At 43.8% G+C, this 1153433-nt stretch overlaps 6 protein-coding genes, 1 long non-coding RNA gene and 1 pseudogene across 22 annotated transcripts; 3 read left to right on the top strand and 5 right to left on the bottom strand.

The window, feature by feature from the left end:
• Positions 1 to 177090: 177090 nt before the first annotated feature.
• On the bottom strand, positions 177091 to 177684 carry LOC309376672 (small ribosomal subunit protein eS10 pseudogene; annotated as a pseudogene). The gene has a single exon. The product of its transcript is annotated as a small ribosomal subunit protein eS10 pseudogene (transcript).
• A 126003-nt stretch (positions 177685 to 303687) lies between these two features.
• On the bottom strand, positions 303688 to 324508 carry LOC309375465 (uncharacterized protein C1orf94). Of its 2 annotated transcripts, none has more exons than XM_081921202.1 (6): positions 324120 to 324508; positions 315545 to 316218; positions 314023 to 314192; positions 306841 to 306915; positions 304841 to 304988; positions 303688 to 303941 (listed from the first exon to the last, which is right to left on the bottom strand). In XM_081921202.1, the coding sequence occupies exons 1-6, from the start codon at positions 324395 to 324397 to the stop codon at positions 303913 to 303915; spliced, it is 1374 nt and encodes a 457-aa protein (XP_081777328.1). In that variant the 5' UTR covers positions 324398 to 324508; the 3' UTR covers positions 303688 to 303912. The 2 variants fall into 2 exon arrangements, with proteins under 2 accessions (XP_081777328.1, XP_081777327.1); XM_081921201.1 differs by having other exon boundaries at positions 304804 to 304988; positions 324120 to 324507.
• Positions 324509 to 325361: 853 nt separating this feature from the next.
• On the bottom strand, positions 325362 to 345057 carry LOC309375478. The gene is made up of 4 exons (XR_014170929.1): positions 344933 to 345057; positions 344092 to 344193; positions 342712 to 342903; positions 325362 to 325652 (listed from the first exon to the last, which is right to left on the bottom strand). It is a non-coding gene; the product is annotated as an uncharacterized lncRNA (long non-coding RNA).
• CSMD2 (CUB and Sushi multiple domains 2) lies at positions 331860 to 821549 on the top strand. 9 transcript variants are annotated; one of them, XM_081921158.1, is made up of 71 exons: positions 331860 to 332281; positions 399848 to 400064; positions 431938 to 432050; positions 480181 to 480375; positions 496394 to 496601; positions 588703 to 588815; positions 591580 to 591657; positions 600853 to 600940; positions 607096 to 607220; positions 614079 to 614200; positions 624013 to 624116; positions 633667 to 633779; positions 650411 to 650593; positions 670983 to 671309; positions 676652 to 676846; positions 683028 to 683166; positions 683742 to 683929; positions 685648 to 685836; positions 686816 to 686932; positions 697079 to 697294; positions 697606 to 697794; positions 702035 to 702204; positions 703727 to 703883; positions 706671 to 706862; positions 708508 to 708634; positions 712200 to 712402; positions 714853 to 715044; positions 717337 to 717475; positions 720908 to 721095; positions 729417 to 729611; positions 730477 to 730593; positions 732788 to 732901; positions 735266 to 735361; positions 737209 to 737412; positions 738633 to 738757; positions 743479 to 743575; positions 746399 to 746503; positions 748215 to 748333; positions 749714 to 749783; positions 751656 to 751772; positions 754592 to 754801; positions 755983 to 756171; positions 758429 to 758606; positions 759032 to 759177; positions 759705 to 759785; positions 760702 to 760815; positions 761677 to 761865; positions 763760 to 763906; positions 767679 to 767867; positions 774216 to 774401; positions 775167 to 775361; positions 780629 to 780802; positions 782078 to 782251; positions 783962 to 784135; positions 785863 to 786051; positions 794705 to 794878; positions 797491 to 797676; positions 803160 to 803336; positions 804296 to 804475; positions 805540 to 805713; positions 806863 to 807036; positions 808052 to 808125; positions 809632 to 809743; positions 811286 to 811465; positions 812654 to 812719; positions 813736 to 813897; positions 815124 to 815236; positions 816806 to 816893; positions 817336 to 817468; positions 817852 to 818030; positions 818883 to 821549. In XM_081921158.1, the coding sequence occupies exons 1-70, from the start codon at positions 332125 to 332127 to the stop codon at positions 818009 to 818011; spliced, it is 10791 nt and encodes a 3596-aa protein (XP_081777284.1). In that variant the 5' UTR covers positions 331860 to 332124; the 3' UTR covers positions 818012 to 818030; positions 818883 to 821549. The 9 variants fall into 9 exon arrangements, with proteins under 9 accessions (XP_081777284.1, XP_081777285.1, XP_081777286.1 ...); XM_081921159.1 differs by lacking the exon at positions 670983 to 671309; XM_081921161.1 differs by lacking the exons at positions 331860 to 332281; positions 399848 to 400064; positions 431938 to 432050; ... (1 more) ...; positions 496394 to 496601; positions 588703 to 588815 and adding an exon at positions 591037 to 591129.
• A 103006-nt stretch (positions 821550 to 924555) lies between these two features.
• On the bottom strand, positions 924556 to 972098 carry COL9A2 (collagen type IX alpha 2 chain; the record flags this gene model as incomplete). The annotated part of the gene is made up of 32 exons (XM_081921196.1): positions 971884 to 972098; positions 968700 to 968774; positions 966312 to 966347; positions 965670 to 965732; positions 962847 to 962900; positions 962386 to 962421; positions 961294 to 961317; positions 959953 to 960006; positions 957338 to 957391; positions 956940 to 956987; positions 955161 to 955217; positions 952647 to 952700; positions 951560 to 951613; positions 949811 to 949864; positions 949605 to 949658; positions 947594 to 947647; positions 944544 to 944597; positions 944315 to 944368; positions 942575 to 942628; positions 941079 to 941123; positions 940809 to 940862; positions 939163 to 939216; positions 938671 to 938724; positions 937166 to 937237; positions 936287 to 936322; positions 934915 to 934959; positions 932953 to 932985; positions 931732 to 931878; positions 929886 to 929940; positions 927389 to 927577; positions 926389 to 926466; positions 924556 to 924761 (listed from the first exon to the last, which is right to left on the bottom strand). The coding sequence occupies exons 1-32, from the start codon at positions 971953 to 971955 to the stop codon at positions 924556 to 924558; spliced, it is 2073 nt and encodes a 690-aa protein (XP_081777322.1). The 5' UTR covers positions 971956 to 972098.
• A 2926-nt stretch (positions 972099 to 975024) lies between these two features.
• SMAP2 (small ArfGAP2) lies at positions 975025 to 1003982 on the top strand. Of its 2 annotated transcripts, none has more exons than XM_081921205.1 (11): positions 975025 to 975454; positions 976291 to 976409; positions 990584 to 990717; positions 991938 to 992023; positions 993477 to 993555; positions 994384 to 994464; positions 995017 to 995095; positions 998008 to 998102; positions 998997 to 999162; positions 1000392 to 1000711; positions 1002919 to 1003982. In XM_081921205.1, the coding sequence occupies exons 2-11, from the start codon at positions 976307 to 976309 to the stop codon at positions 1003042 to 1003044; spliced, it is 1269 nt and encodes a 422-aa protein (XP_081777331.1). In that variant the 5' UTR covers positions 975025 to 975454; positions 976291 to 976306; the 3' UTR covers positions 1003045 to 1003982. The 2 variants fall into 2 exon arrangements, with proteins under 2 accessions (XP_081777331.1, XP_081777330.1); XM_081921204.1 differs by having other exon boundaries at positions 975025 to 975499.
• An 8510-nt stretch (positions 1003983 to 1012492) lies between these two features.
• On the bottom strand, positions 1012493 to 1069558 carry RIMS3 (regulating synaptic membrane exocytosis 3). Of its 3 annotated transcripts, none has more exons than XM_081921206.1 (7): positions 1069049 to 1069557; positions 1034242 to 1034506; positions 1020883 to 1021024; positions 1019667 to 1019779; positions 1016806 to 1016907; positions 1015863 to 1016002; positions 1012493 to 1013232 (listed from the first exon to the last, which is right to left on the bottom strand). In XM_081921206.1, exons 1-7 carry the CDS (start codon positions 1069103 to 1069105, stop codon positions 1013020 to 1013022), a joined length of 1032 nt encoding a protein of 343 aa, XP_081777332.1. In that variant the 5' UTR covers positions 1069106 to 1069557; the 3' UTR covers positions 1012493 to 1013019. The 3 variants fall into 3 exon arrangements, with proteins under 3 accessions (XP_081777332.1, XP_081777333.1, XP_081777334.1); XM_081921207.1 differs by lacking the exon at positions 1069049 to 1069557 and adding an exon at positions 1047965 to 1048222; XM_081921208.1 differs by having other exon boundaries at positions 1013125 to 1013232; positions 1015837 to 1016002; positions 1069049 to 1069558.
• An 8190-nt stretch (positions 1069559 to 1077748) lies between these two features.
• On the top strand, positions 1077749 to 1130311 carry NFYC (nuclear transcription factor Y subunit gamma). 3 transcript variants are annotated; one of them, XM_081921210.1, is made up of 10 exons: positions 1077749 to 1077900; positions 1106451 to 1106563; positions 1111652 to 1111723; positions 1112990 to 1113103; positions 1114865 to 1114960; positions 1122364 to 1122537; positions 1123606 to 1123764; positions 1126838 to 1126945; positions 1128397 to 1128456; positions 1129320 to 1130311. In XM_081921210.1, exons 2-10 carry the CDS (start codon positions 1106459 to 1106461, stop codon positions 1129434 to 1129436), a joined length of 1005 nt encoding a protein of 334 aa, XP_081777336.1. In that variant the 5' UTR covers positions 1077749 to 1077900; positions 1106451 to 1106458; the 3' UTR covers positions 1129437 to 1130311. The 3 variants fall into 3 exon arrangements, with proteins under 3 accessions (XP_081777336.1, XP_081777335.1, XP_081777337.1); XM_081921209.1 differs by lacking the exon at positions 1077749 to 1077900 and adding an exon at positions 1079354 to 1079385; XM_081921211.1 differs by lacking the exon at positions 1077749 to 1077900 and adding an exon at positions 1089928 to 1090171.
• Positions 1130312 to 1153433: the final 23122 nt, after the last annotated feature.

Raw genomic sequence — 1153433 nt, 5'->3', positions numbered from 1 at the left:
GCAAGGGTAGGACACCAACGGTCCACCCCAGAGCTTGCTCTGGATGGTCCCCCCCCCCCAGTGAGTAGAGTAGAGCAGAGCAGGTGTAGCTATGAGGGCAACAAAGACATTCTACTTCACTGTCTCCATTGTGTCATTTGAGAGGTGTTTCTTGCAGTTTAGAGGTTGGTTACTCCTCACCAGGGTGGTAGACCTCTGGAGAATACAATGTTTAACTGTAACCAAATGACTAAACACTTGTACATAATTTCCTTTAATTATACACATTTTCCCCCCAGAGCAATTTTCACAAATAGAATACATTTTTCTATGACATTTTCACTAATATATGCATTTCCTGCACACTCTACCCTTGCACATGCATTTCTGTAGACATAGTTGGAGAACAGCAGTGCAAAATTTGGAGAAGTGTGAGTCAAGAAGGATGACTGTGTTTTGGTTCACATATTGTTTTGGAACACATTGGCCTTTGGGGCTGGTTGGCCTTTAAATGATGGTAATATTGTTATAGGGACGTGGGTGGCGCTGTGGGTAAAACCTCAGCACCTAGGACTTGCCAATTGCATGGTCGGTGGTTCGAATCCCCGCAGTGGGGTAAGCTCCCGTCGTTCGGTCCCAGCTCCTACCCACCTAGCAGTTCGAAAGCACTATTAAGTGCAAGTAGTTAAATAGGTACTGCTTTCTAGCGGGAAGGTAAACGGCGTTCCATGTGCTGCTCTGGTGCCGGTTCGCCGGAGCAGCTTCGTCACGCTGGCCACATGACCCGGAAGTGTCTGCTGACAGCGCTGGCTCCCGGCCTCCAGAGTGAAATGAGCGCACAACCCTAGAGTCTGTCAAGACTGGCCCGTACGGGCAGGAGTACCTTTACCTTTACCTTTAATACTGTTATACCCACTTCTGAGCCAGGATAGCCATACCACTGTCATCCATGGTAACCTCTAGGCTGGATTACTGCTCTATGTGGGACTGCCCTTGAGGTGGCTCCGGAAACTGCATCTAGTGCCAAATGTGGCATATTGACTGTTCACTGGGGCAGGACTAGGGTTTAGTGTTACATGGAAACCTGGCTCTGAGGGTTTGCATTCCAAGACATCATGCACAAGGGTCAAGCGATGAAGCTGGGATGGCAGCCAAGCTCCAATTTGTAACAAGGCTGTTGTCAACAGCCAGCTGATCCCTGCTGACAAAGCATCCCTTGGGTCTTCCCTGTGAGAATCCACGACTTTTTCCTGTTCACTGCCCACAACATGCAGCATTTGACCTGACTGCACCTGCTGGGGTTTACTTACTACCTGCCATACCACCACCCATCTATGTTCCTAGCAGTCACAAGGTGAACACCTGGGTCCTTTTTGTTCACTTCCAGGCAACAAAACAAAAGGAAGGAAGACTTTGTCCTCACTCAAGGACTTAGCCCGCCTTCTTTAGCTGGCACGGGAACAAACATTTTGTTCTGCAAACTAACCAGCAGAGAAGGGAACAAAAAATAAAAAATAAAAATGTACGGGCAACTTTCCTACTCCCAGAGCAATTATTATCAGCTAATATGAGCTGAGAGTCCCCACACCTCTCCTGCTGATTGAAATCTCATTTGTCTCTGTGCACTTTCAAAATGGAAGTGAATGCAATCACTACCCCTGGAAAATAATAGAGAGCTGGGATTTGAAGCTCAGGGTCACCCTCGTTACTTAAAGAGAGGAGGAAAGAGTTGACTGGGGACAGAAAGATTATTTGTCAAGTACAGTCATTCCAGTGGAAATGGTAGATTAGCAGTCCGATTTGATGCATGTTTACCCAGACATTTACCAATGGAATTTACTCTCATGCAAAAGATTGCAGCCTTACAACTTGCTCGTATGAATGTTTACTCAGAGTCCCACACCCCTAGGAATGCAGACAACTGCTTTAAACTGATACAGACTATTGGCCAATCTAGCGCCAACACTGGTAGCCATTGATAGTCTGATCTTCCATGACATTGTCTAACCCCTCTTCAAAATCGTCCAAGTTGCTGGCTATTATACAGGAGCAAACTTCATAGTTTAACTATGTGCCATGTCAAGAAATTCTATCCGCCATGACCCCAAGATCTTTTGCCTGGTCAGTCACTCCCAATTCAGACCACATATGTGTTGTCATCCACCTGTCTTGGGAGGCAGTGGAAAGGTAAAGTCAAACCTATGGGAAGTTACAGCACCTGCTGTGGCTGTAGAGACCAATATGGGAGAGGTATGTTTTATTGCAGGTGGGGCAGATGAAAGCATCCAGTTTTGCTGCTACAGGTGCACCATGGTGTTTCTTCTCTCTGCCCTCCTTCCAACGTTCATTCATCCTCTGGTCACTGCTATGAATGCATGGCCTGACTGTATCCAGGCACTGCAATCAAATGCAAGGGATTCTCATACAGTGGGGTTGATGTTGCCAGCCTTCATGTTTTCAGACATCCTTGTAACACAGAGTAGGTCTGTCAACAGCCCTGGGGCCTGAAGCCAGCTCCCTGTAGAGCACGTCTTTGGGGATCCAGCCATCTTCCGTTCTGTGTACATTACCAAGCCAGCACAGACGTTGCTGAGACAAAACTGTGAACATGCTGGGAAAGTGGGCTTTGGAGAGCGCATATTTGTTTGAGATTCTGTCCTGCCATGTGATGCCCAAAATCTTCCTGATGGATCACATATGGAAAGCATTGAGGCATAGCTCTTGGTGGTTGCAAGTTGTGAATGAGTCACTTCTATAAAGCAGCATGCTCAACACACAAGCCTGGTAGGCTTCCATCTTGGTGTTGGTTATTAGCATCACATTCTCCAATACCCTTTTGCAGAGGTGAGCCAATGTCGTAGCTGCCTTGCCAATACACTTGCATATATGATATTATTTACCCTCTCCTGAATCTGTGGTTATATCCTGTGTTTGTCTACTCACTGTAAACCACTGAACCTAATGGACATGGGACTACTTTGAGCAAAACTTATTTGGTACAACCCATGGGTTCTTCACCATAAATGGCTTATGCCTCACACTACCCTTACCCCCATTTTGGGGTACCCCCTTTTGCCTCTTAGATTGTGTTTCCAGCCTGATTGATAGATGCCTTCAAACTGGCAGTGGTGGGGTGGTGGTGGTGGCACCTCCAAGAAAACAAAGAGATTGAGTCGTCATCCCTGGCAAGATAAGTCACAAAGGGGAGCTGTTTGCAGCATCAGTAACAGATGCTTTCCAGGTGATATCTAACAAGCTATTAACAAAGCAGACTGAGAAAAGGAGATGCTTTGTTACAGTGATGGTTATGCAAGATTAATGCTGATTTGGAAGCTATTACATCCAGACCAGCTATCAGATGTTACGCTTTGAAAAGAGATCTAAGGGTTTCTTGCTCTTTCTTCCCTTTTGCTTGATTTCGTGGATTCTACCTGCAAATAAGGACCACTTCCAGATACATTTAAAGCATTATGATACTGCTTTAAACAGTCATATCTTCTCCTGAAGAATTCTGGGAGCTGTAGTTTGTTAAGGGTGCTGAAAGTAGTGGGAGACCCCCATTCCCCTTACAGAGCTACCATTCTCAGAGTGGTCCCTTCACAGGAAACTCTGAGAAATGTAGCTCAGAAGAAGCAAGTTCCATTGTGTCTAATGGGGTTTACTCCCTGGTCAGTGTATTAAGGGCTTTCATTCTAATACCAGTATCAGAAGATTACGGTAATGGACACATCAGGTTCTGAATACCTGGGGGGAATCACACAATGCCTTCTCTGTTTCCAGAACCTCCTCCTTCTTAAAGCCTTTTCAATATGATTAGTTTTCACAATCTGTTTGTTTTTTAAAATGTAAAATGTAAATTTTAATTTGGTGAAAGGCTAGATTACCATAAACTCTTCAGAATGAACCAATGTGGCATACATACTTCAGATAATTTGCTGTGGACTCAAGATGATTATTTATATTCTGCTATTAGCTTCCAGTGCATTGTAGTGGCAGCCAATAATTTAAGTTGGTTAAAAATTGTTTTTAATTTTGTTTTTAATGCTGTAACCTGCCCTAGGATCTTAGGATGAAGGGCAGGTTATTAATATTGATAATAATATTAATAATAATAGCTCCCCCATGACATAAGGCCTGATATTTAATAATAGAAAATTGACTTTGGGGGAAAAAACAACAACCCAACAATATGAGTAGTAACAGTAACATTACTGGTAGTATTACTATTAATTCTGGGTAATGTTTGAACAGTTGATAAATAAATGCTTCCATGTAAGCCACTGTCAAAATTACATTGAGTGGGATGGAATACATGAGTCAAATTTTCCACTTCCTTAGACCCACACTGATTTTCTGCAGAAGGAATTTCTCTCATGTGACTGCTTAACTGAGCAGACATTAAGCAGACAAATGACATTGTGTCTCCCACACATTGGGGGGAGAATCAGCAAACCACACTGGGACCTTGTATACCTGAATAAATGATGCATAATGGTTATGCATTCATAACTCAGGTCTTCACTGGGTGAATTTTTTTGGTGGCGGTAAAACCATACCCGGCTTGTACTACTCCAGAGTGTAGGTGGCGCTGGGAGAAATCACACAATGGAAATGTTCCTTCTTATTGAGTGGGATGCGTGTGCAAATCTATCAGTTTTGGTGTCACTCATTTTTCCAACCTGAAGCTCAGTTCCCCACATTTCCACATCAGTCTGCAATTTTTATTGCATTTTTTTTTAAAAAAAAGACCGCATGAAAATTCATCAGCATTTCATTGTGAATTTCTCCTACCATGCATTTGTAGGCGAGCATAGTTAAACTATAGAATTTGCTCCCACAGGAGGCAGTGATGACCATCAACATTTTTGGCTTTAAAAGGGGATTGGACGAATTAATGGCGAAGGTTATCTGCTTCCACAGCCAGAGACTGACTGAACACCACTTGCCGGAAGCCACAGGAGGCCCCAGTAATGATGGTTTCCTACTGGCATCTTGCTGGCCACTGTGAGAACACGATGTTGGATGAGCCATTAGCTTGACCAAGCTGGATTTTCCTGTGTTCTTACGTTTTTGCATGCAATTTCTCCTGATATAATGCATTTTTGTATCTTATTTTCACTAATATATGCACACTTTAACCTACTTTACAGTGGTACCTCAGGTTAAGTACTTAATTCGTTCCGGAAGTCCATACTTAACCTGAAACTGTTCTTAACCTGAAGCACCACTTTAGCTAATGGGGCCGCCTCTTGCTGCTGCTGTGCTGCCGGAACACGATTTCTGTTCTCATCCTGAAGCAAAGTACTTAACCCGAGGTAATATTTCTGGGTTAGCGGAGTCTGTAACCTGAAGCGTATGTAACTTGAAGTGTATGTAACCTGAGGTACCACTGTATACCGTTTTTTGTACACATTGCATGGTTGGAGAACAGCACTGCAAATTGTGCTGTTGGAGAAATGACAACTTTGAAGGGATGGTGGTGGCTCAGTTCACATCTTGTTTCGGAAATTGCAAATTATGTAAGTTCGTCTTCAAATTTGCACTGAGCCGAATTTCTCCCCCTTCCCTAGCAGGAACACTTTTACCGTGGTAGAGAAATCTGTTATGTGATAGTCCAAGGGTGGTGCAGCCAAGGCAGTGAGTTTACCACCACCACCACATCACATCCTTCCAGCTCCTTTGCTAGAATAATCTTCCCAATAAACAACTGAGCCAATGCTAATGAGAAAAAAGTAGTTACAATGTATATACAGAGAAGCCATCTATTGTTGAGTGGGAAACTCTATAATTGCGCTAGAGATAATTGCCTTTTTGCAAGAATCCCATTCATAACCAACATGTATTAACCTTTGAGGCAAACAGAACAACAACAGAAGATGGGGAAAAAAATCTATATCTGATGCGCCAGCAAAAGGTGGGGGTTTATTTGGTGGGGGAGAAATCCACTCAGAACAGCCAGTTTCATGACCCTGAACACCAACTTTGCTGGACTTTTCAAATATTCTTTGTCAGTCCCTTCAGCTTAAAGACAGAAGGCTCTTTCTGCTTTCCTCACTGTTTTTACAGCATCAGCCCTGACTAGAGACATCCGGGATCAATTCAAGGTGTCCTTTCTGACAGCTGAGACTGCAATCCTAAGTGCACTTGGAAGTAAATCTGACTGAAATCAGTGGGAAATGCTGATGGATAGAAAGGTCAGAGAATCCTGATGAAAACAAAAATAGGAGTGGAAATAAGCAACTTTTACTTATTTGTCCCATGCCTGGAGAAGAACTCCATCCAATGAATTTGGTTGGTGTCTCCTACTGCTGTTGCTTTCAGTTCACAGCAGGTAGCGAGATGAATAATGAATAATGGCAGAAGGGAAACTGCAGCAGAAGAGAAACAGTGCTGCATGGCACAACTGAAAACAGGGCATTTTCACATTCCTACTTCTGAGAAATAAACTAACATTGACCCTTAGTAGAGCTGGGCAGAAACCTCTCCTCTCTGACCCAGAATTAATCCAGACCTTATTGAATTCCAAACTCTGATCCTGGTTCGGTTACCTCCAGGCATGCTTGGCCAACTGATTAGTTGTTGTTATGCCACATCCTCCTCCTTCCTGGAGTCCAGGACAGCTATCAATAATCTTAAAACATGAGGCAGAGCTGTGTGTCACCTGCATACTTCTTTAAATAGGTGAAGATGCACCCTGGTATTTCCTTGATTTCTTGACCTGAGTCTTCTGTTTTCGTGTATTTTAATTATGGATGGAACACACACACCCCTACCTCACATTGTAATGAGATTATTTTATCATATATTTTAGTTATGGGTGTTCATATTTCAGTGTTCGTGCATTTGCTTTTTTATTTTGCAACCTATTTTGGCAACAACAACAACAACAGTATTCAACTACCATGTCTTGTTAACACAAAGATGTCCACTTCTGCAATGGGACTTCCTCCTCCTCCTCCTCCCTCAACATGCAACTCTTGCCCACATCTGCTTCAGAAGGTTCATTGAACATCTAGAAGAGATTTAGGGGACATACAAGAGGAGGAGACGGGGAGAATGCTTTGTTCAGCAAACAGAAATCCTCGCACTTGATGGAACATTCACTTAGCATTGTGATGGATATATCCTAATATATTTATTTTATGTATATAACAATGTCCATGCACCATTCAGGGCAGCTCAACACATTAAAAATCACAATACAACAAAACAAACCTTAGCCCAAACCTCTGGATGACCTTACCCAATGACTCATGCAGATATTAAAGAGCATGGGAGAAAAAATTGATTCCAAGAAGCAAAGATATCTAGGGGTCCTTCCCCTTATGTGGCCTGCCTGACCTACATGGTTGATCTCCCGCTGCCCCCAATATTTTAAATGGTGACACCACCAACCACTGGGCATAGGTCCTTAATCACCCAGCTCCCCAACACATCTCGGACAAGCCACCCTTTAGAGCTTTTCAGACTCAATGAAAGGAATTTAATTTGGAGCTCTCCCTGACTCCCCGCACCTGGCAGGCTAGACTGATGTCGGCGCCGCCTGAGCATCAAGAGCTAGCAGCCTCCTTGTCCACTTGTTCCTTCCCTGGAATAAATGGCCCTTAACAGCATTTCCCATCCTATTCCCAGGTGATTCGAGAGTGATGAGAAGTGAATGGCCCTTTCAAAGTCTTTCTTGCTGCAAAATGAGCCTCTTAGGTTCAGTTTAGTGCACTTCTTTTTGGCTGTAATCGTTTCGGCTGCCATTGCCAAGCTGATCTCTGAACTGAGCCCCTGGTGGCACCCCCTTCAGGGAAGGCCAACTGTTTCCCTCAAGCACAACTTACAAAGGAAGCTTAAGAATAGAGCTGGCAGGGAAATTTTGCTGACAGAAAGCAGCCGAGGCGAAGTTGGAGGTTCCTGCTGGACAGGAACATCTCAGGAGAATTTTGCAGTCATGGAAAGGACTCAGTAAGACCAGTGTGTGATATTTCTCAAGGGTTTCCCAAGCATTTCAGCCCATGACACATGGAAAACACTGTACCTAGGGTTACATAAGCTTCAGGTTACGTACGCTTCAGGTTACAGACTCCTCCGCTAACCCAGAAATAGTACCTCGGGTTAAGAACTTTGCTTCAGGATGAGAACACAAATCGTGCTCCGGTGGCATGGCGGCAGCAGGAGGCCCCATTAGCTAAAGTGGTGCTTCAGGTTAAGAACAGTTTCAGGTTAAGAACGGACCTCCGGAACGAATTAAGTACTTAACCTGAGGTACCACTGTACTGGAGTGAGATCCCACCATGAATTTCTTTGGGAGGTTTCAAGGCAATTTGGAAATTGGGGTGGGCTCTGGGGCTCCTTCTCATGTGCAGCCCAACCATAAGAGTGAAAGAGAGAGAGAAAATTGATGAATGGTGGATTAATGAATGAGAGAGAGGGGAGAATGAAGGCTAGAGCATCTGCTCTTTGTGCAGGAGGACCCAGGTCCAATTATTTGCTTTTCCAGAGACGGCTAGGAGCCCTGGAGAGCTTTTGCCAGTTAGTGTAGGCAATGCTGTGCTACACACCAATGGTCTGACTCAGTATGAGGCAGCTTCCTAAGCTCCTATGAGAGGGCTGGTGGCAAAAATCACTGAGCAGCAGAAGACTTTAGAATCAGATGCCATACCGCACATTCATTGAATCATTATTCCCATTCATATTTCAAGGGCCAGGTGTCCAAATTTGTAAACAGGGTGGGACATCTTTTTTGCTTCTAGGGTGGGATGTCCACTTGGCCAAGTCTTCAGGGGCTGCATGGCCCAAACCAGGTAGGATATACCTGCCATCCGATACTGCACCACAACACTTAAAACCTCAGAGGGGTCTGTTTCTATGACTCCTCCCAGTTTCCTTGTTTTGTTGGGACTTGATTCAGTCTGTTCAGTAGCTGTTACAGATCCCTAGACTTCTGCTGTTTTTCCTTTGATTCAACTTCCCTCACTGCAGATGCTTTGGGCCTAGTGAGAAGCCCGCCAACACCACCCTTGTGAGGTGGGGCTCCATACTGTCAAGTTCAATATAAGCAAAGCAAGTCACCCTTATCCTTGGCACGTGTCCATCTGTGAGAGCTGTGTCTAGCAGCTCTGGAACATGCTACTGTACAAGTATCAAGGCTGGCTCAAATGGATCCTTCCCCCATTCCATATGCTGAATTCCAACAAGTTTGAATTTCCTACACCTGAAGGCAGCAGCCCTGTTCTTCAGCATCTCACCAGTGCTGCCCCAGCATCTGCTACCTGAGGAAACTGCCTCACTCTCCATAATGGTAGGTCTGGCCCTGGCAAGAATGCTGCTGTATGTGCAGTGCAGAGAAATCCAGCAATGTACATGGATGTGTAAAGCAGGCCTCGGTTTCTCCTTTTGCAATTGAAACCTCTTGCTTTGTTTTCTCTTCTCAGCGGATATGGCAACAGTTGCTTTGTTTTTTTCATGTTAACGCTTAGCTTCAACCAGCCTGCCTGGTAGCTGTTTCTAGTATTTAACAGTCATAGGAATCATGCTGAGATTGAAAAATACCTGACTTTCCCTGATAATTGGAGGTGCTTCTGTCTTTCCTTGTTTTCTCCTTTCTGCAAACATTCTGGGCAACTTCCAGAAAAGGTCAGCTAATACAGTTGTGGAGTCAATGCCGCTCAGTTTCAGCCACAAGATGAGAGGCTCTGAGAAATCCCCAATCTATTAGTGAAAGCCCCCCATCAGACTGGATGAAAATTGGTCTCTCTGTTTGGGGTCCAAGGCATCTGGGTATGCCCTGCCAAATACCATCCATTGTTGTTTGCGCCAGTTATTCCCAGTACAATCTTGCTCAAAGAAATGGCAATTTAGTTTTCATTGCTTGCAACTAGAAGGACCCTCATGCACATCAGAGAGAAGGAGAGCTGGGGGTGGGGGGAAAGAGAAGGAGAGAGAGGAAGAAGCTGGTCCAAGATTTAAATTGAAAATAGTAATCAGTATCCCCCTCTTTGCAAAAAAAGAGATGGAAAGGAAAAAGTGGGCTTGAAATTGTCCTCAGCACCTTCTCATTAGCAAAACCTTTTGCAGCTTTAGATCTCTTTAGCACTTTCCCTTTTAATAGGATGTTGTAAAAAAATTAAAAAATAAAGAATCCTGAAAGGAAATGGATAAGTTAAAAGTATGAAGGACTTGGCAGAGGTTGTGAGATGATAAAGGATCTGTTGCTTTCATGTCTGCCTCCCAGAAGGTGAACATGTAGGCATGAAAGATGAATGTATGGATTCTACTTTGGTAGGTGCAGAATATTATGGCCTGATCCTGCCAGGTTTGCTCCATGAGAACAAGAAGAAACTTGCTGTGGCTCAGGCCAAAGGGAGCCCATTTAATCTTGCACTGCATTCTCACAGTGACCAACCAGAGGCCTATGGGAATGCAGCAGTCTGGGTTAAGCCAGGAGTCATGGGGTCAGCCTCTAGTCAGAACCAAAAAGGATGAACCAGGAGGCATGGTTGGGAATGAACTAAGCAAAGAGTAGGCAGTGAATGAAGGAGAAGCCAGGTGGTAGGGTTGAGGGCCAAACTAGGATTCCATGTTGAAGAATAACCAAGAATTAGAGGAACACATTAGAAGTCAGGAAGCACCTTGTTGCCAAAGCCAAGCTCAGCTAGAATAGGAAGTATTCTTATACTGCTTCCTGTCTAGGATGAGTCAAAGGAAGGGCTGTAGCTCAGTGGTAGAGCATCTGCTTTGAATGGAGAAGGTCCCAGGTCAATCCCTGATATCTCCAGTATAATTGGAAAAGACTTTTGCCTGAAACTCTGGACAGAAGCTGCCAGCCAGTGTATCATACAGTGGTACCTCAGGTTACATACACTTCAGGTTACATACGCTTCAGGTTACAGACTCCACTAACTCAGAAATAGTACCTCGGGTTAAGAACTTTGCTTCAGGATGAGAACAGAAATCATGCAGTGACGGTGCAGCGGCAGCAGGAGGCCCCATTAGCTAAAGTGGTGCTTCAGGTTAAGAACGGTTTCAGGTTAAGATCGGACCTCTGGAACGAATTAAGTACTTAACCCAAGGTACCACTGTACTTAGAACATCCCTCCCCAGAGCGACAGCAAGGACTCCGAAGAGTAGGGGTGGCAGGCTGGGGAAAACAGAGGCTTCCTTCCTTCCCATACTGAGAGTAATGCAAGCCCCTCCCATCCTGGAGAGCCGGCTGTAAATTCCCAAGATAGCGTAGTCAGACAGAGGCAGGTTCAGAGGAACTGTAGCCTTTAGAGACGGCTCCAGAGGGGGATGGGCAAACTGCTCCCGAGTCCCCCAGACACAATGAAGGAGTAGGATCCAGGCTTGGTGTCAGTCCAACAGGAGGAGGGGCGGCCGATGGAGGATATCCTGTTGGTGGAGGACCCAGCCTTTAGTGAGCTCAATGTCATTGTCAGCAGATGATTGAGTTGTGAGCTCAGACTGAAACAACTCTGTAAATACTAATAAATCTAAGGGCAATTAAACCACTAGCTTGCTGCGTTCTTGGTGTAAGAGGGACATCTGTAATCCTGACACCCATATTATTTTTCTCACTAAGTGATCCAAAATGACTTACATTATACCATCCAAGTGTCCCCATTTTCCAGGGACTGCCCCAGAACTACAGAAGCCATCCCAGCTTCTCTTTTGATCCTGATGGAAGGCAATAAATGATGATGATGATGATAGTAATAAGAGGACACAATCCTAAACATAGTTATCTTGGAATCAGTCTTATTAAACTCAGTTGGATTTTCCTCCTAGTAGGCATGCCTAGGATTATGCTGCACACAAGTATAATCAGGAGATCAATCAACTAAAATTTCAGTTGATTAATTGGCTGGGAGGTAAATTTTAATTGGTGGGCTTTGAGTAAAGGGGGGAAATGCTTATTTCTTAAGGCTGTTAGGTTTCTTGCAACTTACCATAGCAGAAAAAATGTAAATTGTAAATAATGAATGATGGATGCTATTTTATTACATTGTACATTAGCTCACACTTCTTTCAATATCTCAGAAATGCACCTGTATGGAGGTTTAAGCAATATGCAAATTTATTGAAATTTAATTCATTACTCACTTAATAATGACAAATTAATGACAGCCCTAAATGTAACATTTCTCTATTTAGAAATATTTTAGTTGTTAGGGATAGACACGGGGTAATTTTAGGCATATTTTTACATATATTATATAATTCTATATATGTGTGTTTTTAAAATGACCGATTAAGGAAAAAGGAAGACATGAGGAATACTTTGCCTTATTGGCTTCTAACACATTTCTCCACCAAGCAGGTAAATTGTCAATGTCGCACCTCATTTAACAAGAAACTAATAATGATCAATAACTAGGGTTTCTTTTCTTTTTTTGCCTACTCAGTCGCTCTGTTATTAGCAGAACTGGCAAGGTTCCCATATCAGGTCATTAGCAGAAATGCATAGCCATGCAGAGTTGATGAATGACCATTTATGCTTAGAAGTACAAAGCCAGATTGCAGAAGGCTAAATGTTAGTCTTTGGGGTGGAAAAGAAAATGGAGGGAAAGAGAATGAACTATTTCCTCTTGGGTTGGGTTGGGGGGAGAGAAACCATTATCTTTTATCAGATCAATCTCAGGGGGTCAAGTGCCTATCAGCTTGGAATCAAGAGAGAACCACCCAAATATAAAGGAGTATAGGCAATCCTCGTTTTGCACAGGGATTACATTCTGAACCCCCGCACACGTCAGCAGAGCCCATGTAAGCCCACTCTGCCCTGCCCCCCTTTGTGACATCTTTATGACGTAGTGGGGGCTACTTCCAGGTTTGACACTGTGTGCATATGTGCGATCGCACATCCTTTGTATTCACCTAAATAGGTTGTTGCCTGTACGCATATATTTACAGTGGTACCTCGGGTTAAGAACTTAATTTGCTCTGGAGGTCTGTTCTTAACCTGAAACTGTTCTTAACCTGAGGTACCACTTTAGCTTATGGGGCCTGCTGCCGTGCCACGGCAGTGAGCTTTCTCTTCTCATCCTGAAGCAAAGTTCTTAACCCGAGGTACTATTTCTGGGTTAGCGGAGTCTGTAACCTGAAGCATCTGTAACCCGAGGTACCACTGTATTTATCACTTATATGGTGCCAGTGTGGTGTAGTGGTTAAGAGTGGTAGTCTCGTAATCTGGGGAACTGGGTTCGCGTCTCCGCTCCTCCACATGCAGCTGCTGGGTGACCTTGGGCTAGTCACACTTCTTTGAAGTCTCTCAGCCTCACTAACCTCACAGAGTATTTGTTGTGGGGGAGGAAGGGAAAGGAGAATGTTAGCCGCTTTGAGACTCCTTAAAGGGAGTGAAAGGCGGGATATCAAATCCAAACTCCTCCTCCTCCTCCTCCTCTTCTTCTTCTTCTTCTTCTTCTTCTTCTTCTTCTTCTTCTTCTTCTATTTCACATCTTTCCTCCAAGGAACTCAAGGTGATGTAGGCAGCTGCTCTTCCTCCCCACAACCTACCTGTGAGGTCGGTTAAGATGAGAGCAAAGGAGCGGCACGAGTTGCTCAGTGAGCTCCATGGCTGAGAAGGGATCTGAACCTTGGTTTCTCAGGTCTTAGTCCAACACTCTATTTACTCTGACACACACTTTCCTAGGGAGTCTAGGAAAACAAAAGTACATTGACTATAGACTCATTATTATTACTTTTCATCAAAATCAAATGTTTGATATAATGAGAACCTGTGAGCTTCCAGGTTTGGAATGTTGAGGTGCAGGTTGAGAAACTGTAACAACTCCAAAGTAAAAAAACCAAGACAAGGGAACACCCCATAAAAGAAATACGTCATCTAGTTTCTTTATGCTTTGCATATACAGAATGCTCCACTGCATATTCTTACTGGTTAAATAGTGCTTTATCAGTCTTCACTGTTGCACCTAATGACTTGATTCCAATGCAGCGCTGTCACTTTTTCTGTGGGCACAAGGATTTCTACTTACACAATGGAACTCCCCTCCCTTCCCCAAAATCTGTTGTGAGTTTTCTCCAAACCCTCCAGAGCAGATCTGGGGAGGGTGCAGAGCATGCATAGGGGAAGGTTCCCTTGCGCTAGCATCAATCCGTGCACTAATGGAACAAGGGGGTGGGACACCACCTTATAACTGCACATCCTTTTGTTTCTTAATAAAGAGATATTTTTTTCTTGATTTTGAAAATTTTCTATACTACTTGATTGAAAAGTAAAGAAAACTCAAAGTGGTTTACAAAGAGAATAAAACAATAAAATTATCAGTAAAAACAGTTAAAGACAGCTATTTAAAAGCATGCAAAGAAAACTACAATCATTAATAGGCTAAAAACAGTTTAAATTACATATCAAGATTATACATATCTGGGTACGTATGTCTAAACAAAAATGTTTTTAGCGGGCAATGGAAAGCAGTGAAAGCAATAGGCCTATATGCGGGAGACTTTTCTGGGTGGGAGAAAAGCTTTCCATTTAAAGCTCTGTCTACTTTGCTCGCTGTATTGCAATGATGATGGCAAGCTGCGACAAGCATCAGAAAGCAACAGTAACACGACCATTTCTCTGTTTGGCTCCATAACTCCCAGCTGGAAGCAGCAGCTGCCCTGTTCCTGTCTAAACTTTCTCATCCTTCTTATCCTCTTTGGCTTTGGTGGTCTTTCCATGGCAGTATGAGCAGCTTTGGACGCCACTGAATGCAGAGGGAGCCTGAAGAGATAACTGGTCATGTGCTCTCATGAAAGGCAGTTTCCAGTGTTATTATGTTATCAGAGGAGTGCCTTTGACCAGAGTCTGACCACAGGTCCATCTAGCTCAATAACGTCTGCTGCTCTCCAGGGTTCCTAGCAAACCTTCCTCAGTCCTTCTTGAAGATCCCAGGGATTAACTGGGATGTTCTGCATGCAAAGCCTTTGCTGTGCCACAACACATGCTCAACCCATTATGACAGTTATAATGCCTGGAGTGAATACACATCTCCTACACTCATACTACCTGAGGCACAAGATATATCTTTTGTGTCTCACAGTTGGTAGAGTTGTGCAAGTAGCGAAGACAGGAAGCTCAAGCTTCAGACTCAAAAAAGGTCAACCCAAGCAATCCAAGGATTGGATTAACTCCTCTATGAGAAAAGGTTGCACCGTGTGGGCTTTTTAGTTTGCAGAAAAGGCAAACAAGAAGTGACATAACAGAGGTGTATAAAATAGTATAAGGTATGGAGACAGTGGAGTGAGAGACATTTTTCTCCCAAAATAATAGAACTCAGGATGTTCAATGAAGCTGAATAATAATAATAATAATAATAATAATAATAATAATAATAATAATAATTTTCTGGGCGGCTCCCAACAGAATATTAAAAACACGATAAAACATCAAACATTAAAAACTTCCCTAAACAGGGCTGCCTTTAGATGTCTTCTAAAAGTCAGATAGTTGTTTATTTCCTTGACACCTGATGGGAGGGCATTCCACATGACAGGCGCCACTACCGAGAAGGCCCTCTGCCTGGTTCCCTGTCACCTCACTTCTCGCAGTGAGGGAACCGCCAGAAGGTCCTTGGAGCTGGACCTCAGTGTCCAAATGGGGGTGGAGACACTCCTTCAGGTTGGAAGATTCAGAAAAGACCAAAAAGGTACTTATTCATGCTGTGCATACTATGGATACCACTCCGGCAAGAGGCGCTGGTGACAACCAGCTTGGATGGATTTAGGAAAGGGTTACAGAAATTCATGAAGGGCAAGGCTACTGATGGCTACTAGCCATGATGGCTGTGTTCTACCTCCACTGTCTGAGTACCAGTTTCTTGTAATCACAGGTAGGCAGATCGCTACTGCACCCAGGTCTTGTTCTAGGGCATCCCATAGGCATCTGTTCTGTCACTGTAAGAACCAGATGGTCGGATTCAGCAGGATCTTGTGTTCTTATAAGCAACTGGCACTTCCTCTCTATCCCCTCCCCCTCCCTCTTACACATTTTTGAAGCTTTTCCATATACACTTGAAAATACAAATTTGGTTCTTATAATCTTTGAATGCTCTCTGACAGTTCCTTCTCCTCCAGATCCTGGTGAATTTGTTTATTGCACATGTAGGAATAGCATATCGGAAGGGATTGGTTTCAAGAAACTTCTCTCAAACCCAGGCATTTTATTACGCAGCAATCAAGAGGCACCGGGGACTTTCACCGTTATGCACAGTACTCCATAAAGATTCCTAGAGTCAACAAAAGGTGATTGAATTCAGTGCAGCTATAAAAGTAGGAGATGTTTTCAGAGGGAACAATGAGAAGCAATTATGCTTATCTCAACCATTTTAGAGGAATTTTGCAAGTCCGCAGTCTGGGTGCCAGTAATCAAAGTAAATTTTACGAAGTCAGAGTGAAATATTGGAGAGATTTAGATGTTCTAATTATGTGGGAGAATGCAGGAAGGAGGCGAGGCTGAAGCTGCTGATCAAAATGTAGAAAAAAAGAATCTCAAGGGACTGTTAAGGACAAGAGGAGAGGCACAACTTGCATGTCCTCCACACAATTACTTGAGGAATTGAAAGCCCATTGTGGAAGTCCACAAGGACAGGGACTGCCAAGTTTGCCAGTCTTGCATTGCCACAAGATATACAGTTCATTTCAGGCAGAGAACATTGGACCGTGTGTGGGGGTGTGTGTGTGTGTGAGAGAGAGAGAGAGAGAGAGAGAGGGGCAGAAATGAGAGGGGACGAAACTTTCTTCCCTCAATTGTATTTCAGGGGGAAGTGTGGGCAAATTTGGGGGACTGGGGGTGAAATTTGCCAGGCCTTTTGCAACCTTCTCCCCCCCCCCCAGAAAGCCCTGGAATAATATCACGTCATGGTGTAATCTCATTCCTAGAGCATGCTGGGGAAGAGGGAAAAATCTAATTAAATTACAACATTTTAATATCACTCTTCAGCCAAAAACAGTTCCCAGAGTGGCGTACAAATATCAATAGTAAAACTATTCTTGCCCTCAGGTTTACAATCTAAAAGACGTAGCACAACAGAAATCTGGGGAAGAAGGAGGGGAAAAGCAAACCCAGGCACTATTTTGAAGTTACACAATACATGTAATGACCATCTTGAATGGAAGGACAAAACAAAAAAAATTCCTTCCAGTAGCACCTTAAAGACCAACTAAGTCAGTTCTTGGTATGAGCTTTCGTGTGCATGCACATGAAAGCTCATACCAAGAACTGACTTAGTTGGTCTTTAAGGTGCTACTGGAAGGAATTTTTTTTGTTTTGACTATGGCAGACCAACACGGCTACCTATCTGTAACTTGAATGGAAGGAGTTCAAGGAGAGGGGGAGAGCCAAAGGTTGTTGGTCCTTCAGTAGAATCAATAGAGAGGCCTGCAGCCCCAGCCCTCCCCTTCTCCTGTAGCACGATGGATGCTTCCCAGTCATCGAGCAGAATACCACCCCAATAGCAAGGGCTGCTTGCCCTACTGCCATGCAAACCCTACTTACCAGCTGTGTAGTCAATAAAGTTGTGGCACGTTTTCACCCAAGACCACATCACACATGTATCATTTCCGCTGCACTCATGAGCCGCAAATCTCTGACTGCTCCACATCAGGGGAACCTATAGGCCTTCCAGAGGTGGTTGGACTCCAACTCCCATCAACACCAGCCAGCATGGCCAATGGTCAGGCTTGAAGGGAGTTGTAGTCCAGCAACATCTGGAGGGCCGCAGGTCTCCCATCCTTGCTACATCAGAATATACAATTGCCCTTCAAGGGTGTACTAGGTCTGGGCCTTGGGACATCAGAAAACCCCCAAATAGTAGAACCACGAGAAGTCACCCATATGTTTCCATAGCCTTTCACCTTGCTTGTTCTTTTCTTCAGACCAGCTCTTTCAGTCCTGCTTATTACCTGATTGTCATCAGGGAGGGAGGGAGGGAGGGAGGGAGACATTCTTACAGCAATGTCATTGACAAGTAGCTGAAAGTATTCACTTGGGCTTCTTTTTCCCCCTATCCTCTGCTGGACCCTTGAACCAGATGGAGTTTCTTATTTAATCAGAGCCTTTTGCTTCCAATCAACCCAAAAACTTCACTTAAAGGTTTTGATGGAAGGCTTCTTGTAAATGGCTAATAGGATACATGTTCCTCACCCTGGCCTCTTCTCCAGGCCTCTTGTCAGGCCTTTCAAATGAATCTGAAGAAAACGAGATAGGGATTTTTAGGGCACCGGCTTGTGGAGGCAAGTGATTATTGGGCCTGTCAAGTGACGGAGCTCATTTCAAAGAGACTTTTCTGCTGGTAGCTTCTATTAAGGGGTGACCTGAAGCAACTCAACCTTTGGGAAGGTGAACTTTTTTGGTGGTATTCTGCCCCCAACCTTCAACCCCAATTTGGGGTTGTATACAATGTTTATCCTACTCAGAGCACATTGAAATCAAAGGACTCAAGTTAGTTGTATCCATTAATTTTTATGAGCCTACTCTGAGTCAACCCTCAATCAATAGTTTGAATTGCCATCAGATCTGTGTCTATTCATTCATGATAGGAATAAGAGGGTTCAAATCACAATTCAACCTTATTCTTTATTAGGAGGAATATGACCAGAAGCTGTCTCTTTCTTTCTTTGGGTCGCGTCCAGCTAAGTTCTACTCAGAACAGCTCAACTGAAATTAATTAACCAAAGTGGGTCATGACCGTTCATTCCAGCGGTTCTACTCTGGGTGCAGCTAGCATTGGGTACAATCCTTTATTTTTTTATTTAGGAGGATGTTGTCAGTGTTGTCATTTTCTGACCATTATAATGTATCTCTACCTTCCCATTATTGTGGTTTTTTTTTTTTTTTGCTTATCTTTGTTATTAAAATTTCTTATAAGGTCATCATTATAAATAAATAAATTTCACTGTCGATAAGAACAAAAAAACAGTAACAGCAAAAACTCTTTCCCTCACTTACTCTTACTTGTGGAGAATGAGTGCATTCTTCCTTGATAAACTAGGGGAATACCTTCAGAGTTTCTTTCTGTATTGGGAAAATTATATTTAAAAGATTTACCAAAAAAGGGAGGCACTCAGTTTTGTTAGTAGGAGCTGGTGATGTGGCTGAATATTATTCATTTATTTATCTAAAAGATTTCTTCTCCACCCTTCATTGTTGCTGATTCCAGGGCAAGTGAGATCACAACAACAATAAAATAAGAGCAGATAATGATGCAACGATTAAACCACCATTATTTAAAAAAAAAATCCTATTAAAAATTCAGAGGATACCACAAACAATTCCATAGACTTATCTCACATAAATGCTTGGGGGCACAGGAATGTTTTACATTGGCGCCAGCAAGAAAAGCCTGTTGGCATCAACCCTACCTCTGATTAAGATTTTAATCGATTTATGAAGAACAGGAGAGAATACAGAAATTACTGCTGTGGACATGAACAAACGTAATGTCTGCTGGTTTTATGCATACAGATTGTTGGTATCTGAATGGATTTTGCAACTAAAATAATGTGTGTGCATGTGTGTGTGTGCATTTACTTTATTTGCGTTGGGAACGGTAAATGGGACAATGTGGAAAGAGCAACAGATTTAAATTTTACTTTGTACAGTAGGTCACCTTCTACACACCCTGGCACACTCTCCTCTGTTCTCCATCCAGGAAAGCCAGAGGCATCATCAGAGTTCAAGGACATTTTAAAGCTTGCTAGGCAAAAACACTCCAGGAGAGTGTGAGAGTCTTGAGGGCCAGACAGAGAGGCTGAGAAGAATGCATCTGTGGCTGAGAGGGAGTCTGGGTGCTCAAGGGTTGGGTGGTGGGAGTCATGAGGGCATTCTTCTTACATTTGGATTTTCCAAACCTTCTCCAAAGTTGGTGAAATGCAAGCTGCCCAACCAGTGGAAGCAGGTCCATTAAAATCAATGTGGCACTGTCCCACCAACATCAGTCTGCGCTCAACCAATTACCACCAGCCCACCTAGCTACTTCCAACCAGTCCAGGGGGTTGTAGCCAAGGCCATCATCTTCCTCCTCCATAGGCTCAGTGCTGTCCTTGTAAAACTCAGCAGGGGAAAGAATGGGGCCAAAACTAGACTGCTCTATCTGTCACTGACTCTGCCTCCACCTACTGTTGGCCTCCTTACCTTCTGCCCTACCAGTCCCAGTGAGCACCAGGCCCTGCTGTTCCCCACACCCCCTTTGAGGGCTCCTTGAAGAAGCTGGACCGGGAGCTGATCCCCATAAAATGTTTCCTAAGCTGTGCTCATGGAGTTCATCCCTCATGGATGTGTTTCAGCTCCTGGAAGTTTGAGAAATGCTTTGCTCGGTTTAGACAATTCATTTCTGGAGAGTAATAGAGATGAGTCTCTCCACTCACAGCCTGCCACTCCCCCTCTCTCCTTTCTGTCTGACCTCTGTGTGTTTTGACCACCTTGTTTCAGGAGCAGATAAATACACAATAGAAGGGGTTCTCATTTCCCATGGGACGAAGCAGGCATTCAAGCCTTGATATATTAGCGTTTGATTCTCTGGATAAGTGTAGACTTCTAACAGCTGAGAAGAACACATTAATATATCAACCGATCCATTGGTAACTTTAATAAGACATTGTTGCTTTTAATCTTCTTTTATGGCTGCCTCCTACAGAATTTCAACAGGATACTAAGACGAAGAAGTGTCTAGAATGGGCAATTGCAGGCTTGTATATGTGTGTTTTTGTTTCCTTTGGTTTATAAAGGAACTTGCAACTAGAAATATGTGAAAAAGGAGGGAAAGGGGAAAAGAGAGTATACAAGGGCTAAAGTGTTTATTTTATGCTGTCAATCACTGTAGCACTCCTCTCCCCTAATGTTGGCAGTATAGGGATATTTGCAAATTAATAAAAATAAATAAATCTGGCACTACACCCTGCAGATTTTTGCAGAGCACTGCCCCGGAAACAGGGTTTTCCATAGTTGCCCCCTCTGCAATTCACAAGGTGCTTTCAGTTTTCTGTTTTGGCTGCCTCTCAAGAACATCTCTTGTTGCCTGGGCCTTTCCGGATCCCTGAGGCTGGATTTTTACACCTCTGTGTTTTTGTTCTTCTGCTGTTGTAATTTTTACTGTTCTTATGATGTGTTTAATGATTTTGTGGCATCTTCTTGCGTTATGTTTTATCACATATTGTGTACTGCTTAGATAGTTTTAAATGTTAAGCTGTCTAGGAATGTTCTACATAAAGAGCAACTACGTCTTCTAGTGCTGTCCTTATCTTGCCTTTTGGAGAAGTGCAGGGCATGGCTCCAGAGGTCAGCCCTGCTTACCAGGTCTCTGGAAGTTAAATTTCAGGGTAGTTTCCTCCTTTGCCATGATGTCCATGAGCATCTGGTCAGCCACTGTGGGAACAGGACAGTGGATTGGATGGGTCTTTGGCCTGAACCAGCAGGGCTCTTCTTATTTTTGTCCTGGAAGCCGTGTGGGCCTGTGGGCCGCTTTCTAGCTCCTGACCCATGGCTGCAAGCTTGTGTTTTCTTACTTCATGTAGTTCCGTCCATTGATTTCCTAAGCAGCTTAGCAAGAGAGGGGGAAATAAAGCAGGAAATGTAATTATTTCATTTGGTAGCACTTATCTATAGATTCTCTGTGTTCAGAGGCCCTTCAGTATCAGACACCCACATACAAAAGCATGATATTACTCAAGTGGTCAGCTACTTTCAGGATATATTTGTCCCAAACAATCCACAATTTCTCTTGAAAGAAATATTTCTTTCTCTGAAAGGTTGACAAGTGTTCTGAGGAAGGTAGAGTTATGAACTTGGTACTAGCAAAGTCTTTGGAGGAATCCTTTCAATTCAGATCAGCTCAGAGCAGTTTGGTGGGTAAAAAACAGAATGTCCTCAGGTTTAGCTAGCAGATCTAATAGGTCACCTACTCCTTATCAGCTCCTTGCTTAGGGTACTCTCTTAGGACCCTTCAGATAGATGATTAATGAAGAAATAGTCTTTAATGTGGTGGCGCAAAAACTATGAAAGGGTCCACTGTATACATATTTTTGCAAAACAGTTTTTCCTAGTATAATGCAGTTTTGTATGTTATTTTCACTAATATATCAGTACAAGAGCACCTTCTGTGCAGGCAGAAACTCTCAAGGAGGGTATGAAGTGGGGCTGGGGAGGGGGCATGGTCTGTGGAGAGCCCAGGGGCCAGGTAAAGAGGCCCGGAGAGCCACACCCAGACTCCTGGGCTGCAGTTCCCCACCCCTGCACTAAGCAAAGGCCATCCTGTTCTCTCATTCTTCTAATGACAGCGAAGATCATTTTATATGTTTCTTGCTTCTATTTTAATGCACTGCATTTATCATTGTGCCTCTATTCTTGTTTTGCTGTTTTATTACGCGTCATTGTTAATATTGATTGCTTGTAAGCCACCTTTGCATCAGAAGGTGGAGTATAAATACTATAGATAAGTCGAGAGAGCATGGAGAGAGGTGAAATGAGGACAGTGGAGTCAAACTGGAGGGGAGGATATGGCTATCAATGGCTACTAGCCACAATGGCTATGAACTGCCTGCATGGTTACGAGGCAGTAATGCTTCTGCATATCAGATGCTGGAAGCCACAGTAAGAGAGAGGGCTCTTGTGCTTGGATTCTGCTTGCCAGTTTCCTACAGGTTGGCCACTGTGAGAACAGGATGCTGGGCTAAATGGGCCATTGGCTTGAACCAAAATTCTCATGAATTTTGAGTCTGGAAATTTAACTTCACATCCAGTACTAGGAGCAATACCTGGCATCTCCAGGCAGTTGCTAATAGCCAAACGTCTTGGAAACTCAATTGAGTTGGGTTTCCTGTCTTCTCCAGTGAATTAACTGAGTAGCAGGTGGTGAGGAAGCCATTTTGACATTCCTACAATGCTCTGGGGGTGATGCTATGTTGGGACGTTAGGAAAATGTCAAAATGTTGGTCATCTCTTGTCAGCCTGCTGAAAATTGCAGTGGTGCTGGCAAATCTACCAGGGAAGGGGGCACCCCAATTGATGTTGCTTTGCCCATGTCATGGGTCCCATGACACTGCCTGACTCATGGCTGGAAGGAGCTGTCAGAGGAGGATTCAAAGGCTGGAGCTTGGGAGAACCTCAGTATTCAGTTGGGATAGTCCTCTGCCTCATTATTGATGGACATCACAGAAGGGAATGGAGAACCAAGTGGACCAGTGCCTAATCTACCTTCCAAGAGTGAGGCCTCCATGACCTGACTCCATGCTGAGGCCAGAAGAACCAGAGATGGAAGGGTCTCAGAGGGACTGGTTCACCTCCCATTGCCAAGGACATGCATGAACAGACCCAGACTACTTGCTGGAGTGCATGCTTGCAAGCTATGTAAATGATTGGTCCTACCCTGTTCTTTAAAAGAGGGGCATGTCAAGTGCTGGGACCATGTCTTAGCTATTGCCTAGTCATGAACCTTAAGATCTGTTGTAGACTTATGAATCTTGTATCTTGTCTTTTGAGCTGATACTGAGACTTTGTACTGATTTATTGAACAAGCTTTTGGGTTTCCTCAGATCTCACCTTGCACTTTGCAGTGCAGATCTCACTCTGCAGCTAAACCATGCAGCTATTTTCCACAAGCTTTAGTGCAGCCTTCCTCAACTAGGTGCCCTCTAGGGCTGATGGGAGTAGCAGTTCACAACATCTGGAAGGTACCAGGTTGGAGAAGGCTGCTGTAGGGTAACATGGTTGGAATTGACTGTGCTCCCATTCTCCATACCCTGTGCCACCACACACTTGATGTCAGAGCACATCCTGCAGGAACTGGAAAGGAATTGTTACCGGCACAAGGACTGTAGGTAGATTACAGAGGAAGCATGATTTCAATTCAGTATTAGTTTATTATCTACACTCTGGACAAGACTGGGTCTCTTGACTGGGGGCGGAGAGCAAAATGTTCAGCTGCTGTGGCACAGAAGGTGCTCTGAATTGCCAGGATTCTAATGCACAGCATAAATCCAGCTTTGAAAAATGGAGTCTTGATATAGTTACCTAAAATTGTATATAGAGAGCCAAGCTTTGTATGCAATTACATCTTGGTCTTGCCTGCCATGTGCTGATTGATTCAGGCAAAACTGATCCAGGTATTCCAGAGAAATTTGAGAAGGCCTTGAATTTCAAAAGGGTTGTGTAGAGGTGCTTAAAGAGTTAATTAATTCAGATTGAAGAGCTGAGGATGCATTTGCAACATCCTCTCTAAATGAGGTGCATGTGTGTCAATCTCAGAGTAGGCAAAGGATTCTGAGTAATCACTCCCAGTTTGGTTGGCAAAAGCATGACTGCGACAGTTAATAACCAGCTGCATATACTCATAAAATCATAGGAGTTGGAAGGGACCCAAAGGGCCATCTAGTCCAACCCCTGCAACGCAGGAATCACAGCTATGCACCAAGCTGGCAAACGGATTCCAAATGACCTGGATTAATATACCTCCTGGCTAGGCTAGCAAGCCTACAACACAGGGCAATAGGGTCCTTAAGCCAGGGGTGGAGGACCTATGACCCTCCAGAACTTCTTTGACCACAACACACATCAACCCGAGAAACAGGTCCAATGGTTAGGGCTTATAAGCGTCTCATCACACGTCATCATCTGAAGGGCCAATCCCTGCTGTTCTGAGTGGCATAGGAACATAGACAGCTACCTAAAATGGAGTCTGATCATTGCTCCATCTAGCTCAATATTGTCTAGTCTGAATGGCAAAAGCTCCCTGGGGTTTTAGACATCAGCCTTTCTTGCCTGTCCCTGGAGATGCCCATGGGGATTGAACCCTGGGAGTGCTGCTTGCAAACAGATACTTTGCCACTGAGCCATCTCCACCCACTCCCTGCCCACCCACCCTATTCACTGACAGACAAGGAGTTCTCCAGACCTGGGGAATTTCCTCATGGGTTAGGAGTGTGGAGTGGCTCCTGATGGGGAAGATACTTAATCAGATGTCCAAGTAGTTCTCTGTCACTGTCTGTTACATGGTTTCCTCTCCTATGCGTGAGTGAAGGGTTGATGCGGGCACTGCATCCTCTGCCAGAGCTCCATATGTGCTTGTCTGTCTCATCGTATTACCCAGCTCTTCCCAAATAGGATTTCATCTCCAACTGGGTCATCAGCTGCTCACCTTCCTTGTAGCAGATGTTTACCTTGAGGTCATGTGTTTCTCCTTCTCCTCTGAAGATGGAATCTTTCCTATTCCGTACTCAAAGCGTGGTACCCATGGGAAATACTCCCACAAAACTGTTGCCTGCCAGTACATGAAAGGCAGAAAATTAAATCTGCGGGACACCGAACCGTTGCAGGCCAACTGGCAATTGCTGCCGTCAAATCAGAGAAACATCAGGAAGGAAATAATAAATCAGAGCAAGGAGGGGGAGGAGGCAGGAAAGGGGAACCTTTCAAGTTCATAACCTAGCTTCCCAGTCTACGTGGGAACCTCACAGAATATTTCTTCCATCCCAGGTTGCTCATTTTAGGAACATGTGAATCATAGAATTGCAGAGTTGGAAGTGTCCGAAAGGGTTATATAATCCAATCCCCTGAAATGCAGGAATCTCAGCTAAAGAATCCCTGACAGACTGACATCCAACCTCTATTTAAAAACCTCCAATGAAGGGGAGTCCACCACCTTTCTCTCATGTCTAAATAGCTGGTTGAATTTGTTGCCACAAGATGTGTAATGGTTCTACGGGTTGCTCGTGCGTAAGCCGGTGCAAACACCTGGCTGGGTTGCCTGAGTGAACCTTTTCTGTCTGGACAGCCACTCACCCGTGGCTGTCTCAATCGCTGGCAGAATCCGTCAGTGGGCATTTCTTAAACTTTTTCCAGCAAAGAAGCTCTTTGACGCCTAGTCTCCTCCTACTCTCTCTGTGCGAAAGCCTTCTGCGCAAGGAGGGCGTAGGCAGCGGAGGACCCCTATTCTCCTCGCAAGGAATCATGGGACTACCTCGCCGCTTCCCCCACCTGCCCCCCTTTTCCACTGGTGCTACGCTGATTCTCTTCCCCAGAAGATGGGCTGCCTCTCCCACTCCCAGGACGCTCCCTGGAATCCCTCTGGATTTTGCTCTCTCCCTCCAGCACTGATGGCAGTTCCCTGACAAGATGCAATGATGGTCACTAGCTTTACACAAGGATTAGCTGAATTCATGAAGGAATTAATGGATGGCCCTCCGAAGAGTAATGAACCATGACAGGTAGCTTCCATGTTTAATATGCCCTAGAATACCAATGGTTGGAGCTAGACATCAGGAGACAACTCCTGTTCTCGTGATGCTCCTGCCTATGGGCTTTTTGGGAAGTTGGTCAGTGCTAGAAAGAGGATCCTACAGGAGCAGGGAACCTTCACAACCTGAGGGCCATATTCCCTTTTAGGCATAGGAGCCAATTGTTAGGGGATGAGGTCCCTTCAGCCTCCCCAATAAAATATTTGAGGAGGCCAAGCCACCTCAAAGTTGATGGCCATTGCTATTCAAGTGCTGTGTATGTGCTGCATCTTGTGATCAATTTTGTGGGGCAGGTCTGCCCCCTCCATATTTTATTCAAGTTGGCACCCTTGCTTTTAGGCTACCTTCAGGGCCCACATGTTAGCTGTGGTAAGGCTGAGGCAAAAGCAGGTGGAGCAAAGATGCATACCGGCCAAGTCAAAAACAGAGTTCAGAGGGCCAGAGTTCCAGAAGGGCCACATTCAGCCCCCAGACCTGAGGTTCCTCACTCCTGAGATACTGAATGAGTTTTGAGCCTTGATAAGATCTAACAGGATGCTTCTTGGGGATAATCCATCTACTGCAAGGCTCTCGGCAGTCTAGCCTGTGAGCTTTGGTGACAGCAGTCAGAAACTGGACTAATGAGCAATGTTTGTGTGAAAGCTATTAATAGCCAGAATAAATAAGAGCTTACAGGACCGGTGCTGCTATAACACCCTCCACCCCCTTCTTGGCAAGGAGCAGCAGAGAAAATGCACAGGGGAGCTAATATTCTCCACTAAACAGCAGGCTACACTATAGCATTGTAGTATTAAAAGGTGTGAGAGAGAGTGAAGTGGGGAGGGGAGGGAGAGATTGCTACCAGCTGTGTAAATCTGATGGCTATGAAGATTTTCCTGAAGACTCACACCCAATGTGCACCCAACATGGATAAAAATGTAGTTTTAAAAAGTTATTTCAGAAACAGTTTGTGGTGGGATTCCGCCCCCCAGTTTCTCTAAAGCTTCCGGGCTTTTAAAGCCAGATTCCCAGGGAATTCGATGATGGAAATTAGCAGCAAGGCAATGCTGGGTCCAAAATGACTGCTTTTTCTTCCCAAGGAACCTTTGCAGCCTGCAAAATGTGGAGGTTTTCTATAAGCATGAAGACTGACGGACCACAAGATGCTGTCTTATGCTTAATCAGATCATTGGTGCTCAGTATAGTCTACATTGACTGGCTATGGCTCTCCAGGGTTTCAGGCAGGGAACATTTCCAATCCTAACTGGAGATGCTGGGCACTGAACCTGGAACCTTCTGCAACCGAGGCAGATATTCTACTGCTGAGCTATGGCTCTTCTCCAATTTGACCTTGCAGAGTCAAATGGCAATGCTGTATCCCTTCCCGAGCAGGTGACAGGAAGAAAGACAAACTATTGACGCAAACTGGAGGCTGCTTGGACAGAAATTGGCATAAAGAAGCTCTCCCTAACCTTGTGTCCTCCATATGTTTTGGACTACAGTTCCCACCAGCCCCAGCAACCTTGACATAGTTGTGGTCCAAAGCATCTGGAGGGCACTGGGTTAGAGGGAAATTGTGGTTATGGGGGTCTGATTGATGCGTTAAGAGATACTGGAGATACTGAAGGTCCCATGGAAGAGTAAAGCAAAGCAGAAGCTTCTCAACAGATGCAGATTCCCCTTTATTACATCAAAATTAAGAAAGAAATGCAAAATGATCGGGGGATTGAGTGACTCACCTATGAGTTTGGAACTTTTTCATTTAAGAGAAAAATATGTGAGTACTATGTGACCGGATTGAAGTTTATAAAATTATGCATAGCATGGAAAAAGTGGAGAAAGAAAAGTTTTTCTCCATCTCTCGTAACACTAGCAACTCATTGACATCCAATGAAGCTGACTGTTGGAAGATTCAGGATGGATAAAAGAAATTATTTCTTCACCCAGCACATAGTTAAACTATGGAACTTGCTCCCACAGCAGCTAGCAATAAAAAGAAAGTCCTATTTCACCTAACACATAATTAAACTGTGGCGCTCGCTCCTACAGGAGGCAGCAATGGCCACCGAATTGGATGCCTTTAAAAGAAGATTGGGCAAATCCATAGAGGATAAGGCCATTAATTGCTACAAGCCAAGATGGCTATGCTCTGCCTCCATGGTTAGTAATGCTTCTGAATACCTTCTGCTGGAAACTACAGGAGGGCAGAGTGCTCTTACGCTTAGGTCCTGATTGCAGGTTTCCCATAGGCATCTGGTTGGCCACTCTGAGAACAGCTTACTGGATTGGATGGGCCATTATCCTGATCAGCAGGCTGTTCTTATGTTCTTGCTTCTGGGTGGGTGCCAAAGGTGAGTAAGAGGCTGGGAGAAAGTCAGACTGTCACTCCCAAATGCAATAATATAATGCCCCTCTCCCAAACCTTGTGATGTTTCCACTCTAGGGTGAAAACTTGTGCATTCAGATGGATGCAGCTCAACAGCACTGAGGCTGGCGAACCTAACAGCTGGAACACGTGGTCAGCAGTCTCCCATGATGTATCTGAATTTCATAAGCCTCTTTTCAATCCAGCTAAGCTATCTTATTTTGGATCCTGCTGTCATGAACTGGCTGGATGCCAAGGAGTGGTAGGAGGCACCAGCTGGGCACCCCCAAGGGAAGAAGAGCTACAGAATGGGTGGTGGGATGATGATGAGTGGTCAGAGGGAAAAGAGGGGGAGGAGGTGTTAAGGAGGTAACAGGATTTAGTGAGCAGGAGGAGGCTGTGACAGAGAGCAGTCCAGCAGCAAAGGCAGAAGCAGAGGCTGGTGAGGAGGGGAGCCAAGAGGCAGAGTGGAGACAGACTGCTGAATATCTAGGGAGGCTCCCCCTCCTACTGAGACCAGTTCCCCTCCTCCCTGGTTTCCAAGAACACCAAGAGGAATGAAGAGGACAGAGCAGAGAGAGCTCAGACAAAGGAGCCTCAGGTTGCTGATAAAGGACCCAGGAGAGGAGCAGCTGTAGGGAACTGTGGGAAGGCGGGGACCTTCAGTCCTCACAGCTGTCTCATTGGGGCAAGACCTACTGGGAAGAGTTGTTGTGACCACAGCAAGAGTTAACTTCACTGACACTTGTGTTTTATTTCTGACCTGTTTCTGACTCCAGCTCCTGACACCCTCCCCTCCCCACCCAATTCGTCTGATGTAAATTGTTTTAACTGATTTCAACATTGTATTATATTGTCATAGCCTGCCCTGGAACCTTATGGTGAAGGATGAGTAACAAATCCTATAAATAAAGTAAATAAATAATAAACAATATTGGCTGACATTACATCTTGTGGCCACAGATTCCTCACATTAATGATGTGCTGCTTGAAGAATTAATCATGAGCCCCAGGATTTTGTGGGGATCATAGTGATGACAGTAAAGCTCCCGGCACTTTGGAAATGCTACAGTAAATCATCGTGATCGACAGATCAGGGAGCTGGACTCGTCACCTCACTTTTATTATTTCTTTTTTTTTATGCGAGCCTGAATTGCCTCACTGGTTTAGAAATACTTTGTTTCCCGGCAACCCTGACGGCAATGCATCACGCTAGACTGACGAGGCCATGCTGCACTGTCACCTGCTTTCATCCTGGCCCCATCAGAACATCTCTTGTCGATGAGCAGGGGAAAGATTCCACACACCTGGCAGCTGGCTTGGTTTGCAAACAGATGCTCTTCCTCTTCACTTGGCCTTGCCTTGAATGGATCAGACAGTGAAGGTGAGCAGCAGAAAGGGAGCTACATGGCATGTGGGCTTGTTGTTTTCAGTCTGCCTTGTGGTGCACTGTCTCGGAGGATGGTAGAAATGCAACCTGATCAACGCACTTGGAGGATGCAGCCCCCTGCCTCCTGTGGCCAGTTCACAACAGGACACCTGCCTATAATAGTGAGCATTTGGGAGCTTTCCTTATATTGGTTTGGAGCATTGGCCTAGCTAGCTCAATACTTAGAGAGCCAATGTGGTGTAGTGGTTAAGAGCAGTAGACTCGTAATCTGGTGAACCGGGTTCGCGTCCCCGCTCCTCCACATGCAGCTGCTGGGTGACCTTGGGCTAGTCACATTTCTCTGAAGTCTCTCAGCCTCACTCACCTCACAGAGCATTTGTTGTGGGGGAGGAAGGGAAAGGAGATTATTAGCCGCTTTGAGACTCCTTCAGGTAGTGATAAAGCGGGATATCAAATCCAAACTCTTCTTCTTCTCTTCTTAGAAGTGGGCTCACATGATCTCTCCTGTGCATTCACAAGTATGTGGGGTGAATATGATCATGGCTATCACCCACAGAACCTGCACATCTCTGTGTGTGCTGGCTACTGTCCTCATCTGCCACAGGTTTGGCGTCAGTGTGAAGGATCATGTTGTGTGTTCAGATACATAGGGGTTTTATCAGGGCTGAGTAAACTTTTTCAGCCAGAGACCCATGTTCCTTCTGGCCACATATATGGGGGATTTGTGCCAAAGGTGAGTAGCACCAGAAACCAAAATAGGGGGGGGGGGGAATCCTTTTGTGCACTCACATGTCTCTTTCTATCCACCATCCAGGGAAGCAAGATGCTGTGTTCAAGGACATATTCCAGCCAGGCAAAAATACTCCATGTGGGGTGCAAAGCAGAGCCATGAGGAGGTATGGCTGGGAGCAGGTGTGGTCTGGAAGGAGACTCAAGGGCCAGATAGAGAGGTGTGGAGTCCTGGGTTACTGGATGTTAGTGAGAACCCTGATTTTCACAGAGTGTGGAGGAGCACAATGTGCATAAATTTGTGTGCATGTAGCACCCCTTCATGGTAATCTCAAATGTGCCAGGGTCATGTCTGTGGTGCGAACTTGCTCCTGGTCACATGGAGTTATAGGAACTCTTCTACTGTCTTCTCCAATTAGCAGTATCCCATGCCCATCAGTCTAGAATGATAAGGTTTTGTACTCCTCATCATGCCAGCAAGGACAGCAACCAGTACAACAGGTCAAGAAGTCAATCTATGGCAAGGTTGCTGAAGCTGCAGGGAGTTGTCCAGCCAAGGAAACACCACTAGAACTGGATGGAAGGTGTGGCTGCACAAGAAACACCCATGCAATAATTGAGCAGTTTGATACCTGGTCCAATTTGACTCCCTGTTTTCTGTCTTTGATGCCAGGCAGTCCAGATGAAACCATTCATCCAAACAGCCTTATATTGGCTTGGTGTAAGTGAAGCCCCTTCAACTATGTGAGCATGTGTGTGTTCCAGACCTCTGACAGCAAATGCTTGGAGAGCAATTGGCCATGGATATGCTCCTTTGTAGTTGCCTGTCTAGCCCTTTAATCCTGGGTCTTTATTCAGCACTGATTTGTTGGCAGCTGGATAGGGAGTCAGGGGACAAAAGAGGGACAGAAGATGAATGCCTTCAATGTCATGCCACTAATGTCATTGGTGGAAGCAGCCTTTACTTACCAAAGAACTAAACCCCCACAGGTCTCTAGGTGCAGAAGAGAAGTGAAAGTCTCTACCCTTCTGTGAACTGAATTGTAGTAGCAATGAAATAGCAAATAGGACTGGGGAATTCACATTCCACTGCAGCAATTTAAAGCAGGGGAGGGGAACCTGTATCCCTCCAGATGTTACTGGGCTCCAGCTCCCATCAACCCCAACCAGCATGGCCTTATCTGATGTCTTTCTGGTGTCAGGGGAAGACCTTATAGATTTATTTGTCTCGAACTCTGGCATTTCATCAGTAACTGGTAACTTGGGGTCAGGAGGACAAGGGCTATGCCACAGCTCACTGCGTGGCTCTTCCCTTAGCCCAATTGGATAGAGAAATTGGCAGGCTAGAACTGGAGCAATGTGACAACATAGGGGCTGGGGGGCAGCATTTGGAAGAAAGTGAGGCAGGGAAGTTGACAGATCGAGGAAGGTGTAACCTGAGAAACAAGAAGGTGGAAAAGAGAGAACAGAGACAAAAGTATAGTTGCATATGTGACAAAGGAACCACTCTGGGGTTTGTTAAGCCCAGTGACAAGCCAGAAAGGGGGAGGGGGAAAACCTGGACTGTGAGCGAGGATCAGCTTTACTACAGAAAATAAATTAAGGGTCTTGTGATGTGATGGGTACCCAAGCCTTGGTAGCAAGGGACACACCAGGTAGTGTCTGAAGGTAAGAGATTGCTGGAAACCTGAGGTAGGTTGAGTCTGACATCTGGCATTACTTGCTTCGTTTTGTTTTTCCTGATTCTGATGGTTTTATTGGTGGGTTGTGCTTTTAGTGGTTCCCCTGATTTAATATTGTGTTTTATTGCATTTGAAACTGTTTTGATTAGTCTGTGAGCTGCCTTAGGAGTTTTGCAAAATGAAAGATGGCATACAAATGCGCTGTGTATATGTCAGGATGTAATTACATGCTTATGAACGAACCAGCAAACAAACATGAGAAGATTAATTTGAGATTCTTCCACTCCTTCCCAGAATACATAAAAAGCTTTTGGCTGTCCACGTAATGGCCTGTGATCTGCATGTTCTTCAGCTGTGCCTTACAAAAAGGAAAAATGCTTTTAAATGAGCTACGTCAAGCCAGGCAACCAAGAAAACACATAGCCTTGCAGGAGCAATTTCCATTAAATGTAGGGATAGCTGTGTGAAAATTCTCTTCTGCCCAAGACAGGAAGTTAAGCGAGTTGCTCATAATGACCCCTGCTGCTTTTAATACCTAGGAACATATGGGGAAAATGAGAGGGCCATGTTGGTTATTCACACTGGTCTTTTTTTGTCTCGTTTGGAGAGGACGAATGGCTCATCCCTCTCCCTCCTCCCCTCACACAACCCTTTCTTTTAACAAATGTAAATAAGAAGAAAAATATCTTGGACGGTATCTTTCAAGCTTATTCCCTTAGCTGCAGGGGTCTGATGAAGGGAAACTTTGCCGACGCTGACGTCACAGGGAATTTTGTTGCCAAGGAGACAGAGGCTCTTTTGTGTGTCCAGCATGTAGCCAGAGCTTAGGAGGGGGGAAAACAGCCCCTTGATCTCTTTCTGATGCTTGTTATCTTGAAACCTGTTGCCAATGGAGGCTGGTCCATTCTGGCAAATGGATCACTGTTCCATCAACCTCTGTCCTATCTGTTTGCCTTCCTACTTACATACCACCCCAGGGTTGGCACTGCCTGCCACTTTCATCCTCCTTAGTCTCAGAGCTGCCACATGTAGGGAAGAGGATGGGGAAGGAAACTGGAACGAGTAGGCTGTGGATGTGATTGGCTCCTGGGCAACCTCTTTTTGGCTTCCCTGCCTGCAGCCTCACCAGCCCCAATGGTAACCAGCCACCACTGCCAATTGGGATGGCCTCTGTTGGACCAGCGGCAGAGCATATGTCTCATGGAGGGAGCACACTGTGGCTACAGCTCACCGCTGCTTCAAGGGTGCACTCCGGCCACCCTGACAGCCCTGCATGGCTTTGCAAGGCTGGGGTCAGGCCCCAAGGCTGGGATCAGTAAACGCTACCATCGCCTCTTCTCTGCCTCTCTGCCCCCAGGTCAGACCTGACCCAAGAGTGGAGATGTGGCCGCCTGGTGGTATTGGGCCATTGCACAAAGAAGCTGCCTTCACAGCTCCCTCCTCTGCTGGAGCCAGGCCTCAAAGGCCTGCCCAGGCCCCAGCTTCCTGCCCTATGGCTCTGGCCTCAACAAGGGAGGCTGTCATGGAGGCACCTGGTTGTGCCCCCTCAAAAAACACAAAAAAACAAAAAAAAAATTGTTGGGGCCATAGTTTCCCCAGCCTCCCATACAACAGCAATGTGTTGGGCTATTGAACAAGAAGAGCAGGGGCTAGGGGGAGGACTGATCACAGCCCCCCTTGATCCCTTGGATATTCTACCATAGGTATCAGTACCTTCCAATCTGCTATCAAGATTGAGAGCTATTTTTGTTTTAATTCCTATGTGACCACCCTTGCACCACAGCAGCTAAGTTCTTGGCAGCACTTCTATAATAAACATCTAACACGCAGACCTACAACCCTTTTAAAATCACTGAGCATTAGGACCCATGCTGTCTGGGTGGGTATGATTGTGTACCAAGGATGTGGAGTGGGGCAGGGCTGTAGCTCAGTGGTAGAACATGTGGCTTTACATGGAAAAAGACCAGGTTCAGTCTCCATAGATAGGGCTGGGTATGTCCCCTGTCAGAAACCCCCGAGATATAGGCAACTGTGAGCTAAACGGACCTAGATGGACCAATGGTTGACTCAGTATACAGCATCTTCCTATGTTCCTAGTCCTTCATTATGAGGTTCATACAATCTGAGACACCCCTACCATTCCCATTAAATGTTGATCTCATTTGCAACTTTGGTTTTGACCCCCCCCTTTTCCTTTGAGGGTTCTTTCAAAAGGCTGAAAACCTAGACCAGTGTGTCTCTCTCTTGAGCCACAGGTATTCATGCCATGGGGAGCCATCCCATCCCAGCTCAGCCACAGTCTTTGGCAAAAGTAATCATTGACAGGTGCAGGAAGACCATGGGCTGTCCTGGGGGTGTTTGCAACTTGCAAACAGGGCGGTGAGGTGAGAAAATTCATTTAGGCTCACGGCTACCCAGTTTCTCAGCAGCTGTTGGTCTCTGGTGCTGATGGGTAGAACCAAATGAAGTCTTGCACCCTTTGTAGTCTGGGGCAACTGATGATTCTGATCAAAGCCCCACAGAAACTTTGCATTGCCTTCCAGCAGAATATACACTCAAAGCAGTCAGAACTTAGCAAAATGGAGTGATCTGAAGGAAAGTTTCTTTAGATTAAGCACTTCTTACCTTAAGCTACTTCAGCTTCTTACCTTAAGACTCTCGAAATGTGGGCCCAAATCCACCAATATCAGAGTCTAGAACAGCTTCTGCGATCTTTTGTACTGCTACAAAAAAGCCAGGTATCCTTTCTCGGTTCACTCTTTTGTCAAGAGGATTTGGCTGTGGTCAGGTTGTAGACATGCAAAGCAAGCAGTAATCTCAAGCCAAGCTATTCATAGGTTCATATGTTATCGGAGCTGCGTCATTCTCTGTGCCAATGTTATGGAAGAGGCTTTGCATTGTGAATCGATTCCAGGACTCTGTAAAGCAGCTTGAATGAGTTGTTAATGTTCTGTAAGGAATTGTCCAAATTGCTTCATTTGAAACCTGGGAGGATGAGAGAGGCAAAGCACATTTAGAAGGGGGGGAAAGCCCTCTCCCTGTTGTGTTAACAGAGTTATTCTTGTTGATGATATGGTGAGTTCCGTGTGCCTGAGACTTTGGGTACCTGACACACAGGTTCTTTCAGAATTAAAACTGGAGGCTTCATTTATTTATTCATTCCAAATTATAACTGGGATGGGCAGTGGAGGGGGGAGTGGATCTGGGGATTAAGATCATGGTGTGTATGAAAGTAAGACAACCTGCAGCACTTGTAGGAATCAAACCTGCCTCATGATTTCTAAGAGTCTTGAGGATAGGGATGTAAGATGGCATCATTTGCCATCCCACTCTGTATTCGTCACATGCAGGACTGTTTCCATTCCACTGCTGTTCATTTTCTGCAAACAAAGAGACTAGGTTATTCACCTTGTTTTCCCCTGTGATTTAATTCATTTTTTGTAATTTATTAAATGGAGTATGGAGCTGAATGCTGGATTTGGGTTGCGAGCGAGTCTGAGAGGAGCAATTGAAGTAAATTGTGATCTTTCTGTAATCTGCCCTGGGACTGCTTGGTGACGTGTGGCCTATAAGTATGACTACAAACAAACACACAAATAAACAGGTATTTGCTGAGACTCAAGGTCTATTTTGTAGAGGTATATGAAACCAAACCACACATTGGCATAAAGTGACCAAATATGAGTGGGGTGAGAATTAGGACTTTTGGTGCAGAATGTAAAGTACTGCTTAAGAACACAGGGATTAATCTATATACATGGTTGTTTAGTGGAATTGTAAATAGGAAAGCTTAGTTGGGGGGTGTTGCTAAGTTTACTGAAGAAGCATCACTTGAAGGGGCGTGTGATAAAGATTTCCCTTTCCCTTTTTCAAATCCCTTTCCATCTCTGCCTGCAGGTCCTCGCCTCCTTTCCTGCATGAATGGGAAAGTAATTACTTACCCCATTTCACCCTTTCATTCCACCCCAGAAATGCTGCTGCAATCAGCTTCACAGCCTCCTCCCCACATCTAAAGATGGGCACATGTGCCAGTTTCAGTTCCTCTCAGTTCCTCATTTCTCCAGTCTCTAAGTTCAGTTTGCTACATTCCTGCAGCAGTTTGTGATGTTTATAAAAAATATTCCCCTAAAAATTCACCAGCATTTTATTACACATTTCTCCTAATGCATACATTTTTGAAAGCAATTTTCCGTAATATCATGAACTTTTGTGTGTTATTTTCACTTACTAATGCATTTTACGAGCACTTTCCCCTAATTTCCTCTAATTTTGCATTGCAAAATTCAGAGAAGCGTGAATGCTGAAGGACAACTGCATTTCATTCTGTGTATTATTTCAGAAAACGTGGTTTTGCATAAATATCATTAAAATGTGAACTGGTCTGAATTTCTCCCCCATCCCTACTCCCCCAACTACATTTCCTTAAAAAGAAAATAAGTGGCAGGAGATCATATAGCAGTGCTGGAGAATACTGCAGCCTTCCCATACACTTCTCTCTCTCCATCCCCCAAGCTTGCAATACGGATGTAACAATACTCGGCTCTTTTGCAGAACTGCATTGGTAGGGTATTTCTTGAAAAGAAGCCCTGAGTGAGAAAGAACATGAACTGCTGTCTCTGCTTCTTCCTTTTGTTCTGGGCAGAATAACTAATGCTCAATAACAGCTATACTGAAATTCGGGATTTTGCTATTCTTTTCTATGAACAATACTCCAGCAGCGAAGACGAAAAATAAGAAAAGGATTCAAAATGAACCAAAGCATCTCTTCTCTCTTCTCCCTTCTGACAATGACTAGGCCACTCATCACTTTCATACAAGCAGTCTCCTAAATGTCAATCATACCTGGGACTGCACTCATTGGTTTTAAATTCTGAAACACAGGAAGGGGCTCGTTTCTTACAATATCTGTAGATTTATTTTGGGGCTTTGGGGGCCTTATGCATTAGTGGTGGATTTCCTGACTTAGCCCTGATTTCCCTGCAGTTTGGAGATTTAAAGGAAGTACCCAAACTGTGTCCAACAGAGTGAATGGTCTGCATGTATGGTGGAGCTGTCAATATAGCAAAGCAGTAAGCAGTATAACTAGCAGTAAGCTAGTTATAGCAAGTCGAGTTATTGTTCCTGTGGTGTAAGGTACCATATAAAGGGGGAAGATTTCCAAACTAACTATACAGTGGCCCATGTTCTTAGCTGCTACTCCAGAGCTCTCTAAAACAGGGGTCTGCTAATAGGGGTCCACATCAGCCTTTTACTTCCCGAATTATGAAGAAGAAGAAGAAGAAGAAGAAGAAGAAGAAGAAGAAGAAGAATAGTAGTAGTAGTAGTAGTAGTAGTAGTAGTAGTAGTAGTTTGGATTTAATATCCCACTTTATCACTACCCGAAGAAGTCTCAAAGCGGCTAATAAACTCCTTTCCCTTCCTCCCCCACAACAAATACTCTGTGAGGTGAGTGGGGCTGAGAGACTTCAAAGAAGTGTGACTGGCCCAAGGTCACTCAGCAGCTGCATGTGGAGGAGCGGGGAAGCGAACCCGGTTCCCCAGATTACGAGTCTACTGCTCTTAACCACTACACCACACTGTCTCTCCAGTGAGACCAGTTGTGGTGATTTAGGATAGCTGTCCACATTCTCAAGTCAAATTGCACTGTAAACAAGGAGTCTCAGATAGGATCAGAAATTCCCTAATGCTCCAAGTCACTTAGTCAGTTTGGCTGCCCACAAAATGTGACATTTTAAAAGTGACTGCTTCATTTTTATTAGATCATCCACACACTGCATAGGTGACAACTCCCTTGGTCTTTTAAAATTGTAGGGTCCTCACACTAGCAATGTCTCCCCCCCCCCGCCATCGGTCTGAATTTCCTCTTGCCACATGTCCTGTATATGTCTGTTTCAACTTCCCAGCCTTTTCCACTACTTTCACAACTTTTAATTTTTGCCATATCCAATTAGTTTCTATATCTTTTGATTATATTCCTAACATTGCATGTCCCATGGCATGTTGTGTTGTTCTTAAACTATTCATGTTTCTCTGTGTCAAGGGCCAATTTAAAAAAATATGGTACCAAATATGTGAACCATATGTGAACTCTTTAAAGCACTGCCATCCTTTGAAATTCTGACTACGGAATTTAATACAAAAATGCATACATTAGGATAGAATGTGCATCAAAGTACACATATTAGTGAAAACAATATACAAATGTACAAATTTGCTTTGCAAAAATCTGTATATGATGCAAGATTGCATACAAAAAATGTGTATATCAGAAAAAATGCATGAAAAAGTTAATGAATTTTCATGAAGGTTTTTTTTTAAAAAAGTTTATGGACTGATGAGATTGTGGAGCATTGACCTTAATACTGGAAAAAATGGAGAAATGAGAGAACTCCAAATTGACAGATTTCCCAATCTCTAATCAGTGCATTAGGAAGGGTCTGCCTGCTCCAGTGAGCATAGAGTGATGGGTTTCTGCCAACTTTATAACTTTATTTTCCAAGGCACCGTCTTACAGCCCTCTCTTGTGGCGCTCTAATTGTGCTGCTGCACTCAGCCTGAGACCTACCGTCTTGCAGAAAGGGCACCTTCCATGAATGAAATTGACATGAATATTGACAGACACCTAACCATTAAAAACAGAGCTTGACATATTCACTACGATTTTTCGCCCAGCAATTCACTGGAAGAATGGCTAGGGGAAGCTGTGTTAAGGTACACCTAGTTTCAGCAGAGCTAATTTTAAATGTCAGTCCCTGTTCACCGAGGAGGGTTAATTAGGATGGAAAAGAGAGGGGGGAAAGGACGGATTTATTTATTTATTTTTAAACCCAAGCAAAGCTAAATAGAGATGCAAGGAATTCAATTTTAGGCGTAGCCAACCTTGAAATACATTCTGGGCTGGTCATTAGCCTTGGCTTCCTAATTTTGACTCCAAATGTTAGTCAATATAACAAATGGACTACAAATAGCATATTGAGGACTTGCTGAAGCAATCAAGGTTGCTGACTTCTGCAGGTAGTTCACCTTATCCCTGGGCCAACTCTCAGAAAGCCCCCAGCACAGTGGTTCCAGGCATTGGGACATAACCATGGGTGGCCCTATCATGTCAGAATGAACCTATCATCACATGTAGCAGATATTGGGCAACAGTGAGAGTGGAATAAACTCTCCCTCACCCAATATTTTGTTTATTTATTTTGAAACACCCCCCCCCCCCCCGGTTTCTGTTTTCTGGATCCCATGATCTTGGGAAGGTGGTGCTGTGATGCAAAATACAGCAGGCAACAGTGGGTTAGATGGACCAGTGATGTGGCTCAGAATAAGGCAGGGCCAAAATTCCTCAGAAAAGAATTTGCTGATACGTTGAGTGAGAATGTCTGCTTTTGAACTCCTCTTGTTAGGAGTTGATGGAAGAAATGTCACCCCTATTCAGAGAATATTCAGTACTACTTATTTAAATCAGCCACTTCCCCCTCTCAATGTCTCTTCTTTCTTGCTCCCATGCCATGACCACTGTTGTTGTTGTACAACCTGCCTTCACTATTGCTCCGCTGTTTCATCCTGACTTCATGCAAATCCAGGATTGTGATGAGGCACAACAAATCCTCCAGTGGGGGTTGCATGATGACATTCTTACTTTTTTATTATATAAAGAGGCATATTGATACTGCTTCTCCTGTTTTATTTGTTGTATTTTCACTACTCTTAGCTGATTATTCTGTTGTAGTTGTTGTACATTCTTTTATTTTATTTTTTGCTTTACTGCTACAGTTTAGTTAAACTGCTGTGGGATTTATTAGGTACTGCAATTTGAAGATTCAGCTGTTTGCTTATGTGTCTGGGTAGTGAAGATGGAGGGAAGGAGGTGACACATGCCATTTTTACAAGGACACTGTAGATATTTTTATACTGGCCAGACATTTGTATAAACTTCTTTTAGTTGTGGGTTGACCAATATTTTTTGCATTTGCATTGTTGCTGTTAGGAACATAAGAAGCTGCCTTCTACCGAGTCAGACAATTGACCCATCTGCATAGCTTAGCATTATCTACACTTACCTTACAGTACAGAATTTCAGACAGGGTTTTCTCTCTGCCTGAATTAAAGATACCAGGGATTGAACCTGGGACCTTCTACATGCAGAGCAGGAGCTCTACCACTAAGCCACACCCTTTCACCTCTTATGGCTTTATTACTACTACTATTACTGTTCGTCTACTGGTTGTGAACTGATCTGAGCTCCAGATGGGAGATGGGTGGGACAGAACCCTCTTGAATAATGAAAAATAAAAAAGAAGCTGCTCTGAGCACCTACGTCAGGGAAAACGCAGCTCACCATTTTTGTTTTTATTTTAAGCACAGTCGCTGAAAAAGTTACAAAGCCATTGTTGCACATGATGGGTTTTCATTATCAAGACAATAGATTAAGATGGTGGCCGGGGCAGTGTCCTTCTGCTAGATTCAAAGTCAAAGCAGATGAGCTGAGAAGAAGCTCTGGAGAAGCAGAGTGCACACATTTTCCACCTGGTCAGCCAGAGAAGAGAGCAGATTCATTTCTCTTTGTCTCTGCAGCCAGTGGGTTTCCTTTCACGCCTTTGTGTGTGTGTGTAAAGCAGAACATCAAACACACTTATGTCATTCCCCCCCTTCTCTTTCTGACCTTCATCTTCTTAGACGTCTCTCGGCAAAGAACAAAGTAGACAGAAAAAGCCAATTGAAATCTGTTATCATCCGTGCCTACTAATATCACACACACAAACGTTCTTGTTCCGTTGCAAAAACAAAGCCCAAAAGGAAATTGTATTTCCAGTTTCTTGTGGTTGGGCCATCCTTTCATCCGGTTAAGATATTCTTCATGAAAGAGGGCAGTGGTGCAGATACGTTTCCAGAACAGAAAGCAGTAGGCTTTCGTGTAATGGGCAGCATGCCTTCTCTGTAGTTGTGTAGGAGAAAGAATTTCAGTAAGGACAACTTTTTCATCCCTTCAAGGACCAAAACATAATAAGAGCCTTGCTGGATCAGATCAGTGGTCCACCTAGGCCAGATGTCTGTTCCCAAAAGTGGCTAGAAGCCCGCCAAAAAGGGCTGAGGGCAGCAGTTCTCTACTTTTATCATCACTCATCTGGTATCTTGAAGTATACATTCCCCCAGTTCCACCTAGCTTTGATGGCTACTAGCATCTGATGACATCCATGAATCTATCTAATCCCCTTTAAAATGGGGCTGGGTGAAAAAGTCCTCCCCAAATTCTCTCAATCCTATCTGTCGGTATCAGCCTATTTTCACTAGGTGGCAGTTTCACACATTTCCCCTCATAAATCCAACCAGTCTCCTGTAGATTGCCAGGAAAATATAAATGAAAAAACTGCTCATGAGTTGTGTGCATTTCCCCCTAATACACGACATCTGCGAGTGCAGAGGCACACACAGGACCCAATTTTCCCTACCTCCTCTCCACACTGAAAGAAGGAAGGTGTCTATTGTAGCCAATAGAAGTCCCTTCTCCCACAAATAATAATAATTGCAGTGCAACGGGATGGGGTTACCATATACACTCCTAAGCTGTGCCACTTCCACAAAAACTAATGAAGCTGTGTTCAGATGTTATGCCTGAACTGGAAAAATTAGCACAAGAAGAAGGCAATGAAGATGCATCGATAACATACCTGTTCCTGGCCACATAGTTCCCAACCTTTCCATGTTGACTGGAAGTTTCTATTTGCACTCAATTAAGTACAAAAGAGGAAGATGTTGGATCAGGCAAAAGGCCCATTTAGTACAAAACTCTACTTTTACCGTGCCCCACCAGATGATCACAGGAGGCTTGCAAGTAGGACCTGTGTAATTCCCAGCAGCTGGTATTCAGACTGGTATACTGATTCTGACAGTGGAGGTCGAACATATTTATCCTCCATGAGCCTGTCTAACATACTTTTAAATTCATCCAAACTGGTGGATATCACTGCTTCCTGTGGGAGTGAATTGCATAGTTTAACTACACACTCTGCGAAGAGTGCATAGTTAAACTTTTGTCTTCCAACATTCGGCTTTATTGAATGCCTACAGGTTCTAGTAGGAGGAGAGAGGTTGAGAAGCTTTTCATTCCACTTCCTCCTTACTATGCATAATTTTATACACCTCTATCATGTCCCCTCTTACCTCCCCTTTTCTTTAAGCTAAACAGCCACACATGTTGTAAGCTTTCCTCATGGAGGGGGGATGGTCTCTCCATCCCCTTGATCATTTTGTGATATGATTGTAACTGTACACAGTATATTCCAAGTAATGTCAGGCCATAGATGTGCATAATCGCATTATGATATTGGCAGTTTTCTATACACTGGGACTGTACTCTGGAACACAGCGGGAGGAAGGTCAGTTAATAAGCTGTATTGTGTGTTAATAAGAGCTGGTGCTCTTTTAAACTGCTTTACGGCTTTCCTCCTTTCCCCAATCTCCTCCTCAACTGGGCAAGGGCTGTAACTCAGTGGCATAGGACCACCTTTGCATGAGGATTCAATCCTGGATTCCATCCCCAGTACCCCCAGGTACAGACAGGAATGTTCCCTCCCTCAAACCCTGAAGAGCTGCTGCCAGTCAGTGCAGACAGTTCTGAGCTAGATGAGCCAATGGGTTGATTCAGTGTAAGGCAGCTTCCGAAGAATCTAGCTCTTCTGGAACTCCCCCCGCCATCTGGAATTTTTGCCACCTTGATAGGAATGCTTGAAGTAGAGAGCTAGCCCCCAAGGAGAATACCTGTGCTAGCCTAGTTCATCACGGGACAGGACTAAAGCCCATTGCACCCTGGTTTCATGCAGAAGAAGTGCAGATTTAGAAGGATGGCTAGGTTTGCATTCACATATTGTGTTGGCAAGTAAGAATCAGGTCAGTTTGCATTGGAATTCAAACCTTATCAAATTTCTCCCCCATGCTTACAGTCTAGGCTTATAACTGGGCCCTCTCCCACACTTGCTATTCAGTATTGGAGGCAGAGGTGGAGAAAGGTGGGTGCGGTCCGCCCCGGGTGCCATCCCTGAGGGGGGGGGCATCACCGTGCTGCCCCCGATGCATGCCATGGGCGGCACACCCCCTGGGACATGAGCGGCAGCCGGAGCATCCTCTGGAATGCGTGCGGCAGCTGGAGCACCTCCTGGGACCCGTGCTCTGCCACTGCGGGCGGCTACCCCCGCCTCTTGGGTGCATGTCGCTTCTGGCGCTGGAGCAGGTAGCTCCACCTCTTATTGGAGGGTCTAACAAATGGAGCAGGTTCACTCAGTGGTGGAGTTTCATGCTCCGGCATCGGGGGGCGGAGAGCTGGAAGGGGCTGGTGTGTGTCCTGGGGGTGTGGTGCACCGCCTGTGGGGGCGTGGTGCCCAGTGCAGGTGGGGGGGCAGCCGGCATGTCACCCCACCAGGATCACGCTGCTGGGGGCGGTGCGCTCCCCCCCACTCCTCTTCCTCTGCCAGTGGGTTCATTCAAGCTCAGTAGCACTGGGCTTCTCTGCAGGATCCCACTCCTCCTCTTCAGATCTCTCCAAGCTAGTTTCGGCAGGATCCTGACAGATGCTAGTTCTTTAGACAGGTTGCATTTTGAAGGTAGAATGTATGAAAAGCATCATTTTCAAGGCAGTCCTCAGGCTATAACCTTAGCTTGACTGAAGCCAAAAGGTTCTCTCCTCTCCTTTTTATGAAAGAGCACTGGAATAGTGAGTCTTGCTGACAGATGTATTATTTTTTTTAAAGCTTAGCTTGAGGGGTGGAGGAAAGGAGCCATTTCAGATGTGTTGGATGAAAACTGTTATAAAATATCAATACAGTATAATTTTATCTACCTGGAGAACTGACAGGCATTTTTGACACCAGACTATTTTCAATTATCAGTCCCACAGCATATCTTCTCTTTTACAATTTCAGGGAAATCGCTTGTCAGGAGGATGGAAGGAAACCTCAGATCTTTTCCTGCAGACAGGCAGTCCCATTTGCTGAGCAATCTATCCTGACCTCTAGGAGCCACTTCATACAATCAGAATAATCAAGTGGAAACGCTTCCCTTCTTCTTCAGTGGTCTCATTTCATAGAATTGTAGAAACCATTAAGTTGGAGGAGACCTCAGATATAATCTAGTCAACCCCCTGCCAGTACAGGAAAAAAATTAAGATGCCAGAACTCTCGTGTAACACTATAATTTGTGGACATCCAATGAAGTGGAATGTTGGAAGACTCAGGACTGAGAAAAGAAAGGACTTCTTCACACAGTGCATAGTTAAACCAAGGAACTTGCTTCTACAGGATGCAGCAACGACCCCCTACTTGGATGGCTTTAAAGGGGGAGTAGTCTAAATCATAGAGGAGAAGACTGCCAATGGCTACTAGCTATGATGGCTATGTTCTACCTTCACTGTTGGAGGCTCTGAATACTAGCTGCTGGGAGTCACAAGTTGAGAGAGTTGCTGTTGTGCTCAATTTCTGCTTGTGGCATCTGTCTGGCTACTGCAAGAATAGGAGGCTGAACAAGATGGGTCATTGGCCTGATCCAGCAAGCTCCTCTTATGTTAACAAACCCATTAATACAGCATTCTTTATCGGTGGCCATTGAGGGAGATTGTCGCTTCACGCTTGAGTATCCTCCTTTCCATTGAAAAGCAAAAATCTCTCCACACTAACTAGCATCACCTAATAGGGCTTTGCACAAGTTTTGACCCAGCTGAAACAGACATAATTGAAGAGCCTTGGACAAGTCAGGCACACACAGCGATGGATTGCTGCAAGTTGGTTTGGATTGACCCAGAGCAATCTGTGGCTGGGGGTGGGGGAAGGAAGTGGTCAAGCAAGAGGGAAAAGAGGGCAGGAAGGGTGGGAAAACCATGCAGGAAAACCTGATGGGCAGCTGCATCTTCCTGGAAGGAAGGCTCAACACCATGGAGTGCAGCACCAGATCCTTAACAGCTTGTAAGCAGGAGGATCCAATCCTGTGCAGTGCTGGCTCCTCCTCATTTGGGAGCAGCTTCCCTCGAATGCCACTCATGAAGGAACAGCAATCAGCTGTTAAGCGGTAAGAGCCAATCCTATGTCGTGCCATGCACTCCCTAACCTTTTAAAACCTGTATCTTAAAAGTCTTTCCCCAAATTATTGTAGGGATGGATCCATGGTGGGGTGGGTGGTTCCCCAGGACAACACAGGGCGAATTGCCACAGGGTAGCCTAGGGAGTCTATGCACAGCCCTGTTTTCGGATGATGGCCAAGTCAAACCTTTGTACTTGACCTCCAAGCTTTCTAAGTGGAAGGGGTGTTTTTATAAGAGAGGCCAAATGTGCTACAGTCCAGGAAAATATTGTCTCTGTAATGTAACCCTTGACTCTGTAAAGCAACTTCATACGTGCCTACTAAATCCTAAATACACTTGAATGACGATTCATTTTTAAAGCACCTAAATATTTCTAAGTGGGGGTGTATATGAAATAAAGAACAAAATAATGCATGGTGTCAGGCTTATAAACTGAAATACATGACACAAAAGGGAAGGGGGTGGTGAGGGGAGAGGAAAAACAGCAAGCTCAGGAGACACCAGTTCTTAAACTTACCAGATTCTTATAGTAACCATATTGAATGGAAACCTTTCTGGGAAAGGAGGAGCCAAAAGGCAGCTAGTATCTAGTATCTAGGAGCCAAAAGGCAGCTAGATGGAGTGGGACCTGATGTCCCATTTCTGCTCCTGCTGCAGCCATGTGGAATTGTTGTTGACCACTGAGTGCAAAGGTGGCTTGATATTGTCTGCTTCAACAGCCCATGAGGACAATAAACCAGCCCTTTAAAATTTCTGTGCAGAATTAAACCAGATTCTGCATTAAATGCAGCTTCCAAGAAACCTTCTAATAACAAGTTTGAAAGTAAGTGTTCTGTTAGTCAGGAGGAGGGGGAGTGTGGAATTTAGCAATCATATAATAGATTTGCTCCCCCAAGATTCTGTTGAAGGCAACAAAGGATAATGTTTTCTAATGTTTTTTTCATTACAAATCTTCAGCTTCTTGTGTGCACAGACCTCTGGGTATTATAATGCCAGCTGCAATAATCACTTGCTGCTAGGGTATCCTTTATATTACTTCTCTCTCTCTCTCTCTCTAATATAGGAACTAACCCCCTACACACACACACACACACACACACACAGTAAAATGGCTTAATCAGTTTTGCTTTTGGAATTTCTTGAGATGTGCAATTCCAACTGACTTTACAATATAATGGTATGGGAGGCATTCTTGATATTCAGTGGAGGGGGGAGCATCCAGGGGCTATAATCATGGCAAGGTTTTCTCATACGCATTTGCATTAATTAAGTCATCGGTGGAAGCAGCAATTCCCCAATCCACATCCTTGATTGTGCTTTCGGAGGAAGACTCAGACAATTTAGATTACAGGGACCTGGTAAAAACACACACAAAGAAACTCCCAAAATTATGGAAGATTATGACTGATAGTTATAACATCTTCCCCTTTAAAAGTTTGGAGGGAGGGGGACTGAGGCCAAGGGGGAGTGGCTTCCTTGACCCATTTCAGAATCCATGACTCAGGTGTTATTTGAGTTGTGTTTTAGCTTGCACTCTTATTCCCTTGGTGTCTATTCAGAATCAACTTGGCAAATGGAGCTATTTCCCAGGGAATGACTTGGTTTCCCCAATTCTGCAACTCCTTCACACTAGACGGTAACACTGATCATTTCCCCATTAATGCAGGTGAGCATGGCTTGGATGAAATGAGGAGGCTTTTCAGAGATTTTCACTGAAGCCTTGAGTAAGGTATGGGGCTCATTTGTCCTCATGCTAAATGGGTCTTTTATATATAAAAAACTCCTGTTCCCCCCTTTAAACCCTTATTTTTAAACATTGATTGATTAAGAAGTCCCATAGTATCTCCCTAGTTCTATCTGCAGAATATCTCCAGCTCCTAGGCCTCACATCTCTCTGTAAACTCATGACCTCCCTGACACCAATCTTCCTCTGCTATTGTTACTGAGCATCCCACAGTGATGGCTGGTGCCTCTTGGGACCAGTAGGGCAGAAAGCAGAGAGAGCAGCAGGAAGTGGCGCCAGAGCCAATTTCACACAGAGCCAACTAATTCAAACTTTGCCTCCATCCTCCTCCTTACGTGGGGCGACACTGAGGCTAGGGAGGAGGAAGCTGACAGTCAGAGCCACCCCCTGGACAGGATGGAAATGAGAAGGCAGGCTGGTAGGGATTGGCTGAGAGCAGACTGAGCTTGCTGGAGCAGTGCCCATTTGTCTTAATGAGCCAGCTTCCACAGGCATCTCAGTTGTGCTTTGTTTTCCCTAGCACTGTGCACTTTCCCCCACCATCACCACCTGACCCAGGGGCTATCTGCCTCACCCCAGATCCAGCCCCAATGGGGTATTCCCCCCTCTTTAAACCAATTAAACATACAGTAAGGAGTGGGAAGGTGCTTGCACCCCACAGGACTCAGTCTCTTGGGGCTCTGCTTTCCCAGCACATTCCCTGGGGGGAACACACCCTGATGAAGCAGACCCCTGAAGCCTTTCTGCCCCCTGGTAGCCCTGGAACACCCTGGGCAACTCAGCCCAAGCTTGGATCCTCACAGAATTGGTCCAATTTAGTTCAGGCTGTGGCCAAAGCTGTTGACAGCCCTCGTTTTCCTTTCTTGTTCCTGGGAGATAGTTTTCTTGTTCCGTCATCCCTTTGCCCAGTGCATTCCTCTGTCTTGTTGCCCTGTCCTCCGATGCCAGCGATGAAAACTCTGCGTCTTCTTGCTTGCCCTCCCTTAAGCGTCATTCATTTGGACCACTACGGACAGCACAGAGGGGATTGGTACGTCAGGATGAAGTGCTCTCACACAGCCTGTGTGTTTGAAGTACAGAAATGAAAGGTTGACTCAAGGTATCTTTGCCCACAGCTGGAACCCAGCATGAACATCTGGGAAGTGACAGAAATGGTTTGCGGTGAGGTTCATTCCTGTAATGAGCATAAAGCAGGGAGTTGATTAAAAAAGGAGCTTCCTTTTACATCAAAGCAAACCTAAACCGTAGGGTGACCAAATGCAAATGAGGACAGGGTTCACACACCTTTAATAGCGGTGAAGGAGAGGGAGTGAGGAATATCATAGGAAGTTTTCTTATACCCAGTCAGACCATTGATCATTCTATCCTAGTATTGTCTGTGCTGGCTAGCTGTGACTCTCTAGGTTTCAGGCAGGATTATTTCCCAGAGATGCTGGCGATTGCGTGTGGGACCTTCTGCATGCAGATCAGATGCTCTGCTTCAGAGATATGACCCTTCCCTTTTTGGGGGCAGATACAGGTTCTCTCAAGCAGCACTTATCAAAATTAGATGGTTCAATCTTTTAACTTGGCAAATTATAGGGAGCTCAGCCATTACCTTTGTGAGTGGGCAAAATCCCTTTCCACTCTAACTGTGATCTGCACAGCATGCAAATGCAAGAAATATATAGGGCTTGAATGTCCTTTCTATTCTGTCTGCCACTGATGTCTTTGTGCGTCAACCCAGCTATGCAGATCTGGACATGTATCAATTGCTGGATCAGTAAACATTGATGTAAACTAGTGCTGAGCTGAATGTCATCCAGGTTCAACTTTCACCTTGAAAGCAGTGGGGATTTTCTGAATAGCTCCTTGATCCTTCCCTTATTGTCACTGCTTGCAAATGATTGCAGCCACACTGCATATTGTTATTATTTTTAGTTTTTCACTATTCTCCCCATAATAGCCAAATTATAACAATAACAATTAATTCCAAAATTATACATTTATAAAAATGCCAATCAACTCCCAGTTAATACATTTTAGTTAAAGTGGCTCCCTGCATGGTGGTTTGGGTGCATTTCAGATCTTAAATCACTGCATTCCCTAATCTTAATTAATATCAGTTACATTTCAGTTATAATAATAATCCCTTAGTCAAAAGCTACATAATTAATGATTTCCATTTGTGATGTTACAATATATAAATTTATAAAGCTTTAAGTGAGGAACTCAAACTATTATCTTTATTCTGCCCTGCGTGTGAAAACTTCTATATCCATGGAGATCCCTTCTGCCCATATATGGTGTTGTCTCTTTCACGTCCCAGCTCTTGTTTTCTCCCACCGTGGCTTGGGACAGAACTGAATCTTGAAGTTTCTCAGAGGTCTCATCTCTCCATCCCTTGCTTCGATGTTTTGGAACAGGCGGCAGTCTGCTAGAAACCATTCTGTCTCACTAGAAAAACATGTTGCAGATCTTCGCCATTTCCCCCAAGATCCAATTAAACCGAAAACCTCTGCTTCTTAATGGCGGCATAGGAGGGTTTTTGCCAGGCAAAGTGCTTTTGCACTCAATGCCTCCCTGCCACCCACATTTCATGCCGGAGTGAGAGCTAGGTACCGAGACGAACTGCAAGTGAAGCCCATCCCCCCTGTCCCTGAGGGGTCTTTGCAAGGATGATTTACCCTCTGTCATCCTTGTTTTTCATTTGCCGACGATCCCCCGCTGTCGTAGGGGCTACCTCCACTAAAGCAGGCAGGACCAGAAGCGCAGCTACACTGCACACCCATCATTTCCAGCACACAGAAACCTCTGCTGCTCAATTGGCAGCTGGTTTTTCTCAGTGTTATTCTTCATTTACTGATCACAACCAGTGAAGTTTCATGTACTGGCTGTGGAGGCATCGTGGCACTGGGTTGTTACTGTCTATTTGTAGGCCACCATGAGAACTCTGTTATAGAGCACCCAGTGAATGGATGAATGCAACCCATGAGATTAAGATACTTGTTGATGTCACTCATGGTTAACTCAAACATGTTAGACAGGTCAATGCTTTCTGTTTAAGCCACATCCTAGTCAATCACACATCACCATAATAACTGGGCAGTTGCTCAACACTTTTGCAATGATGTCTGGGACCAAGGTGCTGAAAGGAAATGCTGCTTCTCAGTTTTGCCTAGGGATGGGTGATTCTGTTAATTTTGGTTTCTGTGTTTTTATTTTTTCCATTCTTAAGTCCAATTCTCCACATTGCCATATAAGTTTGTGTGTGGTGGTGTTGTTTTTTAAAGTTCTCGTGAAAATGCATCAACTGTTCAGTGCAAATTTCTCCCAATCTACACATTTTGTTATGCACTTTTCTCTAATGCACACAAGTGCAAGTGATTTGCTTGTCATTTTCACCAATGTATATTTTTTATGCACACTTTACCCTAATACAGTGGTACCTCAGGTTAAGTACTTAATTCATTCCGGAGGTCCATTCTTAACCTGAAACTGTTCTTAACCAGAAGCACCACTTTAGCTAATGGGGCCTCCTGATACCGCGTCACCGGAGCAGTTTCTGTTATCATCCTGAAGCAAAGTTCTTAACCCAAGGTACTATTTGTGGGTTAGCGGAGTCTGTAACCTGAAGCGTATGTAACCCGAGGTACCACTGTATATACATTTTTGCCCACATTACATGGCTAGAAAACTGCACTGCAAAATTCAAAAGATGGTTGTGTTTTGGTTTGCATTCAGAAAAGGATTAATTAGATAGGTTCGCCTTTATACGCAAACTGAAATGACTTTCTTCCCCATCCCTAGCCTGATGCACATATTTATGAAAATGCCTTCCTGACTTTGGCTCAGCACTAGAAAATCAGAGGCCCATCAGAGCACACATCCAGTTGTGGCTATCATATAACCTTTGCTTCATTAGGATGAACATTTGCATGCACATCAGAATAGATATTTGAGCTAGGAAAAAAAATGCTTTATTGGGATATGCATTTGAATGTGCATTCCAATCCAGTTTCTGATGCAAGCTCTCAAGAGTACTTAACTTTTAAAAGAATTTCTGGAACTGGATTGGGGTAGTTATTTGCTGCATTTGTCTGTGCACATCCAGAAGAATCGAAGGCCAGGGCTTGTACAGTGGGTTTATTGTCTTCAGTCTGCAAAGCATCAGTGATGTCCTCAGTTGTTTTGACCTTTGCTCTATTGACTTAGCTCCATGTAGCCCCATGGAGAGAAGATTTCTTTATTCATGAGCTTTGTTGGGAGATGAGAGAAACGGGGGAGAAATGAAGGCTGTGACAATGACCTCAGGAAAATAAAATAAAATACAATGCTTGACATGGTTTGCCCAGAACTAAGGCCAAGGGACTGCGATCTTGTCAAGGACTCGAAACGATGTGAACGGCAGTGTGATTTCATTCACTGACATCTGATCACTACAGAGCCATCTCACATGCTGACAGGCATATGCGCGTGCATGCACACACACAAACACTGCCCAACAGTGAGGTGATGTCAACATGATGTGGCATTTGTTCAAGTAGGAATTCTATCTGTGTTTACAACTTTGTATAGATATATACAACAAAGTCAGAAAGCAGACTTTCCATTGGAAGAAGGTGAACATCCATTCAACTCACATGTGACAGATACGAGGCCCTTGAGAAGGTTCTTAAGAAGGCTTCAGTTGGGGTGGGGAGTATACCCCCTCCCCATTTCTCAAATGAGAGCACGGGGACTCGATCCTGTGGGGTGATGCTTCACAAGAAGCACACACACTACTGCAGCTGCAGCTTATATGGGAGGAGGGGTGATGCCAGGAAATTGTAGCCTTGATGTCGGTGGCACCATGTCATCTCTTGCACAACCATGTTTACATCCGTCCGAGCCCATACAACAACCTACTGCACAGCACAGAATTTTTTTTTGAATTCTTGAAAATTGGCATCATGGATACATAATGAATACAATGTGGTGTAATGGTTAGAATATTGGACTAGGACTTGGGAGACCAGGGTTCAAATCCCTACTCAGCCATGAACTTCACTGGGTGACCTTGTGCCAGTCCTCATCTCTTAGCCTAACCTACCTCACAGGATGAAATGGGAAGGAGGAGAACCATCTCCACCACCTTGAACTCTTTGGAAGAAAAAGGTGGTATATAAATGCAACATATAAATAAATAATTTTTTTTGCTAAAACTAGAATGTGACTTTTGCCATTTGTGAATCGTTCTATTGGTGGCATTTGAAATCAGCATTTGATTCTATTGGTGGCATTTGAAATCAAGTTGCTCCCCATCATTCAAAAGTCAAGCAGTATAATGCTGCCCATCACACATGCAATAGGCTTGATTGTACAAGGTCTAGCATTCTGCAAGTCTGGGTTACGGCTGGGTATTTTATATGTGGTTGGCTTCATTTGCACAACATCCCTCACTTTGCCAAAGGAAAAACAGAACTGGACTAGTAGCAGAGATGAAGGATAGATTTTATTCTGTTCACATTTTAATGTGAACCTACCTACTTCACACCAATGAGTAAGCTGAATTGCAGAAAGCCTTTGAAAGTTATAATTGTCCAAATTTTGTGATAGAGTTCTCCAAACAGAAAAAAAGTGGGGGAATGCATATATTAAGGGAAGTTGTTTGTAAAGATTGCATATTAGGCAAAACTGGATACACAAATGTGTGTATCTGGAGAAATGTACATGAAATCTTTTTAAGTTGATGAAAAACAAATAAATCACAAACCAATGTGGAAATGGGATGAACTGAACTGAAGTTTGGAAAAATGAGAAGCCGAGTGAAACCGAAACTTGATGGTTATGTCCATCTCTAGTTAGGACTGGAATGGTGTGAAGGGAATGGTGAGGAATGGGAATGCGGGGGGAGACAGAAGGAGGGGAAAACACAGGGGTCTTATAGGGCACATTGGGAGCAAGCTTTAAGTCAAGAGAACAGAATAAAATAGCTGAAGAAACTAGATAAAAGAAGCATTTTTAAAAATAATATTTTACAATGCTTTTCATTCTTCACCAAATGAAGCCTGCAAGGAAGGGGTGGGGGCTCATCATTAATGCAGGGATGGGACCTTGAAAATCTCTATTACAGTTATGAGGTCTGGCAAGAGAAGCCGAGTTGGCAAATATTCCCATCTCAACTGTAAAGAAGCGCCTCATTGTGTTTCGAGTGTTGTACTTTTCAATTTGGACTAGATAGGGGTGATTTACAGTGGAGGAGGAAGAGTCTGATGTCTCTTCCCCACCACATCTCCCTCAGTTCAACACCCACTGGTGTAAAGAATCAACAGAAGCTGAATGCTGAGTTTAATGGCACGTGAATTTTGCTGTGATGTGATCCTGCGTGGGATTTTGTTATTTTTTATTTTTGGAGGGGCAATACAATTTCACCATTATTTTTAGAGATGAGGCAAGGTGAGGGACGTAGCAGTCAGAATTGGCTCCTCTGGTGGTCTGAGACAACAGTAAGCCCTTAGCTGCTTAGACAAACAGGCAGCGATCTGGAAGGTTTTTTTAGGAGACAGGGCAGGGATGGGTGACTAAACTGTGGCCCTCCAGTTGTTTTCAGCCTGTGACACCCATTATGGAAGTTGTCATCCAGTAGCACCTGGACGATTAACCACTTCTGGGTTAGACACTATCACCTGGCCCACTCAGGTCTATAAATGCAAGGAAGTTGTTTGGGCTGATGTGGGTAGTAGTTCCACATCATTCCTTCCTTTGTTCAGGCTCAAGTGGTGGGGCACACAAGTTGAATCCCTGCCTGAGCTCCAGTCTGTGGTTCTACATAAGGTTGACTAGCCTCATGCAGCCACCGTAACACCATTGCCACACACTGGACAGGGTAGCGAATTAGGAGAGCTGCATTCAATCTCTAATTAGTCACTAAAACCAGTGGATTATCTTGGCTAGCCATTATTTCTCAGCCTCTCCTACATCACTGTGTTGTTGTAAGGACAGAATGTGCAGGAGAACCATGCACACCACACTGAGCTTCTTGGAAGAAAGGCAGGGTAGAAAAAGCAGCAGCAAAGGACAGATCAATACATTAATGCCACTATGTGCAGCTGTGCTCATTCTGCGTGCCTATTTTATAGTTTGCTTCCCTTTTCTCATTTTCTTCTGTTGTTATAATTGTTCTCTCTGTGCTATATATATTACAAAATGAAATAAAAATCTTCACTCCCCCCCCCCCCAAAATACACGAATGCCAAACTGAAACATCCTGCTTTATTTCAGTCATTTGAAGTGGAGGAGCCCTTGGAGATGGGGTAAGGGCAGATGAATGTCATTGAACCTTTCAGTTTAGGGAAGGGTTTAACTTATCTTGCCTCAGGGGTAGGGCGCCTGTGGCCCTCCAGATGTTGCTGGACTACAAATCCCAGCATCTCTAACCATGAATGATCCACTGGTGCAACTTGGGGTCCAGCATCTGGAGGGCTGCAGGTGCCCTGTCCCTTCCTTGCATAAATTTGGGGCCCACACCCAGTGGGAATCATATCGGGGCAGAGATTTCCAAAGTTGATTTGTACCTGTTCAGGGCAGTCATGGGAGGCTTGTTTATCTATGCTATAAAAAATGGGGGGGGGGAGTATATCAGCATCTCATTTAGGTAAATTAAGACTAATCCTCCCTTAACCCCCCCAATAGTTCAATGAACACTATTTCATCCCCATGTAGCATCTCATTTTATAAGGCATGGACCATCTTCTTGAAAATGGGGTGCAGATTTCATTTTAGTACTGCGATAAACCAGCCATTGGAAACCTGATGCCTAGGTTGGTGAGGGGAGCAATAATTCACGCAATAATTTGTGCAGAAAGGTGCTGTTAAGAGAGTCAGTGTGGTGTTGCTGTTAGGGTGTCAGATTAGGACCTGGGAGACCAAAGTTCAAGTCCCAACTTGGTCATAAAGCTCAGTGGGGGACCTTGAGCCAGTCACTGCCTCTCAGCCTAATCACAGGGTCGCTGCAGGGATTAAATGGGGGTGAAATGAGTTCCTTGGAGAGAAAGATGGGGATATAAATACATTAAATAAATACTAATAAGGTGCCAACTTAAACTAAATGTTACCAAAATTCCACAACTGGTAAAAGCTGCAGCCTCCCCATGGAGGAATCACCCTGGTGTGTCATTCAAAAGAGAGACACTCTTAAAATGACTGTAGCGCATCAAGAAGTCATCTGTGAATTGCTCCCTTGTTGATCAAAATAGGAAAAGGCTTATTGGCACGTGGCTCACGCTGGAACCTCTTCAACAAATCATTTGCAACGAGGGTTGGAAGAGATGATGTGATCGTAAAGCCTGTACCAGTTGGAAACAATTGTTAAACATGATCCCTGTGGAGCAGAGGGTGTGCGCTTCATGATCCATCTCTTTCTCGGTGCATTCCCTTTGAGTTCATTTCACTGGGGTATGAGGAGGAATTCCTAGAGATAAGCAATTAAGCCTCTAATCAATAACTTTCACAGTTCTGGCTCCTGTGGGAGGCTTAATTGGCAACTCCAAGTCATATGGGAACAGAGGCCAGACCTTTGAAGAGAAAGTAAGCATAATCCTTTGGCTTCAGAGTCAACATGGCAAACATCTTATGCCCAAATTAGGTGGTTTCTGTTCTACTGGGGCAAAATTATTAAGTAAAGGGAAGATTTAGATGTGGTGTGATCAGCTCTGATTCACGTTAGGACAAGTACATCAGCTAAAAAACCCGTTTCATTTTTAATTCAACAACCAACTTGAGTAGCTCTCATATTAAATGAGGGGTGAAGCTAAGCTTCAGAAAAAGTCAAAATCTTCAAAATTTAAACCCTTCAGTTTAGACTTTAATATTTGATTATCTCCCCAACCCAGGGGGAACTCCTGGCTCTTATGGCTGACTTGCAAAGAATTATCTGGCTTTTAAAGCACCGCATACAGCATAACGCCCTTGTAAACTACACGTAGAGCTGACCACTGGAATTTTGCTTAAATTAAATAGATATGTGGGGTTGGATCCAGAGAAGACATGAGAGAAACTGAACTAATGTGTTGGGGTTTTCCTGGCTCCAGCTCCCCCCACCCATGAGTGTGAAAGGCCCCTCTGGAAGGATGTAGGGCAGGGTTGTAGATCGGGGTGGGGAACAGGATCTGGCAAGTAGCTGGATCTTGGTGTTCCTGACCCATTCTCAGAAATTGCCACCTGTCAATCGCCTTATGTCACAATGATGTCAGGTTAACCAAAACAAAACACAAAGACTCTTGAGGGTGTGGCTAAAGATACACCTACAGAAGAACATCCTTTACACTGCTGGCTTTTTCATTCCAGTAATGGGCAAATGTACTTGCGCTTACAGAAAACCCCACTTTGTCAGTACAGATCAGCTGTCTGGCACTTAAAGCAAGGTAGCTTTGGGCAGGTGTTGGCTGTGCTACAAAGTTCCCCATCAGAAACTCTGAAGGGCAGCCAATCCCAGTGGACTTCCTGCGAGCACCAAGCTCAGTGCTTCCAGTTAGCCCACTGAACTTGGTTGCACTATAAAGTTCCCGGTGAGAAATTCCATAGTGCACTTGTTTGCTGCTGTGGTTTGCTCCCACTGTCAATCAGTTGGTTGACTCTGACAATCAATTTCCATGACCAAGGAACTATAAGGAAAAATGGCCTCATGGACCAAACTGGGACCTGTACTCAACTTAACTGGGGCTTGTGTTGAGGTGCATCCTGCAGATCAGGAAAGGTACCACAAGGACCAAGAGGATGCCTGGGTGGTTAATAAGCAGAGACAAAGAGGCTGTTAGAGGTAAGAAGGCTTCCTTCAAAAAGCTGAAGTCTTGTCCAAATGAAGAGAACACCAGTTTTTGTTTTAAGGATCCAAGTTTGGAAATAACAGGCCAGTTAATTTATTGTCTGTCCTATGAAAACTGGTGGAAAGTATTAAAGATAAAATAAGCAAGCATGTAGAACAACAAGGCTTGTTGAAGCAGAGCCAGCATGGGCAAGTCTTGTCTCACAAACCTATTAGAGTTCTTTGAGGGTGTCAACAAGCATATAGATAGAGGTGATTGACATAGCATATAAGCAGGAGACAAACAAAAATTTCTCCCCAGTAATGCAGAGTTTTGAAACAATACAAAATATTCTTCACCAAAGGAGAAAGCAGGCTGAGTTGACACAGTCTGGGCAGCCACCCTTCTTTCAAATTGCCTTCCACTCCAACCATCTGTTGTCATTTCTAACCATCTGTTGGGGAAGGGCCATGGCTCCATGGAAGAGCATTTGTTTTGCATGCAGAGGGTCCCAGTTACAATCCTTGGCATTTCTAGGTATGGGTTGGAGATACCCTGGAGAGCCAATACCAGTCGGTATAGACTAAATTAAAAAGGTAAAGGGACCCCTGACCATTAGGTCCAGGCGTGGCTGACTCTGGGTTTGCGGCACTTATCTTGCTTTATTGGCCGAGTGAGCTGGCATACAGCTTCCAGGTCATGTGGCCAGCATGACTAAGCCATTTCTGGAGAACCAGAGCAGCGCATGGAAATGCCATTTACCTTCTCGCTGGAGCGGTACCTATTTATCTACTTGCACTTTTGATGTGCTTTCAAACTGCTAGGTGGGCAGGAGCAGGGACCGAGCAATGGGAGCTCACTCCGTCGTGGGATCCAAACCGCCAACCTTTCAATCAACAAGTCCTAGGCTCTGTGGTTTAACCCACAGCGCCACCCGCGTCCCTCCATAGACTAAATTACTAAATACTAAATTAGATGGACCAGTGGACTGACTTGGTATAATGCATCTATTTATTTATTGGATCAGCAGGAGGTTAGACTAGAAGATTCTTGAGGTCTCTCACAACTATGTATTTGATTGTAGGTATAATTGTAATTTCAGTTCAAGAAGAAAGAAAGCAAAATAGGTACGCCTATGTCTTCTTCCAACTGAAATTTGAGCTGAATGTTCACTTTCAGCTCAGTCTTAGGCATGATACAAATGTCACAATGGGTTAAATAACAGTCCATGTTCTGGGTTCTAGGGGCCATGACTCTTTACGGAGCATCAAATAGCCTTATTCACAAAAAGTGTGTTCTGCTAAGCTGTCGCTTCCTCCTAATCGTGGTCTCCAGCAGACACAGAAATTTGTCAGTCCAAAAGTGATTTCTGTTTAAGTGTTTAGAGACAAGCGGCTTCATTTAGCTTGTCACTGCAGATTCCACCTGGGAGATAAATAGGCAGAAATAAAAAGCAGATTAAATGAGGGATGGGGCGGGGGAAGAAGAGAAATATATTAATATATCAGGTTGCCACAAGGGAGATAGCTTTGTAATGGGCCTGTGGAGACTGATTGTCATATACGGCCCCTGGGTAAACATATTCACTTCCACCACCACCCATCCCTATCACCAATAATTTGAAGGAGGCTTCTCTTGTATCTCCAGGCACAGCTGGGAAAGGGAATCCAAACAGCTGGTTTCAGCATGGCTATGCTGACTCTTCCATAATGAGAGAATAGAAACTAGAGAATGTTAATTGAGTGGGTGGAGAAAGCAGGGTCTGTTCTGGAAGGCAGGACACATTTGCCATGCTGCCTGGAAATAAATGGAAAGGGAATAAACTGGCAGAAAAGGAAGGGGAGACCTTTCATTGGCAAGGAAAGCAAGACTCTTGTACAAGGCTACTGGGCTTTGGATTGCGCCACAGCTGTAAACCTGAGTATATATCTTAATTCATTTGTTCATTTCTAGGATTTTTATACCACTCGGGGCAGATCCACACTATACATTCAAAGCACATTCATCGCATGTTTAAAGCACATAACTTATGGGGACTCTTGTTTTGTTAAGGTTGCTGGAAATGGTAGCTCTGCAATGAGAAAACTGCAGTTCCCGGGATTCAGCGAGGGGGGGGGGGAGTCATTTCAACACACATTTAAAGCACATGACTACCCTCAAACAATCCTGGGAACTGTAGCCTATATCAGTAGGCAGGGAGTTCCAAAGTGTAGGCAGTGCCACACTGAAATATTAATTCTTTGCAAGTGTAGAATGAACATTATAAAGTATTTGTAAAAGTGCCAGTATCCAAGGTTCTAGAGTCTAGGGGATGGAGATGGAGGTGAGGCTGTGATGCAGCAGGATAAGCAGAAGATTCTGTTCAGTTGGGCAGGCAATGGGGCAGGGAGGCTATCTCCCACTGCCCTGAATACCCACACTATACCAGCCTTCCTTATTCTGGTGTCCCCCCCCCATTGTTGCTGGATTACAACTCCCATAATCCATGAATGTTGGCCATGCTGGCTGAAGCTGGAGTTGTAGTTCAATGACAGCTGGATGGCACCAGGCTGGGCTATAAAATGACAGTTCAAGTATTGTCAGGGGTTCAGGAGCAGAGGCACAGGGGAAGGAGGAAGTGGAGAGCGAAGGGGAACAATCCGAAGGCAGTGTAGGTGAGGATGACAGTGGCACAAGAGATTCCACGAGTCTGTCCAGTGATTCGGAAGATTCCCAGAAGGGGGCACCTATAGCCAGAGCAAGGGGGGTCCCGGGGGGGACGCACCAGAAGCAAGGGACCAGCGGTGACTCCCAAAGCAGCAGCTGGAGATCGGGACCAGCTTCCCCACCGGAGTGTAGCAGGGGGGAGGGTCCCACGTGTTAGGGCCGGCTTCCCCTTCAGGGGAAAGAGAAGATGAGTCAGGACTGACCACGCCCCTATCGCTGACTGAGGGAACAGAGGGGAAGTCAGAGCCAGCTAGCCCCCCCGAAGGGGGAAGCAGTGAAAGGAGCAGCGTAACGGTTAGGAGGAAGGTTACCGGCTGGGCGCGCGCGCCAAGTTCAAATGCACAGGCGCGCGGGACAGCCGGGAGCGCAGACTGGGAGGCAGGTCCTAAAGCACGCCGGAGGGAGGGGGAAGAATCGCGGACTCAGCATCAGAAGAGTCCAGAAAGGGCAGCACCCCAGCGGGCAGAAGGACCCAGAGGAGAAAGGAGCAAAGGAGGAGGTGGAGCAAGGCTAGGGTCTTGAACTGGTGTCTGGGGGGAGGAGATTCAGACGGAGCTTCAGCGGTCTAGCGTTGAGACGTAGAGCTGCGCACCGCGGCTTTGGAATCGAAACTGAACCTTAATAAAGACTTTTGTATATAACAAGAACTGGCGTTGGTCCTCTGTCAGCTGGGACCTTGGGCAGCTCTGACAAGTATATATTTCCAAATATTCCAAGTTCACTCCAGAGAGCCTGTCTCTTTGTATAGAAGTCTTTAGCTTTTAGCTGTGATTCCTGCGTTGCAGTGGATTGGACTAGATGACCCTTGGGGTTTCTTCCAATTCTAGAGCTCTATGATTCTGTTATACTAAGTATGGTGTCTTCTAGATGATTGGGACTGCAACTACCATCACATGTAACCAGAAAAGGGGGGGGGAATCAACTCGCTTATTTCCCCAAGTCAGTCTAAGGCTCTAAAAGACAGTCACTTGGCAAGTCATGGAGAGATGCTTCCATAGCTTCATTAGGGAGGTCGTTGAAGGACTATATATATATATTTGTGTGTGTGTGTGTAAGTGTGGGCTACAAAGGGGTCCAATTAGGTTGATCCTCATGGGGGGGGGATGATCCTAGGGGTAAGAGGACCCAACATGGAGTAGGCTTTGCCCCATCTGTTTTCCTGAAATCAACTCTTCCAACGCTCAACATGGAAATCTTCTCTGCTCAGATTTTAATCTAAGCCAGAGAAAAAAATTGGGAATTTTTGTAGGGGCGTGTGGGGAGGGGGAGAATGTCTGGAACCCCATCCTGCTTATTCTCCTTTTCCTGAAGAGATGGCCTCTCACTGCCCTGCAGTTGCTCAAGATGGGACAGATACTAAGTCCCCAAAGCCCTCTTATGAACAAGACTTGGACGTTTCACCCATCTCTGTACCTACCTGGAATTTTACATTGGGCATGTAAACAGTGTCCATTGAAGAGGACGATAAGAATCTGACTGGCATTTTCCATGTAATCCAGAGTCAGCCTGTGCCATTATGGTGTGGTACTCTGACCCATAATGGAAGCCCCACTGGGTCAGACCACAAGGTCTGTTCTGTTGCAAAAGGGCACTGTGACACTTGTTCCAAATGGAGGCAAAAGAGCAGAAGCCAGCCTTTTCAATAACACATTTTGCTTGTTTACGAGCGCAGAGGCCCATTAAAGGAAAAGGCCAGGATGAATGCAAACAGAGTCTAGCAGAGAAATGAATAAATGCTAATACATACTCTCATGCTCCACATAAATGACTCTGCATACATTCAAAGTTGGTCCATTCATGTGCGTGCTCACATTGTGCCCCCTCCCCGTTATGCACACATATACAAAGAGAGACATGCTTAGGTCAGTGGGCAATTCTTTGGCATGACTGCCAAGCCAAATTGTGATTTGCTTTTCAGATGAAATGCCACTCTGTAAACATCCAGTGCTGAAATGAATACAGTTTTGAGCAGGTTAGGGGGGGAGGGAGGGAAAGGAACGTTTTACATGACTTCTCTGGAGAGTTAATTGAAGCCGTAGATCAAATTGCAATAATGAGGTTGGAAAGTTGCATCATCTTGTGAATAAACAATTGGGTAGCAATGTGGATGAGGGAGCGTCCAATAGGCAGGGCTGACCCAACCCAAGAGGCAGCAGAGACAGCTGCTTTGTGGAGCAGGATTCTAGGGGTTCCAGCTAATTTGGAAATCTCCCAAGGGAACCTCAATTCTTGACACATTACTTGGATCAACATGGCATGATAGGGCAATCATTACTTATCATGCTGCCCATTTTCTTGACCATAAGTCCCTTTTACCTGCTCCTTTCAAATAATAATAATAATAATAATTTTTTATTTATACCCCGCCCTCCCCAGCCAAGGCCAGGCTCAGAGCGGCTTACAAGCAATAATAAAAACAAGATGAATGATTACAACTTAAAAACAAAAATAAAATACAACATTAAAATAATGGAACATTAAAATATTAAAATGTAGCCTCATCGCAGGAGGAGAAGGAAAAGAAAGGGGGGGGGGGAAAGAGAGGGGGGAATCAAATTGGCTCCAAGCCAAAGGCCAGGTGGAACAACTCTGTCTTACAGGCCCTGCGGAAAGAAATCAGATCCTGCAGGGCCCTGGTCTCATGAGGCAGAGCGTTCCACCAGGCCGGAGCCAGAGTTGAAAAGGCCCTGGCTCTGGTTGAAGCCAATCTAACTTCCTTAGGGCCTGGGACCACTACGGTGTTGTTATTTATGGACCTTGAGGCTCTCCGTGGGGCATACCAGGAGAGGCGGTCCCGTAGGTACGAGGGTCCTAGGCCGTGAAGGGCTTTAAAGGTCAAAATCAGCACCTTAAATCTGACCCTGTACTCCACCGGGAGCCAGTGCAGCTTGAAAAGCACTGGGTGAATATGCTCCCATGGCTGAGACCCCGTGAGGAGCCTCGCTGCAGCATTCTGTACCCGCTGGAGCTTCTGGGACAGCTTCAAGGGCAGCCCCGCATAGAGCGAATTACAGTAGTCAAGTCTGGAGATGACTGTCGCATGGATCACTGTGGCCAGGTCGGGGCGGGAAAGGTAAGGGACCAACTGCTTGATGCGGCGAAGGTGGAAAAATGTCGCCTTGGCTGTTGCTGTAACTTGCGCCTCCATGGAAAGGGAGGCGTCAAGGATTACACCCAAACTCTTAACGGAAGGCAATGGCACTAATTGGGCCCCCGCAAGAGAAGGGAGTTGGTCCCTCATCCCCATGCCATCCCGACCTAGCCATAGGACCTCTGTCTTTGAAGGATTTAGTTTCAATCGGCTCCCACGAAACCATCCAGCCACAGCTTCCAAACATCTGGTCAGTGTGTTTGGGGCCGAGTCAGTGTGGCCATCCATCAGCAGATAGAGCTGAGTGTCATCAGCATATTGGTGACAGCCCAGCCCAAAGCTCCGGATAATCAGGGCAAGGGGGCGCATAAAAAGCATTGGGGAGAGAATTGCGCCCTGCGGCACTCCACACACCAAGGAGTGGCGCGACGACATTTCCCTCCCTAGTGCCACCCTCTGTCCCCGACCAGAGATAAAAGAGCACAACCAGTTACGGGCTATGCCCTGTATCCCCACGTCTGCGAGGTGGTGGTCCAGAAGATCATGATCGACCATGTCAAAGGCTGCTGACAAATCTAAAGGGATCAGCAGTCCTGACCCGCCTCGATCCAGTTGTCTACGGAGATCATCTGTTAGGGCAACCAGAGCCGTCTCCGTCCCAAAACCAGGCCGGAAACCGGACTGAAATGGATCTAATGCTGATGTTTCCTCCAGAAACCTACCAAGCTGTTCAGCAACCGCTCTCTCAATTACCTTACCCAGGTATGGAAGATTTGAAACTGGGCGGTAATTGGATAGGTCTAAGGGATCTAATGAAGTTTTTTTTTAAGAGTGGACACACCACTGCTTCCTTCAGTTCCACTGGGAATGTCCCCGTGTCAAGGGACAAATTGATAATTTCAACCAGGGGGGTCCGCACAACATCTGGACACTCCCTAATCAGCCAAGACGGGCACGGATCAAGGAGGCAGGTGGTGGGCCTACCAACTTGGAGGAATCTATCCACATCAGTAGGGAATATCCGATCGAAATGGTCCAACACTGGACCTGAAGTCAGTTGAGGGGCCTCCAGTTCAGTCACTGTATCTAAATTGGCAGGGAGGTCACGGCGGAGCAACAGGACTTTCTCCGCAAAAAAACTCGCGAATGCCTCACAGCTGTGGGTCGAATTTGTGCTTAAATTTGGTTGTCCTTCCTAAGGACGTTATTGACCTAATTATTTTAAAAAGTTGTGCCGGGTGAGAGCTAGCGGATGCAATGGAAGCTGCAAAGTAAGATTTCTTAGCAGCTTTCATAGACATCTCATAGGCTTTCATAAGTGTCCTATAAGATGTTCTTGAGGCTCCGCCACGAGTCCGTCGCCATACTCGCTCTAGCCGTCTGAGATCCCGCTTCATTTTCCGGAGCTGCCAAGAGCCGGTTATTCCAGTCCTCAACAAGGTCATCTAATGAGTCGCCAGGAGGAGCAGGGTTCCGCAAGGCTTGTCGGAATCTATCAGGATCCATCAGTTTTCACAGACGAGCCCAAATAGGTTCGCCACCCGAGCCGGGGAGGAGCAGGAAGTCTATCTTGGCTTTCAGAGCGTAGTGATCAGACCATGGATGGAGTGAAAGCATATGTGCACTTTACAAGGAAAATGGGTTGCAGACTGGAAAAATTCCTTGCAGAGGGAACATACCCTTTTGTTTGCCCCAGACTTTGTTGCCCTAAAGATAACTTTAGACAAGAACAAAGGAAGGTCACTTTATAAATAAGCCACAACATTACTAAATGAAATAAGAATGTAAGAAGAACCTCTCTAGACCAGCATCCTCTGCCGTTGGCCAAGCAGTTGCCCATGGAAAACCTGAAAGCAAGATTTTTCAGCACTTTCCCCATTTGAAATTCCCAACTGCTGATCGCTTGCCACAGACACTGCCGATCGCACACCTCACTGCAGCCGCCAATTGTCTGCCTGCTCGTCACCGCTAACAGCCCACCTGTCCAAATGCCGCAGCCACAGCCAATCGCCAGCAGGCCGTGCCACAGCCACCAATCACCTGCCCAATCATCGCTGCCAATCTCCTTCTTGCTGCTGCCATTAATCACACGTCCCCCCTCTGCATTCACTATCTGTGTATTAGACAACACCCAATTTTTGCCCCCCCCCTTTTAAGCAAAAAGCATCGTCTTATACACTGAAAAATATGGTACATCTTGTGGGAGCAAATTCCATAGTTTTCCTTTTATGTGGCCCACTGGTCTTCAGAAAATGGCACTTTGACTTGGAGACTCCGCTCCCTCCTCAGTTTGTGCTGCTTTGAGACAAGTGCCTGATCTTACCACAGCTTTACATAAGAGGGCCTTCAACATTTCCCCATAAAAAGTATACATTTTATTAAGCATTTTCCCTTTTTGTGGAGCCGAGAACCACAAAATCCAGAGGAATCTGAAGGGCAACTGCATTCTGGTCTGCGTAGTAGTTCATGCGGTACAAATTCGGTTGGCTCACTTCATCTCAACTCAAAAAGGATAGTGTTGGGAAAGATCCAGAAATGGGCAACCAAAATGACCAAAGGTATAGAGCAGCTCACCTAGGAGGAACAGTTGCAGCCTTTGGGACTTTTTGCATTGCTCTGAGGCAGCAAGGCTCTCTTTCAGTCCAATAGTCATCATTTCCACCTGCTTCCTGATTGGCATGCCCTTTCTCTTAAGTGGTAAATTATACTCCCCTTGCCACAAAAGGCTCCATCCTTGCTCAGCTGAACTCCAACAAGACTTAAACAATTTGAATGGGGAAGGGATTATTTATGGGGAAACCTATTGTTGGGTCTGGCTTGATTTATTTTAATGCTTGCCATTAAACATCAGAATGGTAGTCTGCTTCCCCCAGCCCTCATGCTGCGGTTCTAGCTGAGGAAATAATAACAGCCCTAGTTATTGGTGCTGTGAGACTGCAGCTGCCAATTACATTGAATTATACATTTCGGTTTGGGAATATAAAATAATTAGTTTCATAAGGTCGGAGAAAAATGGCTCATTCGGTAGGAAGAATCCTCTTTCTAAATGCCCAGGATGTTTGTTACGGTTGTAATAAAGGGGATCTATGTATAGTTTGGGGCCTGCATTAAAAAATGATTTCAGTGTCTTTCGTGATTGCCCTGGTAATATCTCAAGTGGGAGGCTGTTGTCACAGCTGGCTGAGACATGAAGCAAGAGACCTTTGCAAAACCGGGTTCAAGAAGCTAGGTTATTTTCCTTGTTGGTGTCACATGGCACCACCTAGAGAAGACAAGGGCTGAAGCTCTGTGGCAGAGAATCCACCTTGCATGTAGAAGTTTCCAGGTTCAATCTGCAGGCACCCTGGAGAGCTACTTCCAGTCAGTGTGGACAATATTGAAGTAGATGGATCAATGGTCTGACTTGGTATAAGGCAGCTTCCTATGCTGTATGTTCCACTGTCCATTTCTTCACCCAGAAACATTCAATTTGAGGTTAAATGTTTGGCCCAATTGATTGACTGATTGGGTTTTATTCCCCAGCCATAATTACTATCTAGAGCAAATTGGGCTCTCAAGCCAGGTAACTGAAATAGTAGCATCCAGACCCAGAAGGGGAGATGTCAGAATGGCAGATGAGCTGGGTGACCAGAAGGGACAGCTGAAAACCTCGCATCATAGTCATGCTTGCACAATTAAACAATTTTTCACTTAAAAGAACCACAGAAAACGTTTCTCCCTCCCATAATCCCTTGTCTGAAACCTTTTCCAGCCCTTCTGGACAACCTTCTGGGGGCCACATGCCTGAGGCAAGGCCTGAGGCAAATGTAAGTAGAGCAATGGCTGCAGCTATAATCTTGCGCTACTGGCTTCATTCCAGCTACAGAAAAATCAGAGTTTTCTGCATGTATATATCTGCACATACATCTCACTATCCAGGCAAGAAAGGGGCATTAGGCCCAGTCCACCCATGAGGCAAAGTGAAGCGACTCCCTCCGGTGGCAGGATCTTTAGGGACAGCAGATCAGGTCTTCAAGGAATGCACTGCCTGTTGTTGCTGCTGGTGCCACTGTTGCCATGCACTCCTTGGAGGCCAGATCTGTCGTGTGCTTGGCGGCGCCTCACCATGCTGCCTCTGTAGCAGCTTTTCGGTGAATAGGGCTCACTGCTGGTCTCCTCCTAAGGAAGAAGTGGCAGACCCTCCGGGGTCTCTTGGGCTCTGTGCTTGCTTATTGTAATCCAGAGTGATCTGGATCTTTCCCTCAGGTGAGTTTGGTTTGATCCCCCCATGTTTCCAATGTAGAGCTTCACTCACCCCTTCTTCCCTAGTGGGTGGAGAGAGCATGATTTTGGGGTTTGCTTCAGGTGCCAAAATGTCTTGGGCTTAACCCTGAGGGGCAAGGACACATTCCTCTGGGCTCCTTGGGGAGGAAAGGTAGGATATAAATTAAAGATAATAATAATTCCAGCCAAGCAAAGTACTTGAGGAGGTCTGGAGCAGGGCCAGTGAGAGGTGTGGCCTGACAAGAGGAAGTGTGACTTAGTGAGAGACCTGAGGACCAGATAAGGAGGACATTTAGCCCACAAGCCTGAGGTTCCCTGCCCAGGCCCTAGGACCTGCCTTTGATGGCATCTTCACAAGGCTTTATTGTCATTTGTCATCAACTCACCACTTGCCAAGTGTGTAGGTCTACTCTACAAATGGGGCAGGTGTGGTCAGGAGACTTTTTTGAGCATAATTGTTAATCTTATTTCCTCTCCCCAGAACAGTTTGGAGGGGTATGGGAGTCAAATATTATTTAGAAATGAATGTGTAGGCACTCATTCCTGAGAGAGGCTCTTCAAAACAGAGAGGATATAATTACCACAATGTCTCAAGACAGCTGGCATAGTTTCCTTAGGGGGCTTTTTTGCCTCCTGAAATTAAAATGACTTTAATTGAAAGGAGTCCATGCTTTTGGATTTATATAGCTGTAACTATATAGCTAGGGAAATCTTATGAAATGGGGGTGAGGATAATTCCTAGTCCCACACCATGTAATTCTGACATATTCCTTAAAATTAAAATGCTTTTAATTGAAGGGTATATTAAAAATAAATAAATCAGTGAGCCTCTCTCCGAACTCAAGCAATATTAATTGCTTATCACTCTCTGATTTTCATTTTCTTAATTGACATTTTACTCACACACATTTACTTCCGAACTCCCTGAAAATTTCCCTGTACCTTAACCCCACCCACCTCTGCCCTGCTCAAAAGACCCAAGCGGTACAGCATCCTTCATCTTAAAGGCAACTGAACATATGCTATTCTGAGCAAGTTCCATAATATCCAGTGTCCTTTCACAAAGTCCAAAGGATAAAAAGAATAATGACAAGAGTTCTTTCAAGAACAGTTAGGATATTTTCCCATTAGTAAAAGGTATCTGCTGCTTCCAAGCTGTGAATTCAAGTACAGTATATTGTGAATATATCCATATGTGTAGCAACCAAAAGATTCACTTGTAGTTTTTCAGATGCAGATAGATCTGTTTCAGATTTTCTCCATGTCATTCTTTTTTGGATCCAAATCTGATCTGTTAAATCTAAAGCTCTGTTTATCTCCATCCCCTCTTGACTATCATGGAGAATCTAAAAACAGCTATAACTATTTCCCCCTTCTTCACTAAGCGGGTATATTGGATTTGATATTGTTGTTATACTTGCAGTGGTTTCAACTGTTTTTATTGTATTGTGAATTTGCTTTATAGGAAGCAGTTTATAAATAATAAACTACTACTACTACTGATGATGATGATGATTACATCAAAGGAGCCCCTCCAGAGTGGATTCAGCCTGCCAAATTCCAAATCCACCTGGATGTTTTCATGTAGGGAACCTTTAATTTTTAATATATTTCTTTTTTTAAAAAAAGAACTGGTGCAAATTGGAGAGCTATTTGCCCTTCTGAGGGGAGCGGAGCTTGCCGAATTTCAGCCAGATAGCTGTAGCAGTTCTCCTTCAAGTGTGGAAAAATAGAAAAGATGTTCTTCCCCACCCCACCCACTTATTTACCTATTTGGTGAGCAATCAGTTTGAAAACTGGAGGATTTGAAGAAGGTGCTCCTGGGTAAGAAGCTTGTCAAGGTTCAGACAAATAGTTCCTGGGGTTATCAGATGATTTTATTTTATGTTATATGAAACTGGAAAAGTCACCATTTTCTCTCACCCCTCCCCATCCCAGAAAATCTGTCTGTGAAGAAGAGAGTGAGAGCTAGAGATTTGCAGGGGGGAGGGTCCGAGGGTGTGACTTTGGCAAGGTTTGAGCTGGGCTATGTGTCCTTAGCAGTGCGGGATTTACTTATAAGCTAAACAAGCTATAGCTTAGGGCCCCACTCTCTTGGGGCCCCCCCAAAAAATTAAGGAAAAAACCCCCTGGATGTATAATTCCAAAATATAAGATAAAAAACAAATAAAATAAAACCTGCATACAGCAACAGTGTTTTGTGTTGTGTAGGCTCCTCTGATGTAAGTAATGGGCCCTGCCTGCTAGCCTGCTCCTTATTCAACACAAAAAGCAGTGCCAATTTGTTGTTGACAAAGGACAGCTGGACATATAAAGGGCCCCATTACCTCCAGTAGCTTAGGGCCTCATCAAACCTAAATTCGGTCCTGGTCCTTAGTTGCACCACCCACATTCAGATGTTTGCATGATAAGTACAAAGGTTGGAAGTGGTCATTTGTTTACTTACGGCATTTCTTAGTCAATTGTTTTTTAAGAGTTCAGGCAACTCTCAACTTGTGCTGGGGTTACATTCCAGGGATAGCAGGCAAAGCCAAAATTGGGTCTAGTCAAAACACCTTGGGTTCAATGGTGGGTGGAATTCCCAAAGGTCCTTCCCCCCCCCCAATGCTTGCCCCCTTTCCACCCCCTTTTGAGTTTTTATTTCTGCCAAGAAATGTAAGGCTGAATGTGCACAAGTTAAATGTGTGTTGTGAGTTACCTGTAAAAGTTGTGAGTTACCTACAAATGACCCAAAGCTACTTATAGAATAATAGCAAGATTAAAACCATTGTTTCAAGTTGTGTTAGTTATTATTAAGAGCCAGGCTGGAGTAATATAAGACAAATAACTTTATTAACATAAGCTTGCATTCCACTCCATACTCTCTCTGACTCTCCTTCTCTGTCTCTCTATGACTTGTGCTAAGTCAATTCCTGGTTCCCTTAATCTATGCTTCCCCTTTGCGTAACTAAGTTTATCTCCCCATCTTGTGTCCTAACCCTCTTACTTAGTTCCACATACATCGATAACAGCCATGGACAAAATTTTGAAAAGTGCCCTGAATCGAAGATACACAGAAGCCTCCTTGAAAATGGCAAACTTTGGCTCATCAGGGTTTTCGTTCACAGGGTTAGTTTCTAAGCACCTTTAGGTGGATACTCCTTTAAAAAAACCTTCAGACCTTTGCGCTAAAAGTGCATTGGCCTGACCATGTGTTTAATGTTCTCTAAATACCAGGGCTATGAAGCTCTCCTGGGTGGGCAGACATGTGCCATTGCCAGTCCCCTCCCTCTCCTCCCCTCCCCCGCCTCCTCCACATCTCTATGGGCTGCGCGTAATTAGGCTCTGAGGGTCACATGGCTTTTGTTTTTCAAATGTCATTTTCCCAAGCATTTTTAGGTAATTTCATGCCGTGTTGGTCATTTGTTCTGTTTTATGATCTTTTTAATTATCTTATCATTTTATGTTCTAATAATATTTTTGCAGACTGCTATGGTTTTTAAATGAACTGATGGTTTATAAATATTTTTATAAACAAACAAATGTGATCCACAAGCCTTAGTTCCCCAGCATGGTTATAAAGGGTTTTATTGATTTGTCTGGCGTCTCTACTTCCTACCAAATTGGGCTAGCGTCTATGAACCAATCCTATGGCCATTTAAGGATTTAATTTTTATTCCCTTTTTTGTTTTGCTTTTCAAATGTTTTGGCACTTGATGGATAAAATCCCACCTTCCTGTTTTACAGCTGTTTGCATTACCCTTGTCTCCTCCCATAAAACGTAAATGCTCTTCTCATTTTATTACGGGGAAAAAAAAGGAGGAGGAGGATGGAAGTTTAATATTCTTTTCTCCCCCGAGAATTTGCTTCAGGGCTTTGTCACTCAGCCTTCCCTGTGAGAATCTGATGAACTCTTTGGTTTAACAAACTTTTCACATTCTAATAATATTCCCCCCACACCAAGAAAAATAAGAAAATAACCAAAACATATTAAAGAGACAGATGGAAATCTTTGCAATGCCATTGCAGATACATAGGGGGAAGTAATAAAAGAAAGGATGAGAGGCATGGGAGTGAGGTTTTTATTATGACAATTATAACTCTAAAAACATTTGAATGTAGGTGGTGAGCTGGCATAATAGCTTACTGTTTCTTTGCAAAACCAACTTTTTATTTGAAGTGGCCAAGAATGGGTCTCTGACATTTTAAATCCCTGCCCCACCCCATCTCCCAAACCCTTTGAACCTATTTAACTTTAGGAATTGGTGCTTGAGGTTGCTTTCTTCCTCTTTCCTCCCTCTCACTTTTTTCCTTTTCCATAATTTATTTTAGATTGCAAGCCTATGAGCAGTGAGTTCTGGTTTTAACTGACCCTAAGGTAAGTAAGCTGCTGTAGGAAGCTTTGTGGCTGAAGAATGGATTGTAAATACTACAAACAAAATACAATACAATACAATACAATGTACTGGTTTGCATTTTTAAGCAAACCATCCTAATTTGCTGGTTCCAATGTAAATCAGAATGCAGCTGACAAACTGTACACTTCTCTGAATTTTGCAATGCAGTTTTGTTTCAAAAATGTATAAAAAATGCGAAACTTAGAGGGAAATGTGCTGAAAAGGGGAAGGAATAATGCATATAGAATGAGTGCAATTCAAATGCCCATTTAACATGGCAGTGTATTTTTTAAAGTAGAGGTGATAAAGCATGTGGGAAATGGTGGGGGTGGAGTATTGTAATAGGAGGATGAAACTATTCACCCCATTTCATTCCATTTTTTTTTAAAAAAAGCATTCATTTCTTTTTTTTTGTTTTTATTTTTTGTTTTTACAATGTCTCTGGAAATGCTATGCAATTTTGTTTCAAACAAAACTAAAGCCAAAACTAGTCTTAAGGTTTCAGTCAGGTATTTTACACACAAAAACATTCAGTGGATTCCTAATTTCAGTTGCTGCCTTGATACATACATGAGGAAAGCGACCCAGTTTATGAGAACAGCAGTTTTACTGGAGCAGTCGGTGTGTGCAAGCAATCAGAGGGACTGTCTTGGGACTAAGGAGCTGAATTTACACACACAGTGGCTCCTGCCATCAGCCAGGAGCTCGAGGGCCATAGGGATTCTGCACCCTCAGCCTCCCAGGAAGAACATCATAGAAAGGAGGAGAACAGTCCGGCCCCTGGCATGACCCTGGCATCAGAACCCCCTTCTTCAAGGGAAAAGACTCTTGAGGCAGAAGTTGGTGGCCATCACTGCCTCATGTGGAAGTGAGTTCCATAGTTTAACTGGGTGCTGCACAAAGTACTTTCCTTCATCTGTTCTGAATCTTCCAACCTTCAACAGCATTGGATGCCTAAAAGTTCTAGTTCTATGAGAGAGGAAGAATTTTTTTCTCTACATCCACTTTTTCCTCTATGCATAATTTTATAAACTTCTGTCATGTCACATCTTGCTCGGCCTTTCCTCTAAACTAAAGGTGAAGGTCAAGGGACCCCTGACTATTAGGTCTAGTCGTGGACGACTCTGGGGTTGTGGCGCTCATCTCAATTTATTGGCAGAGGGAGCCGGCGTATAGCTTCCAGGTTATGTGGCCAGTATGACTAAGCCGCTTCTGGAGAACCAGAGCAGCGCACAGAAACGCTGTTTACCTTCCCACCAGAGCGGTACCTATTTATCTACTTGCACTTCGTGCTTTCGAACTGCTAGGTTGGCAGGAGCAGGGACCGAGCAACAGGAGCTCACCCCGTCACGAAGATTCGAACCGCCAACCTTCTGATCGCCAAGCCTTAGGCTCTGTGGTTTAACCCACAGCGCCACCTGCATCCCCAAATGCTTGCAAAGAAAATGCTGAACCCTCTCCTCATAGATGGGTTGCTCCATCCCCTTGATTATTTTGTCTGCCCTTGTGTGGACTTTCCTACCACTACAAGATCCTTTCTGAGGGCTTCATTGAGGATCACTGCGTTTCCGACTAACCAGAAACTTCTCTCCACCTTCCATTAACTCAAGCAGAATGAAAACATAATCAATATTAACATCTAATAATAAAATTGTCATGATGGAAGCAATACTCATGAAGTAGTATATGTGCAAGATTAGTATGTAGGAAGAAATGTAATATTTTCATGAATACAGCAATGAGAGTAGGATATTCAAAGTCTTATTATTGTTGCTAGGAGCTAGTGTGCTTGCTTTATGTCCCCAGCTACCATAAAATATAAAAATTTAGAACTGCTGATAGACCAGTTGGCTCCCCACCAAGAAATTTGTGTTGTAATATTCTTCTGGAAAAGTCCTCCATCTCCATGCGCTATAAATTCGCACATTCTACTTGGGGAAAGCAGAGAAAAATAGAATGATGTAAATTCTCAATTTTTATGTTGTTTGTTTGGATCTCCCCCTTGTTATTCCAATTCATCAAAAAGATTTTCAATTTCATATATATCTATATATCCTGATATGGGGGGGGGGGCTTGGCCTTGGATGAATTGCTGTTGCGTTGCAGAATGTTCACAAACATTCTAACTGATGAATGCAGCAGCTGGAAAGGGTGAAATGAGCAACAGCGATGGACAGGAAGGAAATGAAGTTTGAAGTTTGGAGATTTAGGACAGGATACTAAGAAGTCTCTCATATGTGTGTGTGTGTGTGTGTGTGTGTATATATATATATATATATATATGCAGGTTTTGGTGTCCTCGGGTGTCTTCCCGTGTAAAAGTTGGGGTGTCTAGGCGACGTTTCGACGCCTGCTCTGTTCCAGTAACAAGAAGCCGAAAGCACCAGCCTGAAGATGACGAGTGAGACCTCGTCGAAACGTCGCCTAGACACCCCAACTTTTACACGGGAAGACACCCGAGGACACCAAAACCTGCATTCCTGTACCCGTGAAAATCTACGAAAGCATATATATATATATATATATATATATAAATGCTATCTGAGACTCTGAACTTTGTCCATGTTTGGATAACTTCAGTATCTAGTGCTAATAAAATTTGGGGACCACTTTCCAGCTCAATATTCCAGCTTCTGCCACTGACCTCAGGGATCAATGGGATGGAGAACACACTTGTCAGGTCTAGCTTGGCCATGGCACATGCAGAGATTTAAGAAGGCAGCACTGTTTCTATTCCACTGCAATCTGTCCTCTTCCCAAAATTACTTTACAGTGGTACCTCTAGTTGCAGACATGATCCGTTTCGGGGTGCCATTTGCACCCCGAAAAGTCCACAACTAGAGCAGCGCTTCTGCGCAAGCTCGGAGTGCTATAGAGCGCTTCTGCACATGTGTGTGCAGCGAAAGCTGGAAGCATACACTTCCGGGTTTGCCGCGTTCACAACCCGAAAAGCCGCAACATGAAGCAAACGCAACAAGAGATATGACTGTATTAAATATTGCTGTGTACTGTAGGAAATTTACATAATTTATGTAATTAGTGGGTAAGTTAGGCCAATTATGTTGGCATTATGTTATTTTGGTTATTTTGGTGCAAAGAAAACTCAGTGAAAATTAGGCAAAAAGTGATTGGTGATGTATTTTTGTGGACTGAAAGCAACAACATCAGTAAATACTGATTGTATTTGCTGGATTGACTTCCATTCTGAACATGGGATGCATAAGTCAAACACTGGCAAGGTCCGCTCCCATTTTCATTTGAGTCAGAATCCTCTGACATCCTTAGACAAATGTCACTTCTGGCCCCCATAGTTTAAACTGGTCTTAGTCCTGTTCTCATGTTCTATGCACTGTCAAAATGCCACCTCGTGCCTTCTTCCCAGCTTGATGCACAGTGCAATGAACATCGCCTTATATTATAACCATGAGAACCTGGGAAGGCTTTCACTGTCCCACAAAGGTTGTCTATGATGATTACTGAGAATCAGAGTTTACTTTGGAGATTCAAATCGGAAGTGCAAAAGTGGCTTGATTTGGACCTAATTTGGGTCATATTCACAGGCGCCTCCCCAAGGAAGTATCACCTCGAGCCATAGGCAGGGGGAGACCAGATGTATTCCTGGAATTACTGATTGCCTTGCAGGAGGCCTCCCTCCCCGTGAGCCTTCCCCCCCTCAAGGATTTCATCATACGTAGGCATTGATTTCAATCACTAACCTATTTCCATGTATAACTCTCGCTATTTTTAAGCCTGAATAGTTCATAAATAGCATCACAATTTTTTCCCTTTGCTACCACTGGATGGGCAGGGCAGAAAGTGCGACATACTGGTGTCCTACTTTTCTCTTTTTTTAACTTTAGACTTCCCCAGGTGTTAAGCTTGTTGCAGCTTTCTCCTGCTTGCCTTGAAGAGACACCAAGGTCACAAGGTCGCTTATAAGATCCAGTGGTACAAGGTAATGTCATTTCATCAGAAAAACATCCTCTTGGGATAGCTTTTGCCTCACTGAGCCTGCGTGACCCATTGATACACTCAAGGCACAAACCCATGTTTCCACCAAGGGTTGTGAATCTAAATAAATAAATGTTGATCTTCTTTGCTTAGCTTGTTCAGCTTCCAAGACGCAGCCCTTGAAAGATCAGTTGCAGAAGGATTGAGAAACAAAGATGGACAGAGGCGCATTAAGAAGCAGAGAAGCATAGATGGGATATTGCTTGTGCAAACAGGTGCTGAAATCTCCTCGGGCTCCATCTACATTAAAAGCTGGAATTCTTCCTGATTTGCTGTTTGGGATGGCCGGCAAGGGCTGGTTTTAGCACCCTTCTGATTCCCTTCCAAACAACTGATCTCTGGGCACAGTCCAGAGTGTTAAAGAAGGGCCATGGTCATGCTGCTCTGCTTGATGTTTTGGAGCAGGGCCAGAAACTCAAAATGTGCATTTTAGCATTTCAGGCAATGTACTTGAAGGAGCCAAAGTGGCATTGGGGAGGAACAAATCTGTCAATTTCATCATAGCTCATTTTCTCAGTTTTCCAATTTTAAGTTCAGTTTGTCACATCTCTGCATCAGTTTGGTGTTTTGTATTTTTTTTTAAGTCTTCACACAAAAAATCACCAACAGTTTAGTGTACATTTTTCTTAATACACATATTTTAACCCCCCCATCCCTGAGAATAAACCCTTATCCTGCTTCTAGTAGCAACTGATATAATTGTGAAAAGAAAATGTGGCCCAAGCTACTACTTTATGATTCTCAGTGAGGAAGATGCAGCTGTCAGCAGACTGGAAGGATGCTTCCCTTTATAATTGCCAGTATGGTTCCATGTTATAGACATCGTTTGGGCAATAGCACCTTAGTTGGCCCACTGCAGTTGCCATGGCTGCTTTGCTTGCCTCTTCCTCTGGGCTCAGTCTACACTATGTCTCAGAGAAAAACGAGAAGGCATGAGGGAGGTCCTCTTCCTTGCTACTTGTTTGGAGGGGCAGCTGCACAGGCAGCAACAGGAAGAGGGGTGGGCCTCGACAGGGATCCAGTGTTGTCGTTTCCTGACTCAAGTTCTAATAATGGCTCAGGTGGGACTGATCAAAACCAGTAGGTAGAAAAGTAAGCCTTGTGTCCAAACCAAGCAGCAATGGAGCAAGGAGAAGAGGCAGCAATATCCAGGCCTGTGACCACCAAGTGTTAAACATGAAGAAGAAGAAAAGGAGGAGGAGGAGGAGGAGGAGGAAGAGGAGGAGGAGGAGTTTGGACTTGATATCCCACCTTTCATTCCCCTTAAGGAGTCTCAAAGTGGCTAACAATCTCCTTTTCCCTTTCTCCCCCACAACAAACACTCTGTGTGGTGAGTGAGGCTGAGAGACTTCAGAGAAGTGTGACTAGCTCAAGGTCATTCTGCAGCTGCATGTGGAGGAGCAGGGACGCGAACCTGGTTCACCAGACTACGAGTCTACCACTCTTAACCACTATACCATACTGGCTTTCATGAAGGATTGTTGGTCACATTGTAATTATAGCATGTGCCCAGGATCTCTGATAGGCTTGCTGGGCATCAAGGTCTGACTTGACCTTATAAGGGTTTTTGTCTCCTTCTCAGAGGCTTCAGGGGAAGGAAGGTAAAATGAAGAGGGTTAAGTAATTTCTCACAGGGCTTCTCTTCAGCCTTCTCTCTCCATTTGAAAATTTAAACCAACTTCCCTTTTGCAGTACACACACTCAATCTTATTCCCAGGTAAGTGGGCTTAGAAATGCAACCTGAGTCTGCAGTCTTAGTTACTGCCAGTCACTTTTCATCATATGATATCTAAGCTTGCTGTTAACATAGAATTTTTTTTTTAAATAAGCTTAATGTTAAATAGAAACATCCAAAATGTGTGTGAATGCGATTTGGTAACCAAAAGCCACTGCACATATGATATCTCCACTTAGCCATTCAGAGAAAGGTGACGTGGTGGTCAATAATTGCAAGTCTTAGGTACAGGCAGCAGCACATCCGGTTCAACCTATTACTCCTGCTCAAGACTGGCAGCACAAAATGTTCAATGTGAAGTAGTAAAAATGCAATTCCTGTCCTTCTTTATGCATTTCTCAGCTTCAGCAGATTTATCGTTGCCATTGAGTAAATGAGTGGTGGAGAGATGTTTCCTTTAATAAACATGAGATGAATAATGTTCCTCGGGCTCACATCAGAGAAAGTCTTGAAATAAAGTCACCTGAATGAAACTCTTTGACAAGGAAGGCTGGATATTGTGTTTACTGTCCTCATGAATTGCAATGAAACGGACTTGTTGGTGTGCAATTACTGAAGTGCAAAGCTAGAGGAGACGTGAAAGTCATCGATGCCCAGCTTCTTTTCTTGGGAACCACCACATTTGTGAAATAGGCTATTGATTGCAGCTAAAGATCACAAAGGTTAAAATAAATGTATTGCCCTGTTTTTGTGGTGGAATCATGTATTCTGCATGCACTTATTCTGATGCATACTTTTGCTTTGTGATCTCTGTATTACCAGTATGTGTGTGCATTGGCCTGGTTGGCCAAAGAGCAATAAACCATTCATCCATATATGCATTTTTGTACACATTTCTGGTTGCAGAAATCCACACCAGTATTTGGAGAAGTGTGAATTTCAAAGGGCAGCTGTGTTCCACTTGGCATACTGATTTGGGAAATGTGAATTAGGTAGGTTTGCAATAAAAAAAATGGACTGAACTTAGTTTCTCTCCCATCTCTGTTCCTAATATGGTGATAGCAGGGTGCTGTACAGGTGTTGTTGGACTCCAACTCCCATCAGCCTCAGCCAGCATGGCCAATGGCCAGGTATGATGGGAGTTGGAGTCTAGCAGCTTCTGAAAGTCACTGCATTGGCTACTCTTGATTTGTTGGATGAATGGTACCCAGATGCACTCCAATATTCAGGCATTATGGCAGTTGTAATCTATCAACACCTGGAGATTTGCAGGTTCCCCATCCCTGAACTTGAAGTTAAATTGGGGAGGTATTGGGCTATATGGACCCTGTGGCTGATCCAATGAGGCTCTTTTAATGTTCTTATAGCAAATGTTTCTCAACGTATCTGGCATGCAACTGTTCTGTCACAATATAAACAAATCCATTATGAGATTAAACATTGTGTTAAACATTCACAAGCTACCACAAAAAGGACATTTATGGCCACACTTATGCTACAGAAGCCAGTTTAGGATGGGATTGCAGTGTAAACAAAGACAGCATACAAAAGGGATGAAGAGTGGAGGAGCACTTACAGCAACGTGTCACAGTAAAGAGGGAAGTTATACCTAGACAAGAGTGTTGCTCCCCTGTTTTCTTCTGAGGATGGCAAGAGGAACCTGGTGGCAAATTCCTGCTCCTCTTTGCATTTGTTCCCTGGGGCCCGAGACAGTCAAGGCTGCTGAGTAGGGGAGGGAAGAGATATAATATCCTCTCAAGTCCCAGTATGGTGGCACTGCGATCTTAAGAACAGTCTGCTAGATCAGGCCAGTGGCTTATCTAACCTGTGGCTTCCAGCTGCTAGCATTCAGAAGCATGACTGCCTCTCACCATGGAGGCAGGAGATAACTCTTATGGTTTATAGCCATTGATAGTTTTATCCTGCATGAATTTGTCCAATCCTGCACCTAAGGCACTCCTGTGGGAGCAAGTTCCATAGTTTAACTATGCATTGAGTGAAGAAGGACTTTCTTTTATCAGTCCTGAATCTTCCAATATTCAACTTCAGCGGATGTCCATGAGTTCTAGTGTTTTGAGAGAGGAAGAAAGACTTTTCTCTATCCATTTTCTCTATGCCATGCATCATTTTATAGATGTCTCTCATGTAATCTCTTACTCACTTTTTCTTGAAACTAAAAAGCCCCAAATGCTGCAACCTTCCCTCCTAGATCCATTTGCTCCATCCACTTTATCATTTTGGTTGCCCTTTTGTGAACCTTTTCCAGCTCTACAATTTCCTTTTTGAGGTGAGGTGAAGTGAGCCAGCCAAATTTGCATCTCATGGTGTGATGTGGTTCTCAGCTCCAAAAACAGTAGAAATGCTTACTAAAATGGATGGGCTTTTTGTGTTTGTTTGTTTTTTAAATGGGGAAATGCTGAAGGCCCTCTTATGTAAAACTGTCTTAAGATCAGACACTTGTTTCAGAACAGCGACAACTGAGGAAAGAGGAGAGTCTCAAAGAACAGTGGGCTATGCAAGAGAGCGGCCTATTTGTTCCCACAAGATATAATGGATGGCTTTGGACAATTCAATGGAGGATAAAGCTATCTATAATATCCTTTTTGAGGTGAGGCAACCAGAACTGTACACAGTATTGCAAATGTAGTGGTACATAGTCATTGCATTATGCTATCGGCAGTTTTAGTTTCAATTTCTTTCCTAATGAATCACTAAGCTGAAATTTGCATATATATTTTTACATTTGCCACACACTGGTTCAAATCTTCATTGAGCTATCCACTATGACTCCAAGGTCTCATTCCTGGTCAGTCGCTGCCAGTTTAGACTCCATGTGAAAGTAGGATTTTTTGACCCAACATGTATCACTTTACCCTCATTTACACTGAATTGCATTTGGGTTTATATTGCTGTATCTAGCTCAGTACTGTCTATACTGACTGGCAGTGGCTCTCCAGGGTTTCAGGCACCCCACATGGAGATGCCAGGGATTGAACCTGGGATTTTCTGCATGCAAAGCAGATGCTCTGCCACTGAGCTATGTCCTTATGACAAGTCCAGATAGTTCTGAAACAGAAGATAAATATCTCCAGAGCTGACTCCAAGCTCTGAACTTCATGTGACCCTGGCTCGTGCTCCTTCTTTTGGCTGCAGCTCCTCAAACAGTGAAATGGAGCACCTGGTCCTTCCAAGTGCAATGTTAATTGAAACACAGAGCTGTTTTTCCATGGTACAGCATATACAAATATTATTCCTCCTACTGGAACATTTGAACAACGGGAACAAGGGGGAAGATCGATAATTCTTCTATTAGATAATTGAAACATGCCACATGATTTACGCTAATGTACTTGTTAAGCAATAAGTAATCAGGCCCAAGCAAGCCTTGCATATGAGATGGAAATCTTTGATTTAACACTCAGTAGAAATGCCCAAAATGAGTTAGTCTGGGAACTGCATGTTAGAGATCCCACCAAATTTCACCTGAAGTGAAATTCAAGGAGAATTTGAGGTGGTGGTTCCTTCTCAGGAACAGCATCTGGGGGATTTTCAGGGAAGCTATATTGATTACCCCAGTGTGAATCCACCAGGGCATATATGCACACATCTGAAATTGAATGTCAGCAATAAAAGTTTCTTGACCCCTGGTTGAAGTGGTATATTAGTGCTTTAAATCTATGGTGTAGGCAAGCCTGGAGGGTGATGAATTCAAGGAATTAATACTTCTGAAGAAAGAGGGGAAAGGAAGACCCCCCCACAAAGGTTTGGATTAATTATATCTAGAACTTCAACACCACACCCCATTTTTGCTCCATTATAGAAACACATCAGGATATGCCATAGCTGTCAACGTTTTCCTTTTTTAAGGGAAATTCCCTTATTCTGAATAGGATTCCTCGCAAAAAAGGGAAAAGTTGACAGCTATGGGATATGCAGAGAGCTACAAACAGAACCACCATTGGAAGCTTTGAGGGCATAGGAATTTACATAAGGTTGAAAATGAATGGATCCAGGTGGCTATTTTGACCAGATGTGCTGACCCAGAGTTCCTTCTCCCCTTGTTTGTGCAGCTATTTGTCTCTAATCATATCAGATAATGGAGTAAGTCCCTTTTATGACTCTTGTTAGGAGGTTACACCAGTGACCCTGATGCAGCACAGTTCTCTCTCTCTCTCTCTCTCTCTCTCTCTCTCTCTCTCTCTCTCTCTCTTCCCTGAGAAATAAATTCATTCCCCATCTATGGAACAGCAAGGAGGAGGGTGTGTTAAAAAAAAAAAGACTGGTCGTGTCATGCAGCGCATGCACATCAAATGTGAGGCCAGTAATGAGGCTGGGCCTGGTGGGGCCAGGGAGTTAATTTCTGCTCTGCAACTAATGAGATGGCAGACAGGCGGCAAGGAAGACGCTGAGGCCGTGGGACCCACACAGGCAGCATAATTAATCCTTGCCTCGTTAAGAAGTGGTGGCACCTTCAGGACATGCTAATAGGATCCTCTGCTTCGGATTGCCCTGCATTTGTTTTGACCTCTGCTTTCAACACTAGATCTTATTAGCAAAGGGCTTCTGTCTTATATCTTACTTGTAAGACATGGCATTGTCAAAGGTGCTTTTTAGAGCAGAACACACAGTTCATATGAATGCCGCCAAGGCCTTGAAAAACACCTTCCCATTATTATTTTATTTATTTTATTTCTGACTTTTGTATACCACTTTTTTGTCATAACGACTCCCAAGTAGCTTTCATGTATCAATAAAAGCAACCATACATCCATATTAGTCAATGCACAGTTTCATTCCATTTCCTGATAAGAGCAACAATCCAGGTTGAAATTTCGTCTCCCTAAAGCTTTAGAAAATAGGTGGGTTTTCTCCATGTTGCAGAATTGTTGGCAAGTCTGCCAATTTCTCTGTTTGGGTCAGGCTGTATGGATAGAGGCATTCCATCAAACACTAGGTCCCATATCATGAAGAACCTTATTGTTTAATGCAGTGTTTTTCAACCTTTTTTGGGCAAAGGCACACTTGTTTCATGAAAAAAATCTCGAGGCACACCACCATTAGAAAATATTAAAAAAATTAACTCTGTGCCTATATTGACTATATATAAAGTAATTCTCTTGAATAGGAATCAAATAAACACAAAGAAAGTATTTTATAATTACTTTATTATGAAATAGTAAGTAAACAGAAATATATTTTTTTCTTTAATGGCAAACAAAAACGTTGCAGACCGTTCTCTGCTCAGTGGGGATCGATCTGCAGTGCCGACTCCCGCTGAGTCCTGGTCTCTGTGCTCGGGCGGGAAGGAAGTCGGAAGATGATGTCCTACTGTAATAGGTCCAGGCTGGAGTCTGGACCAATCACAGCCCAGGCATCAGAAAAGGGGAGGGTGTTCCCCTGAGGAGCGCCAATCAGCGCCCCTGCTGGCCGAGGGTGGGGTCAAACCACCCCCATACCCAGGACACAGTCCAGCGCCCGCCTAGTGGGCAAAAATTTGACATTTTTTTAAAAAAAACTATCGAATTTTTCTATTTTTCCCACGGCACACCAGGCAACATCTCGTGGCACACTAGTGTGCCGCGGGACAGTGGTTGAAAAACACTGGTTTAATGTTTGCACCTCAAATTGGGCCTGGTAACATACAGGCTGCCAGGGCAGAGTCCTCAGAATAGGTGCTTATATAACACAACACCACAATGCCGGTCAGTACTCTCAGGGCTGCATTCTGTAGTAGCTGTAGCTTTTAAAGGGCAGCCCAATTAGAGTACATTACATTAGCCTATACAGGAGGTAACCAGAGGGTCATAACTGAGACTTTTGGTTGAATATGGAAATGGGTAAGGCTGTTCATCATTAAGCTTTGCGGCCTGTTTTAATTTGTTTTTATTTTGAATAGTTTTAAAGTCAGTTGGCTCAGCTGTTAATGTTAATATTAATCGCAGCATGCAGGCAAGGAACATATCTGTTTTGTCTTTTTTAGTTTTACGTGGGCTTAAAAGCCATATTTTTAATTGGAGGGCAGGCGCTGGGAACGCATCTGTTTTGACTCAGCATTTAGTATTTAGCTGATAAGGAAAGATTAGAAGCTCATTAGAAGCATGTTTCTCATGAGTGGGTGTCACCATTAGCCGTGACAACAGGACATCTCCTTTCCTCCCCCACCCCCAAGGTTTCCCACCACCACCACTACTGAAAGTGAAAGCAGGAGGACCTGTATTGGCAGCCTAGAAATACTGGGTTGTACTCAACATAGTGCAAAGGTGAATGTTCCATTAACACAAGGATTTTTTCCTGCACAAAGGAACATTATCTGCCTCTCCTCTCCCTGTGTGCCCCCTAAATCTATTCTGAGTTGTTCCCTCAACCCTGAAGCAGATTTGGGGATGGGGTAGGGTGTGCATGTAGGGGAGGGATAAATTCCCTTGTGCTGGTGCTCATTTTTGTGTGAGTGCAAGAACTTAGTTGAATACCACCTATCACCTTGAACCCAACCTCATTCTGGGGCATCAGAGTGGCATTGGGGAGGGGGAAGTGAATAGCAACCACCACCCAAAAGACAGATGGGAAACAGATGGGATAAAGAAAGTTGCCTTTCTTTAAAAATAAAAAATAAAATCTCAGCTATGTTCTCAGGAAAATGTCTACTGAAAATTTTTGACTCAGCACAAGCTTGTGTGTTGGGTATCTTGCCAGAATACTGGGAATTAGATATCACCTTAGTTCATATAGTTTGTCAGCCAAACAAATATCTGATTCTACAATTAAATGTGTCTCCAAGGCCCTCTACAGTCTAGCTTCTCCTTCCCCATCTCTCCCGTGCCAGCTGGGCATTGATGCTAACTTGATTATTGGGTTCTGTTTCCTAGACACTCCCTCTTAGAGCTATCACACCAATTCAGCCTAATGTGCCTTGTATTTGTACATCCTGGATGCTGTGCTTGCTTGTTAGAGGAACCCTAGTGGAAAATCAGCCCCTCCCTGCCAGCCAGCCACTTCCACCCACAAGCCTGGGGATTTGTGTTGTGATGTGTCTGATCTCCTAGCACTAAGATATCTACAGCTGGTGTGTGTGTGTGTGTGTGTGTGTGTGTGTGTGTGTGTGTGTGTGTCGGTTGGCACTTGGTGCTTATTTTTCTGTCTGAACATGTGAGTTGCTGCTCTGGATGCTCTGCCAGACAGAGAAAATCAGTAATGAGAACTGCAAAATAACTGAAGAGCGGGGGGATGTTGGATGGATGACAAATATCAGCAGAGCCAAATAGAGTGGAGATCTAGTGGTGCAGGGGCACAGGCAGAATTGGAGATATACAGTAAATAACCCAGCAGGGGTTCTGGGGCTGAAATAGAGCAAGGCTGGGAGCTGGATCAGCACCTGGGACTGGCATTTTGGGGAGATGTCTAGGCATGGGTATACTGAAAGGGCTCACAGCCCAGACTTTGCTTACATTTCCGCTAATCCCCACCATCTCCCAGAAGGAGGGAGCAGAAGAGCAAGCATGTATTTGCTCCACTTCCTTGCTGCTATTGACTCACCCATTGGCTTTCTGAGTAACTAACTACATGGTTGTCAAAAGCCATTGAAGCTTGACATCTCTATTTTGCTATGAGTGTCTATTTTGTATTGTTTTGGCTTTAAATGTATTGATTGGGTTTTGTTGTGTTTTTAACTTTTTTTTGGCTAAGTTTTTTTACACATTGCCCCAAGATAATTTTTGGGTTTTTTGCCACTGAATTGTGTCTTGGCAATTTAGTATCCTCGTGACCTGGGCTGTCCCTTCCCACCCAGATTGGGTATTGGCTCCTCTTAGTCAGGAAGGAATACGAGAAGTCTTCCTGTTCCAGGTGAGTCTTGCTTGAGAAACTAGGTCTTCCTGAGCTTTGGAGCTTTCCAGTGTCCTTGGTTGTCATTCGGTCCAAGCTTTTGGCTTCTTCTTCATTCCCTGGCTTCTGGTTAGTCCTCCAGTTCTGACTTGCTCTTAGATACTGATTACTACTAACTGTTCCTACAACTCTTGGCTAAACTCAGATTGCTTCCCATAGCTGAGCCCAGAGAAATGTCAATGGTACTGGGTCCCCTTACCCATATGTGACAATAGTACTTGTCAGATGCTTCATAGAATTATGGTGTGTCCTTATTTCCTCAACGGTGATGGTGTCCATCTTCACTAGCCTCTCAAAATTCTCAACCCTTCAGTTGTCCTGATGCTCTGGCTTACTCCTCAATCCTGCCTCATGGTTTGATATTGAATCCTGGGGAACTATTTGATCCTTCCTACTGGCTTCATGCCACAGCTCCTGGTAAGGTCAGCCCTGAGAGTAGGATGCTGAGGATGAGGATGAGCTGCTATCTGCTTGCTCAAGTCATCTGCCGTGGATGGGATAGGGGTCCACCAAGAGGTATCTTTCTGAGCACCTCCAGAATCTAGCATCTAGAAACCGAGGATGCTCAGAATGATTCTGCAGATTCTAGGGTTAGCCCTAACTGTGGGTAAGAAGCAGAATGCCTACCAGCATTTTGATAAGCTCAACAATTTTTGTGTGAGAGCATTTGTGTTCTGAGCATCCCTTATTTCTTCTCATACATCTGTCATGAGTCCTGGAGGGGCTGGTCCAATCAGGAAATGTGGAGAAATGTCTTCAGCCTAACAGCAACATTCTCTTTTGGGTAGCCTGCCAAGGGCCACACAGCAGTGGTGGGTAGCACCAGAGGCAACAGTGGAAGGCACAAGGAAGGTAAATGTTACCTTTGTACAGTAGGCCAGTTTCTGCTTGTGCACACACTACGCCCCTCTACATCCTCCCTTTAGAGTCACAGTCCAGCCAGGCAAAACATGCAAGGAGGGTATGGAACATGGTTGGGGAGCAGCATTGCCTTGGTAGAGGGTGTGTGGTCAGGGAAAGCTCCAAGGGCCAAAAGAGAAGCCCAGAGAATTGCATTTGACCCACAAGCCTAAGGTGTACCTCCTCCCACATTACAGCATGATGTGGCAATGAGATCACTATAGGAAAGACTTCCTTCAGTTTGCCCAAGTATACCCTCAATATTCTAAAAAAGCTTTTGTCTTCTGGAAATTGTGTCATTTCACCTTTGCATAGAATATTTTGCTATTGCACCTAACCACCACCTACATTTCTATCCCACCTTTCAAATACTTCCCAGGACAGCATTTTTCCTCCACAGAGCCATGGAGCTTTGACCAATCTCTCTGTCATGGCTCATCATGTTCAAACAGAGGCCTTCTCTTCCTGAGGCACCAGCCTAGGGCTGCCCTTAGCTAATGTCATTTTGTCAAAACAAGCTGATGGTCTCTGGGTCCAACTCCTCCTTTTCCTCCACGTTGGACAGGGTGAGACTGGAGTAGTGAGAGTCATCTGGCAAAGAGCACATGTCCCTGGGGAAGACAAAGCATTGGTGATTAAGTCTCTCCATGTTACTGACACTTCTCTCTGTCTCATGACATGAGCCTTTATTATAGCCAGGAACCAGCTGATCCACTCTCCTCATTGCCCCTGTTCCAATATATCTGTCCTATCCTCCGTCTAGCGTTTTCCACAGGACAATTCAAGTGGACTGAGCAATGTAGATTTTAGACAGTAGCAGTGGGTGGAGTGGCAGCACTTGCCTGGCCTTCTGTTCTCATGATCAAAATGTATCTTTAAACACGGTTTTAGTAAGCTGACAACTTAATAAGCAGAGGCCCTAGGCCCAACTTGTGTATTTGTCAACCTGGCAAGTTAATATCTATTAGCGATCAAGGCTGGGGGTTGGACTTGATGATCCTTGGGGTCTCTTCCAACTCTACAATACTATGATTCCTCTATCTATATGTTTGCACTGTGTTTACCTCACTGCCACCTCTCCCTCCCAGTAAGTTACAGAAATGCTAGTGTTGGAGGTCAAGTAAGCACACATACCCCTCCTGCTACTGAGATTAGGATATGTGAAACTTCCCCCAGAAATGTCCTGTTGACATACTCCTCACCCAGCAGGAGTGGCTCTCCAAGCAGCTGTTCTTTGATCTGTGATGTGGAGACAAAAAAAGGAGGAAGAGCCTTGTGATGGGTGAATCTGCCCATTTTGCTTTCTCTCCATTCCTCAGTTTTTCATTCTGAAGTTCAGTTCTCCATGTTTCCACATCAATTTGTGATTATTATTACTATTTTTAAAAAGCCCTCATGAAAACTCATCAACACCTTAGTGATCCCCCCCCCAATATACATGTCTTTGTAGGCAATTTTGCCTATTATACACATTTTGCAACAGAATTTATCCTTATATAATGCATTCAAAACACGATTTTCACTAATATATGCAATTTTATGCACACTTTACCCTAGTGTGCGCATTTTTGTATGCAGTTTGACTGGAGAAGTGTGCAATTTTAAGGATTACAGTGGGCCAATAGGCCTGACTCAGTACAAGGCATTTTCATGTTCATGTGATGACTCTAAAAGGGAAATAAAACATAAAGAGGGAAGGAGAGAGAGAGAAGAGGAAGAATAATGAGAAAACAGTCAATAGCTATAGTGGCAGGGAAAGTTGTATTCATCTGAAATCACCAACCAACCATTGGGCCGCAGGTAGAGAAAAGGTATGGTTTACAGAGGAGCTTGAAAAGATGCACTGCCAGGGGAAGAGAAGTCTTTCCTGCCCTTCAAGGAGTCCCACAACCCTGTTTATTTAGGCTCCCCCAATACAACAGGCCAACTTGGGCTTGGAACTACGATCGCTGCCACAAGCACATGTGCTAAATCAAAGACAGCCATTCCACTGAGACAGGAAGCTGACGCAGCATCTTCCTGCCGTCACTTGTGAAATGGGCTGAGTGACACGTTTACAAGGCCGAGTGCAGTCAGGTCACCCAGCCATGCTGAGGTATTGCTGAAAAACTGCCCAGTTTGCATGGATGGAAAGGCTGTCCACCTTCAGCGCCCTGCCGCTGCCTGACATCTGTTTACTTTATCTAGTTCCTTTTTCTGGCCATGTCCTTTGCGTCAAGAGTGATCGACACCCCTCCGGAATGAGGTCAGGGGGAGGCCAGCTAGATTAAGCTCTGTAGTCAGAAGACAAACCTGTTTTCTGGGGGACGTGCTATGCAAAATGGGTTTCTTCCAGTGGGCAACCAGAGGAGTGCTATCAGGCAATCAGACTTTGAAACTATTTTAAGCAGACCCTGACCAGGGGCTTTGCATGTTTAGTTTCTCCACTCATTTTTCATTATTGGAACCTCTTTCTTTAGTTGGTCATTCGTTTAGCCAATCACACCCACCTTTTTTATTAGATTTGATTTAATTGCTCCTGTTTCCCATTGCCTTCAATGGGTGACTCAGATGCTCTTCAGCTGCCTGCAACTTGTGTGTTTTTATTCAAATTAGTATGGCATATTCAGGCATGCCACTGCCTCTCCAAGGGATCGCTCTGCCAAATTTCAGACAGGTGTAAAACAAGGACTCTTTTAGTATTTAGTATTCGGGGGTGGGGGAAATCTACATGGACACATAGCCTAACAACTACCTAAAATCATTAGACTGGATTCAAAGTATAGCTGCTGGCCTTTGCAAACTTTCCCAGGACTAAGCTGCTTTAAACTGCAATATACTAAACTGCATTAAACTGCAATATATGTGGAATATATTGTATGCCCAATACCACAAAGAGTAGCCCTGTCTCCAATACAGTGGTACCTTGGTTTACAACCATAATCTTTTCCGGAGGTCCATTTGTAAACCAAAACAGGTTGTAACTCAAGGCGCGCTTTCGCCAATGGGGCTTCCAAAAAAAATTGTTCGTAAAAAAGAAAAGAAAAAAGGGTTGTAGTCCAAAAAAAGGTTTGCAAACTGGGATACACACTTCTGGGTTTGATGTGTTTGCAATCCAAAATGTATGCAAACCAGACTGTTTGCAAACTAAGGTACCACTGTATTGCACCCTCCTCTTCCAATAAACATACATGCAAATGGTAACATTTATAGGGAAAGGGCCTCTGAATGCATACACACAAAGGCCCACTGCCTACAGACATTTCTGGTGTACTTGTTAATGTCAGGTGGAGGCCTAGTTGGGTGTGCATGATGTGAGGGTGGGGCCCCTCTTTTTGATCCCATGTTGATGAACACAGGAGTTATAATTCCTACATATGGCTTTAGATTGGCTCCAGACTGTCATTGTTTTGCAGGTGTGATTCATACTCATACCAGAAATGTTGGTTTGGCGATTAAAGTGGATTAAAGCAGTGTTTCCCAACCGGTATTCCGCGGCACACTAGTGTGCCGCGAGGTGTTGCCTGGTGTGCCGCGAGATGTTGCCTGGAGGGAGGCGGGCGAGGGCGTTTGCTTCCCGGAGGACGGAGCGAGGGCGCCCCCTGCTGGGCCGGGGCTCGCTCTCCCCAGAGGGTAAATCTGGATCAAACGGGGCAAGGGGCGGGCAGAATTCTGGGGGCCACTGATGCCCTACAGACCCCCCAAGTCCTCCGGGGCGCGCGCTCTGCTGGGCTCTTTTCGGTCGTCGTGCTTGTGGGAAGCCGCCCCTTCCCTGGGCGACGCGCCGCCTCGCGACTCCGGAGTCAGTCCCGCGGGCTCTCGGAGGGACTCGCGAGCGACGGCGCGGCGGCTCCGGGGCGCGCTCAGCCGGGCCGCCGCGCGCCCCCGCGCAGCCCCTGCTGCAGCTGCCCGGCGTGGAGCGCGACGCGGAGCCGGCCGGGCTTGGAGGCGCCCAGGTAGGGCCGAGCCGGGCGGGGGCGGGGAGGTCTCGGTCTGCTGCGGGCGCAGGAGGGCGAGCGGGAGAGGGGGAGCCGTCGGGTCTCCTGGAAGGAAGCGAGGCGGCGGCTGAGGGGGATGCAGCCCCGTCCCCAGCAACAGGCGCTCCTCGAAGTGAGGCCACAAGTCGGGGCTCGGACAGGGCCTGGAAGCAGCGGCTCCGGCTCTTGGGAGCGGAGAAGGGGACTTCGAAAGCGGCCTGGAGGAGAAAAGCCCCGATGCAGCGAGAGCGGGGAGCGTGCTGCCTTGTCCAGGCCTCCTCGCTTTGTGCCGTCCGCTGCCGGGAGCAGGACACGGGGGCTCCTCGTTCGCATGCTTTCCCGGGTGATCGGTGAGGGTTAGGGTTAGGGTCCCTCAGTCCCTCGCTTTGCTGCCACCTCCCCCCCCCACCCCCCAAAGCTTGGAGGTTCCCCGGCAAGGGGGAGGGAAAAAAATTGAAAGTTACACTTTCGTGCGTCCCTCCCGGCGTGACACTGCACGCTGACGTCACGGGGCTGTAATGGTGGTGTGCCTCGATATTTTTTTCATCAAACAAGTGTGCCTTTGCCCAAAAAAGGTTGGGAAACACTGGATTAAAGCACTCTGCCACTCTGGTAAAACATATCTACTTAAAACAACAACAACAACAACAACAACCCTGGGATTTTTCGGATTGCAAAAGCAATGGGGAAATGCACTCAAAAATGTGGGATGAATGAATGAGCAACAGAAAGATGTGGAAACATCATACAAGGAAATTGGGATGAATGTTTGTTGTTGTGTAACCTCCACACAAAAACCTCCAGCACCAATGCTCCAGACACCCTGTTTATTGAGCATTCATCCTGATTTGTTTGCAAGGAGATTGGGGAGAAGCAGCCTCTCTTTTCTTTGCTCTCTCCCTCTGCGTACAAATGGGACCCAAAGTGAGAGGCCAAACATATGAGAATCGGGGACATCCGTGAGAACAGCAGGGCCCACTGATGACATCTTACAATGGGAAAGGACAATAGTGTTGCATGAAGAAGGTCTTATGTTCAATCCCAGGCAGCTCCATCTTGGACTGGGAATATCCCCTGCCTGTAACCTTGGAGAGCTGCTGCCTGTTGTGGTAGACAATACTAAGTCAGATGAACCAATGGTCTAACTCAGTGATAACTACTTTTGTCCATCCCTACCTGATGCTGCAAGGGCTGTGCTGCTGCTGCTCCCTTGGGAGTGGCTGAGAAGCAGATGAAGCCTCCGCCTGGCTCCCATTGCCCTTCCTTCTCCTCTTGCTTTGGCCTTGTTCCCTGGAGCCCACTAAGAGGAACAGCTGTGGGACCCAACTTTGCCTGGCTCCCTATCAATATGTTTTGCAGCACCACATTGTAATAGCTTTTACTAATAGCAGCGGTATCAAACCCCACTGAGGGCGTCATCAGTTTGAGGAAGATGTGTTTCTCATTTGATTTTACATCTTGTACATGATTTCTTGCCATTGTGAGCACCTTCTCACCAACCTCCTCCTTCCTCTCTTCTAACATGAATAATATTGACTTTTCTAAAAGAAAGTTCATCTTCATTGGTCTGTTGAAAATTAAATTTTGCTCTAACCACCTGCCGTTGGTTGCTGTTATCTGTTATATCCAGACTTCACTACTGGCCCTAAAATGTTTTGAAGTTCTGCTATGTAAAGATTGGGATCCAAGGGAATCAAAATACTTTATACAGTGAAGTGATGGCATTGCACTCAGAGAATCACCTCCTAGCCCAATATCTGCTGTTACTTTATTTTGAGCAACCAAGGAGCCAAGCACCTTGCTGCAGTTCTTCCCTCCTTGAGAAAGATCATTTCCATCCAATGTCTCCAAGCAGAGGTGGCACTGCAAGTCCAAAGAAATTCACAGATATTGCTCAGGGACTCTGGGTGAACTCTCTGAGGACTCTTGTCTCCCACAATCGCCTCCATAAAATGAAGAACAGAACAAAAAACTGCAAGCAAATAATAAGAATAAGAATAATACTATATTATTTATACCCCACTCATCTGGTTGGGTTTCCCCAGGCACTCTGGATGGCTCGCAACAGAATATTAATAGACTCAAACATTAAAACTTTCCCTAAACAGGGCTGCCTTCAGATGTCTCCTAAAAGTCAGGTAGTTGTTTATTTCCTTGACATCCGGTGGGAGCGTGTTCCACAGGGTGGGCGTCACTACCGAGAAGGCCCTCTGCCTGGTTCCCTGTAACCTCACTTCTCACAGTGAGGGAACCACTAGAAGGCCCTCAGAGCTGGACCTCAGTGTCCTGGCTGAACGATGGGGATAGAAATGCTCCTTCAGGTGTACTGGGCCGAGGCTGTTTAGGGCTTTAAAGGTCAGCACCAACACTTTGAATTGTGCTTGGAAACATACTGGGAACCAATGTAGGTCTTTCAGGACCGGTGTTATGTGGTCTCAGTGGCCACTCACATCAACTTAGAATATAAGAAGAGTCTGCTGGATCAGTCCAGTGTCCCATCAAGTCCACCACCCTGTTATAATTGTGGTCACCCCACAAGCAGGACGTAAGCACACGATCACTCTCCTTTCATCTGATTTCCAGCAACTGGTATTCAGAAGCATTTCTGCCTCCAACCATGGAGGCAGAACATAGCTATCATGGTTAGTAGATGTTGATAATCTTGTCCTCCATTAATCTGTCAAATCCTCATTTATTGGAAGAAAGTGTGCATGGAAATCTATGTGAAAAATAACACGAAAAATTATATGCAACAATGCATTCATTATATTGGGGAAAATGCTTACAAAAATGTTTTTAGTGGTCCAAAATGCAGACAAAAATGCTCTTATTAGGAGAAATGTCCAATAAACTGCTGGTGAATTTTCATGAAGTTGTGTGGTTTTTTTTTAAGGGAATTGTTGCAGAAATGTGGGGAATGGAATTTAAGATTGGAAAAATGAGAAACAGAGAGAGCAGATCCTGACTGATTCGTCCATCCTTATGCAGCGGTTATGTCCACACAAATGTCACGTGAATAGGGCTTATGTAATAACCCTTCAAATATTGGCAAGGTTAGAAACTGAACAACTTGTCTTTGCACTGGCTTGATTTCTTCAGGAGATGGAGGATGGGATTTCACATTGCTTTCTATAGGCATGAATTACCTGGGTGTGTAGTGTATATGAGTAGTCTTCAGCCTTTTCAGAGCCAGGACCCACTTTGAATCCAAATGTGCATTTGGGGAGCCATTTCTTAATCCTTTGCCATATATTTGTAAGGTAGTAGGGCTGCTGTGGTGACCCACCTTGGATCAAGCTGTGCCCCACTGGTGGGTCCTGACCCACCAGTTGAAAACAAGTGGTATACTTGGCAGTGTGTCTTCTGGGACGTTGTTGGGAAGGAAAAGGACTCTGCCGATCCTTAAGCCAATCCCTTCCTGAGTATGTTGCTGTATTGTTTCTCCCTCTCTCTCGCACATACCCTGTTGGAGAATTTTAAATAACACCTCAACAAGTCATTCGTAAAATAAATGGAGAGTGTTCAAGGGTGGAATCCAATCATTCTTCTTTTTCTCTATACACAATGATAAAACAGAATGCCAGCGTACTGATTCTCCAGAAAGGATTTTCTCCAGAACAGACACCACTAGCACTTTTCCTGCTGAACTCAGGGAAATGTTTTCAGCAGAGGTGGGGTTGGGGTGGGGTCGAAGAAATTGGCAAATAATAGAGTTGCTATCGCATACATTCCAGGTCTCCTGTTGATTCATTAAACTCCATGGGAGTTTACATTCATTCCAGAGACCCAGGTGCCAGAGAGCTGAAAAAGTCAAAGCGAAGCTCTCAAAAGGTAAAGGCAGAATCATGCTCTTGTCAAAAGTCAGGGGGGATGAGAAATTTATTTGGAGTTGTACTCAACAAAAGTGTTGGAATTTATTAATTTATTAGCATTTATGGACCTCTATTGGCATTTATTCATTTCAATGGGTCTCCTCTGAGTAGGACTAGCATTGTTTACAACCCTGGACTGGAATTAAGAGGGATATGCATGCAGGGATAGGGGTACCATCTTGAATAAAATATTGGGGGGGTGCACAATGATCTCTGGCAGGCAAGCAAGCCTCCAAAAAGAAATAATGACTCCCGGAAAGTTTATGTACGTTTATTTACAAAAAGACACATCCCAAGCCCAGCTTCTCACCTGCTCAAATTTACATTTGTTGCGCAGTCTGAAGTTTTGCTGCTCCCACAGCAGGAAGGACACCAGACTCCTGCCTTTTTCCTCTTGCCCTTCTGTTGCCATCTGATTTTATCCCAACGTCTAGATCGGGGACTGAGAGGCTAACATTCCATCTCCTCCCCACTCTCACTCGACCCAGCCTCAGATTCCTGCTTATCTGCTGATTGCCTAGCAAAACCCTGGCTGCCTTCCAACTCTCCCTCTTCTTGAGAGCTAAAAGAGTCTTGAAGGGGGGCCAGACAGCCCTTTATCGATTCTGTTAGGCAATTCTCATCTGCAGAGTCGATTCCTTGTTCACTCTCTGAGTCTAACTCATCCCCTGCACTCTAGGGGGCAATGTTCCTGATTGGGGGGACCCAGGTAAGCCTCACATATATACAGATGTACATATACAAATCTTATGCAAACCACTGACCTCTTTTGTCCTCTTTTCTGGTGACACTGCATCTCTGATGCTGGGGTTTTGAAGATGCCTCAGTGGCCATGCTAACCATAACTATCTGGCAGTGGGTTGACAGTGCTACTGTGCCAGTGCCCTCTGCCGGTGCCATGTAATCATCCCTCCTCCCGATCCTGCCCCGGTTAGCCTTCAGGAAGAAGGGGCAAAAAAAACCCTTGGAGAGCCACTGCCTCCAAAGGCATTCAAGAGGTCAACTGATTTCCAATCTGCCCTTGATCAATCTCCAGGAATGTGAAAAACAACCCCCTTCGAGGAGCATCTCCTCCATAGGCCATTTATCAGCCTTGGATCCGGCACTCTCTTTAGTCTTTTTATTAGTTCTGCTTGTGGGAGACATTCACACACAGAGGCCTTGCTTAATGCGGCGAGTGCAGTACATATTTCTGTGTTAGAGGTAGCCATTATTCACTAGGCGGTGGGGATGTGATGGGGAGTTAATGAAGCCCTACAACGAAAAAGAAAGTGCCTCTTCCGTCCGCCTCCTCCCTGCCGCCACCCCATCCCATGCCTAGTTTCCTCCACAGCCTGAGTTTTCTTTCTAATCCTCTTTCTGCAGACTCCTCTTTCCCTTCAGGTCAGGGATGGAGAACCTTTTCAGCCCAAAGGGCGGCATTCTCTCCTAACTGAACTTCCAGGGGCCATATGCCAAGGGCCAGAGGCAACTGTAGGCAGAGCAATGGAAGGGATTTGATACCTTAACATCAGCAGGCTACCCTTCAGCTGTTCAAAATTCAGAACTCACCCTTTCATATCCAGGCAAGTAGGAGGGATTATCATAATTCAAGGACACATCTCAGTCTGGCCAAAGCATTTGAGGAAGGTGTAGCTGCAAATAGCCTTTATGACATTGAATTGGTCTGATCTCCCCTTTAAAAGTTGGAGGCCATCACTGCCTCCTGTGGGTATGTGTTCCACAGCTGAACTGTGTGCTGTGCGAAGTAAGTAGAATAATTTTGGTTTATTGTTTCTCAGAATTATTGTTATAAGACTGGATATAATATATCCTCTGTGTAAGCTTTCTGCAAGCAAATCAGGATAAATGCTCATCAAGAGGAGCTTCAAGACATTTTTCTACGTTTCTATGTTCTGTTCACTGTTATACTGATACAGCCTGAGCTCATTAGCACACAGGAATCTCAATACAACAGTACATTTGCCCCATCAGGGTTGCTTTTTAGCAGTTTCTTATCAACACATAGGGGTACATCAGCAAAGAAAAGGAGGTACGTAAAGGCACAAATGAACTAAATGAAATGAAAGCTATGTACAGCACAGGCACAAGTGCTCAGTGCTTAAGTATGGAAAACAATGGGGGCTGGGAGCTTTCTAGTTCAGCCTTCTCCAACCTGGTGTCCTCTAGATTGGTCCTGATGGCTGGGATTGATGGGAATTGGAGTTCCAAAGTTCTGGAGGACACCAAACTAAGAAAGGATGACATATGCAATGGTTCCATTGCAAAAATGGATAGTTCAAAATACAGGCATAAATGTGAACAAGGAGAATTTACAAGCATCCATAAAACTACTTGCAAGAAAACAAGGACTATTCCTGAAAAAGTTCCTATTTAAATATTTTCCATGGCAAAGGCATCTACGGCAAACAAAACCACTAGTTTTGAAAGTGGTGCATAATCTTCATTTGAACTCAACCATGTAGGGAAAGATCACATTAATGGCAACACTGATTAGCTAAAGCAGATAAAGCAAGCTAAGTGATATAAATTGGTCACAATGAAGCACACCTTCAATTGAATAATCAATAAACACTCAATTGAAGAGGTAACGGAACAGTGATGATCCCAAGATGCTTAAAATCCTCCCGGGGATGAATGTGCCTCTTGCATAAACCCCTCACAAAGCAGGTAGCAGCAAATGTCTAAGATGGCAGAAGTACACAAAGCATTTATATGCAATACACATAGTGGATCGTTGCTGCTGCTTCTCCTGAGAAGAGAGACTGAGCCACTTAAAAAAAATACCACACTTTAATTAAAATCTGATGGGGCTGCAGAAAGGGATGAATCTCACAGAAGGCAATGATGGCCCCTAACTTGGATGGAATTAAAAGAATAGATAAAGTCAAGGAGAAAAAGACTATAAATGGCTACTAAATGTGATGGATATGTTCTACCTCCACTGAATGCCAGTTGTTGAAAACTGTAGGAGAGAAATGTGGTGTTGCACTCAGGTCCTACTTCCATGTGGCTGCGGTGAGAGCGGGATGCTGAATTAGACTGGCCACTGGCTTGATCCAGCAAGCGTGTCCTGTGTTCTTATGTACTACTGAATGTATATTTTTAAAGTAGGATGATTTCTAAATGCAATACCACAATTGTAACTTCTTCTTTGGTGATCACTCGTAGCTGAGTTAGATGGTCTTCCATGAACATGGTTTTAACAGTGAGTCCATAAGTGACTGTGGAGGGCAACTCTGGATCCACACGCCCTTCTGTGGCACCACAAATCCATGGTGTAACGTTGGAAAATGTTGATCACTTCTCCTACCTGTGCAGTTATCTTTCCACAAGGGCTGACATATATGCTGAAATCCAGCATCACCTGTGCTCTGTGAGTGCAGCTTTCTCCCAATTGGAATTGTAAAATGCACATTTTGCCAACATGACCTCTGCACACCCCTGACCACACCTATATGAAGCTTTTGCTGGTCGGCTAGCCCAGAACAATTTGACTCCTCAAGGTCAGCTAACCTCCTGCTGACTCATCTCATCTACGATCAGCAAGTTGCAGGGCTGAATTGCATGGCTCTTGCTCATGTTAAGTGCGCTCTATATAACGTCAAGTTTATTTATCATTACCAGCATCGCAGCATCTGACATTTTGTAAGTGATGTACATATATTAAAAGATAAGCCCTTTCCGTGAGCTCACAATCTGATAAGGCATGATACAAAAGAAAAGATGGACAAAGAGGGAAAAGAAAAGCACGCGGTGCAGCAGCTGCTGCCTCACTGGCCCAAACTCATCCTATTGCATGTGACAAGCTGTGGAGTACATTTATTAAGAAAGACTGTGCCAGAGAACCATATATTTGGATTATTTCTCCAAGGGTACAATACTCTCTCCTCTCTTTAAATGAGTCTAGTAAATTGTGGATGCAATAATGAATAAGTAACATTTAAGGCAATTAGAACTGCATGTTGGCTATTCCAATTATTATTATGAATGACACTAACAGTTATTAAATAATCCAGTGCAAAGTGAGATATTACAAAGGTATTGGCTCAGCTTAATTTATTTTAAATGATATTTAACAAGGAAAAACGGAAGGAAGATGGGCTGTGGGCACCAGCAATCTGTTTTGTGCGACTTGAACGCACCTGCCGTTTCGCTGCACAGATTCCCTGGCTCTGTATATTTTTAAAACTAAGTTTCAAGTCCTCATGAAGGGATGTGGGGGAAGTCAGACTGAAAGTGAGTGAGCTGCAGAGCTGTAGAGGAATTTCAGACCCAACTAAATTCTGGGGTTGTGCTCTCTCAAATTTCAAAGTCAAGCCCCAGAGGAATTTTACTAGAAGCTGCAGAAAGAACCCATAAGCCTTCCTTCCACAACCAAGCTAGAACGAACTAGGCTTGCACTAAGCCCTGTAATGCTTACTAGAGACAAAGTAGTGTACTGACTTTATACACTAAGACTGAGCCAAAATTCCTCACATGAAAACTTTGGATTCAAATAAGGAAGGTGAAAAGTGGGAAAGGCATCCCCTGGCTAGCTTACCTTTTCTTTCTCTCACGGCTGGTATATCAGCAGGTGGCAGCAAAGCTTTTTCTAGCTTCTTCTACCATGCAGACCCCACCATTGCTACATCAAGGGGGTTTGGGGGGGGGAATGGGGGTTGCCAGTAGGTGCCACTATCCCCACTTCCCTGAAGCCCCTATAGAAGGATGCTACAGCATAAGAATGCCTCCTGTGGCGCAATGGGCCAGTGGGTCTGGCTGATAACCAGAAGGTTGGTGGTTCAAGCATACCTAGAGACTGCTGTGAGCAGGAATCCTACATTGCTGAGGGCTGGATGATGACCCTCCAGATCCCTTCCAACTCCACAATTCTATGATTCTAGTCCAGCGTTTGGGCGACCAAGATGATCAAGGGCCTGGAAACCAAAGACTCAGCTATACAGCTGCAAATAAAACATTTTAAGTGTGTTATAAAGTGCAATATACAAATGGTACACTAGATGGCAATGGTGAGCTATGGCAAATTCAAAATATTTTTCAAAACCTTTTTTTTAAAGCATTTCCACAGCATTTTGTTTAATGTGTGTGTGGATTCTGCCCAAGTCTTATGAGGAACAGTTGAGTGAGCTGAGTATATTTCTAGTCTGGAAAAGAGAAGACTGAGAAGTATCTGAAGGGGTGTTGCAAGGAAGATGAAGCAAGCTTGTTATTCTGCTGCTTTGGAGGGTAGGGCCCGTACCAATGGATTCAAATTACAAGAAAGGAAATTCTGACTCAACATTAGGAAGAACTTTCTGAGGGGAAGAGCTGTTTAACCATGGAATGGACTCCTTCGGGAGGTTGTGGACTCTCCTTCACTGAAGGTATTAAAATAGAGTGGATGGCCATCTGTCAGGGATTCCTTGGCTGTGATTCCTGCATTGCTGGGGGTTGAACTTGATGGTCTTTGGGGTTGCTTTTCAACTCTACAATTCTATGTTTCTATGGTTCTATAATTCATGCATGAAGTGGCTTATCTGCAATCTATTTTGTTTCTCTTCACAAATGTTTTATTGTCACCCGCAAGCTCACAAAAACTGAAGCCGCGTAAATCAGAGAGGATGAGAGGAGCAGGTTTACCGTTGCCGTGATGTCCATAGCTGGAAGGTTTTATGGTGCGTTACTGAGGAAATGGCTACTTATATTTAATACGATGCTTTCCAAAGGACAACAGGACTCCATGAAACCCAGTCAACCACCAATGTTTTGCCTGAATGCTCCACACTGGCCTAGGAGCAAAGGCAACTGCCTTTTACTAAGTCAGACCATGAACCATCTAAATCCATGTTGCCTATACCCATTTCCCCCAGTGTGGAACTCATGAACATCTCCCCTGGGGCCCACAAGGGTCCCTGCCACCTCCCAATTAAAAAAACCTGAATTTTTTAAAATGTGGTTGGCTGGATGCAGTGCAAAGCAAATCACCGCCACCCAACTAGCCACTATCTTCATTTCTTCAGAAAACCTCTGGGTCCCATATTTCTCTGTCCCCTGCCCCAATACATAGACCTGCCTAGTCACTGAGGTTTTCCTGGTGGAGTCTCATGCTCCTGGGGTCTTCTGCGGAGGTCCCTAGAAAAAGACCTTCAGCATCATGGTTCTTCTTATAAAGAACATTCTCCCCACTGATATAAGACATGCACCATCAATAATGAACTTCTGATATCATCTGAAAACCTTTTTTGTTTTGTTTCTGTAAGCTTTCCCAGCGGACTGATGCCAGCCATTGACATTACTGTCACTGTAATGATACAGACTTGCTTTAAACATTGTTTTATTGCGTATTGTTCATTTTTATTTTTTATTTTAGTGCACCACTTAGGGATCTTTTGACATGAAAGTGATTTATAAATATTTCAGATAAGGATTTGAACATTCTGTATTCAGAGTTTCATACACTGATGCATCTGTGGACATACTTATCAGACTTAGGATTGCCTGAAGACTGCACATGCAGCTTGGAAGCTTCAGCCTAGCAGAAGAACTTAAACCATTCTGGCCAGAAGCAAATAGTTTAGATTAAAATCTTCCTAACCAGGCTCCCTAAGCAGGTGAGAAGCAAGGGCTCCTTCATTTCAGCTCCTGGGAACACTCCAGGTATCTGAAGAAGTGTGCATGCACACGAACGTTCATACCAGTAACTAACTTAGTTGGTCTCTAAGGTGCTACTGGAAGGAACTTTTTAATTTTTATTTATTTATTTATTTATTTATTTATTTATTTATTTATTTATTTATAATTTGTTTCGACTACGGCAGACCAAAATGGCTACCTACCTGAAACCAGGAACACCCCCTTTAGCTAAGGTTTCTGAATGTCCAACCGGTGGCATTTTTCCTATTTTAAAAGCTTTGTGTTTTTTTATTTGAATGATGTGCTCTTGGTGACTATGCTTAATGTGTCCTGCTTAAGGATGTGACCAGGACCTGACAACTGTGACTTCAACAGAGGCCTCCTTTGTTCTCAGGTTTGGGCCCTGAAATCTCAAGAATTGAGATGCTCTGGAGCAAAAGAAAAGAAAAGAGGGAGAACACTGAGCTTTAAAGCATGATTGTGCCTGGAAAGAGTGGAGGAAAGGTAAGTGTGGATAAGCCCTTTATTATCTTAGTGTATGTCTTTGTTGTGAGTAAATAGCTTGCCACAATCCGCTTCCCTTCTTTTGAGCCGCGGATTTTGGTGGGGAGGGGGCATGTGCCCTGCGGGTTTTATTTTTGACATTAGTTACCTTAACAACCTTTCCTTTAAGCCTCAGAACACCTCCAAGGAGATGGAATCGGCATCCTCGGGCGATAAATAATGCCTGGATCATAGCAGCTCAGGACCTCACGGCAGTAATTTTGAGCAATGGCTTACAAGGTCGAAATGTTCCTTCAAAAGCCTCTCCTTCCCTGGGCTGGCACTACCACAACCCATTGGCTGCTGTATTTATGTGACAGCACACTCAGCCTGAGCAGGAAGCAGGTCTATCCCCGGTAATGAAAGGATCTTTCATGGGTGCTTCTCTCTGGCTTACTCTCCTTCCTCAATTGCTTTTCATCTTCACCCTTTTTGCCCTCGGGGAAATATGACAGATCTCCTTCTCTCCTGTTCCCCCTCCTGCCGCCACCTACATTGTGATGGATATGCCCCTGGAATGCAGCTGGAGATATGTGGAGTCTTGCAATAAAAAATTAGTCTCTTCTTCCTCACCCCAAGCAGGGACCTTGTTGGTTCAGCAATGGTGGCTCCATTCCTCATGGATTTGACTGCTTAGGGCAGAAAGTTGCTTCACACAGCCTGATTCTTTGTCATTGTGGTGCCTGCTGTGGTTACCATCATTACAGAGGACAAGTTCTCATCCTGCAGTAGTCCAGTGATTTTCAAACTTACTACCTGTAGGAAATGTGTTGTTGTTTATTAATGGGGGGAGGGGAATAGAGTTGGATCCAAAGAAAGCTAGTGTTGATTTAATCACATGGAGATCAAGTTAGCATACCACCACTGACTTCATCCCATTTATTATAGCATACAGTGTGCCACTTTGGGTGTTTTTGGGTCAAAAATTGCTATTTATTAATTATGATTATTATCATCATAAAAAGGTGCCATTACTTACCATGACGTTGTTACAGTGCCACTCTTTTAACATCTGAAAAAGAAAAAGTCCTGGTACTTCATATCCTTCAGTACCTCCAGAAAAAAGCACTGATGATGATGATGATGACAATGATGATGATTTCTACACCAGCTTATCTCAGAAGAACTCTTAAGGGTCTTGTTGCAGAGGTTTCCAGGGTAGGTTCTAGGTAAGTGACCCTGCCAAAGTTCTAAAACAGGGTTAGGGCATAATTTGCAGCCCATGAATTTTACAGTGCTGTGCATGGACCCTCCCAATCTGATTTGTGACTCCAATTTGTAAATGTGGATTGAGCCCAATCCGGACCCATTCCAACTCAATGTAGATCCAAATCCACATCTGAATCCAGGTTTTACAAATATCTGGGTATCCCATTGACTTCCATTGCAAATTGGATATAGTTATTACCTTCTTGCCTTTTTTTAAACATAGGGGTATGAAATTCATGGACATGTTAGCCCCTACAGTATTTCAGAAGTGTAGCTCCAGGGGTTTTCACCTTTCAAAGCACCTTTAAAGCTAAAAATGTTTTTGAAATTAAAATGGACATATCTTTTTCCCCCCACATAGGGATGTGAACTTTGTCGAAATAGTAGACCATACAGAGGGGAATTGACCCTGCCAAATTCAGGTGAGTTGCTCAAGGGGTTTCCATGCTAGTCACCTTTAAAGTTTGCTTTTGCAAAAAGTTTGTTCTCACCGTTCAAACTTTGCCAGTTCTCATTTTCCTGTGTTTACTCTGTTTCTTCCATCAAGATTTTTAAAACATTTGAGAGTTCTTAAAAAAAAAAGGCTTGAGATGGCATTAGAGATGGTATAGGGAATTTCTTACCTAGGAGATTTGTATCTTGTCTCTCATAATGTCTTACAGGGAAGCATGAATTCTCCTGGAAGATGCTAACAACAACAACAACAACAACAACAACAACAACAACAACAACAACACCCACCTGGCTGAATCAGCACAACACAGATCTCAGGGCAGAGTAGACAATGATCCAGGGAAAAGCACATTTCGTCTAGAAATACTTTTCCCCTCAATGCACACACCCCTCCAATTTTCCTCCTCTTGAATTTTTGCCTTACTTACCCGTTTCCAGAAATAGTCATCCAATTGGGTCTTATTAATATAGGCCCTTCATTAAGAAGCACATTTTCTTAATGAAAATATCTCAGTGTTGGATTTAATAAGCTCAGTGGAATCAGCATCCTATGAAAGCTGAAAGAGCTTCTGTAAACAGAAAAGTTAAGATTCCCTTGACTTCCCACCACAAGTTGGTAATTCCCCTCACACAGAGTGTCAGAAGAGGAGACAGTAGACAGGTAGACATTTTGTGTGCTTTTCAGAGTATCCCCTCCTCTTTTAGTATTTTTGTATGCATTTCCCCATACAATATACAGTTTTACACACCCTTTCCATCCCAAAATTGATTGCAAAATTCAGAGGAGTATCTAATCTGACCCCATCTATGTATAAGGCAAATATGGTTTTCTTCATATGTGGACTAATCAAATTCATCCTTCATTCTCTTTTTTACTTTTATTCTTATTATTAAAAATGAAATATTGACCATAGCTGCACCACTGGACCCAGGAGTATCCAAAGTAGACACAGACCCTCCAAGTGTCCCTATTTTCCAGGGACAGTCCTGGATTTACAAAAGCTGCCCCAGTTTCTGATTTGATCTTGGAATGTCCCACTTTTCCTTAAGATGTCCCTATTTTCACCAGAGAAATGTTTAAGGGTATGGTAGAACGTCCCTATTTTCATCGGAAGGTATATAGTTATGTGAGCCAGGGAGACAAGTAACTATCCAACCTTTAGAACAGTGTTTCCCAACCTTGGGTCTCCAGCTGTTTTTGGACTACAACTCCCATCATCCCTAGCTGGCAAGACCAGTGGTGAGGGATGATGGGAACTGTAGTCCAAAAACAGCTGGAGACCCAAGGTTGGGAAACACTGCTTTAGAAGACACCTGGAGGCAGTCCTGCATAGGGAAGTTTTTAATGTTTTGTTATGTTTTTATATATGATAGAAGCCACCCATGGTATAAATAATAAAATGATGATGATATGATTGGACATCTCTATTTTCATGGGAGAAATGCTGGAGAGTATGCTGACAATGCATTGCCTCAAGATCAGCTGGACTCCAAACACCCAGCATCTCAATATTAGCTAAAATGTGTTCAGATTCATTGCCTCTCCTTGAGCCTACCGCTGCTGCTTCAGAGAATCCACTGCTACATCTCAATTCAGATGCAAAGGAGAAATAGAGGTAAGTGTCATCAGCATACAGATGATACCTGGGCTCCATCACCCCCAGCACATCTGATGCCATGAGGGATCTAGCAAAGTCAAATTCAAACAGTGTTAAAAGAGACCTCCCTCAATTTTACTATATGTGACACTATGGTCCAATAGCCAAAAATACTGTAAAGCAGTGGTGGCCAAATTTGGCCCTCCAGATGTTTTGAGACTACAATTCCCATCATCCCTCACCACTGGTCCTGCTAGCTAGGGATGATGGGTAGTCCAAAAACAGCTGGAGACCCAAGTTTGGCCACCACTGCTGTAAAGGAAGAGATTGTGGGTGTTTTTTTCTCCCTGAGAACCTTGTTAATTATTACCATGTTTGATACAGCATTATATTAAAATGAAAGCAGCATTGGAACAGATTAATACTCTTTTGCATCAAATTAGCAATTCTAGTTTGGATGCTCTTAGAAGGACTAACCTTTTCATCTTTCTTACAAAACTCTTGGGCAGGCATCTCTCCCTTGAATTCTGATATGATATCATTTGTTTAACTTACTGAGTAAAGTAATTAATACTACAGAGCCTTGGCTGCTTGGCAGAATACATTGTTACAGCTAACAAATTTTTATGTCTTTAGGCTTCACAGAAGAATTTGATTTAATTTGTCCCAAGGTTAAAAGGGGGGGGGGGGGAGGGAGCGAGGCAGGGGAAAGTCTCCACTTCTCCTTTAACTGTGCTCTTGGAATAATTTAAAATATATTATGTATCACATGGACAGCACTTACTGGACTAGTGACTGGGAGCGGCCGCCGAGACCACATAACACCGGTCTTGAAAGACCTACATTGGCTTCTAGTACATTTCCGAGCACAATTCAAAGTGTTGGTGCTGACCTTTAAAGCCCTAAACGGCCTCGGCCCAGTATACCTGAAGGAGCATTGCCACCCCAATCGTTCAGCCCAGACACTGAGGTCCAGCACCGAGGGCCTTCTGGCGGTTCCCTCACTGCGAGAAGCAAAGTTACAGGGAACCAGGCAGAGGACCTTCTCAGTAGTGGCACCCGCCCTGTGGAACACCCTCCCATCAGATGTCAAGGAAATAAACAACTATCTGACTTTTAGAGGACATCTGAAGGCAGCCCTGTTTCGGGTAGTTTTTAATGTCTGATGTTTTATTGTATTTTTAATATTTTGTTGGAAGCTGCCCAGAGTGGCTTAACCAGATGGGCGGGGTATAAATAATAAATCTAAATCTATCTTATGCCAGGTTTAGATGTTTGCCTAGTGATATTTGTTTTGCCCTCGGATGCATGCATGTCTGATTTAACCATGTTCATCTGGACTTACATTGTCCAACACAGGTTTTGTGGGGTGTTCCCAGGCCCCAAAGAGATAGACAGCAGCAGGGGGCATAAGATCATTATACACCCAAGGTGATCTGTGGCATACATAAGTTAGTAAAATGTGGTCAAAGCTAAGAAGTGATGCAAAACTTTTGGCTTGCAAAGGGTTGCTTTTGCATAGATATGTAAGGAAGAGCTTGCTGGATCAGGACAGGGTTCCGCCTGGTCCAGCATCCTTTTCTCACAGTGATCAACCACTGAAGCTGACAAAAAGAAGCTGAGTGTGACAGCAACTCTGCCCTTGCAATTCCCACTAATGGGCATTCAGAAGCATTTGCTTTTGCCAACAGTAGAGCCTGGACTAGTTGTGGCTAGTGGTCCTTGATAGCTTTTCCCTCCAGGAATTTGTCCAATCCTCTCTTAAAACCATCTGTGTTGCTGGCCACCATTCCATGTTCTGGGAAGAAGATACACATGTTGGAGTGAAGTCCTTCTTTAGGAACTATAGACTGAAACAGACAATATTAGTGCCTCAATTTTTAAAAAACATAGCATGTTGCATATGTGGAGTAGTATCCAATGCTCGAGCTACTCAGAGTAGACCCACAGAAACAAACGAGCCTGACTAAAGGTAAAGGTACTCCTGCCCGTACGGGCCAGTCGTGTCCGACTCTAGGGTTGCGCACTCATCTCACTTAAGAGGCCAGGAGCCAGCACTGTCCGGAGACACTTCTGGGTCAGGTGGCCAGTGCAGCACACAGAAACGCCGTTTACCTTCCTGCTATAAAGCGGTAGCTATTTATCTACTTGCACTTAGGGGTACTTTCGAACTGCTAGGTGGGCAGGAGTTGGGACCGAACAACGGGAGCTCACCCCGCTGCGGGGATTCGAACCGCCGACCATACGATCAGCAAGTCCTAGGCACTGAGGTTTTATCCACAGCACCACCTGCGTCCCCCACTAACGAGCCTGACTAGAGTGTAGAGGTGCTTGCCTGTATGAACAGGTAAGTTTTTACCTCCTTGGAGTTCCTTAGTAGAGTGTATTCTTTGTGCTTGTTCTCTGTTTGTGGTTCAGATGATGACAGCTAATTAATGTGGGGCTGGCGAGCAGAAGATCCTGCTTTTGGGGAGAAGAAGCTGGACTTGATGACTACAATTCCTTTGCTTGTACTGTAGCTAACCGAATCTGATCACACCATTACAGTGTCAGAATGTAGGGACTGTAAGGGTAGACTGGATCTCTGTGACAGAGCTCCATTGTATTATTAATTCACTAGGTCTGCAGCAGAACTGTCCAGGGGAGAAAGGTTTTAGACTTTACAGGGCCTAGCGAGCAGAAATGAGGTCTTTACGTGAACTGAGATGAATCTACTGTTGAAATAACGGGTCACTGCCGTCTACTGCAGCGCATATATTTAAAACTAGTCTTGTAACCCTGAGAGAAAGAGAGAGCTGATTTAGTTATGTAAAAGCTTCTTAACCATCTCTACATTTTAATTTAATAGACATTCTTATATGCAGTATGATTTGGGCAAATCGCATTTGCAGCCTTTTATTTTAGATCATGTTCATTTGGCTCTAATTATACAAGGGCATTCTGTGTTTTGGAAATTTTTCAGCAAACTGTGAAAGTGTATATTTCAGGGGGGGCATTAAGTGTAATGTATTATTCCTCTTTTTATGAACCTTGGGGTGTTGTTTTTCTATATTCTACAGATTTTTATCGATGAGCAGCAAAATAAGCACCAAAAGTATTGGGGATTTTTGTGTCATCTTTTGACATAAATCTGCCTTTCCTCTTGATTCCACAATCAAGAACTCACCAAAATTCAAGCCAACTGTATTTTATCAGAAGTACTATAACCTTTTTTTCCTTGCAAGTCTGGGCTTCAGCTGGGGTGACAGTCTTGAAAACAGAGTCACCAACTGACAGGGAAATAAGATTTTTTTAAAAAAAGGCATTTGTGAAGGATGGCAGAAAAGAAAGGGGCAATGCCATGAATTCCTCTAGGGGAGGCTGCTTCACTGTCATTTTCCTCCCAGCTGGATCCTTCTTCATGGATTTGTCACGTGTATGGATGGTGCCAACGTTTGTTAAGAGCAAGCAAAAGAACTCCATCAAAGCTCATTCCCTAACACAGAAACCAATCTCCGGCCTTACATGCAAGACTTAGCGAGCAGTCTTCGATACCGATCTTTTAATACTTTCATCCCGAATTTCATGTCACTGTTCTCAATCTCTGAACTAACTTGTAACTTTGCTCTCTGTTATTGTTTCTGTGTATTGGAACTGTCTGTGTCTCCTGCAGTAGCAGTACACAAGAAACGTACAGAAGACCTTTTTTGAAAAATGTACTAGCGATGAGCAGCATGCTTTGCCAAAAGCAGAAAAGAGAGGTATAAATTCATAATCATGTACCTGCATTCTATGATTCTATGAATCAGCGAATATGTAAATATATTTTTATTTAAAAAAAATCAAGGCTTTTGGCCAATAGTCTTATGAAGTTTTGACTCTACTTGTTTAACTGCAATATGTTATAGTGTTTTTTTATATTGTTCTTTGGTGTGTGCGTGCATGTGTGTGTACACCAAACGTATTGAAATTATGAATAAGTGAATCAGTCACAGAATCTTTGAAATCTCCAATGAAGGAGAGTCCACCACCTTCTGACATAATATATTCGACTGTCAAACAGCTTTTACCCTCAAAGTTCTTTCTAATGTTGAGTCCGAATCTCCTTTCTTGTAACGTGAATCCATTGGTTTGAGACCTACGCCCTGGAGCAGCAGAAAACAAGCTTGTTCCACCTGACAGCCCTGCAGATATCATGACTATCATATCACTTCTCAGTCTTCTTGAAGCTAAACATACCTAACTTATTGTCAATATTATTTTTAAACTGTGGTGCTTTGAACTAAGTGGGGTCTGACCAAGGCAGAATAGAGTAATACTATTACTTCCCTTGATCAGGACACTATACTTTTTTTGGTGCAATCTGGAATTGTGTTAGCTTTCTTTGGTGCTACATCACACTGCTGACTTATATTAAGCTTGTGGTCTACTAAGACCCCTAGATCCTTTCCCTTACCATCAGGTCCAGACGACTTGGCCACCTCCATCTCAGCCTTCACCTTGGGGCTGCCAGCAATGTTCTGGACCTTGGTCAGGGTGGGGTAGGGGGACGGGCGGACCTCCACCTTCAGGGAGATGATCCAGTGCTTGGTGCTGCTGCATTGGTGTGGGACGTGGTCTGGGCTTCCAAGGCCACTGCTGTAGAGGCAGTCGTGAGTCTGGGGAGGGGGATTGGCCTTTTCACATGTACTACTTGATCCTTTTCACATGTGCTACTGACAAGCCAGGTGTTCTCCATTCTTTATTTGTGTACCTGATTATTTCAGCCTAAGTATAGAATCTTACATTTGTCATTATTGAAATTCATTTTGTTAGAGCTGAAATCAGTCACAACATTAAGCTGGAGATCAACATTGTGGCTCACAGCAGAGTCAATATATCTGCTATGGGCCAAGTGAACTAAGTATTAGCATGAGCTGAGCTAGTGTGGTAAGAAGCACAACATGAAAGGGGCACAGACAAGCAGTGAACCCCATCCCTAGTCACATGGGTAAGCTATGGCAGACTGGACTTGCCCTACCATAAAGTAGAGTGAAACAGCTGCTGGGGGGCCACACAAAGGAGAGAATGGTGTGTGCTTGCACTGCTGCCCTGGATTGTAGTGGATGGTGCTATCCAATTGCCAGTGTCAAAGTAACAGTAGTCCATGGACTTGGGGTGGCCATCTTGTTCTTTGCCTCAGGTGGCAAAACATCTTGGAGCAGCCCTGAAGCTCACCAGGGATTATATGGATGGTAAAGAGGATGATTTCACAAGGATTTACAGGTAAACAAAGTTGGCTATGCAATGACATCACTAAGGGCAAAGCCTTCTAGTCATATAGATGATCCTACCCAACCAGGGATTAGTCACTGAATGAGATATTATGAATCAAATATGGCTCTTCTTTCCAACACCGCCTGAGTTGGTCGTTTTCATCCAGTCTAGAGAGGCTCCTGTGCCTTTAAATTTTATCCACTTTGGCCAAAATGGAAAACCTTATCCATTTTAGTGTCTGCATTATAGTGAATAGAGGACAGAGACTTTTTAAAAAATATTTTTGAAACATTTATATTTTTTACTTAGTATTCAAGAAAGACTGTGCTACAGTAGGGTTGTAAACCTCATTCTTGTGGTGAAGAGAATTTATTTCTGCAAAAGAGTTCAGATCAGGAACTTAGTTGCACAACTTGTAACACCATACAGACCCTTAGCTACTGGACCCAGCTACAGCGGGGACTGAGACAAGTGTTTTCCCTCTGTGTATGTCAGTGGAGACGTAGTCTGGCTGCTGAAATATAGCCAGCAATGGAGAAACAGATATGAATGTTGAAGCTAGCTGAGGAGAACTGCATGCTGTTTGCTTTTGGGAAAACAGAGACTGCTTTTTGCACTATCTGCATCTGCATGCTTGCTTGCTTCATGCTATGACATCTGTAAATAAAGAGATACTACACAAATACACAGACACAAAATCCTAGTCCTCTTTCTTCAGAAGGACACTGATCTTGTAACAGCTGCCCCTTCAAGCTACCATTCAGGGAAGCCTGGAGTCCCTGACACAATATTGTTAACAGCTCCAAGCCCTGGGGTGAATGAAATATCAATACAATAAATAGTTACAAGGGCAGCAGAAAATAAAAACGCAGCTGCCCTTAAAAAAAAGAAAAGCCTGCACCTAAAATGACAAAGTCATTTCCTGCTTTCTCTGCAACAGACTTGCCCAATAGACTATAACTTGCAAAGGGCTTTTGTGGAATACCATTCTGCTCCAGCCTGTGTAGAGAGCAGTCAGCCGAAGGAATTAACCTTTTGAAAGAGCTCACAAGCAGGTGCCTTGTATCCCCACGGGCCTTGTGTAAATTATTGACAACATGACTAAAAGGACGCAGGATTTGCCTTAGAGATAGACCAGAGATGGGTTCTGCTGGGGGTTGCATGACGCATATCTAATGACATTTGGAAATCCAGGCAAGATGCTGTGTGCTGCCTGAGCCATCAGCTACTAAAGCTTAAACGGGATTACTATCAGAGGTGATCCAATTTCTCTAGGGGCATGGTCTATACTTACATATTTCATTCTGTTTACTAATCATGGCTTTCCACTCACCCCGCCCCTGGCAATTGCATTTGCAAGAGGGGCTCATGGGAAACTTCATTATTATGATTATTTTTTTATATATTGTTGCAGGAAATTCCAGTCTTCAAGTGGCAAGAGACTCGAGGACTTCCAGCGCTTACCCATCGTTTGGTTTCCTTGGAGACCTGAGTGTCTTTGGGATATATGGTTTTATTTGCACATACACCCAACCACAGTATGGGATGGAGGGGCTCACAACATTAATCATACCCTTGTAGGTCTTTCTCCCATTGGGATTTCCAGGGAAGCCCCAAACTCACAGCCTTGGGTCTAGCACAGAACAGACACGCTTCTGTCTCTTCAGCATCCAGCGTCAGCCCAACTCACACACATATCTGACATACACAGCTCCCTTTGGCCTATTGTCCTCCAGCCAGATGAGGTGGGAAAAGACCCACCCATTTCTCTCTATGGCAGCCTCTTAGCACATATAAATAGAAGTACTTAACTGGTTGGTTTGGATGGTTCAGCAGGTTTCTTCTTATACATTCTTCCCTCACAGATAAAGGATCTCAGGTTTGGAAGGGACCCAGGGAATCATCCAGACTGAACCACCACAAAAAGACATAACAATATGTTTAGTGCATCCATAATAAATAAATGCTGTACATAAATCAAGTCTAGGGGTGTGCCCAACATTCTCCAGCTTTGATCTGCAGATCAAAAATACTAACTTCAAAGTGGAAGACACAGGGTAGACATGCCACACAAAGCCCATAATTAAACTAAGAAATTTGCTTCTACGAGGTGTAGTGATGGCTACAGACTTGGGTAGCTTTAAAAGAGAACTGGATAAGACTATCAAATGCCAGTAGGCACAACGGCTATGCTCTGCCATATAACCTCTGGTGTGGAGGAAGTGTGCCTGAGCACCATAGTTTAAGAAATATATTTACAAGCCAGAATGTGTGGAGAGCCACCAACATTATTAAAAGTCTGTAAACAAAGCCATGTGAGAAATGACTGTAGTTTTGTATGTTTAGCATGCAGAAAAGAAGACTGAGAGGTGATATGATAGCCTCATTCATATATCTGAAGGGCTGTCACATGAAAGATTGAACACACTTGTTTTCTGGTAGGACCAATGGATTCAAATTACAACAAAGAACCTTTTGATGGTATGAACTGTTTGACAGTGAAATAGACAGAAGGTGGTGGGTTCTTCTTTACTGGAGTTTTTAAAGTAGAGGTTGGGTGGCCATCTGTCAGGGATTATTTAGCTCTGATTCCTGCATTGCAGGGGGTTGGATCAGATGACCCTTGGTACCCCTTCAAAATATATGATCTATGACTTAAAGAAGTAGTCTTCAGCTCAGTTCCCCTAGGATGATTGACTTAAGATCAAGTGGCTCCCTGACTCGGTGCCCTGTGTGCCATGCCACACCCCTTACAGTTTACCCTAGGGTCCCCCACCCAGGAACCAGCCACCTCCAGCATATTCACCACAGCAGGTCTAGGAGACTCTCATCAGTAGGGCCCCCTGTTAGGATGCAGGGCATTGGTAGAACACTCAATTGCCAGCAATGAATGAAGGGTAATGAGAACAGCCAACCCACAATGACTTAATGAATGCTGGGTGTTGTGTGTGTGAGAGAGAGGGAGGTCACCAGTGAGGGAGGGAGCACACCAGGGTGTGCTATGTGTCAAAGGTGGTGAAAATAGCCCCACTCTGATTGTATGTTATACTTTTTCATAAAATCTTTAGAAGTTCAGGATCAAAAGGCCCGGTAGCAATCACATTTATTCATACATATCGCTGATGATAAAACATTGAGATAAAAACTATCTGGTGATAGGTTATCCCTCTGCCCCAACCCGGTCGTCTTGTCACACTATGAGATTTTCCCTTTCATGATGCTCTTTTTGGGTGATGTTTCAGCCTTAGAATGTTTGGAAATAGACATTGTAATAACGATTGCAATCAGCCCTTTGTTAATCAGCAAATTACAGGCTTGCCTTGTATTACAATGCATTTAAGCGCCAGCTGCTTATCAAAGCATATTTATGCGGTAACAAGTCTGCCAAGCCGATTCCCCGTCTATTACTGAGCTGTTAAGACTCGGCAAATGTGGTCTTAATGACTGGCTGCCATTTATTTAGGACACGGTAACCCGCCTGCTACAGCATATTGAAAAGAGACCCGCAGGTGAGTGCATTTAAGGGACCAAACTGGAGAGTCTATTATGGAAACAATGAATGGGACTGAATGCAGACCAGACTAGTCTGACAGCTGTGCAAGGGGCAAGCAGGGAAATGGATAAGGCACTGCAGGGTTTGGGGGTTTTGCCTCTGGGGCACATCCAGCAAGGAATAAATTACACACATACACACAGAGAGAGAAAATCACAGATATTTAAAAGATTTTGACAAAACTGCTGCGTTGTTTTTTTAAAAAAAGCACAACAGTTTTCAGTTCTCTTCTTTTAAAATAACCCAGCAGTTTTTCAAAGTTTTTCAATGTGGTGTGTGTGTGTGTGTAATTTGTTCGTGCTAGATGTGTACCATAAGCAAACCCCAAACCCTGCAGAGCCTTCTCCATTTCCCCTCTTGCCCCATGCACAACTGCGAAAGCAGCCCAGTCCACGTTCAGCCCCATTCATTGTTTCCATAATAGACTTTCCGGTCTGGTCCCTTAAATATACTCACCTGCAGGTCTCTTTTCAATTTGCTGAAGCAGGTGGGGTACCATGTCCTCAATAAATGCCTGCCAGTCATTAAGACCACATTCACCGAGTTTTTGACAGCTCGGTTTTCAAAACTGTTTCAAAACAGTTCATAATGCTTTATAGGTTTTCCCACCGACACACACTCCAGTCATAGTTATTCTGGCCAGAGTATTGGATGCCTGAAAATTAATTTTGTCTATAGGCTTGGTTAAGCCATTGCTTAATTTCTATTTTGTTTTTAGAATATCTGCAAGCAACCTTGTGATGCCAAGCCTTCTCCAAGTACAGAGCAGCAATTGAAAAAAGATGCACTGAACAGCAAGGGGTTGTTAGGGTTGCTGCCTGTGAGGAAGGGCTGTCGCTCAGTGGCAGAGCATATGGCTTACATGCAGAAGGTCCTGGTTGCAATTCCTAGCATCTCCAGGTACTGCTGGGAGAGAACCCTGGAGAGCCACTGCCAGTCAGGGGAGACAATACCTATGTTCTTACTAGGATTGGTGATGTAATCTCAGCTCCTGTACAACCAGGCTCTGTTAAATGCAGGGCAAGCAGGGTTGCCATTCCCCCCCTCCCCACTGCCAGTTCTCATTGCCAGGGGGCCTCTGGTAGCAGTTCTCATTGCCAGGGGGCTTTGTAGGCAATAACAAATGGTGACGTTTATATTTGTTCTGTAAAAACCTCCACATGCAAACCTCTTCAGTTCAAACTGCTAGGCTCAAGAGTAGGATATGTCTCGTTTAGTTGGCAACCCCTCGGCAGCCTAAGGGAAACTCTTGATTGGAAGGGAGAAAGTGCTGCTCTAACATTTATCTAGTGGGTACACCAGACTGAATGAAGGGCATAAACTGAGGAGTGAAACTGAAATTGCCCAAGTCATACATCTGGTAATTATTTTTCACCAGAAGGTGCAGGATTCCCCCCTCCCCCCTCAAAAAACAACAAGGGATGGTTTATTAATTAATTTATTTATTTTTGAAAATATTGCTTAATATAAAAAACCTCTATGCAGTTACATAAAAACAATAAAAATGTGACATTCAATATACTTTTCTAAAAACTGGATAAAATCAAACTACATCTGCATATCATAAAGAAAAATGAGCAGTGTGCAAATTTACAAAATCCAAAGGAAAGCTTGGATAAGCATACATCTTTAAGAGATGTTCAGAAGGGAGGCAGTATGGTGCTGTGGTTAGAGTGCTGCATTAGGACATGCGACGCCGGGGTTCAAATTCCCACTCAACCAAGTCCCTCAGCTCTGGGTAAGTCAGACAATTTGGCAGCAAGGGGGTTTTGTACCCTGCTAGCTGGGTCCTGTGGCCCTGAGTGCAATGTCTCAGAAATAATAATAATAATAATAATAATAATAATAATAATAATAATAATTTATTTATACCCCACCCATCTGGCTGGGTTTCCCCAGCCACTCTGGGCAGCTTCCAACTGAATATTAAAAACAGTACAGCACCAAACATTAAAAACTTCCCTAAAGAGGGCTGCCTTCAGTTGTCTTTTAAAAGTAAAATAGTACCCTCTGAAGCCTTGCCTTTGTTCTTACCTATCGGTGTTACATTTTCCCACACACCCCTGGCCATAATAGCCAAAATAACTTGCTTAATGTACGGTACCTTTAGATACACCCAAGGTACTAACACTGGATGGACAGCATAGACTAGGTGAATTCACTGTTAAACTATGCCAATCTGGTAAGCAAACAACAACAACCCCCTACTCAGCTCATTTGCAATTAATTAATCCTATGCTGTAACCCTAGCCTGGAGTGCGTTCTAAGAGAGCAGCAAAAGAGAGCTAGTTGTGGGTGCTTAAATATTCCACCTGCCTTCTCACCTCAACCATCATTGGTGTGAAATGTTTGTATACGCATGCCTTGCCCATATCCCAGATGGCCATAAGAACTGGCCCAGCCCAAATTTATTTGCATCAGGAGGAATAAAAAGGGAGGGGAGGTAAAGGACCCTGGATGGTTAAGTCCAGTATGGGGTTGCGGCACTCATCTTGCTTCAGGCCGAGGGAGCTGGCATTTGTCCACAGACAGCTTTCCAGGTCATGTGGCCAGCAAGACTAAACCGCTTCTAGCACAACGGAACGCCATGAGGGAAGCCAGTCCGCACAGAAATGCTGTTTACCTTCCTGCCAGAGTGGTACCTATTTATCTACTTGCACAGCCATGCTTTCAAACTGCTAGGCTGGCAGGAGCTGGGACAGAGCAACGGGAGCTCACCCCATTGTGTGTATTCAAACCACCGACCTTCTGATTGGAAAGCCCAAGAGGCTCAGTGGTTTTGACCACAGCACTACACGCTTCCCTTTTACCTTTTATCAGAAAGAATATGCAGATGTCAGTGCCTCTTTCTTCCATTTGGGCGTAGATCATTTCTCCTCTGAATATGCATCCAGATCCATTATCCAATGCATTCCAGAAAAGTCTATCAATACTATTAAATGAGCCTCCTTTCCTCTCAAGTGCCTTGAAGGGGCAGATGAGATAATCCTCCTTTGGAAATCATAGCAATGGTTCCCACCCCGCTGTCAATAAACAGAAGAAAGGCAGAAAGATATGTGCCTGCTTCTTTCTCAGAAGCTACTTTCTCCCAGGAAAATCATTGGGAAAGTGTTTTCATTGGGTGTGAGCCTGGGCCTGATTTCCTAGGATCTGGCCCTTCTCATTTATTTCTATTGTATGGTTTGAGTTACAGCATCCTTCTGGTCATTGTTAGTTCTGCTGGGCTGCCAGGTCACTTGACCAAGCTGAATGGGGTTAGGATCCAGCATAAGTCTGTCCTGCTTGGTCCCACCCGCACCACTCCCCCGGTTTTCAGGACCTACAGCAGCTTAAGATCCACTAGGATCAGCTGAACCAGCTATGTCAAGTCTGAACTGAGCTTGGAGACTTATTCTGGCATGGCCAGCTGAGCCGGGACCCAGCCGGCTGAGCCAGAGATATTCTGAATCCTAACTCATCCCAGTGGATCTAGGGATAGGGTTGCACTTAAAATTAGGTTCATTAATTTCAGTGTGTCTACTTGGAATAAAACCTGGTTGGCTACAATCCTATATGTCCAAGAAAATGTATGTATAATCATGCTAATGTTTGTCAAAATAATAAAATTGCATATATCTGCTTTGTTCCTCTTTTAGAGGATATAAAGTACTCAGAAACCAAAAATGAGACTGATGACGACTGTGTTCCTGGAGACGGAAGAATGGCCATTATGTTCTGCTCTTAAAGCCGTGAGAGCTAAATTGGCAATGCGGATCAAAATTGCAGGCATAACATTTGAAGATATTTATTTTTAAAAATGTGAGGGGTGGGGTGGTTACAGATGAAAAAATTATTCTGAGCATGATGGGAAAGCTGCAGGATTTGGTGCTTTTCGATCAAGCCATGAAACATTTTTCTTCCGCTATCACTCACTTTTTGAAAGCTAAGCCTTTTTTTTTTTTGCTCGCTATTTCATAAGGCAGGAAAATGCCTTACTATTAGCTCCCATTAGCCAACCATTCTGAGCCATTAAACAGCAACCTGCCTAACAAAGGTATGTCCAGTGGTCAGCCAGCAGTGTAACAATACAAAGGGAGGGGGGCAGATCAAATGCAGATTTGCATATGAACATGAGAAGAACCTGTCGAATGACCCAATCAGGCCACCATCCTGTTTTCACAGTGGCCAGCCAGATGCCTGTGGGAAACTCTCAAGGGGGACCTGAACACAGTGACAAAGGTAATGGGACCCCTGACCACCAGGTCCAGTTGTGGCCGACTCTGGGGTTGCGGTGCTCATCTCACTTTATTGGCTGAGGTGGCCGGCATACAGCTTCCGGGTCATGTGGCCAGCATGACTAAGCCACTTCTGGCAAACCAGAGCAGTGCACGGAAACGCCGTTTACCTTCCCACTGGAGTGGTACCTATTTATCTACTTGCACTTTGACGTGCTTTTGAACTGCTAGGTGGGCAGGAGCAGGGACCGAGCAACAGGAGCTCGTCCTGTCGGGGGGATTCGAACCACCGATCTTCTGATCAGCAAGTCTTAGGCTCTGTGGTTTAACCCACAGCGCCACCTGCGTCGAACACAGTGATACTCTCCCCATTTCTTCACCCCCCTTTATTCCTGTTTCCCTCCCTGTCTTGCTGCTCTACATCCATCTTCAGACTGTAAGGCTCTTAGGTAGGGCTATAGCTCAGTGACAGAGCATCTGCTTTGCATACAGGAAGTCCCAGGTTCAATTCCTGGAATGCCAAGGTAGAACTGAGAGACATTGTGGTCTGAAATCCTGGAGAGTCACAGCTATGTGGACCAATGGTCCAGTTCAGTATAAGACAACCCCCTATGTTCTTATGGGTGTTGTTGCTAATAACAATGTACAAAGTTGCCAAAAATATTTACATAATTCCTTTCTCCTCCATAGCTTCTAATTAGGGGGCAGGGGTGGAAGTCAAATACCTGGGTTCAAATCGCTCATTCAGCTGTGTTTCACAAGGTTTCCATGCGTGGATAAAATTGCTTGGCTATATCTCCTGCCCGGAGATCGCTTGAGGAAAATCTGGATATAGAAAGAGGAGAGAGAGGGAAAAGCAATCCCAATCATTCAAAATATTGTGTCATTCCTAGGAGATTGCTGTGATTGTTAGCAATGTAATGCATCTGTTGTAAACTGACTGGCAGGGAAGGAAAAAGAAAGTCCTTTACACATTGCATAAATATCTCATGTGGCTTTCACTACTATAACTACTAAACAGAGCAATGGGCTGTTAGCTCAGATAGCTTTTCTTAAAATATTAGATAAGTCTACCAATGACCACTGGCTGTGATGGGCATTTGGAACGTCTGAGTCAGCCTTCCTCAGCCTTCCTCAGCCTGGGATGCTACAAATGTTGTTAGACTACAATTCCCTTAACCCCAATGGCTGGGCAGGCAGGCTGAGCTAGATGAGCCTTCCGTCTCACTTAGGAAGGCAACTTTCCAAGAGAAACTTAGTTGGATGCATTTTCTTTCCCCATTGGCCCCACGAGATCTTGCTGAGCCTGTTGGAGCCTTTCTGAGTGAATCTTTGCAGAGGATGGGTGGAGGAAATCTATGTCTTCATCTTCCTGTGAGCGTTTGGCCACTTTGCCAGCCATAAATAATTGAGATAATACTTATTTTAATTATATCTGGATAGAATAAATTAGAAATTCAATTACTGTGCTGCGCGCTGAAGAGGCATTCAAAATGTTTGGGCTATTAGTTGAACAAATTATCGGTAAAAGACAACAGCATTTGTGGAGACTCACCCCAATGCCCTTATTTTAATGAGAGTGAGTCAAGGCAGAAAACATGACTAAGCAGATTTCTGTACAAGAGGACTCGGGTGCCCCTTCGCCCAGGCTTTGTTGTGGGAGGGGGAAACCAAAGGATCTCGTGTCTACAGTTACCTTATTCCTTAGCTTGTAGTTTTCACATTTGTGGTTGCTGCTGCTATGACCATAATGCAGGAAAGAAGAAGACAAAACAATGGGAAGTGGGTACAACATGGACTGCATTTTTAACTAGGGAGATCTGGAGGGTGACAATCTGTGCAGAAAGCTAAATACACTTCAACTGCCATTTACTTGGTGAACTTATCCCTTGTTCCTTGAGCCCCACAACTCTGAGCAGGTTCAACAAGTTCACTCAAGAGATGATCCTTACCCTGGCCACAGACACTGTGTGTTTATAATAATTGTCATTTTAATTACTGGATATTGAATATGGTTGTCATAGAATCATTAAATTGTAGAGTTGGAAGGGACACTAAGGGTCATCTAGTCAAGCTCTCTGCAATACAGGAATATCAACTAAAGCATCCACGACAGATTGCCATCCAACCTCTGCTTAAAAACCTTGAAGGAATGAGAGTCCACCACCTTAATGGCATAATGATGTAACTGCAATCTTCTTAACAGGGAGAAGGACAGCAGAGCTTCCTGTTCACTGAGAGGCCACTGTAGAGGTAGCAGATCTGGCCTCCAAAGAGTGTATTGCAGTCCTTGCTGCCACCATGTGGGCAACAGTGGGCAACACATTCCCTGGAGGCCAGATCTGCTGCCCCTGTGGATCCTGCCACCTGAGGCAGTTGCTTCACCTTGCCTCATGGGTGGGCTGGCCCTGTCTTGTTATATTTATCATTCTGGTTTTCCCCCCAAGAATATTTATTAAAGTTTTCAATAATAATACAATAAAGATCAAAAAGAAAACAGAATAACAAAAATACAAAAATAAAAATAATTAAAAACACATAAAGTTTCCATTACTTATTTTTCATTAACTTATTTCCCAGACCTCCTCATACCTCCCTTTTTTGTATTCCAATTCAAATTGTTAGCTCAGCAAATCCTTATCAATAAATTTTAACCTATTTCTAAGCCTCCCCCCCCATATTCTCTTAAAGCATTACAGCTGGAAACCACTTAATTTCTATCCGACATCATTCTAACATTCATTAATTTTGCAATATTTCTCTAGATAGTCTTTAAATTTCTTCCAGTTATATTTATCATTCTGAAATGTTGTTTTAGATGTATGTTGTTATATTTGCTATTACGTTATTACATGGCTCTTTTCTTATGTTATTAAGCAATGGTTCTCGCCATGTTAGATTTTGAGATGTATTCCTCTTTTCTTTGCTGTAAGACACTTTGAGCATGATTCGTGTGTGTGTGTGTGTGTGTGTGTGTGTAATAGAGGTGTACAAATAAAATTATAAATGCATGAGAGCTTTAGGGTGACAATTATGCTTTTCTGGCATACCTGTAAGCAAAACAGATACCTTTTGGGAAGGGGGCATGGCTGTTGCAGTGTAAATGTGAGGATAGGAACTGAAGAACCTTCAGCAATGTGTAATGGTTGAAGGAGATAGAGTTGGCAATGTATAGGAACAGGAGCATTAAATATGTATCCCTCTTTTCATCTGTGAAATTGTAGAGGGCATTCTCACCAATATGGCCAGAATGTGCATTTCAGCTCCCTACTTGCTTAATTGCCTATGGAAGGGATGGGGAACCTGTGGTCACCCAGATGTTGTTTGACTCCAGCTCCTATCAGCCCTATCCAGCACAGCCAATGGTCGGAGATGATGGGAGTTGGGATACAGCAACATCTGTAGGGACACAGGATCCCCATCTTTGGCCTATGGCAAACCCAGAGCAACTTACAATGGAGAGACGGGATTGACTCTGAAGGTTTGAGAAGAAGGCAGTTGTCTACCATGTCCTCTGCACAATCTATTGCTTTAGCAGAGGCCAGCCCCAGGAGCTGTCATCTGCAGTGGTGGGCGAGGAGGTTTTTTCAGGTGGGATTCCTGGACTTTCCACTACTTGGGGCCCACAGCCAACTACTTGGAGGAAGATCACCCCAGTCAGACATTGTTTATTATCCCTTGCTCCTGACTGCTGTCGCATGCGGCCTTGCAAGCTTCTCTCTGGACCTGACCCAGTGTGAATAATGCATGAACTACCCATTGTCTCGCTTGCTTGCTGAACTGTGGCTCTCTCTTTCCGCAGAGGCAATGTGGATGGCGTTGGTTTTAATATTTATTTCTTATCCTCCATAAATATTTAAATGTTCTGCCTTTTGGAGGCCAGCAGAGCTCATGAAGGGGAGGGAGGCAGGGAAGATGACCCATTTGCTCATGCTAGTGACTGCCCAAGCAAAACCTCTGCTGCCTTAGGGCAGTAATATTCCTCAGTAAACATGGCTGAGGGGTGATGAGGGTTACATCTTCTGTTTTTTTTTTTTTTTTTAAATAATCTTTATTGGTTTTCCAAAAAGGTTACATCAAATATATCAAATAAACATGCAATACACCAGCAGAAAGAAAAAATAAAAAAGAAAAGATATTCTCCTCTTCACACTTATTTTCAATAGCTTCTTTTCAGGACTTCCCCACGTCTCCTCCTATTGTTTCCCAGCTCCAATTCATTTATTCTAGCAAGTTTTTCCCCTGAACATCCTGTACCTTATTTTGTTAAAGTTACTTATCCCTAATTTAATTAAATTCATTTTAGTTATAAAATCTATACTTTGTTTGTGCTTTGACATTTTAGTTATAAAATTATACTTTATTATGCTTTTGACGTTTCATTAACATATATCCCTTAATCCTCTATATAAAAATGAAAGAATAGACAGAAATATAAACATGGATCTAAAAAAAGAAAGAAAATACCTTTCCTAAATTTGCCACCATTTCCCTCCCCCGGATTCCCCATTCTTATAATACTAGTCTTTGTTCTATAAAAATTAAAAAGAGAAAAAAGAAAGAAAAAAAGAAGAGAAAAGATCCCCTTCGGACTGTTAATTCCCACCCTTCTCCCCCCGGTTTCAATCCTTAACCAAAGTACATTTAGTCCATCTTTTTAGCCTGGCGATCTCACGTCCGAGGCGCGCAAGTCTCTCACAGTTCCTTTCAGCTGATTTCTTTGAAAATCTCTCATGCTTAACTCCCAGGATCGGTGACTTATTTTCTCAGTGCTGGCAGTGATTCTTTCAGTTGGACCTGTTCGCTTATACCCAATATTCCAACGCTGTTTCCTAAATCTATATGTCCCAAATAGTCCTGTTTTCACCTTGGTCAGTTTGAATTTCTTTTTAACAGGTCTTTCTCTCTTATGCAGTGTCTCAGCCTTCACTTCTTTTGAATCCTTTTGTTTGGCAGGTGTTTTTTCCTCCTCAGTCTTGAGTTCTTTTCCTTGTCCAGCTGCCTGTGTTTTGCGCAACGAGTCCCTTTCCAAGTCAGTTAGTGTATTTTCAGATAGTTTCGGGTCTGATGGGCTCGTAGACAAAACATGGCCTTTCTCATTCTTCTGTAACAATTTTCCCACGAAAAGGATCAGCTCTTTCAAGTCAGCACGTATTTCCTGTATTCCTTGTTTTAGTTCCATTCTTGCAATGTCCGAAAGTCCCCTCTAGAGGGGTTCTGGTTACTTAGTAATCTTTCCTTCTCCGATCCCAAAGTCAGATTTGTTTGTATCAATCTTTCCTTATTTGTGATATTTTGTAGCGATTTAATCAATTAGAGTTTCAATTTCAGTCCTTTCAACTTTGACAGCAAATTTAACAGCTGTCAAAAATATCTATATCTCGGCAGGCTCTTAACTCAGATTGCTCCCGGGCTTGAGTAGGGTGGTATTTTACTTCAAACAAAGTACTCTCTTGTCCTCCAGCACCTTAACTTAGTTCTTTTAAATCCGTGAGGTTTATATCTTTTATCCAATCACACAAATTTTTCCCGCAATTTTAGTTGACAAATCCTTGCTTGCACTGTTAACAATATGGAGGAGGCGGACTTCCTTTTTTTTCGTCTCCCCCGTTCGTGCCAAATCCAAACCAAAAAATTTGTAATCCAATTTTCAAGTTACTCACGGGTTGTTGCTCTTGCTTTTAAGTCCAAATTTAACAGGAAGAAGTCAGCGCTGACTGAAGAATGGCATGCGGCTTCGCCCGGCAGGGGTAGCAGAAGACTCACAGCACCACGCCGCTCCCTGGCACCCGATCCTTAGCCTTTAAAAAGGCTCTTTCACGAGTCGGGGGGGCGCTTACGGTGCCCGCCGAGTCACCATGTCCACGCACTCCGTGTGCGTGGTTTATGAGGGTCCCCGTGTCGCCGGCACGGTAAGACCCGATCCCCTGCTGAGCCGATTCCCTCCGGAGCTCGGAGGGAATCCGCCATTAGCCAGACGCGCTAACCCGGAACGAGGGTTACATCTTCTGAGAAACCTATGCAACTCAGTTTGCCCCAGGCTGAAGAAGACAAACACATCAAGGAAGGTCTGGCAAATGGGGTGGGGGGGTTGGTCTCCAAAGGCTTTAAAAGAATTCTCAAGCAAAAACCACAGTCTGAATAGCAAATACGATTCCCTATGCATTTCAGTCCATCATTCACAATGCTCATTCAGCAATAAGCTATCTGAGGAGCTTCCTGAAAATAACTCTTTGAATATCTTTCACCAGATCTTAATTTAAACCATGGTCAAGTAGAACCCTATTTATGGTGCCAGGGCTTCAATTATAATGTGGAGTAAAAATTAGTGTTTTTCCTTAACCATTCAATAATAAGGGAGAGGGGGGATTTAGGATTATGGGAAAGAGCTGCCAACTCAATCCATAAATTCCCCTAATTCCTCAGACTAATTCCTCTAATTTATATTATGATAATGTTGTGGAGCATTAAGGATGGTGTGGTTCAGTATTCCACTTGGGAATTGTCAGGGACTGGGCAGAGGAGGAATGGTGGAAACCGCCTCCCCATCCTGACCCTTCCAGGGAGGAGGAAGAGGAAGACAGTATAGATTTAGAACAGGGATCTGAGGGAGGTAGCATCTTAGAGGCAGATGAGGGGAAAAGCTGGGAAAGCATGGGACAGCTGGAACAATAGCCACCTGACACATTGTCATTAGAAAGCATTCCAGATCCTCCATCTCCCAGAACCTGATGAGCCTTAAAAGTAGGAGAGCAAAGAACTCAAAGACAGAGGGCATGTAGCAGCACCCGTAGAATAGATGATGAGAATAATGAATGAGGGAGTGGGAGAGACAGGAATGGGGTGGGGTGGAGATTCACTTGTCATTATCCAAGAGGCTGGGTTCTATAGCCTCTCTCTGTAAATGTTGAAATAAAAAAGGATGGTAGTAAACTTTCCCTTGTCTTTATATTTTCCTGGGCAACAAGCTGGCACCCGCTGACAGCATCCTGACAGGTATCAGGTTCTGGATGTTGTGTGTGCATTCAGATCTGCATATCCTTCAACATTTCTCTGATGAAAACAGGGACGTCCTCTATTCCATACTCTCCAATATTTCTCCTGTGGAAATTGGGATGTCTTAAGGAAAAGCAGGACATTCCAGGATCAAATCAGAAATGGGGATGGCTTCTGTAAATCTGGGACTGTTCCTGGAAAATAGGGACAATTGGAGGGTCTGGACCTGGGGAATATTGCATTCGTTTTCCTGATTACAGTGCTAGCATTTTTCTAATGTTCTTTGCATCCTGCAATACCTGTTGTGCTATGGAACTGTGGCTTTTCAACTGATACACGGGCATGTTGTACTAAATGTCATTCATACTAAGTGTCTGCCCTTCCCTCCCATGTGTAACAACTGGAGAATTCCCCCTCCTCCTGGAGAAATGTGGTGAAATGTCCCCCCTCCCAGTTTGCATGCTAAGAAATAGGATGTAGAATGTCAAGAGGCCATTTGCACACAGCTCTAACTCTGAACCTACTGCCAATTAATTTCACTGGGCCATTCTGAGTTGCAGTACTATGAGAAATGGATACAAATTCCTTCTACCTATGGAGTCGATGAACAAAATGTGTGCTGTGCTATAGTTAACTGAAATGAACAAGCAGAATTCTGACGAAGTCTAATAGCTGCTGGAGTTTATGGGTCTGGCGCAATGCAACTCGCCATGATCTGACAGGTTAAGTATGGCATTAAAGCTGAATCGTCACCATCTACTGGTTATGAGGCCATCTTCTGAATCCTGTCAATGTGGTGGTAGCAGCAGGATAATAGAAAATTAGTGAGCAATAAAAATATTCTGGGAGCCTGGACAGCTGCCATGTAACAGTTCCACTCCATGAATGAACTTTGCTAAATGTTTAGAAACCCAGATACACTATACAATTAATTGAGCATAGCACACAAAGCAAATATCACTGTGAAATGGGATAAAACAGAGACATAAAAATAAAAACAGCCAAATCAAGGCAATGTAACTGGTGCACAAAATAGCCAAGGAATGAGTGTGTTAATGGATATTGTAATAAATACGATGGATGACATAATAAAAATATACCTAGACATTTTCCACAGATGGCCAAATTGCAAGACAGGAGAGTAAAGGCCATACAACGGTTAGCTTGGAGGGTAGCAAGACCCCTCAGAAGTTCCAAGGTGCTTCTACTGACAGTGTTAACAGGTCCTATTTTATGAATTCTTTTTGCTGCTGCCTGTGTCAGTTTGCATTTCTTAGTGCATAAAGTATTGATCTGATGTGTAGAGATTTTTCCTATTCTACTTAATTCAAAAGGGTTCTGGAAGCTTCTCTGTGTGAAAGAAGGTTCATGATGTTTGGGTTATACCTTCAGAGAAACTGAGTATAGCTGGCTTAAAATGGTTCTCTTATCTTCTTCTGTCAAAGTCATGCTGACTATAAAAGTAAGGTCAAAAAGAGCCTGGCTTTCACTTTCTCTTTCTATCTCTTTTCCTTCTGGTGTGGTGTTCATAGTATGCTTAGTGTTAAGGTTTAGACTTATTATAAGCTATTGTAAGTTTAAGTTAAGTCTGCTGAAACTGGATTTCTTATGGGCAGTGCCAATTCTGAATATATTGGTTTTGTGACCATTGTGTTCATTTGCCTTCAGTAGCAGTAAAGCTCTGCTGGATGAACTATAATTGCCTCTGGTCTATTTTTTTGGGAATCCTGCAATGTGTTTAAGTTTTTATTCTTCCAGCTCTACATTGGAATCTGCTCTGGATTGATATTGAGGAGAATTCCATGACAGCCTGTGGTGGTAGTGGGGTTAAAGATCCTTGTGGTAGCCATCATTCTTTCCCCCTCCAAAGCCTCTGGATGATGCAACAGCAACAGTTCTGAGGTGCTGCAATATTTCAACATCATTATCTTGAAATCATTCTCTCTTATTAGAAGCTAGACCTGTCAATCAGAGGAGCTCCCCGCTCCCCACAGCATGGGGTTTTCCTTATATGGCATGCTTGGGGAGAAATATTTCAATTTTTGCATGCACACAGTGTTTTTTGTTAAAAACGTCTGAATCTCTGAAACACTCCAAAGCACTCCAGAGATTCGCACTTCAGCCTGGGATGCTTTGGAGAGATCTTGCTTCAGCTCTGACAAGCTCTGAATCTCTCCAAAGTGACTCTACTTGGTTCTTGATTTGGGAGTTATCCAAACCTTTTGCATATCCTACTGGAAACCCTGAGATTTTGAACTGAACCAGCTTTGCAGATTGTGCTCTGAATCTCAGCCAACAAAAATATTCTGCACTCAGACAGTTTCCCATAATATATTGCAGCATGGCTACATTTTGTCCATATGGCTTATTATATTAAAAGCTTATTACACAATCAGTACTGCAGGGAAGTTGCCCTTTGCGTATGTTTACTGTGTACTCGTAAATCCCCAGTGTCCATATGCTCAGCTCAGCCTAATGGCTCCAACAACAGACCCATCAAATACTGCTGTTTCCAACAATGTGTTCCGGGAACGGCTGTGACAAATGGAAATCGGAAGCTGCCTCCTTCTGGAAAACTCTTTCATCCGAGTGGTTGAGCATTAAGTACTATTCATCCAAAGCAGCCTACAAATCCCATGCATCTTATCAAACACAGTCTAAACAATCATACAATCACAATCTAGATCTACTTCAGCATGGAGTAGTCCCCAGGGCAACATCTACATAAGTTCAGGGGAGACAACAGTGCTTTCAAGGTGAGGACTAACCTGCCACACACTAAGTTGGAATGTGAGAGTGTGGCAGTCGTTTAATCAGGGGTGGAGAACCTCTGCCCTGATGTTGTTGTGCTCCAATTCCCATCAGCTGCAGCCAGTATACAGTAGTCCTTAGTCAGGGCTGATGGGAATTTTAGACCAGAAAAATCTGCTGGCCACAGATTCCGTGTCCCTGCATCCCAGGGTGGGTCTGTCCCCTGCCCATCTCCTTGCATCCTTTGCATTTGAACAAATTTATTCTCTGACTGAAGCACTAAATATTCTTAAATCCTTTCATGCCCCCCTCTCATAATTCCACCTTCTATAGTGCCGAATTTACTTGACAGATATAAGGGTATTTTCATTTGAGGATGGATTATAGAAAGACACACTCCAAGCCAAGCCCTGCTGTATTCAGAGAAGCCATTATCTGAAGGAACAGCTAAGCTTAATAAAAAGAAAGAAAGAAAACCTTCAGGAAATAAAAGTGTTCGTGGCGTATTTAACCATGATCTAGCCTCCGGTGTAAGTAAAGAGCAAGGCAATTAATAAGGTATATTTAGCATACAGCTGAGAAACATGGGTACCCAAGTGGATTGGTGGAGCAATTTAAATAATATTTATCTTTAGGATCATTCTAGCTGTGACTAGTTCAACTAGAACCTGTGATTCTGTGCAAACCTGACTTTTGCAAACCCCCCCTCGAAAAGAAAAGAAATTGGAGCATGTCTCCACATGAGGATTAATATGAGGGCCCCATTGCCTTGCTCTGCCCCGCCCTGCCCTGCTTTTGAGTCTGTTAAGCATTAATCCAAATACTGGTGCTACTGACCTTCAGCTGGAGAAACGTAGCAGCATACAATATGTTACAGGCAGAAGAGTTGGGGTAGAAGTTCTAGCTGCCACTAGGTGCTGCCTGTTTGGCACTGATTCATGGCAAACCCTTCCCAGGGGCAGTTCCCCATTTGTGGAATGTCATCTCTGTCTCCCACATTATTAACATTCAGGAGGAATTTAAATGCACTTCTGCTCATCCAGGCATTTGATGACAGTAAGACAAGGCTCCTGGCAACCTTGAAATTGCTAGGTGTGAGCGTATGTGACTGCATTTACATGTTTTTAATTCTTCTAAAATGTCTTAAATATGTTATTTCATTTTTAATTGCATTGCCTTACCATTTTCCCTCATGGGCCTCTTTGGGATAAGAAGTCTGGGGAAGTGAAAAGGGCTTTGCCTCTAAGCCTTGAGCTGTGGCATCATTTAATGGCCTTCAACTGCATCCTCACCCTGCTCCATCAAGGACCCATGGGAGACCAAGCTTCATTGGTTGATAGGTTGCTTGCTTCAGAAGTCAAAAGATCGGAGCTCCTCCTATCAGGTTAGGAGCATAGTAACTTGTCTTCCAGTTCAATCAGGTGTTTGGAAGGGTGTGGTATTCATTCATTCATTCATTCATTCATTCATTCATCCATTCTATTTCCATCCTGCTTTTTATGGGAGGTGGGATGCTTTCCCAGTTGAATACAGTAATGGTGGCAAGCATGGGACATAAGTAAGGCACACAGATTTTCCTCAACAGAAATGATAAGACACACGAATGAAGAGGACTAGAGGCATAGTACAATGCCAAAATGAAGTGACTTCCCCCCTGTCAACACAGAAACATAAAAGCTGCCGGATACATCTAGCTCAACATTGTCTGCACTGCATGGCAGCAGCTCCCCGGGGTTTCAGCCAAGGTTTTGTCCCAAACCTGGTGGGAGTTGCTGCAGACTGTGCCAGGGTCCCTTTCTATGCATGTCTGGGCAGAAGAGGTGCAACTGTTAGAGCCAGGTCAACTGTGAAAAGGTAAAGGAAAAGGACCTCTGGCAGTTAAGTCTAGTCGCAGACGACTCTGGGGTTGCGGTGCTCATCTCACGAGGGAGCTGGCATTTGGCCACAGACAGTTTTTCCAGGTCATGTGGCCAGCATGACTAAGCCGTTGCTGGTGCAACGGAACACTGAAACCAGAGCAGTGCACAGAAATGCCATTTACCTTCCCGCCGGAGTGGTACCTATTTATCTACTTGCACTAGAGCGGTAGACTCGTAATCTGGTGAACCGGGTTCGCTTCCCTGCTCCTCCGCATGCAGCTGCTGGGTGGCCTTGGGCCAGTCACACTTCTCTGAAGTCTCTCAGCCCCACTCACCTCACAGAGTGTTTGTTGTGGGGAAGGAAGGGAAAGGAGAGTGTTAGCCGCTTCGAGACTCCTTCGGGTAGTGATAAAGCGGGATATCAAATCCAAACTCTTCTTCTTCTTCTTCACTGCTAGGTTGGCAGGAGCTGGGACCAAACAATGAGAGCTCACCCCATTGCGGGGATTCGAACCGCCAACCTTCTGATTGGAAAGCCCAAGAGGCTCAGTGGTTTAGACCACAGCACCATCTGTGTCCCACTAGGTCAACAGTAACATGTTTTAAATGCCTGTTTAAGAAGATGTGTTTCCCTAAGCATCATGGGCTCTGAGGCTTGTCTCCAATGTAGCACAAAGTAACTGTTCCATCAGTTTACCCTTGTGCAATGGGGCTCCCCTGCCTTTCCTCCTCCTCCTCTTGTGTGGGGTTGATGAAAGTCACAGTTCAGAACATCTGGAGGGCACCACATTGGCAAAGGCTGCTCTAGAGCCCACTTGGCCCCCAGGTACCATTTTCTGAGTCAGATTTTCACTTATTTTCCTTTCCCCCTTTTTATAAAAAGAAAAATAATAATAATCCCAAAATGGGATGAATAGCCTCTTAAAATAATAACCAAATGGCTGGGCTGATTGACTTCTCACCCTGACCTTATCCACCAGTCATTTCCCAGCTTTCTTTATCTGCTGCAGGGATGCAGAGAGCTCTCCGTCTCGGGCGTGATTAAAGCTGGCCTATTTGCGGCTGGTAATAAAATCCTCCACACAAGGGCTTTATTACAACCCCACCAAATGGAAAAAGGATGGTTAAGAGATTTAGGAGTGGAAAAAACAGGAGGAGGAAAAAAGGCCTGATCTCAGCAAAATCTCTATGCAAATGAGCAGTTAAAACTTCCAAGACTTGACATTATGGACCTAGAAGCAAAACGTATGAGAGCCATTGTAAAGAGTTAAGCGTCTTTTCCCCAGTGAAGAAAGTGAAGTTTTGAAATGAACAGCACTGGGATGTTCTATTAACGATCTTTATTGCCTTGTAATTTATGGTGATCACCCCCCCCCTTGAGAAATTGTTTTGGAGGAAAAGGGACATCAGCCTTTCCTTTCTGCATGACATATGCCCAGCCCCTTGCGAGTCCAGAGGGTCAGACAGATAGACCTGAAGGGATGCATTTGGGTACAATGAAACCGGGCTCCCTGGTTTACCGAGGAGCTCCGGAAAATGAAGCAGGACCTCAGACGGCTAGAGCGACTATGGCGGCGTGCCCGTGACGGAGCTTCAAGAACATCTTATAGGGTTTTTATGAAAACCTACGAGATGGCTGTGAAGGCCGCTAAGAGGTCCTACTTCTCGGCCTCCATTGCATCCGCTAGCTCTCGCCCGGCGGAATTATTTAGTATAATTCGGTCTTTAACGTCCCTCGAAGGACAGCCAAATTTAAATAACAATTTGACACACAGCTGTGAGGCATTTGCGAGCTTTTTTGCGGAGAAGGTCTTGTTGCTCCGCCATGACCTCCCTGCCAATTTGGATACAATAAAGGAACTGGAGGCCCCTCGACTGTCCTCGGGTCCAGCCGATGTGGACAGACTCCTCCGAGCTGGAAAGCCCACCACCTCTCCTCTTGACCCGTGCCCGTCTTGGCTGATTAGAGCGTGTCCAGACGAGGTGCGGGCCCTTCTGGGGGATATCATCAATTTGTCCCTTGGCACGGGGACATTCCCAGGGGAACTGAAGGAGGCAGTGGTGCGCCCGCTCTTAAAGAAAACGTCATTAGATCCTTTAGATCTATCCAATTACCGCCCGGTTTTGAATCTTCCGTTCCTGGGTAAGGTGATTGAGAGAGTGGTTGCTGAACCGCTTGGTGGGTTTCTGGATGAAACATCGGCTCTGGATCCATTCCAGTCCGGCTTCCGCGCTGGTCATGGGACCGAGACGGCTCTGGTTGCCCTAACAGATGATCTTCGTAGACAGCTGGATCGAGGCGGGTCGGGGCTGCTGATTCTTCTAGATTTGTCAGCAGCTTTTGACATGGTCGATCACGAACTTCTGGACCACCGCCTTGCCGACGTGGGGATCCAGGGCACAGTCCTTCAATGGCTGCGCTCGTTTCTCTCTGGTCGGGGACAGAGGGTGGCGCTTGGGGGGGAATTGTCATCGCGCCACTCCTTGGTGTGTGGAGTGCCTCAGGGTGCGATTCTCTCCCCGATGCTTTTTAACATCTTTATGCGCCCCCTCGCCCAGCTTGTCCGGAGTTTTGGGCTGGGCTGCCATCAGTATGCTGATGACACCCAACTCTATCTGTTGATGGATGGCCATCCTGACTCGGCCCCAGACACACTGATCAGATGCTTGGAAGCTGTGGCTGGATGGTTACGTGGGAGCCGGTTGAAGTTAAATCCTTCGAAGACAGAGGTCCTCTGGCTGGGACGGGATGATATGGGACTGAGGGGGCAACTCCTATCTCTTGCGGGGGTGCAATTAGTGCCAGCACCGTCCGTTAAGAGTTTGGGTGTAATCTTCGATACCTCCCTCTCCATGGAGGCGCAGATTGCAGCTATTACAAAGGCGGCATTTTTTCATCTCCGCCAAGCTAAGCAGTTGGCTCCTTACCTCTCTCGCCCTGACCTAGCCACTGTGATCCACGCGATGGTCACCTCCAGACTGGATTATTGTAACTCGCTCTACGTGGGGCTGCCCTTGAGACTGACCCCAAAACTCCAGCGGGTGCAGAATGCCGCAGCGAGACTCCTTACGGGGTCTTCGTTGCGAGATCACATTCATCCGGTGCTATACCAGCTGCACTGGCTCCCGGTGGAGTACAGGATCAGGTTTAAGGTGCTGGTTTTAACCTTCAAAGCCCTATACGGCCTAGGACCCTCGTACCTACGGGACCGCCTCTCCTGGTATGCCCCACAGAGGAACTTACGGTCTTCAAACAAAAACACCTTGAAGGTCCCAGGCCACAGAGAGGTTAGGCTGGCTTCAACTAGAGCCAGGGCTTTTTTGGCTGCGGCTCCAACCTGGTGGAATGCTCTGTCACAAGAGACAAGGGCCCTGCAGGACTTGACATCTTTCCGAAGGGCCTGCAAGACAGAGCTGTTCCGCCAGGCCTTTGGTTAGGGCGCAGCCTGACTCCCTCCTTTGGCAACCTTTACAAAACTTTATGGTTGCCATCAATCTTGATTTTAATTAATTTTTATAATGTTTTTATAATGTTGCACTATTTTGGTGTTGTTAGCCGCCCTGAGCCCGGCTTCGGCTGGGGAGGGCGGGATATAAATAAAATTTATTATTTATTATTTATTATTACAGAAATGCAGCCCTTCAGGGCCCTTCCCAGGCTGCCACCACCCCTCACTCTGCTGCATGTCTGCTTTTGCCCAACTAACTAGCTACCCTGCTGTTAAGTATTTTTTAAAAAAGTAAACTCACAGGTGTCTCAAACATCCTTCTCTACCACATTGATGAACTGCTGGGACAGTAGCTTGATCACTTCCTTGGCTTGGTGGCAATTAAAAATATAATTTGGTAGCACAAGCGACATTGCCTCTCCACAAAACTAACCTTGCCTGCTTCCCTCCTGAAGCCAGTTCATAGACTGAAGGGGGAAGAACTAAGATATGGATCTTCCTTTTCCACTTAGGTCAAAGTGTTGCCCTATTGCCCAGCACTGGCAACCCTGGGCAGCTGACAGAGCTCTGCTTCCTTGGCAGGTTTCACTGCTGATGAAGACCACACTCTGCCTTTTTTTTTACAGATAGGTAGCCGTGTTGGTCTGCCATAGTCAAAAAATAAAAATAAAAATAAATTCCTTCCAGTAGCACCTTAAAGACCAACTAAGTTAGTTCTTGGTATGAGCTTTCGTGTGCATGCACACTTCTTTTTGCTACCTTTTTGCTTCCTTGGCAGGTTTCACTGCTGATGAAGACCACACTCTGCCTTTTTGCTACAGATAGGTAGCCGTGTTGGTCTGCCATAGTCAAAACAAAAAAATTCCTTCCAGTAGCACCTTAAAGACCAACTAAGTTAGTTCTTGGTATGAGCTTTTGTGTGCATGCACACTTCTTCAGATACACAGATACACACGAAAGCTCATACCAAGAACTAACTTAGTTGGTCTTTAAGGTGCTACTGGAAGGATTTTTTTTCCCTTTTTTTGCTGTTCTGGTAGTCCCAGCAGTCTCATATGTAGGGTTGCCACACTTCCAGAATTTCCCGGAGATATCCGGAATACTGTAGTTTTCACTGTTTGAAATATGGCAACCCTACTTGTGTGGCTGGATCTACCCATTCATTTAAAGCGTCTATTCTAGCATCACTCAGGGAAATTGTGGGTAATTAAAAGTGTAACGAGATCCACCTGTCTGGTGCTGCACATGCTGTCCAGTCAAAAAGAAATGAAGAATTGGGTAGGGCAGGCATCAGCAGTGATCCCTGACAGGATGCTGAAGGCCTGACAGCTGCCTGAGGATGCCAGGTGAACCTGTGCTGTTATTATTTGCTTCCAGTATGTTCTGGTCCCTTTCTAAACCAGCGCTTTGCTCTCAAGCCAACAAGAATGAGCATCAACTTACAACCCAACTAGATGAGATACCATTCGTGCTATTAGCTGCTTGACATGTTGCCACCACAGCCAGGGGGTCCACAGCAGGGCACTTTGCCCAGGGCCCTCTGAAACAGGAAGCCATCCCTGCTGTCATCCGTCTCCTTACAAAAACTAGGATTAGGTCTCAGTCATTGTAAGGGAAAGGTTCCAAATTATTTCAGCCACACAATAACAAAATTTGGTCAAACGATTTAGCAAAACAAAGAATGTTTACAAGACAATAGAGGTGGTCTCACAGAAATCTTAACTGCAAAAGGTCAGTGTAAAGAGGTGCCTCTTTAGCAAATGATGAAAACTTTATAATGAGGAGTGGAGAAGGAGTCCTGAGCATACAGGGGTTTAGCTCATGGGCACAGCCCACACACTTTAAACAGGTTTGTCTCCTTCAGAGTATATCATAGGAACGTAGGAAGTTGCCTTATACCAAGTCCATTTAGCTCTGCATTGTCTACACTGACCAGCAGTGTCTCTCCAGAGTTTCAAACGGGATATTTGCAACCCAACCTAGGGATGCCAGCGATTGAACCTGGAACCTTCTGCATGATTTGTTCTACCAGTGCCCTTCAAATGTGTGGTGGTGGTGCTGGGCAGGATAGGTGAGCATTAAGGAAATTTAGACCACTGTGTCAAGGTAAAGGTCACATCCATTACTCTGCCCACTTTTGCCTCTGGCCTCATCCATCCCCTGAAGTTTGCTATGATGTTCGAAAGTATATGCAAATAATGTCATGTGTTAATGTAATGAGATATTAGAGTAATGAAGGTAAACTAATATGTGACAAATATGTAGGTAAATATAATATGTAAATCATAGTGTTTGGTTGATATCAGTGAGGGAGTGTGCTTGGAATGCTGGAAGTCAATGGAAAATGGATAAGAGTTTGAAAGGGAGTTTGAATATTTGTGGGAGACCATTTAGAGAGACAGTTGAGTTGAAGCTGGCATGATAGTTGTATGTGGAGAGAGTGTGTTTTGAGGGAGCAGGGTCAGCATTGTTATTAGTTGTTGCTTTATATGAACCAAAGTAACTGGTAAGGAAGTGCAAAACTGGAACAATATGCTTCTGTACTCTGAGTTACCTTAAAATCTTTTTATTGTTGTTGTTTAGTCATTTAGTTGTGTCCGACTCTTCGTGACCCCATGGACCAGAGCACGCCAAGCACTCCTGTCTTCCACTGCCTCCCGCAGTTTTTATTACTTCTGTTCTAATAAATTGCTGTATCATATTCTCATGCCTATTGACTGGTTGTATTAGAGGTAGGAGATAGTCAGCTACTTGGTATCTGTGGTGGCCGTAGAAACAGAGTTTAAGAATACCTATTAACAAACCCAGCTCAGGACTGTACACCTTACAGAAAGAGGGAGAAGAATGGTGGTACAAGGGAGCTGAGGTGATTCCATGGGTAGTGCCAGGGCACCCCATAGCTGGAGTGGGGGTGGCATGAGAGTTGCCTATGAAAGAATGCATCCTTCAGACTGTTCTAAACATTTTTAAAAAAATCTTAAATACACATTGAAAATGAATGTGGTATACTTTTGAGCCAAGAAGTATACTGCAAAATTCAGATGAGCATAAAGTACAGTGGTACCTCAGATTACAAACACCTCGGGTTACAAACACTTTGGGTTACAGACTCCACTAACCCAGAAGTAGTACCTTGGGTTAAGAACTTTACCTCAGGATGAGAAGAGAAATCGTGTGCCAGTGGCGTGGCAGCAATGGGAGGCCCCATTAGCTAAAGTGGTACCTCAGGTTAAGAACGGTTTCAGGTTAAGAACGGACCTCAGGAACAAATTAAGTTCGTAACCAGAGGTACAACTGTAATTATGTTCTGATAGCCACATTAGCCTGAGAGGTACATCTTTGCTCAGTTCACACAGGAATTCATAGAAATCAAATTCATCAGACATCCCTAGGTTGGATAAAAAAACCAGATATTGTGTATAAAGAGATATCAGTGAAACAGTCCAACAGGATATGACTCTGTGGCAGTGCTTATAAACAGCTATTTTTGCTCCCTGTATGTTAAAATTACTTGCTGCAGCTCTAGGGATGGCAGTCACCTTCTGCCCTCTCTTTCCCCCGATCTAGCAAGGCCATTAAGAGTTTCTCCTGGAATTGTACCAGAGTATTTGTCTCCTTTATAGCAACTGCCACCCAGAGTATACAACCTACACCAAAGCACTTCTGACCTGGCCTCTGTGAGTGAGAGGGGAAATGGTGGCACGTCGCATAGAGGCAATAACAATACTTCGTGGTGTTGCAGCTCTGAGGGTTGTTGGAAGTGTTTTACAAGCCATAGATTTCAGAGGCTGAAAAACTACAAAGTATATAAAATTTCTCTCTCTCTCTCTCTCTCTCTCTCTCTCTCTCTCTCTCTCTCTCTCTCTCTCTCTCTCTCGCATACACACTGGAAGCTATAACCAAGGACATTCAGATCATGCAAGTATAAACATGCAAAATTAGCTATCTCTTTATCTGCAATAATTTTAACCCCTCTCCCTTCTGTCCTCATAACCACCCTGTGAGGTAGGTTGAGCAAATACTTCATGAGTGGCTCAGACATAAGCAGACCTTCAATGCAGGAGGAAGTCCATTGCCAGCATAGCTCATTCGAGTGGGGACAGCCATATTCTGTGTCTAAATCCATTTAAAATGGATTCCTCCTCCCTCCCTACAACAGACTGTAGGAGCCAAGCATTAGAGGACTCACACAATAGCCTAGAAAATTATCAGGATTCCCACCATCCTGCTTTTCTTTGTTTAATCTTTAAGCATTTCATTCTGCAGCACGGTCAAAGCTCATGAAGTATGGACCTGATTTGTGCTTAAACATGAGACCACTGGGAATCTAGCTAAATTGTGCAAGGACTTGTTTATTTCAAAATTATATTTGAGTTTTGCTGTTATTGTTATTAGAGATGCCATTCATTTTGTTATTCATTAAAATCATATTTGGTCTCTTACATGATAATTAAAGTCACGTTTGTTTCATTACATTCATTCTTCTTTCATATGTTGCTTTCCCCACTCCTCAACCTCTTTCTTTCGACCAATTAAGGCAACATTGAAACTGATTCCATTACCTGCCCCTTGGAGGCCACCATTTTATTTTGCCAGATCCCCCTGACATGACATTGTTATGGGGAAATCTGGGGGTGAAATGGTGGCCCCTACTGGTGGACACCATTCCCCCACCCCACAGAATGCCCCAGAATGATTCAACATGAAGGGCAGCTAGATAAAATAGAATGATTGCCCTAAGGAGACAGCCAGTGAAATCAGTTCTACTGATCCTAGTGAAGAGATGCCACCAAATATGTTTTCTAAATAATCTACAGAATCTTTTAAAATCAGGGGTCGGCCTCCCAAAGTGGTCAATAACCAGGGATGATGGGAGTTGCAGTCCAGCAACATCTTGGAGGGCCACACATTCCCTATTCTGTCTCTTAAATAGTGGGCACCACATCAACATGGACCAGTTGCTCCTAGAGTGTTTGATCAGCTACTGCTGCCTGGGCCACAGTAACTCTCCTACAGTTTTTCTGGTGTAATGCCAATGTCAGTGAGATGAGGTGCAAATTCAGAAAGGCTCTCCCCATTGCCACTCTTGATGGTGCAAAAAAAGGGGGGCATATTAGATTGGACTCTAAGCCACAAGCACTCCACGGAGATTGTACAAGACTGACATTAATGAAAATGAGATTGGATGCAAATGCAGAGAAAGTCCACAGGGGGCAGACCAGAGTGACACCACTATAAATAGGATGAGATGTAATTCTGGAGTAACGTTAACTTGGCTTACTATCGAGTGACATTAATGTTTGGGTTTTCAGATGGATACATGGGAGATCTTTTCTTCTTTACTCTTTTTCCGAGATGAGGTGAGAAAAATCATCAGCCCTAACTTCACAGCTTCATTCGTAATCTGCAAAATCTGCACTTTTTGTCAATTTTTGGGAAAGCTACAAAGATTGGCGAAGTTGTTCCATAAGAGCCTGCCTAAGCAAGTGGTCAAAGTTACCTTATTGTTATATTTTGCTTTTCCTCCAAGGAGCTCATGGTGGTAAACATGGAGGATAAAGCTATTAGTGTCTACTAGGCATGATGGCTATGCTCCGTCTCCATGGTTGGAAGACACAGGTGGCGAAGGTGCTCTTGTGCTTGGGGTCCTGCTGTTGGATTTCCCACAGATGTATGGCTGGCCATTGTGAAAACAGGATAGTGGACTAGATGGGCTATTGGCCTGATCCCGCAGGCCCTTCTTATGTTCTTAAAGGGGTCAGGCTGGTGATTTACCAGCTTGTGTAAATAAAGGAAAAGAAAGGGAGGATGCTGGTCACTAGTCACTGTGGTTAGTTGGCCCCTCAGCTCTCATAATTGGCCTCATTACATGTTCCTGTGCTGCAGAGCTTCTAGACCAGGGGTTGCCAACATGGTGTCCACAATCCACTGAGCCCCCCAATCAGAGCATAGCTAACTTTCAATCCCTTGAAAAGTACATCAAACTGAAAGAGGAAGTTGGAAAAGTTCAACAGGGGCAAACACTGAAACTTTGGAGGAGCAGGAAGCTTGGGGCCAGTCCCACCGTCTGGATGATTGCAAGTAAGATGGCAAGAAGGTAGGCACTGGCTGGGGCTAATGGGCATTGTAGTCCAAAACAGCTGGAGGGCACCAGGTTGGCAAAGGCTGGCATTACTCATCCCCTGAGTTGCCAATGTCCAGCACTCATTTAACTGCAATTAAAAGGGGTGGAGTTTTGGTGTAAATGTTTGGCTTGCCTCTTTTCTAAAGCCTCCTCCACTAAAGGTCACTTGAGATGAGATAAACAGGCTGTCACCAAGCTGGACCAATTCTGTCTGAGTTTTGAGGGCAATGTAAGACATGGCTTAATGGAGCCAGACAGAGTAGGTGAATCACTGGAGCAGATAAGCCCCATCCATAATGAATTTTCTTCTTTGTGCCGAGCTCCTCTTCCCGCCAGGAGCCCCCTAACGCCTTTAATTTAAAAGCTCTGTAATCTATTCCCTTACCTGCTGCTTCTTAAACTTGTGTTGATTTCCTCCTCTGGGTCTCTCAGGCAGCCTGACATTCTCCACTATCTTCTGCTTCTCCTTTTGTTTGCTTTCCCTTTCTTCCTGGTGAGTAGCCGCAGGCCGCTCTATTCCCTTTCTGTTGAGGTACTTACAACAGGCTCCCGTCCCTTCCTTTCCTTTTTCTTCATTCCTTTCTCTAATGCACAGAGACATGAAATCTGCTGTGAGTGTGTACATTAGGTTTGGTTTTTTTTGCATATTCCCGTCACACCAAGGCCACATTCACACCAGACATTTAAAGGACTATTATATCACTTTAAACAGTTGTGCCAACCCCAAAGAATTCTGGGAGCTGTAGTTTGTTAAGGGTGCTGTGAGGTGTTAGGAGACCCCTATTCTCAGAGCTCCCTGTGAAGAGGGATTGGTTGTTAAATTACCCTGAGAATAGTAGCTCTGGGAGCAGACTAGGGGTCTTCATAACAAGAACCATGACTTTCAAGTGGTATGGTCCTATGGGTGTATAGAGCAGATGTGGTGTCAGTTGTTGTGAGGATAAAATGGGGTACCTTTGGGAAAATGTGTAGAACCCCTGTCCTAAGTAATCTGTTTAGTCTCTGTAACCCTTTTTTAGCTTCTCTTAAGGTTCCTGAGACATTTTACTTTTGGATGCTCCCAAAATCACGTTAAATTTCATTCTTGGAAGAAACTGAGTTAACTCTAACCTCATGGGTGCTGCTGACTGCTTATAAGAACAGTGAACTACAAACTCCATGAAAACATAGCTGGTTGGGCCTCCAAAAAAATCAGATAGATGAAATCCTGTAATGAAGAAACTGCCTTATACTGAATCAGAGCACTAATATGATGCTTAATATTTCAAAGAAAAAAATCTCAAAGCAGTTTACAACACACTAAAACATCAGATAAAACAATCCATAATAAAACATTATGGAAGAAAGTCAAATATAAAGTTTATATTCAAAGCAACATAATTAACAGGAAACTAAAAAATTATCTTAAAGATTTCAAAATAAAACATTATAAAGGAGATCAACTATGTACACAATGCATATTCAATACAGCAAAGTTTGCAACAAATATCTTAAACATTTCAAAAGAAAACATTACTAAAGGAAGTTAGATATCAAATGCACATTTAAAACAGAATAATTAACAAGAGAATAAAATATTATCATAAGCATAGAACACACAGTATCTGCTGATCTTGCTGCCAGTCCTGCCAGTGGTGGTTCATAGTGGGCGGTGGCTGTCGAAGCTAAGACTCGATGACCTAGATCTGCAGTTAAGAGACTGCCAATATGGTCTTTAGCCTCCCTGCGGGGATGGGACCCTGACTGACTCCAACTACAAAAGCTAGGACTGCTGTAGTTGGAGTCAATCAGGGTCCCGTCTCCCCAGGTCAGGTGGGAAAAGCCCTCAAGGCAGGAAGCAGGTTTTCCAGGACTCACAGCCAAGATGGTCCAGCTTATCAGATTCCAGCTGAGTGTCTGCCAAACCTCCCCATGCATAACTTCCTTGCATAGCTAACACGAAAAGGCCTGTAAACAAGAGATGTTTTGTTAAAAAAGAATCTGAAAGTGAAACCTCTTCTTCTGTCTCAATGACCCATCCAAAATCTAAAGCTCTAATTGCCGGGTGGGCATCGCAGCTGGATACCGCGTAAATTGGTTATTATGCCAAGAGAGAGAATTGTTCCCTTTGATGCAGAATATGCAACCAGATGAGACAAACACTTTTGAGAAAGCAAAGCTTTCTTTTCTTTTTTTCCCCTGCATGACAATCCATAACAATAAAAGAACATCAGGAGAAGATTGAGGCCCAAACCATCCAATTAGCTATATGGATGCCTTGTAACATCCGCAAGGAGACATCCCTTCTCTTTGTGTTTCCTTAAAGAGTCTCTTTGGTCGTTTAAAAAAGCTGTGGCATTTCCATGCATTTGAATCATCTCGCCTTTGGGACCCAGAATTTGGCTTAGCTTCAGCCAATTTGCTTCTGAAGCAAGAGTTTAAGGTGTTGAACAACTTGGGGCCTGGTTACCTGAGAGAGCACTTGTGCCTGACTACCAAGATCTTAGGATGAGAATCTCTTGCTTGTGCTAGAGCCAGTGAATGTACATCTGGCAGCTACCAACAAGAGGACCTTCTCTGTAGCGACACCCAGTTTATAGAACTATCGCCAACTAGAAATAAGGCAGGCACCACTGAGTTCCGGAACCTGCCAGAAAGCACATTAATCTGTCCAGAACTTTGAGGGCTTCTGATACGTGTCCTTGAGAATTTATTACATCCCCTCCAACATTTGGCTTATGAAAATTGGGACACCCATCTTTTGGTTCCCAGCACCAAAAGATGGGTGTTTTAATTATTATTTGATTTCCTCACCTCAGCTCTGGCCAACTCTGGCCTCTGAACCACAGGTTGTGGTGGCGGCAGCTCCTGCTGCTCCCGTTGAGGAGGAGGCAGCTCCCAGTCTTGGCTGGTCTACAAAGCATATGGCCAGAATCAGCGGACGAAGTGGCTGGAGCTGCACAGGGCCTGCCATTCCTGGCACTGAACTCAATGTGGCCTTCAGGCCCATTGCCAGGAACACCCAAGACCAACACTCATGTCCCTCACCTTGGGATTCTTCTTAAGGAGACTCTGCATTAAAGATGTCTAGAGATCTTTCGCAAAGGCATTATTTTCTCCAGCCATGCAACAGAAGCCTTAAAGACGCCCTGCCCTCTTGCTCTGCATCCACCTCTTTGATTTGAAAATAGGGAGGCATGTCTTTTGGTGTTGCTGACTAATTTGCGGGGAGCAGGTGGCAATTGGAGGGCTCTACAATTCCAGGCTGTACAATTTCCTCCAGCAGAAAAACTTCATTGATCAGCATTTGGATTTATGCAGGTAATTATAATTACCCTTATTGCCCCCTCATCTCAATGTCATTCGGAAAGTGGGAGTTCAGAAAGGCGATAATAGATCTCCTGCTCAATTCCTCTTCTAGTGTCAGTATGGAGTTTCAACATGCTACCACAACTAGATCCCTGTGTGACAGAGACACCTTATGTGGCCCTCCTATGGATCCCTTGAACTAGCATTGCTATAAATCACGGATGGAAAACCACTCTCAGTCTGAGGGCCATATACCCTCCTAGGAAACCTTCCGGGGGCCACATGCCAGTGATGGGCAGGCCTCACACACCTCTCCTCAATCTCACTCCAGGCAAGTAAGAAGCATTATCAGAAGTCAAGGACACATTCCAGCCAGGCAAAAACACTCAAGGCATGGCTGGTGAGAGCTGTGACTGCAGAGCTTGTGTGACCTGGGGCCAGACAGAGAAGCCTGGAGGGCTGCATGTGGCCCCCAGGCTGGAGCATCCCCATCACTGTTATAAATGCTTCTGGATAAAGCTTGGGGTTTCTTTGGGCAACAGTGAGCTTTGACCTTATCTGCCCACTGTTATCAAGGGCCCTTTGGGTAATTCCTTTGCCCTTGGGTGTTTGATGGGTGGCACCCCAGGAGAGGGGATCCTCTATGGCAGCCCTCGAGTTGGGCAACTCCCTCTGGCCCCTTGAATGTGTAGCTTTCATCACCTGTACCTCTTTACCCTGGCCTTTGACAGCTGAACGATATCTATAGGAGTCACCTTGTCCTTGTGATGTAAATTGTTTTAACAGATTTTAAAATTTTATTTTTTTAATTGTTGCAGTCTACCTTGGGACCTAATGGTGAAGAAAGGAAGGTAGGAAATCCTATAATTAAATGAATGAATATCTGTCCTGGTTTGACTGAGGCTCTGGTCCCAGGCATCCCTACTCCTCACCCTGCAAATCTATAACCTGCCTATAGCCAGGAACATCATGACATGAAAACACAGTCTCTTCAATAAAGGAAAATGAAAGTTCTCTTTTGTTGAGCCATGGGCAGAAAATTGGGATATAGATGTATACAACAAATAAATGTGAAAGAAGCAATAGCTTCATTATTATTTTGTACTTACTATTTTTAACTGAATACTTGCAAGCAAGCCATGGAGGTCTGTCATCTCCTTGCTTTTTTATTTTATTTATTTTTAAAAATGGTCCCAGCACAATGAATTATATATAACATGGATTTATCTCATTAAATATCTTGTGTAACTGGGATAATTCAAGGTAATGAGCACGAATCTGTACCTATTGTGGCCTGTACCTGTAGGATGTTATTTGAAAGAGGACTTCATTATTGCTCTTGCTATCATCATTGGCTCTGTAGTATAGTAATTATTTGGAATGCAAGAGGTTCAGGTTCAATGCCTGCCATCTCCTGAAACCTGGAGAGACCCTGTAAATCAGGGTAGGCAACACTGAGCTAGGTCTGTAGTGCCTTTGCACAGAGAGGGTCTCCAGTTCAGTATTGTCTACACCCCTTGGCCTTCTAGATATTGCTGAACTACAGCTCCCACCAGCTCCAGGAAGCAGAACCAATGGTCATGGAAGATGGGAGTTGCAGTTCCACAACATCTGGAAGGCCATTGATAAGGTTGCCATGTGTCCTCTTTTCCCAGGACACGTCCTCTTTTTCAGGGGTAAAATATGAGACAAATTGCATTTATTTGCTTTGAATGGCCATCATAGCGTCCTCTTTTTTGCTCTTCAAAATATGGTTTTGAACCTAAAAGTTTCCTTTTCCTGGCCACGTAACACTGAACTAAATGGACCAGGCTTCGTATAAAACAACTACCCATCCTGTAAAAATTAGGAGCCCTTGGAAGGGCTGTGACTCAGTGGTGGTGAAGCACAGGCTTTGCACACGAAATGTCCGTGTTTCAATCCCAACATCTCCAGGCAGGACTGCAAAAGCAACATACCCTGCCCAAAATCTTGGAGAGCCCCTGCCACTCAGTGTAGTCAACACTGCGCTGGATGCACCAACGCTCTGACTCATTGTAAGGAAGCTTCCAGTGTTCCTATGTGTGAGTCTGGAATGGTAAAAGGCTGGCGTTATTAAGTGTCTTTAAGTGGGCCAGGCCCAATAATGCTTGGATCTAATTAGTTACAAGCACTTCTACTTTGGTGACAAAGCTGGATTTTAGCACATGGAACGCTCCATTCCTGGCATGGCGATGCATGCTAATTACTGGCAGCAGCTGCTGAACAGCAAAGCCTGGCGCAGTTGTGATAAAGGCGAGGTCTGTGTAAATCCAACCAGACTCATGCCACTCAGTCCTAAATACTTTGTTTTAATATCTGTAGCCAATCCCAGGGCTTTTTGGCAAATAGTATTTTGTAAGACATAAACGGGGGGGGGAGGGAGGGGGGAGGGAGGGAGGGAGGGAGAGAGAGAGAGAGAGAGAGAGAGAGAGAGAGAGAGAGAGAGAGAGAGAGAGAGAGGAGAGAGAGCCTGTCCCAGAGCCTGTCCTCGCTGCATCTTGAAAAGAGGTAATAAAAATGAATAGACTTTATTCCCCTGGGGGGCTCATTCGATCTCAGCCTCCATTCTTCTCACACATGCTTTCTCCTCACATCTTTTCCCTGGCCTTGCAAAGATCAGGACTTGAGGAGAGGAAGAAGACAATTTACTGCAGAGGGAGCAGGAAGTTTTTACAATGGGCTGATTTGCAGGCCCAGAGGGTGGAGTGCAAGGCAGATTCTTTGATACTTAAGTCTGATTGGGTAGAGACTGAGCTGAAGCTGACACTGAAAAATGCTATAGAGAGAGAAACCAACTCCCAATGTTTGTTATTTCTGCAGTGGAGTCCTCATCCCCTGATTGTTGCTGCTGGCAGGAGGGGGTAAGGATATGTCCAAAGAAGTTCCACCCTAATCTCCAAATGGTGAGAGACTCCAGGGGGTGCAATGCTTACCCAGGGTTTGATTCCCTTGGAATGAAGATCAACAGAGACTGTGGTGTCTTTAGGATATATGGTTTTCTCTACACATATAGACATCCCGAGGAGCTCTCAGCTGTTAACACCTCAACTGATCTTGCGTCCCCATTAAATTTCATAAGAAGCCCCAAGTCCAGCACAGAGCACATCTCTGTGTCTGCAGCTTCCAACCTCAGCTCCAAAGCTTCTCACACACCCTACACTCCCATACACAGCCCCTCTTGGCTTATTGTTCTCCATCCTAGGATGAGATGGCGTCAAGCCAGGTGAGCTGGGGAAAGGCCAGGACTCAAACCTTATTCCATAAGTTTAAGGATGGAGGAACAGACTTTCTCATTGTCAGGCTTCTTAGGGTCAAACAGGGGGTTGCAGAGGGACTCAAAGCCTCATCCTTCAGATCATGGATACCAAGCCAATCACATGCATAGATTACATAGCACCCAAAAAATACATTATTTTGTCATTGGGACCCCTAAGGTTCTGGGGCCACACAGAGGGCTGTGGAGACTTGAAATCTCACCCATATAGTCAGGAGCAATGAGACAATTGCATAAAGGAGCCACAACCCACTCCTAAAACCAAAATAGCACTTTCAGGGGAATCCTACAGCAGTTCTAAAATAAAGTGAGACTTCCGGTGAAATGTGAGAGAGACACCTGCCTTTTTGAAGTTTGATGAATGGCAGTTCTCTTCTTCTTTTCTGGTTCAGGAATGTCAGCACTGACTGGCAGCGGCTCTCCAGGGTTTCAGGCAAGAGATGCCGCCTGGAGATGTTACAATTGAACCTGGACCTTCTGCATGCAAAGCAAACCTTAATCCACTGACCGAAATCTCTTCCTCAAAGGTAAGAACATAAGAACACAGCCCTATATTCTCCAGGATTTCAGACTGGTTTCTCTGCCAATTCTATTTGGAGGTGATGGGGATTGAACCCGGGACTTTTTGCATGCAAAGCAGATTATCTACCACTGAGCTATGGGCCTGTCCCAATTTCTGGAGTGCCACAGGTTCCCCACTCCTGTTCTAGAGGCAACTGATGACCTGTTGATGTGAAAAGAATGATAGATTACATGCGTCTTAGTCTGGTCCAGCCAGGCATTTTGTACAGTGGTGCCTCGCAAAATGAAATTAATCTGTTCCACGAGTCTCTTCATCTTGCGGTTTTTTCGTCTTGCAAAGCACGGCTATTAGCGGCTTAGCGGCTATTAACGGCTTAGCGGCTTTAAGAAAAAGGAAACTAACTCGCAAGAACTCGCAAGACGTTTTGTCTTGCAAAGCAAGCCCATAGGGAAATTCGTCTTGCGGAACGACTCAAAAAACGGAAAACTCTTTCGTCTTGCACGTTTTTCGTCTTGCGAGGCATTCGTCTTGCGAGGTACCACTGTATGTTCTTATGCCATTGTGGCTGTCACTGGGTATCTGCCTGGATTTAAAGCAGGCTCTTGGGTCCTATGGCTTTTGACTCAGTTCAGCAGCTCTAGGCATTGCCCTTCTGCCAGTGGAGCAACACTGCAGGTGTCAAGGTCAGGGAAGACGTGTAGCTGCTTCCATGATATTAATATTACATTGAGAAGATGTAATGGAGAATGTGAATGAAGGCTATCAGTCACCAGCTCATAATCCATCACACAGAGGGTGGAAGGTGACAGTGACTTTTGTTTCTTGTACCTGCTCTCTTTGGCAAGAAAAGCACAGGAAGAATTTCCCCAGAGTGAAGCCTGTTAACTAGTAAAGTACAATCAATATAGGTGTGAGTCACCCCAAACTTTCCATCCACTGGTTTCAATCTGGTAAGGCTTAAGTATAATAGCAGCTGGAGGAGGAGAGGGCAAGAGGCTATGGAAAGAACTGTGAGTGGAGGGGTGTCCTTTCCCCATCCTTGGGACCGCCTGGAAAACTCACAAACCTGCTGAACCTGAAAGTGTGTGTGGAAAATGCAGCTGGCTACTGAATTAGACTATTTGCTATTGTTGTAGCAAAGCAACGTAATTTTTTTATTAAAAAAATGTAAATGAAGCTTCATAAATAATGTGGTTTTTTTAAATCCTTCCCTGTTGTGCTTTAACACCAACAAAAAATATAGAGCTCTTCAGCGCTTTGCAGGCAATATTTTGGACAGTCTCACTCTTTGTAAGCTAAAACTCATGGACCTAGAGAAACAGTTATGAGTGCCAAATAGCTCTGCATTTCCTTATAAGTACAGCAATAGCAGAGTTCCACAATGCTCTATGAGGGCCCTGATCCACCTCAAATTGTATAAATGACATGGTGATTTGACTCAGAAGGTGGGACAGACCCCCCCCCCAAACAACCCTGATTTGCCTGATTATTTGGCCTACAGTCAGAGCTGATGCAGACTCCTAATGCATATTATTAATAGGAAAGAAAAGGGGAGAAATAGAAATTTAATAGACTGTGCATTGTTTCCATTTACTGAAAACTGCATTCCATGTTTGGAAACAACTAACTCTTTCTGTTCCAAACAATAAACAACATCCATTTTTCTACCCAAAAAATAAATCTTACCTTAGTCTCCTTTTGCCTTTGATCTCAAAAAGTGTGTAACATTTGCCACTGAAATGAATGCATAGCTATATTTAACTTTTAATATCATATTCATCACCTCATGATATAGATTTTCCAGGCAACATATACAAGAAGTTAAATGAAAACAACTTTATATTGTTATTAGTTTGGGAGTTCAATCTGGATGATGCCCATAGGTTCCTTCCCAGGCCTGTTTATAATCTTCTAGTAGAAGAAACCAGTTCCTTTGTTAAGGTAATGACTTCGGCTGACTAGTTAAGTACTGCTATTTTCCTTATCCAAATAGATTGCTCTTTTGCTATAGATACAAATGGGTGGACCTTTCCACACCTCACCTGGCTGGATGTCACCTCATCCTAGTTTGGAGAACAATAGAACAAGGGGAACTGTATATGGGACAGTTTTGAGTGAGAGTTTTGGCTGATGCTGGAAGTTGGATACAGAGACACCTTTTGCTCTTGCTAAACCCACAGTCAGCTTTGGGGTTTCCCTGGAAACATAATGAGGAAGCAAGTTCTACTGGAGTGTTAATGCTGTGAGCTCCTCCATCCTTTGTTCAGGTACTCTATCTGTGTAAATAAAAAGATATATCCACTACAGACTCTGTTGCCCTTCATTCCAAGGAAACTGAATCCTGTTAAGTTCATGAACCCCTGGAGTCTCTTGCTACTCATTGACCGGGACGCATGCAACAATATTTAAATATAAAGTTGCATTTGTTTAACTGTGTTGCATGTTGTCTAGAAAATCTATATTATGAGGTGACTTGTGCATCAAACAATGGGACACAGGTGGCGCTGTGGGTTAAAGCCTCAGCGCCTAGGACTTGCTGATTGAAAGGTCGGCGGTTCGAATCCCTGCTGCGGGGTGCGCTCCCGCTGCTCGGTCCCAGCGCCTGCCAACCTAGCAGTTCGAAAGCACCTCCGGGTGCAAGTAGATAAATAGGGACCGCTTACCAGCGGGAAGGTAAACGGCGTTCCGTGTGCAGCTCTGGCTCGCCAGAGCAGCGATGTCACACTGGCCATGTGACCCGGAAGTGTCTCCGGACAGCGCTGGCCCCCGGCCTCTTAAGTGAGATGGGCGCACAACCCCAGAGTCTGGCAAGACTGGCCCGTACGGGCAGGGGTACCTTTACCTTTACCTTTATGTGCATCAAACAAACAAACAAACAAAGTCAATCCTACTTTGTCTTCCTTCTCCCCATGTACAATGACCACCCACTCCTCCCTCCCTCAGCCCAGGAGACTGCCCCAGATAGCGATCTCAAAATCTACAATTTGTGCAGATGGTTTTCCCATCACTGACAAACCTGCACACAGGAGCCCTGTTGCTTCAAATCCCTTAAATGCAATTACCACCAAACAGAGCCCAAGCTGCAAGAGTTCAGGCGGCTGCTACTCCTGTTGAATGTACAATTAACAAACTAATCTGAAGATGTGATAATTGATGTCACTTCATACCGAGCCTACGATAACAAAAGAAGCCTGAGAGATCTCTCTCCCGTCCTGCCAGTGACATGGAACTGGGAAATTTAATCGCATCAATACAGGGGGTCAGACACTTGGAAGCCATTTCCATATTTATTGACAAATTTAATTTACACCCTGAATTTTCACTTTGCCAAGTGTATTCTTTAACTGCAGAATGTATTGGTCTTTAGCAGCTGGCAACCCTCCCCCCTTTTGTCTTTCAGACTTTTTTCTTCTTTTTAACACAAAGGTGCTGATTTTTTTTATTTAAAAAATCCATATGGTTGTAACAATTTCAAAGAAAAAACTTTTAAGTGTCCATTTTAAGAACTGAGATGCAAATTAATTGCAGCACACAACAATCTGGGAAGGAAGCAGCAGGAGTTGGAGTCCAATAATATCTAGAAAGCCACAGGTTCCTCATTTTGTGACCTAGACTGTGGAACTCATTCTTTGAAAGGACACGGCAACCATCTCCAAAACAGGCTATTTCAAAATTGGTTGGCATAAGAGTGCAATCCTGTTTTTTAAGCACCCTTATGGTGCTGGAGGAGACTCTTGAGAGTCCCATGGACTGCAAGAAGATCAAACACATCCATTCTTAAGGAAAATAGCCCTGAGTACTCACTGGAAGGACAGATCGTGAAGCTGAGGCTCTAATACTTTGGCCACCTCATGAGAAGAGAAGACTCCCTGGAAAAGACCCTGATGTTGGGAAAGATGGAGGGCACAAGGAGAAGGGGACGACAGAGTATGAGATGGTTGGGTAGTGTTCTCGAAGCTACCAGCATGAGTTTGACCAAACTGTGGGAGGCAGTGGAAGACAGGAGTGCCTGGTGTGCTCTGGTCCTTGGAGTCACGAAGAGTCGGATACGACTAAATGACTAAACAACAACAAAACAAACTATAGCTCCCAGAATTCTTTGAGGGAAGCCATGACTATTTGATACAGTGAAGTTTGAGGTGCCTTGTTGCTGTCCTTGGTCCTGCAGACCAAGTTGGCAGATTTTTCAAAAACCTGCAGGCTAATAATGATGTTGGAGTGTTGGTTACTATTTCCTCCAGTGGAGATTCCTCTATTGGGCAAAGTGGACTGTAACCTTTCCAAGATTCTTCTGCACATCTCCTCTGCTAGAGGGAATTATTATGAAATCACTCTGGGAATTGCAGCTCTGTGTGGGGAACTCCATGCACTCTTAAAGAACTACAGGTCCCATAATTCCTTGTGGGAAGTCATGACTGTTTAGGATGGTATCATGGTGCTTAACTGTGTGGTGTGAATGTAGCCTGCGAGTACTGAGATTCCTTGTTAGACTGATCAATCTGGAACAGATTACCAGAGGTTAGGATATTTTGAAAAAAGCATGTGTAAATCCACAACAGTCAAATGCTCTTCCCTGATAGATTTTTTTGAGGAACATTTTTCAGTTTTCATTTCCTATTCGCACACACTTGTTCTGTCACATTCTGCCATTAATCTCTTGTTAAGCTTTAGGTTTCTATTTCTTCTTGCCGTTCCACACACAACCATCAAAGAGACAACAAAACGGATCCTGATATGTAACAAATAGGAAGTGTTAAGGTTACCTGATAATTGCTTTCTTACTAAGACATGGTCCATGCATCTCCCTAGCTCTGAGAGGAGACTCTCTTTGAAACCTGTTGACAGCTATTTCTAACCACCTCAAAGGTGCTTTGAACCTGTCCAGAGAGTTGGGGGGGGGAGGAGAAGGACGGTCTTATTTCTAAATGTGATTTGCTCTTCTAGATAACTGAGTGACGAGCAGAAGATATAATGCAAGTCTAAAACTTGCTTTATGGCAGGTGTGAGGAACCCTTTTGGCCCACCATGCAAGTCAATTTTGACAGGTGAGAGGGACAACCCCCTGCCAATCAAATGATGCCATTATGACACCATGAATGACATCTGGCTGTTGGGCACTTGGGAACCACATTGCAAAGGGCATTGCTGGTCCTATATCCAGTGCTTTGGGAAGCTCTGAGCATAGATAGACCTGGCAATCTCACCCTCTTGCACATCAGCTGAGTTCATGAATGGCAGCTGGGTATGGTTGGTTTGGGGGAAATGGTCACAAGGGCCAGATTGGATCCCCTTGTAGGCCAAGATTAGCCCTTGGGCCAGAGGTTCCCCACCTCTGCTCTATAGTGTTCCACTGGGCCATTCAACTCTGCATTGACTGGTTGTAGCTCTCAAAGGTTTCAGGCAGGGAACATTCTCAGCCCTACCTGGAGATGCTGAGGATTGAAGCTGATACCTTCTGGTTTCAAAGTGAATGCTCTACCAGTCAGATATGCCTCTTACTTTAAGAGGCAGTCCTTTAAGGTTACTCCCTTAAGGTAGGATGGCATTGGGGCAGGAGCAGCAGCTTAATGAGAAAGGTTTTGCAGTGGTCCTCATTTGGATTTCCAGGATTGAACCCATCAGTAGTTCTGGTGCAGTGCTTTATTTTTGGCTCCAGGAATAAATAAATTGCTGCTATAAAGGGCATGCCACATATGGCTATTGGGGTGCTTCCTTGGGATTGTGTAAGTGGAGATAATTATTTATTAAGATGTTTTTAAAAGGGTATTTCTCTTTCCTCCTCCTAGGCAACAAAGCATGCTCTAGCCCATTACCTGAGCATTACCTTCCTTGAGACAGTCAATAATTATGGGACAATGTTAACAGCCAGGCTATTCCAACGGATTTTAAAGATCAGTGATATGCCAATGGCCACTTTCTAACCCAAAATCCATTAAGACATTTCTGTTCTGCTGTCCCTAGGAATAAAATCCTCGAAGAAAAAATTGCATCTCCATTAAAGAGAAATAGAGGAGGGAGGGAAGGGGAGACTACTTATGATCAGTCCCTTTGCTTCCAGCTTAGAACAGTTATCGGCCTCTGCAGGCCTCTTTCATGTCAAGAAGGATGCTATAAGACATCAGTCTAGAAAGTAGACTGGGTCTGGTGAGGACTACATAACCTTTACTTTCACCGTTGTACTTAACAGTTTTGACTTGTATTCTTCTTGCAGAAAGGAGATGACTATCGGCTACAATCCAGGACACAAGGTGAAACTGTCAGATGTTTTATATTGAGCCCTGTTTTATATTGTGTGTAAGCAGGGAAGGAGTTGGGCTTCAGGGAAGACTTTCTTCATGAAGGAGGACCAGAGGGTTCTGCATTAGAATTCCCAACAATATTTCACCTAGGCAAACTTAGGTCTCTCTTTCTCTCTCACACACAAACATATCAGAAGTGAAGGCATGGCGAGGGGAATTTCTCCATTGTGTTACATGCAACCCAAGGTGGTCTAAAGTGAGAAGCAAATGTTTGAGGTTCTTCCTCAAGCAAAGCATTTGAAGAAGAAAAGAAGCCAAAATACAGGTTTTTGCCTCAAAATGAGTTGTGTGAAGGAAAGGAAGGAAAGCCAAGGGTAGCAAAGGTAGGAGGATATTGGCAAATTATTATTATTGTTAATATCATCATTATCATCATCATTATTTTTTGGAGTTATCTCCAAAAATCTCCAAAACAACCTCTGTATTCACTAAGGATAACAGCTAATTGCATCCAAGCTTACCTTTTTTATTTTAAGGGAGGGGCATAGATGATGATGATGATAATAGTAATAATAATAATAATAACAACAACAACAACAACAACAACAACAACAACAACAATAATAATAATAGAAACAATAATGGAACATCTTTGTATGAATGAGATAATTAAAGACATAGAATGTACCAGTCACTTGAAATGAAGTGGGTGATCACCTAATTATAGAGACTACAATGACAGGAAGAGGGATAGCTGGAAACCTGATGCTTTAAAAAAGAGGTGTGCAAAATTCTCAGGCATGGAGGAACAAAGTTTCATTCCTGGGGGTCATAATATGAAGAGGGAAAAGAGGGGCTGTGTGCTGCTTGTACTACAAGTGGTGGTTCAGAGAGCTGGAAATAAAGATGGTGGGAAAATTCGATTTTCTTTCAATTTTAATGAGAAACTAACTAATTCACACTTCTGAAACCAATATGTGAACTAAAACAATTGTTCAAAATTTAAATTTCTTTGAATTTTGTGAGCCCGTTCTTCTCCCATACAATGTATACAAAAATGCATATATGAGTGAAAATAACATATAAAGATGCATTATATTAGCAATGAAAAATGCTTTGAACGTAAGTATGCAAAACTGTGTTTATTTAGGGAAATCTGCACTAAAATGCTGGTGAAATTTCATGAGTTTTATTTTTAAATGCAAATTGCTGCAGAAATGTGAAGAACTGAAATCCAGGGTGGAAAGAGGAGAAGCTGAGAAAAAATGACAGATTCGTCCAGCTCTGCTTTGTAATTCTGCCCCAGGAAGTCGGTATCAAAGCTAACGGGCAGCGGGTGATTCTGAAATTCACATATTGAGATACCAGCCATATTTTTGCCTGCGGGGTTTTAGTTATTAATTGGTTTTTAACCACTGTAAGCCACGTTGAGCATTCAGAGACGGAGCAGGTTAAAAATACCCAATCAAATCAATCTATTGTCTGGGCAACCAGAAATGCATTGATTCCACATTCGTTATCATGCCTGCTGGGTTCAGCTTAAAATCATCGACTTCTGAGGCATTTCTGCTTTCAGCAGAGGATGTCTTTCTCCCCTCCCCCCCCCCAAACGTCTTGCTACTCAAATGCACCTTTTGGCAAACCTGAATGTTGACAGCTTGGTAAGTGAGTGAGTATCAAGAGAGGAAGAAATATGTGTGCAGTTGCTTTGTCTTGATTGGTGACTGAAATATGACACCCAAGACTTCATTTTGCAGTCCGGGCAAATATGAAGCACCCTATCTAAAACCCTGGGATGGCTGCAGTCACAAACAATAGTGCACTTGAGTGATTTCGCTGCCTTTCTCTGCATAGAGGCCAGGTATTGTGAGAGGAGGTAGACCCTGGATTTCTCAGTTTCATTTTTTGATTCAGTTGCAAAATGTGGACTCAAGCTCTGTTACTTCCACCCAGAGCTTTAGTGAAGGGCCATAATTCACTCAAGGGTTCGGAAACATGCTTTCCTTGCAGAAGATTCCAGGTTCAATTCCCAGTGTCTCCAGGAATAACTCCTGCCTGAAACCCTGGAGAACCACTGCCATTCAGTGCAGACCTTACTGAGCTATAGGGACCAACTGATTTGGAATAAGGCAGCTTAATTGAAGGACTACAGCGGTGTGGTAGACCACAGGCTTTGTATGCAAGAGGTCTCACTTTCAATACACAACATTTATGATTAAAAAGCAAACTGGAATTAATGCTCAATCAAAAAATGGAGGAGCTCTAATATGGCATGGTGGATTCATCACAGTGCATATTGCATCTCTGGACTGTTTTAAATCTGCTAGATTTTAGAATAAATTCCTGAATCTGTTTCAGAGTCATTCCATGATGGGCAAAGCTATAATTTGCCACTGACGTCTAGGTTTCCCAGTGGTAACCCAAGATTTTCTCCTAGAAATCTGTTCATCTCTAGTTCATCCCAGCAGCACTGGTTCAGGCACCAGGAATGACTCCTTCACAAAGCTACTTGTCCTGGACAATGATGCTGACCCACCACACCATATCAGGTGCCATCAACAGCAGCCACCTCACCTAGAAATACCAGGATACAGCTGGATGTAACTTTGTCTCTCCATTCTGCTCAGTGGGCTTTTCCTTTGGTTGTCATGGCAATGAATCAAGCAGGGATTACTCCAGGAGTAGGAAAGATGAGCCCCCTCCAGATGTTGCCGGACTACAACTCCCATCATTCCTGAATAATGGCCTGGCTGGTGGAAGTTGTAGTCCAACAACATCTGGACAGCACCAGGTTCCCTATTCCTGAATTAGACCCATTTGTTATGTGCAGAAAAGGTCAACCAACAGGACCACTTGGAATGTCACCTGATGCAAAAGAACCAGTGTGATGCAGTAAGACCTCAGAAACCAGAATTCAAATCCCTACTCAGCCATGAAGCCCAGGGTGACATTGGGCTAGTCACTCAGTCTTAACCTACCTTGCAAGATTGTTTTGTTGATAAAATGGGGAAGGAGAAAACCAAGTACTGTATGTCACTTTGTGCTCCTTGGATGAATGGTGGGACATCATCACCACCACCATCATCATATCCATGTCTGCTCAGAAGTAAATCCTGTTGAATTCATTGGAGCTTATTAACAGGTAAATGGAGTTAGGAACACATTGATCTATTGCAGAATATGCTTTACTTGCAAGCAAAAAACCCCACAAAAACTACAGGAGAAAAGGATTGGGAGGAATGTTAGACATTAGAATGCAGCCCTGTTTTGGGAAGCTTTTAATGGTTATGGTTGTTGTTGTTGTGTCTTACCTATACTTTTGTTGGAAGCTGCCAGAGTGGTGGGGACAACCCAGCCCAGGGCGGGGTATAAGAAATAAATAATGGTTGTTGTTGATATTGTTGTTGTTATTAATATTAAAAAGTTGTCCTGCTTTTAAAAATGTTTATATAAACTGTATTCTTACAATATGCACTAACTCATACATAAAAATAATGTTAATGGAACTTTGATCTTTTCCCAGTATTTTGCACAGTAAATCTTCATAGCCACAACCATTCACAAGATTGGTTCACGAGACTCTCTAGGAAAATCTTCAATAAGAGCCAAACAGATTCTGACATTAATATCAATATGGGTTTGAAAAGAATAGGGGTCTAGATACAACACTTAAATCTGTAGAGCAGAGAAAGAGAAGTTGTGTTCAAGGCAACTGTGTCTACCTACAGTACATCTTAATTTCATTTATTTTTGTCATTTAGATTGGCAGGTACTTTTTAGAACTACTGGGAGTTCTTGTTGACAATAGTAAGAGGGGACAGGCTATAAGCACAGCAGGAAATGGGAATTCACAAGTCCTGTTTTCTGTTCTATCATTTACAGTAATGAACATGGCCAAGCTAGGCTATGTTCAATGTGATACAGCAAGTAGTATTTAGTTAGAGCTGATGGATACCGCCAAGATGAAATTTCCTCCCAACGCATTTTGACACAAATCCCATTTTGCAATGACAAAAATCTACTCAGCCTTGTAAGATGCCCAAGGCTATTTGCTGGGACATGAAGATACAAGGGACCATCTTCCCATCTAGCATGTCAAAAGCATCAAAACCAGCTATGCTTCTGGGCATGCTGTGAATATGTTTAGAAATGCACACCCTGTCCCTTGAGGGCATGAAGAACACCTCTGTGAAATGTCGCTGGAAGAGTTTTGACACTCCTTCCAAAATTTGGTGAAATTTCTTTTCCAAAGAAGGTTTTCTGAAATTCACCTTGGGGTTTTGCATTAGGCTAGTATATGCCCAGATATTACCAACTAGATAGGAGAGACATTCCTCCACCCTGCACCAGCTCTTGTGGGATTGGTTCAGAAATAAGTCATTCCATTTCCCACTCAGCTTAAAGGTAAAGGTAAAGGGACCCCCTGACCATTAGGTCCAGTCATGACCGACTCTGGGGTTGTGGCGCTTATCTCGCTTTATTGGCCGAGGGAGCCGGCGTACAGCTTCCGGGTCATGTGGCCAGCATGACTAAGCCGCTTCTGGTGAACCAGAGCAGCACACGGAAACACCATTTACCTTCCCTCCAGAGAGGTACCTATTTATCTACTTGCACTTTGATGTGATTTCGAACTGCTAAGTTGGCAGGAGCAGGGACCGAGCAACCGGAGTTCACCCCGTCACGGGGATTCGAACCGCCGACCTTCTGATCGACAAGTCCTAGGTTCTGTGGTTTAACCCACAGCACCACCCGCATCCCTCCCACTCAGCTTACTTTTAAGCAAATCTAAGTTGAGCCTCCAAAGTCACCATCTATACAGAAGCATCAGCTCTCAGCTATACCCACACACAGCTCCAAAGTCCTGGAAGACCTGCACCCTGCCTTGCTCACCTTTCCCCATCTGGCCTGGGAGAGTGGAGTGCTGACTGACTCCAGCTACAAAAGCTGAGGCTGTTGAACAGATTCTTGGGCTGGAGTATTGTTCAAGCGGGGTTGAGAGAGCTGGTTGCTGTTATTGATATTATTGTTGTATCTTTAGTTTTAGATCTTACGATTTACATGGAAATTGTTTCCATTTGGTTGTGTACTTTTTGATGTGTTTTATTTATTGTTTATGACTTCTGTTATGATTGTACTTATGTTAATATTGTCATGTTGTAAGCCGCCTTGAGCATAGTTTCAACTATGGAAAGGCGGCATACAAATAAAATGGTGATGATGATGATGATGATGATGATGATGATGATGATGAAGATGAAGTTCTCATTTGTAGCTAGCAGTCATGGAATAAGATGGGACAGGCTGAACTGTGAAAGAGAGTGGGATAAAAGCCAGGCCCTCCTCTAGTCCTCAATTATTGCCATAGGAGATGTGCACTGACATCTTTATTAGTTAATCACAAGACAGAAACAAAGCCTGCCCTGTCTTGTTCTATGCATTTTTTTAAAAAAAATTATAAAAATCACCAAAGGCCCAAACAGGGGTGGAGAACCTCAGACCCAGGGTCAAAGGGGCCCCCAGACCCTTCTGTCTGGCCCTTGGGACTCTTCCCAGGCCACACCCTTCACTGGCCCTTCACACCCTCCTTTTGCCTGGTTGGAATATGTATAAATTCATGAAAGTAACATGTTAGAGAAAATTGTTTTGCAAAAATGTGTATATTAGGCAAAATTTGCAAACAAAATGCAGACATTCAGATAAATTCTCACAAAGATGCTAATGAATTTCCTTTAAATAAAAAATTGCAAATTAAGGTGGAAAGGTGGCAAACTGAACTTAAGACTAAAGAAACTGAAACTGAAATGTACAGATTTGCATATCCCTATCTGCAACCTTGCATTAATATTTTCTGTGAGTCATTTGGCGGGATAGCTAGAGAAATCATTTAAGGAGTTCTTGGGATTAGATCAGGAACAATCCTCTATTGCACAGAGGATTAACTCGGTTGGAACAAGTTGCTGGAAATGTCAGGAAGCGAGAAAGGACTACATCCACATGTGGTGGAAGTATACGATTTTCATATAATAAAAAACCAAATTATACAGATTTTAGGATATGAGATCCCACTGCACCCTATATTCTTTTCGTTTAATTAAGTTAGACAATTAGTGAAATTAGAAGACCAAGAGATGGTTTCTTAAATGCTCACTATAGCTAGAATTCTTTGTGCTGAATATTGAATATTCCAAACTATACCAACAGTCACTATACCAACTATCAAAGAATGGGTTGAAAAAATGGATTAACAAAGTTTCTAAAAGATCAAGAAAGAAGAAGAGTTGACATAATTATTTGGCAAAAGGGCAGAAATGTATGGGGTATCAATCCCAACCAATACGTATGGACTTACTGTGTATTAATAGTACTGTGGAAAAATGATAGAAATACTATTAAAATTTAAAAATTAGTCCTATAGAAAGTAGATAAATATATGATTTATATATTGAGAGATTAAGAAAATTATGGAAATAGTGCTTTATATTAATTTGAAAATCAAATGGGTAGGAAGATTAAAGTTTAACTTTTGGATAAGCTTTTGGTTATTAAAGGATTATTATTAAGGGATCAATGTTATATTGTTTTATCTGTTACCACATAGCTTTCCAAACTGTGTGTCGCGACACATTAGTGTGTTGGCTGCAGTATGTAGGTGTGTTGCACAAATGATCCCTTGTGCTCCTCCCTGGGCTGGAAAGTTCGCTAGCAAAACTGAATTGCTGTGTCATGAAACGATGCACGTCTAAAAAGTGTGCCACCAACATAAAAAGTTTGGAAAGCATGAACAATTTATTCATTTTGTGATATGATTCTGTATGCTGTTATGATAATAAATTAACTGATAAATATATTTTGCTGTAGGTTGCAGGTAGGTATGTGTGGTACACTCCCAATATGAGAAAAGTACCCCCTGAGGAACAAAGCCTACAGAGAGGGTGGAGAACCTTTTCAAACTGAGGCATTCTCATCTGGGCAAATTTCCAGAAGTCACATGCCTGTGGTGGGCAGGGCCAGAGACAAAACTGAGGGGAGTTAAAAAAAATGCAGATTTTGCTTTTCTACAGTAAACTAGTTTCTACACAAACTCATGCACCTCTTTCTATCCTGCCAGCTAAATAAAAGAGGCAATATTGTTCAACTACATATTTCAGACAGATAAAAATAGTTAAGGAACATACTGGTGACAGGAGTGGCATGGGGGAATGGCAGATGCCCTGGAGAGAGACCTGAGGACTGGACAGAGAGATCTGAAAGTCTGGATTTGTATCCTTGGGCCTAAGGGTATGAATTGTATCCAGCTACACACAATTATGGAGGGCCGCATATACATAATTATCAATTATTTCCAATAGTTGGGTTTGTGAAGGTAGCAAGAATAGTATGTTGACCACAGTAATTTGAGGATTTCACTTGGAGCCAGTTCCCAAGTTTGGGGAGCTGCCAAGTTTCAGATGAAGTACAAAGTCATGTTCCTGTCTGGTTCTCTGCTGTGTGTTCAGTTGAAACATATTTTCCAGCTAAGAAATTGCCTGGTGTAAGGATGCCAGATTCCAAGCCTGTTGTGTAGCAGCTGCTCTTATATGCCTTTTTCATCTCTTTGTACAAAGGACAAAAGTGGCAACCTTTGGTGAAGTGAATAGCACCTACAAATGAAGAAGGGAATCCCCATCAGAGATGCTACAGGGTGCTACATTGGCTATCCCAGAGGTATAGGGAGGATTACATGAGGATTACATTATTATTCATATGTTTGAAAACTTGGACTCAGCAAACAGATGGGGAATATCTGGACTGAGAACAGAGAGGGGAGTGTGAGTGTTTGTAGAAATCAGTGCAAAAGTTAGGGACGGACATAATATTGGACGCAGTTTGCATTTAAAGGCAAACCTCATTAATCTGCACTTTTTAAAACAGTAAGAAAACTGAAATGCAACCATCCTTTTAATTTTGCAGCGCAATGCTCCAGCTCAGCACCAGGTACTAAAATCCATATACTAGGATAAAGTGTGCATACAAATGCATGTATAGTAGTGAAAGCAGTGTACAAAGAAGCATTATATTAGGCAAAACCTCTTTGCAAAAATTATGTTAGGAAACATTGCATGCAAGCATGTATATATTAGAAATTCACAGTAAAATGCTGGTGAATGTTCACGAGGACTTTTAAAAAAAACTTCATAAATTTCATGTGGAAATGTGGCAAACAAAACAAGATTGGAAAAGAGCAAAACAGAAAGGAACCAAAATAGATAGATTCAGCCACTCCTAACAATGTAACATTTATATCCACCACTCCAAATTTGCCCCAGGCCTCACCCACCACCATTACCTAGAAGGGAATGAGGTCTCCAGGTTGCAAAAAGTTCCCCACTCTTGCCTTAGGGCACAGTGTCCCACCAAACAAAACACTGGGGATTTGCTGGACACTTTGTGGACCACCACGGATATCTGTTCAACATCTTGCTTCTCACAGTAGCCAACCAGATGCTTCTGGGAAGTTCAAAAGCAAGGCACGAGAAAAGGCCATATTCCTCCCTGCAGTTCCTACCTAGAGGCAAACTGCCTTTGAACTTGCAGGTTCCACTTAGCCATCATGGTGACTAGCCATTGACAGCCATCCCCTCCTCTGTGAACTTGTCTCATCCCCTTTTAATGCCATCTAAGCTATTAGCTATCACTGCATTTAGCAGCGATGGATTCCATAAATTATGTATTGCACAAAGAAATACTTTTCTTTTGTCTGTCCTGAATTTCCTGTCAATCATTTTAATTGGATGGTCCTGAATTTTAGTGTTACAAAACGGGAGGAAAGTTCCCATTTAGCCACTTCCTCGACACCATGAATTGTTTTTCTTTTTTTAAAAAAACTTCTGTCATGTCCCCCAGTACCACCACCTCCCTGCAGTTGTCAAAATGTCAACATTTGCTGCACACACACATGCAAAAAGAGAATGAGCAAGTGTGAGAAAGAGAATCCCATATATACAATTCTAGTAGGAATGGGGTCTGGCTGCTTTGGGAAACAGGAATTCGGCCTGAAGACAGAGAGATCCCATTCCTTATGTTCCAAAATCGGGTTTCTAACAAGAATTAATCTGAGCTTGAACCAAGAGAACATCGGAATCTGAGAACGAAAACAGATCCATTAAACTCCTCACTGTTTAAAACCTGCTGACAAATATTGATCAACAAAATTCTGAAAACGGAGGCTTCTTGTTAATTCTTTAAAAAGACCCCCCCCCAAAAAAACCCCACCACATTTATTTAGGAAATTAATTTTATTTAATTATATGAAGAGATCACTCTAGAGAACCCTGTATGTTGATAGTGGAATTGTCCAAGCACTTTATGTATTGGCCCACTGAATTAAAGCAGGCGATTGAGGATTTCTGTTTCTTAAAGCCCACCTTCTAGGAAAGATCCCCTCTTAGCACACCTTCCAATATTTTATTTTTTGTGTGTGAAAAACAAGAACACGGCTTATGTGGTGATGATGGTGGTGATGGGGCTACCTTTGAGAAGCGCTCAGATACTCCAGCAGTCTCAACCAGACTGTTGACCAGGATCCTTATACAAATCCTCTGTTACAACTGCTCCACTGGCTGTCAGTCAGTTTCTGGGCATAATTCAAAGCACTGGTTATGACCTGATATGGCTTGTGACATGGGAGAGGGCCTTCTTGGTAGCTGCTCCCAAGCTTTGGAACTCCCTTTGTAGAGAAGTTAGGTTGGCTCCCTCCTTGCTCCCTTCCACTGGCAAGTGAATACATTTCTATTCCAACAGGCCTTTGGTGACTGACTTTTTGAGGAAAGGACTGGTGAAGTAATCGTTGTGTTTTTAATGGTTCTTTGATATTACAATAATAGAATTAGTGTTTAATTAAATTTCCATGATTGTCCTTTGTATGTTTTTAGCTTGCTCTATTTCATCTGGGGGAAAGGTGGGATATAAATATAACAATATAAATATACAAACATAATATATAATAATATAGTATATAATATATAATTATATTATATTATAAATATATATAATATAATAATATAACAACAAATTATTTATACAACATATAATAAACACTTGATGGCAAAGCACTGATTTAACACCAAGCATGGAACCGCATAGGCATCTGTACCAGACACCATACAGCTATGTTCTGGTTTAGATTCTTTCTTTTATATTACTCTCTCTCCAGCCACCAGCTGCTTGGACATTTGTTCTCCTTCCCAACTGACAAGTCTCCAAGCGGCAGGAGAGCCACCATCTGGAAGGTCAGGAGAAAAGATAGTTTGGGAAGTGCAAATGAGCTGGCAGTCTTTCATCTGGTGCCTGGGAAATGGCAACCGCTCCTGACTCACTCAAGCAGGCCTGGGAAACAGGCCGTGCCACGTTGGGGGCCTGAGGCCTGAGGCCTGGTTGGAGAGAGAGAGAGATGATAGGGAAGATGGGAGCCTATCAACATCCCCTTGCGCTGAGGGATGTCTTGCCATCTGTGAGAGATGTCCTGCTAAGGGAAAAGGAGTTAATGAGGAAACAAGCAAGTTATTCATGTAGGACACAGTGGATGGAGGAAGCTCCGTGGCAGTCATGTTTTGCCTGCAGGACAGAATCATCATTATTTATTTATTTTGCAAGAATATTTATATGCTACAAAATCATAAAAAAGGAATTGTCCTCCGTTCCAGCTACTATTTGTTTTAGTTTTTGAGCCTCTGGCACTGCACTTGAGGACTGTGGTGGGAACACAAGGGCTCCTGACTAGTGGCAAAATATACATTTTAGAGACGTACTCAGACAACATGGTGTGGGTTACACTCATCCAATTCACACAGCTATGATTCTGAAAGAAGAATGGGGGGCGGGGGCAGGGAGAGAGTATAGTTTCTGGCTTGAAAGAGAATTTCCATAAACTAGGGGTTATGCTCATTAATATTCAACCATATATACAGACTCCCCTTTTCAAGCACTTCCAGTTTGGATACACCCCCAAGACAATTGGGTTTATGTAAAAAGAAACTAAATAGCATACCTTACAAGTATCCTGGGGAAAAGGGACAGTCCATTTTTTCACACAAGAGCACAGCGGCTATTTTGGGGGCTGTAATCATTTTTGGGGTTGGACAGTGTTCTCGAAGCTACCAGCATGAGTTTGACCAAACTGCGGGAGGCAGTGGAAGACAGGAGTGCCTGGCGTGCTCTGGTCCATGGGGTCACAAAGAGTTGGACACGACTAAACGACTACAATCTCACACAATTTTGAGCCGAGATCTCGCCCTGAAAAAAGGAGGGGGGGTTCTGGGGCTGCAATCTCACATGGCACCCTAAAGTGCACATCTTTTGGCACTTTGTAAGCATGGCCACCCCAAAATTCATGTCTTTTGGGTTCTGTGATCTCATGTGGGAACATGGATGGCAAAATGCATGTCCCAGTTTTGGAACTCAAGGTGTTGGAGGGTATGAAATATGTTTATCTTTAAGTCAACTAGACCTAGAATTATTATTATTTTTTAAAAAGAGCTTTATACAAGACTATTGGCTGGTGGCTGGAGTTCTGAACCTTGCCCATTACTATTATGCTTCCCAATTAAGTCACATGTTTTTTCTAATAACAGAGAATGAAAGTGATCTATGGATGCAAATGGGAAATGTGGAACTGGAAGGTAACTTGCTCTGTGCTTATCCATTCTGGAAATACAAATATCCATTCTGGAAATACAAATTGGTAAACTATTATATTTTCAGTAACCATGTTTAAGCTCTGGATTAAATGGGTAGAACACCTGGCATGTTTCCAATCATTTCATTGCAACATCACCCCTTGTTCAAAACTAAAAGTAGACCTTACAATACTGCTTCCTGGAAATTCAGCCACTTAGTTTGCTGGAGTTGGTGCATAGGGCGTCCCTTTTTCTATAGCAGGCATAAAATACCATATAGGTAATACGCAGGTCCCCCTATTCATTTTGGCCCGCAAACAAAAAGGGATGCAACCAGTGTGGTGTGAGGGGGAGTGGGGAAGAGAGAGATGGAAATGGGAGTATGGATTGCCAACACCACAGGGGGAAGGCTGTGTCTGGAAATCTACTGAATTCCCTAAAACCAGGAGGTTCACCATCAAACTCAGCTGGTTGGTGGTGCCATAGCTTAGCCCCTGAGCCATGTTTTTACAATCCAGTTGAGTTTGCAGCTTCTTGTAGCTTAGGTTCACTGAAGGATGGAGGCTTTACGATAAACCATTCCACCGCTTCTGCTATAAAAACTGGTTCCAGGTCACTAGAGCCTGCAATGAACTCAATTGCTGGAAAAACTCACATTGAATTTATAAAGCTATTTTAGCTATTGACAAATGAAATTGTTTTCATAACAGGGGAAATGAGAGTCAGTTTATACCCTCCCCCCCAAAAAAAATCTTTTGCCATCGCCATCAACAACAACAACCTAAAAGATCATCTCACACCTTATATATCCAATTTAACACTGTGCTCTGCAGGTGGGGGTGTCTTGCAGATACCAACCTATCAGGAGGCCCATTCTACACAATATAGGAATTGGGTCTCCCCAGTTCCTGTTAAATATTAGACAAGCACAATCTTTGCTGTTGTTTTTGGTGCCTACTGAGATCTTTCCAAGTCAGCAGTGATCTTTCTCAGTCTGCATCTGTATTGGTTTTATTTTTAGAAGTTTATATGCCTGCTGCCCTGACTCTTCTGGGAGGAAGGGCGGGATAGAAATTTAAGAGGAGGGACAATAATAAAAACAAAAGGCTATTCCTGAACCCTACCACTTCCCCACGCACACTATTTTTCTATGTCCAGGGAATTTTATTTATTTTATTTTTATTCCCCTCTTCCTCTGTGGAAGCTTGCAACATGGGCCACATACACACCATACATTTAAAGCACTATGATACCACTTTAAACACCCATGGCTTTTCCCAAAGAATTTTGGGAACTGTAGTTTGTTAAGGGTGCTGAGAGTTGTTAGGAGACCCTTATTCCTCTTACAAATATTCACATTCAATATTCATATTCCCCATTTGTTGTTGTTGTTTAGTCGTTTAGTCGTGTCCGACTTTTCGTGACCCCATGGACCAGAGAATGCCAGGCACCTCTGTCCTCCACTGCCTCCCGCAGTTTGGTCAAACTCATGCTGGTAACCTCGAAAACACTATCCAACCATCTCGTCCTCTGCCGTCCCCTTCTCCTTCTGCCCTCCATCTTTCCCAACATATTCCCCATATGAATATCCATACTTGGATTGGACTTAAGCCACATTAAATGTGTGTTTTGTTGGTTTTTCAGAGAGCATGATGGACCAGATGCATGTCTTGTATACCTTTGTCATGAACTGGCTGGATGCAAAGGAGTGGTGGGAGGCACCAGATGGGTAACTCCCAAGGGAAGATGGCTCAGAGCCAGGTGATTGGTGGTGGGATGACAATAAACAATCAGGTGGAGAAGAGGGAGCAGAGTGGGAGGAGGAGGTGTCAGGAGCTGAAGAGGTAACAGGGTTTAATGAGCAGGAAGAGGCTGTTGCAGAGAGCAATTCAGAATCAGAGGCAAAAGCAGAGACTGGAGAAAAGGGGGCAAGAGGCAGATATGAGGCACTATGCTGAAGAAGCCAGGGGGTCTCACCCTCCTGCTGTGACCAGCTTCCATTCCTCTCCCCATCTCCCAGAACACAGAGAGGTATGAAAAGGGTGGAGCAAGACAGACAAGACAAAGAAGTCAAGTCTTTAGAAGGACCTGGGGGAGGAGAAGACTTACAGTCCTCACAGCTGCCTCATTAGGACAAAACTTAGTGAGAAGAGTTGCTGTGTTCACTAAGCTTGAGCTGTTTTGTTTCTTTGAATAAAGAGTCAACTTCACAGACACCTTGTGAGTTATTGCTGACCTGCACTCTGCTCTAGCCTCAACAACCATCCCACTATTGAAAAATCCGAAGACGCTTTTCATCATTTGGGTACCTTCATCCTAGCCACTACAAGAAAGAATGTTAACAACACATAGGGATGGGCAATAAATGTTTTCAATTTTAAAGGAAACCTACCTGATTCATACTTAGGAGAACAATGCACAAATTGAAACACAGCTACCCTTCAAAAGTCACACACCTCCAAATGTTGTGATGCAATTCTCCAACCAAATAATGTGCACAGAAATGTATGTATTACAGGAAGGTTGCATAAATATGCATATAGTAGTGACAGTAACATAAAATTGCATGTAAGTGAAATTGCTCGCTAAACATGTATTGGAAAATTGCAAGCAAAAAAGTGTATATTTGGATGAATTTGCACTAAAACGCTGACATGTTTTCATGAGGATCTTTTTGTTTTGTTTTTAATGCAAACCAATGCAGAAATTTGCTTCAGGCTGAAAAGTAGAGAAACTGAGAGGAACCAAAACTGACAGATTCATCCATCCCTAGCAGGTCCTTAGGAACCATTATCCTAAGCATATATGGACAGGCGAGATCAATAAAGATGTTCTGTCTCTATCCTGTTCCAGGCAGGGTGCAAAGGGAGAACAGGGAGAACACAGCAAAAGTTCAGACAAAGCAGTCAAGCTAAGCAAACCACCGGCTGCTAGTCAGTTCCACTGTCAAACAGCAGTTCCTAATGTTCAATCAGACTCTCATTTCTTGTAATTTGAATCCCTTGGTTTGGGTCCTACACCCTGGAGCAGCAGAAAACAAGCTTGCTCCATCTTCCATGTGACAGCCCTTCAGATATTTGACAATGGTTATCCTATCACCTCTCAGTCTTCTCTTCTCTAGGCTAAACATATCCAACTCCCTCAACCATTCCTCATAATGCTTGGTTTCTGGACCCTTTATCATATTGGTCATTCTCCTCTACACATGTTCCAGCTTGTCAAGATCCTCTTTAAACTGTGGTGTCTAGAACTGTACACGGTACTCCAGGTGGGGTCTGACCATGGCAGAATACAGTGGTACTATAACTTCCCTTGGCAACAAGCCATTGGTGAGCACTCCTTGTGTTCGGACATTCAACCAGCTACAAACCTGCCTGAGAGTAACATCGTCTAGACCACATTTTACCAGCTTCTCCACACGGATATCTTGGGGGACTTTGTCAAAAGCCTTACTGAAATGAATATACATTACAAGCTTGTAACTTTGTTAAAAACAAAACAAAACAAAACATGGTCACCACAGCATCCTTTTCTAAGTGCTCACAGATTGCCTCCTTAATTATCTGTCTAGGCCCTTTCCTGGCCACTCAGTAGTTGCCTGGGTCCTCTTCCCCCCACTTTTTGAAGGTGGGGACAACATTTGCCTGCCTCCATTCTGCAATGGTCTCATGTGTTTTCCAAGAACAAGGCTCCCCCTCTCACCAGTGATTTTTGCAGTGCCCAGAGATCTTGATTCCTGAGAAAATATATTTCCCCCATTTACAGATGACTTCTCTATTTACCAGAAGATATGACACTCTGTTAGCGTGTGTGTGTGTGTGTGTGTGTGTGTGTGTGTGTGTGTGTGTAGTGGGGAGAGGGAATCAAAATTGGCTGTGGAGTGAAAACATATTTACATTTCATTCTACGGGAAATAAATCTAATGACCATGTAAGTGATTCAAAATTACATAAGCAATAAAAGCATAATTACCTTTGTATTAATGTCTCTACTAGAGTAGGGCCTCCCCCTCCCCCCAACAGCAAGTACCCGCTGGCGCTTGACCAGAGTGATATGGCGAGAAAGTGATTAGGAGCAGGTAATTGTTAACAGAGAGAGATGGGTAGGTATTAATTAATAATTAACTGAGTAAGTAGAATTCTATAGGAAAGTGTAATTAATTCCACCTGGGTTTTGTGGGACCGGCACTTATTAAAATGTAATAATGAGCTTCCAGAATGCCAGAGGCTCTTGCTCTGTGAATGTGTGTGTGTGCTTTAAAAAAATTCTGGACTAGTATCAAGAGAGCTGATGGAGGATTCAGCATCAAGCTTAGTTTTAATCCTACTAGTCTCAGGGCTAGAGCCAATACTAGCGCCCAGCCAAACAGGAAGCAAAATTATGTTAAATATTCTGTTGGCTAAAAAACCCCCCATCCCTCACTTTTCAAATGTTCCATTCTGCCCTTCATTAAATTGCAGACATTGTTTGAAAGATGAACTGCCCAATGATTCTCAGGTGTCGCCTGAAGCAAAGGACAAGATGCACACACACACACACACACACACACACACACACACACAATTCCATTTCAGAAGGTGACTGACAGTTGAATCTTCCTTCAATACTGCCAGCAGGAAAGGGTCCTGAGAGCAGGAGGCTGGATACAGAGGAGCAAGACAGAGAATGTGGCACATACAGCCCTGTCTTCCACCCAATGGGTGTGGCCAGTAGACTCTGGAGGAACAACTATGGGAGTAGTTGCCTTACTGTGCCTAATGGTAGGGCCGGCCCTGACAATTGTGTCACAATTATCCAGGGCTGAACCTAGGGAAACTTTCAACTGGCAAAAGTTGTTCTCATCCAGCTCACCTTTTCAGACAATGACCACCAGTTTTGCTGTGGTGGCAACATTTCTTCCACAAGTACAGACACTCCACCTGGACAGCGAGCAGCTGCCATCCCCTTCACACCTAAAAGTCCCCAGTGAACAATACAGTGAAGGGGGAATCCTTTTTGCCCCCTGCTGGACAACCTTCCAGGGGGCACTTCCCAACAGTGAGCAGGGCCAGAGGCAAAAATGGGTAGAGCAATAAATGTGAATTTTACCTTTGTGCAGTAGGCTAGTTTCTTCATTTTCACACATTGCTCTCTATTCCCCATTCAGGGAACCAAGAAGCATGATCGGAGTTCAAAGACACATTCTAGCCAGGCAAAAGCACTCATGGAGGGTGCAAAAGAGGTGCATTTTGGGAGATTGTGTGGCCTAAGAGCCAGACTGAGAGGCCTGGAGGGTCACAGTTGGCCCATGTGGCTGAGCTTCCCCATTCCTAGTGTACAATCTTGACTCCCATGTTTGCCAGGCTTGGTATGAATGTATCACAAATAGGTTTGCACTCTTGGACTCAAGAGCGTATGAAGGGGAGGTGCGGTGGGGGCAGTCCACCCCAGGTGCCATCCCAGAGGAGGGTGACAAAATCCCCCCAGGGGGATTGTGCCGCCTTGCTGCGATTGACCCCCCGCTGGGAGAATTGTGCCACCACAGCGCGTGCCACCACACCCTTGCCGGGAGGATTGTGCCACCTCACCACGATCGGACCGCTGCCAGGAGGATCGCACCACCTCACTGTGATCGGCCCCCTGCCGGAAGGATTGCGCCGTCTCGCTGTGATTGGCCTCCTGCCAGGAGGATTGCGCCCCCTCATCACGATCAGACCCTCCCCAGGATCCCGCCACTGCACCGGTTGCCCCATGGGCAGATTGCCCCGCCTATGGGCAGACTGCCCCACCCCGTGAACGGATCGCCCCACCTCACTGCTCCAGATGCAGGAGTAGATAGCTCCGCTACTACTTGGACTAAGCAAAAACAAAAAAGCCCAGATAATTTCTGACTTTGGAGTGCTCTGGTGAATGACCTAGCTTTGTCCTTGAATTAAATTGATAAATAATGCACCGAGGACTAATGTTTTTCAAAGTGTTTTGCATGTAAAAATGAAAAGCAACCTGGGATTGTGAGGAGCGGAGTGGGAAGAAAGAAACTATCGAGCTCTCTGGGCCTTTGTTTATGCATCTGTTGAATGTGTGGAATCAGATGCTCTTTAGGGAGGCTGTGGTGGGCTTAATTATTTTCTGTTTGCAAAGCTGTTTAAGATCCTAAGTGAGCAGCGACACAGGAGCAGAAGGTATTGTGGTGACATTAGAGCTGGCACTGCTGCCGTGCCAAGTTCACAATAAGGCACAAAACCAGGTCTGCAGTGGGAGAACAGAGAACCGTGGAGATATGCTAAGGAGGAATGCTGCCAAGTTTTGCAATTGTGGGGTTCAGAAACAAACAAGCACCCACCCACCCGTCCAGCAAGAAGAAGCTTTTTTACATTCCAAGTTAACATGCACACTCTTTTGGATTTTAGCTCAGCTTGTAAAACAGTTTTGCCCATTCTAAGTTGTTCCTTTCCTTTCCCCAAAATTTACCTTCCAGCATTCTGTGGGGGGTGGGGGGTGGTGGTATGGAGTTGTGATGAGGAAAGTTGTTCATGCCATTATTAGCCCCCAAAGCCCTACTAATAGGAAGACTAGGGATGCTCAAATATTTCATTCTGTCTGCATATTTAAATGATGCCACTTGAGGCATTCTTTCTGGACTGATACATTGTTCAAAACAAAGTAGAAGTGGCTCGCTGTTTGGGGTGGGGACACCATGCTAACTTCCCAGCAGGTGGGTTGCTGTTGCATGCCAGGAGGGGTGAGATGATGGGAAGGTAGGAAGGTAGGAATGGTGCAAATGCACTGGCAGGGCTGATCTGGTGCTCTTGCCAGTGTGTCTGCACTGTGCCAACCTCCCTGCCATTTCCCCCTCCCTTCTGGCAAGCAGTCCATTCCCTCCCCACATGCCCTGTCTCTAGGTGGGAGTGAAGAGAAAATCTGCCCCCAATGAAAGCTAAGTGGATGGCATTGTCTGTGTTTTGTCAGCGATTTTGAACCACAGAGAAGTGGCATGAATGGTTATTCAACGAAAATCTAAATGAATGCAAAACAAAATAAAAGGCACAGCCCCTGCCCTCAGACTTCTAATATGAAAGGCTTGAAAGAGACAACAGAAGATGAATGCAGGGGGAAAGAAGACGATCAGTTTGAGAAGAACGTGAGTTTCACATCACAATCCCAAGGCTGTTTACTAGGGCTCTGTGTGTCTTCCCCCAAATATGATCCAGAGCCCAATCTGAACTTTGGATCAGCCCCAACACAAGCTGATCCAGAGCCAACCCAGCCCATATCTGGACCCTGAATCAATTTGGGGACAAGTGCTTTAATTAGGCTTTAATTAGGAGCAATCTGAGCTGTCTCATTTCAACCTGATTTGGCCAAAGAATTGATCCACCCAGAGCTGTCTGAATTGGTTTGGGATCCAGGTTTGGACTGAATCCAGTGCACATCCCTACTGTTTACTCAGAAGAAATCCCATTGAGTTCAAGGGGACTTCCTCCTTAGTATGGTTAGCTAAAGGTTGTGGGGCCTTTTTGCTGCTCCAGCAGGGATCTTACATTCTTACATCCTATAAGCAAATTGAAGAAACAACTGGATGTCCCAACAGCCCCCTAAGAGCAGTGACTGAGTTTTCTTGTTGTTTTTGTTTGTGTGTGTGTGCAGTTTTGCCAATAAGGATGAGTTGACCAAACAGAAAGATGTAAACAACTATTCTGATTACCCAAGCTCCATAAAAATATAAGAGCCTGATGGATCAGGTCAATGGCTCATCTAGTCCAACGTCCTGTTGTCCCAGTGGCCAGACAAGCAGGCCCCAAGCACAAGAGCACTCTCCCCTCCTGTGACCTCCAGCAATTGATCTTTGGAAACTTTACGGCCTCCAGCTGTGGAGACATGATGATGGGTGTTAAAACTAGCAGTGAGGTGTGTGTGTCAGTGACAGCCAGTGGTTCTTTCCCTTCAGAAGGGAAATGATTCTCCTTTGCTAGAGCCATCCCCGGCTCTGTGCCGTAATGAAGGCATCCCTCTCCGGTGGTTGTCTTTTGAAGTGGCTAATTATGTGGCATGGCTGATGGGCCAACACGCCTCGCTTGCGTATTGAGTGGGCCACGCATATCGTACGGCGAATTACAGACTAAGATGAAGTGCCGGGAATCATTTGAAGATGAACGTCAGGATAAAGAGCTGAGTAGTGATCTCAATTAGGCAGCCCAAAGATCTCCTGGGGGATGTAAAGAACAAAAATCCATAGCTTGAACCATTTTAAATTGAAGAGGATGAAGGAAACCTTGGGTGTGGGAGTCAGTATATGGACATTTGCTTATCTGTTTCCAAATTTCTGCATAAGCTGGTCAGCATTGCTTTAGTTCGGGGGGGGGGGAAGTTTCCACCTCCTGTCCCTGTTCTCTCTTTATGTGACAACTATATTTTCTGCTGCCCTCCCATCCTGATTCACTTACCTCTCTTTTCTCTGCTTTTGCTCCTCCACTGCCCCATCAGACCCTCCCCATGTTACTGAATCTCCGCTCTTTTATCAATCCAGTGTAGAGTACCTCCCACCCCTCAAAGGTGATAGCCTGTATCCCCTCACAAACTGTTGGGACTCTACATGTATATTCTATCTGTTTGTCATAGTGTAGTGTGAGCAAGTCAGAAAAGCCAGAGTAAGACAATGCCGATGAAGCTGAGAGACTATATAAGCAGCAGCAGTCGGTGGGGTGGGACGGTGCAGTTTCCCTGGCTTCCTAGGAGAGACGTAACTACTGGCAACCAAAAGAGAGAGGGCCATTGTCCTGATCCAGCAGATTCTTATTACATTATTATGTTCCTATGATTCCATTTGCATGGGGTCTTGAGCTTGTTTTGGGTAGAATTCCCCCTTCAAACCTTCTACCATCAACATGGGAAAGTCAGATACTGAGTGGGCAGGGATAGACACGCTGAGGTTGAAGGTGGCAGGCTCTTTCCTGCTCAGAACCGCAGTTCAGAAAATGCAGAATTGGGCTGGTTCATCTAAAGACCCATCAGCATAGTGGCCAACCAGATGTTCCAGTGAGAAGCTTGCAAGCAGAACTTGAGCACAACAGCAACTCTCCCTACTTGTGAATCCTAGAAACTATTATTCAGAGGCATTCTGCCTTTGGCAGTGGAGGTAGAATGTAGGCTGGAAGCCAGGGATAGTATTTATGCAAACATTAGCTTGTTCCCATAGAATAAGTCTGAGCCTTGTGAAAAAGTTTGGTCTGGAAGATGAAATCATGCTCTAGGAAGACCTTCCAGGTCTGGAGGGCAGCACGAAAGAATGGATGGAGTTGGTTAAAAGTGGCAGCCCTAGACATGCTTACCTGGGAGGAAGTCCCATTGAAAGCATGTGGGATAGCTCAATTGGTAGAGCATGAAATTCTGGATCTCAGGGTCATGGGTCTGAGCGCCACGTTGAGCAAAAGATTCCTGCATTGCAGGGGTTGGACTAGATGACCCTCATGGTCCCTTCCAAATCTACAGTTCTATGATTCTGTGATTGTTCTGGAAGAGACTCTAGGGTGGCCAAGACAGCAGCAAAGATCACTGGCCTGGATTTAACAGGAGGAGTCATAATAGATTGACTCTAGATGGCGCAACTGTCTGCACTCCCAGTGCAGTTAAAGAGCCATGAATGAAGTGAGGTTTAAAGCTTCCAATAAATGAGAAGAAAAAGACTGAGCACCGTAGTCTCTTCACTTCATTCTCCTATCATTAATAGCCTCTCAACAACCTCATTTGCATCCTCTTAAAAGGCAGCAGAGCGCATTAAGCCCCAAGGAACTGTGTGCTAATGTGTCAGGGTGTGTGCTAATGGAAAACTCAGGTGAGGTTTCAGTTGCAATCCTGTCTTAAGGGCAGCACTTTGAAAATAATTCTCAGTGCCATGTTTCTCCAGACGATCATGATACTACTACTTCTCTACCTACACCTCCCTCCCCTGCCTCCTCAGTGACATACCTTCCAAGATAACAACAGGACTCTCAATCCCTGGCCCAATGGGCTTTCAGGAAGGGTTAGCTTCTACTAGCCAACAGGCTCTCGGGAGCTCATTTTGACATTGGGGGTGGAGGGGAGGAAGGCATCATTCAATTATCTCAATAAAACAAGAAAAATCTGTTGCATTTTCAGGGGGGACCTAGTAATTTTAAGTAGGGCATAATTTCTCCAAATAAACACAATGCAATCCTATATTCCATGGGTTAGGAACTTCAGATCTGGGGGCCAAATGTGGCCCTCCAGGCTTCTATATTTGGCCTTTGGGACTCTTCCTAGGCGAAACCAGTCACTTGTCCTACTTATAACCCCGTTTTCTTTCATCATGGAACTGAAGGTGACATACATGCGGCTCCCAGGTGGTCACTCATCCAGACCCAGGCTCAGACCTGTTTAGCTTCAGGAAGGTGATGGACTCAGGTGATGCCTTCAGAAGATACCTTAGGGTTATTGGTAGGATGACAACCTGTTAGGACAATGTATTTATTGAATTAAACATCTTTTGATGTTGTTTTGAAGTTTATGTTGTCTTGTGTTAGTAAAGATGGAGAATGACATTTTTCTACCTCTCTCATAAGATGTAATACTCCTGGCAGATCATGTTATGAGTGGCTACTAGCCACAATGGCTATGCCCTACCTCCAACATTGAAGATAAAATGCCTGAGCAACAGTTGCTAGGAATCACAATTAGTGTGAGTGCGGTTGCACTCATTTCTTGCTTGTGGACTTCCCAGAGGCATCTGGTTGTCCACTGTGAGAATATTATGCTGGCCTGATCCTGCTGCAGGCCCCTTCATGTTATCCTGAGGGCAGCTAGTCTTGTTTCCTCCTTTCATAGTATTCTTGCAGGAAGTCAAACCTTCCTTTTCAGGAATGCTTGTGGGTCAGGAGTGCTCATCATAACATTTGAATCGATTTCACTTGCTAAAAGCTATCTGGCTAAAATTGTGTTTAACGTCTGTCTGGTTTGTTTTTAAAAAAATAAAATACAATAAAATAACTGGCTAAAGAAACAACGATTGGAAACTTGATGCAAGAACGCCCATTACCAGCAAGAGAAAAGCCTGCTTTGCCCAGATTATTCAGAGCCCGTGTGTCAATCTAGGGTTCAAGCTGGGATTTCATCCTAAAGCCACCACACATGACTGCTCAATATTAGCTCGACGGCTGGAGTCCTTGCTGCCAATTATTTAAAAAGCACTCTTCCACTCAGGCTCTTCGTTACTGCTCCTGCTCCCCGAGGCAGCAGATGTAACAAATGCCAGGGGGATCCTAGGCAGAGACTGGACCACGTGCCCTGAGGCAGACCCTAGAATGCATACAATAATTCCTCCATGATGTGGTCTGGTCCCTGCACTGCCACTAGGGTACACACTTGCATTAAAATGTAGTTCCAGAGGCAAGGTTGTCTCCAGCTGGGAATTTAATAAGTAGCTTCACCTTTTATTAAAACCTTATTGAAGGTGAGCAGCTGGGGTGTGTGTGTGTTAATCTGTGGGCCAGTTCATGCACAATTCCATGAAAAATGCTCTATACAGTGAGAAGCCTCTGAGTGACTATAGCAGCTAGCGGTTCATATGTAAAACATTAAGATGGTATTTGGGAGCAGTTGGAGCACTTTTATCAATATCCTCACAATCATCCTTACTCCAGCCTATGGTGAACCAGCGGGATGGGAATCCATTCTGCATCTGAGAGAGTGAGAGAACAGTGGTTTATCAAACACCACCTAGTGAGCTCTAGCAATGGATCAGACTCACAGATATTTGAAGGTTTGTTCCTAATATTCTGTGTTGGTGAGATGATCCATTTCCACCCAGGGGTTGAAACTGTAATTAGGAAGCGATACATTTTATTTTGCACGTGGGAGCCTTGCATAGTGCCTTGTGTTGGCTGGTCCTTTGCCTACATGGTTTCATTTCAAACTCTGTGTGTGTGCGGGGGGGACTTGTGGCCCCCCCACCTGTCAGTGACCTGTCAATCTTGGCAGGGCCGAATTTAGGTTTGATGAGGCCCTAAGCTACTGAAGGTAATGGGGCCCTTTATATGTCCAACTGTCCTTTGTCAACAACAAATTGTCACTGTTTTTTGTGTTGAATATATGCTATATAGTAATTTATGGACCTAATAGGTATCTAAAGCCATTTGCCACTGTTGCTGTATGTCAGTTTTATTTTATTTGTTTTTTATCTTATATTTTGGAAATGTACATCCAATTTTTTTCTCTCCTTTAATCTTTTTGGGGGCCTCCAAGAGAGTGGGACCCTAAGCTATAGCTTGTTTAGCTTATACATAAATCCGGCACTGAATCTTGCCCACCACCCAATCCACATCCCTACTCCAGACCTAGTATTACAGAGTATAGGGGGCTATTGCCATTGTACAGTCAGTTTGCCGACCAACAACCAATGCAGTGGAGTAGAGACAGGGAACTCTCAACCACGCACCTCCCACGGCATCTAATTCTGGCTTCTGTATTGCTATATTTCCAGATGGCTTTACTGTTTCCTTCAGTTAGCTGATTCCTGGCAGGGCGCTTTGCTTCCTTATGCTTTGGTAGCTTTCGTAGGGTAGACAACTTCACAGACTCCCTGGAGGTTAGAGGATGCAAGAAAAACTGCCATTCCTTTTTGTCATTGTCTTTTCTTTGGGAAAAAACAAACTTACTGGGGGAAAACGAACCATTTTAAATGATGCATGCAAAGTGTGAGAGAAGGAGGCAAATCAAAAAAGTGGATTCTAAATAGGTGAAACAGACAACTTTCCCCCCCCCAGTCCTGCCATGTCCTAATAAGTTAACAGACCAGAGAAAGTTTGTCACCATCTCTTAAGAGAAGCAGGAAAGTGGAACTCTTGATATCTATCTTCTTGCCTTCACTCCTTCCAGGGAGAAGTATGCAAGCAGCATTGTAAAGATGCCATTTCTGAACTCCAATGGCAATGGTGAATTTTGGGGTGGAGGGGAATCAGAAAGAAAGCTTGGGAATTGTGTCGCCCCCATGGAGCAAGCTGTGCTTGAGCAAATTGAAAACTACAGTTCCGTGGATTCCTGGTTGCAACTGAGGCTTAATAATAATAATAATAATAATAATAATAATAATAATAATTTATTTATACCCCACCCAGCCACTCTGGGCAGGGAAGACACTCTGTGCTGAAAGGCCTTCATTGCTGCTAGAAACTCAAGGATGAGACTTCCTGTGTTTCTGGTTTTCCTCCTCCTAAGTTTTAGGAATGAGTGGATCAAGCAAGGAGTTCTGCAAGTCAGTGCCCGCCACCCTAAAGGCTCAGTCTGTGGTAAAGGCCAGCCAAACCTCAGGGGCATAAGGAATCAGTGAGAGACAGTACAAAAATGCACATTTTCATCGATGCACACATTTCTAAATGTATTTAACCCTAAAAAAATATTTTTACACATTTTCAGTTCATACACATTTTTCTTCATTTTTTTTGGAGCAAAACTCAAAGTGTGAAATCTGAATGGTCATTGGTATTAGTCTAGGAGGTGCAAATTGGGCCACTTTTGCTTAAAAGTAGAGACCAGACTAAATTCTCCTGGAACGTGAGGCTGCCCTTGAAAACAACTCAGAAACTTCAGTTGGTCCAAAATGAAACAGCCAGATTACTGGTTGAGGTTCCCTTTAGATCTCACATAATCCCTTTTTAAAAACAGCTTCACTGGTTGCCAGTTCATTTCTGGGCCCAATTCAAGGTGTTCATATGAGAGTTTAAAGCTGTAAAATGGCTAGGGCCCCAAATACTTGAAAGCATCCCTATTATATTTATTTACTTGGAATATTTATGAACAACCCTTCCTCCAAAGGAGCTCAGGGTGATATATAACATGCACAGGAGCAAATTAAATCAACATTTTTATTATACACAAGATGCAACCAAACAGCAACAGATTTCTACTGAGGTGGTTGACCACGTCCACGCCCAAAGCCACCTCTAAACTGAAATTCAGTAGCTGACCCAGCTCCAGCCTCTGCCTTCTTGTCAGCACCAGGAGGAGCAGCACTGCGTCTGTAGATGTCCCTGTCAGCCTCTCCCCGTGTAAGGCGAGCAGGACGCTCACCCTCCAAACCTTTTGGCCGGGGTCGTCCAGTTTCAGGACGACTGCGACGCAAGGTGGCAGGCACAATTTCAGGTGGCAGATGGAGATAGTCCCTCAAGTACTGGATGCCCTCATTGGTCAAATACCAGTAGAAATGCCTCCATGCAAACTGCTCCTTCACATAACCACGAGATTTCAGCGACTGCTTTGCTTTCATGACGTGGAGGTTGGGCACATTTTTGTCTGCCAGTTCTGGGTGTTTAGGCATATGAACATCTTTCTTAGCTACCATCACTCCCTCCTTAAAAAGGAGTTCGTAGATGGCAATGCGGTTTTTTTTAGGCATCAACATCGTGGCGGCGGCAAGAGGCTCGAACGCTGGAAAGGAAGGAGCATGCGCAGTGCGAGCAACATCAATAAAACATGTGCAAGTTGTTGTTTTTTAAAGCAAGTAACAAAAACATTATTGAAATGTATTTTTAAATTTTTTTAAAAAAGAAAAAATTCTATAGGGCAGCTTCCTCTGGGAGCCTCTCATAGAAAGCTGCTTTATATCAGGTCTTTGGTCCATTTAGCTCAGTTTCATCTACACTGACAAGCAGCACCTTTCAGGCAGGAGTCTTTCCCACCCCTAACCTGATGATGTTGGGGACTGAACACAGAACCATTTGCATGCAAAGCAACTGAGCTACAGCCGAACCTCCAAGGATAACTTGGCAACCGAATCTCCAGTCTGAGATGTACATTACTAGGAAAAACAAACCCCCGTGTTCTGCAGAGGGGAAGCAGAAGAATGGGGAAGTAATTCCTTTTGCAATCAGCTGCCCACACGAACTGAAACACATTCTCATCTTTCTCTCTCTCTTTTTAATAGTTTGGTAATATGTTTTCGGAGTCAGGTTTGGTGGTGGAGTGGAGGTTGGGAGACTGTGGGACTCTCAGAACTGTTATAAAAATAACAGTGTGATGAATGACCCCACACTCCATTAGATGGGAAGGAGGAGGGTTCCCCACCCCCCAGCACAAGATAAATTGTGCTTGTCATAAAAGGTACTGTACCGATTTACCTGCAGTATACCTAGGCCAGCTCACCAGTGACCTGGCTGTGCCAGCTTTTATCTCAGAAAGGGGTATCTTTATTGGTCTGGTTTGTAATGGAAATTAATATAGTTTGGAGATAGGAAGGCATCTCTGTAGCAAGAGGTGCAAGGGCAAACCAGCTATTATGCTTCTCACACAGGGACCCTTGGCCAATCATTTGGCTGAGGTGAAGGAAATAGCTGTCACCCCACCCCCATGTTCAGAAGCAGACCCCTTTAGCAAGTAAACCTCATCAACCTTTTCAAGATCTTTGAGAGTGTCAGCAAGCATCTAGATAGAGACAGTCAAGTCAACATTGTGTAGGTAGGCTGTACACAACATACTGCTATAGTAATAATGATAATAATTTATTATACCCCATCCATCTGGGTGGGTTTCCCCAGCCATTCTGGGAAGCTCCCAACAGTACATTAAAAGCAGAATAAAACTTCAAACATGAAAAACTTCCCTAAACAGGGCTGCTTTCAGATGTCTTCTAAAAGTCAGATAGTTGTTTATTTCCTTGACATCTGATGGGAGGGCATTCCACAGGGTGAGTGCCACTACCAAGAAGGCCCTCTGCCTGGCTCCCTGTAGCTTCACTTCTCGCAGTGAGGCCCTTGGTGCTGGACCTCAGCATCCAGGGCAGAACGATGGGGATGGAGATGCTCCTTCAGGTATACTGGGTTGCGGGCAGGGGGTCTTTCCACACATGCAATCTGGTATGTGACACTAAGTACCTATCCTTTCCATCTTAAAGAGCAAGCTATGTTGCCACAGAGATAAATGGGTGGGCCTTTACCCACCTCACCTGGTTAGATGTCTAGGATTGAGAATGATAGACTAATGGGCAGGGGCTGTGTGTGTGTGATTTGTGAGGACAGAATCCTGGACTAGATGAGCATTTGGAGTGATCCAGCAGGACTCTTCCTATGTTCAGCCCTGAGCTACAAAACCATACCTTAGAATTTTTACATGAATTCATCCTTTTGGAAAACAGCAAGCATCAAACCGTATGCAACTCAACAGTCTTTGTAAAAAGTCAGCCAGAATCAAGCCAACAGACTATTCAAGCCCTCTAAAGGATCATTATAAGGAATTCCACCACCCAGGAGCAACTGTAGCTTTGAAATGTTTTCTGTGTGCATGTATTTAGGCATGAATGTGTTAAGGAAGCTTGAAGAATTGGATTTTTATGAATTTCTGGCATGAACTGGCCTAATTCTGCACATTCCAGGAAAATAAAGAGCAGATTGGAACCCAGTTATCTGAATTTTTCACTTTTCTGAAATTTGTGCTAACAATCTTTCGCTCAAAGAACATACCAAAATACAAAATGTGTACTTTAGGATACAATATATCTGGAAATGTGTAGATTGAGATAAAATACATATTTAAAAATGTGCTTCATGAAACAACAATCAGGTTAATGTAGCAACAGAATGGAAGGAACACGTGAAATTTATACGGAGCACAGAAATATATATTGCCACTCCTAATTTTAGAGAATATTCCTTCCTTCCATGCAGGAGAAATCCATTTCATCACCTAACATGAAATTATAAAAATTCACAAGAGACATTATGGAGGCTTATTTTTTAATGTTGGAGTTCACCTGGTGGTGACATTTACATTGTAAAATACCCATTTTTATGACAGAGTCTCTTCACATCTTGGCTGAGTAGGAAACAACAGCTGCACACAAGAGACATGAATAGCCTTCTTACTCGACACTATACAAATCCCCACCCTGAGTTTCCACTTTTGAATAGTTGCAAGGTTGGTCTTAGAATAACCATTATCTGTATCTGTACCTTTCCTTAGGCAGCTGGCTCACAGCATGGCCTAATGGATGCAGATATTCTGGTTTCCAGCTAAGAGGCTCTTAACAGTGTTATTCCACCAGTGTGGTGTAGTGGTTAAGAGTGGTAGTCTCATAATCTGGGGAACCGGGTTCGCGTCTCTGCTCCTCCGCATGCAGCTGCTGGGTGGCCTTGGGCTAGTCACACTTCTTTGAAGTCTGTGAGCCTCACTCACCTCACAGAGTGTTTGTTGTGGGGGAGGGTGGGAAAGGAGAATGTTAGCCGCTTTGAGACTCCTTCGGGTAGTGATAAAGCAGGATATCAAATCCAAACTACTACTACTACTACTACTACTACTCTTCTTCTTCTTCTTCTTCTTCTTCTTCTTCTTCTTCTTCTTCTTCTTCTTCTTCTTCTTCTTCTTCTTCTTCTTCTTCTTCTTCTACAGCTCAGAAGGGACTTACTCCTAGATAAGTGTGTATAGGATATTCAGTGGGACTTACTCCCAGGTAATTGTGCTTAGAACTGCAGGTTTAGTTTGTTCTCTTTGAGAACTTGAGTCAGTTCTCTAACCAAGGATTTCATAGAATCATAAAATCATAGAGTTGGAAGAGACCACAAGGGCCATCGAGTCCAACCCCCTGCCAAGCAGGAAACACCATCAGAGCACTCCTGACATATGGTTGTCAAGCCTCTGCTTAAAGACCAAAAATTTGGGTGTTTTTTTTAAAAAAACCCCCTCTTAGAATCACTTCTGTCACAACTGACAGAGCCCTTCTCCCCTATTTGAGAGGGGGAGAGTTGGAAGAGTGGTGCTTACATGGTAGGTTTGCTGGGCTCCTTGGAAAAACTGAGTCAAATGTCAACAGGTTCTTTGTCTGTTTTTAGTTGTGCTGTACTGAAGTCTGTCCTGCAGTTTTGCAAAAAGTTAATTCCCCTGCCAAAGAGGCTTCCATGGCTCTGCCCAGTTCTTGAGTCACTTTAGAATTTTGTTTAGAATTTCAGACAGTGAGGGGTTTTGAGCTTAATTTATCATTGTGAGATGGCTGAAGGTGGCATGTGTGCTTTTCTTCCTAGTAAACATTTCTCCAGCACTCTGCAGTCTCCCTGACTGCAAATAGTTTCTTAACTGAAGAAGCCCTATGGAATAAAATATCTCATGATGCTTTCCCCTGGACTTCCCCTGGTTCACCTCATCTCCTTATTACCTCACAACAACCCTGTGGAGTACGTTAGGCTGAGACAGTAAATGACCCAAGGTCACGTCTTGAGCTTCATGGCCAAATGGGAATTTGAACTCTAGAGACTGAGGTCTTAGTCCAACACTAACTATTATATCACACTGCCTGGAATCTGCCTGATCAGCCATTGCAAGTGAGTGTTCGCAAGGCACAGTTATAGTTGCTATTAAAGAGTTTGTCAGTGAAATAATGAATATGAATCTTTCCTGGCAACAACAAGGTACAAAATGGCTAATAACAACACAGTTGTTTTTATCAACAGGTTTTACCTTGTGAGAGGCAGCATGGTCGATGCCATAGGCCTGGTTTGAATGATAACCAAGACTCTTCCTGAAACCCTTAATGCAAAACCACTTTCCTTCTAAATTTATTAAGTGGACTTGGTAAATTATGCAGAGACTTTGATGTGGGGAGGTTTTCTTTTGATCAGTACCTTGAAGGGTCACTCAATGAGGTAACCCATGCCAAAAGAACTGCTGAGATGAAGTCAGTGTATTGTTATGTAAATGATGTCAGACAGATAAAATCAGTGAAAGACATTCTGGCCAACATGAACACCAAAGCTGAACTAACTACTTCGTTAAGAAAGTCATCACCCATTTCCATAACAATCAACAGAAGATGCTGGCTGCTTATCAAACTGTCATAAGGGACAATAGCTGCCTTTCAGAAATTGTCAGAATGATAATTGTGGAAGGGTAATTGTCCTGTTGGGCCCATTGCTGAAGGATGCACATGAATCCTGAGCAATCAGTAAATATTACTCTGAATGTGACTCCAGATCAAGCTAACCTCACATCCATACAAATGCAGTGCAGATCACCCCAGAATGAAGACAAAAAACCAGAAGTGGAATCATCAAAAGGTCACAGCTAACGTCACAAACCATTCTATTTCCAGTTTATGATCCTTTTACATGAGTGCTCCCATAAGTCTATTCCATCCTGTTTCACATTAATCCACTTTAAAAAAACAACAACCTCCAAACCTCCACCCAAAATACATTTAAATACTAGGGGTATGCAAAAAAATCAGATAAATCCCAAATCAAGAACTTAAACAGGGTTGCTGTAGACCAGGCAGGTCCAGGGGGTGTCCCTGGTCGATTGCCTTAGTGTTCCAAAACCAGAAAGAAAGAAAGAAAGAAAGAAAGAAAGAAAGAAAGAAAGAAAGAAAGCTGAACAACTTTGGCAAAACCTCTCCTAAAAAAAGCTCAAGAACTTTGGTCAATCCTCCCCTAAAAAAACTCAACAGCTCCTTGCAATGACAATGGGTAGATCACAGCCAGTCTTTTTATACTGTGAGTAGATTGCAGTCTCTTGGGAGTTGGACATGCCTGCTGTAGAGCAAATTGGCAATTGTTGAAGTCAATGGAGGAACTCCTCAATGTGTTGCCAAGCAGAGTGTGCCCTCCAAAGTGTTTTGAGAAGCTTCAGAGGACCAGATTTATTTATTTATGCAAAACCCAAAACTTTTCTCCCAAAGCTTGCCATATAAGGAAAAATGCTAAGTTGAGGTGAAGGAGAAGGTGGAGCTTTTTTCTTTTGTGATGGATGGGTCTAATTTCTAGTTGGAGGGAATGATTTTACCAGGGCTCTGCACTCAAGGTGTTGAGAGAAGGATGTTGAAGCAACATATTACCTGGTGAACACAACTTTTCTCTGTACACTTTATTTACGCCGTGTGTTCATCTACCCATCTCTTATCAGAAGTCCCTCTATACCAGCTTTCTCTGTAAACTAAAATATACCAACTCTTTAGCTTGTTCTCATGGGGAAGATGCTCTGACCTTTTGATCATTTCCGCAACCCAGGCGTGAAGAACATTGTTCAGACCAATTCCCATCTGGGCAAGCTTTTGTGAGCCACACAGCAGTGATGGAAGCAAAGAATGGAATTTTAACTTTATATGTTATGGTAGTTTCTACAAAGACTCATGGAGTCTTCCCTATCCTCCATCCAGACAACTGGGAGACATTATGAAAGTTCAAGGATGCATTTAGGTCAGGCAAGGCACTCAAAGAAGCTGTAATGAAGACTGGTTAGGGATGCAGCCTTTGGAGAAACCTGAGGGCCAGGCAGAGAGGACATTTGGCCTGCAGGCCCAAGGATGCTTGCTGCTGGTGTCACTCTTTCTAGATGCTTTTTACAAGCTCTGCAACAATCTTTTTGAGATGGAGTGAGAAGAACTGTGTTCCAAATGCTGCCACACCCAGGGAAGACTGAAGAATCTGGTCATTGCAAATTCCTAGATGAAATGGCTCAATTTCCATCAGTTTTTGCACTTCTTCAGATGTTTTGATGCTAGTCTGGGCAATTTGAACATATCAAATTGATGCCTATTTTAAGAGAAAATATACATTTATAATATGTTTTTTGAGAATATTTGTTTTTTAAAAAAATTAAATTCAGATTAACCTGGAAACAGAATGCAATAAAATTATGGTAAAAATATGCTAAAGTGGTACAGACCAGAAATATATAGATTTATATGTTCCTAGACACTTTTTAAAAATAATAATAAAATAATAATAATCTGTCTATCCTAATACTCTCTAGTATAACAAGGAAAATCAATTCCATCTACTGGAATCCCAAACTCACCCCCCAATACCCCTTATAAAAAGAAATTAACCACTGGGATTGCTTCCCTACCAGGTTCCTATCTAGAGTCATCATGTTATCTAGACATTGCAGGAGTTTCTTAGAATGTGGCATCCTCATCCTTGTTCACAAACTCAGGACCATTTTTGAGGTTCTGCGGTTGCTATAGCAACTCAGCATCACTATCAATTGCAATAGGTCAAAATGCTGGGTAGCATCAGAAATGTAATTTTCCTGCCGCCTCTCTCTCTCTCTCTCTCTCTCTCTCTCTCTCTCTCTCTCTCTCTCTCTCTCTCTCTCTTGTGACTGTTTCAAAGGTTTCAGTACAGTGACAGCAACATCTGAACAAATTCGCATGTGGGTGGGGGAGTGGGGAGGAGACCTGGGCTGTGTTGCTGCTAAACATTATCGATCAAAAGCACAGTTTGTCTCTGCACCTACCTTCATTTTTCATCTGCCCCTAAAGATGTTAAACCGAAACAGGGAAGCAGAGCAGAGGATGGGGCCATGTTGTAGTGTGCGCAAGGAGATGTAGGTAGGATCGTTAAAGACAAGCTAAGTACTTCTTATTCTAGGGATCCTTCTCCACAACACAGTGAGTCATCCTCGAGGCCAAATATACCTTTCAGAGAAGGCAGAGTTGAGAAGAGCTTGTGCATTAAGGGGACACATCGCAAAATGGCATATGTTAAACACAAACTGCTTGGCACATATTGTAATAGTTTGAATTAATTCTGATGGGTTCTTAAGGTGGCTGCTATTCCTGCTTGTGGAAAGGGACATTATTCAGTGAAGGGCCATAGCTCAGTGACACAACACATGCTTTCTGTGCATGAGGTCCCAGGTTGAACCCCAGCATCAGTTCCCAGCATGGCAGGGAAATGCCCCTGTCTGAGAAATCTAGTGAGTGCAGACCTCGGATGGCTAATCTGTGGTCCACCAAGTGTTGTTGGACTACAACTCCCATCACCCCTGACCATTGGCCATGCTGCCTGGGGCTGATGGGAGTTGTAGTCCAACAACAACTGGAGGACTATCAGTTCCAAGTCCTTTTATCCAGGGTGGATAAAACCTGCCAAGTTAGAGACAAATAGGTGCAGGATTTTTTTTGTTCTGGGCACTTTTAAGATTTGCTCTCTCTCTCTTTAAGTCTATTTCTTTTTTTTGTTTTTGAACAGAATTTGATAAAATTTGTAGGCACATCAGTTCCTTCTGAGGAAATGGATTCTGACAAATTTTAAAATGGTTTCAACATAGTGACAGCTGCTACAGTTTAGGGATAGTTAAAAAATGAATCTCTCCCCTAGTGTTCTGTGGAGAATTGTCATAAAAATTGCAGAGCACTGAATCCTTCAGTAAGAAGGCTGACAAATTGCAGACAAGCAAGTCCAGGGGCTTTTGTACTAGGCACTTTTAAAGTTTACTTGGGTGTTAAGAACTAAAGGGGATGTGCCTTCTGGGTAAAATCATTCCCTCTGATTACAAGCTTGACCTGCGAGTCACCACAGAGTTCTCCCTCTGCCTCTCCCCATGCCAGTGTTTGCTCTCTCTTCTTCCAGAGTCTCCAGGCTGAGCCCTGCATGGAGCTGTCCATGGTGCAATTGAAGTCTTCCTTTGCCTTGCCCTGTTGAAACCATTGCTTGCTCAGAATTGGTCACTGAACTCCTTGATGGTATAGTTAGGATATAATTTTAATGAAAGAAATACATAAGCGGACAAATCATTTGTTGAGAAGGGGAAGAGGGTCAGATTGGGAAGTGCCTAAACCCACCAGAGATTCCTTTTTCCTACAGTAAGAATTAAGTGCAAACCAACAAGCACTCTAATCTTAGGACGTCTTTTCACAATATTTTATGTTGATTCTAGCTATCATCTCTATCTACCTATCTATTTATCATCTATCTATCATCTATCATCTATCATCTATCATCTATCTATCACCTATCTATCTATCTATCTATCTATCATCTATCTATCTATCTATCTATCTATCTATCTATCTATCTATCTATCTATCATCTATCATCTATCTATCTATCTATCTATCTATCTATCATCTATCATCTATCTATCTATCATCTATCTATCTATCTATATCTATCTATCTATCTATCTATCTATCTATCTATCTATCTATCATCTATATCTATCTATCATCTATCATCTATCATCTATCTATCTTTCTATCTATCATCTATCTATCATCTATCTATCTATCTATCATCTATCTATCTATCTATCTATCTATCTATCTATCTATCTATCTATCTATCTATCTATCTATCATCTATCTATCTATCAATCAATCTATCATCTATATCTATCTATCTATCTATCTATCTATCTATCTATCTATCTATCATCTATCTATCATCTATCATCTATCATCTATCATCTATCTATCTATCTATCTATCATCTATCTGTCTGTCTGTCTGTCTGTCTATCTATCTATCTATCTATCTATCTATCTATCTATCTATCTATCTATCATCTATCTATCTATCTATCTATCTATCATCTATCTATCTATCTATCTATCTATCATCTATCTATCTATCTATCTATCTATCATCTATCTATCTATCATCTATCATCATCTATCATCTATCTATCCATTGGTCTACACAATCTTTATTAGTTTTTTAAAAAAACAATCCTTCCCTTAACAGAAAACCCTCTTGACACAACAGCAATGCCATAACACAAGGTTATACTACTCCCAGGCCAGAATCCAGACTATGAAAAGAAAAGTCAGAGCAACCCTCCCAAATTTGAATGCCTTAGGGAGTGTATGGTTGTCCTTATTTATGTAAGCAATAAAGCAATACCTGCTGGCTGTAAAAGAGTTTTCTCACAATATTTTGTACTTGGGTGCTGATTTCTAAGAACAAATGCCTGTACTCGGTCAACAGGCAGGCTCTTTTGCTAGAAGTGCCTTTTACCAACTGCAATTGGTACAACAGGTATGATCATTCTTGGACCATGGAAGCTTGATGACAGTAGTTTGTGAATTGGTTAGCAATTAGCTCTGTTCGTGGCTTCCTTTGCACCTGATCCAGAAGCTGCAGTTAGTGCAGGATGCTGCAGCACCACTGCTGAGAGAAGCGAGAGCTTGTCAGCATATAATACGTGTGCTCGGGGATCTGCACTGATGACTGATTTGCTACCAAGACAGGTTCAATGTGTTACTTTTAGTATATAAAGTCCAGTTTACCTACAAGATTGCCTTATCCCATATACACCCACCCAACTGCTTCGATCTGCAGAACTGGAATGCCACATGATATCTGTTCTACATTTGTAAGAAATCAATATTTTAGTGTGGCAGCATCTACACTCTGGAACTTCTTGCCTATTGACATCAGGCAGGCACTTTCATAGCATTCTTTTAGACACCTGCTAAAATCATTGTTGTTTAGACAAGCCAAACCAGACTTGTAGAATATTTATGTATGTTTTAATCTTCTCATTGCTAAGAACCACCACCACCACCATTATCATCTCCAGTTGCTAGTCACAAACTGCAAAAAGGGATACATTATGTGTTTTGTAGCCAACGGGGGTTACACAATTTTATTATATATTTTAAGTAGTCAGTTAAACCTTGCGGGCATATCAATTAGCCACAGCCTTCTGAATTCAGGATGATGATCATAACGCACGAGAACTGGCATGACTGTACACTCATAATTTTTTTTTAAAGGTGGTTAGCATGAAAACCCCTGGAGCTACATATCTGCAATTTGGGAAGATTTAATCCCTCTACAGAGGCTACCATGTCTCCAAATTTCATGTCCCTGGGCTAAAAACAATAATGTTATGGCCATATTTTGTTTCTCAAAACAAGTCAATGGGATTTCTGAAGATTTGTCAAATCCGGATCTGGATCCAGATCAAGTCAGACTTGATCAGGCCTAATCAGGTTTTACGAATTGGAGTCACAAATATGACCAGATGGCCTATACACAGCCCTAGTAAATTGAGCTTGTTTTTTGCTGGACTCAGTTCTGAATTCACAAATCCTGCTATGCTTGTTACATATCCAGCAAGAATGTTGCCTCTCATATCCTCTTCTTCCTCTTGTGGCCTGGTGGAGCTCTGGAGGCCTCAGCAGTCTCTTCTCTCTGTCTCTCTGTGCCTCTTTTTACTCCTTCCTTCCTTCCTTCCTTCCTTCCTTCCTTCCTTCCTTCCTTCCTTCCTTCCTTCCTCCCTTCCTCCCTTCCTTCCCTACTTCCCCTTCTCTCTGCTATTAAGAATGTATCACAGAAACAAGGGACTTGTTTTCCCAGGGTACCAATGGGTATGTGTGGTGGGGCAACAGCCTACAACAAACGGTAAATATCTTCTCCAGTTTGGTTTACAATCAAAGCCAGAGAATAACTATCAAATATTGATGATTGCCCCATAATGTATTTGAAGTTCTCTTCCAAGCCAGGGAATAAGCAAACTTCATTAGCCTCACTAGTCACCATTGCGTTACATTGCATCAGATCCAACACAACACACAACCGAGTCACCTTTGCATTAGTATATGGTGACTGTTGTATGTTGGGAGGGGATCTAATGCCAGAGGACTGCTTGTCTAAAACCAGGTGGCCCTTCAGGCATTGATGACAACAAGTCCCATCATCCATGACCATTGGCTATGCTGACTGGGCCTTGTGGGAGATGACAACTGCTGCGCCACAGGTTGTGCAACCTTTGGTCAAGTCACTAGTCCATAAGGAATTGCTCTTGACATATGGAGACATCTGAGCAAGTTTCATGACCTTCAAGGGCTTCCAGTTGGAGGCCTAGATACCCAAGTCCTCTAGACCTCTGTTGCTAGCTGTGTACTTCCTATTACATTTTTTTTTTAATTCATCCCTCTCTCTCAAAAAGAGATATAGCTTCACAGCCTCCAGCACAGCATGACTCCATCAGACCAGAGCATTCATGAGCAACTTGGTTGTTCAGTTTGTTTTGAAACACATGTTCCCCAGGCCTCCTTAGGCTTCCTTTAACCCAGCGGGGTCAAGATGCTCCAGTTCTCTTTGGTGCAGTGGGAAGGCTTAAGCAATAAAAGCAAATCAATACACAGGATGAAGATACAAAGTGCCCCGATGCAGCTCAGAGTTGTGTCTGACACGCGTCATTCACAGGCAGAGAGAGAGGACTAGAGGGAAGAGTCAAGGAGCCGGGCCTCCATGAGAGAAGATCTCACAGCTTCCTTACACACACATACGCACACACTCCTTCGTTGCTCGCAACAGCTGTCAGAAGCATAAAGCCGTTTGATTTAAAATCAATTGCCCAGTCAAGACATACCCTTTCTGCTAGAGTGAAATATAACATTCAAAATGCAGAAGTGAAGGCAAAGGAGGCAAGGGAGCTTTTCTTTTTCATTGCTGAGGGCTCCTGCGGTTTGTGAAATGAGTGTAAAACCTCCCAGTTAATCTGATCATGCAAGTTGGGGTCAGCTTCAGCAAACAGAGTTCAGAAGAGTGCCAGAGTTCAAGCAAACAGATGATAATGCTGTACAGCAGACTTTGCGAAATGGACCCATTTGCTTCTTTGGAATCATAGGAACCAACTCCTAGTGGCCGAGGTCCCTTCAGCCCCCCAATAAAACATTTGAGGGGGCCAGGCTCCCCCCAAGTTGATGTGCATTGCCATTCAAATGGTGTGTGTACACTTCGTCAAGGGACTGATTAAGCAGGGTGGTGCAGGGCTTACCTGCCCCCCTCCAATATTTTATTCAAATGGGCACCTCTGTTTGAGAGCCAGTGTGGTGTAGTGGTTAAGAGTGGTAGACTCGTAATCTGGTGAACCGGGTTCGTGTCTCCGCTCCTCCACATGCAGCTGCTGGGTGACCTTGGGCCAGTCACACTTCTCTGAAGTCTCTCAGCCTCACTCACCTCACAGAGTGTTTGTTGTGGGGGAGGAAGGGAAAGGAGAATGTTAGCCACTTTGAGACTCCTTCGGGTAGTGATAAAGCGGGATATCAAATCCAAACTCCTCCTCCTCCTCCTCCTCCTCCTCCTCCTCCTCCTCCTCCTCCTCTTCTTCTTCTTCTTCTTCTTCTTCTTCTTCTTCTTCTTCTTCTTCTTCGCTTGTAGTAGGTGGGTAAAACTGGGAGTGAAACCAAAGGACTTTTTGAGGGGGGCAGAGCAAAAAATAAAAATTGGAGGTGAGTGTGTGGGGGCTTATGAATAAGGCTTGGGCAGTCTTGCTTCAAATACCTTTTAGATTTTTTTTAGAAAAGCCAGCTTGAAACAGTAACGGCCCAGCTGAGGTGCCACATCCTCCAAGCTTTTCCCTGACCCATATTAGTCACACTTCTCTGAAGTCTCTCAGCCCCACTCACCTCACAGAGTGTTTGTTGTGGGGGAGGAAGGGAAAGGAGAATGTTAGCCGCTTTGAGACTCCTTCGGGTAGTGATAAAGCGGGATATCAAATCCAAACTCTTCTTCTTATTATTATTTTGCTCACAACATAAGGTAAGGCTGGAAGCCTGTGACTGGCCCATGATCCCCACATGAACCTCATGGCTGAACCCTGGTTTTACAGGCCCTAGTCCAACACTTTAAACATGACACTCTAGCCAATATAATCAGAAGATCCCAGGTTCAAACCTTCATATCTCCAGTCTTAGAGATCACTGCAGAAAGGAGCTCCTCCTGAGTGCTGCTGCCAATCTGAGTAGATAATACTGACCCAGCAACTTCATACGTTTAGAAAAGAAAGCTGCAAGTGAATCAGTGGCCTGGTGATGCTTGAACTAATCAGCCTCTAAATCCCAAATATCCGTGTCTTTCGTTTTACTGTAACCTAGAGCACTGTGTGTATCGCTGCTGCCACAGTATACATAATAAGCTGCAGTAGAAATAATAGCATCAGTAACCCCAGGGAAAATTACCCCATATCAGATAATTTCACTTCCTAGGAATGAAGAGCCTGAGGTGGATGTTGGGTGGGGAGGATATTCCTGACAAGGTCAGCAAGGAAGAGAAAAGAATTGGCCACAAGCAAATCAGGGAAACTTGTGAGCAGCAGAAACCCAATTAAGGGTGGTGAATTACTTCCAGACACTCAAGTTAAAAATGAAGCCACATCCCACATATATTGTATACAAATAAACAGGGCTGGTCAACTTACTTTGGCACCTTAGGTAGAAAATCCCACCACTGGCAATAAAAATACAACAATAATACATTAAGTCACCAACAATTTGCTGTCTTTTCATGACATCTCAAATCTCTGCCTAAGAATGGTAGGGCTAACCCCATCAAAGAGCAGGAGTCAACTTGTCTCCATCCTTTTGAAGAAGGAAGATATGGAAGTGTGCCAGGTTTACTGCTTCGTGCCCACCATGTAACAGGAAATATCTGCTCTAGAAACAGGAACCATCCACTCTCTGTGTGGCTGCTCCCTGAGGTAAGCTACCAGTAAACAAGAATGTCTCATCTCCTATTATCTCTCTGTTAGTATTCCATTTTGTTTGTTAAAGCTCCATATTTGATATTAGAAGTGCTGTTTAACAACCCATGTATGAACTCTCAACCAACCCCTTCTAGTTAAGAAAAAGAGAGATTGTTTCAAGTACACCCTGTATTCTAATGTTAAAAACACCCTGTATTCTAATGTGAAAGAATGAAAAGTTGAGAATATATGAAAGGAGATTGGCTAGGCAGAACAGTATAATTGAATTTAAGTTAATGTAGAGAATGGATGTGTTAATCATTGATTATTAAGAATAGATGTTTGTAGACGTGCAAATAATAGAATAATTAGTCAGAAATTAAATTAGACCTTGAAGGATGACAATGTGTGATCACACATTATTATAATGAGGAAACTGTGGTTGGCTAGTGAAAAGAGTTACTGACTCTTGGGTTGTAATTTCTATGGGAAAGTTGTAATCATTTGATGGGTTGTTTAGAAATAATGTGTGTAATCTGGAAGTGTACAAGAAACATTGCTTTGGATGTTTTTCTCAGCCTCCTCCTTAGTTTTTAAGCTGTCCCTATTCACATTTGTATTTCAGGAAAGGCCTATCTTTCCACTTGGAGCCTGCATCCTTTTCTTTTGAGTTTCTGGGTGGGATATCTTCAGTCTAGAATAAGGTTACCAGATTTTTTTCAATGAATCCGGGAACACTTTTCAACTTTCTACTAAATAGATGGATTTTGTCAGGGGACTGATTTGTAAATCCGGTGACTGTCCTGGGAAATGGGGACATCTGATAACCTTAGTCTATGAACCCCTTTTCATTTTCTCCAACACTACAACTGTGACTTGAGAGTATTGTCCTGGGCAGAATAGTGTCTGCGGTTTCTAGGATGGCTCCACCCACCCAGGCAAGCCATTGGGTGCTTTTAGACACAGCTTTGGAATGTTGCCTGCAAACCAAAGGGCTTCCTCACTCTGGCGTGTTTTGGTTTCCTTTATAGGCTTTGACTCTTGATCTGCTGGCTTGAGCCCTCAACTCTGACACACCCTGCTGGCACAACTCCTGCTTGCTATCTCTCAGCTCAACCTGAACTACAGCTGAGCCTGGCGGTGGGAAAGTGGTGTGGCCCTTTTTTGTTTGGTGTAGCTTACCTGGTTAACACAAGGATATGACCGAATCCACCCTTTTCCCCACTTCTAATTTGTTTTAACAGCTTTTAATGTTGGATATTTATATTACTGTAACCTGTCCTGACACCTTATGGTGAAAGGGGGAGGGTAATGTTTGAAATCATCATAATCATCATCTGACTGTCACAGGTATATACATTAAACCTCTCTTTTCCCCTTCCCTTTCTGGAATTGACTGGAAAGGGGGGCAGTTTTGTTTTCTTTGCTTGACATTACAGATTAATTATTGGCTATTTAACTGCATTAATTAAATAGGTCACAAATGAAGCATGTTCATGTGTTTGTTGCTCTTTTATTCATGCTCAGTTGTTTTCCTCCTTGTTTTGGTTTACTTTTGCAATGTTGCATCCTCTTCTCTTCACTTTTAGGATACCTAAGATTTCATTACACTGAATTGTTGTTGTCCTTTGTTATTAATATAATATTAAGATTTTTTTCCCCTTTTCCCTCTCCAGGACTGGTACTTTCCCTCCACTCAGCCAGGCCTGCCTGTCCCATAAATGAGCTCCCAGGTGTGTTGATCATTGCCAGCCTAATTACCCACCTACCCAGAGGCATCTCTCACGTCACTAGGTTTTCAGACTGATTGCCCACAAAACACATGGGGAGGTAAGAGATTTCTGTTTTACCAATTCTGCAATGCTAACTCCTGCTCTTGCAGGAAAACCACCACACTTATCATTCTGACATTTGTCAGGCTTCCTCCCCTCAGAAGAAGCAACCACATCTGCAAATTGCATCTATGTCTGGCAGAAAATAAAAATGTTTTTATTTTATTTTTTTGTAAAGTCCTCCACATGAAAACTTGTGGAAGGGCCTGCCTGTAATTTGGAAGGTTCAACCACTCCATTGCCTGAAAATTTCATCTAAATAATAATAATAATAATAATAATAATAATAATAATAATAAGCACATGAGTGAATACCCACCTTCTTGCATGCCACATTCCCAATCAAGATCAGGTACCTATCCAGTTGCTATAAATTAATGGACAGGAAAAGAAGAGGAGGAAGAAGATGAAAAGGAAAAGACTGGTGTTAAGCACACTTTATTTTAAAAGTATTTAAAAGCCTTTGTTTGACCTTTAGTGCATTATAATAGGAGGAGCCTCCTTGACAGCAATGATGCTACTCCTGAAATATGGCAGCCACAGAGAGAAAGAACTAAAAGCCCTTTAAATGTGCTCATCATTTACACTACGTAGCAATGGGTCGGCTTTGTTTTCAGATCTAAAAAGTAATTTCTGAGACTGCTTCCTTGTGCCAGGAGTTCACATAAAATTGATCGGTGTCTCAGCCCAAGAAGCAACCTGGGTGTTAAAAATTCCAGAGATACAAAACAATCTGGTTATGAAATATTTTCTGGTTTGATTCTGAATCTCCTCTTCAGGTCTCATTAGTGTCCTTCGGAGGTCCAAAATAATCATTTGACTGCAGAAGTGAGCCGGTTTGTGGGGGGTGCTGCTGCTGCTTCTTGCTCTCTTTCCAAATGTTTGCCGCATGCTGCGTACCCTTGGCTCCCTTGCCATGCAGAACATGCTGCTTCTATTTTTTTATCTGAAGGAATAAAAGGGCAATGGGAAACAGTGTGTTTCTCAGGGTAGTAACTGTCATTTTTGCAGTGCTGGACCAATAAAAGAAAGGGCCTTGAAGGGAGCCCCAAGGGAGCTGGGAGGCCAAGCTCCCGTCCATGCTTTGTTTGCAGGAGGCTGAAATCTTTAATGACACACCAAAATAGAAAGGGCAACCATAAAGAATATGGGGCAGGAGAACTGCGCATATCAATTGGGATAGTGAATTGAGGACTTCTTGGTTTGGGGAAATGGTAGGTAACAACGGTAGGGACTCGTGATAGAACCAGGAGAAGTGAGAGAAAGTTCTCAGCCCAAGGGCCATATTGATAACCTTCTAGGAGCTGCATGCGGTGGGGAGCATGGCCAGAAGCAAAAGTGAGTGGAGCAACAGATGTAGTTTTTCCCCTTTGTACAGTAGCCTACATACCCCTCTAAGCACACAAGCCAGAGGTTTCTACACACTCACACATTCTTCTCTCTCCACCTATTCAAGCCAGAGACATTATCAGAGTTTGACCTATTCCAGCAAGGCAATAACAATGAAAGAGTTACTAGAAACTTGGGCTCACCCAACCCAATGGGTTGGCAGGACATTCGGGGCAGAGAAAAGAAAGTATGTAATGCATCCTTGACTTAGGAAATTGACTTCCACAAAGTGTGCTGTTGGTACACTTAGATCATTTCAGAGGAGAAACAGAGGCAGAAGGTTGAATGTTAGCTAAACAAAAGCTCTAGATCCTGGCCACAGTCACGCCATATATTGAAAGCACTTTGATACCATCATTACTTCCCCCCCCCCCCAAAGAATTATGTGAGTTATAGTTTGCTAAGGGTGCTGAGAGTTGTTAGGAGGCCGCTATTCTCTCCACAATTCCCTGATTGATTTAACAATCAATCTCTCTTCTCAGGGGAATCTGTATGGTGTGGATGTGGCCCCAGAGCCATCTATTAAATTATCTTTGGGAATGCTTAGGTGTGTGGGGAGGGATCCTGTTTCACTCCATAGTGATGGTCCCTGAAGAAGACACACTTCCAAGAGAGTGGAAGCTTAGTATGCTGTGAGAGGCATTTTACAGGTGAATCCAACTCCCAGCTACCTGCTAGCTCTTTTCCTTGTTGCTTCACAGGAAGGAGTTTTTCCACTGCCCTTCTCCTGGAGTTTGTACCTCCAAACCGCTCAAGCCCCCCCCCCCCCGCCCATTTCCTCCAGGGCTAGATGAGCCTCTCTGCCACTGTGATATCAATAGGCCACTGATAACTCTGCCTCTAGGGGAGAAAGTATTTGCTGCCAGACACTCTCTTTGCTCACCCACAGACTCATCATTCCTTGCTTCTCCTTCAGGACTGATGTGCCTTTTAGAGGCTCCACAGCTCATGCTACACCACCTCCTGACCCCTGGCACCCTTTTCCTGCTTAACATCTAACCTGAGTTTGCCATTAGAGGCAGTAATGTGTTTTGTATATTGCAAGCTGTTTCAAATGCAATCACTTTGGTTGGAAAGCAGCACAGAAATTAAAGCCTAATCTAAGTCTAATCTGGGACCTAAGAACATGCCCACCTGCTACCTAGTTGCTACATTCTCCTGTCATTTAACCCGGCAGCTGCTCAGTCTTAAACACCATCTGATTGTTAACACAGCAGGCTCAGAGCAAGGCAGAAGACTGCAGCCATGTGTGAATAAAAGGTCTGTCAAAGAACAAAAGGAAAAACCTGTCCATTGCCTAGAGGAGATACACCGCAGTGTAAACAGAGATGACACATTAGGTCCATCTGGAACCTCAGACAGGAGCACACACATATGCACGCATTTATCTTTGGCTGTATAGCAACAAATTCTGCCAGTCCTGCACAATGCTGTTTTGTTGGTTATTGGTAGGAATGCTGCAAATATTTGCACCTGTCAGGCCACTTGTCAGTGTAGCTCAGTATTCCCTACATTGACTGGAAGACATTCTTCAGGGCTTCAGGAAGAAGTCTTTCCTAAACCTGGCTGGACATGCTGGGATTTGAACCCTAGGCCTTCTGCATGCAAATCTGATGCTCTACCACAGAGCTACATCTCTTTCTCCAACTGATGGTCTAAGCTCTGGCAACCTCATGCTTAGATGACAATGCACTTTACATAATATATGTAATTAATTAGGAAAATAAGTAAGTTACATAATTATGCTGCAGCAGACAGTGAGATGAACAACATGGATTTTGGCAGAAGCTGAACTGCAGTGGAATGGAAACAGTGCTGTATGAGACAACTACAGGGCAGAATGGGAAAACAATGCCTTCTTACAGCCCTACCATAAAGTATCCAATGAAGTAGTGACATTCTTACAGAGAAGGGGCACAAAGTTCTCCACATTCCTAGGTTCCATCCAATCTTTAGTCCCCTCTTAACCTATGGAGCCAACTCAAAAGTTCCTTGCCAAGCAAAACGTCTGAGGAATTTTGGTTACAGATAGGTAGCCGTGTTGGTCTGCCATAGTCAAAACAAAAAAAAAATCCTTCCAGTAGCACCTTAAAGACCAACTAAGTTAGTTCTTGGTATGAGCTTTCGTGTGCATGGTATCTGAAGAAGTGTGCATGCACACGAAAGCTCATACCAAGAACTAACTTAGTTGGTCTCTAAGGTGCTACTGGAAGGATTTTTTTTGTTTTTGTTTTGAGGAATTTTGGGAGATGTCAAAAGAGTTTTGGCAAGCCTAGCAAAATCCCCCTGTTGTACTGTGTTGATTCTCAGACACTGATTCAAAGCTGTCAACCAATTCTTTACATACCTGTCTTTACCATTTCATAATGAGCCACAGTGTCGTGCTTTGCAGGAGTGCAGAAGCAAGGAACGCCCTGGTATACCTGCATCAGCACAACCGGACACCTTCATCTGTCCCAGTTGTACAAAACATGTCTTTCCCATATCGGTCTCTACAGCCACAGCAGACATTGTTACTCTCCAGTGGTTTGACTTCACACCCAAAGGCACACTCTACCACTGTCTCCCAAGACAGACAGGTGGTAAACAGTATACAGAAGATCCCAGATCAAATCCCAGTATCTCCAGGTAGGGCTTGGATTGTTCTCCAGCCTGAAGCCATGGAGAATCTCTGCCAGTCAGTCCCAAAGCTCCCCACCCCCTTTTGACCACTTGAAAATTACTCAGGATCTTGGCAGAGCACTGAACCTTTTTTATGCCTGTTGTTTAGCGATTGTAATGTGTTGTGCTACTGCATCCTAAGATTTTTTTTAAAAAAGGTTTACTACAATCAATCATTTTATGTGTATGTCATCTTTCCTAAGTTAAAACCATGCTCACAGCAGTTTACGACATGTAAAAAAAAGCCTAGAGTTACAAACATAACAGTAGTCATAAACAATAAATAAAACATCCAAAAAACCCACATTGAACAATTTCCCCACAAATCTTAAGAAGTTCCAAAATAAAGATACAACAAATTGATATCAATAACAGCAACAACAACACCCCCAAGAAGAAAATTCCCAAGCCCAGGACCACTTGAATAAAGTTCACTAACCACTGGTGGTCTGCAAACCAAATTTTGTGAATAAGACAACTTCATATGCTTCTATATCTATGTAGATCTGTTGCACAATTCCCTTCTGGCCTATATTGAAATGTTACCCTTTTTTTGCTTTTGTGAGATTCTTCCAGCTGGTGTTTTTGCAGAGGAGGAAATGTTGGAAGGAGGAGGGGGAGACCACAACAACCTTCAATCACAAGATAAGTATTGCCAAATGGGATCATAACCTTTCCCAAAGAGCTATAAAGAAAAGATCCAGCTATAATTTATTTACACACAACTAGGCTGAATATGAAATTGTGTATTAATCACCATACAGAGGAACAAAAACTGGAAGGAGGTAGCTCATTACTGTGAAGGAGATACAATTCCAATACTTTTCCAGGCGCTGCCCCCTGCCTTCTGAAAGTAAGGTAATGTTTTGTCATTGCAATCAAGAATGAGTTCCCTATGCAAGTGAGGCCACAGGAGGGAAAGGAAAATATTGTTGCTCAGCAAGACCTGATAGCCAGTCATCAACTTATTTTGCCCTTTGCACAGACAAGCAAAAATGTAATCCTATACATGCCTATTCATAAGCTCCATTGAGTTTGATATGACTTACTCTTAGGTACACGTGTATAGGAGCGACGGGGAAATGTTTTCAGACTGAAGGGGACAATGCCTTATGGGCAACCTCCCAGGTGCCACCTGACAGTAGTGAGTGGAACAAGGGACAAAATGTGGGTGGAGCAAATGAGAAAGTAACTGTACTTACAGTATGTACAGTGGCCTACATTCCAGTCATGCAAAAGTCAATGGCTTGTGTGTGTGCGCGCACCTCCCCCCCCCCCAATTAGGGATGGAGGAGAAATTTGTTTGTTCACATTTAAAGGCAAAGCTACCCAATTTGCACTTCCCAAAACGGTAAGAGATCTGAAACTAAGCCGTCCTTTGAAACTTACATATCTCTGAATTTTGCAATGCTGTTCTCCAGCCAAGTAATTTGTACAGAAAGGCATATTTATGGAAGTGAGTCATGGGCAACTTACAACCATCCAGAGTGATATCTCAATACCTTCCAGATGTGCTGTGTCAGGAAGATTTTGGGCATCACATGGCAGGACAGAGTCTGAAACAAAGATATGCTCTCCCAAGCCCATGTTCCTAGCATGTTCACACTCCTGTCTTAAAAACATCTATGCTGCCTTTGTCATGTCCACAAAATGGAAAATGGCAAGATCCCCAAAAACATGCTCCACAGGGAGCTGGCTTTAGGCACTAGGCCTATTGACAGACTAACTCTGTGTGTCAAAGATGTGTGCAAAAGTGACTTGAAGGCTGGCAACATCAACCCCATTATGTGAGAATCCCTTGCAGATGACCACAGTGCCTGGAAACACACAGGTTTTGTATCCACAGCAGTGACGTGAGGAAGAATGACTGCTGGGAGGAGCACCGAGAGAAGAAATGCCATGGTGCATCTGCAGCAGCACAACTGGACATCTTCATCTGCCCCAGTTGCAACAAAACATCTCTCCTGTATCAGTAGAGTACAGCAGGCACTGTAACTCTCCAATGGTTTGATTTTACCCCCGAAGGCGCAGTCTTCAATTGTCTCCTGAGACAGACAAATGCATACCCTCCAATTGTCCCAATTTTCCATTGACCGTCCCAGAATTACAAAAGCCATTCAGGTTTCTGAATTGATCTGGGAATGTCCCTATTTCCCCTGCTAGTGCTGCTGCCACCAAGCTCAAGGAAGAGGAGGAGCCAGGGCTTGTCCCGAGCAAATGTCCTGCATCTGCAGCTACAAAGGAGCATCCCATTACCTCTCCATGGCCGCTGCTGCCAGCCTCCTCCCTTGGGCAGCTCATAGCAGCTGCTGGATAGGAGGAGGAGAGGCTGCTGCCACCATGGCCCAGCCTTGCATGACATGCCAGCTCTGAGGGGCAGGCTGAGAGCAGGGCCACCCTGGGTGGAAAGAAAAGGGAAGCAGAGCTCAAGGAGTTTTGTTTCTTTATCAGCGTCTAATCTTCCCCCCTTCTAAAATTTATTTTTTGGTATGTGTTTTTCTTTTTGGAAATCTACCAAAGAATAAAATAAAATTGGGATTAAGATGTTTTCACAGAACAGTGGAGGGCATGTGCGCCATGTCCCATTGGGGTGGTGGCACACACCTTTCTTCTGACACGAAATGCTCTGTGGTGGGGGGCAAAAAATGGGGTCCAAGAGGGTCAGTTGGAGGGAAGTGAGAATTCCTACTGGGGGCAGAAGCACAGACATTGAAGGGGCAGCTGCAGGGCAGAAGAGAGATGGATGCAGAGATACCCATCCACATGTCACATGATCCCATCTGTGGGACGAACAAAAGGGGTCCCACTCCCAGAAGTACCTGCTCTGGTAGTGAACGTGCTGAATCCCATTGGGTAATGATAACACTTGCCCTTTCTCTAGTGGGAAATGTTCTGTGTGAAGGTTGGGGGGATCCAAAAAGTGGGGGTCATTGAGGGCCAATTGGGGGACAGTGAGAACTCCTGGGGAGTGGTGGCAGAAACACAGATGCCCAAGGGGCAGCATACCCCCCAACATTCCTCAAATGAAAATGTCCCTATTTCCATCTGAAGATTATTGGAGGGTATGTGAATGCCAACAAAAAGCATATTAGGAAGCAGGGGTGCGGGCTAAGGAGAGGGTGTGTGGTTAGGGAGCAGACACAGACCGAGAGAATCCTGAGAACTAGACAGAGGGGTTTCGAGCAGCACATTCAGCCCCTCCTGCTCCCCACCCCATTCTTGGTTGTTTAGGATGGCAGGCTCAGGCTAGGATCCTTCACACACTTACCTGGGACTAAACCACATGGAAGTGAACCTGGCTTATTTCTGAGTAGATGCGTACAGGACTGCACAATCAGTTTCCTAAGAATATCGCATTTCATTTTTTTTTTTTAAATCAAGCTTTTACTCTTCGTGGTTGCAAAGATATGATGATCCCAGGAAATTCAGAACTTCAATATCCCAGGAAAAATTCAGGTAAGGAGGATTTCTCTTAAGAACTGTTGTTTTCTCTTCCATGTCCCAGCACTATTTTGTTCACCTGGAAAAGGGATTTACAAGTGAGGTTCATGTTCCAAAGCATGCTTGTCAATAAATCTCATTGCGTGGAAATAAATCCAGAGAGATTAATCTCAGACAGTCTAATGAATGTTATCAAGATGGTTTTCTAAGAAGAATTTCAATGAGTGCTGGGAGGAAAGTGCACTTGTATTCATGGTGACTTGACAAACAGCTAATAGTGGGAGCCACAATGGACTTGAAAAGTTGTGCAATTTAGGGTTTGCAATCTGAAGTTTCAGATAGGCCTAACTCAAGATTCACACTGCAGATTTATGTGTTTTCAACCTGAAAAAATTGCACTTTCTATTACTACTACTACAACTACTACTACATTCCTTTTCAGACTTTCCTACGAAGAGAACCAGGTGGAATTTATGTTTCCCTCCCATTTTATTTTTACAACAGCCCTTTGAGATAGGCTAGGTTGAGAGAGAGGCAATACCAGGTGCTAGAAAATGTACTTTATTGAAGACCCAGTGCATCTTGGGAAATTCCTTCTTCTTCCAACACAGTTTTTAGAAACAGCTATCTAAGTTATACTGCAATAATACAGGTATTTCCAGCAGCTGCAGTCTTCTTCTTCTTCTTCTTCTTCTTCTTCTTCTTCTTCTTCTTCTTCTTCTTCTTCTTCTTCTTCTGACCTGGGATGATATTTGGGAGTGGATAAATATGGCACTTTCACTTTCTCTCAATTTTAAGTTCCATTTGTTGTATTTATGCATCAGTTTCACTTAAAAGAAGGTAACAGGTTCCAAATCCTTGTGTTAGGAATTTTTTTTAGTAAAAAGTCCTCATTCTATTAATATTTTTCACAGCTTTTTAAAAGGCTTATTTCCCAGGGCAGGATACTTGGAAGGAAGGATGCAATGATGGTTTTTATTTCCTGGAGGAAAATTAAATGTGTATATGTCACGATGTGAATATGATAAAGGTACTGAATTAAGCAATATAATATAGGTGTACAACAGGGGGAACTATTTTGAGTTGTTTTCATTTTTTAAAGCCACATTCATCATCTTTTGTTTTTGTTTCATTGACTTCGTTTTTGTTTTGCTACTGATTTCAATGGAGGCCCATCCTTGTCTCCTGCTTCTTGATAACGTTTGCATTTTCCATTCAAATGGCACGAATTTTTCAGGCCTTCTGCTGTTCCCCCTCCCCTATCTCCACCAGGCCATCAGAACTATTAAATTCCAGACAGATGGAACAAAAGGTCCTCATGTAAAATGAAGGTGAAAGGGAAAAGAACCACAAGTGAATGTAACCACATGTTGTTTCTCATTCATTCTTGAAAATGAATGCACACTAAAATAATAGCATTCTGGACATTTTATTGCAGTTCCATGGTGGGAAATGCAACACTTTGTTGCACATCGAGGCTGGCCCTTTGAGCAATAGCTGGCACCTGCTCAATAGCAGACCTGTCAGTCTTTTGAATGGGAAGCTGTGATGAGCTGTAACAAATTGGTTAGGATTCTCAATGGGTAACTAGATGAGTAATGGACAGTCAGTGCTGTAAATAAGAAGCATGCACAATTAAACAATTTCCCTTGCCCCCACGATCCAGAAGAGCATGTTAAATTTGCTTAAAAGAGTTGGATGTGCACACATACATTTATGGTTTTAAAATTATTCCATGTGTCTTTAGAACAGAGATAGGGGAACCTATTGCCCTCCATATGTTGCTGAACTACTGCTCCCATCATCCCGACCATTGGTCAGACTGAGTGGGTCTGGTTGGAGATAGAGTCCAACAACACCTACAAGACCACAGGTTCCTTCCTCACCACTGCTTTGAAAGGATGGTAGACATTGCAAAGTAATGCTACCATCTGAAATTACATGCAAATGAACAACTAAAAACACACACACCTGTCCATGCATATATTGCAGCCTGTTTCAGCAGACCCAAATATGATGCCATTTTCTGACCATGTGGAAGCATCTGGAGAAATGACATGTGACAGGCCAACTCCATCAGGTCTTCTCTCTCGCACCTTTCACCAGGGAGCAGTCATTTAATCAGACTGCATCAGTGGAAGAGATGGGAAGCAAGATTCATTTCATCAGCTTTGCCAAAAGACCTACTCCATGAGGCACCTCCTACTCCTGAGCAGTGTCACCTGGGCATTTATAAGAACACCTGTTTAAGAATTGGTGCCAGAGTTTGATTCCCTTACCCCATCCCTCACCCCTCTATCATTTTCCCCTTGTCTTTTTTATTGCAAACTTTTATATTGTAAGCTAGCAGACAGGGACTGTCTTGTTTTAATTGAGTGGTGTACAAATGCAAATAATAATAATAATAATAATAATAATAATAAGCAGAGTTCAACAAGTCATAAATTTGTCTTTGCCATCTTTGGGGGTGGAACTTTCTTCTGTGCCCCTTCAGGATTGTTATCAAGGAGAACAGAAAAGCAGAGCATTTGAGTAGAGGGTTTTGTGGGTTATTTTAATGGTCCCTTCTGAGATATAAACTGCTTTCTAAGTGAATCAGCAGCTCTGAGTTCCCACAATCCTTTAATCCCCAGAGTAAGATCCCCCACTATCTCTCCAGTACAAGACACATTATTAATGGATTATGTTTGCTGCAGGTAAAGGTCATTTTTTAATGCTTTTAATGATTTAAACCTGGATCTTCCTTTTTGGATTTACTGTATTCAAGTGGGCCAGCTGTGAAATCCCCACTGAATAATTAATTTTTATTCAAAGGGTGGAGATGCCACCCTTTCTTAATTCTCCAGCAGAACCACTTGGAACAAAAAATACAGTATATGTCACAGCCAATTTACCCCCTTTCCCAACAGAAATGCTCCTCAGATAACAGTGTTGGAGAATTCAGTTTGGTCAAGACTGTAGACAGATAGCGTTGGAATAACTAAACCAGAAGACTGATAAGTAAACCAATTTCAAAATGATGTATTTTAAAAACATGATTGTGAACATGCTCCTTTATTTTGCAAAAGTCTTCTCTCCCCCGCCCACACTCCTCTCTTTCTGCTCTTCTATAGCAGATGTTTATGGACAATAAGATCTTCATTAATAGACTCTGATGGCTTGTAGCTCTTCCAAGCCCTTGGAACCTGTGTCCCATAGATACCAATAGCAGATTGCTGCTCTCCTGACTCTCTAGCTTCACTGCTGCCCACAAGGACCAAGAGTGGGGTGGTGGAGTGAGGTTGGTGCAATGCAAATGCATCACCAGAGACAATCTTACACTCTTCCCAGCCCATTTGCAACAAACTCACCTCTCTACCACCACACCCCTCCCTTTCTTTCTCTATTTTTAAAATTTTATTTATGCTTTTCAGGTTTATACATTTCACTAATTTTACAATCATTTTCACATTTCAAAACTTGACTTCCTTCCCCCTCTTTCTGTGGTTCCTTAAATTTATTTTTAATATCTTCTGCATATCCAAATTAACTTAATTTGCTCATTTATTCATCTACTTTAAATGTACATGCTTATAAAACTGTAGGTTATTACAATAATCCTGCCAATGTTCTTATCTGTTTACAATTTAACTGTAAATATTCAATAACACATTTTCATTCTTTTATAAAAAATCTGTTATCTTGATTTCTTATTCTTCCGGTAAGTTTCGCCATTTCTGCATATTCTCCATAAGTTTTTGTATCCATGCTTCCTTTGCTGGGACTTCTGCTTCTTTTGATTTTGGGGCAAGTAACATTCTTGCCAGGGACGCGGGTGGTGCTGTGGGTTAAACCACAGAGCCTAGGACTTGCTGATCAGAAGGTCAATGGTTCGAATCCCCGCGACTGGGTGAGCTCCCATTGTTCGGTCCCTGCTCCTGCCAACCTAGCAGTTTGAAAGCATGTCAAAGTGCAAGCAGATAGGTACCGCTCCAGCGGGAAGGTAAACGCCGTTGCCGTGCGCTGCTCTGGTTCACCAGAAGCGGCTTAGTCACGCTGGCCACATGATCCGGAAGCTGTACGCCGGCTCCCTCAGCCAATAAAGCGAGGTGAATGCCGCAACCCCAGAGTCGGTCACAACTAGACCTAATGGTCAGGGGTCCCTTTACCTTTACCTTAACATTCTTGCCACTGTAGTAGCATACATGAATAAATTTCTATACACTTTCGGTAGTCCCCCCCTTTCCCTATCCCAGAATGCAGCAGGGACTGAGCGAAAGGAAGGTCAGGTGAATGGTGTAGACCCACCATGCTGTCTGCTACTGGCAGACAGTATAACTGCATTCACCCCATACACTATGATACCACTTTAAATAGTCATATAATATCCAAATAATTATGGGACATTATAATCTTTTAAGGGTGCTGAGACCCCTGCCCCCCAGCAACAATTCCATGAGTTTTCTGGGAAGAGGGTTTGCTTGTTAAAACACTCTAGAAACTGTAGCTCTATGTAGGGAATAAAAGGTCTCCCATACCCTCCAACATTCCTCTGATGAAAAGTGGTGCTGTGCTTGCATGTGAGCCAGCTGAGAGCACAGCACCACTGAAAGTAGACATGGCTAGGGTGTCTCTGGGAAGCCCTGTCTGAATAAAAACAGACCCATCTAGTGGTACCGTATTTTTCCGTGTATTAGGCGAGGTTTTTTTTACTCAAAAATCATGTCAAAAAACTGGGGTTGTCCAATACACGGATAGTGGCATGGGGGGGGGGGGCGGAAGCAGCACACCTGTCAGCCAACCAGTTGGTGAGAGCACAACTTCACCCAATGCCACTGTGCACGGGAAACGATCTAGGCAGTGTTTCCTGCCCACAGCTGCGTGGGGGGAGAAGTTCAACAACTTGGGCCATCTCCCCTCATTTTCTTAAAATGGAGTCCCCCAAAATAGGGGGGTGTCTTATACATGGGGGCATCTTACAGATAGAAAAATACAGTAATTGTAAAGGAGTCCAAGTGTCTTTGTTTTTAAAAATGTTTTAAGCATTGCATTTTACTTAGTGTAACCCACCCGGGTGAAGCACAGTTAATCAGTTGTAACAGTAATAAGTAATAATAAGTGTGTTCTGAGATGTTCCATAGAAGCAAGGAACATCTCAGAACACACTGGATCACAACTTCGCTGATGGGTCTGTGCTGGCTGTCAATATGGTGACAGGCCAGGTTTAAGGCTTCAGAGTTAGTAAATAAACTCCTTGTTATAGAAAGATCAATGTCCTTGAGAAACCACCTTATTCCACATACCCTTGCTTCTGTCCCCTGGTTCCTGGCTCCACTATTTACTGCTCAGCCATGACCCTGTAGAATCACAGAATTGCAAAGTTGGAAGGGTCATCTAGTCCAGGGGTCAGCAAACTTTTTCAGCAGGGGGCCGGTCCACTGTCCCTCAGACTTTGTGGGGGGCCAGACTATATTTTGAAGAGAAAAAAAATAAACAAATTCCTATGCCTCACAAATAACCCAGAGATACATTTTAAATAAAAGGACACATTCTACTCATGTGAAAACACGCTGATTCCCAGACTCTCTGCGGGCCAGATTTAGAAGGCGATTGGGCCAGATCTGGCCCCCGGGCCTTAGTTTGCCTACCCATGATCTAGTCCCACCCCCTGCAATGCAGGAATCTTTTGCCCAACGTGGCGCTTGAACCAGCCACCCTGAGATTAAGAGTCTCATGCTCTCCCAACTGAGCTTGCACTTTAGTCTTCCTAAAGTATACCTGTTTACTACAAATTCAAGTTTGTATCAAAGCACTGGGCTTTGGACTTCACTGAATCTTCCCCTATTCTACCTGATGGGAGACTGTCCAGAGTTTGTCAGTCATAATTTGCTGCCCTGAGGTTGGACAGCAATCCCAAGATAGAAAGAGAATGAAGCATGTGTCGTGGACAATCACCACAGGAGATGTGAGTCTGTAGCCCTTCTCAAAGTTGCTGGACTCACACGAGCTCTACTCAGCATGACCAGTGGCCAGGGTTGATGGAAGCTGTAGTCAAACAACATCTGGAGATCCACAGGTTCTGCATCCCTGCTGTGAAATAAACAGGCATATGCTATATTATATGCAGGAGTGCTAGTTCTCTCTGGAACACAAGGAGTATAAATTTAAATGCTCTGACTGTGGTCAGTCTGTAGCATTGAACAGGGGCTGGACCAATTTCGCCCCCTTCTCCATCAAGATGCTCTTGGCAGCAAAGAGGGTGATAATCTCCCTTTCTTTGCCTGATGGAATCTTTAGCTAATAAATAATCATTAACAACATTTTTATAGCTTCTTTTTAAAAGGCTCTTTATTGCATTGAGAATTTGGGAGGATATATGTTAGTCCTCGCTTCCAGCTCCCCTTGTCTCCTTTCTCTCAGCCACCATCTCTTCCTCCCCCAACCCATCAACAATTACAAAGCTTCCTAGCATTAGCCAAGTCCCCATCTCAGAAAACCATATTGCCTGCTTTATTAATAATAAAGATATAGAAAATTAAAGTAATACATCATTAGGGGCCCATAGCTCTGATGGAGTGTGGCTACAATGCGTCATCCGGGAGGCTGGAAGCAGGCTTCAGAATCCCAAGGAGACAGGCCTGTCCATTATGTAGGGGTGTAAATCTTTACATCTAGCCCCCATGTGCATGCTTGGGTGTTGCTGAAGAAGGAATGGAAGTCTGAGGTAGTGGGAAATGAATTTTGCAGGCAGGAAGCAGATACGGCACAATCAAGTTGCCGCTGCAGAGATACGAGACCCTTAGGGTAACTCATGCTGCTGTACAGCTTGAACTTGCCACAATGCTTAAAAGAATCATGAATGGATGCCTCAATAAGATGCTTCCGTAGTCAGGGTTAAGTGACTGTTGGCCAAACCAGGGCATTCATTTAAACTTAGAGAATGAGTATCATGATTTCCCACTAGCTTAGCAAAAAACCCCACACATTTGGTGGCGCAGATAAGGGCTCCAGCAAGGTAGTAGTTGTGTGGTGATTATCATCACAACTTAGGGGAAGGGGTGGCTTGATAGCTCAAGGCTTGCACATAGAGCAAATTGTGTTTGGGGTGTTTTGTTTCAGATCTGAAGTGATATACACTGCTGCTCGTGTTTCTGAATGCACAATTCTGCCAGTAGGACATACAATTCAAAACAGTGGTCCTTATCTGTGTTTGCTGCCATGCTTTCAGATTGGGAATATGATTAGATAGACAGACAGACAGACAGACAGACAGACAGACGGAGCAGCAATGATTTAGTGCAGCAATGATTTTGTTCAGAACTGTGAAAACTGCACACATACCCCATTTATGTGGGGGTTACATTTCAATGCACCACAAGAGTCAGCGTAATCGCATATATTTGAAACACCACTGGAAAAACCCCCTACAAACATCTTGTTCTGTCCCTACCCAATTCTGCCCCTTTTTGTGACTTTTGGGGTCACCTCCAGGTTTGGCGTAATGTGCGTGTACGTGGTCACACACATATTGAATTTGCATAAATTCAGGTGGGGTGTTGCCTGTATTTACTCTTCTGTAGAGAGCAGGGCAATCCAAACCCTCAACTTGCCACTCTGGGGCGGAGGTGTTGGATGAAGTGGAAGGGTCCCTATGCCCAGCTCTGCCTGGGTGCAGATTGCTCATATAGGTCTGCCATCAAAGTGCTCCCTGCTTCACTTACCTAAATTGCAGGTGGGTGGAAGCTACTGTTGATGATATCCCTGCAAATGGCAACCAGCTTTTCTGGATCAAAGATAAAATGATTATGGGAGTGGAGCTGGGCCAGCCCAGGAACTGCTGAATCTTAATTTGGTCAGGCCTAATATGGCTTCTCTGTTGATGCAGAAAACAAGCCCCACCTTCTACACTGACTGGTGAGTCCTTGGATGCATGACCATATTTTAAGCAAGCAGGAAGATGTAAATATTTGGGAACAGATTTTGCATACTGCCAATCAAACATGTAAACCAGATCATGGAGGCTTAACAGGAATTACACCTGAAGCCAAGCCTGAATTTAGCACACCAAAGAAATGGTATCTGGTTAAGAAACCAAACTGCTGCTTCTTCCTCTTCTCATGACTATTTCTGGAAATAAGGTAAGCAAATTGAGTTTGGCCAGCTTAAAGCTGGGCATGTAGCAATTCTGTTTCTGCCTCCGATTCCCTCTGCCCCCCAAAGCTATTTCGTTTGTATATTTCAAACTGTGACGGATTACACTCCAGGGAAAGCCAAGATTTTGTTAAACCCTCTCAACATAAATAACAATTAACAGCCATGTTTTGACTTGAAGGCACTTGTTGCTAAATATTGTTTGGAGAATCTCATTTAAAGGCTGGGCTCGGGCATCCAGGAAGCCAACACAAAAGTAAGAAACATTTTCCGCTCCTTTCAGGCTTTCATGATGGGCTTTTCAGTATCAAGTAAAAGGCTTGGGGGACGGACCTGGCTCTTAAAACAAAATTTACATCTGGAGACAAATTTTACTGGTTAAATCCCCCCCTTATTCAGAACAGTTCTTTCCCACTCAGTTGAAACGTTTGACGATAGGTTACAAAATATTTTATCTTATTTGCTTCCTCTATAAGCAACCTCATGCCCTCCCAAACACCAATCAGCCCCAGTCAATGAGTTAGAGTCCAAAAGATCTGGAAGGGGAAGACTTCTCTATACCATCATTTCTAATGTAAAAACTTTGAAGCCAGATACAGTCATGCCCACATGGTCATTGTCACCAGTTTCTAATAGAAGGGCAGCCATGGGAAGCCTATTATGCCAGTGCTCTGAACTGACTGCTATTCACCTGCTTGGTGCAATTTTAAGGGACCTACAATCCTGATATTTTGTCATCTACTGAAAATGTTTCTGTTTCGCCAAGTATTTAATTGTTCTTTGATAATAAATTAGATATTTCTTACTCAGTTAATTATTCTTAGATAGTGAATTTGAATCGGTGTTGGTCATTTCTTCTGTACTTTATGATTTTATTATGTTTTAATGCACACTGCCTCAATACTGAAATGCGTTGATAAATAAATGACTTGAAAAATAGTATTATATTTGGAAAATTGCTTGCAAAAATGCATATATTAGGAGAAATATGCACAATTTTTTTAGGGGCAAGGGTAGGGGGTTCATAAAGTGATTAAGAAATGAGGTGAATGGAACTCACCTCATGGGGAGAAATGAGAAAATGAAACAAACAAGTATGCTTAGTGACTGTCCATCTTCCCCTGGCAACTTGCCAAGCCTTTGCATGCTCCAAAAGTAGTGTACATTCAAACCGATTTCAGTCAAGTCTGGTATTAAGGAGCAATGAGGGTGCAAGGTAGGAAGCCGATTGCTCCTTACTTTAAACAGCTACCCTGTTCTCATGACTGTAATTTGCTTTAAGCTGCTTTTAATATTGCACTTCAAATTCTTGTGATCTGCCCTGGGACCTAAGCGTGCAGTGTGAGTTATGCATAGAAGAAGAAGAAGAAGAAGAAGAAGAAGAAGAAGAAGAAGAAGAAGAAGAAGAAGAAGAAGAAGAAGAAGAAGAAGAAGAAGATGATGATGATGATTGGGGAGGGGAATCAAGCATTAGTGGGAAAACAAAGGTGGACTCTGTGTAAATTCATATTAAGAGTGTCATTTTAAAAAATCATCATGATTATGCACTGTCAGCATGGAGAGAAATAAATTATAGCTCAGGGAAGTGAGGAGATCTTGCTCGGAGTCTTGGCAAGGGAAGACCTGGAATTTTGCCTAATGCAAAAGTCTCATGAAAGTGGAGCCCGATTTCTCAGCATCCCTGAAACAGCTTGTTTATGGACAGTGCCAGCACAATTTCAATTTAATGCTATGATGAGCATTAAAGCAGAAGAAGAGGCCTGCCGGATCAGACCAAGAACCCATCTAATTCAGCATCTGTTTTTCCAACAGTGGCCAAACAGATGCATTTTCTCGGGAGCTCACAAGCAGAGCATGAAGGCAAATGGTCCCACTCTGCCCGTGTTTTTCCCTGGCAGGTGGCACTCAGATGTACATTGCTTAGAAACTATCACATTCTGGTCCGATGACAGAACCTATGGAGAAAACAGCAAGGCTGGTTGCAAAGATGGTCAAAGGTCATCAGCCCATGGATAGCTCCATGTGAGCAATTTGCTCCAACAAAGTTTGCAAGAGCTACTCTTTGGATTTCAAAAATTGGCACCTGAATTTGTTTCCACTCATCTTCCCTCCTTGTCCCTTTTTTTTTCTTTTTGTGTTTTGTCTTTTTGATTGTAAGTCAACAGCCCAGGGACTATCTTACTTTAATTTATTGCATTTTTATTATTTATTTATTTTTCCTGAAGGGCAAGGTATAAATGTGACTGACAAACAAACAAACAAACAAACAAACAAACAAACAAACATCTGTTACCCTCACCCCCTAAAGTCTGAAATACCATGATCAGACTAATGTAGCTCCAGAGAAACTGGAAAACATCAAGAATTAAGGGGAGAAGCTCCCCTATTAGATGGCAGTCTTTCCAGCCAAGTAAAATCCTAGTCTCTTTTCCTTGCAATGAACCACTAACACTTCTTTCCCCTCCCTTTGTAACACCTCACCTGTTTCACTCAAGAAGGAACCTCCAGATTCCACTAAGCACTGAGCTTTAGCTGAAAGTTCATGGCAGTCCTACCTGACCTGTCCTGGCCTCCGCACTTTTGAGGAAAATCATGTATTGCAATCGTGTGTGCAATACTCTCACATTTTATCTGCAGCGTGCCGGCTGCTAATGTAACCCCAAATACCATTTTGCTTTTTAGCAAACGTAAGGAGATTAAAGTGGCTTGCTAAGGAAGATTTATGCCTCTGCTACCTTCATAAGTCTTGTGAGTAAAGGCATGTCAGGTTGTACAGAAACCCTCTATTATCCAACACAGCTCAGCCTATGGGGGCCAAATGGCATTTTAAACAGCTTGGGACATAAGTGAGTAACTGCGGTATTATTTGTAGCCGAGTGAGATTTAATTGCTCACCTTCAACGGATATGTTTTTGTCTTGACAGAAGTGTCAAATTTAACTCAAGGCGTTCTGAGAGCATTTCTCTCCTCTGTCCTTGCTGAGGGGAAAAAGTGGGCAGGGGCAGAAAGAAAAGAGGCAGAAGGAAGAGCAAGAACACAAAGATGGTTAGGAAGCTTCAACTGAGGCAGAATGTGCAGCAAGAATGTTTCTTAGAGGCAGGCATTCATTCTAGTTACATTATCTCTACTCTGCCCATTGCATAGACTGCCGATTAACTTCTAAGCCCAGTTTAAGGCGCTGATACTGACTTTCCAAGCTCTAAACAGAGTAGGGCCAGACTATCTAAAGAAAGTGCTCTTCATCCTTGGGTGTCCCTTGGCTAAGCTGGCTGGGAATGATGGGAATTGTAGTCCAACAACACCTGGGGATCCAAGATTGAAGAACACTGATTCAAAGGACTACGTATACACATATGTATGAACTAAGGGTGTGCACATGACCCAAGTTTCACCTTATGTCTGTGTGCTTTTAAAAATTGCCATCTGTTTCTGGGTCTCTCTGTGCTCCCTCAAGCTTTGATCTTCAATTCAGTTCCTGAGTTGCTTCATATGAAACAAACCACCCCATTGCTCATAATGGGGAATCTAAAGGTGGGCCAAAATAGCTGAAAATCACAGGCATAGTTGTGTTGGTTTGTTTTGATTCTGTTCTATTCTCTGCATTCCTTCGTTGTTGGATACTGACCAGCAGAGGAAGACAAACAGGTTCTCCATCAGCTGGATTTTAATAAAAGACTATTGTATTTTAATATTTTGTTGGAAGCCACCCAGAGTGACTGGGGAAATCCAGCCAGATGCGCGGGGTATAAATAATGAATTATTATTATTATTATTATTATTATTATTATTATTATTATTATTATTATATGATGATGAGCTGGCAATGAAAGGCTCTCATCAATCTAACATCTGCTGGGTGGAACCTCAAGCCCAGTTGTAGCATTGTTCATGTGAAAAAAGAATGGGATTCTACCCTTCACCTGCTCACCTGGAAGGACACTGACACCCTGCCCCGTCACTTCAAGCTATTGGGTCAGTGTGGTGTAGTGGTTAAGAGCGGTAGACTCGTAATCTGGTGAAGCGGGTTTGCATCTCCGCTCCTCCACATGCAGCTGCTGGGTGACCTTGGGCTAGTCACACTTCTTTGAAGTCTCTCAGCCTCACTCACCTCACAGAGTGTTTGTTGTGGGGGAGGAAGGGAAAGGAGAATGTTAGCCGCTTTGAGACTCCTTAAAGGGAGTGAAAGGCGGGATATCAAATCCAAACTCCTCCTCCTCCTCCTCTTCTTCTTCTTCTTCTTCTTCTTCTTCTTCGGTCATGTGATATGAGGGATTTCCCAGGGCAAATCTCCAGGTGGATGTAGGAACAAACGTGAGAACATATGATGAACCTGCTGGATCATGCCAATGGCTCATCTGTTCCAGCATCTTGCTCACACAGTGGCCAGCCAGAGGCCTGTGGGAAATCCCTCAGATCAAAGCACAAGAGCACTGTCTGTCCCTGTGGCTTTCCAGGAACTGGTATTCAGAGGCATTTACTGGCTAGTAGCCTTCCACAGCCGTCTCCTCCATGAATTTGTCTAATCATTTCTTAAATCCATCTAGGTAGCTGGCCATTGCTGTCTCCTGTGGGAACGAGTTCCATAGTTTAACTCTACCCTGCATGAAGAAGTAGCTTCACAATCAGCTTCACTGGCTGTCCATGAATTCTAGTGTTATGAGGGGGGTGGGACTTTGCTCAATTCCCTTTCTCCATGCCATGCATAATTCCACAAACTTCTAATATGTCACCTCCTACGTGCTTTTTCTCTAAACTAAAAAGTCTCAAGCGCTGCAGATCAGGACAGGATCTGGGTGGGGGAATCTTGGAAAGAACCACACTGAAATTATTCCCATTCATTGTTTTTATGCCCATTCATTGTTCTGATTTATGCAGTTGCTCAAGTCTTGCATTTTTAATATCAGATCTTTCCTCTGTGTTGCTTTTGCGTTTGGTTCAGTAGCACTGGGTTGGGGAGTCCATTATTAACAAGCTGGGTTTTCTAAGCGCCCTGCCATAATTTTAGCAAAGTGAGCCTTCTTGGTTGGGGAAAAAGGAGAAACCCTGTTGTTTATGGGCCAATCCCATAGATTATTCATTGCAGGGTTGCCTGCCATATGCACCTTGTGTGATTTAAAACCTTTTCCCGTAGCCACTATGGATGGAGTCACCCTGAGCGAAAGGAGAAGAGAAATAATGAGAGGTGGGGGAGGAGATACAGAGTGTGAACGGATATCAAACAGAAAAAAGAAAAGGTGTCATTTAGAAAACGTATTAGCATTATGCACTAGAAGCCGATGTAGTGGGGCACATTGCTTATCTAGATGGGGCTGGAGTGGGGGAGTACTGCTGCATTTTAACTGGTTATTGGAACAGGGCATTGCCACAGCTTCCCTGGATGAGACTGGAGTGGGGCATTGCAGCAATTTATCTGGATGGGGCTACCACAGGGCCCAACTTCAGTTTACATGGATAGCACCAGAGTGGGTCATTATCTGGACAGGGTTGGAACAGGGGCAAACGAAGACTAACTGACACCTGGGGCGGGGCAAACTGCCGGCTGCGCATGTGATGTACTGCTACAAACGATGCATGTGCGGAGTTGCTATGTACAGCGCATGTGTGCGACACCACACATGCATTGTATGTAGTGGTTTGCCGCAGGCGCTGCCCGAGAGCCATACGGACAGTGGTGGGATCCTTTGCTTGCGGCTGCAGCGGCTGTGAAGGGATCCTCCACTTGCGGCTGTAGTGGCGATGGAGGGATCCCACCGCAATCTGTATGGTGCTCAGGCAGTGCTAGTGGCAAACCGCTCTGTACAGCAAATGTGTGGCGTCGCTACATACAGCGCATGCGTTGTACGTAGTGGTTTGCCACTGGCGCTGCTCAAACACCATACAGACGGTGGCGGGATCCTCTGTTCACAGCTGCAGCTGCAAATGGAGTATCCTCCACATGTGGCTGTGGTGGAGTGATGGCTGCTCACACGCCCAAGGGCGGCGGGGTGAGCACCCCATGGGGTGCCTTCTTGTCACACACACCCCAGACATGGCACCCGGGGTGCACGTCCCCACTCCCCCTTGCAATGCCATTGGGCTGGAATGGGGCATTGATACAGCTTCCCTAAATGGGGCTGGAGTGGGGCATTGATGCAGTTTGACAGAATGGGGGGGGGACTTTGTGGATGTACCAATGGGAGTGTTAGATTGCTTCTGCCAGTGTGCCCACACAGCACCCCCAGCCCCACTTCCAGTCCCATCCAGGGAGGCTGCACCAATGCTTGTGAAGCTCTGTGCTACCAGATTGGCTACACAAAAAGACTCAAAGCAACTTACAAACACAATAGAAATACTAAAAACTAATTACAACAAACAGAATCAATAAAAACTTAACAAACAAACACAACTATCCAAATAAAAGACAAGTCTAACAGATCCCACCCAAAGAAAAGAGGTCATAAATACTTAAAATCCCTTCAAACTAATGGCCAGAGCCCTGGTAGAAAGGGTTGGGGTTTTTTTGCCTGGTGCCTAAAACTAAACACAGATGATACCAGATGATCCTCCCTGAGGCAGCATTCCACAATTGAGGAGCTAACAATGAAAACATGCTCTCCCAAACCCACATTTCTAGCATGTTCCCACTCCTGTCTCAGCGACCTCTACATTGGCTTGGTGAGGTCCACTGAATGGAAGATGGCAGGATCCCCAAGGATGCGCTCTATGGGGAGCTGGCTTCAGCCACCAAGCCCGTTGGCAGACCAACTCTGTGTTACAAAGATGTCTGCAAGCATGACATGAAGGCTGGCAACATTGACCCCGCTGTATGGAAAACCATTGCAGACAACTGCTGTGCCTGGAGACAGACAGGTTGTGTATCCACAGCAGTGACCCGAGGAATAATAACTGCAGAGAGAAGAAATGTCACAGTGCAACTTGAAGTAGTACAATGGGGCACGCCCATCTGCTCCAGCTACAACCAAACATGTCTCTCCAGTCTCAGTCTCTTCAGCCACAGCAAGCACTGTAACCTTCTGAGAATTTGACTTCACCCCAAAGGAGCACTCCCCACCATCTCCCAAAATAGATGAATGCCAACAACAATCCACATTTATTTCACCACTAGGGGCACTATTAATATGGTAACACCTTGTGACTTAGAATTTGCAGCAGCAGAATATTGTTCCCCTAGCCCAGAGGTTTTCAATCTTTTAGAGTCCACAGCTCCCTTGACCAACTACACTCTTTCTGCGGCACCCCTGCGGGGCAGTGGCATGTGGTCAGTGGACTAGGGGGACTAAGCTAGTCCTCTAAATGTTCCCAGTAAATTAGGGTATTGAAGTATAAAAACCTAGTGCCCCCTTTCTAAAGCCTGGGAAGCTTCTGCCTGGTTTAGGAGAGCATGATGCTATGTGAGTGACGTCACGACGTCCCCCTACCCCGTAATCTCCCTCAAGCTGGTGCCTCTAGCCCTAATTGTTCCCCTACTGTGGGGCTCAGGAGCCCACCTATGTCACCCCTAGCCTGCAGAGCTGGCAGCCTCTCACCCTTTTTCAACACCTTGCAGAGGCTAGTGGCTCAAATTGCAAACAACACAGTGGTTTAGGTATGGCCCTCTTTTTTCTCCTGACATGCTTTCTTCATATTCCATTCTTCCTCTTTGCTTTCCTAGAGGTGGTCTGACTCTGAGGGAGGGCCTGTGTCAGAGTAAGTGATTTTTAGATCACCTAACACTTGCTCAGCTTGCCTCTCATCACTAACTGTTAGAAACTTGCCTGCTCATGGCACAATGAGCTTGAAAGGGAGCCGCCAGTGATAAGGGATTCTAGCTTTTTTCAGCGCTGTTGTGGAGGGCATGAATGCTCACCTCCTCTTCAGAATTTCAAGGCAGCTATCCAGGAAAATCTCTCTTAATGGCTGCTTATAGTTTAGTTCCCTGAAGTTGCAGGGTGCCCTAAAAACAGAATCCTTCTTACTGAATAATTATGTTGTAAGGGGAGCCATCACTATGGACCCATGGACCCAATGCCCTAGGGGGCCTCTCAAAATCATCAAGGGAAAAGGGGAGATCAAGATTCAGACTTTTATACCAGCCCACCAGAAAAATGGCATATCTATCCTCTACCTCCCTCTTTCCCTTGGACCTCACACACTCCTGTTTGGAGTGCTCCTCTAGCTTCAGCTCAATGTCAGCATTCACCATTTTTAATAGCTCCAATTCAGTTTGACTGTCTGAAGCCAGTAACTTTTCCTCCTTTTAGTGATTTCAGCCACCTGGGTTGAAACTGCTTTTATTTCTTCCTCTAACCATTAAAGGGCAGTGGCCCAATCAGCCCTTCAACCTCTTCTTATTTTTTACTCTTGCTCATCCTGCTCTTCCCATTCTGTTAAGGCATTTGTCAATCCCACACCCGTGAGCGTCATCGAGGAGCTGCATGCCTTACTGTAGGCCTCCTCTTCATAAATCAGAGCATGCACACTCAGGTCAATTTCTCTCTCAGCAGATAACCTCAGCAACTTCACTTGCATTCCCTGGTTCCTTTGATTTATTACCTTCACAGAGCTTTGGAGAGGAGTGAAAAAGCTCAAGAACTCTGCTGTCCTAAGCTTCAAAGGCCCTGTGGGTGTGGAAAACTTAGATTTAAGCTTCCATTATGCTTATGTGCAAGCCAAACACCTCCATACAGTTCCAAGATCACCCAAAGATCAGCACTGATTAGGTGACAAGTTCTCAGCTTCTGCTTAAAACTGACCAGTTTCAGGCCCAAACTCAAAATATACTTCTTATAGATTACAGGTCAGTTCCAGGAATAGCATAGCCTGGGAATGACCCCTAGGCATGGCATGCCTCTCTACTCATGACATGGGCCATAGTGCAGGTTCACTTTCACCACTGACTCCACAGTGACCTTGGTAGCTCCACAAGCTACAAGCGCCAAATGGACTGCAGCATTCACTCTCAATTTAGAAGTCCACTTCAGCTGTTTTTTTAAGCAAAACTAGATCTCTTTTCTTCTGCTAAACATTTATGAACTGAGCTTAGCAATTCTGCCTATCCTTAGACTATCCCATTTTTTATTTTTCACAAGAAGTTCAAAGATTTCATAAGTTATTGTTTGGTTTTTAAAAATATTTTCCCCTACCTGGGAAAAATAACTTGAGAATGAACAATCCCAAGCTCCCCAATGCCTGTGGTGAAATAGCAGCATGCCTTATCATTTTGTCTTTGAAATCAAATATATTTATTTGTTCAATGTGGCCGAGAAAGTCTCTAAATGCCTTGTATAACTTTACAGTGTTCTGTAGTCATTGTGTGTGCTCAACGCTGCAGTAGGTGGGTTTTGTGTGCTTGTGTCTGTAAATATTTGTCTCTTGTTGGATATTAAGTTCTGCTGCACTGGACTTCACTAAACATTCTGATTCAGAAAGCTTCCTGGGCCATAACCGGGCTCTATACGTTCTATCAGAATGAGGACTATAAAAGGTAATGTTGGACGAGGGGATTTTATGAGCTGCCATTGGGGCTGGTGTAATGCACAAAGGTCAGCGTTTGAAAGGAAAGGGCCTTTCTCATATTGCCCATCAGTTCCAGATTCATACCTGCCAAGTGCATTTGGCAGTGTCAAGCAGGAATGCAGCCTTTGGCTGCTGCCGTCTCCATGAACCTAGCTATGACCTCCAAGGTTTGACCTTTTGATCCACTTCTTTATTTCTAATCTAGGAAGCACTGCCTATTTTATTTTATTTTTGTATTATTCAAACTGTAAATCTCTTACCACTATTATACTACCTTAACCATCTGAGCTCTCCAGGCTGATCAACTATATATTTGGCAGATATACTTCAGAATAGGCACGCAAAACCTGAAGATGTGCAGAAATGTAGCTCTGCTTCACAGATTCCGGTAAACCACGTGAGTACTAGGAACACAGGAAGCTGCCTTATACTATGACCACATTCACACCATACATTCACACCTTCTCCCAAAGAATTCTGGGAATTGTAGTTTATTAAGGATGCTGAGAGTTCTTAAGAGACTCCTGCTCACCTTCCAGAACCACAATTCCCAGAGATCCCTGAAAAGAGGGATTGATTGTTGAACCACTCTGAGAATTGTAGCTCTGGAAATGGTAGGCAGCTAGCTAAGGGGCAAGCCGCCCTCCTTAACAAATGACACCACACTGGATTTTTATTTTTTATTTTTGAAAACATAAGCTGCCAGCAACACAATGGTATTTTTGGAATATTTGTTATTCAAAGAATAGTCAGTGACCTGACCAGCACACCAACCCAAATCTCCTGTGATTGCTTTTATGAATGGGTCACTCTGCTCTTACCTTGGATATAATTGAGATCTGCAAAGAAATATCACAGGCCACAATTCATGGTTTGCAGGCACCAGTATTTATAAGGCACTTTTCTCTGTGCCCATGTAATAATGTATGTGTGTGCACCTGTCTATTTGCCAACAGGTGATATTTAATGAAGTGGACTCTGCATTTAATGAAGTGGACTCTGCCTTATAGTTAGTCTTTAAAATGCTGCAGGATGCTTTAAAGTGCAGACCTGTGCCTGGAAAGCAGAGGGCAAAATGTAAGTGTAGGTGAGCCCTCAGTGGCCACACCCAATCTTCCTATTTCTACTTCAGGGGTAGCCAACATGGTGGTACCCTCCCAGTGTTGCTGGATTACAACTCCCATAACCCCTGACCATTGGCTATGCTGTCTGAGGCTGATGGGAACTGATATCTGAAAAAGCACCTCATTGGCTACTCTTGTTTTGCTTTGAGAGAACTTCAGAAGTGGCATTGAGGAGAAAATAGATATAAAGTCTGAGGAGAGGATTATATAAAACAGGAGGCTGGGTAGAACAGAAATGCATGCCATAATTTTATGGAGAAAACAGATGATGATCATATATATGGTGTCAGGTGTGTGTGCAGGAGCCCTGTGACCAATAGGACTTTGCAGGACTGGGGCCTTCCTAAGTTTGTTCTGAAGAGGCAAGGCGCGGCCACACAGGTGAGGCCGATTGGTAACTCACAGCACCTGGTGGCAAGAGCTGGGAAGGGTTATAAGGTCAGCATTTCCCTTCAGCTCTTTGCCACAGCAACACGTTTCCTGCCTTACTGCATTTGGCTTCTTGCTTCCTGATCCTTGAACCTTGGCTTCTTGACTCCCTGCTTCTTGTTCCTCGGAACCCTGACTTTGACACTCCTTGCTTCCTGATCCTCGGACCCTTGGCTTCCTGAATCCTAGCATCTGGGGCCCCGTTCCTGCTCCCACTCCGCCATCTTGCCCCTGGTCCTGATGTCCCCTGCCGGGACTTCAATCACCTGTGAACTGGACCGTGACATATGGTGGGGGGGGGGGTTTACAGGTTCACCATGCTTGGTGTGGAGAAAGAGGATAGGGTGGCAAAAGCACATAATATTAGAATTTAATGAAGCTGGATATTGGGAGATGCAAATACTTCTGCACCCAGTGCATACTTAAATCTACGCAGTTCACTCCCCAAATATGTAGAGATGGCCACCAACTTGGATGGCTTTAAAAGAGAGTTAGACAAAACCATGGATGGCTACATTCTACCTTCACTGTTGGAGGCAGTATGGCTGTGAATACTAGGAGCCACATGTGGGAAGGAGCACTGTTCCACTCAAGACCTGCCCGAGAGCTCCTCGTAGGCTTCTGGTTGACCACAGTGAGAACAGGATGCTAGGTTAGGTGGTCCTTTAGTCTAATTCAGAAGGGTTTTTATGTTGGGGCAAGAATTGAGGAGAGACCAGTTGTCCTCTTCAGCAAGGAGGGTGCACTGCCTCTTCAGCAAGGAGGGTGCCCTGCCTCTTCAGCAAGGAGGGTGCACTGCCACTCACTAGCCCCCCTTTTTAACATGTCAGGGAAGATTGAGCAACTGTGTTCTTGCACCCCTCCTTCCCAGTGAACCTTGGAAATCGGTTGCATATTAATAAGGAGGTTGGATTTTTTTAAACGCTAGCGACAGCTCACTGTATTCCTTTGACTGCCAGCGTCAGCCAGTTTATCATGCAAACCAAAGCCATGCAATCCAAAAAATTATCGATTGCTTTACCAGGCCTTGTACTACACAACCGGACAATTTAATTCATTTCTTTTCAATAAGTTACCTTGAGCTACCTCTTTGGCATAGCAGGGAGAAAGCTGACATGTTGTTCACAGAGTACATGATAATGATACAAAACATCCTATTTTTACATTTGTTTCCAACAGCTGCCAAAACCAGAAAGATCCTGATATTTATGAAAGCAACCCAAGGAGATGAAATAACTTTATCATCCATCCTTTGAAGAACAGGGTAGTATGAGGTTGCTTTTTTAAAAAAAAACACATACACACACACAAACCAAATATCTAGACAGCTTCTTCAGATGGCAAAAAAAAGACTCTGTTGCTCCTGTCAAGTTTTGGACACAGCGATTTGATTACCACCCCTTCTCCTATCCCTTCAGAAGCAATTCTTGTCTCTCTCTTTTTGATTTTATGGTGTTCACTGAAGGAAAAAGACGCATTATCAGTAATAGGGTCTGCCCATGATGAAATCTGATTGATGGACTTTACTAAAAGATATTATAATTCAACCGGTGGCTCCGAGAAAGCGACCAGATATATCAAAAAGGTGCAACAATAAAAATGGGGGGAATGTCTGCAGAAAAATGATTATAGCTTTTGGCTACGTAGCTATTTCCTTCCATCCACCTCATACAGAAAAAGGGAAGACACCAGGGGGATGAAAGAGCAGAGCAAAAGGGCACATTGCTTACCAAAGGCAACTTTGCTTGTGCAAGTGAAGCTGTTGTTGTTAACAAGGCCATTATCATGGAAATCAGGAATCCACAAGAGCTGATGGGAGCTAATAAGTAGGGTTGCCACCTTTGTTCTAGCAAAATACAGGACAGGACAGCTGGGGAGGGGGCATTGGGGTGATTTCTTTTTTCACCTGGTGCTGAAATGACTTCAAAACAATCTATTACAATCTATTGCAGCCTAACTAGGTGGCCCCTCTTGAAGTCTGTCCCCCCAACACACACCAATTTGTAAATCTGTCTGTGCTTTACTACCCAGAGCTGAAATACACAGCCTTTCACACACAGGCAGTACTGTACAGCCCGGGGCAAAACTAAAACTAAATAAAGAGGGGCATATTCTGATGAGGGGAAGAGCTTTGTTCCACATGTTAAATTTCTGAAAGAGTGAAAAAATATTAGGCAAGCCTTGTGGGTAGCTACTTCTCCCCCACCATCCTCTCTCAAATATCATGCAGATAACAAATAGGTTGAAGGGGATTCTGCAAGCACCCAACCCTCACCCAGCAGAACTAAGTACAGTGGTACCTTGGGTTAAGAATTTAATTCATTCTGGAGGTCCGTTCTTAACCTGAAACTGTTCTTAACCTGAGGCACCACTTTAGCTAATGGGGTCTCCTGCTGCCGCCACACGATTTCTGTTCTCATCCTGAAGCAAAGTACTTAACCCGAGGTACTATTTCTGGATTAGCGGAGTCTGTAACCTGAAGCATCTGTAACCTGAAGCATCTGTAACCTGAGGTACCACTGTAAGGATGAGGCACTTTTAAAGCAAAACAGGAACTTTGTTTACACTCATAGACGTAGCTTATTGGTTACTTTTGCAAGGCACAATGTTTTATTTTAAATATTCACTTTTAACAGAGATGTTTAATAACTGTCTTAACACTTTCAATCTGTCACTGAGCAGTGAAATTCTTTCTAGGATGGCTATTGGCTTATATTATCCCTAAAAACCTCTCAGCCCTTTCTACAGTGCTAGTAGCCTTTCCCTCAGCTGGTTAAACCCTTGTCTGGGCATAGATTCTTCCTAACTCTAACTGAGAGCCACTAAATGAACTGTTCCTTCTAACACATAAATCCTACCCAAGTATGTTCAGATAATCAAATACCCCTTCTGCCCACCCAGACAGAAAATCCCTATTTTACCTACCTAATCCACAGACAATCCATGCTTCCACTCTCTCAGACAGTCCTTGTCCCTATCTGACTGCTAACTGTGAGCACCTAACTTAAATTCTACCCCCCCCCCCCCAAGCTGGCTGATCTACTCATATGTTCCCACTGATTGTTGGATCCCAAGGAGGGAGCTCCAAGGTCTGTCTGTCATGCACCTTGACTAAATGAGATCATGGGGGAAGGTAGTAGTATAACAATGAGAAAGGGAGAATATTTCAAGCAACTCCTCTCTCTCTCTCTCTCTCTCTCTCTCATTTGAAAATCCACAGGTGTTTCCCCTATTGCAAAAACATTTACATCCCCCTAAACATTTGTTGCTCTAGGCAAACTTTGGTAGCAAGTCTGCTCCCAGTTCTGAGCCAGTGTAGTGTAGTGGTTAAGAGCAGTAGACTTGTAATCTGGTGAACCGGGTTTGTGTCTCTGCTCCTCCACATGCAGCTGCTGGGTGACCTTGGGCCAGTCATACTTCTCTGAAGTCTCTCAGCCCCACTCACCCCACAGAGTGTTTGTTGTGGGGGAGGAAGGGAAAGGAGAATGTTAGCCGCTTTGAGACTCTTTTGGGTAGTGATAAAGCGGGATATCAAATCCAAACTCTTCTCTTCTTGTTCTGTATTACACAGATATTATCACAGCTAGATGTGGGGTCCAAATAGGAACCCAGTGCTAGCAGCAGACAGTGAATGCAAACCAAGTAGTGCACACTTCCTGAAACAAAAACAGAAACTGAAGCAAGCTGTTCTTCAAAATTCCCACTTCTCTGAATTTTGCAATGCAGTTCTCCATACAAATAATGTGCAAAAAAGTGTGCATATAAAACTGTGGAAAGTGTTAATAAAATTGGATCTATTAGTGAAAATGAAATTACATTTTAAAAATAGTAGGAGAAATGCACAATGAATGAATTGCCAATGTTTTTTGTTTTTGTTTTACTCTAAAAATTTGTAAACAAAAATTTGTAAACTAGCAATTAAATTAATAAATAATAAATCATCCTTATTCTGTGGCGTGGCAGCAGAACTATTATTCTTTTTATAAAAAAATCAAAAAGAAAAAGGGATTGGGAAACCTTTTTTTCAGCCAAGGGCTACATGCCAGGGTCGGGCACAGCAATAAATGCAAAGAGGCTGTGTGGTGCAGTGGTTAGAGTGTTGGACTAGGACCGGGAGACCCCGGTTCAAAGCCCCACTCAGCCATGAAGCTCATTGGGTGACCTTGGACCAGTCACTCTCTCTCAGCCTAATCTACCTCACAAGGTTGTTGTGGGGATTAATGAGGAGAGGGACCACCATGCATGCCACCTTGAGGTCCTTGGAGGAATAAAGGATAATAATAATAATAATAATAATATAATAATAATAATAATAGTTGTCTTTGTACAGTAGGCAACCCCTCTCTATCCTCATCTAGGGAAGCAAGAGGTATGATACATTCCAAGGAAGCAGAAACACACACAGCAGGACCAGTGAGGGACATTTGCTGGGGAAGAGTCCCAAGGGCCAGATGGAGGTGCTTAGAGGGCCACATTTGGCTCCCAAGTCAGAGATGCTTCATCTGAACTGAAACTGCCTTCGTCGCACTGGTTGATGATCTCCGGCGGGCTAGGGACAAAGGTGAGAGCTGTTTCCTAGTTCTGCTGGATCTCTCAGCGGCGTTTGATACCATCGACCATAACATCCTTCTGGACTGTCTTGAGGGGTTCCTTCCTCCTGGGCCGTGTTCAGAAAGTGGTAGTGGGGGATGAGTGTTCAGACCCCTGGGCTCTCACTTGTGGGGTGCCTCAGGGTTCTGTCCTCTCCCCCATGCTTTTCAACATCTACATGCAGCCGCTGGGAGAGATCATCAGGAGGTTTGGGCTGGGTGTTCATCAGTATGCGGATGATACCCAGCTCTACCTCTTTTTTAAATCAGAACCAGTGAGGGCGGTGAAGGTCCTGTGTGAGTGTCTGGAGGCGGTTGGAGGATGGATGGCGGCTAACAGATTGAGGTTGAATCCTGACAAGACAGAAGTACTGTTTCTGGGGGACAGGAGGTGGGCAGGTGTGGAGGATTCCCTGGTCCTGAATGGGGTAACTGTGCCCCTGAAGGACCAGGTGCGCAGCCTGGGAGTCATTTTGGACTCACAGCTGTCCATGGAGGCACAGGTCAATTCTGTGTCCAGGGCAGCTGTTTACCAGCTCCATCTGGTACGTAGGCTGAGACCCTATCTGCCTGCGGACTGTCTCGCCAGAGTGGTGCATGCTCTGGTTATCTCCCGCTTGGACTACTGCAATGCACTCTACGTGGGGCTACCTTTGAAGGTGACTCGGAAACTGCAACTAATCCAGAATGCAGCAGCTAGACTGGTGACTGGGAGCGGCCGCCGAGACCATATAACACCGGTCTTGAAAGACCTACATTGGCTCCCAGTATGTTTCCGAGCGCAATTCAAAGTGTTGGTGCTGACCTTTAAAGCCCTAAACGGCCTCGGTCCAGTATACCTGAAGGAGCATCTCCACCCCCATCATTCTGCCCGGACGTTGAGGTCCAGCGCCGAGGGCCTTCTGGCGGTTCCCTCATTGCGAGAAGCAAAGCTACAGGGAACCAGGCAGAGGGCCTTCTCGGTAGTGGCACCCACCCTGTGGAACGCCCTTCCAGCAGATGTCAAAGCGATAAACAACTACCTGACATTCAGAATACATCTTAAGGCAGCCCTGTTCAGGGAAGTTTTTAATGTGTGATATTTTACTGTATTTTTGGTTTTTATGGAAGCCGCTCAGAGTGGCTGGGGAGGCCCAGCCAGATGGGCGGGGTATAAATAATAAATTATTATTATTATTATTATTATTATTATTATTATTATTATTATTATCCCTGTTTTATAGAATCATCTCTCTCTCCCCCCCCCCCCACCAGTGCTGGAGGAGAAGAATCTTTTATTTTAGAATCTCCTGTTCCACAGTGACAGACAATGGTGCATATGTGTATGTATAGCCTGATATCTCATCTGCTTGTGTTGGGAAGGTTATTATTAACTTCATTATACTCCCACAACAGGGAACCTTGTTGTAAAATGATGCAGACAAAGAGAAACATAAGCAAAAGACTGCATTTCAGCACTTGCCCAATTGGGCTAGGAGGCAGGAGGCAGAATTTGAAATACAGACACATCTCCCAATTCTTTAGCAATTTTAGAGGCATCTCTTGCCTTGGTTTGTTGACAACAGCTCTGTCTGTCATGCATTTTTCTTACCATTCTCCCTTGAATTGTCTACTATACAGACTAATTGCATTGTCAGGACTCAGCAGCTAACAAGACATTGTGGCTGCTGCCAGCCAGTGTAGACAAGGCTGAACTAGATGGATCAATGGCCTGACACAACGAAAGGCAGCTTTCTGCGTTCCTAACTGTGTGCAATCAGGGCTCCTAATTCCATGAAGTGCCTGCATACATATAGCTGCACACACATAGGCATCCCTGTGCAGGTGTGCCCTGAAACATGTGGCTCTCGGGGACAGATAGGTGTGACAACATCCTAAGAACATAAGAAGAAACCAGTTTCATCTGGCCAAAGAAGAACTCAGTTGCATCTAGTCCAACTTCCTGTTCTCACTGTGTCCTACAAGTCAGACTTGAGCACAACAGCAGCTTTCCCCATTTGAGATTCCCAGCAGTTGGTATTAATAGACATGCTGCCTTCAACAGTGGAAGCAGAATATAGCCATCATGACCACAAGCTATTTTTACTATTGATGCCCTTATTTTCCATGAATTTTTCATTCTTCTTGTGAACACAGAATCGAGACACTCCAAGTGTCCTTATTTTCCAGGGACAGTCCCAGATTTACCAAAGCTGTCCCAGTTTCTGATTTGATCCTGGAATGTCCTGCTTTTCCTTAGGACATCCCTGTTATCATCGGAGAAATCTTGGAGGGTATGGAGTTATGCAACCCCCCGAGCCAAGGAGATAAGTAACTATACAACCTTTAGAAAATATCCTTGTACAAGGGACGCTCGGGTTGCGAACGTGATCCATGCAGGATGCACGTTCACAACCCACAGCGTTCGCAACCCGCAGCGGCACACGTGCGGGTTGTGATTCAGCACTTCTGCACATGCGTAAAGCGCAATTTAGTGCTTCTGTGCGTGTGTGACTGCTGAAACCCGGAAGTGACCCGTTCCAGTACTTCCAGGTTTCGGCGGTCCGTAACCTGAAAAAGCACAACCTGAAGCATCTGTAACTCGAGATATGACTGTATAGGGAAGTTTTTTAAAAAATGTTTAATGTTCTATAGTGTTTTTATATATGTTTGAAGGCTTTTCCTTGCAGAGCCTCACCACTCCCCTCTCCCACCAATCTTGCCACGATGGCAGGGCATTTTGCCTTGTGTGCCAAACTGTGTTGGCAGGGGCGGGGGGCAGCTGTTCCCTCAAACCAACCTTTCCCCCATCATTCTGGCCTTCACAACACTTCTTAAATAAAAAGGGATGCATCTAAATGATCCAGATGCCGCATCTTAAAAGAGAAAATAACTACACTTGTGATGAACAAGAAGGCTGTTTGAGAGACATCTGTTTGTTTCCAATATAAAAACAAGACCTCCACATTCCAGCTTTAGGATCAGGAGAGGCTATAACAGATGCCGTCGTCTGCCCTACAGCAAGAGGCTGAGAGGACCATTTTTATAAAGTGCCTTTTTAATTATTAAAATCAGTAGCATGGCATATTTATCATTGAAGCAGCCTGGGCAGCATCCAAAGGAAAAGAAGAAGAAAAAGGCTGCAGTATTTCTTGGAGTGGAGAGTGGTGGCAAATTCCAGGAATGCTTATATTGTTCCCAGTGGATTTATTGATTTATCTCATTGGCATCCCATGTTTCCTCTAAGGACTTCAGAGAGCAGCAGAAAATGGTGTTTTCTCCCTCACAATCCCCTGGGTGAGAAATGTTAGAGGAAGTGATGTAACCAATGCTCTCACCATGCTTAGGAATAATGGCTGTTGTCTTCTTGGGACAGAAGGGCAGAAGGCAGGGAAGACAACAGTGGGTGGAGCGAGAGCCAATGACAGGTGGAACCTGAACCAGTGGCAACACCAGAGGGGGGAGAAATCAGGAGAGGAAAAGGGGGCACAAACAGAGGCAGATTGAGAGGAGCGTGGTTGGTTTGGTCACACTGGGTGTGGAGCCTGGGGGGGCGCCACAGAGAGCTCCGCAACTACGAGGTTAAAAAGGAAGACAAGTGGCAGGGGGCGCTGAATTCTAGTGTCACACAGACCCCAAGGTCCACCACTGGCACAAGCCTGGGGAGTGTGTCTGTAGGTCCTGAGCTGCTCAGACAACAAGACCCCCCTCTCAGCTTCTCTGATGTGGTCCAAGGGAAAAGAAAGCAAAACAATTGGCACCAGCTTGGCTGCAAGAGTTGCCAGAAGGAGGCATACAAGACACCAGCCAACTGCCTTAGGGACTCCACTTCAGATTTGTGTAGGGTGTGCTTAGAGAAACCTTTAGCTGAATGTAACCGATGCAGAAAAAAGGGACACGGGTGGCGCTGTGGTCTAAACCACTGAGCCTCTTGGGCTTGCTGATCAGAAGGTCGGTGGTTTGAATCCCTGCCATGGGGTGAGCTCCCGTTGCTCGGTCCCAGCTCCTGCCAACCTAGCAGTTCAAAAGCATGCCAGTGCAAGCAGATAAATAGGTACTGCTCCGGTGGGAAGGTAAACGGCGTTTCCGTGCACTGCTCTGGTTTCACCAGAAACAGCTGAGTCATGCTGGCCACATGACCCGGAAAAACTGTCTGCGGACAAACGCTGGTTCCCTCGGCCTGTAAAGCAAGATGAGCGCCGCAACCCCAGAGTTGTCTGCGACTGGACTTAACTGTCAGGGGTCCTTTACTTTTACCTTTTAACCAATGCAAAAAGGTATTATACATGTTGCTCTGCCCCCAGTGGCATGTAGTACTTGGAAGGTTTTCCTTGGGCTGAAAAAGGTTCTGCATGCCACTTTGAAAAGAGATTAGCAATTTGCATACATAGGATGTTGTCTCATTAAGCAATGTTTTCCACCGTTGTTTCTCAATGGCAGGTTTATCACCGCATGGAGCACACAGAGGTGGTGGGAGAGAAACTAGAGCAATGCCTCTTACTGCACGATGCTATCCCTACTGCAGGATCCAAATGCTTTTTGAACAGCTCTGTGGCTGAACATGGCAGCCTTCTAAATGAATTCAGCATAAATATTTCACACGGTGCTATGATCAGCTTCATAGAAGGAGGGGGAAATTGGGTGGGAGATATTTGCCATAATCACTGGAAAATTTAATTGCATTTGATAACTTTGTACAGTCACGGCCACAAATCCTACTTTTTCCTGGCACCCTCTTTTGTTGTGGTGTTTTATTTTGTTTTTCAATATACTTGAGCTGCTAAATTGTTGGAATGGAAACAGAGCTTGGCTGTTGGATACAATGCAAGACAATCCATCCCTGCAAGGGTCAACAAGGGAAAATAGGTAGAGCTATTCACAGAGCTCAACATTGTATTCCAGCTGGGAGGTGGATTATATGGGTAGCACTAAAGATAAAGTTGCATGTTGGCTGAGCTGCCCAACCTTCTCTTCCACAAGATGTTGGGATGGCCACCAACTTGGATGGCTTCAGAAGAGAAGTAGATAAAGACATGGGAAACTGAGAGGTGAGAGCCATTCTGGCTCTGTTCTGCCTCTTTGATGTTTTTTCTACAAGGAAACAGTATATACATTTTATGAAATATGTCAATTAAAAAAATTACCTCCGCTGTTGAGTCCCCACCTGGTTTTGCAGTCTTTGACTTCTGTACTCCAAGAAACTCATCCTCTGAGTAAAAAAAAAAAAAATACAAATGGCCACAGGGCTGCCTTCTGCAAAGTACACAGTTGGTGGCGCATAATACTGAAAATATGAGACAACTGAGAAGTATCTAGAATTTTGCTAAGAATATCAGCTCAGTGAATGCATTTCTCAATGGGTTGTTGTTGTTTTGCTGGATGTTGTTTAATTTTCCCATGGCTATAGTTATAGTTTCTGTGCTATTATGTGTAAGCAGCACAAGAAGAGGTTCCTGCTGGCAGGGATCTCACCAGTAACACTTCTGCCTGCTCCACATCAGCAGAGTAATGCAGATGTCACTCTATGCGCAGAGGCCAGTGGAGATTGTGAGAGCTGCAGGGGGTGTCTGCACCCAATCTTCCACCAGGCCAGCATATAGAAAATTTGAATTGCACTGCCAATCTGGATCCAACCCATTACTTGTTCATATTTTTTTACATTTATACCAAGCTTCTTACAAGCTCCACAACTAAGAAATTCAGAATTCTGTTTATATTAAAAATGAAAACATGGCCTCTGAGACTGTATTGCAGAGCCTCTAAATAGACTCCCAAAGTTCAGTTTTCTAAATTAATTTGAACCACTTCCTTTAATAGCAGTAAAGCAAAAGAAAAAAATTGAGAATCAGACAATGAGATAGAAAACTCCCCAGTGAAGAGAAGTCTGCCTACCTTCCAATTTTAATAAAACAACTTTTTTTTACTTCAAAGATTAAGAACAAAGAGAAAACAATTTATATCATTCCCTGGTTCCATGGCAACCTCTGGGATCAGTGTTAATGACCACATACCTCTCACTTACGATCTACTCACAAGCAGGAACACCTCATTCCCCACATTCATTGGGACTGGTGCTTGCAAAATTGAAAAAAAGATGCTCATAAAAGCATCATAATAGCCTATCATTTCTCAAATTCTTGAAAGGTGCATCCAGATGTTAGTTATACTGAGTCATGAGTTTTGGTATTTATCACATAGCCCATATGTAAATTCTCTCCTCTTTATTTTTTGTGGGATTTTATTAGCTTTCTGTTCTCCCTTCCTCACTCATTTCATTCTGTAGTGTACCTCATAGACCAGGTATTTTCCAGCTGCCCCCCCCCAGGCTGTTCTCCCTTAGAGAGGAGCAGGGTGAGCCACTTAACTTGAACACATGAGGTGGCTGAGGGCTGCTTAATTTTTTAAAAAACCTTGAAAAGAAACATACTGCTCATAAGAGTGTGAGCTCCTCTACACCAGCTCCTGTCATGGTCCCAAGAGTCCAGAAGCAGTAGAGACTCAGAGGCTGTAGAGTCTCAGCTAAGGAGCCAGACCAGGTGCAGGACCCCAGTCTGCTGCTAGAGATCAGGAGACTAATGAGCCTGAAGCTGATGGACATGAGCCACGAGAAGAACCTGGACCCTCATGGACAACTTCCCCTGGGCCTGAGGAGCCAAATGCCTCCCACAGGACCTCATTGTCTAGTAGCACACAGAGTGCACCAGGAAGGGGTCTACAGAACTGAGGAGGAGTGTCCTTCTTCAGGCCAGAGGATTGGCCCTTTAAGAATCCACAAGGAGGCAGAGCCTGCAAGAGGTAGTCTGCAGGTGTAGGCTTACAAAGGCTCAGTCTGGTCTCAGTGGTCGATGGAGCACCTAGCTCACTTGGCGCTATCCAACCATGATTCATGGAGTAGCTCTGGAGCTGAAGCCCTTCTAGGAAGCGTAGGCAAAAGGAACAATGCTGTTGTGAACATCACAAGCCCCTTCTTTGAATGCAGGTATGACCAGGGTCCTAATTTGGCCTGTCAGGTCATTTCCCACAAACCACACTCACCTGTCTCACACTTGGCATCATATGTGTTGCCAAGTGTAGAGCCGATAAAATCCTGGCTGCATAGGAACAGTAGGGAGCCTGATCATCCCTTACTGCAATTGCCAAGTTCCTGATCAACCATTCCCAATTAGGAAGTCTGTAATGCAACTGATTGCTGCCAAAAAGCAAGGTAAGGATGAGTGTACACTGTGGCTGAACTGTACAAATCAACATATGTACACCCATTCTGACTAGGGTTGCCATGCATCCAGAATTCCTGGACATACCTGGAATACTGCAGTTGGAAGAATGCCTGGCAACCCATGTCTGCAGCATCGTTTTTGCCAATTTGCTCAATAACTCCACCCCCACCTCTCCAATGCTCAACAACACTGCCCCCCCAAAAAGCTAAACAACATTTGCGTCTGGATTTTCACTTTTTAAAATATGGCAACCCTAATTCAAACAAGCACTTGCACGTGTTTAGAAAGAGCTTGTACCTCTGTCTGCAGCGTAACATGTGAACAAGCCCCGCAGATTTCCTGATGCACATGGCTTCCCAGCACACTACTTTTTTCCACAGGATTTTGGCCTATCATTGCCTCTCTTTCTACTCAGAGCTTAGTCAAGGCTCTCACATTCCTTATTACTTTTTATCTCCAAGTTAATAATCCCCTTCCTTAAGAATAATTCGTACAAGATTGTACACCAGCTGCCAGCATGTAAAATTCCTTAGGTTTCCTGCAGAGCCAACAGACCACCTACTTCTAAGTGAACAAATCATTCTTTTAATGGGTATTTGCCACATATTTCTTTTTGCCATCCCAAACTACCCTACTGGGCTCAGGATGCTGTCCTTGTAAAACACTTTCAATTTCAACTTTTGTTTGACGATGCAGGAGCTTTAGATGCAAGGCATTTATGAGCTCCACAGTTCACCCATTGGGTGGTAGCCCACTCATCTGAATTTTACTGTCTTAATTTAACTTGTATTACCATGACAGATTGTTTGCAAATTAGTGTTCCATTCTTTTTTGTCTTCTGCAAAAGATCATAAAGGATCTCCCTTGAGTCTAACAACTGGAGTAGTCTCAAACTTGCAGAAAGCCTTGCTCCTCCACGATCATCACTACAACATCATAAATTGGGTTTATTGATAGGAAATTGTGTTATAGAAAATAAAAAGAGAGAGGGAGAGGGAGTTGGAAGATTTATCACTGTTTTGCAAATGATCTCACGGCCCTGGGCTGCAACTGGTGGCTCAAGACAATAGTAAAAAAAATATTTTGAACTAAATATGCCAAGACTCAGCTCTTACTGTCACAGAGGTGCTTGGAGCTCTTACCATATCATACTGCAGACAGGGGTTCACATGGTTAAATATTCCTTTATTGGAGGCAATTGGTGGGAGGGCAATTGGTCTTCAATTTACACACACCCAGAGGCCAGATTCAACCTAATTAAGTCTAATGGGAAGAACTACGACCCAAATGAAGTTTTACAATTTCTTGATTTCTTTTGTGGGGGTAGAGTTATGGCAGCATATAACAAAGGCTAGCAGTTGAGCTGGCCAAGGAAAAGGCTTCACAGGAGGTGCTGTGATATGTGAGATTTTCTCTTTAGATGTATGAGCCAAATTATTATTAGTATTTTAAATATGCCACTTAATTTATTGATACGTCAAGCCATTGGCAGTAGTCACAGGCAATAACTTCCCCCAAAACAGATCATTCATTCCTTTTTAAAAAACTTTTATTTATGCACTTTTAACAGCCTTTATACACACATTGTACAGTATCCATCACTTATCTCTTTTCCTAAGACTTCCCAGTCGATCTCTCTGTGGCCTTCTAGGGAAATCTTGATCTGCTGCATATCCTGATATTTCACCCATTATCATGCCAAGCCTTCCTTTTTTGATGTTATCTGCTGCTCATATGTTAACTCCTACTTGTAGGTTCAATTGTATATTATACCCTCTAAAGATAATCTCCAAAACACTTCCACTCTTCTCTTATCTTTAACTCATCCTTATTCCTTAGCTTCGCGGTCATGGTTACTAATTCTATGTATTCTATCAATTTGTTCTGCCAAATTTCCTTCATGGGTATCTCTCCCTCTTTCCCTTTTTTTGTTTTTTGTTTTTGCATATACTATTCTAGCTGCAGTGGTTACATACAGAAATATATTGCTTTTTGGGAATTTCATCATTTATTATCCCTAATAGAAAGGCCTCTGGTCTTTTGGGAAATGTGAATTTTGGAATCTTTTTTTAATTCTGTATGGATCATTTCCCAATACTCTCTAGCATGTCCACCACATATGGATCAGGGTTCCCTCCACCTTGTGGCACTTCCAGCATGAATTAGACCCCTTTTTTATACACCTTCACTAATTTGCTGGAGATGTGTGAGACAAACATCCAGTAACAGGATGACCCACTTGCCAGAGTCCTGTAGTAAACATCAATACACATCCGAAAGACAGGTGCATGCTATGAGACACCAACAGAGTCAGCAGAAGCAAGACTGTGCAGGAATTGTGGCATCGAACATTTATTATTTACAGCAAAGAAAACAAAAGCAACATGGTGTGCTGTGTGAGCTCCTTCTCACACATCTTCTCTGTCCGGAGAGAGAGAACAAAGAGCGGACATTCATCAACCTAACTTCTGCTTATACACAGAGTGATAAGAAATGGAAACATTCAATCATGTGACCCTCTGCAATAGAAGCAGTGGAAATACTAGTTACAGGTGGGTAGCCGTGTTGGTCTGCCATCCTTCCAGTAGCACCTTAGAGACCAACTAAGTTTGTTATTGGTACAGTGGTGCCCCGCAAGACGAACACCTCGCAAGACGGAAAACCCGCTAGACGAAAGGGTTTTCTGTTTTGGAGGCGCTTCGCAAAATGAATTTCCCTATGGGCTTGCTTCGCAAGACGAAAATGTCTTGCGAGTTCCTGCGGGTTTTTTTCCCTCCCCCCCTTTTCCTAAGCCGCTAAGCGGCTTATCAGCTGATCCGCTGATAAGCTGCTTAACAGCTGATCGCTAAAAGCCGCTAAACCGCTAATAGCGCTAATCCGCTAAGCTGTCAATGGGCTTGCTTCGCAAGATGAAAAAACCGCTATACAAAGAGCCTCACGGAACAGATTAATTTCGTCTTGCGAGGCACCACTGTATGTGCATGCACACGAAAGCTCATACCAATAACAAACTTAGTTGGTCTCTATGGTGCTACTGGGGACGCGGGTGGCGCTGTGGGTAAAACCTCAGCACCTAGGACTTGCCGATCGTCAGGTCGGCGGTTCAAATCCCCGTGGCGGGGTGCACTCCCGTTGCTCGGTCCCAGTGCCTGCCAACCTAGCAGTTCGAAAGCATTCTCAGGTGCAAGTAGATAAATAGGTACCGCTTTATTGCGGGAAGGTAAACGGTGTTTCCGTGTGCTGCGCTGGCTCACCAGATGCAGTTTGTCATGCTGGCCACGTGACCGGGAAGTATCTTTGGACAGCGCTGGCCCCCGGTCTCTTAAGCGAGATGGGCGCACAACCCCAGAGTCAGACACGACTGGCCCGTATGGGCAGGGGTATCTTTACCTTTATGGTGCTACTGGAAGTGAAAATACTGACACCCAGCACCTCTAAGAGGCATGGAGCCACAATCTGCAAGTAATCACTGTCAGAGCGAACAACTAGTTGCAGAGACATGAATCTTGGAGAGGCACTTTCCTCATCTCTTACATGCACAGGCTGAGAAACCAGCATAAATGAGTAATTACTCTGCCTATCTGTGGTATTTATCAAACCATTAAATAATCAATAGTCACCTTGCATCAGAAGCTTTCTTATTAGACTTATACATCTGCATTCAAAAGGAGACTTGCTTTCCAAATGTCATAGGATGTACCTTTTTATTTGAAGAAGCTTCACAAGTCTCTCTTCCCCTTCCTAAGGAGACCCGTTGAAATTCAGCACCCACTCCCTAAACTTTTAATTCATTGCAGTGGGACAATAAATCTGATACTTCATTTTATAATGAGGAACTGGGGAGGAGGGAGTTTTACTAGGCCTTCAGAATCAAAGGCGAAGTGAAAGCAAGTATCTCATGTGGAACAATTAGGGCCCCTCCAGATGACCGATTTATTCAAGATTCATACTGATTTGCTTGCACCTCAGTCTTTTTTGAGCACTCATTCTCATTTCTTTGCAGGACACTTATATGACAATGAACATTCATCCTTCCAGGGTATCATCCAATTAATCATTCATTCATCCCACACTTTTCAATGCATTTCTCCATCACTTTCAAACCACAAAAGTATTTGTTTTTAAAATGGATCTGTTGTGTTAGGGTGACAGCATCCTCTAATTCACTTTAAAGGTGCAAACTTAAAGTTCTGGTATGTACTTCAATCCTTCCACAAAATACAGGAAATCTGGAGGCATATTTTGTCACAGAAAGGTTATGTCAACAAGGAAGTACTCTTTTGAAAAGCTTCTCATTCCAAACTTCAAATGAAACAAGGGCAAGGGGTTTCAGCTGCGGCTTTGCCAGTTAAAGCTAACTGACCAGTAAGACATGAAAGCACTTGATTCACTAGTACATATGGCAAGCTTGTGCAATTGGTAGGTGCCTCTGGGGTACCTGTTGCCCTTTGAAAGCAGGTGCAACATTCCCTCTCAACTGTTTCAATTTGCTGTCCCTATTACAACATCACATCATCAAAACCCATGACCCATTTGGTGTATTGGTTAGTGAAATGAGAATATGTCACATCCATAGTTCTCTTTATATGCAGTTGCATAAAGAAACAAATACAGGTACAAAGGAGCTGTAAAGCCACACATTTAGTCCTGTCCCTGAAGTCAGATGGTTCCTCCAAAGTCAAGCTATGCATAATGATAATACTACACCAGTGTGGTGTAGTGGTTAAGAGCAGTGGACTTATAATCTGGTGAACCGGGTTCGATTCCCTGCTCCTCCACATGCAGTTGCTGGATGACCTTGAGCTACTCACACTTCTTTGAAGTCTGTCAGCCTCACTCACCTCACAGAGTGTTTGTTGTGGGGGAGGAAGGGAAAGGAGAATGTTAGCCACTTTGAGACTCCTTCGGGTAGTGATAAAGCGGGATATCAAATCCAAACTCTTCTCCTTCTCTTCTTAATAATAATAATTTATTATTTCTACCCCGCCCATCTGGCTGTGTTTCCCCAGCCACTCTGGGAGGTTTTCAACAGAACATTAAAAACAGAATAAAACTTCAGACATTAAAAACTTCCCTAAACAGGGCTGCCTTCAGATATCTTCTAAAAGTCAGGTAGTTGTTTATTTCTTGACATCTGACGGGAGGGCATTCCACAGGGTGGGTGCCACTACCAAGAAGGCCCTCTGCCTGGTTCCCTGTAACCTCACTTCTCACAGTGAGGGAACTACCAGAAGGCCCTCTCGGAGCTGGACCTCAGTGGCCGGGCAGAACAACAGGCGTGGAGATGCTCCTTCAAGTATACTGGGCCTAGGCCGTTTATTTTGCAGTTATTTTGATTGTAACTCTAGGCAGACCAGAACTCTGGACAGCTCCCAGTGGCTTTAAAAGATGTCTCAGCAGCAAGAGGGAGAAAGAAGGAAGAATTGTATAACCATGTAGCTCCCCAGACTATTGAGAATGCTGAATGAAAAGAGTTGCCCACTTCACAAACTATCCCTCAACACACAAGGGGGTGGTAAGAGCTGTGAGACCTTGGGGTGGGGCTAAGGCTAAATGCATGGAGCTCCAGTCCCTTTATATCCATATTGCGGGAGTCATGTGGAAAGAGGGCATCTTAGCCTGTGCATGTTTCAGCAAAGGAAACTGTGTTTTTCACCTTTCTCCCTGCCCAAGTAAAAGTCATGCTCTATCCAGGCTTCGTTGAACAGTCAGGCAAAATATGTGCAGTTGTAAAAGAGTTGGCAGTATCTTTGCTATCTCATAAGACATGATAGGCAAAGGAAGGAACCGAACAGATAGGGGTTATCTGTGAGTTAAGATAATGGTGGCTATCAGGCAGACACTTTCCTGACTCAGGAGCACTTTGAAGAGTTTATTAACCTCCCCAGTAACTATGCGGTTTCTCTTGTTGGCATTTTCAGCCCAGCAGAAGTTATAACAGCTGTCAGGCTCTGAAATAATACTAAATCTTGATTGATGCCCTCCTGCCTCCCATTGTATGCAGGAGCAATGGTCTGACACAGAACTGAAGGATAATGTTTGAGGTGCCAAAGGCATCATAAATGCCATTGAGTTAATACAGAGATTGGCAACAGGAGGCCACACCTCTATTAGCGTCAAGAAGGATGAAATTACCATTGTATATTGGGGAAAAAATAGGCCAGAATCAAGGTATGTATATTGAAGGAAGATGAATGATGCATGTATCTGGTTGGTGCACCCCCTTCCCCGGAAAAAAAAAACCCCTTAGAAAGTTTCCAGGAGTCCAGCCCAGGTCAGTGCTGTTTGTTTGTTTGTTTGATCAACTGATTTTTTTTCCAAATTCCTCACAGCAACCCTGTGAGGTAGATTAGGCTGAGATGTGGTGATTGGCCCAAGGTTACCCAGTTAGCTTAATGGCTTTGTGGAGATCTGAACCCGTCTTCCAAATCCTAGTCTAACCACCACACCATACTGGCTCTACTGCAAACTAGAAATAGAGCCTGACACCAAATTTAACTGAAAGCATGCGTGCATGCCACATAGACAGGCAGATGAATTGAGGGCTTCCTCCTCAAGCAAAACTGAGTTTCAACAAGACTAGTGAAATTTATCAGAGGGTTGGACTGGAGATTCTTCACAGCTGATGAATATGTAGCTCGACAAGGCCCTGAGCAGGTGAGTAAATGCTGACTGTTGTCAAAACTGGAAGGACAGATCGTGAAGCTGAGGCTCCAATACTTTGGCCACCTCATGAGAAGAGAAGACTCCCTGGAAAAGACCCTGATGTTGGGAAAGATTGAGGGCACAAAGAGAAGGTGACGACAGAGGACGAGATGGTTGGACAGTGTTCTCGAAGCTACAGACATGAGTCTGATCAAACTGCGGGAGGCAGTGGAAGACAGGAGTGCCTGGCGTGCTCTGGTCCATGGGATCACGAAGAGTCGGACACGACTAAACGACTAAACAACAACAGCAACAACAGCTGAAGGAATGGATCTCATTATGTGTCTAAAGGGGGGGAAACCTGCAATTGTCATTGGCAGATTTTTGTTTTCCTAGAGCTTTAAGAACAACAGTATCATACATACTAGGGCTGTGTACCAGAATTGTCAAAGGCTCAAGCCAAGCAGAGCATATGCAGAGAGACTTGGTCATCATAAAAGTTGGGTACAGGCAGCCATGGATCACTATAGGTTGGATAGCCTAGAGCAAGCCAGGGCTATAAAAAGGCAAGGCATCAGACAGGAAGCCCTATGAAAAGGCCAAGACCTACCCCGACTGCCAGAGTGGCTGGGGCAACCCAGTCAGATGGGCCGGGTACAAATGATAAAATTGTTGTCATTGTCATTGTTGTCGTTGTCATCATTATTATAGGAGCCCACTGCCTGACTTGCCTTCTTTCTTGAGGCCAGTCCTGGAAGCAACACCATGCAGGACCAATGGCTCCACCAATGGAGGCAACACTCCTGCATGATGTGGGTTCTCCTTTGCATAGAAGCCACTTGCAAAGGAGCACCTTGCAGAATTGACCCTCACCTCGCTGCTCTCAGTTGGCAGTGAGGAAAATTTAAACATTAGACCCGACTCAAAAGTAATCCAATATCAGATCTAGGGTAAGAGCTGGTGGTCCCCAGGGTAGCCCAGGATAGGTCAGCCTCTTGGGGACCCCCAGATTGGGACCTTTGGGTTTACAGTGGGACCATGCACAGCCTAATATATGTGAATAGTAGTGTCATTCTCTGAGTGCCAGCCCTGATGTAGCTAGAAAGCCATGTCCATATCAAAAAGGAAGGTTTGAGTATGCTCGAGAGAACCCTCGCAGTTTGGGGACAGCCTTTTTTTTTTTTTAAAGAAAACATTCAGGAAGGAAAACTAAAAGGGGAAGAGCCCAGTGAGGATGAGCAGGCTCTGTAGTCACAGAATGCAGACTGGGAATGGATGGAATTGTCGGGATCTCCACTCGGCCAAGCTGATAAGGCTAATTTTCCTCCGGCCGAGTCCTCCGACGATAATTAATGACCTGAGCCTTTGATGAGGCCTCAGGAACATTCCCGTTCAGCAGAGTTTCCAGCACAGGGAAGTGATGAGATTTATGGCTACATCGCTATGCTTTATTTCTTACTACACAGGCAGCAAAGAAATGTACATCCTCTCTCTATGAAAGCAGAGAGCAACTGAAACAAACAAAGGAACAGGAAACCAGTACGTCACATCCATCTCCCGTCTCCCGAGAGACTTCCAACAGTATGGAATCCCCAGGAATGTAAACAGAGTCCTGTGACTCCAAGCACTGCATAGTGGCAACACACAGAAACCAACAGGAATATCGTGTAAAGGATCCCTTTGCCCTGCATCATTTTGTTGCAGGTCCTGCTTGTGAAGTTCTTAAATAAGTGATTTTTCCAAGCTATTTTCTGATTACCCTGTCTAGGCTGACAAGGGCCACCTGTGCATCTACCAATGAATCCCTGCATGCTGCAAGAGGATTTGGGGCAGTTGTCTAGGGATACACACACACACACTCAATCCATAGAAGGCAATGAGCCAGGCCTATATCTAAAGCACACCCAACAATTCCCCAAGACTTCAAATTCCAGAGAGCGAACAGCAGCAGTGAACAAACTGTCTTTCAGGAAAGCTCAGTCGTTATTACTGCTCTTATCATTAAGGAACCTCCTGAAGCTACTAACGAACCACAGGATTTCCTACAAACATACTTCTGAAAACCAGCTTTCTTAAATTATTTCCAGTTAATTGCATGATTTATATTCATAGTGCATATGAAGTGTGATTTAGTTACTAAGGTAACTAAACAAATATGAAATGATAGAATGAGCACCTTTGCGCACCCTATCTCTCTTTTAACTTACATGTTGCATTTTCAAAAATTATTTAAAAGCATCTGAATACTTCCTTTTTGTTTTGTTTTTAAAGAGAGACAAGAGTACTGAGAACCATGCTATGCTTCTGAATGAAAAACTGGAAGGGGATGAGCAAATGTTGATTCTCCCTACCTTTCCAAATGTTTTGCCTCTGACAGCCCTCAGCTGCCTTGTTAGCAAATAATAATTGCAATTGGTATAATTTTTTAATTTCTACTATTGGCAAGGGAGTGAGTCGAGGCAGAGGGAGGGGAAACAAGGAGGTGGCTGAGAGAGAGAGAGAGAGAGAGAGAGAGAGAGAGAGAGAGAGAGAGATTGCTGCCTGACATTGGGTGCAGCCAAGCTTAGAAGCCAAAGCGTGCTTCTTATTAAAGAGCTTGCTCTCAATTCTCCTCTGCCGAATTTTAGTCAATAAAGCCCTAACGATAACAAATGGCAACATGACATGTGTGGGGGACTTTTGCAGCTCTGTACGTGTTATGGAGCCAGCAGTGAACTCTATCAATGTTCCACTTTCTAATTGCAATGTGCCTGGCTCATATCTTTTCCTTCTGCTTCCTTGTTTCCAACACACACACACACACACACACACACACACAACCTAGCATCATGGTCTATGGAACTGGAAGTATTGCAGATACCACATATTACTTCTGCATTTGTGAGAAATTACTCTTTTAGTGGGTAGCACCCACAATTTGGAACTCCCTCCATACTGACACTGGGCAGGCACCTTCACTGTATCCCTTTTTGGCACCTGATAAAAACAGTTTTGTTTAGGCAAGCCTACCCGGATATGTAGAAAGTGTTTTAAGCTGGTTTTAATGTTCTGCAAATTGGGGTGTGTGTTTTTTTTACTGTTTTTATTGATAATTTCATTATTTTATTAAACCACTTTGAGATGGTTGTTTTTACAATCAAGTGGTACATTCAATCTTAATGATAAAATGAATAAATAAAACAATATTTTGGGAACGTTTGTCAACAAAAGTTGATAAGCAGTTTTCACAGTTGGATCCCCCTACTCTGACCTACTAGTTCAGGGGTCTGCAACCCGTGGCTCCGGAGCCGCATGTGGCTCTTTTACACCTTTGCCGTGTCTCCGGGGCGGATACTAGCGAGGGGAGGAGGCGCATTGTGCGCCCCAACACTCCCCACTGTGGTGGGCGCTGTACTGGCTGTGACGTCGCATGGGGGCAGTGTGTGCGTTAGTCACACACCGTCCCGACGTTTCCATTTTTGCAACCCACAGATGAATGAATCCCTCTCTTTCCAGATCCTGTCACAATCACAGCCCTAGCTTTCAGCTCAATAGTCAGGAGGAAAAGCTGGCCTCCTCATAATGCAAGAATCCAGGGGAAGGGTCACAATCAGCCAAGCAAGCTGCATGTTGGGAAATTCAAGGCAACATGAAGCATTTCTTTGGGTTTTTTTAAAAAAAGATATTTATTAAAGTTTTGCAAAAAGAAAAAAAGTTACAGAATAAAGAAGAAGGAAAAGGAAAAATACAAAAAGTACAAAAATACATAGGAAAAAAATGCAAAATACAAAGAAAATAAATAGAAAACAGTTAAAAACAAATCAATCTTTTCATATCTTAGATTTCATTTACTTATTTCCCTGCCCTCCTCACACCTCCCTTTTTTGTATTCCAGTTCACGTGGTTAATTCAGCAAATCCTTACCCTCTTTGTTTTTATCTTAATTCTATATCTTAACATATTATAACTTTATATTTTCATCCGTTATCAATCCATTTTTACATGTTCTTATTAAACTTGTTGCTAAGGCCGCTTCATTTCAATCCGACATCATTTTAACATTCATTAATTTTGTGAAGCATTTCTTTGCACAGTGCACAAATTATGGAAATCTTTTTCAGCCCAAAGGCCACATTCCCTTCCGGGCAACTTTTTGTGAGCCACATGCCTGTGGTGGGTGGCGCCAGAGGCACAAGCAGCTAAAGCAATTAATGTAAATTTTACCATTGTGCAGTTGGCTAGTTTCTACACACACTCATGTGCTCCTGTCTAGCTTCCATCCATGCAAGCAAGAGATTACATTGCAGCCAGGCAAAAACACTCGAAGGTTAATAGCAGGGCCATTATGAGGTGTGCCTAGGAAGCAGGGTGTGTGTCTGAGGAAGAGTCCTGAGAGTGAGATATAGATGCAAAGAGGTGGCCATCTCATCCTAGGTACTAAATTGCATCTTTGTTATTCTTGTTGCTTTGTGTTTACATTTAGTTCTTGGGAGTCAACCAGCTATCTCCATCATATAGAATTACCATGAACGCTATTGAAAAAATAGATTCATTCACTGCTGAGATAACTGAGCACCCAGCCTGTCTCACAGAGTCAGCAGCTGTTGAGGAAATAAAATGTAATTTAGTGTCGTTAGTTTAAAAATAACATCGTTATATCAGATTATAAGATAAAAAGGAAATGAAGAGAAGTAAGAGTTCTTAATTGCGTTACAGTGCAGTCCTAACCCATGCTGTTGGGCATGGGTGGGGGAGACTAGTTAGAATTGTTGGAGGAACTGGACATGGCGGAAGGGGTTAATTTCCTTCATGAGCACAAATCACCTTATGGTTGAGATAAGACAACAGGTGCAAGGTCAACTAAGCCAGTTGCTATGGCAATGGCCCAGTGATGGCTATACAGGTGATTAAGACACATCAGCTCATTAGGTCTGGGGGTCTTAGAATAATAGAATTGTAGCATTGTAGAAATGTAGAATTGGAAGAGACCCCAAGGGTCATCTAGTCCAATCACCTGCAATGCAGGAATCTCAGCTTAAACATCAATGGCAGATGGCCATCCAACCTCTGCTTTCAAACCTCCAATGAAGGAGAGTCCACAATGTCCAGAGGGAGACCATTCCAATGTCAAACAGCTCTTATTGTCAGAAAGTTCTCCCTGATGTTTAGTTGGAATCTCCTTTCTTGTAACCTGAAGCCATTGATTCAGGTCCTACCCTCTGGGGCAGCAGAAGACAAGCTTGCTAGGTTGGAATGGAGCCCCACACCCTTGTATATAAATCAGCCTTCCCCAACAATATGCCCACCAGATGTTTTAGACTACAACTCCCAACATCCTTGACCACTGGCCATTCTTGCTAGAGATGATGGGAGCTCTGTCCACACCACACCGCAAGGTGTGGTGTGCTTCAGTATGCAGTGCTCCAACACTGTGCCTTCAATGCTGTTTAGCTGAGTATTGCACAAATTGACTAAAACCTGGTAGCTCCATCAGTGCTTGCAAAGACAGCAGCTCGCAGTAGATCAGGTGTGGAGAACCTTTGGCATTCCAGATGTGGCTGAACTACATCTCCCACCAGACCACCAAGCATAGCCGGCTTCCTCCCACTTGCAGTAGACAACACTGAGCTAAATGAACCAATGATCTCACTCTATATGGCAGCTCCTTTTGTCCCTATGTACCTATTTCTCTGGCTTCACTTGCCCAGACTGGCTTTTGTTCAACAATGCAAACCTTTGTTGATATCACTGGAAGAGTTAAGCATTTGGTTCCATCACTCCCATGGAAATCAATAGAACTTCCAGGTGATCTGGTTAGGGGTTTGGGAGATGAGTTTTTAAATGCACGTACTAGTTTCCCACAAACAATTGCATTCTAAATGGCTCTGAATAAACGCACACAGAAACCCCGAAAGCAATAGCAATTTATTGAGGAAAAAATATATCAGCATATCGGTAGACATTTTGAATCTAATTAATGTAGGAGCAATATAGCAATATAAGCAAAAGCAATAAAAAACAAAGAAATCTAATACCAGCAGGAGCCATAACAATAAAACCAACAAAGCATCAAATAGTAAGGAAGAATACAGATACCATCACAACACAAATACAGATGGCAACTAAAGAGCAAATTGTTGTTTCCTATCCCACTTGGAAGTCTGCACAGTTTGGGTCACTCACATATCCAAAAATACACACACACACCTCATGCCAGTAGAATCCTTATCCCATTAGCCCACACTCTCCCATGAAACTGAGAGGCTATCATCCCAATCTCCAGATGTCCCTATAGGACCTACAGTATGTGCAAAAATCCAAATGTTCATATGCTCCTCATATACGGTCCATGCCATCCATTCTGCAATGACACATTGCATGTCCAGAGCCTATGCTCATTAGGACTTCAACCCAATACCAGTGAGACCTCGGCCATCTGGAGGTTTGGGGTGAGGCTAGCAAGCATGTTCCTGACTCGCTATTTCCCAACACATTCATTCATACACATTTTTGTCTCCACATGGCCAGCTTATATCCTTTTAATGTCCCCTGTGTTCTTCTGCATGCTTCAGTGGAATATAGTTTATTCTCTTGGCTCGGTTTATGATGAAATTTTGACTTAGGGACAGCAAAATTTTGTACCAAGGAAAATAAAAAAATAAAAAATAAAAACTTCAATACATTTTGGGGGGTGGGGCAGGGCATAACAGGCCATCCATCCAATGGGCAGAGAAAAGAGACCACTATTGGAGAGGATCCACCCTTTCACTCTGGATCATAATCTGGCTTGGGAAGTCAGAAATTGGTAATGGGGTGGCCTCACCATCAACCAAAGGTGAACTTCTCAGTATGCTAAATTTTGGCTGGACCATGCCTTCTGGTTTTGCCTTGCTGTTTGGACAGGGAACACACCCTTTGAATGTGCAGGTTGACTTTTATGGGTTTTTCTTTTTTTAATTCCACCCTCTGTTTTCTGAAAAACACAAACACCTCCTACAACAGGCACCATCTTTCCTTCCCACTTTGTCCTTGAGAGTAGATGCACAACTTCACCATTCTCCATTCCACCCATGAAACACACACACACACACTTCATTACATTTCTGCCTCTGATAAATATTGGATATTATTATCGTGTCTCTGCTGAGATTTCAATACATCACTGAACAAATTATTAGCTGTAAGTTGTCTTGTGCTTTGATTATACCAATAAATAATGCCTCGTAAATTAAACAAAAGAAATTAGGGAGGGGGAGAAAAATACAAATCTTCCCAGTGGAGCCATTACAATTAAGCTATTTTGACAGCACAATTAGGGTTAATCGGTCTCCAAAAAAGAAAAAGAAAAAAAGAAAGCATGATTGTGCATCTGTTCCATATGCACTTCAACCAAACAATATCATTACCACCCAGACATGCAGTTTCTCAAGAACTGAGATGTTTACCATGTAAATACAGTGTGCCACACATAAGGCATGAATGCAGGAAAGTAAAGGATCACTTCAAATGGAAGCCTTCTTGCAAGTAGGTCTACTCATGAGCAGGGCAGCTGAAGGGCATTCCAACATGGCCAGAGGGAGACATTGAGTTAAAGTTCCACTAATCCAGCAGGTGTCATGTCCTGGCCCTAAAAAGCCTCCCACTCCATCCTGGGTCTTCAGTCTGAGCAACTTGTCCTTACAAATAGTCCCTAGATGCTGCTAGATGGACAGGGTGTACCTGCTTGTAACTTTGTTTTGCCTAGCATCACAGCAGTGCATCCCGTCTTCCAACTGATTAACTGATGGCAATCACCCTTCTGTTGCTCAGCTCATCCATGTCTGAGCCTCCAGGCCACCAGACCTGAGAACAAGTAAAGTTAAAAAAAAAAGGTACACTAAGAAAAATCAAGAAACGTCCCCTCTGACCAGAGGGGAAATTTCTTCTACAAATATGACAGATGGCAGCCTATAGGGCACTTCCAGGGTGATGCCCTGGAATTTGAAAGCATTTCTGGAAGATGAGAGCTTTCTTATGTCTTAATTTACTTCTGCTCTTTGCAGGCTATAAGTGGATGTTGCAGAGAGCTGAAGGTAATGATAGCTCAAGGTCATTGAAAAATGCCAGGTAGTGAGTTCCCCCCCCCCTCATTCTGCTATGGGTAAAATGCTGCTAAAGCAAATAATTGACAAAGGGTTCCATAGCTCTTACACCTCCCTCCCCCCATACACATATATCTCTTCATCCATCATGCATGTGTGAATACTTCTTCTTCCCTTTATCTAGCAAACATAATTGTCTGCCTAATGTTTATTAAGTTTCAAGGTAATCATAAACTAGGTATCAATGTGGTGGCAAGTTGTCATGTCATGAGAATGGCAACAGAGGAAAGGAAATGGCAGGTATCCCAGCAGAGGCCTAGTTGTTTGCACATAGCCTCTGTGCAAGTAGCAAGATTCCGAACAAGGTCAAGCCATTCCACTTCCTTTTTTCCTCCCGCTTCAAAACCACCTCACTGTCTTCAAACCATCCCACTTTCCCACTCCACCTTAGTCAGGCAGAGAATCACATCAATTCAGAATCAACAGGTGAAGGCATTGAGTTTCTGTGTGTGTGTGTGTGTGTGTGTGTGTATGAGAGAGATAATGATTCATACTATTCATTCATAGCATTTGTTCATTTTTGGAAAACCAAAGAACTGAATTTTCAGAATTTTTGTTGGTCCTTAACAACCATCCATTGATATCAGATAAATCTAACCTTTGCTGAGAAAAACAACAACATGAAATTCCATTTTCACTGCAAATCACTTTGATACCGTGATTCAGAAGTTTTCCTTTGATGTTCTGGAATCACCAGATCAAACCAGAAGAGAGAAGAGGGGAAAAAATCTCTTTTAACAGCTAATAGTTTACACTAAAGGAAGTGCAGCTCCATGAACCAACTGATTTGGCTCTTTCCTACCCTCCAAACACTTTAAAGTTGAACTCTTTGTCCAATTTGAACCCTGATACGTGGATTCATTCAAGGTGAGGTGAAACCTGAAGTGTCAATTTTTAAAATGTGACTATGTTTGTGTGTGAAAGTACAGTTTAATAGGGACATTCTGCCCTCCAGAATGAAGACACAAAATATATTATATGGAATTATTGAGAGCAAATGTGGTCGTAGTGATCACAGTGTTGGACTAAGACCTGGGAGACCAGGGGTTTTGTTGGACCTTGACAATCATCCATTGAGAGCAGGTAAATTTAACCCTTGCTAGGAAAAAATATTAAAGGCTACTCTCACTTCAAATCCCCACTCAGCCATGAAGCTAAAGGAACAGTCACAGTTTCTCATTCTAACTTACCTGGAGGGAAGCAGAACCATGTATGCCAACATGAAAACTGGAATCTCAATGTAATAATAAATATTAAAAATAAGCTGAGGACACTATGAAAACTCGGTCAAATATTCAAAAAAGGGGAAGAAACTCAAAAGATGCTGGATATCAAACCCTTTTACTAGACCCAGGAACCACCAACCCACAATACCTCCATCCTGTCAGGATTCAGTACTTTTAAATGTTCTTATAATCTGCTTTCAAAGATATATAATTGACTGATTAATATTCTAAGATGTTGCTTGGTGTACATAGCTAGCTGAGAGAATGACTGAAAACAGCAATTAGCAGGAAGATAGATAGATATGGACCCATATATCCAACTGTTTGCTATTTCCAGCAATTAAAGAATGGCAAATTAAATGACTTTATCAATCATGATTGACTCTAGAAAATAGCAAACAAACTGAGGGTTGCTGAATGGAGGAATTATGTTTGGTAGGAAATTTGCCAACAATTATTATGGAAATGGATTTATCATCATTGTACACTTCAGCCAAGAAGATCTTTGTGCGAGAGAGACATATATGGGATTATTATATTCTATCCTCATGACAGACCATAACCACTTTATATTTCAAAAACAAAAACATCTTAAAGGCATTTATAACTTAACTTAAAGTATCAAACTGAGTGTTACAAGATACAGATTTCTCCCAGTAAATTTGTAGCCCACCTTTTCTATCTCCTGATGACAGTTTCATGCTGGTTTATTGGTCCACCAAGGTCAACAATGTGTGCTCTGAAGGGCAACATCTTAGACAAACTGAAGACTTTCTTTCATTTCTTATTTAGATAGATGATAGATAGATAGATAGATAGATAGATAGATAGATAGATAGATAGATTCTTTATTGTCATTACACAAGTGCAACATTGCACAAGTACAACGAAATTGGATGCCATCCCTTAAAAACAACAAAAGCAAAAACAACAACAACAACCAAACAAACCACATTCCAGCCACACCCACACCCACACCCATCAAACTCCCAGGTCACACTATCGAGTTACAGCATTCAAAAAGGCCACAGCTCTTGGATAGAAACTATTTTTCAGTCTATTTGTCCTTGACTTGATGTTTCTATATCTCCTGCCAGAAGGCAGTAGTGCAAACAGACTGTATCCCGGGTGAGATGAATCCTGCAGGATGTTGTTTGCTTTCCTAAGACAACGGGAACCGTACAGTTCTTCCAATGATGGGAGAGGATGACCAATAATCCTTTGGGCTGTGGTTATGACCTTCTGGAGCACCTTCTTCTCCCTAGCTGTACAACTGGAGAACCAAGCACAAATACAGTATGTGAGAATGCTCTCTATGGAGCCTCGGTAGAAGGACACCAGCAGTCTCTCACTCAGATTGTTCTTCTTTAAAAGTCTGAGGAAATAAATTCTCTGCTGGGCCTTCTTCACCAGAGCAGTGAAGAATAAAAAATATATTTAAAATATATTTTATTGATTTTCATGAGAAAAATTGCCCCCTCACTCACCCACACAAGAATAAGCAGCTGAATAGCTTTTGAGGCTATCCAAAGCAGAATAATTTAGAGTCCAAATGACAGAGGACATTTCGACCAGTGTTGCACAGTCTCAGGAAGGCAGCTAAGTGATGAAAACCTTGTATATGCCCCTTGATGTATTCCATGCTTGGGCTTTGGGTGGAGGGAGTCAAAAGGTTTTAGCTTTCCTTTGGCCAATTTTATACTGAACATCAGTTTTTCTGCAAGTGCGATATACAAAGGTCCATAGAGCCAGAACATACACAGATGTCTGAAAAACTATGTACTCATACACACCCCACCAAAAGACAACAACAACCCTTCTACATTTCACATTTGTATTTTTTCGTACTGCTTCAATGTCTGTCTGTGGCAAATAAGGTGATTTGGTTTGACATACCCAACCTGACAAAGCCACATGGTAAGTGGGCTGCTGTTCTACTACAGCACTTAAGTGGTGATGTCATCAAACCACAGTAGGGCAAAAGAAGTTCTGCCTTATCAACTCCAGTCTGCCACCAACCAGCCCCTATCTGCCTGCCTGCCTTGTTTACAGCCAGGCTGTAGGTGCTGGCGGTCAGCATTCTCATCAGTCTCAATGTTGCCCTTGTAGAACTCAGCAGGACAAGGGTGGGGACAAAAATAAAAATAGCTAGCTCTGGCTCTCATGGGCTTTGTCTCCAGCTACTGCCTTCTGCCCTGCAAGCTTCAGTGGACACCAGCCACCACTGATCAGGGTCCAACAGAGAGCCATGAATGAGTGGAACCTTCTCCTCCTGTACAACTTTCCAGGATGTGCTGTTCTTTTGCTGGATCAACAGCTCTCATACCATTTCCCAAGCTTCAGCCTTCCTGACCTGAGGAAACGGACCCCCCCCCCCTTTGTGTTGTGCTGTGATGCGGTTCACCGATTTTGGATGATTGGATGATGAGAAAACAGCTTGCCCAGAGATTTCTGTGTCCCTTCCCTCCTCTCCACTCTCCCTGCCTACCTCTATACATTTATCTATATGAAATCAATTCCCTTATTCAATGGACCATAATACCACTATCACCCGTAAAACGGAATGTATACAACTTTATATAGACATTTCTTGCCCCATTAAACCATTCTCTCAATGACAAGAGGCTATGAATAAGTTATAAGGTGTTTAAGGCAACGGCTGTTTTAGGACGTGGCTCCTTGTAATATAATAAAACTAAAGGAATATATAATATATCTGAACGCATCGCATCCCTCTAATCATGGGACGCAATAAAAAATATATGTAAACCAATTACCTCATACGTATTAAGAGGAGGTAGAATTATGTCGAGGGCCATTGGCCAAAGGCCATGGGGGTGGGAGGGTTGCAGCATGAGGCAGAGAAACCAGGGGCCTGACTCTGTTCTCTCACAATACTAGAACCCAGGACTACCCAATGAAGCTCAGTGTTGGGATATTTGGGACAGATGATAGAGAGTACTTCTTCGGATGGCACATGGTTAAACTAGCCACATTCATGATAGACTATCAGTGGCTACTAGCCACGATGGCTATGTTTTAGACAGGCAAAGAATAAATCAATCTTAATTTAATGTATTCACTCATGGGGCCTGAAGTGGCAGTGACTGACGAGGAAGGAGATCTTAGGGTCATTAGGATATGAATTTGAAATAAAACTGCCAATATAATTCCACTATTCAAATTGATTGTGCGACCACACTTGGAATACAAGGACAAGTAGGAGCAGAGGACACACAGGACATTTCCAGGTCAACAGTTTATGGAACATTAAGCCATATTTGATTGCGCAAAGTTTTCAGGGAGGTTATATGACAGCCACTATTTATTGTGCATTTATTCTGATTTGTTTGAGGGGAGCTAATACAACATTGCACCAAGCTTTTCCTGCCACTTTTCTTATTGCAGAAGGTCTGGGAGGGTTGGATTGTTGCACAACACCACCAAATCCACTTTAATTGTGTGCCCTGAATTTGCCAATATGTGATAGAATCGAGCCTGGAAATAAGGACAGCCTGGAAACTCCCCAAACTTCTTGCATTGATTTGAAATAAATGGCGGCACTTTGGGCTGTAGGTTCCACTCCAGTTTCTAAAACTTTCCCTGCTTCACGCTACAGATAACAATGGATAATTTAAAGCAGCAAATGTCAATCTGTTTGAATCAGTGCAGAACAAATACATCATCCCCTATTATAATAGCAGACGACAAGATGCTGATGAGAGTAAAAAGAGAAGCAAATACCTTTACATCCCAGTTTACCCACCAAGTAATCATCTAATCATTTCTTTAGAGAAATGGGAAATGCTTTGTGTTATTCTTCCACCCCCCTGCACAAACATACTCATTATCCTCATGTACAAAACACAAGTGCTACTTTGATGCTGTCATGTTAAATAAGAGCCCAAATAACACACTGTGACAGTTTCCTTTCCTTTCCCATGTGAGAGGCACATATTTTTAAACAACTATGTTTAAGGGTTTATCCACACTTCTTCTTGTCCCAGTGCTTTTCATCAGGGAAAAGCTCTCTTTAGTGCTCATTCGGAGCAAATGGCATTTCGGGTTTTCCCCAGATTGCCATTTGTTTTGAACTATGACTAGAGAATGGGTTTTCCCTGGGAAAGGAGCGGAGCAATGGGAAAACTTCTCAGACCCATGCCAAGCAGAAAACCACTTGGGCTTTCTAGGCACAGAACAAGTGAAAGAGTGGGGGGGCCTTAAGTAGACCCTCCACCTTTCAAAAGAGGGACTTCCAACCATCTCTGTTGACTCCTCTTTGTGATAACAAAACCAGCTTAAGGCCAATCCTACATAATCTGACATAGGGAGAACTTGCCCTGCCATCTTAGACCAATTGGAAATGGACAATGTTATCCACCTCCTACAGAAATAAGGATGCAGGGGGAAATCCATCCAATCTGCATTTAAAGGGAAACTTACCCAATGCACTATTTTCTAAAACAACATGCAAAAAGAAACAGCCATTCTTTGAAATTCACACTTCACTGGTTTCTGTAATGCAGTTCTCCAGCTAAGATGGCTACAAAAATGAATATACTAAGATAAAGGATACAGATTGGGATAAATTTGTAGTAAAACACTGATGAATTTTCATGAGCACTTGCTTCTAAAAAGGAGGGAGGGAGAAACACTATGCAAACCGATGTGGAAATGTGGAGACCTAAGAATGGAAAAACGAGAAACCGAGGGAAACCAAAATGGTCAGATTCACCTACCCCTACTACAAATGGAAATAGTGTGTGTCATATCTCAGAAGGTTCCACGTCAGTCTCTACAGCCACAGCAAACGCTGCAGCCTTCCAACAGTTTGACTTCACCCTCAGAGGCACACCCTTCCATTGTCTCCCGAAACAGCCAAATGCCAAGAAAAACCAACGCTTCTCATTTCAACTGCTAAATCTCAGAAGGCACCTAGTTTCCTGTCTCTCTACTTTTGATTTGAAAATTACTCCCTACCAGCAGGAGCAGCAGCTGGAACCAGCCAGGGATGAATCAGGGGTGGGGTGGGGCAGGGCAGAATCTTTGGGTCAGGATGGAGTTTTAAAAGAGTCTAGTAAATCAAGGGTGGAGCCTTGGACTAAACTTGATAGGATCTGGAGCTTACTGTTTTTTTGCAGACTCTACTGCTGGTTATCTAACAGAACATGTTTTTACTGATTTGGCCACTAAAATATTTGCTGCAGGCATTCAACATGTCCATACTTTAATAATAGTAATAGTAATAATAATAATAATAATAATAATAATAATAATAATAATAATAATAATAATAATAATTTAACAGTAAAAATAACACAGTTTACATAAGATCACAATCAATTAATTAAAATACATTCTAAAATCAATTCATTCTAAAATCAATTCAAAATCAAATTAATGGTAACCATTGGGCTAGAGTGCTATGAGGATTACAGAGGGAGAGGGTTCAGACTGCGCCTTGGCCAAAGGCCTGGTGAAACAGCTCTGTCTTGCAGGCCCTGCAGAAATATGTCAAGTCCCGCAGGGCCCTAGCATTCCACCAGAATTTAATACTCAAGTCACATCAGGGTCTAGAGATAACATGAAGAGCCCCCTACCACTTGTGAGTTAGGTACTACCAAATGATCATGGCAAGTTTAGTTATGTCTTTTAAGACTTCCTTTTCTTGGCACAAATGAACTCTGTGTGTATGTGTGTGTGTGTGTGTGTGTGTGTGTGAGAGAGAGAGAGAGAGAGAGAGAGAGAGAGAGAGAGAGAGAGAGAGAGAGACTACAGAGACAGAGTAATTGGAGCATTTTATGGCTGTGTGTAAAAAATGAGTAGAATGTACATAGCAATTGCTGTCATGTTTCTATTCCATACCAACTGTTTGAAGTGTACCTGAGCCAGACAAAGGTGTGTTAAATGGAAACAGTCAGTGCGTAAAAGCTGCAACAAAACCTGATCCCCCTCAAGAGATGCGCCTGAAACAGCATATTGTTTGAGAAGCTAAGGGATGGAAAATAAACAGAAGGCAACTGATTCCCACAATCTAATTAAATTCCCGTTGGTCTTAGTAGAAGAAGCTTTTTCCACTTTGGAAGGATTGGGATAAAATATGTGGAAGAGCAGAACTGTTAGTAGCCACTAAAGACCAGGCAGAAGGGAGCCATTGTTTGAATTTTTATGGAAATTTTGCCTAAAGCAAGAACTGAAGCAAACTGGGAGGTCCTTCTCAGCTGAGAAGTTGAGGACTTCTGGCAAACTAAACATAAACCTTGGGGGGAAATGAGAGAAACTGAAACTGTCAAATTTGCCCATCCGTCCCCCTGTCTTAGGGGCAGGGGGGTATCGCTGTTTGAGGGGCATCAAAAGAATTGTCTTTAGATTAAAACAGCCTAAAACAAAATTCAAAGCAAATTTGCAGGTTACTCTTTTGGGGGAAAATACAATGCAGGTGGCACTGTGGGTTAAACCACAGAGCCTAGGACTTGCCGATCAGAAGGTCGGCGGTTCGAATCCCCGTGACAGGGTGAGCTCCCGTTGCTCGGTCCCAGCTCCTGCCAACCTAGCAGTTTGAAAGCACGTCAAAGTGCAAGTAGATAAATAGGTACTGCTCCAGTGGGAAGGTAAATGGCATTTCTGTGTGCTGCTCTGGCTCGCCAGAAGCGGCTTAGTCATACTGGCCACATGACCCGGAAGCTGTACGCCAGCACCCCTCGGCCAATAAAGCGAGATGAGCACCGCAACCTAATGGTCAGGGGTCCCTTTACCTTTACTTACAATGGATTGCTGAGGAAAGTTAGATGAGTTTCAGGAAGATTGGTAGACTTTTCCCAATGGGCTTCAAAGCTCCATAATAATGATCTAACATTTGGAGAATAGAAAGTCTCTCCTGAATTAAATACTCTTCACTTGTACTTAATAGGGCCAGCTCATGTCTATGGAACAAAACCCTGCCAAGGTTGGTGGGCTCAGATCTTGGGCATGTATTGGAACTGCAGTGAGAGGGCCCTTTCCTGACTCTGCTGATACAGGAACCTCGCTTGGTCCCAACAACTAGGTTCAGCAGCCAGGCCCAATTCCCGCTATGTAATGTGTCACTAAAAAACTGGCAATCACTTCACTTCCTCTTGTCAGCAGGTTGCAGCAAACTGTCTAATTCAAACTTATTCAACTGGAAAAGAATGTAATGATATGATATTGAACAATGTATGTTTGGGGCCTCAGGCACAGATGCAAGTACCCCTTCCTATCCACACAGCACATATTGCAGTCAATCATACGAGTGTGGCTAAATCTATAGCTCTATTAAAGACCACTCTGTAAAATTCACATGCACAGTTCTTCCGCCCAAAGAAATAGTGCTTTTTTTTGGTCTTTGTTTTGCAAAATGGGTATAAAACTGCCTAGAATATATATCCATAGTTGTACACGAATTGTCACTACCTCCTAAATTATTAAACAGCAATGAAAAAAACAAATAGGGAGAGAATTCAATTATGATAAAGAAATACATTTCCTTGGCTCATTTTGGCTCAATGGGAAGCTGCAAGTTTCCTTATTATGCCTTCATTCACAGCCTTTCCAGTGTTTGGGTAGGGAGCTGTGTGTGAACAGGCAGGAGCTATGCACCACAAGGAGTTACACTAGGGATGGGGAACCTGTGGCTCTACAGACATTGCTGAACTATAATCCCCACCACCCCTGGCATGCTGGTCTGTGCTGATGGGAGTTGGAATCCAAAGACATCCAGGGGGGCCATGAGTTCCCCATCTCTAGTTTATACCATGATGAAAATAACATTGTTATGAATTTGGGGGTTTGGATAACATCTGACATCCCTTTAAGACCTGTGATCTTGTATCTGTAAGACAGAATCCAAAGGAGGAAATCAGCCAAATCAGTTCCTATGTTAAGGTAATGGCCTTGGCTGGTCAGCTAAGAGTTTGGATTTGATATCCCGCTTTATCACTACCCGAAGAAGTCTCAAAGCGGCTAACATTCTCCTTTCCCTTCCTCCCCCACAACAAACACTCTGTGAGGTGAGCGGGGCTGAGAGACTTCAGAGAAGTGTGACTGGCCCAAGGTCACCCAGCAGCTGCATGTGGAGGAGCGGAGACGCAAACCCAGTTCACCAGATTACGAGACTACCGCTCTTAACCACTACACCACACTGGTTCTCAGCAGCTAAGTGCTGCTATTTAGGATATCCAAAGAAGCTGCTCTATTGTCATAGAATCAAATGGGTAGACTTATTCCTATCTCACCTGGTTGGATACCACATCATCCTAGGATACAGGGAAAGAAGAAATGTGGTATTTACCTTATCTGCACAAGGGTGGGAGCATAAACCTTAAACTTTTTGCCACATCTCACTGATAAAGCCACGCAATTTGAAATGCAGTGTGGAGAGGCTGGCTGCTTTTTCATAGACTCATTAGAGTTGATATCCCGAATTCTGCTTAACGTGACATTTTAAATCATCTTTGTTCTGAAAGTGTCTTGCAAAGATGTGCAGAAATTCTCAAAGAGTTGATACGTCTCTATATTTCACACTAAGCACAAATTAAGAAATTCCTTTTCGGGCCAAACCTCTGACAAATTTCACAGGGAAAGCAAGAGTGAGATAGTGATCTGAGCCAATCTCATCTCAGCATGGAAACCCCCAGAGTTTTCAGATCATCCCTCCTATACACTTCTCCTGAGCTCATATGTTTCATATGAAATTACTCAGAGTACACAGGATGAAATGCAACTTCTTCATCTCTAACATACCAGGAGTCATGTTGTCTTTGCTGAAGTTGAATTGGGAAGAATTTGTGATGCTTTCCTGAAGGTAACTGAAGCACCTAAGCTCTAGAGGAGTCCACAGTACATAACAAATCAATGGTAAAGGGGAGTTCCCCAGATCCAATCAAAGTTGGTATCAATCTTGAGCTGACACTCACATGAAGCAAAGGCTTTAATTCCCTTGTCAATGTTGAAATGCTGTTTGTAGATTCTAAGCATCATATAATCTCTAAAGCTTCCCGAATGACTTTTTTTTGGTAATCCTAATATCTACACTGCTTTGTACTTTCTCAGTGGTGCAGAAAAAAGACTCTTGGATCTCAGAATCCTCTAGTAAGATTCCATTCCTGGCTCTGTGATCTCTCTTTCCCTCCCTCTTTCATAGAAACAAACATTCACACAGACACCACAGAACTGAGTATATGTTTGTAACATAGCCTGAACTTTGTCTAAATCAGCTGATCATCAATGTTTGCAAAGGACTGTGCAAGTGGCTTTGCAGGTGTTGCCAGATAGAAAGTGACTGCAAGCCCTCTTTGGGTCCAGCCAGGTCTTTACCTACCCCAAACCTGATGACCTCAACTGTGTTGGGGAGGTAGTGGGCCAAATGGGAAAGCCTACCAGCCTGATTAGATCCACTGGATGATTCACACTGATTTAAGAGAGAAATGGTAGTTGGTTGGGAATTTTCAGTGACATGAAGAATCAGATTTCACCATCATCCCTGTGTATCACAGTCCCTACCCTGGTTAGCAAGTGTGCACAAACACTTTTCTTCTTTTTTAAAAAAAGTATTGGGCAGGCAGTCACATGGCAAATGTATCATTTTTTCCAGGTCTAAGTGAATGTCCAAGCAGAGAGTTAAACATTTCGGCTTTTGCCTTCATCATACACACAGCTGGGATTTCAAATGCACACATACAGAAGATCCCCCCTCCCGAAGAAAATGGGAGTCAATAGGTTAAATAGAAATTGTTTCAACTTCCAGATTAAATCCATGCCCAATCCCCTGCAATGCAGACATCTCAACTAAAGCATCCATGATAGATGGCCATCCAACCTCGGCTTAAAAACTTCCAATGAAGGAGAGTCCAACACATTCTGAGGGAGTCCATTCCACTGTCGATCAACTCCTACCATCACACAGAGCATCCTGACATTTAGTCAGAATCCGCTTTCTTGTAACTTGACTCTATTGGTTTGGGTCCTACCCTCTGGAGCAGCAGAAAGCTAGCTTGCTGCATCTTCCATGTGAAAGCCCTTTAGACATTTGAAGACGGCTCTCATATCTTAGTCTCCTCTTTTACCCAACTTCCTCAGCCATTTGCCATAAAGTTTGGTTTCCAGACCCTTGATCATCTCGGTCACTGTCCTCCATACATGCTCCAACTTGGCAATATCCTTTTTAAATTGTGGTGCCCATAACTGGACCCAGTACACAGTACAGGTGTGGTCTGGCCAAGGAAGATTAAAGGAAGACTATTACTTTCTTTGGTCAGGACACTATACTTCTGTTGATGCAGCCTAGAATAGCATTAGCTTTTTTTTGCTGCATCATCACACTGTTTACTCATGTTCAACATGTGGGTCCTTTTCACATGTACTACTAGCAAGCCTGGTATCAATAATCTTACATTTGTCCCTGTGGAAATTAATTTTGTTGGTAAGGGCCCAGTTTTTCAATCAGTTAAGATAACCTTGAATCCTGATGCTGTCTTCTGTGGCATTAGCTACCCCTCCCAGTTTGGTGTCACCTGCAAATTGGATGAACATCTCCTCAATTCCTTCATCCAAGCCTTTTATAAAGATGTTGAAGAACAATGGGCCCAGGACAGAACCCTGTGATACTCCATTTGCCACTTTCCCCCAGGATGATAATGAGCCATTACTGAGCACTCTTTGGGTTCAGTCAACCAGCTGCATATCCACCTAACAGTTACCTTGTCCAGCCCACATTTTACCAACTTCTCCACAATAATATCATGAGAGACTTTGTCAAAAGCCTTAATGAAATCAAGATGCACTACATCCACAGCATTCCCCTGATTCACCATGTTTGTAACTTTATATATATAAAAGAATGAGATTTATCTGGCATGACTTCTTTTTGAGAAACCCATGCTGGATCTTAGTAATCACAGCATAATTTTCTAAGTGCTCATAGACAGTTTACCTGTTCTAACACCTTTCACTGTGATTCACGCAACGGTCACCTCCAGATTGGATTATTGTAACTTGCTCTACATGGGGCTGCCCTTGAGACTGACCCAGAATCTCCAGCGGGTGCAGAATGCCGTGGCAAGACTTCTTACGGGGTCCTCGCTGCGAGATCACATTCACCCAGTGCTATACCAGCTGCCCTGGCTCCCGGTGGAGTACAAGATCAGGTTTAAGGTGCTGGTTTTAACCGTCAAAGCCCTATACCGCCTAGGACCCTCGTACCTACGGGACCGCCTCTCCTGGCATGTCCCACAGAGAAACTTACGGTCTTCAAATAAAAACATCTTGAAGGTCCCAGGCCACAGAGAGGTTAGGCTGGCCTCAACTAGAGCCAGGGCTTTTTCAGCTGTGGCTCCGATCTGGTGGAACGCTCTGTCACAAGAGACTAGGGCCCTGCGGGACTTGACATCTTTCCGCAGGGCCTGCAAGACAGAGCTGTTCCACCAGGCCTTTGGCCAGAGCACAGCCTGACTCCCTCCTTCAGCAATCTTCGGGGAGCTCTGGCCCAATGGTTGCCATTGGTTTGAGTTGAATTAATTTTATAATGAATGATTTTAGAGTGTTGTGTTGTGTCGTACTGTTATACTGTTTTATTGTTGTTAGCTGCCCTGAGCCTGGCTTCGGCTGGGAGATATAAATAAAATTTATTATTATTATTATTATTATTATTATTATTATTATTATTATCATCATCATCAACATCAAGCTGATTGGTCAGTAGTTACCTGGTTATTTCCCACATGCCACTTTTTGAACATGGAGACAATATTTGTCCACCTTCAGTTCATAGGGACCTCACCTGTTCTCCAAGAATTCTCAAAGTTTATAGACAGAGACTCTGAAATTACATCCACAATCTCCTTTAGTACCCTTGGGTGCAGCTCATCAAGCCCTGGAGATTTGAGTCATATAAAGTGGCAAGGTGTTCCCTTACAACTTATTTTCCTATCTTGGGCTCCTTGCATCATTTATACTGTTATCACTAGGTTGGGCACTGCTTTCCTGTTGGGCGAAGACAGGCAAAGTAGGTATTGAGCAGTTCTGCCTTATGTCTGTCACCCAATAGCATTTTTCTATCTTCTTCACACAGAGGACCTACTACTTGCTTGACCTTCCTCTTGCTTCAAACACAGATAAAGAAACTTTTTAAAAAAATTAACCTCTTTTGCAACCCTGAACTCATTCTGAGTTTAGGCCAGCCTAACCTTCTCCCTGCAACTGTTGGCTACTCCCTGTTGGCAACTCCCTGCAACTGTTGGCTACTTTTCTTTCATGATTTCCCATTTCTTCCTTTTATTATACATGTCCTTCTTAAATCTCAGCACATCTATATGTGAAATGCATATGGTTGAATAAATATATTTCTATGTGCCTGGAGACTTCCTACTCCTGTTCCCTGGCACTTTTATGCACCAACTCCAGGAACTCTGTCTGTGGTGTAGATATTTGGCAGTAGAGGTACCTCTGTCCACCCAAGTGGAGGAGGAGGCCAGCCAGGTGTGGAAATATACCAGTGGAGGCTGCTTGATGGGGTGAAAGTCAATTGAAAATATGTGGAAGGAAACAGATGGTGGTGGACTCCCATCAGTCCCAGTCAGCATGGCCAATTTGCATAATATGCAAATTAACTGATGAAGTGATTAACACATATTATTAACACCATTAGGTTCATAACTAACCTAGGGGCCCAGACTGTCACAAGGGTGGAGAAACTGAGGCCTGTGGGATGAATATGATCCTCCAGTCTTCTCTGTCAAGCTCTTAGGACTGTCCTCAGGCCATGCCCACCTTCTGCCCTGCTCCATGCCTTCATCAAGTGCTTTTGCCTGCCTAGAATCTGTCATTGAACTGCTTTTGCTTGGCAGGCAGAAGAGAAAGCTTCTCGCTTTTGAACTGCTGGAACATAGTCTACTGTACAACCGCTTTTGAACCAGCCATCTCCACCACTTACATGCAGCCCTCAGACTGAAAATGTTTGTCTTCTCTTGGGCCAAGAACACGGCTGCATACTCTTAAATTGGAATCCTACATCTGCTTCCTCGAGTGTAAGTCCCATCAAACTCAGTGGGAATTTGAGCATTTGCATGATGTGAAAGCCACTTCAGGAAATCTTGCAGAATATAGCACTCATTTCTATGTTAATTCATTCTGACAAAATTCATGTGCAGCCCCATTAACTCAGAAAATTACAGGAGTAATGGGATGAAATTTGGGGTGGGATACCAACATACAGCTGTTTTAATGGATGAATCATGGGTAAGCAGGAACATACATGTGTGAATAGGGAGGGGGTGTAGCACGGTTGTCCAAAGAAGTTGGTTGCCATGTCACACCACGTCCACTGGATGTGAATAAATTTGTGGAATGACATGCCAGCATTTTGCTCAAAACGCCACAGTTCCATAACACAATAGATACTGCAGAGTGAAAGGACCATTAGAAAACAGAAAAGAAGTGCTAACATCACAGTCAGGAAAACTAATGCAATATTGTCCATGTCTGAATGCACCCTTACGTCTACAAAAACACACATAGGGTTGCACCATAAAGTTTCATTAAATTCATGATGAATCTCATTTCCATTCAGATTTCTCCACTTATATCCTATACTCTTGTGGCTGTGCTGACTGGGACTGTTAGGAGTTGGAGGATACCAGGTTGGTGAAGGCTGTTTTAATACAACAAAATATGGCCTAACAAATAGATGGCCATTTTTGTCCTTTTTTTAAAAAAAAAAATGCCATGCACAGCAGATCTATGCTGTCTGGTTTACTTGGCTTCCATCCCCCCCCCCCCCGCCTCAGAGCCTTGACAGAAGCTGACATGTAAAGATGCATTGAGTCTGACATCCAGTATTTTTGAAAAAAAGATAAGTCCCGTCAAATAGCCTTACAGTCTCCGAGAGACGTGAAAAGGAAGAGTTAGAAGAGCAGCGGTGGAACTCAGGAAAAGGCATCTGTATGTCATTTCCACAGCCCCAGCAACAAAGAGCTTTGAGCCACAACAACTTTCGACGGGTAAAGTTGCCAGTAAGGCATACTGAGGTGATTTGGAAGGCCTTCACATAAGGAATGGGCATTGAAGCCTGCTCAGAAGAACCTAACCTGACATCTCCCATCTCAAACTATCATCTAAAATGCAGAGGTTTCCTCTTTAAAGGAAATGAAAATCTGGAGGTTCCTGTCTGGGCCAAACCTCTGGCAAATTTGCAAGCAGAACTCGGAAGGCGTTTCAGGAAGACAGCTTAGGGCCAGGTTACCTGAAAGACCATCTGCCCCTGGGTAGACCTGTAAGATCACATCTAGGAAAATTCAACCCATAGTGCCATACCATGAAGAACAGCATAGGGTGGTGATCAGAAAATGGGCATTTTCTGCTATTGTTCCTGCACTGTGGAGTCCTCTTTTAAAGCCATCCAAGTTGGTTTCATAGGGTTCTACCCAGTGTTAATCATACTTAGAGAATAATAAATGCATATGACTAACTTTAATCTCAGTAGATCTACGCTAAGTGGAACTTAGTTGGATGTATTTCAAGGGGTGCAGGAGTTTGTAGGGAGAGGAGGGAGGGAAAGAAGGTAAAGGCAAAAACTCAGGGAACAATAGAAGGCAGAGAGGGGCACTCTGCAAGTAACCATTTCATTCCCCTGGCAAGAGCAATCTGTGTTTCTCTTGTAAGCCCCTTGGATGAGGAAGATGGGGAGAAAGCTTGGGCTGGAGAGGGGGAGAGAGAAGGGTGGCAGAAAGAGAAAGAAGAGGGAGGGTGAGGGAAGGAGAGATAAAAGGCCTCACCCATCCTGACTCGGGTGCTGCCCACTTTTAGATCTGATCTACCTGCCAGGGTTTTTTGACCCAACCTGTCACAAACATACACCCCCTGCATTTCCTCAGAATACCACTGAGGAAATGCAGCCCTAGGTCATATCCACACTTAAAGCACATTTGAAGTGCATGGCTTCCCCCAAATAATCCTGGTAATGGAACTTCGTTGAGGGTGCTGGGAATCATAGCTCCCAGCTATAGTTCCAAAGGTTCCCAAAGCCATGACTGTTAAAGTGGTATAAGCTGTTTTAAATGGATAGTAAGGATGTGTCCTTCTCACTGGAAGGACAGATCGTGAAGCTGAGGCTCCAATACTTTGGCCACCTCATGAGAAGAGAAGACTCCCTGGAAAAGACCCTGATGTTGGGAAAGATTGAGGGCACAAGAAGAAGGGGACGACAGAGGACAAGATGGTTGGACAGCATTCTCAAAGCTACAAACATGAGTCTGACCAAATTGTGGGAACAAAAAAAATTCTTTCCAGTAGCACCTTAAAGACCAACTAAATTAGTTCTTGGTATGAGCTTTCGTGTGCATGCACACTTCTTCAGATACACACATGTGTATCTGAAGAAGTGTGCATGCACACGAAAGCTCATACCAAGAACTAATTTAGTTGGTCTTTAAGGTGCTACTGGAAAGAATTTTTTTTGTTTTGACTATGGCAGACCAACACGGCTATCTGTGTATCTGAAGAAGTGTGCATGCACACGAAAGCTCATACCAATAACTAATTTAGTTGGTCTTTAAGGTGCTACTGGAAAGAATTTTTTTTGTTTTAACTATGGCAGACCAAAACGGCTATCTATCTGTAACTCAAATTGTGGGAGGCAGTGGAAGACAGGAGTGCCTGGCGTGCTCTGGTCCATGGGATCATGAAGAGTCGGAGATGACTAAACAACAACAACAAAGGATGTGACCCTTGTTTGGGGGGGGGGGGTTTCCTAACCATGGCCATAAATAAATGACTCATTGTATGAAGAAATTTGTGCTGTCCTGCATGTAAATGCCAATTAGCTTTTTGGGTGACTTCCAGTTTTCATATCATGTGGGCAGCAAAGTCCCTTTCCTGCCACTCTCCCTTTCTCTCAGTGCTACACTTTTTTAAAACCTCTGTCATCACTGCTTACTCTTGTCATGCATGAAGCCCAAGCCAGATTGTCACCATGGCCCTTTCCAGCTTCCCAAACTGTTAGCAATCTTATTGAGTAGCTAGGTCTTTATCCGGACCAATTGTTGCCAGGTTTTTTTTTTTTGCAATAACCCAATTGAGGAGTAAATAAATAAATTACCTGAGGTGCAACAACCCCTTTTAAAATAAGGTTACAAAAGTTGAACGCAAAACAATTTGCGGCCCCTGTTGTACTCGAGTGATATTTGATTATATCCCCAATAGCTGAATGGGCAACAAAATCAAAAAGCAATTTCACAGAGCAAATGCTGCACTGCTCATTTGCCATGATGGGTCGCCCTGGAAGTGAAAGGAAGGTCTTATGCTTTGCGAAATAAAATAAAAATAATTAGCTGGCCAGTTTCTGCAGTGCTAAAAGTGAGACCTATCACAGCTAGAAACTAGCAGACTGAATTGAATATTAGTTATTTAAAGCCATCAAGAATCTAGTCATATTTAGAAATATACGGATCATAGGAGCCAATAATAGCTGCAAAGCCTCTTCAGACTTGCCTTGTGCAGTGCTCCATTCATTTCTTATAAAGGCTCCCAAGAGATAGGGACAGCCCATTTTCCCCAAAACTACTGCTACCAAGGAGGACATTGCAAGATTTGCACCAGGAACCCTACAGGGTCAGGTAACCATTCCTCACTTCCTCCGGCAGCAGAGCTGATGGATGGGGAAGGGAACTTCCAGCAGATCATGCTATAATGCTAGCACCATTAACCAGAATGCTCCTTGTTCCAAGAGTTAGTTGATTCTTGAGCAGCCTTTGCCAACCTAGCATCCTTTAGATGTTTGGAACAACAACTCCCATCAGCCCAGCCAGCACACACAGGGACTTACTCTCCTGCCTCTCTCCTGATAAAGGGTGACCAAGGCTGTTTAGGTGCAAAAAATAAGCCTTAAAGCAGACTGAAATGGATCTAGATAATCCAGAGCCAGAAAATCTAGACCTAGCAAGCAGAAAGCTCTTGGTTGATCATGCAAGGAGAGACATACTTATACTGGGAAAATCCAGAGGTTTTGTGCTCTTTGCCCATCACAAGGGTAAAAGTTGGCAGGTTAGGTCTCAACCCCAGATCCAGAATATCTCAGAAACTAACCAATGGCACCATGAGATATGTCATAGATCAGCAGTAGAGTGAATGCTTTTGCATGCAAAAGGCCCCAGGTTCTATTCTGGGCATCACCAGGTAAGGCAGAGAAAGATGTTGGTCTGAACCCCTGGAGGGCTACTGCCAGTTGCTGTATAGAATACCGAGCTGGATGGACCTAATGTTTTGACTTAGTGAAGGATAAAAAAGGTAAAAGTAAAGGACCCCTGACAGTTAAGTCTAGTCACAAATGACTCTGGGGTTACGGTGCTCATCTCACTTTACTGGCCGAGGGAGCTGACGTTTGTCAGCAGACACTTTTCCCGGGTCATGTGGCCAGTATGACTAAGACACTTCTGGCGAAACTAGAGCAGCGCACAGAAACACTGTTTACCTTCCCAGCAGAGCAGTACCTATTTATCTACTTGCACTTTGATGTGCTTTCAAACTGCTAGGTTGGCAGGAGCTGGGACTGAGCAACGGGAGCTCACCACGTCGTGGGGATTTGAACTGCCAATCTTCCGATTAGCAAGCCCTAGACTCAGTGGTTTAGACCACAGCGCCACCCGCATCCCTCCTGTGTCAGCTTTGCTGGTGCTCAGTAATGAGCACACTCAGTGCGTTTTTTGAAAACCACATTTATGCGGCATAGAGCTAGTGTGTTGTAGGCGTTAAAGTATTAGACCAGCACCTAAGAGGCTGGGATTCAAATCATAATCCTCACTGGGTGAACAAAGGTCAGTCACTGTCTCTCAGTCAAACCTACCTCACAGGGTTGCTATGATGGTAAAATGGGGTGGAAGTAAAGAATGTGACCACCTTGGGCTCCTTGGCTGGGATATATATGCAGTAAATAAAATAACTCTTTTTATTTATTGAGGGGAGGGGTGAAACTGCATCACACAAGATGAAGAAGTGGTGTTCCAATATGCACATAATTTGAGGTACATTGAATTGGCTTGGTCTGCTGAAAAAACCCACCCAAAACATACACAGTTCTCCTCCATCCCAAAACTAAACCAGAACATGTGAGGTTCCAATGTACCAATCTTATGAGATGCCACTGCTCTTCTGTTGCCTCAAGAGATCATCCTTGCTCAAGAAGCTGAACACTAGTTATTGTCTCCCATGTTCAGTAAGGCAACTTATATGAGACAGGTCAAAAGGAATTGGCCAAAGACATTGGCCAATAGAAGCAGACTTACTGCTTTTGGTCTTAGAGCTCAAGTGCACCAAATCTTTGCAAGTGGAAAAAACCCAGTGTCAGTTTCCTAGGAACATTTCATCCCCACCCCCGTGGTTAAGATGGTGGGATATATATATATAATGTTTTGTTTCTAGATTACCTACAGAATATTTCATTGCAGTCCCAAGCTTTCCAGCTGTCATTTCTGTCATTATTAGCACCTTTGGACTTTTCGATGATATGCCCTTTTCTGACAAGGAAGCAGAAGGGCTGTCAGCCTCATACATCAAATTGGCTTCCCTGGAATTATTCAAAAATCAAGGTGCCTCTCCAAAAATAACAATACAAGAAAGACAAGTTTGAGCGGCTCTTTCTTTCTCCCGGTGCCTTTTAATTTCATGATAATGGGGACCAATTAGCTTATGGAAGCGCTCATCTTTGAAACGTTCCCCAGGCTGCTATAAAATAGGTTTCAGTTCATCTTGTCCATTTTTCTTCTGCAAGAAAAAAAGGAAAGGGGAAGAGGGGAAAGAAAAATTGGGAAATGTTCTCTTCTTTAAAAAAACGGGGGGGGGGGAAGGGTTGTGGACAAGTGGATGCTTTTATCCTGATAACACTTGGGTTGTTTCCATTCTTTAAAACAGAGAATGAATCAGGGTCTCGAGATTGTTCAACACCCAGATCAGATTTTGACATGATTTTATTGCTAATCCAGGTGTTGACCTTGCACTGTGTTTAGATCTGTCACCTTGCCATGAAACACCACATATTTCAAGTTTTTCTGTTTCTGTCTCTTTTCCTCCTGTTTTGAGAAGTTGACTTTTATCTGGTCCCATTTGACACTTATGGAACTGATGTGAGTAACATTCACTGGCAATTAAAGATTAGATCAAACAGATAGGCAACCATGCTGTCTGTGGGTTTTCCATCCCAGTGGAGGCATTTTTCCTGGACCTGAAGATAGAAGCTGAGGCCTACAGTGCCTAGAATGCAGACAATCTAGAGACCTGATTCATGTTAAGACTGTGTACTGGATCACAAACAAGGGTTTGGGCAGATCAGATTGAGGCAGCCCTGAAGTGTCCCAGCTCAGATTACCCAGACTAATCTGGGGCTATCAAAATGGGGTTGGCTTGATAATGAGGAGAGATGTGCAGGCAGCCTAGGCATATCTCCTCCACCCACTTCACTGTGCAAGGCCCCCAAATCACTTCAGAGGTCAGGTTGCCCCCAGATCATCCCAGGTTGGTTTGGGACCATTCCAAAGTGCCTGATCAGGCCCTGAATCAGATCAGGGATCCCAGTGCACAACCTTACTCTCACACAGAGTGTGAATGAAGAGCTGACTGGGAGGTAATGGACTTCCAGCCTTGAGGGCAGAGGACTGCCTCTTAAAAGAGCACAGCTGTCAAAGGGAACCCTGTGGCCCTCCTGATGTTGTTGGGCTCCTGCTCCCGTCAGCTCCAGCTAGCATGGTCAGCAGTCAGGGATGATGGGCATTGTAGTACAGCAAAATCTGAAGGGTCACAGGTTCTGTAACCCTGCCTAAGGGGGATAAAAGGTCTCAGTTGAGTATCAGATTGGAATTTCAGGACCTTGGGCAGCTCTAAGCAGACACCTTCCTCCCATAAGGTCTGTTGCTCACTTGAAGCCTTGTATCCTTCTTGGGCCAGACCAGTGGAGGTTCGTGCAGTCAAGACTTGGTGGGGGGGGGCGGGCTCCTAAGAGGTCACAGAAGCATAGCCAATAAGGTCACAGTGATGTGACCAAGTTGTTTTGGTTTTCTCCCCAACCTCCTCCCTTGCAAAAAATACTGTGAGAATTTAAGCATTACACTTTTAAAAATACTTATCACTAAACTGAAAAGTGTCTTGCTTTGATTCAGCAGGGTTCCTGGTGTCGAGAGAAAGGTTGTGTGAGTCCCACCCTGTTCTGGTTCTCTTCCTATCCTCCTCCCTTGCAAAGAAACAGTGGTCACTTAAAACATTGCAGTTTTGTTCATACTTAGCATTCAAGTACCATAGCTTGGTTCAGAAGAGGTCCCTGCTGCCACCGTTTCTAGTGTGGGTTCATGCCAAAGAAACTACATTTCTCAGAAGTAAGCCCCACTGAATTCCATGAGGATTGCTCCCTGATAAGTAAATACAGGACGACAGCCTGAATTGGTTAGTATTAAAGGTTCCACACAGGGTTGTTAACATGGGAATCCATACATTTTCAAATTATCTTGTTGTTTTAAATCATGATTTCAATTTGCTAAAGTGTTTTATAGTCTTTTTAGCCTCATAACAACCTGTAAATTGTAGGAAAACATCAGCAGGTATAGTGCTAGCACCTTAAAGACTAACAAATTTCTTTTGACATAACTTTCATAAAATGTCTCATTCTTGGTAATCATTTTATGTAATAATACCTTTACGAGCCTCTAAAGTAGTACTACTATTGTTTCATTTTTGCTTATACTAAGTCAGACCATTGTTCCATCTAGTTCAGTAACATCTAGACTGACAGCAGCTCTCCAGGGTTTCAGTCTGGGGTCTCTCCTCACCATGCAATCACATCTGCTTTTGTTGATAGGTCTCGGGCCAAGTCTGTACTTCCCCAGCCGGTTCTCTTCTCGGGATCTCACGAAGGCAAGGGAGAGTGTTTCCTTCCATTGCAGTTGCTGCATTGGCATCCAGGGATGCTTTCCTTGAGTAGATTATAGGCTTGTTAGTATTCACACACCACAGCGCCCTCTTCAAACAATGACCCCAAGCATTAATATGCAAAGTAAACAGCAAAATAGTTCCACATGGAACAGCTGGGATGCTCACTAACCAAGAACTTCCACAGTCAATGTTTGCCATTGGTACAATCTGCCAGCAATGCTGCCAGCCATTTTCAAATCAAATCAGTAAACAGGCGATGCAGCTGTTTATAATATGTGTAATGGTGAAAAATTGCTTTGGGTGAAATTGGGGGCACTTCTCATATTGTTGCTATCCTTTTTTTGTTTTTTGTTTTGTTTATCATCCTCCCACCTCACCCCCTTTCCTTCCCCCTTTCATCCAAGCAGCTCAGGAACCACATAAATGGGTTTATCAGGTTTTAACCCTGCCATAATCCTGCGAGGTAGATTACACTTCAAGAAAAAGAAAAACAATGTTCCCACAATCACCCAGTGAACTTTGTGGTTAAGCAATATTTGGATTTCCAGTTAGCACAGTCTCCAGAGTAGGCACAGGGGAGAAAAATTGACTCAGTTTGTGTTTAAAGGTGGTGTTAACTAATTCACACTTTGCAAAACAATGTGCGAACTGAAACCCAGCCACACTTCTAAATTTGCATTTATCTAAGTTTGCAGTGTAGTTCTCCAGTCAAGTAATGCATACAAAAACACGTACACTCAGGTAAACTGTGAATATAAATGTATGCATTAGTGAAAATACACACCATTATCAGGGGAAATTGCTTTGCAAAAATGTGCATGTTATGAAAATTTACATACAAAAATGTGTCTAAAAGGAGAAATTTGCCCTACAGTGATAATTAATTTTCATGTGGATTTCTTTTTTAAAAAAATTGTGAACCAACATGGAAATGTGGAAAACTTAGACTGAAAAAAGAGAAACTGAAAAGAACCCAAATCTGTATTAGCTCATCTGTACCCAAGTCTGCCTCCATAGATTGTATCCTGCTCTCACAGCCAAAGTGCTGAAACAACCCATATGAAGACCACCTTTCCTGTAAATCACTGCAACTGGAGTGCACTGAGACAGTAATTCACTGTGGTGAAATGCTAGCTCTCTTTGCCAAAATGAAATATTCCCCAAGTCTCCACCCCTCCCCTCTCAAGGTCTGGGCATTTCGCAGCTTGATTCTGTTTCTCATAAAATCAAAGGGTATGTGCTCGAAAAACAGAGGTAACAAAAGTATTGAGATGGTTGGAGACCGCCTTAACATGCTTTATTAACAGCATGATCCGACTGGGAAACATGATATTCTGCTCCAAATCACCCAATCTGCCCAGCACTCATGTACATCATTATATATCCAATGCCCTGTGGCCAAACCAAACCTCCCCAAAGCAGTTGCTGCTCACCTCTGCTGTAAAGTCACTTACTGGCAATGTTGAAATCATCCAAAAGGAGTGCTGGAAGAAAATGTCACAGTATTGCATCTTCAGAAACTGGCAGCTGCTTTGAATACGCAAATTGTTCTCCTAGCTACAATTCAGACCTGTGCTTCCACAAATCCAGCATAGGACATTTGACAGGACTGGGAAGAGGCTCCTACACCACAACTCCTGAAAATGCCTCTTTGAGCAAATAAAGGTGATCGCTGAAACTGAAGAACTGTCACTGAAGAATGATGGTGAATTGAGTGGGTCACAGCCTCTGACAAAACCACAGAAGCTGTAGGAACATAGGAAGCTGCTTTGTATGCCTTAGACCATTAGTCCATCTAACTCAGTATTTTCTACAATGGCTGGCAGCTTGTGAACAAACCTTATGTTGACCTGTGTAGTTGAGCTAAGTTCCCACCTGTCTGTCCAACATCTTGCTTCTCTGCCTTTGTCAGGTGGCAGCCATTGTCAGTGTCTGCAGCCTGAAATGAAGAAAACCATGCCAGGGAGCTTGGGCTATCGGCTCCTCAAGAGACAATCAGTCTTTCATGCTGTGTTTTGTAACCGTTCCAGGTTTGGGGGGCCTCCTGGGCTTCCTGGTCACTGCAAAAATGGACACCCTTGGTAGTGTGTTGTCCCCAGCAGATGTCTAACCTTGGTGCTGCATCTTTGCAACATTTATTTCTTTTAGTACTTAAAATGGTAATGCATATTGGGTGACAACTGGCAAGGCAGAAGCTAGGGTTAGCACCCTTGCATTCAACAGTGACAGAGTAGCATCTAGGCAGCAAAAGCACTACAAGAAGGAAAAGCAATTTAGAACTCCTCAGTGGGATATTGTCAATGTGGGGTAGTGGTTAGAGTGTTGGGCCATAAATGAATGGAGAAGAAACATATGAGAAATTGCATTGCTGGTTGTTGATTCATGGTTAAAGGTAAAAGGAAAAGGGACCACTGACCATTAGGTCCAGTCATGTCCGACTCTGGGGTTGCGGCGCTCATCTTGCTTTACTGGCCGAGGGAGCCGGCATACAGCTTCCGGGTCATGTGGCCAGCATGACTAAGCCACTTCTGGCAAACCAGAGCAGTGCACGGAAACATCGTTTATCTTCCCGCCGGAGCAGTACCTATTTATCTACTTGCACTTTGATGTGCTTTCGAACTGCTAGGTTGACAGGAGCAGGGACCGAGCAATGGGAGCTTACCACGTCGCGGGGATTCGAACTGCCAACCTTCTGATTGACAAGTCCTAGGCTCTGTGGTTTAACCCACAGTGCCACCCGTGTCCCTTCATGATTCATGGTTAATTATCAATAATTCAGACTACTGGTATTCCCATACATGGCACATCACCTTGCGTGAAAAAATCTCACATAAGCTGAATGTGTCTTGGCCAAAGTGCTTGAGATTTCTTCTTTGCCATGTGGTTTAATTTTATTTCATATACAAACACAAGACGGTCAGGTCTGATAAGTCTGTGTGAATGTCTGGGTTTAGTACTGTTTAAGGTTACCTTTCATTTCTTTTTTGAAATAAAAATTTGTAATTGATTTAGACTATGGAACCCTTTTTAATCATACACTACCCATCCTTTTCCTTTTGGTATGTTTTATTATTGACTCAGTAAATTGCATAGCTGTATCCTGTATTTCCTTTATTGGCAATTGTGGTAACTTACAATTTTTTTAATGAATTTTGTTTCATCCCCCCCCCCCCGCAACCTGCCAGTTGTTATTAAAATTCAATGAAAAATATTTGAGGAACACAAAGACATGCAAAGAAATCATACTGTTAACCAAAATTGGATAGCAACCAGGAAGCTCTTTACATCTTGAACAACAACAAAGTGTGAGGACAGAATATGGCAACACATTCTGCTCCAACAAGCAATAACAAGCACCAATCAGTCCATTTTCAGAAAATGTGCATATTTTTGTATATGGGAAGGAAAGGTTTCCTTTTGGAGACTTCAGAGAACTAAAGGAAAGCAGATGTTTTTGGCTTTGGTTTACTTTGCCTAAGTGAATGAAATAATTGAGGAAAACATGGCTTGTGAAGATATCATGTGATATGTTGTTTCCCTTGCTTTCTCGGCAAACTGAAATTGTTAAGCAAGGTAATAAAGGACTATAATGCATATCACCCCCTTAGTTCCATCGCTCACAGGTTAGGTCACAGAAGTGCTTAGTATTTCAAATGGAAATATAAACACTAATGGTGAAAACATTAATGCTGATTAGAAAAGAACTATTTCTCACTAGCTGGCATTTTTAACCTTGTTTCAAATGCTATACTTAATAATTAAAATAATTACAATGATGTGACTAGAGACCAGTACTTATCCTCTAACAAAACACCCACCATTATGACAGGTGGGGGAGTGTTTTGGAAAGTAGAGAAACAGGAGGAAAAATAAGAGTAAAACACAGCTTGAATTTCTGGTGAAAATGGAAAGCCAGAGACCTAGTGGAGATGCCAGAAAATGCATATTCACCACCCTAAATGCAAGCTCCATGACCATGCCTGTGGTGGAATTCAAGGCTACAGTTTCTCAATATAGTTGTCACTGCTTGAATGGCAGTGTCACATAGCTCCCTTATTATTATTTAGGGTTGCATAACATCTGGATTTTCCTGGACATTACCGGGATTTCAATTGCATTTGTGACGTCTGGGGGTTCATCCTGGATTTCCGGTAACATAACAAAAAAATCATGGTTATAAAAAAATAGCCCAACAACCCCCCCCCCCAAAAAATAGCCTAACAACTCAGTTCATTTCTCAAAAAAAAAAGCTCAACAAATTTGGGTCAACAATTTATTGAAATATGGCAACCTCATATTATTCATTACATTTCTATATTTTAAGGGAAAAAATCTCAAAACAGTTTACAATATATTAAAACATCAAATAAAACAATTCAGAATAAGACATTACTGATGAAATTCAAATATGAAATATACATTTGAACCAACTAATTAGCAGTAAACAAAAACATTCCAAAGGAGGTCAGCTACAGGTGGGATCCCAGAGCATCAGAAGAGTCAGGATCAGGCCAAGGCTCACATTCTCCAAGACCCTGTTTTCACAGTGGACAATCAGATGCCTGTAGAAGCCCACAAGCAGGACCTGAGGACAAGAGCACTCCCCTGAACTGCATTTCCCAGCACCTGGTATTCAGAAGCATTACTGCCTCCCTCTGGATCAGGCTACTCCTGATTAGAAGCCATCGATAAGCCTTATCCTTCATGCCTCTGTCTAAATCATCTTTTGGGAATTGTGACAGCAAATTCCATATTTTAACAATACACGGTGCAAAGTACTTTTGTTAGTGCGTCCTGAATCTTCCAACATTCAGCCTAATAAGATATCTATGAATTCTATTGTTATGACATGGGGAAACACTTCTCTATCCACTTTTCCCGTGCCTTGTATAATTTTATAAATCTTTATTGTGTCACCTCTTACGTGTTCTCTAAACTAAAAAGTCTCAAATGTGGCAACCTTTCCTCATAGGAGAGTTGCTCCCTCCCCATGATTACTTTGGTTGTCATTTTCTGAAACTTCTCCAACTCTGCAATATCCTTTTTGAGGTGAGGTGACCAAAATTGTACACCATATTCATGCAGTCACATTTGAATACATAAAAAGCCATTATGATATTGGTAGTTTTATTTTCAATTTCTTTCCTAATAATCCCTAACATGGAATTTGCCTTTTCCCCCACAGCTGCCACACAGTGAGTCTACATCTCCTTAGAACAATCCATTATGACTCCAAAATCTCATTCCTGGTCAATCATTGACAGTGTGAGCCTCATAAGCATATCCATGAAATTAAGATTTTTTTGCTCCAATATGCATCAATTTACACTTGTTTACAATGAATTGCATTTGCCATTTTACTGCCCATCTACTCAGTTTGGAGAGCTCCTTTGGGAGTGCTTCACAATCTCTTTTTTGTTTTAGCAACCCTGAACAATTTAATATCATCAGCAAACTTGGCCACCTCACTGCTTTTCCTAGCTCTAGGTCATTTTTGAACAATTTAAAGAGCACAGGTCTCAATACTGATCCTTGAGGGACTCCATGTTCTGCATCCCTCCATATGAAGGACTATTTATTCCTGCTCTTTGCTTCCTGCTACTTAACCCGTTGCTGATCCACAAAAGTACTTCTCTTCTTGTTCAGCTCAGCTTACTCATGAATCTTTGGTGAGCTGTTTTTTCAAAGGCTTTTTCAAGTCCAAGTACACTATGTCAACTGGATAATGCCTTTCTATGTGGTTATTGACACTCTTAAAGAACTCTGATAGCTTTGTGAGACAGAACTTGCCCTTGAAGAAGTCATACCAGTTCTGCTTCAGCAATGCTTGTTTTTCTATATGCTTGGTTATTTCATCCTTAACTATACTTTCCACCACTTACAATCCTCAAGGGAATTTGTAAGCATCAGACCTGGTCAATCCACTGTAAAAAAACAGAATGAACAAATTCTACCTCCATCCCTATCCCTGGTCAGAGAAATGGAAACAGAGCAATAGTCATAAATGAGATACTGCATGTTTACATTCTTGTCTCTCATGCAATAATGCACATTTCATCCAGGCCACGATTTTTTTATGCCAACAGATTTGTTTTCTGTACTACCCTGCATTTGTAACAAGCAGTGCTGTTTTCATTCCTCTGTGGTTTCTCTTCACCAAAAATATACCTTCTTTGTCTCTTTGTTAGCTGCAGCAAAATTATGTACTCTATATACCTTATATAATTAAGGGTGTAAATTATATGTTACATTATCTTTGTTATTCCGCCCCATTCATTTCAGTGCAAAGGAAATGGAATGTAAATAGAAATGGGGAGTAATCAATGATGTATCATTTGTGAACAGAAAAACAAGTTTGCTTGTTTGCTGGATTATATTCCGTTTCAGATATAGGATGAATAGGTGAACACCAACAATTTCTGGTGATTTTGTTAGAATTCCCAGACACCCTTACTGCTTGCAAAATGGCACAAACCATTTAATCTCTCGGCAATATCTTGCACATTACATCCACACCACCATAAATGAAACCTCCAGGTGAAGGAAATTCCATAAATGAGGAGCACATTGAACAACGCTTCTCTATATAAATGCACAACACTTAGAATCAGTGCACAGGATATATAATTGGTGGTATTGTTATTATTGTAATTTGGACTGATTTGGTTTAATTTGTCATTAATTGGAAGATTGTAATTGAAAATGAATATATTTTCTTAAAAAAAAAATTAGTGCACAGGTGGTACGGTTAAGTGGACCTTCTCCATTAATCTCAGTGGTGTAACAAACTGGCCTTTTATTGCTTATTTCTGTAGTACATGGGGGGAGAGTAATCCATCGATCTGCCCCAGAATTAGCAGCTGCTAAAACACTGCCTTTGTGGCCTTGGTTATTTCCCTCTTCCCAGCCCAGACTTCAGCTGCAAGGGCTAAATCGTTCTGTTGATGAAGACATTGAATACCACAAAAGCAATTAATAACAACCATGCCAAAGTGGTGCAGCCAGGCTAGCTAGAAGTGCTGAGAAGGTCTCATGCAGGGCAAAAGGGAGGGTGGAAGTTGAGACTTAATTAATTTAGTTCAGAACTCCAGCAATTTCTGGTCTTTAGGAGGTTTCAAATAAATGTGACATGATTATTATGAGTGGCATTACTATGCATTGCTTATTCTATGCAGGATCAACAGGCCAGGAAAGCCAAGTCAGAGAGCCTCTTTCAAAAGAAGCAAGCAGGAGGCAGAATGATGTAACCTGAACAACAGTGAAACATCAGGGGTGGTCTCAGAGCCCCAGAGGGGCCAAGCATTGTACAGCAGCAGAAAGTCCTGGTGCTGGTCGCAATATGGCATGCTGTGCAAACACCAAAAGCAGTTAGAGAGAGAGAGATGGGTTTGATAATATTAAACTCTGCATGTGTAGAGGGGATGGATCAATTTATCAGTTTCAGCTTCTCATTATTCTACTCTTATGTTCAGTTCTCCACATTTCCAAATTCAGTTCAATAAGTTTATTTTGCTAGCCAAAGGCCATAGCAACTGCATTATCGTGTACCAAAATACAAACATAATAGCAGTATAACAAACATCAACAATATAAAAGAACAGTCAGAAGTACCACCAACTAACTCACCTTCAGATTAAACTCCACAATCTCCAGAACAATTTATAGCAATATTAACTGACATTTCCATGACAGTTTGGGAACTTTAAGTCCTGGTGAAAATTCAACAGTGTAAAGTTATCCTAATATGAACAATTTTGTTTTAATTTTGCCCAATATACACATTATCCCTAATGTATTTTGGTGTTATTTTCATTAACATATGCATCCTTATGCTACTTGTCTCCAGTATATTCATTTTATTTTGCGGGAGAACTACATTGCAAAATTCAGAAAAGGAGCATTTCAAAAGATGGCTGTGTTTCAGTTCACATATTGTTTTGGCAAGTGCAAATTAGACGGGTCTTCCTATAAATGCAAACTTAAATGGAATGTCTGCCCCATCTGACTTGAATGGCTTTAAAAGGGTCCATATGATTCAATAGCGCTCTCTCTCTCTCTCTCTCTCTCGGACAATCCTGGATTTCCAGTAACCGTCCTCAGAAAATTCCTGCCTGTCTTGTGCCTATAAGGAGATTTGGCGTAGACTTTTACAAATGCTGTTAGAGTTGTCACTAGAGGTGCCATTTTCCAGGATTCTGCCCACCCTCGCTGGATTGAACCTGGACCCTTCTGTATACAAAGCCACTGAGCTATGGCCCTCTCCCAGACCTCTGAACCTGACAGGGCAATCCTATGCATGTTAACCTATTGAGTTCCCAAGTTGTATGTTGTAGGCATGGAGGAACCTTTTTCCTATTGAGGACAATTTTGCTGTGAGGGTAAAAACCTGCCAGGGCGCATGCTGGCGATGGGTGCTGCCGGTGCCCAAAGTGCTCTTGATTAGCTAGTATGGTGTATTGCTGTGAGTATTTTGAGATTAGAACTTAGGAAACCAGGGTTCACATCCCCATGAAGCCATGAAGCCTACTGGGGTGACTTTGGGTCACAGTCTCACAGAGCTACCACACAGGTGTGTTGTGGAGATAAAATGAAGAGGGAGAGAAGCAGGTATGCCAGCTTCAGCTTGGCGTATAAATATAGGAAGGCAGGAAGGAAGGAGGCTAGAATAAAGACAGCGGCCATCCTTCAATTTTTACTATAGCTTACTCTGATACTACAGTATTGTTAATGACTCCACCTTTGTATTTCTTATGTGGAGGGGGGTGCCTTCCACTTCCCCCATTCAGTCAGATAAAAGACCTCATCACCCTCCCGTGGTGCAGTGGCCTGCTTTCCACAGGCCTGGTACTTGACATGCAGCTGCTCTCCTGCCGCCTGCCTTTGTAGAAACCCCACCTGGACAATTGAACACTTCACAGAGGGTTCTGCATCCCTGCTGAGCCACGGCATATGGACAGGACTGTGGACCGCAGCTTCATATTATTTCTTTCCTAGTCAGTGCACAGCCATTTAGTGGGCCCTCTGAGACTCGGACAGCTTCAGATCTCTCCCATTTTGAAGGGCAGCATCGTGGAGGGTGGGGGAGCGAAGGAAACTTTCCAGAGCTTTGTGGCAAGAGTGATCTGTAGAGTGGATAGGGCAGGGCCCCATGGCCGTAGCAAGACTGGATGTGGACTGCTTAGCTGCTTTTGTGTTTTATTGCTCATCTTCCTGACAAGAGCTCCATTTCAGATATGGAAATAGTGCTCAAAGGAGGCGCATCCAGTCCAGCCACTTCCTCCCAGATTCTTCCTCTGTTACACTAAACAGACCAATAAAAACAAAAAAAAATTCCTTCCAGTAGCACCTTAAATGCACACGAAAGCTCATACCAATAACTAACTTAGTTGGTCTTTAAGGTGCTACTGGAAGGAATTTTGTTTTGTTTTGACTATGGCAGAGCAACACAGCTACCTATCTGTAACCAGACCAATAAAAACCTCTATATTTACTCTTATTTCTGGTAGTAATAAGTTCATTGTGTTTAATGTTAAGAATAATTTTAATTATTTAAAAATGTTTATGTACTGTACCACGTCCATTAAAACCATCGAAAGTAGAGTACAAGATAGGGCTAGATCAGCAATAAAACACCCAATGTCAGTGAATTTAACTCTTTATTCAAAGAAACCAAAACAGTGCAGGCCTAGTAATTGGAGCAACTCTTCCCAGTAGGTCTTACCCCAATGTGGCAGTTGCAAGGTCTGAAGGCCAAGGCCTTCCCACCACTCTCTAAGGCTCCTTCCCCAGCAGCCTAAGTCTCCTTAATCTTTGTCTCTCTTTTCTCCACCCTCTTCATTTCTCTGCATGTTCTGGGGGACCAGTGAAGAGAGGAGCTCATCACAGGATGAGGGGGAGCTTCCCTGCTTATTCAGCAGCCTGCCTCCACTATGTCTCTTGATCCCCCTCCAATTCTGCCTCTGATTCTGAACTGCTCTCTGCCATAGCCTCTTCCTTCTCATGAAACCCACTTGCCCCTTCAACTTCCGACACCTCCCCCCCCAGCCTGTTCCCTCTTCTCTCTCTGACCACTCATCGTTGTCCCACCACCAGTCCCTTAGCTCTGAGTCTTCTACCCCTGGGGGTTCCCTTGAGGGTTCCCCAGATGGTGCCTCCATCACTTCTCTGCATCCAGCCAGTCCATGACAACAGCTGTCCTGACAATACAGAAGCAAGGGGAAAGGACATTCTGGCCCCACTTATCAGCCAGCAGCCAGACCTACTCTTAGCCAGAGCGAGGCAGCAGAACACAACTTTATGTGTGCCGAAGGCCTGTCAAGCATCTCTAAGCCTGTTTCTACCCATGTCCCAGGCTGTTCTCACCCATGTCCTTCAGCAGGCCTCTTCTCCTGGGGTGCCTGGCTTCCATGGTGTTGACGTTGCCAGGCAAAATCCAAAACTTCTATGCCTCCCTGTGGAGGAAGGGGTGGGCATGCTTAAAGGGCAAGGTGTCAGCAAAGGACCAACAAGTCCCAGAGACCTATCACAAGATGGCAAGTAGATAGCTTGCATATTGCAAGTCAAGCTAAGGCAAAAATGGCTCCACACTGGCTCAATTCCCCAAACTTTTCTTTCTCTCCCCCGCCCTGGACCCTCCCCCAATGTTGTGAAAGCAGCAGCAAAGGGTGGGAGTGGGAAGGGAGAATTTTTCTGCCTCAGTAATCAGATTGAAGAAGCAATAACCCCTCTCCACAGTGGATGTGCATGAAGACTCAGGGGATTCCTGCTTCCATTGGTGATCCCGTGATCTCCACAACCATATACTGGGCTCCGGCAGTGGATAGAAGGATAGATTGTTCAAAACAACAACAGCAAACACTATGGAAACAGCCTTGTGATAAGTATGAAGTTATTGAGAAGATGGAAATGAACACTCTGGTCAGTGAAGGCCACCAGATTCTTTGCGTGAGTTAATAGTAGGAATAAATCTAATTCCTGAGGAAGATTTAATGAATGACTGTCATTTTAAAGAAGATTAAAGGAACAAGAAGGGATCAGGCTATTCTTAAGTGGTTTAAAGTCAAAGCAAATGTTCTGACATGTTGGAAATATGTAGAGGCCAAAGCCTTTGAAGCAAAAACTGGAGGGATCACCGATAGTTTAATTACAGAAACTCAGAAGGGGCTTTGCTACAAGTTAGGTTAGCTGCAGGCCTTTCCTGTTTTGAACCTTCCTAGTGCAAGTTCAGGTGGAGGTAGCTCTAAGTACACCAGATCTTTTAAATGAGTCTGGGATTAGAAAGTCTAATTTTCTCTCATTCAAGAGAGGCTAAAAGGTCACAGATAGGTTATGAATTCTGATAGATGGACAATTCTTCTGCATGCAGTAATTTAGGAAAGAGGGAGGACTCTATATATGCTTTGGAACATCAGGAAGGATTCAGTTGTATGAGGTTGAACTCAATAACTTTAGCAGTCATATATTGGTAGCAGGAGGCGTTCATAGCTGCAGTCTAGCAGTATTGCACGGACAATACTGGTAAGGTTGTCAGCATCACCCCATATAATGGGGTTTCGGTTTCCAACCACTGTTTGTCGTATCCCATTTAACAATTACTGTTACATGTTGGTTATCAAGTAACTGGCAAATTTCAAATGCCATTGCAGGTCAATTATCACATACTTTCAGAAAGTAAATTCACTTATTTCCATTTAAAACTCACATGACCCTTGTTTTAAAACAGCTGCACTGGTTGCTAATTGGTTTCTGAGATGAATTCAAGGTATCAGTTTTTAAAGCCCTAAACGACTTAGGCCCCAAATATATGAAAGACTACCAACTTTCCTACAGACAATATCAGGTGTAAAGAGTGTCAGAGTGTTCTTTGTGGCAGCCCCTAAGCTGTGGAGGTGTGTCTGGTACCCTGAAGATGCACCCTGGCTTTTAACACCTGAAAAGCCCATCTTAGGCCCATCCTATTCTCCTGACTGTAATCTTTTCCCGCTTGCCTTAATGTTGTTGTTGTTGTTGTTGTTGTTGTTGTTGTTGTTGTTGTTGTTACCCACCGTTGGAACCTCATGGTGAAGGACAGGTAAGAAACATAAATAATACCTTTCCCAATTCCTGACCCCAGCCACCACTTGTAACCCTCAGAAGGTTTTCCCACAACAGAATGTGGTCCTCAGGTGCAGGGCCATCTTTAGCAGATGCGGCACCGGGGTGCAAATATCCACCCAGTGCCCCCAAATTACCACAAATAGTGTTGGGGTGGCCATAGCTGCGCATTGCCAGCCATGGGGGGGGCACAACTCTCCCCCATGCTGCTGTGGGAGAGCGATCCCCACAGAGGCTTGGGAGTGATGTTGTGCCCCTCCCAAGCCTCTGTGGGAGGAGAGTGCAGTTTCCATCCCAAGCCTCCTCAGGAGGAGAGCGATCCCCACAGAGGCTTGGGAGGCTTGGGAGGGAAGCTGCACACCCGCCAGCCATATGGTTGTTGAAGCACAGCTTCCATCCTAAGCCTCTGCAGGGATCGCTCTCCTCCCAAGGAGGCTTGGGAGTGAAGCTGCGCTCTCCTCCTGCTGAGGCTTAGGAGGGGTGCAACTTCACTCCCTCTGTGAGGATCGCTCTCCTCCCGAGGAGGCTTGGGAGGGAAGCTGCATGCCCGCCAGCCTTATGGTTACCGGGGTGCAGCTGGCAGGCATGCAGGGAAAGGGGAGGCCTCCAGTAAAGCTTCACAGCTCCCCTACTTGCTGGGGTGCCCCTAAGAGGCCAGTGCCCTGGCACGATGCACCACTAAGCCATATGGGAAAGATGGCTCCTCTCAGGGTTAGTTTTCACATCACTGTGTTACAAAGACTCGCAGGCTTTGAATTTCTTTCCTTCTCTGTAATTGTTCTCATCAAACATTCAATGTCCTTCATGCCTTCATTTGTTCTGAGGAGAGGGCATGTCCCTGACTGTCCTTCATGTAGAGAGCTTCTATCCCTCATTTTGATGTCCAGGGGTTGAGAGGTATCCCCATATGGACTCGATTTTGGCACACTTTGTCAAGATTGTCGGCTGAACGCTAAAAGAGCCAACTCCAAAACTCTCTCTCCATTTGCTAGATCCTCTTTCCAAGGGTCTTGCTCCAAACATGACGGTTCAGCATGAAAGAGTCCTTAATTTCTGTGTACGTTTGCTGTGGCCCACCATAAATCATTTGGGAAAGTTACTGGGAATGAGCACAAAAGAAATTGACTCAGCAGCCTTTGAAAACCGTCTTTCACAAGAGGCCTTTTGATTTCTCTGTGTGGGTTAGAACATGTTTCCATCAGCCCAAATCCAAACCTGAGTCTGTCGACAGTTTGAACCATCTTAATGAGTGCTACTCATCAAAATTGTGCAGGAGATCAAAGTGATCCCCACCAGCCCCACTTTCATTGGGGAAAGGGAATGCATTAAGGTCCCTGTTATCCAAAGGTTAGATTAACTGAATTGATATTTTCCTTCCCACAATAAAAAGCCATGATATGATTTATAACAAGAATGACATAGAGTGATAAAAAATACATCCATGTATTAAAAACATAATGAGAGTAAAAACCTCCAATCACTAAAGCTGCCCAGATGTGTAAAGGAGGCTATATCTGGAATTAAATTTTCTTTGTAAAACACCTTTGTGTTTCTGCAGGCAGGTATTTGCATGGACCAAACACAAGGCCAAATCGGAGTGATATATTCCTCACAAAGAAAGTACGATGCAATCCCTTTCATTTATTTCTTACAAATTCTTGTTCCATGCAGGTGTCTGGCATATAGTTTACAGCATTGTCAGTTAAAACTCGGCACTGTGACTGTGGCATGCAGGGAACTAAGGGCTATATTTAGAAGTCATTTACACTTTCATCAGTTAAAGGGGAGACATGATTATTTATGTACAGGAGGCATCCTCCATTACTATGGAAGAAGAAGAAGAAAACAACCCATGCATCTATTTCCTGGTCAATTCCCCCTGCTTCTAGAACCCAGATTCTGCTTGCTCATTGTGCATAAAATTTCCTTGATTGTTTTACCTTAGCCAAAGTCATAGGCCTAGTTAAATGTATATTATTATCATTTACAAGACGAACCTGACTCCTGGAGCAGACCAAACTCCAATCTAGACCACTATTCACAGTGTCTCATCTAACGCCTGTGGGAAACCATTCTTTGGTGATGATGGACCCCAAATATCAGCTAAAGTGAAGTTTGCAGCAAATGCTGAGGTTTCTTTTTGATCTAATAGCCAAGGAATTAGTGGGGAGGGGGACAAAAGTATTTCAATATTAGGCAAATTTGGGGTAATGAGCATAGCACCAGTAATGGATCATTATGTGATCTTGCAATCTAAACTTTGCATTTTTCGCTGCTGTTTCACTTAAGAACACAAGATGAGCCACACTAGATCTCACTGATGGTCTATCTGCAGGAATGGAGAAACTTATTTGGCCCAAGGGCAGTATTCTCTTGTTGGCAGCCTTCCAGGGGTAACATGCCAGTGGCTGGTAGGACAGAACAACTTTACCTTTGTACAGTATGCTACTTCCTACACACATCTACCAATCCTCCAGCCAGCCAGGCAAGAGGCGTTATTTGTCAGGCTTTGAGGAATCGGCTCCCCCACCCCCGTGGCAGTAGATAAGAAGATCAAACAAAAGGAATGTCTTACCAGTTAGAATCTTTAATAATCACAGTGAGAGAACAAAGAACACACCTCCTAGAAATGGCAGTGCTCTCAATTATCCTCCATCTTGTAATCTGAGCTTGTACCCTCTGCACTTTCTGTTCTAACACTTTCTGAGCTCTCCGTGACTTTGGAGAAGGGGAGTGAATGCTGTCCAGAGACTGTGAATCTGTTAACCCTCTCTCTTCTAGTGTTTCTTCTCCCAGCTGTTCCCCATCCAGTATTTCCCAGCTTCTGCCTTCTGAACTATGCCCCTTTGCAAACCACTGTTCCAAAACTATACTGTCCTCCTGCTCCTGGGAAGATTCAGGATCAGGGGGAGGGGGTGGCTCCCACCATTTTTCCTCAGTGCAGCCCTCCTCAGCACTGTCCCTGACTCCGTTATTAGAGTCCTCCGTTCCAGCCAGGCAAAAGCAAAGGCACAAAAGAAGGTCTGGTGAGGGATGTGACCATGGAAGAAGGTGTGTTTCCTGTGGAGACTTCTGATGGCAAGATGGAGAAGCCTGGAACATTTGAGGGGGCCCTTCCCCAAGGTCCCCCTTCTCTGAACTAGTGACTAGATTCTAGTTCATCATGTTTCTTTCCTACAATCGGCAAACAAATGTTTCAAGGAAACCCACAATACACGACGAGGGCCACCATCCTCTTTACTGTTAGTTCACTGAATACTCCCTCTGTTCCATTTTAATTCCATGGACAGTAGCTGCTAATAGTCCTATCCTCTACATGTGTGCCTTAATTCCTTTTAAAGCTATCTAAACAAATGATTATCAACACATCTTATGCATTCTGTGCAAAAAATATTTGGAGAGAGGGGTGGGTCTAAAAATGCTCTGCTTTTTGACATTCCTTGAGAAATATCCCTTCCCTATTAATTTACATTGTCATGGTTTTCTCCCCCTCCTCCCTCACTGGGCACCACCAGCCCAGTGATACCAGCCCCAATGTCAGCTGCACTGCACATCCATGTCATCTCATTCATGCATGGTGCCTGACTGATTGGGTTGAACTCTGCGACTGATCCTACAAAGAGAAAGCAGTGGCAGGAACCAGAGGGATTCACTGTGAGGGATACTCACAGTGTTTAATATTCACATTAGGTAAATATTTCATTGGAAGGGGGTATATGCTATGTTCCTCTGCCCCACTAAAATCTCTACTACTAAGACAAAAATCCAGACTTGTGAATATTCAGCAGAGGCATTTGAATAGATAAACATTTCTGCTCCAGTAAGAATGCATAAATGAAGGAGCCCTGCTGTTTTGCATGCAAAGACCTCTTGCTTACTCCTGTCGCTGCAAAGGTAGGTTGATTCTCTCAATTAAGAGCCTTTTATTTTATTTATTGGTAGACATATGCAGTTGATGAATGCCAGTTGGTAATTAATAGCACTGAAAGAAGGTCACACTCAAGGACATTCCCCAGCAAAGGTCACTTTCCCCAAAGTCAGTACTGGCATAAAGTTGGCTCTAACCTCAACAGGGGATGGGAGAAAATAATATCAAGGAAACTGGCAACAAGCTGTTTGAATTGTGCAAATTCTCAGGTGACTGTAGGCTTTGACCTTTCATTAAAAATAAAAAAATGCAGCTTTAATTTAGGATTCAAGGCATCATTCTGTCTAAATAGCTGCCAAGTCAACTTAGATGCTTATTACTCTAATTGAAGGCTGTTACATTCAATCTGGTTGGGGCTGAGGAGACAGCAATGCCATTTGGTATCACTGTGCTGAAGTATACAGTGTTACCTCAGTTTAAGAACAGCCCTGTTTGCAAATGATTCGGTTTATGTACTCCGCAAAACCGGAAGTAATGTCCTGGTTTGCGAACTTTACCTCGGTCTAAGAACGGAATCTGAACGGTGGAAGGGCACCGGCAGTGGGAGGCCTCATTAGGGAAAGCGCACCTTGGCTTAAGAATGGTTTCAGTGTAAGAACGGACTTCTGGAACGGATTAAGTTCGTAAACCAAGGTACCACTGTATTGTACTGTGGGATCTTCAGCAAGATCAAGGTGAAATGCAACCAGTTTCTGTGGTCTATTGACACAACATCAATACTTGAACTTGGATGCCAATATGACCAGATCAGCTGGAATTTGGCCCAGGAGCTTCCTGGAGAGCCGCCAGAGGTCACAAGAAGGGAAAGAACGGTCAATATTGCCTCTTTCCAGGTGTCTGCATGGCTCCATTCTCCACCACACCCAAGAGGAAGCCACTGGTTCCTTCTGAACTAAAGTTGATGAGATATTAAATGCCAGATAAAAGCAGTCAGGTGGACCCCGTAATACATCACAAAGGCACGGGGAAAACTGGAGTGTGGTTGTATCTTAGTAGCACTGCCTATGTTCCAACACTCACATATCCAGCTTATTGTCCTCAAATGTTTCTCCCCTACCCCACCCAAGTACATCTACTTGCTAAGTCATTTTGAAGACATTAAGAACATAAATGTTGCACAGACCATACAGCTTCTAATTAGGTCAGCAAAGAGGAGAAAGAGTTCATTTTGCTTTGCCTTGAGTCCCTGACTGGCAAATAATACCTGTCTAGGGGCATGTATGCGAATTGATGAAATGAGAGTAGAGGGCGGAAACACCAAGGGAGGGCATGGGCTTAATCTAGAGTCAGAATAAGAACAAAGAGAAGAACAAGAGCAAAGATAATGAGCCATATTGACACTTCCCATCCCGCTTTCAGAGTGAACAACTTAGCCTTAGGGTAGCAGAGTTAAGAGGCAGCACCCAAAGAGAGGCAAAAGTAGAAAAGGAATTTGAAGAGTGGTGCCATTTTTGCTATGAAAGCAGCAGCAGACCAGCAAAAATACTGCCCTCACCCTAGACAAGATAATAAGGGAACAAGAAATTGAGACCGAAGAATGAGGGCAAATATATATAGCAGTAGGTAGAACACAGAGTTAATGACATGCCTGGGTGTCGTGGCTGGTTGGACTCTACTAAACTTGCTTAAATGGGGGGCATTTTATGGGAGATGCAAATGTTTCTGAGCTCTCTCCCATTTCAGCTCATCCCAGCTTCTAATGCTTCCCAGCCTCCCCGTCTGACTTAATATTTAAATAGTTTCAACAGCCTCAATATTTGAGTCATTAAAGAAAAAGTGACTTCTTTGCATCATGTGGAAATCGGCTCAGATTTTCTAAGGCCTTAATATGTACATCTTTTCCTACCTCACAACCACTTTTCTCTGCTCACTCTCCGTTTAAAAAGTTACTTGCTTGACTCTTGATTTTTCGTCTCTAGGGACATTACTTGAGGCACACACACAAAAAGGGTGAATTCAGCTGTGCTGAATAATGAATATTATATTATCTAAAGTGAAAATGAAATACAGTCAAAAAAAGATTCAGTATTTCACGGTAAAATGTTTTCATGTTGACAAAGCCATGGATTGCACTGGGATTTGTAAATATTGATTTATCTGTTTAATGTAGTGCAGAACATGTGGCATGGATGTGGAGTTGGAATTCATGATTCACAGAATTGTAGAGTGGGAAGGGACCACAAACGTTCATCTAGTCTAACCCCCCACAATGCAGGAATCACAGCTAAAGAATCACTGACAGATGGCCCTCCAACCTCTGTTTTAAAAAACCTAATGAAGGACACTCTACCACGGTAACTGCTTTTAGATGTTCTTCATTGTGATTGCTTTTATAATGTTTTATAATGCTTTTGCAGAAGTTTTCTGCCCTGGGCTCCTTGAGGAGGAAGGGCAGTGTATAAATGCAATAAATAAATGATTATAATTCTATACTGCTTTCTGTTGACACCCCAGAGTAGTTTCCAAAATAGTCATAATAATACCAGTACAGTTATTAAAACAAATGGAAATAAAATCACAATGTAACAATAATCAGTGTGGTATATAGTGTTTATGGGACGCGGGTGGAGCTGTGGGGAAAAACCACAGAGCCTAGGACTTGCCGATCATAAGGTCGGCGGTTTGAATTCCCGTGACGGGGTGAGCTTCCGTTGCTCGGTCCCTGCTCCTGCCAACCTAGCAGTTCGAAAGCACATCGAAGTGCAAGTAGATAAATAGGTACCACTTCGGCAGGTAGGTAAACGGCGTTTCCGTGAGCTGCTCTGGTTCACCAAAAGCAGCTTAGTCATGCTGGCCACATGACCCAGAAGCTGTACCCCAGCTCCCTCAGACAATAAACGAGATGAGCGCCGCAAGCCCAGAGTCAGTCATGACTGGACCTAATGGCCAGGGGTCCATTTACCTTTACCTATATAGTGTTTAGACTAGGACTTGGAAGATGTGGGTTCAAAACCCCACTAAGCCATGAAGCTCCCTGTGTAACTTTGAGGCAGACATTGCCTCTCAGTCTAACCAACCTCATAGGGCTGTTGTGAGGAGAGCCCTATATGCCACTTTTCCTTGGAGAAAAGGTAGGGTAAAAAAGGTAACAGTAAAAGAAAATAAGCAATGAGACAGTAGCAACAGAGCAGCTTAAAAGGGCTCCTGAAAAACCCAGGGCAAACTGACCAGCTCCTCTAAAGGCCTAGGAGAAAATATAAGTCAACAGCATCTGTGACTCTGAGGAGGAAGAAGTTCCTAAGCCAAAGCACAACTACCCATAAGCCCTGTCCTGCATTCCCACATGATGAAATACATTTGCTGATGGGACCACAAGTGCACACTCCTCAAATTGATCTCAGAGCCAGAATTGGCTGATCTGGAGAAAGTGGTAGTCCACCAAAAACCCAGGTCCCAGGTAAATCGGCATTTTAAATTCAAACAGTAACACCTTGCATTGGACCCAGTAACATATTGGCAGCCAGTGAAGATCCCCACCATTGGAGCATCTGTTGACACCACATTTTATTTCCATCCTTGACCAAAAAGCAAACAAACAGACAGGCAAGATTTTCCTTGCTGGCAGGCTTTTGTCCACAGAGCAAAATATGTTGTTTTACTTGCTGTTGCTGTGTTGTTGTTGTTGTTTTTTAAAGGTATCGTTTATAATGTGTACACACACACACTCTCCTGGTTTTCTAGAAGGGATTTGTTACAATGCCGAGGTAAACAACGGCTGCTTCCGACGAGACCGGCTTGAATGAATAAATAGCATGTCATTTTATTTGTGTCTCCCATCACTTGCCTGATTTCCATGCTGTGCATGTTTTTCCATGCCATAGCAACATCCATTCTGTTTGCTGGATGAGTAAGCCCTCATCCACCGTGTAAGGTATTTGCTAGAGCAAACTGGCTGGCAGTCATAACCAGCCAACCCCACTGCTGCTGCTTGCATAGATCTGTGATCATTTCATGTCAATAGCTGGGGTTGCAGTTTAGGGCTATGTAGCCTCAAGGTGGGAAATGCCCTGGGATAGAGGAGTGTAACATTGAGCCCTACCATAGGCAAGCCCTGCCATTTTCCATCAGGGATGGGGACAGTGTGAACCTTCAAATGTCCCTGGATTCCAGCTCTCATCAGCCCCTGCAGTAACTGCTGGTGAGTTGGAGCATCATTGCTCACCTGGTTTTCCAACACGGAAGTCACAGACGATAACTGTCAGGCAGCAAAGGAACCAACCCCCAAGGCAGGTTGCCAGGAACAGATAAGACAAGGAAAAGTCCTTACCATCTGCGTTTATTCAATATTTACAGAGATAGGCTTGAGAATGCAGCTTCTTGGAATAATGGTGTTGTCCCGAGTAAATCTCTACCCCACTTTTCTCCCTCTTCTCATTCATCAACAGCACCAGCACAGCTATGGTTGCTGCTTAGGGTCATCTGTCTCCAAGCTCTTTGCTCTCCTACTTTTAAGGCTCACCAGGTTCTGGGAGATGGTGGGTTTGGAATGCTTTCTAGTGATAACGTGTCAGCCAGCTGCTCTGGCTCTGCCTCTTCCTCCTCTCCCATTATTTCCCAACTCCCCCCCATCTTCCTCTGAGCTGTGACCTCCCTCAAACCCCTGTTGTAATTCTGAACTGTCATCTTCTTCTCTGGAAGGGTCAGGCTGGGGAGGCAGTCTCCACCATTCCTCCTCTGTCCAGTTCCTGGCAATAACTGAGAAAGAGATGGACATGGAGGTTAGCACAAGTGCAGGCATAGTGGCAGGAGTGCTGGATTGGCTCCACTGCTGCACCTGCACTTCTTTCCCTGCCACCTTCCCCCTCTCCCTCTTGGTTGCCTCTGTGTTGGGAAGCCAGGTGAGCCACACTATCCTGCTCTGCCCCGCCACTCACTATGGAGCCCCAGCCAGTTTGGTTAATGATCAGGGGGTGATGGGAATTGCAGTCCAGTAACGTCTAGAAGGCCACTGGTTCCCCACTGCTGCCTTAACCTGTTGGATCATCCAAGGTAAGGGTTGCTTAAGTGATTGCATCACCCAATGGGAGGTGTGGTGCAAAAGAGAGCTGGTGTTGAATCATGGCCTTGCTGCATCAGACCCAAGGAAAGGAATTTGCACACAAGGCTGGCCAGCTGGGCAACAAAGCAAAACATGTGCCAGACTTCTCTTAAGGATATAGGAGTACAGCTTGCTTAAAAATATGGTAATCCTTATCAGATAGATCGGCGAGAAGGGCCAATGGTCAGGGATGGAGAGAGTTTAGATCCAGCAACATCTGGAGAGTCACATGGTCCCCAACCCTGTTTTAAATCATAAGCTTGTGGCTAAGGGCCATTGCATTGTATTGTTGTACAACAGTGACTAGTATATTTCTGGAGCTTTTCAAAACAATCAGTTGTTTCTTGTTGCAAAAAATAAAATAAAATGTATATATTTAAAAGGTATCCCACTGTTCCTCAAAAAAAGCCAGAGCATATGATATAATTGAATGGCATCAACTCAACATATAAACCAAAGAAAAACAAAACTGAAAGAAACAGAAACAAATCAAAAGCACTGGAGTGTAAAGTTCCAAGATAATGCTCAACCTGATGGGCTAGTTTCCTTCATATGATTTTGCTGAAAAGTTATGAGTATCATTGACAGCATCTGTTTATGTTTTTGGTATATGTCATAGGACTATATGTACAGATAGATAGATGATAGATGATAGATAGATGGTAGATAGATAGATAGATAGATGATAGATAGATAGATGATAGATAGATAGATAGATAGATAGATAGATAGATAGATAGATAGATAGATGATAGATAGATGATAGATAGATAGATGATGATGATAGATAGATAGATAGATAGATAGATGATAGATAGATAGATAGATAGATAGATAGATAGATAGATAGATAGATAGATGATAGATAGATAAATAGATATCCCTTATACACACATCTCTCTTTTCTGTTATTCTTTGCCTTTTTCTTGTGTTCTTCAACATGATTTTGCTAATCACATTCTTTATTCTGTGATATGATTTGGCATGTTTTATACCGTAAACCTTTGCATTTTCTCAAGTCCAGGTTTTTCTTAGAAAAACCAAGAGCAGCATAAATCAGCAAAATAACCACTAAAAAAAAATCAGCAGGTCAACAATAAAGAGGGAAACATAATCCCAAGGCAGCAACAAAAAGAAAACAAAAGTAAAACAGCCTGCAGTCTCCATCAAAGACCTCTCTCTCTAAAAAAGACTCTGCCTGATGTTTAGAAGCAGGGCTGACCCTACTATTAGGCAAAGTTGGATGACGGCATCAGGGGGCAGAAGCTGGGTGGTGGCAGTTCCCAGCTGTTTGTCCTGAGGTCCCAGTCTATTTCCCTCTGTTGCCACTTGGTCTGTTCTTAGCATCCTAATTTGTCCTACTAATCAGATGTGGTGGAGTATGAAATCCCATTGACAAGACTTGACGTAAGAGTGAACTGCCAGTCCATTCAGCTTCTGTACATGGACTGGTGAGGGGGTGGGGCATCTTGTACTTTGCCTTGTGCCCCAGCAATAAAAGTAGACACCCACAGCAGAGACCTATTTATCCAGCTGGGACAGAAATGTCTTGTATCATTTCTGGAAAGTGCAGATAGTGTTCACCGGTCACATCCCAACAAGAATGATGATCCATAGAAGAGGGGCACCAGAATGGAAGCTCTGATCCATGTTATGGTGGAGTGGGCATCTGGTATTTTGGAATTTGGAGGAAAAGCTCACCCACAGACCACTGTGAAGCAGTGGTAGAGCTTCATGCTCCGGCACCAGGAGGGGGGGAGAGAGCAGGTGGGGCTGGCACATGTTCCGGGGTGGGGAGCACGTCCTGGGGGTGGGGTACACTGCAGGGGCAGGGCGCTCAGTGTGGGCGGGGGGCAGCCGTGATGGCACCATACTGGGATCACGCTGCCGGGGGCGGTGGGCTCCCCCCGCACTCCTGTTCCTCCGCCAGTGCTGTGAAGTACTGGGTATATATTTATGCCTGCTTAGAACATGTTCCTGATTCCTCCTTTGGAATTTTGTATTGTAGCTTCACCAGTCCATCATATGACACCATAAGACATCACATAATGGAATGGGCAGGTGGTTATGGGTTTTCTAATCAAAACCACTTGATGGGTTAAATAAGGATATCTAGTGGGCCAAAACAGGAGTAAGGCTTCCCACAGCTCCCTAGTCTGAGAGCAGATGTTTTACTCTGCAATATAATTTAACCATAGTTCCAAGGATAAAAGACTAATCCAGTCTCCCACAGGGACCAGCAAAATGTTTCTGGAAAGGTCAGGAGCAGGGCATGATATTAAGAGTATTTATTTCTTACATTCGTGTACTTTCTTCCTTCCAAGATGGATCTCATTGCAGCTTTCCCCTGTGGTCTCCTAAATGAAAACGGACTAGACTTGAGACTGTGGTTTGACCTCAGTACAGTATCTATATACTCAAGTATATTGCCCTGTACATACAGGTTAGTTGCCACAGCAAGTTCAACCAGCAACAAAATATTGCAGCATATCCTCACTCCCTCGGCAGTTGTGGCTGGTGTCCTTTGGGGCTAGCAGGGAGGTGAACAGCAGGTGGAGTCAGAGTCAATGACAGGCAGAAGCAGAGCCAACTAATTCTAGTTTTGTCCCCATTCTCTTCCCTGTTGAGTTCTACAAGGGCAACACTGAGACTAATGAGGAAGAAGATCATCGCCAGTGTCCCCTCCTATCCTAGTTGTAAGGGGGCTTGGCTTAGGGCAGACAGGTTGGTGGGGCAATGCTCCCTTCACAGTTCCCAGGCTACTACCCCAACAAATGAAATGGTCCCCACCCCTGCTTTTTTTTTAAAAAGGGATCAATTACTGCAAAAACACGCTTTGTTCTCCAGCAACTTCTCCTCCAAAACTCAGGTAGTTCTGCCACTGGAACATCAGGGACGTGGGGAGTAGGGATTGGGGAGAGATTCAGTTCACAGTTAATGGTGAATTTACCAAATTTGCACTTTTTGAAAAAACTGATACACAACCATGATTCAAAATTTGCACTGACCTGAAATTTTCTATACCGTTTTCCAATGAAAAACCTATTACAAAAATGCATTTATTAGGGGAAAGTCTGCATAAAACCAAATATATTATTAGTATAATTAGTGAAGATAACAGACCAAAATGCATTCTATTAGGGAGAAGCTGCTTACAAAAATGTTTTCATTAGTCAAAACTTCAAATAGAAATGTGTTTGTTGGGAGAAATTCATTCTAAAATGCTAAAGAATTCTCATGAGGATTGCACAAATTGCAGCAGAAACATGGAGAGTTGATTTTAAGATTGGAAACAAAGAAAGGAAACTGAGAGACATGAAACTGGCAGATCCTTCCATCTCTAGTGGGGAGTGTTGGTGTTAAAAGTATAGCTACAACAGCTAGCTAAAACGGTGGCAACCTTAGAGTGAATTGGGAATGGGTGCACATCCTTGTGGCGGCCAACAAAGGAACAAATAAATCTAATCCACCACCAAACTTCTGTGCCTGCAAGAAAATCCCCACTTCCTTCCAGACATGGCTTATCTGTGTATTCCTTTTCTAAAATAAAAGCTTTAATTCTCAAGTCAGGTTTTAGCTTGTGCCGGTTGAGTGGAAGTATAAATGTTGCACCATATCTTATTATACATTCCAGCTCCCTCCTCCCCTTGCATCTATTACTTGGGAAGCAGGGCCCTCACAGAATGTATGCTGCTATGTCCACGGGCACAACAACACGGATGCTGGTGTAGCCTATGGGTGCAAGACAGGTCTGTAAACCAAGACAGGGACTTGGACAAGAGTCTTTCTCAGTCTCAACTCTCCATCTGCAATTGGTGGCCAATAATACTGACCTGCCATACAGGGTTGTTTGTTAGCTAGCTGCCACACTAAGTTACAGAGAAGCAGGCAGAGGGCCTTCTGAGTAGTGGTGGAACACCCTGTGGAACATCTTCCCATCAGATGTCAGAGAGATAAACAGCAACATGACTTTCCAAAAACATCTAAAGGCAGCCCTGTATTAGGATGTTTTTTATGTCTGACATTTTGCTGTGCTTTTATTATGCCGGAGACTGTCCAGAGTGGCTGGGGCAAGCGAGTCAGATGGGTGGGGGATGACTACAGTGGTACCTTGGTTCTCGAAATGCCTTGGTACTCAAACAACTAGGAACCCAAACACTGCAAACTTGGGAGTAAGTGTTCCGGTTTGCAAACTTTTTTGGAGGCTGAACGTGCTCCGTTTTGAGTGTTAGGCTTCTGATTTGAGTGCCACGCTTCCATTTTGAGTGTTATGCTGAGGTCTGTCTGTTTTTGATATTTATTTTGCATTTTTGTTTATGCGGCTCTTTGTGGACACTGTGGAACCCAGTTCAGCTACTGATTGATCAACTGTGTGACTGCAGTGCATTGTTTATTGCTTTCATTTTATGGATCAGTGGTCTCATTAGATAGTAAAATTCATGTCAAATTGCTGTTTTAGGGGTTGTTTTAACCCATTTTGAATTACTTTCTATGGGAAAATGTGCCTTGCTTTTGGAACGCTTTGGTTTTGGAATGGACTTCCGGAACGGATTAAGTTTGAGAACCAAGGTACCACTGTAATACATTATTATTATTACTATCATCATCATCATCATCATTCCACAAGGGTTAACTGATGTCTGTTTTTAACTTCTTGGTTGTTTCCATAGCATAGTTTTACATTTTTATTGCTATAAACCTCTTTGATACATTTTTTACTACACAACAGTATACACATATTTTATCAATAAGTTAATAAAAATGCTGGCACTGATGTTGCCTCATTATTATTATTATTATTATTACTGCTGCTGCTACTACTCTAGTTTCTTTTCAAGTTACAGTATTATTATACATTTATATTTCAATTTCCCAGTATTCTTTTCTTTTTCTTCTTCCCACTGCTCTGATTTACCAGATACAGGACACTGGATAGACTCCAAAATCTACTTAGGGAGGGGTGGATGGGAAACTTTCCCATTCCGAAACCATAAAGTACTACCACCACTTCATCTCTATAGATCCCTTTCTTTCCAGACTCTCCAATTGCATCCTCCGAGACAATGTGAAAAAGAACAGGGGAAAAAATTTCCCCAATTAATAATTTAGGCTTTTGTTTAAACATTTATCAGTAAAAAATGAACAGTCCTCTATCTGAACAGAATTGATTGCCTAAGTTGATATTGGAGTCTGTCTGGGGGATGGAGAAAAAGACGAGTGATAGTAATGCAATTGCAGAAATATTTGGCTGGTTATAAAACTTGAAGGATTGGCGGAAGAGAGGTTCTGGGAGAAGCATGGAAAATAAGACAATGAGGATCCCGGAGGCTGAATTATACTTTTGAAGACTGATTGAGCTGGCCAGAGTTTTCTGGGTTTCTGGGCACAGCTGTACTTCAGTAATCCAACATTATTCTTTAACTTTTATACAGTGGTACCTTGGTTTACGAACTTAATCCATTCCGGAAGACCGTTCTTAAACCAAAACCATTCTTAAACCGAGGTTGCACATTCCCTAATGAGGCCTCCTGCCGCTGGTGCCCTTCCACTCTTTGGATTCCGTTCTCTGACCAAGGTAAAGTTCTCAAACCAGGACACTATTTCCAGTTTTGCAGAGTTTGTAAACCGAATCATTCTTAAACCGGACTGTTCTTAAACCGAGGTACCACTGTACTTGTCACACACCCTGCTCATTGCTAGCCACTTCATAACAGATCAGCAGTTCCCTGCTTGTTAGGAACTGGATGGTTAGATGAGTTTGAAACCCATTTAATCTACAGTAGCCATGGTTTTTCACATTGCAGTTGCACTGATATGGTAAGCCTCCTTGTGTAGCCAATGTTGCTGCAGGCTTCTGTTCCTATGACCTTAACAGTGGCTTGATCTGTAATGCTGCTCTGCTCAACTCCATAAAGCTATGCCTGGTGTTTCCTGCTAATAGAAATAGAATAGAAATACTTTATTGTCACTTTACCACTTGTTTACAATGAGATTAAATGAGCCCCCCCCCAATCTCTCAGTCCTTGTTACACTCTGTGTGCTGTCCTACGACCACCAACCCCGAATGTCATCTGCAATGTTGCTGTCTTCCATTCAGTAGCGTCACAGCCCACAGGTAGAAACTGTTCTTTAATCTGTTGGTGCAGTTTATCATGCTTCTATATCTCCTGCCCAAGGGCAGGAGATTAAAAAGGTGCTGGCAAGGGTGTGAGTCATCCCTGAGAATGTTCCTCGCTCTTCTGAGGCAATGGTCTCCTGCCGCTGCTAAAGGCAAGGGAGCAGGCCAGGACATCCCCACCCAACCCCACCTGTTCCAGGCTTTTTGAAAAGGAATGTTTGAAAATGGTGACTAGAAGAAGGCTTTTTAGAAGGACCAAAATGAAGGCAAGTGGATTTATATCACTGTGCAATCTGATGAACACACCTTGGACTGAGAACCTCTCAAGAGAAATGCATGCCATGGGAACAGTCTAAGAGCCGAAGGGGGTGGGGAAGAAAACAACAGACATATAGAGGTTCCAGCACAAACAGAACCATTCATATAACCATTCAATGAAAGCTGCCTGTTTTTGTGCTTGTGTCAGAGCGATGCCGAAGCATGAAGCAAGAACAAAATCTACCTCAAAACATTAATGGTGTCATTTCTACTCTTAGTTTAGCAAGGGGTCAAAAATAGGATGCAACGCCCACCACCCATCTAAACGCAGGGTGGACATGTGCTTCAACCATTATTGTTTATTGGGAACTGCCCCAACATACAAATACCCTTTCCAGAAATCTGTTTGGTGATCTAGATTGTGTGTTTGGCTTTTCCTTCTGTTTATCAACATATTACAATGTCTTTCTTTTTTCCTATGTTGGTTAAATAAAAACAACAACAACAATAATATTTTTTTTAAAAAAGTTTTCCAAAACATCCCAGTCCCAAATTGCCCACCCACTCTCTGACAGCAAAGGTTGCCAATTGTCTTTTGAGGTTTGGGTACCAACCCAAATCCTGTGCTTTTTCGCAGCAGCCAGATATGCAGTAGTCAATGGGCTTCATCTGCTCAACTCCTTCGTATTACTTGTCCTTCGGATCAGGCTGGTGGTGAGACACAGGAGAAGGCCAGTAAGAAAGAAGAAGTTAGCAAGCCTTCCAAAAGTCTAAAGGAAATATAAGTGTTCGAAGTCCATTTTAAGAGAAATGTAACATGATATAAATACTTAAGGTAGCTGCCTCACAATCTGGATATGATTGCTGAAAGCAGAGGTGGCTGGAAAACGTATATCCTTAAGTCCAAATTCTTGGCACGGATTTTCATTCCCTCCCACCCACCCAGCTGTGTGCTTTGCAGAGCTCCCCCCTTCTAGTCTGCAGCCTGTCCCTGTCTCCTTCCATCCTTCTTTACTTGTTACAAAAGATTCGTTGAAGTTGCCAACAGCAAGCAAATATATAAAGGCCCCAAGTGGTCAGAAGCACACACACACACCCCAGCCTCCCAGAGCTTATCAGTCCATGCCTCCTCTCTCCAGTCACAGAGATTGTGAAGACCTTGACAGCAAATCATTGTCGTTCATCTCTTCCAGACTAGGAGAAAGCTGATGGGTCAGAATGATTGCATTTGGACTCCTATCTGTGTGTGACATTGATGGATAGCTGGAAGGTGCTGATGGAGAGATGGAGACCGAATGGCAACCGTTCCTAATCAACACAGGCGGCGGGGGGGGGGGAGGAATATGCAAACTTTCCGCCCTCCTCAATAAGATCTCACACAAATAATTTCTTCTAGATGCACTTTGCTTCTTCTTTTCACCTCCAATGAGAGGTGAGCCTGGGACTGCAAGAAGTAAGAACACACAGGTTTCTGGTCCACAGTGTTTTCAAGTAGCCCACATGGCAATTAGTTATTTGTGGGTGCTCTCTCTGTGTGTGGGATATGTGGGGGGGGGGTGAGAGAGAGAATGATAATGAATTAGTAATAGGCGCAAAATTCAACTTAGTTTGCATGAAAAGGTGAATGTTCCAAATTTGCACTTTGCAAAGCAATATGCGAATTGAAACACAGCCATCCTTTGAAAATTACATGCAAAAACACATTCTGATCTAGGAAATTGCTTTGCAAAAATGTGTATACAAAAATGTGCCTATTATGAGCAATTCATACTAAATGTTGATTTTTATTTTTTGAAAAATCACAAGCTGATGTATACTTAAGACTGGAAAGGTCAGAGAAATTGAAATCATAGCTTGTGATCAAAGTCAGAAGACCATGTGTCACTGGCTTTGAAACCACTGCACTGGCTGACAGAAAGCAAGCACCCAAGTGTACTGGTATATAAAGCCCTAAATGGCTCAAGACCCAACTACCTAAAACAGCACCTTCCTGACTACTAACCATTTCGGACCCTTCAGTCAGCAGTTGGGACTCTTTTAGTGCCACCCTGGAGCAGTCCACTTGGCATTGACCCATGACAGAGTCTTTTCAGTAACAATTCCCCACTTGTTGAATCCTAGTAAGGTGCAACTTCTCTCTCTCATTATTGACTTTTAGGAGGAATCTAAAAACATCCCTGTTTACCCAGATCTTTGATGACCCTGGAAACCCTGAAATCATGTTTCAAACTGTTTATGGAATGCTTTAAAAATGTTTTTAGTGCCAATGTGTTTCCCTGAGCTCCTTCAGGAGGAGGGGTGAGATATAATTTAATAGTAATACTAATAATACTAATACTACTACTACTAATAATAATGGAATAGGGTTTAAACTAGATCTGAAGTCAGCAGCACCAGCTTAAGCCCAAGTTAGGCAAATGCCAGTTTGACTTCCTGTTCTGAATGCAATCTGCTGAAAATCACAGCAGATTTGCCATTTGCTCATCTGTGCTGGATGCCTCAGTCTCCCAGGAGGCACAATCTGAACCGTGAGGTGAGGGTTGAGCACCAATTCAAGGAGACACTTAATTTCTGATCAGCCTCTTTGCATAAGCATCCCAGGAAGATTAACTTGCAGGCATGTTCATAAAAAAGTGACTATGCATATGGAATTAGATTTTCATATCAAGGTGTCGGATGCTATTCCTGAGCATCTTTTACTCTCCTCTAACCATTGCCATTCCCTAATGACAGCTTTTCTCTTATGCTTCAGTCACAAAGATGGATTTAGCCATTCAATTCCATTGACAGCCCCCTTTCTTCCCCTCCCCTTTCTAAGAAGAGTAATTACGCACAGAGATTGATAAATACCTCCTCAGCATCTACGAGGTTTCAGTCCCTGAGGCCTGTTAACAGTACAATATGCTTATTACCTGTGTCTATCATAGCATGATCGAGTGTTAAGAGGTTAATCTGCAAAGTACTGCTAAAAGTCAGAGAGAATTAAAGGCATGAAACTTGGTTTCTGATTTATCAACACACAAACAAATGAGCTTCGCCTTAGTTACGAGACTGACTAGCAAGGTACTCCAAGTGTGTGGAAATGTGTGCGGGCAGGCTGTGGATGCGATGCTGATCAGGTCTCATTTCTTATCCCTCTTTCCTGTTCTCATTTGTTTCTGCTTCTCTTCTAGGCCCTGTGAGTCTCTTCCTGGTTCTCTAGTATGCATCAGCCCTACTTCCTCCATTCCTACACCCTGACTTGACCCAACTGCCATCATTGGCTTCTGACTTCACCATGCCTCTTTCCCCAAACTTCTCATTTTGATCCAGGTTCACCTTTCCTTGCTACAAGAGGCCCCCTGTTGCCACAGTGGGTGATAGCACCAGCCAAGCCAAAATACCTCAACCCAAGATTGTAGTTGCTTACATCAACTCAGGTGCATCTACCCCACGTGATGGCCACCAAATGTAGTCTGGAATAGGGTTCTTCTGAAGCTTATCTGGCATACCTCAATGAGAAGATGATTATGGATGGGCAAATCTGTTCCAGTTTCTCCTAGTTTTTCATTTTTCCAATCTTAAATTCAGTTCTCCGCATCAGTTTGTATTTTTTATTTTTTTACTTGTCAGCATTTTAGTGCACGTTTCTCCTAATACATACATTTTGTATGCCATTTTGCCTCTTGTTATTGCAAAACAATTTCCCCATATAGAATGCATTTGTATATCTTCTTTTCACTAGTATATGCATTTCATCAGCATATATTATGCTAATATATGTGCTTTTGTACACAAGACTTGACTGGAGAAGTGCATTACAAAATTCAGGGCAGTGTGAAATTCAAAAGATGGCTGTGCTCCAGATCACATATTGTTTTGGGAAGTGCAAAATTTCAAAGTGTGAAGGTTCACCTTTTGTTTATATATAATTTTTATTAACTTTTCTGTTTTACAATTTAAAGCACTCATTTTTACATCCTTATGATATCAATGACTTCCTTTCTTCTCTTTCCATGGTTCATTTTGCATATCATAAATCCCTGCATATTTTACAAAAACTATACCATTCAATATTCCATTATTACCTCCATCAAAATTTATTTACACTGTTGAATTTATCTTAATGCTGCCAGCATTTTCAGCTGCACACAGTTATTTCCCATATATTCAAAAAACTTTTTCCAGTCTTCTCTAAATGTATGTCCTTCTTGATCTCTTATTCTATATGTTAGGTCTGCAAGCTTTACTTTTCAACACAAACTGAATTGAATTTCTCCTCCATCTCTGAATTGGCAGGCAAGCTCTCCTGAATAACCGTTTATGGCACCTGGTATCCTTTGTTGCAATGTGCAACTGTGCTGCAATTGAGTGCACTCTCAGTAAATGTTGGGTGATGAAACTGATGTGGTGCCTTCCAGATACTGCTGGGCCATTAACCATGCTGTCTGGGGCTGATGAGAGTTGGAGTCCAGCATTATCTGAAGGGCACCACCACACTGCTGGTCCGTGTTGTAATGTGAGATGGTGATAGGGAAGGGCTGTGGCCCAGCAATAGAGCACATGATTTGTGTGCAGAGTCAATCCTCAGAAAGTCTAAGGAGGAGTGGCTCCTGCCTAAAACCCTGGAGAGCTGCTGCAAGCTAGTATGGACAATACTGGGCTAGATGGACCAATGGTCTGACTTGGTATTAGTTAAGATTCCTATGTTCCTTACAGTGCAGTCTGAGCCTGGGTGAAAAGGCGATACCCCAGAATGCTAAACAGTGTGATTGGAGGCTCGGTGGTTGCTCAGCAAATAAGTAGGCACAGAGAGGCAATAGAGCGTTTGAAAGCTGCAGCTTTGAACAAATGCTCTCCTTATCCCACTCTTACCGCTCCTTGAGATAAGAGCTCCTGAATCTTGACTGTTTAAACAAGCAATCTGCAGTGGTAAATGAGATTCAAAAATAATAAGGTGGTAGCTAGAAAGTAGGTTCCCAACTATTACTGGTGGTGTCTTTAAAATTCATCCATTTTCACATTCCCTCTAAAATAGCATTTTTATGCAGCCTGGAATTGCATTTTTTTTCTTTTATTTTAAACAGGACACTGGTCTAGATAGAGCATGGGCCTGATCCAGCAGGGATCTTCTCCTTACATATGTTCTGCCTGTGACAGGGCCCTGGGTGGCATCCTGTCCAAGACAGACTCTCAAGTCAGTCCTGGCTGCTATAGACACCTGTCCTAAAGGATGCAGCGGTGTAATAGGATCCTGCCAGAGTCCCAAGCTTACATCTTTGCAGGTTTGATGCACCCTAAGTTCTCATGACTGTGGGCCAGAAAGCGAGCCATGTGACCACAGAAGGAAATGTGGAAATGAACACGGCTCTGCTAAGTGGTTTTCAGTCTGTCCTGCCGTTTGATAGATGAGAGTTTTTATTGGACGCTCTAACTTAATGAACTCCTATGTGGTAAAAGTAATTCAATAACAAATCAGATTCCTGGTTTGTCATCAGCCCTTTGCTAAAGGAGAAGCCGAGGTGGAGGAGGGATGTAATTTGACTTGATGATTGCTTTATCTCATTACTTAAATTGTGTTAGGAATCCCGGAGAATAATGGGTAGTTGTGAAAAATTCCCCCAGTATTTTGAAGCAAAACCCAGTCATCATCTCCTTCATAACCTCCACACCAGCACACATTACAGAAACACCTGCCTCTGGTTCCACTGTGTTCCTTGGACATTTGTCCGCAACAGTGACTTATAGGCAGCAAGGCCAAGGTGCATTCGGACATGGGCAGGGCCGGCCCAAGACATTTTGGCACCTGAGGCAAACCACAAAATGGTGCTGCCCTTCCTGCCAGGGAAGAAGGGGTGAGTGAAGATCTATATCTTGGGGTTGGGGGTTGGGTGTTAAAGCTCTACATCAGGATCTGCTACCCCTGTGGATCCTACTGCCTGAGACCTTCACCTCACCTAGCGTCATGGGTGGGCTGGCCCTGGACATAGAGAATACTGCATTCATTTATAATAATAATAATAGTAATTTTATTATTTGTAACCTGCTCATCCAACCACTCAAAATAATGCCTCAAAATCCACACTTTTCCAAATTTTGTGATGCAGCTCTCCAGTCAAGCCAAATGTAAACAAAAACACATGCATTATGATAAAGTGTGCATAAAAGTACAATACTAGTGTAAATAACATACAAAAATGCATTATATTAGGGGAAATCACTTTGCAAATTGTGTACATTTACTAAAATGCACACCCCACTATTTGTCAAAGTCTTTTCCTATATCAACCCTTCCAGGCACTGTGTTTGGTGTGTGTGTTGGGGGAATATTCTTCTCGCTATCCCTCCACTGGGATTTGCCTGCTGAGTGGTGACACAGGATAGGGCCTTCTCTGATGTGGCTCTCCAGCTTTTGAATTCCCTTCTCTTGGAGAGAATGACAGCAGAGACCTTAACCGATTTCCACCACCAAAAAAAAATAATTTCCATTCTCCCAGGCACTGATGGTTAACCAGCGCGAGCTGCCATTGTTATTGGTCATTGAACTGCTACAGCAATGTTTCAATTTTTATTGGTTGTTCCATTTAAAAATCATTTTAATTGGGTTGCTTCTATGTTGGAAACTGTCCCGGGGTTGACTGATGTAATGGATAATGGTCGATAAAAACTGGCAAATTAAAAAAAAATGCAGACAATTTTTTGTGAGGACTTAAAAAAAAATATATCAAACTGGTGTGGCAGTGTGGCAAATTAAATTTAAAACTGGAGAAAAAGAAACTAAGATTAATTAAAGTTAGCAGATATTACTCTGAAGTTCCCTTGTTTGGCATGAGATGGTCACCCACAGATTGACTCTCAGCCTAATATTTGTCAGCTCAGCAACTAAAGAGCTGCTGTATGTTCCAGTGCTGACAGAAACACAGAATGCCAGGCCAAAGACAAAACAAAGAACTAGGGGATCACCCCCCCCCCAGTAAACAAGCATTAAAACAAAACAAAACTGTTTTTTCTCAGCCCTCATTTTTTCCTTTGAAGGTGAGGCTTGGGTGTCAAAGACATGTCTGCCCACCATGCACAACTTTTAAAAGTTACAAAAATGGGAGAAAGGGAAGAAGCTCTCCTACCTCCATTGTTACATCTTTCCTTTAAAAGTGTTTTAAGATAATGTCATCAAAAGCCCTGAAATGGCACAAATTCCCTTTCTTTCCATTTCAGGATTTACCCTAAATCTGGAATGGGGAACCCTGCAGCCCTCCAGATGTTCTTTAGACTCCAACTCCCATCAGCCCCAGTCAGAATAGCCAATGGTCAGAGATAATGGGACTTGTAACCCACCAATATGAGAGGGCCTGCAAGTTCCCTAGCTCTGCTGCAAATGATAACCCATAAACTCAGGTCAGCAGTCAAACAGTTAATCTCACTTTGAACATTGGCTAAAAGATATCACTTCTATTTAAAACACAAACAAAAACACAATGGGATCATTTCTTCATCAGCCATCTTTATTACAGCAAAATTCAACTTTAAACAGTTTCAATAAACTTTTTATTATTATTATGCCTCTCTCTTTCATTTCAAAAAAATAAAAAACAAGTTTCTTAAAAGTACCTGAGTGTTTCATCCATTTCTGCTAAACAAATTTCTGGGTGTGTTCCCCCCCCCCCCAGATGAACTTGCTAGCCTATTTGCCCTGAATTTACACTGTTTGCTGTTTGGAATCAAATTAGTTTAACTTTGTTCCAAAATGTTCAAACAGAAATAAAAAAATCCCAAGGATTTCATACTGCTCCCAAAATGTTCCTTTCTCAAAAAAACCTCACCCTAAAAACAGTGCTGGCGGATCTAAAAACTGTTGCCACCTCCATTGGAAGAGAAGTAAGGATTGGTTCTTACAGGTCCAGCAGTAGTAGATGTGAACCTGAGAGCAAAATAAACAGATTGAGCTCAGCCTCCCTGAATAACTATCACTATTTTATATTTTCTATTGTATGCTGCCCCCTCTTCCAATTCATGAACATGTCTGGATCCTGAAATCATCACCTATGGGGATTCTAAAGATACAGATAGGGCTCTGTTTCTTCAGCAATTCTAGGGAATGCAGATTTGCCATTGGTACAGATTTTCCCGCCAAATCTTGCAGTGATGGCTGCTGCCCTCCTTTCCTTCTCCAGCATACTTTCCCAAAGTACTCTGATAATGAAAGGGTGGCAAGGGAGCCAGGGAGCCACACGGTGCCCTCCAGATGTTGCTTGACACCCCAACTCCCACCAGCATAGCCAACAGTCAAGGTCCATGGATGATGGGAGTTGTAGTCCAACAATATCTGGAGAGTGCCACATTATGCTTTAAAAGTTACCCAAAAGCGTGGAAATGTAAAAAAAAACACACCTCCCTGTCCATTTTAAGCCCCCTACACTATTTCCCAAAATGTGTTTAAGAAAGGAAGAAGCCTGTCTGTCATCAAAATCCTCCTTCCAAAATTGGCATGAATTACTTTATGCCACCCTCTTCTCCCCATTTCAGGATTTTCCCTACATGTATCTTCATAATTCATCCTAAACGCACCCCTGACCCCCAAAGAGGAAGAGGAAGAGGAAGAGGAAGAGGAAGAGGAAGAAGAAGAAGAAGAAGAAGAAGAAGAAGAAGAAGAAGAAGAAGAAGAAGAAGAAGAGAGTGAATCCTGAAACGGAGAGAAAGGAAACTATCCCTAAACATGCAAATTGATTTCCACCTTTGACTATTCTGCACTTATGCACAGCCACTACAAAGCACAGACTCACCCATAGGAAGGAGAAAATGGATACTGTGGACCATCACCTGCCATTGCTGGGGGATCACGTACGCTGCTGGATGGCTTGGTCGGGTTCCTCTGCTGATATGAGTAACCTGGCTGAACCAGTGGGATGTAGCTGAGCACAGGTGTGTAAGGTGAGCGGAAGATTTGCTGCGGATTGTAAGGAGTGACCTAAAGAATCAGGACGGAAAGAGGAATGGAAAGGGATGATGCTTTGGGGGAAGCGAAAAAATTTTAGAGTTCACAATGGCTTGAATAGACACACCAGCATTAATGGGCATGACTGACTTAGGCCATTGATTTCAATGGGTCTACTCTGAGTAGAATTTACTTGGCTACAACTCAATGTCTTAAATTGTTATACCTCTTCAAAATGGGGCTGGGATCACAAAAATCAGCATTATTTATGGAGGGGGGCATGTCCGAGGCAACAGCCACTACATAAAGGGGTGGCATATCTTGGTTCACCACCTGAGAGATCTCACCAGAAGCCACTGCCACTTCTCCTACAGTGGCAGAGGCAGCAAGGTAGGCAAGAAGAACAAGAAGAAGAGTTTGGATTTGATATCCCGCCTTTCACTCCCCTTCAGGAGTCTCAAAGCGGCTAACATTCTCTTTTCCCTTCCTCCCCCACAACAAACACTCTGTGAGGTGAGTGGGGCTGAGAGACTTCAAAGAAGTGTGACTGGCCCAAGGTCACCCAGCAGCTGCATGTGGAGGAGCGGAGACGCGAACCCGGTTCCACAGATTACGAGACTACCGCTCTTAACCACTACACCACACTGGCTCTCAGTGTTCATAGGGTGTTCATGAAGCTGCTGCCTCTTGGGCTTCTGCCACGCAAGGTATATTTATGCTGCCTCTTGATTGCCTAACTTGGCCTTGATCTTCCCACTTTGAGAAAGCTCCCTTCTCTCCCTCATCATCCTCTCCCTCTCAACTTACCTAGAAAATCCATATGGATTCTAAACTTGCCAAACATCTTGAGCCCCTGCTTTTTGCCCTACTCCAGCAGAATAGTCTGCAAACTATGTACAACTCAGTCTCTCTTATTGATAAAAAATCATCTTCCCAAGCTGGCCATACTTGATTTCCTCCACTTGTTAATATTGCCTAGGTAAAGGTAAAGGGATCCCTGACCATTAGGTCCAGTTGTGACCGACTCTGGGGTTGCGGTGCTCATCTTGCTTTATTAGCCGAGGGAGTCGGAGTACAGCTTCCCGGTCATGTGGCGAACCAGAGCAGCGCACAGAAACGCCGTTTACCTTCCCGCCAGAGCGGTACCTATTTATCTACTTGCACTTTGACATGCTTTCGAACTGCTAGGTTGTCAGGAGCAGGGACCAAGCAATGGGAGTTCACCCTGTCACAGGGATTTGAACCTCCAACCTTCTGATCAGCAAGTCCTAGGCTCCGTGGTTTAACCCACAGCGCCACCCTAGGTCTACTTTAGAGAGAATTCACAGCAGGAGGAGCCCAGAATTGGATTCCTAGCCATGTCACTGAGGTGGGCAGAGGAAAATGGAGGAGGAAAAGAAATGGCCTGCTTAAGCCCCTATCAATGTATAGTATTTTGGAAGGGGGATTAAACCATTAACTCCATGTGACAATTCCAGAGAACAAATATGGGACTTAGGTCAATCCTTCTGTCCTTGACAGCCATCTAGCTCCAAGGTAGCAGTGAAGCTTGGAGTAACCAAGGCCAGATGACGTTATGCCAAAGCATAACAACCCCACACTTTTCACGGCATATCCCCATCACTTTCCTTATTGCAAAAAGTCTAACCATTTGGGGAAGCAGTTTTGTTGCACAAGACCTCCCAACCAAGTATAACTGCGCAACCCAAATTTGCTGTTATGTGATTGAATCCCACCCCAATATGGTGACATTCTGGAAGCACCAAAAGGCTGCAAGAGATGGACTTGCTTAAAGCCACTGAAAGCTGAAACCATATTCTTCCTCCCCATGCCCAGCAAATCAACAGCCTCTATACTGATTCATGCTAGAGTACTTATGCCATACCTGTCTAGAATAGCATCCCAACTGAGGATGTAGCGTCTGCTGGTATGGGATCCGTGCTCTTTGCTGATACAAACTCTGTTAAAAATACACAAGGCAGGAAGTGACCGTTGTAGGCCTCAACCTATTATTCTTATGATTATGATTAACCAATTAATTTTGGATCCAGTGGTGATCTGTGTTCTGATATCACATGCTGATCTGAGGACCTCACCGTCATATCTTATATGAGTGGGCAATTTTTTGCTTTTAAATTTTAATTTTAACTCATATAAATTTGAATAAATCTGCATCTTGCCAGACTCTGAGACAGGTCCTTTTTTAAGAAACTGAGGGAATAATAGAATCATAGAATTATAGAATTGGGTTATCTACTCCAACCCTCTGCAATGCAGGAATCACAACAGGCAAAGGTTGGTCTATTCCAATGTCAACTGGAATCCTTGTGCCCTTATCCCTGACTCACAGTGCAAATCTATACATATTTACTCAAAAGTAAGCTTCACTATGTTTAATGGTCCTTACTCCTAAGTAGGGATCATGGAGAAATTTAATTATGTTTGCATTTAAAGACAAACTAACCTAATTTGAGCTTTTCAAAACCACACAAGAACTGAACATAGCCATCGTTTGGCATTTCCACTTTTCTGAATTTTACCATGTGCCCCAAAATGCATATACTGGAGTAAAATGTCCAGTAAAATTAATAAAAATAGCATTCAGAATTACATTTTATTAGGTGGCATTGTGCTGCAAAAAATGTGTATATCAGGCAAAAATGCATACAGATGTGTATATTACGAGAGATTCACACTGAAATGCTGACGAATTCTCATGAGGATGCATTTTTGAAAAATCTCAAACTGACGTGGAAATATGGAAAACTGAGCTTCCGACTGGGAAAAGAAGAATCTAGAGAAACTGAAATTGACAGATTTCACCCATTCCTACTTCTAGGTCATCATGTATAGGATTGCAGAAGGTACCACCTTAATAGTAACGATGGGCAGATCAGTCTGTTTTTAGTCTGTGTCAATTTTGCACCTATTTATTCATAAATCCATTCTGTCCTGTTTCTGCATTAATCTGTGATTCCGCCCCCCTCCAAAAAAATCAACATGACAATTTAAATAGGTCATATTACAAACTTATTTAGATATGTAGTCTATCTTAACACAGACATTTTAAAATGTGTGTTATCCTAAAATATGCATTGCAGGGAAAATTTTGGTATTTCTTTTGAGCTAAAATGTTCAGTGCAACCCTAACCATGTCTACTCAGAAGTAAGGCCTACTCAATTCAGTGGGGCTTACTCCCAGGTTAGTTGGGTTAGGATTGCAGCCTGTATCACAAAATTCAGAGAAGTGATTGTACGTTCCCAATCCACACACGAGTCTGGCAGGTGTGAGTCAGGTTAGTTCACAAGGGAATGCATAGATATCATATTCAAGAAGCTTCACTACCTGCTAGATGGAAAAGACATCTTTTCTTCCCCATTCTGTACAACAGTAACACTCAAAACCACAATAGCTCCCAAAGGTGAGCAACATGCCCTTAACTTCCAATTATCCAAGATAAATTCCCCCCTCTGATTAAACCAAAGCTGTAATTAATATATAAATAGAAGGAATTAAGGATTTTACCTATTATTATGGCTACTGCTGCTATCCTTTCCCCCCAGCTGTGGCTGTTGCCCATTGGGACTGGTAGCACAGTAGGCAGAGAGGACAATAGCAGATGGAGTCAGAACCAATGATAGGCAAAGTCCACTATCCTCTTCCCTGCTGAGTTCTCCAAGGGCAACACTGGGTCTAAGATGGAGGAAGCTGAGAGAGGGCAATCTGAGGTGCGCTGGGCAGTGCCCCATTAGCCTTAACGGATCAACCTCTGCTGCTTCTTTCTGTGCTATGTATAGAAAATTAAATAAACATGGCAGTGATTTATATTTCTCAAGTCATGTTGACTTTTAATTTGGGAGGGATCATCAGTAGACACATTGGGAAATCATTTTGTAGACATGAGATAATAGGAATCATTATTATTGTCATTGCAGTAATTGCTGGGGCTCCCCAGGTTGCTGCAGCTTGGATCTCTGCCCTGTATTTTCTGCAGTGCTAAATTGGGAGGGAGAATAGACATGCCATTCTCCTGTCCATTTTCTCCTTGCCTAGAGTGCTGCAGGGAACAACAGGAGTTTTAAAGATAGCGGGGGAAGGTCCATGTTGCATTGTGCCATCACACAAGTTACTGTCATGATGTTGTTGTTTAGTCGTTTAGTCGTGTCCGACTCTTCATGACCCCATGGACCAGAGCACGCCAGGCACTCCTGTCTTCCACTGCCTCCCGCAGTTTGGTCAAACTCATGCTGGTAGCTTCGAGAACACTGTCCAACCATCTCGTCCTCTGTTGTCCCCTTCTCCTTGTGCCCTCAATCTTTCCCAACATCAGGGTCTTTTCCAGGGAGTCTTCTCCTCTCATGAGGTGGCCAAAGTATTGGAGCCTCAGCTTCACGATCTGTCCTTCCAGTGAGCACTCAGGGCTAATTTCCTTCAGAATGGATAGGTTTGATCTTCTTGCAGTCCATGGGACTCTCAAGAGTCTCCTCCGGCACCATTGTATCATGATATTTATATGGAATTCTATCTTCCCTTCTATAGACACTCCAATCCAGGGCACATACATTCCCCACTGGATCGGGAATCAAACCTGTACATCTCCTCTTTCTTTCTTTCTTATTTATTTTCCATAATTTAAAAACATCAACCATAAAAACATTTACAGATGTAGAGGTGCTAACATGCTAAACCCTGACCCCCTACACTGAACGTAAGGATCTCCTGATGAGATGGTATCTGCAGGAGGTCTTCTACCACAGAGCAGAGTGGTTGATTGGGTATATAAGGGGTAATTTGATCATTAGGTGTCCTGGTGCCAAGTTGTATAGGGCTTTGTGCACTAGTACTAACACCTTGAACTTAGCCTGGCAGCTAATTCGCAGCTAGTGTAATTCTTTTAGCAACAGCCTGATATGATGGTGATAGTCTGCCCCAGTGAGAAGTTGAGCCGCTACTTTCTGCACTAGCTGCAGCTACAGGGCCAACCACAGGGGCAGCCTTGTATACAGCACATTGCACCGTTCCAACCTGGAGGTTATAGTGCCAAGTCAGCAGTGTTCAAGCAGGCTATCCCCATGTAGAAACAGCTGTAGTTGTCTTACCAACCAAAGCTGATAAAAGGCATGGTTCAGCACTGAAGTCACATTAGCCTCTGGTGCCAGAGATGGTCAACAAGTCAAGGATGGGAATTTTTGGACGTTGAATCACCACCTCTTTCAAGATGGCCAGAACTACTCCATGGTGCAAGAGTGTGCTAACCATGCACTGGATCCATTGATTTCTGAAAACTACCACCCAGTGTCAAATACCTCATTTGGGGAAGGTGATCAAGAGGACCATGTTAGGACAATTGCAAACACACCTGGATAAAACAGATAATCTTTACCCAATCTGGGTTCTGATTTGGTTCTGTGGCTGAATCAGCCTTGGTCATGCTGATGGATGAATTTTATCAAAAGGATGTGTGTGTGGTGCTGTTATTATTACTTAATCTCTCAATGGCTTTTGATACCACTGGCCACGGTATCCTCCTGAGCTACCTTAATGAGACAGGTATTGAAGGGTATTGAAACCATGATGTTACAGCGGGTGTTGCCCTGGACATCTCAATGCTGTAAATGTGAGGCCAAGATTGCTACAGAGATGAGAGACAGGACCCTCAAAGTGCCTTTCAAATAACACACAATAGGCTTCCAAGTGGTCTAAAACTCTATTCACTGGAGATGATGTTTATAGGCACTGGACAATACAGAAAAGCTCCGCGGGATGGCTACTTGAGGATGTGATGAAAGCAGAGAAGTGAACCATCTTCCCTGTCCTCAATACCATGTGATAAACATGATTGTGCTGTTTAACTCATGTTGGGTCAGCTTCCCAGTGCATCTTTTGCTACTTGCACTCAGTTGTCCAGCCTGTTTCATCATCCTTAGTGCTCTGATACGCGAAGGTGCAGAACCGGTTCTGCAGTGCTAGAGGAGACACTTGGGTACCCCCTGTCAAGAGCTCAATACATCTCCCCATTCTACAGTGAAACAAGGGTCTCAACAGGATTGCGTGTTCACTGGAAAAACTCTGAGAGCATTCAGGAATCCTTCCATGTCTAGACCACACCTTCCTCCAATTGTAGCAAAAGACTTAACTGAACACACCCAATTATTCCTGCTTTTTCACACAAGGTGTGTCTCCAAGGTCCTCTGTTATTACTAGTGGCCTCCTCTGAATCCGTTCCCCTATCAACATACACCATGAATGGGCATCTTCATGATTTTCAGGTCCTCTCCAGCATCCTGAAAAGTTGAACACGTGGAGATCAGGAACTGCTTCAGTGTTCCCTGTGCCACTGAGACTCCTGCCCTCTCTGATTTACTGCCTCTTATGCTTCACACAGCCTCCCAGAATGCCTATCTGGTGCTACTAAAGATGGAGGAGAAATTTGGTTTGCATTTTAATGCGAACCTACCTAGTTCGCGCTTCCTGCAAAACTGCTGTCCTTCACTTCAGTTTGAACTTCTCTTGAATTTTGTAATACAGTTCACCAACCAAAAAATGGGCACAAAAACACATGTTTTAGGGAGGAGTATGCATAAATATGCATATATTAGTGAAAATTACATATAAAATACATTATACTACAGGAAATTGCTTGCATTGCAGAGTAGCATGTGTATATGAGAAATGAGCACTAAAATGCCAATGTATATCCATTAAGATTTCTTTCTTTTCTTTTTTACATTGCAAACAGACGTAGAAATATGATGAACTGAACTTAAGATTGGGAAAATGAGAGACACTGAAACTGGCAGATCCATCCACCCCTAGATGCTACCTCTTGTACTTCACATTGTTCTAAAAATGCCCATAATGTCCTGCAATTCCCCACAATGTCTTGGGCACAACTCCCCAAATTCCCATGCCTTGATGCAACTATGTCTACAACTAAAGCCAAATTCACACCATACATTTACAGCACCATGACACCAGTTTAAACAGTCATGGGTTTCCCCAAAGAATTCTGGGAGCTGTAATTTGTTAAGGGTGCTAAGAGTTGTTAAGGGTCCCCTATTCCCCTCACAGAGCTACAATTCCCAGAGTTCCCCGAGAAGAGGGATTACTGTATTTTTCGCTCTATAACATGCACCCGACCATAACACACACTTAGTTTTTAGAGGAGGACCACAAGAAAAAAAATATTCTAAACGAAACAGTGGATGTATGATTTTTGTGGTTCATGCTGTGGCCACAGACATGTGATCTGACAGTGAGTTTGGAGTAGCCCAATGCAAAAATCCTGAGGATCCATGTGGATCCATGCTTTGTAACCATGTTTTGCACCACTGCGGCCCCAGGCAACAATGGGTGCATGATTTTTTTGGTGCAAGATGTAGCCATGGACATGCTATGTGATCTGATGGTGAATTTGGAGTGGCCCAGTGCAAAAATCCTGAGGATCCATGTGGATCCGTGCTTTGTAACCATGTTTTAAGTGGGGAGGGAAGGAAAAGCACTCAAGGGACAAGGAGCACACATGGGGTGGGTGGAGAAGGATGCTGCTAATAATGAAGAAGAGGGGTATAAGGGGAGAAGGCTCCTCTCCCCTCCCACTTTGCTCCATTAAAGCAAGCAGGCTCTGCTTTTCTTCCTCCTCCCTGCTCATCCTCGGCTTAGCAAGCTGAAAAACTTTGCTGCTATGTAGCGAGCTGAATGGGGAGGGGAGAGGGACAGAGAGCCTGCTTGCTTTAAAGGAACCAACCGGACAGGAGCCGCTTCCATGACAGGAGCCTCTCTCCTCTCCCGCTTTGCTCCTTTAAAGAAGCGGGCTCTCTGTCCTCCCCACTCAGCGGCTCTTCTCTCACTTTGCTGTTTCAAAGCGGGCCACGGAGGAGGGAAGGAAGGGGAACCATGGATCCTCTGCTCACGACTGCAGCAGATCCCCCCCACCACCTGTAGGCATTCCCTCCATAACACGGACAGACATTTCCCCTTACTTTCTAGGAGGAAAAAAGTGAGTGTTATGGTGCAAAAAATACGGCAATTGCTAAACCACTTGGGAAATGGTAGTTCTGGGAAAAGGGATAGGGGACAACTTTCTGCACCCTTAATGAGCTACAGCTCCCAGTGTTATTTGGGGGAAGCCTTGGCTGCTTAAGGTATATGGTGTGGATATGGCCTAAATCTAAATAAGCTGATAACCAAAACCCTATTTAGGCACTCAGAAATTGTGATGGCAAAAAGCACGCAGGGTCTGAGGGTCTGAAGGGGTTTTGGAATTGCATTATTTCCCCCAAATTCACTATAAAACCTCCAACCAGGTGGGAACCCTAATAAAGTTCCTGATTGTGGGAAGGTTTCTAAACATGTCCAACTGAGCATGCATAGAAGCCTCCTTCAGACCCTCACACTCAGCATCGTGTTGGAGCAGGCATACCTGGCACATATGGGGACACTGGGGGCAGGGTGTGTGTACATGCCCTCGACCCTATACCTGCTTGATCTCCTCATGCTTCCAGAAAGAACACAGAGTTGGGCTCCAAATTAAATATGTGATGAAATCAAATATTCTTTCCCTGTTAACCACTGCCTCTCCTTCCCTCCCTGTTGTCTCTTGTGTGTCAAATTTTATACTGTAAATTCCTTGAGGGAAGGACCTTTCTTCTTGCACCAGGCAACTGATGGCAGCAGCAGCAACCGGGGAGGAGATACCACAAACTAGAATTCATCTGGTCATGAAAATCAGATGAGCATGGATGAGCCAATCCCAGGCCATGGCCTGCCTTATGACTCAAACGTTTGTTGCACATGCCTTCAATCTGGATTCTTCATTGAAGGAATCCATAGTTAGGTTTTCTGGGCTTCCAGAATGTCTAGAAGCCCTCTTAATTTCTATTAGTTGCCACCCTTCCAGATTTGGTCTTGGTCTGAATATTGACACTTCAGGCTTGGTTGCCTGTCGGTGTTTCTAAATCTGAGTTATGCAACCTGATAGCTCTTTCTTTCCTCCTCACTGCCAGCCTCATTCAGTTTTGGAGCTCTTTCCACACCCCATTCATAAGGGCTTGTGTCATTCATTACCTGATACTGTGGGAAGCTGGAATGGTTTGGGAAAACAGGAGGTGGAGGGTAGTTAAGGCTAAGCCACATTGGCTGTTTTAATGAGGTGGCCGTCGAGTTCGTCGGGAATCGTGGGGTGAAAACATTCCCACTGTATTTAAGGTTGTTCTTATCAATGGCTGTAGAGGTTGCTGTGGAAAATACAAAACAGAGTTAGGCACCATCAATGGGGGCTGTTTGATAGAACGCTTAACATTTTAATTATATGAATATTTGCCTCATATCTGGCATTAGTCAGGAATTCTAGGAAACCAAAGCAATTAGCACAGTTTTGAAATCAATGCTTCAAATCAGTGCACGGTTGAAAGGTTGAGTCCGCTATCTTGATTCCAATGGCATTCAGTTGTATCCTGTACAAAACCAGTTGTATCCTGAACAAAAACCTGTTCTTTGATCTCAGGAGCCATCAATGCAAAATTTGATTATGGTAGCTTAAGAGGTGTCCAAATGTATAGTGAGCAAGCAACTTTCTAAAATAGATAGTAGACCTCTATGAAACAGAGAATTTTTGCAGCTGAAAGAGAGGGCCACTGTTGTTGTAATAAATAAGAAGAACAACAACAATAACAGTAGTAGTAGTAGTCAGAACACTGCTCTACCAAGTTCACTACTGTGTTCTCTGACTGCTAGTGGTTCTCCAGGGGGTCTTTCTCAGCCATCCTTGGAGATGCCAGAGATTGAACTCAAGACCTTTTGCATACAAAACTTGTGCTTTGCCAATGAGTTACTGCAGTTGCTCTGAACCGAAGGAACAATAAAAGGAACAATAAAAGAAGGTAATTTATGAGGACCCTCTATCAACCCTAATCCCTGACCCCAAGGTGTTATCCAAGCCTGGCTCTGCCTTTCCTGTCCACAGCTCAGAGCTGACAACCCCCCCCCACTAGAAGTGACCCACCTGTAAAACTGAAGATTGAGCAAGGATGGGCACCTATTTCATATAGACTTTGACTGCAAAACAAACGGGAACTCCTGGGATGCCAAAGGAAAGAGGATAACAGGAGGAGTGGGTAACAGGAGTTCTCTCAACTGACTCGTCTGTTTTAACCAGAATGCTACATAATAGCATACAAAGGGCCCCACTGAATCAGAACTATGGCTCATCTAGTTTAACATCTTGTTTCCTACTGTGATCAATCAGAGGCTTTTGGAAGCCCTCTGGCAGGACAACTAATATTCAGTAGCATTCTGCCTTGGAACATGCAGGCTTTATATAGTTAGCATGAGCTGTAACCATTTATAGACTGATCTTTCTCCATACACTTGTCTAATACCCTTTTAAAGCCATCACTACATCTTTTGGCAGAGAATTCTGTAGATGAATATATGTGAACATGTCTTTCCTGAATCTCCTATCAATCAGTTTCATAAAACAATGATGATAAGGAAAGCATTTTTCTCTGCACATGTTCACCACACACCTTGGGTTCCTTTCCCTTCATCATTCTCGAATAATCATCACTAGTTAGCCCACAACCCTTACCATTATTTTGACAGAGCCCATCAGCAACTACTTCAGGGTCAGTTTTAGAGCAGATCTTGGCAAATACTGGGAGCTGTTTCTTTTGCACAGATCCTTGACTTTCCATGACCGCCATTATTGGGGATGGCCTTGTTACATTGTCTTTGTGGGCTGCAGATCCAAAGACATTGTTCTGCAGTAGTAGGTCCTTGATAAACTTGGTTTCTTCTGTCACCGTTTTGGTGTCCAGAGTCTTGGTGGCCTCAACACGTTTGAGTGGGAACTGTGCCAAAAGCTTGGCAATCTGAGTGTTGGAACCCATCATATTACTGTTTCCACTTTCTGTACTTTTGGCATTCTTGTAGATTAATTTTGCAGGGAGCAAGATCCCTGTGACAGTGGACTTAGTGGACAGCTGGACATCACATATGGACCTCAGTTTCACTTCCCTTTTGTTTCCAGTGAGTGCTCTGTAGACATTTTCCATTGCATCCCTCTCATCTAACATCTGGTCTCCATCAGAGGGCATTGTGAGGTGGTTGTTTGCTGGGGCCTGACATGAAGCAGCTGGGGTGGCCTTCTCATCTTCAGATCTTTGCATCTCTAGTTCAGTTGCATTCTCTTGTGTAAGGCTCAAATACTCTTGCTCAACCAGCATGGATATTTCATCTTTACAAATGCTGTTTTCCAAAGATCTATGTGAAACAGAGAAAGAACCATTTATGTAGGATTGCACAAATTTGATAAGAGGAAGGGCTGTTGCCTAGTGATAGAGCACATGCATTTCATGAAAATCCTTGACATCAGTATGTGGGTCTAGGAAAGACCCCTCTCTGAAACCTTGAAAGCTACTGGCTTTTGTCAGCTTTTGTCAGCATGGACAATACTGAGCTAGGTAGACCAGCTCCCTTTGATCATAGAAAAGGCAACTACCAGTGTAGATAAATAGAAAACAAATCCTTCCTTCAACCAAGTTTGATTGGGGGCAGTATAAAATGTTAAAAGAAAACAAACAAAAATATTCTACATATTATATTTATACATCACCATTCAGCCATATAGGATCCTAAAGAGGCTTGTCCAGAAATGCAAGACTATTCACATCAATTAAAATACTAAAGTAAGGGCTCCTTCAGACATCCTTTTATTGAGCATTCATGATAATTTCTGCTCATTGTGGTGTTGAAACAGTTATTTGCAAGGGGGGGGAGAGAGTGTGTGAAAAACTAATACTCATTGGAAAAGGCTGATTTGTTGGTCACCAATTCCCACCTGCATTTTTCCCGAAGAACTGTTCGGGTCCTGCAATCATTCCTTGATAATACTTGAAAAGCCTCCATGGGCTTTATGACTACTTGCAAGGAATGTGTACCGAACCCAGATGGCAGACCTCCTCTCCTGCTCATCATTCTACCCTCTTTGCAACTAACCTTTGTAAAAGGCAGCAAAGTTACTGGTGGTAGGAGAAAGCCTTTGACTATGATCCAGACAGGCCTGTTACCCTGGCTGCCCAATGGATCTAAAAGTTGAAGCATCATTTTCTCTTGGGATCAGCAGATTTGTAGGAAATATTGCTACCCCCTCAACTCGCACTACTATTAGGGATTAAAGAAGACATTGTTTCCCATTCTATCCTGTATTTGTTGCATGCAGCACTGTCTCCATGCTGCTGCAGTTTGCCTTCTGCCCAAAATTACATCCATCATCTTACTTTCTGCTGTGGTGAAATTGCAAAAATCACATAATTAAATACACAAATACCAGAAGTCTCATTGTCATTAAGTTGTTCCATCGCATTCATTTCAATGCAGAGGAAACACAAAGCAAAGTGTGGGAGGATGTAATCAATTACATATCCTTTGCAAACTGAAAGCAACAACAGTGAATACCAATCATATATGCTGGACTGATTCCCATTCTAGACAAGGGATGAATAAGCAAACATCGACAATTTCTTCTCTCGCTGCTTTTGTCAGAATTCTCTGACATCCCTAGTTACTCCAGAGCTCTGATATTATTTGGAAATATAACAAACAGGGGTGAAAAGAATGATGTGGCAAGTGAAGTGAAGGTGCACTGTGGAAAAGAGACAAAAGAATAACTAAAGCAAGGGAGTCCATTTCCATGCTACAAAAGAGGGCCACAAAGATTAAGCCTTTGCTTTTATGCTGTCTGAGAAACCGAGGAAGAAGCCACAGTAAGAGTTTGTACAACTGCACCATCTGGCAACACAAACAAGAACTTTGTTTGGATTGCCAATCCAGCTTGATCACTCATTGCCGATTGCCATTAACAGCATAAATGTAGTTTGTTTGTTTTTTACTTACTTTGTTACAAGCTCTGAGGATGGAACAGCTGGTGCTATAAACATGCACTATGTATGTACTTATCTATACATATAAATATTGTGTCAAATTTCTTTGTAAACTGCATATTACTTAATTATCCTCTAATTATGGCATCACTGTGTAATTAGAGCAGCCTTTATTATTTTATAAATTGAACCAATCTTCCATTCCCTTTCCTTTAGAGCATCTCTGAAATGTTGCTGGGTTGTTTTTTTTTAATTCAGTGATCTTTTCTCGGTATATATCTCCTGCAATTGATGCAAAAGACTGAAATACACCCCTGATCGTTAACCAGAGAAATTAACCCACCAGACTCCTGGGTGGTCTGATGTGACTGTCAAAAGGGCTAGTTGTCTCCATTCCTCCTTTGCCTCTTGGGTTGTGATGATAGTGGGGTAAATGTCAGTACATAGGAAACTGGAATTGGCCAAGGGACACCAATTGTTGAATCGCTGCTCAAATTGCAGGGGCATGGTGAGGATGTCTGAGAACGCCAGGGAAAATGGAAACAAAGGTGGAAATTGCTGGTGTTTGTTCATTTGTTCCATGTCTGGAACGGGAATCAATCCAGTCAATATGAGTGATATTTGGTGTACTTGTTACTTTCAGTCTGCAAACAACAAATAATTGATCGTGTTCCTTCTTCCCCATTCACATTAGTTCCTTGGTATTGAAATGAATGGGGTGGTATAACATAACGACAATGTATTTTATGTGGTTAATTACTCAAGTTACATAATTTTGCCATAAAAATAGACAGTGAGACATATAATGCAGTTTGTAAGAACATAGGAAGAGCCTGCTGGATCAGGCCAATGGCTTATCTAGTCCAGCTTCCTGTTCTTGCAATGGCCAACCAAATGCCTGTGGGAAAACAGCAAGCAAAACATGAGCACAAGAGCATTTGCCCCCTCACAGTTTCCAGCAGCTGACACTTGGAAGCATTGTTGCTTCCATTGCTGGTAGTAGCCATTGATAGCCCTCTCCTCCATGAATTTGTCTAAACCCCTTTTAAGGCCATCCAAGTTGGTGGCTGAACCTAGATACACTATGTCAACAGCTTGTAACTCTATCAAAATAAATAAATAAATGAGATTTGTCTAGCATGGCTTGTTTTTGAGAAGCCCATGCTGGGTCTTAGTGATCCAAGCATCCGTCTCTAAGTGCTCACAGATTGACTGCTTAATTATCGGTTCTCAGACTTTTTCTGGTATTGGCATTAAGCTGACCAGTTGGTGGTTGCTTCGGTCTTCTGCCTCCCCTTTTGGAAAATGGGGACAACATCTGCCTGACTTGTCTATTCAAGTCAACACCTGACTAAAATCCTTATACAGCTAATAGATAGTAACAAAATTGATGAAAGCCAGTACTCAAAATGGATAAAATTGCAAAAAAATAGTATAATATCAATTTCACTTCTCTAGTAACATTAAAGTCTGATCAAAATCCAATAAACAACTATATATATATATATATATATATATATATATATATATATATATATGCAGGTTTTGGTGTCCTCGGGTGTCTTCCCGTGTAAAAGTTGGGGTGTCTAGGCGACGTTTCGACGAGGTCTCACTCGTCATCTTCAGGCTGGTGCTTTCGGCTTCTTGTTACTGGAACAGAGCAGGATCTCAGTGTTTGAGTTCCTATAAATACTGTTGAGGGGGTGTGGTGTATAGCCTCCAATGTTCTGGGCAGAGAGGAAGTTCCCAGGCTAGTGTGCCTTTTCTTCTTTTGTTCCTTAATTACTTGAGGGATATCTTGAGTGATTTCTTGAGTGATATCCTGAGTACCACTTAGGTGGGTCATTAGGTGTGGATTAGTTGCTAAAGTCTTTGTGTCTTGACCTCTTGAACTTTGTGAAGAGTTTTTCTGAGAAGATGGCTGTACTGCACTTAGTTGTGCTCTGGCTTGGCTTCGTGTATAGGGGCGAGCTGTGGTTTTGTGGCCTGTGTCAGCCAGATCTGTGTAGGGATTGCAGGGGGGTGCAGCATCCGGAGGTGCCACCATGGTTTGGCTACTGGATGGTGTCTGTAATTTATCTGTGGAGAGGGTCTGGGTTTGGGTCTGGTGTGGTTGATTGGTGATGGCGTTCTGTGTGCCCCTGGATCTGGTGTCAGTTTTTGTGGGGAGGGCTAATTTCCAAAAAGAAACACCCCCCAAAAACCAAGACACAGAAGAAAACAATGGCATGGCCCTCCTTCCTTATATCAAGGGCACTACAGATAAAATTAGCAAAATCCTCCATAAACACAATATCAAAACAGCCTTTTGCACCAACCAAAAAATAGCCAATATCCTCAGAAACCCCAAGGATAAAATCCAGTTGGAAAACCAAGGGGTCTATGAAATACCCTGCAAAGTCTGCCCAGCCACGTACATTGGACAAACAAACAGACGAATAAATGCACGTATCGCAGAACACAAGAATGCCGTCAAAAAAGAAGAAAAAACTTCCTCTCTTTTCCAACACATGAAAGAAACAGGACACGAAATTAATTTTGCAGATTCCAAATTGCTCTTTAACATGGAACATCACCACAAGAGAATAATCATGGAAGCCATCGAGATAGAGAAACACCCTCACAACATGAACAAGCGTGACGACACATCCCGCTTGCCAGACATCTGGAAATTAGCCCTCCCCACAAAAACTGACACCAGATCCAGGGGCACACAGAACGCCATCACCAATCAACCACACCAGACCCAAACCCAGACCCTCTCCACAGATAAATTACAGACACCATCCAGTAGCCAAACCATGGTGGCACCTCCGGAAGCCAAGCCAGAGCACAACTAAGTGCAGTACAGCCATCTTCTCAGAAAAACTCTTCACAAAGTTCAAGAGGTCAAGACACAAAGACTTTAGCAACTAATCCACACCTAATGACCCACCTAAGTGGTACTCAGGATATCACTCAAGAAATCACTCAAGATATCCCTCAAGTAATTAAGGAACAAAAGAAGAAAAGGCACACTAGCCTGGGAACTTCCTCTCTGCCCAGAACATTGGAGGCTATACACCACACCCCCTCAACAGTATTTATAGGAACTCAAACACTGAGATCCTGCTCTGTTCCAGTAACAAGAAGCCGAAAGCACCAGCCTGAAGATGACGAGTGAGACCTCGTCGAAACGTCGCCTAGACACCCCAACTTTTACACGGGAAGACACCCGAGGACACCAAAACCTGCATTCCTGTACCCGTGAAAATCTACGAAAGCATATATATATATATATATATATATACACATATACATACACACACACATACACACACACACACACCTCGGGTTAAGAACTTTGCTTCAGGATGAGAACAGAAATTGTGCGGCGGTAGCAGGGCAGCAGCAGTGGGAGGCCCCATTAGCTAAAGTGGTACCTCAGGTTAAGAACAGTTTCAGATTCAGATTAAGAACGGACCTCCAGAATGAATTAAGTTCTTAACCCAAGGTACCACTGTATATGCAGCTTTCATTATTTGATGTTTCAAAATATTTTTGGTTTAAAATTATTTGATATTAACACTATCACTCTGGATATTATTATTTTTATTTGAAATTGAAAAGTGAGCTCCAAGTAGCCTAGATAAATCAACTCAATTTGGGACTGCCGTTCTCTGCTACAAGCACCTATATCTCTCAATGCCTCATTTTGTCCTGAAAACCTCCAGAAGGAGACACAACCCAGAAGACTAGCCTGGTTCTCCCTCCTCATGTGACTTCTGCAAGGCAGTGGGGCTTGTCTTGAAACTGCAGAAACTTGAGAAATTTCATATCACCTTTCGGGGACTGTTTCTGATGAGGGAGAAAAAATTAGGCATGACACAAGCCAAACTGTGTGTGTGTGGTGTGTGTGAATTCTGGTCAGCTTCTACTGAGGCATGTGATTAAATCTCACTCAATAAAGTGAAGAGAATTTTGATCTTGTCATTTTAAATTCTCTTGACCATGGAAGCAGAAGCCTCCATGACAAACACCTTTGATTCATTAGAGTCTTCCTAAAGGGCACAATTTTGTTGTTGTGCTTTGCATCCTGCCGCTGCCCTGTTTAGATCTCTGCCTACACTTGCCTGCCAAGGATGGAAGGTGTCTGCTCAATTTGTCATCTGCTGCAACATTTTGGGCCAAGATTATACCTTCTGCCCTTTTGCTTGATCCACGGCCTTTAATTATTTTAACATATTGACTTATGCAAATAGGATGCTCCAAGTCCAATTTGAAAGGGCTCTGGAATCTTTTGAACAAACAACAAAGATTTGCCTTCCTGGTCTGGGGTATTTTCTTTTGCTTAGTGTTATTTTGTAACCACAAAGGGATGAGAATTAGGAGAATTCTATCACAGTGTCAACATTATTTTTCATTACATTAAGGCTGAGAGATGCCATAATTTAACATCATGAATCCCTTATGGCCCCAACTTGTTATCCCTTCCTCACTGAGACTGAAGTAAGTACAACCTTTTCCCAAACTTTTGATATTGAGGACACAGTTTAAAACTAGAGGCACACACTCAAAAAATAAAATAAAAATAAAAATGTATGTACCTCTGCACTCATTTTCCGTGTAACTGAATGGCAGCCTAGTTAATGTTGCCCCACTCTTTCTTCAGTCAGTGAGAGTTCAGTGGTAGACAATACTTTCTGGGCAATGACGCTCCTACTTCTGGGCAGGGCTAGTGTCCAAGCTGATGGGCCCCATGGCACTGACCATCCTGCAAGACCTGCTCCCTGATTTGTCTGGTGTATTTTCAAACCTGGACAGTTGCTAGTTGCCATTAATCAATTCACATGCTTACAAAATTTGCTATAAACTTCCTACTTTGGCAGCATCCTAGAGAATGAAAATATAAATACAAATTCCTCCTTCTCCCTTTCTCTTTTCTACCTTTCCCCTTGACATTTCCTCACCAATGGAGGCTTTGGTAAAACACCCCCTTGCCAAATCTGGCATTTCAGAAAAGTAGATCTTTTTAGCCACTACCTTTGAAACTCATTTTCGTTTTTAACATCTGAATGCTTCCTTTCATCTTTCCCCTTGAAATATTTCAATTTTAAAAATATAAATGCACCAGCAACTATGGGGACTTGTGGTTGTTTCCAATATCACAGATGTAGGCTTATATCACAAGGAGACAATTTTTACAGTGGGGAAAAAGACGTTCTATTTATTCTGACATTCTCTTTTAATATGGTATTGAAGCCGTCTCATAGTGTGGTCAGATTTCACCCTTAAAAAGATTTGAGTCTAAATGTGCAGCCAATCTGAATTCCATGCCCCTACTTATGAAATCCTCTTGGGGTTTGACTGTTTTAGATCTCTGGAGGAGAGTTCTAAAGTTGAGGATTAGCAGCTAAGCATACCTTTCCACATGCATAGGAACATAGGAAGTAGTTTTATACTGAGTAGGACCACTGGTTCTTCTAGCTCACTATTGTCTATGCTGACTTGCAGTGGGTCTCCAGGGTTTCCCAACCAGGGAGTCTCTCCCAGACTGACCTGGAGATGCCAGGGATTGAATCTGGGATGTTCTGCATTCAAGGCAGATGCTCTACCACAGATCTATGGCCCTTCTTACATGCCTTTGCCACATGGCAGCGGTGGCCAACTGTCAAATATCAGCAACCCCCAGCTAACACGGCCTCCAAGGAAGATGGCAGTTGTATTCCAACAACTTCTGGAGACCCAATGTTAACCACCCTTGTTGTATGATCTTGGCAGATGGAGAACACAAACCACTTAATGTCCAAAAATATGAGAATGTGTGGCATCCTTCCTACAGCCATAATTTTGGGCCAAGAAGTGTTACTGGTCCAGGGTGCCTGTGGTTATGACAAGGCACTCATCAGATGCTCAATATTTACTTTCCACTCTGTTATTAATGCATGGTTCTCTGGCATTCAAATAGGTCCTTGGATTGAATACTCACAGGTCCAGGCTCAAAGTTAGACTGAGAACAATTTGAAGAGGGTTTGACCACAAAAAATGCAGTTGGGTGCATGGAAGAAGATTGTCCTTGGGGCATGTGAAGCCCATGGGGACTGATTAGGGCATTATACAATTAAATAAATGAATTACATAAACACTTTCCCATTATTTCAGATTAACCGCTATGAAATATATTCTCCAAGACTCCAGTTTCAGCTAGCTAGGTAGAGCTTCTATTGATTTGTGAGTTAGGAAAGATTCCTCCTCTCCTTTTTGTTTTGTTTTGTTGAGGTGTTTTGTTTTTTAAACACTCACTCTTTTTGGGAGCTGCTGGTGGTACTACTGCTATCTTCTCTGAGAGCCTCTGAAGATGTGACAGGATGACAGCTAAGCTGGAGAAGCGGTGATGAGGATCTTGGTTGGAGTTCCTCAGGGAGGCCTTGGACCCTTTTCCAGATCTCATGGCAGGCTTTGTCCAAGCTGTCCTGGGGAGTGTTGTGATGGATCCAGATGTGTCTTGGAAAAGGGCCCAGGGGGAAAGGACCTTTAGGGTTGACTGTTGAACACTGAAGGCTGCTCCTACCAGTCAGCATCCTGCCTTGTACAATAAAGAACAGGGGAATTAAAAATTAAAAACAGGAGAGCTGCCTAGACACCTTTGGGTAGTGTGTTTTATTTATTTATTTATTTTAAAAAAGGTGGCATAGAATGAACTAGATGGCAACAAACCGTGGTAGCCAAGTAACCGTAGAACCCTTGTGGCATAGCAACTGTTATGAAGGATAACAACCAGATGGAGCTATACTGAGTCCCAAAGACCCAGCAGCAGCTGAAGGAAGATGGCACATAAATGAATTCAAAGGAGCTCAGTTTCTCAAAGTGATATGTCTGGAACATATAATCTGGGATGCTGCTTTCAGTCTTGCTGGCTGGGACTGATACAATCAGCTCCACTTGTAGTCCAACAATATATGGAGGGCACCACATTGGGAAACAGGGTTCTAAGCCCAAACACATAGAAGCACATTTGGGCAAGGAAATCCATCCCTTGATGCTCTCTTTTCTCCTCCCTGCATTCTACAGTTGGTTTCTTCTGTCAAAATTAAGTTGTAAGCTTTTGCCTCTTCTTGCTAAAAACAGGTATGTTATTTTGTTGAGTACAGTGTGCAGAGTACAGGATGCAGGTGGCGCTGTGGGTTAAAGCCTCAGCGCCTAGGACTTGCCGATCGAAAGGTCGGCGGTTCGAATCCCTGCGGCGGGGTGCGCTCCCGCTGCTCGGTCCCAGCGCCTGCCAACCTAGCAGTTCGAAAGCACCTCCGGGTGCAAGTAGATAAATAGGGACCGCTTATCAGCGGGAAGGTAAACGGCGTTTCCGTGTGCAGCTCTGGCTCGCCAGAGCAGCGATGTCACGCTGGCCACGTGACCCGGAAGTGTCTTCGGACAGCGCTGGCCCCTGGCCTCTTGAGTGAGATGGGCGCACAACCCCAGAGTCTGTCAAGACTGGCCCGTACGGGCAGGGGTACCTTTACAGTGTGCAAAGGTGTAGTAAACAACAATAGATGGAATGTTTGTCTCATTGGATGCTGCCCTACTAATCCTATCAATATATATCAACAAAGATAAATACCTGTGTTAAACCAAAGTTTCCACAGAAGAGATCCCGAGAAGCAATTTGAAGGGGGGAGCTTGCAGCCGCTCTCCATGTAAAAATTTTCAACAGATCCCATAGCTGTGCCTTTAAGAGCATTCGACCGACCGGCAAGTGATAGGTAGCTTCATAAGAGACGGGGAGCAATCATTGCTTCTTTATCCCAGAGTCCCAGATGTATAACCTGGTATCTTTAGCTCCTGGAATTGAAGGGGTTTATTCAGCCTTCAATTGCTGTATTGTTTTGGATAGGAGTTTCAAAACAGGAGGAATCCTTTTCCACTTGCTTGTTCCCGTTATTATCTTTTGACTGTAGGTGGCACTGCAGAGTGATCTTGTTTTCTTTTTTCTTTTTACAACTAGTCGAAATGGTTATGAGCTTTTAAATGTATTTCTTAGCAAAGTAAAACACTTACCAATTAGGGTTCAGGACAGAGAGGTCTAATATGGATTAACCAATAAATTCTTTTGCAAAAAGAGAGAGTGTTTGTGTGTTATTTGGGATGTATGCAACCATTTCCCTGGGAAAACATTCACTTTCATAAAGAAATTGAAATTAAGTAGGCAGGGGTTTGTTGAAAGTTAATTTCAAATGCTGGACCCATAACCATAGTGTTATCTTGAAAGGAACAAAGGACAGCCAGCAAGTAATGAAAGTCTACCCCCCTCCAAGGAACAGGTAAGGGCTTAACCACACTTCTCATTCTGCTGCTTCTCACCCCGCCCCACATCCCAGGGGAAACCACTCTATAGCATTCAGTCAGAGCAAACAGTGATTTGGGTTTTCTCTGGATTGATGTTTGCCCTGATGTTTGCCCTGATTTAGCACTAAAGAGCAGGGGGTTTTGTGAGAAAGGAGTGGGGCAAGTAGAAAACCACTCAGACCCATTCTTCCTAGGCATGGGACAAGCGGACGTAAGGACAAACCCCACCCCCTCATTGGCACTGGCTTTGCATTTACAGCAATGTCATGGCTTCTGTTCTCCCCACCCATAAATTTGTTTAGGCTTGTTTTCTTCAGCTGAAAATCTCAGATCAGGTTCCATTTTTTTTTAAAAAAATAAAGCACATAGCCATTGCTTTTGCAAAAGACAGGGAAGTCACGAATCCTATGCATGCATGCTCTGGCAAGAGTCCAGACATGCATGCCAATAGAAAGTAAGGAGCCTGTTGAATTAACTTGTTTAAGTGCCAGTAGCAAGGCCCATTCAAGTCTGTAGGATGCATTTCTGAGTTAAATGTACACAGGGGCTAATGGGAGGAAATCCCACAAACCAGTCCCTATACAGTGGTACGTCTGGTTACGTACTTAATTCGTTCCGGAGGTCCATTCTTAACCTGAAACGGTTCTTAACCTGAAGCACCACTTTAGCTAATGGGGCCTCCCGCTGCTGCTGTGCCGCCACCGCATGATTTCTGTTTGCATCCTGAAGCAAAGTTCTTAACCCGAGATACTATTTCTGGGTTAGCTGAGTCTGTAACCTGAAGCATATGTAACCTGAGGTACCACTGTATTTAGAACTTGCTACTAGAAGCCCCTGCCTCCAGCTGCTAGCCTTTTCCTAGTTCTCTCACTACATGACCATGTTCTACCTTCTCTGCCGGAGGCAGTATGCCTCTGAATATCAGTTTCTGGGATTCACAAGTGCAGAGTGCTCTCATAATCAGGTCCTGCTTGTGGGCTTCTGATGAGCGCATCTGGTTGGCCACTGTGAGAACAGGATGCTAGATTAGATGAGCCTTTGGCTCAACCCAGTACCAAGGGATGTTCTTATATGAGTTGCTTTGTTACCCAGTGTGAATATATGATCTAATTCCAGATCTGGCTGCTCACAATCTGAGACTTGTTGGAGTTTGGTATATATTGCAGCAGAGTGCAGAAATGAAAAAATCTGGGAGAACTGCTGGTTGAAAGACTCAAGGAACGTTTGCATTAGGCATGGGAGGTTTCACTCTGGCAAATGCAGCAGAAAAGGGTGGATGTTTCTGTTTCAATTAGGCTAATTGATGACACATCCTGGAATCCTGATCTGCAGATCTCTCACAGTAGGAAAGGGGAACCTGAGAAAGAGATGATGGAGCCAGTAGCAGTAGTGGCTCAGTTCCTCAATGGTGATCTACCTAAGCATACTGCTTCTGCTCTCTCTCTGGGACCTAAGCTCTTACCTAAACTCTAATCTCCATTTGGAGATGGAGCAGAGACAAAGGTAGGGAAGCTTTTTATGTTGGGTTGGATCCCTTTGTGGGTAATCTTTTAGGAGCCTCTTAGCTGTGGTGGGTGGGGCTGAACATAAAGTGGGCAGAACCACCCCTTCTCTCTCTCCGTATCTCATAGGAGAGTGAGCAGAGATCCCAATGACCAGCAAAGCCAGCTCATTCTGGTTTCGTCCCCACCCTCTCCCCTGATGATTTTTACAAAGTCAGCAATGAGACTACAAGGAAGAAGCCAACAGCCAGGACCATTCCTTGGACTAGTTGTAACTACGGAGGCAGGCAGGTGGTGGCTAGCAGAGGAGAGACAAAGGCTGGTGGGGCAGTGCCCAGTTCACCCTAAAGGAGCAGCATTCACTGGCGAGGAAAAAGAAACTTGCCTCTGCTTTGCTCAGTGCTCTGCCTAGCACTTGCTCACTCAAACAATTGCTGCAATGCAGCAGTGGTGGCACCAGTATGTGGCACGTGATCAGAGCAATGCACATGCATGCACAATGCTTGCTGGAGTACATGGGCTGGGATGGCTCTCTGCCTACTCAGTGATGGGCCATTCCAAGCAGTGCTGTTGGTGAGACACTGGGAGAAGACAGCTAGGCAAGACAGCCCAAACCACTTACAGGCATGCATGGCACCGAATCAGGACAATGGGAATTGGGGGAGGGCAGGAGAGAGTACAGGAGCAGCACCTGAGGACAGGAATTGATACCTTTCACTCCCACCATAGCATCTGCTGCCTCAATCTGCTTAATGCTAGGCCTGACCCTGGACCTGTGCTTAGTTTTGCACATACAGTACAATTGTATCATGCAGGGGTTTGGTTCCAAGGGTTCCACCTATATACAAAAACATGTATAGTCAAGAATGACCATCCCTAGCCTTCTGGAGATGGTGCGCTGAGTGGTCCTTGCAAGGAAAGAAAGGCTTAAAAGCTCTTTTCACACTGGGTAACCTAAGTGGACCTAGTACAAAAAGCTTTTAAGCTCTCTGCCTTGCTTGTTAGGCAAGGCCCACTCAGCACACTAGCTCCAGAAGGCTAGGGATGCTCACAGAGGAACTCAAACGGTGACATGAGATCTCATGAGAGCTTCCCTTGGTGAATCCCAAGAAAGACACATTCTTCCCCCCCCCCCCGAGAAAAAAAGAGCTTTTAAGCTCCCCTGCCTTGCTTGCATTTAACTTGCAGAATTTCAGCCAGCTGGCCTTCAACAGGGTGTGGGTTGAAATTGTGCAAGTTAAATGTTTGTAAGATGTGGTTGTCCTGTATGTATGTATGTGTATTGTAATTAAACGTGAAAGGTACAGTTCTTATCTCCCTTCTTTGCAGTGGTGTAGAATGGGGGGGGGGGGACACAGGGGCAGTTGCCCCAGGTGGAAAATTCTTAGGGGTGCAAAATTTCAACACCCGTTGTTGCCTCAATACAACTGTGCTCTTCTGTCATTGGGCTCCTTTGGAAATGGCTTCTCTGAGAGAACCAGGAAGTGACCTCTGCAGACAAGAGAGCAACTCTTATTATCTCTGCAGCTGCGATCTCCTGGGTGACACAGAGGCCATTACAAAGTTGGAGGCACACCTCTCCTCCATCTGTTCCCCTCCCTCCCACCCCCCTTCATGTGGCCCGAGGCACTGGCAACCCACATTATGCTATTGCTTCCTTGCATGTAGAAGGGAGGCAGGAAAATCATATTTGTGGATGATGGAAAGCTGGGTGTAAGGGCCAAAAGTGGAAACTTCATCATATGGCTGGTTTTTGTCCTGAGGTTCAGACAGATAGAAGGTGGGGCTTGGGAGCTCAGGGGTGGTGTCTTAGAGATTAGGGAATGGATCATGGTAGGGCAGGAAATGGAGTCCACTGAAGGCACCTAAGTCATTAGGAGCAGAGCCTGGTGGAAGGTAATGGACTGATAGGCAAAAAGCTCAAGGCAGCAGTTCTGTTCACACACAAACTTTCTGGGGGCCTAAGCTTCAAAACAGTGGCAAATGGATGGGTCCAGAGCAAAATTGCTTACTTACAGCACAATCCTTACTGGCTACAATGGCTATGTTCTATGTCCATGGCAAACTGAAAGCTATTTCCTGGAAAGAGCATAGTGCTAAGGTCCTGCTTGTGGGCTTCCCAGAGGCATCTGGTTGGCCATTGTAAGAACAAAATCCTGGATTAGATGGGTATTTTGTTTAATCCAGCAGATTGTTCTTATGTTCAGTCCTAGCCATGTCTGCTCAGAAGCAAGCTCTATTGCATTCAGTGGTGCTTACTCCCAGGTAAGGGGTTAGAAATCCATTTAAATGACTGGCTAATCAAGAAAGTTTAAACAGCTGCAGAAGGCCTGTCATCACAAAGAGGTCTTCAAGAGACACCTGGAAGTCAATAGTGAAGATTCCTGCTGAATCTCTGCTTGAGGAGGAACAAACTGTGTGTGGCCAGTGATCTAAAATACCCAACTTCTAGTTGAAACCAGTCAGGTCTTTGTAACAGAAGAAGGGACAGTTACTCTCTCTGGGAAACAGTCCTTGCCCTCCAACCCCAAACAAAGCGAGGTAACTTTTACATTTAATGCAATCAGCTTGCAAGCCTAGAACGTGTGCAGAATACATGCTTCCTCGGAAGTACGGTAATCGCTCCTTTGATTTTTGCTGGCATTTACTTCTTCGAGCATACAGAGGGCTGCACTGCAACCACGCGTTTACTCAGGAGTAAGCTGCACTGAGTTAAGTGTTACTTAAGGGGGAAAAAGTGTGCATAGTACAGTATTGCAAGCGAGACCTTGTTGTTTGCCTTGATTCTCGCTGGCGCATTGTCTGGAAAGGCATCTTTGCACCTCAAGCGCGTTTCCCACCCGAATCTCCGCACGCGCGCGCATACACTACACAATTTCTCATTCATGTTCTTTCTCCTGGTTTGTATTTTTGAATCTGATCTAATATTACTCCCCACAGCAGCAGTACACTTCTCAGATAAATAAGAGGGTGTCCCCCCCCCCTTATCTGCCGTCGGAGAGGGGACACTGGGGTCGAAATGGTCAATGGAAAAGCCGTGTGTGTGTGTGTGTGTGTGTGTGTGTGTGTGTGTGTGATGCCTTTTGGAACGAATCCGGAAGCTTTTGGAGTGTGGGGGGAATTGACAGCCTGACCATTTCCAGCCTCCGCCGAATGCTAATCAAGCCCCCCACTGTTTCTTTAATTTCCTTTACGTTCGCCCTTTTGCATTGCATAGGTGCGCCATCTGAAGGGGGTGGGGGAGAGAGGGGGGAACCTCCCCTCCTCCTTCCCCAGCAAGCCGTTCTCCTCTCTGCAAAAGGACACTAGTACCCGAGCCCAGCATCATTTAAGGAGTACTTGGCAGGGTAATGGCCGGGGTTTCTGAATCCCCTTTCCGTCCCACTCAAAGCCCTTCCAAGAGCAGACAGAGACAAAGTCGCCAGCGAAAGAGGGGGGGGGAGGCTCTGATTCTTTGTTGCGGGGAGGGGGGAGAGAATTACCTTGTAATTCCTCGCTATCTCTTGCAACATCCTACAAATGGTTTACAAATGCAGACATCTCGCCCTCGCCCTCCCGAGCGAAAAGGGCGATTCTCTCCCCCACCTTTCCATCAATGCAGGGCTTGCTTGAACCTTGTCAATTCAACTCAAGGGTCTGTGGATTGTTCCCTGGAAGAAATGGTGGCGTGAAACTGGCACGCTTCCCCGGCGCCCCCCTTTCTCCTTAAAGGTGGTGATGAGGAAGAGATTTTGCAGGGAATTTTATTCTCATCAAATCAAGCTAATGCAAGCGGGATTGGAGGGTTTTCCTTCCCCGCACGATGCGGAAAGCGCTGGGAAGTTAACGAACCTTTCAGCGGCCCATCCAGACTTGAGTCCCCCTCCTCAATCTTCCCAACCCCCAGTATTTAGTGTTTGTTTTAAAGGTAAGAGACCATTAAAACAAAATCCCCAGCGATGTAGCGGTGATTAATCACCTGGAACTTAAAAGAATAATTCCCTGGGGAGCTTCAGCTGTTAATCCTGAAAAGCTTGATCCAAGGTAGGCATAAAAAAAAAAAAGACCGAGGAAGAAGAGAAGGGAGGGTGGAAAAGGGGGAGAGAGAAAGAGATAGCCAGTTCTCTCCCCAAGCTACGGTGTGAGTTGGTTTAGCCCAGCTGCAGCAGCTGGGAGGAGAGAGAAAAAAAGCTCTCTGTGCATTCGGATCTTTTTTTTTCTTTATGAGCAAATATATATGTATGTATATATGTATATAAGATTAAATAAGCGCCATCCTGACCCCCCTTTAAAAGAAGCCTTCCTTTCCTCCTATCCTAATTATCCCATTGAGCAAAGGAAGGGGGGGTTAAGACGAAAATTTCAAACCAATCACCCATCTCTCTCTTCTCCTCCCCCCTTTCCTCCTCTTCCACCTCCTCCTCCTCCTCCTCCCCGTCTTCCCTCCTCCTCCTCCAAGCAAATCAACCCCCCAACCCCTCTTTGACATGCAACCCTCTTTCGGTTGGGACAAGCCGGCATGCCACTGCAGCTTTAAACGGAATTGGGGAAAATTGGGGATTTTTGCTCTCATGACGGTGGAGGTGAGCTACTGGAGCCGAATTCTTCTGCTTTCGGTGGGGGTTTTGGCAACATCAGCCGCCGGTAAGTGGGGCCAGAGGAGGGTGGCTAAGTTTGGGAAGACCTTTCGAGGTGTGGGTGGCGGGTGACTTTGGGCTAAGGCTGGGGGTTCCCCCAGTCCGTGGAACCACCTAAATTCTCACGCATTTTTCAGCTGTGTGTGTCGGGGCGGAGGGGGGGGGTAATCTCTGTGCTTAAGGAAAGCCTTGCTAGGATCTCTGCTTTGCAGTTGTTGTTTTTACAGCAGGATGTTAAAGTTTGCAGGGATCTGGTTGTGAGAGCAACGCTGTTCCGAGGGAGATTTGCTTTTGGGGTGGGTGGGTGGGTGGGTGAGATGGGACGGAAATGGGCAACTCCTCTTTTCAGAATGTCAAATAAGCCTACACCCCCCCCCTTGCAAAGCAGGGTGATAGCTCCATCAAGGTGGGAAATTGACCATGTTTCATGGCTTTTTCCACCCGCCACCCCTCTTGATGATCCCTCGCCAAATGTTGTGTCTGTAAACCTGTAGTTCTTGAATGATGATAGAACCACTGTGTAACACATCACACCTCCTTTCCCCACATTATAAGGACAGAAGGGTTAAGGATGGGCTCCTTCCTATTTTGGCCCTGGCATTTTTGATAACCCAGTCTACCAGAAGAGGTAAAAGAGTAGTCTGGTATCACAAATGCCCCTTCTTTTCCATCCTAGCCCCTGACTGCTTCTCCTGTAAGTGCCCTTGCTGCAGAAACCAAGCAAAAATCTATTGCTGAAGTTTCATTTCTTGATGGAGTGGGATTGAGGGAAGGAAGAAGTAGTGGTCAATTTTCTTCCCTACAAGGGTTTTCCTAAAATTTCTGTTACTGTCTGGAATAATGAGGATGTCTTCATAGATGGCTGCTTTTGGCACTCTTCCCTACCAGAATCATGAAGGTATTCCTCCCTTCTCTCCCCCCACCCTACTTTTTAAAGTGGTGGGCCACAATCCTAAAATACATTACAAGGGTGTAAACTCCACTGAACATAATGAGGATTACTTCTGCAGAAAGAAAAAATAACAGTGTAGGATTGCTCTGTGGATAGATTTATATGGCTGCTCAACTTTGTGGTTGTAATTGAAATTCAGCACCGAGGTCTTTCCATAGGGAGAGTCTCTCCAAGAGGACATTGGCTGACAATTAACTGTTTGTCTGAGAGTATCTTTTGGAAACTCGTATATGGATGGGGATTGAGATGGAGGGGGTGCGGAGACAGTCAACTAACTGGGTACGGGTAGAATATTGCTTTTCACTTGCTGCAGGTGCTTTTTCTTCTTTGCAAAACCTTTGTGGGTCTGTGATGGGGAAAGGGAAAAAAAGCAGTCAGATCTGGTTTATCCTACAAGTGGGACACTGGTTAGCCATGGCTGATGGATTGTCATATGGGTCTACTATACTCCTCCCTTGATCTCCATTGTTTCTTCACACTGGCTAATTCCAGTTTTAACTTCTGTGATCACTTGATGTTCCCAATTTTGCCTATTCATGTGCCTTTTTAATTTATTTATAAATGGATGCTTGCTTTGAAGTCAAACAATACTTTGGATTGTGTCCAGACGTACAGTCTGTACTACTATCTCTTGGTTCTCCCTTATGCTCTCCGGCCACCTCCTCAGTCCGTGGTCTCCGTGGAGTTCAGTGAGTTTCAGTTGGGTTCCTTAAATCCACACCTATTGAATCCACCTGTCTGGTTTTTTAAAAAAGAAAAAAATACCTAATCTAGATTTTAGGAAGAAAAATGATATTCCTTCCCCAAGGGAACAAGTTATTACTGCCTAAATAAATATATAAATGAATGCAGTGATATAAATATAAATGAATTGCTTCCTTGCTCCTTTGTTGCACAGATGTTACTGTTGCCATCAAACTGTTGGCATTTTTCAAGGCTGCGGTGTGATGCTGGCTGGTTAGTCAAAGGATTAGGCATTATAATGGAGCAAAATTGGAACCTCAGTGGTCTGACATCTACCTGGTTCTTTTTCCATGGAAAAAGGTGCTTTATTAGAGAGTAATGACCAGGAGTGCCCAAAGTGTGGCACTACAGTTGTGTGAATAAAACTACCAGGAAGTAGTTGTAGCCTGTATTAAATGTATAAATTCAGTTGTGTATCTAAACCCACCCACCTTACTAGTGTTGCGTTAACCTTCTTCTAATTATTGAAACCTGTCAATATTTTGAATTGCTTTTGGAGTTTTGTAAATGAGCATTGCAAAAAAGGGGGCAAATACACCAATTCTCTCTGCAGATGTTGATGGCTGGAGGTGATCATGAGTACACCCAAATCCTGAGATGCATAGATAGCTTATTCTATGTAAGGTTACTTCTGATTTGGATTGTCTGTCAAAAGAGCATGCTTCTTTTGCATAAAGATATTTTGGAATAAAGCATTTAAGGGGGGAAAATACAGTAACAAGCTGTAAGAAGGGACAGAGTTTTCCTAGGGTCGAAATTTTTCATTATCACAACAACCCTGTGAAGTATGCAAGCCTGAGAGTATAGCAACTCAACCAGTGTCACCCAGGGACTTTCATACCTGAGTATGGATTTGAACCCAAATCTTGATGGTTCTTATCCAAACATTCTGTCCGTTGCACCAGGCTACCTCTCTCAACCCAAGGATACCTGAAAGGCTGGTGAATCACATATGGCTTTGTGAGCTTCAAAAGCATGGGGCCATGCTCTCCCACCATATACATTCGCCCTTCAGGGTGGTGGGAATGTTGCTAGTTTCTATAAAGGTCACTTGCTGGATTCTAGTACTTGGTCATGCTACAGAGCAATGGAGTAACTGAACTTTGGGATATGCAGGTACAGAGAGATTTACTTCTCAAACCAAGGCAGATGTATCAGGCCAGTGGCACATCTAGTCTAGCATCCTGTTCTCACAGTGGCCAGCAAGGTGACTCTGACCAGGACCAGGTTGAAAGGGTGAGGAAAACCTGCCTAATGTAATTCTGCCAGAAGCCCCTAATGTCTAATATACCACCATAGAATTGTAGAGCTGAAAGGAACCCTGAGGATCATCAAGTCCAACCCCGCGTAATTGCAGGAATATGAGCTGTCCCATATGGGGATTGAACCTGCAACTTTAGCATTATCAGCACCGCACTCTAACCAACTGAGCTATCCAGGCTGGGTTGTATTCTTACATGTTTCTATTAGCCTTTCAGATTGTAGGACTATTTAAATTTTTGTTATGTCTTCTAATTGTTAATGAAATATCTTACATAAACTTCCTGGTGCTGTGAGCCACTTTGAGCATGGTTTACCATGGAAAAGCAGGATACAAGTAAACAATGATGGTGGGTATTTTGTTAGTCTCATCATAATTCTTTTCAGCTGTTACTCATGAATTCTGCTTTTCCCATACAGACCACTGTCGTGTGTTGTGGCTTTGAAGTGGGTATTTCATTTTTGTTTTTATCAAATTATGCAAATTATATGCTGGTTTCAATCTGTGCATAAGGGATATGAGAGAGCTGACTGATTGGGGAAACGTGTCTTTAGTCTGATACATCTTAGATCCATGCATGATTGAAACAAATTATTTACATGATTCAGGGATAAATCTGAAGTAGAAAGGAGGAGTCAAGAAAAGAGCTCCTGAATAATTAGGGGTGTTGTAGTCATCTTTCTTACCAGTTGTCTAAATCATCATTTGGCCACAACACAGTTGGTGATGAGACCAGAATTTGCAGAGATCCTGATCGCAGGTCCTGTTGTTTCAGTTTTAACAACGGCTTGATAGTTTAACAGCACATTGGATACTGTATAAGCAAGCAGGACCAACTAAGGGGTGGTGGTGAGGCATTTGGCCTGGGAATGGCAATGAAACAGCCAAATTTCTACTTTGTATGTGTGTGCCTGCGCCTGGGTGTGTTTAATTTTAGTTTTCATTTGATTCTCTGTTGTTTTTCTTTTGTGTTACCTGTTTTTGTGTTGTTGATTTTTTTTTTTTTTTTTAAAATACACTTCTTAATCTTTTGGCATTCAATAAGCTTAACGCCTTTCGTTTACTTGTATCTGGCCAAAATGTGGCACACACTCTCAGTTTAGAGCAGCAAATTTAAGCAAATAAGAGATGTGATTTGGAGATAGATCAATATGCTAACCAATGCAGATTTTGTCATATTAAAAGAGGTCAATTAATATTTATGAACATTTTAAAATACATCCATTCTGATGGCACAAGATTAGACCATGATGATTGTATCCTCTCTGATCAGCTGATTATATAAACCAGTGGTTCCCAATTAGCTAATTACTGAGGACCCCCTATTTTTCAAAAGCTAAGCCACGGACCCCATACTTTTGAAAATTTTGATAACTCAATGGTAGTTACCTGAGCAAAGCAGTTTTCTGAAGAAAATGTGGGGTGGTCCCTAAAAAGCAAAGGATCTTAGGTATACAGTGGTACCTTGGTTTGCAAACAGCCTGATTTGCATACGTTTTGGATTACAAACACATCAAACCTGGAAATGCGTGTCCCGGTTTGCAAACTATTTTTGGATTACAACACATTTTTTTGGATTATGAACAAAAAAATTTTGGAGGCCCCATTGGCGAAAGTGCGCTTTGGGTTACAACCTGTTTTGGTTTACAAACGGACTTCCGGAACGGATTATGGTTGTAAACCAAGGTACCACTGTACAAAAAAACAAAACAAAAACCAGACCATAAAATTTGTGATATTACCACAATTTGCCTATCCCCAGACAATAGGAAAAACTTGTCTCCATTACTCCACTACAACTTAATTTTAAAAAAGCAATTGTGTCCCTAACTTGCAAGTGTTCTATATGCAGAAGTCTTTTTATATGAAAGAGTATTCACACATGCTATTCCTTACTTGCAATCTAAGAGGTGCATCTTAGCAAAACTTTAGAAACATATGGTTCTGCTATCTGAGGGATCTTGCACCTTCAAGTCATAACTGATGGCTTCGTCAGGGCTTGATAAAATATTGCTGAAGACTGAGTAGAAAACAGCTGGAATTTTGTAATGTTCGTATTGTTATTATTAGTACAGTGGTACCTCGGGTTACATACGCTTCAGGTTACATATGCTTCAGGTTACAGACTCCGCTAACCCAAAAATAGTGCTTCAGGTTAAGAACTTTGCTTCAGGATGAGAAAAGAAATCGTACGGCGGCAGCAGGAGGCCCCATTAGCTAAAGTGGTGCTTCAGGTTAAGAACAGTTTCAGGTTAAGTACGGACCTCCGGAACGAATTAAGTACTTAACCCGAGGTATCACTGTATGCTCAAAGTGGCTCACGACATCAGGAAGTTTATGTAAGATATTTCACTAACAATTAGAAGACATAACAAATTTTTAATAGTCCAACAAACTGAAAGGCTAATAGAAACATATCATAAATCTAAGAATATAATCCAGCCTGGATTGCTCAGTTGGTTAGAGTGTGGTGCTGATAATGCTAAGGTTGCAGTTTGAATCCCTATATGGGACAGCTGCGTATTCCTACATTACACGGGGTTGGACTAAATGATCCTCAGGGTCCCTTCCAGCTCTACAATTCTGAGGCCTCTTCCATCCCCCAGCTGAGCAGTTCAGGAAAGCCCCAGTGCTCCTCAACTCACACGTGAGCCCTGAGAAGCATCAGGACTCGCTCACTGTGTAAGGCTGGGCCATGTATTTCTGCTGCTTCTTCCTTCCCTAAGGAAGGCCTGCCCTAGGGAAGGAAGAAGCAGCCGAAATAAATTCCAGTCATTGTGAGATATCAGCATATACCAGCATTTAGCTGCTGATATATCACGATGTTGAAACGAAAGTGTCAGCCAGCCCAAGCACTAAACTAAATCATCAGAGAGTGAGCTGTTGTGCTAATCATTGTGGCAATTTGCTTAGCTATTTCCCCTGTTGGGAACATGAAGCCCAAACTCATGAGGCAAGATTCAATGAAAACCCTTCCTACAAGCACTGGTAGAGTGCTCAAAGCTTGATAGTTGTTGAAAGCAATTTAAGTTCTTTTCAGTTAAAAAGTAGAGAGCAAGGGGAAGGAATCCCTTACATTTTTTTTTAACGATAAGCATGTGAACTGTTTGGAATCTCTTCCCCCACCCCTCCAATCGCAAGAGCGAGTCTTAAGAAACTGCACCAGAGGTTTGCTCCCAATCCCAGCTCACTTGCAATCCAGCAACTCTTTCACAAGTTTTCCTCCTGCCAGCAAGCAGGCGCTGTTCATGAGCAGTGGCAGGATGATCTGTGGAAGGCTTTCAATGTGCAATTAACAAGGTATGTGATTCCCAGGCAGGGGATGGTGCCGGGGACCCCCCTGACACCATCCCCTGCCAGGGACCCCCAGTGGTTCCAGAACCCTAACTGGGAACCACTGATATAAACAAACCACTACAAGAGTTTTTATGGTGGTTAGAGGCCTTAAAAGCTGGACCTGGAGTTGGTGTTGGCTGTAAGCAAGCCTAATCTTCAGCTTCAAATGAATGTGGAAAACCTTGGTACAATCATGCCTTAGTTCCTGAATGCCTTGTGAGTCGAACCTTTTGGCTCCCAAATGCCGCAAACCCAGAAGTGAGTGTCCCGGTTTGTGAAAGTTCTTTGGAACCCGAACGTCCAGCACAGCAGCCAATTGGAAGCTGTGCCTTGGTTTCTGAACATTTTGGAAGTCGAATGGACTTCCGGAATGGATTCCGTTTGACTTCTGAGGTACCACTGTATTAACAATAACTTCAATGTGGGGTAAGGCCCGAGACCCAGTCTTGATACCCTGCCTTGTACAGATAAAGAAGGAGGGAGGAAGTTAAAAGTGACGGAGGAATGTGAAGTCTAAAGTGAAATATGTGCCCCTGATTCTCAGGGCAGGATTCAAGGGAAGAGGTTCAGGGTCCCCAATCAGCAGAATGAGCCCCCTCAAAAGCATTGCACATGACCATCTAAAGAGGGAGGCCATTAGACCACCAAAGGTCTAAAATGGCCTAACTGAGCGGCTTCATTGCAACAGTGAATGCAGCTTCTTCTGTCTCTAAAGGAAGGAACTATTTCTTCATATAAATAGCCAAGGTACCTTTTGAAAATAGTCAGTGTAAATATATTTCCCTTTTTAACCTGGTATTTCTACCAGCAGTGATTCTGTGATTTGATTTCTTCCTCAGTTTTCTGATTTATTGTGCTTGGTGTCCTCTTTGACATGTAGGGCAACACGATTGCCGGCATGACCTACTCTCTTTTATGTAGAGATTTTATATCCAGAGATAACTGCATCACACTGATTATCACCATTCCACCAGGCATCTTACATTCCCACTATATCAGCAAGTGCTCTTAAGTCACCCATCTTGGCTTTGAAGATTCTGGTATGAAATGTGTTTCCCCTTTCATCTGGAATCTTCCTTTCCTTTTGCTCTCCTTCCCGCCACCTGCTCTTTTCTCAAGGGTAGGGGTCAGCGACTGCAGGCCCCTGTCAGTGCACCTCCATTATCTCCTCACTGCCCACCCAGAGGTGGATGTAATAAAAGAAAAGAAAAAAGGCTGTGGTGCTTGCGGCAATAGGCTCTGGCAGCAGCTGTTTGGATTGGGTGGGGTTGCAGCCCTGGCCTTCCGTTTCTTATTCCAGGCTTCGCCAACCATGTGCCCTCCAGATGTTTTGGAGTAGAACTCCCACCAGCCCTGGCCAATACAGTTGATAAGAGTTGTTGTCCCAAACATCTGGAGGGCGCCAGGTTGGTGAAGACTCCATTCTCAAAACTGTTTGCTGAGGGAACCTGATTGCTGACCACAGTTTCTATGACTTCAGAGCACATCCAGCATCAGCATGCAGCTTCCAGGACACTGTGAGATATTAAAATGGCCACTAAGCTATTGGTGCCATCGTTAGCTTAGGAGGTGTTTCACCAGAGTGCCTTTGGCCCAGGGCCCCCTCAGACCTGGATGGATTTAGGGACTGGTGTGACCAGGAAATCAGCCCTGAGTGCTCACTGGAAGGACAGATCCTGAAACTGAGGCTCCAATACTTTGGCCACCTCATGAAAAGAGAAGACTCCCTGGAAAAGACCCTGATGTTGGGAAAGATTGAGGGCACTAGGAGAAGGGGATGACAGAGGACGAGATGGTTGGACAGTGTTCTAGAAGCTACCAGCATGAGATTTACCGAACTGCGGGAGGCAGTGGAAGACAGGAGTGCCTGGCGTGCTCTGGTCCATGGGGTCACGAAGAGTCGGACACGACACGACTAAATGACTAAACAATGATTAGGCTAGGAAAGATGAGTGTTCATCCCAGTAGAGGTCATCCCCAAATAGTCTCCTTATGAGGAAATGGTGGGTGGAAAACCATTCTCCTTATGTTGGGACAGGAAAGAGATTTCCTAAAACCTAATAGATGACCCTGGTTTTTTTTGTTTGTGTCTGTGTTTAAAAAAGGGCCATAGTTCAGTTGGTAAAGCAGCAATTTTGAAAGTAAGAGGTTCCTTGGTATCTCCCGTTAAAAGTATCAGCTGATTACAATCAATTATTATTGCTTCATATTAAAAAAAGAATATTGAAAATGGCTGATAAGAAAAACACGACTGATTGACCACTGTGAAAGACCTCTGCCTGAAATCTTTCAAAGCTACCACTAGTACACCATACTGGGATGGGCCAATGTTCTGACCTGGTAAAAGAGACAGAAATACTTTTGGAAACCAAATAAATACATTTAATTTATTTATTTACGGCTATTAGCCCATAAAATATGTACAAACATAAAAACACAGAAGCATAAAAACCGGTACATCTAACAACAGAAGGGGAACACCACGATGCAAGGGTGGTCATTGAACAGTGACAGTAACGGCTTGGGGCCCGGAAAGATCCAAGGGACGGTTCACAGAAAAAGGAGAACTGGAGATGAGATCCGTCATGCACTCTCACCATGACTGTCCGATTAGTTTTTGTTGTTGTTGTAATTTTTTGGTGGTTTTTGTGTGTGAGATAACCGCATTCAGGAATCTCGCCACCAGCAGAGTTACAGAAGGATCTGTATCCTGCAAGAGCAGTGCGGCATGTGACTCAACAGGTCTGCCAAACAAGCGCAGTAGAGCAGGACCCAGGAATTTAGTCCTAGCTATGCTATGTAAGGGACAGTTGAACATTATATGAGGAAGAGATTCAATTGTTTTCCCGTCACACTCACATAGCGGAGACACCAAACCCTTGGAAAATCTGTAGCTCAACAGGTTCGATGGAAAAACATTGAACCTTGCACGAATAAATGCAAGTCGGTGTGGTGCAGATGAAAGAGATGACATGTATGATGGAAGGCCAAGTGGTGGGGTTATTCCGTGATACATTTGGAGTGATGGGGAAGGTATGAGACAGTTTCATATGGTCTGCATGTGACTAGGCTCACTTACTAGAGCCATGTTGTGCTAGAACTAATGAACATTTCTGCTCCTCTGGTGTTGTGATTTTATTTTATTCCTACTCCTTGCTTATACTCTGAATTAGTTCACTTAATCTGTAATAAGGTTGTGGGTGCAGTGTCCAGCTCTTGTGAGGGGTCGGGGGTTAGACTGGCTGACCTTCCCATTAATTCCAGTGCTAAGATTAGAATCTGGGAGTGGAAAAGAAGTATACAGATGTCCCAACTGCTGAATGCTAAGATTGAGAGGGGAAAGAAAGCCAACTGAGGTTCAGATCCACTCTGAACATCTTGAAACAAGTAGAACTTGCCTCTTGGTAGACTGTAAAAGCACGAGGATTGCCTCAATAGCTTTCTAGTCCAGCATTTTGTTTCCAGGAGGAAACATTTGCCTCTTTGGGGTTATAAGCAAGATGTGAAGGTGATAGCATTCCCTCATTATTTGTGCCCAGAGTATGAGATGTAGGTGTTCTACTTCTGCATTTGAAGGCTTAACTTTGCTTCAATGGCCAATGGCAATGGATAGGTTATCCTCCATGAAGCGGTTCACTCTTTTTAGGAAGCGATCTATTACAACACCCTGTGGTATCACAACAGTGTTATGCCCTGGGTTAATTCCGTGTGTGTCAGGTACAATTTTAGTTTAAGAAACAGTGCAACTCAAGAGCATCTCAAAAAGGGCTGTGGTGGAACCTGCTGTTCTAAATTGGGATTTGGGAAATGTTGAGGAAAGTCTTCCCTGGCCTTTCCAATCCCCACACCAGTACATGGCAAGTAAACACTGAGAGTTTGGGGGTAAATAAATCTGTTCCACAGAAAGTTGTAGTGAAGATATACACAGTTTAATTTCCAAACTATGCCCCTACAGTTTATTTTATATCTCTGTGTTGAAATAAGGGGACTCTTTTCCTCCACCACCACCCCATCACCCCCCCCCCCGAGCTCAGATTTGGGAATTCATTGTCACATTAGTACCACAAAGGCTGGATTATTAATATTTTAAATAATAGCAGAAATAGCAATAGCAGTGACAAATGCCACTGACCAAACAGCATACCTTGGTATTTGATTCTTCTAGTAGTCAGGCTCACACATCCTGGTGTTTCAGCAGTACAAATCTTGTCAAGGGACACCCTGGTCTCAGGATTGTTCAGTCTGCCTGCTGAGCTTTTTCTGCAGAGCCACTGATGGGAAGGAAGGAAGGCGAGAGGTAACCTTGTGTTGCCGTCTTCCAGTTGTCTGGGAGGTTCTGTCAGAAGGAGACACATATCAAAATGGGTGCATGGAATATGATCCAGGCATTCTGCCACGGGATCTCGGTCATTCATGTTCACTGTCAGGTTGATTCACTGTTGAAGTATCACTAAGCAATTTGCCAGGATGATTTCCCCCTCTTCTCTGCCCTCCCTCTATTTTGCATCGAGCTCTTTCTTACAATCATTGGTTTAGACGCTCTAAAGGAGCCTGACATTTGATGGGGCTCCTCCTCAGCCATTATTTATCAATTAATTAAAACAATTGATTAAATGGCTAATTAAAGGAGCCAGTGTTGTATAGTTTTCAGCCATGAAATTCTCTGGGTGACCTTGGGCCGGTCACTTTCTAGTCTACCTCACAGAGTTGCTGTGAAATTTAAAATAGGGGAGGCAGGAGAGCCAATGTACATCGCATTGAACTTCTCAGAGGAAAAGTGGGGTGCAACCGTCATGATTGATATATCACAACAAGTTGTGACAATCTATCTCTTACGCACAGGAGGGTTCATATTCAGGGTTTCTGTTCAGCAGTGCTCTTTCAAGATACAGTGGTACCTCACATTAAGAACTTAATTCGTTCTGGAGGTCCGTTCTTAATCTGAAACTGTTCTTAACCTGAGGTACCACTTTAGCTAATGGGGCCTCCTGCTGCCGCCGTGCGATTTCTGTTCTCATCCTGAAGCAAAGTTCTTAACCCGAGGTACTATTTCTGGGTTAGCGGAGTCTGTAACCTCAAGCATCTGTAATCCGAGGTAGCACTGTAATTGAAATAGAGAGAGCCAATGTGGTGCCCTCCAGAGGTTGTTAGACTACATCTCTCATCAATCATGGCTATTGGCTTTCCAGCTGGAGCTCATGGGAATTGAAGTCCGCAAACATATTGAGAGTGCCACATTTGCTATACCTGCTAGACAAGGCATCCCCAACCTTTGGCTCCCCCAGATGTTTTGGACTACAATTCCCATCATCCCTGACCTGGTCCTGTTAGCTAGGGATCATGGGAGTTGTAGGCCAAAACATCTGGAAGGCCACAGTTTGGGGGTGCCTGTGCTAGACTGCAAGGAGTTCAATCAAGGCATTCCACCCTCCACTACTTTTCTTTCCCATCTGATGCTCAGCATTCTGTGGATTGGTTTTTTGTTAGTTTGTGTGTTGGGGTTTATTTGTAGACTTAAACAGACCTTTATTTCAGCAGACCTTGAAGTCCCCCTGAGTATGCTGGATTCTTGTTCTGCAGTTACTCTGTTTTGGGTTCACATTCTGTTGACACTCACCACCTGAGTCTGCAGTTATAAGGAATGATAAGTGGGTGAGAAATTGGATCCTCAAAGGCGTGGTGGTTTCAGAGAAGAATAAAATATAAATGGAAGCCTGTCCTGCAGTCACACCCCAGTGTGAAAAGTAATGGAGCTCTGGGTGGAGCTGTGCAAATGAAAGGTCAGGGCTATGCAAATCTCGTGTGTTATATTTCTTAGCTCTTAAGGTGTTGTTGTTGGGGTTTTGTTGGGTTTTATTCCCTATACTGGAGAACCTTGAAGGAAAGTGATTTTTCACAGTCTTATTTTGTGTTGTATACAGTGGCATAGCGTGGGGGGTGCAGGGGGGCCCGGCCACACCGGGCGCAACATCTGGGGGTTAGGGTTAGGGGGCGCAAATCCATGGGTTAGGGGGCGCAAATTACTTGCCTTGCCCCGGGTGCTGACAACTCACGCTACGCCACGGGTCATATAAGACAGGACGGGAAACGAATACCTTTTTCTAAATGTTGTGCTAAAATTGATCCAAAAACGGATGTCCTCTCTTGAGGAAGGTTTGCAACTCCATACCCAGCACTAAATGAAAAGTATCTGCATTTAAAGATTTGTACAAAGTCTTAGGTGTGTGAAAATGCCAGCCAAGCCATTGTTTCATGCATCACAGCACAGAGCATCTGTTGAATTGCTGTGTCTCTTAAAAGGCTTTCTAGAAAACATGATAGTAATGCCTCCCCCCCCCCCAACCTTGCAAGACCCTTTGTCACACCTTTGCTTAAATCAGCCATTTATATCCAGGCAGGGAGAAGAGGGTTCCTTGGCTGAAATTAAAGCCTTGGCTGCTGCTTTTGACTGAACATAGCTTGTGCGCCTTTAAAAACTGTCAGTTCAAGGGCAGTTCTGGACAAAAAAAAAAGATTCCGATTACTTCAGTTGTTTCCTGAGAAACTCTTTACCAGTTGGTGTAATATTAAACACACAGAAGATTGTGCTGGATTCATTGGTGGATGAATTATGGTCTTGGGCTGATTTCTTACGCCTTACATAGCCAGCACCCACAAACATAGGTTTAGGGGGCTGGTGTCACAAAGTGGAGTGAGAGGCTTTTGAGCAAATGTGAGAACTCTCAGTCTAGAGAAGTTCAAAGCATGTGCAAAGACTGTTTCCTGTAGTGAAAAACAGCTGTAACCAGTACCAGAAAATCTGGTCATCTTGTGGTCAATAAGATTGCATACAAACAAACAAATATACCTTCCTCCAGGTGCTCTCACTCTTCTATCCTTGGCTCAGATGATAGTGCAGGCATTTATGCTCACCTCCATAAGTCTCTTGGCTATTTTTAGCTCCCCCTAGGTGCTGGACATGTTTCTATTTCAAACATTTATTTGGTGTGATCATTGATATTATTTGAAGCCAGCACATTTCTTAAAAGACTTGAAACATTGCTCTTGATGGAGCAGAGGGAGTTTGGAAGGGGTTTCATGATTGTGGTCTGCACACTTCTGGGGGAGGGGCAGTTTTGTGTTTCCCACAAGGGCCAGCCAATTGGTGTTCTGAACATCTGGCTTCTCCTGGCAACAGGAAAAAGCAGTTGCTCCTGAGCTCGATTCAGTCTGGAAGTTTGTATGTACATCCCAGGTGTGGTGACTGTGGATCTTCAGTGACATCTCTGCTTAAGCGGTGAACAACTTAAAAAGTTCAGGACTTTTCGTTCAAAGGAATAGCAGTATGAGCACCTCCTATAGAATGTGGATATTAGGACTTGATTTTTGTTGGCAATTCTCAGCTCCTGATGTGGGAACAAGCAATGGGATTTCCTGAAGAGGTTCAGCAGTTCTCTTTTCACCCACCCACCCACCCACCCACCCACCCACACACACACAGAGTTTAGATTTTAAAATACCAAACTGGCTTCCTGCTGTGTTGTTGCCTCTTCTGTCTTTGTTGACTAGATAAAACACGATTCTCTCTCCCCCCCCCCCCATATCCTTGTAAATACTTGACTAGCACTGGCCATGTAAAAGAGTGCTATGGCTTTTGGATTCTCTGTCTTCAGGGAGTCATTTCCATTGTGATTTGTGTGCTGAATTACCCCTGCTTATTTGCCATGGAATCCCAGTGCAACAACAGTAAATTCTAAGTGATGTTCAAGGGTGCATGTTGAATTTGTGTGGAGCACAGGCTAAGCCTGGTGGGCTTTGTCAGGAGTGGGGAACTGGCTCCAGCCTGTGTGCTGAACGCTTACCTCATCTATCTCATGGGACACATTTAACAGGCTGGTAGGGCCACCCGCCTGCAAATGCCTGACATCGTTCTAAAGGGCCTCACTCTCAGTGCTGATCAGTGCTGAGTACAAGGTCCATGTGCTGCATTAGGGTACATGTGCTACCCATTAGAAATCCTGATGCAGCCAATCTCAAGTGGTCAGTCAATGAGTCCTGCTTGGCAAGGAACAATTAGGAATACACTTTAGAGACTTACGATTGATCTTTTCCAGCCGTGTCCTTACCTGCCATCACATATGTTGTGATGTCATAAACCAAATTGGAGCTATTGAGGAGCCTAATGGGTCTAATGAGGAGTTTCTGCACCACTGAAATATGTAAACAAAGTGCAGTTTTAAACACTCTTAATATTCATTGGTAGTGGCGTATTATTGGGAAGATAGTGTTGGGCAAGCTTCCTTTCAGAGATGCTTGCTTTCCATGGAAGATCTGATTGGATAACTCTTGAGATGCTTCCAAAGCTGAAGTAAAGAGTCAGCATGGTCAAGCATCTACAGAGCCCAACTGGGTGCCCAAGAAGAGTCTTCTAGACATGCTGCAAGGAGGAGGTGGACTCACTGAGAGAGAAAGGCCCATGGAGGGTGACTTGCCAAAAGACCCTTCAAAAGCTGGAGTTCACTCTGTAAATCTCTGTGTAACTTTGTAAGACTCCTGCAAGCACATCTTTGAAGCCATAACAGTGTGTTGAAATTGCAGTGGGCGTGCCTCGGGTTCAGAATCCTGCTTAGTGACAAATGGCATTGGTCTAAACTTTTTCTTTCAGCCTGCCTACCATGCAGGATTGTTGTGTTGGTAAAGTTAGGCAGGGGGTGGTGGTGGAATCCCATGTATCCTGTCCTTAATTACTTGGAGAAAGCCTGGAGAAAGTTTTAAGGTTTGAAGCTTTACTCTGTTCTTAGTGTTCTGTTGGGAGCTGCCCAGAGTGGCTGGGAAAACCCAGCCAGATGTGTGGGGTATAAATAATAAAATTATTATTATTATTCCAATGCAATAAATAAAAACAAGCATCTGTGGGATTAAATTCCAGTGTGATTTAAATAGCCTAACCCTTAAGCCTTTTCTTCTCATAGCTTTCCAGAAGCATGGACTGATTGCTCCTGGATAGAACTGTGTTTTCTTCTCTGCAATGAAAAATAAATCTCCATGCATTTTAGTTGATGGAGTCATAAATATTCATAACCTGCCACAATAACATGTGACCTGTGGTGTCCTTGACCTCAAAAGTCAGATATGGTTCTCTTATGGCTCTTCCTATTACATAAGAAAGCAGGTTTTAAGTTGGTGCTGCAGATTCTGTTTTAAGAGATTGTGAGTACAGGTGTCAGGCTCTGCAACTGAAATCACTTTCAAGCAAGTGAATGTTATTTGTAAAAGAGACACTTAATATAACTGACTTAAATGCAAGCACACACATATTGTAAAGCATCCAGTTTTAGCATCCCTCCATGCAGGACAACACCACTTGATGGGCTGTCACAGCATCCACCAGCCTGGAACTGTCCAGATGTTTTGGACTCCAACTCCCATCAGCCCCAGTTGGAGTCAGAAAGAACTGGAGGGCACCAAGTTGGAGAGGGATGGGCTATTGAAATCTGCAGCAGCTCCTTGTCCATTTACTGTCTCTGGCATTTAGAATTGCTGCTGAGCCCTGCTTGTTGTCACATCAACAGGTATGACCCATTTGAATAGCAGGGCCTTCTTTGTGGTGACGCCTGGAATGCGGAACTCCCTCCCCATCGAGTTGCAGCTGTTCCCCACATTGTTATCTTTCTGTCAACAGTTAAAAACATACTCAAGTGTCTGGGGAATGGTGATTGGGAACGATTGCCCATTATTTATTTCTACTGTATACAGCATGGCAGATTCTTACTGTTTTTAATATTAGTTTTATATTATGACATTTAAGGATTTTAATTGGATTGATTTGGTTTGTAGTATGCAACCCTAAGCTGTGGCAGAGAAGGGTCGGGTAAAACTGTAACAAATAAATAACACCCATGTGTGAACCAGTCTTGAACCGGGTGGATAAGGAGAGCCTAATGACACAGTGTGCTATATTTATTTACCCCAACTGTTCGTTTCTGACAAAATATGAGCATGCTTATATGTTCATGCATACACAAGCAAAACCCTAGTTATGAGAACAGTCTACTTGTGTGAGCAGTGTAACATCATAAGTAAGAACCACATGTGTTTGTGTCTCTGCTGTTTTACCATTCATGTGACTAGAGTGCTTTATGGTTGCTGGTGCATCCTTGGGTCTTTGCTGTCAGAAGCGTTCATGTGTCCTTGCTTTGTACTGGCTGTGCCTGGCTCAAAACAGTTAATACAGCATGTGAGGATGTTGCCTAGCAACAGCACCACTGGTTCCCTCATTATCTCCTCTGTTTCCCATGGATAGCGGTTCCATCAGAGCTATGGGAGAATGAAGAGGGATGCATTGAGGGAGAGAATTGTGGGAGGCAAGTTGTCTAGGAGGAACTTCTGACTGCTTTCCTCTTTTTCTTGCTCACCTCACTCTCTGTCCCTTGGTCATGTACGGTTGCGGTTGGTGAACACAGGGAACAGTTAAATTCCAATTTGGATCATTGGCTCCTCTTGTTCAATATTGTCTGCACTGGCTGGCAGTAGCTCTCCAAGGTCCTAAACAGCATCTTTGTCAGCCCTACCTGGCACCCTCTGCATACAAAGCTCTTTCCACTTAGCCCCCTTTCCATTTGATTACAGAGGACTGTGGCACCTAACAGACAGTGTCTGTAAGTTCCTTTGCACCTGCACCTTCCAATTTGTTAGGTGCAGGTGCAAAGTGCTTCCCTTGCTTGAGGCAGCATGAGTAGCAGCACATACATTAAGCTGGATAGGTCTCTTCATCCCACCCACACCAGGTTTTTGCCCCTGTATTCTATTGCACTAACACAGGTGGTGCTTCTGACATGACAGCTATGGCTCAGTCAGTAGAGCATGAGACTCTTAATCTTAAGGTTGGTGGGTTTGAGCTCCACATTGGGCAAAAAGTTTTCTTCATTGCAGGTGGTTGGACTAGATGAGCTTTGCGGACCCTGCAACTCTATGATTCTATGACTGGCATGCAAAATCTTCCTCTCTACAAACTCGTATTATCAAGAAAGTGACTTGGCACTTCTTAAGACACTTTTGTGCAAAAGCAAATTTTTATGAGGGTTGGATTTTTTTATATGGTTTCTTGAGATGCTGTTTTCAGGTGGGAAAAAGGCAAAGTCTACTTCAATCTCCCTGTAAATTACTGTTTCACAAAGTTCTGGCTGTATTTAAGTGTCTTAAATATAGTCATAGTTTTCCAAACACTTATTTGAAACTCAAAAGATGTGATTTTTCTTGAAAGCAACGAGTGTACCGGTAATTCTTCACTTGAGACAGCAAAAGACTGGGACAAATATTTTATTTATTTCATAAGCGCTCCCCTTCCCCCTTATATGATGACAAACACCAGATTGGCTTGCTAGTAAAAATCAATAAAAAACCTCACAGAAATAAGATACCACAAAATGCAACAACAGCAACAACAACCCACAGATTTACCATAACCACAAGCACTACAATACACCAGGTTGAAAATCTGAAGGGAAGAATCAAATTAATCAAAGACATGCTGAAAAAACTAAGGCTTATCCAATATACATCTTATACCCCACCTCCCACAAAAATCCCCAGAAATGTTAAGATCAACTCTTTCTAGCCTGTATGCTGAGCTGGTGCAGATCACACAAGATTGGAGTCACATGCACCTTAATTTTAGATGTCCTCAAGGTATATGTGCCTTTGCTTTCCCCTTTAGGCAGTTGTGAAAAAGGCAGGTGCTAGGGATCATTAGGAAAGGAATTGAAAATAAAACTGCTAGTATCATACCTTTATACAACTCTATGGTGACACCACAGTTGGAATACTGTGTATAGTTCTGGTCACCTCACCTCAAAAAGGATAGTGTAGAGTTGGAAAAGGACCTTTTCAGATGAAGACATCTAGATGTCTGAAGACACTAGACGACTCGCAGGGTCCCTTCCAACTCTACAATTCTATGATTCTAAGGACACTTCTGCAAGCAATTTCCCCATATATAATCCATTTTTGTATGCTGTTTTCACTAACATATGTGAGCGTTTCCCTAGTTTTGGGTTGGCGAAATACACAGGAAAATTCAGTGAAATACAAAAGTCAAAGGATAGCTCCATGTTGGGTCACATTTTGGATGGAATTTAACGTTGAGCGGACACAATTGTTCCCTCAGTGCAAGCGTTTCTGCTTCCAGGAGGACTGATCTCCCTTCCTCCCCCTGCGTACTGTTCCACAGGTTTTCCTGTCCTTCTAACATGGATTGGGGGGAGGCGGGGGGTGGGGTGGAGAAACTCTCAAGGTTGCAGTGTTCAGTATTTTTATATAAAGAAAAGGCAAGTAAGAGATGACATGGCAGAAGTTTATAAAAATACCCAACTCCCTCAACCATTCCTCATAAGGCTCAGTTTCCCAACCCCTCATCATCTTCGTTGCCCTCCTTTGCACATGTTCCAGCTTGTCAATATCCTTCTCAAACTGTGGTGCCCAGAATTGGATACAGTACTCCAGGTAGGGCTTGATCAAGGCTGAATAGAGCAGTACTATTACTTCTCTTGAGCTGGACACTATACTTCTGTTGTGCAGCATACAACAACATTAGCTTTTTCTTCTTCTATTGCTGCTGCATCACACTGTTGACTCATGTTAAACTTGTGGTCTACTAAGACCCCTAAATCCTTTGCACATGTACAGCTGTCAAGACAGGTGTTCCTCAGCCTATTCAGATTCATTTTGTTAATTCTTGCCTAGTTCTCCAATCTGTTAAGGTTATCGTGAATCCTGATTCTATCTTCTGCGGTATTCAATACCCCATCCAGTTTGGTGTCATCTGCAAATTTGATTAGCAACCCCTCAATTCATTTGCCCACATAATATATAAAGATGTTGAACAACATTAGGCCTGGGACAGAACCCCACATCACCTTTTTCCAGAATGACCAGGGACTATTGGTGAGCACTGTTTGGGTTTGGCTAGTCAACCAACTACAAATCCACCTAACAGCCCACATCTGTGATACAACTCATTTGTGGTATTCTCTTACTGTTAGACTTATTCATGTGGCTGCCTTCACACATTTAATCTATGTGTGGAGGGGTAACAGGCGCACAGTTGCTGGTCATCATCTCCCAACACCACAAACATGCTGCTGCCATCATGCACACATCAGGCAAAATGTATCTGTTGTATACATATGGACTTGGCACATCATGGAGAAGCCAATCAGCAAGATAGGCTGTGCCCATACAGCACACTGAGCATGTGGGTGTTGGGGCTGGGCCAAAGGAGCACATGACAATCAGGTGTGGGACTAGAATGAATGGTTGCTGTCTTCACCTCCACTTACAGACTAATCATAAGGAGATGATGGGGTCAGGGTTGGGCCTTTGAAGGTAGTCAAAGGTGAGACAAGAAACAGAAGCTGTGGGGCAAGTCAGAAGTCAGGACCAAAGTACCAGTGCACACTAGACCAACCCTGCTGGATCAGGCCACAGGTCCAGTTAGTCCAGCATCCTGTTCTCACAGTGGATAGCAAGATGCTTGTGGTAAGACCTGCAAGCCAGACATGAGCACATAGAAGAAGAGGTGGAGGTGGAAGAAGAAGGCCTTAGAATCTGATCTGAAGGTACACGATGCAGCAACCTTCCAAAAGACAAGCAGGTCTAGCTCTGGTCAGTGCCTGGATGGAAAATCACCCAAGAGCCATTGCATGTGAAAGGTTGGCTATACATGTAAAAATAAACTCTCTTATTTTCTGAAAAAAATGAACTTACTGCTGTCTTAGAAGGGCAAGGAACGACCCTGGTGGGGATGAATGAAGCAGGCTTGGCTGCCTGTCTCTTAGGGTTTAATGTCCTTGTTAAAAATGGACACCTTTCTCTGAATTGATATGATGAGTGTAACGAGAAAAACAAAATATGCCTGCGTGTTTTTCTTTCTTTCCGATCACTGTTTGTTCTCGCACAGTGTGAGCTGCTGCTCTGTGGCAAGCCTCATTCCTTTGGTAAATGTTGCTGCTGTGTTGTTTGGAGATGGTGGAGAATGATTGTTATGGGTTGTCAAGGTTTTCCAACAGTCCTAGTTGCTGTAACATGGGAAATGGGTAATTATTACCTGGTGCTTTGCGGTGCTGTCTGGTGTGGTGTTAGGAAGGAAGCTAGTTCAGTGGATGGCTTTGGTTTTGTTTTTTTAAAAGAAGCAATTAAATGAGGTTACCACTCCAGCTGTACCTTCTATTTATACAACCTCCGTTTCTTTTCTTTTTTAAAAAAGAATTGAAATTCAACACATTTACGTAATTCAGTGAACTTGGCTTACGATAAACACTGCATGGTAATGTGAAACCCATATCTATACTCGTACCATGTGCTGCTACTCCAGCAGCCTAATCTGATGGTGTTTAAATGTGTAATTGGGAAAATCCCGTTGACTAACAGAATTGTTTTAGCACTCTTTTACTGTTGATGATCTGTTACTCTGGGCATATTGCTGGATTGGGCAAAAATACTCTGCTGCTGTTTAAGGTAGTGCATATATTTTATGTGAGCCTGCTAGCCTGCAAATGGAAAGAAGCAAATCCAAATGGGACATTTGGTTCACATGGTTACTATTGTCATGAGACTATTAATATAGATACAGGAATGGACAAATAGTTTGTTTTTGGTGCATGCCATTTTTTGCACATGTTCACTCTATAAGTCTGCTCCATCCCATGATCCTATTGATCTGCCATTATTTATTTAATCTGCATGAAGATGTCTGGGAGATACAGTTCAGAATTCACAGAAACTGAATTCCCTAGGACCTGTCTTTGGGTAGATACAGATATCTACACTTAAACCTGGTTACTGGTCACCTGCAGTGTCTTCTCCCAATCTCCTTCCTGAGTTATAATGGTATTACAGAATGAATAGTTTAATTAATAAGGAGGAAGGGTCAGTCAGTGTTGGCAATTAGTGCTGCTGTGAGGGAAACTTAATTGGTGGGTATGTTAGGGCCAAGGGTCAAGGAATCCCATCTGCTGCTTAGGGAGTAGAGAAGCTAAACATGGGGGCGGGGTTCAGTGCTGGGGTTAAGGTGCTTAGGAATTGAAGGGTGTGTCAGTGGTGTGTGAATAGGGTCCTCATGGTGCCCCCCACTTGGGGGCCCTATAGGCAATACGCACTGTGGACCACTGAGCTTTCTGATCAACTTCCTGGTGTTCATGATGAGATTATCAGAAATAGTGAACCAAGTTTCCATGAAAGATTATTTGTCCCCAGCTTCTCCAGCAATATACCTCCACAGGTGAATGGTAGGGGTGCTCCAGGGCTCACCCTCCTCTGTTTTCTTGGAGCAATGGTGAAGCTTCATGGTCTTCAACAGGATTCCCACGTGTCTTGAGTGTGTTCTTTGCCCCAGATCATGACTCAGAGTCCTCTACAACAGGAGGGGTTCCATCACAGAAAGGGCTAATCATTTGACTGCCCCCCCAGAGGAAAAAAAGATGTAGCTAATTGACCAATCAACTATTTTAATGCATTAGTGTTATGGGCACAACAAAGTTTTGTTTGATATCTATGCTAATCATAACAAATGAGAGAGCTATTGTGAAACAATTACATTGGATTGCATCCAACTAACTTTTACTCAGAGGTGAAATTAATAGACCTAAGTTAATCATATCCAGTCATTTCATTGGGTCTACTCTTATTAAACATTAGTTCACTGTAATCCACTAATTGTAAAGAATTGCTCGTTTTTATTTTATTACATATTTTACGGCACCATCTCTCCTCTACTCCCCAGAACTCAAGCTAGTTCCCTGTCCCCCTTTTGATCCTCACAATAGCCCCATGGAGTAGGCTAGTCTGAATGTGTGCAACTGGCCCTTAGAAGCTTTGTGGCTGTGTGAAGATTTGGACCTGGCTTTCTCGGCTCCTAATCCATTACTTTTCCCACTAGGACAGTCTTGCTTAACCTGGTGCCCTCCAGGTATTTTGCATTGTAACTACCATCAGCTCCAGACAGCATGGGCAGTGATCAATGATGATGGAAGTGGAAGCCCAGGGTTCTGTCCCAGGCAGTGGTCCCTGCCACAGGACAGTGCTTACACACAATCCAGAGACACCAGTTCAAATACCACCAGCACCAGTTCCAAATCTAAGGAGCAGAATCAGGCCAAGCATAGTTCAGGTTCCAGCAAGGCAAGGTCAAACACAGCAGAGTGTAAGTGCAGATAAGCAAGAGGACAAAGTCCAAAAGGCAAGCAAAGAAGCAAGATAATTAGCACCCTGGATAGCTCCAAGAGTTTCCTCAGCTGCTGGTGAGATGAAGCAGACTTGGATATTGCTCCAACAGCCCGCAAATTCTGCCTGACCCACAAATAGACCTTCAGCTTCCCTTCAGCAACTGCGGTCACCTCTGATGAGTGGAGCCTCTTCTCTTTTAGAGCCATGGACTCCAGCGGCACTGGATAAGCCATGGTTCTACTATGGCTTCTGAGGCCTCTGAGTCTGATTTCTTTAGGTTGGAGAACTGCTGGTATTCCTCAGGTGCTGGAACTTCTAAGAAGGAAGGGGTATCAAAGGCTAAGGTTCAGAGGGTGCATCCTCCTCCCAGGGAGAGATGTCCTTTGAGTCTATGACCTCTTCTCCAGATGATGGAAATTCAGAATTATGACATTTGGCAACAAATGGAAGGCACCAGGTTGGCGAAGGTTGCACCTAGGTATTTTCCACTGGTATCTGTGTTATTGCTTGGAAATGTGTTCATTTCTAGCAAGTGGCCAGCAGAAGAAGCCCTTCCTCACTGCTGGAAGGTCAGGGGCAACACTGTCTTGATTTCTGCCCTTCCTAACAAATGACAACAAAATAAAACACGAAAGATCAGCTGCCATCTTGTACAGACATTTGCAGAATATTTTGACCATTGTCAAGTAATGGCTTTTACTCAACCACTTGACAGATAAATGGACTGACAGTCCTTGTTGCAGATGATCAGTGGTATGTTGGCAGACAATTGGATGTGGATATTCAAAAGCTGCTGGGCCAGGGAGATGCCTCAATTTGGAGAGCTCAATTTCATACACCAATTAGCGGTAACCAGCCAGATCTTCTAGCTTTTGTCTCATTTATTCTCTTGGTGCCAGTTAGTGTACCGAATGCAGAGGTAACACTTCATCTTCCATGTTAGTCCAGCAGCAATATCTTGTCAAGAAACTTTCATAGACAGTTCTTGCTTCTGAACCGTCCATACATAAAAGTGCTGTTAGTACACAGCCCCCTTCTTGAGATGCTTCTGGCCACCATAGATTACATGAATAATCCTGATCTAATTTGCAGGAACCTATTTGCCCCCATTTTTTATGTCTACAGACTCTGTCCCTGTAATGCTGACAAGGTGAAACCAGAAGTATAGGAAGCTTTGCCTGGAAACTAGGAAGGAAATTTCATTTATAACCCCACCCCCCACACTTTCTCTAAGGAGCTCAGGGTGCTTTATATGATTTCCTTTCCAACGTTCTCCTCACAGCAACCCTATTTTTGGTAATTTAAATAGTATTGGAAATGGTAACTAGTTTAAGGTTACCCACTGAGCTTAATGACAGAATGAGGATTTTAACCTGAGTCTCTCTGGCTGTAGTCTGACATCCTAGCTGGGGTAGCCAACACAGTGCCTTCGGTATTTCGTTGAACTACAATAGCCCCTATCCCTTCTCATTGGTCATTCTGGCTAGGACTGATGGAGTCTTGTAGAGAACAGGGGCAGCTGTGTTTCCCCTCTGTCTAATTTTTCCTGAGAGTGATGGAAGGTCATTAAATCCCATTGCTCCCCAGAGACTTTATGTACTGTATTCAATGTGTGTGGTGGCAAGAAGTTCCATATGCTGGCTACTGTAGGCAGCTGGATTGCTTGATTTTTGTTTTGTTTTTGTTTTTAAATGAGGAAATATATTTTAGATTAACGTAAAGGGATCTGTGGATTTGGAAGAGGACCCTTGATCTGATCTGCCAAAATTAAATCAGATGAGTCTGCTTTGGTATTGTGAGTTTGGTGGATCCCTTCCTCACTGTCAGCTAGAAATTTGTTCTCTTTCATTTAAGTATTACGTTTTGTGTGTGTACAGAATTTTGCGATGTATGCTGCCTGCCTGTTAGCATTTTGTGGAAGAAAGCAAGTTACAACCTTAGTGCAAAACTGTTGCAATGGTGGGCTTTGGGCTCTCAGATTTCAACAGCCTCCTGTGTGACACTGTGTGCCCACTTTGAAATTTGCAGAAATTTGCAGAATTACATAACATCTATAGGGGAAAAAAAGTATAAGGGGTGGGAACACCTAACACCACCGAATAGTTCAGTGACGACTTTGCATTCTCATTGAACATGGAATGTTGACTGACTTACTGTCTGTGGAGTAAGGATGACGGAATGCCAAGGGAGTATGGAATGGAGTATCCTGGAAAAGGGCATGGCTGGCTAGCTGGTATACTGACCTGCAGCACTCCGTACTACCACATTTGTTGCAGATATCACTGGTTGTTGATCTATAAGTGTTATATAATTTTTACTTTTCTGACTGATCATTGTTCCCATTGAGCATTAAAGAATGGGTTTCCCTGGAGAAAGTGGCAGGGTACAAAAATTGAAAATAATTCAGACACAGAGCTTAGACATGGACTTTTGCCTAGTAAGTGCAGGGTGGGGCAAAATGAGCCCTTAATGACATTCAAAAGCCACTTATGCTGAGGTTCAGAGAACCATGCAGATTGAAATTAGCCCAGGGCAGAAGAGTTTTCAGTTTAATAAATAATATTTCATTGGTGGACAATCCCAGCTTCTAAAGACTGTGTGGATTTAGCAGAAAAACATGAAGTATCTGTGTATATATGTGGAGTAGAGAAAAGGTAAATTGGCTTTCTTCCTAAACAGAATCTTAAATTACCTTAAATATCATGTGGTGGAAACTACAGGGGGAAAATGGACAGAGCAGCTTAAACCTGTTAAGGAAATGTGTAGTAACTAGTGCTTGCTTTATAACCGTGGCATGTGAAATGACAGTCATCAGCAGAAGTTCTTTCCAACTGGCCTGTTCAAGAAAATGACTTTGCATCCCTGTGAAAATGAAGGAGGGCACTGAAGAGAACTTTGAGCAGCTGGAGAGACAGAGCAGCTGTGAGGAAGATTATGTAGACAAAGATTTAAATAAATGCAGTGGCTCTTCTGAAGTAGTTCAGGTCTGGAGGGACATGATAGAGGTTTATGAAATTTCGAATGGCAAGAACGGAATGAGAGGAAATTTCCCAGCTCTCTTAAGGATCAGCCAAGTTGATTTGCAGCAGGGTCTGCTGGGTAAAGAGAAGAAAATGCTTCTAGGTGCAATGTGTTGAACAGAGGCTTAATCTGGTTCAAAATGCACTTGCCAAGTTATTATCTAGGATAGGGGTGAGGAGCCTGAGGGACTTTTACCTCACAGGCAATGTACCAAGGGTCACAAACAGGTAGGGGTGGGGAGAAAAGGCAAAGTAGATGGAGCAATAGAATAGACTTCCAGAGGTTTCTACCCTTTCACACACCTCACCATCCTCTCTCCGGGTAAGTAAGAAGCATTATCACAGTGCAAGCACACTCCAGTCAGGAAGAATTGCAAGGCGGTGGGGGGAAGCCGAGCTGATGTGGGGTGCAGCCTGAGAGGAGTTGTAGAAGTCAGATAGATATGTTTTGAAGCACACAATGGCTCCCAGACTTGAGGCTGCTTCCTCCTGATTTAGGGCTAGTAGGTCAAGCCATATTTCTTCAGTATTAAGTCATCTCCATTGGTAACTAGTGTGTTTCTGGGCCCAATTCAAAGTGCTAGTTCAGACCTTTATTTATCTGTAGCCCAACTCTCATGATCTTGGAGTAGATACAACCAGTGCTTGGGTATGTGCGTAAATATGAGGTGCTGGTACAGTGGTGCCCCGCAAGACGAACGCCTCACAAGACGGAAAACCCGCTAGACGAAAGGGTTTTCCGTTTTGGAGGTGCTTCGCAAAACAAATTTCCGTATGGGGTTGCTTCGCAAGACGAAAAAATCTTGCGTCCCCCCGCGGGTTTTTTCCGCTTTTTTTGCCCTTTCCCTAAGCCGCTAAGCCGCTTATCAGCTGTTCCGCTGATAAGCCGCTTAACAGCTGATAGCTAGAAGCCGCTAGACAGCTGTAGCGCTAATCCGCTAAGCTGTCAATGGGCTTGCTTCGCAAGACGAAAAAACCGCTAGACGAAGAGAATCGCGGAACGGATTCTTTTCGTCTAGTGAGGCACCACTGTACTTGGATCCCAAATAAAATGCTGTGGGTACCAGCACTCAATGGCTGCCACTGGCAGCAAAAAAGAAAAGAACCTATGAGCACCATCAGAAAAAGCATTGGGTACAACGCAATCAGAATCCTACAAATACATTAAAACAATCACAAACCAAAAAACTAAAACAAAACTGTCAACAATAAGACCAAGTGAAGACAGTACTGTATTTTCTGGCGTATAAGACTACTTTTTAACCCAGGAAAATCTTCTCAAAAGTCGGGGGTCGTCTTATACACTGGCTACAGCAGCAGCTCCTGCAGCAACTTCCCACCAAATGACAAAACGACAGCAAATTAAATCAGAGGACACCAAGCAGAAATGTGCTTGAAAATTGGCCCCAGAAGCCCCCCCCCATCACCAGCAACAGAATGACCCTAACCACACCCCGTAGTAAACCACGTGATCCAAAATGGCAGCCTTGCGTTGCCCTAGCAACTAGACACGTGGCCTCTGCCTCAGCCCAAGCAGCCCCTGCAGTAAAAGAAAAGGAAAGGCTTACAACAAAGGCAGGGAACCAACAACAGCATTAAGCGCACACCCAGCCACTGGGAAATGGAGCAGATTTCCGAGCCGGACTGGAGACAGTTTTTTTTTAAAAAAAAATAAAAATATTATTTGGTGTGTGTTGGAAGAGGGGTAGTCTTATACGGCGAGTATATCCCAAACTCTATATTTTAACTGGAAATGTTGGGGGTAGTCTTAAATGCCCAGTCGTCTTATACACTGGAAAATATGGTAATTTGAACCACAAATCCTTCAAAATACTGATCCTTAAAATTTCAAAGTAGGCTGCAAATGAAGAGTAGGGCCTTTTTTGCTGTGGTGCCAAGAATTTGAAATGATCTGTGGAGGAGAGCCCACCAGGCTCCACTCCTTAGTGGCCTTCAAGCATGTGGTAGAAGATAATTTTATTTCAATAGGTCTTTATTGATTCTTATTGATGATCATTGTACTGCATATGTTTTACCTGCAATTTTATTACATTGTATTTATTATGTACCTTAAATTTTGTAAGCTGATCTGAGTACCTATAGAAGAAGAACAGGGTGAAAATATTAAGAATAAGTAAGTTCCAAGGGGATTGGATGACAGATGCATGCAACTGAAAATCCAAGGCGGGTTAGCAAGAGTGTTGGAAAAATGGGTGTTAATTGGTTAATGCTTGTGTAGTGCATTAGAGGTGAGAAATAGCTGAGTAATGCCTGGGGTTATCATTATGCTGACAAAGACTATGCAATGTACTAAGGGACCCAATGGAACCGATTAAGAGATGGTTAAGAGGAGGAAAGTTTTTAAAAGGTAAATTATGTCCCCAGAGAAGAGGCTGTGGTGGTCAAAGCTTGATAAGTTCTGTGATGTTTGCCAGTTCTTCATCTGAATTCTTACATCAACCAAAAGTGTGCAATAACTTACGGTATGTGTTGCTTGGCATCCACCATATAGGTTTGCTCATTTTGTTCATTTTTTTATGAGTTACATCTCACCTTTTGATCACATTATTATTCAGGCTGCTTACAACGGGTTGTAATCTGATTTGATTTAATATTTGTCATTTTCCAACAATGATGCAAAGCGTCAAGTGGCTCACAAAGAATTCCTAATTTGCAAACGTTTCTATCAATATAATCATTTTTTTAATAAAATACCAACAATACCATATAAGTAAAGGGGGAGGGAACACACAAGCAATTAAGTAATCAACTGGTGCAATTTAATACAAAGTCAGAATAATTCCAAAATAGTTTTTTCAGAAATGGTTGCTAAGCACCTGGTCAGCACCAGTTGACATATTCCCTCTGGGAAGGGGGCTTCTTCACCCAATGCAAAAGCAGTCCCAGGCAGAAGGTTTTTTCATAATTCTAGTCACAAGGAAGGTGGGGCTGGTCTCTCAGCTTTGGAATGGACAAACACTCTTCTAATAATGCAACCCCAGTTCCCAAAGTACACATATAAACACAACCCAGCAGTCCTTAGTCTGCTGCTTGATGGATGGAGCCAGAGCCTGTTTCCTTTGGGTTCTGCAGTGCCAGAGCAACTAGCAAGTGGATTCGACCTGCAAGCTCTCTGAAGTTTGCTGTGTTAGTTTTCCTTATTTTAGCTAAGCAAAAGAGGGTGCATGTACTATCTGTGGACTAATTTAAGTGTGTTTTCTTGGGCTCTTTCTGAACAAGAGGGAAAGGGGGCCTTATTCCACATATGATTCCAGGAGGTGTCATCAATGGATTTGCCTGAGTCTTGTTCCCAGCAGGCCTTTAGTGGTTAAAGGTTTTGAGGAAAACTGAAACAAGGACTTGTAGATCAATGAGGTTAAAAGTTTCCCCAAAGGGTGGGTGGAATATACTATACGTTCAAAGGAAGTCAACAGGTGACTGATAAGAGTCCACCAGTTCCAGACCCATTTGGGTCTTGGAAATTACTACAATAACTAGTTTTCCAGGTGTTCAGGACTCAGCCACTTTCCTGAATATCTAGGAATAATTTTAATAAGGGAATCTATGGATTGCCAATGGCTTTATAGAAGCTTACAGTGTAGCCATCAGGGTGGGTGGATTTCAATTATTTTAATTTTTTCCCTTAAAAAACAATTCTGTGGAGAAGGCCTGATTCAGAAAACTATTATGGTCAGATATCAATTTGGGTTTATTGAGTTTCTCAAGATGGTATTCTATTTTTAGTGTTGCCTTTTTATTTGTGGAGTGGGAAGGAGCCGGGGGTTAAGGCACCATCTTAGTTAGAGATATAAAGCATTAAGTTATTTTTATGTGACTGAAATTTAGACTTGCACAACCCCTCCTTTTTTTCTTCTCTGATGTGGTCACAAATAGGATATGGGAAGTGGCCACTTTCATTTTCAACTAAACATAGTTTGTTGCTTGGTCTGAACTGGGTGGTTGTGGTGGTTCGTTTCAACTATGGCTTATCTGAGCTTACCATTATTATTATTTTAAAAAAACTTGTAGATGTGAACAAAATCCAACCAGTGGTTTATGATATTGGCTTATTGGATAAACAATAGCTAAAACTAACCACGGTTTGCAATTTGGACAAAGTGACAAACTGTGGATAGTTTAAAATGGAAGCAGATGTTTCCAGCCAGGTAGGCTTAGGAGGGGAGGGGAGCAGACTTTTGCAGATGGCACTTATCTGTGCTTTAGTGTGTCTCCAAGCTAGGTCAGTACCAGGGACTGTACCAGGAAAATAGGGAGTGTGCCATTTTAATAAGAGTTGTTCAAATGTATGCATTCCCCTCTGTGCATTAGTTCTGTTCTGCTCATATTTGTACCTCCAGTACCCTGAACTCCTGGTTGACCACGCCAGAACACACAAGGTTGCATCCCTTCTGGCATTTTCATGTAATCTTCAGGAAAAATTGCTTGCAAATTGAAGGAAAGCCCTAGGCATACAGTCAAACTTGAAAGCCCAATAGGTTTGTAAAGCAACACTGTGTCCTGCTGAACACCCTCTTAATCAAGGTACATTGTGTGATTTTGGTTTTGTGAATTGTTGCCGCTGCTGCCTTTTGTTTTTATTCGTATTTGTATTCATGGCACTTACAAATAACAGATATGACAGGTCACAACCCCCAAAGCGTTTACAATTTAAAAAAACAAACAGAGAGAATCAACGGAGGAAGGAGGGAAGGGAAGCTGGACAGGGACAGAATATGATATTATTTTAATTCCGTGTGCTTTGTCCTTAGTTGCAACAGGAATCTTCTGAAGCATCTGGTATGACTATGGCTTTCTCACTTTGATCCCAGTTTTGCTACAATGTGGGGTGCATGTCAAACTGATCTCCCTTTAAGACACCATGATAACAAAATAAATACATACTTGTCAGAGCAATTAAAGATAACCTTGGAGACATTCAAAGGAGTTTCTCTTATGGGCCACCTGTAAATGGAGGCAGTGATCCATTCTTCCTTGGAAATCACCGAAGTGTAGAGTTGGAAGGGACACGGGGGGACATCTGATTCAACCCCCTGCAATGCAGGAATCTCAGGTACACCATACATGACAGATGACCACCTCTGCTTAAAAATCTCCAAGGAAGGAGAGTCTACCACCTCCTGAGGGAGACTGTTTCACTGTTGAACAGTTTTTACTTCCAGAAAGTTATCCCTGGTGTTTAGTTGGAATCTCCTTTCTTGTTTTCCACATAATGTCCATTTAGGAGCCTCGATAAGCTCAGTGAATTTTAACCTTTGTTCCTGGAAGGCACAATGTTTGGTTTGTTCTGGACACTTCCATTATCCATTCACCTCTCAGGTGGTGAATCGTCATGGTTTCCCCTGTCCCACTCCATCTTTCCTCACTTGACTGTGCTTGTGGCCAAGGGTGGGACAGAGAGACCTTTTCCTGCCTTCTAAGATTTATGTGCTTGCTTTATACGCCTTGCGTTCTGCAATGCTACTGTTGTGAAGGACAAGGTCTGCTGCACCTTGTGTCACATGGGTCTCTTGTTTGCTGCAATCTGAAATGATAGTCCAGTTTGGTATTGATAAGGCTGCATTATTCTCCTGCACTCACCCACCTGCCCTTAGCCTTGACTGTGTTCATTGTTAGTAGCCTTGAAATCCAGTGATCATTGCCAGGCTGTCTCTTGCGACATCCGTTCTGTTTTTAAGTTCAGAGTTTAACAGAATTTGGGCTTATTGGTGGTAGCCACAGCTCTGCTGATCTGCATTTGTGACACAGGAAGTGAAGCAGGGCTGGCCCTAGGCTTTGGGGGTGGAGGAGGTCCTGGACAAACAGTGTGTCCTCTGGTGGCTTCCCTTCCTCTCTGAGTGGTTTATTTGCCTGTGATGGAAGTGCCCTGAACAATTCTGGCTGGCTGGCACTAGCCATCTTTTTTATTTCCTACAATGCCCCACAGAGATATTAATGCAAAAGAATTAAATGCATGACTAAATCTAGCAACCTGGAATGGCTCAGAGTGCTGGACTGGTGTTTCTTCTTCGACTCTGGTCAGCCATTGGCAATGGGCACTGGTTGGGGATGTTGGAGAATCCCAGCAAAAACAGAAACAGGAATGGAAATTGCTAATGTTTACTTATTGACCATTGGCAATGCTGGCTGGAGCGGATGGGAAGTGTGGTCCAAAACGTCTTGAGGCTCCAGATTAGAGACACATTTTCATGCAGATATTAGCTGTTATATTCTGTGTTGTTGTGAGCCTCTTTAAGGATAGTTTTCTGTGGACAATCAGCATATAAATTAATCTGATCTCCTGGGCCAGATGAAGCAGGGGTCTGACTCAATATTAGGCAGCTTTATGTTTCTCTTTCCCCTGTAGTTTTTGAACAAGGAATTAATCTCCCAAAGATTGAAACTCTTATCGGGCTAAAAATCCAGTTTAGAGTTTAGCTCTTCATTCCATAGCTAGGTGGCTTATACCGGGGTACAGAACCATTTTCAGCCCGAGGGCCTTGTTCCCTTCTTGGCAACCTTCCAAGGGCCACATGTCAGTAGTGGGCAGTGCCACAGGCAAAAATGAGTGGGGAAATTGTATTTATTTTACCTTCATATAGTAGACCTACACACCCACCCACCCACACCCCTACACCTATACCTCTATCCTCAATCCAGACAAGTAAGAGGCATTATTAGAGTCCAATAACACATTAAAGCCAGGGGGAAATATTCAAGGAGGTTATAAGGCAGGCCTAGTGAGGGGCATGGCTTTGGAGGGTCAGACAGAGGACTGCATTTAGCACCTAGGCTTGAGGTTCCTGACCCCCATTTTGTCCTTTCCTTGCCCTACTCCTATTCTGTATTTGCCTCTCTCTACATGGTCAGAATCCATTGGAGCTGGAACTGGGAACTCTTGGATCGGGTTTCCAGCTCCCTGTGGCTACTTAGCCCCTGACACACTCTCGTCGCTTTCTGCAAAAGGCCTTCTGTCCTGTGGTATACCAGACTGCACTTAGTGCTGCTGAATATTGATGATCTGGGTGCTGCAAAGGCAAAGAGGCAACAGACCTGAGTTGTGGCGACCTCTCGGAATGCAAGCCTGAATTCGCCAGGGATTGTTTATAAGCTGGTCACTGGTTAAGTCGGGGTTCTCCTCCCCTTCCCGTCCTCCAGAAAGCCTTTGTTGTTTATTTAATCACCCAGGCCCGGCTTTCATTTTTATTTTATTTTATTTCAAAGCCTGTCCTGCCATGGAACAGCTCAGCAGTTTCCTGTGCGCCTTTGCCTAGCAACTGTGCCTACCAACGTCATAGCGTCACAGCAAAGAATCCATCACAAGGGGATGAACCAGGCTGGCTGTCAGGGAGCTGGTTAGAATGGTAATTTGTAATGAAAGATATTCGGGCCTTCTGCGTGAAGCATTCAAAAGCTGGGCTCCCGTTTCTTGATCTTCAGTCCTCCTTGAGAGCTTGCAGAAGACTCACTGCTCTCACGCTGTGACTTGCCTGGCAGAATCGGAGGATGGGGCTGCCCCCACCTATGCAACCCTCCTGAATAGACTTGAGTTGCTTTAATAACAAAATAAAGCAAAAGGAGGGCCATCTGCGGACCTTCGGCTCTTTTCAATGCAGCCATGTTACTACGTGAGAGAAAAGGCCACTTGTAGCATGGAGATGTTTTTAAAAATAAAGCTCTGTTTTGGCTAGTTTATTCATTGCTGTGTAAGTTGTGCCAAGTGGGTGGGGTGTATAGGAGTGATGTAAAGGAGGGGCATGTAGAGTTCAGTGGGCATGCAGAGCACGTGCCTTGCATGCAGAATGACCCTTTGTGCAATCCCTGGCATTGCCAGGTAGGGCTGGGAAAGACTCCTGTCTGAAACTCTGGAGAGCCAGTGCTCATCAATGCTGAGCTAAATGGACCCAATGGTCTGATATGAGATAAGGCAACTTCTGGCCCTTCCCTTCCAATGTGAATGCTGGAATGCTTCATTTGTTCCAGGTTTTTATTTTGCCTTTTCTCTCCAAAAGGCTAAGGATGGGAGAGAAATTCATTTGGCCTGCTTTTTACAGCAGACCAGCTAGACCCAAAGCTCGCAAACTTGCTTGAAGATTGGAACGCAACTCCCCACCCAGATGCTGCATTTATCTGGATTTTGCCATGCAGTTTTAGTGCATAAGAAATAATGCATTTTACATTAAACATGTATATAAAATGTATATTGTGCAGAAAAAATGTGTATTTTTTGAAAAATGCATTTTATGAAAAAAATTGTATAATTCCCAGTTAGAGATGAAATATAAAATAGTTTTGCTTTGCCTTTTAATGCAAGTCCACTTGATTTGCCTTTCCTGAACCAACAGCAAAACTGAAATGGAGTTATCCTTCAAAAGTCATATTCCTCTAAATTTTGTAATGCAGTTCACCAACCAAAATGCATACAGGCCCTCCACCCAAAAATCCCCTTACATGTGATCAACTCGCACATGACCACCCATACATGAAGTGCCGGGAAACAGATAAATAATTCAATTCAAACCCAGAAATGGCAGGAGAGAGCTGGAAAGTCCCCACGGCTCGTGAGGAGACCCTCTCCAGATGTCAGTGGAGTGGAGCAAGCCTCAAAGAGGTGATAGGGAAATACCTTACTCTGCCTGAAACCTAAGGGAACATCTGCAACTTGATGTTCTCTAGATGATGGACTCCAACTCCCATCAGCCCCAGCCAGCATGGCCAATGGCATAGGATGGTGGAGTTTGTAATGCAGCAACGTCTAGAGGGCACCAGGTAGGGGAAGGCTGGAGTAGACAATGGTGAGCCAGATTGGCAAATCATGTGACATGGTATAAGACAGCTTACTTTGTTCCTAAATGAGTTATGTTAGCTGGGGCTGATGGGAATTGCCATCCCAAATATTTGAAGGGCACCAGGTTGGCAAATGCTGCTCTGGACATTTTGAAAAATACTTTCCAGTGTAAATTATTCTAATGTTCTTCCATAATCACTAGCACTATATTATTACTATTTTTAAGATGAGCTTTTCATTCATTTGTACTGCATGGAAATGCAAAGTGGCCAGCTTGTATGCAAACATACTAGTAAAGAGGAGTTGCTAAGGCTCCAAACGCAATGTCTCCTTCCTTCCAAATGCTGGCAGAATCGCAGTGATTCTGAATGTAGAAATTGGGCTGAATGGTTTTCCTTCTTTACTCTAGAAATCTTGCTAAATGATGCTTAAGCCTGGATTTCTCTTATGATCTGACTGACCTGTGACATGTGTCCTCCTAACTGGTGCAAAGTCTTCAGAGTGCTGTTTGGCAGTCAGCGTCAAGGATGTGTGTCCCCTGCTTTCCCCCTTGTTTTATGGGGCAGAGGGGAGGGGAGAGAGAGGTGTGTGTGCTGTGTTGTCATGACAACCGTGTCTGAGGTTCTCTCAATGTCACACTGAGCATCTTTTATCCAAAGGCTGCCTTTAAATGCTGCACCCTCCCCACCCCCAAACACCCAATTTGACAGCGGGGATTGTTGCTCTGTTGTGAATGTGTGCAACTCTCTTTTCTATCATCCTCCTTTTGTAATCATCCCAGTTTCCTTCTCACCAGTGTGGTCAAATGAGAATCTAAAATCTATTGATGTGTTTCATGTATCTATTTTATTTAATTCTCTCTCTCTCCTTTTTTTGCAATCATTGTTTAAAAGGAGGGGTGCAAAGGCATCTTGTTCCTTGAAGGAGCAGATCATTGATTTTCTGTCCTCCTTGGTATGAGCCGCGGAGGGGTTCTTCTCTTGAAATGATGCTGACTAAACTAAGAGAGTACACTGTAGTCTCTGTCAGGAGGCATTCAGGGCCAATGTTAGGGGCTGGCATCCTCAGGCAGCTGCCAAGGCCCATCATCCAGGGAGATGCGTCAACTGCTGCCGTTTGCTCACAGACACAGGAGAGTTGCATGCCAGCCAGTGCAGACCAGGAGTGGGGAACTTCTGGTCCACGGGTCTAGTGAGGCCCAGCAGGGGACCTAATTTGTCACACACGGCCATTTCCCCCAAACCATGCCCACCTACCCCAACCCTGAAGTTGGGGGGTGAACCAAGTAAAGGCGTGGCTACCATCCCTTTGAAGTTACTTTCCAAGTAGTTTGCATAGAAATTGAAATGACTTTGAAGGTGATGTCTCTTAGTGCTGATTAGTTGATGGGCACCAGGAGACATTTTGCAAATGGCTTGTATTGCAAAAGTGTTTGGAAATGGACTTTGAATGCGAGTCCCATTCAGGTTGTCCGCAGACGTGACAATGACATCAGGTGACTGTTGGGTGGGTGGCCTCACCCACCTATCCAAGTTGCCCAGGGTGGGGTGGCCATGCTAGCTGGATGCAGTCCCCCAACACTGGTGTGGACAGTACTGAGCAAAATTGACTTACTTGAAATAAGCCAAGTGTGTGGCAGCAGGTGCATTCCCTAGGGTGGCAATTTGTCAGTGGCCCTATGTCAGTGGTGAGTGAGGCTTAAGGAAGGGGGTGGGGTTAGGTCCAAAAGTGGATATGGGACCTCTCCTCTCTTTCTTTGCCTACTTCTCCTCCTCACCCCTCCTCCTCACCCCCATGAAATTAGGACCAGGGCTGCATCAGCCCCATGCTAAGCCATAGTTCAGCACGATGTGAATGAACCTAGGTGACATTCAGGTTTGTATGATATTCCTGTCCTCTCTCCTGCTCTGGCATCCCTGCAAAGAGTCTGGAAGATTTGCTTCCATCTTTGCTCAGCCGCAACTTGGCTTGTTGTCTGAACCAATATACTGTGGTTTATGTTTAACCATGGTTCCAAGTTGGCTGGCTTAAATGAAAGCGTAGACAACATTAGCCATGTTTGGTCAATCTGGATTACACAATAAACTGTAGTTAATAAAAATTGGAAGTGTAAATTTTTCAATTTCTCACAGCCATGCAAGAAGAAGAGAGGATGCATATTAAAGCTTGTTCACATAGGACTAAGCTATGGTTTACCCTAACATTGAATGTAGCTTGTGTGCTCTTTTTAAAGACTATCTTTTTGAGAGTTTGTATGGAAATCCAGAGCAAATCAAGGAGTTAATATTAGTTGCCAGTTATGGAAATCCAGAGCAAATCAAGGAGTTAATATTAGTTGCCAGTTATGGAAATCCAGAGCAAATCAAGGAGTTAATATTAGTTGCCAGTTATGGAAATCCAGAGCAAATCAAGGAGTTAATATTAGTTGCCAGTTAATGCTGTTTGTTCTTTTTTTGGGGGGGGGGGGGGTTCAGTATAGCAGATTACACCCTACCCCTCCTCTGCTTTTTGCTTTTCTCTTTCTCTTCTACCTTTAGGCTTCTTATTCACAGAGCAAATCATTGCCTTTGAACGATGCATTCCTATACTTAGGTTCCTCCTTGGATCTTTGCCAGCCACAGGCATTGCTGTGGAGACGTTGCTGCTTTTTGAAACCCAGTGATAACAGAACTGAATCTGTATCATTTTCTCCAAAGCACTGCAGACCTCTTTTGATGTTTTTGAAGCCAGATTTTGCAGGAAACTAGGAAGGGAGACTTGTGTGTGAACACTGAGCTGCTTCAGCTGCAATCTGAAGCCCATTTACCTGGGAGCAAGCAGCACTGAATTCAATAGGACTTTTTGGATTGCATTTTTCATTTCTTATCGTTTGTTTGCTGGCCAAAACATGAGTAGCAAGATAATCTGTAGACTCACAATGGTTCAAGGATTACTAGGATCATAAACATCAGAGGATAGGAAGGAATGGTTTCTGCAGTATCTGAGCTTGGAATTTTTAGATGTTACAGGTATGGTAGAGGGAGAGGATTGGTCTACAGGTTGCTGATGTCACAGCAGTCCAAAACTCATGTGAGTGAGACATTACTGTTGATCCTAGAGGGCTGAGACACTTGGGAGGAGGGTGGTCTCTCTCCCAGATGAAGATTCAAGTAAAGCATTTATAACTAGAGCATGTCGATTTCAACAGAAATCCTCAAATGACCCTCTGAGATAGCTCAGGTTGCGAGTGTGTCACTGTTCAAGCATGATAAGTGGACCTCCACTACCAGCCTCAAAAAAGCAAGCAATCCTTCAAGAGAATGAGAGCCTAGTGACTTGCTTTGGCTTAAAAATAAATGAAACAAATGCAAAGGTCATTGAGAATCCTTGTGTCGTGGAAAGGTTTGCAGACAAAATTCTGTACTAGCAGGTACAGAAGTCTGCCTCGGGTCTGCCCAGACCCCAGTTGACTAAATGTCCAGTTGGAGAGACAGCTCTCTGCCGTCCAACCAAAGGAAGGAGAGTTAAAGACATAGGATGTCATTTTATGCTGAGTCATGCCATAGGCCCATCTAGCACAGTATTGTTTATGCTGATTGGCAGAGGCTTTCGGACAGAAGTCCTTCCCAGCTGATGGGGAGCCTGGGGGGAGCTGGCTGGATAAGGGAAGAAGCTAGTGGAGTAGTGATGTTATCTTCCTTGAGGTCAAAGGCACTTTTCAGATGTCCAGGGAATGGCTGAAGTAGAAATCTAACAGCCCACATCTTAGGATCATAGCCTGTGAACTGGGACAAGTGTTTAATCAGCATGAGGGGAGCAATGATAGTTATGTAGAAGGCACTGACCATTGTTGTACTTTTCTCTAGCTGATTAAAACCCCCAATTTGTGCAGCATGAGAATTAAATTAAAGGCTCCAATAATATTCACCAACAATATTGCCCGTTGCTTCTCTGCATGATTTGCAGCTCTAGCCTTTCCTCCTCCTAGTCAGTTTTTGTAGTTAGTTCTTCTGCTTTACTCCTAATTTTAGAGTTGCAGCAAACTCTGTCCATCTTTGGTGGGAACTGCCTGTTTCAGGTGTGAGGAACCTGTGGCCCTTCAGATGTCATTGAACTACAGCTCCCATAATCCCACCCAAAGTAGGGTGCCTCAGAGGGATTTGTGGCTTGTCTGAGGCAAAGTGGGATTCACAGGCCGGAACAAGGACCCCTGAAGCTCTCTGTGACATCTCAGAGATCCAGGCATTAAAAAGTTGCATGCAAAAGTTTGCTAAAAGTGGAACTATACACCTAAACTTACATAGTAAGGGAACCATCAAAGGGGGGTGTGTGTGAGTGAGGTAGCAGCTTACTGTAAACAAAACTTGTTTAAAAAAGGCATCAGGATGGGGAAGAGGGAACTGATTTGTAACTGACAGGTCTAGATTGTAATCTGAGGTAGCTTTAAATCAGTAGTGAGGAACCTGTGACCTAGCTTACTTGAGTGAAGAAATGAAGTTTTCCTTCTGATTTTAATTCCAGAAAAAAGTATGTGTTGGGTATCAGGACCAAGAAACACTACTCCAGCTATACCTCTTTTGCTGTTCCTATGCAGAACCAAACACCAAGACCAAAGACACCCATCCACGCTACAACCCCCTGTTAATGCTCATTTCTCCTTCCAGACACAGACACACACAGAGCGAGAGCGAGAGCGAGAGCGAGAGAGAGAGAGAGAGAGAGAGAGAGAGAGAGAGAGAATAGAGAAAAGGTGTCTGTATGCCAGCAGGTGTTACGATTCAGCAGCCTTGTGGTGCATTGTGATGAGTACTATCCTTTGTGTTTGCTTGACATCTTGAGACCTCGTGTTTCTGTTGCTGAAGAAAGTGGGAATCTGAGCTGTTCAAAATAGCAACAGCGATGACAAAAATAAAATATAAAAAACGCTGCCATTATTAAAAGCTTCTCTTGGAGAGGCTTCTTTTGGGAACTGCTCTCTCTTTTGTCTGGCTACGCTGGGTCAATTTATCTGCTTGTTTGTGTGCCTGAGAATAGACTGGTTTAATATAAGAAGGAGAAGGGGGTGGGGGCTCAATGGGATAATGAAATTACCGATGAGTTTCTGGCTTCTTCTGAGTTGCTCGTTTAATTCTCTTAGCCAGGCCGCCTTAGCTGGGGAATTTGCCTCCTGACAAAAGAAGCGCAATTCTTGCCCATTGGAATGATTGAAAATGCTGGGCACCTGAACCCTTCTTAGAGCTATTGACCGTGAAAACATTACAAGCTTCATCAATTATTTGTTGTCATAAAATGACATGGCCAAGCTTTGTGGATGACTAATTGTGAGCTTCAGTCATGCTGTGGTTTATCTGCAGATTACGCCATCAAAACCAAATGGGAATCTTCTGGAGTGAAGTTTTGAGTGATTTTATTTTAGTTTAAAAACAAACAAACCCCAAACTTATTTTTAAAATAGCAGACCTGACAGTTTTATGAGACATATGAGGGCATATGAAACTCACTGGGTTGTGAATGCTTTATGGCTGCCTTCTACAACCTATGTCCTCCAGATGTTTTTGACTACAACTCACATCATCCATCACGGTTGGGATTGGGTGAGGGCTCATTTATGGATATGACCTCATGCTAATTTTTGACACTGAAGTATTACTGTTGCATTCTGTGTACAATGAGGCTCTTTAGGGACATTTTCCTATGGAGAATGACCTGCCCCACTCCAGACAACCCACTGTGTGGGAATGAAGAGAGCTCAAGAGATGGAGGTGGCAAAAAGAGGGAGATAAAAGAGATGACCACAACCACTGCTGGTTTTGTTCTGACCCTCTGCTGCTATGTGGTCCCCAATAGATTAAAGGTAAAGGACCCCTGACAGTTAAGTCCAGTCGCAGATGACTCTGGCATTGTGGTGCTCATTTCGCTTTACAGGCTGAGGGAGCTGGCATTTGTCTGCAGACAGTTTTTCCGGGTCATGTGGCCAGCATGACTAAGCTGCTTCTGGCGCAATGCAACACCGAAACCAGAGCAGCGCATGTAAATGCCGTTTACCTTCCTGCCGGAGCAGTACCTATTTATCTATTTGCACTTTGGGGCGTGCTTTTGAACTGCTAGGTTGGCAGGAGCTGGGACCAAGCAATGGGAGCTCACCCTGTCGCGGGGATTTGAACCACCCACCTTCTGATTGGCAAGCCCAAGAGGCTTAGTGGTTTAGACCACAGCACCCTTCCCCAATAGATTTCTCCTGAGCTAATATGGCCCTCAAGCTAATATGGCCCTCAACAACAACAACAACAAGAAGAAAAGGTTCTCCACACCTGGACTAGAGTAACTAGATGGAGCTAGTGATCCGGGAGGATTGGTCTTATGTATTGAATTTTGAAAAAAAAGCTGAAACCCTGAAGAAAAGCACCTTTCAGCTGCAGTGACAAGCAGTGGCACAGGTATGTGTAAATAAGACACAGGGATTAAGTCTCAAACTGATGCTACTATGAACTACCATTCCATCCTGAAAAGACTCAGTGCAAGTTTTCCCAGTTCTTGGAAAGACTATCAGTCAATGAAACATTGATTCACCCCCATTTAATGTCACCAAGGAAAGACTTTCAGCATCAAAGCACACATATCTGTCAAAGTTGGTTTCTGTCGGTTTCTCATTTTCCCCAAAACCTAAAGTAAATACTCCACTTTTCCACAGAAATCCCTGTTTTTTTAAAAACCATCATGAAAATTTGGAAGCAATGTAGTGTGAATTTCTCCTAATATGGACATTATTGTTTGCAGTTTTGGCAATATACACACCTTTTTGCAAGCACTTGCCCCATTATATGCTGCATTTTTGTATATTTTCCCCACTGATATATGCAGTTTTTTGACCACTTTCCCCTAATATGTGCACTTCTGTGCACACTAAGGAACCACATCACAAAATTTGAAGAAGTGTGAATTTTGAATGAAGCTTTGTTTGAGTCACATATTGGTTTGAAATCTGATTTGTGTAGTTTCTCATTAGAATGCAAACAGAACTGAATTCTACCTGCCAGCCTTAGTTTAAATACTTGAACATGCATATCTCAGTTACAGATAGGTAGCCGTGTTGGTCTGCCATAGTCAAAACAAAAAAAAATCCTTCCAGTAGCACCTTAAAGATCAACTAAGTTAGTTCTTGGTATGAGCTTTCGTGTGCATGCACACTTCTTCAGATATACACTTCTTCAGAAGTGTGCATGCACACGAAAGCTCATACCAAGAACTAACTTAGTTGGTCTTTAAGGTGCTACTGGAAGGAATTTTTTTTTGTTATGCATAACTCAGTGACTCCAAGGAGTGAAACTAAGACCATGTGGGGTAGACCTGCTGGTTCCTGGATGTGTTCCCAATAATTCACTGGCATTTTTCCTGGAATGCTGTGGGGTGTATATTAGGACTGTTGCAAAATCCCTGAAATGAAGTATTTTCTCTAAGGAGGGGCATTTGGAGGTTTCCTGAAATGGGAGCTATGATTTTCAATGGTGTATATGTCTCTGGTGCGGGCAAAACAATTCAGCTGGTTTTAAGAGAGAAAGGAGAGATATCTTATTAATATGGTGACACTGTTTTTAACTTCTTTTCAACTTAAAACGCACTTGATTTTGAGTTTTTTAAAGCCTTATTGGACTCTACCTCTCATTACCCAAAGCCAGAATTACCAATGATCTGTGAAGCTGGGAGTGATGGGTCACATTCCTGATTTAAACCATGGAGTCCAGAGCAGATTCAATTGCTATGTACCCCTTCCCATGGTTGCTGCTATTCCAAAAGGAGAAAAGCATGGCATCTGAACAAATGAACAAAAAAATCCCCCCAACGGCTCTCAAACTTCTAAGGAAATTGGATCCTTCCTTAAAGAGGGCACGTGTTGTGGTGAGACCTGGCAACCAAACCCTGTGCTGTGGGTGGGTTTGATTGAATAGCCACAACACCCAATTGGTAGGTCCCTTGATGCTGGGTTTAATCAGGCCAATGGGGCGCATGCTAAACGGATCAAGGGACCTATATATACCTATGCACGTGACCCAGAGCTTCCTTTTTTGGTGCGTGCATCAGAACACCTGCCCACCTCTCCCTATATTTAGGGCTTGTGCACTTGACCTTGCTATGCCGTCATGTGTCGTCTGTCATTGAGACAGGAGCACGGCAGGAATTTTCCCACTTGGCGGATTGGCTGTTGCCATTTGGGCTTCGCCTGCCGCGTAGCACATTGTCACAACTTGTAAGGTTGCGGATAGGCTCTGGTTTAGGTGATAGGGATGGGAGAACGCTCTCGCCATCCCTATGTGTATTCCGTTAAAGGAATCCAGGGACTCAATGGTTTGGTCAACCTCTGTGAGGGGGTTGTGCCCATGCCTGAATCCAGGGGGGCATTTGGGTGGCGGAGATAGCCTGTTCCCGGCTTTCCGCTTATCCAGATGTTCACCCTAGGCTGCCCTAGGCTGGTGCCCTGGGTCAGTGCTACCTGCAATGGTGCAGGGAGCTAGTCGAACCAGAGTCTATGCAACCAGTCACTTTCTGTAATCAATAACGTTGTGTTCTAAATTCTGCCAAAAACCAAACCAAAATTTGAGTCTTGTCTGAATTTATTTAAGGGGGAAGTTTAAAGGTCTGAATACGCAAATGTTTAAAATGAGGAAGCTGCCACTAGCACAGCAACAATGTGCATCCCCCCCATACCATCTGAATCATTTACCCCCCCGCCCCTTTTTCTGAAAAAGTAACAAAATGCCCTCCCTCAATTTGCCACCTGCCGTGCCTCAACATTTCATTGGCTGTATACCAGTTTAACTGTCAGGGCTGTCTCACACTCCCAAAGAATCCTTGTTATTTTAGTTGCATAAGAGTCATGACAATTTTCTGTTATAGGTCCCTATGCTTGACCCCTCCCTACAATTCCCACAATTCCCTGAAGATAAATAAATATTTGTTAAACCAGTTTAAGTCTCCACACAGAAGTGACCACATATGGATGGGCAGGTCTGTCAATTGCAGTTTCTCTTGGTTTTTGCCATCTTATATTTCGTTTACCACATTCTGACATCAGTTTGCTATTTATTTATTTTTCAAGTCCTTACAAAAATAACCTGCATTTTAGAGTGAATTTATCTGGATATGAATATTTTTATGTTATTTTCCCTAATACACATACTTTTGCAAGCTATTTCCCCTAGGATAATTATTTTTCTTTGCTATTTTCACTAATATATGCATTTTCATCCACACTTTACCTAGCACATGCAGGTTTTTTTTGCACATTAAAAGGTAAAGGGACCCCTGACCATTAGGTCCAGTCATGGACGACTCTGGGGTTGCGGCGCTCATCTCGCTTTATTGACCGAGGGAGCCAGTGTACAGCTTCCAGGTCATGTGGCCAGCATGACTAACCACTTCTGGTGAACCAGAGCAGCACAGAGAAACGCCTTCCCAACACAGAGAAACCTTCCCACCGGAGTGGTACCTATTCATCTACTTGCACTTTGATGTGCTTTTGAACTGCTAGGTTGGCAGGAGCTGGGACAGAGCAATGGGAGCTCACTCCGTCGCGGGGATTCGAACTGCCGACCTTGTGATCAGCAAGCCCTAGGCTCTGTGGTTTAACCCACAGTGCCACCCACGTCCCTTTTTTGCACATTACTTGGTGGAAAACTCCATTGCATAATATGGAGAAGTGCAAATTTGTGGCTACATTTCGGTTTATGTCTTGTACTGGGAAGTATGAATTAGGTGGGGTCGCCTTTAAATGGGAACTAAAGTGGATGTTACCCCCATCCCTAATTGTACCTGATATTTCTTGGGCAGGTGACCTTGGAAAAGCTATGGAAAAGCTATGTATGTTGTGAGTTGCCTTCCAGCGAGAAACAGAAATTCCTGGCTTAGGACTGATGCATACCACTGAGTGTTTTACATGTGTTTTCCTTAAGAGATAGGGAAGTACTGAACAGGCAAAATGACAACCGCTTTCCCCTTGATGTTCTTCTCTCTGTACTGGTGAATTTTGATTAAAAGTTATAGCAAATGGAATTGTCCTGCATTATTCATTACCCAGAAGGCTCCTGCTATGAGATTGTGGGCTAAGTAGAAAGAGCAGCAAGAAGTCGAAAGCTTTAGGAGAAAGGAGCCGTGAAGAAGCCCCAGCAGAAGGGATGTTGGCTGTGATATGGTGTGCCTGAACTAGGTCTAGTCGTATGCAGAGTATGGAAATAAAGACCGTAGCTTTACTAGAAGTCACAAAAACCAACATTTGTACGCATGTGTGTGTATGCACACACACAGGGCAATGTTTGCAAGCAGGCTTTGTGATTGCTATAGCAGAAACATAGGCGAGTTGTTGCCAGATATGCGTTGAGCTCCAGGGCTTGAGATCCTGCTGAAGCACAGCATGCTTTTTGTGGTTCTCCTGTTCTGAAGTTTGTACCTTCTAAATATACATTCCCTTTCTTAGCCTCTGGTGAGCATGATGCTGAGCTTAACAGGGACAAGCTCCTGGCTGCCATCCTTGCCACCAATGTAGTTAGGTGATTTTAGTCTCTGGGCTGGGGACAGATGAATTGGTCAATTTGAGTTTCTCATTTTTCCAATTTTAAGTTCACTTCTCAAAATTTTGATATCAGTTTGTTTAAAGACCCCATGGAAAACAATCAAAATTTTCATGATTTTTCCTAACATGCTCATATTTGTATGCAATTTTGCTTAATATACACATTTCTGAAAAGCGCTGTCCCAAAATAGAATGCCTTTTTAATGCTGTTTTCATGATTATAAGCATTTATATGCACACTTCACCACTGTGCATGCAAAGCACTTGCTGTGTCATCAAGTTATGGCTCTTTCCCCAGTAAAAGAGAGGGGGAGGTACAATAAACCAGCTAAAACCTATGGACCCTTATCACTATATCCTTGATGAAGAAACTGAAATCTTAATATCTGTAATATCTGATGCAGACTGTTTCGATTGTGTGGACAAAGCTCTCCCTGATGTTTGTGGTGAATGTCATTGCCACATGACTGAGTTCAGAGGTAGCAAAGTGATCCATTGCAGTCCTATTTTGTCAGGCTGGAACCTGGGCATCCGGTTTAAAATCCCATCATAGATGGGCTAATAGGAAGGAGAATGGAAGAGTCATACAAAGCTGAATGTCTGAATTCCATCCTACATTTTTTTTTTTTTTTAGTTTTGCAACTGTCCCTGTTCTGGAATTTTGGAGGTTCCAATCAGCAGAGGAGGCATCGACTGTTCTTGTGTATAACACTTAAGTCATGGTTTGTTCAACCACAGACAAGAGAACTGCTGTGGCTTCTTTCTCCAAAACTTTGTTTGTGTTCCAGTTGCTGTTGCATTATGCCTCTTTAGCTTCTATAGATTGGCAAGTGTCTGGGGTGGGGTGAGACTACTGGGTTTGAACAGAACTCTAAACAGCAGTTAAAGCCACCATCCAACCATAGCATCACATCAAAAACAAATCATGGCTTCACACTGCAGATTGTTGCTAGAGAACAAACCATGGTTAGTCTACTGCCTGGGTTTGTATATTCAAGTAAACCAAATTTGGATAAATAAACTGTGACTTGGCATTATGTGCAAATAAGGTAACTGAGTGAAGAATAAAATTGGGTGGGGTGGGGAGTTTGGCACAGGTGAGGACCATCAATGCATGACCTGAATATTCCTTTGCTCCGTGATATGGGGCTTGTGTCATGTAAAGTTCTCCCCACCACACTATGTGTAATTATTACTTCTCTTTGCCTCTTACCTGGATGATGTAGATTAATCTGCAGGTGGCTGGCAAATGGGTGATTAGTGATAAATACTTGGACCTGGTGGGACTTCTGCCCCCTTCCTAACTGTTCGATCTGACTTCCATGCATATAAACTCTGTGCAGCTCCTGTTTCTTTCCCCACCTCTTTGCCAGGCCTGCTGCCTGCCCCCACCAGCCAAGAGTCCCCGCTGCTCTAGGAAATTGCATTTTGCAATCGCATTGGTTCTGTCTGCCCTAGTGTTTTGCTGGCATCTGCTGTGACGATGATTTAGCTTGATCAGGCAGCTCTGAGACGATTTGTGGGGACAGTGTAGGGACACGCTGGATTTATGACAGGCATTCAGTTTGGCCTAAACTGTAAATGGCACAAACAAACTCTTGCTTTAGAGTTTCTTACAAGGCATTTTCAGACAGGTTTAATTCTCTGTGGATGTATTCACTTGATATTTGTGCAGAGGTTATTAAGGAGACCATGCCTTATGACTATGTTGTGTGCACATCAGTTATAGGCCTATGCTCTCCACCATCGCATGGTGGATCATGCTCAGTGAAGTAATGATGTCTGGGATACCTCAGGACTTGAGCCACAGTGAGCACTCACACTTTACATTGTGGGTGCCCTTTGTGGGATCACACGTGGTGCTGCAGTTCCCAGGGAACATTATGGCAAACAGGGACTGGCCTGCCTCTCAGTGTTATTATTTGGAGGTTTACGCCCAGCCTCAGTAGTCAAGTTTCATTGCTGGCAGGTGGGGCCAGTCCCATTTATATACAGTGGTACCTCGGGTTACAAACGCTTCGGGTTACAAACACTTCAGGTTACAGACTCTTCTAACCCAGAAGTAGTACCTTGGGTTAAGAACTTTACCTCAGGTTGAGAACAGAAATCGCACGGTGGCGGCGCAGCAGCAGCGGGAGGCCCCATTAGCTAAAGTACCTCAGGTTAAGAAAGTTTCTGGTTAAGAACGGACCTCCAGAATGAATTAAGCTCTTAACCAGAGGTACCACTGTATAGGGGTTGGAGCTGACAGTAGCCAGGCCGTTGGCTCAGGAGATTCACCCACCCTCCCCTCTCTTAGTTTAATGTTTTCTTGTTTGCATGTTAACTTTTTTTTCCTGTTTAGTGGGCGCTGCTGTGGTCTTTGACTGGTTGCTGTTGAAGGACCAGGATGAAATTTTCCTACATTGGCAGGATTTGTCTTTCCCGTAGCAATTCATCACAACTTTGGCGGCTATGGCCTTGGGTGGAACCCTTTTGTCTTTTTTCCCCTATATGGGGGGGGGGCATGAAGTGGTGACTCACCCTCTGTGGCATCAATTCCAGAGTCCCCTCTTAAAAGGGGTTATATAATGGGTGTCACTGGCCATACACCGAAAGGCTCTCAGTGAACTACCCTGCATGAGGGGATATGGGCTGGGCTGCCTGCTACACTTACGTCTCGTAGAGCATCCCCATATCCCATTTACCCTGATGAGCCCCAGTTCCCCCCGGCTGGGGGGCTGGGAGGGGTACACGCCCAAGGCCTAAGCCAAGGTCTTCCTACATTTGGAAGTTTAATAAAGTTGTGGCCTAATTTAATTCCATAACACATTGTCAGAGTCTTTATCCCTTTCCTATGATCCCTGGGGGCTGGGGCTGTCACGGCCTGGTCACATAATGGTGAGCCCTGAACTTGGGACCGGAGGGAGATCAGGTGGAGTGTGTGTGTGTTCCACCCAGCTCTGACCAAAGAAGAAATTACTGGAAGATCTTCATTGAGGATTGACTCTGCAGCAACAGGCCAGAATGGGACATGCAATATCCCCTGCAGAAATCTGGGCTGACACAAGCAGGTTTGGAGAGCTCCAAGTCTCTGCTTAGGCACAAAACACTTAGACCTGCTGTGGCCGCCTCACTACTAAACAAAGGATGTGGTGTGCTTTATATAAGAGCATAAAACAACCTCCCAGTAATCATGTGCATGTGTTTCAAAATCAAGGAATAACCTGTAGCTAGGAAAGGGAGAATTGAGCATTGCAAAGCCCTCAGTTTTTTGCCAACTTGGAATGAACTCTGAGTCAGAGAAGTCTTAATTTGACCCACCAGGCCTTGAAAACCCAAATGACAACTTTCTCTGGCCAAGGAGAAGCCTCCTTGGGATGTCTCTTAGCTACATAAATCTACCAAGGGAAGCCAGGGACCAGTGAGGCTTGTATACCTCCTACAATCTGTGGCTGACTTTGGCAGCTGTAAAAGCCACTGATGCAAAGGGAAAACTCAGATCTCTAGTTCAATTCATTTCTAAGTCACTCTGCCATGGTTGGAGCACTGCCACTGTTAGTGGTACCGCACAGCTCAGACATAAGGCTCATATTCATCAGGAGCTATTGGTTCAATACTGGGGACCCAATCCTGTGGAACTCCCTCCTGGCTGAGATCAAACAGGACCCTCTATGTTGAACTTGCTTGGTGAATGCCTTTGTTTATTTCAGCTGGCATTTTCAATATGTTTTCTGATTCATTTTAACTGATTTTATATCTGTTGTGTCCTTTGTTATCTTGTACGCTGCTTCGGCACCACGGTGCTCAGTGGTATATAAATTGCTGAAATAAATACTGTAGAATAAACCTTGCCCCAAGGCTCCTCTGAGGGAATGTTTTATGGGTAAAGCCTCTTTCAAACCCCCTGTTTATCAGAACCACAGAGAGGGCAATTTGAAGGAGCTGTAACTGTAGAAGCTTATGGGTGTGTGTGTGGGGGGGGACTCCTTGGAGACTGCCCTCTTGTCCCTAAATTCTTTCTTTGTGGGAATCTCCCCAAAAAGTGTTTATAGGTGCAGCCCTGGGGAGCTTGCAAGTGATCCCTGACTGCTGTTCGTGTGAGAGGGGGTGGGGGTGGTCAGATTCAGAGTGGCTTGGAAATAGCTGTTCCTCATCTATTATAGTTGTTTACAAGTGACTTAGCACATTTCTGATCCCGTCTGATGTGAGCCCTGGGTGGTTTGTCCATTTCTAGTTCCAAACACTTTATGAGAGCAGACTCAGCATGGAAGTGGGTAGGACTGGGGTGCGGAATCAAGTCCTTAGGCATAAACTTCTGGTGATTAAAAAGTGAAATGAGATTTATTCATGGCAATCAGGGTTTATAGGCTTCAAACAGATGGAGGGAAAGATGGGGGGAAAGATCAACAAGTAACATGAAAAAGGTCCGTGCTTTAATACTAGCTTATTTCTGAACGTTTGGCAGAGGGGCAGAGCAGGAAGTTTCATTTCTCAATTGGAAAAGGTCATTTCAAAAGTTTTAAAGCCCATCCTTAAAAGAAAAATGGTTGTGGACACATTCGAGAGGAGAAGTTCTATGTGATATTCTCTAGCAGCCTTCTCCAACCTGTTGCCCTCCAGAACTTTTGGATCACAACTCCCATCATTCCTGGCAATTGTTCATGCTACTTGGGGCTGATGGGGATTATCTGATACTTGTTTCCCCTAAATTGATTTTTGAATTTTATTGTTATTCATGTTTTGATACTGTATTTTATGTTGCTTTTATAATTAAGTGTTTTAAATATGTTGTTAGCTGTCCTGAGCCTGGTTTTTGAACCGGGAAGGGTGGGGTATAAATAAATAATTGTTGTTGTTGTTGTTAGGGGACCTGCTTGCATGTGGACGATGCCTGGTTCATTCCCTTCCATCTCCATGTAGGGGTGAAGAGGACTCCCTATCTGAAAGCCCTGGGATCCTGCTAGTCAGTGTAAACAGGGATAAACTAGGTGGACCAGTGGTCTGACTCTGTATAAGGCAGCTTCCTACGCCATCCAAAAATAACAAAGTATCAAAACAACTCCCAACTTATTATAGCAAAACAGTGTAACAGAAAAAGCAGGGAGAAAAATGTTTTGGAAGTAACATAAATGCTGTGAAGCTTTATTGGTTTTCACTGAAAAACAGAGGAAGGTGGACACTGCCCATCAAGAGGAAAATGTACAAAGCTCCCTTCACCATTTTGAAAGTATTTTAGTATACTTAGGCCATCGAAGAAGAAATTGAAAATATTTGAATGGGCAACTGATTCAGCTTCACACAGGGATGATAATTGAGCTACACAGAGAAAGAGAGAGACCAGGCCTGAGCAATTGATAGGTTTGGAAGAAGGCTGGTTGGCTTTCCAAAATAAAGGTTTCCGTCCAAACCTTTGAAGTTGTACCTTAGGTTTTCTGCATTCTCCTGACGCCTGTGGATGCTTCCAGGTTAGGCTTGCTCATCATCTGGGCAACAAAGAGCTGTTGTTTTCTGCAGTAGACCCACCTCTGTTTCCGCCCTACCTTGCCTTTGCCTTGTCCTCTCCAGCATGGGGAGGAGCAGCTTCTGACAGTGAGATGGGAGGTGTACAGTTCTGTTGCTGCAGTGATGCTCTTCAGAGGCTTGCAAGGAATGTGTCCTTTGGTTGCTAGGCAACTGCTTTCTGCATCCTCCTCTCCCCTCCCTGCACCTGGCCTGCCTTAAGAGCTGAAGCATGCTGGTCACCCAGCAGGTGGGGGAAAACATGTACATCTCGTAACCTGACAGCTCTCAAAAGGAACTGCTGAGTTCCCCCCAAGATCTGGGGGCTGAAGTTATATTTGGTATTCTCCCCCCCCCCATATATTCTCAGAACAGTCACAAGAGGAAGAACAGCCATGCATTGTCATGTGCAGTCATTGTGGGAGTCCAGGGATGCATGCTGAATGTGTGGCCTGCAGGTCTCCAAGGTGCTGGTCTGGGATTTGCTAAAATATAAATTCCTTTCTGTATTCAACAAAGGCCGCTGGAGAGGAATAGTGGGGAGAATTGTGATGAACCTTCACAACTCTTCCCTCCAACCCTTTCCTTCCCTCCCTGCTTTGAAATGCAGAATTTTAAATTGAGGATGGCTGATCAAACTCAGACTGAGCAACCACCAACCCAAACCAGATTATTTAGTGTGAATGAAGTCTCCTGTGGCTCCTTCGTCTCTTTCCCATGCCTTCTGACTGGTCTCATCACCATCCAATATAATCCAAGCTCCTGCCTATTACAGCTGATGAAGAATTTATTGCCTTCTAGGTTGTCAGCTTTGGGGAAAATCTATTTTCTCTCCCTACCCCTTTTCTATTTTCCTCTGCAGTAAGAAATTCTTCTTATGGACAGATCCATCTGCAAAGTGCTTCTTAGCCAGGATTGTGAACGCAAAATTATTTTTAGTGGATTGATTGGAAAAGTAAGGTGCTCTGTTTTTCTTTTCCTGTTCTTAGACGCTGCGCCCTCGTGTGTTTATTGTTTTCCATCCCCAGTGGCAGCGGCTGTTTATATCCCTCCCACTTTATATCACCAAAGGAGACACAATAGAGCTTTACAAGAATTATTAAAAAATGCCCAAGTATGAAAATCAAATGCATGATACAAAACTATTGTAAAACCACAATAAAAGCAGGCAGTATGAAATCGACTTGTAAATATCCCCACCAATTTACTAGCCTGCATATTCTTTATTAGTCTGCTAAGAGGAGGAAAGTACCCACTTGCAAGGACCAGGCTCCTAGTCTCTTATGCTGATAAAACATTTGCTTTCTACCAGTTGGACTGGTGCAGGGAAGATGAGATTATTCACAACCCACTGTGCTTCTGTGCTGGTTGTGGTGAAACAGGCTTTTCTTTCCTGAAAGGCCACATATCAACTAAACAGGCTGGTGGAAGAGAGAGTGGTCTGTTCCTTCTTCATCAGCTCCAGCCTGGTTTATAAAGCCAGCAACCAAACTAAAAGCAGGAAACAGCCATTCTAATACTAAAAACAAGCAAAAGTACACCATGTAGAACCTTGTGTCCTCCAGATGTTTTAGACTACAACTCTGTCACCCTGTTTGGGACTGATGGGAGCTGTATTCCAAAACATCTGGAGGGTACCAGGTTGGGGAAGGCTGAAATAGCCCTTCTGCCACTTGGGTGATCGTGTGTCCTACTTTCCAGAAGGAAGCTGTGTAATTGAATAGCTGTCCATTCCAAGTCCACTATAAAGATAAAGGACTCTAAAGAAGGGAAAACAGGCAGTGGCGTAGCGTGGGTTGTCAGCACCCAGGGCAAGGCAAGTAATTTGCACCCCCTAACCCGTGGATTTGCGCCCCCTAACCCTAACCCCCAGATGTTGCGCCCGGTGCGGCCGGCCCCCCTGCACCCCCCACGCTACGCCACTGAGAACAGGGGCCTTGAAGTAGTTTCCTGTCAACAGCGAGCATCTGGAGAACAGACTGAGCAGGCACGCGGGTCATCTAGTCTTCCTCACTATGGTGAGATGCACTTCTTATTTTAGTAATTCTAAATTTGCATCTATGCCTTGCATAATGCCAATGTACAGTGATACCTCGGGTTACATACGCTTCAGGTTACATACGCTTCTGGTTACAGACTCCACTAACCCAGAAATATTATCTCGGGTTAAGAACTTTGCTTCAGGATGAGAACAGAAATCGTGCTCTGGCAGCATGGCAGCAGCAGGAGTCCCCATTAGCTAAAGTGGTGCTTCAGGTTAAGAACAGTTTCAGGTTAAGTACGGACCTCCAGAACGAATTAAGTGCTTAACCTGAAGTACCACTGTATATCTTCTTTTTTGGGTGGTGCATAATTAGGCACCCTGCTTGGAGTAACTGTTCCCCAACACTTTGCAGATGCAAAGGAGAAATAAAAATTATTTGCTGCTGCCACATAGTAGACTCCAGTGGAGGGGTGGGCCATATTGCCAAAAATGGATGTGGTCAGAGCAACCAATGCTCCCCACATCTTGCAAAAGCTCAGCAGGGTCCAGTATGGTTTCAAACTGGATGGGGGACCCTGTGTTGAGATTTCCTGCATTGCAGGGGGTTGGATTGATGAACTTCAGGATCCCTTCCAAGTGTACAATTCTATGCTTCTATCATCCTTCTGTATTTACCACTTTCCAGAGAGAACATTGTATCAAGAAATTTTCTTCCAACAATTAGCTCCCCAAAGAGGCATAAACTAGCCTTACAGGCCGATTAAGAAATAGTAACATTCCTTTGTCTATTCCCAGACTCTGCTCAGGTATTGCATTAGAGCAAGAGCATGGTAACTGTCTCATTTGCAATAACCAGACAGTAAGCCCAAAACAATATAACGTAGTATAAGATTGTGAAAACAACCACTGAAGAGAAAAAGCACAAAATACATGGACACAAATTGTGTCTTTAAAATAAGCTATAACAGAAGCTGAAAACAATCAGATATAGAAATTACTGGCAATTTTGACTCAGAACTTATGTTCCCTTCATTTTTTGAAAACATGTTTTTTTGTTATTTTTCTCCTTAAACAATATTTTCAACAATACAATAAAATACACATTTACTTTCAGCTCTGCCGAGTCTGTGGCTTCCCTCCCTCCCTTCAGCAGGTTTTCCACTTTCAAGTCCTATCTCACACTTTAGCTCTATAACCTTTTGTCCATGTTGTAGGATTTATTTCAGTCCTGCTAGTGTCTTCAGATTTTTGCAATTATTATTCAAATGTACAATAAATTTACTCCAGTCCCTTTGAAATTTTTGATAATCCTGGTCTTGAATCCTGCAGGTCAGTTTGGCCAATTCTGCAAAGTCCATCATCTTTGCCTGCCACTCTGCAATCGTTGGTAATTCCTGTAACTTCAACTTTGGGGCCATTAAAGTTCTCGCTGCTACTGTGGCATACATAAATAGTCTTTGGTCTATCTTTGCAATTTCCTCTCCCATCAAACCTAGCAAAAATGCTTCAGGTTTTTTGGGAAAGGTATATCTAAATATCTTTTTAAATTAATTATAGATCAGTTTCCAAAATGTTTTCACTTTGTCACACGTCCGCCACATATGGTAAAAGTCTCTGTCTGCTTCTTTACATTTCCAGGATGTTTTGTCTCTCATCCTATACATTTTAGCTAACTTTACTGGTGTCAAATACCATCTATACATCATCTTCATTCCATTTTCTTTTCATGTCATACAAGCTGTGAATTTCAAGTTTTCATTCCACAATTTTGTCAAAGAATTGAACTCAGTATTGTGCCCAAAATCTATTGTCCATTTTATCATCACTTCTTTGATTTCCTCATCTTTTGTATACCATTCTAACAACAAATTGTACATCTTAGATAATAATTTACTTCTGCTTTCCAGCGGATCGATTAGAAATCTTGATTTTTTATTTTCACAACCAACTTTCTTATCAACATTAAAAATATCATTGACTTGATGATATTGCACCCAACCTGTAAAAAAAAACACTTCAATTTGATCATATGGTTTAAGTTTTAGACTCTTATCGGGTCTATATTCCTTTCAATAATGGTGGTCCAGTTTTGAGGGCTACAGTGAAGAACCTGCCTATGTTATCTGCAAACTTATGTTGAAGTCTGCTATTAAAATTGAAGCATGGAAATCATCTGTGTTCCCCACATGCCAAGAAAGTTCTAGAGAGATAACTTGGAATATTTTATCCCCATAAATGTTGCATTATAGAAGAACATGGGCTAACATTTCAAATGAGCTGCTTTACAAGGGCAAACTCTCAAATGGCAAGTAAACCTGATAACCAATATTTTAAATATTGTCTTCTCATGAACATTTTAATATATTTTAAATATTTTAATATCTTTTAAATATTGCCTTTTCCTGAATCTATTCTATTTGTATTGCATGTTACATGTTGGGACCCCCCCTCCCCCAATTTTATCTTTACAGCAAGTCTGACTCAAGGTACAGAGGCTGACTCAAGGTCATCCAGCAAACCTCAAAGCTTGGGATGTGATTACTGGTCTTCCCGTGAGTCCAAACTGACTTCCTTTACGTTTCCTCCGAAAGTCTGAGGAAAAGAGTCCAAGTAGCAGAAAGTTTAGGATTTAGTGCTATTCTGAGGAAATCCAGCTTCACATCCTCAAGATAAGACCAATCCCCCAGCATACAGTAGTTTGGTTGTCTCTGGTGTTTATGTCTAAACTCACAGCCTTGAAATTGCAGTTTTAACGCCATGCCGGCATCTGACAGACTTCTCAGGAGCTCCTCTGGTGACGCGGCCTTTATAAATTGCTACTTTCTTAACATCTTTTTGACATTTCCTGATGATTGAAATTAAAAGTATGCTGTAGAGTCAAATCGCTTCGTTCGACTTCGCTTGCTGAACCCTTGCGCTGCCGTCGTGGATGTGACAGGGATGGGAATGTGATTTGACAGGGAGGCTGAAAAATTGAGGGGGTGGCGGCTCCCAGGCCTGTTTGTGAGGCCCTGAGGAAAAGAACGTACATGTTGTCTATTTGCTTGAAGTGATATCTGGCAGAAGGGCGGGGGCACCCCTTTGAAACCATCACCAAGGCATCACAGACAGGTCTGTGAGCCCTGTGCAATAGTAGCACTCTGTATTCCCCCCTCCTGCTCCATTTTAAAAATATTTTTTGGTAGTCTTATCAAAACTTGTTTAATTTTTCTTGACAGTCATCAGCTGTTTTTCCCAAGCAGGAACTTCCAAACATCTCCTCAGAATTTTGCTGTAGGTGGAAGTCGAAGGCAACTGATTTTTTTCCCTTTGAGAATTTAGTGTTCCTTAACTATTGGCCATAGAATCGTAGAATCGAAGCGCACCCGAAGGATCATCTAGTCCAACCCCCTGCAATGTAGGAATCTCAGCTGAAGCATCCATGACAGATAGCCATCCAACCTCTGCTTAAAAACCTCCAATGAAGGAGAGTCCACAATCTCCTGAGGGAGACCATTCCAATGTCAACAGCTCTTACTGTCAGAAAGTTTTTCCTGATGGTCATTTCAACACTCTTCTACCCTCCTATCCTGCTGTTCTTCTTGCTGGAAGAGGGGCCTCCAAATTTGCCACAGATTGCTCTTCAGGTGAAATTAGCCTTTAATTTCAGTTTTAAAGAAAAATGTCATCTCAGTCCGTCCAAGGGCCCCAGGAGCTCAAAAGGGCCTTGAATTGACTCTGCTGTCAACTCACTGTTCCTCTCCACTGGCCATTTTAGTGGTGGGCAAGTGCCTGTGTTGGCTCCCATTCACAGTGGCCTCTTGCCAGCTTCATTTATCCAAAATGCAATGCCCCAGTGTGTGTGTGTGTGTGTGTGTGTGTGTGTGTATACACACACACACATATACATATGTATATAGACCTATACAATCTAGCATTTGGGGTAAATACTGTGCACTTGAGGTTGTGTCATGGGGTGGGTGGGGGTTTAGCCCATCACTGATACTGTGCCACTGATTAAGGGCCCCTTAATATCCGAATCGCTTGGAAGCGGAGACCCATTAAGACAAACCGCAGGCAGAGCGAGCCTGCGGCCGTGGGACTCGGCGGGTGCCAGAAGCCCCCCCAGAAACGGAGAAGGGACCTCGTAAGAGGCTCCGGAGCGTGAAAGGGGGAGCGGCGCTGTGAGTTCATCGCTCTTTTCGCGGAAGTGAAGCCGCGCTGCTGCTGCTGATGAGCGTCGACCTTTCTTCTTGAAAAACATCGGAATTGGCTGTAATTTACCCGTGAGTAAGGAGTACTAAAGATTGACTTAAAGATTGACTTAAATTCATTTAATTCGGCTGAAAACGGGAGGCGAGTAACAGGAAGTCCGTCTCCCGATCCTGCTAATCAGAGCAAAGCAAAGAATTCGGTGTGGGCTGAAGCGCTTAAAAAGAGACTCTGAAAGTAGCACGAAGGGGCATCAATAGACTGTGTTTTTAGAAAGTAAAAGGATTGAAGGATTAAATCTTTTGGTTTATTTTGCCACGGAACCTTCCCCCTACTGTGGAGTGACGTGGAGTTAAAGGGGATAACCGAGCTGTCGGGCTGCCAGTGTTGCAAAGGAGAACTGTCAGGCTGTTGAAACTTTCTCTGAAGTACAAATTGTCGCATTGATGGATACATTATCGCTTTAATACTGATACTGGAACCTTTCTGTCACCTTGTGGCACTACTTTGAAACAGATTTATCTGGAAGCCTCCCTTTTGAACTTGGGGACTACAAAAGTTGAAATAGGAACTTTGATGGTGGAAAAGAAACTTTCCTTCCTATGAAACACCCCCCCTAGTGGATTTGCGGAGGTATAGAGGTCTGGGAACTGTACCATATTGAGATTTTTTGTGGTTTAATTGTTTACATTCTGGACTTGCCTTTCTCATGGATTGAAAGACTATTTGACCTTGAACAGAGGCAGCTGGGGAATGAGCGGCCCAGGGAAAACAAGAGCAGCTAAAGCTAAGGAAGCTAAAGAAAAAGATAAGAGAGCTGGGCAGCTTGTTCAAACAACGTTAATCCATCAACGTAGATCCTCTGTACCAACTGTGCTGACGGCGCAGGAGGAAGAAGTTGAAACGCTTGCCACAGAAGATATGGCAACTGGAGGAACTGATCCAGTCTTGAAACAAATCTTGGAACAATTGGCACTTCTGAATAAAAAGGTGGATGATCAGTCATCTAAAATTGACAGAGCTACATCTACTATCAGTAAGCTATCAGATCAGGTTTCCCAGCATACCCAGGCCATTGAGAAATTGCAAGGAGCTACGGTAGAGAACTATAAACTAGCTGCGGAAGCCAACCAAAAAGCTGAGCAAGCGTGTAAAAAGGTCGAGGAGATCAAAGGGGAAGTAAGACCTCTGAAAAGACAGGTAGGAGAACAGCAAGCCTACCTGTCAATGGTGGAATTGAAAAGTAAGGAATGCAATCTTAGGCTGAGGGCCGTCCCAGAACTGGAACAGGGCAACCTAGAGGAATTTTTGATGCAGTTATTTTCTAAATTTTGGGGGGTTGAGGAAGACAAAGACTTTAAAATTGTGACGGCCTTCAGATTGGGAAGATCGGCTAAGAAAGACAAGTCCAGAGACTGTTTGGTTTGCTTGAGAACAAGAGAGGAAAGAGACAAGATACTAGGCCAACATTTTAAAAAATCTCTGGAAGTTGAAGGCAAAAGAGCAGAAATTTATAGAGACATTCCTAAATATCTGTTGGACCTTAGAGCCTCATATACAGACTTGGCCAAACTGTTAAGGTACAACGCAATTCCTTACAGGTGGGAATTCCCTCAAGGTTTATCATTTACCTATAAAGGAAAGAAGGTAAGAATTAAAACACTAGAGGACCAGCAGAAGTTCCTGCACGACAACGAGGAGGACCTCCAAAAGAGAGCCGCAGATTCTTGGCCTCCACCACCGGGATTACCACCAGGACCATCTGGAGGCGGACCGGCACCACATCCTTCGGGAACGGAGGATAACATAGATACCCAACTGTGATACTTAAGTACTAGACCAGGATGTCTCTACAGCTTCTTAGTTGGAACATAAATGGCGGGAACTCTCCAGAAAAAAGGAGAAAAGTATTTCATATTTTGAAAAAAGAACAATTGGACATTATCTGCTTGCAAGAAACACATGTGACAAGACTCCACAGAAAAGTGTTAATTAATAAAAGGTTAGGCCAAGAATTTATTTCATCGGACAAAGTCAAGAAAAGAGGAGTGGTGATATATGCAAAGGAGAACTTGTCACCAAAATTTGTATTTAAAGATGAACAGGGCAGAATTTTGGCGGTTGAAATTCAGACACAAGGAGAAAAGTTTTTAATTTTAGGAATATACGCCCCAAATGAAGGGAAATCGGAATTTTTCAAGAGGCTGCATGAGACTATGCTGGACTATTTGGATTACAACAACATTATCATGTTGGGAGATATGAACGGAGTCGTCTCAGTGAATATGGATAAGTCGCAAAGTGCTAACATAACGAAAGACGGCAGACTACCAAAAACTTTTTTCGAAATGACTGACAATTTGGACTTGACTGATATATGGAGGATCAAGAACCCTCTAGGGAAAGAAGGAACTTTCTTTTCTGAGGCCCATATGACATGGACGCGAATCGACCAAATATGGATAACTAGAGGACTGGCACCTAAGACTAGAAAAGTGGAAATCTGCCCAAAAACCTGCTCCGACCACAATGCTTTGAGAATGGAACTGAGATTAAACACAACCGGATCTTTCAGATGGAAAATGAATGACGCTTTGTTAAGAGATCAGGAGATTGTTAGGAAGGCCCAAAAAGCTTTAAAGGATTATTTTGAAATAAATTTAAAGACAAATGTGGAAAAAAGAACAATCTGGGACGCAAGTAAAGCAGTTATGAGAGGGTTTCTAATACAGCAGAATACGATCAAAAAAAGGCTCTGGAATGAAAAGAAGGAGAAGATTTTGGAGAAAATAAGAGAAGGAGAGAAAAAATTGAGATCCAGGCCTAAATCAAAGGAAGTATTGAGAGAAGTGAAGTTTTTCCAGGCACAATATTCGAAACTGATAAATCAGGAGGTGGAATGGAAAATTAAACAAATGAAACAAAGATCCTTTGAATCTGCTAACAAGTGTGGGAAGCTGCTGGCTTGGCAGTTGAAAAAGAGACAAAAGCTTAATACAGTTACAAATCTAGAGATCGAAGGGAGAATGGTTCAGAAACCCGAGGAAATTAGAAAGTGTTTCCAGAGATATTTCAAAGAACTTTACTCACAAAGGCCACAAAAAGATTCGGAGGTGGACCAATTTTTTATAACTAATGGATTACAAAAAATACCTCAGGAAATGAGAGCAACCTTGAACTGTAATATTACGTTCCAAGAAATTGAATGCGCCATTCAGAACCTCCAACTGGGCAAGTCTCCAGGACCAGATGGACTTACTTCCAAATACTATAAGGTACTGAAGGATTCGTTGATACAACCACTGTTGGAAGTTAGTAACCAGATTATGGAGGGGAAGAAGGCACCGGAAACGTGGAAAGAAGCTTTCATCACGTTGATACCAAAATTAGAAACTGAAAAAACCCAACTTAAAAACTACCGTCCTATTTCACTCCTAAATGTGGATTATAAAATTTTTGCAGACATTTTGGCAAGCAGGTTTAAGAAAGTATTAAATGAAGTGATTCATAAGGACCAAGCAGGCTTTCTCCCTGGCAGGCATTTATTTGATAACACAAGAAACATCATTGACATTTTGGAATTCCTACAGACAAACTCAAATACAAGAGCGGTGTTGATTTTTATTGATGCGGAGAAAGCCTTTGACAACATTTCTTGGATGTTTATGAAGAAAAATTTGGAAAGGATGGGAGTAGGGCGGGGGTTTGAAAATGGAATAGAAGCAATTTATTCAGAACAAAAAGCTAAATTGATAGTAAACGACGTGGTGACAGAGGAGTTCAAAATTGAAAAAGGGACACGACAGGGGTGCCCTCTATCTCCTCTGCTGTTTATTTCAGTCCTGGAGGTGCTATTGAACATGATCAGAAATGACCGGTTGGCACAGGGAATTGTGGTCGGAGAGAAACAATATAAACTGAAAGCATTCGCAGATGACTTGGTATTAACATTACAGGAGCCAGCCTCTAGTACTAAAAGAGCGTTAGAATTAATTTCTGACTTTGGTCGGGTGGCGGGATTTAAGCTGAATAAACAAAAAACTAAAGTTCTAGCAAAAAATTTGACAACTACTGAAATAGAGGAGTTCAGAAAAGAAACGGAACTAAATGTGGTTAAAAAAGTAAAGTACTTAGGGGTGTACTTGACCTCCAAAAACTTGAATTTGTTTAAGGACAATTATGAGAAATGTTGGTCAGAGATTAAAAGAGACTTGGAAACATGGTCAAGACTGAAACTTTCCTTGTTGGGTAGAATAGCTGCTATAAAGATGAATGTATTGCCGAAAATGTTATTTTTGTTTCAGGCCCTCCAGATCGTGGACAAGGTGGAATGTTTTGGAAGATGGCAGAGGGATATTTCTAAATTTGTCTGGCAGGGCAAAAAGCCCCGAATAAAGTTTAAAATACTAACTGATGCGAAAGAAAGAGGGGGGTTTGCCCTGCCGGACTTGAGGTTATATTATGAATCTGCAGCCCTCTGCTGGTTGAAGGATTGGATTTTATTGGAGAACACCGATGTCCTCGACCTGGAAGGATTTGATAATGCTTTTGGGTGGCATGCATATTTGTGGTACGACAAGGTTAAAGTGCATAGATTGTTCAAAAACCATATTGTCAGAAGGGCAATTTTTATGGTCTGGTCAAAATATAAAGACTTATTGGAGAGTAAAACTCCGAGGTGGCTCTCACCGATGGAGGCCAAAGCACGTAAAAGACTCAATATGGAGGCCCACTGGCCTAAATATTGGGAAATAATTGAAAAAATTGGAGATAATTGGAGGCTGCAGAGTATGGAAAAGTTAAAAAACAAGGTGCGAGATTGGTTGCATTATGCCCAAATCCAGGAAGTTTTTAAAGCGGATAAAAAAGTGGGTTTCCAGGAGGAAAAATCGAAATTAGAGACAGAGTTGCTAGAGCCAAAATCTAAGTTAATTTCGAGAATGTACAACTTGCTGCTTAAATGGAATACACAGGATGAGATTGTTAAATCCTCCATGATAAAGTGGGCACAGGATTTGGGGCACAACATTATGTTCGAAGACTGGGAAAGGTTATGGAACACCGGAATGAAATTTACGGCATGTAGTGCCCTGAAGGAAAATATTATGAAAATGATATACCGGTGGTACATGACCCCAGTCAAGCTTGCAAAGATATATCACCTGTCTGACAACAAATGTTGGAAATGTAAAGAGGAGGAAGGGACATTCTTACACCTCTGGTGGACCTGCCCGAAGGTGAAGGCCTTCTGGGAGATGATACATAATGAACTAAAAAAGGTGCTTAGATTTACCTTACCCAAGAAACCGAAGGCCTTCCTCCTGGGCATGGTGGACCAGAGGGTGGCAAAGAAAGATAGAATTTTCTTTATGTATGCTACTACAGCAGCAAGGATCTTGATGGCAAAGCACTGGAAGACACAAAATCTACCCACATTGGAAGAATGGCAGACGCAGCTGATGGACTATATGGAACTGGCTGAAATGACTGGCAGAATTCGAGACTCGGGAGAAGAAGAAACGGAGGAAGTTTGGGAAAAGTTCAAGGATTATTTGAAAAAGCATTATAAGTTGTATGAATGTTAAAAAATGCTCCTTTTTAGGAAATTACAGCTTCAGCATCGGAAAATTTTTGAATTGGAAAATAAGGTATAACAAGTCAGAAGTGGGGTAATGAAATAATTTTATTGTGTTGAAACTAAAAATTAATGGATTTGGACTGCAATGTTTAGAGACCAGATATCACGATAAAATGGAAGACATATTATTATGTTTAAAATAAGTTAACAAATTGCTGAGGTTTTGAATTGATAGAGAATGCAGTGCTCGGAAGATGGGGGGAGTCTATTAGATTTATGGAAATATGTATTTGGAAGTTGGATTTTGTATATTATAAACTTAATAAAAATTATATTAAAAAAAAATATATCCGAATCGCTTGGGACGCGGGTGGCGCTGTGGGTTAAAGCCTCAGCGCCTAGGGCTTGCCGATCGAAAGGTCGGCGGTTCGAATCCCCGCGGCGGGGTGCGCTCCCGTTGTTCGGTCCCAGCACCTGCCAACCTAGCAGTTCGAAAGCACCTCCGGGTGCAAGTAGATAAATAGGGACCGCTTTCTAGCGGGAAGGTAAACGGCGTTTCCGTGTGCAGCTCTGGCTCGCCAGAGCAGCGATGTCACGCTGGCCACGTGACCCGGAAGTGTCTTCGGACAGCGCTGGCCCCTGGCCTCTTGAGTGAGATGGGCGCACAACCCCAGAGTCTGGCAAGACTGGCCCGTACGGGCAGGGGTACCTTTACCTTTACCTTTAATATCCGAATAGACTTTCGGCAACCTGATGCAGCAGTCTCTTGCTGATTTCTGTTACAGAGAATCCGAGCTAAGTGAGCTAATGTCCTTCTTTGTAACTTTGTAACTTTGCCTAGATATGTGAAGGCACATGCTCAGAAGTGCTCCTTTATTTTTACTCCACAAGACTGAGTCCCCATTTAGCTAAATGCATATTAAAGCATTAGGCTTTAGCTTAATGGACTTTTGGTAGACTTTGGTGGGTGATTATGACAATTCAACCCCCCCCCCATTTCCAGAACACCCTTCTCTCCACGTGGATTGAGGACTAAAGCAAGGACATGGCCCCGATCTGTGTGTTGTACTGATGACCATTTGAGAAAGGCCCATCATTGCTATGGAGGCCATGAATTCCCAAGCCAGACCTGAGGCATCCTCAGCATGGATGTAGAAGTCACCCAAGACCACAGTTCTGGGTTCCTTCAACACAACACCCAAGACAACCTCAGCCAGCTCAGTCAGTCAAATGCTAACTTGTCTCTCTGGCCCTAATGCCAGATGCAAGCCCTCCAGTTCCACACCAAGAGAGAGGGGTTTCCTGATGGTATGAAGTGAACTCCTGTGGATCACAATAACACAACCTGCACCACCACCACAACCCCAATCCAGGCTGGGCTTTGGTTGCACTGAGTAACTGGGTGGGAAGAGCTGAGTCAGATTTGGCCCACCAGGTTCCCCTACCCAGATCTTGGTGATGCACACCAGGTCACCAGGTCAAATCACGAATCAGCATGTTTTTATTACAGACTGGCCAGTTATTCAGCAGCAGGACCACCCAACTGTTACGGGCAATGTTAGAGCATCTATTGCATGCCCAGGTGGAGACCCTCAACCCCAAGAGCCACCTGGAAGAAATGAATGACTCATGACAATGTGTTGTGGGATTAAATTGGCCACAGCTTTATTTAAACTTTCCTTGGCTTATGAATTGGGCATGTATCCCTCCCAGTCCCCAGCCGGGGATCTGAGGCACATCAGGGTAATCAGGTCTGTCTGGGAAGTGGGCTGGCGTCTGGAACGTCTGGAAGACATTTGTTTACTCAGAGCGCCCAACCCCATTTCACCGCAGCATTGGGGAGTGCACTGACCACCTTTCAGTGTATGGTCAGTGACTCCTCACTGACTCAGCCCCTTTAATGGGGAACCCTGGGATCGCTGCCGTGGGGGGGGGGGAGGCATCAACACTTCACCCCTCGCCCACATTTAGGGAAGATAGGCTATTATTCCACCCAAGGCCTAAAACCGCCAAAGTTGTGACATCTGCTATGGGGAAGGAGAAACCTGCCAATGCAGGGAAATTCTTTCCCTGTCCCTTAACAGCAACCATCCTAAGACCGTAGCAGCACCTGCATACCTGCGGTGGGGGATAGAAGGCACAAACACCAATCGTCATCCCTTCAATGTCTTCCTCTGTAATGCCTACCCACTTAGACTCAGTATGACCCATGCAACTGTTTGGCACAGGATGCCATTATGGCCATTCACATAAAATGGCTTTAGAAAAAAATGAGATTGATTAGAGAAGGATGGGACTTCTTTATGGCTACCAGTCAGGAACTCCAGAAACACACCTTCCACTTTCAGCCACAGTATGGATCTAACTTGGGAATGCTTGAGAAATGCAATCTTGCAAATTGTGACATGGACTGACCTAATCTGCACCTTCCAAACTAATGTGCAGATCTGAACATAGCTGTCACCAACTTTCATACTCATCCAAATGCTGCGACTCAGTTCTTGGCTCACAAAAAGCATCAAAATGTGTTTAGAAATGCATATTCAAATGTGGGTTTTCATGTGAGTTTTATTTAAAATGCAAATTATCGTGGAAAAGGAACAGAACAGGTTTATGAGTGAACACATTTACGAGTGACAGACGGATTGGAAAGAAACTGATCCGGTGCCTAATCTGATTTAGGGGAGGGATCGATGATGCCATTGTGTGCTTCTCAACGGCTTGTGGTTGGCTGTTGTCAGCAGATAGAATGCTGAGAAAAATAAAGATTTCTTTTTATTGGAACAGCATCTAGCAAGCTATTTATATATCGGTCACCTTGGTCCATTTCTGTTGTAAAGGCACTGTAATTTTGCTTTGCTGATCTGACTTAACTGTGTGACTCATTAGTGTCTTGCCCCTCTGGAGCAATCCTAATAAATATGATCATTTGCCTAATCCAACTACAGACAGGCTCCCTCCTTGGGATAAATATGGCAACTGAAGATCTATGGAGGGGAGCAATGGAAGTCCAGCAAGCAGACAGTCATGGAACTGGAGTCAAAGCTTTCAAAAGACAAATATGCACCCCTCCCCACCAAAAAGGACATAAAGCTATGGGTTTCTTTTTGTGGTGCCAAAGCAGGTCAATCAAATTACGTCTGGTTCTAATGAATGCTCACATTTAGTTTAGTTCCTTGGTGTGTTTGTGTGTGTTTTGGACATGGTGTAGTCAATCAGCCTGGTGTTCGTAACTCCACTGGCAATGTTTATGAAAAGCAGCAGCAGTAAGCAGAAAGAAATATTTTAAAAAATGCCATCACTGCCACAGATCAATGCATTTTAAAATTAAAATGGCTCAGCATTTATCATGTGCAAGGAGTGAACCAAGCCAGACTCATGGGTGAAGGGGAGACAGTAGTTATTGCATCAGGACAAAGCCTCGCTGTGGCTTTGGTTTTTTTAATGTGGTTAATTTTTATAATGTGTCTGTTTCACTATTTATATGCTGCCTTTCAGTGCGCATTTTGTTCAATGGCTGAGATCCTGGTTTTGTTCCTGTTGGCAGGAGTATTCCCTGCACAGATTTACACTCATATGCAGGGATGCCAACAGGATTTCCTGGGCCCAGGACACTGTGTGTGGATTGGGCCTCCGGCATTCCACCCCCTCCCCACATCCGTTAAGAATTTCTGCATATGTACACGTAACGACTTAACCTAGCCTACCTCACAGGGCTGTTGCAAATATAAAGGGGGGGGGGGAGGAAAACATCCACAACCTTGAGCTGCTGGGTGGAAAATCAAGATACAGATCTATGCCCCCCTTGGCAGCTTATGCTCACTAGACCTGTTGGGCTGCTAGGTGGTTACAGGGATGAGGCTAATGATAAATTTTAAAATGCTAATAATAAAAAGTCTGTTTCCGGCCTGCCTTTCTCTGATTTTGAATGGGTGTGTGGGATGGGAGGCAGGTTTGGAATTAGGAAAAAAAGCCCTAGAAATCAAGGAAAAGGGAATCTGGGACACAACCAGACATTACATGTAGATCCGCAGCAGATCTAATGTGTAACTGCCTGCTGGGACTAGCTTGTATGAGTGAGGCGTTCAGGCAGGTTGCAATTCATGCTCCCCTGCTGCATGTAGTCTTTGCACACTTGAGTTCTCCTTTGAACTATCCTCTTTTTTCTAAGAGCGTTTTAAATTTACCATATTGTTTTATAGTCTCTTATCCTTTCTTTGGCGATCACTCGTAGCCGAGTAAAATTGTCTTCCATAAACACGGTTTATCCTTACAGCAGACCTGTAAAGTAGAATGTAGTGCAGCTTTAGCAAAACAAAAGGAACTGTGACTTAAAGGCTAATAAAAGGATAAATATTGTGGCCTAAGCTTTATTTGGCTATTGGATGCCTCATTCCTCATAATCTATGTACATTTATGTAATTATACATTTGCTCACCTTCAAATTACTACCGGACTATTGCTTTATTTCTGCTATCCCTTTGGCTGATAGGGTGCCAGAGCAATGTAACAATGAGTAATGCATAATGAGCCTGTGGCAGCAGAAATGTTCAATTAGGTCTCTGGATCTGATGGGCTGACTTAAAAAAAAAGTTTAAAGACAAGACTCTTGCCAATTGGCTTATTGAGAAAATTGATAGGGCTCATGAGCAAGATAGCACTATTACACTCATGCTCTGCTTGTTAGCTTCCTATAGGCATCTGACTGTCCACAGTGAGAAGAGAATGCTGGACTGTAGAGGTCTTTGTCTGATCCAGCAAGGCTGCTCTTATGTTTCTGTGTTCAGAAAGCAGTGGAACAAACAAAGACATTTATCATGGCTGCTCTCCTCTTATAGCACTCTCACTCCAGAGTCTCCCAAATTCAATCCAAGTCCACAACTTCCTTGTGAAACTTACATCTTTAGGAGTGGTCCACATTCCTTCCTCTGATTGCTTCGCAACAGCAGTGGATGTTAGCAGAAGTTAAGAACTGCCTTCATGCTTTGTTTTCCAACATTCTTTAGAAACAACCAATTTATTTTTGAAATTGAGACCTAAGAGTCTGGGGCTTCTGCTGGCCTTGGACTCCCCCAAAGTGTGACTTCTTTTTCACATCTGTCAGTGGTCCTGCTCATGTGGTTCCCCTACCAGTGAAGGATTGGGGGGGGGGGAGAGATGACTGTTGCTGATTCCCTTTTCAGCCCCTTGCATTTCCACAAATTAGAGAGAGGTGGCACAAGGAGCTGAATGAACAGGGGGGAATTGTCAGCAGGATCTCCTGCTCAGTATGTTCATGAACGAAAGAAACACTTGCCTTCATGATAGTCTAGTTCAGATCAAACCCATTGAAATCAATTAGTTGTTTTGTGGCCTTTGAGTTTATGGGGGAGCTAGTCATTACTATGATTGGGCTATAATCTCCTAATGATTCAGTGATGGCTCTTGTGTTGCCCAGCTAAAATCCTGCAGCAATAATGCAGCTTCTGTCATATTTTCTCCTTTCCTCTTCTCCCCAGCCCAGAACTGCAGTTACGTTTTGCGAGGTCCAAACGGGACAATACAAAGTCCAGGATTCCCGTACGGCTATCCAAATTATGCAAACTGTACATGGACAATCACCGCCAAGGAGCAGAACAGAGTGCAGCTTGTATTCCAGTCCTTTGCGCTAGAGGAAGATTTTGATGTGCTGTCTGTCTACGATGGGTTGCCTCAGCAGGGAAATCTAAGAACGAGGTATGAAAAAGGAGGGTTTTAAAAAAAATATCTGTCATTCAGAGAAGGGAAATGTTCACAAGCACATTAAGATGTCTGTTGGTTGGATTAGAACACTTTGAATGAAGGTTTTATGTTTCAATAACAGCAGGTCCTAGCTCTATTTCTGTAAAGTTATCTCAGCTGTCTGGATTTCACACACTTGATAAGGCCTCAAAAATATTGCTAAGCATGTTCGATGGCATAGTGTTATCAGTGCAGTTGCTGCCTGAGACATCTGGAAAAGTTAATTAGAAGTTGTTGCTAGAGGAACTGAGCTTGGAGAGGAAGCTTTCTAAAAGTCAAGTCCCTTCCCTCCCTGCAACCCCATCTTTAGGGATAGCAGATAAATAATTGGCAACTTGTGAAACACTTAAAATTGAGAGGTTTTGCACCCCCTCTCCAGTCTTTGAAGTCTCCCTCTTCAAAACCTTGTACTGTTCATTTTATATAGTATTTCTGTACCAATATATCATAAAATATCAGGGTGCTTTGCAGTTAAAATATAAAACATAGAAACACAGTGTTGTTTTTTAAAAAAATAAAATACAGATAATAGTTAAGATGATTGGGAAATCATTTTTCTAAAAATAATAATAATAAAAGCCACAAAGGTGTGTCACCATAAAATGGTTTTCAAGAGATGCCTGAAAGTCAAAAGCAAGGATGCCTGTGAAATCTCTGCTGGAAGAATGTTACCCAAGAATGGGGCTAACAGCACTAAATCCCTGATTTCTGCGTGAAGTCTGCCTCCTGTAACAACTAGCAATGCTTCAGCTGGTCTAAGTGATCAAACTGGAATATAAGAGGTCGCGCTGGGATATATCAAGCTGAGATGTATGTAGTCAGGAAAGGTTTGGCTTCTTGGACTTTGGTTTCCACTTCCTGGAGGAAGGACTTCTGGGTAGAGATGGGCTGCATGCTGCATCTCACAGCAGCTGGCAATAATGTGTTTGCTAAGAGTCTCATAAACCTGATTAGGAGATAGTGGTAAAGGACAGGAAACTATAAGAAGGAAGCAGCTTGTGGTGTTAGTTTTCTCTGTACTAATGCACAGAGTATGGGAAACAAGCAAGAAGAATTGGAGCTTTTAATACAGGATGGCAAATATGACCTGGTAGGCACTACTGAAACCTGGTGGGATGAGACTCATGACTGGAATATATGAATCGAGGGGTATAACCTGTTTAAAAGGAAGAAACCAAACAAGAAGGAAGGAGGAGTAGCATTATATGTAAAGGATGCGTACACTTGTGAAAAGATCCATGACCTGGAGCACAGAAGGCAGATTGACAGTATATGGAGGAAAATTGTAGGAGATGGAAACAACATTGACATTACTGTGTCACCTCCAAGCCAGACTGAAGAATTAGATAATGCCTTCCTAGGCCAGATTATCAGTCTTTCAAAACGGAGAAATATAGTAGTCATAGGAGACTTCAATAAACCTGATATCTGTTGGAACTCAAACTCTGCCAAGAATGTTAGATCCAACAAATTCCTAAATTTCCCCACTGACAGTTTCATTTACCAGAAGGTGGAAGAAGCAACAAAGGGAACATCTATCTTGGACTTGGTCCTCACTAAAAGGGAGGGTCCTCAACAAAAGAGAGAGACTGATCGATGAAGTGGAAGTACTGCAAACCATGGGAAGAATTGATCATGTACTCTTGGGTGTCATGATACAGAGGAAAGAGAAAACTGAGTGTAATTGGATGTGCACTCTTGTCTTTAAAAAGCTTCAAAAAGCTGAAAGAACTACTGGGTAAGATCCCATGATCAGACATACTACCAGCCCCATGATCCTCAGCGGGCAATGATTCCACACAGGCCATTTGCTACTGAGTGTGCAACCACTTGGGGAAGAAGGGGCCAGGGGGAAAAGAGTGTTGGCTAAATTAAATTAAGTTTTCTAAGTGCTTGTACTGAACACATGAAAGAGCGGTTTTGAGCATGGCGTATGGATCACTTGAAGAGAACAGTTTGTTGTTTGGGACTAGCAGCAGGATGCTCACACATTCCTTGTCAGTACACCAGCCCCCTACTTTGTTTCTTGGTTCTTTCCTCAGAGTTTAACAAAAGAACGTTAATAATAATAATAATAATAATAATAATAATAATAATAATTTATATCCTGCCCTCCCCAGCCGAAGCCGGGCTCAGGGCGGCTAACAACAATAAAATAATACAACATTCCAAAATCATTTCATTATAAAATTAATTCAAATCAAATTGATGGCAACCATTGGGCTAGAGTTCTGTGAAGATTGCCAAAGGAGGGAGTCAGGCTGTGCCCTGGCCAAAGGCTGGTGGAACAGCTCTGTCTTGCAGGCCCTGCGGAAAGATGTCAAGTCCTGCAGGGCCCTAGTCTCTTGTGACAGAGCATTTCACCAGATCGGAGCCACAGCCGAAAAAGCCCTGGCTCTAGTTGAGGCCAGCCTAACCTCTCTGTGGCCTGGGACCTTCAAGATGTTTTTGTTTGAAGACCGTTTATGCCAAGTTTATTACACAACTGCATTTGATTTGCATTTCATTCAGATTGCAGAGTTTCCTAGTGTGAGACTCCATGTATAGTCCAGCAGATGATTTCCAAATATGTGTGGCTGTAGCTCAGTAGTGAATCCCATGCTTTATGTGCAGAGGTTCCAGCCCCAGTCTTTGACACCCCTGTCTACATGGACCTCAGGCAGCAGAGCTGGAAGACTTCCTGACACCTTAGATAATTGCTGCCTATCAATAGTTTGACAGTGTTGGTGTGAGATGGGCCACATGTCCACTTTGTACAGTAATCTGAGGAGCAGCATCCTGAAAAGGTCCAGGTGGAAGCTGCAGACTGCCTTTAGAAGGAAAATTTCATTGAAGAACTGAGTATTTTCAGTCCTCTTGGCGCATCCTCATGCCTTGGCTCCCTAGCCGATGGAGATCTCACTATGACAAAAACTTCAGAACCAAGCAAAAGCTATGATAATGGAGGGCCATGATCTCCCATCATTGATTTGAGGCAGGAATTAACTGGGTGGATTTCTGTGTGACCCAATTATGTGCACAAGGTCAGATGTTGACAACTTTTAATGGTCCCCTCTGGCCTTGAAGTACTCTGAAAGTTATCATGTGTTACATTATACAGTAAGCCATTTGCTCTCTGGTGTAACTTCAGAACAAGTCCCACAACCTTTGAGTGTCTCTGTTAGCTCAACCGGAAGAATCTGGGTTAAAGAAGCAGAAGTTACAGTGGAAACCAGCTGCTCTGCTGGTGTGAGAGATGAGCAGAGCAGTGCCAGTAAATAAATTATACCTTTTGCTTATGACAATGGAGCATTCACTTCCATTCTTTTTATTATCTTTAAGATCAAGTTTGTGCAAATTTCTTACTTTATTACTTAATTCCTAAAAGAGAAGAGCTGTAGCTCAGTTTTACAGCATCTGCTTTGCATGCAGGAAGTCTCAGTTTAATCCCAAACATCTCCAGTTAGGGCTGGGAAAGCCCCTGACTGAAATCCTTGAGAGCCACAGCCAGTAAATGTACTAGACCAGGCATCCCCAAACTCGGCCCTCCAGATGTTTTGGGACTACAATTCCTATCATCCCTGACCACTGGTCCTGTTAGCTAGGGATCATGGGAGTTGAAGTCCCAAAACATCTGGCACCTTATTCTAAGAAGGCCTTTGGTGGTATTCAACACTGAAAATAATAATAATAATGGAATTTATATATCACCCTAGACTCTCAGGGCGGTTCACAGAAGAAAATCAAAATAGAAAACCACAAAATATATAATCAAAATAAAAACAACAACCCACATCCCCCAACAATGAAGTCTAGTTTCCTTTTGAGTGAGGTACAGTAATGAAGAGGGACGTGGGTGGCGCTGTGGGTTAAACCACAGAGCCTAGGACTTGCCCATCAGAAGGTTGGCGGTTCGAATCCCTGCAATGAGGTGAGCTCCTGTTGCTTGCTCCCTGCTCCTGCCAACCTAGCAGTTCGAAAGCACATCAAAGTGCAAGTAGATAAATAGGTACCACTTGAGCGGGAAGGTAAATGGCATTTCCGTCCTCTGCTCTGGTTAGCCAGAAGCAGCTTAGTCATGCTGGCCACATGACCCGGAAGCTGTACGCTGGCTCCCTCAGCTAATAAAGCGAGATGAGCGCCGCAACCCCAGAGTCGGCCATGACTGGACTTAATGGTCAGGGGTCCCTTTACCTTTACCTTACAGTAATGAAGATGCCCAGTGTCTTTTTGCTACATTTCTTACTCTCAGATATAGAAGCAGATTGGAAGTAAGGGGACTCATAAAAACAAGGTGGAAACCCACCAAATCTTACATTGGATTCTCATCATCAACAACTAATAATCAGCTCCCAGTCAGTGAACATAAACTCATCAGCACTGAGCATTAGCAACTAATCAGCAGGAACACCTGGTCATCCTTGTTCTTCAGCAAACATTTTGACTAATTCTCTTGAAGAACATTGGCAATGAGAGTCTCCCAAGCATTGAAGAGGACAGATGGGAAGTAAAGATGCTCATTCAAAAGAGGCATTCTTGAATATGTGCTTTCAGTGACCCTCGTTCATATGGAACTGATTGGACTTTGAAACTCACTTGGGGTTATGTAGTTGGGTTTAGTTATTCCCTTGTTTTATTGAACCAACCATAACCAAGCTGTGAAGTTGTTTATGGTATGTGAGTTTCCATATTAACAAAATGAGCATGGCCTCCTAATTTTTCACCTGTTTTGGTGACAGGGAGCCCCGTGCACTAGCTGGCTGCTTGTAGGTGACTTAAATCACTTTTAAAGAACAACAAGAGTAACATGCACTGCCCCCGGCCCCAACCTGCAAAACCACTGAGGTGAATGTCAGTGATGGTGCTACCAGAAGACCAGCCCCTTAGTGCCATGCCAGTCACTCCTGAAGAGAAGGCAGGCAGGCAGAGTTTAGCTAAGCACACAAACTTCAAATTAACTTGCAATCGATCATGGTTTGAATTACAATAATATTAGCTAGGGGCCATGTAAGGCTTGGTGCACATCCAGTCTTTTCAAACCCATCAGGTTCACTTTCTAAACTGTCATATATTTGTGACAGCACAACTTAAAGCAAAATGTATTTTAAAATATCTCTTTGGGGTTTTTTTTCCCCTGAAGGGGGAAACCTTTGTGTATCCCCATGTTAACCCTAATCCTCTATGTGGTTACCTGGAAGTTCCATTAGCTTAAATGAAACAGACAGAGCAATCGAAACTATAGGCATGATTTATGTCTGCTGGCAAGATCCCAACTTAAAAACTTCATTCAAACCCTGTTCAGAATCATCTAGGAGGGTCTGATGCCAGCAGAAATCACCTGAGCCCAGTGGAGGAAACACAAAGTTTCATACAGCACCCACAGCAACACCACTGATGTCACAGAATCAGCACACACTGCTCACTCGGCATGCACAGCACCCCCACCACACACAATCATGAATGAACATGGACAAACACCCTCCAGGTACAAACAGGTATATATGGCACAGCCAGTACACATATACAAACAGCAAGACCAAGCAGAATATTAAACAGACAAAGACCTGCCCAAAGTCCCTAGTGCCCAGTGATGGCAGTCTCTCGCACACAGGCCAAGGAACAAACACCACAGATGGGGAGCCATTAAAGTAAGGTTTGCTGCAAGCATGGAAGGCGATGCAGCCCCCAAATGGCACAGCAGCTCAGAGCAGAGACAGGCAAATCAAACACCCTCTCTCACAGCAGGTCTTGACAAACGTTCATCAAATTCTGCTGCAGGGGACCAGAATGGCTGCAAGAGGGGGTGACTGTGCTGCAAACCCTCTGTAAGAAGGTTGCTATTGTCTGCAGCTGTATCTTCCCAATGCCCCCCACAGTGTGTTGTCAGTGCCAAGTTTAAGTGGTCAATCTCCCCACTTCCCCCTCTTCCTTTTTGAGGGTATGGTGATGCTGAGCAGATCCTGTGGGCACTGACAGCATGCATCTATGCCAGCATAGGTTTTCCTCTGCTGGATGGGTGATCTCTCTCTCTCTCATATATACCAGTATGTATATACACATACCAGAAGACCTGGGGCTTTAGTTTCCTAGTAAATATACTTAAGATTGCAGCTTTAGTTGATGTCCCATCCTGAAAAATGAATTTTAAAAAGAGTTTAACCCATGTCTCATTGTTCTGTGCTTTATCAGCATTTTGATTTTGGTTCTACTAATATTTTTTTCTGCATCCTTTCTTTATAAAACTTTTTTAAAAACGAAAAAAACTCACAGCTGTTGCCAATACAGAATTTTTGTTTCTTTTCTAAGCTATCAATTTTACGTGCCCCCCCAACTTCCTCTCTCTGCTTTCCAAATGTACTCCATTCATCATCTGCCTGCTAGCCTTGAAGATGGATGACTGTACATCATTTATCAAAGCTCATGCCACCAACTTGCTGGCCAGAAAAGGGGAGCAGGGGAGGACTATAGAGGAAAGTTTCTGGAAGGAAAGATGAACAGGTCCATCGATGAAACATGCTCCAGTCAAGTGTATAGGATGAAGCCCCATCTGCATTTGATTTCTTCTTTTTAATGGAGAAGGTTGCTCTTTGGAGCAGAAATGTGGCAGAAAGGAGAAAGTGCATATCCCTTTTCAAAGATTGTTTTTCAGGTTATAATTTCCCTGCCCCAAATGCTTTCCTTCTGTGCATCTCCTTTTCCTGCATAGGGATGGGGGAGAAATTTGATGTAGTTTGCATTTAAAGGTGAACTTACCTAATTTACACTTTGAATTGAAACATAGGCAACTTTTGAAATTCACACTTCTCTGAATTTTGCAATGCAGTTCTTAAGCTAAGTAATGTGTACAAAAGTGAATATACATTGCTGGTAAAGTGCACATAAAAATGCATGTTTTTGCAAAAAGGTACAAAATGTGTTATGTTATGCGAAATTGGCAAAAAAAGTGTATATTAAGCAAAATTACCTATGTAAAATTAGGATAAATTAGCACTGAAATGCAGATTGACCTTGATGAGAACTGAATTCAGGATTGGAAAAATGAGAAACTGAGAATCTTAAATTGGCTCAGGGGAAGATGTCATGAAGTAACTCTCCTTCAAGAGAACCTTTTTGGGGTTAGGAAGAAAACAAGGGAGACAGTCTGGGTAGGTTGCAAAGCACTTGATACATTTTAATGAGGAAACAAACACACAAAGACACACACAGCATTGTCAACCACCGTGCAGCCATATGGTAAACTCAATCCTGCACACACCAAGATTCTAAAGAATTTCTAAAGTCCCCTTTACACAAGGCAGAAAAACATAAACCTCTACATATGAGGTCCACTCAGCTCTTTGAATGACACATATTAGTAAATGTTTCACTTTAGATTTAGTTTCTAACAGGAGCGCACCCGCTCAGAGTGCCAGCCAGCCAGCCAGCCAGCCAGCCAGTCAGCCATTCCCTTTTCCAGGTTACTCCACTCTGTTCTTCCCACCCATTCCCCATTTTTCTTTTCCAATTGACTTTCCACATTCCATGGCTACTTAGCACGCTCCATCTTCCTTGGACTGTTTGAGGGCATAGTTCCTCCTCATACACTTAAGATTAGTTGTTCTTTTTTCCTTTTTGATACGTTTGCAGTCTCAGGTTCCCCAGGCATGCATTTACCTGCTCTCGTTCCCTTATTCCCTTGCTTTGGTTTCTTTCCGTTGCCAATCACCACCTGACACCTGAAGAAGGAAATGATGGAGCCATATAAATTGAGGTTGGAACAAGAGCCTATGTTTTGATATCCCTTCTCCCTTGTTGTCCATGTTCTGATTATGGACCCTGACATCAAAGAGGAAACATTTGCTAGCACTGCTACTGTAAGATTAGAGGAAACAGTAGAATCTCTTATCCATTATTCAGTGAGCATCTGTTGGCATTCGTGTGCTGTTCAATGGCAGCCGCTGAGCCCGGTGCCAGAAACATACATCATTTGTTAATGGAGAAATGCCCTCATCAGATCTGCGAATGAGTGCTATTGGCTTTAAAAGCGTCTTAAATGCTTTTGCAGCTGTAAAACTTGGCCTCCTCAGCAGTGTGATCAACCGATGAGAGACATAATTTTATTATTGTTGTCATTATTGTTAAACAAAACTTTTATTGTGTGATTGTGTGAAGGGAGGATCAATTATTAACCAGGTTGGTCAGTGTAAAGATCATTGGCAAATTACCTGTTTACTTGTTTGATTAATCTTGTAGTTATTCTTGCAAGAAAATTGGGCTTCAATGATTTTCAGTTGTATGTGCTGAAACCTTGAAAGTTTTCAAGGATAGCCCCAGATAGAGTCCACTGGAATCATATAATCAAGAGGTTAGTAGAGGATGCACGACTGTAACTAAGCCATTTCAGGAACGGCAGTAGCTACTGAACCAGCCATAGCTGGGTAAAGGTGCTTCATGACATTGGAGACAGCTGGGCTCCAAAAAACACCAGTGACTCCAAGAGCACCTGCAAGCTATAAACCTGCTTGCTCAGCAGGAGTGCAACACTATCCATAGCAGGCTGTCTACCCAATGCATGTACTTTTTAGTTTGGAGAAAAAGGTGAGTAAGAGGCAACATGATAGATGTTGTAAAATTAAGCATGAGGTGGAGAAAGCAGAGAAAAACTTTTCTCCCTCTCAGTGATGGAATTTGTGTTCCTATAGTGAAACTGAATGTTGGAAGATTTGGGACAGATAAAAGAAAGTACTCCTTCATGCAGGTCATAGTTAATCAACTTGGATGGCTTTAAAAGAGGATTAGACCAATTGATGGCAAGTAACCATGATGACTAAAGGGACACAGGTGGCGCTGTGGTCTAAACCACAGAGCCTAGGGCTTGCCGATCAGAAGGTCAGCGGTTCGAATCCCTGTGACGGGGTGAGCTCCTGTTGTTCGGTCCCTGCTCCTGCCCACCTAGCAGTTTGAAAGCATGTCAAAGTGCAAGTAGATAAATAGGTACTGCTCCGGCGGGATGGTAAACGGCGTTTCCATGCACTGCTCTGGTTCGCCAGAAGTGGCTTAGCCATGCTGGCCACATGACCCAGAAAAAACTGTCTGCGGACAAACGCCTGCTCCCTTAGCCTATAGAGTGAGATGAGCGCTGCAACCCCAGTGTTGTCTGCAACTTGACCTAACGGTCAGGGGTATCTTTACCTTTACCTTTAACCGTGATGTCTATGCTCTGCCTCCATGGTTAGAGGCGAAAATGCCTTTGAATGCCAATTGTTGGCATCATTTGCACTTCCATTTTTGAAAAGGTTTTAAAGGCTGCAAGATCCATGATGGATCTTGCACACCATGTCTGTTTTGGCTTTTAGGTACTGCAGGATCTGGGAAAGTTCCCAGGAACAGTAGGAGTTGACTCAACAAAGCCCAGCTGAGTCCTTTTATCCACAAGCGGGGCTGCACTCTTAGAATTCTGGGTCCATGCTGCGTGCTTTGTCACCAGGGAATCCCTTGGATTGTGTGCTCTCTGCCTTCATCTTTGGGAACTTTGAAGAAACAGTTGTGCTTCTTGAATGGTCAGTTGTTGCTGCCAAGTTTGCCCTCCACAGAATGCTGCTGCTCTAATAGTGTGTTTGGGTTCTTCAGGGGCTATGAGACCTCTTCAGCAGATGATGTGAATCTGGGTCGGAATCAGAGAGGTCTGGGTTGTAATCCTGTGAAATTTCCCCACTATAGATTTGGAATGACATCATGGTCAGCCTTCAGTAGCCCATGTGGATGTAGATTCATGATGAGCAAGGGGGCCTGGGTTCAGCACAGTTCATCTGGCAATCCTTTGAGTTCCTTGCTAAGCTGGAGACTGAATCTTTACCTCTCCAGTTAAAATGAAATCTTTCTGTGCTATGGATCACTTCATTACTTAACTTGGCTTGCAACCTCTGCAGAATATACAAAATAGCTGTATTCAGGGAAATTATATGTGTCTGCATTAGCTTTTCTGAAATACCAATCTTGCTGTGCTGGAGGGATGTGGGGATTTTATTGTTTGTCATGTTGCATTGGCTTGCCGGGAGTTAAATGCACTTAACATCTGTGTGCTGCTGTTGGAAAATAATAAACTATGCACTGTTTGTCTCCCGCACATATTCACCTGAGAAAGGTCAGGTAATCAGAGGTCCTGTCATATCACCTTAGGGAAGTTCTGAATATTTATATATGACTTTGACTCCTGCTACTGCACAAGGCAAGAGACAGGAAGCACAGTCAATGTTGGTCTGGGGAAAATGATTCGGCACTTTTCTGCAATGGTGAAAAATTTGAGAGTGCATGAAATCAGGCTTTATTTTTCTTATTTGTAAAAAACAGGTGTTTAGCACCCTCCACTTTAGCCAAAGCTTCCAAGGTAGCTGACACTTTTCAAGAACAATTTAGCACAACAGAACTGCAATTAAAGTCATAGTGGGAGAACCACGAAATGAACATAAACCCAGCATAAAAATATGAAAATTAAAACCAGAAGCTCTCAAACTTTATATATTAAATGTATGGGGAAAAGGTTGTCACCTAGCTCTGAAAAGATAGCAAAGGTAGCTAGATACCAGCTGAGTGTTCCTAGAGTGAGCATTCTACAGCTGGGGCACTACCACAGAGAAGGCTCTGTCTCTATAGCCATGCACCACACAATAACAGGTAACAGTAAGGCTGCATAGGACTCTGAATTGTACCTGGAAACAACTTGAAAGCTAATGAAAGATCTCTCTCAATTAGTTCCAGCCACCTGGAATATATCTAAAAGTAACTCTAAATTTGTTTGATGTATTCTGCTCCAACTATAGCCACTTGGTAGGCTCGACACTGAGCTCTAACCTGTGTCTGGTCACATTCAGAATGAGTTTTCCACCACCAATGCTCTAGCCGTCTCAGCAATTGTTTCATCGCCCTCAGCCCTGGAGAAAACCATGGGGCTGTCCGGGCTCAATGCAATCGGAGAGGGCGCTTCACTAGCCCTGGTTAACTCCGCATTCCAGTGGGCCACCAGGGAAACTGCAGTTACAAGTAGCAGCATCAGCGCTGGTGTTGCCCTTCTGGCCACCAGGTCAGATCCTTTGCAATGCCTGGGACCTAGCATCCAGTGTGTATGTGTGGGGCAGTGGCTGCCACCAAAAAACCGTGGAGAATATTTATAGAAAATTCTGCTAAGTGGTCTTTTTTTCTGGGAGGAAAGGGGCTGAGGAACTTCTCGGAATTCCAGCCCCACCCAAAAACATGTATTTCATGACATTTTTGGCTCAGTTCCAATCTCAACTATGCCCAAGGTGTAACATGACAGCTTAAGGATGGTGAAAGGTAGCAGAAACACAAGTTTTTGTTTATTAGATTTCCGTACCTCAGCACTGATTACCTGGCAGAACACAGTTTTACTGGTTGTGCCAGTCAAATGCTGGCTGGCAACCCTAATTATTTTTGTCAATTGTCTGGGAGCAAAATCTCCCCTCCTCCAAACATTCTGATTTGTAATTTATCTTCATCTGCCCCTGCCTCTAGCCTTTGTTAGCCATTTAACCTTCCAGTACCATATTTTTCCTCATCAGTCAATGGAAGCACCCGACTCCCGAACTCTGAGGTGTCACTGTGCTTGAAGGTTTGCAAAAAAACCAAAGACCCTCAAAGTGGTATGAAAGAATGTATTTTTAGCTTCTCCCTTCTCCTTTTGAAAGGAAGGGTCTCCCTAATGCTGACCCCAAATGCTTGCCGCTAGCAGATTTTGCAAATTGCTGCTTCCACACTTAAAAAAGAGAGAGAGAAAGCAGAACAGCTACTCTGTTGTGGTGAATGAATGGGGATTTAGATCATTTTATAAATGTCTCTGTTCCTCTTACAGCCATAAAAATGAATTGTGTTATATAAACACACATACCTGATGATCATTTTGACCTTCAATTAGTGTGGTTAATGAGAGAGACGGCTTGTTGGAGGAGAAAAATAGAACAGGAGATGCAAAATTACTGTTAAAAAGGGCTTGAGAGGAATTATGTTGATGGGTAATGGAAATGGAAGCATAGACTGTAACACAGGCTGTGTATGCTAGAAAAACTGGAATTCTGCACTAAGCAGGGCACAATTCTGCAATGGTGCCCAAAATGCTGGTAAATTCCAGATTGGATTATTGCAATGCACTCTACTTGGGGCTGCCCTTGAAGACGACCCAGAAACTTCAACAGGTCCAAAATGCGGCAGCAAAATTATTGGCAGAGGTTGCTTTTAGAACTCATATAGCCCTTTGTTCTAAAACAGCCACATTGACTGCCAACTCATTTTTGGGCCCAGTTCAAGGCGTTGACATTAGTGTTCAAAGCCCTAAATGACTTAGGCCCCAGATATCTGAAAGACCACCTCCTTCCATACAAACTCAAATATGATCATTTTTTATTCTGAAAAGATGGAGATACCAGGGAGTGGGAGTAGATGTAGACCCCTCCCCAATAGTATTCAGAACTGCACCATTTGCAAGGCTGCTGCAGAGCTAGTCCTGAAACTGGCAAAAGGGGTGGGGTCAGGAGCAAGTAGGTAGTCCAGGTCAGGTGAACGTTAAGATCCAGAGCACCAACCAAATTTCTGAGGGGCCAGTGGCTGGTTCATAGTCAAGCTCAGACAGTTGGTCAGATGGTATGACAAGGCACAGGAGTCTAGAACAGCTACAACTTCAGACGAGTTGCGTAAACTGAGGAATCAAACCCAAGGCAATGTTTATATAAGGCCAGCTGGACTCCTATTTGCTCCCCAGATCACCTGGTCTGGCTGGGCCCAATGAGTAGCAGTACCCCCCTCTGCCCATTATCTAGGTGGCACAACAGTGTCCCAGAAATCATGTCAATAGCTTCTTTCACCTGACAATTGGCCTGGTGGTACAGGGGATAAGGAACCTGGCTCTTGCTGCCAGAATCTCTGATGTGAGCTCCCTGGAAACTTACATCACCTTAGTTTTTCCTATATAAGTGAATGGCAGCCAATCCTTCCTTTGGCGAATGGCAGAATGGAGACATTGGGGCACAGCATGCCTACTGCCCCTGACAGTGGATGGTCTGACCAACAGGTCCATTTGGAGAAGCAGGCTAAGGCCCTGTATATCATACTACAGGCATCTAGCATTTATTGACAGTCTTAAATGTTGTGGGAGGCATGTGTAGGCCTGCTTTTGGGGGAAGAATTGTAGCTCACTGGTAGAGTACATGCTTTCTGTGCAGAAAGCCCCAGGTCCCAGTCCCTGCCATCTGCTGGTAGGGCTTGGGATAGGAGAGACTCCTGTCTTGAAACCTTGTACAGCTGTTGCCAGTCAGTGTGGATCAGATTAAGCAAGATGAACCCATTGGATTGAGTTGGAATAAAGCAGCTCCCTATGTTCTGTTGCAGGATGATGGTGACCGGCTCTGAATTTCTCCCTCTCCCTTTCTTTGCCTGCCAAACATAAAGGGTCTCTAGCTGGTAAATAATATGTGCTATTCCCCAGTGATGTAATTGCTTCTTAAATGGAGAAACATGAGCACAGATGCAACGGGGTTTCTGAATGGGCATCACTAAAGTAAAAGGGGTGAGGTTACAAGGGCAAAACCAACTGTCCGTGTAAGAGATGATTTGATTTCCCTCCCACTACTGACACCACTCCTTTGGCTTTTAAGCAATACAGATGGTTAATATTGTATTATCATTGCATATAACTGGAGTTCTATAATATATCAGAGACAGAGACTGTGTAATAGAGAAGTTCAGTTATTTCTCAATAAAAGATTATACCAGCATAGATGTATGCATATTTTTGTTTCATATATTATGTGGGGAGAATGGGAGTGTATGCAGGGATGTACACACACAGTAGTCGTGACTTTCAGAGTTTCCCAAAGGAGGCACCTCTTTAGCTGCTATATTTCCCTTTTATCAAAATTAATGGCCGCCTACGAGAAGCAATGCAATCTTAGTAGATCATTGGAGATACAATGAAATTGTGGAGTGCTATTGCTAGAGATATCAAATTGCTAGAGATATCAAATGGAGAACTGACAAATCTTTTGCACCCATTGACTTTAATTCATTGCTGCTGCTGGGCTCTCTAAGGGGAGGGAAGAACAATGCAGCTTTGAGAAGCAGCTTAAGAATTGGAAAATAGTGCTCAGAGAGGCAAGCTTCAAACAACCTTTTCTTCATTCAGTATAGAAAACAATCGTTGGGTTTTCAGAGCTTTGAAGAAATGTGTTAGCAGCCTCAACTGATGAATGCTTTCTTCCCCGATCCCCAGAAGGTAGGAGGAAGGTGTCTGTACCTTGAGACCTCAGGTGGAGCTGGTAATGGGTTTGGAGTTTTCACAGAAAACCTATGGGAACCATTTGGTTTCATTTTTATTTAAACATTTATACCATGCTTTTTGGGGAACTGCCTCCACAAAGGAGCTTGCAATCTCAAATAAAAGCCAACTCCATCTGAAAATAAAATATAAACAATACAAGATACAGCTAAACAATAAACCAGCATAAAATGTGAAGGACAGGGAAAAAATGTAAAGCAAAATACAGATTATAGAAACAACATGAGAACTAACTTTTTTTTTAACACTCTACAAATAAATAGGCTTATCTGGGAAGGCTTGGCAGAAAAATGATTTTCTATAAACACCAAAACCACAAGAAAGTTGGGTCTTGCTGCTCTTCTTAGGGAAGAGAAATCCAGAACTGGTGCCACAATGCTAAAAGTTTGTCTTTGAGTCACAATATGCCTTTCCTATGGCACCTGACCATTAAGCCTAAGTATTGGTCACTCCATCCCTTCATAATTTACAGCTAGGTTCTGGTCCAGCTGTGCACTGGTACTGGCTTCCCCCTCCTGCCAATTAATACAATGCAAGGGGCAGCCACATGCAGTCAAGTGGGCTATTTGGTGTTTCCTCTGAGTCTTTCCCTTGTTTGGTGTCATCTCTGCTCCTGATATCCCAGGAGAGAGAAGGGAGAGCCAGAGTTGGACTCAGGAAGGCAGCTCTGAGGTCAGCTGATTCCTGACAGTGACCCACTATGCTGAGGATGGAATGGCACATGGCAAAGGGTCCAAGCTGTCATTGAAAATGGCAGCTCCATGTCCAGTCACCTCCCATGCCCTGCTTCACAGTGTCTACTTCAGTTTGCCTTAGACTAAGTATGAGAGAAGTTCTGAGTTAGGCACATTCAGTGGCAATTGTATTCTTTTCTCGACTTCCTTTCCTGTCTCCTCCTCCTGGTCCAGCCTTGAGAAGGAGATTGTTGCATCTGCTTTTAGAATAACATAGTTTATTGTTTCACCTGACATGGAGGAACTCTAGTTAGCTGAAACTATGATTCATTAACAAATTGGAATGAAAAATCATGGAAACAAAAGCTTGTATCTCCTAATGACCATGTCAGAGGAGGAAAGGGGACAAGTGAGCAGCTGAACCTGAGGGTCACTGCTTTTTGTACTTGTAATCCTAAACCATCATTAAGTGTAGGGATGGTGAATCTGTTGCCCTCAAGATGTTGCTGGACTACAGCTCAATCATCCCTAGTATTAGCTGGGGCTGATGAAGGTTGGAGCCAAACAACAGCTGGAAGGTCACAGGTTTCCCACCTTTGTCTTAGCTCTGGGTGCAAAACAGGCCATCCTTTCTGGCTTCTTTCTTAACGTTTCCTGATACATATCCTATTTCTTGGAACATCTGCATGGTGTCACTGATCTCTCTTGAAATGCCTCTTCAAAGCCCACCTTTTCTATGAAGTCTTTGGCTAAACCTCTGTTTCTATTCATAACCAAAACAAATCCCAAGGAAACACAACTGTGTGTCCATCCTTTCCTCCTTTTATTCTGTCTTCCAATCCCAAAGGAGCCGCTAGACAACCATTCCAAGAATGATATAACAATTAAAATAATTATTTAAAACACACAAGCAGAAACAGCAGTATGAAGCATAAGAAAGATGCCAAACGGATTTTTAAATACCTAACAGAATAATAATAATAATAATAATAATAATAATAATAATAATAATAATTTATTACTTATACCCTGCCCATCTGGCTGGGTTTCCCCAGTCACTCTGGGAAGCTTCTAACAGGAAATTAAAATACATTAAAATATCAATCATTAAAAAACTTCCCTAAGCAGGGCTGCCTTCAGATGTCACCTAAACATCAGATACAGGTAGTTGTTTATTCCTTTGACATCTGATGGGAGGGCGTTCCACAGGGTGGTAGCCACTACCGAGAAGGCCCTCTGCCTGGTTCCCTGTAACTTTGCTTCTCACAGTGCAGCCAGAAGGCCCTCAGTGCTGGACCTCAGTTTCTGGGCCCAACAATGGGAATGGAGATGCTCCTTCAGGTATACTGGGCCGATGGTGTTTAGGGCTTTAAAGGTCAGCACCAACACTTTGAATTGTGCTTGGAAATGTACTGGGAGCCAATGTAGGTCTTTCAAAACCAGTGTTAAGTGGTCTTGGCCATTCCCAGTCATCAGTCCAGCTGCTGCATTCTGGATTAATTGTAGTTTCTGGGTCACCTTCAAAGGTAGCCCCACATAGACTGCGTTGCAGTAGTCCAAGCAGGAGATAACTAGAGCATGCACCACTCTGGCAAGACAGTCCATGGGCAGGTAGGGATGGAGCTGGTAGACAGCTGCCCTGGACACATAATTGACCTGTGCCTCAATGCACAGCTGTGAGTCCAAAACAACTCCCAGGCTGCGCACCTTACACAAGACCTTCGCAGCCTTCACTGGTTCTGAACTGAAAGAGAGGTAGATCTGGGTATCATCTGCATTCTGATGAACACCCAGCCCAAACCCCCTGATGATCTCTCTCAGCAGCTTCATATAGATATTAAAAAGCATGGGGGAGAGGATGGAACTCTGAGGCACCCCACAAGTGAGAGCCCAGGGGTCCGAACACTTGTCCCCCAACACCACTTTCTGATCACAGCCCAGGAAGATGGAGCAGAACCACTGTATAACAGTGCCCCCAGGTCCAGAAGGATGTTATGGTCGGTGGTGTCAAAGGCCACTGAGAGATCCAGCAGAACTAGGAAACAGCTTTCACCTTTGTCTCTAGCTCCCCAGAGATCATCGACCAGTGCGACCAAGGCAGTTTCAGTCCCATGATGAGGCCTGAATGCCCTAATTACTTCTTAAAATCAGCCATCATGTTTTAATCAGTAACGGGACCAAGTGGGTTCTTCCTTGGGAGGACTTGCTGGAAAAAATACCATGGCCCAAAGGGCATTGCCCTGCGTGCTCACCTGTCCCATCTCTGAGCATAGCGAACTCCAGAGCAAGGCCTCAGATGTTGACCTGACAATATCAGTAGGCACAGATGACACAAAATGTCTCTTCATGTATTTCCCCCCCTAAATCATTTTTACTTTGCTTAATTTTGCCTCTGTTGTCTTCCCACACTCTGACTAAATTTAGATTGTAAGGTTTTTATTGGGGGGGGGCAGGCAGCTGTCATTTGCTTTTATTACTCTGCAAAAGGCATCTACAGAAATGGTGCATGTTAAATAAAAATGAGATGATGATTGATATTATTAATAACAATAATAATTATTCCATCTCCTCTGCTGAGAGAACAGCTGTCTTCAGCTCTCCCTCAGTCATTACCTAGTGGCAGTCTCCCATCAGGCTACCTGAACTGTTTCCATCCCAGCTGGTAGTTATGAGAAGTGGAACTGTAACTGGTGTCTGAAATTGATTTTTTTTTCACTCTTCCCTTCCCATCCCCATTTTTCCTTTTATGTTGTTAAGATGATAACCCCAAGGCTGGTACTGATTTTTTATTTATTTTAAAGCTTTTATTATAAGAAACAGATAATATTCCAAAACAACATATACAGCATAAACAAATCTAAGCAGTATATATAACGGCAACATCAAATCCTGAGTTCAGGTGGGAGGATTTCTATATTTTCTCTCTCTTAACCTTAGGCTCTTTTGGGGACTATCCTTAGAAGTAGCATCTCCCAGCTCTGGACTTTTGTTACAAAATTTAATGAACCTTTTAAGAACTCCAAATCAGTGCATGCTTGCTATTGATTTTTGTAAAAAGCTCTGGGGTACTTTTTGGATGAAGAGTGGGGCAAGAATGACTGGACAGAAGAAAAGGGGGGAACTGTATGGTGTGGGCCAGAGCTACATTCACCCTTCATTAGCAGGCTGAGCCTTGGTCTTCTCCCATTGCTCCAATCTATTTCAGGCATAGAAGTTTATTTACTGTGGATCATATGCAGCGCTGACAGAAGTGAAGCATCTGACAGCAGAGCTACGCCTACACCAGTCACATATTTATGGAGGAAGCCCGTAATAGCTGGCAAAATCCTTGTTTGCTGTGTCGATTTGCACTGTCTATCCATATTTATTTCAGCCATCAGCTGCTGTTCATCACAGCGAGATAGGATGCTGTTGTCTTAATCCTGAGTCTATGGTTAATGGCCTGTGTGCATGTTTTTCTATCAAGCTTAGAAACTGAGTAAACATACATTTCTCAATTTTGGTTCTTAATCGCCCTGGTGCCCATGAATCACAAATACCCTCCATATGGGAAGAATGGTGCATGGTTCATACTATTTTTAAGAGTACTGCTTCTGCTTTAGCGCTTTCTTATGACTTTTTAGTCACCTTGCTAGGATCTCTGGCTATTCACACCTGTCTAAACAGAAGTCCTCAACTTCTGTAGTGTGCAGGTGACACCAGAAGTTATGTAAGAGCCACTCAGTGGTAGTGCAGATGAGAGGCAGGAGTGTTTTTCACTCAAAAGCTGAAAGAAAGGAACTGGATGGGAGAGAACATCTATACATCATTGCCCATGACTACATGTTGGTATTTTCTATCTCCAAGTAGCTCCCTCATATTCTTGAACCACCATTGGGAAGTGTCAGCTAGGAATGATTGGAGTGGTGTTTTTCCTGGCACAGTGGACAGCTCCCGGGTTCTGATGTTGGCAGAGTGTTTCACTTACACTAATTAGACTGGTTATGTGTTGGGTGTTGTGCTATTTTCCTCTAATCCAGGGCTGGGAGACCTTTTTCAGCTTGAGGGCCACATTAGCTTCTTGATGACCTTCTGAGGGTCACATGCCAGTGGTGAGTGGAGCCAGAGGCAAAGGTGGATGGGGCAACACATGTAAATCTTACGTTTGTACAGTAAGCTGGTTTCTACACACAATCACGTTATTGGGGGGGGGTGTAGAAGAGTCTGCTGCATCAGGCCAGTGGCCCATCTAGTCCAGCATCCCTCTTCATGTGGCCAACAAGATGTCTATGGGAAGCAGGACCTGAGCATAACAGCTCTTTCCCCTTCTGTGATTTCCAGCAACTGGTATTCAGAAGCATTTTGTCTTTGATGGTGGAGGTAGAGGCTGGTAAGGAGTCTGTTGAGCTAAGATGCCACAATTATCATTGGTTCAGGAAAAGTAGAAGCAGACCTCCTATCCCCCCCCCCACTGCCAGTGCAAAATGAGAAGTTCTGTTCCACCCTCAGCATAGGTGCCAAGTGTCTGGGGCCCTGGGTGTTCCAGACCTCCCAACATTCCACATGAAGGGGCCAGGCACCCACAAATTTTTGTGCTGGGGCTGCGTGTGCCATGGGTGTGCAAACATCAGACACCCACCCGTGGCATAACCCTCAGTAAGGTGCTAAGGAAATACAGGCCATGAGAAAAAGTAGGGGCACAATTCAAGAGCATTGGGGATATTCTGTGCATCTTGCTTCCTCATTGGACAATGAGGAGCACTGATAGTCCCTTGTCCAGGCTTTCAAATCCTGCAGTAGACCCTGCCACTGTTCCAGTTCTAAGGGGTCAGGACAGTGGTGTACAAAAATATGTGACCCTTGCTCATCTATGTCCTTTCTTGCTTAGATTGCTGCTATCTCTTTGGGTTCTCTTTTGACATTAGCAGGTGTAGTTTGATGACATTTTCACCCCATCTGTTAATCTAGGAGAGTGCTCTTTTGCTCAAGTCCTGCATCCAGGTTTCCCACAGGCATCCTGTTGGCCACTATGAAAAAAGGGTGTCAGACTAGATAGGTCATTGGCCCTTCCGGCATTCAATATTCTACCAGGACTTCCTTCCTTCCTTCCTTTTTTCCTTCCTTCCCAATAGTCATTCAGCCCCTAATCCAAGCATTAGAACACAAGAATGCATGGTAATTTGGACAAATTGGTAAACAAAGGTGTTTTTGGGAGGGGAAAAATAATTCTAAATGGAACTGTTACAAAGCTATTACGGAGGGAAAGGCAAAGAAGGGGGAGAAAGGAGTAAAACAAAACAAAACCCTGAGAATCCTTGAGTAGTCTTGAGTAGGGGTAAAAAAAACCCCCACAAAAATGGCACAGCATGGCTGTCATTTATCCCAAACTGCTTTAAATTGTTGATTGGAAGGATTTAATGAAAAATACCAAATCATAAATGAAACCATTTCATTGAAAAATGAAGAGAGAGATTGAGGGAAAGTGAGCCATTTTGTGGCAATGGCCCGTAGGTAGTAATATCCCCCCCCCCTTTTGACATTATTGATTGTATGCCGCATATTCTCCTGGCAAGAAACATAATTAACCGTTCTGTCAGGCTCACTACATGGAACCGCTTGTCAAAATTTGTCAGATTGATGTTTTTGTTGCTTAGGAGAAGCAGAAATAGAGCCGAAATAGCCAGAGACATCTTTAAAAATAAATAAATAAACAAAACAAAATAATACCTTTTGCATGCTTGGACTCCGCAAGCAAATTCTTAAAGGCGGGGGGGGGGGGGAGCATTCCATGGAGGTGTGTCTCAGTTCTTGAGGCTTGGCCTGCCAGGTGCTAATTTTTAACAGTGGCCACAATTTTTATCCATTTAATAGAAGCCCGCACCAGAAAACATAACGATGACAACTTGGATGGCTTTAAAACAGTCATTTAGAAAAATTCGTGGAGAACATAAGAAAAGCCTTGCTGAATCAGACCAGAGACCCATTTAATTCAGCATTCTGATCCCACAGTGGCTCACCAAGTGCGTGTAGGAAGCCTGCAAGCAGCACATGCTTGCAGTAGCCTTTCCATGCATGTTTCCAAGCAACTGGCACCTAGAGACTTGATGCCTCTATTACTGGAGATAGTAGCCAGTAGCTAATTCATCTTACTCCTCTTTAAACCATCCAAGTTGGTGGCCATTGCAAAAGCTTCTGGTAGTGCCTTCCATAGTTTAACTGTGGGTGAACATGAACTTCCTTTTGTCTGTCCTGGATTTTTCAATATTTGGCTTCACTCAATGGTTCTAGTACTATGAGAACAGGGTGAAGGCAGGATGACTAGTCCCTGTCCACTTACTTTAGAGTATTTCCCCATTCCCAGGGATTTGTTCATCTGCTTGGCATAGCCAAAACCATTTATTTTTCTCCCTTAATAGAGCAGTTGTTCCAGCCCGATTATCACTCTGGATTTTCTTGTCCAATATCCTTTTTTACAATATCATTTTCGAGGCACAGCATCCAGATCAGTGTGTAATATTCCAAGTGAATACACACTGTAGATTTGTGTGATGCCGTTATGATATTGGCAGTTTTATGGATAGTAAGTTCATCAATGGGTGTGAGCCATAATAGCTGGAAAGGAAACCTCCATAGGCAGAGGCAATATGTTGCTGATTAATTTGTGGTAGCGCCAAGTGTGCTGGGCTTATACATTTTTCAAAGTTTATAGCTTTTCCATGTTAAGTAATATTAAATGTTTCCTACTTTTAAGTATAAGTATTCCTTGATCAGACCCAAATCCACCCAATCCATCAGTTTTTGTATGAATGCCAAGCTAGTCTGCATATTATAAAACCATGGTGTTATTGCCGTGTGCTAACACAGCCACACATGGTGGAAGTGTTGCCAGTTCTGATGTGTCTTTGCCCAGCCTGGATTTAATCATGACCAATTCTCCCCCTGGGACACAGGTGGCGCTGTGGGTTAAAGCCTCAGCGCCTAGGACTTGCTGATCGAAAGGTCGGCGGTTCGAATCCCTGCGGCGGGGTGCGCTCCCGTTGCTCGGTCCCAGCGCCTGCCAACCTAGCAGTTCGAAAGCACCTCCAGGTGCAAGTAGATAAATAGGGACCGCTTACCAGCGGGAAGGTAAACGGCGTTTCCGTGTGCGGCTCTGGCTCGCCAGAGCAGCGATGTCACACTGGCCACGTGACCCGGAAGTGTCTCCGGACAGCGCTGGCCCCTGGCCTCTTAAGTGAGATGGGCGCACAACCCCAGAGTCTGTCAAGACTGGCCCGTACGGGCAGGGGTACCTTTACCTTTACCTAATTCTCCCCCTTGTCTCAATTTCTGTCCCTAGGGCACCTTGTTTAGGATGTCAGTCCATGCAGGGGCAGAAATTTGTCAGATCCTATCAGATTTATTTGTCGCTTCATAATGCTCAACAAAAACCTTGGTTAGTTAGCCATTTTGGGGTTATGGTCACATGTTCTTTTTGCATAAACCTGCCTTTGATCATCATGATTTGAACTGAGGAAGCAACCTAGTACTCTGTACAGTGGAAAAGTGATAGGCATCAGAGACAGTGCATGCTTTTTAACTTCCCTGATTATGCAATATGAAAATGTGGTTTATTGATATTCAGAGTATTCAGAATATGTGAAGATTTTACTTGTGTAGTCTGAGATCCCTGGCTGAGGGTGCTGTCTTGTCTAGGAAGGATATCCCCCCAGATACAATTAAACTGAATGCAAAGATCCATCCACTATGAAATGTAAGACTGTCCCAAGAGACAAGACCATGTTATTTGGTTAATGGAGTGTTTATTATCAATGTCAGAGTAATAAGCAAGAGGGCAGTTTGATACATTGCTTTTGGTACATGGAAAAACAAGGTGGGGGTTAAAGGGGGTTATGTGCAATATTGACATTCAGGTGCTTTATTTATCCCATTCCATATTTGCTTTGGGGTTTGATGCAAAGAACACACTGGGAGCCAGTGTGGTGTAGTGGTTAAGAGTGGTAGACTCGAACCGGGTTTGCGTCTCCGCTCCCCCACATGCAGCTGCTGGGTGACCTTGGGCCAGTCACACTTCTTTGAAGTCTCTCAGCCCCACTCACCTCACAGAGTGTTTGTTGTGGGGGAGGAAGGGAAAGGAGAATGTTAGCCGCTTTGAGACTCCTTAGGGTAGTGATAAAGCGGGATATCAAGTCCAAATCCAAATCCAAAAAGAAAGGAGGAAAAAATGACAAATAAGCAAATAATGCAGAATAAACAAATCACACCTAAAATTAGAGAAGAGATTAAGGCATGAGGTGGGGATGTGATATGTGTTGTTGACTTCTGTCTTGTGCTTCCTTTCTCACTTCTCTGTATTTTCACATCACTGCTGTGGTCATACATGGAAAGATAGGAATCAAACTTCTGTTCCACATTCCTAGGTTCTTTATGTGTAATAGATAGATATAAGGGATCAGTTCAAATTGAATTTATGTTTGTTTGTTTGGTTTTTTAGAGTACTTAGGGTCAGCTACCTTGTAGAGAGTTGCATTCAAAGGGGAGTATGTGTAGAATAATTACAACAGTGGCAGCAACTGATGTGGGGAAAGGTGTGACCAAAGTAATCATGACCTGCCAGCAAAATTGCACCTAAAGCAAAATCGAACTATGAAGAAAGCCAAAAGAGTTTCATGGGAAATGATTAAAATGCTTTGGGGCAAGTTCTGTACGTTGTTCATTCAAGTGGATTTTCCAGGAAGGATATGGAAATTCTCAAAACGGTCCAGATAATATCCAATTCCGCCATAACAGGATTGTTTTGCATGCATGTCTTCCTTTATGGGATTCATTCCAGAAACACTCCCTTGGTAACAAACTTCATGTAAGAAGAGGGTCTCAAGTCAAGCTTTCGGGAAGTGAAGTGAAAGGTTGAGAGATGAGCATAGGATGAAAGAGGATTAACTTGGCTCACATTAGCAACTACATTGACTCACAGTTGTACATTCTCTGTGTGTACTGAAGGGAACAAGTATATGGCTTGCTGTGTTTTTCTTGCAACATGTCCATGATGGAAGGTATTGGTTCAGAGATCTCTGTGCAGCTTGACTTGAAATTAAAGGAGGCCTGATTTTGGTCATAAATCATTCCAATACGCTGGGCTTCCACCATCTCTCATTTCTACTATGAGTGCAATGAGCCTGTTCCCTCCCTAACTTGTAGAATTAATAGGTTCTTAAATTAAGAATGGAAAGGAAGAGATGACTATATATTTGTTTGTTTTTGCATTGGAAACCTGAAAATGTGTGGGTGAGTGCCCTATAGGGATATGCAAATCCTTTCCCTTCATTTTCATGGAGTTTCTCCCCTATGGCCTGAGATATCCATGGAAACTCTACAGAGTGTCTTAGAAATCCATACTTGTGTGTAAACAGGAAGGGCTATGGGAATGCACATTGATATCTCAATGGTGCCCATTGCTTTTAGTGCACAATTGGATGCACATCTAAATGTAGATGCATTTCTTTGCTTTGAGTAAGAGGCACAATTGGATGTGAACCCCTATTCATAAATTCCTGTGTGTGCAGTTGCACATTCAACCGCTGATAATTTCCCTACCCCACAATTGTCTTCAGAAGTGGAATTACTGTGTCCAGGTTGTAAATCAGGCCTTCCAGATTACTGACAAAAGCAATAGTTAGTAAGATCTGCTCTAATTAGTTAATCTATAGTTTACCAGTGAAAACACTTGGATGTCTGTTATGGCAGGGGACACATATCACTGGCACTTGCACAAGTGGTTTCAGGTGCTTGAGAGCAGGCAAGATCATCCTTTGTCCTTTAGGTAGAATGTGACCCTGTGATCCTGGTGGCTGCCTTTGGCTCTCTGGATACGGTTGGACTCCCAACTCCCATTACTCCAGGCTCACACCACTAATGGGCAGAGATGACGGGAGTTGTAATCTAACAGCATCTGAAGGGCCACAGGTTTGACGCATCTCTGCCAGGACAATGACTTTCAAGCTTTCTACATGTATGGATCCCTTTCCACATTCTGAGGAACTCCTATGTATTACACAGAATTCTTGATCATACTCTAGCCCCATGTTTGGCTCTCTCTTTCATTTGTTTGTCTTTTGCGTGGAAAATCAACTGGAGGGATTAGCCTAATCATTGGGACAGGGAATGAATGCCATCAAATAAAGACAAATGGCTTCAAAAACCTACACAAAGCCTTTGCCTTAGTGTGTCATAACAATATAATTTGAAGTTGGCTAAGCTTTGTGTGGCCCAGAGCACCGTGTCTGCCTCCTGGGAGCAGAGATTTAAAGGACAACCATCCGTGTAGTGCTCCTAAGCTCAGCCTGGCAGACAGCACTGCCCTTTAACTGATTCCATATAAGGCAGTGCAGCAGAATTTTGCTTCGCTTCCGCACCGAGCTAATTTTCCTTCTTGATTAATGAGGTTATTTAAGATATCAATTATTATTCTGCCAATATAAAATAATGTCACTCTACAAATCTCATTGTAATGGCTTGTAGTATTAAAAATTCAAAGTAACAACTAGGGGGCAAAAAAAAAAAAAAACTTTGAGAAAAATGGAAGTCATCAAAACTTACAGTGAAAACTTTTGGCTGTGCTACAAAAGGCTACTCCCGACACAAGGTTTTCCTCAATTTCACCACTGGTGGCCAGTGCATTGGCAATCTGTGTGCCATCTCTTTATGGAGGGAAGCAGAGTTGCATTTAAAGCAGGGATGGGGAGCCTTTTTCAGCCAAAGGGACACATTCCCTTTTCTACAGCCTTCCAAGGAACACATGAGCAGGGTTAGAAGCAAAAGCAGGTAGAACAATCAATGTCAATTTTACTTTTGCACAGTAGGCTGGTTCACGCTCATCACATACTTCTTTTTGCTCTCCATAGGGACAAGCAAATTACATAATCAGAGTCCAATATATCATTCTGACCAGGCAAAAATAAAAATACACGAGAAAAGCACGAGAGGGGAAGCAGTGGGGCCTGGAGCAGGGGTGGACTTTGGAATTTCAAATTTCAGCAGCACCCTGTGCAAAGGCAAAATTTGGTGCCTCCCCTTCTGCCTCTCACCTTCTGTTCTGTTTAATTCACTACATCATAGTTGTGACTCCCTTAGGCACTCCTAGACTTAGCACCCAGTGTAGCAGAACCAGATGGGGAACTGTGACCCTCCAGATGTCCTGTCACCTCTGGCACTTGGTTGTTGCTGGCTAGGAGTCAGAGTCCCACAACCACAGGTTCCCCATCTTTGGGAGAAAGCTTTGAAGGCATCCAGTGCCCTCGGAGTATCACTTTGAGTGCAGCTGTACAGGCCCAGTCTCTATTAGGCTACAACAACACCCATATGATGGCTAGAGCTGGATCTGCAGTCCTACAGCTCCGCCAGGGCCAAGTTACTTGAAGAATCAATATGGGCTGGCTGGCTCTAGATAACTCTATATAACCTATGCTCCAAATCATTTTAGTCTGAGTAACTCATCTTTATGCATAGTAGTAGCAATCTCCTGCTGCCTTCCCTTCCCTCATACCTGTTATCCAGCCTATATCTGACGTCATTCCTGCCTCCAGCTCTTTAGCTTTTGTTTAACCAGCCATCAGCCTGTCTTTTGACTACATTTTCTGTAAATGGCTCTGACCCAGCGGCTTTTCTCCTCATCCCCATTTTTTTCTGGGTGCAGATCTTCAGCTTCTAACAAACTAATATTGGATAACACTGTTTCCAATATGCACCCTGCCCCTTGGGAAATGGGAGGGTAACATCCCACCGGATGGGATTGTCTGGCCAAGAGAGTCTCTTGTAGGGGTAGGCTTTGTCCTACACTCAGATTTTGTGTGTAAGTGTGTGGGCTTTTCAAAACAGGTCCCTGAGAAAGCAACAAGACATATCTCTGCCAATTAGCTCTTGGTCTAAGTTCATGGTGCTGATTTTGCTCTATGAAGCTGTAAATGGCTTGGGGCTGGATCACCTGAAAGGTCATCTCACCCCTTATATACCCAATTCATCACTGTGCTCTGCAGGCGAAGACCTCTCCTAGATTCCATTTAACCAGGAGCTCTGTTCTGCACCATGCAGGAACCAAACCTTTATTGCACCAACCCTTTGGGATTCCCTCCTTTAAAATATTAGGTGTTGCCTCTGTTTTCTTTTTGGCACCTTCTGTAGACCTTCCAACAAAATGTTTAGGTAGAGCTCTTTCCCAGCCTGTGTCTATATTGGGATTATTTTAAATATGTTTTTTATTGTTGTATTGCTTGTTATTTGCTGTCCTGGACTCCTTTGGGAGGAAGAGTGGGAAATAAGTTTCATAATTATCATAACATAGTATAATACATACAAGACAAAGGTAGATAATATAATATTATATAAATATTTGCTTGGCTATAGGCAGATTTGAAGAGCTGCCCTGGGGAGATGGGAATGAGTCCAATGGTCTTAGTCCAATGGGCCTCTGAGGGGTGCTGGGTTTTGCTCTTGCTCCCAGTTTTACTGTGGTCAGCTGTACTTCTAAGCCAACAATGGAGAAAAGGGGACATGACATGATGACTGGAACAGTAACCAAAAACAAACACACCAAGGTACAAGTGGTTTTTCAGGGGAAATTACAGCTCCCTTTCCAAAGCACATCTTTCATCCTGAAGACTGAAATGGGCAAACATTTGGCACAGCCATAGTTCTGCTGTATGCAGTTCACAGATAGTGAGACGTGAATTGCAAATTAATGAAGGAAAAACTCAGAAAATTTATTTTGCTGTTCATTTCTGGAAAGGATCTCTGGTTAGTCTTCATTACTGAATGAATGCTGAGAGGTCTGCTGCCTAATTAATATGTGGATTATAAATGTTTCAAAACATTTAGTATCTGTTTTGCTTCTCTTTAAAAAGATGTTTTCTTCCAACTTTGCAGTTTTTCCTAAAGTAGGTAGCCTTGTTCTGCTTTCCCCCACAAGACCCCATATCATATTAACTGCATATGGTTAAAAGCAAGAGAAAAGCTAATTTGATGGGGAAATTCTCATTAATAGGCGACATTTAAATTTGGTGCGAGTAAATGCACTGGACTATGAGGTAGAGTAATTTAATGCCAGGTTAAATGGTGCATTCCACTGGATTTTCATCAGAGGAAGTTGGAAAAGTTTGGAGAGAGTTCCCTGGCCTTCTGGCTTTTAATAGGTTAGTCACCAGGAGCAGTAACTGTTTGTTGTTGATTGAACTGATGATGAGAACCATATCAGAAAAAGGGGTAATGGATTCTGTGTTATCACAGAGAAGTTTTAGACTTAGAGGAAGGAAAAGGGGGCACTTATGCCTATATTATATTTTGTGATATGACAGGATATCTCTCTATATTAAATACAGGAGAAGTGTTTCTGGGAAACTTTGCTAGACTTAATTAGAACTCTTGATTTCCCTTGGAATTATCCAGACACATAATATAAGAGAGAACCTTCAAATATGTCTCATATTTAACTATAGACATAATTCAGTAATATTTTTTTTAAAAAAATTACTCCTGGATTTTTTTAATAGCTGTAACAAAACTCCCTCAAAATTTCTCAACTGTTTTGCTTCAAGCAGAACCCACAGGTTTGCTTCAATTTCCACTTTAGGCAAAACCTTAATTGCCTTCTACCATGATGCCTTCTTCACCAACAGTACAGAACAATGTCTGTGTGTGTGTGTAACATCTTTATTGAAAGTTCAGAATGTACATAGTTATATGTGCACTAAACATGGTAAGCTGTAAATAAAAGAGAGAGAAAGAAAAAGAGAAACAGCACCCGTATAGAAGGAAAAATAAAGGGGGGGACCCACAACTATATACTTTACAAAGTTGTTATTGTACTTCACCAGATTACAGTTTTTGTAAGAATAGACAAATATAATAATGGAAGTTAAACAGACCACAGCCGTTGCACAGAGATCAAACCAATGGCACAAGAGAATGCCAGCCAGGCACCTGAACTGCCACACTCTGACCAGATGGCTGCCTAAACACCTCCACCAGACCTGCTCAACTGTGGCATCAAGTTTGGAATGGGTGAGATGGACTTTACCTGAAAGTTTTTGCAAAACTCTTACAATGCGCTGCAGAGCTGGGTGCATTGGAGACTTGGGGTGCATTGGAGACAGAGAAGTAAGCTTTCTTTGCTGCTGCATAGCAAACATGACTATGTGCTCTGTTCTGTCACACTCACCATGAGATTTGAACCGCTTGTGCTGTAGCTGTCTGCTATATAGTCCAATTGGCATTTGTCCACAGACAGCTTTCCAGGTCATGTGGCCAGCATGACCAAACTGCTTCTGATGCAACGGAACACTGTGATGGAAGCCAGAGTGCTTGGAAATGCCATTTACCTTCCCGCCACAGCAGTACCTATTTATCTACTTGCACTGGTGTGCTTTCGAACTGCCACGTTGGCAGAAGCTGGAACAGAGCAATGGGAGGCTCACTCCATTGCGGGGAATTGAACCACTGACCTTCTTGAGCTTGGTGGTTTAGACCACAGTGCCACCCGCTCCCCTAAGAGCTTGATATTGGGAACTGGGCTTTAGGCAGCCTTAACAGAACCTGTCAGGGAGTACTCTAGTTTAGGAAGGTCATGTGTACCCCAAAATCCAACTTTGGTACAATGGAGACTTTGTTACAATACAGCAAACTTTTATTAAGTGTAAATGGCAGCAAGTGAGAAGTCTGGGGTGCTGTGGTATTCGCAGGCACTGCCTTGCCAACTGCAGACATATATGATATATATTGCATTGCCAGGGTGGTGCTCGTGGGCACACCTGTGACCTCAGAGGCCTTCTCTGGAGCCACAGCCCCCTGCTGAATTAGGCTTGAAATATGCAGCAGGTTGTGGTGTGTACTTGATTGTGGGGGAGGACATAACAGTTTCTGTGGTTTGTATATGTGCCCATGGGCCTAAAATAGTTGACAAACCCTGGACTATATGACTACGGGAATATAACTTTAAATGAGAGCTATGGTTCTGAAGCTGTATTCAAAATGAGAGAGCTAACTTTTTAAAAAAAGAAAAAAGAAAACACCACACAATTTAAACAGCAGAACAAAATATAATAGAAAAAACAACAATAGCAGAAAAAAAATAAACTCCTCTTCTCCCAGGCCTTTGACTAATTAGCAATCTACAGCTTTTCAAACTGAGGAGGGGGGGGGGGTTTGCTTTGTTTGCTATTATGTTATGTATTTTTGTGTTTCATACTGCAAACCACCCTGTGATCCTTGAATGCAGGGTGGTGTATAAATGTAATAAACCAACCAACAAACCTAGGGAACTGCTTTATTCTAGGTAGGCGGTGAACAGAACAAGTAATTCTGTCCTTTGTCAGTCTCACTGATGCTTAACCTCAATTTGTGTGGACTTTTTGAAGGAACACATTAAAAGTGTGGACATAAATTGCCTGTACAGCTCCTTTTACATAAAAACACACAAATTTCAGTTTTTTGTGTGCATCTTTTATTTAGCATGGGGTGCACACATTTTTCACACTGAAGCTGCATCATGAAATATGCTGAAGAGGGTTATCCGACCAAGAGTCGTGTTCCAGTCCAGAAAGAAGTTTGGTAGCATTGTGTTGGGTCAGCCTACTGGGAAAAGTGGACCAAATGAATTTTTCCCTTGTCCCTACATCTGAGTCTGATTATGGGTCCTTTTATCCTGGTGTTGCCTACACTGGCTGGCAGAGTCTTCAGTGCCTTCCTCCAGCCTTGCTTCATGAGTTGCTGTGGACTGGACCTGGAAACCTCTGTGTTCAAAGCTCTGCCACTGAGGTATTGCCTCTTTCCAGTGTTTTTATGTAGTATAATTTTAGGTGTTAAGCTGATGAAAGCAAAGAGAGAGAGAGAGAGAGAGAGAGAGAGAGCACTTTAAATTAAAATCCACATTTAAAGCTTTTTTAAAAAATAAATTGCCTTAGCCAGGTGAGAGGCAATAGGATTGGAAGATAAAACTGTAATTGTTCGTCAAAAATGTACATCAGCTATTTCCCAGCTGTGTCAATAGAACAGCTGGGAATTAATACCTGGGATATCGTAATGCCAGTTCAGAAATGATTGCTGAACAAACCTGTGTTAATAAAATTAACAATTGCCATCTAGCTGTGGAAGAAAAGTTATTCAGGGATGGAACCTAGGAGGGCTGCAGAATGTCACCAGCTATTATCTTTAATTCACATATCGAGTCAGCCTTTGTCAAGCTCATTGAGCCTGCCCTATGAGTTACTTTGACGGCAAAGACATAAGTGTTGCTTTTTTTATCAGTGTGAATGAACATATGAAGCTGCCGTAATTGTCAACCTTTTTGTTCATCTACTATAGCTCTTGGGTAGGCAATCTTTTTTTCATTCTGAGAGGTAGATCCCCTTCTGGGCCTCTTTCTGGGGCCAAATGCCAGTGGGGGGGGGGAGGGCAAGGGCAAAAGTGGATGGAACAATAAATGTAAATTTTGCCTTGTTTCTACACACACTTGCACAAACCCCTCCCCCCTCTCTCCTTCCAGGCAGGCAAGAAACATGATCAGAGTTCAAGGGCACATTCCATCCAGGCAAAAGCATCCACAGAGAGTGCAAAGTAGGGGCTGCTGAGGGATGTGGCCTGGGGAGAGTTATGGTCTGGGGAGAGTTTAAAGGGGGCCCAACCATTGTGGGTGGCAGTCATGTTGCACAGGTAGTGCAAAGACAAGAGGTCGGGCTGTGCCACAATCTGAGTAATCCCCGTTTTACAGTATTACACCTTCACTTAAAAAGAAGGCAGGAGATGGTTGGGCAGGTTGGTAACAGGATGGTTCTGTGTTACATGTTTAATAGGAAGTGCCCGGTGTGATTCTTCCCATTGTGATCTCTTTCAGGTTAACAGGATTCCAACTGCCTCCTCCCATCGTGAGTACTGGGGTGGTGCTGTCCTTGTGGCTTGTAAGCGATTATGCTGTCAGTGCTCAAGGATTTCAGGCAAACTATGAAGGTAGGTCAGCTTTCGGTGTCCAGCCTTTGCTTCTGTACAGGAGGTCAAGATCCATTTGGGTTTTCTGGGACAAATTATGTTTTGCAACTCAAAACCATTGTCTTTTTTCTTAAGGGTAATTCTGTGAATTATGTACTTTGTCCTGTATTTTGCTGCAGTTCTGTCCTGGTTTTAATTGTGGTGTTTTTTTTGTTTTTACATTACTGTTCACAACCCTAATATGCTTTTTGGGGGGGATATATAACTATATTTTTGCTTTGAATCTAAAATTGGACTAATACGCCTTTCCTTACATTTTTTAAAAAACAGCAACAAAGAAACTCCATCTACTGTATATGTTTATCTATCAGTCTACACACACACACACACACACACAGAGAGAGAGAGAACAATGGCTAAATTGACAAATTATGTGTATGTGTAAGAAAGAATCAAAATGTTGAGTAATTCCATGGAAATGTCAACCCATTTTTCATTTATCTATTGTTAATATGCTCTGTAACATTTTAAATACAATTTTCCGAAGTTTCATTATCTGGCAACAATTTTTCAAAATGGAACTTTACATGTGAGTAAAATAACTAGAAGTGTGACATCCAAGATGGTCAGGGATGATGGGAGCTGTAGTCCCAAAACATCTGGAGGGCCGAGTTTGCCTATGCCTGATATAGAGAGACATGGATTGCATCTCTGTCTGTCTCTATATCTTTCTATCCATCACAGATAGGCTGATTTGGTGTTCACCCTGCCTGCCTTGGCTTGCAGACAAGCAAGTGCTCTTAGTACCCTTCCCTGAGGATTATGTATGCTAGCCATGTCGGTACGATGTGAAATTAATTACAATCACCTCTACAGCATACCTGATGAATATATGGTGAAGTGACATTTAAAATAAATTGAGGGAGTGTTTTGCAGTAAATGGGAAATCAGTATGAATTCCACACCACATCCTGGTTAATACCAACAACAGTTCATCATAGCAGAGGAACGAGGTTTTTTGTTTTTTAAAATAAGCACATTAATACCGTGTGCATGACAGAATTGCATTATAATTTATAAACCGCTGCCTCTTGGCTGTGCTGTTGTTTGCGTGGAGGGCATGAGTAACAAGTCAGGGAAAGCTAAATGCAGTGATGGGAAGGTTTGTTCTTTATCATAAGGCAAATAAAGAAGGAGCAGTTCTATAAAACAACAAGCTGGGCTTAATAAAGTTTCAGAGCTTTTTGTGCTGATTTCTGGTTCAATGTTTTGAAGCACTTAGCTGGGCAACATGCTGTCTACCATGACTGTCTGGTGCTCTGATGGTTGATGGTGGTCTGTCCATTGGATAAAGAAAGTAGCAGCTATACTGTACCTTTGATGTGTTAATGAACCAATCCATCCCACTTACTGATAAACTAAGCATAATGATGTTCTTTTTAAAGAAAGAAAAAAACCACCAAGAAGAATTTGGTGTTAGAATTCTCTTTAGGACTAGGAACCAATTCATTTCAAACATCCTCAGATGTTGAAGAAGGTGTGAAGTGGAGGGGGTGACTTGAACGATTTGGGAATTGATCCCACCTAGGCTTGGACCTTTCTGTGGTCTCCTAATGCTTTTTCAGACGTCCCCTTTGCACCAGGATGAAAATCGTATGTAAAATGATGATGACCTTGAGATCTCTTTGGAGTTCCCAGTACGGTGCATCTTAGGGACAATCCAAATTGCAGTTTCAGTTTTAAAACTCACATTTACACAGCAGTTGTATCTGCTTTTCCTTCCTGTGTGTTCACTGTAAAAGAGAGACACATACTTACTCCTCGTTCCAATACTGGCTCAGTTGTCTCTTGCACATTATCCCTACATCATTCTGACAGGCTGTCCACCTTTTTTAATGTCAACCTTTTTAAAAAAACAAATGCATGCTGTATTCAGTTTAATGCTTGTTTAGCAGGCTGTGTCTGGGGAAAAAAGTTAGAGTGTTTAATCAGTTAATCCATGAGTAGGATACCTTTGGCCCTCCAGATGTTGTTGGATCTCAGGCCCAGTCAGCATGGCCAATGCTCAGGGGTAGTGGAAGCTGGAGTCCAACAACATCTGGAGGCAGAGTGAGGCCTACTATGAGCTTCATTGAGCCACTTGACTGAGGTGGCAGACAGGAAAGGGTATGCTCCCCATTCAATGCTCACTGGTGGAAGCATGAGATACAACTGAGTTGACTCCTTCTCATCCATGGTTGCTTCAGTCCCACCAGTCCCTCATAGCTCACTCACTGAGTACATACCCTCCAACATTTCTCAGATAAAATAGGGACATTAATCACTCCTCCCCCAACTGACCCTCCTTGACTCCCCATTTTTTGTGTCCACTGCCCCACAGAACATTTCCTATCAGAAGAAGGGCAAGTGCCTGTCTGGAGCTTGTCCTACACTCGAGTAGGACCCTGGCAGAGACACATGCCTGACTGCGATGTTCTCTCCCTCCTGGTCGTTCACTCGGGAGCTTCAAAAGCTTTCTTCTGCCCAAACATCACAGCAACCAATGCCAACAGACATCGGCACATTTAGGGACATTAGGGCAGAGTGTTCACAGTTTGTGTGACACACCTCAGCAACTCAGCATTTTGGCTAATCTACTCTATTTACATATAAACACACAGAGAGCACTGCAACATGGTGCTCTCTCTCTCTAGCATCAGACAGCAAAGTGAAAAAGAGCAAAGGACAATAGTCCCACTTCACCGAACACAGGAACACAAACATCCTGTCTCCTTCACTTCCCACTCTGTGGAGTCAAAACATATACCGTCATGTGATAGACAAAAATCCCATGACTGCAATCATGGAGCAGGAATTCTAACAGTGCCACCACCACTACACCAATGGGACACAGCAGACATGTCCTCCACCATCCTGAGAAAACCCCTTAACCCTGATTTTATTTTTTTCTTTGGTAGATTTACAAAAAGAAAACACACACCAATGAATGAATTTTAGAAAGGGCAAGATTAGACAAGGACACACAAAACATTCCCCCACCCCAATCAAGACAAGTTATGCTCTGCTCCCCCTTTCTTCCCACCAAGGGCAGCTCTGCCCTCTGCCTGCCCCCTCAGAGCCGGCATGTCATGTGGGCTTTGGCCTTGGCGATGGCCCACTCTCCAGCAGCTGCCATGAGCTTCCAAGGGAGGAGGCCAGCTGCTGCGGTCATGGAGAGACAACAGGGTGTTCCTTCTTAGCCGTGGCCATTATCATCATTTGGGACAAGTTCTGGCTCATCTTCATCCCCAAGCTTGGCAGTGGTGCTGCTGGTGGGGGAAAAGTTACATTCTGGGATCAAGTCAAATGGTTTTCATAATTCTGGGACTGTTCCTGGAAAATCAGGAGGGTGTGTGAATATGTGAGTATCTCCAGCGCCTTCTGCTAGTGCACCCACTGCTGACAAAACAGAAGTGACACTGATCCTCCGTGACTCAGTATGAGGAGTCCTTTGTGGATGCGCTTGTCCAAAAAGCACCTGCGCTACTGAAGGTCTGCCACAATGGCTGCAAAGTACTATTTAAAGATAACTAGCTTTCTAAAAAGGACACAGGTGGCGCTGTGGTCTAAACCACAGAGCCTAGGGCTTGTCGATTAGAAGGTCGGCAGTTCGAATCCCCGCGATGGGGTGAGCTCCCATTGTTCGTTCCCTGCTCCTGCCAACCTAGCAGTTCAAAAGCATGTCAAAGTGCAAGTAGATAAATAGGTACCGCTCTGGCAGGAAGGTAAAGGGTGTTTTCATGTGCTGCTCTGGTTTTACCAGAAGCAGCTTAGTCATGCTGGCCACATGACCCGGAAACTGAACGCCAGCTCCCTTGGCCAGTAAAGTGAGATGAGCGCTGCAACCCCAGAGTCGGTCACAACTGGACCTAACTGTCAGGTCCCTTTACCTTTACCTAGCCTTCTAAAAGAATGTCTGCTTACATTGAAAAAGGGTCTTCTTGATTCAGAAATATTGTTTCAACCCATATGCTAATCTTACTGATATATCAATCGCCACTCAACCAAATGCATATGATTAATCAATTTCACATTTCTTTATTCAGGTTGCAGCCACAACATTCATACTGAAGGGAAATCAAAGAATGAAACAACTAAAATATGACCAATTTAATTTTAAGAGGTTGAAAAACTGGTGGGAGGACAAGGATAAGAAGGTGGTATTCTGTTGTCAAAGCTGCCAGTCAGTCAGAGCAACATGCAGCTGAGTCATGCTACAAACAAGCAAAACTTGCATTTCTTCAGTTTAACCCCAGATTGTCAGAAAGCAATGTGTGACCTTCCAAAGTGCAGCAACTGCTGTTTTGATGTAAAAACAGCCTGCCTCTTCAGCAGTCCAGGAGGCAGCAGTGGATTGCTCAAGGAAAGTAGAAGGTTTCAGATGAAACTCCCTTCTGTGTCACAGTGAGTGAGACAGAGTTCTGGGTACATCCTCTGGGTCATGTGGAATGTATGGGGTGATGGGGAACAGTAGTATTATTATTCATGCTTCTTCTGGGGTAGTTTGTACACCTTTGGTCTCCACCCTGCATTCAGCTCTCATGTGTGGCTCCTAGAAGCTTTCAGCATGTGACAGCAGCCACACCTTAGGAAACAGCTTCCACTTGCCGGCTAAACTAGGTGGAGGTAGTCAGTGGGTCTCAAACCCTTGGTGGGTTAGGGACTTTCCTTGTTTTTTGAAGACAGGCTCCATCAGTTTGAACAGATGAGACCAATAGTGGGTCCAGTGGTCAAGAAGATGGTTTCTGCCAAACATACCAAACATATTGCTCTGTTTTCCTTTAGACCACCCCAGTGAGGCTGGGGACGGGGGCGGGTCTTGTTGCCTGGGCAGCTCAGGACTTCCATATACATTGCCCAGGCTTGTGCCCCAGAGGGAGGCAGCAGTTATGAGTTACCAGTTTCTGTAGCCACAGTGATTCTGCACTGATTTGACTTCACCTGGAGAGACCTGCCTTGTCTCTCAAGGCAGATGAATGCCAGCAACCATGTGGGAGGGGATTCCTCGCAGAGCTGTGTGGCTACCAGGTGTGGCAGCAGTGGTAAGCATGAGCCTCCCGCCCCTGAATGAGTGGGGGATTATCCGAACCTCCCTACTCTCAGCTGCATATGTAGTGCTTTGACATGCAAACACCTAGCTTTATTAGAATGTGGCTGTGGGTTATTTTCACAAGGACTGATCAGATTTGACATTTATTTGCTTCCATTTTTTAAAAGTCCAAACTGCATTTTAAGATTTTCTAAGGCCAGTCCTAAAGGGCATCTGGATGAAATTTACATTTCCTTTGTTTAAGCCTCTCTAATCTACACATGGAGTAAGTTCGGACCTTCTGAAGACTCTTATTTTAAATGTTAATAACTCTGTTAGTAGGCATAGGTTGAGATGAGGTGACAAAGCTCTGGTGCATATCTGTATCCATGACTTCCCCCATTCTAATTGGCTCAGGGACCTAGAGGCATGGAGATCTGGTCCCCTTATGTGGAACTTTGTTAGTTTAAAAATATAGTGGAACTATTTCTCTTTGGCTTCCTTCCTCTTGCTACTTTCTGCCTGCATATCTTAGAGTCTTTACCAAGTCAAACAATTAGTCTATAAGAAGCAGTTCTCAGGCAGAGCTATTCCATTAGGGGATGGCGTATTCATGATATGGCCACAGATACGGACATTATTAAGTGTTCTGAACAAAATTAAACTGCTACAAGCCGAATAACTAAAGCATGTATCTAAGGCAGGGTGGCCCAACTTTTCGTACCAAGTGGGCTGCAAGAGTATTTCAACACAGAACTCACAGGCCACACACTGTCTTGGCGGGGGCGGGGGGGGGAGGGAGGCCAGCCTTATTTTAAAGCCATCCAAGTAGGCGGCCATCACTGCCTCCTGGGAGAGTGTGTTTCAAAGTTTAACAATGCACTCTACTTCCTTTTATCTGTCCTGAATCTTCCAACATTTAGCTGCATTTGATATTCACGAGTTCTGGTGTTATGTGTGTGTGTGAGAGAGAGGGAGATAGAGGGAGAACGTTCTTTTGCATTGTTCTTATCAGGGAAATCATAGCATTGAAAGGGACCTTGGCGGTCTCTTTGTCGAACCTCCTGTTCAATGCTGGGCTTGAAATCTGTCATGCCATGGTTCAAGCTCATTTCCTTAGGTGGTTTGTGATGGTTGTGTACTATCGCATTCAATCGAGAAAAGTGTGGTGCTTTGTTATCCTGCTCCATAGAGGCGCTCTGTTCTGAAAGTAGGTGAGGATTCATTTTCTTGTGTTGTGATTCCAACTGTGACAAATTTGATGGCCACAAACAACAACACTGAAAAGCAGTAATTATGCATTGAAGCATACTGCTTATTTTAAGAAATTTGAAGCATTTACATACAGAGAGAAGCAGCCTTAAATAAATGGCAGTGTATCTCTCTCTCTGTGTGTGTGTGTATGTCCCTCCCTCCCTCTCTCTTTCTGTTCCCCTCCCCCAAGCTTTCCTTTCCTTTTTTTGCACAAAATGTTTTATTTGTAGTGGTTCCTGAAGCCACTCTGCTTTCTGCTCTCTTGCGTACCCATCAGTTTGATTTGCAAGCCTATCTGATTTTACATGCCTTCTAAGACTGCATTATTTTAACTTTAGGAACACATAGTTCAGTTACTAGATCACTTTACCATCTCTCACAATATTAGAACTCAGGGTCATCTGGCGAAGTTGATTACCAGTATGTGTGAGGGACAAACTGACATGACACAAAATTCACATATAGAATTTGCTACCGTGAAATTGTGGTGGCAGCCTCTAGATTATAATGACTTTCCTTTTAAGGACTGGATATATTCATGGACCATAGGTGTATTGACAGTCAGTCATGATAGCTTGGTGGAACCTTTATGTTCAGAAGTGTTATATAAGCAATGTACCTTTATTAATTATTATTTATTACCTTTGAATTATAGATCCTGGGGGAAGATCCCAGGGACAGATCATCACTTGCATACTTTGTTTCCAAGTGTCCTCAGAGCACATGATATTTCACAATTGGAAACAGAGTGCTGGGTGAAATGTTCTTCACCTTACCCACATGTGCCCACTCAAAAGCTTCAGCAGAATTGGCACTACTACAGAACTCGGTTGTTTGGTGTGGCAGCATCTGCGCTTTGGAACTTCCTGCCTATTGAGATCACTCTTTTCTGTGCCTGCTGAAAACATTCTTGTTTAGACAAAGGTTTTTTAACAATCAAGCAGTGTGTGTGTGTGTGTGTGTAGAATTTTTATGAAATAAATAACCTGGATGTATTACTCCTACACATGTGTGATCTGCTGGATGAACTTTGAAGTCTTTTCCATAATAGAGATAGCACAACATGAAAGTGGATCTGTCACGAGGTTCAGATTGGGAGCCTTGTGGGCAAGGTACCAGTTCTTGCACTGCTAGGGTTTCTGCTTGAAGTAGAAAACTATAATACTATAGAACAGAGTTGGAAGCTCTAAGAGAGCAAGTCCCTTACCACTACCAGCTATATAAATCTTTGTGTCAAACTCCTTCCTTCAGTAGTATTTACTGCCGTGAGTTTAGGTACACTTTGGCTTCCAGGTGTTCTACCTGCTGCCTACTCAGTGGCAGACCTACATTTTGGGAGCCCTGAAGGTTAAACTGTTATGGGGGGCCCTTTGCAACCAGCAGAGAGGTCTGGTTAACCACTGTCATCTTCTACAATGGGATTGTTCCATGACTCATTGCCACATATTTACAATATCTGTGCTACTGACTCTCAAACTTTGGGGTTGTTGAAATATATACATCAACAAAAAAAATAATCATTTTGAGTCATGCGAATCAAATTGGGTCTACAGTGGTACCTCAGGTTAAGTACTTAATTTGTTTTGGAGGTCCGTTCTTAACCTGAAGCACCACTTTAGCTAATGGGGCCTCCTGCTGCTGCTGCGCCACCGGAGCACGATTTCTGTTTTCATCCTGAAGCAAAGTTCTTAACCCGAGGTACTATTTATGGGTTAGCAGAGTCTGTAACCCGAAGCGTATGTAATGTGAAGTGTATGTAACCCGAGGTACCACTGTACTAGACAAAAAAAAAAAAATGCAGTGTAGACCAAAGTCATTTTGGGGCTCTCTCCGGGATTAGGGGTCCTGAAGTTTAAGCTTCATTAGTGTCACAGTAGATCTACCCCTGTGCCTCCAAGTTGTTGCTGTCTACAGTTGCCCCCTAGTCAATTCCTTTACCTATGCAATCCTGTCATCTGTTTCTGGTCCTGAGAACCTTGGGAACTGCTGTCTGGGCACAGCCCAGTCTCCTCTGCAGCCTAATCAGTCCCTTGAACTAATTTTCCCAGCGCTCTGTACTTGGCATCTAAAAATGTAGACCCTTCCATGTCTTATAAACCAGAAGGTAGATCAGAATCTACAGGTAGATCTCATGGCTCCCTGCAGAAGACCAGCAAATGTTTCTGATTTCCAATGATCTAGTCATAGAAAGTAATATTACAAATTATATATATATATTTTAATTAAAAAACAACCACATCCATTATCTGCCATAGCTGGCCTTGTGCCAATCATTTACCTCTTAGGCCACTTCCAGAAGTTCTGGAATTATTATCCCAAGCTTTCCAGTGAATATTTTTGTAAATTTTCTTATTGAAAATAATTATGATTTGGGGAGGACAAAGTGGTTTTGCTGCACAAGAGTACCAAATAAATGTTCTGTGTGCAACATCAATTTGCCAGATTGTTGGAAATAGTAATAATTTGGAAGCACCTTTAATCTCACCAAGCTGTAAAATAAGGGTATTGATTGGTGCCTCTGGCCAAGTTTTTTTTGCAGTTGTCCTGGTCAAATTTTAGTGTCTTTTCCCTCAGTTCTCTGACCAATAGCAACTTACGGTGGGGGCGGGGAAGTAAAATGAGAGGTCGAGTTTCCTGCGCCTTCAACAGTAGGGTCATGGAAGCTGCAACTATAGAATTTCCCCTCTTCCACACAACTATTAAATGTGCAGGACCCTGTCATTTTTTTCAGCTGGCTAACCTTCAATCTAATAAGAGATTTGTATTTGTATATGCAGGTTACCCTACCATAAGACTTGATGGATGCCATATGCAATTGGTCCTGCATGTGGAGCTACCATTTTACATTTAGCTACAGGAGGTGGTGCTGTGGCAAAAGAAAAAGAAAGAAAGAAGGCAGGAAAGTGTATCCTATTAGCCTCACATCTGCCAACCTCTGTTTGAAATCCACCTTCCACCTGACAGTGGCAAACACCCAAGACCTCTAGGCAACCAGCACTGACCATCCCTATTAAAAAGCTCCTCTTGCTGATGTTGTGTTAGGTTAGGAGAGGAAAAACCCCTCTCTCTCCTTATCAGTGCCCCAAGACCATTTCATTTGCCTGATCGGCTGCAGCCTGTTAGGAAGCAGCTTAATGTGCTTAAAATAACAAATGACCTGCACTCAGCCGCATCCCTCTTAATGCCTTAAATTATTGATCAGCCTCTAAAGAGCGCCTCTTTCTTTTCAACTTACCTTCCAGATGGCTTGAGCCTTTTAGGACCTAGAATATGTCATCGGTGATTTTCATAAGAATATACGAAGAGCCCAGCTACTGGACCAAAAGTCCTTCTTCCCCAGAATCCTGTTCTCACACTGGCCAACCAGATTCCTCTTGTGAATTCCATAAACAGGACCCCCCCTCCATTTACTGGAGCATGCAATGTTCAATCCCTAAGAATTTGAGTACATGTCTCAAGTTTTTGAACTTTTCCACCCTGTGTACAGACAGATAAATTGCAAGGACCATTTCTCTGAATTTCTCCATGGGGAGGTCAGATTATCCAACAGTTTCTCTGTAGTAGGGCTCAACATTGGCAGGAGCAGAGCTCCTTAATCTTTTTCCTAATGCCCCCCAACCACACACACAGAGAGCAAGTAGTAGTGGTAGTAGAAGAAGCTTGTCCATCATTTTGCATCCTCCACAATACCCTGGAGCTAGTAGTGTTCTGGACTTTGCAGATGAGTCAGTAGGAGGGTTGTGGAGGGGAAGAAACAGAAAAATCTTAGATTTGTTTTGTGCCAGTTAGCCCTCTGAGAGTTTCTCCACTTCTGAAGCCATTGCCGGTGATTAAATACATCAGCATAGGTGGGGCCTGTTCAGGCATTTCCTGGGTCTCCTTGTCTCCTGTATACATAAGAAATACAAATGGGCCTGTAGCTTTTTTTGTTTAAGCAATGACCGTTCTCAGCCTTCAATGCTTAGAAATTCCCTAGCTGATGAGCAATTTCAGTTTGCATCTATGCCTGAGGTAATTTAAATCCGCATAAACAGCATTCAGATCCTCAGGGATGTTTTAATCTCTCTTTCTGAATTTTCATATTCTAGATTTTTAAAAAAAACCATCACACACCGTACAACCAGCCCTCACCTAGTCTTGCTTTGTTTGTTTTATCCTGTCTACAGATAAATCTTGTGCAGGTTGATTGCATTTCCCCCACTGATGTGCTGAAATATTTATATTTAAAAGGTGTTCTTCGGTTCTTTAATGCAGCACGACTTTTCATATCTTGGTGCCCAGCTTCTTCTATGTGTCATAGTGCAATCCCTCACATCACCAGAGAGTACTACTTTAATAATACCATATGTGTGTTTTTTGAAAGTCAAGGGCAGAGAGAAAGAGAGAGAGAGAGAGAGAGAGAGAGAGAGAGAGAGAATGGTACTCTGAGCTAGAAAAGAGGGAGACATTTTATTTGGATCACATTAAAACACTCATAGGTTTCATTTCTTATTAAGATTCTGCCAAATAAATAATGAATGCATTTAAAGGCACACCAAAACAATATAGAACCAAAACACAACATTCATTTTAAAAAGTTTGCACTTCTCTGAATTTTGCAATGCAGTTCTCTAGCCAGGTAATGTGTACTACTATCTGTTAGGCAGCCGTTGCCAATCTTTTATTGGTCCACAGACAAATATGGAATTTAGAATAGGTGCCAATAGCACAAGTCACAAAATGGCTGCCCCCAGGGGTGTGGTCTCACACAAAATGGCTGCTGCCTCCAAAAGAAAACAGAAAGAAAAAAGTTGTTCTTGCTGACAACTAATGAATGAAAAACTTTATTCTTTTCCAGACAATGTTAAGCTTTGGTTGTTATGTTGTCTGTTGCTAGTGTGCTGCTGTAGATTGGAGCTGGGAAATAGAAGATACTTGAAATTAGAGATAATTTTCAGTTGCTGCAACCAGCCATACACATCCATAGTCACAAGTAAAAGTAAATATATTAAGGAATAGAAAGGGATAGAAATACAAAGAAAATAAGCAGAAAATACATCATCATCATCAATTTCTTGTCACAGATTTACTGTACAGTTGGCCTGAAACTTACATGCAGTTTATTCATGTGATCACAGGTTTGCAGGTGTTGCTGAAAGATAGATAGATAGATAGATAGATAGATAGATAGATAGATAGATGATAGATAGATAGATGATATAGATAAGGGGCAGGAGACAGGGGGGAAATGTCAAAATGGCTTCGGCTGTGCAGCTACCAGCCAGGCCTCCGGACTTCAAAGGCCACATTCCAAAGGCTCTGAGCAAACGCAGAGATGAGCAGCGGTCAGAGAAAGCTGCAAACTCCAGTGTGTTCTTCAGTGTGCTTAAATAAAGTCCACTCAGGATATTAGCTGCTAGAAGCAGTTTTTATTTACAACAGACTATCCATTATCTATCACAGCGAACAGCAGCGTGAAAACACGTCCTCTCTCCTCAAAAGCGAAAGTAGAGAGAGAAAAAAAACAAAGGCTGGAGACTCTCAGAAATGATGCATAATCTCCCCCCTCCCAAATTGTAGGCAGGGTGTACACTCTGAGCTGTTTAACCCTGTAAGCTCAGGTTCTCCTCACACCCCCTCTCGCCCTGCGCTACTGTGGGGAAAGTATGTACAGAACTTACCCCCCAACTCCAAACCACCACAAAACTTCCCATGACGCTGGAAGCTTAAAGGTTTGGTAAATCCATCGGCCAAGTTAATGTGACTGGCACAATACTTCAGCCGAATCAAACCTGACTGAACACTCTGACACACATTTTGGAAACGTATGTCCAGATGCTTGGTTCTGGCCTTAAATTGCGCAGATTCAGCCAATTTCAAACAAGGTTGATTGTCTTCCCAAACCGTGATGGGCAAGCTACAATCCCCATAGATCTCTTACACCAAGCATCTATAGAACTCTAGTTCCCGGCACAAATCAGACAGTGCACTGAATTCAGCCTCAGTAGAAGACAGCGCAATGAGACTTTGCTTCTGGGACTTCCACCCAACTAGTGACTTCCCAAACTTTACCACCAACCCAGACACAGACTTGTGGTCCTGTGAATTCGCCCAGTCACTGTCCGCATAGCATGTGAGCTTTGCCTCACCTTCAGCTGGCAGCTTAAGACAGAAGTCTTTGGTATGCTGCAGGTAGCACAGTACCCGCTTGATACCATGCCAAGCATCTGGACATACTGGGCTTTGATCCCCCCCCATGGGTGGGGCCGACTCCTTCTGGGCTATACTCCAGAGCCCTGTGGCCAAAAACCACCCCCTTACTCTCCTAACCCAGACAAGGCTTCAAAAGCTCCTTCCACAGCAGGAAAACCCATCATAGAAATAAATTTGTAAGCCTTCCACCTTGCTTACTGGCTTCTAGGAAGGTCCAATGGTCCTCCCAAGATCTTACACGCTCAACACTTTGGCTTTGGACAGATAGATATTGTCATGGAGGAAGGAGTGGCAGTTCCAGGGGTCTTCCCAACTTTATGTGATCTTGCTTTTGTGCACTAACCCCACCCCACCCCAGAATGTAACCCTCGCATACGTTTCAGGCATACTGCAGAGACAACAGAAACCATGAGTCTTTGTCTCCAGCTGCTTCCTTATTTTTTCCTGCCCATTAGTAGGTTCCCATACCCCCCATCCCACCCCAATGAACCCTTTTACACCTTTGGGGCCTGCATGCTTACTGCTGTGTTCCTATGATCCCTCTCTGCTATCTTCCCTCACCTTCAATAAGTTGCACAGAGGCTAGATAGGTGCTAGCTGCAAGCCTTCAGAGAACCCCATGATTAGTACAAAGGCTGACAGGGGTCCAGTTTGGATCAGCTTGGACTATGGATGGGTGAGATCCAAAATGTATCCTGGCTGGAAACCCTTCCTGCAATTTGGCATTTGCTATTAACATCTTGAGATGTAGGTTGCTGTATTTCCAGACTGTGATCCTGGCTGATGTGTGACTCAGCCTGATGGGTAGCAAGCAAGGATAAGCTGGATGGGCAAGGAAGAGGAAGAAACAGGCTCCTGCTCTTATGTTTCCGGTCACTTGGTCAACTGGACAACTTCAGTTGCTGATCACCAATCGTTTTGTTAATATAAAAAACAAACACAAAATTCTTTTTCACTCTGATGAGTGGACCTTGTCTCTCTCCCACCTGTCTCCCCGCATCTCCTAAGAGGGTTAATGTATCTTTTAAAGTCTTTACGGGTAAACAGGCATGTTGCATTTTGTTCCAAGAGACTAAGATCTGTTTGCCAGAAGAGTGGGCATTTTCCGCTTATCTCTGCCATTATGTCCTGTGTGCTGGGTAATACTGTTAGTGTTAGCATCCCATTTCAATAAGCAATTCAAGCAGATGCCCCGATTTTCCCCTTCCTTTTTCTTTTCCATTACAACTTCAGATTAAAACAACTCCCAGGGGGCACTTGGAACCCAGCCTCATCCACGTGCATTTTCTTCTCCTCCTCCTTCCACTTTGTTAAGCTACACAAAAACGATTTTTATTACTTAAATGAGCTCCCAGCCAGTGTGGCTTAATATACTAACTAATTGATTTTTAAGGCTGGGAAAGCAGTGAAGTTTAATGGCATTTGCCGAGTCAGCTAGAAAATAGAGAGAGAGAGACTTTGCTTGCAGACATGAGTGAGAGAAACCCATTTGCAGCAAATGCAGCACATGGCCTCCAAGCACTGGGCCAGCTTTCCTTACTGACTTCTCCAGGGAAAAAAATTCTATCCCTTTCCCCAGTAAGCTATCTTGCAACAGTTAAGCCAGCAATACAACAGAAGTGTGTTGGTAGCAGATTGCACCTGCAGCCTCACCATTGTTTTTGTTCAGGGATGTGGGGAACCTGTGGCTGTCTAGATGTTGATGCTCTCCAACTCCCATTCTCCCTAATTAGCATTCCCACATTTATATCCCACAATGTTAATTCCTGCAATGATTGTATCGCCATCTCAAGTCCAAAGACAGGAAACACAACCAAGTCTTTGTCTTTTGGTCACGTCCCCTGCTCTTCAGTCTGTTCCATAGAAGGCATTGGAAACAGATTCTGACACAGGAAAGAAACATCTAAACAACATGATGAGCCCTACATACTAACTAATCAGCAGCTTAAACCCAGAGTTGTCTGCTAAAGAACCACCTGGAGAATCTGGCAGTCAAAAGCCACCTCTACAGATACATACTTACATATCCCATGTTGTTTTATGGATATTGCTAGATTCACCCAAGTCGCTGCTCTGCCCACCTCATAGCACATTGGCTGAAAAAGCTGTTGTGGTTGCAGATCAGGGGTGTTGGAAGCTGTAGTCCAGCAAAATCTAGTAGGACACAGTTTCCATGTCCTTATTTAGACAATCAGGAGTCAAAGCGGAAAAAGATGGTATCTTTCTCACTCTGTGGCTCTGAAGTGTTTTTACAATTGAGGACTGATATTCTAATTTGTCTGCACTATCAGGTACCCATTTTGCAGATACTCTCATGGAGCATATTTGAGTGGGAGATCGAAATAATTCCATTTCTCCTCTGTGGTCTTGCTTTTGTGGAACTATATTTATGCACAGGTGAGATCTTCCCCTGCCTGGGGTGAACAAACTATCCTTTGCTCTTTTTGGACTGAACTGAAAATGGACCCAAACAAACAGAAATGGGGTGGGGGGGTCATGTAGCGCATAGTTAAACAATAAAACAATGGAACTCACTCCCACAGGAGCCAGTGATGACAACCAAGTTAGATGGCTTTAAAAGAGGATTAGACAAATCAATGGCTACATTCTACCTATACTGCCAGATACATCATGCTGGGCATCACAGGTGGGGAGAATGCAGTTATGCTCATGTCCAGCAAGCAGACTTCTCATGGGCATCTGGTTGGTCACCGTAAAAACAGAATGCTGTCATATCATGTCATATTCTAAAGATCATTTCCTGAGCCATTTGGGGGTGGGGTTCAGGAGATGTCCACCAATCTGCAAAGCAAACTACAAGGAGGGAGTGGAGACTTTGGTGGCAGCAGGGAGAAGGCTAGTTTTCCTCCATAACAAACTGGGCAGCACATCTGGACCAAATGAGCAGCACTTGATCAAAGTCATTGCAAAAGCTATGACAGGTAGATCTTGAGAGGTCTTCAGTTTACAAGCACAACTGCTCTTCCATTCCTGATGCAAAGTGGAGCATTTTAGGATGGCTGGGAGGAAGTAGGTGCAAGGATAAACATGCAGGGAGGATTGTTGTGAATCCTTTTCTGGCTTGGGTATTGATTCAAGCCAAAAAGCTTTTGGGGGTGGGTTCTTCTTTTTTAAAAAAAATGCAAACATTACAGAAAGAAAAAGATAGAAACATTGTCACTTGACATGAATAAATATATGCTATTGATTCTGACTTAAGCATCTAAAATGAGAAGAACCACCTTCCAGATTAGGCCAATGGCTTATCTAGTTCAGCATCCTGTTCTCACAAGAGCACTCTCTCCTTGTGCGGTTTCCATTAACTGACATTCAGAACTTCACTGTGCTCTAAGGTGGCAATGTGCACACTCCCTAGGTCTCTGCAACCCTAAGGGCTTTCAGAGTCCACTTTTGTGATGCCATCTGTGTCTTTGCAGGTACTTAGAAACACGCTTTTCTTTCAAGGAGCCCTTTTAAGAACAATCACCCAGGTGAACTTCTGCAACATCTCTGGTACCCACAACATGGGTCATTCTTTGTGTGTTTGCAGCAGCCCTTTCCTTGCGGAAGAGGCAAGCTGGATAATTTTTTTTAAATGAAAATGTAAATGGGCTGATTCTTCAGCAAGTTGTGAAATCTTCTAAAAAAAAACAACACCTCTCTGTCTTCAGTATTTCTATCATGATCTCAAGAGCCAGGGGCAACAGATTATAGTTCCCAGATTGCAGTTTAAGAATAAGAGGTGACTGTTAGTATGAACTAGGAAGGGATATCAGAACAGTAATACACTGTTGCGAACCAGAGATGGAAATGTTGGGTCTTAATTAATTTTGCCCCCAAGTATTTCCCTCCCCCTTTGTCTTTCACACAACCCTACTCTTTGTTCACTCTTGAGTTTATTTTTTCAGATCATACAATCATTAAATGTGTTTGAATCTGGTTGAAAAGGCAAACTCTCCAATATTGGCTACCAATTAACTGTGATAAAACATCAGATTCTCTGCCAAGACAATTTGTTTATAAGGCTCCTCCCTCCTTCAGTACCAACTGGCTTGTGCAATGAGGAAACAGGTGTAAATCACAGAGACTGGAGAAAAGTAAAGGATAACATCCCATGATATCAAAGCTTTGGAAGAATGTGCCCCCTCCCTGGTGGATGCTGTACAGCTGCTCCCCTCCTTTTAATTTTTACTTCATTTTTGAGTTTTATTTTTATCCTCCATATGTTGGGTTCCCGGCTATATTTCATCAATGGAACTGAGCCATCAAAATTAGGAACGGAACTGCTGGTGTTTCCATCCACATGGCGAGTTGGCTGAAGCTCTCCCCCTCCTCCTGCTTCTAATTTTATCCAATCTTATGTTGTGTGTGTGTGTGTGTGTGTGTGTGTGTGTATAAGTATAAAACATGGTAATGTCTTTTGCCGAAGAACCACTTGCCCACTAAGCTCTGGCAAGTATCAATTGTCTCCAGCTAGAAGCGAGTTGGCTTGTGTGTAGCCTTTCAGGCTGTTGATCTATTGTCAATGACTTGCACTGCTTTGCATGAGCAGATGGGCTAATAACTGTGGTGGTTTTATCTGGTCTTTTTATTTCACCTCCCTCCCATCTTTATATCCATTGACATAGCATTTTCTTTTTATATGCAAGCACTCCTGATCACCCTTGAATGTGTCTCTGTACAGGTAATGTAATATATGACCTGGATATACCTCAGCTATAGCACTTCCTGGGATCATGAGGGTTGTCCGATTAGAGCTGAGGCAAAAGAGCTCTCTGAAGACCTGTTGCCTTGGAAGTGTGTGTGTGTGTGTGTGTGTGTGAGAGAGAGAGAGAGAGAGAGAGAGAGAGAGAGAGAGAGAGAGAGAGAGAGAGAGAGAGAGAGAGATGCGGGGATGGGGAAGAAGGAAGGAAAGGGGCAGCCTCCATCAAATTGTGTGGGTCAGATCTGAGATGGGTGGGGGTAAACTCACCAGGCAGAACACTTCCTCTGGGGGTTGCTAAGTTTAACACCAAAATTCCCATAAAGGAAATTTGAGACTCATAACTTGATCTCTCCCCATCTTGGTTATTGAAAGCCGTCAGAGCGTGGGGCTTTGACTTCTGTGCTTATGAATGCCTTCATAGGTGGGGTGGAGTGGGGTGGAGTAGGGGGCAAGTTTTTTTTTAAAATGAAGCAGTATTGTGTGACCTTTGCTTAAACAAATTATAAAAATCTACACAAGCATAGGTTCTATGAACTTGGACAACTACCATCATACAAATTCTAATATTAACTTTTGGGTGTTGGAGAGGGTGATGGCAAAGTATCATAAATCAACATGAGAACATTGCTACAATTTCAAGTAAGAGACCCTCCCAGATTACATACCTGCTCCTTCAAGGGGAGCTCAACCCCACCCAGAGCAGGCTGAACTGTCATTTCCTGCGCCACAAAAACCAACCATCATCAGCGCTTCAGTCTTGATGGGATTCACCTTCAGAATCTTAATGTGATCCTGAACAATCAGGTCTGGCTTGGTAGTGTTTTATGCAAATGAAAGGAAGGAGTTGCATTCTCCAGTTTTAGAAATTGTCCTATTTCATTCAAAATTCAGGAGGAGTAAAATCCAGGGTACAGTGAACTAGAGGAAAGGGGTGAGGGAATTTATTTTAACCCTACTCACAAACCACTCTCATTGTAGCCTGATTGTGCCCTTAATTCACTAGTTCTGCTTTTCCTAACTCTGTCCCCTGGCATCACCAAGGAAGTCCACAATTATTTTTATTTCTTTAACTGAAAGTTGTCAAATCCAGCAAGAGCTGCTTGCACTGAGAGTGAAACAGCTCTGGAAAAGGTAGCCTTGGAAAAGCTTTCTAGGAGAAACCTAGAGGTTGGTCCAGACCAACCAGCCTGCGTGGTGTGAAGTTTGCAATCTCATAAGTGCTAGACTTCTTTTAAAAAGTAATGCCTCAGTTGGATTCCGTGTTTATTACCTTGATCTCCTTGTGTTTTTACTCTTGTATCCTCTCCAGTACTTCACCATTATTTCTTTTGAAATGTCAAGTGGGTGTTTTCTATAACTATGTTTTAATTGGGTTCTTTTGTTTTAGTTTTTTACAATCTTGCTTTTATGGTGCTTCTCCCCGTCCTTAACCTACTCTGTTCACTTCAGTGTGTAAAGTCATTTTCTTTTTATAACATTGGCTATTATTGCTTTGGCCTTGTAAAGCAACCAAGGAGCCACAAAGTGCTTTGTGATGCTCATCCTTCATGCTATACATCAGGGGTCAGTAAACATTTTCAGCTGGGGGCTGGTCCACTGTCCCTCAGACCTTGTGGGGGGGGACTATATTTTGGGGGCTGGAAATGATGCAAGAGCAACACGAGCCCCGGTGGCTGCTTACCTGTGTCTTGCGAGCGGCAGGGACTGGCAGCAGTGGAGGGATGATGTGAAAGGGCTCCAGAGCGGGGCTGCTTAAAATGGCGGCCACTCAAGTGCTGCTGCTGGCACCAACAAAGCCCAGCCCCCTTCCTCCTCTAGGCAGGGCAGGGAGAAGCCAGGAGGAGGGAGGGTGGAGGTGGCAGTGGCTGCGTGTGAGGGAGAGAGAGGGAGAAGGAAAGAATTTGTGCACTGACGATCCACGTGGCAGTTCCCAGACTGTCTGTGGGCTGGATCCAGAAGGCTATTGGGCCTGATCTGGCCCGTGGTCCTTATTTTGCCTACCCATGCTGTACATCCTGGGTTCCCACTTTCTTGGGGTGGTGTGTGGATTTGGTAAAGGAAAATAGAAGAAGCAAATATTGCTTGAAAGACATGCTCAAATCCTTCTGCTGGTACTTGTGGAGCAAGGGAAAATGCAGCCGCAGAAAATCCACTTCTGCCAGCTGATTTGGATCTAACCTGCTTGTAAAACATCTCATCTCAATCCACTCAAATCCGCCTGGCCCCTGACTGGTACTTTTCTCTCCTCTTCTTCACCTGGTGGTGTTTCTTTCCGTTTTCATGATTAAACTGTCAACCACTCCAGCAGAGCCTGACTGTAAAGGAGCCATGAACTTCAAAGCAGTTTGTCCAATATGTGCTTTCCTAGCCAAAGGATTAGATATAGTTTCATTTTGCAGTCCTTTCAGCTGGTTTGATGTTAGTAAAACAAAATAAGGGGGTGGGGTGGGAAATCATTCCCTATCATGTTTCCTCTGCAGAGTATGATGTGGGGAATCTCCCATCTTCCCCTGAAGAGGTGCGTCTAAATTTGCATGGGGTGACCATGGTTTCATGTTCTAATGTTACCATGGGACCCCTACATCAATGGTAGCCAATGTGGTGCCCTCCAGATGTTGCAGGACTACAACTCCTATAATCTAGCTGGACTGCTGAAGAGTTGATGTCCACCAAAATCTAGAGGGCAGCACATTGTCTACACCTGCCCTCTGCAATTAAGTGCCCAAACCAATACAGGCCAGCCCCTCTGGACATATAAGAACCCAAGTTGATGACAATAAAAGGAATCAGATTGTACCTGGGACCAAAGACTTATTGTGGCATCAAGAGGTGGGACAAGGGAAGTAAACAAAGCTGCACAGGGTGAGGCAATACAGTTCTATGATGCTTATGGCTTTTTTCAGTTGGGCCATTTATAAACAGAAGGGAATGAAAGCCACACTCTTAGATGATGGTGGTGGAATCGCATGCGTTTGGGCAAAAATCTACATTGTATTCCCTTTGGAAAAAATAATGTTGGAGGATGGCAGCTACTGAGGGTGACTGCAGAGTGAATCCATCTTAATTCAAATTAAATGACTTTAATTAACATAATCTCTACTTCCAGAAGCAAGTTTGTGCACCACATGTTTATCTGTGTGTGTCTGATTATGCTGCATTTCACCTTGAACAAAATTTTATTAAGAATTGCAGGACGATTAGCCGTACTCGGTTTAAGATAATGTCTGGGCCAAAGGAATTGTGGTGGAGGTGGAAAGAGAGTGGGAGAATCTTCTATTCATCCAGGCTGTGTTTTACATATCCTACATACTAATAGTAAACTTGTTCTCCAAATGCTGTCTTTATGTAGTCATATTATGTAGCCAATCAGACACCACCCACACTTGTGAGAGAAGTATCAGAGCACTTGAGGAAATCCCAAGATTTGCAGAAGAAGAAATTTGTGCACTGACCCCCCCTCACTCTCCAGGCTTCAGCGAAAGCCTGCATTTGCCCCATAGGACACACACACATTTCCCCTTCATTTTTGGAGGGGGAAAAGTGTGTCTTATAGGACAAAAAATACGGTAAGTGCTGGTATCGGAAGCTGCATTGTACCCAGCTTCCTTGTTGTTCCATCTCGCTAATTATTTACACTGACTGGCAGGGGCTTTCTGAGATTTCAGACGGGTCTTCTCCCCAGTCCTACCTGGAGAGGCCAGGGATTGAGTCTGGGACTTTTGTGTGCAGGGCATGTGATCTACAATTGAGCCATGACCATGATCCTTTCAGTGGCAGATCTGCCATTTATAAATGCAAGAAAGTTGAGATAGCTCTATGATGTATTATTCTAGATCATGTAAAGTGATGTCCAGTGGGTCTCAGCAACAAACAGCATAAACTGGGCACACAACCTAAAATGGATGTCTCAGTTGGCCACTGTGAGTACAGAATGCTGGTCTAAATGGGCTTTTGGTCTGATCTAACAGGGTGCTTCATGGTCTACTTCTTATATATTTTATTAAAGAGATTACTTGTATGATCCACTGATGAGTTTAAATGTAGAGTTTGTGGCCAGCATCTCCTAAGAGCTTTGGACAGGCATAAAAAAAATCTGTGTTCTGTGCATCCTGATAATAGCCCCCCCCCCCAAGTACACAAATGCAATGCTGGATCAACCCCTCTAGTCCAGCATTCAGTGCAAGAATAACAACAACCAGTATTTAGTTCACCATAGTTTGAACACAGTCTACACCTTGCCAACCCATACCCTGGAATGTGCTCCCATATCTTCTCAGCACGGTGCTTTCTGTGGCAGATGTTGTGGGAGGAAGTGGCCAACAGAGCATGTGTGTGGAAAAAGAGTGTTTGACTAGGGTTCAAGTTTCCACTCAGGCATGAAGCTCACTAGATGACCTTGGGACAGTCATCATCTGTCAGCCTAGCTCAATTCATGGGATTGTTGTGTTGTGAGGATAAAATGGGGAATGGGGAAGCAATGTACACTCCCTTGAGCTCCTGGGATGTAAATATATTAATAATAATTGTGGAAAATGCTTCTTTCTAGTACCTAGTGGCCAATGTGCTTCTTGGGTACCTCAGCTAGCACAATTAGAACCACAGAAACATGGAATTGCAGACTTGGAAGGCGCCAAAGAATCATATAGTCCAGCTCTCTGCAGCTGTGAGTTTGTGGCATGCCTAGACAAGGCAGTGAGACCCAGTAGCCTAGAGTTTGCAATTAAGTATGTTCTGGGTCTGTTTTCTTTCTGGAATGGTTATTGGCATATGCACATGAAAAAGCAGCAGCTTTAGTCTCACACACACACACCCCACTTCCCCGTGAGTCTTGGCTCCTGCTGCTGAAGAAGACTGTTCTTTTCTCTGCTTTTTCTGGTCCTACATTGTTATGTTATTTATTGTGCTTGCTGGCACTGGAAGGATGAAATTACCTTTAAGAAAAGATAATTAATGCTTTTAAGGTTTCAACCTGATACAGTAAGTGTGTATTTGTTTTCAAAACATCTTGCAATTTCTCACACAAAAGAAGGAAGGAGGGGAAGGAACCTTTTCCGACAGCCTCTTCCCATGCCCACCAACATGAAAGCAGTCACACAGCTCTCCCCCCCCCACCTTTCACATTCTGAGAGCTGGATCACAGTCAATGCGGTGCAGAGTTGAATTTCGATGTTGTTTTTCTGGGTTGTATGCAGTTGGGTCCTGCCTATTAAAATAACTGGGCCTAAGCTAGTCACATCCATTATGTTTAATGTGTCTACTCTGAGTAGGACCAATTTTACTTATTTATTCCATAAAACTTATGCAATGTTCCTTGTAAAACAATCAAATCCTTAAAGCAGTTTACCAAAAAGGTAAAACAACAAAATGACCAATAATAGTTAATAACAATTCAAGACTTTCGAGAAGTTGAAATAACAATGCGCTAAAAACAGATTAAAACTTTCTAATGTTAGATACACCCCTCTGTTTGAAACTCTTAATTAATTTTTATTTGTTATTTTTTGGTTTTCGTCTATTCAGTTTACTGTTGCACAACAACTCTGTGAGGTAGTTTAGACTGTGAGACAGTGACTGGGCCAAGATTGTTCAGTGCCTGATTTGACTTTCCAGGATAGAGCTGTTCCCTAAACAAAGATGGCCACTGCCAGATTATTAGCTGGCAAGTATTTTCAGGGAAGCTTCTCTCTCTCTCTCTCTCTCTCTCTCTCTCTCTCTCTCTGTGTGTGTGTGTGTGTGAAAGTGACAACACCTGGAACATTTAGAGAGGTCTTAATCACTAAGTAAGAAACTGAACATTTAATATACCAATGAAGCATTTGACCACAGAGCCTAGGACTTGCTGATCAGAAGGTTGGTGGTTCGAATCCCCGCAACGGGGTGAGCTCCTGTTGTTCAGTCCCAGCTCCTGCCAACCTAGCAGTTCGAAAGCGCGTCAAGTGCAAGTAGAAAAATAGGAAGGTAGGAAGGTAAATGGCGTTTCTGTGTGCTGCTCTGGTTTGCCAGAAGCAGCTTAGTCATGCTGGCCACATCATCTGGAAGCTGTATGCCGGCTCCCTCGGCCAATAAAGCGAGATGAGCGCCACAACCCCAGAGTTGGTCACGACTAGACCTAATGGTCAGGGGTCCCTTTACCTTTATCTTTAATTAGCAGGAAATGCTTACAGTAATAATGAGCACTGTTTGCTGTGGTGGTCAGTGTTTTTGTACTCTCCATTCTCCAAATGCACTGCAACTTTTGACATGATGTTTATATAAATATGTTTTGTTCCATAATTTGAGACTCAGTGGTAGATATTTGTCCCAAACCTGTCAGAGAGCTTCGTGGTTGAACGTGAAGCTGAACTTGAATTTGTCTTGTATGAATCTGCACTCCTTTCAGCTTGAACAAATCATTATTAACATTATCATCAATATTATCTACTATATATTTTGGGAAGTTGTTCCTGTCCTCTTTCTTTGCAATTCTTTTTGATTGATTTTTCATATTTTAACCAATTACAGTGGTACCTCAGGTTACAGACGCTTTAGGTTACAGACTCCACGAATCCAGAAATAGTTAAGAACTTTGCTTCAGGATGAACCTTGGGTTAAGAACTTTGCTTCAGGATGAGAACAGAAATCATGGGGTGGCAACAGGAGGCCCGACTAGCTAAAGTGGTACCTCAGGTTAAGAACACTTTCAGGTTAAGAATGGACCTCCAGAACGAATTAAGTTATTAATGTGAGGTACCACTGTATATAAATTTTTCTGTCTGTTCTCTATGCATTTGGACACCTCTTGTTAGCAAATTTGTTTGATGGAACCTGAGATATTTTTTTTTGCTCAATGGGTGGGGAAGAAGGGGGAAGGGGTTGGGTTATGATTTCCCCCCCTGTGAACTATCTGAATTTTGTACACCTATGTTATCTTTCACATTGTATCTTTCACCATGATTCTTCAACAGCTTTTGTTCTATGTTGGAGAAATAAGATGTCCTTTGAGCCATCTCTATTGCTGTTGTTGAAATGGGAATAAATACAACCTTCTTCCCAGGTTTGTTATGTGAAAGGTTATGAGGAGCTTTTGTAGGTGGGCAGACCAGAATTCAACATTGTGTGCAATTAGTCCCACATCACCAAGGCAGTTTCAGCAGCCTGCCCTCGAAGCAGAATGTTATATATTTTTATTTGATATTCTATTGTATCTTTTTCATGGCTTTTTTCCTTCAATGGAAGTGATGCATGTGTATCCATATATAGTACAGAAAGTTGCTTTGTTTACAGTGGCTGCTTTTAACATTACGGGTGACTTTGTTAAAGACCACACGGCTGTGGGGATTTGGGTAGGTGGATTTTTTTTTAAATGGTGGCTTCATTCATTCATTTATAAAACATATTTATATGCCTCTATTTATTTAAAGAGAATGGTTTAGAACAATTGTACACAAAACCGTCAAAGCATTAAAAACAGTAAAATAAAAAATCTGATAACTATTGTGGAAAGATTTACTGTCAGCGAAAGCCTGATGGAATAGAAAGGTTTTCAGCAGCCGTTTAAAAGTTGAAACAGAAGGTGCATGCTGAATCTCTATTGGAATAGTATTCCAGAGGCTTGGGCTGATGACCCTCAGTTTCTTGTTGTCAAATGAACCTTGCCAACGCAGGGAATGACTAACGATGTTCCTGCAAATGATCTCGGTGATCGAGTTCAGGCAGTCCCTGTGGTACCCTTTACCCAAGTTGCCCATGGCTTTGTAAATTAATGCCAGGACCTTGAGTCTTTGCAATAATGGACAGTTGTGTAAAGAATACATGTCCACAGAAAGCGAGATGTGAATATATATATTTTTGTCCTCATCCCACATATGCCTACTGAGGGCATGATACACCTGCTGCTGCTGCTGCAGTTTGGAGCATTTTTTACCAGATTAAGCTGTGACACCTTCTGGACAGAGGGGATCTGGCCATCATTATCCCTGCACAAGTAACCTTGAGGCCGTTTATCTGCTTGTGATTTCACTGGTGGTTATTTTTTGTAAATATTTTTATTGATTTTCAAAAGTACAAGAAAACAAACAAGACTTGAGTAATATCAGTCAACGTTCAACAAGGTTAGTGTATGCCGAGCAAAATACAGATATAGTACTGTTTAAAGTTTAAGAATTGAACCAAGTTGCTCAAGTTTTTTGGACATATCTGCTCCATAGTGTAGCACGCAACATTGATGGGAAAGTATTAGTTCCACGCCAAATTATGTAGCTGAGAAAGGGAGCAAGCCCCATTGAATCTGTCATGTTTTGAAATATCTTTGACTACCCATTGGTGTTCCATCAAGCATTCAGATAGCCATATCTCCCTTAAAATCCACATAAAACCGGATGGAATGGATTTATGACGGGGTGTGTGGAGAGGCTGATCTGTCCATCCCAAGTGTTGTCCACATGCTTTCAGTGTGGCTTTCCAACCATGAAGGCTAGAAACTTATTATTTTTTTAGAAATGAAAGAATACAGATTCTCATGAAGTCAAATTCTGTAATCTTTGCTTCAGTGGAATTGTGACACCCATGTGCCCCCTCCCCTTTCTATTAAACCAGCTGAAATTTTAATAAGATGGGGAAAGAAGGTCAAAGAATCCATACACTCAATTCAGAATAATATTGTCCTCAGGCTCAGAAATCAGACGAGATAAAGAAAATCTTTATTAAAAAGGGGGAGGGGGTATTTTCACAGTAATTTCATCTTCTTGTCATTGTTGTATAAACAGCTCCATCCTTTCCTTAACACAAAAGATCTTCGTGTTTTGTTTTGTTATGCCTTGGGGAACAGCAAATGCATTTTCCTTGTATTTTAGTGCTGACAAAGATTAATTGGATAAAAATAAAACACACACTGATGGGTGCACAAATGCATATATTTGTAGGTCCTCAGATATCTAAATCTGCACAATCTTATCACAAACCCTAATTTCCATTTTCTCATGTACAACATGATTGACCAAGATTCGCCACCACTAACTTGCTGATTCTTATTGACTGAAAGTGCTGGTTTTTGTTTTGTTTTTAAAATTCCACATCATCAATGTGTTGGATTTGTTTAGGTTGCACCCATCTTTGTGGGCTAGCTAGCTTGGTGCTTGACTTATGAGAAGCGGTAGGGAAGGTCTTAATAAAACTCACCCCTGCCTCACCCCCCCATTCCATTAAAGATTCCTAAAGTAGTGGTTTCTGCATTGCCAAATAAGAAGAAAAGGCACCACACACAAAAATGCCGAAGGAAGATTTGTTTCCACAAAGATAAACACAGATTTAGAAATAAGTACTGTAATTGAAACAGAAATGCAGCACATCTCACCATAGTGACCTTTTGAACATAGGTTTGCAAGTTATTTTAGTTAATGGCTTTGCCTTTAAGGTCAATTCACCATGTCCTCCCATCCCCAGGGCATCTGTAATGGTGCTCAAGAGGCAACAAAATGGTGATGCTTTGTTTTGGTGGAAGTGCAGGAGCAAACAAGGAACTGGGTGTGTGTGAGTTGACAGCGCAAAAAGGTGCAACCACTGGAACTGGAATTAAGAGTCCCATAAAGGGAAGCCATCATTCAGTTTTGGGGCCCAGTCATGTGAAACACTTTGGAGTCAATTGGACCATTCAAGGGCAGTAAAATAATATGCTTGATGGCAGTTTGCAAGTAACTGAGCCTTAAATCAGATTTGTTTTGTTTCTCCTTGTCTTCTAGTCTTTCTGTCTCTATGTTGAAATGCTTCTGATGATGAAAATCATTTAAACTGTAAATACAAGAAATTTTCCTGGTGCAAAGTTGGCAACATCCCTAGCTAGGAGCTATTTCTATGTGTGTCTTCCTTTCTTGAAAACATTTATGCTAGTGCTGAATACGATATCCTGCAGCGGTAGGTTCCACTGTCCAATTGTTTGAGGAATTAAGGAAAAATTAATTGCATCTCAGAAACACATATATTGGAAAATTAAATGGGCACCATGGATTGATTTTTGTATTGGACATTTCTTCTTCTGCTGACTTTGTAGGGTTTGGTAAATATCTTTCTGTCTCTGCGGCAAATTGGATGTTTAGTCATCTGTTAAGTGCTCCCTTTTGACACAAAAGTTGATGTCTGTAATCACGGTGAACTGGGTGAATAGCCATGCCTAGAATTTTTTCATCTCCTTATGTTTCTTTTCAAATATTGTGCTGTGAGTTTCATAGGTTATTTACAAGTTGTACTAGCCTTGGAATATGAACAAATCCTAATGAGCCTTGAGTAAAACTTCAGTTTGAATCTCAGAATCTCAGATCTTGCTGTTAACTCAGGGCTTAACACATTTAACTTTCCTCTGTGCTTTCCAGGCACGGTCCACACTTTAAAGCTCTGTGTCCAATCACTTTTTCTTCTTCTTTTGCTCCACAGCTTTCCCTTAGAAAACCCACTCTGAATCAAATGAAATGGTGATACATGGAAAATGCCAATGCCTGTGGGTTTTCACAGGGAAAACTCTGGGGTGCAAAAAATAGCACTTGGACAGAGCTTTAAAGCTTGGACCTGTGCCTGAAAAGTGTGGGGCAAAAGGTAAATGTGGATAAGCCCTCAATCTGTCCATAGCCAGCTTATATAAAACAGCCTTAGTCACAAACCACTGTGATTCTACCACTGCACAGGAAGAGCATCTGAGCAACTCTCCCACATTTCAGTGGATGATGTTTCTAAAACATCATGGGGAGATATATTGCAGCAGTGACAACAGAAGGTGGCCTTGGGCTATAGCTCTTGCCCTGGAGAAATGTCCATCAAAATGGAACAGGAGGATGATAGATAGATAGCAGAAGTGCATAGCAAGCATCATTAGGTACACATTTTGGGCTATTGTGGTTCAGCTAATCTTCCAGATTCCTTTTCTAGCATACAGCCTACTGCTGACTTGTTGATTTAAGACTATATGCTTTTTTCAAGAGAGAAGCTTAGGCAGTTTATTTAGAAGTATGAGCATGTCCCTGGACCGTTCTTTTGTACCTTGTCTGCGTGTCACTAGGAACATCTGGGCAGGGTATAAATAACAAATTATTATTATTATTATTATTATTATTATTATTATTATTATTATTGGAAGAATTTGATTTTTGAAATGAATGGTCTGCTCAGAACCCTTTGCATTAATATGTACATTGGAATTTCACTGCCCACCAGATTGAAGATAGGTTATAGTTGAATTTAAGCATATCAAAATATACTGTACATTTAAAATATATCTTTTTTTTCTGGGAGAGAGACAGCTCATATTTAAATAGTAAAGGTAAAGGTAAAGGTACCCCTGCCCATACGGGCCAGTCTTGACAGACTCTGGGGTTGTGCACCCATCTCACTCAAGAGGCCAGGGGCCAGCGCTGTCCGGAGACACTTCCGGGTCACGTGGCCAGCGTGACATCGCTGCTCTGGCGAGCCAGAGCTGCACACGGAAACGCCGTTTACCTTCCCGCTAGTAAGCGGTCCCTATTTATCTACTTGCACCCGGGGGTGCTTTCGAACTGCTAGGTTGGCAGGCGCTGGGACCGAGCAGCGGGAGCGCACCCCGCCGCAGGGATTCGAACCGCCGACCTTTCGATCGGCAAGTCCTAGGCGCTGAGGCTTTAACCCACAGCGCCACCTGCGTCCCAAAATCAATCTTGTCAGAAGTGGGATTCGAACCCACGCCTCCAGGGGAGACTGCGACCTGAACGCAGCGCCTTAGACCGCTCGGCCATCCTGACTTTCTCATATTTAAATAAACATCTTAAAAGGGATCCTTTTTTTAAAAAATGCAGATTAATGCATCAGTGGAGTGGAATGATGGTTAAAAATATGTGCGAGTGCCATGGCCACTGGAACATTGTGTGCCTACCGTGGGTCACAGGGGAGAGGTTTTGGGGTAGTTTTGCATAATGGCATTATAATGTTGCTTTGCAAACCTATGGTGTAACTACATTTGGAATACAGTGTACTATTACAGTTGGTGCACCTCCAAAATGGCTATGTTGAGTTGGAAAATGTGCAGAAAAAGCAAGCAAAATGACCAAGCAACTCTCCTATGACAACACCTGGAGCTAAAAGGCGAGTAAGTGAGGACATAGAAGCATAAAATTGTAAGGTTGGAAGGGACCTCAAGAGTCATGTAGTCCAACCCTCTGCAGTGCTTGAGTCACAGCTAAGGAATCCCCCACAGATGGTCACCCAACCTATGTTTTAAAACTGCAAATGAAGAAGAGCCCACCATCTTCTATTAGATCATATCTTCACATGTGATGGGGATGTCATAGGGTTCAAGAGTTTGGGAATTTGTTTTTGTTTTTTCTCAATAAGCATCATTAGATAATGCTCCAAGACCTAGGAATGGGTTTTTGCCTATTTCTGGGGCAGGGTATGGAATATAAAATGCTTTATGGAGCAGGGCTGAGCAAGAGATATCAAAAGTGCTGTAAGAATTTGCATTAGCGCAATCAAGGCTGAAGAAGGAAAGGGGGTGGTGGAAAGGTTAGAGAAGAGTTAATCAGCTCCGTTCTATTCCAGGTTGAGCTGCAGCCTCTTTCTTCCTACCCTTATACGTACAATTCTCTTTTAAAGGCCTTTAAGTGGAGAAGATGTTCTGTTTCCATGACAATGTTTATGAAATAGCCTTTCTATTTTTTCCCCACCTCCCTCATTTCTACCCCCTCCCCTCTTTTTGCAACAATTCCTTGTGGCTTTCTTCTTTTTTGGAATGCCAGCAATGCCCTTGTCTGTGGAATACTACTGAAGGGCCCTCGGGAGCTCCTCTTGAAACTGAGTAGGGTACGTCAATGCGTAGATATTGGGGAAACTAGTGCCAGCTTAGATAATTGATTTACTTTCCACATGTCTCTCTCCTTTAAGAACACAAGAAAGGCCCTCCTGGAGCAGGCCATGGCCCATCATTCAGCATCCTATTCTTCACAGTGGCCAGCCAGATGCCTGTGGGAAGCCCCAAAGCAGAACTTGAGTGAAACATGTGCAATTCTCAGCAACAGGCGTTGAAAGGCACAATGCCTTTGACAGCGGGAGTAGAACATAATAAGAGTCATGTTGGATCAGACCTCCTTACCAGGGACTTCTGAGTTCAGCTGAAGGGAGCTATGATTTATTTGCTATCTCTGAAACCTAAAATTGGGGCTAGAAGCATATTTATCTGTTTATTTAATTGATTTCTACCCTACCATTTTGTTTATAGAATCTATAAAGTGCCTTGCAATAAAACTGCAAAACGACATATGTCCATCCATATGAACAGCATAGGAAACTGCCTTCTACCAAGTCAGACCATTGGTCCATGTAGCATGGTGTTATCAGCACTGACTGGCAGGGACTGTAGGGTTTCAAGCAGGGATCTCCTAGTTGGAAATGTTGGACATTGAAGCTGGGATTTTATTCATGCAATGGAGGTGCTTTACCACTGACCTATGGCCCTTCCATCTATCCATGCACTCTAAAAACCAAGCATGTGATTTAACCAGCAACTCAAAGGTGGCATAAAAGCATGATGCCAATAAAAACAGAAGCAATGCTTAGTAGGATAGGACAGTCCTGAAGTGATGCCTGAAGGTGTCTGCTGAACTGCCTAAGGGATGTACAGTCTCCACAGTCGCTATCCCTTACAAACTTCTCACGGAAAAGGGTCATCACTGCACATCTTAAATAATGGACAAGTTAATATGATGGTGCTGTACATCTGTGGTCAAAGGCCATTTAGGACTATTTAGGTAAGATCTAGCACCTTGAATTCTGCAGCTAATGTGGAACGTACATCTCTGGTCTGTCTGTGCGTGAAGAGACTTTGAGCATGGATTGTTTCAGGTAGCTCAGCAGGCTACACCTGAGTCGCAGGCCAAGCAGTTCCCACTTGAAGCCTCAAGAGTCCCTAACAACATGGAGCCTGGAGACTGCCCCCTCCTCTTGTTCTCCACCCCATCCCACTCCTCTGACCACCTTTGGCATGTAGGTCCCCATGAATAACCCTAGCAGTGAGATGCAGAGCCCTTAGGCATGTTTTTATGACACAGTTATGCCATTTCAGCTTTGTTTGCAGTACAGCATAATAGAATTTCTTCTTGAACTTCATACTCTCCTATTTGATGATCGTTTATGACTGCATATTATGTCATCAATCTCCCAGACTCCGTGAGAAAACGCCATAATCATTACAACAATGCAATGGTCTGGCGGCCCATTCAGGGGAAATTTATGTGACCTTTTTGCATTGTAGCATAAGCTGACTTGAACTATGAGCTCAGCATTTCTGGTGCGCCTTATTAATGAGCCTCTAAGAGAGAACCCACAACACGCACAAACCCTTCCATACAAACACACACTTTTCCTTTAGTGCTTGCAGGCTCCCTGCTGCAAGGTTTTGGTTCATGGACTGGAAATGTCAAAAAGGTCATGTTTTCTATTATAGTCTGATCAAATGCTGTCTGAGATTCCACAATAATAACCTTGTGAGGATTACCTCCTTTGTATACCCCACTCAGACAAATGAGGCTTACTTGAGACCATGTTTTGGAGCGGGCAAATTTTGCAATAGTGTGATGCTGGAAGTGGTGGGGCATGATGCAGCCAAAGTTAAGGACTTTGCTTCCACTCCACACCCCCAGCAAGGGGGATTTAAGCATGTTCTTAATTTCCCCACTGAAATCAATGTGACTCCAAAGTGCTTGGCTGGTTCATACCCATAATGTATGAGTATACAATCTATAATGTATAAATGAAATTCCCACCTGGAAAACATGCAGATTAATTCATATGCATATGATATGCAAGTGTATATGTACATTTCAGACTCAGATAGTATGCTTTGTATTATTTTGGAGACTTAAGATGCAATCCAAGCCCACCTTGCACTGGATTGTGGGGGGTTTGGATTGAGTGGAAGCACACACAAACACACACACTGCTTGCTTTGGCTGGCTTAGCTAGGCATTCTGAAGGTGGCGGGTCTGCTGGGTTCTGAGCCACTATCGTGGCTGGCACCTGCCAGCATCAGGCCTGAACCTGGCTCAATCACTGCACTAGCCCAGAGCTGGCATGGGGACCAGGACCAATCTCCCTGCCCTCGCTGAGCTTCCACTGCTGCTGCCATAAGTGACCTGTCTACCGATGCAACAGGGCTGCAGTGCTCTGCAGAGCCCACCCTCCCAGCTGCAACGGAGTGTTAGGACTGATCTGTTAAGATGAGAAAGTGAGATGCTGGCTGTGGGTATGTTTACATCCAGCTCAGTGAGTCCCATGATGAGTGTCCCAAGAGAAGTTGCATTATGTGCCTTGAAAAAACCCCTATAAGGTACCATATTGTATGTCTGCTTGAGCAGGGAGGCACTGTGCAGTGTTCCTCTCCCCTTTTCTGTCACTATTTGGGGATGGTGATCACACAGGGATTCATTTAGTCAGCCTGAATTGGAGTTTACACTTCTCAGGAATGACTGAAAGCACCACCATTTCCCACAAAGCCCAATTCCAACATTGAGTTCTAAATAACCATGTAAAGGAATGTTGGGAGGCACACCTGGAGAATGTTGTAATCGCAAGGAAGATGGCTGCCCATTATTTGGGGAGCTTCTGATTAAAAAAATATTTGTGTAACATTTCACATGTGAAAGTAACATGTGCCTCCCATTTTAACCAGTGTGGTGGGGGGAACCCAAGGAACAAAAAAGTATACTGAAACACTGGTCTACATGATCAAAACTGATTGGTGAATTATCGCTGTGCAGCACATAATGTTGCAAAGGTAGTGATGTTTTCAAAGGAAATTTATGGAGGCGGGAAGGAATTTATCTGCGCTCTAGTCATAGTTCCATTTTCTTAGCCTGTGTGCAGATGTTGCGCATGAAGTAGGGCCTTCTCGGTGGTTGCACCACAACTGTGGAACACTCTCCCCAGAGAGGCTTACCAAGCAAGGTACTTCACCAGATAGCATCTGATGACATTGCAAGGCTCTTCTATTCACGGGAGGCCATTATAAATTATTTTTGAAGGGTAGCTTTTACAATCTGCTTTCACTGTTTTTTCCATAGTTGGTTCATCTAACAGTTAATTTAAGGAAGGGGATGTCATGTGGATTTTCCTTCTGGCCATCTAAGTATCTTGGGCCTGGGATGCCTTCACCCTACCCTCTTGCTATCTCACAGCTTTTACCTTTTGAGAGAGAAATGGAAGAGGGGAAATCCACATAGCAAATTACATCTTCATTTAATTTGATGAATGCTCCCAGCCATGTTCTTGGCAAGATGTTTTGTTCTTCTTAGCCAAGCAGTAGTGAGGGAAGGTTAGTGAGACTGCAAAGTTTTCTGACTCCCATAAAGTTGTAAGCTTCTGAGTATTTTCATGATCAACAAACAAAACCTCTTGGACAAAGGAGGAATCTCCAGCATATTATATACAGTGTAGATCAACACTGGCCCCCAGTGTTTGGATGAAATAATTTCAGATCTGAACCTCTGTCTCCCTGTCTTCCCCCTGCTGGAAAATCAAGGTGTAAAATGTTCTGATCATGTCCGATAGCTAGAATCCTAGAAGGCAATGTTTGTTGACCCATGCGGCTATTTGCTAGCCCATTTGGGGGCAAATATGGAGGTTCTGGTTCAGGCAATATAACTGAGAAAAGCAAGTTTAGTGATTCTTTCTCAGGAAAATCGTCTGAAGATTTTAAAGAAACCTAAGAAGTTGATGAGCAAAATTTCTCAGGAAAATTTACGTTTGCCAAAAAAGGATTTTCATCAGTAAAGGACAAAAAAATGCTTATGGTAATTAATATGTATAGACACATATTTAGTAGCAATTAGTGTAATTTAAATAGAAACACAGTACATCTCACACCAGGTGGCTTGTGTGGCTGCAGGTGCTGCAAGCCATTGTTGGGTGACTCCTGTTTCTTTCTTTTGATGGTTCTTTGCCTTTAAACCAGCTTTGGACTGGACAGTCCACAAATAGAGGAAACCTTTATATAGCAAGCTATCCTTTGAAAGCTCATGAGTAAATACAGGCCCAGGGCAGGCATTCACAATAGACCATCCCAGGCTGCTGGGACCCTGCCATCTGCCCATAGATGCCGAGTTCTGCCTGGGAGGAATTCCTGTTGCTATCAAAGGGTTAAAAGAGTAGCAGAAACGCTCTAATCACTGAGCAGCTGGAGGTCATTAGGCTTCCAGGAACATGAGTCTGTATAAATAGTCCCCCTGTTTGTTTGTTCTTCCCCTTCTCCCTTTGGGTGTGTGTTTTTGCTGAGATGTGTGGTTCGTCGCCAGGGTTGTTTTTTGGTGTTTTGTAAATAAACCTTTTTTTTTATTTACAAACCGCATGCTCCAGGACTCTTTTTTGGGAAGATGCTGCCTCTCCTGCCCTTCTTAGCTGCTGCGCGAAATCCTCTGCCGTGGTGAGACTTTTAAAGAAGGAAGTGCACTGGGCATTTACATTAAACTAATTAAAGTTTAATGGGACAGGTTATGGGTGTTTGTACGTCAAGAAGGAGATAAGGAGAGCAGTTCAGAGTGATTTATGCAAGGACTGGAGTGAAGACAGAAGCGGTTGCCGACAACGAAAGCCTCCAAAGCAGCTTGAGTCCTGCAACGTGCCTAGAAAAGTTTTAAAGAGGCACTGCGCAGTTTGTACTCGCTGGAAGACGTCTGATTCCTCAAGGAGCCACCTCAGCAGCTGGGAGACGGTCTACAGGTGTGTGAGTATCGTTCCTAAGCCCCAGGGAGGATGGCAGAGTCCCAGGAAAGTTTTACTGTCCCGTTTACGCGACTCAATGGGAAAAATTGGCAAGATTGGAAGGCTAGAGTAAGGGTTTGGTTGCAAGCAAAAGAGTTGTGGAGCTGTACTGAAGCACCGCCTTTACAGGCAGCTGCAGACGCGTCTGCAGAAGCCAAAGCAGCAGCAGCAGCTTCACAGAAACGCGACAGGAAAGCCCAAGGTCTACTAGTTTTGGCAGTGGGACCAGAGCAAATGCCTTATGTTTCTGAGTTAAAGAACACGCATGAGGTCTGGACGGTTCTGCAGCGGTTAAATTCCAGAAACACTGCGGGGGCCAAGATCCATGCTACAAGATGTTTGTTTGATTTACGTCTCCAACCGGGAGCGTGTGTGAAAGAACATATTGCCAAAATGGTGTCTGCCTTTAATCAACTAAGGCAGCTGGGCATTCCTTTCTCTATGGAGCAGCAGTCATACATATTGTTGTCTTCTCTTGATAAAAGCTATGAGACTCTAGCTCTAACTTTGGAAGCTATGCCTTCAACTGAATTAACCCTTGAATACATTTCTTCTCGGCTTGCGGATGAACAGGATAAAAGGCAAAGAGAAAGAGGTTTGTCTTTAAAGGGGAGTTATGCTGTGCCTAAGAGTGTTGATGCTGAGTTTGAGCACACAGTAAATGCTTTTGCAGCTAGACACTGTTTTCGCTGTGGTTCCCCTTCCCATCTAATCAGGAATTGCACACGTGAACCTGGTCAAGACAGCAACAAGGCCGTTACCCCTAGCTACCAGACAAGGAGTTCCAGGGGACGTCGAAGAAGAGGAGGAGGTTGTGGCTACTCCCACAGCACATGGCTTCAGCAATGGCGTTGATGCAAGGGCATGGCCAAGGCAGCAATCTACGCTGGTTGATCGACAGTGGTGCATCTCACCACCTGGTGGCGCCATCTAGTGTCCGTTTGCAGAATTGCAGACATTTGCAAACCCCTAAAGTTGTGACAATGGCAGATTCAACTAAACGTTCCTTAGAGACTGTAGGCACAGTGTTCTTAAATTGTTTGCAAACAGAAATTGATGCCTACGTGCTAAAGGGACTGAAGGGGTGTATTTTGTCTGTGTCAGAACTTGATAGAAATGGGTTTAAAACTGTGTTTGAAAATGGGGTTTGCACTATTTCAAAGAATAACGTATCTCTTTTGCAGGTGGAATGCAGAAATGGGTTATATTATTTTGAGACAAGTCCAGATGAAGTTGAACAGGTTCATGCTGGTTGTGTGAACACGCCTACCCATAATTCTTGTGTTCATTTATGGCACCGCCGTTTAGGGCATATTAATTTTCAGTATGTTAAAAGGCAACCTGAATTATCAGAAGGGTGCAAATTGAACAAATGTACTAAGTATTTGGATTGTACTGCATGCAAAAGTGCGAAGGTTCATAGATGCAGCTATCCCAGTTCAGATAGGAAATCTGACAAAGTATTCCAACTTGTGCATATGGACCTGTGTGGCCCAATGCCTGTTGCTAGCATGGGAGGTTCGAAGTATGCACTGTGTCTCTCGGATGACAAAACAAAGGTTACATGGTTTTTTCCTCTCAAAACAAAAGCAGATACTGCAGAAACAGTTAAAAATTGGGTTCATGCGGTAGAACTTGAATTCGGTACTAGAGTACTTGCTTTTCAGACAGACAGAGGGTCAGAATTTACCGGGTCTGTGTTGCAGAATTTCTTTAAGAAAAAGGGAATTAAGCATCGTCTGTCTACACCTTATTCCCCCCAAGAAGGAGGCGTGGCCGAACGTAAAAATAGGGTTCTGCAAGAGTTGGCAAACTCTATGTTGTTTGATGCTAAACTTCCTCAGAGTTACTGGGCGGAAGCCTGGCAGGCGGCTACTCATATTCTGAACCGAGTATATAATTCGGTAATTGATACTACGCCTTATTTTGCTTTATATGGAAAGAAGCCCAAAGTTAATTACTTTCGGGTGTTTGGATCTCAAGCCTATGTACTTATCCCAAAAGCGTTAAGGAAAAAGGGAAGTCCAAGGGCTAGGAAACTCATCTTTTGCGGGTACGAACCACATGCCAAATCTTGGAGGTTTGTGGACCCAGGTGGGGATACTACAAGAGTGGTCCTCAGTAGGAGCGCTGATTTTTGTGAGCAGTCCGGATGGACTCACTTACACGCTAACCCTGACATTTTGAGAGATGATTTAGGCATTCATGCTGAGAAAGAAAGTCCAGAGAGTGATGAGCCAGAAGGGGATGGTGCACATGGTTCAGATGCAGATTCTGATCAGGCACGAGGTTCTTCTCCTAAGGTAGAAAAGCCAGAATCTAGGAGTGCTCCAACTTCGCCAGTCAGTAGGCCTAGCAGACAGCAAAAGCAAAGCAGGTCACCTGCAACACCAAGCCCAAGGGAGGTATCTAAACGGAGGTCTTTATCCCTAGGGGCGCGTCCAGACATAAAGTCTGAGACAGATTCTGACAGCCAACGGTCAGAGGGGGCACAAGAGGAGCAATTGCGCAGGTCAAGTCGTGCAACGAAGGGCAAGCCGCCAGAGCGGTTTAAAGTGACAAGTGTATACGTAAATATGGCACAGTGTGAGCCAGAAAGCTATATGGAAGTACAACAGCTTCCAAGCTCAGAAGCCGTAAAGTGGCAGGAAGCAATGGAAAAAGAGATGGCTTCAATGAAGTCTCTCGGTGTGTTTACAAGTACAGAGCTTCCGAAAGGGCAACAAGCTGTAGGTTGTCGATGGGTATATCGTTTAAAGCCCACAACTACTGAAGAGTTGCAATATAAAGCCCGACTAGTTGCAAAAGGGTTTTCGCAGCGCAAAGGTGTTCACTATTCTCAAATCTATGCCCCTACTTCAAGATCGGAGTCATTAAGAATGCTTCTAACCTCTTCAGCTAAGAAGGGAAATAAGCTGTTTCATTTTGATGTCAATGTGGCTTATTTAAATGCAGACTTACAGGAGGAAGTCTATATGACACCACCACCAGGTTTTGAAGGAGACAAGCCAAACCAGGTCTGGCGCCTACACAAATCCATTTATGGGTTGAAACAGTCCGCCCGTAATTGGAATTCCTGCTTAAACGATGCTCTAGAGAGCATGGGGTTCAGAAAGAGCGCAGCAGATGCGTGTCTTTATCTAAAAGGCTCGGGATGTGAACAAGAAGCAGTTTTGATATTTGTTGACGATTTATTATACAGTGGAAAGGATGATAAACTTGCACAACAATTTGCCACAAAGCTTGGAGAAAGGTTTCAGATAAAATCACTAGGCAATGTATCTGTTTATCTAGGAGTTAAAATTCAGCAAGATGAAAATGGTAACTATTGGCTTAGCCAAGAAGCTAAAATCCAGCAGTTGCTGGAAAGGTTTAAAATGAACAACTGTGCTGGTGTTAAAACCCCAATGGAGTTAAGTTACACAAAGGATGCTCAAACTGAGCAAAAGACAGAGTTCTGTAATCCCGGGGTTTACCAGTCAGCGATAGGCAGTCTACTCCACATTGCACAGTGGACTCGGCCCGATATAACATATGCTGTCAACATGCTGTGTAGACAAGCTGAAAAACCATCAATGCATGCTTGGCAAGGAGTAAAAAGAGTTTTAAGGTATCTCCAAACTACCAAAAGCTTTCGCTTAAAACTATCAGCAGAGGGCAGCACACAACTTGAATGTTGGGCCGACAGCAGTTGGGCAGATGCTGGACCAGATAGAAAATCAGTGTCAGGAATAGCGATAAAATTTGGAAATGCACTAATTGGTTGGAGATCAAGAAAACAATCACTTATAGCTTTAAGTTCAACTGAATCTGAGTTCAATGCGTTATCAGATATATGTAGAGAACTGGAATTTTATAAGCAACTGGTACAAGAATTGTTTGGAGAATGTTCCCTACCTATCAGAGTGTGGGAAGACAATCAACCTTGTATTAAACTAGCTAAATCAGGTCAATTCAAGGCGCACACAAAACACTTGGATATCCGTTATCAAAATGTATGCCAAAGTGTAAAACAAGGTTTAATTGAACTAAAGTATTGTCCAAGCCAAGAAAATCTCGCAGACGGTTTTACAAAAGCTTTGAGTCCGCAATCTCATAAGTGTTTCTGTTCAGGTTTAAATTTGTATTAAGGTTGGTACAGCTCAGTGTTACGAGCGAGAGGGGGTGTTGCTATCAAAGGGTTAAAAGAGTAGCAGAAACGCTCTAATCACTGAGCAGCTGGAGGTCATTAGGCTTCCAGGAACATGAGTCTGTATAAATAGTCCCCCTGTTTGTTTGTTCTTCCCCTTCTCCCTTTGGGTGTGTGTTTTTGCTGAGATGTGTGGTTCGTCGCCAGGGTTGTTTTTTGGTGTTTTGTAAATAAACCTTTTTTTTGATTTACAAACCGCATGCTCCAGGACTCTTTTTTGGGAAGATGCTGCCTCTCCTGCCCTTCTTAGCTGCTGCGCGAAATCCTCTGCCGTGGTGAGACTTTTAAAGAAGGAAGTGCACTGGGCATTTACATTAAACTAATTAAAGTTTAATGGGACAATTCCTCTGAACACATTGTTCAAGTTTATTTAAACATCCTGAAGTTTCTGTATGCCTGTCACTGTGTTTGTTAAGGAGGAACATCTGTGCTGCAGTGGCAACTACCAGGGTCCTAGACGGCAGGAACATCCCTAGTCCCCTCCAAGCATTCAGGTTCTCTGTGGTAAAGAACTTGGTGGCCTGGCGTGTGTGTGTGTTACTCTTAATGGAGAGTAAACATCTGGGGTCTAAAGGTATCCTGGAGGTCATGGCCATGGACTAGAAGAAATGCTATTTCCACGAGAAATCATTGTGGCGGCAGTTCTAAAAACATGCGTTGAGGAGTAGGGATGTAAGAAGGCATTGCCTTCTATCCCCTGCAGTATTTGTTGCACGCAGCACTATTTCCATTCCATTGCAGTTCATCTTCTGCCAAAATTTACAATATTCACCTGGCTGTCTGCTCTGGAGAAATTACACAACTTAGGTAAGTTACCTAATTACGTTATGTATGTTGGCATTGTCTTACTCCACCCCATTAATTTCAGTGTAAAGGCAACACAATGCAAATGCAGAAAAGGTAATCAGTTGCATATTATCTGCAAAATGAAAGCAACCATGAATACTGATGATTTTGGCTGGAACGAATAAGCGAACACTGCTAATTTCTGCTCCTGTTTCTGTTTTCGTTGGAATTTTCTGACGTCTCAATTAGCGAGTAATCCGCATCAAATGCAGTAGGGCTGTGTTCCAAGTAACCATGCCTAGGATTTTGTTCGATTTGTACTTTCAATTTCCTCTCCTGTGCTGGCAGATTCCAGAAGTGGAAAATTGGAAAAAGTGTTTTTTCCCCACATACCCCCCTTCCCTCCCCATATCTACAAGATGGATGATGTCGCATTCAAAACCATTACATTTGAGGGTGGGGGTGGAGAGAGAGGGAGAGGGGAGAAAGTATCTTTCTGGTTGTTGTTTTTAGTGAACAAAGAAATAGAGAAGAGCAAGAAAATAGTTTCCATTTAGCTTTAGCTTTCTTGGCCATACTGGAAATGAATCATGACATAAAAGGGGGATAAAATGAAATGAAAAAAGATACCATTTATTTCCTCTTCTCTAGAGCTCGCTGGACACTTATTCTGAAGGTTAAAAAACTTTGCTTTGGCACTGAAACACATCACATGAAGATCGAGATAAAAGGCTCTCAAACAGCCACAGCCTTACTTAGCCAAGAATTATGGCCACAGATTGGGGAAAACAAATTTATCTGCCGACAAAGCTAGTATGGCTTAAGTGTTTTTAGAGGTGGTAGCTTTTTTGTACAGAGGTCATCGTAGATGAATGGCCATGCATGTTGTTTGCATGCAGAAAGCTCTGGATCCAATGATAGGCACCTCCCATTAAAGATTTTCACAGCCACTTTGCATAGGAGTAGGTGGAGGAATAACACTTGCAAAGGAAGGCTCTATCCATCCTACCCTTCAATATCAAGATGCTCAGCTTCCAAATGCATATCCATTTGTGTGTATTGCTCAGGAAACCTGTAAGGTCTTGGCATAAGGTTACCTATTCCTTAGGTGCTGGAGAACCAGTGTACTCACAGTGACAGTTGTTGTGAGACCAATGGTCTGACTTTCCCTCAAGCCCAAATGTCCTCCCCCAAGTATTTATGATTTAGAGCACCTTTATCCCATGCTTTAGCCAAAAAGGTTCCCGCCAGGGCATCTTGCAAACACCAGTAATAAGAATGTTATTTCTTATTTAGGCTTACAGTCTTGAAGACATGACACTCAAGGGGGAAAGGGTGGGGAGGGAGAAGGCAAGGAGGCAAGTCAGCTCAGGCAACAGTTATTGTAACAACCAACTTGGAACCCAGGGCATCTGATGGAATGGCTCCTTCTAGGTGGCTCATGGAGGACTAAAGACAGCTAGTCTCTCAGCAGTAGGGATAGGATAGCCTTTCCTCTCCTCTCTCCTCCCCCTCTGTTCTGCAGCCTCGTTATCATACATATATATTACATATTACATTTTATATCTGGTTCAGCAAAAAAAAAAAAAAGCTGAAAAAAACGGGTCTTGCTATATAAATTGTCCTATTCGGTATCACATCCACCATTAATGATAATGCATCTTTCTCTAGAGAATCAGACCAGTTTTTATTTTTTTTAACTTAATAATTATTAAAACATTGCACTTTTTAAAGGGCAAATGTGTTGAAAGATTCTCTCTTGGCATACAGATTTTATGCTATCCAAACAGCCTGGCTTTCCTTTCCCTTTTTGGTCAGGGTGCGGAGTTGAAGAAGACTGTTAAAGCAGCAAATAACACTCCTTTCCTTATATGCATAAGTCCTTGGTTTTTTCCTTTGAATTATCATTAATTATTATTAAAGTTAATCTGATGTTTCAGTATTTTGACCTGACCTAAGTTCTTAACTGTGAGGGTATGCTGAATGAATGAATGAATTTCAGGAAGCTTCATCCACCCCCACTCTTTGAAAGTGAATTGGCTGATGATTGAGGAAGTTGTGTGGGAACCTTATTTCCTAAAGGCAAAGGATGTTTCTCTCATTGATAAAGCTTCAAGGTTGGAGCCACAATGGTGTTTAAAATATAGCTGTCATAGGCTGCCACAAGTAATTCAGGCAATAAAGTATTTCTTTTAGCCATGTAAATAAGGCAATAGGCAAGGCTGAGGAATGGATATCTATGTGCAAGCTGTGCAGAAGAGGATGGAGACAGAGCTGTAGATTGATCTGGAGAGAAACTGGGGAAGACATTTAATCGGAATGGTAAATGAGCAGGGGGTAGTTTTCTCCCACTGAAAATTATCTGAGATGGTGCTGTTCTTGCCAGATTTGTTTATGTGAGAAACACGGGAGGAAGCATATTTCTCAGCTATGTAAGGAAACCAGCTTCAAGCTTCTAGTATCAAAAATGGCCAGGCATATGTGCCCTTTGGGCTGCTTCTGGCTGGAGTTTAGATTCCATCTGACAGCCACTGTTCCACCTGCTGTGGCAGAGGGAGAGGTGAAAAAACAGGGCTCCCCTCCATAAGCTCGGAGGGCACCCTGAATAGCCATCCTGCTAGAAAGTTTTAGTGCCTGAATTTTCTTGTTCCTGTTTGCCTTTCTCCTCTCCCTTCCCTGTTTATATGTGAACATGAGGTCTTTGTCATTTTGAGGGGGGGGCAAGCAGAGGAGAAATAAATCATATGTCCCAAAGCGTAGGTGGTGCCACACTAAAGATCAATTTCTTACAAGTGTGGAACAAATATTATGTGGCACCTGGAACAGTTTGATCGAAGCAGTGAATTGGGCTAAAGATGGGGTAAGGCACCTTTACACATAAACTGGTTCCAAGCTCTTGGGGACTTTATACGCTAATAATAACACCTTGAACTTCGCCTGGGAGAAAATCAACAAGCTGCCCTGGTGTCTGAGCAGAGCTGTTATATGCTGACAAGATCTCAGTCCTCTCAGCAGTTGTGGCCATTCAGACATTACAGAGACAGGTGTGTAAGCATTTTCATCTTTCCCCATCTTTTTTTAAACATCCAAAGTGGTCCTTCCCCCCCCCCCCAACTGTTCTAGGAGACATCACTGAGCAAATATCTGCACGTATACCCCTTTGCTCCCTGCTTTTAAAACATTCAGCAAATCTTTTGACAACTCCCAAAGGTTTTCTTCTTTTCTACATCCATTAATTTGATGCATCAGGCAGAGAACTGGATTTTTATTTGCGAGCCAATAAACAGGGCTTTTATGCAGCTGTATCTATCTCTGTCTTTTGCCTGCCTTGGCTTCCATATAATTACGGGAAGGGAGACTCTTTGGTTGGTTGTTAGCAGAAAAGCTTTTATGGAGGGGGACCTGTTTCCAAAAGCTGTAGAGGAATTGGAAATTGGCTGGATCTAAAGGCTTGATGTTATTATTACACTGCACAGCATCTGATATAATAAATAATATCTATGCCTTAATCTCAGCAGCAGCTGAAAAGGGGACAGCTCTGACAATCAGGCAAACGTAAGCAATAATATTAGTTCAGAGGACGTTTGTGGTGGTGGAATTTTTATGTATTTAAGTTTATATGCTGCTGTATCCCAGGAACTCTTGGTGTGATTTACACTGTATTATAAAACATGAAAATATACTGTTCCTTGGCCCGAAAGCTCACCATCACTGTGTGAGCATGTGGAATTATGAAAGCAGGGAAGGAAAGAAGAGGGGGGGGAGAGGATGGGCATGCACAAAGGGCACTTTTCGTGTGCTCAGAACAAGAGCATGCAGAGTTACATTTTTGCATGTGCTCCAGGCAAGGCACATGCAGGAACACAGGAAGCTGCCTTATACCAAGTTAGACCCTTGATCTATCTATCTCAGCGTTGTCTACATTGACTGGCAGGGTCTCTCCAGGGTTTCAGATAGGGGGCATCCCCAGTCCTCCCTGGAGATGTTGGGGATTGAACCTGGGACCTTCTGAATACAAAGCAGATGCTCTACCACTGAGCCATGGTCCTTCATGTAAAACAAGACCCTTTGAAGAAGGCACCTTTCCTACTGCCTTCTCTCTCTTATCCTGTCCACTTCTTGGGTATGTTTCTGGATCTGTGAAGGTGGATGTGATGGCAAGCACACATGCAGTGTGGATTGAGCAGGGCCCCATTTGAACACACCTCAACAAAAGTATGAACCAGGGTGGAGATTTTTGTGGAGGTTCCTGTACGATTTCCCATGGCATCCCCATTCCCCTGTCACTCAGCACTGTTTTCATGTGAGTCGCTTCTTCTGAATAGGCCTACAATGGAACTGAGAGTTCTAATCTGAGGTGGCCATAGTGAAAACTGAATGAAAGACATCTTCACTTCATTAATGCAGAGCAGTTCTTCTCTGGCTTTGCTGCTGGCAGATGCCCTCAAAAAATGTGGCTCTCAAAAGAAAAATGGTCAATACCTGCTGTAAGCACATTCCTAGGGACAGGGAAGGGTCAGCAGGGGTTAATTCCAATTTGCCTCTAATCCAGAGGTGGACAGTTCATTGCCTTCCAAATTTTATTGGAACATTGACTTTGTTGGTTGAGACTGATGGGAGTTGGGGTACCACAACATCCCAAGGACCACAGATCCTCCCCACCTACTTAACCTAAAGGAAAGATATACTGAGTATAACCATCATGGGATACAGGACTAAACCTAATGGCCTAAGACTGGGTCCTAGCCTAATGAGGTAGCCAGAAGTGGTCTATGAACCCTGGAGTAGTATCAGCACCTGTGATTGGCAGACAATATAAAATCCCAGGATTGGCTATGCTTGCTGTAAATAAGAGGAACATGGTCTTCTGACCTGGTCAACTGAACAGAACTTTCTGTCTTCTGGGTCTCAGATCCTGCATAAGCCGAGGTTCTCAGTTAGGGAATACACTTACTAGGCTAGGATATATCTGTCTGCAGCCCCAGCCCTGCCCATAGCCAGCTTACACTGATGTGCATTTTACAACGTTGTAATGTGCACCCAAGCCCTCAGGATGTGCATGTTGTCTAGAAGTGAATATCACATTTGCTAAAAGAGGCAAATGAGGCGGAATTTGTAAACGAGATTCTAGTTTTCCAAATATTATGTGTAAAGAAGCAAGCAGCCTCAACCTGCATCTTATCTTAACAGTTCATTAAGTAAAGAGCAGAGAGTGTTCAGTGGTGACCTTTTTTAAGAAAAAAAAGAAGATAGATTTTTACTTGGAGTGACGTTTCGGTCATTAATTTCAAGCGAAGAAGGCTCAAAAGCCGGGAACAGGTTCAATTTTTGTTGCTGCTGTTTTAAAAATGACATCAATGATATAATTAAATTGGGTACTGGAGTGTCAGTGCAGAAAATGAAGTGCTCATTTTGTGCTGCTCCTCAAACCATTTGTTCATTTTAAATGGTGCCCCTATTTGTGGGAGCACTGGAGGATTCTTGCCTCATTTCCCATGTGATGGGGTGCCACAGTAATGCAGTCATTCTTGGTGGTATCTCTGTGTCATGAACTGGCAGAACTACAGGGAGGAGGAAGAGAATCCCAGTGAGGGGTGTAGCTGGGACTGGGACACACAGGGGCAAGCTGGGGAAGGAGAGGTTGGTGTAGGAAGTACTCATAGGGTGACAGAACTAGAGCAGCAGGACCCATCACCAGAGTCAAAGGGGAACGTCTCCACGAACATGGCTGGTGCTAATGTATAGGAAGCAATGGGCTGGGCATTTCAGGAGGCTAAGGCAGGCAAGGGAGCAAAACCCAGGTGGGGCTCTCTAGCTCGGGGAGTAGGAGTATAATTTCTCAGCTGAAGTAGGCTTGGAACAGGTGAAGGTCACCTGCCTCATCAAGTCCAGATGCTGCAGTCAGCATGCAAAGTATAGAAGGGCAGCAGAGCTGTGTCTACTCAGTTACCCATGTTGATGGACCTCAGCTTGGATGCTCCAGGATCTCTGTGGGACTGTCTTCAGTTTGGACTTTGAATGTGTGGATTGACCCTGGACTGGGGGCTTGACATACTGACTTGCTGCCAGGTAGGCCAGGGGTTCAGGACACTCTAGTGGGCATCTGTCTGTCTCTGCAGACGGTGGAGGAGTGTGCCTTTGGGGGTGAAGTCAAACCACTAGAGAGTCATAGCACCTGCTGTGTCTGTAGAGACTGAGGAGCACATTTAAACAATTGGGCTATTAAAGGACATTGAGCAGAGGTGCAGTTAGCCACAACAGCATACATGAGGTGCTTGGGAATTGCCCCACAGAGCTGCTTCCAGGGCTGGTGTCAGCACTTGACACCCAAGGGTAGTGCCAGGGACACATCATCCTGGTGGAACCCATTGTGGATGACTTCCCCACCCCCATTTCTTATTTTGTTTAGCCCATCACTATGAACTGTGCCAAGCAATTGGATTGAGCCATCCTTTTAACTCCCTACAATGCCGCAACTAAACTTTATCCTGGGGTATTCTGAGACATTTATAGACACAGCCACCCACTGCATCATTACTGCAGTCAGGTGGTCCCATTGGGACCCACTGGTTAGGGGCCAACAAGATGACACTTCTCCCATACCTTCTTTAGATCTGGAGCTGGCCCTGATAGCTTCACACATTCAGACTTAATAGGCATATTTACTTATGACATTTTGATTCAATGTTTCCTCTAAAATGCTCTGGGCAGAGTACACATTTATTTTCATAATGATCCTGGGAGGTAAGCCAGGTTGAGAGACAGTGGCCTGCTGAAGGTCATCTAGTGAACCTTTTCATAGCTGAGCAGGAATTTGAATCTAGGCCTCCTGCTCCCTAGTTCAGCTCTCTTAACAGGAGCACCACACTTTCTAGGTGGTGGACTCTTCTTCCAGAGAGGTTTTTAAGCAGAGGTTGGATGGCCATGTGTCATATATGATCTAGTTGAGGTTCCCACATTGCAGGTGGTTGGACTAGTGAGGCATGGCCAAACATGGCCCTCCAGATGTTTTGGAACTACATTTCCCATCATCCCTGACCACTGATCCTATTAGCTATAGATGATGGGAGTTGTAGTCCCAAAATATCTGGAAGGCCAAGTTTGGCCATTCCTGGACTAGATGATGCTTGGGAACCCTTCCAACTCTCCAATTCTATTATTTTGACCATGTGTACAGCCTAGTCAGCAACTGGACACACTGAAGGAAAGATTATGTATAGTGGGGCCCCATTCCGCTACAGAGGGCTGTCTTCATGGAAGTGCTGTTGCCACAGAAATTTATTCATCTATCTTGCTCATCAGTTAGCAGCTAAGTACTCCTCGAGGAACTAGAGACTTTCAGCTGTTAATCCCTAGAAGAGATCTAAGTTGTTTGTATAATATCTCCTATAAAAATGTGTTTTCTATTCATTTATCTTAAAAATCTAATTCTATGTTCTGTGCTGCTGAAATGACATTGAAAACTGTGCAAAACATTACTGTTGGATATTGTAGAACATTAACAGTGACAATTAAAAATATGGGTATGCAGGGGGGCACGGGAAGTAAACAGCCAGCAGCTGACACTTTCCCGAAGATCTACCACATATAGCGGTTGCTAAATCTAAATTCGCTTCCAGTGGAAACACATTTCAAATAATAGCTGCTGCCAGAGAAAAGGTATCTGTGGGGTTTGATGTAATTTGCAAGACAAGGGCAAGTTATAGTTTGAAGGATTGGATGTCACTATGGTTTGTCATAAAACAGGAAATAAGCAATTAAGCAAAACAAGATGAGGATAAGGTAGAGCACATACAGACAGGTTTTGTTCCCATTGATTTGGTGTTGCCTGTCTTGATCCTTGAAGGCTGAGACATGAAGTGCGAACCATGGGGAAAGCACCCCTGTACTCATTTCCACCAATTCCCTGGGCCCGGAGCTCGGAGCTATTACAGCTTATCAAGGAAGAAGTTGTCATGTCACGATTCCCATTGTTTGATGCTTTGCATGGCCTGACCTGAAAGGTCTGGAAGAGGAAGACAAGACACTGCTCCTGTACTCTGAGTCTTTTCAGTGATGTGGAATAATGGGAAGGCAAGCGAGAGGGTGGTGGAAGAGGGCAGAGCAGTAAATGAAGCCTGTGTTTGCAGAAGGGACTGAACATTTGATTGATTATAGCTTGGTGCTTTTGACTAACCAAGTGTCATTCCTTCTTCTCCTGCTCTCCCCTCAGTTCTGCCAAGTCACACATGTGGAAATCCAGGAAGGCTGCAGAATGGAATCCAGCAGGGGACGACGTTCAGTGTTGGCGACAAAGTGCGTTACAGCTGTAACCCGGGCTTCTTTCTGGAGGGTCATGCACTGCTCACTTGTCACTCCAGTTCAGAAAACACTGCCTCCTGGGACTTCCCTCTGCCCTTCTGTCGAGGTAAGTATGCTTCCCTTCCATTTATTCTGGGGAAGGGGTGGTGTGTTAAATTCAGTTCTCCATATTTCCACATCAGGTGTGTTTTTTTCCTTTCATGAAAATTGGTCAGCGTGTTTGTTTGAATTGCTCCTAAAATGGACACTTTTGTTGCAATTTTGTCTAATATACACACCTCTGCAAGTAATTTCCCAGAATGCTTCTTATGCACACTTCACATGGCATATGCATTCTCATATGCATTACATGGGTGGAGGACTGCGTTGCAAAATTCAGAGAAGTGAGAATTTTGAAGGATGATTAAATTTCAGTCTGCATATTGTTTTTGGAAAGCAGGAATTATGTAGATTCATCTTTAAAGGCAAACTGGGTCATCCCCCCCCCCCCCAGTCACCATTGTTGGGTCATTCCAGTGTCTAGGTTCAGACTAACACTGTAAACATTTTGAAGTTGTTCTGTAGGGAGGGGACAATACTCAGACTGCATTTTAATGGGATGTTTGGTTTTTGGTATGGGGGAGAATCTGTGTCATTCAGTCCAAATTCTGCACCAAGCAAAGCTGAATTGTGAGGCCTGCATATATAAACTAAGCTGGGAATATTTGAGTATTTTATTATGTATAATTTATTATGTTTCTGCTGAGCGGGGGGAGGAAGTGAAGTCCTCCTTATTAAAACCACTAGAAATGCTAATATCCAGTCATCTTACTTGCTTCCACAACTTCAGCTGACACTGGGCACGTAAATATAATTTGGTACCCATAATGGCATGAAACTTGGTTTTAAGTAAAAGGGAGAATGCATAAGAACCTAAATACTACATTTTGCATTTCCTCCCATGCGCTTGCACAGAATTGTGACATAAAAATAGTCCGCTTATACTATGGAATATATAAGGAGGGTTGGGGGGGGTATGTCTATTTTCATTTCTTTTATGCATCTATAGAAAAGCTGTGGGTACAACCGTTTGAGAAGAATATTGATAAACTGAAAGGTGTGCAGAGGAGGGCGCCCAATAAGATGAAGCGTCTGGAAGCCAAGCCTTATGAGGAATGGTTGAGGGAGTTGGGTATGTTTAGCCTGGAGAAGAGAAGACTGAGAGGTGATATGATAGCCATCTTCAAATATCTCAAAGGCTGAACTAGATGATGCTTTGGGGTCCCTTCCAACACTCATTATATGAAAGCTTCCCAATACCCCCCCCCACCTCACATTTGGGACTAGCCAATCAATCTATAAGTAGAAGCATTTGAATTGATACACAGTAATAAATGTCATGAGAATTCTGCCTCTTCCTCCATTCTATCATGTATCCTACGCACCCTTCACTCAATTATCTCATATTGATTCCTTTATTGATTCTTTGTTCATGTAATCAATTAGCAATCCTGAGCTGGAGCATACATCTTATATTTAAATTGAGCAAAGATGGTTTGCCTAGCGATGCATAATTCCCGGTGCTTTCCTTAGTTTAATTCTGATATATGCAGCTGGCTGCATTTTTGTCTTGCATTTATCCACTCCTGCCCATTTTTGTTACCAGTGCTCTGAGTACGAAGAGTACGGCTAGTGCAGCTGGGGTGATACCAGAGAGGGACGATTCTGCCTCCTTCATTTTTCTTCTCTGAAGTTAGCATCATCCATCTTGACTCCTTAGCGGAACTTCATGCTGAGTTGGTGCTTCCACCGAGAAACCTTATTTTTCAACTTGGCTGTAGGAAATAATCATTTTATCTCGGTGCTCTGCTCCGCATCATGTTTTATTTTCTTGCAAGAATAAGGAGGAGAACACTGCACTGGCAGAGACCAGTGTTGTATGTAGGATGGAGCCAAACCTACTTGCTGGACCCACAAAGTTAATAGAATTGTAGAGTTGGAAGGGACCCCAAGGGTCATCTAGTCCAACCCACTGCAACACAGTGGTACCTCGGGTTAAGTACTTAATTCGTTCCGGAGGTCCGTACTTAACCTGAAACTGTTCTTAATCTGAAGCACCACTTTAGCTAATGGGGCCTCCTGCTGCTGCTGCACTGCCGGAGCACAGTTTCTGTTCTCATCCTGAAGCAAAGTTCTTAACCTGAAGCAGTATTTCTGGGTTAGCGGAGGCTGTAACCTGAAGCGTATGTAACCCAAGGTACCACTATACAGGAATCTCAACTAAAGCATCTGACAGAAAACAACACACCATCGAGGACTAATGTTGCAGACACAATTGCCTAGGTGCAATTCAGCCTCTTGATAATCATGAAAGCCCTGGCCTCACTATGGTTCATCTCCCCGTGGAAGGCAGACCTGATATTGTCACTGCTGAAGAGATGCTTAACTGGTCTATTGACCCAGCACTTTATGATGACGTCTTTGATGAACCTGGGCAACACCAAGCCTCGCAAGTGAAAACTACACTGCCAACAGGCAAAGATCACAGAAATGCAGCCACCAGGTGAAAGTGGGGTCTCTGAACTGTGGGAGACCCTTTTGGGACCACTGTCTTCTATCTCACCGCATTGTGGAAGGAATTTTTTAGAAGCGTGGACTCGCTTTGCAAGGAGGTAACGGGTCTCAAGGCCACTACTGAGAGACCCTTGTGGGACTTGTTGAAAATGGCATCTTGATTGCAGCCCCTCCTTCCAACCTTGAGAACACAGAATCTGGAGCCTTAAATGACCTGTCACTGCATTATATTGTGGATGAGCAAATGCTGTTTGAGGCGTTTGCCAATGCAGGGTTGCTGGGAACCAAGGACTCAGGGCAAGCTGGGAGCCCCTGACTAAACATTATACATATTCAGCAGCCCTTGCTGCATGCTGTTGCTGCTCTCTAATGGCTTTTAACCCACATGTTAGGGCACAGGTGGCAAACCCATGGGTAGAATCTGACCTGTCAAGCTGTGGGAAATGGCCTGCCAGGCCACACAGCTTTTATCTTCTGATCCTAGAGCGATGGTGGTCAGTAATGAGATCCAGAGATAAGGCACCCTGCCTGCTCTTTAGATAGGAAAAAGAAAATGAAGCATTTCACCCCACTCCAGAGCCATGTGGTGGTGTGGGTCCTTTAAACACAGCAGTCACAGATCGTATTGTGAAGACTAAAAAGGAGCATCTCCCAGCACTCAGAGAATGCTGTGTATGTGTGTGTGCATGTGAGTTTGTGTCCATGTATACAATCAAGTGTTAAGGCTGCATATGTGCAATGAGTGTGTGTGCTGTGTATGTGGATTTGTGTGTACTCTCTTTCTCTTTTTTTAGCCACTCTGGGCAACAATGGGAGCGTCAATTATGCACTGCCACCTGCAGCCCATTAGAGGCAGAATTGCCCAGAGAATACTCATCCCATTCTGAAAATTCAGATCACGTCCCTGCATAGCCAGCTCTGAATCTGTGGTTCTCTTACGGCTGTTGATTATTTTTTCACAGTGATCACGTTCCTTTATCTCTTTTGCCTGTTCCAATTAGCTTTAGTCAAATTTATCTTCTGCGCCAGCATTATACTAACTTTCCTCACTTATTAGTTTGCACACCAGTGGGAGGAATGGCAGCGTGCAGGCATTTGTGCCTATTAGGGGAGCAGCCACAAGAAGAACCTCAAAATCACACACACACCCCAGCATCATGCATTGTGACAAATTAGACTTGCAGAGATGAGACAGTAAAAACAAATACCCATCTCTGGCAGGAGTGAAGAATGTGGTCTTCCAGATGTCTATGGGCTACAGCTCCCATCATCTCTGGCTGTTCACATGCTGACTGGGGCTAACTGGAACAGCTGGAGGGCTGCAGGTTCCCCATATCAGTCTATAGCATCTACACTGTTTTCATACTTGTTTCTAAGTTGACTCGTTTGCCAAGGAGTTCCTGCTCCTGTGTCATGGGGAAAAGTGAAAGGATACCTGTTGCAGCCAAAGGAAGATTCACAGCATTTTGAAAAACTGTTGCTGTTGGAGTTGCCACAACCCAGGGTTCCAATCCCCCCTTTTTCAATAGAAAAAGGTCCCAGAAAGTGTGCATGGACAAAAACAGATCACCTGCTGTCATTTTGCTGTGCAGACCCCAGTGATCAGCTGATTGTCTGGGCTTTCAAACCCCTACACACAACACTTGTAAGCCCTTGTGATTGGCCAAAAACCTATTTAGAGTTTGCTATCAGTCCAGTTAAGCCTCTCTGGTTTCCATCTCCATTCTGAGCTGTGCATGGTGCTGCCAACTTCCTTGGGATCTGCCCATCGGAGACCTAACCTCTGCTTAGTCTGACTACATTTCTAGAACCTCCTCCTTTCTGGCCATCCTAGAACTTGACCTTTTGCTGTATCTGCCTGTGCATATTGGAACTGGACTCCTGTTTGCTGACCTGCCCTTCCAGACATCAACCTAAAATTAAATGACTCTGCTTACTGCACCCTGGGCATGGAACCCATTCTTATTTCTTCCACTGTAGCTGTACCACCACAGACCCTTTCCCCAACAGAGACTGCTGCCTCAAATAAAACAAGAGTGCAATCCAGTTCTTCCTTGGAGGCACTCTTGCTAGGAAAACCTGGGGTTCCTCAGACCATGTCAGGGGTTATTTAATTAGAAGATCAGTAATGGTAGACAAGCTTCCCTGAAAGACAGCTCATCCCCCCCCCCCGTGTTGTGTGAAAGTAGGTGTAGGGAGTGCCAGGTGTGTTTTAGGATGGGAATTTAGTTAATACAGGGTGGCAACGAAGCCAACTGTCCTAATCCCCATGTTGTGTGAAGTAGGGTATGAGTGGAACGTTTCTGGAATCCTCTGCAGCTCTCAAGAGTCTTCAGATGTGGAAAGAATTCTCTTAAGATTTAAAGTTTGAAAGCTCCTGCCTTGGAGGAAGACTCTACTGATGTGGGGAACAGGGCTGTTAAAGAAAAGAATAATGGAGATCCTAATAAACTGCTGGTCAATTGTTAAAAGGGCCAAGCAGGTCAATAAGTTGATAGTAACAACCTATCATGCCTTTCACTGAGCGAGTCCAGAATTGTCTTGTCATTGACATGGTCTGCAATTTACAGCACAAGCTGATGCGTGCTTCCTTAAAAACCCATTGGGCTGCTGTGTCTTGTAGGGCTTTCTCCCAGGAAAGTGTGCATATGATTGAAGCTTCAGTAGCATGAGAATCACCATGTAGGGAGAAAGACAGATCCAGTGTCCTGCTGCCTATGGTCATTCAGTTGGAAGCCTCAATACATAAATAAAAATGGATAGAGATGTGGCACCCAGCTGTAACCAGTGCAGGCCTTGTTGAAAGTGGCTTCACTGTATACAGAGGCCCAACATTTCCCAGGAGGCGCATTTTCGTGGGTGCAGCTGCTGCAGCATTGTCAGTGCTGGCGCGGAAGCCCCATTACGCCACAATTGATTCTCGAGCTCTGAGCTAAAAGAAGTAATAAATCCCTCAACTGCACAGACTCCCTGGTTGAGTTATAGCTATCATTTGTTGCGTAGTGGAAGGAGGATTTTTTTTTTTAAAAAAAGAGCAGGGCAAGAAATGCGCCGAAAAATGAAAGAGGGTTGCTCCTTTGGCCCACAGCACTGACAGCTGGCACAAAGGGCTGGAGCATGGGATATCTTCCATTGCACAGTTTGAGAAGTGATGGGTTGGTATTTCGTTTCCTGGGCCAGTTAGGAAGCATTCCAGGGTATGAAACCAGAGGCATGCTTCTTCTGTCCCTGGTGGCTCCTCCTCCCTCTCCAGGGGAAACCCTGTTCATGTTATTTTCAGAGCTGCTGTGTTAATGGGTTTGATTCTATGATTTTGCAAAAACAAAACAAAAAACAAACCCACAAAATAGATAAAAGGGTGAGGGCAAGGAGCAAACAACTATGCTGGAAGCAACCTGTCCTGATCACCACTGAGCTAAAATAACACCATGTAAAATATTTCTCTTTTAACTTATTTTATTGTAAGACCTCCTCTAAAAGCACCTTCTATCACCTTCTTGGTTTCTGCAACTTTCACCACCTTTCTTTCTCTACCTCAGGCTTCCTCAAACTCGGCCCTCCAGATGTTTTTGGCTTACAACTCCCATGATCCCTAGCTAGCAGGATCAGTGTTCGGGGATGATGGGAATTGTAGTCTCAAAACATCTGGAGGGCCAAGTTTGAGGAAGCCTGATCTACCTCCTGCTGGTGCCCATTTCTCCATCTACCTTCTTCCCCCTCCTCCTGCCCCCACCCCCCGCCTGGCCAGATGGCGGTTGCCCCCCCCCCATCTACCTTCTTGAAGTATTTGTCCTCTGTTACCTGTTTTCCCTTTGTTTTCCCCTTCCTCTCACCTTCCTTTCCTTTGCCTCCTTGCATGTTCTCAGTTCTTCCTCTGCTATATTTACTGTTGCCTCCCCTCCCCACAACCCTTTCTATCATCAGCTGTCTGCCTCTAGCTTCTTTCCTTGCGCCTTCTTCCATATTCTCTTTACCTTTTCAAACATTTCTCTCCTTTCTTTTTTCACCTTCCGCTTCCTTTTACCTGTCAGCAATGTCTTTCCGTCTCCCTCTCATTTTCTTTTATACTCTGCTCACTTTAATTCGCCTTATCTGCTACTTCAGTTCACCTCTCTGTGATCCTTGGCCCCTCCTAATGTCAGCTTGCCTGGAAAAAACAAAAACAAAACACAACAGGATTTCTTGGGGAGGTCACTCTCTTAACTTAACATAGGCAGCAGCTGTTCTTTGTTGCCTCTTTGTGGGATGCTCATGTTTGAAGAAACTTGTTTCTCCCACTCTGAAGCAACACATCGTTGTTCCAAAACAAGAAGTTTCTTTTCTTCTAGTTTGCAAAGTCTTTTCATTTTACAGTTCTTTTTTAAAAGCAACTAAATATTAATACTCCCAAATCAATGCTGAAATATTAAAGATGCAGTCCTGTGTATACTTGAGTGAGCCCTTTAAAAATAAATGGGCCTTACTTCTAAGTAGACTTGCAGAGGATTTGCTTAGGAATTCAATTAAGGTTAAGTAAGAGTCTCTCTTCCTAAGGAGCCAAATCTCCCCTACCTTTCCTGCATCTCCCCCCCATCTTTTATGGATGCCCTTCCATCTGCACTTTTCTTGTATCAGCCTACCTAAAATCAAATGTATCAAAAATAAATCTGGAAAAGTTTCAATACCCTCATAACCTATTATAGGCAGCAACTGTTTGCTGCTGTCTAACACCACTTGGGACGCAGGTGGCGCTGTGGGTTAAAGCCTCAGCGCCTAGGACTTGCCGATCGAAAGGTCGGCGGTTCGAATCCCTGCGGCGGGGTGCGCTCCCGCTGCTCGGTCCCAGCGCCTGCCAACCTAGCAGTTCGAAAGCACCTCCGGGTGCAAGTAGATAAATAGGGACCGCTTACCAGCGGGAAGGTAAACAGTGTTTCCGTGTGCGGCTCTGGCTCGCCAGAGCAGCGATGTCACGCTGGCCACGTGACCCGGAAGTGTCTCCGGACAGCGCTGGCCCCTGGCCTCTTAAGTGAGATGGGCGCACAACCCCAGAGTCTGTCAAGACTGGCCCGTACGGGCAGGGGTGCCTTTACCTTTTTAACACCACTTGCCAGTAATTTTGAGTTATGTCCCACATTCATTTAAGGCCCAGTTCTTTCAGTGGAGTGCCCATTTGCTTTCCCAGTCTAAAGGCACTGTGCCCATCCCATTCTTTAGAAGCAAAGAGCAAGGGGTGTTCTGTTCACTGGGTCACCGTCTTAGCTTGCTTAGCTATGTTGTTCTGCTGTGCCTTCAACCCTTCACCTTGCTGATCTGCACTGTACTTATCTGAGCATGAAAGATGCTGGCAGAAACCATAATCCAAGTTCAAGTTCTTCATCTAGCAAGATCCAGGACAGTACAGTGGTACCTTGGTTTTTGAATGTCTCCATTGATGAACATTTCAGTTTTTGAACACCGTAAGCCCAGAAGTAAATGCTTCAGTTTTCAAACACAACTCGGCAGTTGAACATACCACATGGCTTCCATTGAGTGCAAGATCCTGAGGCCTAACTGTCAGCTGTTGAGTTTTTGGTTTTCAAATGTTTCAGAACTTGACCCGTCTTCCAGAATGGATTACATTCGAAAACCAAGGTACCACTGTACTGAGCTATATGAACAAGTATAAGACAAGTAGCAACTTGTCTTCCTAAGGTCCTGGAAACAGAATTCTAAAATCAAGTGTGGCTGATATGATTGCTTTGCCACCTTCAGTTCAGTTTAACTTAGCCATAGGTAATAGTGATCAGCACAAAAGAGCTGACATACACAGATGAGACAGCATCCGAAGTTACTAGCATCCAAGGGGAAAACACCAGAGTAAAACCATAATTAAAATATTATGTCTGTCAACCTGTTGCAGGGTGATCATGCATATAATTGCAAAGCATTAGGAGGAGAAGGAGTCAACAAAAAATGGATACAGAACCAGCCCAATAACAAATATATCTGTTTTGCTGAACCTCTACAAAATTTACCCACTCTCTCCAAATACTTGTACTTTCCAAAGATCTTCAGCTCTTGAGAGGTGTGTCATTTGAATCCTCTCATGGCTCATTGCCCTCATGGTTGAATAGAGATGCCACCACACCATCTTCCATGCTCAAGGAGGAATAAACAAAAACAAAAACCTTCCTCCTGCCACATAGGCAAAGCTTGCTAAGTGAAAAACACCCCAAACCCTTTGTTAGTTAGTTTGCTGAATTTAAGCGGAGCTGATGGGTTTATGACTCCACTTGGCAGCTGAGCACAGATTCAGGAAGCCAGCCGAAGGAGTTGAGAACATTTGTAATGCTGCTTTTTAAGCATATCAAATACGCATTATCTCATTAAATGTGCCCTGGCCTATTAGAACTCAAACAGTTGCTTGGAATGCGCTGTGCACAAAGTGTGTGTTTATGTTTTGTTTTTATTTATTTATTAATCCTGGGCTCTTGACAGGCACTTTGATATGTTGTAATAAAAAGTTAAAAATAAGCTCATCAAATTAGGGGAAATATTAACAAGTAGTGCTGGAAGCTCTTAATATTTTAAAAGGATTTTTTAATTAAAGTTTCAAGAACAAAGGGGATAATTCTCCAGAAAAGGAACCAGCTGGTTTATACAGTTTTGGTATCGGGTCTGACATAATGGTTTTATTCAGAGAGAGTGCCGTGGGATGATTTCCATGAAGGATTTAACGGAGAAATGATTTTCAGGATGGAAAATCGACTCTTTAATTGGGGCCTTAAAAAAAAGAAATCTCCACATTGTCTCTGTCATCAGTATTCCTACTGCCCGGTTTCTTAAATTGTCTGTCAACACTCATGTCATCCAGGCCTCAGGAACTTGAACTACAAAACTCATAGCCTTGGGCTGTGACCTATCTTGGTGCGTTACCTGGGACCATGTGTGCTTAGACCTCAAAGCACTCTTCAGATGTGGAAAGGAATGCTGCTGCACAACAACTGCTACTGTCTAAAACATATTGATTCACAAGCACTGGGAAGCCTCTGGATTGGGCAGGCCTACTATGTGGACTGATAACCTGACTTTCTGCTCTTCACTGGTCAGCACAACAGAAGGAGATGGGGCTGTGTCTAGCATCCACCTCTGTGAATATGGCAGGCAGCAAGAGGCCTCTGGTTTGGCCAATCAAATATACTATAAACTCTAGAAGTTGCCCCAGCCTGCCTGACAGAGCAATGCCTTATGCCAGCTGAAACCCAGCTGTTCTGGCTCCAGCAACTGACCTTAGGGATCCTAAGATGGAGAGAACACACTCTAGTTCTGGGTTTTGAGGATGATCACCACACAACTTTGGCCTGATCACGATATCACGAGTACCAGAAATTTAGTCTGATTTACCCAGATGAGGATGCTGGAAATGGTTCAATGAATGCAGCGTGTTATCTGGAAAGCCCCTGGTTTTGAAGAAGATTGCCTCAGCCACAAATTAACCACTATTCCTCTCAGCTTCAGTGTCTCCCTTCCTAATTATGGAGAGAATACCACTGGCCTGCCTTAGAAGGCTGTTGGAAGGGTTCCTTGAGGTACTTTATGATAAGCACTTGAGCATTAGACATACATACAGTAAATACTTAAAACTAATTCTGTTATTACTCATTCTGTTCTAAATGGAACTTGGGCTTTTGGAAGGCCAGTAAAGGATCGTGGTTGTCACAGGTGAACTCTGCCTAGACCTTGAACTTGAACTGTCCTCAGAGGAGGAGCAAGACGAGCAGGACTCTCCAGCAAATCTCCATAATGCCAATGTTCCTGAGGAGACCTTGTCCTAAGGAAGCCTTGCCTCACATCAGCTGCCTGGATTCCTGGACTACTCTCGTCTCACCCAGAACCACAGGGGTAGAGGAAGCAATAAGCCAGGCAGAAACTTCAGAGCCAAAGTGCCCTGCTAGTTGCCTGCAAGGCTACTTGGGAGGAGGCTGAAGGTCACTGAAGCACCTGTTTGGATCAGGGCCTGTCAGCAAAAGCACCTTCACTGCTGAACCTCTAGCCTTCCTCACGTGGGGAAATGCATAATGGACTCCACAGAAGTGATTAAGAAACTCGCATGTCCATGGCTTTCACACACTGTTCCTGTCCCCCAAGTGGCTGTAGCAATTATTTGCCAGTTTGGCTTGTTCCTTTTCAAAATGCAGACAGAATTGTGGTTTGGGTTATTTCTGCCCCGAGTACCAGCTGTCACACACAGGGATGCAATTTGTACTTACACAATGTGTTTGCCTCACCGGCTTGACACAGTTGGGCAACAGATGGTCATAAGAAATCTGAGTTGGCGTGAAGGGGAGCTTCTTTCCTCCTGGAGTTTACAGCAGTCATTTCAGGCCCTGCTCATTGAGATGGTGGCTGAATTGTTCAGAAACCAAGATTCTACCAAGCCATATCATAACTCGGGCTCAAAGTGTGTTAAAGATCGCTTCCTTTCGCTGGATACCGTTATAATATTTTAAGGTGCACAGAGAGATTCCTCTTAATGATGCTATCCATGTACTAGATTCAGGCAGCAAATGTGGGGAAAGAGATGTTCTCAGTGGATCCCACCTCCTTGGGAATCTCCCTTGCTGGAGCATTTGTGTCCAGCTTTTATGCACACCCAGTACCTTGCTCCAAGCGTAGCCTCAATTCCAGATGACAAATGATGATCTGCAAGCTTTATTTAGGCTTCTGAGTTCTATTTGTGGCTCCCCCTCTTTTTAAGACTGTTTGAAGTATTGGGAATAAGATACTGATGCAAGAATTCTCCTGCACAATGTGGCCTCGTGCTTCACCATAAACTTCTGTATACCTACCAATATTACAATTCCAGAGATGCCAAATCCTGAGCACCTTTTGGACCAAGTGTCTTAAATTGTACCTGTTTGGATTGGCCTTTGGGGCTGTGGATTAGCTCAGACCAAAGCCTTTGGCACAGATTATGCAGGAAATAATCAAGATAACATTGTGACTATATGCCTTGGTGGTAAATATTCCAGGACCAAGCCAGCTGTTTCATATTGTGAAAAGGAGAGTTCTGCTGATTTGACCAAGGATCAGTCTAGAGCAGGAGTAGCCAACATGCTGCTCTCCAGAGATTGTTTTCCTACAACACTCAAGTTTCCTGACCATTGGCCATTGTGTCTGGAGCTGATGGGAACTGTAGTCCAGCAAACACTAGAGGGCACCATGTTGGATATCTCTGGTCTAGAGAAGAAAAAACTGGCAGAACCAAAGAAGCAGATAGAAGCTTGTCAAGTCATTGTGGGATAAGGTAAGGACAGTGCAGGGAACAGTGCAGGCTTACAGGTACATTTTTAAATCCCTCTGCTGGGTCTGACTGAAGGCCCATCTAGTCTGGATCCTGTTTCCTGCAGCGACCCAACAGCTATCCCAGGCAAGCAGGGCATGGAGGCAATAGCTCTCTGCTTGTTCTCCAGTAGTTGATGTTCAGCAGCAGGCTGCCTTGAACTCATGGTGAACCTAGGTATTGTGGTTAGTAGCCAATAATGCTTGCCTACTTCATGAACATGTTTACTCACTTTTTAAAGATGTACAGTAAGCTTGCAACTTACATCCGCGGATCATGCCTAAAGCCAAAATCGTGCATAGTCAAAAACATATTGGGTGCAATGCATGTGGGATTGCTGAAGTCTTTTTTCCTGGATGCCCGGCCCCTTTCCACCCCCTTTTAATTTATTGAGAATATTTTGCCAAGAGCCTAAAGCTGAATGAACACAAGTTAAATTCACATAAGTTGCAAGCTTGCAGCATATGACATCACAACAACTTTGCCTAAAGTAGGAAGGCAATCTGATGAGCTGCTTCAATACCCTAATGAGAAGTGTATAGGGCTTAGCCTATAAGAGACTGATGTATACCTAAAATGGTATTGGGCCTTGCAAATATTTCCCTCTCTTCAGTTTGATGAGGTTACCCAGGGAGTGGATGTATTGGGGGGGGGGGAGTTAAGAGTTAAGAGGCTGTTTTGCTGCTGGCATAGTATTGTGTGACCCGAAGTTTCCAGATATAGGACTGATGGGTTTGACGCACCAGTGCTGTAAATGTTCAAGTGGAGATGACCTGTGCCTTCCACCAGAAGTCTTTTGAAAATATAATGACAATATTTATCCTTGGGTTTTAAAGCTGCTTGAGACAAATAGGTGTTCACCATGTAAAGCTGGAGAGAGCCCCTTGACGAACGCATCTGCAATGCTGTTCTGTAGTGTGCATTGTAAAGTTAACAGGCTTTTGTTGGCGCCTTCTCAATAAATAGTGCCGCCTTTTGATGGCACTCCAACATCCTAAAGTGACACACTACCACAATGCAAGTCAAATTAATTCTTCACTTCCCTTTATCTTCTTCCCCATGTTTTTCGTCCTTGATCCTCCTACTTTATTTGCTCTAATAGCTTTGCGTTAATAGAGTCAGCTTGTACAGGAAGATAACCTGTGGCAAGCCACGGATCCCGTTCTCTTTCTGCACAGTAAATGCTGTCAGCTTTACTGAATGACTCTGTGTGTGTGTGTGTGTGTGTTGCTTATTTAGAGGTGGGCGGGACCTGCAGCAAAACATTGCAGTGTGAAGTACAGTACTTTTATTTAGGATTCCAACTACTCCAGTCCATGAAAAACCCTCCATTCAGGTTTTTCATGCCTCTGTCCTCATTTCACTGTTTTTGGGTCTGGTTATTTCCCCTTCAGTATTTCTCTCCTTCTGCAAACCTTGGGATTTCCCCAGCCTGCTGATACCTTTCTTTTAAGTATGGGCAGTGCTGATTTGGCTACACAAGCAGCAATAATCACAGACTGAACTTGGAACTAGAGGAAACCCACCTAATATTAATAGTGATTTAATAGTGGTTTAATAGCAAAGGTGAGCAAATGCACCCATTCCGTTCCTATATCATCCTTTACTATTCAGCCCTCCCTTACTGCATTCATTGCCAAACTCCTAATGCTTTGGGGATGAGGCCTTGGATATTGAAGAGATGATGGAGTTTGGGAGGAAGGGAGAGAATAATTTCCCTTGCACCAGCCTTGGATAACCCCACTTCCCACCCCTCAAGCCCACCCCTCGAGCAGGAGCCCACCCAGTGCCAGCGGCATGGACAAGAAGCAGTGAGAAGGGCGCCAGTCTCTGTCCCCTGCTCGGATCACCATCGGACCCAGGGCCACCCACCAAAGAAGTGGACTTGTTAGACAGGAAAATGGCAATAAAGTGTTTATTGTTTGGGCTGAGAGTTTGCGTGAGCAGCAATGGTGCTGCTAGTTCTGGACCAGATGATCTTCATGGTCTCTTCCAGCTCTGCAATTTTATGATATGTTTTTCAGTTCTGGTTCTTTGTTTTGATGCTCAGCTCTAACTTGTTTGCAAAACTCCAATCTTCCTGCTCCCAGTCCCTGTTTCAGCCCTCCAAGACCGAGGAAAATGCTGCAACTCCTATCTCTGGGGACTGGAGAGCCTTTGCTCTGAGATACTTACAGAACAAGAACCCAATTAATATTTTTCAACAATTGTTATCAACTGATGGCAATGAAGACATTATTTTTGGTTGCTAACATAATATATTTCTGAAATATGGAAAGGGGGGGAGACTTGTGGTCTTTTCTCTTTTTTAATATGCATGTTAAGCAACAGAAAGGATTACATTCATGAATCAGTCATTTTTAAGTCATTTTTAGCCATGAGCTATTACAAATAATTGCCAGTTATATATGCCACTTGGCACATGCACACACTCTATGGCATAAGCAACAATAAACTAAATAGAACCAAATATTTGACTGTGACTTGTCAAAAAATTAAATAGATTAAGTTTTAAAAATGAAAATGTCCAACATGTCAACAAGAGATAACTCAAATTACCAAATTCTTCTGAAATGCTGTGGAATACAAGATTACTGTATATAGAATTCAGCTTGCAGATAGCTAAATCAATCATTTGTCTATTCTTCTGTTTTCATTAAAGCTGCTGCTGCCTTGGTATTTTTGTGTTTTGCCACCTTGATAGAATACTTGTGAACTGTTTCCTTCAAGCTATGTTCAAGCGCACTCCAGATTTCATTGCACTCCTATTTGTTGTTAGTTTTGTGAGCTTGTGGCTGAGAAGGGGTTTCAGCCAACGACAGTAGGCTTACATTATAGACAGTAAAATGAGCACTGCATCCAACTCCACAACCGGCATGATGAAAAACAAGGACAAAGCAAGCCATTTCATGGAGAAGGCTGCCTTGGGTGCTGTTTATGTTGAATGTCAGAATATAAGCTATTGCAAAAAGAACAATAGTGGTGAATTTTTTTCCAAAGCAGAATAGGTTTTTTGCCCCAGTGGAGGGTGGTCTCCCACTAGCACACTAATGCTCAAAGCCCCATGCCCGAGTGGAGGGTCCTAATGCCCAGAGACAAAGCACATTCTTTTCTTGCGGAAGATCTACAGTTCAGACTCCAGTGTATTCCATTAGAAGAATCAGGTTCTAGTTGGTGATATGAAAGGACTTCTTGCTTTAAACTCTGAAGAGCTGCTGCCTGTCAATACTGGACTCGGTGGACAAATAGTCTGACCTGCTATAAGACAGCTTTCTATGTTCCTGATTCCACCCACCTTCCAGATTTGCCCGGTCTCTTCTATCTGTTCTATTGCTCCCTTCCAAGCTGCATTCCCTCCCCCTTGCTATCACCTCCAAGGAGTTTTACATTAAAAACAAACCACTATATCAGGGCGAAAGGTCACTCACATTTCTGCCATGTATCATGTGAGCCTGAACTGCATTGTGCTAAATGACTGTGTGTCGGAAAGAACCATATAGACATAATATTTCAGCTTTGGCAAACTGTCATCACTTTGCTGTGCCCTCCCATGGGGATGAGGGATATACTTTCTTGATGGCATATACAACAAAGCCCCCAACCTTGTAGAAGCCAGAAACACAAATAAGCAGACTAAGGACTCATCCAGCCCTTGCCCTGCAGCTTTCCCCCCAAGGAAACCTGATCTTTACTGCTGAACTGGAGCAAATGTCAACTGAGTTTGAACGGGATTTCCAGGGGAAAGTGGAGAGGCAAGGGAAAACTAATCAGACCTGTGCTTTCTAGGCAAGGGAAAAGCACAAGTTTGTATGAGCCCTAAAGTTGGATCCTGGAATATGCGTGAAGAAATATTAAATTTGCTTCTAAGCATGCACAGACTGCCTTCCCCACACGATGAAGCACCTCCAGCCGCATTGTTTTAGAGCAGGTCTTCCAAGACCTTACGAAGCTAGAGCCTGGAGTTTCTCCTTAAGTTGTGGGTGCCTAGGGATGGTGGTGGGGCAGTTCAGTTTGACCCATTTCCACATCCATTTGCATATATCATCATCATCATCATCATCATCATCATCATCCTCTTCCTCCATGCAAAAATTGGTCTAGGTAACCACCCACTAAGAGTGCCTCAGTATTAGATGTATTTCTGTGCAAACCATTTTGGTTGGAGAACTACATCACAAAATCTGTAAGGAAGTGAGAATGACATAGGTTTGCCTGAAAATGCAAACTGAATACATCTTACTTCTAATTCAACTTCATATTTTGCCTTCAGCTGATGATGCCTGTGGTGGAACACTTCGGGGGCAGAGTGGGATTATTTCGACCCCCCATTATCCTTCGGAGTACAGCAACAATGCAGACTGCACATGGACCATTCTAGCAGAGCCTGGGGACACCATCGCTTTGGTATTCCTGGATTTCCAGCTAGAAGACGAATACGACTTTTTAGAGGTTACTGGAACTGAAGGGTCCTCCCTATGGTAAGATGACGGCTATGCTTTCTTATATCTGTGGGTTATCTGCCAGTATATCTCTCAACTTTGGTGAATCTGTGGGGAAAGAAAGCTCCAAGCCTCTATGTGTGTGTCCTTGCAGACTTAAATCAGACATATCTCTCAAAGCTTCCAAAATTAGTCTATTTTTAATGCAGTCTTTCATTCTCGTTGGTTGTTTTCTTTTAACACTGCTTTATGACCTGTATTATGTTTTATATTCTATTTCTGCACACCACTCGCGTACACTTTGATATAGAACAGCAGATGAGTTCTGAAATAAAATAAATAAATAAAAGTAGAGGTATTTAAAAAGGGCACTGCAAGTCTTAAAAGCTGCAATATATCATAGGGGTTGAGGCAGCCTCTTTGATAGTCTGGGTCCAGATTTTTTAAAGGATTTGTGGGATGTATCTCACAGTAGTTACACTCAGAGTAGACCCACTGAAATTAATGAACATGACTAATTTAGATTTATTTCAGTGGGTCTTCTTTTAGCATAGCTGATGTTGGATACAACCCTTTGCTGTTAGTGTTTGTGGGGAGCAGTTCTGATTTTCTATACTGCTCACATTGGCATACAGATTTAATTGTATCTGTGCATTTATGATTTTAACTCTGAAATGAAATGCAGGGTGTCATCTATGATGCACTAAAGTTTTGCACTTAAAGAGAAGATTTCATGATCAGGATTTGCAGCTTGTTATAGTCACTATTAAGAGCTTTTTAAAGCATGCAGTAATGAGAAATATCTAGATATTTTTGATAGCTTGGTTAAGCTTTGCAGCAATGGGTTTCTGTCTTCGATACATGTCCTTGCTGATGATTTCCATAGCAGAGAGCTGGTTAAGTAGAATTTAAAGTGTAGGATGTAACGGTCCATAACCTTGCTTTTTAGAATGGTGTGATTATTTTAAAATGGGTTGCTGTCTCTGTTATGGGAACAGTGGTGATCTTGCTAAAATTAGGTTTGCTCTGAACTGTGGCTTGGGATGAACCTCAGGCTCCTGTAGACCAGTCAAGCTCCCTTCCCTTTGGAACGCCACCATTGCCTCTGTCCATTTGTCTCTGTAACCATTGGTGGCGCTAGTTAAGCAATTAGGGTACACAATCCCTTGTTGACTTGGTGAAACTCTGAACTTCTGCCATGGCACCTCATCCTCACCCCCAGAAATTGTGAAGGGGAAGAAGATATTTGTGCTGCTGGAAATTTCCCACTGTTTTAGATTAAGATGTACCTGCAGTAACAGGAGCCATAAGACTTTTGAAGCCAGGTGGTCTCAGTGTTTGTATGATGCTGTAACCAAGGTGCATCTTGAAGGTTTCCCATAGTCATCTGGTTAGCCGCTATGAGCACAGGATGGTGGGCTAGATGGGTCATTGGCCTGATCCAGCAAGGCACTTCTTATGTTCTAATGTTATGTTCAAGTAAAATGGGGGTACTTGGAAAGGCAATACAAATGTGTTTTGGAGAGGAACTCAAAGCAGGTTTTTGTTTTCTAACTGCTCTGGAGGATTCTAGGGTGGGGAAATAGAATGAGACTTGGAAACTTTAATTGCAATGAAATAAAATTTAATAAAATATTAAATGGGAAGATGAAAGGAAGATACGTGAAGCAATTGGAAGCAGCCATGTGTCTTTTGTAGTATATTGCTTTTGCCTTAATTTCTAATGTGTAAGTGTACCCTGGGCCCGTGTGACATTGACAAAGTATTTTTTATCAAGGCCCCCACTTGGGCTGCAGCAGCTGCTGACTCCAGGGCTTTACATTGCAGGATGGGAATGCAGTCTCTTCAAAGACAAGGTCTTCCTTTTGGGCTCTGATGGCAGGATTAGCATTTTGTCACCTATCTCTCCGCTCTCCCCTCCTGCTGTGTTACAAGACACTGTGACTGAGAGATACCCAGAATAAAAGATGCAGAGAATCATTCATGAAGGAGTCTTAAAATAACACAGGCTCCATCTGCTTAGAGCAAAATAAATCAATCTTCTCTTGTAATCACAGTTGTGTTTCTTTTTTATTTCCTGTGGTAAATAATTCTCAGTGGGGAAAAAGAGAGCAACCTTTGCATTTGGGGCTGGACCTGTGCTTGCTTTCTTTCTGAAAGGGAGGAGGACACAGAGGGCATGTCTTGGGGTCCAAGACAGGGTGCTTGTGAAGTATCTGAAGAAGAGAAACCAACTTGGGTGGAGTTTAGTGGAGTTTAGTGGCTGCCCAAATAAAATGCCACCATGACAGTGGAAATGACCACCGCCACAATAAGCAGCCAGTATGTTGGACTGAAACAAATCTACAGGTGGCTAAATTGGAGAAGGAATATGTTTTGTAAATTGGAGTGGGTGCGATGGAGGGAGGTCTTATTAGTGCCAGCAGCATTGGATGTCCAGTAGCCACCAACCCCAACCCGCCCCCCCCAAAAAAATGACTTGGAATGATGTTGAATCATGGCAGCCACCCACTGTCTGCCATTGGCAGAAGAACCTGCTTCCACCACAGATAGGCTTTGTGCACACATTTCTTGAAATTTTGCAGGTTTGGTAGCCCAGAGGTTTCACTTACTTCTAATATTTCAAGTTCCAAAGTCCTGTTGAACATACTGCTGCATTGATAAAAAGAGAGTATAAGTTCTGGCCCTTTGGTAGCTGTGGAATGAGCATCAGGAGCTGGGAGCCACACACAGTAGAGTAGACACTTGTGTTGCCCAGGAAAAATCCCAGCCTGATCCAAAAGCCAGATCAGAGAGCCAGTGGTCAACTTGGGTCAATCACTCCAGAGCCTACGAGCCTACGAGCACTTTACCATCCAGGGAATGCTCCAACCTACAGCCTCAGTGGCTCACCAGATAGGACAGCAGAACACAGGCCTGCAGGTCCCCTGTTCTAGCCATGAAAAATGCTGACACAGACCTGAAATCTCCAGTAACTGCAAACATTCTTTTTCTCAAACATAATGCTGTAAGTGATTTGTGGTAGTTAGATGGTGAAAAGGAGGTGGTGGAGGAGAGGAACTCTTTTCTAATTGACCAGATCATCCTTGTCTTGCCTTGTCACTCATAACCAATCCTTAGTCATCGTAGGTGACCAGGCAATTTACAAGATGTTGGGGGGGGGGAGGCCATTATTTCTACACTCCAAATTCTCTCAGGAAGGGGAAAGGTTGTCAACTGCTGACATAATTAGAGATATTGCTGGGTATTAAATTAAAAGGTAATGTGTTTACCACAGTTGTGTCACCATCAGAAGTAAAGACGTATTCATGTAGCTAATTTTATACTTGCCTGACAAGCTGTTTGGGGGGAATTATAGTCTGAGTTGTTGCAAAGCTATTAATCTGGGATAGCTGCCATTTAACTCATACCCAATTGTTTAATGTTCCTGGAGCTTGCATGAAAATTAGATGTTGCTCTTTTTAATGCAGAAATGGCATTTATTAGTGTACGTTAATACTATAGGAGGCAGTCACTTTCATCTGGTGCTGGCAAACTTCACAAGCTATGAAGCTTCTGAGACTATTCAGGCCTTTGGCTTGTCTTGGTGTAATGCTGGCAGCGAGTGTCTGTTGCAGGTAGGAGGGACGTGAGCTTCTCCCAACAGCCTTTCTGTCCTGTTTCTCTTCCCTAAGGACAGAGAAGAGCCCAAGTTTGCAGCTGGTCCTGAATATGGGGTGGTATTATGCTACTATCAGGGGAAGGGCTGTAGCTGTGCGGTAGAGCCTCTGCTTTGCATGTGAAGGTCTCTGGTTTGATATCTCCAGGTAGAGCTGGAAAAGACTGCTACCTCAAACCTTAGAAAGCTGCTTATAGCCATTGCAGCCAGTATTGAGTTAGGTGGACCAATGGTCTGACACGCTATAATGCAGCTTGCTATGTTCCTAGGCAGAGATTTCTCCTGGGTATTTTGGATCTGCAAAATCTTGGTTAACAGTGATTAAGACCACATCAAGTCATGTGACCAGTTCTGATCTCTATAAGAGCTTTCAGATTATATCCAGTGAATGGAAGTAGGGATGGTGAACCTGTGGCCCTCCAGATTTTGTTGGGTACAATTGGCCGTTGGTATGCCGTCTGTGGCTGATGGGTGTTGAACAGCATGAATGAGTCAGGGAGAAGACTAGCAGACAATCTTTCTGTTATGCTTCTGCAGGACTTCTTCCTGGTGCATTATGCTATGTTAGTGGGTACTGTGTGGATTCCTCCCCCCCTCAGGGACTAGCTGCCTTGGGCTGTCTTTGGCAAACCTCATTATTTGTAAGAGTCCCTTTTCAGAAAAGGGCCAGGTCTCTGTTGTCTAAAGTAAGCCAGAGGGCTGCTCTTTCCAGTCTACTGGCCTGGAGAACTCCCCATGATTTCAGCATAATTTAATTTCGTATTCACAAGAAACTAACTTCTCAAGTTCTAGGCACAGACTTGGAAAAGGCTTTTCAAATTTTACTTTTGAAAGCTGCCAAAGAATACCCAGAGGTTGGTAATTAAATTCAAATGATTCATTTTCCCCCTTCTTTTTGTAAGTAATTTTTGCCAGTGGGGGTGGGGGTGGAGTGGGCTGAGAGAGAGAAGAAATCTGGTGTTTTGTTTAAAATATGTTTATGATTCTGTTTCACAATACTGCTAGAAATCATTTCCCCTTTTGCCTTTTAATTTCCTTTATTAAAACAAAATAAGAGCCATGATTTTAATTATTAGCAACATGCCAGATAGACTCAAGGCCAAATTATGCATTCTGACTCAAATATTTAATAAGAATTATAAACAGCTATAATTAGGTCAAAAAAACTCATAGAAAACACACAGAAAAATTTGAACCATCCATGTAGCAAACTTGTGTTGGATGTGGTGCCATGCTTCAGGATGGAAGAGGCACAACCATAACTGGAGGCAGCATAAAATCAAAGAATTGGAGGGTTGGAGGAATCACAACTGAAAAAAATCCCTGACTGATAGCCACCCAACCTATATTTAAAAACTTCTTAAAAATGAGTCCTCCACCCTCTGAGGTTGTCCGTCCCACCGTGGAACAGCTGTTACCATCAGAAAGTTCTTCCTAAAATTTTGTCGCAATATCCTTTCCTGTCATTTTAATCCATTTGTTTGGGTCCTGCATTCTGGAGCAGCAGAAAACAAACTTGCTCCATCTTCTATGTGACAGCCCTTCAGATATTTGAAGATGGATAGCATATCACCTCTCAGTCTTCTCTTCTCCAGTCTAAATGTACCCAACTCTCTCAACGATTCCTCATAAGTCTTGGTTTCCAGACTCTTGAACATCCTGGTCACCCTCCTCTGTACATGTTCCAGCTTGCCAGTATTATCCTTAAAATGTGTTGCCCAGAACTGGACACAGTACTTCAGGTGTGGTCTGACCAAGGCAGAATAGAGCAGTGCTATTACTTCCCTTGATCAGGATACTATACTTCTGTTGATGCAGCCTAGAGTGGCATTAGCCTTTTTTCTTCTGCTGCTTCACACAGTTGACTCATGCTAAACTTGTGGTCTCTTAAAAACCCCATATTCTTTCCGCATGCATTGTTGTCAAGTCATGTTTTTCCTGCACAAGTTGAGAACCTTACATTTGTTCCTAATGGAATTTGTTTTGTTAGTTTTGGCCCAGTTCTTCAGTCTTGAATCCCAATTCTGCCTTCTGCAGCATTAGCTACTTCTCCCTGGTTGGTGTCATCCTGCATCCAAGTCATTTATAAAGATGTTGAACAACATTGAGTCCTGGAAAAAACCCTGCGGCATCCCACTTGTCACTCTTTTCCAGAAAGAGGAGGAAGCATCTGTACGCAAAACAGCTCGACAGAAGTTTCTAAGCCTGGAGACAACAAGAAAGAATTGGCAGCATGCTAGTAGCTCATTCTCGAGCTAGGACAATTTTACAGTGCCAGGTGGGATGTGTTTTGTCTCTGCCCCTACTCATCTTTCCAAAGGCATGAGCTGCTTTAGTAGTCTCCTTATGTGACAGTCCAGTGGTGATCAAGCAAGGCCCTCCAGCTGCCAATTTCCTTCTGGTAGAAAAAACCAATGTGCCTGGGCTGCATGGCCAAAGTTCCAAGTCTGAGATCCCAGCTACCTTAAATCTCTCAGAATTCACATCCAGAATAACCCCCTCCCTGAAAAAGAAGGGCTTGCCTTATGAGACTCCATCACACACAAAAAAGTCTTGCCTTTTGTGTCAGGACTCACAACGGACAGAGCAGGGCATTGCATCAATACATGCCTTCTAGATTTGGGAACCAAGGTTTGGAAGAAAAATGGGCACTTGCAGGCAAGTCTTACAGCTTCTATATTTCCCATTTATATAGAGAAATTAGTGTTGTTGTTTTCAAGGCTGCTACTGGCAGATTAGTAGTGACTATATCATGTACCCTGCTAAGTCATTAGTCAACTGTTTATTCCCTCTTGTTTCTATATAAAAAACCTGTTTCTGGCTTAAGACTAGAAAGTTACCTTTTTAAAGAAATTAACCAGTTTAAAATTTATTCAGCCAGGCTTAAGATATTCACTCCTAATGCCTGGGATGGTGTGAGCGAGAAATGGTCTTGATACATAATAACAGTGTATTGTGGCTGTTCCTAACACAAAATTGGAGTACCATTTTGGAGGAGTAATTGCTGCCCCCTCTGTTTATGTCTGTATACAATTATGTCTCTGGATAACCTATACATGCCAGCGGTCTGGTTCTACATACCAAGTGCTAAGAGACTGAGCTATGAACCAGGTGCCCTCTTGTCTGAATATCACTTCTACCATGAACTCAGTAGACAAGCCTCTCTCTCTCTCTCCTTCATTCTTTCCCATCCACTAAAACTGAGGATAATAATAGTGACTTGCCTTACAGGATTGTTGTTAGAATTAGGACCAGATAACGTGAAAAAGTTAGAACACTAAAACACTATACAAATGTTAACTACTAACAGCAACAAATATTAAGTAGCAGTCATAGTCATAGTTGTTGCTAAGTTTAGGTTCATTAAATTTATGTATCACTTCCCACTAAAAAGTCCTTAAGTGATATATAAGCAAGTAAATAAATGCATGTCAAAGGCACAAATCGATTTCTCCCCTATATGCATAAAAATATCAGACTGTCACCATGCTGCAGTTAGTGTGGCTGCCAGTAGGTGGCCTCACACCTGCAGTGAGGTTTAATGAGGGGGGAGGCACTTCATGTAGCAGTTTAGCAAGCTGCTGTACAAAGCACCTCTCCAATTCCATTAAAATGGGGTAGGGATGAGCTGGGAGGGCAGGGGGCAGGTGGTGAGCTTGTGGGTATAGGCAAGTGAGAAGGTTTGCTTAGGTGTGGAGGAAGAGTGGTTGGCAAGGTAGGGTTTGCAAGTGGAGAAAGTAGAGCAGCAATCCTTTAATAAAAAGGATGATAGTTTGACCTGCATTAGATTTAATCCCAAGAGTGAGCTTTTGAGCCTTGTTGCAAATTTTGTTCCTCGGCTCTACTCCAGAGTGAGTTTCTCTATACATCAGGACAGCTTTGTTGTTCTTCTGCAGATGAAATGAGAATGCCATAGATGTGTCATGCAGCCATTGCTTCAGTTGCGAGAAAGCAGGATTTTGCTAAACTTCTTTCTGAGCTTCACATGTGCTAGGGCATTTGTTTGCTTCCTGCATTTTACCTCCTGGCTTTTGGCTCTTACCTGCCTCAGGCTCACATGGATATCATGTTACCAGGTGGGTGTGAAACAGGCAGTCCAGGAGTGGTTCACCACATATGAATCACCTAACAATGAAACAACACTTCACACAGCTCATGAAACAACACTTTTTACAGCCCCTTTAATGGCAATTGCACTGTTTCTGGTGAGATCTTGGGCCCTCCTGTTTTCCTGAAAAGTGTGAAATGAAGCTGTAATGGAGATGGAATAAAAGTAGGAGAGAAGCAGTGAGGGGGAATGAAAAGCCTTCTAGCCAATTAGAAATGACAGTTCTGGGTTTTCTCGCCTGGTAGGGAAATGTTGGCAACATATTCTAGTTCAGTGGGCCTTCCCTAATTGTGTTTTCTCTTGTAGGGAATGGGTGAACAGGCTTTATAGAAGAATAGAAAACAAAAATACCATATATATTTTCTGCCATATTGACCCTCTCATTTTCTAAAGCTATTGTTTCCACCTCTCAGCCTTCACCAGAACACAGAGATATAAATAGGCATCAACATTCACCTCTCCTAGATTTCTTTTTTTTTTTTTCTTTCCATATAATTTTTATTAATCCACAAATAATACAAAATAAAATGCATAAGTTTTACATCTTTTCCATTACTTATTTCTCTTTTAGACTTCCCTCAACTGTTCCGTAAATCATTCATAGTCGTAGTTCTAATTACACATTTCTCAAATTTGTATTGACATTATTTATCTCTTTTTTTCTTATTCCCTTTAGACAATACTTCTTACTTTTCTTACAGAGCTTCTTTAAATCCCTTAAGCGTCATCTGTCCTTCACTTAAACATTCCAGATATTCCACAAATTTCCCCCAGTTCTCGATGAACTTTTGGTCTCTTAAGTATCTGATCTTTCCTGTCAATTTGTCTAGCTCTGCGTAATCTAACAATTTTATTCTCCACTCTTCTATGGTCGGTATTTCTTGCTGTTTCCAACTCTGGGCCAGCAACACTCTTGCAGCTGTAATTGCGTATCTAAAGAATTTGCAGTCTTCCCTTTTTATCTCGTTTCCTACCATTCCCAACAGAAAGACTTCTGGTTTTTTCGTGAATGTGTATTTTAAAATCTTCTTTAACTCATTGTATATTTTCTCCCAGAAGTCTTTCACTTTCTTACAATCCCACCACAAATGGAAGAAAGTGCCCTCTTTATCCCTGCATTTCCAGCACCGATTGCATGTCTTGTACATTTTTGCCAGTTTTACCGGCGTCATGTACCATCTATAAAACATCTTCATCATGTTTTCTTTTAACGTCATACAAGCAGTGAATTTTAATCCCTCGTTCCACAGTTTCTCCCAATCTTCGAATTGTATATTATGACCCACATCCCTGGCCCAGCTGATCATCACCGACTTAACTTCTTCGTCTTCCAGATTCCAATGTAACAACAGCTTATACATTTTAGATAAATTTTTGCCATCGTTATCAATAATCTCACTTTGAAATTTCGATTCCTTATCCGCAAAGCCTCGATCTTTAGCATCTTTCTTAAACATCTCATTTATTTGGAAGTAGTGCAGCCAATCATATACATGTTCTTTTACCTGCTCATACGGTTTTATTTTCCACTTTCCCCCCTCTTTAAATAGCAATTGGCCATATGTTATCCAAGTATTTCTCATATTGATTCCCTTTACACTCATGACTTCTAGAGGTGATAGCCAACGTGGTGTTCTAGGTTCTAATAGATTTTTATACCTGTCCCAGACCTCTATTAAGGGACCTCGGAGGATGTGGTTCTCGAAGCCTTTATGGACTCTCTTTTTCTCCTGCCATAGATAGGCATGCCATCCAAATCTATTTTCGTATCCCTCTAAGTCCAACAATTTGTTATTCTCTAGCTTAATCCACTCCTTCACCCAGCAGAGACATGATGCCTCATAATACAGTTTCAGATCTGGCAGGGCAAAGCCTCCTCTTTCTTTTAGGTCTGTTAATAATTTAAATTGGATTCTCGGTTTTTTGCCCTGCCAGATGTACCTAGAGATCACTCTCTGCCACTCTTTAAAGATCTTATTCCCTTTAATTATAGGGATACTCTGAAATAAAAATAATATCTTTGGAAGGACATTCATTTTGATCGTGGAGATCCTTCCCCAAAATGACAATTTCAACCTCCCCCACACCTCCATGTCCCTTTTTATTTCCTTCCACGCTGGTTCGTAGTTGTTTTTAAATAAGTCTATATTCTTGGGAGTTATCCATATTCCCAGGTATTTCACCTTTTTAACCACCTCTATTTGTGTTTGTTGTTGCATTATTTCTATTTGGTCTTGATCCATATTCTTCACAATCATTTTTGTTTTTTCCCTATTTAATTTGAAACCTGTCACACTTCCAAACTGTTCCATTTCCTCCAAAACCTCCTTTACCGTATTTATTGGTTCTTCAATCATTATTACCAAGTCATCTGCGAACGCTTTGATCTTATATTCGTTCTGACCAAGTGTCACCCCCTTTATTTTCTTGTTTTGTCTAATCGAATTCAAAAGAACTTCTAATACCGTTATAAAAAGTAGCGGTGAGAGCGGGCACCCCTGTCTTGTTCCCTTTTGTATCCTTATTTCTTCTGTGACTACATTGTTTATGATTAATTTGGCTTTTTGTTCTGTGTAAATTGCTTTTATTCCGTTAAAAAACTCTTTACCAATTTCCATATGTTCCAAGTTCCTCAGCATGAAGTCCCATGATATGTTGTCGAATGCCTTTTCGGCATCGACAAACATCATTGTAGCTTGTTTGTCAATCCTAACAGACAGGTATTCCATCATATTGATTATATTTCTTATATTGTCCTTCATCTGTCTGTTTGGAAGGAAGCCCGCCTGATCTTTGTGTATAATTTCTGATAAGATCTTTTTCATCCTCTTTGCAAGGATCGCAGCAAATATCTTGTAGTCTGAGTTGAGGAGTGAAATCGGCCTGTAGTTTTTGACTTGGGTTGAATCTGAGTCCTGTTTTGGGATAAAAGTGATGAATGCCTCCTTCCATGTTTCCGGGATTTCTCCTTTTCTTAAGATGTTGTTCATCACTTCTTTCAGTGGCGTTACTAAAATAGATTCCATTTCTTTATAGTAACAGGCGGTGAATCCATCCGGTCCTGGAGCTTTCCCCCTTTTTAATTCCTTAATCGCCTCTCTTATCTCCTCTATCTCAATTGGGGTATTCAATTGCTCTTTTTTTCTAGTCGGGATCTTTTGCACCTTTTTATCTCTTAGATATCTCTCTATCTTCCTCAGATTATTTCTTTCTCCTTTTTTGTAAAGTCTTCTGTAGTAATCCAAAAACCCCTTTCTGATTCCCTTCAGGTTGGTTACCTCTTCTCCTTCTACTATAATCTTGTTTATTGTGCTCTGTTCTTTCCTTTTTTTTAATTGCCATGCAAGCCATTTTCCTGATTTATTCGCAAATTCAAAATTTTTCTGTCTCAATTTCTTTATATTCCATTCTACTTCTCTATTAATTATGATAGCAAACTGTGCTTGTAGGGCTTTGATCCTTTCTTTTATCTTCCCATTGTTTGGTTTTTTAATTAGTTTTTGTTCATTTACCATTATTTGATCCAAAATTTCTTTTGTTCCTTTTTCTCTATTTTTATTTTTAATTGTATTTTGCTGAATGAAGAATCCTCTCATTACTGCCTTGCTGGCGTCCCACACTACTTTAGCCTCTGTACCTTTGTCACAGTTATCTACAAAATATTCTGTTAGTTTTTTTTGTGCTTTTTCAACTATTTTCTGGTCATCTAAGAGGTAATCTTTCATTCTCCATCTGAAAGTTCTTTCTTCAAGGCTTCTTAATTCAAATTCTATTGGGTTGTGATCAGAGATTACTTTCGGTTGAATTTCTATCTGCTGTGTTCTTACTGTCAATTCGCTTGAGATCCAGATCTGGTCTATCCTAGACATTGACTGATTTGGTTCGGAGTAGTACGTAAATTGTTTCTCTAGTGGGTGCTTGAATCGCCAGATGTCTATCAAATTACAACTTTTTATCATTGAAAAAAAAGATTTTGGTAATTTTCCATCTTTACTTGTTCCTTCCCTAAGTCTGTCCATTTCTGATGAGATCACTCCATTCATGTCACCCATTAAGATGATTTTCTGGTCTGCATATTCAAATAGTTTTTCTTCTAAAACTCTGAAGAATTCTGTCTTATTTCCATTCGGTGCATAGATCCCGACTATTATCAATTTTTCTCCTTGCCAGTTGATTCTAACCGCTATTATCCTCCCCTCTTCGTCTTTAAAAATTTGTTGGGCTTCAATTTGATTTCTAATATATATAACCACTCCTCTTTTTTTCACCTTATCCAAAGATACGAATTCGTTTCCCAATCTTTTGTTGATTAATATTTTTTTGTGTCTTCTGGCTACGTGTGTCTCTTGTAGGCAGATGATATCTAAGTTTCTCTTTTTTAGGAACTGTTCGATTTTATTCCTCTTCCTTTTTTCGTTCATCCCATTTATGTTCCAATTCCAAATTTTTAACGCCATGGTGTCTTAATTTAAGTAAGATTTGGTTGTTTTCCTATAATTTATCAGTCTCTCCTTCTTCGTCTTCCTCTTCTTCCGTTGTCTTGCCGTTCTCTCCTTCCTCCTCTTCTGGTTTTTGTTCTCCTGGTGTTCTTCCTTCTGCTCCTTTAGATTCCTCCTGGTCTGTTTTTAGTTCTTTGTATTTCCTCAAAAATTTCCCGGTTTCCTCTGGATTTGTCAATCTATGCCTCTTGCCCCTGTACATGAATGAAATTCCTTCTGGGAACTCCCACCTGAACTCAATGTTGTTTCTCTTCAACGTCTGAATCAACAGTTTATAAGGGTCTCTTCGCTTAAGCAATCTAATCGGTATATCTTTAAAAATAATAATGAAGTTCCCATCTATGTTCAATCTTTTTTCTCTGTTCCTCTCCTAGATTTCTTGTTGGTTTAGACCAAATTATTGTCAAGCTGGGCATGGGGTGAGACACAGGTGAAGCGGGAAAGGTAGAAGGAGGCTTCACAATAGTAAGGAGAGCAAGTCTTCAAGTTGTTTTAACTGCACTGCTCAGCACAAAAGGATGCTCAGGTCAAATGTATTCTGGTCTGCAGAATTTTCATGTGTTCCCCGATTAGTTGGTTCCCTTCTTGCATCTGCAAGAAGTTTGCCATAAAAAAGAACCTGCTTGAAAATTCATATTAAAACCGATTTTTTTTAAAAAAAAAATCCTCTCCAATTTATGCATTTAAAAATGTATTTTGATATACTTGTGAGTTGAGAAATTCCTTGAACATCCTTAAAGGTGAAGGTAAAGGGACCTCTGACCGTTAGGTCCAGTCGCAGACGACTCTGGGGTTGTGGCACTCATCTCACTTTACTGGCCGAGGGAGCAGGTGTATAGCTTCCAGGTCATGTGGCCAGCATGACTAAGCCGTTTTTGGCAAACCAGAGCAGCACATGGAAACGTGCATCCTTACATAGGTACATCCTTAGTTAGGCTAAATGTCTCTTATTAGGATTTAAGAGATATAGCCTATAATGCCCCATATGAGTTTCTCTGGCCAGCATTCTTCTTATTCTGAATTCTGGTATAGTTAGGAGAATTTCTAGAATTAATTCCAGCACTGAAGTATGTGCAGTTTGCTGCAGTTTTGGCTTCCTCAGTTCATTTGCATCTCTTCCCTAAATACAGTTTTCTGTATTTAGAAATTTTGGTAGTTGGGCCACGGTAGGCCATCACTGAGGCATATAGATTGAAATGGATTATAGAACAATGCTATTGTCCCTGGGAGCTCTCCCTGGTCCTGCAGTACCTAAACTGGCCAGTTGCTGTAACCAACTCTCTAGCATCTGAGACCTGCTTCATTCTAATGCTGATTTCTCAATAGATCATCTCTCCTCACCTTATCCATCAAATAAAATCTGGAGTCCAATACATGATTTAGACTTTAACCCTTGGGGCCAAGTGTGCTCCGGTATCAAAAGTTTGATCTAACAAGATATCTGAATTTGCCATGAACTGCAAACATAGAGATATTTTGCTTTGGCTTTTCCCTTGGAGGTGAATTTAACCTGGAATAATTTCAGGCACTTGAAATAAGGTTGGGTTATTCATTAATTGATAGCCTCTCCATCAAAATGCTGTCAATGCAAGCCATAAAACCAAACTGCAATAGCTTGCAGTTTCTTAAGGCAAGTGTTCTTAGATATTGCAATGATGAATATGGAAGTTAAAAGTGTAATATCATTTAATTGATTTTTATAACTTTTGGCCAATTGTCATTAAACATTTAGCTTTCAGGGGGAGTGTAGGGAAAGAGGCTCTGGTGGTTAAATGACACATTTTTACAACTGTTCTGTCCCCAGAATATGAACAGCTTCCTCATCATAGTTAATTATTGCTTTGCCACTGAACAGTGTCTTCTGTAATGATGATGAACAGCTTTTGATTTTAGTACTGTTTAAGGACATATAGTTGGAAGATAAAATTGGAGACCAGCTTTGAAATGTACTTTGCAAAGAAAAGGGAAGAACTTACAAAGTGATCCTTACGGGAAGTTAAGTGGTAGAGCAGCTGTTTTAAATGCAGAATGTCCCAGGTTCAATCCCTGGTGTCTCTGGGGCTGGGAATATCCACTGCCTGAAACTTTGAAGAGCTGCTGCCAGTCAGTGTAAGCAGTACTGAGCTAGGTGGACCAGTGATCGATCACACCCTGAGTAAGGCGGCTTCCTGTGCTCCCATTCTGGTAAGCAGTATTGATTTGTGAACTAGTAGATTATAACAAAAGTCATTCTAACAGAAATCCTTTCAGAGGGTTGGGCCCAAAGAACATTGCGAAAGAGTACGTGTCACTCTGTAATAGATGTGTTCCACTTCAGTTTTGTGTGTGAGGTTGTGCAAATGGTAGAACACCTTGCACAACTTTCTAGTGTGAGGTGCAAAACAACCCTTCCATGAGCAAGCAGAATAAGTTACTATGTGACCAGGGCACATTGATGATGTTGATTTAAAAAGCACCAACACTGAAAACAATTTGTACAATGTGTCCTCAGAAATAAAGAGCATCTGTGAAACTAAAGGGTTTCTGCAAGATCCACATGCGGTGTCATATTCAAGTGCCTTGACTAGGGAGAGCCTAGCTGGTGTCCTCCATATGCTATTTTACTATATCTGTCACCACTGGAGCTGGGGTTGATGGAAGCTGGAGTCCAAGAACACATTGCCTATCCCCAGCCTAAGGTCTTGCTGTATAGTTTTTGTCAGCTACTGTGAGCCTAGAGCTGAGAGCACTGTAGGACTTGTATTGCTATCCTGATGAAATTGCAGGCAGTTCCCACCAGACCTGCTGCACTTCTGTAGCTTGGACAATGGGTTGCTATTCCTCTGCACAGGCATCCTTGCCTCTGGTCTTTCCACCCCAAATACTTGCCCAGACTTTGATTTGAGAGTCTGGCAGCTCTCACCAAAAAGTGCTGGAAAGTGAGTTGTAGGTTGACCCTATCCACATGATCAGTTCTTGGTCTCTATCCCAATTGGGATAGAGCAAATCAGTTGTTAGAAACTTTTCTTTAAAAGCAAATCAGTTGTTAGAAACTTTTCTTTAAACACACAGGTTTGCTGCTTGAATGTTAATTACCATCTCGTAACTGTGTGGAAGTCAGTTTCAGTATGTATGATGTATCTTTAAAATAAAAGTGCAAAATTAGATCCTAAAGCTAGTGATTATTTCCCTGGCTCCCATAGCCTTGCCTGTGCTCTTTTGAAATTTGTCCTATTCCCAGGTAAGAGTTGTGATCTGAGAAAGAGCTTCGTTTGCCCAGGGTTGTCTGATCCCAGTCATGGTTGCCTCCTTTCATTTCTAGTGCTGTGAACATTTTACTTAGATTAAGAACTGGATAAAGCTATTACATAGGTGGTACCTCACACTGCTTAGGTTGTCTGCTTAAGTTAAAACACTAAAAAAAGGATTCATATCTCAACTTTCTAAGCATCTAGGTAGGCATGTCTAAACAGGAATGTTTTGAGCAGGTGCTGAAAGCAGTACACCAAAGGCGCATGCTTGGTCTCAATAAGCAGGGAGTTCCAAATTTTAGGTGCAACCACACTAAATGATCAAGTTCTTAAAATGTGGAAGGGGTGTCATGTGGCACCTGTAGTAATAATTGAAGCAGTTGTGTAGGCACATCTGGGATAAAGCAATCTCATAGGTACAGAGGTACCTCGGGTTATATATACTTCAGTTTACATACGCTTCAGGTTACAGACTCCGCTAACCCAGAAATAGTACCTCGGGTTAAGAACTTTGCTTCAGGATGAGAACAGAAATCGTGTTCCGGCAGTGCGGCGGCAGCAGGAGGCCCCATTAGCTAAAGTGGTGCTTCAGGTTAAGAACAGTTTCAGGTTAAGAACGGACCTCCGGAACGAATTAAGTACTTAACCCGAGGTACCACTGTAAACTGGTCCCAATATGTTAAGGACTTTCTATACTAATAGTAATACCTTGAACCTCGCCCAGCAGCAAATCTGCAAACAGTGCAGATCTCTGAGCACAGGTGTTTTATGCTGACAAGACCTCAATCCTTCTGGTTCAAGTGTGAGGAAAACCCAACATAAGCAAAAATTATATGGACTGGACAATTGCCTGTCTCTAGAAATATTATGTCACTAAACTGCCACTTTTTTTAACTCTTCTTTGGTGAAGTTTGTCGCACATGGAAGGGTCAGAATTTTGTGCAAGGAACCATCTCCAGCAAGGTTTGCAAAGGAGCTCTGAATGGGAGTCTCTGGAGGGTCTCTGGGCATGTAAGTGGCTTTGAAGATGCTATTAGCTACTCACTCGATCTTCCTTTTCCTCCTCCCAAGGGTGTGCACAAAGGCTGCCTTCAGGTGCCTCTAGCCCCTTCAGTAGGTTTCAGAACTGTGTTCTTCCGATTGACATTACAATAGCAAATTGCAAGTCAGTGAGCTGAATACTGCCTGATGGGAAACAGCTGACCAAGCTCCCTTTCCATGTTTTGCTTCACTGTCTGCTGTTTTAACAACTTGAGTTCATCGACAGTGCCATCAGAAAGCCTTGCCTCTGGCACTGAGGGACTTGTCTTACTAAATGTGTATATACTAGACACTCTGTGTATATGCTACAGTATATAGACAGGAACCCTGGAAACCAGGAATCAGTACCAGGAATCAGTTTTGCCTAGAAACCATATTGGGGTGGGGGAGGGAGGGGAGAGAGATGAATTTGGTTATTCAAGAATGGGTGCCCTCTAAAGGGACCCAGGTGGCACTGTGGTCTAAACCACGGAGCCTAGGGCTTTCTGATCAGAAGGCTGTGACAGGGTGAGCTTCTGTTCCTCGGCCCCTGCTCCTGCCAGTCTAGCAGTTCAAAAGCATGTCAAATTGCAAGTAGATAAATAGGTACCACTCTGGCGGGAAGGTAAACGGCGGTTCCATGTGCTGCTGTGGTTTGCCAGAAGCGGTTTAGTCATGCTGGCCACATGTCCCGGCTCCCTCAGCGAGTAAAGCAAGATGAGTGTCACAACCCCAGAGTTGTCCATGACTGGACCTAACGGTCACGGATCCCTTTACTAAACATGCTCAGAGACACCCACATGATTATTGCACTGTATTTTAGAGTAAAAGTCTCAAGATGAGAGGCAATTGCTGGAGGCAGATTATGGTTAGCCATGGCAAAAGATTTTATCTCCAATGCCTCTCTCTCCAATGTCTTTCACTGGAAAGGGCATTTCTGATGTGTCAGGAAATGTGATGCTGATGTAGTCTACCTGGAATCAAAGGCCTCAGATGAAGGAAATAATGTCTGCTATCACCTGATTCCTTCTCTTGGTTCTTTCCAATGCCACCCTAAGGCGTTTTATTGTACATGACTTTGCAAGGACCACTTGTGAAAATACTTGTTGTACCATTCAGTCTATTCCTGCCTTCATCTTCCCCCTCCCCCCACAGTGGTGTTTCCTGTGGTACCTATTTATCTACTTGCACTGGTATGTTTTTGAACTGCTAGGTTGGCAGGAGCTGGGGCAGAGCAATGGGAGCTCACCCTGTCTTGCAGATTCAAACTCTTAACCTTGTAATCTGCAAGCCCCAGAGGCTTGGTAGTTTAAACCACAATGCCACCTGTGTTCCCAATGGCGTTTCCCTGTGCTCTGGCTTCTGTCATGGTGTCCTGTTGCACCAGAAGCAGTTTAGTCATGTTGGCCACATGACCCGGAAAAACTGACTGTGGACAAACACCGGCTCCCTCAGCCTGAAAGCGAATATGAGTGCCGCACCCCATAGTCAAATTCGACTGGACTTAACCATCTGTCCAGGTCTTTCCTGAAACAGACTGCTTCACCCTGTATCATAGGTGAGTTGCCCCTGGTTTTCCCATCTATTATAACGGAGCCTTTGGGGATGGCTCCTTGGCTGTCCTCTGTCTGTCTGCCTCTTTTGCTAATTGCCAGTCACACATGGTTCCTATGTCTCGCCTGAAGCCTTATGAAACTTGCAGGATCCACCTTTGTTTGCTGGAGGCTGTGGCTGTTTCTCTGTGCATCAACAGATCTTGCTAGCTTCCACCTTCCGCCTAGGGTGAAGCTCACTCCACCACTTGATTGATTGATTTAGGGTATATTGGATTTCTTTTACAACCCCCTCCAGAGCTTAATGTAACACCCCAGAAGCCTGACTTTTGTACATTGTTTTTGAATTCTGCATCGTGCCACACTGGGTTGCAGGTGGAGGAGCCCAGGGTGTCATGGATGGGGTGCTGCATGTTCCATTACTGTTGAATCCTCATGTGCACCATCAAACTTGCATTCATTCTGAAGCTTGAAATCCAGTTTGTTGGCAAGAGCTGCCCTTCCAGACAGCTGTCTTGGAGAGAAGCCACAATCCTGCTTATTAAAGTCTTAGCATGGCCTTCCCTTTTTCATTCTGGTGTGGCTGGAGGGTGCATTACACTTCTGCAGTTGGGCCGCGGGTTCTTTTCCCATCCCCCTTCCCTCTGGCTGTCTTCGCTCCCCTTCTGCAGCAAGGCAGTTAAGAAAAAGAATTCACAACACATTACAGTGCAGAGACCCTTTGACCTTTCCTGCTTTGTTTCATTCAATAAAACATGATTAGATTTTATAAAGTGTTTCCTGACTAATCTGATTTCCTTCACCTCCCCTGCTCCTCAGCATACTTGAAATATGATTAATTTAGCTTGCTAGATAGGCCAGGGTGTTTTCCCCATGAACACATACACCAGCCTTCCCCAACTTGGTGCTGTCCAGATGTTTTGGACTACATCCCCCATCAACTCCAGCCAACAATGTTGTGGAGTTGACTTACTGGGGTGATGTGGTGGTGCAATGTCACCACAGTGCCATATTTTTATCTCTATTTCCTGATCCTACACACTTACAGTGGTATCTCAGGTTAAGTACTTAATTCGTTCTGGAGGTACATTCTTAACCTGAAACTGTTCTTAACCTGAAGCACCACTTTAGCTAATGGGGCCTCCTGCTGCCGCCGTGCCGCGGGTGCACGATTTCTATTCTTATCCTGAAGCAAAGTTCTTAACCCGAGGTAATATTTCTGGGTTAGTGGAGTCTGTAACCTGAAGCGTATGTAACCCGAGGTACACTGTACTCTCCCATGTATATAGCAAGCTGCCTTGTACCAAGTCAGACTGTTGTTCCACCTAGCTCAAGATTGTAGCAGTGGCTTTGCAAGGTTTCCACTCGGTTTCTCCAGGGTTTCAGGAAAGAGACATTCCCAGCCCCACATGTAGTTGCCAGGAATTTAACCTGGAATGATCTGCATGCAAAGTGAATGTTATGGGACTGAGCTTATAGCCCTTCTACAATTCTGGGACAATTGCTATCATCCCAGTTCATGCCATTCTTTTCGCTATTGGTGCTAGGTTCATGGCACCCTTTATAGGACAAATTCCCCAGGAAACACTGGCTGCTGATTGCGTCATTATAATTTTATTTTCAAATACACTGGTTGAGCAGGCACTATCAGGGTCGAGGAGCAAGCTTACAGGCTAGCAGTGCTAGTCCCAATACAGCATTAGTTCATTGCTGTTGCTGTTGTTGATGATGGTGGTGATGATTTTAAAAAGAAATTATCAATGACATGACCTCAGTGAGCTGAAAAATAGACAGACATGTTGTTCATAGTATGTTGTGGATTGTTGTTGTTGTTTAGTCGTTTAGTCGTGTCCGACTCTTCTTGACCCCGTGGACCAGAGCACGTCAGGCACTCCTGTCTTCTACTGCCTCCCACAGTTTGGTCAAACTCATGTTGGTAGCTTCGAGAACACTGTCCAACCATCTCGTCCTCTGTCTTCCCCTTCTCCTTGTGCCCTCCATCTTTCCCAACATCAGGGTCTTTTCCAGGGAGTCTTCTCATGATGTGGCGAAAGTATTGGAGCCTCAGCTTCAGGATCTGTCCTTCCAGTGAGCACTCAGGGCTGATTTCCTTCAGAATGGGTAGGTTTGATCTTCTTGCAGTCCATGGGACTCTCAAGAGTCTCCTCCAGTACCATAATTCGAAAGCATCAATTCTTTGGCGATCAGCCTTCTTTATGGTCCGGATTACCACTGCTCCTAATTTCGCATTAGCGTCCTTGGTCTCCATCAATAGACATAAAGAGGATGGCATGTTATCAATACACTAACTTAAATTCTAATTTACATAGTTTATGGTTTGTCAGCTCTGTCTCCAAATCCATGGCATTGTGAGAGTGTACAATGTTGAGAGTATGACAATAAGAATGTGAAGCTGGAGGAGAAGTATTTAAACATTCCCATTTGCTGGTTCTCCACCCCTCATCCTTCTGAATCTTACCCTTGCTTCCAAAAATAAAATTTTACCTGCAGGCTAAAAAAGAAATTATTGGCAGGTTATGCAAATGTAGCTCCGAGAGAGAAAGAAAAAGAGAAATTGGATGGAAATACTGCTTAAAGATGAATAGCAAAATGAAATCCTATAGACATGTGGAGCTAGAAAGTGGGGAACTGGAAGTCTACCCTCCCTAAGAATTCAGTAAAATTCATAGTGAGGTGTGCCCAATGTCAAGTAGTAGTAGGAATATGTCTATCAAATCCAAGGCTATTGTGGTTGAGCCATGGGTCTATGTAGATGTGGTTTAGGACATGTTCATAAAAGGACATGGGAACATGCACTACAATGCATAACCTGTTGTTTTTCTCCCCTCTCTCTGAACATTGAGAAACTTAATGAGGTCAATGACACATGGCTTGCCATGTACATGTGAAGAGGATCTCGGGTTCTTTAGCAGACTACAAGCTTAACAAGAGTCAACAGTGTGATGCAGCAGCAGCAGCAGCAACAACAAAAACTACTGCTATTCTAGGCTGCATCAACAGAAGTATAATGTCTGGATCAAGGGAAGAATAGTACCACACTCTTCTGCCTTGGTCAGACCACACCTGGAATGCTGTGTCCAGTTCTGTGCACCGCAGTTTAAGAAGGGTATTGACAAGCATGAACACGTGCAGAGGAGGGTGACCAAGTTGATCAAGGATCTGGAAACCAAGCCTTATGGGAAAGGGTTGAGGAAGTTCATTGTGTTTAGTCTGGAAAAGAGGAGATTGAGAGGAGATATCCATCTTCAAATATCTAAACGGCTGTCACATGGAAGATGGTACAAGCTTGTTTTCTCCTGCTCCGCAGGGTAGGACTCGAACCAGTGACTTCAAGTTACAAGAAAGGATATTCAGGAAGAACTTTCTGGCCGTAAGAGCTGTTTGACAGTGGAACAGTTTCCCTTGGGAAGTTGTGGACTTCCTTTCCTTGGAGGCTTTTAAGAAGAGGTTGAATGGCTATCTGTTATGGATGTTTTAGCTGTGATTATTGCATTGCAAGGGTTTAGACTAGATGGCCCTTGGGGTCCCTTCCAACTCTACAATTATGGGATTCTACAACCCCTTGCCACCCCTGTGCCCCATCCCAAGAGTCAGCAAAACAGCATCTTAAGCACACAGTGCCTAAGAGGGTCCTTAAAACTTATCACTGTCACTTTACTTTGGTCAAGAATTGCAAGTCAGTTGGCTCAATAAGGTTTAATTCATCACACCATTGCGTTTAAATTCATTTTGGATTTCAAGATGCCAATGCTTCTCTTGTTCCACAATTAACTCCCATCTCAGACTTCCTCCCTTGTGGAAGGTAAGGTGAGAGAAAGAGAGAGAAAAAGAGAGGGACACACACACACACACACACAGAGAGAGAGAGAGAGAGAGAGAGAGAGAGAGAGAGAGAGAGAGAGAGAATGAGAATTCTTTCTGAAAACAAATCTGAAGCTCAGGTGAGGCAGATGTATATGAATGAGGAATGAGGCTGGGAAAAAATGTACCAGAAGATTAATGGCATGTCTCTACAATTTCAGCCTGAACACACCATGAAATGAAACTCTTCCTTCTTCCATACTTGCAATTTATTCTTTTTCTTATATATGTATTAAACTCCCTACATATGATTTTCCACATACACTTTTAGAATGGCTCATCTCCACAATCAGTGTCTCACACAGTTGGACATTTCCTAAAGCCCAGAGACTGTTGTGGGATCTTCGCCCGGTCCTCAGATACTTCAGTGCTAGCAGGGTGTATATTTGATGCTGCTGGAGTGTCTGTCTTTTTATTTGGGTGTTTTGCTTAGCTGGGATTTGAGACTTGGTTGTGCTGCCACCAAACTCCATTATGTGAAACTAGAGGTTCTGGGGTTCATGCCTTTACCCCAAAAGTCTGTTCTCCCTATCTCAGATGTTTTGAGGCTGGCTGCAGGCAAAGGAGTATAATGTACTTTATTTCATTTTTTTTATTCTAATGTTTTAACATCAAAATAGGCCTAATGTCAGGGGGTGGGCATTGACAGCCTTTTGTTCAAGGGCCCACAGAAACCTGGGTGTGTATCACCTTAGAAATTCTGCTTTAACTATCAACACACTCCAGGCTAAGCCTTATCTACAAATTACATGTGCCACCATGCTGTTGCCATCCTACTATTACTCCTCAATGACAGGCACTTGTGTTGTATCAGTAATGGTAAGAGTTCTACATTGTATGAGTCTACTGGATGATGTGCACACTTCCTCCATCAGCATTAGCAGTTTGAATGAGGTGCATCACTTCTGTTGTTTAGATGTATGTATGGTGTGTGTGTGTAGATGTATGTATGGTGTGTGTGTGTAGATGTATGTATGGTGTGTGTGTGTAGATGGCCACTTTCAAATTGCCAAGAAAGAGAAAATGCATAACCAAGAGGGCAAAAAGAGGACACAGATTTAAATTAAATGTGCATATTCTAATGCATATGTATAGATGCAAATTTAGAAATAATTACTGTAATGCTAATGGAAATAGAATACTGTTATAGGCTTGGTGTCAGAGTGGATGATACCCATGGGTACCTTCTAGGCCTGTTCATAATCTATTAGAAGAGGATGCTAAACAAGCCAGCCAAACCAGTTTCTTTGTTAAGGTAATGGCTTTAGCTGGCCAGTTAAGTACTTATGTTTACCATATCCAAAGAGGTTGCTCTGATGCTATAGAGATAAATGGGTGTGCTTTTCCCCACATCACCTGGCTGGATGCTGCAACATCCTAGGATGGAAGGCAACAAGCCAAGGAGACCTGTGTATGTGAGAGTTATTTGACTGATGCTAGAAGCTGGAGACACAGGGGCATATCTTGCCCTGTGCTGGACCCAAAGCTGTGGCTGTGGCTTCCCTGAGAACTTAAAGGCTAAGCAAGATCTGTTGGAGTATTAATGTTGTGAGCCCTTCCATCTTATCCTCAGGTTGTATATATGTGCAAATAAAACCATATATCCTAAAGACACCACAGTCCCTTTCATTCCAAGGAAACCTAACCCTGAGAAAGCGCAGCCACCCCTGGAGTCTCTCACCATCCAGAGTTAAGCATTGCACACAGCAGTGCATATCACCACCATATGACCAGGTGATCTGTGTGGCTACTCAGTCTACTATCCAGGCACGTGCTAACTTTTGATTGACAACTGACTGGGAGCCCTCCCCCATCTCCTTTCTTTCTTTGATCAGGCAGCTCCTGAAACTGAGGACTATCCTCTGTGAATGGGACACATGATCACCCTTTATGTGTACACTCCAGTGCTCTGGCTTCTGATCTGTTCATTAGCTGCCTGTTTGCTTTTAATTTAGTAAGAGGGAACAGAATGTCAGGGAATTTGTTGCTCTGTGCCAGTCAGTCAGTCCATCCATGCAGGAGACATGTTTGCCTTTTGACTTGAAAAGGGTTGAGAGTCAAGGCACTGAAGATAGGAAGATGCTCCCTACTGTGGGAGGCCACTGGTTCCTCTGGCTCAGCAATTGGCAGTGGCTCCCCAGTACCTCATGCAGGGATCCCCACCCCAGCCCTCCTATTGGAGAGCTTTTTAACTGGATAGAAACTGTGACCTCATGCAAAGCTGCATGCCCTGGTTTGGGTGAAGAGATCGGGGGACCATTGCAGGTAGTTCTTGCTATATGGTATATCTTATTGACTCTTCCATATGGTTGTGGTGTCTGATCAGTTTAAAAGAAGATGAGAAGGAAAACAGACCATGATGACCCAACTGGATCTTCATGATCCTGGAGAGTATGTAGCTGAATACCACTTCCTGTAAAGGAGCTGACAGCAGGAAATGGCTGTAACTTTCATGCTCTGTTTGGTGGCTTCCTTGGGGCCTCCTATGTAAACTGTATGTTGGACTGGATGGATCCACAAAGCTTCTTCTTACATTCTTTTTGCATGTTTGGTGGAAGGAGCTGCCGTCTGTAGAGGTTGTGGGTAGTATTCAGCTAATGAATTGCATCAGCACAAAGATTTATGCCCGTGCAATAGGACTTTCTCCTCCCATGCACCCTGCAATGTCCTCAAATCTGCTCTGGGAAATCTGCTGTAGAACAATTTTAGAGGATGCATGGGGGAAGGGGAAGGTCCCATTACTGAAGTGGAAACCCTTGTGCTGATGGAGGTGTTATTTAATGCAACTTTGGATAGAACCCTATAATTTGGAATCTGGGAGGTGGCTTTTAAATGGAAATGCAACTTTCTTATGAAATAAAAATATTCCCTTAAAAAGAGGTTGTGGGGTTTTTTTTGGGGGGGGGGTGGACTCTTCTGTGCAACCTTTTCCTTGTGACTCTACAGTAAATCTTTAGATTCTTTTATTTACACTGAGGCAAAATCAACCCTCTACAAGTATGTTAAGTGCCCAACCATTTCATCTGTACAGATACTGTAGGTATGCCTTTGTAACCATCCCCACTACCCTGAATTAATTACTCTTTTTTCATGTGAAATCCTCACTTCAAATGAGAGAAAGTGATTATCTTTGTTTTCCCCCCAAAGACAAAGCCAGATACCTTTCCCATTCATAAAGCTCCCTTTCTGGAGACAGGAAGCTAGAATGAAACAATGCCTGAGTAATCTGGCAAAGGATGAGCTACAAAAACATTAATTAACTGTGCAGAGCGGAGGCCAAGCTTCATGTGTCAAGAGAGGTGAAACAAAAGGAACAGCATATCCTAGTCATCTCTCTGCCACAGCACAAAAAAAGGACTTTTAAGATGAAGGATTAGAAAATATTTGGAGCTAGTCCATTGCTGCTCCTTACTTCACCACATTTTAATAGGTTGTGTTTTCCCCTCTTGCCAGCCTTCTGAAGTTCAGCTTGACAAGGCCACTGCAAATTAGGAGGAGCTGTTGTCCTTGAGTGGCTTCCTCTAAAATGCACCAGGTTGAGTTATTCAGAAGCTTTTTGGGGTTGTTGCCTTAGTCCCATGCGAGGGGTATTATTCTTTAGGAGGGTACATTCTTGTGAGCATCAGTTTACCATCCTCCCAGAATGCAGACGCTAGATAAAGATTCCCAGCAGAAACTGGTTGCAAGTAACATTAAATAAAGATAAGGTGAAGGAGAGGCTAAACCTCTCCTCTCTGATAAAATAATGCATGGAAGTGGCTGGCAATGAAAAACAAAAAAAATCAAATATAAAGATATTGTGTTCCATGTTCAATATAGCAATAATACTATCAAGCTGCTGCTAATCCTGCTATCTTCAGCAGGGCATACAGTTTCTGGTACTCTTGCTTGGATCCTCTGAAGGATCATCTCAAAGGGTTGCTTTCGCTTACGCATCTTCCTCAAGGCAGTCTGTAGACATGAATGATGACAGTCTCTATCTGTGGTATCATTGGCTTATATTTCATTGTGTAAGGCCAGCCTTGGGAGTGGTATTTCTAAACAAATCCTTCCCTTTGCCCTTTTAATCCACCTCTTCAGTTTTTCACCACGGGTGCTGTGCCACGGGCCACGGGCCAAAGGGCCAAGGGTCCTTTGGTTCTTGCCTTTTGGATTGCACCAAAAAGGTGCCCCTGCCAAAATACCTCCTTTCTATGTCCATAACTTGAATGGAGGCTCCTCAGCCCTGCTATAGAACAAGGAGGAATTTCCGGAGCGGGAGTTGGGTGCTGTGTGGAACAGGGGCATAGTGTGGGAGGGGCCAGGGGAACGTAGCCCAGGCCACACGGTTTTGAGGAGGTGCGAATCATAATCCCTTTGCCTCAGTTTGGTTGACATAGGAGTGTGTGTGTGTGTGTGTGTGTGTGTGTGTAGTATCTGTGTGGCTAGGTAAAGGTAAAGGGACCCCTGACCATTAGGTCCAGTCATGACCGACTCTGGGGTTGCGGCGCTCATCTCGCTTTACTGGCCGAGGGAGCCGGCATACAGCTTCCGGGTCATGTGGCCAGCATGACTAAGCCGCTTCTGGCGAACCAGAGCAGCACATGGAAACACCGTTTACCTTCCCGCTGGAGCGGTACCTATTTATCTACTTGTACTTTGACATGCTTTCAAACTGCTAGGTTGTCAGGAGCAGAGACCGAGCAACGGGAGCTCACCCCGTCGCAGGGATTCGAACCGCCGACCTTCTGATCGGCAAGTCCTAGCCTCTGTGGTTTAACCCACAGCGCTACCCGTGTCCCTATCTGTGTAGCTATTGAATGCTAAATAGGCCTGAATTTTTGCCTTATTTACCACCTGCACCCCTAGATGCAGTGGGTGCATCAAAATCCTACCCTGGTTCCCCAAATTATGCTGCAGCAGGCTGTATCTTGGTCTTTCCACATCTGATGCAGGTTATGTTGACATGTTGAACTGCAAGTTTGGAGACAGCAAGTATTAATCTGCTAGGCAGCAAACAGAAAGACTTTCTTTGGAAGTTGAAGTGACTGGGTGCCCCGAGGGACTGAACTCTGCCAACTCTTTGCAGCTGACAGTCTTTGGAAAAAAGAGGCATTGTAACATTGTTGGAAATGGGCATTCTTCAGAACTAATGTTACGACTAGTGTTTTTGGGAGTGACAGGTAAGAATTTTCTGCCGAGGTGCCACTTTACCTTTTGGTCAACCTTCCTGGGACCACCTGCTAATAGTGAGTGGGGCCAGAGGCAAAAGTATTATCATTGTATTGACACAATTGTTTTGATGTTTATGCTGAGTTGTGTGTTGTAAACTGCCTTGTGGTCTTCTGATGAAGAGCAGTAGATAAGTATAATTAATAAATTAATCAACAGTACTAATAATAATAAATGGTGTGCCAACTATGTGCATTCCATCACATCAACTTTTAGCATCAGTTTATTTTTTCAGTTTTTTATTCATTGGACAATCATACAGATTAGTTAGATTTTCAAGTAAAAAATATACAGTTTGACTTCCCTCCTCCTTCTGTAGTTTCATATGTTTTAATTTTCATTACTGCATCTCCCACTTAATTCTATTTATTAGGTATTCCCTATGTTTTCCTTAAAAAATATATTTAACTGCTTGTTTTAAATTAAACCTACTAATGAAGCCCAGCAAGATGGGCATGGTATAAATAATAAATTATTATTATTATTGATGTTGTTGTTTGTTTACAATAATTTTTCAAATAATCTATGAATCTTCCCCATAGCTTTGAGCATCAGTTCTGTGTAAAAGATCGAATATTAATGACCTCAACTCCCAAGGTTGCTCTGAAAGCAAGACAATTAGCTATTTCAAAGCACCTTGTGAATGTGTGTGATTTTGCTGGGATATCACAGCACTTCATTGCAGTGTTTGTTGAGCCCTTTAGCCTTCGCACACTAGAGAATTTGCTAACATTCAAGGTTCTCGTTTAATGCCATTTTTGCTGCTTCCTCTACTGTAATGGGCACCACTTTAAGATCCCTATGAATGTCAAACTGTGCCTGGGAAGCTTGTCCGTCTTTTCTTTCCTGGGCTTTAAACTTTGAGTGCTTTTGTCATTTTGAGGGCAGCTCCATGAGCATCTCTCTCTTTATAATTCTCCATCCCCAGAGAGCCTTGGCAGCTGGGGAAAGAGCGCTAGCTAACAGCAGGAGAGCTCTATGAAGGTTACATCCAGTTTTCAGAAATAATTGCTGGCAAGCATCAGACCCAGGAGGTTGCAACTGAAGTTCACAGGCATCATCATAGGTCAGGGCATATGCTGTGGCATCTAGCTCACATTGGCAAAATAAGGCTTATTGCCCAAGGAGCTGGCAGGGAGAGGCTTAATATAACACAAATCTGGACAGGGAGATATAAAAATAGTATACATGCTAAAACAGGTGGGGAACCTCAGACCTGATGGCCAAATGTGATCCTCTAGGCCTCTCTATTCTGTTCTTGGGACTTTTCCCAGGCCACACTCCATCTCCCCTTCCTCTCCCTTGTCTTGCTTTCTGAATTGTATGCTCATTTGGGACAGAGACCCCTCTTCCCATTCTTCATGTTTGACACACTATACATTCTTTGTTGTTGTTGTTATCAACACCACAAGCAAGCTCTCATGTCACCTTAAGAACAGTGCCTTCATGGGAAATTAGTTCACACATTCAGCTTCAACTTATCAACAGCTGACTCCTTCAGTAATAAGCATGCACGAGATGTGCATGAATGTGTGAACTAGCTGCTAGCTGACTCCGTGTCAGGAAGAGCTTATCATGTGGATAAAAGTAAAGGGACCCCTGACCATTAGGTCCAGTCACGGATGACTCTGGGGTTGCGGTGCTCATCTCGTTTTACAGGCCAAGGGAGCTGGCGTTCATCTGCTTCCGCAGACAGTTTTTCCGGGTCATGTGGCCGGCATGACTAAGCCACTTCTGGGGAAACCAGAGCAGCGCACGGAAACGCCGTTTACCTTCCCGTCGCAGCGGTACCTATTTATTTACTTGCACTGCGTGCTTTCGAACTGCTAGGTTGGCAGGAGCGGGGACCGAACAATGGGACCTCACCCCGTCGTGGGGCCTCGAGCCGCCGACCTTCTGATCAGCAAGTCCAAGCAGCACAGTGGTTTAAACCACAACACCACCCACGTCCCCCTATCATGTGGATACTTAGTGCAAAAGTCAACTAGTTAATAAGAAGGAAGAATCACCTGTATACATTTCCCTCTTTCCCCTTGCTGAATTTTTTTTTAAATGCATTTTGCTGATTGTCTTTTAGGTAATGAAAGGATTCAAATTAACTCTTTTGGCAAGCATTCCTTGCATATTAAGAAACCCTTTAAAAAAAGCATAAATGTAATTAATTGCATCAATTATAATAATGTGGCCGGGCCCCTGTTAGTTTTCTCATTATGAAGCACAGTTTATTTAATGTCAGCTTTTTTTTCAAAGTAAAGGAAGGGAAAATAGCTCTAGGCAAGGTGTGTGTCTGTGCATAAGAAGGTTTGGTGTAGACACTTTGAATATGTTTATTAATGGGGTGTTCTAGACAAATGGCTTCACTACAGTTGCTGAGGCAGAGGTATAAGAGGTTGGACGAATACCTTTGGCAATAATTAGACCACTCTTATTAGTGACTGGCTACTGCAGTAACATTAATTGGGCATTGTAGAATGCTGAGATCCCCAACCTTCAACAGGGATCTGTGAAAAAATATAGTGGGAGTTTCATGCATAAAAGCAATAAGTCTTGTTCTTGTTGAATCCAAAACATCCCAAGTCAGTGTCATGGACTTGCTGGATGCCACAGGGGAAGAAGGCTCAGAGCCAGGGGATTGGTGGTGGGACAATGATGAGTGGTCAAAGGGAGAAGAGGGAGCATACTGGGAAGGGGGGGTCGAAAGCTGAAGAGGTAAAAGGGTTTAGGCAGAAGTGGGGACTGGAGAAGAGGGGGCCCAAGAGGCAGAGTATAGGCAGGCTGTTTAAGAAGCCAGGGAGTCTCCCCCTCCTGCTGTGACCAGCTCCCCTCCCTCCTGGTCTCTTGGAACATGAAGAGGAATGAAGAGGGTGGAGCAAAGAGAGACAAGACAAAGGAGCCGTGGGTTGCTGGAGAAGGAGCCGGGTGAGGACAAGACTTAGAGAACTGTGGGAAGGCGAGGACCTTCAGTCCTCACAACTGCCTCATTGGGGCAAGACCTACTAGGAAGAGTTGCTGTGGTCATTCTGCCTGAGCTGTTTTGGTTTCAAATTACAGTCGTACCTTGGAAGTCACATGGAATCTATTCAACTTCCAAAGCATTCAACTTCCAAAGTGCAGCTTCTGATTGGCTGCAGAAGCCATGCTGGAGGTTTGGCTTCCAAAAATCATTTCAAAACTGGAACACTCACTTCTTGTTTTCGATCATTCAGGAGCCAAAACGTTTGAGTTCAAAGGTGTTTGGCTTCTGAGGTTCCACTGTATTAGAAAGAACTTTCTGACAAACAAGAGTTGCTTGACAGTGGAACAGACTATCTCGGAAAATCACTAAAGGATTTTAAACAGAGTTTGGGTGGGCATTTGTCAAGGATTCTTTAGCCGTGATTCCTGAATTGACCTTGGTATCTCTTCCAACCCTACAATTCTATGGTCCTATGGAGGTGTCATATGGAAAGAATAGAGAAAGAAGGAAGGAGACAGAAAACAGGAAATTGGATGTCCAGAGTGTGTGCAAGCACAAGTAGGGTGGAAGTGGAATAATTTTTATAATCTGTTATGTCGTGAAAAATGTTACATTCTCGAAATCTGAGCTTGTTAAGGCTATGTGAGCTTATGAAGGAATTGTTAAGGCATTTTCTCAGGCTGGGCCTATAGTCCTTATTGGGATTTCTCTCCCCAGTTTCCAAGATAAGACCCTCCTTCCTTTTTGCCAGGCTGATGCAGAACTTTTCTTGGCCATTTGCCTAGGTGATATGCAAAACCTATCATTTTCTTTCCACAGGCATGGCTTGGGACAGTTATTTGCAAGAACAGTTTTTGCTATTCTTGCATTGCAGATCCAAATAACTGTTGTGTGTTGCATGTGCATTAATAACCTCAGTGCCCCATTCAAATGTACTCAACTCTCTCTCAGGGCAGTATTATGCAGATTTGAATAATATTTGTGTACTGCATATACCATTGGCTTAATTGGGCATCCTGTCTTTCCTCCTCTGGGTAAATCTGATCATAACATTCTCAAAACTGCTGCTTGTTCAGGATGTTCACCAGGCACACCAAATCTGCTGGTTTTGTTCTCTTTCTTCTTGCTCTTGTTTACATTGGTAGTTAAAAGAAAAAGAAGTATTTTGGATATCCCAGTATTTTTACTCATTGTTTCTTTGTAGTGAATAAGAAATCCTGTTAAGGCACTTGTAAAATCTACACTGACAGGCTTGTGCACTCCATTTCTCTACAAGAGTCTTCCTTCTGTTAATAGCATCTGCAAGCTCCAAGTGCTATCAGAGGTGAATCAAAGTTGTTTTCCAAAGGCTCACACATACAAACTCTTTTGCACTCTCAGTTTCCCTGCCCTAAGCCTCCAGACCCAGACCATTGCCGCTGCTTCCTCTGTAAATGCAGTTGTTTTCATTCACATTTGGCCTTGCTTTGGTATTCTTCATTTTGCAAAACTGTGACAGTGACGAAGACTCTGAGGCAGATCCTATTGCATACGGTCCCAGGAGGGATAATTCTGCAAAGCAGGCTGCCTCCCATGAGGATGGCAGAAGCCTTATCCACACACACGCCCTTCCATCCTTGAGAGCTCTCTTGTTGCCAACCAGCATGTGTCCAGGGAGAAGAACTTGTTTCATAGCACTTAGATCTACAGAGACCTTGAAGAGCTTAAATTCCCAAGGAAGCGTAAGATGTCAAGCCGTGCCCTTTGCAGTTGAGAGAATTGGCAAGTGAGAAGGGAGTACATTACCTCTCCTCTGCCGCCACCAATAGCCTAGTAATGTCTCCCTGACATCCATTTTCTACCTTTAAGAGAGCAAGAGAGTGAGTGATGATCACCAAGGAATGAGGGTTGCAAGGAGAAAGTGATGAGTCTGGCAGAGGTAAACACACACACACATGCACGAAACGGTGCTTCTCAATGAACGCCTTACTCTGTATTCATGTTATTCAGCAAATATGGGAACAGGTGCCCATTAGACTATCACTATAACAGATCCATTATGATGTAGTGGTTTGAATGTTGGACTCTAGCCAGGGAAAGAAGAAGTCGAAACCTCACTCAGTCATGAAGCTGACTGGGTGACTTTGAGATAGTTGCTATCCCTTGGCATAACCTATATCATAGGGTTGTTGTGCTTCTAGACTCCATTTGCCATCCTGAGCTCAGTGAAGGAACAGTGTGATAGAACTGTGCCGGAGCAATTAAAAAGCAAATGTATTCTTGTCTTCCTCCAAAGATCTCAGAGTCAGCGTATGGGGTCTTCACGTGATAGCCTCACAACAGCCTAATGGTGGCAGGTTAGACTGAAAAAGATAGTGGCTGTCCCCAGATCTTCCAGGGACCTTCTTGGCTGAGTGATTACTTGAACCTAGCACTCACTGTCCCAAACCTGTGCTTGCCAGTTTCACTTACCCCCTGCTTTGAATTGCTATACAACCTTGCTCAAGTGTATCTTGAGGGAGTGGCCTCTCTCTGGGGAGCAGCCATAGCATAGTGGCAGAGTGCTTGCTTCCGATTCAGAAGGTTCCAAGTTCAATCCCTGGCATTGCCAAGCAGGACTGGGAATCTCCTACCTGAAACCATAGAGAGCCGCTGCCAGCCAGCATAGACCAGGGTCAGCCAACATTGTCCCCTCCACATATTGAACTACAACCCCCATCATCTCTGACCATTCATTCTGGCTGGGGCTGTTGGCAGTTTAGCAACTTCTGGAAAGTACCATGTTGCCTACCATGTGTGAAGACAGTACCAAACTAGTTGGACCCAAAAGTTTCACTTGGTATAAGGCAGCTCTCTATGTTCCTAGTTTTAATTAATGGGATATTTGAGCTGTCTTGTACAACATCAAATAATTAATTTATTTATTAAAGTCAGTGGACCTGTAGAATGAGTAATTTCCAACATGATGTTAGTTTAAGCCAGGGGAAATAGAAGCTGCCTTTGATGAGCTTTCAAAATTTGTTGCACCAACCTTCCTTTTGTGTGAAAGTGATGGGGAGAGAGGGGTTAATAGGGAAACAGCTGTGCTGATGATAAAAGTGAAGTGATCAAATGGTGGATTAATAACACTTAGAACTTAATGGCACTTGGCACATACAAAAAGCTCTTCCAACACCAGCTAATCACTTCTCCCTCCCTCCCTGTTGTTTTCCTCCCCAGCCACTGCCCAACTAGCTCAGTAGACACAAACCTGAGGCAAAATGCTTCAGAAATGTACAGAGCACTTCATATCCTTGAGATTTTTAAAATCCTTACAATCCTCTTTTTCAAATGTATTTTTATTCATTAACTGATATACAGACCACCATTTAGAGCACAAATGTCCACTTTGAAGTGCTGAATAAGGGTTCATAGAAGCAGAGCAATAATTACAAAGTATCATGCAAGTAAAACTACCTTACACTTTCTTAATATTGAGCAGTGCCGATACAGTGGCACCTCAGGTTAAGTACTTAATTCGTTCCAGAGGTCTGTTCTTAACCTGAAACTGTTCTTAACCTGAAGCACCACTTTAGCTAATGGGGCCTCCCGCTGCCGCCGCGCTGCTGCTGCAGCAGCACAATTTCTGTTCTCATACTGAAGCAAAGTTCTTAACCTGAGGTACTATTTCTGGGTTAGCGTAGTCTGTAACTTGAAGCGTCTGTAACCTGAAGTGTCTGTAACCCGAGGTACCATTGTAGATAGATCAGCAGCAATATTGAAAACGACATAAAAAGATTGAAAACGATTGAAAACGACATAAAAAGATTGAAGTAGAAATGCCTTACTTGCGTCCCAGATAGTTCTTTTTTCCACTGTGGTGTTCATATTGATCTCAAAATAATCCTTTAGAGCTTTTTGGGCCTTCTTAGTAATCTCCTGATCTCTAAACAGGCCATCATTCATCTTCCATCTGAAGGAACCGGTTGGAATCAATGTCATGTCCATTCTCAGTGCGTTATGGTCGGAGCATGTCTTTGGGCAGATTTCCACCTTTCTGATCTTAGGTGCCAGACCTCTAGTTATCCATATCTGGTCGATTCTTGTCCAAGTCAGTTGGGCTTCAGAGAAAAATGTTCCTTCCCTTCCCAAGGGGTTTCTCACTCTCCAGATGTCAATCCAGTCCATATTGTCTGTCATTTCAAAGAAGGTCTTTGGTAGTCTCCCATCTTTAGAAATTTTTTGGCTCTGTGACTTATCCATGTTGGTTGATACAACTCCATTCATATCTCCCATCATAATGATGTTGTTGTAGTCCAGATAGTCCAGCATAGTCTCATGCAACTTCTTATAGAATTCCGATTTTCCTTCATTTGGAGCATAAATTCCTAATATCAGTATTTTTTCCCCTTGATGTTGTATTTCTATCGCCAAAATTCTTCCATGCTCATCTTTAAACAGAAATTTAGGTGAAAGGCTCTCTTTTGCATAAATTACCACACCTCTCTTTTTAACTGTATCCGAAGATATAAATTCCTGACCAAGTCTTTTATTTATTAACACTTTTCTGTGGAGCCTGGTCACATGTGTTTCCTGTAAGCAAATAATGTCCAAATGTTCCTTTTTTAAAATGTGAAAGATTTTTCTCCTTTTTCCTGGAATGTTACAGCCATTTATGTTCCAGCTCAAAAGTTGCAGAGACATCCTGAATATATCTGGTTATTCTTGCTGTGGGGGTACCTTATTCTCAGATTTTCGGGGGTCCGGGGGTGCAGGAACCCCCGGAGGTTCAGGCCCTGGGGGTAATCCAAGTCCCTTATGAAGATCTTCTCCGTGTGCCACCAAAAACTTGTCTCTATCCTCCGGCGTTCTAATTTTGGTCTTCCTCCCTCTGAAAGTAAACGATAAACCTTGGGGAAACTCCCACCTGAAGATGATTGAGTTGCTCCTTAGCAATTTTACTAATTCCGAGTAGTCTGCTCGAAGATCCAACAGCTGTTTAGGAATATCCTTATAAATTTCAATTCTTTTGTCCAAAATATCCAGTGACTTTCCGTAGTGCAGGCCTAGAATCTTGTCCCTTTCCTCCTTTGATCTCAATATTATCAAACAGTCTCTGGGCTTCTCCTTCTTTATAAGTCTTCCAAGCCTAAAAGCAGATAGTATTTTAAAGTCTTTTTCTTCTAAGTTCCAAAACTTGGAAAATTCTTTGGTGAGGAACTCAGTTAAGTTACCTTCTTCCACTTCTGGAATTGAGCGTATCCTTAAATTGGCCTCCCTGTTCCGAAGTTCTGTCATGGAAAAGTAGATCTGGTGTTCTCCTACTTGTTTGCTGAGTGGTCTTACTTCTTTTTCAAGCTGTCCCAATCTTTGGCTAGTGTCTTCCGCCAGTTTCCGATTTTCACCTACAGCCTCCTTCAATTCTCCAATAGATTGAACATTCTGTGCAACTTGTCCAGTTAGTCTATTTAAACTTTCTGTGTTTAAGTCAATTTTAGCTGATTGCTGGTCAACCTTTCTGTCCAGAGCCTCCAATTTTTCAAAAATTTTCTCCAAAATAGTGCCACTTGCTCCTGAGGCCATATCTTCCAGTTGTAATTCCTCAGTTTCTCCCTCCCCTGATTGTAGCAGGGAAGCCGCTTCTGCCTCAGGAGGCAAAGTAGTAGGCAAAGCAGGCACAGATGATCTACGCTGTGAGACTGTCGGTAAAGTTAACGTTGTTTGTCTGGTTCTTCCCCTTTTTCTTGTTCCACTCATTCCAAAGTTATCTAAAAACCAAGGTCAAACTGAATTGTTCCCATGAGAAAGTAAGAGCCCAGATGGTAACACTCAAACAGGAGGCCGGGAAAGAGAAAGTAAAACAAAGTCACTGCTGTAAATCCAAAAATCCTCTAGATGCCTTGTTTTGGCTGCAAAGGGCCACAACCCAGCAGAGTTATGGAGCGGCAACATATCTGTAGCCCTAGTACACATGGTAGCCAAGGTGGATGGAGTAGGGGGATAGGCAGCCAAGGTGGATGGAGTAGGGGGATAGGCAGATTACAACAATGGCCCCAGATTGGTCCTGGCTCAGGATCCAATGGGCCCCATGCTATCTCAGCCCTGCATCTGCCTTGCCTTCTTCCCAGGGGGAGCTGCATGTAAGTGGGCTGACACTGGCGTCCTCTTTACACAGGCTGGGATGAGCTGAGGGACCTCTCTGTCCCAAACACACCCACCACTTTCATCTCCTCACAATGCAGATTTGGATTACTCTGTTAGCTTTCACACTTCCCAAACATCCTGGCACAACTCTTAGCTCAGTAATGTACCAAAATGCATTTTGAAACATGCATTTTGATGGGAAAATATGCCTAAAATATTATATTTCGAGAGAATTTTTTTAGCAATATGCACTTAAATATGAATTTTCATGTTCATTAAAATATGTGACATGCTAACGTGGAACCAGGCAGAATAGGCTAAGGAGTGAACATATGTAAAATTGACATGAGCCAGTATTGGCCTGATTTGTCCATCCTTGCTGCTACTTGACAATGATGCTTTGCTGGGCTTAAAGAGCACAATCCTAGCCTTTATAGATATTGACTTTGTATCATTGTTAAGCTATCATACAGTGATATATATGTGGAATTGTGAGAATGGCTGGGCGTCCAAAGATGCCCCTAAGGAGCCTTATCCTTTTAATGACAAAGGGCTCAGTTTAATGCTTGCCAGGAGTTTACTGAGTTTTTTCTGACCATCCTAGAAGCTAAAAGAATGCAACTTTCAAGTCATGTTAATTGTTTTTAATTACAGCGAGACATGCCCCTAGGCAAAAGCACAGAAACTCAACCTAGAACTAAATCATGTGGCATTTAGTTCTGAACATTAGTGCCACCCACAATGCCCATTGGGCTTCCTCCCAACTCTCTCTCTCTCCCTCCCTCCCTCTCTGTACTTTGTACATATATAAATGATTGCTTGTTTGGGCTGCTGCTGTCGCTAGTCTATAGGAATTTTGCCACAAATGATGAAGTCTTCAAGAGAACATGCTCATTTCAAAGATTTGCCAGCATGTCCCTCCCTTATTATTATTATTATTATTGTTCGAAGATGTGCAGGGGTGCTCTCTTGATGCTTTGTTTACCCCCTTACAAAATGGGCAGATTTTAGCATTGGGTGGTGGGCTGCGTAATTGCCTTTTCTTGTGAAAATGTGTGTGAGAAATAAAGCCATCATACAAATTATGCCACCCTGGAATTTCTGCAAACCTTGAAGGCTTGCAATTAACACTTGTTTTTGAAGTAAGTGGAAGGAAGATTTGTTAATGCTTAACACAGCTTTATTGGTGTCATTCTTTGCAAATTTGGAATAATTAAGTCCAAGGGGACAATATGATAGATTATGCACGTTGCTGGGTAACAGGGTTTATTATGCTGGCAATCAATTAGTTGTTGGCATGTGCCTCTCTTTCCTTTCAGAGAAAGAGTTGTGTGTGTGTGTGTGTGTGTGTGTGTGTGGAGAGAGAGAGAGAGAGAGAGAGAGAGAGAGAGAGAGAGATTTTCAGACATTTCCCACCTCCCAAACAATTAACAACTTCTTAAATATTATTTCCAGTTGCCAGAACTACATATGTTTTCAGTCAGGGCAGTCAGGTGCTTTGACTTACTCAACCTTTGATGGGAGTTTCAGCTTTAGCTGCTGTTGGGGTCAGCATTAGCAGTTTTTCCTCCACAAAGAAAAATAACAACTTCCTCAGCACAGGCTCACATTCATGTATAGCACTGCAATATGGCTGGGTCCCTGGTTCAGTCCGAAACATCTCTAGTTAAAAGAAGAAGAAGAAGGCCCCTTAGGAGGCCTAGCTTCTCTTCTGGGGACCCTGGGGAGATGTTGCCAGACAGAGTGCATTGCAGTAGAATGGTCTGACTCGGTTTAAGTAAGCTTTTGTTCCTGTTTGTCTGATCAAAATGGTGGCCCTTTGCAAACTCAAGTGAGTCCACAGCAATGGGCACATTCAAATGTTCCAGAGGTCAGCCAGGGCTTCAACAGGAGCTCCAGTCTCATCAGCCAGGAAATCTCCAAGAGCTGACTGGAAACACATTGGATCTATCAGCCTCCAAGGGCAGACCATTTTAATAGTTCCCCCAACTCTGCAGAGGGGGAAAGGTGCTGAAAGCCTGAATCTCAACACAAAGGGATCTGACTTTAACAAGGAAGTGATGTCAGTATCCCCCACTTTCGGATTACCCTCTTCCTGCTCAGGTAAGAAGACAAGATCCAGAGCGCGGCCTGCCATATGCGTTGGGCCAATGACATGTTGGGACAGCCCCGTGGTTGTCATGGCAGCCATGAAGTCCTGAGACACCCCAGAGCCAGTTGCCTTGGCCTGGATATTGAAGTCCCCACAAACTGGGAGTCCTCAACACTGCCTACTAGACCAGCTCTATCAGCTCAGTCAGGGAGACTGCAGGGCTACAAGGCAGGTCGTAAACCAGCAGAATCCTTAATCTGTCCTGATAACCCAGTGCCCAAATTAGGCACATTTGTATTCAAAGAATTGTATATTAGGGTAAGATTCCACTAAAATGCTGCTGAATTTTCACGATGACTTTTTTTTTAAGAAACAAAAAGCTGACTGATATGGAAATGTGGAGAACTGAACTGGGAGAAACTGAAATGAACAGATTTGCCCTTCCTCAGGCTTGAATAGTTCTCCTTTTTTCAATATCAAGATTCACACTGTTACTGACCTGCCCAGACCCCAGTTATGAGCTGTTCTGCTCATTGCTGAATCAAATTCTCTGCCTAGTAGCTTAAATGGCTTTTTAAAATAAAATAAAAATTAGATAACCTGAAGATGGAACCTCAATGTCCAGGGGCAATATATCTCTGAGTACTAAGTGTTGGGACAAACTTCAGGGGAAGGTTGTAGCCTTCATGCCTGCTTTTGAGCTTCCTGTCAAGCCACTGTTGGAATCTGAGTGCTGGATTTGTCCTTGATTGAGACAATGCAGTTTTTATGAATTTGGTTCTCATCTCTTGCTAGTCTTTTGGAATGTAGGGATTTTCTGTCTGCACAACCACCCGTAAAATAAAATGATAAAGATTGCACTAATTCTTTTGCATTAAAGTGGCACTTAACCACCCACAAACACTTGCTCCCCAGCTGCAAAATGTGCTCTTTTAGTGTTTAATGCAATTTGACTGGGAATATTGCTAATACATTACAGGCAATTGTGGTGGAGAGTTTGTGTGTGGTGTGTGTGTGTAATCTCTGGCATGAAACACAAGGCTTGAACTCAGAGAGAATTTTTAATGGCCTTTTATTGATGGATAGAGGGGGGAAAGTTCATCTACGCTGTGGCTAATTTTGGCCATTTTCTTGAAAATTTGACTGTGGCATAGCAGTAATCACAGCTGGGGAGCTATGGAATGGCTTATAAGTAATGCCACTAATAAACCGATTAGCATATTGTGCCTGTTTCTGCATGGTAAAAAACTGCATTGTAAGACTGCTTGGCAAGCCTGTTGTCTCGGGCTAATTGGCCAAAGGATGACATCAAATCACTTTGAGGGGAGCTCATTTACTCCTTGTAGGCAAAATTGGCTTTTTAATATGCATATTTTTCGAGATGACCCCCTCCTCTGGAGCTGAAGACTCTCTATAAACATTTGCTCCAGCTTTTTAAGAAAACAAACCACAGCAAATTGTCTTCCAGAACCCTTTTGATAAACATTCCTTTTGGCAAAATAGCCTCTGTTTTTCCAGAAGAGCAGATGGACTCTGCAACTGAGTTATGTGGAAATGAAACAGATGGGGCTGGGGGATCTGTATGAAGCAGGGGCAGGCAGGTGGGTGCAGGGCAGGCAGCAGCTTAACAGTAGAACAGTAGAACACACACAATGCTTGTAAGACATTTTTGCGTTGTGTTACCGACTGTCCTTTTGAAGGATGTTGGATGGCAAACTTGATCTCTGCTCACGAAGGTTTAGAAAATTGATAGTTTTCACGTTTTGCATGCAGATAGTCTCAGCTTCAAGGGACGCGGGTGGCGCTGTGGGTTAAACCACAGAGCCTAGGACTTGCTGCTCAGAAGGTTGGTGGTTCGAATCCCCACAACAGGGTGAGCTCCCGTTGCTCGGCCCCTGCTCCTGCCAACCTAGCAGTTCGAAAGCACGTCATGTGCAAGTAGATAAGTAGGTACCGCTAGGCGGGAAGGTAAATGGTGTTTCCGTGCGCTGCTCTGGTTCGCCAGAAGCGGCTTAGTCATGCTGGCCACATGGCCTGGAAGCTGTACGCCGGCTCCCTCGGCCAATAAAGCAAGATGAGCGCTGCAACCCCAGCGCCGGCCACGACTGGACCTAATGGTCAGGGGTCCATTTACCTTTACCTTAGTCTCAGCTTCAATTCCTGGCATCTTAAGCTAGGGCTGGGAATGACTCCTTCCTGGAACCCTGGGGAGCTGCTGCCAGTCGGTGTTGACAGTACTGACCTAGACGGACCAGTGGTCTGATTCACCATGTATGTTCATAACAGCTGAGAGGGAAAAGACTCAAGGTCTTCAGTCAAGGGAGGAAGTTGTCATATCAGCCGAGACATTACGGCGGTGTTCAACACACTTGTTCCATTAACTCGGGGATTTCCATTTGAGTAATGGAGCTCCTGAAACTGCTCTGGAAGGTTGGGAAAAACCCCAGAACAGTTTTACGGGGTGCAAGGGCACGAGAAGATGAGAGGGTGAGGAAGTCCTTGCACTGATAGGCCTCTGTTCAACTGATTTGTTGTATGAGAAGGCCTCTATTTTGCCACATTGACTAAGCATGACTCGTGTATGCTGGTAATCAACATGTCATGTCTTTCCTTGCCCGTGGCAATGGCTGCCAATTACATGGGAATAGCACTTGGAAATTCTCCAGATGAAATATATACAAATACACAGAGAGGGGATATGTGAAACTCAACACAGGCATGCCGGTAGCTATGGGCTGCATAGGAGGAACTCTAGAGGAACAGCCAAATTTAAATACGAATTTGACCCACAGCTGTGAGGCATTTGCGAACCTTTTTTGCGGAGAAAGTCTTGCTGCTCTGCCGTGACCTCCCTGCCAATTTGGATACAGTAACAGAACTGGAGGCCCCTCAACTGTCCTCAGGTCAAATACTCCCTGCCGATGTAGCCAGATTCCTCCGAGCTGGAAGGCCCACCACTTGCCCCCTTGACCTGTGCCTGTCTTGGCTGATTAGAGTGTGTCCAGACGAGGTGCGTCCTCCCCCCAGTGAGATCATCAGTCAGTCCCTTGCACGGGGGCTTTCCCAAGGCAGCTGAATGAAGCAGTGGTACATCAGCTCTTAAAGAAAAAATCTCTAGATCCTTTAGATCTATCCAATTACCGCCTGGTTTCAAATCTTCCATACCTGGGTAAGGTATTTGAGAGAGAGGTTGCCAAACAGCTTGGTAGGTTTCTGGATGAAACATCGGCTCTGGGCCCATTTCAGTCCAGCTTTCGCCCTGGTTACTTTGGTCGCCCAAACAGATTATCTCTGTAAACAGCTGGATCAAGGCGGGTTAGGACTGCTGATTCTCTTAGATCTGTCAGCAGCCTTTGACATGATCGATCATAAGCTTTTGGACCACCACCTTGCCGACATGGGGATTCAGGGCACAGTCCGACAATGGCTGCGCTCCTTTATCTCAGGTTGGGGACAGAGGGTGGCACTAGGGAGGGAGTTGTCACCACGGCACTCCTTGGTGTGTGGAGTCCCACAGGGTGCAATCCTTTCCCTGATGCTTTTCAATATCTTTATGCGCCCCCTTGCCCAGATTGTCCAGAGCTTTGGGCTGGGTTGTCATCAATATGCTGATGACACCCAACTTTATCTGCTGATGGACAGCCGCCCTGACTCAGCCCTGGACACGCTGACCAGATGCTTGGAAGTTGTGGCTGGATGGCTGCGTGGGAGCCAGTTGAAGTTAAATCCTTCGAAGACAGAAGTCCTCTGGTTGGGTTGGGAGAACACGGGGTTGGGGAGCCAACTCCCATCTCTTGCAGGGGCTCAATTAGTGCCAATATCTGTCAAGAGCCTGGGTGTAACCTTTGATGCCTCCCTTTCCACGGAGGTGCAGGTTGCAGCCACAGCAAAGGTGTCATTTTTCCATCTCCGCCTTATTAAGCAGTTGGTCCCTTACCTTTCTTGCCCTGATCTGGCCACAGTGATCCATGCGACGGTCACCTCCAGGATTGATTATTGTAACTAGCTCTACATGGGGCTGCCCTTGAAGCTGACCCAGAAATTCCAGCGGGTGCAGAATGCCATGGCGAGGCTCCTTACGGGGTCCTTGCCATGGGATCACATTCATCCATTGCTTTACCAACTGCACTGGCACCCGGTGGAGAACAGGGTCAGGTTTAAGGTGCTGGTTTTGACCTTTAAAGCCCTATGTGGCCTAGGATCCACATACCTTCGGGACTGCCTCTCCTGGTATGTCCCGCGGAGGACCTTAAGGTCCACAAATGACAACTTTTGTGGAGGTCCCAGGTCGCAAGGTGGTTAGATTGGTCTCAACTAGGGCCAGGGCCTTTTCAGTACTGGCCCCGACTTGGTGGAACACTCTGTCACAAGAGACTAGGGCCTTGCCAGACTTGACATCTTTCCACAGGGCCTGCAAGACAGAGCTGTTCCGCCTGGCCTTTGGTTTGGACTCAGTCTGACCCTTATGTTTCCTTCTGCTTATGGTTTTGATGTATGGACTACTTTTAAAATGAGGCTTCATTTTAAATTGTTGTGTCCCCCCCCCCTTATTGTGTTTTTACTGTAATTTTACTGGTGTTAGCCACCCTGAGCCTGGCTCTGGCCAGGGAGGGTGGGGTATAAATAAATTATTTATTATTATTATTATTATTATTATTATTATTATTATTATTATTATTATTATTATCACTCCTCCCCACTCTATCCCAATTTTGCATCAAATTTCACAAAGCACCCTCCATGTGGATTCCAACCTATAGTAACACTGGTGTGGAGAGGAGCCACAGTCAAAGAGAGGGGCAGTGTTCTATTGTCCGAAGCTTTTGGCTTGGTGATCTGAATTTGTGAAACCCTTTATGTTTTGCACCAGGAAATGAAATAAAATAAAGTCCTATTTCAAAGCTCGCATCATTTCATATTATTGACCATGCTGACTTGGGACTGATGGGAATTGTAAGCCATAATATATGGAGCGCATTGATTGGTGAAGACTTAGCAGTGAGCTAGGTCTTTCAGTAGCCGCAGGATAGGAATTTGTGATTCTGCATGACAAAGTGAGAAGTTGCAGTGGCCTAAGTGTTTTTTGTGACAGTCCTGGCATTTTGGGGGCAGTTGGAGACTATGCATGCAAGGCTGGAGGAGAAACTTGCTTCAGTTCACGTTCAAAGTTGAACCTGCTTAATTCACACTTTCTGAAACAATAGGAGAACTGAATGATATCTATCATCAAATAACAAACAAAAATGCTTCATATTGGGGAAAATGCTTTACAAGCAAAAATTGCATTAAAATGAGTATATAAGGAGAATTTACACACTAAAATTCGGATGAATTTTCATAAGGATATGGAAAAGCTGAGAAGTGAACTTAAAATTAGAAAAATGAGAAACTGAGAGAAACCTCCTCCCTTTTTATAGATTTGATTCTGTAGAACTTTTGGTGCAGTGGCTTAAAGGTGTAGAAGAGAAAGATGTTGTTAATAGAAAGCGCTGATGCAGCCACAACTCTGCCGGTTAAAATGAGTATAGCTACAAATAACCTCCATTAGAGGAGTGGCAGGGGGCTCACTTGCAGAGGCATTTTAAGGTTAGCTCACCTCTCCTTCCATAGTAATTCACTTCTTCTTTCAACAATTCAGGCTGCTTGGTGTGTGTGTGTTTAATTTGACCTTGTTGTTTCCCCATATTTTTTTAAAGACATACATAGCTCCCTTTTTTGGAAATACCACTAAAGTTAATAATAGACCTTTGTCTAAAATTTAATACATCTGCCAAGGGAATCTTAATCGTGTAAAGTCTTCCTTGCAAGGGATGCTTTTGACCTTCAAAAATGGTGTGTGCGTGTCAGTCATACATAGCTTCCAGAAATGCATTAGGTTTGTCAGCATCTCACAATCTCATCTAAGATTCTCAGTGCCCCTCCCAGAGAGTTTCAGGTTGGTTTTGTTTCAGATCAAGTACTTCTATGCTTTGTAATGGGGTTGGGGGCTTCTTTGGGGAACTTTGGGGATTACCATTTTTGGGTTGGCGTCCAGGGACAGATGTGCCTTTCTGCTCTTTCTAAAGGTCCAGTCTGGCTAGCAGCTTGATCCCTGGTTCAGGAGTTGATCAACCCAACAGGTAGAAGAAGCCATAGCTTCATGGTTTGCATGCAGAAGATCCCAGATTTAATTATTGGCACCCTTAGATGAATGAAGAGGAAATGCCACTGGCTGAGGTTCCACAAGCCCCAACTTCTCAGAGTAGATAAATCAGGGAGTGGATGGGACCAATGTTCTGGCTTTGTCTAAAGCAACCTAATATGATCAGAATTATAGATTTCTTTCAGCTCTGTGAATGTATTGCTTCCAGATTTGGGGTACAGGGACCAAACTGACTCTTTGTCATTTTTAAATGCCAACATGACCTTCACATGAATTCACAGGACCTATTTTAACAGCACTTCTCGGGAGGGAATTGTTACATCAAAATAGCAAACTTGTTTCAGATCCAGGTTGTATTGTGTACAGGTTATCCGGTGCCTAATAAAACTTTAGTGCTTTCCTAGTGACGCTGTGAATTAGGGAAGTGGAATGCGGCTTTACAGTGGAGAATAGAACCTTTCTGAAACATTTTCCTAGTTTTAGAGCCATGTGACATTAACCTGACTTTGCATTCATTGTGCAGGGGTTTTTTTTAATGCAAATATCTTGAGAGATGTGTATGTGTGTGCAAAGTTCAGATCAGCACCCTGATGCTGGGGGAAGGGGGATTTAGCCATTTCCTCTGTACTATTTTCCTGATGAATATCTCCCCTCAAAAATGTCATCTGGCCCTAAGGCACTTTTTGGTGGGCGGCGGGATGGTGGTGGTTAGATCAAGAAAATGGCTCAGGAGGAAATGGCTGGCACCTCCACTGCCCACCAGTATCTTAGTCCCTGTCTTGATTGCTGTGAGCCCTTAAAAAGTAAGGGGATATCCTTTCCTGGATCAGTGGATTAAGCATACTGAAGCACCAGTATTTTCTTAGGCTGTGTCAGGTAGCCATCAAAATTAATCCATTCTCTACTCCACTCCCCACATACACACACCACGACTCATTTATCTGCCAGTGATCCAAATTAATCCATTTAGCCTGTCTCGCTAAATTTAAAGTGGCATTGCTGCTGATTTTCTTCGGCAGAACTTAAAAGGTATTCTCTTTAGTCATCTCCTGCCTCTTAGCAACGGTAACAAAGGCCGCATTAAGCTGTATAAAAATGATATTACAAGATCTATTATAATGTCATTTTCATTAGTTTGGAGCATATGAAAAATATGTAAAGTGTCTCTCCCTGCTGAAGGCTGTGCATGTGAGAAGGAGCGATGGTCCCAGATTGAACCAATATACGTTGAATTCGGAGTCTGCAAGTGTGCAGGGGAGCCTTATTATTATTATTGTCATGCTGTGTTGTTCTTAAGATGTTGAGTGGTGTGGTGGGGAGCATGTGGCCCTGCATATATTGCTGGGCTCCCAACTCCCATCATACCCCAGCCAGAATAGCAAATGGCCACTAATGATAGGAGCTGTAGTTTAGCAACTGCTGGAGAGCTGCAGTTTATCCACCCCTAATGTAGACAGAGACTAAGATTCAGGTCTTTGATGAGAGCTCTGTGAGAGCAGAATGTGAGGATTTGTCCCTTTCTTGAGAGTGCCCTAAGGCCACATTAGGTGATACAACATGAATAGGGGATTCCCACCTCTTTTTCTTCATGATGCAGGGACTAAGCTGTGTGTGTGTGGGTGTGGGTGTGTGTTCATAGAATTGTAGGGTTAGAAGGGACCCTGAGGATCATCTGATCCAACCCCCTGTAATGCAGGACCCTGAAGCTGTCACATACAGGGATCAAACCTCAACCTGTTGTGTAGTACTTTCAAATGAGACTTGATAGGCAGGAAGTAAAGGTAAAGGGACCCCTGACCATTAGGTCCAGTCGTGGCCGACTCTGGGGTTGCAGCACTCATCTCGTTTTATTGGCCGAGGGAGCCGGCGTACAGCTTCCAGGTCATGTGGCCAGCATGACTAAGCTGCTTCTGGCGAACCAGAGCAGTGCACAGAAACACCGTTTAACTTCCCGCCAGAGTGGTACCTATTTATCTACTTGCACTTTGGGGTGTGCTTTCGAACTGCTAGCTTGGCAGGAGCAGGGATCGAGCAACGGGAGCTCACCCCGTCACTGGGATTTGAACCGCCGACCTTCTGATCAGCAAGTCCTAAGCTCTGTGGTTTAACTCACTGTGCCACCCACATCCCAGGCAGGAAGTACGTGGGCACTAATTATTGTCCTTTCTGCCAATCTTGCCCAAAAATCCTCTCACCAGTTTGTAAACCTGTCTCCCAAGCTTGGCTCAGAAAATAAAAGTGAGTCTGTCTGGGAGTAGGGATTTCCAGAGGAGATTTGCCTTGTTCAGAAGAAGAAGAAGAAGAAGAAGAGGAGGAGGTGTTTGGATTTGACATCCCGCTTTATCATTACCCGAAGGAGTCTCAAATCGGCTAACAATCTACTTTCTCTTCCTCCCCCACAACAAACACTCTGTGAGGTGAGTGAGGCTGAGAGACTTCAGAGAAGTGTGACTAGCCCAAGGTCACCCAGCAGCTGCATGTGGAGGAGCAGGGAATCAAACCCGGTTCACTCCTCCCAACCCATTCCATTCTTCTCCTGAAAGCAGACCCCCTTCAGTGTTTGGTGTTTTCTCTGCAAACAGGAGGATGGGACTGTGCATCTGCCCATATAATGGTTGATTTGGTGCTTAGGGTTAAGTTCTTGTAGGATCAGGGAACAGTTAGAGGCTTAGCTCAACCTTAGCTAGAGAGAGAGAAATTGCAGCTGAAATAGGACGGAGTAGGCGGAGGGAGTCCCAAAAGATCTATACATTGTTAGAAGTTATGGTTGCTGTCAAAGGGGCTTACATTAAGTGAGGTTGTCAGGACTGATGGAATTAAGACCCCTTGATAGCCAGTGGCATAACCTCAGAGCTCCTAGAGATAAAAGCCTGGGCACAGGGATTCACTCTGCAAAACTCCTATTTGAAACCACCTGATCCACATCTCTTAAGATTTATGAATGGATCAGAACTCACTTGAAACAACCTGTTCCACATCTCTGAGAATACCAAGCGGATCATAAGAGCATAAGGAAGCTGCCTTGTACTGAGTCAGACCATTGACCCATCTACACTGACTGGCAGCGACTCTCCAGGGTTTCAGATAGAAGTGTTCCCCAGCCCTACCTGGAAATGTCAGGGACTGAACCTGACACCTTCTGCATGCAAAGCAGATGCTCCACCACTGAGTTTTATCCCTTCCCCAAAGAAGCAGAGCCACCTACCTGATTTTGCACTTCTCCAAATGCTGTAAGACAGTCTCAGCAGTTTATCAGAATGTGCATTGGAAACCATATGTTGGGGGGAAATACACATTACAATATGTAGTATAATTAGGGATGGACAGATCGGCCTCAATATGGTCAACACATGACCAATATTAAGTCCTTTGGGTCTAGTTTGAAACAGCAAGTATAGGGCCCTCCCCCCTGTAAAAATGCACTTTGTAACAAACAAACACAGATTCTGCCAATATACTCCCAAAACATTTATAAGGTGGTCTGAGGGCTGTATTTACATCTTTCTAGATACCACAGCATCTGCCGCACAATTTGAAGTGGGCTGTGAGGGACAGAAGGTGATGCCATTGTCTCTCACGGGGCAGCCATCTCCCCTATAGTGTCTCTGTGAAGGGCCAGATCCTGTTTTTAAAAGAAGGGAAGAGTTTAAGATGTAGCCCTTCGACTAGTACTACCTCACAGATCTCTTTGGGAGGAGTACAGATTCTGAAGCACACCACATTCCAGTCTACACATTAATTAGTTTGTGGTAGATCAGATGAGTTCTCTCTAGAAGATGGAACTCCCCACCCAAAGTCTTCCCCCACTCCTAATTTATAACTTTAAAACAACAGAACGATGGGCAAAATCCTGCAAAAGTGGCAAAGACTAGAAATAGACAGATTTCTCTATCCTGAGTATGGCAGCCCAGCCCATTTTTTCCTGCAGCTGTTCAAGAGCTGCAGCAGCAGCCCCAAGGGAAAATAATACCATATCCTCCTGCTTAAGGTGCACACTTGCCTGCTGAGGTATCCATCCACATCTGCCACAGGACCTTTTCCTGCTTCTGGGGAATCTGTAGAATGTTCCAGGTTGCAATCCTAGTTGACACTGGTTGTGTGACTATGTTAGGCTTCATTATTACACTGAGTGAGCTGAGATTTGCCCAACACTCCCTTGAGAGTATGCCTTGCAGGGGGGAGCATTCCGAGTGATGCGGACTCTGCCTGTTAGTAAAACTTTCCTGACATCATTGATCTTCTATATGCTTCAAAGCATCTATGTTCCCTTGAACATAGACTGCCATTAAACTGATAAAACATATGTTACTTCCATATCCATTTGCTGAGTGCTTGTGAGCCACACCTTAAAAGAATATAATTCTAATTATATTAATTTGCATTATTTCCTCCCATTACCACATTTAGGGGAGCACAATGCAGTTTTAAAACATGCATTTTATTTTTTAAGAATATAAAACAAAACTTAATAGTCTTTCAAACATTTTTAGCAGTATCAGTGAAAAATAACCCAAGCAGTTACCCTTCTGGAGTATGGCTAGAAATAGATTTTAATGAATGGAGACTGTCAAGATGCTGGTGTCCCATTAGGGTGATATTTCCTTGTCCCTGCTCAGTTAAATACTCTGCCACGAAGTCATAGAATAGAATAGAATTGGGTGGTTGTTGTTTTTCGCTCAAGATGACAGTGGCATCTGCAACAACAAACTGTCGTTGCTTCTTAAATTCTCTCTAAGGCAAAATTGTGGCCATCAGAATTATTCTCTTGGCATCAGAGCAGATGGTGTCAAGTTTGTTCTTTTGAGGGGGGCAGGATTGACAATGGGGAAAAGGGGAGAAAGTCATATGTGGTGTACTAGCTAATTTCCAGGGAAACCTAAGTCAGTAAACTAGTTTAGAATCCTATCCCTCTCCTCAGTCCTAATGGGCCAGACTTCAGGCAGAGCTCACCTGACAGATGAATGGGAGGCTGAGGGAGGCACAGTTCATAAATGCAGTCCTGGAGACTCTGAGATACCAGGTTCCAAAGTGAGATCAGGAAGCAGAATCGAGTGGTGGGTTTGCAGAACCAAGGGCAGCTCCCAGGTAACAGACAAGTTGCTCTGATTGAGCCCTTGTTTCCTCCATCATAGCCCATCTTACTAGTAGGGGCTGTAGGTAAACCTGTTTGTTACAGGGATCTTCACACATCAATGCTCCCTCCCAAAACATTCACTGGATGTGCAAAGGGGGTCAGGATTGTGCATGCCAGCCTTACCCTAAAATCTGCTGGCCATGCTGCTCCCCAATGCCCCACTCTTCCTGCAAATTCAATATCTGCAATGGTGTGCGTAAGTTGCCACTACTCTTGGCAAGCTGCCTGGTTAAACCTTTCCCTGGCTACACAGCCCTTACTCCGCGGCTGTGTCAGTCACTGGCAGAATCCGTCAGTGGGCGTTTCTTGAACTTCTTCCAGCATAAAAGTTCTTTGACGCCCAGTCTCCGCCTAGCCTCCCTGCGCGGAAGTCTTCTGCGTAGGGTGGGCGTGGCCAGCGGAGGACCCGTGCTCTCCCCGCTGATCTCTGTGGAAGAGTCCTGGAGCCATCTCTCAGAAGCCCTCCCCTGCTCCCCTTTCTTCCTGGTGTCACGCTGATTTCCTTCCCCAGTGGATGAGTTCCCTCTCTCCCTGCTGGGCCCTTCTCCGGCATCGCTGGGGAGCCTTACCTCCACTCCTGGCTCCGATAGCAGTTCCCTGACAATATGCTTAGTATTTGGAAGGTTGTAGGTTTGATTCCTGGGATCACCAGTTAAAAGGTGATGATAAGGGCCCTCTTCTCTGCCCAAGACCCATGAAGAGCTATATCCAGTCAGTGTAGCCAGTATTGGGTTAAACTGGGCAAATGTTCTGACCTGATATAAAGGAGCTTCATGTCTTTGACTGCATATTTTATGTATTTAGAACAGTCATTGCACCTCGCCTTTCTCTATAAACAGACACAAGGCAGATAAAAATGAAGCAATCCAAAACAACAACACTTCACTGAAAGTGGAGCAGACAATTAAAGCGCCGCTAAGTAGAATCAGAGTTTATCTGGTCTTAAAAACCGCTGGCTTCTATAGCTGGAATTGAAGTCCTCCTCTGATGAGGACCCCACTTGGTGGACCTAGCTTGACCATAGGATGACATGGCACCCAAAGAAACCCCTTGACCATACCCGAGGACAATACCCCACATTCAGTAGACCTAATGTGAGCACATAAGGCAGTCACCTCATGTTGTCTAATGGTAGAGCCAGTCCTGTATATAAATCCTCAGTTGCCACTGGTGCAGCATCCTCTGCAGGCCTGCTTCTACTCAGGTCTTCCTGGACAGCTTTCCAGTGTAGCACTAGATCCTCTCTCTGCCAGACAACACACCCCAACCCCACCCCAAATTTACCACCTTGTTGTTGGAAATCTGGAGTTCTGAATCATCTTAAACCTTATAGCCATCACTAGAAGAAGTTGCATACCTGGCTAAGCAAAATCATCCCCTCCCCCCGCCAACAGCTTATTTCTTTTCTAGAAAATAATTCCACTCATAAATCAGTACACTAGCTAGGGATGTGCCCTTAGTTTTACTCAAGCGTTAACAGAAGCTCTGGACATGGTGGGTGAGGAGCTGTCTTAAAATGGCTTCCCAGACTTATCAACAGCCCAGGCGTTCCAAGTCTCTCATAAATCCGGAGCACCTGCCTGACTTCTTCTTCTTCTGATTCTTGGTGCAGTTGCCCTTGCCCTTGCCCTTATGGTACTGGCTCCACAGCTGAGCTGCTTTTTTCTTGTACTTTTCTTTGTCAGCAGTGGACTGCTGGTGCCACATAGCCCCCAACCGTTTGGCCATCTGGACCACAGTCCAGTTTGGATGATCACACCTGAGCGAGGGACGTTTGTCTGCCATGAAGAGGAAGAAAGCAGGTAACGGCCTCCGTCTTTTGGAGTGATGTTTCCTCCTCTTTGATCTTGTTCGATGTCTCCGGTGTGACTTTGTCACTCTTCTCAGCCGACTGGATCTTTGCCTTTTCTTTGAGCAGTGGGTCCTGTATCCCTTGGCCATGTTGTCATACTTTCCTTTTCTCACACGTTTCTTGGGCAATTTTCTCTGCTGTTTTCAGCACCTCTAGAAACAGCTCAATGAAGTTCAGCTTGTTGGACTGCTGCTCCTTGAAGATGATTAAAAAAGCCGCCTATGACGAGACTATGCCCCTTGATTCCGACATGCTATACCGGACTGTGTCTATAAAGGGGTGTTAACGCATGATGGCGGTCATCTTGGAGGTGTCTTCCTGGTTGCACACACACCCCTGCTACTGTGGGCCTTCAAGGCCTTCCCTAGACCAGCTTGTGCATTTGGATGATATACCATTGTTCCATAAGAGAGAGTGATTGTGTCTTCAACTTCAAAGTGAACCAATAAGGACAAAGCCTGATTTAACCATTTGCATACCTCAGGCCTATTGGCCCATTGCAAAGTCATAGTTACAAGCAGGAATGTACCAACTCATTACTGATATAAGCCATGTTTTCTTTGCCAGTATAGCCACATGCCCTCAAAAGGTAGCTTAAGTCCTTCCAGGCTTTTCTTTGCAGGCCAAGGGTCTGCTAACTGTAGCTAGTTTCCCTAGGGAAATGTAACCAATCTGGTATTCCCCAGATGTTCTGGACTACAATTCCCATCAGCCCCAGCCAGCTTTGCCAATAGTAAGGGATGGTGTGTTTTGTAGTCTAAAACATCTGGAGTCTGCTCAGTTGGTTACCCCTGCCCTAGGGTTCAAGAATGCAAGGAATAAAACTTGCCTTATCTTTGGAAAGTACAAATGTTGCTGCAGCCTTTTTTTGCACTGTAACCTAAACTGGGTCTAAAGTTGAGATGGAACAGAAAGGGTGAGATATTTTCCATTGACTTTTTCCTGTTGTGCAAACTCCCACTTATTTTGGCAATTGGGATGTGTGTGTGAAAACGTTCACCTGTTGTGAGGTGGGAGCAGACTATGAAGGTATTGATCTTACTATGCACGTGGTGGAAGCATGCAAAAAGTGGAGCCAGTGGTGCCTGGTGCCTGTTGGGAATGGTAGGCTGGAAGACCAGGAGCCCAACAGCAGGAGGAGCCAGAATCAGTGAGAGACAACTCATTCTAGTTTTGGTCCATCCTCCCAGCTGAGTTCTACAAGGGCAGCACTGAGGAGGAGAAAGGTGACAGCAAGTTCCGGCCCCTGGAATGGTTGAAAGTAAGAAGCAAGCAGGTGGGGGCTATCTGAGGGGTAGCTGAGGTTGGTGGAGCAGAGCCACATATGCCCTATTGAATCAACCTTCACTATGTAGAGCCACTGCTAGGCCACAATGAGCAGGAATGGTCAGGTATTGATCTCAATGGGCATATGATGGGGGGCAAGCATGCAAGAGGTGAAACCGTTAACATTAAGCAGGTTTGTGGCTACAGCAACGGTCTCACCCTTCCTCTGATAGCCACTCAGACTTCATCTACAGTCCCCAGCTAGAGAATGACGGCAATATTTCCCACCCTCGCTCTGAATTGGCTTCATTGAATCATTACAAAGACCTAATCTGCTTTGTTCTGCAGTGTTATTATGCTCACAACTTGGTCCATCTTACTGTGTGTAGGAAGCAGCCCTAGTTGGGGGAGAGAGGGAACCCACAACTGCTGTGATCTGTAGGAAAAGAGGCATAAAGAAGGGGGACCTTTTTGAGAGGTCATTCAGGGAATAGTCCCGCTTTCTGAAAGAGCCCTTTGCACCCCAAGCATGTTCTCATTCACCCTCTCTCAATACATTCCTTTAGGACCTGTGGTTGTCACTGTTTTCGTTTTGAACTTTTCTGACATCCCTTCCCTGCCCCTGAGTTGGGAACTTATTTCTTCTTTTTTATCTAGGGATGAGCAAACCAGTCTATTTCTGATTTGTGCCCCTTTCACATCTGCTCAGCCATAAGTCTCTGCTGTCACATTTCTATATTATAAATAAAAGTCAGCATGCAAATTTATATTTAAATACATGTTTTAAAATGTGTATTTTCTCTTAAAATAAGCATCTTTTAAAAAGTGTGAAAGCCAGTGGAAAACCAACAGCACAATCTTAACCACGTCTTTTCAGATGTAAGCCCCATTGAAATCAGTGGAGCTTACTCACAGGTAAATGGGTTAGGATTGCAGCCCAAGTTCCCATCTGCACATTAGTGTAGGTGGTGAAGTTCAGATCTATTCATATCAGATTTTGCAAAGATCATCCCCCCCCCCCAAGCACCCTTGCTTTTATCACAAACCTAAATAGCCTCTTTTACCTTCTCTTCATATGTTTTAAACTTCATCTCATTTATAAAGAACTGCACAAGAACACCCGTTTATTCAGCATTCATCTTGTTTTGCTTGGAGAAAGCTTATGTGGTTGGATCAGTCTTTGAAGAGCATTTGCTCTGATTTGTTTACATGGCAGTTGTATGACAATGAGCATCAACCTGCAGTCATCCTGATTTCCATATGGAGTGTTTTTTACAAGTCTCCCATTATTCATTTCAATGCATTTCCCCACCACATTCCAAACTTCAAAAAGTCTATTTGCTGCAGATGGCCATCACATTGATGGAGTATTGGCGGTGACAGTAAACATGTGGGTGGATCTTTATGGCATCCAGCAAGGAAGACCTGCTGGTGGAGGACCGGGAGGCAGGTTGAGCACCATAGGCCACATCCTACTGGAAGGCACCCATGGCCAAGTAGCACAAGCCCAGGAGACCTTTCCTCAAACTTGTGTCTCCTGCTTTTTTAAGACTACAACTCCCATCATCCCTAGCTAGCAGGACCAGTGTCAGGGATGATGGGAACTGTAGTCCAAAACCAGTTGGAAACCCTGTTCTAGAGCATGGGGATGACCCTGTGGGCAGGGATCTGAGTTTGCAGGTGGGGAGCCAGCATCAGGCAAAGCTCCTTGATGGGCTCCTTGTCCAGCTAGAAGTACGGGCGGGACTCCAGGTTGGCCAGGGAGAACTTACCTAAGCAGGTAGACCCACAACAATGCATTCTGCATTTCGCATGGGCGAGCAGGCAGACAGCAAGGGTGGCTACATACAAGTCACATAAGTGCAACAAGGGATGTGGCAACAGAAGATACAGGTGCTGGTTGAGCCTCTTGCCCCTAATATGTGAAACTGTGGAAAGGGGTGGCACTGTGAGTGGTTTAAAGACACCTCCTCCCTGCCCCTGCCGTCAGCCCAGGTGAGCCATCCTCTAAAAGGCTCCCTGCTTTGGTACAGTCCCAGGGAGCTGCTTGCCTGTGCAGCTAATGGTGCCTTCCTTGTGGGGTGTGACCCACTCGTCTCCCCCTACTGTTGTCCCCTGCTTCTCTGGCTAGTTTACCTTTGGGGGAAAAAACAAACAAAGCAACCTTCTTTATCTTTACAGATTTGTTTACATACAAAAGCGAAAGATGGTGTCAGCAGTACAGCAGCTCCCCTCAATTTTGAATTCCCTGGGGCTAAATATTGTATTCCATAATAATTATGTGGGAGACGTCTTGTGTTCCGTTACGGATTTCTTGATGGGGAAAAAAATGAGAGTAGTCCTTTTGAATTAAATCATAAACTATCTGCCTTTTAATTGGACTACCCAGGGTATAAATTTTAATAGCATTAGTTGTGAGTAACACATAAAATAAGGCATCAGGAGGAGAATTGAAATACTTTGGGATAAATCTCTCCCCTGATATATATCAACCAACATTACCCATCTCCAGAATCATGCTGACTGTATAGGATAATCCATATACTCTTGTGGCTCTCAGTAACTCCAGAAAAACAAACAAACAGAAACTTCATGCCTAAAGCAGAACCCTACTCCTTTCATGAGCTTCTAAGACACATCCATTTGGATGTGTTATCTTGCATAGGCATGTTATAAACTGCAGGGAAAGAAGCTTGAAAACTGTATTGAGAAAATTCCTCCCCCAGGTCTAGATATACCCCAGTTAGTATTTAAGATTAGTAAGGTTCCTTAACAGGATAGTGTCAATACAATTGTACCTGTCTAAACAAAATCAGGGAAACATAAAAACCTGCATGTCCAGTAATGAAAACGCCCCAAAGACAGTATTAAAGCAGCTAGTAATATAGTCATATATATAGCAAACAAAGGAGTAGCCCAAACATAATGAGTGCATTGGATTTCACTGTAATGTCCCTTCTGTGAGTAGAGAAAGAGCATGGTGGCCTCATAGATTTCTGTGCTTCTCCTTGCTTGTTAAAGCATGGACACCTTTCTCTAGGTGTCACTGTTTTCCAGTCTCTAGAGTCTTGCAAGTCCATAAGTCATCATCTCCACTAAGTTCTCTGTCAGCTTTCAGGAAAAAAAACAACACCCTGGATTATTGGAGAGGGTGTTATTCCTAGGTGTAGAGCTGTGTCATCAGTTGCTTCCACTGCCTGTGTTTTTTTTTTTTGTGATAGTTTCTCCAGCTGATCTTTTAGCAGCTCAAAGGCATTCTGATGTTCTGAAATTAGAGAGGCAGTAAGTTGTTTTACTTGCCCTGTGACTGCTCCCATCATAGCCATTGCTGATGGTGCCGTGTTTCCCTGACCAGCCTTTGTATTTCTAGCTGCCGTTTTGGAATCACTTGGTTTAAAATATTTACAAAGCACAAAGCTAAGATAAACCCAAAAAAGGTGCTTTAGATTGTCTTTAACGTTATAAAATATGCAGCGGGGTCGGAGCTGCCGCCTCAAGCGTCATTCCTGCTTTGTGTGCACATACACCTGTCTTGTTAGTTTTGATACATTTCAAGCACTGGCAGCATTGTGAAGTGGAGACAAACCCCCTCCCCACCTGAATATTTATCATACCCCAGTGAGCAAATGGAGGAAGCTCGAAGTCCAAACACACTTACTTGGTATGGTAAAACATGAAGTCTTACTGTTAGCCCTTGAGAAGTGGCAGCTGATAATGTAAGAACTGGTTGCTGCCCTAAAAATAATTGTAAGTGACAACTGTTCTTGGTTGCTGTCAGCCTAACTACTGTAATTTAAATCTCTAGCACTTGGACTACAAGTCTAATTTACTTGGGTGGACTTTTCATTAATTTGAAAGGTTCTTGGGGCTTAAAAGCCTTCATTAATTACATTTTAGTAAATGAAAATGTAATAAAGTTCAAAAGGGAGCACAACTATCTCCCCACCCCCACTCTAGTATTTGGGTGTGTGTGTGTGTGTGTTTCAATTAAGACAATTTGCCTCCTGGGAAAATACAGATATTTCTCTTCTCCCTTTGACGTCATGGTTTCCTTGAGTGATTTTGTATTGCAGGGAGATGTGTGGTGTGATGCAATGAACAGTGTTGGGCCTGTATGTAGTATTGGGATTTCAGCTCCGGTCCTCCAAGCTGATAAGGCTCATCTTCCTCTGAGCCCTCCCAGCAGAGCATTAAAACAACACCACAGTGGAAGGATGAGATAGGTATGGGCTACATTTTTATGCTTTATTACTAAGCTATGCAGAGAGCAAAGAAAATATACATCCTCTCCCTGTGAGAGCAGAGAGCAACTGAACAAAGAAAACAAAGGAACAAAGGAAACAGGAAACCAGTAACGTCACATCCCGTCTCCCTTTCCCATGATACTCCAATAGTATCTGGACTCTTTGGAATGTAAACACAAGCAGCTGCACAGTGAGAAACAGAAACTAACATGTAGGAGGCCCAAGTTCAAATTTCTGCTCAGCCATGAATCTCATGGGGTAGTTTTGAGCAAAACCAACGTTGGGGGTGGGGTGTTGCACCTTCATCTTCCTGCCAGTGTTGCCATGGCTGCTGGATAGGGATGAGGCAGCATCACTCCTTCTGGTGCAACTGCATTCGCTCAACCTCCCCACCACCCAACTCCATCCAGGTAAGCAGCGATGATGTCAGTGTCAGGAGGGCAGTTCTGCCCCACCACATGAACCACTACTGCTACAGTCCCTTTATCAGCCTCATACATCTCAAGTTGCTAGCAAGCTGTGAGTTTGAAACAGCAAAGTTTGTAGAGACTTCGTCAACAGTGATTTAAAAAAATCTCTACGAAACATTGCAAGGGACCATTTGCAAGAAACTGTGTTCAAGTGAAGGGCCTTCTCTTGTTTGGTGGGATAATACCTTGGCTCACCAACCACATAGTTAGAATGAAGCTGGGCCTGCACTTTCCTCCCAGAATGCCTTCCCCTCTTTTGCCTTTTCAAGGCTGGAACATGCCATTTTTGACAGGTGAAACTCTCCATAGCTTCTGCAGTTCTGATCAGTTGGCAGCCACTATTTTGTTGCAGCTACCATTTCATTTCCAACCCAAAAAGAAAAAAAAAGGAGAATGAAAGAATGCCTTGCAGAACAAATCATTCTAGGAAAATCAAAATGCGGTACAGCAGTCAACTGGTGGGGGATATTGTTTTTGTTTGTTGCTGTGGTATGTATTTTCATCTTTTATATTGCAAACTGCCCTGTGATCCTTGGATGAAGGGTGGCATAGAAAAATAATATATTAGACAGTCATATATCGGCTACCGAATGCCTTGGGAGTCGAACATTCCAGCTCCTGAAAATTGAAGTAAGTGTTCTGGTTTATAAATGTTCTTTTGGAAGCCGAACATCTGACAGGGCTTCCGTGGCTTCTGATTGGCTGCAGGAGCTTTCAAATGTTTCGGAAGTCAAACGGACTTCTGGAACAGATTCCATTCAGTTTCCAAGGTACAACTGTAATAGTAATAATTTTCAGATGCTCTGTTGATCTACCCATCCCTGAAAACTGTGTGCCCTGTGACCCTGAAAAATGCCCTACTCCTCCTCTAGTTTTGCAGCCTGCGAGTGAGGTAGCTAAAGGGGGCACATTTCAGAGCAGTCCTGGAATTGCATTATTCTTTAAGTGGTAATTGAGAATCCTGAAGGAAGAGCCAAGTCCCAACGCATCAGCTTTGTTTGCGGGTTGCCAAGTTGCAGTACATTTGCATTTTGTAGTGGCTGCTACACAATGTGTGTGTGTGCACTTGAGTATGTGTGTGTGTGTGTGTTGGGACTAATTCACAAATTGAATTTAGAGGTGTCCATGTTTAATTGCCTTGAATGCACATCTAAAATGTAAAATGTGGCTGTGTTAACTAACTGTGTGTTTGAAATCAAGTGTATTATGCCGGTCTTGTCCTCAAGGAGCTGTGATTAGTAGGAGCTTCTTGCTGAGCTTTCACTTAGCAAATGTACAACTCAGGTTTCCCATTATGTAGTTTGTGAAGGGCCCTGGAGATTTGATTCATCCTTTGGGAAATGCAGGGAATGTGGTGGTATCCATATCAAATTTAAACTTGGTGAACACCACACATTCAAGATAGTGAAATGCAGACATAATAATTGAAATAATACAGGGGTGGGAACCTCCAACATCTGGGCAAACGTTGGCCCACAAGGGTGTCCAATTTGGCCCCCAAAACCATTTCCCTCAAATCACATCCATCCATCCACCCACCCATCAGCTGACGTCACTGGTGATAGGCAGAAGGACAGGATTTAATCCTGCATTGGCTGTGTGCCTAGTTCCCAGAAGGGAACAGGATTGCACAGCGAAAGCAGCAGGATTTAATCTCTGCTCATCAACTGATGAGTGCAGGTTAAAGCCTTCTCACAAGCGTAGCTCCTGCACTTGTGCAAGTGGGTAAAAGTGGGGTGGAGGGGGCAAGAGTCTCCCATGCCCAGTGGCAGACTAGATTTTGGGGGCCCTGAACTTGAACTTTGATGGGGGACCCTTTGCAACCAGCAACAAAGTCTGGGTAACTGCTGTTATCTACTTCAATGGGGATGTTCCATGACAAATCACCACCTTTTTTTAAAAAAAATACTACTACTACTCAAAAGCACTTTAAGCCTTAGCCCTAAAACTGTGCTGACTTCCATTAATATCCTTCAAATGTTTTCCTTGATGAGAAACCATGAAATTTACTTGGAATAATGTCACTATGAGCAAAATTTCAGTCTCTAGCTGCATTGCCATTGTGCATTTGGAATAATCCAGTCTGCAAGAATCAAGATGTTTTCTTCCCAGTTGTGAACTTTGTGAAACCAAGCAGACAATCCCCTGTTGACCTATAGTACGCATGTCCCGAAGGTGCCTTTTAGTAATGACCTCACAGCAAACAATAAAATGTCTGTTAACCCACTCAGCCCAAACTACTTCAATAGCAGAACACATTTCTCTGCTGTGATTCTTGCATGTTGGGATGTGTTGGGTCATATCCTTTGTTTTGTCCTCCTGTCATGCTGCCCCCTCTCCCTGCCATTCTTCAGAGAACGAAATAAGCATATTTGATTATTCTGAAGCAGCAAAATAATTTGATTAAGGTCCCTTAAACAGGTGTTTTATTATCTCACTAATTCAGCCTCAACAATGTTTCCAAATTCCCTGTTTCTCAAGAGTTCTAGGTAGCTTCTTCACCTCTCACTCCCACCGCCCCCATCAGTTTCTTCAACCCCTGATTAAGCTCATTTAGCCTCATTTTCTTGGAGTCATTTCCACTCTTTCCCCAGGAACCTGCAGCATTTGTAGTGATGATCTTAGGGAATGAGAGAAATGGAACCATTTGATAGAGGTCATGTCTAAAACGGCTTTGGAGATGCAGCTCTTAATCGCATCTTCAGCAGAGCACTTCCCATTGTCCCCAGATTTAAGTAAATAATTTAGCAAAACAGGCAACCTCTGTCCACAAGAGACTCGTGCCCAGAATAATAGAGCTCAGAAGCACTGACTGCAGACTACGTCTCACAGACAGCAGAGTTATGTCTGGGCATTGCTACTTCAGACTGCATGTGGGGACTTGAATAAGGTGAATGTTCCTCCATCCACACACATACACACAGAAGAGGGGAAAGGGAAATCCCACACATAGCAAAGCAGCCTATATCAGAGAGAAAACTAAGCAAAGACCTTTCCCCTGCCATCTAGTTTTCTATGTGCAGTATTGGAAGGGATCCAAGGGTCATGTGGTTCAACCCTCTGCAATGCAGGAATCACAGCCAAAGAATCCCTGACAGAGTGCCAACTTCTGTTTAACAACCTCCAATGAAGGAAAGTCCACTACTTTCTGAGGGAGTCCATGCCACTGTCACCCCTTAATATCAGAGAGTGATTTCTAATGTTTAGTTAGATTCTCATTCCTTGTAATTTGAATCCACTGAATCTGATCTTACCCTCTGGAACAGCAGAAAGCAACATGGCTCCACCTTCCATGTAACATCCCTTGAAATATTTGAAGATGGCTATCATAGACTCCTCAGTCTTCTCCAAGATAAACATACCCAGTTCCCTCAACTGTTCCTCATAAGGTATGGTTTCTAGACCCTTGATCATGTTAGTTGCTCTCCTCTTCGCAAGTATCAACTTGTCAATAGCCTTCTTAAATTGTGGTGCCCAGAACTGGACATACTACTCCAGATGTGGTCAGACCAAGGCAGAATGGAGTGGTACTATAACTTCCCTTGATCTGGATGCTATACTTCTGTTGTTGCAGCGTATAATGTCCCCATTGAAATCAGTGGGACTTAAACACAGTGAGAGTTTTTGGGATCACATCCTTTAAATTGAGATGTCTTGGCGATAATAAACTATGACATTCCTTTATGGATTGGTTTGCTTCAATAGCGTCAATATGGTCACCATGGGACATCACCAGAAAGACTGTTTATTGAGCATTCATCCTGATTTGCTTGCACTAAACTTACACAGAAATTAGACAATGACTAGAGATGGGCAAATCTGACAAGTCTGGTTTCTCCCAGCTTATTTTCCGATCTTACATTCAGCTCTCCGCATTTCTACATCAGTCTGTGAATTTCTTTTTTTCTTTTTAAGTCCTAATATAAATTCACCAGCATTTTACTGCAAAGTTATCCTAATATGCACATTTCCACAAAACAAGATTTCTCCTAATATAAGGTGTTTTTTGTACAGTATGTTGCTTTCACCAATAAAAGCATTCTATATACATTTTGTAAAACTTACTTGGCTGGAGGACTGCACTGCAAAATTTGGAGAACTGCATTAATGAATGTTAGAATGATGTCAGATAGAAATTAAATGGTTTCCAGCTGTAATGCTTTAAGAGAATATGGAAAAAAAGGTTTAGAAACAGGTTAAAATTTATTGATAAGGACTTGCTGAACTAACAATTTGAATTGGAATACAAAAAAGGGAGGTATGAGGAGGTCTGGGAAATAAGTTAATGGAAAATAAGTAATGGAAACTCTGTGTGTTTTTAATTATTTTCATTTTTGTATTTTTGTTATTTTTCTTTTTTCTTTTTGATTTTTATTGTATTAATATTGAAAACTTCAATAAATATCTTTAAAAAAAAAACAAAATTTGGAGAACTGCAAACTTAGAAGGATAACTGGGTTTCCGTTTGTGTACCATTTTTAAATGGTACCTTGGGCAGTGCCATAGCTACAGGGAGACTAGCCGGGTTTATTGCCCCAGATGAAGCCTCCAGAGGGGCACCATTGAGGCTCCCAGCCTGTTTGTGTATGTGTGTGTGTATGCAAATGTGTGTGAGTGGGTTTACCAAACTGGATGTTTGACCTGGGTGAAATAAAGCCTAGCTTTGCCCCTGCCTTGGGTAGGTTTGCCTTTAAGTTGGAGCCAAATTGAATTTCTCCTCCATCCCTGTGACCTGTCTTTCCAGAACATTTGTTCAGATTCATTTATGGTAAGGTCATACAACAATGACCATTCAACCAGAATTCATCCTGATTTGCTTGTGGCGTGTTTATACACCTTCCTGTTAATCATTTGTTTATCCCACACTTTTCATTGCATCTCCCATCAATTTCCTAACCACAGAAAATCTGTTGGTTTTTTTAAGGGGATTTGTTGAGATGGAGCGCTTTAATCCATTTTAATTGCACAAGCCTACATTTTGGGTATGCGCTTGACTCCCTTCTGCAATATACCAAAGGTCGGGAGGTGACCTTGATGGTTCTCACAGTCATCCAGACGAGGACAAGGTACTGCCTCTTGAAGTTCATCACATATTGCTCTGCTTTGGACCATGTCTCATCACCTTTCCATTGTCTTTTGTCAACAAAGCTGCTGGCTCTCTAGGTGAATGACAGTCATGTCAACCCTTTTACATCATGCATACTGCCTTGGTTTGTTTTTTCCCCTTTCCCCTCCCCACTACAGGTTTTATATTGATGTCCACAGTTCAGCCTGAGTCTCTCTTTCTTTTTCTTTCCATCGTAGGAATGGCATTTCATACTTGTCTTAGCACCTGACAGCCTATCTTTTGCTAGGAAAACTTTTGGCATTGGGTTGTTGTTGTTTTGCTTGCTTGTTTGTTTCCCCTGTCAAATATGATAAGTCAGTAACATCACAATAAAATGGAACAAGGAGTTATCTGATAGCGGTTTATAAGGCACTATAATTTTAAAATGACTGGCTCTGCCCGAATACAAAAACAAGGTACATTGAGCTTGCTGTATATACTGATAGAAGAAACTGGATAAGGAGAAACCTCAGCTCCTTAATATGTTTCTGTCTGCTTTTCTCCCGGTTCCCCACTCTCCTTTTTCACTGCTGACTTAAAAGCTTAGCTGTATCTCCTTGGAGAATCTGGCCTCTTATTTCTTTGCAGAATAAATGTCTCTGAGCCTTTTTATAAGGGGGTTATTCCAGCTTCTTCCTATCTGTTGTTTAGCTGGCAAGAGCCAGTGCATGATGGGATCCCTGGTATTTATGCTGAGGAATGATGAAAGGTTTCTCAAGCTTTGAATTTCAGGGGAAATTTCACTTCCTCGTTGAATTTTATTTTCGACATACTGTAATTGCTTGAGCTGAGTGGTGATCGGTTTCTGAACAAATGCAGAGCTCTTTTTGTAGGGGTGAGTGGGATGGGATGTTAAATCATCTTCAGTCAGTTTCACCAGGTAGTCAGACTTATAGGTTTGTTTGTTTTGAGCTATGTGGCAACCAAGAATAGGTCCTCTGCATATACTATACTTGTTAAGACAAGTCTGAGTACTGGGAAGAGTGGGATAATGTTTTTGGAAGAGCTAGACTGAAAATAGTCAGTGGCTATTATTATTATTATTTAAAAATTAGCATTTTGGAACCACTTTTTTTCGGTGTTTGGAGCCTTAGTTTAAAACATTTCACATTAATCTTCTAAGAAATCTTACAGAAATAATATGTAAGATGGTAATCATTGCTATTAAAGATGTGCTGAATATTATACACATGCAGTTTTGTGGGGCCATTCACCCCCAATTATCATAATTAAAGTATTGATGAATATTTTGGTTATTTTCAGGGGACAAGTGAGTTAAATCTTACCGCTAAACCAGAGATGGGGAATCTGTGGCTCTCCAGATATTTCAGAACTTTGGTTTCCATCATCCCAGATACTTCACCATCCTGGATGGGGCTGGTGGGCATTGGTGGGCCACATGTTTCCTATCCCTGTTCTAAATAAAAGGTGGTTGAAGAAGTACTTTCTGATGGTGTGTGGACAATGCAACAATGAAAAAGACTGTTTTGGGAGGTGGGGTGCTCTTCAGCAATCTTTTTTCAGCCTCTCTTCTCAATCTGCAACACAGGGGTAGTGGTATTGGTCTCCCTTTCATGGTTAGCTTTGGGAAAGTCAGAAAAGGTACTGTGAAGGTCTTTGCATGTTCAAAAAAACTGGAAATATTAAGTATTCTTAGCCACTCTAACACAATCTTGTGATAGTCCCTGGTGCTCAAAATAAAGGTGGAAGGACTGCACAAAAGATAATATATGAGGAACAGCAAAACCCATCCTTTTTGACCCTAAAAGATAACAGCTTTCACATAGCAAATGGCTATGACTCTGGGGAAACAGAGCCTGGCTTGGCCACATGGACTTTCCAAGCAGCTTCTTTTGAGCAACATCTTGACAGTTAGGGCCAGCTCAGAATGAATTACCTTGCATTATCATTATGGATGATGCAATTAATTAAAGAAAAGTTAACAGCAATGTTTAGCCAACCTTGACGAGTGTCCTTTTGTTAATGTTGGACAGTTTTTCAGTTTCCAAGACGTTTGTATGTCAGCCGCATGAGACAACATCTTGTAGTTGTTAGACCACAATTACTATATAAGACTGCAGTGGCGAGCCCTACCTTCATCACTTGAATCAGACATGTATTAGTATTCTAGCTACTATGCCCTCTTAGGATGACTGCAAATACGTATCATTTTAAAATTCTAAATACATTTAGAGGGTCTAATTCAGGAGTTGCCAGTGTAGTGCTGACAGGCTCCAGTTTGCAGGGTGTCTGTGAAGGGTGTAAGCAAATATCCTCTCAAAAATCCACAGTACATGCAAAACTGTTGGTGTTTCCTGCTCTGTTACTGTTTGCACTGGTTCAGACTCTTCTATGCTGAGCATGCCAACCCATCATTGGATTGGATGCCTGATCCAGTGGGTCAAGATTGGATGCCAATCTGTTTTGAATAGAGGAGAGGTACAAATAAGTTTTCTCTTTGAACAACTGTGGAGGCAGCTGATGTATATACCCTTTCCTACATCACAGGGATATGCTTACACCATTCTCTGATCCTGTCTCTTTTTCTACTCTTTTTTAAAGATGTAGCAACCATTATCTCATGCTCCCACAGCATCCCTTTTGTAATATTGCATACCTTCACAGCAGCCATTTTGTTTTGTGCTATGCCCACCCCTGCTTCTCACACTCCCTTAATGTGTCCTTGAACTCTGAGAATGGTTCCTGCTTTGCCTAGAGAGTGATGTGGGACCATGAAGAAACTAGTCCAAGGTATAATAAGTCCAAGGTATAATGTCTGTCCACCCCGGCATGTGCCCCCTGGAAGGTTGCCCTGTAGAGAATATAGTCCTCAGGATGAAAAATGTTCTGCACCCCTGATCTCAAGTGATACTACTGAACTGAGCTGAATTATAAGGGAGGGTGCTCCAGCCCCCGGAGCAGCATATGAACCAGGCTTTAGGGTAGATTAAGATGGCTTGTTAAAAACATAAAACTAGCCCTACTGAATCATCCCAGTGGCCCATCTAGTCCAGCATCCCATGCAAGCAGCACCTGAGTGCAACAGCCCCCTCCCCTCCAGCAATTTTCAGCACCTGGCATTCCATTCAGCAGCATTAATGCCTCTGGCAGTGGAGGTAGTTAGCTTCATCACATAGATGCCATCTGATGAAGACTATTCTTCTAGGGTTGCCTCACTTTGGCACACATTTGGATTTAAGCTCCAGCCTACCAGGAAGCACTGTGATAATTGCAATCATCTTGTGACTACACAGCCATCTAAATCCACCCTAAATTTGTATACATACAATCCCCTTCCTTAGGCACTTTTATTTTAAGTTATTTTACTGCCTATACTTGTTAGAAAAGAACCAAGCTACCTGCAGGTATCCAGTGATCTGGCTGCATGTTTGCATGGAATGGCCTCCTTACTTTAAATATGCACCTTTTCATTTTTTTCATTTTTTTATTTTTTGCAAGAGAGACCACAGTAAAACCCGTCTGTTCCTGTTTGGTGTGCTAACACATTACAGCAAATACATCAGTGTCTACTTCTCAGGGAGTGGAAGATGCTCCCGACCCTTCGAGATGAGATGGTTTATTTACCGTGAAATCACAGAGTGCTCCGTCAACACGAAACCGTTTTGTTGCACCAGTCTTTGAAGAATGGGTTGCTTAAATAATTCACTCAGGTGATAGGACCCAGGCTTGTTTTGTATTCTTCTGCTCTAATTATTCATCTGCTTGCTCAGTAAATATACATGATCTTACAAGCACAACTTCAGGGTGCTGCTTTGGTCTCTTGAAGAAGATCTGAGCCCATTAACATTGCCCTCAACAGCAGGGAGGGTATCTGAGAGATCAAAGAAGGACCAAGGCAGACCCAGCCACAGCCCCGGTGACCTCTTATTGAAACTCTTATTGCAAGAGTGGTAGTATTGCTACTGAAATACAGCATTGTTGAAATTAATCAACTGAACTTTTAGGCCTGCTAGTGTCAAGAAGTAACCTGTAATGTCTTGGTTTATAAAATCCCATCGTTTTGTCTGTCTGTTTTTTTGTTTTGTTTTTTTAATAATATTTATTAAAGATTTTCAAATATAACAGAAAAAGAAAAAGAAAAGCATCCACAATCAAGACCTTATTTTCATAAGCATCTTTTCAGGACTTCCCCTCCCCTCCCCCTCTTGTATTCCACTTCTTTCACATAAATTCAACAAATTCTTACTCCAAATTTTAAACTTATTATCATTGACCCAATTTAAAAGAAAAAAAAAATTTTTCCCATCCCCTAAAATCGACCTAATCCCTTCCATGAGTTCCCCTCTTTAATATACAATACAAATTAGAATCAAAAAAAGATAAAAATAAAATAAAATGTAATTTAACACCCTTTGGATTCCAAATTTCCCTCCCCCCCTTTCCCGGTTGCGTTCCCAATGTCCATCACTGTCTACTGTCGTCCTGGAGCTCCCACATCTAAATCATAGTTCTTCACCAGTCCACTTTGCCGTCTTTTTAATAATCTTTGCCGTCTTTTTAATCATCTTTAATATCGAATGTCCAATCTTGGAAGGAGTCTGATTCAAAAAGGTCCATTTTTTTCCATCCAGATCTTTGTATTTAAGAGTAAAAACTCCATTTTTATTTCTTTAGACTTTTCAGATCTGGATGTCCCAAATGTTCCCGCTTTCAACTTTGTCCAATTCTTGTTATTCTTGTTGTTCTTGTTGATCTCTCTCCTCCTTTTTTTCCCCTGCTCTCCTGCACAAATGTTCTAATTCCAAAAGCTTTTAATTCCTCTGCAGAGGCTTTGTTATTCAGGTACAAAACATTACGTCAAGTCCCTTCCATTCTTCAATAGATAAATCTATTGTCTCCTTTAGTGTATAGACTTCTGTAGACAAAATAGTGTTCCACTTCTGCAGTTTCCCAGGAGATAAAAAGTCCTATTCCAATTCCATGCCAACAATACTTGTAGTGTCCCACAGCTCCTCTAGAGGGATTATAGTAACTCTGTTTCCTTCCAGATCACACCCAACAGTCAAAGTAACTTGTTGTTCCTTATTTTAAACAATTTATATCCAATTTATAACAAATGTAACCGGCAAAGTCCTCGTAACAAAGTTCTCTTTTGTTCTTCCACTTTGACATCTCCTTTGACAGCTGTCAAAACCTCTCTTTCTCCTCTCCCGGCGCTCTCGCGGATCGCCCCCGGGGTTCCAGGGGGGGGGTTGCATTTTAGTTCACATTCCACTTTTCTCCTCCAGCCCATACTTATAATTTTCCATCGCGAAATTTAATGACTTTATCAAAATAAGGTTGCACTCGATCTTAGTTATCAAATCCTTTGCTTTAACTCCTCTACAACAGGGGGGAGGCTGACTTCCTTTTTTGCACCTCCCCCGCTCGCTCCGAATTTTTTTTTTAAAAAAAATCCTCCCTTTTTAATCCGAGTTCCAATTACTCACGGGTTATTCTTTTCAGTCCAAATTTTCAATGGAAGAAGTCAGCGCTCTCCGTCGAATGGCATGCGGCTTCGCTCAGCAGGGGAAGCGAAGGACTCACAGCACCACCACCCCCCTGTCACCCACTCCGCAGCCTTTAAAAAGGCTCCTTCGCGGGTCGGGGGCGCAAATGGTGCCCGCCGAGTCACCATGCCCATGGGTTTCAGCGCCCATGGTTTTTGAGGGTCCCCGCGTCGCCGGCGCGGTCGAACCCAGCCCCTGCCGAGCAGGCTCCCTCCGGAGCTCGGAGGGAGTCCGCCATTCAGCGATGGCGCCAACCCGGAAGTCGTTTTGTCTGTCTGTTTGTTTAACGACCCTGTTACTGAAGATCAGTAGTGACCTATATTCTTGCAAGTGTAGTATTATTGCTCTTAAAGTTCACCATTATTGAATATGTTGAATTTTTTTATCTGCATGCATTGAAAAATAGCCTGACATTTCTTGTTGCTTTATAAGGTAAAAAGGTTAAGTCCAGTCAAAGACGAATATAGGGTGCGATACTCAGATTACTTTTCAGGGCAAGGGAGCCGGCGTTTGTCCACAGACAGCTTTCCGGGTCATGTAGCCAGCATGACTAAACTGCTACTGGTGCACAGAGGACTATGATGAGTGCCAGAGTGCACAGAAATGCCATTTACCTCCCCCCCCACAGCTGTACCTATTTATCTACTTGCACCAATATGCTTTCGAACTGCTAGGTTGGCAGAAACTGGGACAGAGCAATGGGAGCTCACTCCATTGTGCAGATTCAAACTGCTGACCTTCTGATGGGCAAACCCAAACAGGCTCAGTGGTTCAGACCACATTGCCACCCACGTCCCTCTGTGTGGGGAACCTTTACAAACCAAGGGATATCATGGACAACCTCATCATTTGTACAATCAACTAGTTTCTACGTAGACACTGACACCTCTGTCTATCACCTATCCTGGTAAACAAGAGACATTATCAGAGTTCATATGACACATTCCAGCCAGGCAATGTCATTCAATGCAAGGCTGGTGAGGGTCATTGTGGGTGTATGAATACTGATAAGAAAATGGTTGTTTTAAACAATGACAGAGTTTTGAGTAGAGCCAGCAAGGAGAAGCACTGAGGGGTGGAAAGTGGCAGTTTATTACATTGGTTATAATAATAAAGGGTTGGGAAAGGCTGTGTTGTGTTAGCTTTTTGGTTTTAAATTTTGTTTTGTACCCCTCTACTATTTTTCCTTGTCAAAACTGGTTTGTTTGTTTTCTTAAAAAAGCAACCTCTCTGTCTCTTCCCATTGGCTTTAAAACTTTCATTTTCCTCTCAGTGTCCCTCCACTTTACTTGGACTTCTGTCATTGTTTTAAGCAGCCACCTTTCCCCCTTCAGTGTTTCTCTGCATAGCTAGGAACAACTCAACCCCTTGTGAGTAGAAAATAAAGTTTACTCAGAATGGTCACTGTCCTCCCCAATTATTATTTTAGTATCCCCGAGACATCTTTATGGCTAACATAATCTTAAAGTTAAACTATTCTGTTCTACTTCAAATGGGTTTACCATTGATGACACTCTGGAAGTTCAGATTGATGTCCACTGCAGTGATCCATATTGCCCCAGTCTTCTCTGTCTGCTTTGGCTCAGAATTTCCTTGAGGCATAATTCAGCATGCTATTTCTGGTCTATAATACCTTACTCACCTTTTCTCTTGTGTAAGGAAAATCTGCCTCAGTGCATCACTGTTGCATTGAATTTAATATACAGTGGTACCTTGCAAAACGAATGCCTCGTAAGACGAAAAACTCGCAAGACAAAAGAGTTTTTCGTTTTTTGAGTTGCTTCGCAAGACGAATTTCCCTATGGGCTTGCTTCGCAAGACGAAAATGTCTTGCGAGTTTGTTTCCTTTTTCTTAAAACCGTTAATACCAGGGTGCATCCATGATTCGCAAGACGAAAAATTCGCAAGACGAAAAAACTCACAGAATGAATTAATTTAGTTTTGCGAGGTACCACTGTATTGACAATTTACCAAGAACCCTTAAAAAATAAACAAAAATTAACCGGGACTTATGTTAAGAATAACAGAGCTTTAAATGCCTAAGCCTAACCGTGTGAGGAATCTGCTGGGTTATAAAATAGTTCCTGGCAATGAAGCTATAGATCACATCCCTATAGCTGTTGCAGAAATTACCACGGGGACCAATGCATGTTGCCTCCTGCCTCTTCAACATCATCGTTACTGTATCTTCACACCTTCATAAGCATCCTTCTTTGTCATAGTGTTGCTAATTTTGCTGCCACAGCCTGCTTTTCCATGTATGTATTACCCTAATAAAGCAGCATTATTAATGTGGCTCTTTAAAGAGGTCTTCGTCGATATTGCCTTCATCAGGCTGCTCACAGAGGGTGGAGAATGAGGCTGTAGGCTGCAGGGGGTCAACAAATTGCTCCAAAATTCTTAGGAGTTGTTCAAAAATACAATATTAGAAGCACAACTGGAGGTATGCAGGGGATCAGGAAAAAGTACTATGAGGGACAGGCAGGTGTCAGCAAGGTTAACAAACAGAGTCAAAGACGCTATTAAAAAAACAAAAGTCATAAAAGTCTCTCTTCACTTTCCTTCTCTAGCCATTTCTTCCCTCCCTAACCCACCTTAATCTATTAATCTCTTTTCTGTCTACCCATGCTGCTAGCCAACAGGGGCTCCAACATGCAGCAGGCTGGGGGGGGGGGCTTGCCAATCACCTGAACTCCATTCTGCTTCAGAGCAGCGAGGTGGGTTGGCTTGGCTGAGGCCTTAGCCAGCTTCTTAAGGGGAGCAACCTTGCAAGCAGCGGTGGCTGTGAGAAGTATCGCTGCCTCTTTCCCCAGCTCCCAGAGGGGAGTGTTTGTAGCAGCAGCGGCTGCCACATGTGATATAAAGAACTTTTTGTCCAAGTGCACGTATGTGTATTAATAGCTTGCATGGTGCTGCTGCTGCTGCTGTTGGTCTGTTTCTTTTCTCTGCTCTCCATTAGCCCCTGTTTTGGAGGCTATCCAGAATCCCAGCCTTCATTCAGGGTGTCCTGCCTTTTATAGATTTTGCTCAGATGTTTAATAATATTTGATCTTTTATATTTTAATATATGGCACGCAAGTATTTCACTTTTATGAATCCTTGGGGAGGCCTCATTTACCGAGTGCCGGGCAAAGATGACCTTGGAGGGCAATTTAATTCTTTCTTCCCGCTACCTGCCTGAAGTCATAAAAAGCTGATGATAGTTCTCGCTAGGTCTTGGAAGCTGCTTATTAGGAGTGAAAGGGAGCTCATGTTTAGTGTTGTGATTGCAGTTTTTCTGAATGCTGATTTAGAAATCATATCAAGCCACAAACAGGGGGAGTTCACTGACTTCTGTGGGGCGAAGGGCTCTAGGTTTGCTTTGTTTTTAAGTATACTTTGGCTTCTGCTATTTGTTTGATTTTTTTGTTTGCCATAGGACTCAGGGGAAGGAGATTGGGTTGTGTGTGTGTCTTAAACATGTTTGTGAATTGGATTTCATTGGGATTCTTCCCTTTCTTTGCGATCTCAATATCCAAAATCCCTATGCATACACTGACAATTCATGTGCATCTAGGGATGTACCAAAATGGCCCCTTTCCAGTTTTACCACTTTGTTTGTAAACTATAAAGATGGGAATATTTGGGCAAGTTTCTGGCAGGACCTGTAAACAGGGTTATAGTAGTGGGTAAACTTAAATGCAGCAGCATTCACATGGAACCCATAATCAGGGAGCATGGCTACCACTACCAATATAGCACAGAACAGACTTTGGCAGTGAAAAAAAGGAATATGGGGCAGGTCTTTGTGAAGCGTCTCACTCTCTCAACCCAACTCATTCCTACATTCTCCTTTTAGCAAAAAGGTTTGTTCACTAATTTTGATGAATACGTTTGTACATTTGTATTACAATAGCTTCACTTTCATCCTTCACCCACAACCAGCACCAATATAGTAAATATTGCTGAATACATGTAAATAACAGCTATTTCATAATAACTGCAGCCAAATCCATTGTGAGATTGAGATTCCATTTGTCAGCTCGTTTTGCCAGAATGCTTAACTGAGTCTGCTTCAGAAGCCCACACAGACTTATAGCAGAGTCAATGAATGCATCATTCAGCAGGTGGAGAAGAAACTTCAGCAATATATAGTGGGAATATAATAAAGGATTCAGCCACAGAGGGCTTATCCACACTTACCTTTTTGCCCCACTCTTTTCAGGGGCAGGTCTGTGCTTGAAATCTGTGCCTGAGCATTTTTTTGCTTTGCCTCAGAGCTTTCCGTATGAGATTTGCTCTTTAGTGCTTAATCAGAGCAAACATCCATTCAGGTTTTGCACGGATTGTTATTTCCTCCAATTGAGCTTTAAAGAGCATGTTTTCATGGAGAAAACTTTTTATCAGTAACAACAAAAAGTGCTTGAATGTGTGGAATGTGCCTGGAAAGAACAGAGGAAAGGTAAGTGTAGCTAAGCCCTGAGTCTTGACATGAGACATCTCAGCAGCAGAAAACACATGATTCCCAGCTCATAGCCATTAAAGGTTGGAAAGAATATGGATTTCTTTATTGCTGTCTCCACTTTATGGGGTACGTGTAAGTTTTGATTAGCACTGGAATAGAATTTGTATAACTGCTCCAGATTTTATTTTATTTTGAAATGGAGAACCTCCATTGCTTCCCTGTCCCAGTGTGCCTCTGCATAACCCAAGATCTTTGGGATCATCTGCATATAACACAGGTCTTACAGTCTGTAAAGGGTTTCTTCCATTACTCTCTTAATACTGAAACAAAATGCTCCTCATAAAGGCATTGTTTTAGAATCTTTGTGAATTGTACTTGTAAGTGAATAAATTGTTAGTTAGTTATTTTCCCTAGCACCTCCCAAATCTACCAACCATAGGCAGGTTAGAATGGAAGAAACTAGGAGAGGACTGTGGATCAGCGGTGTAGCTAGCTGCATGGATGCCTGGTGCAAAGGCATGTCCTGCAGCCATGGGCAGTGCGATCCGTGCCCACAGGGGCAGGGCGATCCACCCATGAGAGCGGGGCAAGCCTCTCCAGCGCTTGGAGCCTCTCCGCCATCTCCCCCTCAGCTGTAGGTCCGCTGAGGGAGAGGCAGTAGGCAGACGCAAGTCGCACACTGCCGTTTCAGGCGGCGCAGAACCTGTAGGTGCCTAAGCCACTATGTCACTACTAAAAAGTTTCATGAGCCCATTTTTTTTAAAAAAACAAAACTCATTTTGTCACCCCCCTCAGTGATGACACACAGGGTGGGCCGCACTCCCCGCTCCCTCTTTCCTCCGCTACTGCTGTGGACTTGGTGGTTAAAGTATCAAGCGGAGTTGTAAATTGATTTGGATCCCTTTTTTTCTCTTTATAGTAGGTAATTAATGGGTGATAGCCAACTAAGGCAGAGTATACCCAGTGATTTCAGTGGATCTGCTTCAAGCACCTCTAACATTGGATCTCACCCATAGTGTTATAGGTTAATTGAGGGAGGGAAGGATTCTATACCGTCCTTTAACAAACAGTCATAGGGCAGTTTACTAATTTAAAGACCTCTTATTTCCAGCAGGTTGTGAGGCAGCTTGAATAACTGTCCAAATCCATGTCTCTGGGATCTGATGAGGTTCCCCCAACTCCTCCAACTCCTTAACCATTTACTTGCTTCATTTCAGTGTAGAATATTGTTGGCTCATTCTCTCCACTAGACGGCAAAGAGCTGGCAACTTTTTTCTTTTTCCTTTGCATCCTGCAGCTTTTGAATGTAAGTATCCAAACCAGGAACCTTGTTCCTTTCAGTGGGTTTAGCTTTCCAAGCCCCCTAAGTATCTTGGCTGCTGACCTCCTTTGTCTTCAGTTCCTGGAGCCTGCCAGGAGCCAGAGGAGATAATGCCTCATTAAGCTTGATGTGTGTGCACAAGAGAGAGGGAAGAGAGCACAAGCATGCAAGGATGTGCATGCATGTGCAGGTTGAGCAGGAAAGAGTAGCAGCGAGGGAATGGCAAAGAAGGGTATGGGAATGCTTAATGAATATTCCCACTGCAGCTGGACTTTGAACAGTCACTGATTATAATTAAATCACTCTTTTTCCTTGGCAAGTTAACCATTTCTGAAATTGGCTCAGACGACACTGCTGTCTTACATGGTGACCTGTTCAAGGGATTCTAGGGAAATGGGAGTGCCAAACAAGGAAGGGCACCTCAAAGTACCTCAGTGAAGGTGGTCTTGCCTGTCGTGAGAAGTAAAAGCTTTAGCTTGCATGCTCTGTGGGTCTTGAAGTGGATACTCTGACAAAAAGAGCCAGAGTCCCCAGACCCTCCAGCTTATGCTATAGGATTGGTTACATGAAAATACAATCAATAAGATACAAATAATAATAATAATAATAATTAATAATAATAATTTATATCCCACCCATCTGGCTGTGTATTCCCAGCCACTCTGGGTGGCTCCCAATCGAATATTAAAATACAATAATTCATCAAATATTAAAAGCTTCCGTAAACAGGGCTGCCTTCAGGCCTGCCTTCAGATGTCTTTTAAAAGTCAGATATTTATTTCCTTGACATCTGGTGGGAGGGAGTTCTACAGGGCAGGCGCCACTACTGAGAAGGCCCTCTACCTGGTTCCCTGTAACCTCACTTTTCACAGTGAGGGAACCTCCAGAAGCCCCTCGGCACTGGACCTCAGTGTTTGGGCTCAATAATGGAGGTGGAGATGCTCCTTCAGGTATACAGGACACCTATGCTCTTTTATTTTATTTTATCATATCTTGCCATAGCTCTGTTCATATGGTGTACACATAAGGAAGCATGGGAATTAAGATCAACATTTTTGTTTGATCCACCATGCATTCCACATAATGGTATTTCCCCCTCTGAAATATGTTGATATATTTGTTAAACCACAACAATATTTGTGCTGTATTCATGTTCTTTGCCTGGGTTGATGCTGCAGAATGCTTTTTCCCCTAGTATCTTCTCTCTCTCTCTCTCCTCTTTTTTCTTTTTCCTTCTCTTATATTTTTAAAACTTTAATAAAAATTCTATGAAACACAATAATAAAATGCATTGGATGAGTAAAACTCTTTAATGGCTGCCCTTCTGCACTGTGAGTTGTTCTTTACTCCCTTAGTTCATCCTCTGCATACTCAGGAGTGGGAATAGGTTCACTATGTGAGCTGGAAATCCCCTGAGAGGTGAGGTGGTAGACAGACTAATATTTCCAGATAGCACAAGTGGTAGCACTCTGATAGCTACTGGGATAAGTGTGGCTAAAGATAGCAAATAGGGTGGACACTCCTGAGCAACCTCAACACCTCAATTAAGTTGTCATCTCAAATGGACAGATCCCTTCAGAGATTAAAGGGGTGGCACTCTGATCTACGGTGTCTGTTTCCTAGCACAAACTGTCTTCAGTTACCTTCCTGTAGAGCAAGAAATTGGTGCCTGACCTAGAATGTTGACAAGCCCAAATGAGCTCTTTGTGGCAGTGATGCCATTTGAGGTTGTCATTACTTCATGCAGCCTACAGATTTGCCTGGTTCAGAACTGTCAGATGAATTGGGCCCCAGATATTTGTTGGACAACTTTCTCCTGCCTCAACCCACCTGCCCACTGAGATGGTCTTCTGAAACTTATTTTTCCTGGGTTCCACCACCTTCTGAGGTGTGGTAGGGGGTGACCCGGGAGGCAGCCTTTTCTGTGGTGGCTCCTTGTCTTTGGAATGCCCTCCCTAAGGAGGCCTGCCTAGATATCTCATTACCTGGCAAAACGTGCTGGGCAAAACTTCCCGTGCCCCAGGCTTAAAAAAATTGCTAATTTAAGCCTTTTAAATCTTAGATCAGTTTCATTTTAGCACAGCTGTTGCTGTTGTAGTTTGTTGCTTTAAAAAATCTGCGTTACTTTGTATGTATTGCTGTTTTTATATTTGTTCCTTCTTGCTACTTTTTTAGCCTCCTTGGGAACATAAACATGTGTTAAAGGTGTGACGTATAAATCTATATGTAAGAAAGCAAAGCTGAATTGAGTTTTGTGGACCCTCCCTCTGAAAAAAAAAAGGTTATGTGTGCTCTGCATTTCATGCAAACATGCAAGCTCTTTGATTTTAGTCCCTCACTCCTGATGAAAGTCTGACTGACTGCAGTTGTGCAGGGTTTGGAAGGAGAAACATTGAGTTACCAAAAGCCTCTCACCATGGCTGGGTGTTGTAGTTGTGACCATAGAGCTGGTGAAACCAACTACAGTTCCCAGGGTGCAATGCAGCATTGTGCATGTGCACAGCCCCATCAACATTTATGCACCCACACTTTGGAACTCCCTGCATAATGACACCAAGCAGGCGCCTTCAATGATCTCTTTCCAGAGGCTGCTAAAATATTTTTGTTTAGGCAAGTGGTTTGCCACAAGCCTATCCATACAGGTGGGATATTGGCCTAGGTTTTCATGTACTACTAATTTTAATCGTTGTTTGAATGTTTTAAATAGTTTTTTTTTTAACTGTGGTGGGGTTTTGGTTTTTTTACCTGATAATTTTATTGCTTTATTCTTCTTGTAAATTGCTATGAGATTTTATTACAATCCAGCAGTATATAAATCTTGTGAAATACGTGCATACATAAATCCATATAGTCAGCTCAAGGAGAAGCTCAGAACCCTCGTTCTGATGGCTTGTTTTAAGCCGATTCTGATTGAAGTGCTGGGAACTTTACCCAGTGTTAATGTGCAAGTGTTTCAGTAATCAATTTCATATATATATATTTCTACCAATAAAGTCAGGTTCTGATGAGCTGAATGAGTTGGGCATAGACTAAACCTAGTTGCACACATTTGTTTTCTCTCTCCATTAATCATTGAGATCCCACCCCACCCACTGCTTGAGCTTCTGTGGGATGACAGAAAATGTCCACCCACACCAAAGGAAATTTGGCAAAAATTTAATGATTGCAGCATATTAGTCACAGTGTGAAAGACACATAATGTTCAGTAATCTCTCTTTTCTAGCTTCCTGCCTTTGGCAAAATGGGGGCTTACATGAAGTAAATCAGGGACACAGCTTATTGCAAAAGACCTGCTGGAATGTGGAAATAAGCAACCCAGCCCTCCCCCTACAGGCAAATATCCAATAGGTTTAGAAGGGAATTTCAAAACAGGCAGTTCTAGAAATGTATTCCGAAGCGAGCCCTCTGAGGAGATGAATGTAAAAGATGATGAAGTTGGATGTTATAACTATAAAAGCATGTGTGAATATACCGGAAAGGAAGGGAGGAGGCTTATTCTTAGTGGTAACCGAAGGTAGAACAAGAAGCCAATTTTATAGCTGTCGGGACGATTATTAGACAATAGAGTAAGCTGCCAAAGGGCCAGCTTGAATCACCATCACCAGAAACATTCAGAGGCTTAAATATAGGAAGGAAATGAGAATAACTTCCCATTCTTTCTGATCTGGTGTGAGCAGGAAGGCCATGTATACAAATAGTCAGCTATTAAATTAGCTTGAGGAGATGGCTAGGAGAAAACACAGCTGTGGCATTTTGGGTCAGGGAAGGAGTGGATCTTTTTGGTGATTCCTGAAATGTTTCTCCTTCTTACACCAGGACAAGGGAACCCTTTTCAGCCTGAGGGTTGTATTCCTTCCAGGGATTGCATGCCAGTGGTGGGCAGGGCCATAGATAAGCAAGAAGTGACCAGAATGTCAGCCTTGCTTTTTTACAGCATATTACATGCAGAAGGAACTAAAAAAAGATGCTTAAGTGCAACCACCCCAAAAAAGAAAAAATCTCCTAGAAGCATTCCTGTTAGCAGTAGTAGGTCAGGAAATACCAAAGAAAATTTAAAAAACTTATTTCTGTATGCAACGGTAGCTGCAAGAATACTATACGCAGAAATGTGGAAAGAGAAGTCAAGTCCAACAAAAGATCAATGGCTGCATAAACTAATAGGATATGTCGAACTAGGAAGTATGACAGCCAAAATAAGAAATATAGATGGAAAGACAGTAATAAGTGAGTGGGAACAACTTGAAGGGTATCTAAAATGAAGTGGTATTAAGATAAATCTACAAGCAGGGTTGACCCTATGAACAGCAGTAGATAAAACAAATGATTATGAATGGAGGGAGAAAACAATAGACAATAAAGGGAGATGTGGCAAGCCAACAGAATGTACAATAGGATGTCAAGGAAAGATAGGTTGGGAAGTATATATATATATATATATATATGCTTTCGTAGATTTTCACGGGTACAGGAATGCAGGTTTTGGTGTCCTCGGGTGTCTTCCCGTGTAAAAGTTGGGGTGTCTAGGCGACGTTTCGACGAGGTCTCACTCGTCATCTTCAGGCTGGTGCTTTCGGCTTCTTGTTACTGGAACAGAGCAAGATCTCAGTGTTTGAGTTCCTATAAATACTGTTGAGGGGGTGTGGTGTAAAGCCTCCAATGTTCTGGGCAGAGAGGAAGTTCCCAGGCTAGTGTGCCTTTTCTTCTTTTGTTCCTTAATTACTTGAGGGATATCTTGAGTGATTTCTTGAGTGATATCCTGAGTACCACTTAGGTGGGTCATTAGGTGTGGATTAGTTGCTAAAGTCTTTGTGTCTTGACCTCTTGAACTTTGTGAAGAGTTTTTCTGAGAAGATGGCTGTACTGCACTTAGTTGTGCTCTGGCTTGGCTTCGTGTATAGGGGCGAGCTGTGGTTTTGTGGCCTGTGTCAGCCAGATCTGTGTAGGGATTGCAGGGGGGTGCAGCATCCGGAGGTGCCACCATGGTTTGGCTACTGGATGGTGTCTGTAATTTATCTGTGGAGAGGGTCTGGGTTTGGGTCTGGTGTGGTTGATTGGTGATAGCGTTCTGTGTGCCTCTGGATCTGGTGTCAGTTTTTGTGGGGAGGGCTAATTTCCAGATGTCTGGCAAGCGGGATGTGTCGTCACGCTTGTTCATGTTGTGAGGGTGTTTCTCTATCTCGATGGCTTCCATGATTATTCTCTTGTGGTGATGTTCCATGTTAAAGAGCAATTTGGAATCTGCAAAATTAATTTCGTGTCCTGTTTCTTTCATGTGTTGGAAAAGAGAGGAAGTTTTTTCTTCTTTTTTGACGGCATTCTTGTGTTCTGCGATACGTGCATTTATTCGTCTGTTTGTTTGTCCAATGTACGTGGCTGGGCAGACTTTGCAGGGTATTTCATAGACCCCTTGGTTTTCCAACTGGATTTTATCCTTGGGGTTTCTGAGGATATTGGCTATTTTTTGGTTGGTGCAAAAGGCTCTCTTTTCCAACACATGAAAGAAACAGGACACGAAATTAATTTTGCAGACACCCGAGGACACCAAAACCTGCATATATATATATATATATATATATAGACACACACACACACACACATATACACATGATAGGATGAAAAACAAAAGTACGTATAATATATATGGAAAATGCAACAACAACAACAGATTACTGTACATCCAAAAGTCAGAGATTTCTACAAACACACATACCCTCAGGCAAGCAAGGGACAACATCACAGTTCAAGGATACATTCCAGCCAGGCAAAATCCCCCCAGGAGGGTGCAAAGCTGGGCTAGTGACCTATGAAGAGTTGTTAGAGCCAGACAGAGAAGTCTGGGGCTTCCCAATACAGTTTGGCACGTTCACGTTATGCCAGTTGATGGATCCTGAGACTACCCATCCATTCTCCTTGATAAGACCTCATTTGAAAAGTGTAGCAGTTTATGTGGTAAATGTTCAGACATGGAATGGGGTCTGCACAGGGAGTTTCCTAGGGCAGGGCTCTTGATGAGCTATTCCCACCCATGTCATCCCTACTCCCATTTCACTACCATCATCCCTTCCAATAAAACAAAACACTCCCCCCCCCTGCAACTGGAATGCAGTTCATTAAGGAAATAGCTGTATGGCTAAAGTACATTATTTATATAGCAGTATGCTTTATGCTGCAAAAAAATGTAGGCTTGTTGAATTCCAGGCTTTGGTTACAATTTTTTTTTTTAATGCACCTACCTTGCATGCAGAAAGGTTTGGTCCCTGGTTTGATCCCCCACATCTCCAGATGGGGCTGGGAAAGGCCCCTTCATGAAATCCCAGAGAGCCACAGCAGCCCATCACTGTAGTAGACAACTAGATAAACAAGTGATCAGACTATTTGGAAAACCCAAATTGCCATTTGTTCCAATTCAGCGTTAAAGAACGGTTTTTCCTGGGGCAAGTGGTAGGGACAGAGAATCCACAGACCTGTATCTAGAAAGTGCAGGGAGGGAGAAGGTAAGTGTGGATGAGCCCTTAGGATAAGGCAGCTTCCTGTGTTACATCCTCAGCTAGTCATAAAGGATACACAAAGTTAATTTACACTGAATCAGACAATTGGTTTGTCTGGACTGAACCCAGGCTCTTGTGAATGCAAACCACTATGCTCCTGCAATCCCTTCTGGGCCATGGGAATGTGCAAAAAAGGATGTGTTTTCTGGTATGGTGCTAGAAAATGCTAATGCAGAACATACCTTAGGCTCATTCAGGCATTTGCCTGCATATATAAAGGTAAAGGGACCCCTGACCATTAGGTCCACTCATGACCAACTCTGGGCTTGCGGCGCTCATCTTGCTTTATTGGCCGAGGGAGCTGGCGTACATGTGGCCAGCATGACTAAGCCACTTCTGGTGAACCAGAATAGCGCATAGAAAAGTTGTTTACCTTCCCGCCAGAGTGGTACCTATTTATCTTCTTGCACTTTGACGTGCTTTCAAACTGCTAGGTTGGCAGGAGCAGGGACGGAGCAATGGGAGCTCACCCCGTCGCGGGGATTCGAACCGCCGACCTTCTGATTGGCAAGTCCTAGGCTCTGTGTTTTAACCCACAGGGCCACCCGTGTCCCTTTGCCTGGATATAGGTGTGCTCACATAGAATATGGGAACAGGGGTGCACATGCAAGCCCCACCCACAGTGTCCTCGTTCACATCACCCCATCCCCAATCACCCCATTTTGCATGGGGCATCTCTTGAATGCCAGCATGAGGAGGGGCAGGGAGTAGAACAGGGCAGGGGTGCACATGAGGATGATGGGGGCAGGGCAGGCATCTCTATCCCTTCCCACACTGTGAGTCTTCATGAACACTCTTGAACTAAGTGTAAACTAGCTTTGTTCCACTTTTGTTGTTTAAAGAGGCAGCTGGTGTTTGCAGATGCTTGCCACATTGAGAAATCCGAGGGAGTTCAAATTGCATCTTTTCTTCTTTAAATTAAAAAAGCATGAATTAAGAATATCACTGTAAATCTTTTGCAATGGAAAAAAAATTGATTGGTTTCTTTCTCTGTTTTTTGCTTTGTTTTGTTTTTGGCCAGCCAGTGTAATGCGAGAGTGGATGGTAATTAAAGCTGACAGCCCCGGCTGATTCTCCTTGTTCTGTGCAAGCCTTTGCATCTTTTATGGGAACTAACTCCCCCAAAGTGGTCGAGATAATGATAAACACTATCTCAGGTCACCTCTAGTAAGAAAGGGCCTTTGTTCCAAAAGATGCCTTTTAAGAACAAGGTGCTGCTGACTTAGAAGACTTTTGATTTGCAGGTGCTGGGGGAATTGCTCTGCTGGGGGCTTGCTTGTTCAGTAAAGATACAGGGGTCATCCTCTTGAATTGGTTTCCTCGCAGACAAATAAAGCCCTGAAGTACCGACCACATCTCCTTTCAGACAACCAGAAGTTCTACCTTCATGAGTTAGGTGGCTTCATGTCTCATCAATAAATTACCTATTTCTACCTTCAGTTCCATCATGCAGCTATTGTTGCATCCCCTCCAAGTGACGCAAGACTCCAGGGGTACTGGCATGTACCCAGGGTTTGTTTTCTTGAGGATGAAGATTGACAGAAACTGTGGTGTCTTTTGGATACATGGTTTTATTTGCACATATATGCAACCTGAGCATAGGTTGGAGGGACTCTCAGCATTAACACCCCAACAGATCTTGCTTCCCCATTAGGGGTCTAGTGAACTCAAAACCGCAGGTCTTGGGTCTAGCTTAGAGCAGACATGTCTCTGTGTCTCCCCAGTTTGCAGCAGCAGCCTAGTTCACCCACAAACACCTCTTGGCCTGTTGTTCTCCAGCCTAGGATGATGTACTATCAAACCAAGTGAGGTGGGCTAATGCTCACTCATTTGTTTCTATGGCAACAGAGCTCACTTTTTAAGATGCAGGTGATGGGCACTTAACTGAGACCATAACCTTGACAGTGGTCTCTTCTAAGGTGCCTTGAGACAGACTCATGGAAGGGATTCATGGATATCATTCAAACTGACCCCCCATAAACCTGTAGTGCTATAAATGCTCTGAATGTCCAAATCTGCAGAACAGGCTTGAAAATGCCTAGGATTGGTGAGAAGGAGGGAATTACGCTTCAAATATTGTCATGAATGGTGACTTCAGATTAACACAGCCTTCCCTAGTCTGGTGTCCTCCAGATGTTTTGGAAAACAACTGCCATCAGCCTCGGCCAGCACATGCTGCAAAAACTCCTGCAGCAAAAACCATAAAAAAGACTTATGGCACCTTAAATACTAACAAATTCATTATGGAAAAAAATCTTGTGGACTCAGCCCCACTTTGTCAGATGCATGAATGCAAAAGCTTAGTTGGCAGATTATAATGTACAGTATAATGGAGAAAATTGTAAGGTGGGAGTTGAATGGCAGTGAGATGCCAGAATTACAGTCGGTGATAATTAGATTTCAAACGTATGCTAAATGGGCACACCTTTAATTTTTCATAGTAGAAGATTGGTTTTGAATGCTTAACTACTACACAACATACCCTCTCTTGCACTGAATTTGTGCAACTTATTGATGAAACTGGTTATGAGATGTTTTGATTATATTACACAGTGATCGCTCATGTACACTTGTAAGATTTGTTAAATGGCCAAGGTGTAATATGGAGCACAATTAAGCTACCATTGTTAAGGGGCAAAGCATAAGGAGCAAATGCCACAGCATATAAAGTGAAACGTTTATGGGGGGGGTGTCATTGCCTGTGCAAATGGCTTGAATGGTTTCTGGACTGCAACCTGAAACCATAATCCCTGAAGCAGTGACAGCCCCCCCCCCCTCATGCCCTTCAACCACTGGAACTTTGGCTTCATCAATTCCTGTTTGGAAACAAGATGGATCTATTTGGAGAAGTGCTCTTGCTCTTTACTCCTGTGGCTTTTAATCTTGAAGAACAACTTGACCTAATTACTTGTTTTCCTTGCAGAAGTCCAGCCCTGGCGGGAATTTTCTCATCCTGCTGGTAAAATAAAATGGGAGGTTGGGTGGGGGCTTTGCCCGTGTGCTTTATTAAAGAGAATCGCCTAAAATAACGTGCTTTTAAATTAAGGGCCATCTCTTCACCTCTTCAGATAATTAGACTGGAAGTTCGGAGGGAAAGGTTAAGGGGTAAAAAAAAAGTGAATACAGTAATAAATAATGATGTAGAGTTTGTGAAACACTGTCTCTTCTGCTTACTGAAAGATCGGCACCCTCTCATTCCCTCTCTTTTCTGTAGATGAATTGCTTAATGGTGTGGTTTTCATATTTAATAAGCTTTGCAGCCATCAGGTGCGATAGCCATTGCAGGCATTCCTCACCAAGACAAGTTTGTTCTTAGAAACATGAAATGTGTTCCCCTTTCCCCAGTTTTGTTCATTACGATTGTTGTAGAACTATTTCAGATGTATGCTTTTAAGAAAAAAGGGGGAATTCTGCACTATTATTATTTGTTTTTGCTATTTTACCCCTGTCACCTGCCTCTCAGATGTGACCCACTTCTTCTCCCTTCCCTTTTTTATCCTCAGGAGAACTCTGTGAGGTAACTTAGGTTGAAAGGCCGGCCCAAGGCCACCCAATGTGCCTTATGGCCAAGGAGGATTTGAACCCAGGTCTCTCTCCAACATTAGATCCAAGCTTAGATTGCTACCTCACACTGACTCTTGAAGTGCATGTTTGTTCATGCCCCTCTATCCACTACCTAGAAATGTGTGTTATCTCTGAAGACCTACTTAAACATAAGGACCAGGAACTTGAAGCTGACACGAAAAGATCTTGTGTTGCTCCCTTTTGTTTCAGTTGGTCTTATGCAAAGGTATTGGGAATTGCTTCATTCATCCTTGGAACGACACCATATTGTAAAATCACTGTTCTGCTTGACTGAGTGCTGGCAATAATCTACCGTCCCATGCCTTGAGAAGTGGTGTGAACCTGGAGCAAAGGAAGCAACTGCCAGGCAGGCAGCTTGGGAATGAAAAGTGGAGGCCTCGTGGCTTCTTGCAGCAAGGAGTTGCTCAGAGTGAGGGAGCTCGCCAGAACTTCGGAGCTTTATATTAGGCTGTTATGAACCTGGAGGTGGATCCTTTGTCTTCAGGGGACAGGGGTGAGGACTCTGAAGCAGAAGGGGAAAGGCAGTTGAGGTTAGCTCCAGGTGGGCTTTCACCAGATGAGCCTCTAGTGCCAGCACCCTTCTGGCTTGAGGCTGAGGTGTTGCTGCCTTCACACTCAGAGGGCTCTGCCACTGAACTCACCCCATAACTCTTCCCTGATCTACCAGATTAGAAGACTGATGGAGCGAGTGATGGCACCTTCCATGCGCAGCCAGGCTAGTGATTGGGATGCAAATGCTGCTGCTGCTGCTGCATCATAGCTCAACTCTCTTATAGCACAGCTGGAACCCTGTCTGGACTTGCATCCAGACTGAGCCTGGCCTTACACCAAGCCTCGCCTGAGCTCAGCACTCTGCTCACAACAGATTGGCTCCCTTGGGTCACCTGATCCCCAGGACCAGGACAATTGCTCCAGGGTGACCCTCTTGAGATCTCCAAGCAGTGTTCCTAGTGGGGAATTGGTTGGGAATTATTGCTGGGCTTCTCATTGGAATCCCATTGTGCACACAACACTTTGTTTTTTTTTTTGTTTTCTTGTTTCTGATGGCTTTATTGTTGGAAGCAATTTAGTACATGAAAGCAAACAAACTCACATCTACAAAAGTGAGTCTAAAGAGAGTGGGACCTCAGCCCATGGTCAACAGAAATATCTTGGAGTCTCTTTAAATTGTTGGAGCATCATGAATTGGCCACTGAATTAGAGCTGCACTGAAAATTACTCTCTTTTTTTCATCCATCTGATGGATGGGGATAAAAGAAAACCCTCCTGAGGGACGGTGAAGGGGTGTTTGTGTGTATTTCTCTATTGTGTAGGAAAGGGTTAGAGCTTTTGTTGCTTAAACTTATGAAGCAGCCAAGTGCTTTCCAGTCCCCGCCCCTCCCCATCCTATTTAATATAAAAGCCCCATATTGCTCATAACAGCAGAAAGCTAAATTCACAGCTTCCTGCTTGCATCACTTCTTAGAACACCTTTGGAGCCATGTAACATCATGTCTCCTTGTGTTACTTGAAGGCATCCTGGGAAATGTTACTGACAGGAAGCAGTGCAAGGCTGAAGAATTGCCTCCTGAACATTTAGGAGCCTACCCCCAATGTTTGCATGGAGAGAATATTTTTGAGACCCTGGGGCTGAGGGTTTTGGGCCAGCATTACACTGAACATATCTGGATAGATAGGAAATAGAGATATGGTTGAAGTTTCCTCCTCTCTCCCAGGTTATTCCTCCTCCCGTGGAACATCACACCCTTGTTTTGGGAGTGGGGCTAAGATGCATTGGCCTTATTTGGAAACAAGAACCATCTAAGTACATCTTCAACTTCCTAAAGATTGCAATATACTAATTGGATATCCTCATGGGTTTGGATGACTAGCCGCCTATTAAGATTAAAGTAAAAAATCAATAATCATTACTCACTAGTGGAAGTTCAATAGCCATTCTAAATTAAGGCCTCTCTGGGGGTGCAGGGTTAGAGAGAAAGAAATAAGCTGTTTAGATCATCCTTCCCCAACCTGGTATTTGCCAGCTATTGTGGGCAACAAACCCTGAGTTCAGGAGTTGTGGTTCAAAACATCTGGAAGGTACCAGGTTAGGGCAAGTAAGCACATAGCTTAAGGCAAAACACAAGGACCAAGTGATAAGTTTCCTGAGGAAGCAATTTGGCCAATGAACAACAAACAAGCCTAGAAATTGCCTGGAATTTTGATGAAATATTTTTGGTCAGCGTGTGTGGAGATTTTAGCATGAACCACAAAGATTTGAGACTAATATTTAAACCCATGCCAGGTGATTACAGAGGTAAAGCATACCATATATATAATTGTAGCAGTTAAAGGTAAAGGTAAGGTAAAGGACCTCTGGATGGCTAGGTCCGATCAAAGGCGACTTTGAGGAGTGGCACTCATCTCGCTTCAGGCCCAGGGAGCCAGGGTTTGTCCATAGACAGCTTTCCAGGTCATGTGGCCAGCATGACTAAACAGCTTCTGTGGGTGATGATCATAGTAAATAATTCTATAAAGTCTGTATATATCATAGGAGCCAACTCCTAGGAGCCGTGGGGGCTTTGGCCCCCATAATAAAATATGGCATTGCCATAAAATGGCATTTGAATAGTATGTGTGCACCATGTCATGTGTTAGATTACTTGGGCCCCCGCAATATTTCATTCAAGTTGGCATCCCTGGTATATATTAATACTTCATCTTGGAAAGTAGACCCAGATCTTTTCAGTCTGCCCGGAGCTTGGCAGGGTTATGTGGGGTAATAGGATGTCATCATATTGGGTGTCAAGCATCCTTGTTATCTTTGATTGACAGTGATTGGGAGATGCACAGACTGATGACATGTCGCCATTTATAGTATTAATAGGGCACATTAGCAGAGCATTTAACCCATCATAGGATGGTTATATGGCTTCCATTTTTATGCTTTATAAATAACATTAATGAACTGCATAAGTCCCAGATATGCCCCTATGAGACAATGCTACCTAAAAATATGCGACTCTTACTTCCCTTTGCAAGATCTATTTTATTTTGACATCTGAAAAAGTGTACTAAACCTTCTGTTCATATTCCAATTGGAGTATGTGCTCCACACATCCATTTTTATTTGTTACTTTAAGCTTGTTTTGTCAGTATATTGTTATTTCTGAAAGCTCAACAAACCCATCTTTTTAAAAATATACAGGTCACATTGTGGGGAAGCGAGGGCAAAGGGCCATGGAGTGTGGTTCCTCCATGTGTTTTACAGTGCCCAGTTCCTTCCTGAGGGTGGGAGCACTTGCCTCCTTTTTTTTATAAATATTTATTAAGGTTTTTTAATAAGAAAATACAATAATAATGAACATTATTGCTTTGTTTTAACAAAGTTTCATAATATTCTTGAGCTTCCTCACGCCTCCCGCTCCCATTTGCATCTTTAATAATTTTTGTCAAGCAAATTATCATCTTATTTCCAAATCTATGACCACATGCTTAAATATCAATTCTTAATCTATTTTAATGATGGCCAATTATTTATAACCAAGCATCCTTCTTAACATTCCACTAAATCACAATATTTCTGCAGGTAGGTCTTGAATTTCTTCCAGTCTTCTTCAATCCTTTCTTCTCCCAGGTCTCGGAGCACTTGCCTCCTGTTGCACTGGAAACTTGTATTATGTTAAGCAGCAAGAGAGACTTTTCTCCCCTAAAGTACGCCCTTGAGCTAAGCAGCTACTTGAGTTCTGTGTGTCTTTACCTATAATTAAATAGCCCATTATGTTAGGCATTAAAGCTTCATCACCATTCTTTTTAGCCCTATGGAGATCACAGTCTTCTGTTGTAAAAATTAACAGTTATCAATCAATGGACTCATTTAAGATATGTATCTCATAGTGATCTTCTTGCTCATTGTATTCAAGTCGTGTCCTCCATTGCCTCTTTCTCCGTGCAGCAATTGATTCTTTCTTAGCTGTGGCTGAGATGGCCATTAGGGCTCTATGCTGCACCCAGCCTTTCTAAACTGGAATCTGTAGAATCACAACTGGGTTGAACATGAATGAAAGGATGGCTGTTCAATCAGCTGCTGAGCAAACTATTCAGCAAGGAGAAGCTTCTGGTAGGACTTCAGCTGTCTTGGGAGGCCTGCATAAGGATGTGTGAATTCCCAAGAAATTTCCCTTCTCTCATCTAACTACTCTAACTTCCCTTGAAATTCCTCAGGGCTTCCCCACCAAGTGGACACAACCCTATGGGGAATAAACCAGAACATAAATTTCAGATAGGTGTGGGTACATGCACCAAAACGCGCGCGCGCACACACACACACACACACACACACACTAAAGAGGCATTAAAGCAGATTGAGCAACTAGATCAAGACGTGAGAAGTTATGCAATTTCTAGTCACACAACAAAGTTTTCAGGCATCAATTCCCGACATGCATAGTTTTCAGCGCAGATCAATAGCAGACAGCCACTGCCACAAACATTCCTTTACATCGCGTATTAATTTATCCCCCTGGGTCTTTGCATTGGGTTCTGAGATCAGCACAGATGCATCATCTGCCAGAGATTGCCTTCTAAGCAATTAGTCTAATTAAAAGGCAAAGTGTTTCTTTTACTAGTTTTATATCACCCCTACCCAAGCCAGAAGCCCCACCCACACAGAATAGTTCTAGATTTATTTTGGGTCGGGGAACGTAATGATTTAAAGGCTCTTTGTGTCATTCTTAAGGGAGGATTAGTGAAGTCTTGCATTGTGACAGAAAGGTGGCATTACCCTGTTTGAACATATGAAGCTGCCTTCAGCAGAATCAGACCATTAGTCCATCTCAACCAATACCTGTCTAGCTCAGATAATCTACACCATGGTAGATTGTATTTTCATGAATGAGCTGTACTTTGGGTTCCTCTTTCCATTCTCCATGCGTGAGGAAAGGAGAGTAAAATCACCCATTTGCACTTCACACTAAACTAATTTTAATTTACATATGCAGGTGGGGAATTGCAGTTTATGCGTTTTAAATGTGGAGAAAGGGCAGACCGTGGGTACCAAAATAGAACCCAGGCAAAAGGTTGCAGTGTGTTCCTGCCAGGGGTAGAGGAAAGGGGGTGCAGTGGGGGCGGTCTGACCCAGGTGTCACTACCGAGGTGGGTGAAAAAATGCTGGGCGGCAGTCACTGCTGGGCCTGCAGCATCCCCGAGCCACATGTCTTTCCTGGAAGTAACATGGTGGCTTGGGCACCTGCAGGCTCCGCGCTGCCCCAAACAGTCCGCCTGCCACCTCCCCCTCAACTGTAGGGTGGCTGAGTGGGAGGAGGCAGGCATAGCATCCTGCCCTGGCTGGCCCCACCCTGTGGTGGCTGGCCCCAATGGCTGTTCATGTGGCATGCAAGGTGGCAGGAGAGTGCAGGTGCCATTTCTCAGTACTCTACTTATGTTATTTCATTAGCCCAGAGGTGGGGAATCTTTTTCAGCCCAGGGATTCATTCCCCTCTAGGTATCCTTTTTCATGCCATTGTTGGGCAGGGTCAGAGCAAGGAATGCACATTTTGCCTTTGAACAATAGGCTCGTCTATATGCACACCTACCATTGTATCCTCCATCCAGTCAATTAAGATGCATTGTCAGAATCCAAGGAAACATTCCAGCTTGGCAAAAACACTCAAGGGGGGTGCAGAGCAAGACCGTTGGGAGGCAGGGCCTGGAGAAAGGGTGTGTGTTGTGGGAGAGTCCTAAGCACCAGTTAGAGTAGCTTAGAGGACTGCATTTGTCCCCTGGGCCTGAGGTTCTTCACACCTGGCTTTAGCTCTATCCACACATTAGCTCAGCCTTTCTCAAGCTTGGGTCTGCAGATGTTGCAGAACAACAACTCCCATCATCCATAGGCAGCAGTCAGGGGTGATGGGACTGGAAGTCCAACAACATATGGGAACCCAAGGTTTTGGAAGGCTGCATTAGCCACATGAAGGGTGGGAGAATAAGGGATCTTCGCCCCAAAGTTAAACCTACACAGCTGGTACCACCCATCTGACCACACATTCAGCAAAGGTATGGAGGGGGAGTTAGCTGGACTGGCGTAGACTCACCCACTAAGTTAGGAAACCTGAATTATTAGAGCTCCGGGTCACCTATGCAAGCTTCTGAACCTCTAAACACATGGGTATGGTGAGGTGGGTGGGGTAGGGGCAGTGCCAGGATGCATGGTACACCTTCCCATCCATATGTTACTTCTTCATGCAGAGGGTTAACTGCTGAATTGGTCTATTATCTCAGACGCATCCTCAGTAGATTATTCTGGTGATTGTACTTGGTTGCATATTGATTTGGTGATTTGTTCTTGCAATGAGAGCCGAAAACCACAGTCTCTTCAAGGGCAGAATATGTGGGGTTTCTTGTCATTGCCTTCTTTTTTACGCTGTTCTTGAAACACGGAATTGGTCTTAGAATGCCAATAGCATATAACTAATGTGACACTGTCTCTAATAAAATGTCTGAAATGGACTTTGGTTAAAAGTAATTGGATTCTGTAATAGCTCTTATCGCATTAATGTTGTTTGCACTGTTCTGGTTAAGGCCATTAATTTTGCTCTCATATACCCCAATTTTCAAGGGTGCTTGTGACTATTAGGTAAACATTTGTTTCCGACAGAATACTTGATGGCTTGGCCAAGAGTTCCCTCATTATTATTAATTCCCTATCCCCCTCCAAGAAAAAATATTCATTGCAATTCTTTTTTTCTCTCCTTTTGTTAAAAAAGTGAAAATAGAGTATTGAATAAGTGAGTAGAGAGTTGTGTGGTTTCTTGTTTAATTGGATCATCAATAGGATGTTTAATGCTGTATGGAAATACCAGTGCCATTTTAGTGCTCCCAAAGTGAGCCATGGATAATGTCTCTGTGTGTTTTTTCATGGCCTATCTCAATATGTTTTTGTTTATTTTTCTTGTTGACTTCAGCCACATTCACACCATATAGTTTGAGCACTACAATGCCACCTTGACAAGAGATTGCTTCCCACAAAGAATTTTGGGGTCCATGATTTAATGGTGGATGCCTTTGCACAGGGAACTCTGGGAACTGCAGCTCTGTGAGGGGAATAGGGGGTCTCCTAACAACTATCAGCACCCTTAACGAACTACAACTCCCAGAGTTCTTTGATATGAATATATGGTGTGAATGTGGTCTTAGTCAAGAGGAACCATAATTGCTCAAAGTATCTGCCTCTAAGAGCAGTGATACCATTGAGCAATATTTTCCTGCATTCAGAACTGGATTCAGGCTCTGCCTCTGCTAAACATATAAACAACTTTATTTATTTATTTTAAAAAAATATGTATGGGCCCCTGACCAGTAGATGGAATCGTTCCCTGCATGTTGATATCATGATGATTTCAAATTTACAATACAACCTTCCTCCCCAAAGGAGTCAAGGACAGCTCCTGATAATAAAATGTCATAGGAACAATTTAATACAGCACAACAACATGATACATATATTAGTTAAAACCAGGTATATATATATGATGAGGTGTGAGGAGGAAGGTCGGTGGGGTATTTTTCCTTTTACTGATTTCTATATGTTTTGGAAAGTGCTTTGTCTGTCTGTTCTCTCTGCATTTGGACCCCTCTTGAGAAGGTTCCCAAGATGGAGGAGCTGTCTTTCATCCATGTTTTGATGCCACTGGATGCCATTTTGAATCAGGATGGCAGACAAAATCATTCTAAACAGCACTGATCAGAATAGCTCTGAAGGTGTTGTCAACAAATTAGGTGTGACAGTTCCCGAGATTGAATCTGTATGAAAGGATACATCCTCATGCTATATTGAATCAAGATAGCAGAACTTTTAGGAATTCTTGAGCAATGCTGAATCATTCTACTACTGTAGTATATTTTGTCCCTCTCCCTTAAAATTCTCTGAAATGGGTTGGGAAGCTGTGGAAGGGTAGCATTTTCCCTTGTTACAGAGATTCAGCTCCTGGTGATACTTGATGATATATTCATTTCAACTTCCTTGCCTTCATTGGGGTGGAGAGAGACCATCTGAAGGCAAGGAAATAGCCACACAAATCCACTGACTATGGGTGTGGGCGGTATTTGAAAGACACTGTTACAACAGGAACTTCCTCTACATCTTCAAAGAATACTTTTAAAATATATATAGTAATAATCCACAGAATTTTGACCTTTGCTGTCTTTGTTTTCTCTTCCTTTTTTGCAGGTTTACGGGAACAAACCTTCCTGCCCCTGTAATCAGCAGCAAAAACTGGCTTCGCATGCACTTTATGTCAGACGGCAACCACAGGCAGAAGGGCTTCAGTGCTCAGTACCAAGGTATTGGCAGTCTCCTGATTTATTCTGCCCAGTCCCCTGCTCCTCCTGAATGACCAATGAACAGTGGGGATCCCTAAAACCAACTTGAGAATTGGAGTATGCATTGTTTGCTGCAGCTTTCAGTTTCTCTTGTTCATTTTCCCATCCTATTTAAATAGACTTTTAATCAAAATGCAGATATCTAAACATAGTGCTTTTTTTTAGTTTTTGCTGATTTTTTGAGCTGAGAATTTTGTCAGAATATTCAGGAAACGTACAAGCTGGCAGGTAGCCAAATCTAATCCATAAATTAGTCTGGGAGAGGAGGATTAAGTCAGCTCTTATTGATATTCACCAATATTAGAATCCCTCAAACACCTAGTGGGCCTTTGCTTGCTCATAACCACCTCAGTGGGCTGTATTCCAAAGCAGATCCTGCAGCATTCCTTGGGTTTATCCATTTCTGTCCCCACCCTGCTGATCAACTCCTTGCAATTATTTTGAAACAGGAGACAAAATTATAGCTTAACACAGAGCTACAAATATTGTATTGAAATATTCTTTTCCACACTGCCATGGCTAGCAATGGGAACTGCTGTCCACAAATAGGGCAAGGCTGGTGACTCTTGCACGGCCTGCAGACCTCAAATTTGTCTGGCATTTGCCAGGAAGGAAAGTCATGCCAATGTGACCATAGCTCAGTGACGGAGCTGCCTCTTCACATGCAGATGGTCCAAAGTTCAACTCCTGGCATCTCCAGTTAAAAGTATCAGCTGGCAGATGATGTAAATCCTTTGCCAGAGACACTGAAGTGTGGCTGTGAGTCAAAACAGACAATACTGGGCTTGATTGACAAATAGCATGAAACAGCTTCCCGTGTTCTTCATATCAGAACTTTTTGGGGAAGGTGGATTGTGTCTATAACTCAGCAGTGTAGATTTTCTGGCCCACAGGACTACTTTGGCCTTCCAGGGTCTTAATTTCATTCAGGAAACCATTTCCCCCAAATCATACCCATCTTGCTCTATACCTGCAATTGTGTTAAATATGCAGCCTCCTACTGAAATCAGGGTTTGCGGGGACTGCGGATTTCAAATTACTCAGGCAAAGGAAAGCACTTCACCTGTGATGAAGTCAAGTGATTGGCAGGTGGGTGCCCCTGTTCACTTGTCAAAGTGACCTGCAGGTTTTGTGGGTGGTCAGAATCCAGAGCACCAGCAGGATCCGGTCTCAAACCTCTGCCATAATGTGTGTGAGATGCATGGTGCTTTCAGAATAAGACGTCATATGTGTTAATTCAGACTGGGTTCTCCTCCTCTCCCAACACTGTGTTCTGCGGTTAAAAAACGCAGGTTGTGATCTTTATGAATCATCTTTCAGATTTAATACCTGAAGCTGTTTAGTCATAATTTTCAATTGCCCTGATGCTGATTTTTTTAAAAAAAAGAAAAGAAAAGGGAAATCAAAGTCATGATTGCTGCTTTGCTTATTAAAAATACACCTGCCTGAATCATACTTCTTTTTTTTTTTTGCAAAAATAGTCAAGTAAAGATTAATGTTATAATTTCCTCTCTGATTAAGGAAAATGTCAGGGGCTTCTAATCCAGTAAGCTTGGTTAAAAAACCCCCCAAAAAACTTAGACATAATAGTCTGAGTGTTTGCATGTTGAGTGCTTTAAAAGATAAATTTCTAAGAAGCCATTGCTCATATGGAAGAGTCACTAGGGGGTTCGGAACCAATTTCTTGTGTTACTTTTTAGAGACAGGTTTATGCTTAGACAGGTGACAGGAGATGCTTGCAAAGGACAGAAAGAGCTAAATTAAACCTTACTATTTCCCTTACCCTTTCCTTTATATTTGTAAGGCTATAGCTGTGGGTGGAAGGTGTATCTTAACCATTTCCCATCCCTCTATTTGTCTACTCAAAACACCACATCCATCTGCTTTCCTCCCAGCAAGAGCAAGTGGATGGAATTCTCAGTTCCCAGAGTTCCTTAACAATCGGTCAGGGTCGTCTAACTACTTTGAGTACCCTTAACAAACTACAGTTCTCACAATTCTTTGGGGGAAACCATGATTGTGAAATCATAGGTCTTTAAACATAGTGCAGATGGGACCTAACATTGGTTGCATCTCTTTATATTTGAATACCCTGCATATTCTTCAGTGGTGCATTAACCCTAATAGTTTACTTGATGCCTTTTTGTTACTCTGGGAGAAACGCCTTCCTAGTATTTTTTGGAGATACTGGCAAGGCATGCACTAAATATGTACAGTCCGATGAAGAGTCTATTGCCTGCTGTTTCAAGGAAATCTTTGAGATGGTGAGAGACAGGTGAGGCTCAGGAACTGAGTGGCCAAGAAGGAAATAGGGGGTAATTCTACTAATGTGGGTCATTCATCCTGTTGTGATCTGGAGCTTCTGGAGAAAATTATTCCACCTGAACTTAGAGCAATTTACATGGAAAAGTCTGCAAGAATAGCAGTCTTGTGTTACCTTAAAGGCAGAGACATTTTGTTATAAGCTTTAAAAGATAAAGTCCATTTTATCAGGTGCATATAGTGTAATCCTCAGGGGCGAGGAACTGAAGAAGGCTGTAAACATTGTGGGTGAAATTCCTTTGGGAGATTGAATTGTTCTCCCACTAATTCCTTAGCATTTCTCCCCACCCCAATGTCTGATTTGCATCCATTGCAAATGGACTGGCCTGTAGAAAAGGCTGTTTTCTTGGCAGGCTGCAGTCCATCTTTTGCTGATCTCTCTTCCCTTTCATTTCCTCTCTAGTCAAAAAACAAATGGAGATGAAGTCCCGGGGAGTGAAATTGATGCCGAGTAAGGACACAAACCAGAAGACATCTGTGTGTAAGTTTCGCCCACCGTTGCACGTTCAGTGAGAACTAGCGCCTTAAGCATTCCATGACTCTACAGCAGTCTCCAGAATGTTGCCACTCTTTCTCCCAAGTTTTAATGCTTGTTATACCCACCTCCTACCCTGCATTATCGCCTCACCTCCTTCTTCTGGTGCTCTGTTTGCAAGCACCTACTAACTGTCGAGATGCGGCCTGGATGGGTGGGAAGGGGAAAGCCATGTGTGTGCAATCTATAGTGTTAGTAATCCTGTGGAGGGCTTTGGGAGACTTGGATATCTCTGCTTTTTGTCACATACTCTATAGAATCATCACGATGCAAACACATTTTTTGACAACCAGATGTATTTGTCTAGCATGAATGTAAGAGGACTTGGATCAGCGGTGAGGAAGCAAGCAACAAAAAAAGCTGCAGTAACTCCACTGATAATCTGAAATGAGATCTTTCCTCTCTCCCATTCCTGGTCATTGAATTTCACTGTGCCTAACTTAAAGAAAAAGACAAAAGGAGAAAATAGTAATATTCACCACACTTATTCTGGATGTGCTTTTTAGTTTTTCACTAACTTTGCCTTTCTTTAAACAAACAACTTGCTAGAAACAGACCTAGAATAGATAGTTTGTTTTGTCCTGGGATTGTTCCTTTACTGAAGGTAGCAGACTCCTTTGGGTATTTTGTGTGTGTGCGCGTGATCTTTTGTTTGTACATGTGATCCCTTATACACACAAAAAGCATTAGATGCACTCCTTTGATAGGTGTGTGATTTTGAAGTGGAGCAATCCTTGGGTGTGGATTCCCTCCATAGAATTGCATTGGAATGGAAACTGAGCTGGGATTTTGCAGTTGGATGTCAAAGGTAGATTTAGAGGAGTGTGATCAGTTTGCCTGCATTGGGCATTGAGCCAAGAGGGCGCCACAGGGGGCGCTGCAACAGTGATGAACAATGGAAGACGAGCGAGCCTGGAGGCAGCCAAATTTTGGCATTACATACACAGAGCATCACTGAAATTTTAAAGCACAAAGTCTACCCCTGCTGGATGTGGATAGAAACAGCGCAAGAGTGGGCATCTGGTGGTGTGAATGGCTGTGCAGGAAAGGTTTGTGTCATTCCTAGACAGCGCAGAAGTGCCTCTAGGCTTACCTTTAACGTAGGATCAGAACTAAAAACTTACTTGGTTCCTTGGGTCAATATACTAAACACTGACATCTTTCAAAGCGGTATGGGGAAAGGTTACTTGTGCTATTTGTGTGGTTCCGTAGCGTTATGGGATGCAGACTGCTTTAAAGTAATTCCATTTGGGCATTTGTATCAGAGAGAAAGACAGCAGGAAAAAACCAGAGTGGTTTTGAATTGCTCTTTCAAATGGCATTCTACTCTTCTGCTCATTTCTGGCATCTGAGCTGCGATTGCACAAACTGGCTGTAGTTTGGCTAGTGGATGAAAAACAGGATGTAGAGTTAAAGGAACATTCTCAAGGTGAAGGGGTAATAATACCTGATTCAGGTGGTGACATAAAATTTGATTTTGATCTAGTCCAACTTATTTGGCTGGGAATATTGCTATTAACTACTCATCCCCACCTGTGCTCTGTTATGTGTTATTTATTTCACATGGTTGTCTGTGTGGATAGTGGGACTCTTAAGAGATTAATGAGCAAGGAGAGACAGCAGCTGAGAGATAAGCTACAGTTGTGACAGATTGTGTGTGTTTAACATGGCAGAGTAAGTCACAGTGCCCGTTTCTTCAACACAAATTCATCTGAAGCAGCACAGTATTGGGGCGCATTCGGTTTCCCTCTGCTTTGGCAATACAAAGCAAAAATAAATAATAATTTGTGTTCTTAATCGTGTTGTAAGACACTGGTTGGGCATCCTGCAACCAAGTGACTCTTAAATCAGATATTTAGTTCAGTGACACACCATGTTCTCAACATGGCATGGGTCTTTCTAAAAATGTAGGAAGTTTAAGAATAAAAATATAATATGCTTGATCTTCTCAGCCCAGATTGTATCATGAGCCAAAATGTCAAACTATTTCTTCCCAAATAGATGTGAAGGTGATTGTCCATTACTTCAATATAGTTTTTGCAATGGCTGCTAATGCGAGGTGCAATCAGATCTTGGCTTTCTGGGTCCTCTCCTCACTAGCAGCAATGATTCCTGCAGACATATTTCTAGTGGCAAGAGAGTTTGTTTCACATGTCCACATAGGCAGTTCCTGCATCTGTCTCCTTAGAAGGACCACATCTTGTCTACAAGCAGCTGTCTATCCTGACTCCCAGCTTAAGAAGAACAAAAACTCAGAGAATGATTCTTTCCAAAGGCTTTAATATTGAGATTGGTGTGATACCTATGCAAATCTCTGGTTTGTGGCGCAGCAGGCAATACACATAGTTAATCCAAGGCACACAGGTAATCTAAGCACTCAAAGGTTAGACTGTTGATCCGACACTGGCACACCCCTTGCTGTATTTTATAGAGGAATGGTGTGGGCTCAACATAATGCAGTGAGTGGTTCTGCTCCTTAGCAAGCAATCTAGCAAGAACCAGCCTGTAGCCATAATGAGCTGAAGACTAAGATTGTCTAGCACCTGGATGTGCCAAGGGCCTCTCCAAGATGTTGTTGAGTAAGATGGGGTCCACTTCCATGTACACGTCCATGTGCAGAAGCTGAATGAAGTGGCAATTGAATGGTCTAATTTAGTGTATGTGTGGCATACAAAACTCTGTCCCCTTCACTACTAGCTGCTCCCCATTCCCCAGCATCTGCAGCCCAAGGTGGCTGCCTGACTCTGCCTAATAATAGGACCAGCTTTGAATGGATATGTACAGAGAGTAATTTGCATGTAAAGCTAAGAATGGATTTGTTTAAATAGAACTGCGAAATGGCATTTTTAAAATTAAGACATGAATTATAAGTATACGGGAGGCGAAAAGGCCTCCTAGCGACAGACAACCAGGCTTTGATCTTATGCTTCTCAAAAAGTGCCTTGCCACATGGTGAGCCATTTTTTTGCAATTTAAGAGAGTCACTGGTGATTTGTATGTCTGCTGTTTAAGGGGAGGGTGGTTAGCAATCCTTCTGAGCTCGTCCGTCCAACCATGCTAAGAACCTGTGGGGCACTAAGCTAAGTTTCAGTTCATACATAACAACAAATTGCTTGTTGTTGCCAAAGGAATGAACCTCAGGCTCACATATACCCCCTTCCTCCTTCCTTCACATACAGGTGGAGAAAATGTAAAGCATTTCATCAAAGTTCATTAGAAAAAGGCATTTGCGATCTGAAAATAGAAGACTGTGTTCTATACAAAGCACAGCAAGTTAACAAACCAGAAAAGAAAACACTTTTGATCCTGGTTTAGTACTTTACTTCGTTAACTGAGTTTGTACAAACCACAGTTTCCTTGTTTGGATGCAACAGAAACTTCAGGTTGTTACAAACTGTGATGAGCAGCATTAAAGCTTCTGCACATGTATGTAAGGTGAGGAGGAGGAGCACACAAACCTAAAATACATTGTGTTGTCATGACATGAAACAATGATTTATTGGTACATCTGAATCAGTCTAAACCAGGGATGGGAAATGAGTTGCCCTCTGGATATTGTTAGACTACAATGTACAGTTATAGGTAATATGCAGCAAACTCCAGGACTTGAGCAAGCTTCCAAGGAAAGCAGATTGCAACAAACAGATTTTAGTGTTCACAACTGAGCTATTCTATACTCATGCAGGGCCTGATGACTGCCAGAATTTCAAGGGCCATTTCAGGAAATTTAAAAGACCAGTTTTCTTGCTGTTGAATGGCCTTGGGTTATCAGCCTTTGCCAGGGTGAATCTCTAGAAGAGAGAACAGAGGTGGGTGGAGCAATTCAAATTTTGGAAAGACTTTCTCAGTCTGGTGGATTTCATGTCTATCGATCCTCCCAGTCAGATGGTCATGGCTCTGTGTTAAGATGAACAATTCATGCAGTGTGTGTGTGTGTGTGTGTGTGTGTGTGTGTGTCAAGTTGGTAGTGCTCTTTGGACCCTGACAGTTGTGTTCCTACACTCTTGTTTGGTTGTGTACACACTCCTGAGAAGGGTTAAGACCAACAGTCCTATCTTCTGAACTCCACACAGGCAGCCTTCCCCCCAGCACCCAGTTGTGTATGTGAAACTTTAGGATAGTTTATCATGGAATCAGTTGAGGCCCTTAACATGAATGTCCTCTGTTTGTTCACAGCCATGTCCTTTTGTGTTTTCTAAGTGTTTTATTGTACATCTGCCAAACAATACAAAACAAAACAACAGAGTCTTTGAGGAATAACAGGCCAAAGCTAAGCTTTTTTAATGGGAGGGCCCGTTTTCTTTTAACTAAAGATCCTGCTTCCCCAGACAATATGAAACTCATTTATCTTCTAGCTGATATTAAAAGACAACCCCTCATTGAATGGAAGCTTCCCCCACCCCCAAGGTAGAAACGGATCAATTATCCCTTTATTAATGCTGTGTACAGAGGGAGGGAGGATTGACGAGGGTTTGCCTGGCCTTTGAGTAGCTGAAGTAAATTATCACAGCAAACAATGAAACCATAATTGGATACATTTAACACAGAACTGTGAATTGGCAAATTGTATTTATTTATTTTGCAGAGGAGAGATTGGCTAGCTAGGATCTAGAAGGAGAAGACACCTCCAGCCACCCCCATCTGCATGCACTTTGGACTGTCCTTCAGGCTGACGCAGATGGTTGGTCCAAGAGGCAAGGACAAGATACACGTCAGTGTCTAGGCAGGGTGGGGGACCCTTTTCCAGCCTGAAGGCTGCTTTCCCTTCTTTCTGAGGGTCATCCACTCCAATCCCCTGCAGTGCAGGAATCTTTCACCCAACGTGTGTCTTGAACCCACAACCCTGAGAATAAGGGTCTCATGCTCTACCAACTGAGCTATCCCAGCTCATAGTCTGACTTCTGAACCTAGGCTTCTGGCTTGTTTCCTCTCTATTTAGTTTATTTATTATTACAGTCATATCCCATCTTTTCTCCAAGGAGCTCAACTATGGTGTACACAGTTCTCTCCCCTCCATTTTATCCTCACAACGACCCTGTGAGGTAGGTTAGGCTGTGACTGGCCCAAGGTGACCCAGTGAACTTCATGGTCAGGTAGGGACTAGAACCCTAGTCTCCAGGTCCTAGTCCAACACTCTTAACCACTACACCACACTTGCTCCTAAACAAACCATGAGTCATAACCAAAGCTTGTTCTAGACTTATCACTCATGGCTTGTTTGAAGAAAACAAATCATGGACATAACATTAGGCCAGAGCATGGCTTGTTTCCTGACAACATGGCAGCATCAGAAGGAGCCGAGAAGGAGCAAAGCATTCACAATTTAGGAGCAAGGCACCAGCACACTCTGCATTCACATGATGCCATAGTTTATTTTAACTATGGTATAATGTGACATGCAAACAGAGCCACAGTGTCTTGGCTGCCTTGATTTCCAACCATCCTTAAAACCACTTCTTGGTTCCCAGGAACCAATGTTCTCTGTGACCGTGACTAGCATCCAGCATAGGAACTGGATCTGAGCCAAGTGATTAAAATGCTCAATAAATTGAGCCAAGTGGGGATTAAAGAGTTCAATAAGTTGCTGCTAACTCAACAAGGGTCCAGAAGAGATGGAGAGAATTATTATTACTATTATTATTGTTACTATTGCTGCTATTATTGCTATTATTGCTATTAATTACATTTCTATACCACCCTTCATCTGAGGATCACAGGGTGGTTTACCATATGAAAACAAAACTGCATAACATAGTAACTAACAAAAACACACACCCCAGCCCCGCAAACTGTCAACTTCTGCTCTTCATCGTCATCTTCATTGTTCTCAGCTGGATCTTCTCCCTCCGGCCAAGGAGTCATCTGATGACTTCTGGCAGCCAAATCTGCATTCCTACAGTGACTCTGAGCTCCCACCTTTGCTTTTGAGGAGCAATCCCAGGGAGAACAAGGGATCAAGGCAGGTTGGAAGGGATAATGGTGGTGAGTCTGGATCAAGTAAAATCCTGACACCTTCTCATGGTTATTGTGATCTATATTCTTTTGTTCACACTCTCAGGACTCTAAAGTGCCATACACACTGACAGTGATGCAGTAGTAGTAGTAGTAGTAGTAGTAGTAGTAGTAGTAGTAGTAATGGGTTGCATTGGTGTTCTCTTGTTTCCCTGACAATATGATGATTGCTTCACCATCACAAGACCTTGAACTCTTACTCAAATGCCCACAAAGCCTCTAGATTGCTTCCTCCTGCACTGCCACATTGGTCATAAGGTGGTGAAGATGGTTACTTTTTCCTCCTTTATAAGGTACATGGAGCTGAAGGAGGAAGTTGGAAGACTGCTGCTCTTTCCCACTTCCTCTTTCAGCTCTATGTGCTTTTGAAGGCTCAGATAAATTCTACTGGATCTGGCTTTTGCCCAAATTCCCTGGAAAAGCTAAATGTGTATCCGCATACATTCTCTCTCTTTTTTGGGGGGCGGGGTGGCTGATACAGGGAGGGGGAGAGAAAGCAGTGGCCAGAGAGGATGGCACCCACAACACTCACTCAAAAATCTAAATGTGCCCATGGGCCTAAGAAAGTTGGTGACTGGAACCAAATGGGTGGACCAAGCATGTGATCAGTGGCTTCTAAATAATATAGCTGATGGTTATAGTGCTTCCACAGAAAAGAGTGTTGTGTCCATATGTGGTAGCTGCAAGGAAATTGTCTCCCACCTGGATGATGAGCCCATCCTTGTATGGTGTGTGGACTGGGCCTTCCATGCAATGTGCTTGAAAAGAAGGCCCAGAGAGGTGATAATGGGTTCATAAAATGTTGTGGTTCATAGGATGACCTGCAGGTTGGTTGTATGAATGGTTCATTCCTTAGGGAAATGTCTGTGTGGGAAATGCACAGAACTGAAGAGCCCTCCTTCAAGAGTCTCAAGATGGAGTGATGAATCTGCACCCCAAAGGCAGAAATTGGGGAGGATGGATGATAGGGTTTGCTAAGGGAGGTGGTGGGGGTGAGCCTCGTATTATAGAAGTGAAGAAAGAGGCAATATAAACATTCTTTTAGAATATCAGCCATAAAGGGATGTTACCTAATTATTTATTTTTTTAAAAAAAGATTGCATTGAGTTGTTGAGGTCTTTTTTCATATGTGTGTTCATGGGGCTTGCGTCTTGTTTCTGAGAATACAAATGCACTCACAATACAAGGATGAATGCTGATAATACTGCTTCAATCTTTATCCCACCATAGCAACTGAGGGTTGCTCCACACACCATGATCATCATCATTGTTACTAGTGTGCATTCAGAAAACATTGCACACCCCTCAGAGTGAAATGTGTGAATGTGTCAAGGTCTTCTAGGGTGAGTCAGGAAAGCAGTTCATCCAAGTCAGCAAAATTGAAAGTCAGGGTCTGGCAGTCAAGGTGGGAGCTATCTAGCAGTACCAGCAGAGTCACTGGAAGTCAGAGGCCTTGAGGGACAAGTTTTGAACACAATGGGATGGAGTTTCCCAAATGTTGCTAGGATTAAAAACCTGGAAGTGAGATAGATGATAGAGAGATAGAGAGATAAAGAGAGAGATAGATAGAGAGAGAGAGAGAGAGAGAGAGAGATAGAGAGATAGAGAGATAGATAGATATAGATAAGATAGATAGATGATAGATAGATGATAGATAGATAGATGATAGATAGATAGATAGATAGATGATAGATAGATAGATAGATAGATAGATAGATAGATAGATAGATAGATGATAGATAGATGATAGATGTTTTGTGACCTCAGTGTCATTCTAAGGATGACCTAATCCCAGCCTCTCCCAGTCTCACTATGTGCTGGGGTCTGTGATATGGCTGTCCTCTAAAGAGATCTTGTCTGGTTCTGAGTGCAGGCACAGCCTGTCAGAAACATATATGGTTGCAAGCCTATGTATCTTGCCAAGTACTGTTGTCCCAAAGCCATGGCAACATTGACCATGGCTCCCTGTTGAGGGCTCACTCTGTGGCATACCTCAGTTCCATGTGCAAAATTGATCTACCTGTACTTTCCATCATTGTTATGACCGTTGGCACCCAGTCTTCTCCAGTGATCTTTGGGAATCTGCTGAGGCCTATGGACACATAGTATAGATGTGTGTGTATGTGTGTGTGTGATTTAGTTAGCCACTCAGCAGTGGGAACTGGGCATGCTTATTCCTTTTTTTCATGCTCTTTGGCTTTTCCATTCATTGCTAAAGAACTTTCACATTCTTCTTCACCCAGCCACCCAGTGCAATGTCAGAAAATTAAGCTGCATCAAATAACAGAAGGGTTGGAGGAAATAAAGCAATGACGATGAAGATGCATGACATTTATGCAGTAGAAACTATTTGTTTCTTTGTTTATTACTTGGGGGGTTAAAAAAAGAAGCTGGTGTACAGTTGAAAGACCAACATATTTTCTCTTAATCTCATTTCATCCTGGTTTGATCCCTGCTGTGTGTGTTTGTGGCCAAGAGGAGTGCAAGACTGCAGTGGGTGGGATGGAGTTAATCTTGGTCTAGTTGCCTTTTCTTAATCTTCTGCTAATAGGAAGAGGCTTGCTCTGTTGCAGAATGCCCCACATTCAAACTAAATCACCAACTTTGGAGCAGTGCAACCAGCTTCTGACCTCTTCTCCCTTCATATCTCTGCACACTTTTGATGTCACACTATACAACTTATTTATTTATTTATTCATTACTTATTTAGCTGTGTCTCTTTCTTTCACATCTGTGTCTTGGTGATGGTGGGCTTTTTACAGATATTCTGAATCATTCCACAGGTGTCCTTTTAAATAGCTGGTTCTGGAAATGTGTCCTTTAATTTGTGTGCATGTGTGTGAGAGATAGGCTAAAACATGCTCTGCATCAGGGCGGGGGGCAGTGATGGGTGGATCTCAGAGGCTGCTGCATAGACTGAGCTAAATTAAGTCTTTCCATTGCACTTATTCCCTTAGTAGACATGTAAAGATTTTGTTGCTTTTTTAAAAAAAGGGGAAACATACAAATTAAATGCATTCCAAGTTGTAATTTTCCATTTTCTCTTCACATTCACCAACAGAGTTGATTTTTTTTTTAATGATTCTGTCTTCTATTCTATCTCTGTATATGCTGTTTTTTGCTTTGTAGTAACACAGGTTGGTGTGTCCCAGGGACATAACATGTGTCCGGACCCTGGGATTCCAGACCAAGGCAAAAGGATAGGCAATGATTTCAGGTAAGAATTTGTTTATCTGTCCCCCAACTCCACTGGTGTGTGTGTGTGTGTGTGTGTGCTTCAGTCTTCATCAGCCCCTGCAGATGTTTCAGCAAAGTACTGCTCTTGATTCTTTGAAAGTCTGTTCAGAGCAGATCAGAGGTAGAAGCTTCTTCACCCTATGCACAGTTAGCCTCTGTAATTGGATGCAGCAAAGGTGGTTACAGATATGGTCTAGAAGGCTTTTAAAAAGGAGTTAGACAAATTTGTGGAGGGGAGTTTTACTGACAGCCATTAAGCATGATTATTACATAGAATCATTACAAGAAGAGGCAATTTGCTTTGAATATCAGTTGCAATGGGCAAGGGCATGGCTAGGGAATGCTGTTGCCTTCGTGCCCAGCTTTTCCCGAGAGAAATTAGCTGGCTGGTGTTGGAAACAGTATGGAGTGTGTACTGGCAGTGACTGACCTAAAAATGAGATGTTGGGAGATGTCTAGCTCCTGTCCCAGAACACAATGATGGTGGCACTAATGCCAAAGTAAGAAGAGATTTTTATTCAAGTTTACCCACCCCCTTAAAGTCCTTTATTGGGTTTTTACATATTACAAAGGAGAAAACGTTGACACTATCATAAGATTTTTCTGTGAACTGCCCTGAGACCTCCTGGTATAGGGTGCAATATAAATTCAACAAATAATAATAAATAATGGTAAGACATTACTACCAAAAAAAGAAAACTACCCAAAAACTCAAACACCCACCCACTTACAGAGATAAATAGGATCCAGATGCCATATTGCAATCCAAGGTGCAATGTAAACATGACAACACAATTAATATAAACTTAACAAACTGTCAAAAGCAGTGCTTGAATATTTAGATACTTCCTTCCCCTTCTGTTACCTTTTTACAAAATACAAAATTTCTAACTAGCAACTACAGGGGGGGGAAAGATTAAATATTTTCTCTTCCAAAATTTTACTTTTCTCCACCTAGCCACGATAAGATCAACAAGAAGCTCCTTGTTCTTTTAAAATTTATTTGGGCCATCAAAGAGTTTCAATAATGCCAAGCTTGTGGTAAGCATATAGGTTCAGCAGCAAGCACAAGGTCCAGGAGTCAAGAGTTCAGAGTACACGAGCAAGGCGAGAGATTCAGAACCAAACAGAAGCTACGGAGATGTCCCAACAGTTTGACGTGCCCCTCCCTCCAAGCTTTCAAAATTGAGGTAGGGCTTGCTCACTCATAAGACCTTCACATAAGACCTATGGAGCTTCCATGCATGCACTTGCCCACTCCTCCTGGGTGAACACAGCTGATCCCACTTATAAAAGCAGCACCGGGCACAATACCCTGCCCCTTTACATTCAACTCTTCTTCAGTTTCTCCCTCTGGCTGGTAGAGTCCTCCCTTGCTGCCTAATAAGTCTCTGTAGTCCACGTGAGGGCGGGTGGCAAGAGCAGGCAGCTCTGCTCCCCCCCCCCCGTTGTCTAGAGTTACAAGGGACTCCCATCTGCTCTCTCTTGGTCCTTCTTCTCTTCTGTCTGGGGCTGCCATAATCATGGGGCTTGTGACAGAAGATCGCAGTGGAGAGCATGAAGAAGATGCTGGCCCTCTGGGCAGCAGCTATCAAAAAGGTAAAAATTGTATGCCAGGGTTAATTAGGAAAGGGATTGAAAATGGAATTGTCCCTATCATAATGCCATTAAGCAAATCTGTGGTGTGACCACCGTTGGAATACTGTGTACATTTCTGGTTAACTCAATTCACAAAGGATATTGTAGAGCTGGGGGGAAACTCAGAAAAGTACATTCAAAAATATCAAGGGGCTGGAGCAACTCCCCTTTGAGGAAAGGTTACTGCAATAGGGACCTGGTAGAAAAAAGTGAGTAAGAACATGATCAAGATGTATATGAATGTTGAAGAGAATTCCCACCCCACCCCTCACTCTCATAAGGCTATATAATTCATGGATATCCCATGAAGCTGAATGCTGGGAGATTCAGGACTTCTTCACACAGCACATAGTTAAATGTAAAAAAATTAGCTTCCGTAAGATGTTGTGATGGCCACAAACTTGCATGGCTTTAAATTCACGGAGGAAAAATCTGTGAATGGTTACTAGTCACAGTGGCTATGTTCTTCTCACATGGTTGGAGGCAATATCCCTCTGAAGCTAGCTGAGAAGAATTATAAGTGGTGAGAGGGCTGGTTGGCAACTGTGAGAACATTTGGGCTGATCTAGCAGGACTCTTCTTTTGTTCTTAAGGAGTCAACAACATACTTCATAATGTTCTTTTTCTGCACACACACACACACACACACACACACACACACACAATATTTCTGTTATCAGCTGCCCATGCGAAATGGGTGGAAAACAAAGCTCATTCAGTTGGACAAAGTGGATTATTCCATAAGGAATAATTCACAGATGGATCTGTTGAAAAAGTGATTAAGGTAACCCAAGAATGTGCTATTTCATGATGGGATGAGAGTCTACACTATTATTAACATGGTGACCTCTTCCAATCTGAATTGAGCCTTGCAACCTCATTGCAGCCATGTTTCCTTCAAGCGCAAGCATGGTTGATCTCATCTGCAGTCACTTTCAAGAAACTGCTTAGGACTACAGCTCAACATGGGGGCCACACTAGCTTGAATCCATAGGTTGGATATGTAGGCACCTACAATCAGATATGTGGTGTGTCTCAGCCCACACCGAGGCCCCACTGATCCACGCAGCTCTCTTAATTGCTTGGGAGTGTCACAGGAGAAATGTTATATTTGTTTTCCTCCCACTCCATCACTTTTCAAACTCTCTGATGAGTCTTTCCACATTGCTGTATCTGCTAAATGGCCTCTGTGAGGTGCAGAGGACTTTGGGATATGTTCAAGGCCAGCCGCATAGGGTGAAGGTCTTCAGGATTGGTGAGGTCTGTTATAAAGCTGGGGGAGAAATTAGTTTGGTTCAATTTTTTATGCTAACCTGCATAGTTTGTACTTCCCAAACCAGTACACAAACCAAAATGTAGCCATTTTCTGGATTATATGTTATTTTAAAAGTGTTATTAAAATGTGTGTAATGAAAGTGTGTTCTGAAATGTGTACATTAGTGAATAAAAAGTACAAAAAAATCATAATACTAGGGGAACCTTTGTAAAAATGGGCAAATGTGTATTAGAAAAAATGTGCACAAAAATGCATATATGAGCTGATAAAAAAATACATCCTTAACTGGTGTGAACTGAATATGGGGGTGTAGGGGGGGGACTGAGAGTCTGAATAAGTTGGAATCGACAGAATTTTCTTTTTTGAGTGCCCCAGAGTTCCCTCACTTCAAAATGCAATTGCACTCTAGAATGTAGCAACACACTCCTGCACCCTACAAGGTATTGCAGCAGATGGGTGGTGGTGTTAAGTTGTAGTTTTCTGGGAGCTGTCCACTGTCAATGATCATCTCATTGGTCAATTCCTAATAGCATTCTGTGGAGCTGCAGTGTTCCCCAGAACAGAGTGTGAAAACCAGTACATTATAGTTCTGTTCTTCATGTGATTTGTCCCAAGCATCCTCTCATCTGTCCACTTATGGGTTTGCTTGTTTGTCTTCTCCCTATGGATCACATTCCATGGTAGTCCCAGCTATAGATCGCTCTACCAAGCCCTGAGCTGGTTGAGGCTCTGACATTTGAAATGGGAACCTCAGAAATCTGGGATTGTGGATCCTGAATAGAAGAACACTCCTCCTGGGTATCTTTCTTGGAGTGGCTGCCTGTAGCTCAAATGCTATCCTGGTTATTTGCTGCAGGGTGTGGGGAACTTCCTAATGCCCTCCAGATGTTTTGGACTACAACTCCTATCATAGTTGCAGAAGTTATGGTCCAAAACATCTAAAGGGCACCAGGTTGGCAAAGGCTGGTGTAACAATATCCCTGTGTTGTGTTTAGGGCCTTGCCATGTCCACAGGTAAGCAGGGTTGTGCTTTTAGCATCACTCCCCAGGGGCTTTGCAAAATCAGGAGACCTACACTACCAGATGTTCCTATGCTAGTGTCTTGTGGAAGCCAGTTGTTAGTCCACCACACCTCAACCCGTGTGATGTATCAGAAGGGTCTGCAGAGATTTCCTGCTTCCAGAAGAACAGCTTCTTCCAGAGTCTCCAGTTAAGGAAAAAACTCCTCTCCCACACAGTTCAAAGTAACAATGTGTTTATTGTCTCCAGATACAAAACAAAGCTAATATACTATATGCAGTTACAGTATTCTGGTCTTTGAAGTAAAGATACTTATGTACAGGTCCACTAACAGTACCACCATGCTAGCTAACGCTGCTGTGTAAAACCCACAGCCTCTTCCTCTGACTCTCACAGATTCAGAACCTGACAGAGGACATGAGAAAGGAAATGCCCTAGAGACTGGTGTTGCTATGGTAACCCAGTGCATCTCAGAACATGCAGACATGGGGTGTGTGCCACTCAGTACATGAGACCAAGCGCTGTGTAATTTAGCCTGTTGTTCACATTACACCAACACCCTCCTTATGACCTCCAGCAGATACTTCCATGTTGAAATTTCACTGTGCAAAACACACGTGGTTGTTGAAGGATACCATGTTGGGGGAGACTACCCCATGAGGTTGTTTGAATTGCATGAGTGGCTTCCCATTGCTGTGTTGCCATCTCTTCCCTTTGGCTTAAAATAAGCCAGTCAAGCTCTTCACATTGTGTGTGTGAAGGGTGTGTGTGTGTGTGTGGATCAATATTTAATCTAACTTCTCTGCCAAGTCCTGATTTGTTCTCTAAAAATGCCTTTCAATTTCCACCCCAAGCCTCTGTCCATATTCTCCTGGAATCTGGGTCAGAACCAAAGAAATAATGATGTCCACTGAGGGATATGATGGGGCAGGGAGGGAGCAAACACACAATCCCATCTAAGAGTATTCGGAGACACTATAAGCTGCAATCCATATGCTACATCTAACGTAAGATGCACACTCAGACCAGCTGCTCTCCAGGACCTCAACAGAGGCTTCTCCCTGTTCCATCAATGACATCCTCTCCCCATTGAACCAGAAAATAAGTACTTAGGATGTGGTGAGCTGATTGCTGTGTCAATGAAGTGCCAGTTGCCAAGACACACCATATGCTATGCTGATATTTGGGGCAGGTTAAAAATTGCAGGTACAGTGGCACCTTGGTTTGCATATGTCTTGGTTTGCATACATTTAGGATTACAAACACATCAAACCAGGAAGTGTGTGTCCCAGTTTGCAACCTTTTTTTGGATTACAACTTTTTTTTTGATTACTAACAAAAAAAATTTTGGAGGCCCCATTTGCAAAAATGCGCCTTGGGTTACAACCTGTTTGGGTTTACAAATGGTCCTCCGGAACAGATTATGGTTGTAAACCAAGGTACCACTCTGTTTAATATGTGTTGAAAATGCCCCTTTGAAATGTCCCTGGTGGAATCGCGAATAAACCTTATAATAATAAAAAGTTGATATATATCATAGAGCAGGGGATGGGGGACAGGATTTGAATGGCAGACCAGATCCTTAGCTCCATCACTCCTGGCAAGCCACTCAGACAGTTGGATGGGGCCAACCACCTGTCAGTATACCTGGCATCACAATGATGTCAGGTGACCCATTTTTCCTCTGCAGTTCAGCTTGAGTTCAAGTGCCAGTTCAAAGGAAGATCCCTGTTGATCCAAACCACCTGTAAAGTCACCACCAATCATTTGGTCAGTGCTGTTTTCACTGTCCACTTTTGGCAGGGATCAGCTGCACTCATGAGCTCCAAGTGGCAGTCTCTATTAGTAGTCTCCAAAGGCCCAAAGGCATAGCTTGTAGCTACCACAAGTATGCATTCAGTATTGTGGACCCAGTCCTGTGGACTCCTTTCTGAACTCCCTCCTGAATTTCAGGCACTTTACAAAAACTTCCATATTTCAGCAGGCTTCTTAAATTGTTCTTATTCTTTGTATGCTTTTTTATAATGAAGTACTCTGCTTAGAAAGTCTGGATGTTGAGGAGCAAATAAATAGATAAATAGCCAGTCAGCTGCCACAGTGACTTCCTGACTGGAAACCAGAATGCACGAAGAACAGCTTTTAGTTCTTACTGCTGATCTATTTTCCCAGAAGCTGAAAGCAACGCCATTTCTATCTTTCAGGTTAGGATCCAGCATCCAGTTCACTTGCAACGAAGGCTACGATTTGCAAGGTTCCAAAAGCATCACCTGTAAGAAGCTAAGTGGTATGATAGCGGCCTGGAGTGACCAGAGGCCAGTTTGTAGAGGTGAGGCAAGTAACTGTGCAGTGCCAAACACTCCAAATTGGGCAGGAAATTGGTTTCAATTTCCACCTTCTTGGGGGTTCATTATAAGCAGGGAAGGGGGGGAAATATGATGCTGTGAACTGTATCAAGTTCACTCGGTAGGGGTCTCTTTTCAGGGTAGCATCCAATAACATCCTTGCTGAGAGCCTTGGTTGGCCCATTAATCCTGCAGCATGTGTAGCCTGCAGTGGGGCTGGGAATGGTTTAATTGCTTCTCCTTGTTTAATCTTCTAAACACACGTTTCCCTAATTGTAAGGTGTGGTTCAGCTAAAGAGGTGGAGTCAGTGAGTTCTTCCTCCAGCTGTCAAACTTACCTCTTTGGCTGGGACAGGTGTGAGCAACATTAGGCACCGAAGCCCATTTTCTAAGTGTTTTAGTGTCCCAAATCAGCAGGAATTGGGATGGTGGGGTCAGAGTGTCCTTCAAGATCCAAACAGTCAACAGGTGTGATCTCCGAAATCCTTTATGCTTAGGCTAAAAGCAAGGAAAGGTGACAGTCGCTGGTTCATGGGGGCTTTCCATAGATGTTTAAAAGTGCAGTTTGAACATTCCATGTTGACATGATGATGCTATACTGACTAGCCTACACAGAACTGCCACGTGCCATGTTTACTGAACGTAACAGGGAAACTTGCTTGAGGTTAATATATTTATTTACTTATTTACTTCATGGAATCATAGAATTGCAGTGGAAGGGACCCCAAAAGTAATGTAGTCCAACCCATTGCAATGCAGGAATCACAGATTGCAGGAATGACAGAGGACCACCCAATCTCTCTTTAACAGCCTCCAGTGCAGGAGAGAGTCTACTATTTTCATTTCTAAAGAAACAGTACATGTAATGAACATCAACTAAGGGCGATTAAACTGTGAACTTCCAGATGTTGTCAGACTCCAACTCCCATCAGTCCCAACCTGCAATAGCTAATGGTCAAGGGGGGTAGAGTGAAGTTGTAGTTCAGCAACATCTGGAAGACCACAGGTTAGCCACCCCTGGCATAAGCAATCAACGGGGGGGGGGGGCATATGCCAGAGGATCAGTGCTAATAACGCTTAGGGCTCATCCACAATTCCACTCCTGGAAAGCATGGGTCCAAGCAGTTTTCCTCTTGCCCCGCTCCTTTCTAAGGGAAAATTCACTCTTTAGTGATAGATCGGAACAAATGGCAAACTAGGGGAAACCAGAATTGCTGTTTGCTCTGACTGAGTGCTAAAGAGCACCCCCCCCCCCCCGGAAATGTGGATAAGCTCTTAATGCCATCACCAAATAGGGACTCCAAGGGCTCGTCCACACTTCTGCTTGCCTTGCACTTTCTCCTGGAGAAACCTGTTGTTTACTGCAGAATCAGAACAAACATCTATGGTGTTTTTTTCCTGCAGATTGATGTTTGTTTTCCGATTCAGTGTTAAACAGTGGATATTCCTGGGGAAAGCATTGGAACAAATGAGAAAACACTCAGACCCATGCCTAGAAAGGACAAATGGAAAGCCTCTCTGATCCATGCTTTCTGGGCGTGGGACAAGTGGAAGTGTGGAATAGCCCTAAGCAATTGGAAGGAGAGGGTGTATGGCGTACTGGAGATTTCTGTGCCCCATGGGGCACATACAAGGTATTTCTCTGGGCTTACAAGACATTCAAGAAGGAAAGAGAAGAGGCGAGTTTGTGCCAGAGATGTCCTGGAGACGGAAGTTGAGAGTCCTGTCTCCTTCTCTATCTGCTGTAGTATTTGGTCAATAGGGAACATCACACTTTCCACTTCACTGGATCTCTCCGTCACAAGTCTTTTTGAACCATCACTGCACAGCTTGTGCATTTCTGCTCTTTCCTTTTTTTTCTTGGTACTTGCTTGGCACTGCAAAATCCCGGCTAATTCCCTGAAGTGTGGATGAATTAAATCAACATAAGAGGATATTTGGCATAAATATCTGACTCTGCAAATGAATTCTATAGCAACCTTTCATTTGAAATAAGGGAGGACCTGCCAGTGCCATTGTGACAGTGTTAATCATTAATTTTATATACAGTCACAAACTCCTTCCTTTTAAAATTTAGACTTTTCTTATCCCTGTAACTATTTTCTTATGCTGTATTTTGGGTTTGTTAGGTTTTTTATTTTTTAAAAAAATAACTTTCAAATGCTGAAGCCTTGCCTTTTTGATGAATTGTATTAAGAAGTGAGTTTGCAGATGCTCAACCGGGGACCTAAGGAACATTAGCTGGGTATTCATCAGGACTTCCAAAAACCTACTTTAGCCATTTGGGGCAGGGGAACTACAGGGGACCAGTGAGAAAGGCTCTTGAGAATGATTGCCCATAACAGTACATACTGTGGAACACTCTGAGTGCTATCAAATTCAAGTCTGACCAGCTAGAAGGGCTCTGATCAATGGTGGTTAGTGTCCATTGTAGAGTCAAAGGCAATGACAGGTAGAACCGCTCCCTGACTGGTTGGAAGGAAGAAGGCGAGCAGATAGGAGATTGCTAGGGGGTTGGTGGGGCAGAACCCCTTTCACCCTAGTGGCTCTGCTAGACTAGGAAAGTTCAAGCAACACCTCCCCATGTGTTTACTGACTACACTGGGGAGGGGGCAGTCAGATTGCATTCACTGTCTATTCCCCACGGCCCCAAATCTGACAGAACTTACTTACTTACTTACTTACTTACTTACTTACTTACTTACTTACACATACCCCATCCATCAGGCTGGGTTTCGCCAGCCACTCTGGGCGGCTTCCAACAGAATATTAAAAATATGATAAAGCATCAACCATTAAAAACTTCCCTAAACAGGGTTCCCTATTATTCACTTGACATCTGATGGGAGGACATCAGTTTGAAGAGACTACATAGAGACAGATGTTTGCTTGTATGAGCTCCTCTGGTCAAGTGAGAAAGCAGATTAGCCAGGGATCTGGCTTATCCAGAGGAGATCCTGTGCAAATAAACCTGTATACACTTTGGATCCCTTCACATTTAGGGGTATGCTTGTGCCCCTCCTGCACACTTTTATGGAATACTTGCTGGGGATCTTTTCAACATCTTAGACACTGCAGTATACTTTCTAGGTCTTGACTCCCTACCCCCAAATTTTGCAGAAACTGGATCTGATGACTCGCTTACCCCATGGCCAAACTCCCTGGGGGAACGCCGTGTACATAGGTGTGTTCTCAAATATGCCATAACATCTTCCCCCTGCCCTGCCCATTTCCCAGTTAGATATATTTACTTTTCACTCCTTGGATGCCCTTCACATCTGACAGTCATTTTTTTTCTTAAATACACACAGGCACCTACCTTTTGTCCCTTGCTTTACATTGGCCATATTCTTGTCATACATTAAAAGTGCTATGACACCATGTTAAACAGTCAGGACTTCGCCAAAGAATTATGGGAGCTGTCGTTTGTTAAGTTCTCTGGGAAGAGGGATCCATTGTTAAGGCACTATGAGAAGTGTAGCTGTGTGAAAGGAATGGGTTTCCTAGCAACTGTCAGTGTTCTGAACAAACTACAGCTCCCATAATTGTTTGGGGAGGGAGCATGACTATTTAAAGTAATATCATCGTACTTTAAATGCATGTAGCCAGTTCTCTTGTTCCTCATTTTCTCTTTTTGCTTATCCTGCTCTGCCCTTCTACATTCAGTCCCTTCTTCCCCACACCATGCCTGAGATGTCTTCCTCTGTCTCCTATCTCCATCTTTTTTTGGCTAAATGAACCATTCCTGTGGGATGTCTTGGCTCCTGACATACAGACATCTCCATCTGTCTCTGTATTCAAACAGCTGCTGAAGACACTCTTCTTTGCTCAGGCATCTCCTCTGTGGTCATTTCTTCTTTCGTATCACCCTCATATTACGTTGCCCTTGTTTCATCTGTAATGTGAGCAAGAGGGCAGGACCTGTGCTTTCCTTTCATTTAGAAAAAAATATGTGTAAATTTAATACATTCTTCAAAACTGCTTTTATTATTACCACTAGCAGCAATTAGTCATTATTATTTATAAGAGTAAATATTGTTAGTATTTTGAGGATGGATCCAATTTAGTGTGTGTGCAACACTTGATTTGTTTGGTTGGGGCAAAAGTAAGGATAGCACAATAGGCTTCCAGGAATTGCTTCAGATAAGGGATTTATCTCAGTGATGTGGCACACAATTTGCATGGAGAAAGTCGCCAGACATCTCCAGGTAGAGCTGACTTCTATCTGAAACCAAGAGGTCTGTTTCAGAATAAAGTTTGGCGAAGGGATGTAGTTCAGTGGTAGAGCACACAGAAAGTCCCAAATTTAAGTCAATTCAACTTCGATCCCCAGCAGCTCCAAGTAGGTCTGGGAGAGATTCCTGTCTGTAACCCTGAGCAGGTGATGCCAGTCAGTATAGACAATGCTGAGCTGGAAGGACCAATGGTCTGACTTGATATCAGGCAGCTTCCTCTGTTCCTGCTCAGATCTAAAAGACACTTATAAGAGATTCCTCATATGTTGCCTCCCAATGTTCAGAGTATTTAAGGTCTAAAACTAGCCTTTCATGAATCTGAATCCTAATCTGAAATGAATTTTGATGCTGGCATCCAAACTTATGGATTTCCCCATGAACCCAGAGAAAGACACTTTGTGTCCACCTTTTCTTCTTAAATCTTGCCTTTTTCTCCTCTCTTTCATCCAAAGTGTTCTTCAGAAATATTCTCCATCATCCCAGAACCTGTGGAAAAGCCAAACTTAATTTGACTGCCTTCTATTAAATATTTACAGTGCTGGGATTTGATTAGGCCTTCAGGCTGAGCGTGGGTGAAGGAAGTTAAAGCCTACCTCACTCTCTATCAGGAAGCCATGCTGCAAAACAAATTTGATAGTGTTGCCAATAGTCTGCTTAGCTGCCAGGTATGGCCTCTTCTCCCTGCTCTTTTTTGAAATAAATTGATTGCATCTTGAGATATCTATGCCAAACCACCTTCTCAGTTTCATAAGTGCAGAGTTGCATGCACAATCTTGTAGGGTGCTCTGCATCTTTTGAATCCCAGCTTTATTTCATTTTTATTTCATTTTTCTTCTTGTAAAAACAAGAACTATAAAATAAGTTTCCAGCTCTCATTGGTGGTGGAGCTAGAGTTTGTAAATGAACTATAAAGGGTAAATAATTTATAATGTCATTGCCTTAGAATTCGGCCACAAGACTTTAAGGTATGTTTTGCTTCTTTGTTTGTTTTGTATAACTCAAGTCTTACAAACCAACACTTGAACTTTTTTTTTAAAAAAAACCTATTTTAAAAAATGCACAGGGCAGTCCTCGTCATGTCTATTCAGAAGTAAATTCAATAAAATTGGATGGAGCTTACTCTCAGGTAAATGGGTATAGGTCTGTAGATTAGATTTGTGGGGGCAAAAGACAAAAACACCCAGCTTTATAAACACCCCCTCCCCATAAGTACAGTTTGGGTTTGTTATTTTTATGTTAGGGAGGGGGTTGGTTTTATTATTATTATTATTATTATTATTATTATTATTATTATTATTATTATTATTATTGAGTTAATATCCCACCCCACGCTCTTTCTGCTACTGTACTTGTGTGATTACTCTGTGCATTCAAGATCCAAAATGTGGGATGATCCTGCCTTTGGGCAACCTGTTTACAGTAGCCCAGGCCCACACAAGCTGTGACCCAATAAACCAGCTGGGGCTGATGGGAGTTTTAGGGGACTGGAAAAGGAACTCTGGAATCAGCTAGATGCAATGCTTGGGTCAGATTTTGAAGGACTCACTCTTGCGCTTGGCTCAGTGTGGCATCCCTGCCACTGTGTCCTAATACTACTGCAAAGGTGGAAGTTGGAGATAGCCCTCAGGTTGGCTAGCATATAATTCATATGCAGAAGGTTTGATCCACTGGCACCTCTGAGTAAAATGATTTCAAACAGTCTGGCTTGGAAGCACAATGGAGAGCTGGCACCCATTGGAATAGGCCCAGCTTTTCCAGCTGTTCTTCTTCCAGGTGTTTTGGACTACAACTCCCATCAGCCCTGGCACCATATGTCTGGGATGGTTGAGGCAGGTGAGAGTTGTGGTTCAACACATCAGGAGGGCACATAGTTGACAAAGTGCTGAGCTAGATGGACCAATGGACCCATTTGTGGCATACTCTCCCCAAGGCGGCCCACCCGGCACCTTCATTGCATATTTTTAGGTGACAAGCAAAAGCATATTTTTAGGTGACAAGCAAAAGCATTCCTCTTCTCCCAGGCCTTTGGCTAATTAAACAATCTATGGCCTTTTAAACTCAGGGAGGTTATTGTTTTGTTTGTTACTATGCTATACATTTGTGCTTTTATACAATAAAAGCTCTGTGATCCTTGGATGAGGGGCGGTATATAAATTTAATTAATAGTAATAATAACCTGAAATATCTGGAGGGTACCAGGTTGGCACAGTCTGCAATCAACACAGGCCACCAGCCTTCCATTGAAGTCTGCCAGGTGCTTGATAATCCCATCCCCTTTACAGAGTCAAAGGCAGGTGGCAGAAGCTGAGCCCTTGTGTATTTCCATACATGACTAGTGGGATGCATTCAGCTTGGTGGTCTTGTGATGTGTGGGCTGGGAGCAGGTGATCTTCAGGTGCTTTTTCAGTTTGTTCCTTTTGTGATTCTGTGACTTGGTGGGTGGAAAGCAGAGTGGTGGGGTGGGATGAGGAAACAGCAGCTAAAATATGACACCTAATTCGCTGCCTGTGCATTCCTGGCCTCTTAACAAAGGGGCCACCCCAAGCTTAAATATTCCCTCCACACATACTCCTTGCTTTTTGTTTTCCTTTCCCCCCACCCCCACAGCTAGGATGTGTGATACGTACCTCCGAGGCCCCAGCGGCATTATCACATCTCCAAACTATCCTGTCCAGTACGATAACAATGCCTACTGCGTGTGGGTGATAACAGCAGTCAATCCAGCCAAGGTAGGTCTTGCGGATGCATTGCTGGGGGGGGGGGCGGATTGGGTGTGTGCCCTCTTTTGGGAAACCTGAGCAGTGTGTTTGCAAAGTTGGGCTCATAATTCAGCAGCAAACCTGGTAAAGTGCAAGAAGTTGCATCAGCAGCAGGTGAGAGGCATATGAAAGTAGGGTGAGGCAATCATGTTCCAAACTAAATGGCTAAAATGTAGCTACAGGGTCAGCCATGGGACAATCCAGCTAATGCTGTCTTCCCCAATCTGCTGGCCGCCTGATGTTTCGGGCTGCAGCTGCTACAACAAAATACAGCCATGCTGGCTGGGGCTGATGAGGGTTGTAGTCCAAAACATCTGGAGGGCACCAGGTTGGTAAAGGCTGAGCTAATGCAACCAAGGAAAGGTGTGTTGCTTTGTAACGTGATGCAGATATGCCATACACAGGTCAAGAAGGCCTTCAATTGGCAACAGGGAGGTGGGATGGATGCAACAAAGTCTAGAGTTTCTGTCCGGCTGTTCAGACAGACCTTTAGCTTTTGGTCCCAGCAAATGGTCTGAAGGCACTCAAGCTAAACAAGCCTGAGTCTAGTCAGTCCCCAGAGGGGGAAATGCTTGGGAACGTCATGAATGCTGCCTTGGGTTCCATGATGGAAGAATGGTGGGATATAAATGCAAGGAAATGGTACTTAAATGAATAAAGCTAACCTGGAAGCATTTATAGAACTTGCTGACAGTGTGACTATATGCATGAAAACTTTTGTTATGTCATTTATTCTTACTTGTTGTTGTTGTAGCCCATCCTGAAAATTAGAACTCTATTTAAGTAAGTCAATACAGATTCAGCCAGTCAGAAACCAGCAATGTAGCTGAAAAGGGAAGCCCATTTTTTTTTGAACCAGTGGGGTTATGGTTCCCTGTGTATTAATAATGTATTTATAGAACTTTATCCTGAAAAAAGGCCCCCAGAGCAGCTTACAGATTTTTTATATATAAAAAAATATTAAAGTGATTTACATACCACAGTTAATTTAGAGACCTCATAGCGGTATCTGCAGATACTCAACCATAAGACAGTCCTGCCTTCACTTATAATATAAAATATCACAATATAAAAGGAAAGAAGATCAAGGAGCAAATTCGCACACAGGCTCCTACATGCAGAGTTCTTGTAATGACCAGCTGGTTTGAAAAGATTTCAAGGAGAGGAGGGTTTGAAAGTTGCTGGCTTCTCAGTGGAGCCTATTGTGGGGGGCTGCAGTCATTTCCATATCCCTCTTTTCCCTGGGGGACAGGCTACCAATGGCTGTTAGCCATGATGGCTATGCTCTGCCTCTATGGTCAGAGGCAGTAATGTGTCTGAATATCAGTTGCTAGAAACTGCTGGTGGACAGTTGTACTCAGGCCCTGTTTGTGGGTTTCCCAAAGGGGTCTGGATGGTCACTGTGAGCACAGGGGGCTGGGCTAGATGGAGCATTCAAAGGATCATAAAGTTGTAGAATTGGAAGTTACCCCAAAGGTCATCTCGTTCAACCCCCTGCATTGCAGTAATCTCAACTAAAGCATCCATGGCAGATGGCTTTTGCTTAAAAACCTCCAATGAAGAATAGTCCACAACCTCCCTAGGGAGTCTGTTCCACTGTCAAACAGCTTTTACCCTTAGAAAGTAATACCTGATGTTTAGTCAGAATCTTATTTCTTGTAACTTGAAGCAATTGGTTTGTGTCCTAACCTCCAGAACAGGAGAAAATAAGCTTGCTCCATCTTCCATGTGACAGCCCTTAAGATATTTGAAGATGGCTATCATATCTCTTCTCAGTCTCTTCTTTTCCAGGCTAAACATACCCAATTCCCTCAACCGTTCCTCATAAAACTTGGTTTCCAGACTCTTAATAATCTTGGTTGCCCTCCTCTGCACATGTTCTAGCTTGTCAATATCCTTCTTAAGTTGTGGTGCCCAGAACTGGACACAGTACTCCAGGTGTGGTGTGACCAAAGCAGAACAGAGTGGTACTATTACTTCCCTTCAGCTGAACATTAGACTCATGTTGATGTATTGGGTATTTTTGCTGCTGCATCACACTCGACTCATGTTAAGCTTGTGGTCTACTAAGACCCCTTGATCATTTTCCCATATACTACTTGCAAGCCAGTTTTCCTTCATCTTATAATTGTGCAGCCTAATTCCAACCTAAGTGCAGAACCTTACATCTGTCCCTATTGAAATTCATTTTGTTAGTTTTGGCCCAGTTTTCAGATCTGTTAAGGTCATCTTGAATCCTGATTCTGTCTTCTGTGGCATTATTACCCCTCCCAGTTTGGTGTCATCTGCAAATTTGATGAACAACCCCTCAGTTTTTTTTCCATCCAAGTAATTTATAAAGATGCAGAACAACAACCGGCCCCAAAAATGATGAGGTACCATTAGTGAGCACTCTTTGGCTTGGGTCAGTCAAGCAGCTACAAATCCACCTAGCAGTAACCTCATCCATTAGCCTGATCCAATAGGCTCTTATGTTCTTATAGCCTAGTGGAATGATTGCACCAGATGACAGTTGATGGAGGACTCTGGTGGAGCTGACATTTTTCCAGAGCCAGCAGAGTCCCATTTCTTCCTCTGCTATAGCTTGCTGTGATAGTTCCTTCCCTTTGCCCATGACTAACAAAAGGAAAGTGAATTCTGTAAAAATACCGTATACATCATGCATTGCACAATATAGGGAAAATTATGCAAATGGACACTGGTCTCAGAATTGCATTGACTATATGCAGCTCCAACTGTATGGGTCTAAACTGTCTTGTGCAGAACAAATACTTGATCAGTAGAAAGGTTGTATCTCAGTGGTTCCAGATGTCAGAAAATTCCATCAGAAACAGAAATGCCTGCAATTTGTTTGTTCATCTGAGATCAGGAATGGAAAATCATACTACTGAATATGAACATTATTCATTTTTGTCAGTTTTTAGTACATAAATGTTACACAAATAATTGCATTATTTTCTGCATTGTTTTTGATGTTTCCCTTCTATTGAAATGAGTTGAAATTAATTACATAACTAATTATGCTACTAATTGCATAGGTGTTAGCCATAGCAGTGAGTGATACAAATAATGTAGTTTTTAGTAGAAACTGAACTGTAGCAGAATGGAAATAGTGTAGTGATGAACCTGGGCCCTGATGGAAACCACTGCCTCCTTGCATGCCTATCAACGGTACAATATCTGTTTTGGATGCAGAGGTCTTCAAATTCAATGCCTAGCATCTCCAGATAGGGCTGTCAGAAACTCTGGAGAGTTGTTGCTAGTCAGTGTAAATGGAACAATAGTCTGAATCAGATCCAGGACTGTAGTAGTTATTACATCAAGGCAGGGTAATAAAGTAGCATTCATGAAGCTGGTGCTCTTCAGATGTTTTGGACTACAACTCCCATCAGCCCCAACAAACACAGCTGTATTGGCTCTGATGATGAGAGTTGTAGCTGAAAACATCTGGAGAACACCAGGCTGTTACAGGGTTTAATAAAGAATATGTGGAGTATCCCTGGTCCCCCCCTTTCTTTGAAGTAGCCTCTGCTCCCTTGTGTTTATATCTCCCTCCACATTCAGAACTTGTTGAACGTGGGCATCTCTTTTTGTTCTAGTAGAGTGGCTGCAGAAAGGTTGAGTGTTTTTTCTCCACTTCTGGTGTGGGTGAGAGAAAGAGGGGGAGAGATCATATACTGGTCCCAGAGAGAGGGGGAGATAGTGAGCATTTACAGGACCCACTTTTATATATAGAGAGAAAGATCCAGTCACTGGCCACCCACAGGTTTCAGGGGCATTGCTACTGCCACTACAGTAGATTAAGCTAAAAACACTCAAGCACTCTGACATGGAGTTTTAAAGTAAGAACCCTCACCTGGAAAAAACAGGACAAATGATAAGTTAGAATAAGCCCTCGTTGAGAGATAGCCTGTCCAAGCAGACCAAGGAAAGAGCTCTTTTCTTGCGTGGCTCGCTGCTGTTGATGCAAGAGGGAGAATAGTCCAGATGGCAGTTGGGCCAGGCAGATGAATAGAAAGACCCTCTCTATTGACTTCTGTCATACTGTATGTTTAATGTGGGGTGGGGGCTGTAGGGCTGTAGCCCTCCAGATGTTAATGGACTACAAGTCCCATCTTTGACCTTGCTGGCTGATGGGAGTCCAACAACATCTGGATGGCCACAAGTTCCTCACCTCTAGTTCAGTATGAAGTGTGATGTGTGGAGAGTTGTACCCTGTGTAAGGAACATGAAAGATTACAAGGAGAAGATGCAATCATCTTTTGTTGGGACCCTTTGGCTTTCCTGACAACTAGCAGACAACACAGGAAACTTTTCCCTGGATGTGTTCCAAGGCCCTCCTTTAATCCTTGCTGTCCTTGTTCCTGAGAATCAGATGACTGGCCAGAACTTGTATTGATGGATTTTGAAAAAGTGCTGCTATGCTCACTTGTTACCACTCAGCTTGTTGCTATTAGTTTGAGAAGTTGTTCCACAACCGATGACTGATATCTTCCCTGTGTTTAAATAGCTGAGGATATTCCTTACAGTCCTGTGGGCTTCTCTTGTCAGGCGCATGAGGGGGAAGAGAGAGAGAGAAGGTGGAAAACAAATCAATTCCTTTTAGCATTTGAGTGCTGTCACCAGAATCTGCAGCAATTGCAGAAAATACAGCTGAACGAGTTTAGAGTGTGTCAGAAAAGCAAATTGTGTGTGTGTTGAAGATGTGGGTGGCAGGGTGATCTAGAGAGAAATCTCCCACATATGGGTAACTGGAGACCTTGGGCATTTCTTCTGATGGGTTAAAGGTAAAGGTAAAGGTACCCCTGCCCGTACGGGCCAGTCTTGACAGACTCTGGGGTTGTGCGCCCATCTCACTTAAGAGGCCAGGGGCCAGCGCTGTCCGAAGACACTTCCGGGTCACATGGCCAGTGTGACATCGCTACTCTGGTGAGCCAGAGCTGCACACGGAAACGCCGTTTACCTTCCCGCTGGTAAGCGGTCCCTATTTATCTACTTGCACCCGGAGGTGCTTTCGAACTGCTAGGTTGGCAGGCGCTGGGACCGAGCAGCGGGAGCGCACCCCGCAGCAGGGATTCGAACCGCTGACCTTTCGATCAGCAAGTCCTAGGCGCTGAGGCTTTAACCCACAGCGCCAACTGTGTCCTCTGATGGGTTACATTACTGGAATAAAATTTTTAATGTTAAGTGTTATAATCACCCTCTCTTGCAGTCAGATACACAGATATACCCCGAAACAGTAAAAATGCTGATGACAACTCATTAATAGGAATGCATTGTATATAAAATGTCCCAGGTTCAATCCTGAATATCTCTAGTTAGAATAACCCCAGATGGCTGGTGATGGGAACCTTCTTTCCACCTGAGACCTTGGGAGAGCCACCGAACAATGGTCAGACAAAGACCAGTGGTCTAACTCCATGTAAGCTACCTCCTTTGTTCAAAGGCTGGCAAATTGTGTAGCCTTAAAACAGGAGCGGGGAACCTTTGACCTTCCAGATGTTGTAGGACTCCAACTCCTATCATCACTGCCCATTAGCCATACTGATTTTGGTTGATAGGTGCTGGATTCCAGCACTATCTGGAGAGTCACTCGGCCCTAGCAGATTGTGGTTTGTGGAAATATTCCTAGATATGGAATTGTAAGGATATGGAATTTCTACAGCCTGCATATGCATGGACACACACACCAGCAGATCTGCTAAGCTGAAATCTTATCCTTGGTTGTCAATAACCAGCCAACTAGTCTGAAGTAAAGTGACCCATAATGACTATTGACAAGCCTTAATAGCTGGGCCCATTGAAAACTGCTCAGCAGATCTCACCACATCTCATGTTTTTTTGCTACTTGTTTTCAGTGACTTTTGAAAGTGGGCTTTATGCCATCCATTTATCTATATTTTCTAGGAGGTATCTTGTTATTTAATGACTCATTAAATAATTTTCAATTTTTAACTAAGAGCAAAAGCGAAACTAGGGCAAGGAAGAGAATGGAAAGGTAGGGGGAGGAAAGAATACATAAATAATTCTTGGACTCCAGAAACTTGTGTCTCTGCAACAAGGTTATGGTCCACAGTGTACTACAATGTAATTAGCTATTTAATTAGGGTCAGACTTGTTAAAATGTAGTTTACTTGAATGGCTGCTTTAACTAATGATGTGTGTCACTTAACAACCCTTTGTTCTTTGCATTAATTACATTATTCAATCATTACATGGTTTTTTAATAATATTTTTTTAGTACAGGTTCATACTAGGTGGAGGTTTAATGCAACTTAGTGTAGGGAGAATAGTAAAAAGAATTTGACAGAGCCTCTTGGGGGCCAAATGCATAAAGCAAGGAGTGGAATTGTATGTATTTATTTGTTTGCTGCATTTATATACCACCTTTCTACCAAGGAACCCAAGGCACATGACAATTTTAAAACACTACAATAAATAAAATATAATGTACAGTTTTCCCCAGGTGGGGGTCAGCTAAAGCAGGCTCTGGTGTTGTCTTTGCCTGCTGCCCTCACTCAGTTCTTCCTTGCCAGAGGGCAGAATGTGCCCACTCCCTGTGCCCCCTACAGGTTGACATGAGTGCCAGCCATGCCCTTGTGTTTGGCAGCACTGTGGGAGGCGTCTCATGCAATAGGAGCCTTTGACATTCACACTGAATGCATGACCATTCAGTGGCATGACTAGCATGTAAAGTGTGTGGCTTGCTAGTGTGATCCTATGACACTTTTCCCTTGCATGTGTGGGACCCATATGAACCGGATGCACGAATGGGCTACAGCCATCTTTGAGAAGGATTGTGCTCTTTTCCTCCCATGTACAAATGCAAACACTTTTACCTTCACTTTGAAAAGAGTGTAAGAACTTTCACTTGGTGGCTGAGGAGTGTGGAGAGTGCTTTATTCAAAAGTACCACATTATATTTCTTTGTCATTTTTCCAGTGATATATTATTACTTGGGCAGGATTTGATTTTTTGTTTGTTTTGATTTCCACATTGAAAGTTGCTCTTTCAGTGAAGCGTAGCTTTTCATCCAGGCATATGCAACCTGGTGGGACAACCAAGGAAATCTTGAGTTTGTGGGAGCAAGTTGCTGGCCTCCCACCTCCTCTCTGAGACTCCACATGATGCCCACAGAGGAGTTCACCAGCTCAGAGACATAGAGGCTTCAAGTCTGAATTTGGGCTGGTGATGCTGATGCAGCTGTGGAGCTCTCTCCTCCTGCATTTTTTAAAAAAATCTTGCAGAAGTGGTGGTGTTAAATTTTGTGCTGGATCCCCAGATTAAGCTGTTTACAGGATTGTGTTTTCCAAAGCGGCATATAGCAAGTGAAGTGCTGGGCCATACATCTAGTAAGATAATTTTAAAAAACCCACAAATTTGCAGCCTAGACCTTCAGGCGGTGAGCAAGTCTGGGCTAAAGGTTTCTGTTGTTTCCCTGAAGGTTTCTCTTCTCCTGCCCTTTATCTATTTTATTGGTTATCAATAAATGTGAAATAGTGTTCCCAGGGGTCTGCCATCCAAGGGACTGATCAAGTCCACATCTGCTGAGTTTCAGCAATGCTGGGACTACCAGCACAGTGTTCCTGATCCTGAATAAAGACAACAACAGCAACAAAAACCAATAAACCAGCTTTCCCCAACCTTGTACCCTCAAGTTGTGTTGGACTACAATTCCCATTATCTCTAAGCATTGGGCATGTTTGCTGGGGGCTGATGGGAGTTGGAGTCCAGCAGGATGTGGAGGTCATCAGGTTGGAGAAGGTTGATTTAGACAGTGCCTATTGCATGATACTTTTCTTATTCCCACAAATACAGTCAGATACTTTGAAGAACATCCTGTGGTGAGTGTTCACCATGCCTTCTCTTCCAAAAAGACACAAACATATTTCTCCCACTTTTAAAAACTTATTTTTATTTCTCTCTTCTTTAAATCAAAGTTCTGAGGAACCAGGGCCAAGTGTGTAATAAGGGTCAGCTTCGAAAATGCAGCAAGGGCACAGGACTAGCCGGTACAGCTGCTTCATTCAACAAGTTGGTCTGGCTGGGGAACAAAGTTTAACACAGCAGTTAAAAATAGCCAGTTGGCTCTTTATATCATGTCACCCAACTGGACTCTGTATATCATGTGACCCAATAGGACCTGTGGTGTCCTATTTTGGTCTTGCAGAGGCACCCATGGAACATGGCAGGTCAGGTGTCAAGTCAGCACGAAGGAGAGTTCCTAATGAGCTACTTACTTCAAGGGTTAGAAGTGAACTGGCCCCTCTTGAACCTCTGCCTCCAGCTGACATTTCCTAGGTTTTGTCCTATTCTAGGGTCTCTTAAGGGCCAGCCCTCTGACCTGAAGAAAGGCACTTCTGCTCCATGGCCTCCCTCCTGATGTGCTCTTCCTCCGTCACTGGACTGGCAAGATACTGTGGGAGGAACTTAGCTCCTTAGACCCAGGGAATGTGCTTGTGAGAGTCCTGGTCCCAGTTCTTCATTCCTTGGTGATGTGGGAGCTGGTTCAATGGATTGCTGCTAGCCAACCTCAAGTTCAGTGGTCCCATAATCATCAGCATCAGGCTCAGAACCAGAGACCAAATCTGGTTCTTTAGCTCATAGCACTGCAGCCTCTGACTTGGTGTCATGATCTCTGCTAGGCTGTAGGGTTGCGGCATGCAGAGGAACAAGGTTGATGCCAGTCTACCTGAGAGCTTCCCAGATAGTGCAGAGATTAAGGTGCCTAGTTCCTGCTGCCAGAATACCCTCTTTGGATTCAATGATTTACACTTGCTTAAAGCAGTCAGTGATGCTATTTTTTGGTCAGCTGTACCAAAGCCGCAGTATTGTCAAACAAGCACTGTCATTTCCCAAGATCTAGGGAATGTTAGACAGCCTGGTACTGTACAGATTTGCAGCTCCCATCAGCCTAAACCAGAATGGCTAATGGTCACAGATTATGAGAGGTGTAGCTCAACAAGAACTGGCTTCCCCTGAAAAACTGCCATGGATGCAAGCAAATTCATTCTCCTCCTCTCTCAGCCCTCCCCCCACTTGACATTCAGCCTTCCTAAGTGTGCACTGAGTATACTCTGTCTTCACAGGGCTTTATGGGGTGGGGGGCTGCCTCTTTTTTTGAAAAAAAATTCTAGTTCTACATCCTTGGGGGATACTCATCCCTCACCTTCTTTCCCAGGGGCTTAATTTAGGCTCCCTTTTCTGTTGACCCACAAGCCCTGAGATTGCTTTTAAGGGGAGCAATCTCACCCTTTCTTCAAGGAGCCCAGGGCAGCATATATCCTCACAACAATGCTGTGAGGTAAGTTAGGCTGATTGGCCCATGGTTACTCAGTAAGTTTCATGACTGAGTAATAAATTGAACCCAGTCTTCATCTGATGCTATAAGCACTACACCATGCTGATGCTCTTGATGTTACTGTGAGCAATATGGCTAATTTACTTGATTGCACAGCTGGAATATAGTTGGGGGTAGAATCACTAAAGTTGGCTTCCTGATCATTCATTGGATCACTTCTATAACACTGGCTGTTACCCCAGATGTTCAGTGTTGCAACAACCTTTAGAAGTGGGACAGACTGAAAGATTGTTGCTTTCCAAGGCCCACCCAGTTTCCTTTATGGCTCAGTGGGGATATGAACCTTGGTATAATGCACCCCAGCTCAGCACAGTAGCCACTACTCCATATTAGCCCCAGTTTGTTCGACCCACTCCTTCTGTTAACCTGGTTCCTCCCTGACATTTCAACCATTTGTTCTAACACCATGTGTCTTTGGTAGGTCATCAAACTCAACTTTGAAGAATTCGACTTGGAGAGAGGTTATGATACGCTAACTGTGGGGGACGGTGGTCAGGTCGGAGACCAGAAGAGTGTGCTCTATGTGTAAGTAGGCTTTTCTTCATGTGATTCTGGTTGGGTTTTTGCTGGAGTGTTCATGTCTTCATCACTGTAGGCAGTTTAGACTTTGGCAGAATGCACATGCTCACTTTTGTATACTAAATAATTTGCTGGGGTGGCCTGGAACAGAGAAGCAAATGTGTGTTACTGGAATGGTCACTCTGTTGGGAGAGAGTTGCTGGTGTTGGATTGTGGCAAGGGTCTCAGGCAGGTAGCAAGTGATAACAGACCTAGATTAAAGAGCTTGTTCTCTACGGCAAGAAGTTATTTGTTTTGCTAGGCCTTGCAGAAATGGTAGCTTACACCACTTCTTCTGCCTCAGCTCTGTAACTACTTCCTCTGCTGAGATGCCACAGGTCTCTCCAGAGACCCAAACCAATGAGTCTGGGTGGCTGCCTGTTCTGTATCACCTATTAATTTTCAGTATATTGAAAGCCTGTATACATAGGAAGCTGCCTTATACTTGGTCCATCTAGTTCAGCATTGCCTACATTGACTGGCAGCAGTTGCCCAGGGTTTCAGGCAAGGGTGTTTTCAAGCCCTTCCTGGAGATGTTGAGGATTGACCTGGAAACTTTCACATGTGAAGCACATGCTGTTCCCTGAGCTACTGCCTTTCCCACTGGGCTTGATATTATCTTGATATATGTGACGTGGGGCATTCTTAGAATTTGAAATATCTGTCTTGGGGAAATAGGCAGAACAGTGTCCATGGCCACATATTCTGGGTTGAGAGAACCAAGAAGAAATGGAAAGATGGTGGCTTCTTCCATTTATACAGCTGGTGGTAGAGGGCAGCCATTTATCAAGCTGTACTCTGCATTTGGTGTGCCATGGATTGGAGGCAAATCAGAGTCAACAGTGGCAGTCTTCCCTCCCCACACCTACCATCAAGTTCTGAAGTGGGTTTTGAGGAAGAGACATTTGGTGGTTCAGGTTTGGAGCTATTCAGTTGTCATTTTCTGAATGCAGCTATTGGACTCATTAATGTAGCCACTGGGGTAGCTAGTACATCTGTAGGATTTGGTGGCATGGGTTGTTATGGAAATGTTTTGATATAATTGTGAGTGATTGCAGCTAGAGACAAGGCAAAATAGGTTCCCCCACTCACCCACCCCAAATATAGCACCCTCAATGGATGGGGTAGTACTGAACATTTTAGGGTATTGAACCCAAATTCCATATTACATGGAAAAGCAGGAATGCTGCTGAACAGTGTGTCCCTGGTAATGTGTTGATGAAAAGAAGTCTGTTCTGACATCATCACGTTCCCATTTTCTTCTCCCCTTCAGCTTCATTGGCTGTCAGGAGGGGAAATACTGGCACAAATGATGTCAAATTGAACACACTGAGGAAACACAGGGCATTTTCCAAATGTGTCTTGGCCATATTTGGAGCTGTGAAAGAGTTTTCCCTAGCTCCCAATTGCAAATTGCTCATCAAAGGATTGGCGTCTAGTTATTTGGATCCCGTTTCATCCTTTGATCTATGTGGCTTAACATAACTCTAAGCAATAAAAGCAATTCAAGTTCTAAAGTATGCAAAACTATAACAAATAAAACAAAGCTGTGCTTGGAACAACAGGCAGTTTAAAGAACATTCTACACTTAAGTGGAGGATAGAAATCAAATAAGCCTTTTCACAGAGTTCCTGTTTCTACCAGTCACGTTGACTTCCTCTTCGTTCTTATGGAAAAGTTAGAGCGATTGTCAAGGAAAGGAGGTCACCCCCATAGTGTTCCCCAGTCCCCTTCTGCTAAACAGAAGCTCAAGTTGACCTTGAGGCTATAAATGCATTTAGTAAGTGATCATTCAAACCACATTACACTAACTGCCTGGGAAAACAAGTGCATTAGATTGTGCCAGCACTGAATTATGGGGGAAGCTAATGCCATTACTGATTTCACTCTCAGCACAAAGGAGTAAGCAGACTTGGTCTTTATTTGAAGATGGGTGGACAGATGGACGGATGAATTATGCATTGAGAGAAGCATGGGGACAAGACACACAGAATCTGGGAGAGGGAAATATTTTCCTTCTTCCAACAGGTTAACTAGTTCCAGTTCAGATGACCCTGCAGCAAAATTTCTGCTGGGAATTAAGTTTGGACAAATGAAGAGATTCCGCTGTAACTTGGAAGTGTCAAGACAGACACTGTGCAAACAGATGATTTAGCTAAGTGCACTGAAGGTGTCAGTTTATCGTGGTACTCCAGAGGAAATGACAGCTTTCATGCCATTTACATCTCCTGTAGGAAATCAGAGAGCTGAAAAAGGTGCAGGAAAGGGCAACCAGAAGTACTGCAAGATGCAGTGATGGCCACCAATTCAGATGCATTTAAAAGGGAATTAGGCAAATTCATGGAGCATAAGGCAACAAGCGATAATGGCCATGTACTTCTTTCAATGCTGGGGGTAGTATGCCTCTGAATACCAGCTGCTGTGAATCAAAAGCAGGGCAAGTGGACAGCATTCAGGACAAGTAGTCCTTCACAGTCAGCTACCGACTAGTAGAATTTGCTACTGAAAAGAGGATGCATGATACAGTTATCAGTGGCTACTAGCCATGATGACTAAATGTTCCCCCCAGATTCGGAGGCACCACCATGCCTCTGTATTACCAGTTGCTGAAGAACAATCATGGGAGAGGGCTGTTGTTTTCAGGTCCTGTGTATGGGTTTCCTAAAGGCATCCAGCTGGCCAGTATGGGAAGTGTAATGGTGGACTAGATTGCCCTGACCCACCCAACAGGGTACTTCTGATGTACCAAACTTGAAGGTCCATTTCATAGATTTCTTCAGTTCCATAACATGTGGCCCTTAGAGCATATCTGTGAGAACAGATGCTGGGCTAGATGGGTTATTGGCCTGATCTAGCAGGCTATTATTATTATTATTATTATTATTATTATTATTATTATTAAGATTTGTTAATCGCTTTATCTTGCCCAAGGCAACCCAAAGCAAATTAAGTTCTCTTAAATTTGTTAAAAGCCTCTGTTGTCCTCTAAAAGGTCGATTACTGAATTTTATATGAAGCACTTATATGCAAGATTCACTACTGCTTTTAGCTCCTTTTGCATGTTTTCTTCCCGCCCCCCTTTCATTCCTGCCATGTGCACATTTTGAAATCTTTATTAAATCTACTATATAGCTTGGAAAGTGGTTTGACTGTCTCTTTGTTATGCATTGGGACATCTCTTAAGATATTGTAACCAAATTTTGCATGATGATTCCTGAGATCAAGGAGCATGTTTTCCTGTGAATGCCATTTTGAATCAGTAGAGTACTGAACCTTGCAAAACTGACTTCAAATCTGCAATGATTTTGGGGTTTATTAGAATTCCTGAGTGTTGCCAGGTACAAAACTGCTAGTAAATAAATAGAATAAAATCCTGACCTTCTCTGTCTCTCTAGATATATACAATAATATGAATATTGTTTTTCTTATCAGGTGCCTTACCAATACACTTGAGCATATGCACGTGTCAGTAAAATGCATAAGATTAATTATCGAATTAGAATATCCACAAATTTCCACCACTTTCAGCATTGAAAAGCAATCTTGATGGGTTCATTTGTACTGTCAAAATATACTCCTCGCGTAGATCAGATTTCAGGGCAAAGTGATATTCTGAAACAATAAATGGACAAAGAAGAGGAAATTATCCTCCTCCTCCCCTTCTTCTTTGTTATTCCTTCAGAAACTCCAGGTCTGAGTCACAGGTCCCTGGGGAATCTTGGCTGAAACAAAGCCTGAGTTCTGGACTCTGGTTTTGGGCACATATTTTAAATGTTGCCCCACTGTTAATATTTTGCACCGGCTACTAGATTGTTTACACAAACAAGATTCAGAGGATTTATCTCAAAGTTGCTTTCCTCCATTTAAAACAAGAAAGAAATTCAGGTTGGTTCAGCTACATCATCTTTCAGGTTGTCTTGAGCCATTTACTGGTTGATGTGACTGAATCTTCACACGTAACAGGATGAGATGGTCATCCTCAGGTGGTAGAGTGAGCCATAACAGTTCAGATTGCAGGTGAGGGAGATCAGTTCACCCAATGCGATTGTATAAAAAACAAACCGGAACCCCCCTGGGTTCAGCATGGCCTGGGACCTTTCTCCTCATGGTGTCGCTTTTTTTGCTTGCGGGGAGCTTTTACTAGGGGATAATTAAAAAGTACAGTTCTGCATTGAAATGGTACAGGCCATTCTACCCCCCCCCAAAAAAAATCTTCTTAGTTAGGTCTGAATTTACCTTCCAAACCTATGGCCTCCTCTCACCAGAAAGAGCCTCACAGCCATGCCAAGGTTAATATGATAAGTTGCTTTAAGACAAGAGATTGTTTTTACAGCAGAGTCAGTATACCCAGAAATTACAAGAGAATATAAAGAGGTGGGAAAGAGGACCCTGACCAAAAGGTCTCACAGTCTAAAGAATCTTGAGAAGTGGTGTAGCTCAGTAACAGAACACGTGCTTTCATTCAAAAGGTTCCAAGTTCAACCCCTGGTAGAGCTGGGACAGACTCACTTTCTGAAACTAGTAGTGAACACTATAGAGCCAGGTGGATCTGACTTGGAGTTGTTTAGCTCCCTGGGTTCCTGTAAGTCTGATTGTGCTAGAGACACTCTCTCTTCCCTTTTGATACCTAAGTCAGAAGCTGAAGCGAGTTCAGGGGCTTTCTTCACAAAACAACATTTTCTAAATGGGGTGAGAAGCACTTGTAAGAAAAGTGTCCAGGGAAGTTGCAGAGCAAATCCTTCTGGACTTTCATATTGGAGTATTTCATATTGGCCAGGAATAACTTCCTCAGTGGTCCTGTACCTCATCTTTCTTTTGACAATTGTTGTTCAAGAGTACTCAAGCACTGTAAGGGGCCCATGCTCCACTGTGAGTCCAGCACCTCTTGGGACATGTTTGTGCTTTTGCTGGGAGAGAGACTAGAAGGATCTGGACCCTCTTGTTCTGTAGCAGCATAGTCGGGCCCCTGCTTCAGATTGAGGGCAAGATGAAATTGTTGGGATACTGCCAGGGAGACAAAGTCCATCATGGCCCCCAAGCTGCCTCAGGACGTCCATCGATCTCCCGTAGACAACGCAGTATCATTCAATTAGCGACACGAGCTCCAGAAATAGCTTGCCACATTCCAGAGCTCATGCACACTCTATCAGCAGAATTCACATAGCGAAAGATGCACGCAGGAGAGCATTATTTACAACTTTATTCAGTGTTGGTCAGAACAAAGAAAACATGACTGCCTGCTTCAATGTCTCAGGCACAGAGAGAGAAACGAAAGCAAAGACACAACATAAACATCTTGTGAACAGGAAATACGCAGGCTGTGACACAAACATCCTGCTCCCTTTTAAGGTGGAACGGAAATATCCTAACAGAAATAGCTGTTCAAAAGACTTCAGGGTAATTCTGGAAAGGCTTTCCAAGTAGAAGTTCCCAGTGAAAAGATAGAAGCAAGTGCTGGGGTTTTGCTGACAACAGCCAAGGAGCAAGGCATGCGAAGATTGGGAACTGTGAGCTGTACATGTAGTTGTTCCAGGGGCGCCGAATTATAAAAAATATTGGGGGGGGGCCCATACCGACTTATAAAAAATATTGGGGGGGCCCAAGACCTCCAAACCGCTGCTGCTGGGGGAACGAAAGGGGCGAGCCCCGGGCTGCCCCGACCTTAAGTGAACCTGTGAGGGCCCACCCTTTGCGGCAGCCAATTGGCTGCCGCCGTGGGCGGTGAATATTAATGAGCTAGGGGGAATCCCCGCTTCTCGCGGGGCTGACGCCAGCCCCGCGAGATTGTTGATGGGTCGAGAGCCCGCAACCCCACCCCCTCTCTAGATCGGGAGTGGCTTTGTTTTAACTCATTACTGAATGTATTTTAAAAGGTAACTATCGTTAAACAAGGAAAATAAAAAATACCAACATAATTTTGTGATTTTACAAAGCATAATATAACTAATAATTTTCTTAAATTATTGGGGGGGCAGAGCCCCCCAAACGAATTTTTGAGGGGGCTCGGGCCCCCTCAGGCCCCATGGAGTCGGCGCCTATGAGTTGTTCATTTGCTGGTTGAAATGTGCAGTACAGGGGTCAGTAGAATTAACAGCGAACTGTTTCAGGCAGTAACTGGGATATTGACAGTCTGAAGCTGTCTAGATAAGGCAGAAATGTTTTTGGTCTGGAGGTCTGAAAACTGTGCCAGGATTGGATGTTAGAACATCAGAAGAGCCTGCTGGATCAGGCCAGTGGCCCCTCTAGTCCAACATCCTGTTCTCATGGTGGCCTATCGAAAATCTGCAAACAAGACCCAAGCACAAGAGTACTACTCCCTTCCTCATGGTTTCCTTAAACTGGTCTTTGGAAGCATTATTGCCTCCAGCCATGGAGGCAGAGCGAATGCATCAAGGCGAGTTCCCAGGTATGCTAGCATGCATCACGACTCATTCCCAGGTGCCCTCCCCTCCAGGCAGTGACCAGACTCAGACCTGCTTAGCTTCATCAAGGTGATGGCTTCATGTACCTTTAGGATCTAAACTGGGACCAGGCTACAGCGACTGGCCCAAAGGTTATCCAGTGTGCTTTGGGTTGGGGGATTTAAACGTGAGTCACCCCAGTCCAAACCTGAGGCTTTGTCAACTGCTCCACAATTGCCTTACTTGCACCTGCTGTTTGACTCGCACATTGTGTGGGACTTTTGCTTGAATTGATTGGAGAGATTTTCCTTCTCTTTACTTTTCTAAAAAAGTTTAGGCTGCTTTTCCACAATTCAATGCACAGGAGCCAGTAAAGGAAACCAAAGGAACAATAAACCAACCCTACAAATATAAAAGCATTGAAATCAATAAAACAACCATCAAGCAATCACAAGACTATCATAAAAACAACATCAAAATAATATATTACAAAATCCACAGGAGTGCAACAACAACCAGACTATTATCAATCAAGATAGCAGCAACACAATTGGTTCAAATCTGCTTCCCCATAAACCTGGCGGGAGACAGAGATTTTCACTAACCACCCAAATTTCACTGTGTTATAACTGCAAGAGGTTCCCTGAGGAATGGATGCTATGGAATTCCAGGGGCATGAACCCCATCCCTTACCATGATGGGTAATCTTTGCTTGTGTTTCCTGCCTGCAGGGCACTCTAATCTAGGTTAACGGTAAACATAATGAGATCTATGGGTTTTTACAGAAGGTCAAAAGAGATTTCTGATGCAGTCTAGTTGTTGCTATTGCTAAACAACAGAGTTCTCCATCCACTCTACAAAAAAAGGGGGGGGGACTTGGAGACAGTACCAGAGTGGATGATGTGGTGTTTCTCATGTAGTTTGCCTCACGTGACTCTTTTTAAACCCGCCCACACCTTGAAAAGAAAACCCAGCAACTAGTTGGGAGGGGTTTAAGATGGATCAGGACCATGTCACATGGTGAAAGGGATTTAACCTTTCGTCTCCCGGCATAGACACTGTCATTTTGTCAAGGGATAAATGCATCTATATATGGTGCCATGAGTATTTTCTTCTCATTGCAAATAACAGGTGCAAGGGGGAGGTTTTAATATGGGGACAAAGCATTAAATCCCCCTAACACACACAATGCTCCAAATCTACCCCACAGCTTTTTTTCCTTTTCTTTTTTATTGATCGGTTAAGCAAGGGCAAACCAGTCACACATCTAGTTCCCACCTTGGGTCTAGAGTTATACTTTAGTGTCTTCCCCTCAGTCCTCATTTTGCACGGTTTTAGTCTAAAGTCTGCTCATACTTTATCTTCTTGTTAGATGTGTCAGATTAGTTAATCTGGCATGAGTCAGCCTAACCTTGAAGCTAGGGATTGGATGATGATCCCTTGATTTATGATTCTGTGAGCTCCTTGGGAATTACTTTGTTGCTCCTTGGTGGATCATGAATCCTTTGACGTGGAATCAGGCAGCATAGCCACATCCCTGGGTCTTTGGTCCTGACCAAGCTAGGAAATACAACTGTTTGAGGTCCCTCATTCCCACAACAGTGAAAATCCCAAATGTTTAAGAGTTCTTCTTTTGATGTCAACACGGGTTTGTCTTTGGGAGAGTTATGCCATAACATTTATCTGGAATGACCAAATTGACAGGGATTGATTTCAGGGTATTTGTAGGCACAGACTTACACAGAAATGAGGGACAGCAGAGTTTAAGATACTTGAGATGATGTCTGTATTTTAAACTAAGGATTTACAGCACAATCCTAATCATGTCCACTCAGAAGTAAAACCTATTGAATTCAACAGGGCTTATTCTTAAGTGAGTAGAGGAGTTACAAGTGAAGCCTTAGAGGCAGTTGGAGCTGGTGGGTTTGGTTTGAGTATTATTTTAACCTAACGTGTTAGATTGGGTTACATTCCCCATGTTGACTATGATCTGTACCTTCAGAAAATATTGATGCAGGCCATTTTTGGTAAGGAAATTATATTCTGCCCTCTAAAAAGACTGTATTAATGAAAAGCATTGGGTTGTCCAAACTCAATTTTGAGAGTTCTGTTACTTGGATGAGGTCAGTGGAAATGGGGGCAAGTTTAGGGGCAAGACAATGTGGGGAAGTGGATGTGATAAAAATCTCCCCAGGTGCTGTTGCTGTATTGCCATGCTACACTGCCACAAACCATACAGCCTTTCTTGACTCAACAGATTAGGGGCAGGGCAGTTAGGAAGCACCCATACATTCCGGTTCCTACTGTGATATTGTACACAGCAGTGTGTGGGTGGTGTATAGCAGCCAAGTTTGGTGGCCTTGCTTGTCCATGAGTTGGCTACACAATTCTTGTATGCACACTAAGGAGAAGGGACGCAGCTTGCTTTTACTGAAAATCTCTGGCAACTGATCCAACCTTACTAAATAAAATCCAGCTAGATCCTGCTCCCTCATTCCCAACTGTGTCCTGTCCTGGTCTTGAAAGGGAGCCCAACAGAGGAGGACAGCAAGGTAGTTCAGGTGCTGCAGCACAACAGAGTGAACAACTTGCTCCACTGAAGGCTAGAGGTGAACCGAGGCCTTTTTGAGCCTGAGTCTCCAGTCCATCTCTTCTAGGTTCCACCCCCTTCTTGAGTAATACAGTCCTTAAAAGGTTAACACTCTGGCCTGCAGATGGGAACCTCTTCTGCAATCCCAGGCCTCCTGGTGCATTTACTGTACCCTCGGACTGTGAGGTAGGTCAGGAAGCACTCCATTTCTCAGCCCCAAAGGCTCTGAATCTGTGGTGCTGGTGCTGTCAGATCTATTCCAGAAGGCTGCTGCCTTGGGTTTAACAGAGGTTCAGGAACCTGGTCTTGCTCCTTAGCTATTGACCCTGAAACCTCTGGTTTTGTGTCTGCTGGAATCTGTGGTCAGGACAAATCAGTTGCCCTAGAAAATCTTCGCTCCTTGCATTTTTATTTTTATTTTATTTTTTGCCTCAGGAGGAACTCCCACCCCAAAATTCAGTTAAATTGTTGCCTTCGGTTGATGTTACTGTTGCTATTACCATTCCTTTGTCTTCTTTGTTGACAGTTTAACAGGCACAACAGTCCCTGATCTGATTGTCAGCACCCAACATCAGATGTGGCTTCTGTTCCAGACAGACAGTGTGAGGAACTTACTGGGATTCAAAGCAACATATGAAGGTAATCCACCTTGGACAGCACCCTGTGAAACATGAGCTGAAATGTTGCTTCAGTAGCAAGCAAAACTAGACTAAGACTTAAATGGAATTGCAGCTCCATAGATGATTAGGTCCACCTCTGAAGTGATGGAGTTTTGGTAGCCATTGCCTCCAGTAGCACAAGGATTTCTGCTGGGGCTTCTGAGCAAGAATCTAAGGAAGGCACCATGAGCTTCTAAGGCCAGAGAAGTTCTGGCAAAAGAGGCTCCTCTTGCAGCAGAGTTTCAAGACAGCAGGAATGTCTGGGGCTAGTTCTGAGGGAAAATCGCTCTCCCTCTCCAACATTTCCTCCAAATTTTTGGCCGCATCTCCTAAAGATGGGGAGTCAGACCACACATTCATGGAAAAGTGATGAGTGACTTTTCAGGGCACCTTCCTGCCATCACTGTTTCTTTTGGTGAAGAACTGCCAATGGAGTCTACGGCTGTCTCCATTCACCATGTAAAAACCAGTGGCCTCAATGAATGGCTGGGTGCTAAGAATACACAGTTTAAGGGGAATTTCCAGTGCATACAAATGTATACGATGTATTCAAAGAAAGGCACCTGCAGGGCGACACTTTAGTATTCAGTGACTATTTAAAAAAATCAAAGAGTGTCTTTGTGTTTGACTATGCTAATATGTTCCTTAGCACAATGGGAAACAAGGCAAGACAAAAGAAAATTTAACGTGGAACAATTAACCACTGAGAGAGATCTTGTCAGGAGGCTTGCTGAGGACTATGCCACACAATCCCACATTTCTTAAGGGAAAGTTTCTTACAATTTTTGGGTTGTGTTTTTCTTTTCTTTATAAAAAAATGCTTCTGTCCCTTTCCCTTTTGTCATGGTAATACTGATCTCCCGTCATGTGTCTACTGAGTGGTAGGAGTTGGCTAAAGAAGTCTTCCCCAGCTTAGCTACTTGAGTTTCTTTAAATGGGCATTAGGGATTGAACCTAGGACCTTATAAATGCAAAATGTATACTCTATCACTGAGCTCTGAGACCTCCCTAACATAAGGAGAGCCAGGTCAAAGGCACCCTATCTAATCCCTGTCTATTCCAGCAGCCTGTTCTCACAGTGGATAAGCAGATGCACATTGGAAGCTTGTCAGCAGAACCTTAGTGCAATAGCACTCTCCTCCCTTGTGATACCCAGCAGCTGGTACCAGCGGGATACAGCCTCCAGCTGTGGAAGCAGAATGTAAACATTGTGGCTAGTAGCCACTGATAGCTGAGTATACAAACCTATGCAGCTTCATTATACTGTTGGTCCATTTAAATTAGTATTGTCTATTTTAGGACCAGCTCTAAATGTAGGATTATGCACCAAAATGTATATTTTGATGAAGATAATATGCATAAGAATTTTTATGAAGATCCCCCCCTTTTTTAAAAAAAAGTTCAAAAATTGATACAGAAATGGGGCAAACTGAAGAGTGGAAAAATGAGAAACTCATATATATAGAAATTATCAGATTCCTCCATCCCCAATGACCAAACAGCCTGTTGTTGTTGTTGTTGTTGTCCATTTGTTTGTTTTAGTTTCTTTGGCTGCCAGGTATCCATCTTTGTTTAACAAAGCAAAGTACAAGGCTCAGAACTGATACGGTGTAAGTGGAGATGAGATAGCTTCTCAGAGCATAGGCTAGATCATCTTGACCTGCTATTTCGGGCAATCACCTGTTCCTTCTGCCTGCTGCTTGTTGTTGCTGCTGACAATCTGGTCCAGGTATCTGGCTCCACTTTCTGTACAGAATTGAAAGAAAACATAATGGTAGAGAGTGTGTGTGCTGAGAGTTGGTGTAAACAGCAGAAAAGGTTGTAGGGAGCAATGGGACCTTAGTTCACTAGTACAGTCTATGCTGTGTATGCAGATGTTTTCAGGGCGGTTCATCCCCTGGCACCTCCAGATTTCCTGGCATCTTCTATTAGAGACCCTGGAGAGTTACTAGTAGTATAAGGAACATAAAAAGCTGCCTTTACTGAGTCAGTCAATTGGTGCACTGAACTTGGAGTTGAGTATGCTGACTGGCTGTGGTTCTCTAGGGTTTCAGGCCCTTGAACCAGGAGATGTGCCTAGCATGTACTATGCCACATCCTGTATAAATAGCCACTCAACAGGCTCTTGTATTAAGAAAATCACCTCTAGGAGATCAGAAAATAAGTTGTTTTTGCAACTTATATGGGTTTATTCCATCCCCTATTAGTCTGTCAGTGTATGCTACACATAATTGACATAGCCTTTCCACCCACACAAATCTAACAAAACAAACAACATGTTGACCAACAACTTCTGTAGAATTATTTGCAAAATAGCACAGCTTGAAACATAAATGGGTTTTTCATCTTGCTGTGAGACTTCAGAAATCACACATCCCTCCTAACCTGGGAGGAGGGGACAAGAATTAGTGTTGCTGTGCATTGTTTTGAGTTTATGTTTTGGCTCTGGAAGTTGTTGTTCAGGTGCAGATGGGCACAAACATGTTTATCATCCTTCCACTGTTTTGTGTGCTTTTCCATGTTTGTGTGTAGTCATAAGGTTGTAGCCAGTGTTAGTCCTACGAAGAGTAGTCTCATTGAAATTAATGAGCATGACTGACATGGGACTACTCTTGAGTAGAACTTGGTTGGATACAGCTCATAGTTTGCAAAGACTGTGGCTGTGATGCAACCACTGCCACAAGGAATTCTATCCAGTCGGTCATAGAACCACAGAGTTGTCCATGCAGTCGAACCTTTTACTACAGAAAGTTTCCAACTACCTCCAGCAAGGGAAAGCCCATCCACCCTTGGCCCCATTGCTGGAATGCCCTTACCATGAAGAAATGCTGCCTAATGCTCAACCAAAATCTACCCTCCCTTAATTTAAGACCACTAGATCTAATCTTGCCCTCTGGGGCAGCAACAGATAACAAGTCTCTGAACCTAATTCCAGTTAGTCCTCATTGTTCTGACTTAAAAGGGCTTTGCCCAAAACTAGACATGATGCTGAACCATGCAATCAGGGATCGTATATTGATCACAATGATAAAAGTACCATGCAGCCAATCAGATTAGTTTTGATGCTGCTAAGTGCAAATGAGGTCTATCCCATTGTCCTTGCTCTGTGTGCAGATGTGGGGAAGGAGAATGCATCCACACTGTCTCATCATCAATACTGGTGTTCCCTGTTTCATCAAGCTTCAAGACTTTCAGCCTCATCCAACTCTGCTTGCACTTATTTATATGTGGACTAGCTCAGGGTTAGAGATGCACATTAAGATTCAGACAACATCCTTGGGATAGCCATTCAAATGTCCATCCACATTCTGCTCAAAAAAGTCAATTATGTGTGACTTAACTGGGGTGAAAGAGAGTTAGCCCAGTTGTCTTAGCATAGGTGTGGCCACCCTTCGGTCTGGGAACAAAATGTGGCTCTCTAGGGCTCTATGTTTCCTGTGGGATTCTTCCCAGGCCACATCCCTTCCCAGTCCTACATCCTACATTCCCTGGCTCCACACCCCTGTGGTCCTGCACTGCACTATCCTGGAATGATTTTGCCTGGCTGATCTGTGATAATGCCTCTTGCTTGTCTGGATGAATGCTAGAGACTTAGGGTGATATTCAACTAAGTTCTACTCAACATAGGCCCATTGAAATTAATGGGCCTAACTTGGTCATGTTCATTAATTTCAGTGGGTCTCTGCTGAGTAAAACTTAGTTGGACTGTACATGTCTATCATTCCACCTCTTCTGCCTCCACCCACTGCTGACATGAGGCCTCTTGGAGGATGTCCTTGAGGGAGTGTAACCCTTGGACCAAATATACACATATATCCAGTCAACACATCTTCCACTCTACTTGCAAACAGTTTTGCACTGTTCTGCAAAAGGGGAGGGCACACAGCAGTGAGCAACGTGTTTGTGAAACATGCCCCCTCCTTCAGCTCTAGTGTGAATAGCAAAAATACAGAAAGCATCACATGTAACCTGCTGGGAACCTTCCCTTGGGGGTAGCCTGCTGCTAATTGAACCAGCTGTGTGCAAGGCAGTGGGGAGTGTAGTGGTGATGCATCCCGCCTTGAAAGCGTTTTTGAGCTGGGGCACAGAATGAGAAATTTGTAGAGGAAAGCAGCAATTAGAGGGCTGCCAATTAGGTGATGAAATTATGTGCAACATACTTGCAAACTGGATGTAGTTTTACAGCCAGCTTGTCTGAAAGAAAGTACAGCTAATGGATCCTTGTTAAACCTAGATGGAAACGGGGGCAGGGGGAACCTCACCAAAAAATATCAGGGAAAGGGGAGATATTGGCTTCTGTAGCATGTTTAAATAGCTATATATCCTGGCCAGGTTCTCCATCCTGGAGTGCCAGTCTGGAAATGTAAGTGTTAATCTTATTCTGATTAATAAGGTAGCAAAGGAGAAAAAAGACATCCCAGGGTAAAATGGTGAGGAATAGGTGGTGGTGGAGGAGGAAACACACTGGTCCAGCAATAGTATTGCTTACTGTTGTCCAGAAAATAGAATGCTGGCCTCAGATTTAAGTATCTCCCATTGCCAAAAAAGCAATTTGTTACACCTACTGTGGGTTAAGGATTGGGGAAACATTCAATTCAGTTCACGTTTGAAGGCAAACCTACCTAATTTGCACTTTTCACAACAATAAGCAAATGGAAACACAGCCATTCTTTAAAATTCACACCTCTCTGAATTTTGCAATGCCATTCTCCAGTGAAGTAATAGGGGCAAGAATTCATTTACTAGAGTCAAGTGTGCATAAAAAATTCATATATCAGGAAAACAAAACAAAGAAGTGTATATTAGGAGAAAGTAGCACTAAGAATTTTCATGAGGACTTTGGAAAACTAACATGGAAATGTGGAGAACTGAACTCAGGGAAGGCAGGATGGTTTTATATATTTTTTATTTTATTTTTACGTATTTCACAGCAGCCTTGTATATCCTGACAATGGCATGAATCATCTTTCAACTTACAGAGTGTCTCTCAGTTGGTGAACAATACAGTCTGCTCACCCTGAGGCAAAACTTGCAACCAATTTTACTCAAACCAGTGACTCCAGATTCCTAGATTCATAGCAAGCTGGTTTTCACTGACCTAAAGTCTGATGCAGGTTATGTGAGTCTATTATTGCCCTGACAACAGGCCATCTTTATACTGTAGCAGTGTGTGGCTTTAGAAATAAAAACAAAGATCCACATGCAGTGGGGCTCATGATCAAGGTCATGCCTGAGTCACAATGAGGTGTGGAGGTTTCCCACATGTGTGGAAACCCTTTCTCTCTCCCCACCCACAAATTTACCACCAGCTAGGCAAGGATTACAAGCAATATGCTTTTGGAGATTGGTCAGTAGTTGAGCTCACTGCATGGGAGCCAGTGTGGTGTAGTGGTTAAGAGCAGTAGTCTCGTAATCTGGTGAACCGGGTTCGCATCCCCACTCCTCCACATGCAGCTGCTGGGTGACCTTGGGCTAGTCACACTTCTTTGAAGTCTGTGAGCCTCACTCACCTCACAGAGTGTTTGTTGGGGGGGAGGAAGGGAAAGGAGAATGTTAGCCGCTTTGAGACTCCTTCGGGTAGTGATAAAGTGGGATATCAAATCCAAACTCTTCTTCTGAAGATGATTTTTTTTTCCTTTCCATTTTGAGGATAAGGAGGGAAAGTCTCCTCTTGACACCACCAGGATGTCAGACATAGATGTGAAATGGGATCTCAGGAAAGGCAGACTTTGGGGTTTCAAATTTCAGTGGCAGCCCTTCCTCCTGCCACCTCTTGCCTTCCGTTCTACATCATCATTGCAGTGCCCCCTGCAGGGCCCTCTCGGCTTGGCACCCAGTGTGGGCGAACCGGAATCAGTTTTCCTCTGGTACCGCAGTGTGAGAAACTGTGACATATAAGTGGGTCATATAAGAGTGTAGGAGTTGCCTCAGGCAGTTTGTAGGTTTCTGCTTGGGTGAGCTATCTGAGGAAGCAAAATGTATTGCTAAGGTTAGCAGCATATCACATGTGGAGGGAAGTGGTGTTGGCACAGCCCTAAGTCCCCACTGAGGTTTTCCTAAAGCAACGTCTTCCAAGTTTAATCTGGATGTTCCTGTTCAGGCACATTTGTGGGATTTCAAGAGAAGCAAAACTAGTATAATTGTTAATATGTTTTTAAAAGCCACAGCCCACCGCTTTATCAATAAATTGAGTGTGTTTATTACACTTATATTACATCTTTCCTCCAAGGAGCTCAAGGCAGTGTATATGGTTCTCCTCCCCACAGCATTACCACACAAAAACCCTGTGAGGTAGGTTAAGCTGAATGATAGTAAATGTTCTAAAGTCACCCAGCAAGCTCTGCAGTTGAGCAGGGTTTCATACTTGGGTCTCCCTAGCAACTAGCCGCTATCCTGCAGCAGCTTCTCAAAGTGGCTTACAACTCCCCCACACACACGTTAAGAGAACTGCAGAATATCTCAAGTGTTGGAGTGGCTTGCACACAGACTCACCACAAGTTCATAGCGTCTTGCTTAACAAAGTCTCCTGAATACAATACCTTGATCTTATACCAATGTAACATGACTATCCAGCACACCTGTCTGGAGGTGGGTGGAAGGGAAGAAAGTAGTGAGCATGAGGTGTATGGGAGGGGTGCTTGTCAGCTTGACTCCCCCTTTCATAATCTATTAAGATTGGCCCTCTCGGCTGGACTTCATTATAGTAGCCGGGTACCTTATTTAATCCGCTAATTAAAGTCTTTAGTGGAGCTGAATTTTCATATTGAAATGTAATTGGATAAATAATAGACTTAAATAAGCAAGTCTCTGAGGGGAAAACTGTGTGTGTGTGTGTGCGCACACGCACATGTGTGTGTTGGGTTGTGTGTTTTTTTACAAAAATAATTTCTCCTATTCTGTTATGTTTTCCAATCCTTTGGTCATGTAAAGCCAATGAGTGTTCCAAAATTCTCAGAGTTCTTGAATTCACTACAGTTACAGATTATGTGGTTACTAGGGGCTGTGCCCCTGCTTGTTTTGCTTGCCAACGCCTCTGCTATTCCCCCTAGAGCTTCCCCTTCCAACCACGTGCAACTACTATGCTCATTTTTCACTTTCCCTCACCGATTTGTTGTTGTTGTTGTTGTCTTCTTTAGAGTACCACCCTCCTTAAGTTTTAGCCACCACTCATTTATCACAGTTGTATTCTGGCTTTTGTCCAGGAACTCAGGGCAGTGTACATCGGGGTCTTTTCATTTCGCTCACTACCAGCAAAGAAGGAGTTATTGCTCAATGCTACCCACTGAAAATTATGGAGGAGTAGGTGGGAATTTGAGGCCGAGTTCAACACACATTCCACTGCATCACACTGACTCATCACCCACCCATTGATCCTTTTTTAAATGCAAGCTCTTCCACTTCTGGCGTAGCCATCCTAGCCGCAGCAAGGACATACAGACACCTTCCCATCTGCCCATCTCTCTGCAAAGCACAGCAGGGAAGACCTGCATTCATGGATGGTTCTCCCCCAGCCCTTCTTTCCTCTCACTGTAAATTCACATGACCCCCCCCCATTTGAAGTACGTATATATTCCTTTTAAAAAATAAAAATGAAAACCTTGGTTCCTGCAGTGTTTGAATGTCTCTTCTCCATCTATACTGTATTCCCACCCCCAATACCTATCAGAAAAGCTCTTGTTAGCATCCTTCCCCCCCATTCTTTTATTGTGCTGACTCTTGAAAACAAATATAACCCCCCCTCCTCAGTATTTAAAGAGCACTGAATCAATTGAACACACCAGTCTTTCTGTTTTCTGCTACAGCTGCCATGGAGGTTCTCCTGTGTCTTATTTAACTTAAAGGACAAGAATTTAACTAAGTGAGAGCTCCTGTGGATTATTCCTCAAGAGGGATGAGCTGCATTAGCAATTTAGCACAACCATAACTGGACCATCTTGCAATGACAGAGTATTTGCTTTGCATGCAAAAGGTCCTCTGTTCGGTTCCCTGCAAATCCAAGCAGTGCTAGGAGAGTCCCTTACTTGAAACCATGGAGAGCTGCCACCCAGTGTTGGTGTAGTACTGAGCTAGAGAGATGGGTCATTGGTCTGGCTTGGTATAAGGCAGTTTTCTATGTTCCTATTTTCTCAGTCTTTTTTTTTTCCAGGGTGGTGGTGGTGGTGTTAAAAATTAAAATGTTCCTTATAGCAAAATGCAGATGCACTCCTTCCCACTGTTACCACCTGGGACTCTGGGAGTGCAGCCAGATCTGGGAATGCTTGCACACACAGACACACACACACACACACACACACACACAGAGAGAGAGAGAGGAGTAGGGACATCTGGCATCGCCTGCTCACCAGTCCCTCAATATGAGCTCCACCCAATCTGCTACCATCACCTCTGTTCATGTGCCATCAACCCGGGGCATCAACCTGCCCATTATAGTTCTGGGCATCAGCTTGCACATTATATTAGAATAAGATAAAAGGGAAGTGAAAAGGTGGAAGATCAGGATACTTCAACGAATGTGACTGTTTAGGGAAGTTTTTAATGTTTGAAGTTTTATTCTGTTTTTAATGTTCTGTTGGGAGCTGCCCAGAATGGCTGGGGAAACCCAGCCAGATGGGTGGGGTATTATTATTATTATTATTATTATTATTATTATTATTATTATTATTACAGTCATACCTCGGGTTATAGACGCTTTGGGTTGCATGATTTCTGGTTGTGCACTGCATCGAACCCGGAAGTACCGGAATGGGTTACTTCCGGGTTTTGGCGCTTGCGCATGCACAGAAGCACTAAATCACGCTTTGCACATGTGCAGAAGAACCGAATCGTGACCCGCACATGTGCGGGAAGCACATTCGCAACCCGAGCATCCATAGGAGCATAAGAAGACCTGGCTGGATTAGGCCAGTGGCCCATCTAGTTCAGCTTCCTGTTCTCACAGTGGTGATTCAGATGCTGGTGGGAAACCAGCAAGCAGGATAAAGCACTCTCCTCTCCTGTAGTTTTCAGAAACTAGTATTTGGAAGTATACTGTCTCCTTCACAGACTGTCAGTAGTGCTTCAAAGTACTGAGCTAAAGCTGCTCCCTATTTTTCTATCCTTAAGGGGGTCTGTGGATTGTTCTGTCTGTCTCAATGCAGAGTTGGCTGGCAAATATCAATGAAGAATAGGAATGCAGATATCACTGTATAGCATGAAAAGAGACTCCTACCCAGCCCTCTTCTCATGCATACTGTGGCTGTTTAGCAACCTGTGGGTCTGGAGCTAGGGATGAGTCACTGAATGAGGCGCTGCAGTGTACAGAAAGTGAACACACTGGCCGCACTGCTATGTGTCCAGCAGGGCAGTAGTGCATTCAGCACCATGGACAGGGCAGGGGAGACTATAGTGGGCCTCTGTGATCCACACCCAAGCCCTGCTCTCTGCAGGTTAAGTCAGCAGATTAATGCCCAAATACTTGCAGATGTATTGCGCTGCAGATATTCGACTAGCTTTCTTGCTGTATCAGATGATTTCATCATCTAGTTTTCAAAAGAAGTAGGTCAGAACAAATTGTTTTCTCTGAGTGCTACATATTCCACACACACACACACACACACACACACACACACACACCCTTGTTGGCTCTCTGCCAAAACAGCTTTATGAGTTCGCCGACCTTTGTAATGGATGTTTGCCGAATATTCAAGGGATGTTTATTTTTTAATGTACTTCTCTCCCCACACTCGCCCCTTTCTGTCGCTCCGCCTCCAGACTGACTGCTATTGACCCCTCTTAACGACTTTAAAACTTAATGGAGTGAAGACTAAAAGGGGGGCAACATTTCACGTTGCCAGTTGACATTTTGCTTAAGCCATCTGGAGTTCGCTTTTGCTAAACTTTTCTTCAATGCCTTCCCCTTCATTGTGCTTAATTTGCATACCAGTTACTGGAAACCACAGGAGGGGAGATTGCCCTTGTGCTTGTGGCCTGTTTGCGGGTTTCCCACAGGAATCTGGTGGGTCACTGTGAGAACAGGATGCTGGACTAGAGGGGTCACTGACCTCATCCATCAGGCTTTTTTTATGTACTTACATTAATATTGCCTACAAGTCATACACCCCTGATCTGCCAACCCCACAGTGCAATCTAATGCTTGCTTACTTTCCTTTCTGTTACTTGAGACTGTCAGTAGTTGTTTCAGCTCAAATCCACCTCCTGTTGATGCTGTGAGTCTGCACTTACCCACCCCTTCTGCTGGGTGGAAGAGCATTTTTGAAAGGTTGCAGGCACTCCTGAAATGGTTTGGAAACCTGTCAAGGGTTCCTAAATGAGAAGATAAGTCATGGCAGGCAAACCTTTTTCCTAAAACAAAGCATGTGCCCTCCATTGCCTCTTGCAAGTATGCAGTTGTTGTGGGGTGCTGATGTGTTTCAGTTCATGGGAGTCAGCAATCCCAACAAGACTGGCGGGTGTCCTACAATAAGGTTACCAAATGTCCCTGTTTCCCGGGGACATTTCCCGGATTTACAGCTTTCTCAGCATTCACATGTACATAGCAAACAATAAGTGTCCCTGGGTTCACTGAAAAAAATCTTATCCTACAAGGGGCTCCATTATACTCTGCAGTGTGCATAGCTTTCACCAGTTGACTCCAGATCGTCCTATCCATACACCCAGAACTGTCATTGGAGTCCTACCCTTAGCTTTCCTCACCAACAGGGGCAAGTGGGGATAGGGCATTCAAATGTTTGTTCCCTCCCACATTTATGGAGCTCTGACCCTAGGAAGGGCCTTTCCAATGGCAGACTGAGTGCTGTTTATTTCCCCAGACTTTTCCTTCTTAGCCATTATGCTTCCCCCCCTCCTCTGCAATAACTCTATGAAGGGTTTTATTTTGTTCCTTGTATATTTTGTTCTTCAGTGTTTTTAATGAGCCACCCTGAGAATATTTATGGTGAAGGGTGACAAATGTTTATTTATTTAGGAAATATATAAAAATTGAACAGTCAAATACAGTCAAATAATGGTCAAGCCTCTTTAAAAGCATTGACTTTATTAAAACCAGAGCACTTAACAATAGCTTTTATACACATTGTTTACAAATACAAATTAATTAAACTAGTGTTGTATACAACATTTAAAAATTGCATTGGATTATTACAAGAGTTTTGAAAATGTGTTTCTATTTATATGCACTGGAATGGAAATTGGATAACATCAATCCTTACGTCTTCTTTTTACAAAAGAGCATTACATCATCAACTACAATCACATTAAATAGAATTTGATCAACTTGAATGGAATTCCTGTATTATGGAATGCCCTTTCCTCTGCTGGACATGAAGCAGCAATCAGTTGCTTCAGATGTCTTTTAAATCCCTCCTTTTTTTATAGGCACAGGCTTTGCCTGACCAATGAGATTGGGCCCTGTTTTTATTGGTTTGAATTCCCTGAATTTCTGCTTTGATTTGTTTTTCTATGTTTTTATACTACTGTTTTACTGGTTTTATGTTGTATTTTTCATATTGGACTGTGTCCACTGTAACATGAAGTAACTTGTACCTTCAGCGCAAGGATTTACACTTGCGCAACAGACCATTCCCCTCTCTTGTCCTCCTATGTGCAGATCTGTTCTGTGGGATCTCCCAACCCTCTGGAAGAGATTTGAGGGGTGTGTTGTGTGTGCACGAGGGGAAGATGGGGGTAGTTCTGTTGCACAAGCATAAATCCCTGAACTGACAGAGCAAGTGTGTTGGATACCACTCAACGTTTGCTGTTTTTATGTGTTGCACGGCTTAGAGGTTTTTTTTATTATTTTAAAAACATTAAGTTGCTTATAAATGCTTTTAAACAAATAAGCAGGAGAAGAATGTAATCCTGCAAAAAGTCTTTTGGCCAGAAGCATGTGTGCTGTTCTTCCAGAGAAGAGGGAAACTCTTCTCTGATCATAAGGTTGGTGGTTTGAATCCACACAACGGGGTGACCTCCCATTGCTCTGTCCCAGCTCCTGCCAGCCTAGCAGTTCGAAAGCATATCAACGCAAGTAGATAAATAGGTACTGATGTGGTGGGGAGGTAAATGGCATTTCCATGTGCTCTGGCTTCTGTTATGGTTGTGCCAGAAACTGTTTAGTTATACTGGCCACATGACCTGGAAAGCTGTCTGAGGACAAACACCACAACCCTTTGACTGGACTTAACCATCCAGCGGTCCTTTACCTTTACTTTTTTACCTGTTCTGTCAGAGAAGAGGGAAACTCTGGTAGGACAGCACTCAGGGAAGTCTCATCAGCAGTGTTCCATTAGTAACAGAGACTAAAAAAAGGTGTTCCAAGAGAGGCTGAGGATCCAGGTACACCCTCAAAAATAACCTGAAACTAGGGGCATTCCAGAGCTCCCAATTGGGAACTCCAGAGTGTAGCCAATACCAGCAGTGCTTGAAGTCAGGGCTGATCAGCACTGATGTCAAACCCTACTTTAATTTTTACCTGTCCCACACCTGTAGTCACATTTGATGTGAGGTGTGGAGCAGATGTATTGGGGAAAACAGCCTCACAGACCCATTTAGACCCAGAGTCCCCTCCCTTGCTGGCTTAGGAGATCATGGTGTTGTTTGGTGATTGCCAGTTGGGTAACCCTGACCACTTATCAAAGTTTCCCACAGGAGTTGGGGGGAGTTCTTCAGCATTAAGTAGCTCAGAGTTCCTGATGAATAAACAGTTAATCATTTTTTTTAATGTCCTGCGTTTGGTTTTTAGCTATGGTGGGGCATAGAATCCAGCATGTTTGAGAGCCTGTGTCCTTGACATATTATCAGCAGTGACAAAATTGAAAACAACAATTTGTTCTATTTTCACCACCTATGAAGCATGTCTCCATCTTAGTTATTTGGCAGAGAGTCCAACCTGCATCAGTGCCTTTCCAGAGACAGTTCAGCAGTGGGAAAATCTCATTGCTGTTCAGCCTGCATCAAAACAGGAGCTGGATTAATGCAAATCATGGATTATGTAATTTTCTCTGTAAGGCAGGTGTCACAAAAGATGTTTCAAATTTGCTATCAAAAACTGAAGGAGAAGGAGGAGGAGAAAACCAAGAGAAACATTTAGTTTAGTTTAGTTTTTAAAAGAAAGGGCAATGAAAGCAAGGTGGTTGATCACAGATGAAGGGGATAAAAAAAGGCCAGAGAAAGTGGAAAATGGGAATAATGTGACACAGATTAATAGCAGGAAAGTACTGGAGAAGGTATGAAAGGGAGAAACTGCTGGTGTTAATAGCAAGAGGGAGAAATGAAATTCTTTAGAAATGAAATGGTGTGTAAGCAGATAACTGGGACTGGGGGATGACTGCACACAGGCAATATTCCTGGATTCAGAATGCTATTTATCTCCCCAAGGCTTGTATATCTCTGCAGAAACACAAAAGGGCGTTTTGCCTTGGTTTTAGAAATGAGAGAATCTTTTACGCTAGGTTTGGGGTTTGTTTGTTTGTTTTACAATCAATCAGTATTTAAACTTTATGAAATAAATAAAATAAATGAGATGATCCTGCGATGGTCATGCAACACAAAACACACATACACACACATACACTTTTTCTCTCTTCCATCATGATTCTGCAAAAGAGCTGACACCCTGCATCTCTTCACACTTTGATTTGACATTTAATTTAGTAAAAATGAGCCAGCCAGCTCCTCAGATCTGTTTGAGATTTTTCAGGGGGCAGGGTGTGTGTGTACAAGAAGTCATGGGCGGGATCTTTAAGTCAATTCAGGTGCTCAGAAGCCCAGCAGATGACATGCTCAGCCCACCAGCCATCTCCCCACGCCTCAATCCATCATATTCAGCAACACAACACATTAATCAAAAGAGTTCCCTTTCCCATCTGCCTCTTGCTTTTCCCCTTCCTCCTGTAGTTATTCTGATCAGTGTGACCACATTCGGAATACCATGTGCAGTTCTGGTTACCTCAGTGCAGAAACGATATTGTAGGGTTGGGTAAGGTTCAAAAAAGGGCATGCATAATGAACAAGGAGCAACACTCCTATGAGCAAATATTACAGCATTTGGGACTTTTTAGTGGTGACGTGATAGGAAATTATGCATGGCGCAAAGAATGTGGAAGGAGGAATGTTTCTCTCCTTCTCTCATAACACTAACTCATGGACATGCAGGGAAACTGAATGTTGGGAGTTTCACGCAGTTAAACTATGAAACTCACTCCCACAAGGAGGCAGTGTTGATCAACTTGAATGTCTTTAAAAGAGGATTTGACGAAGTCATGGAGGATAAGGCTATCAATGGCTGCTAGCCGTGATGGCTGTGCACTGCCTCCATAGCCAGAGTTAATAATGCTTCCAAATCTATTTGCTGGAAACCACGGGAGGAGAGAGTTTTGTTGTTCTTAGAGCCTGCTTGTGGGTTTCCCAGAGACGGCTGGTTGGCCACTGTGAGAATAGGAGACTGGACTAGATGGACCATTGGCTTCATCCAGCAGGGTCTTATGTTCTTGCGATTGCAGGAACCCTTTGAGAAATCACAGCTCTGATGGTTCTGCAAGCCTGTCCTAGTAAGGGTGTTCACATGTTACGTTCTGTGTATATACAATAGGTGTACACAGCTGAACTGTCGAAATCAAGAAGTGTACACTCATACAACCCTTTTACTTGGATATGCTTGTGTACAAGCTGTTAACGAGGCATGAGGGCTGGGGGGACCTCTCTGTTTGATTTGAAAAGTTCAAGTTTGACAGACGCTTGCAGTTCAATGTTGAGTACGAGCTTGGACAGCGCCAGTGGCATCACTGTTGCTTAGCCTCATAAGTGTGTGAAACTGTGCAGGATACCAAGATCTTCCATGTTAGGTGAGCAGAGCAGGGAGAGTGGAAGAGACACAGAATTTACCCTGAGCAATGAGGGAGGGTTAGGCAGGATTAATCAGAGGAGCATTGGGAGTGTTTTACAAAAAGTGTTTCTGAAGACGAGGGATGTAAAAAGGCAGCCGTTTCCATTCCTACCTGTATTTCATAATGGCTGGGGCTGTTTCCACTCTGCTGCCATTCTCTTTCCACAGGAAGACACTTTATCTGGCTTACTGTTCACTATGGCAATTTTAATGTAATTAATAACTTAAAGGCACCTGCATGGGAGTCAGTTCTTGGGGCTCAGGTTCCTTCACACACACCCAATAAAATATTTGAGGGGGCCAGCCCCACCCCAGTTGATGAGCATTGTCATTCAAATGGTGTGTGCTGTGTCATGTGATCAATTATTTGGGACAGGGCTTACCTCCCCTCCCCCAAAATATTTTATTCAAGTTGGCAACCCTGGGCATTTGGTAAAGGGAATTGCCTTGATTAGCCAGTTCACACAATCATAATTTTTAAGGTGGAAAAGTCGCCACAAGAGAAACCCACCAGCACCACAGTTCCCTGTAATGACATGATAAAAGTTACTCAATGGAAAAACTGGGACAGAGGAAGCATAGGTGGATTGCACTTCCTCGCCATTACTTCTGTGCTGCTTATTTTCATGCTCAAAATGGCTCTGAGCTTTGGAAAATTCTCTTAGCAAAGTGACTTTTCACATTGTTCATACAGCCATGTTCACAAAATGAAATAAATATTCAGTTCCCCTGCAGGGAGTACAAAAACACTGCCTAGGAAATGTTTCCTCCCTCTCTAATTAAACATCCAAATACATTTGAGGTGATGACAATAGTGGCTTAAAGTGGGCCAGTTAGGAAGGCAGATAGAATGAGATGAACTCTGAAAATAGATCCAAATGTATTTTTAGCAATTAATCTGGCAAAATACCACTTAAACTATTTGGCCCAGTTTTATAGGTGTTCTGGTCCTACCAATCGCTCTCCCTCCCCTTCTCTCTCTCTCTCTCTCTCTCTCTCTCTCTCTCTCTCTCTCTCTCTCTCTGTGTGTGTGTGTGTGTTTGTGTGTTGGGCTGAGGATTAGCAAGCAGCTCATTTAGATGTTGGCATTTCTCTTTTTGCTGCTATCCCACCCCCACCCCTATTCTGTATCTAAAAGAAAAACTTACAGGAGAGACTGGGAAACAGCCTGTACATGATTGCAGGTAACTTCCCCTTCATCCTACACTTTGAGCTGCATTGTTTCAGAGAAGATTTGACCCACTCCCCCCCCAAAAAAAACCCCTTTAGATCTAAAAACTTGCTTTTTATACCAAGGGGTGGCAAGCCAGCATCCCAGAGGCTGCCAAGACCATGTCACTCTTGGCTTTTCTCAGCTCCCAAAGTTGCCTTCCACATCAGATTGGAAACATGAGGTTCTGCAATACTTCTAAATTGCCAGACTCATTTCCCAGGAAGGGGAGCAATGAGGCCAGAAGGGGGCAACAAGGTCATGGAACTGCACATTCTTCTATAGAAGTGTATCGCTGCCACTGGAAAATTAGAAGTGTCCCCCAAATTATTATTTAAACAAGGAAAACAAGCCAAAGTTCCCTAGTTTAATCACAAGTGGTGGTGTTCTTTGTTGTGTTTAAAAAAGAACGTTCCTAGCTTTGCAAGAATAAAATCCAGGGATTGTAAAAAAAAGTTGCACCCAGGTCTCCTTTTGCCCTCCCCACTTCTCTTCCTGTCTCTTTCTTTTTGTGTTTTTTCAGAAATCGACCAGGGGACTTGTGGAGATCCAGGAGTGCCAGCCTACGGCAAGAGACAAGGGTCAACCTTTCGCCACGGGGACTCGTTGACGTTTGAATGCCAGCCTGCATTTGAACTGAAAGGACAGAAAACAATCACTTGTCAAAAGAGTAGCCAGTGGTCCTCTCAGAAACCAATCTGTGTTTGTAAGTCAGAGAGAAGGAATGCAGCCTTGAGCCATTTGTGAGGGATGGCAAAGGAGCTGTCGACATTGCACATTTTGGAACTGGGTTATTATGTGGGATATTGGGAAATTGAGGTTTTGGTTCTTTGTTTAATGCAATAACTCTGGAAACATTTTTGAGCAGGTTGAGGGAGCGAGTGAACCTGCAGGCTGCATCTTGAACAAGTAGGTCAACTGGGGGGGGGGGAGGCAGGGGGCAGGGAATGCTTCAAAGGCTCAGCAGTTTAGATTCTCAGCAGCCCATGCATAGATTGTCTGTGGGGGTGTCAAAACCTCAAAGTTCAGCAATGACACAGACATGGAGGCTGAGTGGGTCTGGGGAGGAGGTGGACCCAAGCCCACCAGATAATAAGAAACAATGCTACTATGTGGAGGGGCCATTTCATACAACATGTAATCCTTGCCATGTCGTAAGACCATCAACCCCATTTGCTCCTGAGACAATCAGATGTCCTGGTCTGAGTCTGAATCACACCTGAGAGCCTGGTTGAATGTTGCATTCATGTCAACAGAGGCCGCTTGTTGAAAACAGATAAGATTGAACAACAGTCTACTTGCCCTTAATATGAGTTGGAATCTCTCAGACACTGAAACTCATGAGGAAAGTGATTGAGAGTCATTGGGAATGCTGATTCCTTCCTTATTCCAACCCACCCCATGCCTGCTTACTTCCTCTTTCTCCCCCACTGCCCCCAGTCTGTCCTTGCCCAAGGCTTGGCATGGGGACCATATTGGAGGCCAGGCAGGTGTCATCTCCTTGGATGGATCATACCCGCTGCATGTATGAGCTTGCAGGCTTCCCATAGGCATTTGGCTGTCCACTGTGAGAACAGCATGCTGAACTAGACTGGCCGCCTTTGGCTTGATCCATGCAGCTGGGCTCTTCTTGCATTCTTATGTCCACCTGGCTTCCTTCCTCCATTCTTCCTCCCAGAGTGATAGAAGACGCAGCTGGCATCCTGATGTGGTGGCAGCTACTTACACCCTGGATTTGGGACATTGCTCTCCCCATCTTTGGCCATTCACATTTTGTGCTGGCTGTCTGTGATAGGAATTGTGATCCCAAGCAGAAGTAGGCTCCACGACACCAAGATCCTTGCTGTATTTCATAGCAAGAATTTCATAGAATTGTAGAGCTGAAAGGAACCACATGGATCATTAGCCCAACTGCATGGTCACAAGGCCAGGCAGCCCCATTCCATCCAAAGAGCTGCCTGGCCCCTAAGGTAAGCATTTGACCATGGAGTGGGGGAAGTGCAATAGACTGGCATTGAGACTGTGTGAGAGTAGAATTAGGTCAGGCAGAGCACTTGTAGTGGGCTTTACTTTCCATCTTGATTCTCCTTTTAGGGGCTTAATTATGCAGCTTAATTTGGGGACATACACAGCATATCACTGATGCTCACAATTATTGATTGTCAAACATTATAGAGAACAGAGCATTATATTGGGGAGGGGAGGCTGAATCTATTAATATGTTGCATATAGAACTGCTCTGGAAACTTTCTGTTAGCATTTGGGGCTGTCTTCCTTCTGGGACACGTGGGCATGTTTCCATACCAGAAAAACTGGTGGGCACCACACAAATGTGCACACCCCACAACCAAAAAAGTCTTACCACCTATTCAATTGGCTTGAATATGTATGCAACTTTCAAGGCTAATTTCAGTAGAAAGAGGAGACTCTTTGAGCTCCTGTAAAGGTTTCTGTAATTGGGGTGGATGACAGGTTGGTGACCCCTGGTTTAATTTATTGATCTAACTAGTGCAGTTGAAATCTGTGTGTGCTTTTAGGTCCAGAGTTTGTGGGGTTTGTTTTGGTATGTTTTGTTTTGTTTTCTGGATTATCCTGGATTATTTTCTGATGGTTCAGTAGTTGGATATGAAGCAGTGCAGGGGGAGTCCCAATGGTTAGCAGTCCCAATGGTTAGCAGCCACCACTGCACATGATACCTGATTGTACATGAGGCTGACCTGTAGCTCTGTAGTTGTGATTCAATATTATTTGAGAATAAGAAGTAGATTAGTGGTGGTGGGAATTTGGAGGAGGAACAAAGAGAATGAAATGTTTAAAAGTATAAATAAATGCATATGTGTGTGTTATAACATGGGAACATGGTACATTTATGTTACATCATTTTGTCATATGTAGCTTCTCCATAGTTTATCATCTGGATAGCTCTGGAACAGTTTGTGGACTGCTTCGGGCTATGTTTGTTCCACAAACCTTCTAAAGTTCATGAGCAGGATTGGATCTGGGCCAAGGAGTGTCACAAATGATCTGGTTCTTTACAGGCTGAAGATTTGGGGAAAGCTTCCATGACATTCCATGAACCCTTAATGTCTTGGGAAATGTGCTGAGTAGAACTATGGGTTTCTTTCAAGCCCACAGATTGGATCAGAAGGTCAGCCAGATAACCAGGAAGCCTGTGGTACCTTCAGTGACAGCTTTGAGCACCCTGCTGTGTCTTGCTTAGCCCCCACCCCCAGTTACTCTACTGTCCAGGCATCTGTAGTCACTTCCCAAGACTGGCAAGACAGTGGCATCTTGACCAGGTGGGGAGTGGTAGTTCGGTCCATCTGGACTTCCAACCCAAACTTACCCACAAAGCTAGATCTGATGCTGTATAATAAAATGAGTGGCAGCCTTACAACTTGGGGGCTGCATGGGTGTGTGGTGATCACATGCAGCTGACTTTGGGGAAACAAAAGGGTAAAACACATTACGATTGTGAGGAAGAGGTCCAGGGTCTCAGCTGGCAAGGGGGGGCATGTGCTAGGGCTGGTGGCATTGCCTGTGGGCCCTGCAGTTCCCTGCCATTGGGAATGGCAGGGGAGAGTCTTCCTAGTATTAAACACTGTGGTGTTATCTGCCTCTCATTTTATCTGCATATTGCAAGGGAATGTGGGTGGGAAGCTGTGTGTGTGTGTGTGTGTGTATGTATGTGTGTTTTCAGCCACTAACCCCCAAATTGCAATGAACTTGTCTCAGCTGAGAGGGAAGGTGGGGTGACAGCTAGAAGGTTTGGAGCCTCAGTAGAGTTGTGAGCCCCACTGTCAGCGTCTTGCCCAGGTGTTCACAAGTCTGCTTTTCCTTGTTGCCATGTTCTCTTAAGCAATCAGCAAATATTAATGAATCAAAAGAAAGGTAGTGATCACTTCATCCTTCTATGGCTGGAACTGCATTTGACTGATTTGTCCATGATGAATGCTCTACGTTTGGCTGCATGATAGGCCACAACTATCTCATGCCTGCACACTCAACAAGGAATAAGCTTGGTTGTCTTAATTGGCTAAGGTCCTTGTTTAGGTCTTTAAGTCGTTGTTGTTCTGCTAGAATTTGTAGTTTGTTGGAATTTGTGCATCTACTTAACTTTGCAACCAAAGTGGGAACTACCATTTCCAAGCCAAAATGTGGCTCTTGTGATATAACATTATAATTTTTATTTTTATTTTATTTCACTTTATTGGTATTCCGTGAATAGCTGTGATGTGAAAGGTACATATGATGCTGCTTTCTACTTTGAGCTGACATAGCATTCTGGCTTTCATGGGAGGATGTTGTCTCTGGGTTAACTGCACGTTACATGAAGCTTATGGCTCTCACTGCTCTGTGTCCCTTTGCTCCCTGCCTTCTTTGTAACCTCTTTGTGAATAACTATAATGTGTGGTGTAACACCAATTGCTGAGCACAGATGCTGAGCAACAACCCATAAAGACAAGCAGCAAAGTGTCATGATTCCACACCATGTGTTGATGTTTACCTAGACATTATAAGGCATACTGCTTCTGAACATGGAGTTTCTAGAGGGATTCACATGTCAGGATCACTGATTTGGTCAACAAACCCTTATATGATGTTTGTGTTTAGTTACTTTGGTGATGCAATTTGGGGACTGGTGTGGAGTTTTTTCACTATGGACCCCATCTATCAACCTCTGAGGGGAGGTTCCTAAATTTGTTCAGTTTCCATCTACTGTATTTTAATTTTGGTTGGCTGTCCTCACTGTAATTGTTCTTTCTTTTAACCTCACGGTTATTTTGAAGCCTCTATGACTAGTTAGTTAGAAACTGAATACATAAATATGGAAATGTGTGGTGAATGTGAATGGTTAGGAACCTGGGATGAACAGCATTCAAGAAATGGAAGAAGCTATATTACCTATCTCTGAAATGGAACTAAAATGTCAGCAAAATCAGAGTTTGACATACAGCTCTAATCCTGGTCATTTGCAGTTTAGGGAAAAATCATTAACTTGTTGATGCTTGGACCTGCTGTTCAGATTAGAGTTGCCCCCAGACTGTCACTGTTTGGTAGGAAGGATTAAATAGTATACTTGGAAATTTAGGTTTGTGCAATTAAAGTGGATTAAACTGTTCAGGCACAGCAAATTTACCTTATAAAAAATGTTCTTGGGGGAGTGGCTAACTTTTGAGGCTAATGGTGGAACAACCTCTCCAGTTACATTGGGACATCTAAGGCAACATGGCATTTATTTCCACTTTCCCATTTCAAAAACTACATTCCCAGCAAGGTGATGTTAGAGACTGTGTGTCCCCAAATGTATGCTAGATAAACTTGACTTACAGGAAGAAGTTGTGGGAGAGTACTCAGAGCTGTCAGGTGAGGTCTCTTGACTCCGACATGAAAAGCAGAGGTTGCCACTCACAAAAGAGCACAAAACAATCCTCACAATGGAGGAGGCCCAAGAAGCAGATGAATATGTCATTAAAATTGGCAAAGACTTTCCCTCGGACTGGGCAACCACCTTGTTATTGCTCAAGTAAAAAAAAATAAAAAACATTGAAGAATCTGATTTTGAACATGTCCAAAATGGCAAATGAGACTCTTAGTCAGTCAGTTGGAGAGACAAGTCCTGCAAATGGCAACTGATGACCTGGCATTAAAATTTATTTGCACCCTTGTAATCGCCAGACAGTCTGGGATCAGTGTAACATAAATGCATACCTTTCCAAGGTTAAATTAAAGGAGCTATCTGACAAGCAGATAGAACTTCTGAGCTGCCCTGTAACTTGGGAGGAGGTGTTGGAAGTGATCCAAAAGCTCAAATCTGGGAAATCCCCAGAGACTGATGACTTCATGGTGGAATACTACAAAGCTTAAGAAGAAGAACTGTTGTCATGCTTGATTATTTTATTTTATTTTGGATGGGAGCAAAAATCCACTGATGTGGCACAACTCCAGACTGTTGTTATTGTTCAAACCCAGAGCTCTGGGCTCCTATCACCCTCATAAATGTGGATGTGAAATTACTTACTGCCCTATCATTACTTAGTGCCCTACCACAGTGTTTCCCAACCTTGTGCCTCCAGCTGTTTTTGAACTACAATTCCCATCATCCCTGACCACTGGTCTTGCTAGCTAGGGATGATGGGAGTTGTAGGCCAAAAACATCTGGAGGCACAAGGTTGGGAAACACTGCCCTACCAAACTGTCTTCATGCCCCGCAGGGGCATTTAGTAAGGTAATAAACCTTATCAATGAAGTCAACTCTACCCGCTCCTCTGCAGCGTTGGCCTCATAGGGCACCAAATTCTGAATGTGACAGAATTCAGTGGAACTTCCTAAGTCTACTACTTTCCAAAACGTGGTTGTGGTTGAAGTTCCTCCATGTGATGCAATTACTCCACTCCAAATCCCATACAATGATCTCCATTAATGGGACGATGCTTCAGCAATCAGCCTTCTGGGGAGCAGTAAACAAGGTAGCCCTCTCTCACCCTTGCCATTTGCTCTGGAGGGGGTGATGCTTTGTGGAGCAGAACATAAGATAAATATGTTGGTGACTAACATGCTATTAATGTTGCAAAAGCCCAGACAAGCCCTGAAACCACTAAAATCACAGCTCAGTATGTTTTATCATGTAGCAGGACTGGAATCCAATACGCTAAATGCATTGTCCTCCCAATTAACGTCCCAGCCCAAACACAAGTGGCCATTCACTGCATCTACCTTTACTCCAACCCAATTTTGTTGTGGTGGTGTTGTTGTTTAAAAAAAAATACTTAGGTCTAATTCTTATGTCAGGCCCCTATCAATTCTCAGAGCAAAATTTTGGCCACCTGTGCAAAAAAATCTTGGCAGAATTAAAAAGGTGGAGCCGTCTTAATTTGCCTCAGCTGCATCACAGCAGTCAAAATGTCTATTTTGCCAGATTTCTGGATGTATTCCAAGTGATTCCCATCCCTGCTCCAAATTGCAAGTTTTAAACATTGCCAAAAACTGTTAAACAGTTTGTGTCCCAGGAAAAGAGATGGAGGGTAAGCCCCACTACGCTTTATGGACCCAGCACAGAGGGGGGCGGGCTGGGTGTTCCCCATTGAAGTCCTACTATAATGCATTCCAAGCCAAACACTTAATTCCACTCAGCAGAGTCTCTCTGGAGACCCCTTGGGTACAGCTTGAGCTCTCTCCCTCCACACCATTCATTAGAGCACTTCCCTTTCTGTGGTTCTCCAGGGGAGCAGTGAGCGAAACGAATAACTCTTAAGAACAACTTTCTGCCTTGGAGGGAGAGGAACTCCGTGTTGGTCCTGGGTGTATCCTCCCCCTTACCCCACTGCTTGAACACCCCACATTTAGGTCTGGGAGGGAGACCTTGAGATACAAATTGATGGACATAAGTTGAAAGGGGTGTGGTCCTTCCCCCCCCCCACGTGGTTAAGATAACCTTTGTGCACCTGCAGTTGGTGCCCCTCAAGGTCCTTCTCCGATGGCTCTGGACCACAGTGTGGCTCTTCAGATTAAACAAAACCCTTTCCCCTTTGTGCTAAAAGGACTGCAGGGGAAATGCTTCATTTTTTTCATGTGCTGTGGACCCGCAACAAAGCGCAAAAAAGGGGGGCATGGATTTTTGCCATTGCCTCTTCCGTTATGGCCGAAGTATTGAAACTTGATCTATCCCTAGCCCTGCTATCACTGCAAAATGACAAAAATCCAGAGATCAAGCACAGAGACCTAGTGTTCTTTTTTTGTTAACAGTGCAATTTGTTGTTGCCTATCACTGGAAATCTGACTCAGAGCTCCTGATGGAAGCTTGGATAAATAGCATCTCAGATGTAGCTCTTTTGAATAGCCTCATGCAGCACAGAAGGATGACAAGAGGATTATCTAAGAGGGATAGGTTTGAGGAGATTTTGTTTCCATTACTCTCTGTATCCCCTGGATTCCCAAGCCCCTGTGTGGAGAGGTTGTGTAAGTAGCCCAGTGGCTATGATGACCTGACCTTCGGGTACTTAGGGCAAGATGAATATTTCCATGTTTATGAGCAGATCATTTTTGCTATCACCTTAATTAATGCTTCACTTCTTCCTATGCTGGGCTTCACCCAATATGTCCATAAAACTAGAAAAACGTTGTATAGTTTCACGTGTTGTTTGTATTGTTGTGTTAAAATAATAATAAAAATTGCTGGGGCGGGAATGCAGTGACAGGTAGATTCATTAAAATATGTGGTATAAAGACTGATTGACAGGAAGATGTATAATCATCATTTAAAGAAAATATAATGGATGCTCAGTAAAGAACAGGTATTGTGTAACCTCCATGCAAGCTTTGTGCAAGTGGGCAGCCAGATTAATTCTTCTTGGTTTGTTGATTTTGATTTCCCTGCTGTTGCTGTGTGCTTCTGTTGTATCATCTTCTTTGGCTATTGTATTGGTTTTATTTCTGAGCCATCATATAGATTTTTCGGATCAATAGGCAGGATATTAACTTTCTTTTTTAAAAAAAGAGGAGAGGATATCCACCGAGAATACTGACAGCCTCTGCATATTATTTGTGTCTAGAATTATCTGTTTCATTTACAGTTAACTCTCTGTGTCCAGATGTTGCCTGGTGTTTTACCTCCATGGAAAACAGGAGCGCTTCATGTTCATTCCACCCTCTAAGGGCATTTTCACACCTGAGTTTTTAAATTTGCTTGGGCTTCAATAATGTTGCGTGAATTTACAATATCTGTCAGCTAGCACAGCACTCGGGAACCCTGGGTTCTCTAGATGCTACTGAAGTACAAGTCCCAACAGCCCTCACAACCATGGCCAGGGATGATGGGATTTGTATCTCAGCAACACCTGGAGACCACAGGTTTCCCACACCAGCTAGAAACTTCACTTTCCTGTTTCATTTTGCATTAGCTACAGTTGCATTAGCTACAGTTACCCATGATGCAGTAGGCACCTGAGAGGCCTAAATTCACTTTTTAGATTTAAGTGGGGGACTATTTTTAATTGCCATTTTTTAACAGCTGTAAAAGTTTTTCTCCCCTTCTGAAGTCTCGTTTCTCTGCTAATCCTCCTCTTAGCCCTTCCTCCTGTGTGCCAAAATGGATTCTTTCTCGTGCATTAATTTTGCAACCCTTAGTAGTAATTACCTGTTCTTGTTAATCCCATATTGCCTTATTATACCTGCTGAACGATCCCAGGCCCCCATCATAAACAGGCTGCTTTCTGAATGTCTAGCCTCTTGTGCTCACTGCCCCATGTATGCTTTCAGGATTATAAGAGGGGAATTCAAACTGTGATCAATGGCTTTCTCCTCACAATGTTTCCAGAGTCACTATATAATTTCCTGTTAACTATGATGAGCTTTACATTCAGCTAAAAATTAACCTGTCACTTGACTATTGCTTTCTTTCCCAACTTTCCTTCTCTCGCTTCTTCCTTCCCATAATGCACAACTTCATACAGAGCCCCAGAATGGCAAATTGGAGAAATGAGTGATGGGAAACAAAACAGTGGTGGTTATGCTCTGCCTCCACAGCTGGGAGGCAATAATGCTTCTGAATACCACTTTCTGGAGTTTTGCTCTTGTGCTCGGGTGCTGCTTTGGGGCTTCCCAGAGGCATTTGGTTGGCCACTGTGACAACAGGATGGTGGACTAGATGGGACATTGGCCTCATCCAGCCACTCTTCTCACATTCTTAACATATCTTCTCTTGGGTTTTTGGTAACAGGTGTGGCATGTTGTTTAGCAAAGGAACCAAGATAATGGAATTGTCTCCAAAGTCATCTCAGTTATGTTTGATCAGCATAAGCTGGAGCCTAGTTTCAGCCTCCTCTTGATTTACCTTGAGTTTGCGGGAAAGGTGTAGCCATTTCTAGACCTGTGGAGTCACAACCTGGAATCAGAAGTCGGAGTCAGTCACAGGAGATGCTACTGTTGCCCAGAATAAATCTGATCTTGACATGGTTGCTTTTCTAGCCCTTCCAGTTTAAGGGGAGCCAGTGAGTAGACTGCATGAGTTGAATTGCATCAAAGTGTGGTAACATTTTGCCCATCCATGAAACACTCTGACCTGTAGCCTCTGGTTTCTCACTCCAAAGGGACAGAGGCAGACAGATCCTGGTTCTATGTCAACATAAGTTTCTGCTTTTCCACAGTCTAGCTGTGTCCATTCAGGGTATTTTTCTGTCAGCAATGGCAGATATGGGATGCCCAACCCACAGCCATTCCATTAGGCAGCAGCAGAGGAAGAGAAGGGCCTGCAGACCCCAATGCACTGGCCCTACTGAGAGATCAGCTCTTTTTGGCTCCTGTTTCTGGGCAGTTTCCATCCCAGCTTGTCACTACCAGTGCCTGAGTTTGCTTTTTTCCTTCTCTGACCTCATCCCTTCATCCTTTTATATTGTGTCTTTTAGATTGTAAGCCTGAGGGCAGGAACTATCTTGGTTTAAAATAAGAAGAAGGATTGAATTGAAAGGTTATGCTACTACTGTATTAACAAATCTGCTAATGTTGAATGTGTGTGTGTGTGTGTGTGTGTGTTGTGGTTTCCCTCAGGAGCAGAAAAATGGTGGATGCTCACGACACCTGTATGTAACATCTGTTAATTTGGGAAATCTCTTTGTAGGAATCTGTTGAGTACAAATATTACATAACATTGTGCTGAGGTTGTTTATCTGTTTATTTATTTCCATTTCTGAATTGCATCCTATGAAACATCTCAAAACAATTAAACAATAAAAAAAACCTTTCCTTGTAATTTGCCAAGTTCCACTAAGGAATTGAGGAGTAATTGCCTGCCTGTTGTTTTATGGGTTGCTGTATTTTAAAAAGAGTTTGTGGATTCTGCTTTGAACTTCAGGAGAGAACTGCAGAAGGAATATGTAGTGGATTAACCTCCCGCAGGTTTGTGCCAAATCCCCTTAAGCCTAGTTACATTTGCTGATGTCCTGAAAAATAAACTGCCTGCTGCAAAGAGCAGTCCAATAAATTGTAAGCAGAGCATTTCTAGAATGAGTGGGTGGGTATGTGTATATATTTGTGACCACATGCATGCCCAACACATTCTTCTGTTTACTGTACACGTTCAAACATCGGGGCTGTTCAGACTTCATCATCTTGAGAATCTTATCTTTCATTAGTTCATTGGAATGCAGATTATAAATCCTAATTGTTGCAAAGGTAATCTTGACCTTTTCCCCCTCCCCCTCCTCCTCCCACTTTCTTCTCCACCCCCCTTGTAAATCAATTATTTCATTTTATTGCAATTTTGTGTATTATGCTTCCTCTTTTCGGCTGAAGATTGTGTACGTGAGCTTTTCCTATTTTATCATCACAACAGATCTGGAAAGTAGGTTATTCTGTACTATGAGCTGCATACATTGAAGGTATAAATTAACAAAACTTGGTTGAGTCTGATAGTAACTGGCCCAAAGACACACACAAACACACACACACAAAAAGAGAACTTCATGCAGGAGTTTGAACTCAGATCTCAACAACCTCAGAGTACAAGCATTTTATCAACTAATCTCCAACAGCAGTGGGAAACTTTGGGCTCTTAAATTTCAGAGGTGCCCTGTGCGATGCTTAAACTTGGTGCCCTTCCCCATCCCACAGCACTGCTGTGGTGCCTCCTGCAGCGCAGTGCCCAGTGCTGCCACACCAGTCATGCCACCCTAAAACTGCCTCTGCCAACAGGATAAAACAGCTGTATCTTGCCTACGAACCACCTTGGCCTGCACATGGAGGTGGGTTTTAGAATGGCTAATCAGAAAAGGGTTAGAGCCCAGGTGGCTTCGCTTTGACCCTTCAAATGTTGCTGGACTATAACTCCCACCACTCATGATTATTAGCCATACTGGCTGGAGCTGATGGGCGTTGGAGTCCAACAACTTCTTTAGGGCCACAGCTTAATCACTGCTAGGTGAGAGGTTATGGGTTATCGAGTTGGGATTGGAGGGGAGAAGGTGCAGATAAGTGTGCTCTACTCATTGTGTGTTCTTCACTGTTACATCATGGAAGGATGGTCTTGGGGATATGTATTGCATTGTCACCTTTCATCTGTTGGTCCCTTCATAAGACTGTCCTCCATCAGAATTGCACCACAGAGTCACTGCAGATATCATGTTTGTGTCAAAGCTGCTTTGTGAATTTACTTGAATTTCAGGTTGCAATGCACATCTGCCCTGAGCTTTGGCTTTATGCTAACCCAGGGATGGATCAATCCTCCTGGGGATGCATGTCAAAGTGAGTGTGGCCAAAATGCAAAAGCAGGCTAACCCATGCTGACCTAAACTCCCCACAGTGAAGTGGTTCACATGGATCCATTTTATGATTCAGTACACTTCTGCTCAGGGTGAGCTGGGTTTGCTTCTTTCCAAACTTCATGAGTAGTGGAACACATACTCACAGTTAAACAATTGGGTCTTAAAGCTGGATAGTTCTTGGGCTATCCTCTTGTTTGCCTGGAACAAAAATTGAAGGTGGCTGTGCAGAAGCCTCTGGCTTTTGTCTCTCTATATAATGAAAATGTATGACTGTCATCATGCAGCCCACAGTGGAGGATTTGTAGTGCCACATCACAATCCTTGATTTGCACAAAGTATATTTCCATGGATATTTATCTGTGTGGTTGTGTATTAAAGCTGTTTTGTGATGGTGGTGTTCACAAAACAATTGGCACTAAGCGGCTGAACTTCTCTAATGTCATGGCAGGGGAACGAGGCAGACAATGTGCGAGTCTCTAGCAATGAAGTTGCCTCTGATTCTAGAGATGATCAGTCCAAGCAAGAGCATGAAGGGGGAGGAAACTGCAGAATGTGTAGAGAGGAGAGGTGCATGTGCCAAGAACTGAAGGCATTTAAAGCCAGATGTTGGCTGTAGGTAGTTCATTGAATTTATTTTACAGCCAAGTGATCAATTCTCTGTTTCTAAATCAAGCACTAGTTTCATCCTTGTACTACTTTCATGTCAACTGCTATTATTTCCTCAAGAGAGGTTAAGTGTAACTCATTCTGATTGTGGACTAGTATATTTTCTTGTAGTGCAGGGGTGGGAAATCTCAGGGCTGGGTGCCAAATGCAGCTTTCCAGGTCTCTCTAACTGGCCCTTGTGACTCTCCCCAGGTCACACCCCTCACCAGTCCTATTTCATACCCTGCATGAGTGTTTTTTGCCTGGCTAGAATGTGTCCTTAAGCTCTGATAATGCCTGTTGCTTGCCTGGATAGAGGATGCAGAGGGGTGCATATAGAAGTCAGCCTACTGTACAAAGGGGGAAAAATTCTCTGCCCCCTTTTACTTCTGGTTTTTCCCACCACTGGCATGTGGCCTCCAGAAGGCGGTCCAGAATGGAATGCAGCCCTTGGTATGAAAAAAGATTTTCCAACCCTGTTGTAATGAAAGAGGCAGGCTGAATAATTCCTTGACCTTACTGTCATTTGGGTAAATGTAAGAGCTGAACTGTTTAAAGTTTAGGTGGAAAGTTTAGGTGTCATTTTGGCTCCTTGCCTTCCCCTCCCCCTCCACAAAAGTCCTTTTCTAGCATTGTGTTTCCATGAAGTGTCATTCAGCCATCATACCGGAAAAATTAAACCTTGGCCTGGCATTGGCAACTGGCACCTTTGAACAACTGCTTCTGTGCAATACTCACCAGCACTGATGACTGCCCTGCTCCCCTCCACTAGGCAGTCAAGTGTGAAAACTGCCATTTTTAAGTTCTCACAATTCCCCCAGATGTACTATTTCTCCACAAATTTAAAATAACAGCCATTGGGCTCCATCTCAAACCTGTACGCAGTTCTGAAAAATCCCTTTCTTAATATATAATAAAATTGTAATGGTGTTGTCATGCAGCTGTTGCTCATGCAGAAAGGGGGAGTGAGTTGACAGAGAGAACAAGCAGTGCAGGTGGTGGGCAGCCCAGGTAAGCCACACAGGGACAGACTGGGGCAGCTATCCTACAACCATCCTGCTATGCTATGCTGCTGCTTCCCCTGTTAGCACCACCACTAGTGGGTGGGAGGGAAATGAAGGAGAGAAAATCCTTGTCCCCTTTGTAAACCACCCTCATGCTTCTGTTGTGATGGCTGCTCTGGAAAGGAGAAAGTCATGTTCACCACTAGTTTGGGGGAAGGGAATGAAGTGTAAAGTGGGTGGAGAGCTATAATGGGTGGTTGGTCAAGTGTAAAGGGAGTGGGGTTGGCAAGGAGATAGGGCTTGGCAAAGGGTGGCAAGTAGGTGGGCTTGGTGAGCAACATGAATAGGGGTACAGCTCCTAGTCTCCAGTAAGATTGTATGAGTTTCCAAAGGCCTACGATCAAGTTTCATGTCTGGAGGGGTGATGCATAAAGGGGTATTTTGGGGGGGGAGGGTCAATGTGTGCAGAAGCTTTGGAGGAGAATTTGTATTACTAAGGTGTGTATGGAGATGTGTTGTGCATATACATATGTCTTCTGTTACCGTAAATTTTATTCTTTATTTACTGTGTTTCAGGACAGAGGTGTGTAAATGTCTAACTTGGAGAACTTTTTTTCAGTAAATAAGTTGCCTTTGTCTATACATTCAACCACATTTCAGGTCTTTTAGGTGGTATGGAAGTTCACCAGCAATTTGGATACTGTTGTGAATGATTTGGTCCTGGAAGCCTTTATAAATAGAATTGCTTGCCTCTGCCAGTGTAGGACAACTAGTTTAACACTTTCCAGGGGCCTTTCTTCCTGACCTTCATAACTCTCTGCTGGCCACTCAGCTGCACCACCACCATTATCCCTGTCCCCTGTCCCCTGTCGTTCTCAAGTACTTTTACCTGGCAGCAAAGTGTTGTTGGCCTGTGATAATGCATCTTGCTTGCTTGGATGCAAGCTGAGTGTGAGTGTGCAGAAACCTCTGACTTTTGTCTCTGTCTATGATAAAAAGGTAAGAATGTCATCACACAGCTCTCACTGGAGGATTTGTAGTGCCTTGTCATAATCCTGCAATTGTTTGAAGTCAATTAGGGAAACAAAAGTGAACGCCAGTTGCAAAATAGCAGTGGCCCTGGCATGGGAGTGAGAAAGGAGCACTGGGGGAGGAAAACTGGTGTCTTAAAACACTGGCAGAAATTTGAGTAAAGCAGAGATGGGGAAAACGGAGAGGAAAATAGCAGTTTTAAACAATGGCAAGGGTTTTAGTAAAGTTCCTTCATTCTAGGAAGGTACTACAAAATATTTGAAGGATCTACATCCCTATCTCTTCCTGAGGAAAGGAAGAGGGAAGCATTTGAGTTCAGTGAGAAGGGAGGAAAACTGAAAAGAAAAAAGTGGTTGTTTTAAACAGTGTCAGAAGTTTGAGTAAACTGGAGCGGAGGGATACTGGGAGAAAAAGAGGTGGCCATTGTAAACAACAATAGAGGTTTGAGAAGATGAAGCAGAAAGTAACACAGAGGGAGCAAAGTGACAGTTGGAAATGAAGTTTGGGTAAAGCAAGGAGTTTGGAAAAGCCCTGTTGTATTAACATATTTTGGAATGTAGCCTATAGTACAAAGATGGGAGGTGCATCTATTTCTCTGCCCAGCCTTTGCTTCTGGCCCTGCCCATCACTGGAATGTGGCCACTTGAAGGTTGACTATCAGGGAATCTGGCCCTTGGGCTGAAAAAGATTTTTCACCCGTGACTTAATTGCATCACCAAGTTCTTTTGTCCTTGTAATGGAACTGCTTCCCATTTCCTCTCTCATTTCAGAAAATGGCTAAACCAGCAGAAGCCCTTATAGATTAAAAAATATAATGATGGCATCATAACCTTTGGTGGGGGGTGTGGGAAGGTGGAAAAGCAACGGCATAAATAATACAGTTCCGTGTTTGGGAAAACATGCTTGATGAACCTTTCTTTCTGGCCGGCAATTAACATGAAAAGGTTTTACATACTAGGTGGAAGGGGGGATAGGTCCAGAGGGTATCCAGGAGTAGGAGGTGAAGCGTTGCAAGCCAGTTTGGTTGTGTGTGTTGTGTTGGTGGGGGCACTATAAAATCAGTAATGTGTTAGACAAGCAGTAGACAGTACCAATTAAACAGCCTCCTTGCTATGGGAAGCAAATGGACCCTGTCAGCTGCAATGTGTGTGTGGGGGGGGGGGGGAATCCCTCTAGACAGCTAAAGGGCTCCATGTTCATTGTTGTGCTTTAAACATTTTCCTTAATTGCCTTTACTTTTCCAGCATCTGGCTTCACACCTGGTTAGCTCAGGCCCCTGGCCTGCTCATAAAGGGAGAGGATGACAGGCAGGGTGGCAACTAGTTGCTCCGTAGCACTTCAAAAGTCTGCATGTTGTGAGTTGGAATTCTGTGGTTCACCCGTTGCTTGGAATATAAGAAGGGGCTGGTGAATCAGGCCAGGAGCTCATTTAGTTCAGCATTCTGTTCCCACAGCGGACAACCAGATTCCTGTGGGAAACAGCCTCCAAGTGGCAGCTTCTGCACACTACTTCCATAGTGTGCAGTGCTCCTCCTGTCCACTGTTTTCTGATGTCTTGTGTGAAGCATTTCCACCCACAACTGTGCGCTGTCTACAGTGATGTGTAGAATGCACTGGCAAGGAAATAATTCATACCTTGTACAGTGGTACCTCGGGTTAAATACTTAATTCGTTCTGGAGGTCCATACTTAACCTGAAACTGTTCTTAACCTGAAGCACCACTTTAGCTAATTGGGCCTCCTGCTGCTGCCGCGCCGCTGGAGCCCGATTAATGTTCTCAACCTGAAGCAAAGTTCTTAACCTGAAGCACTATATTCTGGGTTAGCGGAGTCTGAAACCTGAAGCATATGTAACCTGAAGCATGTGTAACCTGAGGTACCACTGTAATAATCTTACGGCAAGTGTCTTAGATGTAGCTAAGATGGACATGTGAACACTGACAGTCCCAGATTAATGACTGAAGATGCATATATGCCCCCCAAAAAAAACTTTTGGGGAGACACTGCAATTAGGTTTCATGCATTGGGTGATTTTTGAGTTCTGCTTGCCCCAATTTAAGCAGGGAGGTGTTGCAGGGATGTCATGCTTCCCTGATATTAGTTTCCTTTGGAAACTCAGTGGAGGCTTGTGGCATTTTGAGCTTATTGACCAATACAGTTGACTCACAACTTACGCACATTTAACTTGTGCAAATTCAGCTTTGTGTGTCGAGACCCTGAAGCCACCCCCTCATTGAGAAATAACACATACAAGGACACAGATATTAGGTTAATGTTATTGGGCAAATTTTGGCCACAACTTCATTGATTACAGAATGTGAGCGGTATTGGCTTAGGCATTGAATGGACCCGGCTATATCTGACTCCTACCCGATGCACAGGGAGTCCGATAAGGGTAAACCACCAGAAGGGGGAGCCCTGTCGATGCATACCAACTCGAGCTCCCCCTGGTGTTCCCGTTGGGGTTGTGTCATGGCCCTAGCCCCCAACCGGGCTTCGGACAAGATCAACACCCCTGGATTCCCTTAACGGAATACCCTTAAGCTTGGAAGAGCAGGTGATGGCCACACCTCCCCTCCCCCATCACAAGGTCAAACAATGCCTAACCGCAACCCTAACAAAGTTGTGATGATTACTACGAGGTAGGCGAAAACCAAATGATATGTGCCAATCTGCCAAGTGGAAAAATTCCTACCAGGCTGCTCAATGGTGACCAACCAAGGTCCATAGCAAAGCCAATGACTAAAACCTGCAAATAGGGAGGGAGGGTGGGTGATTGAGGAAGCAAGCCAAAGAGGAAGCCCTCTAGCTTACACCTCTGCTTAAATGGTCCCGGTCACACACCCCAGCCAGCGGATTGGCTGGCCAGTCACTGATGTGGCAGGGATCCCCCAGGCAACAGGGGACTAAGTCCCCCACCCCTGGAGGAGAGTGGGTGGCCACGCAGTCCACTGCAACTCCTCCCCACGGGGAAGTGGAGCGGATTTACATACTTGGCCGAAAAACATAAAAATAAAAAGGGGCTGGCATCCTGGGGGAGGGGACAACAACAATCCCACCTGCCACTGCACTCACCTTGGAAGAGCATTTGCAGGTGCAGGGAGAGTGTTCAGTGGCCTTGAAAGAGCATTCGGAGGTGGAGGTGGAGTGTAATTTGACTATACACAATTTTGGCTTCATGTGCTATCCCCAGAACGTAATCCCTATGTAAGTGGAGAGTTGGCTGTACGTAGAATGGTTATGCCAGGTGGAGAGGCTGTGGCTCAGTGGTAGAACATCTGCTTCATGTGCAAAAGGTATTGTGTTCAATCCTCAACATCCCCAGGAAGGACTGAGGAAAAGCTGCATCTGAAACCCTGAAGAGCTGCCACCGGTTAGTATAGGTAGTTCTGATCCAGATGAGCCAGTGGTTTGATTCAGTATGAGACAGTGTCCTTAGGAAGGGACTGCATGCAGAAATTCCCAAGTTCAATCCATACCATCCAGGGCTGAGAAACACTCCATGTGAAACCCTGCAGAGCCACTGCCACTGCACACAATATTTACAGCTTTTCTGAACCACCTCCTGTCCCCTTACAGCTTGACTGACAGTGGGTGTGAAGAGGGCAGCAGCAGCAGTGCAGGACAGATGTTGGGGAGCTGCTTCAGTCTGTCCTGATTGCTCCTCTGTGGCTTGACTGGGGCCACCTACCCTAACCGCCTACCTGGGCAACCAGCTTGCCAGCCTGGACCTCCCATTCACTCACTCGCCCCGGCTGTCCCTCCTCACTCTCCAACACTGCTGAAATAGCACAGCAGCTCTGAGAGCTGAGTTTGTTGTCACGCCATAGTTTGCAGCAGCACCACCTCTTGACAGCTACACAAACTGCAGCATGGCAACACTGTTACATACTTACTATATGTAAGAATAGGTGAAATTGCATACAAACATATGCATATTGGCAAAAATGAGCACTAAAATGTTGGTGATTTGTCAAGAAGACTTTTTTTAAAAAAAATTGAAAGTTGATGTCAAAGTGTGGATAACTGAACTTAAGATAGGAAAAATGAGAAACTGAGTGAACCCAAAATTGACAGATTCACCCATTCCTACTGGCTCGGTCAAGGAAGCTTGTATGTTCCTATGAGCTAAGGTAGCAGCACAACTTAGTACTACAACTGGCAGTTAAATGCACTGCCACACATCACACACACATACACACACACACACAGAGAGAGAGAGAGAGAGAGAGGTAGTTCTGCATTGCCTGATGCTGTTAGTTTAAGGACACTGCCCCTAAACCCTGTCATCTGTCCCTCTCCCAGACTGCCGTCTTCAAAAAAGATATTGATAAAGATATATTTTCTTTTGTTTCAATCTCCAGCTACCTTGCCCTCTCCCTCTAGATGGGGTTGGAAGGAAAAGTTCTCTAACCATCTTCCAGCCTTCCCAGGCCATTTATCTGTTGCTCCCCTGGCAGAAGATGGTTTTTATCAGAACCACAGCATGGGTTCCCAAACAGCTTACAATATGTAAACAAGCAAACACATACATTAAAATGACATAAAAGGAAAACAAACAAAAAATATGAAAGACCTTTTTAAAGAAAAGGGGGGGAGCAGGTTTAAACTTCCCACCCACTAAAGGAGTGTATAGATATTTAATAGCAAAAGGCCTGGTGAAAAAATAAATGTTTTTGTTGGGCATCTAAAGCTATGTAATGATGGCACCAGGTGAGCTTCCCTGGGAAGAGCATGCCACAAGTGGGGAACCACCTCTGAAAAAGCCTGTTCTCTTGTTGTCCAACCTCCAGACCTTTCAAGGAAGGGACACATGAAGAAGAGCCTCAGATGGAGATTGCAGCATCTGGATCCATTCAAATGGGGAGTCATTGGGGTGTTGGGGTCCAGAGCCACAAAAGGCTCAATAAGTCAAAAACAGCACTTTGAACTTGGCCCAGTAAATGAAAGGTTCTCGTTCTCATTCCCCCCCCCTCTCTCTCTCACACACACATGTACATTATAACTTTATTTATATATTTTTAAAGACCCAGCTGCAAGACAGAAGTTTAGCAGCATAGCTAATGAGGTACATAAGAGAGAGGAGGGATAAGTGAATAATAATATTGCCACATTTTCCTTCATTTTATTTTATTTTATTTTATTTTTAATTTCTAAGCTGCTTATTGTGTTGATGCAGAGGCAGCCAATTTTCTTCTGTCCCCCCTCTCTTTCCCCCTTTCCTTGTATTGCCTTTGTAATACTGAGAGATTATTAGTTTGCATGACTCCCCCTCTTTCTCTCACATTCACATCTCACATTCAGAAGTCTGTCCCCTGTTTAGCTGAGCTGCCTTCTGTTTCTACAAGGCAGAAGGTATTTTTAGCTGTAGCTCCCCAGCTTTGGAATCCCTTCCCTGAGTATTTATGCTGGCACCAGCACCCCAAGGTTTTCAGTGCAATATTAATACCTTCCTAAATATTTTTTTATTTGTTTCAATTTGTGCTTTGGTTGCTTCCGTTTTACATTTGGTTCCCCCCCTCCTTATATTTTGTTACAGGCGTTTTCCTGGTTTAAAATTGAAACTTGAATTGGTTTCTATTTACACTTTTGTACAAAACTCTGGGATCTTTAGATAAAGGGCAACTAACAAATATTTTAATTTAAAAAAAAATTAAATTAAAAATAAATCAAACCAGTTTGATGCATTATAGCTTGTCTGACATTAGGAACAGGGGGTGGGGGTGGGATTTGTTAAAGCGCACTTTCTAAAACAATGCATGAACAAACAAACACCCATCATTCAAAATCCACCCTCCTCCTAATTTTGCAGTGCTGTCCTCCAGCCAAGTGATTTGTACCAGAATGCATGAACTAGGCTAAGGTGTGCAGTAAAATGCATATATTATCAAAAATACAAAAATTAATTGCATTAGAGGAAATTTATTTGCAGATTTCCACAGCAGGAGAAATTGCATACAAATGCATGCATCATAGGACAAACGCATACTAAAATGCTGATGAATTTTTACAGCAGGACATTTTTTTCCAAAAAATCTCAAACCGATGTGGAAATATGGAGAACTGAAATTAAGATTGGAAAACTGCAAGAAACTGAAATTGACATATTTGCCAATGCCTAACTGACACCAACCTTCACTCGCACTCTCTCGTTGCAGTTTCCTGCTTCTTCAACTTCACCACGTCATCTGGCATCGTTCTCTCTCCAAACTACCCAGAGGAATACGGCAGCAGCCTGCACTGTGTTTGGTTAATCATTGCAAAACCTGAAAGCCGGATCCATTTGGCCTTTAATGATTTTGACGTGGAGCCCCAGTTTGACTTCCTGGCTATCAAGGATGGTGGGACAGCTGAATCACCTGTCTTGGGAACATTCTCTGGGAGTCAGCTGCCATCTTCTCTGACCAGCAGCGGCCATGTCGCCAGGCTGGAATTTCAGACTGACCACTCCACCGAAAAGCGAGGCTTCAATATCACATTTACCAGTAAGTGGGCAAACATGTTCATATTGCATGGACTGAAGGGTCATTTCCACCCCCCTTTATTCAGGGTTACAGCCTTTGGTGTTTTTTTAATTGTTTCTATTAAGTTTTCAATTTTACATCTCAAAATAAACATCGTACATAGAACCATACATTCAGTGACCTCCTTCCCCTTCCTTATCCACCATTCCTGCATATTTTACTATAACCATTTTATTCAGGGTCTCCAATCTTACATCACTCAAGTGTTTCTATACTGTTGAATTTACCTTAATGCTGCCAGCATTTTGAACTATGCACAATTATTTTCCATATACTCAGTTTTCCACTCCTCTTTAAATACATGTTCTTTTTGCTCTCTCATTCTATATGTTGGACCAGCTAATTTTGCATATTCTATCATTTTAAATTGCCAATTCTCTTTACCTGGGACCTCCCTCACTTTCCATTTTTGGGCTAACAAAACCCGGGCTGCCATTGTTGCATACATAAATAAGTTTTTCTGGCACCTGGGAACCTCTGTCTGAACTATTCCTAACAGAAATTTCTCCACTCTTTGGGGAAAGTTGTTTTAAACATTTTTTTTCTTTTCATTATAAATCATTTCCCAATAGTCTTTAACTTTTTTACATGCCCACCACATATGAAAAAAAGTTCCCACCATTTCTTTACACTTCCAACACAAATCTGATTCTACTTTATACATCTTAGCCAGTCTGCTTGGGGTTAAATACCATCTATGAATCATTTTCATTTATTTCTCTTTCAGTGTGTAGCATGCAGTAAATTTCAAATTTCAAATCATTCTTCCTAAGTTTCTCTCAAAGATTTAGATCTATGTTATGCCCTATGTCCATTGCCCAGTGTGTCATTGATGCTTTAACTAGTTCGTCCTTTGTTTCCCATTCCAATAATTATTTATACATTTTAGAGAGTAATGTATCCTTATTCTGTAATAACTCTCTTTCAAATTGTGAGTTTTGGTCCAAAAACCCATTTTTCTTATCTTGTTTAAATATATCATATACTGGTAACTGGTGATATTGTAACCAATCTGTAACGTGGTTCCTTAAATCTTCCATTGATTTCAGTCTGGGTTCACTTCCTGAAAGGTCCAACAAGTCTCTGTAGGTTACCCACTGTCTATCCATATTAATTCTCTTGATTGTAATTGCTTCAGTGGGGGATAGCCATAGAGGTGTTTTTCTTTCCAACAATTTTTTTCTTTTTTTTGGTATTTCTTCCAGACTTTGTACACATTTCTCCTAATAATGCGGTTTATAAGGGTTGCAGCCTTTGAATACTTAAGGCCAGTACTTAGTAGCTTGTTTGAGGGGCAGAGGAACTAGAGACCCAATTTCAAACCTGCACTGGTTTATGGAGAAAGCTAGAGAGTTCCAGAAAAACATCTACTTCTGCTTCATTGACTATTCAAAAGCCTTTGACTGTGTTGGCCACAGCAAACTATGGCAAGTTCTTAAAGAAATGGGAGTGCCTGATCACGGGAAGCAGTGGAAGAGAGGAGTGCCTGGTGTGCTCTGGTCCATGGGGTCACAAAGAGTTGGACATGACTAAACGACTAAAAAACAACAAAGCTTGTTTGAGTTAGAACTGGTTCATTTTTCTTTCTAAATAAGTAGTTTTGCCCCTGAATGATATTTTTCTCTTTAGCATGTATGTTTAGGGAGGCAATGGTCACCTCCAGGCTGTCATTAATTTGCAGGAGGGATCAAGTGCATACCAGGAATTTAAGTTTGCACAGTTAAAGTGGGTTTGACCTAGCACAACAAATCCATTTCTAAAGGACTTTTTGCATTTAGGAAAGTGATGGGAAAATGCACTGGTATGTGTAAAATGAATGAATGATTAACAGGAAGACCATGAAACTGTTTCACATGGTACTACAGTAGATGGTTGCTTGAAATACTGGCCTATTCTACATTCTTCCTTGTCCTAGCTTCAGGCACAGTATCTTATGCAATGATTTTGGTCATATTCACACCATACATTTAAAGCACTGTGATACCATTTTAAACAGTCATAGCTTCCCCCAGAGAATTCTGGGAGCTGTAGTTTGTTAAGGGCCCTGAGAGATGTTGTTGTTGTTGTTTAGTCATTTAGTTGTGTCTGACTCATCATAACCCCATGGACCAGAGCACGCTAGGCACTCCTGTCTTCCATCGCCTCCCACAGTTTGGTCAAACTCATGTTAGTAGCTTCGAGAACACTATCCAACCATCTCGTCTTCTGTCGTCCCTTTCTCCTTGTGCCCTCCATCTTTCCCAACATCAGGATCTTTTCCAGGGTGTCTTCTCTTCTCATGAGGCAGCCAAAGTATTGGAGCCTCAGCTTAAGGATCTGTCCTTCCAGTGAGCACTCAGGGCTGATTTCCTTAAGAATGGATAGATCTGATCTTCTTGCAGTCCATGGGACCCCCAAGAGTCTCCTCCAGCATCATAATTCACTAGCACCCATTCTTTGGCAATCAGCATTCTTTATGGTCCAGCTCTCACTTCCATACATCACTACTGGGAAAACCATAGCTTTAACTATACGGACCTTTGTCGGCAAGGTGATGTCTCTGCTATTTAAGATGCTGTCTAGGTTTGTCATCGCTTTTCTCCCAAGAAGCATGTTTGGATTCCCCTATTCCCCTCCCAGAGCTAAATTTCTCAGGGTGGTTTAATAATCAGTCCCCCTTCCCTGGGAATTCTGAGAGTTGCAGTTCTGGGAGGAGAATAGGACCTTCCTAACAACTCTCAGCACCCTTAACAAACTACAGCTCCCCCCAAAATGTTGTGGGGATGCCGTGGCTGCTTAAAGTGGCTTCAGGTTGCTTTAAATGTGTGTTGTGGATGTGGCCTCAGCTTCCTTTCTTCTTTTTCTTCATTTTTGCGTGTGGATCCATAAATATTTGGAAACCTGTCACTTTATTCAAGAATACTTAGCAGCAGTCTGCAAATATGTGATTTTTCACTTCTGGAGAAAAATCCAGATATTCATTGCATATTTATTTAGTGCCCCAAATATTACTGTTTGAATTAACATGGCCCCAATGTACTGTGCTTGCTTTGAGTATACCCTCAGAACCGCCAGGCACTGCATAAATGAAAGGATAAACTTTGTTGCATAGAATAACAGAGCAGGAAATATTTTTGGGTCCTCTTAAATTTGAGCCATGAATGCCAGCTTCCCATAGCAATGTGCTCTCACGCGCTCTCCTATAATTTTCTAAAGAACACGATTACATTGGCTTGGCAGGAGTGATGAACGACCTTTGTTATAACAGTGGTTAACAGCTCTGCAAAATTAATGGTATTTCTGGTTGGCAACTGCAAACCGGCTATTATTAAAAATAATTTGCTGGGCTAGATTAGGGGACAGGTTCATCAAAGTCACCTAACCTGTTGGGGGGTTTTGTGGGGAGAGGTTGCCAGGGGCTTAATGCCTAATGTTTAGAAGTGAGGATGTGGAATTTGTTCACCCCACTGGGAACAGAGGGGTAATTCTGGGTCACATCATGGATTGAGCGGTTGCTCTCTGGGTGTTAGTCAGCAAAGCAGTTGCTGTTGCAAATTTAGAGAGGTGAAGAAATGGTTTGGTAATGTATTAACAGAGGATGCATATGCACTATACATTTTTATATGTTCTTTAAATGTATGGTGCATAGACAGTCTCTGTTAATTGGGGCTGCCATGTGCCCCTCACAGAACTACAATTCCCAGCACCAAAGTCAGTTTCCTAAGCATCTACAGTCATACCTTGGTTCTCGAACCCCTTGTGGTGTAGTGGTTAAGAGTCACATAATCTGGGGAACCGGGTTCACGTCTCTGCTCCTCCACATGCAGCTACTGGGTGACCTTGGGCCAGTCACACTTCTTTGAAGTCTCTCAGCCCCACTTACCTCACAGAGTGTTTGTTGTGGGGGAGGAAGGGAAAGGAGATTGTTAGCCGCTTTGAGACTCCTGAAGGGGAGTGAAAGGCGGGATATCAAATCCAAACTCCTCCTCCTCCTCCTCCTCCTCCTCCTCCTCCTCCTCCACTTCTTCTTCTTCTTCTTCTGATTGAGATGTTTTGACTTCCAAACGCCACAAACCCGGAAGTGAGTGTTCTGGTTTGTGAATCTTTTTTGGAAGCCAAACATCTGACGCGGGTTCCACGGGTTCCAATTGAGTGCAGAAAGCTCCTGCAGCCAACTGGAAGCCACTCCTTGGTTTTCAAACATTTTTGGAGGTTGAATGGCCTTTCGGAACTGATTCCATTTGAGAACTAAGGTACGACTGTATATAGGAAGCCAGGTGAAAAGTCTGTGAATTTTTCAGGGAAGTCAGCAAAGCTATGCTAAGCCCAGTAAAATTTACTATGGAGGAGGGATAGCCTGCACATTTCCATCCAAAACATACAGAAAATGTGAATATAGTTTGCTATTTGAGCTGTGTCACAGGGGTCATTTTCTGGAATTGTTCTCAGATTAGATGACTGTAACAAACTCAGCATGGGGCTGCCCTTGAAAACCATTCAGTTAACACAGATGTGGCTAATCCAGTGCCTTCCAGTTGTTTTAAACTCCCATCAGGTGAAGGCACCATGGCCAATATTCAGGGCTGATGGGAGCCTAGATTCAACAACAGGACATTTTGGAAGCAAGAGTCAAATATTGATAAGGTAGCCTTGCCACATAGAAGCATGTGTGATGCAGCCTTCTATTTTAATTTATAAAGCATATAAAGTAGTACCTTGGAAGTCAAATGGAATCCGTTCCAGATGTCCATTCGACTTCCAAAATGTTCAGAAACCAAGGCGCGGCAAGAATCTCCTGCAGCCAATCGGGAGCCATGGAACCCGCGTCAGACGTTGGGTTCCAAAGAACGTTCGCAAACTGGAACACTCACTTCCGGGTTTGCAGCGTTTGGGAGCCAAAACGTTCGACTTGCAAGACGTTCAACTTCCGAGGTACCACTGTAAACAGAAACCCTAAAACACCAAAATGGTCTTGATTTACCACCCCTCTTAGAACCCTCGTGTGATGGGTTTAAACACTCAGACAAGGCAGCATCTCACACCCTCTCAAACCATCCTAGATGAACCTAAGGCAGACTTTCACTGTTTGGCAATTTTGAGTCTGGCTGTAGCCAGTGGCAGAGCTAGCAGCTCCTTGCAAACAAAGATGGGATGTAAGTCACTTTCGGTGGCCAGAAGAACTAGCGTTGGGTCCAGGATTACAGACTGGTTTGTTACTGCAGAAAGATCCATGAATATAGACTGCCTATAAGCTGTTGGTTATTTGCACTTCCACCGGAAGGGAAATGCTTTTGTTCATCTGCCATCTTGTTGCTTCCTTCCAGCCTTCAGACACAACGAGTGCCCTGATCCGGGTGTGCCAGTTAATGGCAAGCGTTTCGGTGACAGTCTGCAGCTTGGCAGTTCAGTGTCCTTCCTGTGTGATGAGGGATTCATCAGGACACATGGCTCGGAGACCATCACCTGCGTCTTGAAGGAAGGCAACGTGGTGTGGGACAACTCCGTGCTGAGATGTGAAGGTGAGCTGCTAAACTGGCATGCCATGTTCTTGATTGGGGTACAGACAAGGTAGGGGGCCTGGAGGAGTTTGATATTTGCCTCTTCCAGTACAGACTCGCCTGGGTGTGGATTTGAACTTGTTTCTCTGATGGCTTTCACACTTCTCAAGTGGTCCCCCCCCCCCTCAGAAGGCTTTTCAACATACAATTCAAAATGTGTGTTTTGAAATAAAATGTGTATAAATATGCGTACTTTGAGGAGACGATACATTTGGAAATGTGTATTTTGGGAGAAATTGCATTTAAAATATGGATTTATTTTAAATGCACCCATGCATGTGATTTCCCCCCCTCCCTTCATGCAGCAAATGAGTAAAACAAATTGTAAGAGGCATATGGAAGTGGGAAGAGAAAACTATAAAAGAAAACAGACGTCTCTATTTATAGCAAATTCTAAGTGGGAAGGCTGTGAGACTATCTCCAGAACAGATGTATTTACTTCATATGACAGAAACAGAGCTATGCAGCTCTTTGCCACAAGAAAACAAGGAAATTTAGCTATTCCCAAAGATGGATCAGTAGAAAATGACAGCAGTACAGGTGTCCTCAAACTTTCTACCCTCAGGGCCCACTTGAGATGGCTAACAATTAGAGGCCTAGCAGTCACAAAGGGACGCGGGTGGCACTGTGGGTTAAACCACAAAGCCTAGGACTTGCCAATCAAAAGGTTGGTGGTTCAAGTCCCCACAACAGGATGAGCTCCCATTGCTCAGTCCCTGCTCCTGCTGACCTAGCAATTCAAAAGCATATCAAAGTTCAAGTAGATAAATAGTTACCGCTCCGGCGGGAAGGTAAATGGTGTTTCTGTGCACTGCTCTGGTTCGCCAGAAGTGGCTTAGTCATGCTGGCCACATGACCTGGAAGCTGTATGCTGGCTCCCTCGGCCAATAAAGTGAGATGAGTGCCGCAACCCCAGAGTCGGTCACAACTGGACCTAATGGTCAGGGGTCCCTTTACCTTTACCTTTTAGCAATCACAAAAGGTTGACACAGGGGCAGAGATGGGCCAAAATGGAGGCAGATGCAGCAAGTTTGGCATAATCAGCTGGCAATTACCGATATCCAACCCATCTTTGAAAATTGCATGTTGGATATTCTAACATATGCACGTAGAACATCCTATATAGTAATAGTGAATTCCTTCTCCTAGTGTAGCTCCTTATGCAGCTAAAAGAGCCCCACCCACACTTTAGAGGGCAGCATAGGGAAGCTCCATTCCTGGTCCACAGTGCAAACTTTGCAGTGGTAGTATACAGAAAGTCTTACTCTTCACATTAATAAACTGTTGGGGTGAATGTACCCTTTTCTTATCTTTCTGGTTAATTGAGTAAGAGTGTTTACCTTCTGACCCTTTAAGAATAAAGGTAAAGGTAAAGGTACCCCTGCCCGTACGGGCCAGTCGTGTCTGATTCTGGGGTTGCGCGCCCATCTCGCTTAAGAGGCCGGGGGCCAGCGCTGTCCGAAGACACTTCCGGGTCACGTGGCCAGCGTGACAAGCTGCATCTGGCGAGCCAGCGCAGCACACGGAAACGCCGTTTACCTTCCCGCTAGTAAGCGGTCCCTATTTATCTACTTGCACCCGGGGTGCTTTCGAACTGCTAGGTTGGCAGGCGCTGGGACCGAGCAACAGGAGCGCATCCTGCCGTGGAGATTCGAACCGCCGACCTGACGATTGGCAAGTCCTAGGCACTGAGGTTTTACCCACAGCGCCACCAAATAGTTGTGCACTATTCCAGAGCTTGATATTCACACCAACACACAGAGTGTGGAAATTAATAGACCTAACTTATTCATGTTCATTCATTTCAGTGGGTCTACTCTGAGCAGGAAGGGCATTGGATACAACCCTCAGTGTCTGGATGTACATGGCTGCCGCTACCAGAGTAAAGTTTTCAGGGATTTGTTCAAGGGATGGATCTGAAGCTTATCAATGGCCTTAGGACATATCTGAAGCTCATAGCTTTTGGCATGCTGACATTAGATATCTTGTGATCCATCACTCTGCATTGCGGGCATACAATTTAGGAAAGAAAGAAAGAAAGAAAGAAAGAAAGAAAGAAAGAAAGAAAGAAAGAGAGAGAGCAGTTAAAGTGATAGCAAATTAAAGTCTCTGATAGAACATATCCCCGCTCCAGCAAGCTGCTTTGCGAGCCTTAACATTTTCTGTTACAGGAAAACCAAGTGAAATGAAAATAAGTTGTTACAAATTTAAAGGCTTTCGCCTGCCCTTTATTCTCTGAGAAAGATGCCAGTGCGTGATATCTTTGCAATCGTTTGAATACAGATGTGCCAAATTCTTGAGAAATAATTCTAGTAATTGGTTCTCCGAGTTTTTAATGTCAATGGGCAACATCACAAAGTGTGGGATGCTCATTAGGAACCATACCCTGATGCATGGAGGGATCTGTCCTTGCTTCATAGTACCAGAACAAGGCAGTAACTAAAGGGGGTGCAACAACAGCAGGAAAAAAATACTACAAAGGCCCACCAAAACCATCTGTGTTGCTGCCCATTAGCACACATTTTAGAAACACAGACACTTTCCTGCAATTGACCCTTGCTTAGCTGGTCACCTGTATTCATCTTATGTAAGCTGATTTAACCTTCCTACATAATTAGTGCACCTTATACCCGTGGTCTTCCAGACATCCATCAGCCCCAGCCAGCATGGTTTGTGGTTGCGGATTAGGGCAGTTGTGGTCCAGCAACATTGGGAGGGCCCCATGTTGCCCATGCCTGATTTAATGAGAACAGAGCTGGCCCTACCATTTGGCAGGATGAAGTAGACATGCTCTACCTTCCACATTTTGGAATGCCAGGAAGCGCCAGACAATTATCTGAGGTATCAGATGATGAACTGCATCAGTGGGTCATACTGTGATAGCTTGCCAGAGAGGCGGTAGTTCTCATCCAGTTACTGGAATGACGGAATTTGTTGTTTTGCTCTCTTCTCTTTCATTTCTATTCCAGAATACCATCAATACTGTCAGAAAATGCCTGTGGCTTTATTTGTTTACTCATTTTAATTACTTTAATTCACTTAATGTGAATTTTTACTCCCCCTCCTCCCATCACTGCCTTTGGTATAATATTGCATACTCCTACCTCCTCACTTTCTCTTTAAGTGGTGGGGGGAAATGAATAATATATTTCAAAAAAAAATTAAAACTGCTTTTCATCTCTGGGAAGCTTTGATAACCCCACCAATATTAACGTGTACTCCTTTATCGCCCATCTCGTTGACTCGCCTTTGACTCGCCCTCCAGTGTGAGCTCAATTAAATGTGAGTCCTAATTAGCTTCCTTTTTTAATTAAGTAAGAGGGGAGAAGTCTGTCTAGAATATTTAAAGTGCTGTTTGACATTTGAATAAAAAAATCAGCAGAGAGAACCAGCAAGGTTGATTGAGATTCCATCGGGAGAGAGGATAGCGTAGCCACCAAAAATTATCCCGGGTTTCTACAAAAGCTAAAAGGAAACCTGTATAGAATTTGGAAGCTGTTCTTTACACCACCCATCTGCGAATTTCAGTAGAGGCTAGAGAAGCTTCAATAAGATGAGTGATTCCCCACCCCTTATAGATATTCTAGGCACCCCCCAACTTGTCATCTGATTCCATGCACATCCTGCCAGCCAATAAAATTTGAATTACATTTAGACTGTCCTCATCATGTGAAAAATTAAGATCAGCCAAAATGTTAAGATTACTGAAATGTCTCTGGTGTGGTTTCACAAAGTTGCAGGTGGGACAGAATCACTTAGGTGGGCCCACCTCAAAGTTTATAGGTTTCTGCCTTTGGGGAAAGACTAACTTTGCATGCAGGAGTTCCCAGCTGCAATCTCTGGTATCTCCAGGTAGGTCTGGGAGAGAGACCTATTGACTGAAACCCTGGAAAGCTGCTGCCAGTCAGTGCAGACAGTGCTGAGCTAGATGGGCCAATAGTCTGGCTTTGGATAAGACAGTTTCTTATGTCCTTAATATGGGGAAGCTATTTATTTATTGTATCCCACATTCTTCTTCAAAGAGCTCAAGGTTGCATGTATGGTTCTCCCTCTCCTCATTTAAACACCACAACAGCCCTGAGAGGCAGTGACTGTCCCAAGGCCACCCATCAGCTTCATGGTCAAGTGGGGATTTGAACCCTGGCCTCCCAGGTCCTAGTCTGACACACTAACCACTACATCACACTATAAGGACATCATGCTTCTCTGAAACTATATGAACACTCTTATAGGGATATTTCCTAAATCCTTCACATGTACACCTCATTGGCTCTCTGCAGGTAGAACAAGGAATGTTCTCTTTCTGAAACCCTGGAAAACTCTCTGCCACTCAGCATAGATAGTAATGAACTTGATGGACCCATGGTCTGGCTCAGTGTACAGCTGCTTCCTGTTTTCTTATATTGGGAAGAGAAGCATCCTTTTGTGGGCTCACTATGTGGCAGAGGTGCTCCCTTTCCAACTGTTCCATTCCTGACAGAATAGTTAAAGCAGGAGCAGCAATCTGGTGCCCTCCAGGGGTGTCTGGACTACAACTTCCATCATCCCTCACCATTGCCAATGCTTACTAGAGCAAATGGGACATCTAGAGGGCACCAGGTCTCCAGTTCTGAGCCACTGGACAGTTTTGAGCCATGTAGCTGTGAGGAGCTCAGCCTACACTTGAGTAGGACCCTGGCAGAGACACATGCCAGACTGCCATTTTCTCTCCTGGTCTTTTGTTCAGGAGCTTCAAAAGCTTTCTTCTGCCCAAACATCACAGTGACCGATGCCAACAGACACCGGCACACTTAGGGATCTGTAGAGTTTGCGCAACTTGCGTAACAGACCACAGCAACTCAGCATTTTGGCTAATCTACTTTATTTACATATAAACACACACAGAGCACTGCAACATGGCTCCCTCTCCCTCTAGCATCAGACAGCAAAGTGAAAAAGAGCAAAGGACAATAGTCCCACTTCACAGAACATAGTACCTCAAACATCCTGTCTCCATCACTTCTCACTCTGTCATGTGAAAGACAAAAATCCCATGACTGCAATCCTGCAATCATGGAGCAGGAATTCTAACAATAGCATGGTAAATAAGGTGTGAATCAGTAGACCCAGGAACCACTCATAAGATCAACCTATAACATATCTGCAGTTCTGCAGTTCTGCAGTTCTGCTAACCATGCCAGATGGGGGCAGAAGGCAGGGGGAGGGAGCTCCAGCTGGAGCTAGTACAACAACCAAAGCTGATGCCATCACGTGACAGGAGCGGGGTCAACTCAAGATCCAATGGATCACCTTCTCCCTATGCCTGGAATGCCCCATTTGGCAAATGAAAGGGAGAGCTCTGCTCTGGTGGAGTGACACTTCTGCTCAATCCATGCACAAACCAGCCTGGCACAAAGAGAGTTTGGATTGCTCTACAGTATTACTGTTTTTAGGTTTTTCTGTCGTAACCCAATACTCATGATTGATTGTGAGCTTAAAATGGGGTGGCCCACCTCCAACATCCCTCTGTTTACCAATTCCACTTCTGATCTTTGCATATGGAGTGACATTGGGGGTGAGTCTTGCATGCCCCCATATTAAGCCCCCACATGTTTAATCAGATATTTTGTATAAGGGTTACCCTTCTTCTGAAGTGTTAGGATGATCAGATGAAGATGGGTCCCTGTCTTTTAACACAAGCATGAAAGGGGAGACTTTGGAGGAAATACAGCTTGTCAGATGTGGGGTAAGAAGATGCTCCAGCAGAATTTCCCCCCTCTTCAGAACAATTCAAACTAAATGACTTTGGTGTAGTTTTGTACACACTGTGTGTATAATGTGTGGTTCCCATTTTACCGCACCATTGCAGGCCATGCAACCGTGAGGGAGAATTTAAGCAATTCTCAAGGTGTGGCCTTACTTCTGCCAAGGTTATTCTGAGAGGCAGCCTGTTGACAGCCACCACTTTTCCTCTCCAGAATCCCATTTGGTATGGTGGTATATAAAAATGTGGGGCTGTTCTGGACATTTGGGGTTGAAAGTGAATAGTGGTTATTAGGAGCCTTCTGTGAAGTGGGGGAGGGGCATAAATGTGGGTGTGCAGCTGGCACTGATCTATTGGCCTAACATTTGTATTTTTGCTCCCCTCCCCACACGCGGACAGCTCCATGTGGTGGCCATCTGACCTCTCCAAGTGGAATGATCTTGTCTCCTGGCTGGCCTGGATTCTACAAAGATTCTCTGAACTGTGCGTGGGTCATAGAAGCTCAGCCAGGATACCCTATCAAAATTACATTTGACAGGTGGGTGCTATTATGATTTATTCCAACCAAATCACTTTCAAAATGCAAAAATAAATTTTAGAATAAAATAAAACAGTATGGTTGCCAGATATGTGAGAACTGTGGCAAGCTTGAGATCCTTTGAATATTCTGTTTCAAATGAACTTTTGCCCCTTTAAGAACATACAAAGCTTCCTTATACCAAGACTGACCTTCCATTTAGGTCAGTCTTGTCTGCACTGGCAGACAGTGGTTCTCCAGCATTTCAAATGGGTTTCTTTCACTGCCCAACCTGGAGATGCCAAGGATCAAGCCTGGTATGGTGTATGTGTGTGTGTGTGTGTGTGTGTGTGTGTGTGTGAACACCTGCCTTTTGTGGGGTTGGAATGCAGCCTACTGTACAGGATTTGTATCTGTGGTTCCTCCCACTTTCATCTTTGGCCCTTGCCCCTACTGGCACACAGGCCCCAGAAAGCAGCTCATGAGGCTCCATCAGCTGAAAAATATTCTGCAACTCTGGTTTAAAAGAAAGGGACGGGCAAATGGGGACGCAGGGAGTTGTTGTTTTTACAGGCACTTCTCTCGCCCGATTGCAGATTTAAAACGGAGGTGAATTACGACACACTGGAAGTGCGCGATGGCAAGTCCTACTCGTCACCCTTGATAGGCGTCTATGACGGCACTCAGGTCCCCCAGTTCCTCATTAGCACCAGCAACTTCCTTTACCTCCTCTTCACAACTGACAAGAGCCACTCTGATGTCGGCTTTCAAATCCGCTATGAAAGTAAGTCAGGAAATGCAGGCAATTACGCCCTCACCAGTGTCATAAAATTACTCCTTATAACTGTCTGGAATATGCCCCCCCCCCATTCATCTTCTTTGCTTGCTTTGCACTATTGATACCAAATGTTAGAAGGCCTTGAAATTCTTTAGTGCCAGTCACAGCCTGTATATGGGGGACTCAGAAATGAAGCTTGGTGTAGGGTGGGGACTTAGTGTTGAATGGAAATGAGAGTGTGATGGAAATATTTTATAGATTCTTTGGCTCCTGGGTCCAGTCATGTGGTGATGATATCATCCTTCCTCATAGTTTTCTAGATCAGTCTTCCCTAGCCAGATGCCCTCCTTTTTTTCTTTTTTGGACTACAATTCCCATCATCCCTGACCATTGGCCATGTCAGCTGGGATGATGGGACGCTGTAGTTCATAATATCTGGTGAGTTCCAGGCTGGGGAAAACTGATTCCAAACCAGATTCAGTCTATATTATTTTGAAGATCTCAAGTAAGCATTTTACAAAAATAATCTGTCCTGATCAAACTTACATCAGGAACGATCCATCTCTCACTAGCTGGCTCCCCTGTTTGATTTAAGTTTCAACACTCTCCCCAACACAAGAGCAACATTTTGCAGAAACCTATATCTAAAGATGTTGGAGAATTTTGGCAGAAACAGAAATGAAAGAATGAAATTCCCAATGTTTGCTTCTGGAGCAGAAATCAACCCAGCAAATGTGATCATAGAGTTGTAAAGCTGGTAGGGACCCCAAGAGTCATTTAGGTCAACCCCCTGCAATGCAGGAATTGCAGCTAATCATAATTCACAATTATTGTTGTTTTCAGTCCTTAAATGCTATGCAATGATATGTAATTGATCACTGCTCCCACCCCAATTTGCATTGTGTTTCCCTTGCATAGTTTCAGGCCTTTTTTCCATTTCATGTTATATTACCAGATCAGAATGAAAGCAACCTCATATCCAAAGTGCACCCCTGTCCCCTTAAAGATCGGCTGGCAGCCCAACATGATGCATATTTACTCAAAAGTAAATCCGTTGAGTTCAATGGGATTTAATCCCAAGTAAATGTACAGAGGATTGCAGCCCAAGACAGAATCCTAAAATCATTACCTATTGACAGAGCCAGCCCACCCATGACACAGGGTGTAAGCTCCCACCTCAGGTGGCAGAAGTGCAAGAGTCAGCACTCTGCCCACCCCAACACTTCCACCAACTGGAGGGAGGGGTTCCAGCATGTAGCATTTCTGCTCATCTTCCCTGCCCTCAGACGGAGAAGCCGAGAGAACAGCTATACTTTGAGGAGGACCCAGGTTCCCGCCAAGTACTGTGGAACTGGGGTGCAGCAGGGCAGCCCAGGAGGCAGCAGTCCCTATTTTGCTTCAGGTGGTGAAACAGGGTGGGCTATCCCTGCTTATTGTGCAGAGTTATGTCTATCTCTGAGGTGTGATTCTCTCCCCACCCCCCACTTCTGCCTCCAAATACCTTGAAGCTGAGTCAATGTGATAAGCAAGTAAATTTAAGACAATGTGATATCCAATTAAACTTAAGTGTTTCTCTTATTTTGTTATCACTCTAGTATTTTTTGGTTGTGAAGTGGCTTATAAATCTGCAAATAAATAAGTATAAATGTTGCGTTTAATGTTTTCAATGGCCAAATATGTGCCCAGGACCAGCAGCCAAACCTCTCCCTCTGTGTTCTTTGCAGCAGTAAAACTCCAGTCGGACCACTGCCTAGACCCTGGGATTCCTGTCAGTGGGCAACGACATGGGGACGATTTCTATGTGGGGGCCTTGGTGACCTTCAGCTGTGACGCAGGCTACACCTTGAGTGACAGTGAAGCTTTGGAGTGCGAACCTAATTTTCAGTGGAGCAGGCCTCTTCCTAGCTGTGAGGGTAAGAGCTGAGTGTTGAAAAGCTAAAAAGTCTGGGCTTGAAGAATAATAACAACAGAGCACTATGCCATTGGCCCCATCCATCCTTCTCTCCTGCTCACCATGAAGTAAAATGGCTCGTAGTCTTGTTTCCAAAATAGCTTCTATGTTTCTCTTCTTTTTTGCTGTTTTCTTCATTCCGCTTGTTACCATAACTAATTCTTATTTGTGTAAACCTTAGGGAATTAGGATTATCTAATTCAAGTATCCTGACTCTTCAGGGGATGAGGCCAGGGTTCAGAGTGGAGCAGAGTATTGCCATCAGGCCCAGTCATGGATTATACATACTAAACCAGAAGCACTTGCGTCAGAGAAGGTGCCAGCACTCTCTTGACTCTCTGTTGCTTTCCTCTCTGACTTGAAGGCCACAAAACAACAAAATGATCGGTAGAAGCAGTTAAGAGCAGGTTTTAAAACATTGAAAAATAATTAAATTAAATGATGAGCTAAAAAACAGATTAAAACACCGGCCAGCTTTCTGCATACCTGAGTAGATGTGTGCAAACAAAACAGAAAAATGTTTTAGCCGGTGCTGAAAAGAGTGCAGAGAAGGTGCCTGCCTGATATGAATAGAAAATTGGGGTGAGTGGACACTTTAAAACCTCATGGAAGTAAGGTGGAAGTAAACCATAATTAACTGAGAGAGAATGGAAAAACAGGGCAGTGTCAGAGGCCACCTATGAGATCGCCTTACCTCACATGTGCCCACGACAACAACTTCAGTCAGTGGAACAACTTCAGTCAGTGGAACAATTCAAGCAGGTGCCTTCAGCACTGCTAAATTGTCATAAATAGCATCAGGCTGCCTAGCCCAAGCAAGGTTGAAAACCAGGCAGTGGCTGGGAAAGTGCTTGGGTCTTTGCTAAGCAACTGCTCCTCCCTCCCCACCTCTGAGAGCTCTGGCTTTTGATGTCTCCTCTTCTTCTCTTGCTTGATCACAGCTCTCTGTGGAGGCTACGTCCGTGGTTCCAGTGGCACCGTGCTTTCTCCAGGCTTCCCGGATTTCTACCCCAACAATTTGAACTGCACTTGGATTATAGAAGCTTCTCACGGCAAAGGTAACTCACGTGACATGCTCCCACCTTTCATCCCACGGGGGGTGGAAAGAAAGGATCTAGCTTTGTGGGTCTCCAGTTGATCCTCAGAGCAGGGAAGGACTAAACTCTTACTCTGGAGTAACATAGTGCAAAAGGTACAGCCCTCTGTGGTTTAAGTCCCAGAGCAGCCTACTGCCTACTTCTGCAGTATGGAAATACTAATAAAACAATGCTGTTGTAATAGGTGTCAGATAATGTATTGGCTTTGAAATGCACTGTAGCATTTATAAATACGGTGATATTGATAGTACCTCCATGAATGATAAACCTGAAAGGACAGTAGTTTCCCTTGTTTTATAAGAAAATGAAAGGATGTACTCAAAGACAGCATGAAGCAAGGAGCTCTGTACCTGCTCCCTGTCTTTTGTGGCATGCCCCTCAATCAAGAATCGAACTCTCTCTTATTTCCTAGTTCCTCAGTTTTTCACCGTGCTGAAGTGGAATGGAATGTGGAACTGCAATAGATAGGCAGGAATTTCCTACTTTTTAAAATTTTTGCAATCTTCCAACACTGTTTTCATGACCTCCTCACTGCTTTGCTTCTAATCATCTTTCCCCTGTGATGGGGTACAGTCCTGGGCTACGTAACCTCTGCCACACCCTTTCACCTGTACCCCTCTGGCTGTGGTATTAATTTTCTGCAGGCCACACTAGCACACCCTGCCCTCAATGCGGTTCCTCAGCTGCACAGGATTTGCTGGTTCCTCTGCTAATTCATGCTGATTTGGGACAAAGTTGGGACTTGAAGAAATGCTGCTGCAAACAGCCAGAGTTTTAAAAGGGGAAAGAGAGAGGAAATCAGGCACATAAGTGCACATTAATTTTGAGCTGCATTCAGCAGCTCTGCTCTTTGAGTTCTGCTAGATACCGGCACAATGGGAGCCACTATCAATCAGTTCTGTGATGCCAATTGTATTAAGGCAGATAAACCAGTCACTGAAAAGCGCAACGCATTAGTGCAGGCGTTACACACTGTGCAAGGTACCCCACAGAGCAGGAGCAATCCACTCTTCATTAATCCACTCAGCCCTGGATTCTCTCTTCTGATGAGAGGCTTCCCATTATCCTACCGCTATGCTTAACGTGCAGCACACAGAGCCTGACACTCTCCCGTAAGATGTAATTCGTGCAGCTCCTTGTTTTCCTGAAGATCAAAGAGCGGCTTCCGACCACCCTACATGAGCAGCATCTGCAAGCCGTGTGGGGCCATGTGATGTGGATCCCAGGACACCTTTGCTTGAAATTGTTCATTTTGGGAAAGGCTGTGGGGCCTTTTGTATCAGCCTTAGGGGGCTAGAGTGAATTATGAATAGTGGAGCCGATATGGTTGGTGTAAGCTGTCATGTCCCAAGGAACATTCAAAAGCCCTTGGGAGGCAGATGGAATCAGAAGCTCACGAAGGGGGCAGGAACTGGCAGTGCAGGCAAGAGTCCAGTTTGTTACTCAAATCCAGGAGCACAAACACAGGATAAATATTGAAGGCAGTCAAATACAGAGTTTTCAGGACCTTGGACAGGTCAATGGAGAACTGATCACTTGTTCCAAGGACATCTGAGCTCAAAACTGACCCAAACCAGCTTTCCACTGCTTGGAAAGAGCCGTGACTTGGGAGAGGAGGACCTTTAAGGGCCAGTCCTTGAGCCTGAATCCAAGTACTCTTTCACCTATCCACCTGCCCTCACTTGTTGCACTATCTGCATTGAAGAGCAGGAACTGGAGCCCATGACTTACCTAGCAGGGAAAGTTCTCGTCCCATGGGAAAGTTTGGCTTAAGCAGTTTCTGGGGTGTCCTTGTTCAAGGGTCTTGTGCTTCAGGGGCTTCTGTCTGTCAGGTTCAAGCTCACTATCAGAATTAAATCCAGTGCTGCTGTCTTTAGTGCTGACTTCAGCCTTATCCACACACCTGTTTGCCCCACTGCTTTCCCCTGGGGAAAGCCAATCTTTAGCACTGAATTGGAACAAAGGGCAGTCAGGTTTTCTGCAGATTGCTGTTTGTTCCAATTTAGCACTAGAGAGCAGGTTTTCCAGGGGAAAGCAGTTGGCAGGGCCAAAACGAAACCTTTCAGTTCTGTGCCTAGAAAGCACAAGTCAAGTGGAAAATCACTCGGACCCCTGCTGTCTAGGCACAGGAGAAGCAGAAGTGTGGACGAGCACTTACTCAACTAGGCTACCTGATTTCCACCCATGTCTGAGTCTTGTCTGAAGCCCAGGGTGAGTAATGAGCCTTTCTTCTTATAATATGAAAGTAACAAGAAAAATCCACAGTCACAAAATACCGTGCTAAATTAGGGGTGGGAAACCTTCAGCTTGATGGCCACATTACCTGTTTGTCAACCTTTTGGAGGCCTTTTGCTAGTGGTAGGTGGAGCCAAAGGCACCCAAAGGTGGGTGGGACAATGAATGTAGAATGTACTTTTTAAAATAGCAGGCTAGTTTCTACACAAACCCTTCTCTGTCCTCCAGAAAAAGCATTAGAGATTACCAGAGTTAAAGTACACATTCAAACCAGAGAAATACATTCAAGGAGGATGTGAAGCAGGTCTAAGGAGGAGATGTGGGCTGTGGATACTCCAGAGAGAGAGAGAGAGAGAGAGAGAGAGAGAGAGAGAGAGAGAGAGAGAGAGAGAGAGAGGAGACCCCTACAGGGCTTCATTCAGCCACCATTCCTAAGTTTCACCACCCCTGTGCTACACGATAAGTTTTTGGAGTGTTTTAAAGATTGGTCTATCAGCAGCCATGAGCCATGGTAAACTGAATGTACAGGGATGCTCTGTTTTACAGGAACATTATGCCTACAGATATCAGGTGCAGGAGGCAACCAGCAGAGGCAGGATTGCTTGCCTTCATGCTATGCTTATGAGTGCCTAATGCCTTTTTCTGGCCCCTGTTGAAGCATGTGTCTTTATGAATTAAATGGCCTTCTGGTACCTTCCAGTGCATGAGTCTGTGCTAAGGAGTATAAAGGCCCATCAGAATTGGGAAGGGGCAGCTCACCTTAATCCAGGGGTGTGGAACCTGTGACCCTCAAACTGTTGTTGGCTTCCTATTCCCATGAGCCACAGGTAGAATGGCCAGTGGTCTTGGATGATGAGAGTTATAGCCTGACCACATCTGGAGGGCCACAGGTTCCCCATCCCTGCCTGAATCCCATTGTTGGGGCAGAGCAGATCATACCATGAAGTGCAGCAATCAGAAGGTCCTGCTCTGTTGACAGGGCCATGGGAGAAAGCCAGTCTCCTGGAATTATTCATATCAGGCCAGCTAATCCTGAAGCTTTGTACTGCCAGACAATCTGTCAGAGCTGAGCTGCAGGCAGCCATTGAGCAGGAGTTCACATCAAGGTCAGAGACGGGTGTCAAGAGGCAAAGCAGAATCCAGTAGAAAGAGGCCAGCAATGATGATTGCTGCTCAGGCAACGTCTCAGCCTGAAGAGGAAGGTTTTATTAGTCCCTCTTGTTGAGGAGAGCCAGGCCCTGGGGGAGGGGCAAGATAGAGAGAATGTGGGCAATTAACTTGGACCTCACCCATGAAGAGGGTGAAATAAAGTGCAATGTTGCTGTTTTTTAAAAAAAACAATCAGAACATTTCCCCCACTCCCAATGTAATAATACTGGTCAGTGTTTCACCCAGTTGCAGAAGTAATTTCAGTGTTTTGAGTTTTCCCCATAGCTCCATTTGCTGTGCTGTTGACATGAGGATCTGTCCATTGGCCTGTTGTTCCACCAGCAAACTTAATCAACATTTAGCCCAACACACTCCATCCCTCCTGTCCTCTGCTGATTGACTGATAGCTCCATTGACCTGTCCTCTAGCCAGGCTGTCACCCCAGCCAAGAACAGCAAGGGATACTTCCTGGCTCTGCCACAACCCTTGACTTTGTATCTGATGTGTTGATTAGTTGATGAAACATGATCCCAGATGTGGGAGAAATCCTGCTATTTGCAAGGGACTTTTCCTGCTTTTCTCTTCCAGTTTTGGAGACATTCAGTTCTTATTCAAGCGTTCTACTCATCAATTCACCCGGGACACAAAGGGGGTGGGTGGGAAGAGGGATAGGCTATGTAGTCTCTCCTCCCATGCTGTAAATGTCAGCCTCCCTCCCTCTAGTGTTTCTGCATGCAGTGCAGATGTCTGTGGGCATGAGGCCTCTGTTCACACAGATGCACTCGCTAAGGCTTCCATGCAGTTGCAGCTGGTGGGCCTTTGTGACACACTCTCTTCTGATTTCAATAGTGTGTGTTGCTGCCGATTACCTTTAAAAGAAATGTTTATTGCGTTTTCAGAAATAACAATACCTGCCTATCTAGGTGTGCTTGTTTTCTTGAGAAAATAACATGATTTTGACAAACAATGCAGTGAGAAGGAGTTAGTGCAGGGTGGGGCCTTTAGCCTTCAGGTAGTTTCTCAGAGCCTTAAAAGGGGCCAGAGATACACTAGCCAATCTGGATGGACAGACTCATTCTAGTACCTGGAAATGTATTACCTACTAGGGAGATATTAAAAACTGCAATCCTGCCTGCTCACCATATAGGGGAGCTGTGCACCAACCTCCATAGGCTTCCACTGCCCAGTTCTCAAAACAGAGGCAGGTATTCTCCTTTTCCCCTCTGTGTCTTAAGAAGGATCTAACACATAGATCCCCTCCCCTCCCGCACACATTTTCCTAGGGCCATAGTCTTGCTTTTTTCACTTGGGGTTTTTACCTGCTTGCTTAGTCTTTCTGTCTCCCCTCTCCCCAGCCCCTACCCAGCTTGACTTGCACAGACTGTCAGAGAGGTTTGATGTCTCATGGTCTCCAGGAGGTACAGCAGAATCATGCCCATTTGCATATCAAGGATCTTGACGTCTCTGATCCAACCTTGCAAATGTAGCCATGGCTGCCTTTGAAAACTAAGAAAGCAAACTCTCCTTCTTACCAACCTAAAGCTAAGCACGGTGCTTTCTGTTATCCATTGGAATTAAGTTGCTAGCCTTTTAAATCCTGTGCTATCAAAGCTTTGAGGCTGCCAGCTTTTCTTCCTATACATGGTTGCTTTACAGTTAGCTGCCCCCGCCTCCTTGCTACTGCTGAATGTTTTTTTGATCACAACGGTCCCCAGGCACTGATCAATCCCTAAGAAGGATTGCAGCCCTTCATAGGGAGCCACTATTGGAAGACAGAACACTGTTGGTTTCAACCCAATATGATAAGAAACAGGTTTTTATCCCCAGGCAAGGAATCTTCACCCTTAAGTAGTGTTCTGCTTTGAGTGATGTCCTCAGCAATAGGGGAGGCAAGGCCATGTAGCACCCTGGACAGCTCCATGCAGGGCTCTGGCTGGAAGCTTCATGAGCACAAAGCTCAGAGGTTGCTTCAGCAGGCATCATCCTCAAAACTGAGCTTTCAACAGAAGTTGCAGCTCCATCTCAGTTACTAACTCATCTGCCCTTGATGAAAAGAGCCTCTTCATTTGCAAGGGCCCAGTTTCCTTTAATAGTCCTTGACTTTAATGGAGCAGAGGAGAATGTGGTTTCACTAAGACTTCTGAACTTGAGTCTTCTGTTAGTGGAGGACAGCATAACAAGCTGGTGGTACTGGCACAAGGACACCTCTTCCAGATGTGCTTTTAGTTCGCTATGTATATCTGGGGCTGGCCATGATGGCAGTTTCAAGGCTGAATGTGTCATTAATATCAGACAGGAAGAAGCCACATGATTAGCTGGGCCTAGGTGATTCAGACACTTGGCACAGCCAAATGGAAACCCCACTTCACCAGAAAGCAGTTCTCCAAATTGATTGGCAAGGTGAATCAGTGGAAGCAGATAATTAAGTAGTATTACCCTAAAATAGGACACAGGTGGCTCTGTGAGTTAAACCACAGAGCCTAGGGCTTGCCGATCAGAAGGTTGGCGGTTTGAATCCCCGTGACGGGGTGAGCTCCCGTTGCTCAGTCCCAGCTCCTGCCAACCTAGCAGTTCGAAAACACGTCAAAGTGCAAGTAGATAAATAGATACCGTTCTGTCAGGAAGGTAAACGGCGTTTCTATGCACTGCTCTGGTTCACCAGAAGCAGCTTAGTCATGCTGGCCGGCTCCCTCAGCCAATAAAGTGAGATGAGCGCCGCAACCCCAGAGTCGGTCACGACTGGACCTAATGGTCAGGGGTCCCTTTACCTTAACCTTACTACCCTAAAATAGGGGTCATGGCTCTCACTCAATTGGCTTTTTTTGAGGATCAGAAAAATTAATACATTTATCTATTAGCAATTAATTCATGGAGCTTTCATTTTCATAGGTAGTATACCTTTGAATACCAGGTAACATAAGAGAACTGAAGAGCTATTGCTTTCATACCTTCCCAAAACCATCTGGCTGGCAGCAGTTAGAATGATGGGTGAAATCGACCCTTGGCATCTTGATCCCCCAAGTCAATTATAAGCATGAAGTTCTTGCAAAGGAGTGATGGGAGAATAGCATGGTTGCCAGTCCTCATGGCTATGTATTACCTCCAGAATCAGAGGCAATATGCCACTGAATATCACCTGCTGAGGGGCAAACAGCAGGACAGCACTATGCCATTGGCTACACCTCATTGTTAATGAAGAGAGAGCTGAACCACAAGTTCTAGTTTGGATAGCATGCTAATATTGGCTTAGCACAGTGTGGTATGGGAGTAAAAAGAGAGAGAGAGACCAGGGAGGTGCAAAGTATTTACAAGCTCCTCTCCCAGAGCTTACGTTTTCACACTGTCCTGGTAAGCCATAACTTTCTTTTGCAAGCTTCTGCTTTAGCACTGGTAGCCTCCACCCACAACTGCTGCTTCTCTCCCTTTCCCAATCACAAGTCACATATTTTGTAGTGACTGAGGTGCCATCATAGCACTCCCTAGCCTATCAGATCCTGCTTCCCAGTGTTGTCAGTGAGGGTAAATGTGGGCAATATGAGTAAGAGCAATGCTTCCTAGAGCAGTCAAGCAGGTGATCCAAGCCAGTCAGATACATAGTGAATATGAGGATGTCGCTGTACTGCATAACCAATCAGATATTTCTACATGCTACCATGGAGGGCACCGACAACAACTGACAATCTCAGTATGCAGATGGATAATTCTTAAGGAGTGTTGGGGCGGGGGAGATGTATTTGGCACAGTTGATCATTTTTTGTACCGACCGTGAGTGGCTTTGGCTCAGTCCAAGGTTTTACTCATGTTTTAGCACCGCAGAGATAAGACTTTCCCCCATGTTCGCCTCCCAGCTGTGATTCTCTGTGCTTTTAATCTCTTTTCTGTGTGGCCAAGAGAACTTATCTGCATTATGGACTAATGAGCTGTAAAATTACAGTTTAAAAATAAATCTATTTTTAAGACATTAAAATGCATCAGAAAGAAAGAAAGAAATCCCAGTATATTTGTAAGAGATTAGATAGCTAAGAATCCAGCTCGACCAATTTGTCTGGCAGGACCCTGGTTTGCGAAGAATAAAAAGCAAAGCTCAGTTTCAGCAAGGAATGTTGGACCTGTTTTTAATGCCAATGGTCGCTCTCTGAACATGTGAAATATAAGTAAATAAAGAAGGGGATGCCTCGGGTCATGTGCAGAGTGCTTTTGTCTCCACCCTTCACCACAGTGTATGTTCAGAATGATGTACCTTACAGTATTGTTCAGTTTTTACTTCCCTGTATATCACTTGTATGACAAGCTGCTAAGTATGTCAGCCAACTCCACAGCCCTGGTGTGTGACCAGAATACCCTTTTCAGCATGCTTTGATCTGTGATGAATGGGTGTTTAAGGGAATAAGCTGCAAATCAGGACATCCCTAGTTCAAATGTTGATATGATCCTAAACTCACTCAGGGCCTTAGGCAAGCCACAACCTCTCCCCAAGCCTTCCAACTGCAGGATTGTTGTAAGAATGAGTGATATAATGTAGGTACAGCAGTTGTGAAGTATTACTAATTACGTTTCTATCACGCATCTAAGTTGCCATGATGATGCACTGGCAATATCATAGAGCATTTCTTCCAGCAGCCTTTGAGCTCAGGGACCTCTCTCTATGGAGTTTCCCAAAGGGAAGCACACTGCCTGATCCAGGGCATATTTACCCAGAAAGAAGCCTCAGTTAGATTAATACTAGAGATGTCAAGAGGATTTTTCTAGATCCAATGCACTGAATGCAATTCCCACACCCACCAAAGCGGATGCTAATTTGCATAACATTTTCATATGTTGTGTGCCGTGTGTGCATTTGTACCCTTTTTCACAGATGGCTGGAAGGCCCCAAAATATATCGGCAACTACATGCAAATAATGTGTCTGACAGACTGAATCTCAGGAGGTGAAGCTTTCCCCCATAACTCTACCTCCATACTAAAAAAGAAAGAAAGAAAAAAGGCTTCATCTGTTGAATTTCTGCCTGACACACAGCTATTAAAGGCACAAGGCCAGGCATGGTATTTGCCATATTCAAAGGTGGCAGGCGTATATGTCAAAAGAGATTTCAGATTTACAGCAACTAAGGTTCAGATGGCCGTGCTTGGATAAATTGAAGCATAAATTGTTTAAAAGCAAACAGTGCATCCTAAGAGCATTTGTAGTGGTTATTTATTTATAATGCGTAATTACAGCGATGTTATGAACATGGGTCAAACAGCCACCCTTCCCTTTGCTTTGCTTTTTTTGCTTTTTTCTAGCAAAAAATAAAATAAAAATCTGAGCCTTTGAAATAGACATACTCACTTAGGCATTTATACCAGCAGCACCAATCCACCCCCAAGGAGCCCCTTGTTTTTCCCAGGGGTGGGAAAGCAGTAAATCACTCCTCCCACATTGCTGCTATAATCTGCTTAATATCTCCCCAGCTGCCTCCCCCCCCCCAAAAAAAAACCCTAACATGACATGAGACTAGATAGAAACACTGAACTATACTGCAGGGTTTTTCTTCTCTCTCTCAGCCCTCCATCAGCAACACTGGACAATTTTGCTGGGCTGATGCAACCAACTCTTTCTCAACCGCAACTGCCTCTTGCTTGCAACATGGAGGTCCTAATGGTGGGCTTTATTTGCATTAGAATTTTTTTAAAAAAATGTTTGCACACTCAGAAGAGAAGTAAAATTGAACCTCAGTTGGAAAGAGCATGTGTTCCTGTCTGTGCTGCTACCTTTCGCTTTCTCTACCAGGGAAGATAAAAACGCAGCTTCTGTCTGTGGAGTCCCTTCACAGGGAGCCAGACGACCTCTTTTCTAATGTCTACTTCTAGAGAAAAGTCATAGAGTGACACATGCATCAAGGCAGACCAAAATATAGCCTTCAAAAAAGGAGTCAGGGAGTCTGAACTCTAGAGATGGGACTTCCTGGGTAAGGCCTAGAGACTTGCTTTTTTAAAAAAAGACCATTTTAGGAAAGAAGTGAGAATGAAATCTCAGAGTCGGAGCCATCTTCTGAGTCTGGGCCCAGTGCAGTAGCGCTTCTCCACTGTACCTCCTCTCAAGCCCCAAGGCTTTTACCTACATACAAATCCCACCCCCAACAAAGCACAGCTGCATCCAGGTTCAGGGCTCTGTGTGAGCTGTGATTCTACACATGAGAGTAGAAAAGGAGTGCAGGCTCCACATGATGTTATATAAAGTGCATAGTTCATGAGTATCTCACTATTATCATTTGCTATTTGTTTAGAAGTCAAGTTTCTAATCCGTATGACTGAAAGCAAAAAGTGAGAATGGCCCCTAAATAAGGATGAAATGTCCCCATTTATTTTTATTTTTGTTATTTATTAACTTTAATGCAGGCACTGCTCCAATCAAATCAGCAGCTCCAACCTGCAGCTGCTTCAACTTCCTTTACATATCCCTGATATCCGATTTAGATTTCCAGTGTTTGAGGCCAGCTCCTTGTCCTATTCCATAATAAGAATAAAATATGTAAAACAGTAAAATAGAAAAGCAAACTTTCTTTAGACTGCCTTGGCTGTCGTCTTTTCGGAGTGAAAAGCTGGTTCTTTGAAAAATGCTGTGTACCGTGGAACTCAGTGGCTCGGTGAATGGTCAATTCTAATGCTGCTGCTGCTGCTCAACCATGTTTCTCAACACATATCTTTGAACTGGGGTGCCTCCCTGCATTGTGTCACTCCACAGGTGTCTTCTTCACCTTCCACACCTTCCACTTGGAGAGTGGCCACGACTACCTGCTGATCACGGAGAATGGCAGCTTCAGCCAGCCACTGAAACAGCTCACTGGCTCCCACCTGCCTGCTCCTTTCAGCGCTGGCCTCTTTGGGAACTTCTCTGCTCAAATCCGCTTCATTTCAGACTTCTCCATTTCTTATGAGGGCTTCAACATCACCTTTTCAGGTAGGCACTGTTTTTCCTTTAAAACAAGGGTAGCTAACCTACAGCATTTATCCACCTTCCGAAATATTTTGATGTGGCTGTCTGACACACACACACACACGGGCATTTGTTGCCCTTGGAGCTCTGACATGACATGAAGGTTTTAAGTTAAGAGCTCAGGAAGCAGGAAGAGCCTTGTGGGAATGGGCAATGCTGGATCCTTATGGAGAATAAAGCAATGTGCTCTACATGGGGCTGCCCTTGAATCGTGGGAGAAGAAAAACTCTTGGCTTGCTCAGTAATGCCATGCCTGCTTTTTGTCTGTTTGTCAGAATATGACCTAGAACCTTGTGACGAGCCAGAAGTGCCAGTCTACAGCATCCGCAAAGGCCTTCAGTTTGGTGTGGGGGATGTCTTAACCTTCTCCTGCTTCCCTGGGTACCGGCTGGAGGGCGTCTCGCGCATTACCTGCCTGGGCGGTAGACGGCGTGTGTGGAGTTCGCCTCTGCCAAGGTGTGTTGGTAGGTGGTCACGTGCTTTAATTTTGCTTGGGCAATCTACCATGTCATAATGTTACACGGGCAAATAGCTAGTCCTCTGTGGGGTTGCGGGCTTTCTCGGTGCCAACACGCAGGAAGCGTTGGAGGGACAAGGTGGGGCAAGGCAAGTGAAAGGCATATAGGAGGATCTGTCTTGCATTCTATTGCGCCACCCACATGTGGAGTTTCTCTGACAACAGGGAGCTGGAACATGTGCAGAGGAAGGTGACCAAGAGTCTGGAAACCAAGCTTTATGAGGAATGGTTAAGGGAGTTGGGTATGCTTAGCCTGGAAAAGAGGAGTCTGAGATGGGGTACGATAGCCATCTTCAAATAGCTAAAGGGCTGTCACATGGAAGATGGAGCAAGCTTGTTTTTTCTGCCCTGGAGGGTAGAATCCAAACCAATGGCTTCAAGTTAAAAAGAAAGGAGATTCCAACTAAACATTAGGAAGCATTTTCTGAAAGTAAGAGCTGTCAGAAAGTGGAATGGACTCACTTGGAAGGTGGTAGATTTTCCATCAAATGTTTTAAGCAGAGGTTACTTAAAACATGTGTGATGTATGCTTTAGCTGAGATTCCTGCATTGGAAGGGGTTGGTCTAGATGACCCTCAGGATCCCTTCTACAATTCTATGGACAAGCAAAGACCTGGAGAAAGCTGGGTCATCACATGCAGTTAAAACATTAGAACAGCTTTCCATCTGCACTGTCATTCCTCCTAAGTATAGGCAGGTGAAATCAGGACTTGGAAAGCATAGGTAGCTCAAACCATGGTGGCAAAACTCAGCAAATTCTTGTGATCAAATCCTGACTTAATAATCCAGAACATGAACAAGTGGTGTGCACCTGGTCCAAGCCCCTTTCTGGAAGCTTCGTTCCTTCCATCATGGCAGCAGGTGAACAAGCTAGAGCTTTATCGGAGCTGCCTGTTCTGTGCAAACCTAAAAACTATGGTTAATGGTCTACAATAGAGCTCTTTTTTTCCAGCTGAAGGGCTTCGTTATCTAATAATTAACTCTCTGGGTGTCACAAACCTGTGGTGGGCAGGATCAGAGGCAAACGATGGATGAGACTAGAGGCTGAAATGAGTGGAGCAAAATATGTGGGTTACTTTCTACAGGAGGCTACAATCCAGCCACACAGTTCTTCTCCTTCTGCAGCTCTGGTGTTTTCCTGCTCATTTATTGAGGCCTATTCAATTGTTAGTTTGCTTATCTGCATCTTCTTTAGACTCTGACTTCAGACACAATAGCCTCTGGATTCCTCTCCCTGCCATCCTTTTGCTCAGTACAGAGAAGTCTTTTCAAACTGCTAGTAGTTAGCTCTCAGTGGGAGGTTAGCCAGTTTTTCCACATTTTTTTTTTTTTGTTAACGATCAGCTAACAATGGATTTGTTCAAAGGGCTTCTTTGCCTGTACTTAAATAGGAAGGGGGGGAATCCACACTTCCCACCCCCCTCAGTGAATTGCAGCAGCAAAATTGCAGCCTGTAAAGGCATTAGACATTATTATAGCCAGCTCTGCTTCTCCTCAAGTTTTGGCTCCACATTCAATGGCAGCACCTGCCACTTTCAGCTCAGTTATGGCAGATCTTCCCAGTTGGCCACCTTCTCCTGCATCTCAGAGCCAGATCAGGTGGGCCCATGAATTCCCCTCCTTCTGGAAGTATTCTAGTTACAGGGGATGTTACAATGGAAGGTCAGCAGGAGGCTCTGCCCTTGGTTTGGTTGAGGAGCGCTCACTACACAGGGAGAGGAGGACAACAGACTATCTCCCTGATGAAGGAGAGCAAGCAGTTCACCAGCTCAATATCTAACAGGGAAGATCTTCCTCAACTGAATTTAGAGGAATTTCCTCACCCCCTGGAAATCTCTCTCTGAGCTAAGGTGTTCATGCAGCTCACTCTATCATGAATCCGGTGTTTCAACCTCATTACTCAGCTGTCCAAAAGCAGCCTCTACTTCAGAAGACAGCATAGTTAATTCCTGAATATCCTCCAGATATACTGCACCTTCTCAAGGAGGCTCTATTAGTAGATCTAGCTGCTAAGGAAGTAATTTTTCCCTCAACTACCTCTCAGTCTCCAGGTGTTCTTCACCAACAATCTCTATTCGCTGCCCCTACTCCTCCACTACTAGGAGGCAGCCTAGAGTGTGACCTTCATGCAGGGGTCCTAGTCCCACCTCAGGTGCTCTGTTTCCCCTGAAGACCTTGACTCATATCATCATCATCATGGCGATTATGATGATGAATGCAGTGGTGAATCAATACCATGTCTACTAGGTATAAGTAGAGCAATTAGGAGACTGAAACCCCTGTAGACATGCCAAAACATTTACTGTGAGCACTGGAAAATATGTGTGTACGTATTTGTGGACTGCGAAGCCTCAGAACACAAGTCTGTTCAGGACCTGGAGGTTTTCTTTTGCTGAAGATCCATTTTCCTGAATTAAATATGCTGAAGTGCTCCCTCGGTAATTTTGCCACTCTCAATAATCAGGAGCCTAATGAGTTCCATAAAGACACATGTGCTAATTGCACTTCTTAAAAGGTTGTGTTACACCAGATGCTAGCAATCCCTGGGTTGGCTGTAACATTGGGTGACTGTAGGAGACAGGGCAGCACATTGAAACGGGCAATGAAATACTTTGCCTGCAACAAGTGACAGATGCAGATCTCTGTTCCCACTTTGGTATATGCCTTCCACAACCTGGTGCTCTCAAAGCATTTTGGACTACAGTTCCAATCAGCACAACTCTTCCTGAGGCCCTGGAACATCAATGCCAATCAGAGGTAGCAATTCTGAGTCACATAGTCTGACCTGGAAGAAGAAGAAGTCTTCCTATGCTGTCAGTGGTGAAACTGTGGGGAACTCTCAGGACCACTGTCTTCCTGTTGCCTTCCCTGGTCACCTTGGCTGTTCGCAAGGGAATCTTGAGGTTGGCTTTGCTTTTACTGGAGCTGGGGGATATGGCTGGTTCGATATTTCAGTCAAGGTGAGGTTGTTTCCAGTCCCTCTGCTGGGAAGCATGCTGGTCTGCTATAACTTTGAGTCCTGAGTTCCTCAGTGTGTGAGAGAGCCAGTGTGTTGTAGTGGTTAAGAGCGGTAGTCTCGTAATCTGGGGAACCAGGTTGGCGTCTCCGCTCCTCCACAGGCAGCTGCTGGGTGACCTTGGGCTAGTCATACTTCTCTGAAGTCTCTCAGCCCCACTCACCTCACAGAGTGTTTGTTGTGGGGGAGGAAGGGAAAGTAGATTGTTAGCCGCTTTGAGACTCCTTAAAGGGAGTGAAAGGAGGGATATCAAATCCAAACTCTTCTTCTTCTTCTTCTCAATGTGTGTGTCATGGCCAGAAGGAGTTAAAAGGTGTTATGGGAACTTCCCAGTTCTGAAACATGCAAATGCTGTGTGCATCAGCCTCCTTTCTGTGTTGCCAACCTCCTCATGTTGAATGAGGTCTGCAGGTCTAGGTACAGGTAGGTAGCCATGTTGGTCTGCTGTAGTTGATACAAATTTTTTTAAAAAACCCTTCCAGTAGAACCTTAGAGACCAACTAAGTTTGGTTTTGGTATGAGCTTTTGTGCATGCACACGAAAGCTCATACCAAAAACAAACTTAGTTGGTCTCTAAGGTGCTACTGCAAAGGGGGGGGGGAGAGATATTTTGTTTTGAGGTCTGCAAGGTTGGGGTTTTTGTTCTTGTTTTTTACTCACATTTGCCTGAGCTCAAGTGGAAAGCTTCGCATGAGCAGAGACTGTGCTTTATCAGTATCCTTTGCACAGATAGTTCTGCCTCTGTTCAAGTAAACACAAGAACCCCCTGCAGATCTCCCCCACTCAGTGGGGACGTTTGGCTCAGGGTTCACATGTGCACCTCTTCCACTGGGTTTTCATGCTCAGGGAAGTGCCTGAATGTGTCCTTGCTTACTTTACCCTACTCTTGGGAATGGAGGAAACACCATCCCTGCTTACCCTGCTGTGGGTGGGATCCTGAACTTCTTCTCCAAAGTCCTGCCTCGATGGCACTGCTTTCTTTTCTGTGGTTCATGGGAGTTTTAGGATGTTTTTGTGTTGGATTTAGAATTCTGTGTATGTGTGTAGATAGGAGAATTTGTGCAGATCCCAACCCAGATAGGGAACATACCAAAGCTGTGTGTGCTCACGCTTTATACTAGTGGCCTGTTCCGGAAATATTAAAACCCAACCACTCTGCACCTCTCTGTAGCTGAATGCGGCTCCTCTGTAACCGGCACTCAAGGCGTCCTGCTGTCCCCAAACTACCCTCTGAACTACAACAACAACCACGAATGTATCTACTCCATCCAGACACAGCCAGGGAAAGGAATTCAACTCAAAGCCAGGACTTTCAGCCTGGAGGCCCGGGATGTCTTGAAGGTAATGGCTAATTATCTGGTGAGCAGATGAAAGGCTTACAATGAGGAAAAACCACTCATCTCCAAATGAATTAATCCTGAGCAGAATTTGCAACTCTGCCAAGCAGGAACCAGCTGTCAGAGTACAATTGCTTCCCAAATGTTGACAGCCTAGATTTTCTCAAACTTTTGTCAGAGAAAACATCTTCAAAATGGTGGTTGGTGTTTCAATGAAAAGTTCTTAGGAAAGCATATCTGCCACTTTAAAGGGACTGGATGATGTTGGTGACTGGACTTTGGGTTTCTGTCTTTTTCACCAAAGTGCTATCCATCTATCATTTTATTTCATTTCATATATTTTTTATAAAGTGCTTAGTACTAAGGACTCATCTTTACCTCCATTTGCCTTTCATCTGGGAAAGTGAGTTTTATTTGTATTGCCATTTGTTCTAGTTTAATGCCAAAGAGCTAAATCCCCTTCAGTACATCCTGATTCACAATATACAACACTTTCCTTGGATTTGGGGTGAAGGGTGGAGCAGAGATGGCTTATTATGAGGTGGTTTACCACACAGGGAAATACAGAGCACCTTTAACAAGACCTGAGGCCCTGGGCACTCTTTTTCCTTAGTTTCCACCTTACATGTCCATCTTTCTCCTCCCCTCTCGTTCTCTTCCTGTCTTCTTTCTCCTCTTCTGCCTCTCCCTTTCTGCTTCTTAAAAGACCAAGCAAAACCCTCCAACAGAAAAATAATGTAGCCACCAGGGGAGTTCCAGTGAACACTATCTAATACACTTCTGGGCCACTCAGTGCAGCTTTTCATTGATTTATCAGTTTGATTGATTGGATGAAACTTTTTATTTGACTGAAAAGCTGCCCCCCTCCCAGTTAATCAGGTAACACCCTTTTTATGCAAACATTTTTTACATGCATTTAATTGTGCTGTTTTAGTACTGACACGTTTGCTGACCAGGAAAGGCAGAATATGAATTTAATAAATAATAATAATATAAGCTGCAGCAGCTTCTCATTTCACCCTTATCCCAGAAAGAATGTCACTTTTAATACTGTGATTCCTGTGAGATATATTTATTTCCTCAATCATATGCAAATTTATGCTAATTTAACAAATAATCTGATTAATCCATTAAAATGCCATTAATTGGGTGATGAGGGGTATCATTTCGACCCCCCGTGGTGGCAACCAATTTCCCACAAAAAGAGTGGGGCATTGTGGGAAATCTGCACTAGACACAGCTTAGCAGACCTTTAAAACCCTCTGGGAAATCTTACTTCTCTTCCCGCAACCCCTGAAAACCCATATCTCCCATTTCACAATTAATGGGACTAAGAAATTGGGGAGGAGCATTCACTCAACTCTAATTGATATAATGCCATCAGTGTTTATAGGTAAGAAAAGCAGAAAATGAGCAGAATTATTATCCAGAAGGAGGCAGTGGGTAAAGACAATGCAAAGGTTGGGGGTGGGCAGAATTGTGGGGAGGAGCCCATCCTCAGTTGCAGTTCTTTTTCCCTTTTCCAGATCTATGATGGCAACAATAACTCTGCCCGCCTCCTGGGCACCTTCAGCCGGACAGAGATGTTGGGCCTCAGTGTCAACAGCACCTCCAGCTCCATGTGGCTCGAATTCATCTCAGATGGCAACAGCACAAGTCAAGGATTCGAACTGCAGTTTTCTAGTAAGTCCATAGACAACCTTGCTGTGACACAAGGCATAAAAGCTGGGTCATCATCGTGTGGGACTCCTACGTTTCATGCAGAGGCAGGAAACTGTTTCCATCCAGTGGACTTCATGTCTTGTTCCCTAAACACTGTAGGACATTTTGACAGGTGGGGGGGGCTGCCCACTAGGTACATTCAACTAGCAGCCTGATGTTCCAGCCTCTGAGCACAGCCCCTAGTTCCCATGAAGCCCCCCCAGGTGTTATTTTGTAGTGCTTTCTCTCAATATGTGATCCCAAGCACATTTCGGGATCTTTAAACACCTGGTATGAATATCAACAAAGCTTCTGGTCATAGTTCTTCCCCTTGCTGGCCTCGGCTTCAGCCTTGCTTGTGTTAGCTAACAAATAGGAATGGGGCTCTTCCCCCTGGGGAGAAGCTGGTTAATACACTCTGGTTAATAAGGTCTTTTGTCTGTATCCTGACTTAAGCACAGGACAACTTGATAGGCAGAGCTAGCATGGTTGAGGCTGCTGATCAGTGAAGCAGCATTGCACTTGGAGCTGAGAAATGTGTGGTTTAGTGGGCAATGCAGCCTGTGCTTTGGAAGCAGATTTTCTTCTCTCCCGAAAGCAGCTGTGAGGAACCAGAAGGCTGCAATTGAGAGCTTGTAGGTCACATTCAGCTCAAGGGCTGCCAGTTGCCCATCACTATTTTGGGGCCTTCAGCAAATAGCAAGGTTGTGTGATGTGGTGGATCACCAGTGCTTTATTTTCTAAAATAGGAGATGGTTACCCAGAAATTGGCCCTGGAAGTCCTGTCACCTACTCCAGATCTATTGCTGTTGCAATATTTATGTACTCAGCTGCAAACTCTTCTTTATTATTACTTGCCTGCTATTGCTCTGCTTTCCTCTGGACCACATCAGTGAAACTGAGAGAGGGGTCTTGTTGTCTGGGCATCCCAGGACTTCCATACACACTGCCCAGGAATGTTCCCTGGGGAGGTTGCTTTAGTGCTGCTAAGACAGTGGTTGGACTTTACTCCCAGAGGTGCCCTCCATTGTCCCTAATAATAATAATAATAATAATTTTTTATTTATACCCCGCCCATCTGGTTGGGCTTTCCCAGCCACTCTGGGCGGCTTCCAAAAGAATATTAAAATACTATGATACATCAAACATTAAAAGCTTCCCTAAACAGGGCTGCCTTCAGATGTCTTCTAAAAGTCTGGTAGTTGTTGTTCTCTTTGACATCTGGTGGGAGGGCGTTCCACAGGGAGGGCGTCACTACCGAGAAGGCCCTCTGCCTGGTTCCCTGTAACTTGGCTTCTCGCAATGAGGGAACCACCAGAAGGCCCTTGGTGCTGGACCTCAGTGTCCGGGTAGAACGATGGGAGTGGAGACGCTCCTTCAGGTATACTGGACCGAGGCCGTTTAGGGCTTTAAAGGTCAGCACCAACACTTTGAATTGTGCTCGGAAACGTACTGAGAGCCAATGTAGGTCTTTCAAGACTGGTGTTATATGGTCTCGGCAGCCGCTCCCAGTCACCAGTCTGGCTGCTGCGTTCTGGATTAGTTGTAGTTTCCGGGTCACCTTCAAAGGTAGCCCCACGTAGAGCGCATTGCAGTAGTCCAAGTGGGAGATAACCAGAGCATGCACCACTCTGGCGAGGCAGTCCACAGGCAGATAGGGTCTCAGCCTACACAGCTGCCCTTGACACGGATTTCACCTGTGCCTCCATGGACAGCTGTGAGTCCAAAATGACTCCCAGGCTGCGCACCTGGTCCCTCAGGGGCACAGTTGCCCCATTCAGGACCAGGGAATCCTCCACACCTGCCTGCCTCCTGTCCCCCAGAAACAGTACTTCTGTCTTGTCAGGATTCAACCTCAATCTGTTAGCCGCCATCTATCCTCCATCTGCCTCCAGACACTCACACAGGACCGTCACCGCCTTCACTGGTTCTGATTTGAAAGAGAGGTAGAGCTGGGTATCATCCGCATACTGATGAACACCCAGCCCAACCCCCCTGATGATCTCTCCCAGCGGCTGCATGTAGATGTTAAAAAGCATGGGGGAGAGGACAGAACCCTGAGGCACCCCACAAGTGAGAGTCCAGGGGTCTGAACACTCATCCCCCACCACCACTTTCTGAACACCGCCCAGGAGGAAGGAGCGGAACCACTGTATGACAGTGCCCCCAGCTCCCAGCCCCTCAAGACGGTCCAGAAGGATGTTATGGTCGATGGTGTCAAACACTGCTGAGAGATCCAGCAGAACTAGGAAACAGTTCTCACCTTTGTCACTAGCCCGCCGGAGATCATCAACCAGTGTGACCCTTGAGACAGACTTGATGCCAACTATAGTTATTCCTTTTGCTTGTTATTTATCATTACCGTATGCCTTCAGTGGTTCAATCCTGGCAAGGTTATGGCGCTGAGGTCCTGGGAGCACTCAGATTATTGATTTATTATTAATTGAATTTACGCCTAACGCTTTCTCCCAAAGGAGCCCACCAAATCCCTGGGTAAACAGGAATGTTGTCAAATTCCTCTTAAAATTAAATAGTGATGGAGAGAGATGCTCTTTACTATGGAGAGCATTCTGCAAATGTGGAACCACTACTGACAAGGCCCTGTCACGGGTCAGTGCCAATTGGGCAGGCCCTGGTGATAGTTCCACCAACAAGGCCTCATCTCCCAGTGGAAGTTGCAGTTGTGAGCAGGTTCTGCTAATGCAGTGGCGTGGATTGGGCCAGGCAAGGTCTCCAAAACAACAAGTTTCTTCTCTCTTCTGCTTTGAGGTTTTGAGCTGATCAGGTGTGAGGACCCTGGTATCCCGCAGTTTGGCTACAAAGTCCACGACGAGGGGCACTTTGCGGGCAGCTCGGTCTCTTTCAACTGCGACCCCGGCTACACGCTGCGAGGGAGCCGGGTGCTGGCTTGCTTGACTGGGGAGCGGCGAGCCTGGGATCAGCCACTCCCCATCTGCGTAGGTATGACTCCTCCCTTTGGTGTGACCATCCACCCACTTGGGTCACTTTTAGCATGTCTGCTGTGGGGCCATTGTCTGAGGAGCTGGATGATTTTGACAGTGGTGGCTGGTGCCATTTGGGGCTGCTGCGGTAGAAGGCAAGAAGCCCAGACAGTAGGTGGTGGTAGAGCTAATGACAAGCGGAGCCAATTAATTTTAGCTTTGTCCCTGTTCTCCTCCCTACTGAGTTCTGCAAGGTCTGCACCTGGGACTAAGGAGCAGGGGGGAGTTGATCAGTAGAGCCATCTCCTGTATTGGTTGTAAGTAGGAAGGCAGTCAGGTAAGGAAAGTTTGTATGGCAACACCCCTTTATGAACCAGTCTCCACTGAATTCAGAACAAGAGTAGCCAGTGATGTTTTAGACTACAGCTCTCAGAATCCCTGACCATTGGAGTTGTACTTCAAAACATCTGGAGGACACTAAGCTGATCTGCCCCTCATTTAGAACAATGACTTGCCCACTACAAAACAGTCCTACAGATTACCTGTCCTGAGTGTCAGGGTCTCTGGGGTTCACATGTTTTTGCTTGGCTATCAGAGTAGGGCCTCCTGATAGTACCTTCTTCAGCTCAGCCTGCTGAACTCGTGGAGCTTGAACTGCAGAGCAACATTTCCAAGTCTGGATTTGAGTGCCGCTCTGACGCTCAGTCTGAAATCAGCTCTGAATGAGCCAAGTGCAATAGGAGCTGAGCACCAGCTCTAATAGTGGGAACCAATCAATGGAAGGGCTGTTCCAGAAGATTTACTCACTTGTGCTTCATCCAGTTCAGTTTTAAATGCTGGCAGTAGTTTTAATTGCTGCTGTTTCCATTCCAGGTTTCGCACCAGCCATTTTCCAATAACCTTCAGGTTAACTAGCCAATCAATAGGAGCGGGGCTGTTTGTCTCCTTGAGTATACAATGAGGATATAAATCAAGCCCTCCACTTGTTGCAATATCTTGTTTTAATAGTTTGGCTACATCTGTCCACATAAGAAAATCTGTCCTTTTAGTTTCCAGCCACACAGGAGAGGAATTAGTGTCCATTCATTTGTGGGAGACAAAAGATAATTAATTCATAGTTTGAGAGGGTGTTCCTTTTTTTAAAAAAAACAACAGATAAATAAATAAGGGTTACATAGAAATCTGCCTTCTGCCATCAGGCCACTGCCCTGTCTAGTACAGTACCGTGGACAATGACTAGCAGTAGCTGATGAGGGTTTCAAGCAGTATCTATCTCAGCACTAAGTGGGGACACTCAGGACCGAATATCTGAACTTTTAGATGTAAAGCATGTGCCCTGCCACTAAGTTGCAGCCCTTCTCTTTAGAAGGTTGTCCTCGCTCCGAATGAAGTGGAGGCAGAGGACGGTGGCCCCCTCAATATGGGGGGCTCAGCCCTCTATCCACAAATATTGAGGGGGTGAAGCCCATTCTTCACCCTATAGTTGGTGCCCCTGTTCTCTATTATCACCTCCCTTGTATTTTTGTCTATGTACTGTATGCAGTTACTATGATCCCTTACCTCTTGAACTCAAAGGGTTATACGGGGGGGGGGGGGAGTTGCCAAAGACTACTAAGCAAATGGCATGCAGAGCAGCAATGGAACCCAGTGTTGCTATTTTTCAGCGGAGTGTGGGGGCAGTATCAAAGATGAGCCTTCAGGAAGGATCCTGTCTCCAGGCTACCCAACGCCCTATGACCACAACCTCAACTGTGTCTGGACTATTGAAGCAGAAGCTGGCTGCACAATAGGGTGAGTTCATGGAAGAAAAGTGCTTCTTCGCACCAAATTCTGCTCCCATAAAAGGCATTGATGACCACCAACTTGGGTGGCTTTAAAAGAGGATTAGACGTATACGTGGGGGAGAAGGAGACAATCAGTAGGTACCAGCCATAATGGCTATGTTCTAACTCCCCTGTTGGAGATGCCATGCCTCCCAATACCAGTTGCTGGGCTTCCTAAGCAGGGAGAGAATGGTGCTGCATTCAGGTCCTGCTTGTGGGCTTTCCATGGGCATCTGGTTGGCCACTGTGAGATTAGGATGCTGGACTAGATGGATTTTAGCCTGATTCAGCAACATGGCTTTTATTAATTATAGATCTGGAATAGATTAGATTCACACTTCTCTAAAACAGGCTCACGATGTGAGATAGGGCAACCCACTCAACTCCCCTTCCCATGTCCCCTGCTGATCAAAATCACATCATGCTATATGCAGGGAACAGGTGCCCCTGTGTAGACCTGTTTGTGCTCTGCAATTGAACATAAATAAATAGATGAAAAAGCCTGTGCCAAAATAACCCAAAATCTCTGGCAAGAGTAGCTGGGTTGTGCAATGTGTGAGAATTATGCAAATTGACCATATTTGCATGATTTCTCTTACTTTGCATAATTTATTTTGCAATGTTTACTATTTTGCATAGGCAGAAGGTTAAAAAATAGGACCTCAAGCTTCATAATCAGTAAATTAATCAACTATTTTGTTTCTAAAAAATCTAGTTGATTAATCAGTGGCGGGTGGGCTAGTTTTAATCATAGAGGCAGAGAGTTAATGCCCTACCTATTGATTATTTTGAGGTTAGTTTCATCTTTGTGCCTGTTGCTGTAATAGGGACTGGGAAAAGGAAAGAAAAAGGTACCAGATTCCCAAACCTGCAAAAAAACTGGTTGTCATGGTGGGTGGCATGCAACTAAGTTTTATTCAGAGAGGACCCACTGAAATTAATAGACCTAAGTCATGTTCATTAATTTCAGTAGATCTACTCTGAAAAGAGTCCTTCCATCCAGACACCAATCAGTTTTATATATTCTGCAGAGTTTATAGCAAGGATTACTTCTGGAAAGATCTATGTTCCCAACTGCAGTGTCTGCAGCCCAGAAGCTGAACATACTCTAAATTGTGATTCAGGCGCTACTGTAAGGTTACCGGGGACACTTTTCAACTTCAATGAATTTTGTATGGGGATTGATCCGTAAACCCAGGGACTGTCCCCAGGAAACGGGGACATCTGGTAACCTTATGCTACTGGCTAAAGGAAATCTTTGAGTGCCCCAAACAGGAATTCAAAATACCAAAAAGAGGTTTGGGCAAAGAATGCTGAATCTTTCCTTGTCTGCCCTCCCATCATTTCCTCTGTAGTTTCTCCCCTTCCACTCAACTTTTTCCCAGCCTACACTTACTTCTAATATTAGAACCTAGCTGGTAGGGTCAGGGTGTGGTGTGTGTCATGACACCAAACCAGGGTGCCACAGTGGAAGAGCCCATAGAGCCCAAACCCTCACAGGCACCTTTCCGTGGACCCGAGGAACTGAGGGCCTCTCACATCACTTTGCTAGACCAACAGCACATGGAGTGCACCAGATGTGGGGGCATGTGGAGAAGTGCTTGTTTTCAGGCCAGAGGGATGGCCCTTTTAGAGTTTACAGTCCCCCAACATAAGGGGTGAAACTGAAGGCAGAAGTTCAAAAGACCTCACTTCAAATCCAGCCCTCCACAGGTGTAGTTGCCCTATTGGGAGCTCTCCATGGTGCTGCTTTGCCATGGGGTCACCTCCTTGGGACCAGAACAGGGAAGGAGAAGGGAGGGCTTCAGAAAATGGGCAGCAGGGGTTGCAAATGGGGTTAAGCAGCTCTTTGCACCCTTTTGGTGATGTAAATGATCAGCTCCCTGTCTATGCTGAATAAAAATCCATTGATCCCAATATACTACTGTAACATTGCTATTAGCCAAAATCACTGTTAGTATTTTACACCTACGTTAATCAAAGCAATCAGCCTATAGTTTTCAGTCCCTGGATCTCTTGCCTCATCCATAGATCTGTGTGCATCTGGTGTCAGAGGAGGGTCTCATCAAGAGGGCTCTGCTGCATAATCTCAACCCACCTGCCATTCAGATTCCTCATCCTCAGGTGGCTCCCACTCTTTGTCTGAATCAGAGTGCTTAGAAGGAACCATGACAGGACGGTTGATATATGTCAAAGGAGGCCCCGTGTGCAAATCATGGCTGGCAGATTCTCCTATTGTGACATCACGAAAGTGGGTCTTCTCTGTAGTGACACTGACCCCTTAGAACGTCTCTTCCCTATGCAAACCAGAAGGTCTCACTGTGGCAGGCTTTAAACAGCTACTGAAAACTTACTTATTTTGTCAGGCTTTCCCTAGGACTTGGTTTTCTGAACTCACTGCTCAATATCTGGAGAAGTTGTTGGACTACAGTTCTCATCATCCCCTACCATCCGTGATAGTGGCTGGGGCTGATGGTGTCCAACAACAGCTGGAGGGCTGCAAGTTCCCCATCCCTGTATTAAGTAGGACAAGTGTGTATGAGAGAGAGAGAATAGATACATACTGATGGATAAACAGATTCAGTCACTGTGAGCGAGCTGTGAGTCCCCTGTAAGTTCCCTCAGCGGGAGGAAGGATGGGGTTCTTATCTTTTAAGACGTTTCAGAGGAGTGCCAAACAATAGTGATGGGACCTTCTTCAAAGCCTCATATCTTCCTTCACTGCTTTTCCTCAACGTTTTATTGCATCTTGAGTACAAACGTTGGCGAAAATACAGATATAACAAGCATATTCAATAAAAAGTCAGAGAGGTTTGGGCCGCCTGAAAAAGCAGTCAATTAATAACCATGCAGTTGTCTGACATATATAATGCATTGCCACAGTACCCATTATCTCGAAGATGGAATTAAAATATTGAAAGTGCCGTGCCGCTGCGGCCGCCGCCTAACAAGGTGGAAAAGAACACCAATAATAAAGAAAACAGAAGTGGTTGTTAAACTTGGCTTGAAGTGTGTAGAGACATTTGGAAAAGGCAGCTCCTTTTCTCCTTGTTCTTTTCTGCTTTCTGTAATGAGCTTATCTTGAATTGAATCTTTTTGTGACTGTCCAGTTATCCCTCTTTCTTCGTAGCAAATACCCAATTTCCTGTCACCGTGAACTGTGCTCCTCTTCGTGTTCCTTTTAACCAGCAATCTCATATTATTTTTCCACCCTAGTGACTTGTTTAATGCCAATTCCTCCCCCACAACCCAGGAATCCTGAGGACAACTGTGCAGTGAAGGGAGTGGGAGGAGATACGTAACAAAGTTTTTGGGGCATTCTGATCAGGCTAGAGTTGACCACAGTGAGAGCAAAATACTGGACTGAATGGGCCAATGGCCTGACTCAGCAGACTCTTGCTATCTCCTTAGAGTTCCCAGGGCTCTCTGGGGGAGCCAAGGTAGTTGCAGTTTTGAAACTTACAACAAGTCTATAGTGCAGATATAGCCTTATTGTATCTGTTCTCTCCTCCACCTCTCACTTTGCATGGCAGCCTCCATTTCATGGTTTTCCACACAGAGGAGTTCCATGATGTTCTGAGGATCTGGGATGGGCCTGTGGAGAAAGGGATTCTCCTGAAGGAAGTCAGCGGTTCCACTCTGCCCAGTGACGTCCACAGCACCTTCAACTCCGTGGTCCTCCAGTTCAACACAGACTTTTTCACCAGCAAGCAGGGTTTTGCCATTCAGTTTTCAGGTAGGTCTGATAAACAGTACTAATCATTTGAGAGAGTGAGGAGGGCAAGAATCAGATGGAAGCACCTTTCCTCATCCTGTCATGGACTTTAGACCAGGTGTCCTTAGGTGCAGAATCTTGAGCACTAGCAGCACCCCAGTAGCCCTTTTTTTAATTTGTACCATACTCTGCACTCTGCACCTCAGACCCATCAGAGGCTCAGGAATGTCCTGAGGAGTGCCCCCCCTGCAAAAAAACCCATGAACACAAAGAATCAAACATCAGCATAGAAAAACACTGGCCCTTTAACTCCCCAGGCGCAACTCTTGAGCAGCATGGCAAGACAGGGGATGTTGGCCTAGCTGCCTCAGCAAAGGGAATATGTTCCCTTCTTCCCACCCTCCCATTTGAAGTGAGGGCAACACAAGGGCCTCAGTTGCCCTCAGTCATGTCACCAGGAAGCTAAATCTGGACATACTGTGCTGTGATGTTATTTGCAAACAGGTATGAAAAAATAAAAAACCTCTAAGAATAGTGGAGAACATTTCATGACCTTTGAAAGCTCATTTCCACAATGAAAATTCCATTCTGAGATAGTGTGTTACAAACCAAGCAAGCAGAAACACATTTGCACAGGAGAGGATTTTGAGAAGTTTATTTGGTGCACACCCAAGGGTGCATGGGTCCCCAGCTATGCCTCTTGGGCCCCAGGATCAGCCCAAGTGTGTCATAAATGCTTTCTAAACCCTCAGCACTTTTCCTCCACATTGCAGCGAATCGTCAGAAGTCTTGTATAAGGCGTTGAATGATCTTATTTGAGTAACCCCTGAGAAGCACCTGGGGACCCTCAGTGTTCCTCCAAACAAAGCCATTGCTTTGTTTTATTTTTAATAAGCGTACTTTGGAGTCCCTCTTTTCAAGGGGCTGCTTGCTGCTTTCAGCACCCCCTCCAATTAAGAGGTATTCTGTCTGTTTTTAAAGCCTTGGGCACTGGAAAGAACAAGAGTGAGTTTTCACTTAACATAACATCAGATTTCCCAAGTTCCTTCCATAAAAAGGTCAGGCCCATGACTACCTCTGAAAGCTGGCGGCAAAATTCCTCTCCATCACTTAGTAGGAGCATCTTTTTGCAGTACAGTTTATTTGAGAGCATATGGTTGACATAAGATTGTAACAAAATGCCATGTAGGATTAGCAGATGCCCAGGCTTATTAAGTAAACATGAACGAGTGCAAATGTACATCAGGCTGAACTCCACGGAGCACACTTGAACTTGTCATCCCCTGCAGCTTTTTCCCAGCTGCAGAGGCAGATGTTATCTGTGAAACGAGTGATATTGTGTGCTTGAGCACGCATCCCTGTGCAAGCTCACACACGTGCACACCAGAGTTTGACGTGAGGATGTGCAGAGTCACCAAAGCCTGTTGTCAGTGCCAGGCTTTATGCCTTACACTGAAACAGTGACAGCGCATCTAAGCATGTGCAGAGTGTACTTCATTGCCACCGAGAAACCAAAAACAGAACATCTAGGCTGGGAGGAAGGGCTGTCTGCACACAGGCAAGAAGTTTCAGGCAGTGGGAACACCAAAGGGGACCATGTAGCATAGATGGCCTGGCATTGTTGTTGTCCTCAACCAGCAGGAGACAAACTTCTGCAGAACTTTTGAAGTGTAGGAATGCTGATGTCGCCTAGTGGCTAACTATGGTGACCAAGGGAGCCAGTGTGGTAGAGAGGTTAGAATATTGGACTAGGAGTGTGGGCATCTTGCACCACACTTTTCTTCCATTGAGCAGGATGCAGGGAAACCTTGCAGCCTCATCCTTCTAAGTCCGGAAAGTGGCAGGCAGTATAAATACCCCAGATTGGCTAAGACTGGTATGTACTCTAGGAACTTCCCTTGAATGACAAGTGACACGTTGTGTCTGAGATGCGCTGTTCAACAATGTCAGACTATGGGTGGAGGTACCTGAAAGGAGAGTCATGTTCTCCAGCTCAGGATCCTCCACATCTGGACTAGCCTGGAAACAGAACCAGGGAAAGCTATGGTGAGTGGAAGCCTCTGTTCTGTTGACTAGGCAAGAATAGAAGCCTGTGTCCCTGGTATATGCTGGTATTGGCCAATATTGCCTGAATGGCAATATTGCCTGCAGGGAATCTTGAGCACCTCCAGTCCACAGTACCTCACTTGGCCTTTCTAGGTTTAAGCCATGGGTGGGAAACCTTTTTCAGATCAAGGGCTGCATGCTAGTGTTGGATGGGGCCCGAAGCATAAGAGAACAGGGCAACAAATGTGAATTTTGCCCTTGAACAGTAGTCTTTTTTCTATACACACTTGCACACATCTCTCTATCCTCCCTCCAGCCAAGAGGTTCTCGACCCATGGTTTGAACTGTGGAATCATTGAGAACTGGTTAATATATGAGAAATGCTGTTGCCTTAGTTCACTCACTTTTTCCCTTCTTGTTTTCAGTGTCCACTGCCACCTCCTGCAATGACCCGGGTGTCCCACAGAACGGGAGCCGCAGTGGCGACAGCAAGGAGGCAGGAGACTCCATCATTTTCCAGTGTGATCCTGGTTACGCCCTGCAGGGGGATGCCAAGATCAGCTGCGTGCAGATTGAGAACAGGTTTTTCTGGCAACCTGACCCTCCCACCTGCATAGGTAGAGGCTTCAACCTGGCTCCCTCTGAAGTTGCCCAGCAGCTAGAGACAGTCACAGTAGAACCAGCAGGAAAAGGAAGTGCTTAGCCCAGCTTGGATCGCTTCTCTGCTTCATGAGAACTTAGTGTGGAGCAGGGCCAGAGATGCAAGTGAAGTGATCTTTCAATCTAGTGTAGTAGTAGTAATAATAAATGAATAGATAAATTATTATTATTATTGTACATTGTAGCACATTATTGTGTGAAACAGAATATACCTGTAGAATATACAGTGGTACCTCGGTTTACATACGCTTCAGGTTATATACGCTTCAGGTTACAAACTCCGCTAACCCAGAAATAGTGCTTCAGATTAAGAACTTTGCTTCAGGATGAGAACAGAAATCGTGCTCCTGTGGTGCGGCAGCAGCAGGAGGCCCCATTAGCTAAAATGGTGCTTCAGGTTAAGTTTCAGGTTAAGAACGGACCTCCAGAATGAATTAAGTACTTAACCCAAGGTACCACTGTATTGTGGTTTAAACAAATACAAGCTGAATCTTGAAATGCATTTCATGGGGAGGCGGGAGGATAATCTATATTTATATTTACTTTTGTAATACAGTTTGGTATGGTTTTTATTTTTTAAAAAAAGATGTTTCACAGAGGTCTTTCCCCTTTGAGCTGGCAAGTCAAATGAGTTGGGAGGAGAGGACCCAGTAACTCTGGCAGTGCTGAAGCTGCAATTCCCTCTCATCTTCCAGGATTTTGTGTTGCAAAGAAATGATTGTAGTTGGTGGAGGAGGAGCATTTTCAGTGACTGGAGGGAGTAAATATTGTGAGGAGGGGGATGAAGAGCACAAGGGCTTTTGTCAACTGCCAGCCACTATTATTTTCTTCACCAGAATGGCCCAGTATGATGCTGTGTCGTGAGGTGGCATCATTCTGGGGCATTCTCCAGAAAAGAAAATGGTGGGAGCAGTTTGGGTGAATTCCACATCACCCAAATTCACTGAATTTCGAAACAGTGAAAGAGGAAAGAGCAGTGTTACCCCTCTTTTTTCACCAAACCTGCCTCCCCGTCCCCAGTCAAAAGTTAAATGCATGCACACACAGGTCCACACTGTATTAAAATTGTCATGCCAAGTACACCGAAGCAATAAATGTTCAATTAATGGCCTAATTAAATGTTAGCTGTCTGTGTCATCCTCTTGTACTTAATTTGTATTTATAAAATATAATCCCAAGCAAGGGAAATTAATTAATACCCTTTCATTCTAAAACTAATTTAAAAAGAAGGTCAGGAGTTTTCTGTTTCTTTTCTTTCTTTCTTTCTCTGTTTTCACTGGAGGGCAGCTTATGGGTTTCATTCCTTTGTGAGGGACTAACTTGATAATTTGATACCCAACCCAACCAGATAAACCACTGCTTTGGAAAGTTTTGGAAAGGTGAAACTACATTATTTTGGCAAACATGCGCCAAAAAGCATGGAAATGCCTTATGGGTTGGTTCAGGACCCTGGACCCTCCAGATGTTGTCATGGGAATTGGCATCTGTCAACATCTGCAGGGCCCATCTCAGCCTTATAAGGAAAAGAACTGTAAGCAGGGAGAAGGGCCACATAACCATTCCTATGAAAATCCCTCTTGCCGAGACCAACTCACCCCACAAAACCTCAACTGAGCTCTGCTTTTTTCTGTGTTTTGAGCCTGGCTGATTGTAAATTATTTCAAGTCATGTTGTTGGAGGGGAAAATGTCATTAGCAGCAAACCTAGGAAGATACAGGGGTTGTAGAGGAGGAAGCTGCTCCTAAAGTTGCTAGGTAATACTCAGGTCCTTAAAAAGGTAAAGGTAAATGACTCCTGACAGTTAAGTCCAATCATGAATGACTGGGGTTGCTGCGCTCATCTCGCTTTACAGGCCAAGGGAAACGGCCTTTGTCTGCAGAGTTTTTCCGGGTCATGATGCCAGCATAACTAAACTGCTTCTGGCAAAGCCAGAACAGCGCACGGAAATGCTGTTTATCTTCCCGCCGGAGCGGTACTTATTTATCTAATTGCACTTTGACGTGCTTTCGAACTGCTAGGTTGGCAGGAGCTGGGACCGAGCAACGGGAGCTCACCCCATCGCGGGGTTTTGAACCGCCGGCCTTCTGATTGGCAAGCCCAAGAGGCTCAGTGGTTTAGACCACAGTGCCACCCGCGTCCCTACTCAGGTCCTTAGACTGCTCCTAAGTTTTTCCAGTACCTGAAACAGATGCATTGCATGTGCGCATGAGACTCTGAAAGATAATCCTCATGTATGCCTTCTCTTATAGCTCCCTGTGGTGGGATCCTGACTGGACCTTCAGGAGTGATCTTGTCACCAAACTACCCAGAGCCTTACCCCCCAGGAAAGGAGTGTGACTGGAAGCTGACTGTCTCTCCCGATTATGTCATTGCCTTGGTATTTCACACGTAAGTTCTCCCAAGTTTCTCTTTCTTACCAGGTAAGGATGGGAGGGGGCTGCCTTCTTCAGCTTGCTGCTATGCTTTGAAATTCACGCTTCACCAAACTGCGTGATGCAGCAGCTTTCTTGTGTATATGAGGAGAAAGCGCTCACAAAATCTGAATATTAGAAGAAAACAATTTACAAAAATGCATTACAGGAGAGGGAAATTGCTTGCAAATATGCAGATACTTGGCAAAATTAAGTACAGAAAATCCACAAATATTAGAAGAAATACACGTGGAAATAAGAATTTCACGTGAAGTTCTTTTTTAAACAAAATGCAAACATATTTGATAAGTTGGGGGGGAAATGGAAAGAAAATCATTTGGAAAAAAAAAAAAGGAGCAACCCCCTCTGTGTTAATCACTATGTATTTTCTCTTTTCTTCTGGAGGCAGAGTTTTAGGGTGCCTGGGGCACCACCAATGCTATAGTGATCTTACATGATTCTGTATTCAATTTCCAGACTTGGTTCTGACCATAGTGCAAGTTCAGTTTGACATATTTTTTCAATGTGTATATTTCTTTTCCTTTTTCAGGTGTGCATGAGTGCATATGCAGATTGAGGAACACATCAGACGTAAAGGAATCTTGGTGTGATTATGTGCTCACATCAGGAATCTGTTTTGTGTGGTGGTTTTAATCTATGTGCTCATGCACATCTCTTACCTGTGTAGGGAGGGAAAGATACAGGTTGAAAACTGTGCATGAACCAATTCCAAAATAAATTTTGAAAGGAATGACTTCCGTAACACACTTCACATTTATTGCAAAAGGGGGAGGGGGTGTCATTAACATCAGCAGTCCTCCTTACAACAATTGGACATCTGCATTTCTGCATTGGCCCCTTAGCTACAAGTATGATATTCTCAGTCACTGACTTCTCCCCACTTAGATAGATGCATATTTTTCCTTTTACTATTTTTTGCAAATTTGAGCAAGGAGGAAAACTGGAATGAAGCTTGTGGTTGTTCCCACCTTCTTGTAGATAGAGAACATTGAAATAAATCAAAGATGGGTGTCCTCTGCAACACCCACACTGAAAACTGAATGCCTTTGATCATATGAGATGCTTTTTAGCCACCATCCAAAATGACTGCAGGCATTTGCTGGAAGTTCAGCTGTTAGAAAACCTCCTTACTGACAATGCTCTGAGATCAGACAAAGAGCTTTTGTAACATTGGTCAGATTTTAATTCTGCTTTTGGCAGGGTGAAGATTTTGTCAACAATGATAAATCTTTTTGGGTGGGAACATTCCTCATTGTCACGGTGCAGATTTTTGTCAACAGTGATAAATCTTTCTGGGCAGAAACATTTCTCAGCCTAACTTTTGAGATCAGTTTCAGCTGCTGCAAACTTGGGAATGGAGGTGGGAAATAACCAAAGGGTTGTGAAAGTTGTTACACAGATATGCTTTGCTTTTTCTTTGAGTATTTGTTAACCAGTGTGTTGCCAGTGTGATAAACACATTAGCCCAAGTTGAAACCCCAGCTTGTATTATCCCTATTTGTTAAGGCCCTAAAGATGCTATTTTGCTCCCCGTCTCTCCTCACCACCTCATTTGCTGAAGTGAGAGCAATGGGATGGGAGGCACAGTGTAGATCCTGCTTTGCAGTAGTAGCACTTTACAGATCCACCAGGAAACCTTTTCTGCTGCCTTTTTGCTGGCAAGTGACAACTCATATTTTTCCTACAAGTATTCTGAACCAGTGGATAATACATTTGTTTACATATTTCATATATATATGAAATTGGAAATGTGTGTGTGTGTGTAATTGTTTATTAAATCAGTATCCTGTCATTCTGCCAAATGAATCTCATGAAAGCATGCTTTTATTGTGTATCAATGTAGTGTTGTTTTAATGTGAGAGCCCTTTTCATGTAAGTGGCCACATGAAGGGTCAACACTGTAATGAAGCAGGGGATGAAGGGCTTTGCCACTGGTCTCATCTCCAACCTTCCATGTCTCCTTGACTTTGGTGCATTGGGGGACGAAAGGTGAGGTGGCTCTACATAGGGAGGCTCCACGGCATGATTTGGAGACTTGCACAAATTAGAGTTCCATATTGTGTGGAGGAGCCTTTGCAAGGACATCTGCCTCCCCTTTAAATTTTTGCCAAACACGTGGAGCTCAAAGGAGCAGGGCAGGGCAGATGCATGACATTGGGGTGTAGTTCAGGAGGCACAATCCTATTCCTCTTCTCCACGGTATGCCTCCACATAGAGGGCCGATGACTGTAGATTCCATCTCAGTTCCAACAGATCTTCAGGCCCTTTCTGAAGCTGGTGTTTACATTCTGAGGCTGCATTTTTAAAAATCAAAACATTCTATTTTGATGGGCAATTTTTTTTCTATTTCGTGTTGTAAATCTTAGCATGACCATAATAGAACCTCCTACTGGCTACCATTCCATTCTGCAGGCTCTGAGAAACCTTCACAACCATTCACTTTTAAGCTATGCCAGCAGATCCCACCGGGTTCCATTGGCACAATGAGTTTGTATTTCTGGAGCTTCTGCATTGGAAGACCTTCCACATTAATGCAGTTCCCCTTTGTCTATCTTGAGTCACGCTCCCAGTTTCAAAGAGCTATTTTACCCTACTTCCAATTTCTCTGTTTAAAAAAAAGTTAAGTTACCTCTTGTATGACGCAAACTCTTATGTGACCCATGGGGTTTCTCTCTACACTCAAGAATCCAAGTAAAAGCTATTTCAGACTTGGTAGTTAATTGCCATGGTGATGTTTCAGTCATTGGTATATTTGGATTTGATGCTATTTTGAGCAAAACTGAAATTAAGTCTCAATTTTTAGTTGCTGTTGTTTTCTTCTCCCATATTTTGAGCTTGAATTTTTATTTATGATGTTTATCTTATGGCTGCTGGCTGAAAATGATAAAGGTTTGCTGTGCTGAAGCCTGTCATTATTTTCTGTTTTGCATGGTGTGTGAACCCAGGCCAAGGGGCCAAATGCAGCCCCTTCTCAAGACTCTGAGCTACACCCTGTCCTGCCCCTGATTTGTGCCCTCCACGAGTACTTTGCCTGGCTGGAATGTGACCCTGGACTTTGATTATCCCATTTCCTTGCCTGAATAAATGATGGAGAGATATATGGTGTGTGTGTGTGTGTGTGTGTGTGTGTGTGTGTGTGTGTAGAATTATCTGGCTTCTGCATGGCCGAAATGTAGCCTTCTGTACAAAGGTAAGTATCACATGAAACCCCCCGCCGAAGGTTGTGCTCAGACAGAAAAAATATTTCCCAACTCTATTTTAGTTTATCACTTAATTCTAGTGTCATTTTGATAGAGGGGCAACTAACTGAAAAATATACTTGGTGGCAGTGGTGGAAATGGTAATAAATCTAACACTCATGGGTTTCCCCCCCTTCCTTCTTCATCAGCTTCAATTTGGAACCAGGATACGATTTTTTGCACATCTATGATGGTCCCAGCTCGCTTAGCCCCCTTATTGGGAGTTTCTACGACACTCAGCTACCAGAGAGGATTGAGAGCAGCAGCAATAACCTCTTCCTGGCCTTCCGGAGTGACGCCTCCGTCAGCAACATGGGATTTGTAATCTATTACACAGGTGTGTGTCAAATTCTAGGAGATAGCTACGTTGTTATTATCTCTACCATTTTTTTATCCTGCCCTATCTTTTGCTACCAGTCCCTAGTCGCATTTAATTCAGCAGACATCTATGTTATATTACCATTGTGGCAGCAAAGGCTTGTCATGAGCATTGCATGGGGGGGCAGGGGGTTAGAGAGACAGGCGTGCGGGAGCGAGTAAGAAAAGAATGGGAGCTTGCGCCATGGTTGAGGGAAGCAACAGAAAGCAGTGGGGCATAGGAAGCTGAGCCAATCCATTGGTCCAGCCAGCTCAGTTTTGCCTATACTGTTTGGCAGTGGCTGCCCAGGGTTTCAGGCAAGCGTGTCTTCCCGACACTACCTGGAAATGACATGGATTCAGCTTCTAGTCTCATGTAAAGGCAGTGTGGTGCACATTTAGAAGGAAAGCCATCAGAATTTCAAAACCAGGAATGATTGCAGCTCCATGAGCAGTTTTTGTTTTAAAGGAAATATTAAACACTGCTGATTTTCATGTATAAACCTGTTGCCATTTAGCTGAGAATCACACCGTCTAACATTTTCAAAGGGGACAAGGGAGCAATTTATTTTTTTAAACAAAAGCATAATCTCCTAAGTGGATGCCTGGTGAGGAACATCTGCAGAGGGAACGAAGTGGGATTGTACAGGTGTAATATATTCCATCTTCTTTCCCCTTCCATTTCTTCTCTGCATTTGACTAATCCCATCCCGCATTTGCAACCCTTCAAAGAGCAGAGCGTGCCCTTTGCAACTTCCTCTCAGCTTTCAGCCTCCAGAGTACTTGGAGAGCACTGGGGGGTTAACCAGGTGCACCTCTCTGTGTATTGCAGCAGGATTAAAGATTTCTTCACATGGGTTGTTAGCTCTCTTTGGAGGGAAAGGGTGGGGGAGGGGGTAACCTCTCTTGACTTAATGCCGAATGCACGGATGTCATTCTTAAAAAGGAATTTGGATGCTCTGCCCTGTCTCTCTCTCCCCTTCAACTCTGGCTTGTTCAAAGGGAAAAATTAACAAGAAACTTTGCTCCAGAGTCAGACCTCTCTGTGGTGAAGTTAGTTCAATTTGAGAATTAATGCAGTGTGGCTGTTGAGAGAATGAACTGTAATCTTGGGAGTCCCAATTTCAAGTCTCACCTGAGCCCCATCACTCCCCCTAATAGCAAACTGAGTTGTTGCATGCTGACAAGACTGAGAACCAAGAAGGAATTTAAGAAGACCCCAGCTGCATTAGAGACTGCTCCATTAGGGCAAATGGGGCATTGTCCAACCAAGCTCATACAGTCCCCAGGGCTGGCCCAGGATGTCTTGCCTCTTGAAGATGGTGATTTGCTTCCAGAGAATCTGTAGCTCTTTCTTACTCCCAAAATTAGTTATGCTTCTCAGGTTTCACCGGGGCAGAAAGAATGACTGTTAAACTCACTGGACTTAAGCCAGTTTAAATATGCCCTGTGTGTTTCTGTATCAAACTCCACCCAGCAGAAGTCTCATTATTCACACCTTAACTTACTCTAGGGTGAAAGAGAGTGACCCCTGTCTCCCCACCCCACTGCCCCATCTATGCCACCTGTTGCCAATTCTGTTTTAACGCACTGTCAGCCTCTCTTTCACTTCTTGAACATGAGCCTTATGTGAGTTTGGGGGCTATTCATCTGAGGATAAACTAATCTGTCAGCAAGCCCCAGGTTAGTAAGCCATGTTTTTAAAATACACTGCCTGCCCCCTCCCCATCTCCAGACCTAGCAATAACATTTTTTGGGGGGGGGGTTAAAAATAAAAAAGCTCAATTATCAGTTATTTACATCCAGCCAATTAAACCTGTTTAGCTGTTGCTCCTTTTAGGCATTCACTTGGCACTAGTTTTTAAAAAAGGCACCCAAAATGATTACAAGGTTGAAGCTCCTTCAAAATGAGAACAAGTGTCTGGCCATTAGTGCTGATGCTAGGAGTGCTGGTGATGTCCTGACCCAGGATGTTGGTCTTCGTAAAGCTGATGGTGAGGCTGAACTCCCTGCGTGCTTGTGCAAAATGGTTTATGAGTCTCTGTAGAGCAGCGGCTCTCAACCTGTGGGTCCCCAGATGTTCTTGGACTACAACTCCCACCATCCCTGAGCTCTGGCCTTGCTACTTAGGGGTGATGGGAGTTGTAGTTCAACAACATCTGGGGACCCACATGTTGAGAAAGGCTGCTGTAGAGCTTCCTCTGAGTGTGCTGTCCAGGCTGACCATGGCAATCTCTCCCACCAACAAAGGCAACCCATAGCACACGTACCATATGCCAATCAGGTAGAGATTATAACTCATAACTGCTGGCTCTCGCATTGTTTTCGCTGCTTTTGCAGCACTGAAGTGACCCCTCCCAGGCACAAGCCTGGGTGGTGTGTATGGAAGTCCTGAGCTGCCCAGCCAACAATATCCTCCCCCTCTTGGCCTCACTGATGTGGTCCAAAGGAAAGGAAAACAATACAGTTGGCACCAGCTTAGCTGGAGGAGTTGCTGGAAGGAGGCATGCAAGATTCCAGCCGCTTTAGGGACTTAACTCTGGATTTCTGGGTGTAATGGAGTGATGTCACTTCATTCTATCCAGTGAGGGGAAATTAAAGACTGCAGGAGCTAAAATCAAGGGTTGTGAGAAGCAGAGCCATAGCTCAGAGGTAGAGCCCCTGCTTGCATACGGAGGACCCAAGTTCAATCCTCAGCATCCCCAAGTAGGAATGGGAAATATTTTGAACTGAAATCCAGGAGAACTGCTGCCCCTGATTGTAGATGAAAATGATAGCAAAGGTGACGGTAAGAGTTAGAGGCCAAACAAAACAAAAAGTCCACAAGGAATGGAGAATGTTTAAAGAATATTTGAAGAACCATGGTATAAAGGGTAATCTCCTGGCAGAGCTAGACTGAGCCTTGTAGTATATAAAGGTAATTAGCAATTTACATAGAAATATGATAAAAAATAGAAGAAATAAATAACTGTGCTGTAAAAGTGTATTTAACAGATAACATACAATGAAAATGTTTGGAAGTCTTTTTTAAAACCTCAACTACTTTTTCTTCTTCTTTATTTTTATCTATCTATCTATCTATTTATTTATAAGTTGTAGTGTCATGTGTATTGTGAGGTATACAAAGTATCTTTGCTTCAGTTGCCATCATTTGCTTTTTTGTTACAAACAAAAGCGGAGAGTGTTGTATAAATGTATATTTTAAAAAATGATAAAGATTGAATAAAAGGGAAAAAAAAGAAAATGAGAAGATGGACCAATGACCTGACTCAGAATAAGGCAGCTTCCATTGTTCCTAAGATATGAGGGGGGTTGCTGTTCTTTTTTGTGATTCTTTTTAATGTGTAATTCATATACACATAGTACTTAGATAAGTTTTTTTATCACAAAATGCTCAATTAAACATGTATTTTATCTCAGTGTGCACATTTCTCAACATATTATAAACACTTTTGAGCCACAAACTGTATCTCAGCATTCAGAGAAGTGCAAAATCCTGAAGGATAATTACTGTCTGATTTGCGTATTGGTCCAGGAGTTTGCAAATTAGGTCAGTTTGCTTCAAAGTGCAGATCAATTGACATTCTCCTCCATCTCCAAGCTAAAGAAGGAATGAAAGTGAAGAGACAAGACATCTCCATGAAAAAGCTAAGGGGGGGGAGGACAGTTGGTCAAGGAATATCCCCCTCCCCACCTCTTTTTCCAGCAACAAAGCACAACATTGTGCAGTATGGTTTCATTTCATTTTTTTCTCAAAGGGAGCGCAGAGGCAGAGATCAAGAGGAAGACCTAAGATGCCTGACAGCTGAGTGGGAGGCAGAGTGTCAAGCGGTAGCTGCTTCAGCTCCTTACATGAAAGGCACCACGGCTCTTCAGAATAACAAGTGGGGAGGGGGGGAGTGAGAAATAGAGGCACTGAATGGTGGCAGGAAGCCTGTAGGGGTGAGAGTTTCTTTAGCGTGGAGAAAGGGCCTGATAATAATATCCCTTAGAAGTCAACACTGCAGACAAGAAAGGCAACATTTTTATTTTTACTTTGTGGCTTGGGGCTGGAGTCATCAAGGCAATCTCTCTCTCTCTCTCTCTCTCTCTCTCTCTCTCTCTCTCTCTCTCTCTCTCTCTCTCTCTCTCTCTCGTAGTCAGAGGAGGCTGCTCCATTGGGGCAAACGGGGTGCTGTCCCACCAGCTACAGTCTTCCCTCAGCTACACCATTCACCTGCCTTCTTTCTTACTGTGGCAATTAGAGACCTGCAGCTAATCTTGCACCAAAGAGTTGCCCCACTATATCAGGAAACATTAGGGACATGGGTGGCGCTGTGGTCTAGACCACAGAGCCTAGGGCTTGCCAATCAGAAGGTCAGCGGTTCGAATCCCCGTGACGGGGTGAGCTCCCATTGCTTGGTCCCTGCTCCTGCCCACCTAGCAGTTTGAAAGCACGTCAAAATGCAAGTAGATAAATAGGTACCACTCTGGCGGGAAGGTAAACGGCGTTTCTGTGCGCTGCTCTGGTTCACCAGAAGCGGCTTAGTCATGCTGGCCACATGACCCAGAAGCTGTACGCAGGCTCCCTTGGCCAATAAAGCAAGATGAGCAACGCAACCACAGAGTCGTCCACAGCTGGACCTAATGGTGAGGGGTTCCTTTACCTTTATCAGGAAACATTCTTTCCTCAAGGTACCAGGAAGGGCATTACTCCTTATCTTGTTACCACATACCAAAGTGTATGCATAATACAGAAGAGGCTCATGTGCTGCATGAAGGTGCTCAGAGAGTCCTTTGTTCGCTTGCTTAATTAATATGCATTTAACCAGAGTCCTTATATGGAATCATAGTAGGGCGTTATCCCAAATGATTGGAAGGTACTCCATGCATGTGTATAGTCTTACCTGATAAGGGGAAAGTATATTAGGAAGCCCCCTTCTTTGGGAGGGTGCTAAGTCCTTTTGGATGTTAATCCACTGAGCCAGTCTGTCTGGCCAGCAAAGACAATAAACGTTCCTTTGTTCTTCTCATGCAACAGTGTGGTATTTTCCTTTCAGCCTGTTAAATTGCAACATTTTTTGTTGTTGTTGTTTAGTCATTTAGTCGTGTCCGACTCTTCGTGACCCCATGGACCAGAGCACGCCAGGCACTCCTGTCTTCCACTGCCTCCCGCAGTTTGGTCAAACTCATACTGGTAGCTTCAAGAATACTGTCCAACCATTTCGTCCTCTGTCGTCCCCTTCTCCTTGTGCCCTCCATCTTTCCCAACATCAGGGTCTTTTCCAGGGAGTCTTCTCTTCTCATGAGGTGGCCAAAATATTGGAGCCTCAGCTTCAGGATCTGTCCTTCCAGTGAGCACTCAGGGCTGATTTCCTTAAGAATGGATAGATTTGATCATCTTGCAGTCCATGGGACTCTCAAGAGTCTCCTCCAGCACCATAATTCAAAAGCATCAATTCTTCGGCAATCAGCCTTCTTTATGGTCCAGCTCTCACTTCCATACATCACTACTGGGAAAACCATAGCTTTAACTATATGGACCTTTGTTGGCTAGGTAATGTCTCTGCTTTTTTCCAAAGGATGGCTCTAGCTGTCAGCTTCCTCCTCCTCCTCCTTTTCAGTGTTTCCTCTTGTAGAACTCAGCAGCAATGCGGATGGGGACAAAACAAGACTTAGTTGTTTTTGCCACTTGTTGGCTCTCTGGCTCCACCTTCTGCTGGGCTCCCTGCCTTCTGCCCTTCCAGTTCCAAGGAGATGGAGCTGCTCCTGGTCACAGGCTTTATCCGAGCGGTGCTTTTCTCATTCATGTCATACAGCAGCTCCACCTGATGCCAACGTCATGGCTCGGGTGCTTAACTCTGTCTCAGTGAATAAACAGGAAGACGTTGCATCTTAGGATATCCTGGCCCCAAATCATATAGGACTTAATAGGCCCAAACCATCCTGAATTGTAGCCTGAAGCAGTTTAGAAACCTGTGAAGCCTTTGAATGCTGGTAAGAGATGTTCTGATTTGCCACAATATTCTGGCAAGCTTTGTAGCTCAGTGGCTATGTTCTACCTCCAGAGGAAGGATGCTTCTGAATACTAGTTGCTGGAAATCATGCATGTGAAAAGCTGCTTACAGACATCCCATATGGATCTGGTCAGCTGCTGTGAAAACAGGATACTGGACTAGATGCGTCTTTTGGTTGATGCCACAGGGCTCTCTTATCTTCTTTAGTTTCAGACGAGATAGACTCCTATTTGAAACCCTGGAAAGCCACTGCCAGCCAGTGTTGTCAATACTAAACTGGATGGGTTGTCTGACGTGGCACAAGGCAGCTCCCTACATTCCTGAGCCATCTGATATATCCAATTCTCACTTTCTTGTCTAATGCCAGTGGTTGCTACCCAGATCCAGAGCCCCTTGCATGCAACTGGTTGAATGAATATGACTGAATGCATGGATCTCTCCACATCCACCTTGGAACAGGTGGTTGCTGCCAGCATGTAAGGGCTGAGCTCAACAAATTTAGAAGGTCAAATGGTTTTAAGGAAACACTGCCTCAGAGGTTTCCTATTTGGGGAATATGGTTTCTGTTTGTAGTTATTGGAAACTCAGTTGAGGCTGTAAATAAGCAGAATGAGTTTAGCTAAGGGAGCAGAAGCAAGTGGCAAAGAAGATGAGATGACAATACGGTATCTGACTTTTTACACCTAATGAGGACATAAGATCTTGGATCTGTTGAGGGAGAATAGGTGAGGTATGGGGGGAAGTGGTGGGTTTTGTGTTTTTTTAAAGAACCATGACAATCTAATTTCAGGGCACATTTTCTTATTGTTCCAGGGCCACAATGTTCACAATTAAAATAAAATACAATAAAAAGCCCTGGGCTTTTAATGAGCAATTTTCAAAAGACAAAAGCTATGGATTAATCAAAGCCCCTAATTATATTTCATGCATACGAAAATCAGGAGGAGATGAGGGGAGAATAGAGAAAAGGAGCACACTTTTTCTGGATTCATTTCCCCCCTGAATTATTTACAGTGGTGCCTCGCAAGACGAAATTAATTCGTTCCGCAAGTCTCTTCGTCTTGCGAGTTTTTCGTCTTGCGATGCACGGTTTTCCATAGGAATGCATTGAAAATCAATTAATGCGTTCCTATGGAAAACGCCTTCCCCCGACCTCTTCTGGAGGGTGGCATTTTAAAATCGCCCGGGACAGCGGAGGACTTCTCCGCTGTCCGGGGCGATTTAAAAGCCCCTGGGAAGGCAGGCAGGGGGGACAAAGGCTTTCTCGCCCCGCCGCTCGGCTTCGGGGGGAGGCTTTCCCGCCCCGCCGCCGGGCTTCGGGACATCGTTCTGAAGCCGGGCGGCGGGGGGAGGCTTTCTCGCCCGGCTGCCCGGCTTCGGGACATCGTTCCAATGCCGGGCGGCGGGGGGAGGCTTTCTCGCCCGGCCGCCCGGCTTCGGGACATCGTTCCGATGCCGGGCGGCGGGGGGAGGCGTTCCTGCCCCACCGCCCGGCATCGGGACGATGCCCCGATGCCGGGCGGCGGGGGGAGGCTTCAAAAGCCGTCCGGGGGCTTTTAAATCGCCCCGGACAGTCCCGGGGCAATTTAAAAGCCCCCGGTTAGGCAGGCAGGGGGGGCAAAAGTCTTTGCCCCCCCTGCCTGCCTTCAAAAGCCGTCCGGGATAGCGGGAAGCGCTTCCCTGCTATCCCGGACCGCTTTTAAAATGCTGGCGGTGGGGAGCAAAGCCTTTCGCCCCCGCCGGCCTTCCTGGACCTCTTCTGAAGTCCGGAGGGGGGGGGAAGGCTTTGCTCCCCACCGCCAGCATTTAAAAAAAGATCCCCGAGATTTCCCTATGGGCTTTCGTCTTGCGATGCAAGCCCATAGGGAAAATCGTCTAGCGAAGCGTCGCAAAAACCGAAAAACCCTTTCGTCTTGCGGGTTTTTCGTCTTGCGAGTCATTCGTCTTGCGGGGCACCACTGTATATATAAATTGAGACATATTTCAATCCTATGGAGGTCTCTTCAGAAGGAAAGCTTGATGGAATTCCATAGGGCATGTTTCTCATTAAGTGTGTATAGCAGTGTGTTGTATTCCCTGCATAAGCCTGGTGGAATAGAAAAGTTTTCAACAGGGATTCAAAGGCTTAAGCCTGCTGAATCCCTGTTCCATAGGTAGTCAATAGGTGCTCCAGAATATGTTTTCCATAAACCATCCCGCATTCTTTCCTGAGAGGATCCTTTGACACTTTGTTTTATTCAGAAAGACAAAGCAGGGGTGGTCACTAGCAGTAAACAGTTAACATCCTGGCAATTTATTGTTCCAGAAAACCCCAGAGAATCTTGCTTCGATCCTGGTTCGATTAAGAATGGCACCCGGGCTGGTAGCGAGTTGAAACTGGGATCCACTATCACCTACTACTGTGGCAGTGGCTATGTGATTGATGGGGTGTCTACCTTGACATGCATTATGGGAGGAGATGGAAAACCTGTGTGGAACAAACCAAGACCTACATGTACAGGTGAGCAGGGTAGAGTGGAAGTGAACTTCTTTCTGTTTAGTTATCACCTTCTGCACATGTGTCTCAAGGCAACATGCAATAAAAACAGCTTGAAAACGGTTTTAGATAGCTGGTATATTTTAAATAAAACAATAGATACAAAATAGGCACTTATGGCAGAGACCCATTCATGCAGTTGGGAAAGGCTGTCAGAACAAAAAACATACTTGTTTGTTTCCAAAAAGTGTAAATACTGGATGGCTATTGTATCTCTACAGGAGTTCAGTTTCACAGAGTGGGCAGCCACACTGTGAAAGCCCTGCTCCAAGTTACTGTGGGACTGCCTTCTGATATCTTTGAAACTTGCAGGAGGAGCTCTTGCACAGACCTCAGTGACCTACTAGATATATAAGGAATAATTATATATAAGGAAAAATTATCCTAAAGCTGACAGGGCAGCTTCAAATTGCATCATGTGAGCATTGCTGTTGCACGGGTACAGATAGTTATGCATCCAAAATCATAGCAGAGCAGTTCAAGCAGTTACCACCCATGTGTACCCCACTCCACTTCTCAACAGCCCGCATAGTTCAAGATGCTGCTCGCAACAGTTTTTGAGATCAAACAGACCCTACATCATGGTGATAAACCTTCCAGTTGATGGCACAAAGTTTGTAATGAAATATGTATCAGGCACAAGTTCTGCTTAGGGTGGATTCCTCTATTTCCTCAATGAGATACTACAGGGTTCCTACTGCTTGCTGGGCATTGTATTAAGCGAATGCATTGTCTGACATCTTTAAAAACAAAGGGGGGGGGGAGAGAAAAGCACGTGCTGCAGACAGACAAATTTATTGTTGCTGTTGTTGTTTTTCGCCCATTCCAGCACCATGTGGCGGTCAGTACACAGGATCAGATGGTGTCGTCCTGTCTCCAAACTATCCTCAGAACTACACCAGTGGACAAGTCTGCCTGTATTTCATCGTTGTTCCCAAAGACTATGGTATATTCTTGGTGTTCACAAGCCCTGATGGTTAGATTGCTCACGTTGTTACAGTTCCGCCCAGCAGATGACATCTTTGTTTCCTGAGACAGGAAATAAAAGTGCCACTTGATGGAAGAAGTGTAATAAGAAGCAACACGATTGGTGATTTTCCCTCTGGAAGAATGTATTCCACTGGTCCCTAAGACCATTGGGAGGAATAGTCTGAAACACCTGAAGACCACCAAGTTGTTCAGGACTGGTCTAATAGAATATTTTAATCTGCATGCAGCAGTGTATACACTTTTTATTGGGGAGACCCAAGGATTAATTTTAGATGTGTGGGAGCGGTGTGGCCATTCACTGATGACAAAATGGCACTCATCAGTTCAAAAGTTCAAAATGTTGTGTTGTTTTTCTCTGACAGAAAAGGTTTGCCATATTGTCAAGATTAGTTTTGCTTTAAAGGCCAAGAGGGACGAGGAGTGTGGTTTGAGAGGAAAGCAAGGGAAGAATGAGCCCACTAAAAATCCTGTGCCCCCAGAAACCTGGAACCAATCCTGGAGATTCAGCTCCCCTCCCCAGTGGCCCAAACTTTTCATCCAAAAGTATTCAGTGGAGAACTAATACAGGGGTCTAAAGCCTCGACTCTTTGAGCTCTAGAAATCTTACAATTGTCCCCTGCAGCCATACTTTGTTGGGGAAGATTGAGACTTCCAGGGTTCCACAGAACAAGGGTGACCAATATGGTGCCCTCTAGATGTTGCTGAGCTACATCTCCAATCATACTTGACCGTTGCCGGCTATGGGTGTTTGGAGCTGGAGTCTGGAAGGCACCAGGTTAGCTACCCTTGCAGAGTGAAATCAGGACTAGCATCAGCATGTGGCATCCTTGGGTGGTTTCAGGCACTTCAGCATCCCAATGGGGCCTACCTGCGATTGAGAGATGCTGTGATAGGCCTACTGTGGGAAATTAAAAAGGTGATTTTTCTCTTGACACTTACTGGAGACTGCTGCCACCCACCACCACCAAATAGGTCTGCCAATGTGGCCCAATGACTTAGGAAGCAGCTCACCAGGGATTGCAACTCCCATTGGCCCCAGCAATGATGCAGGGCCTGATGGGAGTTGTAATCTAGCAAGCTCAGAAGGACACCAGCTTGGACCTACTGGATATAGCATTATCCAGGCTTCACAAGTTGTGCTACAAGGTCTGACAAGAAAGGACTGTGGAGAAGCTCCTTGGAGGAATACCTGAGGGGGCATCAGGAGAAGATTGGGGCTCCCTGCAGCATTCCAGCACAACATCTGATTTTGCAAAGTTCACAAACATTGCCGCTGGCTTCACTGCTGAAATTTCCTAACAAGAGAGCGAGGCACTTGTGAATCTGTAAATGGGCATTTACAAGCTGCAAATAACAAATCTAGCATGCGAAAAAAACAAGCGACAACAACAAGAACTTGAGCCTCAGGGTTTTGAGTCAGAAAAACTGCTGTTATGCTTTTTAAAAAAATAGATATGCATAAATAACCCAAAGCCCTCAGAAGGTAATATTTTGAAAAGAAATAAATAAAATGGACTAATGAGCTGCCTGTTATTTATTTCCCTCATTTTTGGAGGGGGAGGAATCTGCTAGATGTATTTACAATGAAAGCGTTTGGGGGAGCTGATGGGACTAAACATTGACTACCTTTTTCTGGGCAGAATCCAGATAAGTGCTGCTTCTGTGCAGCGTCCATTCATTTCCAGTGGGGCTTCTGTAAATGAATGGACACTTTGGGGGGCATACTGCTGAGCACCCATAGCTCCTCCAATCCACAATCTGTGTTCTTGCACGTCAAGATTGATTTTAAATATTTAATGTGCCCTTCATCTGTGTAGATATAAAAGGGCAAAGTTAAACAATACGTATAACCAGTGATACAGTAAAATATAAAATAATAAGGCCCCACATCCGTATGGGCAGCGGTAGCTGAAACCACAAAGGGTTTTATCTAACTAAGGCTCCATCTGCGCTATACATTCAAAGCAGTACCACATTAAATAGTTATGGCTTCCCCTAAATAATCATTGTTACTTGTTGATTTCTTGTTGCGATTCTACATACTTTGGGGTATGCCAATACTACTCTGTTGTGTCTCTGTTGCTTCATTGATGGTAAATGTTTGCTCTTTAATCTGCTGTTTAATTGTGCCAAATGTGCTTTATTGACAGTGGTGTTTGGTCAGTTTGCCTTCTTCCAGACCGCTCTCCATGATATCATCGAAGTGCATGATGGGCCCAACCAGCATTCCCGTCTCCTCAGCTCTCTCTCTGGTTCTCACACAGGTAAGAGTATGTTCCCCCTCTCACCCATCTCCCTTTTGGAGACATAAAGGCTCCCTAGGATCCTAAGCTTGCTTGGGCCATACATACTGCTCAGGCATCATTCAGTAGCGTGGAGAGAAAACTGAGGGCCACAGCAACAGGTAGCCCTGAGGAGATGCCCTAACTAAGTGATTTTGACATATGCAGCTGAATTCCAGTTGTTGGGGAAAACAAGCGGGAGAGTGATATTGCCCTCCTGTCCTGCTAGTGTGCCTTTCAGAGCAGAATGCTCGACTGGATGGGCCTTTAGTCTGATCCAGCAGATCAGTTGCTTTGTTCTTGTGAGGGAGTGGGTGAGTTTGTTCCATTTTATGTTGCTTCCCACTCAAACACCCTGAAGCAATTTACAACCAACGTATTTAAACCCCCGCACGCAATAAAAATCACATAAACATTAAAAACAGATTTAACGGTACAGTATCCTAATATCTTATCGGTGGCCTCCAGAAAAAGAAAAAGAACATCTTTGCCTGTTGCCGAAGCAATGATAAGAGGCTTGTTCATGCAGTGCACTGAGCGCAGGTACAAGCTGTCTCTACACATGTGCAAGTGTATGTGTAAAAGTGTACGCTTGTTGGTTTGCACTCTGTAAAGTGGGGTGAGGGGAGAACGGGCAGCTGCTATAGACAAGGCCTTTTGTAGAGGATGCCTGGTACATTCATGCCTAGCATAACTGAAATCTGGGCTACACTCTCCTGGGGGTAGGCATGGAAGGCATATATGGAAGCTTGACTTGTGGGAAAGTCCTGAAACTAGAGGGGAGATGAGAATAGGATGGATGTGGGGCAGGATGTATGGCCTACATAGCTTAGTGGGGAGTCAGGAGAAGGTCCATAACATACTTGCCCTGCAGTAGAGTACTGTGAAGTTCCATGCTTGATGTTTAATGGACTGTAGGAAGCACTGTGCCAATAGGAAACAGAAATATATAACATTATGAATGCCTCCAGCTGCATCATCTGTCAGGGAAATTGCATCCTTTGTGAGAATGGCTGAGCCCTGGAACCTTTGCATAAGTAGTTGTTCTTGCAAAAGGCACCCTTTATTTGTTGTTGTTGTTTGGTTGTTTAGTCGTGTCCGACTTTTCATGACCCCATGGACCAGAGCACGCCAGGCACTCCTGTCTTCCACTGCCTCCCACAGTTTGGTCAAACTCATGCTGGTAGCTTCGAAGACACTATCCAACCATCTCGTCCTCTGTCGTCCCCTTCTCCTTGTGCCCTCCATCTTTCCCAACATCAGGGTCTTTTCCAGGGAGTCTTCTCTTCTCATGAGGTGGCCAAAGTATTGGAGCCTCAGCTTCAGGATCTGTCCTTCCAGTGAGCACTCAGGGCTGATTTCCTTAAGAATGGATAGATTTGATCTTCTTGCAGTCCATGGGACTCTCAAGAGTCTCTTCCAGCACCTTACTTAAGGTGCAGAGGTCAGAGCAGCACAGCAATGGTGATGCAACATTGTGGCAGAATTAGAAGTATGACCCCACTTCCAGTGGTTCATGAAGGTGTCCTACACCTGAGTGAACATGTGACTATGGCACAACTGCTTAGTGTTTTGTTGATCAACCCCATTCTCAGCCTCTTGCCATATGGGAAGTAGCGTCCCACTGGTAGAGAGCTCTGGGCTGGTAGAGAGCTCTGGGGCTGGGCCAGCATCTCAACAGTTGACTCCAGGCTTGGCAGACCCCTGCCCCCTGACCACATCCAAACTTCCAAGCAGAGGAGGAAGCACTCTGTGCAGAGAGCATTATCAGGAGGTCCTCCAGCAATTCTTCTTTTCTGTCTGGAGCAGCATGGTCCTACAGCATTCCCATCCAGGTAACTTTCCAGATGCCACATCATCACCATCATATTTATATCCTGCCTTTTTTCCCTGGCAAGGGAGTCAAGGCAGCTTTCAGATATAATAGATACAGTCAATGCCAGTGCTGGATGCGGCCAATATGGGTGGAGCAAAGACTTAAGATTTGACATTTTGCATAAGCTGTTTTCTACACACACACACACCTCTATACTCCATCTAGGCAAGCAAGGCTATGTTCTGGCCAAGCAAAAACACTCAACGAGGGTGCAAAACCAGGCCAGCAAGGAGTGCGGCTGGGGAGAGAGTGTGGCCTCAGGGGAGTCTGACAAGCAGTATAAAGAGGCTTAGAGGGCCTCCTTTGGCCTCCAAGCCTGAGATTCCCCTCTCCTGCCCTACAAAATTCAAATTGCCACCTTATTGGCTTGCTGCACCAGACCAATCCTGGCTTCACTTAGGTGAGAATTGTGCTTTATTGTATTTTCTTTTGGAGTTGTTATTTTTGTTGTGTGCTTTCTCCTTCCCTAGGTGAATCTTTGCCTTTGGCCACCACCAACCAAATCCTCATCAAGTTCAGTGCCAAAGGTCAAGCCACAGCCAAAGGTTTCCATTTTGTCTACCAAGGTAGGCAGAGATATCAATAACCAAACTGGAATGGAGGCACGTGTTGCGTGGTGTGGAAGCCATCGAGGGAGGGTCACTCGGGAGAGAGTTATTTGGGAGGATCATAGCCTAAATCTCACCGAGCAAAGAGGAGCATAGTTGTGCAATATATTGCAATGACAGATTTAAATCCAGAACTAATCTGGGCTGAGTGCTCACTCCTGCTGTCCCCATCTCTCCTCAGGTGTGCCCTGATGAGAAGACCACTCACTTGTAATTGTTCTTCATCATTCCCTCTAGTAGTGAGCTCAGCTTGTGAGTGTTAACAGAATTGTAGCTCAGACAAGGAGGGGCAGGGAAATAGAGAAAGTTACAAGCATACTCAGGGGAATGAAGAGGGCAGAACACAGTCAGCTGAGGACCAAGTATGCTCAGCGGCCACAAAATGCTAGCTGTCTGTTGAGTGTGGATACAGGAAACCAGAGTAGAGGAGGAAGTGAATGGAGCATCCTGGAAGAGAGGATATGGCTGGCTGGAACCCTGAACAGGAGCACTCCACATTGAAACATTTTGTTGCAGGTCTCACTTGTCTATTTTTCTTTTGAAATGCCCACTCCCTTTCCACTAAAATATGTTCAAAGCTATATATATAGCTACCCCTGACTAGTCACAAAATTCTGCCTCATTCTGAGCATAACCAAGAAACAGTAAGCCACCTTGAATCCCAGTTTGGAAGAAAAGCAGGGTATTCTATCTATGTATCTCCATATCCAGGTGGGACAGGAAAAGTCTACTGCCTGAAACCCTTGAGAGCTTCTGCCAAGTCAGTGCAGGCCATACTGAGCTAGGTAGACAAATACTCTGACTTGGTTGCTTTGTTTCAGCCATGGCTTCCCTCCGCAGAGTACAGCAGGGTTAGGAAGGTCCTCAGTTGTATGTGCCTCTGTGGAGAGGAGACTGTCTCTGTGTGCTTGCCTTCTGGCTTTGGTCTAGATACCTCTCTTATTGCGAGTCAAAACACTGCTTTTATATTCTTTTGACAATTTTACTCTAAGGGAAGGAAAAATAAATCTTTCCCTGTGGTGTTTTTCAAAAGCTTAATTGGGAGCCCATAATTAATGACAATTCTGGTGTGCATGATTTATCCCAGCAGGGAAAGCATACAAAGTCATCAGATGTTCCTCCCTCAGGAGGGCTTCATAATTTTTGATAGCCCCTAGATATCCTGGGTAGCTCAGCTTAGTTGCAAGCTTGAGCCTCCGCAGGAAGGCTCGACCCTGATTTCTTTTGACGCTTTTTTGCACTAATCAGAGAACCTTTCAGTTGACTCTCGTACCTAATTATGGGGGAAGAGATTTTGATAGCAATTGTTAATGATTTAACCGAATCAAAGACTCTGATGAAGTCAAATAAAAATTGCCGCCTTCCCTCCAGAGAGTTAATTGCAGCCTCTCCTGGGCTGCACAATCGTTTCTGATTGCCTTTTGGAGAGGAATAGCAATGGGAGCAATCCCCACCCAGCATCTGACCTCTCTTAAGTCCACATCAAACACCTTTCCATTTGGACACTGTCTGCTTTGATGGCCAGTTCTTGCCTCCTTTTGCTGGCCACACGCAGGAGCGGGCGGATGGCTTTAGCTGTATCAGTGTGGCATGATTAAGAAGTTTTCAACAGCTGAAGATTAGCTCCAACAGCAAGCCAGGGGGTGAATTTATTGTGCCTGTCTAACGTGGGTGGGTGGGGTGGATCAACCTGAGGAGCCACGTTCATTTGAGGGGCAACCTTCCAGGATTATTGCTTTAAGGATTTGCTCATTTTAGGCATGTATTCTGCTCTGTAACTTTCTCCCCCTGTGTGTTTGTTGAAGCTGTCCCACGAACTAGCGCCACACAGTGCAGCTCTGTGCCTGAACCCCGCTATGGGAGGCGGATAGGCAGTGATTTCTCTGTGGGGGCTGTGATCCGGTTTGAGTGCACTGCTGGTTATGCCCTCCAAGGATCCCACAGCATTGAGTGCCTGACAATGCCCGGAGCCCTTGCTCAGTGGAATTCCTCTGTGCCTACTTGTGTTGGTATGTACCTATAAAATTTGGAACAGCACTGAACCCGACTACAGATTTGTGATCTGTTCAGTTCCAAGATTCCTGGAAAGTCTTAGGCTTAAGCTAGGATTTGAGCTGGTGCTAGCACCAAGGGACAGCAGGCAGGGACCCCTGATTTCATTAACCATGCAAGGGAGCAAGGCTAGGCACACAATGATGATAAACAGACATATCCCAACCTTTATGTGTAAGATTGAAGGGGAAGTTTGGCTGCTTACTCTTCTTTGGCATTTTCTCCACTGTTTCTGATGTGAATTCCATTCCTCCAAAAGCACATCTCCTCTTGACAAGATGCCTTTCGGAAACCAATGATTCTGAAGGCTCTGTTTCTTGTTGATCATATTGCCCCTGTCATTAGAACTGGCTTCTAGCCCATTTACAAGCGCAATTCAAGATTCTGGTGCAACCCTAACAATCCTAACTGCCTTGGAGACATGTTACCTGAAGATTGGCTTCCTCTCACAAATACCTATCCAGGCCTTAGAGCAATCTCCCAAGGCCCTTCTCCAATAGCTCATGCCAAATGAAGAGCGAGAGCTTTTCCTGTTACATAATGAATGGCTATATCTCGGGAGTACAGAATTTTCTTTGCATGCAGGAGGTCCCAAGTTTAACTCCCAGCATTTCCTGGTAAGACTGGGAGTGGACTGTGCCTGAAACCTGGGTAAGCTGCTGCCAGTAAGTGTAGACAATATTGAACAAGACTGGCCATTTTTATTACTTAGGATAAGACAGCTTAATTGTTCAAGGGAAGGATGCACAGCATAGCTGTCAACTTTTCCCTTTTCTTGCGAGGGATTCTATTCGGAATAAAGGAATTTCCCTTTAAAAAAGGGAAACGTTGACAGCTATGATGCACAGCTCAGAGCTTTGCATGCAAAAGGCCCTAGGTTCTATTGTAGAAATTCTGGTGTTGCTTTAAGCTTTGTTGCATGGATGTTATCTGTGGCTGCAGGCACCACACTGCATTAGATTTTATGGTTTTATGGTCTAATTATTTTTTAAATCTTTTAGTAAGTGTCCCAGAGAACCATTATTGTTGGGTTGCATATGAATGTTATGAATAAATCTTAGGACTTAGGGGAAAGTGAAAGCCGATAACAGTGTTGATAGAGAGTAGTAGCAGCCTGCTAGCAATTAGGAAGCCTCATATGGAATAGACCTGTAGCAGCCTCTCTTCTATGTTTCAGTGCCCTGCGGTGGAAACTTAACTGAGCGAAAAGGCACCATTTTGTCCCCTGGGTTCCCTGAGCCCTACTTGAACAGCCTCAACTGTGTCTGGAAAATAACCGTCCCTGAAGGAGCAGGAATACAGGTAAAACATTAGAGGAATGCCCTGTTTGTTAAGCTCAGTTGAAGGACTTGTACAGCAGTCCCAGCCCAAATATCCAAAGAGCAATAAAAACTCCCTCCTGATGTAGCCAGATATGTCAGGATGCTAAATGGGACCAGGAGATGAGAACTTCTGAGGCCTGCATGTAATGAGCTCCACTGACTGCTTGTCCACTTCCAGGTGCAATGCAAAAGGTAGTCTGCAATGTAGGGGGGGAAACCCAGAACAGGTCTAGGGGTGCATAGGGGAAGGGGGTAAGTTGTACAAGGGTGAATCATTGCACTAATATAATGAGAGACTTCACTCTTGGCCAAAGTACAGCTGCTTACCTTTAATGGTCTGAACAGCAGCGGGCCCAGGTATCTGGAGTGACATTTGGAGTAGTGTGCAATCTCTGGCCCAGGGTCTCTGGAGTCAGTTGCTGAAGATGCTGGGGCCAGAGTTAAGGTGTGAATCTGAGCACAGGTGAGGGCAAGGAGCAAACTGCAGAAGGCAGAAGATGCTGGCTGTGCTCTGCCCCACAGTCAGAGACAGCAATGTTTGTGAATACCTCTTTGCTGGAAGCCACAGGAGAAGAAAGTGATCTCATGCTCAGGTCCTGCTTGCCGGTTTCCCACAGGTATGTGGTTGGACACTGTGAGAACAGATGCTGAACTAGATGGGTCATTGGCCTCATCCAGCAGGCTCTTCCTATGTTCTTATCTTGGGAAGGAAAAATCAGAAGGCCAGTGTTTTTATGCTAGGCCTGGCCAACACAGAAGTCCATTTTGCCAGCTGTCAAATTTGGCGCATGAGGCTGATCTTGATATCTGACTTGTGGAGCCAAAAAGGTTCCTCACTCCTGGCTTAGCAGAACAATGAATCGGTCTGATCAAAGCTATCTAAGGCCCTGTTCTTATCTGCTTTCTGCTTTGAGTCCGACTTTGATTGGATAATGGTTGGGCACTGCCTGCTTCCACTATGAGCCTTGGGACTCAGCTACATTAGTTACAATGTCACACCAGATGGCACTGTGGAGTTCTGTCTTTCATCAACTTGATTTCCCCCTTTGAGGTTTACAACGCATTTTTCTGAAACGCTTTTCTGATGTGTCTAGATCCATAGAACTGCACAGGATGGATCCAAGCTACGTAACTTTTCACATTTATTTCAGTGGGACCTAGATGCAACTAGTTTAACCTAGATCCAGTGTATTATGATGCCGGCTATACTTGTTTGCAATATTCTTAATAATAAAAATGTATTATTATTATTATTATTATTATTATTATTACTACTACTACTTTATTTATAGCAACTGCTCTGCTTTGGTAGGCAGGGAAAGGGAGGCAGAGGAACAATTAGTGCCAGCAAGTGAACCTATTTACAACTTCCAAACTAGCAACTGGCATGTCTTTCTGTGGGTGCTACAGCTAATTAACAGATTGGTTTTGTTCTGGGTTTGTTTCCCCTCCCGCTATGTTTAATTTTGCCCTGGATATCTTGTGACTTGTTTGCATTGTTATCAGTATTTCCCACAGGCATTGCAAAGGGGAAAGAGAGAGGTGGTGGGGATACTCACTTTAGCAGAGCAAAACTGTTGGAACAGTTGAGGTGGAGTTGCAAAGCATTTGGCACTTGCAATTTCAAAAGGTGATAATTCATTCATTAATTTAAGCAGGGAGGGAAAGAAAATGAGGAGAAGAGAGAGCAATATTCACTAATGAAGCACTTCTTTTTCTTTGTGCCTTTTGTTTGAAACGCAGTGGAGAATTTTGAGATTATCCTCTGCGAAGCTGCTAATGGATTTTTGGAATATATGCAAAAAAAAAAAAAAGCAGGGCTGGATTAAGAGCTTTAGAGGCCCTAAAAATTTAGAAGATTGTGGTGCCCCCATAATTCAAATTCTATTTTTTTAAAAAAAAAACAATAAAAAATGGTAAAATAAACTTTTATTTTTGAAAATGAAACAAAACCTATAGTAAGATGGAAGGGAATGTCTATTTTTTGTATACGTCCACTTTATTTATATTTGAATTTTTTTCTCCTACCTTTTCTAATTGCAAAGTATTTGATCAGATCCTCAAACCTAATCTTATGTAACATGTCTGCTTCTATACTTAGTAGAGATAAGGCACCCGACCTGCCTTGTTGCATAGTAGTTCTGTTGGGATTTTCAACTGAGAAAAGGAACATTCAGCTGAGTGATTTATGATGATTAATGTTAAAAATCTGGCAATGGAAAATTTCTGTGGTGGCCCCCTTCCCTTGATGCCCTAAGCACATGCTTATTTCGCTTAATGGTTAATCCAGACCTGGGGAAAAGTGAAACATTTAAGCAAAACATGACTTTATTCATACAATAGAACTCTCTTCCCACTTCCTGCAATACCACTGCAGCGATTTTCAGGTTTTCTCCTGGAGAAAGCTACCTAGTGTTTTTCAGAAGCTTATTAAGGGTCCCTAAATGAGCAGATCAGTCATGACAGATACGCTCTCCTAAAAGACAGCTTGATCACTGCTGCTGATCCTCCTCTGCCATGTGCAACCAAAGGGGAATGTTGAATGTGTTCTTGGAAACAGTTCACAGAGTGCAGTGGTGAGGCCCAGAAGTCCTGGCCAGCCAGTCTTCTGTGTGACCTGAGTGTGGACTCTTGAATATGCTCAACTATCCATTTCTTCTGTGCAGGGCTCCTTCAGCTGCCTAGCTGAAGTGCTCCTCAGAGGTAGAAAGTACGAAAGCCTCCACAATCATCAAACCCTCTTATAGCAAAGTCAAATCGCTTTGGAAGCTAAATGGGGCCACCCCAGAATGCAGCTGTTGCTTCTGCATATTTGGGGGGTGCCCTAGATAGGAAGAAGTACAGAAGTTTGAAAGCTGAAAGGGAAAGGATTGGTTCCTTTTGAAACAACTGACTTGATAGCTTGTGAGCTTACAAGTTGTTTATGGCAGCTGAGCCTATAGAGATATCAGACGGGGGGGGGGGGGGAGAGATAGTCTGCAGAAGCTAGAATCCAGCTCAACTTCATGAGCCTTGTCAGGTTGAGAGCAACTGAGACCCAAAACGTTTTGAGTTTCACTCGCCCAGAGAATAGGCAGGTAAGAGGCGACATGACAGGAGTTTATAAAGTTATGCATGGCATGGGGAAAGTAGGTAGAGAAAAGTCTCTTCCCCTCTCATAACACTAGAACCCATGGACTATCAAAGAAACCAAATGTTGAAAGATTCAAAAGAAAGCCCTTCTTGGCACAGCACATGGTTAAACTATGGAATTCATTCCCATGGGAGGCAGTGAGGGCCACCAACCAATCCCTTATACCAGTAAAATGTTCTGCTTTAGGGCTGGCAGACTTCCAGTGCCATCAAATGCAGAGGGCTGTTCTGTGCTTTGAATGGGTGCTGGTTTGGAGACTCGCAGAACATGCAGACAGTGTCTAGGACGAGGCCCAGCTCCATCGGTGCCCATCCCTTAAGACAGCTGTTAACCCCTGTTTTGTACCGCAGGTATAGGTTAAGTGGTGACAAAACAAGAGGAGGCATTGGAGATGAAAGCGTTCTTGATAGCACAACAGAGGCAGTGTCAGGCCAGTGAGGATTTTATGTAATCATCCTGCTCACTAGCACTTCTGGTATGAATTATTCATCCCAAAGGCAGCTCTTCCTGGGTGAATTAATTTAGATCCCTGGCAGAAAATACAGGCTGATCCTTCGTGAAATCCTGCACACGAGCGTCAAATTAGAAGCTTACAATGTTCGTGCCCTTCCAGTGTGGGGAGGGGAGCTTTGGGGGTCAGATGGGATGGTGAGAGGGAAACCCCCCAGTCTTGTTTCTGTAATGCATGAAATTATTATTAGGGGGATAATTATGCAGATGCTGATTTGGCTGGAGCAATTGGTAAAGACTCGGTGGAGGTCATTAGCATTTCAGTTTCTAAAGGTTTTCATGTTTTTGCTTTTGCTTTAAAGTCCCTGCAAAGTTGTTATTCAGGATAAGCAAACTAGAATGTCAGAGATAATTGTTTATTATCACTCTTGTGACACAATCCTTTTCCCTCCGTGGTATTTGGCAGAAGAGGAGGAACTTTGCACAGTTGTAGCATGGATCAAGCACTTCCTAGAGAATGTCCAGGAAAGGCTGAGAGAGACCAAGTTGAGGCTGGTGTATACTATCATCAGAATCAAGTGGTGAAAATTAACCTGGACTTGTGCTACTTGAGGCTCCTAGGGGAGCATGTCTAGTATCCTGTTCTTGCAGTAGCCAGCCAGATACATACAGGAAGCATGCAAGTGTTTCAGGGAACCCTGAGGTATTTGGGGCATTTAACAGGGTTTCCTCAAACAGAACATCCCAGGCAGGCGAGCTTCCCTGGGAAAAAACACCACTGGCAACTGCAGGGGCCTGCTTAAGAGCATGCTGTCAGCTTTGGTGTGGCAACAGGGGAGCCCAATTGACCACATGCTAATCAAGTCTGTGCCCTAGAATGTACACTTGCTAGTCAAGGCTATGCTCGATGGCAATGCTTTTCAATGCACTTCAAAGTGCCCATCAGGATCCTGACAGATAGTTCAACATGGAAAGGATTCTCTGTAGGCAGAAAAGTATGCCAATGGCTACCTCAAATGTTTTGATTCTTGTTACAAAATTAAATTTGGTTTACTAATTAAAAGGCAATCCATATCATAATTTTTCAGTTCTTTTCTTTTCTCCCTCCCTCTTCCCAGATTCAAGTGATCAGTTTTGTGACAGAACAGAACTGGGATTCCCTAGAAGTCTTTGACGGTGGGGATAACACAGCCACCATGCTGGGCAGCTTCTCAGGTGAGTTCTGAAGCGGACACAGAATGGGCCACAGAAGCCTTCACTAACCTGGTGCCTTCCAGATGTTTTGGACTACAACTCCCAGCAGCCCCAGCCAGCTTGACTGCAGTCCAGAACATCTAGAGGGCATCAGGTTGAGGAAGTCTGCCTTTGCAGCCTCCAGTGTTGACTATTCACTGGGCTCAGTCTTCCAGGCTTGCCACCTCCAAAGTCATGAAAGAACGCCCAAGACAGACAGAGGACAGAAAGATTCCACTTTCCCTCCATTGCAACTTCTCCTCCAGCTGGGCTTTGAGACTTGCTACCGTGGTCAAGCACAGAAAAGCCTTTTCTTTGGTGGCTCCCTGCTTGTGGAATTCTGTACATAGGGAAGCATGCTTTTTGTAAACATCACTCTTTTTTTATGGCACCCAGGCCACTGGTCCTTCATTGGGAGGGCAACTAGTTACATCTGTAAACCCTTTTTGTGTTCATGCTTTTAAGTGGGGTGTGGCTAGGATGCGTTCCTTTCCTATGTATGTTTGTGTGTATATATATATATATGTGTGTGTGTGTGTGTGTGTGTGTGTGTGTGTGCAGTTTAGGTCTAATTTTACTGCTGTTCTTGAATGTTTCTTGTTATCACTATTTATTGAACCCTTTGGTTCCATTGAGACAATTTATGTTAAAAAAGGATGAACAAATATAATAATCTATTAATTAATGACAAAAGTACAAGGCAGCACTTGCACAGACAAGGCAGAGAACAGATTGAACACACTTACCCCCATGCACAGCCTCCCCACTGCCACATACACAAACAAATTTCTCCCTCCCATGCTTTGCATGTTAGAAGCAAGCACAAACTTGGAAATACTACATTTCACTCCAAATACTGAATTCCAGCCCGACTTTATGGCTGCTTGAGAAGGGAAGCCTTTTTGTCATTACTCTTGCCAACACAAACTAGCTGGCATCCTGTGGTCTGGTTTAGGCTTGGAGCAGTGCCAACATTTCCAAATTTAATACCACTTATTTTGAAGGGGTCAGTTGTGCTAATATTTGGACCTCTTCCCCATCTTGTTCCATACCTGACTTCTGTGGATGATGTTACTTGGGTAAAGGACAGTGTCGTGCTCACTTGAGAGCAGGGTCACACTTTTTGCCCTACTTCCAACGTCACATCTGCCACCTTCAACAATGGTGTGTTGTTTGTACCGGTTGTGTGAACTCTTGTTTGCACATAAAGGCGCCACATGATCAGGACACCTGTACAGCTGGGTCTCTCAGTTGTGTGGGGCAATTGCACATGATGAAGAGTTTGTGCCTTGAAGTTGTTTTGCAGGCATCCATGTGCAGTACATGGTTCTTGGAGGAAGCAGATGTGATGTTGGATATAGGGATATAGGGCTTATATATATAGGATATAGGGTCCTATATGTCAGTAATGCATGAATGGTGCTTATGTGGAGTAAGAAACTAAGTGGGCAGTGGATTTTTTCAAAACAGGAAAGTGCATCAAAGAAGCAAAGCTGAGAGTGAATCCGTTTGCATTCCTAAACCACAGTTGGAGTCTCTTGCTAAAGCTTTCTGAGCCATTTTTCCACAGAGTTGCATCCATTCCCCTCCAGAGCTGCCTTATTCCTTTCATTTCAGGACCCCAAGCTGTTATTCAGCTAGCAAAGAGGGGAGAACAGTGCCATGAGGGGTCCTCTGTGACTCCCCCCCCCCCCGTAACTTCTCATCTCCAAATCCTTTTCTATATCTGTTAGTCCAACCGGATAATGCTTTCTGTGATGAGAAATGTGTCTCTGCGCTTTGAAAACTACATTTCTGAGTATCCCTCTGCTGGCCTCTGTGGAGCTTGATCAAAAATGAACCATGCTGCCAAAGTTAAAGGCTGCCTTCTCAGACACACAGATGCAATCTCTGATGTGTTCTCAGATAAGAGTCAGGCTTTGCCTTGCAGTTCTTCAAGACCAATGGGATAGAAGGAGGTGTGCAGAGCAGCCCCCTAAGTCTAATTCATTCTTCATCCTTTTAATATAGATCTATTATGGGGACATCTGCTGGTAGTGTGAAATGATTGTTTTACTGGCTCAGTAATGAGCTGTTGAAGCGCTAACCTTCAGGATGCTCACACCTTTATAATTGTGTGTGCACATTAGGGATGTTGGAGTAATTTGGTTCAGTTCACTTTTTAAGGTGAGCCTACCTAATTTGCACTTCCGGAAACAAAACACAAACTGTAATGTAGCTAGCCATCAAAATTTGCACTTCTCTGAATTTTGCAGTGCAGTTCTCCAACCAACCAACCAAACAAAATGTACAAAAAGGTGTGTGTGTGTATGGAAAGTGTATATGGAAAGTGTGGCTAGAAATGCATATATTAGTGAAAACAAAATACAAAATGCCTTATATTCGGAGAAGTTGCTTGCAAAACTGTATAGGGCAAAATTGCAAGTCTATTAAGAGAATGTGCACTAAAGTGCTACTGGTCTGAGGACCATAAAAAGAGAATTGCAAATTGGTGCAGAATTATGGCAAACTGAAGCTAAGATTGGAAATAATGAGAAACTGAGAGAAACCAGAAATGACAGATTTGTCTCTTCCTAATGCACAAAAGACCTGCCTGCCTCCTGTGCTAGATGGGACCCCATCACCACCACCAAATCCCCTCTTCTAGTCTTACTTTCCAGGGTTTAGGGGTGGCTGGAAGGGGTGGAGGGAGGACACCTCCCCAGATATGGTGAGTGGCTCTGGAAATGGTCCAGATCCTCTCCAACATTTCTGAAACACCCTGGTAACGTCTCTGCCTCTTGTGTGCATGTGTTTCTCCCCTAGGAACCACAGTCCCTGCACTGCTGAACAGCACCTCCAACCAACTCTATTTGCATTTCTACTCCGACATCAGTGTCTCTGCTGCAGGATTTCACCTTGAGTACAAAAGTAAGAATTCTTCTTGATGATGCTGTTCCAAGATGTCCAGGTTGTAGCTTCTGCTGCGAGAGCAATTACTTTCAGGGTTGTGCACACTTTGTCACAGTGATCATGCAAATACAAGATTGAGAAAGGGTATATGATGTGGAATTTAATATAATTTGAAACTTCAGTGTATAAAAGTTAAAATAAAGCCAAGCTTCCAGATCTCATGACTGAAGAAAGGGGCTGGGGGATATGCAGGTGGTGACTAGGGAATGCTCAGAAACCAGAGAAGATCACTGGGTAGAAACTAGAATGGCCATTGCATAAGAGTAGTCGATTTCAACCACTGAGCCTTCGATAATGTGCTACCAAAATGAACATATTTTTTTAAAAAAAGGGAAATAAAGTAGCCTTCATAAATAAAATGGAAAGGTAGGCCAGTATCCAAGATGAAGAGCATGGTGAAAATGCTAGCAGCCTTCCCCAAAATGATGATATTCCAAGTTCTAATATTTCTGAATTAAAATTGGGGGCATTCTTCTTTGATTCCTGCAATGGTTTATTTCTTAGGTGCTCCAGGCAGGAATGAGAGATGTGGCTTGTTAGCTGGAGATGGCAGGGAATGTGTTTTATGCACATGCTTCTTTATGTGTTTTAATGCATGCATAAACCGCCCTTGATCCAAAAGAAGAAGCAAGAAGATGGATTTCAAAGTGGTTGACAGGAAAATTTCAAGATTCCAAAAATGTAACACAAACCAGCAACACAATGCAGCTAACAAGTGGTGCACAAATCACCTGGTGCAGACAGTTCAACTCTATAAGGCTTTAAAGCTCTTGCCAGTTCCCTGGCTGATGCACCATTGATCACAAAGGCGTTAAGTCCTGCAACTCAGCTGCTACCTTCACAGCCAAACGTCTGGCTGAGAACAGCAGAGCAGCTGGACTGCGCCTGCTGCGCCCGTCATAGTGGCTGAAAAGTAAAGTGCCAGTGCCAACCGCTGGAGGGAGTCCCAAGGGAGAGGTCACTTTCAGAAACGAGAGCAGTGTTCTGTTACTTTTCATTCACCAAACAGGGATCAACAGCAGACATGATACACACAGTTCCATACGGAATGTGTACAGGCTTAGTACATCTGGTGGTGCTTTAGAATTGGAGGCTCACTTCACTTAAACCTGGTGGGGGAGTTCTTTTTAGGGCCAAACTGGACACAACACTATCACATCAATGCAGTTAGAATGTCTAGTTTGTAAAATGTAATAGCTGCTGCAGGGTCCTGCTTGAAACATTCCCATAGGCATCTGGTTGGCTGCTGTGAGAACAGGATGTTGGACTAGATGGGCCACTGGCCTGATCCAGCTGCCAGTTCTTAGGAGCAGCACCACTCTAGACTTAGCTGATTAATCAACTGTGTGCCAATAGGGATGGAGGAGAAATTTGTGCATTTAATGCAGACCTATCAAATGTGCACTTCTCAGACCAATGCATGAAGCAAAGCACAGCTTCTTCAGTGGCAGCTAGGTTTCTGTTGTCAGGTTGGTGTGGTTTGGGGGTAATGGCCTCATGGGCCAAATTGAGACTCATGCTGGGACTGATAAGGCCAGAGGTTCTCCTCCCAGCCCCAATCTACATCCTGATTTGTACACTTCTGGCAGAATTCTTGCGCACACACACACACACACACACACACACACACACCAGCTACCCCCATTCACCTCTTCTTGCTTTCTTGCAGCTGTAGGCCTCTCCAGCTGCCCAGAACCCACTGTCCCCAGCAGTGGTCTGAAGATCGGGGAGCGATACTTGGTGAATGATGTTGTCTCCTTTCAGTGTGAGCCAGGCTATGCACTCCAGGTACTGAGTCTTATTGAGTCTGTGAAGTGTTTCACTTTGCAGTGAAAACTGTGGATATGTGAGCTGCCCATGTGTGAGTTGACAGAGCTGACTGAAAGAGATACACAGGGATCTGTGATGTGACGGATTCAGGGGAAAACAGGATGGTTAAGGCATTTGAGCATTGCAAATTCTTATATGAAGTGACCTCAGCTTTGGTTTGAATGTTATAATGCATGAGTGTCCTGGGCTGCAGTAATCAGCTTGATTAAATAAATATTCCAATCTAATGTTCCATTAGATGCTGTGATGTACCTCTTGAGATTAAGACAATATATTTCACTCAAATATTATATACTATAACTATGGGCAGAGTTTTATATGCCAGATCATGGGAAAGTACCCATAAACCAATGGTTTGATGTAGTTGAGCAAATAGTTGGGCAAATCTGGGAACAGACGAATATAATGAATTATAATGAAATTAGCAGTGTTCCTTAAAGACAGTGAAATATATAGTGAGTTAATGAATAGATGGGGTTAAGTAACACAATACTTTAAGAAGGATTTGGGGGGGTTAAGGAAGGCTGATGAAGTTCTAGGCCTAATAGACAAAACAAAAAACTGACAAATTGCTGGGTCTGGATGGCATCCACTTGAGAGTTCTCAAACAACTCAAATGTGAAATTGCTGATCTTCTAGTAAACATATGTAACTTGTTCCTCAGATCAGCTTCCATACCTGAGAACTGACTTCTTCATTCAGTGCATAGTTAAACTGTGGAATTAATGCCTACAGGTAGCAGTGACGGCCACCAACCTAGATGGCTTTAAAAGATGATTAGACCAATTCATGAATGGCAAGGTTATCAATGGCTACTAACCACAATGGTTATGTTCCACCTCCACTAACAGAGGCAACATGCTCAGGTCCTGTTTGCACTCGGTTCCTGTTTGAGGGCTTCCCGCAGGCATCTGGCTAGATGTTGTGAGAATGGGATGCTGGACTAGATGAGCCAGCAGGCTCTTCTTATGTTCTAATGCGATAGATTATATGACACAGATTAGGAAATTGCAGATTAATCTGACAACTAAATTTTATTTTTGAGAAAGAAATCGATCTAGATTATTTAACCACCCTTTTAGCTGTCCAAAGTATTTTTGTGTATATATTGTTTTGGTCTTTAATGTGGTTTTGTACAATTTATAAATATGTGATTTTTTTAAAAAAACAAACCATGTAAATTAACTTAATTTAGGATTCAAGTCTGTGTATATATCTTTTTTGTTTTGGTGGTGCAAAATATAAACTTGCTTTGGTACTCTCACTTCTCATTAGGACTTTTTTTCAGTTCTTCCTCTATCCCACCATCTCATAGTCTGCTTTCCTTCCTTGATTCAGGGACATTCTCACATTTCCTGCATGCCAGGGACTGTCCGGCGCTGGAACTACCCTCCTCCACTTTGCATCGGTAGGAAAAGTCCACCATGAAATTTATTTTAAGACCGTGACATCCTGGAGGGACACCCTTGTAGCCTCCTCACTATTTACTATTTGTTTTCATTTCATTTAAAGGGAACTTGGTGATGTCCTGGCTGCTTAAGGGATCCCTTGGGTGAACCTGAACTGATAAGCTGTTCTGTTTGTTGATTCTGTTATAGTGTTGGGGGACCTCTGGCCCTTTGGTCCAATTAGGCTCACCAGGCCTCCCTGTTTTAGCCAAGCCACACACACTGCTCTATGGCTGTCATCATATATCACAGGTCTGAGCTGAAATATCGTTTTCAGGTACCACCAATCAGCTGGCAGAAACTTGCAAAGCCTTTTCCACAGCACTTCTCAGGCTGAATGCAGAATTTCCTCCTAATGTAAATAGCAGCTTCGGAGGAATGGTTTTCTCAGGACCACTGGGGAGAATAAAGGGTTATAAGCTCTTTTCCCCATTCAACCTTCCCTTTCAGCACAGCTGCACTGGGCTGCAGAAGGATCAGAGTTTTAACCCAAAAGCCTGATAAGTAGGTTCCCATTTGCAAAACCACAATGTAAGAAGGTCCGATGGTCTGCAAACCAATATTGCAAACTAGAATATTGGTCTGCAATGTAATTGAGTTAGGCAATTCGGCTTTATAACAGCTGAAATCAGAAGCCCATTTTCCCACGAGAGTTTGTCTTTCATTGCTCCTTTTGAAAATCAGGATGCTTAATTTGGTGCATAAATATGCATTTGAATCTCAATCTGTTAGCTGCAGATCCCGAATGAGAAATTGCCTTTGACAGCTACACACACAAAGGCGCACACCATTTCATAGCAGAGAAACTAGATTGGAGATTTTTCAAATATTTTTTATGCCACACTTAGAAAGGCAGAAGCGATCAAGCTTTGGTGAAATGTTCGTGAGTCCCTACAAGCTCGACTGGCTGTTTCTTCTTCTTCTTCTTTAATCCAGATGTTATCCTTTTTTAATAATTGAGGAGGAGTTCCATTTAAGTAGACATCAAGAGGGTGGGGAGTTAGAGACTAGCAAAGTCAGCAGAAAAAAAATACATATAATGAGCCATTAAATGGAGGGAAATCTGTGTTGTCAGTGTCAGCATAGATTAAAAGCACAGGCCTCCATGTTCTATTTTAGACTGTGCAAGGGGGGGGGGACCCAAGAGGATTTGCGGAGACTTTCATAGGTGAATGAATATAGAGGAATTAGGAACAGAGAGAGCCCTGAATTTAGGTTTGGGAAATGAAAACTGGACTCTGCGGTTCAGGTGAGAAGGGTTATGGTGGTGGAGCTAAATCTCCCGAAATTACCCACCTCCCAAAAATCAGTAGTGAAATTGGGAGGGTAGGGGCTTTATGCCATATATTCTCTCAGAGGGCTGGTTTTTACAGTAGTCTGAAGTAAGGTGAAGAAGAAAATAATTTGAAATGGAGATGTTGGGGATTGATCCTGAGACATTCTACACACAAAGCACGTGTTCCACTGCTGAGCAGTGATCCCTTTGCCTGTGTCCTCAGGATAAAGGACAAACAATATTGTAATAGGTTTATTTTTAAGTGGCAGCCTTCAGCCTGGTGTTGCTGGGGATTCCAAGAAACGAAATAGTGTAGTTTTGGAATTGGTGGTTAAAATCAGCACTGTTTTAAAAGGTTCAGTCTGCCATCTTGATTCCAAATGGCATCCAGTTGTACCCAAAAATATATGAAAACCTGCTCCTTGATCTCAGGAACCATCATGCAAAATTATGTTACAATGTCTTAAGATGTGTCCAAGGGTTTTGCAAACAGATAAACAGCTTTCCAAAATGCAGATATTTGTTCCTGGCCACCTTCTTCTTGCTTATCTAACAGCTCAGTGTGGTGGGACCATGGAAGAGATGGAAGGTGTAATTCTGAGTCCCGGCTTCCCAGGAAACTATCCTAGCAACAGCGACTGTACATGGAGGATATCCCTTCCGGTGGGGTTTGGTAAGAGAGTGCCCTGTGCTGTTCGCATCTCATCAAAAGCCTAATGAATAAACCTATTTGCACTTACTGTTGTTAGGCTGACCTCAGGTTTAACAAGTTTAGGGCTTGTCTACACAGGGCTTATCCAAGCTGACCTTTTCCACCACCCTTTCCAGGCACAGGTCCCTGCTTAAAAGCGCCATGACTAAGGGTTTTTTTTGGGGGGGGGGATGTTGCCCCAGAACTTTCCCTATGAAAATCTGCTCTTTAGCACTTAATCAGAGCAAATGTCTATGGGTTTTAATGGGGAAAGCTCTGGAGCAAAGAAAAGGGGGGGGGTGCTCAGACATGGAGCTTTCAAACACAGGCCATGCCTGGAAAATGCAGAAGAAAGTAAGTGGAGATAAGCCATAGTCTGAAGTTGTAGAATGGGTTGTACCACTTAAGACAGCAAGTTGGGGGTGCCATTTTTAAATGCTTATCCTTTTATATAAAAACCCTGTGCAAGCAACCGCTGTGCAATTTAAAAAATGAATAAATTAAATAATAGAAGGAAATCATAATGATATGGAGAAATCATTCTAACCATTCTAACCCAGTCTGCCCTATCTGAATCTATTAAATTTCTTATGCAGGGAAGCATCCAGAAATGGAATTCTCCACCTATAGTTTGAAATGGTGCAGTCCATTATATCACCTCAGGACTCCTCTACCTTCTTTCTTCTGCATTATGTAGAACTTGATGGCTTAAACCCAACCTTCGCCAGACTGGTTCCCCCCAGATGTTTTGGACTACCACTCCCATCAGCCTCAGCCAGCACTGTGCTTGCTGATAGGCTCTGTAGTCTAAAACATCAGGGGAAACCAGGTTGATGAAGGCTGCTTTCACCCCCCACACACACACCTCATTCTTAGAAACTGTCCTCCCTTCATTGAGGGTTTCTTTTAAAAATGTAGTGGCTGTTACATGCTATAATTTACATGTTGTGATCTCTGAAGTTAGAGAAAATCAAATCCACTCTAAGGGCAGGGCATGCCTTTGTCCCATATAAATCAACTTTTTAGGAACAAAACAAAAAACTCATGATCAGTTAGCCAAATTTGGCCAAACTTAACCATTTTTAAATGAATGTTGTATTTTTTTATGTGTCTGTTTACTTATTTATTTTATTCTTTGGATTTTGTGCCTGTCATTTACCGTAAGGTCCCAGGGCAGGTTGCGAGGAAACCATGGTACAACTTAAAATTAAATAAAACCAATAGTTAATACAACACCAAAACTATAATTAAAAGGAAGAGAATAAAGGTAGTGTCCAAAGCATATATCTCAGCTGTCAAAAGGCCAGGGTAAAGAGGCATGCATGTGTAATAGGAGTGGGTAGGTGACAAATTGTGATAAAAATAAGAACATTTTTAGTTGGATGCAAAAGTTTCTTATAATTAGCTATCTACAATATGAGCACCAAAGGGGGTTGCGCATCCCTGGACCCAACCCCAAATGGTGAGGAAGCTCCAATAATCCATATTCAGAGGGTGCAACAGATAGGAAGCAGGAAAAGAATATGGAAGTTCAAAGTAAGTGTCTAGTGCAGTGTTGGCCAAACTTGGCCCTCCAGCTGTTTTGGGACTACAATTCCCATCAGCCCTGACCACTGGTTCTGTTAGCTAGGGATGATGGCATTTGTGGTCCAAAAACAGCTGAAGGGCCAAGTTTGGCCAACACTGGTCTAGTGGCTTCCCTCAATGACAAACTGCCCAGACTTGAGGGAGAGCAATCATCAGAGAGGCATCCTCTCCAGAAACATCTGGTTCCCAGGATCCAGGATGATTATGTTCTCTGGCAGTGCTTCCCCTTTCACCCTTTTAACCATAAACCTTTTGGACTTGTGCCAAATATATGTGCCTATATTTTTAACTGTGCTTCCATTACACTCATCACATTTGCAGATGACACCAATCTGGGAGGGGTAGCTTATGCTGCAGAACACAGAATCAGGATTCAAAATGACTTTAACAGATTGGAGAACTGGGCACAAGCTAACAAAATGAATTTTAATAGGGACAAATGTAAGGTTTTACAGTTAGGAAGGAGGAAGCAGCTGCACAAATATAAGATGAGGGGCACCTGGCTTGCTACTAGTACGTGTGAAAAGAATCTAGGGGTCTTGGTAGATCACAAGCTTAGCATGAGTCAACAGTGTGATGCAGCAGCAAAAAAAGCTAATGCTATTCTAGGCTGCATCAACAGAAGTATAGTGTCTGGTTCAAGGGAAGTAATAGTACCACTCCATTTTGCCTTGGTCAGACCACACCTGGACTACTGTGTCCAGTTCTGGGCACCACAATTTAAGAAAGGATATTGACAATGTGTGCAGAGGAGGGCAACCAATATGATCAAGGGTCTGGAAATGAGGAGCTGGGTATGTTTCGGGGATTACAGCCAAATTCTATACAGTTTTGTCGAGCCCAGGGATAGTTGAGGAATTTGATCTTTGCAAATCTTTCTGAAGTGAGCTGCACTTCCCATACTAACATGCAGATCTGGACATAGCTATCTGTTGAATTTTTGTTACTTTTCTGAATGTCATGACACAGTCCTCATTTCAAAAAAAATGAAATACATTAAAATGTGTATTGAGGGGCATTTGAAAATAAGCATTTAAATGTGAATTTTTATGCATATTTTAAAAATAACCATTGCAAATTAATGTGGAAATGATCTTAAAGTTGGGCACATGTGAACATGAGAGTGTCCTGCGCTCCTAGTTGAGCCACAGTCCACTTTCTGGCTGGGACCCTGGAATATACCTCCTTTCTCCCTCTTTCCCCTTGTCATACAGGTGCCCACCTCCAATTTTTGAACTTTTCCACCGAGCCTAACCATGACTTTGTTGAAATCCGTAATGGGCCGTATGACACCAGCAACATCATCAGCCGGTTTAGCGGGAGTGACCTCCCAGGCTCCCTCCTTTCCACATCCCATGAAACCACCATGTATTTCCACAGCGACCACTCACAGAACAAGCCTGGCTTTAAGGTAGAATACCAAGGTAAGGAGGAGGGAGCCAATGAAGCTGTGGATGATGCAGCCAGATTGCCCTTGAGGCTCGTGGAAAGAGTGCTCAGAATGCGAGAGCCACTTCTCTAATTTTGAAGTCATATCTCGAGGCTTTAATCCAAGCAACTATAAAAGGGTTACATAGTAGCCTGGCTTAATCCTAATAGCCAGGGCCTGTTCACCCTGCCAACACAGACAAGTTAATTCACAATGTGTTTTCCTGGAGGGCTTCTGCACTCTGCCTAGGGTTTCAACCTGACCTGAATTTCTTAGATGCTTGGAGACCTCATAATTGTTGCATCAGAGGAATACTCTGTCCCAGTGGTCTTTTGTCCAGGCTTTTTCCTGCCGCTCTTATTCTGGTTCTAATTAGAAGCACAGAAAGCTTTGGTGTCTGTCTACAAGTTTTTAGAATTATTGTTGCTCCTTTCTAAAGAGGCACTACCCCAAACGTAAGCACCCACGCACACCCCAAAAGATTGCAAACTAAATTTTTGACACTGGGAGAGAAAACAGGGGGGTAGAGAGGAAGGGGAAAAGATAATAAGGGGGCCTATATATGTGAGCCTATGCAGTTATATGTCCTAAAGCACAGATTTGATTGGGAGTGAGACCAGGGGATCTAAACCAACGAGAAAAGGTGGGTCTTGAAAAGGGACTTAGGTTGCAGTCCAAACCTATGATCTTCCAGGATGAGTGGAGTTTGTAATAAGTGGATCTTCCACTGAACCAGCTATTCAACCAGGGCTATGTCAACTGATGTCCCCCATCCAAGCTCACCAGAGATATGCTGGTGTAAGTCCTCCATCCCAGCTCAGTTGAGGCAAGTCTCCAATAAAGGGCATTCCAGGGGAGTGCCAGGGGTGGGATGGGACAGGGGGGTGAGGAGGGCATTCAGAGGGTACGTGCTACCATGGATGACTTACTGTCTTCTGACACACTCTGCATTATTAGTTCACTGCATTATTAGCAAGGTTTCTTCTAGTGATCTTAAGTGAACTACAGAGCCATTGTAAGGGGAAGGTGGTCCTTCAGCATCCTGGACACCAGAGACCCTGAAAAATAGACTGTGTGTCCCCCCAGAGTTGCTTGTGTCCGGGATGCCTCTTATGAAGCCATGCTAATAAATGCTTAACTTAAAATATGTCACCTCTTGTCTCATTTGATTTCCAGCTTATGAGCTACAGGAATGTCCTGACCCCGAGCCCTTTGCCAATGGCATTGTGAGGGGAGCCGGTTACAGTGTGGGCCAGTCCATCTCCTTTGAGTGTCTCCCCGGCTATCAGCTCATTGGCCACCCAGTATTGACCTGTCAACATGGAACCAATAGAAACTGGGACCACCCATTGCCCAGGTGTGAAGGTATGGCTTTATTGAGTCACTTCCCAAAAAGGAAAACACTAAGTAGAATAATAGAAGCATAACCACACCATCACACCCACCACTCCCGTCCCCCTCTTTCCCCCCTTTTCTTCTTCTTCTTCTTCTTCTTCTTCTTCTTCTTCTTCTTCTTCTTCTTCTTCTTCTTCTTCTTCCTAATTGTTTAAACCAATTCATAAACCAAGAACCCATACATTGACCACTAATATTGAAACATATGTTGTAGGTATTTTTCCACATTTCTTATGCTATTTTTGTGATATACATATGACATGAGAAAACTTGGTATGCTTATTTGTATAACATTATTCTTGTTTATAAAAACCAATTTTTTAAAAAAGGAAATTCCTTGAGTGGGCACAAAGGAAGAAAGATATGTCTCTCCCCCCTTCGCCAGCAACGTTTTATCTCAGTATTTGACTACAAGTAGAGCCCTGCTGGATTAGGCTAGAGGACCATCTAGCCCAACATCCATTCCTCACACTGGCTAACTAGAATCAGGCTAGATGACCATCTAGCCCAACGTCCAATCCTCACACTGGCTAACTAGATGCCTATGGGAAGCCCAGAAGCAGGACACAAAATATAGCCGTCCTGACTATGAGACTTCTGATGTTCAAAGTGTGGGAAAACTGGTTGGTTTAAACTCTGGTTTGTAGAAACAAGCTAGGTCAAGCCATGGTTTATGATCCCATCTCCTGTTACAAACCAGAGTTTCAACTAACCAGAGTTTTACCCCATTTGAACAAAACCAAAAATGCTGGTTATCTTAAAACAGGAAGTGGATCCTTCCAATCTTCTTCTTGTGGCCACACTGTGGAGGTGAGAGGAACAGAGAAAACACAAGCGTAAGGCTTGCTTCTGCTCATGCACGTAACACTAAGCTATGGTTTAGCATCAAGTTTGGCCCTACCATTAGGCAGAGTCAGGTGGCAGGTGCTGGGAGGGGGGCAGTGGTTGGTAAAGTATTGGGGGGGAATTTTGTGTTCCCTTGATCCCCTAAACTAACCTACTTCTTTCAGGTGTAGTAGAAATTGGCTTTCCAGTCACCAATGTAGAAGCAATATTCATCTGCAATCCCAATTGGCTTCTCTACATAACATGGAGTGGGCACCATCTTGATCTGGCCCTTGGGCAGCAAAATGCCTTGAGCTGACCTTGTTTCACATTACATCTGAAATAAGCCATTATATTTTTCCCCGAGATACGACTGCTGAACCCTTCCCCTCTCCCCTATGAAGGCAGCCTTTCCTTCCTGATCTCTCTCCCTTCTTCTCCTTTTGGACACCCCCACCTCCATTAGGATGATTAGAGTGGAGTTTTATTGTTCTAAGTGAGCTTTTGCCTTTTCACATTCAATCAGCCATCAAAGTCTGAGCAGAACTAGGAGCCAAGCAGCAGTATAAATAAGGTGGAAGGAACGGGGCTTTGATCACCTTCTTGCTTTGTGCCTTTGACATCCATCTTGCTGTGCTGGAGTAAGTTTAATGACTAACTCCTTGCTGCTCCACTTGCTGAGAGATGGCTTTCCAGCAGTCACACCCCATGGATTTTGTCAGCACATGCTTCTCAACCACCCAGCGTGGGTGGCTGCCATGATTCCAAAATGCTGCTAACTTTTTGGTTTTATGAGCAACACATCCTTCAGACAATCTTTTGATTAAGAAACTTCAAGGAACTGCACAGGGACTTTGTTCCCCTCAGCCACTGGGATGACCATACCTCCCCTGTAAAGTTGGAGTGTCGTACCTGGGATGGTGAACTATCCCTAAATATAGGGACATTCTGGGACATCCCTTTAACAAGGTTTAATGTTCTCCCTTCTTATTCATTAGAAGACAGATACAGTGAAGCCCAATAATAATAGTGACAGCACTGAAATGGAATCTATCTTGCATCCCCCTTTTTACTGTGGTTTCTCTCAAGGTCTAATATATCCCATTATACAATCCCTTCCTAGTTGCTCTTTTGATCACTTTGCTTCAGTAAGTCAGCCACAGAGGCAAAGTTTTTGAATATGACCATTCTTATTAGACGTGATCCTGACTAATGAGTTGAAAGTTCATGGAGAGAAAAGGTAGGTCATGCCGTACCAAAATCAGGCCACTCCTGATTTGGAAGGTTATTTATCTATAGAATTGTAGAGTTGGAAGGGCCCCTGGCGGTTGTCTCGTCCAACCTGCTGCGATGCAGGAATTTACTAGACTTCTTTTTCTCTTTCCTGTCAATCAACATGCAGTTCCTTGTGGAGGAAACATCACTGCACACAATGGCACTATCTACTCTCCAGGATTTCCCAATCAGTATCCCAGTTCCCAGGACTGCACGTGGCTTCTTACTGTGTCGGCTGGATATGGCATCTACCTCAACTTCACCTTGCTGCAAACAGAGCCATATAATGACTTCATCACCGTCTGGTAAGAAGGACATGCAGACTGAGAAAGCCCAACAATGGTAGTTCAACTTGAGTAGAGGCCACATGAGTGTGGAAGAGTCAAAACCATGGTTGATGTGTTTCATCAACACAAGGACTTCTGCTTGTGCAGTGGAAACCCACACCCTACACAAACTCCATGCCCTCTCCAAATCTGCTCTAGAGGTATGGAAGGAGGAAAAGGGCAGGAAGCCTGCATTATTGTGACCCGGCACAGTTTCAGTTCCCACATCCTCTTAGAAGGCCCTAATCCTGCTGACAGTCATTCAAAGCTGCAATAAATAAGGCATCTGGAGCTTTTGGGTGGGAGGCACAGGGAGCCAGCCTCTGATGCACAACATTCTCACTTTGACCCATGCAGTTGCCGTGCACTTGTTTTTTCCATTCATCTTTCTTCTTTCTCTTTAGGGATGGTCCTCAGCAGACAGCCCCACAACTGGGTGTTTTTACAGGAAACTCTGCTAAGAAAGCCACCCAAAGCTCTTCCAACCAGGTCCTCCTAAAATTCTACAGTGACGTGGCCAACGGAGGAGTCTTTGCGATTCACTATTACGGTCTGTACAGCTCACTGACATGCTGACATCTGCTATGATATATATGTCTTTTTAAACCATTGCATGCAACATTTGTCGGGCACAGTGTCGTTTACATATTTATTTAAGCACTGATAAGCTGCATTCCTCATTGAAAAGTATCTGCGGCCAGAGCATACAAAAGCCCACCCTTTGCTAAACTTTATCAGCTTGCCCAGTTGTCAGGGATGATGGGAATTATAATGCACCAAACTTCTGAGGGGCACAGGTTTCACATGCCTGGCATGACTGGTTTCTATAGTGCAACAAACCTACTTTAAAAAAAAATGTTTTGTCCTTGCACAGCAGCAACAACAACAAAAAGATGAAGCAGGTTGCATTTGGAGGTGGGGATGGGTAGGATCTGTCTCAGGTAGGTTGGATGGTGATAGATCTTCAGACCTATGGTTTCTGGTTTCCTTGCATTTAAACACAAAAGGCACATGCAAATCCATATAGCTAGCAATCTGGAATTGTGACATATCCTGTTCATTCCCCTCTCTTCTCAGCCTATCAGCTTTCAAGATGCCAACCTCCAACCATGGTCCCCAATGCTGAGATCATCACAGAGAATGAAGATTACAACATAGGTATTGACTGCATGACTTGCATCTCTGGCACTTGCTCTGTGGTGTTTTCTGTATTTTCCTTAACAGAATACAATTCCCAAGATACTTTGGGGGAAGACATGGCTGTTAACGTGATATATGAGTATTTTAAATGTACGGGGTGAATGTGGCATTTGTCATTAATTAACTCAAGTTGAGTTGCCTAGTTGCTGTCCTTGGTCCTGCAAACCAAGTTGGCAGCATGTCAGGTTGTGCTGAGAGTTGTTAGGCGACTCCATAATAGTGTTTTGCATGCAAGGTAAAAGTGATTTACATGTTTGGACCATTCTAGCAGGCCAGGACTCACCCACCTCATTCAGCTGTTGATTTAGAACCAGGCTTGGGGGATGGATCTCTATCGTTGCAGCAGTGGCAGGATTTGGAAGATAAATGGGGCTGGGGTTGAAGGGAGGTGAGGGGAAAACCTCACCAGACGAAGACACAGAGAGCAATGAGGCTCGGCTAGTGGATGTTTGGTTGCCACAGACAGCTGGGGAAGCCATTGCAAAGTAGCTCAATAAATGTTACGTTGCTACCTTTTGTGGCAGTACTCTCTAAGGGCACAACTGTGGGGCAAGGATTTCTTGCATTAAAAAAGGTGAGGAAGCAATAATGCAGGAGGACTTTTTTGCTTGCAAAAATCTCTATATTAGGCAAAAATGCATGCCAGTATGTGGAGAACTTTGCACTAAAATGCTGGTGAATTTTCATGAGGACTGTTGTGGAAATGTAGAGAACTGAACTTAACACTGTAAAAACTAAGTGAAACCAGAATTTACAGATTTGTCCTTCAGTAAGTCATTCTTTCTAGTTTGACCACAATCTGATTTTCTTCATTGGGGGATTTGCCCCTTCTGCTGTTGAAATGCATTTTGAACTCCCATGTCTCCTTCCCCAGGTGATATCATTAGGTATCGGTGTCTTCCTGGCTTCACCTTGGTTGGAAATGAGATCCTGACTTGCAGGCTTGGTACTCACCTCCAGTTTGAAGGGCCTCCCCCAACTTGTGAAGGTAAGTCTTTTAGAGGTTACTGTGGCTCTTGGAAGGGCCCTGGGGGAGACAGGAACTACCGGGCAGCACATGGGGTTCAGTGGATTTTTTTGTTAGTTTTAAAATCTTTTCTAAGTGTACTAAAGGCAAAACAAACAACAGCTATATTAAACACATAAAAATATCAAAAGATACAGCAGTTATACAGAAGCTCGACAGAAGAGATTGATGATACCTTAATTGCAGTGTTCCTAAAACTTGCAGACTGATATTCTCTTGTGGAAATTAGGAATAAAAAGAAATTTGGTATAATTTTATACATGATCCTTCCAAAGTAGGAAGGGCCCATGAAGTAGTGATGGGAGAGACATTTGATTCAGATTGCACTAGGGATGAACCTAACTGATTAGCATTTTCCGAAGCAACGTGCAAACCAAAATACAGTTGTCCTTTAAAATGTGAATTTCTCTGAATTTTACAGTGCAGTTATTTAGCATAGTAATGTGTACAAAGCTGTATATAGTTGGATAAAGTGTGCATAAGATTGAATATGTACTTTTTATACATTTGTGAAAACTAAATAAAAAAGTACTTGGGGAAATTGCATTGCAAAATGTATATTAGGCAAAATTACATACAAAAGGAGAAATCCACACTAAAGTGCTGATGAATTTTCATGAGCAATCCCCCACACAAATATTTTATTGTTTTCACAACTTGCTTTGCATACAGAATTCCCTTGTTCCAGTCTAGGTGGACCAGGGATTTGACTTCCTATGTCCATATAAGACCCTTGAAGGTATATTTACTGTCCTGCTGCTGTTTCTCTGTAGCACTGGCATAAAGCCACATTCTGCATTTGCTTTCTTTTGCACCAATCAGTTCATTGTCCAATGAATGAGGTCCGCACAGACTCCATGGGGGTGATCCTGAGTCCGACCTTCACAGGCAGCTACCCTCACTTTCAGACTTGCTCTTGGGTGGTCAAGGTGGAGCCAGAATACAACATCACCTTCACTGTCGAGTACTTCTTGAGTGAGAAGCAGTATGATGAGTTTGGCATCTTTGATGGTGAGTCACCAGGATGATTGGGAAATTTTGAGCTGTTCAGGTCATTGAAAGAAAAATAACTTACGAAGTAGAAGGTATACAGCCTTATAAAATCTAAGAATTGTGTTGAGAGAATAGCTGGCAGAGGCGTGTGTATTTGCCTCTGTGTACTTTCTGATTTACAATGCAAGCAGGGGTGCTTTGGGTAAGTCATTCACATTCCTGAGTTGGATTGCACTGTTAAGAAGGCATTTCAAGTTGGATCAGGGACTCCCTAAAGTCCCATGCTGCTCTGTGGGCTTGGGCGCCCTCCCCCCACCAAAAAAAGCTACATTTTTAAAGTGACTGCTGCATTTTTATTTTAAAGCAAAACCAAGCTGACTAAGGAAATAATTGCGTGGGGAGGGAGCAGAGAGTTTGTGAGTGAAGGGCCACCCAGGATGTTTTGCTGCAAGATGCAAAACAGAAAATGCTGCATGCATTCACCTGCTGCTCACATGCATGCTGACACCGCGGCCTCCGCATGCGTGTACATGCAACCCACCCATGGCATGCAGGTGCACAGCAGAAGAGGAGGCGGCGGCCGACAAGCGCAGGAGATGGAAAGTGGCATTCTCAAAGGCTGGATCTGCCCTCTCTCAGCTGCCCAGAGCCTGCTATGCTGAGGCCACTGCCTCACCTTGCCTCATGGGCAGGCTGGCCCTGTGTGTCTTTCATTTTGACATATAGGTCTAATCTCAGTGAATGATTTTCCCAAGGGACTCCAATCACAGTGTTCTGGGGGAGGTAATCAGACTGCCATCTAAAATACCCAAGATCTTCACCAAAAACCATTGTCTTAGTCATGTCTAAGCAAATGCTACACATAAGCAAAGATCTAACAGGCCTCAGCAAGATTCACAAACCAATTTTCCTTCCTTTCTTATGAGCATCTATGATTACCTCATTTGATTAAGACTAATTCCGTACTGTTAAATCTCAGTGCCAATGTTTGCTATCAGCTTAGTAATTCTCTATTGAGACAGCCTTTTTGTATATATATATATATTGGTCAAGCTTTAGTTAGTCCTGGTCTGGGACTTTTCAGGAAGCATCTGCCATGTCTCCGTTTTTTCTCCTCTTTATTCTTCTAGCTCAGTGAGATCATTTTGCAATACAGCCTTCTTATTTGCAAGTACTCAAAGTTGTTAGCACATAAAGCAGCCTTATCCCCATTGGAGAGCCCTCCTGAAACATTCAGTCTATTGTGCTCTTGGTCACATTTCCCCTCTCTTTGTGACATTCCCCAGGCGTAAGGTATATAATGTTTTCCTGTGCCTATGAGCCAACTGTACTTTATGCTATGCACAACATAAACACATCTGTGAAAGTGTGCTGTTTAAATAATAATAATAATTAATAATAATAATCTCCAATTCTGTCACATTCCAGTCCTTTTTCCTCACCAATTTGCTGGGCTTAATCCACTCTGCATCTAAATTACCAGCAATTTTTAGGTTCCCTAAAGAACGTTTGTAGTTCTGCAAAACTTGAGGATCCCCTCAAGCATGCTGATACCTCCCCCTTGCTTTCAATGGCCATGTTTGGGCTTCAAATTAGTTGGCCCTCACCATATGAGTTTGCTATTAGAATGAGAAATTAAACTAATTCATGGAGGAAGATGGGTCTATCAATCAGCATTAGCTATGGTAGCTAAGTGAAGCACCCACTTTTGGAGGCTTCCTACTCCTGAATACCAAGTCCTAGAGACAAACAAGAGGAGACAGCTGTTTCATTAGGTACAGTTTCTGAGCTTCAAGAGGCACTGACTGACCAAGGTTGAAACAAAATGCAGCTAAACTATATGCACCCATGGCTTGATGCGGAAGGGCTTATTATATATTATTATGTTTTGTTTGTCTGATCTTTCTTCAAGGTCCTTCAGGCCACAGTCCATTATTGCTGTCCCTAAGTGGGAATTACTCTGCTCCCCTAACGGTAACCAGTTCTGGCAACAGAGTCTATCTCCACTGGTCCTCTGACCACTCCTATAGCAGAAAGGGCTTCAGAATCCGCTATTCAGGTTAGTAAATAGCAGGGATAGAAATGACATGTGTATTGATGCATAAAGTAGTGATAACGAGCTGAGAAATTTATGCTCAGTTTTGTTTGGGGCTCTTTTTGCAATCTGAAGTTATTAATAGAACTCCAGTATCCTGTTCTCGTGCACAAAAATAGCTCAACCCATTTTCTTTAGCTAAATGATTCCCCATGTAACTGAGACTGCAAATCCTATACATACTGTCTTGAATAAACCTCGAGGCTGGATCACTACAATGTGCTCTGTTCGGGGCTGCCCTCGGGCCTGGTTGGGATGCTCCAGCTGGTGCAAAATGCAGTGGCCAGATTGTTGGGGGGTGGGGCGGCACCTGGCCAATAACATGTTAAAGGATGGGTAGATGAACTAAGGCCCGGGGGCCGGATCCAGCCCAATTACCTTCTAAATCCAGCCGGTGGACGGTACAGGAATCAGCATGTTTTTACATGAGTAGAATGTGTCCTGTTATTAAAAATGCATCTCTGGGTTATTTGTGGGGCAAAAAATATATAGTCCAGCCTTCCACAAGGTCTGAGGCACAGTGGACCGGCCCCCTGCTGAAAAAGTTTGCTGACCCCTGTGTTAAGGCATCTGCACTGACTGCCCATCTACCACCAAGCCCATCTTCAAAGCCAGGCATCCCCAAACTCGGCCCTCCAGATGTTTTGGGACTACAGTTCCCATCATCCCTGACCACTAGTCCTGTTTAGCTAGGGATGTTGGGAGCTGTAGTCCCAAAACATCTGGAGGGCCAAGTTTGGGGATGCCTGTTCAAAGCCCTTGTATTAATCCACAAATCCCTGAACAACTTAGGTCCAGGGTACCTTTGGGGCCACCTGGACCCTTTTATCCCAGCTCAGTCACCTGGATCAAGCCTGACGTAATGTGTTTATGGGATGGGAGCTATTAGTTTGTTTTTATTATTATGTATTTTGTGTTCTCATTTTGAAATTTTATGTTATGAAACACTCTGTGGTCTTCAGATGAAGGTCAGCATACAAATTTAATATTAAAAAATAAATATGAGAATTATAGCTTGTTGGGGGGGGGGGGATATGTGGTTTCTCAGCCATTCCCAGTACCCTGAACAAACTACAGCTCTCAAAATTGCTTGGGGGGAAGTCATGGCTTTTTAAAGTGGCTACATGGTGCTTTAAATATGTGGTGTGAGTATGGTCCCACTCTCGTTGTTTACAGGTTATTATAAACCTGTTGTATATTTTAAGTTCCTACATTTTCTTGTTCTCAAACTTGGGGCCACTTTCTGCCTCTTATCCCCCCTTCCTCTGCTTTGAGCCTTTGAGGTGCACAGAAATACTCTGTTTGGGACTCTAAATGGCAGCCAGGAGATGCAAAGTAACACACAGCAATCTCGGAGGAACAAAGCTTCTGTGTTCATTCAGCAACGCAACCAAAACATAATTTCTGCCAATTAAATATTAATTCATTCATTTATGGAATAACAGTATTAACTTATTTATGACACATTTATACGTGTCCCTGTCCCGAGTTTGATTGCTTTTCATTAAGTAATTAAAATATGCTTCATTCCAAGACTGGGTTGTTTAATTTTAAAGGGACTCTTTGCCAAACACCCGGTAATTGCTTTTATACAGGCGGAGTAATTAAACTTCATATGAAACCAAGACCAGTGTAAAAAAACACCCACATTGAAAATGTTAATGGTGAAACTAGCTGCTGTTTCTCTTTTGGGAAATCCAATTCCTTTCCTTTCTTTTCCTTTTTAATTGGCAATTTATCATGGCATTTCACCCCTCCCCCACAACACAACACAACACAACACAGAGGCACAAAAGCAAATTCAAGCAGAAATATATCGGATGCCATCTCAGGCCTGTTTATGTTATATAGCCGTGTCTGTTCTAATATTGTCTTTCTAGACTGGGGCTGGGAACATTTCTTTCCGTCCAATGGCCGCATTCTCTTTGGGGAGCCACATACCAAGGTCAAGGTCAAAGGTAAAAATGGGCACAGCAACAGATGCCCATTGTACAGTAGGCTAGATTCCAGGCACATACACCCTCTCCAGTAGAAGCTGGTGCATGAAGGAAAAAGGGGTTGTGCTCGACCAACTTCAGGATGCCCTTAACCTGAGTCCCTTCCCTGCCATATTACTTAAAACCAGCCAGGAGGTGGCTCTGCCTGTCAAACACTATTATGCCTCTCTGTCCCCCATCCAAGCAAGCAAGCAAGAGGCGTTATCAGAATTCAAGAGCAGATTCCTACCAGGCAAAAGCACTCAAGAAAGGGTGTGAAGGCAGTGAGGTGTCTGGCCTGAGATGAGAATGTGTGGTGGGGAATGGCCTGTGGTCTGGACAGAGTCCCTAGTGAAAGATGGCTGGAGGGTCACATTTGGCCCCGGGGCTTGAGGTTTCCCACTCCTGTTCTAGACCTTTTGCCGGGCACTAGTTGTTGAAGCTAATAACTAAATGCTAGCTAGCAAACCAGTACATTTCTCATTTCCTTCTCCTTTCTCTTCCTCGCATTGTGGTGTCTGTTGAAACAAACAATGAAGCCCAAGCTACGGTACATGTTACAGGGAGATGTGCTGGGAGAAGTGAAAATCAGAAATCAACTAACTATAATGTGGAAAGATCTATCCCATATTCCTCCTCTCTTCATACTCCACACCTTTCCCTTCCTTACATTGCACCAGTCCAGATTAATCTGGTGATCTTAACATACACTTTTGACTTCCTTCCTCCAAAATGTTCAGCATACATCTCAAAGGTGGGGAATCTTTTTCAGCCCTCGTTCTTCATGGGACGGAGGAACGGGACATGGCAGTAGTAGGTGGGGCCAGGGCAAAAATAAGGCAGATCAAGGAATGTGACATACCTTTGTGCAATGAGCTACATTTCAGCCATGCAAAAATCAAAGGTTTCTCCAGACCCACACCAATCTTTCCATCCTCCATCAAGGCATGATGCAAGAGGCATGTTCAGAGTTCAAGGACACATTCCATCCAGGAAAAAGAACTCACTGAGGGCTAATTAGAGAGGTCTAGAGAGCTGCATTTAGCCCCCACAGCTGAGGATCTCCTCTACTGGTACATTTCCTGACATTTATAATAAATGTTCGGCCGCAGCTGTAATTTGTGCTGCCACACTTCCTAACATCATTGCATTGTTGATACAGATGCCAGATATCTGCATTATTATTTTTTACTGGTTTTATGGTTGATACAGTGACTTTAATTGCTTGAATTTAATGGTCTGAGCAGTTGTTAATTTTATTTTTATTACCTCTTGTAAACAAGCTGGGGGTTCCTTTCGGACTGGAGGGTGGGGCAGAAATAAATACATATCTGGATGTGTTGGGTACAGTTCAGTGACAAGCAATCAAGATACTAAAGGGCTTTGAAAACTAAACTAAACTAAAGAAATTGTTCTGGACAACACAGTTATGTGTGTTCTAAGGGTTCAGGGGGTTGTGTGACCCCATGAGCTATGCCATTCCCTGACCCCAAGGCATCCAGTGACCACACCCTCTGCCATCAGCATGTTTGGCAACCATCAAAAGGATATCTATGTGTGTACCAATGTACAGAGACCTTTCACACATCTGCTGAATACATAGGAGGCAGGGCCAGCCTGTGGCATTTTTTCAGTGCCTGCAGGTGGGGTCATCTGAATCCAGCTTCTGTGTAGCAATATTGATGTATATGTGAGCAAGAGCAATTCATGTTTTTCTCACGCTCTTGTGGGTGTGTTTTCTTCCTTTCCCCCTTGTCTAGCCCCTTATTGCAGCCTCCCTCCACCTCCTGCCCATGGTTCCATCCTCAGCCACACTGGTTTGCAGCCAGGAAGCACCATCCAGTTCGGTTGTGATGCTGGCTACCGCCTTGTTGGTCACAGCTTTGCGACGTGTTCAAGGCACCCACAGGGTTACTTCCGCTGGAATGAAGCCATTCCTCTGTGCCAAGGTAGGAGCTGTGAAATGAACGCATTATTTCTATTGTTTATTTAGGCTTATGATTTACCCTGCTCTACATACGGTATATTTTTGGAGTGGGGAAAAATGGGCTGTTATATTGCATAAATTAGAGGTCTGAAGCACAAGAGTTATCTTGTTGAAGGTGTCCAAAGGTGACCACATCTCTTTTTCTTGGACTTGCAATTCAAGTAAAATGATGGTTTCCACTTTTCGTCTTCCCATTTTTTTCCTTCTTGTCGCAATATTGTTAGTAATATTCTGCTCTTACACTCCAAGTGGCCACCTACCCAGGGGATCCTTCAGATCCACAGCTGCTTAGCTTCAGCAGTGATTCAGCCTCAGGTGATATGAGACCATTTGCTTCAGCCTACCGTCCCATTTTCTCTGCCACAATTGCTGTGTTTGTGTGTAACACTAAGCCATGCTTTGTTTAAGTTGTGGTTTGTTTAGTCATGGGTTAATAATGAGTTGTCCTAAACGTGACTAAACAAAACATGGTTTCTTCTCTAAAGCTTGGCTTGTTCTTGCTCCATGCTTTTATAGTTTAAAGACCATTTGGGGTGGGGTCGCCAAACAAGCCATGTTTAAGGAAATGTCCTAGGTTCACATGTAACACTAAGCTATAGTTAAAACAAACCCCGGTTCATAAGCCTCCAACAAACTATGGCTTCAGCCTGTGGTTTGTTGACAGTAAACAAACCATAGTTAAGCTACTGGATAGGGTCCAGAAGATCAAACAAATATTGGTTTAATAAACCATGGTTTGGCTGACTAAACTTAAGGCCAGAAGTAAAAACAACAACAACAACAACCAGGAGACAGGAGAGTGATATTTCTCAAGGCTGTCTCAAGTTCTCACCAGTCTCTCAAGTTACAATCCCAATCTAAAGCAAACTTCGGTTGTTTTCCTCACATGAAACATTTTGAGGGAAGCCCCCCAAAAGGAGCAATCAGCCTAATGGAATTTTCCAAGAGGAAGAAAGATCCAACCACCTCTCAGTCATCCGCAGCTTCCCCTGGCCCCCCAAATGGGAGTCAACATGAATTTGAAAGTTCCTCCTTGAGCAAAATCTACAGGGAAGTTCAAGGGAATTCAAAAAGAGTTTCTGCTAGATCAGCAAAATCCATTGTCACACAAGAAAAACTGGATTATCAGATCTTTAATCAAGTGTTTCTGACTAAATATCCACCAGTAGTCTAAGTAGGGCATCGCTGCAAGAATCTTACAGTACCTCCTTCTCACTGAAAAAGGAGAGAGCCCAGTCTAACAGAAGCGGGATGAAAGCAGCTAGTTTTGAGTGGAGCAGCAGAATTGGGCGGTGCGGCCTACTCAGCACTAGGCTGGGGTTACCATGGTAACTGCAACTCTTTCAAATCCCACTGGGAGCAACATGTTAAAAAACCCACCGGTGCGAGCACATCTCCACCTGTGAAAGCAGGAATTAATTATCAGTGTCTTCTGAAATGAAGAGCCAGCTGATTTTTAGCTGCTGGAACCCAGGGCAGCCAAGTGATAATGTGCAGCAATTATCATCCCACCATCCCCAAAGCACTGACTGCCCTGAAAGGGCACATTCCATTGAATAATGCCAGCTCCTGAGACGTTATAAAAAGATTTTTTAAAAAAATCAAAAGCGGTCACTTTTGCTGCTTACTTGAAAACTCTTTCCAGGTTTCTCTGGATTTGTGATTTACCTTGGCAGTTTTGCTGTGAAGTGTGTACCTCACTGTCACAGCACAGTAAAGTCACAAGGCATTGCATTTGTTTGTGGCTAAATGATCTACATGCAAGGAAGCGCTTGGGATTTGATGTGAGTGAATGTTCTGTCTTGGTGGAAGGAAGGAAGGAAGGAAGGAAGGAAGGAAGGAAGGAAGGAAGGAAGGAAGGAAGGAAGGAAGGAAGGAAGGAAGGAAGGAAGGTTGTTCAGTCACCAGCCAACTTGCTTTCTGGGATAGCCATAGAGAGGAAAAAGTCCCTTTCCCCAGAACCAGCATGAAAACACAGGTGGACTCCCTCCCTCTTCCAGACCAAGGAGGACTGAGTTTCTCCTCTGCCATAGCCAGCATGCTGGCTACTAGCCTCTTGGTGGGCTAGTAATTTGCAGGCTTCTTTCCAATTCTCTATCAATTGCTACATTTAGAAAGCCATTTCAAAATACATATTTATATGTAATGGGCCTCTTCTTCTTCTTTGGCGATTACTCGTAGCCGAGTAAGATTGCCTTCCATAAACACGGTTTTAACAATGAGTCCATAAGTGACTGTGGAGGCCAATTCTGAATCCACACGTCCTTCCACAGTGGGGACCCAAAGCAACTACTCTATTCCAATTGGCCTCAGCCTCCCCAGATCCTGATGCCTTCCATCATATCTGACCATTGGCCATCCTGACTGGGGCTGATGGAAGTTGGAGTCCAACAACCTCTGGAGGGCTCCAGGTTTGAAAGTAGGCTGATGTAGCCGAAGGAATAAATAGACACCACTTGCCATGGAATATAAATTCATTCACTCTCAGTGTTGAATAGACAGAAACCTTTTCTATTTTTCTTTTGAGAGTCAATGTGCTTCATTCTGGTATGGAGTAGGATCAGTGAGGGCTGAGCTCCTTGGCTCCATGGAGCCTGAATTATCTATTTAACCCACACTTGGTTTGAAATGAGCCAAGAGGAGCTGCCTGCTGCCAGCCAGCCCACTTACCCTTCCTAGCAGTTCCCTTATGTCTTTTTCAAGAGCTTACACTGCACATGGAAAAGTAGTCAAAACATGGAAAACATAGAAGCCAGTGCCTCCTGGCTCAACAACTTTCTCTGTTTTTTTGGAGTTTGCTAGTAGCTTGTTGGCACTTCCAAATCTATGTCCTGCTTCCTGATTCATTTCCTTAGCACATCACAGTTACAAATACCACTATGCAAGCAGGTGTCTCCCAGTTGAAGACTGCAGGATCTCTTTCAGAGGAAAATACCATCTCTAGCTTCTCCCCTCAAAAAGCCATATATTTTGGTCTGCTTTTACATCACTCCTGGAGAGCAGTACTCTCTGCTGGGTATCGTGAAGGAGCAGATGGGAAATTTATTACCATCCTGAAAAACCAGCTTTCTCTGCTGCATGTAAACAAAGACTCATCATACCACATTCTGCCAAATTTTGCAAACTGGGATGTCATTTTGATGCCAAAGGGGTGCCTCCACCTTCTCTGACGAACCAGTAGCAGAGTCCATTTCTGCCTGACCATCTGTGGTAGAAGTGAAGTGGATGGAAGTCAAGTGCCGCCTTTAGTGGCTTAATGAACTTTTTGGTGAGCTGCAGCTGGTCTGGACAGGCCTGCACTCAGACTAACTAGGTTGTATATTGACATAGAATTAGTGGAGATCATCCAACTGGAAGCTATGCAGGGCAATAGAAGCAAGCATGCCAGATGTTAAAAGATGGTTAATTAAAGTGTGGAATATCACAGTTATGGAGCAAATAACTCAAGAGGGGCCAAAATCTCTGCAGTCAAGTAAAATTGTGATCATTCATTTTGACTTTTGGTGGGTTGGGGGAGTGGGGAATGGTTTGGAATTCAGATTTCAGAACACCATTGCTGGGGGGTTTTTTAAAAAAAGGAAAAGCATTTGGGCTGCTGTAACAACTTGAGGAAAGCCTTTATTATAACAAGCTAATAGCATTATCATTCTCTCTCTCTCTCTCTCTCTCTCTCTCTCTCTTTCTCTCTCTCTCTATATAAGGCACCACAATATTTATACCGTTTATATATCTAAAGCATTTTACCCTTGCTCTTAAGGTGAAAATATGCTTTCCAAAGCCGCTTACAAATATCAGTGATAAGACAGCTCATGCCCTCAGGGACTGGAAGGGAGGAGGGAGAAAGGGAAAAAATGAGGGGGGAGGGGGGGAGAAGGAAAAAGCAAGCTCAGGCACTAGTTCCTAGTTTTGAAGTTCAAGCTGAGAGACCAAGCTGAGCATCATCATCCTGATAGTTTTGCACTATGGTTTCATGTATGTATATTAAACAGCATACACAAATACCTGGGCTGTCCACTTATACAGATATTTGCATGTAGTGTTCAACACCTGTATAGCTTGTGTACAGAAAGGAATAAGGGTATGTGTTGATGGCTCCTGGCTTCGGCCAGTACTGTTAGGGATGGGGGAGAAATTTTATACAGTTTGCATTTAAAAGCTTCCCTAATTCACGCCAGTCAGCTGCCCTTGCATGAATAACAAAGTGGTCTGCTGCAATTTGGGCTTCAAGCTTTGACTGAGGGATGCTGAGCTGGAGAATATATGTTCTAAGTCTGGGTTCAGGTACAGCCACACACACACCCATCCGGCCCTGACACTAGTATTTCCTTGATTTATAAGGATGGGGCAAATTCCCCTCTGACTCCTGAGCAGATGGGCTGAGGGACAGCGTAAGCTGTCTGCTGTGTGAACTCTGAGCAGATATTTCAAAACATAGAAAGCTGCCATATGCTGAGTCTGACCACTGGTCCATCTAGCTCAGAATTGTCTACACTAACCTTTCCATGGTTTCAGGCAAGAGGTGCCCTTGCGTATTGAACCTAAGACCTTCTGCGTGCAAAACAGATGCTGTACCACTGAGCTACAGCCCTTTGCCTGGGCCAGCTCCACAGTTGTCCTGCCCTGCAATTGGAAAATGGCCCTCATGTTTTGCATAGACAGGATGTACAAAATGAGTATCTAAAAAAGAGAGAGAGAAGAGTCTGTGTGCAGAAGTTCAGAAGAATCAGGCAGAAAAGTGATTTGAAAGAAAAGAAAAGGAATAGACTGTATGGGGAGGTGGGGATAAGCTGCATACCAGGCCCTCCTGATTGTTTTGATCAGATAACACCTGAAGGTTAAAGAGATTACAGCACTGGAGCTGGAAGGGGCAAGGATTCCCAGGCGCCTGTTGCTGTGCTTGCTGCTGTTCCTGCTGCCGCTGTGTGAAATTGGTATTCATCACAAGCAGCCGTCTAGACGCCTGGCCTTGCCAAAGGATTTGCTGAGCTCCTTAGTGGCTCAGATGACATGCACACAATTATCATTGCAAAGCCAGAATGCGACTGATGACCCTTGTGCTGGCCAGTGAGATCCATTTGTGCAGGCCTCTCCCCCCCCCTTATCCCAGCTGCCACTTTATTTCATCCTAAGTTTAAACAGCTCTCATTCTCCTTATGCCAAGGAAGAGTGGGGCATTTGGCACTGTTTCAAGTGGATGGGGTTGTTCTAGGGGCCCCACTGTAGGGAATGAGACCCCAGGGGTGAAAAAACTGGGCTTTATTTCAACCTGGTCAGAGACGCAGTTTGGCAGACATACCACATGCATGCATTTGTGTACACATGTACACAGCCTGGGAACCTCAATGCCACTCATCTGGAGGTTTAACATAGGGCAAAAAAAACCCCAGCTGGCATCCCTCACCCCCATAGCTATGGCACTGTGAGATCCTTACAGTGTACTTTGTGTCATTTGCTACCTATATGACACTCCCCACTGAGGAATTGAGAATTCTTCCCCAGATGTCCATTCCTGTCTACTGTCTGTTGTCCATTTGAACGCGGTCTGGATTTTTGTGTCATGAACTTGAACTCTCTTTTTTGCCTTTGAGACCAGATACTTAAGCATCATACAACCAGGTGTAGTTCTGCCAACGCTACTTACAGATCTGGAATAGGACAGATCTCCTTTCACTTCATTTTGGGCATTTGGATGTGGGGTTTTTGGGGGGGCAGGGGAAACCCACAAAGCAAAATAAAAGAATGGGGCAAAATGATTTGGGCAGCAATAGGACTAGGGTGGGAATTAATTTCAGCTTGTTTTTCAGGTGGACCTACTTAATTCGTACTTTTCTTGTTTGAAGGGAGGGACTTGTAATTATGGAGAGTTCCTTTTTTTCCTTTTGAAAAAGAAAAGAAGAAAGAAAAACTCCTTCTGCACTGCAGCTGCAAGTTCCCTCTTCCCCCAAGCCCCCAAATTGTTTCATGGTTGAATCATGACCAACACAGCTGCCCCCTAATTTTTATTTGCCTGCAAATAAGGTGCTGAAGTGGGGCCAGCTGTTTCATGCCCCACCCCTTTCTTTGGAACCACTGCTTAATCATTGGTCAAAGTTGTTGGGGAGGTAAGGAGAAGGAGTGGATTATCTCTACCACTTGCATTGGTCTATATTTTTATTCCAAATTTTGCAGTCACAGCATTGCTGCTTCATGTGCTTCTGGGGTGGGAGGTTGTGGATAGGCAAGAAGGGCTACTTTTGGAATAATCCAGTTAGAGAAGCAAAAAACTCGTGTAAGGTGCAAATGATGGCACACCTCACCATTTCCTTCCCAGCCCTCTCCTGCGGAGTTCCCAAAGCGCCAAAGAATGGGGTCGCTTTTGGCAAGGAGTATACAGTGGGCACCAAAGCAGTCTTCCAGTGCAAGCAGGGTTTCCACCTTCAAGCCCAGGAAGCATCCAGCATTGAGTGCCTGACAAACGGGCAGTGGAGTAATGGCAATAACCCTCTTCCATGCGTGGGTAAGTCCCCTTTTATGTAATGTTTCCCTTTTGAGAGTTATATGTTTGTTGAACTAAACATGTGGCGTTATTTAAGAAGAATACAAGAGCTCTGCTGAATCCAACAAATGGTCTGTGTAATTCAACATTCTGTTTCCATCAATGGCCAGTCATTCCTCTGGGAAGACTTGAAGCATAAACCTTCCTTTGTAGTCTGTTCCTATCATCTGGTGCTCAAGAATAAGGAGATTCCCTTTTCAGTTTGCATGGCTAATTACCTCTGATAGACCTACCCTTCCTTGCCATTTGTCCTCCTCAGCATCTGGTCTGGATGTATATTTCCTCCAATCACAGAGTTTCCAATAAGCTATTCATCCATTTAGCTATTTCATCTTCCTTGTTTGTTTGTTTAGAACTTAAAAAGAAACAAACCCAAACTTCAGGCAGAAAAAGGTTCCCAGTGCATCTTACAAACCATTAAACAATGACAAACTATCAAGTGTCACATGGATAGCATTAAATGGTTGGAATGAGGGTGCAGTATCCTAATTGTGATGTGTTGCCTTTTGCTCCCTCCAAGCATCCCTCTCTGTGACCAACTCACAACTACTTTCATGCATTGCCAAATATTTGAGCTCAGTAACAGTGGCAGAAGCAGCCATTTTGCCTTACTTGTAAGCTTCATCAGGTCACAATACTGGTCAATGTTCAGCTGTGGTGGTGGGTCTTTGGTCTGGTTTCTTGCAGGTAATTTTGTTTTCTTCTCTTTCCATGTCTGGTGCTCAGCGGTTAGCTGCCCTGATATTGGCAGCATTGCTGTGGAGCATGGTAGATGGAGGCTGATCTACGAGACCCAGTACCAGTACAATGCACAACTAATGTTGATCTGCGACCCCGGGTACTACTACACAGGTTACCGTGTCATCCACTGTCAAGCCAATGAAACCTGGAGCATAAGAGAGCCCAAGCCAACCTGCAGAAGTAAGCTAGCTGCCACCTTGGCATTTTAGCTGCTCAGAAATGAGAAGATAAAGATGATGAGGGATGGACAAATATGCTGCAATGTGTTCCAATATTCATTTGCACTTTCATCTGGTATATTCTGTTTTGCAGCAAATAGTTGATCTCACTCAGGTGTTCCATTTCATTCACTAATGCAGAAATATATGTTATGCAACACACAATGGATATTCATATTTCATAGAATCATGGAACTGTAGAGTTGGAAGGGACCCCAAGGGTCATCAAGTTCAATGTCTTGTAATGCAGGAATCTCAACTAAAGCATCCATGACAGATGGCCATCTAACCTCTGCTTAAAAACCTCCCATGGGAACCCATTCCACTGTCAAACAGCTTTTACTGTCAGAAAGTTCTTCTGGATCTCCTTTCTTGTAACTTGAATCCGTTGTATTGTGTCCTACCCTCCAGAGCTTGTTCCATTTTCCATGTGGCAGCCCTTAAGATATTTGAAGATGGCTGTCATTTCTCCTCTCTCATCTATTCCTCATAAGACTAGTTTTCCAGACCCTTGAACATATTGGTTGCCCTTCTCTGAACACATTCCAGCTTGTCAATATCCTTCTTAAATTGTAGAGCCCAGCACCATAAACATTATTCCATATGTGGTCTGGCCAAGGCAGAATAGAGCAGAACTATTACTTCCCTTTCAGCCATCAATAGATATTTGCAAATCAATTATCTCCCCTCCATTTTCCCTTTCATAGCTAATGACCGTGAAACCTAACCGTGTCTAGTCAGAAATAAGCCTCTTTGAATTCAGTGATGCTTACTCCCAGGTAAGTGAGGTTAATATTGTAGCCACTCTCTCTACCTTAGTTTAACAATCTCATTCCCCTCACTCAGGCATCAGGGAAGGGTGGGAGGAGAAGAAAAGGAGAAGTTTAATTTTAAAATGAGTTTTTAGAATTAGCAGTCAAATTCAGATGGTTCTCCCCACTTTGACAAATAGGCTAGGACTTTGAGGAGCAGAGATAAAATCTACAGCTAACAAGGGATAATTTATTTTCATATGTAAAGAACAATAATGAGTGATGCATTCTACTGGTTTTTGAAATTCACAGTAAGAAGCAGAAAAAAGACCGTCATCCTAACCCCACTTACCTGGGAGTAAGCTTCACTAAATTCAATGGAATTTACTGCTGAGGAGACATGCTTAGGAGTGCAGTCTTAAGTGCACATCAGCTGCTTTTGGCAGCAACCTTCAGAAACTGGAAGAGTGTAAATAACATACATTGCAAATTTGTTTAAATATCTATTTACCTGTAGGCCTAGCAGGGGTTTCTAATACAGCCCACAGTGTCATTTCCCCCAAATCACCCCCAGATACTCCATGATCTATCCTAGGTGGGGCAAGGAAAATTGGTGGCTGCAAAGGAATAATCAGGACCCCTGAGGTGCACTCCTGGTTGTTCCTTGGCAAGCAAGATGTGCTGTCAGTACTGAACAGTTCCTTGACACATACAGCAAATCATTTGCCTGCATGGTTGGATTGCATACAGGCAAAGAAAGCAGCAGCCATTGAGCAGCTGATCAGCAATTGCTGCAAACCCCACTTCATTTGCCCCTGTGGTTTGATTTCAAACCACACAGACAAAAGAAGCATAAGAGAAACACTTCCTTTGCCTGTGCAGTTTGAAAGCAACCTCCCTGCTTTCATTAGTCTGCACAATTTGATTTCAAACCACAAGAGCAAAGGAGAATGCTTCACCTCATGTCATTGTGATGCTCTGCCCACATGTCAAACTAGCCCATAGGAATTGGGAGAGGTCTGGATTGAGCCTGCTGGGCAGATCCAGTTCCCATTCCTGTTCTAAGCAATAATTTTTGGAGTGGTTGGTCAAGCTGGAGTTCCTGAGCAATTGCATAAGTGAGAACAAGCATTGACCATTCAGAGCAACTTTCATTTTATAGACAGATATCCCCCCCCCACACACACAAACACACCTGCCTTTCACAGTGATCCATGTTTGGGCAAGGGATGCCTTTCATTGCTGACAGAACTGGTCACTAAAAGTGCCCCAGCTCAGTCTTCTATAAGCACTGCTTTTAAAAACAAATCAGAGGGTCTAGTCTGTCACTCACACCAAGCTAACAAGAGCAGAAGCTGTGACAGCTGTCTTGTAAGCCCTGACAAAAGTGTTGTGTTTTAAGCTCAGCATTTATGAAAAGTGTTGTCATCCCCTCCTCCCGCTGCCCTCCCGTAAAAAAAAGGCTTCATATATATATATATATATATATATATATATATATATATATATATATATATATATATATAAAATATTTTCTCACTTTTGCAAGGACACATACTGTACTGCATAGCTATTCTAGCTTCCCCATTTTGTGGTGGGATAAATGAAGCCAAACCAAACTGTCAAGTAGAAATTGCTACTTAAATTAAAAAATCAGTTTACTATCCCAATCCCCATGAGAATCTGCACAGAAGCATAGCTGAGTGACAGGTGAGCTTTTGTGTAATGAGTAGGAATTGGGGGTGGGGAGGATTTGGTTCAATCGGCATTTTAACTGTGAACTGAAACACAGCTAGTCTTTGAAACTCTCACTTCTCCAAATGTTGCAGTGGAGTTCTCCAGCCCAAAATTGTGTACAGAAATTCACATTGCCATTTAATATTTAGGGGAAAGTATGCATTAAAGTAGGGACACAGGTGGTGCTGTGGGTAAAACCTCAGCGCCTAAGACTTGCCGATCATACGATCCCCCCACGGCGGGGTGCACTCCCATCGTTCGGTCCTAGTGCCTGCCAACCTAGCAGTTCGAAAGCACCTCCGGGTGCAAGTAGATAAATAGGGACCGCTTACCAGCGGGAAGGTAAAGGGCGTTCCATGTGCTGTGCTGGCTCGCCAGATGCAGCTTGTCACGCTGGCCACGTGACCCGGAAGTGTCTGCGGACAGCGCTGGCTCCCAGCATATAGAGTGAGATGAGCACAAAACCCTAGAGTCTGGCAAGACTGGCTCGTACTGGCAGGGGTACCTTTACCTTTATGCATTAAAATGCACACATTAGTGAAAAGAAAGCATTATATTGGAGAGAAATTGCTTTGCAAAAGTCTGTATATTATGAAAAACGCATACTAAAATCCTGATAGGTTTTTTTTGTGGGGACTTTTAAAAAAAGCAAATTAGTGAGTGAACTGAATTTAGCAGGTGCATCCATCCTTAATAGTGAGCAGGGTTCATCACTCTTTTGCCAATTGCTGTGGCATAGATCTTGAAGAATATGCCTCTTTTTCTTTGAGGTCTTCACTCTACTCACTCTACTCACAGGTGCCCAAATCTGTCATATTAAAACTGTTCAGTAAGTTTTTGCCAGACAGATCTGTTTGTTGCTTTCAAAGAATTACCAAGCTGTAAATACAAGAATTCTTGATAAGAGAATGCTCTCATTTGTAGGAAATTCATGTCATAAGATGAAATGGAAGTCTTACAAAAGTATTTTGCACTCTGGATAACACATTTTCCATATAATTACTGCTGAGATGGGGGGGGGGTTGGAGATTTTGGCAATTGGATGGTGTGTGCACATTTTTGTCCTCCTTCCCTTTGTCTCCCCAATCCTCAGCTCTGAAACAACAATATTCCACATGCTTATTTGGTTTCTGGTCCACAGGGCATCTACAACCATTAGATGATCCAGAATGTCATCTGTTGATCTCATGGGCACATGGACCAAGTCAGTAGTTTAGAAAATGTGCATCTAGTAGCAAATTTTTGCCGCTTTTGAACTCTGTACATACTAGGCAGAAATGTGGACATCGCCACTATGGATTCATGTGGTCAGCAAGCCAGGAGTTGTGCTATGACAGCCTTCACTAACCTGGTGCCTTCTAGATGTTTTCTAGTACAGTGGTACCTCGGGTTAAGTACTTAATTCGTTCTGGAGGTCCGTACTTAACCTGAAACTGTTCTTAACCTGAAGCACCACTTTAGCTAATGGGGCCTCCTGCTGCCTCCGTGCCGCCGGAGCATGATTTCTGTTCTCATCCTGAAGCAAAGTTCTTAACCTGAAGCACTATTTCTGGGTTAGCGGAGTCTGTAACCTGAAGCGTATGTAACCCGAGGCATCGCTGTAAAACTCTCACCAAAAAGCACAACTGGCTGGAGATTGTAGGAATTGTAGTCCAAATAACCAGAGAGCAAACAGGGTGCTGATGGCAGTGCTATGATAACACTAAGATACTAGTTTTTCATAACAGTAGAGTATTTTTTGAGGAAAATATAGGGCTAAGGGAATTTATGTCCACGTAACAAGTTATAAAATGGCATGTAATGTTGGTTGTGCTATATTAGATTGGCTTCAGTTTTAATTTGGGGTTTTTTGTATTCCTAGCTATGCTGCACTGCTCCTTAATCCTAAACATTATGAGCATTGCTGGGGGTTACTACCAGTGTATGGAGCCTTTAGGGAGGGAGGGAGGGAGGGAGAGAGAGAGAGAGAGAGAGAGAGAGAGAGAGAGAGAGAGAGAGAGAGAGAGAGAGACTCTCTTTGGATTGTCTGATTAGCTCTGTGTGAGCACTAATTGATTCCAAAACACAGACTAAAAATAGCTGTGTATGCAGTGTCTCATTTTGTAATCTGAGCTGTAGAAGAACTTTGGAGGGAAATAACCTTTGATCTGTATGATGGGACTGGCAGAACAAGATTATAATTAAGTGTTTTGGTGGCATCACTAGCAGTTTCTGTTTTGGTGTACAAGCCTAAGGTTGCTCTGGCTCTTTTAAACTTCTGCTGCAAATTGACAGCTACCTGCAACTCTTTTAATTTGTTTTCCTGATCTACCTACCTGTGTCTGTGTGTGTAAAAAAACAATGCGAGCTTCTTTGGAGATCATAGGTGTAGAATCCATTAAGTGTAAATTGTGGACCACAGCACACCACACCAGATAATTTTCCTATTCTGTCAAGAGCTTCACACCACAGACATGCAGACACATGGACATTTGTGTGTGCACACATAACCCATTTGTGGCGCCAGCCTTGGTCTGCAAGAAGCAGAATATAAATGTTTTGCTAATTAGATTTTTTAAAAAAACTTGTGTGAAGCATTTTTCGATGCTCAATATGGTAGAAACTTCCTGCAAAAAATTCATTATGTAAGCGATCATTAATCCAGCTTTGTGAGCAGAGTATTCCTAGCAGGAGACCATTGCTTATTCTTTCTACCCAAGTTGCTTTGTCCTTCACTAGGATGTTTCTCCTCTCCCTCCAGTTATCTCCTGTGGAGATCTGCCTGTACCACCCAATGGGAACAAGATTGGGACCCTAACCATTTATGGTGCTACTGCCATCTTCTCCTGCAATACCGGTTACACCTTGGTGGGCTCACGTGTGCGGGAGTGCATGGCAAACGGCCTCTGGAGTGGATTGGAAGTGACATGCCTAGGTAGGTGCTTGAGTACTGTTTTGCTGCTTTTGAGCCGCTAAATTGAACGTTGTTTGTAGCCCTGGTGAACACTGTATTTCTGTGGCATGTAGATTTAGAATGGAGGCTGCAAGCTTAAATCAAGCCAATAGATGAATCAACTGAAACATTGCTTGATTAATCTCTGGTTGCCATTGCTAACCAGCTGGTATCTGAAATGCTAGATTGGCATGCACAATAAAAGAAAATATGTGTGGTTTTTCTTACTTGCATTACAGTATTTAGTTTATTTGTTTGTTAGATTGAAACATACCTTGAACTTCCTTTATTATCTCTCCCTGCTGGGAAAAGCCAATGAATGATCTTAATAAAGCAACTAAGAGAATTGTCACAAATCTCTGCAGTCCTTCTGACTACCTGATTGGGATATTTCTAACATTCTTGTGAAAGAACGGTTGCTTTGAGAATTTCTCCCCAGATGTTGGGGTTACCTGATGTTTATCCTTGGAGTGGCATCAATTTATTAATGATAAGTTAATGATATCAGTCAGATTCTTATTGTTTCTAGCCAATAGCCATTATAATAAAAATTAAAAAACAAGACAATCCTGGAGTAAGTTCGATATAACAAGTTTGGGAACTGCAAATAATCTAAATTTAAAATGAGAAAGTTCCCCAAATCATTTCGACTTTTTAAGAATAAATAAATAAATCCATTTGACACTGATTTGGGGAAAAGAAAAAGTATGGTTTATGTTTCTCACTGCTAGCATTATCTTATAAGTAACAAACTACCCTACATCTGCCACAGATGTTTTAGAATATTCTTCTAATTATTTTTAATTCCAGCCTTACGTCTGATTTGCAGGTGCCTATCCTTCTAGTATTTTTTTCTCTTAGGGGTAGGTAACCATTGTAGCGTCCCCTAGATATTTTGCAGTCCCATTGCCACCATCCCTGATCACTGCCTACACTGGTTGGGACTGATGAGAATTGGGAGTCAGGAGACAAGCAACATCTGGAAGGCATCACAAATGGGTACCCACACTAGTTTAGCACTTTATTGTCTACCTTTGCAAAATAAGCTCAAATTCTTTTTCAAAACATACCCCAGGATTGCAATTATTTATACATTTTACCTCTTGATTGTAGTAAAAAAGCAAGCAGTTTACAAAGAGATATTAAAATTATTAATAAAAACATCAAGTATAGGTTCAGAGGACCATATGCTGTTCTTAGGGTAAACCAGTAGCTCTGGCTGATTCCCCCCCCCCCCCCGGTTTGGTCTCTGCCTAGCGGGTCACTGTGGTGAACCTGGCCCCATCGTCAATGGCCAAATAAATGGTGAGAACTACAACTACCGGGGCAGTGTGGTGTACCAGTGCAACCCTGGCTTCCGACTCATTGGGATGTCTGTCCGGATCTGCCAGCAAGACCACCGCTGGTCTGGAAAGACTCCTGTCTGTGTGCGTAAGTATGTTGCTATCTTTACTATAGAGTTGTGTGTGGTGCAGTGCATTTCGCATCAGAAAGGGGCAACAGGCAGGGTCAGCAGTGTTGGGCAACTGTCAAGGAAACCAGTGGGCCCACTAGCAGGGGCCCTGCTGGACCTGCATTTTGAAGGGGCAGAAAACTGTTCAGGATTTTGTGAGGGGGGGTAGGTTTACCATTTTAGGGATAGGGAAGAAATTTGGGTTTACTTTCCAGCGTGGGGCAAACCTACCTAATTCACACTTCAAACATGAACCAAAATGCAGAAGTCTTTCGAAATGTGCACCTCTCCAAATTTCACAATTGCATTTCTCCAACCAAAAAACTACACAAGAATGTAGGTATTTGGGGAAAGAATGCATAAAGATGCATGCACTCATAATAATATTAGGAAAAAACAGGGATATATTAAGATAGATTGCTCCCTAAAAATTGTAGCATACAAACGAAGTGTAGCAAAACGAATATGTTAGGGAAAATTCACACCAAGGCGTTGGACAAGTGGACTTTAAAAAAAATTAGCATGCTGATGCTAAAACATTGAAAACTGAACTTAAGATTGAAAAAATGAGAAACAGAAGAGAAACCACAGTTGGCACACCTGTGCATCCCTACTGGTAGCAGTGGTGGCAGCAGAATAATTTATTTCCTTTTTATATTTATATTTTTTAAAAGATCGATTTTGGTTTAAACTTTGTCACTGCTCAAGTGCTGCTCAGAGTAGAGCCATAAAAAATAATGGACCTAACTAAGCCTAGTTCATTAATTCAAATGAATCTACTCTGAGTAGGACTGACATTGGATAAGTTACCATATTTTTCGTCCCATAGGACGCTCCGTCCCATAGGACGCACCAATTTTTTTGTGGGGGAAATAAAGGGGGGGAAATTTCCTTTATTTCCCCCACAAAACCAGGTTGGGGAACAGCGGTATGGTGGCGCTGCGCCTCCCAGCTGTCCCCTGAGCTTGTGGGGCTGGCCGATGTCTGCCCGGCGCGAGGGGCGCTCTGCTTAAGGGCGCGCCGTGCGCCGGGCGACAGGCTGCTATCCGCAGCCTAGGGAGCCCTGCGGGAACTCCCGCGGGCTCCCCGTGCTTGCTGATAGGTTCCTGAAATCTGGAGAGCGAGAGGGGTCAGTGCACACCGACCCCTCTCGCTCTCCAAGCTTCAGCGAAAGCCTGTATTCGCCCCATAGGACACACACAGATTTCCCCTTCATTTTTGGAGGGGAAAAAGTGTGTCCTATTTGGCGAAAAATACGGTATGTTATGCTACTGTTTATTTACATGCTACTTTTTGGCTGAAAAATCCCCCCGAGGCGGCTCACAAAGAATAATTGCAAATGACAAACAATGCAAATGTTAAAAATTAAAAAAAAATGAAACTTTAACATTTCAAAAGTATTAGAAAACCAAATACATTCCGTTCCTACCAAAAGGGCAAAGCACATTCCCTATTTAAAAATGTTAAGAAAGAGCAAAAGTAAATACTTAAGCATCAGTGGTGGGGCAAATAAGGGGGAAGAACTTGCCCCTTGATGGTTCTAGGGGTCTCTCCCCTGCAGCAATCCTCTGTGCTTGAAAAAGTTTGCACATAGCACCTCGTTACGTTCTGTCCCCTGTCCAAAAGCACCCATACTTCAGCCACACAGCAAGGGTGGACTGGCTAACATCTCAGCTTTCTCACGGCAGCCATAACCTGCGGTCACCCGGGAAATCCAACGAATGGCCTGACGCAAGGCAACCAGTTCAACCTGAATGATGTGGCCAAGTTTGTCTGCAACATTGGGTACCGCCTGGAAGGGACATCCAAGTCCCAATGCCTGGCAAATGGCCAGTGGAGTAATGCCCTTCCCATCTGCCGCAGTAAGTCGACCTTCTCTTCTTCTTTTCGTATAATGTCTTTGTGTCTGCATTTGTTAAACACATGTAAATTGATGTCAGGGCAAAAATATTTAATTTCACATATCCACTCATGAAGTCTGGACTGGTAGTGACAGACCAGGATCAAGAACTTGGGGCAGCTGTGAAAAAGGAACTGAAAATAAAACTGCCAATATATCAAAATGCCATTTTACAGATCTGTGGTGCGACTGCATTTGGAGTACTGCGTACAGTGCTGTTTACCTCACCTCCAAAAGGCTATTCTAGATTTGGAAAAGATTCAGAAAAAGGACAACCAGTATAATTCATGAGAAGGAATAAAAAGCAGATCAGGGTGGTGATAGGGGACACTTCATCCTGGTATCTCGGGGGCCTGGAGTCTTGCCCCCCCCAGACTACGCAAAGGAGAAGGGGGACAGGGAGGCCAAAAGAATGCAGGAGCAAAGGAGGAGAATAAGGTCTCACGCCTGAAGCTGGGAAGCATCAATGTATTTCATAAAGAATATGCAGTGCATTTTTCTCACAGGAGCACAAAAACGAGTGAAGTATATTTAAAAATGGATATTAAAACCAACTGAAAGTGCCAAAGCAAATACTGAATAGCTGACTTTTGACAGAATATATAAATGATGCAGTATGTAACTATGGTGAAAATTGCTTTACCCTTCCAGGTTGTGAAATGTACATATTATCACTTACATGATGTTGCATGAATGTTGATCAGTAAATAGCTTGAGTTGTTCGTGACATTTTAAATAATTTATACTTTCTATTTAAAAATCTGATATTTATGGTGTGCCCATCCCTTCCTTCCTTCCATCCTCCCTCTGGACCAACTTCTTGAAGAGGTGCACAGCCCCCAACCCTGGTGATTTTCAGGAAGGGCTGAGAGTTGTTCTTTTTTTAGTTGGGGGTGAGTTTTGCAGATAGTTAAGAGATCGGGAGGGATGCTTTTGCATTTTAATACGTTGCTGAGCAGTGTTTAATCTACTGATTATATCATTTTTCTATTGAAATTTGAATTGTTTTGGCAGCTTGATTTGTAAGCCACCTTGAGGGTATTTGGATAAAGGGATGTGTAAAAAAAAAAAAATGATTGCAGGAGGAATGAGTGCACATTTTCAAAGGTCATGTCAGCCAGGCACAAGTGGAGATATTTCCTATCTCAAGGCTCCTCAATGTTGTTCCTGTTATTCAGCCCTCCAGGGCTATTCTATCAGTTTGTAGCATTATATATTTTATTAAAGTTCACTTCTCGAATTCCCACCCTTTTGCCTTTCCCCCATCTTGGGCACACACACCCTTCCCTTCCTTTGTCTCCTTCCTTCCATATCCTTGTCAAATATTTACCCCCACACACATCTTGACAAGGTCTTTTCTCTTGATTGGGGTTGAGGTTGGACCCCAATCCTGGAACAATCCCACTGGCAATGTATATTATAACCCTCCATTTCTTTTCAGGATTGGGAGCCCTCTCCCCTGTGAATGACCATATTTACTTAATAAAAAAAGCACATTATAATTAAACATTTTTTCAAAAAAACAAACCATGACAACATTAATTTCAATGCATTGTGGAAAAGAAACCAAATTTTGGAAAAGTATTATGTAAGAATTTAACACCCTTTTTTAGTTTTAAAAGAATATTTCCCCCTTTGTTACACCCTCTGTTTTTCGTTTTATTTATTTTTTCTGTGATTTGCTTGCAGTTGTAAACTGTACTGACCCTGGGCACCTGGAAAACAGCGTCCGACAAGTGCAACCGAGTGGGCCTCACAGATACAGCTTTGGAACAACTGTCTCATATCAGTGCAACCATGGATTTTACTTGCTGGGCACCCATGTTCTTACCTGTCAGGGGGATGGCACTTGGGATCGGCCCCTCCCAGTGTGTCATTGTAAGTTCTTCAGTTTCCTTTAGAGGCTGAGTTCCCTTATGGTGGTACATGTTCTGAAAATGTCCCCCCCCCCCTTTTTCTGAGATGGTGATCTCCCACTGCCACATACACATCATGTTACAGCTGACCAATTGAAATGTAGATGCCACCAAACAACTCAAATCTTGCTAAGGAAACTGGAGTTTTTTGCTTAGTTGGGTCAAAGCCTGCAATGCACATTGGAAGGTTTTGACCAAACTTTCTCAGATGGATCTACTTGGAACACAGTGTTTGAGAATTTTTTCCAGTTAAGATTCATGAATAATAAGAATGGTGAGCGGAGGAATATTTAGCTGTTTGATTTCAAGTAGTTAAACCTTTCTTAAAGTGAAGCTGACATCATAGAATCTATACATTAAAATGGTTTAGGGTGAGTAAAGAGATAAGTAAGGTGATGCACAACTGAGTGGTGAACGTTTAAGGTGGTTTGCAACAAACTCACATAAGCAATCATTTAGGATTCTCTACCCATCCCCTTTTGTTTGTTTGTGTTTGGCCCCAGCTTTGGGCAGGGTATACAACTTCTCTTGGTGGAATTCCTCTTCATTATCCCTCACTTCTGAGGGGTACTTGGCCTCCACCCGTGTCAGTCATTTTGCAGGCCCAAGGGAGGGAGAACTTCAATCTCCTCTAATATTTCCTGAAAGTTACTAGGGCAAGGAATAATTAGCCACTGAAGATGATGACCAGAGATAACATCATAAAATTGCAGCATTGGAAAGGAGCCAAAGAGCCATATAGTCCAACTCCCTGGAATGCAGGAATCAATGTCTGTATGGCATTAGAGAAGTTTGTGTGTTTGATAACTTAATAGCAACAGCAACAGATGATGGAGAAAAGGCAACTAGCACCTTACGTTTCTCTGTGTGCTTGCCTGGCAGGGACAGAGGGCTACTTTTGATGCCCAGGCTGTTGAGACTTCTCAGCCTCCTCCTCTTGCCTACTAGAGCTGAAATCAGCTGTAGTTGCACATAGTTGTAGAAGGTGTGTAGAAGGTGAAAGCTGAAAATATCTCCAAAATTTAATATATGGAACCCACATATACATATAAACCCCTGGAAAACTGGACCAGTGGATAGGATTTAGGAATGGATAAATCTGTCTTTTTTCAGTCTGTATCATGTTCACATGTTTCCCCTGTCCCATTCCATTTCTGCTCATTTTTTAAAAAAAGTATATCCATACATATTCTTAAATGTGTAATATCTACCGAAAATGCAGTTTTAGATGTGTATTTCAGTACAGATAAACTTTTGAGTGAAGCACTGCAAAATAGCAAAGTTCAAATTTGAACATTCGTCTAATAGGTCCATATCTTGTCATTTAATTCACAAAAATCCAGATCCTCAGCCATCATCCCTAGTAGAATTAGGGGGCAATGGAGACAAGAGCAGCCCTGCTTAGACAATATTTTTCTTCTTAGGACAGACACTGGTTGCACCAACAAATTAGAAAATCATTACTGCCTGAGAAAAGTTACCAACCAGGACAGCCCAACAGCTTTACATTTCATAAAGCTGAGATGGTCCAAAGTCTCACCCCTTTTGAACAAGTTTTAGGGGTTTTTTAGTTTTATTTTTCCTCTCCCTTCTTCCCCTCACGTTAAGCAGTTTTTTTAAACACACGCACACACATTTTTGCACCTTTTGTTTTCCCCATGTTATCAGCATGCTACCTTGCCACTGTGTGCAAACCATGGGAAATTGATAAGTGAATCCCACATTGGTATTCTTAAGGGTGATGGGTAAATATTGGACAAATGGTGTTAAACAACTGCTCTTTGTAAAACTGAAGCAACCAGCAAGCAACATTTCTGGGGAAATGTGAAGATTCCTACACATCTGAGAAATTTCAATGAAGTGCAAGGAGTTTTGATGAAACTGGAGCAACCTCTCAGAGGTTACTGTATACCTGAGACCTGCAGAAAACACTAAAGCAGGTTATTAGACAAGTCCTGCCTCTCACCAGCAACATATATGACCTTTTGGGAAGCCTGGAATTGGTGAAGAATATCTCCACACAGTGGGGGAATTTCAGATGATCTTCTGAAAGTAGAACCACTCAGCAATTTTACCTAAGGCAAAATTCTGAGGTGAATCTGGAGGTTTGTGCTTGGCGTTTTATATGCAGGGTGTTAAAGTGATTGATGGGATTACAATCAATCAGTAAGTAAGACTAACAATATTTATCAGGGCCTTGATGGGTGGGGGAAGGGACTACACAATCCCATTCTGGGATACTGCTGGGAAATGGAGTGTTGGGACCCTTGGAAGGTCATCAGAGGCTATATCCTGTTGCGGGCGAAGTCTATTGAGAAAGCAGGAAAAGTGGAGGAGGCTTTGAGGCAGGGGAGTGGAGCCACAGACAGTTTCAAGAGGAGCTGGGAGAAATTCATGTTCGAGCCTGCCCTGTTCTGAGGAAGTATACAGGGAGAACTGGGAAGGCAGAACCAGTGGTGTAGCATAGTGGGGCCACAGGGGCACTTACCTCAGGGGCAAAATTTCAACACCCAAGTGCTGCCTCAATACTGCTGCATGCTTCCCTTGCTGGGTTACATTGAAAATGGCTTCTCCATGCGAACAAGGATGTGACCTCTCCAGACAATACAATGACTCTTCTTTTCTTACCTCTGTGGCTGGGTGATGCGGATGCTGTTAGGCAGTTGAATGTGCATGTGTATTCTGTGCCTCCCTCCCACCCGCCATACATCCTTGGACACTGGCAGCCCACACTACACCACTGGGCAGAACAAGAGTTCAGGCACAGAAGCAGAACCATGGATAGCTTTGAAGAAAGCAAAGCACTTTTCAGGGTTGTTACAGGCGCTGAATGGCAACAGATGAGGATGCCAGTCCAGCAAAGGTCAATAGCTACCTGGAAGGAATACACTGCAGGCATGTCATGACTTCTAAGGCTACCTGCAAACAGAGAGCCATTAGTACTTAAAGTGGCTGCACTTGATTCTTCAGATTGACTGAGGTGAAGCTGGGGATTCTTTGGCTCTGCTGTAGGTTTGGAAATGGAGTCCTCAGAGCCTTCTCTTGATTGTAGTGGTCTTGACCTACCATCATGACAAGAGCCCTAGCTTGAGCATATTTTGAAAGTGATGCCTCTGGGAGTTTCACAACAGACTGAGGAAGCCAGCAAAGCAAAAGGGTCCTTTCCCTACTGTAGCAAACGTAAGAACCAGACTCGCCTATCCTAACAGCCCAGAACATCATTTTTAAAAAACAACCCTTAAATACAAACACCTTAAAAAAATTAGAAAGCTGGAAATTCAGAAGGTACTTATTTATGTTTTCATACCAGCACTTTTCAGTGGCTTGTGTGTATGTGTTGATAGATTAGATTGAGAGAGAGAGAGAGAGAGAGAGAGAGAGAGAGAGAGAGAGAGAGAGAGAGAGAGGCTCTGCTCTCCGGCTTAAGGTTGCTGTCTTAGAAAAGCTGAGAGAGGAAAGGCTGTGTAGATGAGGCCTTCAGAGACCTGCTAGGGAGATTCCACTCCCATCATGATGGCTCCATTGCTATTACAGCGAATGAAGAACCCAGAAGAAGAAGGTGTTGTTGTGGAAGAGAGAAATAATCACTTGGAAGGGACTCATTTTTTATATCCTGATATTCTCCCCATTTCTCAAGTGGGGAGCCTTCTCCTACTTAGGATACACCTCCAAAGAAATTGCTGGGAATTCTAGTAGGACCTGTAAGAAAATGTCACAGTATTGGTTTTTTAAGGAACCTTTATTCTATTTTTAACAGAAAGAAAATAGCAGCAAGTAGGCAACAATAAAGAAAAGAAAAACATACAGGGAAAAGGGGGGAGGAGAAAACAACAGTAACCTGTGCCTTGTTCCAAGCTTGGGTGTTTTCTGAAAGAAAAGGTACAGAGACAGCATATGGCAGTCAGCTATAGGTATCAAACATCCCAAACTTGTAGAGGTTATTGTTGAGAGAAGGTGGTGCATGTTGTGTAGGATATGAAAGAATGTCATACCATATAAAAAGAATTTAGAGATTCTGGTCCCTGCCTCAGTTTCAGATTATGAGTGATTTTCCTCCCATCTGTCCAATATGAGACCCTAAGCCATTTTCCACTGGGTTGCAAAAACAAGGTGAGCTGCTAATATCATATAAGTCATGAATTCCTTTCATAATGTGCTAGCATTTTCATCATCAAATACATTTAATACCATCAGTTGAGAGCAACCAATAAGGCATCCCACAGAAATTGTACACATTTCAATGTGAACCCGAGCCCAAAACTGTTTTACCAGATCACAGTCCCACCACAGGGGCAAAATGGTGGGCAAGACCACCGTCAGAGTAACTTCAGCATGTGCCCTCTAATAAAGCTGGATCCAATCTTTAGTGGGTGAGTTTCCCCTATTTTGTTCTTGTCTTGACTCCAGATTGTTTTACCTACATCTGACTTTTACATAATCACATGTAAAAAAACCCCAACAACGACCCCAACAAATTTGATTAAGAAGCAACCAATTTGTCTGACTGTTATTAAAGAGTAGCTTTAATTATTAGTGGTTGAGTAGCAGAGTAGAAATCCTATAAAGGGGTAGAGACCTTTGACTTTCCAGTTCTTAAATTGTGCTACTCTACCTGATTGAGAAAAGAGCAGATGGTATGCTATCGGAATTACCGTAGAAATAATCTATGCCAATTTAATCTGCCATTTTTTCCCAGACTTGTACTGTGCTCTCTGGAAATGGGCTTGATAAAATTATTTAGCCTTTTTGAGTGTATCAGTTGAAAAGGTAGTGCTTGAAATGAGGTATTGATAATTAATTTTCTAATTTACCCATTGCCTGTCCCATTCACCTTAAGCAGTTGTAGAATGTGATTTGCTGCTTTCTTTAGTGGTTGCCAAGTGTAGGATACCATCAATTTCCATACATAAACAAAAGGGCTATATTGTATTTTATGTGCTTGTAACTTATCAGTGGCAGGTCATGTTTCTGTCTCAGAATCTTGGCAACAAGAGTGCTAAGATTCTTTTTTTTTGTCACAAATTTATCTCTGGTAAGAGAGACCCCCCCCAAACTATAATAGCCCTAGATATTGCTGCATTTTTTGGTTTGGGCTTCAGTGTGCTTTCTCTATGTCAGAATGATTGACAGGGACGTCAGGTAAATCTGTTGCCCACCAGGTTATCAGAAAATTCACATAACCAGGCAGATCTGAACAGAGGAACACCACCTCATCCATCCATACCCCTGGAGTTTGGATTTCTCTACTCGTCTATTAGGCTGGGGAATATTTCAGGGTTCCATTGCTCAGGCATGGTTTGAGCATAGAGTAAGGCTTACTTGGAGGAAGACCCTGTCTAAGGTCATGGGGAGAGGCATTTGTATTGACTGGCCTTAAATCTACAAGGAAGAGCAAAAAAATGTACAAGTAAGGCAAAATTCCTGTTTAAAACCAGTTGGTTCCAACAGCATCAGTTAATGGCTGGCATCCACATGTTTATATAAGGCATTTCAAATGGAGTTAATATATCTAATTTTTGTGGTAAGGGAGAGATTATTGCTACATTCCAGCAATTTCTAGTTTTAAAAGACCCTGCTCAGGAAGGTGAATTATGCATTTGTGAAATCTGGCACATTGTACATTGTTAATCCTTAGAAGTGCTGTTGCTGAAGCAGGTTTTTAGCTTAGATGTAATTCCTGGAGGATCAGTTATTAAATTATTTGCTGCAGCCTGATTTCTTGCGTTGGCTGTCAGAGCATCGGTCTGGAAATCTTGGCACGGTCTCACTCACAGCTCAGTGCCAGGGTCTTAAAAGACAAAACCAAAAATGCTCATGTAGGCAAACACATTAGTTCAATCTTTTAATTGTTAATAAAAAGTACATTTTGCATATTCCATCTGGATGTTGCCAATAACATTTTTAGAACCCATAAAAAATGGGAGAGGGGATGGGGGAGGCTTCCATGGCTAACATTCCTTTCATGTTAAGAACCCTTCAACTTGAGAACAGATTCAATGACTCTTGCAGAAGTTAGGATGTTTGTCAATAGCCAGCCTAAAGGTAAAGGTAAAGGGACCCCTGACCATTAGGTCCAGTCGTGACTGACTCTGGGGTTGCGGCGCTCATCTCGCTCTATAGGCTGAGGAGCCGGCGTTTGTCCGCAGACAGCTTCCGGGTCATGTGGCCAGCATGACTAAGCCGCTTCTGGTGAACCAGAGCAGCGCACGGAAACGCCGTTTACCTTCCCGCCGGAGTGGTACCTATTTATCTACTTGCACTTTGATGTGCTTTCGAACTGCTAGGTGGGCAGGAGCAGGGACCGAGCAACGGGAGCTCACCCCGTCACGGGGATTCGAACCGTCGACCTTCTGATCAGCAAGTCCTAGGCTCTGTGGTTTAACCCACAGCGCCACCTGCGTCCACCACCCTCTAATTGCTGGGATAATATGTTGATGCTGCATGGCTTTTTAAAAGCAGTTTTAGACTAGGCAGCACTTGGGACCTGCTTCTGTTAATTTCTTCAAGAACAGCAATCTAACTGGACAAGTGCAAATGAGTTCACACAATCATACAGAATAAGCAATCACGTATGAACATAGGGAGCTGACTTATACTGGGTCAGAATTGGTTCATCCAGCTCAGTATTGTCAGCACGGAAAGGCAGCAGCTCTCCAGGGACTCTGGCTTTCTCAACCTTACCTAGAGATACTGGGGATTGAGCCTGGGACCTTCTGCCTGCAAAGCACGTAAGTTGTCACGCCGTGTTGGTGATTGGAAAGTTTGGGACCAGACCAAAAGGAAGCAGGCTTGCACCTAGCCCAGGACTGATGAGAGATAGACCCAAATCTCTTCCTTGTTGGGACATTAAAGCAGGCCTTAGGCTTCAGCTCCCTGATGATGCCCCCATTTCCATATTGCTTTCCCTAAACCAGAATGAGATGCTAGTGTTGACTGCACCATTTCAAATTATAGGACAAGGGAAGGGTGCCAAGTACCATCCTGTACAAGTAGCTTGCCAGCCGCTGAATCCCTGTGGTTACTTTTCATATTCAAACTATTTTAAATTGTTTTATCAAACATATAATACATGAGACCAAGGGACAGACAATAGAAGGAAATTCTAATTAGAAAAGTTCATGAATCTGCTTAACAGAGAAAGTTTAATTAATAATTATCTTGACAATAAACTAAGTAGTTGTAATCTAACACTTAAAAATACAATTTAAAATTGTTAGGATTAAAATGTTATATTTCTTTAAAAGGAGTTATTTTAATCTTTTGTTCATACATACAGAAATTCAGTGTATGAACTCTAAGGGAATCATAAACTGGAGATTAAAATAAAGCTGCAACCCTAAGCACCCTTACTTGTAGTTTATCTCCGTCAAAATCAATAGGATTTTCTTCAGAGAAAGTATGTTTAGGATGGGAATGTTAATGTGAAATGTACCATTATTTCTCTCTTAGAAATAAAAATCTATTTCCACCCAGTGCATTTTGCCTTCCTTTGCCCTATAGCTTCTGGTGCTTGTACTGGTGTTGCCAGTGGCATAGACTAGGCTGAAGGGTAGTCATGGCATTAACACTTGGCAACCTGGAATAGCTGCCAGGGACCAACTGCCCCAGCAGGACCCACCAGAGTTCACATCTGATGTGGACCCTCCATGCTCTGCAGCTAGGGCTGTGAGCTACCATTTTAATTTCCCAGAATGCTGCAGCATTCCCCCTCAAACTTGAAGCTAGCTGTGTCTGAGAGCTAAGACAGGATAAACTGAAACTCCTCCAAGACATATTCTTGCCAGGCATATTCTATGTGTCAGCCCATTTGAGCTGAATACCCCACATTTTTTAAAATAAAAAAAATGGCAGTGTCATTCGACCCCTAGAGCTGAAAATACAAGCCGAAGCTGGGTATGAATTATCTCTTGATGGACTGTGCCATTTTATGTCGGGGTTTGAATACTTCTATCCATAAAATCATCCCTTCAGATATGGAAACAACTCATCAAGAGGAAGGCTTAGGCTAGCCTTCTTGGTGTGCTAGTTTTGCATATGTAGGGAATAAGTATCCATACATTACTACACACACAAACACACACCTGCAGTCTAAAATGGCACAGCCCACCAGCAGATATATCACCTTCAGTTTGTGCTCATGGCTTTAAGGACTAATAACACCATCACATCTTTTTCTTACTTTGTATATTGAACTATGGTCAAATCAGTTTTAATTCCCATATTCACTGAACTTCGGGATGTTGGCATGGCCTTCTAGGTGGCCTGCATGGACTTCTGAGTTTCTGTTTCCACTGGGTTGAACTAGATGATCCTTTGGGTCCCTTCCAATGCTACAATTCTATGAGTCTGTGTTATCAGTCCATTTTAGGAAGATGCGTTGGGCGATGTTGAGGGAGGCATGAGCTGGATTTCCCATTGAAACCCACCGGAAATGTCAGCTCAGGTTGGGCTTACCTTATGAGAAATGGTTCTATCAATTGACTACTTTTGGGTTAGGACCAAAACTGCCAACACTATTGACGAGGTGGCTTTCCAGTTTGTGCCCTTTGAATGTGCTGGAAGGCTAATGCTATGTCTGCTCAAAACCTTCTTGTCCCCCTCCCACCTTGTTTCAGTGGTCTCCTGTGGTCATCCTGGATCCCCGCCCCATGCCCAGATCTTGGGTGACGTCTACACAGTTGGCTCTGTGGTGCGTTACAGTTGCCTGGAAAGGAGAAGCTTGATTGGCAATTCCACCCGTATGTGTCAGCTTGATGGGCGCTGGAGTGGGTCTCTCCCTCACTGCTCAGGTGGGAAGACTTGGCCACATGACACAGTTGATGCTAATGATGGTTTTATTTATTGCCTCCTTAATTCGCAAGGTCACCAACTGCAGTTGTTTATTTCCTTCCTGCTTTTTTATCCAAGTTGGCCTTTAGAAAAAAAAATAATTAGGACGGTTGTAGACAAATAAATGCATGACTTTGAAATTGGATGTTGACAGAAGAAAAAAAATCATCTATCTGCCATCTGGAAAAAAATGAGGTGGTTGCACAGAGGTGTTGTGTGAGGCAGTTCAAAGTAGAAAGAGCAGCAAGGGCAGGCCAACAGACCGTTGGAAAGTGGGCTGAGCCATTTGCTAAATGTGAGAACAAAATAATTGCCCTTTGGCTCAGACCTGTGCTTCACCTAGCCCTGCATTCTATTTCCCACAGTGGCCTGCCAGCTCATAGAAACAACGTGTTGCCTTTGGCCTGTAGCAGCTGGTACTCAGAGGTCCATCTAAACAAGGAGGGGAGCCATCAGTTCAGATGGGCCTTCTGGGGCTTGATTTCTGGTGCCTCTGGGAAGCTTGTAAGCAGTGTACAAAGAACATGGCATTGCCACCCCAGCATCTGGTAAACATGTTGTAGGATGTCCTACATGTTGTAGGATGCAGTGAAGACAATTGTGATGAAAGGGGAGATGTTCATTCCAATACAGCTTTCCCCCAACCTGGTGCCTTGCAGATGTTTTGGACCACAACTTTTGTCAGCCCCAGTCAGCACAGAGGGGAGGAGAGTAAATGAAGTCATGTGATAGAATATATTGTTAGTGCAATTACACATACATACAGATTAGTTACAAGAGGGACTAGGGGGGATTATTCAGATGCTTCCCAGAAAATGAGAGTTTCCAGGAGGGACTTGTATGGGTCATGGGTTGGGAGCTTGTATTCCTCCCATCAGTCCCAGCCTTAGGCAGCAACATGCGGAGGGGCACAGGTATGCCAAGTCTGATTTAGATGCAACTTGTGTAAAAAGAGAAAAAGAAATGAAAAGCCTCCCTGCTTGTGGCTCACTGTGATCTTTATTCTGGCAACGGCAAGTGAAAGGCCTAGCCTCACAGCACAGCTTGGGGAGCTGTGGGCCTTCAGATCACTTTCTGATTCTGTGAGCTCCCACACCAGAGGATGCTGTTATTCCTTGTTTGCAAACAAGTCATTTTAGAAAAGATTTTAAAAGTTCCCATTAGGTGCTTACATGAGACACGGATAGTGCAAAGCTGCTAGGGAGGTGCTTGTATCCCAGTCACAGAGCTGTGCCTTCAGAAGATCCCTGTTCAGGCCTTGAAAGGGATGGTGGCTTTCACTTGAGAAGCACAGTGTTCATGGTTTGCTGACTTTTGTGTTTGTAAAGCTAGTTGGTGGAAAGAGCCAATAACAGATGGTTGCCATGCCACAAAAGGAACAGGCACATCTCCATCTCTCAAGGCAATCCCGCAAGGTGGCCTCCCTGGCCTCCTTGCATACCTCTGTACTCTGCGAGCAAATGACTCGCTGGCTCAGTGGTATGTCTTTTTTCTTCACTGGATTCCCAATAAAGACAGCAGCTCTGAGTCAGTGAGGACAACAGGTGGCTTTGAAGCATCTTGTCATTTTCAGTTTGAGGAGACCAGAGCTGGCAAACTGAATGAAAAAATACCCAAACAGCAACAGCTGTTGCTGTGTACATCTGGCTGAGATTGTACTCATAGCTACCCAAGGGTGTTCTTACACCTGATGATTCAGCCATTGGTGTGTCATTGCCATCCTTGTGTATGTACCATGTGAGCATATAAGACTATCAGAGAATTCTATCAGAAACAGAAGTGGAAGTTTCCACTATTTGTGTTTTTGTTGCTGGTCTGGAACAGAAATCAGTATTCACTCACAACCCTTTTTTAAAAGCCCACAATTGATATGCAATTAATGGCTTTTTTGCATTGTTTTATGTTTTATTTACATTGAAATGAATGTAATGATGTTAAATAATCATATAAATTAATAGCTTCAATAAATCATTACATAAATTACATTAAATAGCGGGCAACAGTATGAATTACATAGTATGTGGCAGAAACCACACTCTGGCAGAATGGAAACAATGTGGAATGGGATGAAGACAGGCTGAAATGGAAATCATCTTCTTACAACCCTACAAACTCAGAAGTTACTTTGCAAAATGCAGTTTTGGGCACAGAATTCAGCTCTCTCAGAATACCGGCTTCCACATTTGTTCGATATTATTATTGATATTATTACTGTTCAGATTTCTAGCCCTCACAGCTGCAAAATCAGGCTTTAAAGTTTGTGGGCAATGCCTGCTGAAGTTAAGAGGGGTGAGCCATTGATAGCCTATGTTCTACCTCTGAATACCAGTTTCTGAGAATAGCAAGTGGGACAAATGCTATAGCATCCCGCTTCAGCTTTCAGACTGCTCACGAGCATCTGGTTGTTCATTGTACTAACAAGATGCTGGACTGGGTAAGCCTTGGCCTGATCCAAGAGTTCTCTGGTAGCTTTCTCCTAGGACTTTCTGCTTTCTAGCATCAGCTAGGCGTGGAAAGAGAAATGAAAACGGGGACTACCTGAATGACAGCACTTCTGCTTTCCTCTTGCCAGGAAGCCTCGAGGGACTGTGTGGCGACCCAGGAATACCTTCTCACGGCATCCGGCATGGCGGTAACGAGTTAAGTGTGGAGAGTACCGTCTGGTTCAGCTGCGAGCCAGGCTACACCCTCCGGGGTTCACTGCAGAGAATCTGCCAAGCCAACGGTTCTTGGAGTGGGACTCAGCCAGAATGCGAAGGTCAGTGCAGCGAATGAGCCACATGGAGCACTACAAGCACAGAGGATTTGGGGGCGAGCTGCTGGTGGAGCAAATTATTTGGACAGACTACATACCCTTGTTCACCTCCAGGACATTTTTATATTAAAAGCAGTTTATAAATTATTATTATTATTATTATTATTATTATTATTATTATTATTATTAAAATGTTGAGGGAAGCAACTCCATTAGAGTGTGTCATCATACCCACCAAGGGCACAGCAGCAGTCTAGGGCAGTGGAGCCTCTTTTCTGTCAAAGGCCTCATGGCCCTTGGGATAAATTTTTCTGTCATTCCCTTTCTTTTCTGCCTTCTCTCCCCCCACCCTTCTCTTTTTGCCCCCTTCTCTTTACCCTTCCCTCCACCATAGCCCACCACCCCAATGCCAGTTAGGTTTTAGATTAGGTGAAAATAGGACCCTTTCATCTGAAACCTAATTGCTGGGTGGGGCGGGGCAATTTGGCAGTTGTGGCATCAATTAGAAAAATAGGCCCATTCCCACAAATGCAGTTATTCTGTTTAAGCCTAGTTGCTGCAGTAGGGAAAGGATTAGGGGCAGCACAGCTCCACTCCCCCAACTGCCCCCCATGTGGCCTCCAGAAAGGTCACAAAAGGCCATAAGGCCACAGCCCACCGAAGAGGATGCTGGACTAAATGCGCCACTGGCCTGATTCCTCAAGCTCTTCCTATGTCCTTAAAAATGCTGCATTGATTGATTTATAACACATACACAAAATGAGTCATTTCTAGAAATCTATGAATTTTTCCTTGGTTTGAGCAGGCAGGAGGAAATTCAGTCAAAAGAAGGCTTTTGCATTTCCCCACTGCCATCTCACACCAGACTAATTTACATTAAATGTACTATTAGAAGCCCCCTAAACATTTATATGCAGATACTTATTTTTTTTTAAAAAAATCATTTTGTGTCGACTGTTGTTACATGCAGAAAAGAAGAAGTAAAATCAGGTAATCCGGTGTGATAAAACTCAGGCAACCTTTTCAGACAGATGCTGTTATAGAAATACTTTAAAATCAATCAGCAGAAGCCACAAAAGCCGGAGAGAGGCAGGGAAACAACACGCAAGAAGACCCGAGTGAGCTCATGCGTCTCCCTGGCTGATCAGAAAGCCGAGCTCTTTGCAAATGAGTTGGAAATTTATTCTGAATTGATGTAGCCAATGACGCTGTGTCCCATTTATTAATATACTGGGGTCTGAAGGGTTTGATTCCTCCCCGTGCTATCAAAAATGTTCTTTTTTAAAAAAATTGCTTGAGCTAGGGAGGAGTTATGTACATTAATCCCAGGATAAATAACTTGTCAAGTTCAAAAGCAAGCAGGAATACAGATCCCAGGCAAGACTTTTTAATCACAGCTTTATGAATAATAGGAATATTATGCCCCTAATGCGGATCCTTTAATGTTAGGCGCTTACCGATCAGGGGACAGAAAGTAATTCATAGTGATGTGTAGTTCATGGGCTCTTCTGATTTGTATTCAGGACAAAGAGAGCAGCAGGAGAAGGTATTCGAAGGGCTGACGTCCAAATGTGAATCACAGAAGGATGTTGTTAGCAGGCAACCCGAAAGAAAACCTCCTAGACCAGCTCTCTGCCTTTACTTTCCTGGGCCTGACCTGCTTTAAGCAACTCAGAGCTCCACAATGGCCATGACCGCCCTCTCTTCAGCACCTCATTCTTTATGGGCTGGAAACGGGGGTGGGGAAAAGGGAGAGAAGGCAGAGAGGTTGGCATGGTACAAATGCACTGGCCGGAGTGGCAGATGGGCTTCCCCTGGTGCTTCCACCCCACGCCAGCCTCCCCAATGTCTCACTCTTCCCTCTCTTCCTCCCAGTAATCCACAGTGGCTCACCTGCCAGGAACCTAGTTTCTGAGTCAAGTACTGGCTGCCCTCAGATCCAGTGGAGGGCTATGGCCTGTCCGCAGCGTTGAAGTCAGATTCAACTGTTAGTAAGAAAAAAAGAAACCCAACATTTTAGCATGAATTACAGTGGATGGGACACAGGTGGCGCTGTGGGTTAAAGCCTCAGCGCCTAGGATTTGCTGATCGAAAGGTCGGCGGTTCGAATCCCTGCTGCGGGGTGCGCTCCCGCTGCTCGGTCCCAGCGCCTGCCAACCTAGCAGTTCGAAAGCACCTCCGGGTGCAAGTAGATAAATAGGGACCGCTTACCAGCGGGGAGGTAAACGGCATTTCCGTGTACAGCTCTGGCTCGCCAGAGCAGCGATGTCACACTGGCCATGTGACCCGGAAGTGTCTCCGGACAGCGCTGGCCCCTGGCCTCTTAAGTGAGATGGGCGCACAACCCCAGAGTCTGTCAAGACTGGCCCATACAGGCAGGGGTACCTTTACCTTTACCTTTACAGTGGTACCTCGGGTTACAGACAATTCAGGTTACAGACTCTGCTAACCCAGAAATAGTACCTCGGGTTAAGAACTTTGCTTCAGGATGAGAACAGAAATCGTGCAGTGGCACAGTAGCAGCAGGAGGCCCCATTAGCTAAAGTGGTACCTCAGGTTAAGAACAGTTTCAGTTTAAGAACGGACCTCCAGAATGAATTAAGTTCTTAACCTGAGGTACCACTATACATGCTGTCCTCATTTTGCATGGGAGTTACATTCAAGAGCCATGTGCACATTAGCACCTAAGCCTGCTCTGCCCTGTTCTGCCCCGCCCCCCGTTCAACCCCTTTTTCATGGCATCTTTATGACATTTTGGGGGTACTTCTGGGTTTGGTGCTGTGTGTGTGTGTGTGATCACACATCATTTGGACACGCCTAAATTGGCCGTTGCCCATACTCCTAACTCACACAGTTTTGTATGCTATTCAGCCTAATAGACACATTTTGGCAAAGCAATTTTGTGTAGCAAAATACATTAGTGCGTGTTATTTTCATTAATACAGTGTATTTCAATGCACATTTCACCCTGTTTATAAACAGTTGTATACACATTACTTGGCTTGGGAACAACATTGCAAAATTCAGAGTAGTGTGAATTTGAAGGATGATCATGTTCTGGTTTGTGTTGTGCTTCATGGAACTCGGGTTAGGTAGGTTCGCCTTCATCTGCAGACCAAACTGGGTTTCTTGTCCATCCATGCTTCTGCATAGACATGGTTAGGATTCCATTGTAAACCCCCAGACTTGTGGCAGTCTGGCATCAACCCCTATGACCTTTAAAGCCCTGAACGGCCTCAGCCCAGTATACCTGAAGGAGCATCTCCACCCCCAACGTTCTGCCTGGACACTGAGGTCCAGTGCTGAGGGCCTTCTGACAGTTCCCTCACTGCAAGAAGCGAGGTTACACGGAACCCGGCAGAGGGCCTTTTTGGCAGTGGTGCCCGCCCTGTGGAATGCCCTCCCAACGGATGTGAAAGAAATAAACAACTATTGGACTTTTAGAAGACATCTGAAGGCATCCTTTTTTAGGGAAGTTTTTAATATTTGATGAATCATTGTATTTTAATATTCTTTTGGGAGCTGCCCAGAGTGGGCGGTGTATAAAGCAGTTGGTGGCGAGATGCAGCTTCCCCAAAACCAACATCTCCTGCTGCCCCAAACCCTCTGCCTCCAAGTCATAGTGAAATGGCAGGGATGGAGAAGGGGCCGTAGCTCAGTGGTATGCAGAAGGTCCCATGTTCAATCCTGAATGGCATCTCCAGGTAGAGCTGGGAGAGCTACTGCCAGACTTGGTAGACCACGTTGAGCAAGATGCACCAATAGCCTCACTGAGAATAAGGCAGCTTCCTACATAGGAATAGGCTTCCTTCTGGTCTAGTTCATCTGCAGTGAAAAGAACAGCACTTACTCTCTTGTGGGATTATTAATTTGAAGTCTTTTTTCTATAATTATAAAAATTCACAAGGAAAAAGGGATTTCTTTTTTTAAGGGAGGGGGGAATCCCAATCAGTATTTCAAAGGCCACAAATGGTTTGAAATGAAGCGAGTTAATTAATCGCTCTGCGTTAGAAGTCTGCTGTATTATCTTCTCTGCTTTATGCGACAGAGGCTGCCTTGTATCCCAGACCCATTTTCCGTGCGCAAGTGTCAGGCTTCATTTAACTTTAATTTCCAGCAATTTTTAAACATGGAAATGGGCATTTTTCTTTTTCAAACAAAAAACGAGTCACCCAGCCAAAGCTGTCCCCTGTCCTTCTCCCAGTTTCTTTCATCCGAGCATGGGACCAACTGGGCCAGTGGTGTGGGGACAAATGGACATCACGGGATCTCACAAAAATAGTTTTTAATTGCTGCTGCTGCTGTTTTCATCGTTGATTTGCACATTCATACCCCCAACTGGATTTCCAAAGCAGACTTTTGTTCAAAATCAAGCCCCTTGAATGCCACAAAAGGCTGAACACATTTTGAAATCAATGCCGCTGTGTTCTCTTTCAATTGGCAAATGTCTCCCTGCTCCGTATTCCGATATGACCGTCAAAGGTACATTTACATTGCCCGAGTGTGTTGCTGTTGTTGTCGCCATCCCTCTCCCCCATGCCGGCACGTCTTGCTTTGCATTTCAAGCAAAATGTAAGTTACTGTTTAATTTTAAAAGCGTGTGAAATAGCCAGCTCCAAGCAAGGACTTTAAAGGGCACTGAAGGCTTTCAACAGCATTTTGTTCCAAAGCAGGCTTTCAGCAAATGCATTGTAGTGTCTTGTTAGGGGGACAATTGCAGGCTGTTGTTTCAGCAGCAAGGAAAACATAAAGGGAAGCGTGTGGGATCAAAAATCCTGAATAAGGATCAGGTAGAAGGCCAGATTTCATGTTCCTGAGCCTTCTAGGTTGATAATCTTTAATACATATGTTTAACTGAGGAAATGAAGGTCATATTTTCCACAACTCCTGTGCAGAAGCTCATATTCTTTAAAAGTCACCTGATCTGGAGGAAGCAGCATTTGGAACCTTCAACAGCAGTTCTAAAGCCAAACTTCTCGGTACCAAAATGTGGCTGAACTGGCTATGTCACCTTCTTGCTCTATTGAAAATGATGTTGGCATGTTGAGGAAACTTAATTGGACAGTTACTATATATAAAGGAGAGAGGGAACCTGATTCCTTTGGGAAATAAAGGAGACTCTTATTGTACACAGCTATTCATTTATTGGTGTTTTCCTATACATTTTTACAGCTGTTTGGTCCTACACATCTTGTGCGCAGATGTAGGACTCATCCAGACTTCATTTTGCACCATGCTTTCCAGGCACAGGTCCAAGTGGTTTATTTTCCTGTTTTTGGACCTCAGCTCCCATTATGAATAGCTAGCAGGACCAGTGGACAGGGATGAAGGGATTATGGGAATTGTAATGCAAAAACAACTGGAGACCCAAGTTTGGGGAACCTTGTCCTAAGTCAACTACATACACCAATCCAAATGCTTCTGGAATGTAGCTTTCATAAGTAACCTTTGACACTTCTTGTTTGACCTTTATTTACTCATTGCAGTTATATCTTGTGGAAACCCTGGGACTCCCAGCAATGCAATAGTGACATTTAATGATGGCCTGGTGTTTTCAAGCTCCATCATTTACAAGTGTCGGGATGGCTACTACTCCACAGGGGTGCTCAGCAGGCATTGTACGGTCAATGGGACCTGGACTGGAACTACCCCAGAGTGTACAGGTGAGTAGCTCAAGAGCAGCTGGGATAAATCCATTAAGGCATTATATATACAGTACACTGACCAAAATTTCACCCACCTTGTCTAGTCCTCCTTCTTTTTCAACACCAGTTAGCCAGATGCCATTGGAAGAGTCCAGATCAGGCTCTCAATCTTAATGATGAACAATTGAATAGCCACTCTGCAGTTTATTTGCATCCACCTCTCCCATTTGGCCCCTTCTTTTTCTATATCAGCCCTCTCCAACCTAGTGCCTTTCAGATGCTTTGGAATACCATCAGCCCCAGGTGGCATGTACTCAAATGGGGGGGGGTGGAGGTGGGGTGGAGTTTGAATCATAAGAGGGGGTAAAACTCTCCCCCTCTCTCTTGTTTTTTTTTTGGGGGGGGGTCACTGCAGCTTCTTTGAAGATCTAGTTGGCTGTGGCTGCAACCTTCACACATACAGAGATACAAAGTGCCCCCGTTTTAAAGGACATTTGGGGTAGCTGCCACTAAAATATGGCCACTTTTTTCCTGGCAACCAGAATTTCCTCCTGGAATCCTCCCTGCAATTAGACTTTTTTTTTTAGTGGGGGTTGGGGGGGAGATGGCAGACACAAGCTAATCAGAACCATGAGAGAGCTTCAGTGATTTTCATGTGCTAAAAATCACACAGGCACCCAAAAATCAGTGAAATGCTTCCTCTCGTTTTTGCAGTCTGTGAATAGGGCCACAAATTATTTAGGTGTGTGTGGTGTTTTAGTTTAGCCTTACCCAGCACATCATTTAGGAATTAGGCAAATGACCATTCTCTGCTTTCAACCACCCAAATCTGCAATCTGGAGAAAATGCAGGTTTATATTTAGAACTGAAGTGAAGATTTGTTCATTATCTCTCATTATTCAGAGGCCAGCTTTGCAACTTTGCTTTGGAGACATTCTGAGAATGTAACCACTTTATGTGTTTTTCTTCCCACCCAGTTATTAACTGTGGGGATCCTGGAGTGCCAGCCAATGGCATTCGGTTGGGCAATGACTTCACCTACAATAAGACTGTCACGTTTCTGTGCATGCCCGGCTACATGATGGAGACAGACAGAGCCTCTGCTTTGACCTGCACTAAGGACCGGACGTGGAATGGAACAAAACCTGTCTGCAAAGGTAAGGCCTATTTGTTCAGCATCTTCAGGATTAGTGTTTTTTAAGATGCATTGTATGCCTGGGAATATAATCTGAGATTTACCAAAGAAATTTGGATTGCAGCGCTTGATACAGACAACCATTTGTCAAGGTTGCAATTATAATGGTTGCGCATACAGTAAATAGGACAAGGAGAATATTACTATTCCTACCATGGGTTTCTGACTGGGTGTGCATGTGTGTTGAAGTCCACTTTGCCATACAACAGGTGTTCCAGATGGCCAACTTACTGTATGGCTGGTTGCATGCATGCTGTGGTCATCTTGTCCCCTTGTAAATGGGGGCCATCTGTATCCATGCAGTGTTTGACAATCCCCTTTCCCAAGTGGAAAGGGCAGACTGGCATTTATGAAGTCAATTTCCTTTGGAGGAGAGAGACCAGGTGGGTTTTTGCTCTTCTCTTTTAAACCAATGAATGCCTATCTACGAGGGCCACCAAATGAAGCAGTGCTGGTTTTGATGGTTAAAGCTCAAAACAGTTTGGGGCCTTTGGGGCCATGTTATCTGAAAGATCACCTCCAGTAGTATGATCCTGCCCCAGGCACTAAGTTCAACCTCACTGGGCCTGCTTGCCTCCCTTACTTTTTCCCTCATGGACAAATTTCTGGGGACTGTGTGCCAATGATGGCTGAGGCCAAAGGTAAAAGTAAACTGAGCAGTGAAAGTGATTGTTGTACAATAGACTGTGTCCCAGTCATGCATTCTCTATTTAGGCAAGCAAGAAACATTACTGCAGCCCTTTACTGCAGTATTTAGAGAAGGCACGAAGCAGGAACAGTGAAGGATGTTGCTGGGCGGGGGGGGGGGAGCCATGGTTTGGGGAGAGAGTCCCAAGGGCCTGACATAAGCCTGGATATGACCCCTAGTGTACTTTCCCACCCCTGGCATTATTCATTCTGGATGCTGAGATCTAATCTGGATCCATTCCATTGTCTGCCAAAACGCTGGGGAGTTGAACCACTGGATTCTGCTCATCCCTGATGGTTACGTGGGACTGAATCTGCCCTTTTGTTCTCTCTGCCCAGCTATCATCTGCAAACCTCCTCAGGTTGTCCCCAATGGAAAAGTTGTGGGGTCAGATTTCAGCTGGGGATCAAGCGTGAGCTACAGCTGCCTGGAAGGATATCAGCTATCCCTGCCCGCTATTCTGACCTGCGAAGGGAATGGATCATGGAGCGGAGAACTCCCGCAGTGTTTTCGTAAGCATCCAATCTCAACTGTGCTGTAGGAGAAAATTGGAAGTGGAATGGGCAAGACATATTTCACTCCAGACATTACCTGCTTTGGGCTAAGGCCAGGACCCAGAGGCCTGCGAAGGACCACTGAAGTACCTTGAGCCCAGACTTCATGCCATTTCCCAAATGTCTCTGTCTATCACAGGCAAAGGGGGTAAGGTTACTTGCTTTCCCAAAAGGGAATCAAGGCAGAAGAGAAATGGCAGGATGCAGGCTCTTGCAGCAGAGCAGGGGGACCTGTAAGCACTCCCTTGGTTCAAGTGGCCCAGCCTCAGCCCACCCCACTCTACTCTACTTGTGAGTCCTACTTAACACACAAACCGCTGATCCAAAGGTGTCATCAAATCCACAATTTACAACCCATCCTCTTCATTCTTGCACCAGAGGGAAATGCTGGGTGGCATTTGCTGACCCCTTTTCAAACCTGCCTTTCATTTAGACAGAAAATGAGAAGCTAAGCTCTGTTTGCAGACTTGGCCCTTGATGTTGAGGAAGTGTTTGAAGGCTTGCTAGATGCTAAATCCTTCTCCAAGCGCAAACTGTGTGTGATTGAACAAGCTTTGATTGTTTCTGTGCAGAGAGACTTTCATCGGCCCACACCGCCGCTGCATTGGGTTCTCTTAAAATAACTTGCCACTGGAAAGCTTGGCCTTAAGGTGCCTTCTTCCCACCGCCCTCCCTGGACAATGGCCATCAAAAGATTGAGGGTGGAGGGAGCTCATGTTCTGCACACCTCCCCTAGCCTGTTGTAGAACAAAACAAGATTTCTTGTTTAATGTGGTGCCCCGTGGTGACTTTCCACTGTACAATTGAAGATACATTTTGAATGTAAACCAAAGCAGGGGTGAAAAATGGAAGCTTACCTTTCATTCTCCCTCAACCCTTCTGCTAGGAGAGGGTGGGTAGAAGGAAATTAATTAAACCATAATTGGTGACAAGGCAGAAGTGTACTGAATGATGCTCGCCTACCCCTCATGCCGGAAGCTGATTTTTCTTTAAAATTGCAGCTCTACGTGGGATGTGTTTATAATTGGAGGATTCATTTGAGTTGGGAAGTGTTTACTTTACTGAACTGGTGGCCTTTGTTAAGGTAGCCTGACTGCTCTTTTACAGCCGTTTTCTGTGGTGACCCGGGAATCCCAGCTGAAGGGAGGCGTGAAGACCGGGGCTTCACGTATCGCTCCTCTGTCTCGTATTCCTGTTCGCCTCCACTGGTGCTGGTGGGATCAGCAAGGAGGTTCTGTCAATCTGATGGATCGTGGAGTGGAACACAGCCAAGCTGCATAGGTAAGAGGGCATTTTGGTGGGGCATTTCACCAATGAAAGCTATGAGCCAGTGAGTGCTGAAAGTCTATTATGGGCAACAAAATGTCTAGAAGGGGTGTGTGTGTGTGTGTGTGTGTGTGTACACACACATATACATATATACATATGGATGGGTGTGTGGAGAGAGAGAGAGAGAGAGAGAGAGAGAGAGAGAGAGAGAGAGAGAGAGAGAGAGAGAGAAGGGGAGGGAGAGCGATTGGTATGGTTGCTAGACCAGGGTATGAGACACTTGACTCCTTGTGTGCCTCCCCAACTGCAGTTGATGGGATCTTCAGTCCTCTCCCTTTCCCAGTCAACACCGGAGATAATATCTTTGTCTCAGGCTACTACTTTAAATATCCAGACACACAAGATTGGGTGAGGGCTCATGGAGCCTTGTAGTGCAAAACTGTCAGCTCAGAAGTTCCCAGTGCAACATTCATCAGAACCATAGGGAAGAATGGCAAACCAAATTCAGTTTGGCTTGGATTTAATGGGAATCTACCTATTTTGCACTTTCCATAACCATCATTGAACAAAATCAAAGCTATCCTTCATGACTCATACTTCCCTGAATTTAATGATCCAGTTATCTAAATAAACATTGTGTGCAAAATTGTGTGTATTGGGGGGAAATGTGCTTTTTATTATTAGTGAAAATAGCATAAAATTGCATTCTGTTAGGGGAAATAGCTTGCAAAAATGCATACATTAGGCAACATTGTGTATAGTAGGAGAAAGTCACACCAAAATGCTGGTGGATTTTCATGAGGGCTTCTTTAAATAAATCACAAACTGATGTGGAGAGCTGAACTTACAACTAGAAGGATGAGAAGCTGAAAAAAACTGAAATTGACAGATTCACCCATCCCTTTGCCACAGCTCACTTGTTGAAATTAAGCATGATAAATGGAGATAAATAATGCTAGATTAATAGTGTCATTAACTCTTCCTTGCTCTTCAATCTTTTACCACATTTTTGTCTGCTTCTAATCAGACTCAACACACACAACATGTATAGATCCTGGTGTGCCCCTTTATGGAATGCAAAACAACTCCCAAGGTTATCAGGTAATTATTATTGCCTCTTTATTGATCTAATTTTATTCTCTCCTCTCTCTAAATGAACTCCTTTATCTGCCTGATGCATAGTATCTCTCAATCCTTCCATCTAATCTAGTCTCCCTTCCTCCCTTCCTCCCTTCCTCCCTTCCTCCCTTCCTCCCTTCCTCCCTTCCTCCCTTCCTCCCTTCCTCCCTTCCTCCCTTCCTCCCTTCCTCCCTCCCTCCCTTCCAGGTAATGTTTCCCAGACACAGAATGATTCCTTTGATTGAACTGAAGTGCAAATGTGTTGCATAAGAAGACCCTACTGAATCCAAATGAAAGGCCTACCTTATGCAGCATCCTTCTGCCCACAGTGGTCAACCAAATGTCTCTGAGAAGCACATGAGGAGCAATAATTGTTCCCAGCAACTGCTGATTCACAGAGAGGTTGACTCTTCGTGACTAGTGGCCATCACTACCTTTATCATTCAGGGATTTGTCTTGTCCTTCTTTTGAAACTGGTAGCTGTCAGTATATCCTGTGGCAGCAGATTCCGTAGGCTAGCCAGGTACTGTGTGCAGAAGTACTCCCTACTGGCCATGGTGGTCACCTGCAATCTCCAAGATCACAGGCAGCATACCAGTTGGTGAGGAACAGCAGTAGGAGGCAGGGCAATTGTGGTCCTGTTCTGCTTTGTGGATTTTCCAGAGGCAGCTGGTTGTCCATTGTGGGAAAATGGGGTGCTGTGTACAGATAAACCTTTAATCTGATGCTGTGGGGCTCTTTGGGTCACCTGAACTGAGGTAGGGGCTAAACCAGCCACTGCATCTAATGACCCCTAGTCGCTCAGAATCAAATCCCCTCCTCTCCTCCTCCTTTGACAGTGGGATGCAGGTGCTGGTTCTCACAACTTCCTATTTCTGTTGCTCTTCCCTTCATGTGCTGAGCACCATCCTGATGTATATACCTGTTTATTGATTATTACTTCTTTATCCAAGGAACTTAGAGCAGCAAGCATTAGACACACAATCCAAGGCTGAGATAGAATGACTGGCTCACGGTCACCCAGTGAACTTCACGGCTGACTGGGGGTTTGAATTGACATCTCTGCAGTCCAACATTCTGGCTACTGCTATGCATGGCCTTTCGTAAACTGGGCTGGCACAAGATATTGTGCTACTGCCGCTGCCCCTCCCCACTCCTCCTCTTCGTTTTAGCCCACTTCCCCCCTGCTTAAGTTATTTCTTTCACCCCAGCTTTAACAGTAGAGTCCCTGCTGCGCTCTAAAAAGCACCAATTATTATTATTATTATTTATTTGGAATACATATACCCTTCTCAATATCCCAGAGAGGCTCTCAAAGCATCATTCTGGGAAGGGTGGCTGCGAGAGTGCCTGAGCTGCCTAAAGATGCTGCCTGAAGTTTATTGGGCCACATCTCACAGCTTGGAATTGCAGGCAGGTTCCAAGGCTGTAAAGGCTGTAAACCCCTTTTCTTTCCACCGCTCAGTCTCTGTTTCTCCATCCCAACAGATCGGGAGCATCGTCTATTTCAAGTGCCACAAAGGATACCTGTTGCAGGGCTCCACCACGCGGGCTTGTCTCCCAAACCTGACATGGAGTGGAATGCAGCCTGATTGCATCCGTGAGTCTTGCAGCCTGATGTGAAGCAGAATGTCTTGGCCAGCTTTTGGGGTGCAGCCTGCACTAAAATCCTGGGGTTTGGGGTGTGTGGTGAAGCAAGTCTCCTAGACTGCCTTCAGATTTTCTAATGGCCCCATGGAAAGTGTACGGGTTGGTGGTCTGGAAGCCAGTGGCTTCCATCCAGGCAGGGAGTCCAGCTGGGAAGCAGATGGGCCAGGAAATGGTGAAGCAGGGATTGGCATTCTGAAAGCCGTTCATAGGAAACTGCCTTGCTTAGATTCAAGTGTACGCTGTCTACACTGGCTGGCAACTGCTCTCCATAAACCCAGGCAGATGTCTTTCACAGCCCTACTGCTGGAGAAGCTGGGGGTCAAACTCTGGACCCTTTATATGCAAAGCATGTGCTCTGCCACTGAGTTCTGCAGCCAATCTCCTTATCTTCCTCTCGTGGTTAGTGAGCCTAGTGCTTAGAGTAGCAGCACAATAGCAAGGGGAGCTTATGACACTTTTGCCCTTGTGACATCTTCCACTTCCACTCTGGCAAGCAGCTAAGCTTAGATAAAACAATAAGAAGTGGGGAATAAACAAACTTCCCACTGGCCATTCTTAGTTTAAGTGCTCATCCACACGTATCTTTTGCCCCACACTTTCTAGGGATATTTCCATGTGTTCCATGTCCAATCACCTTCCTTTCTTTCTTTCTTTCTTTCTTTCTTTCTTTCTTTCTTTCTTTCTTTCTTTCTTTCTTTTCCCCTGGTGCTATCCCTATGAAAACCTGCTCTTTAATGTTGAATCAGAACAAGCAGCAATTTGGGCTTTCCGTGGAATTGTTTTCAGAGATAAAGTGTGGATTTTCATGTGGAAAGCACTGGGGCAAAAAAAAGGGCTCAGACACAGACCTTTGAAGCACAAATCTGTGTCTAGAAACATGGCACAAAAGGAAATAGGGATGAGATCTAAGAGGTTGCATTTATCAGAGGGTGTGCTTTAAGCCAAAGTCTTAAAGTCCCTATGCTTTGTGGCTGAGCAGCAAATTGCTCTAGCTGAGGCATTAGGCCAGAGTCAGCAGTTTTAACCCCAGAGCTTACAGAGATTTTTGGTGCAATACCACTCTCTGGCCATCCACAGTGGGGGCGCTGAAGTGCAGCTGCTCCCTTACCTGCTAAGCTGCCATGATGGTTCAAAGAGTAAAGCTATTGTACCCTGCTCGGAAACGACATCATTAAGTGGTATATAAATAATTAAAATAAACAAATAAGTTTCTGAATCCCAGTACCAGAGACCCCTGGCATCTTACAATGAGCACCTCTTCCTGACTGATCTCCATAGGACTGGCTTGAGTAGCTAAATCATTTTTTGGCAAAGGGGGAGCTCTAACCAGTGGCCCATTTGCAGCTCACAGGACCTCCCCATCCAGCCCAGCAGCCTCTCCTACTGTGCCCTCCTGCTCTTTAGAAATAATGTACATCTCCATAACTGTGTAGAGTTTATGTAGGTGTAAATTGTATTGAGTTTTCAGGGTACTCTCTTTGTATAATTCTAGCTCACACTTGCAAGGAGCCAGAAACCCCATCCCATGTCAACGTGGGCGCTCTGGACCTGCCCTCCCTTGGATACACCCTGATCTACTCTTGCCAGAGTGGCTTTTACCTCACCGGAGGATCAGAACACAGGACCTGTAAAGCAGATGGCAGTTGGACAGGGAAGCCCCCTATTTGCCTTGGTAAGCATTCTGTGATGAGGCTGAAATTTGTCCTTTGCCTGCAGACTCAGAGAGAGAGAGAGAGAGATCGCAAGATCGCATTTACATCCTTCACTATCCTGGCCATTCATTCACTCTTCCCCCCCCCCCCACACCCATTACACCACCCATTCTTGCCTCTGGCTCCACCCAGTGCTGGGCCATGCATCCCCTGACCTGCAGGTTACTCAAAAGATATGGGCATCCATGGTCCGAAAAAGCTTCCTTACTCCTCCCATCAATTGATCTCTCCTCTGTGGATTTGGCTAGTCCTTTAAAAAAAAGCCATTTAAGAAAGGCCATGTCTTCTGACATCATTGAATTATGCACTGCAGAAAGAGTTACTTTCTATTGCCTGCCATACACATATCACCACAGGGGAAGAAAATCCTTCGTCTTGTCTCTCCCCATTCAGTGTTGCTTGTGTCCCAGTCGCCAAGAGGTGAGAGACTCTAGGTGTTCCACCGCTTTCCCAGGGTTCAGATTTCTTGGAATGAGGGTCTGTGAAGACTGTGGTGTCTGTAGGATATATGCTTTCATATACACATAAATATAGCTTGAGCATAAGATAGAAGGGCTCACAACATTAATGCCTCAGCAGATCTTGCTTCCCCATTAGATTTCCAGGGAAGCCCCATGTCACAGCTTTGGGTCCAGCACAGAGTAGATAGGCCTCTGTATCTCTAGCTTCCAGCACCAGCCAAAACTCACAAACCAAAAACTAACTCCTAGGATGACTTGATGTCCAACAAGGTGTGTGCAGAGGACATGGCTATCCCCCTCCTGGAAGCATATTCAGTTGTCACTATGGCAATATCTTCTCTTAGCTAACTTAGCTGATGAGGCCGGTCAAGACCACCTTGAAAAAGGAACTACTTTTACTGATTCAGCAAGCTAAGCTCCCTCTTATAGATTCTAGACCTCACTGGATTACAGAATCACAGGCTTGGAAAGGTACCCAGAGGTATCATCAAGACTGACCCCAAAACCTATAACAACAATTTTATAGACCTCTACCAAGAAAGCCCCTGTAGTCTTTCACCTAACCCTTCCCACCCCAACAATGTTCCCCTTTATTCAGAAAGGTCCTCTTGTTTCCTCACATGTTCTGGCAGACCTGTGTGTTGCGCTGCTTAGAGAACTGACCTTTTTTTGTCTCTTTTTTCATAGCGGACATCCGTCCCAGTGGGAGACCAGTGGGCACTGCGAGGGACCTGCCTCTTCCCAAGGTGTCAGGTACTGCTTTCCTTTATTAAAACCTTAGTACCAAATTTAGAAAATCAGCTCAAACAAGAAACAGCACAGAACCCATTCCACTCACCCACACCCCCAACAGAATCAGTGCTTGCAAATTTATGCAAGTGGAATCAAATAATTAACTGATTAATAGATCAAAACTCATTCCATTAATCAACTAAAATACTTTAAATGAGTGCTCTTAATTGAAAGTAAAGGAAGATAAATTCACAGATAAATGAAGCTTTTTTTTTGCCCCATATGCGCATTAAAGTTGTAAGCACCAGTATAAACTCTGTGTGCTCGGTGTACTGAATGATCTCAGTGTAAGAGAACCAGGTAGTTTTAGTGAGCAATGCAAAATTAAAGGGTAAGCCATCCCTTCTGCTATCCTGAACCATATCCTAAGGCTTGAGTCCTATTTGCCCCATATCAATATGCCTTATAATAATTCCTCTAAGTTATGTCTCTGCAGATTTCCTAGCAACCTTGAACCCAAGTGGTGAGCAAAACCCTTTGTGCTCATAGATATAGCTCTGAAGGGATGTGTCATCTGCGCCCTTTGCTAGGCTGCCAACATTTTATAAAGTCCTGCTTGCCTATCCTTGTGCTCCTACTTCATTTAGTTTACTTCACTGGGAAGGGCTGGCCTAGGGGTGCTAACCAAATTCTCCTTAAGAACATAGGAGGCTGCATTTGTCAGACCATTGGTCCACCTAGCTCAATATTTTCCACACTGAGCAGCAGAGACTCTCAAGGATTTCAGACAGGGGTATGTCCTAGCCTTACCTGGAGATGTCAAAGATCGACCTTGGAACCTTCTGCATGCAAACCAGGTGCTCTACCACTGAGTGGTGCCTCTTGCCCTAGTTGCAATGCACTCTGCATTCACACACCAAACTACAGTTCCATGGAAACTCCATGGACAGCTTCAATGTGTATGAAACTGAATGTCAGGCAATTTTGGCTAACCGTTGCCATCTTGTTGCAAATGTTCTGCCTTGCATTGTTCCTAGTTCCTGCTGACGTCTTTGCAAAGAACTCCTTTTGGAAAGGCTCTTATGAGTACATGGGCAAGAAGCAGCTGACTATGCTCTCTGTCAGGAGTTTTGACCCAGTCACCAGTAAAGTCAATGCCACCCTGAAAGACCACAGTGGTGTGGAGCTACAACTGTCTGGTAGGTCAACTTCTGTATATCCTCATTTGCCACAGTTGCCCATCCGTGTTGGGTAATAAAGAAGTGGGAAAATTCCATACTTCACTTAATTAGCACAATATGCAGTGTCCTACAGATTTGGTTGTAATACAACTCACATTATCCCTGACCATTGGCCATCTGGCTGTGGATAATGGGAGCTGCAGTCTAATAAAACATGGAGAGCACCACATTGGCTACCCTGCAGTATACAGTGTAGCAAATTAATAGTGTATTAATGGTGCCAGGTTATGGATAGAAGTGTAGATAGCTATCTCCCTGCCAAAACAGGAGCAGCATTTGGCCAAGGCTAGGGAACCTGCAGCCTTCCAGATAGCGCTGGACTCAACTCCCTTCATCCATTGGCCATGCTGGCTGTGGCTGATGGGAGTTGCAGTCCAGTTGGAGGGTCCACAGGTTTCTCATTCCTGCATCAGACCAGTGAGGACCCAGAAACTGCCATTTCCTTGGGTTCCTTGCAATAAAGTGTGTAGTCATGAACTGCAGTGATCCTTAGTCCTCCCTGCTCAGGCATCTAACCAACAGGCAAGGCAAAACAAGTGATCAAAGAGGCAAGCTGAGGTCAGCTTCCATATAATCAACTGAAACTCTATTAATGGTTAGGATTTTTTTGCTTCCAAGATGCATCGCTGCACACTTACTCGCACTTACCTTTGTCTGATGTTTCATCACCCATCCACCTTGTTTGGAGTGAGCTTTTTGGAGCTCTTAGGAATTTCACCATTCTGAATAATTCAGTGCTGCCTGAAGACAGGAGCATCTGAAATAAGATGCATCTTAACTCTAACATGGTGCAACTGGAGAGTGCAAGTCCAGTGTGTGAAAGGGCTTGCAAATCTTCTCCAATATCACTGGGATATTACCCACCGCTGTCACTTTCATTCTATCTCTCTCAGGGCTTGTCCTCTGCCCAGAAAGCATGGGTCCAAGTTTTCCCCTTGCCCCACTCCTTTTCCAGGGAAAGCCCACTCCTTAGTGTTAAGTCAAAGGAAACAGAAATCTGGAGGAAACCCAAATTAATGTTTGTTCCAAATGAGCACTAAAGAGTGATTTTCCCCAGGGAAAAGCAGTGAGACAAGAGGAAGTGTGAATAAGTCCCCCCCCCCAATACACACACACTTTTCTTTTTGCTAAGAGAAGGCACAAGCTCTTGAAGGACCAACCTTTTAATTGTATTCTCTTTACAGGTATTTACAAAAGAGAAGATGTCCACCTGCTCCTCCAGGTGTACCAGATTACAGGGCCGGTGGAGATCTTCATGAACAAATTCAAGAACGAAAAGTGGGCTTTAGATGGTCATGTAAGTATTAGCACAGCCCAGTATTGTCTTGTTCGTTTGGCCCATCCACACATTACACTTTCAGAATTTGTCTGAAGTGTTCCAATGGCAGATGTTTAGAGCTGCGGAGGACGGGGGGTAGTAGGGATGGGAACAAGAAACAGCAGGAGCCATTGCACTGGGAGTCTGTAGAAGCAAAAGTCAACATAAGATTACTAATTGTAGTAGTGACCTCCCCCTAGTTACTATAGTTATGGAATATCCTCTCCAACACGACTCGCTGGATTCTATTCCACTTCACCAGATTTTTAGCTCCTAATCTAGTATGATCACCAACGGTTTCCCATCATCTTAGAAAAAAAGTGATGTGGGATGCTGCAGGGTTCTGTCCTGGGCCTGGTGTTGTTCAGCATCTTTATAAATGACTTGGATGAAGGAATAGAGGAGGCACTCATCAAATTTTCAGATGACACCAAAGTTGAAGGGTCAGCTAATACCACAAAAGATAGAATCAGGATTCAATATGACCATAGCAGACTGGAGAACAGGACCAAAATTAACAAAATGAATTTCAGTAGATACAAAGATAAGGATATACACTCAGGCAGGAATAATCAGATGCACAAATATAGGATGGGGGACACCTGGGTTGACACCAGTAAATGTAAAAAAAAAAAAAAGATGATCTAGGGATCTTAGTAGACTACAAGCTTCAGATGAGTCAACAGTGTGATGCAGCAGCAAAAAAATAATGAATGCAATTCTAGGCTGCATCAACAGAAGTGCCCAGATCAAGGCAAGTAATAGCTCTGTTCTATTCTGCCTCGGTCAGACCACACCTAGAATACTATGCCCAGTTCTGGGCACCACAGTGGAAGCCAGTCTTTCTGAGGAATGATGGAGGGAGCTGGATGTGTTTAATCTGGAGAAGAGGAGACTGAGTAGTAATACGATAGCAGTCTTCAAATATCTGAAGGGCTGTCACATGGAAGGCAGAGCAAGCTTGCTTTCTGCTGCCCCAGAGGGCAGGACCCAAACCAATGAATTCAAATTACAAGAAATGAGATTCCAACAAAACATTAGGAAGAATAGTCTGACGGTTAGAGCTGTTCAACAGTGGCGATCTGCAGGGACTCTTTAGCTCTGGTTCCGACATTTGTCTCTCTGACCAGCATAAGCATGAAGCACATTGACAGAGGAGAATCATGCATACTTAGTTTCTGTGCTGGTCCAACCAGCATGAGCTGAATCAGTGCCCTTCGGGTGGCTGATTGAGCACCCGGACCCAACACTACACTTGAGCAGTTCCAACATTTGAAAAGACTACTCAGGAGGGCTGGATTTGCTTTCAGGATGAGCAACCTGCTGTGTGTGATCAATTCTCTTTGCTGTGGGCTCCATATCTTTGCTGTCAAAATGTGTCCTTTCATCATTTTTGTACTGTTACGTTATTTCGTTGAATAATTATTTGGGGGCTTTTGGAGAAAAAGTCTAGCAATCTATGCTAAACCACCCTGCCGCCAAAGCCAAAAATCTTTATGCAATCAGAAACATGGGATTCTGCAGTTTGTTCCTCCTTCCCATACACAGGTCACTCCAGACTCATCGAGTGGGACGTTTGTCTACCAGGGGTTTGTGCATGGCAAAGGTTTTGGGCAGTTTGGCCTGCAGAGGCTAGGTAAGTTATCCTGCCTTCGTGCAAAAATCCTATTCTTTAAATTTTTTCTTGTACATTATTTTAATACCAGTATAACTATTATTTCTGTAATTTTATACAGCAATGCAATGGGGAAATTTTCAGTTCAAGCTGTAATGTATAAAAGGTTTGATTCTGATTGGCTAGTAGAGGGAGTCTAGGCTGAGACAAACCTGAGTGTTTTCTACTTGCCACAGTCTTTACCTAATTGGTTAGTTTTGGCATTTATTCCCCTTTTTCTTACACATAAGAGTTTCCAGTTCAGTTATCTGCCAATATTTTCTGCATAAGTTATGTGAATTGAGCAAATAACTCTGCAGTAGTGGGCACATGGCGAGGGATGGGCCATCCAGACTCAGAAACCCCAACCTCTGTCTCCCAGCAAAGCATGGCGTGCAATTTAATGGCACATCTTCCTTTTCAGACATCATTGAACGAGATGCCGAGTCTATAGGACATCCATTTGCATCTAACAGCAGTTCAGTGGCAGCTGCTATCCTTGTGCCTTTCATTGCCCTGATTATTGCAGGGTTTGTGCTCTATCTCTACAAACACAGGTGAGCAAACCTGGGAGCAAACGGAGGGAGGCAAGAAAGCAAAATACAAATTTTGTGTTGCTTTCCTATCTCTGTGTTTGTGTGTGTTCTTAACCAGTCTGCCAGTCCGAGTGGAGGGGAGAAAAGCAGAGAGAGGCTGCATAACCTTCCCTGTTTATTGTTATTTATTAATTGCTTAAATGGGCTTCGAAATTGCGTCCCTCCGAACTCTGTCACCATATATCTTTTTACTCTGATCAGGGGCGGGAGGGACGCTTGCCTAAAGGAACTCCCCATGAAGAATAAGTAATATCTGATCAACCATGCTCAATCAAAGTAGCCTCTCTGCTGGCATGCCCTGCTAGGCCATCTTTGACTCCTCTTTTTGGTCTTGTCTGGTACAGAAGGAGACCGAAGGTGCCATTCAATGGTTACGCTGGGCATGAAAACACCAATGTTCGTGGAACGTTTGAAAACCCCATGTATGACCGCAACTTGCAGCCGACGGATATCATGGCCAACGAGGCAGAGTTTACAGTCAGCACCGTGTGCACTGCGGTATAGCACTTAACAAACCTGCGCAGTAAGTGCCGTGTTGCTCAGCTGTTCCCAGTTCACAAGTGATCTAGCGTTTTTAATTTGCGAAGTATTTGCTCGAGCTTCCCAACCTTTTTATTGGTGACTCAACACAGGCCAAAGGCTTCCCAGATCTGGGCCTCTGCATTAGGACATAAATTTCCAATAAATAGGGATGGGATGCCCAGTAGTGACTGGCAGGGCAGGGCAGATGGATTGCTGCATTGCCGACCTGCTTTCCTAACATTGTGCATTGTTGCTGCCTATCCAGGGGGAGAGGGAGAGGGAGAGGGGCAAGGCAGGAGGAGCTTGGCCTGGTGTGCCTGCAGCAGCAAAGCCAATACAATGTTCCTGCCCACACTGTGCCAAGAGGGAATGATGTAGGGTGTTGGGAAAGCAAAGCAGCAATGCAGCAATGTGGCCACACACAAATCCCACCAACTACTACTGGCCATACTCACAATCCCCATTTAGGTTGTTGTTTTTTTGTCTCCAGATGACTATGCTCAGTGCTTGATGGAGTCCACGTTTGGTGTTACTTTTATGATGTATTGTAGACACCTCAAGGTCTCCTTTCTATGGTAAAAGATATGCAATGTAAATATTTTCATAAATAAACAGCTGTTTTGGGTAAAATTACTTGGTTTATTTAGGTTCCACAAGGAAAAAACGGTAATCAGATTTGAACATGACTGGACATAATTCACACCACTTTGGAATAATAAGCAGGCAGGGATTAGTTATAACCCTTTCTCAATTTTAGAAACGTAGTGGGAATTAACAGCCAGCCCACTGACAGCAGGTTAACTCTTTTGTGCTGTGGATCCAGCCTTGTTTCTCGTTTTCTCTTCCTCTGCAGCATTCTCCAGGGACGGGAGTCTCGCCAGTGCCCGATGTTCCTCCTGGTTCATCTTTGCCCATGATCATCCCTCCCAGAAATGTTGGGGCTGTGGAGTTGATATGGTGCCTTTGAGTTGATCCAGAGAGAGAAAGAGAAAGAGAGTGACTGCCTTGCTGTTCATCACCACTCCACATCCTCATTGCCTTCCCTTCTGCCCTGCAGCCGATAGTCAAATCAACCAAAGCACCCACTCCAGCCCTTGTGTTTCGACTACATGGGAGTGGATCCACCAACACGTTCCCCCACCTCTGAGCCTTTTTCTATCCGATTCTGGCCAATTTTAGAACCCAGAGACCAGAGGTTGTCCAGCTGCTTGTTTTTGGTTGATTATCGTCTTCTGGGGAATACATCGTGACCTGGTAGGGAAATCTAAGAGCATTAAATTACCAGAGGAAGTGAAAGACATGTAAGATGAAGTTGGCTGCATTGGGGCTGACGAGACTTCCTGGATGCAGAGAGTGTGGGGCACAAAAGCACCCATCACATTGAACTAAAGAAGCAGGTTTAGCAAATGGAGAAATGGTTGCTTCATATGTGTTCATTCTCTCCTTCCTCCCCCATCTCATGTAGGAACTTCATGCTAATAGCCTACTTCAAGGACTGGAGGTTTCTGCAAAACCTGACACACACACACACACCCAGACCCAACCCACCTCATTCTGTACTTTAAAATAACCTCTGCTTTATTCTGTCAAGGTCAGCTGCTTGTCTTTGTTCCAGGTATAAGGCCAATTCGAACCCTGCCTTTTAAACCACAGCTGCCATTGTTGCTTTGTCCTTGCTAGCGTTGACAGGATTGTTAGAGAGTAAGGACCATGCCAAGGACCTTTCTTGGCACAGGGGATGGGCAGCCTTATTTGCACAGTTGTCAAAGTTGAAATCAAAGCATCTTTCCCTAGCTAGCACATTCATTGCAGGTCGGTCGCATTTTGCCAGCCCTTGAACTACAATATTTTGTCGCTGGGGAACAATTTCTCACAAATACACTTCCCTTGCTTTTTTGAATAATGCCCTGAGGAATATGGCAACATGAGAGTCATTAAGTCCTTTTGGTTACTGTATGTGGCCTCACCAGTGTCTAACGAGACTAATTCATTTTCTTCTGACCCCCTCCCTCCTCATTTAGATTCCTTTTAGGGAAAAAGAGGCTGAGCCCCCACCCCACCCCAAAAATCTGTACCACCATAGTAGGGTTGCTCGCATTTCTTTTACATTTATTTCAAAAAATATGGCAAATACGTTTGCCTGCAGCATTGTGAAACTGCTCTCTTCTCCATTTTATTACATTCTGTGCTTCCTGCTGGAGTGCACAACTGCTCTACTGAAGTGAGAAACTGAACGAACCCACTCAGCCCCCATCTCTTGCTACAAGGACAGAATCTTGCACTACTAGTCTAGATTGGATTTTTACTCTTGGCAATAGACTAGAGACTTTGCATTGTCTAGAGCAGCCCATTTGTCACATGCAGTCAGATCCATCTAGCTCAGTGCTGGTTACAGTAGTAGTCTGCCAAGGAGAGAGTTGGTTGAAAATATTCTCTTTGACATCTATTCACCTCACCCCCACACACATGCAGGGAATTTTAGACAGTAGAGGGATAGGTATAAATACAGCCCTGCAATGCCCACCTGCAGTCTGAAGTGGTACAATCGAGAACACATGTTTGATGTGCCTCATCTACTGAGCAGCCATCAACAAGCGATCAAAGGTATATTACAGTTACCATTTGTGTAAACTAGGGTGGATGGGCCCCATATTTTCCCAGACAAAACAAAATTGGGATTTGTGTAGGCATTTGGGGGGATGGTTTAAAACTGGCCTTTACTCTGCTTAACAAATTTGAGGCAAAAATCTGATTAAACTGGAGCATGCTTAAGTCATGTCCAGAAGATTCTAGATGTAATCCTGGATCCACCTGAGAGCATAGAACCATAAAATTGCAGCACTGGAAGGGATCCTGGGGTTCATCCACTTCAACCCCCAGCAATGCAGGAATATCACCTAAGCAAAGCTTCACTTAGCATCCATGACAGGTGGCCATTCAACCTCTGCAAAAAACCTCCAAGGAAGGAGACTCCACCACCTTCCAATGGAGTCCATTCCACTGTCAAGCAGTTCTTACCATCAGGAAACTCTTCCTGATGTTTAGTGGGAATCACCTTTCTTACCAGCCTTTCAGGAGATTTTTGCAGTAGGAACTTTTGAACAGCAACCCCATGATAAGAACTCTTTGACCTTTCCCCCAAATAACGTCTTGTATAATTTCTACGCCAAACGGCTTTAGAATCCCAGAGGAAATTCAAAGTGCAGGATTGTTTTACTGTGTGCAAATACCATTACATTTTTCATCCCTATAAAGGAGCACAGGTGTTTGCATTCTTTGCCATCCACCCCAATAAAAGGGAGAAACCAGCAGTGTTGACTTTCACCAGTATTGTTGGGTTTGGTTCATGCTTTCAACCTGGAAAGCATGCTTTCGTTGGAAGACGCCATTTGGTGATAGTTGAGGTTTTTTAGCTGAGACTCACAGCAAGGGGGAAGACATACTGGTGCCTTAACACACACAACCAGGTTTGGGCAGAACCAGGGACAGTAAAATCACAATCATGCCTTACCCTTTTTTTTTAATTTTTGCAGGGAACAAGTAGATTTTGAGTAAATTTTCAGAGAGCTAGTATTGAGGACTCCAAATTACTTTTCACCCTTTTTATGTCAACAGAAAATATATGCTTTGAGCAGGAATGTAGCCTAATCAGGGTGAATGTGCACCTTCAACCCTTGTATACTTCTTAGCAGTCTAGCATTCTCCAAACACTGATTTGGTGATATATTTTTGTAGTAGTGCTGATTTCTCTGAGCTGTTTGGAACCAAGAGTGTGGGCAGTTCAGGAAGAGTAGAGTCAGTCTAACTACTTTGGGCATTCTTTCATCATAAGCAGCTTTCATCATAAGAAAGAAACAATTTGCACATAGAAAAGTACTATAGTGAGTGTCAAGAGAGAGAACACCAGGCTAGGGATCTTTCCCCTAATGCATAGTTTTCTACATGCAGGGCAGTTTGCTTGGTTTTAAACCAAGTACAGTAGTGAACTATTTTCATAACCATGGGAGGTAACACAGTACAGCTTGTTTAAAAAGGCAAATTTGGACACTCATTCTGCCATATTGAGCAACAACAAACCTTCAAATTTCACTAACTTTTCATGCTAAAACCCAAAGTCCCCTGCTTCCCCAACTGAAGCCCTAAATTAATGGTGATTCGTAGAACAGAATCATAGGGTTGGAAGGGGCCTTGTAGATCATCTAGTCCAAATCTCCTGATCTGCAAGGCAGGCTATAGATACATCATTCACAGATGGCTGTCTATTCTCCTTAAATTCCTCCAGTGAAAGGAGACCCCAACACCTCCTGAAGCAGTCTGTTCCACTCTGGCTTGTTACCATTTTTCTCCAGAGGACAATGAGTTAAAACTTCAGGGATTCTGGCTAAACTTTTGACATGGGTAACAGAGGGCTAATAATTGCATGTGGCAGTGCGAATGCTTCCAAACCCATCCAGCACCATGCAGCAATACCCCTGAAGTAGCATGTTTAAATTATTGTCTTGAAGGAACTTTGTTCCACTCGCCGCTGTTGCCATCATGGGTTTGCTTCAGAACTTGCCTCCCCTCTCCCCGGCTTTTGGGTCACTTGGGAGCTACTTGGCCAAAAGCTGTGTTCTCTTTTACAAATTCACCTGCTAGCTGAACAGCATGGCCCGGGATCAGGGAGGATGGAAGCTGTTGTCCACCAACATCTGGAGAGTACCAGCTTCCCCTGCAATCATCATCTTGCATTCTCATAGGGATTAAAAGCAGGGGACCTTCTCAGCCTAGCCTGCACTACACTTCTGAAACTTGCTGAGATAATGCAATAGAACATGGTTTCCAAACCGTTCTTCAGGACTTCTCCAAAGTTCCTCAGGAAGATCAGCAATGGCGAGCAGCTTGCCCACAATTACTGATCTCTGGTGTGTACTAAAGGCATAGTCTCAGTTTAAGTGGTCAACAGGCCCTTGTGGACTGAGCTTAGGCCCCAGAACCCATTGCCACATGCAGTTGAGGGGAACTTAACAGAGCAGCCACTGTGAAAAGTTACCTTAAGGTAGAAAACTATGAAAACCACTGCCCTGGGAGGCTGGCTAGTATAAAGCTGCAATGTCAATGTTATTTCTTCAAACCCTAGGGCAGCCTTCACTAGCCTGGTGCCCTATGGATGTTATGGACTAAAACTCCCAACTGATGGGAGTTGCAGCCAAAAACATATTGCAGGCACTACGTTGGTGAAGGCTGACCCAGAGCAAGGGGGCCCCTGCTGCTGAGTATTCTCCCACTGAAAGCTTGATTCTTTTTTATGAATTCCTTTTCTCTTATCAACGTGGGGGGGGAGGGGGCAGAGACAAATACTTTTATGTCCCTGTTGCTTTTTTGAAAGCTGGACAAGAGATCTTTTCATTTTCAGTGCCCATTGGACTTGCATCACACAGTTTAACAGAAAAAAAATGAAGAAAAAAAAGAAAAAAACTTTTTTGTACAGAGATATATTTTTATGAAATAAAGGTTTGTACAGTGGAGAAAAAGACACAATGTAAATTTTCTTTTTTCATTATTGTAGTAAAAAGTAGTGGAAGATTCAGCTTTTTTTGTAAATGTAATAAAATGTATAAATATGGTTTCCATTTAAAAAAAAGAAAAAGAAGGAAAAAAAGAAAACCAACTGTAAATATGTATTCTACATAAAGCTGGCTTGTCTGCAGTATATAACATTTTAAGTTATCCCGTCTCTGTATATGAGGCTTATCCTTTGTGTCTCAGCGTACTTTACTGAATTTGAGAGCTATTTTAAATTTTTGAATTAAAATAAAATATAAATTTTTGCATTGCTTTTCTTACATGGTGTATTTTTTCTTCCTCGTTCTTTTATGCAGCAAATATCAGGGGTGGGCAGAAGTTAGACCTAGCCGCAGTCTGCAGGTTGACCACCTGATGCTTGTGGGCTGTTGGAATTCTTCCTAAGATTGCTGAATTAGCTAAACCATGGCCTGATCCAGCAAATACATCTCATGCTTTCAACAAAGGGCTTTTTGATGGACTCCTGCCTATGGAAGCCCATTAGATAGCAACCTCCACTATGCCTGTGGCAACAGGCTAGTGTAGAGTCACCAAGACACAGTCACACAGATGTACTTGGTGGTGGGCTTCTTTTGGCTTGATGAGCACAAAGGACTTTTTTTCAGCCTGAACTTGCTGGGACTCAGTTCCAGCACCTCTCTGATGGGCGGCATTCTAAGAGAACAAGGGAGGTGTTCATGGTGAGTTCCAGCACCATTTTTTCTAGAAAAATAGCACTGGGTCTATCAAGCATCAAAGAGGATGCTTGACATGTACACAAGTTGAGCACATTATGGATGCACTTCCTTTATAAGTTGGAGATTTATATTATAATATTATAATATTATTATATTATATTATATTATATTATATTATTATGGCACTCATCCCATTAAAATTCACACAAGGTGGGAAGTTAAGAAGAGAGCTGATCCCTTCCAGTTTGCCGATCTTGCCCTTTTGCAGGTTCTAATTCAGCAGCCCACAGTAGGCATTTACCCAGCTAATTAACAGCAATTTATATACTAGTTCTTTGTAAATTAGCGATTAACTCCCAGGGTATCCTACACATCCAGCCCTCCCACTCCTTCATTCTCTGCCGCTTTTATAGAGTTTAAGCATTTATGCAAGGGAAGCATTTGTTGTTCTTTGTTCAAATTATTTTTTTTAAAAATGCTTCATAGCTTCCTTCCGTGATCTAATTTTGCTTCCTGAATTCATCAAGAGCAAACAAAACTCATGTCTATTCATTGTTTCTGCCTTTATCCCCAAATGGCTAGACTATCCCATCACTTCTGCTATCTTCTTGCCCGTTTTCCCTGACCAAAATACACTTCCCACTGTGGTGGGTTAACCACCTTGCCAATCCAAATTTCCATGGCAAGGAGTGGTAGAAGCCACCAACAGTCAAGAGCTAGATCTCATGGGTTTATATGTACTGAGCTTACACTACAGAGATTTAGTCTTTAGATGATGGATGGTCAGTGGCTTCCTGGCCCCCTATTGTTGACTGCATTCTCTTGAGGGTAATCTTCTCAGAACCACATGTCATCATTGGGCAGAGCCAGGGCTGATTATGATGGAGCCTGATTAAGTGTACTGGATTAACTAATTCAAAATAAAGTCAGCCTTCTTACAATTTTCATCACTGGTATCTTAGATTAGAATTACCAGTCCTGTGCTGGTCTACTCAGTAATGCTTTTCTAACTGTAGTTTCCTACATATCTGAAGCCTACCAATTTATTCTCAGAAAATGCAGGGAGGATGTCTTTCCCAGTCACGTAACCAGGAATAAGAAGGTTAGAAACATATCTACCCAATACAGTATTGTCCCAATTGTTAAGAAAGTCTATAGAAAGGGAGAAACTACTTTTAAACGCCAGGAAAAATAAGGAGATGCGAGACAAGAAAGAAGTCATCATTGTGGGAGATTGGAGTCACTTCTGGGTGCATTGGAGGGCCACATAAAATGAAGTCATGGGCCACAGGTTGTGTCCATTTCCCATGCTTTAAACCACAAGTAGATGCCAATACTCCACATGCCAATTTGAAAGGTGGGTCAGTCACCTGATGTCAAATGCAGAGGAAGAATTAAGAATGTTCTCCAGGTGCACTCATGAGCTTTCTTTCACAGCCAAAACTTGACACTTTTTGAATTTGATGTTTTTGTTGTGCTTTTGGCACCCTACCAAATTCAAAATGTACCAATTTTTTTTTCTGCAAAAAGGGCGGGGGTGGATCAGGAGCACACTTAGAATGCATTCTTCTTTCTTCTTTTGCAGCTGTGGCTTCAACCTATAATATACAATCAGACCCAGGAAAATAGGATGTAAGTCTCACAAAATGTCCTCGTAGCCTAATTAAGGTCCACAGGCCAGAGATTCCCCACCAGCATTTTTAAACCATGTCCACTGGTTACTAGAAACAAATGGGTCACCCACAGACATGGCTGAAAATAACTCTCAAGCTGTTCTATACTTCCATGGACGGTGGAGTCCTTTTAAAATGAACCTCAAGCCCTTTCACACAGACTTCAATTAGAGTGCAATATTTTCCTAGAAGGGACCTTGGAATAAATCTACTACACTCCAGCTGGTGCCAGGCACTTTCTGGACATAGCAATTCTATCCCCTGAGGGAAATAATCCAAACCTTGTGCCCTCAAGATGCTGTTGATAAACAGCCCTGCTCAACATGGTCTATGGCTGTTCTGAATTAACTATGTGATCTACACAGAAGTGAGATGCTTTACTACTGAAATAACATGGGCCTAAACTTCTGCCTTTTTGAAATGATTATCTAGTATGTTATCAGACATTACACCAACTCAATGGAAGCTATCCAACCCCCCTTTCTTTAATAATATTTAATAGACAAGATTTATTTTTGTCCCCTTTAAATCCAGAAAGCAAGTAAGGCCAAATTTATCCATTTCAGTTTCTCTTTCTTTTCAATCTTACATTCTGTTTACTACATTTCTGCAGCAGTGAGATGATAGATAGATGATAGATATGATAGATAGATAGATGATAGATGATAGATAGATAGATGATAGATAGATAGATAGATAGATAGATGATAGATGATAGATAGATAGATAGATAGATGATAGATAGATAGATGATAGATAGATAGATAGATAGATGATAGATGAAAGACAATAGATATGCTCACAAAAATTCATCAACATTTTAGGATGCATTTCTCCTAATATACAAACTGGGATGGTTGGGGAAACTATTTCAACCTAGTAGGAGACTCTGAATGTGACAGGCAGCAAAGCAATTTCATTAAGAGTCTGCAATGTGAAACCAGAGCATTTCAATACATTGGGAAGTTCAGTGCTATCACTTGTTAACTGAATGGATACAAGGGATTTCCCCCCCCTAATCGCATTGTGTGTGTTAATTGGCTTTCCAATGCAAGATGTCTGTGTTTTCAACAACTATTTTCTTAATTACTATGGTTAATTACGTAATTATCACTGTGCTTTTCTGCATTTCATATCCCTTTGAAAATGTTTACAACCCCCGCTTCCAATTCACGTGTGTACCTGCGGCTCAAAGATAGCACTTCATGCACCTGATGAGAAGGGCTGTAGTCTTTCCAGCACCACAATACTCTTTCTTACAATGCTTACCTTGTATTTGAAGTTAGAGGTGTGAAACTTCAAGGTTTGCATACAAATACAACAGCATGGGCTGCAGTCTGCACCGTGATAGGGAAGGGAAGAAGCTAACTAGCCAAACCAACCCTGGCTGCCTTCTCTGGCTGCTTTCATTAATCAGACCTTTAGCTTTCTGGACTAGACTGACCTATTCTCATTACCGGGTAGAGCAGAGTGTCATCCGGGCATGTGGTGAATAACAAGGCATCAGACCATATCTCCCCCAAAACAAATTATGCTGAATGCATATGTCCTGTATTTGCTTTCACATTTTAAGTTCTCTGACTGTAAAACTAGATGCAGCAGAAGCCAAGAAATACCAAAAATTACCCAGGAGCTGAAGGGTGGATATTAATGAGAAGTATTGGCTTTATTAGGAAAACTATCTAAGACAGGAATAAATGGATGCATTTACCTTGTAAAATGTTTAAACCCTTTCCTTCTCTTACAGCTCTTCGCCTCTTCAAGTTACTGGTTTCTGAACTTCCAGACTTACTTATTTTCTAGCTTGACTTGTATACAATAGTTTCACTTTCCCTTCTAACCTTTTGGCCAATCAGGAAGTGAGTAGAGTTTTGACTACATTTCTGTTTCCCCTTAACTGCAAGGTTTCTAGGATAAATCTCTGACTCTCCTGTTCAAAACATTCCAAGCAAAACAGCTGCTTTTAAACTTTTGGCCCTCCTGTGTGGGAGAACCTTTAAGGCCAAATGCAACCTTTCAAAAACAAAGTTTCCATCACACAAAACAATGGAAAGCCCAGTTTCTTTGCATTATTCAACTCTCTCCTCCCTCCAAGGGCACTTGATGCTGGTACAGTATCAAGCCCAGAGCCAAATCCAGTGCCAGATTTACATATAAACTAAACAAGCTATACCTTAGGGCACCACTCTCTTGGGCCCCCCAAAAAATTCACTATTAATATACTTCTTCTTAATTGTATTTCAGTTCAACAATTACTTTGATAAAATACATATTTTGTTATGTGCAAATGGTTTTAGATACCTATTAGGTTCATAAATTGCCACATGGCAAATATTCAACAACAAAAACAGCAACAATTTGTTGTTGACAAAGGACAACTGGATGTATAAAGGGCCCCAGTACCTTCAGTAGCTTAGGGCCTCATCAAACCTAAATCCAGCCCTGGCCAAGTCCTATGTCAGGAGGAGGAGAAACATGATTTCATTCCTCTGCCCCACCGCTGTTGCTTCTGATGGAGTTATATCTCAAGGTAAGTGGGCAACTTAGAAGGAGGTGGGAGGGGTTGGAAGCTTTCAGTTACATGGGGTGGGGGGGAACAAAGAGGTCCAAAGGAGGGAGAGGGATAGGGGGGTGGTCACCATGGAGGCATGGGGAGATATCAGATATTGTGGTCTCAATAAGCAGCTTGAACAAGTCATATTTGACCTGAATTTTCCTGAACAGAGCCATGCTGGTTGGCAATGATGGAAGTTGCAATTCCCAGCATCAGACTGAGGGAGGCTGCTGTAGTGCTGGACGCACTCATATTCTTTGTGCCTCTGCCCAAACTGCTTTTACAAGCTTGCCAATAACATTACACTGCAAAAAACCTGCTTGGAAGACATGCTAGCGAGTCACAAACAATGTTTCCATCATGCCTTACCAGCTCTTGGGTGCAAGGGAACTTCTCCCAAAGCTCCGGCCACTAAGCAGAAAATTATGAAGAGTTTTATAAATTAAAGCTGAGTGACGTGTGTTACTTACCCTACTTTTCTCTCCACAACTTCCATCATCCCTTCTCATCAGCAAGTCTGCTTGCCAGGGTGGGAGTAGCCGTCAGATGGTAGCATGCATAATCTGCCCTCTGAGAAGCTTGTTCAAGGTGACCATGATGCTCCAGGAACAAAATTGCAGCTGCCCGCTTGAGTGGTGCCTGTTCAGTGTACCTGCTCAGAAGAAAGAAATGGTGATCAGGGAAAGGCAAGTCGGCTGCAGTTTCCTCACTGCTCCTTGCAATTGGGGGAGCTAACTTAGGTGGACACCTGAGAAATCAGGATGGGGTGAAGAAAGCCCCTGGGAAAGGAAGTTCAGATGCCTACTACTGATGTAGTAGCAGGGTGAGCCTGGGATGTACCAGGACGAACAGGAGTCTGATAAACACTGTGCAGAATCCTGAGCCAAATGTCCAAAGGGCTGTATCTCCTCCTACATCAAACCATAAGAAGAGGGTGCTGGATTAGCCCAAAGGCTCATCATTCTCACAGTGGCCAACCATATGCCTATGGGAAGCCTGCAAGCAGGACCTGACCACAAGAGGACTCTCCACGGGTTCCAGTAATGGTTATTCAGGTGTATTCCTGCCTCTGATTGTGGAGACAGAGCATAAGCTAATAACCTTCGATAGTCCTCTCCTCCATGATAGTGTCCAATCCTCTTTTAAAACTTTTCTAGGTAGGAGCCATCACCGCCTCCTGTGGGAGCCAAGTTCCATAGTTTAACTATGCACTGTGTGAAGGAGTACTTTCTTTTATCTGTCCTGAATTGTGTGGTTGTCTGTGAGTTCTAGTGTTATGAAAGAGGAAGTAAAGCTTTTCTCTGGCCAGTAACTGATGCAACACATGGAGAATAGCTGGGGAAGTCAGAAAGAGTCAAAAAGGTTACTGGAGGGGTATGGAACCATTTCCAGCCCATCTGGGGTGGGGGCAGCAGCAAAAGTGAGCAGGACAACAAATATAAACCTTGCCTTTGTGCACTGGGCTCATTTCTACCCACATTCTCACACCCCTCCAGGCAAGCAGGAGATATGATTCAAACACACATCCCAGGCAGGGAAAAACACTCAAGGAAGGCATGAAGCAGAACTGATGAAGGGCATGGCTGGAAGGGAGCTCGGAGAGCCAGTGAGAGAGGCTTAGAGGGCCACATTTGGTCCCTGGACCTGAGTTCCCCATCTTCCTAGGGGGTATCATAACAAGAGATGGCACAAACAGCCCTCCCTGTGGCTCCATCATCATGACACACTTCCACGAGAGCTGGATGAACAGACTCTGGGCCCATGTGTCTAGGTCAATAGCGTTGCTCTAGAAAATGTTTTCTAAATTTGTTGCCCTTCCTGAGGGGCCTTTCCCCGCTTTCCGTTCCGGTCTGTTCCCTCCTCCCTGCCACGGTGTCCCTTTTCTCCTCCATGTGCCTTAATCATGTGAGTTGCAGCTTCTGCTTGTATCTCCTAATTGCAAAATTAAGGCTGAACTTGGAGAATGGCGCTGTGATGGCAAAATTAAATTATTCAAATAACGCCAGGCTATTAATTATGCATGTCCTTCAAATCTTTCATCTCCTGATAAGCTTCTGCAGCTGTGGGGGGAGGTGAGTGGGGAAATAGAGCAAAAAATAAATAAAAAACCCCACACAACCTCCTAAAAATAAAAAAAACACAGACAAAAGGGGGGGACAAGGGGAGTCTGCAGAATTTAATGAGGCAGAAGCAAGCCCAGAGAAGGGGTGTCAGGGGGACACAGATGCTGTTGACGCAGTTTTCAACAGAGGCAAAGCGTGTGCAATTTGGCTTATGTCTGAGACGTGCAATATGCTTACAATGGGAGCCATTAAGTCAATATGAACGTGGTTTCCCCCCCAAAGCAGCATTGAAGTCAATGGCTGAGCATTTGCACTTTTCTCTCTTATGATCTGGAGACAGGGAACCTTTGTTCAGCCCAAAGGTCACACTCCCTTGGAGCAAACCTGGGTGCTGCATGCCAGTAGTGGGCATGTGCAGAGGCAAAGGTGATCCAAGTACCTCTTGACCCTAATAAAGGTAAAGGGACCCCTGACCATAGGTCCAGTCGCGGACGACTCTGGGGTTGTGGCGCTCATCTCGCTTTATTGGCCAAGGGAGCCGGCGTACAGCTTCCCAGTCATGTGGCCAGCATGACTAAGCCGCTTCTGGCGAACCAGAGCAGCACACAGAAATGCTGTTTATCTTCCCGCTGGAACAGTACCTATTTATCTACAGTGGTACCTCGGGTTACATACGCTTCAGGTTACAGACTCCGCTAACCCAGAAATAGTGCTTCAGGTTAAGAACTTTGCTTCAGTATGAGAACAGAAATCATGCTCTGGCGGCGCAACAGCAGCAGGAGGCCCTATTAGCTAAAGTTGTGCTTCAGGTTAAGAACAGTTTCAGGTTAAGAACGGACCTCCAGAATGAATTAAGTATTTAAGCCGAGGTACCACTGTACTTGCACTTTGATGTGCTTTCAAACTGCTAGGTTGGCAGGAGGTGGGACCAAGCAACAGAAGCTCACCCCGTCGTGGGGATTCGAATCGCCGAACTTATGATCGGCAAGCCCTAGGCTCTGTGTTTAACCCACAGTGCCACCCGCGTCCCTTGACCCTAGTACCCTGGTAAGATGTACAAAGATTCAGAGGTTTCTGCACACACATCTCACAATTCTCCACCCAGCCAAACAAGAGAAATTATTCTCTTATTTTATTCTCTTATTCTCTTGTTTATTATTCTTACATTTGCACCCCATCTTTCTTGTGACAGGGTTCACAGGGCATGGTGTGGGGCAGATGAGGGGCATAGAGATGGCTGCATTCAGCTCCAGACCTGAAGTCCCCACCCTGTGTCTGGCCACCAGTAGATATATGGCTGCATCAACATCTGCTATTTACCCTGGAATCCCAACCACCTTGGCTTAGGAAAATATAGTTTGGTTTGAGGACACACACAGTGTCAGAAGCATCTCACACAGTCAACAGAATTGCCGCCCATCAATCGCCACGCAGATCATGGGGGACTTGAGCCTAAATCTAAGTCTCAGGTAGTAAAGACAAAGAAAAGAAGCATTTCTAGCCAGACATTTTTGTTACCAAGAAACAAAGCAATTAAAGATGCATTGCGAAGCAATATGTGTATAGTGAGGGGGAAAGCAAATGTCAGTACTTTATTCATCTATTAAAACACTCAGCATTCTGCACATGTGTACACCTGATGGCACATGTGTGTTGGGAAGGGTGTAAAGTCACAGCAGATCGCTCGAATTGTGAGCTACCCTGCATCTTGGCTGGATGGACACAGCAGTTTCCCCAACTACAGAGGTGAGCTTTTCCTTTCACCCTGGCGTTAAGGGTGAATGGCCATCATTTAAAGGTAAGAAGTAAAGGATGTGCTTGGAAACAGATGAGAGCTAAACTTGTCGATGGTGGTCACAGCCTTTGGGAATCAGGTCCGCAAAGCCACGTTCCTTCATCTGCATAGTCTCAGCAGCATGTATCAGGGTAAACTGAAGAATACAGAAGCAGATTTTAAGCTAAATAATGCACACACAGAAATTGTTTGCATAACTGTAGCAACAGATAAAATGAAACAAAGAAGGGAATCTGTTGGTTATCATTTGTTAAGACTATTATGCCTAAGTAAATTGTTATTTTTCCACATTACACACCCTTTCTTACATCTTTCTTTATTCACATATTCTTTATTATGGTCCAAAGACAATTTTTGTATTTCTGCTGAGACGCTTAAATTTATTCAATACAGACTTAACTTGGGATAGACCTGGACTCAATAACCTTTATCATAAATCCAAATCTTTATAAGTTATTGTATCAGAAATATTCTCATTAAGTTTAATCTTTTTATTACCTCAAAGTAATTTCTGCAGTGAAAATTCTATGATATTATATTTGAATATTGAGATACCCAAATATATTCAGTTCATAAACCATGTTATACAGTTTGTAACATATAATAATTTTAAATTAGGAACTAGAAGTCCTCTCCTCTTTCTTTCTTATCACACAAAATTGTTGTTTTCAACCTTAATCTTTTATTCCATATAATTTTTCTTATGCCTTGTTGACACATCTTCAACTAGTTTGTTGGTAGTTTAAGTAGTAGAGGTTGGAATATATAAAAAAAGATTTTTTTTTGTATTGTAATCATTTTAACTTCTGCTACTCTGCCTGAGAATGATGTTAATTTCTGCCACCCTGCCCTAAGTAATTGGCAATCCTTAACTAACACCCCATAATTATTTTCATACAGATCTTGTAAGTTCTCAATTACCTTTATCACCAGCTCACAAAATTCCTTTGAACATGAGCATAAGGGGAAACTGGTTTAGAGTATGAGCAGATGGCATATTACTCCAAAATAAATAAAATTAGCAAGAACTACTCACCCTTCTGCTAGAAATGTCAAGATGAGTTGGGAGATTTTTAAAATATATCTATTTTCAATAAATACTGGATGATTCTAAAATATGAAGTTATAAAGGTTTTAGGCTAGGAAAGCCCTATAATATAATATAATATAATAATATGATATGATATAATATAATAATAATAAGGTACATGGTAAACAATTAGAGAGGTTGAAAGACATGCTAACAGCAGCTAAAATTCTCTATGCAAAACACTAGAGATAAAAAATGATATCCAAAAGACTCAGAGAGTGGTGTGAAAAAATAGGGATTTTGCCATCTTAGCCAAACTGGTGCTCTGAGCTTGAGAAATAAAACAGAGGCAAGTTTTTGCTGTTGCCAGCGATATCTGCTGAGAGTCTGTTTCTTATGGATACTTTCTACCAGCCTCTTTTTATGAATCAAAGATACCTATTTTGTAATGAAATATCACTTTATTCAATTAAACTCAGGCATGGGGTAGGCAAGTGGGGCAGAAAGGGACAGCTGCCCCCCAGATAAAGTAAAACAATAGAAATACTTAACTGACCAATCACATTAGTTCTGCCCCCCAACAAAAGTCCTGCCCTCTCCCAAAAAATCCTGGCCATACCCATGATTTCAGGCCAAAATAGTACACAGAGCAATACCTAGTCCTTATTTCCCCCTAGTCTACCTCAGAGACCATCTCAAGTCACAAAGCAGGACATTCCTGACAAGTATATGTTTTATAGCCAAGCAAAGCTGCCTAAAGGGAATGAATGAAAACAGGCCTGTGACAATGGATTGTGGAGTCAAGGTATTCACCATTTCAAAAATATGTCTCCTTTCATTTAATAGTAATCATCATCATCAACATCTTCATCATTATCATCTTGCATTTAAAAGATATCTTAAAAGGAAAGGAAGGAAAGGAAAATGCATTTCACACTTAGATTTAGCAGTAATTAATTGAGTCAAAGTCATGAGATTTATTAAGATATCTTTGAATGTGCAATGGACAAAGGGTTTTTATTATTATTAAATCCTTTTTGAAAGCAAATTATGCTAGGGGCTCTTTAGGCATCAAGATGTGGCCAACTCTGACAAATTAACTTTTCTTCAGCACAATGTGCAGAATGCACCTATTGCTCTTTCTCTTGCCTATAGCTGTCATTAGGTGTGTCCTCCTCAGATGCCTTTTCGCTTCCCAGGAGTCTTGGGAATAGATTCGTTTCCTTAATGAGTTTATCTAAGTGGCACTCCGTGGGAGCTAGCAGTGTGCAGAGTGTAGCTCCTCTTTGTGCATCTGATTTTTTTTGAAACAACGAAACAAAACATACATTTAGTGCTGGAGCAACTGAGTGCCAATTACTTAATAAGAACCATTATGCTCTGCCTCAGGTAAAATAGCATCAAGCTAGAATGAGGTGAAGACTTGAGGGGAAAGGGAGCAATATCTTTGGCTTCCTGGAATTTCTCTCTTGCACTTAAAAAAGGGTTTGCTACCATGTTGAAATAAATTGGGGGTTTGATTTGGGGGTTTATTTTATTTTATAGTTAACGATTACTTGTAGTTTAATGAAGAAGTGTGCATGCACACGAAAGCTCATACCAAGAACTAACTTAGTTGGTCTTTAAGGTGCTACTGGAAAGAATTTTTTTTGTTTTGACTATGGCAGACCAACACGGCTATCTATCTGTAATTGTAGTTTAATGGTGAATGTTGGACACAATGGAGATGTAAAAGATTTGGATTATCATAAAAGATGCAAGAGGAAATGATTAACAGTAGGACCCACAAAGGGGAGGAGGGAAGTCCAGGAGATTCTTTGGAATCTTGTCTTTATGTTGTATGTTGGATATGTGATTGAAAAGCTTTAATCTGAAAACCAAATAAATTAGAGAGAGAGATAGAGAGAGAGAGAATGATTACTGTTGTTGTTGTTAAGCAACAATATTAACAAAAGCACATTCTAAAATGTTAAAGAGGCAGTTATCATTACATCCTTTTGTTACATGCAGACATCAACACTTAGAACTAATGTTAATAAAATACACAACAAACCCATAACTATTTGCTGTAGTCTCATCAAACAAAGGACTCTTTAATCTTCTTGATGTCTTCATGCATTACAAGACTTAAGCTCATCATTTCAACCTTCATTAGTCATTCTCATAATGAACCCAATATATCAACATGTTGACATCCGATTTGCATTAATCATAGAATTGTAGAGTTGGAAGGGACCATGAGTGTCATCTCGTCCCACCCCCTGCAATGCAGGAATCACAACGAGATCATACACCACATATGGTCATCCAAGCTCTGCTTAAAAACCTCCAAGGAAACAGAGTCCAGACCACATTCTGAGGGAGTCGGCTCAACTGGCACACAGTTGCATGCCCAGACACTGTCTGCCCACTGCCCTGATTGTGTCATGCATGCAAACATAGAAAGGACCACAGACAACATTATTGGGTTCAAATGAGGCAGCAGCTTAGTTGATTACAGATATAAGTGAGATTTGTCTTGGCATTGGGTATCACCTGGCTCATCTACTGGACAATTACCAGTGGTCAGACCTAATATAGAGCTGATTCTTAACACACATCAATTAGGTATAATCCTGACAGGATCACTGTGTAGAGGAGTGCTATGGCCCCCAGCCCTTGCATGGGCATATGGACAGAAGCACCTCTTCCGGGATCCCTTTAATGGGCTGCCCAACAGCCTTGGAGGGGAAGGACATCTCCTTGCATCTCCCCCTCTGACAATGACAAAGGACCACACCCAGTGGCATATCTGCCAAAGTTGTGATAATTGCTGTCGACTCAGGTTAAGCTTGTGTTTTGCTAAGACCCCCAGATCCTATTCACATGTATTAGTAGCAAGCTATATCCTTCATCTTATATTTGTTCAACTGGTTCTTCCTGCCTACGGGCAGAACATGACATTTGTCCCTATTGAAATTCATTTTGTTAGTTTTGGCTCAGTTCTCCAACCTTCTAAGGTCTTTTAAGGTCATCTAGAATCCCGTTTCTGTCTTCTGGGGCCTGTCTTCTGCAACATTAGCCAGTTTGGTGTCATCTGCAGATTTGATGAGCATCCCCTCAATTCTTCAATCCAAATAGCTGGTTTGAGGATAGCGAAGGAATGGGGATGAGGTGCTAGAAGTTCTGAATTGCAATCCAAACCTAAATCATTTTGATTTTTTAAGAGTATAAACTGCCAAATTTTTTAACCCAGTGTCTAATGAAATCATTAAGACACATTAAAATTATCAAATCATAAAATGTGTTTGGTGCAAACCCCTGTTATTTATGAGCAAAGAAAGATTACAGCCAGTGGCGTTTGATCACCCCAGAAGCCTACTGCTAAAGTTATTTTGACTCAGTGTGTGAAATTTGACTCTCTTCGCCTTTCCATCCAAGCTTTGTACTTTCCCCCCAACCATCTGCTTCTCTTCTCCCCAACCCTTTCCAGATCCATTTGCCTCAATAGCTGCTCTGTGACATCATAGTATCCAGCCAATTACTGCCAGGCAAGAGCAGTTTGTGCTGGTCTGCAACAGCCCAGAATGAAAGCTGCAAAGACTATCATCATGCCCCACGATGCATCCACTCACTTCTATCAGATGCTGGGGGCCAAAGAGCAGCCAACCAACAGGCGCCCTACTTCAAGCTCTATTTTTGTACATCCCCGCAGCATCTGGTTGGCCACAGAATGCTGAGCTGGACAAATTTGTCTAGCAATTCTGAAGAGTTTTTATCCAGGCAGATTTAAATAGCTACTCTGGCCTCTGGATTTATTCACCCTGCACTTTGCTGTTCTTTCTTTGGAACTAGAAATGGGCGAGCTTTCAAAAGATCCTCTCAGATTAATTTGGAAATCATCTTGAGTACTTGATGGCAGAGAAATAGATGGGGGGGGGGGAATGAGCAATGTCTCCAAATTAAACCAAGATTTTGGAAAACCTCACAGCACCACCACCCTTCTCTCTCAAGCAAAGTGAGAGAGACTCTTTCTTCCCAAAGTTGCTGACCTACAGGTGTTTTTAGACTACAACTATCAGCTCCACCCAGAGCATCACTTTGGACTATGGCTTCCAGTTGCCAGCTATGCTGGCTAAAACTGCTGGGAGTTGCAGCTCAAAACACTTTGAATGGCATCAGGTTGTGGAATAAAGGGTGGGAGGAGTTGTATTACCCTGTACTCGAGCGACTAAAAGAGGCTGTTGAAGCAAAATCAGAGATGAGAGAGAGGAATTCTGGGGCTTGTCAAGCTCTCCTCTCCTTTGAAGGGGGATTTAGTAAGAGGCTGAAATCATTCCCTACGCCTTACTGCCTCGTATGGGACATCCCAGCAATATCTGAACAAGTGAGGGCCCCTGAATTGCAGATCTAGTAGTGGCAGATGTGAAAAGGTAAATAAAGAGCAAAACTACTAATAGAAACTCAGGGACTAGGGCAGGAAGATAATTCAAATTCTGTTTACCAGGCCAAATGTCTTTTTCAAGACACTCTTCCATTTTCTGTCAAGTTGCTCCACATAGAATGGTTAACTGCTACTTTTGTTCTGCTTTGCTACTTTTCAGCAAGTCACTAGTTCCTCTTGGGAGGTCTTGTTAGAGTCCTTTGGGAGTGGCAGGGGAGGGTAGCAGAGAGAACATCTCCATGCTACAGTGCAGACATCCATCAGCTGCCCTGCTTTTTATTCCCCAAAGTCTCCACTGGGATTCTGTTCTCCCCTGCTGTCTCACTGAGAGCTAACATAAAAGTTGCAGGTGCTCTGTGCTTTAACAAGACTGGGAAGATGGGGAGGGACAGCCACACAGAACTAAGAGACACACAGGCTCCAACCTTTGGACCAAGGTGTCCTTTTTGCTTATCTACACTCCTTGAACTTAGAAGACTATTTAAATATTAAAGTACATATCAGGCTAAGAAAGTTTGCCTAGGGGTTTGAGGAACTGGGAGAGGCATACAACAACTTTTGCTTCCGATCTCTGAAAACTAATATTTTGCTTTACAGGATTTGCAATGGTTGTATATACATTGTCCTAAGGGGTATAAGAAGGCATCAGTTTTCATTCTGACCCTTGCTTGTTGCATGCAACATGGTTTCCATTCAGCTGCAGTTCAGCTCCCAGCAAAAACTAAATTGTTCATCTTGATATCCACTGTAGGGGATTCCTACATAGTTAAACAGCCATGCTATCACCATGATATTCCACACAATTCATTTCAATGCAAAGGAAAGGAAATGCAGTGCAAATTTAAAAAACAGCAATAGTGATGCCTATCATATTTGCTGGATCAATTTCCATTCCAGGCACCAGATGAACAAGAGAACATTGGTAGTTTCTGTCATAATTCGGAAAACATTCCTAGTTACAGTTTCAATGCTGATGTTTACATGTAATAGCTGGGGACCCAGGTATCCAATAGAGAGCCTCTGTCGGCACCAGGCTTTGAGATCAGCAGAGGGTGCCCTACTTGTCCCACCAGCAAATGTTGCTAGGTTTTGGGGATGTGAGATGGGATGCCACTACTGAGTGGGCCTAAACTATAGAACTCCCTTTCCTTACTGGCATAGACAGCCACATTCCTGCCCTATCTCACAGACATTTGTGGTGTTTTTGTGGTGTGTCTCTGTCTGCCTCCTGAATTAGAATGACACCCCTAATGAGTCAGCCTCTGCCACCATTGCCTAAATGCCACTCAAGCAACTTACCTAGTTACCTAGAGCTTGGTTCCCTTGTTGACCAATGCCAATAATTAAGTGCCAGGGAACAAAGGCTGGCAGAGCCTTCAGCCTCATGGAGATAAGGGTTGCACAGGCATGGGCTTTAATGGCCTCTAATGAATTGCCATGTAGTTGTGGTAATGGAAACAAATTGGTGTCAGGTTAAGGAAATGCAAAAGTGACCTCTAGCTGCTGCCTTAATTGCTTCTCATTTTTGCTGGCTGGTAGATATATACGAGCTTGTCATAACACAGCCTGTGCTTCAAAAAAGTCCCTTTGTTCCAATGAAAATCAATTTTGCTGTGATATACCACAGGCTCAGTCTGTGCAAAAGTATACTGGCAAGGAGAGGCAGTTGCAAAGCTCTCTTGCTACACTACACTAATAGGAGGGGAGTCAATGACTCTGTGGTCAAATGCATGCTGGGAAAGATGGACCAGTGTACAGGGGTGGGGAACCTGTGACCCTCCAAATGTTGTTCTACCTGGGATCTGTCTTTTTCTGTTAACACAGTGTTCTTCAACCTGGGATCCCTACCTGGTGGAGTACAACTTGCACTCTCCCTAGCCAATTTAGACAAAGGCACCATGCATATGGATGATGTTATATAAATAAAAATAAGTGAGACCTGCAAAAAAAATGTTGCAGCATAGAGTTCTCTAGTTCGGGGTCCAGTGAGCCGTAACCCTCTGCAAATATTCCATTCCATGCCCACCCACCCTAGATTACCTAAATGTTTCCATCTCAGGATCTCAGTCAGCATTCTTTGGCTACTGAGCAAGTTTAGTATTCCTTGGGATGTGCTCCCCCACCTTAACTGTCAATTCCTAAATATTTGCTGTAATTCTACAATTTATTACTTAAATATTTTGTGTGCCTTTCTTGTTTGTAGATTACCCCGATATAAGTACCCACACTTGGCAAATGAGTTTGCTATTAGTATAGCAAAAAGTAATATAATTGTGGTCATGATGGTGCTATATGCTAGTGCAGGAAAGAATATATATGCCAGTTTTTTTGTCTGCATATGGTATTAATACAATCATAAAAGAAAATGGAACAATAAAGAGATGCAAATGCTCCCTTCACTTTACTTGTTTGGAAATGTATTACTTCTCTATTCATCCATCTATTCAAATGATACAATATACAAACAAAAGTAAAATATCCGGCAGATTTTTTAATATATTAAAAAAACACACCTAAAATGCACTGCTAGTCCTAATTAGAGTGCATCTATTGAAATGAATAAACATGTTTTTAATAAATTTTCACAGTGCTTGGTTGTAAAAAAAAACCTGTAAGTAGTTTGCAAAAAGCACAAAACAATAAAATTATTGGTATAAACAGATATTTAAGACATTTTTTTAAACCCAGAATCTGCAATAAATTAAAGCAAATTAAAACACTTATCAACATTCTACATGTCTAGGTAAACAAATAAACAATAAATGGTTAAGTCCAGTCAAAGGCGACTATAGGGTGTGGTGATCATCTTGCTTTCAGGTTGAGGGAGCCAGCATTTGCCCACAGACAGCCTTCTGGGTCATGTGACAGCATGACAAAACCACCTCTGGTGCAACAAGACACCTTGATGAATGCCAGAAAGCACAGAAATGCCGTTTACGTTACAGTCACAGTGGTACCTGTTTATCTACTTGCACTGGTATGCTTTCGAACTGCTAGATTGGCAGAAGCTGGGACAGAGCAACAGGAGCTCACCCCATCATGCAATTTAAAACTGCCCGCCAACCTTCCGATCAGGAAGCCCAAGAGGCTCAGTGGTTTAGACCACAGTGCCACCTACGTCCCTTTCAATATCTGGGTAGGCTTGTCTGAACAATGTTTTTATCAGGTGATGAAATAATTATGGTTTATTTCTAATACTTCTAGTTCCTGCACTAGAAGACAGATTCCTTGCAGATATGGAACAAATATTATGTGGCAACTGCAACAGTGCCAGTTCCTCCGATCAAACGTCCCCCTCTCCTTGAAATATTTCCATTCTAGCTGGGGTTTCTTTCTTCCTCCTCCCTTCCAATTGCTTCTCTTTTTGTGCTGTGTCTTTTTTATTCTATGCCTGAGGGCTTTGATTGTCTTATCATGGACATTTGTAAGCCACTCTGGGAGCCTTGTTTGACTGAAGAGTAAGGGTAAAAGTGCTTTGCATAAGTAAGTAACTAGCTAAATAAATAAATAGTGAATTGAAGTGTTGTTGTTAGAATGGTTTTACTAGTTTTGATCTCAACACAAGTCAACTAACCAGGAACTTCAAGATCAGAGGACTGGGAAGAAAGGAGACCTTCCAATATGGATGGCAACATATCTGAAGCATTCACTGCCTGATTATCTTCAAACTATTCTCTATGGAGATTTAAAACCGGACCCTCTCCTGAACTCAAGGTCCAGCAACTGCACACCACTGCCCTTCTTTCTGGAAATAATTTGCATAGAACTGTGCAGTATTCCAGCACTAGCTACCATTGTCTGGCTGCTTCAAGCTCACAGGAGGGAAGTCAAGTCACTCTGGCCTTTTTTTCCCTCCCTTTCTCCTTATCTTGCTCTGTGTCATTCAAACACAGAAGACATCAGCAACTTATTTGGAAATGGAGATGCAACTGTGAGTGTAGTATGCTGGGATTAATTGCTGCACTGATTAACTATCTTTTCCATTAGCCTTTCTTCTTTTGCAGACTTTCTGCTATAAAACAATGCAATCTCAGAGGGGTGATGACATATTGACACAGCAGCCCTTTGGGGCTACCTGGGCTCCAGGTTAGAGAGGCTGGAGTTACAAAAGCTTTATAAATACAAGCCCCAGAGTGGTTGTTTTCTTCTCGCAGTATTCCTTTCTGCTTCCAGGATTACAGCAAGGTAGGAGGAACTAGTACCATGGACAGCAACAGGTGAAATGTTAGTTTTTCAAAATAGAGCTGGAAACTGATAGTAGTCAAGACAAGTTGAGGGGGAAACAGATGTTAGTCTAAGCATGCAGCTGGATGAGTAAAACAGCAATATATATCTGCTATCATATCTCACACAGTATTCAAATGTGTAAATGCACTTTTGGATCATGGCATTGGGGAATATGAGCTGAATGCTTTCCACACATACCATGTCTCCAGTCTCAATTGCCCCCTCCAAAAGCTAATTGAATATTAGCAGCATGTGTGACGGTGATTCAGATTAGGAAGATGGAGCAGGAGGAAAAAGCAACTGCCACCCCATTGTACCTCAAACCAAATCAAGACCCCAAGCAGCTGGATTTAGTCCAGGAGGGGCTTGCTGTGACCCTCCAGATGCTGCTGGACCATGATTCTCATCATCCCCAGGTCACTTTAGCCAACAGTCAGAGTGATGGGAGCCGTAGTCTAACAACTTTTGGAGGACCACAAGTTAACCACCCCAATTTAGTCATTTAAAAATACAGAGGCCCATCCATTCATAGATCTCTGAGTGACACATCTAGTTTGACTTCAAACAGCTGGTGACTGCTGAAACCAGGGCCACTTGTCCAGCTCTGCTCTCCCACTTCAATGCCCAGCATTTAGCACAGGCATAGGCAAACTCAGTCCTCCAGATGTTTTGAGACTACAATTCCCATCATCCCTGACCACTGGTCCTGTTAGCTAAGGATGATGGGAGTTGTAGCCCCAAAACATCTGGAGGTCCGAGTTTGCCTATGCCTGATTTAGCACCTGCTAATCATGTAGGGAAGTGTGGAAGACCTGTAGATTGGTGGCAGAACATCTGCCCTACATTTGGAAGGTAACAGATTAAATCCCTAACATCTCCTGATAGGGCTGGAGGGGGACCCCTGAGACCCTGGAGAGCCACTATGAGGCACTGTAGACCAATGACCTGCCTAATGCCACATTCACACCACACTTTTAAAGCAACATGAGACCACTGCAAATTGAGGCTTCCCCCAAAGAATTATGAAAGCTGTAGTTTGTTAAGGGTGCTGAGACCGCTATTGCCCTCACAGAGTTACAATTCCCAGAGTTTCCTGAGAAGGGAGGTTAACTGTGAAACCACACTAGGAACTGTAGTTCTGGGAGAAGAATAACAACTCTCAGTACTCTTAAACGACACCTCCTGGAATACATCAAAGATGTAGGATGCTCCTGGATTTCTCTAGCTAAAGGCCAAACAACATGTTTTCCTCCACGTTTTGTTGGCATTACAATACCAATCCAGCCTGACCATTGGCCATGCCAGCTGTGACTGGTGCTAGTTGAAGTCCAATGATATATAGAGGGCAGCACATTGCTTGCCCATCCTCTAGTTCTTAACAGTGGTTCAGCTGAAAACCGTAGCAAAGCACTTTAGCGCTTCTTTACCTGCCTCTTGGCTTTCTCTAATGTGTCTGCCAAACCCTTAATGCTTTAAATTATTGCTTGCTCTGCATGCTGTCAGCCTGTCTCCCCAACCCCCACAAACAGCTTCCCAGAAACACCTCAAACACACTCCCTTCCTCCTGCCTCACTCTCCTTTCAGAGCAAGGCCATTAGAGCACAGAGACACAATTTCTCTTCCCATCAGCAGGAGAACTCGCCAGATATTATCATGTGCCATTTCAATTCCAGTAAAATGCAACAAGACTTCCAGGTCCTATAACAAGGAGGTAACACTGGTGCTGAATTTAAAAGCGAAAGCATAGCCTAACTAGCATGGGCAGAGGTCTGGGGAGCTAAATCAAAGACCATGTTGAATGCAAAAAATTATAATTTCAGAGAGGATTGGCTTTCTTGACCTCTTCACATTCTATATTTTTAGTATGCACCTAAAAATACATGAGCCAACCTGGTGCCATCCAGATGTTTTGAATGAAAACGCCCATCAGTACACTTCTGTATAGTGTGTGAAAAGGCCCTTTGATCTTTGGTGAAAGGTGGTTTACCATGTTAGTGGTGGGGTTTGGATGAGCTCGCATGATGCAAACTGACACCCAAAGCAGAGTTTCAATCATTGCTATGATAACATTTCAGCTTAACACATCAATGATGAGCTGCACTCAAGGGTACTAAAGGAGCTTACTGATGTAATCTCAGGGCCACTATCTACAATCTTTAAAATTATTGGAGAACAAATGAAGTTCCTGCAGACCCAGCATAGATTCCTCAAAGAAGTCATGCCAGATGAACATCATTTCTTTTCTTTTTTTAACAGAATTGCCAGCTTCATGGATGAGGGGAATGCTGTGGATGTACTGTATCTTGAAATCAGTAAAGCTTTTGACAAAGTCCCCCATGATGTTCTTGAGAAGCTGGCAAAATGTGTGCTGGATGAGGTGACTGTTAGGTGGATTTGTAGCTGGTTGACTAAGTGTCTTAGTAGGGATCTATCTAGGGGTCGTAATAGGCCATAATGGGTCCAGTGGGCAAGAAGGTGGTTTCTGCACATACTGCAGAGGGAAGTGAGGGGCAGATGGGGCTCATCACCCTTGGAAAGTATTCCATCTAGGAGAAGGAAAACTCTCATCCTAAACCTCCAATGCCTTGCGGGATATCTTCAGGAGAAGAAAAGGCTATGGAGTAAACTCTGCATAAATCCAGAGTGGAGTCCCTAAGATGGCTGGATGGTGCCTTTCACACCTCCTTCCAGCATCTCCTGCAACCAAGCTGGTGCTAAATGTATATCTCTTCTTTGCTTTGAACCACAGGGTGGAGAGAAAGTGGCAGCGCAGGGTTTAGAAAGTGAGGTCTGTGGAAAGGAGAGGGCAGGATGATGCGAGGGCTCCAGAGCCAGGACCTCTTCCAATCTGACAGGGATCCTGATATTCCTCTCCCTGCACCCAAACAGGACCACAGCTGCAGTCTATCTCAGAGCAAGGCCAAAATGTGAATTGAATGAAATAACAGCAAGATCACAAAGTGATTCCTGACTGGGTGAGAGAACTAACGGAACTAATTCTGGACAGAAGCAGCAGCAGGCATTTTGGATGCTTTCCCTCAAATTTGAAGGGAAGTAAATCTTCAACTGACTTGGAGTGCATTGAAATGGCTCACAGGATTCAGCTACTTTTAGCCATCATCTTGGGCAGGCTGAAGGTGACAGAATAATAAAGACAGAACATTCCAAACATATTACAGTTCCTTGTGTGAACCTTAGCATGTAGATACTATTCAATTCCTTTTCCCTCATGGAAGAGCCTTTCCCCCTTTTGACAATCTCCCCCCGCCCCCAAAAAGCCCCTCCTCAGAAAATAATAATCTAAAAACTCCACCTCTTATCTTCTGCTCATAGGTGGGAGGCTGCAGATATTTAAGAGAGAAATAATTGTCTCCAATACAAAGCTTTCTTGTCCCCCCGCCCTTTCTAACATAGAGCCAGGTCTGCACAGTGAGTTATTACTGCCATTAAAACTAATGAGATCCCTTGTGGTATGAGCTTTTCATCCCACCGCATTCCCCACCTTATTGATTGCAATTGTACAAAAGGCATAACCATATATCAGCTCATTGGAAACAAAGCTCGCTTGCATTTTTTTTAACTGTTCACTCCTTTGCGGTTGTAAAGAAAACATCCTCCATGTAAAACAGTTTTCCCTTTCATGTAATTTTTTTCAGCATTCCTTCTGAAAACATTCACTTACCTGTTTAAGTTGCCCTTACGCCTCATTCCCCTCATTTGCTCTCAATGATGTCATCACTTTACCAGATTTAATTGGTTGTTTCGATCCATGTAATTCTATTTACTGGCATTCAGATGACCTCTCAATGGCAGGCAACTTGCTGTGACCTCATTCTATTCACTATGTCATCCCAGATTGTATGGGACTAATTCTAGGATGAGGAAGGAGCAGAAGCAAGTGGGGAAATATACCCACACACTTTCGAAAATGTCAATAGCCATGCATTCTGTGTCAGGGATGGGGAACCTGTGACTTTCAAGATGTTGCTAGACTACAATGCCGATTACCCCTGGCCCATGTGTGTGAGACCTGAGCCACTATCCATCTTTATTTTGCCTGAGGAGGAAAGCCATATTAGATCTTGAACAAGACTGGTTTTCATTTTAACATGTACACAAGCAGCAGTTATTGACAATAGATTATGGTGGGGTAGAAGAGCCAATCCAAATATAGGTGTTTATCCACTGCAGTGCTAAGTATGTGTCCCATTAGCGCAGAGGTTCCCACGCATGCGATGGGGCTTTCTCCCTCTTCCCCACTCACCCAAACCCTAAATCTGTTCTGGGTTTCCCCCAAACCGTCTGGAACAGATTTGGCAAGGGTATAGAGGGAGGAGACATGGGAATCTTTGCATTGACAGGATGCTGACTTAGTGCTTCATTGCATACAAGACACAATGTACAGCACTCATAAAATCTTGTAGGCATCCCATAGCTTCACAGGTGGCTGGTGCCCGTTGGGTGGAAATCAGGAAGCCCAACATTGGGTGGTACTAGAGCCAATGACAGGCAGAGCCAACTAATTCTAGTTTCATCCCCATCCTCCTCCAGTTGAGTTTCATAAGGGCAACACTCCAATTAAAGAGAAGTGAGCTGACAGCCAATGCCACCCCTTGGACTGGTTGTAAGTAGGAAGGAGGGCAGGTGACAGCTCTCTGAGGGGCAGGCTGAGCTTGGTGGGGGAGAAACCCATTTGCCCAGATAGACAAGAGTAAGACCTAACAGCAAGAGTTAGAGTTATTCCCCTCCCCCCAAAAGTCTACTAATTTTACATCTATGCATATAAATCAGTATGTGCTGGTTTTATTTGGCGTTTTGCTGCAGGTCTCTGCCCCAAGTCTTTTATTTACCTAGGAGTGCTCCTGGTGGCACCCCACATGCTGCTTCTCTCCAGGTTGATGAGGAGCCATTCGTTAACACACTTTAGGTACGGTTCATCAATCGGCTACAAATCCACTTAACAGTAGCATCAGCTTGCCCACATGGTATCAGCTTGCCAACAAAAAATTCATGGGGGACCTTACTGAAAGCATTGCTCTAATCAAGGTATGCTTACGTCCACAGCATCTTCCCCTGATCTATCAAGCTCATCATTTTGCCCAAAAGGGAGATGTTATTCTGGCACAACTTGTTCTTAAAGAACCCATTTTGCATCTTCATGATCACAATGTTCTAGAACTTTTCAAGACATTGTTGACCAACCTCCTTCATTGGAGGTTTGTAAACAGAGGTTGGATGGCCATTTGCCAGGGATGGATTCTTTAGCTATGATTCCTGGATGGCAGGAATCTTTGTAGTAGATGACCCATTGGGCCCCTTCCAGATACTATGGCATTGCATAGTTACTCTTTTCTCCTCTTTTCAAAGATGGGGAAATTTCTTAACTACCACCCTTTCAGCTCTGCACCTGTTCTCCAAGAATTCTCACTCAGCCCTCTTCCTATTCTTTAGCTCAGGTGTATCAATTACTTGTGTCTCCAAGGCAGACAGAAAGCAAAACCATCCTGAACTATCAGGCCCAGCTGCCTTTATCAGAAGGGGTGGCACGGCTGGTTCTTGGGTTGCTTTCCATGACACCAATCTAGTTAAGCTCATGGCTGTTGATTCAAGGCTGTTTGCTCAAGGCAGTCAGCTTTCAGAGCCCATCTATTATGAAAGATTTAAACACCGGGGAAGATCAATCTGCTGGTGATCACAGTTGCAACGCCTGCTACAATTCTCCAAGTATCCCAACATAAAATAGTTTCCCCTCAAATCTATTTCTTCCTTCCATTGTCTCCAGGGTAGGGTTTGGGATTGCTCTAGAAATTGGTGCAGGCCAAAGACATTTCCTCATGACCTGCAGCCCATCTCCAAATACTGGGGACGCAGGGGAGTTGAACAACAAGGCAAATACAGGAGTATTCCCCCTCCCCGATGTCCTTAGAATTGTAGAGTTGGAAGGGGTCCAGAGAGTCATCTCGTCCAATCCCCTACAAGTTGGATCAAGGCCCCCACTCTGATGCTCTGTTTTTCTCTATAGAATAGTTGCCTGTGTCCGTATACCCCTGTGTTTCTTTAGGTCCCTTCTTTTGCAAGAAGTGAAGCTGCCCAACAGGATGAGGAAGTGAGCACCAGAAATTTCTGATGTTCTGAATTCTCTGACATTCCTCCTGCCCATATGGCAACATTTTGCTGCAGATCTCTCTGTTAATAGCCATTGATATAGCTGTCCTACATGAATTTGTCTCCGTATATGTTATTGACTCCATTAACTTTTTTTTCAAGTCATACCAACCCACCCCAAATACTGTATTTAGGCTGGTAGCAGCCAGTGAGGTAAGGAACCACTCTCCTTTCATTGGCATTGCTGCAGCTTACTTGCATGGCATGAGGGCAGGGCAACAGCAGGGGGTTAAGCCTGTGTAGATGCTATGCTGGGCATGCATCCATAGAGCCCCAGCCTCATCACATCTCCCTGCTGCACCCCAGCACAGAAACATCGGGAGCATTCTTATACTTGGTCCATCTAGGTCAATGGACATCCCATTGGGTTTGAACCTGGGACCTTCTCATTTCCTTTCATTTCCATCTCACTTTTAATTTGTATGCCGCCTTTCTGTATTGCTAAACACACGGCAGCTTACAAGCCATAGAAACCAACAAAATGTACCACAAAGTCCACATGTCCTATAACAATCTGATCCAATGCAAATAACTTTTTAAAAACTGACTTTAAAATAAGCAACTTTATATCAAATAAAGCAATGTTCAATAATCCAATTGGACTAAAACATTGCACAGTAAAATTAACTCACAAAATAACAAGAAATAACAGACAACGATCACAATATATCATCACCAGGCTATAATCAATGAAAATAACAGCTAAGTCACAATGCATCCAACACCACGATACACAGAAGGCCATCTAAAAAGATTGAACTGAGTCACACAGCTTATAAAATTACAAAGTCAATTAACATAACTGGCAACCTGGTCACAAAGCAGACCCAGTTTCTTTCACACCCAGTGGATTCAAAGCAAAGCTCACCCCCTCCCCGCCATCACCTTCCTCATAGTCCTAACTGGCAAGAAGAAAAGAAATCACCAAACCCCTCACAATCCCATTTTAATGATGAGCGGCCGCTTTCCATTAGGGAAAGCTGGGACTCAGTGGTCCTTTTGTGTTCTGCTGACAGGCCACTCCACTCCAGCAGATGCATATAACACCACCAACAGTAATGAGGCTTTCGGGGGTGGCTGCGTGGGTTTCTCCTCTTTTTAAAGGCAAGTACTAGGCTGCTTTCGGGGGGGGGAGGTTTGGCCATTTTCAATGCAGCCAGCCCAGATGTTCCTGAGTCTGTCGTGAGCCCAGTCCCACATCCACCATGAAGAATCTCCCCCCACAAAAGTATCTGACAAGAAACCCAAGGTTGGGGAGAGAAATTTGCTTTCCAAACCTGCCTGGTTCACACTTCCCAGAACAATAAGGTAAAAGGTAAAGGGGCCCTGGACAGTTAGGTCCAGTCAAAGGCGACTATGGGAGGGCAGCTGTCATCTCGCTTTCAGGCAGAGGAAGCCAGCATCTGTCCGTGACTAAACTGCTTCTGGTGCAACGGAACACGATGATGGAAACCAGAGTGCATGGAAACACTGTTTACCTTCCCGCCACAACAGTACCTATTTATCTACTTGCACTGTCATGCTTTTGAACTGCTAGGTTGGCAGGAGCTGGCACAGAGCAACAGGAGCTCACCCTGTCACGGGGATTCGAACCGCTGACCTTCTGATCAATATGCACATGTGAAATGCAGCGAAACTTTTCAGAACGTACACAACTCCAAATGTTGCAATACAGTTCTCCAGCCAAGAAATAAGGGACAAAAAGGCATTATGCTAGCAGGGGAAAATGCTTGCAGAAATGTGTGTGTTAGGAGAAATATGTGCTACATGTGATAGAAATGTGTAAAAGGAAATGTGTTTTTCCTTCTCTCTTTAGAACTCATGTTCATCCCTTGAAGCTGAATGTTGGAAGATTCAGGGCAGATAAAGGAAAGTCCTTCTTCACACAGTGCACAGTCAAACTATGGATCTCAATCCCCCAGGAGGCAGAGAGGGCCACCAACCTGGATGGCTTTAAAAAGAGGATTAGACAGATTCATGGAGGAGAGGGCTACTAGCCATGAGGGCTCTGCTGTACCTCCACAGCTGGATGCCATAATGCTTCTGAATACCAGCTGCTAGAAACCACAGGAGAGGGAGAGGCTTCTTGTGCTCATATTTTGCTCACTGGTTGCTCAGGCATCTGGTTGGCCACTGTGAAAACAGGATGCTGGACTAGATGGGCCATTGACCCAATCCTGCAAGCTTCTCTTATGTTCTTAAAATGCTGACAATCTTTTTGTGAGGAATTATTATTATTATTAGTAGTAGTAGTAGTATTAGAGGCAGCAGCATTTCAATTGAATTCACCTGATGCAGGGAGTCTCGAGGCGATATGCACACATTTTTAAATAATAATAATAAAGCTTACAAACGGTTGCACAATGCAGCAGTTGAAACTTAAGCTTAGAAAAATGAGAAACTGAAATAAACTCATGTGTGCATCCCTACAAGACATGGGGTCAGTTGGCTGGGGCTAATGGTCCTGGTTTTGATCTGAAACATCTGAAGGGCATCGGGCTGTGGAAAGATGGTCTAGATATTTCTTTTTAAAAATAAAATAGGGTGAGGCAGCAAATTCACAGGCAAAAGTGAAACTGTGCAAAACATTTGCCTCGTAACATTTTATGTAGTTAAAATGTAAGCCTTTTCTTCTTCTTTTTAACCCTCCCCCATGCAGATAATTCATTGTCCCCAAACATTTACTAAAAGCTGGGGGTGGGGGAATGGATCTGGATGCAGCAGGAGACAAATAGCTCCCTAGGAATACATTTTCTCCCTTGCGGTTAATGAGGAACACAGTAGATGAGATTAGATGTACTTACACTGTTGCTTTCTCTGAATTTTTCTTGGCGGCACATCTTGTTCCGCTGGCAAGACCCTGTCAGATGACATGCAAACAAACATTTGACATATTCGCATCCAAAAGGAAACAATTGCTACAAAATACACATTATGCTAAATGTGCTAGCTACTGACAGATAGGCATACACACATGATTGGTGGCGGGGAATGGGACCTGGGCCACTTTTCCTTCTGTTTTGTATGTCAGGGAGAACGGGGGGTGAGGCTCTGGCACTTATGTGCCACTAATGTAGACTTAGGAAGATACAACCAAGAGAACATTTGTAGAAAAGCCAAAAGTGGCCCTTCTTCAAAGCTACCATGTTGTTGTTTTTTTGTATTATTCTGGGTGAATAAACTGGTTTGCATAAAAACTAGTTCCCCACCCTGGCATTAAGTCTTAATGATTTATGTGAGGCCAGGTGTTGGAAAGAGTTTAAATGCAGGCCCAATGGTCATGTGTGGGCCTTGATAGTGATGTCAACCCCTGGTGCCAGGCTCACCAAAAACTCAGTTCTGATAGCTACCACATATTCCAGCTACTGTAACTTTTGTATTTGCATTTCTGAAGTAGTTTTTTTTTAAGCTATATTCTCTTTCCTTTCCATCGTACTGTCAAGTTCCATTACGGAGTGTCTTGTTAACGTCAACGAAAGGTATTTTTACACCTTCCAAATGGTAAACGAGGTATAAGTTAATTGAATCTAGACTCTAAATAACTCAATGGCCTGTGATAATAATACTTCTTCATTTGCTGTTACATGCAGAAGGATCTGTAATCATTACTTAGGGCGGCAAGATTTTTTTAAAGTGAGGTTTGTTCATTTTCACTCTCCCCATCCCCTCTCTTCAAAAGGAAAGAGGGAGACCTTCAGAAAGGGCTGGATCAGCACTTATGTGCTCTCACGGAAAATGGAAATGTGGGGCTGAATTGTACAGAGCTGGGGATGAAGAATCCAGAATGTGGTCCTTTGGTCCTAGCTTCAACTCTGCCTTGTGGGTTTGTTTCTAGGCAAGATGGCCTGATTACAAAAAACAGAGTGATTCACATAAGCACTCCATCTCATAGACTCACCTTAGAAGCATTTATATATGTAACTCCCTTTCTGCAATTTGCCTTTTATACAGAATATAATGGTTATATGTAAGTTTGCACATCTCTTTAAGACAAATCAATTAAAATCTTTTTAAAGGGCCTGACCATAGGCACCCACAGGGCAATGGGAGGGGGCAGCCCCCACCTCACCCAGGTAAACTAATCTCTGGATTCCCAGCTTTCATTTTTTAAATAAAATATTTCTTTATGCTTTCATAATTGAAGAAATCTGTAACAAGTAGTGAAGAACCAGAGGCGGACATCACAATATGAAATAAGGACGGGAAAACATGCTACACAATAACAATTATCAGATTATGCCTTGCCTACTGACAGAGAAACAATGAGGGGGACAAATGTCATAGATACCCTTTGCTGTACATTCAGTGAAACTTGCATGACTGTAGGGCAAAATCAAGGTAAAGCTGTATTAATGTATCAAGGGGAACCAAAGATGATCAAATTTATCTTTCCTAGACTGCCCCTGTACCACCCTACTAAGTTGCATAAGGTTTTTTTCCCCCTGACAGGGCTATTTCCCACATGCTATCTAAGCCATCTCTTAATCAATAAATCTCCTACAGTTTTTCCACTGAAAGGCAATCTCTACATGGGCTGCTGCTCCCAACTTTCTTTCTTTTTCTTAAGAAAGGGGGGAAGTCTGTAGCATTTATAGAAACTGAGATATGAGGCAAAATATGCAGGCGTCGCTCATCTCATGTTTTTGCAAGGAACAAGTGCTTTACTTCCTAATCCTCCCCTGGGCCTGACACGCCTACTCTGCCAAAATGCTTAATTCTATCTTTGTTCACAAAGAGCTGAAGTCCACCTAATTCGCCATTTCTGAAACAACAGCCAAACTGAAACACAGCAAACTTTCAAAATTTGAAATACTCAGAATATTGCAATGCAGTTTGTCAGGTAGGTAGGGTGTACAAATATGCATGTGTGTGTTTGTGTGTGCAAAGTGTGCATGTGTGTGTGTGTGTGTGTGTGTGTTTAAGTAACATGGAAATGCATCAGATTGGGGATATTTGCTTTGCAAAAATGTGTATTAGGAGAAATTCACACTATGAATTTTCATGATGACTTTTTGAAAAAACAAAAGCACTGCAAAGTGATGTGGAAATGTGGAGAACTGAATTTAAGACTGGAACAATGAGAAAGGCGGAGAAACTGAAACTGACAAATTTGCCCATCCCTACCAAGCAGCAGCAGCAGCAGTGGAAGAAAGCTGAGGAAGCAAGATGAGGTGGCCCATTGTGATGCTTAACTTAATCCCCCTTCCACCAACTCTGTTATTTAAGAATAAGAACAATTGGACAGGGCAGGCACTTCCCTCGGGCACCACTCTCTCCAAGATGCTATCTTCATTTGCCGGTGCAGCTGATCAATCGTTCCCATTTGACACACTTTTTAAAAAGCTACTGCAAAATCCTGGTGAATTATGATTGCTGACAGACAAGCTGCAGAGCCCTGTCTAGCATGTCACCATGGGGCAGCTGCTTGATGAGACCTCACAGCCCTCATCCCTGCAGCTTTCACTTTGCTGCCTGCTTTTGAATGAGCCCTTTGCTGTGATTAAGGGGGGGGAGAGAAATCCACATGTCCATGGCAGCGAGAGACGTAACACCTACTTTCTAAAAGTCCCCTCCTTGTTCTGGGGACAATTTAAATACAGTTGTCTACAGAAGACACTTTCTTGCCTAGACTTTGCCAGGACGGGGGACATTTTGCTGGGAATAAGCAACCTTCCATGCTTCCAGTCACTAGAGGGCTGAGTTGAGACAACAGATAGCAAGGGAAAATACACTTTTGGTTTCACAGTAAACCCCTCAGCCAGAGCTTTCCAGACTTTTCAGGCTGGTGACACACTTTTTAGACATGCATCATTTCGCGACACAGTCATTCAGTTTTACTCGCAAACCGGAGGTTAAACTAATCCCTTTCCAACCCCGGGAGGAGAATGGGGAGTATTTGCACGTCACACCTGCACACTGCAGCCGGCACACTAATGCAGGGGTCAGCAACCTTTTCAACCGTGGGCCAGACCACCGTCCCTCAGACCATGTGGTGGGCCAGACTATATTTGGGGGGGGGGGTGAACAAATTCCTATGCCCCACAAATAACCCAGAGTTGCATTTTAAATAAAAGGACACATTCTACTCATGGAAAAACATGCTGATTCCTGGACCGTCCAAGGGCCGGATTTAGAAGGTGATTGGGCCGGATCCAGCCTACGGGCCTTAGGTTGCCTACCCCTGCACTAAGGTGTCATGAAACACAGTTTGGAAATCTCTGCCCCTTGCTCTCTTTCTCTTCCCCTTCTCTGCTGCATGATGATGCATTGCCAGGAAACCAGCTTGGTCATGTTTTTTAGAATCTTAGCTCATCCTTGTGAAGTAACTGGAGTAACTGTAAGTCAATAACTTTTTTCTTTTTAACCAGTGGGACTTGTGTGATTTATTTTTGCCTTTTAAGCAATACTAGTGATATGTGAAAAAGAGACAGAAGAGAAAGGATATTTTGTTTTCCCTGTTTGATCCTGGAGGGCCAAGAAGTGGTCACCCAGAGCCCAAATCTCTGAAGGATGCAGCATTCTCTGTATAGCAGTTATGCCTGGTCTTTCGGGGCAAATGGGGCACTGCCCCCACCAACTTCAGTCTGCCATCAGCCAGCTCCATCCTGCCTCCCTTATTACTCCCAACCAGTCCTTGGGGTGGCCCTGCCTGTCTTCCTCCTCCCCCTTAGTCTCAGTGTTGTCCCTTGTAAAACTCAGAAGGGAGGGTGACGCGGGAACTGTTGCTATCAAAGGGTTAAAAGAGTAGCAGAAACGCTCTAATCACTGAGCAGCTGGAGGTCATTAGGCTTCCAGGAACATGAGTCTGTATAAATAGTCCCCCTGTTTGTTTGTTCTTCCCCTTCTCCTTTTGGGTGTGTGTTTTGCTGAGATGTGTGGTTCGTCGCCAGGATTGTTTTTTGGTGTTTTGTAAATAAACCTTATTTTTGATTTATAAACCGCATGCTCCAGGACTCTTTTTGGGAAGATGCTGCCTCTCCTGCCCTTCTTAGCTGCTGCGCGAAATCCTCTGCCGTGGTGAGACTTTTAAAGAAGGAAGTGCACTGGGCATTTACATTAAACTAATTAAAGTTTAATGGGACAGGTTATGGATGTTTGTACGTCAAGAAGGAGATAAGGAGAGCAGTTCAGAGTGATTTATGCAAGGACTGGAGTGAAGACAGAAGCGGTTGCCGACAACGAAAGCCTCCAAAGCAGCTTGAGTCCTGCAACGTGCCTAGAAAAGTTTTAAAGAGGCACTGCGCAGTTTGTACTCGCTGGAAGACGTCTGATTCCTCAAGGAGCCACCTCAGCAGCTGGGAGACGGTCTACAGGTGTGTGAGTATCGTTCCTAAGCCCCAGGGAGGATGGCAGAGTCCCAGGAAAGTTTTACTGTCCCGTTTACGCGACTCAATGGGAAAAATTGGCAAGATTGGAAGGCTAGAGTAAGGGTTTGGTTGCAAGCAAAAGAGTTGTGGAGCTGTACTGAAGCACCGCCTTTACAGGCAGCTGCAGACGCGTCTGCAGAAGCCAAAGCAGCAGCAGCAGCTTCACAGAAACGCGACAGGAAAGCCCAAGGTCTACTAGTTTTGGCAGTGGGACCAGAGCAAATGCCTTATGTTTCTGAGTTAAAGAACACGCATGAGGTCTGGACGGTTCTGCAGCGGTTAAATTCCAGAAACACTGCGGGGGCCAAGATCCATGCTACAAGATGTTTGTTTGATTTACGTCTCCAACCGGGAGCGTGTGTGAAAGAACATATTGCCAAAATGGTGTCTGCCTTTAATCAACTAAGACAGCTGGGCATTCCTTTCTCTATGGAGCAGCAGTCATACATATTGTTGTCTTCTCTTGATAAAAGCTATGAGACTCTAGCTCTAACTTTGGAAGCTATGCCTTCAACTGAATTAACCCTTGAATACATTTCTTCTCGGCTTGCGGATGAACAGGATAAAAGGCAAAGAGAAAGAGGTTTGTCTTTAAAGGGGAGTTATGCTGTGCCTAAGAGTGTTGATGCTGAGTTTGAGCACACAGTAAATGCTTTTGCAGCTAGACACTGTTTTCGCTGTGGTTCCCCTTCCCATCTAATCAGGAATTGCACACGTGAACCTGGTCAAGACAGCAACAAGGCCGTTACCCCTAGTTACCAGACAAGGAGTTCCAGGGGACGTCGAAGAAGAGGAGGAGGTCGTGGCTACTCCCACAGCACACAGCACATGGCTTCAGCAATGGCGTTGATGCAAGGGCGTGGCCAAGGCAGCAATCTACGCTGGTTGATCGACAGTGGTGCATCTCACCACCTGGTGGCGCCATCTAGTGTACGTTTGCAGAATTGCAGACATTTGCTAACCCCTAAAGTTGTGACAATGGCAGATTCAACTAAACGTTCCTTAGAGACTGTAGGCACAGTGTTCTTAAATTGTTTGCAAACAGAAATTGATGCCTACGTGCTAAAGGGACTGAAGGGGTGTATTTTGTCTGTGTCAGAACTTGATAGAAATGGGTTTAAAACTGTGTTTGAAAATGGGGTTTGCACTATTTCAAAGAATAACGTATCTCTTTTGCAGGTGGAATGCAGAAATGGGTTATATTATTTTGAGACAAGTCCAGAAGAAGTTGAACAGGTTCATGCTGGTTGTGTGAACACGCCTACCCATAATTCTTGTGTTCATTTATGGCACCGCCGTTTAGGGCATATTAATTTTCAGTATGTTAAAAGGCAACCTGAATTATCAGAAGGGTGCAAATTGAACAAATGTACTAAGTATTTGGATTGTACTGCATGCAAAAGTGCGAAGGTTCATAGATGCAGCTATCCCAGTTCAGATAGGAAATCTGACAAAGTATTCCAACTTGTGCATATGGACCTATGTGGCCCAATGCCTGTTGCTAGCATGGGAGGTTCGAAGTATGCACTGTGTCTCTCGGATGACAAAACAAAGGTTACATGGTTTTTTCCTCTCAAAACAAAAGCAGATACTGCAGAAACAGTTAAAAATTGGGTTCATGCGGTAGAACTTGAATTCGGTACTAGAGTACTTGCTTTTCAGACAGACAGAGGGTCAGAATTTACCGGGTCTGTGTTGCAGAATTTCTTTAAGAAAAAGGGAATTAAGCATCGTCTGTCTACACCTTATTCCCCCCAAGAAGGAGGCGTGGCCGAACGTAAAAATAGGGTTCTGCAAGAGTTGGCAAACTCTATGTTGTTTGATGCTAAACTTCCTCAGAGTTACTGGGCGGAAGCCTGGCAGGCGGCTACTCATATTCTGAACCGAGTATACAATTCGGTAATTGATACTACGCCTTATTTTGCTTTATATGGGAAGAAGCCCAAAGTTAATTACTTTCGGGTGTTTGGATCTCAAGCCTATGTACTTATCCCAAAAGCGTTAAGGAAAAAGGGAAGTCCAAGGGCTAGGAAACTCATTTTTTGCGGGTACGAACCACATGCCAAATCTTGGAGGTTTGTGGACCCAGATGGGGATACTACAAGAGTGGTCCTCAGTAGGAGCGCTGATTTTTGTGAGCAGTCCGGATGGACTCACTTACACGCTAACCCTGACATTTTGAGAGATGATTTAGGCATTCATGCTGAGAAAGAAAGTCCAGAGAGTGATGAGCCAGAAGGGGATGGTGAACATGGTTCAGATGCAGATTCTGATCAGGCACGAGGTTCTTCTCCTAAGGTAGAAAAGCCAGAATCTAGGAGTGCTCCAACTTCGCCAGTCAGTAGGCCTAGCAGACAGCAAAAGCAAAGCAGGTCACCTGCAACACCAAGCCCAAGGGAGGTATCTAAACGGAGGTCTTTATCCCTAGAGGCACGTCCAGACATAAAGTCTGAGACAGATTCTGACAGCCAACGGTCAGAGGGGGCACAAGAGGAGCAATTGCGCAGGTCAAAACGCGCCACGAAGGGCAAGCCGCCAGAGCGGTTTAAGGTGACAAGTGTATACGTAAATATGGCACAGTGTGAGCCAGAAAGCTATATGGAAGTACAACAGCTTCCAAGCTCAGAAGCCGTAAAGTGGCAGGAAGCAATGGAAAAAGAGATGGCTTCAATGAAGTCTCTCGGTGTGTTTACAAGTACAGAGCTTCCGAAAGGGCAACAAGCTGTAGGTTGTCGATGGGTATATCGTTTAAAGCCCACAACTACTGAAGAGTTGCAATATAAAGCCCGGCTAGTTGCAAAAGGGTTTTCGCAGCGCAAAGGTGTTCACTATTCTCAAATCTATGCCCCTACTTCAAGATCGGAGTCATTAAGAATGCTTCTAGCCTCTTCAGCTAAGAAGGGTAATAAGCTGTTTCATTTTGATGTCAATGTGGCTTATTTAAATGCAGACTTACAGGAGGAAGTCTATATGACACCACCACCAGGTTTTGAAGGAGACAAGCCAAACCAGGTCTGGCGCCTACACAAATCCATTTATGGGTTGAAACAGTCCGCCCGTAATTGGAATTCCTGCTTAAACGATGCTCTAGAGAGCATGGGGTTCAGAAAGAGCGCAGCAGATGCGTGTCTTTATCTAAAAGGCTCGGGATGTGAACAAGAAGCAGTTTTGATATTTGTTGACGATTTATTATACAGTGGAAAGGATGATAAACTTGCACAACAATTTGCCACAAAGCTTGGAGAAAGGTTTCAGATAAAATCACTAGGCAATGTATCTGTTTATCTAGGAGTTAAAATTCAGCAAGATGAAAATGGTAACTATTGGCTTAGCCAAGAAGCTAAAATCCAGCAGTTGCTGGAAAGGTTTAAAATGAACAACTGTGCTGGTGTTAAAACCCCAATGGAGTTAAGTTACACAAAGGATGCTCAAACTGAGCAAAAGGCAGAGTTCTGTAATCCCGGGGTTTACCAGTCAGCGATAGGCAGTCTACTCCACATTGCACAGTGGACTCGGCCCGATATAACATATGCTGTCAACATGCTGTGTAGACAAGCTGAAAAACCGTCAATGCATGCTTGGCAAGGAGTAAAAAGAGTTTTAAGGTATCTCCAAACTACCAAAAGCTTTCGCTTAAAACTATCAGCAGAGGGCAGCACACAACTTGAATGTTGGGCCGACAGCAGTTGGGCAGATGCTGGACCAGATAGAAAATCAGTGTCAGGAATGGCGATAAAATTTGGAAATGCACTAATTGGTTGGAGATCAAGAAAACAATCACTTATAGCTTTAAGTTCAACTGAATCTGAGTTCAATGCGTTATCAGATATATGTAGAGAACTGGAATTTTATAAGCAACTGGTACAAGAATTGTTTGGAGAATGTTCCCTACCTATCAGAGTGTGGGAAGACAATCAACCTTGTATTAAACTAGCTAAATCAGGTCAATTCAAGGCGCACACAAAACACTTGGATATCCGTTATCAAAATGTATGCCAAAGTGTAAAACAAGGTTTAATTGAACTAAAGTATTGTCCAAGCCAAGAAAATCTCGCAGACGGTTTTACAAAAGCTTTGAGTCCGCAATCTCATAAATGTTTCTGTTCAGGTTTAAATTTGTATTAAGGTTGGTACAGCTCAGTGTTACGAGCGAGAGGGGGTGTTGCTATCAAAGGGTTAAAAGAGTAGCAGAAACGCTCTAATCACTGAGCAGCTGGAGGTCATTAGGCTTCCAGGAACATGAGTCTGTATAAATAGTCCCCCTGTTTGTTTGTTCTTCCCCTTCTCCTTTTGGGTGTGTGTTTTGCTGAGATGTGTGGTTCGTCGCCAGGATTGTTTTTTGGTGTTTTGTAAATAAACCTTATTTTTGATTTATAAACCGCATGCTCCAGGACTCTTTTTGGGAAGATGCTGCCTCTCCTGCCCTTCTTAGCTGCTGCGCGAAATCCTCTGCCGTGGTGAGACTTTTAAAGAAGGAAGTGCACTGGGCATTTACATTAAACTAATTAAAGTTTAATGGGACAGGAACTGCTTGTCATTGCCTGTGTACTGCAGAGCAACAATTAGGCCAAACACTAAACCATCTTGTTCTCATCTTATAAGATAGGATGCGCATGTGTACACACAGAGACACACAGAACAACTTGATGAACCTGTGTTGCTGTTCAGTTGTAGTTAATATTTTATTCTATTTATATTTTCAGGGAAATATTTCAAAGTGCATATTATTGTGCACATATATTCAATGTGATATCCCTCCATCGGAAATCAGACACTTTTTAAAAGCCAGTAGATAGAATAAGATCTGTTTTGTATTAGAGATTGTAAGGATCGATTTATGCACAAAATATATTAAAGTTCAGGGGTGGGAGTGGGGAATGTGGCAGCCAAAAGGAAAATGTGCCTAATGACTTCTTCTTTGGCAATTACTTGTAGCCGAGTAAGATTGTCTTCCATAAACACAGTTTTAACAATGAGCCTGTAAGTGACTGTGGAGGCCAATTCTGGATCCACACGTCCTTCCACAGTGGGGACATTAGTTTCCGGGTGGGAGTTGATCACGGTGTGGATTTGTCAAGCGTGCCTTCCTCTTAGCATGTTTCTCCCTTGCGTCCTGAGTTTGAGTGTCTTCTAAGCCCATGACACCTTTGGTAAAGGCTGTTCTCCAACTGGAGCACTCGCAGGCCAATGTTTCCCAGTTGTCAGTGTTTATACTACATTTTTTTAGATTTGCCTTGAGACAGTCTTTAAACCTCTTTTGTTGACCACCAGCATTATGCTTTCCATTTTTCAGCGTATTAAGGTGGCTCCCTCACTATTTGAGGTGTTTTTTTCCAGGACACTGTTAACTCTTCAAGCCCACAAATGTAACCTTCATTACATTTAAAGTACCTCTATACCACTTTAACAGCCATGGCTTCCCCCCAAAAAATCCTGGGAACTGTAGTTTGTTAAGGATTATGAGAGTTATCCACTCCTCTCACAGAGCTACAATTCACAGAGTAGTATAACAAACTATCTCTCTTCCTAGGGAACTATGGGAATTGTAGCTCTGTGAGTGGAATACAGTAGGTGATCTCCTAACAACTCCCTGCCGTTAAACTACAGTTCCCATGATACTTTTGAGGAAGCCATGACTGTTAAAAGTGGCGCAAGAGTGCTTTGAATGTATGGTTCAGGAGGGACCTTTTGAAAGCATTGAACGTGGAACTGCACATAAAGACCCTGATGCCCTCATGAGTGCAAATAACCATGAATGCACAATAATAATAATAAACCAGCGTCCATAGGAATCAGAACTCTGAGAAGAGAGAGACTGAGATGAAGAAACCTCAGGTCAAACCCTGGAAACCTGATGTTGTTCTCAGAGCTTATCAAGAAAAATCCATAACCATTTTCCTCAGCTCAAGCTTGAAGAACTGGGGCTTTTCCAGAGAACCAATTTAGGGGGCATCCATCTGGACTTGTTTGCGAGGGGTGAGGTGCCATTGCTTTAGACAAATGTTATCCTGCACTTTGCCCATCATTTTCCTTCTCACAAAAACTCTGATCTTTCAGGGAAACAGGTTTGTTGCAAGGGTCTCTCAATCAGCCGTAATTGCATAACATGAATTTGCCTGTATATTATTGAATTCCGCCCCAAAAGAGTGGCAGTGAAGGTGTTTATTATTAATTATTATTATTATTATTATTATTATTATTATTATTATTATTATTATTATTATTATTCTACCATCTCAGCTTTCAGTGTGAAGGCAGCACCAGAGCTAAATATGGAAAAAAATTTAATATAAAAGAAAGAATACATATCCATTGAGTTAGCATTGGCATTGTGGCTTCCAGTGATCTGGGAGGATGGGAAGCCAAAGAATGTTTGGAGCATGTCACTTTCTCTCTGACAAGGGAACTGGGGTTGGGGTGGGATAAGGGGAACAGAAGCTGGAAAAGGAACTTCGAACCATAACTGTTTGGTAGGCTGCTTGGAGAATCAAAAGGTCTCTGGGCAACTTTGCAAATTTAACTGGTCTCAGTTCAGAGTCCACCTATCAAAAACCTCTACAGATGTTGGGTGTGTGTTTTTACCTTTTGACGAGACATTTTCATACTTTAACAGTTCATTAAGTCCACAGCTATGAAAACCAGAGACCAGTTTTAAAGTGCATATGCCAGCCCAGTCTTTGACTTCTGGAAATAACCATTGACACAAGTCATGGATGCCAGCTGACCATCATGCAGGCGGGCAAACACAAAGCACCACCTCTGAGGAGGATATAGAGCAGGCATGGCCGAACTTGTCCCACCAGCTGTTTTGGGGCTACAATTCCCATTATCCCTGACCACTGGTCCTGTTAGCTAGGAATGATGGGAGTTGTAGTCCCAAAACATTTGGAGGGCCAAGTTTGGCCATGCCTGATATAAAGAAAGCTCCTGTAACTGTCCTGGAGAAGCCGGGCTTCCTACAGTTTATGAAGGGGCAAACCTACCAGTTTCAGTTTCTCAGTTTCTCATTTTTCCAACCTTAAGTTCAGTTCTCCACAATAGTTTGTGGCTATTGTTTTGGTTTTTTTAACTTCATGAGAATTCACCAGAAATTTTACTTTGAATTGCTCCTAAGTTGCACCTGTTTGCAAAGCAGCTCCCTCCCCCAATATAATGCACTTTGTGTGTTATTTTCACATGGTTGGCACTGCAAAATTCAAAGAAGGATGGCCACATATCGGTTTCTGTACTGTTTCAGAAAGTTGTGGATGAGGTCGGTTGCTGTAGTCTCATTGCTGAGCAACAACAAGCAGAGCTCAGTGGCCAACCAACCAGAAGAGTCTATGAGATGTACTTGCCTGGAGACAGAGGCAGCATCCCAAGCCAGGTCCAGTCCCAGGCTCAGGAGAACAGCAGTCCACTTGGTCAGGCAGCCCAGGAGTCAGGGAATCCAAGGAGCAGAGTGGTCAAGGGTCAAAACAAGCAGGAAGCATCAAGGTAGGACCAAGAACTACAAACATTGTTACCAGCCTGTGAGTGCTGTTGAGAGCTCTACTTAAGTAGGCTGGAGCCAGCTGGTTCTCATCAGTGCCTTCTCTGTGTCCTTGAAGGCTGATCAGCCACAGGTGGAGTCACTTCACCTTCTCCCCCTTCAGGCTGCTGTTCAGCTGGCAATCCATGACACTGGTTCACATTTAAATGTGAAATGAATCAAATTTCTCCCGTCACTCCTACCTTCTTATCACCCTGAGTGCAATTCAAATCATGATGGCTGACTCCTGCCCAGGTCTCCATAATTTTTTTTTAATCATGCAGTTTTTTTATGCATAGCTGTAACTCCTTGACAAGCTGAATAGGTTAGGGGGGATCCTGGGGGCAAAAAGAATGAAGGGGTGGAGAAAAGAAAGGGATTTATACCTTGCAATGTTGAGAATAAACAGCTTAGGAGCAGGGGATGTGGGCTGTCTGGAGCCAATTCTATGTGGTTTGTCTGACAAGGCCACCATTGGTCACAGTTAAATGACTGAAGTGGCACACCTGAAAGATCACCTTGCATTTTATTTCTCACCAGTCTTTGAAGATTCATATCCCAGACTACATCTGTATTGGATTTAAAATTGTGAGTGTACGCGTGTGGTATATTTTCATGTGTGTAGATATATTTCCATTGTCAAGCACCTCAGGATGTTTCAGAGGAAGCGATCCATAAATGAAGTGAGAATAAATAAATGCAACCCTTGAACTTCTGGCAACCTCCATTTTTGGTGGCGACATCCAGACTTAAAAATGATCGCTGCACTGGCTAGAAATGGCTGTCACCTGGGCTGCTGAAGGCTGCAACTTCTAGGTATTCTTCAGTCACATCTCAACAATGCAATACACACACTTGTTAAAGCAGAAGTGGACATTTTACTTTGTTCGCTCACCAAAGAATACTTGCCCAAAACCTGGATCTTAATCACCCAGGGAATTCTCTTTTTATTTACTTTATTATTATTATTTTACTTTATTTACGTTCCCAGCCAACAAAACATTGGTTGGGAGATCATCCAGCTCATGGTTAGTCCATCTGCCTCTTGTAAGTGCCCTGTCTGTTTTTTTTGCTTTGACCCCAAAGGAAAAAAAGTGATTCCTGTTGATCCTCCTACTCTGCAGCTGGCAAGATTATCCATTCCGCCTCTGCCAGCCACGACTCCTGCAGAGGCATAGCACAGTTTATGCAGCAGCCCCTTTTAAAATCCAGTTGGGACATTTATTATAAATCCAAGTTAAAATAGGTGAAGGATTGAAGCTGCTGTTTTTCTGCAGGAATGGCATTTGTCAGCTAATGGCACGGGGTGGAGGGAGGGAGAGATGAGGCATTGAGCATTTATTTGGAAGGCTGAGCACAAACCTTCTCATTGGCCTCTGCTGCCCCCTGCTGGTTGTTGCCTGTGCCTGCTGGGACTCCAGTTGCAACAAGGAACTGTAAAAAAAAGACCACTCCTGTAGGATATCAGCCTGGCACCGTATGAAAAAAACACATTGCTTTTCACTTGCTCTTATATTTTTTTGGATGAACCATGTGAAATTCATACTGATCAGATGATTTTTGCATGGCTAACATCCAGCTTTCTTCTAAGTGGCAGTAAAATGGTAAGGTTTCAGAACAGATTACATGGCAATTTGCCTGGCGGCGTGCATTTGCCATATCACAGCTTTGGTGCTATCCTATTTTTTTCCCTTTCTCTACCATCCTGCTCTGAGCTACTGCTGCCAGCGCCCACTGCAGCCAGTCTCAGCCTGCTTCTTTGTTGTTGCTGCTGTTCATTCCCGGGTACAACATCCTCTCTTTCCTGGGCAGATTTACCTGTGAGGAAGTCCCTTTGCCTTTAATCATAAAATCATAGAATTGTAGAGTTGGAAGGGATCCAAAGTGTCATCTATTCCAGCCCTCTGCAATGCAGGACATACTTCTGAGTAGGAGCGCCTGAGACTAAGGAACACAGGCTGGGTTGTCCTTGGTTCATTTGTAAGGTTACCGGTAGTTCTAAGGACACGAAGTTTAGTTTTTTCTTGTGACGCTGATCAGTGAAACACATCGTTAGCTGGATGCGAAAACGTTTTGTCGGAGCATCTTTGCAATCTAAAAATGTCCCCAAAATACCAGCAAGGGGGGGGAGCAAGCAGAGCACCTGCGTTTTCCCTATTGCTACTGGAAACAGCAATAGAAGGGAGTGGCAGTGGGTCTGAAGGGCTGCCCATGGACAGAGTTGTTGCTGTTTTTTAATGAGCAACAGAATAGCTCAGTCAGTAGAGCATGAGACTCTTAACCTCAGGGTTGTGGGTTTGAGCCCCATGTTAAGCAAAATATTCCTGCATTGTGGGGTTGGACTAGATGAGCTCTGGGGTCCCTTCCAACCTTACAATTCTACTATTCTATTGAGCTAGATCCATAATACAAATAGGCAGGGTGTCTGGCCCTGGTACAATGATATGTAGGAACAGTGAGCAAACTGGATAGGTGATGTGCCCAAGATATGTGTGCTTGTGTGTCCATCTACCGATCTCTGAAATATGAGCAGGCCTGCCCCAGTGATTCTCTCTCTCTCTCTCTCTCTCTCTCTCTCTCTCTCTCTCTCTCGTGAGCAGGCCATGGTAATTCTTCATAATTTTCTAGCTGCCAAAGGAAAATTACCAAGCAGTAGGGGCTGAGGAGACAGGCCCAAAACCGATGGTTCTGGATGTGGAGTTAACTTGGCAGGAGGCTCCGGAGAAGAGAAGAGGTGAAGGATTTCCCTATCCACTCCGCATGTCCTGAGCAGGACTTAATGTGTGCAAAGCTTTGCAAACCATGGGAAGCTCCTCTGTTAGTCCCACCAAACTCAGCCTGCCCTCAGTCTGCTACCAGTTGCCTGCCTTCTTACTTACAACCAGTCTGAAGGGGGCTACCGGTTGCCTTTCTCCTCCTCTGTCATCTCTGTGTTGCCCTTTCAGAATTCAACAGGCAGGAAGAGGATGGGGAGCAAGACTAGAAACAGTGGGCTCCACCTATCATTGGCTCTGGCGCCACCTACTGTTGGCCTCCTTCCCCACTGTCCTATTCCCCCTTCATTATCATTGATTTGAAGTGTTGCAAGGTCAAGAGGTGAGGAATTGAATCTGTATGTTTATTCTATTTCTTCTAAAAGCCTCTGGACTGAGCCATATTTTTTTCTATCTCAAGAGGAGCAGCTGTGCCTTTAGGACAACAAAGAGGCATGTGGCAAGCCCAATACATTTGACTGCCTGAAGCAAAGTGCATGACGCTACTCTCCTCTTGCACCTACAGAAGCCAGCTGGACTGGCAATGAATCTTACTCCAACAATGAAATATTCTCCACCACACAGGGATGCCAGAATGCATTGATTTCCATTCCTCGCTGTATTCATCACATGCAACGCTGGTTCCTTTCTGCTACGGTTCGTCTTCCACACAAAACTACATTGTTTGTCACGCTGTCCACTGTGGTAAAATTGCATTAATTACATTGTTACTACATTACATTTCAATGCAAACAAAACACAATGCAATTGGGGGTGGGGGAGGTAATCAATTACATATTTTTTGTGAACTGAAAAGAAGGATGAATAGGGTGAGAACCGGCAATTTCCACTCCTGCTTCCATTTTCGTTGCAGTTCTCCAGCCTTCATACCACCAGGCAGGAGGAGGACTCAAGAGAGGGAGACAGGCAGCAAAAAGCAACAGCGAACATCACGTAAGTGGAGTCAAGAGGCGTTCTGGAAGAGCATAGCATCCCCCACCCAGCACCCCTCCCTTGCATCCCTGGATAAATGGGTTCCACTGACAGGTGATTGACTAGAGGCTTAGAGAAAGCTGAAGGTTATATTACTACTGCAGTATTGATGATCCTTCTCTGAGGATCGTGGCTCTATGTCTGCATCTTGCTGGCAAGGAATGATTGAGCAGCCTGAAACCCAGCCTGCAAGGAGAATAACTCTCTTTGAGCTGGGCCCTAAAGCGAACTGGTGACTAAGTGTGTGCCTGCAAGAAAAATCCTAACTCCCCCCTGGACTTTGACGCTCCATAAAACTTTAGCGGTGGCATCAAGTCACCTCCTGTATTTAAGGGACGATTCACTCAGCTATTTCTCAAGTGGTGGAGACTTAGTGCCAGACCTGATTGCCATTCAAGGGAAGAGGGAGCAAAGAAAGCCTTCAAGCTGCAAGAGCAAACTTCTGAGTTGCCGAGAAGATGGGGCAGATCTGCCGTGGAAGTCGAGGAGGAATCACCTGACCTGTACAAACCAATCAGCATTGAGAGTCTTCCTTGGCCAATCTGCATCTTCTTCTCCCCTACTCCCAATTCTCATTAAACACTGTGCAATTCAGTTTGAAGCCCAGATCCAGTTCGATCAGGGTCACTCCAATTCAGAAGAATTGTCCTTTTAGCTCATATTGTTTACACTGACGGGCAGTGGCTCTCCAGCATTTCAGAGGTTATCTCCCAGCCTTTACCTGGAGATACCAGAAATTGAACCTGGGACCTTCTGCATGCAGGGCAAATGCTCTGTCAGTGAGCTATGACCCTTCCCTAAGTGAATTTCCAATGCACTGGCACTCTGCCTTGCCAATAGTCCTCCAACCCACCAGTTGCTTGGCAATAGCATTCCCAGTGATGGGAAGTTGTTGTTGCATGATTGGTGACTCTGCTGCAGAACTGATCCAATGAGCTGGGATTTACTGATGTGCCACTCGGAGCCAGAAGCCTCAAAGGCATCTCCCTTAGCAGTTTGCTGTCAGGCCAGGATGGCTTTCTGCCTGCTAGCGACTGGCCAACAGTTTGGATCAATGCACTCCAGCTGGGCACCCGCACTGGATTAAAATGCTTAGCTGTTTTCACACACACACACACACACACACACACACACACACACACACAGCACTTATGATGATATAAGAAGAGCGGACAGGCAGAGCCAGTCTATTGGCTGAGATAGGAGGAAATCCATACAGCAGCTTCTATAAAACTGAGTTCATGGGTGCAGTTAAAGAAAGGCTTGTAGATTTCGACCCATTGATTAGTGCCTGCTGCTTTGTGAATTGCAAAATCTATAACAATGTACACACTTGGTGTGTATGAATGAGAGCGAGAGCTGCACTCCTGAACCCCATTATTGGGGGGGGGAGAGATTTGCCAGTGGTGACTGGTGCTCACTAGACTGGATGGAGCTGCAAGAAGTTCTTGAGTGCCTGGCCAACAAGGTTGCAAGGGTGTGGCCACGCCTGGTTTTTCACTATTTTCATCCCTTTCAAACACACTTTGGACACTTAAGCATTGCGGTTTCACAAACAGCACCTAACTAAACTATTTTGGTTCAGAAGTGGTTGCTGCTATCACCGTTCCCTTTCCAGGATAGGAGAAATGTTGTGTGGCCTCTCTCTGTTCTGGTTCTTTCCTTCCCCTCTCCTCCCCTAAAAAGAAACAACGGATTCTTAAGCATTGGAGTTTTATTAATTCTTAGCAACTAACAAAGCTTTAGGCCAATGCTGACTCTCATGAGCATGCACACAAATAAGGCATCCTTCCTCAGTAGCCAACAGAAACTCAGATCTCTGCTCTCAGTCCTGTTTACACACAGAGAGAGAGTGAGCAAGCTGTTGGACACTCACATTTTGTAGCCCTACACAAAAAAGCTCAACAACTTTGAACCCATAAAAGATCACTGCCAGATTTTAATTCTGAAAGTAGATCACAGTCCCTCAGGAGTTGGCCACCCCTGGTTTAGACCACAGCGCCACACGTGTCCCCCTCAGAATATAGTGGGGCTTATTTACTTCTGGATAAACTGAATAGCATTATGTTAGTAGCCCCCAGCGATTGGAAAGTTACCTTTTAAAAGGAATAGAGTTCAAGTTCATCCAAATGCACATTTTCCCTCACCATAATTTCAGCCAGCCACACAGCTGTTAAAGTGCCTAAACCACGCAAAGAGCTCAAATTTAGGGTAAAAATAAAAGGACGTACCTTTTATATCTCCTCCTCAGTGTAGTTAACCATTGCATATGTTAGACTATATCACCCAAAATAGGTCTGCTCCCAAGTGGACTACTGCAATGCGCTCTACATGGGACTGCCCTTGGTCTCTAGAAACTGCAGCTGGTGCAAAATGCAGTTACAGTGGTACCTCGGGTTCAGTACTTGATTCGTTCCAGAGGTCCATTCTTAACCTGAAACTGTTCTTAACCTGAAGCACCACTTTAGCTAATGGGGCCTCCTGCTGCCGCCGCGCCACCAAATCACGATTTCTGTTCTCATCCTGAAGCAAAGTTCTTAACCTGAAGCACTATTTCTGGGTTAGCGGAGTCTGTAACCTGAAGTGTATGTAACCTGAAGCGTATGTAACCCGAGGTACCACTGTATTAGGTTGGAATGTGGGCAACCCAACTGGACCGTGAGTTGCCAGTCATGAAAGAACTGCACAGGCTTCCAGTGAGCTACCAGGCCCAAGTCAAAGTGTTGACCCTGGTGCAACAAGCCCTAAATAGCTTGGGATCCATTTGGTACTTGGGTACTGGCCTAAAAGAGCACCTTCCCCCAATATTTGCTCTCTCGGGTCCACTGCTGGCTAGGGCTGGTGGGAGCTGTCGACCAAAACATCTGGAGGGCACCAGTTTGGGGAAGGCTCCTTTCAGTCTGCATCCTCACCTTCTTCTCTGTGCATCAATGATGTGACTGCAACATGATTCCTCCAAGATGCCACCCCTTCGGATACGTTGCACTCATCATGGTATTTACTATAAAACAGGAGAGAGATTTGCAAGTGGATGTGTGCACCAGAGAAAGAAAAATGAGATGAACTCCACCTTGGGCATCAATTACTTGCTGCTGGCCCACTTATTTCTGAACAATCCCCTCCCCTGGCAGGCACCAGTAATATATGGCCAGGAGCACTGCACCATCCAGCCAATAACACGCCTATGAGAGCTCCATGCCCTGGTGCAAATTGCTGCCGACAGTGATGTATAGCTGAGTTCAGTTCCTATACCAGCATTTGCCTGTTTTTTTCTCTCCTCTGGTGGGAGAGGCTTGCCTCAGTGCTTAAGCAAAAGGCCACACACTCCTTCAGTGCCACATGTTGCCCTCATCCGCAAGAAACAGGAGATTGCCATCCTATTTCAGAAACCCAGTAGGTTTTCTTGGTTAACCCACTGGGTTAAACTGGGACTTAACTATGTGGTTCTTTGCCAGCATCCTGAGGCCTGTGCTAATTGTTTATCAGTATAATTCTCAATACCAAAGTAGGCTTCTCAGTGGTTTTAAAGTATAAAAATCCTATTGTGAAGAGCATAAGCACCCATAATTAAAATACACAGTAAAACAATCTCATAAAAGTACTTAAAATATAAAGATCCATAGTTAACACACACACAAAAAGGCAATTGCATTAAAACACAGTAATGAAAACAGGAGAAATCAAAGGAATACCTGTGTAAACAGGTGCATCTTCAAAAGCCAGCAGAATGCCAATACAGATGGGGCTCTCATATCTCAGCTTGGAGACACTGGGGTCTCCCCTCCCTCGTTAATAATGTTAATAATTAGCATGGAGAAATCACTTTTTAAAACGTGTTTACTAAAACAGGGTTTGGTTTAGATATAATGTATGTGTATGTGGGGTCGTGTAAATTTGAAATATTAAGTATCAGTTGGTGGCTGACAGATAGCTGTTATCTACTAACAGAAGACTGGTCTGAGGAAAACTGGGTTCTTTAAAATACTGAGAGGATTCTAAAATCACACCTGATTGGCTTACTGGGTAGCAATTCATGGTCACTCACTGGATGGGAGAAGTGGAGGGGGAGCATTCTATGCCAATTCAAAGCTGATTGGTTGAAGGATAGGCTTGCTAGTAGGCATATTCTGTTGAGAGACTTTGGAAGAGAAGAGGAAATCAGGAATGAAGAAGATGACAGAGAAACACTGGCTGAGAAGGAGATGAGAGAGAAGTCTGGTACAGAAGCAAGATAGACAAGAAACTATTGAGGTTAGGGAAAGCCTGGTGGTATGGTCCGTCACAATAACCCGAATCATCAGTTTAAGATGAATATTGGCAGTGTGGGCAGTGTGGCTATGTAAGGATGTTGAGCAGTAAGGAGAATTCAGCAGTGAGCTTCTGGAGCAGACCAGAATGAAAATTGCTTGCAAGCCTGGCTTTTTAAACTGGCAAGTGAATATTTATATTGCAATATAGTTTTAGGAACACTTGTGATCTGCGTCTTGTTTTGCTTTTGTTGGCATCTGTCTGTCTTGAGAAACCATGGAGTGCGCCTCCGGGGGTGAAGTCAAACCATTGTGTTAGCACCACTAAAGTGACCTCCATGGGACACAAGCCTGGCCAGTGTATGGAGGTCCTAGGCTCCCAGACAACAAGACCCTCTCTTGGCCTCACTGATATGGTCCAAAGGAAAGCACAGCAATGCATTTGCACTAGCTTGGCTGCAGGAGTTGCCTGAAGGCGGTGTACAAGGCACCACTCCAGATTTGTGTAGGGTGTACTCCTTAGCCTTTCCTTCTCCCGAAGGTATCATGCAAAGTGTGGAGGTTGAGGATGAGAGTTTGATGGACTACCTTCCAAGGTTGATGAGCTTATTGTCCTTTGGATCCACTATTGGTCTTATCTGCTCAATCCACCAAAATGTGTCTTTGCATGCAAAGGAAATCCCTAACTTACTGAGGATTTGAGACCCATCGGCTACCCACATCTGGTTTAGCTGGCCAGTCAAAGCAGTTTCCCAGAGTGTGGCTGCTGTCACACACTGACAGCTTCCAGGAGCTACAAGTGAGAGTCAATTGCCAGGTGAGAACCAAAGGTGGACAAATTCCCCTGGAAGGGGCATGACATTTCCCCCACCAGAGGTACTGCCACCTTATTTGATTCCTATGGCCCTCTTAACCTCATCTCTCACAATTTTTAAAAAGTGTTTTACCCCCTTCCCCAACAATAATTTCACTTCAACTCCCTTATGCTGTGAATGTTTGATATAAAGACCATTTGGCACAGCACTGGTGCCTAAATTTCCTCCCCACTCCACTCCAATCTCTTTCCCTTTCCTGTTGTGTCTCTTAGATTATAAACCTGAGAGCAGGAGCTGCATTGATACATTAAATAAAATAAAAGATTGATTTGGTGATTTATTAATTCATAGTGAAGAATGTTTTGATATTCTTGGCTTGAAAGCACTTGTAATGTATATAAGTGCATATCTTCTCTCTCACTCCAAACATTTGTCAGGGGTTAATATGGGAAGGATGTTCCAGATCTTTAAACTGCTGTGTAATTGTTGTTGGGGGTTTTTAAAAAAATAAAATAAATAAATTTGGCGCACTGTTTTATTGGCCTTGCTAGTAGCCTGTAAAACAGTGAAGAGAGGCATATTGCTGGTTTTATACATTTTTAATAGCTTTGTTGTCTCACGTCTCTGCTAATGAGCTGGTGATGGCAAGTTGTTAATAGACTCTTAATAAAATTTGACTTTGAGCTTTTTTTCTGTAAGTGCCCATTTAAAGCATCCTGGCTCTCTACTGTTGATGATGCTATAATTTTGCAATGTCAGCAGCACATGTGACACTGGATAAGTTAGTTTATAGCGCAAGCCTAACTCGTGTCTACTCGAGGGGAAGTCCCGTGGAATTCAGTGGGGCTAGTTCATGTATGTGGGGTTAGATTTGGTGTTATAGAGTTGCATTCAACAAAGTTCTCCTCAAGAGTAGACCCACTTAAATGAACGAACCTATACTAGTCATGTGCATTACTTTCAGTGGGTCCAATCCCAGTATGACTGTTGTATGCAACCACTTCATACCCTCCAACATTCCTCAGATGAAAATAGGGACATTCTATTCTACATCAGTATCACTGCTTGAACATTTCTTCCTGGTCAAATTCAAAAGTTATTAGAGAAAACTCACAAAACTGAAATATTTTAAGCACAGAAAGCTTTGAATTTGTGTACAGTATTGCATTTAGAGAAGCCTGAGGGAGAAAAGAAAACCCCAAATTAAAAAATACAACTCTCTCTCTCTCTGTGTAGACCAAACATAGGCAAACTCCAGCAATCTAGATGTTTGGGACTACAATTCCCATCATCCCTGACTACTGGTTTGTTAGCTAGGGATGATGGGAATTGTAGTTCCAAACATCTGGAGGGCTGGAGTTTGCCTATGCCTGGTGTAGACAATGCAATGTCATCATGCATTTATTCTGGAAGCATGATAACTTTACACAACCATTATTGTTATGATTGTGCAGGTGTATGATATGGAGTATCCCAATGTTTATTTTGGTGCCCAGGGACATATAAACTTTTGAGTTTGTGGACACATAAACTTCCCCTTTTAATTGTTTCAAACTTCTCAGCACATTAGGAATATGCAAGCAACTGCAGCACCTAGTGCCATGGTGAATTCTGGATGGCTTAGCTGCAAGGACATAGCCTTCCTCCCCCCTGCCCCCACTTCCAGGATCCCTTTCCCCAGCTGCACTGGAACTCCCCTTCATACAAATGCAGAAAATGGGGAGATTCATCAGATTTCAGAAGGCATCACCAATTTGGCTCATGGGAGACATCTACATGCTTTGGACTTCAAATCTAATCAGCCCTGACCACTGAGAATGCTGGTTGAGGTTGATGCGAGTTGGAGTCCAAAGCACTGGGATGCTGGTCTGGCATCTGATGATAAACAAATGTATTTGGGGTGGCAAACACTTAAAATCCAGTGTCCCAGCCCTCCACATCAGAGGTTTTCATTTTCATTTTCATTATATTTATTTTCCATACCAAACTGTTTTACAACAGTAATATTGATTGAAGTAGAAATACTCCATCAACAGTATTTCAAAATTCAGGTTACATTTAAAGCACAATATATTCTACAAGTAGAATTAATAATCTTTTATTTAATTTAATGTTTGAACTACTATAATAGATCATACTATTTTTTCCCCTTTACAGTGTTGATGGTTTACTATAACCTTAACTCCATTAAAAAGATTCGCATTTTGTTGTCCTTAATTCATCTCACCCTTCTTCAACTGATGCTATTTCCCTTAAAAAGAACAAACCATTTTGTATGCAGTTGGAACTGATCTCCCAGATTCCTGGCTGCTTATAATATTAGTAGTCAAATGCCTGCCTTCCAAAAACTTGTCTGTGTTTCTTTGACCTCTGCCTTACTCGAAGTTTGCGAGACAATCTTTCCAGTACAGCTATTGGCCCAAACTTTCCTGTAACGATATTCTAGATTCATGACCTTAACATTTTTTCCCCTCTAATGTTTAGCTATTGTCGCCCTTGCTGCAAAAAGGAAGTGAGTAATCAGTTCCCTCTCCTTCAGATCTTTATAATTATTCCTCAAAGAAGTTCAGCAAGGCATGTCAGAGTTCACCACGTTACTATGCGACCGGGAAGGATAGATGGATTGGCGCCTCCTAAACACAAGTGGAATTAGAAGTCATCACAATGCAGCTCAGCGATGTGTCAGCCTGCCCTGGTTATGCGCTCCTTGTCTTTGTGCTCTGGGTATAAACCGCATGCCATCAGAAGAAATTGGCCTCCATGTCACGTGCTGCATGTTTCTATCCTCTGTCCCCCGGAGGCCCACTTTAAATACACTTGGAAGAAGCAAGCAGGGCTTCTGGATGTGGTTCCACTGGCACTTTTCTCTTTTCTTCTTCCTTGTTCTGCCTTCAATCAAGAATAAAGTGAAAAGCTGCCAATTGATCAAAAGAGCAGGTGATTTTTCCCTCCCTTCCCTCGCAGAAAGGACAATCTGAATCATGCAGGGTTGTGTTCCTTTAAAAAAAAGAAGAACCTAAATGGCTGTATATTTCAGCTGCCTTAAGCCACCATGATTAGAAGTATTCTTACACCAGGGACAGCCAAAATGAATAGCACTGGCACTCCTGCTACCCCTTTCAGAGTAGTGTCAGTGAGGGAATATTGACGAGTGCAGCCTTGTCATATCACTGTGCCGCAGGCAGGGGTGGTGGAGAATTTCTCTCCAGTCCACATTTTAAAGCAAAACTTACTGGCGGTAGGGTCTCCGTGCTTTCAGACTGTCCTACCTGGAGAGGCCAGGGATGTAACCAGCTACCCAGAACAGGCCATGGCTGAGAACTAGGACAGTGTGGAACCTCCAGCTCTCACTGGGCTGACCCGATTCGAGATTGGGACAATCATTTCCTTCAAGCTATTTCTGAATGGTGTGAAGGACAACTGTGCCCTTTCAAGCTCTGATGGATTTCTTAGGGTTTGAGCTAATCCTCTCATGCCAATGCAAAATTACTGATCCTCCACTTTCCCATTTCCTGACATTTTTGTTTGTGGGGTGGGTTGCTCTCCTTGGGGAAAAAATGGATCAAATTCTTGCCATGCTATTAAAGTGCTGCAGCACAAAGTGGACTCAGGTTAACTCCTAATGGATAAACACCATCTGCGTTGCTGAGCAGATTCCAAATGGTCTTTTTCTGGTTCCCTACTTCTTCTTTCCCCTGCTCTCAAACATACCCCATTTTGAAACCCTCACAGAATGCAACATCTCGTTGGGGTTGCAGGGACATTGGTTTGGTTTGGAAGCTGACACACACACACCCGCCCGCCACCCCTTGGAACTGAGTTCCTTTCCCTATGGAAGAGGAAGGCTGCCAGTGAAGACTAATGAGATGAGCAAAAAAAGCACAGGCCACCCACTGCCTTTTTTCATTCTCCTCTGGAAGTGTTAATATTAACACAATGTGAACATTATGCTCTGCTGGTCTGAGTTAAGCTTCATTCTCCTCCATCGCTTCTGACACTTTGAAAGCGTACCAACTGCTCACAGCCCGTTCCAATCATCTGCCGTGGCAACTCTATGAAATTAGACTTGTATCAAGGGGTTGGGGGAGCGGAGGAGAAGGGCAGTTTGGCATCTGTCTCTGGACACACAGCGCTAGCAAGCTGGAGGGCATTTAGAACAGGGAACGAAGAACAGGGAACTAGATGGGCACTAGGAAGCTAGAGACACTGGCAATATGGCCACTCAAAAACAGAAATTGCAAGGAATGGTGATATTGGTGCACGCATCCCAGTTTTGAGGAGTGCCTTCATTTTCCTTGGAATGAAGGTCAATGGAGATCTTAATATGTGGGACAAAACTTGCCCACCTAGAAAAATACTCTCCCCCTTCTGTACTCCCTCCTGATTTTTTTTTCTGGTGTTGCCACTGCATTGTAAGACAACCAGGTGAATGAAGCTCTGATGTTGTGGATAACATTATTAATTCCTGTAATAGTGCTGCCAGGGTAGAGATGGGGCTAGAGTTGGCATCTGGGTCTACTGTTGAATGGCCTGTTGTTTCTAGTAATTAGCTCTTTTATGTTCTGCTCCATCAGGTTACAGGAGAGGGAGAGATATGGGACTGCAGGGCACCATTACAGGAACTAATAATGCCATTCACAACATCATTCCCCTGCCTGTCTTTCCAATATAATACATCAACCAACAGTGGCCTTTCTGCATTCTCCACAAGACAAACAGAACAGTCTCTATGCAAAAGAACAAATGGGCACAAATCTGAGATCAGAAATATAGAGAAAAGCCTGTGGGGTAACGTTTTAGCCTCCCAGGATACTCCTCAGCTGACTTTAAGCTGCCCATCCTTGAACAAAGAAAACTCAAAGGGAGGCTGGAACCAATAATATGTTGAACTGCAATGCATCCAGAGGCACTGAATCAGCACACTGGGTTTTAATCACACTACATGTGTTAATTGGCTTACCAATGGCAGAATGCCTGTGTTATTAACTGTTGTGTCTTCGTTTTGAATGCAGGAGGGTGAATGTTAACAAGGCAATACTTGCCAATCTGTCTAAAACTCTGGAGAACTGAGAGCAGCCTGTCATGAGCTAGATGGCCCAGTGCCCAGGCTCAACATCCCATGGTCCAATGGCCATGACTAAGCAGGGATTTGAACCCAGGTCTCCATGGTTCCTCCAAACCACACCTCAAATAGTCAGGGAATATGTCACATCAAAATACATATGTGGGAGAGAATTGTTGGTTTCAGCTTCACGCAATATTTCTCTTAACCACCCACACACCAACCTGGTCCCAAATCTACAGTTTCTTGTGACTCAAATAACAGTTTAATAAGACAATCTGAACTTCATCCCATGGCTGGTTAGCAGGAAGGTCATTCTAAGCCAAAAGGATGCGAGTGCAAATTGTATACCCCTCCAAGAGAATTCTATCGGTCCTTTGGGCATTAAAACACATCAAGATTAAATATGTTCTATTTGACCCCTTAATTTAATTAGAGTTTTCAGTCTTTGCTCAGCCATGCCGTGCTTGTTAGTTCAAAGAATCAGCTCCCTGTCCCTTCCTGCAAAGGTGCTTAAATCTTAATTATGACCTCTGTTCCAAATCCTGACTACGATACCTCTAAGAGGGCCATTTGAACCCTGCCATAGATGATGCTCAAGACGTCCCATCTACGTTAGCAGAGGCAATCTTCAGCGATCTTTTAATTGAATGCTCAAACTGCAGGGTCACGTAAGGCAGCCTGACACTGCCAAGAGCAACAGCAGCTGCTTAAACACTCACACAAGCCCCATGCAGGCTTTGTGGTTTTTAAAGAGGACCTTGCCCAAAATATTCTACTGGTTGAGCAGAATGCATTGAGCAACGTTCTGACATTCTCCTATTGTTCATTAGCAACTTGCTGGGGTGGGTTTTGCAACCCTTCTCCATCAATTGAAGAGAAAAGAAATTGCATTTGGGAATTGTTTAAAAGGAGAGAGAGAAAATGGTAAAATTATCATAGGTACACTGCAGGGTCTTATTTGCTTTCTTTCTTACTTACATGTTTCATAAAAGATAGATACCACTTGATTGTAAGAACACGCAAACCAGTTTACAAAAAGAAATGAAGCAATAAAATTATCAGTAGAAATGATTAAAAACAGCTTTTTAACAAGTACAACAATAATTAAAATCAACATGAAGATTCAAAAACGCATTGACATTCTACATATCTGGGTAGACTTGTCTAAATAAAAATGTTTTTAAAAGCTAACCATTAGGTCCAGTTGTGGCCGACTCTGGGGTTGCGGCGCTCATCTCGCTTTATTGGCCGAGGGAGCCGGCGTACAGCTTCCAGGTCATGTGGCCACCATGATTAAGCTGCTTCTGGCAAACCAGAGCAGCGCACGGAAACGCTGTTTACCTTCCCGCCAGAGCAGTACCTATTTATCTACTTGCACTTTGACGTGCTTTCGAACTGCTAGGTTGGCAGGAGCAGGGACCGAGCAATGGGAGCTCACCCCGTCACGGGGATTCGAACTGCTGACCTTCTGATCGGCAAGTCCTAGGCTCTGTGGTTTAACTCACAGCACCACCCGCGTCAAAAAGATTATAGCGAAGGCACTTGCCTAATGTCAATAGGCAGGGAGTTCCAAAGGGCAGGTGCTGCCACACTAAATGGCCAATTTCTGAGAAATGCAGAATAGGTCTTGTGTAGTTTGGTTGTGGTTGCCTTACTTTTGAGGTGGCTGACAAGATGTTTGTGGTAATCTTTTCTTTCTGCAGAGATTTACACCGAAATAATGAGGTGGTATACGAAAAAAAATAAATGAATAAATAATCTTGGGTGTGGATGGGGCAAGAGATGATGCTTTTGCCATTGCGTGGACAGGCGGAGTCCCCAGATCCCGAGCGCGCCCCCCCTCATGTGGAATAATGACTCAAGACAACGTGCTATGGGATTAAATTGGCCACAACTTTATTAAATTTCAAATGTGGGTAGACCTTGGCTCAGGCATTGGGCGTTCTCCCTCCCCAGTCCCCAGCCGGGGACCTAGGGAGCATCAGGGTTATCCAGTGGGGGGGGATGGGCCGGCTCTGGAGAGCAGAGATAGCCGCCCCTGTTACGCCGCCGTCACAGGGAAGAGCAATGACAACCTTTTGGCTTACGGTCAAAGCCTCCCTTCAGAAACCCCTTTAATGGGGAACCTTTCGCCGCTGCAAAGAGGAAGATGGGCAAAAGGATTCCGCCCAGGGAAGGCCTGATACCGCCAAAGTTGTGACGTTTTGCTACGGAAAAGGCGAAACCTGCCAATGCAGGGAAATTCCTTTCCGGCCCTTTGACAGTGACCTTAACATAGCAGTGCCCGCATACCTGTGAAGAAAAGTTAACCTGCAAAACCTGTGAAGAAAAGTTAACCTGCAAAATAAGGCATCAACTGAGGGTGGGTAGGGTGGGAGAAGCTCTGGAGCCAAGTGAGAATTCCCAGGTAAGATCCTCCCTCTATTGTGTGGGCAGGTAATCCCTCCCCTACCTGGCCTGATCTCCTTGGCAACGCTGCCCCCAGGTGGGATTGGACAACTGACTGGGGTAGGCGGAAACCTCCAGGTATCCCACCTGAGGGAAGGCAAAGCCAAGCCTATGCTGATGGAGCCGCTCCAGATCCAGGGGCTGCGCGCATCCACGCAAAGGTCGCCCCCCGTTTTATGCGGGGAGTGGTCATTGTGCAACAGCCTAAACTCCAGCCATGCAAAGCCCAGAGGTTTCTGTGCACAGATCTCTTCCATCCAGGGAGGTAGGAGGCGTCGTCAGATTCCCATGACACAAGCCACCCAGGCAAAAGCACTGGGATGGGGTGGAACAGGTTCATTTAGGGGTGTGGCCTGCAGAGAGAGAGCCATGGGGGACATAGAGAGAGGTTATATTAGCTATTAGGTTCCCTGCTTTTGCACAAAACCCTGACTAAAGCTGAGGAGTTTGTGTAGAGGGTACTCAACTGCTTCTTCCCTCCATAGCTGCTCTTATATCTGCAAAGCACCAGATGTATGTTCACTCTTGTTGCTAAGACAAGCTCCTACAATGAAGTCACACACCTGGAGTTGCCAACGTGGTGCTCTTGGGCTCACTGGTGCCCTCAAGGTCCTCCCCTGGCACCCATGAACCCTCTGAGCCCCCCCTTTTTTCTCTTGGGCATGAGGTAGTGAGGGTACTTACCTTTCTCAACCTTGCAAAATAACATAGCAGAGAAGGTTGGCTGAGTGATGCTCTTCCCACTTCCTCTGTCAACTCTTATGTCCTTTTAAAAACAAATGATATTTACTGAATATATATATTTTTTAGCAGAGTCACCCATAAGGAAAAAAGAAAATGGAGACAATGCACGGGAATGCAAGAAAACAGGAAATGTAACACCAGTCCATTCGACTGCAGAGCCAAATTATCCACCATGTTCAAGTAAGTGCAAAGGTTTAACCCAAAATATTCTTCCACAAATCACCCTGAGTGATTGGAAGATGGCCATGGTGTTCTTTGATGGCAGCATAAAGTTAAATCATGCCAAAGGGATTCTGCCTTCCTGGTTGTTCTTTCTCCATAAAGGTTTGTCAGTTTCTTCATAAGAACAATGGACCATAATTGCCCGAGTCATATGGGAATTCATTCATTTATTCATTCATTCATACAACTTCAACACATGCTGAAAATACATTTTTGCACATAGTCTTTTCTTGTCCATTAATACCAACAGAAGTGGATTTGGGGGAAGTTTGACTCATTCAATTGCACTGGGCACAGAGATCAGGGGCACCACAACTATGATTTAGAATGGTGCATGAGAGATTGGGAGATGCTGAATTTTGGCATCACACAGGACATCACTGAAATTTGAGACCCCGAGATCCGCCACTGATACCCATTGGATTCTTCTAGCTACCTGTGTTTTTTTCTGGCAGTGGCTGTTTTATTCTGAACATTGTCACTTTATTGCCCTCTTGCTTTCCTGCACCACTTTGTTATGCCTGAAAATCAGTTGGTAAATCTTTCAGTTCATTAACACAAAGCATATCTGTCATATTCACTCTGTGTTCACCCATCATCTTCCGCCTTCACCAGAGGATCCTCAGAACACCAGGATACTTTTACTTCACAGTGTGCTGGATTGGGACCATTGCTACAGAAGCTCAAATGCTACAAATTTCCTTTTCATCACTGGACTCCTCCCAACAGCATGCGCCTTATCCTGCTTCCTACCTCTACTTCCTTATTTTCCACCCATCTCCTGTTATAGGTTCACCACTAGGACTCCCCCCCCCCCAAAAAAAAATATCATGACTCTCTTTCTTGTTGCATTCTTATTTGTTCAAAGTCATGTTTCTCCTCTGCTCTTTCTTTAGATGCTGCTTTAGAGGGCTCCACCCAGGGCCGTCTTTACCTGGGCGTGCAAGGGGTGCGGGGCACCCGGGTGCTGAATTATGGGGAGTGCCCAGCGCCCGCCACTGTAGCCGCCTAAGCTCTTAACTATCTACCTGTTATGAATCAATAAATAATTTTGATCAAGCTAGAAAAACAAAATACATATATACCTAGGTAATACCTAGGTATTGCCAAAATGTATACCTACTGTTTCACTAAAGGACTGTCGACTTTGTGTGCTCATTTACCAAAGACACACTGTGCTTGTCAGACTTAACAACGGCGCTTGTCATTGACAACGGTGCCATGCACGTGAAATTAACTCTTACATCAAAATATTATGTTACGTATTGTACTGAGCTGCTATGCGGCAGCGGGGTCAGCGGCACCTTTGACACGACTGATGTTTCTCCTAAGTAGGTGCCTAAACAATACTTATAAGTTTAAATGTGGTGGCGTTGTATACTTAAGTATAAGTGTGTTGCAAATAAATGAGCAAATAAAAGTTTGCTTCTTTTTCCTCCCTTCTTTTGTGAACAAGAGATAAGGTGTAAGCATGGTGTCTGACATAAGCGTAATAAAACTTAATTTGGGGGCTAAACTAAATTTGGGGGCGCTGGGCAGATCTTTGCATCCTGGCGGCGCAGATGCTAAAGGCTGCGCTGGCTCCACCCTCTTATCTCTGTTCCCCCAAACTACTCACTCTGCAAGTGGCATGAAATGCACCCTGCCAACTCCTTTCCTTCTTCCCACTGTCTTCCTTCTCTCAATTTTCTAATCCCATGCCACCACAGCCCCCCAAGTGAGTCTGCATTATCTCTGCATGCTGAGAGGAGAAGCATGATCTCTAGCCTGACCTGATGGGTTGCTGTTGGGGGGTTCCTGCAAAGAATCATACAGACACAGCAGCATTGCTGCCTCCTCCTCACAATGTGCAATAAGTTAATTAACTAATATGTACTTACATAGGAAACAGCTTAGGAGTGTGCAATTAAACAAACAAACAAAAAAACAGTGAGTTGTGGAAGGGCTAAGCATTTCTTCCCCACCCACCCAAGATTTGCTCTTTTCCAAAGTGGCTTGTTTTGAAACAAAAAGCATCCATCAGGGCTTCACTGAACACATTTACACATCCCATGCAGTTTCAGGATAGTTAATGCCATAATTGCCTGAGCTTTTCCACCCCATTGCTAGTGAAGATTCCTGCATTCCTCTCCATCCCCTCTCCATATATTCTGACATAGCCTGGCCAGATCTGACTTCTGAAGTACAGGCGGGTGGAAATGCCCACACCAGTTTCCTTTGAAAGAATGAAGCCTTGAATATTTAATTTCACAATGATCTGATCATACTTATTACAGAACAGATGCAGCTCAAATGCATTCAGACAGATTTACTCTCTAGATAGGCAGTCGCAGAGGATAGGAAAGGAATCGCAGCTCATTTTGAGCCCATCTGCAGGCATTCTTCAGTATGAACATGTAAAGCCATTAATTATAGAGCAATCTGGCGACTCAGAGGTTAATCTCCATTTGCAAATCCAGGCACTTATTCCAAAAATTAACACATTTTACCCATGGTAGGGAAAGGGCTGTATGGTTGGGGTGGAGGGGGGGACAGAATGCAGCATTTGTGTGAAAAGGAAGTGCTATTAATTCTTTCTTCAATTGATGCATATTCAGATTTCATAAGTGGAGCCCTCGCTGTTTCAATTAGCATTAATGCACCATTATATTTTTCCCCACCCTCTATATTTATGTCACTCTAGCAGAGACACAGGCCACCTCCTTCCCTTTTTACATTTGTATGTTAATTTGATGTTTAAAATAGCCTTCTTTCTAAAACTGGTTTCCCTGAGCAGTAATGTGGGGAGAAGGAAAAGGATGAAATATGGGTTGAGGTTTCATGACCTTGCAGACCATGGTTCCATCCTGTACTGAAATTACTTCTGGGGTGAGGAAAAGAATTCATTCTGTTGGGTGCAGCTGGGTGCAAGAGAGGACAAGGAGGAGGTCATGGTTGGTAGGCAACAAAAGGATGTCCTCTGAACTACTGGGAGTGCAGGGAGTTGGCAAGAGCATGGACTGGTGGAAGATCCTGTAGTGAGCTCCAGATTTAGAATTGTAGAGTTGGAAGGGACCCAGGGGCTCATGCAGTCCAACCCTCTGCAATACGGGAACCTCAACACGCAGGCCCCCATCCAAATGTATCCACAATTTTATTGTTGCACCACTAGGAGAAGGGGGAGAGATAGATAGATAGATGATAGATAGATGATAGATAGATGATAGATAGATAGATGATAGATAGATAGATAGATAGATAGATAGATAGATAGATAGATAGATAGATGATAGATAGATGATAGATAGATAGATTAGATAGATAGATAGATGATAGATTAGATAGATAGATGATAGATAGATAGATAGATAGATAGATAGATAGATAGATAGATAGATGATAGATAGATGATAGATAGATGATAGATAGATAGATTAGATAGATAGATAGATGATAGATAGATAGATAGATAGATAGATAGATAGATAGATAGATAGATGATAGATAGATGATAGATAGATAGATGATAGATAGATGATAGATGATAGATAGATAGATAGATAGATAGATAGATAGATAGATAGATGATAGATAGATAGATAGATAGATAGATAGATAGATAGATAGATGATAGATAGATAGATGATAGATAGATGATAGATAGATATAGATAGATAGATAGATAGATGATAGATTAGATAGATAGATAGATAGATAGATGATAGATTAGATAGATAGATAGATAGATAGATGATAGATGATAGATAGATAGATAGATAGATAGATAGATAGATAGATAGATAGATGATAGATAGAGATAGATAGATAGATAGATAGATAGATAGATAGATAGATAGATAGATAGATAGATAGATAGATATAGATAGATAGATAGATAGATAGAGATAGATGATAGATAGATAGATAGATAGATAGATAGATAGATAGATAGATAGATAGATAGATAGATAGATATAGATAGATGATAGATAGACAGATAGAGAGAGAGAGAGAAATGAGATGGGGGATGGAAAAGAAAGGGCATGTTTTCTCCATCTCTCATAATACTAGAACTCATGAACATCCAACGAAGCTGAATGTTGAAAGATTCAGGACAGGTAAAAGCAAGCCCTTTTTCATAAAGTGCATGAATGGAACTTGCTCCCACAGGAGGCAGCAATGGATGCCTTCAAAAGAGGCATAGTGACAATGGCTATACACCATGGAGGCAGTCATGCTTCTGAATACAAGTTGCTAAAACCAACAGGAGGGGAGGGTGCTTTACTGTTTGGGTCCCGATTTAGTTTCCCACAGGCATTTGATCAACCACTGTGAGAACAGGATCCAGGACTACATGAGCGACTGGCTTGATCCAGCAGAGAGCCAGTGTGGTGTAGTGGTTAAGAGTGGTAGTCACGTAATCTGGGGAACCGGGTTTGTGTTTCTGCTCCTCCACATGCAGCTGCTGGGTGACCTTGGGCCAGTCACACTTCACTCACCTCACAGAGTGTTTGTTGTGGGGGAGGAAGGGAAAGGAGAATGTTAGCCGCTTTGAGACTCCTGAAGGGGAGTGAAAGGCGGGATATCAAATCCAAACTCTTCTTCTTCTTCTTCTTATCTTATTTTTTTAGGGTTCTGACTCACCGTAAGGCAGCTTCTTGTCATTCCATTCCATGTGCAAAGAGGCCTTCTCACCTGTTTTGTGCCTATCTTGTGCTGCTTGGTAGGTGGCAAGCTACATAAATTGGGCTTAGTGATGCCCATAAGATCCATCCTAGAAAATAACTGGCACAGGAATGTCACCCACTAGCTAAGGGACCACAGGGGGCGGGGCAGCCTGCTGCCTTCAGGTTTGACTGCTCACTGTGAGATTAGATGAGCCTTTGGTCTGATGAACTTATGTCCTTATATGTTTTGCCTAAAATGCAAGATAATGGAATGGAGCCTCCATGTTCAGAAGCAGAATATGCTTCTGAACCAGGTGCTGAGGGTGAACAAGGGGTTGGTATCCTAATCACCACCATGATATTTACAGGAGTTTACTAGAACTTACTTTACTGGGCTTCTGCTTCTAATGTTGTGCTGATCCCCACTCCTGCATTTCCCCCAAACTCTGTTCCAAACACACACACACACACACACACACACACACACACACACACAGAAAGAGAGAGAGAGAGAGAGAGAGAGAGAGAGAGAGAGAGAGTTTAAAAATAATCATAATGAAATGTTGGAAAAAGAACTCGCTCTTCAGAGCCTTTCCCCAAGAGATGTTTTTAAAAGTTGCAGGGCCGTTAAGGCAGGTGGTGTTACTGCTTCCTCTCTTTTTTTGCACTGGCAAAATTATAACTGAACAGGTGTGTGATAAATGAATCCTTGGTTATTTATTATATTTTCATGGTCGATGGGTTCTGGAGATGAGAATGTACCAGGAGGGAGCAGGATGGCTCACAAAACTACATCTGCTGAAAGTGTTTGGGGAATGCGAGACTTTCAACTGCCCCGCCGGGATGTAAACAACTTCTGAGTCTTCCCCAATCCCTTAAACTAAGCCTGAGTGAGAGTGGCCTCCCAAATTCTACATCCTCCAGCAGGTGGAAAAATCAGGTAGGAGACATTTCTCCAAAAAGTCTCCTTGGGGCCTTGTTCTCCAAGGGTTTATGGAGGACACAGAAGAACATTTGAAGAACAGTTCTCAGAAGAATGATCTTCTGAAAATAAAAATAGGCTCAGTTGTAATATGCACTACACTGAAGTTGATTGAGATGTAGTGATTACGCTATGTCACAAGTCCTGAAGAAAAAAAATTCCTTCCAGTAGCACCTTAAAGACCAACTAAGTTGGTTCTTGGTATGAGCTTTCGTGTGCATGCACACTTCTTCAGATACACATGTGAGCTTGGCAATGTCAATGAGATGCTAACAAAATGAAAGCTGCAGCTGAATATTCCACACCCGGAATCCCCTTTTAGAGGGTTATCAAAATATTTGCTTGTCTAGACTATAGTGTAATACATTGCGCACCATTTCCACATTTGCCATGCAGCTCCAGCTCTTAATTTAAAGGTGCTTCACCTATGTGCCTCCAGATATTGGTGGACTCCCATTAATCTTAGCCAGCCTGGCCAATGGTAAGGGATGATGGGAGTTGATTACCAGGCTAGGAAAATATTCCTTATTTTCCACCTTACATTCCCCCCTTTTGGCCAGCCCTCATCTCTGACATGAAAGCATTCTCTTACTAGGACAACCACAGCATTATTTTGTATACAGTATATAGACAAGAAAATGACATCAATTTTTTATCTTGTTGGAAGCATTTGTGTGTGGTAGTGGGTTTGCTTTTTTAAAAAAGTCTGAATAGTAGTTAAACAGGTTCCCCCACCTCTGGCACACCAACTGGGAAATGATTGCCTCCCTGTAGGTTCTTGTACATGGAATGTATCAGCTCCAGGATGACCTGCTTTCAATTCTTTCCATACAGAACTAACATAAATCAGATATTGATTTTAAGAAGCCTTTGAAATAGATGCCAAGAGAGATGGTTGTAGAATAAGCACAGCAGGAGAAATGTCTCTCACAAAAGAACGTCCCTCTTCAAATTAGACCCCACTGGAAATATATGCTAAGAGGGAGTTAAGACCATTGCAGCCCATTGTTGCCTTTGAGAAACAACAGCATCTCAGTAGGGTCTGAGACAAGTGTTTCGCCCATCTGGAGATGCCAAACATTGAACTTGGGACCTTCCACGTACAAAGCAAAAATTCTGCTATTGACTTTCTCCAAGGGAAAAGTGTAGTGTTTAGTTTAACCCACTAGCTTGAAAGTCTCCTATTGGATCTCTTGCACAAAGCTCTGTCAGCCCTGATTCCTGAGAATGCTGGCTGCTGAAGAGTCCAAGTAAGAAGTTGTTTTATACTGAGACAGACTGTGGCTCTGTCTAGTTCAGTATTGGCTACAGAGACTGGCAGCAGATTTCCAGGTTTTCAGACAGGGAACTTTCCCAATCCTACCTGGATTGGATTTGGGACCTTCTGTATGCAAAGCCAATGCTCTACCATTCGGCTACAACCCTTCCTGCATTGTGGTTCCTGCATTGCTGGGGGCTGGGCTAGAAGACCCCCACTAAAGCATCCCTGAAGATGGCCATCCAACCTCTGTTTAAAAATTCCATGGATGGAGAGTCCGCCACTTTCTGAGGGAGAGAGACCAGTTGACTCGCAAGTGCCAGCACCACCAAAAGAAATGTGCCCCAATTTTAATCAGCAGAATTTTGGAGCTTATACAGTTTTCTCTGCTGTTTAGCAAGACACACTTCTGTTTATATTACAGAAACTTTCCAAATATGCAACTATACCTAAAAGAGCACCTCCACACCCAGTATCAGTCATGACTGGGAGGGGAGGTCCTGTTGTTGGTTACCCTGTTGGGCATTCTTGGTGGCTGTTCCTCATTTGTGCAATTTGCTCCCTGGTGACATGTGTCTGTCTCCCTCATGATTAGTGTTCAGGAGGAATGTAAACACATTCCCATTCACCTGGGCATCTAATAGCTGAAAGGGGCTGTTCCTGGTAAGCTTGCGGTTATCAGGGTATGCGATTGTCTTTAGACGTTCTTGGCACTTTTCGTTGCTTTTGAATGTTTTAAATACGCTTTTATTTTGGTTTTAATTGTGTTTATATGTTGGTCTTTGCTGCCCTGAGCTCCTTGGGGAGGAAGGGTGAGGTAGAAATGTCATAAATAATAACACAGAATAATATGCAGTTAAATTAACACATACAAATTTGTCCTCGTCTTTCGGTGATACATTTCCTTTATTTCTTTTTTGCAGTGCCTTTTGAACCCTCCTTCCTTCCTGTCTTGCTTCCTTGCTTACAAATAGGCCTTAATTATGGGCAGACAAGCCCTCTGGGGCAGGTTGGGTAGGCGGAGGGGTTTGGACACAGCCTCCATGGTGGGGTTGCTGTTTTCCCTTCTCAGCCTTCCCTCTTCCCTCGGCAAAGCATTCCTCAGTCCTTTCCAGTATGTTTTCCAGATATTTTTCTGCCCAGGTAATACACCCCCCCTTCTCTCCTTGAATTGTGAACTGATTAGATTTTTCACTTGACTGATCAGCGGCTTTGTTATTAGCTGAGTAATTGTGGCAAATAAAATTTAACAGCATAATACAATAGAGTCAGTTTGGTGCATCGAGAGAGCAGAGACCCCCTAGAGCAAGAAACTTACTTAAAGCTATGAAGTTAGTCTATGACAGGAATGGGACTTTGAATCTGGGTTTTCCAGCTCCCTATTTGCCTGTCTGTAGTAGTCAGAGGCTCCTTCATGGGTCAGTGCCTTGATGTGGCGAAGGGGCTTGAATAACTCAGAGAAGCTATGAGCTATGCCGTGCAGGGCCACCCAAGACGGACAGGTCATAGTGGAGAGTTTTAACTAAACGTGATCCACCTGGAGCAGGAAGCGGCAAGCCACTCCAGTATCCCTGCCAAGAAAACTCCATGGGCAAAATCAGCAGGCATATAAAAGTTATGACACTGGAAGATGAGCCCCTCAGGTCGGAAGGCATCCAACATGCTACTGAGGAAGAGTGGAGGACAAGTATAAGTAGATTCAGAGCTGATGAAGCGGTTGGGCCAAAGCAGAAAGGTCGCTCAGTTGTGGATGTGCCTGGAAGTGAAAGGAAAGTCCAATGCTGTAAAGACAAATATTGCATAGGAACCTGGAATGTAAGATGCATGAACCATGGTAAGCTGGATTTGGTCAAAAATAAGATGGCAAGAATAAATATTGACATCATATCTACTGCTGTGGGCAAGACTCCCATAGAAGAAATGGAGTGGCCCTCTTAGTCAACAAAAGAGTGGCAAAAGCTGTACTGGGATGCCATCTCAAAAATGATAGAATGATCTCGATACAAATCCAAGGCAAACCTTTTAACATCACAGTAATCCAAGTTTATGCACCAAATACTTGTGCTGAAGAAACTGAAATTGACCACTTCTATGAAGACTTACAACACCTTCTAGAAATGACACCAAAGAAGGATGTTCTTCTCATTATAGGGGATTGGAATGCTAAAGTAGGGAGGCAAGAGATAATAGGAACAACTGGCAAGTTTGGCCTTGGAGTTCAAAATGAAGCAGGGCAAAGGCTAATAGAGTTCTGTCAAGAGAACAAGCTGGCCATCACAAACACTCTTTTCCTACAATACAAGAGACAACTCTACACATGGATATCACCAGATAGGCAGCACCTAAATCAGATTGATTATATTCTCTGCAGCCAAAGATGGAGAAGCTCTATACAGTCAGCAAAAACAAGACCTGGAGCTGACTGTGGCTCAGATCATCAGCTTCTTATAGCAAAATTCAAGCTTAAACTGAAGAAAGTAGGGAAAACCACTGGACCAGTAAGATACAATCTAAATCAAATTCCTTATGAATACACAGTGGAAGTGAGGAACAGTTTTAAGGATTTAGATTTGGTGGACAGGGTGCCTGAAGAACTATGGATGGAGGCTTGTAACATTATACAGGAGGCAGCAACGAAAACCATCCCAATGAAAAGGAAATGCAAGAAAGCAAAGTGGCTGTCCAACAAGGCCTTGCAAATAGTGGGGGGGGGGGAGAAGGCAAGCAAAATGCGAAGGAGATAGTGAAAGATACAGGATATTGAATGCAGATTCCCAAAGAATAGCAAGGAGAGACAAGAATGCCTTCTTAAACGAGCAATGCAAAGAAATAGAGGAAAACAATAGAATGGGGAAAACTAGAGATCTGTTCAACAAAATTGGAGATATGAAAGGAATGTTTCATGCAAAGAGTACCATAATAAAGGACAAAAGTGGTAATGAACTAACAGAAGCAGAAGACATCAAGAAGAGGTGGCAAGAATACACAGAGGAATTATACCAGAAAGATATGGATTGCTCGTACACCCCAGGTAGTGTGGTTGCTGACCTTGAGCCAGACATCCTGGAGAGTGAAGTCAAATGGGCCTTAGAAAGCACTGCTAATGACAAGGCCAGTGGAAGTGATGATATTCCAGCTGAACTATTTAAAATTTTAAAAGATGATGATGTTAAGGTGCTACATTCAATATGCCAGCAAATTTGGAAAACCCAGCAGTGGCCAGAGGATTGAAGAAGATCAGTCTACATCCCAATTCCAAAGAAGGGCAGTGCCAAAGAATGCTCCAACTACCGCACAATTGCATTCATTTCACATGCTAGCAAGGTTATGCTTAAAATTCTACAAGGCAGGCTCAAGCAGTATGTGGACCGAGAACTCCCAGAAGCACAAGCTGGATTTCAAAGCGGCAGAGGAACCAGAGATCAAATTGCAAACATACGCTGGATTATGGAGAAAGCTAGAGAGTTCCAGAAAGACATCTACTTCTGCTTCACTGACTACGCAAAAGCCTTTGACTGTGTCGACCACAGCAAACTATGGCAAGTTCTTAAAGAAATGGGAGTGCCTGATCACCTCATCTGTCTCCTGAGAAATCTCTATGTGGGACAAGAAGCTACAGTTAGAACTGGATATGGAACAACTGATTGGTTCAAAATTGGGAAAGGAGTACGGCAAGACTGTATATTGTCTCCCTGCTTATTTAATTTATATGCAGAATTCATCATGCAAAAGCCTGGGTTGGATTAATCCCAAAACAGAATTAAGATTGCTGGAAGAAATATCAACAACCTCAGATATGCAGATGACACAACTTTGATGGCAGAAAGTGGGGAGGAAGTAAAGAACCTCTTAATATGGGTGAAAGAGGAAAGTGCAAAATATGGTCTGAAGCTCAACATAAAAAAAACCCTAAGATCACGGCCACTGGTCCCATCACCTCCTGGCAGATAGAAGGGGAAGAAATGGAGGCAGTGAGAGATTTTACTTTCTTGGGCTCCATGATCACTTCAGATGGTGGCAGCAGCCACAAAATTAAAAGACGCCTGCTTCTTGGGAGAAAAGTGATGACAAACCTAGACAGCATCTTAAAAAGCAGAGACATCACCTTGCTGCCAAAGGTTCACATAGTTAAAGCTATGGTTTTCCCAGTAGTGATGTATGGAAGTGAAAGCTGGACCATAAAGAAGGCTGATCACTGAAGAATTGATGCTTTTGAATTATGGTGCTGGAGGAGACTCTTGAGAGTCCCATGGACTGCAAGAAGATCAAATCTATCCATTCTTAAGGAAATCAGCCCTGAGTGCTCACTGGAAGGACAGATCCTGAAGCTGAGGCTCCAATACTTTGGCCACCTCATGAGAAGGGAAAACTCCCTGGGAAAGACCCTGAGGCTGGGAAAGATTGAGGGCACAAGGAGAAGGGGATGACAGGGGGCGAGATGGTTGGGCAGTGTTCTCAAAGCTGCCAACATGAGTCTGACCAAACTGCGGGAGGCAGTGGAAGACAAGAGTGCCTGGCGTGCTCTGGCTTCATGGAGTCATGAAGGGTCAGACACGACTAAACGACTAAACAACAACAACAAAAGTAGTCAGAGGAAGTATAGTTTTTCTTTCTTTTTTTTAACATTCCCCCATTTTCAGTCCTATCGTTGTGCCTTTGCAAATCAAATGACCAGGGTGATAACAAGGGCTAGAAACATGTCTTTAAAAACTGAAAACTTTTTTTTACTGATACCAGATGTGCATTGTGGGGGGAAATTGAAGGGATTCATTTAAATATGGCACACACATTTCTTGGGATCTGCATGGTGCCATTTCTCTGCTACTGTATTTATTCTGGGGCTGTGCAAAAAAAAAAGAAGCGCAGGCAGCTGTCTTTCCATTTGCTAGACCCACAATACTAAAAGAGGAAGGAGGGAAAGGATATGGTAGCTTAGGTAACCTATCTCTTGACAAACAGCAGCTATGCTTTCCTATCTAATGAAATGGAAATAACACCCTAATAGCACCCTGTGTGGAGCTGGGGGTATGTAATTTGCTGGGCGAATGTGTGCAAGAAAACTCGGTGGCCAGTAAACATCCCCTTTTTGCATCATTTCTCCAACCACCAAATTATACGTTGCCGGAATGATCTTTTTAGACAAATGGGCAGGTTAACGGTCAGGAGAAATAGAACCGGCAATGCACCAGTCCTGCCTGTTGTGATTATGTAAGCAGACTCATTCTAGTTGCCATTCCCCCCCCCAAACACGCCCTCCCCTGGCAAATGTTTTTCGAGAGAGAGTTTAAGGACATCTGGAAGGGCATGGGAAGGAGGCTCCCAATTGATGGTGTTTCTTTCTCAATCAAAAAGTAGCACTCACCAAGCGATAGGTGGGTCGAATGGAACATTAGTGCCAGGTGCCAGATCAAAACCCCAGAAAGAACACCTGTGTGACGGCAACTGCCAGCTCTCAAGCCAACTTGGTACACGAATTCAGTTTCCATTCAAGTATAAGACAGAGAAAGCAAATAATATACAGGTACGTGTCAACCAGTTCTTATAAGAGGTGTGGCTGGATGAGAGGCAGTTCCAGTGAGTGCGGGAACATAGTACAAAAATGTAGCATTTGTGGTTAGGCTGATAGCTTGCTAATAGTCCAGAATAATTGACTGAGATTTCATCACTGGGAGCTAAATTTCTGGATGCAGTATCTATTGGGGGAGGTAATTACAAGCATTCAGTTACTCTTACAAAGGAGAGTGAAAACAGTTTGGAGGCCATTTTCCAGGGCTGTCTTCTCTAGCCCTCCTCTGTCAGAGGTGGGATTTTACACCAATTGCAGAGAGAATACTGTATTTCAGAAGTAGGAAGGCCCCAACTGTGGAATGACCTCCACAAGGAGGTCTTGTGCCCGTATTGCTGATCATGCCACCAGGCTAAAACCTTGTTGTTTTCTGTCGGTTTTGATCTTTGCCCATTTTATTATTAGTGATGCATTGTTTCATTTTGTCATGTGTCTTGGAGATTGTCAGCTGCTTTGACCACTTTCCTTTAAATGGAAAAGAGGATATCTTGTGTGTATGCTGGATTATGAGGAGAATCTGGGTGATTCAGGGAAGGTTTTCATCTTTTGGGGGGGTCAGATTGCACCCTTAACAAGGCACCTCTGGAAGACGCTAGTTGGAACATTTAAATCTACATAAAGGAGAACTGTTGCCTTGGCCAGGCTCATTTCACAACTTGAGTTGTATCCTCTACTGGTCATTTCAGAAAGACCACAAGTGTTACTATTGGTATATCAAGCCCTTAACAGATAGGGACCAGTTTCATGTAGGATCGCCTTACTCTAATCTGCACACATGGCGCTCTTTGCAAGTGCCACATAATGCTCATTCTTCACTAGTAAGAAAGCAATATTTGTTTAGGTAAGCTTGTCTCGGCACATTGCGTGGCTATTTCCTCCCCCCCACAGGTGTAATGAATAAAGACACAGGACACAAGAATTTAAGTTAATGGGCGAAAATGGCCACAACTTTATTGATTACAGGAAAGAGAGGTATTGGCTTTAGGCATTGGCCCCTAACCGTCTATCCGATCTAATCGGGAAGGGTTAAACACCAACAGGGGGAGCTACCCGAGATGCGTATCCCTAGGCGCTCCCCGAGGGGTTACCGCTCGGGGGCGCGCTTTAGGCCCTAGCCTCCGTAGGCTTCGGACGAGGCGTCGCCCCTCGGAGTCCTTTAACGAACTACCCTTCAATCTTTGGGGGAGGTGATGGCGCTCCTCCCCCCCATCTCATTTGCATGACAATACCCCCGGCCAATGCCTACCGCCAACCGGGAAAGTTGTGACGAATTGCTACGAGGTAGGCGAAAAACCAAGTGGCTCCCGAACCAGCCAATTAGCCAAATGGGAAAAATTCCTACCTGGCCCCAAGCGGCGACCAGCCGAAGCCCATAGCAAGGTCGATGACGGAACCTAAAGGGTGGGTGGGTGGGAAATCGCGCTAGCAGCCAGGGAGAAAAGGGGCGAGCCGGGGGCTGCCCCGACCTTATGTGGCCTCTGGAAGGCCCGCCCCGGCCGCCAGCCGATTGGCTGGCGCGCGGGGGTGTGACTAGGGAATCCCTGATTCCCGCGAGGCTGACCCCAGCCTCGTGGGAGCGTGGGCGGGGTGACTGGGGACTCCCTGCAAATCCCGCGGGGCTGACCTCAGCCCCGCGAGAATGTGGGCGGGTCGTGAGCCCGCAACTCCACCCCCTCCTGAAGATCGGTAGTGGCATTGGGGCATTTTAAGCTTTCACAGTTAATTTCAATTATCTTTTAAATATTTTTAATTGCTTGTTTTAAACTGCTGAGTTGTTTTTCTAACTAATAATTTGAATATTTCTTGTAAACCACTTTGAGGTTATATTACAATCAAGCATCAGTATATAAATCTAGTTTAAATAAATAAATCATATACATGAGATAGATCTGTATTTTTCATCTCTCTCTCTCTAGATATATATATATAGAGAGAAAGAGATAGATATATCTGCAAGAGGAGTCCAGAATTCCCCTCTTGACAAAGTCACCAGCTGCAACCGATCTTATATAGCTGCCAAGGCAAGGAGAAGGCGGTGCATCATCCGAATTAGTTCCCTTGTGTTCTGTGACTTGGCAGCCCCACAACATGTCGGGTTTTTTACATGCCCCAAATAATTCTTCAGTTGCCATGGATTCAGCAATGTTTTTTTTAAAATGACACCAATGTTATTTGTGGGTACTGCAGCCTCTTGTTTTTATATTTAGGTACTTCTTGGCTTGAGGAGAGCTAAAATGGCCCTTAATTTGATGTCAGGTTGGAGAAGTCATTCCAACCTTTATGCTGGTCACCACTTAGAAAAAGAAAGTTGTCATTAGATTTCTACCAATTTTCACAAAAGAATTGAATTTGTAAATTTATGGGATTGCTGCTGAATAAGTAACATCTCCTTATTATTCATTGTGTAGATTGCTGCTTACAGTTGAGAGGAATTCCCTTGCGATTGTCCAGTCTGGCCCATACAGAAAGGTAGCTGCTGACAGGGGCATTGCTGGATATTTAAAACACTCGGTCAAAGGCCCATGGTACAAATGAGCATAAAATGTGCACATGCTACTTTATATGCATTGCTGCATAATTTAATATGACTCTCAAAATTCAAAATGTGCCCACTAGTCTAAAAAGGTTGGCAACCTCTGACAAAAAGGTTTGGTACTGAGAGGAATTTGACTTTAATATCTCAAATCACTTAGGGAAATAGCAAAATAGATCAAGCAGTAGATATACATGGGGCTACTTCATCAGATATATTGGTTTTCTAGATCTCTCCTTCCTTGCCTGCAGACACATTGAGGAGGACAAACAGAGAAAATAGCATTATAGCTGCTTCCCAAGCATGTCAAACAATAACCAACAGCTGTTCATTTTTGTGTGCTTGCATTGATTTCCCAGAGGGCCTAAAACCGAAACAAAACAAAACCGGTGGTTCAAGCTACCATCTGTAGGTGAAATTCCATCACAGGGGCCTTGGGGCAACTGATCTGCAATGGTGGATATATTTTGACCAGGGGAAGGGCTGTAGCTCAGTGGTAAAGCAACTGATCTGCATGCAAAAACTCGCAGGTTCAATGTTCAGCATCTCCAGTTATGGCTGGGAATTTCTCCAGTCCACAACCCTGAATAACAACCTCCTGTCAATACTGAACGTGAAGCCATCAATTCTATCCACTACACCACAATGGCTCACAGGTTCATAAACCATGGGTCACCAATCATATTGGACCTGCATAAAATGGCTGCAATGAAGGGCATGGCATAACATATTAGAAAGAGTGGAACCTTTCCTGTAGTTGGTGAAGCTTTTACCATAATCTTATGTCCATGCTAGAAAAGGTTTATCCTGCCTGCCATGCTGTTAAATGCACCAACTTTTATCCAACACCACCAACAAGCCAAAGTCTGGGCTGCCCATGAAGGCCTCTACTGGCACCAGTGAATCTACAGGTGCCCTGTCCAAAACTATACCTTTGGTTTGGTTTTGGTTTGGTTTATGCTGATTCTCATTTATGTTTCAGAACATAAGGAGAGCGTGCTAGATCAGAGCATGCCCTGTCTAGTTTAACATTCTGTTCTCACAGTGGCCGGCCAAATGCTCCCATAGGAAGGACCTGAGCACAACAGCCCAGTCCCAAGCAACTTTGGCTAAATGGGCAGAGAGGAATGGTAAAAATCTTGGGATCCTCTCCCACATAAGTGTCGTCAAAGTTCCATTTGCCTGGAAGCCATCAGCAGAATGGAACTGGCAGGGGAAAGAAATGGAAAATTTAGAGGTGTAATTAACTCATGCAAAAAAAAAAAAATGTTGGTACCATTTCAAATCTGTCTCTCCTGAGAATCTTAACATGGCAGACAATTGGCTGGAATTGACCAGCATGTTGTTTATTCAGACCCTGGAATCTCATTGTACAGTTTTTGTTTATTGATTTGCTCATGTCGAACATGACTCTGCAAAGCAACAAATCTTCTGGGCCTCCCCCACTTCATTTTCTTCTATAACACTTGTTGTTTTTAAGTGGCATGTGGGGGTGGGGTGGGATGCTGAGAGAGGATGTCAAGGAACAGGCATATTTTGGAGAGTGTTGGGACCTTCCAAGGTCAGGAAAGGCCTGCAAGCAGTCAATCAGAAGGACCAGATGGAGACAAGTAGAAAACAGCAGTCCAGAGGAAGGAAAGCAAGGCACATGCATCTGTAGGGATGGGGGGGGATACATTTTAGATCACATTTAAAGGCAAACTTACATAATTCACATGTTCTAAAACAATCTGTGAACACAGCCACACACTGAAATCCGAACTTCTCAAAATTTCGCAGTAAAGGAAATCAAGTAATGTTCACCAAAACGTGTACACCAGGATAAATTGTGTGTTTGAATGCATAAATTTGTGAAAATAATCTTCAAGAATGCAATATATCAGGGGGAATTTGTTGGGTTCCCATAGGCATCTAGCTGGCCACTGTGAGAACAGGATAAATGGACTAGATGTGCCACTAGCCTGATCCAGCAGGGTCTTCTTATGAAACTAGGGCCTCAGCAGGATCACCTGCTCTGGCCACTGGAAAACCCCTCAGAATAGTCAAGGAATTTATTAGATTCCATCAGTCTCCAGGGGTGGACCATCCTAACTGGTCCCCCACACTTGCAGGGGAGAATTGTCACAGTGAAATCCAGAGTCTGTGACTTGTGTTGCTACTTCCCCTCCAGGAAAGCCTGCTCTGTACTGTTGAATTAGAGCAAATGCCAGTTCTGCGGATGGATGTCTGCCATGATTCAGCGGCTGGGAAACCGCTCAGACCAGCGCTTTCTGGGCATGGAACAAGCAGAAGTGTGGACAAGCCCTGAGTCAGCCTGGCTGAGAGAAATGATGGGGCCAGGAGCCACAGCCCCCTGAGAAGATGAAGTTTGGAGTCTCTCATATCTGAAACTATCTGAATCAAAAGAGCTGTTTGTAGCTATACAACTAATTTCACCAACATTTTCTCTCCCCTCTGATGATTTTTGAATGCAGCTCTTTCCCCCAACAATTCTCAGTTGTCGCCGTCCCCTTATTACTTCTTGATTTGGCACGGCAGTAAATATTACAGAAGAGAGGTGCTGGGGGTCTGGAAGGGCTAAAAATGGAGGCCTGGAGACACCAGAGGAAACCTGAATGCAAATGGCAGGAGTCTGGGCCATGCAAGTATAGAATATGATTTGTTCCAGGTGGGTATAAGGAATAAAAATCAATCAAGTGCCTCTTTCCTCAGGCATAATCCCTGCAACCTTTAGTGCTGAGAGGTTTTCATGAGTGGAAGAGAAGCCTGAAGTGGGGAAGTTAATTATGAGAACACTGTTGGCCTGACCTCCAGTGGTGTCTCACCTCAAGCCAAAGAGGAATCCTTTGTCTTCCAAATTGCAGCCAGTTCCACAGAAGTGACATTGCCTCTTAAAGGACAAATTACTGGCTGCTGCTCTGAGGCAAGGGTATCATATATGCACCAGAGGACAATTGACTGGCTGTCATGTCCTCCTTGAGCTCTGCTAGCTTTTGTTGTCAATTCCCATCAAGACAGGCGTCCATCAACAGCCCTTCTTTGCAGGGACTTCATTACCCACACATTATTAAGAATTGACCTTAGGTTTGTTTGAGGGTTTGGGGGGGGGGGTGCATATGCTTTTTTAAAAAAAGAAAAAGGGGGGAAGGAAGAGCACTGCAGCGAGAAATAATCTCAAAGATCAGGTAGGTCGAGTAGTTGCAAGATGACAGAATGTACTAGAAGATCTTAACATACCTGGGTGTCCTGATGCAAGAGATACTACTGAGATGATTAAATTGCCTCTGAATAAGTTGATAATGGAGGTTTGTAGTGGTTTGGAACAACAGGCATTACTTATATATAGTGTCTGGGAGTAAAGTTAATATGCTAAAGATTAATATATTTCAACAGGTAATATATGTACTGCATGGTGTTTCATTATATATTCTCCAAGTGTGTGTGTGTATACACACACACACACACACACACACACACATACTTAAGAGAATGCCAGTATCTGAAAGGTGCTTTTAATTTTCCAGATATTAGCCTATATTGTAAGTCAGATTTGTTAGCACATAAAAATGATTGCCAAGTTTATTCTTCCTTCATTATCCCAGCTTGGTTAATTTTAGAGGTGGTTTATTTAACACCTCTCTTTGGATGGCTAGTGATGGGGTCTAACAATAATAAAAAGGAAGGACCTAGACTACCTTCAATTTTAGCAACGAGAGAGACAGTGCAGCTTGACATGTCAGCTACAATTGGACACATATGCTCATGTTAAATTAGCCTCATGGGGTAATCCAGTTCTGGAGACAGAGATGAAATCCTTTTTGTAGAAGAAATGGGTGGAATGTAGGATATATATGTTAAGGGAAATGCAAGTTGAGTGATTAATGTGCATAATAACAGGCTATTGTGCACAATCACCAAGCCCCGTGGAGAATGAACACATGAATTGGGAACTGTTAACATTTCCTAGTCAATATATTCCCCAACAGGTCTTGGAGAATGTGCATAGCGTGACTGAATGAATTTTGTACATTATGGCCATTATGTATAATCTCCAGCAGGCTTTGGGTGGTGCGCATCTCTCATCTCTATTTTGTACATTCTCTGTGTAATATGCACATTCTCTGGTCAGTATGCATAGTCACCAAGAAACATGCTCTTTAATTTCCTAAGGGTTCTAGAGTTAGGAGTGACCTATTTTGCTGATGAAACTAAATTATCCAGGGTCATTAAAACAAAAAAGAGAATGTGAAGAATTCTGAAAGGACCGCTCCAAACTGAGCGAATGGGCAATGACATGGCAAATGCAATTCAATGTAAACAAGCGTAAAGTCATGAATGTTGGGGAGATATCTTAATTTCATATCATTCATTTCACTCATGAGGTTTGAACTGGTAGCGACTGACGAAGAACAAGACTTTGTAGTTTTACTGGGTAGCTCAATGAAGATTCTGCCCCAGTGTGGGGCAACTGTGAAAAGGGCAAATTCCATGACAGAGATTGTTAGGAAAGGAATTGAGATTAAAACTGTCTAGATTATCCTTGAAGGTCCCTTCCATCTCTGTGATTCTATGGTTTTATGTGTATAGAATTATGCATAGCATAGAGAAAGATTTTCTCCCTCTTTCAGAGCACTGGAACTCGTGGACAACCAAGGAAGCTGAATGTTGGAAGAGTCAGGACAGAGCAAAGCAAGTACTTCTTCTCGCAGTGGATAGTCTATGGAACTCACTGCCACAGGAGGTAGCGAGAGCCACCAACTGGGATGGCTTTAAAAGATGATTTGGCAAATTCATGGAGGATATCAGTGGTTACTGGCCAGAATGCTATGCTCTGCCTCAACAGTCTTCTGAATACCAGTTGATGAAAACCACAGGAGGGGAGAGGACTCTTATGCTTGGGGCATCTCATTGGTCAGTGTCAGAACAAGATGCTGGACTAGATGAGCAAGTGTCTTGATCCAGCAGGCCTTTCCTCTGTTTTTATGTTCTTCTTTCCTTCTGAATGGTGTCCTTTAGGACAGAGACTCTTTCGCTATTGTTCACAGTGAGCTTTGTCAGGAGCCCTTTTGGACTGAAGCTCAGGGTAATGAAAGACTGTCATAAATAAATCTGATCAAGGTGAGTCTGTCCAGGTCAGCCTCCCGCTTCCCACAATGGCCAGAGGTCAGCTTGCTTTCACCTTTCAAGCCCTCCAAGGTCATGGCCAGGGCTCCATCTTCTGACAGTGAATTCCATAGCTTGATGCCACCCTGCAGGAACAATAACTGGCCAAGAAAAGAACTGCTGCTTTCTTCCTGCACCACAGGGTTTAAGCTGAAGACCAAAGCAATCTTTATTAGAATAGTTTCATCCATTTTCTCCTTCCTTCCTTCTTCCTTCTTTTTTGCATCTCTTTTTAAAAAAAATAATATTTATTAACAGTTTAAACACTACAAAAGAAAGGAAATTAAAACAGAACAATACAATACAAAAACAAAGACACTACATAACACTAAGACATTAAACTAACAAAACAAAACAAAAACAATTTAAAACACATCCAATAATTTCAATATCTTATCTTTCATTCACTTGTTTCAACAACCTCCTCACACCTCCCTTTTTGCATTCCACTTCAGTTAACTGTTTCAGCAATTCCTTTCCTCCTTCCTCTGTTTTCTGTCCTGTAATTTATCTTAACATATTCTAACCTTATTTTTTTCCCTTTAATACATTAGTAATCTATTTGTACTTAGTTCCTTGTAACATTTCTACTAAAGCCCTATAACTTCATTCCAACATTTTTCTAATATTCATTGATTTTACAGTATTTCTGTAAATAATCTTTAAACTTTTTCCAGTCTTCTTCCTGGTCTCGGAGTCTGCCAGTCATTTCCACCAGTTCCATATAGTCCATCAACTTCATCTGCCATTCTTCCCAGGTGGGTAAATCTTGTGTCTTCCAATACTTCGCGATGAGTATTCTTGCTGCTGTTGTTGCATACATAAAAAAGGTTCTGTCTTTCTTTGGCACCAATTGGCCGATCATACCCAGGAGAAAGGCCTCTGGTTTCTTCAGAAAGGTATATTTAAGTACCTTTTTCATTTCATTATCAATCATCTCCCAGAATGTCTTAATCCTTGGGCATGTCCACCAAAGGTGAAATAATGTACCTTCAGTCTCATTACATTTCCAACCTTTATTGTCAGGTAAATTATAAATTTTTGCAAGCTTGACTGGTGTAAATAATTTTCATTAAATTCTCTCTTAGGGCATTACATGCTGTAAATTTCATACCTGTGGTCCATAACTGTTCCCAGTCAGCCATCATTATGTTATGTCCAACATCTTGTGCCCATTTTATCATAGCAGATTTCACCATTTCATCCTGTGTGTTCCATTTCAACATCAAGTTATACATTCTTGACAAGTTCTTAATTTTTGAATCTAACAATTCTGTTTCCAATTTTGATTTTTCCACCTGGAAACCAACTTTTTTGTCCAAATAGTATGCCTCCATTATTTGATAATAATGGAGCCAATCTCGCACTTTGTTTTTCAATTTTTCAAAGCTCTGCAGTTTTATTCCGTCTCCATCTTTTTTGCATCTCCACCACCTAACTGTAACACTTTGGTGACCTGGGCAGCCTTCGCCATCACAACATTTTGCCTGACAGCTGTGAGCCACACTGGAGCTTTAGACGCGGGTGGCTTTTGCAATGGGCTGGGGACTCTGGCTGCAAATTAGCTCTGCTAATGAAATGTCAGGATGAGTTTGTGAGCCCTTGTTTCACAAAGGGGTCAGGGTTGGCGGTGCTTGAGAGAGGCTCATCAGTCCCTCTATGCAGAATCTGGCTGAATTATAAAACTGGAGGAGGCAGAGGAAAGGAGAGGTGATTTATAGGATATAAATAGGCAATCTCTTGTGCCCAGACTTTCCAGAAGATCTAGGGATGGACGAATCTGTCAATTTCAGTTTCTCTCAGGTCACAGCCACGCTATACATTTAAAACACTTTTTAAAAAAATCACTTTAACATTCATGGGTTGGGGAAGGACTGTAGCTCAGTGGCAAAGAGTCTGCTTGTATGCAGAAGACTCCAGGTTCAATCCCTGGCATCTCCAGGTGGGCTTCTCAGCCACGTGACTGTCATTGCATGTTTGGCTTGATCTAGCAGCAAGGCTACTATGTTCTTAACAGAGCCTATGGAGACAATACATAGCAAGAGTCACAAGTTGTACTGGGAGCCTCTAGCTTAGATGGCTTCAAAAGAGCATTAGAAAGATCCATGGGGGAAGGACAGGCCTATCCATGGGTATTAGGTGAATGGGGCATGGGTGGCGCTGTGGTCTAAACCACTAAGCCCCTTGGGCTTGCCAGTCAGAAGGTTGGTGGTTCAAATCTCCACAATAGAGTGACCTCCCATTGCTCTGTCCCAGCTCCTGCCAAACTAGCAGTTCAAAAGCATGCCAGTGCAAGTAGATGATTAGGCACCACTGTGGCAGGAAGGTTAACAGCTTTTCTATGCGCTCTGGCTTACGTCACGGTGTTCTCTTGCACCAGAAGCGGTTTAATCATGCTGGCCACATGACCTGGAAAGCTGTTTGTGGACAAACACCAGCTCCCTCAGCCTGAAAGCGAAATGAGCACTGCAACCCCATAGTCGCCTTTGATTGGACTTAACCCTCCAGGGGTACTTTACCATTTGTTTGTTTGCTTGCTTGCTTGCTTGCTTGCTTGCTTGCTTGCTTGTTTACCTAGATATGTAGAGTGTTGATAAGTGTTTTAATTTGCTTAAATTTATTGCAGATTCTGGGTTTAACCTTTATTAGTGAATGAAGCATCCCTGTTCAGAGGCAGTGTACCACTGAATACCAAGTGTTGGGAGCAAACAACAGAGAAATGCATCACCATCGTAGTCTAACTGTTGGCCTCTAAGGGCTTCTAGTTGGTCACTTGCTGGAAAGAGAATGCTAAACTAGATGGTCTGCGCCAGTAGGAACCATCTTAGTTTGAATGGCATTTCACAGAGCAAGCACAGGGAATGTGCATAAATGAAGATAACATTTGCATATAAAGGAAGTCTTTAATCCTCAGATAAAAAGGAGGTCTGGATTTATTAGCACTAAGGCATCCCTGTTGGAAATGATCAGGAGTTGCCAGCCTGTTTTCCCCTTCAAGTACCACCCTCTTAAATCTAAAGCCCCACCCCACCCCACAACCCCAGTTGCCCTCTCCCCAATCGCTCTCTATCTGCACAAACCAATTAAGTTCCTAAGGCATCAGACGATCAGCTGGCGGCCCACAAGTCATTGTGTTTAATCATGTACTAATGGTGGTTTCTTGGCAATAATTACAAGATAACAGTGTTTGCAGGCTGTAATCAGAATGATTTCCATAATTAAGACAGCCTTTTCGCAGTGCATTCTGTATCAGACTCCCCCCCTCCCCGCCCCACTTTTATCACATTGATGGCAGCAAGCATCAGAGGGCCCTCTTCAAAGAGGGAACAAGCAAGCTCTTAAAAGCTCCCTCTACTAGGACAGGGGGTCACTTCCCTGTGGTTGATGTGGCTAATTAAAGCACGGTGAAGGTGACACTTGGAAGATGTGCCGGAGGTTGCTGGGGGGCCCCGTGAGTGAAAAGGATTTCAGCTTTTGCCTGCAAAGACTGGGGTTGTTGATGAAAGGCCACAGCTCAGTGGCATAGCATTTGCTTTGTACCACGTTCAATCTCTGGCATCTCTAGGTAGGGCTCAGAATCTCTCCTGCCTGAAACCTAGAGCGCCACTGGGCAAGTCAGTGTAAGGCAGTACAGAGCTAGATGGACCATTGGTCTTGTTGGGGAAATATTGGGGTTGGTCCACAAAACTGCAGGTAAGGAGACACATTCTGGTGCCAACCCTCAACTGCTTGTTGGTTGAGGTTGTGTCACACTGGCCTTGCTGTTTGACCGACCATTGGAGTTTGGGTCTTATTGGCCATCCAGCCTGGACCCACAGGGTATTGAACATTGAATCCAAATATTTCCCTAACCATCTGACAGTCTCCTGTGTTCTTAGGATCCTGTGTGTGGAATCAGGGCCAGATTTGTCCTTAGTCAAGCTGAGACGGCTGCCTCAGGTGGCATAACCCCCAAGACAGCAGCCGGGGAAGTGCTCCACCTTCCCTTCCACAACTGCCACAGAAGTGATGCCAGTATCAGCTGAAATTGCATCCAAAATCTCACAAGATCTTGAAAACGGGCAAGATCTCACCCGAAATCTGTGCCAAGGCACTGCCACTTCTTCGCCAGTGGTGGAGGTGTTAGGGCAGGTGAAGAAATGGCCCCAGCAGTCACAGGTATGGTGGTAGGAACAAAGGGCAAGGAAAGGCAGCACTTCCCATTTTGCCTCAACTGGCAAAGCGGAACGTGCCACCCTTGTGTGGATTACCTACACACTCCAGGGATAAAGTAGAGATGAACAAATCTTTTCCCTGGGCTGGATCTTGGAATATGCTCAGTTAAGTGAACAGTTTTCTTGAAGGTCAGAAAAAGAGCTGTTTTTCTAAAACCCTTTTAAAAATCAATTTATATTTTCTGAAAATGAATTTAAAAAATGGGGTCCGAGTCCCTAGTTAACCCTCAAATACTGACCCTTCCCAACCTTGCCCTGTCTTTTGACCCCTTCCAAGTTCCTCAGCACTGGGGGTTGTAATTACACCTGTACTGTAGGGATGGGGAGCTGGGGAGAGAAATTGGTTCAGGTCATATTTTAATGAGACTGTATCTGGAACTTTCGCTTCCAGAAACAATATGCAAATCAAAATGCAGCTGAGATTCACACTTCTCACAGTTTTGCAGTGCAGTTTTCCAACCAGATTACATGCATGAAAATGCATATTTTAGTGAAAATAACATGCAGAAATGCATTATATTAGGGGAAAATGCATACAAACATTTGAACAATAGGAGAGATTCATAGTAAAATGCTAGTAATTTTTTATGAGTGTTCTTCAAAAATGAAAACAAAAAAAAATCCTTCCAGTAGCACCTTAAAGACCAACTACCGGTAAGTTAGTTCTTGGTATGAGCTTTCGTGTGCATGCACACTTCTTCAGATGTACACGAAAGCTCATACCAACAACTAACTTAGTTGGTCTTTAACGTGCTACTGGAAGGAATTTTTTTTGTTTTGACTATGGCAGACCAACACGGCTACCCATCTGTAACTTCAAAAATGACAAACTGATGTGGAAATGTAGAGAACTGAATTTATGATTGGAAAAATGAGAAATGGAGAGAAACCAAAACTGGCAGATTCCCCCCACCCCATGGTCCCTGGTGCATGTTTTAGGGAGGGGAATAAAATCTCCCAGCCTCCTGCTGCAGCCACCACCAGGACACGTGAGTGGAAAGGCCAGCGATGGAGGGTGTGACTGGTGGGGGCTGAAATATGAAGCTTCTGCTTCAGCTTGGGGGGAAGAGGTCCCAGAAAAGGGCCATGGAAATCCAGAACTGCAGGTTACTTGGAAAATAACTTGACATGTGGTGAAGGGATGAGTATGGTAAGGGATTACTGGGACATGGACTTTGCATAAATCTCTGCTACTACAGGGCAAGTGATGCCCCCTTGACCTGCCTTTCTGTTATCAAGTGGTCAGAGGATACTAAATTCAGGCACTGGTGCTTCTCTTGGTCACAGGTGTGTGCCTGGAGCTCGCCAGTCATTGGATGACACCCTCATTTTCTGAGAAATGCTGACTGGGTGGGAATTGGGAAATTGCACTCTCAGAGCACTTGAGGTATCATAATAAATTTCTAAGGGGTTTTGCCAAAAAGAAAAGGAAAAACCTGGAGAAGGACACGTTCAAGACAATTTCAATGCCTTTCTTGGCTTGTGTGAAATGGAATAGATGGCTATTACAACCCTGAGTGGCTCAAGCAAAACGGCAGAGAGGTTTCATACAAAACAAGACCCTCTAATGTTCATAAAAGGATAAATAACAACTCATAATTGGACTTGCATTCTTTGCTCTGTTTCAATTATCTGTTGTCAAGCATGTACTCTGTGCATTACGTGTATTGCTCTCTAGTAGAGTTTCGAAAAATAATTATGATTGTACATATTATTTTAAAATCCCACACCTCTCCGGTTTCCTTGAAACTCATTCTCATATCATAAGCTAGAGAGCAGAGCTCTAACACTGAACATACGCTTGGGGGCTAAGCCACAGCTGATAGACTCAAGCTCAAATCAGGCCATCGCTGCCTCACGTCAGGATGTTCTAATGCCCTCCAGGGATGCTGAGCATATCACTTTCCAGGTGCATGGATCAAATCTGATTACATCCTTGGCTATGAACCGATATTCAATCTGTCTCTTGGAGAATATGAATTAATTCAAACAATCACAAACTCAAGGGCAAAAAGGTGAACAGTTAAGGTCCAGTTAAGAAAGACATGGGGCCCTGCATCATTAAGCCTATAAAGTCAAGAAAGATACAAGTCAGTGATATCAGGTATCAACAACCACTACCCAAGTCACGTCGGCGGAGGACAAGGGCAAACAGCTGGAGACGGTGAATGACTGCAAGGATACTGGGCAACTTAGTTCCTCTCTCCCATTTATATCCTCTCCTTTCTCTTCCTCCAAGGAGAGCAAGCTGGCATCTATGGGGAGTCATTCCATTTCATCCCCACAACGGCCTGTGAGGTTAGTTTGACTGAGAAAATGACTTTACTTGCTACACTAGGAGTGTGAAACCTGTGGCTATCCAGATGTTTATTTTATCTAAACTTCCCTGGGAGGGAGGGAGGGAGGGAGGGAGGGAGGGAGGGAGGGAGGGAAGGAAGGAAGGAAGGAAGGAAGGAAGGAAGGAAGGAAGGAAGGAAGGAAGGAAGGAAGGAAGGAAGGAAGGAAGGAAATCAAACTAAGTTGTTGGAAGGTTTTTTGTTTGTTTTCCCTATACAGCCTTGTGCAAATTAATTGAAACAAACAATGAATTTAGTAGTTTATTGTACAAAATTCACATGTACATGAACAAAACTCACATATACGTACATTAGTAACGGACATGACCACTGCTATTTTTAAGCAGCATTTGAACACGGTTTGGCATGGCGTCTACCGGTTTCAGACATTCACTGTAGATTTTCGGATCCCTGTACCACACTTGAATCAGCGCCTGAATGAGCTTCTCCAAAGCTGTACAGTCTACAGCATGGAGGCAACTTTTGCGTATAGCCCACAAATTCTTTTCTCCACTGGTCTTTCATCCATTCCTTGTACTTTTTTGCCCATGCATACCACTTTTCTTACTTTTCTTTCTTTCTTTCTTTCTTTCTTTCTTTCTTTCTTTCTTTCTTTCTTTCTGTTAAAAGCTGTTTATTGACAGGTCTTCTGGGTTTTTGTCTCACTGCAATAAGGTGCCTGCAAACCAGGGGTGCCGACTTATAAAAAATATTGGGGGGGCAGGGGCCCATACCGACTTATAAAAAATATTGGGGGGCCCAAGACCTCCAAACCGCTGCTGCTGGGGGAACGAAAGGGGCGAGCCCCGGGCTGCCCCGACCTTAAGTGAACCTGTGAGGGCCCGCCGTGGGCGGTGAATATTAATGAGCTAGGGGGAATCCCCGCGAGATTGTTGATGGGTCAAGAGCCCGCAACCCCACCCCCTCTCTAGATCGGGAGTGGCTTTGTTTTAACTCATTACTGAATGTATTTTAAAAGGTAACTATTGTCAAACAAGGAAAATAAAAAATACCAACATAATTTTGTGATTTTTATAAAGCATAATATAACTAATAATTTTCTTAAATTATTGGGGGGGCAGAGCCCCCCCAAATGAATTTTTGAGGGGGCTCGGGCCCCCTCAGGCCCATGGAGTCGGCGCCTATGCTGCAAACTGTAGAGGAACTGATTTGGATTCCTTTCTCCTTCCAATCCATATTCAGTGTGTTACTCATCTCGCGGGGATCCTTTTTGCTTTGTCAAAGCAAGAAAGCATCATCTCTAGGAGTTGTTTTCTTCTTACGACCACACTTTCCTTTATGTTTAGGAGAAACCGATCCGGTTTCCTGCTTCAACTTGATGACACAGCTGACAGTTGCTAAACTCACACCAAGCACGGAAGCAATCTCTCGATACGTCTTAGCTGTGTGTTCGTGCAGAGGTATGATCTTCGTACGTTTCCTAGGTGTCACATCCATCTCGAACGGCAGTCAAATCAAAAGCTGATGAAATACTGTAGCTGCTGATGTAATGATTGCATCACACACTACGGTGGTCAGACAGGATTCTACAATCTGATGCATTACAGTAGCTGCTGAGATAATGATTGCATCATTAAAACGTTAAAAAAAAAGATCAAGCTGACTTTTTGTCTTTGCTTTGAGTACAGGATTACGAGTAAGATAGAAAACATCCTTTGTTTCAATTAATTCGCACAAGGGTGTAGGTACCCGACTGTTTTCTAAGATTAGTTTAAACTACAACTTCTTAATAATCAATGTATCTGAAGTAGGTTTGCCACTCTGTTCTGGAAAACTGACCCTATTCCCAGAATCTTTTATGGAAAATTCTATACTCTTCTGATCCACAAAGGATCAGATCCACCATCTAGAGTGTTTGGGACTCTGGACCTCTGCTGGGAACAAATATCCTTGGTTTTATCTCTGATTATTTCTGATTGGTTACTGTGATTGGTTAATTTCTGATTGGTTACTGTGATTCCACTTACATGGAACTTGGTTTGGCATTGGTCCAGCCTCTTTCCATCTGAGGTGGGATGCCAGCTTTCATTGGCTTCAAATTCCCATAAATGTGTGGAGTATTGCTCCAGTGCTTGGTCCTCTATGGGGAACCACATGCTCTGAGACAATTTTTCAACCAGGAAAGGACACTTTCAGCCGGGATAATGTTTTTTTCCAATCCTTTTGGCTGGATCAGTTATCACAACTCTCAGTTGGAGCAGAAGAATTGCTGGATCCTACTTCTGCCACAAACTGGACCACTATATTCATAACCCTTCTTCTTCTTTTTCATCGTGGAAAAGTGAGCGAGGGATACCAACTCACCAAACACCTCCTTGCATTAACAAAGAGTAAGGCGACAGGATGTAGACTTTCATTGGCACATGTAGACCCTGGGTGGAAAGAACTCTGGGATATCCTTGTCTATGCTACATTTTTGTTGTTGCTGGCATTGTCAATTTGAATAAATAAGGTAGTTTAACCATCCATCAGGTGTGTATGGCGGGTGCGGGGAGAGACAGCTACCTTGGTGGAGGCTCAGATAAGAACCAAATATAACAGAAATAAAATATAGACATGCCCCCCCCCACGTCTTTTTATTCTACAATTTTATTATCTCTGTACAGTACTTGGAAAATTTCATACATGAAGCAGTATACAGTGGTACCTCGGGTTACATACACTTCTGGTTACAGACGCTTCATGTTACAGACTCCGCTAACCCAGAAATAGTACCTCGGGTTAAGAACTTTGCATCACGATGAGAACAGAAATCGTGCTCCGGCGGCGTGGCAGCAGCTGGAGGCCCCATTAGCTAAAGTGGTGCTTCAGGTTAAGAACAGTTTCAGGTTAAGAACCGACCTCCGGAACAAATTAAGTACTTAATCTGAGGTACCACTGTATAAGTTTGTCAATGTAAATAAAAAAAAACCTTTTTCTTTTTCGTTTTGCTTTTTTAAAAAAGGTGGGGGGGACAGGGACAGATCTAAGACCCAACACAAAAGCCTCACTGTTTATCAGTGTCCCAGATTCCACTCCTGAACTCTAGGAAACCCTGGGCTGAAAGGTAGCTATGCTGCACATTTGATGAGAATAAATGCAACCCAGCCAGGAAGGCAAAACATTTAAAAATGCATTTCCAATTTAAGAAGCTGAGGCGTGACGGTCTCATTTCTCTCCCAGCTTCTCATTACAGAAATGGAGAAGAAGAAGAAAAGACAACCCACTCCTAAATTGAATGTAACAGGCAATATGATGTGAAGGCAGTCCACACGGTCAGCAGCAAATTCAGCTAACAGTCATTTAAATTTTAAAGTGTGTGTGTGTGTGTGTGTGTGTGTGTGTGTGTGTGTGTGTTTGAGCTCAGTAAAAGACTGTTATGGAGAGAATTGACTGGAATATTGTTTTTATTTGTTTTGTTTTGTTTTTGAGGGGGTGGATGCAGCTTTCCCTGTGTTAAAAGTTGAGCTGAACACCCCATCTTTATATAACAGAATGCAACAACTTTGTATGGATCTACACAAGCCCTTCATTGGCCACACAAAGCCTTTGTTGGATGCCCTGGCAAGTGCAGCCTTCCTTAACCTGGTTGCATCTAGCAGTTCCCATCAGCCCGTCAGTATGGGTGGCAGGCCAGGAACTGTAGCTCTGGTTGGGGGAGGCTTGTCTAGCAGTTAGAGCAACACAACTGTCAGTGGATTCAGTTGCTATTTGTGGGCCTCTTTGCAGTTTGCTTTCATTTCTCTCCCCCAGGACCTCTTCACAGCAGAAAGAAAATGCTAAAGCTTTTCCCAAGCTCCCTGCAGCCCCCCAGAGTGTGGAAAACAACAACAGGCTTCTCCTCCTGACTACATACATGTTTATTAGAATGTGTTCAGATTTTCTTTTTCTTTTTTTAAATATTTTTATTAGTTTTTACACATATTAATAACAATACAAAACAGACACAAACATCAAAAACAAACAACAAAAATCGACTTCCCCATGCCTTCCCTTCGCCACATCCTTGTTTTACCATTTTTCGAGCAACTCATCAATCAGTCTTTAGTTAAACCCCTTTTGAATTTCCTTAAAGTTTAAAATTTACAGCTGTAGTTCTTTATTTCCTACCCCTTAACATCTTATCAGTCCACAATTTTACAGTAATTTTTTAGATATGTTTTAAATTTCCTCCAGTCCTCTTCCACTGTCTCTTTCCTCTGATCACGGATTCTGCCGGTCATCTCTGCCAGTCCCATATATTCTATCACCTTCGATTGCCATTCTTCCAGAGTAGGTAATTCCTGCATCTTCCAATACTTTGCCAACAGGATTCTTGCTGCCGTGGTTGCATACATAAAGAATGTCTTATCCTTCTTTGATACCAATTGGCCGACCATGCCCAAGAGAAAAGCCTCCGGTTTCTTTACAAATGTCCACTTAAGGACTTTCTTAATTTCATTATAGATCATTTCCCAGTAGGCCTTAATCTTTGGGCAGGTCCACCAAAGATGGTAGAAGGTACCTTCAGCCTCATTACATTTCCAACATTTATTATTGGGCAGATGGTAAATCTTTGCAAGTTTGACTGGGGTCATGTACCACCTATAGATCATTTTCATTATATTCTCTTTCAGGGCATTACATGCCGTAAATTTAACACCGGTGGTCCATAACTGTTCCCAGTCGTCAAACATAATGTCATGACCAATGTCCTGTGCCCATTTAATCATAGCTGATTTCACTGTTTCATCCTGTGTATTCCATTTCAGCAGCAAATTATACATTTTAGATAAGTTTTTAGTATTGGATTCTAGCAATTCTGTTTCTAACTTTGACCTCTCCTTCTGAAAGCCAAGTTTCCTGTCCTGCTTGAACATCTCATTTATCTGACGGTAGTGTAACCAGTCTCGAACTTTATGCTTTAGCTTCTCAAAACTTTGTAGCTTCAGTCTTTCACCATCATATTCTAAAATTTCACAGTACTTAGGCCAATTAGAGTCCATATTAATTTTTTTCACTGCTTTCGCTTCCATTGGTGACAACCACCTAGGAGTTTTACTTTCCAATAAATCCTTATATCTATTCCAAACATTATACAATGCTTTCCTGACAATATGGTTCTTAAAACTTTTATACACCTTTACCTTGTCATACCACAAATATGCATGCCAACCAAAACTATTGTCATATCCTTCCAGATCAAGAATGTCTGTGTCTTCAAGAAGTAGCCATTGCTTCAACCAGCAAAAGGCTGCTGATTCATAATAAAGTCTTAAGTCTGGCAGTGCAAAGCCCCCTCTATCTTTTGCATCGGTTAAAATCTTAAATTTTATTCTGGGCTTTTTGCCCTGCCAGACAAATTTAGATATATCTTTCTGCCACCTCTTGAAACAGTCCATTTTGTCTAGAATCTGTAGCGTCTGAAATAAAAACAGCATTCTTGGCAATACATTCATCTTGATAACAGCAATTCGGCCTAACAAGGAAAGTTTCAACCTAGACCATATGTCTAAATCTTTCTTGACTTCTGTCCAACATTTTTCATAGTTGTCTTTAAATAGGTTCACATTTTTTGATGTCAGATTTACCCCCAGGTACTTAACCTTTTTTTCTATTTCCAACCCAGTTTCACTTTGAAACCTATCTTTCTCCTCTTTTGTTAGATTTTTTTCCAGCACCTTTGTTTTCTGTTTGTTCAATTTAAATCCTGCGACCTGGCCAAATATCTCCATTAATTCTAAAACTCTTTTTGTACTAGCTTCTGGCTGTTGCAAAGTTAGCACTAAGTCATCTGCAAATGCCCTTAACTTGTATTGTTTAGATCCGACCTGTATTCCTTTTACCAGCTGGTCCTTCCTAATCATGTTTAATAAAACCTCCAGGACCGATATAAACAGTAAAGGGGATATAGGGCATCCCTGTCGTGTACCTTTCTCTATTGGTATCTCATCCATTACCACATTGTTCACAATTAATTTCGCCCTTTGTTCAGAATATATTGCACCTATACCGTTTTCAAACCCTTGGCCTACCCCCATCCCATGGAGATTCTTTTTCATAAATTTCCAAGAAATATTGTCAAAGGCCTTCTCCGCGTCCACAAAGATCAGAACTGCCTTCCTATTAATGTCCACCTCTAGCATCTCTAAAATATCTATAATGTTCCTCACATTTTCTGACATATGTCTCCCTGGGAGAAAGCCTGTTTGGTTCTTATGAATCTCCTCCATCAAAACTCTCTTAAATCTTTTTGCTAAAACATCTGCAAAAATTTTATAATCCACATTCAAGAGTGATATAGGGCGGTAGTTCTTAACTTGATGTTTCTCAGTTTCTGTCTTCGGTATAAGTGAGATAAATGCGTCTTTCCACGATTCAGGAGCCTTTTTCCCCTCTAATATCTGGTTACATACTTCCTTCAATGGCTGTATTAGATTTTCTAATGAATGTGTATAGGGTGGGAGCACAGCCAGAACCTCACTCCCCCCCCCCTCATATACACAGGCTCTGGAATATATTTCAGGCTGCAGCTGGGGTGAATATTTGAAAACTCCACAATTAAAATTAAAGGACTAGCATGTCAGGAGGAAAGGTGGGCTGGTCCTTTCTCCCCCACTTGATGATTTTCATTCTGCAGGGAATTTTTCAGTGAGATAGGATTCCATAAATAGACACGCATCCCTCCCCTACCCACAGCCTACAGACGAATATGGTTGATATAGAATGACTTTGGGCATTTGAATATTCCAATTACTTTCCCTTGGTGTAATAGGGCTGTTGTTTTGTCTAACCATAATGACTGTAGTATATACAGTTTTAGTTGCTACCTTCCACGCATTCACTTACCTGTAGCTTATTTGCTTTCATGCCTGTATTTGTTCAACAGCGATTTGTCATTGTATATGGGCTGTGTATACTGTCATCAGATCCTGTTTGATAACACTGGGTTTTGCAGAATTTTGTACAATTTTTTTTGGGAAAATTTATAACAACAACAATGTCTAGCTCAGGCCCTGAGACATGGATACAATGATGTCCTGATAAGTCTTTGAGCATTGCTATGCATTACAATGGCATCCGCTGCTCCCCCCTTTCTTCTTTTCCTTCTGGTTGTTCCAAGAAAAGAAAAGAAGCAGGGCTCTTTTTGTATTTCTGTGTGCGAAGCAGGAAGCAATTATTTTGCCTGGTGCCCCAGAAAGAAGACCATTGCATCCACAGCCCCTTGAGTCAAAATATGAAGTGGATGGAGTGTGGGGCTTCTGCCAATGCAAACTGCAGCCTGCCACCCGCCCTGGAACACCCCCCTGCTGGTAAATGCTCACAACCGGGTGCCTTTAATTACAGAACACTTCAACATCCCCAGGTCCTATGGCTTTCAAGAGAGAGTACAGAAATAATTAATAATCATGAGCGCGTGCACACACACGCGCGCACACACACACACACACAGAGAGAGAGAAGGGAATTGGAAGAAAACTATAATCCAGGGCAGGAAGATCACTCCCAACAGACTGTTAATCCTTTGGGTTCTGTACTGGAGATGATGGGGCCACATGTCCCTTGGGGGGCCTAGATCTGCTAGGTAGGCCTCCCAGCTGTCACCAGTCTGCTGCCTGAGGCAACTGCCTCACCAAGGCTAATGTGTGGGCTGGTCCTGCCTCCTTTATTTGGTTAAATGTTCCTCGATATTTTCCAGACAAAATAAATAAAAAAAATGTCCAGCAGCTCAGCACAAACTTAGCTGGTCTCTAAGGTGCTACTGGACCATTTTTTATCTATTTAGACTATGTCAGACCAACACAGCTACCTACCTGAATTTTTTCCAGACAGATTGTGGAACTCTGGAAGAAGAGAGACTCCCAGTGCTTTATATGCAAGTTTACTCAGAGGAAAGTCCCACACACTGTGTACAACCTTCAGGTAATTAATGTTCCTCCTAACGTGAGCCTGGGTGAGAGGGTCAATGTCATTCCAGAGCTTGAAAGCTCTCAGTGCTCCACAACATGCCTTTCTCGTGGCCCATTTCAGCTCTGTGCTGAGTCTGATGCCTGAGTTCAGTCAGCAGCTGCAAATCCAAGAACGAAAAGGGAAACCTCACAGACGAGGGCAGTGGAAGATATCAGCTGGGTCCTTTTGCATCCTGGGATATCCCTGCAATATCAAGGTTTGGCGAGTCCCATTTGGTCTGCACCAGTGAAGTGACTCAAGCCAAGCTAAGACATGCACTGGCAAAGGGAAAGGAAGAAAGACATTGAGGCCTGGGCAGCTACTTTAATTAAAACATAAGCTTTCTTAATCTGCTCAGGCACTGTCCTTCCAAATCAATGCCTTGTTAAAGTTGTGGGGAAAGCTCTTTAATCATATCAGCTCGGTAGCCTTCCATGAGCTGGGGCCTCTGAAGATTGGGCCAGGCCTCCAAAGGGTAAGCTTTGCATTTTCATTAATCATAAGCTTGTGGAAGGGTTTTCTCCTACTCCTTCTTCCTCTGCCATGCATTTTGTTAAGCCTGGGAGGGTCTATGAACACAAACCTCCTCCCAGGCATCTGAAGTGGATTCCTTAAGTTAATTCTGCATTGCATGAAGGAGGACATGCTTTGGTCTCTCTTGAAGCTGCAGGCAGTCAGTTTCATCAAGTGATCTCTCCCATCCTCCATACTAGTCATGGTATCAAAGGTCCAGAAAAGGAAAACTGAAATCATCAACAGGTGACCCCCCCCACAAAGGTTGCAGCAAGTGGCGCTTTTTAAGAGGTGACGCAATGTAAGTTTATAAAATTATGAATGGTATGGAGAAAGTATATAGGCTAAAGCTCCCCCCCCCCCCAATATAACACTAGAACTCATGGACATCCAATGACATAAAAGAAAGGACTTCTTCATGCAACACTTTGGTTAAACTATGGAATACTCTGCCACAAGATGTCGTGCTGGCCACCAACTTGAATGACCTTGAAAGAGAACTGGATGAATTCATGGAGGATAAAAATATCAATAGCTGATTGGCACGATGGGTGTGCTTAGGAATACGAGTTGCTGGAAGCCACAAGAGGGGACAGGGCTCTTGTGCTTGCGTTCTGCTTGCAAATTTTCTGCAGGCATCTGGTTGGCCACTGTAGAACAGGATGCTGGACTAGATGTTCTTATCATGAAGGGGGAGTTGGGAGGGAGAGAAGAAATCTCTCCAATTCCTCTGGTCCATTTGCAATTTTATAAATGTCAATCAGGTCCCCCCCCCCTTAATCCTTTTCCTGCCGCCTTCTTCAGCAAAATGCTCCAAAGCATTTTGCCTTTCTTCATAAGGATCCAGTGCCTTGATCTGTTTTATTTCAGCTTTACTGAGGACACTTATAAGAGTCATGTCTTATAGCAGAGGCTGCCAAGAGACCCAACAACACCTGAAGAGCTATAGGTTAACCACCCATTGGACAATTTATTCATTTATAAATGGTAGCTTATGATAGGCTGATGAACAGAAGGTGGAATAGTCAAATACATAAGCTAAATAATCAAAAATATTTCTAATCTTGTTTCTGTATAACTCATTCCAATAATCCTCCAAACAGTTCCATCTCTCTGCAGCTATTGAAATCCATTTCATGCCTTCTCTTGCATCTGTTAGTTTATCCATCATTGCCAGTTCAACACGTTTCATTAGCCATTCCCAAACGGGTGGTAAATTCCGGTCCTTCCATTTCCTTGCCTGCATGATTTTTGCAGCCATTAATAAGATAAAACTAAAAATCTTCTCCACCTCATTTCTTTCCAATGACACTGAACAGGACCAGCAAAAAAAAAGTAGCTCCTATTGTAATGTCCACGATGTCTGGCATACATTGAAAAATTGTTCTCCAGTAACATGTAGCAGTCCGACAGCCCCACCACATATGACGAAAGTGAGCACAATCAGCTTGGCACTCTCAGCATTTAAAATAATTAGCCCTGTAGAGTCTATTTAATCTTTCTAGTGCTATGCGTTAGGTACCATCTGAAGAGCAATTTATATTGCTCCTCTTTTATGGATACACTATATGACAGCTTGTCAAACTGGTTCCACACTTATCTCCAAAATTGCTCCGTTGCATCCCTGCCTAATTCTCTTCCTCATCTCATTCTACACACTATTTACTTTCACATTTTTGTTTATTTATGTTTATCCTGCTGCATATGTATATCCCACCTTTCTTCCACCCCAACACCCAAGGCAGTGTAAATGTGGCTCCCAGCTCCCATACAGCCTCTCATCCAAGCACTGACCAGACCCAGACCTGCTCTGTCTCAGTAAAATGATGATATCACCTGCCTACAAAGCACATAGCCTTCACTGCCTACTCTGGCTCTGTGAGGCCTCATCATCTGCCCCCTGATCCTTTTGCTTGCCAAATACTGAACCAAGACCTTCTATACTGAAAGCACAGGCTCTACCTGTGGGTTACATCTCAGTAGGCTAAGTAGCTTCAGATCCATACAAACATTTGGGGTTGTCACAACGCCTAGGGGGTGGCCACCACCCTCCTTAGGCCCTGCTTATGAACTCCCAACAACATCTAGCTGTCCACTGTTAGAAGCAGAAAGCTGGGCTAGACGTATCTGTAGCCTGAAACAGCAAAGACATTCTTATGTTCATCGGTTGGACTGTTTGTGTATGTCTTTCCCACTTTGATATAAAGTGAAAGCAGGTCTCCGATTTAAAGACCTGTCCATAACCCACGCGGTGTCGACATTTGAGAATCTTTGAGCAGCAATCTAATCTGAAAGTGGGAGAATTTCAGGGGCACTCGTACACCTTGCTCCCTTCCCCCAGTTTACTAGTGCTCTGTTCACTCAACCAGTCTGATCTTGGTCTTTTTATTTTTCATGCCACACAAACTCTTATGCTTTGCAGTTCATCTTTGGAAAGCAAACAGTGCCCCCTGGTGAAAGAAAGAAAGAAAGAAAGAAAGAAAGAAAGAAAGAAAGAAAGAAAGAAAGAAAGAAAGAAAGAAAGAAAGAAAAGAGAGAGAGAGAGAGAGAGAGAAACCAATGACTGCAAACATTAAAACTTGTCTGTTTGGGGCTGGGCTGTAGTGCAGGAGCAGAACCTATTCTTTTCTTGCAGATGGTCTGAGATTCAAACCATGCCCCTCTGTTCAGGATGATATGGGAAAGAATCCTGCTGGAAACTCTGCAAATTGCTGCCTGTCAGTGTAGAAAATATTGAACTAGATGGGCAAATGATTTGATTTGGTATAGGACAGCTTTCTGTGTTCTAGCTAGGAGTAGATCAGCAACTTCCTCTTCTAACAAGCTTCCACAGCAGCATAGAGGCTGAGGCACCAGGCTCTGGCTGCCAGAGTCCCTAAGTTTGAATGCCTTCTGCTGTGCTCAGGTCTTTCTTTTGGGCTTCTCATAGACACCAAATTAGCCACTATGAGAAGAAACTATTGGGCTAAATGGGTCTCTGGCCTGATGCAACAGCCAGGCTCATCTTATGCTCCTACAGTTACTCTGCCAAGTGCATCACACACCAAAGCCTTATTCATACACTCAGGTTGTAAGCGCAATCTTCATGCAAGCGAGAGAGGGAAGGAAGGAAGGAAGGAACAGTGCCCCTCTGGCATGAACCCTTCCTGCTTTTCATCCCCGGCCTCCACAAATGACGGCAAGCTTGAAGCAGAGAGCCTCCTGAACCACTTGGTAGTCCTGAACAGTAAGCGGTAGGTTAATATTTGAAACAAACAGACAAATGACGATAACTGTACATACGAACTGATTGCCCTAACAGGCTGAAAGTGCCAATTTAAAATCACCATTCTATAGCAGCAAAAGTGGGGAGGCACTTTCTGAGGAAAGGTTGGCAAGATGCAGCAGCCCCTTCTTCTCTATGGGCTCCGTGAGATGACCTGTATACTGAGTGTTCATTCCAAGGTTAGATGCTGCCTGGTATTTGTTGAGGGTTCTGTCCTCTCCCCCATGCTTTTTAATATCTATATGAAGCCGCTGGGAGAGATCATCAGGGGGTTTGGACTGGGTGTTCATCAGTATGCAGATGACACCCAGCTCTACCTCTCCTTTAAATCAGAACCAGTGAAGGCGGTGAAGGTCCTGTGTGAGTGCCTGGAGGCGGTTGGAGGTTGGATGGCGGCTAACAGATTGAGGTTGAATCCTGACAAGACAGAAGTACTGTTTTTGGGGGACAGGAGGCGGGCAGGTGTGGAGGATTCCCTGGTCCTCAATGGGGTAACTGTGCCCCTGAAGGACCAGGTGCGCAGCCTGGGAGTCATTTTGGACTCACAGCTGTCCATGGAGGCGCAGGTTAACTCTGTGTCCAGGGCAGCTGTCTACCAGCTCCACCTGGTACGCAGGCTAAGACCCTACCTCCCCGCGGACTGTCTCGCCAGAGTGGTGCATGCTCTAGTTATCTCACGCTTGGACTTCTGCAACGCGCTCTACGTGGGGCTACCTTTGAAGGTGACCCGGAAACTGCAATTAATCCAGAATGCGGCAGCTAGACTGGTGACTGGGAGTGGCCGCCGGGACCACATAACACCGGTTCTGAGAGATCTGCACTGGCTCCCAGTACGTTTCCGAGCACGATTCAAAGTGTTGGTGCTGACCTTTAAAGCCCTAAACGGCCTCGGTCCTGTATACCTGAAGGAGCGTCTCCACCCCCATCGTTCAGCCCGGATACTGAGATCCAGCGCCGAGGGCCTTCTGGCGGTTCCGTCATTGCGAGAAGTGAGGCTACAGGGAACCAGGCAGAGGGCCTTCTCGGTAGTGGCGCCCGCCCTGTGGAACGTCCTCCCATCAGATGTCAAAGAGATAAAGAATTACCTGACATTCAGAAAACATCTTAAGGCAGCCCTGTTCAGGGAAGTTTTTAATATGTAATGCTGTACTGTTTTTAACACTGATTGGGAGCCGCCCAGAGTGGCTGGGGAAACTCAGCCAGATGGGCGGGGTATAAATAATAAATTATTATTATTATTATTATTATTATTGCTGGGCCATTATATGACAATGAGCATTCATCCTGATTTGGCTTTGGGGTGTTTGTGTGTCTTCTTGTGAATAATCCATTTACCCCAGACTTCTCCATGCATTTTCCTGTCACTTCCCTAACTTCAAAAAGTCCCATTCTTCTTCTTTTTTTAAGCGAATTGCACAAACTTAAATTGATGGTCTGTGCTGAGTCCCTCGCACAAAACACTGACGGTCTGCAGGCATCCTATAAATGTTTTTGCCACAATGGGAAACAAAAAGTGGTGCTCCAAGCATTGTCTGGGGCTATTTCACCCCCACAATGTCTCTGCAGAAAAGCAGTGACAATGCAGCAGCCGGTCAGGTACATTTGGGGGTTTTTTTGCAGCTGGGGGGCAGGGGCGGACCCTGGTTGCCCTCAGTGGAACCCTGGGCGGGAAAAAAAGTTGGGGTGGAGGTAAACGTAAAGGCACCCCTGACCATTAGGTCCACTCATGGCCGACTCTGGGGTTGCGACGCTCATCTCGCTTTATTGGCCGAGGGAGCCAACGTACAGTTTTGGGTCATGTGGCCAGCATGACTAAGCCGCTTCTGGCGAACCAGAGCAGCACACGGAAACACCGTTTACCTTCCCGCCAGAGTGGTACCTATTGATCTACTTGCACTTTGACGTGCTTTCAAACTACTAGGTGGGCAGTAGCAGGGACTGAGCAACGGGAGCTCCCCATCGCGGGGATTCGAACCACCGACCTTCTGATTGGCAACCCACAGTGCCACCCGTGTCCTGAGCGGTGGAGAGCATGTCCATCAAAAAATTCAGCCTCCAGCCTCTGAAATGGCCAGCCCACCAAAGATTGTGGGTTTCTCTCCCCACAAAATTTTTATTGTTCCTCACCCCAGGGAATGTGCCCAAAAGAAAAGAAATCAATTCAGAACTTTCAGCACAGCATTATCTTACACTGAGCTGCAATATAAATTATAATGAGCAATTTATTAAGCTAACTAGGGAACTCGTTTTTCTTTCCGAATCAGTAGACTTGTTAAGCAGGTGGTTGGGGCTGACTTGGGTTATATTCCCACGTCTTCTGTTTAGCTGCCTCTGGCCACATTAATTAATATTCATAGCACTTCATTCTAAGTGTCCAATACAATTAAAGCACCAGCAGGTCTTTGTTTAATTTTTTTTAATAAAAAAAATTGGCTAACTCTCTTTTGATTTACCCTGAAGACTGAGATGACAAAGATGACAGGACTGTTTCTTATCCTCCTTGTGCCAATGATTTATTGTTATTTGGGCTGAAGTTTGGCCAGTCGCCTGGCCTTTTATTCCTGCAGAAACACTCTGATTTCAATCTCTCTCTCTCTCCCCCCGGCCCCCACTGCTTTCATGGCATCCAATCTTCTATTTATACAATGAATATTTATGAAGGCCCTTAATGAAAAAGATGGAGCATGCGAGGGAGAAGAGGAGGGAGGGGGAAGAGGGTTTTCGTTCATTTTTTCCATGTGTCAGATGCATCGTGGAGCCTTGTTAGTATGCAAGAGGCTTAATTTCTTGATTAAATTTCATCTTACAAATATAATATTGGAAATTAACTTCCACCTATTTTGCCCAACTTGAGGTGGGTGGCAGAGAATCAAGGAAGTGGTCCCCTGGGCGTCACATGACAGGACTCACCAGTGATGGTACACGCCCATGTCGCTATACTGGCTGGTCTCGCAACAACTTCTTCCTTATTAGTCCCTCTCCAATCCCCACAGAAGCTAATAATACCTGGACTTGTATTCTGTAAAAGGGCACAATGCAATAGCGATGAGAAATCTGTGATGGTTTTATTATGCATTCAGACTCTCCTACCAAACCCTATGATTGGTGAGACGTGCAAGCTGGCATATTGCTTCCATACTGAAAGAAGGGCACTGCCTATTGTAGTCTGTGGTAGCGGTTTTGTCCTTCAAAACTGTACATCAGGAGTAGCGAAATCTTTAAAGCCAATGAGCACACTTGGAATTTTGATGACGTTCTATCAGCACCAGCCACAAAATGGCTGCCACAGGGTGTGGCATAACTGGAAATATTTGCCATGACACCATTTCTTATTCTGGTTTTTGTTCTAAAATAAAGAAATGGAAGAATAAATTTCTTCCCCACAAATAAAAGTAATGTCACTACAAATGCTCCTGTAGAGGACAGCTGTGAACATTTATTATGGTCTTATACACAGAGCCTCAAGTTCAAGAAGTGCTTGGAATTCCTATTTTAAATAACCTGGACAGTTCTGCTGTTCAGGACCTTGGAGAGTTCAAGAACACTGCCATTCCCTACAACCACATCCTCCTGCTCTGAAAGTTGAATTGTAAGATTTCAAATTCGTAGATCTTACAGCTAAATTGGTTATCAGATATATGAAGTGGTAGCCTCAATTAATTGTTTTTTAAAAGTGGATAAATTGTCAAATGAAAATGACACAGGGCTTCAGAGTTTGGGTAGGGGAATTTCAAGTTTTGGTTAAAAATTCAGTGACAAACTACGGAGAAAACAGCCTTGTGTCGCCTTAACAACTAACAGATTTATTGTGACATAAGCTTTTGTGAACCAGCTTTCATCAGATGCATGGAACACTACCCTTGGCCAAGTATTCTTTAAAGACTGGAATAACTTTCTAACATATTTGAGAGGCCACTGTATACAGTTGAAATCACTGGCAGGAATACAAAGACACTTGTAAAGTAACATGAATTTAGGACACTATGATTATATAATAGATTTAGACTTGGAACCCATGGAAGGAAGGAGGTCTGAAGGTTCAAAAGAACCTTTTTTCTAATGTTGAAAATGTTGCATTTGTTATGTATAACTTTTACCTAAAACCAATAAAAAAAGCCCATGAAAGCTTATGCCACCAAAAAATGGTTGGTCTTCACAGCATTTCATGACTCTCCATCGTCCAGTATAGCTCTCCCCTAGAATAAATGATGTAGCTAAAGTCCTAGCATTAAAACCTGAGATTCATCCCTGCACACACACACCCCAAACACATTTCAGACTGGAATTTGAATCAAATTTGGAAAGTTAGGTACATTTCAAGCCCTTCCACAAAATGTGGACAATACGGTATCTAAAGGATCACAGAGCCAGGTTGGTCCTCCAAAGTAATCCATTCTATCTCCCGAACAGAAGCAAGATCCAGTAAATAAATCATGAGGATGATTAATTAGCCACAAAAGATAATTATTGAAATACACACTAATGAAAAGCAAATTTTTACAAGTCTATTAAACCCAGAGAAGCAATTAAGTTAATTGGCATTCATTCTTCATTTTATTGTCTTGTTTGACTAGCTATTTTTTGTGGAGGGAAAAAAATAATGATTTTTAATTAGTACTTATAAAATAACATTATTTTACAAAGATTTACAGCTTTGGAGAGATGATTCGTGGCGACTCTGATAAATAATCAAAATTGTATCTCATAAAAAGTACAATAATAATGCAAGTAAAAATGAGGACAAATTTGGAGACTTCAATCCTTCCATGCAAATGCAATATAATGTGACAAAAAGTTAACAAGTTAGAGATTTAGAAGGAAAGGGGCTGAAAGAGTAAAGGGGGCCCGGTGAATCAATGAAATAATTAAAGAATTATCAAGGGATCAATTGATAAGCTTGTTCTTAAATTCTTCTGATAGCAAGCTTTGCTGTGCTATTTACACATAGTGAGGTGAAGAAAAACTCAGGTGGGTAGGGAATGATCAAAGACTACATTTTGAAAAATCAAATGCTACTTTTTAAGAAAATTCATTCATGCGGCAATTCCAATTTTTCCTCACTGTGGAACTATTCCACACAAACACCAACAGAGAGAAGTCACTGTCTGTACTCTACAGAAGCTTTCTCCCAAAATGATGCCTTCAATTTTTGGACTACATCTTCCATAAGCCCCAGCCAGGACAGCCATGATGTCTAGGGCTGATGGGAATTGTAGTCCAAAACATCTGAGGAAACCAGATTAGGGAAGGCTGCTCTACAGAGTCAACAAATTATAATATGATTTGGGGTCAAGATAAACGATAAAATCCCCTCCCCCTTGCTTTGGAACCATTGAGAACATCTATCTAGACAAAACACACATTTATTTTCATGGCAGTGAGATGGGGTCAACAATTACCTCTACGTATTTAAAAGAGGAACAGTCATTTAGTGAGGTTTCATGTGCAATTTCGATCCAAGCTATTAAGACAAGTTTTGCATTTCTGCAAGTGAGGTTTCATGTGCAATTTCAATCCAAGCTATTAAGACAAGTTTTGCATCTCTGCGAGTCTCCATGGGCGCCTTTTAATTCACCTCGATTCAGGCTACTCACATTGGCCAAGTTTTGTCTTCTCAACAGCAATGGACTGTTGCCCAAGCTAGACAGAGCCTCCTCACTCCGTAAGAGCTTTTGATTGGCTGTTCCCCGTCTCTTTGCTCTCAAGTCCTGGTGTGTTTGGTCCCTCAATGCCAGTGGTGGAGCTTTTGCCAGCTCGATGCAACGGAACTTTTCCCTGACCACATTTAGTACGAAGGTCCTTTGACAGCACCTGGTTCAGTCAGGCGGGCTGAAGCATAGGCAGAGGCTCCTAGGCAAGCGGCTGCCTCACAGAGCCCAGGAGAACCAGGAGGGCCAGGTAAACCAGGCCGCCCGGCTTCTCCTGGAACACCTGGGGTGCCTCGCTCTCCCTCTTTGCCATTCGTGGCTTGGCCAGGGTGTCCTGGAAGACCTAGAAGAATGAAAAGAGGCATGGGTAGTTCTTGTGCACCTTTTGTGGGCAAAAAGTAGGTCAGGACCTACTGGTAGGTCTCTGGCTAATTTGCAATAGATCACCAAGTGTTTCTGGCACCCAACCACTTAATGATCACAACAACTTTTGCTTGCTGAAACAAAGACAGATTTTTTGTGTGATAGAACTGTGATCTCAGTTCTACTACTGAGAACAATTTCCTGGAGTGAGATGAATTTGGGAGTCCCCTCATCCACTGCCACTGCCTCTTTCAATGACTCTATTTTGCATTTGGCTCCAGTTGGTGGACCTCAAGGCTCTGGGAGAAAAGCAAAGGAGATTCCCATGTGGCCATGCTGGCTGGGGCTGATGGGAGCTCGAGCCCAACATCTGGTGGGACACAGTCTTCCCACACCTGTAACAGTCTTACACACACACCCTTCAGGCAGCCAAGTGCATTGCTTCAGGTGTGAAGCACACAATTAACATTTCTCTTCTCCTCTCCGCTGCCATTCCACATTCTTGGTATGTTAAAGCAAACAGAAAAATCCAAACCAGGTGACCAATCATAAAAGAAAAAGGAGGCGAAATAGTTCCATCATGACTGTAAGAATAAAATGGTGTTTGCTTTTGCTAGGTAAAGGTAAAGGTAAAGGGACCGCTTTACCTTAGGTCCAGTCGTGACCGACTGTGGTTGCGGCGCTCATCTTGCTTTATTGGCCGAGGGAGCCGGCGTACAGCTTCTGGGTCATGTGGCCAGCATGACTAAGCCGTTTCTGGCGAACCAGAGCAGTGCATGGAAACACCGTTTACCTTCCCGCTTCCCGCCGGAGTGGTACCTATTGATCTACTTGCACTTTGACGTGCTTTCAAACTACTAGGTGGGCAGGAGCAGGGACTGAGCAACGGGAGCTCACCCTGTCGCTGGGATTCGAACCGCTGACCTTCTGATTGGCAAGTCCTAGGCCCTGTGGTTTAACCCACAGTGCCACCCGCAGCTAAACACCTTTACCTTAAGCACCATGGAAATTGATAATATGCTTCAAAATAAAAATATTGAAAAAATCATCTGTAGCCATGGACATGCCCAGTTGGCTGCCCCTGACTATAAAAGGTTTCTAAAAGAAATAAGAACAAAAAGATGTCACAGCAACCAGGGTCAGCCCTGGCATACCCATGGCAGCCTAGATGCTGATGCTGGGCCTGGTTGCTGTGACCTCTTCATTCTCACGCTCTCTGGGTGGGCATTTTGGGGAGGGGGCTGGGTTGTGGGATGCCAGCCTGTTGGCAAGACCCTTGACAAAGCTGCTCAAAGACACAGTGGACTGAAAGGTAGGTGATCTGGGATCATGCTGAGTGGAAGACCCATGGCCATGGAGCATGTGGTGGGGTAGATCTGTGGGGCCTAAATGGAGCAGGGGCAAGGCAGTGTGATTGTACCAGTGTCCTGGCCCCAACCTCACTACTGCTTCATTCCCATCCAGGGGCAAAGTGGGCACCAGAAGGCGCCTCTGCCACACCACATGTACCACTACTGCCCCAGGCAACTTGTATTGATGTCATGTGGGAAGTCCCTGACAAGCCTTCCATTTGTGATTTGCCCTTGGTGCCTCTGCAGTCACCTTACCTGGTATTCCTGGTGGCCCTGGCATCCCCTGATGTCCACGACCGGGCTCTCCCTGCTCCCCTTTCTCGCCCCTCTTTCCTGTAGAATTGGAAGGGGGGGGATAGTGAGAGACTTTTAACACTTCATGCGCACACCCCTCCAGGACTGACAGCAGAGCAGCTGATTCTGCATTGCTCTTGCTGAAGAAAAGCTCTTATTTAACAAAATTTATAAACCACTCGGTTGCAGTGAAAACCTCAAAGTGGTTTACAAAAATTAAAACATTGAACTTATCAGTAAAAGGCAGTTTAAAACAAGTTTTTTGAAGACATACAACGGTAATTAAAATCAGTAATAAGCTATCGCAAAGGAAACTGACATGATTGAGCTTCCCCACCCTCATTGCCAGTTATGCGTAGTTATGCTGCGATTCCACAGAGAAAACCCATAGAATGTGCAAACGTGTGCAGAAATCATTTTCTTCAGAATCTCAGCTTTAAAATTTGAGCAAGTTTCTAGCCCTCATGGCTGAAATCAGCAGGTGGTTGGAATCTGATGGGGTTTAAGTGCCCACACATAGCTCCTTGCCACCCCTCCCCATGACTAGCAAAATTTGAAACTATGCAACACAGCAGTGGCGTAGCGTGGGTTGTCAGCACCCGGGGCGAGGCAAGTAATTTGTGCCCCCTAACCCGTGGATTTGCGCCCCCTAACCCTAACCCCCAGATGTTGTGCCCGGTGCGGCCGGCACCCCCGGCACCCCCCACGCTACGCCACTGCAATACAGTAAACACTGCAGAACATGTCAGAGAAAATAGTCATATTTGCAAAGTTTACCAAGGGGATTCCGATACTGGTTTGGAGGACAAACACTAACCATATTTTGCTGGTTTGGATGTCAGAATGAACCATTGCTAAGCACTGAAGAAAAGGCAGCATGGGGAGGAGGAAGCATGCCACATGTCATTTGAATTGAGCCACAAAACTCAATGATGCTTTTCATGCAGAGATGGGCTCTTACCTTTAGGTCCTGTGTTGCCAATTTGTCCAACAGCTCCTAGGATTCCTGGGATGCCTCGAGGGCCAGGGTGTCCATGTGGCCCTTGCTGACCAGGTGAGCCAGGTGGTCCTGGAGGTCCAGGTGGTCCCATCACACCTGCCCCACCTATGGCATCTCTTTTAGCACTCACAGCTAACTCAGCCAGTTGTTCTGTAATGCAGAGTGAGTGAGAGAGAATGAGAGAGGGACATTGCATGTACCTGGGGCTCCTCCATCCTTACTGGATTCAGCAGATTCAGGGCAGACAAAAAGAATGTGCTTTCCGTATGTATTCATACAATACACAATTAACACGTGGAATTCATTATGGCTTTAAACAAAATTAAACCAATTCAAGGAGGATGGATCTATGAATGGCTATTAACCTCCACAGACAGAAACTAAAAAATAGGGATGGGCCAATCGGTCTATTTTAGTTTTTCACAGTTTCTCATTTTTCCAATCTTGAGTTCAAATCTCCACTTTTCCATATCAGTCCTCATGAAAATTCATCAGCCTTTTCATGTGAATCCCTCCTAATAGACACAATTTATGCAATTTCCCCTAATAGAATGTATTATTTTCACTAATATATGCATATTTATACACATCCCGTGGCTAGGGAAATGCATTGCAAAATTCAGAGAAGTGGGCATTTCGAAGGATTGCTGAGTTCATGTTTTGGTTTGAAAAGTGCAAATTGGGTAGCTTTGCATTTAAATGCTGGGCCAAATTCCTGTCCCTCCACTACTAAGATATGGACATTTTGTTACTCCAGGCCAAATTCCAGTGTGTCTTGGAGTGATAATATGTGTCAAAACAAAGCTAAATGTGTCAGGAGAAAGACATTTACCTTCTTCTCCGGGTTGTTTTTTCCTTGAAAATAATGAATGGGACACTTTTCACATTAGCATTATTTGGGACAAAAAAACAACACCCCAGTAGCCAAATACAATAGATTTTATTGCAGAATAAAACGGCAAAAGTGGCTGAATTTTGAGGACATTATTTACTAATGTGCAGCTGATGAAACTTTAGAAGGACTACACTGTATATCTTTCCTTCCTTCCTTCCTTTTTTGGACTTACACCTCTTCAAGTTCTCACCATTATTTTCTGTTGTTTGTTTCTTGCAACCACGTAAGCCCTGCTGTGAGTTTTAGATAATCAACCTGTCACATAGGAGGTCACTCCCTTGGTCATTTGAAATTGTAGTGCCTCCATACTAAGACTGCTAATTTCATCAGCCTGAATAGCCTCTTGCCACGTGTCCTGTGTATGTCCATTTTAATTTTGTGGCCTTTTCCACTACCATCCATAACTTTCAATCTACGTCACATACAATTATTAGTTCTTCTATATGTTAACATTGGGCATTCCATGCCATATTGTTTTATTCTTACATTGTTTGTGCTTTTGTGTGTCATGGTCCATTTCTCGGCAACATAACACATCACAGGTAAAACGCATGTACTGAGCACTTTAGCTTTAAGGCCTAAGCATTTTTTTTTTCATTATACAGTTTCCCAAGGCCACCCACAATTGTTTTAATCTCCACTTTATTTCCACTGTTTGATTTTCAATTCTCAGTATTATTCTTTTGGCTTAAATAGACGTTATTCAATTTGCTTTATTTAATTTACTAATTGTATATCACTCTCTTCTTTAAACATTACTTTGGTATTTGCTAGATTCATCTTCAGTCCTACCTTTTTTATACTTCAATTAGTTCTGCTGGCAGTTCTTGCACTTTTTGTCAACTTTTGGCAATTATATATCATCTGCATATCATAAATTATTTAGGCATTTTCTGTTGATGTTAATTCCTTTTTCTGACCATAACAGCTTTTTAAACACACCTTTCAATGCAAGTGTAAATAGCTTATGCGATAAGCCATCTCCTTGCCTTATGCCTCTTTCTAAGGGTACTGGGTTGGTCTTTCTGTGGATATGATACATTGCTGTTGCCTTGTCTGCTATTTCTTGCAATAGCTGGTTGTATCTGCTGTCAATTCTTCAATTTCATAATGCTCATTGTACAGCCCAGGTTTCAACAGCATCAATAGCTTTTTCATAACTGATGAACCCAACTTATATAGGGCCGCTATATTCATTGCATTTTCCTATCAATATTTTCATAGTTAATAGATGATCTGCTGTGGAAGATCATTTTCTAAATCCTGCCAGTTCGCTAGGTTGATAGTCATTGTATATCTACATCTGTGCAAATGCTGTGTGAATTCTGTGATGGATTTCAACCCTGGGGTTTTTTTTAGAAGGTATGGGACTACCAATTTCAGAGGCAATGTGCCCCTGAATGTCATTTACTTGGGGACAAACAATGGAAGGGTGAGGCTGTTTCATTCATGCTCCATTTGTGGGTTCATAGGACGCATCTGTCTGGACATTGTTGTAATCTAGACACTAGTTAAGGCAGACCCAACTTGTTCAGATCCAGTAGGCTCTTTCTATGTACTCACCTTGTAACATTTTTAAGGCCACATCAATAATGTGCTGATCTCCTGTGTCCCTGCCCTGGAAAGTGGAAAGAGAGGAGATCTTGTCACGCACCACAATTACAATCACAGTAGACCTAAGGAAAGGCCCTGGTAAATCAGATCAAAGGCCCGCCTAAGCCAGCATCCTGTTCTCATACCAGCTAACCAGATAGCTATGAGGCACCCATAAACAGGACACGAGCACAGTAATCCTCTCCTGCTGTTGTTTCCCAGCAACAAGTATTCAAAGGCATAGGCTCTGATACCAGAGATTATACACAGCTATCATGACCAATGACAACACTCTGAGTCACTAGGGGGTACAAGAGGCACACAGACTGAGCCAAGACTTGGAAGAAAGCCCTACCAGGAATCCACCTCAGAATGGGTCATCCCAAGAAGTGAAGGGCGCAAGGCACTAACATGGTTGGGAAGTAGAGCAAGCAGAGTGGAACCCTCTAGTCTATCATATATTTTGAAAAGTTGTTTGTCTCTTTGCTATGCATCTGACACCTCTTAAAATATCATAACTAAATTTTGCACGATGACTCCCAAGATCAAGGAACAGGCTTTCATCTGTGTTTGCATAAAATTGGACACCATTATGAATCAAGACGGTAGACTAAACCTTTGGAAACTGCACCAATTTGGGGGGTTTCATAAAATTCCTGAGCAACACCAGCTACAAGGCTCTTAATCCTTCATGCATTGGTTCTATTAACTTTTAAAGCTGGTGGTCATCATTCCTCTTGTGGTCATGAATTCCATAGCCTAACAATTTCCTCCCATTGAAGGCCGCACCAATTTCTTACCATCATAGTTAGCTCTGGACTCCACAAATCTTACAGGCCTGCAAGGTGATTTGTTGGTTATCATAACCAGGACTCTACATGGAGGAAAATATCTGACTCATGTGCTATCAGACCTGCTACCTAAATAGAGCTGTGCAGATGTGCATCTACTAGCAATGAAGGATTGGGAGTGGGGGACGAAAAGCCATGCAGAATCCTGACACCCCAACCACTAAACCTGGAAGGTCTACTCGCTCCTCTTTGTTTTATCAAGCAATGCCCAGTTCCAGAGTGCCTCTTCCAATTCTACTCTCTGCTCGTGGTACTGCTAAGATTCTGTGTGCAAATCAGTGGAAGAGGAAGCAATGGGCAAATATCAGTGCGTGATAGCATCTCCTTGGAGAGGCAGTGTCCACACAACCTGCAGTTCAGCTCTGCTGAACTGCATCCTTGCAGAACAGCAACAGCCAACCAGGGTTTCTACTTCACGTGCAAATGATTAAATTTCTGATTTTGTAAAGATTATTTTTGCACTATTTAGTGATGGCCATGAGAGGGTGCTGTGCCCTAATTCAGAGCGTCCAAAGTATCAACAGCAGGGCATGCATCCTGACATGAAGGAGGAATAATTATTCATACAGAGGTGTAATAGGCCAGTCTCCTCAATGATCCAATTGCACCTGATGCAGGGAGACACAGACGAGAATTATTCACCTCTAGAGGAGGGTAACTGGAAGAAAGCAAGACCAGCACAGAGGGGCATGAAGACACACAGTGAACTGCTTCCTCTGTGAGTTGCTCCTTTGCTTTGCATCCAGGAGAACCCAGTTCCAGTTCCTAGTACCTCTTATTATAAAAACCTGCTAACAGATTGTGAGAACAGGATCTCTTGGACAGAGCCTGAAGAGCCACTGCCAGAATACACAGGAATCGGTCTTATACTATGAGCCGGACCATTGGTCCATCTAGCTCTGGCATGTGCTGTGCTGTGTGGCTGTTTTCTGTGGTAGCATGGGGCATTATCAGGTTTAACTCACCGGAGCACCTTGAGTCCCAGGCATTCCAGGTACACCGCGCTCCCCAGGTAGCCCTCGGGGCCCTGGAGGTCCTAGGAAGCCTCTGATACCTGGTGCGCCTGCATCTCCAGTAGGTCCAGGAAAACCAGGCTCCCCACGGACACCTTGCTGTGAAAGATCAGATGCTAGTTAAGAAGAGGCCCAAGACTCAAAAAAGCCCCTTTTAAGACTGGAGAGCTAATGCACAGTGATAAGAATGGCCTGGTGGACAGGGGCATAAGGAGGCAGAAATTTATGTCCCATCCTGTGTTCTTTACAGTCAGCACTGTTTCCGTTCCACTACAGTTTGGTTTCTACTAAAACCTAGGTTATTAATCTCACTATTAAAGGCAGAAACTAACATTCAGCAATTATGCAATCAATTCCAATGAATTTCAGTGGAAGGAAAACATTAAAAACATGTGGAAAGTAAAATAATTATTTACGTAACATTGTTATTATTTAGCATGCAAATAATAGTGAATACTGCTTGTATCTGCTTGCATGGTTTCTGTTCTGTCCTTGGAGAAACATAAGCATTGCAACAATTTCCGCCCCAGTATCTGTTTTGTACAGTATTCTCTGGAATCCCTAATGGTGGGTAAGACCAGCTTACTGTTCCATGTTTCAGTGACCTACCAGATGCCTCTTACAGTTAATAAGCTAGGCATGAGGGTAATATCCACCACCACCCCGTTGTGAATCCTCAAGTAGCCATAGAGGATTCTATTTTTGATTAAAATGTCTAATTGCCAAATAGCTTCCATAAACCCATCTAAACCATTTCTTCAAAAGAAAAAGAGTTATGAAAATGGCCATTAGGGCATCCTCTGGCAGTAAATTCCAGGGTTAATTATGCACTGCACGAAAGAGGAATTCCTTATGATTGCCTTAAACTTGCTGGCCATCAGTTTCCATAGTGCTTGCTTTCTAAGCGTGAGAAATTATTGGTTCTATTCCTTGCAATCTCTTCATACCAAATTCTATCCACATAACTTTTTAAGTCACTAGCATGTTTCCCCTTAATTGTTTTTTCTTACCTAAAAAAACTTTAGTTAGTCACACACTTTGCCCCATAAGTAATGCAATCCACCCTCCCCGATCATCATCAGAATAAAACATTCTTATTTTTTGTACTTAAAGGTGTAAACCGACCAAATTCACAATGCTAAAGGAAATGCATATTTGTTTGCAAATAATCACCTGTCCCTTTGGTCCTGGCTCACCCGATTCACCCTACGAATGAAAAGCAGAGACCAAAAATAAAGATCATCCACTGTTTTTTCTTAACAGCTTCCTTGGGCAATCTCTAAACATCAGCTGAGGAAAAACTCCCTATGTATATTTCATTCACACCATAATCAACAGTCTGCCTAAACTGGCAGTGGGCAGCACTGATCTGTAGTGCTTCAAATCCTACTTGGTCAGACTTGCCTAAGATTTCTCCATGTTGTCTGACTTACTTTGAGTTTTATCAAGTTTTCCTATTTTACACACAGACGTTCAATCAAAACCTGCCAATGGATTGGCAATTTGACAGTGTTCTTTTACATAAAGTCTGTTTATATCCCATTCTCTGATAAATTTTTCTTCTGCAACATCTCTAAACCTTGCTGATAATCTCACCAGTTCAGCATATTCCCTTAATTTGTTTTGCCAATCTGATTTAGATGGTATAGCCTCTCCTTTCCAATCTTTTGCAATTAAGATTCTGGCTGCTCCAGTGGCGTACATAAATATTCTCCTGAACTTTTTGGGAATTTCATGACCTATAATTCCTAGCAGGAAGGCTTCAAGTTTTTTTTAGGGGTAAATCATTTCCCAAAACTGTCAAATCTTTTTACAGTTCCACTACATGTGAATCCATGTGCCTATTAATCAGGGAACACAATGGGAGGATCGGAGGTCGTTAAATTGAATTACAAAATGATGTACAAAACAAGTATCAATTAAGGAATGAAAGATTGCATACTCTTATTTTTATTTTGTTTTTAACATCAACCAATCGTTTTTGTTATGTTATGCGATTTTCAACCCAACCACTAAAGCATTTATTTATTTATTTATTTATTTATTTATTTATTTTAAAAAAAGAATCCTACTTGGGACAGTCGCTGTCAGAAGGTGGTGTTTGGGGAGTGTTGATCAGTCCCATGGAGTTTTGCAGCGTTTGCTTTTATCCCCCATGTTGTTTAACATCTACATGAAACAGCTGGGTGGGGTCATCCAGAGTTTGGAATACATTGTCAGCAATATGCTGATAACACACAGCTCTACTTCTCCTTTACATCTGCAGGTAGAGGATGCGCTGGACCGATGGTCTTTCCTTGGGAATGGACTGAATGAGAGCCAACAAACTGAAGCTCAATCCAGATAAGACTGAGACACTGCTAGTGAGTGGTTCCCTAAACCTGATGGATGGGAGGTTGCCTGCTCTTGAGGGGGCTACTCTCTCTCTGAAGGAGTGGGTCTGCAGCTTGAGGGTACTTCTCAGGTGGTCTCAGTGGCGCTGAGTATCTTCCATCAGCTTCAGCTGGTGGCCCAGCTCAGCTGCTCCCCTATCTGGAGAGAGATAACCTAACTTCTGTTGTCTATGCTCTGGTAACCTCTAGGTTAGATTACTGCAATGCATTATACATGGGGCTGCTTTTGAAGAGAGTACAGAATGCCAGCTGGTGCCTAATTCAGCAGCCAGGCTGCTCAACAGGGCAAGACCTTGGTCATGTGCTTCAACAGGTGTGCTTAGTCCAGCTGCTTTTATTTAGAGTAGGGCAATAGCTTTGGGCTTCAAGCCCGTTTTCTGCCAGACGCACTCCCCAGCTGGCTACTGCTTGCTGCTGAAGATGATGTTTGCAGTAAATAGCACTTTCAGGGACAAAAAGGAGTCAGAAGGGAACATTTTTCAGAAAGGACACAAGGATGCGGTAAGGGAGCGATGTCTAACTGGTGGCCCTCCAGATGTTTCCAGCTCCCATCACCCCTGACCATTGGTCATGCTGGCTGGGGCTGATTGGAGCTGGAACCCAACAACACCTGGGAGTGCCACAGGTTCCTCATCCCTGCCATAAAGCCATAACTGAGCCAGCTCCAAAAATTGCTCTACAACATTCTGCCCACCAGACAATGTTGGCTTTTGCAAGTCAAGAGGCACAGAAACTATCTTACCTTTTCCCCCTTCTCCCCTGGAAGGCCTTCAACACCAGGATCTCCCTATAAGGAATGAACAATAGCTTTATTTTCCGGCCAGAATAGCAAATGATCATCCCCAAACTAACACTTCCTGTTCCCTCTCAGTGCTCCACTCCCTCATGTCTTGCATGCCCCTTTGTCTCTGAATTGCTACAAAGTCCAGTCATTTACCAGCTTAGGCTGAGCACCAACTGAAGGCACTAGTGCACTGGATGCGCTGGACCGATGGTCTTGGCCATGGTAATCTATGCTCTGGCAATCTGGCATTTGGAGAAATGCAATGCATTGTATATGGGGCACCCTTCGAAAACAATCCAGAAACTTCAGTTCCGCATATACTGCAGAGGTGGCCCTTCAGTGAGGTGAGGTGAAGCCATTTGCCTCAGGCGGCAGATCCAACCTCCTCCCCGCCCCCGTCCTGCCACTGTGCTGCTATCAGCCCTGCTGGGGCTTTGCCAAATGCAGCTGCCACAGCGCTGCTGCCTTCCCTGCTGCCACTGTACCCTCACTACTGCGCTCTTGCGCACTACTGCGCTCTTGCGTTGTGGCAGCAGTGTGGGCACAGCCACAGATGAGGGTGCAGTTGTGGTGGTGGGGCAGTGGCATCACAGGCATGATGGTGGAGGCAGGGAGGGGGAAATGCAGGGGCCTGGATCTGTGGCAGCAGCGGCAGGGCATTTTGCCTACAGTGGTAAAGCATCTCAGACCAGCACTGGTCACACAAGGCCAGGGGGCAGGTTCATGCCTTGGTCTATTTCCAAGCTCAGTTCAAAGTGGTGTCTGTTATCTTTAAACCCCTCCCTGTTGGGCTGCCTTCCTGACACCAATGCCCTTAGCTACTGAGGTCGTCATCTGAGGCTCTTCTCTAGATTCCTCTGACCAGAGAGAGGGTCTTTTCAACTGTATTTCTTGCCTTTTGAAGACCCTCCTCAGGGAGACTCACCTGGCACTTACACTGCTTCCTTTTAGGTCCTGGGGATGTGTCCCCCCAACCTTTATCTTCCAGGCCTTCTAGATATTTTAGCTTTTCTAGATTTGTGTGGATCTTCCAGACAACCTAAGCTGGTGGGTTTTTTGCCCGCCTTATTTATTTATTGACTGACTAGGTTTTATCTCCTACTGTTTGTCATGTTGTTGATTTTTATGGATTAATTGCATAAGACTTTTTTAATATGGTTTGTTAGCTAGCCTCTGGGAGCATTTTATACTCAAGGTGCAAGATGAAAAATATAATTAATAAAATATGGCAAAAGTAGAAGGCAGTAAATTTCCAGCTGCTCACACCAATGTAACCCTATAAACAGAGCAGTAAAAAAAAAACAGACAAAAATCAATCATAAAGACTTACAATGTCACCTTTGGGCCCAATTTTTCCTGGAAAGCCCTAGAGCAGACAAGAGAGAAATGCTGAGATCCAAGAGATGCTGAATTCTATATAAATTTCCAGTAATAGACCACCCACTCCAGCTTATCACTGGAGATGGAAAAGACAAATGATTCATCAGCCTCTCAAAAACCTTCCACAAACCAGACCACAGTGTGTGCAGGCCCAGTTTCAACGGAAAAGGGGCTTGCAGAGTAAACACCAGTGAATCAAGCAAGATGCTCTAGCCCTTATGGCTAAGAAGATATGCCTGAAAATATGCTGATGATAGTAAAGACACCAGATACACATCCACGAAGAGGGCATTTTGCAACTTAGGGGCTGTCACAGAGAATCCCCTTTCCCAGGTCACACACACCATGGACCGCTGAGGGAGGTGGAACTACCAAGAGGTCCCTTCTCCCTGCTGATCTGTACATTTTGAGGGGTCTGTAGGAAAGGAGGGGGTCTATTTGATATTTGAGGCCTAAGTTGTTTAGGATTTTAAACACTAAGTTGGACCTAGAAATGAATTGGAGTTAGAACCCCTGGTGTAGATCTGTACTTATGTACACAGGCCATCACACTGTGTGGATCACTGTGTGGGATCTAGAACTCAGGCCTGGCATAAGAAGCCTGGTGCATTCTGGGAGATATTCCTCTTTGCCTCCTCCCACCCATCCCCCATGTCCACATCTATGCAAAGTATGTGTGTTTATGCAAATCTGCTCCGTTTGCAGAATCTGCTCTAAAAGCGGCTTTGGAAGTTTCAAAACCTGCTGTCACATTTCTAGAGTTGCAGAAAAGCCAAGTGTGACTCCGTCCTCAACACCACTCTGGTCAGAGAGTTCAAGACGATGGTACCTTGCCACCTTTAACTCCTGGGAGACCTTGTGGGCCTGGAATTCCTGGGGGGCCCTGCTCTCCTTTGGGACCCTGGAAATAAAGAAAAGGAGAAAACACATTTGGAGGAAAATAAGTCACAGTGAAGAGGTTGCTACCCTAGTCTGGCAGGGCTATCTCCCAGCCCTACTTGGAAATGCTGCCGGGGACTGAAAGTGGACATTCTGAATGCAAAGCAGGTGTTCCAGTCCTTCCACAATCCTGGACGATGGGCTGCCTGCCACAAACAGAGATTGTCCAAGCATTTATTTATTTAGGAGTTATTTATACCCTGCCTACTAACCAAAGTTCTTGAGGCAGCTTACAATATATTTTAAAAAACAATAAAATAGTCAATGATACAACAGACACTACAGCAGAGTCAAAGTACAGTGGTATCTCAATTTCTGAACACAATCCGTTCCGGGAGACCGTTCGAGTTCTGAAACATTTGAAAACCGAGGCACAGTTTCCCATAGAAAGTAATGCAAAATGGATTAATCCGTCCAGACTTTTAAAATCAACCGCTAAACCAGCAATTTAACATGAATTTTACCATCTAATGATACCATAGATCAGGGATGTCCAACTAGTAGATCGCGATCTACTGGTAGATCTCCAGCTGTTCCTGGTAGATCACAGGATCCTTATCATGTACAAAAAGTTATGGGGGGAAAGGTGAAAAACTCTGTGCAATCCTCCCCCCCAAAAGCTCAACAGCTCTGGGCAATCCACCCACCCCATGCACGCTCTTCCTCCCTCCAATGACAGTGGGTAGATCACTGCCAGTTTTTTTATATACTGGGAGTAGATCACAGTCTCTTGGGAGTTGGACATGCCTGCCATAGATCCACACAGTCACAAAAACAAATTGGTTGGAAGAGTGCTCCTGAGATGCGATGAGCACAGATATATTGCACCCAGTCACCAAATAAGCCCCAATATCACCTCCATGTTGCGCGGGTGCTTAGGACTCAACAGCCGACAGCTAGGCCTCCGGATTTCGCACTCAGTGGAAGCTGCGTGGCATGTCCGACTTCTGAGGCGTGTTTGAAAACCAAAGCATTTAGTTCTGGGTTTACGGTGTTCGTAAAACGAAATGTTCATCAATGGAGATGTTCAAAAACTGAGGCACAACTGTATATACAAGTTGGCCTAGGACCTGGGAGACTTGAGTTCAGATCCCCACTCAGGTCTGATGCTCCCTGGTTGACCTTGGGCCAAACACTTGCCTCACAGCTTACAGTACCTGACAGGGTTGTTTTGAGTATTAGATGAGGAGAGGGAGAACCATGTACGTCACCTTGAGCTCCTTGGAGAAAACAGTAGGATGAAAGTTTGATTCTTATGGTCTCTTCTGAGGTGAAACAGAGAGAGAAGTGCCCGGAGGGGAGACCACCATCCAACGGAGCTCTTGGAAAAGAGCTCTGGTTCTTTTTTCAGAAGAAATGCATTTGAATTCAAGGACTGAATTTATTCATACTCACCACTTTCCCCTGCACTCCTGGAGGACCCACTGGGCCTCTCTCACCCCGATCTCCCTGTGAAATAGAAGGGGAGACGTCAAGATGTTCAATTCTGCCATAACCATGAGCTAAATGTGTCCACAGGGAGCAAGACATCCTTCGCCCTGCCCGACAAGGCCTACACTAGCCTCCTCCAATCTAGAGGCTATTGGATTCCCACCAGCCCCAGCCAGCATGGCCAACAGTCAGGCATGATGGGAGTTGCAGTTGAGCAACATCATGCAGGCTGAGGAAGGCTGGTCTGCATAAACCTCAGACTCTGAATGGAAAAATATCACACCATCTGAAGCAAATACTCTACTTCAAGGAATCATCTGCCTCAACTGCAAAAGGCCCTAGGGATGCACTGATATTTGTTGAGCAATTCGGTGTACAAACTAAGTCTGCTGTCCCCACTCCCCAAATGCCTCTACATTATCTGTACCTTAGAGGAATTAATTTTAAAAGACTTACTTTCACACCAGCGATCCCTTGAGGCCCTGCTTCTCCTTGAGGTCCTGGCTCACCCTGAAAGGGAATGGCAGAACACACCAACTGAAGATCTGGTTTTAAGGAATGAACAGCCCCTTTTTGTGCATTGATGACAATTTGCGCTCATGATGGTATCAGGGCAGCGATACGCAATCCCACTTATGTTTGTGCCTGGAAAGGTTCTGGGGTGGACATACTGCTTCATTTCCATTCAGTGCTGTCCTGCAACTTTTTATACCACTAATGCTCCAGTTATTTTTTTCTGTACCACTTTTATTGTGCTATAGCACAAAAGTTCTCCTCCAGACAGCATGAATGTGGTAACAGCAGATAAGCATTGCAGAACAATTCACAAAGAAGAAGAAGAAGAGTTTGGATTTGATATCCCGCCTTTCACTCCCCTTCAGGAGTCTCAAAGCGGCTAACATTCTCCTTTCCCTTCCTCCCCCACAACAAACACTCTGTGAAGTGAGCGGGGCTGAGAGACTTCAGAGAAATGTGACTAGCCCAAGGTCACCCAGCAGCTGCATGTGGAGGAGCGGAGATGCGAACCCGGTTCCCCAGATTACGAGACTACCGCTCTTAACCACTACACCACACTGACTCTCACGTTGTGGAACAACGTGAGGAGGGTCCAGTATAAATCCACCACTAGTTCACTATTATTGTGTCAATGACAGCTCACAGAATATATCTGCAAAACACACCAGTACGAGACGTAAGTCTGGTGAGGCCTGAAGTCTGCTTTGTTGCAGGGCTGGGGGTGGGGCGGGTAGAGAAAGATTACTCGGCCATGGAAGGAAGCTAAAAAAAAAAAATTACTGCACAGAATTACGGTAATTCAATATCATTATATTTGCACTTCTTTAAAAGCAGCACAGCCTTTACTTGCTTTTAAGAATTTGATAGGCTCGTGCTGCCCCCTGCTGTCCAAAGCAGGAAAGTGCAAGCACCAAAAACAACACCTGCTTTGCCCTGGCACCTTTTTGCTATTCAAATGCAAGCATCTGATGTCCGCAGGTGAAGCCATATTGGACCTTCTCCCCCTGCAGTGGGGAGTAACAGAAGCCGAACTTCATTTATAAATGTTGAATATTTCCGTGGGATATAACAAAGGCAGCTAGCAGAAACCAACCAACATAGAGATGTCATTTAGATATACATTATTAATAGCAGAAGCAGCATTAATGTTATAGAAAGTGTTTGTGAGTCCGAGTAGACTGCAATTTCTCTCACTGCCCAAAAAACCCCACAGCCTGCAGAAGAGAAAAAGAGGTTCTACAAACAGCAGAAGTGAAGAAAGTTTGTGTGTGTGTGTGTGTGTGTGTGTGTGTGTGTGTGAGAGAGAGAGAGAGAGAGAGAGAGAGAGAGAGAGAGAGAGAGAGGGAAAGAAAGAAAGAAAGAAAGAAAAAGAAAGAAAGAAAGAAAGAAAGAAAGAAAGAAAGAAAGAAAGAAAGAAAGAATAAAATGAATTAACAAAAAATTATGAGAAGGGGGGCAGGAAGCAAAATCCTACTGGATAAGCAAGGAAACCTCAGAGACTGGGATGTATTGCAGAGTTCTTACTGTCTATGATTTAAAGTTAAGGGACAAAATATAATGGGGGGCAGAGATCCCTTTTTACTTACAAGTTTCCCAGGTGCCCCCGATGAGCCTGCCAGTCCACGACCCCCTGGTTCACCCTGTTTAAAACATCAAAAGACATATTTCAAAGGGTTTGATGGTTCCCTGATCCATCAATGTGCCTGTGGTGGCCATCTGTATGTGGTTTATAACAGCCTTCCTGAAACTGTTGCCCTCCAGAGGTTTTGAACTACATCTCCCATCAGCCCCAACCAGGGGAAGGCTGGTTTAAAAGGAAAGAGGAGCAGGTGATATTATTAAGTCAAGGCACTCACCTTCTGTCCTGGGCCACCTTTGGTTCCAGGTGTGCCTGGCAAGCCCTGCAATGAAAGGAAAAAAAAAACAGCAAGCCCAAATTATCTATTGTATGATAATTTCATATTTATTATACCAGAATTTCTTCCCTTCTTTGGCTTGGGGAGGGGTGGGTTTCTCGGTCCAGATCCAAAGAGAAATTCCTTCTGAGAGAAACTAGATAATGCATTACCACAGATGGTTGGTGGATGTGGCACTCGGCTAGATAAGCCACGTGGATCATTTTTATAAGCAGAGTTCTACCAACATGTGGCAGCCTGGATAGAGTGGTTAAGAGTGTGGTGCTGATAATGCCAAGGTTGCAAGTTCGATCCCTGTGTGGCACTGTTGCATAATCCTGAATTGCAGGGGGTTGGACTCGTTCAGGCATAGGCAAACTCAGCCCTCCAGATGTTTTGAGACTATAATTCCCATCATCCCTGACCACTGGTCTTGTTAGCTAGGGATGATGGGAGCTGTAGTCCCAAAACATCTGGAGGGCCGAGTTTGCCTATGCCTGGACTAGTTGATCCTCAGGGTCCATTCCACTTCTACAATTCTATGAATCTATGGTATGCTTATGGTGTTTTTTTTAAAAAAAAAGTTAAAATCATATGTTATTGGACATAAAGGTAAAGGGACCCCTGACCATTAGGTCCAGTTGTGACCGACTCTGGGAGTGCGGTGCTCATCTTGCTTTATTGGCCGAGGGAGGCGGCATACAGCTTCTGGGTCATGTGGCCAGCATGACTAAGCCGCTTCTGGCGAACCAGAGCAGCGCACGGAAACACTGTTTACCTTCCCACCGGAGCGGTACCTATTTATCTACTTGCACTTTGACAGGCTTTCAAACTGCTAGGTTGGCAGGAGCAGGGACCGAGCAACAGGAGCTCACCCCGTTGCAGGGATTCGAACTGCCGACCTTCTGATCAACAAGTCCTAGGCTCTGTGGTTTAACCCCTAATTGAGGACCTTTACAGCTATTGCTCAAATATCTAACAAAGGTGTGAGGAACCTTTGGTAACCCATTTGTTGCTGAACTACAAGTTCCATCATCCCTGGCCATTGACCATGCTTGTTGGGGCTGATGGGAGTTGTAGTTCAGCTACAGCTGCAGAGTCAAGGTTTCCACACTCCTGACCTAAGGAGCCCATCTCTGCAGCAGTTCTTGAGAATTCCCAGTTCCCATCCACAGCCACATTATCCAGTTAACCTGTCCATTTCAGCTAAAGATTTCCCAAACTACCCAGTAATATCCAATTTTCTAGTTCGAATCACAATCTTCACTGTTCCCAACACATATTCAATAAGAGCTTTACGATTACACAGACGAGAAGATTTTGTTTGTTTGTTTTAAATGAAATACAGCAGTGGCAGTTTTTCAACAATGGATAAATTGACTGGGCTGATTCTAAACTAGGAAGGTTGCCAAACTACCTTCAGGTAATATAATAAAATGATTTGAAATAATACTTACAGCTAAGCCTCGGTGGCCTGGAGGCCCTGGAAGACCTGGTTGCCCTGCACTTCCCTACAAGACAGAAGAATAGCCATTAATGGAAGGCAGGAAAGAATGAAGCAAATATTGAGAAACAGCAAGACGGGACACAGTTGCAGCACTTACAATTTTGTCTTAAAAAAAAAATAAAACTTCAGTAGCTGTAGGAACACAACTCCAGCCTCACAGAAGGGAACACCATCTTATTGCTTATTAAAAAAGGAGACTCATGGGATCTCACAGGGATCTAACATCAAGCAAAGGTCACACCAAGATCTCTTTGCAATCTGAAGACTGAGTCAAATATTAAGAGGCTCCCAGTTTGAATTTTCCTCCTGCCTGAACTTGCTAAGTGGCCTCAGCCCAGCAATTCTCAGCCTCAGTCCCCCAGTCTAGAATGTGGGGATATATTCTATAACTAGAATATAATAGTAACAGTAATACTAATGATAGTAGTAATAATATAACAGTAATACTGAATAAAATTGCAAGGTTGTTGTACGGACTACAGCTAGATAATGCACTTTGAACATTTGAAAGCACTGCACAAATGTTTATCATTTATCATTATATAATACATACATAATATTGTGTTTTAATTATGGATAATTCCAATGATTTATGATATTTTTAAATGTTATAAGGTTAGTGTTAGCAAAATGAACTGTTCATTTAGATTATTAAGCAGGCTGCTTCCAATGTCAGTCCTACCCAGAAATGACCTATTGAAATTAACTTAGGCCCATTAAGTTCAATTGGCCTACTCTTGAGCAGAACTTAGTTGGATACAACCCATTACATATGAACCGAATTAGGATTAGAATCTTGGTTGTACTAATATGCATTGTTGTTGTTGTTGTGTTGTGATTCTGGTGTCATGAACCACTTTGGGCACAATTACGGGGGAAAATAAAATAACAATACTGTTACAGCAACCCCAGCCCCTCTGTGGCCTAGTATGCAAAAATTACCTACAGGGGTTGTAATTTTGGGAATTCCTAAGCAAACACAAGCGATGTCTGGGCACCTGCGAGGCCTAACAACTAAAAGGACAACATGGGCTCTGTGTTGCTTAGCAACTGCTACAAATGGGAAAGGGAAGAAGGAGAACAGGCCCATTCAGACATGACATGGTTGCCAAACAGAAATGAGACTGGGAGTAGGTCTTGTGTAGTGGTGGCACCATAAAAAATATGGAGGGGAGGTGTCACATGTGCTTGGTGATTGTGCAGGGAGGACTTTGGTCCATACATTAGCTTTCTGAAAGAATATATATATAAATATATATACAGAGAGAGAGAGAGACTTGATAGGTATAGCTGCTTTGCTGCCCCTCACATCAAAAACCCTCACTCAGGCTGGATTTAGGTTTGATGAGGCCCTAAGCTACTGAATGTAATGGGGCCCTTTTTATGTCCAACTGTCCTTTGTCAACAACAAATTGTCACTGGTTTTTTGTGTTGAATAAATGCTACATGGTAATTCATGGACCTAATAGTTATCTAAAGCCATTAACAAAATATGTGATATTTTAGGGAGCAGACTAGCAGGTGGGGCCCATTACTAACATCATAGGAGCCTACACAACACAAAACAAAACAAAACACTGTTGCTGTACGTAGACAAACAAGTTACAATTGTGACGGAACAATAAACAACACAAAAGAAAATGCATACAGAACAAAGAGTCAATTACATCGTTTAAGGGCATCTTCTTACCTTCACCCCAGGAATACCTGGGGTGCCATCTTTGCCATCAATCCCAGGAAGACCCTACAGCAAAGTGGAAAGAAGAAAAATGTAATACTGTTTCTGGATGTTTACATGTTTTCAGTCAGTTTGGAAGCTGATTTACCCCAAGCAGGGAATCAAGGAATCTTAATTTCATCTTTCTCCCCCAAACACCATTGGACTCCAAGATGGAGGTCAGAAAAAAGGAGATACTTACCTGTCCCCCTTTTGGCCCCATTCCTCCTTGAGGGCCCCTGAAACCACGAGCACCCTAAAAAAGTAACCCCCCAGAAAGACCCATTGTTAATATACCAAGGAAATGACAACCACAAAAATCTGAATGAGCTTCTGGCTGTGGTTTCTGCACTGCTTATAGCTGCCACCAACTGACCCGCCAAACTTTAACAAGACATTGAATGTGCAGAAAATCAATGGCTGGCTTTTGACTGCAAGAAGGAAGGGAGTTCCTGTGGCATTGAATTCCTCTGGGGTTTCGATCATCAAGTAACTGCACATTGTACCGGAAATCAAAAGCAATCAGCTAAGTGGAACTAAAAGCCAACCAATTTTTATTTTCTTTTAAGAACCTATCATAATAGTACCTTAAATGCATGGTGCTGATGGGGCTGAAGGTTCAACTGGCCATAGCCAGCCCAAGATGTTTTGGCACCTGAGGCAAACCACACAATGGCGCCCCTCCCACTACCTGGGAAGAAGGGACAACAGGAGGAATCAATTCATCCTTACCCGATGATTGAAGTGGGAATCAAAGGCTGTTGGGGGCGAACACCAATCTGAAACCCACTGGCTGGGTGCAGAGCCCATGTGTCTCCAGAGGGCTGCTCCCACCATTACACTAGGGGTGGAAAGAGACCAGCAGTGCCACTTATTCACTGAGGGGCTGATGCAGAGGTGGCAGTGGGACTGCTGTGGGGAAGGCAGATCCAGCCTTCAAAGAGTGTGCCGCAGCTTTCATCACCACCATGGCAGTGGCAGTGGCAGCAGACAGTGCATTCCTGGGAGGCCAGATCTGCTGCTCCTGCGGATCCTGCTGCCTGAGGCAGTTGCTTCACCTTGCCTCATGGATGGGCCGGCCCCAAACTGCCAGTTCCATCAGCTTTAGAATCTGGAGCAGGAGGAGGGTGCCATTTTGTTTTTCACCTCAGGCAGCAAAATGTCTTAGGCTGGCCCCAGGGAGTGTGTGCGTGAGAGATAGGAGGAAAGTAGTTGGATAAATTTCAAAAGCAATTTTCATTATACAAGTTTAGACTCCAACTCCTCCCTCTGCAGCTACAGCAGGGAGGCTGGAATCCCACTAATCCCGTTTGTACTGAAGGCAAGTCAACATGCATCTTGATGATGGCTGAGTTAATGAGCCAGTGGAACCTGGAAGGAGCTGAGGTTTTTGTTGCCCCGGTGAAATAAAGAGGGAAGGAGCGGTATTGTTCAAACATCACAGCTGGGGGGAGGGAAGCATAGGTCAGAAAGCTCTTCCTTTCAGGTTCTTGGGAGAGTTTCAAAAAGCAATTTCAGATGTAGATGGGGAGCAGATTACAGAACTAATTCTAATTGGACATGCCCTGCCATCTCTAAGAGGCCCAGTTCCAAGTGAATTTCCAGTGCTATTGGGAACATGGGAAGTCAGACCCTTGGTCCATACAGCTCAGCGCTGTCTCCCATGATTGGCAGCAGGCACCTTTCCCAATCCTACCTAGTGATGCCATTGGGGATGGAGCCTGGGACCTTCTGTATGCAAAGAGATGCTCTGCCACTGAGTGACAGCCCTTGCCTCAGTCCAGTATATCTGAAGGAGTGTCTCCACCCCATCGTTCTACCCGGACACTGAGGTCCAGCGCCAAGGGCCTTCTGGCAGTTCCCTCAGTGCAAGAAGCCAAGTTACAGGGAACTAGGCAGAGGGCCTTCTCCGTAGTGGCACCTGCCCTGTGGAACGCCCTCCCACCAGATGTCAAAGAGAACAACAACTACCAGACTTTTAGAACAGTGTTTCCCAAACGTTTTTGGGCAACGGCACACCTGTTTACTGAAAAAAAATCTCGCGGCACACCACCATTAAAGCCCCGCCCCGTGACGTCAGCGCGCAGCGTCACGCCGGGAGGGACGCACAAAAGTGAAAGTTTTTTCCCTCCCCCTTGCTGGGGAACCTCCAAGCTTTGGGGGTGGGAGGAGGCAGCAGAGCGAGGGACTGAGGGACGGCGGCAACTGAGGCGGCGGCGGCTGAGGCAGAGCTGGGAAGGGGGTTTCCAGGGGACACGGCAGCTCCTCGAAAGGCTTCTCTCAGCTGCGCTCAATCCGCCTCGGAGAGGATTTCCCCTCCGGTCCCATGCGTTCGTTTGGGGCATCGCTCCGGCTGCTCCCTCTCCCGCCGCGCAGGAGCGATGCCTCTCTCTGGCTCTCCCTCCGCGCAGGCTGAGGGAGGGAGGGAGGGGCGCGTGTGACCCGTCTCTGCTGGGAGACCAAACCCAGCGAGGCAGAGTCGCGCGGAGGCGCCCAGGCAGCGCTGCCGGCTGCGAGGAGGAGCGCCAGGCAGCAGCAGGAGGCGCGGCCTCTCCTCGCCGCCGCCGCCCCGCCTCTCGCCGCCCGACTTGCCCGCCTCCCTCCAGGCATCTCGCGGCACACGAGGCAACGTCTCACGGCACACTCGTGTGCCGCGGAACACCGGTTGGGAAACACTGTTTTAGAAGACATCTGAAGGCAGCCCTGTTTAGGGAAGCTTTTAACGTTTGATGCATTAGTGTATTTTAATATTTTGTTGGTGGCCGCCCAGAGTGGCCGGGGAAGCCCAGCCAGATGGGCAGAGTATAAATAATAAATTATTATTATTATTATTATTATTATTATTATTATTATCATTATCATTATTATCATTATTATCATTATTACTATTATTATTTTCACATCTAGAAGAGCCAAATTCAAATTCCCTTTCAGCCATAAAACTGGCATGGATCCACCGGCCTAGCCTACCTCACAGGGCTCTTGCAAGGATAAATGGGGTAGGGGGAGAAATATATGCTCTGCTGCCCTGAGAGCCTTAGAGGAAGGATGGGATATATAACTGAAATATCTAAAATCAATGAAATAAATTAATGAAATTGAAGTGGGAGTTGTCACATGCTCTTGAGCCCCTGGGATAGGGTGGTGTGGGTTTATCAAGAGATCAAAAAAAGGTCAAAGGAGCACCCTTATCATGAAACTGCTTATCTCCTGATGATTCAACTGAATGCTGCAGTCAAATGTTTTACTCACAAGGTCTCCCTTCTCGCCAGCCTGTCCTGGTGGCCCCCTGGGTCCTTCTTCACCCTACAACAAATACTTTATGGTTAAAATAGAAAATGAAAAAGAAAGTGAACATTTTCAAGCCTTCCTAAAATTAACACGTGGCATTAATATTGCAGGCAGTTTACTGAGATATCACAAAATGGTCAGTGGCAACAGAGGGGTTTTTAAAAAAATAAACAAATAAAGAGGAGCAGGGATATGGGCTGACCTTTTTAATGTCAATGAACTTGGGTGACACTGCACTGATCCCACAACATGCCCAACTATCTGGAAGCACTCTAATGATCCTTCCCAGAGAACATGGACTCCAACATGGATCCTTCTAATGTCCCTGAAGCCTGATTCAATTTGTTCATGAAGAGCCAGAGCGCTGGGAAGAGCTTCTGATTCCAGGTGATTATAGATAGACAATTTACATCTTTTGAGAGTGGGGGAGTGGCTAATCCTGTAATCCCTATGCTTGCTAAATTGAGAGTAAGCCTTTTTGATAATGAGTCTGATTGTGCAGTAAGTGTGAGAGCTCCAAACCAAGAAGTTCCTGGTTTAAAGCAAACAAACAAAAAACTCTTAATCACAAACATACTTAGGCAAGCCACTGTCATTTTAAGGCCCAATACTTCTTCCCCCACATCTAAGATATGCAAATAACACAAAATAACCAGCATCAGGCTGTACAGTTCATTATTTCTTCCTCATTTTTCTGTCAAAGCAATCCAAGTGGCATATATCTATGTGTGTGTAACACAAAGCAATTAAATATATATCCAATAAAAGAGCACACAAAAAACCCAGCAACTGTTAAAGCACCCAAAAGACAGCAACAGGAAATGGTAGAATTAGCCCCATTTGACCAGCTTTGTGAGGTTACAAGACTCTGAAAAAGACTTAACACGGATACCCCCTAGGAAAAAGTTTAACTGGTTAACAACAGACCAAACACAAAATGCGAACACTGGTGGAGGAAGGAGGTGTGGTGGGTGCAGCCCACCCCGGGTGTCATCCCTGAGGGGGGTGACATCGCCATCCCACCCCCCTGGGGCGCTCGCCCTGACCCCAGGTGCACAGCATGTGCGCCGTTCCGGGTGCCGGAGTAGCTAGCTCCGCCTCTGAATGTGAAGAAGATGGTTAGCTGAACTCATGTACAGCACACACTTTGAAAATTTGAAATGTACACCATAAATGCAATGATTTATTGAAACCCTTGAGGGAGCCACTATTTGAGTTTAAGAAATGGCTGCATTACATGCTGTATTAACCATGTTCGCTAGTTCAAAAAAGAGCAGGGCAAAATGTTGTTTCTAGCATCTTTTATGAATGCTTCTTTCAGGGCTGGTAACTCCTACGAGTTCCTTTTAGCGTGTGGTGCACAGTGGAACATGGGTAAACAGCCAAGCCCTGTGCTCCAGGAGAAGTTGTGTGGGGTCAGGGAACTGATGTCCTTTGATGTCCAGCTCCTGGGACATGTGCTCAGATTATCCTCTAAGAAAACTCCTCTAGCAAAAACCAAGGAAGAGACTTCTGCACCCACAATCCAGTTTCCATCCATGCTGTCAAAGGCAGTAGCGTGCAGTCAGTGGACATGGGGAACTAGGTTAGTCCCCTAAATTAGAGTATTAAAGTATTAAAGCTTGGCGCCTCCTTCCCAAAGTCTGGGAAGCTTCTGCCCAGCTAAAAGAGGGAGGCGTGATGCTCTGACAGGATCCAAGAGCCCTTCCTCCACCTTCCCAAAGCCCATCTGGCTTTGGGAAGGAGGCAACAAGGCTCCAACATCCTGTCAGAGGCCTGGTGCTTCCCTCCCAAAGCCTTTGAACTTCTGCCTGGCTAATCACCCTCGGAAGATGGCACCTCTGGCTCTAACTGTTCCCCTATGAAAAAATTCACCAAACGCCACTGGTCAAAGGCCTCAAACATGGGACCATAGTGACCGTGTAGGGTTAACCAGAAAAACAAACCAAGAAACGAAGAATAAATGAGTTACCGGTGGCCCTGCCGCCCCAATGGTTCCAATCATGCCTTTATAACCTTGAGGGCCCTATGCAAACACAGAGTGAAAAGAAGCAGACGTTAAGATTCATAGCAAACTCTTTGTGCTCCGATGACAAAAGTAAACCCCCCAAATGGTGTCCCACTGAGTTGTGACATCATCAGCTCATTCACCATTTCCCTTCTGCCTAGTGTACCTACAATCTCTCCTTTGGGGCCTGCCATTCCAGGATATCCTCTGAGACCTTGTGGGCCCTGGAAAGAAAAGGAAACCAAGCCTGGATTAATTACCTTACTTCTGGGTGAGGTCTCATCTCGTAGCTAAAGCTGTTCAAACCCCCAACCCATCTGTCATCTTGAAAAATCCATGGACGAAGCGTGGGAAGTCATTACCCGTAAAGATTAATCACCAGTTTCCTCACCACCTTTTCTGTCTGATTCACTGATTATCACCTAATGCTGATATTTCCTGCCCACAACCCCGTACAGGAGTCAAGGCATTAGTTTAATGATTATATTAAGTGAAAGGACCATAACATTTACTCAAGCAAAGACAAAGTTTCCACCCGGCTTCAACAAAGAATTCCGTCCTGTTAATTCCTTCTTATCACCAAAGCAGAAGAGCTTTGAACTAATGAATTCGGTGGGAAAGTGAGCTCTTTGTAGACCCTGAGAGGAGAATGCCTCAATGGTAATGCGATAAACTAAGATGGATTGGCCAAGAATACAGTCCCAAATTGACCCTCCTCCCACTTTGCCTTTGAACTCTAGAGTCTGCCTATATGATACACCCACATGTCAAAAAGTGATCACTGGCAAGTAATCAGGCTCTGACTGTTAAGAATTATGGTCCTTCCCAGACTGTCACTATTTCGGGGTGGAATTAAATCTGTTACAGGTTGTCAATTGTAGGTGATTTTGAGAGACCTTGCTCAACAAAGGTGTTTCCCCAAAAGATTTGGACTTTCTGAGATTAGAAAAGTAATAGGGAAATGCACCGGAATGTGAGAAAGCACCTGCTTTGATGCAGGTACTCTAAAGTTATCAGATGCCCCCATTTTCTAGGGACAGTCCCCGGATTTACACATTAGTCCCCATACAAAATCCATTGAAGTTGAAGTTTCCCCGGATTCATTGAAAAAAATCTGGTAACCTCGCTACAAACAAATCAGGATGAATGCTCAATAAACAGGTCATCTGGAAGTGCCCTGCAAAGACTCTTCCAGAAGCAAGCAATGAAAGCAGCAGGGGATTGCAGGCTGCATTCCAAACACGAAAAGCATTATATACAATTTACAGCTCAAGCCTGTACATATCTATTCAGAAGTAAATTTTATTGAGTCCAATGGACTCACACCACAGGTGAGTAACAAATAAAACAGTGCTATGCGTATAATATGAAGTTTAAAAACAAGCAAACAAAGCCTTATTTAGTTCCCCACTCGCTCACCTCACTGGCCCCCCAATATGCCTAGACTGAAGCGGCTACATCATAAGCATATTTTTCTCCAGCCATTTTCCCCCCTTTGGCAATTAGCAAGTAGAGAAACTAAAAATAGAAACCATTAACCTAATACTAAGTAAAAATGAAGGTTATATTAATTAACCTCATAAACTGTATGGAAGTCTCAATATTATCTATTACAGGGGTATAAACAATAGCATATCTGGTCCCCTGTGGTAAGGAATGAACATCTCTCTAGGTGACCAGGTGAGCTTGTATGTGAACAGATACACTAGTAAACCCTTTTGTGGACTTATTTGCACAACCGAACATGCGGGGAAAATAAAAAAGAAATCCGTATTTCTAGAAAAAAGTGTCCATATTAATACAGTTAATATAATTACACTGACCTGGTGGAAAGACAAAATACAACATATAAATTATGTCCCCACAGGTCTAAGATGAAAATAAGAACATTAAGAAACAGAAATAAATAAATACGTTACGGGAGGGCCAGGAATGCCTTGTTCTCCAGAGAGGCCCACATCACCCTTCGGACCCTGAGGAAATGAAAATGAATAAATAAATAAATAAATGGAAGATGTCAGAGCTACAAGTGAAACAAAAATGCAAAAACCAGCTTTGAAATGTGGACTTTAAGCTGTACATTTGATTCTATGGTAGAATGGAAAGGAATTTAGGAAATCTACATTCAATTCTATGCTGTCAAGGTGCAATAGGTCTTCCCTCATCAACCTACACAACTCTGCCTTTATCCTTGCCCTTGGTATTGCCATGCTATTTTCATGTCTTCCCTTGCTACTTTCTGCCTTAAAAAAAAATATCTTCATCCCACAACTTCTTTTTATCTGCTTCTCTCTTTTCCAACACCTAACACTGAAACTGTTTCCGTTGGGTTGCCATATGTCCTCTTTTTCCAGGACATGTCCTCTTTTTCATGGGTAGAGTCATCATAGCGATTCAAAGGTAAAGCAGAAGTTTTGCTCTTCGAAATATGGCAACCCTGTTGCTATTTTGCAGGTGGGATTCAATCTTATAAAATTTTAAAATAATAAAGGAAGCAGATTTGGTGTACATGTGCTTCCATAAAAAAAAACACCACCCAGCCTTTTCGCAGTAAGGAAAGTGACAGGAAATCAAATGGGGGGGGGATAACCATCACTTGACACAATGTAGTACAACTTCCACACACCCTTCGTGAAAACAAATAAGGGTGAATGTTCAATAAAAAGATCCCCGAGACCATGCCAACAACACTCTAGATATGAAGATCTCAGAACCTGGGGCTGGTTCACACATGATGTGGGGTTTTTTATGTTTAAAGGATCTACACATTGGGAAAGAAAATGGAGTAGATGGGAACAGCCTTAATTTTGCAAATGTGTGTAACATACACATAAACTTCACGGGGAGCCCAGATTAGATAGAGGTTCCAGCTGAATGTAATTCCGGTTGCCTGGCTGGGTTTGCTGTTGTGTAATGTGTGAAAAGCACTTCAGTTGCCCAGGCTGCACCCTTCTTCTTAAAATCAACTGCAGGTGTCGTGAAGAGATAGACCAAGTATGTACTCACTGGTCTGCCCTGTCTGCCAGGCTCTCCCAGAGCTCCAGGACGGCCTTTGTGTCCCTATAGAGAAAGAGAGCCAACATTTTAAAGGCTGCCTGAGTCTTCACATAGAATGAATAGTTTCCTACTCTATAATCAAACAGCATGCCACCTCTCCAACCAATTACGATGCGATTCGCTAGTGGTTGTTACATGGGGTTTGACCACACGAATGCACACACGCGCACAGACAGAGACTGAGACGAGAGAGAGAGAGTTCTTAGGCATACCAATAAGAAGTCCAAGCATATCCCAAACATATCTTCACAACTCCAAGTACAAGGAAAGAAAGAAAGAAAGACCAGCCAAAACGGCTAGAAAAAATGTTTTGAAATTTCAAAAAGATTGGTCTCAGATAAAGACAATGGCATACCAGGATTGTTTTATTTAAAGAAGCAACAGACTCACAGAGCAGGAAAAGGTACAGCAGATGCCACTATAGGGGAATCCTGGCCCTCTATTTAGTGTTGGACTACAGTTCCCATCATCCTTGACCACTAGCCATGCTGGCTTGGGCTGATGGAAACTGGAGCCCAAGAGCATCTGGAGGGCAACAAGTTCCTTATCCCTACATGAGAAGATAAATTACAGCATCACAGCTACAGCAGTGCCTAGCAGCCACCTCTAGAGGACCATATCCATCATGTTGCTTAGCAACCACAATGGACAGGTGCTCCATAGACTGTGTTCCCTTAGCAACCATCGTTATAAGCAGAGACAGAGAGAGAGCCACCATGTTTTTGTGGCCTAGTAACCACCACAGAAAAAGGATGGAGTACTGCCATTTCTGTGTGGGCCTAGCTCACCATTTGAGAAAGAGAATGGGCAAACGGTGCTCGTTTGCCTATTATTTCAGCCTTTGCCAACCTGGTGCCATCCAGTCTGATGACTGGGCATGCTGGCAGAGACTGATGGGAGTTGTAGTCCAACCACATTTGAATGGCAACAGGTTGGTGAAGGCTGTATTATTTAATAAGGTTTGAGCAGAGAGGTAGCTACTTATGTTAGTCTCTTGAAGCAAAAGCAACCGTTTTCTAGTACCTTAAAATCTGACAAATTTGTTATGGCAAAATGCTTTCATGGCCCAGAATCTACTCCAACAGAAACATTTGATGATTATACTCTAGTTCCACAAAATCTTATGCCACCATAAATCTGCTCTAGTCTTCTGAGGTCCTACAAGACTCTTTGCTGTTTTCATTAATACAAGTTCTGTAACCCACCCTTCCTCAAGAGTTATTGTTGCCTCACAACAACCTTGTGTAGCAGATTGTCCTGAGAAACAGCAGCTTGCTAGCTTCAGTGAACTGTATGTGACTGAGCAGGGATTTGAACTGGTGTATCCCACATCCCAATCCAACCCTCTGCAAAGCAAAGTCACTTAAATAACACAGATGGAGTCGAAAGAGGGGGGGAAATCCTGCTAACACTTTACAGAGGAAATGGAACAAGAACAGTATAATTTGAGAAGAAACAGAGAGGTTTTCTCTTCCTCACTTCAGGCCTTGGGTTGTATGAAGTGTTAGGGGAGGAGTAGTACCTCTGGTGGGGGATATGTTGTCCCCTTTTGGTCCCCACCCTGCACTCAGCTCTCATTTGTGGCTCCTAGAAGCTGTCAGCATGCGACAGTGGCCACACCCCGGGAAATGGCTTCGAGACCAATAGTGGGTTCAATGGTCAACAAGGCAGTTTCTGCACATGCTGTAGAGCGAAGTGAGGGGCAGATAGGGCTTGTCTACCTGGGAAGGAAAACTCTGATCCCAAACCTCCTACACAAATTCAGAGTGGAGTCCCTAAGATATTTGGATGGCATCTTGTACACCTCCTTCTGGCAACTCCTGCTGCCAAGCTGGTGTCAAACATATTGCCAGGATTTTGGTATTTCTGTTAGTGACAATGACAGTAGAAAGTGATAGCTAATTCAGGTTCATTCACCTCAGCATTCAAGGGTATGTGGATTGATTAGCTATCTAAGAACAGCTGTCCAAGATTCCCCAACTCCTTGAGGTTACCAGAAGAAGAAGAAGAAGAAGAAGAAGAAGAAGAAGAAGAAGAAGAAGAAGAAGAAGAAGAAGAAGAAGAGGAAGAGGAAGAAGAGGAGGAGGAGGAGGAGGAGGAGGAGGAGGAGGAGGAGGAGGAGGAGGAGGAGGAGGAGGGGGAAGAAGAGTAGTAGTAGTAGTAGTAGTAGTAGTAGTAGTAGTTTGGATTTAATATCCCGCTTTATCACTACCCAAAGGAGTCTCAAAGTGGCTAACATTCTCCTTTCCCTTCCTCCCCAACAACAAACACTCTGTGAGGTGTGTGGGGCTGAGAGACCTCAGAGAAGTGTGACTGGCCCAAGGTCACCCAGCAGCTGCATGTGGAGGAGCGGGGACACGAACCCGGTTCCCCAGATTATGAGACTACCGCTCTTAACCACTACACCACACTGGCTCTCTACCATAATCACTATCAACCCCAAAACAACATGTAATGCTTTACCTTCAAGCCCTGTAATCCCTGAGGGCCTTTGGGTCCAGCTGGGCAGTTGGTTGGACACTGTGTGGGGAGAAAAGGGAGGGAAGAGGAGATTATAGGTCCGTCTCAACTGAGAAGGAATTTAGCAGCTAGGGATAAACACAAGCTAGTCCTCCTAAAGCCCACATTACCTGGTCTTTGACAAGATCTCCAGGTAGCATCCTCCTCCAGGAACCTTACAGTGATAAACTAATAGGTTTATACATGGCCTTATTTTTTGTGAGGGGCAAAGAGGAGGAGAACATCAGGACAAGCAAAGAGAGATGAGGAGGAATCCTCCTGTTTTCACAGTGACGAACCAGATGCAGGATGTGAGCACAGCATACTCTGCCCACTTGCAATTCCCAGTAATTGGTATTCAGAGGTATTACTGCCTCTGACGGTGGACGTAGAACATAGCCATCATACTTAGTACACCATCCTCCTGCATTTGTCTAGTCTTCTTCTAAAGTTGGTGGCCATCAATATACAACTTGTGGAAGCAACCCTCTTAGTTTAACTATGCACTGTGTGAATATTTACTTTTGCAGAGAGGCAACGAGGGTGAGAAAGAAGTTCCCTTCCCTCTGCTCTGAAAACCCATACATAGGCGCCGACTCCATGGGGCCTGAGGGGGCCCGAGCCCCCTCAAAAATTCGTTTGGGGGGGGGCTCCGCCCCCCCAATAATTTAAGAAAATTATTAGTTATATTATGCTTTGTAAAATCACAAAATTATGTTGGTATTGGTATTTTTTATTTTCCTTGTTTGACGATAGTTACCTTTTAAAATACATTCAGTAACGAGTTAAAACAAAGCCACTCCCGATCTAGAGAGGGGGTGGGGTTGCGTGCTCTCGACCCATCAACAATCTCGCGGGGCTGGCGTCAGCCCCGCGAGAAGCGGGGATTCCCCCTAGCTCATTAATATTCACCGCCCACGGCGGCAGCCAATCGGCTGCCGCAAAGGGCGGGCCCTCACAGGTTCACTTAAGGTCGGGGCAGCCCGGGGCTCGCCCCTTTCGTTCCCCCAGCAGCAGCGGTTTGGAGGTCTTGGGCCCCCCCAATATTTTTTATAAGTCGGTATGGCCCCCCCCCAATATTTTTTATAAGTCGGTGCCCCTGAACCCATAGCAAGGATGGAGAAGCTGTGGTTCTCCAGATGTTGATGGACTACAACTCCCAGCATCTGTGCCCACTGGCCAGACTGGCTGGAGAGGACAGAAACTGGAGTCCAACAAGAACAGCTGGAGAGCCACAGGTTAGCCACGCTTGCTTTATGGTGATGGCCACTGGGCTGAAAAAGCAGAAAGCACAAATTCATGGTGGATAGGCCTATCAGCAGATATGATATCTACATGAAGTTTCTGTATGCTATGAGTACCATACCCTGCTTATAAGCTTTCCAGAAGCATGTGTCTGGCAGCCACTGTTGGAAACAAGGTGCAGGCGCTAAATCCTTTAGAGTGATTCAGCAGGGCCCTTATGTCCTTAACATGCATCTGCATTCAGTGCACCATGCATACCAAGATCATGGATTCTGATTAGTTATGGCTGTGCACACTGCCACCCTTAAAGGAATGGCAAAACAGGAACCGCCAAACTCTGAAAACATCTAATGGATCTGTGCCAACAAAGGAATCCAAGCCAAAATCCCAAATGCACTTCTTATCTTTTGCCTTCTACTTTTCAAGCATCGTGTACAAGAAGGGTGGCTTTCTTCTTTTTTTTAATGGAGCACGGCATGTAAATGCAACCCTCCTTACCAAGAAATCTGCACTGCCTTCAACTCCTTGGATGCGCCCAACGGGGCCCTGCAGAAGAAAATAAAAACAATCAAGTATCCAAAAAGGCAATATGTATATCAGCCTGATAAAGGGAGAGGTGGACTGCCCCCTCTCATTTTTTAACCAGAAGAAAAGATTTAAGATTCAACCAATAGAGGTCACAGCCTGGAGCAGATCAAAAAATAAATGTGCATGGTCAACTTGCACAGGGAAAGGTGCTTCCCACAGCCCACAGTAGTTACTCATTTTTTAAAATAAAGTATCACACTTGCATGGCATCATGGGCATTGTAGTCTGCCAGCCAGGGCTGCTTCCAACCTTGTGTTTCCCCCTCCAATTCTATGGAAATTACCCCAAGTAGTAGCAATAAAACTTACAGGTTTCCCAGGAGGCCCTGGAGGCCCTTGTGGCCCTTCTGGTCCACGTACCCCCTGAAAAAGAGACATGAAAGTCAAGAGACTAGCAGCCTAACATGTGAAAAAACAATTCGGAATGCATTGTTCCCCATTAATACTGTCACAGTCCCTACGCAGGGAAGTTACTAAATGTTGTTTTTTAACATGAGTCACTGACAGCCACCAGTAGAAGACATGAAGGTCCAAATACCCAAAGGTGCTGATGGACAGGCAAGAGTACAATGACTGCCTGTAAGGTGGCATCAATATCAGGGTGAAGATAACGACTGTGACAGGAGTCGCTGGGAGGATGAGTTAACCGAGGAAGGAAAAGAACAGAGGCTGTCTTTGGTGAATAATGGCTTAGCAGATGATGGGAACACATGACCAGGCTTGAACACAGGAAGCTGCCTCATTCATAGCAAGCCAGGCACTGGTCGATCTAGCTTACTGTTGCCAACAGTGACTAGTAAGCAGCACTCCAGAGTCTCAGCCTTTCTCAGCTCCAGCTGGAGGTGCCGCTAGGGATTGAATCAGGGACCTCATGAGTGCAAAGCAGTTGCTCTTCCACTGATCTGCAGCCCTTGGAAAGACTGCTTGGCCACTTAGGAAACAGGGGAAATTGAGAATGAACATACAGTGATAAGGACAGGGAGGGAAGGTCTTAGGCCAGGTTGTGTTTATGCCGCAGTTCTGCAGAGTGGCACAGAGTAAGAGCAAAACATCATGGGGAAGTTGAATGCATGTTTCATTCTAAAAAGTATGTTTCTTATGTTTACAAAGGCATATTGCAAAATGTGCATGGGAAACCCATTTAGAGTGTGTCTGAAGGGAAAGGGATTTCTGAATTAGGTGGAAGGGAACATTTTTCTCGCCCCTGCTGCCTTCATGCCTAACAGAAAAAGCATACATTTTGCAGAATACTACAAAACAACAACATGCAGAATACATGTGCCACATAGTTTATGCAAATATAATTTTGCATAATTTATGCAAGTTGTAGCTTACAGCACATATTGATACAGAATTTGGCAGGGAAGTTCAATTATTTTAGCATACACAGTCCTAGTGATACAGAAGAGGATGAGAGAATGGAAGCAATTGGGAAGAGATGTAGCTGTTTTCATTTTATGTTGAAATATTTCTTTCTACCTCTGGATCTTTTGTCCTCTCCCTTCTCCTTAGCACATGAGCCCCTCGGCTACAGGGGGACCCACCCACCTGTTTATGTTTAGATTTGCATATTGTTGCAGCCTTGCTGATTCCCACCCCAATCTGAGTTGTTTGTGCAGCATGGTCTATCCATTTGAATACACAAGTATAAATCACAGAAGCTCTGGATGCCAATGAACATTGGGTCTAAGGCAGGCTTCCTCAAACTCAGCCCTCCAGATGTTTTTGGCCTACAACTCCCATGATCCCTAGCTAGCAGGACCAGTGGTCAGGGATGATGGGAATTGTAGTCTCAAAAAACACCTGGAGGGCTGAGTTTGAGGAAGCTTAGTCTAACGCCTGGCTACGTGCTACAGTCAATACATGAAAAATATCTATGCTCTGACAATTCAGAATTCAAAAAATTCATTAGGAGAAAAGCAGAGAAAGTTGGTGATGATCACAGTGCCCCTAGATGCCTTTCTCCATCTCAGGGTCACTTTCTCCCTCCTTTAGGGGCAAATTCTCATTAAGAGTTAGGAGGGGGGAGATGAGGATGAGTGAGGCAGTTGAGGTAAATAATAGATATATGGAGGGAGGCAACACAAGAACAGGCCTTTTCAGCAGTGGCTCCCCATTTGTGAAATGCTCTCCTTAGGGAACCTCCCCTGAGGCCATCATTACATATCTTAAGCTGGCAGGCAAAAACATTCATTTTTCTCCAAGCCTTTGGCTCTTAATTAACTGTAACCACCTTGACTGGGTGGGATGTTTTAATCCTGCCTTTAAAAAACAGAAAAATTCCTTCCAGTAGCACCTTAAAGACCAACTAAGTTAGTTCTTGGTATGAGCTTTCGTGTGCATGCACACTTCTTCAGATACACGCATGCACACGAAAGCTCACACCAACAACTAACTTAGTTGGTCTTTAAGGTGCTACTGGAAGGAATTTTTTTGCTTTGACTATGGCAGACCAACACGGCTACCTATCTGTAACTTTAAAAAACAGGACTGTCTTTTAGATTTGTCATTGTTTTATTTTATGCTAGTGTGAGTTTGTTTATTGTTGTAAGTCGCTTTGAGTTACTTTTGTTTTGAAAATGACTAATGTTTAACTTAAGTAGTAGTAGTGGTAGTAATGTGCTGGTACTATTAAGATATGGCCCTCCAGCTTTAGCTTTCCCTGTGCTTGCCTGTAATCCCCTTCAGTTTTCTCTGCACATCTTAATTTTCAACAGGTAAAGCCTATCTACTTCTGACAACTGTAGCAGCATATGTTGTTGTTTAGTCGTTTAGTCGTGTCCGACTCTTCGTGACCCCATGGACCAGAGCACGCCAGGCACTTCTGTCTCCAGCAGCATATAGCTAGGCTCTTATTGCAGAGCAGGCCCAGGAAAGCCAACAAACCCCAAGTCGTATTCACCCATCTCAGCTGGATCCCTTACCTTGGGTCCCAGAGCTCCAATTTCTCCAGGGAGTCCAACCTGGCCTGGAGAGCCCTTAAGAGAAAGAAACAGAGAGGGGAGAAAATGCTCTTTTTTAGTCATATGATGGGAACAGCCCTTTGTTCATCTGTTCAGGCTCTGTCAGACCTCTGAGGTGGCAAAGGGTTGCTAGGCTAACAAGCAAGGAGAGATGAGCAGGCACTCTCCAGCTAACAGCAAACAATTCCATCTATGTCTGCTGAAAATGCAGCGCCTCATTCTCCCACTTAGGTGACACATTGGTGAACATAGGTGCCCTATGACAGCACAAGTATGTGCACATGTAGCAGGTGAGAGAGCTCATCTGGAGGCGCTTCTGGGTTTGCATTTTCTAATTCTGGCCACTGACCAAGCAAGGAAAAAAATCTGTTTAATCCAGCAAAAATCTGGATAGTTATCAACAGAGAAGGCTGGTTTATTTTACGCTGAGTCAGATCGATCTAGATTCTAGCCCAATACTCTGGCAGCAGGTCAGGTAGGGAGGGGTCATTTCCCCATCACCTGCTAGAGGATTATTTTAACTGAAAATGCCGGAAACTGAACTTCAGACATTCTGCATACAAAGCAGGTGCTCTGCTACTAAGCAAAATTCCCACTCACCCACCCCTTGCTGTCAGTCAGCGTCTGGTGCATGCAGAGAAGCAGTGGGCAACCCCTGTCTCATGGGCCAAATTAGGCCTGCAGGGCTCTCATGGGGCTATTTCCCCCCAAGCCACATCCCCTTGTCCCACATCTGTCATCATATATGTCAGTTATGGGGCAGGTAAAGATGTGGCATTGACCACAAATAATGAACCACAGATATTCCTGCAAATTTATTATTCAATATATATAGGATGTGGCTGCAAAGGAACAACTGGGAGCCTTGAAATGGGCTCCTGGTTACTCCTTGACAGTCGGTGCTCCCAAGTGGAGTCATACTCTGCTGAGAGGTGCTGAATTCAAGCCCTTCTCAGATCAGCAGGGATCTTCGTTTCATGATGCCATGATGACACCAAGTGATTGGCATGTGGGCATCCCTACCTACCCACCAAAGTAGCTTACGGGAGCAAGGGAACCCAGGATTTGGCCCACTGGCTGGAAAAACTCCACCCCACCCCCCGGTACGTCTTGGCTCAAGATCCCTCTTCCAAATGGCTGAACTAATATTATTTTTTAAATAAAAAATTGCCAAACCAGTGGCACATCACTGCTCACAACGCTGTGACAGCACAAGACCCTTTGTGTTGGGTCACTGCCCCTCACAAATCCAGCACACTAGCTCCCGTCAGCCAAACCCAAGCTCACATGAACAGCACTTACAGGAGATCCTTTCAGCCCAGGCCCCTGAAATGAGAAGACAGCCACAGTAAACAATCATGCTGCGTTGAAGAAACCAGTTGAAAAACATGAAGGCTGCAGCTGAGGCATCTCCCAGAGGCAGAGCAGCTGTCTCGTTTTCCCAATCTGATTGCGTCATATTAATTAACTGCATTTCTGAGTCACCTGCCCCATAACCAGGGTTCTCTTTGGGTGACAGACACTTTAGGCAAATAAAAACAGTTACAAACAAAAAACCAACAAACAGATCTAATATAGCAACTGAGCGTGCATCACTCAGATTCATCAAAACCACAATGCAGAGGCTTAAAACATCTTACAGGGCAAAACACACCCTCCAGTGAAAGAGAGTCCACTCTACTTATGAGTAGAGAGGGATGATTAGGATTGAACTGTTATCCATGCTTAGAGTAGCTCTACTTAAATCAATGGGACATTAACAAATAAGTGACTTAGTTATTAGTATGTTTGCCTTCTATCTCTCCTCTTCAGGGCTTAAGGTTTCATACATAGCTCCCCCGCCCCCACTCCCCATTTTATCCTCATGACAACCCTGAAAGGTAGGTTAGGCTAAGAGATGGCAATTGGCCCAAAGTAGCCCATGTTGGCTACACCTGCCCTAAACTATAGCTTAGAGCTATAGGAATGAGCCTTGATAAGCCTGAGGCTCATATGCTCCCTCCTCTGGCTGCAAAGAAGAGATTGGAAGCACTTGCTTCCACTTTTAAACTAATGAGAGCTCCCCTCTGTGTCTGAACCTGGGGGGGTCTCTGGCTAGTTTAAACTACGGATTGTTAACAAGCCAGCACCATAAAGGACAGCTTGATTTTGGCTTGTTTCAACAAACCACAGTTTCCCCAAGTCCAAAGGTAACAAGCAACTGTGGTTAGTTTAAAAGTGAATGCTATATAACTCCTCCTTACTGCCGCACTAGAGGAGATATGGGGAGTATGCAAGCCCACTCTCATCACACTCAACTATAATCCAACACGTTGGTGTGATTGTGTACACTGGACATGTTCATATAGCGTATACTTTCTTGACAAATACAACCAATAAAGAATAAACACTTACCGGAAGCCCTGGAGGTCCTGGAAGTCCAGTCTGGCCCTGAGTGAATGCAAGAGGGAAGAGATATTTGGTGTAGCAGGATCCACACAAGTGGAATATGACTTAAGCTGCAGATCTACTTCATGGGACAGATCCAGATATGAGCTCCAAGGACCCAGCCCTACCAGATAAGATTGAACCTCTTGTGTTTGCAGGTGCAGTCTGGACAGTATTGTTGTCTGAATTCACCTAAGCCCTCTGTTACCTTGCACAGGCCAATTACATCCCCTGTTTCCCCCTGCTGTAGTTGCTGGGGGATGTATACAGTGCATACATGCATCCAAAACCACTTTGAATCATTTTGTCCCCCAATAGTCCTCATTTGGAGGACTTCAGCCCCCACTACAGCATCTGCAATGCACAGCTGTCACAGTCTTAAAAGAACCACTCCATCTCCTCGAGTCACACAGAAAACAGTCACTCACTTTGGGGCCAGGTCGCCCAAAAGGTCCTGGTTCCCCTTTTGCTCCCGTTAGGCCCTGTAAAAAATGGAAAGAGAATTACAGGATCAGCTTGCGGGACATTAACTGGCATCTGCAATAAAATGGGTGAAGCAGCGAATTCAAACCAAAAATCTTTGCCACAACTGCAGAGCATCCAGAAATAGAAACTGCAGGTGTAAAATAAAGTTTTTGTGGAAATGCAGGCATGTGCGTATAACTTTCACTGCTAAATCAAGGAATAAGCTAGTCATCTAAACCAGCATTTCGAAAAAAGACCTCAAATGTGCATTCCCTTACCAAGATTCCTAAATTATCTATTTCTGCTACTAATCCCAGTGATCACAGGCACAGCCAGGTTGGGGGGGGCAGACTAGATACCTCCCCCCACCCGCTTTGACCTTTCCATTCTTACCTTAAATATATGAGGTGACCAAGTGTAAAACTAGCAAAAATAAATCAATCATATAATAATAAGTGCTGGAAATGTAAGGAACAGATAGGAACATACTACCATATGTGGTGGTCCTGTCCAGAGATACAAAGATTTTGGAATATGATTTATGAAGAGATAAAGAGATCGATAAAAACTACATTTAGAAAGAAACTGGAAGAATTTTTATTAGGAATTGTATCAAATAATATTCCCAAAAACAAAAGAGGTTATTTATTTATGCGACGTCAGCAGCAAGGGTTATAGTGGCAAAACACTGGAAAGATACAAATACACCCACTAAAGATGAATGGGTTGTTAAATTGTGTGAGTACTTGGAGCTCGCGAAGATTACAGATGCAATAGGAGATAAACCTAAAAAGATGGTGAAAGAAGAATGGGAATGTTTAAATAATTATTTGAGGGGCAAGGGTTCATCAGTAAAGTCCTGGCTATGTTTAGAATGATACCGCATAGGGAAATGTTCCCTGATACCAAGATAAGGGACTCCATGGAATGCAGATAGAGGAAATTGATAAGAATAATGATCTGTTGTGACGTTGACGGAAGAGTACAATAGACGACCCTTCTTGTGTTTTGGCTCGTTTTTCTATTTTCTTTTTTTCCTTTTCTTCTTCTTCCCTCCCCCCCCCAAATAACGGCTCATGTTTTGTGCCATGCATTTTGATATTTTTTTGTAGTTTTGTATCCCTTTTTATTATTATTATTGAGGATTTCTTTTTTGTAATTTTGGTTGTTTATATTTACCTGTATTTGTTTAAAGCAAAATAAAAAACTTTTTTTAAAAAGAAAAAAGAAAAGAAGAAGGGTCATACATAAGCGCCCATTCCCCCTACCCAGTACTTCCTACCGGACGGGTTTCCGAGTAGTAGAATATGAAGCAGCAGCACTGAAGCTGAAGACTATTATAAGAAGGCGGGCACGCAGATAACTACAGTTGTACCTTGGTTTTCTAACAGCTTAGTTCTCTAACGTTTTGGCTTCCGAATGCCACAAACCCAGAGCAAACTATTTTTGGAAGCCAAATGTCTGGCAGGGCTTCTGCGGCTTCCGATTGGCTACAGTAGCTTCCTGCAGCCAATCAGAAGCCACGCTTTGGTTTCTGAACGTCTTGGAAGTCGAACAGATTCTGCTTGACTTCCAAGGCACAACTGTATTTTGATAAGAGATGGAATCCCTTTATTATGTGCTGGTGTCACAAAATACAGGAAAATGCTAAACCACAAATTCAGAATCTGGGAATACTATAAAAATGTTTTGTACTTCTATTTATATGTGTTCTCTCTCCATCTCTTGTACTTTCTCCCCTTTTATTTCCTCTATCCATCTATTTCTTTTGTACCTGTATTTATAGTTTATAGCTTTTGAAAATAAAGCTTATTTCTTAAAGAAAAGAAGTGCTGTGAATAAATAAAAAGGTTTAGCTTTGGGAGTGATTGTGAGTGATGTGGAGGTGCCGATTTTACAAAAAAAGAGATAGCACAAGTTGCAGTTCTTCTGGCTTCAGCCCCCACATCTCTAGCTAGCAGTTCAATCTCTGAGCAGGAGGCGGCTGCATCTCCTTGACAGTGCATCTGCCTCTGACAGCACATGCAGGAACACGGCGGCACCAAGCAGAGCACACAGTTTGCTATTTCACCTGCTGCTGCAGCCACTGACATGTTATCAACAGCTCAAGATGTAACTGAGGACAATAGTGTTTTTCTAGGATATCTTTAACCAAAACAACACGCCCTCTTTGCTTTTTAAATCAGCGATTGCAAAGTAAACAAATAGAGCAGGGAATGCTCAACCTCATGCAGGCAGGATGGGGCTCAGGCAGTGGGGCGAGGAGTCTTCCAAATACAGAAGATTTTCTGTCTAATGGAAGTAGGGGTGACAAATAAACAAATATAAAGCATGAGTTGCTAAAGTATCCCAAGTGTGGTGCAAAACAACCAGTTTCTGCAGCTCAACAACTTTGCCTAAAAATGCTCAACAACGTTGCGTCCGGATTTTAACATTTTTAAATATGGCTACCCTGCCATGGACAGGCTGAAAATGGATAGTCAAACCTCGGATCCTGAACGCCTCTGTTTTGGAACGTTTCAGCTCCCGAATGGCGAAAACCCGGAAGTAAATGCTCTGGTTTTTGAACATTTTTTGGAAGCTGAACATCCGACGCAGCTTCTACTTGGTTGCAGGAAGCTTCCTGCGACCAATCGGAAGCCACATTTCAGTTGTGGAACATTTGGGAAGCCAACCGGGCTTCCGGAACGGTTTACGTTCGACAACCGAGGTTTGACTGTACTAGCAAAGCATGCAAATCATACCGGATTTGGAGCGAGTAAAGGAGGACAACCATTTGTACTCACATCAATCCCAGGTTTCCCCGGAGGGCCATTTGGACCTGGAAGGCCAGGGTCTCCCTTGGCCCCCTGTCACACAAAAACATTTGAGGAATTAAAAGTGTTCTTAGGGAGAAAAGAAAGTGAAAGCATCACAGTTGCACACTGCCACTCTGGGGGATGTTTGCAGGGCCGGCCCAAAGGCTCTGTCCAACACTGCAAGCTCAGTTCCACTTGTGCAATGAAACTCCCTCTTCCCTCTCCACATGCCCCCCAGATGTGCTCTGGAGGGTCCCCCAACCCCCTGGAGCAGACTGGTGGGTTGTTTTTGAGTGCAAATTTAATTTGATTTCCCACACAATCACAACCACAGCTTTACAGTGGTAAGGTCTGCTGATACTACTTACAAACAATGCATATTAAACTGAAGGCTGTCTTTGCTTTCCAACAGTTACAAAACATGTCTTAAGCCTCCCACAACAGAGCTTCTCATAAGCATCGTATTTTGAGCTCTGCATTCTAGACCTAATCCTGATAGTTCAATACAACTCAAAGCTGGGAGACAGGTACTGTATGTAACCTGAAACTGATTGCAGATTTTTATTAATACTAATGTGCACACTATAAACAAATTATAGGCCCAAGTAACCCCTGCTGACAGATACTCACAGGGCTCCCTGCTGCTCCTGGTGGGCCTTTATCACCCTGGAGAAAAAACAGGGGAAAACTGGTTAATAGCATGTTCCTCTTGAAATGATCGCTGTCAAAGCAACTGGAAATGCAAAGTCACCAATACGCAGTTCTGGGGGATATAATGAGCATATCTGCTGCCTGGTCCTGAAAGATATGCACAGGCTGCCTCCTTGGAACCAATTCCAGGTGTTAGTTTTGATGTGTAAAGACCCAACAGCCTTAGGACCTGGTTACTTGAAAGAACATCTCTCCTCATATTGTCCTGTCTGGGCTCTGAAATTCAGCAGGGATGGCAATGCCAATATCAGCTGATCAGTGACCGCCCCACAAAACTTTCTTAACAATGGCACCCCCAGCTGCAGCACATCCTCCTTCCATCAATTTGGCTGGCATCAGCTGAAGACAGTCCTCTTTCTGCAGGCCTTTGAAATACGGTTCTTTTGCCTGGCACACCCAGGTAGAAGGTGGAAGGCTTGACACCCCAGGTGGGTGAGAGCAGTTTTAAGAAACATTTTTATTAAGAAGACCGTGTATGCAGCTTGCAAGCATCAGCCCAGCAGGAGCCAGCTGCAGATTACTACATAGACTCTCAAGAGGAAGGGTGTCTGAGGTTTCTATCTTAATTTCTAAGCAGTGATATATTTGCTCATTTGTTAGACTTTCAGTTTTTTATTTAATGGCATGCTCTCAGTGACTGTGGTTATGGCTTAATTTGTCAGGCTCAATGGCATCACTGGAGGCTGCCCCCTGTGACATCACCGTCCCATGACGTCACTGGAGATGACCCCAGGTCTCAGATTTGGAGCCTTAAATCTGGGATGCTCCTGACCTGGCAAACTTACTCTGAACTGGCCTTCTGAACATGCCATATAATGCAGATGGATGTGCTGGTATGCCGTAATTCATGCCAGGCTTGGGCCGGTTCATGGTCCCACAGATGCTGTGGTGGGCCAGAGTATACACACATGCATGCGCAAACACGATTTCCGGTGCTCCTTCTGGCGCGGAGGAGGTGTGCACAGCTTCCCATTGGCTGCAGAAGCTTCCTGCAGCCAATGGGAAGCTGGCCAGTGTCACGGAAGGCGGTCCCCGCTCTGCTCCGTGTCAGTTTAGCCAACTGAGTGGGTGGCGGGGGTCCATGGGACGGATAAATGACCCCCATGGGTCGCTTGTGGCCCATGGGCCTTAGATTGCCGACCCCTGTCTTAATTGCATTTTAAATTTACAGTTGTATTTTAAACAACATTTTTTTAAAACGCCTTTTATATTGTTGTAACCTGCTCTGAAATTTGCTTTTGAAGAGAAGTGGGGGATAAATCTCATAAATATAAGAAATATTTTCAGGTTTTCTTTTCTTTCTTTCCATTTTTCATGGTAGGGAGTCAAAAATTGCATCCAAGGCACTAAGACTCCAGAACTGTGTACTGGAAGCCCTCTCAAGCCCCCGGCATCTGCAATTTCACCCCTCCAAGCTTTTCATCTGCAGCCATAAGGACTAGAAACTTGCACTTGGAAATCAAAGGTGCCTGTATTACCAATGGGCAATCCAGATATCCTGTTCTGAGTTTGCACTGCAATCCCAGAATCACATAAGCGTGCTAAGGGTTACAAGCAAGGAGATGGAAGACCTGGATTAGGCCCCACCCCATAGGATCATGGCGTCGTAAAACAATTTCCCCTCCACATCATCATCATCCACCCCAGTTTACATTTTTCCATCCCTTCCATCCCACCACATCCATCTCCCCTCGGCCAATTCCTTTAGGTAGCTTTTAAATAATAACAGAAGCCCAACAACCCCCCTCCTCAGGAAAAGGCAATGCTGATACATAAAGCCAATGAATGAACACCCCCACTCTAGCCATAGCTCTCCTCAGCATTCCAGGGAATGTTTTTTAAAGATAAGTCCACGTATGGTAATAGGGTGTTATTGCGGGAAGAGAATACAGTGGTACCTCGAGTTAAGAACTTAATTCGTTCCGGAGGTCCGTTCTTAAACTGAAACTGTTCTTAACCTGAGATACCACTTTAGCTAATGGGGCCTCCTGCTGCCGCTGCGCCATGATTTCTGTTCTCATCCTGAAGCAAAGTTCTTAACCCGAGGTACTATTTCTGGGTTAGCAGAGTCTGTAACCTGAAGCATCTGTAACCCAAGGTACCACTGGGAGATGAATCAGATTCTGGTCTGTACTGTAAATCAGAAAGCAAAGCCCACTGGCTCCCTCTAGCTTTTTTGGATGGGCACTGCACCTGGGATTCTGTATACAATGCCTTCTTTTGTACCCAAACATCTCTCTCCCCCCCCAACACACACACACACACACCATCCCTTCTGCTGCTCAGGTTCCCGTGTGGTGTGCTTACATCAATGCCATCAGCGCCTGGCACTCCTGGCGGACCCGGGGGCCCTCGGGGTCCAGGTTCTCCTGGAGGACCTTGCTAAGGAGAGAAATCAAACAAGAAGCAAAGTTATTTTGGTGGAGAACAAGGTCGCCGAAAACCAAGAAGCAACTAAGCTGGACGAGCTTGTCTCACAATCACATCACAACCCCAGAGAAGCCAAAGATTGAAAGCCTCAACCTCTTCCCAGGAGAGCTGGGTTGCAAAACAGAGGTGTGGATAGGAGTGTGCCTGAAGCCTTGGGAAGGGCAGACAGATTTCCACCCCCCCCCCCATGCCTGATCATATTGCAAAAAAAAAAACCAACAAAAAATCTGCTGAAAATAGGTGAAGCCAACCATTGAGAAGCAGGGTGACAATAAGGGAATATGGTACAGATCATGATAGATCCGGGAGATTTGAGATTAAAATCCTCAAGCAGGCGGGCAAATCACTGAGCAACCTTAGACTAAGCACCATCTATTGGTCTGAGCTACTTTGCAGGGTTGTTGTAATGGTAAGATGGGATAATCTACTAGCCCATGCAAAAGGGCAACAACAGACAGAATTTTGTTTGGAAAAAGAAAAAGAAAAAGGTTTGGCTGCAACTTTGTAGCCCTTTTGATCAACCAGGTAAAGAGGCAAATAGATCTTGCTTCCTCCTCCTTATCCTCTCAGATCTCAGGGTGTCCTAGAATTGGACACAGGATCTTAAGACAGCATGAAATTTGGCTTCAATGAAATTTCCCCTAAATATGAATCACTGGCTTCAGCTGCCTACTTGTCCAACACATACAGCTTCATAAACTGGGCTGCGGCAATGCCCTCAGGCACCCAAATTTTGGACTGACATTTTTTAAGTAATATCAACACATTTTAAATGCTCTGTTCAAGTTTCTCTGCAACTTGGCCTTTTGAATTTGTGGGAAGATCAGACAGCAACTCTCCAGTCTAAGGAACTCCTTAGGAGGATGCTGGCCGCAGCGAGAACATCTTTGGCCCCAAAACGGAAGACATTACAGGACTTAAGCCTCTCATTGTGGTAAAAGGATATGTGAACATTTTCTAGTCCATTTCCCCATCACATTCTTTTATCGCAAAACACCCAATTTTCGGGCGAAGCAGGTTTGTTGTACAAGAGCACCAAATCGCCTTTAAATGCACAATCTGAATTTGCCAGCATATGAATGAATCACATTCTAATGTGTTCAGTACATAATTTCTCTAAATAGATGGCTGCATACCTGAATACAGACAGTAATAAGTCAGCCCAAGATTACTACTGTGTGTAAAACAAGGAGCTACTATGAAAGCACAGGTCCTTTGGTATATATTTATAGCTGTCAGGGGTTGGCCTGTGTTTTCCCCCAATGATGGCATGCTATAAATAATAGCAAGTAATAATAATAAGTAAGTAAGGCTGATTGAGTTTCAGTATGTGAAGTGCTTTCAACAATAAATGCTTAGGGAATGATAAATGTAAGCACTTTGCAGTTCCATTGATTTCAGTGGGGTTAAGCATATGCACAGTAAATACATTCCATTGAAATCAATGCATGCTTACATTTTGCTAGATCAACCAGTATTCTTATTTAAGGGTTTGGATGGTAGATGATTAGACTGACATTGTTTGAAATAAAACAAAGCATTCCTGTCTGAAGTTTTACTAGGTGGTTTGGTTAGTAAGGATCATCTTAACCGTCTCCATGTATGATTACAGCCAGTGCTTTTTTTTCTTTAAAATTGTTTAGGGGTACTCTCATTTTGACTCAAGAAAATCACCATTTTACAGTTCAAATCAGGGAAAATAAATACAGTAAATGGACAAAAGTACAAAGATTCACAAAATGTTTAGGGGGTATGCGTCCCCCCCAGAAAAAAAGCACTGAATACAGCAAATTGAGTCCAGGCCCCTGTGAGCCTTGGAACTACGTAAAACAAAGCAGTCCAGTCACATCCTAAAGCAATCTGAGGCCTCTGGCTTTATTTCCCCCACTTCTCTTTACTTTAAATGTGACATTGTAGGGTCTGGACTGATGCAAATAATATATGTACATGTTCCTAAATAAGGCATTGAACTTATAAAATACCAGCTTTGCAGTCACTGGGGATTGAAGCTTCCTGAAGGCATTCGCTGAATGAATAGCCGCCTTTGTCCCTCAAAAAGCGTGGCAAAAGTTTCTCTGTGTTAAGGTCCTGCGTTCTTTTCCAAACCAAAAAGAAGTTGTAGAAAGGACTGTGTGCATCTCTGACTGCATGTCACTGTCCCTAAGGTGACACCCAATATTCAGCAAATCAAGGGCTTTCCAACCACCACCACCAAATGACTCAAAGCATTATCTTCTGTTTTTTCTGTCGCTCACAGCTTCAAAAACTGTTTTTCTTTTTCTTTTCAGAATTAACCAGGGACGTGGATTTTTATTTTAAAACATCCCATTGCCATCATCAGATGACCAGCCAAATTTCTTCAGCTCCTTTTGTTTGTAGCCTGCAGAGAGTCCCAGTTGCTGGACATATCCTGATCATCACTATCAGGATAATAATAACACATCTTTTGCCCCAAAAGACAGATCCACATAAGTACTTTTTAATTTGGTTCCCAAAGGCAAGATGTTTTTCCGCAGCTGCCCAGGGCTGCCCTACAAAAGGCAACATTTCCTGCCATAATACTTACTACCACCCTACTCAATATAATGGTATAATGCAAGATCCCTTTTAGACATCTGAAATCGCTTTTGTTTTGCTTCTTACAACATTGCTTCCACAAATCTCTTCCACAGATCTCTTCCCCGTTCACTTCCAGGGAGTAAAATTCTCCAGGAGTCTCAGTGCAGAAGCACAGGGAGACCCCTGAAAACAACAAAAAACAGTTTCGTCAGGAATAAAAGGAAAGCCTTTCTCTCCTCCCCTGACCCAGCCAAAGAAAAGAAAAAAAAAAAGAGAGAGAGTATGTTTTATAACCCCAACAATCACGTTGTGCCAGTTCCCCTCATTATTTTAAGCTTGCAAGAAAAGATAGTGTATTAAAACTAATTATTCAGACATTGTCCTCCAGCACTGGATCCCAAACTGCAAACAAGTTTTGTTGTTTTCTAGGCCCCCACCACCACCCCATCTGGATCACACCTATACATTTTCCAGTAGAATCATAGGTAAAAAGGAAACTTACGAATTGTGTCACGGAGAAAGAGATGGTTTGGAGAAGAAGGCAGAATTTGAGGCTACCCAAAAAACTAGCCATATCGAGGTCTTCAGGCTAGCTGGATGAAAAGTGGGGGCCCGCCAGCCCCTGAATGACTAAATCTTTAGATTCAACAGGAGCAGAGAGAAAGGCAGAAGGGATGAGATGGTGGGTCATTAATATGTAGTATTTTGGTGAAAGGGGAGTTAATGACCTGACTGGGAACACCCCTCCCAGCCCACTGACATATGAGACGAGAGGAGCTGGCCTCAAAGATGGAATTCATGGGCCAGGTGAAGGGAAATTACTGTAGGCTTCCTGCCCTTTTGTCTCCTCTTGGACTGTGGGAAAGTATAAAACATTCATTATTCAGCCCTGTTTAAGGGAAGTTTTTAATGACTGATGTTTTAATGTATTTTTAATCTTTTGTTGGAAGCTGCGAAGAGTGGCTGGGGATACTGAGCTAGATGGGCAGGGTATAAATAAATTGTTGTTGTTATTATTATTATTATTATTATTATTATTATTATTCCTTAGCACAGAGGTGGGGAACCTGTGGCCTTCCAGGTATTGTTTGACTAAGAAACTGAGGGCTTTTTTTAGGGAAGCCCTGTTTAGGAAAGTTTTTAATGACTGATGTTTTAATGTATTTTTAATCTTTTGTTGGAAACCGCCCAGAGTGGCTGGGGAAACCCAGCCAGATGGGCGGGGTAGAAATAATAAATTATTGTTGTTGTTTTTTAAATGAATTTTCACTGGTGAGGAGGGGGGTGAACTCAAGAGGGCACTTTAAAATCATGCAAAGGGGTATTTTAAATCTTTATTTTAAAGATTATTTAAATCTTTATTTAAATAAACAAGTACCACAAGGCATTCATTTTAATTAAATTAAATTTTAAATTACTGTGATTTAAATAAACTGAGCATTTAAAACTCCACAACTCCAAAATAGTTTATTTTATTTTATTACAAAATCCTGCTGAACATAAACCTATGGAACAGGCTTTAGTAATCTCCCACCTCTGGTTGAAAGAAAGTAAAGTACAGCGGACTAGGCTATACCAATCCCATTCAAAGCTATGTTTAGCTATTCATTAACTGCTTGTGTTGTCATACCTTTTCGAAGGTTGCCTGCTACAAGGTTATGCAGGGACACAATTCGTTCTGTTTGCACTGAGCGTGGTGAGGGAGCTGCAATTCCAAAAGGTTTTGCACCGTGCCAGAAGATGTGGGCAGCAGCTGGGGAAGACATGCAGACATTGAACAGTCTATATCACTCCCTTGTGGGATGTGGGACACTGCAGAAATTATTTGCCACTGTTCAGGTGCTTCCTTCCTGAGGGCTCATCCCCACTTCTGCTTGTCCCAGGCTTTTGAAGTTTTTCATTTGCCCTGCTGCTTTCCCCAGGAAAACCCACTGTTTACTGCTCAATCCTAACAAATGTCAATTGGGTTTTCTGTCGACTGAAGGTTGATCTGGTGACCTAAACTAATGGTGACCTTGGGCCAATCACTCTCACCTTAAACAGAGTTGCTGTGGGGAAATGGAAGATCATGAGTGCCGCGTGAACTCCTTGGAGCAAACCAATGGTGGCAGAGGTTTTTAATGTAATAGAGAAGATCTCCATCTTGTCTGCCCCTGTCCCTGAAGTGGAGCAAGCTTTGAAATACAACAAAAACGAAGCAAGCTTGGTGTTGAAGCCATAAATCCTGCCTGAGTGTCCATCTTAAGATGGACAATGGGAACTGCTAAATTCATATTTTATTGCTGCAAACTGCCTTGATATTTTTGTTTATGCTAGAGGTATATAAATATTTTAAATAAACAAATAACTAAATAATATGATGAGAATGCAAACCTGTATAATTATTTTGGAAAATGGTGTTTGAAAAAGGTTCTGCTATTGTGTGAGAGGTGATACTGCCTGGTCTGAGGCTAGCTTTAGAATGTAGTTCTTATGGAGAAACTGAAACACAGCATTTCAGAACACCAAGACCAAAGATGATTTTGAAACTGTGTGGTAGCTGTTAATTCAAAACACTGGAAAGGTCAATATACCCTCAGCACCCATGGCTCACTCTGGGTCAATCTGTTAAGATGGAGAGTTAAAGACACTTAACTGATATAATCAACTCTGTGACAGCTGGGACTAATGGGAGTAGTCCAAAACATCTGGAGAAGGGAGGTCTATAGCGTCTCCTGCATGGCTATACACATTCAACAGTCTTCCCTACCACCAACCACTTGTGACACTGCCTCTGTGTTACTCACTCTTCCTATAGTGTCATTTCTTAATTAATCCAATTAGCACCTCAAATTGAGACTTCTGGGATCTGAAAGCTCAGTGCACAAACGCGCACACACAAAAACATTGTGTAGGTTTTTAGTCTTGGAGGGCAGCAGTATTACAGTTTGGAGTATAAAAGCTAAGGATGAGGAAGAAATTCAATTCAGTTTGCACTTGGAGGTGCATATACCTAATTTGCACTTCCTAAAACAATATGCGCTTTGAAATTCCCACTTCGCCAACTTTTGCAGTGAAGTTTCCCAACCAAATAACGTGTGCAGAAATGTTCGTATGACTTCTGCAGTATGCAGTATGCAACATCTGCAGTATGCAGCCTACACTGACAGGCAGCAGCTCTCCAGGGCTTCAGCAGGGCTCCCTCCCGGCCCTGACTGGAGATGCTGGGAATTGAGCTTTGGGCATCTGACAGGCAAAGCAGCCCCCCTTCCTCCGAAATTCCCCTCCCCTCCATGGATCAACACAGCAGCTTCCACTTCTCCTGAAACAAAAACCACTTTCCTCTTCCCCCGCCCCCAACCCATTTATTCCCCCCCCCCCGCCGCCCTCATTCATTCACTCTCCCGTTCATTCATTCTTGCCTCACCCTTTCCCCCCCCCCCGACTTCGCCCCGCCCCTCCGATTTGATTGGCTCTCCGTTCGACGCACGCGCCTCTGCAATCCGCTCGTCGAATAAACCGAGGTTGACGGGTTTAAAGTATATACAGTATATACAAAAAACCCCTCAGAAAAGCCGGTGGGCGGAGCTTATGTCACAGCCCCGCCCACCTCTCCCGGAAGCGTCTAGCGGCGCTATGTGTGTGCGTGTGCGCGCGCGCGCACGCTGCGCTGCCAGGAGGCGGCGCCGTCAGTCGCTGCCTGGAGACGCGCGCGCGCGCACGTCTTTTTCCTCTTCCCCCCTTCCTTCCTCTTTTTTCTTTCTTTCTTCCTCCCTTCCCTTCCCTTCCCTGCCCGCCTCTCTCCGTACCTTGACAACGTCCTCCTTCGCCACCGGTGGCTGGGGGTCTTTCGGGCTCCCCCTGCTTCCCCTAGAGGGGCCAGAAGGGCTTTGTGTGAGAGGGGAGAGCTGCGGCTGAGGGGCTTTTTGTATTATTATTGGGAGTTTTGGGGGGGTGACCTTTGCTGGAGTTTTAGGCGCGGTTTTAAAGTGGCCACAGGCATCGCCTGTCCCGTCCCCCCTCCCACGAAGGTGGCGGTGGGAGGCTCCGGAGTCCCTCAGGAAAACCCCCTCTTGAGTCGCCCAGGGTCGAAGGTACACCTGAGTGCCTGCACTGCATGTATATCTGAGGAAAGAGAGGTATTTATTTGCCAGGTGCTTGGCAGGTCCTGTAGGGCCCCTTCTGTCGTGCCTGCCGGTGAAGGGGGAAGAAGAGGTGTGCTTGGGACATGCTCCTTAGCTACTTTCAGGGGTGACCCTTCGCTGGTCTAGGTTTGCGGAGGTAGCAAGGGCATTCAGGCGTCTGGGGTGCTAGGTGCCTTTGGGGAGGCTGAGTTTTGGAGCCTTGGTTTCCAGAGAACTTGCCAGGGTAGGGAAACCTTGGGGACTGTCAATTGAGGTGGTTGGGGGAGGAGGAACTGGCAGCTGCAGCTTATTTAGTTTTGGGGTTGGGTTTTGCTTCTTCCCTTTATGTGGAAAGGGGGGAGCCTGACCTGGCCTGTGCTTTCGGTTCGGGAAGTGCTAGAGGGATGCTGTGACCAGAGGGAGGCCGCAGAGAGGCTTTATTACGGAGCGTAATCCTTTGTAGCATGTTAGCGTGCTTCTGGGATATTATTTCAATGGGAAGGTCTGTGGAGGGGTTAAAAACTGTGTGACAGTCAGTTGGGGAGGAGTGCTCAGCTCAGCATTGCAGAAGGCCTTTTTGGCAAAGAGCAAGAGGGGAAGTTGCATTGTTGGGAGCTGAGAGGCCGTTTTCTCTCTAGACCAAGATCTTGATTATGTAGAAGGGTGTGAGCTGAATTTTAGGGTGGGGTGCACTTTATCAGAGGTGTGGAGTGAAGGAGCCTGGAAAGGCCTGCTTTAGAGAGCTAAAGGAAGGAAAGGACATCTCTCCCTTTTTATTTTTTTATATTTTTTGCACTCCTGCGCAGCCATCTCTTATCTGCAATGACAGGCAAATCGGTCCGGGATGTGGATAGATATCAGGCTGTCCTTGCCAATCTGCTGTTGGAAGAGGAGAACAAATACTGTGCAGACTGTCAGGCCAAAGGTAACATGCGGAACCGGTGAACATATTGTGGGGTTGGGGAAAACTCTGAGCTTAGCCTTACCGTAGGGAACTGTGTGGCAACGAGTAGGTGGGATAAGATTGTGCCACTCTTGGTGGATGATGATTATATCTTCATTGGTGTGTGCCAGAGTGTGTTAATATGCATATGTACATAATATGCATACATAATATACAAATACATGTAAGGATTTTTTAATTAAAAAATCACAAAAAGCATTATATAAATGTAAGCAGCAAATGCTGTGAATTTCAGGTCATCTTCATAAATACTGTGTGGTATCAGGATGAGACTTCCTCTTAGGCAGAAGCATGTACTGCAGGTTTCTTTGTCAGAAATACTAGCTCCTTGGATGTATGCGCTCGTGCTCTGCCTCTTGAGTTGGATGAGGGAGGAAAAGCAAACAGGTGGTGAAAATGGTCCCTGATGCTGGAGAAATCAAGTGGCGGTATGAAAGGAAGGTTGCTGGCAGGCTGGCTGGCATTTTTGTAAAGGGGGGAGGGAACCCACGCCTAATGCAGGGGGTACTGCATGCAGTTGGTTACATAATGGCATCAACTGGGCAAATTGACAGCACAGACTGTATTATAAATTCTGTATCTAAAGAAGGTACATTGGGGATGGATTCTTTCTGGAGGCTGATAAGGCCAGATCACACGGGAAGGCCGCATCAGAAAAGAGAAGGGAAGGATGATTCACAAAAAATACAGATTTGGGAAATGTATGTGTGAGCCATGGGCAGCATCTGTCTACTGGAGTCTAGCATTATGTACTCCCAGGCTCCTATTAACATTCCTGTGTCTCAGCTTCCTGTTAAATGCCTTAACTTTTTAGCTCTTCGGGTTGTAAGGAAGTTTGGAAAAAACTTAGTGGAAGGGTCACAAACAAACATGTTGGTAAGGCAGCTCAAGATTTATTCCGAATGCCTCTGGTTACTAAGATCTTTTCAGAGTTCTCAGGAAGGCTGACTCATGATATCCTCAAAAACTGATTCTGGGATGGAGAAGATGATGCTTCCTCCCCCAATCAAGATAGCTAGAAAAATGGAGCATGTTTGGCTTCTTTCATATATCTTTGCCCCCTTACTTCCGTTGCCCACTGCTGTTTGCTCTGCAGTAATCATTCTGAAAACACTCTGCTTGTGTGTCTGTGTTCTTGTTGCTACCCAAACCAGCTGCTCAGGAAGCAGGACCCAGTGGCCTTCTGGTTGCTTTCATGATGCAAGGCTCCAAGGCTTATGGTTAAGAATAGTAATATAGATTGCAATTGAGAACCCAGTATAAATTAAACATGTTCCAAAAACTCTGCTCTGGGGTCTAGTGGGACTTTGCAAAGTGCAATGCAAAATTGGGAAAAGATTAGATGCAGTCCAGATTGCCCAACTCTAAGCAAATAATGTTTTGGCTCAGTTGGTTCTGTCCCATCTGTGCTTTAAGCAGAAGGATTCCTGTATTTTGGAAATGAAGTGGATTTCTTGGTGGATGTTGATGGCTTGAAGCTTGAGTTACCAATGATTTTGGTCATCCTGCCCCAACCTGGTGCTCTTCAGATGTTTTAGATTATGAATTCTCATAGGGGTTCATAGTCTTGGAGGGCACCAGGCTGGGGAAGGCTGATTTAGGTTTTACCCCTTTCACTCTTTGTGTTGTACCAAACTTCAGAGCTTCTAGGCTGGGCTACAAAGAACATGTGAAGAATGCCCATGTGTTTGCAAACAGAATTGGGTCATTAAGTTAAATTGATGGGAAGCTCAAGGCTGGTGGCAGGGGTAATACCTCTTCACAAAACACATCCTAAAAAGATGGAATTAATTGCCACCAGTGATGGTGAAAGGTGAAATGGAGCCTCCAGGTTCAGAGGCAGTATAACTCTGAATACCAGTCGCTAGAGGCATGATTTCTGTCTTGCTCTGCTTGTCTAAGGGCATCTTGTTAAAAATGTGCTGGCCTGTTTGGAATGAACCATTGATTCATATCCGGCATAAGATCTGTGTATGTCTGAGGGAGAAGCTTCTTGTAAAGTCCATAGGCACTTCTTATGTTATCCTATGTCAATAAGGGTTCAGATCTATAACACCAATGACCAATATTGCTGAAGACCTTTGCTTAGTTTCTTGTTGGTGTGCCTGCCTCATATTTCTGTCCACTTCCTGTTTTTCTGAGTTTCCTTTCTTCATTTGCATAGCTTCCTGTGTGCTCATAGTCCTTGACTCCAAGCAGCCTACGCTAGCCTCCCCGTGGTTGAGCGTTGGAAGATATTTCTATGACAGTTCCCTGAGAAGCCAAGACTGATAGTTTTGCTCTCTATGATACTTGGCTGAAACCGCTTTCTAAATGGTTCCTTAAAGTCTATACAGTATTTAATATCCACTCCCTGACCTGCCAGCATTCATTTTTGAGTAGCCCATAAAACAGCAAGCTACCTTGGTGGTATAATTAATGTAAAATTGAAGCGTGCCATTAAAAATGTAAAATGTACCACACAGCTAACAAATTTCAAACAGCCAGTGTCCCCGCAAAACTGTACAGAAATTTTTTAAAGCATGGAGACAAAAAGGAAACAAAAGTGAAAAAGGATGCCTAGCACGAGAAGAAAACTGGTTAGGTTTGACGAGGGAAGTCTGCGGTTAATACCTGATAGATCCATGATTTTCAGACTGTGATCAGGGACTCTTAGGGTTCTAAGGGTGTCTTATAACAGTTCTGGATCCTTAGTGCCAGGTCAGTAATGGTGGGCAACCCTTCCTTGTGTTGTGTTCTTCTAGGATCCATTCACAGATATGTTTGCCTTTTTGCAGAGTAAATGGCAAGACCAAACAGGCTTTGCTGTCATCTCATATGTGTATGTGACCTCAGACATTTTCCATAATCCTCTGTATCTTGTAGGAGGTTTTCCCTCACCTTGGTAGGGCTTCCAACTTCGCAGGTGAACTTAGTCAAAAGTGCAGAACCTCAGACTGGAATTATAAGTGAGTAGAGCCTTAGGTGGAGAGATATGGGTCGGGAAAGTGACCTTTTGCAGTTGCCTGAGTTTGACTTAAACTCTCCTTGGTAACATGGTTTTTTTTCCATTTGTCTTCAATGGAACAGTCTCCTGAGCCATGTTTTGACATTGAAATGACACCTGGCCAGATAATTGACTGTGAAGATTGCTATGCACATCCACAGTGTGCTCAATTTAAATATCTCTTGGGATGACTTCGTAGATAGGGTTTTCTTAATGCTCACTGCTTGCTTCCCTGCCATATTTTGGGCCTGAAACAATTTCTCCCTTGGGCCAGATTAACAACCCTAATTTGGGGATTTGGCAGCTGTTGGTGGGGTGGCAGGGGGAGAGAGAGGGAGTGGTGTGCCTTCTGTTCCAGAGAGTTGGTCTTCTTCCCTAAGTTATCTGAATATACTCTTCTATTTCTCCTGCAGCACTCTTGTTCTTTCTGCTTATAATGCTACATTTTGCTGTCTGGTTTGCATCCTCTACAGTAAGGGCTTGTGCAGGCTAGTTAAGCGGAACTTTATTTATTTACATACTGCTTAATGCTAAATTTGGCTTCTAATTGGTTTACAAAATATAAATATGGGGACTGCAGAATTGGGGGCATTAGCATTTGAGTTGAATGCTGGCAGAAGCTGAACCCTGTTGGAGCAGCACACTTTGCTCTGGATACAATCACATCAAGAGTCTGGTTTTAGGAGAATAGGAAAGATATTTATTATTGGAATAAATTTTGGATAGGAAAGATGCTAGTTCTGTCTTGTTAAGGGAGGGAAGAGAAGTAGGAAGTAAGATCAGGTCAGCAATTAATCATCATCAGCAGCAGCATCCACCCTTCACCCTAAAGTCCCAGGGCAGGTTACATCATTAAAAACACTAAAAACTTACAATCATACAAATAAGGTGGGTTCTAAAAACATGCACCTCAAGTGTCAAAAGCCAGGGTAAAAAAGTGCATCTTCAGCATTCTCCAGCAACTGTATAATGAAGTTGCTAGATGCACCTCCATAGGGAGGCTGTTCCACAGATTAGGGCCCACCACAGACAATGCTCTCTCCCAGGCGTCCCCACCCCACCCCACCTGAGTCTCTATGAAGGCAGAGGAACTACCAAGCAGGTCTTCTTTGCCTATCTCAGCACCCAAGAGGGTCGCTAAGGAAGAAGGCGGTCTAAGTTCCAGTAACGCTAAAGGAAGAACAACCCAGGTTGGGATAAGGACAGTCTAGGAAACTTGGCGCTTTCTCATGCAGATGCATCGGCCTACAGTGCAAGCTAGGTTGCACCCCAATACTTCCAAGAAGTTCATCCTGATCAAGATGGAGTAAAAATTAGTGATTCAGCCAGAGCGCCTGGCAGAAGTCAGAAGATGAAGGTGGTACAGGAAGGTTGACCTCCTCCCGTGTTCCTCTTCTGTATATAACGGTCGTTGAGATTTTGTCATTTTTAAAGCACTTCCCCACTTGGATAATGGTATCTAGTACAGGCTTGTAGCAATTTTGTTTCATGGGAGGTTGCATTTGGCTTGAACCTGTGTTTTTGTTTTTCTATCGATTGCATCTGGGGCATAAGGCAGCACAAACGCTGCCACAGCAACCTTGAAGAGGGAAAGATACCTTGTAGAAATGGGGTGGCAATGAACGAGGAGGTTTTATGCCTAAGAAGGCATATAGACTTCAGTGCTGAGAAAATGGGACAAAGGCAACAACAGAAGATTAATCAGATTGTGCGTAACATGGCTAATTGCAGGATGTCCATTTGTGTGTATACCTAAGGTTGTTCTTTTGGCTTTGAGCAAACTTGATCGCCTGCCTGCCTGCAATACGTGAGTCTGAGTGAAGGCAGTTTGCGGGGCTGTTGCTGTGTTCTAACATTTATGTAGTGCAGAATGTGCTCAGTGCTGTACATATTGCAGTGATGATGACACTTCTTTTGCTTGATGAGCAGCCTGACCCACTGATTGCAGTGGAACATACTTCCCAAATTTTTGGTACTTAAGAACTTGAACTGCCTGTGCCTTCTGGGATGTTACAGTTGCAGAACACACTAAGGAGGTGACAAACCTTTTGCAGTCAACAATGGCATGTTTAATCTGGTTGAAACTTGAACTGGAGCCACTATAAACAAAGAAATAGATCCATGGGCAGCTTATTCTGGTTCATAGCAGCTATCTGAGTTTTTCTTGAGGGTGAGGGGGTATGGCAAATAGAGGAACTGAAGGGCAAAGGCTGTTGACAGGTTTTTTTCTCCAGACCATAAACTTAGCTCCTGTTTCTTCAACCACGCTTGCTTCCTTTGCCTTGCTCAAGAAACCCTCCAACTGGCTGTAGCCAATGCTGTCGTCTTCAAAAGGTCCTGTTGCGTTAACTTCCTGTGACTACACAGAGAAATGATGAAATTGTCCTTTATCGTTCCCAGTGCTTGATGGTAAAGCTGAGTCAAGGCTGCTCAGTGTGTGTTAATAAATGTGCTTGTTGAAACAAATTCATTTTGTTTTCCAGGCTGGAAAAACCTTTTTCATGTGGCCCCTACCCACAAAGATTCAGTGTAAGGTAACACTGCCACAGCACAAAATGGAATTGCTTAAATTGCAGTGATATCTTATACTACTGTTTTTGCAGTAGCGCTAGAAAAGTACAGAATGTAGTGTTGGGTGCACAATTCCATTTTCCTAGAATCAGGACTATTATTTTTCGAAAAGCAAGATTCCAGCCCTTATGGTTGATAATATATGCTTGAAAGCATGCAAACTATGATTGTGAACTCTCAGAAGTGACATCTAACATGACCTTCCACGGCCCCATTGTCCTGTCTAGTGGATATAGGGCAAACTGCAAAAATTATGCTTAAATTTGCATAATTTATACAGGATGTAAAATGTTGGTTACCTTGGAATAATTTGGGTTCTTCTTAAGCAGGGGTGTGTGCATTCGCACGTAATATTAAAATGCACACACACACACACCATAAACCAGGCTGTAACTCTGACAATTCTGATGCTTTACATGCAGTAGTCCTGGGTCCAATCCCCAGCATCCTCATGTGGGGCTGGGAGGGAACCCTGTCAGATCCTATAGACCCACTGCCAGTAAATACAGACAATACTGAGCTAGATGTACCAATAAGGCAACTTCCATTGTTCCCCTTTAGCCTGTCATGGTTAGGCTTACTCTAGCTGCTGTCCCTGGCATGTCCCTCATTAGTTAGGTTGATTGCGGCTTTGCCTTGGGTGGGGTGGTCCCCACCAAAACATTTGTTCGCAGGACCCACACCTGTCTCGGCTTCTCCCATCTCCAAATGCCTTTGCAACACAACTCTCTTCTCTGCTGCCCATGGCAGCTCTTGATACGTACTCTGTTCTGCCTGCCTACCATGGTCACTTGTGGTATTTCATATGCACGCGAAGTGGGTTTGAATACAGTAGACCCACAACTTACACAGGGGTTACATTCCGGGGATAGCACATAAAGCCAAAATCACACATAGTCAAAACACATTGCGTGCAATGAAGGGTGGAATTGCCATTTCCTCCCACCCTCCGGATGCTTGCCCCCTTTCCACCTTTTAATTAAAAACAAAAATCACCTAGCAAGTAAAGCTGAATGTGCAGAAGTTAAATGCACATAAGTTGCAGGTTTACTGTATTCTTGGATGCTACTGCGTTTTTCAGGATAGCTGCTTTGGCTTCATTGTTCACATGCAAATAAAGAGGGGTAGGGTGGTCCCACTGGTCTCCAGGAGCCTTGCATAACCAGAAAAGGTTATGGTCTTTGGCCATGTTGCCTTGGGCCCAACCTGCCTTATGATTTGTATTAACCCTGCTGTGGGGTATGGATGCTGAGAATGGTTTGTCAAGCTAACATTGGAGTTTTCTAAGCATGTGTGACATTCTCTGGCTCGCTTGTCTTTGAATCTTTAACACTAAACTGATCACGCTGCGCAGATGTACTGTATCTGATACTTCCCCTTCTCCAAACTCTTCCTCTCTACTTCCAGATCCACATCCCTTCTTTCCCACAGGTTCCTTTGGATCCAGAGCCACAGGTGACAAGAGCTGCAGGTTCTTCCCCAAGTGGAGCCCTCACCAGCTGATTATTGCAACTTCTACTGTGTCTGCTCATCAGGTCTTAAGGTTGCCCCCTAATTCCTCCTTTGGTTTGTCCAAACATCATTCCCTTGCCTTCCCCTGCTTCCTTCTTGCCCCAGTGTGTTGTGGGAATTTTCCCTTAAGTCCCTCTCTGAAATCCAACCCTCTTGCAGCACATTGCCAGGTAGATGGGAAGACCTTACCCTTCCTTACTTTAGTGATGGCGCACAGTTCTTGGTATTTAACCATAGCATTTATTCATTGCTTTTATCATGGGTACTTCCCATAAGCAAGGTTGGAAGAGTATTTCAAATTCCAAGGCACAAGTACTTTTTTCCACCCTAGGAGTGGAGGCTTCTGGGCTCCGGCCTTGGACAGACCTAAATAAATATTTCAGTACTCCTGGATGCCAGCTTGATTCAGATTTCTAGGTGGCTGGTAGCTTTCCAGCTTCTGCCTTAGAGCCTCTGATGCAGTCAGTTAACATCATATGTGGTTACCAAATCAGTTGTGCAAAGGGAGAAGGGATGTCTGTTTTCATAGGCTGTTACCTAAGATGTGTTTCCAAAAGTATATCTGGAGGGCAGATATTACCTGCTCTCAACTTGGGGTTGTCTTCTGGAGTTCCAGCTAAGTGCATAGCATTTGAGGGCTAAATTATATGTGCAGCTGCTCTTGAAGTGGTAGGGCCGGAAACAACTTTTGTATTAGTTTTTGTGTGGTTTTATTTTCAGTGTGCCACCCTGCATTCCAAGCTGTGGAAATGACAACTTTCTACATCTGCAATCTAACTGCCACTGTGTGGTTTCATTAGAGCTAGAAGGCAAAGCCAGTGATGTTTCAGAGACAGCAACATATCTAAAGCATATATAGGTGGTTTGATAAGGGAATGGCATTGGTGTGATGTAACTGTGTGACTGTCCACCTTTTGTGGAAGATTTGATATCCTAACTGAGCTGTACAGCTCAGTGTTCCCTAACATTGGTTGCAAGCCATTTGATGTTTTAGTTGGTCTTTGCCAGACTCCATTTTGCAGATGCCCTGAGCTACCTGGTTATGAACAATGAAATGTATACATTTTTTTCCCTGAGCTCATAGCATGGTCTGTATTGTGAAACTGGAGCCTCTAAATTTGTGTTTTGTGTGAAAGACAGCTGCTTTCTGTAGAAAATTGAACTTTCAATTTAATATTTTTTCACAAAAAAACCTGGCAGGTTGCCATAGTGATGAATGTATGAAATCCTTTTGGGAGATGTCAAAACGCCTTCATAAAACCCACATGCGTGGATACCACTTTCTTTTGAAACAGAACCTGCTTGGAGTTTAACAGAGAGACTTGTCTGTCTGGGGAGTGATGAAAGCAAATACTGTTTTCGTAAATATAGTCAAAATCTGACTTTGGGCAACACACATTATGAGCATATTCCTTGGCCGGCGAGAGATTATATCAGTAAACTTGTGTCACTGTGATGGTGGGCTTTAACCATGAAATAATCTATGACCTGTTAAGTGGGGTCGGGGGGGGACTGTTATCACGACTATTTTATTATTATGCTGTCAGTATGCTTTATATTATGTTTTTTATTATTGATGCTCCGTAAAGATATTGGGGTTCTCTAATTAAATTGTTTCCCAACTTTGGGTCTAGCCCTGTGGGTTCAGAACTGGTCAGGTTCAAGCATGAGACCAAAGCCAAGTTAAAGAAACAAAACTAACAGCTAGTTAAGCCTGATCATTTATTGTTGCAACAAGGTTCCAACTCCCAAGCAAAAACAAGGAAGAAGAACCCTGAACAAAAGGTTACATGAGTTATAAAAGTTCCCACAACTTTTCAAAAAACATTTCACACAGTGTCATCAAAACATCATAGCTGTTTTATTGCTGATTACAGTTCAAATCCTACTTGTGTGTTAATCTGATTATTGTTATGTTTCTTCAAATACTCAGCAAAGGGCTTTCACTCCTCTCAAAATATAGATTCCTCCTGGTCTCTGATTTTTGTTGTCAAACTTGCCAACTCCATATACTCTGTCGGCTTGTTCAGCCGAACTTCCTTGGTTGGCATATCTTTGTCTTTCCACTTTTGTGCATATGTTACTCTTGCTGCTGTCGTTGAATACAGGAATAAATGAAGTAGCTTCTCAGGGATATCCAATTCTATTATTCCTAGAAGAAAGGCTTCTGGGGTTGGTTTAATTTTTTTATTTTTTTATTTGGGGGGGGGACGTCTTAAACATCTTCTGTAATTCAATATATATTGTCTCCCAGAATCCTCTAGCCTTTTTTCCAGGTCTGCTGCATGTGGGAAAATGTGCCTTCCATTTCTTGACACTTCCAACATAGGTTTGAACCATTTTTGTACATCCTGGCCAATTTACTAAGGGTCAGATATCTGACCCTGAAGGCTCATTCCTCCTAAGTATGAATTAGGTATGTGCTTAAACTTTCTGCTGGACCTTCATAGATTTGAATTTTTTTCTGGCAAATGGAGAAAAGGCCCTAGTCTATTGCTCCAGTGGTGGATCAGCCACCCTTTAAAACAACCCATTGTAGCCTTTAAAACCACTCAAAATTGTAAATTGGGCACAACCCACAATTTAAACAACCTTCCCTTCCCTCCCTCTTCTATATATACAGTTGTGCCTTTGGGATTTGTTCCATTTGAAGGCCTAACAGTGTTTTCTTTCCCCCTTCTTGACTTGCCCTGGAAAACATGATGAGTATTTGAGATCATAAAATTGTAGGATGATATTTACCTCCTGCAATAGCCTTTGGTTAATATCTGAATTGTTGCTGCTACTTTGATTTAAGGTATAGGGAAAATGTGCATCTTTCACAGCGTAAAAAGCTGTTTCTTGGAATAACAGTATTCTCTACACCAGGCTTCCCCAACCTGGATCCCTCCAGAACCACTGATTCCATCACCCCTGAATATTGGCTGGATCCAAAATATCTGGAGGCACCAGTTTTGGAAAGGTGACTATACACAGTTTTTGGAGAAACTTGTTAATTTTGTTTTTTCTCTTGGACACTTGGGTCTTTTCAAGGCACAGGAGCTTAGCAGTAGGGATGCAAAGTCAATTTAATTGTTCCTTAGCAGCAAACATTAGAATCTCTTTTTGTTAGGAAGACAGTCTACTAAGGGATTCTTCCATAGCCATGGCTTGAATATTGTTGGGAAGCCCTCAAGATTAAGCCCACAATCCAACTTGGTTTCAATAATATCCTTACTGGCTGTTATCCTTTCCCAACAAGAGCAGGTACATACTTTCCATATCCAGATAAAAATTGTGCCGTCTTCCACTTCCCCTCACACCAAAGTTCCAGCATACATGCATTTTTAGTGCTGTGCAGCACCATGAGAGGTTGGCAGTACAGTTGCTGTTTCATTTGTGCATTTTTAAGTTGCTTTCATGGTGGAGCTGGCAGGCAGAGCTGCTTGTGTTCTGCTAATGTTTTATTTATATAGAAATCTTTCTCCACTTCCCAGCCCGCTGAAGCCTGCCCACCTATAGCCTAGTTAATCCTGTTCAGGCATTTCTCTTGGATACTGTGATGTTCCTTGCTTCTTGTGTTTTGAAACAGGGGTGGGCAGCCTTCGACCCAAGAGCCAGATGCAACTCTCCAGGGCTATTTGCAGGTCATGAGCATCACTGGTTCTGCTTCATTCCATCCTCTAGTGCTTTGGCCTGCCTGGAATGTGTCTCTGAAATGTAGTGATGCCTCTAGCATACCTGGATGGAGAAATGGATGTCTCTATAGAAACCTATGACTTCTGTGTGGCTGGAATGTGGCCTGCCATACTAATATTGCTTCACTCTTGACTGCCATACAGCCACTGGAATGTTGCCCATGAGTAAATGCGGCCCCAGACTGAAAAAGGTTCTCCATCCCCGCTCAATACCTCTGTGTTGTAGATTTCTAGTTATTCTAAGGAAATGCATTGACACTGGAGAGGAAGGGGTTGGCGGTTATAAATTTTGTATTTTATGTCATGCTTTCCCCAAGCATTCACAGTGGTGGTGTTGGCCATGGTTTTGTTTCTCCAAAGTCTGGCTTGTTGTCCAGTGGTTTGTGCGTTTGTTTCTTGTAAGCTTGTGGGCTGGGGGGAACAAATAAAGCGGAGCCCAGGGTGGTAAGAAGAGTGGCAATGCAATATAATTAAAGCCTATTTTGGTATTAAGTGGTACTTCGAGTTACAAATGCCTCAGGTTACAAACTCCGCTAACCTGGAAGAGTTACCTCAAGTTGAGAATTTTGCCCCAGGATGAGAACGGAAATCGTGTGCTGGTGGTGCAGCGGCAGCAAGAGGCCCCATTAGTGAAAGCACACCTCTGAACAGTTTCAGATTAAGAACGAACCTCCAGAATGAATTAAGTTCGTAACTAGAGGTACCACTGTAATGTAATTTAAAATAAATTAAATTTAAGAGCATTAAAACATTTATTTGCTATCCTGGGCTCCATTGGGAGGAAGGGAGGGATAAAAATATATTTTATTTATTTATTACAGTTGCATACCCTCATAGCTAATAATTTCAAAGTTGACAGGAACAGCACATTTCAACCATCAACTACTGCCTGGGTAAGCAGGAATACTTTTAAAATTAAAATTCTGCCTGAATGTTAATAATGAGGGAGACAAAATTCACCTCACCAGAGATGGTTTTGCACAGATAGGGAAACGCCACAGAGAAAGCCCTATCATGGGTTAATGCCAAGAGGGCAGCACCCAGCAGTGGTGCCACCACCAACAAGGCCTCCCCTGCTGATCGTAGGTTCAGAGATAGTAGATATTGGGGGGGGAGCCCCTTTTATGTATATATTTATTTACTGAGTAGCTTTAGATTCTGTTTTTTATCCAGCGCCTTCAAAGCTGCTCTTACATCATTTATAAAATAGAAATGAAACAATAAAACAGACTTCCTGTTTTAGACTGTGAAGGATAGGGAAGAAAAACACCTTTAAAATCAACTTAGTTGGTGGCAGTTGATCTCTCCCTTAAGTTTTGACTCTTGTGCCTGCAGAAGCCAAGAAGCTAAACTGGAAATTGCCTCTTAATAGTAGGACACAATTAAAACAGTTAAAGCTTTCATTATGTCTGCTTAAGCTTTTTCAATAGAACTGTGCATGCAGGTGGTGAAAAGGAAAAACAAATCTGCCCTACCAGCATGATATTCTGAACTGGTGTATGTCCCCCATCTACTGTCTTAATGAAGGGGGGGGTCAGATGTTTCCAACATTTGCATCTCTTAGCGCAGGCTAGAACTGTATGTGAATCAGTTGGTGCTAACCCTCAAGGTGATGAAACGGCTTTATCTAGATTACTAATCCTTTCCAACAAAGTAAATGCTAAATATAACAGGGACTTTAGACCTAACCCTAAATGATTCCTAGCTAACTTTCAGGGCTAAAAATAACTTATAATATGTGGTTACCTGGGTTCTCTTTTCATCATTCAAACGCTTGACTTCTCTGGCGTCTGAGGTTTCATGTACAGGCATGCCAACAGGACTGGATCGCCTGCATCTTCCCCCTAGCTAGGCAACCTATTGGCAGGAATAAGCAACCTATTGCTGCTTATTTTAGCCTGGCCTATCTCACAGGGCTGCTGAGAAGATAAAAAGTGGGAGGGGAGAAAAATGTACAGTCTTGAGCTCCTGGAAAGAAAAGCCAGGGCCGTCTTACCCATAGGCGCTAGGGGTGCAGGGCATCCGGGCGCCGGTCTCTCAGGGGCGCCAGGCCGAGAGTCTGGGGCCCGAGAGTTGAGTCCGGGGAAGAGCCCACCTGTTGGTCAGAACGCCACAGCGGGTTCTTCTGCGGGCGGTTCTGCACTGCGAGTTCAGGGGCGACCAAGCCAGCGAGGCGCTGAGGTGGCTGGCCGGCTCTGCCCTCCTGCATGCCTGTGACTGGGCAACCTGGGGGGGGGGGCGCTGGGTGGATCTTTGCACCCCGGCGCTGCATATGCTTAAGACAGCCATGGGAAAAGCAAGACATGAATGTAGAGCCAGCAAGAAAAGTGAGGTGTAACTATATCATGTGACTGGCAGCAGCTCTGCAGGGTTTCAGGCAGGCGTCTTTCCTGGTCCTATGTGGGGTTGCCAGAAATTGAACCTGGGGCCTTCTGCATGCCAAGCAGATGCTCTGCCACTGAATTGCAGCCCTTCCCAATACTGCTGCACTCAACTTCCTCTGTGGCTGGGCTTGAAGACTTGTGATTCTATTCCTTTAAGGATCTGCCTGTGCAAAGCAGCGTAGGCGAGAAACCGTTTCTGTCCCACACTGCTGGTTGTATTCAAAGCAGCTGATTATTCAGTTTCAAGGGCACATGAACAAAGTGAGCAGCACTGTGCGGCCTTGCGTAGTGACTCCTCTCGTATTCTGCAGTGGGCTTCCTAGTTTGCTTGTGTGGGAAAGAGTTGTGGTTGGCTTTGCAATGAATGAAACTCAATTCATATTTGGGCGGGGGCTCCCAAATCACAGATTTGCAGCAAGTTTTTTTTAATGAGGTGCATCCCCCTCATCTGCAATCTGCACCTCAGTCTCTTCACATGTGTAAACTAGACCTAAGTGCAGATGGGAGCAGTGTCTAGAAAGTGTCCAATGTCCTTCGCCCTGTGATTTATGCATATCTGCTGCAGAGGCCTTTGCATACAGAGAAATCTTCCACTCTTGCCTTTGAAAACGAATGTTTCTTCTTGTTCTAAGATGGTGCTCTGAAACTCATGCTTTTCTTATGGATTCCTAGTCAGTGTGGTTGGAATAGACAAATTTTTAGACCTGTTAAATAAAAATAATAAAAATGGAACTGTCTTTTCCTGCCTGCATCCGTTTTGTCCCCCACCTCTCCAGTCCTGTGCCTGTTTTTTAAGATAGAAAGCATGGTCGGATTCTTTCCCAATCCCTTGTTTCTCCAGCATGGTTGTGACCTTTGGTAATGAATGTGTTAAAGCCAGCCTACATTGCAGATGGAAACTCTTCAGCCCCTGCCTGGCTTGCAGCAGTTTTCAGGGCAGAGCCCATCATAACTAGCTTGATGCTCAGAAGTGCTCCTGTGACCACTTCCTTTGTACTTTTGTAGGGCCAAGATGGGCGTCATGGAATATTGGTGTTTTCATCTGCATACGTTGCGCCGGAATCCACAGGAACCTGGGTGTCCACATATCCCGGGTAAAATCTGTCAATCTGGACCAATGGACACAAGAGCAAATACAGGTTAGTAACAAAATACCATCTCCCTTGTATGTGGGCTTCATTATTGAGGACGATTCAGCTGCTCTGCAGTTCTGTATCTCTGCTTATATTAATATGGGGAACCTTGGCCGCCTTTTCTCAAATGGCAGATAAGAAGGGAAAACGTGAGCCTGGACTACTCGGGTGCTCCTCCATGCAATCTTCCCCCCACTCCCTGCCCCCAATAGTTAGAAAACTCATGTGCTGGAGCATAGCTTTGTACTGGAGTGTAGCTCTGTTTTTTGCTTAGAACCCCAAGAGCTGCCAACCAATGCAGATCCAACAAGCCTGAAGTCTGCCCTCCAGAAGGGATCTGGTAGGTAGTGCTCCTTAAGGAGAGGGGTCTGAACAAGAGTAAATTGAGCTTGTGTGCTATTACTCAGAGATTGTCATTGACATGCCCTGCAGTTCAGCATGGCATGCTTGCTGCAGTGCTTACACACTCTGTAGAAAGTAATAAAAAAAAAAAGGATGGTTGTATTACACACAAACAAAATTATCCAGCCTGAATCAAACCCTAAGTATTACAACACCCTGCCCAATCTGTACTTCAGTTGATATTCCTAATTCTCGAGTGACTGAGGATGAACTTCTCTCTCACAACTACTGAAGAATTGCAAATGTATTCCTGGCAGGGTTCTCTGTTCCTTGCCTTGACTTTAATAAAAACTAAAATTGAATAACTGTGCTGAAAAAGCAGCATCGTCAAAGGAAAGCTGAACGGTGGGAAGTTTGAGGCAGGCAGCGATATGAATGGGCAAGACAAATACAGATGCAGGCACCTGAGAATATATCTGGCATCCACTTTGGAAGGAGAGAATAATTAAAGTAAATCTGTCCTATTGCAAAAGCAAAAAGTGTTCCTTGTTGAAAGAACAAAAACTGCAAGAAGCCTGCAGTTTGTAGCCATTAGGAGCTGCAGCCATTTTCTGCTGATCTGTCAGAAATTGAGGGCATGAATTAACTAAGTCACCGTTACCGATGACTCTGCAGATTGGTGTAGGAGCACCTTTCAGAAACTGCTTTGGCAGACTTTGAAAACTCTCATCTCCTTCATACCAGCACAGAGCAGGCTCTGTGATAATCCTGCATTCTGGGTTCCATAAAACGTTTTATGCTCAAAGTGAAATGATGGCAAGAATAGCCTAACTGGCAACACCCTATGCCATGCCATTATTGAAGGTTTCTTGCTTCTGTTCCAGTGCATGCAGGAGATGGGGAATGGCAAAGCAAATCGCCTCTATGAAGCTTACCTTCCGGAGAACTTCAGGCGACCTCAGACGGACCAGCATCCTTCTTCTGCCTCTCTTATCCCAGCATATTGTTGGATGGAGGGCATCTCGCTAATCTCTGAATGCATACTTTTGAAGGGAGCAGAAGTCTACCTTAAATGGAATGTATAACTTTTAAAAATATTTGTTAGAATCTGTATTCATTGAGGCCTCTCTGTTACTTGGCACTTTTTGGAAAATTAGGCTGCAGAAGGTGCTGTTGCTAGAGGGGTGACTGCCCACAGCAAAGCAGACAGATGCAGCAGGTTTGTCCTATTTTGTGACTATGGGTCTTGAATGCAGGGCCAGCAGAAGAGGTGGTGAAACTTCATTGGTGGTTGCCGTCCTCATGACTGTGACCATGTTTCAGTCCTGCCTGCATTCCAGTGCACACCCATCTGCTCTCCCCTCCCTGCAGTCATGATCTTGCTCCCACTCCCACCAGGTCAAACTGGGGGTTGCTACCATGGTGTGCATGGGTGCAGTTGTGCCTTTGAGGTCTTCCACAGCACCCATGATGCCTTTGAGCCATATTCCTATAAATCCCCTTGGTCATGAGATGGACTTTTCTCACCCATGAAAAGTCCATAGAGCTGGAGTTGGAAGAGTGGTGTTTTCTCACTTCCTCTTTCAGCTCTAGGTGCTTTTTTTAAACACTCAGCTTAATTATACTGTATCCAAGATTCCTTCGAAAAGCGAAGTGTGTGTGTCTCTCTGTCTCTTTGTGAGGCAGGGGGGCTGATCAAAGGGACGGAAGAGAGAACTGACTGGAGTGGGTGGTGCACAGCATTCGCTCAAAAAATCTTGGCATGTCTTGCGCATTCCAAGGCTATGGCCTCTGCATTTCTAATTGTCAAGCTCAGGCCCAAGGGAGTAATGCAGCCCTTCTGTCTAGCTCTCGGACTCTCTCCAGGCCACACCACCTCTGCTTGCACCCTGAGTGTTTTTGCCCAACTGGTACATCCCCTTGAACTTGGATAATGCTTCTTGCATGGATGGAGAATAGAGAGGGATGTGTGTGTAAAAACAAGCCTACCATACAAAAGTAAAAACATTTGTTGTTCTGCCCACCTTTGCCTCTGGCCTCATCTGCCACTGGCATGTGGCCCTCAGAAGGTTGCCCAGACAGGAATGTAATTATTGGGCTTAAAATGGTATCCCCACCACAGTCTAGGTAGATTGGAGGCGAAAGCACCATAAAAGGCACTGGATTGCTGCTGGATCTGCACATGTCCTGTAGCTCATACTAGAAAGGCACTGTTACCACTTGGCTGGCAAGCACAGCTATAGCGACTCAGCCAAGGATCCTTGTGGTCACAATGTCTACCTTTTCAACAAGAATAGAGAAGGTGTGGGTCAAACCATGCCATGACAGAGGTCTAGCTTGGGCTAGAATCTTGCTGCTGCCTGACCATGTTGTGCACAAGCTGTCAACCCTTCCTTGTTCTTCTTTAACTGACTTCCGTGCAGAGCAGTGGAGGGCTTTATCAGGGACAAATACGAAAAGAAGAAGTACATCGACAGAAGCCTCGATATCAACGTGTTGCGAGTAAGTCTTAAATGCATTGGAATGCTTGCAGCATCTTAAATATATGATGTCCATTAAGTCCCATCTAGCCCAGTCCTGTTCATTCTGACTGCCAGTGCTTCTTTTAAGGCAACCTTCCCCAACATAACACCCTCCGAATGTTTTGGACTACAACTTCCACTACCTTGTGCCAGCTGGCGATGATGAGAGTTGTACTCCAAAGCATGGAAGGAGCCACACTGACTACCCCCAGTGTAAGACCTCAGACAGAGAGGTGTCTTTTCCAGCCTGGCTTCCCAAGATCCCTGGATTTGAATCTGGGATCTGCTGCATACAAAGCAGTGGTATAAATTAAAAAGTATAAAGCCATAATCTGGACTAATTTGTTAGCATGAGACAACCAAACTGTTGATGGCCCAGGTTTTGGAAGAATTTTCATCTAAAACTGTCCTTTTATGGTAGAAAGGATGAGAGTTCTTCACCTCCCCCCCCCCCAAAAAAATAGAAATCCAGTTGAGCTTGCCAGAGGCTGCCATCTTGGTCAGCACACTGGGACTTTAGACTACCTGAACCTTTTTTGCATTTGCTCAGCAGCCAGACGTGGCTACTGTGTCCTCTTGCACATTGGAGAAGTTGAAAGGGAATAAGCACCAACACATGTCCCATTTCTGACATAATATGGCTGGAAACTAGGAATGCTTCGCTTCTGTTGGGGAAGTGTGGTGTGTTTTAAGGGGTTTTACATTTGCCAGACCAGCTGGGCTTTCTGTCCCACTGGCCTGGAAAAGACAATGTCATGTTCAGCTACCTTCCTCACTCTCTCACTGCTTCATTTGATTGTATACACAGAGAGAAAAGGATGACAAATGGAAAAAAGAGACAGCCTCAGGGAAAAAGCTGGAGCCAATAATCTTTGAGAAAGTGAAAATGGTAAGACAACCCTTCCTTCTGCTGTGTGTGGTTGTTCCTGAACTTCAGATGGACAGATGGGGGCGTGTTAACATCTGGGACTGTAATTTTATGCTCCATGTATTTTTGTTTCGTTTTTTGTTGGGAATTTGGGTAAATCCTCTTTATGTACAGAACTAGTATGTGTTATTTTACTTTGGTAGTAGGCAACCAGATGCCCTTCAAATGTTGTTGGACTCCAACTCCCAGGCAGCATGGCCCAGTAGTCAGGTATGATGGGAGTTGTAGTCTGACAACATCTAGAGTGCTCCTTATTGCTTGTCTCCAATTTACTTAGTAGGTTTATTTTCTGCTTTTCAAACAGCCTCCAAACATTTGAAAAAGCTTTTCAAACTGGAGGCAGCTTTTGACCACATGTAAAGGAAACATTTGGCAACCTGGTACCTTCAAGATGTTTTGGACTACAACTTCCATCAGCCCTAGCCAGCATGTAGTCCAAAATGTTTGGAGGGCACCAGGTTGGCGAAGTCTGCAACAAAGTAACTGAGGGGCTTTTTACTCTATTTGGCTCAGCCTCAGAAGAAAGACGACTCTCAATCCAGGAAAAGTCCTTCCAGATCTTCTGAGCCCGTCATGGACTTGCTGGGACTTGGTAAGATGATGTGTGCTTTGGAGCTTTTTCTTTGTCCAAATGCACCTTGGTGTCATGTTCTATACATGATAACACACACTGTAGGTGCTGGAAACAGGTTAAATAGCTGCCACAGGGTATTCTGTCCACTCTTGTGTTCCCTTGAACAAAGGGCTTTTATCCATAAGGAAAACACACATGGAAGGCAAGCCTCTTTGAAAGACAGCTTGTGCCTGATTTTACTGCCCATCCTCTGCAGTGTGAGATGTGGGGGAACATATGGTGTGTTGTTGTATGCTCCCAAGCTTATGTAGAGTCAGGCCCTCTGTGTGAACTGTGTGTCACCCAGAATCCTCTGCAATGCATCATCACGGGAACCAATCCTGTTTGGTTTGGGTGCACAAGCAGGTTCTTTGCTGGGAACTCACTTGTGTACCTGAAGAAAGCAGGATTGAGTTTCCTGCTCATCAGTTGATGTGTAAGGAGTTCAAGCCTGCTGGTCACTCACTATCTCTCCCCACTTTAAGAGGTGGGTGGTCCCAACCACCTGTTAAAATTGGCACACATGATGGCTGGAAATAAATTTCTGACCCACCAAGACAAAAAGGTTCCCCACCCCTACTGTAGACAGTGCTGAGATAGATGGGCAAATGACCTATCTCTGTATAAGGCAGCTTTCTGTGCTATACTTCTGTGTTTCAGTGAAGCATAAAAATCACTGCCTTCAAAGTTCCAAGACCAACCTCTCCTATAAAGAATCTGGCCTAACCTTTTAATCCTTCATTCTTCATCCTTGACTGAAATGGAACTGCATAAACGACATTTGCTGAAACACTCAGGAATGAGACTGGGTGTTCCAAGAGAGCCCATGGCTCAGTCTGTCTCCCTTCCCACACTCCTGGGACTGCCTTCCTCAAAAGATCCACTTTGAACACAACATAAAACGCAACATCCTTCTTCTTGCCTTTTCCCCCTGCCTGCACCATTGCCAGTCAGCAGTGTGGGTGGAGAAGAGCACAGCAAGGTGATGTCATACGCTGTGTGGTATTAAAACTAGGCATTCGCGAGTAAGAGGAGGCAGAAATAACAAGTGCTGCTCCCTAGAGAGGCCACAGTAACAAATCCTTTGGGGTGTTTCAGTGCTACCTCTACCTTTCAGTAGATGTTCCTGGATCTACTTCCATCCATTGTTTCTTTTGGAAGAGATCTGGTGGCTTTGGTAGATTGCAAAGCAGATTGTTAGGCAGGATTTGCAGGTATACCTGTGCAGAAAGGGGTGCTTCAGGTTCCCTCAGGTGAGCATGCTCCTGGCAGGTGGCCTCTTGGCAGCATGGATCACACCATTGGCATTGGCAATAGGATTCTTTGATCTGCCTGGGTGGTGGGCCCCAGTGTAGTATAACTTGTCTCTGCCTCTACATCATTGTGCTTTTGCATAGGGGTTTTGCACACCCATAACCTGGCAGGTGCTTTAGCATGCAGAAGACCCCAAGTTCAGTCCCTTGTAAGCCCTATCAAAAGGGCTTCTAGCAGAGTAGTTCTCTCTACCTGAAGCTTTGAAGAGCTGCTGCCTGTCGGAGTAGGCTTTACCAAGCTAGACTGTTGGTGTAGGGCTGCCTTTGAGCTTAAAGTGAATTAGATATTCTATTCTTCTGTTTTCTGCAGCTCACATAGTTCTATCTGGCACCAAGGTTTAGATCCCAGCCCATCTCACTGCTGTTCTTTAAAGATGATGAAACATTTAAGGGAGGGGGACGACAAAGCAAAACTGCAAGCCATGCATGAAATTCTTCTTATCCTGGCTGCAGCAGCTCACCTCCCTCTTAATGGGGTTAAGGAACAGCTGCAGATGTTGCTCTCTGCATTACTCTCCCTTCTGCACTTGCTCTCTTCTTTGCAGATTTTGTAGCATGTAATATTCTGCCTTTGCTCCCCAAGAGTTGTCCCCTGATAGGAGGTGGACAGGAACATATCCTTTGAGGTACTGAAAATCTGCCTCTGCAGCAGAAATCACCGAATTGAGTCTTCTCTGAACTGCAGCTGCTACCCAGCACTGCAACAGAGCTTGTGGTCTCAGTTGCTTCTGCAGGATCAGCAAAGTGAAGAGCGTAGCTTGGTTTAAAGGACACCGTGGCCCAAATTAACATACACCATGAGCCATTGGGGTTGGGTTAGTGGTGGGTGCCTAGTTTAGGGTGGAGATCATGACAATTCCAGCCTGCCTTTTTCAAAAAAGACAGATGACTGGGGGGGGATGGGCAGCACTAACGTTTGTGGCAATTTCTCCTTTTATATCCTGAAGCCAATGCTTTGTGTCTTCCCCTAGTCCTGCATAGATTACAGTATATGGAGTAAAATTCAGCTTCCTAAGAATCTTACGTTTCATGTAAAAAAATTAAATCAAATTTGTAGCCCCTCTGGCAGGGATCGTGAATCCCTGTGGCCCTTCAGACACAATTGGACTCCCAACTCCCAATATCTCTGGCCATTAGTCATTCTAGCTGGGACTGGTAGGAGTTGGGAGTCCAACAACATCTGGATGGCCACAAATTCACTGCCTGCTGCCAGCATAGCTGCCAAGTTACACTTGTACATGTGTGAGCAATGCCTGATGAAACCTCGGAAGCCAGAGGTAACGGGGAGGCTGAATAGGATTTCATTTGGTCTAGGTGATGGGACTTTGCTCTGTGTAGCTCCTTGCCCTCCATGTGAACACAGCGACAGAAATAATCCATGGTGAGAGAACTCACCCTAATTTGCGCAATTTTTATATAGCTAGAGGGATTTGATGCATCTTGTTGTTTGGGGTCAAAAGGCCCAAGCAAGTGGCGGGCCAGCTGGTGATTGGGCCGCTGGCCACCAGTGAATTTTTACTGGATTTGGATTAGTTAGCCCCTCTTTCAGGCTGTTCCCATTACATTCCTCTTTTCCAGATGTTCCTGTTTCAACAACCCTCCCCAATGGCAGATCAAGTAGCTGTTTAGAGAAGGACTTGGACCTGTTTGCCTCCATGACCTCTGAGAGGAAGGTGAGAAAAGTAGAATACCCAACAACCCAAGTTTTGAAAGGAGGAGGAAGATTCATGTTGATGGGCTGGTGTACCCTTGCAGCCAGCTTCCAAATGCTTGTATATTGTTGCGTCTCACTGTTGTTAAATCAAATTGACTAGCAAAGAAAGGTTGGCTGACATGTCTGCTTTCAGTGTTTGATTGCAACATCTGCGGCGAATTGCTAATACAGTGGAACCTTGGTTGTCGAACGCTTCGGAAGCCGAATGCTGACAACCCGGAAGTGAATGCTGCTGTTTTCAAACACGCCTCAAAAGTCGAAAGGCTTCTGAGGCGTGTTTCTCTATTTTTAAAAGGCATTTGCCAACCAACAATTGCGCCTCGGTTGTTGAACATTTTGGAAGTCGAACGGTATTCCAGAACGGATTATGTTCTACAACCAAGGTTCCGCTGTAACTAGATTTTGGTTACACATTACTTAACAGGTAACCCTGTGCAAGTCAGGCTGTTCCTCTTGAGAATTCTGAAGATACTCTCAGGCAGGCAGAAAAGCTAAAGGCTGACTGTGGAGCTGCTGACCATCTTTCTCTCCATTGTCTATCTGCACTTATTTGTCTCTGATGGACTATCTGGCTGAGATTTCAAAGAGCAGCAAATCCACTTTTCTTTTGTCCTCCGCTTTTCATCTGTTGCATGGGAATGGCAGTATTGTCCTACCATGCAGGGCTGCTGTGTAAGGACTGTAAATTGGTTTTCTGTGCATTACCTTGAGGGCCTTTTTGGTCACAGAGAATGAGGTACAGTATCTCAAATATTTTTGTGAAATGCTTTTGAATGTTTAGGAAGAATGCTGTATCCCTTGTTTCCTTCCTCCCTCTGCCATTGGGAATAAACATGGTACATTCTCTTGCCAGGTTGTTGGCTCTATGCCCACAGCTGGGAGTGCTGGTTCTGTTCCTGAAAACCTGAACCTTTTCCCAGAGCCTGGAAGCAAGTCAGAAGAAATGGGGAAGAAGCAGCTCTCAAAGGATTCTATCCTCTCCTTATATGGTTCCCAGACCCCACAAATTCCTGCACAAGGTACCCAGTGAGGGATGGGAAGGGTAGGGGAAAGATCCTGTGGACAGTTATCGCTAATGCTATATTTGAGGAAGGCGAATGAATGTAACCAGTAAAGAATAATTTTGTAAGTGGTTAACTCATTTGCTGGGTTTGAAGCATAAAGTTGCATTGTTTGGTGCATCTTCTAAATTTAGGAAAGGTTTTGTTCAAGTTAGTAGACTGCATGGAGATGTTCTAATGGTAAAGCTAGGAAGGCTTGTTGAATATGCAATTGGTTTTCTTGAAGAGTTTGTGTCAATGTTTTATGTTGGTTTTTTATGGTGCTGGGGCTATGACAGGCAAGTAAAGTGCTTCTCCTAGATGCTGTGGGTGATATCTAATGTTCATCATACTCAGAATAAGCCCACTGAAATCACTGGAGTTAGGCAATTTAATAATAGAAATTGATGGACTACTTGTTTGATTTATTGACCATCCAGTACAAAGCAGGTGGGGAAAAAAGTCTCCATGAAGTTTAGCAATAAAGCCGTGCCCTCTCTCTCCTATGCTCCACCCCAAACAGCATTAAGCATGGTTATCGCAATCCGACGAAAGCATGGGAGAAGAGATATTTTGTAACTGGGCACCAAAAAGTTATTAATTTTGGCACCTAGTCCAGGCAGTCCTTGCCGGGGGGAGCATTCTACAGCCATTTGCAGTGGGGGAGGGACAGCAGCTGAAAAGGGTCTACTCTGCATCGGATTTAATTTGATATCCTGTACTTGGATAGCAGTAGTGTGGCTAGCATTCTGATGCAGCCCTCATCTGACACTGTTAACTGCTTCACCACGCTGCATGCGAAAGAAGTAGTTGCACTCTCCTCCTCCCACTCCCTGTCTCCATCATCACAGACTGTTTTACGTCATTCACACCCTTTGAGAGCACTTTTCTAGGCTGCAGAGGAGGAATGCATTACTAGTCTTTCGTCCCAAGGTTAGTTCCCGATTTGAATGTGCGTATGCGAAGAGGTGATTGTCTCTTCCTCTTGCCCCACCCCCAATTCCCAACCTTGCTTCTTGATTACAATCGGCGTGACTCACACAAAATGTCAAACTCTGATGCCCATAGAATGGAGTAGCAAAGAAAGGCTGCCTTGTGGGCTCGTCAGGCATAAAGACAGCATGTCAGCAGAGAAATCGAAATAACCCAGACTCCTCCCAAGACTCCCATCAGCACTAACATCTTTTTTTTTTTTAAATCTCATCTAGGAGCTGTGTTCATCACCCCAGCCCAAATGGGGTACCCTGCAGCATACCCCAGTTTTCCAGGCATGCCACCCCCCAGCAGCATGATGGGTGGCATGATGGCACCACCAGTTGGGATGATGGCACAGCAGGGAGCAGCTGGCATGGTGGCACCCATGGCCATCCCAGCAGGTTATGTAGGCGGCATGCAGGGAGCAGTCATCAGCGTCCCCAATGGGATGATGCCAGCACAGCAGGCTGGGTACGTGGCTGGCATGGCACCCGTCCCGCCCCCCGTGTATGGGGTGCAACCAGCGCAGCAGTTACAGTGGAACATTGCCCAGGTAAGAGGGGGCATTGGGGGCAAGGGTGGCTGCTGCATAACTCCTTTGGGCTTGGGGCAAGCTCTCTTGCTTCCCACAAAAACAAGCTGCCTGCTCTTACAGATAATGTAGAATTTAGTTTTTACATTTCTAGCCTACTCTTTTTTCAATGAATTGGGAAGTCTGAGAAATGGGTGTAGGGATATAGGAGATCAAGGATGAGTAAGGGGAAGCCTGGGATGATGCAGCAATCTTTAGTCAGTAGAGTTACCGTACTCTTCCTTGTATAAGACGTATGTTTTTTTATTCCAAAATCATGTTCAAAATTAGGGGTCGTCTTATACATGGGTAGTGCATTGTGGGGCCGTGGGATAGGTTGTTGCCACGAGTTGGAGATTGTGATTGGTGGCTGCTGCAAGGGCTGTTGTTGATTGGCTGTCGAAATGGCTGGTCAATTTGCTGCTTTTTTCAGCAATGGGACAGAGGATTGGTTACTTTGGTGACGCGCGCGCACGGTATTGTTGGTCTGCCGTGTGAGCGTTTTTTGGCATTTTCCCCTTTAAAAAGCTCAACAACTCTTGCCCCCCCTCCAAAAGCTCAACAACTCCCCCAAAAATTCTGTTCAATCCTCCCCCAAAAAGTACGTACACAGAAAAGTACAGTAGTTGACAAATAAAATTGCCTCTCACTTTATGTGTATTCTCATTATATAGGTAGCTCTCTGTGTAACAGTTCTCAAAGTTTCTTAAATGAAATGCTTGAAACAAATGTAATTGATGGAGGCTGGGAGTTAAACAGGGTGAGCTTTTCTGGCTCTTGTGTTCTACTTGTAAGAGGGAATGAAAGGAGATACTAAAATAGGGTCTCTCATATAGGTGCCTTTCGGGACTGAGAGATACAGTGGTACCTCAGGTTAAATAATTCGTTCCAGAGGTCCGTTCTTAACCTGAAACTGTTCTTAACCTGAAGCACCACTTCAGCTTATGGGGCCACCTCCTGCTGCCATGCCACCAGAGCACGATTTCTGTTCTCATCCTGAAGCAAAGTTCTTAACCTGAAGCACTATTTCTGGGTTAGCGGAATCTGTAACCTGAAGCGTATGTAACCCAAGGTACCACTGTAGAGGTTTGGGTAATATGCTGACTGAATCCTTCAATAACCTGGTAGCCCTAACTAAAACATATGGAGGGAAATGCAGGGTTTTAACTAACCTACTGCTTGTTTTCCCTATTCTGCTGCTTCAGTAGCCTCCCCCCACCCCCATAATCCCAGCCAATTCGGGATCACGTACTGTGTGTGATGACATCACATCTCTTATGTGCTGATGTCATGAAGGGCAAATGAAATACATTAGGATACATTGGTTGCTTCCTTTTATAGCTACAGGGTTCACTAAGAACTATTTCACAGTCCCCTCAAAACATTGCTGTCTGTGTGTTGGAGATGGGACTGAGCCTGACGAAGCTTCATTTGGCTCAGCCCTACCATGCACATGTGATGTCTGGCCTTTGCTCAAGGCTGGGCATTGCAAGAAGGCATTCTGCCTCTCTTAAGCAAAGAGGCAGCCGCCTTCTTGGATGGGTTGGATCCAGAGACAGAACATCAGGCTCCTGTGGCGTTCAATCCATCAGAACTCCAAACAGTAAGCCCATGGAGTTAGTTGCCAACATATTCTGAAAATGGATATTTTTCATAACAATCATGATCTCCCTGTAAAGGATAAGAAATTGTGGAAGCTCATTAAGTCCGTTCTGAGAACCACCATGGTCACTAGCAACTGGTTATTGGACCTAGATGCTAGCAAGTCCAGAAAAATGAGAGCAGCAAAGGTGTCATAGCCAGCTGAAGTCTGTTTACAGAGCAGGAAATTTGAAAGGTGTGTGTAGGACAGGGATGAGTATCCTCTGCAGTGCTCCTGACCGGCCTTCTCCAACCTGGTACTCTCCAGATGATTTGGACTGAACTGAAACTCCCATTAGCCCCAGCCAACATGGCTTAAGCGCCATGGGTGATGGGAGTTCTCAGCCAAAACATTTGGAAGGTACCAGGTTGACGAAGGCTACTTTAGAAGTTGCTGGGCTCCAACTCCCATCATCCTGGTTATTGGCCATGCTGGCCACTGCTGATGGGAGCTGTAGTCAAATAGCATCTTGAGGCTCACAGGTTCCTCATCCCTGGTATTGTAGAATGGGCCTTCTGACCAATTTCTTGCCTTCTCTCTCATTCAGATGACGCAGCAGATGGCTGGGATGAACTTCTATGGCACAAATGGAATGGTGGGATATGGACAGTCTATGGGCAGAGGAGGGGCCCAAGGAACCAATCAAACCCTCAGCTCCCAGGTGTGGAAATAATACATCAGGATTTTGGACCTTTTGTTTCTTCCTTTGCTTCTGTTTTCTTGTTTGAGGGGTTTTTGTTTGTTTGTTTTCCGCATTATTAAAAAGTTGCTCCCTGAGGTTATTTTAAGGTTTTGCTTTCCATTCTGCTGATCTTGGCTGGACCTTCCCTGTAATAAGGGAAACCTTCTCTGCTGCTTTCCAACTCCACATCCATGGAACTGGATATTTCACTATCTTGGCTCTTAAAACTATGTGAGCGTGCACATAAGGTGGGAGGTGGCCTGTATTTCAGAAATCAAGCCCCTTCTCTGAGGTTTACGATTTCTTCTCCCCCCTCCCCCATACCAAAAAAAAAAAGTTATCTTGCCTTCATCCTTTTGCCTTTTTTCTACTGAACATTCCATTTCCACACACACACACTATGGAGTTTTCCAGAACTAGTTCCACCTTTCATGAGCTTGAAATTTATTACCCTGGAACTGGTAGAATTCCCATGAGGCCCCTGAGCACAAATCTTTTTTTCTGGAACTGTGAACAAGGTGGGGTGAAATTGGCACCACTTTGAAACAACTGCTTCTTCTTTCTAACCACCAGTGGTGGCGACCTATTTAAACAACCTCTCCTCTCCCCACCTGCCCACCAATATTTTCTTTCTTTTACATTTTAATGACCTAATTAATCAAAGGGCCAAGACTCTGGCAAGTTTTCTCCTTGCACTTTTTTTTGCACTTTTTTGTTTTCCTGTGTAACACACACACTTGCCAGCCTGAAAGTTTTAGTGGTGGAATACAAACTATGGGACTGGGGTGGTCCGACTCGCCTCAGCAACTACACAGAGGAAGAATATCCAATCTGTGGTTTTGAAAGAAAGCATAAATGAAAGCTAGGCATCTTCTGTCTACTTTACCTTGTGTATATGTAAATTCCTTAATAAAAATATTGCAGTGAAACCTTGTTTCTCTCTATCTTAACTCATTGTGTTAAAATTATTTTAATACTTCTACACATGTACCCAAATGCATTAAGCATTTATGCTGAGTGAATTTCAGTTGTCTCTGCTAATCAGCAACTGTAAGAACTATGCATTGGTTTTTGTTTTTTTGTTTGTTTGCATGGAGCATCCTGTGTATGCTTTTTTTTGCCTGCTAGGTAGAACCCATGCATGTGTCCTTGGTGCTGTGAGCTTCAGGCTCTTACGAAAACAAATCTGTTATCTTTAGTCCAAGGTGGCTGATCAGAGTGTTGTAATCCCATAAATATAGTTGCAAGGTCCTGGCAGCCAAATTTTAGGATGTTAAGCCCAGGACCTCAAAGGCATTGCTTTCATTATCACTGCCTGGACAGGGTCTGACAAGCAAGTTAACAATGAGGCTGGTGCTGGGAGGAAGGACTTAGATTTGGTAAGCACTGAGAACATTTTGGGACACGTTGGACTTGTTGAAGGAGACAGGCTTCACTCACTTGGAGATGTTATGGGTTTTTAAGTGACCTCTTAGGGCTGTCTGCTTGGAAGAATGTGGTTTGGGAAAACTCACCCTTTAGGGATGGTGTTAAGTGTTTCAGATCCTCAAACTAGGGAGGGGTGAACTTTGGCAATGAGCATACAGAAACAAAAGAGTCACAAGAAAAGTTGTGCAGTTAAAAGAAGCTTTGAGGGACCTGAAATCTGGTGAGGCAAGCATCGAAAAACCTCCCAGGAACAGGTGTAAGTGGACAATTATCCAGAAAGTCCACCATGGCCACAACTAATTTCAAAACAGAAACTTCTTCAACATGAGACTAGTTAAAAAGGAGGGAAGTAAAATTCCTCAGTGTAAATCTGTTAAACATTTTACAAATGATAGTATTGATTCTGTGTCTATCAGGAGTCTCTCTTTCATCGTGGCAACATCTATTACTCTGAACTTCCTGCCCATTAACATTAAGCATGCACCCTTGTTTATACTATTTTCGAGTCCTGCCTTGTGATTATTTTATATTGTCTTGTTTGTGCTGCTCAGGTGTACTTTCATTAAGCAGTTTATAATTTTTTTAGATGGATAAATAATCAAATGCAAGAAGGCTTCCTTAAAGAAGTGGAAGTCTTGCGTAAATGGAGATGATAAAAGAGCACAAATTCCAGAAAAACAAATGCATGCAGGTTGACAACACAGCAAGGGGGGGAAACGATTTCAAAGCTAAAAACATGTGTTAAAGCAGATGCTTCAGATGCAAGAAACATTAAGGAAGATCATTGAACCATTTGATGACAATAGTGTGAAAGGATTAATGAAGGTGGGATAATATTGTGGAGAAGTTGAATGAATCACTTCCATCTTTAGTGTGGCGTACACACGGCCACATACATTTATCTGCAAGAATTATGGTAGACTCCTATTAAAACCAAGTGTGAATTTATGCAAACACCTACCTTTGGCGCTTATTTGCGTGGGTGCATGTACTGGATGCATGAAACGTGTAGTCAAGAACTGGAAATACTATTGGCGCAACATTTCCAAACACAGTTTGCAGTCAAAACAGTTTTCAAAACTGGCTTTAATTGTCTTTACTTGCTGCCCAAATACTGTACATGCATTTAACAAGCCAAATGGAGAGACATTAACTTTTTTTTTAATCCATCTTGTCTCCTTTGGAAAGAGGAGAAAAAACTTGTCAAGAATGTTTATACAAAATTGAGCGTGCACCCTCAAAGCTGTCAGTCCTGCTGCATATAAACCCACAGAAAAATACAAGAGTTCTACATTTAGGAAAGACCACATCACATAGAAAACATTACAGAGCGCAGGTATAAAATTGCCATTTGTGTGTTAGTGTGTGTTATGTTTCTTGGTTCGTAAATAATCAAATTTTCCACTGCCCATCACAAGCTCATCCCTTCTTGTGCTCAGTGTGACCAGGAGATTTTGAACTCTAATCTCCAAGTGTGGGGTTTTCCCTTGTATTCAAACTTTGTGGTAACTCTATCATTTAAAGCAAAGGCCATTATATAGGTTTTTTTTTAAAAAAAATGATAGCCAAATAGGAAAGATTTGAAGGCAGGTTGGCAGTTGTATTGGTTGACTTAGAGCAAGGATGGGGAAACTTTGGCCCTCCAGATGTTGCATCAGCATCAACAAGCATGAATAATGGCCAAGGATTATGGCAGTTGTACCTCAGCCACATCTGGAGGGCAAAAGTGTTCTCCACCTCAACTTAAGGAATATTGACTTTCTACGTACTTTAAAAAACACACACCTCCAAAACCACAATTTTAAAAACCTGATTTAGAAACCTTTTTTGTGCTGTATGGTGAAGACTACCATAGCTATTCCTTGAAGGAGAACTATATTTGGTCCATATCTTTAAGCAAAAGATTTGCACCTCCCAGACAAATACACTGATTGGAAAATAATCATCTTTTGGCTTTCGCCCTGGTCCAAATTTTATTATAAAGTTATCAGCTCAAAAAGTGTACCAAAATTCATATTTTGGGATAAAATATATCTAGATGAAATACTTATTTAAATATTAATTTTTGTAAAGATCTGAAAATAAGTTGTGGATTAAAGCCAAAAGAGGGGGAAATGGTTATGTGAAACTGACACAGGCCAGAAATAGACTGATCCCTGCCGTATTCTAACTCCTAGTGATTGTTCGTGTCACCCCTGCTTAATTAAGCATTCTTTGCTATGATTGTGTCACATGCATACCCCTTCTGCATTCCTCAGTCATGTCAGGCTTCTAAGTCAATCTTTTGTTCCTCATCTCCCTGTCTCCATGGAAATGGCCCATGGCCCATGCTACTTTGTTGACAGAAGGAAACGTGGGTGAGGTGACGGATGTGCCTGCTTCCCAGTTACTGCCCTTGAAGCAAGTCTGAAAACTTAAGCTAGAGCAGAAAGCTGCTGCCTGACTATTGGCAGATGCAACGTGCCACAGTCGCATTACACCTCCTTGGAGAATCTGCATTGGTTGTTAACCTGGCAGGGCTAACCTGTGCCATTCCAGATGTTGGGGCTCCAACTTCCATCAGCCCCAGCCAATATGTAGTCCCACATGTTGAGGACCAAATGTCAGCCACCCCTGGTTAATGAGCTGGTTCTGTTTTTGACCTAAAGAACCATAAATGGTTTAGGTCCAGATTCTCCCATGGGGAATCTGTTTCCATATGAACACCACCAATTTAAGGTCTACTGCTGAAAGTATAATATATAGAAATCAAGTTGGCCTCCATGAAGCAGAGCTTTTTATGTTTTAGCCCCAGAACATTTAGCTTATTTGACTCCTTCTCTGTCATCCCTTTTGAAGCAGATTAACATATTTTTCTGTTATGCATTTAGAAGTGGCATCTGCTAAGATCAGGAGTAGGCAACCTAAGGCCCGGGGGCCGGAGGAGGCCCAATCACCTTCTCATTCTGGCCCATGGACGCTCCAGGAATCTGTGTGTTTTTACATGAGTAGAATGTGTCCTTTTATTTAAAATGCATCTCTGGGTTATTTGTGGGGCATAGGAATTCGTTCATATTTTTTCCCAAAATATATTCCGGCCCACCGCATGGTCTGAGGGACGGTGGACCGGCCCACGGCTAAAAAAGGTTGCTGACCCCTGGCTAAGATGCTGCTCAGCTCTGCTGCTAATGTGGTTTTTACAGTGTGTGTATGTTTTGTATGCAGTTTAATTACTTGTATACTGTTTTGATTTTTTTTATACTGTAATGAAAAGTGACATAAAACTGCAAATATATGAATTCCTGCACCACATCTGCCATGGGCAGCAATTCTGAAGGAATCATATTCACAAGGACTCTTTCCTTCAGGGAAGCATTAGGTCTCATTTTAAAGCAATGGCAATTTAAAGAGTTTCTAAATCAGGTTTGCATTTATCAGTGTCTCTTTTTATTTAAATGGTCATTTTGGGAGTGTTTTTTAAATTGTCTTATGAATAGATCTCAGGCCTTACCACAATTCTAGTTCCAGAACAGCTCCAGGCCAAACAGGATTTAGAGGTAGAATAGCCTCCAGTTTCCATTGTCACACTCTGGGAATTCAGTGGGTATCACCTGTGCTATTTTGCTAGTTGCTTTGTTTAAAAGGGATGGGAAGACCAAACTGATGGGGAGGTGAAGGATTTTCATTCAGTTAACAAATACGGTACGGTAATAAGCCCTTTTTTAAAAAAAGAAGGAAAAAAACCCCAACAAGGCCACCAACATCAAAAGTGCTAACAGTCCAGAACTGTTCGCCAAAAGCCAGGTGCACAGTCTTGGGGGAGACTATTGCACCCAAGCCCAGTGAGAACAAGCTGTCATCTCTGGCATCAGGAAAGCATTGCTTCGAGGTCCTTGCTATGAATATCGGAAATACAGTCCTCCATTCCAGCAAGTGCTTGGAATGTCTAATTGACAAACATCGTTCTCTCTTCCCCTCCCACCCACCCACCCACCCCCTAAATGTGGACAGAGACCAGTGACTTAAAAACAACCTCAATTAACACACACATCACCCCTTTGCCAACACTCCTCAACAGTTCTGAGGCTGCTTTTTTAAGCCAAAATCTACTACTACTTTTTTTGAAGTTGTGGAACGGACAAATGGCTTCTACAAGACCTACTTCTCAACAGCAACTTCAATATGAACTCTAATAACCATTGTTATTGCACATGTGTGCTGACTGCGTCCAAAACATCTGGAGGGCACCAGCTTGGGAATGGCTACCCGAGTGGCTGCCTTTTATACAGCTTGTGCTGAAGTGCTCGTAATTATCTGATACTATTTCAATTGTGATTTTATTGTGGTTCTGGGGACTCCTTTTTTGTAAACTTTTTTAAAAAGTGAAATATACATGATGGCAATAAATAAACGCACACTAGTAGACAAAATCTGAATCTGTATCTACTCACGGGCAAAGCAAACGGGGGAAGAGATGTGCTAATGGAGGCTTCTCACAGCTGTTTCTCAACACCCACAGTTTCCTTTATCAGACAGACAAACACTTGAAACAAGTCACAACATATTAGTAATTAAAATAATGAGGTATACAACCAATAACTAGCAGTTAACTGGAGCAGCTAGTCTTGCACTATTAATTAACAGCACAAGGCCAAGACTGTTGCTGTTCACCATTTCTACTCCCAGAGGAAATATTTCAAATGAGTCGCCCCCCCTCCAGCTTTGTTTTAGCCATAGATCCCAATTTTAATACCACCTTCATGCATTTCCTGTAACCTGGATTAATATATGGGGCAAATAAATATTATTCATTCATCAGCTATACTTTCACCCTACAACACAACTGTCCTTCAGGATGTGCTGGGGAAACTGCTCAAAGTCCCATTTATTAGTGGAATAAGATTGGGAATGCAGAGTAGCTGCTTCTTGGTAGCTTGGTTTCTGATGAAAGAAGCTCCTATGAACCCATCACCCTTGGTTTGCATCAGCTTTCTTTCCTACAGTATTACTGCCACCAGAATGGGTTGTGTGTCCCCTAGAAAATTGTTTAGTGCAAGAGAATCTGGAATGTTTTTTTTTCAAATACCATTTGAACCTTTATATCTTCTGTCCATGGATGCAACCCTTTGCCTACAAACATGAGCCATTAGAAAAAAGTTTTAAATGTGTTGTGTGTTTTTTTAAGGTCTTTGAATGCATGCATGAAACTAATTGCTTTTTTCTTTGGATGCCGGCCAGTGCACTTATGTTTGGAAGCAGACATTAAAATATAGAGCTAATCTTAATTCACACATTGCTGAACAAATGTGGGTTGGGTTCTTCATGGTAAGAAAAGCAAAGAAGATATCCCACTGCCACAGTTTGTTATGGTCCAACTGATAAAGCCTAAGCCCATGTGCTGACACGTGGACTGAGTGGTTCTATGCCCCAGTTTGTACCTGTGACTTGTCTTCATACCCTTCTTGAAACATCTCCCATAGAGACCAACCTTGATGTTTGGTGCAGTAATTGTGGGTTGAGTTAATGTACAGCATAGCAGTCCAATGATTGCACTAACGTGTGGTTGACTGCAATGTGAAGCAGGTCAGGTTTTTCATGCCTATCAGCACTGGCTCAGTGATTTGTCATGACTTCACCATGTGGATGCAAGAGGAATGGAGAATCATTGACCTGCTTCCTGTCTGCTGCCAGGTGCTTTCCGCCTGGCAACAATGTTCCAGTTTCATCTGAAGAAATATCTGGTGAGATGTGTTTAGAAGTGATGCTCTCGTATTCTTGTTTTTCCAGAGCATGAGTGCCATTATGAAAACTTAAGCCATGTATTACAAGAGAGTTCCTCCCTATTCTGGCTCAGAGGCATTAGGTGCTTCATGAATATTCTTCCAGCTGGTGTAACTTGCGGAACTAGTCAACTGGTCCACTATCTCAATGGTCTTTCCTACTTCGCTCACAAACAAACAGTGGGCTCAGTGATGCCTTTGGCAGCAAATCTCGTTATGGCCCTCTTTTGGTTTCAAGAAATAGGTCTATTTGGTTGCACAGTTCTACTATTGGCACAAGAAAGTAGGTGGCTTGGACAGCCAATTGAATAACTTTCATGTCATGACCTAAGTGGTGATTTAGTAGTTTTTTCCACCTCCAAACAGATCTGTTCACTTTTCTGCAAGAGCAAAGTTGGATGCACTGGTTGTCATAAATGCTGATGGACAAAATAACTTAAAGTAGTTCATGCTTTGCTATATCTTCTGCAATGCCCACACCTGCGGGTACAGCAGGAGGATAGCAAAAAGCAATCAATACAGATGACTTGACTAACACATCAGTGAGCATCAGTTCCCCACCCCCGCTGAAGACTTTCTAACATTAACCCGAGAATGAGCACCTTGGGTGCAAACCAACATATTGCTTTTTCTGGGGGTGGGGGGCGTGGGGAGCCACAATGGACAAAATACTGGAACAAAGGAATGAAATGGCCAAGGAGAACACCCAGACCAATGGAATTTCATCAACTCTCTGAAGGCTACAGGTTTGCTGAAATTGTACATCTGATGCCTTAAACATGAAAGCACATAAATTACAAATCCAAAAGATCAGAAACGTTTAAAGTTGCTGAAAGAGGGTTACTGTGCAGATCTTTGTGCCTTGTGAGGGCAGAGACAGGATCCCTTCAGATCATCATCAGCAAAAGGTTGCCACCCACTTCATTTCAATGGTGGAAATGATTCTTTGCTGTTTTCTTATCTCTCTGAATCTAACTCTTCTTAAGAACTTGGTTGTTTCGTGCTTGGCTAGAGCAACAGAAGAACCCATATCTTATCTTGTGCATTATATCTAGGATTATGAAATTTCTTTGTGAAATGTGCTCCTTACCACTAATAATAATTTCTTTAAAAATCTCAATTTGAGCACAGTTGGATTGAATATGAAACATCCAAAGCTACCTGGCAAGCAGAAATTGTCCCAAAACTTCTTGTTTGCTTCTGCAGTGACAAGGGGTCCTTCTGTTTTAGATCTCCTACACTACGGTCAGTGTGAAACTTAAAAAACATAGGAATAATGAAGAAGAAATAATGATTTCCAGTAGTATCTCCCCTGAGTATTTTCATCAAATTTTAGTAGGCACCTTCATTAAAAGCTGTAATTCTCAGTTTTGCTACAGGAACTGGCCCTTGCTTTGGGTGCCAGATTGCTACTTAAGAACACATGAATACACAACTAATAACTCAGTCCCATGCAGGTTTACACAGGTGTAAAACCCCACTGGGAATTCATTGGGGACTTACTCCCTAGTAAGTGCATTTATGATTGCAGCCAGAACGTTTTAAATTCAAAACAGTAGATTGACAGAACCACATTCACCCTTATGAGAAAACCACAATGTGCTATTCAGATATGCCCACCAATAGGGTTTCAAAGAGGCATATTCTACCTTGTCCAGTGAAAGTTTCACCTTCTATTTGAATGCCAATGGTTTGACATCCTGCCTCTTGGGTTGCCAACTGGACCCAGATACAAAGGCAAAGATTATGCAAAGATGAAACTGCAAAGGACACCAATCTCTCTGGCATTATCTTGTGTGCATCTCTCAGCTGAAGCAATGCAGCACTACTGGGCTCTTGCACAAGCCCCACAATTCCAGTGGGGCTTGGATGAGAGATTGGATTATGCCCAAAGGCTAATGCCTTGGTTGGAGTAGGAGAAACAAATTAAATAGTTCATAAGATGAGAAAGCAAAACAGGAACCTTAATATGCTTTAAACTTAACAGTCATGTCAAATGCACCATTTATAGCTCCCCCCCACCCACTTCACAACTTTGGCAGAATCACCTGTCTTCCCACCCTTTATATGCAAGACAAACAAAACTCTGATTGCCTGCTCAACATTTCCAAGGCTTGCACCCAGAAATTCAGGAGGAAAACTGTCTACCCATATATTGCAGAGAGAATTGTGAGCACATGACAGGCTACATAATGTCTGAAGATGCTACATTCCTTTTTAAAAAGCTGAATAGTGTTTGATTTCAGTCAGTCTTTCTTTTTTCTTAAACAAAAATGAGAAAAGCTCTACTTTCTCCTTCAGAGATATGGAAATGAAACAATATGGAGCAGGAAAGAAACATATTCAATTAACATGCTACTTGCAATGAGATTAACTGAGTCAGGTTCGAGATGTGTCCCCCAAAATGCATTAGAGATGTGAGAAATGGGTGACTCCTTTTCAAAGGCAATTTGTTTGAAAGTGATGCAACAGTCTTGAAAATGGGGAGCCAGTCGCATGACTTGCCTTTTATCACATGTTCCTTTCCTCCCCCCCCCCCCACATCTCCTTTTAATTCCTCCCCCACCACATTCTGGAATTATCTCTTCCTTTAATCGCATACCTGCAGGGTGAGTGAGGGAATGCCTAAAATCGTTGGTAGCAGTCTTCCCTCTGTGAAGAAGTAGAAGGAAGGGTGATGGGAGGGAAAGACATGGGATATTTACAAACCATGCTACCAAATTTGTGGCAGAGCAGGGTGTCTCCTCCTTTGCTTTCCTTCTTTCCTCTCAGTCCATCCTTAAGGGCAAGAAGGACTTATTGAACTCTCTAGAGAGGACTGGGAGAGACGTCGCGTAAGGGGTCCGATGGTGGAGTCCGCCAGCGAGGAGGTGGGAAAGAGCTTGTACCAACCGGTCACCACACTGGACAGGTCCAGCTCTTCTAGAACGATCTGGGCCATTCCCATGAAGCACTTATGGTCCATGCGCCCATAATCTCCCCAAACAATCACCTAAAATGAAGGAGAAGGAGAAGTTGAACTGCCAGCAGAACTTCACTATGGGGAGTAAAAAGTAAGGGGGAGGCCTACCAGATATGCTACTTAGAGAAGTTGGGAAGGAATCTGTCCGCCTTTTCAGACCACATGATTAATCCTTAGGAGCCCCTATGTTTCTAGCCAACTCCCTAGTTCTACACATTGGGTGCATTCACACACCATCCTAAACCATGATTAGTGTTTCACAGAGAACATGAAGATCTTCCCCAAAAGCATTGCATTTCAACCAGGGATTGTGGTTTGTTTCGCTCCAAACAACCCATGATTGGTAAGCCAAGAACAAACATTAGCTTCAGATCATGGCTTGCTTGAACCCTAGTTCAGATGTAATACTAAGCCAAGGACTGTGGTTTTTTGCTCCCTAGGGGAGCAAAGTGGGAGTGATCTGTACATAGTGATAAACCATTCACCCCGGTTTACTGTGAGGTGCAATACAGCCGCTAAGTGACAAAATAATCCACAGGACAGTCCTATCCATCTTCACTCTGAAGTGAGTCATACCATTCAATGGGATTTATTCCTAGGCAAGCGTGAAGAGGGATTGCAGCAAAAGCAGTTTAAGCTGTGCAATCCTATACTGACTTACCTGGGAGTAAGTCCCAATGAGTTCAGTGGAACTGACTAGGGAGACATTTGGTTAGGTTACTACCTAATCTGCAGTTCCTGAAATAATATGCAAATCAAAACATAACCATTCATTGAAATTAGCACTTCTCCAGATTTTGTGACCAAAAAAATGTGCATATTAAGGGAAGCATGCATAAAATGCACTTATTAGTGAAAATGGCACACAAAAATGTATGAATTACACACTCCTGCAGACATGGGTTTTTAATATTCTGCTGGGAGCCACCCAGAGTGGCTGGGACAACCCAGTCAGATGGGCAGCATATTATTATTATTATTATTATTATTATTATTATTATTATTATTATTATTATTAATATTATTTTTATTACTGCTACTACTACTACTACTACTACTACTACTGAATTTGGTAAAATGAGAAAAATCCCTATTTATGAGCAAACATGCACAGAGAGTATATTAGACATGCGTAACAACTATATCTTCTATTTTTTTGTGTACTAATTTTTGTAAGCTGCTGTTCCCATAAAAAGGTAAACTTGTAAATTATATACATAAATAAACAATTAAATCCCTGTGTTCCAAAACAGGGAATATATGTGCAACTGTTTGACCTTTGTGGTTAACATTCCTATGCCAACTATGAAGTATAAAAAATGTAACCACAAACATATAGTCTTTGGGCTTATCTAGACTTCCTTTTATGCCGCATTTCCAGGCACAGGTGTATACTTTAAAGCACCATGTCCAAGCGTTGTGGTTGTTGGGTTTGTCTTTGCCCTGGCACTTTCCCCATGAAAGCCCACTCTTTACTGCTGAATCAGAGCAAACAGCAATCCACAAAAAAAAAAAACAAATTTCTGTTTGTTCTTATTCAGCTTTAAAGAGGAGGATACAGCACTTTAAAGCACAGCCTGTGCCACCTGTGCCTAGAAAGCACAGGGGCAAAAGGTATGAATGAGCCCTTAATGCTACTCTCCTTTCCTTTTCTGTCTACAATCTATTTTGAATATATTGAAGAGCAGGCTTTTAACATCAGCTCCTTGGCCCCATATGAAATCTAAAATGACACCTCTAATTTCTTTGTATCTGAACTGGATTCTGGACATTTATACACACAGGAAAGCAGGAAATAGAATAGTATATGCATGGCTCATAATAATATAAATAAATAAATAAATAAATGTAATTTGTATGCAGTCAGCAATCCTGAGCTCCATTGCCTTTAACTTGCTGACATTCATAAACTATATCCCTTTTAATCCCTCCCTACAGAGTCAACCAAAGGGCTGCTTTATGCAAGAAGGACCATAGTTCAATGGCAGAGCATCTACCTTGCAACCAAGAAGGTTCCAGGCTCAATCCCCAACTTCTCCAGGTAGAGCTGAAAATGTTCCTTCCCTGAACAGTGGCTGCCAGTTCCCCTGTTGTGTGGGGAAGATCTGTAAGGAGCTTCCACTTGCATTGGGGAACCCTGAGAAAGCAGACTTCTGGGAAAGATAAGGGACTGAGGAAATGCTCATTCACTTTCAGCATTTGTGAATGCCTGAACATGCCTTATGTATTTTCACTCTTGTCTAAAACTGGGGTTTTGCTGAAGCAAATCCTTTGTCTTGCGGTTTTAGTGTACACACTTCTCCCCGCTCCTCATTTAATCCCCACAACCTCCCTGTGAAGCAGTGACTATCCCAAGGTCTGGCCCCAGTGATCTTCATGGCTGAGTGGGGATTTGAACCCTGGTCTCCCAGGTCCTAGTACAATATTCTACCCACTACACCACCCTGGCTTTTTTATTGCTGCCCACATGCCCACACAGGCCTACCAAACCCCTCCCCATAACCAGGGCATTTTACCTCAGCAGAAACTTTCACTTTGCCCTTTTATAAAAGCTTGTAGAATATTCTTTCCCTCATGTACTACCGGGACATATTCTGTCCGAGGGAAGATGAGCTGTGGTAGTGATCCTCTTACCCTTTAAAGAGGAGGAAAGCAATCACCTGTAGCACTTTTCCCTGAGGGCCCTCGTCGAAGAGTAGGGCCTGCTGGTAGAGCGGGTCACAGGTCTTTTTGGCAGTCTTTGTTTTCTTCTTGGCCAAGCAGGCGCCATTTTCTAGCAGATAAACCTTGATGTAGGTGGCTGCATTGGCAGAGAGAGAAAAACATGAAGGGCCTGTTATAACAGCAGCTATGTCTCGGGGCTGGTTTTTGAGGCGGTCTAGCAGATGAAACACTTTTTAGGTCTCTGGGGGATAGGGCTTGAGGGGAGACTTTATTCTTACATTAAGGCACTTTCATTTGCCCTTATGGTTAAACAAAATTATCCTGTGGCAGGGAAACTCAGATAAAATGTTGCCTTCTGGTAAAGAGAAAGGTAGAAGCTGGGGCAGGATTAAAAAGGAACTGCCAGATATTTAGGCAACAAAGGTATAATCAAATAGCACTTTATGAAAACATCTCATGAATTAATTAAATGTTAAGCATTTATTAGCACTCTTACTAAGTCAATTTATAATAATAATCTGTGTGTTCAGAGTTAAAAAATATATGATAGAGAGAATTGGGTGTCTCAGTGAGACGAATGATGGTAAAACTATGGGAAGGAAAAACTAAGTGAGGAAGGAGTTACTGGAAAAGACCCAGTCTTCCCTGTACTTTTTCCTCAAATTCCCAGTTGCCTCTCTACAAACATGAACCCCATTTTACATATTCTTTCTACTTCTAAAGGAGGAGGCAGGAGGGTGTATAATGACTAGGTTTAGCACTCTGAAAAAAGTAAACAACTAGAAACAACTCAATTAACTCCTCCATGGGATACCTCTGGTGCATGGACCAAATTTAGTCCACTAATCTGTTTTCCCCAAACCACATCCAATTGCTCCATGCCGGTTGTCATACGTCATATTTTCTATCCATACGGCCTTCTCTGATGTGGCTACTCACCGGGAACAGACTTGGATCCTAGCTTTGGACTGAGTCCCCGGGCCTCTATTACTTCTACCTCCAGCTGTCCATTCCTGTCAATCATTCCAATGTGGACATCACCTAGAAGAAGTCAGAGAAGTCAGCATGGCAACATATTCACAGTCCTGTGCCGGTCATGTATCATCTCTGCAATTTGCTTTATGCCACCTTGACATTTCTGTAGCATATCCACATTTGGAATACTGTGACACCATGGATTGGATACAGGTTAAAGGGCAGTGGAGGGTGGTCTCTAAAGGCAAATGGGGCGCTGTCCCACCAACCTCAGCCTGCTCCTACCCTGCATGCCTCTTACTCAAAACCAGCCCGGGGGTGGCCCTGGCTGTCAGCTTGCTCCTCCATCTCAGTTTTGCCTTTTTAGAACTCATCAGGCAGGAGGATGGGAACAAAACCAGAATTAGCTGGCTTTCCCTGTCATTGGCTCTGGCTCCACCTACGGTTGCCCCCCCCCCCGCCTTCTGCCCTACCAGTCCCAATGAATACCAGCCAACACTGCTAAAGGGGGGTTCAAAAATCCAGACACATCAGAATCCTATAATAAAACAACAATATTGAAACAAAACAATATAAAATGGAAGCAGGGTTCACCAGATGAAAACATTTTTCCCCATCAGTGCAAAGGGTTTACCAAAAGTAGCCCCTCACCAGGATGCATTCCCTTGCCAGGATGCTTTTGAACAGGCTAGACAGCTTAGGAACCTAGTAATCTGGCATCTACTAACTGAGTTCCTTGGTTCCTTGAGTTCAGGAATTGCTTACAGCACTGACAGGGAAGCTGTTGCTCTCCAGAGGTTGCTGGGTTCCCATCCACCTCCTAGCCAGCATGGCCACTGATCAGGGATGATGGGACTTGTAATCCAACAGCATCTAGTGGGCCATAGGTTCCTTGCCACTGAGTGGAAGAGGCTGTCCAGGGTCTCCCATTGTCTTACCTGCAGACGATAGGAACTGAACCTGGGACCTTCTGCATGTAAAGCAGATGCTCTACATCTGAGCTATGATCCTCTTCAGAAAGCACCAAAGAGGAGAATTCAGTGCTGTATCCACAGAACTGCATGGTCTTGTCCTGCCTTTATGCTGAGACTGTAGCCCTATTCACACATGACTTGTGTACAGGGAATAAATGTGTAGAAAGCAGGGCCATGCATTAAACACTGCCCCGACATTGAATCTCCCTGCCCCATCCACCACATGTGGGCCTCAGTTCTGCGAGGAAGTTCAATGTATGAGCAACTGCTAATGAGTGAGGGCTCTTCACATCAGGACATCTGATTGTGCTGGTATTCTGATTATGCAGAGCCCTTACTCACAAGTAGGAAACAAACACCAAATGTGACATCAAGGGTGGAGCTAAAAGCACAGCCTGTTGCTCTCTGTACACATTTATCCCCAGTGCTATTTTTCAAGAAAAAGAGGTGCCAGAACTCACCATGAACACCTCCCTTGTTCTCTTATAACAGCAATGGCACCCACCTGAGAGGTGCTAGAGCTGAGTTCCGGCCAGTTCTGGCTGAAAAAAGCCTTGCTTATCCCACATGTAATGTGTGAACAGCACAAAGCAAAATTGTCTTGCCTGTTCATGTGAATACAGCCCTAGGATTGTTGTCTATGCCCATCATTCCTGTTTTTAACCAGCAGAGGGCAAAAAAGAAACTGGGTTCTCCATTGCTAGGAGTGCAAAAGGATGGAAGACTCCTTTATGATAAGTCTTATTTGTAGAAGAGAAGAATGAGCCATCGGTAATCTCATATCTTACCACTAGAGGGCACGGTTTTCAGGCTGAAAAGGCAAATTGAAATAAAATAAAATAAAGCAGCACAGAAAGAAAATAAAAAAGATGAAAGCAGCACAAGAAACAGAAAAACAAAAGCAGCTCTCCTTTTAAGAAAACTACTGTTATGCCAACAGTGCATTTTCACAGTTGCTTTATCTTGAACAGTATGCTCAAAGGAATTTTTGTAACAGTGGCACATGGAGCTGATAGGAGGTGAGAACCAGATCTTGAACAGAACAGCATTGGGGGAAGGGGTCCTTGTTCTGAGCCAGAGCTCAGGCTTGGAACACGAGAAAAAAAGATGTAGAAGTACCTCTGAACATGTGCAGATAGACCTTTCCTCACTGCTTAACAACCACATCCTACTCCCATATAAAAAAGACGAGAGGAGTTTTAAAAGGCAGGCTTTCAAGGAGGGGTGGTTGAATCTCTCAGAAAACCTTCATTTTCAAAATTAAGTACTGGAGTGAAAAGATTCAAGGTTCACACCTCAATTGCAAAACAACAGGTGTATTTATAGAGCATTTTGTTATACCTCATAATAGCAAGGTTATCAACACAAGGCGATCACAGATTCCCTCTTAACAACGACGAAAAGGGGATTTGTGGCTCTTTTTTGGCACACTTTCCTGGCCTTCTTTGATTGTTTCTAATAAGAACCACTTAAAGCAGGGGTGGGGACTTGTGACCCTCCAGTTGTTGCTGGACTTCAACTCCTATCATCCCCGTCAGCCATGTTGCTGGTGAGAGCTGGAGACCAGCAACATCAGACAGGCCAAGCATTTGCCACCCCTGTTTAAGCTATCTGGAGAGCTTCATAGCTCTGTGAGGATTTGAACCTGTGATTCACACATCAAAACTCAACAATGGGCCAGAGGAACAGCACCATTCTGGTCAGTCTGGAAGAGCTCAGCATGAATCCGCCCCTGTGCCATGCCATCTCAGTGAAAGATGACTTTGATAGCATGTTAACTGCACAAAATCCAAATTAGGTGGGTGTTCAGGTGACCTTGTAGCACTGAGTGCCTAGAACTGGTTCGCTCACCCATTGGCGGAGTAGCAAGTGTCTGCCGTCCTACGATTTGTGCTGGCCCCAGCCCATCTAGGAAGTCGCTGAACTGGCTTTCAGCTCCCAGCCTAGTTGTGGGGAAAATAAACCTGAAGGAAAGAACAACAGAGTTAGGGAGTGAGGGGAGAGAAATGGCAGTGTGGAAATACAGTGAGCAGGTGCTACACTGGACATTTGAGAGGTGAAAAGAGAGAAGATGCATAAACAAGATTCACTATTATCCCTGCATCCCTTTGTCTAATGGAAAAGATGCAGTGCCAGCCCCAGGTTTTGGCAGACCCTTGGGCAAGATGCCATCAGTGGGACCCCCTCCCTCAGCAGACTTACTCCCCTCACTACCTCTCTTGCTAGCAGCTTCTGCTCCCCTGCCTCATCAGTGCTATCACCTGACTGGTTGACAGACAGAGCCAAGCAGGCCGTGGCAGCAATTCTGCTTCCATCTCCCCACCATGATTCTTTACCTGCTCATCCTGCCTGAGAGTTGGGTGAACAAGCAGGGTGTAATGGGAAAGAGGAGGAGCTGGCTAAGAGGGCTCTGGTCAATGGATATGGGCCTTCAACCATGTCAACCTTTAACACTAGGTCTGGAAAATGCACATCTTTTTTTCCATGAGGAACAAAGGGGTCTTCTGTGTGAGGACTTATCTCCCTCAGAAGAAATGCATCCCCTGCCTTCAGATAAAGCCTGGGAGGGTAAGGCATGTGAGCCACTTCTTCATTTGCCCCTTCCTTCCTTCCTTCCTTCCTTCCTTCCTTCCTTCCTTCCTTCCTTCCTTCCTTCCTTCCTCATGCCACAGGGTGGTTTCAGACATGATGGTGAAGCAAAGCAGGAAAAGACAGGCCAACTATCTCATTTTTCATTCACTTTTCTTGCAGAAGCCTCTGTTGAGGAATGTGTTTTTGATAATGCAGAGGAGTAGGGGAACAGGAAGCACCAGGGCATCTTGCTTCCTGTTCCTCTTGTGCCTTTGTCCCATTTATGAGCCGCCAACAGTAGATCACTAAAAGAAAAAAACCAAGCCGCTGGGGAACGACTGTGTCATCTGTCTCTCCTGTGCTTATGCTTATTTATGTTTATTTTATTTCATAAAATTTAATACCGCTTGATTGTAAAACCTGAAAGCCATTTGCAAAAAGATGTGGGACATCTGCCCTATATAGAAAAGTGGCCTTCACTGCCACTGGGCCTTACGTGCCATCGGAGCTGTTACTATTGGTGCTTCCATCAGTTGACTCCCGACTGCCTTGCCGGGTGACCCTGTTCCTCATCTCCACAGCAATGCCAGTCTCCGTACTCCTGCGGATGTTACTACGAAGCTTTTTTGGCCCACCATCTGAAAGAAAGAAATCATTATACTTGCGGGGGGCAGTAGATTTCAGAGACTTTAAAAGTGCCCATAGTTGGGTTATTATTGCTTTCAAGACGCCTTAAGGTCCATCAAATTATTGAGATGCATCTACGCCACAATGTCATTTATTAATTAAACATTTATACCCCACCTTTCCATTTGAAAATTACAACATCATTAACATCTAATACAGACTTAAACTTAGTTAATGCTTATTAACACACACACCCCGCCCCAGACATGGAAAGTCTGGTGGGGGAAGCTAAACAACAAAGAATTCTCATCAAATGACAACTCCCAGAATTATCAGGGGGAAACCACTAAACTGGTATAAAATGAATATGTGTTGTAGTATAGTTTTGCATACTGTAACAGAATGTCTAACACACTAAGTTAGACATTTCCTTTTCCATCACCTTTCAGTTTATATACAGATTTTGACAATCTGTTTATATTTTAGCATGATCGTATCCCCCATCCCATGTTGCAGACTGAGGCATGGTAAACTAAGGCTTAGAAAATGGGGCAGGTTTGCAGAATCTGTGACCACTGAGTTGTACACAGCCTACTGGCACAACTCGCTCACAACTCCATGGTCTGAGGGAGCAAAAATGTTGATCCCCCAGTGGACTGCCTTCATCTTGGTGGGTCAGAGGCTAGTTACACAAATGTGGGACAGTATCATGCCTAAGGCTAGCAAGTTTATTCATTGCTGAGGTTAATATTCACTCAGGGATTTCCTGGTTCGCAGTTCATGTTCTGCACCACCATAGTGGGGAGAGGGGAGCACTTGCTCTGTGCTTTTGCTTTAGGTGTTAGCAAGTGATGCTTTTCAGAACGGGGATAGAAACACCTCCAATTCATCTACTGCTAAATGTACAAGGGTGGGCTATGGTTAAAACAGGGCTGCCGTATGTCCTGACATTACCGGGATTTCAAAGGCAGAATTGACATCTGGGGAGAATTTCCGAAATGTGGCACTTTGTCCTAAGTTAAAACAAAAAAGTTGATAATTCTACTGCACAACCACAACTGAAATCAGACGGCTAGCCAACATCAGAATCCACAGCAATTAACCTGGAGCAGCAAATATGTCTCCATTAGTGTGTTCCCCACCCCCATCCCCTGTGGCCAAGCTGTAATTCAAAGAGAGTTACAAGAGAGTGAATTTTTCCTCCGGATGGCTCACCAAAGCAAGACTCCACTTTGCGCTTCAGCTATGCTGTTTACCTGCCCTTTACAACTGACCTTTCCCTCAGATAGGGACAGTAGAGCGGACAAGATTAACCACTTAGAAACAGTCCCTGACTTGCAGACCCCCAGGCTCTGGAAGGGGAGAATCAAGGGTGGCATCGCTTGCGAATACTTGAAAGCAGATGAGAGCAAAGCAGATTCACACTGCGCACTCCCTACAACAGATTTCTGATCCCTGCATTGCCAGTCCCTGGCCCTTTGATAAATTATTCACAACCAATATTTTTTATATTAAAAAAACAAGTTCAAAAGGCCTTTAATGTGCTCAGTTGATCTTTCAGTGATGAAATACTTAACATTGCCCTCTGGAGCAAGCTCAAAATGCTTGGATGTATGATGAAGTGAGCTGCATTTGTCCTCCAAATTCTTTGCTGGCTCAGAATGAAAAACAAGATCCTGCACGTGCACAGTCTCATTATGCTAGAACTCAGCTGGGGCCATGCAAGAAAGCTGAGCATTGGAAGATTCAGGACAGGCAAAGAGGTATATTTTCTTCTTCTTACAGCACATAGTTAAACTGTGCAGTTCTCTCCCACGGGGTGTAGTGATGGCCAGCAACTTGTATTACGACTGCACAAAAGTATTAAACAAATTCACGGAGGATAAGGCTACCAAAGGCTACGCAGGATCCAGAAGCCCTTTGTACCCACAGTGGTGCCACTGCCAGAGCAGCACCCCGTATCATTTCTGAGAAACAGGGACAATGGAAAGAGAGGGCTTGCAAAGGAACCTAAAGCCTTATACGAAGCCAGACCAATACTCCATTTTGCTTAGTGTTGTCTATGCTGAGTGTCAGTGGCTCTCCAGTGTTTCAGAAAGCATTTTTCTCAGCCCACTCTAGGGATGCTGGGGATTGACTTTCTGCGAGCAAAGCATGTGCTGTGCCACCCAGATATAACCATGGATTTGGGTGGTGGAGGAGAAAAGGTCCCCAGAGCTGGTCATGTCTGCAATGATATCATCAGGAGTGTGACAAAACTTGGGAGTCTCCAGAATAAAGGGTAAAGGGACCCCTGACCATTAGGTCCAGTCGTGACCGACTCTGGGGTTGCGGCGCTCATCTCGCTTTATTGGCCGAGGGAGCCGGCGTACAGCTTCAGGGTCATGTGGCCAGCATGACTAAGCCGCTTCTGGCAAACCAGAGCAGCGCACGGAAACACCGTTTACCTTCCCGCTGGAGCAGTACCTATTTATCTACTTGCACTTTGACGTGCTTTCGAACTGCTAGGTTGGCAGGAACAGGGACCGAGCAATGGGAGCTCACCCCGTTGCGGGGATTCGAACCGCCGACCTTCTGATTGGCAAGCCCTAGGCTCTGTGGTTTAACCCACAGCACCACCCACATCCTAGTCTCCAGAATAGACCCAAGCTATTCAAGATGGGTCCAAAGAAATCCCAAATCAGCTCATTTTATGTGACTCAATTCAGAACCGAGCCTAAGAAAACTTGCCCAGCCCTATCGAAAAGGCTTGCCTCTGTGCGAGAGATTGTACTTCTTTCCGCTCATTAGCAGCCTCCTCCTCACTGAGCTACCAGCACCACTCACAATATTTTGGGGCTCAAGAGCAGCTCTTTGAGGCTGTCACAGATTGCGCAATGAAGCCTCACGCGGACAAGCCTCCTGCCAGGCCTCTGGAGAATCCAAAATAAAAGAGCTATTTTTAAACCCTTCCAGCTCTAAACTCAGGCACTTCTGTGTGTCTCGGAGCCAAACAAAGGGGAAGGTGAGCCCATCTTACTGAAAATACATCTCCCTCCTCCAGATCTTTGGTGGCAAGGCGGCATCTAACCTTCTCCACCCTGGTGTCTTCCATATGTTTTTGACTAAAATTCTATTCAACCCTACCTTAGCAGAGATAGCAATTTGGTCTAGATCAGGAGTGGGGAATCTGAAGCCTGGGGGCCAAATGCAACCCTCTAATCCTCCCTAACTAACCCTCATTTCCCTCCCCAGGCTGCACACTTCACTGGCCCTGCTTCACGCCTTCCTTGAGTGTGTTTGGCTGGCTAGAATGTCCTTGAACATGATGATGATGGTGATAATGCTGGTGCTTCTCATTTTCCTGAATGATGTGTTTGTTAGGGTTGCCATACATCTGGCAAAACCCGAACATGTCCTCTTTTGGGGGGCCAATATGCCTATCCAGGTGGATGTTTACATTTTAAATGAAATGTCTGGGTTTTGGAGGAGGGATAGGGGTTGGGCGGCTTGTGCTCAGGCTGCTCTGCATGCTGCGGCCACTGCCAGCCCAAGTCAGGGAAAGAGGCAAGTGGTTTGGCAGCCCTCACACCTCTTTTCCCCGCTCAGGCTAGCAGCGGCTTGGGCTGTCCTCTTTTTGCTCTTCAAGATATGGCAGCCCTAGTGTTTGTAGACCTTGGTGAGTTTTGTTTGGCTGGAATATAACTCTTTGTATACTCCTCACTGTTTCTTTCACCATTTCTTCCTCTGGCCCTGCCCACCACCTGCACATGGCCCCTTGGAGGTTGCAAATGAGGGAACCTTGGACTGATAAAGGTTTGTTCTCACGGGCCTAGATGCTAAATTAAACTTAATGTCAAATTCCAACAATGCAAGGCACTAGTTTTCCAACTTCTGAACTAGCTACCAAAATTGTACCTTTGGCAGTGGTTTGAACTGTTTATCAAGCATCAGTTAAAAGCACAGGAACAGAGCAGGCTGGTTTTTCCCTGGTCAGGTGGCAATCCTAAAGACAAAAGAACCTGTTTGGAGGCTCAAGCCCATCTCTCCCCTTAGCTCTTTTGTCCTTCTCTACTTCCACCTGCAGCAGCCTTTGACCTGCTGCAGGAAGGGATGGAAAGCAGAGGGAAGGGTGGTGTGGAGAAGAGGCAGGAGTGGAAGAGCACACAGCTCCTGCCTTATAAGGGCCCAATTCAAGGTTTCAGGCCTGACATGCAAAGCCCTAAATGACTTGAGACCTAAGGACCTAAAAGAGTGCCTCCCCTCAGTACCAACCATCTCAGGCCCTACAAGCAACACAGGAGGCCCTGCTGGAGGTGCTGCCACCGGGTGCTTCCCAGTTGGCACTGACCCATTACAGGGACTTCTTGGTAGCAGCTCCTTTGTAGAATGATCTTTGGTAAGGTGTCTCTTTCCCTCATTACTGGCTTTCAGTTGGAATTTTAATATGTTTCTGCTTTCCCAGACATCTTTTAGCTGAAAGACTATTTCTGGCAACCTCAAAATTGTTAGATATGAGGGTATGTGACTGTCTTACATTTTTAAAATTGTTTTTATTTCACCACTTTTGTGTTTGCCACCCCGGGCTCCCATGGAAGGAAGGTCGGGATGCAAATGTAATTACTAAAACAAGCCGACCAACAAATAAAAGGCAAACAGGGCTTTCCAGTTTGCATCCGGGTAACCTTAGGCTCTAAGGCTTGGGTGCTGTGTTGTCTGATGTAGGGGCCATCCACATGACTGCCTCACACCAAGGCAGATGTGATTCAGAAGCCAGCTGGTGTTGACTCATGACCATGCTGCCACAGACTGAGGTGTGGGCAGTTGGACAGCAAAACAAAGCTGCTAAATTTCTCTTACAGATGCAGGAGCACAGCCTGCTTTAAAACTTGGCGCCCCTAGAGAGGGAATGAAGGAGTCTGGTGTAGATAAGGATAATTTTCAGAACAGAAGCAAAAGAAGTTGTGTGCACCACTGAGCAAGACCATCCAGGCTCCTTTTGGCCCCCTAATTTCTGTCCTAATCAGCACTTCACACAATCATTCACAGAGTTGCCATGACAACCCTTCCTCTCCTTGTCAACCCCCTCCCCAGTACCTTCCTTCCTCCCAGAGCAGGCTTATGCCCTCTCTTTTGCTCACTAATACTAATCTGTCTGTGCCAGCATCCTTCAGCAGGCTGTTCCCCAGGGAGAGTCTGGCATAAATCATACCGCCAGGCCCTTATGGGAGGAGCAGGCCTGGAAGAAAGGACAAAGCAGAACTAGAGATGGGCTTAGGGTGACCATATGTCTTGCACTAAAGAGGACAGTCCTCTATTTGAAAGTGTCCTGTTTCAAGATAAAGAACCTGAGACAGGAGAGAAGGAACCTTGAAACTGTGCATCAACTGTTGGTGCATTGCCAGCAAGCACACCATGCCCCCAGGTCACAGCCTTCCCCACTATGGGACAGTGCACTGGATGTTCATTTAAATTATATTGGTCCTAAATTTTCAACTATATAAATAATTTGCATATGCAAATTTTACACAGATCTGTTCTTATATGGCAACCAGCCCCCCCCCAACCTACAGATGTTTGGACAATTACTCCAATAATCCATGACCACTGACTGTGCTGGCTTAGGTGGATGGAAATTGTAGCCCAAAACATCTGGAGGGTTCCGGGTTGGGGAAGGAAAGTGTTAGCTTCTGCTAATCAAAGCTGACCTTAGTTCCCCTAGCTGTCTTGCATCACTCAAAATGTGTGATGCAGCAGCAAAAAAAGCTATTGCTATTCTTGGCCGCATCAAGAGAAGTATTGTGTTCAGATAATACCACTTTATTCTGCCTTGGTCGGACCACATCTGGAGTCCTGTGTCCAATTCTGGCTGCCACGATTTAAGAAGGATGTTGACAGTCTGGAATATGTGGAGAGAAGGGTGACTAAGATGATCAAGGATCTGGAAACTAAACCTTATGAGGAATGGTAGAGGGAGTTGGGTATGGTTAAACATCAGGAAGAACTTTCTGGTGGTAAGAACTGTTTGACAGTGGAATGGATTCCCTAAGATGGTGGTGAACTCTCCTTCCTTGGAGGTTTTAATCAAAGGTTGGATGGCCATCTGTCTTGGATGCTTTAGTCGAGATTTCTGCACAACAGAGAGTTGGGCTAGATGACCCTTAGGATCCCTTCCAACTTTGCAATTCTATGATTCTTTAATTCTAGGATACTTTCTAATGTGGCTCTTTAGTCAAGGAGCAGTACAAAATGCCCATTATGAAAAGCCTGTTGTTCTCCATCAAATACTTAACTATTTAGAAACCTAAAGAGGATTCCTTTTGTATCTGAAGAAGTGTGCATGCACACGAAATCTCATACCAAGAACTAACTTAGTTGGTCTTTAAGGTGCTACTGGAAGGAATTTTTTTGTTTTGACTATGGCAGACCAACATGGCTACCTATCTGTAACAGGTTTCCTTTTGTACAACAGAATAACTTATTGTGTTAATAACAAGCATCTGTGAACCTTTGCGCTAGACTGGAGAGCCCCCTCACTCCCATCTTCATTCACGGTTACCAGACAATTTGGTTTACAGTCACTCAGGAGGCATTTCTGGGAGAATTTAAACTAGACCATTGCAGGACATAAGTCAACTGATTTAAAGGTCAGGAGAGAATCTGCTGGAGTCCACCACCCACACACATCCAGTACCAAGGCAAACAGCATTGTGGGAGGAAGGAGCAGAACGTGGAGGCTGGCTGCTTTGTTTCTTCTGAAGCGTAAGCCTGTCATGGGAAGGGAAATGAGACGGGCCAGTGGCCTGATCTGACATGGCAGTTCCTCTGGTCCTGTTGACTGTGATTCATCCCCACAGAGCATGGCCTGACTACCAGCTGCTCATGACTGCACCTCCCTCCCTCCCGGAGTTGCTCACCAGCAGAAGGAATGCCAGCAGTGGGGAGCCGAACCATCCCCAGGAATGTTGGCATGCCAAGTCTCCCTAGATCAGGGATGGGATATCTGCAAACCTGCAAATGTTGCTGAACTACAACTCCCATCATTCCCAACTATTGGCCATGGGGATGGTAGGAGTTGGAGCCCAAGAGTATACAGGTATCCCATTCCTACTGTCGATCGAGAAATCAACCCCACAGATACACCCACAAAATCCAGACCATGACATGCAGGAGGGAGGCTTAAACACCCCAAATGCCAAGAAATCTCCAGTGAGTGTTCTGAGGAAACCAAATGACACAATCAGTGCCTGGACAGGATTCCCTTCCTAGTATGATGCTCTCAGGCTTCCTCAAACCTAAGTTAGGATGCTGCTCAAGCCAGTGATTAAGCCACGGGGGATGGGGCAAACACTGTAAGGCTCAAACTAGGAGCACCTGGTCCACCAGTGCTGCTGGTCCTGAGAGGGAACTGCAGCTAGATTGAGTTGCCAGTTAGAATGAAGCAACCTGCCCAAATCTGGTGCCCTCTAGGTGTCTTGGACCACAGCTCTCATCAGTCCCAACTAGCATGGACAATGGCTAGGGATGATAGGAGTTATAGCCCAAAGTCCAGAGGGTAGACCGTACCAGGCTAGGTGGATCAATGGTCTGACTTGGCATAAGAGAGCTATTTCCTAATGAGTCATGGAGGATAAAAGTCCTGCCACCCCCATTCTATTTTGCTTCATGATCAGAACACAGTGTGGGCAAATCCATGGCAAGGATTAATTAACCCCATTTGCATTGACACTAATTTACAGCTGAACCTCTGTGCTTCTTTTTTCCCCTTCCTTCATGCCGCAGTTTGCCTGGATTCAAGATTTGCAGGGTGGGAGAATAAATAGAGTCAGAACTGAACTTTTCTGAAAATGACTTCTATGTGAACAGAGCAGGAGCAGTTCCAGATTCTGGGCTAAATCCAGAACATTGCAGCAAGTGTGGGGAACCTTTGGCCCTCTGAATGCTCCTGAATGACAAGTCCCAACATCCCTGACCACTGACCATGTTTTCTGGGGTTAGTGGGAGCTGTAGTTCAGTAACATCTGGAGAGTCAACGGTTCCCCACACTTGCACTATAGTTTCTATTTGTTACTAGGCTTACTCAGAGTAGACTCATTGAACTGAAGATGCCTAACTTAGACCAATCAATTTCAGCGGGTCTACTCAGAATAGAACTGGGTTGACTACAACTCTATATCTCAGAAGACATGCATTCCCTACTTATAAAAGTTCAGCACCATGGACAGCAAGGCAAAGTGTTACTGATTTATAACCCCTCTCCCCATTGGATGAGATTGACAGGGAAGGGGAAAAGGAAGGCACAGATGCTTCTAGTTTTATGTTCAGCACTCAAGAGGGTAGAAACTCAAACCTGCTGCTTTCCTGTCTGGTCCAACTCCCTGTAGGTGGGCACCTATGCCATTCAAACAGCCAGCACCCTCGGCCCATGCTAATTCAGCAGCTTCTGAGTATGGGAGGGTTGCAAGCACAACAGAAACTGAATTATGTCTCACTTCATTGCCCCAGAGGCTGTGTAGCTCATTTAGAGGAGGGGACATAAGATGTAATAATACAATACTGAGCACCAAGGGACATCAGCTCAGCTCTAAGCTTCTGACCTTTTCTAGGTGGCTGCTAGGATATTGGCAAAGCCATTGGATTCAGGAAAACGCCTAATGGGCCAGAATTCTGTACTCATTCTGTAAGAAGAGATGTTTGGGCATCTTTATATATTGCCACTTGGTTCCTTATTTCCCTGAACAGCAAGAAGTTCAGGGGTATCGCTGCAGAGTTCATTTGCCTATGGATTAGGACAGTGATCTATTGACATTTTTATAACATATGTTTTAATTACAAATATTCAAGCTGAGCTTATTGGAAACAGATACTCTCCAGAAGGCAGAAAATCTGCCAGATTTCCAGTGAAGGCCACAATACCCACAGCTGCTTCATCATCAGCCAACTCTAGACAAAAACTCTCAGGGCTATCTCTCTCTCTCTCATCTCCCATCTCCCCCAATCTCTCTATCACTGTGATCATCTCTGCCACATTCAAATTGTTTCTCTGCCCCCGCTTCCAAGAGCTAGAAGGTGATAGTGCTCAACCCTTGATGAGTATTGCATTCCAAAATCTGGAAAGAGATCCCCACCTATTGTGAGATCATGCTTCTCAAAAATCAAAGTCGGCAGGTGTATTTTTCCTTTGAAAAATGGAATGTCTAGGGACGCGGGTGGCACCGTGGGTTAAACCACAGAGCCTAGGACTTGCCGATCAGAAGGTCAGTGGTTTGAATCCCCGCGGCGGGGTGAGCTCCCATTGCTCAGTCCCTGCTCCTGCCAACCTAGCAGTTCGAAAGCATGTCAAAGTGCAAGTAGATAAATAGGTACCGCTCCAGCGGGAAGGTAAATGGCATTTCCGTGCACTGTTCTGATTCACCAGAAGCGGCTTAGTCATGCTGACCACATGACCCGGAAGCTGTACACCGTCTCCCTTGGCCAATAAAGTGAGATGAGCGCCACAACCCCATAGTCAGTCACGACTGGACCTAATGGCCAGGGTGTTGTTGTTTTTTAGATTTGCTTTTTATTGGCATGTTTAATGTGCTCTGGTTTAATCTCACTGTGATTTTAAAGCTGTAAACTGGTCTGGGAGGTTCTTTTGAGGCTAAAAGACAATATATAAACCAGACATGGGCAACATGTGGACTCTAACTCCCATCAGTCCCAACCACCCTAACCAATGGTCAGGAATGATGGAAGTTGTAGGCAAAAAACATCTGGAGGGCCATATGTGCCCCATGCCTGATATAAATGGTTTGATAAATAATTTCCCCTGCTGCACAATAGTCATTTGTGGGAAAGAGGCCTTTTCCCAGCTTGGTCCCCTCCAGCTATCCTGGACCCCATCTTCCATCAGCCTCAGCCAGCATGGCTAGAGGATAAACAACTGGATGGCACCAGCTTGGGAAAATTTGATTCACTCCACCAAAGGTGAACCTGGGTTGGTGTCTCTGCTCCTTGTTCCATGTGGGCAATGAGCACTGGATTTTTTTGTTCATATCTAAAATTCTTATGCATCACCTTTTCTCCAGCTAAACTGGCAGTATTTCTTCATGTTCAGTAGAATTTGAGAATGTTGCTTTGGGGTTCCACATTACTGAGCTATGTTCTTCACCATTTTAACTTATTTATTTTTGCTCTTTCTTTTCTTAGCCTTTCTGCAGATAATTACAACCCTTTGGATACATCTCAGATGTGCAAGTCTTGAAAAGCTCCAAATAAACTCCTTCTTTTCAAATCACAGCTGAACCATGAAATGCCAGCAAATAGCAGAACTATAATAATGCAAAGGGACGACTTTGAAAAACTGCCAAGATTATAATGGGCTCTTCATATTATTATTTTTAAGGCTTTCCCCCAAATATCTATTTTAGGCAAATAAAAATTTCCTGAAGCTGTAATAGTTGACAAGCCCCTTTTCTTCTGAAAGAGCATTTTCCACACCCCTTCAGCAGTTCCACTTGATGGTCTCTTTTGAAAATTCATGATGCCAAATGCAGAAGGGCAGGTCACAGAAGATACTGCCCACTGTCCCATGCCTTGTAGGTATTCAAAGCCTAAAGTTTCAAAATGCAATTGCATAACAAAAATGACTTGCATGCAATTGCTGAATGCATGAAAGCCTTTTTGTTTATTTGCAAAATATGCATCTCTACTGAGACATATTCCGCTCTGCTTTGATCTCCTGCTCAATTATGTTGCATGTGTTTTTACAACACCCCTTCTCTAAGGAGTTCAGTGCCCCCTTTTTATTCTTGCAGCAACAACTCTTTAAGGTAGAATAGGCTGAGATACAGAGTCCAGGATCATTCAGTGAGCTTCAATTTGAACAGCAGGAATTTGAACACAAGGCTTTCCAATCCAAGTTTATGCACAATACCACACAGGCTCTTCCTTCAAATCCCCCTCAAAACCCACCCATTCTGTGATGCCCTTGTTATATCTCCCCAGTCTTTGGTCCAACCAAAACAAGTTTAGCATCTGTTTCAAGTTGCACAGGTATGTCACTTGTTACCTTTGCCTCTCATGAGAACATAGGAAGCTGCCATATACCAATTCAGATGATTGTTCCTTCTGGGCTAGCATTACACTGATTAGCAATGGCTCTTCGGATTTCCTGGGACTGAACTGGCAACCTTTGGCATGGAAAGCAGGCCCCTCCCCACCACATGATTTTGTTTAACTGACAAGGGCACCAGAGTCCTAGCCCCTTCTCCTTTATTCCTCTGTACAGATGATGGAGGAGGCACGCCTTCCCCCTTTTAATTAAGCCATTCAGGTGGTCCTCAACTCAAATGGTAAGAAGAGGAGCAGCTCCCAACTTCCAGGATTCTTGCCAGAGTGAAAAAGGCCATAGTAGCTGGAGCTGATGGGAGCTGTTGTACAAAACATCCAGAGAGCACCAGGTAGAGGAAGGCTGCTCTAAAGTGTTTAACTGCTGATAGATACTGTTTTATGAAATGAGAGGCTTGTTTTTCACTAGAACCCTGAGATCCAAAGACCAGAGCCTGGTGCAGAAGACAGACAGGCGTCAGAAATAATTCTGAACCCAGTAATTTGTTTTGGCAAGAACTGAATGGAACCCACAGCCCCTCCACGCAAATATCCAGTCCTAGGATGGAAGACATAGATGAGTGTGGGTGTGGGTGTAGAAGTTAGCTTCTTGCTAGTTTACATTAGTTGCTATTCTCCTTTATGCCTCTGGCCCCATCCACCACTGGTTTCCAGAAGCAAGTGTGGCACTTACAATGAAAGAGACTCCCTGTCCCTCAAACAGAGGAATAAACACACTGTTTGCATGCAAAACAGAGTGAAACTTTCTTTGGCTGCGAGGGTGTGGCAGGGCTTTTCTCCAAAGTCCTTTGGGGACGCATGCTGCAAAACCTTAGGGCTGTTCGGTATCCTACTGTGAACCCTTTTGTGTGATTTATATACAATGACTGGAGGGGATTTCTTCCATCCGATGTTAGAGGTTACAAGAAAAAGAGAGAGGGCAGAAGAGAAAGAGGACAGACGGGAATGGGATTTCCCCTTATTAAATGATTATAATTTGATCACTGTTCTGGCGAGAGATGGGACGAAAAGGGGCAGGTGGCTGAGCCAGCGTGAGCTGTCCATTATGTGCTAACCCTTCCTAACTCCTGAGGACAAGGCAGCAGCTTAGCAAGCATGGTGCCAGATAGCAGCAGCTGACCCTGATGCCCGCAGCCGAGCCAAAGCAAAAAAAAAGCATAAGCTATCTGCTGGGGAGAGCAGTGGCATGAAATTCTGCAAGGAGAAACTATTCCACAGGCAAAAGAAAGGGCAAAATGTGCATGTAAGCGAGAGAGGGGAGTTAATTGACTCTGCAGAAGAAGAAGAAGCAAGGAGCATCATATGAATGTAGGACGGGGCCTTATACCAAGTCCAGGCCATTGGTCTATCTAGCGCAGTATTATTTATAATGACAGGACTATTTACTAGCTCTACCTGTGGGGTGACAGGGATTGAGCTCGAGTCCTTCTGCATGCAAAGCAGATGCTCTACCACAGGTGGGGGAGGAAGTTAGATGGAACTTGCAACCTTGGAGGGGGCAGGTTTGCCTCCCTGCTGCTGGTATATATGTAAATAAATTAGATACTGCAACAGCAACAACATAAGCCTCCAAATCTCCTGGCATTTCTCACCACTCAGGGAATTGCCAAGCACCTAACTGTATCTCGAGAACATTTGTTGTGGTTACTTTTTTAAATCAGGAAAGAGTAACTCCTTCTCTAGGCAGAGATGCTTGTCAATTTGACATGCATATCGGCCTGTTTAACAAATGGTAACTATAGTCACTCAGTGGCTTGGCTGAGCAGCCTTCCTCAACTTGGTGCCTTCCAGATGTTTTGGACTACAATAACTATCAACCTTGGCTAGTACCTGAGGATATCAGGTAAGGGGAAGGCTGTCCTTGAGCATATCTACAAGTGTCATTTATTATCGCGTAGCATGGGACTTGGAGTTCCTTCTGCTTCCTGAAATGAATAAAATTTCTGCTTTCTGGCAGGAAATGATGCCCCTGAGCATGATCAAAAGCAGTGTTTTCACTTAAGGGGAGTCCTCCGAGGCTTCCCTACTCAGCCCTCCATACATAGAGACCGCTTAACTCTCAGATCTATGAAGGCTGATTCCAGTCTCCCTCCCCTGGTATCTCGCAGCACACAAAAATCCCTGACAGCCTCCCTACCAGGATGGTTGAGCTGCATCGTACTCTTGCTCCATTGGGACAGCCCCACGATAGCCACCATCTTGGCCCCCAGGCTGGATCGCCGCTTCTTATTGGATGAGAGGCTAGCTGAATCCGGGTTGCCTGCATTACTCTTCTCAATGTTGTACATCTCACCACTGATGCTGGAGCTCCGGACCACATTCCTGGCTGAGGAAGAACTTGTCTCCCCGTTAAGCATGGTCACCTGAGGCGATCTCAGTGGCTCCTTGCCAGCAGGGTGAAGCTGCAACAGAAGACAAAGGAGACATGAGTGTCCAAGGAAAGAGACTGTCAATGTCTCAATGGTTTGTTTCACTTTGAACATTATAATTACCTATTTTAAAGGCTGGGATAAGACCAAAAGTCCCAGGTTCTAGTATTATGAGAGGGGGGGGGAACATGTCCTCATCCCCTTACTCACCTGTTTCTTAAAAAACTAAAAAGGACCAAGTGATGGCAATCCCGGCTGTCAGCTTCCTCCTCCTTAGAGCTCGTCCACATTTTCTCTGTGTCCAGAAAGCATGGATCCAAACCATTTTCCACTTGACCCACACTTTCTAGGCATGGGTCCAAGCAGTTTCCTCCTTGCCCCGCTCCTTTCCCAGGGAAAACCCATTCCTTAGCACTAAGAGCAAACATCAATCCAGAGAAAACTCAATTTTCTGTTTGCTCCAATTGAGCACAAAAGAGTGGTTTCCCCCGGGGGGGGGGGCAGAGGGATGAGAGGAAGTGTGGATAAGTCCTTAATCTCAGGTTTTCTCTGACAGAACTCAGCAGGGAATAACAACAACAACAACAACTATTTATTTATACCCCACCCTCCCCAGCCAGAGCCGGGCTCAGGGCGGCTAACACCAGTAAAATTACAATGAAAACATAAAAGGGTGGGGTGGGGGAACCAATTTAAAATACAGGTTAAAATGCTATTTAAAATGCAGCCTCATTTTAAAAGTAGCCCATAGATCAAAACAGTAAGGGGAGGAAAAGCATAAGGGTCAGGCGGAACAGCTCTGTCTTGCAGGCCCTGCGGAAAGATGTCAAGTCCCGAAGGGCCCTAGTCTCTTGTGACAGAGCGTTCCACCAAGAAGAGGGGGAAACAAAACCAGCATTAATTGGCTCTGCCTCTCATAGGTCCTGTCTCCATCTACTATTTGCCTCCATGCTTTCCACCCTGCCAGTCTCGAAGGACACCAGCTACCACGGCCCTAAAGCTTCGCTGAGTGTTGCTGTCTGCCCCACCCCGCCAGAGCTGACCGCCAGCTTGAACATTAGAGCTGTTTTAGCTCTCTCGCGTGGCATGGATTAGATTTAGCTGTGCCTAGTCAATGGCATTTGTCCCTGAATTATGACAGTACCAAGCAGTACACACAGATGTGGTCTTTAGAAAACAGAGATGTTTTGCATCTCAGACCATAATTGTCTTTAACAAAAAAAAAATTTTTAAATGCAGCAACATAAATCATGCAGGATATTCTTATTTCTCACACTGAAGAGGAGGATAACAAAAGGCGCTTTTTGGAGCCTCAGCCACAGCGTAATTAGGAGAAAGACCCACTGGACTCCATGGGACACTTTTGAGTACATAGAAACAATGCTCTTAATAAAATATGTATCATTTCCTTACTGAAAATCTAGTCAAATCCTCCAAACATTTCCTATAGCCATATTTTTACCTCTTCAATGAATACCCAATGGCTATATCTACATTTGAAAAGTCCTATTAGATGGTGTAACTCTCAGTCTTATTTTAGAAGCCAACATTGTAACACCCAAAAAACAAGTTTCTGGGAAGCTCTTGAATCGTTTTTGTTGTCCTTGATGCCCAGGAGATCTATTTACCAGACCTCAACTGTGATTTTCATATAACGTAAGCAGGTCCTTTGGCATTGTCTTCTGATATCTTCTTTCATTTACCACCATAATTAAACAAAGACTGACAGCTAAGGATATAAAATGTTATTATGGTCATCACCATATTTCTTTTCTTTATTGTTAGCTAATGGCGGAGCCTGCAAGTGGGCTGGCACAGCCAGCTAGAAGGATATCAATGGCCATGTTGGCTGGGGCTCATAGGAGTTATAGTCCAAACTGTCTAGGTTGGGGGAGGTTGCTTCCAAGACTTAGAGCTGGGAAAGACCTTTCTTTGACTATCACCCATGAAACTTTAGCTGAAAAATTGAACCCTCAACATTTTGCATGCAAAGTGAGTTCTCCAGCCACTGAGATACAGTTTCCTCCCTATATGCACAGATTATACAGGATCTCTTCCTTAGGTTGTCTCTATGGGAATCACCATCAGTGAATTAAATATTTGATCCATTAGGGGTATGAGTGCCAAACTGATAGAATACAGTAGGCCCATGATCTGCCTTCCTGTCCCTGGCTGCCTTCTCCAATGACACGGGCTCCTCTGCTGCTGTGGCCAAACTGACAGTGGAGTTTATGGGAAAGCAGATGAGATCTGAACTATCCTAAGCTCTTCCAGTTCCCTGTTAGGTCCCCAAATAAAGAGAAATTTGGTCACACTTCTGAGTGTGTCTAAACTTATTGCTTCCCTTTCAGGAGGGAAAATGTTTTCAATGTTATTGTTGTTTTAAATCTAAGCCTAGAAATATCTGGAAGAACACAGAATGCTACTCTATCCACCCCTTCTGCATCTCTAAGAGCAGGCATCCCCAAACTCGGCCCTCCAGATGTTTTGGGACTACAACTCCCATAATCCCTAGCTAACAGGACCAGTGGACAGGGATAATGGGAATTGTAGTCCGAAAACATCTGGAGGGCTGAGTTTCGGGGTGCCTGTCTAAGAGGGTGTCAAATGAGTGGTTAAAGTACTGTTGTATCCCTCTCCTCTTTCACAAGCTATAGGATTGCACCCTTAAAATAGGAACATAAGCCGCCTTATACCAAGCCAGACCATTGCGTCCATCTAGTTCAGTATTATCTACATTGACTGGCAGCAAATCAGGATTTCAGAAATGAGTCTCTCCCAACCATATCTGGAGAGGCCAGAGATGGCAGCTAGGACCTTCTGCATGCCAACTAAATGCCCTGTCACTGAACTATGGTTTTTAATACTATATTAATAATGTTGTAATGACACATTTTTAAATAATACAGTATTAGCACGCAGCACAAAACAATACAAACTAGAATGGCTCGATCTGAAAAATTAAAACAGTTTAAAACTGAAAGGCCCAGACTGTGAAACAGAAATTAAAGAACTGAGAAAATAGGAAGGTTCTCTCCTGATCATAAAGGCACAAACAGCTATGGGAAGGCTATTCTAGAACTGGGGTGCCTCTACTGAATGAAAAGTCCCTTTCCTTAGTGGTGGCCTATCTCATTTTGTTTGGTGAGGGCACTCAGACTAGGGTTTCTGAAGATCTTAAGAGCTGGCTAAGTACTTACAAGAAAAGGAGGCTCTTTCAGTTAATCTGTTCCCAAGTCATTAACAGCTTTAAAAGCCAAAACCAACACTTTAAACTGTGCCCAGAAATGAACTGACATTTCACAGGCATAATATGGTCAAAACACTCCATTCCAGTTATTTCCCAGACATTTTCTGATATGTGTCCTTTGGGACTCAGAAACTAGAGCTTGCTGATGTCACAAGGCAGAGGTCTACACGCACAAACACACACTCTTTCCAGGCAAGTAAAAAAGCATTATCACGCTTCAAGGAGGGTGTGTGGCAAGGCCAGTAACAGGTATGGCCACCACTCTCAGCTCCCAGAGAAGAGGTTCCCCACCTGCAGCCCCACTTAATTTCTTTGGCAGCTTCTGCCATTGGGATAGCCTAGGTTTTAGTCACATTCCCAGTAAATGTCTCCTTTTGCCCATTCTGTGCCAAAGTGGCTCATCCTTGCCATAGGGACCATAGTGGGACAGGCTGCAACCCGATGGTGGAGCATCCACTTTGTGCGCAGATACTCTTTGGTTCAAACCCCAGCAGAATCTCAAAGTAGGGAATGGGGAAAAAATTCCCTGTATGGAATCCTGGAGAGCCTTTGCCTGTCAGTGCAGTCAGCACTGAGCTAGATGAACAGACAGCCTGATTCGCTATAAGGCAGCTTCCAACGCTCCTCTAAAATGCCCAGATGCCTAACTTGCTCACTCTTGCTTTTCCCTGCCATGAATAATTCAGCCTTCCCATGTGATGGGATGCATCCATCATCTAGAGGAAGCTAAATTATTCATTCCCTGCCACTTTGTAATAAGAGGAGAAGGCGGCTGCACCTTGGAAAACACTTCCAGGAAAGCGGTAAGAAAGAAAAAAGTGGGGAGGAAGGGGAGGAAAAAAATAAAATAAAGATTAAATATGAGCAAACTCTCTAGATCTCTAGAGATGACATTTCTCACTGGCCTGCCAAGTTACCAGCTGTGCCTGGGTGGAATTGGACTGCTTTTGTGTGGGAAAGGTTTTGTGCTGCACTTTTAGCTGGTTGGAGCTAACTGGGAGACAACAAATTCCTGGCATTTTATTCCACATTGTAGCAACTTGTGTGGCATCCTTGTGATTTTGGCGTGATGATTTTGGTGATGTTGATTTATTGGAGGGGTCCTCAATCCTTCTGGGTGCTGAGGGCACATTTGGAAAGCTAAGGCTCTGTCATGGGCACATCAATATACTCATTCCACAAAAGAAGAATAAACAGTGATGTTCAGACACTCACCCCAAAGAAGAGACAAAACGTGGATCCCTGAACAAATAATGCACAGACAAAAAACAACAACAGGCACCCAACCAAACAACCCCCACCAATGAAAGCTTTTTCTTTCTTTTTTAAAGAGAAATGCAGTCTTGGCAGATGGCAAAGGCACCATTTTGGGAACCCCAGATGTATTGATAAAGGTTGTTAGCTGCCCAAGGCTCTTTCTGAGGAAGGGCATGTTTAAATACATACATTTCTCCTCCTTTCTGGTGGCAAACATAATTTTGGATGCTAAACAGCACTAAGGGGCAAGGAAGAGGGTAAATAGCTTGTTACTGCTGGCCCAACTTGAAATACTTTGATGCTCGGAGTCAGAAAGTTCACAGGCCACCTACTTGTAGACCCTGATGAATGTGAGGCGCAGTCCACGAAGAAGTTCCACAGCACAAACCTCCCTGAAATAGTTGGGTGTCGTACAATAACATTACTGTGGCCTTCTGCATCCTCCATTTGTTTCAGTGGAATTTGTGTGGGAAAACATCCCAGATGAATTGAATTCTGTCTAGCCCACTGGTTCCTCTAGGCCAGGGGTCGGCAACCCGCGGCTCTCTTACACCTTTGCCGCGGCTCCGCAGATCCTCGGGGACCCTGAGCAGAAAAGCAGAAGCGCCAGAAAGAGGAGGGGGATGGAGCTGGGCAGCCGAGCCGGGCAAAGCAAGGCGGCGGCGGCAGCGGAGCTCAAGAGGCGGCGGCTGCTGGGATGGAGGAGGAGGTGGCAGCGGCCAGAGAAGGGCTGCTGCTGCTGCTGCTGCTGCCGCTGGAGGGAAGTTCTGCCTCACCTGAGGCGAGGGAGAGAGAGCGCACACGCTCGAGGGAAATGGCGGTGTGTGTGTGTGGTGCTTCGGGATCCTTTTCCGTGCCGTGCTTCTGAGTGGCCGCCGAGTTGAGGGAGAGCACCTGAGGTGAACCACAAAATGGGCCCGCCCTCCCTGTCAGGGAGGAAGGGGTGAATTATGTCAGTGACGAGGAGGGGGTCCAGAGGTAGCCAGCAGGTGCCGTGATGCAGCATCTCGGCCTCAGAGAGAGGCGGGGGAGCACGAGAGCAATTGCAGAGGGGGGGGGTGCTGTTAGGCACCAAAATCCTGCATGCGGGATTTCCCCCGTTCTCTCGTGCCTATGCAATTGCTGCCCTTCTCCCTTCCCCCTCGAGATTTGCTGCAGAGACAAGCAAATGAATAAGAAAGAGTATTAGCTGACATGTCCCTGGATCCCATGGAAAGCACCACAGATTCCTTTGCTTACCAGCTCTTTTTATTTTAAGTTGGCTTCAAACCTGTAATTGTGTAGGTGTATGTATGTATACATATACACACATAAATATTCATATCTCTTCCCTCTCACCTTCCTTTCACCCAGTTTCTCTGGCACTGATTTATAAATGCTGCTATGTAGAAATGATGAGAAAGTTGCACCAGCAGAAGGAATGGATATGTGCTGTTAGTAAAAAGAGAGGGAGTTGAACTGCAGGGAGGGACAGACACTTTTCTATGTATTAATTTGTATAATGCCCTCTATGCACATGGTGCTTTGCAAAAAATGGATATGAGAGGTACCATACCCCTCTTTGCTATCTGAAATAGACTCAGGGAAAAGAGAGAGAATGGGGGAAGGGGAAGAAGGTGTGGTTATTTACATTTGGCTTGTTTTGCGGCTCCCAGATTTTTTCCTCTTCGAAAATGGGTCCAAGTGGCTCTTTTTGTCTTAAAGGTTGCAGACCCCTGCTCTAGGCCAATATTTTCTACACTGACTGGCAGGAGCTCTCTCTCTTTCAGATAGTGGTCTATCACAACAGGGGATTGAACCTAGGGTCATTTCCTGGCAAGGCAGATGCTCTGCCACTGAGCCATGGCCCTTTAACCAGAACAGGCATGATACAGCAACACACGAGTCTCCCCTCAGCCTCGGAGACAGTAAGAAGGAAAGGACCAGAGTGCTGAGAAAGTCATAGGCAAGAAGCCAGGTAAGCACCCCTGTTATTTACAGGGCTGGCCCAAGACATTTTACTGCCTGAGGTGGAGCTGCAAATGGTGTCCCCCCTCCAGCAAAGGTGCATTGTACCCAAAGCCTGCCAAATTATTTGGGCACCTGGGGCACAAAATACCACAAGCAGCAAAAAGTGGACCATGATAGAACTAACAATCTGCTGCTCTTTCATGATACTCAAAATCAGCCGCCTGAGGTAGCCACCTCACTTTACCGAATGGTAGGGCTGGCCCTGATTATGGATGGCTGGAGAAGGGAGGCTTCTGTCCCAGGTCTCCTTTCCAGGTGGCAATACTGGGCAAAGGGATTACTAACCTAGACCTGAGTACAGAGCACCTTGAGGTTATAGAGAATAGACTGTTTCTCATCAACCTAAAGGAGAAATCTAGTGGTGACACATGAAACCTTACTCTGAATCCGATCATTGGCCTATCTTGTTCAGAATTAGCTATGTTGAATGGCAACATCTCTCTAGGGTTACTGCCAGACCTACCTGGAGATGCCAGGGATTAAACCTGAGACTTTCTGCATGCAATGGGTTTGCTCTGCCACTGGAACATTGGAAACTGCCTTATATATTGAGTCAGGCCATTGATCTAACAAGCTCAGTACTGCCCACACTAACTGTCAGCAGGTCTCCAGAATTTAAGGGAAATGTTTTCCACTGTCCTATCTGGAGATGCCAGGGATTAAACCTGGAACCTTCATGTAAAACAGATCTCTACCACTGAGCTAAGGCTCGTCTATAAAAGTGAATAGCAGCCATTTGCTGAAAAGCATAGAGAAAATATTGGGAGGAATATGCCCCTTGCAACTCAGGTTTGTGGAGTGGAGGGGGGTAGCTGCCCCCCCTTTCCCTGACAGTCTACCAATCACAGAAGTGAATTAGAGTGACTGAACCTTAAGCCTGCTTCTATCTGCATAGGAGCCCTGTCCCTTCATCTGTTCTGATTCCAGAAAGAGTGCTTGCCAACATTGCTGTTTGCCTGAAAGAATTACAGATTACTTATCATAGCGGGGAAGCACTTTTGGCCAGAGGACCAGATCCCCTGTCAATCATCTGGCATCATATGATGTCGGGTAGATCTAACCTCTGCTGTAAGCAGCACAGCATGGATTTTGTGCCAATTCTAAACATTCTGAACCAAACTGTGCTTGCAAAAGAACAACTGGGAGAGCTCACTTTAAGGCTCCCATTGTTCCTTTGCAGCCACAGCTTTACCTGTCCTGCACCTGATGTCAGGTGAATATTGGGTGGCAAAATGGCCTTTTGGGTCAAATTTGGAGGCCCAGCCATGACTTAGCAGTTTACTCTATACCACAGGGGTGGGGAGGCTTTTCTGGCTAGACCAGATCATTATCTCCCCACCCCTGGTCAAATTCGTCAGGCAGAGCCGCCCACCTGCCAATCATCTTGCATCAGATGATGCTGTGCTTTGAAGCCCTAACTCTCATGACTTCAAAGCACAGTCCAGAGCTGTTTGAAGGCCTTTTTGCAAACAACCCTGCACTGCTCTTTGAACGTTTGGTTTTTGGTTTTCCCAGTGTATGCAGGAGACACCAGGCTACTCACGCATTTAGAAACAGAGGTGCTGAATAAAAGCACCATTCACTGGGAAAAGCTCCTGCACATGAATGGCAGAAGTTCAAGAGCATGGTGTCCATGGGCTTTCCCCATCCAGTTCAATGAAGTTTCTGCAAGAGAACTCCCTTGTGGATGGTTCCCCTTGACTTTGTTCCAGTCATATAGTGGGGGCAGGATGGGGAGTCAAAGGGAAGGACAATGATATTGGATAGGAACCTGAATTCTCTCTCCATTCTGCATATTTTAAGCCCCTGGCAATGCGAGTTAACCTTGAACAGCCACAATATCTAAGAAGCCCCAAGGTGGAATGAACAGAATATTAAAAGGGCAGGGTATTCAATCTCCAGGGGACTCCCTTCATTTGATTTGCAGAATCTATTCAGGTTGCAGAATCAGGCTTTTCTCAGTTCAGAATTTGGATGTGAAATTGAGGTTTTCTTTGTGGCCCAGAACAAAGACAGTGCTGGCTGTAGGCTGTTGGCCAATGATCTCTATTGTCAAGGAGCAGGACTCTGTTTTAGACAGGCATTGTGCGGCAAGTTTAAATCATTGCCAATGCCACCCCAGCCCTCAGTTAGTCCTGCAAATCAGCTGTTCCCCAGGAAATTTAGATAAATAGACCTCTCTTGCCAGCCTTTCAATAAAAGATTTGGCTGTTGCTCAAGAGCGTTAACCAGCTCCTAGTAACAAAGTGGGTTGGCGGGTCGCTTTTCTATTCTCTGAAAATGAACGAGGCAGGGGACCTTTCCTTCAAGCCAGCCATAAATGGCAAAGCAATACTTAGCACAGTGGTGAAAATTAAAGAGTAATGTAATAGTCAAAATAATGAGATCCTTAACTGCACACACACACTTTTTGTAACATCCTGCTTTCAATGGTATATAATTGAAGTTCTCAGGGTCACTTCACACATTACATTTTAGGTGCACTTCACTATGGTCGTCAGAGAATTCTGACAAAAATTGAAACAGGAGCAGAAATTGTCAGTGTTTGCTTATTTGTCCTATCTGTCCCATGTCAAAAATCACTCCAGTGCAAAGCAGTTGCTTTAGCACTGAGCTAAAGCTCTTCTCCTGTAGTGATTGGCTGCTGTCACCTGTTAGCAAACCTAGGTATTCAGCCATACAATGAGGGGAAAGTTGGTTTCATGCTACTTCAGTGGCTTCTCCCAAAGAATCTTGGGAACTGGAATTTGATGAGGGTGCTGATAATTCTCTACCACAGATTCCTTGGCCCTACACACAGAACTACTGTGCCCAGAATTCCCTGCAGAGAAAGAATGACAGTTAAATTGGCTAAAATAATCCCAGCACATTTTAAGCATTGGTACTCATAGTCACAAGTGGCTTTTCAGCTGCTGGCAAGTGCATTCTACTGCAGCCTCCTGCAGAGCACCTCAAATTTGCCTGTCCCCTGCCCCCTGCCCCCAGTTAAGAGCAGCTCAGTTTGAAAAACTTTGCCTTCATTTTATCACATTGGCAGCAAATCCATTTTGTGAGTTTCCATCATCCCTCCTCACTTCGTGAGTTGGTGCAAAACCTTTCCTACTTGCATTGCGAAGATCTCATGTTCCTATACTGGTGGCCCTAAAAATATTGTCTCTTACCACTTTGCTTGGCCCTTGTCAACACAAACATCAAAAGAAGACAGTCCCTACTCTTCTGATAGCAGGAAAGAGATCTTGTTTTTTAGAATGCTCTTTCATGCAAAGACTCTCTGTGAGTAGCAAAGTAGCGAGAATGATGTGCGTGATGGAAAGAGGATAAATATACCAGTTGTGGGGAGGGAGGGGGGGTCGCGACTTGGCAGAGTCAAAGGGAATGTATGGTGCTATTACAATTTGTTGGAAAAGAATATGTAAGGAAAACAATAAAAATTCACTTGGAAAAAAAAAGCAAAGTAGCACACTGGGAAGAAAAGCTCTAGTTTTGCTCTCTCCCTAAAAACAGTGCCTATTTGCTATTCAAAACAGGGTTTTGAATGCTCTGTGAATTCCTTCATCTGCTTCCTGAAGTGGTACAGACCAATCCTACCACTTTGTTCTGCTCCATGGAAATGCAGTGTACTGTTTTGTTTGGCTAGCACCCCTGACAAAGAATACATGCTGATACAAATGGGGATGAATAAATGACATTTTGGAGCACCTTAGAGTTCCTCCATCTAAGGCCACTGGCATGGGACAACATCTGCTCCTTAAGATCACAGCTATGTGGAGACAAGTCCAGGTATAAAAAGCAAGGTCAAGGCTGGTCAGTTGACTACTGCCTTTGTCGTGGCAGGTTCTAGGGAGCAACAATCAGGACCATGGATAGTTCTATGTATCTTCTGCTAGCTGGGCTATAGAAAGATGTTTTATCAGCAAAGGACCAGAATTATGTGAAGGCCATAAAAAAACGGTCAGGACCTCTTTTTCCAGTGACTCTGCCCGCCTCTCCCAGGAAAGCTGCCTGCAATCCTTAAAGGACCCATAGTGGATTCCAAACTTGTGTGTTCCTACATGACTGTGGAGCTAAAGAAGCTACAGGGGAGCCAGAGCCAGAGTATGAATAAGATGGGAGAGCCATATTCCCCAGCCAGAAGAGTGCATAAGGAAGTGCTAAGAGCCCACTAGTGATTCATCTGAATGCTCCTGTATAGCAACACTGAGACCCAGGTATAGAGTGAAAGACACTTAACTCTCCTTAGAATTACAAAGGAGGCTGCTGAGGTTTCTGAGGTGGACCCTTTGAAAATTCATTATGATGCCATACAACACCAGCACTGAAGCTATCCTAACGCTTCTTATTCAAGTGCTTAATAGGTCTATCAGCCAATTAAAAGAACTCTTACCTGATACGGGTTTTCTATTTCTATTCTATTAGCAAATGAATAAAGCAATACCTCTATGAGTAAATAAGACATTTTTATTTGTGTTTAAGTGTTGTCTCTGCATGTCACAGCAGCACCCAACTTACAGTCATGTGTGAAAGAGAAGGGGAAACATCCACTTTAAAAAGTTGTCTGCCACCTACAGGTTTTGCCCATTCTGGTGTTAAGACAGTTAACCACTTTTTTAAAAAAACTGCTGCTTTGTTCATTGGGGTCAGCTTTTTAGTTGACTAATCTAACAAATGACTGGTTGAAGGCTGCAACCTCAGTTCTTAACAAGTTAAATCCTTTTCAACCTTCTCTTAAGCAACCTACTGGAGATGCACGACTCTTTCCAACCAGCCATCTAGTCCAACCCCCTGCAATGCAGGAATCCCATCTAAAGCATGCATGGCAGATAGCCATCCAACCTCTGTTAAAGGAGTGCTAAGCCCTGTTGGCGGAGCTAATGAAAATGTTGTCTCAGCAAAGGACCAAAGTCATCTGAAGTCTTAAAGTTGGCAAGCAAAGCCCACAGCTGTTTCTGCAGTTGCATGCTCCTGTAGGGCCATGGAGCAGGAGAAATTACAGAAGGCTTATCTGATGAGTTTGAGGATGATTGGAGAGCAATGCCCACAGGTTTGGGTGGCATCGAAGAAGTGCTGGTGGCTGCTGGTGAGTCATCTCCTTCTAAGCCCCCCTCAGGGCAGCAGTGGGGACGTGGATGCAGCGACATGATAGGCAGCAACTGCAAGTGGTGTTTCTAGGTGGGTAACCTGTGACCCTCCAGATGTTGCTGGACTCCATCTCCCACAAGCCCCATACAGTTTGGTTAATGGCCAACAACATCTGGAATGCCACTCCTGGTTTAGGGTCATGTATACTTTGGCCACTAGACTGCAGCCCTATATTCACTTACCTGTGGTAAGTGCCATGAAACTCAATGGGGCTTGCTTCCAGATAGGCATCCAATAAATTGCACTGTTGGTCTGCTTAATTCCCACTCTCCCACATGTTTGAACAACTAATTACCACAGTTCTTTTTGCTATCATAATGACAACACTCCACAATGTTAAGTGAAATTGTGCTTCAGGACAGGGCAAGGCACGACTGGCAGAAAGATCTGGGGTGCAATAATCCTTCAAACCTCTTGTATCCATAGATAGCTAAATGAGAGAACGTTTGTGTTGGTAAAAGGGCTTGCTTTTCTCTTTCAATAAGACTTCCAAATGGAGATTTTTATCCCAATCGATATCTGCATTGGATTTGAAATTGTCTTGTATGTTTTTATTGTATTGTGAAATTGATTTGATATGCTTCATTGGGAGTGATTCATAAATGAAGCAAATTTAGCAAATTTATGTTTCATTTATGATTAACAACAACAATAATAATCAAAGGAGCCTTCTCTAAAAGCAGGTAGAAAGGACCATGTCAGTTGTCTCTTCCGCCCTGCTCTTTATTTGCTGCTGTTGAGATTGACCAGACTAGGGTGGGTGCAGAAATTAGATCATTATGCCACAGCGATGCCAGTAAGATCACTGGCAATGCAACATGTGAAAGAGAAGGTGAGGCAAAAAACTGAAATGGTGGGTGTTTCTTTGCTCATTTGGAACACAAGATGAGGCATCTATTTTTCTTAGCCTGTCTTTTCGGTTTACCTTTTCCTTGGCTCTCCCAGGCTGTTTATGCCTTTAAGGTAGTTCCAAAAAAGAAACCCTGAGAGTTGCACTGCTAATTTAGCCACAGGGTGGCTGCTGTAAGACCCACAACAGCTAATACCATCATTCACTACAGCATCCCAAAACCAAACCGCTGTTCGTTTCCTCATCATTTCTCTCCAAATAAACAGCAAGAAGAGGGGAAGGTTTGCAAGAGAAGCTCAATCAGTTCCCAACTCTTGCTGTCTTTCTCTTGCAGAAGCATTCTGTCCCTCATCTTCTGACTTTATAACAAACTAAAACATTCTCAAAGATACCAGGTTCCTAAAATCATGAAAAACTTATTTCAAGAGAACGGGGGTGCGGGGGTGCGGTTTGAAGTGAGGCAGTCACCGGCTAACAGGATTACAGATGCTTGAGCAGGTTGTAATTATACATCCACTTACCTGGGAGTAAGGGCCACTGAACTCAGTGTGTGAGATTTGTGCCTCCACACACTGTTCTGAGATTTCTTTTAAATCATGCATCCATTTCACATTCCTGATGACCTGTCATCCCTGCTAGGACCCTTAGGAAGCAAAGAGGTGGCAGGACATCAAAAGAATGCATCTTTTAGCATCCTTGCCTCATGGTGCCAGCTTGGTTGTTCTTTGAAAGAGCCATGCATGCAAAATGCAAACAGAAATCTCCCTTTGTGGAAAGCAAAATACAATGCATAGACCTAGTCATTTGGCAGAGGGGGACGGACAAATTCCTCACTGTATTTGTTTAAAAAAATTCAGCTTTGCCAACCCAGAATTGACACTGCCAAGGGTTATTGCAAAAGTAATGCTACACCTCCCCCTCCCCCATTTGTCCAACATCAATGAAAATAAACATCAATGCTGATGGGAAGAAGGATGCTCCTTACCTAGAGATGGACGGATCCTATATTGCATCCAAGTGTAAATGGAGTCACGGAAGCAGCTCAACAACCCGCCCTCCACCTCCCCTCCAGAAATAGATCGGAATAATCGTGGCCCCCAAATGGAAGGGATTCAGGCCCCAAATCTCATTGCTGGAGCTGACAATCTAGTTAATCTGTAATGTAAGGGTTTCTGGAGGGAAAGAGAGAGAAGGGGAGAGGGAGAGGGAGATGGTGGGGAGGGGGGCTGGATTGTAGACTCTCTTTGCTTAAGCATTACCATGGTTACCTTGCTGACCCAATTCTCCTCACAGCCAAAAGTTGGAGGGGGGGAGAGGGAGAAAAAAGGAAAGAAAGAAAGAAAGAAAGAAAGAAAGAAAGAAAGAAAGAAAGAAAGAAAGAAAGAAAGAAAGAAAGTCCAAGCATGTGGGAAGCAGCCTCTGGATTTCTTCCCCCTCCAGAAATGAAACGGGGGAGAGAAATATTGTGTCTCCTCCTCCCCACCCCATTAACTCTATTGTCATGGGGGGGTAGTATACAGTGACAGGGAGGGATTAGCCACAGAGAAAATGTAGAGACAGGCAAGAATCTGCTGAACCCACTCGCAGCATTCACCCCCACCCCTGTACCACTGATACGGCGCTGGGTCTGAGCCAGTGCAGAAAAGCAGACAGTACAGTGTTAATGGTTCAAGGCTCAATGGAAAAGGTTCAAGGTTCATTGGAATACACAGGATATTTATCTTCAAAGTGTTCTGGATTTCAACCACAGCAGTACAAATCACTGGCTCATTATTCCACAATGCTAATCAGATCACTGACAAGTGGTGACGCACACAGCACATGCATCCCTATTACCCTCACAGTTTCCCTAAAATCCTTCCAAACGGGCTCCTCTTCTTTGGAATTTGCCTGCCGCTGTGAGTTGCTGCAAATGAACACGTTCCATCTTCTGATGGCGGCGACATCAGTGATTGTATCATGCATGAATTGAAAATTGCAGATCACATGCCACAGACAGAGCTTCAGCATCACCTCACAGCACCTCAAACGCAAATTGCCAGGGACAAGTGGGTGTGCACCCCATTCCATCTTGTTTTCATTCTGTGGGTTTCTGGTTTGACTGGAATGATTTCTAAAATTAATTTCAGGATTGGTAGGTGCACAGTTTGCTGCAGGTTTGCATAATGTATTTTTCTTTCTTACTGACAGACCACCAGGTGGAGGAGAGCAAATGTGCATTGATCAAAACGCCAGGCAACATAGGAATCTTGATGGGTTTGTTTCTGATGCTGTAATTATGTATAAGTACGTTGATTAAATCACAACAGGAAAGAATTCCAGATGTGATGGTCTCATTACATCAGTATTCCTTTTTAAATGATATGTTAATCAATGCACATAAGGTTGCTCCTGTGCTTTGGTAATGACAGCACTGCCTCAGTGCTGATCCACAAACAAGATCAGGTGAACTGAAACCATAGAATTTTGGGTAAAATTTGGATGCTGGGAATTTTGTTTGTTTGTGACATTGAGCTGAGAGTCATAAGGGATTTGTTGAGTGATTAGATACCAAGTGACATTTATGCTTGTGTGTACTGGGCCTATGTCTAATCGGATTTAGTATTTGAGAGGTGACAGTTTATGAGGTTTGACACCTGCCCAAATCAAACTAATCGAGAGATGCCAACAAATCTAACTGAAAATTGGACTCCTTTAAAATTTCACACAATGTTTAAGTGTGAGTTTCAGGTTCAAAATTTTGTACGTAAAATTTGTCAAATGAAATTCTGGGGTGAATTTGAATATCTGCGTACTGTTGTTTCAGTTCTAACAAGCCCTGTTTTTGTTGCTGTTGCTCTGTTTTGCAGAGCACTTGATTCTTAGGCTGACTATAAAAAAGCCCATGCATCCAAATGTCCATTTGTCAATGTTGGGCATGATGCTGGAGACAAAGGCGGCTCCAGAATTCAGATGTTTGAAGACTATGGTGAAAACTCTGGCTCCAGTGAAGTCACCTGGAATAGTTTCATTGCCCACTGCTGAACAATAAATTTACTCCGTACAACTTGCTGTTAAAATGGAATATACAAGATGAAACGGTAAAATCGGCTATGATAAAGTGGGCACAGGACATTGGGCACAACATCATGTTTGAGGACTGGGAAAGGTTGTGGACTACTGGGTTGAATTTCACTGCATGCAATGCTTTGGAAGAAAATGTAATGAAAATGATATATAGATGGTACATGACCCCAGTCAAACTTGCAAAAATATACCACTTGTCTGATAATAAATGTTGGAAATGTAAAGAAAATGAAGGAACATTTTTCCACCTCTGGTGGACCTGCCCTAAAGTGAAGGCTTTCTGGGAAATGATATATAATGAATTGAAAAAGGTATTTAAGTATACCTTTTCTAAGAAACCAGAGGCCTTCCTTTTGGGTATTGTCGGCCAAGGGGTGGTAAAGAAGGACCGAACATTTTTTATGTACGCAACAACAGCAGCAAGGATACTTCTCGCGAAGCATTGGAAAACTCAAGATCTACCCACACTGGAAGAATGGCAGATGCAACTGATGGACTATATGGAACTGGCTGAGATGACCGGCAGAATCCGAGACCTGGGAGAGGAGACGGTAGAAGAGGACTGGAAAAAATTTAAGATTTATTTGCAAAAATATTGTAAGTTGTATGAATGCTAAGCAGGATGCTTGATTATAAACAATTTGGCACCATTAAAATAGATGAAGTGAAGTAGGAAGATAAGTTAAAATGTAAGAAAAAACTTTTTTTTTCTGGATAATTATTTGGCTAAATTTAATCTTTCATGGAGCATAACCAAGGTATCTAAAACTTGAGATATAACATTGAAAACCAGACAGTAAGGATGGAAGTAAGGTGATAATTTGCTGGATTAATTTTATAACGTGGAAGGTGGGGGCGGGAGATGTGAGGAGGTCCTAAGAAGATAAGAAAATATGTCATGTTATGTTATAATTTTGTTTGTTTTCTATACTGTAACTTAAAAATTTCAATAAATATTATATATAAAAAAATGAACAATAAATTTACTCCAACAGCATTCCTCAGGAACCAAGGAAAATGTAGCCTCACATATCTTTGTCCCAGGTTTCATGGAGGATGGAATAGATGCTTTCTCTTAGCAACTTAACAGGCTTGTCAATGGACTGAAATTCCCAAATAACTGTAGAGTGAGGACCCAGAAAAGGAGGTGAAGTAGTAATGGCAGCAGTTGCTATACAGAAATCCTGGCTTAGATATCCAGGGCTTACCAAGAGAACACCCATTCCTTAAGACTGACTTCTTGACCCAGAAGAGCTCATATATAGCTTCTAGCCCAGGGATGGGGAACCTTTTTCAGCCCAATGGCCCCTCATGGGCAACCTTCTGGGGTGGGAGGGACCAGATACAAAAGTGGGCAGAGCAATCTTTCCATCCTGACAAGCAAGGGGCATTATCAGAACTCAAGAACACATTCCAGCCAGGCAACAGTACCTTATGAAGGGGCAGAAGAGGGCCAGAGATGGATGAAAGCCAGAGAGGCCTGGAGAGTCAACCACAAACCACAAAAATTCTGTAAGCTATGGTGTTCTACACTTGGTTCATCTTTAAAGCTTATCAAGTTTCTGTGTCTCCTCCTTCTACACCCCATGTTCCAGATTCAGTCCTCCACTGGACAAAGCCAAAGTTGGTCACAAGTGCATCTCTTGCCCTCATAAAGAAAGGGTAAAAAAATAATAATATCAAGTTTGGATTTGGTTGCACATCGGTTGATTTCTTTACCTTTGATTACCACACATTTACAAATGACCACTGAGAGTGGGCCTACAAATTCAGTAGTCCATGTGCTGAATCATTGCCTAGAGGCAGTGGTGAAGTGGATTAGGATGAATAAACTGAAGTTCAGTACTGACAAGACAGAAGTACTGTTGTTGAGCGGTTCATTTGTCCAGGGGAGTGCACTAAAGCGTCATATTTACAGCCTGGGGATGCTCATTAGTCCAGCTCTGTGATTAATGACCCACAAGGCCTCAATGTCATGGAGCACCTTCCACCAGCTAAGGCTGCTCTGCCAGCTGCAACCCCTCGTGGATGGAGATAGCTCAGCTGCAATCGCCCACATCTGGGTAACTTCCAGGTTAGACTACCGCAGTGCATTGTGCATAGGGCTGTCCCTGAAGACTGCCTAGAACGTTTCTGCTGCAATTGCTTTTTTATTGCTGCAATAAAGTGTTTTACTTATTGTTGCAAATGCATTGTGTTTTATGAGCCTATTGAAAACTACTCTAGATCTGTTTAATTGAAGGGCAATATAGGCATGTTTCAAACAAACAAACAAGCAATATGGTGGTAAAATGATCTGCATCACTCCTGGTGGGCCAATCATATTTTTTTTACTGCTTTCCTACATCAAGGAGAAAAACCTCTCCTTGCAAACAGAAAGCAGGTACAGGAGGGACAGGGTTAGGCTAGAATTGCTTTCCTCAATGTTGTTTATTTCAATTAACTAGGAACATGGGGAGTATTCAAAAATGGTAATCTCCTTTCCACATGCAGTTCAGAGAATAAGGTTTCTTATTCTATTGCCTCAGCATTACATCAACTCATGCTGCTGAATATGAAGACTGAGCCCAAAATCTTGAACATAGTGGCATAGTTCTGAGGCTCTAGACTGGACTATACCCCGTCAGCCTATAGGTGGTGCTGGGGACTCTGTGCAAGTAGAATAGTTATGCAACAGCGCACTGGACTAGAAGCTTCCCTCCCAATTTCCTTGTCGATTGAATGAAGTTTGGGTTTGGTTGGTTTTTAACACATAAGAGACCATTGACAATGGTAAGGTAAAGGTAAAGGGACCCCTGACCATTAGGTCCAGTGGTGACCGACTCTGGGATTGCGGCGCTCATCTCGCTTTACTGGATGAGGGAGCCAGCGTACAGCTTCTGGGTCATGTGGCCAGCATGACTAAGCCGCTTCTGGTGAACCAGAGCAACGCACGGAAACGCCGTTTACCTTCCCGCTGGAGCAATACCTATTTATCTACTTGCACTTTGACATGCTTTTGAACTGCTAGGTTGGCAGGAGCGGGGACTGAGCAACGGGAGCTCACCCCGTAGCGGGGATTTGAACTGCCGACCTTCTGATCAGCAAGTCCTAGGCTCTGTGGTTTAATCCACAGTGCCACCCGTGTCCTGCCCCCTAATTGAAGTCTGAAGTGGCACAGTCCATTCTGCCACTGCAGGATCGCACCACCCCACGCTGCCACTTGTGTAGCCCTGGCCTTTACAAACTCTATTGAAAAGCAGTGCATTTAAGTTGATGTCAGAAAGCTTCAGTGGTATTCTGTGCATCGCAGTCATCAAAGGACATGCATACATGTGTGAATCAGAGCTTTCTTATCTTTCTTCTTGTGAAAGAAAGGTTCCCTGTGGCTTAGACATCAAGAGAGCACAGTCGTACCAACAGGCAATACCAGTATCTTCCAGAGCCTTTCTTTCTCCTAAGACAGAGCTATTCTCACTGCAAGGAAGCGGGGGGGGGGGGGGGTTGGACAGGATATATTAGCAGCCAAGAAACAATTATCATGTTAGAGAAGTGGCTAACAGCTCTGGCAGCAGGTCCTTAATCCTGAAGTGCAGGAAGGGTTGAGACCTCCATCAAATGGCTGATTAACTTTCCTAATCCAATTCAGGATAAAAGAAGAGGCTGAGAGCAATCTTTGCAGAGCACAGGTCAGTGAAGAGGGCTGAAGTCTATCCACCACCTATCACACAGGGGAGGTCACCAAAAATGGGGAAGGCCAAAGAAGAGAAACATCATATGTATAGCAGACCTCAACAGTAGCATCTAAGCTGGAATTGGCCCCTTCATAGAAGGCAAGTATGTGTGAATGTACACGCAAACCTGTTGCATCTGAGGAGAGGTTTGTAAATGATTTCTCAGTATCCTAATCCATGTGGGCTTTGGACAAGGTTTTGTTATCTCAGAAGGGATGCGGGAGAAATTAAATGCCCAATTCACACTTTCTGAAACAATAGGAACAAAAATACAGCCATCATTTGAAAACCACACTTCTTCAAGTTTTGCAATACCGTTCTCCAGCCAAGTAATGTGTACAGAAATGCATCTAACTTAGTCCATCTAATTCAGTATTATCTACCCTGACTGGCAGTGACCCTTCAGAGTTTCAAACAGGGGTCCCAACCCTATCTAGGGATGCCAGGAATTGAACCTGGAAAGCAAATGCTCTACCACTGAGCTAAAGTCATTTCCCAAACACTGTTGTTTGGGCAGAGCAATGTAATGCTTTTCCCTCCTATCCCAGTCAACTGCTTTTCCAGACAGACATACTTTGTACTTCAGTAGCCAGGTCAGGACTCGCTATTGCAGAGTAAATTATCAGCAGGCAGAATAAAGCCTACAGCAACATGTGAGGGTTGGGGGTGTTCAGGCAGTGCTTCCTGGAAGGAGAACGGGGGGGGGGGGTAACAAGTGTTCACTATGTGAAATGCCACTGTCTAAGAGAGATTTTGCGCTTCTAAAGGTCATTATTGAAGAGGGCAAAAGGTACAATTCAAGGTAATTCAATGGCAGCCTGATACATGGCTCTGAGCCAGAATAAAGGGTGGGAGGAATATTGCAAGAATGTAAACATGTTTGAAAAGGTATTTTAAAAGGCGATACTAAATTTGGGGAATGTGTAGATAAAAATTTAAATACGGATGATTGTCAGAGAAGCGGAGGGAAGTCCAAAAGATAAAAATATGTTATCTATAAAATTGTTTGATTGGTGATATTTGTGTAAAACTTAATAAAAAATTATTTTAAAAAATAAATAAATAAATAAAAAAGGATGGGAGGAGAAATTCAGTTCAGCTCGCATTTAAAGATGAGCGTTCCCGATTCACAGGTTGCAAAAAAGAAAAAAAGGTGAACTGAAACACAGCTATCCTTTGAAATTTGCAGTTCTCCGAATTTTGCAATGCATTTCTTCATCTGAATAGTGTGTACAAAAATGCATATACTGAGGTAAAGTATGCATAAACACAATTAGTGAGCATAAGGGGGAAATTAGGGAAAGTATGTTTTGCAAAGATATGTATAATCAGGCAAAATTGCATACAAAAATGTGTACGTTTAGGAGAAATTCACATTATGCACTGATGAATTTCCATGGGGACATTTCTTTAAAATAAAATAAAATCACAAACTGATGTGGAAATATGCAGAAGCAGAAGGAAGAAGCAGTTAGGAAGCATAAAGAAACAACAACAAAAAGCAGCTCGCCACCTTGTTTAAAATAGAAAAACTCTTTGAGCACATACAGTTTCACAGTTAAAACTCACTTAAATCATAGCGCCATGATTATTACACTAAGAAGATGGAACATGAGACCATTTAAGTAATATTTAGTTATTTCATCATGTCATTTGCTGTGGTCATATTGCCCCATTGCTATCAAGATTAGCGCGTAACTAGACTCCTGCTTTTATCCTTCTGTATTAGGGTTGAGAAACTCAGGCCCAGAGGCCAAATGCAGTCCCCCAAGACTTCCCCAAGGTCACAACACCCACTGGCCTTGCTTTGTACCCTCCTTGCATGTTTTTGCCGGGCTGGGATATGTCCTTCAACTCTGATAACACCTCTTCCTTTCCTGCATGGAGGACAGAGAGGGGTGTGTGAGTTGGGTGTAGAAACTACCGTACTGTACAAAGGTCAAATCCACATCCATTGCTCTAATCACTTTTGTTTCTGGGTGGGGGTCCAAAAGGGATACACCCCTCTAGTTGAAGATGGGTCCTCATCCCTGCTCTCTCTATATCTTGCTCTCTGTGGGAGCAGCTCAGCAATCACAGCCCCCTTAATCTGAAGCCACTGAGATGCATGTCTGATGCCCATAAGCTGATCTGCCAGAGCATCACACTTCTGACATAGTAACAAGAACCAACGCTGCAATTTACATGCGGTTCTCTCACTGGGCATCCTCTAGGACTTTGCAGTTTGTGCTGCCCAATCACAGGGAAGCATGCAAATGATGAAGACTTTTAAGGCACAGGATGCAAATCCCAATTTTTCAAGGGAGCAGGAGGGAAAAGAAAAGAGGACCAGTTAGAGGCAGATCCACTACAATTGTCACATTAAATCATTCCACCGAGGGCCTATTCATACGTCATCAGGGCAATATCATTACTGCTTCCCAGTGACTATAACCCACGCTGCTAAGATTGTATTTGGACAGTGGAATCAAATGAAATCAGCAATCCATTATACATAATAAAATTACATGTTAAAACGGCATGTTAAAATTACATGCCTGGCTAGGCTTGCTGAAACAAAACCATTTTTAGCAGGTGCTGAAAACAATACAGCCAAGGCATCTGCCTTATATCAAGGGGCAGAGAGTTCCAAAGAGTAGGTGTTGCCATTTTTAGCAGGTGCTGAAAACAATACAGCCAAGGCATCTGCCTTATATCAAGGGGCAGAGAGTTCCAAAGAGTAGGTGTTGCCATTTTTAGCAGGTGCTGAAAACAATACAGCCAAGGCATCTGCCTTATATCAAGGGGCAGAGAGTTCCAAAGAGTAGGTGTTGCCGCACTGAAGGATCAATTACTCACAAGTGCGAAACAAGCTTCTGCCTGCAAGGCCCTGGTGGCACCACTGTGCTCCCCTCCTCCTCCTCCCACAACTTCTGCCATCCACTCACTTGCTTTCTCCCTCTAGGCGCAAGGTGCACCACAAATCAAGGTAGGGAATGGGGGGGGGGGGATTTGATTCAGTTTGCATTTGAAGGGTTGTTCAAATAAGTATAAGAAAAGGGTCTCAAAAAGTAGAGATTTGACAGAGGTGTCTTGAGCAATGGAATAATGGGCTTCCTTGGGGTATTTTTATTAAAACTAGAACAGTTATTGACTATTACCAGCATTGTGTATATAGTCCTTTACAGAGTAATTTAAGCAACAACAAAAAAGTGTGGTCCCTGTTCTCTCTCTCCCCTCCCCCTCCCGCCAGGCCTTTATATACTAATTTTCAACTGTGAGGAGAGAAAAACGGGTGTGAGAACAAGAGCCTAGGCAGGAACTGGCATGACTCATCGGTGTATTACTGAGAGCATGAGCTACACATCTTAAAGTAGATTCCCAGTCACTCCCTTTTCCCAGGAACCAGTTCTACAAGGCCTCTAGTGATGAATTCTGGGCGCTTTTGCCAAACTTCAGTTCCCAGGATGCTTTGTGGGAAGCCATTGCATTTTCCATCATCAGGGTTATGAAGCAAGGCCAAGCACCGGGGGAACTGGGCTTAATGGAAGCTGCCACCAGGATCAATATGTAATCAGACCCAAGGAGCTGCACAAACATATCTCAGTGGAACCGAGGGAGAATGTGGTGCTTGTTGAGTCGCAGGGGAGCTGCTTGGAAGCCCTTGAGTTGCCTTTGTGCCTGGCAGGTGTGTCACATGCCTGGTTATTTGTTTGCAAGGTACTCTGCTCAAACATGTGACTATTGTATCACTTTGCATTCCCCAATGTCCTGAGGGGGTAGACATTTTCAGCAGGGAGAGTGAAGAGTGTACTGAAGACTTTGGGCTTTTTCATAATACCTGTTTACCCGTGGGACTATAATGAAATGTTGCCGTGTATCCTCATCCCTTAACTGCTAGGGCCCAATAGAAGGGCTGCAGTTCAAATCCACAATTCCTTCACCCCAGAATACTATAAACTGTTAGTTAGGGTCTCAAACACTAACTCTCCTCTCTTCAATCTCTATTCCCCCTTTTTCTTTTCCAACTGACACTCAACGTCCTGTGTCTGATGATGTTCACAGGCCTCAGAGCATACTCAGCCCTTGATGGGCTATTTTGGGGGTGGTGGGTTGCCTCCTTGGTTTGTTTTCCCCCACAATGCTTTGGGAAGGAGGTGGGAGGACTCTGGGACCAGGGCCGTCTTTACCCAGGGGTGCAAGAGGTGTGGGGCACCTGGGTGCCGAATTCTGGGGGGGGGGGCGCCAAATGTATAACTACTGTATACCGGTCCCTCTCAATCGGCGGCAGTGAAAAGCAATGGAGCAAAAGTCCCCGCCCCCTCCTCCATCGCTCTGTTACTCCATAGCTTCAAATATTGCCCCCTCCCAATTTGGGGTGGCTAAAAAAAATTTGGGGGCACTGGGCGGATCTTTGCACCCCAGTGGCACATACGGTATGCTAAAGACGGCCCTGTCAGAGCCCTCATTCCTCCTTCCCATAACCAGCCACATGCTTACTGGGTACCCTCTCTGCTTGGGTCACGCTGCCCTAAAACCACCTCTGCTGGTTACAGACTGAGCTCTTTAACCACTCACTGGTCCACAGTCCACCTGTTCACCAGCTTGGAAGTGACCTCTGCTTAGCAGCTGGAATCCTGGGATGACAGCTATAATACAGTAGTATCAACAATATATATATGTGTGTTCAATATTCTTAAGAGAACTGATCTAATTCACATGTCCCAGACTAAAAACAGACAGAAATGCAATTATCATTTGGATTTTGCACATCTCCAAAATTTTACAATATAGTCCTCAAATTTTTAAAAAGTCAACATTCATGTTTATGAAAATGTGGCGCTGTGGGTTAAAGGTGGGTTAAAGGTGGACACAGGTGGCGCTGTGGGTTAAAGCCTCAGCGCCTAGGACTTGCTGATCGAAAGGTCGGCGGTTCGAATCCCCACAGCGGGGTGCGCTCCCGCTGCTCGGTCCCAGCGCCTGCCAACCTAGCAGTTCGAAAGCACCTCCGGGTGCAAGTAGATAAATAGGGACCGCTTACCAGCGGGAAGGTAAACGGCGTTTCCGTGTGCGGCTCTGGCTCGCCAGAGCAGCGATGTCACGCTGGCCACGTGACCCGGAAGTGTCTCCGGACAGCGCTGGCCCCTGGCCTCTTAAGTGAGATGGGCGCACAACCCCAGAGTCTGGCAAGACTGGCCCGTACGGGCAGGGGTACCTTTACCTTTACTATGTGTTCATATTTAAATACCTATTTTGTAACAAAATAGGCATTTAAATACAATTTTCGCATGGAGATTAATGCAGATAAATGCAGAAACAAGTATGGAATGTAGTTATGAATAAACACATGTGAAATTAACATAACCAGAAACAGCTTAACCCTAACTAACAACCCCTCCACCTGGGCAGTGATCTCCAACAGCCCTCTTATGAGGAATGAGGGGTGGGGGAATCAATGCCGTTTCAATTTAAAGGAAAACCTACTTAATTCACACTTTACGAAACAATTCACAAACCAAACACAGCCAGCCTTTGAAATTCACACTTCACTTCTCTGAATTTTGCAATGCCAAGTAACATGTTCAAAAAAGCTTTGAGGAAGTGTCTATATTAGGCAAAATTGCATACAAAATGTAAATATGCGGAGAAATTTGCATTAAAATGCTGGTGAATTTCCACGAGGACTGAAAAAATATGTAAACTGATGGGGAAATGTGGAGAATTGGTTAGAAAAATGAGAAACCGAGACAAACAAAAATTGACAGGGTCATCCATGTCTAACCTCAATGCCCTTCACCTGCCCTGGGGAAAGCTGTTGGAGGGATCAAGCAGCGTCCCCTCACCCAGAGAGATCAGTTGCTGGGCCCTTCCTTGATGGCTTCTTAGTCATACTTTGCTCTTACTTGCAAAGAGAAGCTGATTTCTGCAAAGCAAGTGCTTGGGTTTCATTAGGGCACTGCAGCCTCATCAACAACAAAACTTAATCTTCCCTTCGGGAGAACTCCAAAAGGCTGGCAGCAAACCCTGGAGAAGATTGTGCTTACCACAAACAAAAGAGAAGCTCTCAAGGAGGGAGGGGTGTCCCTATGGGGCAAAAAGATTGTCTGTGTTTTAGAAATGGGGGAAATTAGTGAGGTCAGCATGGGGGAAATCAGATAGCAAGGCATCGGTTTTCAAATGCAGAGAAATTCCATGCCTCATCAGTATATTCAGACTCACCAAAGCTTCAGCAGACATGTGCATAATGTTGAGACCGACAATGCTTTTCCTTACTTTGGCTTCTGCTTAGAGGTTTCACAAATACAGGATTTCAGTGAAGGATGCTAGAGTTTTGGCCATCAGCCCTCTGAAAGGGCCCTAAGGTTTAAGAAGGCCGAAAACAAGCAGATATTCTTTTAAAAGTTTGGTGTACCCATATCTCAACAGAGATAGCCTTGCCTCAGTTATCCATGCTCTAGTAACCTCCAGTTTAGGCTGTTTTGATACACTCTGTGTGAGCCTGCCTTTGAAGTCTGCTCAGAAACAGCAGTTAGCACAGAATGTGGCTACTGGAGTACTTAACTGGGACCAGGTACTTATGTTCACATTATACCTATGCCCTGTGAGCTACGCAAGATCCCATTCTTTTTCCAGGCTCAGTCCAAAGCGCTGTTTTAGATACAGTGGTACCTCGGGTTAAGTACTAAATTTGTTCCGGAGGTCCGTTCTTAACCTGAAGACCACTTTCGCTAATGGGGCCTCCCGCTGCTGCTGCGCCATCAGAGCCCGATTTCTGTTCTTATCCTGAAGCAAAGTTCTTAAACTGAAGCACTATTTCTGGGTTAGCGGAGTCTGTAACCTGAAGCGTATGTAACCCGAGGTACCACTGTATTTAAATCCTGAGGACCAAGGAACTTGAAAGAGTGTGTCTTCTTCTGCTCCTGGAGATCTTCAGTGGAGGGTATCCTTGCAGGTGCTCCACCAGCTGACATGAAGCAGGAGGCTACCAGAGGGCAGCCTTCTTGTTGGTGGCCCCCCAGGTGTCCAATGCTCTCCCCAGAGGTGACCACCTGGTTCCTACCATCATGTCTTTTCAGCCTCCAAAGACCTTCCCTTCCAAGCTTTTCAGACACAATTTTAATCTGAAAACTGGCTGTTTTATATTTCTGTGGCCTTGGGTTGACTTGTACTTGCATTTTAATTGTTTTCTTTTTTCTTATTTTGCCATCCCTCCCTGAGAATATGATTGAAGGGTGTTATAAAAACACCTAAAACAAAATGAATAGGTCAGAACCCATTTTTTGCTGCATTGCAAGACATTCGTTTCTAGGGCAGAGACTGTGTGTTCAAAATTCAAACCATTTCCAGCATGCATTACTACGGCCTTCTGCCACCTGGTGCCTCCAGATGCTTTGGGCTTGGCTATACTGGCTGGGGCTGATGGGAGTCATGGCCCAAAATGTCTACAGAGTATCATCTTCTTCACCCAAAGCTGTGTCCCTTTTCTCCCCACCTCCATTTGTCCAGTCCTGGTACACTGATGCAGACCCATGGCTTCAGCCCATGCTGGTATCCCTGAACCTTGGCTTCAGTCCAGATTGTTTCCAGACATCTGGCAAAATAATCCATTAGATTAAGATAATTTCCAGTCTAAAACAAGTCTTGTACACCCCTAAACCAGAATTACTGACTTCATCTGTGTTCTGGTTTGCTTTCAACCTTTCTTGCAGTTTCCTAAATGATTTCCAATTAAGTCATTAGCCTCTAGCACTGTTGCTTTTACTCCCTCTAGCCCTTCATCGCCAATTATTATTACTATTATTTTGCTACAGCATGATGGAAACCTATTGCCTTTGGCAACAAAAGAAACAAGAATTAAAATTAGCTTATAGTTCAGTGAGAAAGCCCAGACTTGGATGAAGGTGGTCCCATATTTAATCCTTGCCAACTCAGGATCTTGTGGAATAATGCTAAAAGAAGAATTATTCCAGCTTTAAATTCCCAAAGAGTTACTTTCAGCCCATGTAAACACCACCAGGCTAGATGGTTGGATGGTCTGACAGTATCAGACAGCTTCCTATGTTCAGGACCCCCAAGAGGCTATTTTTCTATTTATGTCGCTAAATTCATGTTCTCTTGTGCACTACTATGAAAGATAAAATATTGGTGTTCAGTCTGCTTTTCTTCTTTCTTTTTTGGTCACCCTACATTAGGGATGGGGGAGAAATTTGGTATTGTTAGCATTTACAGGTAAACCTCCCTATTCACTCTTCCTGAAACACAGCCATCCCTTGGAATTCACTTGCCTCCAGACTTTGAAATGCAGTTCATTGGCTAATTAATGTGTACAAAAAATGCATATAATGGAGTAAAATGTGCATTAAAAAATGCACATATTCATGAAAACAGCAGCTATATTTACGTGACGGGCGAAAATATATTTATTTTTTCAGGTGTTTGGAGCAGGATGAAGTCAATGCCGATTGGAGCTTAGGCTTAGTGCTGCTGTTTTTTAAAATAATGGATGCATGGTTTTCTTCTGTTTTATTTTATATCACTGTTCATAATTTATGCTGCATATTGCAAACAACCTTGTGCTCAGATCTGGAGGAAAATTGGGGTATAAAAGCTCTGAAATAAATGAACAGCTATGCTAAAGTTTTCATTCCGAAATTAAGCAGCAGGGCACCAAAGAGTGCTGTTGGGGTGTGGGCTGTATAAGCTGCCATCTCTCAGATAATACAAGGCCCTGTCGTGGTGCTAATGAAATCAGCAACTCTAGACAAGACACTGTCTCAGTACACTGAGTGATGTAATACAGTGCCAGGCTAATTGCTTGTTTAGCATAGCCTTGAAGGTTCGCTTTAAATGCCTCCTTGTCTGAGAAGTGAAAAAAACAAGAGGCATTTATGCATAATCCCTTCCATCACCCGTGTTCTAGTTATTGATCTGGAGCAATACTATAAAAACGATTCCCAGTGTGTTTATGCAGATAATTTTAATTGCAACACAGTCTGTTCTAACCTTCCCCTTCCTGAAGCCTCAAAGTGGGTGGGTGACAAAAGCTGCTCCCCCACCCTGGTCATTGAAACTTGATATTTCTAGTGATATGTGTACCCACCCAAATCCTCACTAGTGGTAATCCAGAGTAGCTGGATTAATTTCCTGGATGGACACGTGAAAGAGTGATTCAGATGCCACACTGGCAGTTATTGTAACATGGTTATTTCAAGCAATAATGTGGATGAAGACCCAGATTAACCAAGGAAGGGTGGTGCTGTGGTCTAAACCACAGAGCCTAGGGCTTGCTGATCAGAAGGTTGGTGGTTCGAATCCCCACGATGGGGTGAACTCCCATTGCTTGGTCCCTGCGCCTGCCAACCTAGCAGTTCGAAAGCATGTCAAAGTTCAAGCAGATAAATAGGTACCACTTTAGCGGGAAGGTAAATGGTGTTCGCCAGAAGCGGCTTAGTCATGCTGGCCACATGACCTGGAAGCTGTACGCCGGCTCCCTTGGCCAGTAAAGCGAGATGAGCGCCGCAACCCCAGAGTCGTCCGCGCCTGGACCTAACGGTCAGGGCTCCCTTTACCTTTACCTTTACACAATGTTTATGCTAAGCCAGAGCTCACCATGACTCAGCCTTGGCCATGGGGTTTTTTGGTTCCAGAGTTCTACCACTCTACGTGCAGCAGAGAATATGCAGAGTGCTAAAAGAACATGGTGCATCCCCACATGCTGAGGGAGGATAAAGCTTCCAGCACACCTCTCTTTTCTTTCTATTTTGTTGTGTTAACCACCAGAAAGTGTCAGTTCCATGTGCTTCCTTGTTGGCTGACATGAGAAGCTGTGGAAAGTGGGTTGCTTCACCTGTTGGATTTCTACTGGTCAAGCAACTAAATGATTTAAAAAGATGCAAAGGTGGCACTCCAGGAGACCTCCCTGCATTCCTCATTCCCTGTTCCATTATCGGTTTTACATTCCCAGCATTTGGCCAAATCATTTAAGTTTGCCGCCAATTAGTCCAAGCCACATTTCCCCAAAGGGACCTGCTGCTGTCTTATTAAAGCTAATTGGAAGAGAGCTTCTGGCGGCTGAAGGTAGCCTGTTAACCCCTGGCTGTCTGATCCTTTGTTAAAAGTTTCTTGGACCCTCTCCTCACCTCAACCCAGCAACAGGGGTGAGGAATATTTTTCAGTTGAGGGTTGCATTCGCTGTTAACCAGACCTCTGGAGTTGCCCCATTTTCTGCCCCCAAATCATCTCTAGATAAGGCGACCTAAAATTTATTTTCCCAAATTAAGCCTAACCCATGCGTAGGCAAACTAAGGCCCGGGGGCTGGATCTGACCCAATCGCCTTCTAATTCCGGCCTGTGGACAGTCTGGGAATCAGCGTATTTTTACATGAGTAGAGTGTGTGTGTGCTTTTATTTAAAATGCATCTCTGGGTTATTTGTGGGGCATAGGAATTCGTTCATTTATATATATATATAGATATATATATATATATAGATAGATAGATAGATAGTCCAGCTCCCCACAAGGTCTGAGGGACAGTGGACCTGCCCCCTGCTGAAAAAGTTTGCTGACCCCTGGCCTAACCTTTTCCTCCCCAGCTGTGATGCCTCTGCAAACACCTCCATTCTCCATAGTATTTTTGAAAAAAATCCTCCAAATGGATCCAGTAGAATACTTTTTTCAAGATTAAAACCTGCACAGGGTGGCAGGCAGCACAAGGAAGAGGCAATGCAGGCTAGATAGGGGGCCACTGACCTGTGGGTCACTGGTTCCCCACCCCTGCAAAATAAGGTTGTGGATACAGCTTTGTTAAGTTAGTGGAGTAGGAATGGATTTCTACTCTGCAACTGTTTACCCACAGGAATTTCAGCTGTGCGACCTTCAGTGATTCATTTCGAAGAGGAGGTCTTCTGGATCCAGTTTGTTTGGATGAGAACTGGAATGATCCGTCTTGCTTCCTGATCTGTGCAAACTGGTTGTGGAGAATTGGCAGTTTGGATAGGTATGTGCTCATATAAGTACTTTTTCATAAAAACACCATGGCTAAATTCTAGTACTGGGACATTTAGTTATTAGGGTTTTACTCTTCACTCCCAATCAATGTGTAATTGGAAAAGCTTTGCAAAAATAAAGAATGTCTTTAAATTTGCCTGAATTCAAGTCCCACTGATTTCCACAAGTGAAACACATGCTTAACTCTCTGCCACTGAAATCACTGGGCCTTAAGAGTTCTTTTGGCTGGATTGTGCCTAGCCAAAGTTGTCATCCTAAACAGGTTTACTAAGAAACAATCCCTGTTGAGCTCAATGGGATTTACTTCTGAATAATCATACTTCGGATTAGGCTGACACTTCCATAGAACTCAGACCATACTGAATACAGTGAATATTACCTACAGATACATCTGTGTGGGATCTGGCTGCACCTCATAGGAATGGAATGAAAATAAAGCTTGCCAACTTATTGAACGGCCCCTGCTTTTTTGTGCTTTTAACAACAGTCTGATCTCCTAAGGTTAGCAGATGAAAATACCATGTAAAGCTTCACCTGCTAACTCCCAACTCTCCAGCTCCTGTCTGGGTGCTGTTAGGGGTGGTCATATGGGGCACAGGCTCCAAATCTTTTCCTATGTGCCCCAAGTGTTCCGAGTGTGTGTGTGTGTCGGAGTGGTGAATTGGCAGCGGTGATCTGAATTATTGCATAGAATATTAATTTGGTAAAATAAATTTAAGATCACCTTATCATGATTTGGGGGCACAAAATGGGGCAACAGAAAGAAAATTGATTTATAACAGGATCTGTTGGGAAATTAATTGGGGCAAATGAATGGAAAAGGAACTGGTTTGGGAGTAGAGTGCAAAATAACTGAAGAAGAAATAATTTGGGGCGATTTGGATGGAAAGTCAGTTGGCTTGCCTTTTGTGATATTTAGATTCTAAATTCGCACCCACAATACAAATGAGCATATTCAAATTTTCTGCAATTCTGCCTATGGACATAAGTCTCAAATCTTTTAAGTACCTGGGAATGGCTCTGGCTGCTGTTCAATTGAGAAAATCAGCCAAACCAGCTATTTCCTGGACATAACAGCATATGAGCAGCCTTGGTGGAACAAACCAAAGGCGTATGTGGTCCAAATCCTGCTTCTGACAGCAGGCCACCAGATGCCCTTGGGAAGGAAGCCCACCAACAGGATATGAGCACAATAGTTCTCTCCAGCTGCTAAACCCCGGCAAGTGGTAATTCAGAGGCAGGCTGCTTCTGACCCTGGAGGTAGCAAACACAACTCAGCCAGTAAAACACGAAACTCTTAATCTCAGGGTCGTGAGTTTGAGCCTCATATTGGGCAAAAGATTCCTGCATTACATGGGGTGAACTGGATGGCCCTTGGGGTCCCTTCCAACTCTACAATTCTATGACCATGAACAGTTGATGCTTCGCATCCTCACCTTCCACAAGTTTACCCACTCCCCTTGATAAGCTGGCAATGCTAGCAGAAAGAGGTATGGCACAAGATCTATCAGTAGCCAAGCATGCTCCCAGTCAATTAGGAAATCTCCATCAGTTAATCATATGAGTTTCAACTGATTCATTATCTGGTTAAAGCTGCATAAAGCAACATTATGAAGGGCAAAGGTACTGCATACAGTGCAGCAGTAGAGTGGTCACAGATGCGGCCAAAATAAAAAAAAGGAAGTGCATTCACACACACCCCACTACAAAAAGAGAGTTGCATAAAACTGAAGAGGCTAATTTATAGGTTCAATTAGAAATAATTATTATAATTTAAATAGAAACATAGTATGTCTCACCATAGTAGGGAATAAGAGTATAACCAGGTGATCCGTTGTGTGTGCCTGCTTAGTCAGTTGCCCAGGTGCTGTTCACTACTGATGGTGCTAACCACTTTGAGCCCCTCTCCTGGTCTCCCTTCTTGCAGTTATTTAAACCGAACGTGGACGGAATGGCCCTTCAAGTAGTGACTGACTGAGAAATATTCCCCCGCTAGCAGATTGCAAGGTGGGGGAAACCCTGCTTGTCTTGATACAACCTTGATCCAAGATGGGGACCTGCAGCTCTCCAGATGTTGTTTGACTTCCAGCTGGAGTCTCAGAAGATTTTGAGGGCACTAGGTTGGAGAAGGTGGACTTAGGAGAACATTCTCCAAATGTTCTGTCAAGTTTTTCAATAGACCAACTGTTGAACAACTGCAGGAGGACAGTCCACCAGTGACACTGGGTATCCAAACATGATTTCTATTGTGCATTCATAATGATTAGTGCTTATGATGGAATAGGAGCAGTTGTACACAAAATCCCACTATGAGAAGATGTGCAGATGGCCCAGTGTAAACGAATTCAAAAGCAAAACAGAACAAAACCACAGTCCAGTATGGATGGTCCATCAGCTCAGTTCATCCCAAGCTACCTAAAATTGTCAGTTCAGAGGTTGCAGCCCAATACACACTGACTTAGGAAAAAATCCCATTAAACTGAATGGGTCTTGCTTCTGAATGAAAATGTAAAGGACTGCACTGTAAGGCAATGATCCTATGTATCCTTACTAAGAATAAACTTCACTGAGCTTACTAGGCTTGCTCCAAAGTGCAAACATGAAGAATTGGGCTGTATGCTTCCCACTAAATTGGACAGCTTCATGTCTTCCTGTGTTCCATGGACTGCTTTAATGTGGGGAATTAGCACAGGGGCCAGGACCTGACCTCTTCCTTTTGCACAGAGGCCCCAATCCAAACCACACACACACACCATTATTTCTGAGGACAGAAAAATTTGTTGGAAGCTCCAAACATGGAATTCCTACATAAATCTAGCTGGGTAGTTAGTCGCAATGGACTTTGGCTGGACTTTGGCTATGGTTGCCAGTTCAGCAGAAAAAAAAAAGGACTGACATGCTCTTATGCCTTTAATAACAGCTATAGAAACCAGCCAGTGAAACACTTGACAACATGGAAATTATCATTATTTATATATTTAAATCATTTTTACCCACTGTTTAAAAATAGAAAATTTTATCTGTGTGGCTCCCAATATTAGAACACAATACATCCAGAGAATTAAATATAAAAAGTATATAAAGCAGCATTTACTCATTAAAAACCACACAGAAGAAAAAAGCTATCAAAACCCACCTAAAGAGATTTATACTTGTCAATGCATATGGATCAAACTGTTACCAAAGGTACTGTAACAAAGAGCAGTAAAGATGCTGGCAAACCTGACTGGTGATTGTAAGACGATAAACAAAATACTGTGTAGAAGAAGATTTTGGGGTATTAATTTATGGCAGAAACACATGCAACCCAAACCTATGCCTTGTTACTCAGAGATAATACCCACTGAGCCGATTCCCAAGTAAACCTGCATAGGAGGACTACTGCCTTAATTTGCATGATGAGTTATTTATTTCAAGCTTCTAGGAGTCTCTGTGAGAAAAATGATTCTAAATATTCTAAACATGAAACACCGTGATGCATATTTTTAAACTGTTGGCAGGGAAACACTTGGAGTAAAAAGTACACACACTTCAGGGGTGATGGTTTTTTTTCCAGAGATGGTCACTTCCAGTTGGGTTGCCATGTTTGTTTTTAACTCACTCTGCTGCTGCGCCTAGAACAGCCACCCAGCATGCAAAACCAGCAGATACAAGCTTTCCCCGTTGTGGAGCAAAATTAAAGATGTTGTTAGATTACAGCTCCCATCAGCACCAGCCAGCATAGCCAATGGCCACGGGAGCTGTCGTCTAACAACACCTGGAGGGCCACATGTTCGCTATCACTGAGCCAAGTGGTGGGGAGCATATTATGGGGCATGGACAGGCAGGTTGCTGCAAAAGGCATAAGATCACCAGGATCAGCCACAGACAGAAAAGAAAAGTCAGAACTCTTCCTGGGAGGGGGTTATAATGCACTCCTCCATAACACTGGGAGGGGGACATCTGCAGAACTGATGACCAAGAGCCCTCTGGAGTGCAAACCCCAGAATTCCTTAGGACCTGTAGGAAAAAGACAAGTTCTGTGCATGCACACACACCAATCCCCACCCAGCCCCTTTAGTCCATTCGTTGCTGGAAGTGGGGTTGAATTAAAACCCAGGCTGGCCCTTTGTCGAACTTAAGAGAGTATCACAGCTGAGAGTAAATTGCAGCCGCTTGAATACAACCCAGGAGACCAGAAGGCTGCGCACCCTTCCTAGACAACATCCATATTGTTCCCAAAGAGAACATCTCCCGCCTTCAGTAAGAACAAATGCCTCTCCCGCCCCCCCCCCCCCAGAGCCGGCTGCTAGTAGCTACTCACCTCCCCGCTTCTCCCTGCTGCCACTGGCGAAGAGCTGCTCCCCGCTGCCTCCTGCATGCATCCACCTGTCTCTCGCAGCCTTTCCCTGCTTCTGCTGTTGTAGAAAGATGCTTGCCAGGATCTGACGATGCAGCCTTAAACGAGCGGGGTGGGTACCAGCTGTCTCTCTCAGCAGTGGCAGCACAGCATCCCCTTCTGGAAATCACAGCTGGGGCGGAGGCAAGGGAAAGCCCAACTGTTGGACGGTGCTACTCTGAGCTGTGCTGTTCAGATGCAGCTGCTGCTCCGGTTAAGAAAACACTGGGTGCGTGCATACACACACACACACCTGTCTCCACTCTGAGGTTTTGCTTCCATCTCAGCATGCAAATCATCAATTGCCTTTTTTGCCCGGTGGGGATATCAGCTCTCGTTGTCTGGGTACCAGACTGGAACACAGAATCATAGAGCGTCAGGTTGGAAGGATGGCACACCAAAGGTCCTCTAGTCCAACCCCCTGCAATACCAGAATCACAGCTAAAGAACCTTTGGCAGGTGATCATCCAGCTTCTGTTTAAAAAATAGCAATGAAGGAAAGTCCAACACCTTCTTTACTGCAGGAGTGGTAAATCCTGTGGCTCTCCAGCTGTTGCTGGGACTACATTTCTCACCGGTAGTCAAGCTGGCTACAGAGGCTGATGGGAGCTGCAAATGCAAAACATCTGCAGGGCACTAGATTAGCTTCCCCTGATATACGGATGACCAGATCACCTTATTAAATAAACGCTAGCTCATCAAATAAAGCTTAAGGATGCATTACATATATAGATCACCATAAACCGCTACAGTTCTGAGTTAAATCTCTTATTCTTTTATGGTGTTTTATTCCTCTGGACACGTATTTTAAGTACACTTAATTAGTATATTGACTGTTAAAACCCCATATAGGTCGTTTTTATTGTTTATGTAGAGAATTATGCAGAATTTCTGGTTTAATATGCTGGCTGTTTGCCGTAACAAACATTGACTGACTGAAACATAGATCCGCTCCTGATGGCTAGACTGTTTTGCTTCCTTAATATTTATAAAAATGTTTATATTTTGCTATTAATAATAATAATAATGAGGAGTCGCAACAATGATACATAAATTCATAAAATAAAAACCAGTGCTTTTTCTGGGGGTACTCAAGGGTACTGGCACCCTTTTTCTCCCTTTCAAATGTTAAAAGTGTGGCGCTTACTGTAACAACTTCATGGTGAGTCCTGGGCACCTTTTTTTCTAAAAAAGAAAAGAAAAGAAGAAGCAGCAGCACTTATTAAAAAAAAGTATCAAAAAGTTAGAATCGGAGCTCAGCCAGCTGTTATGGAAATACGGTACATGTTCTTTAATTGCCTGCATAAGCCTGATGGAATCAAAAAGTTTTTAGCAGGCATTTAAAAGAAACAGAATGCGCCTACTGAATCTCTATTGGCAGAGAGTTCCACAAGACACTGCCAATGACACTAACTGCCAGCTGGGCTGGGCGTGCCAGTTTTCCAGTGGGGGTGGAAAACTAGCCCGCTCTTGTGCCTTTATCAGAAACTTTGTCTGCAAGAATATCATGAGCTGAAGCTTCCAAACACAAAGAAATGTTAACACCCACTAACATTATCTGTCATTACCTGCTACAAAGCACACAACTAGAGTCGCCGGTTGAAACGTTGGCAACTCCATATCTCAGCCAGGTTGATAAATACCATTTGAATTTAAACTTTATTGTTGTAGACTCAGAAGGGATCCTCAAGGGTCATCTAGCTCAACTTGCTGCGATGCAGGAATCTCGGCTAAAGCATCCCTGATACATGGTCATCCAACCTCTGATTAAAAGCCTCTAATGATCCTAGGGCCGTCCACCACCTAGGGAGTCTGTTCCACTGTCAAAACAGCTTTTGCCATGAAAAAGTTCTTCCTAGGGTTTAATCAATATTTGAATGTTTAATCAAAGTCTCCTTTCCTGGGTTTTCAAGGATGCTGTGCTTACTCAGAAAACATTCCTTAGAGCTAAGCCCCTTTTAAGAAGAGAGGAGTGGAGCCCTGCAGACCATCTTTCAGCTCCCCATAGGTCTCCTTGCCCACAATGTGACCGGGGATCAATTAATTAATTCCTCACAGCTGGCCCAGCTGCAAATCCCTCAATTCCGGCCAGACTTTGTTCTGCCCTTCCTGTATGGGCCAGAAGGAGAAACTATTAACTATTTGTGTATTTTTTAGCGCCCTTGCCAAAACCATGCATGAGCAGGATATTCCTTTCCTGGAAAATGCTTTATGAAGATCAGAACATATACTTGTCTTACTGAACGAACCTGCTTTTCTGAAACATTCTAGTCAAAGCAGCTATGAGAAATAAATAAAAATAGCACATAAAATGTACAAAAACATTGAACGTGGCTGCACAATATATGCCACAAGAGTTTGAAAGTTAGATAAAAGATGCATACAGGCGCTCCAACCTCTAATCAGCAAGAAACTCCAGGGGTTCCTGTGCTTCCTCAGGATTCAGTTTCTTTGGAATAGTCAACAGAGACCAACAGTTACACATATATACACCCTGAGCATAGTATGGAGGGGCTCGCAGAATTAACACCCCAGCAGATCTTGCTTCCCCATTAGGTTTCCAAGGGAGCTAAACAGGGCCATCTTTACCCGGGGGTGCAAGGGGTGCAGAGCATCCGGGTGGCGAATTCTGGGGGGTGCAAGGCACCCGCCGGTGAAGCCACCTAAGTTCTTAACTATCTACCTGTTATGAAATAATAAATAATTTTGATCAAGCTAGAAAAACAAAATACATATATACCTGGGTATATACAGTGGTACCTCGATTACATATGCTTCAGGTTACATACTCCGCTAACCCAGAAATAGTGCTTCAGGTTAAGAACTTTGCTTCAGGATGAGAACAGAAAATTGTGCTCTGGCGGCGCGGCAGCAGCAGCAGGCCCCATTAATTAAAGTGGTGCTTCAGGTTAAGAACAGTTTCAGGTTAAGAACGGATCTCCAGAATGAATTAAGTACTTAACCCGAGGTACCACTATACCTAGGTAATACCTAGGTATTACCGAAATGTATACAGGTACCTACTGTTTCACTAAAGGACTTTTGACTTTGTGCGCTCATTTACCAAAGATGTGCCGCGCCAGCAGCGGCACTTGTCATTTACAATGGTGGCGCTTGTCAGACTCAACGATGGCACTTGTCATTCACCGTGGTGGTGCTTGTTAGAGTTGGGGGCTCTGGGCGGATCTTTGTATCCCGGCAGCGCATATGCTAAAGACTTCCCTGGAGCTGAAAGTCTGGCACAGAACAGACATGCCTGTGTGTCTGGAAATCTGAGCCTCACTCCAAAAGCTCAGACACACAACTCTCATGTACCCGGCCACCATGGCCTATCGTTCCCCTTCCAAGGAGGGTGTGGCATCTAGGAAAGAGAGCTGGGAAAAGGCCCACCCACTTGCCCTGATAGGAACATCTGGAGGAACACAAGTACTCCACAACTGTTTTAAACTTCAGAGTCTTACAGACTCTGTTCAGCTCTTGTATATGGGATCAGTGCGCAGAAGAAGCAACAGTGGTAGGTCCTTCGCCTCAGGCTGCAAAATGTCATGGGCCAGCTCTTCTAACATAAATCAAAATAAAGGAAAAAAAGAAAAAACCTAGACTGTTCTGTAGGCCTAAAGTTCCAGAGAATCTTAGATCTTTTTCAATCTCTTGATTCAAATCATTCTTTTAAAGCTTGAGAGAAGCTGGATCTTTGCCACTTCCTGGCAGTGATCACTGTCAGTTGGTTCTCTGCATAAGGAACGACATGGCTTTAACAGGATTAGCCTTCTGAGACATGTCTTAAGAGGATTCAAGGAGGGCTTCCTTGATAGGCTTGACTCCAAAGCCCATCAATGATTTGTGAACTGATCTGGAGTGTTTGAAGAGCTGGTGATGCAGGTGGCTAAAAGGTAGGTCTGGATGCTGCCTCTGGACAGATGGCATACATGTATTAATTTATGGGTCTCCTTTGATGCACAAGGACAAACATACGAAATGAAAGGGATGGAGAAATGTTAGCATGCTACATAATCTTATTTTACAGTAGGAGACTTTTCTCAGCTTCATACCGAGAGCAACTGAGATAGTAGAAATAAGGTTCCCTCTGCATTTTTTTTTTTGGGGGGGGAGGGAATTTAACCTAGATCCTTACCCTCCCAGGCTCTAGCAAAGCTTCCAAATTAATTTCCAATGAAGCCAATGGCTTCTAGGGCAGCCATTTCAAGCTCCAAAGTGAAACCTGAAGCACCTGTTTAGTCTCAGACATGCACAGATCTCCTGCATAGTGCAGAGTCAACTTGTGACATTCTGGAAGTGCACTGGTGGACGAATGGGGGTGGTCCGCCCAGGTGCCATCCCAGGGGGTGCTATCACAGCTGCCCGTGCCCCCCAGGATGCTCGGTGCTCACCACACACGCCCCAGGACGTGACCACTTGCCACTCCCCCCCCCGATGTGCGCCATGCCCCCTGGGATGTACGCCAGCCACACCCCCAGATGTACATGCTCCTGGTGCCGGAGCAGGTAGCTCCGCCACTGTGGAGGTGTCTGTGCAGCTAATAAATTCCATTTTAGTTGCTTTCTAGCAGGAAACGTACCCTGCCAGGCCATTTCCCCAAAACCATGGTCACATGTTACACCACATGTGTGGGGAAAAGCAAACATGGCTGCTAAAGACATGGCTGATAAACAAGAAATTCAACCCTGCTTTGGGTGTGCCAGCTACTTTGCATTTGGCCACAGTCCAGTATCACTGCCTTTCCAAATTGAGTTCTGCCCAGGCCGCTAAGCAGGGTCGGAAACTTTTCATAGCCTGCAGGTTGGGACCAAAAATAGACTAGGATCTACTGGCAGATCTCTGGACATTTTGCAGTAGACATTTTGCAGTGGCATCAAAAATATCATTTCCCCTGCATACCAAATTAGACTGTTGAAGCATGGACTAACTAGGAGTCTGGGTTTCAACAAACTTCTGGTACTGAAAATAAATTCTGAGTCTCAGAATGTGCTCACAGACCACCTAATTCTTTTACTTCTTGCTTTGGTTGGTAGATCTTGTGGTTCTGTCACAGGAGCATGCCGGTCAGTAATCACACAGTTCAAAGATGGAGTTGATTCTTTATTAGCAAAAACACAATCTCCACAGACTTGATTGTCAGGCCTAATGAACAGAGCAGCACATTTCCTGGCTAGATCTATACTCACTCTTTAAACATTCTTAGAACAATGTTTTTGATATTCTAAACATTAAGGCATTCTCTTTCACCCGCTTCCTTTTCTATACGGTCTACCCACTTATTTGAAAGGGGAAATTATGCAGCGCCCCCTGGTGTCACATTTTAATAACTCATTATTGAAGTTTTAAAAGAACATCATATGGCTATAAGATTATCACAACCCTTTTGAAACGCATTTTTAGCATTAAAAACCATGAGTTCCTCCGTGAAAGTGGAGACTGAAAGTCCCTGCCTCCTCTGCCTTTTTCCTGCCTCTTCTGGTTCTGAGAGACAAGGGGGAGGGCAGCTTGTTGCAGCAGGAGAGCGAGAGATACCATGACTCTTCACCAGTCTGACTCATCTCTACCTCATGGCCTCCCTCATCTCACGCTCCTGCTTCAGCTTCTGCCTCCGATTCTGGACTTCTCTCTGCCACAGACTCTTCCAGCTCACTAAGTCCTGTGACCTCTTCAGCTTCTGAAACCTTTTCCTCCCAGTCTTCTCGCTCTCACCACTCACCGTTGTCCGACCACCACACCCTGACCTTTGAGCCTTCTTCCCTCAGTTGTCTCCCTCTGCATCCAAACAGTTCATGACAGATTCTAGTAAAAAAGAAAAAGTAGGTCTGGCAAGCCTGAGGTTTGCCATGCTACGTATGGTCCCATCCACTCTTCTGTTTACCCTGTCGCTTTCCCCAAGGAAAACCCATGGTTTACCACTGAATTGGAACAAACAGCAAATGGATTTTCCCTGGATTGCCATTTGATCCTATTTAGCACAAAAGAATGGGTTTTCCAGGGTAAAGCAGCAGGGCAATGCCCAAACTGCTTGGACCCCTGCCTAAACAACATGGGACAAGCAGAAATCTACTTGGACCCATGCTTTCTACACACAGAACAAGCAGAAGTGTGGATGAGCCCTATGCATTGTGCTTTTCCTCAGGCCACATTCACACCACACATTTAAAGCACCATGATACCACAATAAACAATCATGGGTTCCCTCAAAGAATTATGGGAGCTGTCGTTTGTTAAGAGTGTTGGAGACCCCTATTCCCTTCAAAGAGCTACAATTCCAAGAGTTCCTTGGGAAGAGGGACTGAAAATTAAAGCACCCTGAGACTTGTAGGTCTGGGGGGGGGGCGGGATAGAGGGCTCCTAACATCCTCTCAGCACCCTTAACTGATGGGAGCTGGAGGGCACTGGCTTGGGGAAGGCTGTTGAAAGCTGCCCCCAACAAGCCATTGATTGCTTGATTACATATTAATTATTCCAGTGTGCCCATTGTGGTTTCAGCTGTGGTGGCCCTGGAGCTAGCATTTTTGAGTGGGCTCAGTTTTGCAACACATCATCATAATCTCATTCTGCAAGGTAACTAAAGCAGTCTGAAGGATGAGGATCAGTGGTTACTCTCTGCCTCCATCTGGAGGAAAAAAAGAAAGACAAAAATATATTGTTTCCTTACTTTGCTGATACACATAGGGGGTTCATGACCATCAAACTGACCATGAAACCTCTGATTATTCTGTTCAAGGCAAATTATGCAATGTGGAACAGCAGATTATTGTTTTTCTAAGTGCCTATCTTGCAGGGGAAACATCTTGTACTTTGTTCCCCCATACCCATAAATCTACAACTTGGAGTATGCAGACTTGTGATGTTCTATGCTCTGAAATTAACAATTAACTTCTGAAGAAACAACTCTCTTTTTCTGTGTTTCAGCAAAGGCACCATATGAGGTGCCAGACAAAAGTGCAGAAACAAAAAATGCTGCAGACTTCCAGACATTGCTCTATCATGAAACTGACAGAGGAGAATGTACAGTGGTACCTCAGGTTAAGAACTTAATTCGTTCTGGAGGTCTGTTCTTAACCTGAAACTGTTCTTAACCTGAAGCACCACTTTAGCTAATGGGGCCTCCTGCTGCTGCCACGCCACCGGAGCACGATTTCTGTTCTCATCCTGAAGCAAAGTTCTTAACACGAGGTAATATTTCTGGGTTAGCGGAATCTGTAACCTGAAGTGTATGTAACCTGAAGCGTATATAACCCAAGGTACCACTCTATTTTGGAATGTGCTGAGTGGGGATGGGCAGAAAACTTCACTTTTGCAAGCTGCAACTTTTCAGGCCTGCCTGGCACACACAAACCTTGTTCTGCAAAAGGCAGTGGTGTTTTTTGTACTGCAAGCTGGCCATTCTGTTGAAGCAATGGCTTTCATTTACTGATACAGAGGCTGTTGGGTAGGAAATGGAGCATTACTTGATGAGTGGTAGAGAATGTAAGACATAAAAAGGAAAGTGGATGGACAGAAATCTCCTGAAGCCATCTGGACTTCTCAGATGGTTTGAAATAAGGTGCTGGTCTGTTCTAAAAGGGCACCAGGGAGCAAATTCAGCAGCCCCATGAAGACTCGCTTTTCAGTTCTCAGTCAGACAAACGTCAGTTCGAGTTTTAAGCAGATTGCCCTTTGCTCAGATTGGGCACTAAAGAACAGGTTTCTGGAGGGGGGAGACTCCAGGGCAAAAAAAAAAAAAAAAAAAGGAGCTCAGACCTAGAGCTTTAAAGTTTGGACCATGCCTGGGAAGAGGGGGAAAAAGTAAGTGTGGATAAGCCCAAAGACTATGCTTGTTTCCTGCACTCCTGTTGTCCTATAATCCGTGCCAAATTTTGGCCTTGCACAGGGCGCTGTATTACAGAAGATTACCAAAGCCCGCCCCTGCTCTTATAAGCATGTCTGCTTGGAATTACAAATTGATGGAAGGGGAGGGGGCTGCTGTGCTGGAGTCGTGTTTGCAGGCTTCTCATAATGGGCATCTGGTTGGCCACTGTGAGAACAGGATGCCGAACCAGACGGACCATTAGGCTGATCCAGCAGGCTCTCCTTATGTTCTTGTGATAGGGAATGAAGCAGGTCTGCCCTAGGTCTTTTGCCGATGAGGACAGTACGTATAAGCACCATTCCCAGATAAAATGATGAAGACAAAATTTCGTGGATGTACGACGAGGACGGAGGGAGACACCTCCTACTACCATACCCTACAGGTACCGGAAACCAATTCGGGAGTAAACCCCACTGAACTAAGAAATGGGATTTACGCCTAACTAAGTGTGCACAGGATCGTATCGCGGTGCCACAATCCTCCTTGGCTCACTTCTCCTGGTACTCCTTGGGAAACGTGGTTCTATTTCTTTGTTGCGTCCAATTATTACCTTCCGGGGAGGTAGAACAAAAACTACAACTCCCAGGCTCCTAGGCGGAAAGAACGCACGTCGCTCGCGTACGGCAAAAACAATCTCGCGATACCGAACGACTATGAGGAACGTGGAGGGGGGGAAAGAGATTTGCGCCTGCGCAGTAAGTGGAAGAAGTAACAAACGTAGAGAAGGGGCGGGGCTCACCCTCCTCAGTCCCAGCCCCGCCGCCATCTTGTTTCACCGCCACTTTGCGCTCGCTCCGTCCGTCACATCCCCGCCCCCCCTTCCTCGTTGCGTCCGGGAGCGCGCGGGCTGCGGTTGACGCACTAGCACTCGCACCCGCCACCGGAGCGCAGCGGAAGCCACGGATTCTTGATTAGCTTGGTGAGTCTGGGATGGATCTTTTTTGTTTGTTGGGGGGGGTAGATTTCGTAGAGAGGAGTAGCAGCAGTTGGACTCTGTTTTTCCCCTCCCCCTCGCTCGGCGCCGCCATTCCCTCCCTCCCCGCTTCTGATTGGTTGGATGGGCCCTCCGGTGTTGCCTCTGATTGGCCGGCAGTGGGGTAAGGCGGCCGCCCGGAACTCCAGCTCGGCGATTGGGTGAGTGCCGCTGGCGGACCATGGAGAGAGCAGGATGCAACGGAAATCGCGTGTTTTCCCCTTCCCCGCCCCTTTCTGATGCCCTTAAGCGCCCAACGGTATTGGGGCGGGGCTGAGTGCGAGCGCGTGCGTCTGAAAGGGAATGCATTGGAAGTTTATGGAAGTAACCAGGATAGAGGGTGGGAGAGAGCGGGAGAAGTTGTCGGAGTGGGGCTGAGGGCAAGGTGATCAGGGGAGTTCAGGCTTTGGAGTCTCAGTAGACTTTGAGGCATCAATATCCTGTGCACGCTTAAGGTGGTTGGACAGAAGGAGCCAAGTGGGGCCTCACAGTAAGCATGTTATAGGGCTGCAGGACCTAGAATCCTGAGAAAGAGGCAGTGGGCACAGTAGTTAGAGTAGCTCGCATCTGTCAGCCATGAAGCTCAGTGTGTGACCTTGAGCTATGTGTTCTCCTCTCAGCCTTACCTACCTCTTAGATCCAGTGTGGTATAGTGGGTAGATTATTAGACTAGAACCCAAATTCCTATGCAGCCATGAAGCTAAATAGGTAACTTTGGGCCACTCGCTGTCTTTCAGTCTCACCTGCCTCACAGTGCTGTTGGGGGGATAAAATAGAGTGGAGGAGATAGATGTATGCTAATGTGAGCTAGGTGGAGGAAGGATGAAATATAAATGTAATAAAGAATAAATGAACCAGTTTGTTGTGAGGATGGGGAGAGGGGTAGTAAAGGGCCATGTATATTGCCCTGAGCTCATTGGAGGGCTATTGTGATATTTAAATAAAGAGCAAAGCTGCCTCAGTCATTGTGTTCGTCCCTTTCCATTCATAAAAGCCTTGACTTTATTTTTGACCTGATTTTATTTAAAGCATCTTTGTACCTTGCTGTTCAGCCGAAAAGATTCCTAGATAGGCTTACAGGCCAATAAGAAGCAATACAGGATTATAATCTATAAAACATTAATGATGCACATGGAAAAGGGATTGAGGAGGAAAGGAAGAAAATAAGCAAACTCTGCATAGAAGCTTTTATTATATTTTAAAACCGAAGGAAGTTATGTTCAACTGCTTTTGTGATTTCCCTCCCTTTGCTGCTCTGATAGATTTTGTGACACTTCGTTTTTTTCATTTATGTATTGCTTGTTTAACTTTGATAAAACGTTTATGGTGCAGGCATATCTCATTTTATCGCACTTCACTTTATTGCACTTCACAGATACGAGGATGCAGTTGCAGGCAGCTTTGCTGCTTCCAGGGGAATGAAGCCCTGTGGTGCATATTAATAATTTATTATTATTATGCCACCCCTCTTTGGGCAACTTGAGTGAAGCTAGCTGGGGCTGGGGCAAGGTTTTTCCTCTCCTGCCCCTGCAGCCAGGGCAGGGGCTAGCTTAATAGACTGCAGTATAGTGTAAATATTACTTTTTATATGCACTGGGGAACAGAACCAAAAAGGGTGTGAATCACTCTATTGCAATATTTGCTTTACTGTGGTTGTCTGGAACTGAACCCGTAATATCTCCAAGGTACCCCTGTATACTTCCCAAGCTTCACCCAAACAATTTTCATTGTTTCCTCATAACTTGATTTAATCCTCTTGTTGTAAGTGGCTTTGAATACGCTATCTGATAGAAAGGCATAGAAATGGGAGCATATTTGCATGGGAGCAAGTAAAGGTATATTAATAGGAACATATTTTACAACAGAGTTTTCCTAGCAAACCAGAGGTTAAACTAACCCCAGGAGGAGCTTGCAGCCGACAGTGTCACGACACAGTTTGGAAAGCTCTGCTGTAATGCATTGGAGGAGAGAGATGGAGGCGCAGTTGCAACTGCCTTGCAACATTCCACATTTTAGCCTTTAATCTTTTAATCCTGTGTGAATATGAATATAGTCAGCTACTTTTAAATGTCATTTTTGAGTAAATGTTGTTTTGGAGGTTACTGCTACAGTGGACACTTGGGTTGCGAACGTGAGCCATACGGGAGGCACATTCGCAACCCGCGGCGTTCGCAACCCGCAGCACCACGTCTGCACACGCGCGGGTTGTGATTTGGCAATTCTGTGCAAAGCACAATTGCCGAAACCCGGAAGTAACTCGTTCTGGTACTTAGAGGTTTCGGCGCGTCCGTAACCCGGAAAAACGCTACCTGAAGCGTCTGTAACCCAAGGTATGACTGTACTTAGAGATATTAGCAAATAGATGAAGCATTTGGCATGTTTTAGCTGCTCTTGCGGCAAGTAACACGACACTGGGAATCGAAATACAGTGGTACCGCTGCTTGTGGACGGGATCCGATCTGTAGCTCTGGTCAGATCCTGAGGTTTCCGCAACCGGAGGGACTGCTTCTGTGCATTCATGCGGTACGGTAGAGTGTTTCTGTGCATGCGTGCATGGTGAAACACTTCTGGGTTTGCTGCTTTTGCAACACAAAGTTTACGTTACCCGAGGGTAATGTAAGCCGAGATGCTACTATAATTATATTAAGTTCTTTATGAAGATGTTTTTGGGAAAGCATTTAATAATACCATTCATATAAAGTCTTTAAAGTATTTTGTACAATTAAGTAGGGTAAATAGTGATAAATTACAACACTTCAGCTATAAACATGTAGAACTAGGTGGCTGTTTTCTAAAAACAGTACATGCACAATGTGGGAGAAAACACTAAACTTGAAACTCCAGATTTTATGTTAAGGGAAACATTACTACACCTTGAAGTGTTCTGTCAAGCAAGTTTCCAGCTTGACTGCTATTATCTTCCTTTAATGTCCTGGCATTAACTAGGCAGCCCAGGGCTATATTTGACTCATAGTGACTTTGCTTGTGATTTCTGTGTCCTTGGCCTTCCCTACACAACACTGATCTATTCTCAGCAGGTAGTATTGTCTAGTTAAAATGAGCATGTGCTAGGAATGCTGGTGGGTGTAAATCAGGGGTTGGCAAAGTTTTTGTGGCTTGGGCCGGTTCATGGTCCCGCAGACGCCGCGGTGGGCCGGAGTGCTATTTCTGGCGCGGAGGAAGCGTGCCCAGCTTCCCATTGGCTGCAGGAGCTTCCTGCAGCCAATGGGAGCCAGCCAGCACTGCGGAAGGCGGTCCCCACTCTACTCCACGCTGGTTTAGCACAGCGCACAGGAGCCGACCAAGCGGGCGGTAGTGGTCCATGGACTGGTTAAACGACCCCCATGGGCCGCTTGTGGCCCACGGGCCTTAGGTTGCTGACACCCTGGTGTAAATCGAGGCAGTTCAGTTGCATTAGAGGCAATGGGAAAGGGACCTGTGTATTCTATGAACCTCTGAGCTGCAAGGCATTCTTGCAGTAATGTTGCTGCATAAGCCCCATTGGATATGTTTTTGTTTCCAAATGCATTTTTTTCCCACAAACAAAAAGGAACCTCTGACCCATGTCCCAAATTTAGCTTGCTTAGACCTCCTTATTTGCCTACCAGGCAATTTCCCCCAAACTGGATCTTTCACAGTTGGCCCCTGTATCTCTCCCCATCTCCAAGATTTGGCCTGTGAAGCCCAAAAGATTTCCCACCCCAGCGATATAAACTTACCTCATAAATCTCAGTAGACTCAATAAAACTTATTTTTGAATAGATAGACACAGGATTGAACTATGAAATGGCCATAAACTGATTTCTCTGACACATCATTATTTCTCACACTAAGCTGATATTGAATCCTCTCAAATTTGTTTGAAAGAAATAACAAATTCCATCCTACCTATCTCTTTCCTTGTTTTCTATTCTAATTTCCATTTGGAGGTTGTGTTATACTGTGTAGTGCACTTCTGTGCGCTATGGTGTGAATCCCCCTGAAATCAGTGGAACTGACTTACTAATAAGCATGCATATGATTTTTGCAGTTCATCCCATTCAATTTGCCTACTACTCTGATGCAGAGGTGGCGAACCTGTGGCCTTTCAGATAACTCACTGGTAGAGCCTTGCATACAAATGGTCCCTGATTTAGTCCCCAGAATCTTCAGACAGGGCTGGGACTGTTCCTCATTTGAAACCCAGAGAGCTGCTGCCAGTCAGATAATGAATGAATGAATGGATGGATGGATGGATGGATTACTCGCCCTTCACCAGCAGGTTCTGGGGTAGTTTACAGCAGCTTGAAATCCGGTGTTAAAAACAGTTAAAACATATCACAGGAAACACATATTATCAATAGCCAGGGTAAAGATGTGCATCTTTAGCATTCATCGAAAGCTGTGTAGTGGGTTGGGAGATGCAGCTCTATGGGGATGGAGTTCCACGTCTTAGGTGCTGCCACAGAAAATGCTGTCTCTCAGGCTGCCACCACCTGAAACTTCTGAGGGTGGCAGAGTTACCTTGGCTGCTCTTAACACATGAGAGGGTCTCTAGGGAAATACCTCTGATATTTGGGGCATCAGTTGTTTAAAATTTTAAACAGTAGCATGAGCACCTTCAATTGGTCCCAGAAACAAACTGGCAGCCAGTGTGTAGATAATATGGACCTAGATGGAACAATATCTGACTCTGTATAGGGCAGCTTCCTATGCTGGTTTGCAGTTCCTATTATCCCTGTCATTGTCCATGTTGACACTGGCTTATGGGAGTTGGAGTCCAACAACATCTGGGGGCACCATCTTCCTCACTCTAGCTCTAATGTAATCTGACACCATCATAGCTGTCTTAAGAGTTTTTTGTACTGTCAATGCAAACAAACTATTGATTCTGGAGCAGGAAGAGAACATGCAATGTTTCATCTTATAAAAGCTCGTTTTCAACATCTGTCACAACCATGAACATTATTCGTCTAAACAGTTTGACTAGCACAAGGACTTCCAGTGATGCAATAGAACTTTCCTTTCTCTGTGTACCTCCTGCGTGCCTGTAAATCTGCTCTGTAGGGTTGAAGGAACTCCTGGAACAGGTTTAGAGGAGAGGAAGCAGGCAGGAAAGTTCCATTATGCAATTAAAGGTTATTGTGCTAGCGAAGCTGTATAGTTGGATTCCATCCCATGTTTTAAAATTGGGATCATGGCCCTGTTTGACTCTTATTCTTGATAACAGTTTCTGCCTTGGAGGCATGGATTATGGTGTGTTTTTTTGTTTTCTATTTCCAAATCATCATGTAGTTGTGTCTAGCCCTAAATTTTTGCCCCAGGTTGTCCAGAGTAATCTTCACTGTCTCTACTTGGTTTATTCTTCTGATCTTGTTGAACATCTCGGCATCAGTTTTTGAAGTATAGGCCTCAGAGGCCTCCCATTCTTGATCTTGGATTTTCTGTTGTAGGACTCCTTTTTCAGCCTCTGAGATTTCCAGATTGTCTTTGGAGATCTTTATTACTCCACTATATTGATTTATTTTCAGCCTCAGCCTCAAATTATTTCTCCTGCAGGAACTTCTGATTTTCTTGGTCATATGATTGTCTTGCCTCAAGATGTCGCAATAGTGGCTCTCTGTACTTCTTCTTTTCTTGTGGCAGTGTCAGCTACATATCTGGATGCCCTGCTTTGAAAGGGATTTCATACAGTTATTGGGCTAATACTTTGTGCTGGATGTGTTTCACACTATGAGGCAAGGATCAAAACCAAACACAGTGAAGCTTTCTAATGGCCCTGGAGGTCCATTCTCCTCCAAAGTAGATCTTTTGGGCAACAGTGTTCGAAACTCCCATTGTTCTAGGTGAATTTGGCAACAGGGAATTTAATTAGCGCGAGCAATTTCTGAGCTCTGGGTGCAGTACTGTACCTAAAAATTCAGTGGGAGGAAAGGAGGACCTTTTTCTGCTTCCCCAATTCCAGCTACTCTCCAAAGACTGGCAAAGAGAGCCTCTTAAGATTATTAGGGAGGTGGGCAGGGGAAGGACTAGACCATGTGCAAAATGAACATAATATTTTAGCTGCAGTTAATTCATTTTCAGCTTTGTGTCCTTTTTTTTTTTAAAGCGTGCCTAGACATTCTGTTGTTGCACCCATAATCTAGGTTTAAGGTGCCATTTAGCTCCTAGCCTTCATATCTCAGTTTCTAACACTGGTGGGCAGACTTGGCCTGAAGCTATCCCTCTTTTGTAACTAGGGTTTGCTTTTTCTACTAAACCCATATTTCCTATTGCTTACTCTGCTTTTTCTGTCAGTCCCTGTAGAGGTTCCACTTTGAGAGCCTTGCTCTCCTCCAAAACGTGCCTTATTTCCTCTGAGTTTTTTGTTCCCTTTGGTCTTTTTCTTTACTGTTTCTTACACTCTGACCTTCCCCACCCCCTTTTCTTCTCCTGATTTGGTTTGTTTTTCTTCTCCAGAAGTTAGGGGCAAGTTTGCTTCTCCACTGCAGTCTAAAACTCCCACTTTGCCTCTTGTTTCTCTTGACCAAGCCACACAGTTTAGTTAGATGTGAGCTGTGAAAGCAGTAGAAGTAAATAATACTTCATAGCAGCCAAAGGTATACTACCTTTGAACATGGGGAAGGGCCATAGCTCAGTTGGAGAGCATCTACCATGCATATACAGAATGTTCTGGGCTCAATCCCTGGCATCTCTGAGAAGAGTTGGGAATGTCCTCTGTCTGTAACTCTGGAGAGCTGCTGCCAGTCAAAATAATACTAAGCTGAAAGGGCCAGTGGTCTGACCCTGTGTAAGGTAGCTTCTTAGGTTCCTATCGCCAGAGCAATTTCAATGGTTATTGCCAATGATTTTAATCTGTACTTTGGACCCATGAACAGAAGTTTAAAAAGTTTATTCTTCCTTCCCTGCTCCTATTATCAACTTAATGTCACAGTGTTTCACAGAGACTTATGAGCCTTAAACACCCCTTTTATCTGTAAACAGTGTGATAATGCACAGTAGCCAGCATGGTTTTTATCTGTGCAAGCAGCCACTTTGTGCGAGTTATTTCCATATGTGGACTTTTCCCACTAAAGCAGGTATTTCGTTGAAATGAAAGGCGACATACAAATTATTTTAATCAAGTAAATGAAAAGCTACAAATAAACAAATTTACGTGTTTGCATTCCACTCAAAGAACCAATGTTGGCCAAGGGTCCATTCTGTGTATCTTCCCCAACCACACAAGTTCACTAATAATAGTAAGGCATTGCCCGCTTGGACAGTGTAGCGATACATTCCCTCCCTCCTAACCCTTGGATGTTGGAAGGTAATATGGCTATATCATTGTTACATTTCCTCCCACCCTTCTGCTATAGAACATAAAATACTATGCAGTATGGAATATAAAATGCTGATCTCTTGTGTCTCCCTGTGCTCTTGAGGGAACTGTATTAATAATGACACTGCTCTTTCCAAGAAGGTTTCCAATCTACACAATTTATATAGCTGCCCTAAGAGTAAAACAGTATTTTGTTTACTTGTAAATTAACACAATTTAGTGATCAGATGTGCAACTTTGTTTAGGAAATATATGAAGAATCATTGGCAAACTTGGTTTAAATCTGAGATCTAAATCAGCTTCCTTTTCTGATTTAAATCAGTCCGTTCTGGTGGAGGGTTATGCCAATTATTAGGATTAACAGGTGTGATAAGGTATCTCCCCACTCTTCATAAACTTCCTTCCATGTATAGCTTCCTACTAAACCAGGCATAGGCAAACTCTGGTCCTCCAGATGTTTGGGACTACAATTCCCATCATCCCTAGCTAACAGGACCAGTGGTCAGGGATGATGGGAATTGTAGTCCCCAAACATCTGGAGGGCCGGCGTTTGCCTATGCCTGTACTAAACCTTCTGTGCTACAGTTCTACACCCTCTTTTCTTTTTTAGTCTGGAACTCTCTGCTTCCAAGAAACTTCATTTTCTCAACTCCCTTGTTAAGGATGGGATAACATTTTATATTTCAAGTTGAAAACATCCACTTTAAAAAACAACGTGGAAACTAGCTTCTTAACAAAAATGAGTATTGTTCATATAAGCAAACAGAGCAAAGACAAAATTGCATTGTCAGACTCTTTAGTACCCTTATTATGAACAGGAGAATGTACTTTTTCAGGCTTCCATTGAGTTTTTGTTTTGATCTGGCTGACTTCCGAGCTGCAACTTGGTTCTGAGGAATTGCACGAGATCATTTAAAAATTATGCTTCTATACATGTTCCTTCTAGCTGTGAAGATTTGTGCAAGTTGGTAGCTGCACTGACATGAATATAGTAGCAGGTAGATTGATTTAAACCAAAATGATTTAAATTGATGATGTACTGTACTAAGGTCAGGGTGCTAGTTATGCTGCATAAAGCCTTAAAACAGCTTGGGACCAGGATACCTTAAAGGCCACTTCACCTGCTATATATACCTGGTTGATCACTGTGCTCTGCAGGTGAGGGTCTCCTGCAGATACCATTTTATGAGGAGGTCCGTTCTGCACAATGCAGGAATCCAGCTTTTAGTGGTGTGGCACCTACCCTTTGGATCCCCCCCTTTGAATATTAAGCTAGTGCCATTTCAGTTGCCTTGACACCTACTGAATACCTTCATCTTTCAATAAGCCTTTTAAGTTGAGATCTGATCCAACTGCATCTATATTGGAATTGTTTTTGCTTTAGTTTTTAGTGTTTTATCACTTGTTTGCTGCCCTGGGCTCCTTTGGAAGGAAAAGCAAAATAAATTATTATTACTACAAAACAATCAGTAAGAAAAAGAATTGATTTAAATCAGGTTTCCTATTGATGCTTGTTTCCAAAACATTTGCCTTTGCTTGGGGACTTGCTGCTGTCAACTTTGTACCTGTCAAAGTTAGCCTTAGCTGTGGTACCCACTGGACCATAAAAGTTCCCTACCCCTGGTATACATGGCTGCAGCCTAAACTCTTTTAATTTACAATTGAATAGAGTAGTATTTGCAGTGTTTCATCTCTTTGCTGCCTGTGTTTGGCAGGTAGAATGTAAGCACTCATACTTTAGAAATGACCAAATTGGTTCTTCAGTTACATAGAAAAGACTCATTTAACTCAAGGTATTTGGTAGAAGTATTACTTTTAGTTTTGAGAGTAGGGGTTAACATATTTATATGCAAGTTATTTTATAGTAGTGGGAAGAGCCTGGTGCTGCCCAGAAATTTGAAGAAATTTGTTAAAATGTGATTGTAAATGGATAGTATTATGTGTGAGTTTTAAGGAACCAGGCCTGAATCAATTGGGGAGGGGGAAGCCAATGGTTAATTTTGTCCACGGTCTTGAATCAAAATGGCACTTGATGTCCAAACATAGGCAAATATTTCCACCTCCACTTCTGGAACTTTTGCTGATTCCAACCTGTCCAAATTGGTGCAGAGTGGGACTGTCAGGTTAAATTTGTTGAAGACCTGCCAAATCGGACGACAGTGCCATTCTTCAGAGATGTCCAAATCAGAGGTGTTCAAATCAGAGGTGTCCAAATCAGCATAGTTTGTACCTGATACACACACAAAAAGGAAGAAGCCACACCAGTCAGGTTTCAGTCCATTCATTCAGAATGGCACCCGGCACCCAACTTTTGACAAATATCACTGAAGGAACCCTTGTGCCAGGTTTGGTGACATAATCTCAAGAGATGGCCAAACCTATGCCAAAAAATAGGCAAAGCCATGCCAAAATGATGTTTTGGTCTGCCATCTTAATTCAAAATGGTGCCTGGCATCACCTAAGTCTGCCACCATCACCTTGGAAACCCTTGTGCCAACTTTGGCAACAATATCTCAAGAAGTCCCAAACTCAGAGAACAGACAGATAGGCCAAACCGTTTCCAAAATATATAGATGATTATTTTATTTTTTAATGTTGTTTTTAAAACCCATTCACATTTGTGTTTGGGGGCTGGGGCTGCTTGGCATTTTGTATATCAGATTGTGTAAAGTTCATATCTAGAGTGACATATCTAGATTGGCAGAAGTGAACGGAACAGCAAAGATTCTCTTCTGCCAACCCATTCATGGCTGCTGCTTCTTCCACCACCACCCCTTTTATTAAAGAGATATTAGAAGCAAAAGAATTCAGCCTTTCATATATGCACAGAATAATTGGCTTGCTTGCACAACAGGTTGTGCACATTTGCCTGTGAGTTGGGATGGCATTATTATATTGCTATATTGTATTACAAGGAATCATTTACTCTTCCCAAAGACCAGTTGCAAGGCTTGCCTAACATATGCAGTGTGTTCTCCTGATCCAAGAGCTTGGACTTTGGGGAAGAAGGGATTTGTGCAATGCAAGAACCATAGCATTTCTGCTTTTGCCTCTTGATTGAAAACTGATGTACACAGTTAATTTAGTACTTGGTCGCAGTTCCAGGTCCGCAAAACAGAAGTAAGGTTCGCCTGTTAGGTTAGCCACTTTCCACCTACATTTGTTCAGTGAAATACTGTGTTTTATTACAATTCAGGTAAAGCATTGTAATGTTGCAAGAGATTATGGTGGTGTTGGTCTTAACATTGTTTAGCTGAGTTACTCTAATGCAGGCATAGGCAAACTCGAATCATCCCTGATCACTGGTCCTGTTAGCTAGGGATGATGGGAGTTGCAGTCCCAAAACATCTGGAGGGCCAAGTTTGCCTATGCCTGCTCTAATGTCATGGTGGTTGTGGAGGAAGCGCAGCTTTGTTGCCATGGTCTGAGCTACTCAGAGATCAAGGGAAGCAGGAGAAGGACATGGAAAAAGAGAGAAAGAGGGAAAACAGGCCTGAGAGGGCAGCAGCCCAAGACAAGCAGGCAGTATTAGGAAAGGAGGGTTTGGATTAGAGAGAGGGAGCGGTGTCAGGGAGAAGAAGGAACCTAGGAAGAGAAAGTGGCTGCGGGTCATTCAGTAGATAGACAAATGCATCTGACAAAGTAGGCTTTAGTCCACGGCAGCTTATGCTGTGTTAGGGAAGGTGCCACAAGGTTCTTATGCGGTATCTGAATGTTCTCATGAAAAGCGTGCAGGTGTAGGTGCATAAAATGATTTCACCTGCCTTTTGAATTATTATATTGGCATGGCTTTGGCAGTTGCAGGAAGCTGAGCTCAGTTGCGGGCATGGAAACCTGCCACATTTCTGGCAATTGATGTGTAACTGCTGATGTGTGGGAAGCGTTTGTGATGACTGTGTGCAGTAAGGGAATCCCTTGATGAGGAGCTAATTTTGCCAGAAGACCACTTTGACAAGAGGGGTGGGTGGGAAGAGAACCAGCGCTCCTAAACCTCAAGTCTGCTGATGAGTCCTGCTCCCATAAGGGTGCCTCTATACTCTAATAATGATATGTGCCCACTGTTTCTCCCCTCCCCTTTACTTCTGAGCAACCCTAGGTGCTTGCTGTTGCTCTGTATTTCAATGCCGGTGAAGCTATACTGTATATGGACAGCCTGAGGGGCCAATAGGCATGCTGTGAAAATTACAGCTTTTTTTAAAAAAGATTTTTTTTATTACCTGTTTTTTAAAAATCCTATGATTAGCAGAGCCAAGTTTTTATTAATATAATGTGAAGGAAAGGGCCAGAAATGTAGATGTTACTGTGCTGGGTACAGACAAAAAAAGGGGGGGAAAGGCTTGCCTTTCTTTTTTATGATTTCCTATTCTCATTGCTAAAAGTGTGTCTTTGCCAGAAATTCCTTTTATGTAAGTTGTTTCTAGCTTGAAGTCTCCGTGTCTGACCCCTGTTCTGCATCTCAAGGTAACTTTAAAACAGGAAGTGTACAAAGGAGGTTAGTGATGACTGGAGCAGCCAATCCAGCCTCTGTGATCTTCCTAGATAAAGGGGCTTAGCCAATGAGATGCAGGCGGAGGCGAGGTTTGGTGTCAAATAGCATGCTAGATTGAATGTCTTTGACTGTTAAAGTGGAAGGAGGCTGCACAGTGTTTCATTGGAGTCTCTGGGAGTTTTTCACTGAGGCAGGGGTCAGCTGAAAGACAAAGAAAAATGGCGAATAGTTTGTTGGGAGGGCAGCTGTTCAGTTTTGTACCACAGTGGACACTCCAGAGACCTTTTCCTGCATCTCCTGCTGCCTTTGTTTCCTCTTCCTCCACCTCTGGTTTTGTGTGTGTTTGTGTGGAGAAGGGCTAGGAGTGACTTAATTAGCTCTGTCAGAGGAAGCACAATTAACTGCACATAAAATAAACGCAATCCCTGGTAAGTTTTTAAAATTGTTTTTGTTTTGTTTTCTATGTAGCGATCCTAGCTGTAACCAAGAAGCCAAGAGTGCAGATAAGTTGAAACTGTCTCAGAAAATGGCCCCTTTGCATTCCTTGCATACCTTACGGAGGAGCACCTACGTTACCTTGCTCTCCTTGGCTTGTGCATGCCCTTTAGCTGGCTCCCCGTCCTCCCCCCACCCCCCGCTTGCCCCCACTTCTGTAGCTGTAAAAGGAGATGTGTGAGGAAAGAGATTAATTTGTGCAGAGATGCCTAATCTTTTGTGCAAGATCTGGGTTGAAAACCTGGAACTCTTTTCTCTCCCCCCCCCTTCCCCCTCCTGATAATTTGTCTTTGTTCAAATGCATTGAAGCTTTCATAGAAGGAGAAAAACATAAGGGAGTTGTTCTTCAAATGCCCTTTTGATTTTGGGAAATACAAAGAACATTGGCAACACATTTGGAGGAGTGGGGGTGTAGGGAGGAGAGTTAGCATTAACCTGCTCCCTTGCTATATACCATTCAGTCTTTAATAGCTCAGGCCTTAAACTGATACATTACTCTGTACATATTAGAGTTAATGTAGGTGCCATGCATTTGTAAATCTTGGCAACATTTATCACCTGTCATCTCTTCCTCCCCCCCGCCCCCCAGTGTTTGTAAAGCTTCAGTGAGGGGGGTTTATTACTTGCTTAAATCACCATCGTTCTGAGTGGCAGCTGTCATTCTGTTGTGTATTGCATGTATCATAAAGTCAGTTTCCATGTGCTGTGATCTGAAAACCTTTGCAGCAACCACATTTTGTTGATGTGGGAAAGTAAGGGGACAGAGAAGGGTTTAATCTCTTGCCCTTGTAGTTTCTGCCTCTTATCTAGGTTAAGTGAGACAAGTTTTTCCTTTGGTCACAGGCTACTAAAGACTTTGCTGTGGGTACCAAAAGACTTGCATCTCTTTTGCAGACTTTTGCTTTCTTTTGACAAGTATTAGATGGCTTTTGCTTTTCTTCTTAGTTGTAAGTAGATGATGAAGGTCACTGGGCTGTTCCTGCCACTGAGATCAGTCATCCTTTACTGGAAGAAGGGGAACAAGTGCACTCTGGAATGGGTTACCTGTTTGCATTGAGTAAAGACTGACACTCATGGCTTTTTTATTTTTTACATTTCTCCTTCATAGCTGGAATGGTGTTGCAGTAAAAGTTGCTGGAGCAAGGCCTTCCTTTGCTAACAAGAGTGACCTTGAAGCACTGCTTCTCTGAGTTTTAACGATTGAAGGACAAAGTTTGTTTATGCTGTTCTTAGCTATCAAGAAGCATCTGGATTAGGAGGAGGCTGAAGAGTTATTTGTAATACCTGAGCAAAACCATAGTTGGTATAAGTAAGTGGAAGACTGAAACTGAAGCCATTTAAACAAAAATCCTTGAAATTGTTCTCCCTCCCTCCCTTTGCCTCAATCCGAAAGTTTCCAAGGGATTGTGATATTTAAGATGATAAGGAATGTTGTTTTCTGTCCTTATATCCTGCCTAACCTTTCTCCACTGGCTTTGGGAGTTAAATTTTGAGCGTTCAAAGCAGGTTGCCAGCTACCCCCCAATGTAATGGGATGATGAGCAGGGGCACAACTTAATTTTGCATCAACATTAAACATAGTCTTAACATAAGAGTGTCTTTTGGAAATAAACTTTACCAAGTGTTAGTTTCTAAGGATGGATTTTACACCACCCTTCAAGAATCAGCTGTTCATGACTGAGGGTGGCAAGAATCCAGCCACCCATTAGCCTTGTTGCCTCAAAATTGGCCCTGGTGTCTTGAGTTGCTGAAGGGAACAGGAAGCATGTTTCTCCTCCTCCACTGCCCTGACCCCATGTATGCTGCTGCTGGGGTGTGTGTGTGTGTGTGTGTGTGTGTGTGTGTGAGAGAGAGAGAGAGAGAGAGAGAGAGAGAGAGAGAGAGAGAGATTGCAAGATTGCTGCTGTCTTCAGCTACCTCTAACTTCATTTGTCCCCATTTGCAAGCAGCAACCCCTTGCTGGACATAGATCTCCCAAACAGATGCTCTTGTTGCCCAGTAGCAGCTCTCACTTAACTGCAAAAGCAAGATATCCCATTTCATGGATGTCCTCAGGTCTCCCATCCCCCCCTCCCCAGCTGGCACTGAAGTTTTGCAAATGTCTACACATCCCTGTTTCTGCTGTAGTTAAGAACTTAGGGCACATTCCTGAAATGAATAGCAACATTAGTGGAGCTTGTACAGTAGAGCTTCCTTGTGGACTGTGCCACTGGCATATTCTGTGTACATTGCTACACTTATTCCTTCCAACTAGCTTCTGCATTGCCCCAGTATTAGCTCCTCATGGAAGGGACTGATAAGATTCAAGCCAAGCCTATTGGTCACCACCATCCTTAAATGCATAGACTCTGCTTTGCACGTATAAAGGTGTGTTAGGAAACTGCAGAACTGGCCTTTTTATGAATCATAAACCAGGCATTGTTTTTCTTTTATCCTAGCACCCCAGTTTCTCAAGATTGACCCTGTTTTCGCTAAAGCTTGCAGTTCTGTGTCCTAGATAAAATGAAAGCATGCCTCCTGTCCCTTTATTCAAGTCATTGAACCACCTAGCAAATAGAGGATAGCAGTAGATCTCCATGTAAAGGATTGATGATGTCACTCAAAATGTGGTTGCCATTTTAGTGACATTAGCAAGAGTATTGCTCTGTTCAGGCTTATTCAGGGCCTTGACTGAGGTCTTCACTTCTGTTTGACAAAATTTAGGCTGCCATTAGGTTGTTATAGAGGATTTGGAGAAGATGAGGTTATTGAAGTACATTTTTGAGGGAAGTCTGAAGGAAGTAGGAGTCTTGACTATGAGGAGGACATGTTTAGAGAAAGGCTACATGGAAAAGAATGATGGAACATCAGAACTATTTACCATGGTTCTTAGGCTGCTTGATGCTTTTCAGACATGCATTCTAGGGAACCTTGGGGATCCTTGCAGCTTTTTAGGTGTTCTATAAGGAGATGACTAATAATGGCAGACAAGCTCATTTTCAGGGTATCTTGCTCACTACTGCCATTTTCCTCCCTCAGTGGTTTGTGCTAACCATAGTTTAGAACCCAAGCCATGGTTTGAGCTTCCTCAAAGCACTAGGCAAACCTGTCTTAAAGGTGCCTGTCTGTTTTCATTTCCCATGCACTCATCTTTTTTCGATGGTGTAGTAACCTCTGATATTATTGTTCTATTACCTCCAATATGGTTTGTTTATGTATGCTAACACATAGTTGGCATAGACCATGTTTTGTAAATGTACTTCAGGTTATGGTTTCTGATAAATAGCTTATGGAACATTTATGTGTGGGCATTGTCAGGTGTTAATAATATCAATAACTTCTTGTATCTCTTCAATCTTGTGAAAGCATTTGGAAGCATGCATACTAAATAGCTGCTATAACTATTAAACATACTTATTTGCAGCTATATAGAGCCTTCAGTGTAGCAGCACTTTAGAATGCCTTTCATCATTCAACTTATGTGCCTTTTATACTGCAGAATTACTGCTGCTTAGAGCTAAGGAACATATTTCTGTTGACTTTCTTTGTAAGGATGCTAAGCAAGATCGCTTACATGGAGGTGAGGCTGCAATCCCATGCCCATTTTTTTGACTAAGTCCTATTTGAATACAGTGGTACTTCTTTCAAGTAAGCATAAGATTGAGTTGTAACTGTTCCAAAAGTAAAGACTAGGAGTTACTAGGCAAAATAGAATCTCAGTGTGATGCAAACTTTTAATGTCCATGCTTTTGCTTAGTAAAGCCACTGTTAGAAACTTAGATATATAAGCTAGGTGCCAAATGGCTCCTTAAACCAGGGTTATAGTCGCCAAAATGGAATGTCTAGTTGCCATTTTGGGGCCTGACAGCTCGAAAGCCCTATTTTTCAATACAACTTTTTGGTTCCTGAAATTCATTCTGATTGTGCAGATAAAATATAGCAGGTTGAATTCTACAGGATGTATTGCTAATGCGTGAAAACAGTCAAAATCCAAGGATCCCCAGGCATGCACCTCCAAAAGGTGGAGGTGTAAGGCACCATACTGGTGCCCAGGCGTCTTCAGTTGGTCGCAAGTAGTCGAAAGCCAGGTGCTAAATTTCAATTTTCAATTTCAAACGCTGAGTAGAGTCATAAGCATTTATGGAGAACTATACCTGTTGCACAGTTCAAGTTGTTGGATGTGCAATTCCTGGTTGCTAGTCCCTGAGTCCAGTAGGAAATCCACATGTATATAGCATTTGTTATAACTACATGTTATAATAATTAACCTAAGTAGTTAGATATCCTCTCCAGTGATTCTTGTTTACATAGAAAAAACAAATTTTAACACAATGTTTGATAGGTGGAAATGAATCAGTTTTAAGACTGTGACTGTGTTCACATGATCATGTCCTGGTTTATTATTATTTAGCATGCAGTTCTGTTGCTCCTCCCTTTGCATGAGTGGCAAAACAAACCAGGAAGCTGCACGTAGCCTTAGTTTCCCATTACAGTACATACAAATGGAAATTGTGTTTAATGGCTTCTAGCCAATTCTAAACACACCCTATAACAATTTGTATTAAACTGATACCCCACACCCTGCAGATTAAATGTTTTGTATGTCACTTTGAGAGAATCTTATAGATAAGTTAAATAGAAAATTGACAACTAATCTATGATCTGGAAATATTGTACATATAGCAGACTCTCACTAGCAGTGTAATGTTTGAGACATAGGTACGCATATACATATGTATTTAATACCCTGATTTCCATTATCCTTGTGTCTGTGTGTTTGGATGGAGGAGGATTGCAGAACTTGGGCATTACACACAATGCTGTAAGTTCAAGAGGACTACGGTAGTGGTAGGAGGTGGTGCACATAGAATCTGACACCCGAAAACACACATACCCACCCACCCACATACCCACAGAGTACTCCCAAATTGCAAATGTGCAATTTGGCCATAAAAGGAAGGGATGAACTATAAGGAATAATAATTGGCCAGTGTTTGAAACTTGCATTGTTCTAGGCACATTTTGCGACAGGGAATTTCATTAGTGTAAGCAGTTTCTGAGTTCAGGGCGCAGTATTGCGCGTAAAATTTCTGTTTAAAACTGCAGAGTGGAAGGAAAGGGGGATCTTTTCTGCCTGCCCACCCCAGCTACTCTCTGAAGACTGAAGAAGAGACCCTCTTAAGAGTATTGGGGAGTGGGCAGGGAAAAGACCGGACCATGTAAAAAATGAACACAATATTTTAGCTGCAGTTCATTCATTTTCAGCTTTTTGTATTCTTGTTATAAAAAAGTGTGCCTAGACATTATGTTTTGGCACCCATAACATAGGTTTAATGTGCCATTTAGCCCCTAGCTTTAATATCTCTGTTTCTAACACCATAATTGGCTTATGCTTTCACTAAATGTTATTCTGTCCTTTAGTCCTTTTAACACAAGCCAATGACAAATAATTAGAATAATTACTTTTTCAAAAAAAAAAAAAGATTGAAACTTTTCAGCATACAATACCATAACATACTAAAAAAAAAAAAAGAATATTTTACACCATCTGCAATCATAAAGGATAAGGGATTACAAATAATGTTTAGCCAGCTTTGTAAAAATCAAGAAAATCTACATTTGTTGAGTGTGGTGCTTAAGATATGTTTTGAAAACATAATTCTCCCAGAGTCTGAGAATGAATTGCAGAGAATGGAGGAAGCAGTCTGTACCCTCTACAGTTAGAACTTCTTAGAGCTTCCATTAAATGCAACATGGAATGAACAATAACAGAAGTTGGACTCACATTGCTGTGCTTGCTGTGGTTCAGTAGCTGGTTCAGAACATTTATGTTTTCAGTTGTTATAATCTGGTCATTGATGTTGACCTGGGCCAGCTTCTTGAGTTGGTAAAGACCACCTACAAGATGCTCAGATCACACAATGGCCAAGGGTGGCCAAAGTGTAGATCACAAGACATGTAGCTGGCCCTCTCATTGTTGCAGTACAGCCAGTACACAATTATCTGTGGAAATGTGTGGCACCTCTTACTAAATTTGGATGACTTGGGAAAGTGTCTAGGAATAAGCAGCTGTGAGCTGTGTGGCTCCTGAAGGTATGCTAACTCTTTAATTGTCCACTCAGAGGTTTGATGAAAATTCTAGCTCCCATGTTTTCCTGAAATGATACAGTAAATATGTTCTTTTAAGAGGCCACCAAGAAGACATAAAGGAAGCTGCCTTATACTGAGTCAGACCAATATGACAGAAGATACCTGACAAGTGACTTGTTCCACTCACCTGTCTAAGGTCCTTATGCAGGGCTTCCGAGTTGTCCATCAGCCAGCTGGTTGTCAGGTATTTGCAACAACTTTGGGTTCAAACCTGTTTTCTGATGGTGTCAGCTGCATAAGTCAGTTCTCTACAAAAAAGCTAGGTTTTAGCAGCAGTTTCAATACAAACTGTTTTGTGCTATGATAATAACAATAACAATAATTTATTTATACCCCGCCCATCTGGCTGGGTTTCCCCAGCTACTCTGGGTGGCTCCCAATCAAATATTAAAAACACAATACAGCATTAAACATTAAAAACTTCCCCAAACAGGGCCACCTTTAGATGTTGTTTAAAAGTAGGATAGTTGCTTATTTCCTTGACATCTGATGGGAGGGCATTCCACAGGGTGGATGTCACTACTGAGAAGGCCCTCTGCCTGCTTCCCTGTAGCTTCACCTTGCAGTGAGGGAACCACCAGGAGGTCCTCTGCGCTTGACCTCAGTGTCCAGGCTGAACGATGGGGGGTGGAGACGCTCCTTCAGGTATACAGGACCGAGGCCATTTAGGGCTTTAAAGGTCAGCACCAACACTTTGAATTGTGCTATTGGTGGGGACAGGAAAGTGTCTTGCTCCACCAAAGGAACAATTGGGAACTCATTAAGCCCCTAATAGTTCCTTAGTAGCCACATTGTTACCTGCCTCACACCTGATGTCACGTGATCCATTCCAGGCCAGATTTTGCCCATGACCTGGAGGCATAGCTGTCAACCTTCCCTTTTTTGTGGGAAATTTCCTTATTCCCGCTGCTATCCCGGATTGTTAGATATCCCGTAGACTGACCCCGGGACAGGTGAGGCTGCTGATCCCTTATTTTCAAATCTGAAAGTTGACAGCTATGCCTGGAGGTTCCTCACCCCTGGTTTGAACTGACTAGCAGCAGCTTTCCAGGGTCTCAAGCAAGGGTCCTTCCCAGCCCTATCAGGAGATGCCAGGGACTGAACATGGGAACTTTTGTATACTGAATGTGTGCTCTGCTACTGAGCTACAGCCGTTCTCCGCAATAGGAAGTTAAATCTTACCTATTTCTAAAATGTTTGTGTGTGTATTGTTTAGTTTTTTTAGAAAATGTATATAAAATACTGCTCAAGATTACTGTTTTTAAACAGTGTCTTAGGGTCTCTTAACACTTTTGAAAGATGAATGGGCAGGAGGAGGTGCAGATTAGGGTGGGATCAGTGTGCCTTACGCATGAGGTCTCCTGTTTTTCAGAATGTTATCAGCTTAAAAGAGAGCACACCACAGAGTTCACCCTCAAATTACAAAACTTAAAGAACCACACCACCTGTGTACTATTCAGCACATGACATGCAGTGTTTCACCCCTGAGTTTCAGTCTTTTCTGACTTGCATTTAACAACATATCTAAATTACAATGTTGAATCAATCTTTTCTAAGGTGGTTCCACATTTGGAAAGTACCTTGCTAACCTGGAAAATCTGAATGGTTGTGAGGAAATGTAAAATAATGAGCCGTTTGATAAACTAGACCCAGTAAATGTTTAACTTTGGAAGTACCATTTTTATTTATGTCCTTGAACTGCTCTGTTTAAAGACAACTACAATAGATGGAAATAGCGATGCCAATGAGTTTTGCTTTTCTCTTAATACATTACTTTTTAAAACTAGCAAGTGAAGCATTTTCCAAATGGACTGTGATTGTGGTGCGGCACCAGCAAAAGGTCATTTCTTCTCTTGGTGAGCATTTAGCTTATTACCTTTCTTCTGGAATTTTGCCGCATGCTGTTTCTGTAGCCACTTGTGATTCCTCCGTCTGCTTGTAAATTGAAAATCCTCCGACCTTGCATGAAAGAAACTGCCAAGGCAACTATGTTTCACCAGTGTATCAAGTTTTTGAGTACATGAATTGGGTTATGTATGGTGCGGCTTTACTTAACTACTTATTCTTTATTTTGTGGGCACAACTTGTGCTTAGCTACTCTTAATTGTGTGGATTATAAACACTTAACAAAAAGAAGTTAGTGAAAGTAAACTTTTCCACAAGTTAACAGCCAGGTTAAGAGCCACAGATTCTTTTTCATGTATGTGGAAATGTTAGCACTTGTGTATCTATTTAAGAAGAGATGGTTATAGAAGCAACACAATAGAACCAAATCAGTTATGCTTCTAAGAGGCAGTGCCATGTCTGCACCTTGAGAGATTCTATGATCAGAATAAACGTGCTGGTTACAAGTTCCTTTTTCAGTACCCCTCTTGTGTTCCCACTTTCTTGGTCTACTTCATGCATCTGGTGGGAAGTTGGTTGCTGCCTATAAAAGTTTACTCTGGCTTTTTGCTCTGACTTATTTTCCAACTTCCTTGTGCAGCCATGAGAACTAAAAACGATCTTAAAAGTTGAAAGAGTCAAGAAGTCAATTACTGTGCTGCCCAGTGCATTTGTAGATGCATGGGATACACACTTCACTGCCAATTGAAAATGTCTCTTGCTAGATGATAAGGACTTTGCCAGACCCAGCCAATGATTCCTGTAGGCATGTGTTTTGTTTCCAAGAGTGGACAGCCATGTGCTTCTGGGAAACTTGCCTGAAGGCAATGGCTCCTCCCTGTTGCTTTCCCCACCCATCACTTGAGGTATATGGAGGTTTTATTTATCTAATGTGAGCAGTAACTGTTGATAGATCTATCCCCCATGAATTGCCTAGTCCCTTTTTAAGGCCGTCTGGCCATAACCACATATTTTACTTTATGCACAATGGGGGAATGGAACCAGGACTAGGCATGCTTGCCTTAACACATAATGACATGACACTTATTTCTATGTTCTTATGCCATCCTCTGTGTGTACATAAACCTTTTCTCTTGCTTTTTGAGGGCAAGGTGATTCCCTACTGTGTGTAGACTTTCCAGCCAGTAATTTTGTGGACAAAATTTCAGTTTGTGTAGCTGTAGAGCTGCAAGTAGCGTTGGAAAAAATTATTTGGGTCCAGCCATGGAACTCCATCCTAAGGGAAGTCAGGCAGTTCTCTCCCCCGCCATCCCCACCACCCCTTTCCTGTATTCAGCAAACATGTAAATACTTATTTGGCCAATATTTTTATGAAGGATAGTACTGCTTTTAACATCTGTTTGTGATGTGTAGTTTTGAATTGCTCTCACATAATTTTATTGTGAGCTGCCATAGTCTCCTTTTGGGAAGGAAGAGTGGAATATAAATTTGGAATAAATTCACTTTCTAGATATCAGCTTCAGCCTAAGAGTTGGGTGGCTTTGTCACAAGCCCTTTTTAGCCTGGGCGCTTTCTAACCTTCGATGCAGATCTACATATTTATATATCTCTATGCATACACACACAATTGGCCTCTAATGGGAAGATCAGCTTTATTTTGAAAGTTCACTTGCATTGAGTATGTAAAAATAGATCCCAGTGTCATCTTCACATGAGATGTCTGACTTGTATGGGTTCTTTCCACTGCCACTGCAAGTATGTATAGAGTTTACACATTTTGACTCATGTGAAACTACAATGAAACAGTTGGAGCTAGCTGAGACTTCCCAGTAAATACATGGGGTTGATGTGGGATTGGGACACTATGTCTTTCAGACCCAAGTTCCGTTATCCCATTATACGGTGCTATCTCTTTAAAAGAAAAGCAGATGCATTTATTCTTTCTGCATCTAAATTTTGAATAAATTAATGTTAAAGCAACACACCATATTGTCTCTTGTTGTATTTTGCATTTTTAAATATTGGCAAGCCCGAACTATTTCAGTTCAGTTTCCTGCAATTTAAGGGGGGTGAGGGAGAAATCTGATTGACATTGGCAATGGCCCAGTTCACACATCACGGTAAGCCATAGTTAATTACTTACCGTGAATGAGCAGCATGCTAGCATGTACTGCCTGATTGCTCTCACTTTGCTCTTCCCCAATAGCATTTGTGTTGGTTGCCCTTGCATCCAAATTGGAGGTCATAGTTTGTTTCTCCCTGACAAACAGTTATCATTAAATCATGGTTTATTCTTGGCTTCCTGGTCATGGTTGTTAAGGATAAACAAATGATGATCCCAGTTTGGACATAACAGCAATCCAGGCTTCATCGCTTGTTACTCCTTCTTGTGGCAAAGGAGCAACAAGAGGAGTGACTGGGCACAATGTCCCCTGCTTGCTCACAGGGAGCCATTGACCATGGCTTCCTGTGATGTGTGAACTGGGTTTGAGAAATACTTTTACCAGAGGTAAGGGCTGAAACAACAACATGGTGCCAGATGTTTTGAAATTGCACTCCCATAAGCCACAGGCAGTAGTCAGGAATGATAGGGACTAGAGTCCATAGTATCAGATGAGTTCAGGTTGTATGGTTTAGCTCTGTCTCCCATGCATATTGTGCACAATATCTTGTAGACATAGTGTGCCTACAACAGTGTAGGTTGCTTGTGAAAGTGAGCAGGAATGGGGCCAGGCTTGTAGGAAGCTTGTAGGCCAGACTTGCACTGAAGGCATTGGGGGAGCCATAGCTGAACAGCTGGGCTACAGTTGAGTAACTGTTGTGCAGCTCTGGATGGAGGAACTCTTGTCCTTTCAGCAAATAGTGTGTTAAAGAACCAAATGTTGTTCTTTTTCCTGGCTTTGCTGCTATAGCATGATACTGTTTAAAAGAAATAAAATTAAGCTTCAGTTTGGGAGAATCATATGTCATGTAGATGGTTATTGATACTGAATAATGTTATCTGATAACAAAAGTACACATTTTGCTTGCTGTTTCTCACTGATTAGGTCAGTTGCTAAAAAGAGAAACATTGCTTGTGAATTTTGCAGAGTGGTATAAAGCTTGAAGCAAACATCCTTGGGACTGGTGTATGTGACATTGTATGCTCAAATTATTCCCCTCCCGTTCTTTTTTCCGTTTATTTGTGTTAGGGATGAAGAGAGAAACCAGTATAAGAAAAGTGAATGTAAAATGAGCCCATATTTTGGAAACTCCTATTGCTGAGAATATGCAGCAGTTTTCAGTGTTGTTTTTGTAAGATAAATATAGCATAGCACAGTTCAACATGGAAAATTAATACACGCTTTAAAAGCATCTACGTATATATGCAACAACTGCAGAATGGGAAGTGGGATCTCATTTATATGCAGTTCCAAAGCAATCCAATATTTTTAATATAAGCAAATAAAGTATGTATGTTGCATTCTTGCCACCACCATCTAATGATGTTGGAAATCTTTCTGGTAGCCATGTCCCCTCCCAACCTTTACTAAGCATTTCCCCATGTGTTCTCAAACTTTTGTCATTTGCACTGAGAGCTAGAAACTTTTCTTACTGGTATTGAAAATGAAAATTTTAGGCTTAAAGAGCATATGTACCTAGCAGTCTTCAAGGTATTGTTTTTTGAAATTCTGCCCAGAGAAACTAGGGGGTTCCTGAACGAGAAAATCAGTAATGTTGGGAAATCCTCCCTGAAATGTGTGTCGCCTACAGAAGTTGGACACAGTCGCAATTCAAGTGGGCTGATGGCGAGGCTGAAGTTCCTCAGCAAAGATGTGGAAAATGTTCTCTGAAGGTGGAAAGTTTGAAAAATCACTGCAAGCAATTTAGTTTTGTGAGCAGAGGTGCGATATGTTAAAGCATTCACCCAAATGTAGGATGTGGAATGAAAGTTTCTAGTAGACTTTTCGTTCTGCAGACAACTTACTAAACCAGGCTCCATTTCTTCTCCCTGATACTTTTAAAGGAAGCACTGATGTTTTAAAGCATCATGTAAAAAACAGGAAACTTTTTAAAAGAATACCATAATGTAGAATAATGTGGCTGTTTTTGCAGGTATGCCATTGCCTACCTGACTTCCAGTTCTTGCCAGCATGTAGCTGATGCAGGAAGACACAGATTTTTGTCAACCTTCATAATCCCCTCCCCCAGCAATAAGGGGATAATGATAATGGTTTGTGTTAAGATGGAACAACACCTTACACTCAGCATAATGCTGCCTCTGAAAATGGCAGCTCTGTTGAGTTCTGTCTCCCCTTCTTTCACATTTAGGCTTGTTTCCTTGTGTGGTAGTGACTTCTTCATTTCATGTGTTTCCATGTCAGTGACAACCAGTGTTGCAGGCTAGGGAATAGCACCACATGATGATATACTACACAAAGAAGTGTGCCTAAGCTTCTGCGGAGAGGGTGTGGTGGAGAGAAACTTGAAGTGGGGCCATGTCAAGGAGAACATGGCATCTTGCAAGAGTTAACAATTCTGGAGGCAATGTATATGAAGTGCTTTAAGAGCATCAGTAAGGCTGCCCTGCTCTAGTCAACCTATCGCTTGACCTAGTAAGAGAGGATTGAAGCACTTTAGTCTCAGGGACACTCTGTGCCAATAGGCAACTTAGAAAAACAAGTACACATTTTCAACTATGTTAGAGAATAGCTAGGAATAAAAAGATTTGATTTATGTCCCCCCCCCCATATTTCCTAGACTCATTATGGGAAAAAGAAATCAAACTTCTTCCTCTCTTCTCCTGCTCCACACATTTTGTGCCAGATGCTTTTACTTCAGTCCTAAACTGATTCTGTTCCATTGCTGTTCTGTTATTTTTTTCTAAATGTGATTTCCCCCCAGGTGTATCTTTAAAATAGTTTGATCTTTTATTTTTTTGTGAGATATGCCATAAAAAACACCCAAATTGTGGTATAACTGATAGCAAACATTTTTTCAAGTGACTAGCATGTTTTATTCTTGTTCTCTCCCTTTAGCACAAGGCAGAGGTTAAATAGATTGGAATGCAAAATAGCTACTGAGAGGGGGAAATTGCAGGGTGGTGGGATCATATATTGATTTTGTTTTTTTGAGTGAATTATATTGCTGCTTGAAAGGAGAAAGTCCTGCCTGGTTCTAGTGTGCTAACATTGAAAGATCAGTTACATAAGAGATTCCTGCCAGGACAGAGCAGATCTGGGGGATTAGTTTGTGTGTCCTTAAATCAAGACTTGCCTTCATGTAGGGAAAAGATATAGGCACGCCTTTCAATTGCTGATGTTCTTAAAAATTTCTAAGCATCTTAAGGCAAACAGTGTTAATGGTTAAAAGAGATATAAACCCCCTAGTAAATTTTATGCCAGTATGTGTGTGCTCTTGTCAAGGAACAGTCTCTTAACCCTTTTTTCCCCCTTTAGGAGAACACTTCCACATACTAGCTTATTTGCTGAGGACCCCTCTGTTGCTGAGCATTCTGGGGCTGGGACAATATCCTGAGATGTTCTCAGTTCACCTGAGCCATTATTTCTTGCCATCATCCCATAAAAACTGTGTGTGCTGTAAAATACCATGCAGTTTAATTTTACTGGGGGAACTGGTAGCGGTGGGCAAGCTTTCTGGGATGCTTGGTCATCATTCTTGTACTTCTGTTTGAGAATTCCAGATAAGCCCTTTCTTTACTGCTCATTACAACGCAATGCAAGTGCCATGCTCTGCTGCATGTACCACCACTATGCAGAAATGTCTTTTGGATCCCCCAGGGTGGGGCAGAATACACAAAGTGGCCCACTGGGGTCGGAGCACAATCCACACCACCATAGATGACTATGTATTAAGTTATTTCCCTTCCCCAGAGGCCTAATTAGATTCTGCAGTGAGATGAGATGAGATGTTGGGTGGTGTGGCCTTGTCATTTGGACCTGTTTGCTCTGCAGGTGCTTTTCTGTTGCAAGCTTGCTCTGGCCTGCTGTGATATAGATTGCATCAGTAAACAATGTGCTCGCAGCTGGTGGGGGTTTGCCCTGCTTTTGTTGCCCGGGATCAGGCTGCATATTGCCTTGGTCTTTTCAGCTCCACATGAATTATCTATTTGGTATATATTATGGAAATTGCATACACGTGGCAGCATAACTTATTAGGGTTGTCAACTAATTGCATATTTGAGTGGATTGATTACATTTAAATAAGTATGTTCTAAAGAAGCTGCGAGCGATCTTTTATTTTCTCAAGATATTGCAGATGCTGTGCCATTAGGGAGTATTCATCAAAATCCAGTCTTAGAAAACTTAACCAGTCCTATCTAACTTCTGATTTTTCCTTTTCTTTTATAGCAGCAGAATTTATTGTTCTTCATGGAGTTGTATCTGCAAACTTAAGTACTAATAATTTTCCACAATAGAATTATTTAGCACTGTGGTTACTATTTTTTTAAGCAATAGGTTGTTGCTTTACATAGCATAAGCCAATGTCCAGAGGCTAGCTGCCCCAGGACCACGGCATTCTCAACATTCTTTGGGGAGGGGAGCACTCTTCCCTTTCTCGGCCTGAGTAAAAGTCCAAAATAAACCCCACCACACACAATAGATCATAAGTCAGTGGGAATCATACCCACTTATGTTAGAATTGTTCCTGGCCCCCAGCCATTTCCCATTACGCCACTATGCAGAAAGATTGCTTTCTTTAAAAGTCTGAATAAAAACAATCTCTGGTTTTCTTCTCCCCTCTGTGCAAACTTAGGAAGGTATATTTAACACAGTCATTTCGGAAAAAAACCAGCTGTGGAATTATCTTCTGACTATTCTTAAATTTTCTTACTTACTTACAAACTTAAATATTCTCTGGCCAACCCAGGCTTTTGTCCCCTGTAAAAAACTAGTATACAATCTCCTCCTGGAGTTTCTTATCACTTCTCAGGTGAAGGCAAGAGAGATATATCTTCTCCTTTGGGATATTCTCTTCCATCTAAACAGGAGGCAGGGCCAGCTGAAGATTGGCTTCTCAGGAGGGCTCTTCAGTCTCACTGATAGGCTCTGCCTAGCGGCTGTGAGGCTGGGTCTCAATTTGTTCTGAAAAAGTGCTGATTTCTGTATTTCCCCCTTTTAATTGTTGTTTTCTTCTTCCCTTCTGACATAACTGTTGTAGGTGAGGAAGTACTTACCTTATGAGCAGTATAGTTATGGAGCTTCAAGTTCCTACCAGACTGCCATTCCAAAGAATTCTGTGCCTGATAGCAGCCCTTAGGAAGTTAGGAGAAATGTGCCACCTCTTTGCATCCATTTCGTTAAAGGTCTTTGAAGGGATAATGCTAGGAAACACTTGTTTCCTAGCTAGAATGTGAAGTGTATTCTCATTTTACATTTAGGAATGTCTTCTGTTTCTGTGGCCATCGTGCTACCAAAAGGCAATATTTCTCAAGGTCATCAATGAATTGGAAACCTTTTCCTCCCACCCAGACCTAAGCTAAGGTGATCTGAAGTTCATATATATCATTCATAAACTTTTTCAAAAAGCATCATACAAAGCAGTAAATTTACCATCAAAAATGTTAAATCGACAACAACATTGAAAAAGCATAACAATATACAACCGTAACAAGTGTCTGCAAGCCAAGAAATGTTAACTTAAATGCCAAACAATCTAGTTATTTATTTTTCTGACATATTTGCTCTGACAAAAGACCCACAGGGCTCAGTAGAATTTAATACATGTGTATGAGTACTGTACTGAGATTGCAGCCTTGGTGTACAAAAATATCTGAATTAAAATAGTGGAATGTAGGCTTTTGGGGAGACTGTTTTACAATGTAGGTGCTATGGCAGAAAAGGTCTAATGTAGCCTTCTCCAACCCTTCAGATACTGCTAACTAAAACTCCCATCAGCCCCAGCCAGAACAACCATTCCTAATCTGAAGGAATCAGAAGAAGAATAAACTCCCAAAAGTACACTGCTTGGTCACAAATGTAAAATGTCAGATCTTTCTGAAAGGTACTGTATATAAGAATAGAATCTGTGGAGAAGTCCTTTATGTCTTCTCAAGACTCTTAAGAAAATTTTAGTAATGAAGGAGAATTGTGGGAAGCACCCCCAGATGATTGGATAACACTGCAGGCTTTGCATTTGCTCTTCATGTCCCAAAGCCATCTGAGAACCTTTGAAATGTGAACTCTGCAGCTCCTCAAGACAGTTCTTCTTCTAACATATCTCTTAATTTCTTTTTAGCTTCCAAAATGTCCACAGATGGGGGCTTTGGCTCAGGAGGCAACAGTGATGCCCAGCAATGCCTTCAGTCTTTTTGGCCTCGGGTCATGGAGGAGATTCGAAATCTAACAGTGGTAAGTTATTCCATAAAAATAATAATCAGAACTTTCATGTGATATTTGCAGCATTATTGAGGAGGAGTTATTTTCCACCAGATTAGTTTCATCTACAAGGGATTGCTGATTATTATGCTGCCTTTTCGGGGGGGGGGGGGGGAGATTGAATTTCTGATTTTTTTGTAACTGTGTCCTTCTTACCTCCAATAAACTCAGCAATACAAGCAGGGGGCCATAGAGCTGTAGAGTTAGAAGAGATCCCGAGGGTCATCTAGTCTAACCCCCTGCAATGCAAGAATGTCAACTAAGCATCCATGACAGATGGTCATCCAACCTCTGCTTAAAAATGTCTGATGGAGGAGAGGCTACCACCTCTCATGGGAGTCTGTTCCACTGTCAAACAGCTCTTACTTTCAGAAAGTTCTTCCTGATGTTTAGTCAGAACCTCCTTTCCTGTGACTTGAAGCCATTGGTTTGAGTCCTACCCTCTGGAGCAGGAGAAAATAAGTTTGCTCCATCTTCCATGCAGCATCCCTTTCACAAGAGAGAATTGCTTCCTGTTCTCCCTTTTTGCGAAGCTTTGCAGTACAGAGAAAATTCTACAAGGGACCACATCTGTAGAGTTGGATTCTGGGTAGGGGCAAGTCTGTAATATTTGCCTTTCCAGGAGTATGATTTGCTCAGTTCTCTTATTGAACAGAACACAAAGAAATGCAGTGTTTTGTGTGTGTCCAGTAACATAACGTAGCCCCATGCCTACCCATAGAACAGGGGTCAGCAAACTTTTTCCGCAGGGGGCCGGTCCACTGTCCCTCAGACCTTGTGGAGGGCCGGACTATAATTCCTATGCACAGTGCAAGCCACCTTCTTGGTTTGCCGCCTGCCTCATTCAGCAAAGGGCTTCCTCCCCACCTAGAGAAAGAAGGCGCTTCTCTTACCTTCCCAGGGGCTGCCGCCGCTTCTCGTGAAGCGGGTTGGCAGAGCGAGCTTGTCTGCTCCGCTCTCTGGCCCACAGGAGCACCAGGGCGGCAGCGGCGGGAGGAAGAGGCCAAGCGGCAGTGGCTCTGCCAATCAAATGCCGCTGAGGTAAACCAGGCGCAGCGCTTGATTGGCAGAGCCGCCACTGCTCAGCCTCTTCCTCCCATTGCCATCACCGGGAGTTGCGGGTTCCGACTTCGCAGTGCGGGCTGGATTTAGGACTCAGGTGGGCCTGATCCTGCCCATAGGCTGTAGTTTGCTGACCCCTGCCATAGAACTACAAGAGACACATATGTTCAGGTCAGAAACGTATTGTTTGCCTTTGTGGGTAGGTAGGGTCGTGCAGCTGAGGTGGATGGCCGGTATCTGGTCTTCTGTACAGTTTTCCGTCATTCACCATTCCTTCATGCTACCTGTAGTCCCACAGAAGTGATTGTGCCTGTTATAGATGCCTCACTTAGGTGGAGTTGTCATCTGATTGCCACCCATGCTAAGCATGGACATTCATATCTTTAGCTAGCGCATGTGATTTTCTTACATTTTATTTATTTCGGTTTTTAATTTATCGAGCACCTTCCCACTTTTTTTTTTAAAAAAAGCTCAAGGTGGCAAATTTGAAATGAGGAAAATACATAGAACTAAATATTAGTCATTTTTAGCTACAAGAAATACTAAATGTGGCAACACACAGGCTTAAATGCCGGAATAAATCAGCCGGTTAAAATCAGACGGTAAAAGTATTTACAAATAATAAGGTCTTTGCTTTCTGGAGGACTTCGAGTAATGAAGAGGTCTCTCTTGGGAGGCTGCTTCACAATATGTGTGGGATCACTGAAAATACATGGGGCCCATGCCCTCACAAATCACATCTCTCTAATAGAAGCTCAGTGGTATGATGTATGTTCAGAGGAATCAGAGGAATCTTGGAAAAGAGGAGTAGACAAATTTGCAGAGGTTAGGTTTTTTAGTCCCTGTTAATCATGATGGTCAAATGAAATCACCAAGGTGAGAGGCAGTGAGCTTTTGAATACCAGTTAGGAGGGCACAATCTGAAGGGCTTTTCTAGAGCATCTCCATGCTGCAGTTGATGGACCAAACAGGACTCTTGCATTCAGAAAGGTTTTCATATGGCTTATTGGCCTGAGTTCCAGTGCCTTTTATAAATTTGTGAAGGAACTAAACTCGTAACATAGTTGATTCACAGATGAATAAGACGCCTTTAGAGACCTGCATCGCCACCACGTTAGAAAAATTGGATATAATTCTCAATTTTTTGAATATTTTAAATTAAGACACATCATAACTAATCAGTTGCAGAAACATACACATCTCTGAGAAAAATCTAAATTTGAATGGTTAGTTAACATGCCTCCTTCTACAAATCTGATAAGTAAAAACTATACTTAGATTCCCAGTCAGGAGTACAATACCTTTTAGACCTTGCTCCCACTTCTTTTTAAATCATCAAATTTATGAAGAAGTTTGGACCTGTTTGTTGAAGAATTTACCTTAGAGATTAATCAGTATTAGAGTCTTGATATAATTGTAAATAAACCCTAGAGCCCACCTTGGAACCAGCAGGCTAAAGATAAATTTCCCATTTGGATCTGATGCTTAGAGCTGCCTTTTTGGAGGCCAGTGGAAAGATATTGATGCATAAAAATCAGAATTAATTATGTTCCTTTAGTAAACATAGCTCTGACATGTAGGAGCTGCAAGTCTGAGATTTCAGCTCAGTGGTAAAAAGTCTTGTGCAGCTTTCCAAAAAGGGGCAGTTTTTTGGTGCGGGTTTTTTGGGTTTTTTTAGTACTCTGGACACGTGAGTCAATTTATTACACTGTGAATGAACAAAACATTGAATGTCAAGCTATAACCCTTCTGCCTGATTGGAAATTTTAATAGGGACTGTGGAAGAAAGATAATTACAAAAAAGCCCTCTACAGCTATACTCTGTTTATAATCATTGCTGAAATTACGTCTTGTACAGCCAGTCCACTAATGTTCCTCTATGCAAATAGAGGTCTTGATTTGCCTGTACTATGCAATTGGCGGGTGTACAAAATGTTCAGATTCTGCTGCTGTTTGATGTGACCTCAGTGTCTGTTGTTGGGCTATATGTATCCAATGAAATCAATGGACCCAAGTCCCACTTCAGTCATATGCCTGGTCTGGATGTGAGACAGAGGCATTGGTTTGTATTTCATTCTAGTCCTGCTCAGAGTAGACCCATTTAAATAAGTGAAAATGACAGTGTTCAGTCCTTTAATTTCAGTGTGACTACTGAGTCAAATTGAGTTGGATACAACTCTTACTGATGGTATCCCTCTTGGCTGTTCTGAAAGATCAGTAGAAGAAAAACTTTCTTTCTTTCTTTCTCCCATATTTTTCTAGCTCAAGGAGAAGGAGACTACTTACACATTGACTTGACTGTAGGAAAAAACCCTTCACATGAGCCTGCAAGTTGTGGATGCTTCTGAGACATCCTTAACTTCACATGGCATGTTGCCTCTCACATCAGCTGAGCACTCTATCCTGGAGCACACCTTGTGTTGCAGGGAAGCAGCTGTTTTCAGAGAAACGTGTCTACTCTTTTAACTGAAGAATGGTTGTTGATGTTCCAAGGAATCCTGGTGTTTCTTGAAAGACATTTGGGCAACCACTGTCCTAAACCTCTTGGCTGTATTTGACATGGTGTTAATTCCATTATTTGGAATTAACCACAAGGTGTTAATTCCATTATTTGTAGGAGACAGTGGAGATTATGGTAACACAAAGTTTTTGCAATGCACTTTTCCAAGATATTATTTTGGTCATCCTTTAACAACCTACTGAAGTAGGCCAACATAATTCTCATGCAGCTAGCATACTACTGTGCTAATTTCTCTCAGAATGCAGCCTATTGTACATCACGGCTACCAGTATGCTGAGTTCCTCAAAGTTTCACATTGTCACCTCTGTAATTTCAACATCTGCAAGAAGCTGCTGGGCAAGATCTTCCTGAGCTTTGGTATGCAGTGTCACCTGTATGCTGATGGTGCCAGTGTGTATGATCTAAGCATCTGGGAGCTTCTTTCTCTCTGGAACCAGTGTTTGCTTTGTTTGTGCACACAAGGGTTGACAGTTGAATCCAAGAACAGTGCAGATAAATGTCCATCCAGGTCAAGAGGTCTCCTGCCACTCAGTTCTTTTCACAGACTGCTTACTTGATGGCTGCTCCTCTCAAATGATCTTGAAGTTTCAACGGGTGTGAAAAGCCATCACTTGTGAAAGGTGCAGAATCATGGGTGTCTATACTACATACAGTAGCAGCTGTACTAACCTTTTAGATTCTAGGCCCACTTCAAAGGACAGGAGTTGGATCTTTAAAGATCATATTGCACCCTGGACCCTGCATAACTGGGAGTGCCCCCCATATTAATCCCAATGCTTGTTAAGATCGACTGGTGAGGTTCTGCTTAGAAACATCTCTTCATAAGCAGTCACAACAGCTGGAAGATAAATCAGAATCTCTTTTGTGCTTTTTTAGTGACCCTGAAGCTATAGAAATTTTCCCTTGAACTTTAGAAATGCCTGTCCACTCTGACCTTGGGGGTGGGGAGATAACAGAACATAATTTATTAGAGCAGGATTCATTTTTAGGATAACTAAGAGTTGACATCGCTGCTGCTAAGCCTGTTTTGTTTCTGCTTTTTTGAATTGGGTAATTGTCAGGTGCCTTTCCTGACAATCCCTGTGGAGATTTTGATTTTATTACAGAAGCCAAACTGTCCTTTTCAGATCTGTGGGTCACTTGCATAACCATAGCAATGGCACTCTAATGAAGGGGAGCAGAAGCAGCTCCAAATGTTAAGTGACCACATTTGTCCTCCCTCAGGGCAGCCTTTTCAACCTGGTGCCCTCCAGACGTTTTAGACTGCAACTCCCATCAGCCCCAGCCAGTACAGTAGTAGCCCAAAACATCTGGAGGGCACCAGGTCGAGAAAGCCTGCCTAAAGGAAAAATAGACAATCTCCTGTACAATATGTTTGTAAGCCAGCTTGTGTTAGCTAATTTTTTTAGTAGTAGATGCCTTTGAATTGTGTGTACCAGAGTGATAAAAAGTCTCGTCTTCTCTGTTGATCTCCGCAGAAAGATTTCAGAGTTCAGGAACTTCCATTGGCACGCATAAAGAAGATCATGAAACTAGATGAAGATGTAAAGGTAAAATTCCTGTCAAAAATGTTGACTTTTGACATTTGCAAGTCAATAAATTTGTTCTGAGCATATTTAATATTTTAAAAAAAATCCCTGCTGGATACCTCTTCCCAAATTGGTAACAAAACCAACTCCAGGCACTATTGGATATTCTGGATTATCCGGACCCATTTCAGTCCAGATTAAGGCCCGAGTTTGGCAAAGAGACAACCTTGGTCACCCTGAAAGGGTGTCAGGAAAGAGCCGGGAGTTTACTCCTGCTTAGTTTATTCTTGATCTCTCAATACCTTCTGATACCATTTACTATAGCTATCTTGCTGGATTGGTTCTGTTGGTTGGGAGACTCTGTGATTTTGGTGGGTCCACTCGATATCTGCAGGATTAATTTCAGAACATAGCACTGAGGGATTCCTGCTTGACCCCATGGCATTTGAGCTTGTCCTCCTTGTCCTTGCTTTTTCACATCTATATGAAACTGGTGGTTGAGGTCATCTGGGGATTTGCAGTGTCATCAGTATGCAGATAATACACAGCTCTCTTTCTCCTGGTCTTTTGGATCAGGAGAGGCTATGGAAGTTCTGAACCCCTGTCTGTAGACTCCATATTAGCTAAATGAGGTTCAATAAACAGAAGATAAAATACCTCTTCTGGCATTGTGCATGTAGTTGTGTTTGTGTCTTAAATGATATTTTTTTTACTTCAGAACGTTTTATTTATAAGCAATTTTAACTGAGTAAACTCATGATTGGCTAATACTTCTTTGACTGACAGTTTTATTTTTACTGTATTTGGAAGCGGTGAGGGTTGCACTGAGGCTGACAGTGTGAAAGGAGACATTTCCTGTTTGAGAGAGGAAGTTTGTCTGTTCTGCAGATGACTTGGGGAATTGTCATATCCGCTCTTAAACTACAAGGGTGACCAACACAAGTACACTCCCCCCCCCCGCACTAGAGTAAAGAACACAGAGACCTAACTCCCCCTTCTTCTGTAGATATATTATCAGTTGCTGTGACATTGCTGGCCTTGAGACCTTGCATCAACTTGGGTTGAAGGGGCCATGAGGTGCTTTTACATGTAACTCACATGTGCCACTTCGAGTAGAGCATGATACAAATATGATAATACAAAAATGATTTGACATCTCTTTCCTGTACATGAGGAAGTCCTCTTTCTGGAGTCTGAGCAGCAAGACTTAAGGGTGTGCGGGGACAGACTTTAGCATCTAGTTATGTTTTTTCTATAGTCAGAGTAAATGCACCCTTTCCTTATTAGATGATCAGTGCAGAGGCGCCTGTTCTGTTTGCCAAGGCTGCTCAGATATTCATCACAGAACTGACACTACGGGCCTGGATACACACAGAGGACAACAAGCGCAGGACCTTACAGGTAATGGAAGACTTATTTCTCAGCTACCTTAAAAGTGCCATGGCTCTTCTGCTCTCTGAATATTTCTCCATTAGGGGCTGGGGCAGGGAAGTGGAATGGAGAGTAGACTGGAGCTATTTGACTTGGGCATGCAAAACCAAGTTACAGCACCTTTGCTGCAGAGTGGTGTCAGGAGGAGGAGGAGGCAGTTTGCAATGGAGAAGCAGCATTTAGGAACTTAACCCTTCCAGACGTTGTTTCCTTTGAAGATATATGTCAGAACCCCATGGTGCTAATGGGTGAGGATAGAGTTGCGAGGAGAAAGTGGCCCTGAGGTGTCTGCATATGTGAGGTGGCTAGTAATGTGAAGTTCTGGCCTCTGGGTTCAGTACATCTGTGTCCTGAGAACTTCTGTTGAACCTCCATGTCACCTTTCACCTCCAAATGTTTCAGATTACTACAGCAGCAGGGCTGGCGGGACTGATGGGAGTTGTAGTCCAAAACATCTGGAGGGCACCAGGTTGGCAAAGGCTGCTCTGTTCAACCTCGCCAATGTCATTGCCTCTAGAAGCGCAGCTCAGACTTTTGTTGTTGTTGGCCACACTGGTTTGATACTTGGAAACAATTTGAAGGCAAAAAGAATCCCTAACTTCTGGGAGGGGGGAAAGTCCCCTTTCTGAAGTGCTCCTCTGCTTCTGCTTGCAGTTGGTTGGCTGCAATAGTGGTTCACCTTTCTAGAGGTTCCTGAGCAAAATGCATGGGGCTGAATTCTAGTAGTAATCCAATATAATAATCATGGATTTCTTGCAAGCTGCACTAAGGACCAAAATAGACATGATGCTGAAAGTTCCATGATCAGATCTCAGGATCCAGAATTCTCCACCCAATTTGAGGGTCAGTTATGGGCAAGTGGACCACCCACAACTCATTATAAAGTAGTTGGCTGGTAGTACTAAATGATGTTGCTCCTTTGTGTGAAGCATACAAGACTTGTGACCTTAACCAGCTGATGTAGAGTATCTTTAGGTGGATTTTCTGCCCGGATGCTGAGGTCCAGCACCGAGGGCCTTCTGGCGGTTCCCTCATTGTGAGAAGCAAAGCTACAGGGAACCAGGCAGAGGGCCTTCTCAGTAGTGGCGCCCACCCTGTGGAATGCCCTCAGATGTCAAAGCGATAAACAACTACCTGATATTCAGAAGCCATCTTAAGGCAGCCCTGTTCAGGGAAGTTTTTAAAGTGTGATATTTTAGTGTTTTTTGGTTTCTATGGAAGCCGCCCAGAGTGGCTGGGGAAACCCAGCCAGATGGGCAGGGTACAAATAATTAATCTAATCTAAATCTAAATTTTGAATCACATCCACATGATATTAAATAAGCAGTGCATGTGTCCTTGGGTTGAGTAAACTAGCAACATTCAGGATATCCCTTATTGATTGACTTTCCACAAGGCTCTGAAGTTTGAGAATAACCTTTCCTTCCAGATCTTCTGATAGCTTCCCACTGCTAAGGATTCGCTTCTTCATTGCCAAGTATCTCTAATGCAGCCTTTCTCAACCTTGGATCCCAAGATGTTGTTGAAGTACAACTCGATCTTCACTGACCACTTGTCCGGCTTGTTAGGGTTGATGGGAGTTGTAGTCCAACAACATCTGGGGACCCAAGATTGAGAAAGGCTACTCTAACATCTATGATGTGCTATTGCTTGTTAATCTGAGCCCGGTCGATTCCAGCAGTGTACAGGTGGGCAAAGCTTAATGTAACCACCACCTTCTCCTTGTTGCAGAGAAACGACATTGCCATGGCCATCACTAAGTTTGATCAGTTTGACTTTCTCATTGACATTGTTCCGAGGGATGAACTTAAACCTCCCAAGCGCCAGGTGAGAGTGAACCAGTCTGTGCCCTGTTTTTGTTTGTGGTCTCTAAAGATTTGGGCAGAGCGGGGCGGGGGATGGTTTGCTAGTATTTTTTGCCTGTGCTGATTCCTTCCCCCAGGATCACCATACAACAGACAAAAGTGCTTGCCTAGGATCAAGATTTAACTAGTCTGGAAGCATTGCATTGATTCTTAACTAGCTCTGTTTGCCCCCCCAAAAAAACATCAGGGCACATATTCAAATCTCTTGTGATGTTGATGAGATGATGGTGATTTTATTTCATTTATGAATTTCTTCCTACGCAGCACCTGAAGTGATTTACAATATAACCTATATAAAACAATTGCAGATATAAAAACAACTGATACAATTGCATAAAGAAAATCAGTTTTAAACAACAAGAGCATTACATGTTAGACAGCTGAGGTCTTGCATGAGCAGCATTTACCACCCTCAAAATTCTCCAGCCTCCGTTATCTACCATTTAGAGCCCATCAGACCATCTTGCAATCAGTGCTGATGTAGCATCCTCAGGTTGGGGAGATTTGGGACAATTGGCACTCTGTAGGTGAGCTTGGTCTGGGGATCCAAATGGCGCAGTGGAAGCAACTTCCAGTAGAGCCATTGCTGCCCTCTCTCCTGAGTGGCCAAGCTCCATGGTCAGACAGAGGCTCTGGAAGACCAGGCACAAAATACTGGGTACACCTGAAACATTGCCCTTGGAACATGCCTTTGGGACAGGCAGATACCTGGAGGTGATGCACAAAGGGTTGGGGGAAGAAATAGGGATAGTGACTTGAATGAATGGGTAAGACACAAGATCCAGACAGTGGATGTCATACAGAACCGGATTTTAGACTGTTATATATGAACAAAGTTCAGCTGACCTGCATGGCCGCCAGAGTTCACATCTTCTCCTTTAGTGGGGGTGGGAAAGAGCTATTCACTCAACTTCAACACTCTACTTTTTGCATATATATTTAAACTGGGTATAGTTAGACTGCCAGCCTATATTAAATGAGGCTTATTCTCAAAACCCTTACCTTTTCTGTCTTGTTGGAGTGACAAATGGTATTGCTGGCGCCTTTTGAGAAGGATAATTGAATGTTTTAGAAATTGTGAAAAGCAGCATGAGTGTTGATTTGAAGTGCTGAGCACACACACATGCACCCTTCCACAGATGCACAATTGGGCACTTGATTAGCTGCACAGCAGGCTCCCATTACATAAGCAATAACCTGTGCACAATGCCCTCAGTTTATGCCAGGAGCTTAGAGACTGGATACATACAGGTTTATGACACTCTCCTCACAGCCATCTGGAACTTTCATTAAGGTGCTGACATCCGACTGGTCAAAACACCTTGTAAGTGTGCTGGTCAAATAGTTCAAACATGGACTTCCTAATTTAGAAGAACCACCGTCTTCCAGAAGACTCCAGTTCCTCCAAGAAGCCGTACAGAGCACCAGCCCAGGCCACATTGAGGGCCCATGTCCTCCCTGCCACAAGGATTGAGCCACCCCAGGAACGTCACATCCCGAATCTTTCTCGGCAGTTGTTGCTCCTGTAAACATCCTTGACTGGAAGCTGTATGGTGCTTGAAGGGGCTTTCAGTCGGATGTTTACAGCGGCAGGCTGCTGCAGTTCTCCTGAAACATATAATGGGTTTGTATTGAAGAGTCGCTGTGAGGTGACATTGGGGGTTGGAGGCAACTGCAGTGTTAGAGTAGGTTAAGGATCAACACTTAGGTCACAGCTTTACATTAAACCATATATATTTATGGTGTGTGTGTGTGTGTGTGTGTGTGTGTGTATTCATTCTCTAACGCCTACAACTATGTTACCATCTTTCTTTACTCATAAATAGACTTGCATTTCTGTACAGATGTTGCTATATAATTTTACTTAATTGAATACTAAGAGCGTTTTGTATTTTTGTATCCCACTGTTTCTGTATTCCACTGTTCCTGAAAAATGCTGAAGGCGGTGCCTTATTGTGCCTGTCTTATAGCAGAGACAATGTCTTTGGAAGACCTTCAGAGAGAAGTTTGCAGTAATGTAGCCATCACTGTACATGGGACATTTGCAGTTTCATCAGCAAAAAAGACAGGTCCCTGGCTCCGCAGAAATTATAAACTAAATTTTGACAGTTCAGGAGGCAACAGGAGGGGAGGAAAGGAAAGGGTGAAGTAAATGAAGCTACACATAATTAGTCTGGGTTACATGAACCAGAGACCTTTAAGTATTCTTAATAGCAATGTTGTCAACATCCCTTTATTCAGGAGTGGGGAATTGGTTGCTGGGCTGCAGCTCCCATCATCCTTGACCATTGGCTGTGTTAACTGGGACTGATGGGAGTTGGAGTCCAAACATCTGGAGAACATCAAGCTGATGGTCTTCTGCAAGCTTATTTACTGTGTGGGGATGTTAATGTGCAGTTCAAGTGGAGTTAATAGATGGCAGTTGCTAATTTCCCCTTGCAGGAATGCAACAAATCACAATTTAGCTTTCTCCTTCAGGGCTGCAAAATGCTGTTCCTTTCTGTTAAACACCTTGGATCCAGGGAGATTCTGGGGCCAGCTACTTCCAAATCAAATCAAATACCTCACAATATAAAATACATCACAATATAAAACATTTCAAATCACTGGGATAATTAAAAGGACAAGGGTGAAGCTGTCAAGGGTTATAGGGTCACACTGTGGTCGTGTGTACTTAGATGTTCTGCTACACCCAGTCTGTTTCCCAAGGGGATGGTTCGTTGGGAACCCTTTTGGGTAAAATTGTGGCTAAAAAGGAAGCTACTAGAGCAGTGGTATCTTTGTCCTGATCTGCCTCATTTGATTTCTTCTCGTAGTTGTGGGCTGGAAATCCAACATTTTACTCAGCATCAGTTGGCGAGGTCTGCTATGTAAAGGACAATCTAAGAGAATGTGGTCCATTGAATCTGGTACTTCTTGGTTGCAGGCACACAAACAGGCTTGATATGGAGTGTGTGAGAATCTGTCTTTAGTCACTGCAGAAGGGAAAGCTTCCTATTTGGGCAAGGCTGTCACTGGGGAGCTCCAAGATTATCTAAGAGCTTTTACTTGGAAGCTTAAGATAGCCTTGATTCCTCAGCTCTGAGGAAGCTGACTCTCCAGGATTGCTGTAAGGACGGTCTGCTGTCTTTGAAATTCAATCTCTCATCAATACAGCAGCCTCTGCTTCTGTCATCTGACAACCACAGGGAGTGCCTGTTTCTAAATTCCATTACTGCTAGTACAGCATGTATATGTCTGGAATTTTGAAAGCTGCTATAGAATAAACATACAGTAATACTGGAACTATCACCTGCTTTCTGTGATTTTAAAATCCCCCCTACCCGCACTTCAGAATATGATGGATATTATCTCCAGCACAATTGATAACTCCAGCAGGGGCACCATTTCCAGATGTTCTCATTGGGCTGTTTTTCCCCAAAGATTTTTTGTTCTTATGCAAACCACAAGGTACCCTACTGATACCTTCCCTCTTGCTTTGTGACTGTGTCATTTTGGGTACGTAAGAATTGGCAGTCACTTCTGAACCCTGGAACTTGTGGTCCACAGCACATACCAAATTCAATTCCAATATCTCAGTGTGCCGGGGAGAATGTGCATGTTGGAAACACAACTGGAAATGCCAGACAGGCAGTCTGGACCAAAGGCCTTGCTTCCACTCAGCCAGCTGCCAGATTGCAGGGCAGCCCTTGGTTTTCTATCCATAAAAAAAGCAGGTGTGGTGGGAGGGTGAGCTTGCTTAGCTGCAGAGAAATTCCAAGGAAGTTGCTGAGCATCAGACAAATGCTAGCTTAATCAGCAGCCCCGGTTCTAGCTGGTTGGGCTGCAACACTCTGAAGATTTTTCTACTTTCTGTCTTTCCCAGGTGAATCCCAAAGCAGACTTTGTTTCAGCTGAGCCTTCACTGCAAACAGAGAGTAAGTTAGGTGCCTCAGGAGGCCAGGTGTGGGGAAAGCTGCAGCTCTTTCTCCCTATTGCGATCCAAGGATTGCAACACTTCAGATTCCATGGAGATTTTGTCTAGAATGAAGTCACCCTCAGCATCTTAATAGCTTGCATTCCTAGTTAATATTTTGCAGTGTTCCAAGCAGAAATGGCTTTACATCTACCCCAGTTTGAGTTGGGCCACATCCTGCTGGGAGATGCTTGTTTTCAGCCTATCTACTAGGCACTTAACTACCTCGTGTTTGTCATTGATTTGAAAGCAAACCAGGACCACCTAGAAGTAAGATAGTGGTTTGTACGTATTTGGTGAGCTCTCTTGGTACATAAGTTTGCAAATTAAAAGATTTTTTGTTTCGTTTTATAAAAAACACAACCAAAACAGCCTCACAAGAGCTTTCACCATGTAATAAAAGCTGGTGTCATTAGAAGGGGAGGGAGAAGAAACTAGGTGTGTGGGAAGAAGAGGTAATTGACCTGCTCAAGATCTTAGCAGTTTATAGTCATGATCCTGGAGGAGGAGGCGGGATTAGGGTTAGGGAGATGTTTACCCTTGGGTTATAAAAAAGACTTCCCTCCCTTTACTATACAGGGTTGCTGTAGGAAAAGAAAATGGATCTTTAGCTTTTTCACCCTTCAGCCCGCAACTCTTGCTGTATAGCTAAAACTTGCCTAGTTTTAGGACTGACCGCCAGCCCTGCTCCTCAGCCCTCTAGTGCTATATGGCACAGCAGGGAAAACAGGAATGGTTCTGACACTTGCTCTTTAAGAACATGAGGACATAGTTTAATTGAATTCCATAGTTAAACCATGTGCTGCATGAAGAAGTGCTTTCTTTTGTAGGTCCTGAATCTTCCAACATTCAGCTTCATTGGATGTCGACAGGTCCTAGTATTATATGAGAGGGGAAAGAGCTTTTCTTGATCCACCTTCCCCATGCCATGCATAATTTTATAAACTTCTATCATGTCACCTCTTACTCGCCTTTTCTCTAAATTAAAAAAAGGCCCAATACTGTTACTTTCCCTCATACTCGGAGTTGCTCTGGCCCTTTGATCATTCTTGTTTTTCTTTTTTTAAATCCCGTCCAACTCTACGCTTGAGATGAGGTGACCAGAATTGTACACAGTATTCCAAATATGGCTGTACCATAGATTTGTTTAACAGCATTATTTGGGGTTGATATCTAGTGTGTCCTTCAGACAAAAGCGGGGCTGGGTGGGTTGCAGGCATGCATTCTTCTGGCAAAGCATTATCTATTACTTGTGTTGTAAAGAGATGTTTCCTCCCCTTAAACCAATCAACCCTGGATCTACAGAGTGGGACAGACCAATAAGTTTATACAAGAGATACTTACATTATGGTGATGGAATCCATTCCAGCCATTCTTGGTGGTCTTGTCTCTTGGCCTCCACTAATCTACAAGACTACTGGCGGGAGAGCTGGATGACTGTGACTGCGGTTCAGGAGCACAAGTCATTAAAATCCAATCACTGTGCATTCAAAAATGTTTCAGAAACAATGAAAGTTGTACTTGAACTATTTCCGCGCGCCCCCCCCCCATGATGTATGAGGATAATTGCTTTGTGTAACTTGTTTGTCTCTGATAAGCATAAGATGTAAAGTTAGCCAAAATAACCCACAGGATCTACAGTTTTGAACACTGGAAGGTGAGGACATCTTCACACCTTCCTTTTTCCTACATGGAGATAATTTACTCCGTTTTGGGGAGGCGGGAGAGCACATTGAAGTCAACTGTGGCTGAACGAAAAAGAGTAATGAATGACATCTAACCCTCAGATGCAACCAACGCTCCCAAAAAGGGATTTCAACATACTTTGGGATCTTGTAACTAACTTACAGACTTTTCAGCTTCGTATGCATGTCTGTGTACTAGGAACTGGATGTTTGGTGTGCTGCCATTGAACCAGAAGGTAGTTGTGTAACAGCTTTGCAGAACTGGCGCTCAAGTTGGCAATTGAAAGGTGACAAGTGTCCATACCCTGTTTCTTTCTCGACCTTCAAGGATAGAAAGGAAGTCAAAAGAAACTGATTTGCAAGCACTTTGTGGCATGTGCTCTACATAGAACCAGAATTTCCCATGCAGCAGCATGTGTAAACATCCTACACTCTCAGCTGTGACTTTGTGGTGGCTGGGAGAAGGTTGTTTACGCCTTCTGCCATGGATTGTTCATCTTCAAACATCTTCATCTTCTACTTCCAAATCATCTCTTACAGGCTGATTCAAAGTGGGGAAGAGAATGCTGTTCTTACACACACACACACACACACACACACACCCGAGCCAGGTTTTGAGCCCTAGATTATCACCATAATTCATTATTATTAACTCACAGCTTTGATGGGGGCCCAAAAGCAGTCTATGAAAGCTTCCTGCCCAAAGGTTACGCTGTTTATTACCCAACGCTGCCCATATCTGCAGGGGGCAGCAACACTAGTCCAGATGGTACAAATAATTTTCTCGGCCACATGCTTCCGGAAAGGGCAACCCACCCACCTACACCATACACACTCAGACATTTGAGTTACAGAGAAGTTTTCATCCAGCCTGCAGTGGTTATGATCAAGGAGGTATTTCTGCTCTCCAAATCCACCTTGGAGAATTCAGAATGGGAGTGATTTTTCTCCTTCTGGAGTTCATTTAGCACCCCACCCTTGCTTCAGGAAGCTCAGAGTGGCATATGAGAGGTTGTCCCATTTCACCCATACCTAGGTAGATTAGATGGAGAGATGGCAAGGCAAGATTTGCCCAGTGAACTTCATAGATGAGCAACGATTTGAACCCTGGTGTTCCTTTTTCCAGGTCACCATTCTACTGGCTGTAGCACCCTAGATTTTCAGCTAGAGGACTGCCATTTTCTCCACTGCTTGTAGTGACCTTCTAGGACAGGCTTCCTGAAACTCGGCCCTCCAGATGTTTTTGGCCTACTTTCTGCTAAGACCAAACCCTTGAGGGATGTCCCATGTATGCAGCACACATTAACCTCTTGTGGCTTCCTTTAAATAATTCAAATTACAATGTGCTTGGGCAGAAAGCAGGACTGAATGCTGAGCAAAGTGGCTGATAGATGCACAAAACCAATCAAACATAAGGTATCTGGGTTTGTTTGTTTGTTTGTTTTGGTGTCATGTTTTTGCATATAACAAAAAATCAATAAAATAAAATCAATAAAAAAATTGGGGGACGCTCACCATAAGGTTTCTGACAGTGGAGAGACAAGCATTGTTATCTGAGTCCATTGAAGCCCATCATTTTCAGGTCAGTAGGCATAGACTTGCTGCACATTACTTAGGATCTGAACATCCCATTCCGAAGCACTGCAAAGGCTGCTATACTGGATATCACAAAGAGGGCTTCAACTGATGAACTGTTTTTTCATCCCCTTTTTTCCTTTGGCACAGGAGGAGGTGCGCCAGGCTGTGACCCCGGCAGAGCCTGTCCAGTACTACTTCACACTTGCTCAGCAGCCTGCAGCTGTCCAGGTGCAGGGGCAGCAGCAAGGGCAGCAGACGACCACGTCCACCACGACCATCCAGCCAGGGCAGATCATCATAGCACAGCCTCAGCAAGGGCAGGTTGGTAAATGGCATTCCTGAGGGCTTGTGCTCTGCGTTAGAGGTGGGCTGAAGAGTGCCACGTGTGTGACTTACCTTGGTACGCTCTGGCCATGCGAAATCGGCTTCACCACACGCACCCCTTTCCATCCTCCATACAGGCAAGCAAGAGGCATTATCACAGTTAAGTGATAAATTCCAGCCAGGCGAAAGTGCCCAAGGAGGACACAGCACAGCTAACAAGGGATGTGGTCAGCAAATGGGCGTAACAAAGGGAGAGTTCTGAGGGCCAGATGGAAAGGTCTGGAGCAGTGCTATTTTTCTAGAAAAAGGTGCCGGAACTCACCATGAACACCTCTCGTTTTCTTAAAATGGCAGTGGTGCCCACCTGAGAGGTGCTGGAACTGAGTTCCAATGAGTTTCTGCTTGAAAAAAGTCCTGGTCTGGACGACCATATTTGGTCCCTAGGCCTGAATTTCCCTAGCTCTGGCAGCAGCAGAAACCACAAATGTCCTAGATAATACCGCAGCCCATTCCACTTCCTAGTGGAAAATGCCAGCACTCTGGTGAGTCACCCAGAAACGTGGCAAGATCCTTTGGCTGCTGGATGGACAGTTCTTTGGAAGTACTAAGACTAGTGTAGAAACTTAAGTTGGGCACCTTAGATTATGGACTGGCAGATGTCTTGAAGTACATTGACATGGGGTTTTGGACCAATAATAGTTTTAACAATAGCAACACCTAAAAATGCAGTCTTTTTTTCAGGTAGAAAGCAACTGAGCTGCATAGCTGTGTCCTGATTCTAACCGACTTTCACTTTCCTCTGGGAGTGGAGGTACTAGTCACTTCCTCTTTCGGGTTGTTTTTACCACAAAATGTGTAAATCAGAATCTTATCCATTGCATTTCCTTGAAGGTAGTCAGCAGAGAAATTCTGGCAGATTGGGTCATTGCTTGGAAAAAGTTGAGGGTCTGTGGGGGGTTTTTCTCTTTCTATACAGTCTGGCTGTTGCAGGGAACCAGCCAGGCTTCAGGTATATTTGGGATACCTCAAGGCTCAGGATGCTTCTCTTGTGCTCTGTTCTTTCAGACCACCCCTGTGACTATGCAGGTCGGAGAAGGGCAGCAAGTTCAGATTGTCCAGGCTCAGCCACAGGGGCAGGCTCAGCCAGCACAGAGTGGGACTGGGCAGACCATGCAGGTCATGCAGCAGATCATCACCAATACTGGAGAAATTCAGCAAATACCGGTAAGGAGGCATCCGACTAATCTTATTCTTTGTGCTCAGGCCGTCCTCTTGTGACCCTTGTTCTCAAGAGGGTCTTCTCTCTGAAGGCTGTTGTTGTTGACGATGATATCCTGCTTTTATGACAACTCAGAAGGCAGAAATGGCACTGTGTTAGGGACTTGTGTTTACTTCTGTCTGCTCAGCACCCATCACTGCTTTGAGTGGGCTTCAGTCTTCAACTTTGGGTTTCCAGATGCTGTTGGACTGCAGCTCCTCAGCCAACTTAGCCATTGCTCAGAGATTATGGGAGTTGTAGTCCAACAAAATCTGGGGCCCCAAGGTTAAAGAACATTGTGCTACAATAAAGAACCCAGTAGTTCCCTTCTGTGTGTTTCTCCCACTTCTGCCTTCTGCTGTGCTGCACTTTCAAATACCCACCAACCCACACACACTCGCAAACCATCTGTACCCCTCCTTCCTGCCATCATTTCAGAAGTTCAGAAAAAGCATATGTGGTGCAGTGCTCTCAAGTCTGAACACTTCTGTAGTCCAGCTAAGTGTTTGCATGTTGCAAATAATCGCTGAAATAATTATAACTCTTTTGTCATAAACCACAATTTTCTGTAAAAGCCAACTAATCAGGAAGAAGATTAGGATAGAGCCTGGCACCCTGACATGATAGCTTTCCATTTGCACAGCATTCTTTGATGTGTAGGAGCATTTGGCGGCGGCGGGGGTATGTGTGTCATCCTTGCCACCAGCACATATTGGAGTGCTTTCTGGACACTTGACTCTCAAATCCATGCTGTTTCTCTTCTGTGTGAGCTTCAAGGTCCTTCCATTCATTGCACAGCAGTCTACCTTATGCCTGAATGTCCTCCTTTTTCTTATTCATGCTCCTCTTCTAAATTTCTTCTGTCTCCATTTCTTCCTCTCTTGAAGACTTACGCCAGTGGCTCTAAAACTGTGCATAATACTGGGAGGAAGGGTCCAGAGTTTCAGGGAGCGAAAGAGGATCCTCCAGCAGGCAGAGCCAGAGACTTTTTGCCACCAGAGCAGTTGTGCTTACCATGAAAGATACAGAGATGGGTGAGCTACAGGTGGGAGCTCCTGGCTCCAGTGAGCTCATTCCCTTCCTGCTTCTTTCACTTGGTGGAATGGGTTAAAGAGGAAGACTTGGATGAGCCATGGTCGTGCTCTTCTGATGCCACTGTTGGCGTCATATCTCAGTCAACAGATCCTTATATACAGCAGCTAATTGCATACATTCATGTAGATAAGTGAGGGTATACTGCGTGCTTGGCTGCCAGAGAGTTGTGAGGCTCTGAAAGTAATTTTTTTTTTGGGGGGGGGGGACCTGAATTCATTAAATTTTTGAGCATGCCTTATGCCTCTGACAGCCTTCCCTTCTTTCCACCAAGCCAACTCCTTGTCTCTCACATATATCCACACATCCATTTTGCGCACATCTTGTTCATTGTCGCATAGGCCGCAAGCCCTATGGCTAGGATTGGCTGTCATTTGTATGTTCTGCACAGCACACTTTGACAATACAGTGGTACCTCGGGTTACATACGCTTCAGGTTACAGACTCCGCTAACCCAGAAATAGTGCTTCAGGTTAAGAACTTTGCTTCAGGATGAGAATAGAAATTGGGCTCCAGTGGCGCGGCAGCAGCGGGAGGCCCCATTAGCTAAAGTGGTGCTTCAGGTTAAGAACAGTTTCAGGTTAAGTACGGACCTCCGGAACAAATTAAGTACTTAACCCGAGGTACCATTATATATATTCAGTGCTCTTAAGTCAAAGATCACATCGTCTTTCAACTTTTGTTACCAAAGCTGCATTCAGCGCTGAAATATTCATTTGTCTGCTTTGTACAACCAGGACGGGTTGCAGTCCTTAAAACAACATGAAAAGATATATGAATGCTTTTAAATAATAAACTGTTCAAGTGTTATGTAAAGTCTGTGTGTGTGCTGCAAAGTGTTTGCAAACTATACCCAGCCTACCTTAGGAAAAGGTTTTGCAGGTGCACCTCAAAACAGCTTGAGGCAGTGGGATTTAACTTTAACTCTGTGACAAAAGCTTTCTGGTTGTGAGCAGTAGGATAATAGTTAAACCCCTGAAAGTCTGCCTTGTCCATTTCAGAGTTAGCTCTTATGGTTAAAATCTAACTAGGGGCCTTTCGTGGCAAACAGGGTTTGCCCCTGAAGGCAAATTTTGTTGCTGAAAGACAAATGCATAGAGGTGCCTGTGCTCACATAGAGTATATCTGCTACAGGGGGCTACACTTTGCCTGTAACAGGGTGATGACCTTTAGAGAAAAATATTTCATCATGGAGAAATCGGCAAGGGGGCAAACTGCAAGCTTCATAGTTTCTGCTCCAAATTGTTTGGGCATCAGTGACAGGTATTAAAACACTTTCTCTGTCTGAAGATCTTCTCCCACCTGCTCCTAATAAAAAGGGGGGGGGGTCCATGCATATAGTACACAAGTGTCTAATGTTAAAGGACAGAAAGTTGACTATTTGGAATGCTGTCCCCGGAAAAACACAACTGGCCCTATGACAGTCAGTTTGTAGATGCAAGGCTAATATTTCCATTTGCCTTTGGTAGTCAAGTAGCCTATACTGAGGTGCTCATCTTTTAGGGTAGTGGGGTAAGAATTACCCTCCTTATAGTGTTGTACGTTGATTATTATTTTTTTAAGGCTCTTAATTTATCTTTATGTTTTTGTATTTTTTATTGTTAAGTTGCTTTGAGACTTTTTGTATACAATTACTGACATAGGTAATACTGTAGTAATAATTCAGAACATAACATGGTAGCTTATAGCTCAATCAGAAATGCTAGGTTGCATGTTCCCCTTCACTGAAGAGCAGCATGTGGATACCTATATTTCTGCCTGATTCCTTTCATGCTCCTATTGTTTTGCTGTCAAGGGGGATAATGTAAAAGGGGGACATGTGGTCACGTTTCAGCCCTGACTTTATTTAACCCTCCCTGTGTAGTATCTCTCTCTCTTTCGGAAACAAGGGTGTAAAGCCTGCATGTTTTAGGTTACCAACTATGTGCCATCTCCTACTGTTTCTAGGTACATCTCAACACCGGTCAGCTGCAGTATATCCGCTTAACTCAGCCCGTTTCTGGTGCCCAGGTGGTCCAGGGCCAAATCCAGACACTTGCAGCCAACACACAACAGGTATAAACTGAGGTCCAGTGGCTTGTTAATAGCTGTTTAAATGTACCTAGTCTGTTGAAAAGAAGTGGATTTTCCTGAACTTGGTCACTCAGGCAAAGGAGTGGCAGTAGTTTCCTTGGTCTTTTTTCTGCTGCCTGCCTTTTTCCATTTTAAAAAGTACGGAAACCTGTTTTGGACCTACTCCATCCTACCCCACCCCTTCATTTTTCAAGCAAGGTCCCGAGGCTTGATCTCCAGAATTTCCATCAAAAGACAACTCCCAGAAAACAAATTGCAGTTAACGTGCACTTTCAGGAAATACCTGTCATGCATCAGAGAAAACTACAAGATACAAAAGATGCAACCTGTCCTGGAACACATGCTGGAATACAAATACCTGGCTGTTATTTGGCACAGGCCTCCTTCAGTGTTTGGCACATTCAGCTAAATGCTATTCCTTCCCTTTTCTTCCCACTCCCACCTTTCTTGTATAGGTCAGCTTTTCTGTTCTGGCCACCTGCCAGATTTAACACAGCCATTATTTCTGTTCAGTCACCATATCTGATTTCCAGTACTTTGCAAGAACCATTTTTAGTCACTGTTAATACATTCGTTAAAAGCATCCTTTACTTTTACGTCCGGTATAACAGTATTCCTGCTCTTTCAGGTCTGGGATGCATCTTTAGGTACAGCCTAGCAACACACTCAGTTTTTTAAAAAACATATGCCTTTCCCCTCCTACTCCATGCACGCAGTTTCCTTCTCTCAGCTGGCTGTGTGAATGGCCTATAGCAGGCATAGGCAAACTTGGCCCTACAGATCTTTTGTGACTACAGTTCCCATCATCCCTGGCCACTGGCCCTGTTAACTAGGTATCATGGGAGTTGTAGTCCCAAAACATCTGCAGGGCCGAGTATGCCTATGCCTGGCCTATATCAAAGGCTTGTCTTGAGGCTTTCAATATCACTTCCACCCCCCCAGGTGTCTACCGCTTCCTCCTGTGAAATACATCCATCCAATCTCAATAGGCACCATGGCATTTTTTGGTCAAATAATTCACACGAGCAAAATAATCTGAAAATCTAGCATGCATAACAAAGCAGCCTCAATCATCCTTTTGTCCTCACCCTTCCTCTAGGCGTATGTGGTTTTATTCTCTCTAATCTCTCTGATGAAGAAAATTTGTTTTGCAAATTGCTGTGTTTTTGTATGTTGAAGATACTTCCATAGAATAATTCTAATCCTTTCTTTTTGCCTTGTTCTGTTAAATGGGGGCAAGGAGGTAGATTTGTGAACCAAAGGGCTCTGATACCAGCCGAAGAGAAGAGCCGCCTGGTGGGGCAAGCATGTCTTTAAAATTAAAATGGTCTCTCTGTGTGGGGGTGCAGTTAAGGCAAGTGGGCTCTGACCTCCTTTTTTGTTTTTACATGGTGGGGCTGCAAATGTCAATAAATCAATCATCTATTTTGTAGATTGCACAGACGGAGGTTCAGCAGGGACAGCAGCAATTCAGCCAGTTTACAGACGGACAGGTATGAGCTTCACAACCCATGGTGACAGCCATTGAGTTGGATTAAAAGAGGATCAGACAAGGCTATCAGTGGCTACTAGCCATGATGCTACTATGTTCTCCCTCCACAGTTGGAGGCAGTATGCCTCTGAATGCTAGTTGCTTGGAATCAGAAGTGGGAAGTATGCTGATGTGCTCAGGTCCTGCTTGTGGGCTTCTTATAAGCATATTGTTGTCCACTGAGAACAGGATACTAGACTAGATGGGTCATTGGGCTGATCCAGGGGGGCTCTGACATTAGAACACCTTGATGTAGTTCAGAAGGAGGTGAGTCTTCTCTAGCTCCTATCTGGCCATCTTCCTGCCTCTTATTTTCATTAAAAAAATGAAAAGCTTGGGAAGTTCATGGCTTCTGCAAAGTTAAGTCTGTGTCTCCATTTGATTATTTCAAACTTATAGTAGGAGAAAGGGAAACTGTAGAGGCAATATTTCACAGTACCAATTGCTGAGAATCACAAGTGGGAAGAGGGCTGTTGCGGTCGGGTCCTTCTGGCAGGTTCCCCATAATGGGCAACTAGATGGCCACTGTGAGAACAGGATGCTGGACTAGCTGGGCCTTTGGGATGAGCAATGATGTTGTTAGGGATGTATGTGGCTGTGTTAATTCTTCACTTTCATTGAAGTAGGGACTCCTTGAGTATCATACATGACCATGGTGTGGAGTACGCTGCATCAGCAGTCTGTTTATTAAACTGCTTGACCTGGCATAGTGGGTCTCACTTTTGCCTATGTAACGGTTGTTCCAAGATGCTGCGATTCTGTATTTGAATGTATCCATTGAAGAAGGAACCTCAGTGGGTCTCTTTGCTTGTTCTCTTCCAACAGCTCTACCAGATCCAGCAAGTGACCATGCCTGCCGGCCAGGACATCACCCAGCCCATGTTCATCCAGTCCACCAATCAGACAACAGATGGACAGGCCCCACAAGTTACAGGAGACTGAGTTGGTTCAGCCAGAGGGCTGTGGGATGTTATGGAAGATACACCATCTTGACTGCTGTACTGCCAACCAGAGGCCCTCTTCAGCTCTTCTCCTCCATCCCTCCCCCAATATATATCTGCATTTGATATAAACCTGCCAAGGGCAGCAATCTACGTTGTATTCTATGAACTGCTTCAATCTGGTGGCAGACAAGGAAACCCCACAAACTGACAATGTTGCAATATTTTTCTTTTTCTTTTTTTAAAAGAAAATGGCAAATTCTACATTGCTCAGCAATTCTGCTTTGTATATAACTGATGAATTTTTATAGGGCTCAGTCAAAAGCAGTGTATCTGTTTCCCTGTTTCTTCATTGGGGCAGCATCTTTTCCTTGTCCCTCCCAGTTCCCTGTCCAGTAAACTTCATCTTCCAGGACTTTCATCCGCAAACAACCCTGCGTTGGCTGCATAAGCTGGACATATCCCCATCTTCATATTTCAGTCAGGAAGTGTGCGAGCCTGCGTGTGGGTGTATGTGTGTGAAAGGTGTCTCTTTTTTTAAATGTCCCAGATCTAAGTATTGTTAACTTCAGCTTCTGAGGGAGGGGGCAGGGAGGGGAGTAAACCAGCCCCAGCAATTCTGTATTAAACCTGTTTTTTGAAGGCAGCTTTCCCAAATGTGTGGCACCCTCCAGATGTTCTGGACTAGGGCATTGGGGGTGGGGAATCACGTTGGGGAAAGCTGCCCCATAGGCTTTAACATTGCCTTGAACTATTTTTTTGAAATACTTTCGGTTTGGATGCAGATATGAGTTATTGGTTACCTGTATGAAGTCTCAGTCAATGCATGTGTAAAATAAAGCTGCATGAAATTCAATAAACTTGTTTTGTATGATAGTTCAAGAGCCGTGTGTCTTCTCTCAAATCAGCAGCCCAACAGCCCCCACTGGATGGTCCAAGACAACTTGGGCCCAGTGGCAGAAGATATAACTGGCATCTTCCCCTGTAGTGGTAAAGTGACAAATCTACTGAATTTCAAGGCTGCCCTAGAATCCACTGCTTGAGGCAAGGTTGCTGCCCTGTCCTACAACACTGGAAGGCTTGGCCTTGCCCTAAAAGGAAGGCTGATATCTGCCATAGTGTTCCTGTTCCCCACAAACTTCTTGGTTCCCCTTTCCCCAAGAATGCTGAGATTGCCTACCTGACTGGTACAATTCAGCACCCAAGTTCAGTATTATTAGGAAAGGAATTCAAAATTAGTAAACTTGATGGCATTTCTCCAGAGTGCGAAGTAGGCTGGAGTTGGTTTTGTCAGTACAGGCAGACATTGCTTTGTGGCTATTAACACATTTGTATCCAGGCATCCCTCCCTGGAGAAACTGAGCTGTATATAGCAGACTTCATTCTGGAATTGGTTGGGTCATCACTCCCCAACCTACTGCCCTCCAGATGTTCTGGATTATGATTGCCAGCATTGCCAATGTCGGGCATGGGAGTTATAGTTCAAAACACAGAGAGAGCAGTGGGGAAGTCTGGGTTAGGCTGGGTGTTGGTGACTGTGCCATGATGGCACAGCTGGGATTACGGTTTAGCAGAGAGCTGAAATTAGATCTTCCTTGGTTGTAACATTCTGGATGGTATATCTCCCCCCTCTGCATGGCGTAGTTGTGAAAACCTTCACTTTTCATTTCAAAATTGAAACCACACCTCAAAGCATCTCTGAGATGGTGCTACTCCAAAGTTAGGGTGACAGTGGCGGTTTCCCGCTCACAGTCTCCAGTTGGGGGGGGGGGGACAAGTCAAGAAAGCAAAGTCTTTCACGATTAACATTGCCTTTGTGGGCATCTGGCTAGTCCAGAGGGAGCCAGTTCCAGAAAGAGAGAAAATGTCTGCTTAATGGTCAGTTTGTGCACTTGAATAGTCTTGAAAGCTGCCCAAAGAATTAATTTGTTACGGTCTTTAAATTCACACTTTCCAAATCCCTGGATATTTATAGAGTGAAAAAGAAGATTTTCTTCTAAATCTAGTATGGCTAAGATGCTGATGCTCTGGATCTGAAGATTGGACTACTGTAATGTGTTCTTCGGGAGGCTGCCCTTACAGCTGGTCTGGAGTGTAAAATGAAGCAGCTAAGCTACCCTACAGCAAGTGTATGTCTAACCAATGCCATTTACAATTCTATGAATTCCAAACTGTAATACAATAAAATTCAAGACATAGAAGAAGCCATGAAAATACCATCAGAAATCCTACAGTTATCTGAAGCCTTTCTGACATGCGTGCTTATTACGATTGGATGTCCTAGTCTTCGGGAGCTCAGTTGGCTCTTACGCCTAAAAAAGGTTATGTGCTAGCCTGTGTAAAGATTTAAAATAACTCACTCACCCCGCTTCAGTGGAGCCCCTGTCTTTGTGCTTCAGTGAGAACGATGGTTGCTTCCTAATTGGAAGGAAGAGTGACCTGGGCAGGAACGCAACATTAAGCTTCCCATCCCTGCCTAGCAAGCTGAATTGATGGAAGCAGGACCAGAGCAACAAATCAAGCAGAGACACAGCAGGCAGCCTCCTCAGTGGGTGCATATGCTGGATTTACAGGAGTCAGTCATTATTTAATTGCTTGCTTTCTCAGCATACTGTAGCAGTTTTACCCCTGGCACAGTCACATACCACACAGTCTGGGAGATGTCGCTGCAGGTGCTGTAAATTTTGCTCTCGTTGCTTCTCCCAAAAGAGGAAAATGTACCCTCAGACCTAACAACATGCAGTTGGGCAGGATACGTTTCCTTTAATCCAGGCATGTCCAGAGTCCATTTTGGGGGCCCACTTTGAAAAAAGTTTGGACACCACTGCCAATCATTCCATGACCATATATGTCTTCCATCCAGTGAATAAAGTTTGAAGCCAAAGGTGAGGAACCTGTACAACAAGGGCCAAATTCCCCTCTGGGTAATCTTTTTTTTTGGGGGGGGGGAATACCAGAGGCGGGCAGGGCCTGGGTCAAAACCAAGCAGAGTAATGAATGAAAATGTTGCCATTGTACCACTTGGCTAGTTTCTACACACTCTCACACACTGTCCAAGTGAGCGAGAATGGAATACGAAGTCCCATTACACCCGGAAGAGTGTGAAGCAGAGCTGATGACTGGTGAAATTCCCCAAAGGCCAGACAGAGAGACCTGGGGGACTTCATTCAGCCCCTGAGCCTGAGATTACCCATCCATGTCTTATACCATCTAATAAAATAAGGTCTTCTAAATTAAACCTCCCTAAGTTTGCATCAGGGGACGCAGGTGGCGTTGTGGGTTAAAGCCTCAGCGCCTAGGACTTGCCAATCGAAAGGTCGTTGGTTCGAATCCCTGCGGTGGGGTGCGCTCCCGCTGCTCGGTCCCAGCGCCTGCCAACCTAGCAGTTCGAAAGCACCTCCGGGTGCAAGTAGATAAATAGGGACCGCTTACCAGTGGGAAGGTAAACGGCGTTCCGTGTGCAGCTCTGGCTCACCAGAGCAGCGATGTCACGCTGGCCACGTGACCCGGAAGTGTCTCCGGACAGCGCTGGCCCCTGGCCTCTTGAGTGAGATGGGCGCACAACCCCAGAGTCTGTCAAGACTGGCCCGTACGGGCAGGGGTACCTTTACCTTTACCTTTTTAAGTTTGCATCAGACTAAAATGAGGTGCTTTGAAGGTGCTTCAAAACACATGCACATCACAGCATCAATTTAGGAGAGTGATGGGAGAATGCCTGGCTCTAAGACAATGTCTGAAGCACTATCTGCAACTTTCAGAAGTCCTATGAACCTAAAGCTTTAACAATAACATATGTAACCTGATTGGTTAGGGAGCACCTTTTGTTTAACTAGTCTCTTTAAAATTTAAGTTTGCAACCTTAATGTGTAGTTAAAGACTTCTGTCAGTCTCAAGTTCTACTGGAGCACCAGAGTCTCATCCTCAACCCCACTCTGGTTTCTGAGATCTCCCAGGGGCATTGCTATACTGGCAAGACCTGCTTGAGAACTGAAAAGATGAAAGTGGAGGCCTCTGTCTTTTGCACCTTTTGTGTTTTGCAATTGTAGCAGCTGGCCGACCCCAGAATGTACAAATTGTATCCCTCTTCTGGTCACTAGAGGGCGCAGGACTCATTTTAATTATTTTATTCTTCTGGAGACAGTAGCATCGAATTGCCCTCTTTAAAAATGGCTGGTTAAACGTTACATAGTTATGTGACTGAGCTCTGTCAGATAAGCATGCAGGGGACAGCTGTATCTTCATTCAATCTGAATGGGTGGAAGATTTTACCCTTCTGTCTGTCTTGAATCCTCATTCAGCTTCATTGGATGTTCCCAAATTCTGGAGTTACGCGGGAGAAAAACTGTTCTCTATCCACTTTCTCCATGCCATGCATCATTTAGTAAACTTCCAGCATGTTTTACTCTCCTTTTCTCTAAACTAAAAAGGCCCAAACCCTGCAACCTTTCCTCAAACAGGAGTTGCTCCACCCCCTTGATCATTTTGGTTCACCTTTTCCAACTCTAGAATATCCTTTTTGAGGTAAAGGCAACCAGAACTGTACACAAGATTCACACTGCATATTTGTATTATTACGATATTGGTACTTTTATTTTCAGTTCCTTTCCAAACTATCCACAGCATAGAATTTGCCTTTCCCCCCCTCACAACTGTCAAAAATTGGGTTGATCAAGCTATCAACTAAAAACCCCAAGGTCTCCTTCCTGGTCAGTCACCGCCAGTTCAGACCCCACAAGTATACATGTGAAATAAAGATTATTTTGCCCTCATGTTTATCACTCTATATACCTGTTTATGTAGAACTGTGTTTGCCATCTTATGGCCCATTCCCTCAGGTTAGAAAGGTCCCTTCTGGAGATCTTCAGAATCCTTGGTTTTTTAGAAAAATAATCCTTAACAACTTAGTTTCATCTGCAAACTTGGCCACCTCATTGCCCCTCCTTAACTTGCTTATAAATAAGTCTAAAAACTGAAGTCCCAGTAACTATCCTTGTGGGATTCTACTTTCTACCTCCCTCCATCGTGAAAACTATTCACTGTTCCTAACCAATGCTTCCTGTTGCTTAACCAGTTACTGATCCACAAGAGGACCTCTCTTCTTACTCCATGACTGCTAAGATTACTCAAGTGACTTTGGAGTATTTTGTCAAATAAGGTGGATGTCTAGAAACAAAGCAAAAGACAGAGGATGGGGAAGATGAGTGTGCAGTCTTGCTGCTTACAATTCTGGTCCTGGCTAATATAAAATAACCCTTTTCCCCTGGTCAGCTGACAGCCAAAAGCAATAAAGAAATTCCATTTTGTTCATGTTTATGTTTTTCCTTTGCCCGTGAGAGAGGGTGGAAAAAGGTAAATTTGGGAACCAGCACAAAGGTAAAGTGATGCCGGGTATATTTATATTGCCAGGAAGCGGAGGCTGCTAAAAATAGTCTGGACTCAGGAGCAACAACCTCTGAGGGAAGACAGACCAGGCCCACCGTGGGAATGGGCAGCCGTGTGGACGTCATAGCTCCAAACAATAAATCAAGGGCCCTCTTCTAAGATGCCCAAGCGGCAGACCGTCTCCCAGAGCACCCCTTGCTGAATGTGCCTCCCTTGCCTTGTGAAATTATAACCTATCCAAAGGACGAGTTTGGTGGAAGGAAGATGACGGAAGGTGTTGCCAAGTGGAATGATGTTTCAGTTGTACGGGGACGGAGGTGTCTCCGCTTCTCAGCTGAGATCAAGGGGACGTTCTGACGCACGCAAGGGCAAGATTTTTTAAGCTCTGCTAAAAGGAAGCGAGTGTCTCCACTCAGCAGAAAACTTGGGATGCTGTTACTGTGGGAGGTCACCTGGGTGCCATCTCTCAGTGGCTGTGCTGTACTCAATCCATTTTTCAGATAGGAAAACCTGCTCTTGGCATTTGCTACTCCAACAGAGACCTCCAGGTATAGGGCAGTATATAATTTCAAATGACAAACAAACAAACAGTAACACTACCACCATCACTGCTCAGAGGCCTCACTGCTTTCTGATGCAACTCTGCCCATTCTCTCTGGCTGCCCTGCACAGGACTCCCTCCCTGAACACTTCAGCTCTTCCTTTCCCTTCAAATCTCTCCTTTAAACCTACAGTTTCATCAGGCGCAGCATTCTTTGAGATCACCACAGGGGAATTAACACCCATCCCTAGAGTACGGGTGGCACTGTCCATTTTGTTTTCTCTCCATTTTTCATTTTCCCAATCTTAAATTCAGTTCTCCACATTCCTGAAGTGATTTGCAATGGGTTTTTTAAAAATGCTCATGAAATTTTGTCAGCTTATTAGTGTGAATTCCGCCTAATAAACACATTTTGGAATTCATTTTCTACCTCATATACACATTTTTGGCAAGCTGCCTTCCCTAGTATAAGGCATTTTGGTAAGTTATTTTCACTACAGTACTATGTGCATTTTCATGCACACTCTCCTCTAGGAGAGATAGGTGAGTGAGCTGGCTGGTCCTCACCTTACCCAGCTGTGCCTACCTGGGTACTTGGTACATCAAATTAGACTGGGAGCAGGTTGCTATTGTCCATAAAAGCACCATCTCCTTGACCATAAAACCTCTTTACCTTAGGAAGGGCTTAGAGGATCTGCACTTGGTGTTGCACCAGAGAGAGCAACTGGGGATGTTTCTAATCTATCTGCCCCCTGTGGTCCAGCAGCATCTCGGATCAGGCTGGCCAAGGTAGTCTCTAAGAAAAGGCCTGCCTTTTAACCCTTCCTGTGAACCTCCTCCAAATTCACCTTGCAATGTCAACTTTGTGCCAAATCCAGTGACAATATAATGATGAAAGTCCGGCTGGCCTGAAAAAGATTTTCCTAATCTTACTGACATTCATTTCACTCCACTTTAAATCCTGCAGCTGTTTTGCCTCAACAGGACCCTCCAAATCCAGAATCATTGTTGCCTCTGGGTGAAATTGGGAGGGACCTCTAATAATAATTCCTTCTCCCTGCTCCCCCCCCCACCTGTTTCCCAGGCACTAGCTGCTCTTTCTGCCGTTTGCATCCTTTCTTCCCTAGTTTATGTGTGCCATAGATTTAAATAGCTCCAGCAGTCATTCTCTCTCCCCAGGGAAGCCTGGGAACTGTAGCTTGTGAGGGAAAAGAGTGGAAGAGATCTCTTAGGAAGCATTCTCAGTCACCTCACACCTACTGATAATTCTTTGAGGTGCGTTGCAATTAGCTAAACTGCTAGAAAGCATATGTAAACTTTGTTGCTAAACTCTAAGCCTGCAACCCTATGTATGCTAATTTGTTTTTGTTTGTTTGTTTAACTTTTCTACTCAGCCTTTCCTCCAGGGGGTGCAACATGGCATGCATGGTTCTCCCCTCCCTGCTTCAACCGCCTCAGAACAACCCTGCAAGGTTGTTTCAAATTCAGAAACTTCAGTAGGAAATATGTACCACAGGGGGTTCTGTTTCTGCATTGCAGAGGGTTGGACTGGGTGGTCCTTGTTCTGGGAGTCTAGTAAACATTTCCATATCGTAATGGTTCTAAGGGGTTGCTCGTGCGTAAGTTGCCGCCACTCCTGGCTAGGTTACCTGGTTGAACCCTTTCTGTCTGGACAGCCCTTCACTTCGCGGCTGTCTCAGTCGCTGGCAGAATCCGTCAGTGGGCGTTTCTTGAACTTCTTCCAGCAAAGAAGTTCTTTGACGCCAAGTCTCCTCCTACTCTCCCTGCGCGGAAGTCTTCTGCGCAGGGAGGGTGTGGGCAGCGGAGGACCCGTGCTCTCCCCGCTGGTCTCCGGTGAAGAGTCCTGGAGCCTCCTCTCCGATTCCCCCATCTGCCCCCCTTCTCCACTGGTGTTATGCTGATTTCCTTCCCCAGCAGATGGGCTGCCTCTCTCCCTACTGGGACCCTCTCCGGCATCCCTCTGGAGCCTTCCCTCCACCTCTAGCTCCGATGGCAGTTCCCTGTCACATATGCTCCAACATTTCTCCAATAAAAATATGGACATCCTAAGGAAAAGTGAGGGATGTGGGTGGCGCTGTGGTCTAAGCCACAGAGCCTAGGGCTTGCTGATCAGAAGGTTGGCAGTTCGGATCCCTGTGATGGGGTGAGCTCCCATTGTTCGGTCTCTGCTCCTGCCAACCTAGCAGTTTGAAAGCATGTCAAAGTGCAAGTAGATAAATAGGCAAGTAGATAAATAGGTCCCGCTCTGGCGGGAATGTAAACAGCATTTCCATGTGCTGCTCTGGTTCGCCAGAAGTGGCTTAGTCATGCTGGCCACATGATCCAGAAGCTGTACGCCAACTCCCTTGGACTGTAAAGCGAGATGAGCGCTGCAACCCCAGAGTCGTCCACGACTGGACCTAATGGTCAGGGGTACCTTTACCTTTACCTTTAAGGAAAAGTGGGACATCCAGGATGAAATCAGAAACCGGGATGTCTTCTCTAAATCAGAGACGTCCCTGGAAAATAGGGACATGTGGAAGGTCTGCATTTCATTTGGCTGTATTGGGTGTTCATAGGAACATAGGGAGCTGCCTCACACCAAGTCAGACGACTGGTCCAGCTAGCTTGGTATTGTCTCTATACTGACTGGCAGTTCCTTTCCAGGCTTTCAATCAGAGGTTCTATGCTGGAGATTAAACCTAGGACTGACTGTGTACTCTGCCTCCCCCAGACAATTCAGCTGCCTTATCCCGAGTCTGGCCATTGGCCCCTCTACTTCAATACTGGCCACATTGACTGGCAGCAGCACTCTAGGGGTAATACCTGGGTCTCTCACTGCCATACCTGGATAGGTTACTGGGGACTGAGATCTTCTGCTTTCAAAGCAGATGCTCTACCACTGAGCTATGGCCCTTTCCCTGGTCACACCCTGTGCACAGCTTCCCACATGTTAAAACCTCCCCTGGGGTCATTTGTCCGCTCCAGTGGCTGCGCCTACACAGTGATAAATAGGATATCTCAGGGACACCACAGCTAATTCCGCTGGCAGTGCTTGTAAAAACAAAAGGTTTTTTTTATAATTGGAATGAAAAAAAACGAGGAAAAAGATTTGTGCCAAATTGAGGAGATGGGGGATTGCAGGCGGGGGGTGGCGGAAGGAGCCAGCCAAACGATTAAGTGATCGGATTTTCCCTCGAGATGAGATTGTAGCTTTAACGGGTGATCAGCACTCTTAAGCTCTCGCTGGCGCAGCATTTAAAAAGAGCAAAATCTGTGTGGTAAAGAACTTTCATGAACGATTCTCGGTTCCCAAAGCAGCAGGCCAAGGAATGCCCGACTTTAGCACTAAGAGCACGGGGTGGCTGCTGCTGCTGCTGCTGCAGATCCTGCCTCTGTGATGTCTCCAAAACAGTGGATTTTGGGCAGGGGAAGGGAAGCAACCATGTGCAGAAGGAAGGCCGGAGACCAAAGTTGTCTCTGCTGGTTTCAGATGTGAAGCTTGGACTATTTCTAGGCCTCCGGGAAGGTTATGGAGTTGCAAAGAGCGGGGTGAAGAGAGAAAGTGTTGTGAAATAAATGCATAAGAACCTACTGGATGAGGCCAGTGGACCATCTTGTTTGGCATCCTGCTTTCACCTGCTGGTCACAAGCAGGACCTGATCACAAGAGCCCTCTCTCCTGTGGTTTCCAGCAATGTATGCCTCGGACCACGGAGGCAGAGCACAGCCATAAGACTAGCCCTGTCCTCCAATAATCTGCCTAATCCTCTTTTAAAGCCATCTTAGTTTGTGGCCATCACTGCCTTCCATGGGAGTGAATTCTGCAGTTTATGTGCTATATGAAGAAGTCCTTTCTTTTCTCTGTCCTGGATCTTCCAACATTCAGCTTCCTTGGATGTTCATGAGTTGTGAGAAAGGGAGGAAAACCTTCCTCTATCCAGTTTCTCCATGCCATGCATAGTTTTATAAACGTCTATTACATTACCTCTTCCTCACCTTTCCTCTAAACTAAAAAGTCACATACACTTGCAACCTTTCCTCACAGGACAGTCACTCCATCTCGAGCAGCTCCAAAGAAATACTATCGTCTTTTCACAAAAGGATGTCATCTTCTGCTGCCCTGATGCTCAGCACATTTACCTGGGCATAACAACTATTTTGTTGCAGAAAAGAATAGCATGTTTCTGCAAAATCCCCAGCCTCTGGCAAAGGTGGTTTTAGGGTAGCATGACTGGTCTGGCCGCACTGGGGTCACACTGCAGGGGACACCACAACAATGCTGTAGAATGGAGCGTGAAAGGTGGGGGGGGGAGCACTGAATTTTAGTGTTGCACGACATGCCACTGAAATTTGAGAGCCTAAAGTCTGCCACTAACTCTCTGAGCAGCTGAAGACTCCAGAGGTTACAACACTTCAAGGTTTTGTTTCCTTGGATTGAAGGTCAGTGGAGACTGTGGTGTCTACAGTATGTTGTTTTATTTACACACACAAACACACATTGTGCATAGGATAGAGGTAGGACTTCCAAATGTCCCTGTTTTCCAGGGACATCCCTGTTTTAGAGAAGCCATTCTGATTTCTGATTTTATCCCAAAATATCTCACTTTTCCTTAAAGGTAAAGGGACCCCTGACCATTAGGTTCAGTCGTGGCTGACTCTGGGGTTACGGCACTCACCTCGCTTTATTGGCCGAGGGAGCTGGTGTACAGCTTCTGGGTTATGTGGCCAGCATGACTAAGCCACTTCTGGTGACCAGAGCAGCGCACGGAAAGGCCGTTTACCTTCCCACCGAAGCGGTACCTACTTATCTACTTGCACTTTGACGTGCTTTCGAACTGCTAGGTTGGCAGGAGCAGGGACTGAGCAACAGGAGCTCACCCCATTGCAGGGATTCAAACCGCCGACCTTCTGATCAGCAAGTCCTAGGCTCTGTGGTTTAACCCACAGCGCCACCCGCGTCCCTCACTTTTCCTTAGGATGTCCCTATTTTCATTGGAGAAATGTTGAAGGGTATGGAGTTCTCTAACCCCTGAGCCATCTGAAGGCAATCCTGTATAGGGAAGGGTTTTTTAAAAAATGCTCTCTTAAGTTTTTATATATGTTGGTAGCTGTCCAGAGTGCTGGGGCAACCCAATAAGATGTGTGGGGCATATATAGTAAAATTATCATTATGGGATGAGACATCCCTATTTTCACCGGAGAAATGTTGGAGGGGCTCACAGCATTAACATGCCAATAGATCTTGCTTCCCCAATAGGTTTCTAGGGACATCTGAGGCCACAGCTTTGGGTCCAGCACAGAGCAAAGTGTGCCTCTGTGTATCCAGCTTCCAGCATCAGCCAAAACTCAAACACCAAAAATTTAACTCACTTGGCCTGTCTTTTCCTCCTTCCTAGGATGACAGGGACATCCAGCCAGGTGAGTGGAGTTGGAAAATGCCTACCGCTTTCCTGGACAGCATCACCACTGAGTTTTCGCTGTGTCCCATAGCTTACTCTTTGAGATGCTTAACTGGCCAGCTACAGAAATTAGCCTGACTGGTTCAGTAGTTGCTTCTATTGTAAATGTCAGGTGTGGAAGGAGCCCCTAATCTAAATTGGGGCTTTAACCATTACCCTCCCCTTGTACCTGTTATTTAATTTTTCAGATGCCATTCACACAATCGTTTGTTGTGTCTACTGTGGCCTTGAGTGTTGCCCATGGAGAGGAGGAAAGAGAAGGAAGAGGAGATTGGGGTTGGGCCTGAGCTAGCAGGGATTTCCACATATCCAATCAATCCGGTGGGTATTCATTATGTGGGGCCTGCGTTGGTAAGTGTCCTGAGCCCCTGGCCTACCTTGCAGCAAGTCAGTTGTCAAGTCCTCAGTCCAGGATCAATCCACATATCCAAAGCCCCACAGAGATCCTGGAGCATCCAATATGGGCAGTTGAGCAGACCCAGCACCACTGCTGCCCTTTTATACCTTGCATGCTGATTGCAACATCTGGGCTTGACAAGGCATTCCTCACCTGTTCCTACTCCAGCTGAGGAATCGCACACCTCCCCCCAGAGCTAGTGAGCCCTACCTGGCCAGCTAGGGAGCTGGGCTGTGGGTCCTTGCCTGCCTCAGCCTCCTAGAGCACCCCTCCTCCTGCTGCTCCCTACAGCTCAGAGCCCACTGTGTTCATGGAGACAAAGGTCCCTCTGGCTCTGGTGATGGGTCCTGCTGCTCTGGTCCCTGTGCTCTGACCCCCATCCGCTTCCAATCCTCCCTCACACTGTGAGTACTTCCTTCCCCATCCACCACTTGCCCCAGTGTGTCCCAGTCCCTTACCGGGATCCTCTTCCTCCTCCCCATTGTCCTGCCAGTTCATGACAGTAAGAGAATGGAAGAGGAGGGAAAGGAAGAGAAGTTTGAGTAGCATGGATGCAGGGTTGGAACAGGTCCAGAATTTCCTGCACATATCCGGAATACTGCAGTTGGAAGCAGTGCCTGGGCAGCAATTGCTAAAATGTCCGGGAAAATCTGGACGTATGGCCGCCCATGTCGGCAGTGGTGACGTCCCTTAAAAATAGCTCAAAAACTTATTTTCTTTTGGCAAATTTGCCAAAAATGCTCAACAACCTTTCTGTCCGGATTTTCGCTTTTTGAAATATGACAACCCTGATGGATGGGCAGCAACTACAGAGGTCAGGAAAGCTGGGAGTTCTGCAGTAAGAGGAACACACGCAAATATTCACAGCTTCCTGTTTCTTTCTGGATTCTACAGAAAGTGCTGGTTTAATTTTAACCGCAAGTTCTCCATATTGCTCAGGACTTCAGTAACAGCCAGACTTGTGCATATTTGCGATGCCATTTTCACCCTATTGGCTGTGTGATATTGCTGCTTCCATGATTTTGTCATGTTTAGCTTGCTGTGGAGTTATTTTTTTTTAATTTTTTTTTTGGAGGGGCAGGATTTTTTCTTTGGCTTACAATCCCATTAGGGATGCATGCTGGAGCAAAACGTTTTCATTTTGCATATACACTCAAGGGATCTGAACTAGCAGTGACTGACCAGGAATGTGACCTTGGGGCCATAGTGGACAGTTTGATGAAGATGATATTTGTTTTTAACAGAGCTTTGGACCAGATTTGATCCCACTTGTGTTGAAGTATGAATTCAGCTGTCAGTTTGGCTGGCTCCTTTATCTGGAATGGATGGCAATGTCTTACCCTTCTCCTCAGTATGGATGGAAGGGTCTGTCAATTTCAGCTATTTTCTCAGTTTCTAATTCAGAGCTCCAAATTTCCACATCAGTTTACAATTATTTTACTTTTTTTTAGGGCCTCGTGAAAATTCATCCACATTTTAATGAGAATTTTTCCTAATAAGCACATTTGTTGTAGGCAGCTTTGACTTACATACACATTTTTGCAAAGCAATTTCCCCTAATATAATGCATTTCTGTATGCTATTTTCACTAATATGTTCATTTTTATGCAAACTTTCCCCAACACATGCATTTTTTGTTGCTGAACTGCATCACACAATTCAGATAAGTGTGGATTTCGAGGATGGCAGTGTTTTGGTTTGCATGTTGTTTTAGGAAGTGTGAGTTTGATAAATTTGCCTTTAAATGTGAACTGATTCAAATTTCTCCTCCATTCCCATTTTTTTCAGGCCACAAAATGCTGTAGGCCTGGCATCCCCAAACTCGGCTCTCCAGATGTTTTGGGACTACAACTCCCATCATCCCTAGCTAACAGGACCAATGGTCAGGGATGATGGGAATTGTAGTCCCCAAACATCTGGAGGGCTGAGTTTGGGGGTGCCTGCTGTAGGCTGATCCTGTTTTCTGGGGAGGGGGCTGTGTTGTCTCCTAGCTAACTAAAGGTAAAGGGACCCCTGACCATTAGATCCAGTTGTGGCCGACTCTAGGGTTGGGGCGCTCATCTCGCTTTATTGGCCGAGGGAGCCGGCGTACAGCTTCTGGGTCATGTGGCCAGCATGACTAAGCCACTTCTGGCGAACCAGAGCAGCGCATGGAAACGGCGTTTACCTTCCCGCCGGAGCGGTACCTATTTATTTACTTGCACTTTGATGTGCTTTCGAACTGCTAGGTTGGCAGGAGCAGGGACCGAGCAACAGGGGCCCACCCCGTCGTGGGGATTCGAACTGCCGACCTTCTGATCAGCAAGTCCTAGGCTCTGTGCTTTAACCCACAGTGCCACCCGCATCCCTTCTTAGCTAACTATCATAGTATTAATTAATTAAAAAAAATACATATACTCAGTGCTATTTCTCTAGAAAAAGAGGTGTCAGAACTCAACATGAACACCTCCCTTGTTCTCTTATCATGACAATGGTGCCCACCTGAGACGTGCTGGAACTGAGTTCTGGCTGAAAAAAAGCACCCTGCATTTACTGCTTGTAAGTAGTAGGAGCTCTTAAATTTCTAGAGTTTACAAGAAATATCAATGAAAAGTGTGAAAAACAATTAAAAGCATTTAAAGTTAATTACAATTAACTTTAAAGTTAATTACAATTAACAGTCAAAGCAATTATAATATGTCTACATCTACCATGTCTTGTCTAATCGATAGTGTCTTAAGCAGGTGCTTGTCAGCTTCATTATATACAAAAATACAAAAATAAAAAAATCCCTTATGAACCTGCACCTGCTGATCACTATTTTGAGTGGTGGCTACCTGGATTCGAGACTGGGTTTTCTGCTTTGGTTTTTGCCTCCTGCTTGCATAGTGTGCTCTCTGGGCTTTGCCTTTGCTCTTTGTTAAGGTCCTCTCAACCACAATATATGCTATGAATTAAGATAAGATTGCAGAGAGCTGCTCTTGCAGGATCAGTGCAAAGCACTTTGCAAAATATATCTTCTGCCAGCTAATGAGATTAAGCCTTGTCTAAAGCTAAACTGCTGGAGCAATGGGAACCTTGAAAATCTATTGCATTTTTAAAAAAACTTCCCTATAGAGGAGTGCCTTCAGATGTCTTGTGGGTCAGATAACTCCATACCCTCCAACATTTCTCCAGTGAAAATAGGGACATCCTAAGGAAAAGTGGGACATTCTAGGATCAAATCAGAAACTGGGATGGCTTACCTAAATCAGGGATGTCCCTGGAAAATAGGGACACTTGGAGGGTCTGCTGTTGTCCTACTGTAAATGAGATTAAATGTGACTGAGCTGCTAGTGAACCAAGATCAAAGGTCTTGCAAGCACAACCTGCAAAATCTTAGGATCCTGGACAATTTTATGTGTTTGTAGTAGCCTGTTTACTATCACCCAAGGTCAGAGATGCTGGAGTAGACAGAGGAAGCAGAAAAACAAAGACTCATGAAACAGCTTAATCATTCAGAAGTTGATCATTAAGACTTAATGTTTTTGCTTTCAGCATGCATTTAGGAATTTGATGAATGCACATATTAAAACATTGACACTGGTTTCCTTGGCATTGCTTCCACTGGGGCTGAAGACTCCAGTGGGTGGACTCCAAACTCCTCAGATGGAGCTTTAGCCACTCAGGGGGTCAGAGGCCTGCCTGAGGCTGCTTTGATTCCACCTCTAGCAGAGGGTGAGCCATGTAAGTGCAGCCCTTGGCATTGGATGCTCCATGGTTTCCTCAAGCTTTGTGGATGGCCTGTTCTATTCATTACGTTGGGTGGGGAATCCCTTTTCAGCCTGAGGTCTGCATTAAACTTCTGGGGGCCAATATGCCCCTGGTGGGCAGGGCCAGAAGCAAAAAGAAGGCAGAGCAACAAATGTGATTGTAACCTTTGTACAGTTTATCCACACACCCCTTTCCATCCATTATGTAGGCAAGCAAGATGTGTTATCAGAGGTATATCCCAGCCGGGCAAAAACACCCCAGTTCCGAGGGCCAGATAGAGAGGCCTCAAGGGCCTGAGGCTCCCTACTCCTGGATTACACTCTTCCTTTAGGACTCTCGGAATGGTTTGCAGTGTCTTTCAGGCCTCACCTCGCCTCTGGATTGGTGGTGGACAGAACCAAGCCACTGGATTGGGCAGTCCTGGTTTAAATAATTGGAGCCTGGCCCTCAGCCAGGAAGGCTGCTGTTTTCTCCCCCCCCCCCCCCCAGCTTTCAACTACAGACCTTGATCTGCAAAGCAGACCCTCCTGGACTGGACTCAGGAGTTGCCTCCCACAGTTCTGGCCTGCTCAGAAACCACCCAGATGTGATCCAGTCCACCACACACAGTGGAGACTGTAGAATGAGGCGCTGGCCACTTTGGCAATTTACTGTATTTTTTGCTCTGTAAGACTCACTTTTTTCCTCCTAAAAAGTAAGGGGAAATGTGTGTGCATATTATGGAGCGAATGCAGGCTTCACAGCTATCCCAGAAGCCAGAACAGTAAGAGGGATCGCTGCTTTTGCTGCACAGCGATCCCTCTTGCTGTTCTGGCTTCTGAGATTCAGATATTTTTTTCTTGTTTTCCTCCTCCAAAAACTAGGTGCATCTTGTGGTCTAGTGCGTCTTATAGCGTGAAAAATACGGTAAATCCCGCTTCCCTCAAAGGTGGTCTCCCTCAGCCCCTGCCATCCCAGTTGTGTGTGTGTGTGTGTAGCTACTCTTACAGGAAACCCTGAGGATGCCATTTCTGTCCTTAGTGCCATGCCAGGAACTGAATCCTCGTTCCCAGGAGTGGAGTGGGCTCCAGGCGCTCAGGACTCCCTGTTCTTATTAGCTCAGGCCTTGGAAAGCCTTTTTAAAGTTTCATTGAGGGGAGGAGGAGAGTGCTGAAGCCCAGTCCAACCAGGCACCATTGTGGCAGCAAAAGAGATCAGGCTGGCTTCCCGAAACCCATGACAGATCTGATGGATAAGTTGGTGCCATATTGATTTAGACTCTCTGGCTTTGGACCAAGACAAAAACTAACAAAATATATTCTCGGCTATGAAATCGATCGGAGGAGGTTTCTAGGTTCAGAAGAGGCACCAAAAAAGCAGAGGCAAAGATATCCCAGCTGTCATTGTTCATCACGGGTGTGGTTTGTGTAGCTGTGGGCCGATGCCAAGGGAAAGTCCTCCGTCCTCCAACCATCATGAGGAACTGGTTGTCCACAGTCATTTGGACACATGGCTGGAGATGTCTTGATGGCCAGCAAAATACCCAGAGACCCAGGCTCTTCCTATGACCTCAGTGTCCTGCATAATAGAGGAGATGCTCTCATCTCACCAACGGAATACAATGGAAGGCTTGAGGCATTTTCTTGAGCTGAAAGAAGCTCTGCTGGGGATGGTTTAATGCAGGGGTTGGCAACTGGTGACCCATATACTGGTTCCTGGATGCTCACAAACAAATTCCCTTTGGCCCAACACCACCACACATTTAGGCTATTATGGAGGGCAAAATGAGCCTTTCCACTCCAGTTTCAGGAGAGAAAGGAAACAACCCAAAGAGACCATCAACACACTTTGTGCAAGCCTTTTCAGGAAAGGCACAGAGATGTGGAAAACCCCTCGTTGCAGAAACTGATCTGTGGCATACTGCTCCATTCTTACCACTCACAGGAGTAGATTCCTGATCAGCAGCTGGCTATGCTGGAGGCCTGCTTTGAGAAGGGAGGTCTTGGTTCTGCTTGTTTATGTAGCCTGCTGGCAAGTGCCATGCCACAGAGGTTGCTACCCCCTCCAACTGCTACATTTATATATACAACCTCTCTTCCTAGGAGCTCAAGGCCATGCACATGGTTCCCCCAACCCACACTCCATTTTATTTTCACAACAATCCTGTGAGTTAGGCTAGGCTGAGACCAGAGCGTGAAATCTCAAGCTCATGGGCCAAATGTACTTCTTTCTGGCTTTGGAACTCTCCCCAGGCCACACCCCTTTCTCCAGGCCACGCCCCTCACCAGCCCTGTATTGCACCATCCTTGATTGTATTTGCCTGACTGGAATTTGTCCTTGAACAGTAATACTGTGATGTTTCTTGCTTCCCTGGATGGAGGATGGAGTGGGGTGTGTGCAGAAGCTACTGGGCAAAGGTAAAAGTCATACAGGTTGCTCTGCCCCCTTTTGCCTCTGGCCTCACCCACCACTGGAAGGATGCCCAGATGGAAATGCAGGCTTTGAACCAAAGGTGCTTCATGTCCCCTGGGCTAAGAGAGAGCGACTGGCCCAAGGTCACCCAGTGAGTTTCTCAGGTGAGTGGGGATGTGAGCCTGGGTCTTCCTGGGGCTAGTCCAATGCTCTGACCACTGTACTGCTGACTCTGAGTTCTCTGGCCTGGCAACTGGGAGAATGGCTGCAATATCCCTCTCAGGACCAGCTTTGGCCCAGTTGCTAATCCCATAAAGCAGACTAAGCATGTGAACTGTTGATTGTGCAGATCAGCAGGCAAAGGAACAGCTCAGCTGTGTCTCTCCAGAGACGCCCACCAGAAAATATCATCCTGCCCTTGTACATATGATTGTTTATCCTGAAAAAGCAAGGTGAGTCAAGGGCTGAAAGCTACTCTGCGTGTTCTTTGATAAAGAAAAATCCTGCTTCAAGCAAAGGTGATTTCTGTGGCATGTAGAAATTAGGCAACCGAAGAGAACTTGGTTGTTTTGCATAGTTGACTCTGGTCATGCTAGTTAGGAGGAAGGGCACAGAACTAGGCAGTCACATTCTTTAATTAGTGAGATGTCATCAGGCAGCCTTTCCTAAATATATCCTCACACTAATAAGGCCTCAAAACCTAGTTCTCTTTTCAAATGAAAGCTGGAAACCATATGTTGTGTGTCTCCATTCTCCTATAGAACTGCAACATGCAGAGTTAACAGCCCTGGTCAAGAGTTCCCTGCTGCTACAATCAAGGAACCACTGATTCTTCTTCACAGAATCACAGAATTTGGAGTTGGAAGGGATCCTGGAGAACATGTAATCCACCCCCAGTGCAACACGCAACTCTGATCCTCCTCCTTAAGTAAGCGAACAAAATTAATATAATCTTGTACTTAATTTATCTCCTGCCTTTCTTCCATCATGAAGCTCAGGACAGCATAAATGTGGTTCTCAGGTGGTCTCCCCTCCAGGTGCTGACAATATCCTGACCTGCTCAGTTCCAGCAAGGCTGAGGCCTCCTGGGCCTTCAGACTACTGTATATGCCAAGCCTATAAGTTCAGTTCAGAGTTTGTCAACCCAGGGTAATTGAATGTGTAAAGGAGTGGGCCGCCTTTGACAGGTGGGTTCTCATGTTCCCTTCCAACTCTACAATTACCATACATGGCTCTATCCATAAGTTTGTATTCCTTCTGTGAAATGCAAGATACACAAACCATCTATATTACAGTGGTACTTTGGGTTAAGTACTTAATTCGTTCTGGAGGTCCGTTCTTAACCTGAAACTGTTCTTAACCTGAACCACCACTTTAGCTAATGGGGACTCCTGGTGCCGCCGTGCCGCCGGAGCACAATTTCTGTTCTCATCCTGAAGCAAAGTTCTTAACCCGAGGTAATATTTCTGGGTTAGCGGAGTCTGTAACCTGAAGCGTATGTAACCTGAAGCCTATGTAACCTGAGGTACCACTGTATTTATATCTTCTGCCCATCAGAATGTGATTCGCCATTTCTCCCCCATTGTGTTTTATTGTTTTCTAGAGTGTGTGCAAAATTAATAAAGCGTATTTAAAATAAAATAGAAAGAAAGCTAACTGGGGTTCTCCTTTAGCATAAGATGGGCAGAGCAACAGTGAATCTCTGTTGTTGTGGGGAGAGAGTGCTGGTGCCTTCAGGTCCTGCCTGCAGGCTCCCCATGGACACCTGGCTGGACACCATGAGAACAGGTTGTTAAGGCTAGATGTGGTCCTCCTTTGGCCTGACCCAGCAACAAGGCTCCTCTTATATTGAGGGCCCAGGAGTAAATAGGGACATTGGAAGCATGTGCCTTGACCAACCACTGGTCACCTTTCCCTGGGCGTCGGGAGATTGCTTCTGCTCCAGTTTTTCCTAGCAAGCCCCTTTGCTGGGAGGAGAATGTAGGTGGCAGAGGTATTACTTATTGATGCTTTTATGGCCCACATCTCTAAGTGCCTTCCGAAAGCAGCGACGCTCATTAGGACTGGGCATCGGTGCCAAGCCCCTCAACCACACATTAAATAATTCACTAATGCATGAGCCTTTAATTTTCATTCTTGTTCCTTGTGGCTTGGAGCAGTTGGGATCCCGTGGGTGCATTTGGAGGAACCAAAGCCCGTTTTGAAAGCATAACAGACCCAACCTCCTGTGGGATTAATCTGTAGGTGGGGAAGTGGTTCCGTTGGCAAAGATTTAAGGGGATGTAATCTGACAGTGCCACAAAAATGAAACTGGTTTGCCATGACCCTGTGATTGGAGTCTTCTCCTTCATTATGATGTTAAAGAATGAGTTAGAAGGGAATTTGCACACAGGACTAGTCTCAGACGCAAGTCTGCAAGGTGAGTCAGTGCTCATCCCACCTCTGGCCTGAGGATGTTGCATCTGCTGGTCTCTGATGGCAGACAACTCCATCACAGAAGCCCAGTGCAATCAGTCTCCCCTGCTCTGTAAGGATAAGTGTGACTATACCTTTAAGGGCATCTGTCACATCTAGTTTAGGAGGCCTGGGTAGAAGCAGAGTGGGAAAGCAGTTGAAGGGAGAGAAGACCTGTTGTGCATGGCTCTTTATTAGAACTATTTCATTTTCAACTTGGAACCCTAGAACTTCAGAGTTGGAAGGGACCACTAGGATCATTGAGTCCAACCCCCTGTAATACAAGAATCTTTCACCTAATGTGGGGCTTGAACCCGCAACCCTGAGATTAAGTGTCTCACACTCGACCGACTGAGCTATCATGATCTCTGACTTGTTCATCATTAAAGATAGAACACTGCATGCTCTGTCAAAGACTGTTGGAGTGGGCTGGGCCTCTTTAACTGAAGAGGCACCTTTCAGTAAAGGTAGAACTTACATTTGAGACAGGACTGCTGCTCCACCGTAAGGCTAAGAGGCTGGCTGTTGCTGAAGCAACACTGGAGCATTGCTCTCTTCTAGTATATCCTGAGTCTTGCCTTGAATGAGGTCAGCGCTTGCAACTTAAGTCATTTTGATGACTGGGCACACTCCCTGTTGGACAGTTAAAGGCTAAGAGCTTGCAGTGAAGAGGTCAGGTTTGTGATGGTACCAAATTGTTCAAGATGGTGGTGGGGTGACCACAAATGGACTGCAACGAGATCCAAATGGACCTGTCCAAAATAAGTGAATGAACAACAAAGCAAGGAAATGCTGTTTGATGTAAATAAGTGCCAAGTGATGCCCACTGAGACTAAAATAAGAAACCCGAACTTCATACAAATACAGAGCAGGATTTGAACTGGCAATGGTTAACTAGCAAAGAGATCTGGCATCAATGAAAATGTCAAACCAGTGTATGACAGCTGTGAAAAAGGCAATTTTCAGGATAGAGATTTTTTGGAACGGGCCAGAAAACAAAACTGCCAGTACTGTATTGAATTGTCATTATGCAAATCAATGGTAGATCCACAGTTGGAATATTGTGGGCACTTCTGGTTGTCCCAACTCAAAAAAGGAGAAGAGAAGAGAAGAGAAGAGAAGAGAAGAGAAGAGAAGAGAAGAGAAGAGAAGAGGAGCATATTGCAGAAATGGAGAAGTTGCAGTAAAGGAACAGAAAAAATATCAGAGAGCTGTAACACTTTACCTATGAGGAAAGACTAAAATGTCTGGGGCTTCCCCCTGTTTTTTAACAAGGCAAACTGAGTGGTTATATAATAGAGTAGGAATGGGGAGATTCAGGCCTGGGGTCTGAATGTGGCCCTCCAGGCTTCCAGATCTGGCCCTTGGAACTCTCCCCAGGCCACACCTCTCACTGACCTTGCTTGGCACCCTGAATATTTTTGTCTGGCTGGAATTCTCTGAGTGTGGATCTTTATGTTGACCAGACAGTGTCATCCAGGCAATATCAGTAACCTTGGGGGAACCCCAAGGTTTTTGTAAGTGTAAAAGTATTTAGGACAAAAAATAACCTCAATGGGACAAGGACCCCCGCCTGCTCCCCCCCAAAAAAGAATTCAGCACAGTGAGGTTGGAGCAAACAAAAACAACAACAACTAATAATTTGTCCCCCTTGCTGAGTTCCCACAGAAACCTGACTAATGTTTGTGGGAAGGGGCAGAAAATTGGGTGGGAAACATGTCCGGGTCTTCCTATCAGAAATTGAGACAATTAAAGTTCACACTGGGTCCTTATTTAGTGGTTTTGTGGCTGCTAATTTCCTACTGATCTCCTTAGTTCCCCCCTGTTTAATTTGATCTGCTTAGTACAACAAAATCCCAAACAGAAATAGATGCATCACATAACTAAAAGCTCCCAAGAGTCCAAAGAAGTGCTGCTCACAGTAGAGGCTGCCTGTTGCATCTCTGAATGATTGATTTCTCTAGGCTTGTTGGCTCCATCCAATCATCTTCCTCTGGGGAGGGGTGTGTGGAATCAGGTGATTCTGCTATTTCTCTACATCAGCTATGACTGGATGATTCCTGGTGCTTCAAAAATCCTTGCCCTCCCTGCCTGGATCTATGGTCTGCAATCTATCTCTGCAGGAGTCTGTGTATGGAGAATAGCCTGTTGCCTCCATTCAGTCATGGGGCACACCAATCTGGCTTGAGAGCCATGTGCCTTGGGACATTAACACTTTTCACTCATATACCATACATACAAGAATCAGGACAAGGAGGCAGCTACTCTGGGCGGCTCCCAACAAAATATTATTATTATTATTATTATTATTATTATTATTATTATTAAAGTGATAAAACATCAAACATTAAAAACTTCCCTAAACAGGGCTGCCTTCAGGTGTCTTCTAAAAGTCAGATAGTTGTTTATTTCCTTGACATCTGATGACACTGCCGAGAAGGCCCTCTGCCTGGTTCCCTCTAACCTCAATTCTCGGAGTGAGGGAACCGCCAGAAGGTCCTCGGAGCTGGACTGTCCAGGAGTGTCCAGGCAGAATGATGGGGGTGGAGATGCTCCTTCAGCTATACTCGGCCAAGGTTGTTTAGGGCTTTAAATGTCAACACCAACACTTTGAACTGTGCTTGGAAATGTTCTGGGAGCCAATGTAGGTCTTTCAGGACCAATATAATATGGTCTCAGTGGCCACTCCCAGTCACCAGTCTAGCTGCCACATTCTGGAAAAGTAACAATTTTTCAGGTGAATTGAGCCTCCCTGCCCAACTGATTAAAATTCTCCTTTTTTGTTTGTTTTTGCTGATTAAAGCAGTCAGCTGTCGATTAATCTACCAATTTACTCAGCCTATTCCATTAAAATGAGCACTCTGCTTTGGATGTTTTCCCAAGGGCTCTTGCAAAACCACAAGGAGGCAGGGTTGCCAACTTCACAGAGCCCCACCGTAGCTCTGCCTCACACAAGAAGCTCAATCTTTGGAGAGACATAACCCAGCCAGATGGGTGGGGTATAAATAATAAATTATTATTATTATTATCATTAAGGCCCCACCTTCGGACCAATGTTTTATTCAGGGTGTGCTCTGCAACAGGTTCTTGATGTAATCATAGCACCAGTAGTGGTGGCTTTATTCTGCTTTAATTTGTTCTGTGGTGCTTCTCCAGTGTCACCGCATTGTTGCTGTCCAGAGGGGCTAGAGTGGAACAACACCCACACACATTCATGGTATAAAATGTTATGCGATTTCAGCGGGATATGCAGCGATTGGAAATGAAGCTGTGTGGCAGCCCAAAAACTTTTGCAGACACAAACAGTATTGAAAGTGAGATTCTGTGCCACCACCACCCTGAGAGCATCGTGAGCACAAATCAACATGAACCTCCCCTGTGGGGACGGGGGGAGCTTCACTTTCTGGTTTCTGCACCTCAGGCATTAAGAGCAAGCTCCTTTCCATTCAGTTGGCAACATTGTGCTCGCCCTTTTCGGGAAACAAGGCATCTCTCTGCCTGTATTTTGGAAAGCGAGGCGCGTAGGTCGAGGCCTCCGTGGTGGGTTTCTGGGCTTCCCACACGATCGGGAAGACAGACGGTCGCACAGATCCCCGAGAGAAAAGACATAAGAAACGCTTGCTGGATCAGGCCAGTGGCC

Source organism: Podarcis melisellensis (assembly GCF_964234715.1).
Source record: "Podarcis melisellensis genome assembly, chromosome: 8".
Taxonomy (NCBI): domain Eukaryota; kingdom Metazoa; phylum Chordata; class Lepidosauria; order Squamata; family Lacertidae; genus Podarcis; species Podarcis melisellensis.
Note: the sequence above shows the minus strand (reverse complement) of the source record. Positions and strands in the feature narration are given on the sequence as shown.

What these genes read in the sequence shown, in the direction of transcription:
- LOC309375465 (XM_081921201.1), bottom strand. Translation starts at nt 324,397, where the DNA reads ATGCTGACTGGTAGGAGCAGCCTTCAGTGTTCAACAGTCAACCCTAAA. An exon ending in ACCAGCAGCTCCCAAAAAGA is followed by an intron (nt 316,219 to 324,119) that starts GTGAGTGTTTAA and finishes TGTTTCACATAG; the next exon opens with ATCTTTGGAAAACAGCATTT. An exon ending in CCAGCTTCCCACAGTATCAG is followed by an intron (nt 306,916 to 314,022) that starts GTAATGAATGAC and finishes TATTTTTAACAG; the next exon opens with AGTTTGTATCAGCAAAGAGC.
- CSMD2 (XM_081921158.1), top strand. Translation starts at nt 332,125, where the DNA reads ATGCAACCCTCTTTCGGTTGGGACAAGCCGGCATGCCACTGCAGCTTT. An exon ending in CTTTCAAATCCGCTATGAAA is followed by an intron (nt 683,930 to 685,647) that starts GTAAGTCAGGAA and finishes TGTTCTTTGCAG; the next exon opens with CAGTAAAACTCCAGTCGGAC. An exon ending in GACTCAGCCAGAATGCGAAG is followed by an intron (nt 797,677 to 803,159) that starts GTCAGTGCAGCG and finishes TACTCATTGCAG; the next exon opens with TTATATCTTGTGGAAACCCT.
- SMAP2 (XM_081921205.1), top strand. Translation starts at nt 976,307, where the DNA reads ATGACAGGCAAATCGGTCCGGGATGTGGATAGATATCAGGCTGTCCTT. An exon ending in GGACACAAGAGCAAATACAG is followed by an intron (nt 990,718 to 991,937) that starts GTTAGTAACAAA and finishes CTTCTGTTCCAG; the next exon opens with TGCATGCAGGAGATGGGGAA. An exon ending in CCATGACCTCTGAGAGGAAG is followed by an intron (nt 998,103 to 998,996) that starts GTGAGAAAAGTA and finishes TTCTCTTGCCAG; the next exon opens with GTTGTTGGCTCTATGCCCAC.
- RIMS3 (XM_081921206.1), bottom strand. Translation starts at nt 1,069,105, where the DNA reads ATGCAGGAGGCAGCGGGGAGCAGCTCTTCGCCAGTGGCAGCAGGGAGA. An exon ending in AGTAACAGCTCCGATGGCAC is followed by an intron (nt 1,019,780 to 1,020,882) that starts GTAAGGCCCAGT and finishes TCTTTCCTTCAG; the next exon opens with GTTTATTTTCCCCACAACTA. An exon ending in ACTTGCTACTCCGCCAATGG is followed by an intron (nt 1,016,908 to 1,019,666) that starts GTGAGCGAACCA and finishes GACTTCTTCTAG; the next exon opens with GTGATGTCCACATTGGAATG.
- NFYC (XM_081921209.1), top strand. An exon ending in TTGCAGCCAACACACAACAG is followed by an intron (nt 1,126,946 to 1,128,396) that starts GTATAAACTGAG and finishes TCTATTTTGTAG; the next exon opens with ATTGCACAGACGGAGGTTCA. An exon ending in GCCAGTTTACAGACGGACAG is followed by an intron (nt 1,128,457 to 1,129,319) that starts GTATGAGCTTCA and finishes CTCTTCCAACAG; the next exon opens with CTCTACCAGATCCAGCAAGT.